At 45.8% G+C, this 1,025,265-nt stretch overlaps 1 protein-coding gene across 5 annotated transcripts; it reads left to right on the forward strand.

Moving 5' to 3' along the window:
- Nucleotides 1-42,652: 42,652 nt before the first annotated feature.
- On the forward strand, nt 42,653-928,800 carry ARHGEF2 (Rho/Rac guanine nucleotide exchange factor 2). 5 transcript variants are annotated; one of them, XM_086945348.1, is made up of 27 exons: nt 42,653-43,304; nt 367,244-367,551; nt 494,722-494,866; nt 513,562-513,673; nt 522,635-522,674; nt 525,551-525,680; nt 750,004-750,166; nt 814,490-814,557; nt 823,870-823,933; nt 868,300-868,429; nt 881,126-881,235; nt 885,503-885,649; nt 887,223-887,473; nt 888,338-888,463; nt 891,083-891,200; nt 892,712-892,960; nt 893,557-893,633; nt 901,233-901,405; nt 903,337-903,404; nt 904,106-904,294; nt 905,668-905,781; nt 908,096-908,163; nt 908,840-908,881; nt 911,457-911,507; nt 915,131-915,568; nt 925,968-926,163; nt 927,389-928,800. In XM_086945348.1, exons 2-27 carry the CDS (start codon nt 367,265-367,267, stop codon nt 927,472-927,474), a joined length of 3,642 nt encoding a protein of 1,213 aa, XP_086801474.1. In that variant the 5' UTR covers nt 42,653-43,304; nt 367,244-367,264; the 3' UTR covers nt 927,475-928,800. The 5 variants fall into 5 exon arrangements, with proteins under 5 accessions (XP_086801474.1, XP_086801475.1, XP_086801473.1 ...); XM_086945349.1 differs by having other exon boundaries at nt 901,236-901,405; XM_086945347.1 differs by lacking the exon at nt 42,653-43,304 and adding an exon at nt 269,994-270,210.
- The last annotated feature ends 96,465 nt before the right edge of the window (nt 928,801-1,025,265 follow it).

Raw genomic sequence — 1,025,265 nt, forward strand, 5'->3', positions numbered from 1 at the left:
TATATATGGAATTTCAATGGTTTTGTGTGAGTAAAATAAGGTTTTGTAAATGCGAATTCCTAACTATATATGGTCTATAACCTATGGTTTTTTCAGTGAATTTTCAAGGTTTTGTAAATGCTAATTCCTAACTATATATGGTCTATAACCTATGGTTTTTTCAGTGAATATATATATATATGTGATCAAGGCCTATCGAGGGCTGAAACGCGTCATGTTCGGTGTGGTGCTTGGGCTCCAATAAATAATACCGCACTATCTGTGGGTTCGCCTCGTCTTTTTCAACAGATGCTAAGACGTTGTATGCCTCATATATATATATATATGTATATATACACACACACACACACACACACACACATATATATATATATATATATATATATATATATATATATATATATATATATATATATATATTTTGTCAGCAAACATAAAATAACACCAGCGATAGTATTTCTTCACTGTTTATTTTTGATCACGTGATTATGGTGGACACCACCAGGGGGCGGTGTCAATATCACTGCAAGTATAAAAAAGCATAATTATTCCGAACATGTTGTAGCGTGAACAAGGGCTTTTCGCTCGAAACGCGTCGCTGGTTCTGTTGAATAAAAACATCATTCTTGCTGACTTTGTTGGTCCGGTCCTCATTTTGCTGGCGTGGAGGCGGTGTCTGCGAGCGCAGAGCGAGCTGAGGAGGAACTCTTTTTCATATGCAGACGGAAGTCGATTTGCTTCCGTAACGGACCCCTTCATCGAAAGTTGGCAGCCGCTCCCAAATCACCTCTTTTGGATCTCGCATGGGAACTACAGCGGCTGTCCCCGGATGTACTGAAAACCTGACCGCACCTGGTTTGGCGGTTTGAGCAGCCCCGAGGAATCGCGTCGGAGGACGCGGGACGCGGAGCAGTTCCCGCCATCTACCTGCGGTGAGTGTTTTTCAACTGCAATGTCATCCGGTGATGAAGTAATTGAGCAGCTATAGAAAGCGAGCACAAGAATCACGATTGCTCGCTACATTCCATTACTAAACAACAGAACCGTTACCAACATGGACAAAGATGAAATTGATAAACAGCGGGAAGAAGCCGCTCTATCATTATTTGATGCCACAGACACATCTTCTAATCCCAACAGAGAACAGACGCAAAGTGAACATGGCAATCCACAAGCAAAAGGTTTAAAACAGCTGTTTAAGGAGCTATTAAAATTGCGCAAAGCTGAATGTACAAAATGGTGGGAGCACAAATCCCTTAGCAAGTACGAAGAAGTTGGTCGGGTCCCACGAGGATTGAGGATTCTATTGGCTCCCAGCTTTGATAACCCGGACCCGGCCATGCTACAAGAGTGGGGGGAGAGTAACCTGGCCACGTCCATGAACTTAGTCTGTATATTGATCAAATATGCTGTCAGTGATCGAGCTAAATTATTGGAACAAATTAAGGCTTTAGAAATGGAAATTAGTACTTGCCAAAACGTTGCAGAAATTAAGAAATTAACTGACAATATGAACGAGCAATTGCACAAACACGAGGAGAAAATTAAAGCTCGTAAGGCGTCCGAATTCACCCGTGACGCAGACGATTATCGATTTGGCAGGATATTTACATTTTCTAGGAAATACAATCTAGCCAAAAGACAGGCATACACGAACAAGAAAAATGCCAATGGATCTAACACCAATAGCGCAACTGCAACCACAAGTACAGGCTTGACAGCATCTGGTGCCGTTAATACAGACGGAACGGCCCAAAACACTGATTCATCAGTTACAAGCGCATCTAGTGTGGAATCTTTATCATCCGGTTCCACCAGCTCTGATTTAAACTTAATGGGACTGGAAACATTAAATCTCCAGCAGGAAATGGATTTTGTAGTAGAGGAGAGGCTCCAAACCTTGAGGTCTTGGCAACCCAATCAACAATCAAACAAAGGAGGAACAAACGTAGGAAAGAACGACGGCGCAGAAGGAAACAACGCCGGGGCGCAGCAACAGCAAAAGAAAAAGAAAAAAACATGGGGGAAACGGCGGTAATTGATAATACCATTATTAATCTCTCCAATGTTGTTCTTAATAAAGCGGAGGAACAATTGCTTTCATTAGGATTAAATTATTCCCCGATACAAAGCTTCAACTACACCATGACCAGAGTTGATCTCTTCTGCTTTATAAGAAAATTAAAACTAAAAAAACATTTTGCTTTGCAATCTGCCAAAGACCTTGATATTCCAAATAATGAAAATGGGGTGATTGAATCTGATGGGCCACTGGCACTACGAGCATCAGACACACATACTTTTTTAGATGCCAATGATTTACTGAGCTCATCTGAAAATGCAGAAACAAATCTTGAAGATTCGACACAAAATCGTTTAAGACAAGTCCCCATAACTCAAAAAGGAGCTGGTTTGAGTCCCTTTCGCGGCAAATCCAAGTTTGTACCAGTAATGCCTAAAGACGCGATTGACATTTTTCACGACTGCGTCACAAATGACATCAAGAGACTGTATACCCAAACTAATAACAAACATCGCAAGAAGGAGATACACATAAGATTGGCTTATGATAAGCTGATGAAGAAACTAGGCAACAACCCTGACATAGTGATCAAAAAATCGGATAAGGGGGGCAATTTGGTGATTTGGCCAAAACAAGACTATATCATTGAAGCCAAACGCCAACTTGAGGACCCAACCTGTTATGCTAAAACTTCACAAAAAGAGTACGAGAAAGCAACATCTAAACTACACAAGTCATTAGGCCAATGGAAAAGAGAAGGCCTAATATCACCTGAAGAGTACAAATTCATGTATGTAAATTTTCCCATCTTACCTTCTCTTTACCTTATCCCAAAGGTACATAAGGCCGTGCAACCAATACCTGGCAGGCCTATTGTGTCAGCGATAGGCAGTGTGGGTGAGAAGGTTGGAGAATATATTGATTTTTTCCTCCAGGACTTTGTAAAGCAACTCCCCAGTTTCACTCGTGACACCAGTGACTTTATAACTAAAATTGCTGCAATTGTATGGGAGAGAGACATGTGGCTTATTTCGTTAGATGTTGAATCGCTGTATACCAGCATAGATCACACAAAAGGATTATTTGCCGTACAACACTACCTATCGAGCAGACCTATCTTGTATTATGAACATAACAAGGTGATTTTAGGTCTTATGGAATGGTGCCTCTATAACAATTTCTTCTCCTTTGGTAAGGAGATTTATAGGCAACTGAGAGGAGTGGCGATGGGGGCCTGCTTCTCCCCCAGCTATACGTGCTTGCACGTAGGATGGTGGGAGGAGCAGGTCCTCAAGGTACGCCACAAGGCATGGATGGAGGGTCACGTTAGTTGCTTTCTGAGGTACATTGATGATATTTTCATCATTTGGGGAGGTAGCAAGGAGGAAGCATTGTCCTTTATTCATGACATCAATGACAATTCCCTCAACCTTAACTTCACAGCTCATATTAACAAGAACCGCATTCAATTTTTGGATGTTGAGGTGTATGTCTCCAATGGTACATTGAACACTACTCTACATAGGAAACAGACAGCAGGCAATGCTACATTGCATGCAACCAGTATGCACCCAAGGCACACAATATCTGGAATCCCGTATGGGGAAATTCTCAGGCTGAAGAGGATTTGTAGTTCCCCTTCTGACTTCAATATCTGTCTAGAGGAACTTTTGAACAGGTTAAGAGCCAGAGGGTATTCTGAGCGCATATTAAATGCAGCAGTTACTAAATCCCTTTCTAGATCTAGGGAGAGCCTTTTTCCTATTTCCCCTCCTGAAACTGAACCCCCTATGGATACAGAATCCCAATTAGATTGCCCGCGTCTGATCACTACTTACAGTAGGGAGGATAGAAAAATCAGGTCCATTATCAACAAAAATTGGCCCATCATTTTGAGTGATCATATACTCAATACTAGATTACCACTTTCCCCCACTGTAACTTTTAGACGAGCTAAAACTATGGGCAACTATCTGGATAAAGCAGCCCCTGAATTAAAAACTAAAGTTCCATGGCTACGCCCTACCAGAGGATTCTATAAGTGCTCTAGCTGTAGGGCTTGCAAATTCGGAGTCACCACCACACATTACCTTACCCCCTTCAGCACAGTTGCCAAGACCATCAATGGCAACTATACCTGCAAGACAGACCATGCTGTATACGTTCTGGCGTGCACCTGTGGGCTTAGATATGTGGGTAGCACTAAGCTCCAGGTGCACGTCCGAATATTACAGCATTTGCGGGCCATTCTACACAGTGACCCAACCTACCCGGTCGCACGACATTTCAAGCGGGTACATAATAAAGATCTGAATTGTCTTAGCTATTTTGTGATTGGGGCGGTACCATGTTTAAGAAGAGGAGGTGACCGCGAAGCAGAGCTCAGAAAACTGGAATCCAGATTTATATTGGAACTCGATAGTCGTTGGCCCAATGGGCTCAACAATATTGAGGAAATGCACCATTTTTTGTAATCTGTCTTGGAGTAGCTTGTTATCTGAATTCTATTTACCATTCTAGTCTAGGGCAATAAACGCACTCCTAGTTAGGTTCCCTATTAGGAGAATTTTTGCGTAAGATATATCCTATGATATTGCTTTTATAACTAGTGATGTTCCGATTGATATACACTTATGGTGATGTACACTTTGCACTTTATTAGGTTAATTTTCATATATGCATTTCAACTACATCTAAACAATAACATTTCAGGACTCAATGAACTAGATTTTATTGGGATTTTTCCTATGGTAATTTTGTATTGTACAGTAAATTAAATTTGAATGTAGAATATGTAGATGTATATGTATATATATTTTTTAATAGAACTTATGATGTGTATATATAGAGATGTACAGACTTGTAAGCGTGTATATAGGTGTATATATTTAGGATCATTATGGTTAGCTTAAGGTTATAGGATGTTTAGTATCAAACTAAGGTGTTTTGTTATTATATATAATTAGAATTGTGGTATGTGGGGGGTGTGTGTACATATATGAAATATGGTACTATTTATACATATTTTCATTTTAGCTTCTTACACAAAACCTTTTTTTACTACCTGGAACCTCTTTAGAGAACTTGAAATAGAAAAATATTGTTTATTGAATACTTTATATAATGTGAATGCATATTGAACTATTGTGTATCTCTGCCCTTATGGTAGTATGGTATGTTCCCGCGATTTTTGCACTTTATTATATCTTTTTTTACTCATGCACTTTTTTATACATTTATTGCACTTTAACTTTCGCTGCTATACAAGACATTTGCATGTTTGCACAGATTAAGACTATACATGTCAGTTGAAACTTAATTTGACAATATAGAAATGTGTTTTACGATATTAGATCGAAGAGTTAACAAATTTAATTTAACTAATTTCTGGATTTAACCAGTAATCGTATGTCATATTTTGTCAGCAAACGTAAAATAACACCAGCGATAGTATTTCTTCACTGTTTATTTTTGATCACGTGATTATGGTGGACACCACCAGGGGGCGGTGTCAATATCACTGCAAGTATAAAAAAGCATAATTATTCCGAACATGTTGTAGCGTGAACAAGGGCTTTTCGCTCGAAACGCGTCGTTGTTTCTGTTGAATAAAAACTTCATTCTTGCTGACTTTGTTGGTCCGGTCCTCATTTTGCTGGCGTGGAGGCGGTGTCTGCGAGCGCAGAGCGAGCTGAGGAGGAACTCTTTTTCATATATATATATATATATATATATATATATATATATATATATATATATATATATATACACACACATCTTCAATGAAAAGAACAAAGGTTAAAATGATGTTATAGTTAGGTGGAAATTTCAGTGGCAGCGTATGGCTTTAAACTAAATAAAACAGAAATGTACCAGTTGTAGTTATCTCTAATCACTATAACCCATTCCTTAAGGTAACTAAACTTGTGACCCCTCCATGTACAGTCTGGTCATTAATTATGACATTTCAGATTTTGAATTCAATTTCCCATAGGGATTTTAGACCCGACTAGAGCCCTAACCGCTGAATAGAATTACACCAAATTTGGCTGAAAGCTAGATCTTCATCCAGAAAGAGTGCTTTTTTTAAGTAATTAAAGTAAAAGATTGATAGATGTCTTGGGACGCGGATCCGACAGATCTCATTGTGAGATTTGATTGGCTGCCAACACTCCAACCAGGAAGGGAAGTGTTGACAGCCATCTTGAGACTCGGGACTCAGCCCGAGTCCCAAAAGAAATGCAAAAGAAACCTCAAAAGGCCCTCACCATGCACTGCTAATTACCCCACATATTACATCACTGATGAAATCTTCTATGAAATAATTAATAATGTTACTGCAACATTTGCAGTAACATTATTGATGAGAAAACCATGCATGGCAGGGTCGAGAGTTATAGTATGCTTAGGGCACAAGTTATAGTTTCTTGAGATAACTCTAACTATAACTGCCGAATTTCTATGGTTTTGTGTGTGCAAATTCTGAACCTAACTATAGTATCCCTGTCACCATTGTTTTTTTGTTGTAATTTCTAAGATTTTCTAAATTCAATTTCCTAACAATAACATCCTTGTAACCTTTGTTATTTTCAGTGAATATATATACATATATCTATCCTCCAAACAATTTGAACTATTAATATTGAAAGACTCAGTGGATGGAATTGTATACATGCTTGCAATGCACAATGGATACTGTGCTTCTCGAACTGGTTGTGAGATGTTGAATCTTTTTTCAGTGGAAATTACTTTTAATGAGTGTTAATGTTGCCAGCAGAGCCCTGCACATTTTTGAAGATCTAAGTAGTGTATGTTCTACTCTTTACCACTTAATTTGTATAATATGCTATTTTAGTGTAATTACTATCATCCTGGGTCCATCCAAAAAGTTGTGAAAACAGTGTGTACTTTCAAAATTCCATGCAGTGGTTAGTCCATTGAAATGCAAAACTTCGCATTCACCACTTTTCGTCACTATTCACTTCACTCATTTACTGATATCATGAGGCCCACAACAACCATAATGCTTTGCAGTTGTCACCTTCCAATGTCCTAGCCGTCCAATGTCTTATTTTTGATTGATTCATCCCTTCTTAGTGACATGTACCAACATGCCTTTAGCGCTTCTTTAAAGGATAAAATACCATATGTGGCAGAGTCTTTTGGAACTAATATAATGTAAAAAAGGCGAAGTTACTCTCATTTAGAACCCAGTTAGTTTAGCGGTTAACGATGTGCCTGTGTCCAGTATATATATATATATATATATATATATATATATATATATATATATATATAATACCAATGACTCGCTGCACACGCCTTGATGTTGGTTGCAGTTTCTTTATTTCAAAACGTGACAAACACCTACGCGTTTCGAACCGTAGTTCGAGTTCACGGTAGCTTGCATGTGTGGTCCCTTCATTATTTCTATACATTTAGGCCTCTTAGCACGCCCCTATTTTTTTGAGGCATGCTGGGACATGTGGTTTTAACTCATATTTGTGCCATCGCATTTGAATAAATGTCGTGGGTATCTGCAGTATTAGGGCGGTGTTTGGCGTTACTACATATGAAAGCGTGTCCCCAGTTAGCTAGGACAGTAGCGCTTTATGACGCACGTGGTCACACGTGCGTGTATAATCAGCTCTCTGTTTATATATATATATAGAGAGACGCGTCAAGCCACTTCGTTCTGGAATAAAACAACTCTTCTCTGATAACTGATTCCCACGGTGTCAGCGCCTTATTTCAACAAAGAGATTAAGGATTGGATTGCATAAATATATATATATATATATATATATATATATATATATGTGTATATATATATATATGTGTATATACATACATACATACATACATATATATATATATATAAATATATATATATATATATATATATATATATATATATATATATATATATATATATATATATATATATATATATATATATATATATATTTATGCAATCCAATCCTTAATCTCTTTGTTGAAATAAGGCGCTGACACCGTGGGAATCAGTTATCAGAGAAGAGTTGTTTTATTCCAGAACGAAGTGGCTTGACGCGTCTCTCTATATATATATATACATAGAGAGAGAAAGAGAGAGAGAGAAGAGAAAACTACAGTCAAGGTGAAATTATGATTACCTAACAAAACCTAAAAACTAATTGCAGACATTCACCAGATTTTATTGGGATCCTGGTCCTTATCTTTGTTAGTTTGTAAGCTTTCTCAGTTATGTGTCGTATTTTTGCTTTTATTTTGGTTCAATAATTTCTGTAGATAATCAGTCAAGGTGAATCTCTCCAGAATCCTTTTTTGCAATTCAATGCATTGGGCCCTGGTGCTAGAATTTAAATTGAACCTCAATTGGTAACCATATGGAATGCTCCATTTTAATCTATCTGGGTGTTGACTTCTCACATGTATTACACTGTTGCCAGATGCAGGCTTCCAAAATAAACTAGCACGTAGAGCACTTCCTTTAAATAGTACTGTAACAGTCAAAAAGACAATTTGATTGGAACTCATTTAGTGGGTGAATTTAAGGTTCATATCATTGGTTCCTTTGTATATAGGAAAATGTTTGGCTTCCCTGGCAGCCTGATCCAGTATAATGAACAGATTGACAATGTAGCAAATTCAAAGCATTGTGTGCAATGTCATGTATTTACTTCCGCTGGTCCTTAGTCCATGTCCCTTACCCAGCACATAAAGATGTTTGCCAAACCGGGGGGAGAAGCAGGTACCCATTGCAATTCCAATAAGTTATACCACTCATTATTAAATAGGTAAATATTCACTGGACTAATTTGCTACAATTATAATACAATGAGGGTGGGTGCATAAATATATGGGTCCATCTCTCAGATAATGTGTGCATGTTTTTATCCCAAGGTCATGTAAAATACAAGTGTAGCGTGAAGCTTTATTGATGATAATCAGGATGATGTGGGGTTCCCAATGCAGCCACTCCATCTTAATGAGAAAATCAGTACTATCCTTGTAGGATGATGGTAAATTCAAAACATTTGGCAGGAGGAAGTGGTCTAACTAGATGGAGGTATTCTCAAGGGGACTACCGGTTGATGAGACAATCGGTTTCCATGATGGATTTTGGACATCTTTGTTCATTTTGGGTAACATAGAAGGAGGGTGCTACCAGCTTGTAAATGTCTAGGGATTTATGCTCTTCTATGTTGAGTGATCCTTGTTCTTTTCAGTTTCACAGTAACCTGTAGTAGTTGATAATCATTTGGTTGGTATTGCCTTTGTGTTACTAATTTGCAGGAGCCTGAGTGCTTAAGCAGGCTGACAAAAGCGACTAGGCTGTTCCTAAAAGAAAGGAGAAGGGAAAGAAGAGGTCAAGGGAAGGGCAGGGGTAGTGCTCAGTGGAGGGCTACCCTTGGTATCCAATTTGTTGGATGTAATGGCCTCACACACCCTTGCGAGTGTCATGCTTCATTATAGGCAATGATTCTCGTTGGGCAGGCGGTGCAATGCCCAACGGGCTCACCTCAAAGAGGGGCTCTTTGGCGGAGATCTTTTATCCAACTGCCTATGGGTGAAGTGAGGGTGAGGGGCCAGAAGGGAAGGGATAGTGTAGGTAAGTGAGTATAAGTGAGTATAAAATGTGGCACAAGGTACCGGAGATCAATTTATTCTGGTGGCCCCCTGCCACAAGTAAAAACAGTGGGTAGCCTGTGATCGAAGGAAATTAGGATTCCACGTCACGATCCAGGACTACATTGCATATCGTGAGGTCAACATGTTTCTCGCCTTCGCACACTGGCTGAGATTCTTCAGGACCTAATTAGTTACTACTATCTCTAACAAACATGACCTAGTAAAGTATCAGTTTAATTTACAGTTGTACTACCTGTATGGTACTGCTCTTGCCTAGGGGAGACAAAAGATATCGTTACCAAAATACAGTGACAACAAGTGCCCTTTTGTGACCGTGAACGCGCAGTGTTGATGTGGATAAGGTGACATACTAGTGGTGATTGGTGACCAGTATGTTTTATCTTATATCACACATTTAAAAACACAACATACATCAACATAAAAATAAAGACAGCAGCAGCAGTTTCTCAGAGCACCCGGTCTACATCCTGTGGCTAGGGTAGCTTGTTACTCACCTAATGGTCAAGGTGTACAGGTGTCACCAGTACCCGGTAGGTTTGACATCAAGGGGGGAACCATAGGGGTTTAAGGCTATGAAGGAAAACAAGCAAAGGTGCAAGTTGATTGGTTTGCTTAGTTGAAAAGGATGTCATGACCGTATAAGGGGAATAATCTATCTCGTGGGCCCAGAGATCAATATGTGTTTGTCGCGTTGAGATTCTGGATCCCAGAAATAGTGACTACAAAAGGTGTACCAGTATTCTCATGGTGCAAAGAACCCAGCGCGTGGTTCGTTTACTGTGAAGTACTGAATATGGGCAGTGCCGGTCGTGTATTAATTATTCCTGGCAGTTGCCGCTTGACCGTATGCACGCCGCCTTAATAAATCTTAAAGAATCTCAATTTAATTCTTGCTTTAAGAACAGGCGGGGAGCGATTACAGTCCCTTCCCCCGCTTGCATAGCTTTAACCTCCCAACGCGATACTGACACTGCGAGGGGGCGCTAATTGTTTTTGACCGTATGCACGCCGCCTTAATAAATCTTAAAGAATCTCCATTTAATTCTTGCTTTAAGAACAGGCAAGGAGCGATCACAGTCCCTTCTCCCGCTTGCATATCCGTCAAGCGGCAACTGCCAGGAATAATTAACACACTACCGGCCCTGCCCATATTCAGTACTTCACAGTAAACTAACCACGCGCTGGGTTCTTTGCACCATGAGAATACTGGTACACCTTTTGTAGTCACTATTTCTGGGATCCAGAATCTCAACGCGACCAACACATATTGATCTCTGGGCCCACAAGATAGATTATTCCCCTTATACGGTCATGACATCCTTTTCAACTAAGCAAACCAATCAACTTGCACCTTTGCTTGTTTTCCTTCATAGCCTTAAATGTTTCCCCTGCCATTCTTTCCTCCTGCAGTTCAGTTAATATGATTAGTGTTTCAGTGTGACCTGTGCATAATTCTGTGGATGGATTCACACTATCGACGTTGTAGCTGCATGTGGGCGGGCATGCATTGTACCAAAACTCTACTTTCTATGTTGCTGGATTAAGATTTTCTGATCAACAAAAACAGATCTACAGGTGGAGTACCGTTCTTGAGATCAGCAGTTTGACAGTAAGAAAGGGCCAATTGTGAAAGAGATAGTTCGGCTTCCGCTTAGGTACAGGAAGAGAGGTTCATAACACTCAGATTTTTCTGAACCAACGTTCAGTTCTTCAACTGTTGCTCTGTTCTTTTCAAGTGTGGAATGGCTCCTTCTTTTCCTTGCTCTTTTGGTCGGTCGACGTTTATGTTGCTTTGTCCTTTTCCTTTTGGGCGCCCCCATTCTCTTTTTCCTGGGGTCTTGCTTTTGTCAGAGCTAGTGGAATTTCTCTAAAAAAGTGTTATTCTGCTTATTGTTGTCTCCTTTGAAGTACCTGGTTGTTTGCATCAGAGTCAGGCTCTTAACTTGATTCTGATGTTATCATTTTGTTATCATATTCATGTTGTCTGCGTGCTGGGACATGTCTCAGCTCTCTCTTTTGATGTTATCGAGCTTCCTCGCAAAAGTTAAAGTCCTCCCTGTTGCATATTCCTGCCTGTCCTGGACAGAGTGACCTCATTTGTTCCTGTTTGATCTCTTCCTCGCACTTAAACAGTCTCCCTCCAATGCTGTGAAAAAGGATTTCGTTGTTTCCTGTTCAGCATGTTGATCTAATTCTCAGTTTTTCCACATTTTTACACTGTATGTCCAATTCTAGTTTGGCATATTTTGAAAATAGTGCCATATTTTTTTAACGTTTGTCAGACATCAAGTCAGCACATTCTTGCAGCAATAGAGGGTTAAAGTTCTCACATGTTGGAATTATTTAAATATGTAGTCCTCGAGGAACCCTTTCGAATTTGATGTGGTTACTTAAAGAGGCAAGCTTTGCTAGTTCCTCATTTCGCAGAATTGTTTTATAATATATATATATGCATGACAAGTAGACGTAGATGTGGATTTAACATTAATAAATCTAGTCTACGCTGGTTATTATGGTAAAACAACCTTTTCTAACCATGTTTACTGTGTCTCCACTTTTGGAAGCACAGGGCGTCTAAATATGATTAATATGATTGGGAGTTTATTTCTACCGCTGGACCCTCCAAAACAGTTACAAAAGAAATAATGCAACAGTGCGGTGCATAGGGGCAAGGGGTAAGGGGTTGGGGATATTAAAGTAACCTGCACAGTTTTTCAGTGTCACCAGTTTTTGACGGCAGCACAGTTCTATCCAGAAGACCTGCGCTTGCTGCTCCCGCCACTGTGGTCCCATTATTTCCTAATGCCGAAGTACCAACGCAGACATCTGGGACCTTGCCTACTATCTGTTCCTGGAAGTTACAGGACTTCCCACCCTAGTGATATCTCTGCCGCCTAATTACTCGCTTTATGTAAAAAGCTTGCCAAAGGTGGAGCAGCGCATGTTGGCTGCTCATGTGGACACATTGTGTATTGGAAACCCCCACCCCCCACAAATAACAGACAAGAAAAGAACAAGCATTGGCAAATCAAATAGGTCTTGCCTATGTAAGGGCTATTGACTTTGCCTATATGTTTTAGCTATGTTGTACGCCAGCTTGGCTAAATGTTAGTGGGATGAAGGAGAGTGGTGTGGAGTGGAGTGTCGTAAAGTGGAGTAGAGTGGTGTCTTATGGAGTGGCAAAGAGGGTCGCTTAGCAAGTGGTGTAGAGTAGAGTTGAGTGGCGTGGAGTGAAGTGGAGTGTCATGGAGTACCATAGAGTGGATTGGAGTAGAGTATTGTTTAGTGCTGTTTAAGGAGTAGAATGTCATAGAGTGGAAGGGATAGAGTGTAGTAGAATTGAGTGGCATAGAGTGTTGTGGAATGTTATAGAGGGTGTTGCATAGAGTGGAGCATAGTGTTGTAGAGTAGAGTGGAGAAGAGCTTTGTAGAGTAGACTGTTGAAGAATGGAGTGGCATAGTGTGGAGTAGTGTACAAGAGTTGGATGGCATAAAGTAGAGTGTTGTAGAGTCGAGTGGTATACAGTGAAGTAGCATAGAGTGGCGTAATGGAGTGCAACAGTGTGGAGTAATTAGTCCTAGAACAGAGTGGAGTAAAGGGGCATTGAGCGGCTAGACGGAGTTGCATAGAGTGTCTTAGAGTAGAGTACTGCAGGGTGGTGTAGAGTGAAGTAGAGTGGAGTGGCGGGGGGTCTCTCAAAGGGGCGTGGCTGGTGTAATTAAGGGCGTGGAAGAGGTGTGGCGCCACTGTCTGGGCGACTGACTCCGGAATCTGGGGATCATGGTTCGATGGCTGGTACCGGCGGCAGATTAGCCCAGCACCATGTTACCCGGCGCAATAGCTTGCTTAATCTAGCGCCTAGAGACCCTTACGGGTGATTGTTCGCGCTTTACAAATGTGGATTATTATTATTATTATTAGTGACATACAAAGAAGTAGAGTGGCATAGAGTTTAATGGAGTATAGCATCAGAGTATAGTGTCGTATAGTGAAGTGCAGTAGAGTAGCCTAGAGTGAAGTGACATTAAGTAAAGTGTTGCAGAGTAGATTGGTGTAGAGTGCAGCAGCATAGTGTATTGGTTTTGGGTAAGGTGGTGTAGACTGCATTGGTGTAGAGTGCAGTGATGTAGAGCAGAGTGACTTTGAGTGTAGTGGCTTACAATAGAGTGGTGCAGAGTAGATTTTGGTGGCGTAGTGTTCAATGGCATAGAGTGCACTGACATTGAATAGAGTGCAGTGGCATAGAGTACAGTGGTGCAGAGTAGATTTCAGGGCGCAGTTCAATGGCGTAGAGACGAGTTGCATAGAGTTGAGTACAGTGGTGTAGATCACATTGATGTAGAGTGCAGTGGCGTAGAGTAGATTGTTTCAGAGTAGAGTGAAGTGGCATAAAGCAGAGTGGTGCAGGGTAGAGTGGTGTGGTGCAAGATAGAGCGGTGTGGTGCAGGGTAGAGTGCAGAGGTGTAGAGCAAAGTACCATAGAGTGCAGTGGCGTAGAGTAGAGTGGTATAGAGTGCAGTGTCAAAGAGTGCAGTGGTACATACTAGAGTGGGGTAGAGTGCTCTGGCATAGAGTAGAGTGATACAGACTAGCGTAGACTGGTGTAGTGCACAGTGTCATGAAGTGCAGTGGTGCACAGTAAATTAGAGTTGTGTAGCGTGTAGGGACGTAGAATGTAGTGGCCCAGAATGTAGTGACATAGGGTGCTTTGTCTGTAGAGTGCATTGGCATAGAGTGCAGGGGAGTGGAGTAGAGTGGTCCAGAGTAGAATGAGGTGGCATTAGAGTGCAGTGGCACAGAGTAGTATGGCACAGATTAGAGTGGTACAGATTAGAGTGGCACAGATTGGAGTGGCGCAGATTAGAGTGGTGCAGATGAGAGTAGTGCAGATTAAAGTGGCAGAGAGTTCAGTGCCAGAGAGCGCCATGTTGCAGAGTAGAGTGTCGTAGAGTACAGTAGTGTGAAGTGCAGTGGTGTAGAGTGTTGCAGAGTAGTGTATAGGGGCATACAGTGCAGTGGTGCATAGTAGATTGCCATAGAGTGCAGAGGAGTCGAGTGCATTGGTTTCGATTAAAGTGGTGGAGAGTACATTGGCACGGAGTGCAGTGGCGCAGAGGGTAGCAGTGTAGAATAGAGTGGTATCAAGTGGAGTTGTGCAGGGTAGATTGCAGTTGTGTAGAGTGGAATGACACAGAGTGGCATAAAGTAGTGTGTCACAGAGTGCAGTGGTGTAGAGTAGATTGGAGTGTTTTAGAGTGGATTGGCATAGAGTGGAGCAAAGTAGAACGTAGTGGCAGAGAGTACATTGGTGTAGAGTGGCGTAGAGTGCAGAGGTGCAAAGTAGAGTGGCGTAGAGTTAAGGGGTGGAAAGTGCAGTGTCGCAGAGTAGAGTGCAGTGGTACAGAGTAGATTGCAGTAGCATAGAGTGGAGTGATGAAGAGTAGAGTAGCCTACCATGTAGTGGCATAGAGTGCATTGGCATAGAGTAGCATAGAGTAGAGAGGGGCAGAGTAGAGTGTTGTGTCATAGAGTGCAGTGTCAGAATGCAGTGGCATAGAGTTCTGTGGTAAAGAGAGCAGTGTTGCAGAGTGGACTGTCGTAGAGTGCAGTGCTGTATATTAGAGTGGCTTAGAGTGCTGTAGCATAGAGTAGGATGGTAGAGAACAGGAAGGCATAGAGAGCAGTGGTATAGAGTGCAGTTATCTTAGAGTGCAGTGGCGTAGAGTACAACGCTGTAGAGTGCAGGTATTTTAGAGTGCAGTGGTGTAGAGTGTTGCAAAGTACAGTATTGTAGCATAGAATGCAGTGTTACAGAGTAGATTGGCGTAGAGTGCAGATTTACCTACATGCAGACATTGTTCAGCATACATTCAAAACACATCAAGCCTTGTTCAAGAGGTGTAGGCCTCAAGCGGGATCCACTTTTTCTCACAGAGCCTTCACTCCCGAGTGCTCTCTCTGAAGGGTTTCTCATTTATGTGAGGGTTTCTCTGTCTCTGAGTGATTATGTCTTGGTAGAGGAGACCCTTTTTTTTTGTCTAGCTGGACCAGGATCAGACCGGTCTAAAGGGCAATCCGACACTGCTCGAAGGGCTAGTCTCACTGGTAAGAGTGTTGGCTGGGTTTTTGCAGTTTATGGCCTGTTTTGTGACCTGCTGGCCCGTTATGTTTTTACTGTTGATTTCCCGGACAATATCACAAACATTGCCTCGAGCAAGCAAAAGTGCATGCAGTCTTCCATGCTGTGCAAAACACCTATGTACAGTTTCAAAACTGCGCTGATTTGCAAATGTGGTCTTTTTTAGGTCGAGCCTGGGCAGCGCATGCGCTGCTCTGCGAGGCATGCTGTATTGAGGTTCAGCATAGAAGCTCCGCCCTATTCCTGCCCATATTGCCAATTGGCTCCTGTTTCTGTCCTCATGAAATTGTTGCTTTTCAAATGTGAATAGGCTTAATAGTCCCTCCTTGGTACCACCTTGTCTGCATTTGCAACCTCCCATGAGGACTGGACTTTTTACTTGTGTTATTACACGGTCTACTTTATAAGTCAGTAAACACTATTTTCCTTAATGATCCAACAACATTATAGCCAAGACTTTGCAGCAGACAACCTGCTTTTATATTATTTGTATTTAAATTATAGCGCGGTCTGCTTTAACTATAGCGGGAGCGCTGATTTAATATTTAATTTACAGCACAGGCTGCTTTCAGTTTAGCGGCCACGCTTATTTAATTATTTAATTAACAGAGAGGGGCACTTTCACTTTAGCGGCTGTGCTTATTTATTTATTTAATTCACAGCGTGGGCCGCTTTCAATTTAGCAGCCACACTACAGAACCTTTTAAATGAATTCATTTTATTTTGATTTGGTTGAAAGTGCACCATATGCATTTTACTTTAATTGTGGCTGCGCCCCTTTCTTTAGCTGCTGTTCACTGTAACCTGAATACGCGAGCAGTGTCTAAAGAAAGGGGAGCGCCACTATTTCAGTGATCTCGCGTTTGCGAGAGTTTGAGCTAATGGCATTAAAAATGACAATGCCTTTGATATATGTGTTGGTTAAAAAACATAACTAAAAAGCATTGTCATTTACAATACCAATAGCTTAAACGCTCCAAATGCGAGCCCTATTGCACTGAAAATGGTTGTTTTTAACAACTTGATTCACTAAGAGGTCACTGTTATTTTGATGCCCGGGACTATTTTCTGTCCCAGTCCCACTGTGGTCTGGACCCCACGATGCGTGACTCCTTCTCTCAGGGTCCGCAACTGTTCAGAATCGAAGTCATATTATGAGATTAATAAAGGATATATTCTAAAATAGCTAAACATAGAACTGGAAATGTTAAAATGCTCTGTAAATATAAAGAATCTGAAATTCAAGTCCAAAAACTTCATGGGAGCAACTCAAGTCCAGCCAACAAAAAAATAGCATGAATATGCCCCAGCAGCAAAAGTGATAAATATCGTAGAGCAGTGATACTCAAAGTACGTCCGGGTCCGCATCCGGCCCTCCTGACCTTTACATGCGGCCCCCTGGGCAGCAGCAGCACTGGGCTGATGTTTACTCGACTCAGCACTAACATGAAAGATAAATTCAATGTACAGCAAGCCCTTATTTAAAGGTTGATTGTAGTTAGGGAAAGAAAGTAACTGGGCCCTTAACTTTAGGAACACCTTCATTTTTAAACACAGCAAACATGTACAAATACGATAGTCTTTTCAAAATTCAAAAAGTGTATTTCAGTGACCTGTAGAACCATTTCACCTTAGCAAATCAAATTACATCAGCGTATTCCGATTTTATTTTTAAAGTGATGGTTTTCAAACATGAATTTAGAAACGTTCATGCTTTTCACCCCCCGGGAAAAGCAATGCCATTAGTGATAACATTCAAGCACAGGAGATGGCTTTGACCAGCATGCCTCCTGAAGTCATGTAATTTGAGTTCCTCTTCTATGTGATAGTGAAGAAAAAGGAGGGAAATTGAAATAAAACAATTGCCCAGGGTCACACAATTAGGTCAAGTAGAGAAGCAGGGATTCATGACAGGTTTTCTAGCTTCACATTGCACAATTAAGTTCAGCCACTAGATATACTTGCTTTGCTTCCCCTCCCCCTACCCCTGTTGACATCAGTACCGCCCTCGGTCACACCAAAGAGCAAACTTTGCGGCCCCCCGGAAAATGTTTGTGAGGACGCATGCCCTAGAGTTAACATATGCCTCCCCGCTTAGATAGTCATCCAAATTTAGAAAAGCCTTCTCATTAAAATTAAAATGTCGATTTTCGTATATTTTTGGTTTGTCAATTTAAAGGATTTTTTATAATGTGTGTATTTGTTTGATGTATACATGTTTCTGTATTTTGTGCATTCGTTTGTGGTCCTAATGGTAGGGTTTGCCATGACCGTGGTCCCTGTTTGACAGTAGCACTTCCGGGGGTCCACGGAGGTCAAAGGTTAAAAGCCTCTGTTCTGGAGAGAACCCTACTCTTTCTAGAGCGGAACGTCTATCTCTGCAGCAGACGGTCTCATACAGTGTGTCTTCTTTTGAGATGCGCTGATCCGAGGAAGGTTCTCTCTCTAGAGGTGCTCTTGTCTGCCTCTGTCTGTCTCTTCTTTTCTCTCGCAGACTCCAGTCCCTGTAGAGAGTATCCCGCCTCTCTCTAAGGGGAGCGAAAGCTATGTCTCTGCTATTCAAACATTGCCTCGGCTGCCTGGTCCCTTGTCTACGCTCTCGTTCACTCTAGCGACGGCGCTACTTCCTGTGATGCAGCCTGTCTCTCTGAAAGGACTCAGCGCTGATCCACCCACCCACCACCCCCTCCCACCTCTGCACAAAGCAAGCCCTGTCCTAGGGAGACAGAGCAGGAGGCTCCGGACACGCAGCCACCTCCCTCCCCGTGCCATCCTTGGAGTTTGGCCAAAGGGTAGAAGGCTGATCAGCATCCTCCTGGTGGGGTTCGCCCTCCTGAGATGATCTGCCTGAACATTAAATGCATGGCTTTGTTGAGACTGCAGCTCTGGGCTTCTCTTTCAAAGGTTTTAAGCCAATCCGGTGCTGTGTGCAAATCTCAAACTCTGGTGTTGCTGTTTGTATAGTGAACGCCTGCTCAGAAGCGAGCCTTGCTCCTGAGTGCAATGAAGCGAGCCCTGGTCTGCTGCCTGGACGTATTCACTCAAGTAATACATTCATTCTCGTTCTGTTGTCTGCTTCACCCCTGCTGCTGTGTGGAGTAGCAGCCTGACCCCTGGCTTGCTGCCTGTATAATTGTACTGACTGCTGTAGGACAAGTGTGACTTCTCGTGCTGTGCTCTCTGTAAACATTAAAACCCTGCCCATGCCTGCTGAGAATCGAACCCTTCTGCTGCCTGTGCACATACACACCCTGACCCTCCTGTTATAAATAAAGAATGAACCCTGGTGCTGCTCTTTGTAAACATCCGAACCCTGCTCTCTGCTGAGATTTGAAACTCTGCCTGTCATTGGCATTGGCCATTGGGCGAATCATTTTGTCCAAAGAGACCTAGTTTGACTGCGGGCGAATTCGTGATTCACTGTTTGTATTACAGAACTGTTTCATCTCTTGCTTTCCCGTTAAATTGAGCAGTCTTGCCATTTCTATAACGTTTTCCAACATAGTATACGTTTTGAAGGTTTCATATGGTGCAGGAACCATCACGAAATGCTGAAATGTTCATTAAATGCCTATTTTAGGGTCATATATGTGTTGCCATTTTCTTAAATCCTGAAATGAGATTAGGGAAACTGCTACGGTTTCACTAGCGCTCTCATGAACAGCCAGGATTGGTAAAACCAATCGGCCTCGTTTATGTGAGAGCTATGGGCTTTGTCAATGTCTTATAGTCATGTTGTACAGCAGCTGGTAGCTGCTCAGCATATGTTATGTTATGATATAGTGTTTTTGTATAGCGCCTATCACCGCCGGTCTCTAGGCGCTCACACAGAAAAGGAACATAACCTGCTGTCTCCTAGATCACTCCGCTGTCCGCCCCAGTTAGGGCGAAGATGTTGACTTTTTAAACAGATGAGTCTTCAAGTTCTTCCTGAAGGACAGTAGCTGCGAGTCTTCCTTCAGGCTGGCCGGTAGCTCGTTCCACAATTGCGGGAGAAGTACAGAAAGAGCCCTGCCCCCTTTAGATTTTAACTTAAATCTGGGTTGAATCAGATTGGAGGCCTTACCCGAACGCAAGGTTCTGCCTGGAATGTACTTCCTCAGGCGCTGTTTAATGTTTTCTGGGGCTTTGCCGAAGATTGCCTTGTGAGCCATGCAAAGACACTTAAACTGCACTCTGAACTTAACAGGCAGCCAGTGCAGCTTCCGGAGAAGTGGGGTTGCATGCGAGTTCCTAGGTAGGGAATAGATCAGCCTGGCCGCATCGTTCTGCACCACCTGTAGTTTCCTCAACAAATTCTGCGGCAGGCCAAGGTATTAAGCATTTCCATAGTCCAACCTCGAGATGACTGTGGCGGACACAATGGACTGCAGAGTGGGGGCTGATAGAATAGGTGCTAACTTTCGCAGTTGCCTCAGCACCCCCGTGCAGGACCCCACTACCGCCGAGACTTGAGGGTCCATGGAAAGGTCTGCATCAATCTTTATCCCCAGGCTTTTTACCACCCTACCAGGGATAGGTGTTGTACCTAGTTCTGGGGGCCAGAACAGATCGCACCAGGGATTGACTCGGTTTGTGATGACCAGCACCTCTGTTTTTTCAGCGTTGACTTTCAGAAGGTTATTGGTCATCCAATTTACAGTGAATTGGAGCAAATTCCTTACCGATTCCTGTGCTTTCCTTGTATCTTCCAGCTGGACCAATAGCTGGGTATCGTCAGCATAGTTAAAAATTTGACAATTCCTATGCATTAACTCCTCCACCAGGGGTTGTAAGTAAATATTAAAGAGCAAGGGAGAAAGTGCGGACCCCTGGGGTACACCCCAGGTCACATCACTTGCCTCAGATAACTGGTCTCTCAGCTGCACCCTCTGGGTTCGACTCGTCAGAAAAGATTCAAGCCACTTGAGCGCTTGTCCTGTTATTCCCAGCTTTGCGATACGGTCCAGCAAGATGGTATGGCTGACCGTATCGAATACCACTGACAAGTCCAATAGAATCAGGGCACAAGGTTGTTTATTGTCCGCCCTGATTCTCAGCTCATCAGTAACAGTGGCCATTACTAGTTCTGTGCTGTGTTGGGGCCGAAAACCCGCCTGCCTGGCATGGAGTAAACCATGTACCTCCAGGTAGCTAGCCAGTGTGTTCAGAGCATGTTTTTCCAGGATTTTGCCCAGAAATGGCAGTTGTGAGATAGGCCTATAGTTCTTTGGAGCCTTGGTGTCTGCTCCTGCTTTCTTTAAGAGTGGAGATACACTAGCTTCCTTCAGCTGGACTGGGAGATAGCCCACCTCTAATGAATCGTTTAGTAGGCTCAACAACTGAGTTTGAATACCAGGCAGGGCCATTTGAAAGATTCTCGGGAGGCATGGATCCGTACTGGAACCTTACTTGACTTGGCTGACAAGCACAGCCAAGCTCTCCTCGTCAATACATGGGAAACTGTTCAACGTCCCTATCGACTCCTGACTAGCAGGGCAAGATGACAGCAGAGGTTCAGCTGGGATCTCCGTGATATCCCTGATAATGTCCTGTACTTTCTGAAGAAAGAACCTCTGAAAGTTGTCACAGTCGGGTTGGTCACTAGCAGGAATCTTCCCATCCAGCTGCGTTAATTCCCTTAGGATCGCAAAGGTCTCCCTTTGTTTGTTCGTGGCCCCTCTAATTCTATTCTCATAGAAGGCTGACTTCCTCACCAGGATATCCGCCTTGTATGTTGAGAGAAGCATTTTATAGGTTTCTGACTCCACTGGGCTGTAGCTGAGTCTCCACCTTCTTTCCGCCTTACGGAGGGCTTGTTTCTTTTCCCTGAGTGTGGCATCAAACCACGGTGCTCCCTTTCCTTTTGCTCTGGTCTTCTCCAGCCGCTCAGGGGCCAATTTGTCCAGAGCAGCACAAATCCAGGCCATAAGGGCAGTAGTATCGGAGTCTAGGTTCGTCTCCCTCATCTTAGGAAGTGGAGTGGAAAGCAGCGTGGAAAGTAAAGAGTCTGCCTCTATCTTCTTCTAAGACCGGACCTTTCTCCACAATTGACTGGACACTGCAGGTGAGGGGTCTCCAGGAACCCAGCACCTCATCAGGAAATGGTCTGACCATATACAGGGACTAACCTCAATTATTTCTGTCTGAGATATGGAGGACCAAATTAAGTCTAGTGTATGGCCCTTCACATGCGTAGGTCCCACTACAGGTTGCTGTAAGTTAAGCGAGGAAAGATTATTTTCGAACTCTAACCCTGTGAGATCTCTAGGTACCTTATCCCAGTGGTAGTTGAAGTCCCCTACCACCATAAGGGATTTATATCTGGAGCCCAAATCCGTCAAGAGCTCCAGGAAGGCGTCATTAAAATCTGACGAGCTCTGTGGTGGGCGGTACACTACCAGCAACATAATACAGGAGGATTTAAGTGAGATTTTTATCCCCAGGAGCTCCGCACAGTCACAGTTTTCAGCCACGACCTGTGTCATCTTGAGACTTTTTTAAATAAAATGGCGACCCCCCCCCCTCGACAGTCATTGGGGCGATTATACCATAGTGCGTCAAATTCGGGAGGCAATGCCGCCAGTATGTCCGGCGTAGATGAAGAACCTAGCCAGGTCTCCGTAAGGGCAAGGATATCAATCTCGCCATCAGCAATGAGTGAAAAGACCTCCAAATGGTGCTTTTGCAAGGCAGGCGTGTTCAGCGTCACTATTTTTAGCCCTCGGGACCTAGGGGGCTGTGGCGAACTCCTAGATCGTCTGGGCTCGCCTTCTCCCTGCAGCAAAGCTTCTTCCTGGAGTTTGGCTAGTATTGTAGTGTCTAGCCCCGTATTGCCTGTCCTAAGAGCCCGAAGGGTATCCATGGAGTATATATGAGGCAGACGAAGGGTACTGGCCCCTGGGCCCGTCCTGGCGCGGACGGGCGCAGACAGGCTTTCCTCTGGCGCTCCTCCGGCGCGCGTGCATTCTAGTCCTTTAAACGGTGTATGGCAAAGAGCACACGGAAAGACTAGAGCGCTACCCCCAGAGGCGTCTTGGGAGCGTCTCTGAGCCCACACCCAAGATGGCGGTCGGGATTGAGGCGGCGCGAAATTCACCCAAGTGGTGAGTCGTGTTAATTTCTTTTAATGTGCAGGCAATGCGAACATGGGGGGAGTAAGGAGGATGAAATTAAAAATGAGGTTACCACCAGTTCCGATTTATGAAAAGAAATTCACAACACAACAAGTCCAATTTTAAAAAGGAGCAAAGTGCTCCGACAATGTTTAAAAGTGCAGCAGTAATTCAGAAGCGGCAGCGGCAGCGTGACAATCCATTTCGCATAGCTAAACGTTAGTGGCTTGGCATAGAGCAGAGTGGCATAGATGAGAGTGGCATAGAGGAGAGTGGAGTGGAGTGACGTATAGCACCATAGTGTGGGGGGGAATGGCGTAGACAAGAGTTGCGTAGTGTACAGTGGGTGGCATAAAGGAGAATAGGATGGAGTAAGGTAGAGTGACGTAGAGTGAAGTGGCATAGAGTGGAGTCGTATGAGTGGAGTGACGTACAGTAGAGCGGCTACAGAAAAATTGCATACAATAAAGTGGCATAGAACAGACTGGCTTAGAGCGTACTGGATTAGAGTAGAGTGGCTATATTGTGGAGTGGAGTAGTGTAGAGTAGAGTGACATAGAGAAGAGAGTGTAGAATATAGTAGAGTGACTTGGAGTGGTGTGGCGTAGAGTGGGGTGGAATGGTCTAGACTCTAGAGTAATTTGGAGTGGAGTGGTGTAGAAGAGAGTGGAGTAGCGTAGAGTGGTGTAGCATAGAATCCCAAAGAGTAGAGTGGTGTAGAGTGGAGTAGAGTGGTATAAAGTGGCATGGAGTGGCATAGAGTGGAATGAAGTGGGGTAGAGTAGTGTGGCATAGAGTAGAGTTGTAGAATGGTGTAGCGGAGAGTGGCATAGAGTAGAGTGACGTAGTGTGGTGTAGCATAGTAGTGGAGAATGGAGTGGTATAGAGTGTCATGGAGTTGCATTGTGTGGAGCGGAGTGGTGTAGAGCAGAGTGGTGTAGAGCAGAGTGGTGTAGAGCGGAGAGGCGTGGAGTGGCATTGAGTCAAGTGACATAGAATGGAGTGGATTGGCATAAAGTAGAGTGGCATACAGTAGAGTTTGTAGAGTGGAGTGGTGTAGACTTGGGTAGATTGGCGTGGCGTAGAAGAGAGTGGCATGGAGTAGAGCGGCATGGAGTAGGGTGGAGTGGCGCAGACTAGAGTAGCGTAGTGCGTGGAGTGATGTAGAGTGGAAAGGAGTGGCATGACATTGAGTGGAGTGATGTGGTGTAGAGTAGAGTGGAGTGGCACTGAGTGAGGAGCATAGAGCAGACTGGCATAGACTAGAGTGTGTGGAGCGGCATAGAGTGGAGTGGTGTAGACTGGAGTGAAGTGGATTGGCATAGGGTAGAGTGATCTAGAATAGAGTGATTTAGAGTAGAATGGCATAGAGTGGGGTGGAGTGGCGCTGTAAAGATTAAAGTGGAGTGGTGTACAGTAGAGCAGGGTGGAGCAGTGTACAGTGGTGTATATGGGTGGCTAGTGGAATGAAGGGGCGTAGAGTGGAGTGCTTAGAGATGTATAGAGTAGAGAGGTGTAGAGTGGCATAGAGTAGAGTGGAGTGGCGAAGAGTAGAGTGGAGTGGCCTAGAGTGGAGTGGTGTGAAGTAGAGTGGCATAGAGTGGACTGGAGTAGAGTGCCCTAGAGTGGCATTGTGTGGAGTATTGTCGAGTGGAGTGCCATTGAGTGAAAGGACATAGAGTAGAGAGACATAGAGTGGAGTGACGTAGAGTGGAGTAGAGTGGCTTAGAGTAGAGTGCGTAGAGTGGAGTAGCAGGAATTCAAATGGCATAGAGTAGAGTAGCACAGAGTAGAGTGTATAGAGTGAAGTGGAGTGGTGTAAACTGGTGCAGAATGGATTGTCATAGGGTAGAGTGGCATAGAGTAGAGTGGCATAGAGTAGGGTGGAGTGCCATGGAGTAGTGTAAAGTATCATGGAGTGGTGTAGAGTGCAGTGGCATGGAATACAGTGGTGTGGAGTGCCTATGGGGCATGGAGTAGTGTAGAGTGGAATGGAGTGGCATAACGTTGTGTGGCATAGAGAGGCGTGGCATAGAGTAGAGTGGTGTGAAGTGGAGCAGTGTACAGTGCAGTAGAGAAGCATTGTCCGGAGTGGAGTGGCGTCAAATGGTGTAGAGTTGAGTGGAGTGGAATGACGGGATCTTTCCATTTGGCGAACTTGCTGTGCCTTATTTGCTATTGCAGCTCTGACTGCCTACCTGCCGCCTCGCTGTTTCTGAAGGGGTTATCCCGCCTCCCGCCGCACGCCTCCCTGCTCATCTGGAGTGCTGCCGCAGAGTGGAGGGCGGGCCAAGGGAACCACAAGCCCCAGCAGGCACAGCGCCTGCCGAGCACCATCTTCAAGCGCCAGGAGGCGCATATAATTGGCGTACTACCTCCCTCGCGGGAGCGCCCGGGGCTAAGCCCGGGCAAAGAGCGGGCCCTCTGTAACCCTCGGTGGCCGAGGTAGGCTGGGCTGGGCCCTGTTATTTTCATATTAAGCAAGGTGTATTAGTGACTGGAGGTGTGTTACTTCGAAGGAGATATTTCTGTAAATTGGCCGAGTATCTATCGTCAACTTCTCTGAGGATTCACTTTTATGGACTAGTTATCGTTATTTATATATCTTCTGTGCAAAAGCCTGCTGCTTGGTTGGTTACTTTTCTGTTCAACATGACAGCAAAGAATTTACGTTCTGGAAGAGTCCTAGGGGGGAGGTCATGTATAAAAACCAGATCTAACCCCCTGAGGAATAGTGTGTTACTGAAGGGACAGATGCAGCTATTGAAATTATGGGAAAAACCTGTTGATAAGACTGTGGCAATCCAGGTAGCTGCTGGCTCTGAGATGATGCTCTTGGCGGATGCACCGTCTGATGTAGAGAAAGATCCCAAACTTGAGCCAGCCTCTGTAAAAAACTTGCCTCCCCTGTCAATAACTATCGATGCTAATCTCCCAGTAGGCTCTCTAAGGGGAGAGCATCTTGATAATATGATAGCAGATATGAAAGTCCCTCTACCTAACTTTCTTAAAGCTGTAGAAAGTCCGGACGTGGCTATAAAAGAAGAGTCTTTTCTGTCCAGTATTGATCTTGAATTGTGTGGTCGCTACATGGACGACAGAATTTTGAAACACCCTGATCCTAGTAAGACATCAAATGGAGCCACGCGGTCAGGATTAATGCTATATAGAGTACTCCCTCTATAACTTCTAATGACATTCCTTCATTGCAGAATGACTCTAGGACTCCACCACTTAACCTATCCGGTATCTGCCCCCTTACTGCCTCTGGGTTCTCAAAAAATGATAAACCTATCTCTGATTCCCTGATAGCACTAGAACATTTACTGGCTTCCATATTGTTTTTACTGGGCAAATTTGTTGGGAGCTCTGATTGCATCTTGGACTCAGTCACACAGATATTGAAAGTATTACTTGCAAAAAATACCGAAAATGGTACTACTTCTCCCCCGGAAATTGTTTTGCAGAATGTCCTGGATAGCAGTAATTTACTGGTAAAAAATGCGCCTGTGGGTATGCCAGTAGTGGTTGACCTACATGAGCCCTCAGGGATGCCTATCCCATTCGTTTCAAACTGTAGGAAGGAATCTGAACCTTCCCTAAAGGAAGAAAGTTTGGTGGATGTGAACTTAAACGCTGGAAATTAATTATTTCCAATATTCAACCAAGATAAAAAAGAGCCTGAAGCAAATCTTGATGTAAATGGAAAAGTAAAAGAAAAAAGCAGAAAGAACAAAGGGAAAAATAGGAAACCTGTTCGTAAGTACAAGAAGAAAAGACAGAGGCTAATCATCTTCCAAAAACATATAAATACAGAAGTGCTTGATGCTGCAGAAATTGAAGATAACTCTTTACTGGACACTTCCTCTAATAAGGCTGCTGTTTGCACTACTGGCTCTGTAGTCGAAGGGCCTCTTGATGTTCATGCTAATGTTGGGGGAGCCCCTACTCAAGAGGATAATGGATTATTGCCCCTAGCTTCAATAGAAGAGGAGACACGAACTATTCCTGTGTATCAGGGACACTTAACCCATCAGCGCCTATCTTTCGGCTGCCGGTTGTTGTTGCCACGAATTCTCCCCCTGTACTTTTTAAAGACCCTAATTCTTATGTGGATACTTTGACACTGGACTTTCTGCCCTTATTTGATTCTGACTTATACTTAAATAGGTCCTGGTTGCTTAATTGTTTTAAGGATATTGAAAGTTTAAAACGTATTCAGTCGAGCGACATTGACTTGGTTTCCTTAGTAAGATTTGAAAATGGGCTTCGAGTACGAGTAAAATTCTGTTCTAAAATAATTGCTAACCTTGTACTACAACAGGCGGAATCATTTCAATGTAGAGGGATTGATGTGTTGCCCTTTTTCCATAATGAAAAGGATATTTACTCTAGAGAAGGGGCCACAAAGTTGGGTTTTAGGCAGGAAGATCCGTCCACATACAATAAAGATCTAAAAATCTGGGTCTCTAGAGGTAAACGTATGGTTTCCCAGGTACTACCTATCCCCATGAACCTGACTGTTCCTACAACTGAGGATAATCATCGGTGGAACTGGCTGCCAGGAGTTTTATCTAATAATATATTGAATAATCCAAGACTGTTTCAACATCTTGAACAGTCACTTTAAAAGTCATATCCTGGAATGCAGCAGGGTTACATAATCGACCAGAGAAACTTGATTTCCTATTTTCTTTGAATGCAGATGTGATATGCATTCAAGAAACTTGGTGTAAAAATATCCTATACGGGGGGAAAGATTATTTTGTGCTTGAGGCTGCAGCTACACCATCAAAAAAAGATCACGCAAAAGGTGGTATTGCCTGCCTCTTGTCTAATACATTACAATGGCAATTTTCCCACTATGTTGACACAAGTAACCTTTTTCAAGCAATAACTATTAATAATCTAGCTAGTGTAGGTAGCCATTACTTCCTGGTAATTATTAATGCATACATACCACCTGAAGATATTTTTAGTACTGTTTTGAAGCGAATGTTTTCTTATGTTAAACAACTATTAGAGCTTGACCAGCCCCCTTATATTTTACTCGTGGGTGATTTGAATAGCAAAGTTTCTAACTCAAGCATAGGCTTGTTTAGAAATAAGTCTAAGGAAGAGGCATACAATATACCCCAATCTATCTTTCCTAATAAAATAAAAACTAGCAAAAGAGGAAAGATACTGTTAGAAGGACTTAGCTATCTAGAGGGGTTAATTGTAAATGGTAGGATGCCATCTGATACACCCGCTAAATTCACTCATAGGTCCCCTAAGGGTGAATCCATCCTTGATTATGTAATTACGGACTATGACACTTTCTCCTTTATTCAGGACATAATGATTTCTCAATCCCCCTTGAGCGACCACAACGTGATCAGTATAACTGTTTCATTACAACCTCCGGTCACTGAATCTTGGTCTTTAAGTAATAGAGGAGTTTCTTATCATTGTAAGTCCGGAAGATGTTTCTGGAACCCTACCATTATGAAGGATGTGCAAAACATTCTTGCACAAACCTTACTTGAACTAAAAGAATGGCAGGGTAGGGAATTCTTACATTTTGAAATCTTTATGAAGAAGCTTACTGCAACTGCAAAAAAGCCAAGATACCCTAGGAAAGTGAATTTTGTTCCTAGTTTACTATTACCCTTAAATAAAGAAAGAAATAAACTTGTGAGGCAACAGTTCCTATTTAGATCCAGGGAAAATGATAATAAGTTAGCCTTACTAAAAAGAAGGAGGACCAGACTGAGAGCAAAATTAAAAAAAGAAAAAGAAGACTCACTCTGGATTAGTTTAAGGGAGGCTTCTGTCTATGGTAAATCTAGAGAATTCTGGTCCATAATTGGTAAGGGGTGTGGTGCAAGAACTTCCCCTATTCCCATCTCTATTCCTGAAGATGTCTGGATTTCATTTATATCGAATCTGTATGCATCTAATGGCGTAGAGGGTGAAGATAGTGACCCTGTTTTGGATAGTGGGTATACTATGGAGCTTCCGTCTGAGAAATCCATTGCTTCCGTGATCAAGAGTATGCGCTCGTCCGGAGCAATGGGCCCGGATGAGTTGCCCATTTCAGTATTGAAGCAAGATGTCACCACATGGAGTAGGATTCTCCTCCCTTTGTTTAAAGCCTGCTTCTTATTGAGATCAGTTCCTACATCTTGGAGGGGAAGTATACTAATACCCATATTTAAGAAGGGAGAGCGGGATAAACCCATGAACTACCGTTTAATAGCTTTACTGGATTCTATAGGGAAAGTTTTTGCTAAATGTCTTTTAATATTAATCACTGATTGGGTGGAGGCAAATGGAATCCTACCTTTGGAACAAACTGGGTTCCGTAAAGAGCATGGTACACTTGATAATTTAACAGCTCTTCAAGTGATTGTGGACAAATATGTACGAGTTCGAGGAGGTGGAGTATATGCGGCATTCATAGACTTCTCCACAGCGTTTGACAAGGTGGACCGTCTGACGCTGTGGAGAAAGCTTGCTGCATTGGGTATGCCAACACAGCTACTCGAACTTGTAAAATCCCTTCACTCGAACACATGGTGTAAGGTGTTACAAGACGGAGAAAGGGGCCTTTCACAGACTATCCCATCCCCGAATGGATTAAAACAGGGGTGTATATTGGCCCCTATATTGTTTTCATTATATACTGCAGACCTACCTGCTTCCATTGCTGCATGTGGTGGGTTAGCCCCGGTAATTGGAGGTACATCCATTTCGGTTTTAATGTATGCGGATGATATCCTCATCTTAGACTTAATTCCGAAGGGCTTGTCTAACCGCCTGCAAGCATTACATTTATTTGCAGAAGCACATTTTATGAAGATCAATGCTTCTAAAAGCACAATCATGTGCATTTCTGGAAGAAAAAAATGTAGGTCTGAAAACTTTGGATGGGCTATAGGAGGACAGACACTTGAGGTGGTTAAAACTTACACTTTCTTAGGTAAAATAATCTCAGCAAACCTAAGTGAGAAACCCCATATTGAACATAATTCGCGTAAAGCATTGGCTCATGGTATGGGGTTATGTTCCTTGTATTCTGCTACAGGAAAAAGACACTTTGCACGATTTTCGGAAGTATATAGAGCAAAAATCCCTGCAACTCTACTGTATGGAATGGAATTGGTGGAGTTAAGGCATTGGGGATTCTTGCAGTTAATGGAAGGAAAGGTACTAAGAAGAATCTCTTCCCTTAATACAGCTTGCTCCGTGTCATCATGCAGGCTGGAATTCGGCCTTCGGAGCTGTTGGGTACAGGGGCTGATTGCCCTAGTAAGGTGGGTGGCCTGTTTGGCCAGAGGTAAATCGGGTTCCTTACGGGGATATATTAAAGACGAACTATTGGGCAATTTAAACGAGTTTTCCCTATTAGTAAAAAACTTCAGAAAAGCGGTAACAATGTTAGAGTTGGATGCAAGTACTTTGTTCTTACTTTCTCCTTCTCAACTAAAGTCTCAGTTGAAATACGCATCTTGGGAACTCTGTTTTAAATTGGATATGACTGCCCTACACAGAAAAAAGGGTAGTGATTTACTTTTAAGCACGTACTCACTAAAGCAGGCCCAGCAGTATGTCTCTTGGAATATCCCTCATAGAGTCCGTAGGCTATGGTACCTTTTAAGACATGATTTGCTTCCTCTAAATTCACTCTTAGCAAAGTGGTATGGATCATCTCCAGTATGTAACCTCTGTAATAAGGCAGTGCAGGACCGAAATCATGTTTTGTTTATTTGTCCTGCATTACGTCCATTGCGCTCTAAATGGTTAAAATCTATTTGTCTACAATTGGGAATCCTTAATGTAAAAACTTTTTTCCATGCACTTTACTGTCCACCTAATGAAATGTTCTGCTTCAAAAATTTTTACTTTTTTAAGGGATTTTTAGATATTTATTAATGATACCTAGAGATGTTGTTGGATAATTGTTCGGCCAATGTTAAAGATGTGATCTTCTATTCGGCTTTTAATTGTGATTTTTATTGTAAATAGTGGTGTATATCTATGTGATTGTTTTATGTGGCCCTCTTTTGAGAGCCAAAAACATAATAAACTTAAACTTGAAACTTGAAAACTTGAAAACTTGAATGACGTAGAGTAGAGTGGCATAGAGCAAAATGGTATAGACTACAGTGAGTAGAGTGACATAGAGTGGTGTGTCAGAGAATGTAATGGAGTAGTATAGAGTGGCGTGGATTGGCATGGAGTTGATAGGTGCAGATCAGAGTGCATGGAATGGCGTGGAGTGGTGTAGAGGAGAGTAGTGTAAAATAGATTGGAGTGGCGTGGTGTGGTATAGAATGGAATAGAGTAGCATGGAGTAGAATTCAATGGTTTAGAGTAGATTGGTGTGTAGAGTAGATGGCATAGAGTAGGGTATAGTGAAGTGGAGTGGTGTAGAGTAGGTGTAGAGGGAATGAAGTGAAGTGCAGTGCATCGGTGTAGTGCATTGGTGTGGGGTAGAATGGAGTGGCGTAGAGTTGAGTGGCATAATCAATCAATCAATCAATCAAGACATTTGTAAAGCGCGCTACTGACCCGTAAGGGTCTCAAGGCGCTGGGGGGTGGGGGGGTACTGCTACTGCTCGAGCACCCAGGTCTTCAGTAGCCTCCTGAAGGTTAGTAGGTCTTCCGTCTGCCGTAGGAGGATGGGGAGGGTGTTCCAGGACTACTTGGCGGCGAGGTAGGAAAACGATCTGCCGCCGGTGGTCTCTCTATTCGGAGGATGCGGGGGACGAGGGTGAGGTCGGCAGAGCGGAGATGGCGCTGCGGGGTGTAGAAGGTGAGTCATTTGTTGAGGTATGCTGGTTCGGTGTTGGGGAGTGCCTTGTGTGCGTCAGTGAGGAGCTTGAAGGTGATCCTCTTGTTGACGGGAAGCCAGTGCAGATCTCTCAGGTGGGGTGTGATGTGACTGTGGCGAAGGATGTCAAGGATCAGGCGTGAAAAGGCATTCTGCATGTGTTGCAGTCGTTTCAGTAGTTTGGCCGGTGCTACTGTATAGAGGGCGGTTCCGTAGTCCAGTCTGCTGCTGACGAGGGCCTGGGTGACGGTTCTTTTGGTGCCGGTGGGGATCCACCTGTAGATCTTTCGGAGCATGCGGAGGGTGTTGAAACAGGAGGATGAGATGGCGTTGACTTGCTTGGTCATGGAGAGTGTTGAGTCGAGGATGAATCCCAGGTTGCGTGCATGGTCAGTGGGTGTCGGTGCTGCTCCCAGGGCCATCGGCCACCAGGAGTTGTCCCAGGCAGATGGGGTGGAGGCGAGGATGAGGACATCCGCTTTGTCCGAGTTCAGCTTCAGACAGCTGTTCTTCATCCATTCGGCGGCGGCTTTCATTCCTTTGTGGAGGCTGTTTGTGGCAGGGAGAGGGTCCTTGGTGAGGGAGAGGAACAGTTGTGTGTCGTTGGTGTAGGAGATGATGTTGAGGTCGTGCCATCTGGCCACGTGTGCGAGCGGGGCCATGTAGATGTTGAACAAAGTCGGGTTGAGGGAACATCCTTGGGGTACGCCGCAGATTATCTTGGAGGCTTCGGATCGGAAGGGGGGAGGCGGACGCTCTGTGTTCTGCCGGAGAGGAAGGAGGTGGTCGAGTCCAGTGCTTTGCCTCGGATTCCTGCGTCGTGGAGGCGAGTGCATAGGGTGTGGTGGCAAACAGTGTCAAACGCGGCTGATAGGTCCAGGAGGATGAGGGTCGCCATTGTCCAGCAGGGCCCTGATGTCATTGGTGCAGGCGATGAGGGCCTTTTCGGTGCTGTGGTTGCTGCGGAACCCGGACAGGGAAGGGTCCAGGATGTTGTTCTCCTCGAGGTAAAGGGTCAGCTGTTTGTTGACAGTTTTATTGAGTTCCATAGAGTGGAGAGGCATAGAGTGGCGTAGAGTACAGTGTCGTAGAGTACAGTGGCGTGGAGGTGAGTGGCATAGAGTGGCACAAAGTAGAGTGGCATAGAGTAGAATTGAGTAGAGTCCATTGAGTGGCATTATGTGGTGTGGAGTGGCATAGAGTAGGGTACAGTGGCGGGGAGTGTCATGTAGAATGGAAAGGGGTAGAGCGGAGTGTCATCGGATGGAGCAGCTTAGAGTGGCGCGGAGTGAAGTAGCAGGGAGCAGATTAGTGTAGAGTATAAAGCAAAATATGATGAATAATATATAAAAGTGCATAAAATAAAGTAAATTTTCTAAAAGCATTCTTCCCAAAAAATGTTGCATATTTTGAAAGTATTTCTCACCCTTGTTTTGTAACTGCAGAGCATAATTTAATCTGCCGTAGTGGTGTCTCAATATAACTAAAGTTCAGTAGAGATGGTAGATAGGGTGAAGGCAGCATAAATAAGAAGCCATATGCCAGTGTTAAAATTGTTAAAAGTAGGAAACACTTTGCACGTCCAGTAATAATATGGAAACCCTTATAAAAAAAGTAGTGCATTGCATAAAGGTGAGGAAAAACAAATTCAAGTTAGAACACATGTACTTAGTCCATGCTCAAAGGAGGAGCTAACACAAGAAAGGAATGGAAGCCAACGGGAGCGGAGCAATAGAAAGATTGCAAATGAGAGTGACAGCGAAAACAACCAGTGCCATGCTATGTGTGTACTGCAAACCGACTAAATATTAAACAATATGTTTCATGCTTTAGCTCATGCACTGTGTAGATGAGACCTTAAAACGAATTTTCAGAGACTTTCCTATGATAAGTATAATTTTTGCAAACATGTGCCACTGTTTTAAAATACTGGGAACACTGTTCTGAGGAGTGCAGACATTTGACCATGTTTTGCCTTTGAATTGATGTATTTAAAAATACGAATCATGAAGGTGTGTACACATTGGAGCGCTTCAGCCTCTGGACAATGCATTTGAGTTCTGCATCTGCTATCTGTTGGTTCCTGGACTTTGAAGATGTTTTGTGTAGTCACATATGCCCTGTGGTTATCGGATGTAAACAGGAACGCCCTGCAGCTTCTGCTTGTAAATATCTGAACCCTTTTCCTGCTGGATATAAACATGGGAGTTCTTTGGCTATTGTGTATAATTATTAAAGCTCCACCACTGATCCAGGTAAATATCTGAACCCTGGCCCTTCTGGCATAAGCATTTGTGCAAGTATTTCAGCTTTTTCACTGCTGTATACATATCTGATCCCTGTACCTGCTGGGTGTGGTCATTTGGGGCCCACTAGCAGCCATATGTAAATAATTCAGCACTGCAACTGCTGTGTGTAAACCTCCAGCCCTGCGACTCCTGCATATAAGCATTGAATCCTGAAACAAAATCTTGAGCGTGCCGTATGTAAATAAACTAACACTGAACCTGCTGGATGTAAACACTAGAGGATTGCATCGATTCTGTGTAAACATTCGAACCCTGCAGCCACTGTCGGAAATTTCAACCACAGCTCAGTTCTGTGCAAATAATTAAACCTTTAACACCGCTTACTTTGTTTAGACAACTGAACTCTGTGGCTGTCATGTGTTTTTGTGTCCTGCTCAGGGCTTTTAGTGGGATGAAAAAACTGGGGGGTCTCTCAAAGGGGTGTGGCCAAAGTAATTAAGGGCGAGGCTTTAAAACCTGTAAGCTAAAAATCTTTGCTTAGCATAGTGTGCCACTCGACTTGTATTTTGCTTTTTCTGTCATTGCATCCAGATATATGATACAACAAGTAACATCATAGCTACAACAAGTCAGGACTATTGGCTTTGTCAATGGTTGTTAGTTGCATACGATAAATAAGGTGCAACTATGACTTGTATATAATATTGAAAAAGCTTCCACTTAAAGCCCTGGTGACATCACGACAATGTTGCTGCTCCTGAGTTTCAAAAAGAGAAGGGAAATCCAGAGAGAAAATGACTCTCTTTAAAGGCTTTCCCTTCCCCCACAACGCTCACCTGGCATGACGTCATGCCGTAACTTCTCCACTAGTGAGAAGTGAGCAGTGTGAGCACGCGCACATCCATGTGCCTGCTACAGTCTGTGAAAAAAAGGACTGCCTGTGCCAGGGCACAAAACAGAGCCCGATAGGGACCCGTTTCATGGCCCCCTTTAAAAGACTGTAGGTGCTCAGCACCGGTGAAACCCGGCCCACTTTAAGCCCTGGTCCTGCTGTTGCTGTGTGTTAAAATCTGACAAGCGATGCTGATGTGTGTAAACATTTGAAAGTGGTCTGGTGTCTATAAACATTAGAGCTTATCAGATGTGTGTAAATATGAGGATACTGCAGCTGCTTAATTAACAAGAGTTGACAAAGCCAAATGGTTTTGGATTTCAATGTGTTAGCTGACCTGTCTGCTTTACCAATGCTAGTTGCTTATGCTGGACAGTATTGACACGAAGCAGAAAAAAACAAGTTTGTTGCCGATGCAGAACAGCATCTGTAAAGGAAATAAAATTGACAGTTCCAGCACATGTATGCATTGCAACACTATGACTGACTTTTTTTTTTTTAGCTCTGTGGCCGCCTCCAGCACTGTTACATATACATGCATTTTTTTTTTTATTTACTGTTCCAAGTTGGTGGATGCTCATCTTCTGGAAGTAAATTAAAAAATATATAAAAAGTGTGTAAACGTGTTTTTGAGGAAAGAGCAGCCCAGGTGCAAATTGCAGTTGCTTTGTCCCCGGAAAAATAAAACACCAAAGATGAAAAATCATGATGGGGAGAAACAGGGATTAATGGGATGCTGGGAGGAAGCTGCCAAGCGCTGGTGAGTAACGAGGGCAGGGAGCAAGAGAGTAACTGTAGGGTTTTGGAACAAAAACTGGGATAAAAAAGGTGAGTAGGATGGGGAGCGGGAAAAAACAGACAAGCTCAGGCAATGGGAGGCTTCATGGAGAGCGGAGGGGTTATAGATGGTGCAGCAGTACGCAGAGAAAGAGCAAGAAAACACAAGAATAAGAAAACCTATGGTGTTGTAAAAAAAAAAAATCCTGAATGTAAGTCGTGGAAGAATACAACTCATCCAATCATAAAGATGGTAAATAAGCTATGCTTCGTGGAATGGACAGATGCAAGAAGAGAAAGGAAAGCCATTGGAAAAGAAGCTAGCAAATGAGATTGAAAAAAAGTCCAACCAGGATAAGCAATGGCAGTGGCGGCTGCTGCCAATCTAAATCAGTGGGGAGATACAGGGTGAAGGGGTTGGGGGATACAAATAAAATAAGACCACTTACCTGCTGCTCCCGCTGACACTGCTGGCTGCCTTATTACTCCTCTGGTCATGGCAGGCGATGGGCCACAAAGCACAGGCTCCCCATCCAATCCAGACGCTGCTCTTATGCTATACCTAGCATGAGAGAAGCACCGGGATTGGCCTGAGCTGGCTGGTCTGACGCTAGCTCGGGCACAGGGGAGCCTGTGCCTTTTCTCCATCCAGCTTTTCAACACATCTGGGTTGGAGAAACATAAGTGCGCATGTTGGTTTGACAAGCCTAAAACCGCTGCCCAAATACCTGCTGTGGCCTGGCTCTGAGCAGTGGGGCGACACTCCTCCACCATTACGGAGGAGCCACCCCTGAGCAATGGGCTGGCCAAAAGGCCATTGTAAGTATTGGTATTGTAGACAAAAGGTCTTTGACAACAGACAGCTGTGGAGAGATTTAATAATGGCAACTCCACTTTAAGAATTAGATAAATATCTGATCCAAGCTGTTTAAATATTTGAACTGAATGAGAGTAGGAAGATCACCAAAAGAAGAAGAAAAAGAAAAAAGTAAATAGGGCAAAAGCGAGAGGGAAATGTGAATATTTGAACCCTGGAGCATCTAAACCAATGTAAAACATTTGAACTCTTCTGCTGCACTTTATAAAGTTTTGAAACGTGGTGTTGAGTTGTGTGAAACATTTCAGCCTGCTCTACATGTACTGTCCACAACAACCGTTGGCAAAGCCTGTAGGCCTGGCTTTTGTGACCAAACTAGGCCATAACGAAACAAGCATTATCAAACCCAATAGGGCTGAAAGCCAAGTTGTTCAGTAGCGTACCTGTTGTTCAGCATGGCTTAATGTCAGTGCATAGAGGAGAGTGGTTTGGAATGGAGTGTCATAGAGGGGAGTGTTGCATAGTAGACTGTTGCAGAGTAGAGGGCATAAAGTGGAGTGTCATAGAGTGGAGTAGAGTGTCATAGAGTGGGGCAGTGTAGAATGGAGTGGAGTAGGATAGAGTGGAGTTCAAGTAGAGTAGAGTGTCATAGAGTGGATCAGAGTATCATAGCATGGTGTGGCATAGAGTAGAGTAGAGCGTCATAGAGTGGAGTGGAGTAGAGTGTCATAGAGTGGAGTGCCACAAAGTTGACTGGCGTAGAGTGGAGGGGTGTTGAGCGGCATAGAGAGGAGTATGGTGTCAGAGACTGGAATGGACTAGAGTGGCATATAGTGGAGTAGAGTAGAGTGGAGTAGAGTGGAGTGTCATAGCCTGGAGTGGCATAGAATGGAGTGGTATAGAGTGAAGTGCCATAGAGCGGAGTGGCACAGAGTGGCATATTGTAGAGTATGCTGGATTGGTGTAGAGTGGAGGGCATAGAGTGGAGTGGCACAGAGTGGCAGAGAGTGTTGTGGAGTTGGGTAGAATGTAGTAGAGCGCAGTGTTATAGACTGGAGTGGCATAATGCGGAGTCATGTAGAGTGGAGTGTCGTAGAGTGATGTAGATGTCATCGAGTGGAGGGACGTAGAGTAGCAATGTGGAGTAGAACGCCTAGAGTGGAGTGGCACATAGTAGCGTAGAGTGGAGCAGAGTGTCATAGAGTGGAGTGTTGTAGAGTGGAGCGGCATGGCATGGCATGGAGTGGCATAGAGTGGAGTGTCATAGAGTGGCATACAGTGAAGTGTCGTGGAGTGGAGTAGAATGGAGGGTCATTTGGTGGAGGGGAATGGCGTAGAGTGGAGTTGAACTGAGTGTAGTACAGTGTTGTAGAGTGGATTGTTAGACTGAAGTGTCATAGAGTGTCATAGAGTGGAGTGGTGTAGAGTGGCATAGGGTGGAGTGTCATAGATAAAGTTTCATAGAGTGTTGAACAGTGGAGCGCAATAGAGTGGAGAAAGTGTCATACAGTGGAGTGGCTTATAGTGGCATAGAATAGAATGAAGTGTGGTAGAGATCAGTGCTTTAGAGTGGAGTGGTGTGATAATTCCCTGCCATTACAGACAACACATTTTCAATTGAAATGACCATTACATTTGAAGACATACAGTTTTATCGATAGAATTATACAGCACAAAAAACGGTAATGTGATACACCCTCTCCACTGCAAGATTTTCACATAAATCCTTTCATGTCATACAGTTCCTACTAATTCAATAAGACTGTGCAGTTGGGCAACATAAGCGTCAAGGCTATCGGGACTGAGTCCACTCATGCCATGAGAAGATGATGTCTTATTCCTGGCTAGCTCACACTGCCCTATCTCAACCCCTAAACCTCACTGGGTACTGGATGGTATCTGCAACCTCAGAACATGACAGCCCTAATTCCCCAAAGGCAATCTTGGAAACAGATCTACCTTTTTGTTGTGATCTCAGGCATGTCCAAAAGTAGACACAAGAAGTACACAAATTTGCATTTCAAACATTTATTGAAGCAGTTGGATTCTTGTGTAAAATACGTGCACTGCAATGATTTGTAAAAGAAAACAGCATTTTAAACAGCATGACCAGACTAGTGAAAAAGATAAATAATTCAACCATTATAATTGTTGCATTGATTATATTAATACATAGAATTTTGCTCCCACCTATTGCTGCCTATCCTAGAGAGCGTAGGGTGAATGCAGTTCTCGCAGATACCTTGAAGTGGTCTAACTCCCCATTTACTTGTCTGCGTGTTTCATCTGGAAGCCAGTTTGGTGTAATACAGGCCGCCGTTCCACTCTCGATAGAGATGAGATTCAGCTGGGCTAGAATTCAGGCACGAGCGACCACGACAATCTATGGAAATGCTCCTCTGCCGCACAAAGGCTCAGGCAGGTTTATATAATAAAAGCTGGACCCACTGTCACTCCGTGCGAGTTCAGATCCTGCTGTCATTGTTGATTCTACCAATTCAGATCTGTCTCCAATCAGACAACACTCTGCAAGGCAGTTTGCGCAGTGTACTTAGTCCTTGGCCAGAATGTATGATGGTATGATAATGTGACTACGAATAAGTGTATCTGTAAGCTAAACATTTTCTAAGTAACCTTTTGCATGCAAGCAAAATGTGCTAAAAGTCATCATCTGAAAGGACGTCAACTTTAAATGTGAACATGTGGAAAATGAGAACCTTTGTGCGCAGGCCCTAGTAACCTCACGATACTCACTTTGCTCTCAGAGAGAGAAAAGTAAACACCAAGCTCTCTGGAATACAGAAACTGACATTTGACCTCTGTCTTTATAAAGCAAATGTGACACGATAAAAACAAAATGTAAAGGCTTGTTTAGTGCTCATTCACTTCTGAATTCCAGTATGATCATTTTGCATTGCTTTAGCACTTCCCACTCATCTACTTCCAGCGCCTATGGTATGCGTGTGAAATTGAGGCAGAGGATTGCTTAGTCATGCTACCAGTTAAGAGCACTGAGTAAAATGAACAAGCTTGTAGACAGTACATAGTTCCTCACAGGCATGCAAGATTGATGTACTGGATAATAAGTAGAATCAGTCAGGCAGAAAGATAGGAGGCAGGAAACCTTTTCAAAGAAATACAGGATGTTTACTGCTGGGAACTAGCATACAGGTGACAACTAAAAACATGTACCTCACGAAAAATAAAAAAGAGCTCTCAGAAAGTGAGCACTTGTGAAAGAATACAAGGAGCCAATCAGAGAGGTGGCAAATGGGCTATGCTCCACTGGAGGGACAAAGACATGCTGGACAGCCTAAAACAACAAGCATTGGCATAGCCAATAGGTCTCGCCTTTAGGATCTTTTGAGTGTTTTGCTAGAGCTATTGACTGCCAATGTGTTAAAGGTATGTTGTAGACCAGTGTGGCTGCTTTCTATAATGCTTGAGGCAGTACAAAAGGGAACGGTCTTTATGCACCTTAGGCAGCTTAAATATTTGAATTTTAACAAGAATGAGCTCCTAATTCACTGGGGATTGCACTTAATAAAGTGCAGCTGTTCTCCCAGTTGATTGGTGGGGTTTAGTGGAAGTCAAACAAAGTCAGTCACTTCAGGCTTGCGCATGCTTCCACTATACCTTTGTTGTAACGCTGTGAAGCGGCTGCCCTAAGCCCACCCAGGGAAGGCTGCTTGGCAGCTTCCTCATACAATGCAAATCCAGTGTTCACTCTTGAGAAATCGCTGTACTGGAAATGCTTATAAATGAAAGCCATTGTAAATATCTATTTAGAAGTAACACTTAAATGTGTTTGTGCCTTACCTTGCAACTCGCACCTTTGTTTAGCTTGTAAATCCAGTAAGTGCACCTGTCATGGAGACCCCATCAAAGACACCCTTACGGTGCATATCCTACTATCCAGAGCTCCATCATTATAACATAACATATGTATTCATAAAGCGCATATTCATCACTACAGGTATCTTGGCACTGCACAACAGATCTTTGTTGTTACCCAACTCATTGGTACTCATTTTATCAACCTCAGATGGATGAAAGGCTGAGTGGACCCGCCGGGATTTGAACCTGTGACCATGAGGTCAAACACAGGCCCCTGCAGTAGATACATTAGTCCACTGAGCCACCAGACCTGGCTTGTCAGGGTATGCGATGTAGCAGTAGGAAGGGACACAAAAGAACCGCCAGGTATCACTAAGGTAAGCTGGTGCACCCTGAAGTTATCGCAGACCCCGTGCCTATGCTCCTCTCATAGGCTACGGAAACTCCTAGCCGGGTTGGCAAGGAGACTCCCCTGCAATACCCCCAGCCCAATCTCATTTACCAAGGATATGGCCAAACAAGTGGTGAAGTCACCTGCACCCGTACCTGCCCGGACCTCGAGGAGCCTCTGAGGCGGCCGCACTGGTGGTCCCAAAAAGAATTCAGAGAGGCGGGCAAGCGTGGCTTCTCTCCCCGGGCCCCGGCTTGGCTTTGTACAGAGGCAATGAACACTACACTCTGCGCTCAGCGGGACTGCGGGGGGGGGGGGGGGGGGGGGGGTCCGCTGCTTTTCTCGCTGCAGTTCCCCGTCTCCCTCGGGCCGCCCTTGCTGTTGATGTCAGCAGCCCCTCACACCTGAAGTGGGACACGGAGCAAAGTCTCCATCAGACCCGCTCCCCGTTGTTCTCATTGTGGCGGCCTAGCCCCGCCCACTGACTTTTGGCGTCCGGTGCTTTCTGGTTACAAACCTTGCGGCTCGCACTCTCCAGGGGATGGGGGTATTGTGCTGAATGGGGGTTTCCATCGGCGGCACTGCCTGAGTGTGAGAGCACATCCTGACTTGCTCTCAGATTGCTGATTGCCACCGGCAGCCCGGAATGGATCTTCTCCCTTCCCCCCTCGGCTTGGGAATCCCGGGCGAGATTTATTGCTGTGTTGCAGTGGGCACATCCAATATACGGAATGAGCGAAGGGGGAGCCCACTTCCAAACTCACGCTCTCCCCTCCAAATGACCCGAGCACCAGGGCCAGTGTATCGCTCACAATGTGTGCCTGGAGAGAGGGTTGGTGAAGCAGCATACTTCAAACCAAGTTCTCTTCACGCGCTTTGCTAATATTAATAAAGAGAAAACAAGCGCTGAAAGACAAGCGCGGTCCTGCGGCCGCGAAAATCCATCTACAGTATTTACCTTACAGGAGCAACCAGCGGCGGGTGCGATAATTGCAAGCAGATGGCGCCACTGCTCGCTCCTGCAAGGTAAACGCTGTACATGCACGAGGGCTCATTGGTAAAAAGTGCAGAACATGCACTAGTTTCCACAAAAGGCCGGAGTGAATGCAAGAGGTCACTCCAATGTAGAGCTTGCGCGCTACCTAGTCGAGACCTAAAAAAAAGCCATCAAATAGAAAGCAAGCATATGTGAGTTACAAAACACCAAGCCAGTGGGTGGAAATACATTTTTCATCTTGTCCCCAATCTGTGGCGTAACATTAGCATCCGCAGCCCCTGTAGTGCGGGGGTAGGAGGGCGTGCTCCAGGGAGGTAGCCCCTTTTAGCACCCAGCACTGCAAGAGCTGTGGTGGCTGGTAGGCTTTGACCTAAATAGACAGCTGCTGTGAAAACCCCAAAACAAAAAAAAACGGATTGCTTTCTGTTCACAATCTATGAGATAAATATTTTATTGTGGAAAGATTCACTTTTGAAATGAAAAATAGTTCTCCTTAGATTACAGTGAAGCACACTGTAGGAGATGGAATGATACACCAAACAACCAATAGAACGAGGTGAGACGGGTATCCTGCTCTGTGAGGAGCCAAAGCCTACTCACTGTATATTTGAAAGAGTTTGTACCAAGGACTCTTGCAGGCAGTTGTGCTGGCAAGCAAGGCCAAGAAAAGCCCTGGAATCCTTCTGTTCCGGACAGTCTGAACATTGCTTCTGCGCGCGCTGTGTATAAATCTTCGGCTGCTGGGTGTGTAATGTTCGAGTCAGCAGCCGTAAAGATGTGTACGCTGCTGCTGCTGCTGTCTGTAAACATTTAGGCGCAGCAGCCATGTGTGAAGTGTTTTAACTTTAATTGCAGAAGATAAGGGGCTTTGACAGAGGGTGGGTCCGCGCCTGACCCTGCTCGGTGCGCTGCAGCATGGCCCGGGAGGCGGCACTGTTGGAAGCGGAGGAGGAGGCGGGGAGGGCCGGGCCGGCCGGGCGATGCGTTGCAGGAGTCTGGGCGAGCGGAGCGAGCAGGAACTGCAGAGTGACAGGGTGAGGGCAGAGCGGAGGGGAGGGATGGAAAGAGTGAGAGAGGAGAGGGAGTGGAGGCAGGAAGCGTGAGACGGGTCACGGGGGAGGAGGGGGCCGAGGACGAGAGACAGGGGTGCAAGTTACCAGGAGGGGAAAGAGAGAGAAAGTGGAAAGAAGGAGGTTAGGAATACGTGGGTCAGCTGCAGTGGTCGGAGAGAAGAAGAGAGTGAGGGGGAAAGAGGAGAAGTGAGAGGGAGATAGAAGGGAGGGGAGAGGTTAGGCAAGGAGGGTGGTGTGAAGAGAGAGAGAGGAGGAGACAGGGACAAGTGACTGAGGGGAGAAGGGATGTGAGAACGGAGACGGAAGAAAAGAAAAAGAAGGGAGCGGGTCAAGTCAACGTGGGAGTTGCACTAGGGGCGAAGAGACAGTGCGAGGGGAAGGACCGAGTCACAGGAGGAAGCGCGAGACGGAGGGAGTGTGGGGGCAGAGAGACCACCGGATCAAATTATCGGATTTACAAACGCACAAGACTTCCTGCGCTTGAAGGAACACCCCCCGGAGGGGTCTGTGGGACGGAGACCGCCGCAGCCGCGCTGTAAGGTAAGGCTGCTGTGCACTCACAGCATCAACTTCCGGCCGATGCCCCCCACCCACCCCTCAAGTGGTGCCCCCGGCCCCTCAGACTCGCTCGCAGGAGTGGAGCCAGCTGTGGGGCGGCCACAGATGTGGGCACGACTGGGTGTCTGTAGAAAGTATCTACAGCTGTGAGGAAAACACCCGCGGGCGCGAGGGCAGGGTTGTACGTGTTTGTGAGTGCACGAGGACAGGTGTGAGTCGGTGGAACAAGATGCAAGGGAAGGGGGCAGCGGGTGTGCTGTGCCCGTGTGGAGCACATTTCACGGCGTGGGGGGCAGTGACTGTGGAAGCACGGGTGTAAGGTGGGGGACACGTTTGCGTGTGGAAGCACAGGTGTGAGGTGGGGGACACGCGTGTCTGTGGAAACAGGTTTAAGGTGGGGGACACGCTTGTCTGTGGAAGCACAGGTGTAAGGTGGGGAACACGTTTGTGTGTGCAAACACAGGTGTAAGGTGGGGGACACGCGTGTCTGTGGAAACCCAGGTGTAAGGTGGGGACACGCGTGTCTGTGGAAACCCAGGTGTAAGGTGGGGACACGCATGTCTGTGGAAGCACAGGTGTAAGGTGGGAGACACGCAACTGTGAAAACACAGGTGTGTGCGGAACTCAGTCACTGGTGGGTCAGTGCAACTCTATTGCAGGTGTTATTACAGGTGTACAAGTGTGGTGCCTTTTCATGTGCGTGGGAATGATGTTTGTATTGGAAGCACACATGCGTCATCCCGGGGAGACTTCTGTGTCCGAGAAACATCTGCACGCGACTGCGCATGCGTGTCCAGGTGTGTCAAGTCAGGGCTGTGGCGGAGAAGCGCTTTCTCAACTCGTGTGTGTATTTTGAAACGCCTTCCGTGTTATGGGAAGATATGAGTGTAGTTAGGAACACAAACATGTATTTATGTATTGGGATTGCCATGTATTGCATTTTAAATGTGACTAATCTTTAACACATGCACGCGCGCAACAAGTGAATACATCTAATTAAACATTGGAATGTTGAGAGCTCGAGTGAAGACAATGGCGGGCCCAGGGCCAATAATTGTTGATCAAGACTGTCTGCACCTGCATTCCGAAGTGTCTCTTTCTATTTATATCTGTTCATTACAGCCTCCCCTCAGGGGGTGGAATGTTTTAACAGGCTTATAGCACTCCAGCCTTGGGCTACAATGGTTGTTAACCTAATGGCCCTTGCCTGTGCCTCAAGCCTATCACTTTGGTTTAGGGCCTTTAACCAGTGGTCGAAGTGGGGGAAAAAAAGTAGGGGAACTGTGGGTGGAGAATCAGGGGGCGGGAATAACCGGAGATTGAATCAGTGGGCGGAGTCGGGGTGTGGCTAGAAATAGCAAAACATACCAATTTTTAGTACGTTTAGCATTTCACTGACCCGTTACAGCTTATAACGTTATTTAATTAAAAGAATGGATATGTTTATTTGAGGTTTAATTCAGGAAAAAGCAAACACTCATAGGGAATACAGGTTTATGTAAAGCGGGTGAAATATAAGCAGGAACAACATGTTACCTTAATGCTTTTACTCTCATTGTTCAGAAATCCATGATTAATTTTTGTCTCAAACATTGAGGTCATGAATGCAGGGCTCCTCCTATACAAATGTGTTAAGCAGGGCTCAGAAGAGAAAGGGACTCTTCAGGAGAATCTAGACTCACGGAAACCCACAAAGGCTCCTTCATATTCATGTCAGCCAGCTAGCTGCTCAATCATAATATAGCCAAAAGAACAACTGGTGGGCAGAATGCAGAGCAATATCATACATTCACCCCAGTGCAGAGAGCTGGGCCTAAATCCATTGTTTATTTGCTCGCCATTCCAGTTTGGACCCAGCCTTATGCAAATCAGTCTTGATCCTGCGCCCAATGAGAACAGTCTAGCCCGAACTGCCAGGCCAGGTCCTCCCTGGACTGGAAACAACATCCTAGGACCGGTTTCGGGCTTTCAGCTCTCATCAGCCAGGATAGCCTGATTCCAGTGGCATGGAGAGCATGGGACTCATGTCTGAGCATACCTGTCCCACTCGGGGTGACAAATGCAAAAAGAAAAATTGATGGAAAGAATGCAGAACAATGTCATACATTCACCCCAGTTCAGAGATCTGGGCTTAAATCCATCGTTTTTTGCTCACCATGCCATTCCAGTTTGGACCCAGCCATATGCAAATCAGTCTTGATCCTGCGCCCAATGTGAACAGTCCAGCCCGAACTGCCAGGCCATATGTATTCAAGTGTCCTTTCATTCGGGAAGTGAACACAAAGCAGTACCCACTGAACTATACACATAACATATTGCTCTTTGATAAACATGGTACATGTTCTTTGCAGCAGGCATATTACCCCTCTTCACTACCTTAGATGAGTAAAACAGCCACTAGACAAAACATGCTCCCATCTCTCTCCAGCAGGTACATTGATTACCAAAGTTATTTTGGCACTTGCATTGTTGACCGAAACCTGCTGAATATACAAATAAGTTTGCAGTGTTTTTAAAACTCCTGCACTTGTACAAAACCCGTCCCCCCCAAACTAAACTGGCCCCCTACCCTTCCAGTCGCCCTGGGAAAAGCCTGCTCCTGCCCTTTCACTGCTCCTGTCCAGTCAGTACTCCTGCTCATGCTCGATCAACACTCCTGCTTCGTCAATTCCCCCGCCCCCTCCCTTCTCCTGGCCCGTCACTTCAAGTTCAAGTTTGGCATTTATATAGCGCACTACTCACCCATAGGGTCTCAAGGCGCTTGAGGGAGGTGGGGGATTACTTATCAAATATCCAGGTTTTGAGTTGTTTTCTGAAGGAGAGGTGGTTTTGGGTAAGGCGAAGATGGGTGGGGAGGGAGTTCCAGGTTTTGGTCGCAAGGTAGGAGAAGGATCTTCCCCCCATGGCGGATCTGCGGATGCGTGGTATTGTGGCGAGGGCTTGGTTGGATGATCGGAGTTTGCGGGAGGGGGTGTAGAAGGAAAGGCGTGTGTTGAGGCATTTGGGTCCAAGGTCGTATAGTGCTTTGTGTGCGTGGGTGAGGAGACGAAACGTTATTCTTTTGCTGACGGGGAGCCAGTGGAGGTCTTTCAGGTGACTGGAGAGGGTCTGGGGGCTCGTCACTTCTCCTGCCCCTCACTTCTCCTGCCTATCACTGCTCCTGCCCTGTTCACCGCTCCTGCTTTGTTCACCGCTCCTGCCCTGTTCACCGCTCCTGCCCCGCTCACCGCTCCTGCCCCACTCACTGCTCCTGCCCTGTTCAATGCTCCTGCCCTGTTCAATGCTCCTGTCCTGTTCAATGCTCCTGCCCCATCACCTCTCCTGCCCATCACCTCTCCTGCCCCGCCACCTCTCCTGCCCCGTCACCTCTCCTGCCCCGTCACCTCTCCTGCCCCGTCACCTCTCCTGCCCCGTCACCTCTCCTGCCCCATCACCTCACCTGCCCCATCACCTCACCTACCCGTCACATCACCTGCCTGTCACGTCACCTGCCTGTCATGTCACCTGCCTGTCATGTCACCTGCCTGTCATGTCACCTGCCTGTCACTTCTTTTACCCGGTCACCTCTCCTGCCCTGTTGCCTCTCCTGCCCTGTCGCCTCTCCTGCCCCATCACTGCTCCTGCCCCATCACTGCTCCTGCCCCGTTCACTGCTCCTGCCCCGTTCACTGCTCCTGCCCCGTTCACTGCTCCTGCCCCCTTCACTGCTCCTGCCCCCTTCACTGCTCCTGCCCCCTTCACTGCTCCTGCCCCCTTCACTGCTCCTGCCCCCTTCACTGCTCCTGTCCTTTCACCGCTCCTGTCCTTTCACCGCTCACACCCGGTTACTGCTCTAGCTCATGGCCAGTCACCTTCTCTGCCCCGTCACCTCTCCTGCGCCGTCACCTCTCCTGCCCCGTCACCTCTCCTGCACCATCACTTCTCCTGCCCCGTCACCTCTCCTGCCCTAGTACCTCTCCTTTCCTGTCCCCTCTTCTGTCCGGTCACTGCTCCTGCCCAGCTTACTTCACTCTGTGTACAACATTGACAAAGGTGTCAAGCTGTGCTGGCTGGTAAAGTTTGAAAGTGGTGGGGGTGTAAAATGAAGACACCAATGATCAATTAGTGAGCAAACATAAGTAGGCATAAGCTAAAGAGGAAGGGAGGCATGGTATATTGTTGACTGGACAGGATAAGCCTGGTACCAATAGTGTAGCGTAAAATGAACAGTGTTATTAAACAAAAGAGAAAAAGTTTTAAAAGCTTGGTGCTGGGTACTTTTATGATACGTCTTATGGGTCTACCAGCACAATACTCTTGACAGGCCAAAACGTGTCATTGCTAGCTCTTTCAAATTATTCACAAAGAAACATTATTTTGCACTTCATGTGTTTAACGCAGTTCTCGCTCTTTTGCTCTGCAAAGCGATGAGAGGAAAGACTTTCAAATCACGTCATTTGAAAACACACACACAGCCATTTAACATTTCAGCCAGGGCAATGCCAAATACTTTAAACTCACCAGGGCCTGCATATGGTGACTTTCAGCCAAGCACAAAAAGACAGTAAAAAGGTTTGCATGGCGTTCTGCAGTCATACAGACAATTCCAACCCTTCTCTTATAATGGTGTACAGATTCCTCGCTGCACTCCTGGCTCTTCTAATGCACCTCCGCAGGTTGCTAAAGGAAACAGCAGGCTGCGCGCACCACGCGGTGGCACTTCACCAGTGCATCTGTTTCTAAGTTTTGAAACCCATTTCACTGGTGAAATTAAATCCTGACTAGAATAAATGTTAGCGTACAGCAGCACCATGAAGTGAGAGAAGGAAAGCAGACATGGTGGCTGATATGTAGCCACTATGGTAACACGTAATTAAATTCGCACATGTGAGCCCCTTACTAAAAGTATGTGCCAGGAGTTGCTGATACAATTGTGCCACAGCATCCTGTCTGCAAGATATCGACGGAGCTCACTTGGGGAGGCTGATCGGTGCTGAGGAAGTTGTTCTGCAATCACCTTCGGATAAAGTCCGCGCTACATAAAAATGCATTACATTAAAAAAAAAGATCGTGAAGATAACAAGCCACGCATTCACACTTATCTGTAGAACATTAACAGCGCCAGGGTTGAGTTTGCCGCCTCCATCCACTAACCACACACACACTCACAACTCACTCGTCACAAGATAGCCACTGGTGTCAAGTTCCCCACAGTACCCTGCTTGGGGAAAGCTCATCTCTAATCATCAACTCTAATCTCAGGGCCATTTGATATGCTAAAGGCAGAGGGCGGCGCATTGTCATTCGAAAGAGGTAATCAGCCTCAATCGGAATGACAATGGGCCTCCTCGGTCTGTGTGAGCTCAGGGAGGGGCTGCTGCAGCCTCTGGAGTTCACAGAGAAGTGCAAGCAGCCCCTGGAAGCGAATGAAAAAAGTTTTAAAGTTGGACTATTCTTGCCGTCCCGGGACTCTTTTTTGAAAGCAAGAAGTAGGGGATCGGACTGAACAATTTTTTAGAAGTAGGGGCACGCCGTGCCCACCGATCCCCCTCCACTTCTACCACTGCCTTTAACAACCATTATTGCCCTCAGTAGTGGGCTAAAACAGCCATAAAACGCATGGGTGTAAATTCTGGATATAATTAATACAAACGATTGAGGATCCTGTAAACCGATGCGCAACTCAAAAGGATTCTTTGTAATTCCATTGAATTGCTGCAGGGGTGGGATTATGAATTAGAAACAGCGAGGGAGGGAAAACAACAGGGGCTGCAATGAAAAGACCAGGAAGTCACGAGTGGTCTCTCCCAGCTCTCAGAATAACTAGGAACACAGTGTCTTTGTTACAGGTGAGAAAAATCCCTCTCACAGTTAATAAAAAAGGAACTACTCGAATTGCTTTGTAAGGTGAGTGCTGCGTTTGGTATGCAGGCCAAGTTAAGTGTCGGTTGCATCCCCACCTTTGTGACGCAGGTGGCTTTGTGACGCAGGGGGTGTACGTGTCCAGAGCACAGATCACAAGTGTGCCTCCGGGAAGATGCTCAGAGGGTTGCTTCTGGGCAGATGCTCAGGGGATAGGGAATGTTCTTTTCTAGAGCAGAGATTCACAAGTGTGTCTCTGGGCAGATGCTCAGAGGATTGGTCTGGTGCATGTGTGTAGCACCGGTGTGTCAGGACAAATTAAGAATTCAGTAGTCCAATCATGGAAAAAATTCCCAGACTCAGTTTATCATATGCAGTGTTTTATATACAGTTGTCAAGACTCATTTTTAGGAGACTAGTCAGAAGTGACAGCCAACACGTGTTTCGCCCCCTTACAAGGCTATCCGGCCTGGGGCTTCCTCAGGGCATTATGTTTTGTTATGGACTGTAATTTGTCCGAGCGGTCAAGTTTCCTTTCGTGTAATATCTTAGTTACGGGCGTAAATGTGTTGGAGCAAACGGTCTCAGCCGCTGATGGCTGACCATAATGCCATGAGGAAGCCCCAGGCCGGATAGCCGTGTAAGGGGGCGAAACACGTGTTGGCTGTCACTTCTGACTAGTCTACTAAAAAGGAGTCCTGACAACTGTATATAAAACACTACATATGATAAACTGAGTCTGGGAATTTTTTCCGTGGTTGGACTACTGAATTCTTAATTTGTCCTGACACACCTTTGGAACCTTCTTTTTCACCAGTGGGATGGGGGTCACCCACTGTCAAGGACAAATACCTCATACCTACTGTACTCAATAATACGGCCAGTAAGGGATTGGGACCATTTTACTCCCCCTTCTCACCTTGGAGCATGTGTGTAGCACAGATTCACCAGTGTGTCTCTGGGCAGATGCTCAGGGGACAGGGCAGGTGCGTGTGTGTAGCACAGATTCACCAGTGTGTCTCTGGGCAGATGCTCAGGGGACAGGGCAGGTGCGTGTGTGTTTAGCACAGATTCACCAGTGTGTCTCTGGGCAGATGCTCAGGGGACAGGGCAGGTGCGTGTGTGTAGCACAGGTTCACTAGTGTGTCTCTGGGCAGATGCTCAGGGAACAGGGCAGGTGCGTGTGTGTAGCACAGATTCACCAGTGTGTCTCTGGGCAGATGCTCAGGGGACAGGACAGGTGCGTGTGTGTAGCCCCGGTGCACAGGTGTGTCTCTGGGCAGATGCGCAGGGGACAGGGCAGGTGCGTGTGTGAAGCACAGGTGCACAGGTGCACAGGTGTGTCTCTCGGCAGATGCGCAGGGGACAGGGCAGGTGCGTGTGTGTAGCACAGGTGCACAGGTGTGTCTCTGGGCAGATGCTAAGGGGACAGGGCAGGTGCGTGTGTGTAGCACAGGTGCACAGGTGTGTCTCTCGGCAGATGCGCAGGGGACAGGGCAGGTGCGTGTGTGTAGCACAGGTGTGTCTCTGGGCAGATGCGCAGGGGACAGGGCAGGTGCGTGTGCAGAGCATAGGCGTTCTACTTGCAGCTCCTCAGAGGTGTTGAAAAGTGTGTGTCCCGCGGACATATCCGCGCGTTTGTTTCCGGACAACTCATACCCACAGACAGGTAAAGGACAGGTGCGTGCCTGGGAGACACAGTCACACGTGTGTCTGCACGTTTCACCCTAGGGCTCCCCCAAGCCTGCTCCTCGGTGACATATTCACACTTTTAAACCCTGAGTGTGGCTGGGGAAAAGAGTCACAGGTGTTTCCAGGGGGGATGCGCGCGTGTATATGGGAACACGTTTGAGTTTTGGGGCTCACTACTAGGTGTAGCGGCCAAGTGTGGGCCTGCGTGTGTGAGGAACACACCCAGGCTGTGTCCACAGGGGCGTGTTTGTGCAGCTCACCCACATTCGTGGGAGCAGATGTGCGGCTACGAAACATATTCACAAGTTGAGAGCAAAAGTGTGTTTGGGGACAGACTCCCTCCCAGGCGGTGCTCGAGTGTCTGTAGAATGCGGACGCAGTTGTGTGTGAACGGAGGGAACTTATTTCATGGCGTAGGGATAGGGAGGTTTGTGGGGAGCTTACCCACAGGTGGGGGCAAGCGATGTGTCTAAGCGCCTGCCCCAATGCGGGGCAGATAGGTGCTTAGAGGCACATGCCCAAGTGTGGGAACAGGTGCTTGTAGCTTGGGAGGAACATATGCACTGGTCTGGGGACCGGTGTTTATCCGAGGAACACACTTGCAGCTGTGAGGAGTGAGTGTGCCCAGAGGGTGTGTGCAGAAGTGTGAGATGGCCAGGTGGTTGTGGGCAAATGCACGGGCTCAGGAGTGCACCCCCAGATATGAGTAAAGCGTGTTATGCACAGGTGTGGATTGGTACGTGTTTGGGGAGCGCACCCCCAGATATGGGGAATGTGTGTGCCCAGAAAGCTCGTGTACAAGTGTGAGGTGGTTAAGTGTTTGGGGACATATGCACAGGTGTGTGGGCAGGCGTGTGTTTGGGGAGCGCCCCCCCCCCAGATATTGGGTATGTGTGTGCCGAGGGAGCGTGTGTACAAGTGTGAGGCGGCTAGGTGCTTGGGGACATATGCACAGGTTTAGAAACAAGTGTTTGCTCAAGGAACACACCCGCAGGTGGTGATTGCGGAGCGTGGAAGACACCCAAGTAACGGTGAAAGGAAGTGCCTAATGCTGCTTTTCTTAGGTTCGTCCACATTTCCTTTCATTATATCATAGCATTTCTTATTGGGATCATCTTTGCACCTTTATAATCAGATGAATATCTGATCACGAATATATATATATATGTATATATATATATATATATATATATATATATATATATATATATATATATATATATATATATATATACGTTTATCTGCTTTCCCTCGAGAAGAAAAGAAAGACCAACTTCAGGGGAGACGTTTGAAGACACCTTTATTCAGAAACAGCTGGCGAACTGGAGTCCAAGCACACCCGCTGTGGCGAATGCATTTCGGCTTTGTCTGCCTTCATCAGCGCCGTGGGTGTAGCGTTCAAACAGCAGGTGAGTATCCACGAGTTCTTATGTCCTGCCCCATCCTGCTTTTGAAAAGGCTGCTCCGCCCCCTAAGGTTGATACCAAAACGCCTTGACCTCCTAGTGGACACCAATAGCCCGGCGCCCACAAGTCCCAGCATGCACCTTTCTATGCTGGTAGGAAATGCGTTGGGGGGAGCAGTGTCGCGTAGAACCCCAATCTCCAGCCGTCCCAAAGTCGGATGCCTTCTCGGGTCCCCAACCGCATCAACCTCCTTGAACCAGGATTATTTAAAGCGGGGACAAGGCTACAATTGTTACCTCGCCCAGCGTAATGTCGAATGACACCAACACCGCTTCCTTTTCGTCCTGGGCTTGGGTGGTGGACTGTGCTTGTTCCTGTACCCAGGAAATGAAAACACCGAAGTGGAACCAGTAGAAAACACAGCCTCTTGCGATGCGGGGGTCTTTAAAACGCGTAACTGGAGACCGCGTTGATAAATGTTTATCCGCTTTCCCTCGAGAAGAAAAGAAAGACCAACTTCAGGGGAGACGTTTGAAGACACCTTTATTCAGAAACAGCTGGCGAACTGGAGTCCAAGCACACCCGCTGTGGCGAATGCATTTCGGCTTTGTCTGCCTTCATCAGCGCCGTGGGTGTAGCGTTCAAACAGCAGGTGAGTATCCACGAGTTCTTATGTCCTGCCCCATCCTGCTTTTGAAAAGGCTGCTCCGCCCCCTAAGGTTGATACCAAAACGCCTTGACCTCCTAGTGGACACCAATAGCCCGGCGCCCACAAGTCCCAGCATGCACCTTTCTATGCTGGTAGGAAATGCGTTGGGGGGAGCAGTGTCGCGTAGAACCCCAATCTCCAGCCGTCCCAAAGTCGGATGCCTTCTCGGGTCCCCAACCGCATCAACCTCCTTGAACCAGGATTATTTAAAGCGGGGACAAGGCTACAATTGTTACCTCGCCCAGCGTAATGTCGAATGACACCAACACCGCTTCCTTTTCGTCCTGGGCTTGGGTGGTGGACTGTGCTTGTTCCTGTACCCAGGAAATGAAAACACCGAAGTGGAACCAGTAGAAAACACAGCCTCTTGCGATGCGGGGGTCTTTAAAACGCGTAACTGGAGACCGCGTTGATAAATGTTTATCCGCTTTCCCTCGAGAAGAAAAGAAAGACCAACTTCAGGGGAGACGTTTGAAGACACCTTTATTCAGAAACAGCTGGCGAACTGGAGTCCAAGCACACCCGCTGTGGCGAATGCATTTCGGCTTTGTCTGCCTTCATCAGCGCCGTGGGTGTAGCGTTCAAACAGCAGGTGAGTATCCACGAGTTCTTATGTCCTGCCCCATCCTGCTTTTGAAAAGGCTGCTCCGCCCCCTAAGGTTGATACCAAAACGCCTTGACCTCCTAGTGGACACCAATAGCCCGGCGCCCACAAGTCCCAGCATGCACCTTTCTATGCTGGTAGGAAATGCGTTGGGGGGAGCAGTGTCGCGTAGAACCCCAATCTCCAGCCGTCCCAAAGTCGGATATAATGTGTGTGTGTGTATATATGTATATATATGTGTGTGTGTATATATGTATATATATATATATGTGTGTGTGTATATATGTATATATATATATATATATATATATGTGTGTGTGTATATATATGTATATATATATAGATAGATAGATAGATAGATAGATAGATAGATATTTGATGCGAATGTTAACTACATTGTTTCTTATGTGGTTTCAATGTTTTAAATGTTTTTTCATTTCAAGCACTGTGTATGTTAGTTACCTCTGTCAAGTGTGCTGTTGGGAGGCAGTCCAAACTGTACTCGTCTGCTTATTGTATTTGAGAAAATTCTGTTTGATATGAAGTGTCAGGATTTTACAACATCTTGAATTAGATAACCATACAAAGTCGTATATTTGTAGGTAACCTGCTGATTTGTGTATGTCTGTGTACCCCTTCACAGTTATGCCCGATGCTGTTCGGTATGTTTGTTTTTTCCCAGATCTCCCTAGCTTAATTTGAGCAGGTAGTTTGTCAGTACTGCTTATTTTGCTTCCACTCCTTTTCTATATAAATGTATTATATAAAGGGTTTTAGTGACACTGTAACCAGCGCTTAATTTGAGCAGGTGCTTTCAGTTGCTTAGCACCAGCACTTCTTTCACAGGGCCAGGGCTACAATTTCTGACCCTGCATGTGGTGGTCTCAATATTAATTGTTAAAATTCAAAATAAAAAGAATAACATACATTGCAGGGTGACTGGCTGGTATATGTTCATAGACAGACCAGCATACGCCTGTCCAGGCAGGCATGATTGTGCATCGCCACGTTAGTGATGACGTCATCACACCGATCACAAATCCACAAAGTCATCGACAAACTATGGCTTGCATTCTATTCCCCTAGTCTGCTGCACTGCCTGAGCCTAAGCCTCCCATTGGATAATTGTAGCTGGGGGCTGGCTTATGACGGAGTTGAGGCAAGGAAGCTGAGGAAGAATAAATGAAAGTAAGTGTGAACTTTCCACTTGCTGCGTAGCTAGAGTAGCATATCCTGCAGCCCTGCATTGCTGCTATCCTCAACGTGCTCGATGCGGCTGTGGCCCAACACAACTTTTGTGCGCCGTGGCATCACCTGTAGAATCTGTGCGCTGCACCCCAGCATGGTAATTGCTGAGCGTGCGTGAGTCCAGTAGGCACCACAGCCATACATACTGGCATTGGCAGCATTACGGCTGGGGACAATGCCTGTGCTATAGCAGGCAGGGTCACAGCAAGCTGAGCAGTGGATGCCAATACCGTCACCATCCCTGGACCTACTACAGTCACAATAAACTCAGTCATACTGCAAAGATTAATATATGCAAAAAAGCATCTTCATTTGGTGTACATTTTGTTTATGCACTCGGTGTAGGTCAGAAAGTAAAACATGCCATCTTCCACTTCTTTAGGAATGACAACAGGAAAACGCAGAGTTCAAAATAGCAGGGACATGTACAGGCTGACGACAGGGGTCACAGGCAGCAGCAGTGTTATAGATGAGAGAGAGCAGGAGTAAAGAGGAGAAAGAAACAACAGGAGGGGAGAGATAAGACAGAGCTAAGTAGAAGAAAAGGAGAGCAAATCATATATAAAGAGAAAGCAGCCATGATGTGAAGAAGAGAGCATGGAGAAGATAGAATGAAAGGATATAGAGGACAGGACAGAGGAAAAAAGCAGACAAATGATAAAACGGAGACACACCTAATCACTGCTAGAAGAGTGATAGTAAAGAGCCAAGCTCGAGGGGAGAGAGAGCAGAGCATGGATGGAAGTGAAGAGGAAACAAGCATTGGAAATGCAATAGGTCTCGCAGCATTAGAGTTAGTGCTTTTAGAATTGTTTATGGTTTTTTTTGTAAATCTTTAGCATTTTTATTTCCTGTAGCCAATGCTAAAGAATTAAAAAAAAAAAAGCCATAAACATTTCTAAAAGCTCTAACTCAAATGCTTCGAGACCTATTGCACTGTGTGAGGGTGAGGGGTTGAGGGTGAGTGAGGGTGAGTGAGGGTGAGGGTGGGTGAGGGTGGGTGAGGGTGGGTGAGGGTGGGTGAGGGTGAGTGAGGGGTTGAGGGTGAGTGAGGGTGAGGGGTTGAGGGTGAGTGAGAGTGAGGGAGGGTGAGAGTGAGGGTGAGGGTGAGTGAGGGTGAGGGTGAGTGAGGGTGAGGGTGAGTGAGGGTGAGGGTGAGTGAGGGTGAGGGTGAGTGAGGGTGAGGGTGAGTGAGGGTGAGGTATTGAGGGTGAGTGAGGGTAGAGGGTGAGAGAGGGTGAGGGTGAGTGAGTGTGAGGTGTTGAGGGTGAGTGAGGGTGAGGCGTTGAGGGTGAGTGAGGGTGAGTGTGGGTGAGGGTGAGTGAGGGTGAGGTGTTGAAGGTGAGGGACGGACCCATATCATATTGTTTAGTACCTTGTGTATTTCCGGAAGCCATTCATATGCCCTATGTGTTTATTGAATGATCTGACGGAGGGAAGAGAGGGGAGGGGGGAGGAGAAATGCGACACGGCGGGAAGGGGAGGGGGCGGAGCGGGTAAACCAAGACGGACGTGCACGCGCTTTTAAGCCCAATGCGCATGCGCATTGAGCTTAAAAGTCACGGGCACTGCAAGGAATCGCTTTGAGGAGTGGTAAGTGTGTTCTCCACATAAAATCACATCAAATGTTCAGGATTAATATCCATTCTTTCCAAGTCGTAGTATGGAGGACAGAGACGTTTTAGTTGCAGTGGAATGTCTTTATTTTTTGTGCATAGGACAAGGACAGCCGACACGTGTTTCGCCCCCTATTGGCGATTTGCGCCGGGGCTTTCTCAAGGCTGTTAAGGAGGATAAAAGAGAATGTTTTAGTTGTGTGATATAGTAGCAGTTGACCCCAAGAGAAGCAGAGAAGTCACCTAGTGTAAAGAATGGTTAGAGTGATTAAGTGATAGCGTGAAAGCCTTGTCAACCGGCTTGAAAGAAAGATGAATCTTAAGTCAAATACAGTGATATAGATTGTGCCATGGCCGCGCAGAGAGAGAATTTTGAAAAAGAGCGATGACCGTGTGTTTTTTATTCTTTTGGAGGAACGACAGGATCTAGTAAGTGTTGAGAAAAGTGTCTCAATATTCAGGTTTTATTTAGCAAGGCAGAGCAGAGTCCCAAGGTACCAGAACAAAGAGTGGTAACTGGATAGAAGGAAAATCACAGTGTGGTAGCACAAATACAATAATACCTAGTTAAGCTTTATGACGTAAATGGTTAAGGTTTCAGATAGTTGTTATAATGTCCCAGATGCAAAAGTATGATTCTTCAGAAGTAAAAACATATTTCTGTCAAATAGAAAATATTTTTTGTAAATGCAAGTGTTTTCATAATTGGATCTTCAGCATAGCATATCAGATAAAACATTGTAGCAAATATAATATAGGCTTGCGATATTGTCAAAACATCTATCTTACGAAAAAAATTGATAGTCGGGTTCACATCTTCTTACAAACTTTGTGTTGGCCTGTTATATTTTGGCTATAAATCATTTTCTCAAAATTAATCTTGCCCATTTGGGGGGAGTATCATGTGTTCAAGAAAGTTAAACCTCGCTATTGTGCATGCATCATGAGCAACAAGATCATATATTAATGAAAAGTCATTGCTGGTGGCAGTCCTAGTAACTAGCATTAAATTCAAACGTGCATGTAACATGATCGAGAATAACCTCCATTAGAAAGGGCTTTGCTTCGTTCCTATATTCAAGGGCCACATAATTAAAAGAGTTTTTTTGTGTGTCCGACCTGCACACATTTATTGCATCTTATAAACATTTTTTTAAAAAGGACGGAAAAAATGGTGAAAGGTAAATCCTGTATTAGGTAAGTTATCAAAAAACGGACAATATTTACATGAAGGTACCAATATTGTTTAATTTATGTTGGCTGACTATTAGTTTCACATAGACAGAAAGGCGTATGGTTGGTACTGCGCCACATTTCTGTCTGAACAGTGAGTTTATTTTTAGAAAGGCAGTGTTATCCAGAAATACATCTAAATTAACAGGTTAGTATACGGTTAGAAGACGAAAATGCAGCTCGTAGGATTTAAGTTATACAAAAGTGAGCAGAGAACGCAAGCAATTAAAAGGGACTGTCATCACGAAGAAAAACGGAACGTGCATATAGCTTTAAGTTATGAGACGATTACACGCGCCAAATGGATCGGCGTCAAAGTTAGGGTAAGGGGTGCTTTGAAGGCTTATGCCCCTGCAAAGGGGGACGGCAAGCATCCGTAGTTGCGGAGATTGCACGCCAGTTTAAAACGGCGTCCGCAAGAAAACTTACTCGTTAGGCTGATGCCCCTGCTTCTAGTCTCCCTTCGACGTCATGGTTCTCGGGTTGAATCCCAGTGGTAACCACAGCCGCGGGAACCCGGTAGTTAAAGAAACCAACCCGGAAGTGGAAACAAAAGAAATCAAGTGTTCATTAGCTATCCCGCGTTTAAGATTTTTATTGTTATGAAGTAAGCAAAAAACAGGTAAAAAAGGGAAAATACTGATTTAAAATGGCTAAAGCAGTTGGGGTCCAGCAACAGAAGAAAAAAGATATTTGTTTACGAGATTTTTATCTCCCTCAGCTCGATAAAACGGGCGCCATTAGTAAGTGGTGTGAGTATCTAATTGGCACGTTGTTAACAAATGACGACTTTCACAGTATAGGCGAGTATAATATATACGCCCGTTTATTTCTTAGTCTTTCATTAAAATTATATAAGGGGTAGTGTTTTGGTGATTATTTATTTATCAGAAACGTAAACTTATAACTGTGAAATGTATTGGCAACACATGTCAAGTAACCTAGGTTCTTAACCTCAGGACCTACAGAGGCAGAGATGGAAGAGAGGGGAGGGGGAGGAGAAATGCGACACGGCGGGAAGGGGAGGGGGCGGAGCGGGTAAAATAACAAACAAGACGGAGGGAAGAGAGGGGAGGGGGGAGGAGAAATGCGACACGGCGGGAAGGGGAGGGGGCGGAGCGGGTAAACCAAGACGGACGTGCACGCGCTTTTAAGCTCAATGCGCATGCGCATTGAGCTTAAAAGTCACGGGCACTGCAAGGAATCGCCACGATTCCTTGCAAGTTCGGAAAAGAGTGGATAAGTCCCAATACTCTCGCTTGCTCGATGCGCATGCGCATCGACAGGCGAGACCTAAAAGGGCAGGGCTAGAATGAATAGAGGGCAAATCAGAAATACAGGGAATAAGGTAACACACCAGGTGTGACAAAGATGATAGAAAGCAATTAGAGAGGATAGACTTTTAGAGCAAAGACTTATGGGACAGACAACAGATCAAGGTTAGAAGATAGAGACTAAGGCAGTGAGAGTGTTGAAAGTGGGGCTTACCGGAGGAAGACGTGAGCTGTGGCCTCCTTGGCAAAATTTACAGCACCTGCACTTCTTTTTTTTACAAATGAAGCCTTGATTGTAACTTAGTAGATGCCTGAAATTTGAGTGCGCAGGTTAGATCGTGATTTGTTTTTTGTCACCTTCACAAATAACTATCATTGGGGTCACTGCCTCCAGTCCTGAACATTTGGCCTAAAAATTACTGATTTTGTTTTTGCCGGCCTACCACAAACGCTGCATTTGGCTATCACAGCACACTCCAGGGCTGAAAACAGTTTCCTGAAAAACTTGGAGCCGTAGTGTACATTGGGCACACTGTCCCTGTTTGCACCGCAGCCACCTTTCAAAAGGTGCGAAGGGCACAGACTGGAATAGTGCATCCTATTATCATGATTGTGTTGCCCCCAAGGGCAGCTGCAGATGTGAGCCTGCTATGGGGAAGTGCATTCAGTGAAATACAGAGTGTCTGCTTACATACAGCCTTGTGTTTGAACATGCAGGCGTGGCCTGCACTTTAAAAAGGGGACAGCGATCCCCCGCAGGATGCTGCAGTGAGCGACTGCACCCACCTACACAGGGATGTCTGGGGGGTCCATAGAACTCCTCCCTCCAGAGGGTTGCCCTCACTTGACGCACCAACAGTGTGCCGCCTTTTTTGTGGCACAGTCAGTGCACGTCCTAATGGTCTGTTTACGTCAGTGCCCATGTGCGTAATAGGGTGCGGCGCAAAGGCATAGGGATTCCCTCATTTGCATAAGCCCACGCCCCCATGCAAGTAGGGGCACGCTTCTCAAGGTAATGCTGGCTCTTTATGTGCATCAGCTCTATGAGTGTTACAGAAGGGGTCGCACAAGCTTCTGCGCCCCCTTTTGTGAGGCGCACAAGTAGCCTCACACTCACGTTGCATCCCAGGGGCACTACATATAACACGGGCCCTGGAGGGAGGTGAATGCCAAAAAGGGATCGGCCGAATCTCGTCTCAACCACGAGGATTGGTCGGAGCTGCGGTCTGCTCCCTTCCAGGTCTGGGCTCAGCAGACACAGCTACAGCTCTGAGTCACTTGTGATGAGGATAAAGTGATGTGTCGGGGAAATAAACAAGTCATGATGTCTCTTCAAAGGCAGGGCAGTAACGAGCATGTCCAGGCCTGGCCAGAGAGGAGTAACAATTTAGCAAGTCCAACCTCCTGACTGCATATCTGTTGGAGATTGGTTTTTCTATCGACAAATAATTGTACACATATGTGTTTGTAATGCGACGTATGTTGCAGTTTGTTGTTGGAATTGTACAGCGCTAAGTCACGTCCTCTGAGTGGTTCACCATCCTGGAGTTAAGGATGCGTCAAATGTTAAAGTATTCTGCAGAAAACAAGACCTTACAAGCCACAGATGCCAAGTTGAAACCAAAATGAAAGTGCAGCAGCTGGACACGCTGAGCTAACTTAGCTGCTTCTTCTCCATGTCACCAGGACACTGGTTTTCCCAGGCCTGGGCTTGCAATGTTTGAAGCAGTGCATACTGGGAGTTGCAGTCCTCTTGAGCCGGCATGAAGACCTCTGTTGAACCTAGCCTGAGAGTGGATTTAGGGTTGCCTGGGTCGGCCTAGCCTGAATGACAGTGGACCTGGGTTTGTCTAACTGAGCCTAGCCTGAATGACATGATTTATGATCATCTAATTTAACCCGTTCGGCTCTTATGACGGAACCGTTCCGTCACGCGCCTCGGTTGAGCTGTGCTAGTGACGGAACGGTTCCGTCACGGCCCACTCGACGCGCCTGCGCGGCGCTGATTTCACGCCTGCACGGCGCGTTCTATTGAGCGGGCGCGTTCGTGACGGAACCGTTCCGTCACTAGCACAGCTCATCCGAGGCGCGTGACGGAACGGTTCCGTCACAAGCGCAGGTGAGCCGTGCGACCCCCCCCACCCACCCCCTAGCACTGCGGCGGAATTGCCGCCGCAGTGAAGGGGTTAAAGGTGTTCCCGGACGATCACAAAATGGATGCTTTTTGTTGCTCCCCAAATTGTTGGGAGCAGAGTTTGGCGCACAGACTATTGGACAACAAAACACATAAGGATGTCTTCAATGAGTGGCGCCAAACCCCAACCAGACCTCATTGAGCACAGGACGCCCTGGGATGCTTATTTTTGGTGACGCCACATTGGGTAACCCCAACTTGATTGCTTTCTTTTTACTGGAGTTCTTCTGACAGTGTGTTGTGGTGGCTAAACTGTTTGCGGAGGCAGCTGGAGACCTTTATATGTAATGTTTGGTTAACCACTTATACAAACTGTGTGATCCTGAGCAAACCACTGTATCTTCCAGTTCTCCTGGTATTTGGCACAGTTTGGAGTGCCAAGAAGCAGGCAAAATACCAATGTTAAAACCAAGGAAAAAATATAGACAGTTTCTTGGGAACCTCCATTAATTTTGGCTAAGAAATTGATCATTAACCCTTGATAAATACCACAAAAACTACCCTTGTGTCTGATGATGTTTTTGAATCAGATCCTATACCGCAGGGGCCGCTGGGAGTGTTGACCGCTGAATGCTGCTGACCCACAGCATCCCAATGACGCAGGCGGGCTTCAGCCACTTTGTAATGAATACAAGATTAATATCAACCTGTCCCCTGCTCCACTGCATGGCTGGTTGTCTCTCACCCCTGGTGGCCCTGGGCGAGTGCGGTTCCTTTGTGGGCTGCAAGTCCAGTCACCGACTCTTCAGCGTCTCACTAGCCTGCTGTGTTGGCGCGAGCTCTCTCAAGGCCTGGAAGCATCAATCACATCTTAAAATAAGCGGCAGTCAATTTCGATTTTTTCCCCCACAAGGGGGAACTCTAAAATGAGCACAAAACAAGAGAGTAAAGGGAAACGACTAACAGGGATATTTATAGGGAACCCTTGAAGGATCCTAGGCGGGAATCTATAAAAGGCTGATGTGATCAGGCTGAGTAACACGCCAGGGCACAATGTAACTATTCATCAGCCTTTCCGGCCTGTCACGTGACTAACTCTGCATCAGCTTTAGAAGCCTATTTGGAGGCACTGACATGCCAGGAGAATTACATATCTCATCTCTCCCCTACTGCAGAAAACACAAACGTGACGGGCAGAATGCCCTCTGCCAATTGCTCTGGCTTCATTCCAGTGCATCGTTTTTTGCCCCTAATTCAACTTCATTCAGACGCAAATCAGTATCTCTCGTACTCCAATAGAAACTGTCTATCCAGAACTGCCAGGCCAGTGTTTAATTTGAGCCGATGGTTTCCAGTGCTTGGCACCTGCACTTAATTGTCAACACCCGCACTTATGACAGTGAGTCACATGGTGGTGCTGTTTATCTGTTAGAGTGACCATGGCAACAGTTGTTTATTAACCCCTTCCATGCGGCCGCGATTCTGCGCCTGTGCGGCAGAATCGCGAGTGGGCGGGTTTATGACGGCCCCCAGCCGTCATCAGCACACGAGCACCGTAGTGCATGACGGCTGGGGGCCGTCATCAGCATGCAAGGGGTTAATTCAATACACATTAAAAATGAGTAATACCTGCAGTCCAAGTTATTCATATCGCTTTGGGGGACTAGAATAGTCTGAATTGTCACACTTGTAGGAGTGTGATGGTTAGTAATTGTGTTTGTACCGTCACTGGCAGCACCAGTATGGGCAATGGGTGGTGCAAGCTGCAGTGACTTCTTGATGAGGACAGTGGAATTGTTTAAAAAAAAAAAAAAGCACTGGGGCCAGCCAAATTGAATCAATACACAAAGAGGCCAAGGGATATTTAATGACCAGTGGGTACAGACTATCAGAGGAATAATAAACACCAGAGTCTTCTATTATAGCCTTATAGCTCGCCGTAGAGGGCTATACCGGCTATTAAAGGCCCTCTTCAGCGTTAAAGGCCCTCGCCTTCGGCTCGGGCCTTTAACAAGGGAGAGGGACTTTAATAGCGGTATAGCCCATCTACGAAGGGCTATAAGGCTATTAGAACATTCTGTCACTAGAGGACAGAATGTTCTAACAAAAAAACAAAGCCTTTTTGAAGCGTGAGGGGATTGGAATCCCCTCAGGCTCCCTGAAGCATTTGTTCACAGCCAGAGCTGTGAACAAAGAAACATTGGAATGTTGGAGTTCCAGGCTTATACCAGCCATTATAAGCACAGAGCACTCCATTGTTTTCAATGGAGCTCCCAACATTCCAATGTTCTAATAGAGATTAGCTGACAGTGAAGGTTTCTAACAAATCCACAATCAAAAAAGTTCCTTTTAAAGGACGAGACCCCTCACCCACCATAAGGTGGCATGCTTCATCATAGGGTTCCTCTTCACACCACAACGATAGTTGTGTGGGCTACAACTCCTAAAATAAGAGATGCTCTTGGATGTTTTATGTCCTACCCTATGTGAGTAGAATGTGTGGGTGAGTTGTGCGGAGTGTGAAAACGTAAAGTGAAGCTCAAACTGATGCCTAACCAGACTATAACCTTTTATTCTTCTCTGCTAGGGACAGGGTGAAAACAAGTAGAATGACGCAGGGAAAATATACATATCCCTGGCTATGTCTTCTTGGTCATCCTGTTTCGGCCCTAAAGTAACCCTGCAACAAGGTGTAGAGGGCATTCATCAGGACCTATATCAATCACTCTGCTACCAAACGCAACTGTGCAATAGTGTTAAAGGAAATGACATTTGATGGTACAACAGTGGCCACCAAAGAATAATTAACTAAATCCAATTCTCAAGGACCTGCAATTTTCGGGCTTTATTACCTCCTCCCAAGATTAACCCTGGCAAGAAATTCAGGGTTCCCTAACATCACTGTGGCTTCCCTACTGGACATGGGAAGGCTTGGCTGAAGGTGAGCAGGCCATGACTACGGCGGTGCACCTTCTGCATACAACTGCAAGTTCTGACCCTTCCACATTGGTGATGGTGAGCTGGTGATGGTGAGTGACGCATGCAATACTTCTGTTCTGACCTGAAAGCTACCTCCCACCTACATTCACCTGAGGCTACTTACCCCAAGGAGCCAGTGCGCTCTAAGTCTTATTAACACAAATTTTCAAAGCGTTGAACGGGAGATCATGTTAGGCCTGCCTTGAAGTGCTTCCATTGCCTCCTACTGGAGTCAAGAATTGAATTTAAGATGCCGTACACCTTAACAAAGTGTACTGCGGTAAACACCCAGGCTGCTGATAGAAACTGACACAACATGATGAATATATACTGAATGAGTTTTACTAGGGCGTAGTAGACCCAGCATGGGCAGGTGAACCCCAATAACTCTGGAAACCTCTTGAACTAATGAGAAATTGATATCATTCTCGGACGTGGCACTTTATATGCTCAATTTTGTTCCTCCCTGATCTCTGACACGTACCGGTACAGATGCAATTTGGCGTCGGCGATGATTTTGATTTTGCTGCTTATGAGACTCACCTTTAAAGATAACTAGATGACTGTGGTGGCCATTATTGTTACTGTTGCTCGCTTTCTATGAAAATTCATAATTCTGGTGAAAAGATTCTATATTATAGGGCTGTGGAGATGAATACCTTTGTTTTGAGCTTCAAAAAACATAAATACAGTGAAAATTTGTGTCTGTTGCATTTGTTGTAATGTCACGATCAAGCACATCTCAGTTGTAAGATCAGCCATTTTTGTATGGCTAGACTTGCCGCCATCTCAAACTATAAAATATTCCACATGTAGAAGAAGCAACTTTATCTCCTGTAAGAAATGACACTGGACTTAGTATATTTGATATTATCAGTTAATAAACCATGAATATTTTGAGGTAAATCCAGTGAATTTGAGATTTTTGATTCTGCCAATGCTATTGTGTGTTAGAAACTGGCATTTATGAATATTCTAAACCAGAGAACTACTCTCAGTAACGACAAATCTAGTAACACAACATGGTGTCATAAGACTCAAATAGGGAGGTGGATACTTGCAGAACAAGACCCTAGAGTATGTAATGACCGGAGTAGGAAGCCGAGGGCAGAACCCAACCCAGTGTCTAAAAAAATAGACATTAATTGCACACCATTGAATTGGGGAGTGTCACTCACGTCCACTTGGATTTTGACGGCCTTTTTAGCGTTCCTGAGAGTACCTAGAAGGCATGACTATAGCACTTTCCAAGAGTTATTAAAGAACAAAAAACAAACTCACTGATTACTGTTGTAGTCTATTTCCAAATATAATCTACGGCTAAAATGTATTAAACTGATTGATACTGTTTTTGGTGTGCAATGCTTTGATGTTGCCTTGGTGGGTGCAATTTGTCGTGAGTGTGCATCTGTCCATAGGTAAATGCGGAATAACACACCCACTGTATGGATGGTGTTACCATTTTAAACTTGGAATAGGTCTATGGCTCTGAAATTATGATTTTGTGTTTTAAGTGCCTACATTGATATTATGTTAAATCAAGTTTTAGATGTGCTGCCCTACTTATTAGACGTTGTGTGTGTAAAAGCTCATTGGAAAATATATATATATATATATATATATATATATATATATATATATATATATATATATATATATATATATATATATATATATATATATATATATATATATATATATATATTAATTTTTTTTAATTATTTTAAAAAAAATTTTTTTAAGTCATCTGATGTCATTAGAGTAAGAATTTACCTTTATAAAAATATAGGCTCTCAATGTTTCAGCAATGTAAGGTATTATATGTTGGTGCTATCTAAGTATGTAAGCTTCCCAGTAGGGGAAGAATATGTCTGACGGTTATAGAATAGCCTCTCAGGACAACTCAGCTTAAGATCTGTAACTCTGCAGCAAGGGATGGGATCAGCTAAAAGACCTCTGTACTCATAATTTGGCACCTCCATGCAGTACAACATTGTTATTTTACTGTGGTGCTTGTGCCCCTGACAGGGTCAGTACTTCCAGAGTGTGATTATAATGGTCCAGGTTGTATCGACACCTGATGAAGGGGCATGGCTGATTCTTTCCCTGGAATGGGCAGGGTTTTATATTGGCGGTGTTGAGTGGTAGCCGATCCAGATTGTGGAGGCCACAGCTAGAGAAACATGTTGTAATTTTTGTATGCTGCCAGGTGCTCTTACTGCCCAATATACAGAGTGCATATAAGAAAATGGTTCTAAAATCTTCCCAGGTCCAACACACAAGTTCAACAAATAAACCTGAGCTCAATCCATAGTAGACATGGCATGTGTTGTAAGGATTTAGTGCTATCAAAACAATTAAAAAGTCAAAACACACTTCACTAAAAATCTCCAAATCAATTTCCAAACCAATAGAACATTTTAATTATAAAAATGACACAAAGGTAATTAAAATAGAAAATGAGGAACATCAATTATGAGCTTTTAAAGTTTAAGGGCAAAAAGCGGCAAGAAAAAGTAATGTGCAGATCAAAAATCACTGTTAAGGGTTGACCGGAGCCATTCTTGATTTCCGGCTGACCGCGATGCCGCCGCTGTCACGTACATCGAGCGGTTCAGCTAGTAAACACCTTTACCTTTCGAATTAGAGCCACATCTAAAGCATGACGGATGGTATTCTGCCCATCAGGGTGGTGTTGGACATTACGCCCACCACACTGATGGACTGTAGTCTACCACCTTAATGGTCCAGCATCCACCAAATTTAGAGCTCATCGTTGACCCAGCAGTGATCTCTGTACCTTGACAGGAACAAATGACATGGTGGTGCCTCTGCAGCCACAATAAGTTTGGTGGATGGCCACCATGCATTTTGATGACCATCCACCAAACATAAACCAATTTTTTTAGAGCAAACTCTCAAAAGTTCCCAAAGTGGGAGTGGGCTAACTCCCAAAGTAGGAGTTTCTTGAAAAACAAAAACAACTAATGACCCCACACCACTGAGTTTTTTTTCTCTGGGCGTAGAGGTAATTATTTGCTTTATTCTGCCCCTCACCACCTGGTTTTATCTGGAGGTGAGGGATAGAAAAAATGGATATCACAAAATACTGCTTAAATAGTGTAGGTGGTGTAATGCTTTTCCTCCGACAGCCGTATTCCATTGGGCCATCAGAGGAAGCTTTCCATCAACAGAGCCAATGTGGTTTATTCAACCAAAAACTGATCTTCTGACCCTGCCTGTTGAAATCCCCCCCATGGACTTGTTTTTATGGAAGTTGAAATGCTTCAGTGAAGCAAAGTGGAAGGCTGTATCTGGCAAAGTCAAAATCAGAAAGCTGTTGAACATGGACCTACTTAAGTTGTGTTGGTTTTGGCTGGAAAAACTTTGAGCAGCAAAATGTAAATTTTGTGTCCACCGCAGTCCTCACATAAGGTGGATACATTTTGCGCCTTTGCCTGGTCAAGATTTCTCCCTTTGAACATAGTCTCTAATTTAGAGCTCAAATCCTTTTGCTGTGCAAGCCTTAAGCTGTATCCAAGGAAGTCCTCTTGAAACTGAACGACTTTGCTGCAAGGTCTGCTGAAGCTCCGGGGGTCTAGTAAGTGCAAACATTTTCTAAGAACCAACTTCTCAGACTTTCTGGAACAGATCCTCTTGGATACTTCTAAGGTACCTGTGAAAGAACTCCACTGGTTGCCGGTTAAGGAAAGATGCATGTGTCTTATCCACAAAGCTCTTAATGGGCATAGACCTAAGCTCCTACAAAATTAGTGTTGTTACTGTAAAACCTAAGATCTTTAAGATCTTCTACATCAAACCTGGTTTGTATGCCCAGATTAAGGAAGTCCAGATTTGGTGGGAGATCCTTTCAGGTGGAGGCTGCACAGATTTGGAATAAAATCCCTAATTCTCTGATATTAAACTCAAATCTGATGAGCTTCAGAAAAAGCCTGAAAACGTGGCTTTTTTCCCAGATAAGTGAGACACAAATAATAGCTTATCGGTCTTTTTCCTACTAGCAAGTTGTCTTTCTTCCTCTGCGTTTTGATTGACAATGTTTACAGTGCTGGGATGCCTGCTGGGTGAACGCTCGTGCTTTATAAATATTTAAATATTAACCCCAGGTACAGCCTTTGGGGGCCAGGACTCACTTCAGCCCAGGCCACCAGCAGGATCCTCTCCACATCCATTTGTAAAAGGCCAACTGGTCACTTCTGGAAAAATGCCCCTTTGAGCTTATCATGTCCCTGTAGACACACAGGTCAGCCTTGTGATTCTTGGAGTCCATTTTTCAGGCCCGGATACATGTGGGAACAGTTCCAGCCTTTCAGGTCTCCACATAAGTCACAGACATCAGGTCCAGTCCTCTTCTGTTATTATGCAGGTCCAGAAGTTTTACGATGAGCTCCGGATGAGGTGCCTCTTTTGTAGAATTAACTAATCAGTTAGGGAGTGGTCACTGCTGAACACTCACTAACCAATGGAAAAAAAATCCCAAGGGCAAACCTTCCTACTTTTGCTGTACATTCTGTTTGACTTATTACAAACTATTCCGCAATCCATTCTAATTGAAGTCCAACTGGGTAGAGCCCTGCTGCCCCGAGAGGACGCTGGTGGGCCATCCAAGGTTGTGGCTAGAGAAATGAGTTGTGCCAAAGGGAGTGAGCATGCTCCTCCTACACAACCACACCAAACTTGTTCTGGCACCAGCTATCTCTCCGAATGGGATAGTGCCAGGATGACTACATGTCTCTTTGATGGAGCATGGACCAAGTACTGCTTAATGTCCTTATTAGTACCCTCCTGTTGCTTGTGCAGGTACTTCTGTTTTTTGTTGTTTCCCTCAGCTTAGGCTCCCAGCTTTGGCCCCACAGAAACAGCACAACACACTCCCAGCATTAATAGAAACGCCTTAAAACTGCCTCTTAATTTAAACAAATCTTTGGCATCAAATAACAACACCTTGATATACCGTATAGGTTAAACCCAGTCTACGCGCTTGCCCTATGACTGTCCTAGAAGTAATGTATGATGCCCTTAGTTCCATGCCTGTATCACAAATTTCAAATTCCTCTTTTAAGAGCGCTTAATAAGGCTATTCAGGCTTCTTAATGATCCAGAACCGAGAGAGCTAAGGACATCTGCCCAGGATCACACAGTCTGATCACACGATTTCCTCTGTTTGTTAAATATTATGTCATGTCGCGTTCAGGTGCAATGAAACCGTTACTAGATTTTTGTTTTATAGATGTGGTGGTTGGTCTTGGTTGTTTTTTTATCTTCTTTGAGATTTCACAGCTTTTTAAATAAATGTGATACACGGCACGGACTCTAGTTGTATTATACATGATATGGTGTAATAGTTTGAAGAGACCATTCTATAAATAAGCTTATGATTTAACTAACCTAGTTTCACATAAGATGTGTGTTTTCAGCAGTGGCTGTGTAACATGGTATGAAACAAGCACTATGTTCACCCTAATTGGTCCCATGAGTCTTAGAAGGATGAAACCCACAGTTAGCCCTGCTGAAATGTTACCCTACATGAGCAGTTATTGTTTGTAAACAGTCGTTGGCTGGTCCTGTGTTGTAGCAGTTACTCTTGGCCTGCCTTGGCTTGCAAACGTATAATACTAATTACAGAGTGAAACTACTATCCAACATGTTTAGTGCTGTTAATTTTTTTAAAAACAAGCATTGGCAAACCAATAGGTCTTGCCTATGCGAGAGCTATTGGCGTTGTCAATGTTTTAAAGTCATGTTGTACAGTAGTGCTGCTGCTATGCAGCATGGATGAAAGTAAAAAAAAAGAAAAGAAAAGTGAATTGACCTGGCCAGAGTTGACTGCGTCTGTGACACTCTGTGTTTCTACTTGCATCCGCGCTGCTGTATTACGTGACTAAAAATGACAAAGCCAATAGATCTTGCGTTCGAGACCTATTGGCTACGTCAATGCTGGTTTTTATACATAGTGCTTAGCCCACTGTAAAACTTCCAAAGGAAGGTAGAGTTTTCTCCTTCTAAATTTGGTAAGTACCTGGGTGATGATGTAAATGTAAATGTATACTTGTATAGCGCACTACTCACCCGCAAGGGTCTCAAGGCGCTTGCACGAATACCGCTGTGGAACCCATCCTGGCTTTCCCTGTAAGGCGTCCACTCCTGGGCACCCCCAAGGTGGAGGCCAGGCATCCTTAGCGTTGTGGAGATTAAGCAAGCTATTGCCCAGAGTTGCAGAGTGGGACTCCATGATTGGAATAGGCACCGAGGCGAGAATTCTCAGGTCCGTGGAATTTCGAGCCCAAGACCCGCCGAGGCGGGGAATTGAACCCTGGTCCCGGGCTAGACCTCTGCACCAGGGTCTGCCGCTCTAACCATTGAGCCACACTTCTCCATGATGGACTATGGGATGGTCCAGTTTATGACTGACGTGCTTTTCGAGTCAGATGGGGCCACGTGGGCTAGGCAGAATGCTTGAGTAACTACCCATTCATCTTGGAATGGAACAATATGATTTACAAGTAAGGTGGGACCTTTGCAGATCCAGTGTTGTGGTGCTCCCATTTCGGTGGTCCTTTCCAGCAAATGTCCTGTATTTTGGGGGAAACGCCCTGTACAACGTGGGTTTTACCTGGTAACTTTACCACTCATTTTTTAGCACACATATTTTTACAACGCAAATGCCTTTACAATGCATGCCTTTACCACCCATTTAAGGTAAGTTGTGGGGTGTGGGGTTTCTCCCCCAACAAACACATTGTTTTTATATATAAAACCAATGCGTGGTAATGACGTTTTATAAAAGCATATGCCTGGTACAAACTTGCATGTCAAAAAATGCAGGTTAAAGGCATTCCGTGTATTTCCCTGCATTATACCATCATGCTACCGTATTTTGGTACCAAGACTGGTTGTTAAATCTGGGAATAAGCATTTACGACCTGGAATCGGTGAGCGCCCATTTGTGATCCTTGATTTAGTATTTGTGAGCCTGCAGTATTTGCAGTAAGAAAAAGATTATCCAATGTAGACATTAGGGTTTCTAACCCTGGCTGGTTGCCATGCAGCAGAGTCGGTCTCCATGTCATGTATGTCTGACATGTGACTGCCAGTCTCATATGTACTGGGGCTCAGGGCGACAATCGTGTCCCCAAATCTTACTGTTTCTCAAAAAATCCTATTTAACTTTAGCACTAAGGATACTCGTCCCCCTCTCTTTTATCCCTAAATATTTGTAACGCGCTCTGATACCCTCTTGGGTCATGTTCGCGGTATATAAAACACTATAAATGAATAACTAAATAAAAGGATATGCATTCGTGTGACAGGCAGAACATAGTGGAGTAAAGATGAGCTGTGTCTGTGTGTCTCACTTCACTACAGTTATTTTTAAATGTAAGAATTCATAAAAGAATGGTAAAGCTAGAAATTGAAATAAGGAAGTGGAAATGAAAATGCCGGATCTGCTGTTAGAAGGCATGGGAAACCCGAATTTCCTCTTTGTAATGTATAGTTGATGGATTTTGTTCCTTAATATGTTATTAGACCTCATCACTGGATTATATCTTAAATCATCTAGTAAGTATGGCTGGCTCACAGTTTGTGATCCTTTTTCCCCACCCAGGCCATAATTATGACTGTAAAAAACCACAGTAGGATCACATAGTCAGCTGGGCTCTGAGATAACCCTTTGCTTTCATTGTCTCAGTCACGTGCACTGTGGGTTTGCAGATATCCACACTTCCTTGCTGTCAGAGTCCAATCTTATGCTGAACTGGCAGGCTGAGATAAGAGACAAACAAGGAAGTGAGGGGTGGAAGGCTTCGATGAATCTTACGCACTGGTTAGGACTCTGGGCCGCGATCCAGCGCTTCACTTTTTTATCTTCTGTGCGGCTCCAATGCTCCAGAAATGCACCAAGATCACCCAATCATCCTCAGTCCTGGTCCAATAGGAACAGTCTAGCTTGAACAGCCTTCTCCACTCTGAAAGGGAAACCTAGGCTAGTGAGCACAAATACAATGGAGTGGAATGCGTCCCAGGGTAATCACCAATGGGTGAGATTCATTGAAGCACGCTTCCCATCACTTGTCAGACCTGGCAGCGGTCTGCATGCCCTATTGGTAGTGGTTGCACCAAAACTTTCAAACACGCTATCCATTCGCACACTGAATCTGGTCCCTTTCCTGAGGCCCAATTACATGTTTTCCTCTCTATTCTGTCTAACGTGTGAGTTGGCATGAATGTCCTGTGCGATCGACCGCAGCCTTTTTTTCCAGCGCTACTTTTCTCACAGTCAGCTCAGAATGTATCACTCCACAGGCGATCAGCTATGTCTGTTTCCTAAACCTGGGATATTTTATCATATGGGGCAATGCCCTCGACAGACCCCCATGCAAGCCCTAGTTGATGCATTCTATGCCATTCATCTCCAACAGAAAGTAAAAGGAAATACCCATGCAGCAGAACACTGTCTCAACCTTCTCTTTTGCCTGTCTGATGATGCATACATGCCAACATTTTAGAGCAGGTAAGTGGGAGATTTTAATAAAAATAGTTGGGCGAATGTATTTTCCCTGTTGAGATACTGAATCAGAGAGAATCTGCCCGAATCGGGTCTATTGGCATGTATGGTGACAGACAATCAGCATTTCATTTTTGGCAGTTTAATAACATAGCGGAAACAAAAACAGAGTTCCAAACTCTCTTTTTGCTTGCACTATGTAAAAGGACCAAAAATAAAATGTCGAGGCCTGTCACATGCTCTAATCTCCCCCTCCGAGAATTGAGGACAAAGCGTTAACCTTAGATATCAGAGGTCATTCGTGGAGGAGGAGATTGAAGCATTCGTGACAGTCATCAACCTTTTATTTTTGGAAGTTTTACAAAACTCTGAATCAGGTTTCTGCATACAGGAGCCAGGAGACGGGAGAATAGCCTTGAAATTGATAGTCTCCCGTAGAATTGGGAGAGTTGGCATGTATGCTGATGTAGTAAGGGTAGATATCCGTGATCTGCTCACATGGAGCGGTCATGCATTTATTCTTTCTCCTTATCTAACAGTCACAACTCTTCTTCCTGATCTCTGCAAACATTTGGGCCAAACTTTCTTAGACTAAATTTGCTGACACACTGGTCAAAGCATCTAAACATCTCCCTAGTGATACCTTCCTGTATGACAAAATCAAACACATGAATCAGTGGGTTGCTTCTGCCCTGGATATCACTCTTCCTCTTGTACACAATCTCCCCCGACATTTGCGCCCCTCTGTTGCACAGTACACTGACTTATTAAGAGCTACCAAGCTAAAATGTACAAATGCTTTAGAGAAGATATGGAGAGCACATTATCGTATGGCAAACAAAGTATTACTTAAGAAAGCCCTGCAAGACTATGAAACCTTGGTCCTGACTACGAAAGCTCAGAACTCTGCCAACAATTGATTTGCAGCTAGAAACTCGCCAAAAGAACTTTTTAAATGTCTAAAACGCTCTCCTCTCCTGATTGCATCTCCGTTACTGTCACGCCGACTCAAGCCCTCGGAGACAAAATATCTTCTCCCATAACAAAAATCATAGATTTCTAATATGGCTCGGTCCCACATGTCTGAGGTCTTTACCAATTCAGTGGTCTCTCCATCCCCCTTGAACAACTTTGCGCCCATCTCCATGTGAGAGTACCACAAATTATGGACTTCTGTTACCTCTGGTTCTCCCCTAGACTCTTATCGCCTTCATTTCCAAAAAATGTTTCTCCCACTCCCTATCTTCTGCCTCTGTTCCAATGTCCTGGAAACAAACTCCTTCGCCAAAACAACCTATGTCTAATCCCACAGTGCCTGGGACCTACAGGCCGATCTCTCTTCTCCTTTTCCTGATCAAGTTAATTTAAAACCATGTCAAAACTTGGTGGGAAAAAGATCTGCTTCACCCTAAACAATTTTACATTTTTCACTGGCTTCAGATTATCCAAAATGTGTCTGTTAGGCAGGTCTTACAACTTCTTCACTAAGTGTCTTCATCCACAGCCTTTAGTAAACTTGACTGGTTGCCAACATCAAAAAAGGGGGATCTTTAAATTACTAGGTATTTCTTTTAGAGCCTTTCATGGTTCTGGATCTGTCTGTGCGCAGAAAAACATCTCACGCTATACCCGTGCTCATTCTCATATCCTCCGAACGCTGTGCGTTTACCATCCCCAATATCCAACCTCTTCAATGTCTTTTATAGCAGCCATGATCTTCTAGAACAATCTCCCCTCACACCTTCTGCAACTTTATCAATTACTTTCCTTCAGTAAAGCATTGAAAACCTGGCTTGCCCTATCTAGAATCTCTCCTACCAGAAGACAATGATGTTCTTTTTTGTGGTCTAGCACCAAAGCACCACTATTGTAGCAGTCCCCCTTTAAAAATGGCCATGGCAAATTCAAATATTATTAGAAATTTCTTAAAATATACCTAGTGTGGGCTTTGGCTCCACCCAGAGGAGTACTTCTCTCATTTGGGAGATATCTCATGGATATCCCATTCCTGACACATTATCCATTTGTATGTTCAGTTTTTTTGTTTTTTTGTTGCAGATTTATATAGCACGAGCTCGACCCGAAGATATTGGTGCACTTTACAGGAGCACCAGTTACGTTACACAAGGACACATTATTTTCTTGGTAGGCACTTGGAGATTGATAGATTTGCCTAGAATCACAGGATGTTGAGCCGACGCCGAGGCTCGACCCTGGTTCCCCAGCTCCAAAGTCGGCAGCTCTGGCCGTAAGGCCACAACCTCTCCCCAAGTTCAGAGGCACTGACGCTTCAACCCAGGAAGGCGTTCAATGTGTTCTCCTTCATACCTACCACAGTTTGCCAATCAGATACTCGGTTTGAATATTAGGGTTCCACTTGCATGCCACCATCCAATCAGGTCTTCTGTCAGATTTACCATAATGACACTAATTAGCTGCCACAGCAAAGTCACCTGCAAAACGGCCATCAGGGTCTGAATTTCATTTACTCTGCTGGTTTCTCATGAACAGCCAACATTAAACCTTATGCTTTTCAACTATTTGAAGACATGTTGCCCCAAGGCAAGGACCTTTTATCCTCTGTGCTTAAGACTGAGGCTGAATGTTTGTCCACTGGGAGCCTGTAGCTGGGTGCCAGCTAAATATTTGTACTGGCATCTAACATAGGTCAGTCATTGCGGGGCAGGGCACACCACCTGAGATAGCATATCTCTGAGAAATAAGGATTAGTCAGGTGAAGGTAGGTATGTTTTGCTACACGTTCCATTAGCTTGTTTGGCGGCGGAAGTTCTTGAGTGTAGTTCTGTATGTACTGCAGGATTGTTGGGTGTTATGCAAGAGTTCCAGTGGTGGTAGGAGCATTTGAATTCCATATGATCCTGAACAAAACTTGCAAATAGCCAATGTAAAGAACAACATGAAATGCTGTTTACTTTTTTCCCTCTGACTTGACAGCACAGATGTCTGCAGGACCTTTTTCTTAACAGGTCTTTAAAATATCGAGATTAGACTTTGGTTCCACCCAAAAGGAACCTCCATATTATTGGATGCTTGGTAATTCATTCCTCCTCCTACTTGCATTGCAACACATGAGGGATTAATTTACGATTGCAAAAGGACTTTGAATCATCAAACATTGTATTATTTGTCATAGATGTATTATGAGGAGAAAGCAATCACTTTGTTTTTTTGCACTGCTGCTCCGGACTCAAAATGCAGCCCAGATCTATTGGCTTTGCTAATGCTTGTTTGGCATTGACGTTTCACCCAAAGAAAATTAAAACTTAGCTAGTGAATGAGAATTCCTGGTATGCCAATAAAAATTTTGGCTGGCCGTGAACTCGAAATCTTTTTTTTAAACATTTTTCAAAACCTTTATTGACAAATTCAGCATTACCAAAATACAATTTTGCATCAAATCAGAGCATTGTACACATTAGGCCATTTGCAGAGTACTTCAAAAATAGGGGAAACCAATCAGACAGAAGCATTATCTTGTACAACACGGCATTAGCACCATTGAACAATACATAGCTGTATAATGTGGTGACAGCACTATAGAGGAAGGAGCAGGTCTGGCCAGGGAGAGATGGAGACGACAGGGAAGGAAGTGGCTACTGACCAGCACCGGCGGCTGCCGCGGGCAGAGTGCCGGCAGGGAGCGCGGGAGAGGCAGTCCGGCTCGGATGTGATCGGGTATGAAGGTACGTCACTAGGGGGCCCCATATGTCGGGTGGGCGAGATCTAGCAGGCATAAGGTCCCAGAATTCAGATAGTAGGTCTGGCATCTCAAAGCATCTTCAATCCATTGGACAACCTTAGGCGCCGTTCTACGCCCCCAACACATGGACACCCTACGCCGCGCAAGGACAAGCAGAATTGCGACCAATCTGCGAGAGGCATCCGGGCAAAACTTAACAAAGCACAGCAGGCATAACTGTGGGTCGGGCTGAACCGGTGTGGAGGTGATCTCAGAGATGGCGGCACAGACCTCCCACCAGAAATCCAACACCCTTGGGCATAACCAAGCAAGATGAGAAAAATCTGCGGCAGGGGCAGAGCAACGCAAGCACCTATTGTTAGGGATGAGTCCCAATTTATGTAGCTGAACGGGGGTACGGTATACCCTGTGCAAGAATTTGAAGTCTATAAGACGGAGGCGATAGTTGGGAGATAGTTTCTTCATCTGATTGCAGCAATAGAGCCAGTTGGCTTGGGAAATGTCCACACCAAGATCCTCGCCCCATGCCACACGGGCACGATCAGTGGACATGGAGGCGGTCGACAGCGTAAGGGCGTATAATTTGGTCACCAGCTTCTGGGGAGTGGGCGAGGAATACATGAAGTCAAGAGTGGGCATCGAAGGTGGAGGTTGGGTTAAAGTGTGATTTAACTCCCTACAGATAGCCCGCAGCTGATAAAAGAGCAATGTGTCCATAGGACCAGAGGTAGCAGGAAGAGAATAGAACGTGCTTCCGGAATAGAGATCCGCCAGTGTCGCCAGCCCCAGGTGGGTGGCATGTTTGGACATGCCAGATGATTGGAGAGGAGGGAAGGCAGGATGACGTACAATCGGCATAGTATTAGCCGATAACGTCGGAGCGTTGGAAAGATGACGCAGTCCCAACCAGACCCAGCACAAGGTCTCAACCGTGTCCACCTCAGCTCGTGCACGACTGGCCGGGGCAAACAGGGCGGTGTTCAGCAGCCAAGGGGTTGCAAGGTCAGCTTCAACCATGACGTGTGGCTTGTAAGGGGTGGGGTGAATCCAGAAATGTAAAAAGCTGGCCTAGGCACTTAAGGCATAAAGTTTAAAATTGGGAGCGCCCATAATGATCTATACAGTAAAAACAAAAACGCTATGGGGTCTAAGTTGGGAAACTACCTAGACAAATGTAAACTCCCCTCTCTGCTGTTAAACGATCAAGTAGAACTAAACCGCCCAATATCAGGAGAAGACATCAAGCTGGCCATTAAATCCCTCAAAACTGGAAAAGCCCAGGGTCCCGATGGCTTCAGTGCGGTGTTCTACAAAAACTTCTCAGATGCCCTGGCGGTACCACTACAGGATTTGTATGAGCAATTTTCCAATAGTGGACAAATCCACGGCACCCCTGCAGAGGCCATTATTGCCGTCCTACCTAAAGACGGGAAAGACCCCACGTCCCCAAAAAACTACAGGCCAATAGGTCTGATTAACCTCTACTGTAAGATATATGCCATGATCCTGGTCAAAAGAATTCAAAAAGTACTGCCCCTACTGATCCATCCATCGCAAGTAGGGTTCCTTAAGAACAGATTGTCCAGCGATAATACACGAACCCTTGCACATATTCTAGAAAAAGCAAAATTGACTAACTCCTTCACGGTGGCCGAGACCCTAGACGCCGAGAAGGCCTTTGATAAGGTCGACTGGACATATCTGGAAGCCACCTTGCATACATTTGAATTGGGAACCGACTTCATCCGCATGGTGATGGCCTTATATGCTAAGCCTTCGGCAAAAGTAAGGGCGGGAGGATGCCTCTCAGACCCCTTTGAGCTGCAACAAGGCACAAGGCAGGGATGTCCCCTCTCTCCCTCGCTATTCCCTCTGGTAATTGAACCCTTTCTATACTCTCTAAGAAACAATGATCTAATTAAAGGTATATATTTTGGAGGTGTCACAGTTAAAATCTCGGCCTACGCCGATGACGTGTTGGTAGTCTCTGAAAATGCAGAGCTAGCGATCCCGGCACTGATGTCCTCTATTGCGGAGTTTGCGGAAGTGTCAGGATGTAAACTTAACAAGGACAAGACGGAGGTAAAACTGCTCAACAACATAGGTGGTAAAGACATCCTGGGTGACTCCGGACTGTACGGGCAATCAAAAAGCTTTAAATACCTGGGCATTGACTTCGAGAAAGACCTGATTAGTACTCTTAAAATTAACGAACTTGCCTTATATAAAAAGATCTCCTCACTGCTAGACGGGTGGTCCCCAAAATTCTTATCCTGGTGGGGCAGAGTGGAAACTTTAAAGATGATGATCACGCCACTCATAAATTATTTAATAAGCATGCTACCCATGTTGTTGTCTGAAGATTTCCTCTCTAAAATACATAAGATTTTTAACGCATTTTTATGGCAAAATAAAAAACCAAGGATATCCTTACGTAAACTCCAACTACCAAAGGACAGAGGAGGCGTAGGCTTACCAAACTTTAGATGCTATCAGACGGCCTATTTATGCAAGCAGGGAGCAAATTGGTTTCAAAATCCTCAGGATTACACCCCTGTATGGATCCAAATTGAAAGATCAATCATTAATAACCTACCGCTTTCGGCTATAATGACTATGGACGTCTCAGCCTTCCCCCATTCCAAGTATGTGTTTCTTAATACGAAAAGGGCGCTGTTTAATCTAGAAAGGAGTTGTAAGGCGAAAGTAAAGTTCTCCAAATCCAATCTAGCATCATTTTGGTTTAACCCGGCTTTAAAAGATGAAGGCCACCTCTTCTTCTGGGAAGATTGGTCCAGGAAAGGAGTGAATTTATTAAAAGATATATACGAAGGACCCACTCCTCTAAGCTTTGCCACCTTACAACCTCGATTTAATCTCCAACCACTTGACTTTTACAAATTCCTACGCCTCAAAGCACTTGTATCTGCCAGAGTCATCCAGCTACAGAATCCTACACTCTGTCATAATCTAACACAACTCATATCAATGGGTCATATGGTTTCAAAAATCTATAAGATCCTGTCTCCTATGCCTCAGAAATCACATAGAAAGTGGGAAAGGGACTGGGAAAATGAGCCCGACTCCACCAATGTGGCCTTTGATTGGGATAAAATCAACCTCACACCTTTCTGCATTAAAATATCCCCAATATTGTCACAGACTAAATTTATGTTGATAAACAGGTCTTACTGGACTCCGGAAAAACTCTTTAAACTCAAACTTTTAGAGAACCCCCTTTGCTGGAACTGCAAATCAGAAGTGGGCAATCAGGCGCACATGCTCTTTTACTGTCCACGGTTGCAAAAGTTCTGGGATAAAATGTATAATTATATCCAGCATACCTTCCACTATAAACCACCCAGAGAATTTGCATATGTCCTACTGGGAGTAATTGATCCAATTATACCAAGAGATCATGACAGATACCTACTAGATCTCATGATGACACTTGCATGCAAGGTTGTACTTAGCAAGTGGAAGAGTTTTTCCGATGTGTCTTTCAAAATCTGGCAGGAATGGTTGGCGTCCCTGAGAGGAGCTGACAATGACGTTCTCCACTCATCCCCCTGGCAAAAACCCCATACCAAACTGTGGAGTTTACTTGACTCGCTGGAACTTTGTTACGACCCACCTTACACATTCTGTCTTGCATTATACTAGTGACAGTATACCGTATATCTGTGTCTGTTCTGTGAGCTCGCAATCTTCTTCTTCCTCACACACCGTTTAATACCTTGCTGCTGCTGCCTGGTCCCCCCTCCCCCCCTCTGCCCTACCCTTCCCCCCCCCTTATTATTACACGGGCCAATACATTTGTATGGATGGTAAGAAGAATGCTTTCACTTATCAAGTGTCTATATAGAGCCAAATGCACGCACTTGTAAAGTATTAAGCTTGACTGTATACTAAATATAATTCCTTCTACCTTCAATTTCGTAAGCGTCCGACCACGCAGTATTCCCTGACCCACACTCTCTGTATGCCATCCGTACGCTTTCATTTGATTATGTACTTCCTGAAATGTCATTTGCTTATGTACTTCCTGAATTTAGACGTTTGTCCTTTCATTTGTATTTGGTGCTGTATCTCCTGTTTTGTACTTTTGTATTTTTGGCATTGTCTGTATTATTTTGTATTCTTTTGTATTTTCAATAAAAAAGATTTGAAATAAAAAAAAAATTGGGAGCGCCCATGCAGCCAACCGACATGGGGAGAGTAAGGATATCGTATGCAATCCTGGGTTGTTTGCCTGGCCAGACAAAAGATATGATCAGCGAGCGGATCTTACAAAAGAAATGGGCAGTTAGTGGTATGGGGATATTCAAAAAGAGGTAAAGGAATTTCGGGAGGACCACCATTCTGGCAATGGCTATACGACCAGCCAGCGACAGGGGTAGCCAGTTCCAATGAGGTATTTTGGACTCGAGCCAGTCCACTGCACGTCCAAAGTTGGTCATCCAAGTCCTGCTCAGCCAAATACTTAAATAGCGAGTGGGGCCAGAGGCCCATACGAAAGGAAAGTCCGGGGTGAATGGCCTGGTGGCATCAGTAAGAGGGAACAGCACTGACTTACTCCAGTTCACCTGTATGCCGGAGAATCCACCAAACCGTATTATTTCGCGCACAAGGGGACTGAGGTTTTCTTGGGGTGGCGGACATACAATGTAATATCATCCGCATACATGGAGACCAAGCGGGCACGGGCCGACAAGCTGATACCCTTCTGAGTATGGTGTTGCCGGAGTCTGGCAGCGAGGGGCTCCATCGCAATGGCGAAGAGCATAGGGGAGAGCGGGCACCCTGTTGGGTGCGTGGACTCGAAATCTAATTTATGCTTTGCATGTCACTCAATGGAAGCGTGGAAACGTCTAGCAAGATGTCAACAGACCTCCGTTTGTAAATGCGATCTACCACAATCCTAAACCTTGTTAGACCATTCAAATGTTCAGTTGACCAATTGGAAGGCTACGATGTATCTATTTTATTTAAACTTAAAAATATTGTATTAAACGCTCGCCTTCTATGCGAATATGCTCATATGCAGGATGGTGACTTTCCATGTGTGGTCGGGTGTACCGAGGGGATAACCTTGACTAGATGTCCAGAGGCATCACCATGAAGTGTCTTATGCACAATGCAGGGAGCATTGAATTACATTTGATGCCAGGCAGGGGGGGAGTCAGAGAAATGATGTCAGTGGTGGGGTGTTGATGCCCGTCCCTTTGAATCCACGGTCTAGGCCTGTCACAAAGTTCTCTACTCTTTATATTTTACCCATATTGGGGCTTGAACTTGAAGGTGGCGCAGGAAAGGTTTCTGAGGATCAGGATGAGGTTACGGGCCCCCTTTAGCAGTGAGAGGACTCTGTGGAGGAGAAGGACGTTAAAGACTGCATTTTTGGTCATAATAGTTGCCTTCGGTGACAGGCGACAACTCTTTCCTCGAACACCCCACCCAAATTTCTGGGGTTGACTTAGGGCTCAGTGGATTAAGGGAACTTGTGTGGAATTGAAGGTTGAAGGAATCTGCAACCATGTGTGGCTGGTCACATATGAGCCGGCTTGCATCACCCAGCCTAGAAGCATGATATCCATGTTAGGATCTGTCAGGCTCAGCCCTAAAGCTAGAAATAGGAAAGAGAAACAGTCGAAATCAAGTTGCAAATTACCTGAAACCTGTGCTATAGTGCAAAAGAAAATAATAAATTCATCATGACAGTCAGCCATACACACCATCACAGGCATCATTTTATTGAGAGATTTCACCTTAAAATACCAGGACCAGAAAAAGCAGTGGCTGCACAATTTCAATATGAGACTAGCCAACCTTTATTTACTTCATTCTAAAGCTTGGAATTGTGTGGTAATCTGAACGCTGTTGCAGACAACCTATATTTGGGACTGTCTGAGCTTGGTGCAAGAATAGAACAGGAAATTGAAGGTTTGTGAGTTGTCCATGTTTAATTTTGTACGAAAAGCATTTCTATCAGGTTGAAAAACACACACTCTCAAAATGAAGGCACAGGTATGGCATAATCTTATTCATGGTAGAAAAAATTCTTAAAACAAGGGCAGGCGTTTTGTCAGACATCTCCTACTGTAACATAATAGAGTCACACCTATTGTTTAAGGTCCTTAAATAGCTTTGCTTTAAAACATTGGCAAAAACAGTGATGCTCAGTCAGAACAAGCTGGTGACCCAGTATGTTGAAATTAAAGCCATTACCTACTAAAAGCTTGAGAAAAGTTACCAGATTATTCTACGGAAACAAGGACCTGGTTGACAGGGCCCAGACAATTAACATGCGATTTGAAGGTATTCTCCTAGGAGTGGAAAAACTAGATTTGGGGCCTGCCCGGCTGTATTGCGTATGCCAGACGTCGCTTTTAAGATGGTTGGTTTAAAAAAGTTCTTTTGCAGTTTTCCTCCGAGCTTAGCCTTCTCAAAGTTGCTCCTGTGTTAGTAATTGCGGGTATAAGGACTGTTCACCTTTCACAACATTTTTTAAATATGGTTGCATATCATTTGTGTGTCTCACACTCACTATGTCTCTGTGCATTTATCACTCCAGTTGTGCCTTTTTCTTGTGAGTTACCTTTAAAAGAGCTTTTCCTGTGATTTTAAAACTGGATAAATGCTGTTCATCTTCTCAAAACAACTTTCAGTTCAAATTTTAAGTTGAAACCCCACAGCCAGCAACGTTTGTGAACTACAGGAAGGAAACTGTAATATTTGTGGAAACTGCGGCATGTTCATTAAAAAAAAAAAGTCTGCAGTAACCTAGTTTCATTTTTAGGTTCCTTCCTGGGCTGCCTTCGGCTTTCATGCTTAGTGTCTGTGGTTCCACCTCTTCCCATGCATCTGTTTGTTAGGCACACCAGGCTTTTGGTATTCCCTGGCAACTCTCTGGCCTACATTGCTTGAGACAAACTAAGCAGCCTAGAGAGACCCAGAGTGCCAGTGTGACAGAGCATCCCTGCCATGGCATTTAATTGTATCTGCCATGCCCCATGGCAAGCGGAGGAACAGTGATCGAGGCTCATAGGATTCGCTCCTTCTGGACAGGCTGCTGTCGAGAGGTCCAAGCAAGGAAGGCCGCAAAGCACTATATTGCGGCAAAGCAAAATCTTGGTAACCAGTCAGTAGAAGAAGCTCATTACCCGGGATCGACAGAGGGCAGAAGGGTATCATCGATAGCTGTGTCTCAACCTAAGGTCTCTCTTGGATCATCATATCAGTTTCTTGTCCAATGCAGCTCATACTTTGATGAACTCCTAGACATTTCTACTTACTTGAAGAGTTGGTCAACTTTGAGTAGGGGCCCGTTACGAGGAGCCGGCAAGATGGCTTCTTGGGTTAAATATTTTCTGTTGAACTCTGCATGAGTCCTGCAGGGGAGGAGTCCTTAAGCAGACATCTAGTACCTTGTGGGACCAGTGTAAAATGAGAGAAGAGTTATGAAACATATACGTGTGCACACACCCTTTAACAGCACTTGCGGTCACTACTCTTGGGAGATTAGTGTGGCCCATAACTGCCTAAAAATGAAGTACTGGAGTAGCGGATATCATACTCCTAAGCATACTTTACACCAGTAAGAGGATCCAAGCCATGGCACTCTCTACCTGACCCCAAATGTTGCAAATTGTCAGCGCAGCTGTCTATGAAATAGGAGTCTGCAGGTGAGTCGACCGATGCAAGGAACGCCATGCCAGGTGAGTAACACGGCGTAGCCTAGCTGCTTTGAAAGAGCAACTGCTGTTTGCTACCAAATTATAATCTCTCAGAACTCTGCTGGTTGTTACCTCCCTTGGTCTGGAGAAATGTTCTTCAGTGTTGTCAACCCACCATAAAGCATGTTCTTAGCTGTATTCGATTCTACTTCGTGCAACAAACAGATGTTAATCAGGAATAGTAGTATGTTTAGTTAGGCCCTTGTACAATACAGGCAGACTCTATGCAGGTCTGTGGAGGAAGTAAACTTTGGAAATGGACGTAAATGCAAAGAGGGGAAAGCAAAGGTCTGCTATGGGAAGTCCAAAGGAGATATCTCGTCCGCAGGTAGATTCTACTCGCAAACTGCAGTCAAATGATTTCACTTTCATTGGGGCTTCCTATTGCCACAAACCAATGAGGAAGCGTTATCTAAGATCCAACACCTCGCAGCTCATGACGCTGAATCTACATCTCTTCCTGTCCTTCAAAGAGCTGAGAACTGAAATCACTTCACTTTGTCTGTCCTTTATGCTGGGGCTGCCTGATCCACCATGGAATTCTAAAAGGCCATTTTGAATAGTCAGTAATGTTGCAGCTGGGGGTATTTTAATTTACAGACAGAGCAGAAGGAACATCTGCATTGAAAGGGTGCTTTCTAATCGGATCGTGAATAAATACCAATCACCAGTTTCATGGCCATGTATTGCCTGGAACCAAACTACCAGCATTAGAAACCTACTTTTCTCAACCTATCAGGACCTTGTTTGGAAGACCTCCCAAAACTGCCCATTCCAAAGTCACTGGGTGTAATATCACACGTTTTTTTGCAAATATAGACTTGGGGACTGATTTAGCGTTTGGCGGATGGGTACTTCGTCACAAACGTGACTGATATCCCGTTCGCTTATCGCAAGTGCATTAGGGTATAATGCACTTGTAATAAGGTTTGTGATACCTAAGCTGCCCGCCTTTTCACAACTTTATTAGGGTAAAATGCACTTGTAATTAGTCGGATGGAATATCTGACACGTTTGTGACGGAATACCCATCACCCAAATGCTACATCAGATCCTTGAACGTCAAACTCCACCCTTGATATTTCCTGCTCCTCAAATGTCTTCTTCTCAAACCTACAATAGTTACCAGCAACTTTAGAACTTCATAGGGGGGGATCTTTGTTGTAAGTCTGTTGATCTGCATTGTGGCCTTCACAGGAAGAGCGATTGTGTTGTGGACTTCTTTGGAATAGACTGAGATCCTGGTGGAATATGGTCCTGGTAGCTATTCTTGAGCGGGAATCAGATATTAGTCAGCCCCACTGAATCCTCCTTTTTCCCCATGTTGGTGACATCGGGCATAGTCAGAGGACACGCGCACATGCAGGGGCAAGTTTATGAGAGGGTTGCGCCATGTTTGCTGGTGCAAACTTCTAAGGCCGATTTTTGAAGCCATGCAAAGATACTTTGTGCGGCTGAGTGGCTTCAAAGATCTGGAGTATTGCAATGTAGCACAAATCGCTGTGTTGTGTTACTCTGCCCTGGGGAAGTGTTCCATGCGCATTACGTGGGTGTTCCACGCAAATCCCATGGGTTTTTCAGCATCCCCAGATTTAGAAGAACTTGTAAACCTGGGGATGCGTCAAAATCTTACGCCTTCCCAGGAAGGCGTAACAAGGAGAAATATATCTCGATTTCTCCTTGTTTGTTCCTCTTTCTATGTGGGCCCCTTCCTGCACAAAAACAATCCTGCCTGCAACGCCGGTCCCCTTGAATCGTGGGGCAAGGGTGCCTGCATTGGCGCTAGGCTCCCACGCAAGGGAAAGGACAGGAATGCACCACATTACCTTAAAAATGAGGCATTCTTGCCATTTCCCGGTCGCTCAGTGCAGCGCAGCAATGTTACTTGCTGCGCTGCGTCACAAAGTCATTTATGAGCTCCTCAGTTCCCTTTGCAGCGTAAGGCTGCAGTCTGCAGGAAGAAGCGAAGGCCCTTATTTCCACTCCCACAGTGTCAGGCAGTAAATGTCTCACCTCATGGAAATCACTCATTTGTCCTGTTGGGAGTGGTTGGAGGTCAAACTGAGCTCAGCCGGAACCCTGCCTCCAGACTCTGCAACAAAGCTACACTTGGATGTCACTTCACAAGTTTCCAGGAGATAAAGAGATTTAAAAGTGTTTTTCACTCCGAGCTCTTTGTACATGTACGAGGGTGTGCTTTGTAGGAATGTCAGGTATGTCTGTGGGTATAAACACACTAATATGTATCTATATAGCACATATTAGAAAATGAATGTTTTCGACAGTCGTAGAGCCTGATAAAGAATTTGGTGAACAGGGTACTCCATCGCAAACGTAACGAAGTACCCTGTCCTTGAAACACTATGTGCACCCACCTGATTGTACGTGGGTTGACCCATCAGCTTTCTGTTAGTGGTACCCCGTTGGCTCTGTCAATGGGTAGTTTGCTCCCACTTCTTGACTGAGTGCTGGTAGTGACTGCCTCCACCTGTAGGGGGCTGTCTAGGGAGCCCACGAGATGGATGACCTCAAGGCGCACACTAGCAGTGCAGCACCTTTTTCTGGCACACTTTCAGTGCGCCTCCTAAGGGCATGTTTGCCTCTGTGCCCGAATGGTAATACAGCGCAGCTTAGAGGCAAAGTGATTCCCTCCTTTGCATGTAGCAACACCCCCATGCAAATGAGTAACACCCTCTCACAATAACACTGGTGTCGGAAACTGCGTTTGCAATGCGGGCTAAGCCATGCATGCCGTTTCCCCGCAAGAGAAACCATGCTTTCCTTAACCAGGCATATGCCTTAACCATCATATGCCCTAGCCATGCATATATATGGTTAAGAGGTCCAGATGGGTGGTTAGAGGAATAGGAAGCGTCAGACAGAAAGCTCGACGTGGACAGGTAAGAGGGGTTGAGGCCGGATTTTGGGGGGGGGGGGTAGTTTTAGGGGGCTGGTTTTAGCGCTCAAAGCGGGGTGGTTTTTAAGGCTTAGAGTTGGAGTTAGGTAGGGTTCCCAGAGTTTAGGGCACAGGGAATGTGCTTGTTTCGGGCATATAAAAGTTGGCAAGGTTTGGCTGCAATTTGGTGTGTTTACGAGTTGTTTTGGGAGATCTTTGTGAGGTAGTCGGGGACAGGTGGGACTTGTGCCCCTTCAAGTTTGAAAAGGATCAGAGAGGCGGAACTGCTGGTAAAGCAATTGTTTCTGAGGTTCGGGTGTCCAGTGTTATACAATGGGCCCGTTTTGGAGTTTCTCGAGAAATGCTTTTTGGGGTGGTCCCAGTTGCTCCTGGTGAACAGGCCGTCTGTCAGCGACAGCAGAAGGTGTCTACTGTGTGTGTGATTTTTTGGGGGAGAAGATTGATCCATGGGAAAGGTGGTTTTAGACCTAGTTTCTAAATGGCATAACACATACATTTGGGCCTATGGGATGGAGTGGTTGTGCACGTTTTTGGGCTGAGATTAAAGGTTGTTCCAGGTGGTTCCTGTGAGGCTGGTTGGATGGGCTAGTAGCTGGGATACTCTAGTTTTGAATTTACCATGCATATCCCTTTAGCAATCATGCCTTTACCATGAAAATCATTGTAAAGGCATGCGTGGTAAAGGAATGCGTGGTTAAGACGCATTCGTTGTTGTGACCGCATTGTTGAGGCACGCATGGTTCAGCCACGTGTGCGTCTGTTATACAACCCACTGGTGCAATACCTGCACCAGGACGATTACTATTGTAGAAGGATCCTCACATGTCTCTGCACCACTTCTATAATACCAAAGTGCCCCAGGAGCGTACAAAGCGGGTGCACACAACTGTTGTGCCCCGGGTTAAATACGACCCCTGATGTTCTAACTTTGCTTCATGACAATACAGTGTTTTTGTTGGTTAGTGTGGTATAACACAAGTCTTCCCTTCTTTGATTTCCTAGTGCAGCGCTCCGTGTCGTTCCATTCAAGTCGTTGTTTTAGTTATGCCTCACTCAAGAATGTTTTGGATAATAAAAAGTTTTGAGCTGTATCCAACTTTACGCCAAACTGTAGTAAACACAAAAGTGCACAGCTGTGTTTTCTCTTGGTCACTCTGGTTGGCTATACGCAATGAAGCAGCAAACCTCTTTAAATTCCGCATTCTATACCCAATGAGTCAGCAGGAAGAATCCAGGGTCGGTTTTTGTTCCTTTTCTTCCATTTTGAAAAGAAAGAAAGAAAAAAACGTCTACCATTGAAACTGGTTTCTGTCTACTAGCCTGTTATTCTGCGGATACTCGATAGCTGTGGTTTATCCTCCAGCGACACCCTCTGTGACGATGACATCACTAGTCGCGTAACCGAAGCCGCGGGCGTGCTGAGTGGCGTGCCAGGTGAGCACGGGGAGGTCCTGGTTGCCTGGAGCTAGTCTGGCTGCGGCTCTTTGTTCATCAAACAACTTCAGCGTGTGTGGGAACATAAAGCCATGGCAGGCATTCCTATTTTGATTTTTGAGAAAAAGTTCCATATAGTGGGAAGTGCAGGTGAATGTGAAAAGGCCCATATTTTTTCCTTTTTTCCCCCACTTTGCACTCTGTATGTTTAACTGCAGAGAAGCCCTTACCCTTGACCAGGCTTCTCCAACGAGTAGCACTTGAGCCACTGGTAGCTCTCCTGTGTGCAGCCCAATCTACTAAAATAGCAATATTTGCTTGGCTGAAACAATAAATGTATAACAAAATTGAAAAGTGTATATTCAAGACAAATGTGACACAACTGTGACATTTAATTTGATTACATTTGTATGCACTGCGTATTTCAAATATTTATAAAAATCGCCATTTGATGTACACAATCTTGCACCATTTCCTAACCCTCTCCCCCCAAATTAATGAGAAATACTCTCTTGCTGTATGCATTTTTTTAAGACTCAAAGGCTGATGTTTGTAAAAAAAACAATTGAATTTCTAATTTAATTTCCAGTTGAATTTCCAATTCAACAATTTCAATCGTTGACTTTGGTATCAATTAATTATTTTATTGATTTCAGCTCCAAGATACCTTCCAGAGGGAATATTTGCTTTACAAATTCATGTTATGTTATAAACTGATAGTTGAGTGATAAATCATGGGGCATTGTGGAGCTTTATTATTACCTTGGTGCGCTACAGCTATGGCTGTTTTATATTTTCCATGTAGAGGCATTCAAAATTGCAAAAGCACTTTTCCCATTACTGCTGGTAACCCTGCCGGATGTGCTTAGGTGATCCTTTCTGATAACCATGCATGAATAGCCACTAAAGTAATCTTGTATGATGCGGTCACTATCACAACACTAGTAAACTTTGACCATCTCGTGTCAGAGGGAGTTTGTACTCAGATGCAGGGATATCTTTAGGATTTTGGGGGCCTTGGGCCAAATGTATTTTGGGGGCATCTGTTCGGAACTGCTTTGAATTTATGATCCAATCTCAGTTCTTTCACGCCCTCTTTGGCCAGGTCACTGACAGTGCACAGGAACACTCCTCCAAATTCTAAATGTGTTTACATCTAATATTCAGGGATTGGCATGTGGATTTTCAAATTTGTAACACCGCAGCAGCTTGCAAATATTACTCCAAATAATCACTGTGACACCCTGGCATTTCTCATATGTGAGGCCCTGTTTTGATCTAAAAGAAACGTTTAATGGATGTTGCATGAAACATAAACACAACATTTCTCTGCAAAATGTCTGTACTGGAATCTCCAACATCAAATAGATTAAAAATAAACTAAAGGAAAACAGTATTTTAAACAATCTGTTTAAGAAATAATTAAGCTAATTAGGGAAAGACTCTGCAGAATAGGCCTGACTCTATCAGGGGGCCCCCTGAAAGGCTGGGGCCCTGGGCCAGAGCCCACTTTGCCCATGCATTAAAACGTCTTTGCCCAGATGCTATGTCTTCTCATCTGTGAATGAGGGCCAGTCTAATATATTTATGATTTCAGTATTACACGTAGGGTCGGATTGAGAAAGCAGGCTTTCGGCTGATGTTCGACACCTACTCGTTTTTACGGTACACCCTAAAAAGCCCATCAGCCTAGGCGGAGGCACCTCGCACAGTCATTGTGTTTGTAATCTTCTCTGCTGAGCTCCTGCTGGAGGAATGAGCAGTAGGCATGCCGCAGACCAGTCTACCCACTTCCTTCATTTCTACGACTGGTGGGGACCACCTCATGTGCCCCCATCAAGGAGCCGTCCTGATCACGTGACCCTGCCCAATGGTCTAGTAAGGGTCCCAGGGCCCTGATGCAAGAAAGGAACACCCCCCACCTCTGATCTTCTGGTTTGGCACTGAACAAAAAGCTGGTTGAGTGCAGTGGGTCCCTGGGACTCTAGTACCATTGCAACTGCAGCACTATTAATAGCCACGCCTCTTTTCTCCCTAACAGTTTATCCATAAAAATAATGCCCCTGCCCTATAGCGGCTATAGCAAAATAGTCCTCTGTTGTGGTCATTTAACTTATTCCAGAGTGTGCGTTCACCTTCCCCATGCTTCCAGCAGTTCGTATTGTGCAGTATAATGACGTGTTTCCTTCCATCATTCACACAACACACCACCCTGCATTCATTATGACATCATTTTAGGCCCTAGATTTAGGACACGGTCTATAGATATGTTTTTCACACTTTCTAGGATTAATGCCCGCTATTTTTCTTCACCGTGATTAAAACATAATTTCTTTGTAGGGTCGCAGAATTCTTTTGCGGAGCTGAAGCCAGCAACTGTTGTCCCAATCAAAAATGGCGCAATATATGGACTTCAGCAAAGCATTTTTCGCGACCTTGCTGAACCACACCAAAACCCTATTTGAAACATTCGGTTTTAGACTCTGGTTGATGCCTAATTGACTAAGTTAGTATTTCAGTTCAGTTCAAAAACTTTATCCGGTATGTAAGTCAGTACATTTCTGCATTCATAAGGAATTTTATATTACACTCTTGGATAAGGGAAATGAATGTGAAACTGTGTTCCTCAATTTAGACTCATGTGCAAGCTGTATATAATGCACTTCCCAGAACCTTCTTACTAGCTTTGTTAGGGTGTAATGCTTTGGATCAGGACTTTATCAAATACAATGTGCCCATGGCGTCGATTCACCAAAACCCCAGGGGTAGTGGAAGGGACATGCATCCAGATTATAAAATGCCTAACGCGTTTCGGAGCTTCCCCGCTCCTTGCTCACAGGCTGTTGGTGCAACTACGTAGATCAAAGGACACTCGTGTGTTGATTGAATTTATTGCCCTCTGATGGGCCTCTAAAGTAAGTTTAGTTGCTGATATATATATATATATATATATACATATATATACATATACATATACATATATATATATATATATTAAACAACGCCGAAATCCCCCAATCCTCGGGTTTTTCAAAAAATGAGAGCACTCCAAGTCAGTATAGCGTGGGTTCGCCAAGCTTTAATTCACAGAAGCCTTCTCAGCAAAATCAGTCTACAAACGCGTTTCGGCGTTGCCGCCTTCGTCAGTGTAAAAAAAAAAATATATATATATATATAATTTGCAGAATTGATAACTGTGTGATATGGGCATCAATGCCTTCGAAGGTTTTTAATGACCACAAAAATCAAGACAACAGAAGTGAGTGGTTTGTAAAGAACAACGGAACCCTGAGACTGCGTTATGCGTCCGTACATTACACCTTACTCGTCATGCATTTCATTTATACTACATGATTTATTACGATATTTGTACTTGGTAGAAAGATTTGGAGCATTTGAGCATCATCCGCAGTTTCCTTTTTAGTATTCATTGTTTGCCTGAGACCTCAGATAGGTCTGTAAATCTGTTGAGAAATGTGTGTGTTTTGTGAAGTAATAGAACGTGTTATCATAGTTAAAATATATTTCCATGCAACAATGTGTAATATTATACAACAAATTTCAAACACGAAAATTGAAATTAAAATATGCATTCTAAGGTATCCTCTCTTTGCAGTACTTTGATTCTATATAGAAGTTTAAACAAGACCGAAAATGGGAAAATAAAGAGCGTGTGGGATAGTGCATTTTACTTTTTGCTGACCGGGTTCTGATTTTTACTGTGCCTATTTTCACACTGGGTAAAATTCATTGGTAGATGCTAGCATCAAGGAATAGCCTTTAATGCCAGATTAATTCGCTGAGAGCAGCACAACTGAAACGTCACAATAACTTTTGCATTTTTTAGAGAATTTCTGGGAGTGTTTTGCTCATATTCATCCACCTACCGTCCACCCAACCTCAAATGGGAGTCCAAACCGCGGCTGTGCATGGCCTTTGACTGTGCGTTGTGAGTGGTTGGATGTACGGCCCAACCTCCGGCCGGACACTGCAGTCAACCATGCATTTGGCGGCCTACCCTTGCTGCGAATGGCCTTTGACCAATTCCCTGCAGGCAGCCAACACCCAGCTGTGCAAAGCTGCAGACCATACGCAGTAGGGGGTTGGCCGCAGGGCCTAGCTGGAGACCAAGTCCTGCGCCCACCACAGCTTTCGGCTGTGCGCTTTGGGTGTTTGGCCACAAGGCCCTGCTCCGGCGATGCCCAGTGCCTAACTCACCACTGTTGACAAAATACGCCACTGTGCACAGGCGTCAGCCATATACAGTGAATGCTTAGATGCAGGATCTAGCCTGCAGCCACAAACTGTGACCAACCCTGCCACAGGGTACCAATCCCCTGCGGCACATGGCCTTTGACCTTGGAGAGCTGGGATTTGTCCACAGGGCCTGGACACCGGCCAGACCAGAGCCTGCACACAACACCCTGCAGGCAACCAACACCCTGCAGACACTCCTCCACCTACGGATACCCAACTCGCATTTTCTTTTTATATTTTTGCAGGTAATGCTCTACTTATGGGAGGTACCCCTCAAGTTTCACATCCATAGTAGTGTGGTAGATTGCAAAGCTTAGCAGGAGTACTGCAGTACCTCATGAGAGGGCTTCACTGAGTCCTGTGGATGTACCGGAGTATTTGCGGTACGGATACAAATGGGTTCCTTTGGGTCCCTCACAAGAGTACCAGGAGTCAGGGTGTTCCTGCCCTGCATCATTATACCCTATTTTTCACATTTTCAGGACATAGGGACTGAGTCCCAGATTACTGTAATGGTGGCTGCAACATTTCTCTCAGGAATTCAACAATCGAATCAGACAAAAAGCTCCCCCTGCCAATCAGCAGGCGTATTTTTTTTAATGTACAGTACTGTAGGACTCCAGAAAGAGCCCGCTGGACCAACCGTCCAGATATCCCTAGCTTTTTAACAGTTTCAATACCAACCTGCGCAGCTCTTTAAATGGGAATCTCTTGAAAATAATGAAACTGATTTACACCAAATCACAAAAAAACCATACACTAAATAAAGTTCCAACTTTTTGACAAATTTGGGGTAATTCCGTTCAGCCGTTTTTTTTGTATCAGAGAGCAAAGCTTCCCATGGTATAGACCTAGGTAATCAACATTTTGCGACACCATGCATCTTTTCTTGGCCCCAGCTTGATGGATCGGCGCAAAACTTTCCAGGAAGGAACTGAAGTTCGTGAACTTAAAAAAAAAAATGTTTTGCACAGATTGGTCAAATGGCGCCAAAGTTATTAGCAAAACAAAAAGTGCTCTTTCTAGGGAAACTCTGACCTAACCGCGACTGTCTAATGTATATAATATATTGCTATATATATATATGATTTAAGAATACATTCAGTAAGTATATATTGTATCTCCTTTCTACTAGTGTCCATTTGTTAACCACCCCTGAAGATGCTTCCTTTTGATTTGATAGAACAACGTGATGGCTTATATTGATACTTATATAACATCAACCTAATTAGGAAGCAAGAGAGTTATGGTAATTGCTTAATTCACTGTTCAAGTCTTTTAACTAGTTTATATGAAAAGTAGAATGCTTAGGCATTCTGGAGTGTTTATCCAAGAGTCTCTGTTGAAGAATTCTTGAGTTGCAGTTGATGCTGGGTGACTTGTGGATAGGACGTTCCTGTTAATTAGAAACTTCAATAAAGAAGATATCATCTAGATTTTCCTTCGCTTAATGTACTTCTTCACAAGAGTATTTCTCATTAATTTGGAGGTTTAGGAAATGATGCAAGATTGTGTACATCAAGTGGCGATTTTTACAAATATTTGAAATACGCAGAGCATGCAAATGTAATCAAATTACATTTCACAGTTTTGTTTTAGACACAGGCCAGTAGGTGATCTGCACAGAATCACACAGTTTAAGTCAAGTGCAGGAGCTAGGCTCAGAAACCAAGGTCTGCTGTATATAAAGTTGGCATCTCAGCACTTAAACCACGTGCTATCCCTTGAGCAAATTATTTGTATGGCAACATAAAATAATGTTGATATTGTACTGTGTAACCTACCCCTAGGAAACTGAACTAAATACATGGAATGGTTTACTGAGAGCACAAGACTGAACCTAATAACCGGTAATTATTTGATTAACCACTAACATTGAATTCTGGAATTGCGTGCTACTCCCTGTAAAGCAATTCAATGCATCATCAGGTTAGTAAGCACTATGTAAGTGCAATTCAATAAGCTCCCTCGGCCTGCCACTGTTGTGATGGCCTGACTGTGACTGATGCAAAAAACACAGTTGATGGACAGAATGCAGAACAATGTCTTACATTCACCCCAGTACAAAGATCTGGGTCTAAATCCATCGTTTTTTGCTCTCCACACCACCCTAGGTCAGACACTGGCTATATGCAAATCAGCCTTGACCCTGTGCCTCATGGGAACAGTCCAGCCCGAACTACCAAGCCATGTCTTTCCTAGACCGGAATCAAGCATCCAAGGACCGGTTTCTGGCTATCAGCCTTCTTCAGCCTGGATAGCTTGACTCCAGTGACGTGGAGAGCCTGGGACTCACGTCTGAGCATACCCAGCCCACTCAGGGTGAAAATTGCAAAAAACACAGTTGATGGACAGAATGCAGAACAATGTCTTACATTCACCCCAGTACAAAGATCTGGGTCTAAATCCATCGTTTTTTGCTCTCCACACCACCCTAGGTCAGACACTGGCTATATGCAAATCAGCCTTGACCCTGTGCCTCATGGGAACAGTCCAGCCCGAACTACCAAGCCATGTCTTTCCTAGACCGGAATCAAGCATCCAAGGACCGGTTTCTGGCTATCAGCCTTCTTCAGCCTGGATAGCTTGACTCCAGTGACGTGGAGAGCCTGGGACTCACGTCTGAGCATACCCAGCCCACTCAGGGTGAAAATTGCAAAAAACACAGTTGATGGACAGAATGCAGAACAATGTCTTACATTCACCCCAGTACAAAGATCTGGGCCTAACTCTGCCCCAGAACAACCGAACTTCGAGGACATTTTCACTGCTGAACAAAAAAAATACACCTTGTAGTTCTAAACTGAATCTCAGAACAAAATCTTATTATGATTGATGCCCCGACATCTTAAACACAACATTTTAACTCAAATCAGACAGTCTCAAACAGTGTTCAACAATAACAGACATTCTTTCTCCACCTGGAAATCTAATGCAGTTGCAATGCTTTGACTTTGAAAATTCTGGAGCTGAATCAAAGTAATACTAAATAATAGGCTTGGAAGTGGAGAGCCGCCATTTATCCTGCGGTAAAGAAAGAGCAATTAATTGGAAAACATTACGCTTTACACAGGACCTTTGCCAACGAGTTTCTGTTTGCCCCTCCCACGCCACCACCGTAACCAGAACCAGCTTTTTCAATGGAGCTGTTACAATGAAGGTTGGAATCTGGCAAGCTGCCTCAGTAAAAGTTTAGGGTTGTTATGTCATTTTAGCAGATATGACATTCATACAATGATACCTTTGTGACCATCAATTTACATGCTTTTTGTTCGGCCTAGGTTTCACTTTATTGCCTAAGCCAGTTTTCAAAAGATAAATACGATACTTTACTTAATTTGCCAACTGTGGTAGATAGAAATCAACTACATTTCTTTCCTTATGTAGCAATGATCAACACAACACATGAAATCTACAATTTATACCTCTTCCAGGGTATACTTTACTTCAGATCTTCCAAAGTTGTAAAAATCAATTGTACACATCATTGCACATTACTTCTTCTTGATTTCGTACAAACTGTCCTGTACATTCATTTCTATGAAGATTGTCAAATATCAAAAAACAAAAAAACAGTGCAAAACATAAATCACAACTTGTTTGTTAAGAACTCATCAATTCAGTAAGTCCCACTTGATTTTACTATCTTATTGGGATAAAATAAAGTCCAATTATCCTCGACAGTCTTTAGTGGTCCTAAAGTATGTGCGCTCAGAGTGATTTAAAAAACACTCTTCTGTTGTTTAGACCATCTTTTGTTTGCTAAACTTCTATGCAATTTCCACTTTGCAATTTTGTATATAATCCTCTGAGTCACGTGTAAAAAAACTATGAATAGTGTTGGTTCCGACGCGTTTCGACCTTCGTGCAGGGGACCGTGAGGGTTTCAAGGAAGGTCTTTGTGGGGATTTACTCAAGATAGAATGTTGAGGTGTTGCTAGGATAATGGAATGTTGCTCTTTGAAGTGGAGCAGAAGGAAACTGGAGCTGATGGAGAAGCTGGAGGTTTTGTTATTCTTATCTACCAAATAAAGATTACCAACGTATCCTTGTGTTGGAGACATCTTTACATTGGCGACGGGGACAATCTGTGCAGGGGACAGACATCTACAACCTCCACCCCTGAATGATACCTGGATTTTGTATACATTTCATTTTCTTCATAAAACGATATTTCAAGATGCCTTGCAACAAGCATGTACTTTGCATTTAATGGATATCCATCATTCCTAAAAAGAAATTCTACTCCTACGTTCTTCAATCAACCGGTAATTATTTATTATTTCACTTCAATTTCTATTGTTTGACTGTCTCACATATGCGTGATGATAGTAAGCTGTAAAGAATTTGCACAACTCAACAAACTCTGTGTGACAAACTTAAGCGTGAGCAAGAGAGTCTTGTCAAATACGTGTGAAATACGTTTCATCGCTATTTAAATGGCTCTTCTAGGCAGCGAGTGCGTTGATGTAATTGCTATACGTTTTGTCACTGCTTGGTGACCTTTTGCCTGCAAAATTACCGAAGTTCATTGAAAATGGTTCAAATTTGAGAGGTTCGTAAACCTTACCAAAATCGTTATTGTTGTGCTGCATTTTCTGAAAATTTCAACTAAGGAATCCGCGACAATTTGCGCGTGATTGGCTTTGTGCATATATCCTAGCAACCGCGACTATCTGCGCGTGATTGGCTGTGTGCGTGTATCCTGGCAACTTTCCAGCTCTGTGCCCAACCGCTTGCTGAAACAATTGCACAACATACGTAACGTCAAAAACGTGACCTGCGCTGAACTCCAAAATTGACTGGCTGAAAAGTGCATGACGATATATATCAGCCATCTTGGATTAGTTCTGAAGGGGTTTTTCTTCGTATATGCACAGCGCAATTGACTATCCTCTAGAAAAAAAAAAGAATAAAGTCTATTGGAATGTGCGTCGTAATAATCTATTATTGTAATAAATAAACAACGCTGAGACTGCAAAAATACATTGTCACAGAATTCAACGAACTTGAAGAACTTTGTTCACGCAGCTGTTTCAAATCGACAGTTATTAAGAGATCTTTGAATGCTGGTATTTTTAGACATTCCAACAAATTCTTTAATGACAATAATTTCTTGTTTTAGTTAATTTTTTTATTAACATATTTTTTCCCTTTCAGGTTTCCTTGACCTGTAGTGGTGTTTGTGTTGTAGTGTGTTCTTTACTTAGATGCAATGAGTGATCAGGGATTAGCATCCCCTCCTACTTTTCTTCCGACCCCAGGTGAACCAGTCTTACCCTGGAAAGAATGGAAAAAGATATTTTTAACTTATATATTAGCTACGGGTGCAGATAAGTATGGACCTATTCGCAGGCAAGCTATTTTGCTTCACCACCTAGGTGTTGAGGGGCGTCTGTTATATGAGAACTTACCTGAAATATCTTTAGGTATGGGTAATGGGGAGCCTAACAATGTTTACGAGATGAGCATGCAAATGTTAGAAAAAAGATTTGTTGCCAACATTAATACAGTTCTGGAGAGGCATAAGTTTTTCTGTCATGTCCAGAAACTAGATGAAGACATCGCAACTTACGTAGCTGCGTTAAGGGGTTTGTCTTTTACTTGCCAGTTTGAGAACTTAGTAGATTCACTTATACATGATCAGATTGTTAGGTGTACTAATAACAAAAAAGTACGAGAAAAGCTGCTTATTAAAGATTCCACCTTAGAAGAGGCTATTCAAATAGCAAAAGGTTTAGAGAATACAGATTTATGGATCAAAGAGATTGATCAGTGCACCAGTTCTGTAGTTTAAAAAAATATTTTATCAAAGGATTCTGAGTCAAAGGATGTGAATTTGAAAGGATAGCAGATCCATGCATGTGTTGATGAAACCAAAATTGTAAAAAATGGGGAAAAGTTTCAACCTAAGTCCTTCAACAAACCCACTGAAATGTCTTGCACCACTAGCATACCTTCACAATCTAATTCACTTGTTTTCAAGTGCTATAGGTGTGGATCTCCTGGACATATTGCTTCTAGTACCAAATGTATGGCTAGAAATTTGATTTGTTGAGCATGTGGCAAAAGAGGACACATTGCCAAGGCTTGCAATGCTAGAACTCAATATGTCCATGAAATTGATGATACTTGTGAAAATGTTCAGGAACACATGCTGCTTATTGAAGGTTCGCGAATTAAAAAAAATGAAAGTTCAGAATCTATTTGTGGTAATGATGTAGTTAATGAAAGCTCTGATAAGCTTGAAAAGCCACATTCAATCATTAATCTTGGTGATAAGGGAGTCAAGATGCTAATCGACTCAGGTAGTTTATATACTTTACTGTCCAAGGACATGTACCTTCATGTATGGGGTCATGAAGAAAACGTAGATTCTTGGGACGTGCCTGACATCAAAGCTGTTGGCTATGGAGGAAATACCATAGACATTTTTGGACTTAAATGGATGATAATAAGCTTTGTGGGCAGAAAGATGTATGGACGAGTGTAGCTGACAAAGCAAGGTTCCAATTTACTTGGTTGGCGTCATCAAAGGGATTTAGGAATTATGCCCAATCCTAATGCACCTGAACCGGTACAATCCTTACCAGTCCTTAATGTAGACAGTTATGAAAACAATATTATGGAAACATTTCCTAATGTTTTTTCTGTTAAATTGGGAAAGCTGGTAAATTTCTCTCATAAAATTATCCTAAACAAAATGCAGTGCCAGTGGTTCACAAGGTGAGGAATGTACCTTATTTAATGAGAGTTCCCTTTCACGAAAAGCTCAACAAGTTACTAAAGCTAAACATCATTGAACCTATAGAGGCCTCTGAGTGGCTCGCACCCATTGTAGTCGCGCCCAAGGATGGTGGAAACAAGATTCGTCTATGTGTTGACCTGCGTGACCTTAACAGAAATATTTGGGTCGACAGACAACCTCTTCCAAACATTTCTGAAATGCTGACTGGTATAGGTGGAGGTGTGATTTTCAGTGTGATAGATATGTCTGCTGCATATCACCAAATTGATCTTGATAAAGAATCTAGACATCTCACCTCATTTGTAACACCGCTGGGAGCATTTTGCTACCGTAGAATGCCTTTTGGTTTGGCATCTGCCTCAGTGGTGTTTCAAAGAGTCATGCAACAGATTTTTGGGGATATAAATAACGTCTTGTGCCTTCAAGATGATGTATTGATTGGTGGAAAGAGCAGTGATCATCATGATGAAGTTTTAACTGAGGTCCTGAAGCGTATGGAAAACAATGGATTGACTATAAAGAAAGAAAAATGTCCATTAATTAGAGATTGTGTGACCTATTTAGGACATGAGATATCGGGGTCAGGGATAAAACCAAAAAAAGTATAGTCAAGGCTTTTAATGATGCTCCTACTCCTCTCAATAAGGAGCAGATGAAGTCCTTCCTAGGATTGGCTGAGTACTATTCTAAATTCATAAAAGGATTCTCAGAAATAGTGGAGCCTTAGAGATTGTTAATGAAAAATGGAGTTGCCTTTGAATGGAATGAAATATGCAAGAATGCATTTATATCTGTGAAAAGGGGGATTTTGCATGCATCTACTCTTGGACACTTCAACGTTAAGGGTAAGACCTATGTTACCACTGATGCTAGTGAGGTGGGAATTGGGACTGTGTTGTCCCAAGTTCATGATGGAGTGGAAAGGATTATTGTTTTTGGTTCTAGGAGACTTCAGGGGGCAGAAGTCTCATATTCTGTGATTGAGAGAGAAGCTCCAGCATGATGCTGGGGTATTAAGCACTTTCGGAATCTTGTTTGGGGGTTACCTTTTAGAGTCCGCACTGATTATAAGCCATTAGTACACTTGTTTAAAGGAGGAAGAGGATTAGAAGGTAATGTGACTCCCAGGATTTCTAGGTGGATATTATCTGTGCTTGATTACAATTTTGAGATGGAGTATATGAAAGGTTTGAAAAATGTGGTAGCTGATTACCTATCTAGAATGCCAGTGGATGCTACTAGGGAAGATTTAGAGGATGGAGTAGATGCTATTAGATGCAATGAGGAGCAAGCATTTGATAAAGAAGAATGAACATAGCACATGAAGGACATCTAGGGAGAAATATGACCAAGAGGCGTGTTAGGCAGTCGTTTTGGTGGCCAGGAATGGACAACGATATTGAGGAATGTTACACGTGTGCCATGAGCGACAAGACCTAATTTGTTAGACAACCTCCCCTAGCTTGTATGGAATTTCCCAAACGTCCATGGGAAAAATTAGCAATTGATTTTCTTGGTCCCATTTCTAAGCTTGGATCTCGAAGTAAGTTTTTAATGGTTCTTGTAGATAACCATTCTAAATGGTTTGTTGTGGAGTCTACTGATTGCATTGAGACGGAAAAATTAATTGGTTTCATGGAGAGAATATTCATGAATGAAGGGATACCAAAGACGCTAGTGACGGACAATGGAGTTCAGTTGGTCTCCAGGAGAATGAAAGAGTTTTTTATGTAAAATGGGAATTACTCATGAGAGAGTTGCTTTGTTCAGGCCTCAGGCAAATGGTTTGGTCGAGAGAATCAATGGACAACATTCAACTCTCATTAGCGAATGGTTTAGCATGGTCTGAGGAACTTAAAAAACTAGTGTGGTCATATAGAGTTACACCACATTCAATAACTGGGGTTTCTCCGTTTGTTTCTCTTAAGGGACGTGAGCCAGGTGTGAAAGAAGTTCCAGATTGGTTAAAAAACAGGGAATGTGTGTGGGTAGATCGTGCGGCAGTAGAGGATGATGTGGAAAGGAAGCAAAGAGTGGCCACAAGTCACTACAATTTAAGGAAATGTGTTAAAGATTCGGATATAAAGAAAGGTGATTGGGTTGTAGTGAAAAGAGGAGGAATTGTAACGAAAGGTGAAAGTAAATTTACTTAACCAATGCTAGTAAGAACTGTAAAGAAGAATGTAATAATCTTAGCAGATGGTTCTGCTTGGAGTTGTCGAAATGTGTCTAAATGCCACACTCCGTAATTTTCTTTCATGTTATGTATATTCCTGTATATATTTTATGTGATTGCCTTATTGTATTTTTTATTATCATTCTATGTAAGGGGGAGATATGTGGGGATTTACTCAAGATAAAATGTTGAGTTGTTGGTAGGATAAAGGAATGTTGCTCTTTGAAGTGGAGCAGAAGGAAACTGGAGCTGATGGAGAAGCTGGAGGTTTTGTTATTCTTATCTACCAAATAAAGATTACCAATGTATCCTCATGTTGGAGACATCTTTACAGTTAGTCTTCCTCAGGGCGGGAGCTGTGAGTGTAGGACTAGGTGATCTAAACAAGAGGGGAGAAAAAGAGGGGGGGGGGAGTTTTTTAATCTGCCAGATATTGGATCTGCAGTTACTACACATAGACTCTGTGTGCATCTAATTTCATACCCAATTGTATTTCTTGTTGTTGGGCCTGGGTTGCCCCTTCCTAAAAAAGGTTGGAGTCCTTGGAAGAAGCGTACTTGTTGATTGCTTCTAGCAATTGTTGATGGCTCTGACTCACTTGAGTTATCTGAATATGATGATTCATCCGAAAAAGTGGTGAAGCGTTTTTGGCTTCTCCCTCCGTATGTCCTCAAGATTTCGGTGTTTTGTTGCTTATAGTAATCTTTTTCCAAATACGGATATGCCCTTGATTCACTGAAGTTGGAAATATCTTTTAATAGTTTAGCCCTTTTGAAATCTTCTGTGGTTTTCTTGAAGATGGCGTTTTCTTTCTCTACTTTGGCAAGGAGATCCTTTGCGTTGTCTATTGCTTCGTTAAGGAGTAGAGATTCTTCAATTTCTTTAATAAGTTCCAATTCCTCTAGGCTTAATCTTTCTGCTGTTTTTATAGCTAGGAACATCCAATCTCTGGAGCACTTTGTGCCAATATGACTGAAATCTCCCAAATATGGTGATTGGTCCGTGAAAATCACTGGCACGTTTTTTACTTGGAGCCCCACAGGAATTGTACCTGCCCGTAGATGTTCAAGGAGCACCTCCCCATGGAGTGCCGTTCGAATTTGCTTCTTTTTTTTCTCGTAATTTTGTCTAGTTCCGATTGGTATTTTGGGTTGGCTGTTGTGTTGCCTATATTTACTTTTGGTGGTCTTTTTAACAGTTCTTCAATCTCTTCTTCCTAAAACTCAGTGTTTTAGGTTCTGACATTTGGCATGCTATATCTCAAAAGGTGCAGAAGAAGAGGGGGAGTGGCGGGGGCGAGGGGGGAGGAAATTTTGGTGAAAAGATTGAATAGTGAACTAGATCTAAAAAGGGGTCTATTCTAATTTGCAACCGGTTCAGATTATTTTACCATTATCATGTGTGTGGATAAAGTAAATTTATTCTAACTGTCTACCAATTTATGAAATATTTTGCAGTATTCTTAACTGCGCTTAAGCACTGAAAAGAGATTTGTGTAAATCCAGCAGGTCCCTCGTAGGTTACTACCTACTCTAATATATGTTTAAAGAAAGGGGATTGATTCTGTTAAGGGCACAAGTAGTTGGAATCTATAAACAACATTCATACAATGATACCTCTGTGACCATTGAGCCGTAAATAGAACCACTCACCCCCTGAAGTAAAAGTGATACGATTGCTCTTTAACTTAAGAATTAATATATTTTACTGGTCGGGTCCATTTACAATTTATTTTGGAGAAAAACAAATGAATCGACGTTTCTCCACAGGATTTTATATATGATCGGCCATCTCATGGTTGATTTATACTCCATTTTGATAACATTCCGGTAATATTAGTCAACTTGCCCTGACGAAGTCATTGGCTGAGGAGCCAGACGAAACACGTGTTGGTAAAATCTGTTGGTTATCTGTAATGTTGAAGAAACCCTTATGGGCTGTACCCATGGATTGGATCTAATTATGAAACTGGATTGAAAAAATAAAAAGAAGATATGGATTCCACAACTTTTGGAAAATATTGTTATTGATTTGGACATTTGATACTTATTAGTGTTGCTCAGGTTGAGAATTTGTATTTATAAATTAAGATAGAAACTTCTATCTATTATTACAACCTATGGTAGGGGTTGTATCTTTTCCTTTGAGCAGTAACTAATTGAAGATATACCAAAAAGCAAATAATTTCCTACTGTTTAGCGCATCTGTTCCCTACTACCAATCTTTTGTGGAGTGTTTTTGCGGCACCTGGATAGTAAAGGTGGCAATCAGCCTAAATGAAGTAGGCATAGGAATCATTCCAAAATGGTGAAAACGCTACACACTTACTGCATGTGTGTGTGCGGCGCGCAGTGTTCCAATCTGTCAAAAGGATTCCTTCACAAATGGACCTTATCCCAAAAGTTAACGGTGAAACCACCAGGGCCTGAATCAATCAAAGGCAGTGATGAGGAATCATTCTAAGGAGGATAAAAGAACAGGAACCAGCTAAGAAACTAAGTCATGGTGGAATTTAGGCAAGTACAAGAGAAATTGACACGAACTGGGTGCAGTTTCAAGCACAAGGGATATGGCTGCATTATGATCTAACCATGCCAAATATAAAAGTCCGTTTAGTACCCAGGTCCCAGTGATTCCGGGTTTACCCTTTTCTGTAACTAAGGAACGTCTGGCGCGCCTTATTGTTGGGACAATAACTTGTAGAGCTTCTTACGACTCAACCAGGAGAGAACGACTGTGAACATGGCCTGCACGAGTGGTTACTTTAGCAGTGTTAAGATCTGGCTGCACGCAACTTGTCCTGCAGTAGATGTAGTCTGCACAGGTAGGTTGTTCATCTGTGGGTCTTATTTGCACAAGTATTGTGTCCAGCAAAAACTATATCCTAAATGTTCAAAAATTATTGGTACCCAACGATGGATGTTGCCTGCACGTGTTCTTTGCCCGGCAGTACTTAGGATATACAAGCACCACAAGTGGATTGTTACTCTGCGTTGTAACTGATATTCATTTGTTCAGCATAATTTTACGCCTCAGTAGGGCTCAAATATTATCATTCATGTCTTTCAGTTATTACATAGACGAAGATATTGATTGCACTTGCATTTTCAGAAGTTCAATCAATATGAATTTCCAATATCACATGAAAAGGTCGCAACGGTTTATAAATTGCGAAAGTCCTACATTTATAGAAATAAGATCATGTGATGTAGAGATTATGTCATGGAAAAGATGATTCTCCTCTACATGCAGTTTTGATTTAGCAAGAACTTACAGCAGGTAAAGATAATCCTTCAATGCCCTCCTTAAATGTTCTTTCTCGCACACTTAACATTGCGCAACTATTTTGGCAAGATTTTATGTACACGGAAAGAGCTGAAAAATGTGTTGGCAACTGAGACACCTAAATGTTCCAGGAGACATGGGCCGCTTGCCACAGTTTGCTATTGGGGATCAGAGGCACACATTATCTGACGCATGTAGTCCATTTCTACAACCAGCCACTTCCCCATCACCAATGTTGCCCCCAAACAATGGCAGGCGCCTGACAGCTCACAGTCTGAACCAGACTAAAATGCCACATTGCGTAAGATCCAGAGGATGCCAGAGACCTCCTCCCTCTGATGCCTTGGATTAGCCAGGATGCTTGCTGCCAGAGTGAGGCAAGATCCCTGGCTCCCAACTCAACCGTGTCAGCGACTGTTTGTGCAGCGGTGGGCCTGACCTGCACAAGTGCTTTGTGCAATATTAGGTTTAGATTAAAAGAGTGGTCTGTTAGGCTTTCTGGTAAGTAGTTTAGACTGCACAAGTGTTTTGTCTAGCTTTTGCTTTCATCTGCCGGCTGAGCAGGTCGGCTGCGGCCTGCACGCATCACAAGTGGATTGCGACAAGTAGGTCATTTGGTCTGCACGAGTGGTTTCTACAGTTCTGGGTTTGACCTGTGCATGTGGTTTGTTGAGCTTTGGGTCTAGAAGGTGCAAGTGGTTTTGCCCTAGTGGCTCTACCCGGCACAGGTGTTGTGTTTAGCAGTGAATTTATCTTGCATGAGTGCTGTGTTTTAGATCCAGGTCTGACCTGTATGTTGTATTTCTAAAAGGGGCTCTTGCTTGCAGCAATCATACATATGTCATTTGTTACGCTTCCAAACTGGCCTGTACATCTACATTTTAGGTCTCGCCTTCCAGACACCTTTCACTTGGTTGGGGAAAGCCTCATGTGGGGCATGCTAGTGCGGTCACCAATTGCTTTCAATTTGTTGTCTTTATTGTCACACAATTGATTGCTTCTTATTCAATGACTTGCCTTCCTCTTATTGTATTTGTCTCTCCCCTACAGCATGGCCCTTTTACCATCCTTTTGATTGGCTGACTTGTATCCTTTAGAAGTTCAGATTAAAAGAACCACCTGTTTCTTTGTCTTTCAGCACTCTCTGAGATTGCACCCTGGTGTGCTGCTCCTCCTCCTCCTCAAATACACTTCCCAGTGCTCTGTTTACTCCCTCTCTCTTCACTTCCTCTCTCCCTTATTTGCAGCTTTTCTGTTCGATGCCTACACCCACCTCACACACTCCATGGCCCTGCTTCTTCTCCCCCTAATGGCATAAAGCTCACCAGATGCTCCCACAACCCATTACTTCCCCCGCTGCCCCCACCGCTTGAGGTCCTTAAAAGGCTTTTTTTTTAAAAACTTTTGGAGGGCCAGCGGCACCCATTTGCTTCTAGGCCGCTCCGCTTTAAAGAACAAGTAAAAGTTATTTTGTTATTTACTCCTCCAAGTAATGACCATTACCTTGGATCGCTAAATAGAATTGCCACCTCGTTATTCTGTAGGCGCACGCATGCATGATGATGTATGTGGGTGCATATGTTATGCTTGCACGCCTTTTGAATTTCGGGCCACATGGCGCAAATGCTGTTATGCACAAGGCACATCACTGCATCTTTTTCTTTTGCCAATGCTGTAAAGCATCAGCAGAGAGACATTTTGCTCTTCGCTGATGCTGCACAGGAATGGTAAAAACCAGTAAGTCACAAAGGCGAGACCAATTGCTTTTGCCAATGCTTGTTACAGCTGTGAACAAGCATGTTCGTCAAGCAGTGGAATTCTCCTTAATCAGTAGTCCATTCAGCTTCAGGTCTCTGCTATGCACACAATTTTCCCAGCAGAGGCTCAGACTTGTACACATGGATTGTGGAGCTGTTTCGTGGCCTGTAGGGTGTGTTAATGTGTTCACCAGAGCTTCCATGTGGCTCTGTATCATTTATTACACCTAAAGCCAGTCCTGCCTTTTAGCCAACAGCATATTACATAACAAGCCACTTGAAGCCTATGCTGTACTAGGAACCTTGATTTATGCTGTCGGTGCGTAAACAGGACAAAAGTCGAGCCGTAAATAGAACCACTCACCCCCTGAAGTAAAAGTGATACGATCGCTCTTTAACTTAAGAATTATTATATTTTACTGGTTGGGTCCATTTACAGTTTATTTTGGAGAAAAACAAATGAATCGACGTTTCTCCACAGGATTTTATATATGATCGGCCATCTCATGGTTGAATTATACTCCATTTTGATAACATTCCGGTAATATTAGTCAACTTGTCCTGACGAAGATATGTTATGTTATGTTATGTTATTTTTATACTTCTATAGCGCACGGCCACTCCACGGAGTATCCCGGCGCTTTATCGAAGGAAACCCAACCGAAGAAGGGAGAACATAACACTGAGAGGACGTGCAGACACAGGAAGCAACATCAAATTAAGGGAAAAGCCATGTCTTAAGGGCCTTTCGGAAGGACAGAAGGCTAGAGGTCTGTCTCAAAGAGATTGGGAGGTCATTCCAAGCATGAGGGGCTAAGTAGCGAAAAGACCGTCCTCCTGCTCTAGCACGCTTGATAATGGGAACACTCATTTTAGATAGGGACGAAGATCTGAGAGATCTGGGGGGGTTATACCAGGACAATCGTTTGGAAATATATTTGGGGCCTATACCATGTAGGGCCTTGAAAGTCGTGGTCAAAGTTTTAAACAGAATCCTTTTAGCAATAGGAAGCCAGTGTAGTGTTGAGAGAAGATCAGTGGCTCTGGCTTTTCTTGGAAGACCAAAGATGGCTCGGGCTGCAGAATTCTGGGCGATTTGCAGACGCCTGACCAGATATTTGGGAAGTCCCAGAAACAAAACATTAGCATAATCCAGCCTAGAGCCAATCAGTGCCTGGACAATGATTTTTCTGTGCTGGATGGAGACTAGAGGGAGGAATTTACGAAGCATCCGAAGGATGCCGAAACATTTCCCAGTAAGAGATGAGATATGTGGCCCGAAAGATAGCTCATTGTCAATCAAAACTCCCAAATTTTGGGCTTTCAAAGACGAACTAGTGGGAGGAAACATATCTTGCGGCCACCAGGGTTTCCAATCAGGCTCAGAGGTACAACCAAAGAAGAGCAACTCCGACTTGTCGGAGTTGCACTTCAGCCCATGACGTCCAAACCACTCAAAAACAGCGCTCAAACAGCCCTTGACCTGGGCATCGTCAAACAGGCCATCCTTGTTGCTTACAAAGAGGAGCTGGGTGTCGTCAGCATAAGTGACAATCCGGGCGCCGAAAGACTCCGCCGTCACCGCCAGGGGGGCCATAAAGATGTTAAAAAGGAGGGGGCTCAGAATGGAACCTTGGGGAACCCCCACTTCTAGCGGTGACATTTCGGCGGAGTAGGGAGGCGCCCAGATTGTCTGCCGGCGGTCGGCTAAGAAGGATTTAAGCCAATTCCACACCGTTCCCCGCAGACCAAAGTCCCAGAGTCTGGAAAGAAGAAGTGCATGGGGAACGGTGTCGAAAGCCGCCGACAGGTCTAGCATAATCAGAACCACTTTTTTTCCAACATCCAACTCCTCCCTGATGGCATCTGTGACTTCAAGGAGCGCAGTCTCCGTGCTGAAATTTGCACGGAAGCCAGATTGAGTGCCATGCAACAGACCCTTTTCCTCGATGAAATTAGAGATAGATCTGTGAACAAAACTCTCAGTCACTTTCGCCAGAGCAGGGAGTAGGGAGATGGGTCTGTAATTGGCATGGACTGAAGGGTCGAGCGCTGGTTTTTTAATGAGTGGCAGGATCATGGCGCTCTTCCAAGCTTTGGGAACTACCCCGGAGGAGAGCGACAGATTCAGGATGGGATTTACCAGGTCATTTAGAACAGGTGCCATATTTGCTAGACACTTGGCCGGGCAAGGATCCTGTGGAGATCCGGATTTAAGACTTGCCAAGATGTCAAGAGAACTCTCCTGATCTAGTGGGGGAAATTCACACAGGAAGGGACCATGGTCTGGTAAGGGGCACCCCAGACTTATCGTATGCTGCTGAAAAGTGGCCTGGAGAGATTCTTGAATAGTGGTAATTTTCTGTACAAAATAGACAGCCAATTCCTTCAGCCAAGCTTCTGAATGAGCATGGGTTGGAGTATAAGCAGAAGGAGAGGTGAAATCTTTTACCACCCTGAAAATTTCCTTGCAAGAATGCTCCGCTTCATTTATTCTAGATTCCAGATAGGATTTTTTACCTTCCCAAATTGATTTATGGTAGGCTCGAGTCAGCGTCTTAAAATTTAGTCTCTCAGTATGATCGTAAGATCGCCTCCATGCTCTTTCTGCTTTCTTAAGATCTTGTCGTGCTTTTTTTAAATGAGGGGTAAACCAAGGGGCAGATGTCCTCTTATCTGCAAAATTTTGTTTCTTGGCCGGAACCGAGCTCTCTAGACGATCTGTGAGCCAGTTGTGAAAGAGAGCAATGTAATCCTCTACATTGTCAGAGGTGGGACAAGGGAAGTTTGTTAAAGCATTTGATAGCATCTCCCTAGTAAGAAGATGGAAAGATTTAGAGAGATGCTTTAACGACCCAACAGGTTTGGACCGTGATGAAGCCATGACAGGGATGGAAAAAGTGATGAGAAAATGATCTGACCACAAAACTGGCATGGGAGGGTCAACACAGATAGGAAGAGTAGAAAAGATCTGGTCCAACGTGTGGCCTTTGTTATGAGACAGTCCTGCCACATAAGGAAATAGGCCTAGCACGGAAGTAATATCCAACAGTTTTTGAGTGTCCGGATCTGAACTATTGTCCATATGAATATTTAAGTCACCCAATAGAAGGCAATGATTAGACCTAAGGCATGGGGTCGATAGGGCTGCCTGCAGTTCTTCTAAAAACGGCCCCACCGAGCCTGGTGGTCTGTAAACAAGAATACCAGTGCAAGCCTGGGAGGATGAGAGCTGGAGAGTGAAGCCAAGGGCTTCACTGCCCTGTATATTATCTACAGGGAACGTGCGACATGCTATGTTCTTATTTACTATGATAGCCACTCCACCACCTCTACCAGATGGCCTGTCTTTCCTATAAATATTGTAGGCGGAGGGTACGGCGTTTGCCAAATCGGGGGAAGAAGAGTCAGACAACCAAGTTTCCGTTAGGAACAAACAGGATACCTTCGAATCCTGTAACATATTCCAAATGTCTAGAGCGTGGCCAGGTAAGGATCTGGTATTCAGTAGTAAACATTGATGGTGGATGGGTGGGCTAACCTGTGTAAGTGATTTCCGATCAGGAAGGCGCCAACCACATGCGCTACACCCTTTCTTCAGAGCCCGCCCTCCTGGGAATACATGATGGCAGCGGCCACACGGAGGACGGAGAGTACGAAGCTCGGGGCTGGAATACGTGAGCACACTAAGGCACATATTGCCACTAGCTCAGGAAAAGGAAAAAGTAAATAGCCGTCCGGCCCCGTCCGCTTCCGTGCCGCTGACTGGCGCAGACTGGCTACTCTTTGGCGCCTCTTCGGTGCGTATACGGCGCTACCGCTGCGCGTCACCGCTGCGCTAGGTAGTGAGAGGTCTTATAGATTAGGTGAGGGTGGAGACTAGCCCATCAACCTCCCCAAGATGGCTGGCCAGGATGGAACAACCAGGAACCAGGAAGTGGTGTCTCTTCAACCTCCCTCCACAACAATCAGCACAGAAGCTGTGGTGGACCAGGGAGTAGCGAGCAAAATGCAAGTAAGAGCTCAGAAATCGTTTTTAAAAACACATATTATCACACTCAATAGGTTTTTAAAATATCAGTAAAACAGAATAGAATGCTTGCAGTAATCCTAGTCACAGTCAAGCGCTAGCGCTACGATCTTCGTTGGTCAATGATCGTGCGCGAATGACTCCCGCCCTAAAATAGTCAGGGCGAGGGGGAGACTAGCCCGTCAACCTCCCCAAGATGGCTGGCCAGGATGGAACAACCAGGAACCAGGAAGTGGTGTCGCTTCAACCTCCCTCCACAACAATCAGCACAGAAGCTGTGGTGGACCAGGGAGTAGCGAGCAAAATGAAGGGCTGAGGAGCCAGACGAAACACGTGTTGGCAAAGTCTGTTGGTTATCTGTAATGTTGAAGAAACCCTTATGATCTGTACCCATGGATTGGATCTAATTATGAAACTGGATTGAAAAAATAAAAAGAAGATATGGATTCCACAACTTTTGGAAAATATTGTTATTGATTTGGACATTTGATACTTATTAGTGTTGCTCAGGCTGAGAATTTGTATTTATCCATCTGACGCCTCACTCCTACCAACTCTGTATACCCTGGAGAGCCACGGAGCCCTCGTTCTCAGCATCTGACCTGTGAGAATAACCCCCCCCCCCCAGTCACAGATCTGGGTTGAATCCATTATCATTCTTTAGCTCACTTTGCCACCCCAGTTTAGACCCAGTCATAGGCAAATCAGTCTTGACCCTTTGCCTCATGGGAACAGTCCAGCCCGAACTGCCAAGCCAGGTCTTCTCTGGGCCAGAAACAAGCCTCCTGGGACCGGTTTCAGGGTAGCACCCCTCATCTGCCAGGCTAGCATGAATCCAGTGGCAAAGTGAGCAAGGTACCCATGTCTGGGCATACCCTGCCAACTTAGGGCGAACAAAGCAAACACAAGGAGATGATGGACAGAGCGCTGAAACTTTTCAGACACACACACCCCGTCGCTGGATTGAAGCTAGCCTGACTGATGAGGGGTGTTACCCCGAGACTGGTCCAGGGAAGACCTAGCTTGGCAGTTCACGCTGGACTGTTCCAATGAGGAACAGGGTCAAGACTGATTTACATAGGGCTGGGTCTGAACTTATGTGGCGAAGTGAGCTAAAGAGTGATGATGGATTCAACCTAGATCTGTGACTTGGGGTGAGTGTCTGAAAAGTTTCAGCGCTCCATCCATCATCTTGTGTTTGCTTTGTCCGCCCAAAGTTGGCAGGGTATGCCCAGACGTGAGTCCCTTGCTCACTTTGCCTTTGCCTTCAAGATAGCCTGGGTGATGAGGGGTGTTTCCCCAAAACCTGTCCCAGGATGCTTGCTTTCGGTCCAGGCAAGACATGGCTTCGCAGTCAGGGCTGGACTGTTCGCATGAGCAACAAGGTCAAAACTGATTTGCCTATGACTGGGTCTAAACTGGGGTGGCGAAGTGAGCTAAAGAATGATGATGGATTCAACCCAGATCTGTGACTTGGGGGGGGGGGTGTCTGAAAAGTTTCAGCGCTCCGTTCATCATCTCCTTGTGTTTGCTATAGTTTTGTAAAGAAACGTTCCTTCGAATCCATTTAAGTATATTTTTTGGGACCTTCAGACTATAGGTGTCTGCGCATAGCATACAATTACCCTATTTGAGAAATCAATTCAACAACTTCAACCAGGTTATAGTAATGCAAAAAGTTCTCGGAACTAGCACTCAGACAAACATTGATACCTTCAATAGGATACAGATATATGCTTCCTATAAAACAGATTGCTATAAGTTTACAATCTTATTATGCAAAGTGTACCAGAGTGCCACAGTGGCAGCGCAGTGCTTAAGCGAGGACAACTTCTGGTGATTGTCAAAAAATAGTGAAAAAAACACACATACAAATTAAACTATATACAAAAGCTTTACCTGAATCTGTAACAACAAAGCTGCAACTACAGAGGTTCAGTCACAGTTGTAATGTTGCTCAGCTACTATCTTCATTATGAAACATGCTCGTCGACATTTCAATGTTATCAAAAGCAATTAATCGGAGTCTTCATCAGGACAAAGAGCACCCTACTGGGAAATCTGAGAGAAAGCACACAAGTTAAATTTAAGCTTACCAAAGTGAGTTATGAAATAGCTGAGGGCTTGTGTCAAAGACTAGGACAGCGGCGTACTTTAGGGGGTGTTCGGGGTGTGATACCCCCCAAATAATGGCATTCTTGGCTGGGTACTTGGGTCTGAGGGCCCGAGTCGGGTCTGCTATCTCTGTGTCAGATTTTCTTCACAGGAGCCAGCCAAAAAGGAAAGACAAAATAGTGAACTTTGATATAAAGGGGAGAGGGAGAAAAATAGAGTTGCCCATCTGGTGGCTGAATTTTAAAATGTGAAACCAGATTCCTTAGAATCAATACCATCTTCCCTGCATCTTCAAATTGTGAGATCCTAGGCACATATTTTACTGCATAGAGCCTCCCTTTTCTTTATTATCCTTTTGAGTGCATTTTTAAATAGCTGAGTTCTGGTTGTGCACTGCACAATCACCTCTTATATTGGATTTAATAGCTTGTAATTTTGCTCTATCATTAATAACAATTTAGGCCACTTTTAGGGTTACATGACCACTGAATTGCCCTTTTAGTTCACTAATGGCAATGTCGGTAGGTGCAAGTCATGAATGTTTCTAAAATCTATCACTTTTAATAAATGTGTATCTATGCAGTAATATCTGATGTACTAAGGTAAAACAGTTCTGTATGTTAAAGAAATACACTTTTGTGAAATTTGAACAAATTGCATTACATGTTTAAAATTTAAATGATGTTTGTTGTACGATATAAATGCCAAATGCTTTCATGGCCCGACTCCTGCCCAGATGCTTAGAGCCAAGCCAGGTCCATGGGTCTCCTTTTGCTCAGCTCACCCTCTTAATTTGACGTTGTGCCCTTCTCTATTTGCGACTCAGGCTTAGAACATGGGGCTGTCAGTCACTTGATAAAACAGTTTGTGAAATGCGAGGACTAGAAACATTAAACCTTGCCCAATAGCACCCGTTTGACAACTCTACCATCAAGGCTTTTTGTAGCAGAGACGAAAAAAGGTGCGTGTAGAGAAAATACATTTTAAATAAGCGATTCCAGGGCAGGGACTCCAGGCCATTGTGTTTTACATCACCGTAATCATGAGTACCCAGAAAGCATAGCTTCAGTGGGGGTCTAAGTGACATTACACCACTCAAATGCATTCTTGGTTTGGTAGTTGGGTCTGGGGACTCTGAGTCGGTTCTGCTATGTTTTTGTCTGGTTTTCTCGTCACTCATTTCACTAAGAGGTTTTAATGTGTTCATTTTTTGGATCTGGATCTTAAATATATATAATAACCGATTTATTTATTTATTTATAAAGTTATATACCAATAAAGTGGTCAATCTGCATCCATAGGATGACTCTTTGAACTGGTGCACATATACTACTTTTTGGAATTAATAAACATTGGCTGTTGTAGACTTGGAATGCTGCACCAGTCTCAAGTTTCCGAGCATACTACTAGCAAATAAAAAAACACCCAAAAGCTGATGGGATAAATGCTTGCAAATAGTTTAACCGCTGGCAGTCACTCGGGTCGCCTTTTAACCCATCCATTTTTGCCCTCTGTGCCGCTCTAGTAGAGACCCACTCAACACAAATCAGTACAGAAGCAGGCCAACCCGAACCTTGGCCATTTTACCCCTCCACCCTCCAGCCCACTGGTTATTTAGTTTGGAAATTTGAGATTCACACCCCCAGATCTCATGGACTAAGCTCCGCCCCGGACCAGGAGAATGAATCAGAGCACAAACAGCAGCGACCTTGTGTATGTGCACAATGAGAGGAGGGCACTGCCCGGTAGCAGATCACTGACGGGCAACAGCGTCATCTCTCTTAATGAGGTCAAACTCACAATGGTAATTGGACAGTATTTCAAGCAGAGACTTGACTGCTGTACCCGACAGATACATTGTCACAGTTTCAGCTGAAACTTTTGTATGTGCACTTATTTACACTTGTGCCCTTTTTTTCTTCTCTCAAGCACTAACTACCCTGTCACCACAAATTCTCACTGTCTACAGCATCTGGCAAAATAGAGTTGTAAACATACACCAACCTAGTTATATGATGCAAATGTCTACATTTATTGAAGTTATCAATGTTTTTTTTACCTGATTGACTACTACAATATTTATGATTAGGACCAGACTGAAATAGTTGAACAGATTTCTCACAAGAAGGTAGTTGTGCATGACTCCCAGAGAAGGTCTCATGAAATACATTTACATGATTCCGAAGCAAAAATAATTTGTGCAGGTTAGATCACTGTTGGACAGCCACCTATGCAAGCCAATTTTACTGCTGGACACCCCACAGTATGTCATAGCCACCAAAGGGCAAACTTCGAACACAGACTGGATCCACCAATGCAGAACCCTCTTATTTTGGCTATTTCTACGGCTACACCTACACTCGTTGACATGGTTGAGTTGGGAAGCTGGAATCTTGTCTAATTCTGGCAGAAAGCACCCTGGCTAAACCCACTCATACAAGGGTGGAGGTCTGTGGCCTATTCTGGACCTTACACAATGTGACATTTTAGTCTGGTTCAGTCTGTGAGCTGTCAGGCGCCTGCCATTGTTTGTGGCCACCATTGGCGATGGAAAAGTTGCTGGATGTAGAAATAGTTTACATGCGTCAACTAATGTATCACTCTGATGCCCATTGGTCAACTACGGCAAGGGGTCCATGCATCCTGTAACATGCTGCTATCTTCTCACTGGGTCCAAAACGTCTGAGCTTTACATTTACCGTTAATTTTGCCAAGGGCTGCGTAATATCCTCGGTGGCTGAAGGCATGTTGGCGGGCTTTTTAACCGATCTCATTTTCTGGCTTCGTGTCTTTGATGGCCACATGTTCCAGGTTCAGGTCACATCTATGACTCCCTTTGAGCATTTTTATTTTGTAGCTTCTCTAATCTTGGAAAACTCTGTAATCGTTGAGTAAAACAATACTGTAATGAACCTTTTATGTGCTCGGTGTGTGATACAAACTTCACAATTGGAAGTCTCAGTTTGAAGAATGGAGTCAGCACCCTCAAAATACACAAGGTGCAGAAGGATCAGGTGACCACCCCGGTATCACACTGCATTTGTGGTGAGAACTGTGAACCCTGACTTTTCCCATAGTGCAAAGTCTTGCAACGTTTTTGTTTACATACATTTTGGCTTGCACTAAATCCCGCTACAAGTCACGAATTTACACTAAGTCATGGGTACTCTCAAACATTTTCCCAGAGGCCAAAAGTTCGGTCTCTGGTGTCACTGACGGCTGCAATGATGCCAGCAGGGTGGTGGTCGGGTGGGTTGTAAATTGGGCATAGAGGAAGTAACACATGTACCTCTAATGGCTGAATTGCACCTGGTATCAATCCTGGCTTTCCCACTTGACTAAGGGGCATATTAGCAAAGGCCATATTGCCGCTTTAGCTGTACTTTTTCCCGCTAAAGCGGCGATATTTTTATCGCCCTATTAGTAAGCTGTCGCTAACAGCAGTTAGTGACAGCTTTTAGGCAATAGCGACCGGTTTAAGGCCCACTTCGTATGTCAGCGATATTTATCGCTAATGACATGCAAAGTGGGCGTACCCAAACTGGTAGCGACTGAAAGCAGTCACTATCGCTATCGCCTATTAGCAAGGCAGGCATAGCGATAAAAAAAATCACTATAATCTAACGCCTGCTAAAAACATGACTTACCTGTTTATCCAATGGGAGGTGGATCTTCAGGTTAAGTCCCCATTGGCGTTAATGCGTGAATATCGCTGGATTTCCAGCGATATTTAGGCATTTTGCCACTATCGCTGGATATTTTAGCACAATGGAGAAAAACATTGCTAATAGCAGGTTTTCTCCGCTAACATATCCAGCGATAGGCAGTGATTTAAAAAAATGTGCTAAGCGAATTTAGCGATAAATATCGCTATTTCTTGCTAATAGGCCCCCAAATTGTTTGATCCTAGGCAATTGTTTTATTTTACTTTGCCTCCTTTTTCTTCATTTTCACATATAAGAAGACCTTGAAATACATGACTTCAGGATGTGTGTTAAACAAAGCCTTCTTGTGTTTGATTTTATAAACTATAATGTTGTCCTTGTATAATAGCAACCCAGGACAGTAAGAGGGTGCACAAAATAACTGGCTTGCCTCTTAGTTCACTATTGGCATTGTTGTTAGAGTGACGGGAGGCATGAATGTTTCGAAATTCATGTTTGAAAACTGTCACTTTAAAAAAAATCACAGTAACTTTTATAATCTATGCACTAAGGCGAAACGCTTCTGCATGTTGATGAAATACACATTTTTGAATTTTGAATTGATTTTTACACTTTGCTACAAGATGTCTTTAAAAATAAATGTGTTCCTAAAGTTAAGTGGTGCAGGACGCCTACTGGGCTTCTTTTTTAACTTCTGTTCCACTGTAAATAAATGCTTGCTCTTTATTTAATGTGTTCATTAATATTAGTGCTTTGTAAATTAAAGAGCATCCTAGTGCTGCTGTTCAACCGCAGGCCGCATGTTAAGGTCAGCAGGGCTGCATGCGGCTCCCGGGCCGCACTATGAGTATCTCTGCACTAAGTGTTTCCAGGCATGCATATAGGTGTAATGAACGAAGGGTCCGGTATAAGTGTTAAATAGATGAGTTTATTGGAGAGCAAGCAGGTCAGTCCTATTGCGTAGGTTCTCAATCTCCCTGCTTGCTGGTTAAATTTGAATCCCGTCTTCTGTCGCCATAATGTAATGAACGAAGGGTCCGGTATAAGTGTTAAATAGATGAGTTTATTGGAGAGCAAGCAGGTCAGTCCTACCAGTCAGGTACCATGCACCAACAGTAGTTTCCCTAACATTCTGGAGTGTGGATGTGGTGCATCATCTGGAACTATGGTAACCAGAGGATGCACCACGAGCACAACGCCACAATAGGAGACTCAAGGGAGCACGCATAGGCATATGGCAAGGCAGCCCGCAGGGTTCATGCACGGCCGCACCTATTGCTAGGAGTAGTGCTTTGAAATATAGAAGTGCAGGTACATGCTATTTAGAGTGCCTGTTTGCTCCTGAGAAGTGCTGGTACTCTCCCATTAAATGTATTGTAGCAGTGCTGGTACCCTCCCTTTTACATTAAAGAAGTGCAGGTACTCAGTACCGTCCAGTACCTGCCCATTTAACCACTGGCGTACTTCGGACAGCCCCCTGGCCATCCGACGTCACAGTGGGCGTGTGCATCGTGGAGGAATGTGCGCAAGGGGTTAAAGCACTGGCTGAGAACTGTAGACTCCGACAAAAGTTGAAACTTCAGCAGCTCCGGCTGGGCAATGGTTAAGGCAGGCCTGCGATTATCAAGACTTAGAGTTTTAATACAGTAGGTGCGAAGATTGGCTTCCGGCTGGGTCACGTGACAACCTGCAACGTTTCGCCACTTCCTGCCTGCGCTTCAGTAAATCAACTCCCATTAAGGAAGGGCTCCTTAGGCTGCCTCAGGATGGAAAGGCAGCATTTGTAAGCCTCGTCTGCCCCATTCCTCTGGGGTGTTAGAAGTAGATTCAATCATTAGTACCCTGTGTTACTCTTGACATTCAAGCTGCTGTGTTGGCAACAAGGCAGCAGTGGTAAAGGTTAATAGACAAGTGGGGGAAGCTTGAATGTTGTTGCAGGTATTTTTATTTATTTGTTGTTAATGCACTTTTTCCCTTCATGTGTGTGTGTGGGGGGGGGGTGATCTACAAAGGCATTTGTGAGTGCGGGGAGTAAGACTACAGGAGTACTCTTTTACCTCCTCTTTTATGCCTTTGGGAATCGTCCACAAGCCCAGCTCGCTATTAGTAAAAGTGAAAAGAAGGCATAGTATATGCCAATCCACGACGCAAACGGATAAAACCAGTGTGCTTAAATCTAGGAACACGCAGGTGCACAGAGGCGCTAAGAATACTGGAATCGGACTGTACACCTTATTTGGCGATTGCTGTCGCAAAATTCCTAGGTTGGTCATAGACTATACGCACCCGCACTTTTCAACAGCTAGACACTGTTTGATGAAATAATTGATATTGTTGATTTGTTTTGATCTTATGTATCTAAATCCGTAAAACGACAGCACTATGTTTAATGAGTTTCTTAAAAGATAATGATTTTAATATTGTTGTAGTATTTATTGTGTAGGGTAGTATGTAAAATTGCTTTTATGACTGCTGTCGAATAAAGTTTTGAAACGAAAAAAAAAAAGTGAAAAGAAGGCAGAGTCCTCTCTGTTTGTGCTAACTGTAAATAGACCTCGAATATTCTCATTGTATTCCGATTATATTTATTTGAGGGCCAGCTCATTAGGGCATGTAAGAGAACCTAAAATAATACTCAGTGAGTACTCTTTTCCATACACTTACAGGTCGTTGGGCAACCAATCACCAGAAGCTACTGTTCGGCCTACACAATGGTGTTAATTTTATCAGCCTCAGATGAGGAAGAAACAGCAGAGGTGGCCTAGCTGGGATTTGAATCTGTATCCAGCAGGTTGCTTGCAGATCTTTGGAAGAGGCACACCAACCCACTGAGCCACCTTTGTGACATAGTGTCTGGGAGGATAAAACAAGCCCGCTGTTTCCTTGTTGCAAGAAGGCATCCCCGGTGCCAGGCTAATCACTCAGGGTGGGGCTTGTTCAAAGGTGCGCTTGTTTGCACTGCCATAGGAGATGATCCAGTGCCCGGTTTACCCTGGTGACTGCAGCCCCAGACGCGGCCTTTCTCCATTGGCGCGTTGGTCTTAGCCTTGGCAGGCGATCCGCTAACCTTTCGCATCACCCCTTTGGTGCCAGGCAGCAGCCGCTGCTTGTGGCAGGACGTGTGTCAGACAATACCATGGTAAGTCGTACCTTTCCAAGTTGTCAGTGTGGCTCTTTTTGACCTGACGCCATCTTGAGGAACGCACTGTTTGTCTGACTATGCTGTGGCGTAACGTATAATGTTGGCACACCTGCAGAATGTGATGAGGGCACCTGAGTCTCCCATATCTCACACACATTCATTCATTTTGGGCGGAATCTGGGCCGGACTGGGAATCCAGAACAGCCCTGGCAATTTTGTCGGATTGGCCCCCCACCACTGCTGCTTAACAAAACCGGCCTTCAGCACTGCTGTTTTGGTTACTGGTGGGCCGATATTGGAGGATCGCTGTAAAACCAGCCCCTGTTAACAAAACTGGCCCCCACTCTTCCAAAACCGGCCCCCACCCTTCCAGCCTCCCGGGCAAATGCCCGATGCCCACAATGGCCAGTCCGGTCCTGGCCAGAATGGGGGACCCATGTATTGTTGGTTGGCCTTCTAGTGTTGTATACGCCCTTGCTTCAGAGTTGCTCTGCAACGTCTGCATTATGCCCACGGACTCATGTAATATAGCCGATGAACAGCTGCAGGCCAATGTGGTCTGTCCGGGTATTGAAGGTGAAAGTAGAAGTTGACATTGCTGCATGGAAGAAGTAGGGCCCTATCCACCTAGTACGACTGGGGCAGAATGAAGTCTGGTGACTCAGTGACATACAATGTTGCATGCAGAGGCGCCTAGCTTCGGGATATTCCCACAGCCACTTAAAAACCCCTGCACAAGGGAGAGACTTTATAGAACAGTCAGGACTTGGGGGAAATGACACCCTAGAAGATGCCTAATCCCCAGTGGCGTAACGAAACTTGAGGGTGGCCTCCCTGCAGGGTACTTGGAGGGGCCCCCTCCGAACGCAATCTGGAGTTCTGTGGCCAAAGTGCGGTGCTGAGGGGGCCCTCTGGAGGTTGGGCCCCCCCCCCGCTCAGCGGGGGCTGCGGGGGCCTGTGTTACGCCCCTGCTAATCCCTACTGCAAGGATGGATTCAAGGACTTCTGACTGAAGTTGGGACACAGAGACGAGGATGTGCTTCTCCAGAGAAAGTGGTGCTGGCCCCCTGCAGCCTCTGGGAGACAACAGAGGGATGGACCTGCTGTGGGGAGGGACGCTGGTGGGTTCCCAATATCTTCTGTGGGCTGGTCCTTCAGATGTGTGGCCTTCAAAAGAAGGAGGCCCTGGACTACCACTTAAACACAATTGCCTTCCAAGTGGCTAGGAAGCAAGAGGACCAGGTGAGTGCAGGCAGGGAGACCACTCTGCCATGTGCATCCTGGAGCACGGCTGAGAATGATCCCTGGCCCAGAAGAAGAACCAGGTGCCCAGGCAGGTGGCAGACCCTGTGGGAAACCAATAGACATTAAAGTCCCCTAGAAGAAGCATCATTTTAGAGGCCGGGAGAAATGGGTGCACTGAGTGGCTAAAGCTGGCCACCAGGAGCACAACAACACAACTATTGTTGAAACTGTCCCACTGAGGCCAGAGAAAACAGAGGAGGCAGTGCGGTTCCTCTGGGGGACTATGTTTGCTGGCAATAGGATTATCGCCACCCCTCCAGCAAATTGAAAGCTCCTATGGGAAGACCAAGGCCCAGGGGAGAGAAGGACATTGCCACAGGGCGGTGTGCATGCTTGGGACACCCACCCTTTTATTAATGTTATTATATCCAGGGACCCCAGGTATTACAAAGACCAACAAAAATGCTAAACTCCAAGAAACGAGGAAAGCGGCACTACGTTCCCTGTGAGATGCCCCCAGTGCATCCCTTCTCCCTAGAGACTGGAGAGGACACAATAGGACAGAAGAACTGCCCCTGGGAGATCCCAGGGGCATGGTGGCATAGTGCCCTACTACATCACACTTTTGTGCTGATGCCGGGTAGGGGCAAGAAACAGCAGCCTGCAGAGACCCACCGCAACCTTGGTTGGGGAAGAAGTGAAGCCGTTACTGCGTTGGCCGCACACCGCTCAGCTGAGTGTGGGGATTGGCTAGGATCGTGAAGGCTCTGTCGCTCCTTTGCAACCACCAACAAAAATTAAACACATGGGTGCTTCCATTTGGACAGGTGTTACAGCAAACAAATGACGGACGGAATGCTGACAATGCAAACCTTCTCCCCCAGTCAAAAGATGTGGGTTAAATCAGTCGGTCTTTTGCCCACCCCGTTTGGACCGAGCCATATGTAAATTAGTCTTGACCCTGTGCCCTATGGGAACAGTCCAGACCAAACTGCCAGGCCAGGTCCTCCCTGGACTGGAAACAAGCATCCTGTGACCGGTTTCAGGGTAGGTCACCCTTCTTCAGCCAGGCTAGCTTGAATCCAGTGGCACAGTGACAAGGAACCCTCTGGGCATACCCTGCCAACTTAGAGCGAAAAGTGTTACAGTAAACAAATGATGGACGGATTGCTGACAATGCAAACATTCTCCCCCAGTCAAAAGATCTGGGTTAAATCAGTTGTTCTTTTGCCCACTACGCCACCCCAGTTTGGACCGAGCCATATGCAAATCAGTCTTGACCCTGTGCCCCATGGGAACAGTCCAGACCGAACTGCTAGGCCAGGTCCTTCATTTGGCCAGGGGCAGCCTTAAACCAACAGCAAAAGGAAAGCAAGCCCGCGGCCGCATTAAGGAGCATGCCAAGGGAGAATCGGTCGGAGCGAAGGCGTGCACCATCTGCAGAGAACACTGAAAATTTGAATATTTGTCCTGTGCCCACCCCAGGAAGGGCAGAGGCACCACTAACAGCACCAGACATGTTTAATGGGCTGCCAGCCGCGCAGTAGCCCCCAAAAGGAGCCCTACGTTTATTTCTAGGTTGGAATTCAAAATAGGGACTCTGGAAAAAGATCCACCACAATAGAATCATCCCTGGGCCTTGGGCTTTTGCCCCAAAGAATGTTGAGTGCAGGCATCTATGTTGGTGGCTCCTAGGAATGCACTGCATCATGTTAAAAGCAGAAGAAAGATTCATGCATACTGTTCTTGAAAATTGACTTGCTTTCTAGACAACAATGTGGTTATAGTGAATCATGATATACCTTAATGAGGGTCATAAATTCTTTATTCACAATGACAAGCTAAGGGTAACAGAGTTCATCCAAATGTTTTATTTACAATTACAAAGTTAACAGTGAGTCATCGCATGCTCTAATGGATGACAATGTAAGATGGTAGCATCCTTTTTAATAGTGTTGCATTGGGTATTGTGACATATTTGTTGTGACATCTTAACAAAACCAGAAGGCCTGCCTTTTGATAACAACACTCAGTTATAGTGTGAATTGGTGACGGTACAACGCGTACCGTCACAACGCGTGCTGTTACAACGCGTCCCTTACAACGCAAGTCGTTACCACGACTTGCGTTGGGGGCGCGGATATCGAATAGTATAATTTACTATTCTAACACCAGTCCCCGTGGACACTAGGGAAGGTGTTGGAATAGTAAATTTACTATTTTTAATCTTCTAGCGCCCTCCAGCGCAAGTCGTGGTAACGACTTGCGTTGTTACGGACGCGTCGTAACAGCACCGCGTTGAAACATCCGCGTTGTAACGGATGTTTCCCTTATAGTGTGCCACCTATAAGTAGGGGGAATTGTGGCTGTATGGTACAGTGCTTGCCAGGGGTGTGAACTGTTAGGAGAGTGTTACCGTAGGAATTCTCACTGGTCCTCGTGTATATATTTGTAGATAAATATGTAGTATTGGGTACACTGTGAGCAATGAAGTACTTTGCATTTTTATAAGTAAACTGACTGGGCAGGAGTTATTGAGTGTAGTTGTGTTGTGTTCCTGTGGGCAAGGGTACTAGCCCACATCACCTCCTGTGAGTAGGCCTTGGATTGCTCTGTCTCGCTACCCTGAGAGAGTCAAGCACTACAACAGTACTTAGTTCGATATAGAAGGAAGTCTGTGTGGACATATTGCTTGTGAAGGACTCACATCCTTTGTAACTAGTAACCCACTGTCTTACAGTTATGAACAGAATCTCTCAGCACTGACCCATTGAGGATTTGGAAAGCAAAGTTAAATTTCTCCTTTCTGTTCTTGAAGTTAAACTAAAATGTAAGTGTGACAGGGATTCCTCCTTTCAGTGACTCACTTTGTGAAATTCACTTCCACCTGAGTGTGTACTGACAACGTCCTTGACTAGCATCAAAAAGTTGCTAGAAGCTCAAATTGTTCCTGGTAACGTTACAGAGCACATGCTGTGAGACACTGGGGATAGTCATTGTGGAATAAATGTGATAATGAAATGAAATATCAGTATTTGTAAAGCGCACAGCTACCTCCGAAGTGGTGTCCCAGCGCTGGGGGCCCTCGGGAAGATTAATCAAGCTATTGCCCAGAGTCACATGGTGCTGGGCTAACCTGCCGTCGGCACCGGGGATCGAACCTTGAACAATACCCAAGACTTTTATAGTTACTCCAGGGCACTCAATGGTACTGGAAGAATATATATAAATAGCAATGGGAGGCAGATGGGCCCAGTCAAATAAGACCATGATTGCCTTAAATATAGGCTTGAGGTACAGCCCTGGGACGGTCAATATTTCAGATAAAAGACTGTGGTGTCCTAACTACGTTTTCCCCATTCTGGCACGCACAAACTTAATTATATTTGATGTCCATGCAGACTTGGGGTTTCCTTTGGCAGGGCACCAATCCCTACAGTACACAATCAACACAGAATAAAAACAGCTAAAAATTGTGGGAATACACATGTATTTGTACAACAATCATTAATAATTAATTTGAGCAATTTGACTTATGCAATGAAATTCCAATTGTGCATTGAGAAGTCTTTTATAATCAACTCAAATGCACGCCCAAATCATTTATTCATGATTTGGCCTAACCCTAACGTATGATTGTAATTACCTTTGACTTATTTTATTTGACAGTATCAGCAACCCAAAAGTATACGATGTCACAGAGTACATTTTGGTGAAAATAGTTCCTGCTCGTGTGCAAAGTTTCAACTCTACTTTTCGGGAATATAGTTACTTACATCCTAACAAGGCCCATAACAAACGCAAACAACTAGTAATGAATCTATTGCAAATGGATGACTGACTTTACAACATATAGAAGGACATAAATGCTTTACTATGCCATGCTAGAAAACATCCATAAATGTAATACTAGTAATAGGGAAAAGTAATGATCAAGTTATAATAATGAAACCAATACTTCGGGCGACGATCATATAAACCATGGTACCATGGTAAATTCATGTTAGTTTACTAGAAATAAGATTGACAAAAAAAGAAGGATAGAATCAAAATGCATGGGCGTCCGCAGAAATTTTTTCAGGGGGAGCATCATTAAAAAAAATATTTCAAGATCACGGTGCCGGCATTATACCGGCAGCACGATCTGGATTTTTTTTTTAATGCACAAGCCAAAAATCCAGGGGGAGGGGGCGGGGCGAACGACATCCTTTGCCCCCCGTCCAATCCCCACAGATTTGCATCTCTACATGTTGAATTTTAAACAGCCATCTCAAATCTTAGCCCCTGATATGACTTTCCATGATATGTGCTGACATCTTACACTAGGGAGGAAGCAGGGTTCTTTATTTAGATGTCAGCAATAACATTCAGCTCTTAGATGAAAAAAAAAATTGAGAAGCTAAATCGACTAAGCGGGCTCATTGAACTTGCCTCAATGTTTCGTGCCCTGATGAACTTTAAACTACATTGTTTCAATCTCTTCAGACAGTGATAAATCTGCCCTTGGGGAATAACACTCACAAATCCAGGGGCATCTGGTCTCCAGAAAGGGGTGCTCCAAGGAAAGAATCAGAAGGGAAACAGGACAGCAGAAACATGGACTGTGAAGAATGCAGCTTCCACCCGGGAATGGTCCTTTCCTCCAAGAAGGGTCTACAGTTGCTTCCTTCAGTCTCTTCTGAGGTCCTGTATGACATGGTTCTGTTGTGTACATTTTGTGGCAGTATCATTTCAGTACTTTAAAGGGCCAGATGTATCAAAGAGTTTCACCCATTCTGTGTCAATGGGAAAATGTGTTCATACATATGGCCCTTTGTCATTTCAACATATATTAAAACTCTGTGGGCAAACGTTTCGCCACATTAGTACCAGTTTAATTTTAGAAACAGGAAGTATTAATTATAAGGTGATCAGTTTACCTATGAAAATGGTCTGTCACTGGGCGACACCTTGTGCCTCACTTAATTTTGATCCCTTTGAGGGACACATTTTAATCAAAATATGCAGATTATGTCGTAGATGGTGGATTATGTGTCTTGTATTAAATCTATAATTATGCAGAACATGCAGCGCCGCAGAATTTCACAATGCCAGTTACTCTGCTTGTATTCTGTCTTTTCAGTGAGGTTTTTTGCTCCTCTATTCATACTCTGTACAGCCCATCTATTCTAAAAATTCCTCAGATTATTTTCTGTGCCTGTTTCAAATCCATAACCAGGAGTACATATATCTCATGTTTCAGCTGCTCCAGTGTAGGAACACTACTCCCATTTTTGGATCTTGAGTTTACATTTTATGTCTATTTCTAATGTATGAAACATTCCGATTCATGGATTTGATGAGTGGGAAGCTGAGATCAATACCTATTAAGGGAAAAACTTTTGAGGGAAAGGTAAGAGTGAAGAGAGACTTCAAGTGTTTCAGACCTTCTATGGGAAGCTGGGTGATGTTTTACTCCTCCCAAGAAGCGGTATGTTAAAAGTTTTAAATCCTGGGTAATGAAATAGACCGAAGGGGAACCCTTCACCCAACAAGTCCTTCCCACAGTGGGCACCCACAGACACTATGGGCATCATTAGGATGGCGGGCGGACTTTGTCCTCACGATAAAAGGGACTGCCCGCCATAAGGGTATAATAATGGGTATTCCTGACAGACAGTGGCCAAGATGAGCATCTTTGATATCTGAGAACTAGCTACTCCTGGCATATAAAAGGCATCGCTTGAAGTATGGGAGTAGTTCCCACAAAATCTTGATAAGAATGGAAAGCTGATGTTTGGGAAGTGCGGGGGAAGTGTACCAAAATGAAAAGGCACTTTTAGGGAATCATAATTAAGGCTCCCTGTTTTTAGTTTTGACTGATTTTTACAGAAAAAAACCCAGACCAGAAAACTATTTATTTTCCTGTCTGTATTTATTTTTAAATGTGGATGAAAACGGAAATTGGGTTGTTTGTTGAGTGATTCTAAATTCTGCCAGTCATGGCTGCCAAGCGAATTGCTCTGCAGATTGGCAGGCAAGGTGGTTTATATAAGGAAATGAACTATAGTAAAGAGCCATAAACAGCAGCAGATATGCACATGATTGATACTAAAATATGTATGTTTTCATTTAGGTGCATTGATTTATCCTCTGTGGGTTAGCATATCATTGATACCTTTCGGCCATTTAAGCATGAGTGTACCTTTATCGGTTAAATAAATGTAGCAAAAATAAATATGGATGAATACAGACAGAAAAGTCAGAAAAATAAATACCATAAAACTGGGAGCCCTAATCATAATGTGGGTATATTCAAGCAAATGTCAAGACAGTCTTTAGGGACATAATACTTTCACTTCCGCAAATAAATTTGATTCTGATGTTTGAGGGATAATCATAGCTGTGTGTGGGAGATTATTGCTGGTAGTATTTGCTTCGGTGCTAGAATGCTCTTTCTGCTATGGTTGTTGTTTGATGAATTGTATGGAATTATTAATCTTCTTTACTGATAAACCTTTTTATGAAAATACTGGTTCTGATGTCTTGGGCTGAGCTTCTAAGACTGATTTAATTTCTGCTGTCTGAACCTGTGAGTTATCTCTAATCAGAGGTTTTACCGATTGACTCTGTGATTTCGAGACTACGTTTGTTATCTATGATGAGATTATATGACTTGTACACCTCTCATACTACACCTTGGTGATTCTCAGTTCTAATAGTAGGAAGAAGAAATGAAGAAAGAGGCTATACACATGTTAAGAAATGATAGGATATGTCAAATTGCACAGTCCTGTTTTTTAAAATGGGTGGAACACCTATGCCTTATTAGTGAGTTTATAGTGAAATCGCACTAGAAATTGCAGGGATTGTACTTTATGCCACTATTCGCACAAACGGTTTTTGGGGAGTATGAACCAAACTCACTGAAGGGAAGGCACATGTTGCTCGAATATTAATTTACCTTGAAAAATGAAAAACAAGAGACTTTGACAAAACAGGAACAGTTGGTTTAATTAAACATAGCGGCCGTGAGAGCAGGCAACAGAGTCAAGTCTGAAGACAGTCTCAAAGTACATTGGTTTTGCCAATCCTTTTATACATTTCACAAAGTGTAATAAAGCGATTTGTGCATTCGTTTTAAAGCAGGAATTTGGGCCTAGCCATGGAGTCCTAAATCAGGTCATATGTTAAGAAAGGCAGGGTGGATCTTAACCCTGTGATAGGCACCTTGCATAGCTAGTGGGTACATGTTTAGATGTCCGACATGGGGAGCGCGTGATCACTGCATGTAGTGTGCATGCTGTGTTCTGATTGGCTGAGTGTTCCTAACTTAGTGTGGCATCTGAACTTTATGGTGTTTTGGGAACGTGTGCCCTTCCAGTCAAACATGTTTTATTAGGGGCCAATCTCCTGAGACCATTGTGGTGTCACTGCCTATCTGTGGGATCATTCAGGGGTTTTCCTGCTCATGTGTTCGTCTAAGGGTTACGTGTTCTCCCCTCATGTGATCTGTCAATCAGTTGCTTCTGGCCTAGGTTGCAGGGCTATGTTTTTCTGACGCGGGGTTGAGGGAGATGGTCATATCAGGTGAATTCAACAACAGAAATGCGAGCTCGTTATTATATATTGCATATATTATGGTGAATATCGACATCATATTTGTCAATATTAACACACTGTGGGAGTGCAGGTTTGATAAACAGGCGAGGAGGCTGTATATATTTTCCAAAAGAGTGTGATTTATTAGCAGTAAACGAGTTATCCACTGGTACAGAGTGTCTCTCCTCTTGGTCTTCTCCAGAAGTACTGGGCGGGGAGCTGAAAGGGGTTGTTGTAGAAGATGTTCCGGGCTCCTCTTCGATCTTGGTGGGGTCTCCCCGGAGGCTCATAGAAGGAGAGATAGAAATGGAGCCGTCAGACACTCTGTTCTAGGTTTGAGATTATTTCTCTACCAGTCACCACACCGGGGAGTGAGGGAAAAGACGGTTTAGAGGAATGTGCACAGGGGAAAGCCCAGTTTACCTAGGTAAACAGGGAAAAATGGTAAAGGAGAACCACCGTCTCAACTTAACACGCAACGGTTGGATGTTGCCGTAAATTTTACTGGAAAGGGGGGGGAGAACAAAGAATGGAAGGAAAAACGATAAGGTTCGTGCTCTCGTAGTCAGTGCCCGTATTTCAATATTAATGTGCAACAGAGTCAATATCAACGTGCAGAAAGTTACATTAATATCCACCAGGGTATTTCAATGTGCAGCAAGGCCAGGTATTTCACTATGCAGCAAGGCAAGGTATCTAAACATGCAGCAAGGCAAAGTATCCCTACCCTCCCCTTAACACACCTCCCACCTCACGTTTTCACCTCCCAAGTCCCCGGAGGCGGCACCACTCACCGGCTCCGCCGCAACTTTCCTGAGTTGCGGCTGCTCTCCAGCCTCCTCCGGTGGACACCACCAATCCTCGGTCCACCGCTCCTCCGGATCCTCGTCTTCTTCCTGACCGACTTCAGGTCCTGCGTTCTCCTGGATTCCCGCGTTGTCCTCCTCCGGTTTCCTTCGGTCTTCGGCATCTCGTCTCTTCACTTGTCCTTCCTCTACTTCGCTGGTCAAAACTGACTCCTTCCTGTGTCCTCCGGTTTTCATTGGACTGAAACCTCCACTTCCTGGTTCATCTCCGCCTACTTCCAGGGTGTTTACTGGGCCTCGCTGTGGAGAAACATTACACAGGGATAATGATTGACAGACACGCGATTCCTCGTCCAAGTACCAGGATATACTAGGCTTTCGCTGAACCACAGAATGTTCGTTCCAGGACGATTTAAAGGTAGGATGGCAACCTCTTTCTCACACCCCCTTTCCCTTGCTGTCTTTCTACTGGGGATCTGACTGTGAGGAACCTAGATAATTAGTCCACATTCCCTTGTTCGATACCTTTCCTATGCCTGGTGTGAAACCTATAGGGTTGTAGTGACAAAAACCACCTTAGCACCCTCTCATTATTGCCTTTGTTTCGAGCTAGCCACTCTAAAGGGGGATGATCAGTGTATAGGGTAAACTCCCGCCCCTCAAGATAATATCTTAATGTGTCTATGGCCCACTTAATAGCTAATGCCTTTTTCTCTATGATGGCATTGTTTCCTTCTCTGGGGAAAAGTTTACATCTTATGTATAGAATAGGTCTTTCTCCCTGTGGTGTTTCTTGTGACAGAACTGCTCCTATCCCTTGATCTGATGCGTCAATCTGAAGGACAAAGGGCAGAGAGTAATCTGGACTTATGAGAACAGTATCTGCAGTGAGGGATGCTTTCAAGGATTCAAAGGCCTGTACTATGTCAACCGTAGGACACTTCAGTATTTCTTCTGTTTTAACAGACTTTTGGAGTAGGTTAGTCAAAGGGGCTACGATCTGGGAAAACCTTGTAATAAACCGTCGATAATACCCGAGTAACCCCAGGAAAGCCCGGAGATCCGTTTTGGTTTGCGGCAAAGGTATTTCTGAAATGGCGTTCAATTTAGATGTTTGTGGTCTTATCACCCCTTCACCTAACAGATATCCAAGATAGCGTATGGTTTGAGCTGCGAGATAACTCTTTGCAGGATTCATTTTCAAACCGCAATGCCCTAAGGCTTTTATAACCTGAAATAGATGTAACATATGTTGTTCCCATGAGTCACTATAGATGATTATGTCATCAATATATGCTCCTGCATATCTCTCATGGGGTTGTAATATTACATTCATGGCCCTCTGAAACGTTTTCGGAGCACCATGTAACCCAAAGGGTAATACTTTAAATTGGTACAATCCATCAGGAGTAGAGAAAGCTGTTTTTTCCCTATCTTGTTTTCGTAGAGGTATCCTTTACATAAGTCTAGTGTACTAATGTATTTAGCCTTCCCTATTCTTTCGACCATTTCATCCACCCTGGCAAGGGAATAAGTATCAAACTCAGAAATCTTATTGACTTCTCTGAAGTCAATGCAAAAACGTACCGAGCCATCCGGCTTCGCCACAAGGACAATGGGTGAGTTCCACTCACTCACAGATGGCTCAATAATGTCCATTTGTAGCATCTTTTGTATCTCTTCTTTAATGGTTTGGCGCCGGGCTTCCGGGATGCGGTAGGGTCTAAGGTGTACTCGCTTTCCGGGAGGGGTTTTTATGGCATGCTCCAAAAGAGTGGTGGAGGAAGAAAAAGTATGCTGGATTGGCTCTAGTGTTTTTACCAATCCATTCAAGAGTTCAGGGGGAAGACCAGCATCTATACATTGATAGAACAAGTGAGTCGAGGTTTCTGTTGTGTGCACGTCTACAGGTACTGGATCCTCCTATTTTTTCTAACAAGTTCACATGGTAAATTTGTGAAACATGTCTAGCTGGGTCTATTTCAACCTGGTAGGTCACAGTAGTGACCTTCTCCAAAACAGTATAGGGTCCCTGCCATTGTTCCAATAGTTTTTGATCGGAGGATGCCATCATCAACAACACTGAATCCCCTGTGTTAAAAGATCTCATCTTATCCCTTTTGTCATATTGTTCTTTCTGTGCTATTTGAGCTTCTTTTAAATTGTTTCTTACGACACGCAGATTAGAAACATAGTCTGTCAGTGGTTTGGTATCATTAGGTTCTGTTTCCCATTTCTCTTGGGCCATTTCTAGAAAAGTGTACGGTTTATGCCCATACAGCAGTTCAAAGGGGGAGTATCCTGTACTCTTTTGTTCCTTATACCTAATGGCGAACAAAGCGAGAGGTAACATGTCCTCCCATTTTATGGATTATAGAGCCAGGAGTTTCTTAAGGGTGTCTTTAATAGTTGCATTGTATCTTTCGACTAACCCATCCGTTTGAGGATGATATGCAGCGTCCTAATTTGTTTTACACCTAACAGATCGCAGACTTGTTTCATTACGCGTGACATAAGAGGTGTCCCCTGATCTGTAAGGATCTCTTTCGGGAATACCACCCTGGAAAACACTGTTATCATAGCTTTAGCTATGTTAGGAGCATCGGACCTCCGTAAAGGTAGGGCTTCAGGAAACCGGGTAAAATAATCAACCAGGACATAACGGCATCCACTATGAGATGGTAATAAAGACCCTATTATGTCTATGCCTACCCTACTAAAAGGCTCACTTATAATGGGAAGGGGTTGAAGGGGTGCTCTGGGAGGATGGTATCTGCTATTTCGTTGGCACAATGGGCATTCTCTACAGTATTTCTTTTCTTGTTGATAAAGTAAGGTGGTTCCTGAATCACTAGAATGTATTTAAACCTGAGCGGTGGGGTAGGGCTTGGTATCACCATGAACACATCTTATGGGTACTGTTCCATCGTTTGGACCTAACCATGACCCTAGATCTTGAGGTCGAATCACACTATGGAGACATCAGGTATCAGCGAGGGCTGTCATGGGACGACCATTCACGGCTACAGTACAAAGGTAAGGCGGAAGCTTTTTTCCTTGTGGGGAGCAGAAGTAGTTGCGGGGTACATCACTTTCCATGGGCTCCTCCTTTTGAGGACAGAACCGAGCAATATGTCCCATTCCTCCACACTGAAAACATTGTGGTCCTACAAGAGGAGGTCTGATTATCGGGGTTTCTGGAATAATAGTAACAGGCTCAGGTTTTTTACTATAGGTGGTCGGGGATGACGATGTACTCCTGGACCTCCTGTTTTACCTACAGTCTCCTCTCGCCCCTTCTGAATCTCCTGGGCTCTGTTGTATGCACTTGCTATCTCTAGTGCAATTTCAAGAGTCAAATTGGCTTGTTGTCGCACCCACCTCTGAATGGGTGGATGAAGTGAGGACAAATACTGTTCCAAATAAATTTTAGCCATAATTCCATCCTTGTCTGTAGTGGCTGGCTTTAGTCACCGGTCGGCCATGTCTTTTACTCTAAAGTATAAGGCTCTTGGGGTTTCTTGTGGTCCTTCCTTCATCTTACGTAATTTCAATCTATAGGACTCGTCATCTACCCCCAGCCTTTCCACGATGCATCTTTTTATATCCACATAGGGCACCACACCTTGTACTGTGGCTGCCTGATACGCTGCCTGCAAATCACCCGACAGGAGTGGCTCCAAATACTGACCCATTTGTCGGGTGGCCATGAGACAGCCGGGGCCATTCTCTCAAAATTATTGAAGAAATAATCAGGGTCTTCTTCACTGATATATCTTTGTAGTACAACCGAGTGGAGTGTGGTTGGCCCTCTCTGGTGTCCTAGAGCTTCAGTTATTTTATCCATAGCAGCCCCATGTGTTTGGCTCAGGCCGGTGAGCACTTGCTGCAGCTTGGTTCTATCTTCTTCAACTACTGTCAGGAAGCGTTCCATAACTTTCCCCAAATGTTCCTGGTTTTCTGCCATTTTAGCCATTGTAGCCTCCATTTTGCCTTTCAATCCCACTTCTGACACCACTTGTGGGAGGGCGGGTTTGATAAACAGGCGAGGAGGCTGTATATATTTTCCAAAAGAGTGTGGTTTATTAGCAGTAAACGAGTTATCCACTGGTACAGAGTGTCTCTCCTCTTGGTCTTCTCTAGAAGTACTGGGCGGGGAGCTGAAAGGGGTTGCTGTAGAAGATGTTCCGGGCTCCTCTTCGATCTTGTTGGGGTCTCCCCGGAGGCTCATAGAAGGAGAGATAGAAATGGAACAGTCAGACACTCTGTTCTAGGTTTGAGATTATTTCTCTACCAGTCATCACACCGGGGAGTGAGGGAAAAGACAGTCGGGGGAATGTGCACAAGGGGAAAGCCCAGTTTTACTAGGGAAACAGGGAAAAATAGTAAAGAAGAACCACCGTCCCAACTTAACACTCAACGGTTGGATGTTGCCGAAAATGTGACCGGAAAGGGGGGGGAACAAAGAATGGAAGGAAGAACAATAAGGTTCGTGCTCTCTTAGTCAGTGCCCGTATTTCAATATTATTGTGCAACAGAGTCAATATCAACCTGCAGCAAGTTACATTGATATGCAGCAGGGTTTTTCAATGTGCAGCAAGGCCAGGTATTTCACTATGCAGCAAGGCAAGGATTCTCAATATGCAGCAAGGCAAGGTATCCCTACTCTCCCCTTAACACACCTCCCGCCTCCCGTTTTCACCTCCCAAGTCCCCGGAGGCGCCACCACTCACCTGCTCCGCCGCAACTCTCCTGAGTTGCGGCCGCTCTACAGCCTCCTCCGGTGGACACCACCAATCCTCAGTCCACCGCTCCTCTGGATCCTCGTCTTCTTCCTGACCGACTACAGGTCCTGCGTTCTCCTGGATTCCTGCGTTGTCCTCCTCCGGTTTCCTTCGGTGTTTGGCGTCTCGTCTCTTCACTTGTCCTTCCTCTTCTTCACTGGTCAAAACCGACTCCTTCCTGTGTCCTCCGGTTTTCATTGGACTGAAAAATCCACTTCATGTTTCATCTCTGCCTACTTCCGGGGTGTTTACTGGGCCTCGCTGTAGAGAAACATTACACGGGGATAATGATTGATAGACACGCAACTCCTCCTCCAAGTCCCAGGATGCACTAGGCTGTCGCTGAACCATGGAATGTTTGTTCCAGGATGATTTAAAGGTAGGGCTGGCGTCCTCTTTCTCACACACACACTATGAAAAAATGTGAATATTGTATTAGTATTCCTTCATAGTCCATGGCCTTTTAGCCAATGTATGTGAAAACTGTAAGATAAACTTAATTTATATGCTTCTTGTGTATTTACTATTTTAGCATTTATATAGAGCTAACTACTCCTAGGTGAGGTGCTGACCTAGCAGCCTACATGCGTAGCATGCTACACTGTGCAGGGTGTGTGGTTGTAAGAGTAATGTCCTAGTTCTGAGCCTATTGGCACGTGTTTCCATGTTGTGCTTGATTACCACCAAGCTGTGTTGCTGTGTTATAGACACAGCATTTAATGGTGCAGTGAATGAGGAAGTATCAAAAATAGACATGTAATTTACAGTTTGACATAAGCTGGCAGCAATGGTTTGCTCTGTAGGTCCCTTTGTGGTGGTTATATTTATTTTGTACGATTGCAGCGGATTTTCTACATTTGTTGTTGTATTGATGGTTGACCACTCTGTGATCCTTTGGGCTGCAAGATGGAGGATGTTATTGGTCTGCTTGGATGGACTGTGACAGTCCTCATTATTAATATGATTAGCAGTATGGTGGCAGGAGAAAGTCAGGCTAGATGTCTTGTTGGGATCTACAGTGTAAGACTATGTTCTAGTCCTTCGGTGGCCAGCATTGCTTACCAAGGGACGTATTATGGAAAATGCCCTCGGGCGCAATGGGTATGTGCGCCCGTTTTGCATACAACTGGGGCACTTTGGTATTACAGAAAGGGCTACAGACGCTTGTGTTGCCCGTTCTGTAATACAGATAGTGCTGTTGCACATATAGTGCCAGTGCGATCACCAAAGCGTATTCCCTCATTGCAAATGAGGGGATCCCTTTGCCTCTGCGCCTGCACGTATTATAGACGTGTGTGCACAGGCAAAGAAGTTGTCAGGAGGTATACTGTACAGAGGTGTATGCAACACATTTTCCTTGTTAGTGCCAGCAGCACCTTTCAAAGGGTGGGCTTGGTGCGAACAAGGAGAGTGCGCCATATTAGATTGAATGTGCGGCCCCAGGGCAGCCGTGAACATGTGCTGCCCTGAGGTCAGTGAATTTAGGGTCACCTGAAAGGTCAGCTGAAATATGGAGTGGCGTTGAAGCAGCTGCTCAATGTTTCACTGTACAGGCGGCAACTCGTCTGCACTTTAAAGTTTAAAAGGGGTGAGAGATCTCCTTGCAGGCGGGTGCAGTGAATGACTGCACCCGCCTGCAAGGGGATGTCTAGGGCGTCCTTAGGACTCCCTTCCTTCACCACCTCCAGAGAGTTGCCATCAGGGGGCGCACTGACAGTGTGCTGCCTTTTAGTTGGGGAACTATCAGTGCGCCTCCAGACATCTACCTTGCGTTTGCACCTGTGTCTATAGTACGACATGGCCGCAGAGGCAGAGAGATTCCCCCATTTGTATGGGTCCTTGCCCCCATGCACATGAGGGAATACCCTGTAATGATAGAGCCAGCACTAGCTTGCTTACAGAATGGACCGCACAAGCGTTTGCGGACCCTTCTGTAATACCAAAGTGCCTCAGGGTTGCGTAAAGTGGGCACAAAGGCCTGTTGTCCCCCCAGGGCACTTTGTATACTACGGCCCCTAAAAGGTGGCGCACTGTCAGAGCGCACCCTGATGGCAGCCCTCTGGAGGGGGGAGAGGGAATCCTATGGACCCCCCCAGAAATCCCCTTGCATCTAGATTCAGTCACTCACCGCACCTGCCTGCAAGGGGATCTCTCTCCTCCCGTAACTCCTTTGCTGCGTCGAATGTTCAGCACCCAGTGCTGAACGTTCGAATAACGAACGCTGGCCCGTCGGCCAACGGTCGTTCGCAGCACTGGGGAGGTACCGGCCGACGGCAGCGCTTAAGGGGTTAAAAGTGCAGGCGGGTTGCCACCTGCACAGTGAAACACCGAGCGGCTGCTTTAGAGCCGCTCCGTTTTTCACTTGAATGTGATGATGCAGCTGTGGGGGGGGGGGGGTGGGGGTGGGGGGGGGGGGGGATGGGTGAGACGAGGGGCGTGTTTAATGTAATACTGCGCACTTTCCCTGTTTACGCCCAACGCTCCTGCTTTAAGGTGCCCTGTGGTGGGAACAGGGATGGTGCACCCTAGATGTAATGTGGCCCCAAAAATCTCTTAATAGTTTGGCTGTACCTTCATAGCCATCCTGCCCAGGTGCAGTACAGGGGCTAATTGCTGTGGACTGGGATAGGCTACTGACGTGTAGATCACTGTGCTACGTCAATGTATCAGGCTGCTCTATGCGATCCAAAGTGAGCAGTTCTGCCTCAACACTGCCAGAGTTCACCAGCCGCCAGTGACTCAGCATCGGGCCAGCTTGCCTCCTTAGCAAATGTCAGCCCAGTCACACTGGAGCTGCAGAAATTCCATGCAGCTTCCCACACACTACCCTGGGCAAAATAGTTGTTACTCACGTAAAATCTCGTTAAATTTGTGTATTTTATGTGAAATTGCAAAAATGTTTCCAGTTCGCATTGTGCAACTTTTACTCACATGAGACTGGTGTGAACACAAAATATCTTGAAGAAAATGCTTAGTTGCCAAAGACACGAACCGACCTCCTGTCAGCATCTCACAGTACATTTCTACTAAGGGGCTCCCCTGATATGAAATGTCCTCGTAAAATGCATGCAAATTATTCTTTGCATGATATGTTTAATTTTGTGTATTTTTCGTACAGGTTACACTTATTGCGTAGGAATCAAATTCACAGTTGTGTATAACCCTACATTACTTCTTGTCCGTTTCGCTTTTCTCATCCCGGACCCCACCTTGGAATGGAGAAGGGTGCTCAACAGACCCGTGCTTTTGTGCACCGGTGATGTTAATTTCGGACATCTAACTAAAGTATGATCATTACTTAAACCTCTATCCGATATTTTCTAGGTTTGTAGGGTAAGAGAATGGTCAGATCATACAATATTTTCCGGGTGGAGAAAGAAAAGAGAAGAAATACGGGCAGCGATGGTTTTTTCCCGCGCCCTACATCGGACGGATGTATCTTGATGGTTTATAGTTAGGAACAAAACCTCACAAAACCTACCATTTTCGTTGTTAAAACTAGGATATCCAATAATGCTGCAAAAATGGAGGTATACATGAATAACATTCTAAATAAAACTAAATAAAATTATAAATGTCTATGTATTTAATATGTATCCATTCATGCGTTCATTAAACATGGTTTAACTATCATTCCTGACTGAGGGTCAGGTAACATAACTTACCCTCAGTCCGCAATGGTAGTTAAAAACTATTCCTTTCCCAAGCTCCAGAAAAGTCCCCCACATGCAACTGACATGATGGGTCATTCTGTGCTGCCCAGCCGGCCCCGCCCCCTCCCTGGTGACCGAGTCTCGCGCGGCAGGAGCCTGGTGTGTGTTGTCCCCTCGGTTGCCCTGGTGACGTTCCCACCCTGACGCTTATCACCCTGACTTCCCTCCAGGTTGCTGCCAATATCACCTCTGTCCGCACTCGTTATTTACACGCTCTGCCCCTAGCAACCCGGCTTCCCAAAGCAGGAACTCCCTGAGTCACCGGCCAGGGAGGGAGGCGTCCATCCCAGCAGGCCCGGGGGCAGGACACGCAACGCCCTGTCTCTGGAGCACGAGGCCTGCCTTCTGTTATGATTCTTATGCATTAGACTCGATTGTGGGTTCTGGCACGCGTTATGGTGTGAGTTATGTTCGTTTTCTTTTTTTCTATTAATTTACATACACACGTTTCTAGCGCGAACCAAGTCTCCAGGGCGCTGTATAACTTTAAAAACATTAAAATAGTAGAACCAATCGAAAGACAGTGCGACTCGTTAGGTCTAGTTAACAGTCACAAACGGTAGTAGGGGAAACACGCAGAAAGCACAGACTTCCAAAACCAGAGTTCACTTCTTTCATGTGTTTCGGTGTCTACTTACTTTGTTGTGTTGCTTGTTAAATTGTGTTGTGCGTTCTGTCTTACAAGTTGTGTGATGTTCGTATGCACTATGTTTTAAAGCAGCTCCAATTTAAGAACGGGTAGAAGAGACATCTTTTTTAAAGAACACTACAACACAACGGAGTAACAAGTCAATAACCAGCTACCACTTGACTGCATGCTTGCCTTTCAGGCCCAGTTCCAGTCATTTTGGTCTGGGTGGACTAAGGGTTCATTCAGGTGGGCTAATGGCAGGCCCAATTTTTGTCAACTCTGGAGGAGGCCTACAAGGCCTAGATTTACATCATATCTTCTTCCTAACAGGCATACAGAGCATGTAGAGAGGCCCCCCACATACGCCGGGGATGCCCGGTTTCACCTTGGAGATACCCAGTAGGGACCATCTCACAGGGAAAGCCAGGACGGGTTCCCCAGCGGTCTATTGCGCAGAGATACTCCTTCGGGAGTCGATTCTAGCACGTTAGAAACCCACAATTAACTTCATTTGAGAGTAAAAGCTGATGTATATACTTGTCAGCTTCAACCCTCGTAATTTCCAGCAGGCCAGGCTTCAACACAAGCACCTGGATTCCAAGCAGATTGTAATTGTAGTTCAAGCCGAAGGAGGTTCCTCTTCCCACACCCAAGCCTTGACACCTTTGCACTAGGAAGACTAGCTATTCATTCCTTGCAATTTGCCCAACGCCTATTTCTTTGAGGTTGAGAGTGATTCTGTCCACCAAGTTCTGGATTTTCTGCGGCCTCCTGATGCAATGCTTGTTGATCCAGTTGCACAACGGTACAACGCTGGTAAAAACATCGCATGCCTTTGCCTTGCATTTTTTTAGCACGCAAGTTTTTACTGCGATTAAGCATTTACATTGCATGCCAATACCACGCATTGTTTTTAGATTTAAAAACAGTGTATTTGTGGGAGGAGACCCCCCACCCCCGCAACTTACCTTAAATGTGTGGTATCGGCATGCAGGGTAAATGCATAATTGCGGTAAAAATATGCATGCCAAAAAATCTGAGGCAAAGGCATGCAGTGCATTTACCATCTTTGTAAAGGCTGTTTCCCTGTTGATCCCGGCAGAGAGGGTGTTCTTGAAGTCTAATTTTCTGATGGCAAGAGTATGGGTGATGGGTTTCCGGGAGTTGATTGGGAACCGTTTGAACACTTTCCTCAGCATCTTCAGGTTGTGGAACCATAAGACAGGGTTGGCACTGACTTGAGTTGTCTTGTGAAGTTTGCAATCAATGATGATCCTGAGGTTCGTGGCATGGGTGGTGGGGGTGGAAGTAAGTTCTAGCTTTGTTGGCCACCTGGTAAAGTTGCATGGAGAGGTCTCCCTAGAGGTCATAACTTCAGTCTTGTCGGTGTTCAATTTCAGTCAGACTCCGTCCATCATTTATCGGTTATTGTGATCAATATATTCTAGGCAGATTCAACTAAAGGGAAAGAAGCACTGATAGCTTGTGGGGCTTGCAGTTATTGAGACCCTGTTTGTCAATGGTGAAAATGTGTGCTTGTGTATCTCTTGTGTGGGATCGACATATGCATATGTGCAGTTTGAGTGAGTGTTGTGTGTATGTATGCACCTGTGGTGTTTTTGCACATGTGTGTGTGTGGCATGGTAATTCTGGTGTGGATTTTTTCATGTGTAGTGTTAGTTTGAGCCTGGTGTTAGGTGCTTGGGCCGGTTGCATAACCCATGGTAGTTCTTTATTTGACTGAATTATGATCCGTCCCATTGTGAGTAGGTGTGAGTAAGATCACTATAACCAGGCACACTGAAATTACTTGGTTGACTAAATTATGCATCACGAAAAGGCCACATTTTGTGATTGTATTACTTCATTATTTTGGTTTTGTTTGTACACTTGATAATATGTGTTTAACACCCAAGTAGAGTAATAATCGACAGAAAGGTGACCAATCAACCTTTGCAAAGGCCCTTCAACTGTACGGCAGCACATGTTGCAGCATTTTGAGTAGCTTTTGATCTGTTTGAGATCCAAGCAATTTTGTATGTAAATCTGCAATTATGCAGCAGATGACTGATTAAGTGGCAAACACGGAAAATCCATAATTATGCGTAAAACACAGCCGTAAAATTGCATAATTTTATTGCCCCTAACTATAATCTGGGAATGTGCAGAGTACTATAACAAGACATTAGAATATGCAGTGGTTTAAAATAGCCCCTGCAGACCTCGCGGTACAGGGGGCCCCAAGCTCCAGGGGACCCCTTCGGCATTGTGCATGGCGGCGGGTTTGAATGGGTCCGGAGCATGGGGGGCACCCTCCATGTAACTTGCAGGGGGGCCTCCTCAAGTTTCATTGCGGCACTGAGAATATGTAATGCTCATATTTGTCACCTTGCCCCTCTGGTGAGAATAAATTCAGCCCAGCACAATATCTTACTTGAGATAACATGGTTGTTTACTTTACGAAAGCACCGGGCAGAGAACAGACCGACACACATACTGTAGTAGGCATTGCAACTACACATTAAGGGCTGAATTTGAGTTTGGTGGATGGGTAACTCCATCACAAACATGACCAATATCCTATCCGCCATAGTACAAGTGCATTATATCCAGTTGCCATTGTAACAGAGCAGCGGCATAGCCGCCACGTTTGCGATGGAGTAACCTGTCCGCTGAACTCTAAATCAGGCCCTAATTCTTCGATAATGGACAGGCACTAAAACTCCCTTGTGACAGCAATGAGGCATGCATGCCACTATCTGAATAATATAATGTATGGCCCATTCCACAGTATATCACTATGCGCATTGTACACAGACTAAAATACATAAACACTCTCAGAATCTCCACACAGAAACAGACCTTACTGAGGTTCAGAAGGCTACTCACGGCCATGGGCCCTGGTGCCACTGCACCTGATGCATCATTGGCAGGTAAACCCCAGTCCCCAGTGCCCCAACACACACAACCTTTAACCTCTTCGCTGCTGATGACGAGCTCAGCTCGTCATCAGCCACGGTGGTCGTGTGCGGATGACGAGCTGAGCTCGTCATGTAACGCGGCTTTTTAAAATTTGCCGCACACAGCGGGAAAAGCCGCTGCAGCGATGCGGTTAAGCAGCTTGTCTCAGACATGAACTAGGGTTGCCACCTGGACTTTTTTTTGTTTTTACCGGCATGGTCATTATTTTAATGTGTCAGTCAGTACAAAAATAGGGATAATCACCTATAGCCAGTATTTTTACCCCTTATCAGTACATACTTAAAACACTAATTATAAAAACAATGCACTTTAAAATGTGTTCTAGGGGTTTTTAATGATCCCTGACTGATTAGTAAAGTAAACAAACTGAAAAAGCATCATAATGTTGAGCCAGCCACATGGAGGAAGCACTTGACAGGTGCGTTCTCCATTGCCTCTACTGTCATGACTTGGAGGGCTAAATGTCGTATTTTGGTGGGCCTGGCCCTCCCGGCCCTAGGGGCGATTCCCTCATTGGAGTGGATGTGTGTTTCCCACTTAATTCCCCGAGATGAAAAATAAAATGGTAATTCGTCATTGCCATTACATTTTTCATCCTGACTGTCTACCTCCTGTCCTGAACGAGAGTCAGGACGGGGGCGGGACCACTGTTGAATGAAAGCAGCAGGGTCTGGGATGAGGGTGGGTTGCCCCGGCACTTTTCAAAGTGGGTATGTCTTTTTGGCCGGCTGTCTTGCGATGGCCAGCCAGACATGTGCACTTTGAAACCTCTAACCCTAGAGTAAGTGCAGAGCTCCTGTGTCCTCTGGAGTGGCGAGAGAGGCCGCTCCCTCCAATCAGGGCGGTGCTCTCATGCTGGTGAGAGCAACTCTCTGATTGGTCTAGGGAGTTTCCTGGTGGCCGGGCTGCAGCGCGAAGAGGTCTAGAGCAGGAGGTCCGGCATTCAGGTAAGTGTTTTAATATAATATATTTTATTTTATATTTGCATGCACCCCTTCCTTTTGATATTTTTTAAATTTTGTTTGAGCACGCGCCCACCTCCCTTTCCCGTTCATGACAGGTGCTACAGCCTGGCTCACCGCTGGAATCAGGCCTGTTGCCTTCGACCCTGTACAGCACTCCGCTACCTTTTTGACGAGGTTCCTACTATACAAATGCCACTTAAACACGTTATGCCATATGTTTTCTATATTGTGAGTTCCCTTAGTGGTTGTAGTTTTTAAGAGTGTTGTTGTATTATGTTTGTATTATACTACTTTCTTCTTATATGTTGTGCCATTAGGGGATCAGTAATAGATGGCCCCATAGCGCCATGGATACAGTGCTTCAGTTCTGATTTTAACAATATAATTCTCTCTGGGAACTGTAGTCCTGTTCATGGACGTTCAGTGAAGTTCACACCCCAGAAAGCAATAGTTTGTGAAAGATCACAACCCAGTGAAGCATATCTCAGAACTGGTGCACTGTGTCCTTGGTAGCATGGATCCATCTGGTTTGCTTAGTTATTTTATGTGTTAGGAGATCTGTTGCATGCCACAGTATACGTTGTGTTATGTTTGGGCGATAGTGTGATTTACTTTTAAGAAAGAATGGGAATCAGGAGTTCATGGAATAAATGTAAACATATAAAACAGGGATGAGAGACACAACTTAACATTTCTGCTGAATGAGGAAGAGAGCAGCGAGCGAGGGGAAAATGGAGGGGGAGCATTTGAGGTAAGGAGGGTGTGGTAACCTATACCAGGGGATTTGTGCATACCATAGAGGGTGATTTGCCCACCTGTTTGGAAATAGACAACAAAATGTTCATGTGAGACCTGAATATAAACGTTTTTTGGTCTGGTTGCAGTCCTGCCAGACTAATGTTATAACAAGCATTGGCAATGCCAATAGGTCTCGCATTTGCGAGAGTTAGAGCTATTGGCATTATAAAAGACAATATCTTTTACCCATGTGTTTTGATTTGGAGTGGAGTGGACGCGTGTGGTGTGGAGTCAAGGGGAATTATGTGGGCTGGATTGGAACTGTTAGTTGTAGAATTGTGTGAGATGGAATTGTGTGGTGTGGAGAGGATTTGTGTAGTGGAATTATGTGACATGTCCTCCCATATGTGCTACCGGTATATCATTTCATATAGATTCTTCCTACATTTACTCTTCACCTCAGGGAATCAGCAGTTTGCAACCACTAAGCTCAGCTCCTTAGGTCCCACACTTGTGAATAACATCTTTTTGCGTTTAGGAAGCACTGAGAACGTTAATATTCTCTTGGGAGTTTTTACTCAAGTACATTATATTTTACTAATCTCTATTTCCTGGTTTAGTTTAACTGTTTAAATCAGCACTAAGTTGCCCTTTGGCATGAATGAATTGCTTTCCAAAAAAATTAAATCAAATGAATCGCATCTAAGCGGTGCGTGCTCTGCTGGTGATGTTTGCCCAGCTATTTGTGCCAGCAATATGTAGCTGGCAACGCGCATCCAGAAAGTTTCATAATCGAAGTGTACCCATAAAAGCGTAGAGAAACAGTGTGTACCTAGCAGTGTGTTATCGGCAGACTATACCAAGCAATGTATGAATGCAGTCTTCTGATCATGGCCATAGTTGCTCTGCTATGTTTACTGGAGAGGAGTACCCTGAGCTTTGTGCCTTGCTGTTAATGCCCACAGCTGCTATAAACAAGAACAAGCCCCCCCCCCCTACACAACATGTGGCTACTTCTAAACGTTGCCCCCAGTCCCAAGGACCGACAGCCAGGGTGAGAATACACAAACAAGCATTTACAATGCAATGGTTTTGCCTTTGTTAAAGTTAGAGCTATTGGCATTGCTCTTGACATTATTTTTATTTGGTTTTTTTTAACATAAATAAATGGCATTGTCATTTACAATAGCAACTTCAACCAATCATCTAACCCATCTGAACACCCAGCCACTGATCCATCCGCTCATCTATCTACGCATGCACTTGCCAATCTCTTCATTCACCCACCCAGCTGCCAACTTGTCCATTCTGGTACCCACTCATCTATCAAAGCAGGCGCCCGCCGACCTCATCATACATCCGCTCCCTCGTCCCTCCCTCCAGCTGCCCACTTACTCATCCATCCACTCATCCATCCACCTATTCGTCCATCCGCTCACACATCCATCCGCCCACTCATTAATCTGCTCATCCTTCCACCCGCTCATCCATCCTCTCACTCATCCATATGCTCATCCTTCCACCCACCCATCCGCCCGCTCATTCTTCCACCTACTCATCCATCCACTCATCCTTCCACCTACTCATCCATCCATCTACCCACTCATCCATCCGCTCATCCTTCCGCCCACTCATCCATCCGCCCACTCATCCATCCGCCCACTCATCCATCCGCCCACTCATCCATCCGCCCACTCATCCATCCGCCCACTCATCCAAGTTTACCAACAATCAGCTCTCAAGCCCCAAAAGTAAAGCACCAGGTAGTGTTGCGCTACAGGCGCACGTGCCTTGAAAGAACACACTGAACTTATGTCACCGTACAATTCTCACTACCACATATTCTTAGGAGATATAGCAAACGACAAAGGAGGAAAACGTGCATCTCTGGAACATTGGAAGCAAAATATGGGTGTTCTCTATTAAAACATGTGCAGATCCTTAGATTCCTGTGTTAAAACTGCAGGAGTCTACAAGAGGTGGAGTCAGCGCTTACTTTGTAAAAAAAAAAGTCCTACCTGTTCCTGAGTAGCCAGCGGGCTGCTGTCTGGCGAGCAGCGCCCTGGGCTCAGCTGCCCGGTTCATTTTCCCATCATGTATTATTTGTGCGTCTGCGAAGAGCTGAGTGAAAAGCTGCTAGTGGGGAAACGTTGGGGGCGTGTTTATGAGGACATCGCCGGCCTCTCTCAGCCACTGACCACCGTGTCGCCAGCCCCCTGGGGATCTGGTAAACTAGTGAGGCACCAGCAGGGGCTCTCCAGCAGAGCCTTGCTGTGTGTTGAAGGGGATAACTTGTGTGTGTGGTCCCGAGGTAGCCATACATTATATGCGCGTGCTGGTGTGAAAACAGTGCCGATCACCATAAACCCACCTTACCCACCCCAAGCACGGATGTACCAGCACGGGCTCTCCGCCCAAGCCTCCCTGTGTACTGAAGGGGTTAACTGCTACTCTAAGGGTCCCGTGATGCCGTCTTTTGCAGCAATGCTCACTATTAAGCACGGACCATCTTATCACCAGAGCTCCTGGGACTCTGATGAACTATTTCTGCACCAGCTGCAGTTTTCCCCGCCCATCCGCGACGTGCACTGTCATAAGGGCTGGGGTATGTCCGTGGACACATTGGAGGCGTGTTTGTGTGGGGCTAGCGTCGACCACCATAAAGCACTAATCAGCCTTGTAGCCGGCTGCCTCCAGAGTGTGGGGTGAGCTATTGATGGTGGAGTGATGCTGTGCTGCTGTCAGATAGGGATAGGGAGACGGCAGTGCACGGCACACGTGTGTAGAAATGGATGGGGTGTTTGTGTGGATACGAGTGCCCTAGAAACAGAGGTGTTGAAAACAAGGGCTCCGCTCTTGCGTTGCACCTGCCTCGCTCTAGTGTGCAGGGGGTAGCTGCTGCGCAGGGTTTAGCTGCTACGCTAACGCCAGATGGGCGCTAGTTGTGCTCTGTGGACTTGTGTGGAAGCACAGGTGGGGGAAACGAGTGCTCGGTCTAGCGTTGCACCTGTCTCGCTCTTCTGTACAGGGGTGAGCTGCTGTGTTAATGGCACCAGGGCGCTAATAGTACTGTGCAGACTAGTGTGTAGTGTGGAAACAGAGGTGGAAACTCGTGCCCCGGCTGTGCGCAGCACCTGCTGCCTCGCTCTGCTGCGCAGTGCATGGGTTAGCTTCTGTGCAGGTTGTAGTTGCTGGCTGAAGGGGCCAGTGCTCCAGTGGCGCCCCGCAGACTTATGTGGGAACAGAGGTAGTGAGATCGAATGCTCGGCCTTGTGCCCCTCCTGCTTAGCTCTGCTGTGCAGGGGTCAGCTGCTGTGCTCAGGGGGTCAGGTCGTGCTCCCGCAGACGTGCTTTGAAATACCGGAGGAGGGTTTGTGTGCCGAAGGACTGACGTCCATTACAAGCCACTGACCACTTACCGCCACCCTTGCAGTATTCTAGTGATCTAGTGTTGCACCTACCTGTTGTGCCACCGAAGGGGTTAACTATTATCAAAGAGGAGGGGACGGGGGAAGGGCGCGAGCTGTTCACTGCAGCACTGAACATAAAATCCTCCCCGCAGGGGACCCCAGCTCTGGGGATCACCCCAGGTGCACCTCAAACGACAGAAGGAGCGAGCTTAGGCAGGGTGACTTATCAGTGTTTGCGAGCGGAGCCCGGCACGCTTCTGGCGTCTGCAGACGGGGGCAGGGTGGATGACAACTGTTCGAAACATTCTACACAGTATATTCATTAGAAACAGAACAGCCGGTTTGCAGCAACAAGCCCTCCACAGATCTCTGGGCATGTTCATACTCCGGCCTCAGATTGTAAATGCATCCCTGGAGATGAGGCACGTGTAGATTTTCAAGGGGTTATTCTAAAGCAAATATTTCTCGCCGTGGTGAAACACGATTTAGAAAGTAGTTCCTAAAAAATGCGTCTTATTACCCATTTCAGCAGCTTGAATTCTTTAGCCAGAAGCCGCCCAAGTTTGGCAATAACACAAGAGGGACCGTTGTTTCTCTCTCTCGTTAGAAAGTTTATTTAGTCCATGTTAATTGTATTATTTTCAATGTGTTTTTCAGGGTCTCTCAATGCGTGGTAAATTAATTTCAAGCAGATCTGGGATCATTATAATATTTTATCGTGGACATTTGGATACAATGAAACTAACGCCATTGAGATTTGTGGTTAAGAATAAAACCAGTGATTGTGGGGTCACATAAAGGGGTTCCCTCGGGTTTAGGGAGACGTGAGCGGCTTGCACGTGCATTCTTCTTAGCAGAAATGAAATATTTAGAAGACAAGCCTCACTCACATGGGGTGAGGGGGGGCGTTCACGCAAGAATCAACGCGCAAGAACATGGACGTTTCCTTAGCATTTAAACTCTCTGTTTTTTACCTGGTTTGCTGCACACAATTAGACGAGGGTGATAATTAATAATTGCACACTCCAGTGGACTACGTTTCTTTCACTTTCTCTTTGCAAAAATGGCACTGTTAGAGTTTTCCCTGGTTCACACTGAGATGACGGTGGGGGGTGAGCGAGTGCCTGGGGCTCTTTTTTATCTGCTACACCAGTTGTGGTCCTAAAATAAACTCCATTCCTCGACCATATATGTCCAGGCGTCCAGCGCTCCTGGCAGGCGCAGAGCTCTCCCCGCCGCACAGGCCGCAGACAGGCTGCTCCGGTGCAGCCCGTCCTTCGAGCTGGCACCGTCTGCACTGCAGGCCTCTCTCTTCCGTACAGACGCCTCTCCTAGCTTGGAGCCCTCGCTGCTGTGCACATACCCCGTCCTACAGGCCGGTCTCTGGTTTCTACAGGACTCTCTGCGCGGTATACTTCTCTCTCAGGCTCACTGCCCTGCACCTCCCTATGTAGATCCCAGACCAGCTCTGCCTCCAAGCTGTGCCCCTTTCAGTGTCGCGTTTGTCTACAAACTTTCTGTGCCTCAAGGTCTCGCCTTTTCTTGTTTAACGCAATCTAAGGTAACACTTTCCACATAGCGCCCAGTGCTGTGTATAGACCTGGTCGGTCAGGGACGCGCCTGCCCCGTTGAATGCTATAGATTGTTCAACACAGTAGTGTTCGGGTCACGGGGTCAGGCCTATCCCATCTCATTATAGGTCTTCCCCATCGTGGGGGTTCTCCACAGGCCGGGTCTCCTCATAATTCCCGCCTCACACCCAGGCCTGGTCCGTCTCGAGAGAGAGACTCGGCCCCATCCTCATCCCGGCATCTTCTCTCGGCCCGGCCCGGCCCCGCTCCGGGCCCTTCTCCCGGGCCATGCTTGTCACTCAGCTGAACCGGGAGTGCCTCCTGCACGTGTTCTCCTTCCTGGACAAGGACAGCCGGCGGAGCCTGGCGCGCACCTGCCGGGACCTCCTGGACGTCTTCTCGAACCCTGCCCTGTGGCCGCTGCTGAATTTCAACTCCCCGGCGGAGCTGCAGAGGAACAATTTCGTGCTGGGGCCGGCTCTGAGGCACCTGAACATCCGCTGGCACTCGAGCCGGGTCAAGGTGTGCAACGTGGAGGACTGCATGAAGAGCGCCTTCCAGCGCAACATCTGCAGCCGGCACGAGCAGCTCGTCAACTGCTTCCTGGAGCGCGTGAGCCGCAGGTGAGCAGGCGTCACTGAGGGAATTCATGATATCTGCTAAATAATGGATAACTTCCTACATTTACCTTAAGCCCCATCTTGATGTATGTACCTCCCCCCTATTTCACGAGAACAGGAAATCCGCAATGCACGCTGGCATGCACGGCATTCATATAGGAACTATTTAATACAGGAGCCCGTTACTTAATCCATAACTTCCTACTTCCGAAATCCTCATTAGTGCGCAAGAGGGCAAAGTGGTAGTTAACTGTTACCCACCCCGAAACTGGAAATGGATAGCTACGCAAAAGTACTGAAATTACCCGAAAACAGGACATATCCATTTAAAGACGATCGGTCTGGGAGGCGAGCAGCGACAGGCTGGGCAGCCCAGACAGAGCGGCAGGTTGGAGAGGCACTTCTCCGGTCTCCCCGCGGGCGCCGCCATAGTGCTTGCCGTCTTCCTCTCCTTCTTCCCCCGGGCTGCCGGGGGCGGGCACTTCCGGCCGGCCGCGCTAGGATTGGCCGGCCGGCCAGTCACGGGGTTAGGAGAGACGCAGAAGTGCCGGCAATGCCGGACCAGACACGGGGGCGTTCCCGGCGTCCCGTGACGTCGGCAAAAGCCAAAGAATGTCGGGAACGCCCCCGTGTCTGGTCCGGCATTGACGGACAGGCCCCTCGTCCAATGGCAAGGCTCCGTTTACGGAGCCAGCCAATCAATGACGAGGGCCGAACCAAGCCACACTACAGTTATCATCAGGTTTTCGCCTGCGCCGAAAAGATGCGCAGAGCGCATCTTTGGCGAGGCAAAACCTAAAAAGGGCACACTCACACAGAGTTAGCAAAGACTTGCAAACAGAAAGGACAAGCAAAGAATCCATACATATGAGGTACATGTAAGTAGTGTGTACACACTACAGTGGGCAAAAACACATAGGGTTACAAACGCGGTATGTTGCGGGACGCATAGATGGGAGTCACGCATTGTTAGTAGAGACACATGCAGGTGACAGAATGGTGATGCCAGGGAAGAACATGAAGGATAAGAGCACAAGCATGTACACATCTCGGAAGGAAATCTGAAGGTTGTAATCCATTTGTATTCACTGTGTCGCGAGACAATGCAGGGGAGGCACGCAAAGACTTGGGGTACACACAGGGAGGCACATATACGGGTACACGGGATATAGACCACATAGGTATATTGGAATTCATACAGAGAGGGGTACGCAGGTATGCTCACAGTTTAGGTTACATGAAGGTCGTGTTCCCTTTGTATTTTCAGTGTGCAGTGTGTGCAGGCACTGAGCACATAGACCTCTGGCTACATAAAAAAACAAAAGCACCATTATGATTTCTATTGGTAGTAGAGATTAAAAAAATCAGTTTCTCTGTGCGTGTAATGAAATGCGCAATATTGCTTAGTATTGGTAATTATTCTCTGGAGTTTAAAATATTGTATTAAAGACAGATATTTTATAAATATTGAAAGAATAAATGTTTGCTTGTACACATTTTAAGTAAAAGTTGCGTTTATTGGGAAGAATGGAAGACATTCAATTTAAAGATGGCTTGTGTGCACTAACCACTGTGAGGTCCCCGTCTCTCGAAAGCAGGGACTGAATGTGGAAAGTTTTCTGGAACCAGAAAGTGCAGCCCAGCGTCTATGTTAAAGGTGCAGGCACTTCTAAGAAGTGCTCATTGTAAATAACAAGTTAGCGATGTGGCGTAACATACAGAGCTGCCGATTTAGGGACTGGTGAATGAGGCTCCGTGTCATCTCTACAAAAAAAACATTGGGTGGAAGGGGTCCAAGTTTATCTGTTTAATGTAAAAATGTTGCACCCCTTCCTAATTTGTTCTCTGGTATGTAAAATTAAATATTATCTGTTATGTAGCTCCAAGAGAAAATGAATACTAACAATTTCAAGTATGATTTAACCTAAAAAATGACACCACTTGTTTTTCAAAAACTCTTATCACCTTCATGCTACAAAAAATTAAAAATCTAAGGAATAAAAAAAAGAGTACACCACTAACAATTCACAATGAAGAGAATCTTCACAGTACACTTATGCAGCCTACAAATCTTTATGGTGCAATTAACACAAAGTCATCACATTCACTTTAGAAACAAATCAGCAGTACACAGTGTAACTAGATTTTAATATGACCCATGGAGTGCGTAACAAATGATACACAATCTGGTGCTACCGAACACTGCACAATTTATCACCGGCAGATTCAAACACTGTTGGCAACACGTAAATGTGCTCTGGCCTTGGTCTGTGAGCCAGGAGCATTGAAGTGCAGGACAATGACATTCCGCAGTCTATCTCTCTTTTCTGTTCATACGTCCCATTACATACAGTAATTGACCGGTGAACTTTAAACATGGAAACACCTTGGGCTCGCGATAGATGGAATATTGTACATTCATATTGTGTAATCTCGCACTCTGTGTCCGGAAGCAGGTACTGAATGTGAAGAGTTTTCTGGAACCAGAGTGTGCGGCCCTCTGTCTATGTTAAAGGAGCAGGCACTTCTAAGAAGTGCTCATTGTAAATAGCAAGTTAGCGATGTGGCATAACATACAGAGCTGCCGACTTTGGGACTGGGGAACCTAGTTCGAGTCTCAGCGTCACCTCTACAAAAAAATATGCAGAATGTAACAAATAAAAATAAACTTTTAACAAATAAAATTAAATAATGTCAATCAGAACCAAATAGGAATGGAAAAAAAATTACAAATGCCAATCCTACTATGGCAATGGTTGAATTTCCTTGGTGAACAGGGTTGAACAAACAGCGCTGGATTAATTCAAAGACAAAAAGAGGGATCCAAACAAACTATTAATAAACAAAAGAGATGGGGAACATGTAACAGGGGCAGTAGCCGTGAAAGTGAAAAACACTCACAAAGGCAGAACAAATAGCAACTTTTCCTCAAAGAAAACAAAAGAATTTAGAAAGGCACACCCAGGGACGAAAGTGAAGCGATGGGCGTGATGAAAGCCCATAGAGTAGATACACCATGTCTTGAAGAGACCGCACATGCGCTGCCTAGGAGAGACCTAACAAATCTATCTATCTATCTATCTATCTATCTATCTATCTATCTATCTATCTATCTATCTATCTATCTATCTATCTATCTATCTATCTATCTATCTATCTATCTATCTATCTATCTGTCTGTCTGTCTGTCTGTCTGTCTGTCTGTCTGTCTGTCTGTCTGTCTGTCTGTCTGTCTGTCTGTCTGTCTGTCTGTCTGTATGTCTCTATCTATCTATCTATCTATCTATCTATCTATCTATCTATCTATCTATCTATCTATCTATCTATCTATCTATCTATCTATCTATCTATCTATCAAAAGGATTTTTGACGATATGAATTTCCCACAAAAAATTCATTGACTTTGGGTCCTTCATAGCACGTTTTGTGCTGAACCATCAAGTGCATTTTCTCTTTTTATTTCCCCTACAAAGTTATGCTCTTCAATACAGAAAAAGCAGGTGAATGGAATTAAACCATATTTCGTATGAAGTTCCAACTTTAATCAAGTCACTGCCTGCTTTACTTTGCTGTAAATCTGTTTAGTGGTTTTCTGGAAATTGGCTTTTTTAAGAGGATCTTGTGCCTGATGAGGTTAAATGTTGGAAATGTTTTTAGATATCTGGACTTTTAAGGATCTGCGCATATGTACAAATCCAAAGTTTAAAAAATACTCACACCCTGTTGGCTGATGGAGATTTTTCTCCAGTCCAAAAGGATCTGATTTCCAATTGGCTCTTAGCAAAAAGAGAGAACGTGTTGAAGCTGCCATAACAAGCGCCAGGGACTCAGTTACCGAGTCCTGTAAAGAATTATGGAGGGGCACACAAGGGGGCAGAAAGAGCACATGCAGACCCCTAGGCCCATGCAAAGAGACTTAGCATGAGTTTAACAGTAAAAGAAAATTCGATTTTCTCTGGGGATTCACAGATACAGCACCTGGGTATGCGGATCCCAGTGTGCCCTCTGCCAAGGATTCAAAGATCCCCAGAAGATCTGCATACCCCCAAATACATTTTACAAACAAGCATTTACAATGGAATGGTTTTGCCTTTGTTAAAGTTAGAGCTATTGGCATTGCTCTTGACATTATTTTTATTTATGTTTTTTTAAACATAAATAAATGGCATTGTCATTTACAATGCCACTAGCTTTATCTCTCGCAAATGACACACACAAACACACACAGAGCCCCCACACACACACACCGAGCCCCCCACACACACAGCCCCCCACACACACAGCCACAAAGAGCCCCCCCCACACACACAGCCACACAAAGCCCCCCACACACCCACACAGCACAAGCAGGCAACAGGGGCACGAAAACGGAGGCACAAGCAGGCAACAGGGGCACACGGAGGCACAAGCAGGCAACAGGGGCACACGGAGGCACAAGCAGGCAACAGGGGCACACAGAGGTACAAGCAGGCAACAGGGGCACACAGAGGTACAAGCAGGCAACAGGGGCACACGGAGGCACAAGCAGGCAACAGGGGCACGAAAACTGAGGCACAAGCAGGCAACAGGGGCACGAAAACTGAGGCACAAGCAGGCGACAGGGGCACGAAAACTGAGGCACAAGCAGGCGACAGGGGCACGAAAACTGAGGCACAAGCAGGCGACAGGGGCACACAGAGGCACAAGCAGGCAACAGGGGCACACGGAGGTACAAGCATGCAACAGGGGCACACGGAGGTACAAGCATGCAACAGGGGCACACAGAGGTACAAGCAGGCAACAGGGGCACACGGAGGTACAAGCAGGCAACAGGGGCACACGGAGGCACAAGCAGGCAACAGGGGCACAAAAACTGAGGCACAAGCAGGCAACAGGGGCACGAAAACTGAGGCACAAGCAGGCGACAGGGGCACGAAAACGGAGGCACAAGCAGGCAACAGGGGCACAAGCAGGCAACAGGGGCACACGGAGGCACAAGCAGGCAACAGGGGCACACGGAGGCACAAGCAGGCGACAGGGGCACACGGAGGCACAAGCAGGCAACAGGGTCACGAAAACAAGCACAAGCAGGCAAAAGGGTCACAAGCAGGAATTGTAATTTAGACGGGGCTGAAGTGGAGAACGGTCAGTAGGGTACCAGGCCGAAAGGTGAGAGGGGCTGTCTGCACCCCAGTTTGGACAGTTTCCACTACCTAACAGGGATTGGTGGGAGGGGGGCGTACTTCTTGCTTGCTTTGGGGCTGTTACTTTGGGGACGCAGTGCACGCTCTTGCCTGCTGCCTGCTGCCACCGGGACACGACAACAGGCAGGGAGAGGACAGAGAAGCCAGAGGAACATGTGTAGCCTCAAAAAACAATGCACCAGGCTTATAAGACGGCAGAGCAGCATGTGTGGCATCAAAAAACAATGCAGCAGTCTTACAAGACAGCAGAGCAGCCAGAGGAACACGAGTAGCCTCTAAAACAATGCACCAGAGCAGCCAGAGGAACACGAGTAGCCTCTAAAACCGGGGTCTCCAACCGGTCGATCGTGAGCTACCGGTAGCTCGCGGAGACCCCGGGAGTAGCTCGTGTAGCCCTTCATGGGCTATTAGCTTTTCCGGCTTCATTTGCCCGCCCTCACCCAAACCAGGCGCTCGGTTTGGAGCTAAGCTGGGGGTGGGGGCGGGCGAAGAAGATGACGCTCCTCTACTGGAGCTGCAGACTCTTCTCGTGAGAGTCTGACTCCTGTGACGTCATCATTACCTGAAAACGCGCTGGCATCGCACGGTCTGCCATTGTGCGACGGGTGCCAGCGCGGAGCAGTACTCAGCAGACGTGTGACTTCGACCGCAGGTAAGCTCAATGGACAAGCAGATAGTTTAGTGACGTTGGATTCTGCTTTTTTTATGAATGGGATGTTGAATAATGTTGAATAATTCCCGGTGCTACACTGACACGCCAGGCACAAAAAAACGCGTGGAACAGAGGACAGAAAGGCACAAAAAACGAAGCAAAAATGAGTGAAAGAGAAGGCAGAAAGGCACAAAAAACGAGGGGGAAACGAGTAAAAAAGAGGGCAAAAAGGCACAAAAAACGAGGGGGAAACGAGTGAAACAGGGCAGAAAGGCACAAAAAACAAAGCAAAACCGAGTGAAAAAGAGGGCAGAAAGGCACAAAAAAGGAGGGAAAAACGAGTGAAACAGAGGGCAGAAAGGCACAGTATGGGCTCTGATGAAATTAGGCTTAAAGTCAATGAAACTGGGCGTTGGGGGTCTCTCGGAAAAATGTGCGAGTTGCTTCGGGTTCAGTTGCTCACGACGATTTACACTGGCCAGAAGTAGCTCCGACTACACAAAAGGTTGGAGACCCCTGCTCTAAAACAATGCACCAGAGCAGCCACAGGAACATGTGTGCCTCAAACACAAAGGGCTTATTGCCACTAATTACAAACATTTTAATGAAAGATTTTGGCAGTATGGATGCAACAAATAAATAAACAAAAACTTCGTTTTAGACAGACATCAGATCAAGCAGTGGGTCAAAGAATTTGCTTTACAAACTACTATTGTACAGTAGGATCCGCAGGTCTGCGCACATTCACTACAATTATCACGTAGTCCAAGTGGCCCTGACCTGGAGTCAACTGAATTTCTTGAAGTTAAAAAAATCTCAATACTTGAATCACCCACTATTGGAATGTACAAATAACTGTTTACTTTTGTGCAACAATATATTCAATGCAACTCAAAGATCACCATATTTGCAGCATCTATTGTATTTTTAACTCTTGCCAATCACTTAAGCTAGTACAGGCCTGACTTTTCACTGACCTTGCCTCCGCCTTACCAGATAATCTGGCCGTCATCCATTCCTATGGACTACTAGGGGTTCAATCCTGACATGTGACTGACCTTGCCCCAGCCCTATGGACAGCCAGAAGCACAGGCCTGACTTTCAATGACCTTGCCTCTGCCTTACCAGATAATCTGGCCTTACCTGATTGACCTTCACCCATTCCTATGGACCACAAGGGGTTCAGTCCTGACATGTGAATGGCTTTTCCTCTGCCCCAGCCATAGGCGTACCCAAGGCACTTCTGACACGTGACTAATCTCAAAACTCTTTACTTGGCCAGTTCCTGGCATAAAAGTTTGCATAAAAACATTGATACATTTCGGTACATATAAACACTAAAATATAAAATTCAATGCGCCAAGCAGCTATTCAAATACAAATATTGTAATAGAGAGGAAGGGGTTTACGCAGGGGAGCAAGGAAGATTGTTATCCAGTGAACTATAGTCTATACAACAAAAAGCCTCCCATCAATGAACTGAAGTGACGTCCATTTGTAACCTCATAATATAAACACACAAGACTTAAGTGAAGGAAAAAAAATTACATAAATAACGAACTAACAGTGGGAAATGAGCAAAACAAAAATTGTGACACAGGCATGTAACGCAAGAAGAGTTTGCATTACTTGCAAGTGGAAATGTATACACATGCCTGTCACGTGACTAGCTTGAACACACAAGATGGTGAAGCTGGAGCATCTAAAGACTAAGTGCACATGGACACCACGCATGCACCTGGTCCGCCGCCCTGTCAAGTTGGGTAGGTCGTTATGAGCCTGTTTCTCTTCATAGCGCCAAGTCGGCAGCCTGGCCCCTGCCTGCCACTGACGCAGTGCAACTTGCAGCCAGTGGCCCTTCCTTGTGACTGACTCTGACCCAGCGCTACTGGCCTTTCCAGAGCAATAGTCTGCCCTTTCCCTGACTACCGCCCAGCTAGTGACTGCCTCCATTCAAGCCCAGCCTGCTCCTCGGAGGCTCCGACCTGCAGAGGAAACACCGCCCGACATACCCGAACCGCCCACTCACCCCTGGGGTGCCCCGGTGCCAGTGGGGCACCCTGTGCCCGCCTCACCTGGGGAGAGGGCTCATTCCGTGGCTCCTGGGGGGCTCCCGACCATCCAGGAGGTGCTTAGGCGACAGGGGCCGCGCCGGGGACTGCAGCAGGGGCCAGGGGCAGCCCAGGACACTTACCGGGGCAGGAAGAGGTGCCAAAGGGGGAGGAGGCAGAGTTCAGGGTTTCAGGTTTCACCGGGGGGAGTTACGTGCAGAAACACCACTCGGAGAATGGAGTCCACAAGGTCATAAAAGCAGTGGTCCTGGGAAGGAATGAGGGATTAAACCAACAAAAAATACTTCTGGTGGGAGCCCATTAGTAACAGTTTCAATGTTCTGAAGCTGTTTACCTAGAATATTATTTATTTTGTTTTAAGGCGATCCTGTTTCTACGAATTGTGAAAATATTAAATCGGTTATTACAATTTCAGTCTGCCTCTTTTTTCGCTCTTACGGGTAATAGAGAGGAGGTGTCGTTAAAGCGACCGAGCCAGGCCCCTCTCACGCGGAGGTGGAAAATGGTCCGCTTTTTTCAAGGTGTGTGCATACAAGATGGGGGAACGGGGGTGGGAAGCAGAGTTCAGGGTTTCAGGTTTCACCGGGGGGAGTTACGTGCAGCAACACCACTCTACAACAAAGACAACTCAAGGGCAAGCAGGGGCTAATCTACGACAGATAACCCCCCTCCCCCTGCAAACACTGCAACAGCAAATGGCAAACTCTGGACAACACACAGTCCTCTTGCACACAGTACCGGTATTAGACGTTCCCTCGGCCCCCGGGTATCCGCGCCTCGCTGCCCCCACCTGCTTGCTCCAGTACCGCCCGCTGGCCTCCTCGCCGATTCCCGATGCTGCTCTTCCGCACGCCGCAGACCGGCTGCAGCGGCTTCCGCTTCCGCGATCTGTTATCGTTGCCAGGCGGGGCCGCCCTCTGTGCCCGCCCAGCCCTGACAATGCAAGGGGAGCGGCCGTGCCCGGTGGGAGATGCCTCCTTCGGCCTCCCACAGAAGGCACCCGGGGCTCGGGTCCGTGCTCTCGCGGGGGGGGTCTGATTTGAGCGCAGTGGGCTCTAGGAGGGACCAGCATCAGGGAGGGGGCGGGAAAGGGGGAGGAGAGACGCAGAAGACGGCCGGAGCAAGAAGGCGGGTGCCGGCAATGCCGGAACAGATTCGGGGGCGTTCCCGGCTTTTGGCTGACGTCGCGTGACGTCGCCAAAAGCCAAAAAATCTCGGGAATGCCCCCGAATCTGGTCCAGCATTGACAGACAGGCCCATCGTCCAATGGCTAGGCTCCATTTATGGAGCTAGCCAATAAATGACGGGGGCCGTTCCAAAGTACACTACAATACTCATTAGGTTTTCGCCTGCGCGAAAAAGATGCGCAGAGCGCATCTTTTCACCAGGCAAAACCTAAAAATATAATTGGGCTGTAGACTAGACCCTGTGGCCAACCTCCCTTTCTCAAGCTTTACACAGCTGGGATAGGTAGCTTGCAGAGGGTTGGTTGATTGCAAGGCCAGGCCAGAGGTCATACCCTGAGGTTAACCGCCACCTCACACAGTCAAAGGCTGTGCTTAGCAGGAGTTAAAAATGCAGTATTTGTAAAGCGCACAGCTACACGAAGGCATCCCGGCGCTTGGGGCCGTTGGGAAGATTAAGCAAGCTATTGCCCAGAGTTGCATGGTGCTGGGCTGATCTGCCGCAGGGGATTCAACCATGAGCCCCCGCATCCGGCGTCAGTCACCCTGGCCGCGGCACCACACCTCTTCCCTGCACACTTACGACAGAATGGGTGCAGAATGACACACCCTGTGCCCATCTTTCCTACACATGTCTGAAGGCCATGTGGTGGGATTGGCTGCTCAAGGAGTGTTGTCCACCTGGCCTTCCTGAAGGTCCGATTCTATGCCCTGCGGCTGATCTCCGCTGCACACATTCGAAGGCTGTGCACAGAAGGGATTGCACCAGTGACAGGATGGGTGCAGAGGAACCCCGGTGCCCAACTTAGCTGTGCACAGCTGAAAACCTGCACCGTAGCCCACGGAGGGCTGGGCACAGGTCTTGTGGCTAACCCCTGCTGAGGGCGGTGGAAGGCCATGCCCAGCACGTGTTGCACGCGTGTGAGATGATGGCGGCACGGGTCCTGGCTACTTGCCGAACAACAGTGCATACCACAAAATACTGTGGGAAGACGAGCACTGGGAACTCTTGGATGTTGGATATGATTTTAAAAAGAACAAAAATTCAGTGGAAGAAGAAATGCTTAAAGAGAAATCTGTTTTTCTTTCTTATAACACATTAAAGTGTTTAAAAAGTAAGAGCTCAGAAATTCACTTAGTACCCCCAATTAAAGTGCATTCATGGATACGAAGTGAAATGGAAAACACTTGATAAGAAGAGCCCTAGGTGGATGTACTTTATCACTTAAAAATTGATTTTTATTGGGGGATTTGTGAATTCTATCACGGTTTTGAGAACCTTGGATCCTCCCTGAGTCTTGTGGATCCTCCTTGGCCTCAGGATTTGCAAATGCAGCACAGGAATTGCAAATCTATTAAAAACAGGAAAAAAGTATGAAGTGCATTACTGGCCAATGTCCACACAAAGGGGTTAGCTGGACTGGCAGGGTGGGAGCAGAACTTGGCCACAATCCAGGCCCTGTAGCCAACTCTCACTATTCACAGCCGAAAGCTGTGTGCCACAGCTGGTGCTGCCTCAGAAGTGATGAGCGAAGGGCTTAGCTGGAAGCCGGGCCCTGAGGCCAATCCCCAGTGCACTTGGCTGAAAGCCGCACCCACATGTTTAGCTGCCAACGGAGAGTTCGGTGCAGGCTTAGCCATAGGCCAGATCTTGTGACCAACTCACGGTTACCTGTGGAAGTTTGTGTGTTATGCCTGACCTCCAAGCCCCGCGGCCAACCTCCATTGCTTACAACAGAATGGCATGCACTGTGAGTGTTGGCTGCAGGGCCTATTCCGATTACAGGCCCTACGACCCACCACCTCAAACACATGACTTGATGCCTTGTGCAGTGGGGGTTGGATACCTGTGATCGGGTGGGTGCAGACCAATGTTGGATGCGGCATATGATCAAAAAAGCACAAATAAAACGAAGGAAAATTGAAGTTATGGTTAGCTTTGGTTATAATATCTCAATGTTTGGTTTTTGAAAAAATCTCAGAAATGTACATAAACACCACAGTTGAAGTGCAGTTATGGTACTTTAATGTAATTAAACAACAAATCGTATGGAAAGCAATTATTGATACACATTTATAAGCTAATGTTATAGTTAGCTGCAGATATCAGTTAAAACATACCCTTTTAAACTAACAAAACAACTGAAATTCACCAATTATAGTTATCTAAAGTAGCTATAACGCATGACCTAAAGTCACTGTACCTCGCTCCCCCGCCATGCACAGTGTTCTCATTAATGTAATTTCAGATGTTGCAGTGATGTTATCAATGATGTCATCTAGCATGTCATGACTTCATGTAATATGGGAGGTAATTTGCAGTGCATGACGATGGAGTGAGTTTTTGATACCTCTTGGCAGGCTGCTGATTGGGGATTTGCAAAGGAATAGAGCGAGGTTACTCCATGGTTTCTTTTACCATATTTGTTGTCTGTTTAGAAATGCTGTTTAAAATCGTTGTTCTGTGTTTTAGGACACATTGCATTTGAATTAATTGTCCCTCTGTATCACTTTAATGGTTTTATATAAAACTTGAATAAAGTTAAATGATGATACAGATATGTATGCATGTGTAAGTGTGTGTGTGTTGTTTTAGGCTCACCACTCTTCTTCCTTTGGTTTGAACAAGCATCATTGACTTGTTGCAAAAGACCATCATAGCATACAGCATGGGGTAATGAGTCAGCCCATTTCATCCATTGGCTGTCTTGTAGTCTAGGCTCAGTGATGGGATTTGCCACATCACCTGTTCGCCACCAACTAAAACGAAGTACAATCCTGTACCAGGGCTGATGGGCCAATACGATTCTTTGCCAATGATTTTTCTCAGGGCTGGTTTTAGCGCTGGTGACACTCTGTGCGACAATGTTTGTTGGCGCCCCCCCACCCAATGACCACCTCTGCCACAGATTCCCTCACTGTCATCATTTAACAGTGCTCCTCAAGACTCCATAACCACTGTCTCTCAGATTCATTTAGTTTTATATCACCCCTCATACCAGTGTAAGGTGTCGGAGCACTTTACTTCGCATACTGTTGCAGCCTTGGATCCTCGGGTCGTATGTTGCTCGTTATGGTCCACCTCTCGATACCACTACGGTCTGAGTTAGTATACAGATTCCATGAAGTGATCAAGCGGGGGAAGGGAAGGATGGGGACAGCAGGGAGAGAGACCTGCAGAGAAATAACAATCAGGTAACTCACTGTAATATAGACAACCTGGATTCTAGTACAAGTTTACAGAACGATAGTACTTATCTATATACCTGTAAAGAAAAATAACATCTCTTCTTTTCTATGTCAGCGTATAGTAGTTATCATGTTGTTGTACACATCTAAAGAAAGAGACAACACTTAAAAAGAATTGTAATTTGTGAGGATTCACTCCAGGCCCGGACTGGCCGTTGAGGGCACCGGGGAATCCCCCGGTGGGCCGCATGGTTGGGGGCCGGTTTTGGGCCCCTGGGGGCCGTTTTTGTTACAGGGCCGTTATGCTGCAAAAACGGCCCTGTAACAAAAACGCCCGAAAACCGGCCCTGTCACAGAGCACGGTTGCACCTCTCCCCCTCCCCTCTCCTCCGGAAGGGGAGGAGGGGGGCCGGTCGAGCACTTTGCCAGGTTCTGGTTCCCAGTCCGGCCCTGATTCACTCGTACCTATCATAAAGCTCTCTCAACCTCTTACCCAAAGACATGCAGCGCTGAGGCTTTACAGGCGGTGCAGGGTTGCCGTTTGAAATCACAGGTTCCCTTGTAGTAAGACAATATAAAGAGGGCCCTCGCCATAGGCAGGTCAACAATACTGAGCATAAAAAAAATATATAATGATCCTTCTAATGCAGGATAGAATAGCTATCCATCTCCCAGGTCAGTCCAGCTTTGATATTGTGAACACTCTGAACTTCACGGTCTGATACCTCTCAGAAGAATGTTGTAGAACAGATTGTATCCATCTGACTCACATGTCATGTGAGTACAAAACAAACAAACAAGCAAACAATGTTATAAAGCACTATTTCCAGGTGCAGAAGACTCCCCAATAACGTAAGCAAATCTCAAGGATACCAAAGAAACACCTCCATTTCCGTATCCGAGGTAGTACAAAGTAATTATGCGAACTCCCAAGACAATACCTCTTTTCTTTGAGAGAACGCCAACAAGGAAGTAGGAAAGGCAGCCGCCTCCCTTCTCAGCTTGGTATAACAAAGGAAAAGTACCCAAAACCCCAAGCTTGCTCTCCGGAGCAAACAGGTTCTTTCCGCGTTTCCGCAAGAACCAGAATGTGGTTCGCCAACGGGACCACTGTATCTTCAACCAGGAAATTAACCAGCTTGCCGCATCCGCTGAGCGGTTAGGACAACGAACAAGGACTAAGTGGTGCAAGTGCACCCTTACCAGAACCTAGAGGACTCGGCGTCTTAACGGGAGGAGTACCCGGCACCCGCAGTTCTCACTGCAGAGTCCAAATCACTCCCTACCGGAAGCGTGATGCCGTCATTGACGTGCTCTTCGCATGGACACCGGAGAAATGTACCCCCACATGCATCAAACTCCCGTTTTGCGTTTCCAAATTTGCAATTTTTACCGAATCGCAAATATGGATTCACAAAACGGGATGCATCACAGAAAGTGCATAATTTTTGCGATTCGGTAAAAATCGCAATTTTTACCGAATCGCAAATATTATGCGAATTCAAAATTGCGAATTCGCTATTCCCATTGATTCCTATGGGCCAAAAGGCCCATAGGAATCCATGGAAATTGCGAATTCGCAATTTTGAATTTGCATAATGTTGATGCATTCCATGGGTGCAGGGGGGGGTCCAAAGGACCCCCCCCCTGCACCCCTGAAATGTTTTTTTAAATGGATGTTTCACACACACATGTCCTAAGGACATGTGTGTCTGTAACATGACATTGTTTAAAATGTAAATTAGACCATTTTAAACATTTTTCGCAATTTACCACGAGGTTCAACCTCGTGGTAATTTGCACTTGTAATCTTAAAAATCGCAATTTTTTAAAGAATGATGCATTGCATTTAAGGAATCGCAAATTTGCGATTCCTTAAATGCAATCGCATTCTGGAAAGTCGCAAAATTAGCGATTTCCCTCAAAAAATAATGATGCATCTGAAAAAGCATTTTTGGAATCGCAAACGGACGATTTTAAGGAATCGCACCGTTTGCGACTCCAAAAATGCTTGATGCATGTGGGTTGTAGTTCCAGTCACGAGCGGAGGCGATGTCAGTGTCTTCCCTGATGGAACCTGACACATACCAATTGAATACAGACAATAATATGTGTGTAAATCACTGTAGAGGAAATGTTACATCAGACAGGAATACAAGGTGTTGGAGTCACATGTCATCCATACTGGTAGGCAATATAGTTTGAGTCTTTATTCTGGAAAAGCACAAATTTAGAATTTAAAACGTAACACCATTGTTAGGAGTTCTCTTTAATAATAAAAATTGTTTTCTACCCCAAATGAACCATTTTAGCAAGATTAGGATAATGAAAGACTGGGTAAAAAACATATAGCTATACCATATACCTAAACAAAGTGAATCCAACAGGGGAGAGGGACAAGAGTGATCAAAGGTGATTGAAGCACTCAGAGTTTTGAAAAATACCCCTCACACACCAAAAGGCCCCTTGGTGTCATGCTTCATCATCGGGGTCTTCGCACCCCTCTATCGGGATGCGGCGTGCTGCGACCTACGACTACGCGGGAGCACTTGCAGTGTTGACTATGTGTGGTGTCCAGTGTGTGGGGTATACAAAGAGTGAGTGGGGGGTGTGTAGTGAGAAAAATAGTTAAAAAGTACCTGGCACTAGAGTGTGAAAGAAAAATTTATTCTGGACTCTGGCTGGTACTGTTAAAAGAAGTGCAGATTGAGGTCTAAGTTGTATAATGAACAAGACCTCTGGTGTGCGTTGTTGTCGACATGTTTCGGAGACAAGCTCCTTCCTCAGGACGGGGGCACAACCTCCCCTCCCTACTCACGTCTTGTTAAAAATTGTGTATTTACAGAAAAGTGAAATATTAAATTTAATATTAGGCTAAGTGTGCCTACAGCGGTCTGCTACAAGCACAATGACCTGTAGAAAGACAAAAAATTACAACTAATGGTTACCCATGTAGCGGGTAGTTCAAACAGGTGCAGTCACCAGGAACCATACCATGTGCTTATTTTATAAGCTTTGTAAAAACGGACTCACAACACATACAACATTAAACACATATAGTACTAGGGTGTACTGTAAGAGGTATTCCTACTTGTGAAGCTTTCTTGTAGGCTTCATGAGCATAGTCAGGACGCCGGGGTGTTGCTTCAATGGCTATCTGTGGTGGATAATAATGTAGCTGTAATCGTTCAGTCTGTCACACTTACGTTTGTGGACGATTATCTTAGGTCGTATGTTCTGTATCATACTCACAAGCACAGGACTCCTTGGTCGCCGTCTTACCCCGCACGCTGCTCCGCTGATGTGGAGTGAGGATCCTCCATGATCAAAATCCATACAGGGCAAACATAAAATGCTGGAGGAGGTACATAGATGACATCCTAGTCATCTGGGAAGGTGATCCACAGTCAGCAGCGAGCTTTCTGGAATGGCTGAATAACCAAAACACTTTTCTAAAATTCACAAGCACAGTTTCAAAAGAGACATTGGTCTTCCTGGATTTGAACATTTATGCGGAGTCAGGAGTGCTGAAGACCACCACTCACTTCAAACCTACCTCCCGGAATTGCCTGTTGAGATTCGACAGCTTTCACCCGAGACATCTCCGAGAAAATCTGCCATATGGACAGTTTTTACGCCTTAGGCGCAACTGCACAGATATTTCCGAATTCAGACAACAAGCAGACGATCTGAAAAAGAAACTCAAACAACGAGAATACCCCGAAAAAATCGTCAACAAAGCGATGAAAAGGGCAAAAAACAATAACAGAGAGGCCTTACTCGAGGAGAGACCAAAAGAACCTACAGAGAATAAACGGCCAATCTGTGTGACAACATTTAACACCTTGTCAAATGATGTATCTAAGATTGTAAACAAACATTGGCGAATACTAACTTGTGGCAAATTGACCTTTGAGAAACCCATGTTCGCACATCGCAGGGGACGTAACCTTAGAGACATATTGGTACACACAAGACCAAAACCAACTACAACAGCCCTTCAACCTACGATTGGCATCCAAGGCCATTTCCCTTGCGGCAATTGCAGCAGCTGCCACCTGACTGAAAAAAGTACGAGACTTATTTTTCGGAATGGCACAACATGGGAACAAAGGAGATTCTCAAATTGCAACTCGAAAAACGTCATTTACATGATCAAATGCCCATGCAACCTGGAGTATGTGGGAATGACCACGAGAGCCATAAAAACACGTATAAATGAACATAAAAGCAATGTCAGGTGCAAAAAGAGCACTACCAAAATGGCAACTCATTTTCTGACCGAACAACACTGTGTCAATGATTTGAAATGGACGGTCATAGAACAACTACCCTCAGAGACCGGCCTCTTCCAGAAGGAACAACGTTGGGTGTTCAGATTGGGGACCCATCTGAACGGACTTAATGATGATGTACCCTGGAGTCAATTATCATCATAAAGGACCAACAGTTCTGACAAGGAGTGAATCATGGACACCACGCATGCGCGTGAAACACTCACTACCTTCAGGCATGTACACATGCAGTAACACAACTGCACATGCGCCGTCTACACTGGATCTCTGATGCAGACACTAACCTCAGGCCGGCGCAGGCCGAAACATACACACGAGCCCTGTATGGTCAGGAAGCGGATGCTCCATACATGGTCATACAATCAGTGGCAGGCTTCCTGGTGACTGCACCTGTTTGAACTACCCGCTACATGGGTAACCATTAGTTGTAATTTTTTGTCTTTCTACAGGTCATTGTGCTTGTAGCAGACCGCTGTAGGCACACTTAGCCTAATATTAAATTTAATATTTCACTTTTCTGTAAATACACAATTTTTAACAAGACGTGAGTAGGGAGGGGAGGTTGTGCCCCCGTCCTGAGGAAGGAGCTTGTCTCCGAAACATGTCGACAACAACGCACACCAGAGGTCTTGTTCATTATACAACTTAGACCTCAATCTGCACTTCTTTTAACAGTACCAGCCAGAGTCCAGAATAAATTTTTCTTTCACACTCTAGTGCCAGGTACTTTTTAACTATTTTTCTCACTACACACCCCCCACTCACTCTTTGTATACCCCACACACTGGACACCACACATAGTCAACACTGCAAGTGCTCCCGCGTAGTCGTAGGTCGCAGCACGCCGCATCCCGATAGAGGGGTGCGAAGACCCCGATGATGAAGCATGACACCAAGGGGCCTTTTGGTGTGTGAGGGGTATTTTTCAAAACTCTGAGTGCTTCAATCACCTTTGATCACTCTTGTCCCTCTCCCCTGTTGGATTCACTTTGTTTATGTAACTATTCCTGTGGAGCATGAATCCAACGACCAGCTCTACCTCCCTCATTTGATTTTCATATACCATATACCTTGCAGTTTGCATGCAGATTTTTGATGACAGTTAATATCACAATGTTCTATACTAGAATTTTGACTTGTAAACTACAAGTAACAAAATAATCTCTTTTACAGAAGCAGTAACCTACTGACCGATTTCCATTATATGCACTTTGTGATCTGCATGGTACATGTTCTTAGCAGCAGGCATTGTAACCCTCTGTGATACCTTACCATGAGTCAAAGCTTCCACTACACAAACCTCTGATCTCTTCCCATGAAGACAATTAATTACAGTTATCTTGACATTTTAATTGATGCTTGAAAATTGCCGGAGGCCAGGAACGCAGCAGCAGGTGCTTTTAAAATGAAAATGTACTCGCAAAAATGATGCCCCCACCTCAAGTCAGCATCTGGTGCGGTGACACCGATCGCACCGCCCTAGAGCTGGCCCTGCTTTTTAGGTTTCAACTGAGCCAGCGCATGCGTTGCTCTGTGAGACATTTAGTTAGAGCTTTTAAAAGTGCTGCCACACGGCCTAGCACTTGCGTTTATGCGCGCAGTCGCCAGCTCATTAAGCCTTGCATGATTTTCTCCGCGCTTCAATTCCCTCCCCCTCCCCGCCACAGATCGCGTCACTCCCGGGCTTGTTGTCCGTTTTGACACACACACAGGAGGTTGGCCCTTCTTTACTTTAAACATGCTCATGATGTTACAGACCCATACCAAACAAGCTGATCATCTGTCCATTACCTACATGGACTGTCCGCATATTCAGCCAAATATCCGTTGTTCATCTGTTAACAGATGTCAGCCATATTGTCAGTACTTTCGGGTCGCCTAACTACCAATCCCACTGCTGAATGTATTCTAGAAGTCATCTAGGTGCGGATCCTAATGTGTAACGTGACATGGGATTGGAGCATAGGCTGCACCTAAGCCAATCCTAGCGCGTACAACAGAATTTGGAAGTGCCGATTGGCTGATTGTCTTCTGTACCATCCTTCCCGATCTGAACCCACATGCCATGCCAGCAGTTGCCCAAACTTCTCAGCCTCTGTGCGCTGCTATGCCAGGTATTTCCTATAATTAAAGTCCTTTAGCCGCTCCACGTGTGCGGCATTATTCTCTCTTTTTAGCTGGTAGTGTGCATTACAGTCTGAATTGGTAACTACTTCTCTCTTCAACTGTCCATGGTAATGCAATGCTCCTTTGTTGTCCATTCCCGCTCCGTCATCAGAACTCCCACCTGTGCCCCAATACAGTGGCCTCTGAAGGTATTGAATTTCTCCCATTCGACCCCGGGGGGGAAGCTGGACCCCAGTTCTCTTCAAAATATTGGATAACTGCCTGCCTCTGCTCCTCTCAGAAAGCCTTGTCCAAGAGCAAAGCAAAACCAAAGGGGATGATGGACGGAGTGTTGAAGAATGCAATCACTCACCCGCAGTCAATGATCTTGGTTTAATCCATCGTCATTCTTTAGCTCACTCCGCCACCCCAGTTCAGACATGGCCATATGCAAATCAGTCTGACCCTGTGCCTCATGGGAACAGTCCAGCCCGAACTGCCAAGCCATGTCTTCCCTGGACCGGAAACAAGCATCCTGGGACCGGTGTCTGGCTAATCAGCCGTCATCAGCCAGGCTAGCTTGAATCCAGTGGCAAAGTGAGCAAGGGACCCACGTCTGGGCATACCCTGCAAACTTAGGGCAAAGAAAGCAAAACCAAAGGGTATGATGGACTGAGTGTTGAACAATGCAAGCACTCACCCCCAGTCAAATGATCTGGGTTTAATCCATCATTCTTTAGCTCACTCCGCCACCCCAGTTCAGACATGGCCATATGCAAATCAGTCTGACCCTGTGCCTCATGGGAACAGCCCAGCCCAACTGCCAAGCCATGTTTTCCCTGGACCGGAAACAAGCATCCTGGGACCGGTTTCTGGCTAATCAGCCGTCATCAGCCAGGCTAGCTTGAATCCACTGGCAAAGTGAGCAAGGGACCCATGTCTGGGATACCCTGCCAACTTATGGCGAACAAAGCAAAACCAAAGGGGATGATAGACGGAGTATTGAACAATGCAAGCACTCATCCCCAGTCAAATGATCTGGTTTTAATCCATCATCATTCTTTAACTCACTCCGCCATCCCAGTTCAGACATGGCAATATGCAAATCAGTCTGACCCTGTGCCTCATGGAAACAGTCCAGCCCGAACTGCCAAGCCATGTCTTCCCTGGACTAGAAACAAGCATCCTGGGACCGGTTTCTGGCTAATCAGCCGCCATCAGCCAGGCGATGGATTTAACCCAGATCTTTTGACTGGGGGAGAATGTTTGCATTGTCAGCATTCCGTCCATCATTTGTTTGCTGTAACACTTTTCACCCTAAGTGGGATGGGTATGCCCAGACGTGGGTCCCTTGCTCACTGTGCCACTAGATTCAAGCTAGCCTGGCTGAAGAAGGGTGACCTACCCTGAAACCGGTCACAGGATGCTTGTTTCCGGTCCAGGAAGGACGTGGCCTGGCAGTTCGGTCTGGACCGTTCCCATGGGGCACAGGGTGAAGACCGATTTGCATATGGCTGGGTCCAAACTGGGGTGGCGTAGTGGGCAAAAGAACGATGGATTTAACTCAGATCTTTTGACTGCGGAGAATGTTTGCATTGTCAGCATTCCGTCCATCATTTGTTTGCTGTAACACTTTTCTCCTTAAGTGGGATGAGTATGCCCAGACATGGGTCCCTTACTCACTGTGCCACTGGGTTCAAGCTAGCCTGGCTGAAGAAGGGTGACATGCCCTGAAACCGGTCCCAGGATGCTTGTTTCCGGTCCAGGGAGGACCTGGCCTGGCAGTTCAGTCTGGACTGTTTCAGTGGGGTACAGGGTCAAGACCGATTTGCATATGGCTGGGTCCAAACTGGGGTGGCGTAGTGGGCAAAAGAACAATGGATTTAACCCAGAACTTTTGACTGGGGGAGAATGTTTGCATTGTCAGCATTCCGTCCATCATTTGTTTGCTGTAACACTTGTCCAAGAGCAAAGCACTCTGGCGCCAGGGGATAGGGCATGCCCCACTGCATATGTGTCAGCAAAGGATTGTGGTGTGACCTTGTTGACCTGGATAGTCTGCGTGTAAGACCTTTTGGGTCGGTAGTCTGGAGGCCAGTAACCTATCCAATCAGACATGTAGGTCATGAGGCACAGAAGAAAAGCAGTACTCCCTCTGGTTGGCATGCCTCGTCCTCCACACGTCTTTATTATTATTATTATTATTATCCAATTTTATAGTGAAGCTATCACCCAACGGGAATCTTGGCGCTAGTAACTTATCAGTACAGAGGACGTTCTGTGAGTAGTTCCAGATGAATAGTTTGCTAAAATGTCATTTCCGAGGAAAAAGCCAGGTTTTCAACTTTCTCCTACGACTCGACAGATTGGAATCAGTTCTTAGAGACAGTGGTAGATTATCTCAGAGTTGAGATGCTTTGACTTGGAAAGCCCTGCCTCCAAGGCGTGTCTTTTTGAAAGAGGATGCATATACCAGGCAAGCATAGGATGATCTTAAAGTTCATGTGAGTATAGGTACCAACTTTCTGTTGTAAAAACCTAGGTCCCTTGCCATTCAATGCTCTATGCATTATGCATAGAGTCTTAAAAATGCACCTTTCCTTCACTGGAAGCCAATGAAGTTCTTTCACCGGCAGCCATCACCTGGATCCTTTGAAGTCGTTTGAGCAGATAGTATGGACTTCCTATAACCAATGAGTTACAGTAGTCCAATGTGCTCTGTACAGTATCCTGTACGATTAACTTCCTAGAATACTGTGGGAGCATAAGGACAATTTTCTTCAGATTTCTAAGAAGTTCGTGGAATACAGTTACTGTTTTATTGACATGATCCTCCATTGAGGGTCTATCATCAATTTAGACTTCAGGATTTTGCACAGAATGTGCTGTTTCCAAATCAAAAAGCTTGGGCCTTGGACTTGGCCAGAAATTAGCTGGGAGCTGCTGTTGTGGATTCCCTGGTGACCACTATAAACAAGCATTGGCATAGCCAATAGGTCTCGCCTTTTGGACCTTATAAGTGTTTAACCATGGAACGGTTGATGTTGTTGCACCAAGGATATTGTGCTGCATAACTAAATACTTATAAGGTCCCAAAAGCTAGACCTATTGGCTATGACAATGCTTGTTCTTTCTGTTCTTATTACTGTTTTTGGCCATTCTTGTTTTAAACTAGGGGGCGAACTTTGAGTAATTCAATGCAAATGTGAGTGAAGGTTAATGTTTTTATAAGTTAAAAAGTTGAATGCAACTATACAACTGCACACATTTAGGCAGTGGCAAGTTTTCTTTTTTTCTTTTATTTATGTTGCATGTGCTTTCAATAAAAAAATAACAATACATCCATTCTCCCACTTTATGAAGCCAGACCTTCTGGCTTTGCTAAAGCTTGCTTCTGAAAGGGGGATTTTTCTGGTGTAGGAAACGGGAAACAACCATTACAACACAGTCATTAAAACGCACTACCTTTACAACGCGGGAGTTACAACGTGACTGCATTAACATTGCATGCCATTACAATGCAGGCATTACAACACATGACACTACAAAACATGCCATCACAATGCATACCAATACAACGCATGCCATTACAACGCATTATAAGTTTAGTATTGGAGATTTTTTCGTTTTAGGGTGGGTATGGGTTAGGGGGTACAAGGGAATAGTAATTTTTACCCTTACACTATCCAACACTTACCCTACTGTTGCACTCCCTGGAGTGGGAATAGTAATTTTTACCCCTACACTAGCCAACACTTACCGTACTGTTGCACTCACTGGAGTGGGCATAGTATTTTTACCCCTACAATATCCCACTGTTATCCTAAAAGTATTATGCATTGTAATGGTATGCGTTGTAATGGTACGCATTGTAATGGAGTGTGTTGTAAAGGTAGTTTCTAAAAATGTGTTGTAATGGCATGTGTTGTAAAATCACAAGTTGTAAAGGAAGCTGCAATGTAAAACCCACTCTGTAAAGGCATGCAGTGTAATTGTGTGCATTGTAACGTCATGTATTTGTAGGAAACTGGATGTTTGTTGCAGTACCCTCCCACTTTTTGTCTGGTATCTGATGCAGCTTTGACTGAAAGTGGCACCCCTTAAGTGTCTCACTCGAAGGAGAGGTTACAGCACCTCTACCCCACAACCGACCCAATGTGCCAAAGGCATGGCTCAGGTCGCTTAAGGTACAATGAAAAACTATTCAAAGAGGAGGCTCGTCTTGAAAGATTGGCCTGCAGAATAGCCCTGGAGGACAGGATACCGGCCACAGAAAGGGAAACAGCAGGCATGAGTTTAGCACCCATGAATGGCAGCAGCAACATAATACCTAGGGACAGAGAGGAAACATTTTACGCTAAAATCCCCAAAGGGATTATCCCAAAACATATAGATGGTGATGACATCACAAAATGGTTTCAGATTTCGAAAGAGCTTGTATTATGAGAAAGGTCAACTAGAAGTATTAGGACTCTCGCCTTTGGGAACTGGTCTCTTGTAAGTGAACAGATAGACTACTGACACTGAACGAGGCAGAGGCTGAGTCCTATGAACACATGAAGGATACCTTGAATGAGGGCTTTGGACTCACCGTGGAAGAATATAGAATCAAGAACAGGGAGACTCGAAACACCTTGAGTCAGCCCTGGGCTGATTTTGTAGACTTTTCAGTAAAGACACTAGGGCGTTGGTAAAAAGGATGAATGAATGAATGAAAGTAGTCTTGTAACGCGCAGACTTAGCCCAAGGGCATCAAGGCGCTGGTACGAGGCAACCGGAAGCTAGGTGCACTGCTTTGATGGGCTGTACAATTTGATTATGAAAGAACATTTGTTGAGTAACTGTGTTTTTCTGAAACATTGCATCAATACTTGGTGGACCTTGGTCCAGTCTTTCCTGATGAGTTGGGGAGGAAGGCTGATCACTGGGTGAGAACTGGAGTGTCCAAGACAAGTCCTGGAGCGGGGTGACCAAAAGAAGGAGGCCACAAAGCACCCCCCACCCAAGAGAAGAAGGTGGACCACTCTAAAGATAAAGAAAAGGAGTCCTCTGTAGGCCCCCAAAACCCTGACCAGGAGGGCGGGCCTAGAGACACCTCTCAAAACAAAAGTGGGTACCTTGGTAAGAACTGGGACCCCAAGAAGACTTGGTGCCTTAACAGTAAACAGACAGGTTACCAGGCCAAGGACTATTCCTGTCCTAAGAAATAACCCACTAGTGTACATCCAGGGGTTGCCAGTGTAGCCTTTGAGGGTGATTCCTCGGAGGAGGCGGTCCTCCTAGCCTTTACCTGAAAAGTGAGCCCAAAAGAGGAGTTGGAGATTCCATGGGGAGTAGATTCTTCCACCACCTACTGGTGAATGGATCCCAGCCACTGCCATGAGAGATGTCTGTGGCAGTCACACTGTTGTGCATGACAGGCTACTTCAGACTAGTATATCACAGTTGAGACTAGAAGAGTAAGGGCTATCCAATGGAAGGTTACTGTTAATCCTGTGGCTGTGGTATGCCTAGAAATAGCTGGGTCCCTTAGATGGAGAAGGGTGGTAGTCAGTACAGTCCTCCCCCTTGACTTCCTCCTTGGAAGTGACCACCCAGTGGTTGGTATGAGCCAAAGGGAGGTACTGTTGGCAATGCCAGTACTTACCCAAAGAGTCTGGAGGTGCTGAGCCAGCAGTCAGTGCAAATAGGCTGCAACAAAAAGTAGAAAGAGAAAGTGTAGGAAAGGTGGGCAACTTTTAGTCAAAGTTAACGTGAGCCAAGAGGGTTCAACACCACTAGAGGAGGGCTCCAAAGTTGACCCTGGTAAAGCCCTACCTGTTCTACAAGATGTCCTGACCTGTCAGGCAGCTGTTAAGCATGAGATGCATCTGGGGGCTCCTCAGCCAACAGAAGATAGAGTGGAAGGAGCTTGTTTGCTACAGGGTGTAGTAACCCCCTACTATAAAGCAGCAGAAAGGCAACCCAAACCTAAAGAAATCTGTAAGTTAGCCCCTTCACCTGCCAGTGAAGAGCTAATAGTGTGATTCTGGGTACTGACAGTTGCCAGTAACCTCTGCTGGATGGTAGTCTTTATGGCTGCACTGCCCTTGGCATGGTAGTCTTATCCCATGTCAAATAGCAAGCTAGGCCCGATCCTGTAGGTCAAGGTGGGGTTACTCAAGTTGTGGGTAACCTCTTTGGATAAGCTGGGGTTTGCCCTGGCTAAGATAGGGTTAGCAGAGTTAGACACCTCTCATCCCACAGAAAAGAAACTGGGCAAAAAAGCATACAAGGTGCATTTCACGTTGGGTTCTAACACTGTTGAAATGGGTCAGCCCCCACAGGGAGTGCCCTGGACAAGAGGATATGAGGCAGAGTAGGTCCTGCAAGAATCCTACCTGTACACTTACTTTTCCTTGCCTAACAAACTAGGAAGACCCTCCCAAGGTATGGCTAAGTCTCATTGCCTGTTGGCTCGGGAGGGGGTGTAATGTGTAGGAAACTGGGTTTTTGTTGCAGTACCCCTGTACCTCCCCACAACTTTTTACCTGGTATCTGATGCAACTTTGAATGAAAGTGTGCTGGGTTCCTGATAACCAGGTCCCCACCACCAGTGTTCTTTCCTTAAAGCTGTACCACTGTTCCACAATTAGCACCCCTTTAGGATCCCTGTAAGTCCCTAGTAAGGCATACCCCTGGTACCTAGGGCCTTGGAACTAAGGAAGGTCTCTAAGGGCCACAGCACACATTGTACCACCCTAAGGGACACCTCAACAAGCTCATGCAGCCTGCGTGTCTTGGTGCAGAAAAACGGAGACTCGCCATGGCACACATCCCTGTGTGCCATACCTAGCCAGCACTGCATGTGGTATAGGCCATTCACCCCTACAGCAGGTCTAACAGCCCTAAGGCAGGGTGCACTATACCCATGTGTGGGCAAATCTGCAAGAGTGGATGTTTCCCAGTGATATCTGAGTTCACCTCAGATACCATGAGTGCACAGGGCCAGATACCTGTGATTATGAATTTCCCAGCTACATGATGGCTTTACTGTACCCCAAGGTGTTTGGTACCAAACACCTCATCTTGATAAACCCACAGTGATGCCAGTGCTGGATTTATTCATAAATGCACCCGGGTCACCTAAGAGGTGCCCCCTAAAAACCTAGCGATCCCTACAGGGGTTCACTGACTGGTCTCAACCAGCCAGCCACCCTGGACACGTCTCTGATCCCCTGAGGTGAGAGCCTTCGCTCTTAGAGGTCAGGAACAAAGCCTGCTTTATTATGTGACCCAGGTCTCTCCAGATAGCGGAGATGCCCACAAACCAGTCCTGACCTTACTTTTTAGCTACAAGATATGCAGGAAAATTAGTAAGATTAGGAGGTACTGCCCCGGATACTCTCATATACCATAGTATATTAAACTTACTATCCAAGTACTATCCAAGTTTGAATCCATCAGGACAGTACTGAGTTTGCCCATGTCCCAAATCTGAATGTTGGTAGACGCTAGTGGATGGGGAGGTTGGTGGGAGTTTGAAGTTGATCATATTTAGGGATAATAATATAATGTATACAAGTTCTGTAATGCACACATTTTTTATTCTGTACTGGTTAAATGTCTGCTATTGACCTGCATTCAACATTACGCAATATATATGCAAACCGCAGAATATTTGGTCATACTTGAAGTGCAGAATCATAATAACAGCATGCATTGTATGTACTAGGAAAACCTAATAAAGGGGCTCATTAGGATTGCGGTTAATCCGCATCCTCAGGGCCGGCGGAAGCTACCGCCGGCCCGGAGGATGCGGATTAACCGCTGTGGACAGAAAAAAGACCCCCCGCCAGATTAGCATGGCTGGGGGATGTTTTTTCCGTCCGCCGCTTTTCCGCCGCAGTCGCCTTCCGACCGCGGCGGAAAATCTCTAACATGGCTGGCGGTGTCTATCAGACACCACCAGCCATATTAGGATGGCGGCGGTCCTATGCCTTTCCACTGCGGCATTTCCGCCGTGGAAAGGCATACGGAATTTTCTTTGGGGGCCCGTTGTGGGCCCCCAGGGGTGAAGGGGGGGGGGTGCAAATGGGGGGTACCTATGGTACCCCTGCCTTTGCGTGCACGAAGCGGCAGGCACCACGCGGTGCCTGCAGCTTCGTGCATGCAAAGGTAAACATGGTTTATTTAACATTGCGGCATGTGCTGCTTCAAGCAGCACCCGCTCCAATGTTAAATGTACAGGATGTGACCGCCAGGGTGGCGGTCACATCCTAATCTGCACGGAGGGACCGCCGCTGCCCCTGCGGACGGTCCCTCCTACTCTGGGGTGGCGGACGGACGCAGGTCCGTCCGCCATCCTAATGAGCCCCCAAGTTTGAGGAAAAAAAAGAAATTATCCAGCACCATCCTTAAGCTGGACCTGCTGATGTGGACCCTATTTTTCAGATGCCTCCTTGTTTTGGACAGAATTAGCATTCCAGGGTCAGAGTTATGCCCATTTCCCACAGGAAGTGGTCATAGAGAGGGTGTAAACACCCTAAAGATAGGCAGCCCATTGGCTATTACCTGCCACTCCCCGTAACGCCCCTAAATTAAGCATATAGGTGACACCCTTAAACCCAAGAACTTAAATTCAATAGATAAACAGAAGAAGGATGAAGAAGAGTCACTGCCTTGTGAGAACTGCAGTGGAACTGTCGACTTTTGGTGCGAAACCCTGTCCATCCTCAGCCCGCGCTTGACAATCTTGACAGAGTGACTCATCCTGCAAGCTGGAGAGTTACCAAAGCCTTGGGTATCCTGCCAGCACTTTAAAGATTGCCTACAGTCTCCCTTGGAGTATAGGAGCTTTTTCCCTGCAGTCCACAGGGACTGATAAGCAGAGTCCGCCGCCTTGCAGCTCCCTAGCCCGACCGATACCGCAGGTGGCCAGAAGAAGGTACTTGTGCTCTGGAAGATCAGATCTGTCTCCCCAAAGAGTGTGAAGACACCAGGAGGAACCGGAGCTGTGCAACACCAACCCCCGGTGTACAGGACGCCCTTCACCAAACAGCAACAGTGAGAGTATTACTGAGACCCACTTCGTGACTGGCTCAGCTGTCTTGATTTTGCCCATGTCAGCTGTTTGTCCCTGACCGCGAGGAGCATCTTTGCACACCCAGCCCAGCTGACCTAACCACTCTGCACCGAGTCACCAGGCCCAGGTCCTGAAGAACCGGCTGTGCCCCCCTGCTTCAAGACCCCTTGAGACCTAAGCCCTTATTTGTTAGCTCTTAGACTTGTCCCCTTCTGCAGCCTATTTCCAGGTGGCCCCTCTTCACCGTAGCACGCCCAGTTATAACCTCAACAGCACCTGCCTCATGGTGAAATCCAGTCCTCTCCTGAAGAACAGCTGGTAGTACTTTGGACCTTGGCCGACTACAACTCTGAACCCTGAAGGTGAATGCCTGAAACTGACTGTCCTACCTTTAGGCGTCTCTGACTTTTCCTTCCATAGGTTTCATTGTGTGTAAAGGCACACAACTTTAAAAGATTTACTTACCTGTACAATTGCTATTGAAAACAGAGCTTACCTATGAACGAAGTTCTTGGCTTTGAAACACATGAAGAAGTGTTATTTTTCAAATTTGGTCTCAGATTTATTCTTTGAATGTGTCTCATTTATTGCCTCTGGGAGTACAACAAATGCTTAGAACTACCCTCTGATAAGCCTACCTGCTCTCCCACGCTACCAAAAAAGAGAGTGTTAGTAATATCTAATGTAGCCTCTGTAAGCCAATTGAAGACCCACTGGACTCTCTACACAGCGTACTTCTTTTAAGTGCATTATATAGATAGCCAGCTTCCTACATCTGGCATCTAAAACACTCAGGGAGAGTGTTTTGTAGTGTTGCAGTACCCCAGAGAAAGATATTGTCTCAGCTATGTGAGATTTGAAAATGTATGATTCTAGTCAAAGAACGTCTTTGTTTACAAAGTTATTAGCACCTCCAGACATACTTTTAGTTCAACTGAGATATCTTGGTTGCTCCTCTAGCAGATAAACAAACTTGGCTCTCTTACTCTCAAAGGTGCAAGTGATGCCCTATTAATAACTGAGTTATGTAGCTATATATTTTTCATTCAAAATCCAATCTGCCTGCTGATTGTAGTAGAGATATCAAGGGTACATAAGATTTCTGGATGTTCCAATGAGAAGTCAGTTTCCATAGTTAATTTTTATTAGGTGTTGCCTAATGGCATCTTTTAGCTGTCTGCAAAAGATCTTTGTGTACAATACCAACATGTCTACTGGGCTTTGCATCCGCCTATTGCTTACTATTGGTTGTTTTTTTTACATTCTCAATTGCTTGCTTCTTAGTCACTTTCTTTCCTTCCTATGTTTCTCTCTGTTCCATCCTTGGATCTACCTTCTTTACTACTCTTTTGATTGGATGGCTTGTATTCTTTTACAAGCAGACATTCAGGGAACTACTATATTCTTTTTAGGTCGAGGCTACCGTCGCACTGCGTAAGCCGAAGATTTTATGTTGTGTAGTATGGGGGCTTGAACCCACCCCTCTTCTCCATTGGCTGGCCTTGTAAATGCTGGCCAGCCATTAGAGGAGAGGGGCGTCACTCAGTTCAGGCCCCGTCTTGAGCAGATTCGGGGGTGTTTTTCTCTCTTTTTTAAGCCCCGCCCCTTTTCTAGTGGTGGGCGTTACACCCTCCCTCCAGTCTGACCTAAACACGCCCCTCAATCAAAAAAATTATGGGCGTTTCTCCCAGCCATTTGTGAATGACCTCGGAGAAACATGGTGGTGTGGAGTGCTCCTCTCTTGCCTTCCGAGATCGTAAGGCAAGAGAGGTGCACTCAGCACCACCATTTTTCTCCGAGATCATTCACAAATGGCTCAGAGAAACTCCCGTCATTTTTTGGGGGAGGGGGGGTTTAGAGCTTAGTTTAGAGCTCTGTGTGCACACAAGATTCGCGTATGATAGCAGAGAGAATTAAATTAAAGCTAAAAAAATAATACGAAATTCATGTTTTCGGATGATGATAGAAACCGACTGCCCCTTGATGGTCGAATCTAAGAATTGTCACTAATCAAACTCGACTCCCGCTACCTAGCAGACACGGCGGGCGTCGGCTAACACCCCCCTTACTTTTCTAACTTGAGTAGTAGTAGGTCAAATATCAAGCGCTCATTACATGCACAGTCTTATTTCCGGTGACCAAATGTAGTACGTCGTCCAGGAGACAAAGACAGCCCAGTAAAGGGGGCCATCTTTTGTTTCCCGACAGACAGCAGTGATCGGTCCTGATACCGCCGCGCCCTATGCCATGAGTATTCATTTACAAATAAATCAAACATTGCCACAAAATAGGTAAATATGTAAGGGGCATTTATTTGTTCATTGGAAAAAGGAAATGTGCTGCGGCGGACAGGGAAGCATCACCCTGGATGAACACTGGCACGTGTGAGTTGTGGCTACTCAGGAGCTGCTCGCCTCCCCCTTCACTCTGCCCTCCTCCATCGCGCTCCACTGGGCCCCCACCAGCGGCCATGCTGCCTCGAGGCATCATTGGGTCTGATTAGGACCGGGTTGGGGGGAAGGGCCATCCAGGAGAAGGAATGTTGAGAGATAAGGATAGGGGAGCTGGCGAGGATTTGTATCTCCTCCTTTTGTGACTTTACATCTTGTACATTTGTAATTTTTTGTGTGTTTATCTTTGATGTAACGCATGTAATCCTTAGTCCTTATGTTTTTCAACTGGTTCTCATGTAAAGCGCTCAGACACCTTCGGGTACAGTTCGCGCTATATAAAATCGCATTAAATACATTTGAAAAAAGTATGCGCCCCGCAGCACCCCTCCAGTTCACAGTCCTCCTAGCCCAGTGCGCAGCAGCACCACCCCGCCGGGCACCATCTGCATTTACAAACAGCCCAGGCGCACCCATTGTGTGCAGCCATCTGGGGCAGGGCAGATTAAAACAACAACTAGCACAGGGGAGGGGTCCTTCACTCACTGTCAAATAAACGCATTGTTGTCTGGGGCGAGTCCACACGACACCCACCTTGAGGGAGGGCCCAATTACAACTTTACATCACAAAATAACTTCTTATTAGCCGGTGCCGAGGCACCGCCGGCAAAGGACTGAATAACAGAGGCTTCGACTGCAGGAAAACACAGGAGGGGATGCACCCGACACCACCCTACAAAGACATGCAAAGAGAAATACAGCAATATACGCCCAAAGGAGCCTACGAAGGGCCTGGCTGGACACAACCCGGAGTGCATCCACCCAAAGACTGATGGCCCATCTCGCATAGCGGACCGAGGACCTGCTGGTGGGCGCTTTAAGGCGTGGATCCAGCGCTTAGGAAAGTTTGATAAATATCACAAGAGCGATAGAATTCAACACCGAAGGAGAACGGTATCCAACATTCTTATCTGTGGTAGGGGTGTATGTTTTTCTAATGGACTGTGCGGGCCGTCAGTTTAGCGTCTGCGTACGTACAACGCACCTTCCTTCCGTGTGAAACAAGAAAATAAATTATGCACCAAAAAGTGGCACATTTCTTCTTGGTACTTCATTATTTTGAAATTTTACACAAAGTAATAGTGGGCAAATAATTCAAATCATTAGTTCCAGTTTAAGTACGAAATACAGAAATAAGCAACTTAAAGCTGACCATTTAACCTTTGTGAAGGTCCTTCCACTGTGAACGAATACGTCATCACGTTTTTAGGAATTTAGTGAGTGTAGAGTGAGTGTGACTGCAGAGTGAGTGCAGAGTGAGAGTGAGTGCAGAGTGAGAGTGAGTGCAGATTGAGAGTGAGTGCGCAGAGTGTGTGCGCAGAGTGTGTGCGCAGAGTGTGTGCGCAGAGTGTCTGCGCACTGTGCAGAGTGTGAGTGAAGAGTGTGAGTGAGTGCAGAGTGTGAGTGACTGTAGAGTGAGTGCGGAGTGAGTGCAGAGTGCTTGCAGAGTGTGAGTGCAGAGTGTGAGTGCAGAGTGTGAGTGCGTGCAGAGTGTGAGTGCGTGCAGAGTGTGAGTGCGTGCAGAGTGTGAGTGCGTGCAGAGTGTGAGTGACTGTAGAGTGTGAGTGACTGTAGAGTGCGTGCAGAGTGTGAGTGCATGCAGAGTGTGAGTGACTGTAGAGTGAGTGCATAGTGAGAGTGACTGTAGAGTGAGAGTTAGTCCAGAGTGCGTGCAGAGTGAGTGCAGAGAGTGACTGCAGAGTGAGAGTGAGTGCAGAGTGAGAGTGAGTGCAGAGTGTGAGTGAGTGCAGAGTGTGAGTGACTGTATAGAGTGCAAAGTGTGAGTGCCTGCAGAGTGTGAGTGCGAGTGCCTGCAGAGTGTGAGTGCAGAGTGTGAGTGCAGAGTGTGAGTACAGAGTGTGAGTGCAGGGTGTGAGTGCAGAGTGTATGAGTATGCAGGGTAATCAGTGTATGAGTATGCAGGGTGAATGCAGGGTAATAAGTGTATGAGTATGCAGGGTGAATGCAGGGTAATCAGTTTATGAGTATGCAGAGTGAATGCAGGGTAATCAGTGTATGAGTATGCAGGGTGAATGCAGGGTAATCAGTGTATGAGTATGCAGGGTAATCAGTATGGGAGTATGCAGGGTGAATGCAGGGTAATCAGTGTATGAGTATGCAGGGTGAATGCAGGGTAATCAGTGTATGAGTATGCAGGGTAATCAGTATGTGAGTATGCAGGGTAATCAGTATGTGAGTATGCAGGTTGAATGCAGGGTAATCAGTGTATGAGTATGCAGGGTAATCAGTATGTGAGTATGCAGGGTGAATGCAGGGTAATCAGTATGCAAGTATGCAGGGTAATCAGTATGTGAGTATGCAGGGTAAATGCAGGGTAATCAGTGTATGAGTATGCAGGGTAATCAGTGTGTGAGTATGCAGGATGAATGCAGAGTAATCAGTATGTGAGTATGAAGGGTGAATGCAGAGTAATTAGTATGTGAGTATGCAGGGTGAATGCAGGGTAATCAGCAGGGTGAATGCAGGGTAATCAGTATGTGAGTATGCAGGGTGAATGCAGGGTAATCAGTATGTGAGTATGCAGGGTAATCAGCTTTTCACCAAGCTCACACACACCACCATCCGTCACTGCATGCTTTCACCAGACACACACACACCACCAACAATCAGTGCACACTTTCACCAGGCATACACACACCACCAGCTGTCAGTGCACGCTTTTACCAGGCACACACCACCACCCGTCAGTGCACACCAACAGCCATCACTACACACATCAATTGTTAACGAATCCACAATTAACTATTGTAGCAAAAGCAGTATTGCAAACTTTACTTTTAAATATAATTATTTAAAGTTAACCATGCTACTATTGCTACAATTCCAAACCAACCAACAAAATTCCATTACACACTACATACATACACTCCATACCAGTAGTGGGTCTTAGCGCTGGCTTCCATTCCTCCTCCTTTGACCCTCCTCCACCTGAATAACCGTGTCCAGCAACTAAAAACATCCATAATGTGTGTGTGTGTAGACCTTGTTTAGCATGCACACAACGTAAATCAGGGCGATCCCATCATGGTGTTCTTTGCTAGCTTGTTATCTTGGTATGTGTGGTAAAGGATTAGCTGGTATCTGAGTATTTGCAAACCAGTTTTACTTGCTGATGTACAAGCATGGCAGATCCATTGTCAGTAGCTGTCCTTTGGAAGGTTGTTAGTGTATCCATAGTCCAACCGCCGATGGAAGGTGAGTGGTCCTGTGCTTTATTTGGGTAGTGACTGGTGGAAATTTCACCTAGGGAGGGGTGGAGGGTGAATATACTAGTGGCACATCGGACTTCTGTGTGAGGGTGGCTCTGTGTAGGTGGCTCTATGTGAATGACTCTGTGTGGGTGGCTCTGTGTGGGTGGCTCTGTATGTGTGTGTGGGTGGCTTTGAGTGTGTGGGGCTCTGTGTGGGTGTAAATGCAATAGGTCATGCATTTGCGAGCGATTAAGCTATTGGCATTGTAAATGACAATGCCATTTATTTAACGATTAAGCTATTGGCAATGTAAATGACAATGCCTTTTATTTATGATTAAAAAAAAAAAAATGTCATGAGCAATGCCACTAGCTCTACCTTTAATAATGCCGAGACCATTGCATTGTAAATGCTTGTTCTTTCTTCTCTCCAGGTGAGAGCAGGTCTTGCACTAGTGTCCTCCTTTCCCCCCTCAATTCCCTGCCCCGTGCTTTCTCCCATCCCTTTCTGCCTTTTTTTTGTCTACACCACAGCTCCTTCATTCCCCCTCTCTGCTCCTCAATCACAATTCTGAGGCTCCCTGCTGCTCAGCGGGCTGACAGCCACCCCACACAATTCAACTATTGTTCCTCTGCTCCTGTTTGAAAATGCTATTTCCAAATTTATTTATTTTTTTGGGGGGGGGGGGGGCTGGAACCCAGGCTGCTCCAATCTCTACTGTACATTTTTGCACACCTTTTATTTTCCGCTCCAAAATGGGAGACTACCTGCCTACAACAATAAATACAAAACTGTCAAACTGGTCCATGCATCATGATCTGGGCTACCCCAAATCCCCATTTCACAGATGACGCTAACATCAAATGCCACGTCATACATCTGAATCCCCCCCTCCCTTTTATTTAGTGCTAGCATTATCCAGGCGGTTGCTTCAAAACAGTTGCTGATTGGGACGCTCACGCATAATGGTGACAGCCTTCATTCTTGTTATTTTATGTGTCTTCAGAAGTTCTTTCATTTTATGAAACTTCAAAGGAAAAATAGCAGAGTAGTCAGTGCCCGGATCCAAATCTGTGACCATCAAATGGTACACTCAGTTCTCTGCAGCACACCTTCAAACCACAGAGGTCTCGTTTGGTAACAATTCTGCTCTTGCGTCAATAAAAAAAAAACAGATTTATAGCAGAGGAAGAGCTGAAGCCAGGAGCCCGGCTAGGGGATTATGTCATCATCCGGTAACTAAAAGCAGCATTGGCCATGCCAATAGGTCTGGCTTTAAAGGAATGTTTATGTAAAGTGAAGCTTTACAAGTAAAATAGCATGGGAATAGATATGTGTTTGTGTGGAACCAAAGAAATGTAGAATAATATCGTTATAGAAGGTCATGTGAGAGTTGAAGTGATAAGCCAAACCTAGAAATCCGTGTAGGTTAATGACTGAGCTCCTCTCATCTGTGCTACTACCAGAGAAAAACACCATACATTATCTATTTGTCTAAGGCACTTTAATAGCATTCTAATATCTCGTGCAGTCTCCTAAAAGTTCATGGTTCGGCTCCCAGATAAACAAAATGATCACAGCTGCTTTGGGGGTTTGGGGGGTGGCACTTTTTTGAGAAGCATACAACTTCTGCCCAATCAAAACATGTACTCTTGGCTCCCAACATGTAGGCGGAGCCAAAGCCCCTTTCTGGTGATGCTCACGTAATTGCCTGGCGACATTCAGAAACTCTGTCCATCACCTTTTCCAAAATTGATTTTATCCACATTAGTGTGGGAGGGTATACTCAGACGTGAGTCCCTAGCTCATTGCACCATCAGGATTCAAGCAAGCCGGGCCGACGACGGCTGAAAATGCCAGAAACCGGTCCCCGGAAGCTTGTCTCCTTCCCAGTATAAGAATTGGCTTGGTAGTTTGATTTGCCCTGTTCCCATCATGCACTGGGACAGGAACAGACTAATTTGCATGTAGCCAGGTTCTGAGCTGGGATGGTGCAGTGAGCTAAAAAACAGTGATGGAACAAGCCCTGATCTCTTGACTGGGTATCTGCATCATTCAGAAACTCTGTCCATCACCTTTTCCAAAATTGACAGCTGGGCTGTCTAGCCATACCATTACAAGGAGGCAGCTGGATTACATCCTCAGACTAGGGGTTCAGTGGGGGAATCTAATCCATAGACTCTGGTTAGTACTGCTCTAGTGTGAGACGGACAGAAGCCTGAAGAGGAATCAGAGCCCAGGGAGGAGGAGATGGGTCTGGTATGCAGTAAAATATGATTGAGACCCTAGAGGAGGAGGAGTGTAACCCTACTTTTTAAATGATCTATTTCATTCATTGTATCACCCTAAGCATCTGACAAAAACCCTCTTTGCCGCTCAATATTTTAGCAATTATTAACCTTACAAAACAGTTCTTATCCCTAACATTTTTTATCTGTGTGAGTGAACTTGAGGGTTAATTAGAGTCAATCCCAAGAGATCTGGATTTACAGTAGTTTAGACCCATTTAGACCCATTTGACTGATGTTTAGGTAAATTTCTTCAGTGTAGAGACGGTTCCTCAAACTCTTACGATGGCTGGTTGGCATTACTGCATAGAGACAGAACGGCACGATGAACTTGTTGGATAATCCAATGTCTTTAATCGTCTCATTTTATGAATATTTTGTAATGCTTATTTTTTGGCTCTATTGAGACCAAGGAGCCTATTCGAAGTGCTGCAAGAGTTGCTTTTTCTATACCTTAAAGAATTTCAGATAGCTCACCAGAGATGGACCAGCAGGTCAGTGAATAAGCCACCAATTGAAGGTGCGGCTCCCAAGAACAATAAGGAATTTCTTTTCGGGGAAGGTAATAAAGGCATGAATCTATAAAATGGAGTTGTAGCACACAGTAGGTAACAGGCTCACTCAGTCGAGCATTGAGTATGTATGAGTAATGATGGAGTTGGAGTCTATATAGACCCTGCTTTATTATTAAATGAGCTGACGTGCTCTGGTGAATTAGTTTTATGTCTATGTGGCATTAGCATCTTTAGATAACCACTGGTACATAAAGTTGATCCATGCGCCAAAATAAAAGCAGCCCCCATAAACAAATCAGTTAACTAAAAACATCGTCCACGTTTAGAAATCAGGACAGTTTTGAAGTTGTAGAAACACGCTATATTGGTGTTTTTTTGCAAGGTATGGGAGACTGCATGCAATTGTGCTTGCTGCAGGCAATGTTTGTGGTAATATCAGAGAAATCTATATATATAAAAACGAAAGTATGTCTGTTTGTCCTTCATGCATTACTACCCCATTCATCCGATCGCCATGAAACTTTGGGAAGTTGTTGAGTACACTCCCGCGAAGGTTTCTAGCAAAAAAAAATAAAAAATTGTTAAAAGTTGTTGAGTACACTGCCGCAAAGGTTTCTGGCAAAAAAAAAAAAGAAAAATGTGTTAAATATCGGCCCCCTGGCCACCCAGGGCCCTCATAATCTTTCCAATACTGAACGTTTACAGTTTACGGTGCAACTCGCTTTTGCAATGACCATCAACAAAGCACAAGGACAATCGCTGCAAGTGGGTGGACTGGATTTGGAGAATCCGTGCTTCTCACATGGACAACTGTATGTGGCCAGCTCACGCGTCGGAAAACCTTCTGATTTATTCGTGTACGCACCAGACGGAAAAACAAAAAATACTGTGTATCCACAAGCACTCGAATAAATAAACAGAATTAAAGCAACACTTTAAAATGTTTTCCATAATAAAATGAATAAGTTTCAATAAAAATGACACAATGTAAATTGAATGTTATCATAACAAGTTTCTTTAAATTTCCTTTCTTCTGAGATCGCGGCAACGCGTGACGGGTAAGCTAGTTAACAGTAAAAATCGCCTAGCAGGCCCACAAAAAGCCAGAAAATCGTCCCACCCACTGGCCTCTCATGCCTGTCTTTCTGGCACTGAAAGATTGCTCTATTGGCCAGTCCAACCAGTCCAACCCAGTGCATCTCGGTGTCCTTGTTGTGCTCCAGGTATCAATACTCTGATCTCTATCTATCTGAGACAATCCCTCCTCTTTTGACACTATTTAGTGTGAGGGGAAAGTTTGTTCTCCATGCACAGTAGAGTGCAAGGTTTATGGGCTCAAAAAAGCTGCAAGCTGTACCAAGAATGTTTGTTCAACAGCAGACATAGATCAAGAGGAAATCAATACTTGCTTATGCAGAGCCCCTTTTTCTTTTTTATCCTGCATTTCTAAGCCTGAGGGCTCTTTAAAATCCTACTGATTTTCCTAATTTTGGTTTCACTTGATTGCTGCGTTTTATAGTTTTGGCATTATTGCCGGACATAACAATTATATATGGAAGTGCATAACTATATAATGTCACAGCGAGCCATAGGTCAGCCCTTTTTTGCTTACCTGCACAATGAAAGCAGTTTGCAGGCTGAGTTGTTTGCAATTTGTAGGTTGTAAGCTGAAGACTGTGTTTGGAGGTTTGTTTCTTTTCCTGGGCACTGTTGTCTCTCTGCTGCTGGTTTATCTATCTAGGAAAAAGCCATGTTTAAAATATCTTTAGAAGTGTATATGCTCCTGGGTGCTTTTAAGGCTAGCTGATAGTGAGTTCCAGAGCTTGGCTGCTTGTACTGAGAAAACAGCGCATCCTACGGATTTCTTGTGATAAGGTGGTACGATGATGAGTGGCGCAAGCCTAGAGCACAGTGTTCTCTTTTTTAATTTTTTTTAAAAAAACATTTCTTTATTGTCCAATATAATCAGTGCAATATACATGTTACATAAGTTATACAGTTTATCTCAACAGGGTGCTAATGATAGAACGTTGAAGGATTTATGTGAACAGTTTTCCCCCCATCAGATAGAACCATTATGAAACAGATTACATTGTTCAATGAACTTATTAACCCTCCTAACCCTCCCCGTGTTCTGTTTGGTTTGTATTGCTTGTTGCTAGAGTTAGCAGCCAAGGTGAATGGCCGGTCACAGAGTATCATTACAGCTTTTGTTTCCACAAGGGAAACAGGAACTGGCTTTTCCTTCTTCTAATATGTTTTTGACAACGTAAAAATGATCAGTAGAAAGGAGATGTTTATGAAAACTAGCTTTTTTTCTGTGCTATAAGCCATTACCCGAAGCATAGAATCTCTGCAGGTTTCTACACAATCTGAGCCACAGCAATTTTAATCTGATCTACATTAACATCTCAAATTGTATTTTTATGGAACACTAAAATGCAACTTTCTTTTTTTTATGTTATAATTTTTATTTTATTAAAGAAAAATGAACTTATACACAAGGCAATAAGACAATACATTCGGACATGTGTTCAAGGAGGAGGGTGACTGCAGTACAGTATAATACAAACATCATTACTGCAAGGGGGGGCAGTGAGGAAACAGAATCAGTAATCATAAAAGCTACACAAGACTTGGAATGCCGGATCAGGGGGAAAGGGGAACCTCTGGGGTCTCCACGAATGGAGGCGTACATACATTTCCACGGTAGGAGTTCCACTGGCTCCAAATTTTATTCCATTTCCTGGGTCTACCCCGTGCCACATACACTGTCTTCTCCCTGAGCATACACCAGTCCATGTTCTCCTTCCATGCCAAAACCGTGGGCGGCCGCTGTGAGCCCCACAACTGCGCAATGTCTCTCTTAGCAATCATATTCCCAAGGGTCGCCCACTGCGTCTGTGCCTCATCATAGTCATTCGGTTCCCAGACATTCAAGAGGCAACGCCTATCTTTGGGCAATAATGCCACCCCGTGACTCTTTCCATTACAGCATGTACACGATTCTAGAACACCACCACCCCCGGACAGTCCAAAATTATATGGAGGAAGGTTCCGACCAGTCCACAACCACGCTTGCATAACCCATCCACTGAATAACCCTTATGAATCAAGCGCGGGCCAGTGACCTATATCCGATGTAGGATTTTAAGTTGAACAAGTCGGAGACGGGCCAGAATCGCAACCTCCTTAGGCAAGGATAGTGCCGACTGCCAGTCCTCGTCATCCAACTTTAAACCATCGCTGGTCCAAACCTCCCTGAGCCGCACCAACAGATCTGTTCGATTATTAATCAATTTCTTATATATCAAAGAAATAGTGCTGTCGGGCACGTAGCCGTCAAGCACCCGATCTTCTAGTGGGGAGGATTCGGGGTTGTCCGTTCCATCAGGAAAGACCGATCTCAATGCGTGGGTAATCTGTGCATAACGGAAGAATTCCCTATCACCCAGCTCATACTCTACCTTCAGTGCCTCGAAGGTCTTGATTTTACCCTTTACCCACAGATCACTCACCCTACTAATACCAATCATATCCCACTTTTCAAATCCTTTCGTCTTCCACAGGCAACCCAGTCTTTCAGACGCGTAAAGCGGAGTCGCACGGGTCAGTCGATCCCTCTATCCCGTTGCCACATTCGCATCATGCCACACTCGTACCGCTATCTTTGTGGGTCCCGAGAGTTCCCTTCCCGCTGCTTTGGAATAAAGGGCCCTGTTATAGTCCCCACCTGGTAACAAGTACTTATCCATCTCGAATGCAGGGTTAGAGGCTGGTCCATACATTCCATGGTTAATCGCTCCCAACTGAGAGGCCCAATAATATCGCCTGATATCCGGGAGTGCTATACCTCCGTCATACCAGGGAGGGGTGAGCTTGGCGAGGGCAAAACGCGAGGGTCCATCCCAGATCAATCGTCTCTGCAGACTCTCCACCTCCCGAAAATAACTCGCCGGGACAACATCAAACGTATTCTGGAGCGCGTATAGAAATCGCGGTAAGGAAATCATTTTAAAAAGAGCTGCGCGCCCAAGTGGTGAAAGCGGTAGCCTGAGCCAGCCCGCAACGTCAGATTTTAATCTCTGAAGAGGAGGGAGCAGATTACGATCATAACGAGCCACAGGATCTAAAGGTATGAAAATCCCCAAGTACTTAAATCCCGTCTGCAACACCTGGATGGGACATCGGCGCGGTAAGGGGGGGGTATCACCCGAAAGCACATACACACAGGACTTGGTCCAATTGATCGCAAGGCCGGAGTTCCTTCCAAACAAGGTGAGCACATCAAACAGTACATTCAACGACTTACGAGGGGACGTGAGGTACAACAAAATGTCGTCTGCAAAGAGCGATATGCGATCCTCAAATTCCGGGGTCCACTGAATACCCTTCATCGAAGGCTCCCTTCGCAGCCAGGCAGCCAGAGGCTCCAGGGCAAGGGAGAAAAGTGGGGACAACGGACAGCCCTGCCGCGTGCCCCTCCCAAGAACAAAAGGCTTAGACACTCGACCATTCACTACCACCTGCGCCAATGGCTCCTCATACAAAAGTTTCACCCAGCCAATGAAACCAGGACCGAAACCAAATTTCTCAAGAGCGGCCCAGAGGTACGGCCACTCCACCGTATCAAAGGCCATCGTAGCGTCCAGGGAAGCCAAAATGGCCGGCTCACGCAGCGACGACGCCCTCGCGAGAACACCGTGCAAGCGCCTCAGGTTAAGTGCTGTATTGCGGTGTGGGATGAAACTGGACTGATCCGGGTGAATCAAGTCACTAATTACTTTCATTAAGCGGTTTGCCAGCAACTTAGCGAGAATCTTTGGTTCGGCGTTTAAGAGCAAAATGGGCCTGTAGGACGCACAGCGATCCCGCGGTTTCCCCTCCTTGTGAATCACCACAATGGTAGCAAGACGCTGATCATGAGGAAGGGAGCCGATGTCTCGCGACTCTAGAAACATATCACGGAGATACGGCGCCATTTTGTCAGGACGCAACTTGTTGAGTTCGATGGGAAGACCATTAGGGCCCATAGCTTTGCCCGAGCGCACAGAGCGAATAGCGAGGGCCACCTCGTCAGCTGAGAGTGCAGCGTCCATTAGGTCCCCATCTGAATCCGACAGGCTAGGCATTGCAATGTCACGCAGCAACAGCTCGGAGTCTTCCTCCGGTCTATCGGAGACTGGGGAAAACACATTTCGGAAATGTTCGGCGAAACACTCGACAATCTCAGTCGGGTCAGTCACACACACTCCATCAAGTTTCTCAATCACAGGAACCACATGACTCACCCTCTCCTTTTTATCCAGCCAAGCAATCAGTTTCCCTGCCTTATCTCCCACATCATACAGTCTGCCCTGCTGCTCTCTACTCATGAAATTAGCGGCATCCGTCACCAGGGCCCTATAATCCAGTTGTTTGAGGCTAAGGGCATGAAGCTTGTTACGAGTCACACCTAGTTCCAAATCCCTTTCAAGCTCAGTTATTTCAGTCTCTAAACGGGCCACCTGCTCATTTTAACTTTTCTTGGCACCAGCGATTAACAATAATGCCTGTCCTCGGATGACCATCTTAAATGCCTCCCACAGTGACACAGAAGAGGACACAGACGCCTCATTCTCAGAAAAGTACTGATCCAGGGACTTAATCAACTCAGCACAGGTTTTGGGGTTGCGAAGATACCAGGAATTGATCGGGGCAACCCGTCCCTCGACACCCATACTAGTGCCGATCTGGAGCCACAGTGGGGAGTGATCTGATATACCCTGGGCCAGATGCCTAATCACCCTGCACCGCCGGCATCAAAACATAGTCAAGTCTAGAGAGACTACCGTGGGCCCCAGAGTGGAAGGTGTATTATACCTGTCCCGGATGCATCAACCTCCAACAATCTACCAAACCCAGTGTCTCCAAAAACCCACTTAACCAAGACTGTGACCTAGTGAGGTCTCTGGGGGGGGGGGGGGGGGGGGGGGGGTAGCGATCTACAGTACCGGAGACAACCGAGTTGAAATCTCCGCCCATCACCAGGATACCATCTGGAAGCCCCAGTACAACACGCCCAAGATCAGCAAAAGTCGAGGTCTGTAGACCAGGCGGGACATATCCAGAAATCAGCTAGATAGTCCTCCCCTCCCACCTCCCTGTGAGAGCAGCATAGCACCCCCTGTCATCAAGGATCACGTTGTCTATTTCCAAGGAGAGAGAGTTCTTGACTAGGATGCCCGCGCCGTTAGAACCAGTAGTGAACCCAGAGTGTACAGCAAGACGATATCCTCGTCGATTCATGGCATGACAAGTGTTTCCAATCAAATGCGTCTCCTGCAACAACACAACGTCAGGGGAGTGGCGTCTCAGCAGTTGCAACACTACTCCCCGCTTTATCCTATCCCCCAACCCATTGACATTCCAACACAGTAGTTTCAACCCACTACCCCCCCATCCCGGAAATGAATGCAGAATCCACCCCATAGCGAACACAGTACCCAGATCCAAGAATAAAACAATATGTTGCCTTGAGAAAAAATAAAACATACCTAAACTCCCCCCTCCACCCCCAACATGGACCCGTTACAATACCCCCCACCCTGCACACCTTTGTTAGACTCAAAAGCCACCCCAACTTGCAGTGTGCCTGTCGCCCTAACATTAAACTAGTCTACAAAAAGAAACCCAGGTGAGGAAAGAGTCCCACTCCCCCCGCCACCCTCGGGTATGCCACCATAAATCACATAAGTATGAAAGACATCAAACCAAGCTGTATGGTATGTTAATTGTTCGGAAATCAGGAACCACATTGTCATTGTCATTATTGCTCCAGCACGCCACCCTCCGCTCCACCCGAGTGTTCCGTTCGATCGCTCTGCATTGGTAATGTATCCAGCCAGTCACTCACTCTCTCGGGACCATCAAAGAAAAACGGTATGGCCCTTATATTCGACACGGAGCCTGGTTGGAAATAGCATCGCGTATTTCAAGTGCATGTCTCTCAACCGTTGCTTCACCCCCTGAAACCCCATCCTCTGCCTCTGAACGAACTGGGTAAAGTCCGGGTAGAAGCTCACCGTTGTGTTTTCAAACTTCACGGGGCTGCCCACCCGCGATGCCTGCAGGATAGCGTCTCTGTCTCTAAAGTTGAAAATTCGGGCGATAATCGGCCTCGGAGGGGCATCCGGCTTTGGCTTCCCACCCGGCACTCGGTGCGCACGCTCCACAGCAAAGAATTTACTTAGGCCTTTGGGGGCGAGGTAATTTAGGATAAGATCCTCCACAAGGAGATCTGCAGCGGGATTTTCCGATTTTTCAGGGACCCCAATAATACGTATATTATTGCGTCTGGCCCTATTTTCAAAATCCTCCAGTCGACGAGCCATGAGATCATTGGAGGATCGCAGATTGCCGACCTCCGTCTGTAAGCCGGACACGTCGGTCGTGAGGCTGGAGGTCTTCAGATCTAAGGATTTGACCTTCTCATTAGTCTTCGATAAGTCCGCTCTAATCAAATTGACGTCAATGGCTACAGTGTCGAGCTTAAGGGCGAGAGCCTCATATTGCTGGCCAGTGGAAGTCCTAATACCAGCAATGGCGCCCATGACATCCTGTAGAGTCAACTCAATCGACGCAGCCGGGTCTTCCTTTGCCTCTTCCAGGGTCCTATTCGTACCACCGGGGGACCCCTTGGGATGGGTATATCGATCCATGACATTCGTCTGAATAGTTCCCCCCCGAAGAGGTGTCTTGGTTTTTCGCTTCTCGTTGTCGGGCCTGCCCGCCATGTTGGGCAATGTGCCCCCGATGGGCCTGTGAGACCTGGTGAAAATGGCCCTTCGTGGTCAACCAACCGGAGTCTTCAAAAGCAGGCGCCAGCAGCTCAGCACACAGACACTCGCGACTGTTGGCACACAGTGGATTCACAGAGGTCGGCTAGACCTTGGGCAACCAGATCGATCTTGAGATAGGATAAGGCCAATGACCCAAAAGCGAAACCAAAAGTTAACTCCAAGGCAATGAGCAGAGCCCCGCGGGCCGTTGTTGTTCAACTACTGCCTGGGCGTCTGAACGACTCGAGCCCCAGGGATCGCCATGGGGTGGACCTCGAAAGTTCAGGTTGTGGTAGTAGCGGTTCCCGAAGTCCGAATCAATTTTTGAAAGCAGCTAATCTATCAGCTGAGTTTCATCTCCAATAACCCGTCTTCGTAATCAGGATACCGTTCAGGATATATGCGGGAGGCGGCAAGGGTCTCGGGAACCCTGTGGTCACGCGGCCATCTCGGATGCGCGCGAAGCTCCTCTCTGCAACTCTTTCTTGAACAAGGCACAAAAGACTGAATCCTAGATGATTCAGTGAAATTTAAGGAGTGGATGAAGCTGATCAATGGATGACATTGAGCCATCTCAAAATGAATGTTTCCAAAACGGAAATAGTCACATGTGGTGATTGGAAAAATTATGACCCACTCGCCGCCTGACCTGACGATCTGGGACTGCCTTCTAAAGTATCTAAGGAAGTAGGAAACCTCAGAGTTATCATGGATTCCAAGCTATAAATTAATGCCAAGGGGACAAACTAGCAAGATCAAGCGTCATTACTCTGCAACACATCTTACTCCCCCGCCTGGGATTTCCACACAAGGTCCAGGCTACTATCTCTCTTGTACTGTCTAAACTCCAATTACGCCAATAGCCTCTACAATGGATTATCTATAACAACTATGAAAAGACTACAACCGATTCAGAACTCTGCTGTCAGACTACTCCTACATGTAAAGCCATAAACCCACATCCCCCCATCCTTGAAAGCCCTACATTGGTTACCGGTTGCCAGAAGTTCCACATTTAAGCTGCTTTGTATCACCCACAAAGCGATACATGGAACGGGACCACTCTTCATCAGGAATAAAATCACCAACTACATTCAACAAAGGAGCCTCATCTCTAAATTGGCACCTCACCTCAAAATCCCAAAGTACAAGAAAATAACTATAGGTGGCACACCCTTCTCTGTTCAAGGAGCCAGACTATGGAACTCATTACGCCCAAACATAAGATCCATGGAATGGATAGCTATCTTCTCTTCAGAAGACCACTCAAGAGTTGGCTCTTTCCCCCAAATAACCACCATACTCAGACATAAATGTACAGCACATCACTGTTTATATAAGCATTTATTTGGGTTATAGGTATGTATCTATATATGTGTATTCCTTTCTATAAATGTGCATAATAATTATTTTTATAAATATATAGATATTCGTTGAGTCTGCTTAAAACTTTTACATATTAGCTATGGTTAACAAATGTACATATTATCTATGGTTATATTATTGTATGTTTAACTTGTATATAAGCCAATACATAAATAAGTACATTTTATCATAACTATGTATCTGCAATTGCTTCACTATTGAATTATTAAAAGGAAAAAAATATATAAAAACAAATTAGCTTAGAGTACAGCAACACTTGAAAGCCTGAGTTTATTAAATACAAATTAAATCCAGATATATTACCTTCCTTATACATATATACCTTCCATGCACCTATGTATTTTTAGATGTATTACTTTACTCCTAATTCAGCACTTCCAATGCACTACCCTTTATCTCACCCGATACCTCTCTCAATATATCCTCCAGCTCCACACTTTGACTCATCCCATACCTAATTCTAGTGCCATGAGCCCCAAGTAACCCTTTGTAGACTCTACTCTCATCTATCCCTACCTGCATCATCTCAAACCTCTTTTACTACTCAGATCTCCCAAACAAGCTTTTCAAAATTCTTCCCTCATGTATCCCTCCTAGACTCTTCCAATACCTCATTTTTCTCCCTACTTCACTTCTAGAAACTCTTACCCCCTCCATCTCTCCTTTACTCATCCCAAACCTCCTCCAACTGCTATGATCGCCAAAGAAATATTTTCTAGACCCTTCCCTTTTCTATCCCTCCACTATCCTTTTCAATCCAGCCAACAGACTCACATGTCCACCTTTCAAATTAATTTCATATTTACCTATACCAATTCACCACTAATCATTCTTGGGTTCTTGAGAAGCGTGCTACTCATCGAAAAGCATTTCAATGCCTCCTCAGGGGTAGTTAGCGTTATATAAATGCAATTACATTTACAATTAAACTGATTTTGGTATATTTACTTTCTCAGTTCAGATTCTGCTTTTATGCTCGATTATTGAACATCAAAACATGAAGGATTTAAATGGTTGTGGGTGGGGTGGGGTGATGGGGTGACCACGTATATGGAATAAAATAGAAATCTGACGTATAGTGAAAGGATATTCCAAGTCACCTCAAAGTCCCATGACCCTATACAGGACCCTTAGTTTTTTCCTCCTTCCCCTGTATGGTCTTGAAATGCCTCCGTGACTTACAGTGTCCTTATAATGTAGAGTAGGTGGTTCTTTATCCTATATATTTAGCGGTGAGCGTGCTGTGCAGGACATTTTAATGACATGAGTAGAGGCGGTATACAGTGAAAATGGGCTCCGAGTACTGTACGCAGGCATTTGCAATTACAGAGGTAAAGAAACATTAGGTGGAACAATTTGAAATGTTGTAGTACAAAGTGTTGCAATAACATGACAGACACCTGGCGTAATCATTGTTTAAGGCATAACATGAGCCTAACTGTAGAGGTAAACAAGATCAGTGCCCAACGGGCTTAATTAGAGTAGAAATGTGTAAGAGGCGTAGTTACGCTGTGTGCATTTTTATATCGTGTTCCCACCTTTTGTATGATCTCAAAGCCCTCTATAGTCTTGGAGAAGTTTGTGGCCCTGAGATTTGTACTCAGAGTTGTTTGTTGACATTGGATTTGGTTTTGTTTTGTATTGTTCACAGGTGAACCATTCTGGATCGCGTCCAGCTTGGTTAGGGTAGAGTAATGTATTGTTTGGGGGTGTAATGTCTTGCAGAATGGGCAGCTATATCCTGTTATGCATCTGAGGAGTGCATTGTGCTTAAACATGTCTTTGCCATTGTTTTGCTGGAGTGTAGGGCTGTCCCTTGCTCGGCTTTCGATGGCTGTTGAGTTTCGAAGTATATTTGTCAATTATGTGATTTAATACAATGTTGAGTGCATGTGATTGTGGCACCTCTAAATTGATGACCCGTGAACGGTTGATATGTAGACTGGTGAGAGGATATACATGAGTAAAATTATCAATTTAAAACTTTATTGGGCAAGAAAATGCCATAAAAGATAAAACATTACCAATATATTCATATACACGTCTTGATAATAAATGACTACAAAATTCAAACGCGCATTAAACAGATAGTTCATAATACACTAAAATAGTATATTTAAAAGACCACCTCAAAAAATTAAAAATAAAGCTCATTCAGGAATATCAGTTCCTCATACTAAGTGCACCTCTAATAGAACTCAGGACTGGACACACATTTCTACTGAACCTAACTGCTGTAGGTACTGAAAACCCAGTTTATAGGATCTAAAATTCATAGGTCGTAAAAGTGGTACTAAAAAACAGGATTGTACCGTTTTATAAAGGGATCAAAAATCATAAAATGGACTGTAGATTAAGCTGAACGAGTGTCACAGGGGCACTTAGAAAGATTATCGAACCAGCTACCTTGCTGTGGGAAAACAAAAGAGAAATGTAAGGAGCACAGTCATAGCCAAGGCAAATATAGCCTGAAATGCGAGTTCTCCACAAACGTTAAGTACAGCTGTAACTCGAAACTAGGGGATAGAATGAAGTATCTTTTTTGAGAAGGCATCCGACGAGCATTGGTTCGGTGTAAGTTGAGGCAATGAGCGAAAAGTAAAGACCATATCTTATCTTTCGTCCCAAGACATAATAGCTCAGGGTTGGTATATAGTTCTGGAACTTCTAAGGTTGTAAAGGTACTCTTCACGTGGGCTAGCCACTGAATGCTAGCCACCTTGTCAAGGGCCATAGAATCTCAAATCATATTTTTAATGAGGCCCAGCTCACTTAGTGAAGTAGTGTGGCTCACTGGTTAGAGGCGGCAGACCCGAGAGCAGAGAACGGCCCGGGACCAGGGTTCGATTCCCAGCGCGGCAGGTTTCTGGACCAGGGTCAGCGGACTCGATAATTCTCTCGCCTCGGTGCCCACTCTGATCAGCGATCACACTCGGCAACTCTGGGCATTAGCTTGCCTCATCTTCACTAACGGCCCCACCAGACCGCCGGGGATGCCTGGTCTCACCCTGGAGATACCCATTAAGGGACCATCTCTCAGGGAAGCCAGGAAGGGTTTTGCAGCGGTCGAAGCGCCTTGGGACCCTCCGGGTAAGTAGTGCGCTATATAAATGCCTATACATACATACATACATACGTGATTGTCACACTTTAGCCCACAACAAAAGAGGAGCAAGTCTTAAAAGATCTAAGTAGGTCAAGCCAACCTCAATGAATGCAATAAATAAGGTTTAGGGAAGAGACTAACTCAAGCCTACACAGCCCAAACAAATAAAGCTAGCAAATAGAAAGCAAGCACATGTGAGTTATACACCACAAATCCAATGACAAGCAAGGAAAGTTTTCCAAATGTTCTCAAAATGTTGTTAGCATATCAGACAGCTCCGCTATCTGGTAGGCTTTGACCTATATAAAACATCTACAGACCATCATGATTCCAGTCCATGATGGCCACAGAGCAGCAATACCTATCTTATCTGCCTTGTAACCTTGTAATTTTGTGATTATTCCTTGTTTTTAATTTTTTTTTATTCTTACTCGATGACGTCATTGCTCTTATGTCCTTCCTTATATCATTTTTGTAAAGCGCTCTGATATCCTTTGGGATCTTGTTCGCGCTATATAAAACTTTATAAATAAATAAATAAATAAATATGACAAAAGAAGGTGGCTGGGCCCGAGGGCACTAAAAGTAATCTACACAGAAAGCTGTTTTGCAATATCTGCAAATTAATGCTATTACAATACACCATAAGAATCAAGTGAGGTGCATTTAGATTGATACAAAACACTCATCTCCTTTACTGGCCTGTGCTCAGTTTTTGATGCAAAACTAAATGTTCCTTCAATTGCTCTTGAAAATTTAAGTGCTCTTAACGATAACAAAGGATCCCATTTAAGCTTAGAGTCAAAAGGAACACCTAAATAATTAAAGCTGTCCACTTTTACGATTTTTGATCCCTCTATCTGATAACTTTTTTGTTTGTTGTTTTTATGACCACAGATTAAAACAAACAACTTGAATCTAAGGAGGTCAAGAGTTCCGTGAAGCCATCCAGCAAACGCTGCAAACCATTTCGGCCCCAGCTATGAAGACTGGGTCACCGGCATAGAGGAGGGTGGGAATAAAACAATTTCCCACCCTTGGTATATCTTCCCTCTTTCGAAGAAGGTGCCCCATAAGTCCATTTTTCTAAATTAAGAACAAAAATGGAGCTGAAATACAGCCTTGCCGGATACCGTGACTACAGTTTAGGGTTGCTGTCCAGCCTCCAGAAGGAGATCAACGAATCCTTACAGAGATATCCCAGTGAAAACGACGTAAGAGCGTCACTAAGGGTTTTTCGACCCCCAAACTCTATAAGATATTCCACAATTTCAGTATCAAAAGCACTTGATAAGTCCATGAAGGCCAAATGCGGGGCACTGTTTTTAGCTTGCACATATTTGCCAATTAAAAGGGAAAGATTTAAGCATTGCTCTGTGGTGCCAGTCCCCTGTCTAAATCCATACTGTAAATCTGAGATGGTATCATTTGTCTCCGCCCAATCTTCCAATCTATCCAGGAGAACCCTGCCTAAAAATCTTCATAATTGAGTTCACCCGGGATATTGGATGATAGCAAACAGGATTATTTCTTTGCCCTAAAAAACGGGGGCAATGACTGCTTCTTTCTATGTGGGAATGAGTGGTCCAGTTATGGCAGCACAAAAATCGTTTGTGAGCAAGGGGGCCGAGAATCTAGTTTTCCTTAAGAATGTCCATTGGGACCTCATACTGGCCTGGTACTTTGCCATTTTTGGTCTTCTTAATGGCTAGAGCTACATCCTCGGGCTTGATGGTAAGACTAAACTCAGATGTGCTGTCCCTATCATGCTGAGCCAAATGCCAGGGACCCTGTTCCATATGGGCTTCACTCCCGGAATTGAAAACTTGGTAAAAGTGAGCAACACAAGTTTCAGCTGAAATTAAGCAGTCAATATTAGACTAGAAGCTACTTCCAAAATACTTCCCAAAATACACGAGTCTTTGAGTGGGGATTTTGAAATAGAAATAAGAATGTAACCCTATGTAGCAATCTACAACCTGCGTAAAAGATGGAATGGCCTTGGAGATAATGTTACTAAATTATTCTATGTCTCATCTCACTAGGACACTATGCTCCACATGCTTGGCTATACTTTTGCAACCATGAATGTTAGCCCAATTAGTTCAACTGATGTAAACATAGACTACAAGTCCCAGAATGCATTATATTGTAAAATGAAACTCCATGACGGCAATCCTTAACTGGATCTACCGCAGTCTGGATCTTGATCATGTCACAATATGCATGCCTATATGATAAAAATTATAGATGACTCCCTTTGATTCTTTGATGAGGGAAAGAGTACGTGCTGTTATTCCTTGACCTCCCTGCTGACTTGGGTACCTTTGAGTACAGCCTCCTGCACTGCACATTATGCAATGCAATGGGATATAAAGTTGCGGCACTGAACTGACTGAAGTCATACCGTACAAAAATAAGTAAATGCATCAAAACATGGCACCTTATTAGCATTCACAGCAGTACCATTTGATATCCCACATACGGCCCGATTCATGAAAGACCCGTTTTGCGAGTCTGAAATAGCGATTCATAAGGAATCGCTATTACAGACTCGCAAAACGGGATTCATGTAGGAATCGCAAAATTAAATGCGATTCCTACAGATTCCTTTTTTGCGATTAGCAAATTGCTAATCGCAAATAAGGAATAACTCCCCATTCATTCCTATGGGCCAAAAGGCCCATAGGAATGAATGAGGAGTATTCCTTATTTGCGATTAGCAATTTACTAATCGCAAATAAGATAGCAATTTAAAGGGTGCCAGGGGTGTCCAAAGGACACCCTGTAGCACCCCTTAAATGCACATTTCAACAGGTGTTGCGCACACACATGTCCTAAGGACATGTGTGTGTGTAACACGCAACTTAGAAAAATGCTTTTAAAAGCATTTTTCTAAGTTTTGGCTATTTACCACGAGGTTTGACCTCGCGGTAAATAGCGGCCGAAATTTGCGATTTCGTAATTTTAAAATGTTTCCAGAATAGCATTTAAGGAATCTCTAATAGAGATTCCTTAAATGCTATTCCTCGCAAATTTGCGAGTTTCTAAATAGCGATTTTTGCATTTGGGATGATGAATCCCAAATGCAAAAATTTCATTCGCAAAGGGCCAGATTCTCAGAATCTGGCCCTTTGCGAGCGCAAATATGATTGATGAATCAGGCTGATAGTTCTAATGTTGCCCCCATACTGTGTATCCTCTGTGTTGCACCATTGAATGAAATCTTCACTACAGCTGACATCGGCTTCCACCAGTGTGTAGACAATATATAGCTATACCACACGACTGACAACACAGATAACACCGAAGCACCTACCCAATTCCTATCCGACATCAGCTTGTGGATGTCCCAGGGGAAACTCAATCCAGATGAATCTCAATCTTAATAAAGAAACATATTTTGGTCCAATGATCAAGCAGCCTGAAGGTTCGCCTGGTGGCCATGACATTTAAACTACATGATCATAATATTGCCAAATCAGTTTGCCTGATTGCCAAATGAATCCTCCGGATAAACATCTTCGTCTTGACATCAATTTAAAGGAAAAGACAAAAAGATTCTAACTGAATCTAATTCCCAACATTAAATGCTCCATTCACAACAAAGATTTCAAAACATCTGTACAGAAATTGGTGATGTCCCACGTTCCATACAAGAGTGCTCTACTAACTCATTTATCTAAATCCTGCCTTACCCGCTCAGCACCATCCTCCAGCCAGTTCGATCACTCAAGCAAGAATATTTAACAGAATTGCACCTATCAGCAATTGTCTAAGGTGGGTTCATCTTGAATCTTGCTCTTCCTAAAAGACTCCATGTCTCACAAATAAGGCCATGCACCTAAATGCCCTGCACTTACACTCGTAAACTGGAGTTGCAAAGAAAAAACAAGATCTTAAGAAGAACAACTAGAATCCGAACCCAAACATCACCCGTCAAAAAGACCTCCACCATCAAATTTGCCTCTACTCGAGGATATCGGATGCCCTTCCTACTGAGATCGGGCTTTCTGCCTGACTTTGAGTCTTCATATCCGGGCTACAAGATCATTTGTGGAGAAGTGTGGGTGTGGAGAAGTGTGGCTCACGGTGTAGAGCAGGCAGACCCGGAAAGCTGAGGTGAGACCCGGGACCAGGGTTCAATTCCCGACGCGGCAGGGTCTTGAGCTCAAATGTCCACGGACTCGATAATTCTCGCTTCGGTGCCTGCTCTAATCATGGGTTCTCACTCTGCAACTCTGGGCATTAAGCTTGCTTAATCTCCACAACGGCCCCCCTGCGGCGGGATGCCTGGCTTTCACCTTGGGGATGCCCTGTAGGGGCTATCTCACAGGGAAAAGCCAGGACGGGTTCCCAAGGCAAGCGCCGGGAAACCTCCGGGTAGCTGTGCGCTCAATAAATGCAATAATAATAATAATAATAATAATAATAATAATAAACCCATCTGCACTACAATGGCTAGAAATCTACCATGCTGAAGTTGTGTATAAATTCTTATGTACTTCTTCAACCCGCTCTCTGTGTCTAGGATATCACAACTAATGGGCTTGCCTTGTTTATTATATGTACACCATCACCCGCGGCTTGACCAGACACGTGCACAATTTATGAGCTATATGTCTCCTCATCCTAAAGTACTATACAATAATCTCAATTATTGTACTTCCCTGGTACTTGCTGACTGTTGCATGACTGTCATCTACCTTATGTACACAGCCCTACTATTCTGCAATTGTAACATGATATAATGTCTAATTGCCTTTTATTGTACCGCTCCCCCTCATCCTTCTGGGGGGTTGCAGCAATGTAGCCACAATACTAAATACAGTAACTAAATAGTGTTGTGTCTTTGATTACATTATATGTTATGCTACTTAGTTCTATATATGCTATGTTATATTAACAGGAATTTTTATGGCGCGGTCACATCTGGCTTTGTAACGACCACGCAGTGCTGTTACATAGAGAGGTCTGGTAACCGTGTTGTATTATTCAAATACCCCATGATCTAGCGAGACCACTGTCTCTGAGAGGCTGATAGGTAGGGTGACCAGAATTTTAAAGCCAAAAATTGGGACATTTCACGAAAATAGAAGAAGGACTACAGTTTTACTTAAGCGAGCGCACAGAATGACGGTGCTCCTCAGCAGAGAATTACAGAACAGGCAGTTAGAACGTACATAAAATTTAATTTTTAAACCAAGTAGCTTGCCTGTTAATTAAATTGCTTTCTTGAAACAACTGCTAACTATCCCTGCTTTGTACAATATAAAAAGCACCTCCCACAGTTTTCAGTCGCCCCTCTCTAAAAACTAAGCATTCGCAATTCGCGAATTTGCGGATTTGCGAATTCGCGATCCGCAAAATTCACAAATTTGTGGATTTTTTTTTTTGGGGGTCCGCGGGGCGATTTGCGTGTTCGCGGGGCGCTTTGCGTGTTCGCGGGTTTTTTTTGTGCTCGTTGTTGTGCCCTTCTGCCCTCTGCCCCACTCGTTTTTGTGCCATTCTGCCCTCTGCCCCACTCGTTTTTGTGCCCTTGTGCCCTCTGCCCCACTCGTTTTTGTGCCCTTCTGCCCTCTGCCACACTCGTCGTTGTGCCCTTCTGCCCTCTGCCCCTCTCCTGTCTTATCAGGAAGCACTAATAGATAAAATAAAGCAGGTGCTCGAATTCAGTTAAACTCGAGCACCTGCTTCTATTAGTGCTTCGTGTTGAAGCTAACTTAGTAGCTATTTTAGAATGGCGCTGGCAGCTTGCCGGCGCCATTCTAAAATAGTTACAAGCTTGAAGCTTGAACTTGTGCCCCCTGGATCCGTTCCGCTCGTGGATTCGCAGATTTTTGGCAAATTTGCGGGAGTTCGCGGATTGCGAATTTGCCGAAAATCCGCAAAATGCACGAGCGGAACGGATTTTGCACCCATGCTTACTAAAAACCGGCACAGCAGCTACATTTCCTGAAATCTGCTGGGACAGCAGGTGAAAAACTGGGACAGTCGGGCAAATCCGGACGTCTGGTCACCCGACTGATAGGGCTGGGACAGGACTGCCTGACAAGAGTCTGAAATTGTATTATATGTTACACATTGCAGTATATCACAGCTTCTGATTTGTGGGGATGGTGGCACTCATTATATAATTTCGGTATTTGTATAACAATAAAGGTGCCCTATAACTTGCTTTCAAGCATCAGGAAAGAAAGAGCATGAAAGGAGGGGATAGGAGTAGAAATAGAGTGTGTGCTATGCTTAGTTTCCCCTATTTCGTAGAATTTATTAGTGCCTTGGAACACCAGAATTAAGCATTACTGATAAACGAGGCACTTGAATATTTCCTAGAGCTAGAAAAAAGTGACGCCAAGCTCCTCCCACCTTCGTCCTGCTCTTATATTGTTCTGTTACTTCGCGGCCTCACCGCGCCGCTCTCTGTCTCACTTCCGCATAATTCCAGTGGCCCTGCACCTGGGAGGATCACCCTTCTAGAGAGGAATCAGTGGCACTGGGTATTTGAATGTGGGTCTTAATGTGGAATAGTGCTTTAAATGAGCCGGTACTGTCCGGTACGAAGTACCAGCACTTTTTTATTTTGAGAGGGAAAGTACCGGCACTTCCCAAGAGAGATGTAATACTTTTAATTGGAGAGTACCTGCACTTCTCCAGAGAAATCCAATACTTTTAATTTTAGAGTACCGGCACCTTTCCAGAGAAATCCAATATTGTTAATTGGAGAGTACCGGCACTTCTCCAGAGAAATCTAATACTTTTAATTGGAGAGTGCCGGCACTCCTCAGAAACAATCAGGTACTCTGGTACAGAGCATACCTGCACTTCTATTTTTAGGTTTTGCCTCGCCAAAAAGATGCGCTCTGCGCATCTTTTTCGGCGCAGGCGAAAACCTGATGAGAACTGTAGTGTGCTTTGGGTCGGCCCTCGTCATTCATTGGCTGGCTCCGTAAATGGAGCCTTGCCATTGGACGAGGGGCCTGTCCGTCAATGCCGGACCAGACACGGGGGCGTTCCCGACATTCTTTGGCTTTTGCCGACGTCACGCGACGCCGGGAACGCCCCCGAGTCTGGTCCGGCATTGCCGGCACTTCTGCGTCTCTCCTGCCCCGTGACTGGCCGGCCGGCCAATCCTAGCGCGGCCGGCCGGAAGTGCCCGCCCCCCGCAGCCCGGGGGAAGAAGGAGAGGAAGACGGCAAGCAGTATGGCGGCGCCCGCGGGGCTCCCGTGGCCTGGAGGGAACCCCGGGAGATGCGGAGGACGTTGCCGGTCTCCCATGCCGAAGAGGGAGACCGGAGAAGTGCCAGAGAGATTGTCGACGTTGCCGGTCTCCCATGCCGAAGAGGGAGACCGGAGAAGTGCCGCCGTCGCAAGGTGCAGGTGAGTCGATTTGTTTGGTTTTTTTTTTCCCTCCTCTCTTCCCCTGCCTTCCTGCCCCAACCTCTCTCCCCCTGTCTCCTACCTTCACTCGTCATGTCCTCACGCAGACCTGACCCCGGCGGCACCGGGATCGGAATCCGCAGGGTTACAGTACAGTGCATAAATAATACATCAACATTTTGGATTAATTTTCGAATCGTTCGTCATCATGGTCCGATCTCTCCACCAATAACCCACATCCAACCCTAGTTCAAGGCATGTAACAGTGCGCCATGCGTGGCCCCCCAATCGTCTAGAACAGTTCCCACCCCTGCTGCCAAAACCATGAGGTAGTTAAAGTGCGTGAGTAGTGTACTGTTCTGGTGTATAGTCCGTGTAGATAAGGAGATTTACCGATGTCTGTACATTAACGTGTTGATGTATGTACGTGCATGTTTTAGATCGATATAGGGGTACGCCAGTGAAAGTGTACGTGGATGGATGCATTTTTGGTTACTTCTAAGAAACAGTAATCTGTTTGTTTTTTGGAGAAAACAAATTCACGGGCATCCTCTTGGAGTGTCTGAACAGGACTCTTCTGCTTAGCAGGGTGGTAGGTAACGGACTCTACAAGCAGTGCATGTTTTTGATTCCTGTCCATTACTGTAATATTTCTTGGGAATTACATTAGCCCTCTTCACTGTCCCTGCTGTGGTATTCTACCAGAATATTGTGTATTAAATACTATCCTGGCCATAATATTGACTAACACCGAATTGTTACAGTAAGGATGTATAGTTAAGTTGTGGTTTACTATTCTTAACTCCACAGCTATGTATGTTGCTGATATTTATACCCACATCTTCCACTGGTGTGGCCGCTTGGAATTTTTGGGCTCTCATGGCTGCACACATTCGGAGGTGAGCCCATATCGGGGCTCTGTGGAGTATGCATAAGCACATATCTGGGCTTTCTGTTTGCATTGCTGCACATATCTGGGCTGTCTTTGCATTACTGCGCATATCTGGTGTCTGAGTGTGCATTGACTCACTCTAGGAGTCTTGCAAACCAGTCACAAGGAGGAGACGTAGTTCGGTTGGTGCATGTGGGGTACAAAATTTAGGATGTGCTGTACTTGCTTTTGCATGTCCAGATGGTCGTATACAACCTGCGCATTTGAATGGGGTGCACACCAGAGTGTATAAATGTGGTGTTAAGTGACACGTTGTAAGATCAACTACTTTCATGTTGTGGTGTCTGTTTATAGGCAGCAGGGTTCAGGAGAGGAAACAGTCCGGATGGTGTGCTTGTACTGTTGCCATTAGAGTGGTTCTGTGATGTGCTAGTTAAAGACAAAATCAGAGTGTAAGCAGAAGAAGTCAGGGTTCAAGTTTTAGTAGGTGTAGAAGGGTAGATCGGCTAGTACATGGAAATGGACAATGAATAAAGTGTGATCCTTCAATAAAGTGGGCCACCAGAAGGGCCATTGTGAATCACTAGGAACCCTAAGAGGACTGTTGTGCTTTGTTAGTAATGCAAATCATGGTTACCACTGAGCTTGCACGGGCAGGTGATGTTGTGACGTATTTATGGGCAAGTGAGAATGGGTGGGCAAGTGAGAATGGGTGGGCAGAGAGCAGGGCAGTGGTGCTGAAGGTTGCATGGGCTCATGCTGCTCTGCCCGCCTGGTGGAAGACACTTGTTGCTGTGTATAACTGACGCCTCCTGCAGCTTGCGCGAGCCCCCGCGCCCCCCCCCCCCCTCCTGCTTTAATGATGCATCTCTGACCGGCGTGCATCAACAGATCCCCCCCACCTGCTGCACTGGAGGCCAGGGAGGTGGGCTGACACTGCATCTTCGGCACGCGCTGCTCTTGTGTGCACCTATCTGTGCCCAAGAACATGAGTGCACTGCAACAGCAGGTGTTAGTTCGCATTGGAAGAGGGTCTCACATGCCATCCATGAGGCGTGTGTCTGTTTTAGGTTTATGCAAATCATGGTTACCACTGAGCTTGCACGGGCAGGTGATGTTGTGACGTATTTATGGGCAAGTGAGAATGGGTGGGCAAGTGAGAATGGGTGGGCAGAGAGCAGGGCAGTGGTGCTGAAGGTTGCATGGGCTCATGCTGCTCTGCCCGCCTGGTGGAAGACACTTGTTGCTGTGTATAACTGACGCCTCCTGCAGCTTGCGCGAGCCCCCGCGCCCCCCCCCCCCTCCTGCTTTAATGATGCATCTCTGACCGGCGTGCATCAACAGATCCCCCCCACCTGCTGCACTGGAGGCCAGGGAGGTGGGCTGACACTGCATCTTCGGCACGCGCTGCTCTTGTGTGCACCTATCTGTGCCCAAGAACATGAGTGCACTGCAACAGCAGGTGTTAGTTCGCATTGGAAGAGGGTCTCACATGCCATCCATGAGGCGTGTGTCTGTTTTAGGTTGTGTGCCTGTGCATCTGTGTGCAGCTGCATCTGTGCTTCTTTGATGGCTGCTGACTGTCCTGCATACTTGGTGGGGATCCGGCCGAGGGTCTTTATTGGCACTGATGCCGGCTGCAGCGTGGTACCGAGACGTGTGCGCATAGGGGTGCAGTGGCGTCACGAGGGTGCTAGGCAGGACACTGACAGCCCGTGTGTTTATTATCCTCTGCATTAGCAGACGCTGTGTGTGATGTGCACTGTGGTTGGAGGCCTGGCACGGGTGCTGTGGTGGGCGGTAGACATGACACCTTTAATGTGCGCCTGTGTTCACCATTCTTGGCACTGAACTGAGGGCATAAGACACCGTGCAGTGTGCTGTAGAGTCAGGTGACACACCACTGTGCTGCTGGCCGGAGTGAGGCCTGCAGGAGGGAGTGGGCGGTCGCCAACCTGACATCTTTCATTTGTGATTGTGGGAGCGCTCATGTGTGGCATCCCATGGGCTCCTGTCCAGACAATGCATGATATGGAGTAGGGTCAGGCATTGCGCGTCGAGGACATTAGTGGGACGCCTGTGTGTGTGTGCTCAGGGGCGGCCTTAGGCATGTGCAAGCGGGGGGTTACACCCTCCCTAATATATGTATCTCCTAATAGAATGGTAGGGGTGCTTTCAGTCGGGTAGGTTGAGAATGAGATGCCAGTTGGATTTCAGCAGGAATTTCTACATACCCACAGACAAAAACGCATAGGCACTCCACTTTTGAAAGTCTTCAAAAATGTTTTTTTTATTTTCAAAATATTGTGTTCTCTTTCCTAGTACTCCTACCAAATCGCATTCCTCTCCCTTACCCCTTGGACGCCTCTCACTTTTTGTCATACAATTTATTTAAAAGTTTTATAACGGCAAGAGTGTCAGAAAATTTGAATCCCCCACTCAATGGAACGGGGAGGGGGACATGCGTGCGGGCTTGGACTCTTCCCACAGGCAGGCAGCGGAAGGATGGAGGGATGGACACGTGAGCTGATGAATGGATGGATGAACGGCGCATGATTTGATAGATGAGTGGCGGGAAGGATGGGTGAGTGGGTGGGAGGATGAGCGGATGAATAAGCGGGTGGGAGGATAAGCGGATGAATAAGTGGGTGGAAGGATGAACGGATGGATGAGTGGGTGGAAGGATGAGTAGGTGGAAGGATGAACGGATGGATGAGTGGGTGAAAGGATGAGTGGGTGGAAGGATGAGTGGGTGGAAGGATGAGTGGGTGGAAGGATGAGTGGGTGGAAGGATGAGTGGGTGGAAGGATGAGTGGGTGGAAGGATGAGTGGGTGGAAGGATGAGTGGGCGGATGGATGAGTGGGCGGATGGATGAGTGGGCGGATGGATGAGTGGGCGGATGGATGAGATGGATGAGTGGGCGGATGGATGAGTGGGCGGATGGATGAGTGGGCGGATGGATGAGTGGGCGGATGGATGAGTGGGCGGATGGATGGATGAGTAGGTGGAAGGATGAGTGGGTGGATGAGTAGGTGGAAGGATGAGTGGGTGGATGAGTAGGTGGAAGGATGAGTGGGTGGATGAGTAGGTAAAAGGATGAGCAGGCGGATGAGTGAGAGGATGGATGAGCGGGTGGAAGGATGAGCAGATTGATGAGTGGGCGGATGGATGTGTGAGCGGATGGATGAATAGGTGGAAGGATGAGTGGATGGATGAGTAGGTGGGCAGCTCGAGGGAGGGACGAGGGAGCGGATGTATGATGAGGTCGGCGGGCGCCTGCTTTGATAGATGAGTGGGTACCAGAATGGACAAGTGGGCAGCTGGGTGGGTGAATGAAGAGATTGGCAAGTGCATGCGTAGATAGATGAGCGGGTGGATCAGTGGCTGGGTGTTTAGATGAGTGGTTGAATTTGCTATTGTAAATGACAATGCCATTTATTTATGTTAAAAAAAAAAAACAAATAAAAATAATGTCAAGAGCAATGCCAATAGCTCTAACTTTAACAAAGGCAAAACCATTGCATTGTAAATGCTTGTTTCCATTTCAAGCACTGGGAATATGGGTGGAGTTGCGGCTCTAAAACACAGCCTTAATCTATTGCTAGGTATTTGATAGTTCTTTATTGCACAGATTACAATTATCATGTTACCCATAGATTGTGTAATTTCTTGTGTCCATTATGCTAACGCCAACCGCATAGGAACATACCTGCCAATTTACAAATTAATTTCACTTTGTGAGTATGGGTTGGGGCCTTGGAGGGGGGGGGGGGGGTGCTCGTGCTGAGAGCTACCTCAGAGGCACTCTGCCTCTCCCCAAGCCCCCCACCCCTCACAAAATACCAAAACAAATGGTCACCGAGGCTGCTGCCAGTGTCCTTGGGTGTTTTCACACCTTTTAATGGCCATCCTGGCCAATGCCTCCGAATACAAGCTGGAAATCCACAGCTTGCAGCGGTTTTCAGCTCGCTTTCCCTGCCGCATGTGATTTCGGCTCTTCACCCGGTAACAGGGTGAAGGGAGGCGAAATTGTGTGGCACAGGAAGGCACCATGCGAGCTGGCTGGTCTGTAGGAGAGCTGGTTTGAGCAAGAATGATGACAATGGATGGTCACAAGGGAACGGCACGCATGATCATTCATTCCTGTGAACAGATTGTGTAAATGGGGATTTCAAAATGAAAAAACATTGTACAGATTTTTAAATATATCACACGTAAAACCGCAGATTTTTGTTCGAATTATGAAATGAAATAAAATGAAATACCAGTATTTGTGAAGCACAGCTACCTCCGAAGTGGTGTCCCGGTGCTGGGGGCTCTCGGGAAGATTAAGCAAGCTATTACCCAGAGTCACATGGTGCTGGGCTAACCTGCCGCTGGTGCTGGGGATCAAACCCTGAGCCCCAGATTCCAGCGTCAGTTGCCCTGGCCGCTGCGCCACACCTCTTGCCACATTAGAAAAAGCTACGCACCTTTGCCCACTTGAGTTGGTGGCTTTGTGCCTGGTGGTTAGCAGTTTGAAGATGATTCATGGCAGCATCAGTTGCAGCTATTGCAGGTGTCCCAGGGTGGGTGGTGGGGATGTGCCCTGTTTATTTACCTTGTGTGTTTAGTGCCAACATGCGTCTGTGTTTGGCGTTTAGCCAGGCTTTGATTATTCATTACAATGCATGCACTCATCACAGCAGAGAGTATGGTATATTTCAGGTGAAATTAGCTTCTATTGGGGGGAGGGTTGTGGATGGTGTGATTGAGACTTGAATCTGCTAGATCTCAAGCAATTTGTGGTTTTAGAAGAGGTCTTCTCTTAGTCTGGAGTAAGTAGTTATCCAGCGGAATGATGGCTCACCGGATTACACTTAGTCACTGGAACACTTGGGTTTCCCTTGTCAACCTGATGAATTCTGGGAATTATAGTTCAAGAAATTGTTTCTGTTAGACTGTGCTACTTGCCTTAGAAGGTGATTCACTAAAACGACAGAGGTAGCAAAAGCGGCCATGCACCATTTGATCTGCTGATGACATCACAGCGTTGACTCTTTGTCACATACCTAGCTCCTCAACAGCCTCTGATTTGCTGCTGAGGGACCAAAGTGCTGCTAGGAGCAAAGGGAGAAGCAAAGAGTGGAAACTGATGAAAGTTATTGAGGCTGTAGGCAGGTTGTCCACTTCAATCAATCAATCAATCACTGCATTTGTAAAGCGCGCTACATACCCGTGAGGGTCTCAAGGCGCTGGGGGGAGGGGGGTCCGCTACTGATCGAAGAGCCAGGTCTTGAGGAGTTTTCTGAAGGCCAGCAGGTCCTGAGTCTGTCGTAGGCGGGTGGGGAGAGCGTTCCAGGTCTTGGCGGCGAGGTAGGAGAAGGATCTGCTGCCGGCGGTGGTTTTCCAGATACGAGGAACTGTGGCGAGGGCGAGGTTGGTTGAGCTGAGTCGGTTGTTGAGGTATGTAGGTCTGGTGTTGTGTAGGGCTTTGTGTGCGTGGATGAGGAGTTTGAAGGTGATCCTCTTGTTGATGGGGAGCCAGTGCAGGCCTCTCAGGTGGGGTGTGATGTGGCTGCGTCGGGGGACGTTGAGGATCAGTCGTGCCGAGGCGTTCTGGATTCGTTGTAGTAGTTTCAGGAGCTTAGTTGTTGTTCCTGAGTAGAGGGCGTTCCCGTAGTCGAGTCTGCTGGTGATGAGGGCCTGGGGGACGGTTTTTCTTGTGTCGGAAGGGATCCATATGAAGATCCTGCGGAGCATGCGGAGGGTGTCGAAGCAGGACGCGGAGACGGCGGTGACTTCCCTGGTCATGGAGAGGGTGGAGTCGAGGATGACCCCCAGATTGCGTGCGTGGTCTGTGGGTTCCGGGGCTGTGTCTAGCGATGTTGCCACCAAGAGTTGTTCCAGGCTGATGGGGTGGGTCCGAGAATGAGGACCTCCATCTTTTCTGAGTTCAGCTTCAGTCTGCTGTCCTTCATCCAGTCGGCTACGGCCTTCATTCCTCTGTGGAGGTTGGCTTTGGCAGTGTGGGGGTCTTCTGTGAGGGATATGATCAGCTGGGTGTCGTTGGCGTAGGAGATTATGTTGTCGTGCGATGTGGGCGAGCGGTGCCATGTAGATATTGAACAGCGTCAGGCTGAGGGAGGAACCCTGTGAGACGCCGCAGATGATCTCGGTGGATTTTGAGCAGAAGGGTGGGAGGCGGACGCTCTGGGTTCGGCCGGAGAGGAAGGATGTGGTCCCGGCCAGGGCCTTCTCTTGAATTCCGGCGTCATGGAGGCGTGCTGATAGGGTGCGGTGGCAGACTGTGTCGAAGGCTGCTGATAGGTCCAGAAGGATGAGGGTGGCCGTTTCTCCTTTGTCCATCAGGATCCTGACGTCGTCGGTGGCGGCGATGAGGGCGGTCTCGGTGCTGTGGTTGCTGCGAAAACCGGATTGGGAAGGGTCCAGGATGTTGTTGTCTTCGAGGTAGCGGGTCAGCTGTTTGTTGACAATCTTCTCTGTTACTTTTTCCGGGAATGGGAGCAGGGAGATGGGCCGGAAGTTCTTGAGGTCCTTGGAGTCCGCCTTGGGCTTCTTCACAAGGGCGTTGATCTCGGAGTGCTTCCAGCTTTCCGGGAAGGTTGCTGTCTCGAAGGAACTGTTGATTGTTTTTCGGAGGTGGGGCGCAATGGTTGTGCTGGCTTTGTTGAAGACGTGGTGAGGGCAGGGGTCGGATGGGGATCCGGAGTGGATGGAGTTCATGGTTTTGATGGTGTCTTCGTCTCTGATGTTGGACCAGGCGGTCAGGCGGCTGGTGCGGGTGGTGGTCGCAGGGGTGGTGGACTCGGTGGTGGGTGCTGGGGTGTCAGAGTTGAAGCTGTCGTGGATATCGGTGATCTTGCGGTGAAAGAAGGTGGCCAGGGAGTTGCACAAGTCTTGTGATGCTGGGATGTCGTTGGTGATGGAGCTGGGGTTCGAGAGTTCTTTCACAATGTTTAAGAGCTCTTTGGTGTTGTGTGCATTGTCTTCTAAGCGGTCCTTGAAGGCGGTACTCTTGGCGGCCCTGATGAGTTGGTGGTGTCTGCGGGTGGCGCTCTTGTGAGCTGTGTGGCTGTCAGGTGTTCGGTCATGGAGCGATTTCTACTACAGCTTCGGACAGGTGTGCTTAGAGATCCGGAGGTCTTCGGTGAACCAGGCAGCTTTCTTGTTGGTGTGGTTGGTTGTGGAGGTCTTAAGAGGGGCGAGGGTGTTGGCGCAGTTGTTGATCCACTGTTTGAGGTTGGTCGCGGCGGTGTCTGGGTCGGTGGGTGGTCTCAGGGCGAGGGTGGTAGTCAGTTGGTCCTAGGTGACCTTGCCCCAGCAGCGGCGTGGCAGCTGTTGGGTGCGGTGATGTGTTTCCTGAAGGTGAAGTGGACGCAACTGTGGTTGGTCCAGTGGGGTTCGGTGGTGTGGTTGAAGGAGACATGTGGCCTTGTGGAGAAGATGGGGTCCAGCGTGTGTTCAGCAGCGTGGGTGGGTGTCGTCACGAGCTGTTTGAGTCCGAGGTTGGCGAGGTAGTCGATCAGGGCAGTGGAGTTGGCATCGTTGTTGTTCTTGAGGTGGAAGTTCAGGTCCCTGAGGAGGATGTAGTCCGTGGAGGCGAGGGCGTGGGTGCTGACGAGGTCGGCGATGGTGTTGCTGAACTGTGGTCGTGGTCCGGGAGGTCTGTAGACGAGTGTTCCTCTGAGGGTGGTGTTGGGGTCGGTGTGGATCTGGAAGTGCATATGCTCGGCGGTGGTGAGGGTGTCGTCGGTGTTGGTCGAGATTCTGATGGAGTCTTTGTGGATGATGGTGATTCCCCCCCCCACTCCGTTGGTGCGGTCTCTGTGGGAGATCTTGTAGCCCTGTGGGATGGCTATGGCGATGTCTGGTGCTGAGGTGGCGTTCAGCCAGGTCTCCATCAGGAAGGCGACGTCGGGGGCAGTGGAGTCTAGGAGGTCCCAGAGTTCGATGGCGTGCTTGCGAGCGGAGCGGGTGTTGAGGAGGATTCAGCAGAGGAGGTTGGGTTCTCTGGTTGGTTGTTTGTTGGGCTGGATGCTGGTGAATCTGCAGTTCTGGCAGGCGAAGGGGCCTTGGGTGTGCTTCGGGTGGCCCGGTAGCAGGGGTAGTCTCGTTCGGTGTTGAGTGCGTGGAGGGTGCTGAAGTCGTAGTGCAGTCTGACGTTGCGGGGGGTGCGGGGTCCAGGGGTCCTGGCGCTGGGCGCGGTCCAGGCACAGATTGGTGCAGACGGGCTTGTCTTTGGTGCGCGCCCGCTGCGCGGCCTCCATAAAAGGTGAAGTGTGAGGGAGGAGCAGCTGGGAGGCGGGAGCGGGGTGACCAATGGGTGAGGGCAAGGGAAACAGAAGGCAAAAGGGGGCGGGCCGCGGGGGAGCAGCGGCAGGAAGCGGGGAGCGGGGGGCACAGAGGGCAGGGGCGCAAGGAGCGCCTGAGAATACAATACAAAAAATACAAATTACAATATACAGTCCACAACAAAGTACAGAGGGGGAAAAACACAGTTACCGGATACCAGGGGCGAACCCTCGGCAGCGGCGGAGCAGAGGGCAGAAACTAGGGCAATCACGAGCAGCCGTGCGGCATGGGGGGTGACCTGGGGTCAGGTCTCACTTTCTAGCCGCTCATTGACCCCAGAGTTGAGGAGTAGATAGGTTAGTGATGCGGGTACCAAAGGGTGAGCCAGGGGTGGCAGTGCTACCCAGGACTACCTCAATTAACGCCCCTGCTACTTGTTTACAGTTGTTAGCTAAAGAAACAACCAGGATGGGAAAATTGAGCCCTGGTGGAGAGGGACTCATCCTGTAACCCCTATGAGAATAAGCATCTGCCTTATTTGTCACAGCCTGGTGATGGGGACAGAGAGGGAGAGGATGGCGCTCACTTTGAATAAGCAGGTCTTTCCAGTATGAGAGGGTTGTTTTGGCTAGAGGGCCTTGTTTGAAAGTCATGGGTAGCCGGTGGCTCTACGGCTGGAGATAGGAGCTTCTGCTTCCTGGGTTAGCTGACAGATTTGCTGCTGAATTCTGCTCCAGGGGCTGGTTCTGTGGGTCTGACTACTGAACTCAGCAATGCTGCAGATCTAGTACTCTGGGAGTGATGAGCTATGTCTTGTGAACCATGCAGGTTGGGGCGGTAAAAGTGAAAAGAAGGGTGGCAGTAAAAGAAGGAAGCAAGTGCTTGCGACTTTTATGATTCGGGCTTGCAAGGACATGACTGATCAAAGGCAGTATAGGGGGATTTCACTCCATGCCAAGTTGTTAAGTTAAGGAACACAGTGCCAACAAAATAGACAGACTGGAACTAACTCTCTCTGCTAAAGAAAATTAAACCATGCCTCAGAGAAAGTGGCATCAAAACCTCCATTCAAGGCCTTGTTCTTTTGCATCTGGATGGTGTCAATTGCCTTCTCCACATCCCCTGGACTCCACAATGCCCCCCTAAGTTCATCCTAAATGATTCAGGATGACTCATCAAAGGTCTGAAGCAATAGAACCACACCATGCCCAATCTGATGGTACTCCACTGCGCCCACTTGCTGGGTCGCACCATATTCAAAACCAGCTGCATCAATTACAGATTGATCACAGCCGGCACCCTGGCCTATCGGACTGACAAGCTCACCATCTCCAGTGGCTCTCAGCACACCCACAGATAGGATACCACCAGGCTGGAGACCACAAAGAGCAAAAAAATACATAAAAACAAGACAACTGGCCTTCTCCATCTATGCACCCAGGACCTGGAACGGCATCTCCATATTCATAGACTGCTCTAACCCTGTTCAAATCTTGGGAGGTACCGAAGACAAACCACTCTGATGAACATGCATCACAATGCAGTAATGTTCATTGTAAGAAACCCGCTACCTTTCCAAGCACTCGCTGACTGTGTCGTTGTCAGTGATCCTCTACAGCTCTATGCTGCTTTGTGGCTAGTTTTGCGTTCTATTAACACCACAAACAAATATACATGTTAAAGACAGCAATAATTTCTGCTTTGTGATGAAGTAGGTCTGAGGCCAAGGCTCAGATGTGCAGTTGCTGTTGAATACCATCATCTTTTTAATGTGTAATTTCATTTAAGTGTGGTGTTGTTAAATACAGAGAGAGCCCCAAGAGCATAGTAACTCTTCCAATGAAGTCACTTACCCATAGAATTGTGGAGGGGAGACAGGTTTCAGTGTACAACATGTTGAAGGAAATGTATGTTGTAAGCATAGCATAGCCTATTCAAGCCTCGCTATGTTGAGGTATTAGAGTTGGGAGCGTGTGGCGTCTAGCTGGCGCCATATTCGTGGTGCACCTGTGAATTTGGGTATAGATTCCAATTCCCTTACTCAACCCTACAGTTCTGCTCTCCTTTCTCTTTGCACCTTGCAGCACTGATAGCGAGAAGTCCCCCCCCCCCCACCCTCATCACAGTGTTTCCCGTAGGGTGGCAATCAAGGCCTCCCCAGTGTCTTTCGCCAGCATGAACTCTATAAAGGTGCGACAAATAGTCTGAACATTGTTAGGTCTACTGAGTAGACCATAGTGGAGGCTCTCCCTGGCCTCATAACTTTTTGGGCTGGTATGACTTGCAGGGTGAGTAGAAGTGTGGCATGGTCCAACAGTGTTATTAGAGCTATAAATATTTCCCGGACCACGGTCTACATTGCTGCCATGCCTAGGAAGTAGTCTATGGGGCGTATGTTTTATGGTCAGCTTAATAGTATGTGTTGTCTCTAGTGTGCATGTGAGGCAATCTCTACAAGTCCCCCAACCTCATCTCACGCAGCCACCCAGCCCAAGGTGCAATAGGGCACCCGTTTGACCAAATCGATGTCTCGACCTGTCGAGGTCCCTATTCATAACTAGATTGAAGTTTCCCCATGACGACTCCTGGATCCAGTGTTTCAAGGGTCCCCGAGATCACTTGATGTAGGAACTGCTCCTGGTTCTCATTCGGGGCATGAATGGATGCAACATTGAGTGGATGCTCATCCATATGGATGCGGTATGCTAGCGCACTACACCTTACACTAGGCCAGTTTGGATGAGGATTCACTGTGAATGTGGCCAAGTGGGGTTTTCACCGATATGTCTCGCTGTGTTTTAGAATCGTATGCTATAACGTATCTAAGCATGGTTTCTTGGTAAGTGATTTTCACTGCTACTCATGGGTTTTGCCCCTAGAGTTACCTGGTGCATTCTTTGGAGCAGTGAGTATATTTTGAGTGTTCGGGGGTCTCAATAATCTGGAATAACCTTGCTCTCCGAAGTCTGGGGCTGTTCCTTAGTGCAGCGCGTCTTAACCTGTGGTCCAGGGACTCGTGGGGATACACAACTCCTGCTTAGGGGGTCCGCGACTGTTTAGAAAAATAATTAATATTAACACATTATTAAAGTGTAAGTAAATAAAGAAGCAAAACTGAAAATTGAAATGTTAAAATGGTAAGTAAATGTAAAGAAATTTGCAAATTGAAGCTGTACATTTAGTTGGTGTACTCTGGCTGGTTTGTGAGAGCAGTGCAAAGAAATCAAAGAGCATATGGTATGGACGATGGGCGGCCTGTGTTGAATTTAGAAGAGCACCATCATTCCCATTAAAATGACATTTTTGATTCTTTAGATTTGTTTGAAAATCAAAAAAAAATGCATTATTTGCGCATGCACATTTGTGTCTTAAGTGCTTCTTTTTGTATTTTTCTGTGTTGTTTTGAGGTTCTAATCATAGAAATTGTTGAAACCAGTGCCCCAGACTTTCAGTAATAACTCAGTGGAGGTCCCCAGATGCCAGTAATGATTCAGTATGGATCCACAGAAGTCAAAAGGTTAAGAACCACTGCCATAGTGGATTTCCTCTTTCCTTTCTATGCATATGATGTTTTGGTCTCTGCCAGTTGATGGAGGAGCAGATATGGCAGCTTTCCCTTTTAGAATATTTATGGACACAGTTGCTTTTTAATAATGCTGCTTATAAATCAGCCACTAGTCACCCTTTATCTGATGCTCTTCGTTGACAAATGCTGCCCCAGGAGAGGGAATCTGTCTCCTGTACAAGATGTGTGAGCTCCTGCTCCCACCCGACCGCCCCTGCTGTTCCCAGTTTCACCTTTTCCCCCACCTAGGGTGCATTGAAGGCAGATCCTTGTATGTCCCTTCTTCATGCAAGACTAGTTTTTGAGTTACCTTGCATCACTGAGCCAAAAGGTTACCCCCAGGATTCAGCTGTGGAGTTCAGCTCAATGCAGAACACTGTCTCATTATACTCTGTTTTTTTGGAGGGGATTCGCAGAGTGAATTTTGAGGTTATGGTCCAGTTGCCAGTGGACATTTGCAGACACAGGAGTGTGCCCGAATACTTTCACCAATGTGTCCTACGTTGGGAGAATAAGATTGCTTTCACTACTCTTGCCTAGGGTGAGAAGGGTGCCTTCCACTACCATTTCCTGGGTAGGGAGTGTTGGAGAGGTTTCTACTACTCTCTCATGGTTGGGGGAAAATGGATGACTTCCACTGCTTTCTTCTGGATGGAAGGAATAGGAGGCTCTTTACTGCTCTCTCCTGTGTGTCGGCGGTAGAATGGGCCCACGTTTGGGTGACCATAGGGCAAGCAGGGGCTACTGGGCCAAAACTGTGAGGGTTGAGGTTGTTTGCCTCTGATGGTCTGGGGTCCATCCAACTACGGCTCCATGAACTGAGCCAAGTACAACCCTTCATCACTTGTCTCTCAGTGTTAGCAATTGCAAGCAGTCACAGGCTTCGGAGGGAGGAAGTTTGGGTGGGCTTAACTTCAACCACAATCACACAGCAGTGTAATAATTGATTAGCCAACCCAGAGCTTTACATTCAAGAAGAACATACTTTAATGCACACCAAAACTTAATGTTACAGACACAATACTGGCAAGATGTAATTTAATGTCCTCAGTGCTGGGGCTGGCTGCACCTCTACCTGTGACCTTCTACTCAAGGGTTAATCTTTCTAGTCCAAGCAATTTTCCTCAGGAAATTAATGTGATGGTGTGATTCATGCTCAGGTGCAGATTACATCTTTTATATATAACAGTGTCCTCAGTCTCTCACAGTTCCACACATGTGACCTCACTGAGTGAAGCTGGTGCCACTGGCTGGCAGGCAGCTGCCAAACTTTGTTAACCTGCAGCTCTTTCCGGCTTATATGGATTCAGCGAGGCTCCTTCTGTGCACCGGCGCTTCAGTCTCACCTCCAGCGAGGTTGTGGCTAGTGGCTGGTGATTTTGCAAGCTGGAGTGGCGATCAGCAAACAGCAAAGCATTCCAAGAGCAAGTGGGTAGATGTTCTGTGGTTCCGGCAGCCTCACCTGGGCCTATCTTGATGTAGCCACGTAAAGACCAACTCTAGGGACAACAGGGCTTCTCACAAGCCCAACTCCTCTTTTCAAGGTAGCTCAGGCCTGGCCACATTCTTCTTGGGCACAGTGCCTCATGGGCAAGCTGCAGTCTTCTGTTTGTGTCACAGTGTCGCAGCTCAAGCTGCTGTCATTTTCTTGGCCACAGCAGAGCAGGTCAAGCCATGTTTCCCATCCTTCCAACTAGAATCGTGAATCAAAAAGTCCTCTGCCTGCCGACAACCAAGGCTCATCTTTCTCCCTCTCTCCTCTGTCCTTATGCTCTGGCAGACCCCAGCAGCACAAGGGTCTTGCTGCACCTGACTCTTCCTGGACAGTCATTCCTCCTGCAGGGTTTTCAGGCTTCTTCCCTCTCTCAGCAGACTGACTAGGAAACCTGCGGTCAAATCACAGCTTTGCCACTTGACCCTATTCTGTGATGGTAGTCATATCACTGTGGATCGTTTTTTTTGTTTTGTTTGAAAAAGCTTTATTGATGAAATTGTTAACATGCAAAGACATCAGCAGAAAGTGCAGAACATAAGTTCAAGCATAATGTAAAAATAAAAACAATGCTGATATCAATATTAAGAAACAAACAGCTTGTTGTGAGGTTTTTAAAGAGAAAGAAGGGGGAGGGATGGAGAAAAAGGAATGAGAGGGGGGAAGGGGAGAAAACATTAAGTTAGAAATCTATAAACAGTAAACATTAAATACTAAGAATATTAAGTACGGCTTATATATAAATAATATAAACATTCAATACATAATGTTCAATATAAAAATAATGTGACAAGATAAAACTGTAAAAAAATTACAAGAAAGAAGGGAGAGAGTCAAATCCTTCAGGGAGGTTTAAAGTTTCTGAGTCAATATGCGCCGTTGTCTTTAAGGCCAGACAATCCAAATATGAGGTGAAAGGTAACCAGAAGAGATCAGTGTTACGGATTGATTTACAGGAGAAGGCAAAGGCAACATCCAGTCTATGAAATTGACATAAAGTATTTCACCAACCTTGTATAGAAATGTTTGTGAGGGATTTCCAATTAGAGGATATGTGTTGAAATGCAAGAGCAAGCATGAGATCAAAAAGACCATGTGAATGAGTAGGGAGGTCTAAAGAGTCAGAAAGGCTACCCAAAAAGAGAAGAGAGTTAGAATAAGGAACAGTAAGTGAAAAGATATGTGTAAGATTGACCAATTTTTTTTCCAGAATTTAGAAACGACAGGACAGAGAAAGAAAAGATGAAGAAGATCAGCAGTAAGAGTACCACATGTCCAACATTTAGAGTCAGAGGAGGGTGAAAAACATGACAAAGTAAGAGGAGAAAAATAAAGACGATGATAAAAATAAAATAAAGATTGGGTAAGAGAAGCAGAATGAGAGATTTTTAGGGTTCTGGGCCATAAATTATCCCAAAGGGTTACAGACCAAGTACAATCAAAGTCCGCTTCCCAGGAAAGTTCCAGTTTAGTTTTAGTACAGTCTGGTATGGGAGAAGTAAAACATTTATAAACGAGAGATGCTTTAGGAAAGGGTAGTGAGAATTTCAAGGAGAGGAGCCTTAGATATAGGTGTAGAAGAGAATGGAAGAGAATAATAAAGGTCAAGAATTACTGTCATGAGAGTTGTAAACTTCTGTAAAAAGGAACGTAGACAATAAAATAAGAGTTGAAATTGGGGAAAGGAACAAGGTAAAACTCCATCGAAGAGTTGGTTAACCCACATGATACCCCTTATTCTCCAAGTGTGCCAAAACATGGGTCTATTATTTAAAAGGATCAGTGAATTATACCAAATGGGGGAATTTAAAAAAAGATTCATGTGTGATAGTGATAGGAGAAACCAGAGGTTTTAAAAGAGAAGAAGTGTGTTTGAATAAGGGAGGTGAAGTGTGAGGAGATTGGGCAGAAAAATGTATAACTTCATCAAAGGAAAAGGGTAGCAGTAGTGTTTGCTCAACAAGGAGCCAAAGGGGGGTAAAAGGGGAAGGTTCTGATGAAAGCCATCTCGAAGCTTGGCGTAATGAAAAAGATTTCTGATAAAGGCGGAAATCTGGAAAATTGACTCGACCATTAGATTTGGATTTTCGAAGAGCTGTAAGAGAGATTCCTGATTTTTTGCTTTTCCAAAGAAACTTAGAGAGAGCCAAGTCAATATGCTTAAAATGAATTGCAGGAACATGGACAGGTAACATAGAAAAAATGTATATCAGAACAGGAGCAATCATCATCTTAATTGAATCCAATCGACCCCACCAGGAAAGAAAAAGAGATCTTTCTGGATCAGAAATAAATAAGAGAATATCATCTGCATATGCAGAGAGTTTCAGTTGATTATCACCATATGGAAAGCCAAAAATGGAGGGATTGTTACGGATGGAGGACAAAAAGTGATCCAGTGCTAGGACAAAAAGGGAGCGGGGACAAAGGACAAACTTGGCGGACACCACGTTGTAGAGTAAAGGATGAAGAGATCTTACCATTCACAAGTACCGAAGCTCTGGGTGCCGAATATAAGAGGGAGATAAGGGATATGAATTTGGGACCAAAGCCATGCCATCTCAATGAAGCAAACAAGAAAGACCAATCAACCCTGTCAAAAGCTTTTTCTGCATCAACAGAGATAGCAGCTAAAGGAATTGAAAGAGATGAGGCTTTATTCAACACATTAAGAAAGAGGCGAGAATTGTCGGAAGTGAGTGAAATTTAACAAAGCCACATTGCTCTTTACCAATGAGATGGGGCATGAAGGGGTCTAAACGTAACACAAGTAATTTAGTAAATAGTTTATAGTCAACATTGACTAAAGAAATCGGACGATAATTTTTACAAAATTGGGGGTCACAACCATCTTTAGGAATAAGACAAATGGTAGCATCTTGAAAGGTACCTTCCGCCATACCAGATGAGTAAAATGATTGAAAAAGTGTTAAAAGCTTAGGAAGTAAGAGATCAGAAAAGTGTAAATAAAATTCCACTGGGAATCCATCAGGACCAGGCGTTTTACCTTTAATGAGGGATGTCAAAGCTATTGAAAGTTCATGTAGTGAAATATCTAGGTCAAGGTCCGGAAAGTTAGGATGGGAAGTAGAGGGTTTAGGAAGTCTATCAAAGTATGCTTGAATGAGAGAAGGGGTAGGAAGAGATTTCAGTGTGTAAAGCTGTTGGTAAAATAATTGGAATTGATTAAGTATGTCCTCATCTTTATGAAGGAGGGTATTATCAGATGAGTAAATAGATTCTATGAGGGTACATTCTTTACGTGACTTGAAATAATTAGCTAGAAGCTTCCCTGACTTATTACGACCACCATAATAACAACCACTACTACGAAGAAGTATGTAATATGCATTATCCGTAGTAGATTTATTGAACTCCAATTTTCCCTGTAAAAGTTCTGGGGATATATGTTTATCCGAAGAAGTATAAAATGTATGCTCCAAAGACTTTATACGAGCCAATAAGACTTTTCGCTTCTGGAGATATTGCTTTTTCTTCTTGGATACAAAATCTATAATAAAACCTCTCAAGGTGGCTTTAAAAGAGTCCCAAAGGATATAAGGAGGAGTATGAGGATCGTAATTGAGTGAGAAGAAATCGTCAGTAAAGGAACGAAAAGAGGAGGTGAAGTTGGGATCAGTGAGAATAGAACAATAAAAACGCCAGTGAGAAGACTTGGGTTGCTGTGAATGTAAATCAAGGTCTGTTACAATGGGAGCATGGTCCGAGATTACTATGGGTTCAATAGAAGAAGACAATAAGTGTTGAGACAAAGAGTGAGAAAGAAAGATGTAAACGAGACGAGAAAAGGACATGTGGGGAGGAGAGAAAAAGGAGTAGTCCAGAGTGTCAGGATGAGAGAGTCGCCAAGAATCAATAAGATGTGATTGAAAGATAGTATCAAGAAATTGTTTGTGTGTTTTGTGAGGTATGAAGCGAACTGTGGATTTACGATCAAGAAATGGATCAACAATTTGATTACAATCCCCACCTAAAATAAACAGATCGTCTTTATGCTGAATATATTTTTTCGTGATTGTAGGCCAGAAAGAGCAATCGGGTTGTGTGGGATCATAGACATTGAAAACCATTAAAGGTATAGAATTAATTAATAATTTAGCTAATATCCATCTACCATCAGAATCATTTTCCTGTGACAAAATTTTACATTTTAATTTCTTTTGACATAAAATAACAACTCCATTCTTTTTATTAGCGGAAGGCGAAAACAAAACGGTACCCACCCAACTCCTCTTTAGCTTTAGGGATTCAGCCTCTGTAAGATGAGTCTCTTGTAAAAGAGCTATATCAGGGTTATAAGAGGCTAAATGGGAAATAACTCTGCTGTTTAATAGGACTAATAAAACATGTTACATTCCAGGAGATAACTCTGAATTTCCAAACAGTATAAATTCAATAGAAGTACAAATCACATTAACATAACAAAGCAAAACATTGCCGAAAGATAATGAAAGAAAAAAGCAAGGAAAATAGAGAACATCACAAAAGGTGTTAGAATAAAGTAAAACAAAGGAAGGGAAGTTTGTACAGAGAGAGACGTGAAAGAAAGATAAAGGTAGTAGAAATATGAACATAATCAGCGAGGAAGAGGGAAAAGAAGGGAAAAGGGAAAGGAAGAGAGAAGGAAAGTATAGGAAGAGACAGTAAATATCCAAAAAGGATGACTGAAGGTAACATACCTGAGGGGAACATACAAGAAGCCAATGGGGCAATGGCAACACTCAACAAGACGGACCACCCGTATATGAGAGTCCAAACTGCACCAGGACAGACAACGAAGGAAGAAAGTTACATGGTATGGGAGCAGGTATATCAAGGATCTATCTAGGAATCTAAAAAGTTAAACAACAATAGGGATAAACATTAGGGTATGTACAAGAAACCGACTAATCATATGCAAACATATTGACATCACAATAGAACTGCAATAACAGATGAAGGGAAACATTAAATGAAGAATCAACAATGAACAAAAGCTATATAAGAAACATATTAGAAGCTATTGAAGGGTAAACCTGAATGTAAAAACCATCATAAGTATTGTAAGAGAGAATCTAATAGTCAATCAGCCACTGGAAGACGCAGAAGTGTCCATGCCACTATTAGATTGAATGTGGATAACATTCTTAAGTTCTCCAGGATCTTGAAAAGTCCATGTACTATTTTGGTAGGTGACTACATGGGTGAAACAAACCATATCGGGCACCAAGAGATCGCAAAGGAGCACGAAGGTTGAGAAATTCTTTTCTTGACGCCGTAGCATTGGAAACATCTTGAGATAGGAACACTCTTTGACCTAGCCAGTAAACTTGACGTTTGGATCTAGCTGCAGAAAGGACTGAGAGAAGATCTGTGAACTTCAAGAAGAAAATTATGACTCCTCGCGGCTTCTTTGAGGCAGAGGAACGTGGACCAAGTCTATGACCCCTTTAGATAATGAGAGAAGTAGTCGCCGGCATATCTAGAAGTTTCGGTAGGAAAGAGGTAAAGAATGAAACAGGATCATCACCTTCCAAGGATTCCGGTAAACTGTAAATATGTAGATTGTTCCTCCTATTCCTATTTTCCTAATCTTCAGTGTGTTGTTAGAGGGCCAGGACCGACTTTTCCAGAGATGAGATGCGTTAGGAATTAGTTTGTATCTCCGATACTTGTTGTTCCATAGATGTCACCCTATTGTCCATAGTCGACCATTTTTCCTCAAGAAATTGCATTCTGTTGTTGGTTTCCTCCACAAACGACAGAAGGCGCGCATTTCTTCTAAAATTAATTCCATAGAAATAGTAGAAGGAGGTTTTTCTGGAGAAGGAGGATCGTGCTTCAAATGCTTAGACTAAGTAATAGGAGGAGAAGTCTTGTTCGAAATGGGCTGCGTTGAGGAAGAGTGATTAGATGTGACTCAAGCCGTTTGGGCGACCACAGTGGAAGGACTTGAGGCTGAAGAACATGAAGAAACTCTCACCTGAACACTCTGCGAAGGCACAAAAACAAACTTTGGTTTGCGATGCTTGTCCATAGAACGAAGCACTTCCACTTAGTGATAATGGTAGGAAACCTTTATGTTGGAAAAACTGGCTTTGCAAACAGTTTAATAAAACAATGTCCTCAAAAAGAAAACACTATGTGGTATTCTGTTTGTAAGTGTGAATAATAAGAAATTATAGCGGTGCTTTATCTCCGGGGACCGCTAAAGTGTGAATTTATTCCATAGAATTCCGGCTAAAGGATATAGCGGGTCACATTACATAAAGATAGCCTTTGCGGATAGATAACCACAACATAGTTAGAAAAAGGAGGTCATTAATCCATGAGGTCAGTAGGCGACAACACCTTGATTAAAAGCATTGTTATGTTAGTGAATGACAGGTGTTTCCAGCAGATTTACAAAGGTGTAATTCTGTCACAGCAGTCAGCAGTCAGTCAGAGAGAAATGCTGCATCATTGCAGCAAACAAAGCATAACTATGCTGCACCACATAACAGAAAGCACTCCTTTAAAATTATATTATAAAAGTCAGAATAAAATTGAAGTAATGTTGAAGCGATATGCAGCGCTCAAAAACAACGTTTCCTGAGGCGAAGTTTCGTGAGAGGAAGATCGCGCGCATTCTGAAAATGGCAGGCGTTGTAGGGGGGGATATGCGCCAGTGTCGAAAACAGAGAAACTGTAATGCTGTATAATGCGGCAACAGTCTCACCAGAAGGAGCACTTGCTCTGATTCATTTTAGTGGCATTTTCCTGTGATAGTGGCGAAGAAACGCAGCGTAGCTCCGAGAAAAGGTCCGGCGCGGCGGAGAACTCTACTAAGCGGCCATCTTGCGTGGCACAGTAGCCACGCCCACTGTGGATCGTTTTACTGAGCAATTCAGTTTGGTGTGCCCTTTACACCCTCTCGTGTATATTATTTAATTGACTATATCATGCTAAATTGAAACACTTCCACAGATTAATGACACCATTTTTTTTTATGTTAAAGGGTCAGATGTATCAAAGGGTTTTACCCATTCTGTGTCTATGGGAAAATGGGTTCATAAATATGTCCCACAGTCTTTGCCATACTTTAACCCATGAATTGCGCATTTTACTCGCTACATATTTGGAAGGCTGGGCTCGTGTTTTGGATGTGAGGGCCAATCCGGACCTTCGGCTCGGCTCTCCCTGCCGATTTGTTCGCTTGCCGGCCTCTATTAAGTCCATGGACGTATGCCTCTAAGCTTTGAACTGCTGTGCGAGGCAAACCTTCACCCAGAATAAAGTTGAAATATTGCAAGTATCACGGAAAGCGCACAAAGGATCATACCGAGGACAGCCGGACAATCACAGCAATGGAAAACTTACTTCATTTCCTCTGAACTGAGGGTGCAACAAGCAACAGGTTTTCTGGGATGGCATTGTGGCAGTATTGAAGGTCAAGAAGACACCTAGCAGACAGTACAGGCTAAGAAGGATGAGGCAACTGAGCCTGGGAATGTCAGTGCTCAGGTCACCACCCTCTCAGCAGCCCTTGTTGCAAACATCCTGCCTTCCGCCAGACCGGAACAGCCTGCTCTGTACTTCTAATATCAATGCTGCCAGTAGCACTGATTACACACTTATCACAAAGTTGAACAGATACACTACGCATGTTTCAGTTTAGCTAAAACATGCGCAGTGAATCTGTTTACAGTGTGTGATTAGCGTCAATGACATGATCCTAATTACGTACACACTTGCCCATCCACTGGCCCCTATGCATTTACAGTACAATCTCGTGGGACTCATTGGGAAAGGGTGTCCCTTCGCTAATTGGCAGAAGTAATGGGTAGCAAAGGGCTTAAACCTTAAGCGTCCAGCTGCATTGTATTTGCAAAGTCTTCCTACGCCATGGGGGGTGTGGCATTATCAGTGACGTAGCTAGGGGGGCGGGCGGGGGGCGATCCGCCCCAAGCGGCACTGTTTTTGGGGGCAGCTCAGGTGAGCAAGTGGTGTCTGTCCCTCTTGCCCACCGAGAACAAGTCATCCGTCCTCCGTCACCCCTCCCGCACCCCCGGAACAAGTCATCCGTCGACCGCTCCTTATCTGCACCGGGCGGCAATGTGTTCTAGAGCTGCGTAAACGATCCATGACTAATAATTAAACCAGGACAGAAAAGTCAAGTTAGAAAAGAATATATACTATTGTGTTTAAAATCCTATTTAGTATCACCTCCAAGCCTTTGCAGACAACAAATGGTTGGTATTTTTGCCTGGAAAGGTAGAAATCCTAGTTATAGGCCAAAGGGCCTATAACGATGGAGAAGGCCTTTAACAACTATTAGAACATTGGAATGTTGGGAGCTCCATTGAAAACAATGGAGTGCTCTGGGCTTATAATGGCTGGTATAAGCCTGGAGCTCCAACATTCCAATGTTTCTTTGTTCACAGCTCTGGCTGTGAACAAAGGCTTCAGGGAACCTGAGGGGATTCCAATCCCCTCGCGGTCCCAAAAGGCTTTGTTTTTTTTGTTAGAACATTCTGTCCTCTAGTGACAGAATGTTCTAATAGCCTTATAGCCTTTTGTAGATGGGCTATACCGCTATTAAAGTCCCTCTCCCTTGTTAAAGGCCCTCGCCTTCGGCTTGGGGCCTTTAACGCTGGAGAGGGCCTTTAATAGCCGGTATAGCCCTCTACGGCGGGCTATAAGGCTATAGTAGAGCTCTAGGTGGAGAGGCTATAAGGCTTTTGGAACTTTGTAGCCATGGAGGGTGGAATTATTTAAACAAAACACTGAGAAAGAGAAAAACAAACATTGGTATGTTGGAGCCACAGACCAACATCAGCCATTATTGGCCATGAGCCCTTGTCTTATATAGAGCTCTCAATGTTCCAATGCTTAATATTATTTTAGATATTTTTTATCAAAGATACCTTGAACGTGGTTCACAGGAATGGTGACCAGGGCCGGACTGGAAGCACAAACCAACCCAGGCAATTCAGCTGGACTAGCCCCAGGAGGGTGGATGACAGGGGGTGCTAGTGAGAAGCACCGGGCCTGGGGGTGGGGGGGACTAGTGAGAAGCACCCGCCCTGAGGGGGGATTGCTAGTGTGAAGCACTGCTGCTGCTTTTGTTACTGGGGGCCGATATTGCAGCACTTCCTCAAAACCGCCCCCCTGTAACAAAAACGACCCCACCACTCCAAAACTGGCCCGCACCCTTCCAGACCACCGGGAAAATGCCTGATGCCCGATAAGGCCAGTCTGGCCCCAGTGGTGAAGTGTTTAAGAAACCATCTTTAGCATTTTAGCAGGCATACGAAGAGTACTTAGGGCCGGGGTGAGGTCGGGAACCTGTGATGGAGAGGTGGATGTGGAAACTAAGGATTTCTTCGAAGAAGAAGTAGGCATCCTGGGTTCAGTCGATGAACTATCCTGGGTTCAGTTACTTGTGTTTTAGGCCCCTTGTTCAAGCACATTCTGTGTCACTTAGTCATCAGCAGAACTGTGAGTAATGGAGGAGGATCCTTTGCCTTGAAAGGGTCAGATTTCCCAAAACCAAACATGACTGCTTTGCATTGTTTCTTCTGAGTCGCCCGAAACTCGTCTGGTGTTGACTAAGACACATTTTCCAGTGGTAGAAGTTGCCTCTCGTTTCCTGGTGAAAATGGCACCTTGCAGTATTTGTAAGCGTAGAAGTCTCACAGCATGTTTCACCTGTGAACAATGCACCATGGTCATGGCCCCACTTTGAGATACATGGAAGCCTATAAGCGAGGCCCTGCTTGAGAATAGATGGTGGTGGTTGTAAATGTGGAAGGGTGTTGGTTAGTGCATCAGGCAATATGGGCTCTCTAAAGGCGCAGTGGCAATAAGGAAGACCCGTAGAACCTGCAGCTGGCGGGTTGGGTGCGAGGATATCCAATACTCTAGTGAGGCGGGCAGTTTACCAAAGCTTGGGTGAAATTTTCGTTATGCAAGTAAATTGTCACGAGATGTCATTTTATGCGTTATGTATAGTTCATCTCCATGCAATATTCCTCCCCAACATCGTTTGGCCATTTCACGCAATTTTGTGCTGCAGGCACTATTTCAAGTACAACATATCTTGTGTGAACACCTTCAACAATTTTTCTGCTGGTAGTGGTCTCCCAGCTTGAGCGACTGTTGTATGTTAGGCAATCCCTGGCAGAGAAGAGTCACCCGAGCTGCCAAGAAAATTCATTTCACATATTTCTGGCAAATTACGCTTACTGTGCGAATACATTTTCGCAATTTCGCACCGAGGGAAGGCTAGTCATGCAAGTGATTGAATGAGGCTGTCTATTCGTGACATGCACACTTTGGACATGTGGCCTCTCGTGAATGGCTGTTCCAGAGAGGCAATTTATGTGGCACTGCCTTCTGAGATTTTCTCACTGCTTGATTTGTGAAAGAATCTGTGCCCATGACCAAGAATGTCCGGGTGCTCAATACCAAGTCTGCGTAGCCTTAATTCTTCCTCATGCCCCTTTCATCCACCCCCACACACGAAACAGCGTTTACAACGCAGTTGGTGCAACGCAGTACCATTACAATGTGGTCAGTACAACGACCACGTTGTTACCACGCATACCATTACAGCGCAAGTCATTACAACGACTTGCTGTATGGGGCTTTGGCTGTTGGATTTGCAATCCAACACCTTTCCTACTGTTGCGCAGACTGAATTTGGAATATTAAATTATACTATTCCAAACTCCAGCGCCCCCTACAGCAAGTCGTTGTAATGACTTGCTTTGTAATGGTATGCGTGGTAACAGCCCGGTCATTGTACTGATAACGTTGTAAACCCATGCTTTGCAACATCATAAATTTCCACCACACACTCCCTGGTCATTTTTCTCACTCTTTCAGGTTCTTTCTCATCCTGGCTTCTTTCTTTTGCCACTGTTTCCCCCCTCTTTCTCTTTCTGCTCAGTTTGTATCTTTCTCTCTTGCTCTAGGTCAAAGTCTGATGAGGAAAAATAAGTGCTGGTCTTCAAAAATGAGTGTTGGTAGGACCCACCTGCTCAAATTAAGCACAGGAGTTTCTATCAAACATTTGCTAAGCACAATACAGGGGCTATGCTATCAGAGATGCAGCTTTTGCAGTGAGACCGGGTTCCAGGGCTGTGAGAGACCTTAATTGAAAATGGTTTTACCACGCAAGAAGGAGATGGGTCGCCCGTCTTCCTTGATAGCATTAGGGCCTGTGAAACTTTGCCCTATCTGCTTTTAGCTCCAGTTATTTCAGGAGATGTGTAATAAAGAGGTGTATCTTTCCTGTGTGACTGAGGCACATTTAACTTGTTTTCCTGCTTCCTCGCTGTTGAATGCGCACTCACTCATTTGGAGTGAGATGACCTCTTTGTTCCCAGGACCCCAACCATCCTAGCTGGACTGATGGAAAGTTGGCTGGACATCAATAGAGTAGGAGGGTGCAAACTTGGAAAGCGATCATGGAAAGGGAGTTTCACCTGCCACTACGGTGTCTGGAAAGGTTTATTACAGGAGTGCTCCGGGAAACTTCCAAACAATAAATGACTGCTGTTTCTCAAAGTCCCCCTACAGTTCAATGCTGGGACATCAAATGTCCTTTCCCAGCACCAGTGTGACATCAACACCGATGGATTTCTCCAGGAAGCGAAAAAGAAGCCGCTGGAACAATGATATTGTTGACCAGAGAACCATCATCCCCGGGATGCCGACGGTTATACCACCCGGTCTTACTAGGGACCAAGAGAGAGCTTATATAGTACAACTGCAGATTGAAGACCTTACTCGTAAACTGCACACAGGAGACCTGGGGATCCCCCTAACCCTGAGGATAGGTCTCCATCTCCAGAGCCAATCTACAATAGCGAGGGGAAACACCTGAATACTCGCGAGTTTCGAACACGAAAGAAACTGGAGGAAGAGAGGCATAACCTGATCACAGAAATGGTTGCCATTAATCCAGATTTAGAAATGGTTGCCCTTAATCCAGATTTTAAACCACCAGCAGATTACAACCACAGACAATGAGAGAGACCAATCTCCGAAAAACAACCCCCCTGCCTGACCTCAAGTTGGCCACCGCAGCTGGTCTCTCCATGATGATCTACCACTCCCTGACAATAGAACTGGTCATCAACCTGATCTTAACCACATCCCTCACCTGACCTGGATCCTGCTCTCCCTCCAGGACATATTCGCTTTGAACTTTCCCTCGACCGTGGAGACCCTGCTTTTTGACCAATGCCGGTGGAGCTACCTGTTTGCTGTGGAGGAGACGGGCTGTGGATCCCCCCTCGGCCGTCACATTGGGCAGATGTTCCTTCGTCTCTGTCGTACCCCACTCCTACCCCTTCACCCTACCCTCTTCCCCCTCTACGCTCCCTTCTTCTTGCCTTTTATCCCTTTAATGTGTTTCTGTTGAGACCTAGTTATTTGACCGATGCCCGGTGGAGCTACCTGATAGCTGTAGAGGAGATGGGCTGCAAATTCCCCCTCGGCCGTAATCTACCCAGCCGGACCTTGGGCAGACTTTCCCTTTGTCTCTCCGTCGTATCTATTCCCTACCCCTTTCCCCTTACCCCCTCTCCCTTCCCCACCCCATATACCGTTTCTTCTATGCTCCTTAAATGTTTTTACTGGGATTGTGGGTAACTTGTAACTGATGTAAGTTTGCAACTATGTGGAACCTTATGTAAAGCACTCTGATATCCCCGGGTCTAGCCAGCGCTATATAAAACTCTTTAAATAAATAAATAAAATAAATAAGGCTGCCCAGCCTGCTACTAAGAGACCCTAACAATTGACAGACGTTCAGGATAGTTGACAGGATACAGTTCTATATGGTGAATCTAAGTGGAAAGCATTGCATAATGAACAGTTATATCCTAAAAATCTGGCATGGATCCAGCCTTCCCAACCTATGCTGGATTCGACTGATTTATATAGTGAAGGGTTAGCCTACCAATATGGCGTGGATCTAGTCTTTCCGGCCTATGTTGGATATTTATGATTTACATCGCAAACGGTTATCCCACAAATCGGGCATGTATCCAGCCCCTGTTCCAAGTGGGATAGGGCCAAACCAGGCAATGTTCATCAATAGTGACAAGGTGAATAAAGGTGAGGTAGTGCTATTGACAAAGAAAAAGGACAGTACTGTAGACTGGTGGGCAGTGCAATTTCGAGAAGAATCACTCAAATTTTAAAATGATAGTACAATTTCCTAACACAACAGTGAATGCCAGTCAACAGGTAAATGTGTTGATGTTTCGACCCCTGACAATATTTTGTATGGTCTTCATCCGGACAAATATGGTGGCAACTATGAATTAAATGTGTCGAAAAAATTATTTGGTCTGGAGGTCCCCCAGATGTTAAAGCACACGTACTGACCAATCACAAGGACTGTGAAAGTTCCACAGAATAAGAATCTTTACTTTACCCTCCTCCCACCGCCTACCAGTCTGCAGTGTTTTCTTTTTTCTTTGTCAATAGAACTTTTTCACCTTGTCACTATTATTGATCACTGTGCCGCTTGTTGAAACACCTTCCAATTGAATGCCTGTGTATCAACAAACAATGTACAATAAATAATCTTTGTGTATATTTATGGAAAGCTGATACAATTTCTGAGGCCAAGGAAGTGCAGGATTATTGCTTCCTCTGTTGGAGCCATTGTTATAGATCACGAAAATATGCACGAAGAGTTGCCTAAACTGTTTATGTGATAGTTTTATAAAGCCCTATTTGTCACTTTGTCAATATCACTCCAGAGAGTTGAGGACCCTCTACACACGCATGCGTCTGTGAGCTGAGTTGGTCATTAGGGACCGATCAGAAAGGTGGAAATGGTCTGATGACATACTCTAGTCGTGCCCCCTTTATATGTGGCGTTCAGATCTAAGAAGTACAGAAGAGGTCCATTTTCAGTCATTTTCTGAGCAAGTGCAGTCTGGTAGGATTTTCAGGTTGGGTATACTGCATTCCATATCTTACGATCCACAACCCCCCAGGATCTGCCACAGTGGTTCAGCCAATCAGAGGTGTCTTGGGTTATTAGCTGTGGCTGAGGGATGGTTTAAGGTTGGTATGTAGTTAGAGCAAAGGATCCTGGGTAGATTGGGCCTTTTACCCTGTAAGCTTTGTGAGCATGGTGGAGGACCTTGAACCTGATCATTGTTTTCACCGGGAACCAATGCGCCAGAGATACCTGTTGTCTGGCAAAGAAAGGGCAAATTAGGTGGCATGTTAAGCAATTCAAATCAAATTTGATGGTGATTTTTGTATGTCATTACTACCTCACTATTTCGCCATTTTAGCATGCTTCCATGTTAAAGCAATGCCAGTGCTTCAGGACATAAGTTTGAAAGGTGTAAACTATATTTCAGCAGATAATATTACAAATATTTTTCACCTATAACGAATTATTTATTTTACGTTGACACAGCAGAACACCGTTTTAATACACTATACTTATTACTTCCCAGAATGAAATAGTCTGTTTAAAATGTTTGCAATGCTGTATAAACAGAAAAAAAGCCAGCGCGTACACACTTCTTTTAACAAAAGATGTATATATTTTATTCTCACAGCCCAGTTCTATGCCTTTCGTTGTAGGCTAATTATTATGTTCAGTGTAGGGCTTATGGCAACTATTATTTTGATTAGAAAACACTGATTCAGAACAATGTAGTACATTGCATATATTCAAGAAAACAAGCAACAGGTTTAGGATTCTATTAAATGCTGAATGAAGTAACTTCTGGTACAATTGCTTTTGCTGTATTAACAGTGAAACTAAACGCTTCCATGAGAAAGGTGCTATTTTTCTTTCCAAGGTGTTTGAATTACATTCAAGTGTAGCCATTTTTTGTTTGCTTTAGCAGACAAAAGCCCTACCCACAGGTCATCTATAGTGGATGTGAACATGAGCAGGGCAAAAGTGTCATCACTTTGGTTGGCTACATGAGTCAACAGCAGGAAGTGACACTGCGTGTACAAAATTGTTACCTTTTTTGCTTGAACGCATCCCTCAACAGCTGAAAGGTAGTGATTTAAATTTGCGAAGTAATTAGTGCAGCGCCCTACCCTCTGTGCATCCCTTTTGAGAACTTTTGATCCTAGAGACAACTATATTTTTTGTTCAAAGCCTAAAATTAAGTGGCCGATTTATGACATGTAAGGCCGCTCCATATTTATGAGGAAAAGTTGTGTAGTTCGAGTTACACTGCAATCACCCCCCAAAAAAACTGATAACCACAGGGACATGAAGAAGAGTACATAGCAAATTTACCACAGCACAGAGGTCAACCCAGTGAGAAATGTGCGCTGAAAAATTACCGCTAATGTTCGAAAACCGACCTCACAGGGCATTCTCAGCAAATTTGGGACTCACTAATAAGGCCCAGAGCCAGGTCCTGGGTATCTTAAATTAGCTCCAGAAGACATATTCTGCTCACCTCAGACAGTCCCCCATGAGCAGAAATTATGTGAATTTTCGTAGCCACAATTTTTGTGAATATCACAGGTGTGATAAAAATTTGGCGTAAACTTACATATGGCACCGATTGAGTTTGTAGCAAGAAATATTCTGGGAGCCCAGATACACACTGTCAGAGCAATGCAGTTGTGAGACTACTAGAACACGAGCAGTAACCCACTGAGCTGCCTTCCCACGTGAGCAAAAGACTGGCTCCAGCTATGGCATCTGCTGGCTAAAAAACGGGGATTAGATTCTGGCTTGTGCCCAGAGGACCTGCTTTCAAATGCCCCTGTGGCATAATGAAACTTGAGGGGGCCGCCCTGCAGGTTACATGGAGGGGCGCCCCTCTGGAGTCAACCAGGAGCTCTCAGGCCATGGTACTTGCTGAGGAGGGCCCCTTGGAGCTTTGTGCCCCCCTGAACCAGGCTCTCAGGACCTATGTTATGCCACTGAGATGCCCATAACGTAGGGCCTGATTGCAAGTTCGGTTGTCCATGAACCGCCGTACCGGCAGGTGCAGTCCGACCACTGCCAGCTTTGTCGTCCGACTGCCTTATTACGAGATTGTTGGATTGCCTTTGTAAAGACCGCGGTTGTACCGCCGACACCGCCATCCATCCGCAGACTGCCGCGACTGTGGTCAGGGCAAAGCAGCTGCCATAGGGCGATATTGAAGAGTCCCACTCATCTATAGTACAAGTTGGCTTTCAGACAAGGTGACCCCAGTGGTGGGACCACTGTCTTCAGTTCAGTGGGGGGAACGAAGGATTTGGAGTGCATACCCACCCCTTTCCTGTTCTTTCAGACAGAGTTTGACGTGGATCCCTTTCTCGAGGTCCACCCTTCACAGCAGCATCTTCACCCCAAAGAATACGAACATGTTTGCGGCGTTCTAAAGGTAAGTCCTTTTTGTACCATATACACATTGCCTGTACTATCCACATATGGGCTCAGCTCCGGCAATAGGTAGGTGGTATTTTTCCACTTTTTAACACATAGGCAGTCGAAAGGCTCACACCAAAATCAATATGTATGGAAAAAAATTCCCCACCTCCACTAGACCACAGCCACATTGCGGACATCACGGTCAACTCGTAATACAGTGGTCAGAAGACTACCGGCACTGCGGTCTTCTAGAGGCTGCGGTCTCGGAACCACCGAACTCGTATTCACGCCCTAAGTGAAGGAATCCAGGAAGGGCCCCAAGGCTGTCATGTTCCTCCATGATTATCATCTCTATTATAGCCTATCATAACATCTGTGGGTGAGGAGGAGAGTGTGGCCATATCCATTCAGGCTGGGCTTTGGCCTTCTGAGGCCTGTAACTTGTTACTTGGAAAAGATTGCTGTCTTGTTTACTACTGACATATGTTTGCTATGTGACAGCAAGAACGAAGAAAAGTAATTTTTTATTTATTCTTGTTTATATGACAAACCTTTTCAAGTTTTTTGGCATATGCTGCCTTTCTGGACAATGTGCCTTTTGTGATGAGCTGCAGACTGCTAGGCGTTCTTTTTGTCGTTGTTAATATAATATAATATAATATAATATAATATAATATAATATAATATAATATAATATCATTTAATATAATATAATCCATATCCATACTAATATAATAAAGAGAGAGCCCAAACCTTTGAGGCGGGTGATCTCAGGAACCACAGCACCAAATACAGCGTTGGAAAGGGCAGTTGCAGCACAAGGACATAGGCTATGCAGATGCCCACCATATACATTAAAAGGTAAAAGAACCGTGCCAGCAAAGTAGTCCCTTGCGGGCGTGTCTTCGTTGTGCTGTGGGCCTGTGCTGGGGGCGTGACTAACGCTGGGGGCGTGTGGTACATTCCGCCCTTCATGCCATGTCTCATATCGTGTGCTAATCCCACCCTGCTCCCTTTGAATACCCCTGCACCCCATAATCATAACCCATCCTTACTCCTTAAAATACCCCAACACCCTTAAACACTAACCCATCTTAACCCTATAAATATACCCTGTACCCCAAAACCCAAACCTATCCCTAAACACTAAAAATACCCCTGTACCCCAAAACCCAAACTTAACCCTGAACCCTATAAATACCCCTGTACCTCAAAACCCAAACCTACCCCTGAACCCTAAAAATACCCCTGTACCCCAAAACCCAAACCTATTCCTGAACCCTAAAAATACCACTGTACCCCACACCCGAAACCAACCCCTGAACCCTAAAATACCCTTATACCCCAAACCTAGCCCTGAACCCTTAAAATACCCATGTACCCCAAAACCCAAACCTGTCCCTGAACCCTAAAAATACCCCTGTACCCCAAAACCCAAACCTAGCCCTGAACCCTAAAATACCCCTGTACCCCAAAACCCAAACCTAGCCCTGAACCCTAAAAATACCCCTGTACCCCAAAACCCAAACCTAGCCCTGAACCCGTAAAATACCCCTGTACCCCAAAACACAAACCTACCCCTGAACCCTAAAAATATCCCTATACCCCAAAACCAAAACCTAGCCCTGAACCCTAAAAATACCCCTGTACCGCAAAACCCATACCTATCCTTAAACCATAAAACTACCCCTTTACCCCATAACCCAAAACTATATCTGAACCCTTAAAATACCCAAACACCCCAAAACATATACCTCAGTACCCCAAAACATATACCCCTATACCCATACTTACCTTATCCAAACATTAAAAAAAAACATGCTTTTACCATTCATGCATTTACAACGAGTTTCGTTGTAAATGTATGCGTGGTAAAAGCATATGAAATGTAATGCCATGCGTTATAATGGCATTGCGGAGTCATGGTACTTTCGTAATGAAAGTATGCTTTGTGATGGTATGCGGAAAGAAAGTTGCGGAATAATGGGTGTTTACCCTCCCCCAGTAAGTACATTGGTGTCACGGCGGCCCACATCTCCAGCAACATACTCATATTTTTTCACCACCCATTTGAAAAATGCACAGGTCTCTCTCATTGATGGCAAGCACCGACATACACTTTTAGACACACCTCCTGCCACAAGTTCTAGAATTGCGAACTTTAGAGCTGGGGAGCTACGTTCGAATCTCGGCATCAGCTCAACATCCTGTGATTCCAGGCAAATTGCTTTGTCTCCCCGTAACTACCACAAATGAATGTGTTCTTCTGTAATGTAAATTGTGCTCATGCCATGTTGTTGAGTTAGCGCTATATAACATTGCAAGGAAAAATAAAGTAGGGAAACTCGAGTTCACACACTACTGAACGCGCACTCTTTAGTGCATCAGCAGTGCACTGTGAATCGGAGCGTTTCACAGACCTGTCACAGGTAAGAAATGCTATCGAAACGGAATCCTTCAAAACAATATTCTACTGGCCGGCAGCAATTCATACCCGGACAACGTCGGGACGGGCTGCTAGTATAATATAATAGTAATAAATAGTGTGCATACATATAAATATATATATGTGTGTGTGTGTATATATATACACACACACACACACACACACACACACAAACATATATAGTTTGCATAAAAAGAGTATGTTTGGTTTTGCTAATAACTTTGACGTTGTTTGACGAATCTTCACAAATCTTTGCTCAAAAAGTTCATTGTCCTCAGCTCCTTCCTGGAACGTTTTAAAAATTTTTTTTTTTTATTTTCAACCATGACAGTAGTAATACATACAATCCAAGCGTGTAATGCCACTCTGAGGCCAGAGCATTGTACACCGGCCATACACAGCCATTAAGCCCACATCCCTGAGGTCGGGCGGCGTAAAATCTGAAGCCATGAAGTGTACCCCAGCCTGTAACACAAGTCATCATACAAGAAAAAAAAAAGAAAGGAGGAGAGATCACTGTCACTTTTCCAACAGTTGAACAAACTAACAACAAACGATGCCCTACTTGTAGCTACATAATCCGTATATCCATGGTATAATACTGTATATCATCTATGTGTGAATTGGCTGTGGACTGTGCAGTAACCATGACCTGACTTCAACACCTAGGCCACCACAGCGTCCGAGACAGCGTCAACCTGAGGTTCAGCTGTTTCACCCTCTACACCACCGTCGTCCCCCGCCACTACCGCGGCAAGACAGTCTTTATATTCTAAGTACAACCCCTAGAAATTTTTGGGTCTGCTGTTCATTGGCAATAGGTCGCTAAAATTCTCTGATTGTGTGCAGCAATAAGACAAATCCCCATCCCATTGTTCCAGCTTGGGTAGTGGGCCCCTCATCCAGCAGGTAGCCAACCTCCGTTTAGCGAGCAGCAGGCCCATATCTACTAAGCGCCGCTGTGCTTTCGGCAGCCTTCTTGAGTATCCCAGCAACGCAAGGGCAGGGCAAAGGGGTAACTCTTCCTTCAACATCTTGCCCATAGTATGAAACACTTTCTCCCAGAACTCACGCACTCCCGGGCACTCCCAGGCCAAGTGATAGAACCCAGCACCACCAGCCTGCACCTGTCACATGTTGTATCACTAGGTAGCCCAAATCTACACAATCTTTCTGGGGTATGGTACGTCCTATTGATAAATTTAAAGTGCATCAGTCTGTGTCTACCATTCAGGGAGATACGCCTCATGTTGGTGCAGCAGTAGTTCCACATGTCTTCATCCACTTCCATGTCCATGTCACGTTGCCAGTCGAGGCGGGCCTTGCTATACCCTATCGATCTGCCATCAGCAGTCATCCTGTAGAGGGCAGACACCAATTTTTTCGGGGAGGACGTTTTAATCATGTGCGTGAGTTCTAACAGTTCGGGAGGTTCAGTGAGATCGTCACCTGGTTGCGCCTGCCAGGCTTTGCGAACGCAGTAATATTGATAGCATTGGAGCGCAGTCGGTGCACTCTCGGGTACAAGTACATCGGTAAGCGGTTTGAGCGTTCCGTCCGCAAACATGTCGCCAGCCGTTGCTATGCCTAAGTCCTTCAGTGCAGAGAGCACCCTCCTATCAATACACGGTGCAAGCCAGGAGCGCCCCAGCATAATATTGCAAGATCACCTGCCATGCATGACGAGGCGAGTTCAATGAGTCTAAAATTCCTGTGCTCCTGTCAACAACGTCAAATATCGTGGCCGGTAGCAGCTTCGGAGCCGCATAGAGCCTCTCAAGCTGTACGAATGGTGCATTCTCTCTATCGTGTATCCAGTTATGGACATGTGCGCCCTGTGCTCTTCAGAAATAGAGCTCGAAGTCCGGCGCGCTCAGCCCACCAAGGTGGTATGGTAGAGTCAAAACGCTCCACTGCACCCTCGCCTGCTTACCAGCCCTCGCCAGCTTTATCATCAATGTTTTAAGACGGCTAAAGAAGCATTTTGGTAAGATCATAGGGATATTAAGGAACAAGTATAGGAGTCGAGGTAGCACTATCATTTTCATTATCGAGATCCTGCCTACCAGCGAAAGAGGAAGGCCGACCCAAACATCAATGTTGTCTTCTAGCCTCGCTATAGCAGTCCCATAGTTCTTGCGTATGACCACCTCAGGGTTCGTGTGTAGCTGTATGCCAAGATATCGCACTGAATCCATGGTCCACTTTAAAGGGAATTCCATTTCAAACTGCGCAGTCACTGCAGTCCGGGGAAACGCGATGGATTTGTGCCAGTTGACTGTGAGCCCCGAAAGGGCCCCGAACCGCACCACCTCCCGAAGGAGCGGTGACAGATTCTGTTCTGGCTCCCAGACATACAGTAAGGTATTATCCGCGTAAGTCGAGATGACCAACCTGTACGTAGGAAAGTGCAGCCCGCGATGACTGTGGTACTCCCGCATTGCACAAGCCAGTGGCTCCGCAACAAGCGCATAGTGCGCAGTCGACAGGGGGCATCCCTGGCGCGTGCCCCTACTTATAGGGATCGGCTCTGTCACGCGATTACCCAGTCGAATACGCGGTGACGTTCTTTATACAGAACCGCTAGCATCTGCAAGAACCCCTGACCCAGACCCAGTCTTGATAACACCGCTCTCATGAAAGGCCACTCCACAGAATCAAAGGCCTTTTCCATGTCTAAAAATACTGCAATTGCCTTCCGATCCTGGGCCGTGTGCTGAAAGGCACCGAACACCGTCCTAAGGTTGTACGGGATATTACGACCTGGCATGAAGCCGTACTGTTCTGGCGCCACCAACTCCGGGGTCAGCAACGCCAGGCGTGTCGCTAGTATTTTCGCATAAATGTTTGCATCAACGTTCAGTAGTGACAGCGGCCTGTAGGAGCTGCACTCTTCAAGTGGTTTCTCCGGCTTTGGAATGGCCACAATCAATGCCTCTCTCAAGGAAGCAGGCATCACACTAGACTCTCTCATATCGGCAAATAGGGCTGACAAGTGGGGGAGCAGGACATCTAGGACCGTCTTATAGAAACCTACCGTAAGTCCGTCCGACCCCGGCGCACTGCTTGCCCTCATTCCCCCTAGAGCTTCACGGATCTCATCATGCTCTATAGGCATCATAAGGAATTCTCTGTGCACGTCGGATAAAAACGGGAGTTGAATGTGCTCCAGATAATCCAGGATATCTGCCTCACTACCCGACTCGCGGGTGTCGTAGAGCTCTGCATTGTATTCCCTAAATCTGGACACAATGTCCTCTTTCGCCACAAGCAGATCTCCTTCTTTTGATCTGATTGCTGTGACCGTTGCCCTCCGTCGCTGCTGTCGGATCAGGTTTGCCAACACAGAGCCAGGCCTATCACGCTCACTGTACATTCTAGCAGACACGTACTTCCCCAAATGCTTCATCTCAGCATCTGCCTCTGACTGAAACTCAGCGACTAATCCCCTGAGTTCTTCTTGAGTGTCATCCGAGTCGGGTCCCAACAGTCGCCCCTCGCAGTCCGCCACCTGCCTCTCCAGTTAGGTCAAACATTGCCGAATAGAGCGAAGCACCCCCGAATGCTTACTCATGGCCACCCCTCTAATGTAAACTTTGAAGGCCTCCCAAACCGTAGAGAAGCTATCTACAGAACCTATGTTGATCTAAAAAAAAAGTCTCTATGGCCTCGTGAACGTCCTCACAGAATTGCGGGTCCTGGAGGGAATAGGGTGGGAACGTCCATGTAAAGGGCGGAATAACTGTCTGCGGTGTGGTAAGCATCATGAGGACTGGGGAATGGTCGGAGAGAGTGCGAGGGAGCACTCGACAGCTCCTCACAAGAGGGAGAAGACCCGCCGACGCGAGCCAATAATCAATACGGGTATGTATGTTATGATAAGCGGAGTAGTGTGTGTACCTCCCCTAGATGGGTATAAAGTGCGCCACACATCCATGAGATTATATTATGATGCCAACAAGGGAATTTATTCAGAGATTAAATCACAGGTAATTGATCACTTGTACATTTATACTTTTGATCAACTAAATTAAATTGAAACCTGCTGTTATTATCAATTGTCACATAAATTTGGACATGGTAAACGAAATACACAGAGAGAAGAAAAGCTACACGGTTATTGAGTTAATAAAAAATCTCTTTATATATATTTGTTTAAGAAGGGTACTTTTTACAATGAAAAGAATTCATCAAAGAACAAATGGACTGAAAAAAATAAATTGTTCGTCACGTCCACTTGCGTTGTGGTCCACTCTTAATAAGTTTTTAACATTGAATCTTGCATAACTTAAAACAATGATTCTATTGTCTGGGTTATTTCAACTTTTAAAGATGTGGACAAAGAAGTCGACGTTTCGGCCTTGTAGTCGTTAAATCCTTAAGGCCATCCTCAGGACAATTCAATCTTTAGAGAGTAGAGACCCCCTGGGTGTTGTCTTGATCCTTATAATGCTGGATAGAGTGTCTTGACTGGAAGAATCTGACAACCTGTTCGTTGTGAATAACGAAAAAATCAAGAAAATAGGACCAGCAATTTCAATCCGCGTCTGAACAGCGTATCTGCTCTAAAAGGAGTTTGTCACTTGAGCAGATAATGGAACCGGCGTATTCAATCGGCGTTCCCACCGCGTATTTGTTCTATTTCCAATTACGAATCAGTCTCCAACCTGGCGTCGTCTCGCGAGAGAGTAACTTTAATGTAGTTGATCAGAAGTATAAATGTACAAGTGATCAATTACCTGTGATTTAATCTCTGAATACATTTCCTTGTTGGCATCATAATATAATCACATTTCAGCCCAAGCTCGCAAGGGTTTATTGGGTCACCTACCTCCTCTAAAACACATCCATGAGTTCATCACTGATCAATATTCTGTCTAGCTCCCTGGCCGCAGTTGCTTGTCTCCTGTCCGGACCGCTCGATCTATCCATATTAAAATCTCCGCCCCAAACCACCTTCAGGCTAGGAAAAGTCTGCACTACCGAAGCCAGTTGTTGATAGAACTCAGGGCAGTCGTAATTAGGGCCATAGACATTAACCACTTCCCTCTCTCCACCAGTCATGAAAGGACATAACGACCCCCCGGGTCAACACTCAGCATATGCAAGGTATATGGCGATCTAGGGTTTACCCAAGTCAGTACTCCCCGTGCATGTGTAGTGAAACCTGCTGCATTATTCTGCCCCTTTAGCCCCCTTGCTTGTAACCTTGGGCTATTTTCAGACAAGTGTGTCTCCTGTAGCAGCGCCAAATCCACATGATGCCTCTGTAAGTAGTGTAAGACCTTACGCAATTTCCTGAAATCGTTCAGCCCCCAGACATTCCACGTGGCAGCACTAAGTGCCTCCCTCCTATTGTTCATATCTAAACCATAATTCGCCATTCAAAAAAAAGAAAATACTGCAGCAGCCAGAGCACATCAAGGTGTTTGCGGCAATACCAGGTGTCTTACAACAACAGTAGTTTGGCATCGAACAACATGAACCATACAAACCCCCCCCCCTCGTCCCAAAAACCCCTCCCCACCCACAGCAGACCGCCCCCAACTAGGTCGCGAAGTGTCAAGATCCCCGGCCCACCCAACCCAACAAACACTCCCCCCCCCACTCAGTGTCGCCACATGCCGGTGGAGGTTGCTCTATGCCAACAGACATAGTAGGGATAAAAGTCAAGCTCAGTAAGTGCCGCTCGTCTCGGCTCCTCCCAGCCGGCAGCAAGGGTTCTAGTCAGCGCCAGGGGTGACCCCCTACAATGACAAGGTCCCGCACATGTGTCCCACGGTGCCATCATCGGTCAAGCCCCAAGAAGAGGATTTTTTTTTTTTTTTAAATGAACCCAGAAGAGGGAAAATACCTGTAGCCCAGATATTCAGTCCTGGTCATCGAAGCCACCACCTGAGGCCTCCACGAGAGGGTCACGGACCGGTGAGCCCCATCGCTCTTTCGCCGAGTCCTTTATAGCTTTCTGCAAAGCTCTCGGGTCCATAACGATATGGGACTGGCCATGCCTGGTTACCTTTAACTTAGCGGGGTATAGCATGGCATAGTACAGCCCTTGATCCCACAGTTGTTTTTTCATTGATAAAAAATGCTTCCTCGCCTCTTGCACTCTGGCGGTGAAGTCTGGGTACAGGGAAATGGTCGAACCTTCATACGACAGTGTCTGCTTCTCCCGGGCCGCTCGCAGGGCCGCGTCTCTGTCCTTATAGTTGAGGAATTTCGCTATAATGGGACGTGGCGGAGCCCCTGGCTTCGGTCTTGGGGCCAGCGAACTGTGAGCTCGCTCGATAATGAACATATTGGAGAAGACCTCCACCCCCAGCAGGTTGATGAGCAACCGTTCAATAAAGAGCTCCATCTTACCAGTCGGTGTGGATTCCGGAAGGCCGATTATTCGCACATTACAGCGCCGAGAACGCGCTTCTAAGTCCTCAGTTTTATCTTGGAGCAGGTGCATCACCTTCCCAAGCTGCTTATGGTTAGAGTCTATGGTGGTCTGCGCTTCTTCCACCTTCGTGGTCCTCCTCTCTGACATATCCAAGCGCTCCTCATGCTTATCGATTCGCTCGCTCATTCTGTCCAGCCTGTACATGAGCGCATCCATCTTAGCCCCCAGCGATGATATGCCGTCCTGTAACCCCTTCTCCATGGACTTCAGGAGGGTCTTGAGGTCTTGCTCCTGTTCTGCCGGAGCGGAGGTCCTAGTGTCGTCCACCGGAGGCTTGTCCAGTGTTTTCGCGCTTTTTTGTGGGAATGGCAATTTGGACTGGTTGCGGTCGGGCTTCCCCATCTCGTCGCGCTGCTGAAACTCAGGCCAAGGGCCTGTCCGCTCTCCGCTGCTCACCCTCGGGGTGTAGAGAGCAAGGTCCGCCTCCGTCGCAGCCCAGGAGCAGCCCCCGTGATCTTCTGTATAGGAGCGCTTACTGCAAGGCTCCTAGGCCCCCTCGACCAGCCCCAGCAGTGTCACCTCCAGGTTCCGTTGCTTAATGGGGGGAGTGCACGGCCCGTCTTGGCGCCCCACGCAGCAAGTGCGGCCTAAGGCCCCCTTAGAACCTTGTCTCCAGCAACGTCCAGCAGCAATGCCTGTCCGGGTCTGTAGCCCTCTGGGGTAAGTCGCTCAGCAGGGGGGGCCTGCTGTCGAAAGACCGCTCCCTCAATGGTCTCTGCAGTGGGGGCCCGGCCTGCCAGCGCGTGGTCTCTCCTAGGGGGGTCCAGCGGGGGGGGGGGTGTCCAGAAAAGGGAAGCGGACACAACACCGTCCGCTGGGCCCGGGGGGGCCGCCTCACCTCTGTCACTGCTGGCGCGCGGAGTCAATATTAGTTAGTAGCCCACCTCCGGCCGCCTTTAACACCAGGTTACGTGGGAGCAGGGAACAGCTAGTCTCCAATGCGGTCAACGCCGCCGATAGGGTGGTCGGGTCTCTTTCCTCGCTCCCCGCCTCCAGAGTGGTCTGGCGCTACTCGCGGCCACCGGGGCCTGAACTCTGGCTCAGGCGGCACGCAAGGGCACGTCGCCGGGCAGGGACGCCTAATTGAGGTCGATGCTTAAGGGCCTGGTCATGCCTCAGGAGAGCTCCGTCCCACGTGAACGCCCCCGCTCCTACGCCAGGCACCGCCGGAGGGGACCACATGGTATATACAGCACCACAGCCAAACAGGGGTGCCCCCAGCGCTTCCAGGGTACAGGATATTGAAAGGATTATGTGCCGGTCGAGCGGAGCTCGAGACTCAAGCGTCCATCTTGGTCTCGAGCAAGCTCCGCCCCCCCCTTCCTGGAACGTTTCTGGGTGATCAGTCAAGAGGGGGTCCCAAAATACCTTTTCCAAATGCAATTTACCTAGAGAATTTTAGATAATAATAAAGAAGAAATGGCTGAAGAGAATTACACCACATTTTAGCAGAAAGCTAGATCATTACCCAGAAAGCATGATATTTATGATTTGGTGAAATCTATTCAGCTATTTTTGAGAAATTAAAGTAAAAAATAGAGATATCTGAATGGTTGGTACCGCGGGACCTAGCAGTCCCACAGGACCGAGGTATCTGATTGGCTAGCCACACATAAAGAACAATATTGCGGTCACCATTACAGGACACAGGGACTCAGCCCTTGTGTCCTAAAGTAATTTTTTCTTAAACATATAAGGTGGCATGGTGGGTGTACTCTGACTCCCTGGCCTTTGTTGGGGGTCCAAGAGGAACCTGCCTTGGGCCGAAAATTATTTTTAAAAAGTTATACTTGGAACGCAGTACTTTTGTGGAAGCTTTTGACAGCACCAGCAGGACCCAGCAAGGCCCCAGTGTGTTCCTGTGGAATCCTGTGCAGTCCCACTGTGCTTCGTCTCAAGTCCTGCTGGAGTGATAAAAATATTGAAAAAAAACAGGAAAATGTGCAGTGTGCTGCTGTGACATGGCCTCCCAGCTACACACGCTCAAAAGCTGTCCAAGATGGAGGGGAGGGGGGTGCACAGAAAGTATAGTTTAAAATTTCACTTTACATTTTTTTTCAAAACAGAAATTTATTGAAAAACTAAATGTAAAAATTGAGTTAAGCTTGAGTCTTTTACTAATAAAACACATAGAGTGCAGTATTCTAATTATTGTCATTGTTGTTGAGGAGGAGAGAGGGCACTATGACCAACTTAAGGTGAAGATGGTTTATTGCCCCACCTCACTGTCAACAATGATAGTAAATAGCTTATTACACTCTGCATCTGTATATATGTATATCTATATATATCCAAAACACACACACACACATATATATATATATTGTGAGCTCCTTGCGCAGCAGCACCAGCCATTAACAACAACGTCCACATTCAGATTTTCTTCTTTGTTTTTATATTCCCATGATCTCCATGTGCAAGGTTTTACACAAAACTCCGCTCCACATTCAAATACATTTGCTTTTGAGTAAAATGTGTAGGATTGCTGAATTGCCGGACTATAGGTGGTCCAACACAGGAGATGCAGGTTGTTTGACAGGCCTCCACCGATGCTCCACTCCAATTGTTTTTTAATCGTGCATTGCAAGCTTGTTGCCTTCTCTGACATCCACTTGCCCTTTTCATAGCACAAGCCAGAGACTTCAATGTACTCTTGGCACTTATATAATAAACACTATCAATACCTATTTAATTGGTGTTCTGTGTTGGAACCTGGAATAGATGAAAGGTTGAGTAGGCCCTGCCAGGAGTGCAATCTATATGCCACATGTTGAACACAGATCTTAGCACTGAGCACTCCGCTCACTGATGCAGTAGACAGAACTTTTGTTACAAGGTTCAAAGAAATAAAGGCAATTTTATGTTTCTTTTCCTAAGCATTTACAGAAAACACTATTTTATTTAATCGGAAATGGTGTGTTGTAAACGCCTTTACATGACTAGTTGGTAGCAAACAGGTTTAGGGCTGACCCTTTCAAAACCAGTTGCTTCTCAGAGCTGTACATTTAGGCCTGCTCTAACCTGCTGCACTGTGCTTTTTATTTTTAGCTTAAAAGCTTTAAAAGCAATTCACCCGGGTATAACATAGAATTAAAAGTATGCCATTAATCATGAGGCTTAATTTAAAATTATATATACTTCCTAAAAATATAGAAAAACTCAGACACTAATCAAATGATGATGAATCATGAAATCAGACTTTAGTTACAAGATATATGACTTTTAACAAATTTAGCAGAAACAGAAAAAGGGTGGGAAAGATGGCGGAAGCAGACATAGAGAAAGAATCAAAGCATCTACCAAGTAGACTACTACTGTATAACATCTTAAGAAGTATATTAAAAATAATAGAAATTACTTCAGACCAAATAATGCAAAAAAATGTATTACAATAACAGTAAACATGGGAGACACAAAAGTAACGGAGAATTTCTGTGTTCAACTGAGTTTTAAGTTTTCTGATAATATTTTATGGTTGCTGACGTTAATATTATTATTATTATTATTAAGAGAAAGTTTAAGTGATAGCCATAACGCATCTTTATCTTTATCTGTGATTTGAGCATAGCATCCCTTGAAAGAGGTACATCAAGAACAGTTGGCATTGGTGGTTATTTGTTTAGAGGTTTTAGTCAACAAAAGGTCTAATAACCCATTATTAAAAATAACTGTAGACAAGTCGTCAGCCAAACTCTCCAATAGTAGACTGGTTAAAAAAAGATAATAGTAATTTGAAAAATTACATTAATTTACTTCAATACTTTATGTCATAAAAGCAAGTGTGGATACCAAAACAACAAGTGCATTAAATCCCTGTTAGTACAATCACATGACCGGCATTTGCTGCCATTGTTATTAGAGATTTTAGAAAGGTAATCACATACATACATTTAATTACATACATACAGTATATCATAAACTTAAAATTGAGTCTGGGTCAGATCAGCATCCCTCCAGGTCTTGTGAATTTTTAGCCAAATCTTATTCCAAAAGAGGATAGGCCAAATAGTTCCACAATCTTTTTTCCTATAAAACTTCTACTTTGGAATTGGGCCCCAGGGGATCTGTATTAGAAAGACATGTATAAATAGCTGATGCATTAGGCCTAATTAATAAGTTGTAAGGAAGGGTTGTCCTTTTAGAAACAGGATCATCCCTCAGCATCACGAAAGTGTCTAAAACACTATCACAGAAATGAATATAAATTTAAATGAATTGGGATCAATACATTTTTTATGAAATTCAGGTAAAGGAATAGGAGCAACGGTATTAAATAAATCATAAACTTATGATATACCTCTCTCTCTGCAAGATTTCCGAAACATTGATCTGTTATTAAGTCTCATGTATTTATTATGCCATAATGGCATTCTAAGGAAAGTTTAATGAGGTGTATTAATCAGAGATAGAAAGGATGTTTCAGGTAGCTCTCTAGTGTATTTAAAAATTAGGAGTGGCAAATTAGGTGGCCTTGAACAAAAAACAACTTCTTCAAAGGAAAAGGGGCAAATTAGTGATTTCTCTTTATCGAGCCATAATGGTGAGAATGGTGATGAATCTTGGAGCAACGAAAACTATGCTTGCCTAAGACAGAAGGCTTTGTGATACCCTAGAAATGTGGAAAATGGTTCCTTTGACATTACTCTTTTAAACTTTCCTAAAGAAATTCTTGATTTCTTTTTGCTCCATAAAAATTGGAGAGGTGTGAACCATTTTTCCTAAAATATAACTATGGAATATTGACAGGAATCATAAACACAGAATAAAGAATAATGTGGGAAATCATTATCTTAACTTAATCTAACCATCACACCATGATAAAACAAGCATTTGCAATGCAATAGGTCTCACATTTACGTGAGTTTAAGCTATTGGCATTGTAAATAACAATGCCTTTTATTTATGTTTTAAAAACAAAAATAAAAGGCATTGTCATTTGCAATGTCAATAGCTCTAACTCGCGTAAGTGCGAGACCTATTGCGTTGCAAATGCTTGTTCTTCTTTGCAACTGCCATGCCCTCATCCAGTGTCTTCCTTCTATGCCCCCTTGCATAACACGAAGGGCAGCAAATTAATTTCAGGTGAGAAACAAATATGCACAAGTTGACATTTGAAACAGGGAATGCACTACATGACATGCAATGTCCCACGTCCGTGTCGAGTGAAGATGAGTGTACTTCCCTGAAAAGTGAGGACTGCATGTATAACTACAGGCATTCAATAGCTAAAGAGCATATGCCTTTCTTGTCAATTAAATGTACATTACAAGGCACCTTTCATATTATATCCCGGTTTTTAGTCTTGGTAAAATTACATTTCACTCCAAAGAGTAGATAGAAAAGAGTAAATTAGAGAAAACAGTTTCTTAAAAAACACACAGGCAACAATACATTTTCTAAGACTAACTCTTCCACATCGACGTAATAAAGCCAGCTTCATGGCCACCATAGTGGTATCTACGTACAATACAAATGCCAAATGCAATACTATTATAGGGCTGTTTTAAGGAATAAAGTGCCACAGTTTCGTAAAGCAGGGTTACAGATTGGACATAAATTAAAAACACTTTAAATATGTTACTAAAGTAACATATTTCGCGATATTCCTGACTCTGCACCGCATAGTGTCATAATCATTTCAATTGCAGAATATATAGTGCAAGAACGTAAACAGCTTATTTATTCAGACACATATTCTCTCTCCCTAGCTGTGTGTTTTGCAGCAAAAACTGAGAGCTGGTCAATAAACCGCACCAGGGATTCCGCTGCACGCCTACCTTACTCCGGAAGTGCATTGGTTGTAATTCCGGTTGCGGCACACAGCGCCCTAACCTCTTCTTCCGTACTTTGTACACTTCCGGATGTTAACATGGGGCTGCCAAGAACCTCACACCACTGGCAAGCCCACTAGTCTCCTTGATTCTTAATCATTTTTGCAGCACATCTGCTGCTCTTTCCATCAGAAAGAACTCATTCAAACTATTCTGTAAGTTTGAATTCGAGCATTTCATGTTATAGAGACCCATTCGAAGACCGATGAAAGATCCCTGTCGCACAAAGTCTTGTTTTCAAATTCTTGAGCGAGGTTAACATTGTAGATACACACACTGAAACATGTAAGTAATAGTGATGGTTGTCAAGATGAACGCTCTTGGGCTCCAAGAAGCAGGTAATTTTCTTGGTCTTAATAGCCACCTTGTGGGCACCAGCGCTAAAAGCTTCGAGTTGGTTTAACTGCTGTTGAGTTGAATTGCTCCCCGAGGTGGAGGGGCGGGGTCACGTGAAGTGCTTGTGATAGATTTTACCCGGGGAGCGAGGGGTGTGGATTAAGAGCAGAAGCGGCTAGGTAGGATTTCATTTTAAAGGATGTGTACAGACATGCTATATTGATGCGAAGCCGCGACTGCCTGGCTGGGCACAGTGAGTATGCAAGGAAAGCAGCATGCGGAGAGTGGTAAGCGCACGGATGAAAGTCCGATCTAATTTAAAGCAAAAGTGGATTTGCAAAATGGGTAAGGAGTCTGGCGTTTAATGGGCCGCAGGCAGGCTTGTGAAAAGTTGAAGCAAGCGCTATCAACGGGAAAGACGTGAGGGGTAACAAGTGCATGTGTGTATAACATTATTCGAAGTGCGATAGTGAGGTTATTGGACTGAGACGGGTACAAAAAGTAGAAACATAGGCTGTGTGAATTGTAATGCATAGTTTGCCACTCCCCACCCATTCAAGAAAGTCTCATAGCATCAATTATCTCTTTGGGAAACAGCTGATGTGCCGCGTTCGCTTTATTGATAAGTCCGAAGACCTGCGTGCAAAACCGTCTTTTGCATATCAGTTGACCAGGTGTTGTGAGTGGGAGGAATAGCTTGCTTCCCGAGCAAAGGGACTTGCTCCTTTGATGCCTGAGCTCGCAACTGTTCTTTTTCGAAGCACATACTAGTGCTTGTGGCGCGTGCTCCTGCTCGCTCCCGCAAGGTGGATGCCTCCACAAGCACGAGTATGTGTTTCGAAAAAGAGCGGAAGGATGGCTAAAGGTCTCCAATGCAGCGCAAGCACGCTGTGTAGGCAAGACCTAAAAAATGATTCCATTTGGAGATTATATTGCAATTGCTCAATGATCTCTAATCCTAGCTTGAAAAGGTTCCAGTCCCAAAATAATCTATAATATGGATAAAGGATACCCTGTTATACTCCTCTTTTATGAGAAAAATATTTAGAACTCTCTCAATTTACCAATACAGGAGCTCTGGGGGAATAGCAAAGTAATACTATTGTTGAAATCATTTTGGGACCGAACCCTTGTCATCGTTGGGACTTGAATATAAACTTGAATCGAGTTGATTGAATGCTTTTCTGCATTTAATAGTTTGTGCAGCTAAAGAGTATATAACAGTGGCAGACTTAAATAATACATTAAGAAATGACTCTGCATAATCATCCATTGATTTCCCTTTAATAAAAAACAAGTTTCCTCGCCCAATCAATTTCGGCAAAAAGGAGTCTAATTTTAAAGCAGATACCATGGCTAAAACTTTATGATATACATTAACCCATAAAATCGGCCTGCAATTTTTACATAAAGCAGAGTCTTTACCATATTTTTGTAGAAGGCAAATTTTACCCTCTTGGAAAGGGTTGCTATTTGAATTAATAGAAAGAAAACATTTGACTAATTGTAACATTTTTGGAATAAGATATTAGAAAAGTAGTAATAAAATTCAAGAGAAAATCCATGAGGGCTAGGATCCCTGCCGTTCTTTAAAAAATGGATTGCTTTGATGATTTCCTGATGGGATGTATACTGTTCTAAAACAAAAATATATATCGTACTATCAATAGGTTTTTTAATTTAGTTTAGAAATAAATTAATGTCATCCTCCTGTGTAGTATTTTTTAAGTGTATAAAGTCTTTAATCTTTAAATAACTGCATACCCAGATTATTCCTCAATGCTTCTATATTGGTAATGTAGGGGCTCATTATGATGGCGGGCAGACATCAGTCCGCCTGCCATCATAACTGTGATGGGACCGCCCACCAGACGTGCGGCGGTCCCACCAGTGCAATTAGGATGCGTCCGTCTTCTAACATTGCGGACGGTGCAGCTGGCTGCAGCACCGTCCACAATGTTAGAAGTGCATGCACAGCATTTCCCTGCACCAAGTGGCAGGCACCACACGTTACCTGCCACTTAGGTCATGGAACCGCAGGGGCGGTACCATGGGTACCCCCCAGTTCACCCCCCCACAGAGGGGACTGCAATGGGCCCCCAAAGCCAGTCTCCGCCTGTCTTTTTGCAGAGGGATATCCGCCGCAAAAAGACAGGTGAAAGGGCATATCATAATCACTATGGCGTTGCCTGCATGGCACTGCCGCAATGCTGCCCTGGTTCCGGATTCTGCAAGGCGGGCGGAAAAGGACCGCCTTGCAGAACCATGGCAGGCGAGCTTTCAGTCTGCCACAGAACCATTGTGATTTCCACCGCCATCCTAATTTAGCGGTGGGTAAATCTAATTCTGATGGCGGGAGGATCGCCACCACTGGCCCGGTAGTGGCGGTCCTCCCGCCATCCTAATGAGCCCCCTAATTTCTGGTTTTATCATAACTTGCCAATAATTTATCAGGTTTATTTGCAACCTCCATTGTATTGTGCACTGCCTTTTAACAAAAATGGAGCGGTATTATCTGTGCAAAGCCTTAGTTAAATTGAATAGTTAGTGTCTATGTGTTCTGTAAGGTCCATAGCACATTGTTGTAGTGGCAAGATTATGTCCTGATGTGTTTAAAGGGTCCACATCTGTTCTGGAAAAGATATAAGTGGGCTCTGTGAACCTATATATGAGAGATGGAAGGGAGTGATGGCAGAAAGAAGGTGGAGAAAGAAAGGGCAAAATCATGATGGGCAGAGTAATAAGTGGTGAAGCTGGTGACGGGCACCCTATCATCAGAATGTGCATATACGGTATTTCTCTCAAACCCTGTCTCCAAATAAATGTATAAAAAGGAGAAATGTGCCAATAGAGATGTTCTGGCTTACTTCATCGGTCAATAAGAACCTATGTTAACATGGCATTTAAAGTGACTGATGCAGAGATTTATGTGAGTCCAGCAAGTCTCAGAGGGTAATAGCTCAGGTGGTTAATGCACATACTTCAGAGCTGTGTGTAAACTGCTGATCACAGGTAAGGGTGGCTGGTGGAGATGAACACTTCTCTTGTTGCAGATAGATAAGACGCTCCTTGGCAATGGCGCCGTCCTGCAGTCTCGCAGCCTCATAGTGCCCTTCTGAATTTTTCAAGCGTACCTGTGAAGAGAACTCGACATTCCTAAATGTGTACAGTATGCGTTGACGAGAAACCTCTCAAGGAGGGAAGGAGGGCGGGACTACTGTTTACTTTTGACAGTCTGGAGCACCCAAGCGTCCTCGAGGAGGAACAAGTGTCTTGGCAATTTAAGCAGTATGGCGCAAAGGTGCAGGGCGGAAAACACGTCCTACAGATACTGTCTCCAGGCCTGAACTTTTCACCGACAAATCATTGATCTTACTTGTATTGATCTAATCATTTCAATAGAAGCAAAACAATACTACAATACCCAGAACAGCCACACCCACACAGAGGCTGCAGATTAACGATATGCATATCTCTAAAATGTAACTTCTGTATACCCACCCTGACCAAATATCTAAAAACTAATTCCTCAACTTACTGAATGATTAATAACAAATCAGGTCAACCCCACAGTCGGAGGCCTTGCAGACACTGGTTCTCCAAAAAACTGTTTTCTTTATTTTCTTCTGGGTTTCAGGATTTTTTTTTGTTTTTTTTGTGTTTTTACTAAGGTTTTAACACTTTATTGGTAAAGGGACACTTGTAACTTTAGAACTATTTATTTTATTTTTTTATGGAATCTCTAGTAGTGTTCTTCTATTGCTTGGTTTCCAGTTCTTGGATTTTTCTCCCCACACCAGATAACAATTTGGCATTTCATGCAATAGAATGCAAAGTTGCTTAGGTGGGTATTGTTCTCATATCATTCCTGCAGCACCTTCTGATGAACATTATGTTAGGTCTGGCATCCCATCTGTTTTTTAGTTTCTCCAGGAAACCTTGACACTCCTTTTTGTGCTTTGACTAGTTGTGTTGGCACATTGTGGATGTCCCGAAAGAGTACAGTTGTCTTCAGTTCCCATTCAGTGTGTGGTCACCAGCTTGCATATGGCACTTAAGACATTTATTTATTTTTCTCCAGGGAAATGCATGAAATAAAACCTTGCATTGTAGACCTTTGGTTTTCTTTTGTCCTTCATCTTTTCTCCGGCACAGGGCACATCCTGTTCATCTACTGGTGTTTCAGAGGCTCCAGTAATCTCCTACGAAGGTGTTTCCACCACTATTTAGCACTCAGAGACTACATTTGTGAATTGCACAGGGCCCTCCTTCTTGCAGAATGGGAGATGTGCTTTCTGTTATGCGACAGGCACTTTTTTCTTGGGGTGGAAGGTTATCTGAACTTTCAACCCCTAGCCCTCGTACCCGGTTACGAAGAGCCATTTATCTTCACCTGTGCAACTCAACTTCACCATTCATTGGAGCATCTAAACACCTGTTAGCATTAAGGAAAATGTTGGAAACCCAACCTATTCCCTTGTAGGGTGACCAGGCGTCCTGGATTTGCCAGGACAATCCCAGTTTTTCTCCAGCTGTCCCAGCAGATTACAGCAAATATGGCTAATGTCCCGGTTTTCAGAGAGGGCCGGCTAAAAACAGTGAAAGTCACTTTTTTATTGGCAATTCAATTCGCAGGTGAGATACTCCGCTTAAAAATTGCATTTTATTTCCTTAGTACCTCCTTGTCTGTGTTTCTTTGTTAATCAGTGCTGTCATTTTGTGCCCTTTGGCTGATGTAAAATTATAGTTCTTTTTCTATTTTTGCAAAATATTCCAGTTTTGGTTTTTAAAATCTGGTCACCCTATCACTAGTCCACATTTGACCCTCAAGGCACACAGTTGACACAGTCAAGGCCAAGAACATGCAATCATCTTGATATACGTGGTACCAGCTCTGATATTCCAACACCAAACCCCCCATTATGTTCAATAGCCTCCATCTGGAGCCCAACAACCCATCCTAAGGTAAATTAGACTCCATCAGGTCCTGTAGGAGTCCATCCTCACAAAGTATATAAAACCCTTTTTCAGGTTACTATCCCAACAACAAGTGACACCCTTTGAGGCTGCTATATTCTATTGTCTTGACATTCATGATGCTCTAACCGATGCTGTGTCACCCACAACACTAATAATATTAGTAGCTCTCAATGCGTTTCATTGCACATAAGTAGCTCTCAGTACGGAAAAGGTTGGAGACCCCTTATAATCTGTTCTCTATTATGTAGATAAGACTGGGTCTAAGGCCGCACCCTCTGACCTCCATTACATAGTGGGAGAATCCCATTCCACACTATCTTGATGTTCATGAAACTCAATCTGGTGCCAATATCCAAGCCACTCAAAATGTAGACACTAATTTATTTGAGACATCAAACGCCATTATGCACAGGTTACTCCATATGAGGTTACAACACCAACTGGCTATGATGTATACGACTCTTGCGGAACACTAAAAAATAATCTAGGACATTAGTATAGCAATACACGCAAGAATCTATCACAATCTTCAACATCGCCAAACCCATCCCACCCCGAAACCAGATGTACATGCGATACTAAGGACGCAGCACAGCGCCCTCCTGGTATATGAATGCACCAACTTAACTTTAGACCTATTCAAAACTGTAAGATTTCATTTTGTGACTTCAAGAAAATTCTGACAAATATCTGCAAAAGTATTTGGTGTATTTCACAGGAAAATTGAATGCTAGTGCATATTTTGTATTCAAAAGTCTCAACAGTTACCAGCAATGGGACTGATTCCAATAGAAATTGTGTCCTTTAAGACTTTTTCTGATCAAACCCGACTCCCGTGAGACATTTTCTTCTAAAGCGAGTTCGCTAAATTTCAAAGAATGTCAAATTTGCTAATTTTGCCAGCTTCGCAAGCATAATAAATATGTGACACAGGTCTACTTAACTTCAGGGAACCAAGAAAAATGGCTGCTGTCCATTAAACATGTAACATTTTGTATTTATATATTCTTTGGTGTTTTCTCTCACAGCGACACCATTAGCAAATATATTATTTAAATGTCTTCTATCCCCATATCTTACCCCGTGGGTGTTTAGGGTTCTAGAATACACTGACCTTCCAAAGATCCCATTTTTTTTAGCTGTAGGAGAGCTAGCTTCCTCTTTAGATATCTCTGTATATGTTTACAATATCCCTGAGGGTCTGCACAGACAGGGTCCCAGAGTCTCGCCTATCTTAGTGCTTGGTGGGGGACTGATCGACCGGGGGGATGGGGTGGGGGGTGGGAACAAGGAGTGACAGGACGTGGAGGGGAAGCTGATATCTCAAACAGCTTCCCCTCGCTGGTTTTCTGCTGGCTAATGGAAAATCGGAGATACTAGTGCATGTCTGCGAGAAGAGGCTGAATGGTTTATATACTGGGAGGTGTACCTGAACTTTGAACGGCCAGTGTAGCCTGGGCACTGTCAGTAACCTAGCCAGAAACCCCCCTAAGTCTCTACGAGTCTGTCCACCTCTTTGCATCAGTGTTGTCGGTTTATGTTAACCCACAGTTCGGTGTCACTCACAAAGTGATGGCACCTGGGGCCATATGTAGAGAATTTAGGGACTGCAAGTTCTTAATTGCGATTCTTTGCGAGTTACGGTTAGGAAATCGCAATTCCGAATGTACAAAAATGGACAAGATAGTAATAGCAATTTGTAAAGGGGTCGCAATAGACCTTCCTCATGAACATCAATGAGGTAGGTCGCAGATTGGGACCCATTCACATTTGCAGACATCACAGGGATGATGGCCTGCTTGGGTCAGCAGATCATCATGTCTGTGATTGCTTCTTATTAAAGCAATCTTTTTTTATGTAGACCGCTTTTCTTAATGGAAAATGGGATGCATTTAAAAATAAAAAAATAAGAACATTTAAGTTTTATTTTTAAGAGTAGAATGGACCACTTCCTGCTCTTAAAGAAATATTTGTATCAACATTCCCAACGGGGAAGGAGTCTCATGTGGGCCCCATGGCATTTGGGAACGGTTACTACCACCCTTGAGGTGCTGGTAAAAAATTAATGTTTTGCATCTGTAATTTGATCGAAAAACATCCCTACATAGCACTGCGAATCAATATGAGGAAGGAATGCCCTAAACACGCCCTTCCAAATACCGATTCGTAAACCAAAATTGCAATTTGGTAACAGGTTACCGAATAGCAATTTGGCTTTTGCACATATTAAAAAAACCTTTCTGCGAATCTTGCCGTTTATGACTTCAAAAATGGATTTGTACACATGGCCCTAGGTTGCAAGAAACAGGTGCATGCCGAACAAGGCAGACACACAATGAGCAAACCACGTAGCTGCGGTTCTGGAGGGACACCGTGCCAGGACCGACATCATGACCTTAGGGCTCCAAAATGTACCTCTTGAATCATCAAGGAGCAGAAGTTGACCTGTAGGCAGGGCCACTGGAATTATGTGATTTTGCCTCTGTTGCATTTTCCGTATAATTGTGGATTTGCCACAGTTGGCCCCATAAGCCATTAATTGCTGTTTAATGTGCAGAATTTAACAAAAATAAGTTTCTAGCTCAAACGGGTCAAAAGCTACTAAAAAACGATATACCTTGTGTTGGCTCGCAGTGGAAGACCTTTAGCAAAAGTTGACTGGTCCCCTTTTTGTTTCTTATTCTGTATTTGAGTGTTAAACTGAAGCCTTTGATCAGACAGTGTTAGCTTGTGTAGAAATGACAAAATAGGTAAGTAATACTATTGCAAAATGTGCTGCATGACGCTGCATAATTTGCCTTTTCATGCCACATAATTTAGTTACTACTGTTGCATAATGTGTTCCTCCCCTGCCACATAATCCTTCTGCCACATAAAGCCTGTGGAGATGCCCATAGGTTGCAGAACTGAGACTTTTGACATGCAGAACTGTGGCCAGTTCTGTGTTACCAATGCATCATGTTTCCAGTCCAGAACTTTTCTGTTGGAAACTGTTATCATGAGATATGCTAGCTCAACTGGCTCAGTAGAAGCAATCTAAGTCTACATTGCATATGTTGTGAAATTTAAGCCAACTGGTGTATAGCAAGGTATTGTGATAACATTGAGCAAGATGGCTGGCCATGGTGCCCTGACATGCAGTACCGTGGCTCTTGAGTCACAGAACTGAAGCTCTCAAGCAGGGCTGGCTTCAGCACTGGTGGTGCTTGGTGCGACAATGTTTGTTGGCGCCCCCCAAGGACTACCTCTGCCACTGATTCTCTCACTACCCCCCTTTAACAGTGCACCTCAAGTCTCAACAGCCATTCTTGCTCAGATGCATTTAATTAATTATAAAGCGCCACTCATACCAGTGTAGAGTGTGAGAGCACTTTACATCACATACACACTACACAGAGACAATCAATCATATGTTTGTAAATCAGTGTACAGGAACTTTTACGTAAGACAGAAGTCTACAAGGTGTAGGAGTCACAAGTTATCTATACTAATAAGCAGGATAGTTTAGGAGTGCTTGGTACGGGGAAGCACAAACTCAGAATTTAAAACCTTAACACCTTGGTTGGTGGTTCTCTTTAATAATAGGAATTGATTTTTTCCCACATGAACCCTTTTTTACAACATTAATATATGCTCGAATCTATACTTTGCAGCGTGCATGCAGTTCTTTGATGAAAGTTAATAATTCAATCAATCAATCAATCAATCATAGGCATTTATACTGCGCACTACTCACCCGGAGGGTCTCAAGGCGCTTGGGGGGGGGGGGGGTCCGCACTGCTCGAATAGCCAGGTCTTGAGCTTCTTCCTGAAGGAGAGGTGGTCTTGGGTCAGGCGTAGGTCGGTCGGGAGGGAGTTCCAAGTCTTGGCGGCCAGGTGGGAGAAGGACCTTCCTCCTGTTGTCGCTCTGCGGATGCGGGGGACGGCGGCGAGGGCGTGACTGGTCGAGCGGAGATGGCGTTTGGGAGCGTAGAAGTTGAGGCGGCTGTTGAGGTAAGTCGGGCCTTGGTTGTGTAGGGCTTTGTGTGCGTGGGTGAGGAGCCGGAAGGTGATTCTTTTGTTGATCGGGAGCCAGTGCAGGTCTCTCAGGTGTCTGGAGATGTGGCTTCATCTGGGGACGTCGAGGATGAGTCTCGCCGAGGCGTTCTGGATATGCTGGAGTCTCCTCTGGAGCTTGGCGGTGGTTCCGGCATAGAGGGCGTTGCCGTAGTCCAGACGGCTGGTGAGGAGGGCCTGGGTGACCGTCTTCCTGGTCTCGGTGGGGATCCACCGGAAGATCTTACGTAGCATGCGCAGGATGTTGAAACAGGACGAGGAGACGGCGTTGACTTGTCTGGTCATGGAGGGGAGGAGTCCAGGATGAAGCCCAGGTTGCGTGCGTGGTCTGTCGGTTTGGGTGCGTTGCCCAGGGCGGGGGGCCACCAGGAGTCGTCCCAGGGGGAGGGTGAGGAGCCCAGGATGAGGACTTCCGTCTTGTCTGTGTTCAGTTTCAGGCGGCTGGTCATCATCCACTCGGCCACGTCTTTCATCCCTTCGTGTAGGTTGGCTCTGGCGGTGGCGGGGTCGTTGGTCAGGAAGAGGATCAGCTGGGTGTCATCGGCGTAGGAGATGATGTTCAGGTTGTGTTGGCGTGCGATGGCCGCAAGGGGGCTCGTGTAGACATTGAAGAGGGTGGGGCTGAGCGAGGAGCCCTGAGGAACGCCGCAGATGACTTCCGTGGCTTCTGATCTGAACGGGGGGAGGCGGACTCTCTGTGTCCTTCCGGCAAGGAAGGAGATGATCCATTCCAGTGCCTTCTCCTTGATTCCGACGTTGCTGAGGCGCTGCACTAGGGTGCGGTGGCAGACAGTGTCGAATGCCGCGGAGAGGTCCAGGAGGATGAGGGCCGCTGTTTCTCCGTTGTCCAGCAGGGTTCGGATGTCGTCAGTGGCAGCGATGAGGGCGGTCTCGGTGCTGTGGTTGGCCCGGAAGCCTGACTGAGATGGGTCGAGGGATCCAGTCGTCTCGAGGAAGGCTGCCAGTTGCTTGTTGATGGTCTTCTCGATGACTTTGGCTGGAAACGGGAGGAGCGAGATGGAGCAGTAGTTCTTGAGTTCGGTGGGGTCCGCCGTTGGTTTCTTTAGTAGAGCGCTGAGTTCGGCGTGCTTCCAGCTCTCAGGGAAGGTGGCGGTGTCGAAGGAGGTGTTGATGATGTCCCGCAGGTGGGGTGCGATGACAGCGTCGGCCTTGTTGAAGACGTGGTGAGGGCAGGGGTCGGTTGGAGATCCGGAGTGGATGGAGTTCATCGTGCTGATGGTGTCTTCGAGGTTGATCGGTGTCCAGGCGTTGAGGGTGGTGGTGGGGGGCGTTGGTGTGGTCGTGGGGAGCGTTGTTTGTGTGCTGAAGCTGTTGTGTATGTCAGCGATCTTGTTGTGGAAGTAGGAGGCGAGGGAGTTGCAGATAATTCACTGTTCTATATTAGGATTTTAACTTATAAACTGCAGGTAACAAAATGATGTATCTTACAAAAGCAGTAACCCACTGACCTATTTACATTATATGCTCTTTGTGATCTGCATGGTACACATTCTTTGCAGCAGGCATATTAATCCTCTGTGCTATTTTATGAACAGTCAAAAGCTCAACTAGACAAAACTCTGATCTCTCTCCAGAAAGAACATTAATCACCTGAGTTATCTGGACATTTTTATTGTTGCCTCGAAATTGCTTGAGGCAAGGTACGCAGCAGCAGGGGCTTTTGAAAACAAAATAAATGTACTAACACTGCGCCGATGAAGTCAGCACCCAGTGCTGTGGCACCAGTCGCCCCACCCTAGAGCCGGCCCGGCTCTCAAGGAAGAATCAGATTCCTCCGACTGCTGGACTTGGGCCTTTCAGACTTGGCAGTGCAGTCCTTGGTCAGCACACCTAAGTCCCAAGGGGCAGAACTCAAACTTTTATGCTTCATAATTTCAGCCCTCAAGGGACTACATTCAATGTCATGTCTCTGCCAAACGATAAGCCCTCCTTGGGCAGAACTAGGAGCTGCCAAGCTGCAAACAGAGAACAGTGGCCCTCAGAATAGAGAACCGGGTCCATCGAAATGCCAAAGGGGGCCTTCAGTAGCATTTTTTGAGTACACTGGAGCAGTACTTTGAGCTCTCCAAATGAAGAACAGTGACTCCTTAGGGACGGTGGCCCTAAGCCACTTGGAACCCATGATTCTAGTCTTCTGCATTCATATAACTAGTCCAACGAATGAATTCTGGAAGTTGCAGTCCTGTTTCGCTCAGTTTTGACTCCAACACCTTCCATCCCATCCGCACCTCTTTACAAGATCCACCTGCTAGGGTCACGGGACCCTTGGATAACCCCAGGATTGTAAGCAATGAACATAAAGATTGAGTATAAGAGCATCCTTCGCATTATGGTAGGTCGCTCTTCCTTTGATGGCAAAGGACAGGCCACATACCTGGATGAGGGCTGGGCTTGGGTAATCGATAACGCTTGGGGGAAAGCTAAACTGTTCGAGTAATTGATTTTTATAGCACTTTCAGGAGGAAGGAGAAGCACAATGCCCCTCTCTGCCATTGTAAGTATCTAATCCAGTATTTAGGTTGAAGCCTACCATACGGTGCAGCTGTCTGGTTTGCTTAAGACATCTTGGGGAAATGTGTAAAGCTTCCCTGGGAGTGCATTCCTCCAGTTGCTTACCATTTGCTTTATGGTTTGTAGCTCATATTTTCTGCTTTTTCTATTTGCTGGCTTTATGTTTTAGGCTGTCAAGGGTGAGTTCATCCCTGCAAAGGAACAAAGCCTTTTCACACCAACTCCCCTTGTATTCTTCCACGAGTGTGCCATTCTGTAATCAGGCCTGTAAATATTGTTCTCATTTTGTCACAATTGCTGTGCATTCAAAGACAGCAGTCAAATGTTGGGATGTCGTTCGAGGGAGCATGGTGTTTACTTTTCTTTCTCAGACTTCGCAGTGAGAGGAATTATTTGACAACCTTGCTGGATACTGGGGATAGGTTGTTTTTTTTCTAGCACACATCTTTTAAATAAACTGCAAGGATTTCCGAATATATCATAATTATGAACACACAAATGAATGAAATTTGTGTTAGTTCTTAAGTGTGTTGGAAAGAAATACTTTAATATGACAAAAACAAATCAATATACTAGGTGATGCCATTTCCGCACATTACCGTTTGTGCCCTGAATAGTTTATTAGTAAAATAGTATGTCTGTGGAGATGTAATGGTCATTTCAATTGAAGATGTATTGTCTGAAATGGAAGTGCACTACCACACCATGCATACTCCAATCTGTTCCACTCAACGCCACTGCACTTTTCTCTGCAGCATTCCACTTTACACCACTCCACGCCACTGCATTCTACCCACTCTGCACCACAGCACTCTACGCCACCTCACTCTATGCCTCGCTACTCTAATATATGCGAATGAGCTGTACTCTACACCACTGCACTCTTCGCCACTGCAATCTACACCACTCCAGTCTAGCTCACTCCAATCTACTCTGCACAACTCCACTCTATGCCACTCTGCAACACTGTATTGTACGACACTCTACTTCGCTACAGTGCACTTTCCACCACTGAACTCTACGCCAATCTACTCTACACCACTGCACTGTATGCCAGTGCACCCTACGCCACTCAACTCTGCATCACTCCACTCTATGCCACTGCACTCTACGCCTTTCCACTCTACACCACTATATGCCACTGCACTCTCCGCCACTCTACTCTACTCCACTGCACTCTACATCCCTGCACCCTATGTTAACCTTCTCTGCAACACTGCACTCTACTATGCACCACTCTAATCTATGCCACAGCATTCTACAATGCTGCATTGTACGCTGCTGAATTCTATCTGCTGCATTCTACACCATGGCACTACATCACTATACTCTGCAACACTCTATGCCAATGCACTCTACAACAGTCCACTCTACACCACCCCATGCCTTTGCACTTTACTCTACGCCACTTCGCTCTACTCTGCCCCACTGTACTCAAGTCACTGCACTCTGCCACTTTACTCAACACCACTCTATGCCACTTCACTCCACACCACTGCACTCTACACCTCTATATTGTACAACACTCTATTCTGCAACACTGCACCCTATGCCAATTCACCTAATGCCAATTAACTTCACTCTGTAACACTCAGCTCTACGTCCCTGTACTCTATGCCAATCCACTGTATAACACTCTAGACTACTCTGCACCACTGCAATCTACACCACTTTACTCTATGCCATTTCACTTTGTGCCACTCTACCCTGCACTACTTCACTCTACGCATCTCCACTCTACTGTGAAACAACCTACTCTACACCACTGCATTCTATGCCACTTTGCGCCACTCTGCTTTAAATCAATGCACACTGTGCTCTATACCACTGTACTGTACTCTGTCACTCTACACCACTGTACTCTGAGACTGTACTCTGCAACACTGCACTCTCCAACACAGAACTCTATGCCACTCTACTCTGCACTACTGCGCTTTATGCCAATTCACTCTATGCCACTCTACACTACTGCACTCTTCGTCATTCCACTTTAAACCTATCTACCACTGCACTCTCTGCCACTCTACACCACTGCATGCCATGCCACACTACACTCTGCACCACTGCACTCTACGTCACTGCGTTTTACAATGCTGCATTGTAAGCTCTCTGAATTCTATGCTGCTACACTCTAAACCAGTACACTCTACACAACTCCTCGCCACCGCATTCTACTCTACACCACAGCACTCTGTTGCATTGCACTCTACACTGTACCACTGTACTAAATGCCACTACACTCTATGTCACTTCACTCAACACCTCTCTACTTAACATAACATGGGTATTTGTAAAGCGCATGTTCACCCTTGGGTATCTTGGGGCTGAATAACAGATGTTTCTTGCTACCCAACTCAACGGTTTTCATTTTATCGACCTTAGATGGATGAAAGGCTGAGTGGACCTGCTGGGATTTGAACCTGTGACCATGAGGTTGAACACAGGCCCCTGCAGTGGACGCATTAGTCCACTGAGCCACCAGACCCAGCACTCTATGCCACTCTACTCTGTATCACTCTATACACTCTTCTCTGCATTGGCGAGACCTATTTGCTTTGCCAATGCTTGTTTACCCGTTTTCTTGCGTTTTAGTCATGGTGTAATAAGTTCCAGAGAGCAAAAAACAAAACAAGAAATGGGTAAGCAGTGGTATTGTCCACAATAGCATGTCGAAAACAGACAACTAACAGCTATTTGTAGTCCAAACCTAAAAATTAGCTCATCATGTAGTATGAACGCATGTGAGGAATTTTCATAAGCAAAGTATGTGAGATCATCCATTCTTCACAAAATATAAAAAGATCATGAAGGGTTCAGGGCTCTTTGCCAACATCTAGGTTTACATACACAGCTGACTCAACCTCAAATGCTTTCGAAGCCCTTGCAACAAAGGACGAGCACCGAAGCCAAGAATCGACCCTAAGCACTCATATTACACTGGATGTTAAAATGAGGGATGTAAATTCAGCTTATGAAGTAAGTGAAAAGTCAAATAGAAAGTCATGCCTTTAAACACGGCCAGCAAAAGGAAGCGTTTGTCAAGGGTTCAAGTCTAATGCAAAAAGTGGGCCGTCCGTAGAAAGGGCCTGGCCTGTGTACTTGGGGGTGTGGCTTAAATACATGAACTAAACTGTTGTGATCACTATAGTGTGCCACCCGATTGGTATTTTGGTGCAAGATTAAGTCAGAAGTGAAATATAAACCGGAACTAAAATGCGGACAAGTACTACCATAATACTATTTACATTCATTGTTCAGAAATCAATCTGTGCTATTAGCCAGTAAAGTTAAGGACATGAATAAAGGGCCCAATAGAGACACGTTTCAACGTCAGTTTTAAATACTAATGGAGTCTGAGGCCCGGCCCACTTAAAGTACTGGCTTTTGTATAGATTTATTTTAAATAATGAATGCTTCGCATTTAGATTCACTGAAAGCAATGCGTTCAACAAAACCTCAATACAAAAATAACAGTAACTACAGTCATAAAAGCTTTTTACACTGGTGTTCAGGGTCGGACTGGCCAATAGGGCTATCAGACAGTACCCAAACGCCTGCTATGACTGGTCAGTGTGTGGGCCAATTTTTGGGCTATTTGTGGGCCTTTTTTATGGTCTGCTGAGACAGCTTTTACTGCTAATTTTACCTGATATTGAAACAATCATTCCCTGTAGCAAGTTCAAATCCTTGCAGTCTTCCATAACTTGCAAACCCCTTATACAGCGTCTTTACAGGTTCAAAACTGCTTCAATCTGCAAACATGGGCAATTTTTTAACTATCAAATGTGGGTCATACTTTTACTTGTGTGCAGTGCTTATTTGGTGTCCGCGTCCGCCCCTGCTGGTGTTCTAATAAACATGCATTTTCCCAGGAATGGTTCTCTCTTTCGGGCTGCTGGTCTGGGAGGAATTAATGACCTAGCTATCACTTGTAAAGTCTATATCTCCCCCCACACAAGTACAAGGGGGAAAAAACGATGACAGTATGAGCACTGCACTCTGCCGTTAATGGAAAGACCACGGGTTGAAGACATTCAGCTGAGGCAGACAAGGGGCTGGCCCCCAAGCGTCACGAAAAGGAAGGAAGCTGATTTCTGTAGCTATTTAGAACATGTGCTGTTGTGTCATCCTCACAGCTGTGCAGCTGCTCTGGCTTTTCCGAAAGGTTTTTCTGCGAAAATATGACATCATTAAAAAATAACTAATTAAATTTCCTTCAAAATGTGTTATGGCACTGAAACGTCTACAAGAAAAGTCCAGATGCACTGACTTGGTAACACATTCTATTAGTAGAAACGCGGCCCCCTGGGTTCAGCCGGACGTGTCTTCCCTAAGGTCCATGCTCGCTGCACTGTGAGGTGCGACCCACGGTCTCGACATGCGAGAATGGGAACTGGAAATGGCGGGAAAGAATGTGACTTCTTGTTGGCAAGAGAGACCGGACGCTGGTTTCGTACACGGGCGGCTCAGCAGAACAAGACGGAGGGAAGGCAGAGAAGGGGAGGGGGGAGGAGAAATGCGACACGGCAGGCAGGGGAGGGGGCTGAGCGGGGAGAGCGGCGATGAGGGAAGGCAGAGATGGGGAATGGGGAGGGGGAGGAGAAATGCAACACGGCGGGCAGGGGAGGGGGCCGAGCGGGGAGAGCGGCGATGAGGGTGTGAAGCAGCAGGGTCCTTTGAAGTGAAGCTAAGCTTCACTTCAAAGGTGTGGGAGGAGTGCTGCTGGGGAACAGATGGCGATTTGATGATGTGCACTCGCATTTTAGGTCAATGCGCTTGCGCATTGACCGAAAAGCGCACGGGCACAGCACCAAATCGCCAGTTGGGATACTAGTTGGGTAAAGTCTGTTTAAGTCGCTATAGTCTCGCTCTGCTCAATGCGCATGCGCATTGAGAGGCGAGACCTAAAAACTAAACAGGACCAGAAACTTACTAGGTCGGATACGGTCCTACACTGTCGTATGGCCAGTTCTCTTTTTTTTTTACTAGACCTGCAGACCTGGGGTTTTTTCATTTTTTTATGGCCATTTAACTTTTTTTCAAAAAACTGTTACCGTGTATTAATTATGAGACCTGGGAATAAAAGGCTTTTGAAAATAACAAGTGGAACCAATTTCAATGGCGTTCATGTTATCGACCTTTAAAGGATTATGGGCTGAGTGCAGGGGCAGATTAGACTCAGATCTCCACAGCAGGATCACAAAGTTTATCTGTGAACCCATCCTTACAGCTGCAGAGAGGCCAGAGGCAGCAGGCATAGATAGGCTGTTTGCAGAGTTGAGCCATAATTGCAGGAAACATGCTCTCGGAATATACTCAGCAGTGGGATTCACGCTTCGGCTGCTCTCAGATGGGTCACGCGGCTAGGGTGACCAACCGTCCGTAAATTTCACGACCGTCCGTAATTGGGAACCTCACGTCCGTTGTCTGTGAGGATCCCTTTTACGGACGCCTTTTGTCCGTAACTTTGCCCATCACAGGGAGCAGCGCTGCTTCCCTTAGAAAATAGGTAAAACGCCAATCCTGCAAAGTGAAAAAACAGTTTATTTAATGAAGCCTGAAAAACAAGTTAAAAAGAACAGGTTATCGTTCTTTCACTGTCTGGTCATTTTAGAACGGAGGTATTTTCAATATAATATTAAACAAAGCCATGGTTGCTGCTATTTTTATTTTAAGGAACTAGCAACCATTGACAAAGCCAATAGTCCTGGCTTGTTGTTGGTGTAATTATACTTGCTGTATTTTATATATATGAATGCAATGACAGAAATAACATAATACCAGTCAGACGCAACACTATGCTAAGCACAGATTTGTAGCCTAGGTGTTTTAAACCACGCTCTTAATTACATTAAACACCCCCTTTGAAGAGACCCACCAAATTTTTTACACCACTTAAACCCCTTCAAACAACATCATGTCACAGTCACCTCGCATCCTGGCACTGTGCATCATGCATGACTCATGACTTCTACGTTTTCAGTCTGCCTATGTGTTGGGGCATAGTGAATTCTCCCCCACTGCAGCCACCCTGTGCTTTAGGAACTACAGCAAGGTGACGTTCTTGATGGGCCTCTTCTGTCTGCAGCTCTGCAGACAAAGGCTCAGCTCATAATGTGAAAAGGAGGGTAAGTAAATAAGTGAAGGAATGTGTGAATGGCTGGATGGATTACTGAATGGATGAATGTAAGGGGGAATGGATAGATAATGAAAGAAAGGATGAATGGATGAGTGAATGAGTGGAAGTATGGATGAGAGAAAAGGTAAATAGGTGGATGTATGGGTGGAAGGGTAGATGGATGGGTAAAAGGGTGGATAGGTGTGTGAAAGGATGGATGGATGAGTGATAGGGTAGATGATGGGTTAGTGAATGGGTGGATGGATGAATTGATAAGTGAAAGGGTGAATGGATGGATGAGTGAAAGGGTGGATGTAAGGACTGATGAGTGAGTGAAAGGGGGTAGATGGACAAAAGGATGGGTAGATGAGTTAAGTGAAAGGGTGGATGGATGAGAGAACGGATGGCTGGATGAGTGAAAGGATGGATGAATAATAGGATCAATGGATGGATTCATGAATGGATGAGTAGATGGGTGGGTGGATAAGTGAAAGGGGGATGGAGAGAGAAAGGAAGGATGAATGACTGAAAGGGTGAATGGGTGGAAGGATAAGTGACTGGGTGGATGGATGAGTAAGTGAATGGGTAGATGGATGAGTAAGTGAATGGATGGCTGGATGGGTAAAAGGGTAAATGGCTGGATGAGTGAGCGAATAGATGGATGGGTGGAAGAGTGGATGGATGACTGTTCGGGTGGATGGGGTGAAAGGGTGGGTAGATGAATAATGGATTGATGAGTGAAAGGGTGGATTGAGGGATGGATGAGTGAAATGATGGATGGAAGGATATATGGTGGATAGGTTTGCAAATGGTTGAATATGTTTGGATATAGATGGGCACACAGATGGAAGGACAGAATGAATTGACTTTCATGTTATTATGAGTCATTGTCTCTATATAATGTGTGTGTGATGTAACACACTCCGACACCCTGCGCTACATACTTGGGATGAGTAACACTATAAAAGAAATTAAATACACATGAAAGACCGTCTAAGTGAAGAAGAAGGGCACTATTGGAGGGTGGTAGCAAGGCCGGACTGGCCGGACCGGGCATTGGATGTTTCCCTGGGAGGCTGGAAAGGGGGTGAAGGGTGGTTTTGTTACTGGGGACTGGCACTGCAAAGTTCCTTGTATATTATTATTATTATTATAACGATTTCTAAAGCGCCTGGTGACCCAAGGGCATCCCCGCGCTATAAGAGTTGTGATCCTGTTGAGGGGGAGGGAGAGAGGAGAGACATCCAGTATTTTTCAATCAACAATAAAAGCGGCCTCACTTATATTCAGGTGTGGTTCACCATTGTCTGGTGACTAATGTACCTGCTGAAGCGAGATGCGAATTTTGAATCGTCTAAGGTAGCAAGCTGCGGCCATACTGAAAAAACGTGAAGTGCATGATTGTCTCAACCTAATATAAACTTATTTAGACTTCTACTTAGGTGGTTGTTTATGTACTTACTTATATACTATTGCACGACCACCTCTGACGTGTCTGTTAAACGTACATTTTGTCCCGAAGTTTTGTCCTGAATTTTGACCTTTTGTCCTGAATGTAGTCCCTTTGTCCTGAATTTTTAAACTTCCCGTCCTGAATTTGCACCTATGTCAGTTGGTCACCCTACACGCGGCAGCAGTGGCATTCCACAAGTTACTCTCAGGGTTTACTGGTGACTGGCTGCTCTCTCATCGAACCTGCAGCAGTCAACCCCGAACTGCTCCAGTATTCTGTCTGTGAAAGTCCTTCGAAATACAGGCTGCGCTCGGGCTCTGTTGGTAATCGCGGTTCTAAAACCGCTCTCGAATTACACATGTAGCAGCAGCAGTCACAGCTGTAATTCTGCTCTCGGACAGGACGTACGGCAGCAGCAGTCACTCTGCCGAAGCTGCAGTCTCACAGACCCCGCGCCCCCCTCAGGCTGCTCTGAGGTCGCACCTGTGGCAGGCAGAGTCCCGGTTCTAAACCTGCTCTCAGGTTGGACCTGTGTCCCTTAATTGTTATTTTCTTCCGGCAGCCACGAGGCAGTCAGTGAGTGACGCCCTTGAAACCATTTACCTTCCGCCTCTGTGTTTGCCTGGGGCGGGGCTCTGGGGCTCTTGTCCAATCAGGGCCCGCCGCCTGATGCCCTGGCGGGCGTGGACGTGTTCATTGTCTCAGGTGTGAGGCGGAGTTCTGAGGAGCCCGGGTTACCTGGCAGCCGGAGTGGGGTCTGTTTACGGCACTTCAGCAGGAAAGGGAAAGAAACTAAAGGAAAGGGGACGAAAATGAAAGCAACCGAACTTGATTGGGGTCCGACCCCCACCTTCCTCAGGGGGGCAGCTACGTGAGCGCCGCGTGCTCCACAGGTATGTAAGCATGCCTACGTCTATACTGGCACTGTTTCCCTACTATGGGGGAGGGGGTGGTATGGGGCGAGCAGGGAACTCTGTAAAGGGAACACTCCCAATAGGAGGGCGTGGCTCTGCACGAGGATAGCATGCCAGTGCACGCACAGGGCATATGCCAGCATGGATGCAATTTAAGGGTCGGCAGGGGTTTCAGCTACGAACCCCGGTTGCCCTATGCACCCCCTGGCACTGTATTTGATACCCCGGGCATCAGAGATAGCAAAATCAGTGTCAGGAACACAGGGGCAACTCGTCCTAATGGACATTGGTTGGGGCTCCAATCTCCTTGTTTTTCGTCATTTTTTAATTACACTAATAGTGAATAATATATACTATTAGTGTAATGTAATGTAATGTAATGTAATGTATGGGCATTTATATAGCGCACTACTTACCCGGAGGGTCCCAAGGCGCTTCGACCGCTGCGAAACCCTTCCTGGCTTCCCTGAGAGATGGTCCCTTAATGGGTATCTCCAGGGTGAGACCAGGCATCCCCGGCGGTCTGGTGGGGCCGTTAGTGAAGATGAGGCAAGCTAATGCCCAGAGTTGCCGAGTGTGATCGCTGATCAGAGTGGGCATAAAAACTAGAGTACAGTTAGCTGGAATATGACACTCCTAGGCTGCAGAGGTAAGTAAAACATGCTTTTAAATGTATGTTATGTGAATGCAAGAGTGTGTTTATGTGTGTGAGAGAGAGTGTGTATGTGTGATTCTGAGTAAACATCAGTGTGTGAGAGACCTGAAAGGTCAAATAGCATGTGATGTCACTTCCGCTTCTCCTGGCCTTTTGGTGATTTGCCGTTCATGTATGCCACTGTAGCGGAAGGGGCCACGGCTCGTCACATGCAAGAAGGAATGGGTTTTACAAACTGAGGGCATGGACCTGCAGGGGGAAAGGTTGGAAGGGTGACTATGCACACGATGGTCATGACACTGCATAAGGTGGACATGGCTCTGCATGGGGTCATGGCTCTACGCCAGACGAACATGGCTCTACGCTAGGCGGGCATGTCTCTGCACACAGCGGACATACCTCTGGACCAGGTGGACATGGCTGTGCACACGGTGGACATGGCTGTGCCTGAGAGCATGGCTCTGCACACAGTGGGCATGGCTCTACATTTGGGCATAGTTCTCCACACAGTGGACGTAGCTGTGCATGAGAGCATAGATCCGCACATGGTGGATGTGGCCCTGCACACGGTGGACATGGCTATGCATTGGGGTATGGCTCTACGCCAGGTGGACATGGCTCTGCACATGGTGGACACCGCTCTGCACACAGTGGACATGGCTCTGCACATGGTGGACGTGGCTCTGCACACTGTGGATATGTCTATACAGCAGGTTAGCATGGCTCTGCACACAGTGGACACGGCTCTGCACACAGTGGACACGGCTCTGCACACAGTGGACACGGCTCTGCACATGGTGGACATGGCTCTGCACACGGTGGACACGGCTCTGCACACGGTGGACACGGCTCTGCACATGGACATAGTTCTGCACATGGTGGACGTGGCTCTGCACACTGTGGACATGCCTCTGCACATGGCGGACATGGCTCTGCACGCGGTGGACCTGGCTCTGCACGCGGTGGACATGGCTCTGCACGCGGTGGACGTGGCTCTGCACGCAGTGGACAGGGTTCTGCACCAGGTGGACATGGCTCTGCACGCAGTGGACATGGCTCTGCACGCAGTGGACATGGTTCTGCACCAGGTGGACATGGCTCTGCACATGGTGGACACCGCTCTGCACCAGGTGGACATGGCTCTGAACCTGGCTCTGCTCCAGGTGGACATGGCTCTGCACACAGTATACACAGCTCTATACCAGGTGGACGTGGCTCTGCACACAGTGGACATGGCTCTGCATATGGTGGACATGGTTCTACACCAGGTGGACATGCTCTACACATGGACACGGCTCTGCACATAGTGTACATGGCTGTACACAAGGTAGACATGGCTGTGCACATGGAGGACATGGCTGTGCACACAGTGGACATGGCTGTGCACACACGGACACGGCTGTGCACATAGACGCAGCTCTGCACACAGTGGACATGGCTCTGCACAAGGAGAAGAGTGTGTCCTGCAAACAGAGGACATGGCTCTGGACACAATGTACATGGCTCTGCATGGAAGAGCATGACCCTCCACCCTGAGGGAATGGGGAGCTGGATCTGTAAACAGGACAGTGGACATTTCTCTTAGGAAATAACATGTGACTGTAAAGGCGGGTCTGGCGCCACAAAGAGGGTGCAGCTCTATACAAGGAATAGCATGGGTCTGCATAAGAAGGATAAGGCTGTGTTAAGAAGAGGACACGTGTCAGAAGGTGAACATGGCTCTGTAGAAGAAGTTAACACAGCATGCATGGCTCCGTACCAGGAGGGCACGGCTCTACACATGGGGGCTTGGTTCGTGAAAAGCAGACAATGGTGGCTCTAGGATAGGAAGGTATGCCTCTTTATACGGGTGAAGAAATGACACCGCAAAAAAGTGAGGTTACGTTCTATTCTAGTCCACTGGAATTATGCGGCTGGGTTGAGCAAATTATGCGGCAAGAAAAGGCACATTATGCAGCAGATTTTCTGATAGTATGACCTCGGTATTTTGTCATTTTTAACTGTCTGGGCATTAGTTTTACCTCAATAGTGCCAGTTTAACACCCACATATGGCAATAGGCTACAGAAAGGTGACCAGTCAACCTTTGCAAAGGGCCATCCACTGCAGGGCAACACATGTCACTAAGACAGAAGACTTCTCATAGAAAATAATGGGCACATGTTATCGTATGAGAGTTCAGCACCATAGATAGCTCTGGAGCCATCCAGATTTCTGAAAGTCTTTGAATTTGAAATCACTGGTGGTGATCTGTTGTCGCTGATGTGCGAGGGCAGATCTATTAGTTAAAGACTTCCCAGGGGGATACATTTCTGAGCTTTTCCACCAAGTCTAGTTATTTTGTTAAACAAATATGCCTAAATTAAGTCATATTGATGTTGTATTTAAGTCGAATTACCCATTTCCTACCAGAGGCAGTGAAGGTTTTACAGTTTTCGCTTCGCACTGTAGTATCCTTGTACGTCCTTGTTGGTGTGAGGCTTCACCATGCGCCTCTGGGATAATGTCTCGGACCGCGTCACGGTCAGAACATCTCTATTGGCTCTGTTTGCACAAAACCATGACCACAGATTCAGGGGCACTCTACAACTTCCAAACAGAAGGTTGTCTTATCTCATGGTAAATAGCCAAAGGCATGTAAAATGGACATTGCAGTCTAAGGTTTAGCATCCACATGTGCAGGGAACGACTAACTGTTGGATGTCTTCAAAGACGGCAGGGTCCGAGAGTACTCGTAGTGTATCTCGCAGAACCTCATCTGGTACTACCCACGACTGTTGGAGGGGCCTGGTGATGAAGTTTGCATGTGTTTATATATGCACATGGTATCTGTATGATTGCACCCACCCAGCATCCGTTAATCATTCGTTCAATTACTGCAACACTGCAACTTAAGAGAAAGCGGTATCCTCCTGTAGCAAAGACTTAGGCTTCATGGGCAATGTAGACTGATCCTCATTGGCTCTTGACTAGCAGTTTGGAAACTGTGCAGTATTTATACCCCCCAGAAAGGAGTGTGGTCCATGTTCCATTAGCACCAACCCGTAATATAAATTTAGTGACAGAATTGTATCTAAGAAGGACCAAATTATGAAGGGGTTTGACTAAAAATATGTGTCAAGAAATTATAAATTGTCCATCACTATGAAAGAGGTTCTGTGGCAATATTATGTCGTTATCTTACTATTTTATTGTAAAACACATTAATCGTGTATCGGTAAAAGATTCACCTTATTTGTACCAGTGTAACAAATCAGCAACTTAAAATTGCCCAGTTCGTTTGGGATGAGTTGGCCACTGCGCTGGAGCGTCTGTTGTTCTTTTTTAAAAGGTAACTTGCTGTCTGTTTGCGGTAGAAACTATTTTTCATGAAACCTGTAAATTGTGCTGCTTATGGTGGATGACCTGGCAAGTGTAGTAAAACCATAATTATCAGGAAACACTGCAGCCATAGGGCCGCATATTTCTAGTGGCTTGAGTACATTTATTTTTTAAGGGTTACCGCCACGGTCATAATTTTTATGATTTCTTGTTAAGTTTGCTTCTGCCTACCTTCTTTACCAAAAATAATAAAGAAGAGAAGTGCTGTGGGCTAATGTACCTCGGCACTTAGATGGTCTCTCGTTGCATTGTGGTCAGTTCCACTCAAGAGGCACAGAGTTGCTATTTGTGCTGGTCACAATAATAGGCAGATCGCAGGCGCGGTCCTCATTTCGACATTTGCAGGTTGCATTGTTTGCGCTGCTCTCCTTTCCAGTGAATGGCCGGGCTGTGTTTTGTTGGCTTGGTCCTGCCATGTGCTTGTCAGGCCTCCTTATCAGCTGTACACAGCTGTGCGCGTTATCTTCCTGTTTTTAGCAGGAAGTGGCTCAGATTAATATGCCACTGATTCTGAGACGAGGTTTGAAAGTGGTTGCTCTCTGGATCCTATGCCACATTTGCAATCTGTGCCTAGCTGCCCTATACTTAAAGATTGTGCCCTGTGTTTTCTTTGTCATGCTCGTGTTTGTCAATAGTACTCCCAGGAACCCTTGCAGGAGAGGGCAGAATCATGCAGTGCATTTGCAGGTGTTACATGTGAACCTTTCATTGATACCTCTGGCTCCCTATTATTCGAGTACACATTTTCTTGCCAGGCACGTTGCTCTCATCCCTTTAGGTCTGGCTTGACAGCGCTGACCTCTGTGTGACCTATTGTTACCAATACTTTAAAATATGCATTGTGTGGTCTTTGGCCCCACCCAAAGGAGTATTCTTTCTTGCACATTATGCTATTGGCTGTTTGGTTCAGTTTTCGACCTCTTTGATAGCTCTTGTGTTGAAATGCACTAGGGACCATATTACACCTCAAGAGTACAATAAAACATCACACAATAAAAATTATCTTCAAGATGAAGTATTAGGAGAAAGTAAACGTTATGGCATTTTACCTGATTTTCTGAGGAAGGCATGGGAAATATGCTGCCCTGCAAGTTATGTCTTATTTTACTGTAGAAATATCTAGATATCAGAACTGAAGGACACTCTCACCCATACAGGAACTTGGTCAAATTATGTTTGGCTACCGAAGTATTATTGCAATATTCCCATGCATGTGAAAGGTTGGTTAGGCGGTGGTGGAATTGGAATACGTCACAGCTTGGTGAATCAATGATCAAATTGGTCTCTGGGCTCCCTTGTGGATGTATGACATTACAACGCATGCTTTTACCACGCATGCTTTTACATCGCAACTTTGACAACGCATGCCTTTACAACGCATAGTGTTGAGGGGTGCTGGATAGTGAATAGTTTATTTACTATTCCAACTCCAGTCCCCGTGGATAGTAGGGAAGGTGTTGGATAGTAAATTAAATCTATTCCCTATCCTAGAGCGCCCCCCAGCGCAATGCGTTGTAATGGTTTGGGTTGTAAAAGTTGCGATGTAAAAGCACTGCATGGTAAAAGTTGCGTTGTAAAGGATGTTTCCCCTCCCTTGTAGAAATTCAAGTACTCATGGGTTCTACAAGATACATTTGATTTCTGGTAGGTTTTACAGACCTCTATAAAACTGTATATGATAAAATCACATTGCAAGTAGGTGGCATCTTGAAACTAAATGGCCTTTAGTGTCTTAAGGTGTATTTTGCTTCTGTCAGTATTTTACTCCACCATGCAGAAATTCCCCTGTTTAAGAAAGTTGTTTTTTCTTGGGAGATTACAGATTTTGCCAGTACACATTTTCTTGTTACTATCTTTGTTGGTCCTGACAAACCCTTATTGCTTGCTCTTTCTTTTTTTCCTATATCCGTTTGCTGTTTTTCTTTCATCAAAACTATCAGATACTTTATTGTTATCCTCCAAGACTATTATCTGTTACACTCTTTTCAAGATACCATTGCAATTTTTATGGATGTATACAATATTCATAGATTTGCACCAAATAAAGAATCACTTTACTTTGTTTTGATTTTACCTCCACACGCCTTGAAGTGAACATTATAGTGTAATCTACAACAATCAATATCTTTCCCATAATTTATCCTATACTTTTTCATGTTTCTCTGCGCATAGTGTGTACACCCCAAAACCTTCATGGCTAATCCCCAGTATACCCATAAAGTTGACTAACCGCATCATGTTTTGTCACCAATCTCGTGCACCTCTTGTTAGTAGGTGAGAATGAAGACATTTGAACCTTTCTTGGGGAATGCCTAGATTGTAATCTGATGTGATTGTGTATAGTTTAGGAATATAATCCAGTTTAGCTGGGATTTGTCTCAAACTTTGTAGTTGTCTCCATCAGCACTGTCCGCTGAAAGGGTTCCTCTTAATTGTCGTATTTTAATTGTGCCAGGACCCATCTTCCTTTTAAATCGCCTTTGACCTCTTGCAGCAGCAGCCCCTTTCCACCAATAGCTGTGCCTTTACTATTAGTCCTGAACATGCCATAGCTCCCACCTAGCAGGCTTTGGACAAGCTTGTTTCTTTGCCTTCAGTTCAAAGAACACAGGTGGTACAGGTGAAGTGCAAAGAACCCGGAAGTGGGCGGGGCTAGTAGACTGCCTCCAGTTGGTGAAAGGCTGCAGAACCACCCGAGGTGTTGGCCCCTCAAAACGGGCATTTGTATCCGCTCACTGGGTAGGAAGATGCAATCTGGTGTTGCAAGCACCGCTCCTGAGTGCTGGAGGCTCGAGGGGAGGGAGGAGGGAGCACATTAAACAAGCCTCTCCCTGGTCTCCTGTTGGAGGCGCTGCTGAAAACAATTAGAGTGAATGCTGCTGGCGAAGGAGTCAAGTGCTCAGATGTGGTTTCAACAGAAAGAGATGGTTTCATGCACGGCAAGCCCCGGAGGGGAAACCAAAGGGGAAGAATTCTGGCAAACCATCTGTCAGAAGTAAAGGCATAGCGTGCATCAAAAAGTAGTTTAAAATAATGTAAAACTTAGAAGAAGGGCTCCACGTAGAAGATGGAAGCAAGTGTCTGTATTTTTCCTGATTTCAAATGATTAGATAGTAACAGTGAGGGCACGGTGTGGGCACCCACATGGTGCAACTATATGAAAAGGTATATCCTTGGGTCGTGGGTAAATTAGATCCGTGGTGATGACCAATACTCTGTACACTGGTACAAATGCAAAAATGGGCGATGGCTGTTCCTGAGGAGGTGTATCCTGGAGCCGAGGAAGTGCAATGCAAGCTAGCATCCAGAAATAAGTGTCCCAGAGCTAGCCACAATAAGAGCCATGTGGCACAGTGAGGCTATACCAGTACCAGAATGCAGGGTGTTTAAATACAATATGTTGTGATATTGCATTGTTTTGCATGTGTATCGGGCCATTATAAAGGCACTACACTGTATTCCAGACCTAGATGCTATTTTGTGTGGATCTGTCTCCTGGAATCATGATTTGCAGGTACATGTTGTTTAGTTGCTGTGTGTGGTTAGTCTGCACAGCAGAATCTGAGCAGATTGTTTCAGATCTGCCCAGTCTGGTATCCACTCATCACAATCTAGGCCAGTGTCTTCTGTTGCACTGTCGTTCGTGGGATGGTGGGTTATGTTCGTAGTCGTTTCTAGGGTCTATGCTAGTGTGGTGCATGACAATGTGTTTGATTACTTGTGCTTTGCCATGTTTATAGCTTTAGATCAATGCTCTGCACATAAAAGGGAGAGGGTTCTGCCTGGTATGTGCTGTATTAAGGTGACTGTATGTGAGACTACAATATAGGGCGCAGTGATTTGATTAAGGGGATTTGTAGAGTGCAGCTGCTAATTCATAGGAAGCTACTAAAAACGGAGAAACAGCCCCAGTCACATCAATTGAAAACAAAAAAGTATTATCCTGTTTCCTAAAATACTCCGAGGTTGGGCACCCAGGGATGGCGGGAGAGAGTGCTAGGATTTTGCAAGCACCACAGCCAGGGACCGGCTGCCTTGTCTTGCTTTCCTGTTTGTTGCAACTTATACCAGAAAGGCGTGCTGAGATCTAAGTGCACGAGAAGGTGAACAACAAGTAATCAAAGCAGCCATGCAGGGTTTCTGACCGGGGTTATTGGTTATTTTATAGAGTGTTGAGGTGGCCTCTTTCGGTAACTGGTACCCAGTGCAATTTAGTGAACTCATTAAAGATGGATGCCATTTCGCTTAAACCAAAGACCAGCCTTTGCTGCAGAAGTCCTTAGCAGCTGTGCTCTTTGTAGGGGGGATTTAGGGAATCCCATGAAAACAAAGAGTTGCAGTAGCCATGCTTGATTAAGAAGATTATTGTATCTAGCTTTTCTTGAAGATGAAGGTAGAAAAGGGAGATTTGTTCTAATAATACTCAGCAGACAAATACATGTGTAGCAGATATTCACATCGGCAGATAGACTTAATATGTTCCACAAGAGATAGGGCTGAGTCAACTCGGAGCCTGCTGCGATCAAGATGGCAGTAAACAAAGAGTGGTTCTGTCGGGTTTTGTCGGTTACATAATATCAGCGCACTTAGAGTCACAAATGTTAATCTGTCCTATTTTAATTTTAACATCCGTATTTCAACCGCCTAAACATAGAAACCATTTGCAAACAATGAAACACGTGACTCAAATTGCTGTCTACTGGTTGTTTTATCTGAATTAAATCATTCATATATATACTCATATGTAGTAGATTAAGGCTGTCAACACATGGTGAAATATTTACAAATACAGGTTGATCAAGTGACGTGTGCTCAGCGCTCATGGTGTGAAATATATACAGAGTTGTCAAAATATGTACATGTGGGGGATAGGCCAGATATTTGTGGAAACACAATGACTCTACTAGCTAATAAATATTCTTTTGATGGGCAGAGCCTTGGTCAATCTGGGCCTTGCGTGGTCGTCGTTTCAACCCATACTGTGCTCCATTGGGTAGTCACGGTGGGTCATCATCAGACAGGGAAAGGACAATGACAGCCCAGAATGAACCAGAAAGAGTCCTGGTTACGTAAACATCAAATGCAGCCTGGAGGTGGAATCAGTGTTGACCCAGGCGGTGAATTTCTTGAAGGGTATGCGCACAGGAAGATTCGGTGCTCAGTGAACGGCAAACAGGCATCCGTTCTGTGTTACCGCTGCAATCCGTCAGCACTTCTAAATCCTCCGACCACCAGCCCTATATCCAAGTGGCTCCCGAATAAAGGACTTTTTCAGTTTTGTCGCTTTTTAACAATGGTGTTGGGTGCACCACACTTCTGGATGTCCAGCGACTCCTTGGTGTGGTACATTGGAGGGTGTTGCCTGTGAGGTGAATGAGCTGCCTATAGTATACTGATAGAAATAGTGCTGAGTTACGCTTTGGGTGTTATGTACAGCCAGAAATAGCTAGTTTCTGAGCCTGATTTGGGTATTTCCCTGCGTTTATATTAAATACAATCCCACTAGTTAACTGCCATCACTAGGAACTTGGCAGTACATTACTTTAATCTATTGACTTACATAATTAATCTCCGGTATGTGGGATCTAGATTTTCCACCTCTCGCTTCAGTGTCAGAGTAGTCCTCAGGGGACTGCATGACTAGAGGATAGTCAGGCATCCTTGTAATAAGTATAATCAGTGCCCTGGGGGCCAGTAATCGTGTACCACTGCAAGCTCATTTAGTCACCAAGTACATCCTGATTTATGGTCTGCTGGGAGGGGTTACGAAATTGTGCAGTCAGTCTTGCTTTTGGGTGGTGGTGTTGGGCAGAATGAATAGTTCAAACAGCAAAGCTTCTATCTCCTTCAGGTTGAAGCCTTTTAGGATTTTACTCAATCATTAGCTCTTTTAAAATTGGTAAATTAGGGGTTGTTGGGTTGCATAGTGATAAGCATCTTGTACCTTTGTTTCCCTTGATGGGCTGCTGAATCGGGTGTTAAAGTGCCCCATTTGTCTTCCAACACCTCCTCACACTCAGGACAAAACTCAGACAAAATACATTTCTGATGGTCCTTTAAGTGTGTCATATGGGGCATGGATGGGAGCTGGGGTAAGTAGGAAAGTGCTCTGGACCGCCCCATGCCACTTGAGGCTGTTGCTCTGCATGGCACATACTGAAAGCTGGCCGGTGCCATTGCTTGCATCGCAGTGTCCTCACACTGTTGGGATGGTTTGCCTGGTCTGGCGCAGAACCCAGTTCTGGCATAAAAATAGCTGTCCAAGTCATGATCTGGCTGCGTCCCGCTCTCTCCCACCAGCACGGTTTGTCACATTGTCATGGTGATTTCTTGATCCTCCCAGCCCCCTTGTTACAAAAGGGCATACTTTGTTACTTTTTACATACACTTTGACGCCCACTGCTGGTGCCACACGATTGGCTGCTCTGTCTTTCCTTGTCCTAGAGGGGGCGCTGAGTGGTACATTTCCTGCTCTAGTGCTAATGCTGCTCCTCAATTGTCTATCTTGGCAAGGAGCCATGGATGAGTGATTTCATCAGGATGGGGCAGAAGAGGTGGCAAAGTCCCCCAGAGAATACATCACAGTGGATAACTCATAATGTTGTGCGATGCCAAGGTCCATTTTTCACGGCCTGCACAGGAAGCCACGCTTGCCTCCACTGACTTTGGTCTTATAGTTTTTTTACAGTACAATGAGTTTAGGGAGCAGCATGAAGAAGATGGAAAGGCCATAAAATTGAAAGAGACCTTTACAAGAAGCACTGCTTATGTAACTAACGGCACAGCCTAATGCACATGAAATAGGATCCTGTGCTTGACTAATCCATACATCGATTCTTACCAGGGGAAGTATAATCGTAATCAGCGGGATATTTCATTTGATTATATTTTTATTGCACCTTTTTCCTGGGCAATAAGCTATAAAACACTTAACAGTGTAAAAGTCAAAGACATTGATTTTGTTATTCAATTGGAATGTATAGTGCTTTAAGCCCAGGGCACCAATGTACAGCAGAAGCCACTGTGTCGCTTTGATTGGTATCACAAAGTGGACTTTTGGTGTCATTGCTTTGCAATGCCTGTGTGTGACAGGCAGACTACTACAGTTTTATTTTCCATGTGAACTACAGAAAAAGGGCCCCGTAGGGCCCTCATTTAATGCCCACTATTTTTCTTTACCAGGTCCCTGCCCTGGCAGGCAACGGCCTTTTAGAGCATTGGGAATACCATGGCCAGAAACACTCAGATGTACTACTTGCAGTTTTTAAAAATCAAAACCCTCAATATTTGTTCGTAATTTGAAGCCAGTCTCACATTGCATTTAAGCAATATCCTTCGGTAAATATGGGTTCTGGCTCAATCAGGGCCGGCGTTAGCGTTGGTGACACCCTGGGCGACAATCATTTATGATGCCCCACGCCCCATGACTGCCTCCTCCGATTCTCCTCCTACCACCGGGTAAAAGTGACCCTCATCTCTCCAATCATAAGTTATTGCTAAACATAGTGAATAGCACTTGTTACAATGCATGTGTTTACAATGCATGCCATTACAACACAAGTCGTTACAACATCTTGCTTTGAGGGGGCGAGGGGCGCTGGAGTTCGGAATAGTATAATTTACTATTCCATCTCCAGTGTGTGCAACAGTTGAAAAGGTGTTGGATTGAAAATGCAACACATCCAACACCTTCTGCCCCCTACAGCAAGTCGTTCTAATGACTGGCGTTGTAATGGCATGTGATGTAACAATGTGTTATTGTAACGACTTGCGTTGTCATGGCATGCGTACCAACACAATGCCCCCTCCACAGGTCAGAGCCCAGTGTGGCCTCACCAGTCGCACTACCCTATTGAGCTCTGGGCTCAATAGGGCAATACTGCTTCGAACTTCAATAACATCTTCCTTTGCAGTCGCATGTTGATCACTGGTGAAAAGAATTCAGATGGGGGCTGCCGCAGATTTCCTTTGATGTTGATGAAATGCAAGGGGGGTTCGCTGTTAGTAGTAAGATTGTGTACATGTTACTGTGGTATTCGGAAATGAATCCAATAAAAACAGTTGTGACTGGCGAATAGGAATTATACCTGGGGCATACAAACCCGGTGATTTTCCCTCATCTGCAAGAGTAAAATTGTTCTTATATCACAAAGAAAGTAACGAGTCAACAATAAATGCCATTTCTGTATGTTTTCCCCTGAATGCCAACACGTGTCTCATTCTGGGCAAGAATTCTCCTATTTATTAACTTGCCTGAAGTAGGAAATCTAATTTGGCCAACACAATATGTGGCACTGTGCATGTTCAGAAAAATGTGTTGGACAGTGAGCTGTCTCATAATCCAAGGCTTATCATACGTCCACTCTTGTATAGTTTTACACAAACTCTAGGCCACAGACGAAATACCGGCCTATAAGAACGTTGTCATCATAATATCAACCCCAATATATCGCCGCAGCAGAGTTAATAGAAATCTGATCATGCCTTGATAATTTTCGGGAATCAATATTATGGTCAAGATATATCCGTAGATCGATATTAAATGGGTCGATAATGTGACATGCAACGGATCTGCATAGTATTATCTGTGCAATAAAGCAAAGAAAAATTGGAAAAATGTGTGGAATTTTCCGCTCTTGTACTCGATACTGAGATGAGGTGAGGTAGTTGACGTTCTACAGAAAGTATGCAGGAAGTAGGCCATGCATTATGAACACCCACGGATAACCGACATACATAAACAGTAAACGTGTTTGGATATTTCAATCCTAGGAGCACAACCATTTCCTTAATCTCTAATAGAAGTTGTGTTCTGCATATCTATTTTAACATTTTCTGATTGTTATTTTCATATCACTAAGTTCTTTCTTAAAACATTTATATGCTTGTGCCAAAAATCTTTTTAAAAGTTAGAAAAAAGTCATAAGACAAGATAACAAGGAATCTGTGGAATGATGGCCTACAATCGACTTGTATTATTTTTCTTATTGTGTTGCTTTCCCTGTGGAACTGGGGAAAGGTTATGCAGTATGACTGTGACGTTCACTTCTATTGCCCTGCAGTAAAGAGGTTGAAGCTAAAAGAAATACAATTCGATTTAGAAGTGCCAAGGAATGAGAAATGATTTGAGAGCAAAGGTGCTGCTCACTGACAATAGATGTCAACAAATTATGTTATATCATTGGCTATAAAATGTCTGTACATGTCATACTTTGTACAGTGCAAGCATATGTTACTGGGTTAAAAAAATAAAATCCCAGATATTTTTAGGATTTTATGTTTTTTGAGACGAATTACTAGGGTCCTACTTTCCTCCACCTCGAGCCCCAATAAGAAAAAATGGCAAAAATCCTTCATACTTAAGCAATGTATTAAAAATGGCAATGGAAAAACTTTGATAAAATGTCAGTAGTGTTTCCTAGATCAATAGCTAACAAAAATGCTATGCCTGTTCTGTGCTTTAAGGAACCACAAAGAAAGTAAAAGAAGCAAAGAGATAATATCACCCTAATGTCCAGAGCAGAGGTTTTGAATCTTTTCTTTAATAAGAGCTTCTTATGTTCAATGAAAAATTATTCCGAGCACAATCAATCAAACATTTATAAAGCAAAGCAAATCCTCCGTGAGGGTCTCGAGTCGTTGGGGATGCTGGCTGCTGCATGGTGGCTTCTTCATTCAAACATCCAGATCTTTCGTTCATTTGAATTGCTGGAGTGACTGGGCGGTCCTGAGGTGCAGGGGATGGTTGCTCAATCCTTGGCCGCCAGGTGCGAGAAAGAGTGTCCTCTGCTGTTGGTTCAGCCGATCTGGGGAGAGTCTGCAAGGAAGAGGGAAGCAGTTTGAAGGTGTCTGGTTGTGTTGGATGGTCAGGCATTTGTTGATGTTTGCTGGTCCTTCATTGTGCAGGGCTTTGTAAGAGGTGGTCAGCATATTCAACTGGCATCTCTTCTGGATTGGAAGCCAGTGTAGTGCCTTCTGGTGGGGTGTGATGTGGCTCCTTCTGGGGAAGACGAGGGGGATTCTTAGCACTGAGTTTTGTATTGTCTGTAGTCTCTTCTGGAGGTGTGCAGTGGTTGCCACTTAGAGTGTGCTCCCGTAGTCGAGTCTGCTGGTTATGAAGGTCTGCGTGACGGTCTTTCTGATGTTGACTGGGAGCCATCTTGTGGAGCATACGAAGGGTGTGGAAACAGGAAGATGAAACTGCGTTAACCTGTTTTTCCATAGATAGCTTGCTGTCCAGGATGATGCCGAGGTTGTGGGCATTGGCTGACTGGCGGGGTTGGGGGAGCACTAATATTAGAGTGATTAACAGTGACTATCATTAGGCAAGGTTGCATTAGTGGGCGCTGTATGCAAGATTACAAGCAGAGCTAACCTCAATTCATCAATCATGGTTGCTAACAGTAATGTAAAATTGACTTTGTCAAAGTGAAATGCTTCCTAGTGGGTAATACAGAACAGCCATACCTGAAAGTGCAATGCACTTGTCACCAAGGTAGTAATAATAGGAATAAGTCTCCCTAACGTTGCATGCTTTATTGCTCAAATATCAGCTTTAAATATATTTAGGCAATTCAACCATTTTTCTCAAAACATCAACTTGTGAGTTGTGAACATTTTCATCCCAAAATAAGTCTTTTCAGTTTTTCAGATTTTTCAGATTTTATACATGTATATTATATCAGCTGAGCAAAGTCTTCTATGGTAGGCATCTCCTACCATATAAACACACATGAGGCTACTTGCAGCTAGCTGGAGAGCACCCTGTAGCTCACTAGCTACTCGTTGGAGAAGTCTGGTCCCAATAGTGCATTGTTTGGAATATCAGACTTTTGGAACCAGGGAATGCTGCTCTGTATCAAAACAACAACAAAATTCTATTGCCCCTCAAGGAATCATTTAGTCTTATTATTCAAAATAATGTCACATTCGTGATCAACACTTGAATCAAAGCAGGAAACAGTCAACCAATACAAATAGCTAACTGTATCAAAAGACAAGTTTTATTCTTGTATTCCCATTTTTCTTATTATATTTTCTTTATACTTAGGCAACATACACAAAACTGAGAATTTACAATTGTTTACAGTCGTGTGAGAACACCATTTGCCAAAGATATGGACTTCTGAAATACCACAATATGTGACAAAATCACAGTTATACGTGTATTTGTGTATACTCCAATTACAACATATAAGCAAAATGGTGATATGATGTCGACGTTTCGGTCCTCCTTTGGTCTAAACGATCCTTAGGACCATCATCAGGACGATGTAGTTGCACATGTATGTATCTTATTCATAGTAGTTCCATCCCAAAAGAGACCGGGATTAATTCCCTCTGCCAAGTTTCTCGGATAACGGTATCGAAGATTAATAATTCAACAATGACTGAATGGAGAATATCACTTACCGATCACTAGGATAAACAGCAGGATGCGTCTGATAGATCGCCCCGTAGACTCAGCTGCCACGAGACCGAGTATCAAAACAGCCTGGGTCATAGAGTCGTGCATTTTTTCCGTGCCAGTTCAAGGCAAGGATTATGGTGAAACTGGAACACCCATGTTCTACTACATTTCAGAGGTGATTGATATGTATTTTGTAGCCTTAATACTTATGTGTCATAGTTCAATCAGAATCATGAAGGCAGGTGGCTTTTCATTGGGATCTACAATAATATCATCAAAACATGACATTACGTATGATGATGTATAAGTGTAGACTATAGTGAGGAAGAAACTAATCACCATCCTGCAAACTCGCCAACCCCCCAAACTGACAGCCAGATGCAAGACCTTAAATCATCGATGGCTGAAGTAATACCAGCATATGCACTTGCAGATTTTCGTTACTTTCCGAGCTTGCTTCCCCACTGGCCTTGAGTTGACCTTGGAAGCCCTTTGCACATGTGCAAGATTCTGTGAATGGTGGTCCAGAGCTCTGTGGTCTGCACCGATATTGACCATCTCCTGTTCTCAAACGAAGGAACTTCTGAGCTGGTAAGGGATGATCTGTGGATGTCTTTGGGAATGCAGGGGCAGTGGAGGAGCATTGCTGGATGCACTACTATAAGAACTTAGGTATTTTCAGATTAAATTACATTTAAACGTGGGTTCAGATTAAAAAAAAGATCCTTTTATCGTTTGGGAGCCACTATATCTGTAGCCCAACTGGCCAGGCATGTTGCCATTTCGTGGTGCCTGATACCTTGGGGGTTATGTTGTCTGAACTTGTGGAAACCCAAGTTCAGCCAATTGCATTGATACAATAGAGAGCAATCCAGGACTAAATGTACTATATCCCTTGCCAAGACCGGCTGGAGAACAATTGTGCCTAAATGTGATGTTAGGCACTCATAGACTTAAAAAAATTAGTCTGTTTATTGGTTGAGAAAATACATCTTTTTGAAGGAATGGCTGGCTGTAGGGTCTGGAATGGGATTAGTAAAATTTATAACATTTTAGAGGAACCATTTGCCTGTTGCTGAATGAAAATGACCACGCTCTGGTCACGAGCCGACTGGACTACGGAAACACCCTCTACGCAGGTACTACCGCAAAACTCCAGAAGAAACTACAACGAATCCAAAACGCCTCAGCCAGGCTCATATTAGACATCCCACGCAACGAACACATCTCTGGTCACCTTAAAGACCTCCACTGGCTACCCGTCAATAAGAGGATTACTTTCCGACTGCTTACCCACGCACACAAATCACTCTACGACATCGGACCAGAGTGCCTCAACTCTCGACTGTCCTTTTATACCCCCTCCCGCCAACTTCGCTCTTCCAGCCAAGCCTTCGCCACTGTACCTCGCATCAACAAGACCACCATGGGAGGCAGATCCTTCTCATACCTGGCTGCCAAAACATGGAACTCTCTCCCCGCTTACCTTCGCCACACCCAGAATCACCTAGCGTTCAGAAAGCAGCTTAAAACGTGGATATTTGACAAATAATCCTCCTCCCCTTCCTAAGCGCCTTGAAACCCTCTGGGTATGTAGTGCGCTATATAAATGTTATGACTTGACTGACTTGACTTGACGACCCTCCGTGATATGCCTTATTTCTGTGGACGCGGGTGAGCCTTAAGAGAATAGAGTTCCATGAGCTTACACTGACATTAAAAGTATTTAAAAGGAGTTGGTTGCAAGTGAATACACAGCGAGGCAGGAGTAAACTCGCCTATGAGTCTATAACAGGCGGAATACAGTTATAGATCTGTCAACATCAGTAAAGGTGACAACTCTTGAGAGAAAACAGCCAAGGAAACAAAATCAAGTGATACTTAATTGATATTGGTATCCTTTTCTCCAATTTTCGAGGTATTACATAGAGAAGTATCCGTTTACCAAACACTTTGCATCTTGGAAACGGCTTCAAGGCACAGGGTACAACTCAAGCGGTTCAGCGAACGTTGCCACAGACCCTTCTGTGTTTTTAAAAGTTTCTTCAAAATTCGTCCTTCAACGCCCATCAAAAGTTAATGCTTAGCTCGGTAGTACCATTGCTGAGGCAACCCATGCTTATCATGTCCTGAGAGATCCACCATTACCTGGGTCATCTCCTTCTTACGTGAGCAGATAGTCCGATTAAACAGTATTTTAATTTATGGGAAACAACTGGAGAGCCAAAATAAGCTGCCCTTTCCTACAACTGGAGAACCCTTCACCCACAAAAAAAAGGAAATCGTTCTTGATTAGCAGCTGCTGATGTAACCCTACCTCATGGAACAACATCTTCAGTGCTCAATTGCAGGTCTTTCTCTAACAGAAAAAAAGCTTCTGTAAAGCCAATAGGTCTTGCATACGAGAGCTACTGGTTTTGGCAGTGTTTTGTAGCCAAGCTGTACAGCTAAACTAATTTCAAAAAGCACTATACTCAGCCAGGACTGGTGCACTTTTTTAAGTGCATTAGTGCCGGATGAATAAAAGTCTTTTTTTATTTACTATTTTTATTTTTAGCCATTCTGCAAAGCAGCCACACTGCTATATGGCATGGCTACAAATCATTGCCAAAGTGTGCAATGCAAAATGACCATGGCAGAGCCCATGGCCTCAAAAGGTTCTCTGACAAAGTATTGCCTATGAAAATATTTCCATACCAAAATATTGTGACCAAAATATCGTTGTCAAAAATATTTCCATTCTATACTTATAATGGTAAGTGCAAAAATATCAGAAAAAAATTATATTGTTGTCATTAATACCATTGTATTAAATATTATTTTTTAGATATATACATTTAAATATAAACATTACTTTAATAAAAATCAAATAGATTGAATATATATTTCAACAAATATAACAAACTTTAAAAAAAAGTTAAACACACATATATATCAATATATATGTTACATATATCTACTTAAAAACTATTAAACAAGTCATTTTGATTTAGATTTTAGTTTCAGAATTTTTGGAATAATGTAATAATATATATATATATAATCAGTCAAAACAAAGGTTGCCCCTTGATTGTCCCCATGGAAAGAGCCACTCAGCAGGTAAGTGTAATCTTGGCATTTATTGTGAAAGCTGCAGCATCGCGTCTGAAAAACAGCATTAAAATATCAAACAAGTCCAATCGCCGACGTGTTTCGTGCTGTCTTCGGGTCAGTTGAGTGCCGTGGCAAGTGAAATTGCTAATGCACTGTCATATTTCAGTAAAATCCACAGTGGGTTGATGCAGGCGTTTCATCTGGGAGGCTGCACCGTAAAACTTCCACTCAGCTCTCACCTGCACTAGCTGCAGGTGGCAGCTTCAGCTAGTTGATAGGATCTGCTTGTTTCTCTGTTCTTGCCTCCTAAGGCTGGTCATTTTCAGTACCTTAGCGGAGAACTTAGTTTTTGATATAAAGTATCAGACAACATTAATTACAATGTATGGCTCACAGTGTTTTTTTCAAAAAGAACACATAACTATTAGACTGTATGATGTGTGAGACTGGGCTCAGTCCACCGCGCAATTATTCTGTTGTTTACCTTTCCCTCGTATGTTTTTAGTGAATTGTTATGTAACATTCATATCACATATTTTGCACTTTTTTGCACTTTAATCACAGAATCCAGACCGATCATGTGATCCAGGATAGTTTGGGAGACTAGACGTACCTCTATCATAAGGGATTCATCCCACTATTGATCTATAATTTTGACAAGTAGCTGCAAGTAATCTGTTCAGCACAATACTAAGTAATCTGAATTTTTGACATAGGGAGACACTTAACTTTATGGTTGGAACATGATACTGAGATTAGTTATACTTGTTAAAATGGATGATATATCGATTCCTCCAGACAGTGTTTGCTTAAAGTAGCCCATACCTGATCTATATGAGGATGGAGCAAATGGCTGGCATATTTTGGCTCTAAGGTATATAAAGTCAAGTACTCATTTTGACAAGTGGATTTAACTACGAATGTTTTCAGCAAATATATGTTTTTGATACCTATTTTAGGGTTATTTAAAGCGATGATTAGCACTTAAGCGTGACATTGCACATATATTAGCGAATTTTGCACTCTATGTACAGCTTATAACATTAGAGGTTGTAACCATAGAGCATAGGCATTATTCTACGCTGCCCAGCCAGCACCAACTATTACACACTAAGGTACATTTTGCCATTAACTTAAACAAGGACAACTGTTTATTTTATGAAAGGTAATACACTCGGGGACACACCCGGAGGATTAATTAATTAAACCGGTATTTTTAATCTGTACTGCATATCAAGTTATACAAATGTTTACATTACGATGATTTGCACTATGAACTTGATTCAAGGAATATAATACAATATGTTCTTAAGTGTTTCACCAAAGATGTATTTACTGGATTTTATGTGCTTAGATTTTTACCAACAGCTCACAAATTTCTTGTTGAAGTATGTCTTCTATGTTAGCTTACTATCCAATCACATGATCGAGTTCGCTTTCCTGCACAGGATCAAGGCTCCCAGGAACCGAAACGTTATGGCGGCTAAATAGCACACAATAAAATAATTTGCACTGATGATTTTGCTGGTCCGTGTCCGTGATTGCTGAGAAGTAGCAAACACAAAGCTGCTGCAGTTGTTCCACGGATTTCCTTACACATTAGACATTAATAATTATAAATATAATTTTAAATAAACAAAAACATAATATGAATTTTAACAATATAAAATAAATTATAACATTTTACATTTAATACATATACTATTACCACTACAATGTATGCAAAAGTAGGCAAATAGTTTTACTAAGGATGTATAAAATGGACTACTCCCACTTCACACAACAGTAGGAAAATTGTTACATCACGCAAGGGTAAAATTTACTATTCCTCCTCCAGTCAGTGGAACAGTAGGAAAAGTGTTGGGTTACAGAGGGGTAACATTTACTATTCCCACTCCAGTCTCTGCAGCAGTAAGGAAAGTGTTGGATTGTTGAGGAGTAAAATGTACTATTCCCACTCCAATGAGTGCAACAGTAGACAAAGTGTTGGATTGTAGAGAGGTATGATGTACTATTCCCATTTCAGTCAGTGCAACATTAAAAACAAACAAATTCTCCTCAACACTATAAAATAATTTCAAAAGCATAGTACAGAAATAAAAATATATGTAAACAAAATGCAAATATATTTTATATTAACAATTAAATTACATAAATACATATTAAAATGGTAAATTCAAATCATAAATAACTAAAAATAATAATATTATTAAAATACAAAAAGATTTTTCTTTCACATATATAATTTTATTTTAAAATGATTTATTAACAAAAAAATGTATTGAATAATTATAATTTAGTTACTTCCTACCCCATACCCGTACAAAACTGTCTACTGCACCTAAAACGTAACTTTAAAAAACGAATTATTTACACTAATAACATAAATATTTATCAATAAACTAATTATCATTAATTCAAAATTAATTATTACTTAATTATAATCAATCTACTTCCAACAGTCTACCCCCACAAAACGCACAAAACGCTCCCATAATGTAACTTAACAAAACATGAATCACCCAATTAACATAATTATCAATGTAATAATTAATATAAATTGAAAATTAATTAAAATGTATTTTTCTGCCCACCTTATTCCCCTAAGAAACCAACACCCGACACCTAAAATGTAAGTTAAAAACTGTAATTGTTTTATATTTTTTTAGATTTTTATATAGCTCGAACTAGACCCGAGGCATCGGGTATAAGAGCGCTTTACATGAGCACCAGTTTTGTTACAGACGAACACATTCATTTATGTTAGGCACAAGAAGATTAAGTGATTTGCCCAGAATCACAGGATGTGTAGTGTTGTTGCCGAGACAGGAACCCGGTTCCCCAGGTCGACCGCTGTAGCCGTAAGGCTACATCCTCTCCCCAATTGTTCAATTAGCATAATTATAAATTAAATAATTAATAATTAAACACTAAGGGGTCAATTACGATGTAGTTCGGGAAGGTACCAAGCGGCATTTGATTCGTCCGAATCCGATTCGGAACCTGCCTTTCCGACCGACTCGGACACTTTTCCGAATGACCGATTACGATGGCTGGAAAAAGTCTGGATGTTCCGGCTCGGCTCCAAAAGGCATTCGGAGTAGCTGAGTCGGTCGGAGCTGAATCATAACGGTCTACGGAGCATGTTTCCAGCTGAGCGATTAGGATGTCCGATTCGGACAGCCTTTCCGTATCTGTTTTTCCTATTCAGATCAGCTGTTGGAATCTGACTTTTGGGGCCCATAGCAGGCCCACGTCTGGGCATATCCTGCCAACTTAGGGCACAGATGGATTCTACCCAGATCTGTGACTGGGGTTGAGTGTCTGAAAAGTTTGATCACTCCGTCCATCATCTCCTTGCGTTTGCTTTGTTCACCCTAAGTTGGCAGGGTATGCCCAGACGTGGGTCCCTTGCTCACTTTGCCACTGGATCAAGCTAGCCTGGCTGATGAGGGTTGTTGGCCCGAAACTGGTCCCAGTATGCTTGTTTACGGTCCAGGGAATAGGGGGTCCCAGCTCGGGACTTGCATTCAGCTCACCGGGGGAGACCGCAGTAAAGTCATTCACATCGGGTAGAGGAATCTGCTCGGACTGGCCGGTAATATGAACGCAGGCCAGCGCGTTTTAGGGACGCGCCGACCTGCGTTCATATTACCGGCCAGTCCGAGCAGATTCCTCTAAATGATGTGACTGACTTTAGTGCGGTCTCTCCCGGTGAGCCGAACGCGAGTCCCGACCCTGACGGGCGGCAGCCCTGTTTTTTCTCCAACAATTGCATCACGTACGGATGCATTCTGTGTTGGTATCAGCCGACCGCTCCTAGGCGGCGTATTTTACTTAATGTCACCATGCTGTTCATCAAACAATATTAAAGATTCATTCCACCTCCTTTTCCTTCTCGCTTGGAGCCTCTTGGCCCACACCTACCATGAAATCTTAGATCCGTGATGATTTACAATCACGGTTTCCTGCCCCTTCCTCGTTTGTCCTGATGAAGACCCCAGCCTAAGGTCACATTTTCACCTAGAACTAGAGGGGTCGAAACGTCGACAACCATTCTTTCTGCCTACAAACCAACCATATTGTTGTATTCACCCAAATGGTTATCTTTTATGGCTTGTGATGTAATGTCTTAACACATTCATGTACTAAGTGTGGTTGAATTTATAAGCCAACACGTTTTGCAATCATTGTAAGAATCGGGTCTTATCGACCAGTACCATTTCACCATCTATTCTAACAAACCCACACACCCTCTTTGCACTTTTACCTCTCCCGCCCTGGGGCACTGTTGCAGCTTGGTCATTTGTAAATTAATTAACCTTTTGTGATTTCATTAAATTGTGAAACATATATTGTTTATTGATTCATTGTGAGTGTATAACATGGAATCTCTAGTGCTTTTACTTTTTCCTTTTTAAGTCTCCACTGTGTCTCTTTTTCTTCCTAAACGGTTCCACGCTGGGACCCCCTATATCTGTACCAATTGTGACCCAGGTCCCAGTGACTATTTTGGGTATGCCCCCTTTTCTTGTACCATACGGTCCAGGGAAGACGTGGCTTGACAGTTCGGGCTGGACTGTTCTCATGAGGCACATGGTCAAGACTAATTTACATGTAGCTGTGTCTTACCTGGGGTGGCGAAGTGAGCTAAAGAATAATGATGGATTCAACCCAGATCTGTGACTGGGAGTGAGTGTCTGAAAATTTTCAGCGCTCCGTCCCTCATCTCTTTGTGTTTGCGCAATTTTAAGGCAGTACCAACTTCTGAAATCGAAACAACTCCAGAGGTACTCACAGCTCTTTTTCATTCTATGCAGGGCTCCACAAAACACAGGCAATAGGTAAAATGGCTGGATTCAGCGGGGGTAATTTCCACGCCCGGTTTCGAAATATGCAAAGCAATTGGTTATTAGAGAATAAGGTGAATTTAACCCAGAAGCTTTGGCTGAAAGCTTCAGCCCTTCATGCTAAGGTTTTACGAGGCTCTAATTTTAGAAATTCCATTGTATGCCCAATGGATGGTACAGTAAACCCAGCATTGTTATATAAATGGAATACCAATATATATGACCACTATCCTAGATGCTCGGAACCAGGTACATGGATTCATGATATCTGGGAATGTAACAGTGTGAACATTTTTGGGGAAGATGTGCTGAGATGGATGTGTATTTCCTTGGGTAAAACGTACTTAGTGGATATGAATGCGTTATTGTGAGGCTGCTCATAGCATCTAGGCATTAGTCCAGCTCCAGCATGTTGCTGGTGGTTTATTGCAATGTTACTCGCAAGGTCTACAATTACTGCACTTTGGAAATCTGTTGAACCACCTGGGTTACAAATGTGGCTAGAGAAAATTAACAAAGGGTGAGTTATGGAGCTGCTCTAAGCAAAGCGAGTGGGGGAAGGTAGGAGTTTTGCTAAGATTTGGAATAATGCTGCTTCATTTATCCAGAGGTGAAGGAGGGGGAATAGCATCATGGGGGGTTGGAAAGACTTGACTTAAGCTGTTCCTCGTTATGTGCTATTGACATTTTGCACTTTGAGTTTGCTTATATTTTTAATTAGGTTTGTTGGGTGGAAGGTGTATGTATTTGCACTTGACATTTTGAATTGTATACTTGACACTTAAGAGTTTGAAAGTTTGCACTACGCACTTTGAATTTATATACCTGGAACTTTATTGCTACGTTTTTGGCACCAAGGGTATTTACATTCTGGGTCTGTTTTTTTCTCCAATACAATCAAAGTCGCTGGAACTGTCTTAAAGGTCATTTTTAGGTCTCTGCTCTAGACGGAGCCTGTGCTGTCTCAACGAGACATGTCATAAACATTTTGTGGACTTCAACCCACCCATAAGCTTCCTATTTGCTGGCTCCATCGTCGCTCTCCTGATCTTTCTCCCCATGTGTCCACGACATGCATGCATCATGCCTCTTGTTCTGTTTAACCCTCCCCGAGAGCATGGACCAATTACTATATCAATCCTCCGGTCATCATTTTACCATGTGTTTTAGAAATTACTTTTTTTTGTATGTTTTGAGCTCTTAGCTCGAGCGCTTGTGTTTTCAGTTACTTGGAGCTCCAACAGCCCTGTAAATCTTGTTTTTTTTTTAATCTTTCAGAACTCACTGTGAGAAGGGGGAAAAATTGATGTTAGAAGGGTTCAGACCAAATACCACGTCTAAGGAGCTTTGAGGAAGGAAGAATGTCAAACACTGGGTGCTTGAGCAGTTGGAGCACCAGAAAAGGCGGGATCTGGGTCAGAAGTTGTATTTTTCCCGCTTTGGTACAATAAGGGGGTGAAGCAGTTTTCTGTGAAGATACAATTATGGAGTTTGGTGGGACTTTTTCGTGAGTGGACTGAGGTATTTCACAGTTGAAGGGTCAAGGTCCCAGTACATGAATCCCATCAGTTGCACAAAACGCACATTGGTGTCACCACTCAGCGGCCCTGCCGCTACATACCTGCTGCCAGTGATACCGGTTCCACTTATCCTAGTACTGCAAGTTGCTGTGACACCCTCTTTTTACAGGTTCAAGCACACAGTGACCCCAGGACTTCGCCAGGTAGGACCGTCACCACAATTAGCTGGTTGCAGAACCCCTTGCTATATTAGGTAATGCCTGCAGGTTCCTGCTATCAAGCAATAAACCTACCTTCTCAGCAGGCACCTCTCACTAGTTTGATAAATCAGCACCAGTAGCATTCCATCCTCCACCCATATTTTTCCACTAAACAGGACTTCTCATCCAATAAGGCAAATGTACGTTGCGTGGTTTCATCAGTAGGAAACACCAACTAAAGCAACTAGCAAGTTTTCCGCCTCTGGGTATTGATCCTTCTGATTGATACAGCTACAGTTTTAACATAGTTATCTGTACCCAACATCATACTCTAGTCATGGAACCCTTTAATGGGGTGGATCCTGCCAGGTTTCATCCCAGCATCGGGGTTGGATTGGGGCCAAAAATAGTCACAGACAGACCAAACAAAATTGGCCCACATTTGTAAAACATTGCTTATTGGGTATCATGTGGGTGATTTTTGAAGAACTGTTTTGTAAGCGTTTTTATTTTTGTTAGCGTTTTTTGTTTTTTTTTGTTTTGTTAAACTGCGAACTAGGGTAACTTGAAAGTTCTACACTGGCGTGATTTGAGGCCGACTATTATGGAGAGGAAGTCGGGTAGGCCAACCTGGTTCATCCAAGTCAAAGAGTTTACCTTCAGACTTTGTCATTTAATTCACAACCAAGCACAGGAGTACACTTCAAAAGCTCCTTAATTAGATGTGGTTTTGGGCCTTTGAGCCCTATATTATTTGGAACAATACAATACACTGAAATACGGAGTACAGATTGTTGGCATGCCATAGTGCTTTTTTGAAGGACTTTCTGCTACGCTGAACAGCAGCTGTGCTGCTAGACAACATGGCTAAAAGACATTGACATTGCCAATGCCAATAACTCTCGCATTGCAGAGACTGATCAGCTTTGCCAGTGCTTGTTACATGTGTCTTGGCACTCTGCCTGCACTTTTCACCCTGCACTTTATATTTTAAAAACAGTATAGTTGGAGCTATGGATAGTTTTTTTTAGCATGTGTATGTATTAAGATGTTTTGCAGCTCTCTTATGTCTTGTGATTGCCTTTGAAGCACCGTGTTTTTTTGTAAAATAAGTAACCCTGCAAGAGACCAAAATAAAATAGATTTTTAAAAAACATCCTGAAAAGGTAGAAATGCACGCAAGTCATAAATGTATCTCTACACCTTCTGCATTTCCCACTTTATCCCAGAGCTTTGTGTTTCAGAACACAACGCATTGCTCTCCCTACGCTTTTATGCGGTTTAGGGAATTTACATCCCTTCCAGGAGAGGATGGAACAGACTGGGGTGGAGAGAGGGGATATGCCGAAGAAATAACCCGCTTCCGCACTTCTACCCTTGTATTGCAGCCTTAGACAGAAAGTATTACACCCAGTCTGAAAGAAATCTGACACCAACTCTAGATTCCTTGATAGGTAAAATACATGTCTGAGATAATCAGCCTGATTCATCAAGCTGAATTGCATCGCAAAGGGCCAGATTCTCAGAATCTGGCCCTTTGCGAGTGCGATTTTTGCATTTGGGATTCATTATCCCAAATGCAAAAATCGGTAATAGCGATTTCGCTATTTTGCGAGGAATTACATTTAAGGAATCTCAATTTGAGATTCCTTAAATGCAATTCATCATCCATTTCAAATTTGCGAATTCGTAATTTCGGCCCGCTATTTACCGCGAGGTCAAACCTCGTGGTAAATAGCGAAAACTCAGAAAAATGCTTTTAAAAGCATTTTTCTGAGTTGCATGTTGCACAAACCTTTGGACATGTGTGTGCGCAACACCTGTTTAAATTAGCATTTAAGGGGTGCTACAGGGTGTCCTCTGGACACCCCTGGCACCCTTTAAATCGCTATCTTATTTGCGATTAGCTAATTGCTAATCGCAAATAAGGAATACTCCCCATTCATTCCTATGGGCCTTTGGCCCATAGGAATGAATGGGGAGTTATTCCTTAATTGCGATTAGCAATTTGCTAATCGCAAATAAGGAATCAGTAGGAATCGCAAAAAATGTTATTCCTACATGAATCCCGTTTTGCGAGTCTGAAATAGCGATTCCTTATGATTCGCTATTTCAGACTCGCAAAACCTCCCAATGATGAATCAGGCTGTAAATCTATGTTATCAGTAGACGACCGCCAAGAATTTCAGCCATGCCAGTCATGAACAATCTTTTAATATGAACTCCTTTGTAATAGAGAACAGAAAGTAATTTTAAGCTTTTTTGTATGAATTGCAATGATTTTAATTAATTGTGCAAATGCACATTTTTTATTTTATCTTCCTTGGTAGGAAGGATGGAGAAAAGTGTTCTATTTGTAAAGCGCTTTCTTGCACTCTCTGTGTGGTCAGATTGTATTATACAGCTTGGCATATACCCGGTGAGGTGGTGAAGCACTCTGATTTCCCACCGGATCCCGGGCTCCCTTGGAGCGCTTGTGAGCCTGCACTGAGTGATGGAGAAAGAGAGGGACTCCCTGTCCTTCACTGATTCCATGCCTGGAGGGCCCAGTCCCTGCCTTCATCCTTCCTGGCATCGGGTGGTGATGCACACACAAGGGAACGGTAGACCCACCAGTACTTCTCACCCCCAGGCTGCTAGCAGCTCCCAGGACCATGGATAACATGGAGATGATTTAAGAGAGGAAGCATGTGATGGCATAAGTAATGTAACTCTCAGCTACCTACAGCCACTCCAGGAAAGGGGCTTCAATGTCTGTCTCAGGTGGAGAGGGTCAAAAGCGCTCTGCTCGTGGCCTGCTGTCTCTTCGCATTTTATTTAAGAGGGAGAATAATGGGGAGCCAATAATCTTATTTTAGAGTTGCCTGTAGAAGATGATTCACTTCATGTAGTAAGGACTGTGAAGAGGGGCGGGGCAGGTGGTAGGTAATACGCTCGTATCCGTATTGTATATTCCGAAGTACACTTAATAACTCTTTCTACAGGCGCCACATTTTCATTACCTCGTGCTTATTAAATCCGTATCTAAAATTAAACTAAAATCACACAAAAACGCACTCGAGTCTATATTACTCTTCCCCCTCTATTTCTGCTCTTCGTGGCTCCTGGTTGTCCAATTCTTTTTCACTGTAGACTTTAGCCATTACTTCTGGCTTTGTCCCTTCCTGTAGGAGCCTGCATTACCGTTCAGTTACGGGAGAGGAGGCATTGCTTTCATGCCGCAGACTATCAGCATAATTCAACCACATTATGATTGTTCCGAGTAAATCAATCACCCCAGGACACAACGTCCTAAATCTACGGTGAACAAATATTAATTTCACTCGACACATTACCATCTCTGGATTGCCTTCTTACTATATACAGTGTTCTTGCAGTCTGGCCACCCAAAAACTGATTTTAAAACCCTGCAGCGCCTTCTGTGGTTTTAATACAATGGTCATTATTGCTTGGCTATCTAAAGAGGGGGCATGCCTTTTATGTAGATGAACTATACCATATACCATTCTCCACTCTCCACTGGAGCACCTCTCTGTAGATACCGCTGCAAAACACGCCAAGAAATGTCAAAACAAGCAAGGAGGGGTGAGGGGGCAGAGTAAGCTGACGACTGGAGGCATAAAAGACGGGCAGTGTCGATAGTGGCAGAAGAACAACACTACCCATCCCTGAACCCAACAAACCCTTTAATACCCCTTAACACTACTCTTCCTTGAACTGTAAAACCCTAGAAATAGCTATCAACGCTACCCTTTCCTGAATTGGAAAAACGTGCCACCACTCAGTGTCACCCATCCCTCAAACTGAAAGACTCCCTTCTACTCCTTAACACTACCTTTCCCTGAACCCTAAAAAATATCACTACCCATTAACGCTCCCCTGCCTTGGACCCTAAAACCTCCTTCCTACCCCTTCATGCAACCGTTCCCCGAATCTTACAAATCCCTTACTGTCCCTTATTGCTTTCCATCCCTTAACGCTACCCTTCCCGGAACTGGAAAACGTACTAGCACTTAACACTACCCTTCGCGGAACTGGAAAACGTACTAGCACTTAACACTACCCTTCCTTTAACCGTAAAAGTCCATAGTAATCACTAATGTTAACCTTCTGTGAAGCCTAAAAACCCGTACTACTGCTTAACGGTAGCCTTCCATGAATCCTAAAAACATCTTACTACAACTTAATGCTACACCTACATGAACCCTAGGAATCTGCACACTGTCCCCTAATTCTACCCATCCATGAAACCTTAAAAACCCTTAATACCGTTCACAGTTACTATTACATGAACTCTAAAAACTCCCTACTACCCCTTTACTCAACTGCAGCTTGAACCCTAAAAAAGTCCAACTACTCTTTAATGCTACTCTTCCCTGAACCATTAAGATTCCTTACTACTCCTTAACACTACCTTTCCTTGAACCTTAGAATTCCCCCCCATTGCCCCATATGCTACCCTTTCCTGAACCCTACACACTCACTCAGAGATTTTGCCTGCTTAAGGCATGGTGGGCCTAAGGGGAAAAACTGGGAAGAATTGTAAATACATTTACTGATTCCCCTGTCAATTCCTCATTTCTAGTGTGACCGTCTGAATCCCACGTGTGATCTGTGTTCTTTCTATCTCCATCACCCTCTTTGCAGTTATCAATGCCCCCCGTATCGGGAACTCTGGGGAGGAGTTACGGGTGTGGGTGCTGTCAGGGCTGTCGTTATAAGGCCATTAGTGGTGTGGAGAAACAGGGAAAAGAGAGAAACTCTTTTCCAGCATCAACAGAAGCACGTTCAGGACTACATGCTGCTGTTTACGTACACTGGAGCTATGCTGCAGGCATATGGGAGAAATGAGCACCGGCCCACTAATGAAGACCCTTACTGGCAGATGCATTATACCACAGTTGGATAATACCATTACCACAATCCGTTATCATGACATTGCTGCAAATTCATGTATAAATAAGCAGGCATGGCTTCTCTCTCTTTCTGCAATTATTGGTACAAAATTAGTACCAGCTTTTTGCTTGCGCTCTGGTATGAGCAGACACTGATATAATGTGAACAACAAGGACCCCCTGATCAGAAATAATAATTCCTATGACAGGGAAATAGACTGTGTATATATGACTAAAGCAATCCTAGAAAACAAAGGGGAAGGGTAGTTGCAAAAAGGAACCTACAAATTTATTTCGATACAAAAACTCTATTCTTTTTATTAAATTTTCATGTTAAAATCATACATCATATACATCCAAATTACATGAACAATGGCAAGAAAACAAATTATACAATACTAATAAAATATAATCACGCAATATTAAAAAAGGAAAGTGGCAATCAATACTTTCGATGCGCGTTTCGGCGTTTAGAAAAAACGCCTTCTTCAGAAGCCACAAATTGTATCTGAAATACACAATTAATAAACATAAAAATACGATCACTTACATTTATTTAAAAAAGATGTGTTGCAATAGCAATAAAACATCGCATAAAACATAATTAATTCGACAAATATAAAACAACTTTCTATGTTACACACCTTCCCTGCTTGCTATAGCAATGTAATATTTGCTAGACAAGTTACAAAACTCATATTTTTATATTTGAGCAGTTGTTAGGTAATCAGACCAAGGTGAATAAGGACCCAATGGAAAATAACCATCGCAAGATTAGATAGTATTGGAACGATTCTATAAAAGTGGTGAAAACCAGGGTCATTCAATCACTAGATATTGAGAACCACTTTATAATTCCTAAACTGTACCATTGGCAGTTATATAGTACGAGGAGGACAATACTTACTAATAAAAGTTCGTCACACTGGCTAGAACCAACTCCTATTTCCTTAACAATTCTTAATTCAGTGATGTGAAGAATATGACAGTTAATAACTGTGGGTGGAAGAGGACATACATTAGATTCCATACTTCATGGCAATGTAAAGCTATAGTACAGCTTAATCATGTGGATGATAGACACAACACAATTTGCTCACCCAAAAGAATACGTTGTTGGTTCTAGTTGGGGCTAGATGGTTCTAATCGTCGCACATAGGGACCAAAAGACCACGTCCGTAGTTCAGGATATGGTATCGTTCTGTAAACTTTCGCTTTGTATCTAAATTATGAACAGAATGTAAACCATAAATACTTGTATACCTATGTCCTCATAGAGAGAGCCAGCTAACTTGAACATCTAAGACGAACCACTGACAATATGATAGGCTTACCATTGCTGCAAATTCATATATAAATGCGCAGGCATGGCTTCTCTCTCTTTCTGCAATTATTGGTACAAAATTAGTACCAGCTTTTTGCTTGTGCTCTGGTATGAGCAGACACTGATACAGTGTTTTTCTATTGAAGCAAAAATAGCATTAAATGAACAGAAAACGCTTTGCACATATTTCATTTTTTTTACAGCTTCCTATATAGCCTAATTGACTCCCTAGGTAATATATCCATAAATGACAGAATACACCAAATATTAGGGCATGCCTATTCTAAATGTTATGCTATTTTTCTATGGGATATGGGCTGTTTTTAATGGAATTATGTGATACTGTGGTGTTTTTAGCCATAATTATAGATTATCATATTTGCCACTTAATCCTACATCTGCTTCATATTTTTGTAAGATTTCAATAAAAAAATGTTTAAAGCTCAAACAGATGAGAAGTTACATATTTTGCTTTTTTTCTTGCCACATAATTTAGTCAACTCTGCAGCATAATTAAGTCTTTTTTTGCTGCGCATGTCCAGTGGCCCTGAGTCTACAGGACTTTATTGCAGAGAGGTATTGTACTGGCAATTGTTTCCGGACTTGTGGTTCAATAATATTTAATAGTGAATTGACTCATACATCCCACTTTACAAATGAATGGCCTATAAGCAGGGCCACTGGAATTATGTGAATGTGCGACCGCAGCGTTTGTTGCATGATTGTGGGTTTGTCACATAACCCATCCATCATCGGCTGCATAATCTGCAGATAAAAAAAAAAATTCTATCTTATGCGGTTCAAAAGTTACAAAAAATGCAAGGACCCGTGTTGCTGTGTAGTGGAAGGCTCTTTTCACCCTTCTGTTATTTATTGCTATATTTGGGTGTTAAATTGGTACAAATGAGCTGCAACCTACAGCTGGATAGTGGTAATAAGTGCACAAATTTGAAAATAAAGAGTCAATACTATCTCAAAATGTGCTGTATTGCGAAGCATAATTTTTCTTTCCTTACCACATAATTTAGTCAACCCTGCCGTATAATTTGGCCTCCCCTGCCACATAATTCCAGTTGCTATGCCCATAAGTGCTTTACCTAGTATTAATATGTTTGTGAATGTTGTGAACTAAAAGCTGCTGTTAATTTAACATTCAGTGTCTGTGAATCTGTGTTTACTGAAGAAGTGGACTCCCACATTGGTCAGACTGGTCCGGTACAATCACTTCTTCACAACGATTTACTCCATAGCTCCCTGAAGTGAGTGGAGCGCTGCATGATGGGTGGGCCTCGGGCATCGGAAAGGCAGGAAGGACTGCTACAGACCTTGTGGTATAACAAGCCACAGACTGGCGTGTTGCAGACCCCACAGTTTTCCTATATACATACCCGGTAATATACACTGTCGCGTTGTCACATTCTTAAAGACCTTACATTTCTGTGTTTAGAGGATCGTAAAGAGACAAAAAAAAGTCCGCTTGCTTTGTTGACGTGCACACTGTCCTTGCCGCCTTATTTTGTGTCCCTGCCATCCCCAACTCCAATCTTGGATGGAGAATGGGAGGATGTTGACCCCTGGGCGCCCTCTTAGTTCCATGGGAAATCTTTCCCATGACTGCTTTTCTGACTGGCATCACCTGCACTCCTCACTAATTGACTGCCCGCTTTTAATTGACTTTCTTCCAATGGATGACTTGGTGCTGGCTGGATTAGTCATTTTCCGGGCAGTTGTTTCTGCACCGATGCAAATTAATCTTTGCAGCAGTGCTGAATGTGTGTGCAACTGGGAGGAACAGGACCAGTGCTTCTTTGTCTTCGAGCAAGAGCGAGGAAATCAGAAAAGGGAAAAAAAGGAAGGAAGAGAAAGATAATAAGAAAGTGAGGAAGGGAGAAAGGCAGGGATGAAAACGAACCTGCAGGACTGATATACAGAGACAGGCGGGTGTTCTACAGCGCAGTTGGGTACAACTTGGGAAGAAGGGCACATCAAATCCTGTAGCCGGATGCTGGAGCCTGGCTGTAGGCTTCACGGGGGCTTTCTGATTCAGGTGGACCCTGAGGTCTGCTTAGCAAGGCACCTTGGAATACACACAGAAAGGGACATTCGGTGTCCACTATCTAAAGGACTGGAATGGGGCCTAAATAGCACCACTAAAATACTTACAATCTAATGAAAATGAAAAGAAAAAGAGACTTAATAAAGCGCACTGTGGCCAAGCGGCTTCCTGGCGCTGAGACCAAACTAGACTCTAAGAAGGAGACCAAGGGAGTTTAACAGGGGAATGCCTGGGAGAACAGAAATGTTTTCAAAGCTTTACGGAAGTGAGCATAGTTGGGAATAGAACGAATAAAGAGAGGAAGGGTATTCCAGAACCGGGGGGCCAGAACCGAGAAGCGAGTGCCCCCCGTTCTAGATTTACGAAAACGGGGGACATGCAGGAGGGAAAGAGAAGAGGAACGAAGAGTACGGGTGGGAGTGTAAGGAGTAATCAAAGAACTAATGAAGAGGGGGGCTGAGTGTGTATAGGCCCGAAAGGCCTATACTATTATCAACAATAAAAAAAAAGATTGTAGTAAGTCTGGAGAGCTCACAAAGGTCTCCTTTTGAACAATGTCAGTGGTTGACGTTCATCTTTGGGGTGGTCAGGAATGACTAATATTGGTCAACGGGACCCTCGAGCAACCGTAGCAACAAATATATTTGATTGTAGTGGGTTAAGCCACGAGGTGCCAGTGGAATGGCATTTGGGGAACTGCTAATGTCCCTAGGGCAGTTTTATTCCTCTAAGGTATTTTTTCTCATATTGGGTGTCTCCTAGATGTATTCCTGATTAAGGAATGACCACCGTGTCCTTCTACATCAAGGCCACTGGGATGAGTGCTGGGTGAATTACAATTATTTTCACGACACTCCCATCTAAGCCCACGAAGAGGAAGGGGGATGTTTTGGTCATGCTTGCTGTTGGTCTACCATGAGCTGCTACTAATGGGGGATGTTTCAGCCACTTTGTTCTTTTTGCATCATCACTCCATCCAGGTCCACTCACAGTGGTTAATGAGGGTTATGAAGGAAACCCAAGATCCCCTCATCTCAGGAGGAAGATGACCCCGTTGATGTACAACAAAGGGCAAATTCCAGGCACCCTGGAGCTCCGGTATACATTTTATGACCAGAATGCTACCTGTACTGGTTACTAGGAACGCAATTTGGTCCTGAATCGTCCTCCAGTGCAGTGGGTAAATGGTGCATTTCTTACTAATGTAGAGAAGGTTACGGATATATATTTTTATCGGACTTTGTAGCGAACTAAGACACTTGTTAGGTGTTCCATGTAAATCATCTGTAGATTTCTGACTAGCGGTTGCCTTTATTAGTTTTTGTGGCTGAAGACCAGGATGACGAGCCTGTTGCGTACCTCACCTGTCGAAAGTCTCAGAAAAGAATGGCTGTGTGAGCACAGTTACTATGTCACCAAATCTGCCACCTGCTTCGGTTTGACAACATAGATGGCGACGGGTCCAGTCAGAAGCACTTACTGACTGTGTTCAAAGAACTGCAAAGGCCTAGAGGACAATTACAGCGACCATCACATAGACAGTTCAGGGATCTTATAGTTTCCTTTTAAGATCAGATGGGAATTAGGAAGATCTCACCTCCAAAGACAAGAGTCCAGACTTTGCTGTACCCAAAGGTGCCACAGCCCAGACCTAAGTAAGAGCATTTCTGTGTTTCATTGGGTGCATCCGGAAATGCATGGTCCAAGTTGCCACAGCTAAAGAGGCAATTTGGGCCAACTAGTGTCAGCAGGCCTTTTAGATGTGCAACAGACCCCCGAGTTAAATGCTTAAATTAATAATTTCCCTTTGATGGTACTAAGGGATATGTTAGCTTTAGCCAAAGTACCTGTAGTGGTGTTGGCTCCACCCAATGAAGAAGGCTGAGAGCATATGTTGCCTTCTCCAGCCATCATAACCTTCCAAGACAGCTGAACTGTGTCACAGAAGACAATGAATATTTGTTCTGATGTCCCTTATGCGGTATTGAGCAGTGCATGAGGGAAGTTCTGGTTGTGTCGCTCGACATAACTGATGCATTTCTGTGGTTTTAAGTAGTAAGCGTAAATACCTTTCACCATATGTGTGTATGTGAATATATAAATATGTACAGCTTTTGACTATGGTTTGTTGAATTGTTTGATATGTTCTAGGAGCCACTTCATGTTTAGAAGGGACAGCTCCTTCAGAGAGAATAAACCTTAAAGGGTAGCAACTGTTTTAGCTATTGACTTTAAATATATTACTTTATTTTAGCTAGTATTGTAATTTTGCAGCTGTTAAGGGGGGTTTTCTAGTGTATTCAACAACATTTAGAATTCAGAATTTAAACAGGCAACGGCAAAGCAAATAGGTTTTGCCTGTGCTAGATCTGTTAGCTTTGTAACTGTGTTTTTTTTAGACATGTTGTACATCAGGGCGGCTGATCCATAACAAGATCCATGTATTATTAACTGCTCGGGTCTAGGATTTTATTTCTATTCAGGTGCTCGAAGCCCTGATTTTCTAATAGAATAATCAAGACTACCAGTCCCAGAATGCAAAGAAAACACCTGGACAGAAGCAACTAGTCACACACTGACCTGGGATACTTGGCTGGATTGTCCACTTACGTCATAACCAGGTCTGAGAGCTAGCTACCACTCTCCTCCATAATGTTGAGTTTCTCACAGTAAGATTCCTATTACCACATAAATTGTGCTCCCTTAGACATTTACCCAAAATCACCCATATTTGTAGTGTCATGAACTTAACAAGTGTTCTATGCTGTCAGAGGTGTCCTCTCATCCGCGAAACCTTTCCCCGCGTGTTCCACTTCTGGGGAACAATGTGGGTGTATGGTTCTGAACACCAAGCAGAAACATAACACAAAGCTTGTTTTGACTAAAAGAGGGTACAACTCACAAGCAAGCTTTGTACATGAAAGGCCCCAGGCTGCTCCGGGGAAAGGAGAGGAACCCGTTTTATTTCCGTAGTAGATGGTGAGTCATGCGTTGTCCTAGAGAACCAATCAGGAGAGGGCTACCTGTGGATGAAAACAAAATGCTTGGCTTTTTTCTTAGTCCTTTTGCCCCCTCATGAAGGGCTGCTCTCTCGGCTGGTTGAGCTGGTGCAACACCAAGGCTGGGATTGTAAGGAGCCAGGCGCGTGCACATTCAGACCTTTAAGAGATTGGCAAATGAGTGCCTGACTTTAGCACAGCTACTTCGAGGGTGGCCGAGCTGCTCAAAATAACACTGACCTGTTATAAATGGGGCTCCCCGTTTTAGGGTATTCATTTTTTAGACTTTTCTAGCTGCATCCATATTTATATTTGCTTATTTAGACATATTTTCAGATAGTAAGTGTGTTTTCTGTGGGGGTAAAAAATGACCTGCAAGTAATATAGTTCCACATTTATTTAAACAATAAAGGCACATTTACACTCCAATGCTTAACAAGTTTAAGTGCTATAAAAAGCCCTATTTAATGCATCACTCACATACAATTCATTCCTACAAAACATTCGAGCTGCAGCATAAACACATTAACATCTGCAATTGTTTAAAACTTCACTAGGAAAACTTGTCCCAATTTAAAGTCCACTGCCCGCCTGTCTGCACAACTACTGGCCTGGCAGTCATGATTGCCGGGTTCAAGAATCATTCAAAAGTTAACATATTTAAAAATAAGAACGGGAAGACTAGGTGGTTTTCTGTCTGTGTTTATTTCTAAAAATACAAACAAACGGGCACCTGGGAGCATTCGTTATAATGCAGCTACTCTTCAATATGTGGAAAATTGACAAAAGATCTCAAAATGCAGTAGTTTTGCGTACTATCCAAAACTTTATTTTGCTATTTTCATAAGTAAATATCCTTGTTTCTTCTCGAAATCAACAGAGCGTTAATTTAAGTGTTCAGTACGCATAGGATTTTCTTTCTTCAAACATCAACAGGGGAGAGTTTCTCTAAGTCAATATTGCCTAATTGTTCAACACAGCTGTTTTCACCAATATAAGTCTGAAAAAGTAACATTCAATATTTGCACTGGTGCTACGGAGCCTTTCTTAAATAGTGCGTGTGTGTCTGTGTAGGCCCTTGGCCAACGGCCGTCGCGAGCCCTACCTTGGTAGTGCTGCGCACATCCGTTGGCTGACGCGGCCCCGCCCGCTCAATAGAACGCCCGCACTGCGGCGTATTTTACGCCGTAGTTAACGGGTTAAACTCAAACCCATTTCTCTACGAATGCGCATTTTTTCTTGGAACAATAACAGGTTGAACAATAAAGTGTGGAAGAGGGCAGAGATGCCTTCCAAGAGCAGATGCAAGCATCTACTGTTAATCAGCCGTGGTCGGTAGGGGAGTACCTGCCGGGCGGTGACGTGGGGAGGGGCAGGGTGGGAGGTAGTAATCTATGGATAATGGAGGTTTACAGGTAAGTACACATATAAATAAATCAAACGAATTTCGTTGCGTGCGCTGCATCCTCAAATGCAATGCAGTCCGCGCATCGAAATTCGTTTGATTTATTTATATGTTTACTTACCTGTAAACCTCCATAATCCATAGATTACTACCACCCACCCTGCCCCTCCCCTTCCCCACGTCACCGCCCGGCAGGTACTCCCATACCGACCACGGCTGCTGTTAATGGATAAATGTTAACACTTGTAAAACAAAGTGGCATGCTTAAAATACCTGAGTGAACAGAGTAATGAAAGCTTATAAGTATTGTGGGTTCTTGCACAAAGCATCCCTTGCAACCCCACTGGTTGTGAGGCATCGTCAGCTCCTCATGCTTGAAGAGAAAAACACAATAAAAAGAAGTCTGCTGGCGTCCCTCACCCCCATTCGTGGTTCACCAGTGAAACCGCTATGATGGGAACCCTCCTTTGAACAAGTGCCGCGTGGACAGCCACCTCACTCCGCGTCATCGTAGACCGTCTCCAGCCCAGGGCGTTTACTGGAGGGCCTTATGCGATCCCGGCGTGGTAGTATTGGTTTACTTCCAATGGACTAATGAGATTACAAAACTCATAGCAATCATTTGTGGGCTGAAAGCCTTGCACTAGAAGCTGTCCATGATTGAGGTGGCCATCCAAAGTGACAAATGTGTTACAGGTGATGCAGCATGAGGGGTGCCAGTGTATGAAAGGTGCCACCATCAGCCATGGGGGTCTTATCCCTAGCATGTGCCTCTGTTCCACCAAAGCTGACTGCAACGCTGAAGTTTACGTATAAAAAGGGAGACTGCTAGATATACCTATATCACTGAAAGTGAGAAGGGTTGGGTAAAAATCGATTATATATAAGGCAAATAACTTACAAAACCATGAAGTACTGATCATCATGAGGGTGGCTACCTGACCTCATATCATTAAAGATATTTACAGTCCTGGGCTTTTCAACTGCAAATAATTGTGTTTGGGTGTTAACTTAAATAGTTTAATGGAGGCATACAAAGACTAAAGCACCCAGAATGCATTAGCTTATCAAACGAAAGCCCTAGATTGGAAAAAGTGTCCATAATGGCGTGGAGCAATGTGGTTGCTACCATAATCAGTAGTACCTCTGCAAAGCTCTATGTAATGATGGCAGCACAATTCATCCAGAGTCTACACATATAGTCAGCTGCCTTGATGCATCTCTTCGTATTTAATTTTTTTCTGTGCTGTCACTTTTACATTTGTCTTTGCCTTCGTAAATCAAGGATTGAAAGTGCAGGAATGCAAAGAGAATAACCAGACTGGGTCAAGTAGTCATACCAGACATTTGACATTGCAAGATATCTGGACTCTGACATCATACCTGTAGGGAATCTGCCTTTTTAGGGCTCGCCTGGCGTTGCAGCGCGAAGCGCTGCAGCTAGCGAACCTTATTGTCGTTATCTTGCCTCCCCAAGTGGTACAAACCAGTGCACGAGCAGACACCGGTCTGTGAACGCGTGAGCCGCAAGGAACGCCAACGTGCACGCTCACGGCGTCACGCTCCTGCCCTCCCGCGTCTCTTCCAAGGCGCGCTCCAGGCCGACTTGTTATGACTTGGGACTGTGCAAGGCTGCAAGTTTATAGGCATGGGGTGTTGCGCGAGCAGTGGGAGGTCCTGTGAGTCCAGATCGAGTCCTTAGTCAAGTATTGTCTGCTGGGCGTACTACAGACCCCAACAACGGTGACACAAGTGCATCATAAATTCGTCTTGCTGGGACTGGTGCTGGCCATGCATCACATTGCAATACGTTGGACGCGTCCCTGCCCCCCCACAGTTGGTCAGATTGAGAGCAGACTTGCGTGAGTGGACTATGGCGGAGGAGCGACAGCTAAAATGTGTCCACACTGATGAGAGCGCGTAGAAGGAGCTGGACATATGGGTGATATGCTGGAAGGACTGGTAGCCGAGGAGACGCAGCAAGCTGCACCCTCTGGGCGTTCACAGGTCACAGAGTAGGCTGTGCACCCGGGGGCCTCAATGGCGGATTCCCTAGATCACTGAACAGTGTGTAGCTGAGTCTGAGTGTTTGGGGTTGTGTGGATGTGTGAATGGACAGATGAGGGGGGAGTGTGTGAGTGTCTATAATTGTATAACCATAGGCAGAGTCTGATTGGGAATAGGTCTATCTCTGTAGTTGCTGCAGGGGCTGTGGGATTACAGTAGTTTTGGGTGGGTGGGCTCTGAATCTCCTTGGCCATCTGGCTCCTGTCTCCCGGAGAGCCCCCCCCCTTAGTGGAGGGTGATAAGCCCTCACCGAGACCCCTGTGTCCCTGATTCTGCCCCCCCCCCTTATGTACGACTGCCCTGGGAGGACAAACACTTGTTGGTGTGCTACTGCCACTACTGTTAGTTATTGCATTATTGTTTGGAGGGGTTTATTCTTTAAATTCATACATTGTTTGCTTCCTATCCCGCTACGGCATGATATTCTCACACTACTATGCACCTGCGCTGCGCCAGTTGTGATTTCATTGCATATGGTTGGGGTTTCCCAAGACTGCCTGATGAAGAGAGCCATGGTCTACAACATTGGATCACCAGAATGTATTCTTCTTGTATAATGCTGGCTGTATCAGGTTATAATTTACTGCCTGTTGTGCTACTGCTTACTGTATGTTCCATTCTGTGGTATTTTACACTGTGCGATTACTGAATTAATACAAGTAAAAAAAACAAAAACAAATGTACTCTGAAGACTAGGGCTGTTGTTAACTGATTGTCTGTGATCCCGATGTGAGCAGAAATGCAAATTTCCACCCAATCTGTTCTATGAGAAATGTCGCAAGACTGTACCCTCACAGACATATATTGGCCAATCTAAACGCAGTGGAATATGTCCGCTCAAAAGTGTTCAGAATATGGTCAAACATCCAGTAAGCGATGCAGTTTCTGAACAAGTTCCTCATGGTCAAATCATCTGTAATGGTATTTCTGGGTGCAGTTTTATTGTTTCAGTATTACAGCGGATCTCGTAATGCTGGCCTTAGTGCAGTACTGGGGTACTGAACTTCCATTGAAATGTCCCCAAAAAGTCCCTGGTGCCATATTGCATAAACTTTGCACTGCCGCAATAAAAAGTTACTTCTGTCACTTGCAGCTGACAGCGGAAAAACATGTAAAATACACCTAATATATTTACTCAGTTTCTCTCAATACAAGTCAATGTAACATGACCATGTGAGAGAAACTTACTATTCTCAGCGAATATTTATTCAATGTGCAAAAGTCGGGGTCTTTCCCTCAAGTATATGCAGGATGGCCTTAGAGTGGAGATATCATTCAGGATCTCATTAAGAAACCCTGCTACAGCTGACTGGGCTCTAGAGAGAACCCCCAAACAAGCATTTGTAGTACAATAGGTCTCGCAGTTACTCGAGTTTAAGCAATTGGCATTGTAAATGACAATGTCTTTTATTTATGTTTTAAAAACAAAAATAAAAGGCATTTTTATTTGCAATGTCAATAGCTCCAACTCACATAAATACGAGACCTATTGCATTGCAAATGCTTGTTTGTGTAGTCACCCTGATTTTTCACCGGTTGTTAGACCACATATTTTTGCTGGCTTTAGAACTCTGTGCACTTTACCGCTATTAACTAGTAGTAAAGTGCATGTGCTCCTCCTTTAAACATGCATGAATTGTCATACTTCTAATTTGTTTATTTAACTTGTCTGTAAGTCCTTAGTATAGGGTACAGGGTGTACTCAGGGCCAGGAAGTTAAATACCACTTGTCAACTGCTGCTTCTATTGTGTCATCCAATGTTGTGTTATGTTATGTTATGTTATGTTATTTATTATTTGTTAAGCGCGCATACGCCCTGGGGCTTCTTGGCGCTGGTGAGAGAATCAAACATAACAGTGCATAAAAGAAATACAATTATTTTTTACAGTAGGCCTGGGAAAAAAGAAGAGTTTTAAATGCCTTCCTAAAAGCAAGGAGATCCTTGCTATGTCGCAGGGTCAAGGGGAGAGAATTCCACAATGAGGAGGCTAAGAATTGAAAGCTGCTGCCCCCTTGACGTTTCTTTTTGAAACGAGGGACCTCGAGTAGATCTTTGTGGGTTGATCTCAAACTGCGCGAAGGTGTGTATTTGCGCAGTAGTGATCTAAGGAACATAGGGCCCTTGCCCTCCAGAGCAGAGCAGAGTTGTGGTAGTGCGAACATGGCCTCAGGCCTACCCCGAGTAGCCTGACAGTAGCAGTGCAAAAACTGCAACTTGACCTGTCAAAACAAACCCTTTGGACAGGTCAAAACCTTCCTTTTAAATATGAATAAGTCACCCCTATATAAGCCTTGTAGTCCACCTGGCAGGGTGCATTGTACTCAAAAGAAGAACATGTAGAAAGGTAATGTTAAAATGCTCCTACATTGACTAGCTCTCAGAAGCAAATTTTCACTGTTGGAGTCCTAGCTGTCCTATGTAGAAAACCAAAGTCCAGATTCAAATCTGAATACTGTTTCTTGGGAAAGAGACCAGCTAGAAAAATAATTATACAACTTTTTTAATAGTTATTATAAATTCAATTCAATGGTAAAGTTAGATTTATTATAACTATTTAGGAAAAAAGTTTTAAGAAAGTTATTGTTTCCTTACATGAAGTTTGTGGAGGCTAATTTGTATTTGCTCTCAAACATCTCCCAGCGGTAACTAGCATATGAATAAATGTGAAAAAGGTGTAAAGTGACTTCCAGGAGCAAACAATAGGATTACCTGAATGAGCAGAGATTACTCCTCTGAACAGAATATGCAGGGTGGAGCTGTGGGTATCCTTTTTGACATTGCTGTGTCAAATCCTGTTGGAGTGTCAAATCTTGCCTAACAGGATGGCTAGATGTATATGTAGAACTCGGAGCTCACTTGAAAACATGGGAACATGATGGTAAGACATCTGTCATGTTTTCAATGTCTAGTTGCTGATGAACTCTGCTTTGTCTTACATGACTTCTCTCTCTGGGTCTATTGGGGGCACAGTGGCTGTTTCAAACTGGATTTTGGTGTTAGATGTGGGAGCGCACTTGAATTACTATAGTTAATTCCCATACACACCCCCAGCCCTCAAAGTCAAAGTCAAAGTCAGAGGGTCTTGTATAGCGCAAACATGTCACCGTATGGTCTCAAGGCGCTTGCAGACAAGATCAGACCCACCAGATTCTTTCAATCGCTTTAATTAGGGAACAGCCAGGTTTTTAATTCCTTACAGAGGCACATATGATCTGAAATGGACGAGATATGTGGGGGAAGCTTATTCCAGAAATGGGGGGCGAGATGGGATCAGAATCCAAGTGGTGTGTGGCCGAGACTTTTGCCGTCTTGAAAATGCTGAAAGTAGATAGGGTTGGCCCCAGGAGCTTCTACTCCATTGGTTATAGTGTTCTCAGAAGTTATTCCCTCCCACTATATTGCATTAGGCACGAATGTAGCATCACCAACCACCCACTTGAGATCACTCCTTGACTTGAGGAGGATCAGAAAAGGACCTGCTGTTGGTGACCTGAGAGGAGCCCAGAAAAACATTACCTGCTCCTTTTTGTACTCAGGACAAAGAAGTGGACTCCAAGGGCCATAAGGCCGACCTCCTGTTCAAGCTACAGGATACAACATGCTACAATAGGCCTTTCCTGCAACTGCCCATTTGACCAGAGGCAAATGGACATGGACCAAATCCTACTGTGACCTGTGCCTGACACCCTGCTAGTCTCTAAGAGTCTCCCCGAGGTCCTCTGGGGGCTTTAGAAGTATATGTTGGTTTGAGACTGAAAGGACTAAGTCATAATATAAAATGTTTGTCCAGGACGGACCTGGTTCATGTGTCCGATCTGTGCTCCATCGTGTCCATCTTCAAATTGTGCGCAAGTCCTGACCTACCGCGACCATTGACTATCATTTGCACTTTGTGATTCTTGGAGCTAGTCCTGATAAAAATTCATATCTCTATTTCCCCCTATTGGAGTTCGGTGTTATTTTGTTTATTAGATATTACTCTATTTTTCTAATTTCGTTTGGTATTTTTATTGTTTTGCATTTTGATTTTATTACTGTTTTGTTACAACATAAATACTTTATAGACTGCCCTGCATTACACCTGTCTGCTCTGCCGCCACTACCAGGGGGGTTGAGGTCAGGTTAATTTAGTGACTTTAGGGGTTAACCCTGATAAGGTCAGTGACTATTTCTTGAGGTGGGTAGCCAACTTCCCCAATTAACAATCCAATATCTTAGAATGCCCTTAATAAAGCACTATTGTGAGAGATTTTAGATTATTGCAGTAATCTCTTCTCTCCAAATACATATGCCTATGGCCACTGGAATGGTGTGATTCTGTGGTGCAGGCAGTTCTGGATAACTACAGATTTCATGCAAAAATGTTACTTACTAGCTCAGACGGAGGAAAAGTAAAAAAAAAAAAAGTGTCAAAACCATGGTTTTGCTCAATGGCTGACCCTTTACAAAGGCTAACTAACGATCTTCCAGTTGCCGATTGTTGTATTCATTGTTAACTGATGCCCAAGAGGTACAGGTTTTTCCTGGATATTAGAAATAAGTGTTCACATGACAAACTAGAAAAAAATACTGTCACTGATTGTGCCCTATTATGTCGCATAATTTGTCCTATCTTGCCTCATAATCTTGTCACTTTGCTACATTATTTGCCCCTGCACTAATGCATAATTCCAGTGCCCTTGCAAATGTCTATGTCAAACTTTAATTAAGCACCATTAATTGGCGTATGGAAAGTATGAGTAATTCATCCAGTTCTGTGTTGTTCTCCTGATATTGTTTTCTGTTTAGTCCTGCATTTATAAGGGTTAAACTACAACTATAAATTTCAGGTGGGAAATTAAATTTACGACTGTAAGAGCTTCTACTCTCACCTGACTGGGACAATTTAACAGATCATCATAAAATCTTAATAACGGTCCATTTGGCTGATATTTATTTTTAGGGTGACTTTGGTTCATTGAATGGAAATTGTTCCAGTCCTGGACTATCATTTATCAACCTAATGTATTCTTCTGAGAGTTGGAGTCTTAATTCTCTTTAGTTGACCAAAATTCTAGATTATATTAAATTTTAAAAGGAAGTTTGTGGGTGTGCTATGCTATCTCCAATGACAGAGGGTAATTCTGTGAATTTTCCTTAATGAAGAATTAAGCTTTTGGGGTTCAATTCTGGTCTGACGTTAGTTATGATCCTACATTGTGAGAGAAATAGTATTTCTAAGGTATGTTTAAGAGTCTGTAAAAAAGCTGTGTTGCCTCGCGCAGCATGAATTTGTAGAATCACCCAACATATTGTACGGCAAGATAGAAATAAAATGTGTTCGAAGCCAGCGGAAAGCCACACCCTGAACACAAGCATGGTGCCTATAACTGGCCTTATAAACATTTTGCAAGGGAATAGGAAGTGAGTAAGGGAGGCACAGGCCCCTTCCTTTACTCGCCCTGTGGGAATGGCCCGCCCTGCTCTCTGAACTCCCTCCCCCCCCCCCCCCCCCCCCCCCCGCAAGTGTGGGGCGCTCACAGAGATCATGAGCTTCCAACCCAAGCATGCATAGTTCATCCAGTCCGGGGTTTTCCTTCCATCCTGGGACATGTAGTACTGCTTTTATGATGGGATCAAAAGAAAGTAATTAAGTACCAATTAAGTACCATGAACGGGCCGAGCTGCTCCTGCGTGGAATTGGGAAACTTTGTAACAACTACTTTGCAGCAAACCAATCTGGCCTGGGAGCGCGCGGACTCAGTGATAGGATCTCGAAACCCCTGGACTGTGTGGGGAGCACGGTGCCCAGAGAAACGCAGTGTGAGAAGCTTGGGGGTCATTGAACTAAAAGGGTGAGGAGCTGGAGGACACAGAGCTTGGGGTCCATGGACACCACATTAGGAGCTAGTGGTGCATGAATGCAGTGTGAGGAGCGTGGGGCCCATAGACACACAGCGTGAGGAACGGGGGGCCCCCAGACACACAGAGTGAGGAGCGTGGTGCCCACAGACTCATTGTGAGGAGTGTGGTGCCCACAGGCACACAGTGTGAGGAATGTGGTGGCCACAGCAGACACACAGCGTGAGGAGCGTGGTGAGGAGCGTGGTGGCCACAGACACACAATGTGAGGAACATGGTGCCCACAGACACACAGTGTGAGGAGTGTGGTGGCCACAGACACACAGTGTGAGGAACATGGTGCCCACAGACACACAGTGTGAGGAGTGTGGTGGCCACAGACACACAGTGTGAGGAACATGGTGCCCACAGACACACAGTGTGAGGAGTGTGGTGCCTACAGACACACAGTGTAAGGAGTGTGGTGCCTACAGACACACAGTGTGAGGAGCGTGGTGTCTACAGACATACAGAGTGAGGAGCGTGGTGCCTACAGACACACAGTGTGAGGAGCATGGTGTCCAAAGAGACACCTCATGAGGAGTGTGGTGCCCACAGACACACAGTGTGAGGAACATGGTGCCCACAGACACACAGTGTGAGGAGTGTGGTGCCTACAGACACACAGTGTGAGGAGCGTGGTGCCTACAGACACACAGTGTGAGGAGCATGGTGTCCAAAGAGACACCTCATGAGGAGTGTGGTGCCCACAGACACACAGTGTGAGGAGTGTGGTGCCTACATACACACAGCGTGAGGAGCGTTGTACCCACACACACAACGTGAGGAGCGTGGTGCCCATAGACTCAGTGTGAGGAGCGTATTATCCAAAGAGACACCGCATGAGGAGTGTGGTGCCCACATACTCACAGCATGAGGAGTGTTGTACCGACGCACACAACGTGAGGAGCATGGTGCCAATAGACTCACAGTGTGAGGAACGTGGTGCCCATAGACACAGTGTGAGGAGTGTGGTGCCTACAGTCACACAGTGTGAGGAGTGTGGTGCCTACAGTCACACAGTGTGAGGAGTGTGGTGGCCCCAGAGACAGTGTGAGGAGCATGGTGCCCACAGACACACAGTGTGAGGAGCGTGGTGCCCAAAGACACACCGCATGAGGAGTGTGGTGCCCACATACACACAGCATGAGGAGTGTGTTGCCCAAAGACACACCACATGAGGAGTGTGGTGCCCACAGACATACAGCATGAGGAGCGTGGTGCCCACAGTCACACACAGTGTGAGGATCGTGGTGCCAATAGACCCACAGTGTGAGGATCGTGGTGCCCATTAACAATGTGAGGAGCTTTGGGATCCATGAACAAAAAGGTTGAAGAGGAGCTAGAGGACATAGGCACACGGCATGAGGAGCCTAGTGTCTATAGACACACAGTTCAAGGAGTTTGATGGCTCATGTTTCCCAGGATCATGTAGTCCAGATTCTTTTGATTTGCATTCTTTTACTTCTGCTGAACACTGTAGAATGGGATAAACAGGACAAGTCCCAGAATGCAAAGCAAACAACTAAACTGGATGAGCTGCTCATGCATGGACCTGAGAAACTCGCAGGCTCTAGGACGTGAAGTTGGGGAGCTTGCTACCTCCAATGGGATTTTATATCATTTGAGGAACATCAGATTTGTTATACATTTGGAGCAGATGGTGTGAAGAGGTTCTTTACTTTAACCAGGAGCACTGTGCACCACCCTTTATAAGAGCACTGAAGCTCAAGTTCCCAGGCACAATTCAGATTGCAGTGACACAATATAAAGCGTTAACAAAGTCAATAGGTCTCGCCTACATAAGAGCTATTGGCTTTGCCAATGTGTTTTAGCCTTGTTATACACCAGCACGGCAGCTGTTCAGCATGGCAATAAGTTAGTGCTGTGGGGGAGAGTGTTGTAGAATGTAGTGGAGTAGAATGTTGTAGAGTAGAGGGGCGTAGAGTGTTGTGGAGTAGCATAGAGTGTAGGTGGTATGGGGAGGAGTAGAGTGGTATAGAGTGGCATTGAATGGAATAGAGTGGAGTGAAGTAGGTTGGCACACAGCATGGAGTAGAGTGGCATAGAGTGGAGTATGGTGGAATGGAGTTGCTGTAGAGTGGAGTAGAGCTTCATAGAGTGGCATGGCATAGAGTAGAGTGGAGTAGTCTGACGTGGGGAGGCATAGAGTGGAGTGTCATAGATTAGAGCAGCATGTAGAGTGGAATTGAGTGGAGTGGCATAGAATGGAGTAATGTGGCATAGACTGATGAGGAGTAGAGTGGCATAGAGTGGGGGGCATAGAGTGGTGTGGAATAGAGTGTCATAGGGTGGAGTGTCATACAGTAGAGGGGAGTGTGTTACAGTAGAGTAGAGCAGTATGTAGAGTGGAATTGAGTGGAGTTGAGTTGCATAGAGTGACAAGGAGTAGAGTGGGATAGAGTGTCATAGAGTGGAAGAGCATAGAGGGACATAGAGTGGAGTAGAGTGCTGTAGAGTAGAGGGGTGTAGAGTGTCATGGAGTAGCATAGAGTGGAGGGTTGTAGGGTGGTGTGGGGAGGAGTAGAGTGGTATAGAGTGGCATTGAATGGAATAGAGTGGAGTGAAGTAGGCTGGCCCACAGCATGGAGTAGAGTGGCATAGAGTGGAGTATGGTGGAATGGAGTTGCTGTAGAGTGGAGTAGAGCTGCATAGAGTGGCATGGCATAGAGTAGAGTGGAGTAGTCTGACGTAGGGTGGCATAGAGTGGAGTGTCATAGATTAGAGCAGCATGTAGAGTGGAATTGAGTGGGGTGGCATAGAGTGGAGTAACGTGGCATAGACTGATGAGGAGTAGAGTGGCATAGAGTGGGGGGGCATAGAGTGGTGTGGAATAGAGTGTCATAGGGTGGAGTGTCATACAGTAGAGGGGAGTGTGTTAGAGTGGAGTAGAGCAGTATGTAGAGTGGAATTGAGTGGAGTAGAGTTGCATAGAGTGACAAGGAGTAGAGTGGGATAGAGTGTCATAGAGTGGAAGAGCATAGAGAGACATAGACTGGAGGGACATAGAGTGAAGTAGAGTGCTGTAGAGTAGAGGGGTGTAGAGTGTCATGGAGTTGCATAGAGTGGAGGGTTGTAGGGTGGTGTGGGGAGCAGTAGAGTGGTATATAGTGGAGTGATATGGAATGGCAAAGATTGGAGTGGAGTATGGTGGAGTGGAGTTGCCGTAAAGGGGAGTAGAGCTGCATAGAGTGGCATGGCATAGAGTAGAGTGAGAGTAAACTGAAGTAAGGTAGCATAGAGTGGAGTGTCATAGAGTAGAGTAGAGCAGCATGTAGAGTGAAATTGAGTGGAGTGGCATAGAGTGGAGTAAATTGGCATAGACTGACGAGGAGTAGAGTGGCATAGAGTGGAGGAGCATAGAGAGACTAGAATGGAGGGGCATAGAGTGGATGGGTGTAGAGTGACATAGAATGGAGGGGCATAGGGTGGAGCAGAGTAGCGTGGAGTGGTGTGGCGTCGGTTGGAGTATGCATGGTGTTGTAGTGCACTGCCATTACAGTCAAAGTATTTTCAATTTAAATAACCATTACGTTTGCACAGACATACATTTTTACAAATAAAACTAAACAGCGCGCAAATGATAATGTGTGGAAATGGCATCACCTAGTGTACTAAATTGTTTTGATCATATTAAAGTATTTGTTTCTTGCACACTTCAGAATTACAAAACAAAGTGTTCCATTTGTGCTTTCTTAATTTTAATATAGTCTGAAATATTTGCACAGGTCATTTACAGACAGTAAAATGTTGTGTTCTAGAGAAAGGCCTTTCCTTTCACACCCACAAATTGTCAGATAAATCCTCTCACTTTGAAGACAGAGAAAGAAAAGTAAACACCAAGCTGGTTCGGAAGACAGAGCCTGATATTTGAACTCTGTCTTTGAAGCACAGCAAACATGACAAGATATGAACAAAATTTAAAGGCTTGTTTACAGAAAGTGAACGCTCGTGGAAGAATACAGTAAACGGGCTATGCTCCACGGATGGGACAAAGACTTGGTGGTCAGCCTAAAACAAATAAAGTCAGAAAATAGAAAGTAAGCACATGTGAGTTACAAACCACAAAGCCAATGGTAAGCAATGGGTGGAATGCCTTCTTGGGTCAGCTTTCAGAATGTACCCCTGTAGTCTTAAGCAACCAGACGGCTGTGCTGTCTGGTAGGATTCAACCTTAAAAGTGGTCTGTTACTTTCCTTCTATAAAAGGGGTTGATAAGAAATAAAAAACTGAGTTTGTTTGCATTCATCAGACAGGTTAAATGCTCATATTTCACCTTAACCTTCCAGTAACATCCAGAAAAGGATGAATGTGAATTTTTATGGATGACATCAACGGAGGTGGCCCCTTCAGAATGTGAGGATATTCATTTTTCAAAGCCCCATTGATCCACTCACTGGGGACTCTCTGTGTTTATTTATTTATTTATTTTATGCATTTTTATAAAGCACAGACTTTACCCGAAGGTGTCAGAGCACTGTACAATAGAACCAGTTACGTTACATGAGAGAACTGTTGCAGGAATAGAACAAACAAAAATAGCATGCCATAGAGTCGAAGCAACGCAGGCAAAAGGCACACAATCTCAAGCACAGCAGGAACAGACTGTACAAGCAAAAGTAAGAATAAATATGACAAATTTTATAATGACTAAAGAACTTCCTGGCGAACAATAGCAGGCCATAGAATCAAAACAACGCAGGCAAAAGGAACACAATTTCAAACGCAGCAAGCACAGGATGTACAAGCAAAAATATAAACATATGTGACAAATTTACAATGACTAAAGAACTTCCTGGCGGGGTCTGAGAAGGAGGGAATTAGTTCTGAAAGTGTCTTTGGAATAAAAGAGATTTGAGGTCCGCTTTGAAATCTGGATGGAGGTGATGGCACGGAGCATAGAGGCGGAAGCGAGTTCCAGGTTCTCACCGCATTACTTGAGAACGATTGTGCCAACAATTTTTCTCTTTTGAAGGAGGGGGGTTCAAGAAGGAACTTTTCCGCATTCCAAGAAGGTCTTGAGCCTCCAGACAGTTTGAGTTTATTCGCCAGATAGCGAGGGGAGGAAGAGCGCAAAGCTTTGTGGGTGATGCACGCTGTTTTGTAGATAGCTCTAGCCTCGATGGGAAGCCATCGGAGAGAAGACAGGATAGGAGTGATGTGGTCACTTCGTTTGGACCCTGAAATGAAGCGAGCTGCTGAATGGAGGACGGATTTTAGGGGGGAGAGGTGAGATTTGGGAAGGCCAGTCAGAAGAGAATTACAATAGTCAAATCTAGAGAGAACTAGCAATTGGACCAAGGATTTTAGGTCATTCTCCGGGAAGAACCGACAAATCCCCCATAAAAGTTGCAGTTGATAATATGCGCTCTTGGCCATGGAGTTGATTTGTGAGATTAGGTTGAGTCTTTTGTCAAGTATGACACCTAAGGATTTAGCGCAGTCCACAATGATGGGTTTACTGTTGAGTAGATTTGATTGATCCATCCAGGCTTGAACAGGAGGCAGAGAGAGAGAGCTAGATAGGAGGAGGAATTCCGTTTTGGAGGGATTGAGAATGAGTTGGTGAACTAGCATCCAGTTGTGACTAGTGTTGAGAGTAGAGCTGAGTAGTGAGAGATCATGAGGGGAAGACACCTTGAGGTGGATTTGGGTGTCATCCGCATAGAGATGGTAGAGGATTACAGATTTGCTTAGAAGGGTCCCTAATGGTTCCAGATAGAGATTGAACAGAGTGGGAGCAAGGATAGAACCTTGAGGGACGCCTTGACCAACCACCAGTGGAGACAAGAGACTATTTGCAATAATGATCATTTGGGATCTGTCTGAGAGGAAAGAGGCAAACCATTTGAGTACTGTGCCTTCCACGCCCATTCTCTATTGAAGAATGTTAAGTGCAGAGGTGTTTTTTAGAAGGGGGTAACCTGTCCTGTTTTGAAGACAATTGGGAGGGATCCTTGACTGAGGAAGAGATTGACTAGCCTGGTCCAGTAGGAGAGAGTGTTAGTAGAGAAATCAATGGCAATCCCACTGGGAATGGGGTCAGAGGAATGGTTGGAGGGTTTGGTTTCGTAGATGCATTTGAGGAGATCAACCTTTGGGTCTTTGATGAGGTAGAAAAGTTTTTTAGGTCTGTTTTTAACTGAATCGAGGAGGGATCTGAAATGTGATGTTTTTTCCTGGAAGATGTGTTTGTGGTATATGGATCTTGCTGAACGTAAAAGAAAGAGGTTGGGGGTGGATGGAGATTGTCTCCAGTGCTTCTCCAAGATTCTAAGGTTTTTCCTTTCGTCATAGAGAGCTTTGTTGAACCAAGGAGCTGATGGGGTGGGTCTTTTCCTTCTGCTTTAGAGTGGAGCAACCTTGTCGATTTCGACTGCGAGGATTGAGAGGCAAAGGGGAGTGATATCGTTGACATCCTTATTGGGGTCTAGACTAGGCAGAGACTGCATAGCAGAATCACATAGAGTCTCAAGATCAATGGTTTTCGTGTTGCGGAACCACGCAGAGGCTCTTTTGGGTTGGCCGAGAGTTAAAATGTGAGAGAGGTGAAAACAGACGGGAATGAGGAAATGGTCAGACCAGTCATCACAGATGGGTGAAGTAGTGGTAATCTGGTCTGATTTGGAAATCACAAGGTCCAGAATTGAGCCCTTGGCATGTGTAATTTCAGAGCAATGTTGTGCAAGATCGTTAGCGGAAAGAAAGGTTGCAAGCTTGTAGGCAGCCAAGTCTTCCAAAGAGCCCCAGTGGAGATTGAAATCACCTAGGAATATCTGCATGTCGCTCTGTGAATATTGGTCACTCATGAAGTCGATGAATTCCTCCATGAAGGAAGAGCAATTACCAGGCGGGTGGTAGATGGTATGGAACCTGAAGGGTGTGCCATGATGAACTTGGAATTCTAGGGAGAGGCATTCAAAGTTGCGAAAGAGGGTAGTGGGAGAGGCTTTGATTTGGAGGGTGTTTCTGAAGATAATCGCAACACCTCCCCCAATCTTGCCTGGTCTGTCGTTTCTGAGAATGGAGTAGTCAGTAGGTAACAAAAGATCAAATGAAGTGTGAGAGGAGTCATTAAACCAGGTCTCAGTGAGAAAGAGCATGTCGAGATTGTGGTAAGTGATGGTGTCGGAGATTTCCAGTTTGTGTTTGGTTGCAGATCTGCAGTTATGGAGCATACAGTGTAGCTCTGACGCAACTGTTTTGGTGATGTGAGTGTCTGGACTGATGAGGGGGATAGGGATTAGATTCTTGAATGAGGGTTCCCCTTGAGGGGGAGGCTGGTAAGTTCTGACAGAAGAGATGATCTGAATGGCAAATTGAGTAGAGTTGTTAGGAGAGGCGAGTGTAGGGGAAATGAAATTGATGGTCTTGTAGGTAGCCAATAGGTTGGTAATGTCTGTGGAGAATAGATTGTGGTTGGCTCTATTGGGGCGCGGGAGCAGGGAACTCCTCGGGAGGTTGTTCGGGGAGGGGGATATCTTAGCACATAGGAGTGAAATGGATGCTTCAAGCAGGGAAATGGACAAGATGAGGGAATCAAATTTAGTTTCCAGAGAGAGGTGTGCTGAGCACGGAGGAAGGGTAGTTCAATGGTTAAGGGAGAGAGTGGACTAGGCGAAGGAGGACAGGAGGAAAAGGGGGACCAGGGTGAGTGTTGGGGTGCGAGGGTCGAAGGTGGGGGAGGAAGTGAAGTATGCAAAGAAGGGCAGTGCGCTGTGGGGGGCTGGGGGGAGATATGTGATGAAAGGGTCTGAGGGGGGGAAAGAAGGTGGTAGAAAGGAGTGAATAGAGTTACTGAGATATTTTTACTGGTGTTGAGCAGAGGTGAAGAATAGAGAGGAGAAAGTTGAGAAGTAGAAATGGATGGCTGGAAGAAGAGGGGGGAGGGAGTGGGGTAATGGGAAGGCCATGGATACGGTGAGGTGAGAGGAGAAGGGGTTGAGCAGGGAGAGGAGGGAGGGAGGTCAAAGGGAGGCCACACAAGTGGGGAGAAGAGAGAGGGTGCAGGCCAGGTACCATGGGTAATGAAAGGTGAATGTAAGGGTAAAGGCACCAGGCAGAGTTGAGCAAAATGAAAGTTGTGGGAGGAGTGAGGGGCTGAGCAGTCAAAGGGAGTGAAAAGGCAGGAATTACCAAGAGGGGAAACAGGGTTGTGAAGCATAGGGGGGCATGTAAGATGAGGAGAGAAGGGGGGTGAGATCAGTGGGAGGAAGGATGATGGGATTACCAATAGGGGAGGCAGGGGTGTGAGGCATGGGAAGGGGGGGAGAAGGTTGTAGAGAGATAAGGGATGTGAGAACAGAATTGAGGGTACGAGGAAATGGGAAGAGCGGAGAGGGGTGAGGAGCAGAGGGGAGGGAAGGGGAGGGTAAGGCGAGTTGATCGGTAGTTCAGATTGTAAGAAAGGTGAATTAAAAAGGGGGGAAATGGGAAGGAATAGGGGAGTTAGGGGGTGAGAGAAGGCAGTGGAATAGTAGGGAGATGCAGGATGTAGGGGTGAAGTGGGGTGTAAAGCAGATGAGGTAAGGGGGAGGTCCAGTTGGGAAGGTGGCAGAATGGGAGGCGAGGGAGGGTCAACCTGTGACACTCGGGAGAGCGGTCTATAGGAATGTGTGGGGGTCAGGGGGGGAGAAAGAAGACAAGTTAGAGGAAGAAGAAGAGGAAGAATCTAGAGAGATAGTAGTCGCAGGGGTGGGACGAAGGGAGTGGAAGATGTGCTCAAAGAGCGAGACACAGGAGTCAGAAGCTTGGATCAAGACAGTGCCGTTGTTATAAAGTGTAATGGTGAGAAAGCCATTAAAGCGAGCGGAGGGAGAAATTTTTAACCGCTTTTCATGTGGGAAAGAAGAAGAGGAGGAGGATAAGTTGAGGGAAGTGAAGAAGCTGGAGGACCAGGAAGGGATGTCATTAGTGAAGAAAAGGAAGTCATTTTTTATCTTCCCTAGGCGCCCATTATGGAATTGGTCAACAAAGAGGGATTCTGGAAATTGTTCAATGATGTTATGTTTGAACCGTTTAGCTACTGCTTTGGACATATGAGGGGGATATATTACTTTGAAGCAGTTGATTCCAGACTTAATTCGACTGGAAGCCATGATTAGGAGATGAGGTGAAGACGCGGTGTGGTGGACAGAAAAAGGGGGGCCACTAGGGTAGTGGAGGCGGCGCAAAGAGGTAGAATAAGAGGGGGTGCGCAAATCTTGGGAGTCAGTGACAATAAAACCAATAGGAGTGAGGTCAAAACAGGACCAAAGGTAGATACCCGACAAGGCTAGAAACAATTAGAAAGATACAGGGGAGAAGCAGCATTGAATGATAAGTGCATACCTCATCAGTTTCTAAAAGAGGAAGAGGAAGCACCAATCCAAGATGGCCATCAAAGATTTGAAGGAGCATTCCTCTTTCAGTTCTAATCATAAGTAGGGCACCAGGGGGCACGCACGAGCTCTTCCCTGACACCAGGTACTCCTGCCCTGGCCCGGTCCTTTCTGGGGTGCATTGTTCCAGAGCTGTGTTCCACTAATCCAATGGCTCCCAGGCTCTTTGATTCCCTGTCTCCGTCTCAATTGGCACATATCTGTCCTCATCGGGCTATGTTTTTGATTTTCTGAAGCGTGTTGATCCTGTGCTGTTATTTCAGAGCAGACTAGAGTGCGGGTGGTGTTGAGCTCAGAACAGGCCTCCGTGTCTGCACAGCCACCATTTTAGGGTCAGGCAGCGTTTTTGGGTGGCATAGGGCGAGTGCAGTCAGGTCATCCGCTGGCCGCCTTTCGCTCCCAGCTGGACAGAGGTGTTGTCGCTGAGAGGGGGTGCGGTCTGCGCCAGTCACATCCCAGTGCTCCGGGGCCCCAGCTGACCATGGCACTGCGTTATGGATGCCTGATGTGGGGACAGTGGCACGTTCCTCCTCCTACCTTCCACCTAGCCGACCGATTAACAGTGGGGACCAGGGGCTTTCATCCGGCCTCTCTCTGTGTTGGTGCTCGTTCTCCATTGAGGAACTGTAGTCAGGGGTGCATCAGCAGATCCATACTTCAGCGATCCATTGTGCTCCTTAATGTGCCTGCCACTTTCGTTCACATGTGTGATTGCCCCTGTACGTTCTCTTGTCCTATTGCCTCATCTGTTTGAACCTCGGACCATGCCCCTCCCTTCCACTCGCTCCCAGCCCCGTTTTGTCTTGCAGGTCTGCTCAAACTTGCTGTGGTGTGGCCTCCATTACTGGTGTGCTGTTTGGGCACCGCTCCACTTTCAGTTTCGTTTTTCGGATTCGAGGAGAGCGCGCGCTCCGAACCTAGACGGGTATTTCTTTCCCTGGTACTTTTTTCTTTCCCTTGTAGCCGGTCTGCCCGCACTTTCACCCGCTCCTCCTGTCTTTGGTGCGCAGACTTGCGTGGGATTATATGTGGTCTGCATTCAGTGAGCTCTGCAGTCTGATTAGTCACCGGTTCGCGCTCACCTTGTGTCTTGTGCCTTTTCGCTTACTAGCCAAGTGTTAGACAGTGTTGGGCAGGCAGCTGTCTGCTGTCAGTGTATGTGGAGGGGGTCAGATCGCGTCTCAACGCATCACCCCTCGAACCCCTCGAATTGGTTTTGATTTCGTTGTCGCCATTTTTTCTTCACTTGTACCAGTCTTGCTTCGCCGTTAAAAGTTCGTTAATCTCCTTCCTGAGGGCGTCTAGCATCTCGGCGAGGGCAGCATCCCTAAATCCGATGGTTCCGACGCCTGGATCTTCTTTTGTAGTTCTTTATCCTCGCTCGTTGTTGGAGGAATCAGTTTCATCTTCTTGTAAGCACGTGCAGCTGACGCGGGCGCCTTGGCAGCGAGATAATGGCAGCTGTTGTCATTCCGTGCGTTATGTAGATACGAATAGATGGCGGCCGAACCAGGACATCGCACGTGGCGACGACGCAGCTGAGACAGTTCGCCAGCAAAGCAGAATTTCTATGTGCTTGTGTTTAAATAGTTAGTATGGACTGCATTACAACCCTGTAACTAAATACTTTAACAGCACGGCTCGTTGTTCTGATCCTTGCACACCCCTGTTTAAACCGGGGCTCGAATGTACTTCTTATCTCGCAATTAGGACCAAGAACTTAGAACGGTGAGCCATATGGTACCCCCATTGGATGGCTTCGAATGCGGACTACAAACCTTTCAGTGGAGTTTTATTGTGTTGCTAATTTACAAACGGCAGGTGTTGTTGCTATCACCACACTCTCCGATAGTCTATATAGTCATTTAACTTTGTGCACATCCACCAGAGCCCAGGTCAGTTACTGCTGTCCAAGGTAGCACAAAAATACGTTTTTGAAAGAATTGGAGATGCACTGATTTATACCAACAATAATTTATGTACAAGATTCCATTTTTTGCTCCTTATTCAATTTTCTTTATTTGAAATTATGGGTTCCACACATGGCTTGTATCAAAAATATCCTTTTATTTGCAAATGTTCATGGAAGGTAAAGCCACAGATTAGCCAAGGCCATTCCTAGCATTAGGAACACGGTATTAGCAATGGGATGAGCCCTCCTAAGCCCAAGGAAACAACATGTATGGGATTCAAGAAAACATGATATTGTTCTTAGCCTGTTCTTTTTTGCCCTTTCTGTCTTTTCATGGCCGAATTTCAGAAAGTGACTAGCTGAGTTCATTGTGGATTGTGTGCTGCATACATGTCACATTCGCCTCCACTTTTGTTTCGATGGCTTTACCTCTGCTTCTTGGCAGTAACAATAGCATGTCCAGCAGAGTGGAATTCCCGCAGTTTACAACTGGCAATTTTTCAACTCATGGCAAAATTTACTATATGTGTAGCAGGCATTTTCAAATGTTCCATTGTTGCGTCCTCTAAAACATACCCTAAATTTTCTGGAAACAAAAATGATTACTAAAGGCTTGCTAAACATAAATGCAATGAAAAATTCTACTGGGCGACAGTGGTGTGATGAACGCAGTAACTCGGCCGGGCTTATAGCTTTTACCAGTGCTTAACTGCTGCAGGTGAAGGATACAGGGGCTCAGTTTGAGAGTAAGCATGGGCGAATTTTGCGAATCTCGCGTTCGCGAATTTTGCGGATTTGCGAACTCGCAATCCGCAAAATCCGCGAATTCTCGCGAATTTTTTTTTTTGTGTTTGCGCGGGTTTCTGCCAGTTCGCGAGGGTTTTGTACACTTTCGCAAATTGCGAACTTACCTGTCGGGTCGCAAGTTTCGCGAACTTGTTGTTTCTACGTGTCCAGCCTGTTTGGGACACTCTTCTTCATCACTGCCACTCTCTGTCACCACTGCCACTCTCTGACTACTCATGCCACCCTCTGGCCCACCCATGCCACCCTCTGTTTCATCACAGCACCCTCTGGTTGTCCAGTCAGTGTACATTATTGTGGCAACGCAAGCACACCTTCCCTGCCTCAAGTGACCTGAATTAATTTGGGGCTGATTAATGTGTCACAGAATATTTTTTTAGCTGGCACCTGCTTCCTTAGTGCTTCCTGATTAGTGATCTTTTGCACTTGCTAAGTGCTTTCATTGTTGCAAAATTAGTTACAACACCTGCCCTGCCCCAACTGACAATAATGAATTTGGGGCTGATTAATGGATTTGAACTTCCAGCCTGGCTCCTGCTTGTCTCCCTTAGCTGTAATTCAGGACCTTTGTGGCATATGTGTAACTATTCTGAGGTTCAGAGCAGGGTCACATAATAGTTGCAACTGGCAACTGAACTCTGGAGGGGCCCCTCAGGAAGCACTACAGGAAATGGCTACTAATGATGAGCCTGAACTTTTGAACCTGGTAAGTAGTTTCAGTTTTGCTAAGATCGTATTTCTGCAATTTTGCACTTATTCGCGGGGCGCGAAGTTGTACTGGGAAGCCGCGAACTCACGCGAACAGTGCGAGCAGTGCGAGCAGAATCCGCTGCTCGCGGATTTGCGGATTTTGCGGGAGATTCGCGTATCTCGCGGATTGCGAATTTACCGAAAATCCGCAAAATCCGCGAGCGAAGCGGATTTTCCGCCCATGCTTATTTGAGAGTTCAAGCCCAAAGTTTTACTCACAACAAGAGAAAGAAGAGTAGCAAACGGAGCAACCCGGAAGAAGAGTGCAATATGAAAACAGTGGCAAATGAAGAGAGAAGGGATGATTAGAAAAAAAACAGCAAAAGCGAGATAGAGAGACCAGATGTAGTGGTGGAAAAAAGACACTGGGTAGAAAGAAGGCCAGGCAGCTTTGCAATCCACTACACAGCATTAGATGTTATCGGAGGAGTCTGCTTCATACGGTACACCGAATTCCTGTCTGGATAGCCATTTATTGGTGCAATGCATTTTGGGAGCTGTGGTCCTCTAGTCCAGAATTTGTAATACAGCGCTACATAACAGTGGATTGCGGAAGCATAAACCGGGCTGTGATATAGTGCCCCGGGTGACATGGGATAGTCTGATAAGTTCAGCGGTCACACGCCAAGCCAGTGTACCATGGCCTGACAGGGGATCGATCCAGCCTATGCAAGGCTTTGTCTCTCTATGTGAGCATTTTGCCACCATCATTACCGTAACGTGTGGGCAACACTTGAGTTTGTAGGGTAAAACTAGGGTCCTTGGATATTGGTCCCCCAGATGACCTCATAAAGCCGAAGTCCCAACTTCAAAGTTTCTGTTACCTGGCAGTATGTACCAATGTGTTTGGGGGGGGGAGTGAAAAACCCCACCAATATGAAATGAACTTTCAGAGTCAACTAAGAAATGGGGAATTACCGGGAACGCTGGGTTAACTGCAAGAGTTCCGCCCAGTAATTCCTCATTCTTGACATCATTGTCACAGGAAGATTTTGGCTGCTTTGGGCAGAACGATTCCAGTGGGATAACCGTCCGGCCCACAATTACAGCATAACCGGTAATCCCCACAGTGACATAGTGCAAAATGAAGAGACCCCTTGAAAAATGTGTCTCCTGAGTGTCCCATATCGCATAGATATTCGTTTGCATTGGCTGAATAGGGGCTCTGTGAGGATTCCACCCCCTGAAGGGTTGCCTCCCACTGCAGCGCAGGGGCTGCAGAGCCTGTGTTATGTCCCTGAATACTCACAGACCTGGTGCATCACGTTATCCTCCCATCCCAGACTATCAGCAGCTCGTAATGTGGCCCTTTATGTCTCTTACCAAGGAGAAGGCGTCCTGTGGCTGGAAAACGCTGATCTCGTCGCCACCATGTCTTCTTTCCTCATTGCTTCTCAGCTCAGGAGAGATTTCGATTCACAGGGAAACTTTCGTGTCTACTCTAAGGTTCTGCTCTTGCCTCTTCTGGAGCAAGAAGCACCTTGAGGTGGATCAGCTTGCAGAGTTGTACTGTGTACGAATCTCATGCATTACCTCATCGTCCCTCCCTCGCTTCCCTTCCTTACAAAATGGAGGCATCCCTGCCTCACCAGACACCCGTACCCACGTGATTTGTCACGTGGGGACTATATATAGCCCCCAGCCCCCTCATACCTCCTGTTTTTTTCTGTCTCACCACTGTGAGACGCGCGTCCCACACGCTGGCCGTTCTGCGGAGCTGCGGTATTTTCTGCTGTTTTGAGGGCTTCTCCCTCACTTGCTGTTGCCATCCTGGGTCTGGCGGCGCCGACCTGGTGTGCGCGAGCCTTCCCCACCGCGTTTATGGTGTTGCGGTGCACTTCTCGGCGGCTGGGCGGTCGGGTTCCGGGTGACGGAGTCACCGGCCCTGAGTGGCTGGGGCTGTGGTTCCGGTTCGGATGGCCGGAATGGAGACGGCGGCTGGCGGATGTGCTGTGGCTTCTCGGCTGGCTGTTTCCGATGCTCCTTTGCGGTAAGGGCCTCGTTTAGGGTCGTTTTTTATACTTTTTTGATGTTTTTGTGATTGGTTTCAGTGTCTGCGAGGCTTCTTCATTGGTTGCCTTGTGTGTCTTTGAATCTATTGGATTTCACCCGACTGGGGCTGTGTTGCGCGTTATTTAAGGGCTTGCCTCGGCTGTTCTGCCCTGTCAGTTTCATTATGTCTAAACGGACTTCGAAGCGCTTGAGGGTTTTGTCTTCCTCTGACGATGATGGTGAGGTGCCTGTCCCGGCTCGTCGGACCAGGCCCCAGGGTCCGGTGGATTCTTCTGCCCTCCTGTCTGCTTCTGAGGTGCAGTCCATGATTGAGGCTGCTGTGTCTCGTGCTCTGGAGGCGAGAGGTGCTAAGCCAAGGCGCAGGTCTTCTCGTGTTGCGGGGGGTCCGGTGGACTCTCCCTCTGAGGACTCATCTTCTTCTTCGGACTCTGCCATGCCTTCTACGTCTTCGGGGAAGTTTGTGTGTAGGGAGGAGGTGCCTGCTATTCTCCAGCACATCAGGGAGAACTTGGGTTTTCTCCTTTTGCTGCTCCCATGAGGTCCGAGGACATTTTTCCCCAATATGTTAAGCCTCCTGCTCTCGCTTTGCCCTTTTATGGGCGCATCAAAGACTTGATTTCGGGGGAATGGCGGGACCTTGAGCGCGCCTCTGTTCCTTGCTTTTTACAGAAGCTTTATTCCCTGGAGGAGGGGAAGGTCTCTCTTCCTCACTCTGTGAAGGTGGATGCCATGTTGGCCACTCTTATTGGTCGCACTTCTATTAATCCTGAGGATTGTTCGCCTTCGGATGCCACGAATAAAAAGGTGGATGGTGCGCTGAAGAAAGCCTTTTCCGCTGGGAATTTGTCTTTACGTGCTGGCATCTACTCGGCGTATGCGGCGCAGTCTTTGGTGTCTGACTTTGACAAGCTGGCCACGGCTATTCAGGAGGTGTCGGACTGCTCTGGCTTGCTTGTCCACATGGAGCACTAGGCTAAGCCCTTGGCTGACGTCTCTTCGGATGTACTTCGCTCTGCGGCCATGACCTCTGGCTCCTTGGTATTGGCTCGTAGGAACTTATGGATGCGTGACTGGAAGGCTGATTCTTCGGAGAAGTCCTCACTCCTTAAGATTCCCTTTGATGGCAAGTTGCTCTTTGGTGACCAGCTGGATAGTATAGTCACTAAGGCCTTCAAGGACCGTAAACATGCTCTGCCTTACAAGGGCAGGCGTCTGCCTCTGGTTCTCGCCGTTTTTGGAATCCGGCTCCTTCCTCCTCTGCGTCTTTTCAGTCTTCCCGCCAGTCCTCCAGGAACTTTTCTGCTCATCAACGCCATTTCAGGCCCAGGAAATCTTCGGCCTTGCCTGGTCCCAAGCTTCCGGCGGATACCTTCAAGAGGAAGTCCTGACGTTGACTGTGTTTCGCCCGCGGGTCCTGTAGGCGGGAGGCTGATGTCTTTCCTGGACGCTTGGCGGCTGGATGTCAGGGATCGCTGGGCGTTGACTATTGTCAGGAGAGGCTATCTTATCGACTTTGTCGCCGTTCCGCCCGGCTGGGGCACCATCCTTACTCCTATCCCCAAGTCTCCATCCAAGAGGGAGGCTCTGCTGGAGGGGGTTCAGGATCTTCTGTCGAAGAAGGCAATCGTTCCGGTTCCGCTGGCACAGCGGGGTCTGGGATGTTATTCCATTTTGTTTCTGGTCCAGAAGGTGTCAGGGGGATTCCGGCCGGTTCTGGACCTGAAGAGGGTGAATGGTTGGGTTCGGACCGTCCACTTCAAGATGGTGACTTTGCAGTCCATCATTCTGTTGGTGGGGGTCCGGGACTTCATGACGTCTATCGATTTGCAGGACGCCTACCTTCACGTTCCTGTGGCTCGGACTCATCAGCAGTTTCTTCGCTTTGCGGTTGGCAGCTTCCACTTCCAGTTTGCGGTTTTGCCATTCGGGCTGAAGTCCGCCCCTCGGGTCTTCACCAAGCTCTTGGCCCCTTTGGTGGCCCAGGTCCACTGTCAGGGGATATTTTTGCATCCATATCTAGACGACTGGTTGGTTCATGCTCCCTCTTTCCAGTTGACTCTCGATCACACAGACTTGGTGCTGGCCGTTTTGAGGGGGCACAGCTTTCTTGTCAATCTGGGTAAGTCGTTCCTTGTTCCTTCCCAGGATCGTCTCTTCATTGGGGCCAGGTTTCGGACAGATTTCGGAGTGGTCACTCTGCCGAAGGCTCGGGTGGCCAAGATTCAGTCTCACATCCTGTCTCTTCTGTCCGATCCGGTGCAGGTGGTGGCACGTTGGCTGCAGGTTCAGGGGGATATGGCTGCCACAGTGTTTCTGGTTCCTTGGGCCAGATTTCATGTGCACGCTCTGATGGCTCATGTTCTGGTGCATTGGTCTCCCCATTGCCTTCCCCTCTCTTCTCCGATCCCGGTTTCCCCTCAGATCAGTTCTTCTCTGGGTTGGTGGCTGGTTCGGGGTCATTTGCTGAAGGGTGTCTCTCTCTTTCCTCCGGCTCCGGTTGTGGTGACGACCGATGCCAGCCTCTCGGGATGGGTGGCCTGGCTGGGGATTCATCAGTCCAGGGGCTTCTGGTCTCCCGCCCAGAGCAGGATGTCGTCGAACTGGAGGGAGTTGGAGGCTGTCCGTTTGGCTCTTTTGGCCTTCTCCCGGTTTCTGGTGGGTTCCGTGGTCCTGGTCAGGATGGACAACGTCACTGCCATGGCTTACGTCAACAGGCAGGGGGGGACGAGGTCCTCTTTTCTGGCCCTAGTAGCGAGGCGGTTGTTTGTTTGGGCGTAATCTCATCTGTTGGCGCTCTTGGCGATCCAAATTCGGGGGGTGTCCAATTCCTGGGCGGATGCCCTCAGCAGGGCCATTCCATCGTCTGTGGATTTCTGCCTTCGCCGGGGGTTGTTTGTGGCTCTGACGTTGCGTTGGGGTGTTCCGGTGGTGGACCTCTTTGCGGATGTGGGAAATGCCTTGGTGTCCCGGTTTGTCTCTCGCTGTCGGGAGGGGTCGGCCTGGGCGGTGGATGCTCTCTCCTGCCCTTGGCCCCGCGGGCTTCTGTATGCGTTTCCTCCTTTCCCCCTTCTTCTCCGCTTCCTGCTGCGGGTCCGGTCCTCGGGGGCTTCTGTGATTCTGGTTGGTCCGGCGTGGCCTCGTGCCTCCTGGTTTCCTCTCCTGGTGGAGTTGAGGTCGGAGGTGGAGTGGTTGCTGCCTCTGTCTCCTCCCCCTTTGGTCTTCCAGGCGTTTCAACAGGATGTTCTGGGCCGGATGCGCTTGGCGGCTTGGAGGTTGAACGCTTAGGTCTTCTGCGACGAGGGGTTCCGGCTGGTTTGACCTCTACTCTGCAGGCGGCTAGGCGCGCTTCGACCAACAAGTCTTACCTACGGCACTGGCGTTCTTTCAGTCGGTGGTGTCTTGTCAAAGGTTTGGACCCCACTTCCTCTTCTTTGTTTGAGGTGATGCTGTTTCTTCAGGAGGATGCTTCCTTGGGCTTGAAGGTATCTTCCCTTCGTTTGCAGTGGGCTGCTACTAGGGCGTTTAGGAGCTCTTGGGGCAATCTCTCGGATTCTGAGGGGTTGGTCAGTCGCCTTTTTAAGGGTTTGGGTAATGTTCTTCCTACCCCTCGGCGGCATTTTCCGACCTGGGATCTTTCTCTGGTCTTGGACGCCTTGATGCCATCTCCCATTGAACCGTTGGTTTCTGTGGATCTGCGCCTGTTGTCCTTCAAGACTTTCTTTTTGGTGGCCATTTCGTCTGCTCGCCGCCTGGGTGAACTGGGTGCTCTTTCTTCCAAACACCCTTTTTGTCTGGTTTTTGATGACAGGATCGTGTTGCGACCGATTCTTTCCTTTCGTCCTAAGGTGGACTCTCAATTCCACAGGGATCAGGAGTTGGTTCTTCCTTCCTTCTTAGTTCCCCGTCCTCGGAGTCTGAGGTGCGGCTTCACTCTTTGGATGTTAGGAGGGCTCTCCTGGTCTATTTGGAGCGGGTCGCTCCTTTCGGTCTCTCAGATTCCCTTTTTGTTAATTTTGGTCCTGTGAATAGGGGTTTGCGTCCTTCTACTCCTTCCTTGAGTCATTGGGTTCGTTCTCTAATTTCTTTGGCGTACAAAGAGGGGGCACCTTTCTCCTTTGGGGGTTCAGGGTTGTTCCACTCGCTCCATGGCTGCTTCCTGTGCGGAGGTCCAAGGGGCTTCCATTTCAGAGATCTGCCGGGCTGGCACCTGGGCTTCCCCGCTGACCTTTGCCTTTCATTACAGGATTGGACAGGAGGTTGACTGTGCTGATGTCTTTGGGCACAGGGTTCTTTCCACTATGATTCCTGAATAGTGGTTTTTCCCTGGTCTTCTGTGTTTTTTAATAAACCTGTTTTTTGCATACCTTCTTTGGTTGTCCTGTTTGGCTTTGTACATCTCAATTTTGTAAGGAAGGGAAGCGAGGGAGGGACGATGAGGTAATGCTTCAATTACTTACCGGTAATTGCATTACTCTGAGTCCTACTCCCTCGCTTCCCTTACTTACATCCCTCCCTCCCTGATGGTCCAGGCCAACCTTTTGGTATGGTTTCGATCTATGTGGTATTACAGGAGGTATGAGGGGGCTGGGGGCTATATATAGTCCCCACGTGACAAATCATGTGGGTACGGGTGTCTGGTGAGGCAGGGATGCCTCAATTTTGTAAGTAAGGGAAGCGAGGGAGTAGGACTCAGAGTAATGCAATTACCGGTAAGTAATTGAAGCATTCAGTACCTCCTCGCCCGTCTTCCCGTCCCAATGAGCAGCTTGTCTGCTCCTGCAGAAACCTATTACTTAGCAAAGGTCAAACACTTCCCCCAATGTGGCTCTGCCTACCTGGCATGCATACAGAGGAAAGTGCATCACCACACCAGCCTGTTCTTTTTTTTTTTCTGCGCTGTAGTCGTATTTCCTAGCAAGGTAAGTGGTTTTATTCTCACGTTTTTGCCCAGACAAGAAGATTTGGCATCCTAGTCAGTTTTTTCTGCCAAAGGTCTCGTCTATCTTCCACTGTCATTAGGATATTGTCCTTCCTGTCTTTTTTTCCTGACGTCTTCACCCGAGCAGGAGGTTGTCCATTCTCTGGCTGTGCTGCGGACCCTTTGCATGTACCTGGATCCTACCCCTGATTTTCGGAAGGTGGATTCCTTATTTGTTACCTACGGTCTCTCTGGGATGAGCCCCAAGCCTTCCTTGTCCACTTTAACTTGATGGGTGCAGTGTGCAGTTCTCTTGTCCTACAAGGCTGCTTATTGTCCTCTCTCTTCTTCTGTCCACAGGCTTTCCACTCGGGGAGGGAGGGTCCTCATCCTGGGCCATGTTTAAGGGTGCCTCATTATGTGTTATCTGTAATGCTATTACATGGGTCTCTCCCCATACTTTTATTTCCCATTACTGTCTTCAGTGGGGACGACGGCTTCTGCTGCTTTTGGCGCTCATGTTTTGTCTGCTGTAAATGATTTCTACTGTTTTTCTTCTGTCATTAAACTGACCTGTTGGTTTTTGCTGCATCTTTCTGGTCTTTGTTTTTCAATCACCATGTGCTTGGGTATGGGGTCATTGATAAGGAATGGGACAGGAAGCGGGACAGGGAGGTAATGCCTGGTTACTCACCGGTAATCTTCATTACTCCAAGTCCTGGTCTCCCTGTTCCATTCCCGAGCCTGTTCCACCCTCCCTGTTTCTGGTGATTGTTTTGTGTTTGTCTTTTTCTTGAGTTTCTTTCATGTTCTCAGCCTGTCGTGGTGATGCATTTCCTCTTTTATGCATGCCGGGTGGGCTGCACCATATTGAGGGAAGTGTTTGACCGTTGCTAGGTAATAGGTTTCTGCAGTAGCAGACAAGATGCCTATTGAGAAGGAGTGAACCGGAAGACCAGGACTCAGAGTAATGAAGATTACCAGGGAGAAACCAGGTGTTCTAGCTGGGTCTGGATGCACGGAGGATTCCACTTGAAGGAAGAGGCCCTTGAGTCCCATTGTGGTGGTTGGTGGCCCAAGCACCAGCTGAATACCTCACCTGGCACCTCATTTGTGGAACTCCTTGCCAGTCCCTCTGAGAAAGAATGTTAATTTGCTGGCCTTCCGGAAGGAACTGAAGTCCTGGCTGTTTGTTCAATAGTTTTTTTCTGTCTGTTCATCTGCTCCTGATTTCTGCATCGGGTTTTGAAGCGCCGGGACACTCCTCGGAGTAGCTGAGCGCTATATAAGTCCGAAACATAACATAACATAAGAGCAACTTGTTTTATTTTTTAAATAGCGCTTCATAACTGTGTCTAAGCACACTGTATAAACGGTGTTATTCTATTGCAGCGTAGCGGTTCCCAGTTACCCACCTTGAAAGGTTGGCAGGTTGATGGAGCACGGCTCTGTTTCTTACTCGTGACCTGCAGATCCCTGCAGGTGTTGTGGTTTAATGTTTAGCTCACTTGACTGTGCCACGATTGTTGTGGCGTCAGCCAAGGAATGATGTACTGTAGCCCCTGTAAACCCTGCCACACTCCACAGATCACCCACTTAAGAATTTAAACCGAGCCAAAGTTGTTCTTCAGATTTATGGGCGCAGTGGAGTGGCAGCACTTCTCATGATGTGTTCCACTCTTTTTGCAAAGATCTGTTTCAGCCTTGTTGTTTCCCATATATAACGTATGTCGTACCTCTGACCCCCACAAAGTCTGGGTATTTCTTTTTCTTTTCTTACTTAAGAAGTAGCAGGCTTATGTAACCACTAGTTAAAAGCAACCAGTTAATTATTTTTGTTTTTGGGAAGACGTTCCCTGACCAAGCTAACGATGGATGTGTGCCGGCTCTTTGTAAGCAAGGATGGAAAGTAATGTACAACATGTGACAATTATATGTTGAACATGTACAGTACTTTATTTGTTAAAATAAACAATACAGTGTTGGAAAAAAAGGATGGGTGTGTGCAACGTTAAGATAATTTGTAAAGCGCTTCTGCTATTAGCACAGCTTCATAGCGCTGAGTTAATGTGACAGCACTTTTCATATGGTGCTGAGAGTCCCATACATCCATAGTGTATGGCTGACTTTTCCGGTTTGCTCGGGTATGGTTGGTGCAGACTTGTACAGTGTCCTGTAATGGTTCTTCTTGGTTAAAGTGGAACCAAAAAGAGTTTGATGCTGCTGAAGAGCTTTGTAGTGTGCCGTGTGTATGTAGTAAGCGCGGAATGCCATTGGTGTTTTTGTTGAGCTGGGTGGTCAATTGTCCATTACCTGCCCCAGGCGGATTGTTTTCTACCAGGGGCGGCTTTAGGCATGTGCAAGCTGTGCACCTGCACAGGGCCACCAAACCCCAGGGGCCACCATACCAATATATATCCTTAATATAATAATCCTCTGAGGATGGATATATATTTGCGTAGTGGCCCCTGGCAGGGATTTGGCAGCCTCTGGCTTTGTTCCACTTCCAAACACCCTGACCCCCCCCCCCCCCCCCCTCCTCTTCACTGGCCTCCGCGCTCCACCCTGACTGGACCCCCTTTCCGGGGCCCCCTACCTACGCTCCCTGCCCAGGGCCACCATGAGCCTAGAGCCGCCCCTGTATGGAGAGAAGTGGGTAGTCGTTCAGGCAGCGTTAATACTCGGAAAGCTCAATGCATTTAGATGCGAGTGGAGCTAAGTGGTGGCAGTGCTTCAAAATGTGTAATCGTCTTATTTGTAAAGTGTCGAGGAGCCATAAGTAACAGTTCATGAGATATGAGAACATTGACGCCTGAGTAGGCGGGTTATGAACAGGAATTGAACTGTAGTGTACTATACAGATATTTATTGTTGAATTCTGTTTTATCAGGCTGATGTGTCGCACATGGACACTTTTTAGTGGGGCAAAGTGTGCCTAGTGGTGTACATGTGAATTGGTGTTGCCAGATGGATTTCGCTATTTATGCAAAATTTGATAGAGAGAGAACTGTTCATAGTGTGTCTATGGATTGATGTTGCTGGATGGGTTTCACTACTCATTCAGATTACATAGGGAGAAAAACATTGATCCAAGAAATTATTCAAAGTCTGTTAACCTAGGAAGTACTGCAGCTCGGGGTCATAGTTAAGCCCGAATTCAATGCTCCGGAGACGCATAATCCAGGTGGCTTCTTTCCGTCTCAGAGTTAGTTCACGGTTGCCACCTCTGATATGGGCGGGCACTGTTTCGATTCCGTAGAAAGACACACAAAAGTCCTCCGTGTTGGCCTGACACTTGGCTACATGAAGGGCTACAGGATATCTTGGATCTTGTTTCTGGATAGCTCTCATGTGTTCCGATATTCTGTCTTTTAGCATCCTGATGGTGCTTCCTACGTATTTTTTACCACATCGACATTCTATTATGTAAATAACATATTTCGTGGTACAGTTGATGTTGACTCTGATGTCATAGTTTTCCAGTTTGGGTCCTTGAAAGTGCTTGGTTTTGTGCTTGGCCCATTTGCACATTGTGCAGAAACCACATTTGAAAAACCCATTGCTGCGTTGGGTGAGCCAGTTAGGGGCCACATCCGCCTGAGGGACAGTAGGGCTTAGTCTATTTCTCAACGTTCTCCCTTTGCGAAAAGTGATTTGTGGAATGACTGGGATCAGTTCTCTCAGTACCGCGTCTTCTTTAAGCAGATCCCAATGTTTGGTGATACTTTTTCTGACTAAATGGTGTAGACCATTGTACTCAGTGATCATTCTAATAGTAGAGTCTTTCGTCTGTTTGGGGTTCGTCATTTTGAGAATATCCGGTCTCTTAATTTTTGCGAGTCTCTTTTTAGCTGTCGATAGTGTGGCTTTTTGATAACCACGTTTCACAAATCTAGACTCCATATCCTTGACAGTTGATTCAAGATCTGTGTCATCACTGCAATTACGTCTGGCTCGCAGAAATTCTCCGAAAGGTATCGCCTTGATCTGATGAGGAGGATGGAAGCTGTCTGCACGGAGTATAGCGTTGCAGGATGTTGGTTTCCTGTAGAGTTTGCTTTCTAGTTTGTTATTCTTTACATAGAGTTCCAGATCTAAGAATTCTATGTTGGTTTTGCTAGATTTCATGGTAAAACTAAGTTCCCAGTTGTTTAGATTGAGGTGATTGGCAAATTGTTGTAGTAGGTCGTCTGTCCCTGTCCATAGTAAAATGCAATCGTCTATATAACGACCCCAAAACAGAATAGAATCTGTATATTTACTTCCATGGGTGCCCCAAATGTGATCAGCTTCAAATGCACCCATGAAGAGGTTGGCGAAAGAGGGAGAGAATTTTGAACCCATGGCTACTCCACGTTTCTGTTGGAACCATTGTTTGTGGAAAATAAAGTAGTTGTTTTCAAGGATCAAGGTCATCATGGAAATAAGCATTTGAGTATGTGCCCATAGGGATGCCGGTCTATTCGATAGCACGCAAGTAATTTCTTTTAGGCCTAAAGTTGGATTAATACTGGTGTAGAGTGCTACAACATCCATGGTCACTAGGGTAGTGTTGGGTTGCCATTCCAGGTCACTCAACAGGCTCAATATATGTTTCGAGTCCTGTATATAGGAAGGAAGATTTCTGACTAATGGACCTAGAAACACGTCCACATACTCCGCCAGTCTTTCAGTAGGCCCCCCTATTCCAGAGACGATAGGTCTGCCTGGTGGGAAAGGGAGATCCTTGTGGATTTTTGGGAGAGTATATAGCCAAGGGTACGTGGGTTTATTAACTTTTAGGTAGAGAAATTCGTCATCATTTAATAGACCATCCTCTTTCCATTTGCGTAAGTGGTCGTTGATGGTCACAGTTAGTGGACCCATAGGGTTACATGCAAGTGGTTCATAGCAAGTGGGATCTGCTAATTGGCTTGATATTTCATTATTGTAGTCTTCAGTGTTCATAACCACGATATTTCCTCCTTTGTCTGCCTCACAAATAACAATGGTGGGAATTTGTATGAGTGTTTTAAGTGCATAACGTTCTCCTTTGGTTAAATTATCCTTGAATGTAAATGTCTCATTCAGTTTGCTAGTGTTAATTTTGTTTAGGTCTTCCAGAACCCGTTTGTGAAAATTATCAATGTTGTTCCCACCCGGTAAGGTGTGTATCCAGGTGGATTTACTTTTGAGACCACTCACAGTCCCAAGTTCTGTGTCTATATTGAGGTCCTGCAACAGTTGCTCCATTTCTATGGGGCTATCTTCTCGTTCAGTGATAGACAACAGTAGATGAGTGGCTTGTACATCCTTTATTGTAAGCTCATCATGCAATACAAAATCAGGAATATTCAAAACATTTTTGTTAGTGCAAGTTTTACCGGCAAAATGTTTTTTTATTTTAAGATTGCGGACAAATTTGAAGAGATCAATCTTAGTCTGGCAGATGTCTCCTGTGGAGTAAGGATTAAAGTTAAAACCTTTTGAGAGAAGTTTATTCATGTCAGGAGATAGAGAGAAAGACGAAAGGTTTATTACTTGGACATCATTGTTCACGCTGTCTATTTCCTCATCGTTCCTGATCTTAATTTTTTGCGATAATCTTCGTTTGCCTCCTCTACTACCTCTATGGGTTTTTGATTTTGTATGACCCTTTGGGGTTGAGTCCTGCTCCCTTTGCGGATACGTTTCATTTCCACTAAAAAAGGGAGATTAATGGCATCTGAAGGTCCACCCAGTTCTTGGTCGGGTGCACTCGTGCCCGCACTGTTCAAAGACGTATTACTAGATGAAACAGAGCTGGGGGCAGATATATTATCTCCGGATTTTTTGGAGTTGTCAGGCCGGATCATCGCATCATATTTGCGGTCATAGGTGAAGATTCTACCGTTGCGGTAGTCTGCGTCGTCTCTCTTAATTTGCCTCGCTTTTCTAGTTTTAATTTCTTCCTGGTGTTTAAGTAGGACATCATCTAAAATAGTATAGTTTTTAAATGTGGGTTCCGGTAGGTTGAGATCCTTGATCTCTTGTTCTAGTGTAGCAATTTCTCCTAGTAGTTGGTTGGATTTGCGATCTGCGCTTTCTATCAGGATATCCATTAGGCAGAAAGAGTTATTGGTTACAGAATCTTCCCATTTTTTTAGAAGGTCTATGTCAAGATCATCATACGTGGGGAAGATGTTGGAGCGCAAACCTCTAGGTATTTGTTTGACTCGCATATATTGTTTTAAGGTCCTAGCATCCCACCATCGGGAGTTTTCTTGTTTTCTTAGCTTTTCTAGTCTTTTGAATTTGTCTTTAAGGCCCTCTGTTCTAGGGGGACCAGAGTTGGCCGTGGCCGTATAAGTAGGTACGCCTTTAGCAAGATTCTCAAAAAGGTCCGTTGCTATCTTGTCTCTATCCATGTTTGTGGTAGAGGACGTGTGGGTGTACAGATAAAGGTGATTGTCAGAGAGTTGTTTTAGAGGGAAATAAGGTTGTATTAGCGGGGGGCAGCCTTCTCTGGAGTACAGTATATGTAAACAACAAGGAGATTTTCAACTTCAACCAGGGAAATTGGGCGCACACCCGTGTGTCCGCACGGTAGAGAGCACCGTAAAGTGGTAGGTACAGGCAAAAGGGCGAGCAGTAATCTCACAAAACCGCCCAAAGTTGGACCAAGAGGATCCACACAAGTAACAATAGAACAACAGTGCCCCTGCACTATACAAGTATGTGAAACATTACAGTAATGACATTTGTAGCAAATGATGATCAGTTAGTATACATCCACACTTTCGGAGTGACTTTATGAGGATCAATTAATCCAGGTTCAGGTACAAGAGTTCCGAAAAAGAAAGAGAAATGTTCTGTTCTTGGTGTTAAATAATTGGTTTATTGTTCCTTTGTTAATGCCAACACGTGTTTCATCGCAGGGAACCTACTGCGAATCTTCAGGGCTGGACGGAAAACATAAAAAGGTGCATTTGCAAGAGGTTCTTATTGTAAATGCCGAAGGTTGGTGACTTGCCAAAGTGAAAAAGTGGTCATGCTTATAGTGACTCTGTGTAATTGTGACATGTTCAATATCAGAGTGAATTTGTGAGTTATGGAGTGTACGTGTGGTTAAGTGAATCTATAGTGACATGTATTGATATCCTTTATTACTTTTTGGTGCAATTGTCTGTCTGAACACTGGATTGTAGAACACTGAGTTGGTGAAGCATAGTAGGTCTAAACATTTGCCGTAGAGAGAGTGTAGTGGGATTGTGAAGAGTGTGGCTGTGTTTGAAAGGGCGGTATTCCCATGTTACATAGGTAAACATGCGAATAAAATCAAGGTTACATTAATACAAAACACACGTTCATCTGTATGGAACCATAGTCGGACGCTTATCATATGTTGCCCTACTTGGGCATTGCATCATAGTTACTTCACTATGTAGAATCTGCAGGTTAGATAAAGAACCTAACCACACATACTTGCAAACACATAACGCTCATTCATCTAGGCTTTCTGAATATATCTCGTAGAAATTTTAACAACAAGTCATAATGGCACTTGAACACGCCAGCCAGGCTATTTCTTTATCTAACCTGCAGATTCTACATAGTGAAGTAACTATGATGCAATGCCCAAGTAGGGCAACATATGATAAGCGTCCGACTATGGTTTCATACAGATGAACGTGTGTTTTGTATTAATGTAACCTTGATTTTATTCGCATGTTTACCTATGTCACATGGGAATACCGCCCTTTCAAACACAGCCACACTCTTTTCACAATACCACTACACTCTCTCTACGGCAAATGTTTAGACCTACTATGCTTCACCAACTCAGTGTTCTACAATCCAGTGTTCAGACAGACAATTGCACCAAAAAGTAATAAAGGATATCAATACATGTCACTATAGATTCACTTAACCACACGTACACTCCATAACTCACAAATTCACTCTGATATTGAACATGTCACAATTACACAGAGTCACTATAAGCATGACCACTTTTTCACTTTGGCAAGTCACCAACCTTCGGCATTTACAATAAGAACCTCTTGCAAATGCACCTTTTTATGTTTTCCGTCCAGCCCTGAAGATTCGCAGTAGGTTCCCTGCGATGAAACACGTGTTGGCATTAACAAAGGAACAATAAACCAATTATTTAACACCAAGAACAGAACATTTCTCTTTCTTTTTCGGAACTCTTGTACCTGAACCTGGATTAATTGATCCTCATAAAGTCACTCCGAAAGTGTGGATGTATACTAACTGATCATCATTTGCTACAAATGTCATTACTGTAATGTTTCACATACTTGTATAGTGCAGGGGCACTGTTGTTCTATTGTTACTTGTGTGGATCCTCTTGGTCCAACTTTGGGCGGTTTTGTGAGATTACCGCTCGCCCTTTTGCCTGTACCTACCACTTTACGGTGCTCTCTACCGTGCGGACACACGGGTGTGCGCCCAATTTCCCTGGTTGAAGTTGAAAATCTCCTTGTTGTTTACCTAGAGCCGCCCCTGTTTCTACCATCATGCAGGTAAGTAGAGGTAACGCGCTATTGTAAGCTTTAGGGTGCTCATGTTTAGTTTGGCCGTGCAAAACTTCCCACTCCAGCTTTTGAGTCTCATAGAGCCATGCAGTCTAGGGTAGCCAGGTTTCCCGGATTTGCCAGGCCAGTCCTGGTTTCCATATACTACCCCAATCATTTTCAATAAACTTTGCACATATTCCGGTTTTCAGAGAGGGTCGACTGAACACAGAGCAAGGCAAGTATTCAGGGCACAAGTCCTAAAAAATTAGTGGGGGGACTAACCTAGTTAGGCAGTATGAATGTGACATCACGGCGCGCAACATCACAGCGCACAACATCACACATGGCATCACAGGAATTGACATCTTAGAAAGTCACGACTTTAAAGGAAGTGACATCACAAGAAGTGACATCAGATCTAAAGCCCTCACATATATGTTAAGCAGTTCTATCATGTGTACCTTTGAGTTCATCGCGAGGATAATAGCACAGTGAGCTATGGAAGATGATATGTGAGGCCTACACCTTGCAATACCCCACTTTTATGTAACACATGCTGTACATTAATTTACAAACTTATATGAATTATTGTACATGTAATATGCATCTGTTGATGTAAAGCGCTCTGATACCCTGCAATGGAATTAGTAGGGCTATACAAGAAAAAATAGTGGTACTTAAATAATTTCAACGCCTCCTCAGGTGTAGTAAGCTCTATATAAATGCAATTTGTTTTGTGTAAATACTGGGAAAGACCAACACATCTGATATTCTTACAGTGCTTGCATATCTCCTAAACAGGGACTGAACAAAGTGAAAAGCTGCCTGTCTTAAGTATGTGTGAAATGCTGACACGGTGTGAGCCTTTGTTTCCCCTCTGCTTCATTTGCTTCAGGTGTGAGGCTCCTGACTGCTCCCAGCCAGGAGACTCGAACAAAAGGAGACCTGATGACCCCTTAAATGCGGCCTTTGTTATGGACCCAGCAGGAGGCTTAAATAAGAAAGCCCCTTCCCTCCTGCACGTTGTTGCTTGTTGTAGATGGAAAGGAGACAACGTGCAGGCGCTGCTGAAAGTGTGCTGGTGTTTGGAAATTACACCGGGACGAGTTCAGCACATTATTCAGTGGGGCCCACATGCTCGGCAGGGTGGACAGCGTTCACCCTGTGAAAAAAGTGGGTGGACACTGTCCCCCCGCGTGGACCTCCTACTCGTTCCCTGCAAGTATTCATCTGTTCTAACGCAGAATTAGGTTCGAGCCCTGAGCAGAAATTAATGTAGTTTACACAGAATAATCTGTGTGGTAAAAGTTGCATTTGATTCCCCTTGTGCTACGTTGTTTGTGTTTTTTGTTGTTGATAGGTGCGCTCAAAGTATCCTTTGAACGTTGGTGATGCACAATTGTGGTCCTACTTCTATTTTTGTGGAACGTCCCGGTTTTTGGTGGAAAAATATAGTCACTGAATGTAGTTCTTTATTTCAGCCTCATTTACATTGAGTTGTATGATTTCCAATCCCCGCTGACAGTGCACAAACCGCAACAAACATCACAATGCACAACAATGAAAATTACAGGGACAGGACCTGGCTGCAAATTCATTCTCGAGATAACTTTGCTTTATGCCACCTGCGTGTGCTATACACTGGTTCCCCGAAGAGGTGCACAAGTAACCTGTCTTGCTCCTGAACCTTGCCTCCAGAAAGACCAGGCCTCATTCATCGCCGGACTGGGATCTCAAACCAGCCCTGGCAATTATGTCCAACCGGCCCCGGAGGAGGGGGGCGGCTGGCAGGAACACTGCTGCTGCGCTGTTACAAGGGGCAGGTTTTGCAGCAGTGCAGCAAAACCAGCCCCCAGGCCCCCAGTAAAAAAGACCCCCCCACTCACTGGCCTAAACCGGCCCTCACCCTTCATGCCCACTGGGTAAACCCCCGGGGCCCGCTATGGCCAGTCCTCCCTGGCCTTGTTGACCAATCCCTGCGCACAGTCAAGACTCAATGGAGCGCGAGTGCGCTCTCTCTGGAATGTCCAGGAAGCCTGAGTAACAAAGGCGGGAAAGATGATTAACCACATGACTGCTAAGGCAATTCCCCTCCTGTGCTGAAAACTGATTTTCCCCATTATTCATGACGAGCTGAGCTCGTCATGAGCAGCGAAGGGGTTATTAAAGGAACGCACCATTGGAACGAAATCGAGAGTTCTTAAGTTGTAGGAAGGGCAATAGTGGACTCATTGGAGTAAAAGAGCTGCGAAACCAAGGTCAGAGATGAAGTCTGAACACATTCCTCTGGCAAGGGCAAACTGGTTGAGCTGGTACTGGTACATCTGATCAATTGTGCATTTACAAGGGAGGTATACACTTTTATTGACCATAAAATTCACTACAAATCCCTTAGAGCCTGGCCACTACAATTATGCAATCCACCATCTCCTACTTAATGTGGAGAATTGAACAAAAAAGGGTTTCTTTTTGCAGGTGGATCAAAAAATACTTTAGACGGCACGCACGTGGTGCAATGTAGTGGTAACACATTTGCAAAGATTAACTTGTCACCTTTCAGTTGCTGAATACTGTTTTTAGGTGTACAACCTGTACTTGTGTGGCAAAACGTTTGGTCAGTCAGTAATCTGTGCTTAACAGACAAAACACTGAAGTAACACTGCCACAGAAGACACCTGCATTGTGCTAAATAATTTGCCTTTTCTTGCCACCTAATTCAGTCGATGTTGTACTAGAATTTGGGCCTTCATTACCACATAATTTCAGTGGCCCGGCTTGAAATGCAGTAACTTTCAAGAGCACATTTGTCAGTTCTGTAGACTCAAAACCTAATGTACTGCACCGTCTTCATATTCATTTTGTCTATGTAACGGTATATTTACCAACAAAATAACTCTTTGCTGGGCAGATATGGTGACAAACAACCTTTTTAGCCCATCCCAAGTGACAATTATGTCCAACCGGCCCCGGAGGAGGGGGGCGGCTGGCAGGAACACTGCTGCTGCGCTGTTACAAGGGGCAGGTTTTGCAGCAGTGCAGCAAAACCAGCCCCCAGGCCCCCAGTAAAAAAGACCCCCCCCACTCACTGGCCTAAACCGGCCCTCACCCTTCATGCCCACTGGGTAAACCCCCGGGGCCCGCTATGGCCAGTCCTCCCTGGCCTTGTTGACCAATCCCTGCGCACAGTCAAGACTCAATGGAGCGCGAGTGCGCTCTCTCTGGAACGTCCAGGAAGCCTGAGTAACAAAGGCGGGAAAGATGATTAACCACATGACTGCTAAGGCAATTCCCCTCCTGTGCTGAAAACTGATTTTCCCCATTATTCATGACGAGCTGAGCTCGTCATGAGCAGCGAAGGGGTTATTAAAGGAACGCACCATTGGAACGAAATCGAGAGTTCTTAAGTTGTAGGAAGGGCAATAGTGGACTCATTGGAGTAAAAGAGCTGCGAAACCAAGGTCAGAGATGAAGTCTGAACACATTCCTCTGGCAAGGGCAAACTGGTTGAGCTGGTACTGGTACATCTGATCAATTGTGCATTTACAAGGGAGGTATACACTTTTATTGACCATAAAATTCACTACAAATCCCTTAGAGCCTGGCCACTACAATTATGCAATCCACCATCTCCTACTTAATGTGGAGAATTGAACAAAAAAGGGTTTCTTTTTGCAGGTGGATCAAAAAATACTTTAGACGGCACGCACGTGGTGCAATGTAGTGGTAACACATTTGCAAAGATTAACTTGTCACCTTTCAGTTGCTGAATACTGTTTTTAGGTGTACAACTTGTACTTGTGTGGCAAAACGTTTGGTCAGTCAGTAATCTGTGCTTAACAGACAAAACACTGAAGTAACACTGCCACAGAAGGCACCTGCATTGTGCTAAATAATTTGCCTTTTCTTGCCACCTAATTCAGTCGATGTTGTACTAGAATTTGGGCCTTCATTACCACATAATTTCAGTGGCCCGGCTTGAAATGCAGTAACTTTCAAGAGCACATTTGTCAGTTCTGTAGACTCAAAACCTAATGTACTGCACCGTCTTCATATTCATTTTGTCTATGTAACGGTATATTTACCAACAAAATAACTCTTTGCTGGGCAGATATGGTGACAAACAACCTTTTTAGCCCATCCCAAGTGACATTCACAAGCTCATCTCTGGTGAAAGCCACAGAGGGAATGCGGGGGGAGGTGCAAGATGAAAAGACCCTCTTACTGATTATGCAGGGGAATTTATCAATCCAATTTCCAGCAGCTGTGTTCACCAGTTATAGAAAAAGAACAGATGATTGGTGGAACGCTGAACAAATCAAACATTCTCCCCCAGTCACAAATCTGTGTTAAATCCATCGGTTTTTTTTGCACACCATGTTATTCCAGGTTTGACCCAGCCATATGCAAATCAGTCTTCACCCTTCTCTCCATAGGAGCAGTCCAGCCCAAGCTGCCAGGCCAGGTGCTCCCTGGAGGAAGCAGGTTCGTGTGTGGAAGAAGGCGGGGACAGCAGTTACAATAAAAACAATGCTTATAAATCACGGGCACGTTTGGGTGATATAAGAATCTCGTTTGCTGGGTTGACATACTAAGTGCTAAAGAAGATGTCGACAAGCTGGATACGAAACAACAATAGGATGCCCATCCTCTCCATTGGGCCGGTTTTGATGTGGATTATGAGAAAGTGAAATCCATGGTGAATATTCTATTCCTTTTGAGAATGCTCACACTATAGCATTTGAGATAATTCATATCGTTTTTGTGAGAAGCTGGCCTGGTATATGATGTCCTCTTATGTAAGTGGGCACCTTGCACCAGTCCAGACAAACCTTATAGTTATTTAAGAGGTCTTACACAAAATTAGAAATCTCTCTAAGTGGTAGCTGTGGCATTCAGGAGGACTTCAGGAAAGTGCCGCTGTTGAAGAAGGTGGAAGTGTCCGGTGGAATCCGAGGATGGATTCTTGATGAGAGGTACCTGCAAGCAGAGGGGACAGAGTCTATGTCACTCTGGAGTGACCAGGAGACTGGAAAGACAAAAGCCCTCCGATATCGGGTGTTGCAGGATGGCGGACGCTAACCATGACTCTGCAGCTGTGAGGACCAGGCGATGCTGAGGAGGACCAGGAGCCATGCTCTAGCTGTCCCACAAAGAATGTAGAGTGCTATGGGGTTGGTGTCCAGCAGGAGTACCAACAAGCCTTGGCAAATGCAACCAATGTAGGAGTCAAAGAAAGACCAATGTCGGGACATGCAAGGTCCAGGAGACTCACCAACAGCAGGAGAGTCAGGGCAGTCCCCAAGCAATCAGGGGAGCCCAAAAGAAACAAGTGTGACACTCAAGTGGACCCACGGGCAGGAGTCGTGGGAGGACCTCAAGTAGCTCACCAAAAGATGCAGGCCATGATGTACACAATGTGGTGTGGCTGAAGATTCTGGTCACTGGAGGTGCTCGAGGTTGGGGCTACTTGGAGCCCAAGGATATTCTTGGAAGGAAGCCAACAAGCCTTGGCAACAGCAAGTTGGATGCGGTGCACAGGGGTTCGGTTATTGCAACCCCCACAAGGGATACTGGCCTCAAACTTAGTGAGAGGACAGGGCAGGCCTCAGGAGCTATGGAAACCACCACCTGTGTTGCAGAACCCATGGAGTCAGGAGGAGCTCAGGATCTGCAGACCGTTTGACTTAGTTGCGGTGCCTGCAAATGCAGGGGAGTGACTCCTTCACTCCAAAGGAGATTTCTTCATGTGTCTTTGATGCATCACAGTCCTTGGAAGGTTCCTGTATGATGCACCAGCACAGACGAGGCAGCAGACTGGAAGGGAGATGAAGTCAGGCCCAAACGAAGTCCAGCGAAGTCCAGAGTGCCCAGATGGTAGAAGTGCAGTGGTGTCTGATCTGAATCTTATCCCACGACGAATCTAGAGACCTACACTCATGTGAGCTCTTACGTACCCTAAGGAAAGGGTTGGGAAGGTTCAGGGGACCCTCCCAGGGGAGGGTCTGGACAGGGGGGAGGTTACTCCCATGTCCATTGTCCATTTTCATGCCAGGCGGAAGCCATCGGCTCCCAGAACTGGGTTGAACTGGACATTGCATGGGTACACCAAGTGTGCCCCTCATGCTGACTTTCTAGCACTGGCAAGTGCACCCACCTGGTCACAATACACTAAATACTGTCTGGGAGGTGGTCACACCTCCCTGTGACAGGATGCCTATTGTTCCACCTTCCTCTGCTCGAGCTTGGCTCAGCAGCAGGAGAGCAGAAATGTGTCTCTGGTCTGCAGCAACCATTTTGTGCTATCCGGGTCTAGAAGGTTGGCACCAGGAACACTGAGAGCCTAACGGAGAGCTCTTCCAGTGCTTGGAACCATACTTCCCACACCGTTTACTGTGGGGGTTTGATTCCAACATGTTTGATACCAAACATAATGAGATTTGTTACAGCAGCTGTTTTCGAGATGGCCAATGCGTAATTACGCGGTGCCCCTCTATATAGTATATGGCTGCTTCACTGACAACCCGGGAGAATGGACTCTGTAGGCTGTAGGGGTATCTTGCTCATGCCCTCTCACTTAGAACCAAGCACCCTGCCTTCAGGATTGCAAAGGCCTGTTACAGGGGTGATATGTAGGTTTTAAGTGCAGTGACCCTAGATATAGGAAACCTATATCTTTAGCAAGTGATGCTAGCACCAGCTTACACAGGCTGCAATGGTATGCCTGTAGTTCCATTTTGAATGGGTGGATTAATACATGCATCAGCCCATGGGAGCCCTCTGTGGTACCTATGCCCTGGGTATCTTAGTACCATATACTAGGGACTGACAAGGGTACCCCGGTATCCAATCTGAGATGTACCTAAGCACTGAAGACAACAGTTTATGGGGAAAGCATATAGACATGTGTCCTGATTAGCAGGATCCCAGTCAGACTAGTCAAAATACAGCTTAGCACCAGGCAAAAAGTAGGAGTAACCATGCAGAATGATCCTACCTTCCTACACTTTTTGATACGAAGAAAAATTATTTCTCAATACAAGAAATATTTCCCTATTTGCCCTGCTAATATGTTGTATAGATATTTAAAGTCTTACATGGTTCCTGAGAAGGTGGTAGAGTAAATATAGAACCACTAAAATGTGCGTTGACTGTTGGTGTGTCCAGTCTAGGGCCACTACAACAGAAGGAGAAAGGAGAATAGATTCCACCGGTAAATGGAGGATGTTGTTTCTTCCGGACTGCTGTATGATGAGTGTGTGGTATGTGGTATGAATGGTATGTCAGAGGAGAGTATGAAATAGAAAGGATAAATGGGGTTGTATGGTTTTATGAAAAAAAATGTTTTTAAATGATGAAAATAAACCTGCTCAGTTCAACAACAGATGAAATTCATGATAAATTGATTACATTAATGTGCAAATGTGAATAAGTGTATGTAAGAAATATGTTAAAGTATAGAGTGTGATCTGGATTTGTTCTAGTAGGATATTTTCCTTTGTGAAAGTAATTGCAGGCTGATAGGTCCCCTTTGTTGTTTATTCGTACCTTATTCCCCCGGCACTGAACCCGTTTGGGAAATCTAAGAGTGTAAAGGGCCCCTTCTGTAAATTATACTGCACTGGACCAGCAACAAGCATCCTGGGACCGGTTTCGGGGTATCACTCCTCATCAGCTAGACTAGATTGAATCTGTTGGCATAACAAGCTCGGGACATACGTCTGGGCATACCCTTCTCATTTAAGGCGACAAGTGCAGAACGAACAGATGATGGAAGGCATGTTGAACAAATCAAACATTCATCCGCAGTAACAGATCTGGTTTATATCCATCGTTTTTTTTGCATGCCGTGCCATTCCAGTTTGGAGCCAGCCTTATGCAAATAAAAGTTGACCCTGCGTCCCATGCCAACAGTCCAGCCCGAACTACCAGGCCAGTTCCTCCCTGGACCAGAAACAAGCATCCTGATGTTTCCAAACATCCTGTAAATTTTTCCTGCAATCACCTACTGCACCAATTTCAGAGATTACAACATTTCAATGGTCACAAATCACTGATACATTACTTTGTGACTTTCAAAAAGGATACAATCCCCTCTTTCATGCCCTCTCCTGTTTGAGATGCAGAAAGGGTCACAAAAGCCTTTCACGATTCACAACAACTTTTCCGACTCATAAAATAAGTTCTGTACATTGTGAAAAGTTGTTTTGCAGTCACTAAGCCCGATTTAAAGGCATTGTGAGTACAACAAGGTGAGTAAGCAAGGCCCTTTTTTACCTGCCTTTTCAGCACACGACATAAGAAAAAGAGAAGCAACAGAAAAACAATTAAGCAGTCAAAAGAATTTTGTGTTGAGTCTTCGGTAAAGAAAATTCTTCTTTTATTTTTTTTGTAAACATCATTTTACGGAGTTTTATATAGCGCAAACTTGACCTGAATCAGGTATCAGGGCGCTTTACATAGCACCAGTTGCATTACATGAGGAAACATTAACTTTTTTTTATGTTAGGCATGGGGAGATTATGTGCTTTTCCCAGAGTCACAGGATGTTTAGCGTCGTTGCCGAGACTCGTACCCAGTTCCCCAGATTCAAGGACGACCGACCGCCCTAGCCATTAGGCCAACTCCTCTCCCCGATTTTAATGTTTTCAATCAAGTGCACATGCAGCCAACGCATTTCTCCCTAAACAGGGCTTCATCATGGCAATATGAGCACCACCAAAAGGTATGGTGGGGTGCCTGATGTCACTTCTAAGGATTTGTTGCGCTCCAGATAAAAACGTCGTAAGATTTAAACTCACAGGTTCAGGTTAGAACCAAACATAGACATCATCCAGTGGCGTAATGAAATATACTGTCGTGTTGAATGAACTCGCATGGATGTCAATTACTCCCTCCACAATAAACCAGCGTGTAGGGTAAAGTGCTTGCAGCCGGGAGCTCAATTATTCGCGTACGGCAGGAGTGTCTAGAACAGGGGTCTCAAAACCGGTCCTGGAGGGCCGGATCCGTGCCAGATTTTTAAAATTACTACATGTATCTCAACGGGGATATCCAAAAAATCTGGCATGGATCCGGCCCTCCAGGACAGGTTTGGAGACCCCTGGTCTAGAACAACGGGGCGAACAGACTGAAGAGTAATCAGTCAGCACACGAGCATGGTGGGAGGAAAGCAGACCCAGATATTTACTTAGTGTAGGAGTATCAAACATGTAGACACAATATAGTATGTTACATTCATTTAGAAAGTGCCTGTCTGTAATGATTCATAAAACTACAGAAACTCTCCTTGTGCATATAAACAGTGCCCTTTCTAATATCCCAGTGGAATCTTGACTCTGCTTTTATTTATGAACATGTCTGTCAGAGCTTTCACAGGTTTCAGCAGAAATGAGCAGGTAGGTTTCCGGGGTCCTTGAAATGCCTCTTGTAGTAAAGCGCCTAGGTGCCACAAAGCATGCTGGTGCACCACATGGCTCTAGCACATGGATACTCACAAACATTTTCCTGGGGGCGCAAAGTTTGGTCCATGGTGTGACCGAGGGCCACACTGATGCCAGTGGGGGTATAAAGTGGGAATAGAGGATGCAAAGCATGTATATTCAGTGGCTGTCTTTAACAAGCATTTGCAATGCAATAGGTCTCGCAGTTATGCAAGTTTGAGCTATTGGCATTGTAAATGGCTATGCCTTTTATTTTGGTATTGGTTTTTAAAACATAAATAAAATACATGGTCATTTACAATGGCAATAGCTTAAACTTGCTTAAATGCGAGACCTACTGCATTGCAAACGCTTGTTAGCAATATTGTAACAAGGTTGCCGCGGGGCCCAATGCCAACAAGGAAAAGGGGCACTGCCCCCAGTTGGCAGCAGAAGACAGCCAATGACTAGGCTGAGCCTCTGCGCAAACCTTTTGTAAATAATGCCCTTTCACTGTACATGTTAACGAAATTAGCAATTTGTTCCCCACTCTATTTCACGTGGGATCGCAATATGCACTGTGCGCATTACCCAGAGACATAGCTATCAGGAGTGAAACCGGTGCAGAGGCCCCGGTACTCAGCAATATAAAGGGCCCATTGCCCCCTTCTTATTGCTGATTTTTGTTACCAAACCAGGACATGGAGGGATGGGGTGGTGCATTCTCCTTTCCGAGAGAAGAGAAAACAATAGGTGGGCAGGTGTGAGACGGGATCTCGAACAGTAGGTGAAGAAAAAACAGTGGAGTGGGAGTAGGAGACAAGCATAATCGTGGTGGGTGAGAGATAGGAACAGGGGGAGGTGGGCAGGGGTGTGTGATGGAAACAAAGTGGAGGGTGTGAGGTGGGAACAGGGTGGAGGGGTGAGAAGAGGTTGGAGGTGATGAGAAACAGGAGAGGGTGAAAGAGAGATGGGTGGAGGGTGAGAGATGAGAAGAGGGTGGAAAGATGAGAGAAAGACAATAGTGAGGTGGATGTGAGATATGGTAGCAACATGGTGGAGGGGAGAGGAATGGGAACCAAGTGGGGAGGGTAAAGTAGGAACATGGTGGAGTGGTGGGAAGAGGCTGGAGGGATTGAGAGATGGGAAGAGAGTGGAAAGATAAGAGGAAGACAATAGTGAGGTGGATTTGACATACAGGAGCGGGGTGCAGATGCTGGGGATGGGGTACAGGGCACAGAGGTAAGAAAGTAACAATAGTGTTGGGTGCTGGGAGAGGGAAAGGAACCGGACAGATGAATGAGAGATGGGAACTGTCTGGAGAAGTGAGAGAAATAAAGAGCAGTGGGCGAGGAGTGCAGATTGGGACAGTGCGGAGGTAGAGGTGGATGGGGTGAGAAAGAAACGAGTGGCTGGAGAAGAGATGGTTGGGGTAGTAATAGGCACCGTATGGGTAGATGAGTGAGGTATCAGTGGATAGGTGAGGGACTGACGGATAGACCGACGAGAGTCCTGGTCGGAGTGACTGATGGGTAAAATGGAGAGAGAGGAGGCGAGCAGATTGGGAGAAGCAGTTAAGAATAGTGAGAGAGGCGGGTAAAGAGGTGAGAGTGATAGGTGGATGGGGACCGCGGGAGGGAGCGGAGGGCTGATGGGTGAGTACACAAATTGAGGGATGAAAAGCGGTGGAGTGACTGCTTGGGGAGGAATGAGCGGTTGGAAAGTGTTAAGGGGTGAGTGGAACGGTCCAATGGTCGAAAGATGTGTGGGTGAGTAGACGGAGCCAGGGTGGAGCAGTAGGGCATGGCTGACAGTGGTGAAAGGGGAGACATGCAAGAATGTTGTGATGGGCGGAGAGAGAGGCAGGGTAAAAGTGTGAGCGGCTTAGGCAGGACAAAGGGCTGAAGTGTGTGGGAAGGAGTTAAAAACAAGCACTGGCGTTGCCAATAGGTCTCGCAGTAGGAAAGTTGGAGCTATTGGTTTTGTAAATGACAAAGCCCTTTATGTATTTAAAATGATAACCAAAGTGAAAGGCATTGTTATTTGCAATTGTAATGGCTCCAACTGTCGTACTGCGAGACCTATTGGCAACGTGAGTGGTTTTTCGTGTGTGAGTGGCGTTGTGTGTGTGAGTGGCGTTGCGTGTGTGAGTGGCGTTGCGTGTGTGAGTGGCGTTGCGTGTGTGAGTGGCGTTGCGTGTGTGAGTGGCGTTGCGTGTGTGAGTGGCGTTGCGTGTGTGAGTGGCGTTGCATGTGTGAGTGGCGTTGCATGTGTGAGTGGCGTTGCATGTGTGCGTAGTTGAGTGGCGTTGCGTAGTTGAGTGGCGTTGCGTAGTTGAGTGGCGTTGCGTAGTTGAGTGGCGTTGCGTAGTTGAGTGGCGTTGCGTAGTTGAGTGGCGTTGCGTTGTTGCGTGGTGTTGCGTAGTTGCATGGCGTTGCGTAGTTGCGCGGCGTTGCGTAGTTGAGCGGCGTTGCGTGTAGTTGCGTGGCGTTGTGTAGTTGCGTGGCGTTGCGTAGTTGCGTGGCGTTGCGTAGTTGCGTGGCATTGCGTAGTTGCGTGGCGTTGCGTAGTTGCGTGGCGTTGCGTAGTTGCGTGGCGTTGCGTAGTTGAGTGGCGTTGCGTAGTTGAGTGGCGTTGCATGTGTGAGTGGCGTTGCATGTGTGAGTGGCGTTGCATGTGTGAGTGGCGTTGCATGTGTGAGTGGCGTTGCATGTGTGAGTGGCGTTGCGTTGTTGCGTGGCATTGCGGCGTTGCGTAGTTGCGCGGCGTTGCGTAGTTGAGCGGCGTTGCGTAGTTGAGCGGCGTTGCGTAGTTGAGCGGCGTTGCGTAGTTGAGCGGCGTTGCGTAGTTGAGCGGCGTTGCGTAGTTGAGTGGCGTTGCGTAGTTGAGTGGCGTTGCATGTGTGAGTGGCGTTGCGTTGTTGCGCGGCGTTGCGTAGTTGCGCGGCGTTGCGTAGTTGCGCGGCGTTGCGTAGTTGCGCGGCGTTGCGTAGTTGCGCGGCGTGGCGTAGTTGATTGGCGTTGCGTAGTTGAGTGGCGTTGCGTAGTTGAGTGGCGTTGCGTAGTTGAGTGGCGTTGCGTAGTTGAGTGGCGTTGCGTAGTTGAGTGGCGTTGCGTAGTTGAGTGGCGTTGCGTTGTTGCGTGGCGTTGCGTTGTTGCGTGGCGTTGCGTAGTTGCGTGGCGTTGCGTAGTTGCGTGGCGTTGCGTAGTTGCGTGGCGTTGCATGTGTGAGTGGCGTTGCGTAGTTGCGTGGCGTTGCGTGGCGTTGCGTAGTTGCGTGGCGTTGCGGCGTTGTGTAGTTGCGCAGCGTTGCGTAGTTGAGTGGCGTTGCGTAGTTGAGTGGCGTTGCGTAGTTGAGTGGCGTTGCGTAGTTGAGTGGCGTTGCGTAGTTGAGTGGCATTGCGTAGTTGAGTGGCGTTGCGTAGTTGAGTGGCGTTGCGTAGTTGAGTGGCGTTGCGTTGTTGCGTGGCGTTGCGTTGTTGCGTGGCGTTGCGTAGTTGCGTGGCGTTGCGTAGTTGCGTGGCGTTGCATGTGTGAGTGGCGTTGCGTAGTTGCGTGGCGTTGCGTGGCGTTGCGTAGTTGCGTGGCGTTGCGGCGTTGCGTAGTTGAGTGGCGTTGCGTAGTTGAGTGGCGTTGCGTAGTTGAGTGGCGTTGCGTAGTTGAGTGGCGTTGCGTAGTTGAGTGGCGCTGTGTAGTTGAGTGGCGTTGCGTAGTTGCGTGGCGTTGCATGTGTGAGTGGTGTTGCGTTGTTGCGTGGCGTTGCGTAGTTGCGTGGCATTGCGGCGTTGCGTAGTTGCGCGGTGTTGCGTAGTTGAGCGGCGTTGCGTAGTTGAGTGGCGTTGCGTAGTTGAGTGGCGTTGCGTAGTTGAGTGGCGTTGCGTAGTTGCGTGGCGTTGCGTAGTTGTGTGGCGTTGCGTAGTTGCGTGGCGTTGCGTGGTTGAGTGGCGTTGCGTGGTTGAGTGGCGTTGCGTGGTTGAGTGGCGTTGCGTGGTTGAGTGGCGTTGCGTGGTTGAGTGGCGTTGCATGTGTCAGAGGCTAAATGTAGCACAGGGAGACCTCCAGTGGTAAGACAATCAAAAACAACTTAGAAAACATTTGACAGTATGAAGAGATCAAACTCATGAACAAGCGTGATACACCTCAGCTAAAAATCATGATAAATAACAACACACATTAGAAGTGAAACTGCAAGTACAGAAGGACCAGCTTTGCTTGTTTAAAACTCCCACTTCAGGCAGATGAGTGTAATGTGTAAAGCGTCTTGTGCACATGAGCAGATCGGAGTCTGGAAGCAAATACAAAGAAGAGGAATGACTGAGGCGCATTGGTGTGAAGCACATCAAAGGGCTTCTCCTCCCCTAATTAGCCGTTCTGGGGAAACTGAAAGTACGGCCGGCCTGCGGCCGGCCATGAATAATTAGGGGAGGAGAAGCCCTTTGATGTGCTGGGCTGGCTGGCCCTGAATGCGCGTGCATGTTATCACGTGGTTCACGGGCACTGCAAGAAAACCGCGGCTGAAAGCCCTTTGGTTTGAAGAGAAAATAGCCGACTTGAATTCTCCCCATTTCCCATTCCTGCGGAATGGTAAAGGCTCGACCTAAAAAGTAGTAAGGGCTATAAGCCTCCGATGTTTGGAATTCTGTAGCCCCAGGGATAGAAATACGCAGGGAAGGACACTCTTGTGAAAGAACATGCTGACCAGTTAGAATAGAAAAAACTGAAGTAGAAATTGTTGCCCGGAGCCTGTCATGAAAATCTTGGATCTTTAAAAGTGATCAGGAGGGGGGTTGTCCAGGATGGTGACGGAATAGGAAGCAGTGTAAGTAAGTAATCTTTCTTTATTCGGTTTTTAAAGTACATAAAAAACCATAAAAGCAATCTCACAGATAAAAAGCATCATTATACATAGATTAAAAAAGGTTTTTACAATTTATAAAAACATAACACCCATACAAAACATTGGGAAACCCTAGCCATGCTGATTGATACATCAGTATTCTTGGTTTCTGATAATTCATATATGTCAAATGGGATAAAAAAACTTATCAAAGATTTGCTCTATGTTTAAAAATACATTTCAGAAATGTCACGATGTATTTACAGATCCGTTCAGACTCTAGAAATTGCAATCGCAGCATGGCTGGGCGACATCTTCTAAAGCCCATTTTTTTTTAACAACGGCAACAACCAGAGTTTATGATGATTAACGTAAAAGTTACAGAGTAGAATAGTATGGATAGTCGATTGTTCCGATGTTCCATTGCATGGACAGGGTGATAGAATTCGATCCCAACTGTTTTGGTCTGGAAATGCCACCAATCGATGAAAGATATTAAATCTGAATCTTACCAGAAGAAATCGCTCAAATTGTGACAAAACATATGTTAAATATGGTTGAATTGTAAGGGTAGTCTGGATCGCCATTGAATGTTGAACAGAAGCTTTTTTTGCTTCGGTGGCGATACGCAGCTCTTCTATGTGGCTCAATGCCCTTACTTTCAATTCCTTTCTGGATATTTCAGAAATCCTTTCAGGAGCAAAGTAATAGTTTCCATGGCCTAAGTTGGTTAAAAACTTTTTCACATACATAAGCCAGCAAATTTTCGCTGAATAGTCTAATGACATACAATCTGCCACTATTTGCTTAGTACGTGAATTTTTCGTTGTTGTCCAGATGCGTCGCCAAAGTAAAAGTGGTTGTATTTTTGCCAAATCCACCAAATACGGGATCCCCAGTTCCGCATGACACGCAAACGTGGAAACACATTTAGGTGCTGCTAGTAAAAATCTTAAAAAGGTGTTGTAAGGAGCTAGTATTGGTATGCCCCCACAGTCCAGCCCCGTACAGGGCTGTCGTTTGGCATTTGGCTCTATAGATATGCCACAGTTCTAGGGGTGGCCTTTTTCCCAACTTCTGTGAAAAATTTATGAGCGCAGCAATTGCTCGCATTAGATGGTGTTTCCTGGCCTCAATTGCAGGTTTCCAATTTATTCTATCATCAATTATGATGCCTAGATAGGGGTATTGGCCAGTAACTTCGAGTCTTTCTCTATCAAGGAATATATCTTTTCCCCCCCTTTTCCCTGGACCAGCTGCCATTACATACGTCTTTTTTATGTTTATTCGCAGATCAAGGTTTCCCATAAAAGTTGCATACCTATCCAATGCCTTCTGCATTTCGCGAGGAGTGCGGGCCAGTATCACGGCGTTGTCCGCATAGAGCAGAACGGGTATCGGGCGGTTACTTACTTGAGGTAGATCCTGGCCCCCCTTCAACATTGCCACCTCCAGTCCATTTGTGTAAAGTGAAAAGAGAAAGGGGGCCGGGACACAACCCTGCCGGACACCACGCTCTACTCTGAACGACTCGGACAGCTCGCCTTATACACCAAAGCGTACCCTCGCGGAGGCATTCGAATACAGTTCCCTCAAGAAGCCAATCAGAGGGGCATTAACGCCCATTTCTGAAAGGACAGACCACAGTTTCGTTTGGGAGACGCAGTCAAAAGCAGCAGACAGGTCAACATAGACCATGTATAACCTGCCCTGCTTTGCACAAACATATTTAGCCATTAGCATTGATAAATTTAGGGCTTGCCCGGTCGTCCGGAAACCCTCCCGGAATCCGAACTGGAGATCAGAGAGAATCCCACCATCGTCAGCCCACTGCTGTAAACGCTCAAGCACTACTCTCCCCACCACCTTGCCCAGCGAGTCCAGCAGTGAGATCGGGCGATAGCAGGACACTTCATGCCTGTCTCCTTTCTTAAATATAGGGACCATGATGGATTTGGTCCAGGAGGCCAGCAGACCGTACTTCATCACTGACCCGAAGACCCTAGTCAATATTGGGACCCACAGGTCTATTTTATGCTTAAAAAAGTCTACGGGAACCCCATCTGGGCCCGGGGCTTTCCCATTTCTGCTTGCGTTTAACGCTTGGAGAACCTCGCTTATGGCAAGTTCTAGAGAGATGAGATAAACTGCCATCAAGGGGCTATCACTAGGTGCTGCGTCAACCCCTGCTGGTTCCGGGCCTTTCTTAAATATTTTCGAAAAGTGATCCACCCAGACTGATCCCTCAATGGCTACTTCTATGGTTGGAAGATTTTTACGATCTGCTAAAAAGGAAACTTTTACCACTCTCCAAAATGCCTCACTATTCTTATCTAGAGAGCTTTCATGCAGTTGGTTCCATAGATCTTGTTTTAATTTGGCTTTCCCTTCTTTACATGCTATATTATAATCCTTTCTTAGAATTCTTATTTCTTCTAGGTCTCTGTTCGTTTTTTTAGGGCTGATTTCAGTCTTTTATGTGCTGCCGTGCATTTTTGGTTAAACCATCCTGTTTTCCTGGGTCGGTCACTTTTTACCTTGGCCGTTAAAAGTTCATTTGTTTTCCCCATAATTACCTCAAAGTTATATAGGACTTCCTCTTCCGGGACTCCCAGATCTAGGCACTTAAGAATGGAAGGATATACTGCGCATATCACTTTTCTGGTTATTTCCCCATCATCTACCTTCTCCCATCTTAGGGAATATCCATTTATCTTGGATAGATGTAAAGTATTCTGGGTTAAAGCACTGGGTATGATCTGTGCGGGCTGCTGAGCATGCTCTAGAAAAAGTTCTAGGCTAAGAGCACTATGGTCACTTAATGTATTCACCAGTAATTCAAAACTCTGCACTCTACTTGCCAGAGTGTTTGATGCTAGGATGAAGTCTATTGTAGTCTCACAGCCCCTCCCCAAGAAGGTTGGGTCTAGCCGTTGGGAAATCATATTTACTTTATTCACCATCATGAACCCCATATCTGAAAGCACTTCATTTAGGTATGTCCCCGTAGGATTATGGCTAAAATGCACAATTGGCTCTTCTTGTTCATCCACCAACCCACAAATGTTGCTATTATTGCGAATACAAGGGTGCTGATTAAAATCACCCCCCCATATGATGCTTACACTAGCTCTACCTCCTACCTCCTGTGTCAGCTTGGAGAGCTTGTGACGTAGGGAACCCAGAACATTCAGGGCCTGTCCTTCCGCTAGATTATTACAAAAATTAAGCAGAAGGATGACCTCTTTATAATTAAACGAAAGACTGAGCAACTGGTAATTTGAATCCAGGTGTAGGGCCGTTGTTTTCAGTACCCCAATTGTATTGGCTATAAAGACCGACAAACCTCCCTTCGCCCTACCCGAGGTGGCTGATATTGCGGATGTAAAGTAGGTCTTATATCCCACCAAGTGCAATTCTGTCGTGGCCCATGTCTCCTGGAGACAGATAACACTATGGTTATGAGCAAAATTTAGGGCACTGCCATCGTCAACCTTTGTACGAAGGCCCGCAATGTTCCAAAACATAAGTTTAAGTGATTGCCCTTTATTTGAAGGTAAACTATCCTTCAAAGGGGTACAATAGGCTCTCAGCTGCACCTCTTTTTCATATGTCTCCACTGGACTTTCTTCTATATATTTGATGGGTCCTCCCGTAGGGGTTCCGACTTTATTTTGGTCTACCATACTATTTGCTCTCTGGATGAGTTGCATTAATGGGGGTTTGTCCCTGGTATCCTCTTTCTTGACATCTAAACCTCCTGCCATTGAGATTTCAAGCACTGCAGGTTTAACAGGAATAGTAGATTTCCCAGTGGCAGTCGGGTGAAATCAGTCCACATCTTCCAATCCATAAAGCATTGAAAAATGATTAAAGGTAGGTAAATTGTACTGTATTGAAATTGTGGAAGCCCTGCTTTAGAGGAAATCTTTGTGGGTGATTGAAAAATGTTTGATTAGGACCATGATGTTCTATGCCGTGCCGATTTGAAATCTGCCTTCCTAATAAGCATTCTTTGGGATATGGGGCTGGCATCTGCGGGTAAAAGTAACTAAGATAATGCGTAGAGATAGAATCACTACCTCTCGCATCATACCAGTCACCAATATGCCTCACTGCTCTATGATCTTTCAAATTAATAATGATAGCATCCCCCTTTCTATCTTTTGGACGTGAACCGACCCAATTTACACGCCTTATATTTAAAATTTCCCCATTTATGTGGGCAGGCAGAGGTCTATTATTACACAGCCAATATATTACTTTATTTCTTAAGGCTCGATGGTCTTCCTTTATTCCCACAGAAAGCTCAGGAACTCCTGCCATAATAACAACAAAGGAGGCGGAATCTGGCGGTAAATCTACTCTTATGTTGGATGGTCTATATATATTTTGCGGGACATTAGTCCCGTTATCCTTATCAGCCTTCCTTTGAGAGAGTTCCATTTTTTCCCTGGTTCCGTTCTATCCCCCTTTTGATGACTCATATATCGTTTCGATGCTATTTTAAGGGCTGAAGTCTTCTGTGATAAAGAAGATGTCTGTCCTTTTTTGGGGGACTTACATTGTGACATTTGGTCTACATGATTGACATTTGTGGGGACTGTAGGACAAGGGGGACAATGTTTAGTGGGCAACGTCGAGTTTACAGAGTTAACCGGGGATTAGTGATGATCAGACCTTTTACCAGTTCGGCTAATAAAAGTGTGTTGCCTCCGACCTCTTTCTCAATCTGGTCTAACTTTGAAATGATCATCCTGGTTCTCTCTAGAAGTGGCAGCATCAGGGATTTCACCAGGATTTTAATTTTTCCCAGGAGGCAACCCTCATCAGTAGGACAATCAGGGGGATAGGTGGGTATTGAAGGAGCCCTATAAGGGATGGAGGCTGAGCAGCAACTGACAATGTCGAGGTCGGATTCTTCTTTTGTACTTTTGCTTGACGGGCCTTTAAAGGGCCACCCCCTCTTTTTTTGCTGGTGGGTTTAATCTTAACTGGAGTCCTCTGACTCAAGTTGGGGGGAGATGGAATAGATAACCTCAGAGAGCTCGATAGACCAGTATTATCACTACTGGAAGACAAACTCAAAGGAGATGAGACAATACTAGGGCCATCCAGCTCTTCCTCAGCATCCTCGACATCCACCAACCTAATTTCCTGCCCTATATGGTGTATGGACACCGGAGAGGCCGCAGTCCCTATTTGCCCTAAGGAGGATCGCTTCCCCGTTATTAAATCTAAAGAAAGACGCTTCTCCACATAGGCAATTTCCATGTTTGAGTATAGTTGAAGCTCTGTTAAAAAAGTGATCCAGGGTTCCAGTAGCCACCCCATGTGAAGTAGCAAGGGTAATATTACAATTTTTTCCGGACCGCAAAGACATAGTTACTTACAACCAATACCAACCAACACTTTACAATAAATATCACACAATTGGACCTGTTCACAACAGAGAATTCACTGGGTGTGTGGATATCTACAAGTTTTTGACAGGGAACAGATATAAAAGGGGGTGCCCCGCCCGGCCTTAGTCGACCTTGGACGACCTTAGACGGCCCGCCCTTTGCCCGGGCTTCGCCCCGTGCTCCGTCCGCGCACGTCCCGCTGTAGCGTAAAGGGCGTTCCAGAAGTAGGAGGAGGAGGGGGCGGGAAGAGGCACCAGGTGCGCGTGGTTGGCAGAGCGCAGAGACCTCTGGGCCTCGCAGTCCCGCACCCCTGTTATTGCCCAGATGATAGTCAAGGAGTAGGCAAAACCAGCAGCAGCTCCAAGAGTCAAAGTAAGGTCTGGCTATTAATTCAGCAGCAGTCCCGGTCACTGCAGGAGCAACAATTGTTAATTAAAGCACCAGTTTAATATCGAAGCAAGGATCCATGACTACGAGCAGTGATCGGAGCTCCACCGGGTGCCTACGCAGCTTACTCATATAACCGCAGAGGAGGTGATTTCTGACAGCATCGACCTGCATTCACGTTCAGGGTACAAGCGGTGACCCAAATGGGGCACCCCAGCGACAGCCCAAACACAGACGTACGATGTCCATAGCAGCGAGGAGCAGGGGCACGAAGAGACTGGTGCGGAGGAACAGAGTAGAGAAACTGGAGATTGAGGGTTGTCCCCGACCTGTGCCAGGGAGTGGATCATTGCTAACCCACCCCCCTTCTTGGACACGCTGCGGGTGAGTCTTGTTGTTCTCGAGCCCAGAAGGAGTGGGGGGTGTCGGTGAGTCACTGCATGCCTGTCATGCTCGTCAAACGCGGCTCAGTAAAGGGGACGCAGGACATCTTAAGAAAACGAGTGATGTGCCATCTGCGCTCGCTGTAAGGGTGCCCACGAGTGATGTTCTTATTGAGCCATGACGAGAGAGGAAAGCCAGATGGCGCCTGGGCGCGTAACTGTGCACGTAACCGCAAGCTTTAAGCCACAAGCAAAAGGGTGTGGTGAGCTTTTTGAAGCCCCCTTACTAAAAGTCTTGCCAGAGCAAAGCATGCGCTGGCTCAGGCGAGACCTAAAAATGAAGGTGTTCCTAAAGTTAAGGGGCAAGATACTTCCTTTACCTAACTGCAACTAACCTATAAATAAGTGCTTGCTGTATATTTAAAAAAAAAAATACATGTTAGTGCCGGGTTGATAAAACAGCAGCCCAGTCCTGCTGCTGTGCACGTGGCCGCATATAGAGGTCAGGAGATCCGCACTTTGAGTATCACTGCTCTAGCAGGATGACCTGGCAAAGGTGGCACTCACTTGCTGGCAGAGTGCTCTGTGTTCCCTGGAGTGTTACTCACCCGCCCCCCTGCCCCCTGCCCCCCTGCCTGGACACGCTGCAGGTGAGTCTTGTTGTTCTCGAGCCCAGCAGGAGTGGGGGGTGGCGGTGAGTCACTGCACGCCTGTCATGCTCATAAAACGCGGCTCAGTAATGTGGACGCAGGACATCGAAAGAAAACGAGTGATGTGCGATCTGCGCACGCTGTAAGGGTGCCCGCGAGCAATGCGCTTAATGAGCCATGACGAGAGAGGAAAGTAAATTGGCGCCCGCGCGCGTAACTGTGCACGTAACCGCAAGCTTTAGGCCACAAGGAAAAGCGTGTGGTGAGCTTTTTGAAGCCCCCTTACTAAAAGTCTTGCCAGAGCAACACATGCGCTGGCTCAGGCGAGACCTACAAATTAAGGTGTTCCTAAAGATAAGGGGCAAGTTACTTCCTTTCCCTAACTGCAAATAACCTTTAAATAAGTGCTTGCTGTATATATGTTTTTTAAAAATCCATGTTAGTGCTGGGTCGAGTAAACAGCAGCCCAGTGCTGCTGCTGCGCACATGGCCGCATGTAAAGGTCAGGAGGGCCGCACTTTGAGTATCACTGCTCTAGCAAGATGACCTGGCAAAGGTGGCACTCACTTGCTGGCAGTGTGCTATGTGTCCCCTGGAGTGTTACTCACCTCTGGGAGGTGTGTGGTTCACGAGCCACCAGGGATGCGTATCATGCGTTGGACTGGCACTTTACCTGATACACTGCAAGCCACATTGCAAACACCTCCAAACCTACCTGCTCCTTTCTACTGAAGACTGCCAGGAATCCAGAAAGAAGTCTTCTGGAAAGCAAGAACTGGGGCACACTCTTCTACGTGGGAGTAACTCTAAAACACTATGAACTGCATCTGCATGTACCAGATTGCAATGGAAGACTGTTGCTGACGTGCTTGCATTGTGCACTCTCGAGCTTTAGGACCAGAAGTGTGCTGGGTTTGTGTAAGCAGCTCTGTCTAATTAGTTGAGGAAGAAAGTTTTACATGATTTGACTGGTATTATTGTTGGGAGTTCTTGATAGCAAAAAAAAATACATCCCAAAGCGATGTACATGAATGCTTCCTTACTGATGCATTCTGGTGAGGATGTCTTGTTTGAAGGGCTACGGATAGTATTGTCAGGAGTTCAGTGAAAGCCATCTACATAGCACATCCTAGCCGTGTAGAATGATCGAAGCTTGTCCTGTAGTGTGCGTTTAGCTGGGTATTTATATGTGAAGTAAAGAAAAAAGTGATGGGTGATACTCTTGCATGAATCTCTGTCACTGGTATGTACTCGTGGTCGCATCCCAGTCCATCTGTTTTCTGCCCACCCACAATGGCACCTCAGATTAGACCCAGCCATATGCAAATAAGCTGTAAACCTGCTCCAATAGGAGCTTCCAGAATGGACTGCCAGGCCAGGTCCTCTCTGAGCCGGAGCACAAACAGCCCACAACCAGCTTCGCCCTAGTTGGGGCGCGTCTCGGTCTGGTGCAGCTTGGCTGCAGTAGCACAGTGAGCACAGGACCGCGTCTGGGCCTACCTGTCGCATTGCATTAAACAAAAAAGTGATGGGTGATTGGCTTGAATTACTCTCAGCCACTGGTAGTCACTCTCGGTATCAATGAGGGTATTAACGCAGTTCAAGAACTGGCACCAGCGTTCTCTGGGAATACGTCCAATAGCTGCAGAAAGACATGTTGCTCTTAACTTCTTTGATTAAAGTCTAATAATATTTAGAGGCATATATTTTCTTCTGAACCACCAGTGATTAATAAAATGACCACTTTTTTGTAATTGTAAGAACGAAGCTTCTATCTTTTCTACCTAATTCATGTTTAAGATACTTAATGAAAGACAGTAAGACTTCTTATACATGTTTTGCTTGTTGAATTCCCCTCAACCTTTTACTGACCCTCCCATTCTTTGCCTCCCCCTAGAGTTGAGTGGGCACTTGGAAGATGAATGGGTCTGGCATGTACCTGGCCGCGGAGGCTGGCACTCCTTATGCTCTGCAGGTCCCCAAGCAGCGCAGCCACTCAGCGTTGGAGTCTCACTCAACCCTCCACCCTCAGGAGGATGCAGACTGGGGGTTGGCAGCAGAGGAAGAGGGGGACAGCTTTCTGGGAGTGCCCTTGAGGAGACACAGCCGTCTGAGATCTTCCATGCGCTCGCGCGACCCCTTCCGGAGGCACAGCTGGGAGCCAGGAAAAGAACTCCAGAGTGAACTGGATGATGATCAGCTCAGGTAGGGGATCATAACTGATTATTTTTATCTGTGGAGTACCCCTTCCATATGTAATCAAAATACTACCATTCTTGCATACTGATACAGTCACTAAACTTCATGTTGAGTATCAATATCACTTTTATGTACACTGGGAGTAGTTTATTTCTTATAATACATGGTCAGTTCTTTCTTCCTTAGTTAGCTTTCATGAGCGAGCTTTTTTTTTCAGGTGAAGATAAGCAAACAAATCATGTTGTGGAAAAACAAACAACAATGTGCACCCCTGAATCCATGTCCAGCCAGCCAACTTACTTCAGCTTATTTGTGCTTATAGGCAAACAGCAAATACCATGACCTTCGAACAATGCGCTGCCTTTGCAGTGTGGGCGGAACAACAAATGTGTCTGAGCCACGCTTTCTATGTACAACACAAGCCGTTACAAAGACATACCTCAGGTAAAGCAGCATGAGACTTTAAATTCCATCACTTTCTCTACTGTTACGGGTACTGGAGTTGGAATAGTAAATTATACTATTCCAAAGTCCAGTGCCCCCCACCTCCCTCCCCCAAAACAAGTCACTGTAACGACTTGCGTTGTAAACGGAATGTGTGGTTCAGGCACATTTGTTGTTCCGCTGCGTTGTTAAGTAACACGTGGGAAAGGAAAGCTTGATTGTGTCATACAACTGTGCTTATATATGGGCATAGCACGTAAAGGCTACCCAAGGGGACTCCGAACCGACACAAAAATATTTACAGTCTTAGCCTAAAAACAGATGTGTACTCCGCATATTAAGTAGGCCAGATGTCAGTTTTAACGTTAAAATGTTGTGGAGAGACTAATGACTGCTCTCCTTAGTCTAGATCAACGCAAACTGAATGCAAGAACGTTCATTCATGAAATGTGTAAGCAGCAATGGGTATTGTTCTCGAGGAGGTGAATAAAAATAGTGCAGCCTCTAGCTAAAGGCAGGGTGACGTTAGAGCTCCGCTGAATAATTTGGTGTATGCTCCTTATGACGCCAGCACTCCCCAGATAGAAGAAACGAAAGTTGCAAGGTTTACACAGATATCAATAAGCTTCTATGACTGTGATTATAGTAAGGGATGGTTTGACTAAATTCACCCTTACTACTAGTGTATAATTGTGTCATAAGCTGTTTTTATTATTATACAAGGACAAGGAAACCGAAAGGTAATATCATAGGGACCTTGGGCAGTATCATATTATAGAGAACAGTGGTCCCTATTCTGAAAAGAAAATACACAAGAGGGGATAATCATACACTAAATAGTAAGTATGTCTTTTGTCCAGCCGGACAAGAATTTATTTTCATATAGGTTTTCAATAGTAGCGTTTATGGAACAATTAATAACAAGTGGGAACAGCACAGCATATGGTGTATTGGTGTCTACACCAATACACCATATGCAATAAGACTGAGCTATATTATAGTATGCAATGGTGTTAAGAAACTGATCTATGTCTGTCTAACTGAGTACAAGTATACAGACCCATTTTGTTTGCCTTTTGGCAAATCTGTTTTGTTGTTTTGTCTTGTGTTTTGTGGGTCACAGCTGTGCCCACTTGTTATTAATTGTTCCATAAACGCTACTATTGAAAACGTATATGAAAATAAATTCTTGTCCGGCTGGACAAAAGACATACTTACTATTTAGTGTATGATTATCCCCTCTTGTGTATTTTCTTTTCAGAATAGGGACCACTGTTCTCTATAATATAAGCTGTTTTTATGGCAACTAAAAGAACTGAGACGTGGGGGGTGAGTTACTTTTCATAGTATCAGTTATTGGAGGTAAGTGTGAAGGCCAGATTTTGAACCTGCGCCTCCTGATTCCTTCACAGGCAGACATCAGCTGATGGTAACTCATCCCATATTAATAGATTAGGACACGTTGGGAATCCGGGCCTTAAGGTCCTGTTGCCTAGTTCCAGAGTCCACATAGTGTGATGCAGCCTTTCATCTTCATAAAATGTACCACATGGACCCAGGGATGCGAATGGCCTGTCGCTGCCCCAGAGTCTCCCGGGGCATTGGAAGGACCCAACAGGTCTTTGCAGTGAGGTTCTATCACCTGAACACTCTCCTGTAGGCTGGGTTTATTTGTGTTTTATTTATATTGTTTGTTGCTTTATTGTGTTGTTTTGTCGTGGAATATTATTATATAGTGATGGGGTTTATGGTGTTATGTTGCCCATTTATTCAGCTGTTTCTTTAGCTCTTATTGCAGCCTGTGATGATTTCCCTGCTACTTGCACAAGTGACAGGGTTTGGGACAGCTTGTAACTGTGGGCCTATCCTGTCCCTATTCGGTCAGCGACAGGCTGAAGTTTTGAGCTATGAAGGCAGTTTCCTCTGAAGTGTGGTTGAGAATGCGCAAATGGATGGAGAGGAAAAGATGGAGAGGAAGGGGGTACATTTTACTAAGGATGCAAAAATTTTATTTTCTATGAGTTGGGATGGACATACGTCACACATGGCTCTGTCAAGTGTACTCCACTGCCTCAAATTCACCATAGGAACCTGTAGGCGTTGCCTCCTACCTCAGCACAAACTACAGTCAATCATGTGCGTGTGCTGGACGTCCATTTATCACATGGATTGAGACCCAGAGTGGGCTTTGCGGCCAAGAGGAGCACACAGTTTGCACCTAGCTACTGAGTGTGGCTACCACCAGCTCGCCATGGCGTAGAGGGCTGATTGTGGTGGCAGCAGTACAGGTTATAGTGATACCCTTTATATTCGTCTACACAAGGACGGATGTCTTTTGGCCTTTCCCACCTTTTTCAAATGAGTCTGCAACAGTGTGCTTTTTCCATCCCCGGGAACATGATGTTGCGTGTGTGCACAGTTTGGTATGGGTAAAGGATGTGCATTGAGCAAGTATGACGAAGGTGGCTAGCGCCACACAGAGATCCATTTTAAATTAGCTGCATTCAACTATTACCTAAAAAGGAGTGAGGGGCGCATCACCAGGCAGCAGGTGTGATTGTGATGATTCCTCCAGGATATTTCAGGAATTCTTTGCAATAAGTCAGGCAGATCATAGTTAAGGAGACGAGATAGAGGGTCCATTAAAAACTATGGAGTGTCCCCCCTGCCCTTTTCTGGACTGTTGTTTACTGGAGGACTACCTCTCTCCAGATGTTGACAGGTAGTTAAGTGGGACTGACTCCCCTGCCTTTGTGCTGTTTAAAAATATATATATATGTTTATTAGTTTGTTCTCATTTCCAGATTTGCATATAATATTTTGACGCAACATTTAAATTGCTCTACCATGCCTATGGGGAGCTCAGGACACCAGCCAAATACAGCATAACTCTTCATCTTTGATATTCTACATACCAATACATATGCAATATTATAGATATAGAGGTCCCCAAGTCCAATGCAAAGGCAAAACATTTGTGTCCAGGACCGATTCCTTTTTATACACAGAAAGAAAACAGAAGGCATAAACTATAACCAAACAATTCAAACCGCTGTATCAAGATGAACTAGTATCTAACTGTCTATCATGCACGCGTTCCAGGAGGTCGGACAGAAAAGGCCTCCCCCTTACAGCTAAGGAGGCAGCACTGGGGTGTCAATACCAGGCATCAGCTAACACACTGCACTACCCAAAAAGGCTCACACCGTTGACTAATTAGCAGAGAAATCTGGAGTGGTAGCAAGAATTCTACTAGACTGTTGACCTCCCTGGACCCTGAGGCACTGGGAGAGGAACCAGCTCTGGATTCTCAAAGGCATCCAGCACCTCCGTCCCAAGAGGCGTTATGGGTCGTCTCCTCGTTCCCCCTCGCTTCCTCCTCCCGAAGCGAAACTTCTTCTGTCCTAGCCTATTCCTGCAGCCTCCCATCATGGCACCACCGGACCCACTGCCGACTTCGACGTCATGGCAATCTGTCTCTTGGCTACTGTCGGCACCAAATCTATAAATCTGTTCTCCACTTTCTTAGGTTTCAGCCTAGGGAAGGACCTCAGCAAACCCATCTCTAAAGTTCAGGTCATACTGCGATGAAGTGTCCTGTGTAATTTATGCACCACTGTGCCCAAATCTCCTGGGTGTGGCCACAGGACCAAGTCATATGGCAGAATTCAGGGCATAACACAGGCCCCCGCAGCCCACGCGGTGCGGGGGGGCCCCTAGCTCCAAGGGGCCCCCTCGGCACTGCACTCTGGCCGAAGACCTCCTGATTGAGCCCGGAGGGGGCCCCCCTTAGTACCGCGCAGAGAGGCTCCCTCACTTTTTGTTAAGCCAGTGCTGCCTCCTCTAGTATGCATCTAGGGCAACTCCTGGTCTCCCCCCATAATTTTCAGTATGTTTCCTAAGAGCAAGGTCGGTCTGATGGAGGAAGTTGAATTGAATATATTTGAGGCATGTTTTACGGGAGACCTTCTGTAGGTATTCTAACTTTCTCTCCCATACTCCCTAATACTCCTCCCGACTTCATTCACAGGGCAAGCAATGGTTTCTTAACCATCCCATTAAGAGCATTAGAAAACCATTTCAGCAAGTTCTTTCCACCTCCCATGGAAAACAACAATTGAAGTCTGCATGCGTCCATGGTTCATCCATCCCGCTATTCCAAAAACCCCTGAAAGTCCTAACAAGCACCTCATAGTGAAGGACCTGTCCCAGGGGCAAGCCATGCGAGTCAATCAGAGTTGCTAGGGACATCATCATGAAAGCCTCATAAGTCACCTACTGTAACTAGCCCCACCTCTGTCTAGACCGCCATTTGTGCCTCTGCAAAAAAGTCTGGGGTTCTCCATTGGGCAATCCCACCAATGGGAGGGCTAGGGCGTATAGCGTGCAATCCAGTGTTTGTTGGACACACCACCACTAGCATCCGAGTGCTGTTAAGAGCAACAAGCCACCTTCACCTACCCCAGGTATCCTCTGTAGCAGACCTCGCCAGTGTTGCCCCCTGGTTGGGCTTAGACCCCAGGCATACAAAGAAATGATATGCTCAACCCTATCTAACACAATACCCTTTTCCCGGCCTCGCTCCCTGCCCAACTCCACCAATGGTTCGATGGTGAGTGAAAACAGAAGCAGAGATAACAGACACCCCTACCTGGTACCCCGATGAATGGCATACGAGCTGGAAACCCTGCGACCCGTCCTTACCCTGGGAGAAGGGCCAGTGTACAATAGGCACACCCATCTCACCCATGCAGCTCCCAGCTCCATTTTGAGCATAACCAATTCCAAGAACCACCTGCTAACTGTGTTGAAAACCTTTTCCAGGTCGACCAACACTATCCCAGCATGATCCCATCGCTGCAAAGATAGGGCATAGATAAGCATATATAAGCAGTGCAGATTAAGGGAACCATTGCGCTGTAGAATAAATCCACATTGGTCGGCTGTACCAATGTGTGCATCTCCAGGAGCAGTGGCATCGCAAGAATCTTGCTCAAGATCTTGTAGTCTATGTTCAACATGGACAGTGATATATAGAGGCTGTGGCAGGAGCTCCCCGCACTTGTGTTTTTGGGTGCAGGATAACCATTTAATCTCTGGTGGTGGCCGGGAGCTCCCTCTTCTCCAGTGCCTTAGTGTTCATGGCGTCCAGTTGCGGTACCAACAGCCCAGCAAAGGTTAGATTAAAACTCTGCTGGTAGACCATCTACTCACAGCGTCTTCCCCTCTGCCATATCTTGTTTGACTCATTTAATTTCCTGTGGCGTGATGGGTCCTCCTAGCCCCTCTGCAGCCTCTGGAGTGAGTTAACGCAATGGCAAGAGGTTCAGGAATGACCCCATAGCTTCCTCTGGTTCCACAGCCAGCTTCCAGTACAATGTGATATAATAACCTCTGAAGGCATTATTAATTTCTACTTGGTAGTTTACCAGTCCCCCATCAAGCATGTGCAACTGAGAAATCTGGGACCTCCTTCACTCCGGTCACACCAGCCACTCCAGCAGTCTTCCTGCCCTACCATCACTTTTATATGCTTAGATGAGTTACTTCTCATAACTATGGCACTGGAGCTTCTCCAAGAGGACACTGTACTGCTCTCTGGCCTCCGTTAACCTCGCCCCCGCTGCAAGAACAGTGCATGTCTGGTTGTCCAGATGACGGATGGCCCCTACCAATCTTATCAGATCACATTCAAGATCTCTCCAGATCCCCACTATTGTGCCTAAGCTGTATCCCTGGGTCATCACCTTAAAGGCCTCCCACTCAGTAAGGCAACCTGAAGCCGTACCCTGGTTACATTCAAAGTAATCCGTTATGGCTTTCTGGAGGTCCTCTCGGTACATAGCATCTTCGAAAGTGCTGGGGTACAGGGACCTCATAGTGATTGCCATACATCCATCCCACTGTTGTATCCTCATCAATAGTGGGATATGTGCGACCAAGGTACTCAGTGTGCCTGACAAACTGACACAGTCACCCCGAGCAAAGACATTTATCCAAGAGGACATGAAGCGCATACAGGCAGGAATAAAATGAGTATCCCTCGCTAGGCTGCGAGGTGCCCTCCAAACATTCTCATATCCCCAGCTCCCTATCATTCTTGAAGCCCTTTCGCTATCCTATGGGCAGGCGCCCCTGGCACAGGCGATGCAGAGTGATCCAAATCCATGTCTGCCATGCAGTTAAAGTCTCCTCCAATAAGCATGTCCCTGTCAGTGATTAAACTCAATTTCGGGGATAGGCTGGAAAAGATGGCCAACTGGTCCTGGTTAGGGCATATACAGAGGCAATTTTTACCGGTTTACCATTCAGCCTCCCTTTCAGCAAGACATTTTGACCTTCCCTTTCAGTTCTGACTTGTATTGCCTTAAAGAGGATACTGCCCTGACCGACACCAGAGCACCCCTAGCAAATGCAAAATATTCTGTAGTGCACACCTGCCCTCTCCAGTGCCGCTAGAGTCATTGTGCTTCAATTTTGGTAAGATGTGTTTCCTTTAATAGGGCAATGCCAACAGCCCTGCCTTTAAAGAACATTTGTAGATTGTGACGCTTGATTGCTGAACCTATAACCCTGATGCTCAATGTCAACAATTTAAACCCTTCATGGGACACCATCATAGCAAGAATAATTATCCTGTGTCATAGTATTCCCCACCAGACTTCCCCTTCCTCATGCAGTCCTACTCCTTGTGCAAGGATGTACTAGTCCTATAACCCAGCAAACAAACAAGCATACCCCAACTGCCCATCCTAAAGGTAGCCAAGCAACGGCTAGCCGCCCAAACATAGACATGACAAACTATGTGCACAATGTATTACCGATATCCATGAGTAGGTAGACAAGGGTATGAGGTGAAAAAAATCACACAGACAGCTCTCGTAGGCACCTCTTCCCAGCCCTGTCTTGCCCAATTCAGCTACCTGTAACTCTGCGTAATAGCAAATGGAACCCAAGCAGTGTGTGTAAGACTCCAGAAACACACACTTCACAGCTACAAAGTTCAGAAATAGCTACTCCCCAGCCAGCGTCGGGTGTGAGTCAGCAACGTGTCCTGAACACCAAGGCAGGCCAGCAAGCAACCCGCAGGCACCTCTCCAAATGCAGTGGTTTGTCATTGCAGCCTGCCCTCCTCATACTGCTAGTTGACACCCACCTGGAAGGCTACATCATTGCGCATCTCTGTTCACTTCACAGCCCCACTGAGGAACCATCTCACCCATAAAATGACTTAGCATCAAATCATGTTTTATACCGTTTGCAGAGTCAGTCGAAGCATTCTCCATTTGCTGGTGGTAGTGGGATTAGAGGCGACCCCTCGGAGCCACCAATCGGAACAGTACTGTTATCTGAGCCTGTATGGTCTCCATTGGTAATCCTGAGCTGCTGCCAGCAAGACATTTGTCTTGTCCTTATCCGCTTGCACCCTTGTCAGCTTTCTGATGTACTCAAGGAACGTGGGATCCTGGCACCATTGTTTTATGCGGTGTCGTGGTTTGTGCCCTGCTGTCACTGCCCCCCTGCCTACGCCTTCAGCCTCGTACTGTCGTGTAGTTCCTACTAATCTATAGGATGTGTGCATTTGTTGTCCAACATAAGTTAGGGGTATGGTGCCTAGACAGATTCCGGGCACCCCAGCACGATATGTTGGCCTATAGACCAGCTAGATCACAGTGCCACCTTAAGTCCCCTAACCTACCAGGGAGCGAATGGTTTCTGACAACCACTGAACAAGACACCTCTGACCCCTCAGGGATCGTGGAAACAGTACAGAACCTTTTGCGCAGTTACTTGTGCTCGCTTATTCTCAGAGAAGTATACAGAGAATGCACAATGGGACGTTTTCAATATATTTATTGAACCAATGTTATTCTTGTATAGAATATATGTGCTGCAATGATTAATAGACAGAAGTGAATAAAAGTGATAACAGGAGCACCAAAGGTGTGAATAGTAGATATAGTTCTACCATGGTACTAAGACAATGTATATATGCAAGCAAATAAAACAAGGCAGTAATCGAAAGTACTCCTATTATGCGAACCCTACTCTTAGTGTACATAGAGCATATTAAGGTGTATAGCCAAGAATCCCGATCCAACCCCATTTCCTGATGGGAGAGAATGCGGGACCCAGTCTTGGTCCCAACCTGGACACCCCTCCTGAGAAGTCAGACCACTGCATTGTGAATTCTCAGCATTCAAGGACCTTCTGTGTTAGTGGAAGTCCCTCCTCTCCTAGTCTATTAGGATGCTCATGATTTATTATAGAAAGCAGCCTTACGATGTGCCTACAGATTGCCCTGTGGATGAAGGTAGAGGTGAAATTTGTACATAGTCAAGTCATAAAATTTGTATAGCGCACTACATACCCAGAGGGTTTCAAGGCGCTTAGGAAGGGGAGGAGGATTATTTGTCAAATATCCACGTTTTAAGCTGTTTTCTGAACGCTAGGTGGTTCTGGGTGAGGCGAAGGTAAGCGGGGAGTGAGTTCCATGTTTTAGCAGCCAGGTATGAAAAGGATCTGCCTCCCATGGTGGTCTTGTTGATGCGAGGTACAGTGGCGAGGGCTTGGCTGGAAGAACGTAGTTGGCGGGAGGGGGTGTAGAAGGACAGTCGAGAGTTGAGGCAATCTGGTCCGATGTCGTAGAGTGATTTGTGTGCGTGGGTAAGCAGTCGGAAGGTGATCCTCTTATTGACGGGTAGCCAGTGGAGGTCTTTAAGGTGACCAGAGATGTGTTCGTTGCGTGGGATGTCTAGTATGATCCTGGCTGAGGCGTTCTGGATTAGTTGGAGTTTCTTCTGGAGTTTGGCGGTGGTACCTGCGTAGAGGGTGTTTCCGTAGTCCAGTCGGCTCGTGACCAGAGCGTGGGTGACTGTTTTCCTTGTTTCGGAGGGGATCCAGCGATATGTTTTTCTGAGCATGCGGAGAATGTTGAAACAGGAAGAGGATACGGCGCTGACTTGTCTGTTCATTGAGAGTGAAGAATCCAGGATAACGCCTAGGTTCCGTGCGTGGTCTGTCGGGATGGGTGCTTTTCCGAGGGCTTCCGGCCACCAGGAGTCGTCCCAAGCAGAGGGGGATGTGCCTAAGATGAGGACTTCTGTTTTGTCTGAGTTCAGTTTCAGACGGCTTTGTTTCATCCATTCGGCAACTTCTTTCATTCCTTCGTGTAGGTTAGTTTTGGCGGTGTTGGGGTCTTTGGTGAGTGATAGGATCAGTTGGGTGTCATCCGCATAGGAGATGATGTTGAGGTTGTGTTGGCGTGCGATGGTCGCGAGGGGGCTCATGTATACGTTGAAGAGGGTGGGACTGAGTGAGGATCCTTGTGGTACGCCACAGATGACTTCAGTGGCCTCCGACTTGAATGGTGGGAGGCGGACTCTTTGTGTTCTTCCGGAGAGGAAGGAGGTGATCCAATCAAGTGCTTTTCCTTGTATTCCGATGTTTCTGAGGCGCTGAAGAAGGGTGCTGTGGCAGACTGTATCGAATGCAGCAGATAGGTCGAGGAGGATGAGGGCGACTGTGTCTCCATTGTCCAGTAGAGTTCGAATGTCGTCAGTTGCTGTGATGAGGGCGGTCTCAGTGCTGTGTTTTGCTCTGAATCCCGATTGTGAGGGGTCGAGGGATTTGTTGGCTTCGAGGAAAGCGGCGAGCTGGTTGTTGACGGCTTTTTCGATGACTTTGGCCGGGAATGGAAGAAGCGAGATGGGGCGGTAATTTTTGAGTTCGGTGGGGTCCGCTGTTGGTTTTTTCAGAAGGGCGGTGAGTTCAGCGTGTTTCCAGTTTTCTGGGAAGGTAGCGGAGTTGAAGGAGCAGTTGATGACGTCTCGGAGGTGCGGTGCTATGACGGAGTCTGCTTTGTTGAAGATGTGGTGAGGGCATGGGTCTGTGGGGGATCCTGAGTGGATGGAGTTCATCAGGCGGATGGTGTCCTCAGTGGAAATTGGATTCCAGGCGTGAAGGGTGTTCACGGGGGGAAGATGGTCAGCGGATGATAGTGCAAAAAGAGACCTTGTACATGATATTCAGGGCATTGTGATAATGTTGTGCGAAGCTAGATGTGTACATAAATCAGAGAAATGAATCCAACATTATCGCACACCAAATATGACAATATAAAGAAATTAGCTGCTTCGCTACATGGGCCTAACTCGCGGATATAACAGTACTTCTCAAACCACTCCCTGATTTCCAATGGGATCAGGAAGATGTGTGGTGTACTGTCAAGCATTACCCGCAATTTAGCCTAGAATAAGACGAAGTACCAAAACTCTGCATCTTGCAATTCTTGTTTAACTTCCATAAAGGACGTTCTCCTAGCTTGTACAGCTGTGGTAAAGTATAGGTACATGGTCACTACCATATTCTCAACATGAAAGGACCCATCCATGCGGTCTCTGTAATGTAGCAATTTAGCCATCCTGGGACCAAAAACTAAGCGGAGAACCTGTGTACCTGTTTAAGGGAAAAAAAGAGAAATGTTTCAGCTGGCACCCCCTTGGTTTTCATCCATTGCTCTAAATATGTAACTATGCCACTGCCTTCTCCCCCCTCGGACAACCCCACAATCTGGACATTATTGTGCTGATTGCACCCTTCCGCATCTTCAGCTCTGTGTTTCAAGATCCATAGACTCTCAGTAAGATCAGTCACTTCCTGCTACAAGGATCGCTCTGCTGGTTGAAGTTGTCCCACAATCGCATCAATGCCCTTAACCTTGTCGACCAGTGTTTGGTGGTCTGCCCTGAGAAGGCCCAGCTCCATTACCACTGTACCAATCTGCTTCAGGAGTTTATCCTTGGAGTCAGCAATAGCAACTAATATTTTATCCAGTGGGGGCTGGAGAGCAGGAGACGGGAGCTTCAGACTGGTCTCTGGAGGTGATCCCGCCTCCCGGGATACCCCCTGTTTCTCAACAGATAAACAGCCATCTTTTTATAGTTAAGCCCATTGTCTTCGTGCCACTGAGCATTACACAGGACCACAGGTAGCCAATTTACCCAACAGACGCTCTTATCCAAACGGCAGTCCAGGTAGAGTCAGCACCCTTGTGAAGTGACCTTCCAAATGCGCCAGCAGTGATCCACTGTACACCGCCAGCAGTAAACCACAGGCCTCCTCTCCTCTGCTGCTAAGCACCAGTCCGCGCTCCGATTTACAACTCCATCGCTCACCCACTCTCTAGTGCTGTCCACCTGCTGTTATACAGATGGTCCACCCCCACAGAGAAACACCCCGACGGTTGTCCCCCTGTCACAACCAGGCTCTAGCTCCCACCAACTCCCAGGTCGGACACAGCAAAAAGGCTCCAAGGGTGTTTGGCCAAAAACACACCTTGCAGTAAATCGGCCCCTCCACTAAGCCCAAGATCTGTCCTAAGGTGCTGCTGAAAGGGGGCACTCCCAGTTCCATGTCGCCCCATCGCTGAGCCCAGTGCCTACCTCGCTGCCATCCTTGTGGCACTCAATGCACCATTCAGAATGACGCCAATCCATGATCTCTGCCTCCTTTGTGCTATCGTCAAGCTTAGCTGCCGCCACCGTACCCCAGATCTTTAAGATGGGGTCTCCACTTCCCCAAGATTTGCCCCAAGGTGCTGCTGTAGGAGAGGCTCCTCCAGTGGGACGTCACCTGCTTCACCGCTGGGCCCAGCATGCACCTCTCTGCTCCTTCTGTGGTGCCCATTGCAGGAGTTAAAATGGCACTGATTTGGGGCTCCAGCACCCGCTGCGCAAACTCCAAGCTTGGTGGCCGCCGCTGCAGACAGATGTTGAAGGTGAGGCCCATGTGCCTGAAATTCACCCCGCAGGCTACATCTCCACTCCACTGTGTCATGCAGTGCGCTGAGGTCCAGGCACTACTTGTCCTGGCCCTGGCCGTCCGTACAGGACCCCCTTGACGTCGGGTCCCACAATATGCCACCTATAAATGAGTTGGGGGAATCAATAGGTTGGCTTATTAGGCATGCGCCATTTTTTTGACAAATTCCCTGTATCTGCAACCTCTAAATAACCTCCATTGTTGTTTTTCTTTTACTTCAGTGGACAAATGTATACAAGCTTTCTACCCACAATTTATGTCCACTTATGGTCAAATGTCTCCATACGAAAATACTTTGATCACAGATATTAATTAATTTGAGAAGTCTTTACTTTGGAAAGAGCGGTGTTTCATAACAAAAAACATACAATGCTTTAGTACATGCAGAATATTTTTCAGATTAATCCGTCCTTGTTTCAAAACACTTGGCCTAAAGCGGTTAGCGGCTAAGTGCATTCTGATACATGGATAACTTGGCCATAAGCCAAATATTAGAAAGTCAACAAGCACTGGCGTTGCCAATAGGTCTCGCAGTAGGAAAGTTGGAGCTATTATAATTGCAAATAGCAATGCCTTTTATTTTTGTTTTCATTTTAAAAACATAAAGGGCTTTGTCATTTACAAAACCAATAGCTCCAACTTTCCTACTGCGAGACCTATTGTGCACTGCACAGTGTGGGTGAAAGTGGCACTGCGTGGGTGTGAGTGCCTTTGAGTGAGTGGCGTTGCGTGGGTGAGTGGCGTTGCGTGTGTGATTGTTGTTGAGTGGGTGAGTGGCGTTGCGTGGGTGAGTGGCGTTGCGTGGGTGAGTGGCGTTGCGTGGGTGCGTTGCGTGTGTGAGTGGCGTTGCGTGTGTGAGTGGCATTGCATGGGTGAGTGGCATTGCATGGGTGAGTGTGGCGTTGCGTGTGTGAGAGTGGGCTTGCGTGGGTGTGAGTGGCGTTGTGTGTCTGAAAGTGGTGCTGTGTGGGTAAAAGTGGCACTGCGTGGGTGTGAGTGTATTTGCGTGAGTGAGTGGCGTTGCGTGGGTGAGTGAGGTTGCATGGGTGAGTGAGGTTGCGTGGGTGAGTGGCGTTGCGTGGGTGAGTGGCATTGCGTGGGTGAGTGGCGTTGCATGGGTGAGTGGTGTTGCGTGTGTGAGTGGCGTTGCGTGTGTGAGTGGCATTGCATGTGTGAGTGCCGTTGCATGTGTGAGTAGCGTTGCATGTGTGAGTGGCGTTGCATGTGTGAGTGGCGTTGCATGTGTGAGTGGCGTTGCATGTGTGAGTGGCGTTGCATGTGTGAGTGGCGTTGCATGTGTGAGTGGCGTTGCATGTGTGAGTGGCGTTGCATGTGTGAGTGGCGTTGCATGTGTGAGTGGCGTTGCGTGGATGAGTGGCGTTGCGTGGATGAGTGGTGTTGCGTGGGTGCGTGGCGTTGCATGTGTGTGTGGCGTTGCATGTGTGTGTGGCGTTGCATGTGTGAGTGGCGTTGCATGTGTGAGTGGCGTTGCATGTGTGAGTGGCGTTGCGTGTGTGAGTGGCGTTGCGTGTGTGAGTGGCGTTGCGTGGATGAGTGGTGTTGCGTGGATGAGTGGTGTTGCATGTGTGAGTGGCGTTGCATGTGTGAGTGGCGTTGCATGTGTGAGTGGCGTTGCGTGGGTGAGTGGCGTTGCGTGGGTGAGTGGCGTTGCATGTGTGAGTGGCGTTGCGTGGGTGAGTGGCGTTGCGTGTGTGAGTGGCGTTGCGTGGGTGAGTGGCATTGCGTGTGTGAGTGGCGTTGCGTGGATGAGTGGCGTTGCATGTGTGAGTGGCGTTGCATGTGTGAGTGGCGTTGCATGTGTGAGTGGCGTTGCATGTGTGAGTGGCGTTGCATGTGTGAGTGGCGTTGCGTGTGTGAGTAGCGTTGCGTGTGTGAGTGGCATTGCGTGTGTGAGTGGCATTGCGTGTGTGAGAGTGGGCTTGCGTGTGTGTGAGTGGCGTTGCGTGTGTGAGTGGCGTTGCGTGTGTGAGTGGCGTTGCGTGTGTGAGTGGCGTTGCGTGTGTGAGTGGCGTTGCGTGTGTGAGTGGCGTTGCGTGTGCTGCCTTCATTGAAAGGGATAATCTAACTCCTGAAATGTTCTTGATTATATAACCCAAGATCAAACAAAAACTAATTAACTATTGGAAGAAAAGCACGAGACCTTTAAAAAACACTTTCCTCCTTCACTAAAACATGAAGGTATACACCAAATTCAATAAACTGGGTTCTAGAATATTAATTTAATGTAAATATAACTGGTGTGGCTCTGATTTTATACTTTGCTTATACTTTTTTGTTAAACAACTGTGTAAACTAAGTGTTCTGGCATCTAGATGCGACGGACCACACTGTAGAAAACCTCAAATCCAAAACCGTGGCATAATGTAAAGAACAGGAATTATTACCACGATAGCCCATTTTATTGGCTTTATAGCTAAAACAAGCAACTGTAAGATCAGTCAAAGCTAAAAACACATTGGGATTTTGACGAGAACAAAACATTAAGTGCCCACATTTTGAAAATCACTGGGATTGTTCTCGCTATACTAATGTTTAAGAGGAAAAAAGGTCAATGAAACTCAACTGCGTGTACCAGAGATGAGGAAGAAGAACTGTTAAACTAAAGTCATGTAAATAATTACAAGGAAGGACGGGTGAGAGACGCACGGAGAGCAGCAGCCTTTGATGTGCTGGCCGGCCGACAAGTGAATAATTAGGGGAGGAGAAATGCTGGCATGAGGCCGAGCGCACGCTGGGGTTTTAGGAAAAAAACAGAGGAGGTGGTCTTAGGATACGTGAAAGGAGAGACTGAGGTGGAGTGGACTGGAGGGGAAGGAGACCTGGCCCGGAAGTTGCTTAAAGAAGAGACACGTGAACACTATAAAAGGCCTAGTTATTTATTATAGATTTTACATTTTAAAATATTAAAATCAAACATAAGAGAGGTTTTTGAACAGCGCACACCCCGAACTCACACATTCAAAGGTTCTGTCATATGTGATGTACACAAAGGCGGCTTGGTGAAAAAGATTTTGCCCAGGATCACACACATTAGTGAAGCAGGGATGCCGGGATTAATCTTAGACGTTTCAAATTCACGCTGCATTTCAGCCATCTTTCATTTATAACGTGGTTTCACTTCAATAAAAGACCATAAACAATGAAGAAAACGTTGTTATAATAATAATCTACAACTTAAATTAAACACATTACTGAAGCTTCCTAACAGTTTGTGCCGATCAAAGATGATTTTCTTTGGAAGAGTGAGGTGTATGGAAGCCGATGGGCAATGAAAGTCGGTGTGCTTACTGCCCTGGTGCGGGTGCAGCATGCAGTATTGTTGTAGGGCTCCACATCATATATAACACCACACACCCTGAAAATGGCGAGGAGGGGGGGCAAGGGAGGTGGTGAACTCCGACAACAGGAGGGGGCGGGAGCAAAGTTAACTTGGACAATGGTGGCGCACAGAGAAGACCTTGAAACGCAAGCAGGAGGACGGGACGGGCTGAACAAGAAGTAAAAGCAAACTTCCAGATTAATACTTTCTTCCCCCAACACGTGTCCCTATCAAAACGAATGTAACCCACTTACTCGGGATACATCCTCATCCATGGACGTCCACAGAAACTGAACAGATCGCACAAGAATGAGATTCCAAAGGCAGGGGAGAGGGGCTGCCCCAGGACCAGGGGAGCCTAAGATAGCAGGGGGAAGGAGAGCGAGCTGTGAGGAGAGGGTAGAACGAAACCAGGGGAGTCTGAGATAGCAGGGGGAAGGAGAGCGACCTGCAAGGGCTTGTTTAATAGAACATAGGTAAGCATTGGAGGTGAACACTTGCTTACATGCTCACTCAGATGCGTGCACTTGTTTAATTTTGTAGTTACAGCTAATGTTCGTAAGAGACTTTGATTGCATAGGGAATGTTTCCTCATGTAAAAAGACTAGGTGGTTTTGACATGATGAAGTTAAAGCGCGGAGTGAAAAATAAACAAATGAAAGACATCTAAAGTCAGCTTTTGGTTTGACAATAATAGGTCCGAGTTTCACTCGACCTAAAAATTAAACAGACAAGCGGAAACGAAAGCCGTGCAAAACTAGATGGGCCGGCCAGCAGTGAAAAAAGTAATGTTTCGGGAGAGCCTGGTGCGGGAATGCGAGCGAGGGGAGGCAGGCAGATTACGAGGGAAGCCGGATGGGGGCGGGAAAGCCTGGTGGGAGGCGTGAACGCCGGATGGGGGCGGGAAAGCCTGGTGGGAGGCGTGAATGCGCGAGGGGAGGCAGGCGGGAGGCAGGCGGATTGGGAGAGAAGCCTGATGGGGGTGGGAGAGCCTGGTGGGTGGGCGTGAATGAGGGGAGGACTGGGCTGGGCTTGCATGCGATGCGCGTGCATGTACACGGGCACAGCATGAAAACCGCGGGGCTGAAAGCCCTTTGGTTTGAAGATGTTTTCGCCACATGAATTCTCGCTACGCTCGATGCGCTTGCGCGCATCGATAGGTCGCGAGACCTAATCATGTCTATGGGCTCGAGAGGTTTCAAGCTTAAGACCAGTAGCATAAGCGTAACATCTGATGTAAGGATATTCGGGGGACACTACACTATGCTAGGAAGGATAGGGGTGGCAGAGTGCAGCCTATTACAGCTAGGGGGGGAACAGATTTATCTGATGAATGCAGTAGTCTCCCACAGTCTACTGCTGCCTTTGCAGCTCATCAGAGGTGGTCTTGAGGCATCTGATGGATGCACCTACATGTTGTGTTATGGTATGCTATATTAAAACCTTCTGGCCATGATTGAGATCCTTGCCTCATGCTCAATTAATAAAACAATATTTATAGGACCCCATCAATTTTTAGGATCCCATATTGACACTGCCAAATATTAAGGCTGCCTAGTCACGTGCCTCTTTCTTCCACTGTTCTAGGCTTCCTTGGTTTTATCTCACTCTTGCACGCTATTTTATTCTCTTTGTCACTATTGTCCTATCTTTCTTCCTTTTCTGCCTCTCTCTTTCTCTCTCTCTATTTTAATTAAAATCTAATGCTGAAAATGTGCCCTGGTCCCCGAAAATGCTTAACAGTGCCCACCACCAGTAACCACCGACCCAAATCAAGCACTGCACCCGAATATCGCAATGTTTTCAAAGTTCGTCCAGTCTTAGGACAAACAGCTCTTCTCTTGGGCCCAGCAGTGTTTGCCAGCACTCGGCAGACGCCATCTTAGATCTGGCTGCTTTAAAGCGAGAACACCCGAGCCCCACTCTGTCTGCACAAACAGGACTGCAGCTAAACTTGGACAGGGCCGTGGGCAGCGCCTGTTCCCTGCTCTTCCCCCCAAGGCACGGCTTTGGCCGAGCGTGATGTGATTTAGGCCATTAGGCTGGCGTTACTGATTGGAACTGCTCTGTAATTGCGGGGTTAGTCATTTGCGCATTGTCCCCCCGGCCCCCGGGCAAGCTGTCATATGCCTTTTAAACCTGGATAATTGCACCTTGTCATTTCATGTGCGTGACCCGAACATTGCTGGCGTCGCCTGGACGGTAGATTCTGAAAGATCTAATGGGAGTGCTGAGAAATTAATGTTTGAGGTTAGTTAGCTGCCAACAATTGCTGTTGGGGAGTCTGTAGTACTGTGCTGTGTTAGGAAGAATTTTCAAACAATATGACGTGTTTAGAGTTCCAGGCAAAATTGTATTAAAGGTATGAGCGCTCTCCATACACTAAAACAAGGCATTTTTGGGGCTTTTTGCTGCAATTTAATTTTACCCCTATATGACATCCTAGGGCTGCTGTCTCACCTCCAGATGTATCTCGCATATAGGAATAACTAACCTATCACCGTATGGCCTATTAATGCTAGCAGATATTAAAAGTTAAATTATTTCCTCATCAGATGGTGATGTTTTGAAAGTAGTGCAGATCAAATCGTCATACTGAAGCACTGAGGGAACAAGCTGGCCCATATCCAGGGTTACTAACTGTGGTGTCCTCCCAGCCCCGGAGGAAATGCTAAAAATAATGGGGCCAAAATGAACATTGTACAAAACTTCTTTTAAAGCAGTTCCCTACAGGCACTCCTGAAATATTCCAGCCCTTTGAATGTGTGTTAAAAAAGCAGTCACTCATCTCATATGTGTTTCCGGGGTTCACAATGTTACAAAACTTTACAAAAATGACCCTAAAATGTGCATTTAGTTCGCTTGAAACAATGATTACAAAGCCACAGATATTACAGGCAGTTCCTTTCCATGTGCATATTCAGTCTCTGATCTCATAATGTCAGGTTCAGACTGAAGACCTGTCCCACAGAGCATACCATGGTTATATCAGACACCCCACACTTTCAGACAGCATATATCTTGATGTGTTTCCCCAACATTTTTGGGGTTACACCCAGTAGATTGCTTAAGCTTTAAAAGGATCTTATGACGTTTTCAGAGAAAAGGAAAACTGGCAGGTGTCTCTCCGTCTCTCCGTACAGAATTGTGCTCCCATGGTTAGGAGTGTTAAGAAGCAGATAGACTCTGCCAGAGAATCTCTTATTTTGCAGCTAATATGGCGGAGCAGAGTGTTGGTATTTTATATATAATACAATGAAGAAATGTATGATGGAAAGTCTTAATTTTATTAAAGACACAGAGGCGAGTATTATGTTGTTCTAATCTTGCCTATATTTATATAGCAGCAGTCATGAACAGTGCAACTATAACCCCAAAAGGTTTAACAACAGACTAGCCAATGGGATTGAAAAGCGTAATCATAATAACCACCAATAGCATACCAGTATCCGGTAAATCATCACATATTTTACAGACTAAATCGTGACACAAACACTAGATTACAGGAACTTGCTAAAAGCAGGATTGCACTGTATCCATATGTTCCTTCTTCACCCTCCTTGACAATAAAAACATAGTTGACGTGTGTTTTTGTATGATATTTGTTAGTCCAGAATCCACCAAGAGGAAGTCAGACTAGTAAGGATTTCTGTGGGGACCTCATCCCTTATTATTTTACTCCTGAAAGACTAAATCAATTCAAAAATACATTTATCTTCTGGAACTCTTCCAAACTTTAAGTCGACACGTTTCGGTCATAGTGGTTTGTGGCCTCCTCAGGACAAAGATTGGCCTCCTGCTGTGTCATCCCCTGTGGTGGCATGTATACAGGAATCCTTCCAAGATGCACAACCTCACACACAATGGTGCAAAGATGAATGTGTGCTGCCTAGAATAGCATTTGTCCTGTAGGCATACTCTTCTAATATAAATTCCTATTTCTAGAAAAACTCTACGCCTTGGATTATAGTATGCACTGCAGCATACATGCAGTGTATTGGTGGCAAATTAACCAATTTCCTTTCTTTGCATTAGCTTCAAATCAGCATTTCTATTTAAATCCTGGTGTGGCTATCTTAGTAAATTGACCATTGCATTAAAAAACTTTGAGGGTCTCCCAAGTAATGCCTACCTCCTGACTTAAATCAATGTAAGATTATTTGTGGAATATGGACTCCTACTGGTGATCTGCATCTCTAAGATACTCGGGCAAATACTATGTAGCATACTTGGCTTAGTACAATTCCGTCCCATTTATCTGGTGGTAGTTTCCTGCTCACTCTTCCCTGGTGCCTTAATGTGCTATATATATCATGATTTGGGGAAAGTCTGTATCCACTATTTTTATATAAATATATAATATATTTTAAGAAGCTTAGGTAATTGATTACTACAAGTAAAATGTGGTTTGACAGCTGGTGGGTCACATGATAAGGGTCATCCTATACCATACCATTGGTTAGGGGTGACCTGGGCATGGGAAGATGGTTATTAAGAGCTGGTGTTGGTCTTTCTGAGTTTGCCATTAGGTTTCCAGATTACACAAAAAATCTATTAGCACGGGAGCCTCAGGCAACACCTCGAGAAACCATAGATCATGACCCATCATCCAATATTGTTTTGATTTTCACTGCAACTCTCAGCTACAAGTGAGCCTCAGTGTTTGTCACAACTACTCCCCAGGACTACTCATCTGCCGTTGGTTTTACAAAGTACTCGAGTTTCATAACATCCAATGCACAAGCTTTGAGGTGCACTAGACTCACTTTTAATTTTGTTCGGATTTAGAATTTACATATTTTCCAACTCTATTTTATTATTTTTATTTCATTAATCATACAATAATGATATACACAAATCAAAATACAACCTTACGTTCTGTAAAAATATTAATGAATACTTGCATTTAGATTTTATGGATTAATTTAACCAAAACGCATAAAAAAACTTAATAATCCTACATCACTGTTTTAAACGTTCCAGATCATTCCAGAGAAATAGTTGCACCTTCGAGACCCCAGCTTGTTTACAGCAGTTGTGATTCCTTCCAGTCTACTGTGCTAAGCTTTGATGATGACCTATAGTTTCTCATTACTAATATTTTAATTGTCTGCATTACAAGTTTATCTTTTGAATTTCTCTAGGTCATTAGAAAAAGACTAAGCAAAATGTTTAAAACCAGTTTGACTATCAACGTTATTTCCTGCCACAATTTCAGTATTTTTTCACAACAGAACAACTCATGAGAATATGTTCCCAAATCTTTATTACATCTCCCACAATGCCAAGATTCGGAAATCCTGGCTTACACAATGTTGTCGCATTCCAAGACGGCTTATCACATATCTCTTGCTCACAATCCTATGAACCATTTTGATATTTATTGCTGGGATGTATAACAGTAGAACAAATCTGCACAATTCCTTGGCTGGGGCGGTCTCCCCCCTCCCAACCACTACAAACTTTCAATCTTTTCATATGGTACTTCTCCTTCTGTAAACCCGGTCTTTGAATTATAAAACTATTTCTTGAAACTTTTTTAGCATTCACACTCATGAGCGATTAAATGTACTCCAAATAAATTCTTCATATGATCTCTTTTTTGTTATTCAGTCATTTCAACTCATCGTATATAAAGAACATATACATTAGGTCACATCTTTTCCCTTAGGCCTCAATGCATTACGGACCGTGTTGGATCTTTCATCAGGAGAATTATTTCTGAAAAGAAATTCAAAGAATATATTTAACTACCCATAATATGTACAAAGAGACTGGTGGAAAGCGTGCATTAGAGAAAATTACACAATGATTTCCAAAACAAATATCTTCCTGTTATAATTTCCTGAATGAGAAAATCTTGCTCAGAGAAAAACACAAGGTTAATGAAGTGACTTAATATCTCATGTGGTTCACCTAAGTCAAACGGGATTGATATCTATAAATAAAGTCTTTAGAGTATTAAGATAATCAGGTTATCATGAGCATATTAAACTGTATAGTAAGTGTCACATAAACTGATTTTGGCATTAAAATGTCTGCTGTTAAGGTGATGCCGCTACATCTGAAATGCCAGCATAAAAAAATGTCAGTGAAAACCATAAGTGACAGATCGGTAAAACTACAATCAAAGTTTGGAAAACGTATCTCAGATGCAAAACCCTATGGGTGACCATGCCCAGCTCCGCAAAATTAGTGTGTGAACTTTACTCAAACTCTCAGCGCAACGCGAATATGGATTTCAGCCATGGTCGACAAGCCTTATTGAAACTGTTTGCCCACGTTCCCATTATTTCCCCAACATGACTGTTTGCCTTAGTCTAACATTTGAAACAACCTAATCAAAGCGCCGATGTGAAGCTTGCCCTCAAGTTCGACAGCCTTTTCATACAAGTGGATGAGTCGGATGGGAAACAGCCTTTACAACGCGGCCATTACCACCAGGGGCGGCTCTAGGCTCATGGTGGCCCTCTGCAGGGAGCGTAGGTAGGGGGCCCCGGAAGATGGGGTCCGGGCCGGTGGAGCGCGGAGGCCAGTGAAGAGGGGGGGTCAGGGTGTTTGGAAGTGGAACAGAGCCGGAGGCCACCAAATCCTTGCCAGGGGCCACCACGAAAATATGTATCCACCCTCAGAAGATTATTATATTAAGGATATATATTGGTGTGGTTGCCCCTGGGGTTTGGTGGCCCTGTGCAGGTGCACAGCTTACACATGCCTAAGGCCGCCCCTGTTACCACGTATCCTTAACAGCGCATAAGTCTTTACTATGCTTGTCTTTACCATGCAAAATTTTACCACACATATACTTTTGCCACGCATGCCTTTACAACGCAAATGTAAGTATTTCGTGAATAAGTGTAAAGCATATATATACATATATATATATCTCTGCTCCTGTCGAACACCAGGACGTCGCACTCGCAGGCGGGTGCTCCAAAGAGTGAGGGTGCACCCACTCGTAAAATTCGCCGCTCCAATTCCGTACCAATTGACAATGTCCTAACGGATAAAGAGCACTCGCGGGAAACAGTTTGGGTTTATTTATTCAAGAACCAAACAGACTGCTTAACAGATGCGTTTCGGTAGTAAACCTTCATCCATGTTTACCGAAGCGCCAAACTTGGACACATTTAAACACAAGATTAATGAAAAGCGAAAAGGGCTTTTCGCTTTTCATTAATCTTGTGTTTAAATGTGTCCAAGTTTGGCGCTTCGGTAAACATGGATGAAGGTTTACTACCGAAACGCGTCTGTTAAGCAGTGTCTGTTTAGTTCTTGAATAAATAAACCCAAACTGTTTCCCGCGAGTGCTCTTTATCCGTTAGGACATTGTCCCTTGGTACGGAATTGGAGCGGAGGACATATATATATATATATTAGTAATTAATTTTGGTTCCGCAAGCGCTGAAACGCCGCCTTGACCCAACCTCTTTGCGATGGGGGCTCGTGCTGGGTGGCGAGCCCTTCAATCCAGTTGTGATTCCACACAATTCCTTCTTCCAGTTTGCATGAAAAACACGAGCCCAAATTAGCATCCAAGAATTTATTTTTACAAAGTTGGCAACAGAGTTAACTCGACGCGTTTCGGGAAGGTTTCCCTTGCTCACGAGTCAAGTTGTGTGAATTTCATTGGGTTAATAACTAATCATGTGACAAAATGACATAAACAAAAGACTACCGCGATTTAAGTAAACAAAGCGGTAGTGGGGAATGTTTTTAACCTTATACAATGCAAATCACCTTTATTACACATGACTAAGAATCACAAATTTAAGTGGCAATGTGATTATGTAAACGCTATAAAAACGCTCAAGCATTTAAAGGCACAACTTATTTTTCGAGCAATCAGCTGATGTTTACCATGCGAGTAACAACCTCATCAGTAACTCGCTCAGTGCAGTTCAAAAATGACAAAATGAAGGAGCCAAGAACTTAATAAAATTAATATTCATGGCGTTCACTAAATGAAAAGGCAAAAAAACGTAATTACATTAATATTCATGGTTCACGAATAAAGCCCCTGTGGGCAAGCTTGTTTCCCATTTTCACTTAGTCCTTCAAAATAACAGTGTATTTCAGCTCATGTGAGCATAATTTCCTTACTCAAAGTAAATCATCATGGGGTAAGAATAAAGCCCGTGTGGGCAACCTTAATTTTCATTGCGCCATACATTTCAAATTCTCAGCGAATTCCATGCAAATACAATTTAGCCCATGTGGGCATAAGTCATTGCTTTGACCATTAGCGTGTGGTGAGCTGCATTAAATTTTCACTCTCAAGGATTCCACATTCCCTGAAAAATAATAAACATAAACACAAACTAAATTATACTTTAAAGCACACAAACATGATATTTATACAGAGTTTAAAAAGAGTTTCATATACGGGCACATATATCTTTATCAACATGTGAGATTATCTCGGGACAACCCCTGGGCACTCAGGTAGAACAAACCCAATCAGATTAAATTCATATTAAGTGTAAACATAATCAACCTAAGTGTACTTCCATTTCTTCATCGTTGTTGTGTCCAAAAGGCGTCATGGTCTTATATCTGATTATAAATTTCGACTCCAGTCTGCGTAAGCACTGTTGTCTATTTCCACCTCTTTCATTGTGTTTTATTGTGTCTAAGACACAAAAACTCAACAAATCTGAATTCTGGTTGTGATGACTCTGAAAATGTCTTGCTATGGGATAGGTCTTATCCATGTTTTTAATCGCACGCAAATGTTCTAAAATACGTAGCTTAGCCTTTTTAATTGTGCTGCCTATATAAGCTTTCTTACACGGACAGAACAATGCATAAACAGCATAATCAGTATTGCATGATGTATGTTCCTGAATTACAAACGGTTCTGCTGCTGAAGACAAAATTGCAACTTTTACATTGCGGCTATTCTTGCAGGCTTTGCAATTTCTGCAAGTAAAAAATCCCTGTACACTTGGTAATGCGATTTTATTTGGTTCAATAGCCTTGCATAATTGGTCTTTTAATGATCTAGCTCTCCTGAATGTTACCTGCGGAGACATTTCAACACAGGTCGCTATATCGGGATCAGAATGTAACATGGGCCAGAATTTATTCAGGCTTTTCCTCAGTAAGAAAGCTTAGCTGCTGTACGTTGTGATGAACCTTGTTTTGGCTTCTAGCTCTATTTTCTCGGGTTGCTTTGCAAGTAATGATTCTCTGCTTCTTCCCGCCACAACCTTTTGGGCATTTACAATCGTTTTGTGCGGGTACCCTCTTGCTGCAAATCTGTTACACATTATCTTCTCTTCTGCAGAATATGCGCTGCTAGTACTACAGTTGCGCTTAGCTCGTAATAGTTCCCCTACTGGGATGCTCTGAATAAGGGAATTCGGATGGCAACTGCGTGCATGCAACAGACTGTTGCCTGATGTTGCTTTCCTAAACAGTTCACTCTCTAACTTGTTTTCATTAACCAGCAGTTTCAAATCTAAAAATTCCAACGAATCCTTAGACCAAAGGCTCGTAAATTTCAAATTGAACGTGTTTTCATTCAGTATGTGCTCAAAATCAATAGCTTGTTCTTCAGTACCCTCCCAAATCACAAAAATATAATCTATGTACCGCATCCACCTGATTGCATGCTTTTTGTACATAGATGATCGGTACGTGATTTCTTCCTCCCAGTACCCCATGAAGAGACCCGCAAAGCAAGGAGCAAAACAAGTCCCCATGGAAGTACTGAGAGTTTGCTTAAAGACTTTATTGTTAAACAGAAAATATGTTTGGGTAAGGCATGTGTGCATCATTTGTATGAGCATTTGTGTGTGATGCAGGTATGATACTGATCTCCTAGCCATGAAATGTCTACAAGCATCTAAGCCTTGCTGGTGGGGGATGCTCGTGTAAAGGCATACTACGTCTAATGACAGGAGTGAGTAGCTCTCTTTCCACTCAATTAATTTAATTTGCCCTAGAAAATCACCAGAATCTTTTACATAAGATGGCACATTTTGTACTGCATTTTGCAAAAAATGGTCTACGTATTTAGACGTGTTCTCTAGACAACTTCCATTAGAGGAAATTATCGGTCTACCCGGAGGATTTGTACTACTCTTATGTATCTTGGGTAGAAGATACATCGCAGGTAATTTGGGAAACTTACATTCTAAAAATCTGAAATCTTCCTCTTCAATTACTTCAGCCAGTTTCCATTGTGAAAGTTGAATATTATATGCTTTCACAGAATTCTCGTATTCCATTCTATTGCTTCTGCAGTAAGTGGTGGTATCTGACAACTGTCTCAGTCCTTCTGCTATATAATCTGACCTTGATTGTACCACTACGTTCCCCCCTTTGTCAGATTTTTTGATGACTATTTGAGGGTCATTCTTAAGGCTTTCTAGTGCTTTCTTTTCTGTGTGCGTAATGTTTTTCCAACCTTTATGTTTTTTATCATTGGCTATATGTTGCAACTCTAAACACATGCTCTTTTCAAACACGTCCACAACATCATTTTTGATCGGTGGCAAAAACACTGATTTTGGCTTGAACCCACGTTTTACACTTAAGCCCAGTGGTATTCCTTCGGCTTTGAGACTTTCAAAAGGATCACTATTTGACTCAACTTCATCAGATAAAACATTTAAACAATGTGCGAGTTCCACCTCTGCTATACTCAGGTGGCTCGGTTTCATATTTACTGTTACTGGTTTATCCGACACTTTCGTAGCATACCATTTTTTTAGTCTTAATTTTCTGGTAAATAAAAACAGATCAATCTTACTTTGCGTATAATTAAAAGAATTGGAGGGGCAAAAAGTCAAACCCATAGAAAGTAAATCTACCTCTTGTGTGGTCAGTTCTCTCGATGACAGGTTAATTACAGTTTTTCTATCCATTATTTCGGCTTCAGCTGGCCCCACAGGGCTTCCTAGTCCTCCTAGCGTTGAGGTATTTTTGTTTTTGCCTCCTCTGTTTCCTCTTCCGCGTCGTTGATAGTTTTGTCTGTTGTTTCCCTGTTTGTCTTTCATTACCATGTTGAACTCTGTTAAAACATTGGTTTTTACACCTGAAAAATGGGTATCTACGGAAATATCGCTACCACTTGTTGCACTAACATTGAATTGTCCATCCTCCTCGGTTTGATTTTGTGCAGTGCTCAAATTGTCAGGTGGTAATGTACTTCCAGTTGTTTGCTGCATAGCAGCTCTCAGATGGTCATATTTCTTTGCAAATATTAATATCTGTCCTCTCTGATAGTCAATTAGATCTCTTTGAAATTTTCTTTGTTTTCTTTTCTTTATGTCATCCTCTATCTTACTTAGATTGACCTCCATTTTGTCCATCTCGTTCTTGAATTCTTCTTCACTACAAATCTTTTTTAATTCCTCAGTGCATTCATCGATTTCAGCGCAAAACTTTTCTACATCTTTTGCAGGGTACTTGACCAGCATACGTAGCATGTTTAGTGAGCACTGATGGTTGTTTTCTGCCCATTCAGTTATTAGTTCTGGGTCTGGATTTTGGAAGGTTGGCGTGACAAATATTCTCAATCCTCTCGGAATCCTGGACACATCTATGTACTTTTGTAATGTGGTGTTTTCCCACCATTTGTTTTGCTCGCCTTTAAGCGCTCTCCAAAGCCTGTCCCAAAGTACTCTCTTTGTTGATTTTGCACTCGTAACTTCCCCTGTTGCGGTTACGGTGCTTTTTACTGTGTGGCACTGCTCGAACATCTCATCCGCCACCTGTGCTCGTTTATCTCTTCTAGCTGTTGCCATAATGATTGCCAGGTTTCATGCGTTTTCGCACAAACCGCGTTTCAAGGTGCCATGTACGCGGCTTTTTAACTCAGCCGCGAACTCTTTTTAAACTCTGTATAAATATCATGTTTGTGTGCTTTAAAGTATAATTTAGTTTGTGTTAATGTTTATTATTTTTCAGGGAATGTGGAATCCTTGAGAGTGAAAATTTAATTCAGCTCACCACACGCTAATGGTCAAAGCAATGACTTATGCCCACATGGGCTGAATTGTATTTGCATGGAATTCGATGAGAATTTGAAATGTATGGCGCAATGAAAATTAAGTTTGCCCACACGGGCTTTATTCTTACCCCATGATGATTTACTTTGAGTAAGGAAATTATGCTCACATGAGCTGAAATACACTGTTATTTTGAAGGACTAAGTGAAAATGGGAAACAAGCTTGCCCACAGGGGCTTTATTCGTGAACCATGAATATTAATGTAATTAAGTTTTTTTGCCTTTTCATTTAGTGAACGCCATGAATATTATTTTATTAAGTTCTTGGCTCCTTCATTTTGTCATTTTTGAACTGCACTGAGCGAGTTACTGATGAGGTTGTTACTCGCATGGTAAACATCAGCTGATTGCTCGAAAAATAAGTTGTGCCTTTAAATGCTTGAGCGTTTTTATAGCGTTTACATAATCACATTGCCACTTAAATTTGTGATTCTTAGCCATGTGTAATAAAGGTGATTTGCATTGTATAAGGTTAAAAACATTCCCCACTACCGCTTTGTTTACTTAAATCGTGGTAGTCTTTTGTTTATGTCATTTTGTCACATGATTAGTTATTAACCCAATGAAATTCACGCAACTTGACTCGTGAGCAAGGGAAACCTTCCCGAAACGTGTCGAGTTAACTCTGTTGCCAACTTTGTAAAAATAAATTCTTGGATGCTAATTTGGGCTCGTGTTTTTCATGCAAACTGGAAGAAGGAATTGTGTGGAATCACGACTGGATATATATATATATATATATTCAGCAAAGTGCCCTGAAGCATTGAAAGAGCACATGACAATGCTCTGCCATTCAGCTTATGTATGCAGCCTGCCTTCATGCTGCACGTTGCTTTCTTCCTGCGACGCGTGAATAAGTTTAAAGCATATATGTATATAAATACAACGAAAACGGTTGTCTTTCTCCGGCGCTACTTCAGAAGGTGCGTCGCTTACGCGGTTGAACCAAACCGCCAATTCTGTCCCAAACCGCTTCCAAAGAAACGAATTAAGCCGCACACCAGCAGTCTTCTTTCAAGGTTTTAATTTATTCTTAAATCAATAGTTTATCACCAGAACAGGACCAACCCACGCGTTCAGGTATCTCATATACCTTGTTCACGGTTCATATGTTACATGTTTTTTTATTTTTTTATTTTAAACTTAACAGGAAACTCAACATTTCATCATTTCCTGTCTACAGCTAAAACACAACCTATTGATTTCTGGTCTTGGTAGTTTTAACTTCAAAACCAATCACTATTGTATATTTACACCAGTAATCACGGTCTTTTTAAAGAAAAAATGTGTCTAATCAGAACATATATAGGTATTTATCTGGCCGTTTCTCTTTATAGTCCGTACTTTTTAAATTTTTATAATTTTCGTCGGCCACTCATTCTGGGGCTAATAAAGTTATAAACTGTTGAAACAAAAGACCTCCATTTTTACCCTGCCTGGGCACCAACCCCATCTTTCCTTCAACATTCTCACACAACTTCTTCATAGATTTCCTTTCTTGGAAGTTTATGATAAGTCCTATTGTTCAAACCAATGATTTTCATTATATCCGGCCAGTTATTCATTTATTTCTTTTACTTTCATTACCCTCCAGTGGGCCTATTTTCCCCATTTCCTCCTTATTTTGTTCATCATCAATTACTATTATATGTATTCTGCTGTATTTATATACAAAATTAAAATAGAAGCACATTTTTTAGTCACAGATGTATGTACAGTTCTTCCGATTGATTTAATCCGAAAGGAGTCATCGTTCGGAAATTCAGATTGTGCCGGGACTCCTTTTGTTCCCAAGTTTTTTCACGATGGCCCCCTCTTTCACTTGTAGGCACCAGATCAATTCCATAAAATTTAAGGGCTTTCCAGTTTCCATTATGGTGGGTTTCCATATGTTTTGCCACCGCATTATTCCTGTCCGTATTTTTGGTGGCTCTAACATGTTCCAAAATGCGTTTAAGTTCACAAATGGTGCTGCCCACATATTTTAAGGCACATGGGCACTCGATATCATAAACTGCATATTGGCTCTTACACGTAATCAGATTTCTTATTTGCCAAATTTTCTTATTTGCCATTACGACATCCTTTGTAGGTTTTGCTATTTCGCATATCTTACAATTATGGCATTTATTGAATCCCCTTGTGTTTAACCATGTTGTTTTTGGTGTTTTTGCCCTGAAATGGCTGTGGACTAGCTGATCTTTTAAGTTTTTCGCTTTTCGGTACGTTATAACCGGATGGGGCCCCATTTTTTCTCCTATGGTTGTGTCTAATTGAAGAATCTTCCAGTTCTTTTTGATTACCTTGGCTACTTCCTTGGACTCTTGGCTGTAATCCAGAATAAGTCTTATAAGTTCCTCCTCAGGGACCTCTCCCCTGTCTTTTGGTACTAGACATTCATCTCTTGTTCTTCCGTTTGCTTTATTCCAGCATCTATTTATTATGCCTTTACTATATTTCCTTGCCTGAAATCGTTTGATTGTCCCAGCGCTATGTTTTCGCCATTCATGTTCTTCACTACAAATCCTCCGTAAACGCAGGAATTCCCCATAGGGGATGCTTGATAATAAAACTGGCTGGTGAAAGCTAGTTGCCTCGAGGGTGCATTAGTGGATGCGGTTTTCCGGTGTAATGTTGTTTCCAGACCATTGTTTTTTACATAAATTTTGACGTCCAGGAAAATCACTTTCTCTTGACTCATTTCATAAGTGAATTTCAGTCCTTGTGTGCTGTTCAGGATCTCAAAATATTCCTGGAACTCTTGATCGTTTCCATTCCAAACGATGAAAAGATCATTCATAAACCTTTTCCTGGTCACTATTCGTTTGGTAAATTGATCATTTTTACTGTTCCATGCCACTTCATTCTCCCACCAGCCTATAGCTATGCACGCATAACTAGGGCTGAAGGCAAACCCCATCGCTGCTCCATTTTTTGGCAGTACAATTCCTCTCCAAAAAGGAAGATGTTTTTTGTTAGACAAAAAGCAATCATGCTCATCAACATATCAGTATATTTTTTGTAGTGAATGTTTCTCTCTTTAAGAAAATATTGACAGGCATTCAGACCAAGAGTATTATCAATGTTAGTATACAGGGCGACGACGTCCATAGTTATTAGATGGCAATTGTCCTGTCATTTTAGTTTTTGTAGGGTTCCCAAGAAATCTGTTGTGTCTTTAATATAAGATTTTAAGTCCACCACATATGAAATTAGGAATTGATCGATAAAGTTGGCCATTGGTTCTAAAAGTGAACCTTTTGCTGACACAATTGGTCTCCCTGGTGGATTTGTGGCGTTTTGATGGACTTTTGGGAGGAAGTACATGGTGGCTGTTACAGGGAAGTCCACAGTCAGATATTTATTTTCATCATTGTCAATGAATTTGTCTTTTTCCCATACACTCCATTTTTCATCAATATCTTTTTTGATCTTTCCAGTTGGATTACTTTGCAATTTTTTATAAAATTGACAATCTGTTAATTGACGTTGCGCTTCCATACAATACAGTTTTTTGATCCCATAACACCACGTTACCGCCCTTATCTGCCATTTAGATCTCAATTTCCTGGTCATTGATAAGATTTTCCAGGGCTTTTCGTTCCATCATGGTTAAGTTGTCAGTATGTTTGGTTTTGTTCATTTTATATAGGTCCTGTATCACTGCCTCTTGAAAAATATCAATTTTGTTCCCAGATGTTAACTGTGGGTAAAATTTTGATTTAGGTTTTTTATCAACCCGCTCCTAGCTGCGTACATGCTCGCTCCAAAGTGATTTCTTCACCTTGTTCTGCATTTAAGTTAAGAAATGTCCGATAATCCTCTGCCTCTTTTGCTAGGAGTGTTGATGTTGGTTTAATAGTCTGATTTTTTGGTCTTTGTCTGTTCGGATTTTCCATGAAGTATTTTGCCAGTTTTATTTTGTGGATATACAAATACAAATCAATCCTTGTTTGTGCAAGGTCCATTCTTTATATTGGGCAGAAATTGATGCCTCTCTTTAACAGTGAAATTTCAGATGTAGAAATTTCTCGTTGTGACAAATGTATTACTTGGAGCTCCTCATTTATTGATCCATCCTCTGTCTCATACTCCGAGTTTTCGTGCCAACTGTTTCTGTTGACATGCTTGCTTCACCGGCCTCCGTGTTCTTGATTTCGTGTTCTTTGTTGCCAGGGTTTTTCTCTCCCCCTTCCTCGTGGTTGTCTTTGCGCCATTCTTCACTTTGTTCTGTTGAGGTTAGGGAGGACATGCTGCTTGATACTGCCTCCGATCTTGAACCCTGTCCGGGAAACCGCTGAGAGACGTCTCACACCATATGAACGCTGGCTAATATCGCGCACCTCCGACGGCAAACTTATCTCGGACATCTATAAGATGATCCAGACACCACCTACACACATCCACAATCCAGGCCGAGAACGTTGGGAGAGGGAGCTGGGCAGGGCCCTCAGCCACAAAGAATAGGGATGGATTTCTTACAGAGCACGTCATTCTGCGTATCATACGGAGCTCACTGAGACATTCGCGAAAATCACCACATACTGTTATTACACCCGGAGCGGTTGAACGAGATGGATCACACTAAGGATAGACTCTGTTGGAGAGGTTGTGGCCAAGTAGGCAACCTGGTTCACTTATTATGGGAATGCCCTCACCTCCAATCATATTGGACGGACATACTCGACGAAGAAGATAACCATTTCAAAACTGGCATACCACGCTTCCCCGCATACGGTCTGCTGGGTCTCCCCAACGCATTGACATATCCGTTGCGTTCTCGTAGGGGACGCCAAATAGCCATTGCATTAGGGTTGGCGCTGCAAAACATCCTCACACATTGGCGCACCACCACAATTCCCTCCACCACAGGTTGGCTTCACAGGATGTGGCACATGCTGGGTATGGAAAAATTGTTCCTCACCTTGGCAGGGGATAGAGACCAATTTGAAGAACTTTGCCAGCCATTCTGATCCCTGCTGCTTACGGAATTCACAGAAATCACATGTCCCCGTTACCTTCGTTTATTGCGTCTTACTGAGCCAACGACCACAGACCCTTAAGACACTCGCCACTGGCAGGACTTCACCGGCCTGGGAATTCAGTCAGCCGGGAGATGATATGAGCACTGGACGGGGCCGGGTGGGGGTGGGGGAGGGGCTCAGGGAAGGAGGGGGGTGGGGTTTGAGAGGGGGGAGTTTCCTTTGGGTAGTTACTAAATATGATGTTGCATATTGCTGCTTTCTCCCAGACAGGTCGGACTTATAATAACGCCAGGGCCTTTTTGAGCCTTTTGATCTTCTTATTGGGCCCTATGGGCATCGACCTGTATGGTAATTGTGAACAATGTACCTTGTTGCACTGTCTTTCAATAAAAAGATTTAAACCTAAAAACAATATTGTGACACTCATTACACTAGTATGGAGTGCGCACCGGTGCACCTCAGTGGTGTTGCAATCTTTTTCATTTAAGAGTGAAAGTCCTTTCTCGATGTTTACCAACCAAGAGGTGTTTATAGGGAAATAAAAATGGCAGCAATTATGCATGCCACACAATCCATTCACAACAGTAGATTTTGATTGTGAGAATTACTTTCATATTGGCACTTTGGTTGCGTTGTTTCAAATATTAGACTAAGGCAAGTTGGGTTCATGCTGTCTTAAATAAAAATGTAAAGGCTTTAACCTTATCTGTGAAATACTTACATTTGCATTGTAAAGGCATGCATTGTAAAGGTATATGCGTAGTAAAGACAAGCGTAGAAAAGACGCATGTGTTGTTAGGGATATGTGGTAATGGTATTGTGTGGTAATGTCCGTGTTGTAAAGGCTGTTTCCCATCTGACAGACCCATTTGTATGAAAAGGATGTCGAACCTGAGGGTAAGCTTCACATCAGTGCTTTGGTTAGGTTGTTTCAAATGTTAGTGTAAGGCAAGCCATCTTAGATGACATTTTAAGACATTTCACCATTGTGAAAATAATGGGAAAGTAGGCACGCAATTTCAATAATGTTTGTCAACCGTGGCTGAAATCCATATTCGCGTTACGCTGAGAGTTTGAGTAAAGTTCAGGCACTAATTTTGAGGGACCAGGCATGGTCACCCATAGGGTTTTACATCTGAAATATGTTCTTCAAACTTAGATTATAGTTTTACCGATCTGTCAGTTATGGTTTTCACTGACATTCTTTTTATGATGGCTTTTGCAGATGTAGCAGCATCACCTTAACAGCAGACATTGTTAGCTACAATCAGTTTATGAGGCACGTATATACAGTTTCAATATGCTCACGATGACTTGATTATCTTCATACTCTAAGGAGTGTATTTATTGATATCTATCCCGTTTGACTTAGGTGGACCACATGAGATATTAAGTCACTTCATTAACCTTGTGTTTTTATCTGAGCAAGATTTTCTAATTCATGACATTATAACAGGAGTATATTTGTTTCGGAAATGATTGTGTAATTTTCTACAATGCACCCTTTCTACCAGTCTTTGTAGGTACTATGGATGGTTGAATATATTCTTTGAATTTCTTTTCAGAAATAATTCCCTTGATGAAAGACCTAAGAGGGTCTGAAATATATTGGGGCCTAAGCGAACAGATGTGACCTGATGTATTTATTTTCTTTATATATGATGAGTTGAAATGACCGAATAATAATAAAGAGATCATTGGAAGAATTCATTTGGAGTACACATAATTGCTCATGAGTGTGAATGCTAAAACAATTTCACGAAATAGATTTATAATTCACAGACAAGATTTACAAAAGGAGGAGTCACATCAGAAACAAATGTAGTGCAGGAGGAGACACTTCCCACTGCCAAGGAACAGTGCGGATTTGATTTTATGTTGCACCTCTGGTTAGTAGTTGATACTCCGCCCCACGATCAATTTGGAGTTAATTGGATTACCTACAGTAAGAAAGGAGTGACTGGCATTTAGAATTTTTTTTAAGTAGACAGGCCCATCCTCTTTCCCTCGCATAATTAATCTTTTATTGTGATACATTTCTAAAGCATTTAGCCCTGATGCCTTTAGCAAAGTGACCATTAGATACTTTTAGACTGTGTTTCCAGATCTCTAATTGTAGGTAGTAAAATTCATGAAGTGAAACTATATTTCTTTTGGATACCCTGTCTATTCACTGTTTCATTGTGGGAATGTAGGTTCCATATATTAAATCACCCCAATACTCGGGTATATTTTATCCATTCTGTTAATTTTTACTAGAGCCGGTAAACTATAGGTTTTGGGAAAATATGCCTCAAAAGAGAGGGTGCTGGTAAAGATTGGTCATTGCATTTTAAACAAGTCAGGCCTGTCTTGCTGTATCTCCAGTTGCTCCCCACGGTTCATGTGACCTTTACTGTTTTATCCTTTAAACGAGCTGCCTGGGTGTCTAGGAAAACGAGACTGATTAATTGTCTTATGTGCTCCTTATTTTTATGAGTAATTGTATTGCCTGTTTTTATTATTGTTCATGAAATTGATCTTATTGGTTTGGATTTGTATTCTGTATGGTGATTTTACTTACAGAAAAAAGATTTATTGGATTGAATCGGGCATGTTCATGCATAGTTTTAATCATTGGTTTACTAAGATACCATTTATTAATGGTATGGAAATGTCAAATTCCTATCTCATTATTTGAATATAATTACGTTTTGGGAAAGCTGGGTTCATGACAGTGTTTTGGCAGGATTCCCCTTCTAACGCTTCATGAAAAAAAAATGTTATACTTGCACATCTGCTGTTAAATTACTAACAATTTTCTAATCGCTGATTTGTCGCCATAACTAAACAGGATATCTGACAACTAAATCTTACAATGCTGCCAAGACATTTTAAAGAAATGAAAAACCTGCAATATTAAAATACTTCAATGAGACAAGACACAGACACAGATAATGTTCCATTCATTTGTCTCAGAATAGCTTGATTAAAGCTCCAGGAAAATGAAGTGGTTCAAACTCGCTCTATGAAATTCACTGCAGTGGATACATTCTATAAAAACTGTCAATCCACGTGGTTTTAAAAGGATTAAGTGTGCACCATTTTCTTTTAGGAACATTGTAATCCTAATCTTCTAATGACGCATAAATGTCTTGAGGTGTCTGTCATGGTGCTAGTGTGAATAACAGGAATTTCAATGGATACATTGTGTTCCACATTGAGATGGACGCTAACATTCAGAGCACAGTCATGTGTCTGTATGTGAGTTTAGTCTTTCTTCTGGGAAGGGGATTTGGAGTTTAGGGAATCTTCCAGAATCCACATAAATGTGCCATGAGTTCATCAAAAATTCCCATTAATATTCAGTGCTTGGGCTATGTGTTGAGGGCGCAATCAACAGGGTCAAATGCTGATCAATGTGATTCTTTTGTGCTGTTTTGTCTAGCACATTTCTCCCATTGATTAGCAAGTGTACTGAGTTTGGCATCTCCTTTCACTTTGGCTACCAATTATTTTAGTAAACATTGTGACATGTTGAGCATGGCTAAGGAGGCCAATATGGCTATCACAGTGTAGGGCTGCTCCTGTCCTTTCTGCAATCTGCAGTCATCCAGAGCCTGATAATGGACTCCTCCCCTCCCCCTTCTTATCGGCACCAAGGTCCAGGAATGTGGCCATCTCTATTAGACCAGGATTGAGCCGTACTGGGGCCCTGGCCTCAGAGAGAAACACAGGCTGCAGATTAGCTACTTCCAAAATGGCGGCCTGCTCCCACAATAGCCCAGGTGAAAACCTGTGAGGTCCCGGACCAGCTGCGGAAGGAGAGCCGAGGAGCAAGGCGACTGGGGGACTGTGGGAGCCATGAAAGAGGGACCCAGCGAAGGCAGACAGTTGAGCGTGAGCGGCTGCACCCGGATTTTCCTGTGACGTCGCCCCTTCTGGCTTCTGGGCATGGCGATGTGCAGTGCTGGCTGTGTGGGGGCCCTGGTGCCTGGTGGGGTCCGTCGCGGGTCACAGACTGGACGGAGAGCAGTGATGAAGGTGGGAGGTGCATGGCATTTTGGACCACAAACGGTCCCACTCAAGAACACAGGGGAGAGGGGTTGGCCTAACGACTAGGGTGGTCGACCTCGAGCCTGGGGAACTTGGTTCGAGTCTTGGCAATGTCGCTGAACATCCTGTGATTCTGGGCAAATCACCTAATCTCCCCATGCCTAACAAAAATGAATGTGTCCTCATGTAATGCAACTGGTGCTATGTAAAGCGCTCTGATACCCGATTTGGGTCAAGTTTTCGCTATATAAAACTCTGTAAAAAAAAAGAATGGGATGGACAGGTCTTGGCACCCGGGAACGTCACGCAATGTGATATCAGTCAAAGAGCCTTGCACAAACTGATGATGAGTGGGAGCTGTGAAGTGCCCCCTTTGGGTAGGAATACATCTTAGAGCTTGGCTTCACATGAGCATTGGAGTGACTGTGAACCTCTGCCATTCTACTTGGACATCCATTGCCCCCATCAGCTTTATTGTCTGGGCATGCTGATCTAAACACTGCATCAAGTGTAGTGTCTCATAGCCCTTTGGGATAGTCACCCGTACATGTGGGTGCAAGTTGCTCACTATGTGGTTGGACAGGAGAACCACCTTCGTCCAGGCCAGTAATTAACTAGAGTGTACTCCTGCAGCGTTGAGCCCTTGTTCCATATTTTCCTGGATGTCACCTGTGACTGCTGTCTTGGGACCTGCTTAGCAGTGATTCCTTGGTAGTGAGAGATGCCTGAGGTACGGGTCTGCAGACTGGGCGCTCATTACTTACGACCTGCAACCGCCATCTGAGTTGTTGTGTCTATTTGAGCCCAAAACTTATACAAAGACAGTCTTAGCCCTGGCTGCTTGTGCTGCCCGATGGGGTAAGCGGGTCACGGGTTGCAGAGATTGACCACTTTGCACTGGACCCTTAGGTGTGTCAGGCAATGTGGAAAGAGACATGTCCCACAGGGTGAGGATGTGGCGCAGCAGCCAGAGCTGCCAACTCTGGAGTTGGGAATCTGGGTTCGGGTCTCGGCATCAGATCAACATCCTGAGATTATGGACAAATCACTTAATCTGCTGTTGTTCATGGAAAGTGCCTTGATACCCTAATGGGTGATAAGCTGCACTATATAAATCTACAAATTAACAATTTTTTTTACCCCCCTGCCCCAGTCTAAAATAGGATGGACCAGTATACGACACTTGTCTCTAGTGCCATAGGGGCCACTGGCAAACCCCCATATTTCTGCTGAGACACTCCACGCAACCCAACCTTACAACCGTCCTGAAGGGAATTCAGGACTTGCGAAAAGGCAATGGAGACTAAGGTGGGCAAAGTCAAAGTGGGTGTCTCAATGCTGTGCCAAGACCACAGGAAAGTCGCCAATTGGGTGATGGAGGCAGAAAGCCCGGTGTCCTCTGTGGAAGACAAAGTATCCACTTTTCAAGCTCAAGTCTCCAAGTTGCTCTCAACAGCAGCAGTGCTCGAGGAACGCGTTGAAGATGCTGTCAATAGCTCACGCAGGATCAACCTCCAGTTTGTTGGGTTTCCCGAGGACGCCAAGGCCCCTGATGCGGCACACTTCCTGGAGGATTGGCTGTGGTTATGGGTCTGGGACGAAAAGCTGTCACCATGGTTTGTGGTGGAATGCGCTCATAAGTCCCTGGCCTGGCGACCCCTGTCCAAAGCTTCATCCTGCCTGGTGATCGCTCAGATTCTTAATCATTGTGACAGTTGTGCTATCCTTCAAAAGGCCAGAAAACAATGAGACCTCCACTTTCAAAACTCACTTATCATGATTTTTCCTGACTGCACACGTACAGTTGCGAGGCGATTAAACAAAAGCTTTGTGCCCTCAACCTGCAGTACATGTTCATCTTTCCTGTGAAATTGAAGATGATCTTTAACTCTTAAACTTATTTTTTTGACACACCTAAGCAGGCTTGGGAGTGGGCAGTGGAGAGCAGAGAGCTTCATTCTTAACCCAGAGTTGGATGTCACCAGCTCCCTATGGCCGGTTTGTCAGGCACGCTTCCGCTAGCTATTGGCTTTGTCCAATTCTATGGGGCTTTGTGATGCTTGGAGAACGGGGCATCCCGAGACTTTGCAAATAGTCACACCTCGGTGGCTCACAAAATCATGCCACATATCGATCTTCTTTATCTCTTTCCTGCAGACATCCTTCAGTTGTCACAGGTTGAAGTCCTACCCCAGGGGATATTGGATCACACTCCACTTCTCTTACAGGTGGAATACCCAGATGCTGCCCTAGGGCCTATGTGGCACCTCAGTGCTTGGTACCTAACTGACAAAGATTGATCTGACTACATAGAGTCAAAGATTCAATCCAACCGGAGCCGCTATCTACATTACTCTGTATACACTCAAAGGGAAAAAACTAAATTATCCACTGAGATTATTTTTTAACTAGTTCCACCAGTGTTTTTACCACCCAGTTAAAATAAAAGATTGTTATTAAGTATCATCAGAATACATAGCCGGCAAAAAGGTAAACACAACACTCGCTGCACCTATACAATAATTGTGCCTCTACTGATAGTCTGTATTGAGTCAAAGTGATCCACTAAGGTTACTTGTACACTGAAACCGCCAAGGTTTAGCCCACTCCGGTAAAATAAAAAATTGTTATTAATTGCAATGGAAAGAATTTGCCGGCAGACGAAAAGCACCACACCCACAGCACCTGTATTGTAAAGTGTGCTTCAAGTGATATTCTAAATGAAAGGAAGTCCCAACTTACACGGATGCGGGCCACACAATTTTGTGTTGCTTAATATCATTAAGAAGCTTCACCCAAAAGAATGAACATACTACTCGCGGCACTTAGACCATAAAATGCGCCACTGTTGATATTCTTAGGAAACAGAAAGATAAATTTAAGAATGCGTTTGTGTACGTGCGCCCACAGATGCCAGTGACAAATTATAATAAATACCCCACCATAATGCTTATGGGTCTATATCATAGTTCAAAAGAACGTGTTGACCAATGGGCCATACTCCTCTATTGATGCAATAAATTACACACAATTATGTAGATGTTTTACAGCTCAATAATGAATATACCACTCTACATCATATTGCACATTTGGATGCCATACCATTCATTTAGGTTGAAGGGATCATGAACTTACAGAATTTGTGAAACATTTTCAATGTGTCGTTATTACATAAATTCACAAAGAATAGTGTAACTCCTCTTCAGTGTTAGGGCCCATTTCAACACTGCATAGATGGCAAATCCAACGTGCCTAATTTTGTCTTAATAAAGCCAGATATCTACATCATTTCCATGGAGTTCCATCATGTGAAAAGTCAAGGGATATCTCATATCTTTATTTCTAACTGCCTGAATGTATTTTTGGATTCAAGATTTCAACGATCTCACTTTACGTATAAATACGGTATGTCATTGAATTTGTATGGCATATGCTCATCTTGGTGGATAAAATGATTTGATATTCTCATTGATCTATGGATACGGTGACCTAATGATTTGAATAGATTGAAATAGCTGCTGTGGCTTCCTTATTTTCTCTTCTGGAGAGCACCCTGATGATATTACTCAGCTGGAGAGTGCCACCACACTGCAGCGGCATCATCCTCAAGGACCTATCGATCTACCTCATACGTGGCCTCACAGGCAACATCAGCTGGGCTTGCGGGGGGTATGACTGTGCCTCTAAAGGTTCTGGCGCCCCTTCCTATTTCCGAGTTGTGAGCTAGGGGCAGCCACCTTCGACACGTGTGGCCGGGGCTGAGCCACTGAGCTCTGGGAGGGGAGTGGGAGCTCCTGTGATGCGGACTGGGTCTGCCATTCTGGAGAAGACTTACACAGGGGATGATTCCAGACACAAGGAATCTGGTAAGGAGCACTCACGCGGCGCAAGGCCGTTTTCTTGTTGACGCTCTTTATAGGAGATTTGTGGCCTGCCCCAGCACATATTTTACCTCCAGCTACATTCTTGCCCTTGGGAGACTGTCAGGGACTCCTGCTTCCTTAGGAAGCCAGGTCTATCTGTCACCTCTGTGCCCACCTTCAAGAGAAGAGACTTGTGCATTGAGGTTGGCCCCACAACATCCCAGCACCTCTTCCTTTACACAGAAGGCCTGAACTGACCAGGTCATCATGCCATGGGTGGGTCCCGGTCACCATTTGCACACTCCAGTCTCCCAGTGCTGCCTGAGGGGTCCTTTGCCAGCTGGACCACATTTGCGATGTACCCTTAGTGAAATAGCCCCAGGCTGCGTAGGATAGCGGCCTCGCGGATCTTTCCCCACTGGCCATACAGAGCACCCCAACATAAGTCTCAGGAGCCGTGGTCCCGATATCTCAGACATCCATTACTGACCCTGTGCGGGCAGCCCGGGGGCACCACGACGGGAGGAGTATCCCAAGTCCCCAAAAATGGGGGGACCACAGACCAAGGGGTCCTCACAGCCTACATACTCTCACCTGTCTTTAGATCTGCCTACTTCAGGTTAACGTCCTGTTTCTGTGTGCATGGACCCATGCACCCCTCTTTGCATCAACTCAAGGGACTCCTATCGCACACTATCACCCAGGTTGGGCTCTGTTGATCCGCTTGTCTCTTTGACTTCTGGGGAGAGCACCTCTCTATTCTCATTAACACTCTTCATCCTACAAGGGGGTTCTGCATGGGGTCACCCCGGACACACTAAAGCACACAGCGTAGGCACATGATCCCCTCTTCAATCCTCGATGGCGTCTTCCAAAACCAAGCAGGATCAATCTGTCTGAGAGATGCTCACCTGAGCTACGCCGGCACCTGTTAAAGACTCCGCAATAAGCTCACAATCCCACACTCACTCCGAATCACAAGGGATTCCTGACTCAGACCAAGCACCAGTGACCAAAGGGTTCCTAGCCTCTCTATTTGACTAACTGGAGTTGGAGATTCAGGCCCTCAAGCAAGGCATTCTCACTGGACATGTAGGACTTGAAACAAGACCTGCCTACAGTGGTGGATCGCCTGGATGTAGTCTTGACAGATTATGAAACCTCAAGAGGAGAAGAGGTGGAAATGATGCACTAAGAAAGAAGTACAAACTGAGAGGAAATACCGCTTACATATATCAGCACCTTAGCGCATGCTTCACATACAGGGCACTGATAATCACATAGCTCCCTGTAACACCCCCACACATAGGCCCTGAAGCAAGCCAGTTTAATAAAAAGGTGTGGCTGAAACTAGTCGACCACACTGGACGTGGGAGACCATAAGTCAACTCCTACACGTCCCAAGGCTTTGTTTTTAACCTCTGCCTGGGGCCCACCAATAAAGTAACCGTTAGGGACCCCAAGGACAGAATCTTAAAATCTCACGCAACACACCTGCACAGCACACTCACCTTCCAAAAAACCCGCTCCGCAGTAATCTGGCGACGCAGCACACCTGAGGCGCACTCGGTGCCTCGGGTGCGGCCCGATTATTAAGCATGCCACCAACTAGGTTGGTGGATGAGGGCCTTCATACTAAACCAAATGGCTTCCCATGCAGACACATAGCATACAGACATAGCTAGTTCTCTTTGATTAACCACTAAGAAATTATCTGCCATAATGAACAGCAAGACGAAATCGGGGCCCATAAAGAGGAGCTCAAAAACAGATCCTGCTGCAAAAATATCTGACTAAGAGGGTCCCCATAGGCGCTGAGGGTTCCGCAATCTGAGGATACACCCAAGTTCTTTTTCGCTCCATTCTTGGCGGGTATGACGATGATGAGCTACGGATCGAAAGGGTCCACTGGGTTGGCCGTCGTGCAGGCCCCACAGCCAGGCCGTCAGACATCTTAGCCTGTGTGCATGTCTTCCACGTAAAAGAAGGCATCCTGAGAGCAGCCAAAACTAAACAACCTATTCACTTTCGGGGACCCACAGTAAGGTTTCTATCAAACTATCTCCCTCCTTACCCTCCAGCACCGCAGGGAGTTCAAACAGATAACAGACTTCCTGCACTCCAAAGTGGTGTCTTTTGGCTTGGGACACCCCTTCAGACTGGCCTTCCATTGGGACAGGCACCTCCACCAACTCTATTCTGTAGGAGACGCCCATCGTGTCCTGGGCCTGCCTGCTGAGATGACTTACTAATTCAGCACAGGCTCCGCTTGTGGGTCTCGATCCCCGATCATCATCATGGCAGAAAGCGGGGAAGCACAAGCATGCTCTTGACTAGAGGAGCACACACAAGAGCACCCAGAAGTTCTGGACAGATTATCCTTAGTCTCGGGCGGGGCAATCACCTGAGGAAACCCTACAATGTATGCTCACAGGCTACTTCTTGCTGTCCTGGCTCATCTTCTATCTATAGGCGTCCTGTGGTTGCGGGAGCTGGCTTTCACCACAAGACACAGGACTTACATCCTTTCTCCCCTGGTGTAGTCCGATATGCATCCTGCTATCGACAGTAGACTTTTTCAATGAGTTGTTATGCTATTTCTTTTGAACTATGTTAACTGAATCTTTATTCCTTCACTCTATGCAGTCTGTCTGAAAGATCTTTGCCTACAAGTTCGGTCAGACTCCCTTCAATGGGTTCGAGTGTTGCCAGTTTTATTCTCAGAAGTCCCGCTTGCTTATCCATTTCACTCCCATGACTGACTTTATTGGAGGTTAAAATAACAAGCCTCAATGTCAGGGGTCTCAATAACCCCACAAAACGAAAGGCGGTCCTGTCCCTTTTAGAACAATCAGGCAGTGACATTTGTCTTTTATAAGAGACACATTTACCACCCAAAGATATCCATTGCATGCAATCATGCTGGTTCCCTCACCAACTATGGTCCTTCAATTCCTGTAAACGTGGGTGGGGGTGGGGCTGGGTGGCCATCCTTCTCTCAATGAGCTTTAGTCTAGAGGTAAATACTGACTAAAGCGGCTGAACTCAAGGGGCAACTCCTTGCTTGCAGTTTCTGACTTTCCACTTTTCATTTCACCCTCGCTAGCATATATGCAACCAATGAACACCAAGAAACGTTCCTCACATGTTCCCTTACTCCTGTCCTTCAAACTCCAGATGCTGCCATATTGATCAGCGGGGACTTGAACCTTGTGATGGACAACATACAGGATCGTTCTGGCCAACGCTTAGACCAAGTGGAGCATTTTCCGCACAGGGGTTCCATTGACTGGCTGACTGTGGTCTAGGCAATGTCTGGTGGACCTGTCACCCTAGCACAACAGACTATACATTTTATTCTGCAGTGCACAAAACATACACACGCATTGATAATTTCCTAGCGACCTCAGCCTTTCAGGCCCTTGTCTAAGACTCTTTCATTGCACCCAGATCACTTTTTGATCAAGACCCCAATTGCACTTTTTGACTTTGCTAGTCTTACTAGTAGTGGTTTCATTGCTAGCCTTTTATTAATAGAGCTGCACGCGTTGCTAACGCACTGTAGTTCAGCGGCCAGTAACCCACAGCGCCAGCACACTGCTTCGCACATGAAAATTTGGTTCACTCTATCTATTGTGTAATATCGATTCTGACGGTAAATAATGCTGTCTGCGGTATATGGTGGTGTGTAATATGCCACCCAAGTGTTTTGTAACAATCACTAGGATGTTGTTAGTTTTTTTATCATGTCTGAAGCAGCCGATCCTTCCCAGGGCAGATCCCAAGCTCAGTACACAAATTACAGATTTGAGGCATTTTACGTTTTTGTGCATGTAAATGTTTTTCATATAATTCTAGTGAGCGATGTTTTCCTTTTCTTCTACTTCAAATATGGGGAATGAAAAGAGTTGCTAGTAAACATTCAAAAATCTCTTGCCCTTAACCCTTTCCATGCGGCCGCGATTCCCCTGGTGTGCTGTAAACAGCACGAACAGGGGCGGGCCCTGACGAACCCCAGCCGTCATCAGCACACGAGCACCGTAGTGTTGGACGGCTGGGGTTCATCATCAGCATGGAAGGGGTTAAGACCTCTAATTTGGTGCATTCACCTATACAATTGATTAGATCTTTTACTTTTGTTAAACTGAAAACTCAATTAAGATGGCTTCAGTCAGCTTCGTGGGACAATACATTTCACCATGAAACTGATTACTGTACAATGTCAGGAAGTACAAAGTATTTCTCATGACCCAAAAGAGTTTTATAAGATCCGAGTATTTTTTTAGTTAAATACATTTTATTATATTATAGAATTATACAGGAAGAAACAAATAACATCGGGATACCAACAGAAAATGCATAAAATTGATTAATTATTCATAAGTGAAAGAAAGGTAAGAAGACTCCATGTATAATACATCAAGAATACAAGGCCAATACAATAGTGAGACAACTAATAGTAAATACAAACTTTATACAGAAAAACAAACAGAAATGCCACTTAAAATATAATGTTTGTACAGAGGATCAATACTAAATTGATGGTAAAATGCTCCAGACATATTTGGCAAATGGATACATTATGACATTGAAATAAAAGGAAAGGAGGATACAGAGGGGATGAGAAATTAAAATAAAATATCATCATGAAACTTAATTACTATATCGTCATACAACATGCAGACCTCTAGTATATTAGAACTGTGGAAGTAAGGTGGGTCAAAGTTAGTATTCTGAGATTTAAGCTAATTTTCTTAAAAGACTGCTGAGAGTGGAATTAGCATAGGTAGTTCTGTGTTTTGGATGATAAAAACAATATTCAAACTGCCAAAAATAGATCTTTTGCACATCTCTCAGTAGCAAGGATAAACTATTTGCACACAGACGCATCCAGAGCAGTATTTCCTCATGTTATGTCTACACCTTTCAGTACCTTATCAGTATATGCCTGAAGATCCAAGCATTTTTCTTATTTACTATAAATCATCAAATTGATATTTGGAATATGTGAAAATATATCTTCTTTGTGTGCAATAGAGTATGTTGGAAAAGAAGCAAGAATATATGGAGGATTGCTATCCTAACAAGAATATTAATTAAACCACTATCGTACTATGGTACTGTTGTCTGCGATGCTACAATTACTCGATCTCTGCTGCTAGTGCACCCTGGGCCTGATTTAGAGTTAGGACATAATTCTCCATCACAAATATAGCGGATATCCCGTGCATCTTATTACATGTGCCACGGGATATGATGAACCTGTAATAAGGCAGATGGGATATCCATCATGCTTATGTTGGAGTAACCCATCCCCCAAAATCGAATCAGGTCCTTTGCCGTGGAGAAGCTGCCAAAGAATGTGTTTTGTTAAAGTAAGAGTGAAAAAAAGCTGCTCCATGGTTCGTTAGCAGAGCAGTACACAGGTCCTTTAACCTCAAGTGGATATATATCACAAGCGAGAAACAATTCAAGATAGTCTGCTTCAGATATTGGTCCGTGTGTGGAATGACACCATTGTTTTTTCAAGGATCTTTGAGGTTTTATCTCCCACAGCTTCTCCTCCTGTCTGAATTGCCTTGTCTCCTTTTGGTGCTCCAGATCTCATGTGAGTGGCGTGACGGGCACGCCTATTCTACTCCGTGCCCCCTTTCTTGAGCAAGCTTACCATTTCTGTACATTTAGAATGAAATCTGCTCAAGTTTAGAAAAAAAAGAAGTCACTACAAATTCTGCTCATCACACATTGTTAACATGCGTGAGAGGTAATTATCGAATGGGTGATCACATTTAAAAAAAAAGTTTATTACCAGGAATGTGATCGGAAACAGTGTGCTTTACAAATATATAAATACATGAATCAATATACAATAAAACCACTTAGAGGGCAGTATTACTTATTTTTTTCTAGCGATGGTGTTGTTTAAATGTTTCCCAGTGAAACTGTGTGAATTCAGGAAACGTTTCCCTTCTAGATGATGCACAAAGTTTACCATTAACCGTCCCCAGTACCTGCAGTCAGAGGTTCTTCCCAAGATGGAGGGGCTTTGTGATGCAGAAATTGTGTTCCTGTACTTTCACTAGCTGTGAGTGGCACAAAAGATTCTGCTTGGTGGGCACCTGCGTGGGACTTCTGGCTGAGCGTGATGGGCAGGAAGAGACTGGTAAGTGACATACTAGGGACTGAGTGGCAGCTGGGATGCTTCCAATCACTAAGGTGGCAACTTTGAAAAAAACACGTGAAAGAGTTATGAATAGTAAACCTCACTCACCTGTTCTTTTTAAAAGCTTGTCTACCTTGTGAATAACCAGTTCATGGTTAGCTTTAAATATCTTCTGGTTTTTAAAGATAAATATGGTACCCAGACATAAAATGTGGTCTATTACGGAGCTGGTGTGTTTGGCGAAGGCTTTCTGTTTCAAAATCTAAGATCTGCATTGTGGTGGTTGTATCAGGCATCTCTCTTAGGCCAGCTGGGCCAGAGAGATTGTCCACTTACAGATTTAGTTTGAAAGAAAGGATCGGAACTCGTCTGTTGATTGCAGAAGCTTTCTTTCCATTAGTTTCAATCGGTGGGTTTCATCTCATCTTTGCATAATCTGGAAGCAAAGAGTTCAGCAGAAGAGTAGGTGGCGGCGACTACCACGTCGAGTGCCTTTCTCAATGTTCTCAGTGTCTTCTTGTTGACTCAGTTCTGCAAACCACTTAAAAAGATGGAGCATACTGAATAACGCTGGCACAAAACCAACCGTGCCCATCAGTTTCCATAAGTGTCATAAATGTGCTCGATCTAACACCTTATCTGCTGCAGCCAAGATAACAAGTCATTGATCTGAAATCGTGCACTGGGCTGTGGCTCCAGGTCGATAGAAAGATTGATTGCTCATAAATTAATCCTCCCATTATAAATCACTGTTGAGATTTCTGAATTAAGTAGCTATTAACCTTCCCCACCCAATAACTATTTAGGATAGGATAGTATATATGTTTATAGAGCGCTCAATTGCCATGGCGTCTTGGTGCTTGTGTATACAAGAGGAGGTATGGCCTGTGTTACCAGGGGGACTAGGTGGAGGTGAACAGCCATGTTTTCAAGTTCTTCCTAAAGAGCTGCCGATTAGATTAAAATCTCATGGCCATTGGCATTTTGTTTCATAACTTTGCCGAACAGTCCGATAAAGTTCTGCCACCCCATCTTGCCCGCCTAACCCTAGCAGTCTGGATAAGGCCCAAATTAGCAGATCTAAGAGCACGTGAGTGGGTGTAAGGTAGGAACATTTTTTGAATATCCTCAGCACCCCCACCGTAGAGTGCTTTGTGCACCAGGCATAAGGCCTTAAATTCCACCCGCTGCTGGATGGGAAGCCAGTGCAGTGAGTTAATTCCTGCCGAGCTTGATTCTCCTTTAGGTATGTTTAAAAGTAATCTTGCTGCAGCATTCTGTAAAGACTGAAGTTTTCTCATCTGGGTCTTGTCAATGCCCAAAAAAAGGGCATTGCAGTAGTCCGTGAAGCGGCTCTCGGGCACGCGATTCAACTTTTTCTGGTAAGCGGCGCATACTATTCTTTTTTCACGCTTCACTTTTTCTTTGCTTCGTAATCTAAGAGCACCTTCAATACTCTAACGGGACGGTTTTTACACAGCGGTCTTTTGTGATAATGTCGAGCATGTTTGGTGGAGGCAAACCGATTACTCTTTACTATGCTCCACAACCTTTCTGGATGGAAACTTTTTGGAATGTTCATTTTATAAGTGCATGATACTCTCGGGTTTTCGTTTTCACATAATTATTATTTTTTGGTGGAAGCTTTTTATCATTTCTTTTCCAACATAACGTCACCTGTTTGACTTTGGCTACACCTGGCTTATACGATGTGAAGTTAGGAAGTACTGTTCAGTATGATCTAGGTCCCTGATATGTCCCCATATCTGCTTGTTTATAGATCCCAGTCCCTGATGAAGGCTAGTCCCTAGCCGAAATGCATTGGATATGGACATTATAATTTAAGAATTCACAAGGCTGGATTGATGAATATGATGATATAATTTTGATGAAAGAGGAAATAAATACCTAAGACTTCTGCAAAGAATATGAACGTTTATTTCTATTAATGACCTAACCTGTATAGCCCTGAATGGGTTTCATGCTGTGACCAGGGGACGTTGCTCATGCTAAGGGCCACGCTATCAGTTTGTTTCAAAAAAGGTATCCTGAGGGAGGATACACCCTGGGGCACGCTACAACATTTAAAACCAGAATAAGATATGGTGTGCGAACGAGAATAAATTTTTTTTTTTTTTTTTTTTTTTTTTTTTTTTTTTTAGTAGTCCAGTTTAGACAGGGAGAGCGCCCCCAACCCTGTCTTTTGCAGTTCTTGTGAGATAAAAGGGAACATTTTGCACAAGGTTTTCAGTAAAAAGAAGCAAGAGGAAGTGAGACTGTTTACCTTGGCAGAAAAATTCAGTTGGTCATCGAGCTGACCCAGAAGTTCCTGACCTTAGGGACAGGGCACAGGCATTCCCCGGCCTGAACCGGCCACCAGGAGTCATTCCACAGGGACCACAGGGACCGACCATGGCCAAACTCTATCACCTCCGTTTTATCAGTGTTAATTTTCAGGAATTACTCTTGAAAGCATTGTCAGTTTTAGGGTGCAAAAATCCAAAGAAACAACAAAGCCAGATATAATCTAACAACTATACACAAATAATACGTGGAAATTGTAGACCCCAAGTTAAGAAAGTGCTTTGGTTCCATGATAACAATAGACAGAGCCATAAAAATGCTCTGACCGTAAACCTATCTGCCCTTTGTTGCACAAGTGACATATCGCGTGTGTGATCCCTGTGCTGTGTTGGAGGGAAGGGGTAAAGTGGTTGGTTCTAGGATGATGCACTCATGATATTGGACAGGAAAATTCCAGTTTTATATTTGTCAATAAATACATTGAATATCTATAAAGGGCTTGAGTAGACCTCTTTCAGCTAGTAAGGCCTGTAAATGCCAGGGGGTTCTTCCCCCTCTGTCTTGAAGACACCACTCCTATCTGTCTTAGAAGGATGCGACACTGTGCGCAGCTGCTGGGACTGACTGCATGCTTCACCCAAGGTCTGATTTTGATGTTTAAAGGATTTATGTTAGGGGTGTGCGAAATTCAAATTATTACGTGAAATTACGCGATATATCATATTCGCATAATGCCGGGAAATTCTCAAAGGAAGCGTGATTGGAAATTTTGGAAATTACGTGAATTCTGCCAGAATATTTGAAATGTAACCCGGGTTTGATTTATGTGGCGGTGGAGGAAGTGGGTTTATCGAAACTGAGACTTTCTCGCCCTGGTATGAAATCTGACCCAACAAGCTTGACCCCATCCTGTGGACTGAAACCCTATCCACGACCTGACATTCGAACAAGACCAGGCCGAGAATGGGCCCATTCAGACCGAGCAAGTGACCCTGAATGCAGGGCCTGTTCTGAGCTCTCTCTCATTTGTTTCTTTGTGTTGCCCTGGAGAAGTCATGCCTGGGGGCTCCTTAAAAGCACTTTGGCTGTGCTTAAGTCCTCCACGCCCAACCTATTTTGTTTTACGTTTCCCCTTAGAGGTGAGGATTTGTCAATAGCTTCGGCTTTCCCAGGAAATTATGACACGCTGTTCATCCTCGTTAAATATCGTACAGGGATCAAGGTTTTTTCTTTTAAACGAAAGTTGAATATATGTTTATTAATGCTGTAAAGTAAACGTCCCATCTATTCTGCAGTTCCTCTTATTGCTTGTGACTTCATAGTGGAACAATGCTACATCGGTACCGTGTAGTGCTCTTTTTGCATGACATCACAAACAAGTAGTGGGCATTTAAAGGGGCTTTCGGATTTTTTCATTTTTATTTGAAACATATACTTAAAAAACACTGGTGATGGGGTGCTCGGCTCCTGGTGTGTCACTGTCAATAGGCATATCATTACCTGAGTTGTGGACCTGTCTATCTCTTCTCTTCAGACTTAAAATGAGGCAGCTGGCAAGACCTCTGCTTAGAGATGTATCGGTTTGAAAACCGTGCTTTGCGGGCTAAGATGGCGCCACCAAGAGGCCTGAATAATAAAATTAGGGGCACTGCTCACTATTTGCCTGGGGTTGCAGTTGGGAGGGATAGCGGAACTCCTTTTCGCTGCCTTGAATTTGTTTTTTATTCATCAAAGTTTGACTCTGAGTAGGAGAGAAAGGTTTGAAAGGAAGAAAGGACTAATAGGGAAACAGTGGTAAAGAGAAGACACAGGAATGAAAAAGAACTTGCAAGAGTTAGACAAAGAGATAGGAAATGTAGGGTGGTGGGAGAAATAGGTATGAGATAGAACCAAGACTAGTTAGCCTTACTATGGGGTATCCCCTGTGTTCAGCAACACCTGAGGCAGGCTCCTAAGAAAACATTTGGGCTCCTGCACTTACTGTTTATTTAACAAATGATCCACTTGGAAGTGTGTTTGTTAACTGTAGAACTTGGAGCGTCACTCTTTATTTATTTATAAAGTTTTATATAGCGCGCACTTGATCCCGAAGTCTTTAATTTCTGATTCCCAGCATAACTGCGTTTTGAGATCCTAGGACATCTGCTTCATCCCTAAAGATTGAGAGCATTCATTAAACGCTGACTGGCCAATATTCAGCACACTGAGGCACATTTACTATTTACGTATATTGTTCGGGGGCATTGTCTGGCCCTGCTAGTGCACTTGGCAACTTAGTTTCCTTTCTGGTCAGTTCCCTGGTTCACTTTTGCCCTTTGGGCAAAACATAGCCCGCCATCCTCCTTGAATCCATCCCTGTTACTGCACCCTGGTTTGGATGGCACCATCCAGCAGAACATGGCAAATGCATAATATCAATAATAATACTTGTTTTTTAAATAGAGCTTCATACCGCCTATCCACCTTATTTAAAAATAGTAGCGGTTACTATTACCCATTTTGATGGCCCTCATTTTATCAACCTTGAACAGATAGCAGGCTGAGTCAGTCATGGTGGATTCAACCTTGCGACCATCAGATCACCTAATGTGGCAGAATAGAGGGTCTAGCTCGCTGAGCCACCCTGGTGCCTGTTAGCAGCATTGGCTCCTTCACACATTGTGCTAGAGTCAAACACATCAATGATGCCTGCTGTTGCTACTATAATCCTATTGGCCTCCACCTCAGTTGAAGTTTAGTGTCAATTTATGTAATGTGTTGTACCTGTGTTGAAACACAATAAAAGCTTGTTTATAACAAAAAAGCATGGGACCCTCTCAACGCACCTTATTGTAAAGTAAAACTAAAGTGCATGGTGAATCCCCAGATCCATGGGGACGTTTTGGTGACAGGATTTGTGACGCTTGAGATCCACAGATGTTAAAGCAGCAGATTGTGAGGATGAGGACTTTAGAAGGCAAGAAGAAGCTTTCAGTAGTTCCAGCTGGATGTATTGGTCCTGTGCTCAGGAAGTAGGAGCAAGATGCGCGCTGCATGCGTGTGTCCGTAGTGGGCTACTTTGAAAGACCAACCTCTGTTACAAGAGAAAGTGAGATGATATGCTTACATAAGACATGCTAACTGCATACATGCCAACATTGTACAACTGGCAAGTGGGAGATTTTGAAAAAAAAATTGGATGAGTGTATTATCCCCATTGACTTCTATTGCTACAAAGGCAATTTTAGGCGGGAGACTGATAATAAACCAATTTTGGCATAAAAATTGTCAGTCTCCAGCATGTCTGGTCCGTTGACGTGCATGCATGTGATACGCTCCGATGGACTGTTTTACCTTCCACTATGAGCCCTCTTATTGTAGTTCTACATTTGTGATGCAAGAGCCACACAAAAAGGTGGGGCACCTCTTACACTGAACAAGCGCTATGTGCAGAGAATGGAAACTACTACCAACAAGCATTGACAAAGACAATAGATTTACTCTATGAGATATCTATTGGCTTGTTTCTTGTTGGTTTTTTAGTTGAGTTGTAAAGCAGTGCAGCATGTCTGAAAGTATAAAAAAAGGGCTATGACGTGGTCATTGCTGGCTATGTCATATTTTTACGGCTCTGTAGTTTAATATAGTCGCTTTGGTGTGAGGGCTTCACTAATAAATACGAAATGAATACTTGCTTATTTTCCCCTTTCAAAGGTCAACATAATGTTACTTCTGGCTCAAGAAGCTGGATTTCCTTGTATGCTTGAGTTAGTGCAGGGTTGCTCCGGATCAATATATTTACTACTTTACATATGAAAGTGAAGAAGGACTTCGCTTAACATAAAAATGAGGATCTTGTTTGTCACTTAGTTGAACGTTTTTATGACGTGCATGTCTCCATAATTAAATACCAACTACGACACTGACAAAAAAGACCTGAAAAACCTGTCCTGAGGCAGCCGCATGTTTGCTCACCTGCAGGTCACCTTTAACAAGTCAAATATTCTTGACTGCATTTTAAAATCTCTGCCCCACAGGGTGTTATCCGAGTTTCCTAATTTATGCCCATGTAGGACTAAGTGATGAGGTTTCAGTGGCCTGGTGTTTTTATGTATGTAATTTACTGTCAGCAATGCTACCTCGCCCGCATCATTAGCTCCCCCCCAAAAAAATTTCAAAGATGTTGTGGGAGTATCTTTTGGGATGCAGGTTGCTCGGCCTCTCCATAGAGATGTGCTCTGGGTGACGCGAAACCACATAAGAGGTGTCTGGTATTACTGCAGATCTTGTCGTTTTTCACTTAGCGGATGATTACAACTCAAGCGGTAATGGTGGACTCGTAACTTTACACCTGGATTCACCTGTATGATGCAGGGGTTTTACCCCATCCGGTAAATCCAAGAAACTTGTAAACCTGTTTCATCCGGAAAGAAGAGTTTATGAGCGGAATGGAATTAGTGTTTCACTAGGAGTCAAGCCCTAAGAAGAGGTGACACAGAATGACACCTGTGTAAATATCAGTATTTTAGCAGTGCCTGTTTTCTGACTATCTAGTTAGCCAGTTCCTTTTGCATGCCTTCTGGCAAGTGAAGTTAATGAACTACAGGTGCAAAAATACAGTTTTACCCGCAACTTTACATGCAGTTCCTTTATATACGACATGTAAAGATGCGCACTTGTGCAAAACATACATGCATACTGTTAGAATTGGGAGTCTCTAGTTGGCACAGGTAGGTACTTGTGACAAATAGGGACAGCAGTCAAGACTTATTTCAGAGGTGGTGTAAGTTAAGCATTTGTGACCACATACAGTAACCCAGTGACAACACTACAAATGGACACCACACAAGGTTTTATTTCAAAAATAAGTCTATTTTTATAGAGAGTTACCACAAGACCAATAAACAACAAAAATAATCCACAGTACTATTAGCTTTCAAGAGTTCTTGTTAAAAAGGCTTAAATCAAGGTTCTGTGCGAGTCGGTAGCCCGGACGGGCTACAGCGTTGTTGAAAATAACAGTGTCTAGCAAATCCAGCGGAACGCGTCGGTACGGGCCCACTCAAATGTCGACAGACTCGGTCACAGTACCTTTTACTTGGGGCGGCCGGCACGGATGTGCGAGCTGGTTCCGGTGATCGTCGCGGTGCAGAAAGGAAGCGTTGCAGGACGCGGTGTCTCTCGATGCGGTGCAGGCAACGGCCTGTTGACAGAGTTGCTGGAGCCAAGGCTTGCGTAGCAGGGCGAGACGGTGCTTCGATGCGGTGCTTGCAGTGCCGGGAACGAACTGGAGTTCGGGAGCTGGCGTCGATCAGTCCGGACAGCTGTGCGAGTCGGGCGGTGCGTCGCAAAGCGTGCAAGGCGGTGCCCAACTCCGGTGCTGTCACATGACTCGAAGTCAGCAGCAGGGACCTCTTCGGTCAGACCATTACGAGTTGGTGTAGCGAGGCGTTGCACGTCGCGGTGTCCTTCCAGTCACGGTGCAGGCTACGGCTCAGTGACGGCGTCAGGACGGAGTCGGTGAGCTCAGAGCCTTGCGTTTTCGAGGCGGATGTTGTTTGATGCTGTGCCTACAGGACACCGGGCCGGTCGTGAGAGTCGGTCACAGCCCCCTGCCTCTGTAGCCACTTGTTTCCAGCAGCAATTCACAAAGGCTGGTGAAGTCCACTGGTCCTGGAACTTCGGTCAGGGGGCAAGCTCTCTTCCAAGCCCTTGGAGATCTTTGCACAAGTTGAAAGTAAAGTTCACAAAGTCCTTTCTCCTCTCTTTGGCAGTCAGGCAACCACTTCAGGCCAATCCCCCAAGCAGCACTTCAGCTTGGGAATAGTCTCTCCTCAGTTTCTTCAGGTTCCTTCTCCTAAGCAGAAGTTTCGTCTTGTAAGTCCAAAAGTAATCTAATTTCATGGGATCAGGGTCCCAATATTTATACCCCCAAATCCTTTGTTCTTTGAGGAGAGAGGGGCCTGTGCCCAGTCCAACCAGTTCTGAAGCACTCTGTTTACCAGACTTCTCCTTTCCTTTCACAGTGCAGGGCAGAAACATCAGACACCCCACAGGAGGTGGAGCCAGCATTCTGGAAGGCAAGTACAGTCCTGGAGCACTTTGTTGACAGTCTTCCTTCTCTTCTTTCAGTGTGCAGGGCAGAGACATCAGACGCACCACAGGGGGTGGAGCCAGCACTGTGGGGGCGGGCACAGTCCTATTCAGGTCCCAGGTGCAACTCCTTCCTCCCATCTAGATGCAGATCTCTCTATTCACCACTGGGCTGTCCCAGCCTGTCTCCTGGAATCCCCCAGCCCTGTCACTCACAAACCCAGACAAAGGAATACACAACCTAGCAGAGGCAGGCTTGAAAGGTTAGGCAAGCAAATACCTACTTTCTAAAAGTGGTATTTGCAAACACAGAATATTAAAATAAACTTCACTAAAAGATGTATTTTATTATTCTGAGTCCAGGCATACTAAACTCGAATTTCTACCATGTTCTCTGAGTCTGTTAGGATTATAAAATGTAATAATTCTAATAGCCCATTCTGGCCTATGGAGAACAGGTAGCCTTGCAATAGTGAAAAACGAAAATGGCTGTAATTCACTATTAGGACATGCCACACACATCAGGGCTGGTCCTACCTTGTACTTACAATGCACCCTGCCCTTGGGCCTACCAAAGGGGTGACTAATATGAAGAAAAGGGAAGGTTTAGGGACTGGCAAGTGTGTGCACTTGCCTAGTCAGCATGACAGTACCAGACTGCACACAGGCTCTTCAATGGCAGACCTTAGACAGATTTTACCAGGCCGCTTCTGTGGGTGGCACAACCAGTGCTGCAAGCCCACTAGCAACATTTGGATTTACACGCCCTGGGCACTCTCTGTGCGCTGTACTAGGGACCGACAAGTAAACCAAATATTCAATCATGGAACCACTAATCAATACATCAATTTACAGTAGGGAGCACTCGCACTGTGGCACTGGACAGCAGTGGCACAGTGCCCAAAGCATCTAACACCAGCAAAAACATCTGAGGCACAGCAAAAATGGAAGGGAGACCCACGCCAATGGTGCCAGGTCTAACACATACACTTAGACACAGTAATGTAGATATACGTGTTTATGTCAGTGGATATGGTAGAAACCTTAAACGCCTAATGCACACATGTACAAACGAGAACATACCAAGGCACACTCAGTACAGATCCGCAATAAAAAACAGTGAATGATGGTTTACTTGCAAGCACAATAGTGAACTAACTGTACATTCTTGTACATGAGCAAAAAGATTATCAGGCACACATATACAAACACGTAATTGGAAATTTGCAAAAAGGTTGAACAATAAACTACAAATTCACAAACACATATGCGAAGTTTTGGGGCTTTATTTGCGGATTTATGTATAAATTTGTGCAGACCAAGGCACAGAGCGCCTTGTTTCAGAGACGAGACCTGTGAGGGTCAGTGACATGAAAAGATCCACAGACCTTCGGTACATGGCAGTGTAGTGCCAGGTGTTAGCAGCAGTCCAGAAGCCTTACGCACAGATCCAAAAACTGTTGCAGCACAGAACAAATTCCTTGGTGGGTCCCCCTTGATTCCGCTGCAGGAAACTGTTGATGTTGCACTATCAGTGGTAGCCAGCAGTTACTTATGAAAAAAATAGCTGAAACCTCTCCCTGAAAACACGCTTGAATTAAGAATAACATATAGAAATAGACATATGTACTTAAGTGTTTTAGATTCAATCAGCATACAGATACATATCTACTCTACAGCAGCACAGGGATCAAATCTCACTCTCACCATGCTCGACTTGTGGTAATGGGCATAATGTTCAGTCAGCTAGGCGTTGCTTTCCACCAATAAGCTGATGACACCTACTATAATCGCAAGTGTAATGGAAAGTGACATCCTTGGACACAGATCATGCCTGGGCATCATTCAAACCTGGATGTTTGCAGTGCTTCTCAAACTCAACACAACTAGACTGAGTTTGTCTTCCTAAACGGATGCTCTTCAAGCCACTCATCATGGAGTAGCTCAACAATGTGACCTTGGATGGCTCTTCTCCCATTTTTCAACCCCGACCTTTCTGATTGACCCACATTATCCTTTAAGGGCCAAATGACAAACAGCCTAGTTCCAGTCTACATTAAAGTGCAAACCCAAGCTACTCCTCCCTTCTGTGATTTTCCGTTGTTGAGTCTCGACCCTCATCATACTTCGTGGAAGCAGCGCACTACACATCGGTCTTCCAAAAACCTCAGAGTTGCAACTAAAAGCAAGTCTTCACACAACTTCTCAACCAATCACAAGCCTACGGAGGTTTGAGCACATCACCCTTAGCTTGAAAGATATCAATTGGTTCTTTCTTCACTTCAAAGCCTGTTGTGTGATCTTTAAGGCACTCCACTTGAGAAACTCTGATTGCCGTGCCTTTAAGCCAAGTGTGTCTGGTGGCACATGCACTGTTAGGAGCTTAGCCCTTGATCAGTTGGAAATCCAGAAGACTTATAAAGAAGTAGAGAAAAAAGGGAGGTCCCCTACTAATCCAATCTGGGACAGGGGAAATACATGAAACAAAAGGTGTCCCTAAAGCAATCCCATTCTATAGGGGTGTAAGAAAAGTCTATACTTGGTGCTGGTGGTCAAAGATATTACATAACACAAAAGGAACCAATAATGCTATAATGTCAAAAGAATTACAAATAAAATTAACAATAACAAATCATATGTTACAAAAAACAATTTATTCCATACAATACAATCATGTGCATGTTACATAAAAACATTACATAAAAAATATTTTTGGAAAAACAATTGTCGACACAGCGTTTTGGTATTGTGATTAACACCTTCTTCGGGACAGTTTTTCTAAATACAGCGGATGTGATGATATCCTTAAATTTATCAACCACTTCTAGTAAAATAACATTGTTGGACTTGAAAACATGAGAGGTAAATGATGACCTTCTCAAGGTAGGTTTGCCCCACAGAAATACCATATACATACATACAACACAGTTCAAATGTTGTTAAAGATGTGAGACCTAACTAGGATAAACAGAAAAAAGTTCACCAATGTCTTTTGGCAAATCTCAAATAAGGCTAGTTAGGTAGTGTGGGTGCCATAATCTCCGCTGTGCAATACGGGGGAATCTGCCCCTCCTACCGTCATGTCTTCGGGGCAGGCTGGAGTGTTGAAGGCCAGCTCTTCAGGAAATGTTGGGCTGTCAAGGGCAGTGGTAAGAGCAAAAGGTGGAATAATGTTCTCTCATCTCAACTGTGTGGCACAGGCTTGGATCCAATGCTGGAGGTAGCATGCAGACCATAAAACCACACACTTACCGCTACTGGCTTCTGCGATCGGGCCGAATTCACAGCCCCCCGCCCCCCCCCCCCCCCCCCCCCCCCCCCCCCCCCCACTAACAGAATATTGCTGTGGTCCTTTGGGGATGCGCAGGTAAAAGCCGAGGCTTTTCTAGCTGGCATGGCAGAATTCGAAAGAAAATTTACAGAATCTTCTGATTGCATGGTAAAGAAGAATGTTTATTCGTTGGAAAGTTGGAGTTTAAGTCATCTGAAAATGTCCACATTTCTGACCGAATTTTGTATAGATCTTACAAGCAGAGTGCTTTTCCAAAAAGTTTCAACAATTGTTTTCAAAGGAATTATTACTTGTGTTATTTGTTTGTAATGGCTGTTAGTTTCCGTGACTACAAGAGGGGTCGTGCTTTGTGGTTAGAGGCGGTAGATGGGGAGAGGGCTGAGCTCAGAGCTCTTTTCTAAAGCTATTCCCAACTGGTCTTAAGACGGCCAAATCTCTCAGCGATGCATTCCCAGCGTGAGGCTGTAGCTCCCTCTAGTGGCATGAATCAATGTTGGTTCTTCTTGGAAAGTTTATTTGCTTGTGATTAGGTTTCACATGCACAGCGCTTGTGAAATCTTTTGTAAATAAAAAAAAACAAGCATTGGAAATGCAACAGGTCTCGCACCATTAGAGTTAGTGCTTTTAGAATTGTTTATGGGTTTTTTTTGTAAATGTTTAGCATTTTTGTTTCCTGTAGCCAATGCTAAAGTATTACAAATAAAAAAAGCCATAAACATTTCTAAAAGCTCTAACTGAAATGGTCTGAGAACTATTGCACTGTGTGAGGGTGAGGGTGAGGGTGAGGTGTTGAGGGTGAGTGAGGGTGAGGGGTTGAGGTTGAGGGTGAGGTGTTGAGGGTGAGTGAAGGTGAGTGAGGGTGAGGGTGAGGGTGAGTGAGGTGTTGAGGGTGAGTGAGGGTGAGGGTGAGTGAGGGTGAGGGTGAGTGAGGGTGAGGGGTTTTGGGTGAGTGAGGGTGAGGGGGAGTAGTTGAGGCTGAGTGAGGGTGAGTGAGAGTGAGGGTGAGTGATGGGTTGATGGTGAGGGGTTGAGGGTGAGTGAGTGAGGGCGAGGGGTTGAGGGTGAGTGAGGGTGAGGGTGAGTGAGGGTGAGGGGTTGAGGGTGAGTGAGGGGTTGAGGGTGAGGGGTTGAGGGTGAGGGGTTGAGGGTGAGTGAGGGTGAGGGGTTGAGGGTGAGTGAGGGTGAGTGAGGGTGAGGGGTTGAGGGTGAGTGAGGGGTTGAGGGTGAGTGATGGTCAGGGTGAGTGAGGGTGAGGGTGGGTGAGGGGTTGAGGGTGAGTGAGGGTGAGTTTGAGGGGTTGAGGTTGAGTGAGGGTGAGGGTGTGTGAGGGTGAGGGGGTGTGAGAGGGTTCAGAGCCTGCAGGCTTGACAATTTGAGCCTTTCCCATTCCCAAGTAGACAGCTCTTGCGCCTAAGCTACAAGTAATTTCAAAAGGAGGATGTGGCATAACAGTCAGAGCTACCCACTTTGGCCATAGGGAACCAAGTTCCAGTCTTGGTGTTAAGTGTTGGCTTAACAGCCTGTGATTCTGGGCAAATCATTTAATCTCCCCCTACCAAAAAATGTATGTACCCTTGTAACATGATGCCTCATTTCCAGTAGTTTAAGTAAGTGAATATATGACATTTGAAGGGTATGTGTGTATTTCAACCCCACGCAGGTACTACAAAGTTATCAGTCGGTTTTTCTTGCCGATTCTAGAGCATGGGCTCTAGGCAAATTTCTCTATCAAGTGCACACATACGTACGATGAAAGCATTCAAATGCCGCAAATGAGCAGTCTGAAAACTTAGAAGGTATAGAAGGAACGTAGTATATATGGTGCCTTATCAGTAATGATGGCGGGACCAGAATGGTTATGACAGTCCCTAACGAAAAGAGATAAGGAGACCAGTTGGGGGAGGGCGGTAATGTGGTAAGTGCTCTCCAATCGAAAGAGATGGTATGGTAAACACCTGCCCGCTACTTACGTGGACTGCCGGTGACTCTAGTCTTGTGTCCATCGTCTGCAGTTGATCTTTTAACTGGTTTCATTTGTGCGTACTTGTAGTACTTCCGGGTCGCAAAACGTCTAATCGGACGGTTTAACATAGCCCGGTAGTGCGCGGTATAACATTTGAGTTGAAATGGGATTGGTTTATTGGAGATACTTTAACCAATCCTAGTGCGGCTTTCAAATTCGGAAGTGCTGATTGGCTTTGGAGAATTGCGTTTGTTCGTTTCAGCCTCTTACTGTCTCACAGAGTAACGCCCATCTGATAGGGAACGATGTTTAGTTAGTCGGTCGGAGTCTCGTCTCTAGCCTGAGGTGAGTTATCATCATGGGCCCGGGCGGCGACTACCTGTTTAGTGTCTGGCTGGTTAGAAAGATGCTGCTCGTCGTCCAGGATAAGAAATGGAGAGCGGGGAAGGGGAACTCAAGTTCGAGTCTCGGCTGAACACCCTGGTGCTGCGCAAATATCTTAAATTCCCCGGACCTATACATGAACGTGCCATTGTGTAATGTGGTCATTTACAGCCCTCCAATACTTTCGGGTTGAGTTTGCTTTATATAAAACTGTGGTGGTGGGGTGGGGGTGTTTGGAGATACCTAGTAACAAAGTCATGGACTCTGACTGGGATATAGTCCTAGTTCCACTATGCAACTATGTAGTGACAGTCGAAAGTGAACTCCTTGAAGTGATGACCTGTTACTTGCGCTCCTCCTCATATGCTGAATAAACGTGTAGACGCCGACGGAGGGAAGAGAGGGGAGGGGGGAGGAGAAATGCGACACGGCGGGAAGGGGAGGGGGCGGAGCGGGTAAAATAAACAAGACGGAGGGAAGAGAGGGGAGGGGGGAGGAGAAATGCGACACAGCGGGAAGGGGAGGGGGCGGAGCGGGTAAAATAAACAAGACGGAGGGAAGAGAGGGGAGGGGGGAGGAGAAATGCGACACGGCGGGAAGGGGAGGGGGCGGAGCGGGTAAAACAAGACGGACGTGCACGCGCTTTTAAGCTCAATGCGCATGCGCATTGAGCTTAAAAGTCACGGGCACTGCAAGGAATCACCACGATTCCTTGCAGTGGATAAAGAGTGGATAAGCCCCCATAGTCTCGCTTGCTCGATGCGCATGCGCATCGACAGGCGAGACCTAAAAAGGCTTAGAGACCACCCTTTACTTCCCATTGGTTGACTCCCACGTCACTCTTGTTTCCTTGCTTCTTATTGGTCAGTGCTTTCTCTTCACCTTCGGCTTCCTCCTAAGTTGCTAGTCTTCCTCCCAGCTGTGGAGCATGGACCAGTACAGCTTCCTGTAGCCAGTATCCCTCTACTGGCCGCCAGGTGCTCTTTTATTTTTTTACTTACTGATAAATGCAGGGGATTACTCCAACAATATGGGGCCCATTGCTGCCCTGCAGATCTTTCTGTTGTGTGGAAATTTAGCACTCTAGTCCATCAGACCTTTGTGGGATTACATGTACACCTATGTAAGCGACATTTTAACCCATCAAGCTAATCTGGTTCAAATTTTAGATCACCATTTTATGCTGCATACTGAAACATGCTAATTCACCACATCCTCTTCCCCCACAGGGCTGCGCTCCCTTTGATGTAATATATACAGCATGAAACAGGGAATTTCCTAAGGGGTGGCATAGAGAATCACACAGCATCCTCTCTCTCAGTTCCTCTCCCAGAATTCTGTAGGAGCCCTGCTTCTTTTCACTCCTTTCGGTTGTCTCTATTTGTAGTGTTTTGTTGTCATAGCAACCCCTCAGCAGGATGTGCAAGCTCTTTTCAAGAACTACCTTCAATGTTCCGACAAAGCCATCTAAATCCCTTGGGAGATCCTGCACGCAGTTCCTACAAATTTAGCGCAAATGTGTATTAGGTCAACAAAACTTCATAATATAGAGACTGAGTCTACTTATATTATCCGTAAATGTTGCTTCCCCTAGCTCACAGTAGCACATTTAAACTCCTAACCTTTCAGAGTTATAAATGTCAGTAACCTCCAACATGACCACTCTAATTCCCAAGTTATTCATGAAAGCAGAGCTAACCATTTTGTTTGTCACTTTTGCATGACCAAGGTGTTACAAAGAAAAGATACGAGAATTTTGTAAATAAAACATGAGTTGCTATTAATAGACAGGTGAGACACATCATTGTTATGAGCACTATTAAAATGGTGAAAAATACAAACAATTCAACCATGTTAATTTTTCCTAATGTTATCCTATCTATCACTAATACCTCTACACCAGCAAGAGTATTTCTGGAGCACCATACTGCCAAACCTGTTGGAATGACTATACTCCATATTTTGGTATAATGTGTCAGGAAACAGGCCTTAGTGTATTAACAAATGCATCCCGTCTCAGTGTGCAGGCCTGCACTCTTCTCTTATATAACTATCTTCCTTCTGAGGATGAAGGCCGGGGTCTGACGAGCTGCATCTCAGTCATATCTCATATCAGCTTCCATGATAACTTCAGCGGGCAGTGTCTCTTCTAATTCAGCATGGACGCTGTTTATATAATAAAACATCAGCCTTATTGTACTGTGACAGAGGTGCAGTACAATCAATTAAGTTAGTAGAGAAAGAACGAGTTGTCTCCTATGAGCAAAATAATAAAAACAAGGGCATCGCGCTTTAATATGTGTGATCCTGGAAGTAACTGTGCAGACTACACAGCAACAATAACTACCAGGAATAAATGTGGCACTTCCTCGTATTAGGGGAAAACACTTGCAAAACAGCATCAAAAAAGAATTCTAAGCTAAAAAGGAAAGCTAAAATGGAGACTAAATAGAATCTCCACAACATCACTACAGCCCTTAGAGCATGTCCGGTACCCCAACACTCACTGACCGGACTCTAGGGCGCACTGCAGCAGGAGAGCATCATGCAGGGCCGGACTGGCAGTAGCGGGCACCGAGCCTTTCGCTAGTGGGCTGCCATTGTGGGGGCCGGTTTTGTTACTGGGGGCCAGTTTTTCTGCATAACTGCAATATCGCCCCCTGCAACAAAAGCAGCTGCAGGGTTTTCCACGCGCCCCCTCTGTCTCCCCACCTATGGCCAGCCTGACTCAATTGCCAGGGCCAGTTTTCTTTCCCAGTCCAGCCCTGGCAGCAGGTAGGGTCAGCAATACAGACTCAGTGTTGCAAGATGGCTGCTTCATGAGCAGCTCTTTGCACTAATCCTAAGCAAGATCCAGAGCAAGCTTTACCTTAGTGGTTTTTAAATACTAATCTTTACAGTGTCACCGCCAGGCAACGGTAGTTACAATAAGTATATTCCACTCTGCTTTAAAAATGTCTACCTAACCTCCCTATAGTGTAATTCAAAATACAGTTAAAGCAACATGGTATCACTGGAGCCACTGGAAATGTTCCGTAGTGCGGGACCAAATTATGTGGCAACGATACCGTTAATGTGCTGTCAGCCTCCCCCACCAGTACTCCATGGTGTAACCTTCCCTGTGTCACCTCCCGGCGGCCTCTGTTTCAAACCATCCCCACCCCAATCCACCCCCTCACTCTCCCCCTCCCCCACTTGCATCCCTCACCCGCTTGCATCCCTCTGTCACTCCCCTCCTTTCCCCCTGCTTTCCTTTCCCCCGCTCACTGTGGTGTCACCCTCCTCGTGTTACCTCCCATTTTCTGTTGTTTCAAACTAACCCCCTCCTCTTATTTGCCCTCCTCCCACTTTCCCACCTTCCTCCCTCGTGTTTTTTGATCCCCCCAACCCTCTTTCACAGGATCTTTTTACATGTTGCACATCAGCGCTGGCTACTGTGCTACATAGCTTAAAGGAGAAAAAAGCGCTATGGCGCCGTCAATGCTAGCGGTGTCATAGTGCCTTTTTTCCCCAAAAAATTTTTTTAAAAATTTGATAAAGCAGCGTTTTTATAACTGTCATGAAATAAAACCAGAACATAACTTGTAGGCCAGTAAGAAAACGAATGCAGCTTTGGCATGTTAGTAAATGATTTTGCTGTATTTAGGGTTGTTTCATTAGGAACACGAGGGCCGGACTGGGAACCCAAATCAGCCCTGGCATTACAGCTGGACGCGCCTCGAGTGGGGTGGGAGTGTGTGCTAGTGAGAAGCACTGCTTCCCGCTTTAGCACTGTTGCCGCTTTTGTTACAGGGGGCCAATGTTGCGGCACTCCAGCGCCCGAAAACCGCCCTCCCCCTCCCTTCCGACCCACCGGGAAAACACCCGGTGCCCGCTATGGCCAGTCCGGCCCTGACGCCCACCAGCCCTTTATTAAACTTCTTCTGTAATTATTTTGCACAGCAACTGAGACTGCCACCTGTGTGCGTGTCACGATTGCACGAAAGGCTCTGAAAAGTATGCTTTTTGTTTGCAGGAATTGACAAATTGCTGCTTGGCTCTTTATCTCAAGCAGTTCCTCTGTCTGAACTTTTTTCTTCATAGTTGACAACCACTTTGCATTTCTTGAAGCTGTTTTGTAGATCCTCCTCACCTTGTTTACAGCTGCTAGAACATATTTTACTTCATAGCATTTAAAACTATATTGTAAATCTGTCCTGCACCGAGGGAAGCAATGGATTCGGCGAACTCCCACAATGCATTCCTCTTCCACCATTAATGCACGGACCTGATGCTTATCAGTGCATGTAAAGATCCGACATCTTTGTTTGCATGCTTTCTGGGCTGGCTAAGAAGAATCTGAGGCAACATGATACACTTGGATGCTTCTATGTTTTGGCGGAAATCAAGAGCTCTGTATCACAGGATGAAAAATGGGGCCTTCCTGGTACTCAACACGTGTCACTATAAAACCTTTTCCACTGGCTGACCGGTGTGGAAAGTCTGGGTCTGCTTAATTCAGACACTCTGTTCATCACCACCCCCTTTTCTGAATCATTTTGTCCACCATAAGCGTGGAAGGGTATACTCAGATGTGAATCCCTTGCTCATTGCACCATCAGGATTCAAGCAAGCCGGGCCGACGACGGCTGAAATGCCAGAAACCGGTCCCCGGAAGCTTGTTTCCTTCCCAGTATAAAAATTGGCTTGGTAGTTTGGTTTGCCCTGTTCCCATCATGCACTGGGACAGGAACAGACTAATTTGCATGTAGCCAGGTTCTGAGCTGGGATGGTGCAGTGAGCTAAAAAACGGTGATGGATCAAGCCCTGATCTTTGGACTGGGTAAGAGTGGTCTGCTTAATTCAGACACTCTGTTCATCACCACCCCCTTTTCTGAATCATTTTGTCCACCATAAGCGTGGAAGGGTATACTCAGATGTGAGTCCCTTGCTCATTGCACCATCAGGATTCAAGCAAGCCGGGCCGACGACGGCTGAAATGCCAGAAACCGGTCCCCGGAAGCTTGTTTCCTTCCCAGTATAAGAATTGGCTTGGTAGTTTGGTTTGCCTTGTTCCCATCATGCACTGGGACAGGAACATACTAATTTGCATGTAGCCAGGTTCTGAGCTGGGATGGTGCAGTGAGCTAAAAAACGGTGATGGATCAAGCCCTGATCTTTGGACTGGGTAAGAGTGGTCTGCTCAATTCAGACACTCTGTTCATCACTACCCCCTTTTCTGAATCATTTTGTCCACCATAAGCGTGGAAGGGTATACTCAGATGTGAGTCCCTTGCTCATTGCACCATCAGGATTCAAGCAAGCCGGGCCGACGACGCTGAAATGCCAGAAACCGGTCCCCGGAAGCTTGTTTCCTTCCCAGTATAAGAATTGGCTTGGTAGTTTGGTTTGCCCTGTTCCCATCATGCACTGGGACAGGAACAGACTAATTTGCATGTAGCCAGGTTCTGAGCTGGGATGGTGCAGTGAGCTAAAAAACGGTGATGGATCAAGCCCTGATCTTTGGACTGGGTAAGAGTTGTCTGCTTAATTCAGACACTCTGTTCATCACCACCCCCTTTTCTGAATCATTAAGAAGAATCTGAGGCAACATGATACACTTGGATGCCTCTATGTTTTGGCGGAAATCAAGAGCTCTGTATCACAGGATGAAAAATGGGGCCTCCCTGGTACTCAACACGTGTCACTATAAAACATTTTCCACTGGCTGACCGGTGTGGAAAGTCTGGGGCAGCCTCTTTAAATGTCTTGCTGGCAGTCACCCATTGTGAAAAAGCATAATTTCGGAAAACGGCTCTACTACCCCATACACCCCATGATAATGGGGTCAGGCACTCTTGCAAGAAAGCTAAGTGAATGAATGTTTCCCTAGTCCTGCTGCTCACTTCAATAAGAACACCTTTCAGTGTGAAAAATGGTATTGTAGCAAGGAGGAAAGGAAAAGATAATGCAACCTGTTTTATGTAAGTATTAAATATGGCACACAAATCAACTAGCTCCATGCTTTTGCCCTGATGCAAATGTTTTGTAATTTGGCTCATTTTACATTCATAAAGCTGTGAGTATAATCAAAAAATGGTGTTGCCCCCCCCCCCCCCCAACACGGTTCCCTCTACCCCTCCTCTAACCCTCCTATCTGCCGCAAAAAAAAATAACAAAGTCAAATAGGTCTGGATGCGAGTGCTATTTCGTTTTGATGAATGTTTTAGACAATGTTGCACAGCAGCGCGGACAGATGTGCAACATGGCTTAAAGAAAAACAAAAGCGCTATGACGCTGTCAATGTTAGCTATGTCATATATACTTTTTTAATAATTTACTTTAACCCATGTTGCAAGCAGCCCACGCTGGCGGGCTGCATCCCTAAATAAACATTGGCAAAGCCAATAGATCTCACAAAGGCGAAACCCATTAACTGAACCACTGCTTGTTAGCAGTTGATGCTCCTTTCGGCACACACGATTTTGAGACCCCTCCCACACCAGCAACACCACCCACACCCTCAGAAATAAAAGAAGCCCTCCAGGGTGCACGTACTACGTCCTTGTAAATCATTGTCTCGGTTGGAGATCTACTCCAAAACAAGAAATTATGCCCAACAACTATGTTTTTTCGCATCAGTTGAAGTGCTATAAAAAGTATGGTAAATATCATCCTAAGTGTAAGGGGGCGGGGTCAGTGATAATGGGGACAGCGAAAAACATGTTTAAAAATAACAAACTTTTCTGTCACTATTTTGTTTGTCTTTCACCTTCAGATAACATATAGAATAATGCACACACGCTAAATAAAAACACAAATGCGATTTCAACAGATTGGTGGGAAATGTACTTGTTCATGTTATGAGACGTCTACTGGGTAAAGCAATCACTGCAGGGGTACGTGTGTATTCAGAGAGTCACAGCACTGAATCCTGGCTGTGCAGTGGGTGAAAGGGACGTGTACTTTTAGTGCAATGAAGTACAAGCCTGTGACAGAAAACAAAGTGATTATTTTAAACTGCACCGCACACAGTATTAGATAAGCTGCAGCAAAATATTTAACTTTACGACAAAACAAGTCCGTTCAAAATAAAGACTTTAATAATATACAATCTCACTGTATAGTGGAAATATTTTTTGTGCCATTTAAAGGCAGGACCCCCCCCCCAATGGTGTAATTGGAACTGACTACTGATACACCTCCCTTCCTCTTATGTTTTCCCCTAGACTGGCCACGTTCTTTCACCTGCCTTTCAGGTAGGCTCGCACACTCGTGCGATGTTTTACTTTAAGTGCAGCACTCTCTTTTGACAGGGCACCAGCTACACCCTGGTTCCTTCCCGGAGCTACCTCTGTTTGCACACTCTCTCTTTCCATTCCCTCTTTCCCCTCCTCTACACCCGGACACAAAGGGGTCTGTCCCTTTTCCTCTCAGTCTACTGCAGATTCTTTCCCTCCCTCTCGCACTGTCCCTCTTCATCTTCCCTCTCGTTCTCTCTTCTCCTTCCTTTTTACCACAGTGTGTTAACCACGGCCCCACACATGGTTGAACATTATAGGCACCAACTTTGCGTGGGCAGCTGCATTATGGCACAGTAAAATGACTCTCTGGCACCACTCACCATTTCCACCAAGGTTCTAGCACTACAAAATGAGGATCCAATGGATCTTGTAAACACTGGTTGTGTCACATAAGGTGCTTATTCACCTTGTCACCGGTCACCATGTACAGTACACCTATCACCCTGTGGGTTTTAAGTGTCTGATTGTTTTGTTGTACATCATTTCAGCCCTGAAGAAGTCTTGGGGTATTCCCCAGACGAAACACGTGGTGGCTGAGCAATCATACGAAATAAATGAAGAGCAAAAAATACTTCATCGTGTTCTTCTACATGTGTAATTGACTGTTTAATACTGTATCACCAAACTGTGGGAAGCTTTGATAGAGAGTAATTGCTCTACACACACCATTGACGTGAGCACAGGCACAATTTTGTTTTGTTGACCGTGTGTCGGTGTTTAGGGGTTCAGGGTTAGCTCCCACCTGTGGCACCGTCGCATAGTCATTGTAGTTACATACGAACGCACACCCGTCGGAGGCGCCACTCCCTTCTGCACACATCAAACCCCTACTCCTTGTGCAGCTCACTTTAATAGCAGCCGCGCACCTTTCTTTAGTCGTGGTTCTTCTAAAGAAAGGGGCGTGGCCCACATTAAAATGAAATCGCTTTATGGGGTCCTTTTCCCCAAAAATATTTGCAATGCAACAGGTCTAGCATTTGTGAGAGTTTTAAGCTATTGTCATTTATAATTCCAACAGCTCAAACTTTCGTAAATGCGAGACCTATTTCATTGCAAACAAGCGGCCACAATTGTCACGGGCTGGTTTGAAAGTGAATACGCGCATGGGGCTCAATGTTGCAGGAAAGCATGCCTGTCGCGCTGAATGTTGCAGGAACGCACGCTGTGCCTGCAGTACTAAAACTCATTAAAGAAAATAATGCTTACAGACTAAACACATATACCGTGTAACAACAAAAGTAAAAGGGCCAGTCCTCATGGGAGGTTACAAATGAAGTATCAAGAAGAACAAGTACACAGTTCCCCTAGATAAAAACCTAATTAGACAGTTGAAAACGCAAGTGAGTGAAGGCACACAGGATGGGGATCCTCCTTTTCGGAACTAGAGACCTCACACACCCAGCAGGCTAGGTGTCATGCTTCATCATATGGGCTCGCCCCTCGCCGGGTCGGTGGTGCAATACCCGATGGGCACCCATAAAGGGGCTCTTTTTTGCGGAGATCTTTTGTTCCAGCCGTATGGTGCTGTGGGTGTGAGGGCCCTAGGGACGATAGTGAAGGAAGTAGATGTGTGTAAGTGATTATTAAAAGAGGTCGAGTAGTCCACAGGAATTTTTAATAATGTGGTAACCCACCTCACTAAAAGCAAGGAGAGTGGTTGCTTCTCAGGCTTAAGGGTCCGTGGAAGCAGAAACCTACTCTATATGGTGGTGGTCAACATGTTTCATGCTACTGCGTTCAAAGTGACACTAAGCATTTCATCAGGACCAAGTGGAACTATCTACACTAATGGGTGTAAGTACCCTATTACTAAGTAGTGTGTGCTGGGTTCCGCCTTGTTGAAACCTGGAGAGGATGACATAAACAAAGGAAGGGGTTGTCATCCAATATGAGCTCACTCAAAGCGCAACAACTGTCAACTAATTTTTTTTTTTTAATTTGTTTTTATTGCAGAATTAGAAACCAGTTCACAAAATATGACAACCAGTACACTTATGATATCACAAAGCATAGATAAAATAATAGTGAAGTCGTACACAGCCAATTAGCCCACAACCCGGAGGCCGGGCGGCGCATCGAGTCGTATGCACAGCAAAGGTGTCACAGTGGTCACCCCATAGGGGTGTCTGGTTAATAACATCATTTAGTATCTGCATTTTACCCCCCTAAACTCCCACCCCCCCCTCTACACCAGCCAGCATGCTCCGGCATCCTATGTGGGTGACGTCGGAGTTATAACACCTGGTCCTGCTCATTCCTGTCAGTGGACGTCTATGGTGTCGGTCCAGGGTATTTCTATTGTTGCCCCCGGCAACCTGCTTAACCCCTCTCGGGGACCCACTGCCGTGTACCCAGCCCTAGGTTCAACTACGGGTATCTTCCATAACATTGCCTCGGTGCCTAACAACCCTTCCCAAACCATCCCTTCCTCCCTCCTCCCCCCCAACTGCTGCTGATGTGGGCATAGTTATTCTATATTGATAATGGAGCACGCTACAAATCGGGTATTGCCTTTGTTCTTTCAAGCCTCATGGAGCCCTAAGTGTTCAATGTATCTACTCTTCATCTTCTACCATGTAGTCATGCAACGCTTGAACTATCATCTCCCATGCTCTCACCATCTCCAAGCTTTTATCATTGTCAGTCCTGGCAGCCTGTCTCATTCTGAGCACACTTTCACACACGGAACATTTCAGCAGCTCATTCATCCATCTCCTCACGGACAGACCCTCCTTGGACTTCCAATGCCAGGTAATCTCTCTTTGAGCCAGCATGAGCCCTAGATCAATGAATTTGCTTGTGATTTTTGTGTTCTTTGTGTGAGGGAACCAAAGCAATAAGCACGCCGCCATGTCAAAGTCCACCTCCCTGTCAGTAACCACGTTCAGGATTTCCCCCACTTCCGGCCAATACGTCCCCAAGTTCGGACAGCCCCATAGCAGGTGATCCAGGTCAACCTCAGGCACCAAGCACCTCGGGCACATTGCATCGTGTACCCAAAAGTACCGTTTAATCCTTTCCGGGGTCAGGTAGGCCCTGTGTAGGACAAAAAAAGTGTACCTGTTGGAAACGTGCATTCCTGGTCCCCTTCCATGTCCGTTTCAAAATATGGCCCAACACTGTGTCCGGGATGGGCTTACCTATACTGTCCTTCCACTTCGCCTTTAGCGCCAGTAGTGGTTCCAGTCCCTCATTTAACATCCTATTATGGAGGCAGGTCACCGCTTTAAAAGTACCCACGGCCATCACCACATACTGGCAGGCCATGGTCGTTTCCGGTTCAATTAGCCCTCCCTTCCAGTGCTTTTGCATCGCCGCAACCACTGCCGCATGCAGAAGAAAATTCCCGTCTGGCAGGCCAAACTGTTCCTGCAACGTCTGAAAGGGGGCCAACGTTCCATCTATGTATAAGTCCCCCACCATCTGTAAGCCTAACTCCTCCCATTCTGATAGCGGGGACCAGTCACCCCCATGCGGCAGAGCAGTCAGCATTCCCAATGGTATCTCTGGTGCATACGGCCGGGTTCTCTTCGCTCTCTTCAGACTTCTTTGCCAACACAGCCTGATAGTTTTTTCCTCCATTGTAAGGTCCCTCATATCTAGTTTCTGTTGCATAACTATGTAGGACAAGACATGGCGTTGAATACCAGTCCCTCGTTCGTGATCTGGTCCTCTGAACTCTCTGGCGATGTGTTGCATGAGTATTTGAAGTTGTGCTGCTAAATAATATAATTCAAAGTCAGGGACTGCCATCCCCCCCTCAAGCTTGGGAGACTAATGAAAGTGTTCAATGCTACCCTGCGTCGTCCGTGACCCCAAAGGAAGTCAGTTACCATCATCCTCAGTTCTTTAAAGACCCGCTGAGGGATCCATATCGGAAGGGTGCGGAAGTAATAGAGCAACCTTGGGAGCGCCACCATTTTCAATAGTGCCACTCGACCCAGCACAGAGAGAGGGAGGGAGGCCCAAAAAGATATGCAACCTCTCAATGCGTGCACGCAACGCCCTATATTACCCTCCAACAGACTCGCGGCCTCATAGTAGATGCGGACACCTAGATAAGTGAAGCAAGATGGTTCCCAGACCACCCCCAGCGCGCGAGGGGGACACGGCGCGCCTGCCCGCAGCGGAAAAATACAAGTCTTAGTCCAGTTCACCTTAAGGCCTGATAACTGGCCAAATCTGGATAACATGCCCACTGCTCCCTCCAGGGCCCGCTCTGCATCCGCTAGGTACAATAACAGATCGTCTGCATACAGTGATATGTAATGCGACTCCCCACCCTGCTTGATCCCCTAGTACATGGCCCGACCTTGCCTGCGCCGCCAGTGGTTCCATTGCCAGTGCGAACAGCAGAGGGGACAACGAGCACCCCTGCCTCGTCCCTCTACGCACTGGATAATCTGAGGATATAATCGATCTTAGGCATAAACTCGCTGTGGCCGATGAATACAGCACTCTTGTCCATCTCCCAAACCCCTCTCCTATACCAAACTTCACCAACACCTCGTCCAGGTATGTCCACTCAAGGCTATCAAAAGCTTTCTCAATATCAACCGATAAAACTGCAGGTTCCTGATCTGTGTCCCCAGCACTGTCTAATATCCGGATCAGTCGGCGTATGTTCATTGACGTGTTCCTAGTAGGAATAAACCCTGCTCGGTCCCCATGCACTAGTCTGGTCATGTGTGGTAGCAGTCTGGTGGCTAGAATACGGCTCAAGATCTTATAGTCCACGGTTAGCATAGACAAAGGCCGATAAGACGTCACATCGGATGCCTCTCTGCTGGGTTTCAGTAGTGGCACCACTAGCGCCTCCCTCATCGATTTGGGCAAGTACCCCAACATTCTGGCTTCAGTGTACACCACCAATAGTCTGGGCGCTAAAATATCAATATATTTCAGGTAGAATTCAATCGGCAGGCCATCTACCCCAGGCATTTTATTTCTTGCCATCTGTTTAATGGCCACTCTAATCTCCGATAGCGTTATAGGCCCTCCCAGTTCCTTCGCTTCCTCGTCATCCAGCACTGGCAGTGGGACAGAGTCCAAGTATTCACTTATTTCAGAGACCTCCACCCCCAGTTGGCATGCATACAACTTCGTGTAGTAAGACTGGAAGCGTGCCAGCACCGCCGCCTGCGAGTAGACTGTTTCCCCTGACTCTGTTCTTATGCTCATGATTGGGCAACCTCTAGTGTCTGGGTTGGCAAGCCTAGCAAGGAGCGTACCCACTTTATCTCTCTCTGCATGTGCTTTAATGGTGTATTGCTTATAATCATAGCACCGCAGCCGTTCTGTTTCAGTCGCCACTACTTCCTTAGCCTCAAGTAACCGCTCTTGTAATTCCGGTCGCTCAGGCCTACGCTGTTCCAATTCCCTCAACGCATCCTCTGCTTTCGCTAGAGCAGTCAAAACTGATGTCCTTGCATTTGAGAACCTGCCCATGCATACACCTCTCACCACCACCTTCATCGCATCCCATTCTACCGATCTCGCAGTAGCTGAACCCTCATTCTCCTCAAAATAGCATTCAATGCCCTGTTGGACCGTGTCACTAAACACCAGATCCTCCAATGTGTCAGGCCGCAGCCGCCATGTTGGAACCGCTGACCTCGCCCGCTGCCACTGCACTAATACTAACAAGGGATTGTGATCCGAGATAGTCCTAGTCAAGTATTTCGTGTGAGTGACCACGGTAGCCAGGGGGCCACTACATAGGACAGAGTCTATTCTGACGTGTAACGCATGTAGGGCCGAAAAAAAGGAATAGTCCCTAGTGTCAGGGTGCTGCTCCCTCCACACATCTATCAATCCCCACCTCTCTTGCCATTCCTTCCTATGTGTGGCCAACCTACGCACTGGGGAGTCGGCCAACGGTGGGTGCGACCTATCAAGTGTCACATTAGTTATTGAATTGAAGTCACCTCCTAGGATGATGGGGCCCGCCAGGAAATAGGCCAGTGAACTCGTCAGACCATCGAAAAAATGGGCCTGATCGACATTAGGGGTGTGTACACTACATAAAACCACATCCCTACCATATAACCTCCCCTCCACCACCACATATCTGCCCTCAGGGTCCACCAGCTGGTTCGTAGCCTGGAACGGTATCCCCGCCCTTATCCATATCAGCACCCCTGTAGCAAACGCCGAATACGTGGTGCCAAACACCTGACCACGCCATCTCTTCTGCAGTGCAGTGCATTCTTGCTTAGTTAGATGAGTTACTTGTAACATTGCAATCTGGACGCCACGCCTCACCAGATAAGCATGTACCTTGTGGCGTCTCACCATTGTTCGAAGTCCCCGGACATTCCATGTTAGGCATTTCAAATTAGGTAACGTCCCCATAGTAGTCATCTCCGTACCGTTTCAATGGCAACCAGTTATTGCCCACATCATTGCAGTTGCATCCCCCCCTCAAAACTACTGAAAAAACACCCCAAACCCCACTCCGCAGGACAGGACCTAATAACCCAGCTTCAGCCCTGTTCCAAACCTGTAACACAGCACACATTGGACTAATCTGTGGTCGCCACCACAGAAGGCCTTAAGGGCCGCAAGAGGGTGAGTTAGCGCCGACCCAGGGCAGGCAGAGCCCCCACCCCGCGCCCTCGATCCCACACTGCATTTGCAGCACCATACCTGCCAGCCCGCCAAACACCAGGAGAGCATGCCCCAGTAGAAGCAACGGAATTGTTCAGCCCTCTCAATTGTCACTCATTAAAGAGTCCATCTGATGTCTGCGGGGTGACCGCTGGACCCTTCGAGCTCTCAGCCTCCGATACTTCTTCTCCAGATTTTCCTCCATCTTCGTCAGAGTCCGACCCCACCGCTGCCTTCTCTTGTTGTGACCTCATAATACTCGCTGTTGCAGCTAACGCCCCTTTACTGTTCGCCGCCATCTGAACATCCCGCATCGCTCTCTTGAGTTTGTTTCGTTTGCGGATACGCTTTGATTTTCAGATCTGGATCGGTTTATGTCTCTCCCGCTGACTTTTGCCATTGCGGTCCGTTCCGGGGCGATATAACTCAAGCCACGACCATGCTTCATCCGGGGTCTGAAAGAATTGAGTGTTCCCATCTAGGATCACTCGTAATTTGGCCAGAAAAAGCAAGGAGTATTGAATCCCTTCCTCCCTCAGCAACTTTTTTCACAGTCAGGAAGGACGCTCTGTTCTTTTGGACCTCCTGTGTGTAATCCGGGAAGACCGTGACCCGGCTATTGTCCACCTGAAAGGGGCCCACTGAGCGCGCCCTCTGTATCAACAGGTCCCGATCCTTGTAATGTAGGAGTTTCACCACCATCGGCCTGGGCAGCCGGCCTTGCATAGGTGGGCGAGCTGGTACCCTGTGTGCCCGCTCCAGGGAAAAGAAAGGAGAGAGGCCCTCCGGCGCCACTACCGTTTTGAACCAGTTCTCCATATAGGCCACCGCATCATCCCCTTCAATTTTCTCCGGAAGGCCTACTACCCTCACGTTGTTCCTCTGATTACGACTTTCGGCATCCTCTGCTCGTCTCTCCAGTGTGGCTAGGCGGCTGAGGATATCAGTCAACTTGTGTTCCGCGGTCACTACCGCCGGTTTCAGCTCCTGAAGTAGTTGTTCATTTTCTTTTACTCTGTCCGAGAGCTTAGCATGGTGCGCCCTCAAGAGACCCAGCCCCGTGGCGACCTGTGCTATGTCCTGGTGCAAAGACTCCTTAGTTGCCGTTATTGCTTCCAATATGTTGTCCAGTCGCTGGTTCAGCCTCCGCTCCTGCTCCGTTACTTCCGCGGGAGCATGAGCCCCGCCATCCCGGGCTAGCGCGGTCGTGTCTTCTCGACCGTGTTCCACGGTGGGAGCTCCACCAGCAGCGGCCATCTTGGCTGCCTCGTGCGTCGTCATATGGTCGCCTTAGGTACTTCACCAGGCCTCGCGCCCTCCGTCACGGGAGCTTCGCCCTCTGCTCACCGACCTTGCTCGAACGTCTCAATGGTTCCACTCAGCAGCAAGCTCCCACGATGGTCCCGGCAGCCACCGGAGACCGGGGTCGTAGGCCGAGGGCGGGCCGCCCCTCACACGGTCGCCATGTCAGGGATCGGGGGGTCTGGGGGGGTGCTGCGTCGGCCGTGTACCAGGCCGATGGGAGCCCCACACACCTCTAGTTCCTCTCTGAGGTCCCGTTCAGTTGGGCCCCGAAACTTCGCACCCCGTTGGCAGATGTTTGCTATCCGGTTCAGTTCTGATCCGCCTCGCCCCGCGAGCAGTCTCTGCCGCTCCCTTGCGCCGCCATTTTCTCCACTCTCCGCTCGGCACCTCCGGCCTCCGGAATCGGGTCTCAGCTCTATGTTCGGTCTCCTGCTGGCCCCCAGCTGCTCTCCAATGCTTCAATACTTCGTACGGGGAAACCGCCCCTCAGGGAGCGCCAATGGTATGGTTTTCAGGAGAAATAGCGGGATCAGGCGCGGAGCTGCAAGCTCACGCCGCCATCCCGATCGGCGTCCAAGCCACGCCCCGCAACAACTGTCAACTAAGAGAGGTTACAATGTACCTTTCCAACATAGGCTAATAAAAGTGAAGACATTTTTTTAAAACATCTTTAAAATTCTGATGACTGGTGTCAGGCTCACAGGTGGTAAAACACACAGGAATGAAGTACCCATGACGGGTGTTGTATGTAAGACTCATCCGCAGTACTAGAAGTGTGTGCTTCAACAGATTCCCCAAGCGCCTAGACACCTCTCTGTAGATGTCCTGTATGAGGGTGGAAAGTACACAACAAGCCACCCGAGAGTTAAGGTACAGCAGTATAATTTATACAAAGGCTGGGTCCTAAAACTAGCATTGATGCTTAGGCTAACACCCCTGAGCAGTTGGGTGTAATAAGGAGACAAATTGCTTTAGGGGCGGGTGGTCACACTGAAATTCACGGTGGAGACCAACACTATTGGGTGGGGGATGTGCTATCCTGGTAAAAGTGCACCAGTCCTCTGTGAGGATCCGGGTGTATCCATTCAAGTGGCAGTACGCGTTTGTGTTCCCCAAAACAGTGGGCGGGTAACCGGGTAGCATTCTTACCGGTTAGCCATGTCTCCAGCGAAGCAGTCCGCAGTGACGTGTAGTCTGTGATAGCCACCCTCCCGCATCGCGCTCCCGGGTGTGGCTATCAAAGGTAATACCTAGGCTGAGTGAACCACGGGGGCTGTGCCGTATCAACCCACCCCACAACGCTTACCTGTCCACGGTGGGACCACGCCGGCTGCCTAACCCGCGCTTCAGCCGGGGATCTTGTTCAGTGCACACGTTGTGTCTGCAGCCATTATAACCTGGGCGGCGCGCGGCCGGGAAACACCGCGCCGCGTCATCACTGTGCGTGCAAGCCGTCGTGGTGGGGGAAGGTGTGGCTATGCGCCAGCTGGGTTAAGATGGTCAGAGTGTCGGCCATCTTTGAACAGTGAAAATACTCTGACTAATAGTGTATCAAGGCGTACTCAAGAAAGACAAATGGTGCTAGCTGGGTGAACTAGTCCAAATGTCCAGTTAAACAGTGTCATGGTCACTGTTGATGGTAATGGCCGCGGAAACTACGCGGGTGAAACACCAATAACTTCATATCAGTATTAATGGCTAATATGGGTCTAAATTCAAGGCAGGGCTAGCGCTTATAGTGAAGGCACCACAAAAATTTCAGGCAGCCAGTTAATAGGCGGTAAAGTGGGGTATAGAGGGTCACTCTACGTGGGTGCCTTTGGCGCTATATCCTGATGAGTGTTGCAGGTCGGTCCAGAATGAGGGAGATCTGGAATTCTGTAATAGTGGTCAGGTGAAGGTAGGCGCATCTCAGCTTTGATGAAAAAATGCGGGTAGGTACCTGTCACCTATATGAAATCTATAGTGCGTCTATCATGTGGTCCAAAAGCAGCCTAGATCTTCTGCTCTGTAAAGTAGCTGTAGGCCTGTATCATGTCTGGGTTGTGGTTGGTAAGGCCACAATGATGTCATGTTAGATCTACGGGCTGGTGAACCATTCTTAATGCGGATAAAAGGTGTGTCGCCGGTATGGGGGAAACATCAAATGCATAGGCATTATTAGTTGATGAGTGCAGCCCAAGGTATGTGGTCATTCAGACCAGCGTTTTCTGTATTGAGGCTCATGCACCCATCTCTGCTCAATCCTAAAAAGTGCTTTTTGGGTACTGTTCTGATGTGCCTCTAAAACCAGCCACTTAAGGCTGTCTGCTGTGTGTCTGAGCTCTCTGCAGTGTGTATACAGTTTAGTGGTCGTCTTCAAGCATCTGACATTGCTCTTATGTTCAATTATTCTTAGTTTCACCTGTCTCATAGTCAAACCCACATACTTCATGTCGGCTCACCCGTTCGGTCCACAGGCACGCCATCGACCTCTGGAATCTACTAGATACCATCTCTCCGGACGTCGCCTTCCTAACAGAAACATGGATGAACGCCTCTTCTGCACCAGACATCACCATTGCCATCCCGGAAGGCTACAAGATCATCCGTAAGGACCGCACCGACCAAACAGGAGGAGGCATCGCTATCGTCCATAAGAACTCCATCCGCATCAGTACCAGCTCAGACGTCAACCTTACCAGCGCTGAACACCTTCACTTCCAGATCCACACCGATCCCAAGACCACACTCAGAGGCTCCCTCATCTACCGACCTCCAGGATCCCGTGCACAATTCAGCGACGACATCACTGACTTTATCACCCCACACGCCCTCCCTTCCGAGGAATACATTCTACTGGGAGACCTCAACTTTCACCTGGAAAAGAGCAATGACAGCAACGCCACCACCCTTCTGGACAACCTCGCCAACCTCGGACTCAAGCAACTGGTCACTACTCCCACCCTCATCGCAGGTCACATACTCGACCCTATCTTCACCTCCAGCAAACATGTCTCCTTCAGTCACACCACAACTCTACATTGGACGGACCACAGCTGCGTTCACTTTAGCTACAATAAGACCACAACTCACAACCATCCTCAACCTACTCTGCGAAGAAACTGGAACAAAATCACCATCAACCAGATCTCCTCATCGCTTCTTCAAAACCCCCCTGTCTACTCCTCAAACCCTGACCAAGCAGCCATTAACCTCACCCAATGGCTATCCAACAGCGCCTACACCCTAGCTCCGTTGAAAAAACGCCAAATCAAGCTAGGCAGCAAAAACGCCTCCTGGTTCAACGACGATCTTAAGAAATCTAAGAAACTCTGTCGCTCCCTCGAAAAGGCCTGGAAAAAAGACCCAAACACCAGCACCAGGGACGCCTTCAAAAACGCCACCCGCATACACCACCAACTAATCCGGTCTGCCAAGAAAGCCGCATTCAAAGACCGACTAGATAACAACGCCCACAACAGCAAGGAATTATTCAACATCGTCAAAGAGTTTACCAACCCCTCAGCCAACTCCAACGACATCACCCCCTCTCAAGCCCTCTGCAACTCCTTAGCTTCATTTTTCCACAACAAAATTGCAGACATCCACAACAGCTTCGACAACCGATCCGAAGACCAACCCACCCAACCCTCTGCAGGACCTTCACCCCTTCACATCCTTAATGACTGGAGCCCAATCTCCACTGAGGACACCATCCGTCTGATGAACTCCATCCACTCAGGATCCCCCACAGACCCATGCCCTCACCACATCTTCAACAAAGCGGACTCCATCATAGCACCACACCTCCGAGACGTCATCAACTGCTCCTTCAACTCCGCCACCTTCCCGGAAAGCTGGAAACACGCCGAACTCAGCGCCCTTCTGAAAAAACCCACAGCTGACCCCACCGAACTCAAAAACTACCGCCCCATCTCGCTCCTTCCATTCCCGGCCAAAGTAATCGAGAAAGCTGTCAACAACCAGCTCGCCGCATTCCTCGAAACCAACAAATCCCTCGACTCCTCACAGTCCGGCTTCCGAGCCAAACACAGCACTGAGACCGCCCTCATCGCAGCCACAGATGACATTCGAACTCTACTGGACAATGGAGACACAGTCGCCCTCATCCTCCTCGACCTCTCCGCAGCCTTCGACACAGTCTGTCATAGCACCCTTTTACAGCGCCTCAGAAACGTCGGAATCCAAGGAAAAGCACTGGAATGGATCACCTCGTTCCTCACCGGAAGAACGCAGAGAGTCCGCCTCCCACCATTCAAGTCAGAGGCCACTGAAGTCATCTGCGGCGTGCCACAAGGATCGTCACTCAGCCCCACCCTCTTCAATGTATACATGAGCCCCCTCGCGGTCATCGCACGCCAACACAACCTCAACATCATCTCATACGCTGATGACACTCAACTGATCCTATCACTCACCAAAGACCCGAACACTGCCAAAACCAACCTACATGAAGGAATGAAAGAAGTAGCCGAGTGGATGAAGCACAGCCGACTAAAACTGAACTCAGACAAAACAGAAGTCCTTATCCTAGGTACCTCCCCCTCCGCCTGGGATGACTCCTGGTGGCCAGAGGCCCTTGGAAAAGCACCCATCCCAACGGATCACGCACGGAACCTAGGCGTCATCCTGGATTCTTCACTCTCCATGTACAGACAAGTCAACGCCGTTTCATCATCCTGCTTCAATATTCTTCGCATGCTCAAAAAAACATTTCGCTGGATCCCCACCGAAACTAGGAAAACTGTCACCCACGCTCTGGTCACGAGCCGCCTGGACTACGGAAACACCCTCTACGCCGGTACCACCGCAAAACTCCAGAAAAAACTCCAACGCATTCAGAACGCCTCAGCCAGACTCATACTAGACATCCTGCGTAAAGACCACATCTCTGGTCACCTGAAAAACCTCCACTGGCTCCCCGTCAATAAAAGGATTACTTTCCGCCTCCTAACCCATGCACACAAAGCACTCTACGAACTTGGACCCGAATGCCTTAACACACGACTCTCCTTCTACTCCCCCTCCCGCCAGCTACGATCCTCCAACCAAGCCCTTGCTGCTGTACCTCACATCCACAAAACCACCATGGGAGGTAGATCCTTCTCCTACCTGGCAGCTAAAACCTGGAACTCACTTCCCACGCACCTTCGCCTCACTCAGAACCACCTAGCATTCAGAAAGCAACTTAAAACTTGGATATTCGACAAATAATCCCCCCACCCTTCTTCAAGCGCCTTGAGACCCTGTGGGTATGTAGTGCGCTATATAAATCATTTGACTTGACTTGACTTGACACGGACACAAAAGTAGGTAGATACACTTGGTTGAGTTGCAGTTTGTGTGTCTTTTCAGGTGACACTTAAAAGTATCAGACAATTGAGCCTCTTTGCATGGATACATCTGGGTGCACACCGTGCAGCCACTGCAGGGGTAGTGGCCCACCACTGGTGGCAGATCCCAGAGGGTCCTCTGGATGCTCACTTCCCTAGTCCTAGGCCTAGTGTGGACTAATGTGTCTTTCAGGTTTGAAGTGCGTTTGGATGCGAATCTGGGTATAGGGATAACTAGTTCGCCGGTGTTCACAATGCCCCAATGTCTATTTATCGTTTTTCTGATCAAATTGGAGTTGCACGCAAAAGAGGTTACACAGGTGAGTGTGTCAGTATTCCCCCTGTCCTTTGTCTGTAATAGAGCCTCCCTTGGGTTGTTCATGGCTCGTTTATAGGATTGTTTGATTTTACGTGCTGGATAACCTCTGTCCATTAGGTTGCGTTGTAGGAGTTGACCCTCTATTTTGTAGTCAGCCAAAGATGTGCAGTTCCTTCTGATACGAAGGAACTGGCCGAATGGGAGGTTATCCCTCAGGGATTTGGGATGGGGACTCTGGTATAGAAGGAGGCTGTTCCTATCAGTTGCTTTTTTGTGTAGGCTAGTGTGTAGGCCAGTGTCATTGAGCCAGATTCTGAGGTCCAGGAATGGGATATCACTGTTAGATATAGTGTTCGTGAATGAGAGAAAGGGATTCTGTGTATTAATCCACTCACAGTAAGCTTTACATGTGTCTTAGTCAACCTTCCATGGTAAGAGAATATCGTCGATAAAACGCCTCCACAAGGTGAGGTTACCCCTGTATGGATTATTGGGGTTCATAATGACGTCCCTTTCAAAAGTAGCCCTATATAGGCAGGCCACACTAGGGGCGAAGGTGCTCCCCATGGGTGTGCCCTGTGTCTGGTGGAAGAGAAGGGTGTTGTACTCAAAAAAGTTTTCAGTCAGGGCTAGAGTTGCACAGTTCATAATGACGGTGATGGGTGTGGGGGACGACCATTCCTCAGTAAGGAGACTAGACTCAATGGCCTCCAGGGTGGCGCGCTGGGGGATGTTTGTATATAGTGCTTCGCGTAAAAGAAAGGGAGGCCTCCTACAAGGTCCGATGGGGGACAAGGAGAGAAGAAGTAAAGAACTTAACAAGTCCCAGTAGTCAACTCTTGAAGAGCCTTTTTGTATATCACCCTCATAACTCAAAATGGCAACAGAATAGAAAAGTGTACCATTTAAGACATACAATGAAAACAAAGCAATTTCTCACTAAAGGAATAAAACATATTTGTTTGTTACAAATGTTTTCACAATTTATTAGAAATCAATAAAATCAGTAATTGATAACATCAATACAGTGCTTTGTAACTAACAGAAGCCAGCATTTAGGAAGGCCAATGACGCAAGCCAATGAAAAATATGGGGTAGGACTTTAAGTACATACTCGAATACAGCATGCCTTGCAGAGCAGTGCATACGCTGCCCAGGCTCGACTTAAAAAAGAATGCCAATTCTTTTTGTTGAATTTGTAAAACATACCAGATAAAACCTGCCCACTTCAACCTCTGGTTGTCTGTCCAAAAATTAGTAGGGGTGTGACTCATGTAGCTGCCCTTCTACACTTGGCCTTCAGTTCAGACATCTTCCAGTTCAGTTCCATTAAATTTCAGTGACCAGGTTGATTTATCCACCCTCCTGTTATATTTAGGACCCAAGTCTTTCTTTAAATTTGTATGATTTCCAGGTCCCTAACACCTTTCATATCAATTTCCACATTCCCCTGGTCTGATGTGCCCCAGTATTAAGCTGGTGACATAATGGTATGTTTTTGGTAAGTACTGGCAGTGCTCAGTTTAAAGACCCAAAAGGAAAAGGTAGAGAGTGCAGGACAAGATATAAACCAAAACAAAGCTCATTCGATTATCTGGTGGTTTTACCACTTTACATAGCCCCTGTGGGTTATCTTGGCGCTATAGCAGATACCAACTTAGGGCTACTCCTTTTATCATCCTTGCAAGGATAGAACCTCACAGGATTCCAGTCTGTAGCCATGGGGTCTAACACAGGTCCCTGCAGAGAATTCATTACCCACTGGACCACCAGATTATAAGAAAACCAGGTCACAGGTGGACCTTTAATTATTTTGGTCTTGACAGGTTGTGGTCACTCTTTAGGCTTTTCTATATATTTGGCATGCTCCCATTAGGGATTCACTAATCTCTACTGCAACATATTGCAATTGATATAAAATACTTTGTGTGTGGAAGGACTCGTCTGAGACTTAAATCTTTCATACTCCAGAGGGGCACCACATTTTAAGTCCTTTTATTCTCTTATATGAATTCAGGCTAGTCCTTTTATTCTCTTATATGAATTCAGGCTATCAGGCAGAACAGTTATCCCAGTTGTCAAATTTCCTTGTGGTGACAGCCAGAGTCGGACTGTTAAAAAATAGGCCCGGTCACCAAAATAAGAGTGACCCACATTAGCGAAGCATATAGTTAAAAAATGATAATATATGGGAAATAAACAATAAAAACCCTCCCAGAACTGCTAAAATCTGGTCCAGACACTAATGTATCGGACCAGCTCATTGGGCACTGCCTGATCGCCCTTTAGGCCAGTCTGACCCCGGCGATGGACCACAGGCCTGCAGGAACACACCTCGAGAGGCCACTAACCTCCTCGGTTGCAAACAGGGCTCGATCCCTATGTATGAATACACACCACTACTGCACACCATGGATGACCCTGTGCCCGGGCTGATCATTTGCCACCTCTGTCTCCACACATGTGAAACAACGTAGGAATCTTCCCTGTAGAAGCTCGGACACGGAGGGAGGACTGTCAGGGACAGAGACCCCGCATCATCTGCATGGCGGCGGGCCCTCGAGGTTCTTTCACTCCATAAACGCAGAGTTCACTTAGCAGCAGTACTGTCTGGCAGCTACGCCATTTGTCAGCTTGAGGCTGAAGCATGTTGGGTTGTGCTGGCGCAGCCTGTTATTATAAGCATGCATGGTGTAAATTTAAATGATTTTGCCCAGTAGGTCTCCGAGTGAGGACTTGCTTTCAGACTGCACAGCCAGGGAACAGTGAGTGAGTTCGGCTCTTTTTGTTCCCAAGCTGTGCTGCTGAACTCCGAGAAATATTGTGTTAAAGGAATTCATTCGCTCACTGCAGTGCACAGCAAGAAGGGCAGGGCTCTGCACCAGCGCAGCCCATCACCACACACCCCCAAGGCCAACAAACAGAGGAGGGCTCTGCACTATGAAGGATTCCCATCATGCAGTGCTTTGCCCCAAAATACACATACTTTCCAGGTTGCTCTGGTTGGAGAAGCTACCACGTGATTGTACTGAGAATGACCAGTCCTTCCTAATTTTCTCACACATAAACAAATTGAAAATTTCTTATTTTACAATTCTTCCTAACTGTTTCTGGTCTCCACTCGAACTACATAGCACCAAGTGCTGGAGGTGTGATTGACTAAGCTGTGTGGAAACGCCCCGGCTTGGGACCAAACTGGGCAGCCATATGGCAGGCGATACCCACAGCAGAGGATCTTAGCGCACCAGGTTCTGACCATTTCGCTCTTTTGCATTTCACGTCCGGTGTAAAGGTGAATGTGTTCCTAGACTCAGGAGGGTGGTCACATCCCTGAGTGTTGCAAAGGTTTGGATATTGAGACATTGAAAGAAGTCGACTGTGCTCATCTATGACCAACGCCTTTCACAGCTAATGGGAATTGCACCCCATAAATGTATTGCCTACGTGCTGGGCCACTGGAATTATGTGGCAGCAAAGGATCACATTATGCTGCGGGGTTAGCTAAACTGCAGTGGAAAAAGGCAAACTGAACGACACATTTTGTGGCAGGATTATTTCTCTGTTTTGTCATTTTTACAGTGTTAAAACTATCTGGGCAGAGATTGCATTACACTAGCATCAGTGTAACACCTAAATGTGGCAATTTAATAAAGAAAGATGGCCTGTCACTTCGCGGTAAAGGGATAGTATCTGCACTACAACACGGTTGGCAGCGTTGTTAGTAACTTTTGATTTTATTTACTTAAAAAGAATAATTTTGTTAAAATCGGCAAATTATGCAGATGATGGATTATGTGTAAATCGGCTGCCACAGAATTGCATAATTCAAGTGGCCCTACGAATAAGGTCAGTAACCAATTGATGGTCTTCTAACAAATATGGTAGCACATTTGGAGCATTTTTGGCATGGACTGGGGGACATAACTGACAGTAAGGGCTTGTACGTTCCCTCTATTCCCCACTTCATATATATAGGTTGACTAATGTATTCTATCCTGGGTCAATGCACACATTCAGTTGACATTCACTTCCTACTTTCTCCACCACATGGCACATACACTCGTCTGCTGTCATTCCAGGATATGGGAAATGGTGGTACCAACATTACATAAAATTAGTAAAATTATATGACATGCAAAACCGGCATTAGCACTATAATTTAGACTAAATGCACCCTTGCGGCCATTTGAACACAACGATGCATTTTGCGATTAAAAAAAAGTGCAAAAAAACACACAAGTACTGTGAACCACTCACATTCTGGCATTTTATGTTGGTCCAGTGTTCCAGCACTAAACGTTTTCCACGAGTACGGTGCAATTATGCCATGTGGCTTAATTGCATAATTTCAGGAATTTCGCATAATTTCAAGAATTTTATTTAAAAAGATTAATGCAAAATTCACAACATTCTGTTACATTATGCAAGCATAAAGGGATTTTCTTTTGGGCCTAGCTGTGGTGACTGTGTTTGATCATTGTACCTCTTGAATGGAATAAAGAGGCTGGAGTATTGTGCTTATCTTTTTCTCATTTTTATGTTCATTATCTCCACAACCTCTCTCTCCCTACAATTGAAGTCGGTTTCACTTTATCTCTAGACCAGTTTATATACTTTAGGTGCCCTATGACAACGCAGCGCTGGAAGCACTCATATATATTATTGTTCTGTATCATTGGCATCTACTCCTCTAGGATGTGTTTACTGTTGACTTGATAGTCTGCATTGTTGGCTTGGTATCTACAGAACTCAAATAAAGAATAGTTATAAAAGGCAGCACCAAAAGTTCTGGATTTGGCTTCCATCCCTTTGGCTTTGTCAATGCTGGTTATGTTTTTGTGTATATTTGGGGAGCTGCTGGGTCCTCACCAAAAGGAAACAATTTGGCTTAAAGGAAAAATAATTTTGGGTATAAAAAAGAAAACATAGTGGTCCCTAGCATGGAACAAGCATAATACTGTCCCTCACAGTGAAACTAGTCAGTCGCTGATGTTGGCTGACCCATTGCCCATGCTCCATGTTGTGGTGGGTGGAATAAAAATGGGAATAACCAAACCGCACACCAATGGACAAAGACGTCTGGCTGAAAGCCTCCCTACGTATATTGTATGTGTAATTCTATTATATTCAAAAAGTCTTGCCTAATTGCAAACCTAAAAATATGGGGCTGATGGCACTCAGTCTTACATTGAAAAGGACAGGCGTGTGGAATAGGTTAGATGTCCATTTCTTTCTCTTATAATGTTGTCTTTAGCTAGTATGCAGAGCATCAGGTGTAAGTGTGTCTAGTGTGGTCCATATTGTGTTTTCTCCTCACTTGAGCACTTATTCGGAGATGAAATAGGATGGAAGACACACATCTGCAGTGCCTACATTTTGCTGATTGTTGCAAGTGAAGAGCATTAGTACACCTTTTTGGGAACTGGGGCTTATTTTTCATCATCCGACTTTGACCCAGAGCAAGAGCAATAGTGGCAGAAAGCAAGAACGCAAAGAGACATGAAGTGTAGGGTTGTGGAAGATTGCACTTCAACCCACCGTAAAATTCCCCATTTCCCAAACCATGTACCTAAAACGCATTAACATCACAACATTTCTTCTCAGAAGATCAGTATAGAATGGAAACCCTCCACACACAGACACACATGTGCAAACAGACACTCTTCTATCTCCTATATCTTTTCTCTTTCTTTCACTCTTGTTTTTATTTCTCCCTTTCAAACTCACTTCTCTATCTCTATCTTACGCTCTCTCTCTCTTGTTCATCTCTCTCTCTACACGTCTACCTCATTAAGAAGACATTAGACCCATCCTCATAACTTACCATAGCCCATAGTGCTGTCAGGTGTTTGCGGGCGAGGTTACCATGGGTGTAGATTTTATTGTCGCAGCAGGTGCAGTGGCTTTGGGACCCAGAGGCCTGAGGAGCCCACTGAACCCTGATTATTGCTGAATTTCATAGTGCAAACAGCGGCCAGGGCGCCCATGACTTTCCGAGCATTGGGGTCCTTTGACACACTGGCTCTGTCACTGCAGGATTCCCTAGTTGGGAAGAGTTTTTAAGAGGGCTGTCTGTCCACAAGTCTCTTCCCAGCGAGGCCCTTTGATGCACAGTGCTTGGGAAACATCCTTTACAATGCAACTTTTACCACGCAATGCTTTTACATCGCAACTTTTACAATGCAAACCATTAGAACGCATTGCGCTGGGGGGCGCTCTAGGATAGGGAATAGATTTCATTTACTATCCAACACCTTCCCTACTATCCACGGGGACTGGAGTTGGAATAGTAAATTAAACTATTCACTACCCAGCACCCCTCAACACTATGCGTTGTAAAGGCATGCGATGTAAAAGCATGCGATGTAATGTCATACATCCACAGTGCTTGCTCTGTGTGCATGGAGGGGCTCGAGCATGCATGTGTCTATTAGTGGACTTCTCTCCAAAATAGTTTCTTCCCCTCATTTTCAAAACTAGGACTGGCTGTAGCCCTTCATAGCACTATGCTGGCTAGTATCCTTGTGTTCTCTTGTCCAGTTATTTAGTGTCTCCATGCATTGTGGTTTTTATGTGTGACCTGTGCCATGGGCTTTGCAACGTTTGCGGGAAGCCTCAGTGGCAGCTTGGGTTGCACCTCGATGCTTGTGGTCAGGATATCATTTTTCAAGCTCGCGACAGCCTTGTGTGTTCAGCGAGATGTAGTCATGGGTTACTTCCATTGAACAAAGTGGACTGACACACCTGATAACAATGATTAGGATCAGACAAACAAAGGTCTAGGAACATGGCGCCATGTCGGCATGGACTGGAGACAACCTTAATAATATCCTGCACTGCTCTTGTCATAATTTAATAACGTAATGAGGGTAAAGAAGCCAAAGTTATTATGGCCCAGTACACTGCCTCTTCGCTGTTCCCTCTTAGGTTCCAGACTGTGAGCATCATTCATCCATCTCCTGTTTTTTAGGTCTGGCATTATTTGAGATATGTTGTTTTAACTAAAATTGTATGTAAAATAAACCTCTAGGGTCTTTCAGACAGCCTTTTCCATCCATTGGTCTGTTATTGCATCATTCAGATTTTTTTTCTGCCCTTTATAGCATGGGCAGTGGTTCGGCCCACCTCAGCCATTGGCTAACTTAATTATGAGTGACGGCATTCTTCCATTTCACAAAGAAAAGAACTACGCACAGAGTAGTTCCCTAGAGTGCCAGGAAATACTATGATAATGTGTACGTTTGGAGACAAAAAAATCTTCTTACTTTCAGCCATTTTGTTTTTGATAGACGAGGGTCCCACACAGCGGAGTTCCTGTGCTAAAGCGGAGGAGCTTTGCCCCACTGCGCTCAGAGTAGGAAAAAGGAAAAATAAAATGATAATAATGTAGTTAATATTTTATTTTTCGTAGGTTGGGGGCTGGGTTAGGGCAGGGTGGGGCTGGTGGTACAGGGGGAGGAGTGGTTTGTGCACACTAACTGCACATGACTTCTTGTCCAGCCGTCTGGGACCGGCCAAACAGTCATGTGCACTTAGCATGTTCCCCACCAGACTACCTTACACAGCCTGGTGGGGAACATGCACAGGCTTCCTGTCCCCATCTGAGCACCGAACCACGGCTGTCAAATCAATCACAATGCTGAATTGCAGCGTTGTGATTGGCTTAGGGGAGCCTGAGAGCCCGGGTGCTTCCTGCTGCTTCCTGGTTCCAGATCGAAGCAACGGAGGAGAGATGGCGGCCGGCGGCTGTGAAGACGGAGGTAAACATTGTCTATTTTGTTCTAGTTTCTCCCCCCTCCGCCACACCTGTTCCCTTCCAAACCATAACAAAATAAAAATACATGGACAGCGTCAAAAGGCTTTGGATCAACACTTTAACTATTGTCTTTGCCAATGATTGTTTTGATTTATTTTTAAAACGGTAGAGTATCAATTTCTTTAATTAAGAAAATCTTTGCTGGGAAAATGTACCTTCCATGTAAAAATAAATGGTCTGAAGAAAGGCAAAATGTAAAAACATAAAACTAGATTTTTGGAGTTTGGAGTTTACTATTTGGTTATGAAAATAATCTGCAAAACGTTGGCATTTCTTAAATTACTTCAGTGCTAATGTATACAATTCCAGACATTACCATTACTAAACAGCTATAGACTTTGTTTAAGAGATTTAAAAAATCAGGTAATTGCTTTAAATAAGTTCAAACTATAAACTAAAACTTTAAAAAATGATTTTAAATTTAGTACAAACTGTTAAAGTGTTTAAATGGGATTTCCAAGTTTGAAACAGTTTGAATAGAGCATAGACGAGGTACAACTCTATTTGGAAATGTTTACAAAAATAAAATTGTAAACAATAAACTTCTAAGGGCTTTAAGGTAATAAAAAGAAGGGAGGCATGAGAGTTCCTTACAGTTTAGTGCGGGGAGCTGACTGACTCAGACCGAGTCTGTTTGAATTTCTCCTTCATCCCTACGGATGAGTCCGCCTCCTATTGGTTTATTTACAAGAGTCATAAGACATTTGTACAGAAGAACAAGCATAGGATGGAAAGGAAGGTTAACGCAATCAAAGTGGATGATACAGGCATTGTACAAATATGTTGATTTCTGATGATTGTTCTTCATAAGCAAAACAAAGCATAGGTAATGCCACATGGGCTCAAATTTTGGACCTATCAGCCTTGCCAGTGATGTTTGCTGTGCCATTTCAGCATCAGCAAAAAGCAAAATAATTTTTGCTGATGCTGCATAGCTTTGGAAAAAAGAAGAACAAGCATTTGCAATGCAATAGGTCTCGCATTAGGAAAGTTTGAGCTATTGGTATTGTAAATGACAATTTTTTTATTTATGTGTTGGTTTGGAAAATAGTGAATTGAATAGCTTTGTCATTTACAATGCCAATAGTTTTAACTTTCGCAAATGTGACACCTATAGCACTTGTAATGCAATATGTGTTGTATTTACGTGACTTAGATGTATTGATATTACAAATAAAAATGGCTTTTATTTTTAATAATACTTAAGTTATTGTAATTTATAATGGCAATAGCTTTTGTAAATAACTTTTGTGAAGATTATGTTCATTGTATTTTATTGTGATGAAAATCCAAGAACAGAAGTGAACTATTAACATATTTTTGTGACATTTGTAATGAAGCTTGAAACATTGAGAGAACATATTTGAACCAGTTGTTAAATGGTTGCAAAGATTGATGCTGTGGTGGCGCGGAATGATGTTGTGGTGGCGACAAGGGATGCTGTGGCGTTCAGTGATGCTGTGGTAGCGCATAGTGATGTTGTGGTACCCCTGAGTGATGCTCTGGTGGTGCTGAGTGATGTTGTGGTGATGCGATAGATGGATAGATAGATAGATAGATAGATAGATAGATAGATAGATAGATAGATAGATACAGTGATGGCGATAGATAGAGGGAGGGCGATAGGTAGAGTGAGGGCGATAGATAGAGTGAGGGCGATAGATAGATAGAGTGAGGGTGATAGAGAGATAGACAGATAGAAGGGTGATAGATAGATAGACAGATAGATAAAGTGTATTTATGTTGCATTGAGTAGAGTGTAAGTATGAGGCATGTAATTATATGGCACTGAGTGGTAATATGGGCAGTGTATATTGTATTCAGTAGAGTGTAATTGTGTGCCGTGTTATTATGTGGCACTGAGTGGTATTTAGAGTGTATGTTGCATTGAGTGCAGTGTACTTATGTAGCGTGTAATTATGTGGCACTGAGTGGTAATATGGGGAGTGTGTGTTGCATTCAGTAGAGTGTAATTATGTGGTGTGTAATTATGTGGCACTGAGTGGTATTGTGTGGAGTGTGTGTTGCATTCAGTAGAGTGTAATTATGTGGTGTGTAATTATGTGGCACTGAGTGGTATTGTGTGGAGTGTGTGTTGCATTCAGTAGAGTGTAATTATGTGGTGTGTAATTATGTGGCACTGAGTGGTATTTGGAGTGTATGTTGCATTGAATGCAGTATAATTATGTGGCGTGTAATTATGTGGCACTGAGCGGTATTTGGAATGTATTTTGAATTGATTGCAGTGTAATTATGTGGCACTGAGTGGTATTTGGAATGTATGTTGCATTGAGTGCTGTGTAATTATGTGGCACTGAGTGTTATTTGGTGTGTATGTTGCATTGAGTGCAGTGTAATTATGAAGCATATAATTATGTGGCACTGAGTGGTATTGTGTGGAGTGTATGTTGTATTCAGTAGAGTGTAATTATGTGGTGTGTAATTATGTGGCACTGAGTGGTATTTGGAATGTACGCTGCATTGAGTGCAGAGTAATTATGTGGAGTTTAATTATGTATAAAAAATTACAAAAAACAATTTGATGGACAGAATGTAGATCAATGTCTTACATTCACCCCAGTACAAGGATCTGGGCCTAAATCCATCGTTTTTTGCACTCCACACCACCCTGGGTTAGATAATGGCTTTATACAAATCAGCTCTGACCCTGTGCCCCATGTGAACAGTCCAGTCTGAACTACACAGCCATATCTTTCCCAGACCGGAATCAAGCATCCGAGGACCGGACCGGTTTCGAGGTAACACCTCTCATCAGCCCGGCTAGCTTGACTCCAGTGGTGTGGAGGCTCTGGGACCCACGTCTGAGCTACCCCAGTACACTCAGGGAGAAAATTACAAAAAACAATTTGATGGACAGAATGTAGATCAATGTCTTACATTCACCCCAGTACAAGGATCTGGGCCTAAATCCATCGTTTTTTGCACTCCACACCACCCTGGGTTAGATAATGGCCTTATGCAAATCAGCTCTGACCCTGTGCCCCATGGGAACAGTCCAGTCCGAACTACACAGCCATATCTTTCCCAGACCGGAATCAAGCATCCGAGGACCGGACCGGTTTAGAGGTAACACCTCTCATTAGCCCGGCTAGCTTGACTCCAGTGGTGTGGAGGCTCTGGGACCCACGTCTGAGCTACCCCAGTACACTCAGGGAGAAAATTACAAAAAACAATTTGATGGACAGAATGTAGATCAATGTCTTACATTCACCCCAGTACAAGGATCTGGGCCTAAATCCATCGTTTTTTGCACTCCACACCACCCTGGGTTAGATAATGGCTTTATGCAAATCAGCTCTGACCCTGTGCCCCATGGGAACAGTCCAGTCCGAACTACACAGCCATATCTAAAACGATGGATTTGGGCCCAGATCTTTGGACTGGGGTGAATGTGTGACATTGATCCACATTCTGTCCATCACCTGTTTTGAGTTTAATTATGTGGCACTGTGTGGTATTTGGAGTGTATGTTGCATTCAGTGCAGTGTAATTATGTGACGTGTAATTATGTGGCACTGAGTGGTATTTGGAGTGTATGTTGCGTTGAGAGCAGTGTAATTATGTAGCATATAATTATGTGGCACTGAGTGGTATTGTGTGGAGTGTATGTTGTATTCAGTAGAGTGTAATTATGTGGTGTGTAATTATGTGGCACTGAGTGGTATTTGGAGTGTATGTTGCATTGTGTAGAGTGTAATTATGTTGCATATAACTATGTGGCACTGAGAGGTATTTGGAGTGTGTGTTGCATTGAGTGCTGTGTAATTATGTAGCATATAATTATGTGGCACTGAGCGGTATTATGTGGAGTGTGTGTTGCATTCAGTAGAGTATAATTATGTGGTATTTAATTATGTGGCTCTGAGTGGAATTTGGAGTGTATGTTGCATCGAGTGCAGTGTAATTATGTAGCATATAAATATGTGGCCCAGTGGTACTGTGTGGACTGTCTGTTGCATTGAGTGCAGTGTAAATATGTGGCGTGTAATTATGTGGCACTGAGTGGTATTTGGAATGTACGTTGCATTGAGTGCAGAGTAATTATGTGGAGTTTAATTATGTGGCACTGAGTGGTATTTGGAGTGTATGTTGCATTGAGTGCAGTGTAATTATGTGGCGTGTAAGTATGTGGCACTGAGTGGTATTTGGAGTGTATATTGCGTTGAGTGCAGTGTAATTATGTAGCATATAATTATGTGGCACTGAGTGGTATTGTGTGGAGTGTATGTTGTATTCAGTAGAGTGTAATTATGAGGCGTGTAATTATGTGGTACTGAGTGGTATTTGGAGTGTATGTTGCATGGAGTGCAATGTAATTATGTGGCGCGTAACTATGTGGCACTGAGTGTTATTTGGAGTGTATAGTGTATTGAGTGCAGTGTAATTATGTGCCACTGAATGGTATTTGGAGTGTATGTTGCGTTGAGCGCAGTGTAATTATGAAGCATATAATTATGTGGCACTAAGTGGTATTGTGTGGAGTGTCTGTTGCATTGAGTGCAGTGTAATTAAGTGGCGTGTAATTATGTGGCACTGAGTGGTATTTGGAGTGTACGTTGCATTAAGTGCAGTGTAAATATGTGGCGTGTAATTATGTGGCACTGAGTGGTATTTGGAATGTACGTTGCATTGAGTGCAGAGTAATTATGTGGAGTTTAATTATGTGGCACTGAGTGGTATTTGGAGTGTATGTTGCATTGAGTGCAGTGTAATTATGTGGCGTGTAATAATGTGGCACTGAGTGGTATTTGGAGTGTATGTTGCGTTGAGTGCAGTGTAATTATGTAGCATATAATTATGTGGCACTGAGTGGTATTGTGTGGAGTGTATGTTGTATTCAGTAGAGTGTAATTATGTGGTGTGTAATTATGTGGCACTGAGTGGTATTTGGAGTGTATGTTGCATTGTGTGCAGTGTAATTATGTTGCATATAACTATGTGGCACAGAGGTATTTGGAGTGTATGGTACATTGAGTGCTGTGTAATTATGTAGCATATAATTATGTGGCACTTAGTGGTATTGTGTGGAGTGTGTGTTGCATTCAGTAGAGTGTAATTATGTGGTGTTTAATTATGTGGCACTGAGTGGTATTTGGAGTGTATGTTGCATTGAGTGCAGTGTAATTATGTGGAGTGTAACTATGTGGCACTGAGTGTTATTTGGAGTGTATGTTGCATTGAGTGCAGTGTAATTATGTGGCGTGTAATTATGTGGCACTGAGTGGTATTTGGAGTGTATGTTGCAGTGAGCGCAGTGTACTTATGAAGCATATAATTATGTGGCACTGAGTGATATTGTGTGGGGAGTGTATGTTGTATTCGATAGAGTGTAATTGTGTGGCGTGTAATTATGTGGCACTGAGTGGTATTGTTTGGAGTGTATGTTGCATGAGTGCAGTGTAATTATGCAACATATAATTATGTAGCACTGAGTGGTATTGTGTGGAGTGTCTTGCATTCAGTAGAGTGTAATTATGTGGTGTGTAATTATGGGGCACTGAGTGGTATTTGGAGTGTATGTTGCATTGTGTGCAGTGCTATTATGTTGCATATAACCATGTGGCACTGAGAGGTATTTGGAGTGTATGTTGCATTGAGTGCTGTGTAAATATGTGGCGTGTAATTAGGTGGTACTGAGTGGTATTTGGAAAGTATGTTGCATTGAGTGCAGTGTAATTATGTGGCGTGTAATTATGTGGCACTGAGTGGTATTTTAAATGTATGTTGCATTGAGTGCAGTGTAATTATGTGGAGTGAAATTATGTGGCACTGAGTGGTATTTGAAGTGTATGTTGCATTGAGTGCAGTGGAATTATGTGACGTGCAATTATGTGGCACTGAGTGGTATTTGGAGTGTATGTTCCATTGCAGAGTGTGTGAGGGTGCTGAGTGTGAGGGAATGGTGGCATGCTGCGCTTTAGATGAATATATTTAAAAGTAAAGTGTGCCATACTGCGATTGCTACAATAGTTAATTGTGGATGCGTTAACAATTGATGTGTGCACTGGTGGCTGGTGGTGTGTGTGCCTGTAGAAATGGTGCACTGATGGCTGGTGGTGTGTGTTGGCCTGGCCGGCTGGTGGTGTGTGTGCCTGGTGGAAGCGTGCACTGATGGCTGGTTGTGTGTGTGCGCCTGGTGAAAGCGTGCACTGACTGCTGGTGGTGTGTGTGCCTGGTGAAAGCGTGCACTGATGGCTGGCGGTGTGTGTGTGCCTTTTGAAAGCATGCACTGATGACTGGTGCTGTGTGTGTGCCTGGTCGGCTGGTGCTGTGTGTGCCTGGTGGAAGCATGCACTGATGGCTGGTGGTGTGTGCCTGGTGAAAGCGCGCACTGACGGCTGGTGGTGTGTGTGCCTGCTTAAAGCGTGCACTGAAATCTGGTGGTGTGTGCCTGGAGGAATCGTGCACTGACGGCTGGTGGTGTTTGTGCCTGGTGAAAGTATGCACTGACAGCTGGTGGTGTTTGTGCCCGGTGAAAGCATGCACTGATGACTGGTGGTGGTGTGTGTGTGCCTGGTGAAAGCATACACTGATGTCCGGTGGTGTGTATGCCTGGTGAAAGCGTGCACTGATGGCTGGCGGTGTGTGTGTGTGTGTGCCTGGTGACAGCGTACACTGACGGCTGGTGGTGTGTGCCTGGTGAAAGCGTGCACTGATGACTGATGGTGTCTGTGCCTGGTGAGAGTGTGCACTAACGGCCGGTTGTATGTATGCCTGGTGAAAGCGTGCACTGATGGCTGGTGGTGTGTGCGTGTGCCTGGTGAAAGCGTGAACTGATGGCCGGTGGTGTGTATGCCTGGTGAAAGCGTGCACTGATGGCGGGTGGTGTGTGTGTGAGTGCCTGGTGAAAGCGTGCACTGACGGCAGGTGGTGTGTATGTCTGGTGAAAGCGTGCACTGATCGCTGGTGGTGTGTGTGTGTGCCTGGTGAAAGCGTGCACTGACGCCTGGTGGTGTGTATGCCTGGTGAAAGCGTGCACTGATGGCTGGTGGTGTGTGTGTGCCTGGTGAAAGTGTGCACTGATGGCCGGTGGTGTGTATGCCTGGTGAAAGTGTGCACTGATGGCCGGTGGTGTGTATGCCTGGTGAAAGCGTGTACTGATGGCTGGCGGTGTGTGTGTGTGCCTGGTGAAAGTGTGCACTGACGGCCGGTGGTGTGTATGCCTGGTGAAAGCGTGCACTGATGGCTGGTGGTGTGTGTGTGCGCCGGTTGAAAGCATGCAATGATGGCTGGTGGTGTGTGTGTGCGTGTCCGGCTTGTGGTGTGTGTGCCTGGTGGAAGTGTGCACTGATGGCTGGTAGTGTGTGTCTCTGGTGAAAGCGTGTACTGACAGCTGGTAGTGTGAGCCTGGTGAAAGCGTGCACTGACCGCTGGTGGTGTGTGTGCCTGGTGAAAGCGTGCACTGACAGTGGTGGTGTGTATGCCTGGTGAATGCGGGCACTGATGGCTGATGGTGTCTGTGCCTGTTGAGAGTGTGCACTGAGGGCCGGTGGTGTGTATGCCTGGTGAAAGCGTGCACTGATGGCTTGTGGTGTATGTGTGTTGCTGGTGAAAGCGTGCACTGACGGCCAGTGGTGTGTATGCCTGGTGAATGCGTGCACTGATGGCTGGTGTTGTGTGTGTGTGTGTGTGTGTGTGTGTGCCTGGTGAGAGAGTGCACTGACGGCCGGTGGTGTGTATGCCTGGTGAATGCGTGCACTGATGGCTGGTGATGTGTGTGTGTGTGTGTGTGTGCGCCTGGTGAAAGCATGCACTGATGGCTGGTGGTGTGTGTGTGTGTGCCTGGTGAAAGGTAAAAGGAAGCGCTAAGGACTGTGTGTGAAATCCAAGAAAGAGTTCAGAATGCAAAGGCAGAGGGCAGCTCGGGTTACAAGCTGCCTTTGAAGAAGATCAGGCAGCACTGGGCAACCATGCCAGCATTCCAAGGAGCAGACGGCCGTTCACGTTAGAAGTGTGATGCCCTGAGGACGTATGGCACTGTGAGGAGCCTGGGAGACACACGTAGACGCTAAGTGCCTGAGGAGATAAGGAGCGGAAGGAATTCCTTTGAAGTGTGATGCCGAGGCTCGGGAGAAAAGCGCGTGCAGGGGCACATGCACCGTGCTTTATCCGTCTCCCAAAGCCCTCGGTTTTAAGAGTTGGTTTCAACACAATAGTTTCGAGTAATAAATTACTCGACCTAAAAAAGGCACTATGACGTGGCTGCTGTTGCTGGTCATTTCAGGCCATATGTATCAAGCCTTTTCCCGTTTACAAATGGGCAGATTCTCAGAATTGGCCCGTTTGCAAATTAGAAAAAGCCTTTTGGGATGTATCATCCCAAAAGGCCATTGCAAAATAGATAATTGCAAAATATGTGATTCTCTATTTTACGAATGCAGTTAAGGAATTGCAAATTGCGAGTCCTTAAATACAATTCTGGAAGCACCAGAAATGTGCTTTTGGCCTTAATGAATTGCAAATTACCACCAACTTAAAGTTGGTGGTAATTTGCGATTTTCTTTAAAAAAACACTTTTTTGATTTTTTTTTAAAAGCCATATGTTGCACATACATGCCCTTAGGGCATGTTTGTGCACACATGAATATTTCAGGGGTGCAACAGGGTGTTCTTTTGGCACCCTTGCGACCTTGAAATTGCATTCTCAATTTGCGATTCTCTAATTGGTAATCGCAAATTGAGAATGTCTTCCCATTCATTTCTATGAGCCTCCTAGTCCTTGGGAATTAATAGGCAGGTATTCCTTATTTGCGAATCTCAATTTGAGATTCACAAATAAGGAATATGTAGGATTCGTAAATTTTTTAGCAAATCCTACATACATTGCATTTTGCGATTCTCTAATTGCGATTCGTTAAAAATTACAATTTAAGAATTGAAAAACTATTTTTTGATACATATGGCCCTTCATTCTGTGGTGCACATGCTTCACCGCGCAGGAGCGTGCCTACAGAAAGACCAAGCTCACATTACCATCATTTGTTTCAAAATATTGCAAAATCTCTCTCAATTTCCTGAACCCATGCAACCTCTTCCAATGTAAGTGTATTAAATGCCATCTAATTCCTTTTTTTTCTGGACTTTTATATAGCGTGAACTTGACCCGAAGGTATCGGGCATCAGAGCGCTTTACATGAGCACCAGTTGCCTTACATAAGGACACATAAAAAAAAATTGTTACGCACGGGGAGATTAACCCACAGATGCATCAAGCATCCATGTTGCGATTCCTTATTAGCGAAAAATAAGGAATCGCTAATAAGGAATAGCAAAATGATATGCAAGAAGAACTCGCTCAAAAAATAGCAAATTCTTAAAATTCCTTAACTGCCACTCGCAAATTGCGAGTCGCAATTAAGGAATACCTCCCCATTCATTCCTATGGGCCTAGAGGCCTATAGGAATGAATGGGAAGACATTCTCAATTTGCTTATCGCAATTAGCGAATCGCAAATTGAGAATGCGATTTCAAGGGTGCAGGGGTGTCCAAAGGACACCCTGTTGCACCTCTGAAATTGATCTGTCCACATGTGTTGCGCACACACATGCCCTTAGGGCATGTGTGTGCGCAACATGAAACTTTGAAAAATGCACAAAAATGCATTTTTCAAAGTTTTTGCAAATTGCCTTGAAGTTGAACTTCATGGTAATTTGCCACTCCTATTAGCGAAATCTCTAATTTTTTAACTTTGATGCATTGCATGTAAGGAATCTCAATTTGAGATTCCTTAAATGCAAGTATTCGCAATTTAGCGAATTCTTAATTTGCGATTTTTGCATTTGGGATGATGAATCCCAAATGCAAAAATACCGGTCGCAAAGGGGCAGATTCTGAGAATCTGCCCCTTTGCGAGCGGAATTTACCTCGATGCATCTGGCCTAGGTGATTTGCCCAGAATCACAGGATGTTAAGCATCGTTGCTTAGACTTTAACTGGGTTCCCCAGATTTGAGGTCGACCGCACTAGCCGTTAGGCCACATCCTCTCTACAGCTAATTGGAAAATGAATCTTCCTAATACCTGACAGATGCATCTCAAATAACGAGAGATCTAAAAAAACTATTTTCTAAATGATCAAAATGGTATAAACTGCAATCAGTAGATTAAAAAAATTAATACAGCCGGGCAACTGGTTTGTATCTATTTGAAACACACAAGTACATTCTCGCTCTGTTGGAAATGTGTACCTATAAGCATCAATTAAATTAAAATTATGGATATAATCCTGAAATACTCTGCCAGTTTTAGGTTTATTTTGTTTACATGTGGCTGTTGATGAATCTAGACCAAACAATTTGCCTGGAAAGAGCAATTACATTGGAATATTTCCTCCAACGGGCCAGGATTCTCTTCAATGGGGGCATATACTGTTGCAACTCTCACTGCCTTCCTGTGTAGCTGGTTGTAAGCCCATCCTCACATCCCCTTATTATCAGTCTGAAAGGAGCAAACTTTCCACCACAATCATTTATTGACAAAAATCGCCGCGCCTCTGTGCTGCTTTGGCGCATGACCTGCATATGAAATCTGTCTGTTTCTGAAACATAGTGAAGTCTCAGGTTTCATCTTGCTTTACATGAGTTTCTTGAAGCAAGACTAATTTGGGGGAATGACCACGCCTCAATGGCCTAGCTTTACACTTATTATTTAACCCACTGACATTAAACAATATACTTTTCAAAAGACTAATTTCAACTGTATCACTCATTTCGAAATATTGCAGTTTGACTACCCATGTCTCTTGCATGACATATTTTCTATAACTACACACAATATTCTCAAATACATGACGCCAAAACACAAACATTCAGTATCTAGAGTGCCATTTTTTAAGTACGACCTACAAAGAAAGTGCTTATGTGCTAAAGTTCTGTAAAATTGCCATACCAAAGAGAACAAGCCAAATTATCACCAGTTATATTTAAAAAGCATGCAAATAGCGTAAGCCCATTAATATAAGAAAGCAAAAGTGCAAGAGTGCTAAAGTGCATGTCAAAGTGCATCAGTGCCAGACAAAACTAGCAAGTTCACTTGGTTTAGAACAACCTTTACATTAGTTGTGCACTCCACCAAGATATATTTCTCCAAACATCCACATTTATTTATAAATTATGGTACATGTATTGTACCAGGGGACTGTCCAGAGCATAACTAAAGAGATGGCCGAAAGTATGCTATGACTTGAACACCTTCTAACAATAATGCAAAATCTTCCATTCCTCGATGCACAGAAGGCTTTCGACCTTGTTATTGGGAGAGCCTTTTCTGCATTCTGGAGAAAGTCGGCCTGCCGCCTTCGCTGATTAAGCTAATATCTAATTGATATAAAGAGGCTGAAGCACGTCTGGTAGTAAACTTTCTCGATATTGGAGTCTGATCAGTTAAGCATGGTACAAGGCAGGGATGTCTACTGTCACCTATTTCATTTGCATCTTTTATGGAACCGCTTGTTATTGCTATATGGGAAGACAAGGCGATAGAAGCGCCAATTAATGGAATGTTCCAAAGTAAATAATACGCAGATGATATTGCACTTTTAAAATAAAAAATAAAAACTAGCTATGCAATACAACAAAAGGTTGTTAGTGTTTTCTATGAATTTCAATAATGAGGGGGTGGTTAAAATTAATAAATTAAAAACTGAGATTTAAATAAGTAACTGCGCGGTCACATTTTACTCTCTGGACTTCGGTCATTAGCAAACCATATGCCCAAGAGCTATCTAGGCATTTGCAGCACAGGAAAGTTAGACAGTGTGCATTATTTGAATTATTTTCCACTTATAGATAAAATCAAGTCTTTATGTTTAAGATGGAATCACCGACCTCTGTACATAACGTAAGAGCAGCATTAATATGTATGTCTGTTTTACCACTGTTTAACTTTCCACAAACTGGTCTTCCTTGCTTTTGCATGTAAAGTTTTTCAAAGAAATTGAAGGAATCTTTTCAGAATTGCTTTGGGCAAATACAACTCCAAGAGTGGGCCTCAATATTTTGTATAAATCAGTAAAAGATGGGGTCTTGCTCTTTCGTACATCATGGATTACTATTTCACGAGTTTTGCACATTCGGATTTTAACTTTTCTAATACCCTAATTAGATTTAATATTGTTGATACGTTTTTGTGGATAGGTTTTTCTGAGATCAAATGTTACTAGAATATAATATCCACGACCTCACTGAGAAGCTCATAGAGGCAAATATGTATAGATTGATTATATCCTGGAAACCGTGGATTGCAGAGATTGAGGTAGAGGTAACTAATACAGTGTGTTAGAAGTGGCTATAGTAGAAGGGTTTAGCGATTAGGGCAGATACATGGAAAAGTGTTCGTAAATAAAATTTCTCCGATCTGAAAGGAGCAAACTATCGCAGAATGCAATTCTACACCAAATGGTTATTACATAGGACTCCTGCTTTTTTAAATTGAATTGGTTTAAATGCATCTGCATGGTGTTTTGGATGTAACAAGGATGTAGAAGGTAACTAGATACATATGATTTGGGGCTGTTCCATGATATCAGAGTACTGGGAATCACTTTGTTGTTACTGTTATACTATCACCATTTTGCTTTTCCAGAGGATCTGCAACTAATACTGTTGGGGTATTCATCAAGTTTAGAATTGTGTGCCTGTCGTAAGAAAAAAAACTATTTATAGTTACTTTAGTTGCAAGATCATTAAGTCTTCAAAATTGGAAAATTAAATTAACACCATCATTTGATCAATGGAGGATAAAATTGGCTAAAGTTAAAGAATGCGAGAAACGTTCTACATTGACAAATGACTTTTATACAAAATTTCAGACACTTTGGTGGAATGTCATATAAGTGGTATGTATCCTATTCTAGTAATTTTTCAAATTAACTTGTTTTAGAGAATGTATGATGATGTGTATCACGAGAAAGAGCAAAAGGACTAGCTTACTGCTATTGCTGACGATTAGCTTTGATGAGAATGGGGGACATGAGCTGTAATACTTTTTTTAACTAACTGTAAAATGATGATATTTTGATATATTTGTGAATTCTTCCCCCAAAAAAACTGCACACACAAAAAAAGTAAATGCTTGTGAAGGGTGGAGGAACAACAAGGATTATCACCTGTATGTTACTTACACAGAGCGTATATAATTTTTGGCCATTGTCCATTACTAGTGCGTTAACAGACAGCATTGTTCCATGATTTCAATTCATTTAAGTGGTGCCTTCTCACTGTCAAAACTTTGGCTGCATATAACCACCCTTGCTGGCTTCGGCTAGTGGCAATGGTGGCCTGCGATGTCTGCTGCCTAGCCGGCACCCCACACGGCATCTGTAGACTATCTTCCGAGTCTGATGGCCACCGGACCCCCAGCGGACCTGCATGTAAGGAATCAAGTCCAGTTAAGCCAAGGGCAGTGCCACATCTGTTTACCCGTCTCTGGCGACAATTATTTAATTCGATCTGCAGTTAAAGGGTGTGGAAGATGGCAAAGGAGGATCATAATAGACCATCATGAAAAACTACACATGCCACAGTATCAGATGTAATGAACTTGTCTGTCTCTGGTTGAGCATATTCTATTAAATCTGCAACCACAAGCGTGAAGGTGAACACAGCAGTGGATCTCTTATTTCACCCAGTCTTTTATATGGTTTTTGTAATCCCGTTCTCCTGAAAAACGAAATCATACTGAACCATACCCACTGAAAATGCAAACTGTATCGGCAGACCACTTTTCATTTAATAAAGACAAAGTTAATGATGTTATGCAGAAAATTTTAATTGAAATTTTTAATCAGTTATCCTTAAAAGAACAACATTTCCAGAGAGCATGGCTAGTATCATTAAAAGATCAACATTGTTATATACGTGACATGTTAGTATAAACTATTTTTTAGGTCTCGCACCTGCGAACTGATCGCGAAGCGATCGTCGCTGCAAGACTCTATTGCAATCGTTTTAGTTTACAAAGAGGTACAGGGAGCGACAAGAGATTTGCACGCGCCGCCTGCCGTAATCCGATCAGGTCCCGTGCGCGTTCAACATCTCCTGTCTCTCTCTGCACGGGCGTGAACGTGTCGTCCCACCTAAAGAGCCTCACCGCCTCCGTCGCACCTCTCCGATTAGTTAGTGGTCCCCCGGGAGACGATGCGAGCGCCTGTTTCTCCCCCCGCCTTTAAACACTCACCGGCTGCAAGGGGGGGCTCCTCTGACAGCGGCAGGACGTCTGTGGCTCTCGCGGTGGGGGCAGGCACCGACAATGTGCCTCATTCCCCCTCCGCTGTCCAACAATGCTTGCTGGTTCCTTTGCCGGGGCTCCCTCTAGTACATGGGAGCCCCGCAAAGCTGTGTCTCCTTTCGGCTGGCGGCCCCGGGCTCTCCACACTCCACGGGAGCCCCGGGCAGCAGGAGGACGTCCCTTCTTCTTCCGGGTGGGCGGTGGCCAATCACAGCGCGGCGGCAGCCTTCACTCCACGTTAGCCTCGCTGCCGTGCTCCCTCCCCCCTCTCCTCTGTAGTTTGCGCTGAGTTGTTAATTACAAGGGGCTTTGCACGAAGGTTCAAAGTATCTGTTCCTTCTAATTAATGATGGGGGACATGGGATTGCAGTCATTCGAACGAAAAGTCAATGGTGAGATGTGCGCTGAAAATAAATGTTTTGGAGGAGAGTGCGCTGCTGGTTCCACTCTCGGCGCCTCCGAGAGCTCCCTGTGTGCTTGTGATCCTCAGCAGCTCAGCTCTCTGAAGGCGCAGGAGATAGCCCGGGCCAGCCCCTGTCCTGCTCTGCCTCAGCCCGCCGCTCTCCTCAACGTTCCCCCGTCCCGCGCTCCGGCTCAGCACACTTTAGACATTTTCCATCACGAGCTCAGAGAAATAGGAGCCGCCGAAGCATGTGCCGGGCCGGCGATTGTTGTAATTTCATTAAATAGCAGCATTAAAAAAACTTTATCCCCCTGCTAGGGGTACAGACGTGCCAGTTAACCAAGTAGGTACCGCTTCCCTGCATGAGCCTATTTCCAGTTTTCTGAGGATTCGTTTTAGGAGAATTTTCCTTTTTGTGCCAAGGGTACTGGAGAAGCAGAAGATGTGGGCTAGTGACTCTTGATTATATCCACAAAGTCGGCAAGTTGGATTTTGCGACTGCTGTTTCCAGAAGGGAATAAGATGTCTTGTCTCCATGTTGCCGAAATGAAAGAACTAAAAACATGAGCTGGTGCTTTAATACCATCGAAAAATGCGCTGCCATGTACTCCTGGGGGTGTAAGTTGTTATAAGAGTTTATCACTGGCCAGGCGTGTCACCTTCACACAAATATGTTCTTATCTATTTGGCGAGATGAGATCCGATTTGACCTATTTAGTGCTTAATTAAATGCAGATTTTCAAATGCTTGTTTTAACAACTGTACAAGTCAGAGGCCACAGAAGTCATCTGCGGCGTACCCCAAGGATCCTCGCTGAGCCCAACCCTCTTCAACGTCTACATGAGCCCCCTCGCGGCCATCGCACGCCAACACAACCTGAACATCATCTCCTGCACCGACGACACCCAGCTGATCCTCTCCCTGACCAACGACCCCGCCAACCTTCACGAAGGGATGAAAGAGGTAGCCGAGTGGATGTCGACCAGCCGCCTGAAGCTGAACTCGGACAAGACGGAAGTCGTCATCCTGGGAACCTCGCCCTCCGCCTGGGACGACTCCTGGTGGCCCCCCGCCCTGGGCACCGCACCCAAACCGGCAGAACACGCACGCAACCTGGGCTTCATCCTGGACTCCTCCCTCTCCATGACCAAACAAGTCAACGCCGTCTCCTCGTCATGCTTCAACATCCTGCGCATGCTACGTAAGATCTTCCGGTGGATCCCCACCGAGACCAGGAAGACGGTCACCCAGGCCCTCGTCACCAGCCGACTGGACTACGGCAACGCCCTCTACGCCGGAACCACCGCCAAGCTCCAGAAGAGACTCCAACGGATCCAGAACGCCTCAGCCAGACTCATCCTCGACGTCCCACGACACAGCCACATCTCCGGACACCTGAGAGACCTGCACTGGCTCCCGGTCAACAAGAGAATCACCTTCCGTCTCCTCACCCACGCACACAAAGCCCTGCACGATCAAAGCCCGAGCTACCTCAACAACCGCATCAACTTCTACGCTCCCAAACGTCACCTCCGATCAGCCAGTCACGCCCTCGCCGCCGTCCCCCGCATCCGAAGAGCGACGACAGGAGGAAGGTCCTTCTCCTACCTGGCCGCAAAAACCTGGAACTCCCTCCCGACCGACCTGCGCCTGACCCAAGACCACCTCGCCTTCAGGAAGAAGCTCAAGACCTGGCTGTTCGAGCAGTAGCAGCCCCCCCCCCCCCCCCCCTAGCGCCTTGAGACCCTCCGGGTAAGTATAGCGCTCTATGATTGATTGATTGATTGATTGAACTGCATTTTGAAATTCCATGTCTTCATAGCTTTTACGGTGGGGACGATTTCTCGATTGAGACCTCAGAATTCTACACTGTAGTTCATTTACCTTCAAATTTGACAACTGTGAGCCCGTGCCTGAGGTGCATCATCAGAGCTGTGTGAATAATAACTGCGTCAGCCCCGTGCGTGAGGTACATCATCAGAGCTGTGTGAATAATAACAGCTGTGAGCCCGTGCCTGAGGTGCATCATCAGAGCTGTGTGAATAATAACTGCATCAGCCCCGTGCGTGAGGTGCATATTCAGAGCTGTGTGAATAATAACAGCTGTGAGCCTGTGCCTGAGGTGCATCATCAGAGCTGTGTGAATAATAACAGCTGTGAGCCCGTGTCTGAGGTGCATCATCAGAGCTGTGTGAATAACAACTGTGTCAGCCCCGTGTCGTGAGGTGTATCATCAGAGCTGTGTGAATAATAACAGCTGTGAGCCCGTGCCTGAGGTGCATCATCAGAGCTGTGTGAATAATAACTGTGTCAGCCCCGTGCCTGAGGTGCATCATCAGAGCTGTGTGAATAATAACAGCTGTGAGCCCCGTGCTGAGGTGCATCATCAGAGCTGTGTGAATAATAAATGCGTCAGCCCCGTGCCTGAGGTGCATCATAAGAGCTGTGTGAATAATAACAGCTGTGAGCCCCGTTCCTGAGATGCATCATCAGAGCTGTGTGAATAATAACTGCCGGCAGCCCCGTGCTGAGGTGCCTCAGCAGAGCTGTGTGAATAATAACTGCGTCAGCCCAGTGCTGAGGTGCATCCTCAGAGCTGTGTGAATAATGCCTGCGTCAGCCCCGTGCTCAGGTGCATCATCAGAGCTGTGTGAATAATAACAGCTGTGAGCCTGTGCCTGAGGTGCATCATCAGAACTGTGTGAATACTAACTGCTTCAGCCCCATGCGTGAGGTGCATAATCAGAGCTGTGTGAATAATAACATCTGTGAGCCCGCGCCTGAGGTGCATCATCAGAGTTGTGTGAATAATATCTGCGTCAGCCCCGTGCATGAGGTGCATCTTCAGAGCTATGTAAATAATAACAGCTGTGAGGAAAAGCATACTCTTGCACACACTCTCACTGCTCACCAATTCAAAGTTTGCTAAAAATGTTATGCAACGCATTGTTGCTGCGAGACCTATTGCATTGTAAATGCTTGTTCATTTGTGCAGGTGTTTGCTGGTGTTGGGTACAAGCAGTTATTTCTCGACATTTGCACATATTTATAACAGCCTACCCCATGGTGGCGCTGTCTATTTTTAAACATCAGTAGATGATTTAACAATACAAAATACATCAAAAAAATAATAATTCCAGGCCATAATTAAAAGCTGTGGGTGGCCAGGAATAGTCCATATTGTCATTGGTGCTGGCGTTTGGCAGCCGAAGATGGGAGAGTGGGTGTTAAAAGCTGCAGTGTGCTCCTGAGAAACATATTGGGCTTTGGCACTTATTTTTCCATAAAATAAGCATTGGTATAACCCATCTGAATTGTCACAAATCTGAATCTGACTGAAGCCTCAGGCTCCGAGGTGCACAGGGCTGCAACTAAAATCAGAGACTTACATTCAGGGCCGGCTGGTAGCTAATGGCTAAAGTAGAAATGCAGGGCCGTTGTTTTTTTGGGAACTTTCAGTGGTATTAAGAAGTCTCACATTATTACGCCTGGACTGTATTTCAAGCCTCTCCAGGTCCACCTGCAACAGCTTATTTTGAGTTTTAAGACCCGCAATATCCCAGCCAGGGCAGTTGACAGAGACTTTACCTCGCCTTCCAGGACTGAGGTACGTTGGGCGATTCCATCTAGTTTTTCTTCGAGTATCCCACATTTTTCTTGAATGCCCCTTTGATTTCGTTCAGAGATCTCAAACTTTACCAGAATGTCTTGCCTCAAGGTGAAAAGTAGTTTCTCTACCTGGTTTCCTGGGGGAGACTCCTCTTGGGGGCAGTAATCCGCCCCAGACCCGCCTCCATTGTCCTGAGTCCGCCTAAAACTCTCATCCGCAGCCCCCCCCCCCCTGTTAGGTAATCTTGAGTTATTTGGGTGTTGCCTGCAGTTTCCGCCAGCAGGGAGAAACGATTTTCCAGCAACAGCGGTTCAGCCTGGGAGAGAGACTCAATTGTATTGCTCCCTGCGTGGAGGCAGCAACTTGCTCCTTGATTTTAAAGTAAGACCTAAGGGAGACTTACATTCAGGGCCAGCTGGTAGCTAATGGCTGAAGTAGAAGTGCAGGGCCAGGTCTGGTGAAATCACCTACTTGCTGTTCAAGAGTAGATCGCTCATTATCCATAAGGTCGAAATTCGAAGCAGAAACCATTTAATATGCAGACTGGTGAAACAAAGAAAAGCCTCGGTGAAATCTAGTTCAGTGGACTTCAATGCTGACACAAATTGAATTGATTCTTGGCTCAGCCATGGATCTCGTGGGCGGGTTATGGATTCACATCAAATTTATATGCTTTTTCTGAAATTTTCACTAATAGCACAATCATTCCTGGCTTCTCAACTTGACAAAACTGTGTGACCCTGGGCAATTACTTTTCTTCACTCTAGGTTGTGATCATCACATTTGAGAACACTTTATAATAATTTCGTTTAGGATGCACGCTGTATACAAAACTGTCTTGTATGGTCTAACATATCGCAAGTTATAATTACAAACATTGTTTAAGTAAACAGTCACAATCCTGAGAAAAACAAAAAAGTAAAAATACAGTTACATTTTTATCATGGCAGCATTGTCATGGTTCTATACTTAGTGACTCAGAACATTACAAACCATCAGAACGGTAATTAAGTTACCACACCAGTGGTAAACTGAACCAAAACATCTTTCAATTTTTTGATAGAGACTACAAAGTATTTTCCCTTATGGTGAATCATTTAAAAAGTGTTTAAGATTTGTTTTTTCTCCACAGACCCTAAACTCTTTCAGTCTTTCCCTGTTGGGCAGCATGGCCGCATAAGTATCTGCAGACTCATTACAGAGGGCAGTGCCCTTGAGCCACAGTTCAGTCTTGGGTAGCGGTCTCCTCCTTGCCAGGCCATGACTATTCGACAATTAGCTAGCAGTAATAACAGTAATCCCAGCTTTGTGCCCCACTTTGGATCTGTTCAACAAAAGCCCAATAGAGTCATTACAGGCCTGATATCTAGAAGTTCATGGAAAATCACCTGAATCTCCCTAACCAGTAACCAAGGCACCCGGACACTGCCCGTGTAGATGCATGAATATGCAGGCATTTTCAACATCTAATGTTTTCTTGTGGATTCATTTTATTTCCTATCACACTCGTGTGTAACACAAGTGGTGCAGGAACTTGAAGAGCATTAGCCTGTGTCTGGAGTTCGGAGAAACTTGACTATGTCTGTGCACAGCATTTTGAACCATATTTTATCCTGCAAATCGACGGCCAATTTCTTTTCCCTTGCAGTTCTTAAATTGAGCATCGAAACAGTAGTATTTCCTACCAACATCTTAGATAGTCTAGAAACCCATTTACTTATTCTATCTATAATAATAAAAAATTAAATAGGAGGCACAAGACAACTGGCTTGCCTTTTGAGTCAATAATACAATCATCAAGGCAGTGGCAGTGTGATTCACTAATTCTAACAAAGATCACTCAGTGGAGTGATATAATATAATATGCTTAAGTGAAAAAGTTCAAAAGTTACCTTTTATTATTTAAAAATTCATATCTCAGCTATAAATAAACTAAAATATAGTGGTTGTCGGGGACAGCTGTATCAGGTTGGGAAGTCCAGGCTGAGTTGAGAACTGAAAAAAATCTAAGAGTGTCCCTATGGCATATATCTAATGGACAGTTGATATAGTCCAGAAGAATATATGCATCCAAAATTGGACTTGTGAACACACCTATTATTTAGGTCTATCTAGCAACCACAAAAACCATTGAACTTACTCATATAGAGGGGAGCTAAACACTCAAGTACATAAATCAATGGTGTTGGTAATTGATACACACAATATAACAGAACACAAGGAGTGCAAGTCATCAAAAAAATATACTACTGTCTTGACGAGAATATGGTTAAAAACTTAAAACATATACATGTTTATTCTGCATGGTATGGTTTTATATATTCACAATAACAATTACATACATCCATCCTTCAATGTCTGTCCAGTGTCTCAGGCAGTGCACCAGTTTTTTTCACTTCAATCTAACAGGCACCAGAGACACAGCATCTGTACCCTAAACTCAAGTCCTTCCCTAACTCCTGTATTGCTCTGCTGGCGCACTGCTCCTTTGCTGGGGCCACTAATTGTATTCAGTGTGCCCAGGCACTCTTGATCAACAAACAAAGGTGCAAACTTGCATTTGCTTTGGGACCAGGATTCAGAGGCAGTGGCAGGGGTACACACTTCACATCCCACTGCTTCCGCCTTCACTGAGGTCCTAGTTGCCAGCAACGCCTGTGCTGGTTACCTTCACCTAGGCTTCAAGCTGGACTGGTGCTGACTCCCCAGGCTGGATCTGATGTCCTGGCCCCTCTGGCAATGGTTGTAAGGCAGCAAATATCTATTGGTGGACAGAACAAAAGGTCTTTACACAAGGCATACAAATAATCTATCAACCGAGAGGATAGTCTCAAAATACTTCCTAGTCTTGCGACGCCCCAAATATTAGCAAGGCACCCAAGAACCCCTTCATTTATCTGAGAGTAAAGACCCTGGACCTATTACTCTATTTGAAGCAGCTAAGGAAGTCTGTGTTCATGTACTAAATTCTGAGGAAAAGAGAAAAACAAAACGGACATACTCCAAATCCTTACATTTGTGTATTCCTATATTATTCTTTTGAAGACCCTCAAGAAAAAAGGAAATGTTCTACACTTTTACTCATAGACTTTACATTACTTGCACAGGACTGCAGACAATTCTAAAAGGATTTCTCTTAATAAAAACACCTACATTGTACGCTTAGGACCATTCTCTCATGTTATAGGTGCAGCAGGAAAATCTAAAACTGCTAATTTTAACAGGGATTCTTATTACATAAAGAACTAAAAACTTCAACATAGTGGGTACTTATATTTCTCCAGCAGAACATGTTGTGACAAACAAACTCCTGTAAAACAATATTTTCTTCAAAAATGTTTGCTAAGGATCATATGGGTGTCTTTCCTGCATTCTACTTTTCACGATCCAAACTATGCAACATCAGCTCTAATAAGGACTGTCAGCTTATTTACACAGACTAGCTAACAATAATGGTGTTATCACATGAGAATTTTAGAACAAAAACTACCCACATCTAGTTCCCCTAAAGGTCAAATAAGGGAACAGCAATCTAGACTACTCATCCTTTCATAATTTCATCAGACAGGATGGGCAGTAACGTAGCATATATATTTATTCATTTTATTAATGCTAACAATGTTTAAAACAGTATTACTGAATAGCCTCTTAAATGTCTCTTGGTTGTTTCACAGACAGCTTAGACAGACTCAAAAGAGATTGAGAAAAAGAAAGTGAAAACATAAATTTGCCTACCCTTAATTTGTAGAGGAGCTAGCCTCCTTCCCCTATTTCGACAGTCGGAATCCTGAAACAGGTTTCACTTCTGTCGACACTATCTACTTCTATTTGTGGTTGTTGGGCACAAATACACTTGTGGGAGGTAAATAGGACATGTAGCTAGCTAGAAAACATTAATAATAAATCATCAATTCCTTTAGCATGTATACTAGTTGTAACATGAGGGCACATGAATTCAAACTAAATCCCATTGCCTCCTTATCTCAGCCCTTGCACAGTAATCTTCAAACTAAAAGCATTAGTGCTATATTCATGGCAAAGCTATTCTCTGAATCAGAGCTCACATATACCATTATATTTTCTTCTGTTCATATGAGTGCACAAAAACTTGCTTTTGCCAAAAATAGTAAGCAAAACTTCTCTTTCTCTCCCTGCGCTGCCATCTCGTCTTTCAAAACGTTTCAGAGGTTGAAGTGTCAAAGCAAACCTTGCTCTGAGCCCTGTTAGGCTGCTAAATGCAGAACTCGACCTTTCACACTTACCATCTGTCCTATTTGTGGGCAAGGCTTTCCATGCAGCTTTTCCAATTCAGAGTGACCTTGGAGACCGATAGCTGAAAAGCAGTCCTATTCCATTCCTGTTTGCCAGTAATTTAGAGGTATGCTTAATAACTTCTGCTGGTTTTTTATATTTAGTTTCATTTGTGTGAAGTGTGCAGTGTGATTTTCTAGCAGTATAGAGGTCAGCTTTTTGTGTTATACTTAAATGTGTGCATTTACTAAAGCCTAAGAGCAGTTTGAAAGCTGCTCTGAGAGGCAGAACTGCTTTTAAACAGTGAAGTTTGCCCACTTTCAACTTTGGTGTTAGGGGCAGTTAAAATGAATGACCTACAATGTTTTGGCATATTAATCATCCCCAGAATGTCCTCTACATATCCCAGAGATGGGGGATCAGAAATGTATAAGGTACACCCTTATAAAAATGAGTTTTGTACGCCTGAGTAAAGCGACATATCACATGTAAGTTTCCCCCCATTGTGATAAAGCGTCGCTTAAATTCCACTTTGATACTAGGAGTTCACAGTATGATTATTAGGCATTATAAAGATTAAAAAACGCATTTAGTGCACTTATTTTTAATAACATTTTTTTTTCATATAATAAAAAAAAATGTATAACACCAATCATTTTGATGGTTCCACATATGGAAAGCAAGCTTCATTCCATTCCTATCATATTTAAACACATTCATTTATAACCCTAAGCACAGAAGCCTTACTTGAAACATGAAAATTCTGTGCCACTTTTTAAGGGACAGTTATTATTTAACATCAAAACTACAGATGTGCTTATGTAAAAAGCCATAAAGAAAGGAATATCCCTACTTTCAATTTTGTTCTCTGTTATCCTAAATAAAGAAACTGTTTTTTGTAATTTTTAAGATTAGCCTGTAATGCAGGCTTTTATACCAGGTTTACACTGACTTAAAATCTAGTTGACTCAGCAGTTTCCTTGTGACTTGCGGTCAGGAATAGCCATGTGCTATTGACGCAGCTGTTGCTGTGACCAGCAGGCGTCAAATTCTCACGCCTTTCAAGCTAGCACAAATCTATTGTTCTGTAATGTGTGTTTAGTTCAGCAACAACCAAATTCACTGAGGTGATGTGAATGCCTTTTAATATCTAATACAATGTAATCTAATTTTATCTTTAGCACGGTGGCAATTTGCACATATTTATAATGTCTTTCTTTGTCAATTTTAATGGTAGCGGTCAGCTATTTAGCATATGTTACATAATTCATTTCTGGATTTTTATTTAATATGTAATTAAATTACATTTTGCATAACAGAATGAAGACAAAAAAACACATTGAGCTCATTCCAGACATTTACAGAAGGGGGTCATACACTCAGAACACTCAAAACAGCACGCTTACGGCTAGCCATTCTTACACAAAAAGTGCAATCGCTACTTACTCACAGAAGTACCACCGATGTCAAATCACAAACCACATAGACATTTAAACACATAATTAATCAACCCACAAATCAACACTTAGGACAGAACCAAGAGACAGCCCACAGACTGTACTGAAACCAAACCATTTGTGAATACGAATTGTAAGTCATATTTACAAGAAAAGCTCTCAAAAATAGCCCAAAAAGACTGCACAAAAACAGCCCAAATACTGTTTCATGTTCAAGAAGCCAAAATACACCAACTTTGCCAGTTTTGGCTGGCAGAACACTCAAAAGGTGCTCTGCATATCATTACTAAGTGCACAGAGCAGGATCCTTTTTTATGTACATATTTTAATTTCATGGGGTGCTGAGTCACCAAGGAAGAAATACGTTTTTTATACCTAAACCTATTTAGGTATCCCCTCTAGGGGAGCCGGCAGATTCCGTTCTAATTCCATTATGGTACCTCCAAGAAAGCAACACATTCTACGAAGTGTGCTAAGAACAGGCATGCCAAGAATATTACAGTATATGTAATATTATACGCAAAGTAGCACTTATCTAAATGTGTGCTGTTCAAGTTTTATAAAATGTAGAGAAAAGTCTCCTCATTTCCTGCCTACACAAATTGTAATTCATATATATCCAAATTCCAAATATTGGCCAATTTCTATACAATTCTAAAACCAAAAAGCGTTGCAACAAACAACCTTACCAAGCACAAATCTCCAACCTCCTACTGCCAAGTTCTGAGTGACCTAACGGTCGTTTTAGAATACTCGCGCCAAAAAGCTTCTCAGTCAGGTGCGGTAAACATTTGGAGGATCAAATCAGGAAGACCAGAAATATACTGGGCTGCAGTGACAGAGAATCTCCGTGCACGGTACTTACTTAGTAGAGTCCTGTCCTGTCCTCAGTAGATTCCTGTCTCCTGTCAAGACCACTCCCTTGGATAGCCGCTTCTCTGATGAGGTCTACATTTCGGGCGCCATTTGAAGAAATATAAACCTCCTAAGGGGTTCACTTATACACTTGGTTCTTTTAACCAACAAAGAAGAGATTGGCACAGAAGCTGTAATATAAAAATAACAGTTTATTAATCTCAGATGAATGAGGGAGACTGCGTCATACAGTACCCTCAGACCACTGTAGGAGCCAGTCTAAGGAGTACAGAGAACAGGGGCCTTAATTATGCAAAGGTTACATTAGTCCGCATAAAACCAAGGGGAGGTCCTGGCACATACCAGCATGCAAAAATACTAATATGGGTATACAAAATTTGCTTGCTCAACAAAGTGGGAGGAGAGACTAAACTGAGCACATCAGTAAGAATAGCCTAACAGTTCTATACTAGGAGCAGGTGTATTCTATCAGCTAGGCCTTTCTGGGCATGTGCAAGGTTCTGGAAGAGGGTGAAAGCCCATGGCAAGCACATGGCTAACTAAGATGGCTGCCTAATACAAAATGGCTTTCAGCTCATGCTAACAGATTCCTGTAATCTTTAACAGGGAGATCATGTCAGGCCAAGTTCCCACCCATCCTAGGAGGGGATTCCGCCCAAACAACAGAAGTTCTGTTTTATCTGGATTACATTGTAATTTGTTGGTCTCAGCCAGTAAAGCAAGGCTACCATACAATAAGCGAATGTATCCTTTGCCTTTATAGAATACCCATCATAGGTGAGCAGGAGTTTGGTATCAGCTGCATATGAGAAGACCTTGATGTTAAATGATTCAACCAAATACACCAGGGAGGACAGATAAATGTCGAAACTCGTAGGACTACGTAAGGAGCCTTGCAGCATCCCCCATTTCAGCTTTTTTGCTCCAGAGGCATATGGTTTTTATCAAACCACCTGCTCACATCCCTACCGCAATACAGAAGCTAAAAAATAATTAGTAATTTCTTAAACTTTTTGGAACACTGTATATTCTACCTAGAAATATGGTAAGATTTTCTCTAGAGAGCCTTTATTTTACAGCACTAGAGCCATGCTGTGCGAGAGAAGTACTAACCTTTCAGCACCTCTTCAAAGATGCTGATGCTGGTAACGTTACCTGTCATCTGCAACTCCAGGACCTATTCAACAAATACAGTTTAAATGCACCTCCTTTGCGAGTTGTCATAGGCTACAACCTATCAGTTGTGCAGAAATTGCAACCTGTTTTTTATAGATTGCCTGGCGAAGTTCCCCATGTAAAAAAATACTAATATCATTTATAGATGGAGAGCAGCACACAAGGGAGAAATAAACACAGAGTGCACACAAAGTGGCAGTTGTCTGATGGTGTGGGGGGGCAGTACACGAGGCCGGTACATGGAATCCATTTTTAGAAGCTTTTTCATTTGTACTTAAAAAGCAAAACCGCAATCCTATCTCTGTTAGTTTATTGTAAAAATACTACGGTTTCGTGAACGCATTGTGTTCTGAGAGTGTGTTGAATGTTGTTTTAACAAGATTATTTAAGAAGTGCCCGCCCTCCATAGTCCACAGAGACAGCACGTTTTGGACACAATGTCTGTTTAATGCATTGTTAAGCTGTCTCTGTGGGCTACTAACAAACTAAACCAATGAAATAAAAAGAATTCCAAAAGACACTGCCAAGAGCCAATAAAATATATAGACGGAATGTGGGCGGGGCTTAATGCCATGTCTCGAAGAGACAGCGCAAGGGCTGCCTAGGCGAACCTAAAAACAATTGTAAGCAACCACACGCTTTAAGACCTCTCAATAAGTAGTTGGTAAGCCCACAGTCGGTCATTTGCAATCAGACAGCTTGAGCTGTCTGATACTAAGAGCACAATAGTCAACTACCAAGGGTTACTCTGTTGTTAATGTCCTTCTCCCCAAGTTTTGACCCTAAGAAATAGGCAAGGGCTTACCTAGAAGGAGACAGCCTCTAACAACTGTTATAGTCAGGGGCAGAAAGTCTATAATGCCTCCAATGAGGGTAGAACAGTCTAAATTAAACAAGGGGGAACAGAAAGGAAATCTTTGGAGTATTGCAGCAGAAGTCAATGCCGCTATTATTAGCCCTGTGTCACGTCATCGGCTGTATTGGAAGGTTAGTGTATCATTCAGTCTTGGTGGGTGTGTAGCGTGTCGGTAGGATGGCAGTGTAGCCTGGAGAAATACAGTGAGTCAATTTGAAAACAATTAATAACAACGTGTAGATGGCAAAAATGGGACTGAAGCATCGGTTACACTCTCTGTTAGAGAGGTGTTGAAAATACTAAATAAACTAATGTAACGACAATATGTTAAAATAGGATGCGCTACTGCATATTTATTATGACACAAGTACAAAAACGCAATAAGTAAAAAAGTAAAACGTGTACTACTTAAACTTGACTTCCCAGCACAGCAGAGATGATGGTACTGTACCCCCTTGACGTCATGTCTGACTTCACCCCAAACAGTCCCAGAGGGGATTTTTCTGATGCATCCTTCTACCAAAAGCAGAATCTGTTACTTTCTAAAGAAACGTCAGAAGCCACTTCTGCAAAAAAAAAGTGCCGGAAGTGGATAAGAATGTGTGCGTGTGTGTGTTTGAGAATCCTTCTGCAATATCGTGAACCCCGACTTTCGCCCTCTGAAATCTTCTGCACGTTAGGGTAACTTGTTGTGCACGGAGGTCTCCGTGCCCCGAGAGCAGCATGTTTAGGCTGAATAAGTTTACTCGGAGGATGTGGTGAGTAGACTTCAGTCTCTTTGGCTGTTTGCAGCATCCAGTCAGTGGTAAATCTTGCCCAACGCCAACGGCGTGAGCCCACGTCATGTTATATCCGCTTCCACTGGCCGTCTCATCCTCTGTCTGGGGTGTGTCTACCTGTCCCTTGGTGTGTCTTGGCCCCGGTCTCTAGCTAACCGCCGTGTTAAAAACGACAATGTCGCGTTCTCTGTCTCTGTCATTTCATATACTCTCCTAGCATGTCTCTTGTGCTTTGTAACCTACCCCTCCTCCAGCCTGTCTTATCCTGTGTTTCTGACATGTCGCAGTCTCATTCTGTGGCAGGCCTTGCTCTTGATTTGTTACACTAGTTGTCATTGGTCATAATTCATCTAATCTGGCTGTCTCATCCACGCTGTGTTTTATGTCATTAATATCTTCATTCATTCTTGAATCAACATGCCCACTTCATTTTCGAAGAAGACAAGGGAAGAATTTACAGGCAATTACAACGTAATACTACTGCCCTGAATGTATGAATATTTACATTGTAACTACTTAAATCTTGCCATTACAACTCCACATTGTAATCTGATATTTGTTCTTTAATAGTGACATCTGACCTCTTTCTCTGCCACAGGCCAGCTTAAATGGTGTAACATGCCTGTCATAAGTTAACATGTATGCAAACAAATATTTCATACCTTTTTAAGGATTGCATCTTGATAATGGGTTTTACCTCTTGATGTCCTGATGAAGGTGCTGATGAAATTATCACTATCTGAGCCAAAACATAATTGACAGCACACCTGCTGTTGCATTGACAGTTTGTAAATAAAATTTGTTAATGTAATGTTACCCTTTTGTGTAATGTCATATGTAATAGTGTAATATTTGCAATAAACAAGATTTAAAGAAAATCTTAGACATGCCACGTACTTCGGAGATGGTATATGTGTCTGTGCCAGTCCATTAAGGCCACTGTGGTATGTGTATGGTAGAATGTTGCAGAATAAATGTTATGTATCTGAGATTTTTTACTGCTAAGCATTTGGAAGGAGTCAGGTTCTATGGGGCTGAGCCATGGAGGAGTGGTCATTTCGAGTTTGGAGTGTATTATGGATGTGCAACTTCTGTCTGACATTAAATGAACATTCCTTTATATCGATCAATTTTAAATGCATTTAGGGGGTTCTTTCTCCTATTTTCTCTACTCTTCTTACATTTTTGTGATAAATATTAATATCAGATAGTATAAGTGTTTGTACAGCCTACGAAGTACAAAGGTGGTGGCTTTGCATTATTGAAGGTGTAGCATGAGTAATCAATGTCTCCATGAAGTAATGTTATGGGTGAAAGTATCAAAATAATTATTCCAACCAACTAAGGACTTCCCTATTTGGGCACAAGCCTAATAAAATATTTATTGGCCAGTCCAAAAAGGTTTCCACAGAGTGTCTAGAAGGGTGATAACATGCCCTTTGCCTGTGGCAAGCCTTGCCTTCTGTCTTTGCAATATTTCCTCCTCAATCTTGGTCATGATGTATCACTTGACTTTGCCGGTCTCACCTGTGGGATTTTTTGTCACTTGATTAATGCAGTTATTGTCCTTGGTGGCAAGGTTTGCCATCTATGTGCCAGAGCTTCTCTGTCTGTGACAGGTATGGTTGTATGTCTGCCTCGGGTCTCATCTGTCAATCAATCAATCAATCAGGAGTTTGTTAAAGCGCGACTACACACCCGTAAGGGTCTCAAGGCGCTAGGGGTGGGGGGTGCAGGTTCCATTCCATCAAGGAGGGGGTCTGTCGAAGAGCCAGGTTTTGAGGTTTCTTGCGAAGATGGGGAGCGATGTTGTCTGTCTGAGGTGGAGCGGAAGGGCGTTCCATGCTTTGGCCGCGAGGAAGGAGAAGGAGCGGCCTCCCGATCTGGTCTTTCTGGTTCGGGGGACCACGGCGTAGGAAAGCTGGGCTGATCGTAGGGTCCTTTGGGGTGCGTGGAATTTGAGTCGGCTGTTCAGGTATGCTGGTCCGGTGCCGTGGAGGGCCTTGTGTGCGTGGGTGAGCATCTTAAAGGTGATTCTCGCTTCGATGGGGAGCCAGTGGAGTGTGCGCAGGTGCTGGGAGATGTGGCAGTGTTTTGGCAGGTTGAGGACCAGTCTTGCGGAGGCGTTCTGGATGTTCTGTAGCTTGCGGATGAGGTTTTTGTTTATTCCGGCGTAGAGTGCGTTGCCGTAGTCGAGTCTGCTGGTGACCAGGGCGTGAGTGACTGTCTTTCGGTGTTCGAGGGGGATCCATTTGAAGGTCTTACGAAGGAGGCGGAGGGTGTGGAAGCAGGAAGATGAGACAGAGTTGATCTGGCGGTCCATTTTGAGCTCGGAGTCCAGGATGATTCCCAGGTTGCGTGCGTGGTCTGTGGGGGTTGGTGGGTTTCCGAGGGCGGTGGGCCACCAGGTGTCGCTCCAGGCGTCGGGGTTTGGGCCCATGATGAGTACTTCTGTTTTGTTGGTGTTTAGTTGAAGGCAGCTGTTTTTCATCCATTTGGCGACGGCTTCCATGGCTTCTCGAAAGTTGCGTCTGGCGGTGTTGGGCTCGTTGGATAGGGAGAGGATGAGCTGGGTGTCGTCTGCATATGACACGATGTTGAGTCCGTAGGTTCTGACGATGGGGGCAAGTGGAGCCATGTAGACGTTGAAGAGCGTCGGGCTGAGGGAGGAGCCCTGGGGGACTCCGCAGGTGATCGGTGTGGGGTCCGAGAGGAAAGGGGGGAGTCTGACTCGCTGCGTCCTGCCGGAGAGGAAGGAGCAGATCCAGTCGAGGGCCTTGTCCTGGATTCCTGCATCGTAGAGTCTGCATATTAGGGTGCGGTGGGAGACTGTGTCGAACGCCGCTGATAGGTCGAGGAGGATGAGGGCTACTGTTTCTCCTTTGTCCAGTAAGGTGCGGATGTCGTCTGTTGCGGCGAGGAGGGCGGTTTCCGTACTGTGGTTTTTTCTGAAGCCGGATTGGGAGGAGTCGAGGATGTTGTGTTCTTCAATGAATGTGGCGAGTTGGCTGTTGATGGCTTTCTCGATGACTTTCGCTGGGAACGGGGGCAGGGAGATGGGTCTGTAGTTTTTGAGGTCGGTGGGGTCCGCTGAGGGTTTCTTTAGGAGGGGGTTGACCTCGGCGTGTTTCCAGTCGTCGGGGAACGAGGCGGTTGCCAGGGAGCGGTTGATGGTTTGGCGGAGCATGGGTGCGATGGTGTTGGCGGCTCTGTTGAAGATGTGGTGGGGGCAGGGGTCCGTGGGGGCCCCTGAGTGGATTGACTTTATTGTCTTCAGTGTGTCTGCGGTGGTGATGGCTGTCCAGTCATCAATCGCTGGTTTCCGGGTGTCGGGGGTGGTTGGTGAGGGTTCAGTGTGTTGGTTGTCTTCGTCTAAGTTGTCGTAGATGCTCTTGATTTTGTGGTGGAAAAAGATGCTGAGTTTGTCACAGAGGTCTTGTGAGGGAGGGATGTCGGTAGACTCGCTGGTGGGTTGGGCGAACTCCTTGATGATGCTGAAGAGTTCCTTGCTGTTGTGTGCGTGGGTGGAGATTCTGTCTTCAATCGCTTTTTTCCTCGTTTCTCTGATGAGTTGATGGTGGGCGTTGGTGGCGGCTCTGAAGTTGTTGTGGGCTTCTGTGGATTTGGTGTTTCTCCAGGCCTTTTCAAGGCGGCGGCATGTGCGCCTGGACTCTCGAAGTTCGGTGGTAAACCATCTGGCTTTCTTGGCACGGGTATTGTTTTTCTTGAGGGGGGCAATGGTGTTGGTGCTGTCCGAGATCCATCTATGCAGGGTTCGAGCTGCGGTGTTGGGGTCGTCGTTTTCCGCGATGGTTGGGGTGGAGTTGTTGAGTGAGGAGGTGAGCTGGTCATCGGTGATTTTGGTCCAGTTTCTTTGTGGAAGCAGGTGCTGGTGTCTGTGGATGGTGGGTGTTCTGAAGGTGAAGTGGACGCAACGATGGTCGGTCCATGGTAGTTTGGTGGTGTGGCTGAAGGTGATGGAGTTTCCTGTAGTGAAGAGGGGGTCGAGGGTGTGTCCTGCTGAGTGCGTGGGCTCGGTCACGATCTGGCGGAGTCCAATGTTGTGGAGGTTGTCCAGGAGGGATGTGGTGTTGGGGTCCAGTTGATTGTCGAGGTGGAAGTTGAGGTCTCCCAGCAGGGTGTAGTTGGTGGATGCGATGGCCTGCGGGGAGATAATGTCCGTGATGGAGTTGGCGAAGGGTCCGCGGGGTCCAGGGGGTCGGTAGATGAGGGTTCCTCGGAGGGCGGCGGTGGGGCTGGCCAGTATCTTTAAGTGAAGGTGTTCCATCAGTTCTGTGGACTCGTCAGGGAGTGTGCTCAGGCGGAGGCTGGATTTGTGGACGATGGCGATTCCTCCTCCTGGGTGGATGGGGCGGTCCTTCCTGGAGATCTTGTATCCTTGGGGGATGGCGATGGCGATGTCCGGTCCCGAGGTGGTGTTGGTCCAGGTTTCGGTGAAGAATGCTACGTCTGGGGTGGTGCTGTCGATGAGGTCCCAGATTTCTGTTGCGTGTTTGTGGAGGGATCGGACGTTGAGGAGGATGCATTGCAGGGTCTTCGGTTCGGTTGTGTTCTTGTGGGCGGGTTGTGCTGTATCCGTGTTCTTGGCGGTGCTGCAGGTGTGCCGGCAGCGGTGACAGCTGAAGGGTCCATGGGTGTCGGCTGGTGATGCTAGCTTGCAGTTGTTGTTGCAGCCTGGGTTGAGTGCGTGGAGTGCTGCTGGGTCGTAGCGTTGGCGGGGCGGAGGTCCAGGGTTCCTGGTGCTGGTTGCGGACGGGTCGCAGACGGGTGCAGACGTGCTTGCCTTTGACGCGCCTTCGGTGCACCAGCGGCGCGCTCGCGGCCGCTGCGCGGCCGCGCAGTGGCCGCCATTAAGTAGGGCTCGGGGAGGGCTGGACAGCTGGGAGGCGGGGAGGGGAGCTGGATTGGGCTGGTCGTGCTGGGAGGGGCAATGCGACTCCTCGTCCATCTGTAAATGTCCAGTATTTGTAAAGCGCGAACAATTACCCGAAGGTGTCAAGGCGCTGGGGGCCGTCGGGAAGATTAAGCGAGCCATTGCCCAGAGTCACATGGTGCTGGGCTGATCTGCCACCAGTGCCAGGGATCGAACCGTGAGCCCCCGGGTTCCGAGTCAGTCGTCCTGGCCACTGCGCCACACCTCGTCCATCTGTAACATGTCTTACTCTGTCTTCTATGGGTCTCTTATTCTAATTTTTTGTCTGGTCACCTCTTCTGCCCGAGGCCTGTCTCTCCATCTGCTCCGTGACAGAAATAAATATAAAGAGGTTAGGTTTTGAACACTAAGCATGAGTTTCTTCTGTATAAGCGTCTTACTCACCGACAGAGTAACAGGAAGAGGCACAAGTTATCGATTAGCTATAGCAGTAAATACCAAATATTTCCTGTTTGAGGGGTTACATGTGCAGTGCTACTATATGCATATGTGTATATTGGGATTAGGGCAGGGTGGAATATTCCATTTCACTGGCCAAATTGGCGGAAGTGTGGATGTCTGCTCACAGAGCAGGGGAAGGAGTAGTTGGGGCACTTTCTAAATGGTGCCAAAGGAGAGACCCTGTGGTTTGTTATTACTAAAAGGTGTCAGAAATACTGACTGAAAAAAAGACGTGTGAGGGGGTGTTGGTCTTAGGGGAGTCCTAATTATCAATTGAATTATAATGGCAAAGAAATATAGAACACTTTTCATACTGTATACCCAAATATTGTAAAATAAACAAATCCACCAAAGATGTAAAAAATATAATTAACACAATTTATTATAGTACCTCCCTTAAGGGTTACATTCTAAATTATTAAAAAACATAAAAATAATTTTCCACATAATAAAAGATTTGTGATAAAAGACCGTCAAAAGAAAGAGTCGACGCAGCGTTTCGGTGTTTGTTTACAATAGTCACACCTTCATCAGGACATTTTGACAATTGACTTGTAATCTGATTTGAAGCTTTTATTTAAATTTAAAAGACTTCTAAATCGACTGGAAACTTGTATCAATCTGTTTCTTCTGATAATGTGGTACCTGCGATAAGGCAACTGTGCATTTTAGTTCAACACGGAGGAGCCACCGTAATTTACTAAGTGGCCGTTTTCAATGGGAGTCTCGGATCCCTTCGTCAATTCGGAATCATGAGATGTATGCTCGTTTTTGCGCGGCAAGTGGGATTAATTAATCACTCGTCCGGTGCGGGAATTATTAAAATCGTTTCCTGTTTTTCATCAGCCTTAATAAGTGGATTCGGCCTCCCTGCTCCTCCGTGTTCGAGTCCTCCAGGAAGGAGGCTGATGAAAAACAGGAAGCGATTTTAATAATTCCCGCACCGGACGAGTGATTAATTAATCCCACTTGCCGCGCAAAAACGAGCATACATCTCGTGATTCCGAATTGACGAAGGGATCCGAGACTCCCATTGAAAACGGCCACTTAGTAAATTACGGTGGCTCCTCCGTGTTGAACTAAAATGCACAGTTGCCTTATCGCAGGTACCACATTATCAGAAGAAACATATTGATACAAGTTTCCAGTCGATTTAGAAGTCTTTTAAATTTAAATAAAAGCTTCAAATCAGATTACAAGTCAGCTGTCAAACTGTCCTGATGAAGGTGTGACTATTGTAAACAAACACCGAAACGCCGCGTCGACTTTTTCTTTTGACTGTCTTTTATCACAAATCTTTTATTACGTGGAAAATTATTTTAATGTTTTTTAATAATTTAGAATGTAAGCCTTAAGGGAGGTACTATAATAAATTGTGTTAATTATATTTTTTACATCTTTGGTGGATTTGTTTATTTTACAATATTTGGGTATACAGTATGAAAAGTGTTCTATATTTCTTTGCCATTATAATTCAATTGATAATTAGGACTCCCCTAAGACCAACACCCCCTCACACGTCTTTTTTCAGTCAGTATTTCTGACCCCTTTTAGTAATAACAAACCACAGGGTCTCTCCTTTGGCACTGTTTACTCCCCTCCCTGTGTAAACTACCAGGGGAACCTTCCAATAAATTTGTTGCACTTTCTAAATGTGCATGACGGTTTGGCCAGCCGTCTTGGGCTGGCCAAACAGACATGTGCACTTAACAAGTTCTCCACTGGGCTGTAATGCACAGTCTGGGTGAAGAAAATGTCCAGGTTCCCAGTCCCTGTCTGTGCGTCGAACCACGGCGCTCAGACCAATTATGATGCTGCTGTCATGGTGACAGCAGCATAATTATTGGCTTAGGGAAGCCTGGGTGCTTCCTGCTTCCATTTCACACAGAAGCAGAGGATGGAGGGGAGGCGGCAGCTGGCCAGCCGGCCAGCCGACCAGTCGGTGGGTAAGTGATCTCTCCTCTTTTGCTTTTTTTAAGCCCCTCTCCTCACCTCTCTACTCTATGCACGATAGCAGCCACCACTGTAAGGGGGCGGTACAAAAGGGGGTAGTGATGGACGGAGCATCTGAACCAATCAAACACTCACACCTAGTCAACAGATCGGGGTTTAATCCATCACCGTTCTTTAGCCCACTCTGCCACCCCAGTTCAGACATGGCCATATGCAAATCAGTCTGACCCTGTGCCTCATGGGAACAGTCCAGCCCGAACTGCCAAGCCATGCCTTCCCTGGACCGGAAACAAGCTTCCTAGGACCGGTTTCTGGCACTCCAGCCGTCTTCAGCCAGGCTTGCTTGAATCCAGTGGCAAAGTGAGCAAGAGACTCACGTCTGAGCATACCCTGCCAACTTATGGCGAACAAAGCGGTACAAAAGGGGGTAGTGATGGACGGAGCATCTGAACCAATCAAACACTCACACCCAGTCAACAGATCAGGGTTTAATCCATCACCGTTCTTTAGCCCACTCTGCCACCCCAGTTCAGACATGGCCATTAGCAAATCAGTCTGACCCTGTGCCTCATGGGAACAGTCCAACCCGAACTGCCAAGCCATGCCTTCTCTGGACCCGAAACAAGCTTCCTAGGACCGGTTTCTGGCATTCCAGCCGTCTTCAGCCAGGCTTGCCTGAATCCAGTGGCAAAGTGAGCAAGGGACTCACGTCTGAGCATACCCTGCTAACTAATGGCGAACAAAGCGGTACAAAAGGGGGTAGTGATGGACGGAGCATCTGAACCAATCAAACACTCACACCCAGTCAACAGATCTGGGTTTAATCCATCACCGTTCTTTAGCCCACTCTGCCACCCCAGTTCAGACATGGCCATATGCAAATCAGTCTGACCCTGTGCCTCATGGGAACAGTCCAGCCCGAACTGCCAAGCCATGCCTTCCCTGGACCGGAAACAAGCTTCCTAGGACCGGTTTCTGGCATTCCAGCCGTCTTCAGCCAGGCTTGCTTGAATCCAGTGGCAAAGTGAGCAAGGGACTCACGTCTGAGCATACCCTGCCAACTGTAAGGAGGAGCTCATTGGTAAAAGGAGGGGAGCTATATGGTACCTTATTCTTATTTATCATTGATAGGTCAATTGTATACGGTAAGTGAGGAGCCAGTGGGAATGTTTGTGAATTAGCAAAAAAGCTGCAACTTACCTGCAAGAGTAGGCAAAATCGCAACATGAGCCTATTACAATGTTTTGGCAGCAGCTTTGTGAACCAGGACTCCAATCTTTTCTGTTCCCAACTGAAAATGAATCCCCCATACAATCCCAGTGCCGTGCTGTTGATATTATGTTCACAAATGCCACTGTGGTCTTGCGGATGAAATTGCTCCACTTCCCTTCTGGGATCACTCCAGAATACTTATTTTCCAAATGGTACCTTTTTCCTAAACTGAAACTCTTAAGAATCATCCTATTTGTTTTCAAAGAACTGAAATAAGATTCACCCTTTAAAGGCTTTTTCCCTTAATGAGAGCCTCTACTATTCTGAAATGCTCTACGTGCATATGGTTGAATCTAAAGCCCTAAAATAAAGAATCAAAAGCGGTCACAGGTTCAAGGCCCTAGCAAGAAGTTTCTAATCTCTGTCACTAAGCAATACACATTCTTCAAGCCAAGCATTGCTCATACCAACTGTCTTGGATGGAAATGGCATACACCCAAAGTGGTAAAGACCCTCGGCTTCACACACACCAAAAACAGCAGATAAATCACACCCTTGCTGCAACCAGATAGCAAACTCCATCTTGTTAAAGATACTTGAGACCAGGGTGTCAAAGCACCATTGTGAGGCCATACTAATAGCAGAACATCCATTATTCAAGCCTCTATAAAATTAAACACTAACTACCAAAATTGGTGTGGAACAATAAAATCACCTCCGCCCAAAACAACCCTAAATTGCTTACAACACAGTCCAGATGCGGCTGTACCAACACCCAGTCTTCCTTCATCATCACTTATTCTTTGTGATCGATTGATTGATTTGAGAAACTACCTAACATAGGTTGATCCTATAGAGGGCCACCCTACAGCGAGGTATAATAGTTGTGCAGAATAACTCAAAAGTTAATTTGCGTTTCCTAATGGTGCTTGTAGCACTAGGTCCCCTCTCTCTCTACATTTTGGGGGCAACCCTATCTTGCTAGAAGATGCTGTGAGTCTTCACGTAACTGTCGAACTCACTGCCTCTGAACTAGGTGCTGCCCCAAACTGAGATATTCCATGGCATGTATAAAAGTGTGTTGAACACTTTCTGCGATTCCTAAGGGGTCGCAAATTACCTACCTCATGAATATTAATGAGGTTGATCGCACTTGCGGGAACCTAGAACTGACATTGGATTGTAAGATGCCCAAGGCGTTAGTATTAGAGGTGCAAAATAATTGATAGGGGTGCCATAAACCAAACAGAATGTGTTACAATGTTTCGAAGAGTGAGTTTTGCAAATGCTGCAAGAGGTAGTTTTGAGGAACCCAAAAAGAGGGTATCTAGTGGATGCTCAATGAGTGTACTCTGAATCTAAATATATTTAATATTAGCAATGACCAAAGAGAGCATGCCCCTGGGCTGTGTATAGGGGCTAGAAAAGTGGGCATCAGACATAACAATGGAGCGGTAGGTTTTAGGATGTGCTGTTATGATACAAATTGTACTGTTCAGGTATTCTCCACCCAAGGTTTTCGCTTAGTGCTTAAGTCAGTGTTCTGGCTGGACTCTGCCTACTCTTACCTGGTCTGATGTATCCACTATTTTCTTTTTATTACAGTTCAAGCTTGAAAGGCCTGGACGAGGAGGAGCTGGATCATGTGATGAGGCGGGATAGAGACCCGCGCCGATTCCCCATTATCCGCAGCAATGATGAGCTGGAGTCTTTGTTCTCGCTTCAGGAGGAGGACATGGAAGGGAATCAGGTAAGAATGTAGCCACAACATGTCTGCCTAGTCGCGAAGCCATCATGCAAAGAGGTGTGTTTGTAAACAACAAGGGACCCTAAGTAGATCAGCAAAGGACCTTAGGGAACAATCTTTTGAAAACAACAGTGGTCCTATGCAAAAAGAAATCGTAAACATGAATACAGACACAGTGGATTCTGTATTAAAGTGACTTGTCCAGCCGGACAGTGGTCAGCAAGTATATTTATAGTATAAAGCAAAAATACACAGAGAATATCCTTCGACACTCTCACAATGTGGGGCACAAGCCTGTACCTCAATTATACAAGAACACTTTAGTACATTCAATGTGACACAGAAAGGGCTTTTTAGGCAAAAAAAGCTTCAGTTGTTCATTAGATCTCAATGTGAACAGATATTCAAATATGCACCATTACATCAACGCAGTACTTGGTTTACACATTGTATATGGCACATGAATTGGTCGACGGCGTTTCGATCCCACATTTAGATAGCTGGGATCATCATCAGGACATTACATAAATGCCTAATAGTTATAAGCCTCATGAACCATAAAAATCATGGTCAATGAGCCCGGGTGGTATTACGGGTTTCGAGCGGTCACCAGGAATCATGGCCGGTCATGACGATCGTGAATGCGATCGAGAGTTGGGTGGGACGGGTACCGGATCAGTCGGTATCGAGTCCAGGCCGTCAATGCGTCTCGGGAACAGATGTTCGTCATGCAAAGAGGTGCCATCGGAAAGACCCAAGAATCTAGGAATCTTACCAGGCCACTGTAAATAACGTATAAGGTTGAACATTTAAATCCATTCCAAACTAGTATGCTGTGATTTATTCTTTCTTTATTCTATTTAGCTGAGAAAAGTACAGTTGATACACATTTCACTCCGGTGCATTAGCCGAAGAGCTTTTTCAAAGCTTCAACGATTTCTTTCAGCATGGCTTTGGGAAATCACAGTTTGTAAGTGTGATCTGAAAGTCATGTCATACTTTTACCAGTAAATTGCATCATCGTATTCTTGGTCACCTCTGTATTTAGTTTATTTCTTGGTGCGTCTAGTGTTTCTAGTTCACCTATGAGCTGCATGTTTCTCTCCCAAAAATTAAATGAATAAAAAAATACGGCACTCGTTTGGATTGGATTTTAATTACTTCACCTCTTATTTTATTTTTAGTGGTATCATAAGATTTTGAAATTCGCCAATCCTGACCGCAGAACCACATCCAGAGGAATCAAAAATAACACCTAGAGTCTAGACAAAAAAGTTCAACTTCAGACTCGGTATGGAGCCTTCCTTTCCAATCAGCCCCTTTCTTTACATTGAGAAGATATCAGAAACATGGTTTTTGATTGTTACGCTGGTGTATTCTGCGCATAATTACTCTCTATGGGGATGTCCTCTATGTCACACATGACGATGTATGCCCAGCAATGACGCTTGTGAGCGGAGCATATGGGCAAACATTCAGGCTGCTGTGATATCCTTACTGCCTACCTGGCATGTAAGGTAACTTGTGGTTCTTTATTGTTCTTCATTGTTTTGTGGCCAGATGGGCCAACAAGTAATGTGATATTTGTGCCATATTGAATAAAAAACAAGTAAAAAGAAAAAAAAATACTTATTCCCACTAGTCACTCGGGTTCATAGCTATGAAAAATATACTTTCTCCCTTGTGCCTCTGATTAACGACTACGTATCAGGTCCTATACAACTGCCCCTTGCAATAAAGTTGAGCCCTGGACGTATTTTCTGACTCCAATAGTATTAGTGGCTATGGCTGGTGCATTGTTTGAATATGAGACCTATTTCACTGTTACTTTTTTCTAGATGTCTTAACCGCATCATTGCTACTGTATATTCCCATGCTGTGCTGCAATTTTCAAAATCCCATTGTTTGTGACAAGGTCAACTCGTCAAACGCACAGCGCAGGTAACACCCATGACGAGTTGACCTTGTCACAAGCATCGAAGGTGTTAACCCACCTTCCCTGTTCACCCCTTCAGATGACTCCTGTAAGTCATGCAGTGGCTCTTGGAACCAGAAAGTGTTCAGGCGTGTGTTGTGGTGGTGGACTTAGTTTGATGTTGTGGTGGAGGAGTCATGCGAGGAGTGGTGGGTGAGGACCACTACACAATGGCCCCTATCTCCTACAATCCCATAGTAGGGATACACTGCTTTCCCTTGGACGACATGACACAACGTTATCATCAGCCTTGTACATGAACTCTTAAGTTCCTGATGACAAAGGATGTGTCATTGCCATTAGTCCAGAACAGAGAATGCCGTTAAATGGAATTACCCACAATGAAAATTCATTACAAAGTACAGTTCCAGTAAACCATTACAACAAAAAATGTTTAACCATTGGGATGAATTGTTTATTTTCATTGTAAGAAATGAAAGATTTGCAGTAGAAATCGCTGCATGTTTTCTAATAGCGTTAAGTTTAGTTGCATTATAAAAGTGAGGGTTAGGCTCCGGACAGAGTGAAGGGTATGGTTAGGTTTAGAGGCTTGGAAAAGTGAATCAAAAGGGATTCGTTTTGGAAAAGGGGTTGAGTATTAGGATTTGGGTGATGTACATAGTTAGGGCAAAGAGTTAGGATTATTGGCTAAAAAAGGAATTGCAATTCATGGTGGGTTACAGGGATGTTGTCACAAATTGGGTTATTAGTTGTGCAGCATGTGAGTTCTGCACAAGTAATGGGTCCACAATTGTTTCCTTTCTGATAACAAAGCATTCATTTGTAGCACTTGGCTCTCTAAGGGTAGTGAAGCAGAGCAGTCCAAGGCCTACTCAGGGGTGTTGGTGTGAGCTAGTAATCACCATTCACTGGCACTCAGTAATCATTAGCAATAAACGATTGTCCAGTCAGTGCTTTTTTTTCTTATGGAAAGGCACATTTATAACACACACAAACACACAACTAAATGCTACACATTCATAGACAAATATGTATCTCAGGGTGATGGAATTGCCTTTAGTAACATTCTGAAATCACATTTGACCTCTAGTGGGTCATGACCCCCAAATGTACAGTAACTCTCCACCTATCCCAGGTAGAACATCACAATAAGACTCCCTCACTTCTCTGTCCCACCACCCCTCCAAAGCACTGGCAAAAAAGTAATCTCTTACGACTGGAAATCAAGAGAAGCCCAAAACTTCTCTTTTTTTAAACTAGTGCTGTCAGCGCTCCGTGCAGGGTAAAGATGTGGCAGATAGATATGTATCAGTTTCTGTATTGCGTTAAGACAGGTGCAATCTTGCAGAGATTGCCGTACCACTGATGTGCCACCACTCATCCTTGCCCAACACATCCCTGTTTGTGAACAGTTGAAACACTGAGTACCACCCTAGAAAGGCATGATGCATTGTTTAATTTTGAATGGTTAATCTCTTTGGTAAACAAATTAATCCTTTTTGCTAACCATTTTGCTGTGTGTGAAATAATCCAGTCGAAAATCATCCTGCTCTCTGGTGCATTACAGTATTTTTTTCGGTTTTGACTTCCTCAATGTCAGCCTAGAGTTTCATCTATGTGTCATTGAGGTATGGAGACCTTGGCCACAGGTGGTTCTTCTGAATATCTTTTTCCATCCGTGGGCCATGTTTGCTGTTTTCCTGTCACGACGTGTTTGTGTTACCGATAGTGCCCCTGCCCGATAAGCTGCACCTGATAGGATATCCCTTCGCCCATTCATTGGCCGTTCTGCCTTTGCCAGCTTCAGACATTCAGGGTACCTGAATGTTTATGTATTTGAATCTGTTTGGGATTCCAGCTTTGCTTTTATTCCATCTCATCACCTCATCAGTGCATGCATCCGTTGTACGGTCAGGAGGTTAGAACACCGTAAAGACACATGGCACATAATAAAGCGGCATCCTGGGGCTAGGACGTTCAAGGCTGTAAGCGAGATTTTACAGTAGAACTCCTACACCTTAGTAGTAATTGAGGACAACTGCTTCCTGGCATGTCTGCAAAGAAGGTTGTCTAGAAAATGTTAAGTCTTGTGCGTGATGTACCTTATCTGAAAGGGTTGGTATTTTACCAGGAAATATGAGGAGACAGTGAAAGGAGGAAGTGCTGAGACCCTGCATTAAAATTAGATTAGAGGTACATATTTTAGAAGGAGCTTGTGGTTGGTTCAAGGATGGCCTTGTTCATTTTTGAAGTAAGTTCTTTAAATTTGTGTGGAGCCCCTCTAAGCTTTCCAGGCTGGGGCAAATGGCTGTTGTGCCTCATATGACAGGCCATGTTCGTGGGAAGGCTCTTCACTTGTTGAAGCTCTGTAGATATTGAAGTTATTGTAGTAGGCCACAAATAAAGGTATTGGTATGTATTACAAGCGATATGGTAGTCGAACGATCGCCTGGGACAGTGCAAATGAAAAACATATTTTTTACAGGGACTTTGAGTTGGTGTTTGAAGGAGATGGTGCCATTCAGCATGAATTCCATGTTGCAAACCTTTGTCTCTTCTCCAGATGTTTTGTCTGCTGGTCAGTATGGCTCAGCCACAATCTGGAAGAACTCCTTTTTGGCAGATGGGAAGCACTGTCAGGAGAACCAACTCCCGACAGAACCTTGAGGAGGGGGATCCACAGCCCACACTAGTGTTCTGGGACTCCGATGTCGCGGTAAAGCACTTGAATATGAGACTCTTCCCGGCAAAGCATAATGTTTCACAGCATATTTGCACTTTAGTTTAGATGAGGACGTTACAGCAGATTGTGGACCGGTCAGGCAGCTGAATATAAGCAAGCATCTTTATGGACAAAGTTCATATATTCATATACGTTTTCCAATGCACTGCTCGCCATTGACAAAGAGAAGGAACAGGGTACAACAAGAGGTCTGTTAACCAAACTGGAATGCCAGGTCTAACAGGGAATGAATGCATCCCTAAACACAATGAGAAAGGTTTACTCTCTGTAACTCTCTGTACCATGATTACTGGAGTGTGCTTGTGACAGATAAAACAACAGCACAGACTTGGTGTCCTTCATTGGTGAAAAATGTTTCAAAGACAACTTTTTTTCTGAGTCGGACATTAAGCCTTTGCACAATGAGGACACCTTGATCAAAACAGTCAGAACATTTTAAACACCTTACCTGCATCACGCCACAGCTCGCCAGGATACTCAGCCCACGCCGCCACCGCCGAGAGTCACTTTCCCTGCAGTCTGGTCGCGCCGCCGCTCCGGGACTACGATTCCCGGCAGCCTACGCGGCGGCTCGCGTTGTGACACCGCGAGGGCGCCAGGGGAGGCGCACAAAAGCGCCGAAGGGCCGGCGGAGCCTTGGAAAACTGAACACCTTACCTGCATCACGCCACAGCTCGCCAGGATACTCAGCCCACGCCGCCACCGCCGAGAGTCACTTTCCCTGCAGTCTGGTCGCGCCGCCGCTCCGGGACTACGATTCCAGGCAGCCTACGCGGCGGCGCGCGTTGTGACACCGCGAGGGCGCCAGGGGAGGCGCACAAAAGCGCCGAAGGGCCGGCGGAGCCTTGGAAAACTGAACACCTTACCTGCATCACGCCACAGCTCGCCAGGATACTCAGCCCACGCCGCCACCGCCGAGAGTCACTTTCCCTGCAGTCTGGTCGCGCCGCCGCTCCGGGACTACGATTCCCGGCAGCCTACGCGGCGGCGCGTGTTGTGACACCGCGAGAGCGCCAGGGGAGGCGCACAAAAGCGCCGAAGGACCAGCTTCGCGGGACGCCCGGGGCGAAGCCCGGGCAAAGGGCGGGCCGTCTGAGGCCGTCCGAGGTCGGACAAGGTTGGGTTGGGCCGGGATCCCTGCCCAAACACCTACAGGCCAACAGACGATCATTGACCTGCTAATCCATCGACTGCCAGGTAAAACGTTATTCATTCATTTAAGCTTTACGTCTTGTAATTGAATAAAAGCCATCTGCACACATGCCTGGTATGCCTGGTAAAAAGTTAACACCTGCCACCAACACCATGGAGAACTACTTAGTCCAGGTAGTGGCGAAAATAAATAGCGATAGAAGGTCCTCATTGGGTTTGGACTCATCTACTCAATCCCCATTAGTAGACAAAGAGACAGAGGACTCTTTTGACCTGATGAACACTAGCCTCTCTGGAGTGGCACATGCTTCCGCACAGGACACTGTTACCATTCAACCCAGTGGCATAGTGGCCAGCACTGAAGACAACAGCGATAATGATGTAGTGACTCTGAGCCCTATGATCTGTGAGCCCATTACCCCTTCCACTGTTCCAATTCCAGCACCGAGGGTTACAGGGGCTAAAAGAAAAGCTATACAAAAACGGCCGGGGTTAAGGTCAGCTAAAAATAAAACTGCAACACCACCAAGGAAAATCTCTGTTGAGGAGGAGGATGATTCTTTGGGGGAAACATATGTGACCTTCTCTAATATTCAATTTCAGAAATTTTGCAGTCTGATGGACATAAAAATCAAAGGGATAGTTAAACCTTTGATAAGCAAAATTGATAAGTTATCCGCTGAGGTGACTAAATTGGAAGGTCTCCTTGGTAAAACTCTGGGTGAAGTGGGGAAACTCCCTGAAGTCATCACGTCCAATGTACAACCTTTGGTTAATGACATTCTAGCTACTAAATTGCCACCCACTGTTGCCCCAAACCCCCCAGTGGCTCCTCTGATAAACCTACCGGAAAATAGCTCTGGTGTTGCACCCTCCGCCCATTTTATTGGTGAACCTAATACCTCGAAAGGGTCGTTTGAGCTGGTGGTGGAAGCCTCGCCATTAGTTCTTGTACTAGCAAACGTGCCCCCTCTGGCTTCCGCTGAAGTTGAAACAACAACATCGCTTCTAAACAAATCTTTATCTTGGCTAACCAACAACATGGCCATATCTCCGTGGGGGAAACAGCAACTGGCCGAGGAACTGGTAAATGCAAGAAGAGTGGAGTGGATTGGGAACAGGGAAAAAAAGTTCAAGGGTGATTGCGTTGTGCTTAATCTCTCTGACCCTGATGTATTACCAAACATACTGCCTAACATTTTTCCACCACAGAGACGATCTACTTCTATTGTACCATTGACTCTTGACTTCTTTTACCCCCGGAAAGGCAGAGGCCCCAATCCAAGTACCTTAAGAACAAAATGGAACGCTGTAACCAAAAGGGGTAGTAAGAATTTTGGTTCCGTTGAGTGGGGTCTAGGTTTGGAAAACAGATTTTCTGCTCTTTCCAATCTTGATGCTTGTGATTGACAAATAACTAATTGTAAGCCTCAGCTGCAAATACCCTCAGCCATGTGTACAACAGGGGGGCACAATCGAGTTATGGGCTCACCAAATGAGTTATGTAATCCAGATGTTTCAGTAGGATTAACATATTTAATAGTAGAAGACAATGTTAATGTGGATGTAAATCCGAATGGGCCTGAACACAGTTCTGAAATATGTGTGGAGCATGCCTTTGGGAACTTTCTATCTTGGAATGTAGCAGGGCTTTGTTCCAAAATGGACTGTGGAGAATGGTTTGAATTCGTTAGCAAGTATGACGTCTGCATTTTTCAAGAAACATGGGCCTGTGATCCTGTTTTTGCTTTGGGGTATTTGAATTATTATGTACCGGCTATCAAAGGTCCCAAAGGGAGACCAATGGGAGGTCTCACTATATGGGTCCGTCAGTCCCTGAAGATCTTAGTAAAAAATCTAGAGCTAAATCACAAGGATATCCAGCTCATTAGACTTGAGAGAGACTCTTCCACCTCCATTGACATCTATAATTTATACGCTAGAGGGGGAAATGCTGGTAAATCAGCGGTTTTATTGTCTCTGTACAGTTACCTAGATATTCACTCTTCTGGGAATAACATCATATTGGCAGGAGACCTAAACCGTACTTTTGAACCCCTTGATACTGGTGAGGCTTTTTTAGGTGCGGAGGAAGACAAGATTTGGGAAATCCCTGCACTTGACTTAACCCCAATAACTCGCTGGACCGAGTATATTCTAAGCCTGAATGCTATGTGCCTTGAATATGGGTTAAGGGCCCTGAATGGTCGTACTAAGTCAGACAGAGTATCAGCCATGACTTTTGATAATGGAAGATCTAAGAGTCGTATCGACTATGTTATATGCAGTATGACCCTATGGTCATCCATTATTGATATGGAGGTTAAGGAAAGGCTCGAGAGGGACCACAATCCTCTTTGCGTTCTCCATAAATGGTGGCTGCCTGATGTAATTGCCCCATGTGCTTCTATTGACCCCTTACCCCCGTTGATTGTACCTACAAATGATTTACGTAGGCTGAGGTGGACTAGTGTTAAAACAGATCAGCTGGTTCTGGAAAAAATAAGCATGGCAACTGATAAGGCTATCATGGCCCTTGAGGGTGAAACTGGGCTTCTTCCTAGTAAAAATACTGTCACCAAGGTCCATGAAGTTCTCTTTAATGAAATTAAAGGCCATTTTCTGAAACCGGCAAATAAAAAGATCCATGCCCACAGACCAGCACGATGGTACAATCATGAATGTAGGCTGGCAAGAACCTCCTTGGGTGATGCTATCAAAAACAAGAATTTAGAGGCAATTAGATCTGCCAGGAAGCATTACAAACAGTGTATAGCAACAGCGAAAAAAGATTGGGATGAGGCACACTGGAACAATCTAAAAAATGCAAGTGATCGTAAGGACTCCAGGTTATTTTGGCATATAGTCAAATGGGGACACGACAGGATAGAAGAAGCTAGCACTAATAATGTCCCCCAGGATGCTTGGGTTAAGTTTTTTAGCGAACAGTATGCTTCTAGAGATCAGGCAGTGGATAGAAGGTGCATGCACTGTTTACCAACTGAGGATGACATCTTCACTAAGAATGAAATAGTCACTGCCTTAAAAACTGTTCGAAGTGGGCGGGCTCCTGGTATTGACGGGGTGCCGGCAGATGTTTTCCTGAATGACACTGATAAATGGTGCAAATATATTCATCTGTTGATAAATTTGATTACCAGGGGGGCTGATATTCCAGTGACCTGGAGGGGTGCTGTAATCATCCAGATATACAAGAAAGGAGATCGGGCACAGCCCGGTAACTATCGCCCCATTAGTTTAATAGACACCATCCAGAAAATAGTGGGGCGAGTAATTGTTAATAGGTTGCTCGATTGGGTTGATGAACACAACATTTTATCCCCCTTTCAGGCCGGATTTCGCAGGGCAACCAGCACTGTGGATCAAGTCTTCCGTTTCCAACTGATACAGTGGAAGACTGTGGTGCTAGGCGGAGGCAGCCTGTATGCAGCATTTGTTGACTTGCGGGCTGCCTTCGACCTGGTACCGAGGGCGAAACTGTGGGAAGTGCTTGAGACACTAGGGGTCCCTGGGGACCTGTTGATTTTAATTATGCGACTGCATGAGGGCAACTATGCCAAAATACGATGGGGAGGTTATGGGAACGACACTGCCGTATTTCCTGTTGAGCGCGGGGTTCGGCAGGGATGTTCAATGACCCCTACCTTGTTTACCCTCTTTATTAATGGTGTTGTTTCCCGCATGCAATCTCGGGCTGTGGATGCCCCTTCTCTCGCTGGGGAGAAAGTCCCCATTTTAATGTTCGCCGATGACACTTTAATTTTATCAAAAACCCCCAGGGGTTTACAAAAAGCATTGGCAATATTTGATGAGTTCTGTACCGACCACGGACTTGAGGTGAATGCGTCCAAGACAAAACTCATGGCTTTTAAACCACATAGAAATTTTAAATCAAATATTACCATGAGTGGCCGCATTCTTGAAGTTGTAAAATCCTTCACCTATTTGGGGATCCTGATCTCCAATGACAATAAGTGGCAGCAACACCTTAATATTGCTACATTAAGGCACAAGCAGCTATCTGGCACTATAATTAAGGAGCATAGGAAGTCAATGACAAAACCTATTAAACCGCCCCTGATAATATATGAGGCAAAAGCAATTGGGTCTGCTTTGTACGGTGCGGAGTTATGGGGGTACGAAAACCTCCATGAACTCCAACTATCTGAAAATAAATTTCTGAGGTCGTTGACGGGTACCCCACAGAGCAGTCCTTTATTGCCCCTGCGATATGAGTTAGGTAGAAGAGAACTCACGGAAAAGGCCAAACTGCGCCCGATATTATTCTGGCGTAGACTTTGGACTACACCAGAGCTCTCTCATTACGCGGAAGGGTTCTCTGATGTCATCAAAGCTGACCATTACAATAAAATCAGATGGTTTAAAACACTAAAGATTGCACTGTTTAATTTAGGACTACATGCCTTATGGACAGATCCTGCTGGGGTTTTATTTCCCTCTAAGACTGTTTTAAAAGACATATTCTGGGAACACGTTGCTAATAGGAGCTTGCTTAATACCAACAGTGGGACTATGACCACTGGCTACCTAGAAGCTAAAATGTTCCCCATTTATGAAAAGTATTGGGACTACATAAAGAACCCCCTGGACAGGAAATTGTTATTTCAAATGAGGGTAGGTTCGCTCCCCCTCCGTAACTTAACAGCTAAATGGAAATCAGGGGGGGTTGTACTATGTCCAGCCTGTGGGGTAGGAAAAGAAACCCTAGGTCATTTCCTGTTTTGTTGCCCAGTATATTCTGCCCCAAGGCAAGCCTGGTTGGCTCCTATGTGTAGGAATTTAGGTACAAAAAGTAGTATGGTGGCACTGCGCATAGTAAAATCTACTACTGAAGAATGGATCAATATTGCAATTGCAAAGTACCTGGGATGGGCGTGGGTTTTAAGGCAGAGACTGTTGGTAAGTTAAATACTGCCATCAAGTCGATCAGAGACTGCTAGACATTTGTCTATTCTCTGTAACTGCTTAGTAAATAGCCAGAGACTGCTAAACTAATGTTTATTCTCTGTAAATCTTTTAGCTGACCAGAGACTGCTAGACTTTTGTCTATTCTCTGTTTTTGCAATGTGTCATTGGCTTGAACGTTGAATTTTTAATGTAATGAATTCTCTTTTAATGTAATGATTTTCTGGGGATATTTACATTGTTATTATGAATATCACCCCTCTGGTGTCTTTTTTCCGACGGTAATGATTTTTGCACCTGTACATATGATGTGTCATTGTTTTTAATTTTTTTTAAAAAATGTGTGCATTGTTTTTAAATTGTTAAAATGTGCATGTGCTTGTTTGATTGAGTATGTAAATTTAATCGGTTTTTTAATTATATGTTTGTTTGTCTTGCTTTTATGAGTAATACTCGAATAAAGCACTTTTTGAATTGAATTGAATTTGTTTTCCTTTTCTTCCCCTTTCTTCTGAATTGCTTGTTTTCTCGTGAACTGACATCTCTGAGACCTGGACCCCCAATCTGCAAATCTGCAGTTGTCTTTTATCTCATCTTAACTTAGTATCACCTCCTCTTTTCTGTTTATTTTCTGTTTCTTGTGCTGTACTGCGGTACTCGTATTTACTAACTAGCCTGGCACAGTGCTACTGCTTGGCCTGTAATACCTCTGTCTAGTAGCGGTAGCTAACTTTGGAATGGCAACTGCTCCCAATGCTTACGGGGTCATGCCTCCTTTAGAGTGCTAGCCCTAGCCTGTTACTGACTACTGTGTTGTAGTTTTAATTGTGTACAGCATCCCCACAGCTAATTAAAAAGGAAGTAAGGATGCTTGCAAACCTCAGTTGGCATTAAGCAGCCTCCTTCTCCTTAGGTAGTTTACTTACATTGCCAGAATGGTGCAAACATGTAGGTGCAAAAATATTCCTCAATTAAAATCAGCAACGTATTCCCAATTTAACTTCGGCAAAATCTGGTAGCATTCCAGAGGAATAAATGATGCCGTACCCCATATCCTGCACCCCTCAATCTCTGGTGCAGGCCAGGCTGGGGGTCTGGTCTGTTCTACTCTTGTCAGTTTCTTATTTCATCCTCTGACCTGTTCCTTGGAGAATGCACTCTTCTTCCCTTCACTTGTTAAAGACCCACACTAGACACAAGCGTAGCCTGCTGTGAGATCATGCATTTTGTGCACAAAGAGGAAGTGAGATATGGCGAGTAGCGGGGTGACTCCCAGACTGTCCGCTATCTTCTACAAATAACCTCGGAGTTTCAAGGCAGGAGGGGCGAGGAAACCTTTAGCGGAACCCCTCATGGGTCCACAATGATGTCATGGTCCGCTGTTTCTAGGGCGCCATTGCTCTTCTTACTTAGTTTGCCACACATCACTCTTTCACGGCTTCCTGTCAATGAAGTCAAAACTTTGTATTGATGGGATCTTTCTACTCAGTTGTATCAATTTCCGCTTTTTGGTCTCATGAGAAATATCTTGGAAACAAAGACATACATCATTTTGTCCACACTACATTTAATTGGGGCGTTGAATGAGTGTATGTGAGTGGTTACATACAGTAGAACCCTGCAGAACGTCCAATTGCAGTCATTTTGTGCACCACCTTAGTACAATGTCATGCCTTGCAGTGCACTGGGAGGCAGGATATGTGACACCAAGTGAAAGAGTGCATGATGTCTCTTCCTGTAAAGGACTGCCCGGCCACTCCCCTGAAACATTGGAGAATTTAATCTACAAACCAGAAACCGCAAACTTTCTTCATCAGTCTTGGCAGTTGCAGCCAAGAAACTTATTCCTGAATCTCAAAATATTATTCTCACTCTTTTTAAGTACTTTACACCGCCCCAGTGCAGTATGGTGACCACATACTAAAAATATTTCAAAATGAAAGGTTCACAACTGGTAAAGAGGAAAGTAACACCTTCGCATTCGTTTTATGTGCTCGTCATTATAACAACACCTTGGATAAAATGATGATCTTTTATTGAGTTAAAGGTTTGTTGTTTAGTAATTTAGGCGCACACTAAAGAACAACAGTAAAGCATGCATTTTTATAAAAATTAAGGATACGAATATTTTTTACAAAAAAAGCAGAAACCACTAATTATGTTTAATTTGTGAACAGGCTGTTAAATGTCATGTTTACCATATTTTGAAAGCATTTTGTATTGTGAATAATACCTGTTACACAACTATTTTCATTTTGAATTGAGGTTTCGTTAGCAGTATGATTTCCTTTTGCTTTCCACCCACCTAGGTAATTACATCTCTGCATCAAATTAACTTAAAGAAAACCGGATTAAGTAAACAACATCTGCAAATAAAATTCTAAAAACATTTCCATAACGTGATTGTCTAACATTAGATCTGTAGTCTTTAAAAAATACATGTTAGACGAGGCTGCTAATATCCTTCTAAGATACAGTGGAAAATATTTGTCCACAAGAAGTGGACACTTCCAAACACAAATTACGTTATTTCGTTTTAGAAATTATTAGAAGTCCATTGTTCAAGCATTTTTAAAGGTCCTCCATATAGAAAAGTGTTAATCGGTATGTATCTGGGATTCCGAGGTATGAGATTATGTGAAACTAAGATCTTAGTAGAAGGCTCTGCACAAGTGGCAATAACATAACATGGAGACATTTATAACTGCGGAAATTAATGCCCCAAGGAAATTGGAGTGTATTACAAACTTGGCTTCATGAAATTGATATGGGGAGTCTGTTCTGCTACCAGGAGGAATTCCACAGCTTTGGTGCACTCCTTTATAAAGATTGTTTGGGGTCCCTTTTCTTTCTGCAAATTGAGTAGTCAAGCATAAGGGGGTCTGAGATGCATGGTTTCTACTGGCCACCTGAGACCACCAGTTTATTAGCTTGGCAATTTGGATTCTCAGAGAAGAACATTTTATGAATAACACAGGAAAGTTTAAGAGTAGATGTCAATTTGATTGAGAATCAGGTCCCGAAGACCAGCATTATTATTATGTTATCCTCCTTCAGACACCAATTTCGCAACATGACGTGGAGTAGCTTTCAGGGAAGTGAGACATTATTTAAATCTGTCATTGGCTAGGATGCATTGAGATTTTTTGTAAATTTGAGGTTCAAGTTTTTTGTGCAGTCAGTTGTGATAGGCAGCATTCCAGGATGTTACGAGGGCTGAGCACAGATTTTAGTGGGGTTGAGCAGTTGTTGGGAATCTTGGAGAGATAACAGGTCAATCACATTTTCGTTTTTGGGGAGTTTAATTTAGGGGTGCAATGGATCATGCAGTATCCTGTGATGACTACTTTCATGTGACGTTGTGCAACATCAATGTAGAAGTGTTGTTTAGTAGAGAACCAAAGGGTTCCATGTACAAGTTGAAGAGGGCGGGCAGAATATGAAACCCTGAGGTACATCTTTTTGTAGAATTAAAGTGTTGAAGTAGAATTTCAGATTTGTATGCATAGACAAGAGTTCTGAATCTATGAAGTTAAACAGCCCCATTCTGTTATTGAAAATCTTCAAAGGATCCATTCTGTTAAAATTAAAAAGCCTGTCCTTGGCTCATTCTTTCATTATCAACAGTCACCAGCATTAAGAGGTCCAGAATGTCTCTTTAATGAGGTCTGGTCAGGTCGTAAGGCCTATTGTCACATTGTGCACCAGATAGCTCCTTTAAAAGCATGGAAATAATTGACAGTGCCCCGTGGCGTGGAAAGATGGAGCGGGATGACAAGGCCGAAATCCCATTTTCCAAGAATGAAGAGAGCACGATCTACAATGTATAGACAGTCTTGGAGCTGCAGCCGAGCCTGAAGCCCGATTGGAGGTCAGGGCAGGGTGTTTTCAGCTATGAATTGTGTAAGCACAGCTCTCTGGGACTTTATCTTGGAAGGTCAGGTTTGATATCAGTTGCAAGCTATTCATGTCATCAAGATTGACTCCTACGTTTTTGTAAGGCAAGTCACTTGGCCCAATTTACACAATCGAGGGCACCACTGAGATAGTAATGCAAATGCATTTATCCAGGTGATCAAACAGTATTAAGAAAATGCTCATTTCTTTGGTGATAGAGCCTGGTATTGGGTAATCGAAGAGGGTAGTCAGTCTCAATTTTGCAATGGTCTTGAAGAATTCAGGGTGCACATATTCTCTCAAGTCAGACCAGGTGGCTCGAGATTTCTGGATTAGCTCCACCCTCCATGGGTACGTAGAGTTCGGTGGAGGGATAGTTCTTTCTTGTCTATTTTCTTTTTGAAGAGATAGCTGAAGCTTTTGCATTTTTCATCTGGATTATTAATAGGCTTGTGGTTACTATTGGGCTAGTTGAGGGCTTTATCAAATCAAATAGTTTTTAGGGTGATTTCGGGCATGGCTGAGCTCTGCATGGATTAAAGAAACTTTGGCCTAAAAAAAATACATTTTCGGTCTTTTTACTTTCATTTTGGCATTTTCTAAATTTCTTCTCAAAATGATAAAGCGCAACATTGGTTCCTGTACTTTAAGGGGTTCTTGTATCCTGGTTAGGTTGTGTGTGAAGCATCTAGCAGAGGGCTTGGTTTGTTTTGGCATAACTCACTTATCTATGATATAAGTCAGGTTATCTGTGTATTGATCGGTCATGTCAGAGAACACCTGTGTAGTATGTATGTCTCTTAAAGAGCCAAGAATGCTCTTTCTCAGAGTGAAGCTAGGTTGATGTCTTTGCATACTCTCCCCAGTGATTGGGTTTCTTCTATTGGACATTATTCTGTAGGAGATGAGGGAATGTGGTATCAAGAAGTGATCCAATCAGTCTGCAGTGGTGGTAATATTTGCCTCAACGGTATCTTCACTAGCAATTAAGGGGTGTGGCCTATTAGAGCATTACACATAGACTGTGCTGTCTAGAAATGCATGTAGCAATCACAAGGAGATGATGGACGAAGTGCTGAAATGTTTCAAACACTCACCCCCAGTCACAGATCTGGGTTAAATCTATCATCATTCTTTACCTCACTTTGACACCCCAGTTCAGACACAGCAATATGCAAATCAGTCTTGACCCTGTTCCTCATGGGAACAGTCCAGCCCGAACTACCAAGCCATGTCTTCCCTTGACCGGAAACAAGCATCTTGGGACCGGTTTCGGGCTAACAGTCCAAATCAGCCAGGCTAGCTTGAATCCAGTGGCAAAGTGAGCAAGGGACCCACGTCTGGGCCTACCCTGCCAACTTAGTATGAACAAAGCAACACAAGGAGATGATGCATGTAGTCAAGAGATGCAAATGTCTCATTAGTCTCTCAAATGAGGACCAAAATCCGAAAGAAAGATGTGATTGGGAGATGTCTATATCTCCATAATAGGTTCGGTGATCTGTACAAAAAAGTTTGATTGTAACCAGTAAGCAGGTGAATAAAGTAACATTCAGTACCGATTTTGTCTTCTGTTTTAATTTGAATTCAGAGGCATACACAGGTAGGAAATGGGGAACATCCTTTACGACGCGGATGTTACCCCGCAGTACCGTTACAACGCGTATTTTAGAACGCAAGTCGTAACTACGACTTGCGCTGGAGGGCGCTAAAGGACAAGGAATAGTAGATTTACTATTCCAACACCTTCCCTACTGTACGTAGGCTGGTGTTGGAATAGTAAATTAAACTATTCCTAAATCCGCACCCCTACAGCGCAAGTCGTGGTAACGACTTGCGTTGTAAAATACGCGTTGTAACGGTACGCGTAGTAATACCACGCGCCGTAACAATGTACATCCGTAGGAAATGTACATTTTTAAAGATTTGCATTAACTGGAATCTCTGGATTATCACCACGCCACAGTCTCTTCTCTAGATCCATTCTAAATGAATGATTGAGTAGGCTGGGGGTACAAGGACCTCCAACACTGGTGAGAAAGTGTCACTGAGTCTGGTCTGCCTTTGGAATAGGATTTGTACATTGTATTTAGTGATCGGGTCTACAATCTCTAATCTTTGTTTGCGTTGATCTGCATTTGCAGGGTAAAAGAGTAAAACATTGAAAGACTGTTGGTGTTGAGACTTGAATTTCTATAAAACGGCTGAAGTTGCAGCTGCTATTGTGGAGGGCTTGAGATCTGCTGTAAATCACAGGAGATGATGGGATGTTGGAGAATTCTTGAGGAAGGCCGCTGGAGGCAACGGAGCCGAACTTCTGTAGAGGATACTTAATATCTAACACAGATTAACCCAGACAAGACCATTTGCGTCGAGGTCCTGTAGTATAAGGTTTTAAGGTGTGTTTTTGAGCCTTCGAGTGGTAAATGCGTGGAGCAAGGAAGCCTGGTTCTACAGTGCTTTCTAAAGAGGATAAGGCTGTCTTGTGCCGCTCAGAGGTTCATCTCTTGAAAGCACATGACTAATTGCAATAACCAACATTAAACCACTGGATTACCCACTATCCTTTGATTCCTGAGTAGTGTGCAACTCACTGTAAAAGCACTTCATCGCCCGTCAGGGGTAGTAAGTGCTAACTAAAATAAAATTACAATACAATTTCAATTATTAGCCTATATAGTTTTGAAAAAGGTGCCTTCGGAACCGATGCAGAACCAGTTTGCTGGAGTTCCCTACTTTCATAACCAAGAAAGGTTTATTCTGCATTTTATATGAAGAAAATTTAAAAAATGCCAGAGAGACTATTGTGTTTTGATACAAAGCCATGATTCTGCTGCAGTTCGTTTGTTGGTTTTATTTTGGGGACACATTGAAAAATATATTATTGATTGGGAATAGTCCAAAGGTGAGAGCCTTAGAATGAAGTCTTAATATATTCGTTTTGGGAGACGTTTAACGCCTTCTAGTTGTTTTCTTTGGAGAAGAGACCGAGCAGGGATTTACCTGTCCCCCATGTCAATGGGGCACACCATTAGCTGGCAGTTTGAGAGCGGACGCAGAGCAATAGATACAATTTGTAGATATCTATTAAGGCTGGAAAAAATGTGGTTGTATCTATTTCTGTTTTTTTTTTTACCAATATGGCCAGGACATTTGTGTTTAATCATTTTTTGATATAATGGTAGGATGGGCTAATAAGTGATTCCTTCAATCAAAGTATTTGGAGACAGGGAATTAAGATTATCTTTCTTTTTGGAACAAGATTGGCAAAGGCTGAATTGAGATGGAGTATTCTTGCTGTTTTATGATCTGAGAGACCTTTTACTATATCAACCACTGACTGCAGTCAGAAGAAAGACAGACCTCTTGCACACCCCTTTTCCCATCTAGCTTATCAGGGCAGCTGACTGCCAGAGCTGTGTCACTATTCTTCTTAAAAATATGAACCAGGGGGTTCAGCCAAGTACATTTCTCTCACCTAGTGCTACTGGCGCCAGTGTATTGTTCCACCTCAAAGGGAGTGCTTCAATTTCAATTCAAGCAGGACTGTTTTGCCACTCACAACTACAAAGAATCATTACATTTTTTGTCACTTCTATTTCTTCATGTCATGTATTGATTAAAATATGAAGCAATCCTTTTTGCCCAGAAGCATGTGAAACAAAGGCATTTTTTATGTATTTGTCAAGTTCGAGTTCAAGCATGAGCCAGGTCAATAGGTCTGGCTTTAATGTGCTAACGCATCCAAATAGCATTTGTAAATGCCTATGTTTGCATCGGTTTGTACATAAATGCCAAATCTATTGGCTTTGCAAATGCTTGTTATCCAGTGGTGTGTATGGAATCTACTTTGCTGCATGTACCACAGCTCCCCTGTTCCCAAGACTGACCTCTCTGTTGAGGCAGTGCAAAGGTGCATCAACTCACAGAGAAAGATGGAGGAACTTACTTTCTGTGAATGAAAGCCCTGTGCATGAGTCTTCTATGCATCGCTGACCGCTTTGTCTTATCTCTCTGTTTCAGGACCACGCCAAGAGATTCCAGACCTATGGCTCCTCCAATGCCTTCATCTGCAACTCGCTCTCCAAGTCTGTGTCCATGAGTGGCATCGATCACACCTATGCCTATGCCGATGGTGAGTCCTGCCAAGAGAAGGGTGACCCTCTGCTCCTCCGCTTCACCACCCTGCCACAGATATATCCATCCTTTCACTCATTAGGACTGGCGTGAGTCAACTGCTGGGAGTGAAGATGACTTCACGCTCCCAGGTGATCAGCCCTCTAAAACACCAACCATCCCTGAGCACACCAACCACGGACAGCTGTTCGCACAGGGTAACAGCACCCAGGGTCATCACGCACGACAGGAAAACACTCACGCATAGAACAAAAAAAGCAAAGACAACACCCTTCCAACCACACACCCTACATGGCATAGCTTGCTGCATGCACATCCAGGCAAGCGCTTCAGCCCCCTACATAGGAGTAGTGAGCACTGCATAAATGCTGTCCTTCAGGCTCATATGCAGCTGCCCTGGGCAGAGCCACAAGGTCTCAAACCATGCCAGGTTTTCAAAATGAGTCTTCCATTTACCTTAGGTTGGAATACCTTGAGAATCTTGCCTACTTGTTCCATATTGGTATTCGTGCTCCAAGAGTAACACACCCATTACCAGACTCTACATGCGTGTTTGTGAAAGGTGAGATTAGGGTTTTCGCCGATGTTGCAGAATGTGGAAACGTTTATCACTAGACTGCTGTGTAATTGATTGGCCATACATTTAGTTACATTTTCACAAACACTTTTTTTTATTTCAAAAGGATTTTTTATTTCGATGATTTACAATATAGTACAATAGTAATGAAAGAGGGGGGGGGGGTACAGCAGTTCGTTATATCGTTACATACATAGGTACTCTGAAATATACATTTACGTTGGTTATACTGTTTGGTCTGTAGGCCCCCCTGTGACGGTGAAGGAAGAAGAGAAAGGGGGGAAGTAGTGGGGGGGGGGGTTAGTACGCACGGCGTTGTAGTTGCCCGCTACTACTGTAGTTGGGCTGCTAGTGGTAGTGTAGTTCACGGGGGTTTGTCTGGCCCCAGGTGTGCGTCTAGGGCTCACAAACACTTGACTTGTAAGCTACGACGCATAAATAAATGGTAGAAAGGCTGCTCTTCCCCAGACTATCTAAGAAGCTTTCTGGACACTTTCCACTAGAGGGCGGGCTCGGATAAAAAAACTATCGGGCTTGATGCAGTCGGGGAGTCCTCTCTGCTTCTGAAAGTAGCATTTTCAATCAGGGAGGGGTTATGTGAGGTAACATAGTAACAGGCTGATTCTTATCTTGGTTGTCTGGTAAAGGAAAAAGAACTCTGCCACCGAGGGAGGGAGTTAGCTTAGTTGGTTGTTGCAGCAGCTGGAGAATCCTACAAATTGCATAAAAAAGCACAGAATTGAGTTTTAAATGAAAGCTTTCCAAAATGTATCAGTAGAGTTCTGAATAGGCGGAAACCCCGGCAAATCGTATTTTTGGGCGAAGATCCACGCTTTCCGTGTCGCGGCGCTGCACAATATTTTCTTGTCTTCAGGGGCCGCTTGGGTCTCATTTCAAATAATAAATGCACCATAATTCTCACTAATTTTCCGTCGGTGTCTAAAAATAGACATCTACCAATATCTCTGGTTTTGTTTCTGTAAATCTTCTCGGTTGTTTATCCATGCATTTCCGTGAGCTTCTGGCAAGGGGACACCTCCAGAATCCTACTGAGCACTAACAAATGCAGGTGGCTAGTGGAGCCCACCCACCCTTAAAAACTGTGTGTAGATGTAGATCTGTGGATATATATATATATATATATATATATATATATATATATATATATATACACACACACACACATATACGTATATTATTATTATTATTACTATTATTATTATTATTTTTAAAGTACGGATAAAGCTAACAGGTAAGGCTTTTTATTTGGGGAAAGTGTTTAGTAATACATAGTTGGGTGACTTTTAGGGCGACTAGATTAAAACCGAAACAGTCTGCAGAGAAGTAGGACAATTAAAATTGACTTTATTTCAGTTCATGGAACCTTAAAAGCACATTGTATATAACACGTGTAAAATGTCCGTAGACAAAACAGATTTGAGATACAGTTCAGTGTAGAGAGGAAGACGAATAAAATATGAATTAATTACAGTCATTAAAATAATATATTGATACAAAATAAAAAATAGTAAATACAATGGCCATATTAAAAGAAATGTTGAAACATGTATATAGCAACAGATACATTTCCCTAAAAGAAACTTGCGCAATTTTCAAGCCACTTTAGCCATCGCGTCCTGAGGGTCACATGATATACGCAAATCTAGGCCAGGCGCAAGAGAAGTGCTTATGCATTTAAAACGGCACGCCTGCTTTTTTCCTGTTCAACCAGACTGCGTAAAGGTATTGGCTAATTCAAAAAACCACAACCTGCCGTGTATTAGATCTCTTGATACAATAGGCCTCCCAATAGTGTCTTATTCCCATAAGTTTCATAACAGTTTTAGCCATTTCCGCATAGGCCTGCCATATTTTGGGCCAAAAGAAGAATAGCTCAAGTTCAATGTTCCCACTAGCATATTTACAGAATTTGCAAGCCAATGGAGTGGGCTGACAGGGCTTCCATCTATTTACGAATGTATTAACTAGAAGGGTTCCACAGCCGAAATGTTAAGCATAGTGTGCGGGCAATAGCTGGTTGGATGTGATCATGGTACACTTCTTTAGCTGGGGAGGTTTTGCATTTTAGCAGTTCTTCAATCAAATCCCCATATTTGGCTTTATGATGTTGTTAGTTGACTTTTTTTATCCCAAAACACAGCTTGCATTGACCCTACCCTTGGTGCCAGCCCCAATAGTGGAAAGGTTACTCCAATATCCACCCAGGCCTAGGCCATTGAGATGGCATTTGGCAAACTTAAACCAAGGGAGCAGATTTACTTTGCTGTGACTCAGGATTTCCTCCATCGCCAACCTATAATGGTGGAGCTCTGAGGAGACCACAGCCTCACACAGTACAGAAGAGGTTTTAACATTGCTAGGTCTGCCAACCTTTTTAATCCTATGTCAAAATAGCGCGGGTGTGCTCAGTTGAAGGCTGAATAGACAGCTCAAAAAGTAATTTTCTTCAGAAACCAAGCCTTTAACATCCAAGATTCCCTAGACGCCATAAAGAGCAGCAGCCTGCGCTTTTGAATTTTAAACCTCTAAAGCTGGGTATGCAAATTTGGGTGTTGTTGCCTTACACCTTTTTACAATTGCTGAAGCAGAGTGCAACAACACCATTTTGCTTTTCTCTGTGTGCGATATCCATATCCCACTCTTATCTTTTCTAATCCCCAGGTAGTCAAATTTGCCCACCATTTGGAGGGGTGTCCCTTTCTCAAAAAAAAAGTCCCTTTGCACGATTTGTGCGGGATAAATATAAAAATCTCGGTTTTGGTAGTGTTCATCTGCACCCCACCTGTGTCACAAAACTCAGAATATGTTAAGGAGGTTTTCAAGTCCAGGAGAGCAGGAGAGTGTTGTCAGAGAAAAGAAGTTCTGAGATAAAACAACCAGCAAATATAGGGGAATCGTGGACGCATTCACCCAGAAAAGCAACCACATCATTGATGTAAATTAAAAAGAGTTTGTGCAAGTACACACACCCTTGTCTCACACCTCATTGGACCGGTATGTGTTTTTTGTTAAGTCACCATCCAGCCCCCAGTTTTGTCAAGAAGACCGATGTGAGTGTCTGAGTGTGATCTATACCCTTAGTAGCCTGGGTGTACTAAAGATGCAACTGCAGAACCAGACCATAGGCTGCCCTGAGGTCCAGAAATACCAAGTATGAGTGATCCCTGGAGAGTCTAAGATATTTTACCACAATGAGGTCGAAGCAAACAATTTGATCAACTGTGCACACCTTGGAGCGAAACCCCGCCTGCAAAAGTTTCAAAATAGCAGCCTCTTCCACCCAGTCTTGTAGTCTAGCCAAAATCTGTCGGCAGAAGATCTTTGACAAGTTATCAATAAGGCTTATGGTTCAATAGTTATTTGGGGTGCCTCTATCTCCCTTTTTTATAGATCGGGACAATCGCCGCATTTTCCCTGATTACAGAACGTGTCCTCCTGACAGTATTTAATTTGAAAGGGTGTTAAAGTAGGGGCCCCAGAGCGATAAAGGTCTCCAGGGATTTTGTCAGAGCCCGGTGCCTTCGGAGGGGGCATAGCCTGGATAGCTCAAAGTGTTTCTTGGTGGGTAAAATGAAGTGGAGCGATCACAAGCGGTTTCCAGATCGAGTTTTTCCAGATGGATGCTGGAGAGGTCATAGATTTCCGTGAAGTGTTCCACCCACTGCTGGGGTTGAATAGTTGATTCTATGGGATTACTGGAGCGGAGGCATCCATGTGAAAAGATGCACCAGATCGTTGTTACAGAATGCCTGTACTAGTGATCACCAATTTAAATCTACTGATCTCTGTTTGGTCGGTATTATCAGCCTTTTATATTTTATTTGGACAGTCTGAATTACCATGTGGACTCCCCTTTTAACAGCTCCGATGAGTAGGCCCTTTGCCTTGCAGCGCTCCTTCCTTTACCATGAGGGAGACTGTGCGAGTGAAGGTTTTTTACAACGTTACGTGGCACGAGCTTCCGCGCCACTCAGTGCACAGCCTTGAGATGAGATACTTATTCTCATGGTAAACCACAATTTTACCAGATGTTCCTTCGTTTAAACCATATTTTTATTTGTCATGTTCCAAAAGTTCATCCATTTTTTATTCGTTCACTCCTAAGGCAGACTTAATTCATAATGACTCCTTTTTTATCTGACGTTAACATGCCCATCCAGGCCTTATCAACGCTGCGGCTGAATTAAAAATTCGTTCTAGTTGATGTCATAATTTAGACCCAATGCTTTTCGGGCTTTTAAAGCGCTTCGTCAGGGGTATCTGCAAAATTAAATAGAACCTGTAATTGTGGTTATTGCATACCAAAGCAACCTTCTTGACTAATTAGTACTGCTATAATATTCAAAACATACTAATTTGACTTAAGAATTATCAAAGTGTGTGCACATAATAAAATTCCCCTCATTTACATTGCCTGCTGTTGCAGAATCATAAGATGACCTGCCCATCTCCAACAAAAAGTATGTGCCAATAAACTAACCCTGTAATTGCCCATCTACCTGTTTCTTGTTGTGACAAAATGTTTACCCTGTGCCCCATAGCCTGAGCCCATGCGTCAGTACCTATTTTACATAAAGTGCTCCATGAACCAAAAGCACCGTCCACAGAAATGTTTCCAGGGGGGGGCAAACTTTTAACTTCATCACTCGCTATCCAGCGGGGGGGGGGGGGGGGGGGGGGGGCGGGGGCAACATTTTAACTTCCTCACTCGCCTTCAAGGCACTTTTAATGCAGACGGACCATTGTCATTCTTTAAGTGATGATCAGCAGCAGACAGAATGACAATGGGCCCGTCCACAGTCTGCTCGAGGTCGGGGAGGGGCTGCTGCAGCCTCCAGAGTTCAAAGAGAACTGCGAGAGGCCCCAAGTGAGGGAACGTTTAATCTCCTGGGGCTTCCCGCAGGGGAACAGCCTGCTGTAATATTGACCATTACGGACCAAAAGGAATGGGACCGGTGACCCAGGGGAGGGCAAGCGCACCCCCTTGCCCTCCCCTGCGGACGCCCATGACCAAACATTCACCTCTTCGCGTTGTTTCCAACTGCCATTGCTGCTCTCTTCCTCTCCTCCAAGTCCCTTCCATGTGTACACTATCTATGTTAAACTGTAGTACACACCCCGTGACCAAATCACACGTACAATTGAACCCCTTGCATGCTCGGGACGGCCCCCGGCGTCAGGGCGGGCGTGGGACGGCCGGGGGCTGTCTGAATCCCGCCCACTATTTAAATCGCCCGCACAGTGCGAAAACTTGTACCGCATGCAAGGGGTTAAAGCAGTATTTACACCAGCCTTCAACCAACGGCCATACTCATGAACCGAAAATCGTTAACATTGATGATAATTACACCCTGCCCCTGTAAGGCCGCGTGCAGGTCAGGCAGCCTGGGGGCTACTCCACTAATGTCACTCAGCGAGGTGGGGGCCCACCAGGACCCGTCTGTTCCATATCCCTAAAGACTAGACCGGCATCGAGCCATCTCTGAGCTCCAGCAGGTCTCGCATACATCCGTAGCGAGTGGACATGGCTTCTCCTGGACCACATCCAATAGATCATCACTACTACAGCTTAGATTGTTTTAATGGATGACTGGAGACTGTAGAGTTTGCAGCCCAACTCCATCTATATACATGCAATTACAATACGATGTGAAGTGGCTGTGGACGTTCACAGCGAGTCCTTCCATTGCAGGTTGTCCTTCTACAAAACAGAAGAGTGTGGTGAATCCTTACAGGGCCCCTTCTGTATTACTGATAGCCTTGGGCATATGTAGCGCCAGTGTTATCTTCAGAAGGTGTTCCTCGTTTGTACGAGTGCGTGACCCCATGCAAATGAGGGAACACTTTGCCTCTAAACCCATACCATTTTATGTATGTGGGTGCAGAGGTAAAGAGGCCGTTCTGGAGGCATCCTACTGCGTTATAAACAGGCATTGCAGAGTCCAGGGTCGGATTGGGATCACAATTCTGCCCGGCACCCCTTAAAAAAGTGGCCCACATTTGCGGATTTCACCCATTTATAAATCAGCATTTGGCTAATCTCATTAGGCTAATTTTTAGAGAAATGTTTGATAGGTTACATATTTTAAAGCTCATAGAGCCTGAAACATTTGTGAAATTTAGAAGCACTACATTTTGGCTTGGAGGGTAAAGTGAAATAAAATGTCTCAAAGGCCACAACTCCTGATGTGGCTATGTTTGCCACCTGCCCATTATATAACCAGCATTACTGGTATTTTAATGTCCTGGTTGTAGGAAAATGAAGAAAATCACCTAATGCTGGTATTTTCTCCTCCGATCAATATGTACTTTAAACAATAAACATAAGGTAAACTGAGTTTAAAATTAGGTCTAAATCTGCTTTAATGATCCATGACAGATAGTTAAAAACTAAACAAAGGCAGAAAAGCCAAGTCAAGAAGAATAGGGAGATTTTTATTATTGTATAATAAATCCTCTTTTAATATTATTCCAGCCTTTGCAGACTCTTAAAACATGGCAAACAGAACATTATTTTTTATTGTAGTTTAAGCGTGAACTCGGCCCAAGGGCGGGGATTATATGAGCACCAATCACATTAAAAAATATCAAATACATTTTTGTTCTAGACCTTGGGCAATTAGTCATTTGCCCAGAATCACAGGATGTTGAGCTGAGGCTGGGACTCGAACCTAGAAAGATGCCTCACAGCAAGGCCTATGCAAACATGCAGCACACTCTACCAAGGCCTGAAAGACTCTGGCGCTGAAGTGCCAACAATAGGCCCCCAGCGGCCCCCTTCACTTACTCATCCTCCTCCCCAGAAAAGTATAGCCTTAGGCCGATGGCCTGGCAGGGGAGGAGTGAAGTAAAGCACAGAGCTGCTGCTGCTCCAGGGGAGCTAATTTGTTAATGGCCCAACGGCCGTATAACCTGCTTCCAGCCAGGTGCCTCAGTTTAGCAGCACAGCAGGGAAGTGAGACACTGCTTCTGAACGCCTGCTCCAGCCCACTGGGGCTAAGCTAAAGTCTGCAGTGGCCAGAATACTGACTGAGGAGCGATGTTCCTGCAAGCTACCCCTTCCGAGCCTGCCTGCCCATGATGCTGGCTCCACAGTACAGTGGCCGGGCGGAGAAGAGCCTAAGGTTCTGTGGGCCGGTTGATAGAGCTAACAAACACCGGCCCACAGGTGACCCTGAGCACCGGCCCATCGGCCAATGCCCGACTGCCCGCCTTCCCAATCCGATGCTGGCAGAGTCATTACACACCCTTAGGGCACCTTCTGGAGCGGTAGAGGTGGTCTCTTGGACCCCCACCGGACATGTTCCTCTTGGCGGGGGCAGTCACTCACTGCTGCGGCCTGCAGAGTGGTCTCTGTGTCCTGTGGACATACAGACTGGGTGCCGGCTGCACTGTAAACTGCGGACCATCTGCTTCAGTCAGGCCACCTTTAACTAAAACCCCGCACCTTGGGCACCATGAGTTCACGGTTACCCTGGGGGGCAGCACGTTATCAATAAAAAGTTGTGCTCTCTTTTGCCTGTGTCTTTTGCATCTACTTAAAGGTGCACTGCGGTGCAAACAGCGACGGCGCGCCCTTACTGCAGCACAGCTCCCAGATGTGAATCCGCGCAGGATCAGACGGTTAGTGGTCCTTTGGAAAAGGGAAGATTGTCCAACTCGCCAGAGCTTCTGAAATGCCAGCTAGACTGGACAAGGGGGAATAACAAGTGAGGACCACCACCTGAGGCGTAAATCAAGAAATATCCCTGATAAACCCAGGACTTATAAAAAAAAACTACAAAGACCAGGAAGAGTACATCATACCAGGCTTTGTTTGACATGGTGCTGATTTGCTCAGCTCGTGTCAGTCTTACAGTGGCATCATACCTTTTAGAGAAGTCTACAAGCCCATGTTTTAACCCTTTCATCACTTGTATGACTTTAAGCAGCAAAACTGCTACAGCTGGCAGGCACTTTGATCAACCTTTGAGAATCTGCTGAATGAATGCAAACACACAGAGAATAAAACAGCCACAGCTTCCCTCTCATGCTAACCACTGACAGAATCCTCTCTCCAGCATCTCAGAATGTTTGGGTTAGGTTTGTAGCAACTGTTTCCAAGGCATGTCCACACAGGACGTATCGTCCTCTGTCACAAAGGTTCAAAGCAGATACTTGCGGTGCATAAAGAATGGCTTGCAAGAGACCCCCCCCCCCTCCTTCCCCCTGAAGCAGGTGACAAGCACACATAAGGGACAAGATGCTTCTGTTTAATATGTGCCCATGCAATGTTATCAAACTTTGGGTCACTAACATTTCTTAAGTCTTTGAGACTCCTAGTTCACACCTTCTTTTTTCTTTCTTTCTTTTTATTTGCAGATGTGTCACTGTTTGGTGCAGAAGGAAGCCTTGAGAATGGGTGAGTATCGGGGGGCATGCTACTGGGGTGAGAGATGAAACTTGATGGGGGAAATGAGAATGAATGGACGTGCTGGAATAGTTCCTAGCCCACCGTAGGCTTCAATTGGAGTGTTGCGCTTTAATTTAAAAAGTGGTGAAAAATGTGACATACTTAGTTTATTACTGGTAAGGGGCAATAGTTTTAGACTCTAAAAATCCCTCCTCAGGACCAGCAAGCTGCCAGTATGAGAGCTCAGTGAGTTTGTGAGGCTTTTGCCAAAATGATATCCCAGTTGTAGGTCACTGATTAACCCTCTGGCACCTAGGTCATTAGTGATGGCCTGCAGGGTAGGAAGATCAGTTCAAGCGGAGATAACCTGCTGTTAAAAATAAAACCATTTTCATTAAGCAGGCATCGATTTAGGGGGTTCTGCCATAGCCAATGTGGTGGAGTGAATGACGAAACATGTATTCGTGGCTTTGATTAGATATGGTTGGGGCTTCTGGCGAACAAAAGGCATTCAAATGAGGATGACTTTTGACAGACTTTCCGTTCTTTCTGTCCTTATCGTCCTTCTTTAAGTTGGGTGTAATTGTCGTTACCCTTCCTGCCTTGATTAGAATGTACTTGTCTAGCTTCCTTCCTGTGTTGGAAGAGTTGTCTTTACCTTCCTTTCTTAGATTGGGCCTATTGGTTAACACCCTTCCTTCACTTAATTATACATGCATGTCCATATATCCCTTCACTAAGTTGGAAATTCTTGCTCTAAATTGCTCATGCTTCTCCTTACCTTCCTTCCTTGCTTTGTTCATACTTGTCCTTACCTTTTCTCCTTGATTTGGACATACCTGTCTTTACCCTTCCTTCCACAAAGTGGATATCATTGTTCTCGTCTTCATTGCTTGAGTTTGGCATATATGTATTTACCCTTCCCCCCTTCCTTCCTTGAGTTGGACATGCTTGCTCTAAGTTTGACATGCTTCGCTCACCGACATTTCCTCTGTTGGATGTACTTGCACCTACCTTCCTTCTTTGAGCTGGACACATTACACCTTATCCTTCCTTCTTCTTGGTGAACATGTTTGCCCCTGCCTTCCTTCCTTGGCTGGAACATAGTTGTCTTTATCCTTTATTCCTTCCTTGAGCCAGATAGGTTAGCCCTCACCTTCCTACCTTGAGTTTTACATTTGTGACCTTATCCTCACTCCCTTCCTTAAGTGGGACTTCATTACTCTCACATTCTTTCCTTGGTTTGAACATACTTGTCCGAACCTTCATTCCTTTCATGAGCTGAACAGGTCTGTCCTTATCTTCCTTCCTTGAATTCAATCTACTTTTTCATAACTTCCTACTCTGATATGTTCTCCAGCTCAATTATGAGTCAGAAGAAGATTGAACATATGGAAACGGGGAGGTTTTTGCTCCACTTTAGGCTCTGTACTTTCCTCCGCTATTTAAGTGGTCCAAAGTGCTAGAGTCTACTGAACTGGGAGCTTGTGTTAGTGCAGCTTCTTTTAAATTTGACTAGGTAGGACTGCAACTGAATACAGATTTTTACAGAAGGAAAGTGGCTCTTAAGGTGCCTAAAACATTCTTGTAGGTGGGTTTGTGCAATGGGCGGATATTCTGGTAGGCCAAGGTATGTGCACGATGGATTTAGTCCCAGATCTCTGCACTGGAGTGAATGTATGACATTGTTCTACATTCTGTCCATCAATTGATCTTTTTGCATAAGGTATGTGCACATCGTGTCATTTTCAGAGCCCCCAGCTGAGGTTCCAAACCAGTCAGTAGTTTGGCCACCGCAGTAAAAGGGGTTCCCCCTTGGTTCAGCCTCCAGGCAGGCTACAGCAGTGTGGAATTTGAAAATGGGACTCCTAGAACTGTAAATATACAAAATCTCCTGGTGTTTCATCTGAATCTTGGTCCTACATTGTAACAAGACGTTGTATTTAACAGGTAAATCTGTTGGGCATAACTTCCTGATGCCATTCTTCCTAGATATAAAGGAGCGGTCAGCAGACGGCCTTGCTCCCTCTGAAGAGATCAGGTCCAGCCTCACTGGTCCTGCGTAGGATTGGAAGCAGCTTCAAAGTTGAGCCTACAGACCAGAGTATAGTTGTGCTTTCAGACAACTAGGTCTGTGTTAAAGGTGGCAACTTTCGATTTACTGTGAACACATATCTGCCTTGCTCCTGTGACCATACTTGTATCATACCCGCCTCCCATTTCTGGCTCATGGTTTTCTTGAATTCCAAAGGCGGGTGTTCCGTTTCCTGGCACTTTGATAATCATAGGTCTCTGCAGTAGGAGGCTGCTGCTTGCTGGGCTGCCACCACCTCCAAAGCTGCCCTATCGATGGGGACAGGGTAGAGGTGTGAAGGTTCTCTAAGCCACTCTTCCACTCAGAGCTAAGGGCTTTTGGCCCGGCATTCGTCATATTACTGGGAAATGTCAAAGGGCCTGGGCTGGTGCTGACCACGAGTCAAGTGTACACCCACATTATGGTGCTTGCGGAGCAGCAACAAAAGCTTGGCATTGTTCTTCCATTGTTGCATGTCCCTGTGACCCTCTCTTCCCTGTTTGTTTTGAATTGTTGGCATTCATGCATCCATGAAGTGTCAAACGCCAGCCATTAACAAATATCCTCCTGGTGTGGTAACATTCGCCCTGGCGCCAGTCTGCCTTGTACATTACACCACTGTCTGCTCCCAGCCTCAGCACCTGCGGATAGTATCCGGCAAGGAGGCCGTTCTGTCAAGATCTGAGGACCAGGGCAATTATAAATATATCTCTGAGTTACTCATAGGGCTGAGAATTGCTATTGGAGCTGTACAGAACTGCCCTCAATGACCAGTTCAATCTTTTTTGTTTGCTTTTTTGATCCGGCGCAGCTCTATATCTGGGAGCTGTGGACACCTCGACGTTCCAGAGGCTGGGGAGCAAGAGAGCGGTCGGAGGGAGGAGACCACTTTGGAAAGGACGCTGAGCTTCATTAAGAAGGTGGCCAGTGGCAAGTCAAAGGTAGGAACATGTCTGCCGCGCGCCCATAGGCACCACGCCCGCTAGCCTTGAAGAGCCTGGTCCTCCCAGTGGAACGGGAGGCGCGAATAGAGGAGGGCCTTGACTTAGTGAGGGACTTCGATGCAGTTCCATCAAGTTGGTGCACTCTTACTCTGACCACATGCTTTAGTGACTGAGGGGCGCATCTTTGATGGTGTCATAGACGTGTGAGCACAATGTTCATTTGTGACGTCAGGAAGTTCTGCTTCCGTGGAATTGTGTTTGCGGAATGTTGCTGCGCTGAAGCTGCGTTGTGATGCCATCATCTTCTAATGCAAGGGTGTTTGTTACGGTTGTATGACACGCTATCGCGGACATAGATATCGCGCGCATTTACATCGCGGCTTTTAAATCGCAACGGCGATGACATCGGCAATGTAAACATCGCGCGTTGTTTGGCCGCAAATGCGGCCTTTTAATTGGATTGCGGTGTTACATCGCCGACATTACATCGTGCGACATAACAACGGATGTTTGTGCCGTGGCACTCATGGATATCGAAGCTCACAGGAATGAAATTCCTCGCTTGTGTATGGTTGACAGCCTGAATGAGGTTATATGATGGAGACTTTACACAACTATAGATTCTCAATATGGATTAATATTTTGTATGAACCTACTATTAACTTCTCATGCAGTTACCCATCAGAAGTTCATTTAAAGGTTTCATACGCAGCGTCCAAGCCATCGATCATTGCCTCAAGACGCTGCTGTGGTTCTGCAGTTGCCTTGTCCAGCATTGGGGATAAAGTCCCCGGGGGGAGGGGGGGGGGGGGGGTTCAACTGATGAAGTGCAGGCTTATATAGCGGTGGAAATCTGACGGCCGAGGAAGGCTGCAGGTAAACGTTTCCCAGGGTGTCCTGTGTCTTCGCCCTTAGCTCCCTCGTCACCGCACTCGCTCCCAGGTCGCTGCCCGCTGGAAGTGCGGCTCGTGAGTGTTTGCTCAAGGACCTCATTGCTGTCTTCATGAAAGGTGAGTGAAACGGTCTCACAGTCCAAACCTGACTTACCTTCAATCAGTGACTTTCCGGTGAACTGTGAATGTAAAGATGCATTTTGACACCGCCTAATCCTCTCTATGCACCCGCATGCAGCGCCGGCAGAGGTAGGCATCTGCAGCAGCTGCAGGGGGCACGTGAAACAGCTGGATGGTGTCTACCCATACGCGTCATAAGTATTCATTCCAATAGGCGTCGGATGACATACAGCTGAGATAGGAAACAACTTCACATCATCATTAGTTAACATTTGTTTAGGGAAACAGCTGTCTTACAATGCAAATGCATGTTGCACTCTAAAAACATGTCATTCGATGTGCGTGCATTATTAGCAGCAGTATGTGCTCACAGTACCCGGTTTGAGGGGTTCCCTGTTCTATGTTAATGCTTCTGCACCCCCTTCAGTCGCACTGTGCTTCACACAAAGTGCTTTAATTTTACTTTCTGCAGCAATATCTTTTTTTATCTGTTTTACCTTCGTGGCCGTGGGTCACAGCAGAAATTCACCAGCGACTGCCAAGTCTGGTTCTTGGATCACGGGCAACATTTGGGAGTCGCCAAGTGTCTCAGCTGAGACCCATGGCTTCCCTCTTGCGACCTCTGGCTATTCTCCTGCGAGAAAAGTAAAAGTAGTTTACAAAAGGTAAACAGGATGTTGCCAAGTCATGTTTGCTATCTTTACCAATGAAGGGAAGGGCATTGCCACCTTGCTTCATAAAAGCATGTGGACGCCCCTTCTCTCCAACAATGACCTTTCAGATGGGGAGGGCACAGCAGCCGCCCCCATGGAGACTGCAGTTCAGGATGTGCCCCACCAGCCGATAGCTGCTGTCTCAATACAGTGCCAGTGCGGGGGTTCTAATGCCATGCCAAGAGAAGGGCAGACAGTCCATATATGACGGGACTCTGTGTGTGTTGTCCACTGCCTGTCCCGGCCTGACCTTGAGCTGGCAAACAGCGCCGCAGAACTAACCCTTCCCAGGACATCCGGTGTTGCATGTAAAGTTTTCATTTACTTCACCCAAATAAACTCTCCAATAAAAAGGCATGCAAATAATCTGCGAGGCTGAGCATTCATTCATCCATCCATTCACCCCCCCACCCATCCATGCATCCATCCACCATACGGTCCGCCATCATCCATACATCCATTCATCCTTGAGCATTCATTCATTCATCCATCCATCCATTCATCCATCCATCCTTGAGCATTCATTCATCCATCCATCCATCCACCCCCCCACCCACCCATCCATGCATTCACCCACCATACAGTCTGCCATCATCCATCCATCCATCATCCATCCATCCATTCATCCGTCCATTCAATCATCCGCCCATTCATCCACCCCCCCCATGTGTCAGGCGGTCCGCCATCATCCATTCATCAATCCATCCACCCCCCCACCCAGCACCCACCCATGCATCCAACCACCCATACACCCATCTACACCCCACCCAGGCCCCATCCATGCATCCATCCAGACACCCATCAATTCATTCACCCACCATCTATTCATCCATCCTTCCCCAACCACCCATACACCCATCCACCCCCCACCCAGGCCCCATCCATGCATCCATCCAGACACCCATCCATTCATTCACCCGCCATCTATTCATCCATCCATCCTCCCAGCCACTCACCACACTAGTGATAGGCACTGTCTTTTTAAAATTGTATATAAAAAGTTAAGACGGCAGAGCTATCCGTCATACCACATAATGACAGTCTGCAATAAAAAGGTGTGCATTGCTGGCACATCCTCCCAACATCGGGTCACATCGCATCATTCAAGGAAAAGGCCGTAATTGTTTAAAGTAAAGTATGTGACAGGCTGCATTTTTGATATGTGCACCTGTCACCTGTAGTAAAGTACGTCAATACAGCATTTAAGTGCACGCGGTCAAATACAGCATTTAAGTGCACGCTGTCTCCCCCCAAAGTACGTGACAGGCTGCATTTTCGCTATGTGCACCTGTTACCGGTTTTGTCAAACACGTTGGCAAGTAAAGTACGTGACAGTCTGCATTGGTTTTGTAATTGTTTAAAGTAAAGTATGTGAGAGTCTGCATTTTCGAAAGGCCTGTGGGGCAGGTCTCCAGCACGAGGCTGCAATTACCGATGTAATTGAATGCGATGTTAATGGCATCGCGCCGTTTTAGCATGCGCAGTAGAAGGCTGCGATGTCAACGTTCCTGCGATGTAAAAATCGCGGTGCGATGGCACCGCGATGTGTTGACACCGATGTAATTGGTGTTTCCCGTTTGTTACATCAACAGCCTCTCTTCATAATGATCCTTGTGATGGAAAGACATCTGTTAGTAGTGATACTTGTCATGTCATGCTCCTGTGTCTAGTGATGATGTCTGTAATGTGTAAGTGTTTGTTATTGGTGATATTTGTGATACCTTAAGGTTTTGTCACTAGTGATGCCTTAGACTTCTATCACTAGTGATGAAGGTGTTGTTGACCTCATATGTTACTGTCACTTATAATAACACACATCTGTGGCATCTCCAGCGTCGCCACTAGTGACAGAGTTAGATTGCATCACCTGCTCCACCACTGTTAACAGCATCTATTGCATCGCGCGCTTCGTCACTCTATGACATCACAAAGGTTGTTATTCAGATTGGAACACCTGGAGCTGATGATGCAGTGTGTGATCTCATATTCCAGTCAGAATAATAATGTTTGTGATGTCATAGGCCTGGTGATGCTGTACACCTCTATGGTAATGATCTCTGTGGTTCCATAAGCCTCTTTCACTGCTGGGGATGTTGATGATGTCTCAGACCTCAGCTGCTAGGGATGATACTGTTGACCCCCCTTACTAGTGATTATGTTGATGATGTCCCAGAGCTCAGCCGCTAGTGGCAGTGCTGATGATACTGTAGACCCCCCTTACTAGTGATGATGTTGCGGATGTCTCAGACCTCAGCTGCTAGTGATGCTGATGATACTGTAGACCCCCCCTTACTAGTGATGATGTTGATGATGCCCCAGACCTCAGCCGCTAGTGGCAGTGCTAATGATACTGTTGACCCCCCTTACTAGTGATGATGTTGATCCAGACCTCAGTTGCTAGGGGTGCTGATGATACTGTAGACCCCTCCCCTTACTAGTGATGATGTTGATGATGCCACAGTACTCAGCCGGTAGTGGTGCTGATGATACTGTAGACCCCGCTTACTAGTGATTATGTTGATGATGCCCCAGTCCTCAGCTGCTAGGGATGCTGCTGACCCCTTACTAGTGATTATGTTGATGATGTCCCAGACCTCAGCCGCTACTGGCGGTGCTGATGAAACTGTAGACCCCCCTTACTAGTGATAATGTTGATGTTGCCCCAGACCTCAGCTGCTAGGGATGCTGATGATACTGTAGACCACCCCTTACTAGTGATGATGTTGATGATGCCACAGACCTAAGCCGCTAGTGGTGCTGATGATACTGTAGACCCGCCCTTACTAGTGATTATTTTGATGATGCCCCAGACCTCAGCCGCTAGTGGTGCTGACGATTCTGTAGACTCCCCTTACTAGTGATCATGTTGATGATGTCACAGACCTCAGCTGGTAGTGATGGTGCTGATGATACTGTAGACCTCCCTTACTAGCGATTATGTTGCTGATGTCACAGACTTCAGCTGCTAGTGATGCTGAGGATACTGTAGACCCCCCTTACTAGTGATCATGTTGATGATGCCACAGACCTCAGCTGCTAGGGATGCTGATGTACAAGTGATTATGTTGATGATGTCCCAGACCTCAGCCACTAGTGGTGGTGCTGAAGATACTGTAGACCCCCCCCCCCCTTACAAGTGATTATGTTGCTGATGCCACAGACCTCAGCCGCTATTGGTGGTGCTGATGATACTGTAGACCCCCCCTTACAAGTGATTATGTTCATGATGCCACATACCTCAGCCGCTACTGGCGGTGCTATGATACTGTAGACCCCCCCTTACAAGTGATTATGTTGAGGATGCCACAGACCTCAGCCACAGGGGCGGCTCTAGGGTCATGGTGGCCCTGGGCAGAGAGCGTAGGTAGGGGGCCCCAGAAGATGGGGTCCGGGTGGGGCAGAGCGCGGAGGCCAGTAAAGGGGGGGGGGGGGGGTGTCAGGGTGTTTAGAAGTGGAACTGAGCCGGAGGCCGCCAAATCCCTGCCAAGGCCGCCACACAAATATGTATCCATCCACAGAGGATAAATATATTAAGGATATATATTGGTGTGGTGGCCCCTGGGGTTTGGTGGCCCTGTGCAGGTGCACAGCTTGCACATGCCTAAGGCCGTCCCTGTCAGCCACTAGTGGTGGTGCTAATGATACTGTAGACCCCCCCTTACTAGTGATGATGATGCCCCAGACCTCAGCTGCTAGTGGTGCTGATGATACTGTAGACCCCCCCTTACTAGTGATGATGATGATGCCCCAGACCTCAGCCGCTAGTGTTGCTGATGATACTGTAGAACCCCCTTACTAGTGATGATTTTGCTGATGTCACAGACTTCTGTTACTTGTCATGATGTCAGTGATGCTGTATACTTTCTTTTGGTAGTGTTCGTTAAGCCATACAGGCCGTCGTATTATTGATGCCTAACCTAGGCGCTGAAAGTAGGGGTGCTGGGGGGGCTGCATCACCCCTATAATAACCTCGGTGGAATTGGCAGTAAAGATGACTCTAAGTTTAGTCTTTATCTTGTCGCCTTGGCTGTGCGTTCAAAGACAGGGGTCAAATGTCAGGCTATGTCTCCTGACTTATTGCTGCTTATCGTTTTAACATGAGCGCTGAGGTTTACTTTTCTTTCTCCGACTGCAAAGTGAGAGACGTTTTGTAAACTGAACTTTTAAACAGTCTTGGAGGGGGACAGGGAATGCGAAAGGAAAGGATGTGTCAGTTTTTTTAAAAACACACAACACAATGTAAATACCTGAGGCTGCAGCTGAGCTTTACAGATATTACAAAATATATCAGTAATTAAGAAAGCCCAAATTAAGCACCTTTTTAGCAATTCTGAAGAGAAGAGGGAAACAAGGACTTTAAAAGGATCAAAACAAATCTAGACATTACTTAATGATGAGGAAATAATAAATAGTTGCAGAAAATCGATTTTCACACACTACTGTTGTGCACTATATAGTAGTGTCGGTAAAACCGCATGGCATTGCGAGTTTTGTGGCCATTCCAATAGAAAGCGTGCCTTCTGGAAGTACCAGTGTGCTTCCACACCATGTTTTAGTAATCTATTTGCAACAGTGTGCTCCAAAATGTGCCACAGGCTACATACCACACACTGACCACTCGCCTCCTGCATGGGCGTGACTCACTTGTTACACTTGTTCTTCGTGAAACACTTGGATTTTTTACACTGCCTGTGATTTCAGTAATGTAACACTGATGGCAGCGCCCCATTCTGAAAATTGTTCCAGCACCACTGGCTCCTAATGCTCATGTTGCGATGCAATAGATCTATTACTAGCGATTATATTTCATATGCTGTTGCTCTGTTACTAGTGATGATGTTTCTGACGCTAATTACCTCTCTTACTGTTGATGATTCTGACGCTAATTGCCTCTCTTGCTGTTGATGATTCTGACGCTAATTGCCTCTCTTGCTGTTGATGATTCTGACGCTAATTACCTCTCTTGCTGTTGATGATGTTTATCTGATGCTAAGAACCTCTCTTACTGTTGATGATGTTTTTTTCTGACGCTAATAACCCCTCTTACTGTTGACGTTTTTTCTGACGCTAATTACCTCTCTTACTATTGATGATGGTTTTTCTGACACTAATAACCTCTCTTACTGTTGATGATGATTTTTCTGACGCTAATTACCTCTCTTACTGTTGATGATGTTTTTTCTGATGCTAATTACCTCTCTTACTGTTGATGTTTTATCTGATGCTAATAACCTCTCTTACTGGTGATGATTCTTAGGACAGGACGCTAATTACCTCTGTTGCTGTTGATGTTTTTTCTGACGCTAATAACCTCTCTTACTGGCGATGATGTTTCTGACACTAATAACCTCTCTTACTGGTGATGGTTTTTCTGACCCTAATTACCTCTTTTAATGTTGACACTACAGACCTCTCTTACTGGAAATGATGTTTCTGACGCTATAGACCTCTCTTACAGGAGGTGATGTTTCTGACGCTACAGACCTCTCTTACTAGTGATGATGTTTGACACTACAGACCTCTCTTACTGTGATGATTTTTCTGACGCAACAGATCTCTCATACTAGTGATGATGTTTAACACTATAGATCTCTTTTACTAGTGATGATGTTTGACACTATAGACCTCTCTTACTCGTGATGATTTTTCGGATGGTACAGACCTCTCTTACTAGTGATGATATTTGACACTATAGACCTCTCTTACTAGTGGTGATGTTTGACACTACAGACCTCTCTTACTGGTGATGATTTTTCTGATGCTACAGACCTCTCTTACTAGTGATGATGTCTGACACTTGTTGGAGGCTTCGATCCGGGTATCATCAGTGGTTGGGAGGAATTACCCCAGATGACGACTGAGGAACCTTGGGCAGAAACATCTTTGGAACACTTTCCACCCCTTACCAAGGAGCTGTTGTACAGTTGTGTTCAAAGTGTCTCATCCGGGACCCCTTTAGACTCCCTCCCCCATAAGATTTGGAAGGAACACGGGCAAGAACTACTTCCCTGGATGCAACAGATCTGTTGTCAATCCTTAGAAGATGGTGTGGTACCAGAGGCCTGGAAGCAGGCAGTGGTAACCCCCCTGCTTAAGAAACCTTCTTTGGACCCCACAAATCAAGCAAATTTTAGGCCCATATCCCTTCTGCCATACCCTGGAAAAGGTGATTAGCAAGTCATTATCCAGTTACCTTGAATAGAATAACTTGCTGGACAGGAATCAGTTCGGTTTTCGCCCAGGACATGGGACGGAAACAGCCTTGACCACTATACTGGATAATCTGTGAATGCGTTCCGACAATGGTAATTCATCTGTTCTAGTGTTACTAGACATGTGAGCCGCATTCGACACAGTGAGCCATGAGGTGTCGCTGGGTAGGCTGGAGCGAATGCGGGTGAAAGGCCGAGACCTGAAGTGGCTACAATCGTACCTGTCGGAGAGACATTAGGTGGTAACTATGACCCCGTTTGCCTCCGCTAAGTCCTTGGTACGACATGGGGTGCCACAGGGCTCGGCGATAAGCCCCATTCTCTTTAATATATATCTATGCCCGCTGATCCCCATTATGAAATCATTCAGGATTGACCTGGTAAACTATGCTGACAACACCCAACTGGTGTTTTGCTTAGAGGAGAAGCAAGCAGTGACCATGGATACCTTTCAGGGATGCATGCACCAGACTGCCGGCTGGCTCAAAGAAAATTCTTTGCAGTTTAACGGAGGGAAGACAGAGGTGGTATACTGCTCCCCTGCCAAAAGATTACAGCATTTGCCGCTAGAGTTTAAACTCACTCCTGGGGACGATCCTCTGGCTCCAGTTAAGACTGTGCACAATCTGGGTATCCTGATCGACGACAACCTTCAAATGGCATCACAGGCCAATAAAACGGTCAGTGTTTGCTTTGCTCTATTGAAGGCATTGTGACTGATACTTCCACTGTTGCCTGAGGAGACAAGACCCTTGGTAGTGAGGAGCATAATTTTATGCAGACTGGACTACTGTAACTCCCTGTATTTGGGAGCCACCCAATACATTCTGCAGGGGTTGCAGAGGATCCAGTCCATAGCGGCAAAGCTGGCATAAAATAGGCAACGCAGATCTTCCACTACTCTGGCTTTGAGAGACCTCCATTGGCTTCCCATCAGGGAGAGAGTCTGTTTCAAATCTCTGTGCATGGTGTTCAGAGCGGTACACAGAACGGGCCCAATGTCTATGCAAGAGAGATTTACATGGTACAAGCCGGTAAGACATCTCCGCTCGTCAAACGCCTTTCTATAACTACGACCAAATTTAAGAAATCCCGGACCGGAGGTAGGGCCTTTGACGTGGCGGCTTCACACCTCTGGAATGATCTTCCCTTGAGTATTAGACAGGTGACCTCCCTGTTATGTTTTCGAAAGAGCCTGAAAACCTGGCTTTTCCCCAAGAACTGAGAGCAGTGCCTTCACCAATAATCTGGCTCATTACCTGCTGTTGTCATATGCTAAGTTGCAGCGCCAGGATACCCTTGGGGTGACAGTTTGCGCTATACAAGTATTGCATACATACATACATACATACATATAGACCTCTCTTACTAGTGATGATGGTTGATACTACAGACCTCTCTTACTGGTGATGATGTTTGACACTATAGACCTCTTTTACTAGTGATGATGTTTGACACTACAGACCTGTCTTACTGGTGATGATGTTTCTGATGCTATTGACCTCTCTTACTAGTGATGATGTTTGACACTATAGACCTCTCTTACTAGTGATGATGTTTGACACTATAGACCTCTCTTACTAGTGATGATGTTTGACACTACAGACCTGTCTTACTGGTGATGATGTTTCTGACGCTATTGACCTCTCTTACTGGTGATGATGTTTTACACTACAGACCTCTCTTTCTGGCAATGATGTTTCTGCCGCTACAGACCGTTCTTAATAATGATGATGTTACTGACTCTACAGACCTTCTACTGGAGATTGTTTCTGACGCTACAGATGTCTCTTACTGGTGACGAAGTTTGACCCTACAGACCTCTCTTACTAGTGATGATTTTTCTAAAGCTATAGACCTCTCTAACTAGTGATGATGTATGTGATGTCATTGACGTCTGCTTCGTTATGATCTTGCGATTGTGTAGGCAGACCTTCCTTAATAATGAGTATATTTGTGATCCCAGGCGCCTCTACTGATGGAGAGGATGTAAGTAGTGCTTTAGGTATCTTTTTCTGCTGATGTTGGTGAAGCCAAGTACTAGTCTTACAGGTGATGGATATTCCAAAGCTCATAACCTCTGGTACTAGTGCTGATTTTAGATTTAATGGATCATGTTGTTGCCATAAATTGTATTTCTTCATCATGATGGGTAGGATGCTGTACATACTGTCAGTGCTTCCAGTACAATCCACCTGTGTTCCAGAGTTTTGCTTTCTATGAGACATAACTCTCTTACTGAAGATGCTTGTAAACAAAAGTAACTTCAAAATAATCTGAAATGTAATAATTGTGATAAATTGTGAACAGTAACCCATAAATCTGTGTCCTCATAAAGGCACTTTAATTGCTGTCTCTTACCTGTCACTACATTTCATTTGTGAACTTTGTCGCTTAATCCAATTATCCTGTATTCATAAATGTTCCTTATTTTCATCTTCATGTTAGCCTGGATTGAGGCGGTAGCCAGGTCTGATATTGTTGGGATGAATAGGACACGTTACAACGCAAACATTTGCAATGCAGGCCTTTACAATGCAGTCTTTACATCGCAACACCAATTACAATGCATAACATTATAACGCATAATACTTGTAGGGCACTAGTAGGGTAAGTGTTGAATAGTGTAGGGGTAAAAATTACTATTCCCACTCCAGTGAGTTCAACAGTAAAGTAAGTGTTGGATAGTGTAGGGGTAAATTTTACTATTCCCACTCCAGTGAGTGCAACAGTAGGTTAAGTGTTGGAGAGTGTAGGGATAAAAATTACTATTCCCCATTACTTACCTTATAATGCATTGTAATGGCATATAATGTAGTGGCATGCGTTGTAATGGCATGTGTTGTAGTGACATCTGTTGTAATGGCTGCGTTGTAATGGCATGGGGTGTAAAGGCAGTTGCGTTATAATTACTGCGTTGTAAATCTAGTGCATTGAAATGGTTGTTTCCCAGTTGGAACCGTTCAGTGGTGCACTAAATTAAAATCCTCCGTTGACCAGTGGCGTTTGGCAGGTCTCTTCAGTTAATCAGTTCCTGTTCAGTTGGTGATGGGTGGTTTACTTCCTGGGGACTGGTACGGTACTGGCTGATGGGCGTGCCCCTTTTGTCCTGTGTGAATGTAAGAGAGTCAAGCAGTAAAAGGGAATTAATACAAAGGCCCTGATGAACTACAATCGACTGCCCAACTTTGGAGTGTTTTTCAGGATCATTAGAAAACAACAGGTGTTGGCCGTTTCCTGGTCCAAAATTTACAACAGTGCTCAGAGTTTCCCATCAAACAAAGAGTAAAACCCAGCCTTTGAAATATGTGGGTGTATTGTAGGTCCCGCTTTAGAGGTTGTTTGTGTAGACGTCCAGGGTTTGATGGAACAGCACATGTTTGCAGGCAACTTCGTGTGTACTAGTTGTGTGGTGTGAGCATGTCAAATATCATAGAGGGAAAGGCAAGCATATACATTGGCCCTATTCATAAAGATTTTGCTAAGAATGAGTGTGACTAACCCTTGTAGTAGACTTAGCTGAATCCTGGAATTCATCAGGAACCCATGAGTACAAATGTATATTACAGGAACATTCATGCGAACTGGTTCCATTGTGATTACTTTAGAGAAAGTGCCAGCCACCACGATAAGTAATTTGCCGGAGACCTCCCCCATAATCAGTGCTTAATTTGAACCGGTATATGCAGGTGGGGCCCACCACATTTTTGGGGACTGCCACTTATTTTTCAGCAACAAAATTTGTGTCAGGGCAAGATAGAGAAAAACACAAATGTGGGAAAGGCAGGGAAGATAAAGGCAGAAAAGTAGGGACAAAGAGAGAAAGCATGAATGAAAGCCTGCAAGACTGATAGTAAGGCAGGGCGTGGCTGGCGGAGGATTAAAGAGGTGTGCGTTTCAACGAAGAGTACGCAGCTTGAATACTCGGGTATCATAACCTTTGAAACCACCTGTTGCGGCCTTCTGAGCTGAACTTTGGGCCCTGGCACTTATTCTGTTACAGATTGGGCACTGTCCACGGTGTTTAGCCCTGCACCCCACTATACCCCAAACTATCTCACAACTGTTGCCCCTAACACTTTGTAGCTTAGTATGGGGTACACTGCTATATATTCATTAGTAGTCGCTGCCACAATTCAGTGCTGAGGGTGCCACTCTCTGGGTATTTAGATGGAAGAGCGGGTCAATTTGCCCTGTATTTTGGGTTGCGGGTGAGTACTTTGCTCAATGTTTAGACTATGTGCAAGACATGTTGCTGATTTTTGTGCGCTCCAGAGCTGTATATGTACTTTGCTGTAAATACTGGGCACGTTTTTGAGTATTTTCAAAGAATGTGCTAGACCTACTTATAGGCCCCATGGAGTAAGAAATAGAGTATTGAATCTTCTACAAAGAGAGGGTCTTCACAACTTTCCTGAACCTTGGTAAGGTAGGGCTATGTGTCTTTTATCTCAGCTGGTAAGACATTCTGCATCCTTGGATCAGTTGCAGATAAACTTTGTTCTCCTTTCTTCAGACTCCTGCTTTTAGATACTCACAATACTCTGGTTAGCTGATCTGAGGGCTCTGGCAGGGCAGGCGGTGACTGGAAGATGCAAGGATGATGCGTTTTCTACACTAGGCCCATGGCTTTAGGCAAGACGCTGGTCGACTGATAGCCAATGGAGGATCCCGAGTCCTGCTGAGATGCTGACTGGTTCTGGTCTCTTTCGGAATGACCCCAGATGCAGCACGTAGCCAAGCTCTCTGGTATAGTGGTAGTCCGCCATACAAAACACTGGCGAAACCTGTCTTTAGAAGGCCAAGTGACCCTCTCAGGCAGAAGTGGAGAAGTGTGGCTCAATGGTTAGAGGAGGCAGACCATGAAGCAGAGGTCAGACCCGGGACCAGGGTTCAATTCCCGACGCGGCAGGGTCTTGAGCCCAAAAATGTCCACTGACTCGATAATTCTCGCTTCGGTGCCTGCTCGAATCATGGGTTCACACTCTGCAACTCCAGGCAATAGCTTGCTTAATTTCCACTATGGCCCCCGCGGCGGGATGCCTGGCTTTCACCTTGGGGGTGCCCAGTATGGGTTATCTCACAGGGAAAAACCAGGACGGGTTCCCAATGCAAGCGCTTAGAGACTGTTGGTGATAATGCGCTATATAAATATAAATTACATTTACATTTACATTCCGTGACGAGCCTTGTTTATACATGGAATTATTCTTTTTTTTTTTTAGCATCCTGAGGGAAGAAGATCCTGATTTGATCTCTGTTCTAATATGTGCATTGAAACTAAGGTCTGGGATTGCAGGTTTGCTTGTGTGAGACAACGTCCGGCAGTGTTGCGCGAGTTCTCGGTGTGGAGTGGCATGGTCTGGTGCTACTTGTGATGTACTTGTTATGTGTGTGAAGAAACCTTGCTCTGCCGCTGCCATCTTGTACTGGTTTTTGTTTTGAGGAATCTCGTACTGCTCTTTCCGATACCTCTGTGGTGTGTTAGTGAAGCTTTATAAAACCATTCACTACACAAGTAAAACCAATTGTGATTCCTAATGCATGCTTTTTTTTGTTCTTTTCTTTAAGTGGTTTGGAGCGCAGCCTTAGTTCCAGCAGGGCCCTTGGGGCCTGATATCTGACGCTGTTTCTCGTCTCGGAGCCTGAGAGCCACAAAATCACAGGCTCTGCTGCCACAAAACAGTGTGTCACAATATAGGAAAGGTGCTTTGGTTGTGGGAAAAAAAATCTGAGTTACCTTTAGCAGTTCATTGTGAATCGCAAAGAGGACGGACTTGAAATGAGCGTTCCCTTTGATATTGGCAATTAAACGTGAGTGCAATTGTGGTCAGAATCCCTTGAAAAGTTATCATCTTGGATATGGGGTGGTACCTGATACACAAAGGGAAAGCTGTTCCATTGGACAGTTACCTGTTAGGGAAATTTGTTGTGTGGCTCGGGGGAGCACACAGCCCCTCTCCTACTACCAGATGTCTTCCCAAATTGAAACTTTTTTTTAAGCATCATCAGTCCATTTAATAAAGAACAATGTTCCCATTTGGGAATGCAAATGTGTGGATGAAGATCTATTGACCCTTGCAGACCACCATCCTTGATTTCACAGCCCGTCACAGGTACTCGCAAGTTGTGGCTGATTCAACTAATATTCATTACGCGGGTCATTTTGCAACCCTCTCTAAGCGAAGAACTTACATAAGGCGCATCGCAAATTCAATCCAAGGTGGTAAACCAGTGCAATTTCCATATCAATGGTTTGTGAAAAGGGTTTCCTACATCAGGTCCATATAACCCTGAGTTCATATATAAATGCAGCAGATGCAGGAAATAAAATTGGCCATAGAATTTAAGCTTCATTACGCTAACCCAACGAAGAGGCTAGAGGCTGAAAAGAAACTGTAAGCTTACCTGTCCACTCTGTGCCTCTGAAAGGGTGCTTGGGGTGGGACAAGATCCCTCACATGTCTCTTCCCTCGGTCACTAATTACACGGGTTCCCTCAGAGACACTTGACAGTGAAGGCAGGATCATGGAGGCCCTCATAGGCCAGCAGCAGTACCCTCACAGCTCCTTACAGAGGGCAGCAGAGTTCCTCAGAAATGACGGGCACCAATATCTTGTGAAACAGCTGCTGCAGTCGGCGATGGGGTGCTTGTTCTACGGAAGCCTCTGGCTTCCTGCTCATTGCAAGTGCGTGGGTTAGCTATGTGGTCAAACCCAGAGGCACAACTAGAGCCACATTTCGAGGGGGGGGGGGGGGCCGGCTACAAAATCATTTCTGGGGGGCTAATTCTTCCAGTGATGGTTAGAGTGGAGAAGCAGGGGGCTGTAAGAAGGGGTGAAAAAACAACAAAGCCTAGTTAGCAAGTAAATGGTCTTTCAAAGACCAGTGAAGTACTCGGGTGCAGCTGTGTGTGTGCCTGGGAAGCTGTCTCAGCCCGGACTGCCACACGACGGTGGGGGGCGGGGGCAAATGGGCATTGCGTGCCTGGTCAAACCTCAACGAAGGGCTTTGGCCTGAGAGCATTACATCACGCTGCCTTGTCACTTCACAAAGACCAGCAGACCGATCAGTCTGCTTGTATTCGAGAAGTGCCGGTGCTCTCCAATTAAAAGCTTAGCATTTCTCTTGAGAAGTGCTTGTACTCTCCCCATCAAAATAAAAAAAATGCCGGTACTCCGTACCGGACAATACCAGCCTATTTAAAGCACAGGTGGGGGGGCAAATCAAAAACAAATTGAAAACAAAAAACCTTACCTGAATCCCGCCACATCGCCGCTCTTCTGGCTGCACTTCAAGCACAGGTTTTCAGACTACCCCGCAGCCAATCCGGACGCTGCTCACATAGCATGAGAGCAGCATCAAAATTGGCCTGAGCGCCCTCCATTTGGGCTTCCAGGGAGACTGTGAACCTGTTCCTGCTCTCTCCAACCCAGCAACACAGCTCAGGTTGGAGAGAGCTTCAGTGCACCTACCACTTCCCCTGTGCATGTCATTCCCCTGGCCCAGCCCCCAAGACTCCATGGCATGGAGAAAAATAAAACGCTAATGAACTTGCTTTATTATCATTTTATTTTTGAAGTTTTGCAGCTGCTTTGGGGGACGACGCTCCTTCGCCATAGCGAGAAACTGCCGCAGAGATCTATGTGCTGACCTGGCAATTTTGCGCCAGAAGGGCAAGTTTTATAATGTGCGGCGCGACTGGTGTGACGATCTTTGTTGGTGCCTTCCCATGACCTCCTTCTCCACGGGTCCCTCACTACCACCATCCAATGGTGCTCCTCATCTCTCTATAGCTCAGCTAATATTTATTTAATTTCTTTTATAGAGCTACTCATGCCAATGTAGTTGTCAGAGTGCTTTACGTCACGTACATATTATGCAGAGACAATGTATCATACAAGTTTGTTAATTAACGTATAGGACATAAACAATGAGCTATATGAGGTCCGGGAGTTGCATGCCATCCTTACTCCTAGGCATTATATGTTTAAGGTCTATACTAACAAAAGGATCTCTGTGACAAAACTATTACCCACTGAGCTATCTATATAACCTACAAATATGTGGTCTGCATGTTTTACGTTGTGCATAGCAGCAGGCACATTAACCTGCTCTGCTAGTTAAAACTCTGACTAGATAAACCGCACATCTCTCCAGCAAGTGCATTAACCACCAGCGTTATTTTTCTATTACCCCTGGACACTGCTGGGCACACAAAGGTCTATACAGGCTGCTCTGTTCTCACCTGATTGGTGTGCTCTGTCCTCCCCTCCCGTCAGAAAGCAAATGCCGCCCCAGCGCTTGGCACCCAGTGCGGTGACACTGGTCGCACTGCCCCAAAGCCGGCACTGTTGCCAAGGCTATTTGGGCCACATTGTGTCGGGCACACAGCAAAACAAGCATTTACAATGCAATGGTTTCGCCTTTGGAAACGTTTGAGCTATTGGCATTGTAAATAACACAATTTGTATTTATGTGTTGGTTTTGAAAACAGATAAATAAATGGCATTGTCCTTTACATTGCCATTAGCTTAATCTCTCGCAAATGTGAGACCTATTGTACCCTACGGACGAGCTCAGCAGACAGCAATTACTACCACACACACACACCCAGAGCCACACAAACACACCCAGAGCCAGCCACACACACACACCCAGAGCCAGCCACACACACACACCCAGAGCCAGCCACACACACACACCCAGAGCCAGCCACACACACCCAGAGCCACACACACACACACACCCAGAGCCACACACACACACAGAGCCACACACACACACCCAGAGCCACACACACCCAGAGCCACACACACACCCAGAGCCACACACACACACACACACCCAGAGCCACACACACACACACAGACCAAACAAACACACACCCAGAGCCACACACACACACACACACTCAGAGTCACACAGAGCCACACACACACACACACAGAGCCACACACACACATCACATTTTCATAATTGTTCGCTATCACAAGAATTCTTTCTGAATCCAAACGTGTTTGCATGAAATAAGTTTGTGTATTAATGTGCATTATTTGTGAATCAGTATAGTTTAAAAGAAAAAACAAACATAACATTAAAAATCCTGTGTGCTCTTTAAAGTTAGACACCAAAAACCGTATGGGAGTGTTAAGTTAGGCTTTCCAAGTTCAATTGCATATTAGCTTTTTGCAGGGAGAAAAATACTTTATGTTCACTGTCATTCATCGGTCACAGCATTGCACAAGACACAACAGGGAAACCTGGCGCAAAGTGCTGATAAAGTTCCTATTGTGTACCTTTCCATAATCCCTCCTCTCTTCGCCCTTCAGACAAAATACACCATTTAAAAGATTACTGAAAGGAGGTCTTGGTGGGAAACATAAGCCAATTACGTAAGAAGTGGGTTGTTCTGGATGCAATCCTAACTGAAACAAAAATCTTAATCCGTCTGCCAACCAGGAAAAGCAGTTCCGTGTGTGCGAGTATTGCTTTCAATCCTGAACACAATAGGTGCGAGAGGGCCCGTACTTTCTTTTCAGAGCACTGCGCTTTGGACAGAGGGCAGGCCTGGAAACCAACACCTTATGACTCAATCCAGAGGAGGAGGAGAGGATACCTCAGACCAGGGGTCAGGAAACAGAATCAAATACTACAAAGGTCAGCCCTTCCCAGGTAGGAAACCGCAGTCAGCATGCGATCCTACACGCAGAACCCACAACAGCACAATTTACAAACTACAAGCATTGGCATTGAATTTAAAGCATATCTAATGATATATGATGACAAAGAAATAATTTTAAAAAAGCGTTGGCCAATCCTACGAGTCGAAATGCACATGACATCTCTTATGACCAAATAAATTCCAGCAGCAAAAGTCCCATAAACGGGGGGCGTGGCTAGCAGCCGATGATGGCGGCAGCAACCTAGAGAGGCTCCCGTAGCGAGGCGGCTTCCCGCATCAATCCGCATGCCTATCCGCTCACTGCTCAGTCCGAAGAGGGTGTCCTGGGTGCGGTGACCGAACGGCGCCGGCACAGAAAATTTGGGAGCGCTTGGACCCCGGTATCGGGGCGAAACTTCATCTACATCCCTCGTGGAAGACAGGCCTGGTGACACGAGGCGAGCATCGGTGTCGAGTGAATCCTGAGGCCGGGCGGAAGTTCACCCTCCCCGGCGCAGCTATCCGGAAGTAGCCGACGACGCCACTGCCCGACATTCCTGGCTGGTGATCCTCCCCGCCGCACGCTCCATCCTTCACGCTGTGTACCCAGTGACGCTAGGCAGCTGTGCCCCTTGGCTGCGCTCGACACAAGCCGGAGGACCTGTGCAGCACCAGTCGCCATTTTGCTTGACCTAGCCGAAGCCGCCACAGCCCCGCGGCAATCGGCGGCACTCTACCAGCGTCAGCGATCTCTGGCCCGCACCCATTCTGGGCCTCCCTGCATACCCTTCCCCCCCGCGGAAAGCTACGGACCTCCGGCCCGCTCCATTATAAACCTTGTCTCACTGGTCAGAAATGGCGGGGAAGGGACAGCGGCAGACCGCTGCTCAGGCGAAGCTAGGGAAATATGCCTACGACAACCAGTCGTCCACCCAGCCTGAGCAGCGCAGATCACTGGGGAAGGGCGCTGACAACGACGGTGCTAAAAAAGCCACGCTGGACGATGTACTACGAGCGCTGGAGCAGGTACAGGCCACAGTGGGCTCGACCGCGGCGGAGGTTACCCTTATCAGAGCTGACCTCCAGAAAATGGGCGAAAGAGTGAAGCAGGTGGAGGTGGTGACTAAATCTTTAATAGAAGACGTCTCCGACCTACAAGTGGCAATGGAGAGGCTGCAGGCGGACAATAAACTTCTGAAAAGTAAGCTGGATGACCAGGAGGGGCGTTCCAGACGCAACAACGTCCGTATTTTGGGGGTTCCGGAGTCTGAAAAAAAGGGGGCCATGGACCTATACGTTGAAGACCTTATAAAGTCTAAGCTGGCCCCGAAGGGACTGTCCAACTTTTTTACAGTGGAGCGGGCCCACCGGGTCCCGGGAGGAACGCCTACTCCGGGGGCCGCCCCACGCCCCATCCTGGCGAGACTCTTCAACTTCAGAGACCGTGATGCGGTCCTCCAAGCAGCCAGGGTGGCACCACCCATCCAAATCCAGAATTCACGGATTTCGTTCTTTCCTGACTACACGGCGGAAGTCACCCGTAAGAGGAGAACATTCCTCGAAGTTAAGAAGTCACTTCGCGACCAAGACCTGCCGTACTCCATGCTATTTCCGGCCCGGCTGAGAGTGGTGGCGGACAAGAAGGTCTGGTTTTTTGACTCGGCGGAGAATGCCAGGGAATGGCTGGATGGCTGGCGCACTGTGGACCGCACCTCCAACCGTCGACGCAACAGGTCGGGAGGGGAGAGCCGGCGGGGCTCACGTTCTCCAACCAGGAACAGCGAGAATGGATCACCGTCACAGGACCACTTGGGAGCTGCTGGAGGCAAATGATATGACCACGGGGGACTAACGAGTTACGCCTGAACTTTACTCCCCTTCTGATTCTTCACCGAGTCGTTCATGGACGCTGGCCCGGACGACCCGAGGACTGCAAAGGGACCGCCTGCTTTGGGGGACACTCTCCCCTGACGCGCAAGTACTCTGTTTCTGACATGGGATAAGCGCTCTGCTAAGTTGGGGTGGCGGGCAGTTTTGAGTCCGTTTGGCAGGGAGGCAGGGTGGGGGGAGTTGGGGGGGGGAATTGTTTGGTTTTACGGGAGATTCATGTTATCGATCACACAACGTAGAATGTACTGTGCTCTTCACTGGAACAATGCTGGGGGGGTGGGGCCTGTACTGATGGTTTCTGTCTCTAAGTTTCGATGGTGGTGGATGCACAACCTAACGTGATGCAGGCGGGAGAGACGCGATTGGGCGGCTCCTCCCTCAGGCTTCTGGCATGGAATGTGCGCGGTCTGGGTGATAGAGTGAAGCGCGGCCTTGTTCTGTCAGAGGTTAAGCGTCATAAACCTGACCTCATACTCCTTCAAGAGACCCATCTAATGGGTAATGCCACTAAGGCCCTGGACAGACGAGGGTATACAATGTTGACCCACTCAGAATTCTCTGCTGGGTCCTGGGGCACGGGTATTCTGCTCAGAAAATCCTCCACTTTTATCACCCTTGGCACAAAAACTGATACGCAGGGCTGTTTTGCGGCAGTGATTGGTCAATGGGAAGGGCGCCCCCTGACTATAGTATCAGTATACATCCCGCCGTCCCTACACTCAGTGATGCTGCCTGCCCTGGGCGAATTCTTGCTATCCCTCCCTGAGGGAGACACCCTGCTTGGCGGGGACTTCAATGCCCCTGCTGACCCACAACTCGACAGGTTCCCAGCGACCACTCTCCCCAGGGGTCCCTCCAGATTTCAGCGCTTCCTTGAGGCACTGGGGCTGATTGACATATGGCGACACGTCCACCCAACATTGCGACAGTACACCTTCCACTCCACCATCCATAATAGCCTGTCCCGCATCGACCACTTCCTAGCGTTGGGGGATGGGTTACAACGCGTCGAAGAGGTGCTCATTCACCCTAGGGGCATCTCGGATCACTCCCCACTAACTCTCACCATTACCTCACAAACACGCACACGCCACCGCGTCTTTCCGATGCACGCCTCATATCTTAAGGTCCCTAAGGTCAGGAAGGCACTACAGACTGCCACGACACATTACTTCATGGAGAATGAGCCTACCGCAGCCTCGGCTGAGGTGCTATGGGAGGCCTATAAGACCGTCCTGAGGGGGCAAGCCATAATCTCCATAACATCACATAGGCGAGAACAGGCGGCTGAACACTCGGCGCTCGAGCTCCGACTGCGCGAAGCAACTGCCGCACACGAAGCAGACCCCACTGATGGCACATTGCATGCGCTCATGCTGGCCCAGCGCCTATATACAGACCACGCTCGGCACATTACACAAGGTCACATCACTGACACACAAAATCGAATATATGATATGGGGGACAAGGCAGGGAAAATGTTGGCTTGGCTCGACAAGAGAGGGGGTAGCGTCAAGGGGATCCAACAGGTTAAGGACGAAAAGGGAATTATCCAAACTGACCCAGCTCGGATAGTGGAGGCATTGGCTGCCCACTTTGAGAAAGTCTACACCCCGGAACGGGACGTCACTGCGATTGCGGCCCAAAGCGCACTATATGATTTGACCATCCCGGCGCTGTTGCCGGAGGCGGCAGCTGAGCTTGAGGCGCCCTTTACTGCTGACGAACTACGGATCGCCATTGGGGCCCTCCATACGGGCAAAGCGCTTGGACCGAACGGTATCCCAATTGAATGGTTTCAAGACCGCACTGCTGTTCTTAGCCCATACTTGCTCCGAATGTACGAGGAATGTCGTGCTACGGGGGTGCTCCCGCTGGACCAACGAACGGCCACGATCGTGGCTATTCCTAAGCCTGGTAAGCCCCCGGAGGAATGCTCCTCATACCGCCCTATATCCTTACTCAACGCGGAAAGCAAAATACTAGCGAAACTTCTGGCAAATCGTCTCATGCCCCACCTATCTGACCTTATACACCCGGACCAGTCGGGGTTCATGCCCCACAGGAACACCTCACTCAATCTACGACGGGTGCATGGGGTGTTGGCTAAAACGGATGAAATCGGCGAACCCGCGGCCATCTTGGCCCTTGATGCAAAGATGGCCTTTGACATGGTGGAGTGGGCGTATCTCTTTGAGGTTCTCCAATACATGGGTTTTGGTCCTGTCTTCATCTCATGGATCAAACTGCTATACACCATGCCGGTAGCACATGTGGTGGCGAATGGCCACATTTCGCACTCCTTTCCGCTCAGGCGCGGCACCCGACAAGGTTGCCCTCTTTCCCCCCTGCTGTTTGCGCTGTCGCTAGAGCCCTTGGCGATCCGCATTAGGACCACCCCCTTGCTTCAAGGGATTCAATGGAGAGAGGGCTGGGAGGACCGCATATCGCTCTATGCGGATGATATGCTGGTCTACCTGACGGATCCTGAACACGGCATTCCGGCTCTCTTGCACATTTGCAATGCCCACGGAGAGGTGTCTGGCTACACCATCAATTGGAATAAATCCGAATTATATGCCCTGACGGGCAGCCCACCAACGGTTGATTCCAACTGCCCTCTGCGACTGGCTGGTTCATCATTTAAATATCTCGGTATTCACGTCACGGGTGACCCGGCGGAATACGAAAGACTGAACCTAGCGCCACCACTGGACCGCCTCAGGCGAGATGCGAGCTTCTGGGCAGGATTACCGCTGACGATGCTGGGGAAGGCAGCCCTCTTCAAGATGAAATCCCTGCCCCGCTTTCTATATATTCTGGACAATGCCCCCTTTGCTGTGCCCACAAGGTACTTCAAGAGGGTAGCGGCGGTGGTCTCCGGTCTGCTATGGAGTAACCGCCCGGCGCGGATTGCGCACGCCAAGCTTTGTAAGGGCTGGTACGAGGGTGGCATCGCACTTCCTAACCTCCACCTTTACTATTGGGCGGCCCAGCTTAGGCCGATCAATCAATGGTTGCACGCATCGCAATCGGACCCAGCATTCCAGGCGGACCGGGCCCAGTTGGGGGCTGGTACCCTGCTGGCCCCGCTTTACGATAAACGAAAACTCAGGTCACTGAAGGGGCCCACTAAGATCACGGTGGCCACCTGGCATGCAGCCACCGCTGCGCTGGGATGGAAAGATACTATCACCAAGCTCACCCCACTCTGGGACTCGCGTGCCCTGGGCAACCTTCGGACCAGCAAGGGGTTCTCCCGCTGGGACGACATTGGCATTTCAACGGTGGGGGACATGTGGGAACGTGGGGCTGTCATTACGTTTGACCGCCTGAAGGAACTCTACGACATGGGGCCACATGAAACCTACCGATATGTCCAAGTTCGCCATGCTCTGCTGGCGGCTATTCCGGTGGGGTCAACTCTCCCCGAGTCGTCCCCGCTAGAGGATCGCCTTTTGACCGACTACATGGTGGAAAAGGCCACCTCCCTCACCTACCGAAAACTCCTTAACAATTCCCCAGACCCGGCAGTGCCTCTTAAGGGTAAATGGGAGCAAGATGTGGGGGAATTGGATGAACATGAATGGAATGAGGCACTAGCATCCCCTAAGGAAGCGGGCATATCCTCTAGAATGAGACTCATCCAACTCAAGGTTTTGCACAGAACATATTACACCAGGACATTGCTTCACCGCATACAGCGAGCCCCTGACCCCTTCTGCTTACGGGGCTGCGGGGAGGAGGGCACACTCTTCCACACACTCTGGGACTGCTCCCTTATACAAACCTATTGGCGTCAGGTCATGCGCACCATATCACAAGTGCTGGAGGTCTCAGTGCTCCCAGACCCTCATCGCTGCCTTCTTAATGTGTGGGAGCCAACTGACTTGTCCCGGCATGGCCGCCTCTGGGTAACGCTAGGAATGATGATGGCTAAGAGGGATATCGCGCAGCGCTGGGGGGTGGCGGACCTACCGAAGGCCTCACAATGGTGTGTCAATATGGACAGGGCCATGGTCACAGAACGGGCAGTGTATTTGAACAGGGGGTGTCCGGCCAAGTGGAACAAAGTTTGGTCCCCATGGAACATTTACCGAGGTGAAATTTGCTAGCCACTTCCTGAAGGTGACACACTAGAGTCAGACGAAGAAGAATGAATGTGCGGGACGGGCTTAGTGATGGAGGGGGGCGACACCGGGAGGGGGCGGGATACCGGAGGGGAAGGCTCACACTGTACCTAACAAGATGTGCAAAGTGCTGATGGCTCGGACTCAGAAGTACGCTTCCACCTAACTGGCATTAAGTTTCCTGTATCGATGGCTATGTGATTTCCCGAAGTTTTGACTGTTCTTTTTCAGGTGCAAAACAGAAAACGAAAACCTCTTAATTCAGCATGGACCATGCGCAATTTTTCTTCACAATTTCTTTCTGGATCATTACCTTCACGTCCTCACGACCGCAGGTGCAATTGTATTGTGATAGTGAATATTTAATTTGCCTAACGCCTCCATAGCGGCCGGCCCGGTTGGGTTGTAGGCGACAAGCTGTGTAATAACTGTGAAGGCTCAATGAAGGTTTTCAAAAAAAAAAAAAAAAGTCCCATAAACCAACACATACCATAAACACAGCGCCTCAACACACAAGTAGCGTTTCAAGGCACTGCTGTCCCTCTCTAATCACATGCTGATGGATGTACCTCGTCCTAAGATTAATTCACACTTCTTTCGCAAAGTTTCAACCTCAGACCCTGCTCTCAGTCACCCTAGTGGCCCTCTCCAACTCATGCGCTGAACTGCTCCTTCCTGGAATGTTCTGCCCTCGTTCTTCCCTCCACCCTACCTGTTCAGCGGCCCTCTCGGTGCCCTTACCCTTTCATTCGTATCTGGTGCGCGTTCTCCCGGGGGTGCGCCATGGTACCGTCTAGCTGTGTGGGCATCTCCGGGGCTGCGGCTTACCTTCCTCGGCAGCCCGGGGAGTCAACGCTCCCACATCCTCCTGCCGCAGTAACGCCGCCGCCAGCCCTGCTGCTGAACCGGCGGGCTGTACCAAGCTGCGAGGGGAGAACCTGGATCACACCAACCTCTCAACTGGAGGGAAGGGAGGACTGACTGCCTTGGGAAAGAACAGGAGCCAACCAACTGCTGTTTAGGACAGGGAAGCAGGAAGTGAACGATAAACACAAGCTAATGCGATCGTGGGGCATACATAGTGCGTTATAACACCCCACACAGCGAGTTATTGTGGTATCAGCCCACGTTCGTCCCACAACATTCCTCGTTGGCGCAGTGCGTTGAGAGGTGAGCTGCGCATGCGCACCGCCCACTGCATATTTTGTAGTTTCTTAACAAAACAAGCACCTACGGGCACACGGACAGCGGGAGGGGGGGCGGGAACATGAACAGCGGGAGGGGGGCAGGAATGGGCACACGGACAGCGGGAGGGGGGGCGGGAACGGACAGCGGGACATCGCGCAACACACCCCTACAAAGGACACTTCCGAAATGGTGGAAAACAAAGCTGTTAAAAAAAAAAAAAAAAACACCGCCGCATGACGATCGCAAGGGGGCGGGATGAGTAAAAATGGTCGGAACGCCCACGAATCTGCTCCGGCCATGACGGACAGATCTCTGTTCCAATGGCTAGCCTCCATTTATGGAGCTAGCCAATGGAACAGAGGGGCGGGGCATGAGTACACATCTCTATACATAAGATTTCGCCTTGCGCGAAAGTCTGCTGCGCAGCTTTCGGTGAGACAAAACCTAAAAATGGGTCACGACACCGGTTATCAGGCCCTTCGAGCCTGCCCATTCCTTACACATTTATACATCCCCTGTGAATGAGGAGCTATAATACTCCATTTCATTGATACCCATGACATTCATGCAGTACACATTTGAGGCCTGTATATGAATGCTCTACTTTTACAGAACACAATTGTTTTGCCGATTTCTGGGTGCTCTTAATTTGACTGTTTAAAGTGCTGAGACTGGCACATGCCCAGTCACACGCACAGGATCACGCAGTTTGGCTAAGTGCTGAGGCCATGACTGGAACTCCTGTCTGCGTGGTCCACAACTACCAACCTAGCAGGTTTCTCTCTCTTTTATACTTTGTAGCTCAGCTAAGTAAGAGCAGGGTACGCACCCCGTGCATGGGCTGGACTGGCCATTCTGCCACTCTTGACATTTCACCAGTGGGTTGGAGGCTACAGGGCTGCTTTTAGAGCTATATGGGCTGTCATGACACCCCATGAACGCTAATATGACGCATGTTTGCCTGGGCTGATTTTGCTTTTCTATTCAATCTTTCAATCTGACCTGGCTGGGCTGGCATCCTGCCAATGCAAACGCGAGCCTAGAGTGCTGTGAGGTGCCAGCCGAAGGCTAATCTGGCCGGACCTAGGAATCGACTCATCTCTCCATTCCACCATACTTGTCCAAATCGTCTGTGTTCCCAGAAATCCTCAGCGATTCCTCATGGAAATGGCTAGCAACTACCTTGTCCCTGTGAGGTCTAGATGGAGAAAGGTGAGTTTGGCTGTGGCCTGACATGTGTTGCTGAGATAGCTCAGTGGTTGAGCTCCTGCTGCTCGTCCCTGTGTTGGAAACCTGCAGACTTGGGTCTTGCTCAGCCTTTTTGTTAAGGTTGATAAATACGAATATTTATTTATTTAAAAGTTTTTATGTATCATTCAATATTGTGATAATTGTACAATATGGCTCAGTGAGAGGGTTTCCCACTGTAAATTGAATGCTCGACCATTAGGGACCGAAGGCAACATAAACGGGTGTAATAAGGGTAAGGGACACTAACCGCTGCTAACTTCGGACATCATGTGGGTAATAAGGCACTGGTTTCCGTAATCTATTCCACCAGAGGCAGACAAATAGGCCCACCATCCCTGTGCAGCTCTGTGTCCCTGCTTCTCGCTGTCCCTTAATATAGATCAGAGTCGCCAATAGTCGCTGGTGATTGCATTCTGATTGGATGAGCCAGTCTCAGCCTTCATAGACAGAGCTAATAGGTCTTATTGCCCACATGATGTTGATGCTAGCCACTTTTAATTGCCTTGCCCTTGTTATGCCCCTCGCTTTTGAATCAGGGGTGTAACAAGTGCTTAATTTGAGCCGGTGGGGCCCACTAGCACTTATTTTGCAGACTGACACTACATTTTCCTCATCAAGCATTTAGAGTGAACAAGAGGGAGCAATGCACACAAAGCGGAAAAGAGGAGAAAAAGAGAGATGGAAAAACTATCACCAAAAAGGGAGAAATCAGGAACCTGCCAGAGTGAGATAAAGGGGCAGTGAGTGTCTGGTGGTGCAGGAAAGAGGCGTGAGGTGGATCTGAGACGGTGCAGCCTTGGTATTCAGCGTGCTGGCCTTTAATAGACATGCTTCTGAGCAGGGCTTTGGGGACCATGCTCATTCTTTTACAGACCAATCACCTGGTGCAGTCGCAGCTCCTCCGCTGAGGCAGAGGAGCGTCGCCCCACTGACCAGGTCAAAACAGAAAAAATAAAATGATAACTAATTGCTATTATTATTTTAATTTCCCCTTTGCTAGGCTGGGTAGGGGCGGGACGGCTCTGCTTACAGATCAGGGCGGGGGAGGAGTGGTTTGCCCACTCCAAGTGCACAGGACGCTTTGGCAGGCCGTCTCGGGTTGGTCAAATAGTCACGCGCACTTTGCATGTTCTCCATACAGGCTGCATTACAGCCTGCATGGAGACCATGCCCAGCCTCCCGTCCTCTGGTTGAGCGTCGATCCACAGTGCTCAGACTAATCCCAACGGCGTTGGGATTGGCTATCGAGAGGCTGGGAGTCGACTATTTCCAGCCTGGAAGCAGGCGAAGAGGACAGAGAGGCGGCAGCAGAAGACAGGTAAGTGTTTCTTTTCATTGTAAATGTAAATTGTAAATTGATACTTGTATAGCGCACTACTCACCCGCAAGGGTCTCAAGGCGTTTGTACGAATACCGCTGTGGAACCCATCCTGGCTTTCCCTGTGAGGTGTCCACTCCGGGGCACCCCCAAGGTGGAGGCCAGGCATCCTTAGCGTTGTGGGGGCCGTTGTGGAGATTAAGCAAGCTATTGCCCAGAGTTGCAGAGTGGGACTCCATGATTGGAATAGGTCCGTGGAATTTTTGAGCCCAAGACCCGCCGAGGCAGGGAATTGAACCCTGGTCCCGGGCTAGACCTCTGCATCAGGGTCTGCCGCTCTAACCATTGAGCCACACTTCTCTCATTCCCTCAAACGCCCTCCAACGCCGTTGAATACCAGCCGCCACTTACTAGGAGTGACTGCGGACAGGCAATTAACAGCAGTTAAAGCCCTCTGAAGCAATGCTTTAACCGCTGTTAACGCCGTCAGTGGAGGAACGTAATGCTTAACTGTCCCAGCCCCATAGACATTTCGATTTGCAGTGTCGAATCTATAAATAGTGCTGTCCTGACTAGCCGCCTTCCATAGAGAGGCGCGTCAGTGGGAGAGGGGGTCTCCCAAACACTGCTGCTGATGCAACGACTCTGCAAGAGCCCTGCTGAGGGGGGCTGTGCAGGCCCAGACTGCTGCGAGGCGCACTTGGCTGGCCTCCGCCCTCCCACAGCCTCCAGATGTGAGACCCGCACTGGGGGGGTGGGGGGGGGGGGGAGCTGGAAATCTTCTCTCATGTACTCGTTGTATTGAGCGCTCCTGTTCCTCTCGCCAGGGGGGTGGGGGGGCGCTGGGTGCCTCTCCTCCGGTTACACACCCGCGGATTATTGCAGAGGATTACAACATCCTCGGACAGGCTGCATCTGTAAAACGGATTACAGGAAGGCCGCGTAATCGATGGCTCGCTCCCAAAGTCTGCGTTAATTTCTTCGCGGGTTTGGCAGAGAAGAGCACGTGCCGTGATTTCTAAAGACCGCGCAGGCCCCCGGGGGCACCCCTTGACTGAAGGACCCCCACTTCACAGTAAACACAACCGGAAGCCGTTTAGGGCTTGCAACCTCTCACCGAGGAACACTACATTGTTAGCCTTTGTGAAGCCAAACAAAATCTCTCAATAATGTCGGTCTTTAGGCAGAGTCAGTGTATCCACGGCTGTGTCAGCTCTCAAATGCGTTCAACACTCACAGACACAGTGTGGTAATGCAGCCAGCATGTAAAGAGTACATGATAATTTGTTAAAATGGAACTAATTAGCATATTTGATGTCATCACAGCAAGGGATATTACACAAGCAGGAGCATCAGTGATACTATAGGAAATGACATCAGGTCAGTGCTAGAAAAAAATCTAAATGAAGGTAACACTAATAAAATAACATGAAAGTACAAGGAAAGATGAGTGGCTGAGAGGCCTGTGGAGCAGTGCTCCAGTGTGCCCAAAATAGCTGCTCTCATTGAATAAGGGTGTACATAGCGGGACCACTCCAATGTGGCGCAGGTTTCACCTGCCAACGTGTACCCGGGGAATGTGTCTTTTATCGCCCAGTGTGCACTGGTTGTGATAAGAACTACAAAGCTCATGATTCCAATATATGCGGTAACAGGAGTTCCCAAACATGTCATAAGTTATTGATCCGGTCCTAACGAGAGCCGAGGCCTGCGTGAGTGTCCGCCTGGCCTCCGAGTATGAGAGCCCCGGTTGCAATGAGCCCGGTCCCTGCTATTCAGATTTAATGCAAGTCCATACATTTCAATCCTAGCCTAGTTGTGCCCATACTCACAAGCAGAATCAAAATCACATCCAGAGTCGAAAAAGAATACTGAACGAGAGTCACCTATGGACCAAAGTCATATCTCCACAACTCTTTACGTCTATTTGAAGTGTGAGAAATTGCAGTCCTCCTCCCATACAGTGATACGTTAGACAAGAAGTCCTGCCTTCGAACACGGCAGCACCCGGGCAACAGCTGGACACAAACATTGTTATAAAGGAAGAATGTCCGCCAAGGGAGTATCGAAAAAGAAAACACCTCCACCTTTGAAGTAATCCTCAGATAGCACCAAGCAAGCAAAGCAAGTGAGCCCAACTCTCCCTAGAAGACAGAACCCCCAGGATATTGCGGCAAAGATTTGCAAATTTAGCGGCACAAAAATGGAAATTTAGCGGCACAAAAATGGGAATTTAGCGGCATTATTACGGCACTTTATTTTACTCTGAATAATTCCTTTTAGCCTTAAATCAATGTAAACTGATTTAGCAGAGCATTCCACTGTGAAATAGACATGTTTAAAGTGTCCAATCTGCATCTCGTGAGAGGGGGCCTTTTTTCTATGTATGCACCTCTGCCTCCTAAACACGCCCAGAAATTCCACCTTCTTCCGGGAGTAAGTGGGGGGGTTTGATGTGGTATGTTGCATCCTGGTGCGCGGCAGAAAGAGAAAGAGGCTAATTGCGGGTCTCATGATTCATGATACCTTATATGCTGCCGTTCTGGGCGCCACCTGATGACATTACACGCGACCCTCCTTTGAGTAGACACGAACGAGGGACTCCTCCACCTTGACGCTTGCACAGGAAGCAAATAATGACGCCCCACTGCTATTGCAGTGGGCACCTGCCCAGGAGGAAGCTAGGTAGTACTATAATACCATTTATTCATATCTCTCAAATGACCACCGTTTAATCTGTAACGTCCTTTTGCCTATGAATTCAAAGTGAGCACTTGCTTTCTATTTGTTCACCCAGGCAACTGCTAACCTATTTGCACCTCTCCTAGGAATGATTTGTGGCTGACAACTTTAGCATGATATTAAAATTCTTTACATCAGTCTTGTACCACATATTTACCTGACATTCTTACCTTGTACTTGCAGAAAAAAATATATTTACAACACTGTGTTATTTTTCTTAGAATTTTTTAGGAGTTAACGTTCACACTTTGGTGGATTGCAACAACATTTTAGCAGTCTTTTTGGGTTTTACATTGAATATCACAAAAGTCTGATCTTAATTTTCTCTTCTGTCCTCAATTCAGGAGATAATATATTTGACTCCTTTTCGTGTTTTTCTTTACTTTTTACGCCATTTGCTCACATAGGTGGGATTAGTTACCATATATCTTAACTTCTTTGACATATTCACATTATGGAAACAGTTACTTTTGGAGTTAGACTCCATCATATGTCAACATGGACTATGTTCATAGGTAATTGGTATAATTTATGCTGTCATGTGTATAATTTTCAACAAATGGACTTTACTCATAATGTCATCCTTTCTTGGCCCCGTAAAGTCACATGTTTGACTTTCTTGAATTGGCACGAGTTGCTTTCTATCAGGGTGAAGCAAATATTTTTAAATTAATCTGCAGGAGTTTTATTTAGATATGTTTGTGTTCTTTACCAACCTGGAGAATTTGCTGTGTTATATATCCAAAAGAAGAAACATTTTGGCTGGAAGGGTTTTTTATTTTTATGAAGATGATTAAAGTTTGACAAACTGCAGAATTTATTTTGTGTTTGGAATCAACACTGAAGTACATTTATTCCCTACATATATGGTGTGAAAACCTCCAAGTAAAACAAAGTCAAAACGATGGACCTTGCCAGCCATACATAATTGTTTACACCCTCCATTCCTCTATCCCCTCCCCTGCACCCCTCCTGCCACGGGCAAATAGGAACTGGAAAGGGAAGGAGGGGGCTAAGGCGAAGGGACAACAAGAGACGTCGGAAGGAGCCTCATAAAGGGGAGAGATGCTGTCATGGCCAGGGGTGAAAGAGAGGCATGCGCAGCTCAGAAAGCAGCCTCTTAAGGTGCAGAATCATGTCAATGGGCAGGGCCCACTGACAAGATTGTGCTTTTCACTTCTGTAATCCATAATGCCGGCCGCAGTAAGAAGCAGGCAGGCATTTACAGCTGTACGGCGCCACGTGTGCGCATACCGCCAATGCCAAGCGCGAGCAGAGCATCGGCAAGCGCGCACTTAGGACCCTGCCCCCCGGCCCCCGCCCCCCTACCTGATCTAGATAGGGGTGGCCGGTCTGCCCCAATGGGCGACCGGCCGCTTATCACTTCCTTCCAGGGTGGGAGGACGCACTTCCGGTGCGAGAGAGGGCGGAGCCTGGTGACCTATTTAGGCGCTAGGGGCAGGGACCCCGGCCTCTCCTTCCTCTGTTGCACCGGATCGTGGCGGCCTCCCAGAAGCGTTCCTCTCCTTCAACTCTTTGTTTAGTTTTAAACTCCCACCCACCCGTCCCTTTAGCTCAGTGGATTTGAGGGGCGTGTTGCGGTAGAAAGACCTTGGGACAGTACAATTGACCGACGGAATGGACGGGAGTCCGCCTTGCGTACTCCCTAGGCTAGCACTGAGGGGGGAGACGGTAAGCTCTCCGCTGTGAAATAGGGCCCCGGCTGGGGAGGCTAGGGCGACAGGTTACGAGCCTCCTGGGTTCCTGGTCAGCCTGGTGGTCGGAGGGTGGGCCCCTGGAGAAGGCGGACAAGGATCAGAGGTTGGGGGCTCACCCCTCTTGGTTCGCAGGTGGGTTTCACCTCGCGTGGATGCACGGCAGGGAAGAGGGGAGCCGGAAGCACCCCCTTAGTGCTGGAAGATTAGAATCTTAATCTGGCGAAAGAAGATCAGGAGGTCAAGAATAAAATTGTGTTGATAACTGTATGTAATAAATTTGAAATGCCTTGTCATGTTTATGAATTGTCTAAATATTAAACATGGCCGTTTTTACACCCACACAAATCTCTGTTGTTGATTTTCATGTGGGTCGTCATGTTATAAGGAGGGAGCGGGGAGCATGCTGGGGGATCCGGGTCCTATAAGCTGTAGTAATTTTTTTTATGCCTACTGGAGACCTTTTTCGTGGCAAAAAGGTAAAAATCGTGCTAATCGCGCTCCTCTGCCGATTTCGCGATTATTTTGCAAATCGCGAAAAGCTGGAGGATCTGAGAAGAGCTCTCATGTCTCGTCCATCCACGCATCTATCCATTCCTCCTTTCACCCTTCCAACCAACCGCTCATTTCCACTATTTTACCTTTACATTCTGCCATCCAATAATTCTTTCATTCATCATTCAATCTGTCTCTATTCCTCCTATCAACTCTGCCATCAATCCCTCCACCCACCCACTCTGCCATCCATCTGTCTGTGCACCGATCCGTTCACTCTTCCATCCATCCATTTACCCACTATCCACCCTGTCACCCATGCATTCATCCATCAGTGCATCCCCTCTGCCATTCATCCACGTTGACATCCACCCATCCGCTCTGACCTCCACTCTGTCTTCCATCCATTCATACATCCCCTCTGCCATCCATCTTTCCACTTTGCCATTCATTTATCCACTCTGCACTCCATCCATCCATCCATCCAGTCTGCCATCCATCCTGCATCCCCCCATCATACATTAACCCACTCTGCCATCCACTCATCCTTTTGTCCATCCTTCCTGCCACCCAATTCACTCTTCTTTTTACCCGCTCATTCATCTATCCCTTTATTCTGCCATCCTTTCACCTGCCCGTCCACCTAATCATCCATTGACTCATCCATCTAATTCTTTACTCTGGCATCCTTTCACATGTCCTTCCAGTCATCCCTTCACCCTCTTTTTGCAATCCATCTTTTTTTCCTGAAAGGAGACTCTCGCTCGTCAGATTGGCGAAGATCACACCGTATGCCAAACTGATCAGCTGCGATCTGTACGCCTGGCTTTAAACCCCGAGTTGCGGTTTCTGGATAATGGTTGAAGGGGCGGGGGCTCGAGGCTCGAGCCAGTCCAGTTTATAGCCAGGGGCTCTGCAGCAACAGGGCGTTTCTACCTTAGGCGCACGGTGCCAACTCCAAACCTCTGTAAATTCGGGAACCACCGAGGACGCAACCAGTGCCAGACTTCACACCCTCGCCAGCCCCAGACCCGCCGTCGCTGCTGCTAGGCAACCGGGGCCCGCAGCTCTTAGGAAGGTGTACCTTGGCAGAGCTTCAGGTGGCGAGGCAGGGGTCCAACGCGCCCCTCCCCCGCCGCCGCTCGCTCTCCTGCCACAAAACTCCTTATACCGCCTCACTCGCTCCCCTGGTAATGACAGATTTTATTTTCCCAGGCTATTTTGGGTGTCCCAGTCTATAATTGGCCAGCCGTCCTGACAGGATTGCACCGCGCCGCGCGCGCAGCCAAGTGCGCGCCTTTTCTCTTGGCGCGCGGGAGCGCGAAACCGTTAGGACTGGAAGGAGGGGGACTGGACTCACCCATGGTTCACGGGGGCGCAGATAAAAATCCGATGCTAGTATGAGAAACGAGCGTCGTGAGTGACACACTGGGCGACGAAGTGGCACCATAGAACAAGGGAACTCAGTTCATTACTCGCGAGACCAAATGCCTTTTTCTGGAACCCTCCAGTCCTCGCTGGCACCAGGGCTCGAGTCGGGGTACCACGCGGGTGGACGCCGTCCCCCCACTCATTTTACCGGGAGCTCGATAACTGGAGCAAATGGAGCCACACATTCACTCTTTGGCCTCTCTGGGGCAAGACCGGAGCTCATTCAGAACGCTGCTCACGCGCTGGCTTCTCTGATGAAATCACATCGAAGGGGTGAGCGATGGGAGGCAATGAGTCTGATGGTGCAAGCCACCTTTCGTGACATCACTTCCTGTCGTGACGTCAGCGTCCCCCCACTTCTTTTTTTAGGACTTGTGCCCTGGCTGGCACACACCACACCCTCTGCCGGATGAATCCCAACGCAGGCCATAGGCTGTATAAGACCCCAGAGAGCAAGTGTGTGGCGCATGCAGCGCTACATAAATACCAGATTATATAAAAAGTTTTACCACTTGAGCTTTCACGTTGGCCATGCTGTTATTTGCAGCCATTGAGCACCAGAGTGAGAACCCTTGGGATCTCTGTTGACACTCCTGGTGTCAGTCAGGTGCTTTGTCATTCATGGAAAGTGTCCAGAAGCAGCGAGAACGGATCCTTTTAAAAGACAGGGGGTGCAAGCTGGCAGCTTTTAGCTTGTGCGTTTTTGTAAATCAGCTAAAGGGATTTTCACAATTATGGGATGAGTTTTCATGGATACCTGTGCAGATTTCCCATGTTTGTGGTGTGGGTATTGCTTTTTTTGGTAGGTGAGGTCAATCAGTCATGCAACTTGTCAAGGCCTCGTGCACTCACTACCACAGAGCCTCGTAAAGGTGTGAGCCTAAGAGCTTCATTAGGAGTGGGCTCCCATATAAGGACCAGCAATACCGTACCCTGAGTTATGGATACCAGGGCTAACCGTAACACTGGCTCACAACATTACCAGTGGATCACAATTTGATCCCCTATAATCCATTACGCAATGTGGAGTACTATGCAGGAATTGGTACTTGGAAAAGCCATGGCTGCATGTAATGGGGGGATAGGTGTGTTGTTATGGCCAACAAACAAACAAACTGCATCTCTTGCAGTCTCTCACTAGCAAAGCAATCATGAACAACCCAGATGAAAGCTGAATTTGTCATCACTCAGAAGTCTCTCTTGTGGGGTACTGACCCTTGTGACCTTGCAGGGAGCTCCACCAAGGCTTTGTGCTTGTATCCTCCAGGGGTCACTTGTTTAGTAGTAGAAACTTTTGTTACAGCCCTTCAGAAAATGCCTTAATTATAACCTGTCCCTTGTCCCGATGTATCCTGACAGCAAGGCTATCAAATATGCGGCGTATTTGATTCTTTATTTACAGAAGGCTTTTAAATGATCTCTTTCTAACCAGAGGGAATGAAAGCTCTTTGCAAAAGGAGGTCATCAATAATGCCAGCTACAATGACGTGACACTCATCCGGCTCAGCACCCAAATTTTGGATTTGTAAAGGGCAGTATTCAAAATGGGAACTGCGTCATAATCCATGATTAGCGCCGTTAATTGAATCTGCTTTACGGCTTGTATTTGCCTTTTTAGGTGGTAAATATTATGGTTTCTGTTCTAAAGGTACCTGCTCCCGGACCAGATACTCTATTCTTGAATAAACTATTAACACTACATGGATGCCAGAAAAGCCATTCAGGAGTGACTACCAAATTAAATGTCTCAACTTATTAAATATGGGAATAAAGTACCACAGCCGGACAATATAAGGATATTGCAAGTCACCAAGAAGTTTTGTGACTATGTAGAGGAACAAGGCCAAAGGTGAAATTCCTTTAAAAGGTCACCTAATCCCAGGTGACTTGCCATATTCTTTTATTTTACAGCAGAAGGCATTCTGCTCCTTATAAAACATGGTCACGCCATTACCCATCGCACAAACCGCATACATCCTTGATGTCTTTCTCCTTCATGTGAAAAACATTGTTGCACGCATGAAGAATAACATTAAAATCTGTAGTATGCAATTAAACATATAAAAACAGTGATCTGTTGAAATCATATTTGAATCAGTTTCATGTAAATAAGATTTAACAAGCATTGGCAAAACCAGTAAGTCTTGCCTATGCGAGAGCTATGGGCTTTTGGCAATGTGTTTTAGCCATGTTGTACACCAGCGTGGCTGCTGTTCAGCATGGCTAAAAGTTACTGAAGTGGGGTTGAGTGTGGTGGAATGGGATGGGGTAGACTGGAATTGAGTAGATTGGAGTAAATTGAGGGGGTAGATTGGAGAGGGGTAGATTAGGGTGGAGTCGGGTAGAGTGGAGTGTGTCAGGTTGGGCTACAGTGAGGTTGATTGGAGTGGGATAGATTGAGAGTGGAGTAGATTGGATTGGAGTGTGGTGTATTGGAGTGTGATGTATCGGAGTGTGGTAGATTGGGTTGGAGTGGGATAGACTGGGGTAGATTGGAGTGGAGTGGGGTAGATTGGAGTGGGATAGTTTGGAGTGGGGTAGATGGGAGCTAGGTAGATTACTGCATATTAGAGTGAAGTGGGCTAGTATGAAATGGAGTGGGGTAGGCTGAGGTGGAGTGGGGTGGGGGTAGATTGGAATAGAGTGAGGTAGATGGGTAAATTGGACTGGAGTGCAGTGGATTGGAGTGGGGCAGATTGAGATGGAGTGGATACCCCTTGCAGCCACAGTGCATGTGAGCTGTTCAGCGAGACCTTAAAAGGGCTGTGCCTCATAACGAGTAGCAACATGCAGAGAGCTTGGAGTGGAGTGGGGTAGATTGGGTAGAGTGGTGTGGGGTAAAATGGAGTGGGTAGATTGGGGTAGAATGGGGTATAATGGAGTGGGATATATTGGAGTGTAGTGGGGATGGATTGGGATAGATTGGAATGGGATGGGATATATTGTAGTGGAGTGGGGTAGGTTGAAGTGAAGAGGATTGGGGCAGATTGGAGTGAAGTGGAGTTGGGGTGCAGTGGCATAAATTGGGATGGAGTGGGGTAGATTGGGGTGGAGTGGAGTAGATTAGGGTAGCTTGGAGTGGGTTAGTTTAGGGTAGATTTGAGTGGAGTGGGGTAGATTGGAGTGGAGTGGGGTCCTTTAGGGTAGATTGGATTTGAGTGGAGTAGATGAGAGTGGGTTAGATTGAGGTGTATATTGGAGTAGATTGGAGTTCGGTGGAGTGGGTAGATTGGAGTGGAGTGGGGTAGATTGGGGTGGAGTGGGGTCAATTGAATTTGGATAGATCAGAATGAAGTGGGGTAGACTGGAGTGTAGTAAATTGGGGTACAATGGAGTGGGATAGAATTGAGTGGGGTAAATTGGAATGGGGTAGAGTTCATTGGAGCGGGTTGAGTGTGGTGGAATGGGGTGTCGGGTAGATTGGGATGAAGTGTGGTAAACTGGAGTGAGGTAGACAGGTATAGTGGGGTAGATTGGAGTGGATTGGGGTGGAGTGGTGTAGACTGGGTAGTATGGAATGGGGTAGAGTGAGGTGGGATAGAATGGAGTGGGATAGGTTGGGTAGATTGGACTGGGATAGATTGGAGTGGGGTTAAGCGGAGTGTAGGTGGTTGATTGGGGTAGATTAGAGTGAAGCTGGGTAGATTGGAGTAGATTGGATTGGAGTAGGGTATATGTGAGCTCCGCTTGGTAGATCAGGGCACATTGGAGTGAAGTGGGGTAGATATGAGTAGAGTGGGGTAGATGGAGTGGAGTAGTTTGGAGTAGAGTGGGGTAGTTTGGAGTAGAGTGAGGTAGATTGAAGTGGAGTGGGATGGATTGGAATGGGGTAGATTGAGGTGGAGTGGATACGCCTCGCAGCAACAGCGCATGTGAGCTGTTCAGAGAGATCTAAAATGAGCTGTTGCCCATAATGAGTAGTAACATGCAACCATTTTTTCTTTCCTGCAATGAAACGTGCTAAAAATAAACATGTTGCCATTAATCACTTCTTTCTGCTGATCACTGTTCATTCTAGAAAACAGATTATAAGAACGGAAACCAGTTTGTTGTTTAACTAAAGCTGCAATGATGCTTTGTGACCTGCCTTTCATCTTGGTACCATGCTCTGGTATTATGTCACATTACAAATGTAATCAGCTATTACAGAAGAGCTGCAAGGCCATTTTGTTCAGGTGACTCAAGGTGTCACAATTTGACACTCATAAGAAAGTAAAGACTGTTTTTTATGCTACAGTTGCAGGCTTTCATGTATTAAACAAACCAAACTTTTTTAGGTCTCACCTAGGCAGCGCTTGCGCTGTCTCTTCGAGACATGCTGTATTCAGGATATGTGAATAAAGCTCCGCCTATTTCCCGCCCAACTATTTAATTGGCTACTGTTCCTGTCTTTTTTAAATGGTGGCTTTTCTTTGGTTATTAGCATTTGTAGTCCCTCCTTAGTAACTCCCAGTCTCTTTTTGTAACCTCCCATGAGGACACCCCCTATTACATGTGTTGTTATGCCCTAGGTTTTAATTACAACTTCAAGGCACTATTGTCTTAAAGGCCTTCAGACAGGACACTCACTTGATCCTAAACAAGGTTAGCAGTTATTACTTCACTCACAAGCACATCTCACATTTATATTAGACCTTCTATAAATGTCCCCTCATCAGCTCCACATAGAGTACAACCTAATCTGGAATTAATATAATTGTTTTGTCACATTTCAAAGCTATTAATTGTATATATGGACATAGCTATTTGAATAGTGCTCCTGATTACTAGGGTTCCTTTAATATTTGGATGTTTAAGCCCATTCTGACCTCCACCTTAGTCAAGGTCATGTCTACCTGAGATTGCCACTACAGTTATCTCTTTATAGTACCTGAAGGTGCTTGAGATCACGTAATTCTTTGCCACCGGCCAGGCCCTGTGTAGTCCTGGCTGCCGTAGCGGAGCATGTACAACCAACATACTGATACTTGTCTTCCAAAGTCTCGGGTGGACTTCTGAGTGCACATGCAAAGTATAGATGGTATGAAGACGAACTCTTTATAGTCTGTTAACCATCACCCTACCTGCAGAGTGTCTGGCGCTGATTCAAAGGCACGTCCCAGCTAAAGTCACAAGGACATAGACCACGGACCGGGCGAGCAGCAATAGGCAGCAGCATAAGGAAAGAGCAGGAAACCGCTGGGTCATATTTAAATCACCAACAGGCAACAGTCTTCAAACTAACTTATAGCATGCACTGCAGGCCTTAGCAGGTTCCGAATTTTCCTCCCCAAACTCCTCCTCAGTTTACCAGAAAATGGACAGCTGCTATTTTAAGTGATCACCTAAAGTGTATACCTAAGTACCCCAAAACATCCATTTTGGAGATGACATTATCCAACTGAAAAAGTGTGAGAGCTCTGACCCGCCCCGTGGAATACATGTTGTGTACCTTTCAGAGCATGCAATCCTGTCATGGAAGCAACTGATACAAAATATGTCTCCCGCCTTGCTGACGTGCACTGATTATGTAAGAAATGGTGTCTGGCGCCATTGCAATTAGAAATACCGCTGGTAAGGAAGATGCGGCAAAGCAGTCTACTCATGGGAACAGTTCAGCCCGAACTGGCAAGCCATGTCTTCCCTGATCTTTTGACTGGGTGTGAGTGTTTGATTGATTCAGATGCTCCGTCCATCACCACCCACTTTTGTACCGCATAGAATAATTTATTGGCACAGGTAAACAGCCATGACGCGTATATATATATATACACACATATGTATATATATATATATATATATATATATATACATATGTATATATATATATATATATATGTATATATATACACATTTACTTTAAAATCCCACAACCCCTCAACCCATACCCACCCTCAACCTTAAAATTACCCTTGACACCCCAAAATCCATACTCACCCTGAACCCTAAAATTACTCAATAACACCCCAAAACCCTTGCTCACCCTAAAACCTAAAATGACCCTTGCCACCCCAAAACCCCTGCTCACTCTAAATCCTAAAATGACCCTTGCCGACCCAAAATCCCTACCCTCCCTGAACCCTAAAATTACCCTTGTCACCCCAAAACCCCTACCCACCCTAAAACTGCCACTGCCATCCCAAAAACCCCACCCACCCTAAACCCTAAAATTACCCTTGCCACCACAAAACCCCTACCCACCCTAAACCCTAAAACTACCCTTGCCATCCCCAAACCCTTGCCCACCCTGAACCCAAAAATTACCATTGCCACCCCAAAACCCATACCTACCCTAAACCCTTAAATTACCCTTGCCACTGCAAAACCCATATTCACCCTAAACCCTAAAATTACCCTTGCCACCCCAAAATCCATACCCACCCTAAACCCTGAAACTACTCTTGACACCCAAAATCCCTACCCACCCTAAACAATAAAAAAAAACATACTTACCTAATACTTACATTTGAAATGCATATCCCTTTACTATTCATGCCTTTACAATGAAATTTGTTGTAAAGGCATGCGTTGTAAAGGCATATGCGTGGTAAAAATGTGAGTTGCGATGGTCATGCGTTGTAACAGCATTTGCATTTTTACAACTGCGTTGTAATGGTAATACGTTGTAATGACCACGTTGTAATGGTTGTTTCCCAAAACAAACATTGCACCACAGAACATGCTATGGCTGGAAGTCTCCAGACTGAAGGGTACGCATTAACATAGCATGGGTGCATCGGGCCGATGCATGCAAATAAAATGGGCCGCTCTTCCTTCAGTTATATAGTACAGGCCGCCATCATTGAGGCCCCTCAGATGCTGCGCATCAGTGCCACTGCACCTGCTGCCCGAATTGTAGCTATTCCTTTCACGACAATCGCCCAACAGCAGCACCATCACCACCAGGCAACACCCTGGAGCAGTCATGTATTTATGGATGTACATTAGTAGAGATATCATTAATTTATATTCTATCTAGCACTCTGAATGGGCTATGCGGGTGGGAGAGTTGTAGACCTCACTGTGAGATTGTTTTTTTAAATAAATGTAAACTCTATTTTTTTCTTTCACTTCCATAAATGACCAGTCCAAACTCTAGAGCCAATATTGATTAAGAACATCGACGAAAAAAGCACAGCCCTGACGAAGTGAAATACCCACAAAAACGTCTGAGTTTATTTTGTATATTTTCCGGCTGCAGGTGCAGAAATGCTTCCAGCGCCTCGGGCTTTCAAGAGCAGAGGGAATAATTATCCTTTTAATACTAAACGGGGGCTTCATTAACCGCGCCATTTCCTAATCTCTCCATGCCTGGCTTCCGCCTCGCCAATTACTGGCTTGTCTGAGGCCGCCTTCCCTGCGGCGCTGCTATTTTCGGTGCCAGCAGAAAGTACCGCTGGCAGTCAACAGAACGGAAAAGCGGGGGGGGGGGGGAAACCAGAGAAACCCGCCTCCTCTTCAGGTAGAGTTCCATTTCCTGTCACATGATCCTCACTTCCTGCCACGCAATTGTCAGTAACACCAAACTAAATGACGCCTTGAGAACAGTTTATCAGCCCAGAAAGCCTGTGAAGTTTCTTCCTGAACACAAAGTAGCTTCTTTATTTTGATAGTGTGGATGGCAGGCGTCACAGTGACATGCATCCTGTCCATATCCTGTCAGTGTCTTGAAGGCGAAGGTATTAAGACAGGAGGCTTAAGGAGTAACCAACTAGCATTTATAGAAAGATGGTAGACCCCACTGAGCACTTTGGGCCAGTGGTTGCTGGTGTTGACAACTTTTTTGTGGTCAGGGACTTATTTTCATCATAAAGAAGGGAGAAAGCAGGGATGAGAAAGAGCCTGTAAGAGTTGGATAAATACGTGGGAAGTGTTTGTGCAGGTAGGAGAGACACACGAGCTATACAGATAACTGGTCAACCTTGATATATGGCAACTCCAGCATTTGGCATCACCAGAGGTGGGCTTCCAACAAAAATTGGGTTGCTGCACTTATCTTTTTACAAAGTAAACATGAGTAGGACATGCCTATGCACATATTTTAAATGTTAGAGTCTCTCTTTGGCTGGGTTTGTTACTGTAGAGTTGAAATGTGCTCGGTAAAATTGAAGAACATTCAGGACAGGGAAATTGTAAGGCATGGGCAAATTGGGCAATTGTCCAGGGCCCCCACATTCCAAGGGTCCTTCTAAAAAAGTGATTTTTCTATCTAGCGCACATTTCTATCTTAACCTCTCTCCCTTTGCCTGCGTCCCGCTATCTCTTACTGCGTCTCTCTCTGGGCAAGGCGTATTCTTTGTATGACCAATATTAGTGCAATTTTAAAGTGTAATTCAGTACTAGTGGACACCTGGCAAGCTTGGCTTAGTAGAAAATTTTTAATTATTTTGAAATATGCTCTAAACAGCGGATCCAAAAATATGGTTTGCCCTGGACTCAAAAATCCTTAAGACGACACTGCGCAGAGTTCTGCAAAGTACAATCAGCAATTCACTAGCATAGGGCATCTGTGATAGTCCTTTTCTAAATAGTTTGTTTTTATCAACTAGTGTACTTTTTCCAGCTTGCAACATTTTCCTGACTCAGCAGCAAGATTAGAGGGCTAGAGGCCTGTTCAAACAAAATGTGTAACAAAGTTGTAAATGCCTTCTTTACTGTTGGCTTATTTTGTGTAGTCGTAAAGTATATATGTGTAACTCCAAGACCTATTCAAAATAAATCTCCAGCTGATCAGATTATAATGTCTTCAACCCAGTGGCGGCTGGTGACATTTGAAAGTTGCGGGGCATAGCGCACGTGCCCGACCCCCCCCCCCCTGAAAAAATTGAAAATCGAGTGGACATATGGTCAGTGCTGCTGTTAAACCACCATCATAAAGGAAAGCGCAGACAAGTTCATAATATTAAACAAACGGAGCTCTCTCCATGCGTTTATTTAAAGCACAGCCTCAGAATTCTAAACCATGCGAAAAGTAGTAATATTCAGACAAAGGCAATGAGGCTGATAGAATATATTTACAATCAGAAATACAGCGTATACATTTGGTGCTGCCAGACTGTTTTATCCAACAGCCTCAAGCATGATTGAGTGTAGTCTATCAGGGCAATGACGACAGTGGATGGAATCAACAACAATTTCACAGAAAGGGAAATAAACTAATCAAAGAGAACCTAGAGCCTCGAAATGATCGTACCTACGCTAGGTGGGTGCCTTAGCCTACATATATGACTATGTGCACCAGCAGAGTAAGGAACCAGGCAGAAACTGGAAGAGCGTGACAAATGTCTCTCAAGTACTACCATCATCATATTTATTGGCACGATTTTCAGCTCTAGTGGAGTATGTGTATTAAGAAACAGTATAAGCATGTCATTTAAATACCTAGCGAATATATCAATCTATTTACTTCCTCGAGGAGACTGCCCTGCAGCCCCCAAACGTCACCAAAATATTACACAAGACATGAGGGCGCGGCCAGCATTACGGGTGGTGGGGAAGCGGGATAAATAAAATAAATACAATTTAAAAGTCAAACTTACCTTCTTCCCGCCTTCACCGACTCAGAGACTCCACCAGATTCCCGCCGACGCCGTCCAGTTCTTACTTTCGAATTCCTCGTCATCACGCAGGAAGGCTGCAGGCAGCCTGCCTCCACCACAGCACAGCGCTGTGATTGGTTCGGCCGGCTGCCCCAACGCCACGTCATTTCTCTGTATGCTGCAGCATACAGAGAGCAGGGAGAGTGGGAGGGGTTAGTCGAAGGCAGGGGGAGCGGCTTGCCCAATGTTCTCTAATACAGGTAATACTGTCTGTTTGGACAGCCCCTTAGGTAGCCCAAACAGACGGTATTAACAACAGTAGGAAAGCCACTCCCCCTGCCCTCGAGTAACCCCCCTCCCACTCTCACAAGCAGGAACTTCTGCTTTCTCGCCGTGCGAGAAGGCAGAAACAAATGGTAGTTCTCTACTATTTGTTTCTGCCTTCTCGCACGGCGAGAAAGCAGTGGGGCGGCGCCCAAACGCCCCCATGAAGGTGCTGCCAGTGCTTCAACCTGTGATAACAAACGTATAATGTTCACCCCAAAAAAGTCTTTTAATCCTTTTGAGTATAGAAAGCAGTGCATTACTTTTCTGTTAAATGTCAAAATGGCATTCAGTCTGAGAATCTTCGAGCTTTGGGGCTGACACAGGGGGGGTTGGTCAGGACAAGGATGTCTACTCGAAGTGTCACACGGATGATGCCTGGGGAAATGCACAGCAGCTATCAAAAACAACGACAAAGCCATTAGATTTTCAACAATGTATTTTTGTTACCAAAACTATAAAGTAAAACTAGGAAAATGTAGTAAATAATGAAAGAGCTGTCATAGAACAGAGATGTATATGGTCACAAAAAACGTACCTGAAACCAGTTGCGGCTGGTACAAAACGAGGGTGGCCATGGGGGGGGGGGGGGTCATCTTCACTTACCTTGTAAGGCCACCTCCATCGTTGTCTCTCGTCCAGTTCGACCGGAAAAGGAACAGAAAGCACACAGGCTCCCCTAAGCCAATCACAATGCTGCTGTTAGCAGCGTTGTGATTGGATGGATGGGACTGAGTGCTGTGGTTCAGCGCTCAAACGGGCAGTGGGAGCCTGTGCACGTTTCCCACCAGGCTGCACATTAGAGCCTGTTGGGGAACATGCTAAGTGCGCATTACTGTTTGGCCGGGCCAAGAGGTCCAGCAAAACAGTTATGTTCAATCATGTTTTCTGTCCTAGTTATAGCTACAGTTAAGTGTTTTTGTTAGCATTTGAGGACAACCCATAACAAAACATATTAATCAGGACTCCTGCCACTGATTCAACACAGGCCGGAGACACCAGAAAAAGGATATCATGGTTCCCCAACAGCACCCGCTACTGTCAGTAACCTCATTTATGCACTATTTGCTGGGTGGTGTGCAAGCCAAATAATTCATACAGCAAACAATTGACTTGGCTACCATCATCAAACACTGTAACTCACCGACATATCTACACAAACTCCGAAAACACTAAAGGAACCACCTTTACTCAATATGATAAACGTAAAAATGCCAAATCGGTATCTGATTGGCAATGGAGTCCTCAAAGCTAAAGTTGACAGCCACCAGGACTTCGTCGCCCTTTGTACCTTACACTTTATGAACATTCCCTTTATAGCTAAAATAACTTAAAATTGGGTTGTTAGATTTGTCTTCTGTGTTTCTAGTAATAGCTTAGGCTCTGCGGACAGGTGGGCCTTTAATCTAGTACTGGGTACATATTTCTAATTGGGACTGAAGCGAGATTACAAATCGGGAGTTTATCAACATGATTTTGGCATGTAAACCTGCAGCAAATCGTGTGTGTGAATTGTACACATTTTTGGCTTACTTAATCTCTGGGCAGGCTGAAATAATGTTTAAATAGTGCTTGAATCCCCATTTTTAGGTCTCGCCTGGCGACGCAGCGTTAAAGCGCTGTCGCCAGCGAGATCTTTTGTCACTGACTTGCCTCCCAAGAGAGACAGGAGATGGGCACACGCAGGACGGACTGGAAATGTGAACGCGCCACGCACATCTCCTGTCCCCCTTCTGTCCTCCCAAGCCTGATGCAATTTCACTTTTGTTTTCTTAATGCGCATGCGCGCTCAACTCGGGATGTCCTTAAGCCCAGTGATCAACGCGCTTTTTCTTCTAACAGCCTGCAAGCTCTCACTCACCGGTTCCTTGCCCATCTCTTGGCATGCTGCAGGGCTCTCCTCACCACTTGAGAGCCCCGTGTTGCCTCTGGTGCCATGTAGTCTGCCCTCGCTCTTCGCCCGGTCCCTCTGATGGGGCCGGCACTTCAGCAGGGAGCCTGCAGGGTTCCGGACGTCCTCCCTGGTGTTTTTTTCCTGTTTCTTTGGCAGGCCCCGCCCATGTCCAAACGAAGGCTGCCTGGCTTCCGGAGTGCACCCCGCGATGTCTCCTCCGTTGTTCAGCTTGTTGTATTTGTTGTACAATCACAATCTGTGCGCTGTTTGCCTGTCTGGCGTCCTGTATGCTCATAATCAATGTCTACATAATGACGGTTTTCATTCCTCGCTGGAACTGTGTGAATTAAAATGGCTACATCTTGGTAGAACCACCTTTATCAATGTTATGTTGTCTCATTCCTTAGGGGTCGTGAAGGGCGGTTTCGGTGGGGGTGAGCAGCAACTTGCTCGTTGTGAGCGCACTAATACTGAATTGCTCCTTTAGATGCCTCAGTGTTCCCAAATTCTTCGTCGAGGCTAGGGAGTAGGCTGTGAAATCTCTCTGGGTTAGTTTGAAACTCAGCTCACAACACAAATAATCACACCCCAACTAGAACCAGCAAAATGAACAGAAAAGACAGAGAATAGGCCATTAATTGTATGCCTAGACTACGTGACAATGATGCACCGGTCACAAAAATTTAGAAGGTAAAAAACTATTTCCACATCAGGATTATGCACACAAAAAAAGTCACCTGTTCTCCAAGGAGGCTTGTTCTATTTACAAGGGCGTTCACAGTAAGCCGGCACCTAGATACAGAAAAAAAGCAGATTGGCTGGAAGACTCCCCTAGTACACTCCCAGTCCATGCCAACACTCCCCCGCGTGCTCCCCTCGTCCCAGTCAGAGAGAAGTGCGAGCCTCGTCGGACACGCAGAGCAGGCACCTGCAGCCACGGCTATAGGGAACACAGTTGCGAGGAAGGATTATGATTCGTCATGGGGGCTCTAAATATTTTTTGGGGTAGTTATCTTCTGTTGAAATGGGGCTACCAGGTTACCCTAATTGTACCAGTCCACAATTGGTCCCCCTTGGTTTAGGTAAGTTGTGAGTGAGGATTTATGATCTAAAAATCTGGCCTCGTTGACGTTACATAAATTAGTCAAATTAATACAACTATCTTATTGGAGGGCGTTATTTGAAGGACTAGAATTGAATAAAGCTAATCGATGTCAACTGCTAAATTGAATTTGAATAATTGTTTTCATTCAATAATTGCTAGTTTATGAATTGAAACAAAAATATGACCCGAAGGCGTCGCAGCGCTTTACATAAGTGCACAAGCAGCAGTCACATTACTTCTTTTTTTATAGCAACACAAGTTGGCAGTCTGGTTGGCGCTAGTTGAAAACATTGCATTCCGGCTCAGAGTTTGCTGTTGCGGCTGCTACTTTTGTTCATCTTTCAGCACTTGTTATTTTTACTGTTTTATATAGCGAGAAACCGACCCGAAGGCGTCGCAGCGCTTTACATAAGTGCACAAGCAGCAGTCACGTTACAGAAGGTTACAACTTCGTTTTTTGTGGCAACACGAGTTGGCCGTCTGGTTGGCGCTAGTTAAATATATCGCACTCCAGCTCAAAGTTTGCTGTTGCTTCTTTTGTTGTTCTTTCAGCGCTTGTTTAATTACGTTTCCTCTCCCAGATGGAAGAGAATTCAGCACTCTGCAGTGGTCACTGTCTGTGTGCAGGTTATAGTGTAAGCAGTGCTGAAGTGCGAACTCATGGGAGGGGGAAGGTGTTACTGGGGCCGGAGCTGCTCCGGCCGGTTTGAGTCGGTTCTCTCGCAGCTTGTATCTCGAGTAGAGGGGTGTTTGAGCTACCACCTTTCCCGCCCCCTCCGAGGTTGGCCTCATGCCGTGAGAGGAGAATGGGAGAGATGGATTGCGAACAGCAGGAGTGCAGTAAGGGTTAAGCTGCTCCTTTCCACAGTCTTTTAAAAGTTGTCTCGTAGACTCAAAAGCGAGGAGGAAGACTAACCCCCTCAACCATACCCTACATCCTCGAGCATTTGCAATGCAATAGGTCTCGCATTTACGCGAGTTGAGCTATTGAAATTGCACGACAATGCCTTTTATTTTTGTTTTTGTTTTTAAAACAGAACTAAAAGGCATTGTCATTTACAATGCCAATAGCCTAAACTCACGTAAATGCGAGACCTATTGCATTGCAAATGCTTGTTTGGGGGTGGAAGCAATTCCGAATCTGGCACAAATTGTACACCCTCAATCTACTGCATTTGTGCCAGTGGAAAATAGCAAGTGCACAAGTTGCATTCATAATTCCAGTGGGCAGTCAACTACCAACTTCGAATGTGCACCTTATGTGTGTAATTTCATATCATAGTCGATATACATATCCATTTCAGGAAAATATGGGGTCAGGGTTAGTGAACATGGTAAATCAGGAAACGACATAGATTTTAGAAAGACCTGACTGGTAGCCATCTGGATTTAATGAGACTCCATGCGCACCTTGACTTTCATGCAGTGTCTTGTTTGGCACGGTTCTCTGTGGGTGTGGGGAGGAGGAGGAGAAGATTGCCAGGGTAGCAGGTGGCATTAATGCTTGTTCTCTGGTGAAATCCCTTGTGCTCTGGTGTTTGCAGCTGACGTGGCACTCTGAGCTTGTTGTGCTGCATTTGTTTACCCTTTAAAGGATGGCAAAGAAGAGAAAAAGGCTGTGGCATCTTCTTGTGATATACTGTGACCAGATGCTGGTTCCTTGTACCTCCCTCACACGATTATGGACGCTCAGTCCTATTTGTTTTAACAAGAACTTTTGCCACCAGATGTTCAACAAGCTCCACCTTAGACATTAGCTGATAATCTTTTGAAACTATGCTCCCATGGTCTGGCACAACATCTGCATATCCATCAGGACAGCCCTAGCCCTGCTTCAATTTAAGAAAGAGCTGAAGACTAACCTAGTTAAAGAACGCTCCATTACAATTCAGTGCACTAACTGTGCTATTCAATTAGTCTTTATTCGATCATAAACAATCATAAAAGACGCATATAAGCAACAATATTAAAAAAACAAGGAATACTTTTTAAGAGACATTAAAAATCACATTATAAAAATTCATACTAGAATGCCATAAAAATTGTCAGACTAAAAAGAATATATAAATCATTTTTGTTAGAACTGACATCATTGGCGTGAGTCTCCCTTCCATTTTTTAGGGATTGCCTCCTCTGTTTTGATATGTTTTTGCTGGTTTTATGCTTTGGGCACTGTGCCACTGCTAATCAGTGCCACAGTGCAAGTGCTCCCTATGTTAAATTGATATATTAATTTAATTTCATGATTGGGTTATTTGATTTATCTGTCAGCCCCTAGTACAGTGCACCATGTATGCCCAGGGCTTGTAAATCAAATGCTGCCTGTGGGCTTGCAGCACTGGTTGCGCCACCCACAGAAGCAGCTTGTAAAGTGTGTCTCAGGCCGTCCATGTCAAGGCCTGTGTGCAGTCCAGCACTGCCATGTCGACTTGGCCAAGTGTACCCACATGCCAGTCCCTAAATCTTCCATTTGCTTCATAATAACCACCCCTATGGTCGGCCCAAGGGCAGGGTGCATTGTAAGCATAGGGTAGGACATGCTCTGATGTGTGTAGCATGTTCTAATAGTGAATTACAGCCATTTTCGTTTTTCACTATTGAAGGCTACCTGTTCTCCAAAGGCCAGAATGGGCAGTTAGATCATTACATTCTTATAATCCTAACTGAGTCAGGGAACATGGTAGAAATTCGGATTTAGTATGCCTGAACTCAGAATAATAAAATACATATTTTAGTAAAGTTGGTTTTAATATTCTGTGCTTAAAAATACCAATATCAGAAAGTAGGTATTTTCTTGCCTAACTGTCCAGGCCTGCCTCTGCTGGGTTGTGTATTCCTTGTCTGGGTTTGTGAGTGACAGGGCTGGGGGATTCCAGGAGACAGGCTGGGGCAGCCCGGTGGTGAATAGAGAGATCTGCATCTAGATGGGAGGAAGGAGTTCCACTTGGGACCTGAATAGGGCTGGGCCTTCCCTCTACAGTGCTGGCTCCACCCCCTGTGGCTTGTCTGATGTCTCTGCCCTGCACTGTGAAAAGAGAGGAGGAATCATGTCAACAGAGTGCTCCAGAGCTGTATCTTCCCTCCCCTGTGCTGGCTCCCCCTCCTGGGGGGCGGCTGATGTCTCTGCCCTGCACAGTGAAAGGAAGAAGAGAGTCATGTAAACAAAGTGCTCAGGAACTGGTTTGGACTAGGCAGAGGCCTGTCAGCCTTCAGAGAACAAAGGATTTTGGGGTATAAATATTGGGACCCGGATCCCAAGAAATTAGATCACTTCTGGAACAAGAAACCTTTCTGCCAAGGAGAAGAACCAAGTAAGCTGCAGGAGTTTGGACTGCCCCTCTGCCAGTGTGCTGTTTGCTGGGTTGGCCTGCAGTGGTTGCTTCATTAATAAGGGAAAGGAGAAGGAACTTTTTTAAGGACTTTCATCATCTACAGAATATTCTCCAAGGGTTTGAACTGTGCTTGCCTCCTGCTGAAGTCTCAGGGACAAAAGACTTCACCTCCAGCTCCCCCTGAATTTCCTTGCTGGGAATTTTGACTCCAGACACTTGCGTGCCGATGGGAGCTGGAGGCGCGACGCATCGAGAAGAAGCGTGTCTCTGCCGCAGCTGAAATCGTCGCATCGCCGGAGAAGCGAGCCTTCGCCGCATCTTCCTGGAAACGTGTGTTCATCGAAGCTGCCTGCTGTCGCAGCACCGGAAAAGCATGACGCCATTGTGAGAGTCGCCATCGCATCACCGGAGAAGCGTGTCGCAGGGCCTGTTGCGGCTCCAAAGTACAGAGTTGTTGCAAGGCTGCCAGAGTGTCATCTCATGGTCATCGCATCGCCGCATCAAGGGCACCATCTTCTCGCATCACAACCGGATCATCGCATCGCATCAAGGCGCCATCTTGCTCACCGCAACGGGCCTGCAGGCCTAGAATCTACGCATCACCTCCACTGGTAAGGCTCACGACGAGTCTCCTACTCTGAGCAAGCATTGAGGCAGTACGCAACCGTTCCCCTGGATCACGGAACCGACGCATCTCCCCTTTTGCAAGCCTTTTGTTTACTTTGCATTACGCATCCAGGTACTTTGTTGAGAACTTTGTCGCATTTACCATCTACTTGAACTAAGCAACTATAATCATCTTTAAGCAATCTTAAGTGTAGTATTGTGGATTGTTGTCATTTGTGGTCTTGTGTTAAGTCTATATAAAGAATACTTATTTTTATAAAAACCTGTGTTGTGTCCATCTGTAGTGCTATCACTATATTACTGTGTATATTCACAAATGCATAACACACTGTCTCTGAGATAAGCTTGTCTGCTCGTGCCAAGCTACCAAGGGGGTGAGCAGGGGTTATTAAAGAGTGTAATCACCTTATCCTGGCTTAGAAGTAAGGGTCCCTATTTGGCCAAAGGTGAATACCATTGCCAACTAGAGACCCCCAAATCTAACAATTTTCATCTAAAAGACAGATAAAAATTCCTAAAAGAGAAAGATTTATATCCATAATTACACAAGTTTGGTTAGACTTCAATCTTATAAACAGCTTAAGTTAGAAGAAGCTAGAATAAACACCATAACAATCAATACAATCAGTTACATAGTACCCTGCAACCGATTCCTTCTAAGGGCCCACGTCCAACTCCAAAATGTAGCCATAGCAAATAACTATGACTTCGCTAGTATCAGATTTTAAGATACGCAAAGCTGTTTGGTAAGACCTTGTTCCTATTTACTAACTGTGCATAACCAGCTTCCTTTTCCAACCGCGGCCCTTGCCGGTAAGAGTGGTGAGGCCGGGTAGGGGGGATTTCAACAGACGACAATGAGGGAAAATGAATTATTCATTTCATTACCCTCATGGTCGTCTGTCAAATATCCCCACTGAACCCGGCCCCACTGCCCTTACCTGCATGGGCCGCTCTTGTCCTTTTCACTCACACTTTGACCATAGGCGTATCTTTGACCACGTAAAGCACTCTGCTGCCCTTTGGCTAGGTTTGCACTTTAGAAAGCTATGTACATACTTTAATACATACTAAATACATTAGTGTTGAATTTTGGGGTTCAAAAGAGTACCCAGGAGAACAGTAGACTGTTAAGCAGAGTGGACTCTCCTGTGTGTAATGGGGAAAAAGCTGCTTAGCAGTCGCTCATTTTTCCCTTTACTTTTTTGAGCCCCACCACTCAATTCTAGCGTCTGCTCAGGTACTCCTACACTTTGCCATGCCACAGTTACTGGTACATCAGGCACTTTTGTTTTGTGCCTTCATGAATATTTATGTTCTGATGTTGACCTTCTAAACAGCGTAAAATTTTGAAACGTTGACACCCAACACAGGGCCGGCTTTAGCGCTGGTGGCGCCTGGTGCGACAATCACTTTTGGCGCCCCCACATCCCATGACCGCCTGCCCGGATTCTCTTATTACCACCTGCAAAAGTGCCCCACATCTCTCCTATCTATTGCTGAACTTAGCACCCCCTGAGGTAACAGCACCCCCTCCACAGGTCAGCACCCAGTGCGGCCGCACTGCCCTAAAGCCGGGCCTGAACCAACATGTGGACTGCATCTCCTTGCATTGTTTAATTTTCGGTTCTGTGTATCTGTACTATAGAACCCTGACTGTCTTCTTTGACCTTGGGCTTTTGTTTGGTCTGTATACACACTCACACTTTGCAGTTATCCTACACTTTGTGAACATTTTGGGCACCGAGCACTGTTCTTTTTGTGATTTGAATCACAGATACCTGCAATAACTATTTTTTCACATTGACTTTCTTTGTTGCCTGCAGCATTGATTTTGTTCGCAGTTGCATCACTGAGAACCTTTTATTTTAAAGGTTTTATATAGCGTTGGCTAGACCCGGAGGTATCACAGCGCTTTATATGAGCATCAGATCATAGTTACAAGTTACATTGTTACAAAGGTTACACAGTTATTGGAGCATGGCAACATAGTTACTTGTAAGGTCTAGATAAAACAATAAGCATCTACAATGACACTAGCCCTGAGTGACCCACTGTTCCTCGTGCATGTCTGATCCGGGGCTCAGTGAGCTGGCCGTGTTCATTAATGCTACAGCCTGCGAATGCGTCCCATGAACTGCAGCCAAGCTCGACAGTGTTAACTGTTATTGCTAATTAGCAGTTGTGTAGTGCACACTCTGCCATGAATGCGGCATAGAGCACATGACACCCATACGCCGACATCAGCATGCCATCCACGAATGCAGGCCGTTTTGTCACTTCTCAACTCGGCTGAGAAAGAAGGGGGCGGACTTGTCGCTGAGAGAGAAGGTGTGATGCTGGGTTTGTTACAGGCTTGGAAAGAAGCATATCTGAGCCATAATGTGGAATGTTTGACCTACATAGGTGTAATTGTGCAAGCAGAAGTGTGGTTATCATAAATTAATAGTGCTTTACATAACACACGCTAATTGAAATTGTTGGACATTTACTATTACTGTCCAACCCACTGATATTCAGTTCATCGCCATCTGAAGAATAAGATTTGCATCTTGCCCTGAAAGGATTCATATATTTACCAAGCAGATGAGATTTTCTACTGTAAACTCAAAACCTATTGATATGGACAGGATAAGTTACCTGCAGGGTCATCTGCAACAACGCAACCACCAACTCCGCTGTCATACTAGGCTTTAAACCTGTGATTTGCTGGTTACCCACAGTGTGGTACTGAAGCTTCTTTAGCACACAGAGCTGGAGTGCACTCGATTATTGCCTCAGGTCCCCACTCAACCTCAAAATATTTGGTCCGGTAAAAAGTGTCAGAAAATCTGGGCAAATGTCGAAAAACTGGCACAGCCCAAGAAATCCAGCATGTTTGGTCAGATTGTGGCATAGCTGCTGAGCGATCCACCCAACGGCATCCAACAGAGACTAAGACAACCTTCAATGGATCCCCCATGGTCTGTAATAGAACCCGCAACAGCTTCCATGAGAGCCTCAAAAGACTCTCACACAGCCTCCCTCTACGAGACCTCTGCGTAGCTCCCACAGGTCTCTGATTGGCGCCCTACAGGCTTCAGTATTACCCCGGCATACCATCACACGACTCCACATTGGCTCAAATAGCCACTTATGCGATACGTAGTCACTGCCAGTGGACTACAAGACCAGGATATAATTCTACAAAAATAAAAGCACTGATACTGTATAAATGTGAGATCTGAGGCACCGATCCTACTGACAGTTCACAGCAGACTACTGCTGTCTACTTATTTAAGTCAATAACTTTTATAAATGTAAAGTAAAGGCCAAAATAAATGACTCACTGTGCCAAAGGCCACAGGAGTGCATTGGAATTGCATTTACATAGCACCTACCACCCCAACGAGGCATTGAAGCACCTTGTAGCAAGTAGCAGCTACTCTGGAACCCAAAGTTAGTAGTCAATCCAGCAGTTATTGTTGGTTATTGGGGTTAGCCGTGTGCTCTCATGGATAGCATTCCATGCGGGTATTCCAGTTGCTTTGTGGTAGATTGAATCAATAGAAGTTAGGTGTGATCATTGTACGAAGCTGGTGCTGTATATACTATACCAAAATGAGGTATAGTGGGCAATGGATCCCCAAAGGTAGGCAGAGGTAAAAGTAGATAGCACCTTACTCTCCATTTGTGGTAGTGTGCGCGAGCAGTAAGGCTGTATCAGAGGGTAGAGTTAAGCATTTGTTGTACTCACTGAGGCAGCAAATTATGTCACACACTCAAAGACGGAACTCAGACTCTTTTGATTTGTATACAAATATTATTGAATTATTTTATTTCTAGAACCAAGGCAAGCCTGGTGCAGGTAAGTGAAATAAATACTTTGAAAAATCTTATGCACTGTTTTACAATTGAATAGAGGTTTAAATGCAGTTGAATGAATTACAGGTAAGTTACTGTTTTGAAATTACTTTTCAGTTACTTTGTAAATTACTTTACATGTTACTTATTGGATTACTTTTCAGATTACTTTTGCTAAACAGTGTGATATGCCTAGATATCACACTGAAAAATCTCTTAGACAAAAGGTAAGTAAATCACTTTTAGTAAATTTTCAGGTTTGTCAATGTTCCTTACAAACCAACTCCACACACAACAATTTTTAGGAAAAAGCAGTCAATGCAATCCTATGAAGAAAAATAGATTTGTTGGTTTACAGGTAAGTAGTTATTTGTGGGAGTTAGTATTCTGGGGTTAGAACCAGGGTTCCCCAGGGTCGAGGATGCACTCTAAGAACACCTTCAGCATCACTAGGGCAGCCGGGTTCAGAGAGCCGAGGCCCAATGTTTTCCAATGGGGGATAGGGGGCCTCCCGTTGGTGGCTGCTCATGGGCAGGCCACAAGTTTGTAGGAGAAAAGCTCCTGGGGTTTAGTTCAGGGCAAAGGGGGATCTGAGATAGCACCCAAAGTAGGTTTTGGTTTTTGGCTGCAGGTTCGGTCCAGGAAGACTTCCGGGAGAAACCAACATCTGAGCAGGTAAGTTGGAGGGCTTGGGAATATAGGTGCACCACGGGTTCTTTTCTCCAGGATGCAGGGCGGCTGGATGCAGGGGTGTCTTTTGAGGTCAGATTTCACCTTATCGGGAAAACTTGCAGTTGTGGGGGCAGGGTGGTCCCCATGCAGAGGCTGCAGGCGACGTTTGGGAGTCCTGGAGGGGTCAAGCCACAGTGGACTCGGACTCTAGAGTGCTGTGGACCTCGCGGGGACCGGTGGGCCACTCCGGCCATAAGTGATGGGTGCAGTGGTGGTTCCAGGTGTCGGGTTTCTTTGTCCTCAGCAGGCCAGTGTCTGTCTTGGGAGTTTCTTTTGAACAGAGCTGCTGTTCACAGGAGATCCGGCCTTTGTTGAAGGCAGTCAGTCATCCCAGGGTTCTGAAGGTTGCTGGCTGCAGGACAAGGTGACTTTTGGCGCAGGATCTCTGGATACTGCAGACAGGCCGGTAGGGCTTGGGCCAAGTCCGTTCTTCTCTGTAGTCTCCTCTGCTGGGCATCTTCTTTCGTCCTTCTTCTTCGTATGTTGCAGGAATCTGTCTTCTTGGTTCAGGTCTGCCCCTAAATACTGTATTAAGGGAGCGTTTCAGGGGTTTCAAGGTCGGTAGCCAATGGGCTACAGACCTTAGGGTGACTAAACCCTTGGTGTGCTTACCCCACGTGGAGGAGTGGGCACAATCCCTAATCCTGATTGGGGAGTGCCTGCCATCTGCAAGATGGCTGGCACTGAAGAGTGGGCTTCACCTCACCTCCCCCACCTGAGGGGTGGAGTTGGCAGAGGTGGGCAAAACCTTCTGGGCTGGCTAATTTTTTGTGCTTGTCTTACCGCCAAAACGAAGGGGAGACAGGAAGGGAGCCTGCTCCTGATAGCAGGAGAGGCTGAGGCTCGCATTACAAAGGAGGCAAGGCCTTAGAAGCTCCCCTGCCACAGATGGCTCTTCCTGGCCTGGGGGAGGTGTGACCACCTCCGCCCAGGAAAGGCGTTGTTTCTGGACTCAGGGATCAAAGGCTCCCACCCCAGGGGTCCAGAAGCATGTCTCATGGTGGCAGGCTGGTGTGTACCAGTCTGGGGACCCACCAGAGGCTGGTTGTTTTTCTGGGGGCCTCGCTAAGATGCCCTCTGAGTGCATTTTTCATTAAATCCCACACCGGCATCAGTGCGGGTTTAATGTGCTGAGAAGTTTGATACCAAACTTCCCAGTTTTCAGTAAAGCCATTATGGTGCTGTGAAGATCATAATGACAAACTCCCAGCCCCATATACTCTTATTGGTGTTACTGCACTTGCAATGTCTAGGAATTGGTCTAGCTACTGTAGGGGTACAGGACTCATCCACCTGTACCCTCACCACTGATATAGTGCACCCAGCTAGAGGGGTGGCTGGCCAATGCCAGGGCAGTATGTTGTAGGCATGGCACACAAGGATGTGTGCCATGTCGACTCTTCACTATGTTCCGCTCCAAAACACGCAGCCTGCAATGGATGTGTGTGTGTGTGTGTGTAAAGTAATGGGGCCTCTAAGGGTGGCACACTAAGTGGTGCAGCCCTAATGAGGCCTTCCCTAGCCACAGCGCCCTTGGTACAATGGTACCTTGTACAAGGGACTGACATGTGGCCAGAGGGGTTCCAATTGGGGGGGGTACAAGGTACAGGTTTCGGAAAAAACACAGGCCCTAGGAACCTGATTTTCAGGACCCAGGGCACATCAAGTCAAAGTGCATCAGTAGTCTGGCAAAAAGTTAGAGAACTCTGGGGAGAGTGACCATTTTAAAGATTGCTGAATCCCCATTTAGCGGGAGAGGTAGGGATGACCATATGGAAGTCTCATCACGGAGATCGGCAAGGAGTGGGTTGATATTGCGCGTCCCTGAAGTCTTGGGGCAGGGAAACATATATACACCTAAGTATTGGAAACCATCTGTCATGTTTGAGCTGGGATGCCCATGTACCTCTACCCTGTTGTCGGCATACTGGGAACAGCACCGATTTGGAGGGGTTACTATGGAGTCCAGTGGTCTGACAGTATACTCAGAGAATCTGTGAGATACGTGGGCCCAAGATCCATGGATCAGTCATGAAGAATAAGACGATGTCTGCATACAGTGCAATATGATCTGGTTGTGATCTCGGCCAGTCGAAGAGCACTGGATATCGCCAAGGGTTCCGCCGCCAGGGTGAATAGGAGCGGGAACAGGGGGTAGCCCTGACGTGTGCCGCGTCTAAAGGAATAGAAGGGGGAACGATGACCAGCAACGCACTGAGGCCATAGGTTCTGTGTAGAGTAGGCACAAGTATTCCAGAAAGCGTGGACCAAAATGAATCGCCTCCAGAAGCTGGAATAAATTCTCCCAACTCAGGGAGTCAAAGGCCTTGTCTATATCGGAGAGAAGTATGGCCGCAAGGCGTCCCACTTCTGGGGCCAATGCCATAGCATTATGGGCCCGGCGAATATTACGGCAGGTGGCTCTTTGTTGCATAAAGCCAGATTTATCTAGGTGGATCAGATCTTGGATGCAGGTCCGCGGCCTATCTGCAAGAACTTTTCCCAGTAGTTTGGATTCGAAAATAATTAGGGAGATAGGACAGTATCAGGATGGATCTTCCGGTGGGCGACCGGGCTTTAAAAAGAGGAATATATCGGCCTGGCGCCAGTCCCGGGGTAACAGTTGCCTGTCGAGGGCCTCATGGATTGTGTTCAATAAGTGTGGGCCCAACGTGGACATATGGGAGCGAAGGAATTCTGTGGGGAACCCATTGGGGCCAGGGGCCCGGCCAGGTCGCATCGCGGTAAGTGCCGCCGTTAATTTGTCTACCTTAATGGGGGTATCTAAGTGGTCTCTCATGCAATCTGTTAATCTCTGGGGGGGAATGTCGTGAAGGAACTCTGCTATAAGGCCTTCTGAGAGCTGTTCCCTCCGGGTGTATAGTGTGGGGAAATGATGTGCAAATTCTAAGACTACTTCTGCGGGGATGTAAGTAAGATGTCATCACTAACTCTGATGATTGGGACTGTGGCTAGGGCGCGCCCTGTTTGACAGAGTCTGCAACATTTTACTCGCTTTATCCTCCCACTGGTATATTTGGTAAGTCATTATTTTTAATTTGAATTGCCACAGTATAAAAAAAAGCTACCACAAAATGTGGATATAAATTTAGGCTAAAGACAAAAAAGTGCTTTTGAAGTGTAGATTTTAGTAATCTGGATATTGTACCTAATACAACTGTCCATTAAAAGCGCGCAGCCCAGCTTGGAACACCCCTACAATACCTCTGAAAAATATTAAATCTTTGTCTTCAGGAAGCTTACAGTGTTTCCCTCAATCAACGCCAACTCTACTTGCTCCCAAGCAGCCTTTACATTAACAGATAAGCCAACTGCAAAGATCTACGTGTTTTTTTCTGGCCAACAGTACCCTGGCGTGAAGGCTTGTTTCTTGTTTGTGTGTCTGCCCGTCCCTCAGGATCACAGCACAGGAGACCTTTCCCTCCAGCCGAGTCATTTAAACTGTAAAATTGCTTACACACAAATGCTAAAATTACAGACAACTGTCGTCCGTTGAAATTTCCATCACGGACAACGGACATTAGGATTAATTCACGGACAGTCCTTGAAACTTACAAAGGGGTGGTCACCCTACTCATCGTGCAGAGTTAGTGGGCATTGCAAGCGGGACCCTTAGGTTTCCCATAGAAATGAGAAATTACTAGGGGAATCAATTATTCCAATCGCTAGTCGCCTGGTTACTCCCCATTTCATACCTGGTATTTCCCTCTGAGAGTTTGACTGCTTTCCGCAGCTGAAGTCTCCAAATAGGTTTGCAGTGTTCCAGTGGAGTTTGTAATCCTTGTAATCCCGATCGGGCTGGTAACTGCTGTTACCCACAGCACTGGAAGTAAAGTGACCCTCACAATGAACGCCCTAGCCGGGCTTTTCAGTGAGTAGTGTAGCAAGGATTTATAGGCTCCGGTGAGAGGAAAATGGTTCCTTTGACTACTGTTGAGGTAGTAAAATTTCCATGGCAATCCCTTAGTTCCTACTGGCATCTGCTGCCTCCACCTTCACACACCCTGCACTGTAGCAACTGGGGTTTGCCCACTGCCTCCTACAAGCCAGTTCCACGTAGCAATTTCTGTTGGATGTGAGCCCAGGGGTTTGTTCAAAAACACACACAGAGGTGTAAGCCCTAATAATGCTGATGCCATTCTGGGTGGGAGAACAGTTTCTGGTGCTCGGGGAGGGTAGTTTCTGCCCGCCTCCCTCCGGCTGACTCTGTACTGAGTCAGGGGAGCTGATGCTCGAGTGACTCGTTTTCAACTTAATCCGAGGGTCGTAGGGTCATCGTTCTGTTTGTAGAGACGGCCCGGGCTGTTCTCTTTCGGCTGCCCAAGTCAAGTTAAATAAAACTCATTGCACAAGGTCATGCCAGACTCTATCTCGTGCTACTTTTCACCCCCACCCCCATTTTCTCTCTTTGTTCTACCTGTTTATTTATTTTACTTGCACATTTTCTCATCAAGTATAGCAGGATCATAGCTCGGGTTCAAGTCACATTTAAGGTCTTCTTGAAGTCTATACTAATATAATAAAGAGAGATCCCAAACCTTTGAGGCGGGTAATCTCAGGAACCACAGCACCAATCACAACACCCAATACAGCGTTGGAAAGGGCAGTTGCAGCAGAAGGACATAGGCTATGCAGACGCCCACCATGTACATTTAAAAGGTAAAAGAACCGTGCCAACAAAGTAGTCCCTTGTGGGCGTGTCTGCGTTGTGCTGTGGGCATGTGCTGGGGGCGTGACAAACGCTGGGGGGTGTGGTACGTTCCGCCCTTCATGCCATGTCTCATATCGTGTGCTGTGGGTGTGTGCTGTGGGCGTGTGCATGTGCGGGGCGTGGGATTACGGAAAAAAAAGCACACGTTGTGCCCAATGTTTCATTGTTTTTTCTTCCCAGGTTCTGTACATTCCAGCTCTGGGTGTCCGCCCTGCTCCCTTTAAATACCCCTGCACCCCATAATCATAACCCACCCTTACTCCTTAAAATACCCCAACACCCTTAAACACTAACCCATCTTAACCCTATAAATATACCCTGTTCCTCAAAACCCAAACCTATCCCTAAACCCTAAAAATACCCCTGTACCCCAAAACCCAAACCTAGCCCTGAACCCTATAAATACCCCTGTACCTCAAAACCCAAACCTACCCCTGAACCCTAAAAATACCCCTGTACCCCAAAACCCAAACCTAGCCCTGAACCCTTAAAATAACCCTGTACCCCAAAACCTAAACCTAGCTTTGAACCCTAAAAATACCCCTGTACCCCAAAACCCAAACCTAGCCCTGAACCCTAAATATAACCCTGTACCCCCAAACCCAAATCTACCCCTGAACCCTAAAAATACCCCTATACCCCAAAACCCAAACCTAGCCCTGAACCCTTAAAATAACCCTGTAACCCAAAACCCAAACCTACCCCTGAACCCTAAAAATACCCCTGTACCCCAAAACCCAAACCTAGCCCTGAACCCTTAAAATAACCCTGTAACCCAAAACCCAAACCTACCCCTGAACCCTAAAAATACCCCTGTACCCCAAAACCCAAACCTAGCCCTGAACCCTAGATATAACCCTGTACCCCCAAACCCAAATCTACCCCTGAACCCTAAAAATACCCCTATACCCCAAAACCCAAACCTAGCCCTGAACCCTAAAAATAACCCTGTACCCCAAAACCCATACCTATCCCTAAACCCTAAAACTACCCCTGTACCCCATAACCCAAAACTATATTTGAACCCTTAAAATACCCAAACACCCCAAAACATATACCTCAGTACCCCAAAACATATACCCTTATACCCATACTTACCTTATCCAAACATTTTTAAAAAAACATGCTTTTACCATTCATGCATTTACAACGAATGTTGTTGTAAATGTATGCCTGGTAAAAGTATATAAAATGTAATGCCATGCGTTATAATGGCATTGCGGAGTCATGGTACTTTCGTAATGAAAGTATGCGGAGTGATGGTATGCGGAAAGAAAGTTGCGGAATAATGGGTGTTTACCCTCCTCCGGTAAGTACATTGGTGGCACGGCGGCCCACATCTCCAGCAACATACTCATATTTTTTCACAATCGATTTGAAAAATGCACAGGTCTCTCTCATTGATGACCAGCACCGACATACACTTTTAGACACATCTCCCGCCACAAGTTCTAGAATTGCGAACTTTAGAGCTGGGGAGCTACGTTTGAATCTCGGCATCAGCTCAACATTCTGTGATTCCAGGCAAATCGCTTTGTCTCCCCGTGCCTACCACAAATTAATGTGTTCTTCTGTAATGTAAATTGTGCTCATGCCATGTTGTCGAGTTTGCGCTATATAATATTGCAAGGAAATCTAAAGTAGGGAAACTCGAGTTCACACACTACTGAACGCGCACTCTTAAGTGCATCAGCAGTGCACTGTGATACAGAGCGTTTCACAGGCCTGTCACAGATAAGAAATGCTATCAAAACGAAATCCTACAAAACAATATACTACTGGCCGGCAGCAATTCATACCCGGACAACGTCGGGACAGGCTGCTAGTTTAAATATAAAGAAATTGTGTTTCGAGCTGGACGCCAAGAATTTCAGAAAATAGATTCCATGACTGAAAAAAAGACAGATGCCGAGGCTTCTGAAGGTGGAGCAGAGCCATATTAAGTCTTCAAGTAATCTGGCAATGGCAGGACCACGGGTGCTCCAAGATTACAGATCTGAGGCTACACATCGAGAGAGAGAACCAACTGAGTTCTACGGGCTAAAAGATAAGGCTGCACAAACTTGTTATTTTCTTCACATTTTGTGAAAACAGGCGAACAATATGAAATATGTTTTACTGATATTTCATTTAAAATGTTGATATAATAGCATACCTCATGTAAAAAAAAGGCATGTTAGATACTAGCAGGAGACTGGTTAGAGTCGAAAGTGTCTCTCTCTGACGTTTGTCTGCTTAGAAAACAAGCATTAGAAATGCAATAGGTCTCGCAGCATTAGAGTTAGTGCTTTTAGAATTGTTAATGTTTTTTTTTGTAAATCTTTAGCATGAGGTTGAGGGTGAGTGAGGGTGAGGGGTTGAGGGTGAGTGAGGGTGAGGCTGAGGGGTTGAGGGTGAGTGAGGGTGAGGCTGAGGGGTTGAGGGTGAGGGGTTGAGGGTGGGTGAGGGGTTGAGGGTGAGTGAGGGGTTGAGGGTGAGTGAGGGGGTGAGGGTGAGTGAGGGTGAGTGAGGGTGAGTGAGGGTGAGTGAGGGTGAGTGAGTGAGGGTGAGTGAGTGAGGGTGAGTGTGGGTGAGTGTGGGTGAGGGGTTGAGGGTGAGTGAGGGTGAGGGGTTGAGGGTGCCTGACCACCTGTCATCGAGAGGAATACTTAAATGTTGCATTTTGTGTCGGTATACAGTGATTAAATGCAGTATCACATTTCTTATGTGCCAATAATTTTTATGCGGTGTGCATTCAAAATAAAATTGGTTCCTAAAAGTCTTCAAAGTCTTCAAAGTCCTTCCCGCCTCGGTGGTCTGCGTCACGCCCTTGAGGCCAGTCATGACGGGTTCTATAGGGCTAGGCCTATGTATATTAATAGTTTAGACCCGGACTGGCAAGGCCTGTACTGATACACTTGTAATTTGTGGCCGAGCCTGTTTGCACGGCCCGGAGGAGGAGGGGGGCACTCGTGTGCTGGTGGTTTTACTGGCCCTGAGCCAGGCTTCTATACGCAGTAGAGCGATGGGCTCTGCGGCGCCACGATAACGCATAGGTGGGAGCTGAGCTGCAGAGCAAGAATAGCTAGGAATGTTACTGAGCTGCAGGTTCTCGGGTGCGTGCAGGGGCGCAGCTTCCGTTGGTGCAGCAGGTGCAGTGGCACCGGGGCCCGGAAGGCTCCACTGAACCCTGGTTATTGCTGTTAATTCACAGTTAAAACAGCAGCTAGGGGCCAGTGTCCGTCCCTGAACTAGACACCAGGGCACACGGGCTAAGCCACTGGGTGCGCGCAATTTTCGTGCACATATAAATGAGTGTGTAGGCGTCAGCTAAGCCGGTTTGTGAATGAAAGATGGGAACATCAAGAGGGTATGAGCTGTGGAGGGCACAGAGACGAAAAGAAAGAGATAGTAGTTGAGATAGGAGAGTGGACAAGCGAAAGAGAGCGAGAGAAGGGTGAGCATGAACAGAGAGGAAGGACGAGGGAGGTAAAGAGGTGGATGGAGAGAACACGGGGTGACGTTGAAAACGGGGGGCAAAGCAGGAGATGTAAACATTGGATACACGGGATGACGAGGAGAGCGATATAGGGTGGAGTGGATGAAATGAGAACACTGGAAAGACTAGAGATATATAGATAGGGATGGAAGCGACTATATGGGGACAGGATGAAACTGGAGAGAGACACGGGAGGGAATAGAAGAAGGAAACGGGGCTGAGAAGGCAGTGCTGCAGATGGGGGAGGGGGAAAGCAAGGAGCCGAAATGGCCAGGGAAAAAGAACTACAACATGTACGATGAAATAAATTACAAAAAGAAAATAAACTGACGTCACATGTCATGGAACCCACTTGCAAGAACACGTGTTCGGGTTTAAAGCCCCCTCCTTTCCTCCATTCCCAACACTGAGCTCTGTCTGGCGGGCATGAACAGCTGTGAGGAGGCCGACCCCTCCAGGAGACCCCGTCCCCCGCTAAAGTGTCACCGAGCTGGGTGATGCATGACGCCTGAGAAAGCAAATTAACCTCAGCCCCCTCTGGGAGTGGTGGGGGGGAGGGGGAGGGTATAGAGAGGGAGAGGAGGAGAGACAGGACAGGGGGAAGCAGCAGAGACACGGCGGGTAAAATAAAAAACAAGCCTTTCACCGTAACACGGCGGGCAGGGGAGGGGCCGGAGAGGGGAGAGGAGAAGTGCGACAGGGGAAATGCGAGACGGCGGGAAGGGGAGGGGGCGGAGCGGGTCTGTGCAGGGGAAGCTGCCTCGGGCTGGGGGTGCTAGGAGAGGAGGAGGGGGGAGGAGAGTAGGGGAGGCACGGCGTTCTATCAGTGCAGGAAGAGCGGAGCTGCTGAGAGATGCTGGGACTGGTGCTGGGAAACATTTGTGCAGAGCAAGGCTGGCCCATGATGTCCGGGGGCGAGGCGATCCAGGCAGGCAGGGGAGGAGAGGAGGAGGGGGGAGGAGAAGTGCGACAGGGGAAATGCGAGACGGCGGGAAGGGGAGGGGGCGGAGCGGGTCTGTGCAGGGGAAGCTGCCTCGGGCTGGGGGTGCTAGGAGAGGAGGAGGGGAGAGGAGAGTAGGGGAGGCACGGCGTTCTAGCAGTGCAGGAAGAGCGGAGCTGCTGAGAGATGCTGGGACTGGTGCTGGGAAACATTTGTGCAGAGCAAGGCTGGCCCATGATGTCCGGGGGCGAGGCGATCCAGGCAGGCAGGGGAGGAGAGGAGGAGGGGGGAGGAGAAGTGCGACAGGGGAAATGCGAGACGGCGGGAAGGGGAGGGGGCGGAGCGGGTCTGTGCAGGGGAAGCTGCCTCGGGCTGGGGGTGCTAGGAGAGGAGGAGGGGAGACTGCAAGTGAATGAGAGAAGGATTGGAAGAAAAGGGAAAGTAAGCACCAAGGTGGAGATGAGGGTGAGCGAGGAGGGGACGGGGGGCGGGGACTTTCACATCGAAGGGCGGTGGGGCCAGGGAGACGAGAAAGGAGCAGCGAGGGACGGAGGGCGGGGACTTTCACATCGAAGGGCGGTGGGGCCAGGGAGACGAGAAAGGAGCAGCGAATGGAAACTAGCGGCAGGCAGGCAGGGGAGGAGAGGAGGAGGGGGGAGGAGAGATGGGGAGGCACGGCCTAGCGGCCGTGCAATCAAGTAGTGAGGGGGCGGAGCTGGGGAGCGGGTAAACAAAGACACATGCACGCGCCCGTGACTTTTAAGGTCAATGCGCATGCGCATAAGCTTAATGCGCATGCGCATTGACCTTAAAAGTCACGGGCACTGCAAGGAATCGCCACGATTCCTTGCAAGTTAGATAAAGAGTCGATGAGCCCCTATAGTCTCGCTTGCTCGATGCGCATGCGCATCGACAGGCGAGACCTAAAAAATTACGCAAAATTGTGTAATGTGAAATTTTGTGAAATTTGTGCAATGCAAGTATTGCTTATGTCACATATTTTGCCGGTGTTACTAAAATTGTATTGAAGTCTACTTAAACCAGTCCTAAACTGCTAAGCCTCCAAAGAATTTCACAGAATGGAGCATTGGACAGGTGTCATCTGGTCTGGGTTCATTGACTATCTATACCACCTGGCTGTGGGATCACTGTGGTACGTAACCTTACAAGGGAGGAAAAAACTTGGAAACATTCTTCAAAAGAGTTCCTTCCATCTGGCTTAGATAATGTCAAGGTCTGTATGAAAGTTCATAGATCATCCCCGGGTATATAGCATGTACGTCTCCGCGTCAGATACAATGAAAGTGTGCAGCTGGGCACATGCTTTTAATTTGCACTCACATATTAGGTTTAAGACCCAGAGAACACCAAGAGCTTATGCATAGTGAGCGGTCTCTAGAGTATTACCAGCCGTGACAAACTAGAGAGGATCATACTGCAAAAAAAGGGTACAAACCTGAGAGGAAACAAAGCAAATGTATTTTTGGTGTCAGGTTGTTAAATGTCAAGGGTTCTTCCCACATTGTAACTTGACAGATACTCAACCTTCGTACATCATCCAAGGATGACCATTGTAAGCAGAATTTAGGGCCACCAGCAGACTTATGAGGTGTAACAATCATGGTGATTTGGAGCACTGCCAGAGGTTCCTTATAAAGATTGATCATGGGGATGTCGGAAGGACCAATGCAGAACACGAGAGAGAACAGGAGTATGCACTGAGGTGTGCTATCAGCAAGACCCCAGGCAAAGCCTCAGCACCAACCCCATAAAACCCACCCAAGTCTCCAGGATGTTAATGAGAACATCATGGTCTACTGTTATCAGAAGGCATCAAAAAGTCCAAAAGCAAGAGGAAACGTGGATACACCTAACCATGCATAGACATATGAGTTAGCCATCTCCATTCTTTGGTCTGCTCATCTGTCACTCTCACTTTGCTTCTGCCCACCTCAGCATACAGCACGGGGCCAAAGGTTAGCCATGTCAGCCATTGTCTGTCTTGCTGTGTCGGCGGTAGCATTTCCCGGATCACTTGTGCACATAGGCCTATAAGGAAATGCACTTCAGTGCTGGTGGCCCAGAACTTTACTTAGACTATACTTATTTTCATTCCATTCTTTATTTGTTTTTGTCATCCTTCAGTGTTTGAACTACCTTTCAGTTTACAGAAATTCAAAGCTTTCCTTGTGACAGTAAGAATCAAATCTTACTGTGATGTAGATCAATATTTTTTACATTTCTAAACCTTTTCTATATAAGCAAAAGCCTGTTAAAAGCACCAACACTGTTCTCTGCAAATTATAGGCAATCATTTGTTTTCCACTTTGCATTTTTATTGCAAGCACACTGCTGCGACGATTATCCGGCTGCATTTCTTTCTTAATTTTGTGGGAAATGCTTGCAGTAAAAAAAAAATTACAACTAAACAAGCTTGCCAGATCCATTGACTTTGCCAATCATCGTTTTAACTTTGTTATAGGACCTGTTTTTAAAGAATTTGAACATGAAAAGATTAATTAGTATGAACGCAGATAACTGCAAATATTATTTCACTACCGAAGCAGCAACCACCTTCCAAGAGTAAAAACCGAGTTTCAACATGGTAGTAGAATACACAAGACTTCTTTTAAGCTGGCAACTGAACTGAACTGGTAATGCCTGCAGGTCTGGTGACTGTTACCAGCCATATGGCTTTGCCAGTGCTTGTTTGGTTTTTCCATGAGTTTTGTAACACTGTATGTTTGGAGGAGCAACAGGGCCCTCCCAAATATAGTTTAAAAAGTTTCCTAAAACAAGTCTCTTTGTGGTCTCAAATTGCACACATTCCCACTGATGGGAACTACTTTTAATGCGGATGTGCTCTTTTAAAAGGATCTGAATGAAGTCACTCACGTTGAAGTTAGCCACTGACTGGAGTAGGCTGACTCTGTGCCCCATGCTATATGCTGGTTTAGGCGGAAGTAAAATGTGAATGACACAGCAACAGACCAATGGCAAAAAAGGACTTCCTGAAACCAACATAACATAGCATGACATATCTTGGTTAACACCAGACGTAAAAATAAATGGGCCTCCATCTCTCTGTAAATGAATCTCTGTAATTTTCTTCTAAACAGAATAATTAATATCCTGGCACTTTAATACCTGAATTTATAGAGGTTTTCTGTGTTGTAACACTATTCTGTACTGTGTCTTTTAGCGTTCTCTGTGTCTCCTACCTTTCCCTTGCACGCTGTCTCACTCATTCCCTCGCCCCTATTGGTCGACCTTCGATCCCTGCTCTCCGCTGGTGGGATGAGGCAGACATGCATGGTGGTGGGAGAGCTCAGAGGATGTTGGTGGCATCTTATTCAGTGCATTTAAGATAGCTCAGTTGGTGCCAATAGTCAGCTGATACTAATACGAAAGGCTAGGTGCTACCCATGGGCTATCTCAGGTGTTAGGTGTTCAGCAGTGGAGTTGGAGCCAGCGCGATACCTCAGTCCAGGCGCTCCGGTGTGAGATTGCACAGTGATACTATTAGGGTGCCAGTGGGATATCCCAGTTGTGCCTGCAGGGTATTTTAGTAGTGTCATAGCTGGGTTGGTATTTATGGCACTGCTCAGTTGGTGCTGGTGTTATGCCTCAGTATGAGTCATTAGAATAGATTAGCTACCTGTACTAGGGTTCACTTGGTGCAGGAGGCAGTTTAGTTGGTGTCACTGTTGGGATCGGGCAATGAACTAGTTAATTTGCTTTTTCTAGTCCTGTACGATTGCTCATTTGAAGCCAGTCACATATCTCAGTTGGCTAGTGGGATAGTGAATTCAGTACCATCAGAACAGCTCTGTTGGCGCAGTTGAGCTACTCCAGTTGCTGTTGGAGAGGCAGCTTAGTAGGTAGCAATGTCCTAGCTCAGATGATACCCTTGAGATGGGTCACCGGGTGCATGTTGAATAGCTCAGTTGGTGCTCAGTGTTCCCCGTAAATAGCAAAGTGGGTACCGGGCTACTACAATCGTTGGTATCAAAGCGACAGCTCGGTTGCTGCCTCAAGCATAATTAATTTGATGTCCGGGCAGTATCTCAGTTGGTGCCTCTGGTACAGTTTCTTTGGTGCTTATTTTGTTTAAAGTGGAATATATTTTGGAACTGCAAAGGTAGTTAAGATAGAGAAGTGGGTAACTTAGTTTGTTCTGAAGAGAGAGCTCAGGTGGTTGCAGTGGAAAAGATATGTTGGGCAGGGGCGGACTGGGACAGAAAATAGGCTCAGGCAGTAAAATAAAGCGGCCCCATTCATGAATTAGATAGTTTAAAAAAGTGACCCACGTTTACAATAGACATGCTGCATAAGGGGTTTACAAGGCATGGAATACTGCATAGATTTGACCATGCTGCAACAGTGTATATTTTAAAATCAGGGGAAGCAGTAGTAAAACACTAGCCCACCAAACCATAAAACAGACCCACAAACATCCAAAGAAAGGCCCACACACTGACCTGTTTGACCAGCCCGTAAAATACTACTCAATTGCCCTACAGGTCAGTCCGGCCCAGCTGTTGGGCATGTGGGGTGAATTAATTAAGCTATTTTGGGCAGTTTGATTGGCATTAGTGAAAGATATATGTTGCAGTTGTTCAAATAGCTCAGTTGGTACCAGTGCAGCTGCTCTTGTAGTGCTAGTCTTAAAGCAAGGTGTGTGTATTGGGTGGTCTGTTTGGCTAATAGGATGGATCTGTTGAGGAAGTAGCGATCCTTTGATGTGGAAGTGGGATTGCTGAGTCGGGCTCTTCAGTAAGCTCAGTTGGATCAACGGTAGGTCAGGTGATTTCATTGAAAATTGGTACAGAGAACAAGCAGACGTATTCAGTCGACCATTGCGTACCACAGCTGATGGTAGGTTATTTGTGCAAGTCGGATAGCTTTGATGATTTCCCTCCCCCTTTTTATTGTGATCACTTTCTAGGCTAGACTAAGGGCCTGGTTTAGTTTGATGGGCCGGGTTACTCCATCACAAACGTGACAGATACCCCATCCATTGTATTACAAGTCTATTATATCCTACGGCGGACAGGATATCCATCACGTTTGTGGCGGGGTAACCCGTCTGCCAAACTCTAAATCAGGCCCAAAGTCTAATAATCATTTCAGCATTCCAGGGTTGATCAAATGGGAGTATGAATGAATGTCTTTATTGTATAAAAATATCAAAATATTTATCACAATATAAAATACATTGAATACATTAAAATCACAAATATAGCTACAGATATAAGAGCAGCATTTCAATCACACTTCTTTAAAATGACAGTAAGCATAATCTAATAAAAATGTAGTCAATTTCCCAATAAATTGGCAATCTGTTGTAGAAAACAATAGGCAACCGCCTCTTCGACGGATCAACAATTAATTAAATTAAATTCATTTTTCAGGTATTCCTTTTGTGTATGTGGTAAACTAGGACATACACAAATTAAGTGCTCAATCCACTCCTCTTTATAGTTACACATGCAGCAAACCCTTTGAGGGTAAACAGTTAGTGCTCCAAGACCCCTCAATTTGAGCTGTTGGTACCAAATCGAAATGGGAGTAATAGTACGCAAAATGCATCCGTGCATAAAAGCCCCCCCATAATTACTAGGTTGACATTGTTCACGGCTTAATTCGAATATCCCTGTAAACCTTCTTTTGTTATGCTTGTCAGCAGCTCTCCCTGGGAACAGGTTCAGAACCATTTCATAGCTGATAAAAGCGCTGTCGTGAGGAAGGCAATAAAAAAATATGACTTCATATGGCACAATGACAATTCTAATGTTGGTTGAACAAAGTTGTTCTGAGCATCTTTAAATAGCATGCATTGTAGCATTGTGAAGCATGAAATACCATGAAAAGAACATCATCTTTAGAAATGATTATTAATGTAATTATTAATATCTCCAGCTTTTCAGAGCAGGGGAATAAAAACATATTCTGCTGCATACAAGCAAAATCTCCGAGGGAGCCATCTTGGAGAAGGTGGAGTGGGTTCCTGATGTATGGACTCTTCACACTATTTTGCGCCATTTTTTCTGTCATTTTGTTTTTTGAGCAAATTTTGATGCCACTCAGGCCAAATGCTTCTATTGTGCTTCATGCAAGAAAAGGCAGGTCCTACTTCTTAAGCAGGAAACATTTGAAAAGAGCTGCGACCTAGGCCCAAAATCTAAGCTGGAATTCCCACCAGAGCGGGTGGTGCTTAAACGTCTTAGTTCTCTGACCGCCCTCTAAAGCCCACTTGACACTCTCTTAATTTTGTATCAATCTATCCACTTCTGGGGTTGCTATCATGAACCATTGGGAATCTAGACATTTTCCTACCTATGCTAACCATGAACAACAAAACACAGCCAATTAACATTTCACTGGAAATCACAGAAAAGTACGAAAAGGGCACCCAGATTAAGAAAGCACTTTGGTGCCATGCTAATGGTTAAATGCACTTTAAAAGTGTTGACAACAAAAATACCGAAACCAAGAGTAGTACAAAGACATGAAGGGTGATGGTATGAAAATCTCTATTGTTTTTTCTCTCTTTGTTATATATTCTAAATGGCCTCCCTAGTTGCTGATGAATGTGCCCTTAAGTGCCAGAGTGTCACCTGGCGAGAAGAGCCCCAGATGGCCTTAATGACAATACTCAATTTCGTCTGATCAGTTTCACATAAATACCATCATTAAACCACAAGCTTTATCATCCATGCAACCAGGGCTTTAAGTGGGATGTAAAAACTGGGGGGTCTCTCAAAGGGGCGTAGCCAATGTAATTAAGGGCGTGGTTTAAAACACATAAGCAACACATCTGTGCTTAGCATAGCGTGCCGCCTGACTTGTATTTTGCTGTTTATCATTGCATCCAGATATATGATACAAGTCACATCATACCTACAACAAGGCAAACTATTGGTTTTGTCAATGGTCGTTAGTTGCATAAGATAAATAAGCAGCCCTGGTGACCACAGGACAATGTTGCTGCTCCTGAGTTTTAAAAAGAAAAGGGAAATAAATCCAGAGAGAAAAGGACTCTCTTTAAGGGATTTCCCTTCCCCTACAAGGCTCACCTGGCATGACGTCATGCCGTGACTTCTCCACTGGTGAGAAGTGCACAGTGTGAGCAGCGCACACTAGTGAGAAGTGAGCATTGTGAGCAGCGCACACTAGTGAGAAATGAGCAGTGTGAACAGCGCCCATGATGTGCCGCTGTCACAGCAGGACCGCCTGTGCCAGGGCACAAAACAGAGCCTGATAGAGACCCGTTTCAAGGCCCCCCTTAAAAAACTGCTGGTGCTCAGACCCGGTGAGACCCAGCCCACTTAAAGCCCTGTCTCCTTCAAACCCTCACAAGCGGGGGGGGGGTTACTTATTTTCAAGGCCACTGGAAGTATGCAATTCTCTGGTCATGGTATTTTCTGTCTAATTATGAACTTAACGCACCTGCCACTTAATCACAATGTGCCACATAATTTGCATTTTTCAACAAAAAACCTGGCACTCCCTCAAATGGATAAAAAGTTACTAAAAAAGAAAAGCAGGCACGTGGTGATGTGGGGTGGCAGACGTTTTGCAAAGGTTAAATGGCAACCTTATATGTGCTGTTTGCCTAGATATTAAAATGGTACTAATGAAGAGAAACCTTTTCCCAGACAGTATTAATGTGCTAAAATGTCAAAATGGTGAAATAACACTGCCTGAGAGCGCTCCACATAATACCTCTCAATTTACCTTTTCTTGACACATAGTTTAGTCAACCCTGCAGAATAATTTGATGTTCCAGTGCCACGTCATTCCAGTTGCCTTGCTTATACCACACTAGCTACCATGCCTAGTACCCTCTCCACCAGACCACCACACGAACCACGATTCTCTTTTAGGAGGACACACGGCCTTCATGCAACTTGGGTCTGATTTAGAGTTTTACTTAATTCCTTCGACTTCTATTGGAGATGCTAACTCTGAGAAAGACGCACTTACGGATTTTACTTCCTAGTTGGGATTGCAGGGTGGAAGTAATTCCCCTAAGATTATTCCTCGGATTTGCAATTGTTTCCAGACAGATACATTTCAGTCTCAGAGCTTTCAATCCCTGTCCTCGCACTCTTATAGTAGATAACATTCTCGACCCAAGGCCACGGAAGCAAACTGCCACTCCATCTTCACCTTTTGTGTACACCACTGGTTGTCTGTAACGGTGCTATGTAAATAGAAAATATCAGGCGTACTATGCATGACGGCCGTCAGGTCATACATGTGTTCTGGAGTCACGTAAAAGCATGGTGCCAAAGACCAAGTGATTCATGAATGTCACCAGGAAACAGCCTTTACAACACAGCATTTACCATGCAAGGCCTTTATCACGAATTGCCTTTATCACGCTTTGCCTTTACCACGCAGTTCTTTACCACGTAAATGCCTTTAAAATGCATACATTTACAATGAGATGGTAGGCATATATCAGGTAAGTGTACAAGTGTGTTTATATGCATATGTAATAAATTTATAAGGGATTAGAGTAAGGGTGTTTTTAGGGTTTAGGTTGTGGATATGGGTATTGGGTAGTAGGAGAGTTCTTGGGGCTTAGGGGTAGATAAGGGTATAGGGTAGTAAGGGTGTTTTTATGATTTAGGGTGGGTAAGGGTATTGGGTGGTATGGGTGTTTTTAGGGCTTAGGTTGGGTAAGGGTGTTTTTAGGATTTATGGGTGGGTAAGGGTACATATATTGTGGTAAAGGAGTGTTTAGGGGTAGGTAAGGGTATTGGGTGATAAGGGTGTTTTTAGGTTTTAGAGGTGGGTGAGGGAATAGTTTGGTATGGGTGTTTTTATTGTTTAGGAGTGGGTGAGTTAAGAGGTTGATATTTGTGTATATATATATATATATATATATATATATATATATATATATATATTACCCACTGGCGGTCGCCAGTAGGTAGTTATAGTTAGGATTTTTTTCAATGTTAATTCTCAAAATTCTATTTGGAATAACTTTGGCGCCGGTTGACGAATCTGCCTGAAAATTTCCTCAAAATGGCCTTGCGGCGCCCCGGTCATTTCTTGAAAGTTTGGGGGGGATATGTCAAGCGGGGGCCGAGAAAAAAGGGGGGTCCCAAAACGCGTTTTCCCCATGTTAATTTCCATAGGGCGGTCGATTTCACTTTTAGCCCGAACGGTTGAATGGATTTACACCAAACTTGGCAAAATTGTAGGGACTGGTAGCCCGATGTGCCTTTGCTATGTCTCAAGATATGTGCTCCAGTGGATTTTGAGTAATTTAGGTTCAAAAAAATATATATATCTATAGCCGCGCCCCGGGGAGCGCCCTGGGCGCGACATGCGAGGTGCGCACGGAAAGCTGATTGGCTCTCGGGTGTCTGTAAACATTCGAAACAGTCCGGAGCGGCTGCCATCTTGTGTCTCGGTAAAATCGAGACACAAGAGGTGGCTAAAACAAAGGGGGAAATGACCATAAGGCGTCAGGGATAGACCCCCTTTGACCCCCTAGGTTTGATGTGGGGGCAATAAAAGGGTCCAGCGGGGTATTTAAAATATATTTTTGTTTTCGTTTTGCGCGGGGGGAGCGCCCGGTACGCGCACCGGGGAGCGGACTGGGGAGCATACTATGAGGAAAAAAGATGACAGAGTTTTTAAAAAAGGAAGCCTTTTTTTAGAAATTGGAGGTAGTTCTAAAAAGAACTTCTTTTTTCTTCTTTTTGTTGTTTTATTTTTTTTGTGTTTTTGAACATTTTGTACTTTTTTTGGCTTTTCAAAACAGTTTTATATTTTTTTTGTATTTTTTTAGGGGGAGAAAGAAAAAAAAGGGAATTGAAATTGGCTCAACTGGAGCAAAAAAACAAAAAACCCAAAAAATTACTTCTTTTTGGGGCACTTGTGATTGTCACCTGCAAGGACGATGAGCTTTACGCTCTTTTCACCATAGGCAATAAGCTTGCCACATGCAGAACAAGTGATTCTAAAATCAGCAAAACGTGGCTGAATACAAGGCATCATCTCTGATGTTTCTGGTCCCGAAGAAGTGGGATCATTTCTTTGGGAGGTGGTCCTTGAAGAATGGGGAAGGTTACTGGCCAGTTCCCTGAGCTCTGCACGAGAATAGTTGTTAGGGTGCTTTCTGGTCATATGACGAATCATGGTATAGTTACCAAATGAATATTTTTTGTTTGGGTTGCCCCTTGAGAGTTCTTCATTGCAGATTAGGCAAGTTACCTTGGCCGCATTCACTTTTTTCTTGCCCTCTGGGAGTGAAAAAAACTCCCATACAATGTGTCGTTTGGGCTTGTATGGGGTATTTTCTTCAGGCAGCCATCTTCTCCTCCCCTCCTCCTCTTCCTCTTCCTCCTCCTCCTCTTCTTGACCACCAATATAATCTGGAGCTGGTCCTGTTGGTGGTGGTGGTGGTGGTGGTGGTGGGGCAGATGCACCAGCTGCTGCTGCTACTGAAGCCATTATTAAGATCAAAAAGGTACAGAGATGTACAAACAGGTCTTCCTCAGTCAAAGGACAAAGTCAGAATAAGGAAAAAAGGTGGGGTCTTTCATCATTTGGAAAAAAAACTGTCCTGAACCAATGAGAAGTGTTATTTTCAGGCCACAAGACCAGGGGCTTCATCATTATGAAACCAAAACTGTTATAAACCAATGAAAAGTGTTATTTTCAGGTCACATGACCCGACGCGCTTATGCTACGCGCCCCGCGCATAAGCGCGTCGGATGTTTACGTTGCGCGATCGTATTCGCTCGAGTACTTCCGGGTGCGCTTACGCCGTGCGTATCACGCGGACGCTGCTACGCGATACGTCACGATCATGTTTTCGTTCGAGACATTGGCGCTAACGGGACGCTCCCCGGTTCGCGCACCGGGGCGCTTAAAAAAATTACGCTTTCCGGGGCGTTCACCGGGGCGCGCACCGGGAACGCTCCCCCCCGAAAAAATAAATAAATTAATTAAAAAAAGGGGAAAAATTGTATGGACTGGTAGCCCTATTCTTAAGTGGGTTTAACGAAAATTAACTTTGAAAAAATATATATTGGGCTACATTGGGCTATATATATGTTAGAGCCCAAATGTAGCCCAATGTAGCCCAATATAGCCCAATGTAGCCCAAAGATGGCCACCAGAGATAAAAAAAAAAAATAGAGCGCTAACAGTCTTACTTATAAAGTGAGACTTATAGTTAGGAATTAGCATTAAAAAAAACTATGAAATTCACAGAAAAAACCATAGGTTTCACACCAGTTATAGTTAGGAATTAGCATTAAAAAAAACCTATTAAATTCACTAAAAAAAACATAGGTTTCACACCAGTTATAGTTAGCTGGAAATTTTACTGACATAAAACCATTGAAATTTTCACGTTATAGTTAGTTGGACTCACTATAACTTGCGCGTGTAATGCACTGCTGATGACGTCACATATTACATCACTCATGACATGGTCAGTGACATCACTCATGACATCACTGATGACATCATCCTATCACTGTAATGTAACCCATGAAACACATATTAAAAAATATAAATTAAAATTTTAAATAAAATGGAGATACCCATACCAGTTACAACAACCAATTCAATAATACCACCAACTATATACACATCCACTCATTCACCAACAGTTCTATATAGTCACTCATACATATATACACTCATCATATGTAGTGATACACCTATAAATTCTGTTACACAGTGACAGTCATCCAAAAGTTACTCACACACATACTCATACATGCAAATAAACAATTGAACATCCATATATTTGCATACACAGCTATACACACACTACCACCTTACTTCTAAGGAAACTTACACATACTTACTCTCTTAAACAATCACTTATAGAAACACATACTTAATTAAACAGGAACTCTTACAAACTCACATATACTCACTTATAAACATCAATACTCACATATACTAGATTAAAACATATGTCGTTACTGATAAAGACACTAGTGAGACAGTCATTCACTCACTAACACACACATATACACACTCATCCACCCCTGCACATATGCTGTCTTCAAACCACATACAAACAGTGAGTCAGTCATTGATGCATCTATGTGCTAAGTAATACCCCTACCAAACCATAGACACTCAGAATGATACTAAAAAAAACATCTAATAACCCATATACACACACATGTAGCTACTCACCAACCCATGCAGCCAATTATACACAAAGTGAAACACTGATACATACAATAAAATATTGAAACAAAACTCGCTAATATATGTATTCACTAAGATACACTTAATAAGCCAGTTAACCAATCAATTAAAAAAAAATAATCCTTTTACATATACATATATAAAACATTTATTTTTCAAAAAGACACAAATTCACTGGATGGTGTCATCAGTGATGTCATGAGTGATGTCACTGACCATGTCATGAGTGATGTGATATGTGACGTCATCAGCAGTGCTTTACACGCGCAATTTATAGTGAGTCCAACTAACTAACTATAACGTGGAAATTTCAATCGTTTTATGTCAGTAAAATTTCCAGCTAACTATAACTGGTGTGAAACCTATGTTTTTTTTAGTGAATATATATATATATAAAACGCTCCGCTGTCATACAACAGAAGGACCAGCACTCACGTTAGTTTCAATCCCTCTTAGGATTTATTGCGCAAAACAATCAAAACAGATGCGTTTCAGCCGTAGCTTTTGTCAGTGTATATGTATTTTGAGACTCTTTCAGCGCACCTACTGGGGAATACTGGTAGCACACTACAACTCCCAGAAGGCCACCTGTGGCCCCGCCCACTGGGGCAGGTGTTGAAAATGAAGGTGTGCAACAAACAGCGCTGTTTGGAGTCCACACCACTGAAGAAAGGATGTCTATCCTGAAACGCGTCTGGCGATCGATTTTGAATGCCATGCTCTGTGAGAAGGTTCCTGCTGGCCAGGTGTCGAATAAAGAATTGTGAGAAACATTTTCTCCTAGGTGGCCTCACTTCAAATGGGTTTCCTGTTATGGTGGATATATATATATATTATGGTGGATATATATCCACCATAACAGGAAACCCATTTGAAGTGAGGCCACCCAGGAGAAAATGTTTCTCACAATTCTTTATTCAACACCTGGCCAGCAGGAACCTTCTCACAGAGCATGGCATTCAAAATCGATCGCCAGACGCGTTTCAGGATAGACATCCTTTCTTCAGTGGTGGCAAAGAAAACAATTGGTTCGTGGGCTCTCTTTACACAGGCAAATTCTTTGGGATTTGTACGGCTAGCCTGAGCCGTGGAGTAAGCCCCGGTGTTGCAAGACACCCATGCGACGACGTCAATCGGCGCCGCCGCTTATGGAACAGAAGCTGATTCCTGAAGGAAGACAGTGAACAGCGGGGACTCAAGCTATGCCTCGCCACCCACTTGGGGATAGATGAGCTCAATGGGGGAACAAACACAGCGGCTCACTGCAGAAAGATGGTTGGCACTACATTAACCATCAGGCCACAGCCGTGGCCACGCCCTCAGAGGCGGAGTATGAAATACAAAGGTGCCATCACGAAAATGCGGCGCTGTTACCTCTGTGCAGTCCTTTGGGCTTTGAAGAAGTGTGCAAGACGCGAAACGCGTCGGCTGGATTTGGACAATTGATTTGCGAGGCATGGCGGCTGATCCCCGCAGTTCCCTTCTGTGAATAAAGGTGGCAAAGAAAACAATCGGTTCGTGGGCTCTCTTTACACAGGCAATATATGTATATATATATGTATATATATATATATATATATATATATATATATATATATATATATATATATATATATATATATATATATATACCCATACTAATATATAATAAAGAGAGAGCCGAAATCTTTCAGGCGGGTAATCCCAGGAACCACAGCACCAATCACAACACCCAATACAGCGTTGGAAAGGGCAGTTGCAGCAGAAGGACATAGGCTATGCAGACGCCCACCATATACATTTAAAAGGTAAAAGAACTGTGCCAGCAAAGTAGTCCCTTGTGGGCGTGTCTACGTTGTGCTGTGGGCGTGTGCTGGGGGGCGTGACAAACGCTGGGGGCGTGTGGTACGTTCCGCCCTTCATGCCATGTCTCATATTGTGTGCTAATCCCACCCTGCTCCCTTTAAATACCCCTGCAACCCATAATCATAACCCACCCTTACTCCTTAAAGTACCCAAACACCCTTTCACACTAACCCATCTTAACCCTATAAATATACCCTGTACCCCAAAACCCAAACCTATCCCTAAACCCTAAAAATACCCCTGTACCCCCAAACCTAGCCCTGAACCCTAACAATACCACTGTACCCCAAACCCCAAACCTACCCATGAACCCTAAAATACCCCTGTACCCCAAAACCCAAACCTAGCCCTGAACCCTTAAAATACCCCTGTACCCCAAAACCAAACCTACCCCTGAACTCTAAAAATACCCCTGTACCCCAAATCCCAAACCTAGCCCTGAACCCTAAAAATAACCCTGTACCCCAAAACCCAAACCTACCCCTGAACCCTAAAATATCCCTGTACCCCAAAACCCAAACCTAGCTCTGAACCCTAAATATACCCCTGTACCCCAAACCCAAACCTACCCCATAACCCTTAAAATACCCCTCTAACCCAAAACCCAAACCTACCCCTGAACCCTAAAAATACCCCTATATCCCAAAACCCAAACCTAACCCTGAACCCTAAAAATACCCCTGTACCCTAAAACCCATACCTATCCCTTAACCCTAAAACTACCCCTGTACCCCATAACCCAAAACTATATCTGAACCCTTAAAATACCCAAACACCCCAAAACATGTACCTTAGTACCCCAAAACATATACCCCTATACCCATACTTACCTTATCCAAACATTTTTTAAAAACATGCTTTTACCATACATGCATTTACAACGAATTTCGTTGTAAATGTATGTGTGGTAAAAGCATATAAAATGTAATGCCATGCGTTATAATGGCATTGCGGAGTCATGGTACTTTCGTATTGAAAGTATGCGGAGTGATGGTTTGTGGAAAGAAATTTGCGGAATATTGGGTGTTTACCCTCCCCCGGTAAGTACATTGGTGGCACGGTGGTCCACATCTCCAGCAACATACTCATATTTTTTCACCACCCATTTGAAAAATGCACAGGTCTCTCTCATTGATGGCCAGCACCGACATACACTTTTAGACACACCTCCCGCCACAAGTTCTAGGATTGCGAACTTTAGAGCTGGGGAGCTACTTTCGAATCTCGGCATCAGCTCAACATCCTGTGATTCCAGGCAAATCGCTTTGTCTCCCCATGCCTACCACAAATGAATGTGTTCTTCTCTAATGTAAATTGTGCTCATGCCATGTTGTCGAGTTTGCGCTATATAATATTGCAAGGAAAAATAAAGTAGGGAAACTCGAGTTCACATACTACTGAATGTGCACTCTTAAGTGCATCAGCAGTGCACTGTGAATCGGAGCGTTTCACAGGCCTGGCACAGATAAGAAATGCTATCAAAACGAAATCCTACAAAACCATATACTACTGGCCGGCAGCAATTCATACCCGGACAACGTCGGGACGGGCTGCTAGTATATATATATATATATATATATATATATATATATATATATATATATATATATATATATATATATATATATATATACATATATATGTATGCCCCAAGCAGCTCAGCAAGCAAGCGGCGTTCGTGATGGAATCTGTGGAAAAATGCCTGTTTGAACCGCCATTGAAAGCGAACCCCGTTACTTGGATTGTGACTTACGCAAGGTAGTACGGATGACTGACATCGTCTACACAGAAACGGGTTTCCAAATCAGTGGCCGGCGTAAGGGGACACAGCGGACCAACAAGCTCCATAACATACCTCTGGCAAAATTATACCATCAAACTGGATAGTGTGTTTACTCCCAGGACAATGGAAGACTTAATCAGTGGAACGTAGCCACGAATATGGAAGTTGCATTATTGAAAAACGCCAACAAACACACTTAAAGATGGCAGCTAAAAACAGGCTGAATAAGAAGGGGGAGGACCATGAAAATAGTCCCTCTTCGCTGGTGCCAGAACAGGAGGAGCCAGGCTGACTTTTTAAAGAACTTTTGACAACAAGAAGCTTTTTAAACACTGCATACAGCGTCTGAGGAAGTCGCAAGACGAAACGCGTCATGCTGCATGCAATAAAAGTTGTTCAAACAATCCCCAGTGTGCTCCGAGTGTCTTGTTAAGAGGGACACCTTTTGGGAGTTATATTTACACGTGCATTGCCGTTTGCACGAAGGATGCACCCGCCCCAAGCAGCTCAGCAGGCAAGCGGCGTTCGTGATGGAATCTGTGGAAAAATGCCTGTTTGAACGGCCATTGAAAGCGAACCCTGTTACTTGGATTGTGACTTACGCAAGGTAGTACCGATGACTGACATCGTCTACACAGAAACGGGTTTCCAAATCAGTGGCCGGCGTAAGGGGACACAGCGGACCAACAAGCTCCATAACATACCTCTGGCAAAATTATACCATCAAACTGGATAGTGTGTTTACTCCCAGGACAATGGAAGACTTAATCAGTGGAACGTAGCCACGAATATGGAAGTTGCATTATTGAAAAACGCCAACAAACACACTTAAAGATGGCAGCTAAAAACAGGCTGAATAAGAAGGGGGAGGACCATGAAAATATTCCCTCTTCGCTGGTGCCAGAACAGGAGGAGCCAGGCTGACTTTTTAAAGAACTTTTGACAACAAGAAGCTTTTTAAACACTGCATACAGCGTCTGAGGAAGTCGCAAGACGAAACGCTTCATGCTGCATGCAATAAAAGTTGTTCAAACAATCCCCAGTGTGCTCCGAGTGTCTTGTTAAGAGGGACACCTTTTGGGAGTTATATGTATATATATATATATATATATATATATATATATATATATATATATATATGTATACATATTGATAAAGAGTACTTGTTATTCGAAACGAGTCTGACCTGACATTAGCTGTGAGCAAATAAAGACCTGCTGAACCACGTTATCTTGGTGTCCGTTTCTCGTCCTTTGGAGCGCTACCAGCTGGAGTGCATCTATGAGGTGTGGGAAAACCCAGTGGATATATATACATACATACATATATATGGTTTGTCATGTGATCAAGCCTTGTTCGAAGGCGAAACGCGTCATGGCGGCAGCGCTGGCTTTATTGAAATAAACCACCTTGCACCAGCACCTTTTGGGTCGACTCTTTGTCACTAGGGAATTGGCAGTTGTTTGCTGTCTGCGGAGTGACAAGCCTCGTGAATATATATATATATATATATATATATATATATATATATATATATATATATATATATATATATCCTTATAATCTTAACCCTGTTGGAGTGCGTGTTTTCCTTGTCACAAAGGAGCCTTGGTGAATATATATATATATATATATATATATATATATATATATATATATATATATATATATATATTCACCAAGGCTCCTTTGTGACAAGGAAAACACTGCACTCCAACAGGGTTAAGATTATAAGGATTTATTCCGTGCACAATCTGAAGAAGCATCACAAGGACATGGACCAACCAAAAGGATGCACTGAGCAATAATATGTTGAAAGAATCAATTTATCAAGGGATTGACATTCCAGAATGCTGAAGAATTTCAACGTTCCATGGTTGTCAATAAAGTTTGAATTATGTTGAACAATTAAAAAAAAGCCCAAAAATCTAATTATAACTAACACAAAATGGAATAATTTGGGACACAAATAATGAACCATCGAATGGTAAAATCATTTAAACCTGATGAAGTAATCAGCCTTTTTCCTTAAAAACTTGGTAACATGCATATAGACTACAAATCCCATAATGCCTCTTAAATGGCATTAATGAGAGCCATTATGTTATGTTATGTTATGTTACAGAAGTCTTGTATAGCGCACGGCTACTCCAAGGAGTGTCCCGGCGCTTTTAGTGTAAACCTGTAGTATTAACACAACACAGCAAATAAACGGGGACATAGATCAGAAAAAAAGAGCGTATCTAAAGAGCAAATAGCCAGGTTTTAAGGCCCTTCCTAAAGGTCAACAGATTGGAAGTACTTCGCAATGCCACAGGCAGAGTGTTCCACAGCTGTGGCGCCAACAGCCTGAAAGACCGGCCCCCAATGCGTGCCTTTTTTATTCGGGGGACCACGGCCAGGGAAAGAGACTCGGATCTAAGGGAACTGGTCGGGCGATAGAAGGCTAGCCTCTTCTGGAGATATTTCGCTCCCGTAGCATGAAGAGCCTTGTGGGCCAGGGTCAAGGCCTTAAAAACTATCCGCTTCTGGACAGGCAGCCAATGAAGTGACTGCAGGAGGCCAGAAGTTCTAACTCGCCTGTGGAGGCCAAAAATGGCCCTTACTGCCGAGTTCTGGACCACCTGCAGCCGTTGCAGGAGATACTCCGGCAGGCCGAGATATAGGACGTTGGAGTAGTCCAGTCTCGAGCCAATTAAGGCCTGGACCGTAATCTTCCTGTGATCTTCCGGAAGCATCGGCAGAAACTTGCGGAGCATCTTCAGGAGGCCAAAACATGTACCTGTAAGGCCCAAGATCTGCGATCTCAGCGTCAGGCCATTGTCGATCTTGACCCCAGATTCTTGGCTAGCTGGGAAGAGCCTGCTGGGGGAAACATGTTGGCAGGCCACCATTCCTGCCAGTCTGGATCCGACCGGCAACCGAAAAAGAGTACCTCAGATTTATCCGAGTTGCACTTGAGGCTGTTAAACTGGAAACAGTTAAAAACAGCCTCAAGGCACCCACGGATACTCTCTCCATCAAAATCTGCTCCTTTCCCACACGTAAAGAGGAGCTGGGTAGCATCGGCTTAGGGAACGATCTGGGCCCCAAAAGTCTCCACCAGTGCCGCCAGGGGGGGTCATGAAGATGTTAAAAAGAGTTGGGCTCAATACTGAGCCCTGCGGGCCTCCGACTCCCAATGGTGGCATCACGGCAGAGCAAGGGGGGGCCCAGACCGTTTGTCAGCGGCTAGCCAAAAAAGATCTAAACCAGCTGAGCACCGTCCCCCTCAGACCGATCTCATGAAGTCTGACGAGGAGACCCTCATGGGGGACGGTGTTGAAGGCCGCCGACAGATCGAGCATCACAAGCATAGCTTTGCCTCCTGAATCCAGAACCTCATTGATTGCCTCCGACACTTCCAAAAGCGCCGTTTTGGTGCTTAAGTTGGTACGGAAGCCGGATTGGGTGGAATGCAGCAAATTGTAGGATTCTAAAAAGCTGGAGAGCACGGTGTGTACATGCTTCTCCAAGATCTTAGCAAAAGCGGGCAGGAGAGAGATGGGCCTGTAGTTGGAAAAAGCCTCTGGGTCAAGACCGGGCTTCTTAAGAAGAGGAATGATCATCGCCTGCTTCCAAGCCTGCGGAACCACCCCCCCCCCCCCCCCACCCCCCCTCAAGGAGAGATTAAGAATGGCGTTCACCAAAGGCTTAATGACTTCTGCCACTTTTGCTAGAAATTTGGCGGGGCACGGGTCAAGGGGCGATCCAGATTTAAGTTTGGCCATAAGATCCAGAGACGAGGAGATAGAGAGTGGCGGAAATTCCGTCAGAATCGGCTCCGAACCGGCTGTTAAATTTGATCCACCCATGGTGCTGGGAGATAATCCAGCCACCCTCAGGGGGAAAGAATCCTGGATCAATTTAATCTTCGTAGTAAAAGAATTGGCAAGGGCGCTTACCCATGGCTCCGAGTGAGCTGCCTGGGGCGCAGTAGTACGTGGGGACGTAAATTCCCTCACAACAGTGAAGATCTCTTTGCTCGAGTTAGAGGCAGTCTCAATCCTTTTTGCAAAGTAACCTTTTTTTTCAAGGAGGATGTCACGATGGTAGGTTTTAACGGACGTCCTATAGGCAAGCTTAGCCGTGGCATCATACTGTGAGCGCCAGGCCCTCTCTGCCACCTTGCACTGCCGTCGCAAAGTCGCCAGTGCTTCAGTATACCAGGGGGCAGACACCCGCTTAGCTTTTAGACGGGGGGCAGTCAGAGGGGCAAGATCGTCCTGCCTTTTTGTTAGCCAAGCTTGTAAAGACTCTAAATCCCTTTCTAGTTCTCCTGTCATGGGGCAGGGATGATCCAAACATGCCTGTGCCAGCATGTCCGGGGTCACCCGGTGGTATGCCCTGGGTGCTTGACATGGCTGCCGTGAGGCGGTGCTGGATGGTTTTGTGGTTCCAAACACATGAAATTTTACCAGCCTGTGATCCGACCAGAGCACCGGCAGAGGAGTCAGCATCTCTATAGAAGTAGTGGAAAAGACCTGATCCAGGGTATGGCCTTTTTCGTGCGTTGACCCAAAAAGATAGGGAGAGAGACCTAGAGGGCCGTGACATCAAGCATTTTAATTGTGTCTGGGTCTAAACCATCCTCCATATGGAAATTGAAATCCCCGGCAAACACACAGTGCTCAGATCTCAAAACCAGTGCGGAAACTACCGACTGGAGATCTTCAAAGAAGAGGCCTACCGATCCCGGGGGCCTATAAACAAGAAGCCCTTTAAAAGACTGGTGGGGTGATATTGCTAAAGAAAAGGCAAGGGATTCACAGCCTATGATGGTATCTATGGGAATAATGGAACAGGTGGCGCAATTATTCACCACCAGTGCCACCCCTCCGCCCCTCCCCTTCAGTCTGTCTTGCCTGAAGATAATATAATCAGGAGGAATTGCTGTGGCAATATCGGGATTAGAAGACTACCCTAACCACGTTTCTGTCAAGATCAAGCAAAGAGGATTTTCCGTCACCAGGAGATCGTAAATATCCAAAGCATGTTTGCTCAATGATCGAGTGTTTAGGAGCAAACAGAGATGCTTCACACGGTCTGCCTCCCTGTCAGGGATAGTAACCGGGGCATTGCCTGGCGACCATCCGCAGCCTGGACAACGCCTCTTACCCCATAATCAGCCCGGGAAGACTATATGACAGGAACATACAACCTTTTGCAAGGACCGAAGCTCCGCTGACGTATATCGAATCATGAGGGCAGCTTAAGAGGATATCACAGATAGAACAGCCCAACCCGTCGCACCGAGAGCCTCCGGGACGCTGACGGGCGCAGACGGGCTGGACTCAGGCGTGACTCCGGCGTTAGTCCGGCGCGTCCGCAAAACGCGCCCGCTACGCGGAGAACGACTATCCCCTTTTATAGAAGCTAGAGTGCGGCAGAGCGCTTACTCCCACCCAAGATGGCCGCTGTCTGTGCTTCAACTCCCCGGGACTACGCTCTCAGCGTCAGTACTCAGCTGAGAGCGGGCCCAGGCAGCGGGAAGAAGCGTCAGAGGTAAATGCCAGGAAACCGCTTTTTAATCAAGCGGAAAGGTCTCACAGATCAGGAGGCCCTGAAACGCTCTGTTAATCGAGCGAAATGCGGCGGTGATAATAAGTTTAAAAACAAGTTTTAAAACACACAGGAAAAGTGATAGGAGAGAACCTCCCGGCTTCCGCCTCAGGAGGGCGAAATAGATGCACAGCTTATAAGAAAGAATGTGACGATGGACTCCTATTGCAGGTTGAAACGCGTTGGTGGTGGTCAGTGGTCAGTGGTGTTCAATTGCACGGAATAAATCCTTATAATCTTAACCCTGTTGGAGTGCGGTGTTTTCCTTGTTACAAAGGAGCCTTAGTGAGAGAATAAATGCGAGGACAAGCCCGTCCTCTGCACCAGCACCCGCTATGTGAAGTGCGCTCTCCTTGGGGCTGTTTGTTGTTGGATATATATATATATATATATATGTATATATATATATATATATATATATATATATATATATATATATATATATATATAGTTTTCACTTACCTGATATGTACTTACCATTTCGTTGTAAAGGCATGCTGTCATACAGCCATGACACCACATCTCCTCGATGCCATTATAAGAACTTAACTTATGCTACTTTAAGGAATGTTTTTTTTAGGATTGAGAAACCTCCACCTCGAGGTACCCTATGGACCTATTACATGAACAATGTTAATTTGTTTGATGTAGGGTACAACACTGCCTTCACTTCTGTGGCTACCGGACTTCTGCCTGACCACAGCCTCTCTGACCACAGCCTCTCGCCTCCGTCCTGGCTCGAATTAGAAGTATTGACAACACCCATCAACTCCAGAAGTGGTAAAGACTATGTACGCTTGCGCCAACTGTGCGTCACTATTAATATGTGAAAAAATGACGTACCGGCAGTGCAAGGGGGTTGTAAATAAACCCCTATGTTCTTTCCTGCTCTACAAACACAAGACACTGACTATGGCCATACCAACTTACAGGTAAGTAGGGGTGCCGTGCACTGGCGCATCTCCCATCCTCACCCGGACCACCACACACCTTTGAAGAGGTACTTACTCACCTAGAGTCAGTGCGCTTCCTGTCCCGTCAGGTGTAAGAGCGCAATACAAATACTCCAGCACACTGCAATACCCGATGTGTATTTCCAACAGAACGTTCCTTTTCATGCTCCGCGTCGGTTGAAAATCCACACGTACGTAGGCCTTCGGCATCCCGGATTGCAGCGACCTTGCTTCAAGGTTCGCCAGCCGGCAAGAGCCTCTCATAATACTGCTGTAGATAGTGTAGCCTGGCAACCGTGGATTGGCACAGTGGTGCTGCGAAGGCACTCCGAGCGGCGCTAGCCTCGCCGCCCGATGAGTTCTATTTGTGTCGCTCGCAGGTACTGCGCATCTCCGACTTTTACTGCTTCTGGGTTGAAGCCCGTCACTTTGAAAACTTGTTTTTGACGTTTTTATTTTTGCTCATTTTGATGAATCTTTTCTATGCTGAATATCTTTATTCAGTCGGCATCACTCTTTATAAAAAAAACTCAACAATTTGATATTTGCACTTAGGCCCGGACTGGCCGTTGCGGGCACCGGGCAATCCCCCGGTGCGCAGCAAGGGTGGGGGCCGGACGTGTCACTGTCAAAAGATATGCATGTTTATAATCTCAAATTACAGAAATAAACTTCACCTTTTTTGGTGTTTTCTCTGGTATGTATATTTAATTTTGAATTAGCCCAGGGCTCTCACACTTGTAGCAATTCGGCATAACTACGATTTCCTTGGCATTTGTGACTAGTTTGTCCTTTTCAGATGTTGTTCATTTGTGTGATGACACACTCGCACTGGATACACAGTGCCCGAGTTACATCTGTAATAGTACAAGCGGATAACGCTATACAAAAATTGTTTCCCCAAAATGCTCATTTTACTTCAAATACAATGGACTCGAAACATCCAGGGTGAAAGTCAATGGTTTTTGTTTAAATTTTAGGTCGGGCCCATGGTTGTGAATGAAGGCCCTTTCTACCCCTGGTGTCGGGGATCATCCTTTTACCTCTTGTATTTATTTATTTATTTTATGCGTTTTTATATAGCGCAGACTTTACGCGAATGTGTCGGAGCGCTTCACATTAGGAACAGTAGTGATACATGAGGAGAAAATTACAAGTGAGCATGTTACAAAAGCAAACGTTACATTACATGAGGCAAAAGTGACAATTGTGCATGTATCAAGAGCAAACAAAATACAAGAGGTAGCAAACGATACGTTACAAGAGGAAAAAGTGACGTGTGTAAGTTACAAAAGCGTACAAAGTACAAGTAGAAGTATAATACTACAATAAATGGCAGATACTCAAAACACAAGAACAAACTTTACGTTACATGAGGCAATTGTGGCAATTGTGCATGTATCAAAAACAAACAAACTACAAGAGGTAGCAAACGATACATTACAAGAGGAAAAGTTACGTGTGCATGGTACACAATATAAGTAGAAGTATAATACTGCAGTAAATGGCAGACACTCAAACCACAAGAACACACTGGGATGGCACTTCAATAGTCATGTAGAACAGAATTTCCTATAGTGGAAGGACTTCCTTCAGATAATAGAGATGTTAAAAGGGGTTCCAAAGACAACCGGTAACCAAAGACCCCTTTATGTTGCCCGGCGGTATCGCCTCTATGACCCACCAATATTAATCAATGAAGAAGCAGGCGCTGGAGACTGGAAGGCGGGAAACGAGGATTTTATTCTCTCCGGAGGAGAACACATCAATTCAGACAGCAAGTATCGTCACGAGGTGCTCTAACCACATCTCTGAGGCCTGGCCTCTTATACTAGGGTTTACAACCTTTATTGCACATAACACATTCTCGCAATACTTTAGTACATGAAAGAACATCCTCGGAATCCCCCCCCCCTTCAGACCCGTTCCCACATACATTTACAGTTGGATTCCCCACCCCGGTCACAACAGGTGATGGTCGTCGCACAGCAGGGCATTCCGCCGATTCACGGAATGCATGGGGTTTGGTCGGATCTCATGGGGTGGGGGCTTTGATCGGTTCGGGGGTCTTTTGATGGGGAGGGGAAACTTCCTACTGTACGAGGTAATAAACAGTATCCGCAGAGCCAGGTGGCGGCCTGGGAACAGGGAAGACAAACGGGGACACAGGAAAAGGGTTTTGCATCAAAAGGGCTTGAGGCCATGAAAGGAATGAGGGGAGGTGTCGCGCTGGGAACAGGATGGGATTCAGTGGTGGAGCTGCGCTGAAGAGGGGTTTATGACCCAAGGCATGAGAGAGCGGGGGGTTTGTCAGTGTGCGGGGGGATGCTTGCGAGGTTAAAGGGAGAGAGAGACGCGCTGGCTATCAGCAAGGGGCAGGGAGGCCATGGCATTCAAAATGGCTGCCGCTTACGCGCATGAATGGGTTTGAAAAGGGGCAAGATGGCGCAGATAATGTTCACCAAGATCGTATTTATTTTTCACAGTCCTCCCTTTAACATTTCCTAGACATCTTGCTGGCCTATTTCCTATCTATACCTATATGCAGTGATCATAAGTAAGGGAGAAGGGGACTTAGGCAAAGGAACTGTACATAAACATCACACTATAAACATCATATTGAAAAATCTCATCATTTAGTAGGCGGGTCCATCGTTAAGTTGGTTGCAGAAAAAGTCATTGTAATGCAATATCAGACTAGAATTACGTTGCGAGGGCGTTGGGTACAGATCATAGATGCTTATAGTCATTTGGAATAAGAACTGGTAAGTTATCATACAGGTAAGTCCTCTTTGCATTCGGCGGGTGCATAGTTAGTCCGATGGTGCTTGGGAGAGAAAGGAGAGATAGCAAAAATATCAGAGTTCTCGTTGTCTTTTGTCGTCTTCTGTTGGCACTGTTAAGCACCTGGATTACAATTCGGTCTGTCAACAGGAATGTTCATGTGGATTGAGTCGTTGGAGGTCTGCGGGCAGGGGTACATTTTGTTTGGTTTCGCCAGACCTCATAGGAGAAATGCGTTACGGTTTTGGAACAGGTGCACTTTCTTTTGTAACGCAGAGCATAGATTTGCAATAAAAAAATGCGATTGTTCCTGAATTGTGAGATCTGTTTGTTTCTTGAGTCTCTGTGGTGGGCATTTCCTGTTGCTTCCATCATCTTCGAGGCGTTCAGCAGCGGGTAGAACCACATACTTCGTTCATCTTTTCTTTGGAGGCGACCCTTGGTGGAGTTCTAGGTCACCGTTCTAAGATTAACATAGTTCGTGGTCTACTTAGTCTGAGCTCCCTCCCTTCTGACGCAGGGAGTACTCTTCTCTGGGTAGCTCAGTAGGATTTGGAGGAACTTGGGAGTTCGGATGGAAAGGTGCGGGTGTGAACAGTCCTTATGGTAGGTCGGAGGAGGAGGGGATGGAGCAAGGCCAAGTCGGGAACAGATCAGAGGGAGGCGGAGAGTTTGCGACAGGCGAGTCCGCAACCATGTTCAGAGAGCGGGGGCTTTTGGCACACGTTGATCACATAGCAGGGGCTTCAGGTCAGCCCTTTCCTTAGCTTTGTCTGAAACAATGCCCCGTCCGGCGTCTCCTTACTGCTGTGGTCTCGCCTCGGCCTCCGTCGCTGATGTTCCACAATCCGCAGTCGGGCCGCGTGCTCCCACATCCGGTCTCTTTCTCCTCCGACAGTGGTACCCTTAAACGAGTTTGAAAAGACAGTCTTTAGAGATTTTGCAGAAGAAGGTAATTACATAAATCTATTTCTCTCCCAACACCAAGCAGCTGGGGTAAGCACTCGCTACATTGGAGGTTCTTGCGACTAACGTATAAGCAATTGATGATGGGTTTGCTGGAGTCCTTACAACTTCCTTCCGCTGGCTAATTCTTTGGCGCTTTGATGGTTATTATGTTCATTTGTAATAGGTACGAGGTCTAGTACCCATTTATTGCATACGTCTATTATAGTAGATGTCAGTTCTTCTGGTAGAGACCTATTTCCCTAGTACGAGTCTTGCAAGGCTAGGCTGGTCTTCAGGGCCTTGTATTTTACGAAAAAGTGTAACGTGCTATTCACCATAGTCTGATAGGCGTCCTTCTGAGGGATGAACATAGGCTAAACAAGTCTTCATTACATCAAAACATCTTATTTTCAGCAAGGCTTACAGAAACAAGGTCTTTCGATTTTCGATCTAATTTTTAACTTTGCATACATCTTTCTAATTTTCTATATAAATCCTCGCAACCTGGTTACTACAAAAACTCGGGGGATGATTTGCGATAATCATTAAACTTATCCTCGGGGAAGGTGGGATCTTATGAAAAACGATTAGGAACGTAGTGAATCGGAGCAATGTGCGTTTTTCAAGTTCTCGTTCAGGGCGGCTGATACCACACTGGGGGCATTTTGGGTAAATGGGGGTGTCTCGATCATTTCTTACAGCTTGGGGTACGGAGACAATTTGCAATGGGGATGGTCGCATTACTACAGACATATTTTATCATAGAAGCCACTGACAAATAGTTCCCTCAGAGTGGGTCAAATTTAGGGAACTTTAGTCGTCTTACCTGTCCCTTTCCTATTGGCCAATTTAAATTTCATCCATATTTTAGTAGAAAAGGAGAGGTAGTAACGTGGTATCGATACAATTTTATTTAGGACAAATTTGTGCAAATACTTGTGGTATTTGGGGCCAATCAGGAGGTGCACCAGGTTCGCCAATTAGGTGCCAGTTGCTAGGAAGAGGGAAAGTGAGGAGGGGTGGAAGAGTAAGTGAGAGAGAGAGAGAGAGAGAGAGAGAGAGAGAGAGAGAGAGAGAGAGAGAGTAAGAGAGAGAGACAGACAATAGGCCAAACAGTACACGTGTGACATGGGGAACGACCGTGTATTGTTTGGGCTATTCAGTGCGTTACCTGACGTTTAGACGTTTCAGGTCTGGGTTAGGATGTAGAAAGCACGCAGTTTTGGGACAGAAGAGTATTAGATCAAGTAAAAAGGTCGTGCATTGGGTAGAGCGTTCTTGTTGGGCCGTTTTGCAGCGCTCGTCCGTCTTCATGCATCGGGCGTGACGTGGTTTCAGATCCCTTATGATACTCTAATCGGGATTCTAATGTAACCTGCAGAGGGAAAAAGGGGGGGGAAGGGGAGGTAGGGGGACAACATTCGAACACATCAAATGTATGGGCACGAAAGTCCTTTACTTACCACATACTCGTACTTATCTTCTTCGGGATATAATCCCTTAGGGTTTTGGTTTCCTAAGGTCATGTGGGCAGGCAATGTGAAAGGTGGTTCATGGGGAGGTTCGAGGGCGGCATTAAGGATCGTGTGTAGTGAAAACGCTAAAAAGAGGAGTCAGAGGTGCCTAGCATGAGGTACCCGGTTTTGTAGATGTATCCGGCCATCGGGATCCCTAAATCGTTCCCAAAGCTGTGATGTTCTAAGGCATATCAGTTCTTTGTTCAACCCTGTACCTTAGTACCTTCGACCACCATATCTTTATAACATTTTTGTCAATCACACCGTTTTACTTTACCCATTCTTAGAAGTCGAGGTCCTTCTTTATACGTCAGTTCCTGAGCTTAGTCGCGTATCTTGGAGGCAGCATATCATACCTGTGATTCGACCATCAACCCAGGGCCGAACAACCATTTCTTGGATAACCTTAAAAAAAGAGCAGAACAGTTGCGCACAGAAAAACCCTCCCACCGATACCCGTATTTACAAAAGTACGCGATGCCTATCCATAGCTTTTTAAGACCTTTTATTTGTAGAATTATTCAGTACGTAAAATGTGAGAGCGCAATTCATATTTTGGCCTGACACGTCGTCGATGGAAGCACATACAGTAGGGGGTTATTTTGTAGCACAAGAACATGTAAAAAAGGTCTAATTAATTATTTGCAAGTAACCAAAAACATTTCATTGCGTGACAAAAGGAATCAGGGGCATTTCAGTTCATAAATGGAAACACAGTCAAGCTCATCGTAATTACATTTCCTAGATGTAAACCGCGGGTGTGCATCATAAGCGACGTTATGTATCAGTTACAACAAATATCGAAAATAAATTGTTCATTGAAATCAACATTTTATGGAACCCTTCTTAAATGTTCGCCAAGTGAACCCTCCTCCCTTTAACATCGAGTGCGCAATGGTTCGTATATATATATATATGTATATCTTAGTACATCAAGTTTCATTAGTTAAGGAACACCACGAGGCATTCGTTAGTTTCCATTGATACCAGCGCCATTTTGGGCGAGGTCGGTTTAGTCCGGAAGTAGCATCAGGGGCAAAAATATCCCCGGCAATTGGCGGTTGGACCAGAGTCCCTTTCGGCAGTTCAAAAGAAAACTGTGCTAACAGAGGGGCTGGTGGTGCGGACCGTCAATCAAGAGAGGGAGGGGGTAGAGTCTCTCTTACCGGGTCGTGTTGATGTTCAGCCGGAACTTGTTCAAGTTCGTTAGCCCATAATGTTCCTGGGTGGTTCAGACGGAAGCTGATGCAGACACGAGGGCACCGCCATCTTGTTGCTGTGCCGTGGTTATTTCATTTGAGATCAATGCAACTGTTCCTCACCGGAAGCCTGAAGGGGCCGAGGGCTCTTGGGACTTTGGTAGAATCTTCAAAGTCGAGGGGATGTTTGTCGATGGTGGGGGCTTGCGCCCAGGTGGACAAGTGCCCGAGTTGCAATTTCGGACAAAGTTACTCCAGCGGCCTAGACCCGCCTTTCGAGGGCCCAGACGCCATTTTGAGACCCTGTGGCAGTCACCTTTGCCGTATCCATCAGGAGTGGACGAAACTTCTTGTGATGGCGAAAGACAGAGCATCATGCTGCTGGAGCAGGACATTTTGGTTCGGGGCGCCAGGGTGCAGCAGTGGAGCCTTCATCTGGGGAGGTGAGGGAGGCTCACCCGTGCCGTCTTCATCTCCCGGCGCATCCTACACCGTCCCTTGGAATCAGGGGCGCACATGATGACCACCCTACACCCCTGATTCCGACTCTTGGGGGGACCATTGTACGTCCGGTGCTCCGTAAGTATGCCCGTCGGACATTGTATGTCCTGTGCTACGCAAGTATACCAGCCGGGTCTTGTATGTCCTGTACTGAGAAAATATACGAGTCGGGCATTGTGTGTCCTGTGTTGCGGAAATATGGCCGTCGCCCGGCTGGAGGACATCGGCGTCGGCCCAGGGCAGGGAAGCCTCCTACCTGTGGAGGTGGAAGAGGCTCGTCCGCGTCGCCTCTTCCTCCCTGCCCACCCTGCATCCGTTCGATGGAGGAATTCGTGATGGCCGGACCAGGAGATACGAGGGAGGGGGTCATTTGCAGCCGCCCCCTCCCTACTCGCGGCCCGGGGGACGCCATCCCTGGAAGGGTAGTATGGAAAGACCATTTCATTGCCTGCTTGGTGGAGCCTCCAGGACCTTCTCGCCGGCGATCCCTTTTGGCTCATGGCTGCTGGCAGGCCCCGCCCCACACGTGCTATGTGTTTCGGATGGGCGGGACCATCGAACTGTTACATTGGAGGACTTCCGGAGTGAGCATAATATGTTTTGTATTTTTCCTATTAGTCAAGTTTGCTTTTTAGAGAGTACTACTAGTTATTCTATTTACTGTTGGTTGTGTGTTTTACCGTAATTAAATCCTAAGTTATATAATAGACGCTTGGCTTTCTTGAGTCCTTTCTCTAACGGGGGGTTGTTTACACTGACCTGCAGTTGTGTTTGTTTTTCAGAGTGGGGGAGCAACAGAGAGCAATCAGTCCCAGAACTCTAACATGTCGTTAAAATTGGCCTGACGAAATCTGTGCCACCGAGCATAATCAAACGGGGTGGTCCTGTCTGTTCTGTCTGCACTAGTCTGATCGGTTTTTATCTCACGTCTTTTTCCTTTCTGTCGGTCCGTCCTTTCTGTCAACCCTCCATTCTTACCTATGCTTTGCAGAGTCGGGCATTGGGCTTTCCAGTGTCCAAGACTTTTACAGAAGGCACATTGGTTTTGTTTTAAATCTGTCCGTCCTGTGCGTAATGTCGGGGGATTACCTTCGGGTCGTTGTGTTCCGGGGTTGGCTTGTCGGCACATCCCTTTACACCATTCGCTTTTCATGTCTACTCCTCGGGACTGTGCCATCGCTGGCCCTTCCCTTCGCCTACTAGACGTTTGGAGGGTTATCCGTCGCGTCCCCTCACCTTTTCTGAATTCGTCGCCTTCCCTTCGTTGCGTGGCTTCTTTGCGCCACATACCGAGGCTATCGAGCATAATAGGTGTTGTTTCATTCCTACGAAGGGCTATTTCTACTGTTTCTATTTTGTCGAGATCAAAGGATCCTCTCAGTGGCCACTGTCTTTCTCGATCCTTTTTCGTATATTTATGCCACAGCTCACTATAGGCTATAGCGATTAATCCATGCTTCATGAACATGTCCTTATTAGGGGTGTCTTCCAGCGGAGCCGGATGGTTCATCTCTAATAAGCGGTCCGGGTTAAACAGGCTATTGACCAGTGGGGAGAAGACAGGCATGACGGATCACAATGGGATAATAGTCAGCACTACCTATCTTATCACTGCGCGCAAAGACTAGACAGAATATTTCTATTCTACGTTGTTTGCACGTAGTGAATACCTCATGAACCAATTCTGAGCAATCGATCAACGTTAGGTCAAAAATAAAAAATCAATATGGTCAATGGGGAGAATAAGTAGGCTCGCAAAGGTTCGCGTCACCTACCCTTTCACTATCTGCAAAGAGGGGACCTAATCTTCCCTGTTTTCAGACAGAGAATCTCCAGAAAACAATCTATAACAGTTAATCAATGTTAGGTAAAAAAAAAAAAAAAAAAAAAAATCAATATGGTCAATGGGGAGAATAAGTAGGCTCGCAAAGGTTCGCGTCACCTACCCTTTCACTATCTGCAAAGAGGGGACCTAATCTTCCCTGTTTGTAGACAGAGAATCTCCAGAAAACGATCTATAACAATTAATCAATGGGGGGGGGGGGCAATTGTTCAATGGGGAGGGGGAAAATAGGTCCGACGGGTGCGTACCTATCCTTCGCTGTTTATAAAGGGAGAGCCTGTTGTTTCTCCGTTTGCAGACAGCGAATCTCCAATAAATTAACAAAGAGTAATACTAGTATTTTCACAACAATTATCAATTACTTTCAATTATCTATCACTTTCGCAATTCGTCGTGTTTACACGACCTTACCCGGACCGCATGGACAGTTTCTCGTCTTCCGAATCCAGCGCCCGATCGTCCTCTTCTCTTCGTACTTCTCGTGGCACTCCTGATGGTTCCCAGTCAGGACCGCAGATCACTCGAGAGAGGTCTGTTCGGAACCAGTGAAGTTCGGATGATCGGCTGTCAGACAAGGGTCTATCGGACAGGGTACCTTCCGATCGTTGCAGTCATTCACTCTGTCGTCGGGACCTCTCCCACTGGATCCACGAGTCGCTGATGGGCCCCACGTTTGGGACGCCAATTGTTAAAAGGGGTTCCAAAGACAACCGGTAACCAAAGACCCCTTTATGTTGCCCGGCGGTATCGCCTCTATGACCCACCAATATTAATCAATGAAGAAGCAGGCGCTGGAGACTGGAAGGCGGGAAACGAGGATTTTATTCTCTCCGGAGGAGAACACATCAATTCAGACAGCAAGTATCGTCACGAGGTGCTCTAACCACATCTCTGAGGCCTGGCCTCTTATACTAGGGTTTACAACCTTTATTGCACATAACACATTCTCGCAATACTTTAGTACATGAAAGAACATCCTCGGAATCCCCCCCCCTTCAGACCCGTTCCCACATACATTTACAGTTGGATTCCCCACCCCGGTCACAACAGGTGATGGTCGTCGCACAGCAGGGCATTCCGCCGATTCACGGAATGCATGGGGTTTGGTCGGATCTCATGGGGTGGGGGCTTTGATCGGTTCGGGGGTCTTTTGATGGGGAGGGGAAACTTCCTACTGTACGAGGTAATAAACAGTATCCGCAGAGCCAGGTGGCGGCCTGGGAACAGGGAAGACAAACGGGGACACAGGAAAAGGGTTTTGCATCAAAAGGGCTTGAGGCCATGAAAGGAATGAGGGGAGGTGTCGCGCTGGGAACAGGATGGGATTCAGTGGTGGAGCTGCGCTGAAGAGGGGTTTATGACCCAAGGCATGAGAGAGCGGGGGGTTTGTCAGTGTGCGGGGGATGCTTGCGAGGTTAAAGGGAGAGAGAGACGCGCTGGCTATCAGCAAGGGGCAGGGAGGCCATGGCATTCAAAATGGCTGCCGCTTACGCGCATGAATGGGTTTGAAAAGGGGCAAGATGGCGCAGATAATGTTCACCAAGATCGTATTTATTTTTCACAGAGAGGGCGTGAATTAAATTTGCAAGTGTCTTTGAAGGAGGAGAGCTTTGAGGTCCGTTTTGAAGGCCTAGGAAGAGGTGGTGGTCCGGAGCTGAGGCGGAAGTGAGTTCCAGATTGTCACTGAGTTGCCTGAAAAGAATTGGGCCATCGATCTTTCCTTCTTGAAAGTGGGAGGTTCAAGCAATACATTTTCCGCATTACGTGATGGTCTAGAGCCTCCATCGAGTTTCAGTTTATTCGCCAGGTAGCGAGGAGAGGAGGAGTGCTAGGCTTTGTGGGTGATACAGGCAGTCTTGTAGATAGATCTTGCCTCGATGGGAAGCCAACGGAGAATGGATAAAATGGGTGTGATGTGGTCGCTTCTTTTGGCCCCATATATGAAGCGAGCTGCTGAATGGAGAATAGATTTAAGGGTGACAGGTGGGATTTGGAGAGGCCAGTAAGAAGAGAGTTGCAGTAGTCCAGTCTGGAGAGAGCCAGCGATTGGACTAGGGTTTTAAGGTCTTGCTCTGGGAAGAAGCGCTGTTTTCACTCCTTCGCCGCCGTCTCGCCTCTTTGAGATCTATGATGTCATCAATGGTTTAAACGTGCATAACGTCACTCCCGCATTTTTTGTGAATAAACATTTGTGGTCTTACTGTTACAGTAATGACAGACAAGTAACGCTGGCTTACGTTTATTGCCTCGCACAGTCCTCCCTCACTCCCCCACACTGAACCCTCCTCATCTTTTGCTTACGTGGTGGGTTGCTGGGCCCTCGCCTCCCACATCATCACGGTGACTCAGCGGCCTTGGAAAGGCATTGGCTTGTGGGGGACTCTCCATTGTGACGTGTGGCTGTCGTTCAATCAGCCGCACCAGCTTTTTGTGATGCAGCTGCCTTTGAAAAGCACTGTCTTGTGGGGGTGGAGGAGCTCTATAGTGATGTGCGCCTGACTCTTCATTCCCAGCCTTTCAGATGCACAGGTCTGTTGTGGGAATCTCATACCACCCCCAGCTGTAAATGTGGAATCCGGTTATTGACAGTGATGTACCAAGGGTGCACTGATGCAAGCCCGGAAATGTCTCTCTACCCCCCCTCCTTCCCGTCCCCCCACCAACCCCGAGTTCTGGTTGGATAGTAAAACACAGTCATAATCTGGCTGCAGTGGGCACCTCACGCTCCTGGACAACAGTGTCACTGCACTGGCTACATCAATGACCAGGACTCAAATCCTAAAAAATTAAATGGGGGGACCCACCAAGTTATGCAGAATGGGCGTGATATCCCATGGAGTTACATCACGGCGCGTGACATTCCATGTGCATCACAACCCATGACTTCATAGGAAGTGACATCAGATCTATCATGAGTACATTTGTTGTTTTTGTTTTAACAATCTTTATTGATATTTTACATTAAACAGACAAACCATCCCCCCCACCCCACCCTAACACAGGCATGGTAATTAAATGAATATATAAGCATAAACATAAATATGAATATAGGTCAGAATAAGCAAATAATTTATACAAACATTATAGTTTGCACAGATCTAAATATAAAAAAAAGCAATTACATCCTGTACATCCTTGTTTAACCCGTATGTTCAATCCATTGTGCTAAGGGTTTCCAAATTCCAAGCCCTAACTTCTTCCTATTTCGGCCCTTTCGCTTATATATTGCAGTTTCCAAACTATAAGTTGCCAATAAACGTGTTTGCCACTGTTGGAATGTAGGTAGATATAAATCAAGCCAAGCTGATGCAAGGCAAATTCTAAATACTGCCATTGCCACATATATCAAGCCCCTTGTGTGCAACTGTTGTGTATCAACACTTACCCGTAGTACAATTTCGGCAATGGTTATCTCTATCTTGTTTTGAAAATTTTTAGAGAGAAAAGTGGATATCTCCTGTTTTATAATAAAGAGTTCCCTACAAGTGGCTAACATGTGTATTAAATCAGCTTCCGGTAATGAGCATCTAGGACATTGAGTCCCCTTTCCTGTACTCCACTTAGCTATTTTTTTAGGCGTATAGTAGAGTTGGAAAAAAGTCTTGTAGTATTGTGCCTGTAGTTTGGTTGAGATTAAGATTGATTGACAATGATCCAAACCCATCTGAATAGAGGTTTCTGGATATCTAATAGATACTGCCAAATGTGGATATGTTTATCTAAATCGTCAGGCAACATGGTAATCAGATTAGTATACATTTCCCCAATTTTAATTGTATTATTTTGTATAATCATTTCGACTAATTGTATTTTCCGGAATGCGGAGTTACCACCGCCCTTTTTCAAAGTAAAATCTCTAATTTGTAGATATTTTAAAAAATTGCGATGATCCAAACCAAATTTCTTTTTTAACAGATCAAATGTACTAAACCCAATTGAATTGTAAAATGAACCAAGTGTTGTGATACCGAGCCTAACCCGCCCTTCCATGCATGCATCGGAAAAGATCTCTGGGAGATTGCGATTTCAATATATAGTTGTATAGTGCGAAAATCTACCAATCCCAAGGATTTTACGTATCTTACCCCATGCACTATAGATACCCTTTAAAGTTTTAAACCAAACCTTTTTAAAGTGGCAATCATATGTCAAATGCCAAAGATGATTTTGCATCTCTTCGCCTAGAATAAGTTCCTGTGGAGTCGGAACCCCACTCATTTCCTCTGATAACGAGCTTGGGGTTAAGAGTGCTCTACTATAGTTAAGAATAGTCGCCCACCAATAAAATTTAAGATTTGGAAGGGCAAGTCCTCCCCTATCTTTAGGGAGATTGATTAATTTTATGGCTCTACGTGATCTACTGTATCCCCAAATAAAACAAGAGCATATTCCATCAATTTCTTTAAAAATTTGTTGGTCGAACATTAGGCATATAGTTCTAAAAAAAGTATAGAAATTTTGGAAAAAATACAATTTTTATAAGATTACATCTACCAATAATGGTTAGCTGTAAATTATGCAGTTTCTTCAGAGCTTGATCCGTTTGTTTCAGTAGTGGATTAAGATTAATTTTAACCATGTTGTCGAGATTTGAAGTGATATTAACTCCTAAATAAACTGCATTAGTTACTACCCTATTATCACAATAATTAAGTTGGTTATTAATTATAATTTGAGTTTTATTTGAATTTAGTTTATAACCCGAAACTGCTCCAAAATTCCCAGCCTCTTGTTTAATTAATTTTATGGCCTCCTCTGGATTAGTTGTTGTTACAGCAATATCATCAGCATTCGCCAATGTTTTGGTTGCTCTATTGAGGGTCATTATTGGTCTTATAGCTTTATTATGTTCCACTTTTCGAATAAACAGATCTATGGAAAGGGCAAATAGTAGGTGGGAGCAGGGGCAGCCCTGCCTTGTCCCTCTTGTCACTTTAAAATTGTCCGATGCCTCGCCATTTATCATAACTGTTGCTTCCGGTTTAACATATAACATACATATTGCCCTAATGAATGTTTCCCCTATCCCACTCCTTGACACAGCTATCCATAAATATTGCCAGGAGACCCTATCGAACGCTTTTTCAGCGTCTAGCAGTATAAGTGCCATAGGGTCCCCTGCAACTTCAGCTATTTCAAAGAGTGTGATAACCCTTTGAATATGATCGGTGGTTGATTGGCCTGGAACGAAACCATGTTGCCTAGCTGAAATGATTTTATGAATTAGTGGAGCAAGCCTACTGGCGAGTAATTTAACTATAAAAAACTATAGCACGGAAGAGCAGGGTAAATATAAAAGGGCTATAAGCACCTATCATGCGCGAATTAAATTTACAAAAAGGAAATTTTACGAATCTGCCATAGTCGCTGCAAAAAACAAACAAAAATGTATTTTTAACATTGTAAATGATTTTAATAAACCCACATTTTTAACACAGGAAATTCCACCCTCAAAAGACCTCTGCGAAAATATAGCTGATTATTTTGAGGACAAAGTACAGGGTCTAACCAAAGATTTTGAAATTCCCTCGCTGGAACCCAGTAGAGAAGGTGGAAGTGCTGATGAAATTATGAACCAGTTAGCAACCTTCCACCCAATTAGCCTGGAAGAAACAAGGCAGTCAATTTTAACCACAAAATCTGGGTCCCCATTTGACCCCTGTCCCATAAGACTCCTGCATCTCATGGTAGATGAAGTAAACCCTATGATTAACGAAATTGTAAATCATTCACTTTCCACGGCCAATGTGCCACTGGAATGGAAACTTGCGGCAGTGAAACCCTTACAGAAAAAACCCCTTCCTGACCCTGCAACTCTTTCCAATCTGCGACCTATCTCACTTCTCCCAGCACTATGTAAGATCGCTGAATCACTGGTTAACAAACAGCTGACCATGTTCTTAGAAGTCAACGAGATATGGCATCCCAATCAGGCGGGGTTTAGAGCCCAGCATTCAACAGAATCGGCTCTACTGTACACGACCGATACCATTCGTACTGCCCTAGACCAAGGAAAGAAGGCCGTCCTGATTTTATTAGACCTGTCGGCGGCCTTCGACACGGTCTCCCATGCCATCCTATTAGATCGGCTAAAAACATCGGGCGTGAAGGGGACGGTTCTAGAGTGGTTGGAAAACTACCTAAGGAACAGGAGACAGGTGGTAACCCTGGGGGAATTTACCTCCACGGAAAAACATCAGAAGATGGGAGTACCCCAGGGGTCCAGCCTTAGCCCGACATTATTCAATGTCTATACTGCGCCTCTGATTAAACTAATATCATCCTTTGGCATAGAGGTAGTAGCATATGCCGATGATACGCAGTTAATACTGGTTACGGATAGGGACAACCAGTCATGGGAAGAAACATTCAAGGAATGTTTAAATGCCACCTTCGATTGGATGCAGAAGAATCACCTAAAATGTAATACAGGAAAAACAGAGATCATTCCGCTAGGCCCAAATAATGACTTTATTCCCAGGCAATGGTGGCCAGAAAGGGCAGAAATACCGCCTCATACAACCATAGTTGCTAGGAACCTGGGGGTCACGTTTGAATACAATCTTGCCTTCAAGCAGCAGGCAATAAAAGTGGCAGGAATGTGCTTTGGCTTAATCAAAAGCCTGAGGAAATTCTTTGATATACTCCCTTTGGAGGCGAGGAAAACTGTTGCAGTAGCGTTGGTAACGTCGCGCTTAGATTATTGCAACAGTTTGTATGCTGGCACAAATAAAGAAGTAACTTACAGGCTTCAGCTAGTGCAAAGCGCTGCTGCCAGATTGGTGCTAAAATGGCCAAAAAGATCGTCAGCCTCAGGGGCATTAAAAGCTCTTCATTGGCTTCCTATAGTAAAAAGGATCCTGTTCAAGGTTTTGATTATAACATTTCGAGCAATGCACAAAACAGGACCACTATATCTACAGAAAAAATTCAAGAGATACTGCCCAACCATAAGCCTACGATCATCAAATTCCAATACTCTGGTGGTTCCTAGGCTTCGTTTAAAAACCCGTGGAGGAAAGTCCCTGGCAGTACTGGGTGCAAAGGCTTGGAATACTCTGCCTCCTGCCCTGAGAACTCTAGATAAAGAAACAGAGTTCCGTAAAGAATTAAAAACTTGGATATTTAAACTGCAAGATAGCATGGCCAAAACTCTAGTTTGATGCTTGCCTTTGTATTTGGTCCAACTCTGAGTCACTTTGTCATCTGGTAATTTGCCGGAGGTAGCGCCTAGATGCTCCATTGGAGCGATTGCTGCGCGATATAAATACAATTTTACATTACATTACATAATTTAGAGTAAATTGTAGAGTCATTATTAATTAGGGTGATCGGACGGTAAGCCCCCAACTCGGTCGGGTCTTTGTTCTTGTTATGGAATACAGTAATCTTTGCCTGTGCCCAAGACCCTGGTGGTTGACCACCCTGAAACACTTTGGTCAGTAGCTTAGTGAAAATCCCTTTCAGTTGTTTACTAAACCTGGCGTAAAATTCTTATGGAATACCATCAAGCCCGGCTGCTTTACCAGGTGACAGGCTATGCATTGATAGAAGTATCTCAACCCACTGTGGTTTCTCCGCCAAAATATCTTGATCCGTTGGGGAAAGTGCTGTCCATGTTACCAAATCCAGATATTCCTCTATTTGTGATTGGGTTTTACATGTCTCTGTGTATAATTCCTCATAATATCTTTTAAATGATTCTCTAATTAAGTCAGTATCTTGTATAAGGCCTTTCACAGGGTCTCTGATCTCTTTAATTGTGCTGTCGGTATAATCCTGCCTTGTACGAACAGCTTATTGGTGCCCCACTTTTTCACCAAGCTTGTACACCTTTTCCTGATTTTGAGCGGCCTTACAAATTGCTTTAGATGTAAATATTTCTACAATTTGGTTTTTGGCAATGGTAACTTCTCTTATCGCTTCATCCACGTTGATATTTCCCTGAATTGCCCTTACCAAATCTTATTCTCTATTAGCTAATTTATTTTGTAGAGTTTTTTTTTTATTTTTTTATTTTGGTTGCTTTTAATGGTTTCTCCCCTAATTCCCGCTTTAAGAGTATCCCAGACAATTTCCAGCGGGGCGCTGCCGATATTAAATTCTAAAAATTCCGGAATCCAGTTTTCTATATGCTGACAATATTCTTCGTTAAGCAGTAAAGCCCTTTCAAAAGTCCACCTCTTATGGTTCGATTGTATCTTGCCTACATCAATACCTATGATTAAAGGGTTATGATCAGACAAAACTTTCGGTAATTTATCTATAGTGCAATTTGTGGCTATGTAGTATGAGGCAAATATATAATCTAGTCTCGCAAATTTATGTGGATTGGAGAAAAAGGTAAAACCCGGGTTATTTGAAAAGTGCATTAGCCATCAGTCAAGAATACCATATGTGTTACAGATCTCTTCTTCAAGGGCCTTATACACTCTCGGTTTCCTTCCTTGATAGATAAAATTGGTTGGCCCTTGCCCCCAATCTGCTGGAAGATTCAGGTTAAAGTCATCGCAAATAATTAATGGTAATGGCAAATGTGCTAATTCATTGTTCAAAAATATAAAAGGGTCAGGATCATCATCTATGCACCCATATACCAAACAGATAGTTAATTTTTTCCCTATACTATATTGACATTCGGTAATGGCCCATCTTCCAAATTTGTCCACCATTGATTGATTTACCAAATTGAAGACCCTACCGGTGCCAAAATTGTTACTCCCTGTGTTTTATTTGCCTGACTCATTGCCGTGATCACTCTATAACCTAACGTTTTTAGAATTGATTTTTGAGATGCTTCAACATGAGTTTCCTGAACGCAAACTATTTCCGCTCCGAATGCATTAAGATATATTGCAGTTGTTTGCAGTTTTTTCGGGTCGTTTAATCTACAAATATTAATTGTTAATATTTTTATTTGACTCATTGGTACACAAAAAAAATGATCTGACAATAGTGCTTTCCCCAAGCAAATGATTTCTTATAAATTCCATGTTTTCTGACTTGATTTCATGCCTGTGCCCCCACTCCCATACTATTCCCCCTAGTGCCCCTTTAAAAAACATAATACCCCCTCCCCTTGGGCCATCCCACCCCCACTACCCCTTACTGAGGCTACCTGGTTCAGATTGAACCAGGTTCTGGGCACCAGTGTGATTAGTAGCTCTAAGCGGCCACTCGCCTAAACCCCTGTGTCTACCTGAAAGAATAAGGTTATTCTTAATCATAGTGTGTTTGGTTTTCATCAATTATTACTCAAATATACAAGTTAGTGACAGTAAGAATCAGTGCAACGATTTTATTTGTGACTGTTACTAAGTAATCTAATTATTATTCTTGCTTTTGTCTGACTTGGTGATTTCTTTTAAGTACGCTTCTGCCTGTACTTCACTGGAGAAAATTCTCGTAGTGCCATTAATTATGATTTTTAATCGTGCCTGGTTCTGAAGATAAATGGTGGCACCCTTTAATTCAAATGGAGAAATTAGCTGTCTCAGCCTCCACCTTCTTTCCACAGTCGCATGAGCGAAATCCGGTCTACAAAAAAATGAGTACATTTGAGCGCATTACAATATTTAACAAATTAGATTTTGCATTGGGGTTGTGTCAAAATATTGACACAATCCAGGTGCAAAATCTGGGCTTCAACTAATACTTTTATTCTTTTTAAACCCTACCACAAAAAAATTGACAACAAGGAGAAATGTGGTAGTTAATCTGTTCTGCTGAAGTGGTTGCAATGTCTGTATTATAAAATATCTTATGGGGTCTAGGCACCTGCTGCAGAGATCTTTGTGTGCAAGCTAAATCTCAGGGAATAATAATAATGGTCAAATACACCTGGAGGATAATATATTTGCTGGAGAGATCTGCATTTTGCCTAGTCCTAGTTTTGAATCAAAGTAGCATAGAGGGTTAATATGTCTCCTGTGTAATAAGCAGATGACAGATTTTTATTTTTTGTAAACTGGTAAGTGGGTTACTGCTTTCAAAACAGAGATCGTTTTGTTACTTGCAGTTCATAAATTGCAATCCTTCTTATATAGCACAGTGAGGTATGAAGGACATGTGACTCCTAAACCTTGTAACCCTCACTGTCTTATGTAACCCATCCTTTATAGTGATGTACACACATGATTTCTTGTCAATGTATAATCTGTATGTGTTATGTAAAGCGCTCAGACGCCTTGCATTGGGATGAGTAGTGGCACTACTCATCGCAATGCAGGGTGTCAGAGCGTTTTACATCATACGTACACAAATAATTTAATTTCCACTATTTTGTTTTATTTATTTTATAGGGCGTTAGCACAACTGTAGTGCTAAAGCGCTATAAAAGAAATAAAACAAAATAGTGGTATTTAAATTATTGTGTACATACTGGGGCGACAAATGCATCTTACATTCTTACAGTGCATGCATCTCTTATATACCGGGACTGAACAGGGTCAAAATGATTTCTCTCTCAAATACCTGTGAAGTGATAAGAGCCTTTGTTTCCCCTCCATTCCATCTAGGTGTGAGATAGCTCCCAGCCAGGATACTCCAACAAAAAGAGGCCTAATGGCCCCTTAACTTCAGACATTTTTATGAGCCCAGCTTGCATCTGATAAGCCCCTTCCCCACCTGCACGGTGCTGCTCAGAACAAAAGCAGACACTGTGCAGGCACAGCTGTATGTGTCCCGGTGTCTGAAAATCACACTGGGAGGAGCTCAGCATATTTCTGTGAATTACGACTGAAAGCAGCTAGCGTTGCAGCAAGGTAGACGGCGTCTACTCTCTGAAAATAGTTGGTAGACGGCATCTACCCACGTACCTGGCCAGTGCTTAGTTTGTAAAAAAAAAAAGGGCCAGGGCTCTTGTGTAAGGAGGCTACAGCAGCTTGCACCACACATTGCACCCTCAATACTGCCAATGAAAGTGCCAACACAACTTCTAACCATCACATTCTTACAAGTGTGACAGTTCAGACTATTTCATGCCCCTAGAGATATAAGAGTGGCTTGGACGGCAAGTAATAGTTACTTTTAATAATTAACTGTTGTGGTAATCTCCAAAATAGCTAGACAGTGCCACCCTGTGGTAGACTGTCAATCTCCGATGTTGACAATTAAGTGCTGGTGCCGAGCACCGGAAAACACAGGCTCAAATTAAGCAATGGTCTACCCTAACCTCCAGCCCTGCCAAGGACTGACTACACACAGTGGGTTCTTGAATAAGAGTCTTAATCACAGGGTCAGCGAGAATGTTTGTGGTTTTATGGAAGTTTGACATGAGATGCAGAGCGCTTTGGAGCCCATACAAGAGGTATGAAAGCACTATAGAAATACCAAAATAGAAAACAGCAGAGATGTGGCAAAAGCAGATGAACAGCCCTGCACTGAGCATCCAGCTGCCTTAGCTGGCCCTCAGTCAGAATGAGAATGCCTTCCTGACAAATGAGCGCTCCAGTTTCTGACTTTTCCCAAATAACCAATATTTTTTCTCTTAGCATGTGTTGTAAAGACGCTTTTGTTTATTAAATGAAAGTTACTACCACGCCAAGCGGTGCTGTTCTGAAGTTGTAAAACACAAAATAGTTCGTGAGCATGATGTATAGCACAGTTGAGCCATTGGAACATCTTTGGACCATATGGGGAGGTGGTGGAGTTACTTTTTGCAAGGTTTTGGTTGTTCTTGTTGGAGTCTTGATAGTTGTGTTTGGTGTAATGCAAACTTTGCCTGTTGTTTGGTTGTGAAAGGCAGGTGGCCCAGTTTTATCCGTGTGTCTTACTGACTCGGTTGTGGCCATTCAGCTTGGCTTGCGGGAGGAAGGCTGAATGACCCTCTGTCTGGGATGCATCTGGTCTTGGCGCATTCCTTACCTCTGCACAGGTGTGTTTTTAGATTTTACTACTTGTTTTGTCATTATTGCTAATGATAGCTTATTTTATAAGGCAAACGATTTCCTATAGAGAGAGTGTTCTGATGCTTACATAAGAGCGGGTAGCCATGCCTGTATCTTTTGCCTAAATAAGGCTAAGAGATGGCAATTGCCAGAACGATTGGGCAAATCAGGGGAGGAAAATATTCATTTTGATGGGCTTAAGAAAGTAAACTGAGCTTACGACACGTATATGCCATTTTCCATAATAAACAAGCATTGGCAAAGCCAATAGGTTGGCATTGGCTGCCGGCCTCTTGGCTTTGTCAAAGCCCATTTTGGTTTGTCATGATTTTTGGAAAAATTAATTGTTGGGAAAGCTGGCGAGCATTTGTCAACTTAAATGAGAAAAAATGGCTAAAAGCATAAATAATGTTTATTTCCAAAAGCATAAATTGCAATAGTAGTCTCTGGCACTAAAGGGAACCACTTTGTATGTAGATATGCCCTTCGTGAAATGGAAAAAAGCCATAACTCACTGTGAAGGCAACCAATGGCTGAAGTGGGCTGACCCCATTACCCCATGCTGTATGTTGCATTGGGTTGAAAAAATGAATGTGAATTACTCAACGACAGACCAATGAATGAAGAGGGCTCAGTGAAAGCGCTTCAAGCGAAGTATATGATATAATATTTGTAAAATCAGAAAATCTTGACTAAGACAGGCATATAAAAGGATCCAAGAGCGCCTTCCTTCTGTGGGATGCAAAACCTATACTGGCTGAAGTGTCCCTCTTTCATATAAGACAATTCAGATGTAAATCTTTCCACTAAACAATCTTTATTCTAGTGGTGGTGAAGTCTTTTGTCCCTGGCGTGAAGCTGGCTCATCCTACCAAATTATTGAAGGGAGCAATTGAGAAAAGTGTGCAGATGTCAGGCATCTTCATTGGTAGGGGACATGGTCACACTCTTTTGCAAAATGAGAGCACTCTCCTTAACAACAGATGCTCATGTGGGCAAAACAAAACAGAAGTATGGAGGAGCAAATACAAAACCTGCTCAAATTACTTGTGAAAAGAGAGCACTATAGAAATGTTGATTTTTTTTCCAAACTGAAAACTTTGTTTTATTTGTTTCTGTATCTGGTTTTAGCAAAGAACTTACATATACTTACCAGTTGTGGCTCCTATGTTATGGCATAGGAGCGGCGCCCCACTTGTGAGAAAGTTCCATCTTTCTTGCATGGTATGCCCCCACTTTTTGCTGAATGGCTGATGTACTTTGACTGAGTGTGCCCTGGGTTCCTGCCAACCAGGTGCCCAGGGCCTGTGTTCCTTCCCTAAAACTGTGTTGAAACCTAAACTCCATTGGCATCTCTGGCCACAGGTCAGCCCCTGGTAAATGGTACCCTAGGTACCCTGGGAACTGTGACTAGAGAAGACCCCTAAGGGCTGCAACACTTATTGTGCCACCCTTAGGGGCCCTGTACCCTGACACACACACACACTGCCTTTGCAGGCTGAGTGGCTTGGTGGAACTAAACAGAGAGTCGACATGACACACATCCCTATGTGCCATGCCCACAAACCTACTGCCCTGGCATACCTAAGGCACACCTCTAGCTGGGTGCACTATGCCAGTGGTGTGGACACAGGTGCACAAGCCCCGTGCCCCTACAGTACCCAGGGCCATTCCTGGGCACTGTAAGTGCAGTAATGCCATTAAGAGTATATGGTGCTGAGAGATTGTCATTACAAACTTCACAGCACCATAATGGCTACACTGAAGACTGACAAGTTTGATATCAAACTTCTCAGCACATTAAACCCGCACTGATGCCAGTGTGGGATTCAATGTAAAATGCACTACAGAGGGCATCTTAGACATGCCCCCTGAAACCTAACCTGCAATCCATGTCTTGTCTGGAAGGCTGCCTAGGCTGCCACATAGCAGACATGTTGCTGGACCCCTGGAGAGAGATCCCTCAGTTTTCCTGGGCCTGCAACAATGCACATCCTGGGCGAGGTGCTAGGTCTCCTCCCCCAGGATGGGCAGGGGAAGCCTCAAAGGTATGCCGCCTTTGTTAGCTTCTCCAGGCCACTTGCTGTACTTAGCAACTGGCCCCCACCGGTTCTGACCCTCACTCTGGTGGGGAGACTGGCGGGAAACCCTAAGTGAGGAAAGGGGGTGTGCCAGCCTGTGCCAACTCCACCCCTTAGGTGGGAGAGGCGAGGTGAAGCACAACTCTAGGCTCCGACCATCTTGAAGATGGGGAGCCCTGCCCAATTAGAGATAGGCTCCTGCCCCCCTCCCACAGGAGAGGAGCAGGATAGGGGGTGTACTCACCCCAGGACAGGGACATATTGGTCCCTGCCCTTACCCTACCTATAACTCCCCTAAATTTAGTATTTAGGGGCACCCTGAACCTTCCTTCATCAGATCCTGATTTGAAAACAAGCAAGAAGATCAAGAAACCAGAAGACCTGCCGTGCAGCTGCTCACTAGAGGACGACACCAACTGACTTCGCCCCAGCCCTACCAGCCTGTTGATCCTTAAACCTGCTCCTGCAAAACACCAGCGCCTTCCATGGTCAGCAACCTCACAAACCCCAGAAGACCTGACTGCCTTGAGACTCTACCAAGACTGAGACTCCCACGAGCAGTGGTTCTGCTCAAGAAGCAACAGCCCTGGTGCCAGCCAGGAACCGCGAATCCAGCACACTCTGCACCCACCAAGCCCGGCCCGTGCCTTAGTGGACAAAGACCCAGCTGACGTCCCCCAGGCGATTGTGACCTGATATCCAGTGCCCAAGGACCCTCCTCGACGACTCAGACGATGCCTGCAGCCTCACAGCCAGGGACCCCTCCAACCGCGACTAGCAGAGGGTAACATTTCCCAACGTCAAAAGACACACCTGCACCCGACGTTCCACGGCCCCCTGTGCCCAACTCCGGGGTGCCTACCTATCCTCCAAGACCCCAACTTACCCCTCGAAGTGTTGGTCGCTCCTGGAGTATCCCCGTCCCCAGCCTGCAGCCTTTGTTCATCTTCCAAGTTCTCCATTGAATAACATTGAGCACCCGACGGCTCAAAAGCACCCTGCACCCAGCCGCACGAGTGCCCCTGGGAGTGCAACCTTTGTCCTAATCTACTTCCCCATTTGCCCTGAGCAAGTGACCAGGAGCCCAGCTCCCACAGCCACGTGGCCTGATTGCCAGCAGCCACCAACCGAAGGCCCCCTGCCTCTCATAGGCTAACATTGGGCCTAACTACCTCTGCACCCGGCTGCCCCAGTGCCGCTGAAGGTGTACCAACTGTACCTACCTGACCCTGGGAGACCCCTGAGTCTATGCCCAGAACCTTAACTCTGCCAGTCGAGTACTTACCCTAAAGCCGATAACTCACTTTTCTTCCATAGGGTAACATTGACTGGTTTCACTTGGAAATTCTTCCAAGTGTGGAGTTTTGCAACTTTAAAATATTCATCTAAAATCAGCCGAACAACGAATTCTAATTTACTCACCTATTATCAGGAGATAACCCGGTGCTGCAACTTTTAGCCCAGCACTGACCCTGAAAAGTAATTTTAACCGTACTTACCAGTAACTTGAATTTCCGTACATAGGAATCCATTGTCTGGTTTTGACCAGAAAAGTTTCTAAGTGTTGATTTTCCAAAACTACAAATATTCCTTAAAAATCGCCTCTATGACTTAAACTCATTCTTCCAACTATTTACAGGAGATGCACCAGTGCTGGATCCAGGATCCAACACTTGAGTAAGAAACAGTAACGATAACATTGCTTAGCTGCTAAGTGAATTTCATCCCGTAGGATAACATTGGTGACTCTATGTGAAAAAGTTTCTAAGTGTCAACTTTTAAAATAAAATAATATTCCTTAAAAATCACTACTGTAACCAAAACGCTTTTACTTAACTGTTCACAGATGTCCCAGGACTGAATCTAGGATCCAGTCCTGTGGTTAGAAAAGTAATTGTTGGTTCTAAAATAAAACAACTATATCTTTTGATACAAAACAATTGGCCTAGAGTTCAGTTCTTGAGTGTGTGAGACCATTTGCTGACTGAGTGTGTACAAGAAATGCTTTACACTGTCCTCTGATACTGCCTTACTGCTCGACCAAGCTACCACTTTAGAGAGTAAGGTTATATCTAATTTAAACCTCTGCCAAACCTATAGGGACTGTGGACTCTGTGCACACTGTAGCTTACTTTGGCCCAGTACATACAGAGCCACTTTCTTACACCACTGCCTCAGTCAGCAGATGAAAATGTTAAATAAAATGATAAAGCAGTTTTATTATCATTTTATCTTTCATGACAGAGCCGCAGCTGAGTCTTGAGGGCGGGCCATCCTCTGACAGCAGCATGGAGGTGTGGTGGGCACTGCAATCGCGCATTTTGGTACGGCTGGCCAACTTAGGATGGCCAAACCATCATGCACACTTTGATATCTCCAGGTTATTGCATAGAGAACAGCAGGCAGATGGTCCCAGTCCCTCTGGGAGCATAAAACGAGTCCAATCCCATCCCTTCTCTCATGCTGGGTACTAGTAATACCAGCATGAGAGAAGCATCTGGATTGGTGCAGGGGAGTCTGGAAGCCAGTGATCAGAAGCAGAAGAGCGGCAAGGCGGCAGGTATGTTTTTATTTTAATATTTTCATTATTGTCCCCCATGCTACCCCACCACCTTTCCATGCTGGAGCCACCACTGATACTTCCTTATGGGGTCTTTAAGCCAGCCCTCTTCATCCATCGAACTATTTTTGTATCATTCACATTTATCCTATGCCAGGGAACACATTTGCCTATGATGGATCCCTTCAGTGCCATAGACTTCTATGGCAAAGTGTGCTCTTTGAGACACGAAAAAAATATATATTTATTTCCAGTTTTTTTTTTTAAATATTGGCGAGGGACCAGCAGCTCCTACAGTAATATCGTTTTATAAAAAACATCACAAAGAAATAATTGACAAAGCTAAAAGGCTGGCAGCCAGCACCAGGCTGTTTGGCTTTCCCACTATTTGTTTCTTTTCTTGTCAGTTGCTTGTTAATTTATTGTAACTATGTCAAATGCTCATTTCCTGTACTTGCAGAGGCCGCCGCATCCACCCGCAGGGTGGGGGAGGCTCAAAGGCCGGCGCCATAACCCACGCTGTGCCAACAGGGGGATGGAACTGGTCCTGGGCGCCCCGAAGCGGCCAGGACCAGCGGAAGCGGGGTGCGCACCAGCCACCCCGGCAGGAAGTGACCTTGTGACCTTGGCGCCCATGGGGGGCGACCAATGGCCAACCTTGCTACCTTTGAACCCCCCAATCAAAGGGGGTTCACCTGAAGCCCAAAGGGGGCTCAAGGGGGCGGAAACGGGGGTGCGCACCAGCCACCCCGACAGGAAGTGACCTTGTGACCTCGGCGCCCACAGGGGGCGACCAATGGCTAAACCTGCTACCTTTGAACCCCCCAATCAACGGGGGTTTCACCTGGAGCCCATAGGGGGCTCAAGGGGATTTAAGCACCGCCGCTCCCCAGCTAGAATCACAACGTCTTCGAAGGAGCTGGGAGAGCGGCGCGACAACGACATCGTTTGAAGAGGACCGACTGCAACAGGAGGCGGCGAAGGACGGACGAAGCAGAAGGACGACCTCACGGAGCGGCGCGCCGGTCAAGTTCTCCACCCAGCTCCCCGGGAACCCGAAGCGTCGGAGAGAGAAGACGAGCTCGGCGGCCTTGCCAAGCTCCAGCGCGGTAAGCATTGTCTAGCTTGAAGCGCGCATTGAGCCGTTTCTTCAGACACACAGCACACACGTGCAAAGAAGTTCAAAGGCAGGTCCGGAATTCCTTCCGACCCAGCGGCGCAGACCAGCCCGCTGAAACTAGACCTAGGCCCTGGGGACAACATGGCGGAAGACCAGCCAGGAGACATGGCGGAGGTGCTGAAGAAGATCCGCGAGATATCGGCGGTACACGGCGATGATTGGCTCCAGCCCCATTTGGCCAAAGGAAAGGAGAATAGGCCGGACGGCCAGGCGGAGGAGGAAGCAGGCCCGTCAGCACCCAAGAAGCCCAAGACCTCGCCGAGGAAGAGGACGTCCAAGAGGAATCCCCCAAAGAAAGTGCGCCAGAAGCTCCCGCCGCTGAGGTCAGACGACAGCAAGAAAAAGGAGACGAACGACAGAGCGGTTAATGGTGAGCATATTAGTACCATTGTGAAAGAATGCTTGAAATCGCTCGCCCCGTCTTTACTGAACAGCTCAGGGCAGGGGGCGGCGGGGCCCAGGGAACAACGCACCGACGAGTCAGGGGGCTTAACTTGGCATATGATGGATCCGGGGTGGGCCCGACAGTCAAGGGTGCAGGATCAGGTGGGCCTGTCCCCACAGGGGGATCAGGTTTCCCCATTACCCGGTTGGGGTTATAATACTGGGTCCGGGAGCCCGGGATCGGGGGGGCTAGGCAGTGACCTGTACGCCAGACCATCTCCCGGCCCTGCCTCGATGACGACGAAAGCCACGGGGCTCGCGTGCCTTATTCCTCTTGCAGTGAAAGAGAGGATATGGCGCAAGGAGTTCATCGATATATTCTCGCTCCTAGAAATACAGCTAGAGGGCCTCGACCTGACCACATGTGACAGGAGAGAGGACGAGAAAAGGGAGAGGCGAGGGGCTAGAAAGGAGCGGAACTTCGAGAATTGGCTAGACGCTTTTAGGATCATGGCGTGTATCATAGTAGAGAGGTTCCCCCACTGCGCGGCTGACCTATGGCTGTATGAGGCTAACATACATTCCGCGCAGAGGCAATTCCCCGGGGGACGCATGGTTGGAATACGATAAGGGTTTTAGGTTAAAGATGCAGAGGCACCCAGAGATGGAGTGGAACGAGGAGGACGTTTCGGGCTTTATTCATAAAATGCTCGCGGCCAAAGAAGTTAGAGCTTGGACGGGGAAATACGACCAGTCCTTTCGGAGTTCGTCCCACAGGGGGAAGAACAAAAGTCACCAGAAACAGTTCCCTAGGCGGTCCAACTCCCCCCCCGCGACCAAGGCCATATGCTGGCGGTATGATGCGGGAGACTGTTCATGGGGCTCCTCATGCAAATTCCAACATGCGTGCTCAAGCTGCGGAGGGAAACACGCTGCAGCAGCATGCAAAGGCTCCAAGCGGGAAGCAAAGAGCGAAAAGAAGGAGAAACACAAGAAGCACTAGCCCGAAGGCCAGTGGGGGCATGACACTAGTAGACATTAAGCAGTGCCAGCTGGCTAGGTCCCCCATCAATACACAACAGCTGCGCAGTTTAGCAAACAGGTATCCAAACAAAACAGACGCAAAGACGCTGGTTGAGGGTTTTGAAGAAGGCTTCATTATCCCGTTTCAAGGCTTACTACCATTAACGGGAGCGAATAACTTACAGTCAGCCAGGCAGCATCCCCGGGTGGTGAGCGCGAAGATAGAAAAAGAGAGGAGCTTGGGCAGAATCGAGGGCCCCCTTCCTCAAGAAGTGTGCCAAGGAATAGTCATCTCCCCACTAGGAGTGGTTCCGAAGAAAGAAAAGGGCCAATTCAGGCTGATACACCACTTGTCATACCCCGAGGGGGGGTCCGTAAACGATGGCATCGACCAGGAAGCATGCTCGGTGGGTTACGCGTCAGTGGATGATATGTTATTTGAACTCCCCTACTCTTCCTTCTATTTCCTTTGCTTTATCGCGCCTGCACCAATTAGAACAGCTCTACTAATCCCCCAGCCCTGCAGAGATGAGAAAGGGAGCGGCCAAACAAGCTGTCAATCTGTTCAGGCTGCAGCTTCTGCCCTCCCCCCACCCACCCCAACTCGCCTTAGAGCTTTTATCTCTCTTTGCCTAGGAAGTAGACATTTACCCTCAAAAGGCACGGTGTGTCAGCAGCTGAAGGGCACTATGAATCTGAAACGTGAACTTCCTGTATGAGGAATGGGATGCTTTAAGAGGGTGTTTATCAGCCCATCAGAAAGTCAACCTGATCTATTACCATCACTGACGTATCGTGTATATGGCTTTGTCCACCAATCCCCTGTGTCTTTCACTTCATATTAAGGTGTCCTGAAATCCCCTTTTGCTTTCAGGACTTACTCGATAGCCATAGTCTTTGTTGTAATTGTAAAGTCCTCATTTTGAGTGCAGCAGAGGCGATTTCTTATCAATATCCAGCAAAAATAAATGGTAAATGTTTGGAGCCCAGAGGGACCCACCAGGAGTCATGAATCATGTAATATGTCATGAGTGATGTAATATGTGAACACAAAAGGAAACACTCCTAACTTAGGGATTCCTATTGTCACAATTCAAATCATTGGAATCCCAAATGTGCGTGATGCTACAGTGATATCATCCTGTATATTTTGACCATCAAGTTGTCTCAAACACTAGTTGATTGTAAAAAAAGGTCAATCAAATATTAATTCTTCAATCTCCTTTATGTCTCATGACAATCATTATATCAGCCCAGCCAAGCAAATTATCATTAGCACAGTAAATGACCGTTTATGAATTTCGTCCACCTCCGCTCGTTCCTGGAAAGTTTTGAGATGATCTGTCAAGCGGGGGCCGAGAAAAAGGGAATCACAAAACACAGTTTTCCGCATATAATTTCCATAGGTTAAATTTGATAATGATGCAGAAAACCCAGCTGAACAGAATTGCACTAACTTTGTCAGAAAGGTAGATCGTTACCCCAAAACTAGGCTTTTTATGATTTGGTGTACATTTGTTGAGCAGGTTTAGAGAAATTCCCATTAATAAATAGCAATATCTAGTGTTGTAGGAAACCTGAGGTACCTAAATGGCAAAATAAAGTAGTCTAATTGGCTGGACCTGCGGGACCTCGAACCGTCTTGCAGGACTAAGAGTGGTGATTGGCTGGCAGCACCATGAAAAGAAATGTTGCACCTGCCATTACAGGACGCTGCCCGCTAGTCCTAAATAAAATGTAAAAAAGCATATAAGGAGGCAGGGTTGGTATACCCTGACCCCGTAGCTCTTGTGGGGATGGCGGGTCCCAGAGGGAGCCTCCCTGGGAACAAATGTAAAAAATATATATATATATGTTTGGGTTGTCAAGGTCTTGCGGGAGCCGGCATTGCCCCCTTGTAGTCCTTTTGGAAAACTTGTGGGACCGGCAACAAAAAAAGACAAAGAAAAGAAAGAAAGATGACCATGGGGTAGGGGTCTGTAGGGTGTTGTCTGTCTGCGGGGGAAGGGAGGGGGTAGGCCACAGGCCCTTCAGTCAACCTCACGCCGCACACAGCCATAGGCCATGCGTGCTGAGTGTTTATCCGTTGGGGCAGGGCCTGGCCATAAGTTGCACCCTGCGGCTAAACACCCACCTCACAAGGGGTATGTATGTGTGTGTATAAATATATATTATTGGTCGAGTCATGAGGCACACATACAATGCATCTACGCCATATTCTGGAGAAGTCGGGTTCACCTCTGATGTCAAGTCCTACACGCACACTGCAAACATCTCTGTGCTTTTAGTTCTATTCATCGCATTTACTTCCAATTGTGATACTTTCCACTGCCTCGGGCAAGGTGTGAACTGTCTGCATGTTTCATTATCGTTGAGAAGCAGTACAAGGCTGGTCATTTCACAGCCTGGTATGGCTGCCAAATGGAAGGTTCCCTTTCCTAAACCTCTTTGCTTAGCTTCTTTTCATTGCAAGGAGTTTGCCAAACCCAACACCACAGGCTTCAATTTCATCATCAGGATCCTCGAGAAAGGTCCAATGAGAGTAAAACCTCTAAGGCCCATTCCGTCAAATACGATGCGGCATCTGGACCGCAGCTACTTGAATGGCCTCCTTCAGAGTTTGGAGAGAAACGAAAATAGTCACGTGTGTGTGAGAAACTTTGAATACAAAGTAGAATCCACCAGCTGAATTTCCTTCACAATAATATTTCGATGAGGAGGTTCAGCCGCTGAATCCTACCCCGTACTTAATTTTTCCTCCAAGAATTGGTAGATTTTCAATTCCTTCTGAAATGTACATCAGAAAGGGGAGCAGGGCACACTGCCTGGCATACGAGGGCGCGTTTTCTCCTAGCTGTACATCTCTGGACACACGTGTTTCCTGATTGTTGTCCTTCACCAACAGAGATAAACATGTTAGTGTGGGGATACCTGGAATTCAGGATGGCCAGGACGCAGCACACTGTGATACGATCAGGTCCGTCTGGTTAGGGTAGTGAGTACATGTGTCGTGCGTCGGTACCACGCATGAATATGCTCTGCAAGCTTCTCAAGCAATAAGGCCTACATTGGTATTTTCTTGTGCACAATTTCTGAATTGCCTATGTATATTCCCTATTTGACTCTCATACTGATGTTACCTCATTCCCTCAATTTGTAAAGCGCTCTGATATCCTTCGGGATCAAGTTTGCGCTATATAAAACTTTATAAATAAATAAATAAGTGCTACTCAATGTCCTCTCTGGTTAAGTGCCCCCCTAGAGCGCAGGTGCATCAATATAGGAAAATTCCATCTGCCTTGATAAATTTGGTATAGGGGACATAATGGGTACCATGTACATCCTGAAAACACCATCAGGGGGCTTATTATATAAAGGGCACACTTACCCTGTTTCCAACATGGTGCTCCTTCAAACCATTGCGTAGTGTGCAAACAGAGACAGTGGACCCTATTCTTTTGAATGAGCTACCCTCTAGGCAGCTGCAGACTCCCGCAGACCTGGGGCAGCGCATTCAGGTGACATGAGGAGCTGCTTTAAAGCAGTCACTCTTGTTTCACTGTGCACGCAGCACTTGTGTGCACTTTTGAGAGGGGAAAGAGATCTCCTTGCTGGCGAGTGCAGTGAGTGAGTGCACCTGCCTGCAGGGGGATGTCTGCGGGGTGCATGGGGCTGCCTTATCCTCCTCCAGAGGGCTGCCATCAGGGGGCACATTGACAGTGGCCACCTTTTTGTGGCGCACTCCCGACAGCGCCTTTTCATCTGTGCCTGCATCTATAATAAGGCGTGGGTGCAGAGGTAAAGAGATTCCCTCATTTGCATCGGGCCACGTTGTGAGATATCGCTGGTGCTACATGTGTGCCGTTGCTATCTGTATTACAGGGCAGCACTAGCTTCTGCTGCCCCTTCTGTAAAAATAAATTGCTTCGGGGTGCACAAAGTGGGTGCAAATGCCCACTGCACCCCCAGGGCACTTCTGTAATACGTCCCCGGATAGGCAACCATAACTCTCCCAAGCCAAGAACCACTTATGACTTCATACATGATGTCTCACATGACATTACAAATGTCATTGTTGATGACATCACATTTCATTACCACTGGCATCACTGAAGCAGGTAAATGTCCCTGCACCCCATAATACTCTTGATTTTTCCCAAAGAGCCTGTTCTTCTGCCAGTCCCTGTAGTCACTACTACATTCACTAGGGATCCCTGGATTCACTCTTTGGTTACAGCTAGTAGGCTCCAGGCACAGGGCCTGGTCACCAGGCACCATGCTCAGCACCAGTTTCCCGCAGCTGAAACGTTGGACTCATGTCTGGATATAACCAGTACACTTAGGGAATTTTACTCAAAACAACCAGTGGAAACAAGCGATGAGGAAACGGCTTGTAAAAGTCTCAGCCACTAGCCGTTGATTGTTGGTGCATTCAAGTCTCCCGTTTCTCGCCCATTACGCCACTTCAGACAGGGATAACCCTTATGCAAATAAGGTGTTGTCCTGCTCCACATTGACCATGGAGACACTGACTGTGGGAGTTATCACTTGACAAAATTCTTAGTGTGTCAACTGTCAAACCAATCAGCTACTTTAATTTTCAAAGCTGGAGCAACCAGTGTGAAACTGGCAAGGCACCTTTGACCTTTCTTTTCATCATTTCTTGAACGGCATTCTAGTTCACATTCTTACCTAATAATAACTCTTTTAATTACATTTCCTGACATGTTTTGGTTTCTCATATTTCATCAGAGGAACTCAACCATAGTCATTTCTGTGTCTTTTTGTCATTTCAATGGAAAGTGGCGGAGATTTGATCATTTTAAAAGCTACTGTCAGCACAACACTGCAGGGGAGAAGCTCCCCCAGTGTAGGTCCACAGGCAGGCCCTGGGGAAGTGGAATGTATATATCTTGCAGAGGGGAGTGGACTTTGGTACAAAGATTAGCGTCACCATGTGATAAAAGGCGCTATGAAATGGAAGCAGGAGCTCCTAGCCTAGAAAACTTGAGTCCTGATATTGGGAAAGACCAGCCCAGATACTACGACAGGGTGACACTAGAACAACCAACCCATAGCCGTCCAGGGTTGACCACGTGTAACTTGGATCTCGGACTTTTTGTTTTTGAGGAAAACTTGTGAGTCCGTACTAAACCTATCTCTCCAGCACTTGGCTGTACTTTTGATTTAAGAAAAGAGAGAAGACCCCAGGTGTTCCAGGGATCAGGGTACTATAGACACGAAAAGTCAAAGGAGAGCCCCTGGAGAAACTATAGTCCTAATGGTCTAACAACTTCCCATACGTCCAACATACATTATTAAAAAAAAACATTCAGTTAAAGTTTCCACACTGGAATGTAACGTTTAGAGTCTTTTTTATTTATTAAAAATAGGCAAGAAGAGTGGGATAAATGGATTATCCTGTACACATGATTTTAAAATTTCAACAAGAAAAACTTTTTCTGACAATGTATCTAAATAAAAGCAGTACTTTTAAAAAAAACTAGTGCATTTTAATTCATAACATGAATTGAAAAAACGAGGCAGAAGCGACACCGCACGGTACCGGAGAACATATCCAGTTCAAACAAAGGTGGGACCGTCCAGAGGGAAGCAATCTCCAGTCCACCACTATTCCTCGTTGAAACAGTGATCCTAATATATAAAGACTGCAGCCCCAGTAATCGATAAAGAATTAATTTCGAGTAGAAACAGCCTAAAAGACATACGTTACCTGCCCTACATAAACAACTGAAAGGTCCACTCTTGATGAAAAAACAAGTAGACTCTAAAAGAAGGATAATTCTTCTATGCGAATAGAACGTGCCTGTCTTTCCCATCTAGAGACGGATTCCTATTTTGGAAGACAGTGAACCCCTTTATACAACTGTTCAGTCCTGAAGAAGGTGTACCCGTATCCAGGGGGCCAACACCGAAACGTGTTGACGCCTTTTTTTGATCTAATATAGAATCCAAGTGGAGCCTAGGGAAAAAACAGATACTCATGAACTTCTGATACTGTGACTCCCAGTGCAATTGATAAAGCCAATTGGATCATGCAATCTTGTAGCAGAAATATTGAAAAGTCACAACTTTTTTGTGGGGATTGTTTGTAGAGCAACATTAGGTGTTGTTTGTTTTAAAGATTAGGATTCGCTAATGTTTTTAATCTATTGATGACTAGAGTGTATGAAGTGATGTCGATAATTGTGTAAAAATGTTATGAATTAAAATGCACTAGTTTTTTTTTAAAAAGTAGTTTTTATTTAGATACATTGTCAGAAAAAGTTTTTCTTGTTGAAATTTTAAAATCATGTGTACAGGATAATCCATTTATCCCACTCTTCTTGCCTATTTTTAATAAATAAAAAAGACTGTAAACGTTACATTCTAGTGTGGAAACTTTATAACTGAATGGTTTTTTTTTAATAATGTATGTTGGACGTATGGGAAGTTGTTAGACCATTAGGACTATAGTTTCTCCAGGGACTCTCCTTTGACTTTTCGTTGACCACGTGTAAGCAAACTTTGGTTATGAACTAAAAACAAGGTATTTTATTAAAGGGGGACCACGTGACCAAGCAGAGCTCCTGGAGTGCTGTAGATTGTGGCACTCAACAGGGATTGGCATTGACTGTGGGTGCTGCTGGACATCATCATCCATAAAATAGCTGCCATCCTCGGCAAACAGGGGTGCCATTCCAGCAGTACATCTATGGCACCCACAGCTAACTCGATGCCCCCAGGGACAAAACCGACTAAATCCACTCATTAAATGCATCGCTATAGAATTAAAATGGTCTCTAAAGCAAGTGCAGTCTCAAAATAATGTGCACTGTCATGCCACGCCTTGGTGATTGTCAAGGTAACAAATGTTACAAAGACATGGGTCATTGCTACAAGCTGCAGTCAGCCTGGACTACTTCCAGGTCACAAGCATTTGTGACTGGAAGTTGGATCGCCTTACAGGGCGTCACTAGGACCAGCATCAGGCCCAGACTTTTTAACCCCGCTACATACTCTTGTTTTACACCTATCCCTGACGAGGGTCTTCACTGGAGGGCGGCTCACCATCTATTTTGTTTCTCTTTCATGCCACCTGGTGCCAATGACAGTGCTCCTCTGCATGTGCTACCTGGGAGCAGCCATGAACTTCAAATCATTAAATTGCCAGGGCTGGTGGAAGTGACATCATGAACCTTTGATCCCTCCCAAGCTGATGACTTCACTGGGTTGCCCCTTATGCCATCTTTGGTCCCTCAATAGTCTCCTATTTGCGGCTTCTGGGATAGTCTAGAGCAGGGAATATAAATTGATGAAAGTAGACAGTGCTCTTGAAGCCCTGGTTACTTTCTGATCCTGTTCTGTAACCCTTGAAACCAAAGGTCACCAGGGCAGTGTCAGGAGTACCAAAAGTCGAGTCGGTGTGCCCCTGCTGCTCCTGGCTACCTCAGATGAACAGTGATGGAGGGCCCTTTGATGCCTGGGGCCCTCCTTTGCTCCTGTGTCTGCGGGTGGCATGGATGTCACCCTTGCACAGTCAGGCGCTCCGCAGGTGTTCTGGAGTCACTGCTGCCAGAGTGGGGTTTGTACAGGTGCTCAGCTGTACACCCAGTGTTTTCCACCAGTGTGTCTGGTTTCATTCTGGCTGTTTCAGGTTTTGGTCAGGTTTCATAAGGTCGGCCTAGGAGTGGCATCAGATGGCAGGGCTTGCCGCACGCCCATGTATCCCTTTCAGCTAACCTTGGCACAAACCTACATGGAGCAAGACTAACAGTGGCAAGGGACCCTGTGGACAGGTGTGACACACCTGGAGACAGCAGCACTAACAAGCATTGACAAAGCCAATAGGGCTCACCTCTGGGAACTTGTGGTTTTGCCAATGGTCTTTAGTCATACTGTGCAGTATCACTGATGGCTAAAGTATTAAAAAAAACATTATGTCTTGGATTGATCAGTAAAAAGGAAAAAAAATGCAAAAGCATTTATTTTAATCGGGTGTGGGGGCAACATAGGGTGGAAAAAAGAGGTTGGGAGGGGGGTGTGGTTGAAAGTGGTGGGCGGAAGGCCGAAGCCACAAGGGGGTGGAGCTTGAAGAATCCTGGGTGCACAAGTGCTGGGAGGAAGCAAAATGGTGGATATGGGTGCATAAACAACATGGAAGCCAGCGTTTGCCCAGGTGTAGTTTTCCTTTTACAAATCATTGTTATCAGATGTTTGTCCAATGTATGTGAAGCAAAAGTACCACGAACCCCAGAATGCACCGATTTCTAAAGTGAGACCCCTGAGCTGGATGTGGGGAGTCCCTCCGCCCTGGCTCAAAAGTGGACACAGTGGTCTGGTCAATACGGAGGTCTTCCATAGTAGACATTACTGAGGTGAAACTCCTAAACTCGACTCAGTAGCTCTGATGTGGCCTCCAAGTACTGCAGATGAGGTCTCCAAAGCAGGGCACACTTTTATACACATTTGCTGTCCACTGCAGGGCACCCACCCAGCTGATCGCTCCAAAGCTGGATTCAGAGCTCCAGGGTGCCCCTGCCAGAACAAGACCCGGTACCTCAGCCGTGGCCTTCGGGGCGCCGCTGGCCTCCAGCTGGAACTGTTTGACCTGAACTCAGACCTCTGGCTGTGACCTCCACTTCTGGATGCTGTGTGAGGTGCCATGTACCTAACACACACCATCATCTTCATCACCCCTACTCGCCCTATCAGGACACCCTCTTGATGTCTGGCAGGGCCTTGGGGTTCACTTGGAGCTCCCTAATGGGTCTGGAAGAAGAGGTTTTACATTGGGATGCTAAAATAATAAACTAATAAATCGCCCAACATGACAGTCTGATATAGTTCTGATTTTACAGTCAGTGACACTTTGCATTCTGGGTCTCGCAGTTTTGTTTTTAACACTACAACAATGTGTCTAGAGGTTCCAGTTTTAACACTACAACGATGGGGCTAGACGTCCCAGTTTTAACACTACAACGGTTTTACCACTACAACAATGTGGCTAGAGGTCCCAGTTTTAACACTACAACAAGGGGGCCAGATGTCCGAGTTTCAACACTACAACAATGGGGCTACAGGTCCCAGTTTCAACGCTACAACAATGTGGCTAGAGGTCCCAGTTTTAACACTACAACAATGAGGCTAGAGGTCCCGGTTTAAACACTACAACAATGAGGCTAGAGGTCCCAGTTTCAACACTACAACAATGGGGCTAGAGGTCCCAGTTTTAACACTACAACAAGGGGGCCAGATGTCCGAGTTTCAACACTACAACAATTTGGCTAGAGGTCCCAGTTTCAACACTACAACAATGGGGCTAGAGGTCCCAGTTTCAACACTACAACAATGGGGCTAGAGGTCCCAGTTTCAACACTACTACAAAGATGCCAGAGGTCCCAGTTTCAATACTACAGCAATGGGGCTAGAGGTCCTAGTTTTAACACAACATCAAGGCGCTAGAGGGTCCCAGTTTTAACACTACAACAATGGGGCTAGAGGTCCCAGTTTTAACAAAATGGGACAACTAGTCCCAGTTTTACCACTACAACAATGGGGCTAGAGGTCCCAGTTTTAACACTACAACAGGGAGCTAGAGGTCCCAGTTTTAACACTACAACAATGGGGCTAGAGGTCGCAGTTCAAACACTACAACAAGGGTCCACTAGACCCAGTTTTAACACTACAACAAAGGTTCCAGAGGTCCCAGTTTCAATACTACAGCAATGGGGCTAGAGGTCCTAGTTTTAACACAACATCAAGGCGCTAGAGGGTCCCAGTTTTAACACTACAACAATGGGGCTAGAGGTCCCAGTTTTAACAAAACGGGACAACTAGTCCCAGTTTTACCACTACAACAATGAGGCTAGAGGTCCCAGTTTTAACACTACAACAGGGAGCTAGAGGTCCCAGTTTTAACACTACAACGATGGGGCTAGACGTCCCAGTTTTAACACTACAACGGTTTTACCACTACAACAATGTAGCTAGAGGTCCCAGTTTTAACACTACAACAAGGGGGCCAGATGTCCGAGTTTCAACACTACAACAATGGGGCTAGAGGTCCCAGTTTCAACGCTACAACAATGTGGCTAGAGGTCCCAGTTTTAACACTACAACAATGAGGCTAGAGGTCCCGGTTTAAACACTACAACAATGAGGCTAGAGGTCCCAGTTTCAACACTACAACAATGGGGCTAGAGGTCCCAGTTTTAACACTACAACAAGGGGGCCAGATGTCCGAGTTTCAACACTACAACAATTGGGCTAGAGGTCCCAGTTTCAACACTACAACAAGGGGGCCAGATGTCCGAGTTTCAACACTACAACAATTGGGCTAGAGGTCCCAGTTTCAACACTACAACAATGGGGCTAGAGGTCTCAGTTTCAACACTACAACAAAGGTGCCAGAGGTCCCAGTTTCAATACTACAGCAATGGGGCTAGAGGTCCTAGTTTTAACACAACATCAAGGCGCTAGAGGGTCCCAGTTTTAACACTACAACAATGGGGCTAGAGGTCCCAGTTTTAACAAAATGGGACAACTAGTCCCAGTTTTACCACTACAACAATGGGGCTAGAGGTCCCAATTTTAACACTACAACAGGGAGCTAGAGGTCCCAGTTTTAACACTACAACAATGGGGCTAGAGGTCGCTGTTTAAACACTACAACAAGGGTCCACTAGATCCAGTTTTAACACTACAACAATGGGGCTAGAGATCCCAGCTTTAACACTACAAGAAGGGGCAAGAGGTCCCAGTTCCAACACTACAACAAGGTGCTAGAGGTCCCAGTTCTAACACTACAACAAGTGTGCCAGAGGTCCTAGTTTCAACACTACAGCAATGGGGCTAGAGGTCCCGGAGTTAACACTACAACCAGGGGCTAGAGTTCCCAGTTTTAACACTACAACATGTTAGCTAGAGGTCCCAGTTTTAACACTACAACAATGGGGCTAGAGGTCCCATTTTTAACACTACAACAATGGGCTAGAGGTCCCAATTTTAACACTACAATAATGGGGCTAGAGGTCCCAGTTTTAAAACTACAACAAGTTAGCTAGAGGTCCCAGTTTTAACACTACAACAATGGGCTAGAGGTCCCAATTTTAACACTACAATAATGGGGCTAGAGGTCCCAGTTTTAACACTACAACGAGTTAGCTAGAGGTCCCAATTTTAACACTACAATAATGGGCTAGAGGTCCCAATTTTAACACTACAATAATGGGGCTAGAGGTCCCAGTTTTAACACTGCAACAAGTTAGCTAGAGGTCCCAGTTTTAACACTACAACAATGGGGCTAGAGGTCCCATTTTTAACACTACAACAATGGGCTAGAGGTCCCAATTTGAACACTACAATAATGGGGCTAGAGGTCCCAGTTTTAACACTACAACAAGTTAGCTAGAGGTCCCAATTTTAACACTACAATAATGGGCTAGAGGTCCCAATTTTAACACTACAATAATGGGGCTAGAGGTCCCAGTTTTAACACTACAACAAGTTAGCTAGAGGTCCCAGTTTTAACACTACAACAATGGGGCTAGAGGTCCCATTTTTAACACTACAACAATGGGCCTATAGGTCCCATTTTTAACACTACAACAATGGGCCTAGAGGTCCCAGTTTTAACACTACAACAAGTTAGCTAGAGGTCGCAGTTTTAACACTACAACAATGGGGCTAGAGGTCCCAGTTTTAACACTACAACAGGGAGCTAGAGGTCCCAGTTTTAACACTACAACAATGGGGCTAGAGGTCGCAGTTTAAACACTACAACAAGGGTCCACTAGACCCAGTTTTAACACTACAACAATGGGGCTAGAGGTCCCAGTTTTAACACTACAACAATGGGCCTAGAGGTCCCAGTTTTAACACTACAACAATGGGGCTAGAGATCCCAGCTTTAACACTACAACAAGTGTGCCAGAGGTCCTAGTTTCAACACTACAGCAATGGGGCTAGAGGTCCCGGAGTTAACACTACAACCAGGGGCTAGAGGTCCCAGTTTTAACACTACAACAATGGGGCTAGAGGTCCCATTTTTAACACTACAACAATGGGCTAGAGGTCCCAATTTTAACACTACAATAATGGGGCTAGAGGTCCCAGTTTTAACACTACAGCAAGTTAGCTAGAGGTCCCAGTTTTAACACTACAACAATGGGGCTAGAGGTCCCATTTTTAACACTACAACAATGGGCTAGAGGTCCCAATTTTAACACTACAATAATGGGGCTAGATGTCCCAGTTTTAACACTACAACAAGTTAGCTAGAGGTCCCAATTTTAGCACTACAATAATGGGCTAGAGGTCCCAAATTAAACACTACAGTAATGGGGCTAGAGGTCCCAGTTTTAACACTACAACAAGTTAGCTAGAGGTCCCAGTTTTAACACTACAACAATGGGGCTAGAGGTCCCATTTTTCACACTACAACAATGGGCTAGAGGTCCCAATTTTAACACTACAATAATGGGGCTAGAGGTCTCAGTTAGTTTTAACACTACAACAAAGGGACTAGAGGTCCCAGTTTTAACACTAAAACAAGTTAGCTAGAGGTCCCAGTTTTAAGACTACAACAACGGGGCTAGACGTCCGAGTTTTAAGACTACAACAAGGGGCCACTAATCCCAGGTTTAACACTACAGCACGTGGCTAGAGGTCCCAGTTTTAACACTACAACAAGTTAGCTAGAGGTCCCAGTTTTAACACTACAACAAGTTAGCTAGAGGTCCCCTTTTTAACACTACAACAATAGGGCTAGAGGTCCCAGTTTTACCACTACAACAAGGGACTAGAGATCTGAGTTTTAACACCACAACAATGGGCTAGAGTTCCCAGTTTTAACACTAGGTCCCAGTGTTAACACTACAACAAGTTGGCTAGAGGTGCCGGTTTTAACACTACAACAAGTTAGCTAGAGGTCCCAGTTTTAACACTACAACAATGGGCTAGAGGTCCAATTTCTAACACTACAACAAGTTAGCTAGAGGTCCGAGTGTTAACACTACAACAAGTTAGCTAGAGGTCCGAGTGTTAACACTACAACAAGTTAGCTAGAGGTCCCAGTGTTAACACTACAACAAGTTAGCTAGAGGTCCCAGTTTTAACACTACAACCAGGGGCTAAAGGTCCCAGTGTTAACACTACAACATGTTAGCTAGAGGTCCCAGTTTTAACACTACCACCAGGGGCTAAAGGTCCCAGTTTTAACACTACAACAAGTTAGCTAGAGGTCCCAGTTTTAACACTACAACCAGGGGCTAAAGGTCCCAGTTTTAACACTACAACAAATTAGCTAGAGGTCCCAGATTTAACACTACAACAATGGGCTAGAGGTCCCAGTTTTAACACTACAACAAGTTATCTAGAGGTCACAGTTTCAACACTACAGCAATGGGGCTAGAGGTCCCAGTTTTAACACTACAGCCAGGGGATAAAGGTCCCAGTTTTAACACTACATCTAGTTAGCTAGAGGTCCCAGTTTTAACACTACAACAAGTTAGCCAGAGGTCCCAGTTTTAACACTTCCTAAATTAGCTAGAGGTCCCAGTTTTAACACTAAGACAAGTTAGCTAGAGGTCACAGTTTCAACACTACAACAATGGGGCTAGAGGTCCCAGTTTTAACACTACAACAAGTTAGCTAGAGGTCCCAGTGTTAACACTACAACAAGTTAGCTAGAGGTCCCAGTGTTAACACTACAACAAGTTAGCTAGAGGTCCCAGTTTTAACACTACAACCAGGGGCTAAAGGTCCCAGTTTTAACACTACAACAAGTTAGCCAGAGGTCGCAGTTTTAACACTTCCTAAATTAGCTAGAGGTCCCAGTGTTAACACTACAACAAGTTAGCTAGAGGTCACAGTTTCAACACTACAACAATGGGGCTAGAGGTCCCAGTTTTAACACTAGAACCAGTGGCTAGAGATCCCAGTTTTAACATTACAACCAGGGGCTAGTGGTCCAAGTTTTAACACTACATACAACAAGTTAGCTAGAGGTCCCAGTTTTAACACTACAACAAGGGACTAGAGGTCCCAGTTTTAACACTACAACAAGTTAGCTAGAGATCCCAGTTGTAAAACTACAACAATGGGGCTAGAGGTCACAGTTTTAACACTACAACAAGTTAGCTAGAGCTCCCAGTTTTACCACTACGGCATTGGGGCTAGATGTCCCAGATTTAACACTACAACAAGGGGCCACTAGTCCCAGTTTTAACACTACAGCACGTGGCTAGAGGTCCCAGTTTTAACACTACAACAAGGGACTAGGGGTCCCAGTTTTAACACTACAACAATGGGGCTAGAAATCCCAGCTTTAACACTACAAGAAGGGGCAAGAGGTCCCAGTTCTAACACTACAACAAATTAGCTAGAGGTCCCAGTTTTAACACTACAACAATGGGGCTAGAGGTCACAGTTTTAACACTACAACAAGGGGCTAGAGGTCCCAATTTTAACATCACAATAATGGGGCTAGAGGTAGCAGTTTTAACACTACAAAAAGTTAGCTAGAGGTCCCAGTTTTAACACTACAATAATGGGGCTAGACGTCCCAGTTTTAACACTACAACAAGGGGGCCAGATGTCCCAGTTTCAACACTACAACAATGGGGCTAGAGGTCCCAGTTTTAACACTACAACAAGTTAGCTAGAGCTCCCAGTTTTACCACTACAGCATTGGGGCTAGATGTCCCAGATTTAACACTACAACAAGGGGCCACTAGTCCCAGTTTTAACACTACAGCACGTGGCTAGAGGTCCCAGTTTTAACACTACAACAAGGGACTAGGGGTCCCAGTTTTAACACTACAACAATGGGGCTAGAAATCCCAGCTTTAACACTACAACAAGGTGCTAGAGGTCCCAGTTCTAACACTACAACAAATTAGCTAGAGGTCCCAGTTTTAACACTACAACAATGGGGCTAGAGGTCACAGTTTTAACACTACAACAAGGGGCTAGAGGTCCCAATTTTAACATCACAATAATGGGGCTAGAGGTACCAGTTTTAACACTACAAAAAGTTAGCTAGAGGTCCCAGTTTTAACACTACAATAATGGGGCTAGACGTCCCAGTTTTAACACTACAACAAGGGGGCCAGATGTCCCAGTTTCAACACTACAACAATGGGGCTAGAGGTCCCAGTTTTAACACTACAACGAGTTAGCTAGAGCTCCCAGTTTTACCACTACAGCATTGGGGCTAGATGTCCCAGATTTAACACTACAACAAGGGGCCACTAGTCCCAGTTTTAACACTACAGCACGTGGCTAGAGGTCCCAGTTTTAACACTACAACAAGGGACTAGGGGTCCCAGTTTTAACACTACAACAATGGGGCTAGAAATCCCAGCTTTAACACTACAACAAGGTGCTAGAGGTCCCAGTTCTAACACTACAACAAATTAGCTAGAGGTCCCAGTTTTAACACTACAACAATGGGGCTAGAGGTCCCAATTTTAACATCACAATAAAGGGGCTAGAGGTACCAGTTTTAACACTACAAAAAGTTAGCTAGAGGTCCCAGTTTTAACACTACAATAATGGGGCTAGACGTCCCAGTTTTAACACTACAACAAGGGGGCCAGATGTCCCAGTTTCAACACTACAACAATGGGGCTAGAGGTCCCAGTTTTAACACTACAACAAGTTAGTTAGAGGTCCCAGTTTTAACACTACAAAAATGGGGCTAGAGGTAACAGTTTTAACACTACAAAAAGGGGCTAGAGGTCCCAATTTTAACACTACAATAATGGGGCTAGAGGTCCCAGTTTTAACACTACAACAAGTTAGCTAGAGGTCCCAGTTTTAACACTACAATAATGGGGCTAGAGGTCCCAGTTTTGACACTACAACAAGGGGGCCAGATGTCCCAGTTTCAACACTACAACAAGGGGGCCAGATGTCCCAGTTTCGACACTACAACAATGGGGCTAGAGTTCCCAGTTTTGACACTACAACAAGGGGGCCAGATGTCCCAGTTTCAACACTACAACAAGGGGGCCAGAGGTCCCAGTTTCAATACTACAGCAATGGGGCTAGAGGTCCCAGTTTCAATACTACAACAAGGGGGCCAGAGGTCCCAGTTTCAACACTACAACAATGGGGCTAGAGGTGCCAGTTTCAATACTACAACAAGGGGGCCAGAGGTCCCAGTTTCAACACTACAACAAGGGGGTCAGAGGTCCCAGTTTCAATACTACAGCAATGGGGCTAGAGGTCCCAGTTTTAACACTACAACAAGGGGCTAGATGTCCCAATTTTAACACTACAACAAGGGGCTAGAGGTCCCAATTTTAACACTACAATAATGGGGCTAGAGGTCCCAGTTTTAACACTACAAGTTAGCTAGAGGTCCCAGTTTTAACACTACAATAATGGGCCTAGAGGTCCCATTTTTAACACTACAACAAATTAGCTAGAGGTCCCAGTTTTAACACTACAACAAGGGGCTTGAGGTCCCAATTTTAACACTACAATAATGGGGCTAGATGTCCCAGTTTTAACACTACAACAAGTTAGCTAGAGGTCCCAGTTTTAACACTACAATAATGGGGCTAGAGGTCCCAATTTTAACACTACAGCAATGGGGCTAGAGGTCCCAGTTTTAACACTACAACAAGGGGCTAGAAGTCCCAGTTTTAACACTACAACAAGGGGGCCAGATGTCCCAGTTTCAATACTACAACAAGGGGGGCAGATGTCCCAGTTTCAACACTACAACAAGGGGGGCAGATGTACCAGTTTCAACACTACAACAAGGTGGCCAGATGTCCCAGTTTCAACACTACAACAAGGGGGCCAGATGTCCCAGTTTCAACACTACAACAAGGGGGCCAGATGTCCCAGTTTCAACACTACAACAAGGGGGCCAGATGTCCCAGTTTCAATACTACAGCAATGGGGCTAGAGGTCCCAGTTCTAACACTACAACAAATTAGCTAGAGGTCCCAATTTTAACACTACAGCAATGGGGCTAGAGGTCCCAGTTTTAACACTATAACAAGGGGCCAGATGTCCCAGTTTCAACACTACAACAAGTTAGCTAGAGGTCCCAATTTTAACACTACAGCAATGGGGCTAGAGGTCCCAGTTTTAACACTACAACAAGGGGCTAGAGGTCCCAATTTTAACACTACAATAATGGGGCTAGAGGTCCCAGTTTTAACACTACAACAAGTTAGCTAGAGGTCCCAGTTTTAACACTACAATAATGGGGCTAGAGGTCCCAGTTTTAACACTACAACAAGGGGGCTAGAGGTCCCAGTTTTAACACTACAACAAGGGGGCCAGATGTCCGAGTTTTAACACTACAACAAGGGGGCTAGAGGTCCCAGTTTTAACACTACAATAATGGGGCTAGAGGTCCCAGTTTTAACACTACAACAAGGGGGCCAGAGGTCCCAGTTTTAACACTACAACAAGGGGCCACTAGTCCCAGTTTTAACACTACAACAAGGGGCTAGAGGTCCCAGTTTAAACACTACAACAAGGGGCCACTAGTCCCAGTTTTAACACTACAACAAGGGGCTACTAGTCCCAGTTTTAACACTACAACAAGGGGCTAGAGGTCCCAGTTTTAACACTACAACAAGGGGCTAGAGGTCCCAGTTTAAACACTACAAGGGGCCACTAGTCCCAGTTTTAACACTACAACAAGTTAGCTAGAGCCTGGGGGTCCCAGGATGCGAAGTTCGTGTTCGCCTCCGTTGGCTGAAGCCTCCGCACTGCCTGAGTTTGCCCTCGTGGTGTGGACGAGGGGCCTTTTAGAAGGGCCAGTTTGAGCCCGGGACACATAAAGGCCTTTCACCCGCCCACGGGCACACTTGTGCCCAGATGTGACTCCGCTGCATAGACGTCCCTCCTGCGCTCCGGGTCTGGCAGTCGGTGCACCCAGGCGCTCTCTATGTGCTGCACCTGAGGTGGGACCGGCGCATTCCGCTGCTTTAGTTTTGCATGTTCCTTATAAACGTGAGACTACAGATCCAAGTGTAAGAATAAAGACTCCAGGCCGGGCAAGTCCTCGCACCCGGCGCGGGACGGTCGCTGCGCCTCTCCATCACCCGGCGAGCTTTCTTCTCACCCTTCCTCCCTTGGCAGGAAAGCATGGGTGGTTCCACCGCCGCCTCCAGACGCCCCCTCCCCCCAACTTGGAAAATCTCCGGCGCTGCGCAGAGCACAGAGCCAGCTCCCGCCCCCAGCACAATGGGCCGAGCAGGAGCCGGAGGAGGAGGAAGACGGCGCGGGGGAGGAAGGGGCTGGGTTTGAATAATGCAAAGTAACTCCATCGCAGCCACATCCTGTGCATGAGGCTTGCACCCAGTGACGGCCTTTCCTCTGCTTCCCCTTTCTAACCACCGAGACATCCCCTCGTTTCTTGCCACGTTTTTTGTTGTCGCCGAAGCGCCCCGAGACCCGGACCCTGGTGCTTTGGAACACTATGTCGAGGATCGAGTCTCTGACCAAGCCGCGAATCGACCGAGCCAAGGAGATCTCGCTGAAGGTGGGTGGCTTTGAAGGGGGGTTTATTGAGGGGGCGCTGGTGTCGCTCGGTGTGTGTGTGGGGGGGGGGGGGGGGGCTTGAACGTCTTGGACTGGGTCCGGACCGCGAGATGCGCCCGGCGCAGAGTTGGCGGTGCCACCCCGGTGGGTCATACGTACCCCTGTGTGGTTCTGAGGAGTTCGCCTGTGGTCCGTGGCAGTCGCCCCCGGCTCGCTTTCATCGTGTGTTTCTAGCGCCAATCGCCGCATTATGGTAACTTCATAGCGCCTCATCACTGTTGAACTGATGCATTGCAGAGGTGCGTGTAAGCTGATCAGAGACCCGGGTCCTGACAGGATAGCTCCTCGAGTGAGTCACGTGGCTGTGTTGTGTTGGGGGGGCCTCCCAAATAGTAGGTGGTTCTCGCCAAGTCACATGTGGTCCTCGTGGCCGCGATTGTGTTCAACTTTTGAGACTCCGCAGCATATTGCGGGCGGCGCGATGGGTTCATGCGCCTGCCGCACGGGGCTGTATGCGCCCTGCTGCATCGTGACAGGACCGAACCAGACTTTTTCCTCACCAGCGTTGATCAAAAGAGTAATGTTGAGCGGGGCAGCGCGCCGGTCGCTGGACAGCTGCAGCACAGTTGGGGTTGTGGTGCGCGCGCCGTGTACATGGTGCATGTTCTTGATGAATAATGTTCATGTGTTGAGTCCGCACGGGGAGCTAGCCTGCCTGTGGTTTCAACTTTCGGCAGCGGGGCTTGGGTTTCCCCGGGTGTAGTGGTTGCGCCAGAGCCGCAGTGCGAGTCGTGCTCTTGAACACACAGGCTTCTGTGTTCAGGCACTCGAGGGAGCAGGGGGGCTGAAATGATGACATTGCCCGTGTTTGGCAGCAGTAGAGAGGGAACTTGCTTCTTCGGAATATGGTGGAGCGTAGACACCGTCCTTTGGCTTCCGCCTTTCAAGGGCAGACGTGGTGCCTTGAGGCACCGGATAGTTCAAGATTTCAGTTCTTCATTATTTCCTGCGAGCTATGTTTCTTCCTCTCACTTTGACACTCACTGTTTTCTTTGCTTTTGACATCCCTACAGCCTTTATTTTAATTGTATTTCTGTTACTTTGTTCTTATATATTTCTTTCTTGGTTTCTGTCTTCGTTCCCTTTCTGTGCCTCTTTTTCCCTGGCCCCTTTCTCGTATAAACCAGACGTGCTTGTGTCAGCATTTTAAAAGTTATGATAACGAGGGCTCCCAGTCAAGTTTCCCTCCCCGCTCAATTTGCAAGGTGGCAGAAAACACATGATCTCCAGATGCAGAAGGGAGTTTTTTTGTTCGCGCTTCGCCCGCTGAAGCCTGCACTCTGGTGCAAGAGCAGCCGTGTAAGGAAATACATACATGCTCAGGAGACACGTGCTGGCCTCGCCGAACATGTATGCCCCACGCATGCATGACTGATCTCTGGTATACACAATCCAAAGGATCTCACCCTTGTGCCCGCGTGTATTGTATTTACCGTTCTGATTACAGTCCTGTGCATATGCTTGTGAGAAACACGACCTGCCATTTGTGGAAATGTGTTTTGAACCCCTCCTGCACGTGACCCGGCGTGTCACGAGGAAGATCGCCTGTGCCTTCCCTTATCAGCGTTGTAAATAGTATTTGAATGCTGTGCACGTGGTTACTGATAAACCAAGTTGCCCGGTACTATAGTTCAACGGGCTTATGCACCTGCGGCACAGTGCTGTATCTGCTGTTGACAGGTTTGAAACAACACAAGCCGAGCCAGCATTTCATCTGCCAGATGCCGAGTATGGATGGCTAAGAGCTGACCTCAGCCTTTCATCTGTTAGACTTTGCGTACTTTGAGGTTGCTGGTAGTGCCACGTTTCCCAGAAGCAGCTAGTCCTTTGTGTTAAGTGCTGGTTGGTTAAAATTCCGATATGCCCAAAAAGTGGTCCTGTGATGTGGTTTTCCTGTTCCGCCCGACCTTTAATTTAAAGGTTTTCCTTTGAGCTGTGCGGATTTTTCTATTTTAGCAGAAGTCCGCTCAGATGATGAAATGCGGTGCCCTAACACTCTGAGTGCAGTAAAGTTGTGCGTCCTCCATGTTTTGAGGGGGTCCCTGGATGTCTTTAGTCTTTGGGCATCGCTTTGCTGGGATCCTGCTGCCTTTGTGTCCGCCACAGGAAACCCCCGAGGGTGGGCGGTTGTCATGGAGACTAATCTGATGAGTGAGACAGAAGTCGAAAGCACATGCTGGGAACTCACTTGAACCCAAGAAGAAGTCACCTTGTCAATGTCTATACTTCATCATGATTGAAATACAAGAAGCGCCCACGCCCGAGATAACCCCGGCTTGCTTGCGTTCACTGTAGACACGAGAAGAAAGCTATTGCAAGTGTAGCTAAATAGCGGGAGATTTAGAGGTGAGAAATAGGGCAGGCGATACAAAAACATGTCAAGGTATCAAAGAATGAATAATTCGCAAACAATGTGCCGGGGAATCAAAAGTACAGAGAACAGGCGCTTGGCACAAAAAAGGCATCAAATCAAAGTGATGAATAATCCCTTCGGAAGTGGCTGAAAGGGACACATACACATAGATGTGAAGTCCGTCTGAAAATCCACATACACATAGATGTTAAGTCTGAAAATCCGGTCTGCTGTCTTGTGCGAAGATAGGAGTCCAGGCCGATGGTGGGACGGCCAAACGAGGCACAGAGGCTGTGAACCGTGGCCCAGATTCTAGCCAAAGCGTTTCACAGTTCAGTGTTTAGGGACCTCTGACGTAACCAGCTTCATCGAAGAGGAAAGACTGAAAACCAAGCTAAGGTTTCCTGAAAAACACCCACCCTCTGGAGGAGGCCATGCCATGGGCCACAGAAGTAAGCCCTGGACTCCCTCACACTGTGAGCGGCCGCAGTTTTTCTCAACACGCGTGCACAGTTGCCTTAAACGGAGTGCAACTCAGTCCTAGGACCAGTGCGCAGCCGAGCCACGCCTTGAGTTGCACATGTTGCCATTGTTGTGCATATTACGCCGGTTTCCAAAAAAATGCATAATAAAAACACCTTTGAACGCTCAAGGCCAGTCCACTTGGTTTTGTCAATGCTTGTTGTACACTACTTCCTAGTCACAAGACCCTGGAACTGACTGCTCCCAGTCCTGTGCTAATCATCCTCTGTGCATCATGGCTGATCCCGCATTTAAGAGTTTCACACTGCAGGGTTTTGTGAACTTTCAGTCCGGAAAAGGAAACACTTAAAGCATCCAAAGGTTTATCGCAAAGCATCCACCTGCTGAAAGACGTAGTCAATCGGTCCGCGTCAGACCTGTTGGGTTTTCCACTTTGCGTGCTGGGACCGCTAGTCCTGTATTTAAAATGGACGGCAGAACTGAGTGCCTTAAAGAAACAGGACTGATGTGTTTATAGGTAGAAGTAGGGCCCTTCATGGCGAGGGTCGCGCCAGACAGGAAGCCGAGGAAGCCTCCTGCAGCCAGAGAAGCAAGGAACCGTCTCCTCCTCCTCCTTGTTTCCATCTCACCTCTATTCCACACAGACCGAGCCCTCCTCCCCCTCGCCCGGGCTCTCTGCCTTTGTCAAGGGTTCCCAGGGCTCACATTACTTCGGGGACCGCTCTCCCTCCCTGTCAGCATGGCATTGCCAAGCTGCTGGTGAACCCGCGGCCTCCTCCCTGGGCCCCCCCGCCCCTGAGCGGCGGGACGCCTGCCAGGCCTCTTGTGTCATCCGCATTGGCATGAATGGCGCCTTTCTTCTGCGCCCGGCTCCCGCGGGCGCTGCCAGTGATAACGCGTCTCCAGCTGGAAGCGGGGCCATTGTCCTGGGACCGTCCGGCCCCAAGTGTGTGAGGGATACTGGCGCGCTGAGCAGGACAACCGCCTCGGCAAAGTGAGCCTGGCTTCAGTGTTGTGCGGGCTCCTTGAATCACGTGGCGCACAAACTAACACACATGCAGACCAGCAGGGCACAATACAGGCACACGTGTAGACAAGCAGGGCACCATACAGACACACAATCAGGGCACCCTACAGGCAGACAAGCATGGCACCCTACAGACACACACGCAGGGCACCCTACAGACAGACAAGCATGGCACCCTACAGACACACACGCAGGGCACCCTACAGACAGACAAGCATGGCACCCTACAGACACACAAGCAGGGCACCATACAGACACACAATCAGGGCACCCTACAGACCCACAAGCAGGGCACCATACAGGCAGACAAACAGGGCACCATACAGACAGACAAGCAGGGCACCATACAGGCAGACAAGCAGGACACCATACAGGCAGACAAGCAGGACACCATGCAGGCAGACAAGCAGGGCACCATGCAGGCAGACAAGCAGGGCACCATACAGGCAGAAAAGCAGGGCACCATACAGACAGACAAGCAGGGCACCATACAGACAGACAAGCAGGACACCATACAGGCAGACAAGCAGGACACCATACAGACAGACAAGCAGGGCACCATACAGACAGACAAGCAGGGCACCATACAGGCAGACAAGCAGGGCACCATACAGGCAGACAAGCAGGACACCATACAGGCAGACAAGCAGGACACCATACAGGCAGACAAGCAGGGCACCATACAGACAGACAAGCAGGACACCATACAGGCAGACAAGCAGGACACCATACAGGCAGACAAGCAGGGCACCATACAGACAGACAAGCAGGGCACCCTACAGGCAGACAAGCAGGGAACCCTACAGGCAGACAAGCAGGGCAGCATATAGGCAGACAAGCAGGGCAGCATACAGGCAGACAAGCAGGACACCATACAGGCAGACAAGCAGGGCACCATACAGACAGACAAGCAGGGCACCATACAGACAGACAAGCAGGGCACCATACAGGCAGACAAGCAGGACACCATACAGGCAGACAAGCAGGACACCATACAGGCAGACAAGCAGGACACCATACAGGCAGACAAGCAGGGCACCATACAGACAGACAAGCAGGACACCATACAGGCAGACAAGCAGGGCACCATACAGACAGACAAGCAGGACACCATACAGGCAGACAAGCAGGATACCATACAGACAGACAAGCAGGGCACCATACAGACAGACAAGCAGGGCACCATACAGACAGACAAGCAGGGCACCCTACAGGCAGACAAGCAGGGAACCATACAGGCAGACAAGCAGGGCAGCATATAGGCAGACAAGCAGGACACCATACAGGCAGACAAGCAGGACACCATACAGACAGACAAGCAGGACACCATACAGGCAGACAAGCAGGACACCATACAGACAGACAAGCAGGACACCATACAGGCAGACAAGCAGGACACCATACAGGCAGACAAGCAGGGCACCATACAGACAGACAAGCAGGGCACCCTACAGGCAGACAAGCAGGGAACCATACAGGCAGACAAGCAGGGAACCATACAGGCAGACAAGCAGGGAACCATACAGGCAGACAAGCAGGACACCATACAGGCAGACAAGCAGGACACCATACAGACAGACAAGCAGGACACCATACAGGCAGACAAGCAGGACACCATACAGACAGACAAGCAGGACACCATACAGGCAGACAAGCAGGACACCATACAGGCAGACAAGCAGGGCACCATACAGACAGACAAGCAGGGCACCCTACAGGCAGACAAGCAGGGAACCATACAGGCAGACAAGCAGGGCAGCATATAGGCAGACAAGCAGGACACCATACAGGCAGACAAGCAGGACACCATACAGGCAGACAAGCAGGGCACCATACAGACAGACAAGCAGGACACCATACAGGCAGACAAGCAGGGCACCATACAGACAGACAAGCAGGACACCATACAGGCAGACAAGCAGGACACCATACAGGCAGACAAGCAGGGCACCATACAGGCAGACAAGCAGGACACCATACAGACAGACAAGCAGGACACCATACAGACAGACAAGCAGGGCACCATACAGGCAGACAAGCAGGACACCATACAGACAGACAAGCAGGACACCATACAGGCAGACAAGCAGGACACCATACAGACAGACAAGCAGGACACCATACAGGCAGACAAACAGGGCACCATACAGGCAGACAAGCAGGGCACCATACAGGCTGGGTAGCCTCTGGTGCCACCTCTGCTATACCTTGCTGTGGCTCTGCACAGAAATAATGTCCCTCCTCTGGAGCTTCCGAACCAGCTGCCTCTTTGTCATCTGAAGTCTCTTTGGGGGCTTGGCAAAAAGGGTCAGACTGACGAGCGCATACTGCCTCATCCTGCTCTTCAAAAAAGCCAGACAAAGAAACCTCCTTCTAAAATAGGTTGGTGTTATCTGTGGCTGGAATATGTTAACACACCTCCCTAGATCATTCACGAAAGGATTGCAGAAGAGGAGCCTTTCTGCATGGGGACTAGCTTCCTCCAGAGTCAGCTTTGTCAGTCTAGGGTCAATTGGCATGAGAATGGAACTATGCCTCTTTGTGGAGATGGCGAAATGTGCATTCTCTAACCGACCGCCCATCCGGCCCACTTGCCAAGAATGTCCAGGTCAATATTAGAACCTCGTTCCTTTGCTTGAAAAGCCATTTCGAAAATTTCTTGAGTTAGCCAAAAAATCTGTTTGTCCTACTAGAACATCCAGCCCCAGCAATTCCCTTCATAGGATTGCGAGTGAACTTCTTCAAAACAGTTAATATATAAGGATCAACTTCTGGAGTCTCGGCGACCATGCTGGGGAGAGAAGGCATTGGACTTTCTGCCTGCAGGCAACTATGCGCCTTCAAATTTCAAAAAAATTCTGCAGTCAACCAACAAACATAGTGAGCCCTTTGTTGGTTTTTACTTTGTGCCTTAACATATTTGCTCTAAGAGTAGCCCTGAAAGGTAGCGGTGGGTACTCTTCTCCAAAAGGAGTCCCCACAAACCTTTTAGTTGTCTTGTGAAAGGCTTGAGGCTACCAACAGCACCATATTAACCGAATACTGTCGAAAGTTATCAATTGCCTCCAAAAGGAAGATGAACAGGAGCCCCCAGATGAGACAACAAAATGCAAGTCCACAGCACCACCTAAAACTAAGCTGCGCGCAAGGAACACACATCCTAGCAGCATGTAGGTAACCTGTATATAAGTCAAAGACAATCCAACTACAAATCTAACTAAATTTGGAAAGTACACAAATACAATAAAAGTAGAGCAAACTGAAGACTCTTATCTTGACTTTTTGAGCAGCAAAGAAAGAGGCAGGCAAGATGGTGGCTTTCCTATTTGGTCACTGGTGGATGGTTATTAGTGGACTAGACTGCTTCTATCCTTTATATTCATGGGGTGTGTAGCTGTGTTTAATCTTCTTTTCATTGGCTGCTGTTTTTGCTACAGTAAAGAAAGAAAAAGAGAATCCGAACCCCTGGTCCTGACAGAATTAGGATTTCAATATTATCCTTTGAGTCAAGACATCTCCTGGTAAAGGGGACATTTGGTGTTTTTATTTTTCTTATCAGTGCTTCCACTCACTTTCCGTCCATGTCTTTGTGACGTGTTATTTAGCATACAAATAATTTATCTCTCACCGCTGTCTAACCAGAAATTGAGCAGGCCTCTGTCGCCCCCAGATAGCGTTCATTTTCCCATGCTGGGTTAGATGCATTTATCGCTGGCGCCACAATGTGTCCATCTTCCGGACGTGGCGACAAGTTGCTTTTGGCAGATACCTTTATTGTAAGATCAGTATGTGGTTGTGCCTGTGGTAAACATGGGCTGTGATGCAAAACAAATAATTCTGTCTATGCCTAATTGCACAAGTGGCCTTATTTGATGCATACAGTTGAAGGACCGAAGTGCCCTTCAAATGAATCTAGGTAGTGTTGATGTGGGGTCCACAATTTCAGGCATTCTTTTGGGTGACTGATGGAGACCACTGAGGATGACCACAGGTTTTGAGAGCATTTCCCGATTCATATGTCATTTTGAGAGTTAGGGTCCTGAATAGAAATACAGATGATATCTGAGTGAATTATGCAAGCTATGGGCAGGGCCACTAGAGGCCGTCAAATTACGTGCTATTGTTGATTACATTATGCGACAAGGAAAGACAATTTATCAGACCCCCCCTCAAGAGGTTGCAGCATAAATTAGAAAATGTAACAGCACAAGAGCAGGAATTTAGTGACAAAAAACAGAACTTTTGCGTTATTTTAGCTAAAAATTTGTTCTTTTTTGTTTTAAATATTCACCCTGGTGGTGGTGGGTCCTGCCGCGAGCCCACGCGGGTGCAGTCCCAAATTATTTTTTGTTTTTTTTAAAAAACAAAAATTGCCACCAGCATGTCTCACTACATGTCTGGGGGCGGCGGGCCTGAATTATTTCTTTCTTTTAAAAAAATATTATTGTCCACAGCGGGACATGCTGCACGATGGATTTGGGCCCAGATCTTTTGACTGGGGGAGTGTGTGACATTGATCCACATTCAGTCCATCACTTGTTGTTTTTGCATGTCCTCCGGCGGCGCACCCAAATTATTATTTAAAAAAAAAAGAACATTGCTTCCAGTAGGACTTGCCACCTGCCTAAATTCTTGCTTAAAAAAATCCCCCAGCTAGACTCACACATGCCAGTGAGAGGAGGGCCCGAGTTCTTGTTTCTTTGGGGGAAAAAACGTGTTGCCCCAGGACCACTGGGGCAACACGTGTTGCACTGTGCTCTACACTTTTCCCATAAACCCTCAGCAGTCACACAATCCACTTTCAGTTTGTAGACGGTGGAAGTGCGGAGGGAAGGGGAGCAGGAGTAGAGAAACTACATCTACACTACAACTACATCTGGGATTAAACTTACCTGCTCTTTGGTGGCCTGGACCGAGCAGTAGCAGTGTTCTCTTTTTATTCCTGTCTTATTCCTTCCCTTCCACCGTCTCTCTTCCTTCTTCCCTTCTGTCTTCTTCTGTGTTCAGCAGCAGGCTTGCTCCAGCTGCCTCAGGCAGGGGGATGCCATGCAGTAGCAGGCAGGTGAGCAAACAAACACCTCGCCTGCTCCCTGAACCCCTCCTTTTATTTGGCCCAGTGGTCAGTGTTGGGCTAATAAAAGGAGGGGTCTCATTCTTTGAATTTAATTGGCACTTTTGTAAAAAAGCTCGGGCATTTAAAAAACAAAACAATTTAGTGATTTTTTTTTTTTGCACATCCATAAATCGCGACATCCTGGAGGGTCTGAATTATGTGGCATAGTGTGGCACATTTTGTGATTGTATTAATTATTTTGTCATTTTTACATATGGGAACACCGTCAGGGAAAATATTTCACCTCGTTATTACAGTTTAACAACCAAATACCAAAATAAGCAGCTAAAATATGACCAGTTAACCTTTGCAAAGGGTGTTCTACTGCGCAAGGACACGTCATGACATTTTTTGTAACTTTTGGTCCATTTGCACAAGAAATATTTTTGTTTTGAAATGTGCAGATTATGCAGCAGACAATAGATTATATGGCAAGTGCGAGAAATCCATAATTATGCCACAGAATCACATCATTTCAGTAGCCCTGTCTGTAGGTACCAGCGAGTGATGGATATCAATGGCATAGGCCACAAAAATCTTAGAAGCAAAGAAAGTGACATTACACGCCCTCTGACTTTCTTTGCTGCACAAACAAATGATGGACAGAATGCTGAACAAATCAAACATTCACTCCCAGTCAAGAGATATGGGTTAAATCCATTGTTTTTTTGCTCACCTTGCTCACCAGTTTAGACCTGGCCCTATGCAAATTAGTCTTGACCCGGCTCCTCATGGGAAGTAAGTATGTTAGTAAGTATTTTTATTTGCACAATTAATTAAAATCGTTGCAATTCATGCAAAACACAGTTGAAAACACTGTCCATATTATGCTTTTAAAAAAAAAGTATTAATAGGAGCAAAGTGGTTCATAGCTGGTAGGGCAAAGGTTCTTAGTGATCGTCTTCTGTTAACAGGAAATTAATCTCAGTCATGAATTTCAAAAAGCGGGCGGCCATCTGAGCTGAGTCGCCCCTCATACACTCCTCTAGAGCTTCTTGGCATGTCCGGATGTTCAGGGTCAGCCAAATTGGACGCAACAGAAAGGTTCGTAACAGAAGTAAGGTTCTGCAGATGCACAGGACGTGGATTAAGTTCTCTTCCCCGCTCTTACAGCAGGGGTGGCTCTAGGCTCATGGCGGCCCTGGGCAGGGAGCGTAGGTAGGGGGCCCCGGAAAAGGGGGCCCGGGTCGGGCGGAGCGCGGAGGCGAGTGAAGAGGGGGGTCAGGGTGTTTAAAAGTGGAACAGAGCCGGAGGCCACCAAATCCCTGCCAGGGGCCGCCACGCAAATATGTATCCATCCTCAGGGGATTATTATATTAAGGATATATATTGGCGTGGTGGCCCCTGGGGTTTGGTGGCCCTGTGCAGGTGCACAGCTTGCACATGCCTAAGGCCGGCCCTGCTTACAGAAACAGCACTGTGTGGACACATCTTCCTTGAATTTCCTGCCATACTTATACGCCCTCAGCAGGATTAGGCCAAAGCGTAATCTCATTAGATGGTGTTTCACTTGTGGCTTCATGGATGACGACAAATAGTGTGGTGGAGTTTTATGGCCATACAGTTTTGAGGCCCAAGTGCCATGGGAGAGATTCTTAACGGTTAGAGCATCATGTTTGAGTGACAAGATCTTTGCTTGTTTGGCCAAGATTTTTGTGATTGGCCCTATAGGCAGCAAACTTGTCCATATGTCTTGAGCCTCTAGTGCATCCAGGCAAAATGTTAAAAATTGGTTCCAGGGAGAGCCAGGGTTGTTTAACAGAGACCATATGCAGCTCTTTAGTGTAAGATCACGGGCCTTTTTGTTTTTTAAACAGTAGGCAATGAATCTTGCTTTCATTACCCAATGTTGGGATGACAAAGAGAACTCCATGCGGATTTGGGCATGAGAGGTCGAGTTGGGTAGATGAAACACTCTGCAAAAGCACATTGACTGGGCTCTCTCATGCCAGGTGAGCATTTTGTCTTTAAAGGATATGGCACCAAAGGCTATTGTCGGCAAAAATGTGGCGCCTATCACCCTAATTAACGGTGAAAAATCTGGAGAGGGAAGGGCTTTCTTGCTTCTTACAAAAGCCCCCTCCAAGCTGTGGGCCACTCCCTGCATTGCAGTGATATGCTGCGCTGGTCTCCCTTTGTGATCTATCCAAATTCCCAGATACTTGTATGCAGTCACTATCTCTATTGGCTTCCCTTCAATGTATCAGGAGAGCTTTCCAGCTCGTGAGCGCGAAACTATCATTGCCTTAGTTTTGGTGATGTTGATCTCCAAAGCGTTTGTTTTGCAATACTGGGCCAAAGAATCGAAAAGTCTTTGAAGTCCCACTTGGGTGTGATCGAGGAGGATCGTGTCGTCAGCATATTGCATTGATTGAATTTTGGTAGATTCAATTCGTGGTGGAAATGCTCAGGATAGGGCCAGGCACTCGGGCAGTTTTGCTAAATATAGATTGAAAAGTAAAGGTGCCAATATGCATCCCTGCTTTAAGCCTCTGTTAGTCATGATTTTATTGGTGGTTGACCATCTTGAGGAAACTCTTATTTTTACCCAGGGAACATTCCAGCCTGAACTGCCAGGCCAGGACTCCCTGGATCAGAAACAAGCATCTTGGGACCTGTTTCGCGGTATCAATGTTCATGCTACTACACTAGCAAGTAGGGGTGTGCAAAATGTTCATAATTTGCTTAATAATGTGATTTTATGGGGGGGGGGGGAGATGCGAAAATTATGCATAATTACACAAATTCATTTGCCACTATATTGTAGCGTGACGTGCATTCTTACGTCCATTTTAGATGGAAGTGGCATAATAGTGCAACGTCATGTGTTTCACATAACAAGTGTGATATGAAATTGTGCAGGTGTAATGAAAGTTTCGCACAGGTCTGCTAGTAAGCTACTACACTAGCACAGTGGTCGCACTTTTAATCCCCGGAGCGACCTTTACATCATAGCCCTGTGCATGATCTCTGTGTGGCAATCTAGCCACTAATCTCACTGCCAAGGTTGCAACCAGAAACATGGATGGGCGACTTTTTATTTCCCGGCACCATTTCTTTTTTTTATTTTATGTAGTGCAGATTTGAAAATAAATCTGTGCTGTGCTCTTTGAGAGAGGGAGGCTCTGATTAAAATTAATTACTTAATCGACTCAATCTGGGATTCATTGCTGAGAGGAGAAGCGTAGATCACAACTACCAGAGCTGACATGTTGTAGTATATCCTGAGATGGGCTGCCTAGGTGGGCGTGCAGTGTTTTTTTATACTGCCAATATCTATGTCATTTTTCATAGTCTCGGAAAATATAAGGATATATACAAGGGTCTAAGGGATAGTGTTTATCGACCAACTAAACTCCATACCCCAAATTCAATACATATACAACATAAGGGAGATAGTCAGCCTGTCTAGTCAGACAAAAACCTCTTATTGCTCTGAACGAGTGCTCACCAAACTCAGATAGCTTGCCCAGCTGTCGGCATGAGTGTGATTTCCATCAGCCCACCACTTCGGCGGAGCATCGTCATCTGGAAAAAAGAGGAGTAGAGTCTATGCAGCCAATGTTGCTCATAGGCTAACAATGTCGGCTACTTGACCTTTTACTCCAGATCAACTCGGCCAAAGTGCTTGTCAAAATATGTGAGTGCTAATGGTGTGCAGTGCTGTTGTGGACGTGAAAATAAAAATGACTATAAGGGCGAAAAATATGTTTATTGGAGATCGTCCAAATGTCATGAATAAAAACAACCTGATAGTATGGAACAAATTTACTATCTCATGGCAATAGGTAAGGTCGACATGTTTCAGCCGCTATGGAAATATTACCCGGATTTCTTCAGGACCTAATGGGTAAAATATGCTACTGCAAGACTAAAACACTAGGTGTGAAAAATAAATATGTAATCAGTGTATGTTTCAAAAGGAATGAGTACATCAGTGGTCAAAGATCACCCTACCAGAAGTGGATGGCGTGTACGTGTAGGTAAATACGTACTCTTCTTTCCTAACTCGCTGTGGGAGTATGCCTCACCTCACCCGGCAACTGCTCGGTGGTTGAGGCCCCGCTCTGTCCGTCGGTACCCCCTGTCAAGCTCCGAGCCGACTCTACTTCTCTATTTTCCAGATGACGATGCACCACCGAAGTGGTGGGCTGATGGAAATCACACTCATGCCGAGAGCTGGGCAAGCTATCTGAGTTTGGTGAGCACTCCTACAGAGCAATAAGAGGTTTTTGTCTGACTAGACAGACTGACTATCTCCCTTATGTTGTATATGTTTTTCATAGTCTCCCTTAATTCAAAGAGATTTGGTTCAGTATCAGTTGTATTAAGATTTTAGGTAATAGTTATAAATTGTGCATAGCTCTTTGGTGTGTGAATGTGCATTTGCAAGTTTTCGGTAGCTTCCCGCATCCAGGGACTGTAGGTGAACTTGAGAGACTTTGACATGTCATTGGGCTCTTTTATTTTTTTTTTTTAATATTTTTATTTATTTTTTATTTTTCTTTGTTACAACAATTAATTATGAGCATTCCAAATACAACAAGCATTGAATATTGAAAATTAAATTATACAATAGACTTTTGGCCAACCACACAGTACACAGTAATATAAGTCTTCTAAGGTTAAAAAACATAGTCTAAGATCAACGAAGAAGGAGCCAAAAAGAAACATTTAACATCAAGAATAAAGGCTACTGCTTCCCTCTACCCCTAGCTATTCCTTCTTTGGCCCTCTTTCCATTTGCATAGTGGCTCCCAGATTCTTCTCCCCAACCGTCTTTCACTCCTTCCCTTCCGGGCAAAAATTTTTTCCTCTATATTATATGCATATAGAGTGTTTGCCAGCCAGCATTGCATATTCGGAGGGTTTTTATCAAGCCATGCCCTGGCTATTGTTAGTCTATAGACAGCCATTACTACAAAAAGGAATTCAGCACATTCGGCATATTGTGTCTGCACATCGTCGCTCACCCCTAACATAATCAAGGCTGGCGTAAGTGTTATCGCAATATCCAATGAATTCGCCAAGAACCCCTCAATTTCCCTAATCAAAGTTCTTAGCTGTGGGCATGAAGCGAAGATGTGTACACTATCTGCTTCCAATTCATTACATCTGGGACAATTGATTCCTTGATTCCCGCCCCATTTAGCAATCTTTGCCGGTGTAAAGTACAAAGAGTACAATGTTTTGTAATGCTGCGATTGCAGCGGGGCAGCACATAATATCGTTGATCCGAATTTCAATGAGTCATAAAAATATCTTGGATCAATACCCAATTTAACTTCCCATTTTTTACTAAATTTATCTAAATCATCCTGCTTGTCTTTCACCAATGCTGCATAAAGAGATTTAATGGTACAATCTCCTGACAGTTTTATTTTCTCCAATATATCAACTTTATTAAAGCCTGCCGGACCCCCGACTTTGTTGTTGAGGAAACTTCTAACCTGTAGGTATTTGAAAAATCCCCTATTATCTAGCCCATATTTTCCTCGCAACTCTGAAAATTGCATAAAGCCATCTTGTGCATACAAGTCTCCAATTTGTGTAACCCCCTTTAGTGCCCACTCTGCCATAATATAGTCTCCGAAAATTTCCTTTGGTAGTGACCTATTGTTATTTAATAAAACATATCTGTTGTATCTCCCAAGTTTTACCCTCTTCAAAAATGCATTCCATGTCGTAACGGCTGCCTTGACAGTTTTAAACTTAGTCCTCTTGAAGTAACTGTAATCAATACACTTTAAAAAACAGTTCTCTGCATTTACCCCAAGGGTTACAGCGTACACATCTGTAGACATTTTCTGGATTCTATCGTCGTCAGGGTTTCCACCAATAAGACCTTGAATATATTGCAGCACACAGGCCATATAATATAAACGAAAATCTGGTGCCCCCCACCCCCCATTTTCTCTAGGGAGTGTCATGTACCTGTAAGCTCTCCGGGTTTTACCTTGGGCCCAGATAAACCTATTACATATAGCCTCTATGCAATTAAACCAACTGGCTTCAATCAACAATGGTACAGCCCTAAATACATACAAAAATTTTGGTAAAATCAGCATTTTGATGATATTTGTACAGCCAACTAGCGACAGGTGCAGATTGTTCATTCTATCTAGATCTTTTTTCATTTGAGTTATCAAGGGATCCATATTATTCTCCACAATTTTACTTATCTCTGCCGTCATTTGTACCCCTAAATAAGTTGCCGTATTTGTCACTCTTCCATCATTACACCTTACCCACTGGTTTTTAACTATCTGCGTCTTAGTTGTATTCAGCTTATACCCAGAAAACTTGCCAAACCTCTCAGCCTCCGATTCAATTACCCTAATGGCGGCTACTGGTTCTGGAGTCAAAATAGCAACGTCATCCGCATAAGCTAGTGATTTAAGTCTACACCCGTTTATTACTAATGGCAATATTTGCTGATTCATTTCCAATTTGCGAATATAAGGGTCAAGGTACAAAGCGAACAGTAAGGGAGAAGAGGGACAACCCTGTCTTGTGCCTCTCTGGATGTTAACTGCGTCTGTGTAGCCTCTACTGACTCTTATCTTGGCCGTCGGGGCTATATATAACGTTTGCATAGCCTTTATAAAACCTGGTCCTATGCCGTGCCACCTTAAAGCTTCCCACAAATATCCCCATGAGACCCTGTCAAAGGCCTTTTCAGCGTCAAGAAACACCGCTGCCATTGGATCTTCCAGGATATCTGCAGCATCGAATGCCGTAATTACCTGCCTGGTGTGGTGGGTTGTCCCTCTCCCTGGGATAAATCCATGCTGAGAGGGTATAACTAAGGATTCGATTTTCTTAGATAGTCTTTTTGCCATTATTTTTGAGAACACCTTTGCATCGACATTCATCAAAGTGATGGGCCGGTAGGAGCCTGGGACGTCTGGTGGTTTACCTTTTTTGGGAATAACTATGATGTCCGCACCACCCCAGGAACTTGGAACAGTTTCACCCAGTTGTGCTAACTCCATTATTTTAAACATATCCACTAATAGAGGGGTCTGAAATACCTTATAAAATTCAACTGGGATTTGGTCTGGGCCAGCGGCCTTCCCAGATGGGAGTTCCTTCAGTGCTTCTACAAATTCCTCCACCTTAAACTTTTCTTCCAGCTCGATTCTGTCTGACTCATCCAGATGTGATGGCTCAATATCCCTCAGGTATGCCCTCATATCCTCCTCACACCCGTGCCCATCTGCCTGATACAATTCCATATAAAACTGCCTAAAGACTTCCTTAATCTGTTCTGTACCTTTAACTTTAATTCCGTGACTATTTTTCATCTCCTTAATATCAGCCATCCCATCTCTCTGTCTAGCTCGCACCGCTAAAATGTGCCCCACCCTTTCGCTGAGTTCATATGCCTTTTCTTTATTGGCTAGATATTTCTCCACCGTCTTTTTTGCCATCCCTTCCATGACTACTGCTTTAAGGGCAACTAATTTTAGCAAAATCTGCTCCACTGGCGTATGTGCTTGTATGGCCAACATAAGCTCCTCCTCTGCCTCCCTGACTACTTCATTATTTCTTTCTAATTCCTCCCTTTCTCTTCTTTGTGATCTGATAACGTAGCTTAAAGTTTCTCCTCTTATACCAGCTTTAAAAGCATCCCACACAATTCCCGGTGATGAAGTACCTCTATTGATTGTCCAGAATTCATTAATCCATACCACCATCCTTTCCCTATATTCACTATCCTGAAGGAGTGCTCTATCAAATGTCCACTGTGTTGGCTCCTTATTTCTCCTTTGCCCAATATTTACATCTAATACGAGTGGGCTGTGATCTGATATGATCCTAGGCTCTCTTACTATCCTTGCACCAGCTATCAGCCCTCTTGTTATTAAAAAATAATCCAACCTGACTAAAATCTGATGTGGTGCTGAGAAGAAAGTACTCCCGTCGAGATTCGGATGGCAGTGTACCCAAGGATCCTCTAAAGAGTTGTTCTTTACTAAGTCTGCTAGGGCCCTATAAGTTCTTTTTTTCCTCCCCGAGTACTTCCTATTAGGGTCTAAAAAGCTACTATCTAAGTCATGAATATTCAGATCACCACATAGTATAATAGGCTCAGGCCAACGAGCGAGTTCTGTGTCTAGAAATTGTAAAATATCTGGATCGTCTCCAGTAGAGCCATACACTGAAACAAGTGTGAAAGTTTCCCCCCTAAACAGTAGTTCAACTATAACCCATCTCCCCCAGTTATCCTCCAACTTTCTCTTAACTATTATATCCTGTTTCCTCCCCAATATCGCCACTCCTCTTGTTTTAGTGTTCTGATTGGTTTTTGCCAACACCTTAAAGCCTAGTTGGTCAAGTAAACAGGCCTTGGTCCCCTCTATATGTGTTTCCTGGATACACACTAAGTCTGGTTTAAAAGATTTTAACAGTGCCGCTGTTTTTAGCCTCTTATTAATCTCATTAAGTCCACAAATATTAATTGATACAATTCTACAGGACATTTATACTTCTTGACATTACCATTTCCCAATTTAACCAGCCGGAATTAATAAATACCCGTAAGTTGTGTACCTCAATCCCTACAACCTTTTTTTTTTAAATAAAGCCTTTTTTACCTCCCTTTACCGCACCATAACTGTGCCCATAACCCTCCTGTATGTCTCTCCCCTCCCCTCCCCCCTCCCCCCCTTGCCCCCCGCCCTTTGGGAACCCCCCCCCCCCTCTCTACAGGCAAATAGGCCAATCCTGGCCTATGTGTAGCCGACCGTACTCTGCAGTGTCGCTACTCTCTCCCATCCTTTCTACTCCTCTTTTCGATAGTGCCAAATGAGCCATTTGGCGCTACCTTCTAACCGACTTATGGAGTTTTTGGTGGAGTTCTCCGGGGAGACTGTAATGGGGGGTTCTGGTTTTTGCTCCCCTCTCCTTCCCTTTGTTGGTTTCTTCGATTTCTGCCAGATATTCTGCCGCTTTTATCTCAGATGTAAACATTTTAACATAGCCTTTCCTGATAACTTTCAATCTAGATGGAAACAAGAGATATGCTTCTGCCCCTTGCTTCTGGAAAGGTCCAATCATCTGTCTTAATTTCCACCTTCTTTCCACGGTGACGTGGCAGAAATCTGGCCTCGAAAAGAAAGTATTTCCATCCACTGTAATTCTTGAGTCAGGTCTAGCTTTATCGATTATCTCCTGTCTTGCTAGGAAGTTACCCAAAAAAACCAACATTGCTCTTGGAAGTTCCTTCTCTTGTCCTCCCCGGGTTTTCTTTTTGTACAATGGGTACCTATGTGCTCTTTGCACCTCCACATCCCATTGCCATTTTGAGTCAGGAAAGGCCTCTTCCAAGATCCTAACCACGTACCCTCTAGGATCCTGTCCCTCTTTTCCCTCCTCCAGACCCAAAAGTCTCACATTGTTCCTTCTTTGACGATTTTCAAAGCTTTCTAGCTTCCACTGAAGGTCTTCAACCACTTTTTCTTGATCCGTCTTAAAAGTCTGCCAATCTGTCACTTCGTCTTCCACCCTACTTGTCCTCTCTTCCACTTGTAAAACTCTTTCCTCAACCTCTTCCTGTTTTCTACTTACTTTCCTTAATGACAGTTGCAGTTTTTTTGTGTCTCTTTTCGCCCTTCTGCTCTCAGTTCTTGCCTCCTTTTGCATCTGCTTCAGGGTTCCAAACAGCATTTCTAGGGTTACCCTTTGGTTATCCTGCCTTCCCTCCTTTTCCCCTCCTTCCTGCTCACTTTCTTTGTAGGTCTCTGAAGTAGCGGCATAGTCCCATGATAGCTTCTTAGACATACTACTTCTTGAGTCTCTTCCACTTCTTGTCTTCGCTCCTAGAGTACCCTTTTTCTTTTTTGTGTCTAATTCACTGGGACTGTTACTAATGTCTGAGTCAGGAGTACATTCAGTCCCACTTTCCTCTTCCTCTGTTTCCATCTCACTTGGTTCTGATGAGTCTGTGCCCTCATTAACCGAGAAAAATTCTGGCGAGCCTCCCCTCGCACTTCTGTCTGGGCTTTTATTATTTCTCCCCAAGTCCGGATTCAGACATAGCCCGTTCTGTAGCCCCTGCTGTTCCGTTAGACTCTGCGTACTGCCCCAGCTTGCCTCAGTAGCCTTCGGATGTTTATTAAGCAGTTCTGCCTCTACTGACAGGAGAGCGTCTAGCATCTGCTCGTTATTTGTATTTACGAATTGTTTAGGGACATTAACATTGTCATTGACCGGGTCACAACCCGAAGCCTTACCGGCCGCCAGCTCCGTCTCCTCTCCTCTCACGGCGTCTGCTTGCCGCTCTGTGCTCTCCATGCCGCCTCCTACGCTGCTTCTCTGTTGCCTAGCAACCGGGGCTTCGCTTGCGTCCTCGCGGTCTACAGCGTCTGCTTCCGCGTTTGTCTCTCTGCTGATCCTCTGCTCGCCGGTAACCGTCGATTGCTGCTCCCTTTGTTGCTGAGTATCTGCGGAAATCTCTATAGTAGGAACCGACAGAGGGGTCCTTACGGTGAACGACTCTGGTAAGGTCGCTTGCCTTTTTTGATCCCTACCGATTCCTTGAGCTGCATGCACTCGTTGGGGCTTCCCGTCAGGTGCAATATCCTTCGCAGATTTATGTAGTGCTGATCGGGTCTCAGGTCCCGCTTCCGATTTCTTCTCCTGCTTCTTTGCTGGTGTGTTCTTCAGATTTCGGCCCAAGATATCCGGCGCTTTTCTCGCAGGGGCTGTTTTTGGGATAGCCCCCTCTCTCACGGCGGCTCCTGAGGGCTTAATCGGTCCTGCTGCTGTAGCTTTGTCCTTATCCGCCTTCAGTCTCTGAGACATCTTCGGAGGCACTTTCACACCGCTGAGCAGACTTTTCCAATAGCTCATCCAGTCTATCAGTCTCTTCTTCACTCCTCTTACAGGGAAGACCCTCAACCAGTCTGGGCTGAGTATATCAACTGTGGCAAGGAAAATCCGGTCAGTCAGAACCCACATCCCTGGGGTCACCAATGCTCCATCATCCTAGGATAGGAGAGAGTATAGAATGCGACTTCTCTCTACAGAGCCACGGCGGCCATCTTGCCTCCCATGTCATTGGGCTCTTACTAGGGATTTTGAATCTCTGCATCTATGCTCAGCACCATTTAGCCAGCCTTCGGGGTTGATTTGCAGAGCAGTGCATTCTGGTAGTTGTAGTCCTCCTTTGTTTCAATAGAATCAATAGGATGAAAATACCTGAAACACACTGCGATGTAAAGGAAAAGCCTGGCTTAGAACGCACATCTCTTGTCCACCTGTAGGTAGAATCTGGCACCTGCACATGGGGTCTGCGTTGCTGATGTGATTTTGGCTGGTGATGATCTCAAAATGGCAAGAGGTGGGCAGGCGAGATGTCAAACCTTCCTCCTCTCCAGGCTCTTCCTGGGCCACAGGTTGGCACTAAAGAGCGCGTGGCTTAGCTTCTCCCATTAGAAAGATGGCCTTGAAGCTGTCAGTATGCAGTGTGCTGCTGCTACAAATCCAGTGCTGGGAGAACAGGCATCCGTACAAGTGACTGCGCGCTACGCATCACCCATGATTCACGGCGCGGTGGGCGTTTTTACCACATCGTGAGTGGCTGCAGCGCGGCATTGGTTGTTTGTAGGTGGGAGGTGACTCACTAGTGGGGGATCACTGTTACAATATGCAAAGTTTGTTGCAGTTGTGGTGTGTGGCCTATTTTCTTTCCGATTATAATTTCTTTGACTAAATGGTCTCCAGCTTCACCCTTGTTTTCTACTGTTGTTTTCTTGTCTTCATCCCTGCCCTTGATGAACTGTACGCAGAATATGCCCCCCGTCCCCCCCGCAGGGATCGTTTTATGGATCTCTTCTGCAGTTGTATATTGACTCCTGCTTGATGTCTCTTCTGCTGAACAATGTCGGTGCCTAGTATTGACTCTTCTTTCTCCAAGAATGTCAAAGTCTCCATCCTATCCCATTTGTAAATGGTTCCTGCCCTCTTACTCAAGTGCTTCAAGCAGGTGTACTTTGGGTCATCGTGTCAGGACACATCCAGGGATGTAGAAGCTTGTAGGATTTCTACTCGCTCTGTAGGACTCCTTGCCTGCTCTGCCTTGAGTGTCTTCGCTATGTGGAAACTGACAATTTGTCACTGTACAGGTGACTTGGCAAGAAGGTCAAGTGCAAGGGCCCAGTGTTCCTTAGGAGCCGAGTGCCAGTTCTGTCCAGCCTTGCTCCCCCATGCCTCTTTCTTTCACCGCCCTACTCTTCCTGTCACTTTATCTCACTCTTGCAGGTTCTTTTTCGCCCCAACTATCGCTTTCTCACGGTTTTCTTATCTTTCGCTTCCTCCCTTTCGGTTTCTTGCTCTCCGTTGAAAGGTTATGTTGCAAAGTAAGCCCTGGTCCCCGACAATGAGTCCCGATGCTCAGTGCCTGCAACTACTTGCACAAACAAGCACTGTCTCTGATGCCTGGCTAGTGCCTTACATCCCAGGCCCCCACAACATATTTTGTTTTGCCTAGAGTATGTTACCTGTGTTAACAAGGAGAGGAGTGTGTGGGGGGGGGGGGGGGGGGTGCCTGGATTATATTGCGCCAGTCAAACTTTGTGGCATGGGAAGAGGGGCAATGAATCAGCCTACCTGCCGTAACTGTGCCCGCTACTCTGGGTACTGGTGGGATGTATGGTTCTGAGTGAGGGTTCTGTCTTCAAGTGGCTGCTTTCATTCAGGGGGACAACATTGCTGGTCTGCACTGGGTGCTTGAAGTGGGCAAGGGAGTTATGTGGGATCGATTGGCTTGGCTCTTTGGCATCTATGTAGCACACAATACGGACATTTTTGCTTTTTATAGATCACGTATTAGCCAATACCTTTTGATTTTACTAAAAAAAAGAAAAATGTGTATTTTTTATATATATATATATATATATATATATATATATATATATATATATATATATATATATATATATATATATATATATATATATATATATATATATATATATATATATATATATATTTTTTTTTCAAATTCAAACACCCCTTCCCAAAAAAAGGTGAGTCTCACTCCTGAATTGGTCGTTCAACTTTGTTTTAAAATTGGCAATCCTCTGCACCCAACTGTTTCGGTCCTGGATGACCTTTTTCACAGGCGAAATGGCAGTCCATCAACATTGTTGGCAGTCACTAGTTAGTTTGCTCATTACATACTTTTTGGACTCCAGTGGGCTACCCGAATGGGTTTTCAATAGGGGTGGGCAAAGAATTTGGCTCCGGCGATGGAGTTTGCTGACTTTTGCCCAGAGTTCTACAAAATTCTTTGAACTGATGCGGAGTGGATTTTTTTTCGTGTGCAGCTCGCCAAGATTAAGTTGCCGAATGCTCGTGAGAAAAAATCGAGCGCTACACGTTCCCGCAAGATTTCTCAATGTGGGCGGTTGCTGCAGGCCACGACCGCTTGCACTGAGAAATCTGATGCTCACTTTGCGGAAGCTGCATCTCGAGTAGAATGTCTTCTCAAGTGTCAGAAAGCAGCAGTGCCATTCGCTCTGATTTTTACAGCGTGGGACTACCTCCCGGCGTTTAAAATCACCTGAGCAGTGCGACTTAATAGACTCCGCTGCTGGCGGAACTCCGCAAAGCACAGCAAAGTTTTTGCTGCACTTCGTGGAGTTTCGGGGAGTAGAACTCTGCGAACTCCTCCCAGGCCTAGTTTTCAGTTGTCAATATGAAACGTAGCGACGCAACACAACAATAACCAAAAAGCCTGATACCCTCATCATGGTATAGCTTTAATATGAACACTGCAGTAGTGTGTATCATCAGTATTCAGGATTGCAAATTACAGTAAAAGTAATCAACTATCGTCCTCAGCGTTGACGGGTATATGATCCACTAATAGTAACCCTGGGGCAGTCATGGCGACAAGGGAATAGGGAATAAGGCCAATAAGACTTTTACAGCACTTTGATTGGTGCTTGTGTCGCGGAGGTCTGTCCGCTGCACCTCAGTGTCCTGCAGAACGTCAATAGCAGGTGCTTGTATGTGTGCACACATTGGTATATGTTCATGCTTGATAATAATAAATGGAACAACGGGTCAGGTGCAGTCTCTCTGGTCCGCTGCCTTTGCTTCATTGGTACTAGTTTTCAGTTGTGTTGCATTCTGGAAGTAGTGGTTCCAAACAGTTGAATTAAGCCCTCCAGTGGGTGGTGGCATTAACCCCTTCCGCACTGCATGAATTTTCGCGTTGTGCGGGGGTTTTTATTAAGTGGGCAGAATTCTGACGGCCCCCGGCCGTCCTTAGCACACCGCCACCGTGACGTCGGACGGCCGGGGACCGTCCGAAGCACACAAATGGCTAAATGCATTTTTGTTTACGTTTTGTTGGTTTCCAGGTGCCTTTTTCGTTCTGTTGCAGCCCTCCTTTTCATGGCTGTACAGACACACTTTACCACACATTGCAATAGAATATACTTATAGGGGCTTTCAGACAGCTCTCTTCATCCACTGTTGTGTCAGTGTGCCATTTACAATTTAGTTCCGCCACCCACAGCACTCAGCATGGGGCAAAGAGCCAGCCCACTTTAGCCAGTGGCTTACCTCTCTTTAAGTGGCAGCATTCTGTTTGTGCAGAATGTGCACTTACACACAAAAGTAGCCCCCTTGTACAGAAACCAATAACTAGCATTGTCAATATCAAAAGACTGACAGCCATCACAAGACCTATTCGCTTTGGCAAAGATTATTTGGTTTTGCTATGAGAAACTTCTTATTTAAGACTCATGTTCATTTTTGTGAAACGGCACGTTTTCTTTCTTTCTGTCTTTCTTTCTTTTAAAGCGCATTTCCCATGGATCGTCGATGCTATGACGAGGGCCTCTGTGTTTTTATGGGGTTTTCTGTAGTTCTCTTAAGATGTCATCTATCGTAGCAGCTTGATCTGAGGCACTGTGCGGCCTTGGGATATTACATAGCTGTTGCCTCACCAGAGTCTTTTTGATACATGAAGGAAACGGAGGTCGGAGGTGTGTTAGTGTTTTTTTTTAACCAGAGCCTTGCTCAATCTAAACCTTTATCTGGTGCCAGCATTGTTGCCGCTGATGTGTGTATGTTGGTGTGGGTGGCAGGGGTGGGGCAGTCGGGCTTTATGCCAGGTGTCCTTGATTCATTGTTTGGAATGTTTTTGTGTCCGTTCTGGTGAAAGATGTGGAACGTGCAGGGTGAAAGGGTTGGTGTTCTGTTGTGATCCTACGAACTGGTTTTGCACTTTGTTTCTGTTTCTTCAGTTACGGCATGAGGGAGGGGGGGGGGTCGCGTTGCCCGTATACCCCAAATTGGCACTGTATCCTCGGTAGGTAGAAGTGGGGTGCATCCAGACCGCCAAGTGTGGGTCCGGCTGTTGTGTGTCCACGAGGGTAGACGTGTCTTTGTGGAAATGATGCGTGGTTACCAGAGGGACCTTTGTGCCCTGAGGGGCATGGTGGTCTTTGTCCATGATGTGCCCGGGAGTGTAGGGTTGTAGATACCCATTGATCATTAAGGCAGGGCGGTGGCACAGCCGTGCCCAGGAAGGGGTGTGCAGGGTTCTGTGACATCAGGAGAAAAGTTCTTTCGTGAACTCCGTACTTTGGTTTATATATTTATTATTTATTTTAGGGGGTTTATATAGTGCTGACCTGGGGGTATCGGAGCGCTTAACAGCAGTGTTCCATAAGAGTTCCTTAGTAGAGCAGTATGAAACATAGAGTTCGGAAGTCCAGGAGTGCTGAGGATTCTTGAGGTAGTGGTGGAGTCCTGGGGTAGCCTTGTTGAATGCTTTGTTGAGGTAGTCCGAGAGTCCTGAGGCAACCTCCATTTTATGCACACTTGACTAGAAGCGGGCTGAGGCGGATCAGTGGTGCAAAGTCAAAGAGCAACGGAGATAGGGTTTGGCGTGAGGGCGGCGGTTATCGTAAAGGTGGTGTTCAGCCATTTTAGGCCTATTCTCTTCGGCACCTTGAGTCGCTTTTCGGATTGAAGGTGTGTGTGTGTGTTTGTTATCTTGTTCCATGTTTCCCTGTTTGTTTTGCTCCTGCCGAGTGTGGGCTGCCTTGAAATGTTTGTTTTGTCACTGAAGGGTGAGGGGTCAAGAGGGGTCGAACTGGCCACCGGTAGCAGAATGTTGATTTAGGGCTTCTCCTGGAGCCATCTTTGTCCCAGTAACTTCAGTGACCCACACCTCTCTTTCATAATTGGCAGGAGGTACCGGGAGTGGCATCACGCTCCCTTTGATACTTGGTGGACTCACAGGATTGGCCCTTGTAATTCTCAGCCTCTCCCTCTCAGTGTGGGGCGCTAGGGGAAGGCTAAAGAGCGGAAACTGAAGGCAAACATGGCTGCTGGAGTCCTGCTCACGCTGCTGCCTCCTCGACCCCTGAGGCGGGGGCAGCCGGGCATTGCCATGGGCTGAAGCTGCTGCCCTCTGCTCCACATAGGTGACTCCACGTTGTTGTTGTCACAGATCCGGGCAAGCACTGGTGCGTTTGCTGTGCATGGTGATTGGGACTTGTGCTGGCCGAAGACACACAGACACGGCACTGCTGGTCCCCCCCCCCCCCCCGTTCAATTGTTTATTGCTCTATCAGTGCTACGGTGGTATTAATAAAGGGAACCTTTTTGCCCAGACAGTCTTAACATGTGTACAAATTAGGCAATGATGGAGGAACGCTATCAAAGTGATGCATTACTGCATAATATTCCTTTCTTGCCGTTAAATTTAGTTACACCTCCTGCAAAATTTGGTCCTACCTTGTCGCATAATTCCAGTGGCCCCGTCTGTGGCCTGTTTATAGTGACAAATGCAAAAACAACAGTTGATGGACAGAATGCAGAACAATGTCATACATTCACCCCAGTACAGAGATCTGGGCCTAAATCCATCGATGTTTTGCTCACCATGCCATTCCAGTTTGGACCCAGCCATACACAAACCAAACTGCCAGGCCAGGTCCTCCCTGGACTGGAAACAAGCATCCTAGGACCGGTTTGTGCTGTTTATTGTGAACCATACAATACAGAGAGCGGGCTTTGAGCGGTTCCTTACTCTTGATTGGATGGCCGCCCTGCCTATTTCGCCTACCTCTTCCAGGTTCGATGGCTTTCTTTTCCTCCTTACTCCGGTGTTTGTGCCACCCAAGGAGCCTTTCCGTCTCACCTGTTTTTAATTGCATCTCATGTTTCCACCTCCCTCTGACATTAGCCCTTGCATATAAAGGGCTGTTTTGTCGTCCTGCTCTCCCCACTCTTGTATGTGTGTGTGTGTGTGTGTGTGTGTGTGTGTGTGTGTGTGTATGTATATGTATATACTATTGATTTATTGTTCCGTGATATGACCTCTCCTCCTCTTGTAAAGCGCTCTGATACCTCTGAGTCCAGCCAGCGCTATATAAAACTTCTATATAAATAAATATAAATATATATGTTAAAAGCACACACTCCTTTGCTCTCCTGTTCTCTAAGTGCTACCTGCTGCTGTATCCGTGTTTTTAGCCATTCCAAGATGGTACACATGTACCGCGGGCATCTTTGGATTAATTTTCTTATTAAAAAATAATCCATTCATTAGTGCAGCTTTTTTTGTTAAAGCATTGTGGAATTCATTGAATGGTTGTATTACCCCTTCAGCAACATCCCAGGCACTTGTTTTATCACTTAGTCCTGATGAGATCCTAATACATAGCTGGGATTGAAACGTCGTCGACATACACATCTTCAACTCTATACTGTAATTTGTATCTAATTGTGGAGTATGAGATGTAACTCTGATTGTGACTTGTTGCTTACCTATATTTTCACAAATTAAAAAGTCACTTTTTAAGTCACTTGCCTGTGGTTAGGAAATTGGCTGATTTCCCACTACCCTGTCACTTCCTGCTCACTCACCTTTTCGTATATTAATTTTTGCGTTACGTTGAACTTAATTGTTAATAAAACTCTTATACTTTCCAATGATACACTCTTAATCCCAATTTTGATTGTAAAATTGCTGTACTGTACTAATTTACTTTGTATGGGACCATTGATTTCCTTAACATATGTCCACCCATGGTCCCGTCAGCCTTTCAGGGATTCCTTGTTCCTTTTTTAGGTCTCGCCTGTCGATGCGCATGCGCATCGAGCTTGCGAGACTATGGGGGCTTAACCAGTCTTTAACTAACTTGCAAGGAATCGTGGCAATTCCTTGCAGTGCCCGTGAGATTCAAGCTCAATGCGCATGCACATTGAGCTTAAAAGCGCGTGCACATCTCACAGCCTCCCCCAGCTCCGCCCCCTCCTCCCCTGCCCGCCGTGTCGCATTTCTCCTCCCCCCTCCCCTTCTCTCTCTTCCCTCCGTCTTGTTTATTTATTTCTTTACCCGCTCCGCCCCCCTGCCCGCCGTGTCGCATTTGTCCTCCCCCCTCCCCTTCTCTCTCTTCCCTCCGTCTTGTTTATTTATTTTTTTACCCGCTCCGCCCCCTCCCCTGCCCGCCGTGTCGCATTTGTCCTCCCCCCTCCCCTTCTCTCTCTTCCCTCCGTCTTGTTTATTTATTTTTTTACCCGCTCCGCTCCGCCCCCTCCCCTGCCCGCCGTGTCGCATTTCTCCTCAACCCTCCCCTTCTCTCTCTTCCCTCCGTCTTGTTTTTTTTTTTTTTCCGCTCCGCCCCCTCCCCTGCCCGCCGTGTCGCATCGTCATGGCAGTTTTGAAAGTAGGGGCAGAAGAGCGCCACATATCAAAAGTCTGCGGCTTCTCGAATTACTATAAAGTTCCAAGACCTTAAGGTTAGATCGCATCATAACTACTGTACTGCGGCTCCTAGAAGGGCAACACGTTTTTAAAACCGAAGATACTTACAATCACGAAACTGTACTGCCTCCCCTACTCTCCTCCCCCCTCCTCCTCCTACTCTCCTCCCCCCTCCTCCTCCTACTCTCCTCCCCTGCCTGCCATGTCGCACCTCTCCCCGCTCCGCCCCCTCCCCTGCCCGCCGTGTCGCAGAGATGGAAAGGTTGATTTTGAAAGGAGGGTCTGCAATACTCTGCTTTGGTTTGCCTTTTGCAAGACTACACTGGAAGTTACATCGGCCTTGGTACTTCTGAAGAAAAACGCAAACTATTCCAGCACTTCACTGTCTGTCACAACAAACAGGAGCATTATTTCATTTCAGCAGCAAACCATGTGACTGAGAAAATGGTGTGCTTCTCCCTCGTGGTTCCATGGGTTGAGCATTCCTCAGCACTGCAGTGTTTTTACCTTGACCAGTCGGACCGCTCCTGCCCTACTGGACAAAGTACACACACTAAGATTTGCCAAGGCTGTGTCATGAATGATTGTAAGGTGTGCCATTGTTTTTATTTTAATTTTATTGGATGCAGCTTTATGAAGTTCACAGTGTACGTCCTTAACGAATATTTCCATGTTACCATGCCTTTTCTCCTATGGTTTATATTTTCGCACGTCAAATACCACAGCTAGGGGAAACCAATCGAGCCTTACATAACTCACGGAGGAGCAAACTTTAAATGAGGTTATCTTGAACACAAATACTCACTAAAGTCACAATTTTTTACGCATGTCCTGAAGCAAATAACTTCGTTGACTATTATAGTTTTCAAAGTGTGCCTGTTTCTGCTGCGGAGGGCGTCTCGAAGTTCGGTTTAGTTTACATACTGTTGCTTTGCGCTGCAGCCATGAGAGCCTGTAACCCCCAGTGAGGCGCTGCCCTCTGTTTCTGCAAGGCTCTGGTCTGGCTACTCTCCTCCCCCCTCCTCCTCCTACTCTCCTCCCCCCTCCTCCTCCTACTCTCCTCCCCTGCCTGCCGTGTCGCACCTCTCCCCGCTCCGCCCCCTCCCCTGCCCGCCGTGTCGCAGAGATGGAAAGGTTGATTTTGAAAGGAGGATCTGCAATACTCTGCTTTGGTTTGCCTTTTGCAAGACTACACTGGAAGTTACATAGGCCTAGGTACTTCTGAGGAAAAACGCAAACTATTCCAGTACTTCACTGTCTGTCACAACAAACAGGAGCATTATTTCATTTCAGCAGCAAACCATGTGACTGAGAAAATGGTGTGCTTCTCCCTCGTGGTTCCATGGGTTGAGCATTCCTCAGCACTGCAGTGTTTTTACTTTGAACAGTCAGACCGCTCCTGCCCTACCACATCCACCACATCCACATCCACCGCATCCACCACCACCGCTCCACCACCACATCCACCAGCCATCCACCACACCCACCACCACTAAATCCACCACCCCATCCACCAACACCACGACCCCATCCACCACCACTGCATCCACCACCGCATCCACCACCACCACATCCACCGCATCCACCACCTCATCCACCATCACCACCACATCCACCACCACATCCACCATCACCTCCACATCCATCATGACATCCACCGCATCCACCACCACCACATCCACCGCATCCACCACCTCATCCACCATCACCACCACATCCACCACCACATACACCATCACCTCCACATCCATCATGACATCCACCGCATCCACCACCACCACATCCACCGCATCCACCACCTCATCCACCATCACCACCACATCCACCACCACATCCACCATCACATCCACCATCACATCCACCATCACATCCACAAAGCTATTAATTTTGCTATTTTCAAAACCAACACATAAATAAAAAAAAAGTGTCATTTACTATACCAATCGCTCAAACTTTCCTAATGCGGGACCTATTGCATTTCCAATGCTTGTTTGAACAAATGCATCTGCAGCAGCCACCTCCAAAAAAGCATGCATTGGCAAAAGCCATTCGGTTTCCCAGACGAGAGTTATTTATTTTGAAACTGCTTGTTGTTTTAGCAAAATATGCAGGCTACTGTTTATTTATTTATTTTTTCTTTGGGCTTCGAAAATATGTTTTCACAAAAAGAGAAGTAATGCACAGTACCTTAACCCACTCCTGTCAAATACACGGCCTTCAGAACAGTCTGTCAGTTTCTGCTGCCCCAGTGTTTTGTACTGTGCCTCTAGTCAAACTTTATTAACTTTCCATTAGACAATAACAAATCCCTCCAAGCCCTTCAACAACCACAGTTCTCCCCACTACCCCCTGTCCCAACTGACTATATTAATTCACCACTAATCCTCTATGAGTTTCAGAGTATCTTGCTACTCGCCGAAAATGCAATGGAACACCTCATCAGGGGTAGCAAGCGCTATATAAATGCAAACCTTTTTCCCTCCGCTATCCTTCTCAATCCAAATAACTAAAATATCCATCACTCAAATTAATTTCATGTTTCAAGATTTCACTATACTAATTCACCACTAATCCTTTATGGGTTCCAGAGTAGTGTGTTACTCGCTAAAAAAGGGATTTGATACCTCGTAAGTGGTAGTAAGCACTATATAAATGCAAACCTAGTACCCCCTTCTATCCCTCCCCTATCATTCTCAATCCAAATAACAGACTAACATGTGCACCCCTCAAATTACTTTCATATTTCACTATACTAATTCACCACTAATCCATTATGGGTTCCGAAGTACCGTGCTACTCACCGAAAAAGCTATTCAAACCCTTGTCAGGGGTAGTAAGCACTATATAAATGCAATTACAATACAATACAATACATCCCCACATTCAAGTATTGCTACAGCTGTTAAGGTGTTTCAAGACAAAGCTTCGGACAGTTTTATAACCAAAAGGCAGCGTTGTGACTTTGTTATGCAGACATCCCTCAAAAACGTATAACGATCATAGACACGTTTTGCCCTATGGGACATTTCGAGGTGAGATTACTCTCATTTTAAAAGTAAATGTAATTCTAGAGGCGCCCTGTGTCCAAAAATGAGTGCTTTGATAAGTAAAAATGTCTACAATATTGGCTGGTCGATAACGTGCTTGATGTAAAGGACGCATTCTCATGATTGTTCGCGTGCTTAAAATGAAGATGACCTCTGACCTCGTCCACTACCCTCCCCTTTGTGATCCTTACCCCTCCCTCTCTTTAGAGCGTTTCCCTGGAGGCCCCCCTCTGGATCACAGGGGCTTTACTGTCCTGTATAAAGGGGGCGGGCGCAGCAGTAACCTCGGGTCTTTGTTCACAACCTTGAGGCCCACAGAGACGTTATCTCAGGTTCCCTGTGTCCCCGGGGAGGGGGCAGTGGGGAGCCAGGGGACAATGCTGCCGGTGCGCGCTGCTTTTCAACCCTCAGAACAGTTTCTCAGCGAAACCCAGCAGCGCCAGGCCAGATATGGGCCCATTAATCATGCAAACGTCCTGCACCTTGAAAAACGCATTCTACACGTTTTCTTGCAAAGTGCTCCGCGCACAGCATGTTTATTTATCACAGTCGTCGTGGTTCTGTACTACGAATGTTCCTCGGGATAATATATGACGTAAAGTCCTCCACCGCGTGCGTTGCAGTTCCCACCGACGCGTCCGTGACAGGAGGATGGAGGTGGGAGGGGGCGGCAGCTTTTTGCGCCATCGACTCATTCCACCGGTGATTTCACCCGGCAGTGGGTTGTCAGAACGGCACTGTTTCTAGGTCTGGCTTGACAGCTTTGTTGCATACCTTATGTTACTAATAATGTAAAATATCCCCACGGTGGGGTTTGGCTCCACCCAGAGCAGTATTCCCCTCTCATGCTATTGGCTGCTCGGTGATGCATCGCGCCTGCTTTGGAGTCCTTGCATTGCAATGGACCAAGCAGTAATTTACATCTCAAAAATCCACTGAATGGTGACATATTAAATATGTGTCTCGTTGATGTATTGGATGCAGAAAACAACTGTGTTTTGTTTTCCACTGTAGCAGTCATTTTACTGTTTCAGACAGGAGTCTAGGCAACAGGCTATTGGCTTTGCCATTGTTTGCTATTCTAGAGGAGAAGTGATGTCATTTCCGTGGTGGTGGCGTGTCAATCTTTAAGAAGGAAATAATACATTAATATGTTCCAGGCAGATGTTACTATTGTCCAACCCATTGATTCTTGTCCTGCTTCACCCTCTAAACTACACCTGGGTACCACACCTGCAGACCCCGCCTCTGCAGCAACAAGCGCCCCTACATAAACATGTAAATCTTTACCCTTGTATTCCTCTCAGACCTGGTCGTTTAACTAGAAGCCAGTTGCATTCTGGGACTTGTAGTTTAACTTTTACACATATGAATTTGAGCTTTGAAGCTCCTCTCGAACACAGTTGCCTTAAAAAGCCAGAAAATGTCATTTATTACTTGTGGACACTTGCTAAACACAGTTGTCTTTAGAAGCCAGAAAGTATCATACAGGACGTGCGGTCACTTGCTAAACACTGCCAGTGCAAGCGATCGTTGGAGGAGGGTTCAAGTCGAATCGCCCCGCTCTTCCATGCCCTGGAGCTCCCTTTTCCGAGCTTTAGCCCTAAAGAAGACTGGCTCAGATTTGGGAAAGAGGAGACATTCTTATTTCCTCAGGCCTCCTGCACCAGCCCACCCTGGGATGCTCGCCTACACTTCTCCCCACACACACCTAGTTGTGCCCGCTTCTAGAATTCGGCCTACCTCACCCCATAGCGCCTTGGAACGTCTGCAAAGCTGCATTGAGCGCTGTACAGAAAAATCAAAATGTATGATAGATTTTTCGAGTTATTTGAACATACCTTTGAAGCCAGAGGTCTCACGTTGCCCAGTATCAGGTGTGGGTTGCTTATCCAGTCTTATTTATTTTCCCTTTACGGAACCAAGTAGTGTTAATGTACAGAATGAGAGCGCAGTTTATGATGACACATGCGGAAACCTGGAGACCATGCTGGACCAGGAGTCAGAGACAAGGATCTAAGAATTTTTACGGAGAAGGAACTCAGGAACTGTGTGAATAAGGTGCAGGTGATCCACAGGGGCGAGCTCCTTAGGAGAGATTCAAGCATTTGAAAAGAGGGATCATTCTTGCCATTGACTAGAGATATGGTGGCAGAGATAAACACCGCACTATCTACCAGTATTACAAGTTAATTATTTCCAACTGCTATGCAAACTATTGCCCACCTCCTGAAACCAGCCACCTATCCTGGTTTTCTATGATACAAACGTTTTGACACATGTTTGGAGAGGCAACGTTCAAATCACAATTTCTGGCTCAAAATGCCATACAATTTAAAAGTAGAGATGACAGGAGTGATGGACGTTCACGCAGATTTTGAAGATCATAAATGCTTTATTACATTTCAGTGCATCCACAGCCAACGCGTTTCGCCCAACACGGGCTTCTTCAGGGCTTTTTTTTTCTCCTAAATTAGGAAGTGGGACCTCCGTTTGTGAAATCCTACAAGATATTCCCTTCTGCTTTCAATGTAATTCACACGGAATCGGGTCGAGATACGCGTTGGGTCGTCATAATGTCGAGAGAGTCACCAGTGCTCTAATCAGCACATGACAGAATAATTCCTGCTTCTTGTAAAATTGAGCAAAGTGGTTTGTCTGGGATATATATGGAAAATCATACACTAGAAAATTGAATTCCATGTGCAGAAGGCGCCGGTGACCCATACATGACCAGACATTACATTGAATATAGCATTTATGATCTTCAAAATCTGCGTGAACGTCCATCACTCCTGTCTTCTTTACTTTTAAATTGTATGGCATTTTGAGCCAGAAATTGTGATTTGAACGTTGCCTCCCCAAACGTGTGTCAAATCATTCTTGCTATGAAGGGAAGGGCCTTCCTGACTCTAGGGGCATTGTGGGGGAAGGATCTTTGAAGCACGGTCTCCTTCCTTGGAAGCAGAATCTGTTACAGCTTTGATGTGCCCTTTGAGATCCAGGTTTTCGTCAAGCATGAAGCCCAGTAGTGACCATTCTGAAGTCAACATCTCTTAGTTTCAAGCTAGAGACTATGACTGTTGGGTCAGATTTGGAGGGGAAGAGAAGAAAATCAGTCTTGAAGGCATTATATTTAAGTTGTTTTTGATCCATCCATTTGTGGCTGCTGTGCAGGACAGATTTAGTCTTGGAGATACGTTTGAGGAAATCCATCCATTTTGAGATCGAGTTGCGTGTCTTCAGTGTATTGGTGAGATAAGACGCCAAGATCTTTAAGTAGTCCCCCCTCTGTGATTCTTTGACTTGCACATTGTAAAGGATTTGTGCTAGGATCCAACTGTGTGGGGCGCCAACGGAAATTAAAGTGGGGTCAGAAAAGGAATTGTCAGTTTTCACTATTTGGGAGTGTTCTGAGAGATAGGATTGGAACCATTTCACAATGCTTTCCTACTTGCGCATCCTGTTTTTAAGAGTGTCCAGAAGAATTTGGTGGCCGGTGATGATGTTTAACATGGCAGTTAGGTCCAATAAAACAAGACGTCAGTGGCTTTTTTTAAAAGGTGCGGAGTGTGTCATTAGTCACCATTAGTGCTGCCAGTTTTGTACATGGTTTGGACCAAGCTTCGATTTTTAAGGGTGGGTTTTGACATGTGCGGTTTTAAGCTAGTAGGTGGGACATCATTTTTAAAGGAAAATTTGCTGAGAGCCAACCAAGTGGACGAAGAATTCGAGCAAGATCGTTGGCACTAGCTGTAGGGATTTGATAATTTAGTTACTACCTTGTTTCATGTCCAGTTCTGTGGTTTATCTGTAAACCTACTGCACCCTGGGAGTTGTAGTCTGGGTTTACTTAGATATTCAACCAATTGCACTGCACGCCTTGAAATGATACCTGTAGTTTTTAAGAGCCAAGCCCAGGGATGGAACATGGATTCTTGCTGAAATGGAGTGAGGTTGGAACCCTAGCGGTATAAGAGGAAGTCCTCACCGGGGTATGTTGAGGCTGCTGGATCTGAGCACGAGCATTTATGAAAACAGTGCTGCATCGGGGTGGAGACATGGAGGACCACAGCATGGGGACTGAGCATGTTTGAGAATCTATGAAGTGGTCAGCAGCGGCATTTGGAGGTGGTGACTGTAGGAGAGGACTCTCACTGAAGGCCATGGAGCAGTTAAGGTGGACAAGGAGGTTATCATGGTTGGCGTGCCTGGGGTGGAGAGACGAGGCATGTGAGAGGGCTCTTCGTCCATGGACTGGCCGGGGGAGAGCAGCGTTGATGGTTGTGCCAAGCACCATGCCGGGGGATCCAAGAGGCAGACCCCGCAGCAATCCCAGAGGTAGATCAAGAACCCTACCTGCACCCGTTGGGACTCTTCAATGAATGGCGTTCTTATATAGCGCTTTCTGCCCGAGTGGTGTGGGCACAGGTGTGCATAACAGAAGAGGCATGGGCTCATGTTTGCTGAGGGTGGGGCTAAGCGGGTATTTCCAGCCTGAGGTATGGGTTTGCTTTGATCATTGTGTGCTCCAGGGTTTGTCAATCCACGTGCAGACTTTGATTCCGTTTCCGTGCTTTTTTATTTATGTATTTGTTTCCTTCTAATTCCTCTGTAAATGCATCTCCCATTAACACCCCTTTGGGTATGCAGCTTGCATTAGGACTGTGGACTCAATCTTTTTTAAATCCTTGTAAGTGAAGCAGTGGCGGTGCCGTTGTGTTTAAGCGGATTTGTATGTTGGTTTATTTAGTTGTTATGGCTGCGGGCGCGCTGCCCTTTGACCTCTCCAGAGGGTTTCAGACTCCAAGCGGACAGAGCTGCAGAAAATAAATTTCTTACATTATATAATGCAAACAGGGCAGGAAATCGCCCCCAAAGTAACCCTTTTCTTGACTCTCTCCTACTCCACTCCTCCTTATATCATCTGACACCTCTTTCTAATACACCTATCCCCCAAATCAAACCTTTCTAAACTCTTCCCTCTGATTCCCCCCTCCAAAACTCCTTTTTACCCATCCAAAAGCCTCCTCCTACTGCTAAGACCTAAAAACAAAACAAACAAAAAAATTCTTCACCCTTTTATCCCTCCACTATCCTTTTCAATCAAAATTAACAGAATAACATGTTCACATCTCAAATTCCATATTCAACTATACTAATTCACCACTAATCCTTTATGGGTTCTGGAGTGGCATGCTTCAACACCCATCAGGGGTAAAAAGTGCTATATGAATGCAAACCTTTCTTCGCCTTTTATCCCTCCGCTATCCTTCTCACTCCAAATAACTGACTAATATCCATCACTGAAATTACTTTCATATTTCTCCATACTAATTCACCACTACCTTTATGGGCTTCCGGAGTAGCGTGCTTCAACACCCATCAGGGGTAACACGCGCTATATAAATACAAACCTTTTTTCCTCCTCTATCCGAAAAAGCGCTTTGATGCCTCGTCAGGGGTAGTAAGCGCTATATAAATGCAATTAAAATACAATACAATACATCAGGACACCCTGCCAACATTCAGGCCATCAACCTACTTTCTTTTAAAACCAATATTAGCGGTGTGAAGTAAGCTAAAAGGTACATGTGGAGCTTTACAACGCTCCTAAATAAATATATACAATATTTATTATTCAGTTCCATTTGCCTCCCAGAGATTCTCAGGTCCTCTCCTTCCTTAGGTTAATATTTGGGCTCCGCCTCCCGCCGGCTCCTTTGCAGACACGGCCCCGCTCGAGGCAACTTCCCGTGGCGCGGAACGGCCACAAAAAGAGGCTTTAAATCTGGTTGACTTGTAATCCTATTTTAAGACGTTTTGGCTTGGCGCCTAATGAACGCATTGAGATGCAGGGGTGGTGGATCCGCGGGCGGGAACGCACCAGCCGCAATAACTTAAATGGCCGTTGGGAGAGCAGATGATAGACTTCGCTTGGACGAGGGGGCCGAGGATAGTAATTAGACGCCCCGCGCCAGTGCTTGCAATTGACTAACTATCGGTTCTCGCGAGAGGTTGTTCTGGCTTTATTACATCGGGCTGTGTCCACCTCACTTGCTCTGCCCAGGGACATCTTAAGGATTTTGGGGGCCCTAGGCCATTCGTTTTTGGGGGTCCCTGTTTAGAACAGCTTTGAATTTATGATCCAGTTTCAGATCTTTCAAGCCCTCATTTGCCAGGTCACTGACGGTGCACATGCACAATGGTGCACATTCTAAATGCGTTTACATCTAATATTATGGAGTAGTGGCATATGTTTTCAATATTGTACCATGGCAGCAGTTCACTAATGTTATTGCAAATAATCTCTGTGACACCCTACCATTTCTCATATGTGAGGTACTGTTTTGATCTAAACGAACCTTTTTTTGATGGCTCTGGCATGAAACATAAACACATTTTTCTGCAAAATGGCAGTAATATAGTCTCACACATAAAAAATATATTTAGGGGAAACGGTATTTAAAACCATCTCTTTAAAAATTATTCACGGTAATCAGGGCAAGACTCTGCACAACAGAGCTCGGTCTATCAGGGGGCCGCGTGAAAGGCCAGGGCCCTGGGCCATAGCCCATTTTGCCCTTGCCTTAACACGTGTCTGGCTCTGTTGCCAACATCAGATTGACTTGCCGGGTGATAACAATGTGCTCGAACCCTTGCCTATGAACCCTTCGATGAAAGTTAATATGCCGCCATCTATGGTCGGCTGCATATTTAAAACAAAAAAAGAACCTTAGCAAAACTATATTAAACAAGCAATGGCAAAGCTAATAGTAATTGAGTGGCACCCAACCACCTACCAGAAGCCTGGAAAGAGAGTCTTGCATTCTCTATTCCTCTTGGGAGTTCCCATATCTTCCCTTTTTAGCAGCACCCACTGTTAAATCCCCAGTTTCCTCAGAGTCCCTTGCAGCAGGCACTTTAGGCTGCTGAGCTTTCTTGCCAACTTGAGTATTCGAAATTTGCAAGCAAGTGCATTTGTTGTATGGAACTGGAAACAAGCATCCTGGAACCCGTTTTGGGGTCACATCCCTCATCAGACAGGCTAGCTTGAATCCAGTGGAAAGTGAGCAAGGGACCAACGTCTGTGCATACCCTGCCAACCTAGGGCGACCAAAGCAAACACAAAGAGATGATGAGCGGTCAGTCCTGGTTTGGCAGTTCGGTCTGGACTGCTCCCATGAGGCACAGGGTCAAGACTTATTTGCATATGGCTGGGTCTGAACTGAGGTGGCGAAGTCAAGTAAAGGACGATGATGGATTCAACCCAGATCTTTGACTGGGTGTGGGTGCCTGAAGAGTTTCAGTGCTCTACCCATCATCTCCTTGTGTTTGCTTTGTTTGCCCTAAGTTGGCAGGGTATGCCCAGATGTGGCCCCCTTGCTCACTTTGCCACTGGATTCAAGCTAGCCTGGCTGATGAGAGGTGTTACCCTGCAACCGGTCCCAAGATACTTGTTTCTGGTCCAGGTAACACCTGGCTTTGCAGTTCAGTCTGGACTGTTCCTATGAGGCACAGGGTCAAGACTGATTTGCATATGGTTGAGTCTGAACTGGGGTAGCGAAGTGAGCTAAAGAACGATGATCGATGATTCAACCCAGATCTGTGACTGAGGGTGAGTGTCTGAAAAGTTTCAGCGCTCCGCCCACCATCTCCTTGTGTTTGTTTTAAATGAGCAGGACATATGTCTACACTTGTGAGAACCCCCGTGGGGAGATGGTTGTTTACCTGCCTTTGGCTTGAGCGAGAGTATACGATGGCTGTTTACAAGATGCAACAAACTTCAAAGTTGGTGAGGAAATACTTGAATTAATCCTGGCCACTGGCAGGCACCTGGATCCGCATTCCTGCCAACCGTTTTTCCCCAGTATGCTACTTCAGAGACCAGCCATATGCAAATCAGTCTTGGTTCTGCTCCAATAAGAACAGTGCAGTGCGAGCTGCCAGGCCTGAACAAGGTGAGGATGTAAACAGCGTGAGACTAGCTTCGACCTCGTTAATCTAGCACGAGTGCTGTGGCAGAGTGAGCACCAGACCCATGCGTGGACATCTAGTGCAACAAACAACAAAGTGGTGGAAGGAATGCTTAACTGGATCTCCACTTCCAGAGATCTGTCACGGATGCATCCCAGCCCATCATTTTTCACCCACTGTGTCACTCCAAACCGAGCCCGGCCATATGCAAATCAGACTTGCTCCTTGTCCTATAAGAATAGTCCAGTCCTCACTGCTATGCCCGGTCCTCTGCAGACCATACATTGAGCACTGAATGCACACAATCTATACCAAGAACACAATATTAGTATTTGCCAAGCCAGATAAAATGGTTCAGATTTTGGATTAGTAAAATAGCATCAGAGCTCCCTAAAATTGGGATTGGACGCATCAAATCATGGCATGTTGTTGCTGGTTTCAGCTCCCATGAGTCAGACAGCCATGGCCACTGTAACTAATCCAATAACGGATGGCCATATTATGTGGCTTCGGTGACTACATTTTGTGGCAGGAAATGGCAGAGCATTTCAAAATAGCTAGATATTGATGCAAGACTACATGGAATGCAATTTGACTTTAAACTTGAGATAAAGGGGCTCCCAAAGCTATGGGAAATGTATAGGTTTTCTTTATTTTTTTTAATACCTCAGCAGATCCTACATAACATTTTTTATCCTGATGTTGTCGTGCATGCACTCAGACAAACAGTATTTTTATTAATTCCGCCCTTGCCACTATTCAGAGTAAAATACCTATATAAAGTATAGCAATATTGCTGTTGGCAGGCTGGTAGGGAAATGCATGTATTTTAGTCTTCTCATTTTTTTTTGTCTTCAGTTTTGGATTTACGTGTGTTTGCATGTTAGGGTTTCTCCAATAATCTCATTCCAGCACTAACCAGAGTTGTGCAAACAGAATTTTACAGCACATGTTCATTACCTGGGAGTTGCACTGGGACTTAGATTGGCATATATGACATCAGACCCTAAAGCTGATGCCATACGTTTGGAATTCTTCTAAACTCTCAGACCCCTCTTATGGTAACTGATGCTTCCAGAAAGGGGACTGACTATAGGATGTAAATACATTTTTGTGTAAATCGTGAAGCAAGCTATTTTCATGTCGAGGAAAGAATGATATTTTACACCCTAACATTACAAATGTGCTGAGATGTCATTTCCTGCAGCAGAAAGTCTGTTAAAGTGGGATATTTAACCCCACTGGGCACAGTGCTCACCTCTTTAATGCTGAATACAGTAATCTGCAGGTGAAGCTGACAAACATTTTCAAAGTGTTTTATATTGTGTTGAGCTCTGTGTGCACTGACCCTTCAAAGGCCTGAGACGGAAAGGGGGGTTTGGGAGTCTGACATACGCAGCAGAGAGTGGGTTAAGGGGCAAGTGTGAAACATCCAGAAATATGTGGGGAATAGAGTGCAGCTGGCTCAGTCAAGCCCTAAGGAAACATCCAGCACTTGTGACTCCAAATTCACATGAGGTACACATATGAATTACACAGTTTATATCAACATAGAACTTATATAATGTGTACTTGAGACAGTTTGCATAAAAGTTTCAAGAGTGGTCTCCAGCAGCATAGCAAATCCCAAATGTACACAGATGCTACAGGCCTGCACCTTAGAGGTGTCTCAGGGTGTTAAAGGCATGCGCCTAAGACAGCAGGGCTGTCCCTTATGTTACTGTGGGTGCCAATGAGAGGACAGCTTTGATTCGGGATGCACAGGAGTTAAAGGCTTACACCTTAGACAGCAGGGCTGTCCCTCACGCTGCATTGATGACACAGAGAGTAAAGGAGACGTGAGATGCCTCTCGTGATGCATGGGAGGGGATGGCTTGCACTATGGGTTGCAGGGTTGTCTCTCGGGTTACATAAAGGATACAGAGGCTGTAAATGATAGATTAGCCACCCACAGGATACACTGGAGTTAAAGTCTCGCGGGACGTCTCTGGGGTTACATAAGTAACACAGCAGGTGCAGCTGGGACAGCAGGGCTCTCCCTCGGGATGCACAGGTGATGCAGATGGATGCCCCCCTCGGCTGGGACGTAGCTGCAGACCCCTGTTCTGATTGCTGTGTGCGTGTCGGTGCAGTGCTGCTCCATGAAGTAAGCGGCAGCGCTGTCTTTACTTGTAACAAACGGGACCGGCGGATGCTAACCTTCTCAGCAGCACCCAGCAGAGCTATCTCCGCGTGGTGTGTCTGGCACCAAGAGACTGGTTGTTCTGTAGCATGCACTATGTAAATTAGGTCACGCATACTTAAGATATTTGCACGTTGGCTCCTTAAAGGAGCTTTGTCGTGCTCTGGACAGCAGAGCTATCTTAGGCTGTAACATGCATGGCGAATTGAAGGAGGGCCACTGTCTCTCATTCTGTAACACTTGTGCCTTGCTGAAGGTAAACGTTACAATTACAAAATAGTCCCCGACAGGTGAGTTTCGCACAGAAAACAATGAATATAGGCCTGAAATCAGTGCTATATTAAAGCTGTCCACATAAAACACAACAATAAAGAGGGACTTGATGAAAGTAAACAGCAGAGCTGTCTCTCAGTATCAGGGCACAAGTCCTAAAAAAAGAAGTGGGGGACTGACCTAGTTAGGCAGTATACAAGTGGCATCCCGGCGCGCGACATCACGACGCGCAACATCACAGCGTGTGACATCACACATGTCATCACAGGAATTGACATCATAGAAAGTGGCATTACAAGCCATGACTTTACAGGAAGTGGCACCACAAGAAGTGAGATCAGATCTAAAGCCCTCACATATATGTTTAGCAGGTCTATCATGTGTACGTTTGAGCGCATTGCGAGGATAATACGACAGTGAACTATGGAAGATGATATGTGACTTCTACACCTTGCAATCCCCCAGTTTTATGTAACATGTCCTCTACAGTAGGGCTATACAAGAAAAAATAGTGGTACTTAAACTTTTTCAACGCCTCCTCAGGTGTAGTAAGCTCTATATAAATGCAATTTGATTTGTGCAAATACTGGGAAAGACCAACAGAGCTAGCATTCTTATAGTGCATGCATATCGCCTAAACAGGGACTGAACAAAGTGAAAAGCTGCCTCCCCTAAGTATGTGTGAAGTGCTGACACGGTGTGAGCCTTTGTTTCCCCTCCGCTTCATTTACATCAGGTGTGAGGCTCCTGACTGCTCCTAGCCAAGAGACTCGAACAAAAGGAGACCTGATGACCCCTCAAATGCGGCCTTTGTTATGGACCCAGCAGGAGGCTTAAATAAGAAAGCCCCATTCCCTCCTGCACGTTGTTGCTTGTTGCAGATGGAAAGGAGACAACGTGCAGGCGCTGCTGAAAGTGTCCCGGTGTTTGGAAATTACACCGGGACGAGTTCCATACATTATTCAGTGGGGCCCAAATGCTTGGCAGGGTGGACAGTGTTCACCCTGTGAAAATAGTAGGTGGACGCCGTCCACCCGCGTGTACCCCAGACTCGTGCCCTGCTTAATGTGCAACACCTATGACTTGTTATTAGAGAGTAGAACTATCTTGGAGAGGGCTGTCTGAGAAACTTCACTCAGCCGCATGGCAGCACTTGAAGGAGTTTCTCTTCTCAGTGAACAGCAGAGCTATCTTGGCGTACAGCACGTATAACCTGTTAGGAGCGTCCATAAAAAGTCCAAGGTAGAATTGTGTGTGCATTTAACACATGTGGCTTGTAAAAGACCTTGACTTAGTGGTAGACGGCTGAACTATCTCTCCATGTGTTCGCCTTGTGATTGCTGCATAGCTCGGTCCAGTTCCTCCTTCATAAACCGCGGGGAGGCGAAGAGACAAACAGGGATTGTGGCAGCCATCATGTGCCCCTGTGAGCCGGGGCCTGTGGCAGTGGTGGTGGGGTTACAGGGAAATGTACAACATCCAGGGTATTATTGTGTTCTGCCCCTCCATTATCACCTCCTCTCCAGTACTTGACACCCATAACAAAGGAGAGCCGGGAGACACCTCCCATTGGCTGGCACTGGTGGAATGTGCTACTGATTGGAAGGAAAGGACAGTGCTAACATTTAAGAAGGACTAGGAAGATCCACCCAGAAGGCTAAATTCCTGGTTCTTTACAGAGATTTGAATTTAGAGTCCCGCTTCTAGATAACTCATTGTGTGATCTCTAGCATATCGGTACCTCTTCTAGTGCGGTCTCCCGGGACAGCACCTCTGAGCACCACATGTCACTTTAGGGAGACTAAGTGACCTACAGGCAGTCGTTAGCAATGTGTCTGGGTCCTATGTCCTACCACTATCGGGATCATGCCTCTTAGCTATGTCACACTTCCTGTGCTCAGCCTTTTAACAGTGAATCAGTGTTCAAATACTTCTATTTTTAGCATGTATGAGACTGTGCTGGCCACTCTGGGGGCACAAGACCAAAGTTCTGATACCAGCTTCTCATCTTCACCACATTGTGTGATCCTGGGAAGACCTCTTTTGACTCCTAGCTCAGATGTCCCATCGGGGCTTCGAACCAGAAATTCTTAGCTTTGTTTAAAAAGCACAAAAGACATTTAAACAATTTACATTTCGCGGAGGAGGGCTGAGAAGGGGGGCAGAGCAAAAATTTTCACCTCAGCTAGAGCCAGCTCAGTGGGGTTATTCTGCCTTCTGCCGATGACAGAATAAGACAAGCATCTGCAATGCAATCGGTCTCGCATTAGTAAAGGTTAGAGCTATTGGTGTTGCGAATGACAATGTGTTTTGTAATTTTTTTTTGTTTGCAGTGGAGTGATCATTTGACCTATCTAAGGAAATAGGAAGGAAAGAGGATGGTGCGGAAAGAGTGGAAAGCAGGGGTGGTACGAGTGGTGCTTTGAAAGAAAGAGGAAAAACTGAATTTGTGCACATGTAAAGTGGCCCTGCAGCACTGCAATTACACCAGTGCACAAGATAATAGGGGAAGCACACACGGGCGAGCACTTACCTGAATATTGTATGCATACTGCATTGTTAGCAACTTAGTAAATATTAAACTATAAATATTATATGCCTTTTATGTCTATGTAAGCGCTCCACCCTCCTTTTGGAGTCGAGGGGATGTGATAACGGCGAAAGGGGCAGAGAGGGAGTGGGGGGGGGGGGAGAGAGAGCTAGAAGGTGTCAGGGTGTAGTGAAAGCAAACAGAGGCAGCTGTTCCTATGCACTGGGCGTCTGGACGCTCTTCATCAGGCAGCGATGGAGTGAGTCAGCCGGTCCCACTGCCCCAGATGACTTTATGATATAATAATGAGAAACAATTTTGGAAAAGGTGATGGACAGAGTTTCTGAATGATGCAGAATACTCCTACCCAGTCAAGAGATCAGGGCTTGATCCATCACCGTTTTTTAGCTCACTGCACCATCCCAGCTCAGAACCTGGCTACGTGCAAATTAGTCTGTTCCTGTCCCAGTGCATGATGGGAACAGGGCAGAACAAACTACCAAGCCAATTCTTCACCAGAAAGGAGACAAGCTACCGGGGACCGGTTTCTGGCATTTCAGCCGTCATCGGCCCGGCTTGCTTGAATCCTGATGGTGCAATGAGCTAGGGACTCACGTCTGAGTATACCCTCCCACACTTAGTGTGGATAAAATCAATTTTGGAAAAGGTGATGGACAGAGTTTCTGAATGATGCAGAACACTCCTACCCAGTCAAGAGATCAGGGCTTGATCCATCACCGTTTTTTAGCTCACTGCACCATCCCAGCTCAGAACCTGGCTACATGCAAATTAGTCTGTTCCTGTCCCAGTGCATGATGGGAACAGGGCAGACCAAACTACCAAGCCAATTCTTCACCAGAAAGGAGACAAGCTACCGGGGTAGGAGTATTCTGCATCATTCAGAAACTCTGTTCATCACCTTTTTCAAAATTAATAATAATGAGAAACTCCATGTCACAAAATCACCCACCCAGGGCTCTCTCTTTATAATGGGCTGTAATCACATTGTAGCCAGATGTTCGTTATAATTTGTTGTAATGGGGGTAAAAACACAAATCTGTTAGGATTTAATTAAGTAATCAGGGGACATAAAAGTAAATATGGGGTTGGCGGCCACAGGGTGTCTGAACATGTAGGCTGCAGGGAGAGATGGAGGTGGTGTTGTGCAGGTAACACAGCACCAAAGTTCACTTTTACCCAGTGTGTTACGTGCAAAGCCAATAGCAGTGAGACCCTGGGACGACCCAGCTATTGAGACAGCAGGGGTGGGGTCGGGGGTAGGGGCACACAGGTAGAGGTGGAGATGATGTTGTTCAGCTAACACTGCACCAAAGTTCACTTTTACCCAGCGCGTGGTGTGCATGCCACAATAGTAGTGAGATCCTAGATGGACCCAGCTCATGTACAGGGACAGGTTGGGCAAAAAAGAAGAAACACAAACAGAGAGGGAAGTGGGACCCGTTGTGGAAATGGGGCTCAAGAAAGATTGAGAGGGTGAGACAGTTGCAGAGCTCAGTTCTGTCCCACCTCCTACAGGCCGCAAGTGGTCAAGGGAACTGCAGTGTGCCGTGAGGCTGCTGGGATCCAGGAAGAGACGCTGCTAGAAGGGTGAAGAGCACAAACCCGCTCCTGCGCTGGCAAGAGATGGGCTAATGCAAAAAAACATGTGCCCACCTTGGTATAAGATTAAGTGTGGCGGGCGCCCTGTTGATCAAAGTTATCATGTCTTTTGAGGAGGCCAGCATGCTACCGCCATGCCAGTAACCACATCGATAAAAACATGTGTTGAGCTTTACAAAAAAAAGTTCCTGAACACAAAAAAGAACACGTAACAACAACGGCCGGATGAGAACTGCAAAAGTGATATCAGATTCACTCATTGGATTACGCGGTGTTTGCCGGCAAAGCTGCCTGCTCTCTCTCGCAGCCTCCTATGCATGCTCTCTGCTGCCCAGGCAGGAGTGAGATCTAGAATTAAACAAAAAAGAATATAGTGCCACAAACGAACATAAATTCAAAAAAAGGAAGAACCCATCTAACTGGGGCAGTCTGTTGGGAGGGTCTGAAACAATAAAAGGCAGTACAAATTAACCATATTCACCAATCAGAAGCAGCTATTTACAAAGGGCATTAACAGGAGCCAGTAGAAAAGATGGGAGGTGCTTCAAGCCCATGTTCTAGACACAACATGTCTCGAAGATAGCGCATGCGCTGCCTAGGACTTCAGTATACCCACGCCTTGTAAGGGTTTTTAGGAAAGGATCACAGTTACTCTAATGTCTCAGCATATCCATAGCTCCTTCTCCCTTTGCTATGCATTTTGCGTTTTTTTGCGCCCTATCATAGGGGCCCGTGATTTCCATGATTCTGGTGTATGTTGTTTGGTTATGCGTGACGTCTCCTGGGAGCTGGCGAGGGGGGGGGGGGGGGGGCTGTGAGGGACACCTGAAGCGGGTAATATTTCGATAGCAACAAACAAGGAAGGTTCAGGCCAGCCAGATACATGTTCGGTGGAGCGTGACTGGTGCTGCCTTCTCTTCAGCACTGAGGGCCCTTGAGCGGCCCAAAAGAATCTTAAATCCCCAGGGACCTGCTCACCCGAGGTAATTAAAATGTACTTAATGTGTGCTAGGTTTGGACACCAACATTATGTTTTTGGGGACTGGGACTTATTTCTCTGCATCCAACTTTGCAAGCCAGAGAGGCAGAAAAGGGAGGAGCATGAAGATACACAAACACAGACAGAGAGGAGGCAGGGATGAAAAAGAAGAACATGCGAGGGTGAGATAAAGAGGCAGGTGGTGTCGGGTGGGGCATGAAAGAGGTTTTAAGCACAAGACAGGAGTGCCTTTCATTCTGACCTTGACTCGCCCATCCCCCACTAGTAATTGCAAAATGGTTTCCTTCTTGATCCTTCACGGAGTCCCTAAGCTGAAACAGTAAAGCAGCTGCACCAGAGACGCCCACGAGGGACAAGGCCCGCAGCCACATGTTTTGTGTCAGCGCCTTTTAGGAGCCTCTGTTTGGTATGACATTACCCATATTTCCTAGGGGTTCCCAGGGAAACGTGCGAGGGGCATGTGTGATTCGTGGGGTAATCAAACTGTTACTTGTTTTGAGACGGCGCTGATGTTTGGAACAAACAAGAACACGTCATATCTCGCTTCGGAAACCGGAAGTACAGCTGTGTGTGAGGGAGAAGTACACAGGGAGTGTGTTCTGTTAGGCGGGTCTTCAGAGAGCCTTTTTTTTCTGTTGTGCAGTTTTTTTGGTACACAAACAGTGAAGAGACACAGTGCACACACGCAGGTGTATTTCTAATGTCTGTAATTGTGAAATAATGGTGCATCATACACTCCGGATTTTACGGAGCTTCTGGTGTGCCTCTCACAATACACGCACTCTACACAGGCGACGAGGAGTTTACCTCATATACATCGCTTCACGCCACACATCTAAGATTGGGTAGCACTTGCTAATATACAAGTTAAGAGTAATCAATTTACTTACCTCGGAAGGATGACCGTCTGAGCCAGCCTTGCTGGGGTTCGAACTTGTGGTTTGCAGCTCACCCGATGTTTCAGCAGCAAGCCTTCAACTCACTGGAGGGCCTTGGCCTACAATTCAGCATGGTGGCCATTTGCACTAGATGAACCAATTGTGTTTGCTGGACTTGGTGTGCCTAGTGGCTCTTTGGACCGCTTTGACCTGCTGTAAGTTGCCTATAATGATGCAGTGTTTTTTTTTTATCAGCCCTTACATTGATGGGCCTGATGGTCTTCAATTAGTCCTGGTGTTGGCAAAGACCTTTTGATTTTACTAAAATTACATGTGAAATTCAATTATTGGGACTTTTGGCCAGCCCTGTTCATTGGTACTCAACCACATCAAACCGTGAGTGGGTAGTGGGTCAGTCCCGTTCAACCATTGGCTAACGCACTGTTGGTGACCTTGTTCGGATTGTTCATATGAGCATTTCCACAAGCAAAGTAGTTCCTTGCAGTGCCAGAGAACATTATGGCAATGTGTGTTTTGTGAGTCCTAATAACCTTTTTTGCTTATAGTCAATGTTTTTCATTCATATTGGCGAGGGCTGCCCAGTTCCACAATAGTTAAGTTAAACAAACCTCTGTCAAAGCAGAACTATTGCCAGTGATAAAAGGCAGATTAAAAAAAGGGGGTGGTGATGGACAGAGTATCTGAATTAAACAGAACACTCGTACCCAGTCTACAGATCAGGGCTTGATCCATCACCGTTTTTTAGCTCACTGCACCATCCCAGCTCAGAACCTGGATACATGCAAATTAGTCTGTCCCTGGCTCAGTGCATCATGGGAACAGGGCAGACCAAACTACCAAGCCAATTCTAATACTGGAAAGGAAACAAGCTTCCGGGGACCGGTTTCTGGCAGTGATAAAAGGCAGACAGCGTCAGAACTACTGACTTTGCCAGTGCTTGTTGCTGTGTGGGCCAGTATCTTTTTACGGTTGCGTAGTGTTGAGACGTTTTGTTAGTTTACACCATTTTTAAAATCTGCACATTACTGACCATTGGTTGCCTTTATTGTCACTCTCATTTGCCCGCTTACCTTCGACTTACCCAAAACCACCTAGCATTCAGAAAGCAACTTAAAACGTGGATATTTGACAAGTAAGCCTCCTCCCCTTCCCAAGCGCCTTGAAACCCTCCGGGTATGTAGTGCGCTATATAAATTCTATGACTTGACTTGACTTGACGTGAGATAGTGTGAACTTTCCTTGCTCTTTGTTCGTTTGCCCCTCCCCCGTTACATGAATGCATTAATTGTGTTCTTCCACTGCTTACTTTTTAAGTACTACTTTTTTTCTTTTTGTTTTGTTTCAAGTGTTGCATGCACCCACAAAATAGACGTGACTGGCTGCGTCACTCTTTTTGTATCCTTTAGGCATGCTGCATAGCATCAGATATGTAAAATGGGTACAGACCATTGAAAAAGCCAATACATCCCAAAGGCGAGACCTATAGGTATTGCCAATGCTTGTTAATGAGATGAGCATGATGAAGGCTTGCTTCTTGGTGGGTCCAGCGGTCTGTTTGCCTAGACTGGTCTACTGGTTGCTTTGACTTGTTGGGTTTCCGTGCAGTGTATCCCCATTTCATACACTCAAGCGGTCTAGGAAGGGCTGAGGCACCTTTTGCGCCCGAGGTCTTTGTTGTATTTTTACCAGCCCAGTGTGTGAATCCGTGAGTGAGTCTCAGTGTACAATGGAGGCTCCGAGCCCACAAGTGTTCACATGTCCTCTGAGGCCCATTAGGCTCGCCCCTGCTGTCTCTATTTTATGGATTCCTCATGTCGTTTTTTGCATTTTTGTATTCTGATAGATAACACTGCTGAAAAGGACAACATGTGATCTGTGGAGGGGTATGAAATACCTGAACAGGTGTAACTCTTTCTCAGCAACAGAAAGTGAGGCCAAGGTATTATTTCCTTTTCTGTCTGTCGAGAAAATCCGGACCAATTTGCCAGCTTTTCATCCTCCAAGTTAGGCCTCCATAGGCAGTGAGTCTTTTGTTCCCAGTAAGACTCCGCAAGGAGTTGCCTGCACTTCTTCATTCTGACTAAGTGACTCAAGAAAGTAAAAGTTTTAAATGGACTACATGTCCGTTCAGATATTGGCTAGTACGGGAGGAAGACCATTCTCCTACATCGCAGCCAAGACCTGGAACAAACTCCCCCTCAGCATCAGAAAACCCCCCACATTACAGGCATTCAGGAAGAGCCTCAAGACCTGGCTCTTCAGATGAATCGAAGCTACCCGAACGCCCTCCTTCCCCCAGCGCCTTGAGACCCTCACAGGTGAGTAGTGCGCTCTACAAATCCCTGATTGATTGATTGACCGATTGACTATGCTGAGACAGCCACAAATGTGGACATTTGTGTGTTCAGGGTGCTTCTCGGCCGGCGTGGTACCTTTAGCCACATTTCGTTTACTGGAACAGCACCATCTTGCTGCCCTTTAGAATTTCATCTACTTGAGCCCTGAAATACCTGGTATAATCAGACGTCTCTATTCATCAAAGTAGAATATATATTTCAACCTAAGAAGCCCCATCTTAATATACAAGCCATGAAATATTGGCCACAACCAGACGTCCCTATCTACTGACGCAGCTTAGACCACATGAATTCAGAACGTCCATCTGAGTATATAAGTTCACATTCTGAACGTTGATATCTGTGGCGCCATATAATAATAAGTTTTTGAAGACTTACCTCGCGGCTTTACACGATAATCGTGTACGATCTAAACGTGTCGTTACCTTTGACAAGAATACTACAGATTATATCAGAGTATCATCAGTGACTCCTGAGGAAGGCGTTTTCTCTGCCGAAACGCGCGTTGAGTTTTAATAAATATCTCTTCAGCACATTTCATGTTTATGATAACTTTGAATGAACTGTTTTAATTGTAACTTGTATGATTTATATGTTATGTACTTATTGTTGATATAACCTGTTGATGTTTCTTTATGAATCATATTTTTATCTTATCATATAGTTTGACTTTTAGTGAGTCTCTATATGATTTTTATTTATGCTGATTAAATATATAATTTTAATATAACATTCTTATTCAATTGTTCTTTTCACCACTGGTTCTAGACAAATTGTTCACTTACTTAACTGATGGCCTAGGATTTTTTACTTGCATAGGTTATTACCCTGCCCTAGGAGTCTGTATATTACTGCTACCCAGGGGGTCCTTGTTTTTCTCACCTCTTCAGGGTGCACAATGCCAGCTTTGTAGCGCGTCCCTGGTGCTTTGTGATAGTCCCTATACCCTGCACTGTGGTGGCACGGGATTTGTGTATTGTCCGCACGCTGGTGGTCGCTGTTAAGGACGCCAGAGCCATATCTCAATGTTAAGTAGGGCCTCTGATTCATATCCTTTTGGTGAGAAGCGATACAGAGTAATTAAAGCCATTGTTCTTTTCTTTTGAGGAGGGCGAGAGGTAAAGGAGTGAACCGACAGTAGCCCGCTAGGCGTTCAGGCAGCAATGACAACAATCTTAGTGGTAAACGATGCTCCGGACGCCATTGACAATGGGCACAAATCAGCCGCCATGTTTGTGTTTGTCTGAAGTGTCCCCCCACCCCCTCCTCCACGGAGTCCTCGTGGCCTCTGTCCGCCACATTGATGCAGGGCAGGCTGTCTTGTGAACACCAACGAGGGGAATCCATTTACCCTAAAAAAAAATTAAAATAACAAGAAGGAACTAGAAAAAGAAAGCACATAAACACATAGCAGCGCTCGTCCTTAGCAGTGAATATTACAAATAAATCTGTTGCTTCTTGTTGGAAGCCTCGTCTTGGGTCTCGCTTTATAGTTTTACATATAGTACCAACGTTCCCGCCCTGTCTTTGGCTTCTCCGCTGAGACCAAGAGGAGTGTCAGTTTGAATATTTCTGACAAGTATGCACTAGAAATTAATTAGTTGTTTCCCATGCATCCTAGGGATTTTGGGTATATATTGTTTAGGTGTGTCTAGCACCAGCATGTTGCTTTACACAGCCTGGAGTACTGTGTAAGCATGGTAATTATGAGCGAATCTTCTTGGATGGGGCAGGATGGGATCATGAAAAACGACTACAGGCGTGTTTTGTATTCTCCACACTTCCATAGCAGTCATTCCTCAAGAGACACTCATTTCCCTGACACCCGAACAACCACTCTGGACCTGACGGGTCAGGCACAGGTACCTTCTCGCCCATTAGGGCTCCTAATGGGCATGCGCAACGTCGCAAAAACACAAGTGCGCATGAGTGGGCACGGGTAAAAATTCACCCTCCGTCCCCACTCATGCGCACTTGTGTTGCCGCCTGTACAATCATGTCAATCAATCAACATGACGCCAGACTGCCAGGCAGGGCGGTCTGACGTCATGTTGATTCATTGACATGATTGTCACAGTCTTAACTCAAAAACGCCGAGGGAGCTGCTGGCGGCTTCGGGCAGGGGGGGCTACGCCCCCACGCCCCAATGGACGAACCGCGCCTGCCTGTGCGAAGCATAAGTGACGACCATTGCTAAAAAGAAATCTATTGATATAAATGATAACGTTCCTCCGCATGATTCTCAGAATAACCGCCAATGCAGCAGTTTCCCACTGGCAGAGCAGAAATAACATTAGTGTGACCTGTTCCCATTTGAGCATGATGAGTGTATTTTGAAGTGAAAGCATTCCCTAGACATCAGCTTACCATTTTCTTAAAATACACACCTGTTTTATCATCAAATATGCGTTTTTAATTTTGGCAAGTTCATTTATGTTTGTGGAATTGCATCAGTTTAGTCCTCAAATGCCAGTTAATTCAGAATAAACGATTTTTTTTTAACTAAAACGACGCAGTGTAATTTCCCGAAGAACACCTAAAGACCGACCGGTTTTTAGGGACATTGTGCTACGAATCTCAGATCTTAGTTTTGCCAGTGTAAATATCTCCACTCTGAGTCCAACATTAAATGTTCCGGGGGTGTTTTCAACACCAGTAAAGCCCCATCCCCTCAATAAAAGAACTTCTGATACTCAGTTTTATTTTTAAGGATTATGTTCCGATTTCTCGCATGTTCTTTAAAAACGTACAACAACAAAATGCTCAAGGGAAGGAGAGTGTAAGCAAACACTTGCTGTTTGAGAAAGGTGAGGTGGGAGTGAGTTGCAGTGAGACACAAGCTCACCCATTGGGAGTGGTCTCTTCCCTTGGAGTACCACTCTTTATTATTCCATGGGCTTTAATGGAGGTCTCACGACTGGACATGAACTTTAACCTTTAAATTGCCAACTTCCGGTATCAAAAGGGATCTTTTGTATTAGAGACATCCGTACGGTGTCTTTTGCTGTGGGAGGTCTGCTCGGTGCTGTGTGAAATAACCACCTTGATTCTCCAAGCCTCGGCCCATTGACTTAGTATTGCATGGTAGCATTTGTGTAGTGTTTACTGCTCATATATAGCTCTCCAGGCTTCACAGTGTAAGAAACACTGCACTTTGCTGGTAAGGCGTGCATTGAAGTGTGCAGCTTAGCAACTGTTGAGCAAACATGTATGCACAAGGCCCTTGTTCCCCACCAACAGGAAATAATGACATGTGTTTTCCTTTCAAAGCTGAAGATCTCGGTTTTCGGGTTCAAAATGTTGCCTTAAACCTTCGTCCTAACCTGTACAAATGTGTTGATTATTTACTTTTCCATTGGCAGGTTTGTCTATTCTAGACATTATATATATTTGGTATTTTTATCAACAGCAATTTATTGGTAAATTCTTCGTGCCCGGAGATCTGCCTGTAAATTCACTTTTCCCTGCGATCTGCCTATAAATGTAATTTTTAACTGCCTGCAGATTGTCGCAATTGCCTTACTCTTCATCTCATAAATACATTTCAGGGCGCCTACTTGCCCAGAACTGCACATTTGTCGGTTTCTGCTCTGTCAGTGCGTCTTTGAAGCGCCGAAACCATACAAACCGGATGTCTCCATCGTAGGGAAGACCTTCAGCTGCAAACAGCACTTACATTGTTGATGTTCAAAGTGTGTGTTGAATAAACATAAGTTGATGTGGTTGTGTGTGTGTTTATTATGTGTTTTGTCCTTGTTGGGTTGGCGCAGACCAGTCTTCCTGCATGATTCACTGGTAATGGATGTTTTTACAGATAGTCTGCCTGGCCTAACTTTGGCAGTGACAGTTTTCCGCAAATGCAAAGATTACTCCAAGAAAAATTGTGCTTGAGGTATAAATTTAAAATCAGGGCATGCGCAGGAAGAGTTGACAGCGCAGTAGATGGCATGAAGCCGTTATCTACCAGAACCAGGAATAAAGCAGGGGCCCTAGGGATATGGATGGGAAGAAAGGAAGCAAGGGACCTGCGGAAGACCTCTTGGCATGGGCAGAGTTGGAAATACAGCAGAAAACTCTACATAGTTCCCAAATGTTGCATAATGCGAAATGGCCTCAAATGTACACTACATGATTTGATGTCATTTTTTCGCATGGGAGACCAGATTGGACAGAAAGTGTCTTGCAAATAGATGTTTTCTGAATAACTGCTCCCCTATCATTGTTTTGTGTGACTTTATGTATGTAATGTATGGCTTCTTGTGAAAAGTCAGACAATATATTGGCATCCATGTGTCATGCTAAAAGTGTAGTTTTCACAAAATTCCATGAGGAAAAAGTATGCATCTGTCTGTGCACGGTCCTTACTGACACGCGCACCCTGCTCGTTAAAATGCGCATTCACCGCTGTCTATTAGGCACTGGTTAGATAATCTAGACGCATGACTAGGAATCCTTTTAAAATATAGACCGATGTGATCAAGTCACCACCTCACCACCCGTAGTTACAACGCGTTTTCTACCTGACATACAAGGTCATGCACGGCGCACAAGGAGTCACTTATTTTCCTTTTGTGTGTTCTTTCTTTATTTTTAAAGTATGTACTTTTCCTTCTTTTAGGCAATTTGAGGTTTAATGAAAAAGGCAATATTACTGTCTGTCCTGATGATGGTTCCCATGACCCTTTAGGGGAACCGAAACGCCGTTGACTTGCTCATGCACCCTATACTGATGTGATTGTATAGATTGATGTAACGGTGCTAATTGGTATTTTCTGTACAATGTATATGTAAGCAGAAAAACGCTTGTTTTGCCTTGAAACCTTTCCTATTTTCACCAACGGTAATCACCCCGCTAGTGTTGGGCACAGGCTTGTGTACCACACAGGGGCTTTGTGGAAGGTATCCTTGTTCTACTTTTGAAATTTCTGTTTATTCAGTAAACTTGAAGGACCCCTGTCCGGCTGGACAAGTCTTTCCAAAATATAGATTTGATTTCGTCTATATTCATTGGCTGTTAATTGCTTTATGCACGGGACCACTGTTGTTTCAGAAAAAAAAAAAATCCGTAAAATAAGAGCTTTTGTACAAGGGGCGCACCGCACACTGCATCACCTCTGAATGCTTACGTTGGTCGCGGGTTGATTTTGGGGAGCTAGATGGAGAGTAATGGAGCCCTAGAGTCTTAAATATTTAAAGTGATGAGAACTACTGTGTCAGCTTTATGGGCACACCAAGCAGTGAGGTCCCGCTTTGGCTCACCTGGGTGGCATTGAGCGTTTGATCGCCCGGCATCTCTCATGAGCACGTTCGCTCTTCCGTCTCCAGCCCTACATTGAGCATAGGTTCCACAGGGGCGATGTTGATCTCCTGAGCGATGCCTTCTTTCTTGTGATCCTGTTGTCAGAGTTGGATGGGGAAGTAGGACAGAGCACTTTAGTAAGTGCTCTGTCCTACTTCATCCTGTTTGCGTTGAATTTGGTCCTGAGCTCGGTCAGTCGGCTCCATTCTCGTTGCAGTGCTCCTCTCGCAAGGGGCTTTTCTTGAATGTTTGCAGAACTTTTATTTGTTTGTGTCTATTCCGGATCTTTCAGGTCTCCGGGACCCTTCGGGCCTTCCCTGTCTTCGTTCTCAGCTTCCAAAGTGGGCAGTATATGGTATACCAGAATGTTACATTGAGCCATCGAGTAGCACTTCTCCCAGGCTGACCTTCGGTCTGTTTTCCTCTGTGACTGCCAGTTTCTTATGCTTCACAGAGTCCGCTGCACCACTTTCCTTGCTACTCACAATGAAACATTCCTTGTTCCTTCTATAAAATTAGTCCATGAGGTTGCTTTCTCCGTCTTTTGAATCCTCTGACCTGTCTTGATATATCTTTGTGGAATTCTCTGACTGGGGTCAGCGCTGTCATTTTGGGGTCTGGGCCAGTCTTGGCTCTGTCTTGGTCTACCTGGACTGGTGTCCCAGACCCTCCTAGGGTTCACGGGACGTGAGCCGTGGTCCTTCTCAGTTGCCCTTCTTGGCAGTGTTAGTGGGCATCAGTGTCCGGCTGCACCAGTCCGTTTTCAATGGAGTCCACAGCCTTTGGAGGTTGTAGCTAATGAAGTGTGCGCTAGCAGGGGCTCCCGCGTTGCTGCAAGCGGTGATCCTGCACCCTCCGCACCTAGATAAATGCAAGAACCTCTGGTTTCTCCCATTAGCTCCCTACCTCATGAATCCGCACCTGTACCTTTACTTCTACAAGGCTCTGTACCCCTATAACTGTTAGTGTGCCCCGCTTGCATTGTTCATCAGTAATGTGTGCACTTGACATATTACACACCAGTAGGGTTGTTACAAGCTCTGCCCTGTTCCTTCATACCTCTCTGGCGCTCCTTCGACCTTCCTTCTGTTCCTGGGGGCAGGGAGTGGGCAGCAGGAACTGCAGGTGACCCTGGTTCTAGATCCCGGATCACTTGATCTCGATTCATCTCCGCGCCTTCTTACCAGCTTCTCGGCAGCAAACTGTAGGCTGGGGAGGGGTTAAGTGTGTCAACTAGCTGATGTCATCGGCGACTGTAGGATGTCACTTCCTCCCTGCTTCTGTGGCCCTCAACCCCCAGTCAGGACAAGAGCACGTGCTCCTTTAATCTGTCTTTGTGTCTGTTCAGCTCCCAGTTGTAGAGTGTTTGTGATTTTTCACTTTTTGGGCCATGGACAAATATGACAGAAAGGACATTCTCGAAGACTGAAGACCTGACATCATTCCGTCGTCGGAGTTGAGCATGAGGCGGGCACACTGAGATGGACTGACTGCGTATAGTCAGAGCCACTGGAAATACAAAGCAACAGGGACTAAATTATGCGGAATGAAAACCATATTCTGAGCCCGTATTTTCCTATTTTGATTTTTTAACACGCCTTCATTTGATCTGAGCAAAGTTTACGCTTCTTATGTTCCAGTTTAACAGCTGAATGCTATTGAATCAGTTAACCTTTTCCAAGAGACTGGGTTGCAACATGTGTGCTATATGCATTTTAATAACGTTTGACCCATTTGAGTTAGAAACATTATTTGTTGACCTCTGCAAATTATGTAGCGAATGACTGATTGTGTGGCAAACCGATAATTGTGCGTCAAATGCTGTGGCTGCAGAACGCGCTATATAAAACTTTATAAATAAATAAATAAATAAATAAATTCAAGTGGCCCTGGATATAGCACACCGGAATCTCTGCCTAGCTGTGATTGATCAGTACTTATTACAAAACAAGATCTGCTATTGTTTCCTCAAATCCTACTTGTATAAATGATACTTCTGCATAAAAACAGATATTTGAAGCTCGCCATTTTTAAACCACCCTGTGCCTGTTTGTGCTGAGCTATTTTAGTTGAATGTCTGACCAGTGCTTATAAAAAGAAGGATGTCACGAGTACAGCAGAAAGATGGCGCGTGCCCGGCCAGCCGCAGACAGCAATGCTCAAGGCATAAAGCGCCTATTATTCTAAGCTGGAACCTCTCTGCCTGCCTTGAGCTATTGTAAGGCGGAGAGAGACTGTATCTCTGGGTGCACAGCGCACTGCTTACTTGTACAGTGCATACTTGCATAGTGCCCTCATTCAGGAATCCTGTTAATTCGCTGGCATCAGTCATGTTTCTCATATAAACTGTAAATATATTAAAATATGCTACTACCTTGCACATAAAAACAGTGCTTAATTTGTGCCGGTGTTTGCAGGCGGTGGGCACCAGCACGCATTTTTTGAGACCAGGACTTCTTTTTCGTCATTACATTTTAACTGAGCACAAGAGAGAGACGCTGGTAAGGAAGTAAGGAGGAAGGGAAAGATGGGAAAACAGGGACAAAGGCAAATGGCGAAGATGGACAAGACCCTTCAGGAGTTGGGCGAAGGGGCAGGATCTGTAGGGCAGTGGATGAAAGAGTCATGAAGTGAAAACGAACCTAGACCAGTGGCATAAAATTGCCCCCCGTGGTTGGTAGATGGTGAGGTGGCGAGCTCCAGGGGGCCCCCTCCCGCATGGTGCACGTGAGACCGGTCCCTGGGTCTAGAGCGTGTCTGGGGTGGGGCATCCTTGTACTTTGCAGGGGGCCCCCTTAAGTTTCGTTCCCCACTGACCTAGACAGGCTTGGTCTTTTGGGACTCCAGTGATCCATGCTTCCTGGAACGTCTTTCCATCCATGCCCTGCAGCAAAGGCCACAGAGCGCTTAGCAGACTCTTCGTGGAGCTGCAAACCAAAGGGACAGCTAAAGGATGGTTTGGTCGTTTTGTTGTCAGTACTAGTTCTGAAACTTATACATTTTGGTTTACTATTGAAGAGATTAATTAAAGAGGCGTGCTCCTGAGGAAATGCACAAAGAACCCTAGACAATGATTAACTTCTGTTACATTTCCTCTATAAATAACCTCTAAAGGGTGCAAAATGCAAAAAAAGGCATAGTTGATGGAAGTTATAAACTAAAGAGGGCTCTAATGGGATGTAACTAAATATTGAAGGCTCTGCTGCTGCGTCTGCTGGTGTTGGTAGATTGCATTTTTTTGTTTTGCTTTGTGTTGTGGTTTTGGTGATAGTGTATTACTTCCAGATATCCTTGCCTTCAGAGAAGTCCTGGTCTCGTTAGAAGCACTAGTTGCAACGCTAGTAGTAGGCATGGTCAAGCAACTAGTCAATATTGACGTGTCCATGACATCGCCACGCCATGAGTTACATTTTGTTGGTACTGGCTGATACCGTCGAGTATTTAACAATCTTTGAAACGTTATTCAAAAGTTATTGAACATTATTGGCAACAATTTGTTATATTGTTTGCAATATTGTTAAATATTTAGAAAATATCAAAATGTTACTTTGTTGTCAGGTTATTGCCGGTGTTCCGATATTCACTGTATCCCCGTGTGTGGCTGCACCCCCTACGTCACGGGGTGGAGAAGGGCAGAGAGCGCCCGCGGGGTCCTTGTGTCAACATTGTTCACAGCCTCGAGCCGCCAGCAGCCCGAGGCGTACGAGGCTGGAACAGTTCTAAATTCATGTTAATGAATGTCATGTTAATCACCATCTATGATGGAGATTTGATTACAGCAGGAAAGGGAGAGGGGTCTGGGAAGAGGCACGCTGATGTTGTTGTAATGCAGGCAGCTTAGCATCGCAACATGCACTGTGATCATTCGTATAATAATTTGTTTAACACGCTTCCCGGGTACACAGTTTACATTTTAAATAAATATGTAGCAGCTTTAATGCGGGGCAATACCGGCCTGCAGGTGGGGGGTCCTGCTTGTACGGAGACGGGCTGTGTACAGCGGTCGGCACAAGGACCCCGCGGGCGCTGTCTGCCCGAGACGCGAGCCATGTTCGAATAGAGCATGCGCAATGATGATGACACGGAATGATAGTGGGCGTGGTACCACGTCATCGGTCGTAATGTGCGCATGCGTACGCATGCGCAAAACAGGGGGGGCACTGCCACACGAGGGGTAGCGGATTATGGAACAGCGGCATTGTCACGGGTCTAGCAGAATTGTCAGATATGTGGCAAGTATTGACACGGTATTGGCATTGCTGGGTTCACTGGCAGCCTCGTGATGTTGTTGGCAATATTGTCACTTTACTAACAGACATTGGCAAGTAAGTGAGAAGCTTCAGCTAACTGGTCTCGTCTTTGCCAACATTGTCTCACTGTTGTCAGACACTCGTGTACATTGTTGCATTATTGAGAATATCAGGGCAGCCCAGGTGTTGCCCCCCAGGAGCAATCAGACTTTCTAAACATTTGACCTGAATGAAATGAATCATTTTCCATTAATTTACCCTATTCTCCGCTTAGCTTGCTTCCAGAAATCCCACATTATCTGTATTTGATGGTCGTAAGCCATAGGAGCTTAAAACTGGATTACATATGGACCAGTGAAAGAAGAAGGCAATTCATCCCCCGACAATAAAGATTTAAAGAAGTGGGAAACTATCTAATAGAATAGCAAACGCGAAGTTGGGCTCTTTATAAAGAGAGCTCCGTACCTTCCTGCGAGAGGTCACTGTGGGTAATCTGAACGGAGTAAATAAAGAATCCGACCAAACTGAAACAGAAATAAAGTCTCCTAAGAGTATGTCCAGGAAACCATCAAGTAGCCCCATCATGGAGAATCTATGATTGCAGCTCGAAGAATAATAAGAAGAATTTTTGTATGGTTTGTAAACTTTGTCCTGAAGAAGGTGGCGTGAACCATCTTGAGTACCACCGAAACGCCCCGTCAAAATTTTTTGAGTTGTTTTTATGATTTCTGTATTGGAATGCCACTATTCTTTGCGTGACAATAAATTTTAGTAATCAGAGATGTATTGGAAAATGATGGATTGTTGGGAAATCTGACGCTTACACCCCCCACCCCTAGACTTACTGACCAAACTACACCCCTGCTTATTTATATATTTATCTCATTACAAATTAACCACTTGTCGTTGCTGTCCGTCCTGAAGGTATGTACGTACACAGCCCTGCTGTTGGCAGATTTCCTCATGCTCTTGTGAGGCCTCTTGCTGTTGGTCACATTGTGTGGTTGATAGACATTGTCAAGTTACTGTCAAGCGTCATCAGTTTATTGGCAGTTAAGCTGGGCACATTATTGACTTGATCACATTATCGCTGTACGCTTTGATGTCACTGAGGGAAGCTCTCTACTAACTCCCCGCGCTGTCTCTTTAATGACTGATGCTCTGCTGTGATGGGCACCTATTGCCATGCTTTGAAGGGACATTACCATGTTAAGCCACACCCACTCTCAACTGTATCACCAGGCCTGTCACATTATTGATAGACATAAAAATGTTTTTAAGTTTTTCATTTAATTGATGCACTTAAATAGTTCTGCGTTAAAAATAATAGTCTCAGGCACTTGCCGTCTAGCATCATTTTTTATTGACCTGGTCCTTCACGCTGGTGACGGGTATCTTTTCAAATTATGTTATTTGATGGTATTATTATTATTGATTGACACCCTCATGTTATAGCTTGTCAACCTTCGTTATTAACTGGCACCTCACATTAGTGGCTGCTGTCATACTGGGTTTGACAGGCGCCCCTTAGTTTTGGTCAAACGCCCCATAGATATTGACAGACATCCTCATTAATACATGCTTGTGTCTGTCTTAGACGGTAACACTGCCATTCTCTTCTCATTTACCAGCTTCCTCTTGTTACTAACTAGTGTCCTCACTCTACTGGCCAGCCCCCTCCCTTTAATGGCTGCCATCATGTTATTGATCAGCACCCTCCTATTGGTTCATCTCATTCAGGTATTGGCAGGCACCCCCTTGTTTTTTTCACGCACCTTCGTGGTGTAGTTGTATTTACACAGCGCTCCCTACCACTGATGATGCGCAAAGCGCTATATGGTGAATAGCACGCTACTCCAGAACCCAAGGTTGCTGGTTAATCCAGTGGTTAAATGTTGGTTATTGTAATTAGTCGTGTGCTCTCATTAATACATGTCTGTGCCTGTCCAGCTGTCCTACCTTTGTGCCTTCACATTGGCATTGTTGACTCTCATTATTGACCGGCACCTGCTTATGATTGGTTGGCATCCTGTTAATATTGACCAGCGTTCTTCCATTATTGCCTTACGTTCTTGGCTGCTGCCATCGGCGTGGTGGCAGAACGTCTCATAGATACATGGTTTTGACTTTCCAGCTGTCCAATCTTTGTGTCCATAGTTTCGGATTCTTGGCTCTCATCCTCTTGTTATTGACCGGCATCTTATTATTGACCAGCATCCTCTAATTATTGACCAGCACCCTCATGTTATTGACAAGCACCAGTTATTAATGCCCAGCACCCTCACATTTCTGATGCTGACCCTTTACTTTCAGACATTCTCATTAATACAAGGTTGTATCTGTCCAGCTACCCCAACCTTCTGGCCGCACCTCCATCCCACAGTCCTGCGCGGGGCTCAGCAATCCCTTGAATGTCCCTCTTCTACTACCGCAGCCTGCAGAAACCTTCTCCTGCCCGCTTCTGATGCTGAGCAGAGACGGTGGACACATGTTTTCCCTCCAAATGTTGAGTGCTGTTTGCTTTCTCCTTGGTGGTAGCTTCCCCTGAGTAAATGATTAGTGTCGACTTGGCGGACATGGTATTCTTCCAGGGTCTACGGAGTAAATGAAATCACTTGTTTATCCTTGGGCTGTCACCGGGAGGCTTCCGAGACCCCTGCGCAGCCAGCAGCAGCAGGCTAAACTGTTCTCTGTGGAGTAGGGGAGTCTTCAGTGCTGGCGGTGTATGGCCATCGCTGTTAGATTCCTGCATGGTATCCATCGCCTTTTTTGTGGGGACTAAGCCCATCTGGTATGATCAGATGGAACTGTCCATGGAGTGACTTGTGGTAATACTGCATGTGGTATCTTTGTAACCCTCGTCACACCGGGTTGGACAGAAACAACATTTTTCCTTGGGAGGTTTGACCATTTGATATTTATGGCCACGTTAAGCTAGTTGGTTTTAGAATTTTCTTTTTTATATGAATTCTCTTGCTTTGGGTGACCAGGTGGCTTCATGTCCTCTGCATACCACCGTTTAAGTCTTTCTTTCTTTCATATATTAATCATTTGATTTTGTATAGTGTTCGATACCTCAGTTCTGTTACTAATACTCAGTTTGATGGAAGTAAATTCAGTGATTTAGGATGGATGTGGGGCTGAGTCAGCTTTGCTCCATCTGGTGCAGAACACTGAAACATGGATTCTGCATCCTTCATTTGGTGTTCCCACTTTGCGTTTTCATCACTAGGACCCTCCTGTGTCCAGATTCAAGTTGGTCTTTGTAGAGCGAAGGACTAAGGTTTACAGTGGGCCAGCACAGGGCGTTCTACGGGAATAGAGCGTGTTCCTAGCGCCGTCCTGCAGATGCTGTGCTTTTCCTATGATCCCAGAGTACGAGTCTAGTGCACTGTTGATATATTCCACTAAAACTTGCTTTGCAATTTGCCCTTGCGGGCCCTAGTTTTCGTATTTTTTATTGAGTTGTCAGTGATTTTATTTCTGTAAATTCTTATGATCACAACTTAAATGGAAATTTGATGCCGGCATAAAAAGCCCTCTTGTTAGATAGCCAGAACCTTTCAAATTCTGGGGTACTCTTCCGAGTCCCCTCCACGCTTCTTTACTTTAGAAAGGTATTATTTTCCATGGCCAGGCTGAAAAGCCTTGATATATACTCAACTCTGTGATGCTCTCTGTCCTACTAGTGCAGTCTCAAGCGTGACTTTAGGCTTTGCAATGAATTGGTATCTAGAAAATCGAAACACCCTCTATTCTTGACACCAACAAATAAATGTGTAAGTGTTCCTGATTTGCCTAATGGAACAGTGATAATCTTAAATAGTGGGTCTGATGATAATCTACAACAAATGTAGACTTCTGGTTTACACCAGCTTCACCAAATGTACTCTTACGGATTTCTTGCACACTTCACACTAGATTATAAATCTGCATGAGTAAGGCATGTAGTCTTATCCATTAACACAATGAATCTTTTTTTCCTGAGGAAAATATTTTTGTCGACAAGGATTTTTGTTTTTTCTCTTTTGGATACAATTGTTCTCCCACAACCACATTAAATATTCACACCCTGGAAAAGAACCGAAATATGTGTGCTTATAGGATAGGAAGCATAAATACCTGCAAACAAACAAGTTGGTGGGTGCTCTCCTGCTTCTGCAGAGTGCCACGTCCCACCCTAAACTTACATTTAAGAATATAAAATACCATATCCCTAGTTAAAATCCCCTTTGACAAATGTATTTTTTTTTCTTGCACCAGTGTACCACCTAGGTGCGCAAAAGTTGGGATTTGCACCCTATAAATAATCTGTTAAATCATTCATTCTAAGCTCTAGATTGGCAACTGCGGATTTCAGCAAGTAATTCACCAAATTAACGTAAATCCAAAAGCACTGTAATGTAACATGCGTAGATTTTCTTCCGGTTTGGAGGATTGAGCACTTAAGGTGGTACCAGGCACGCCTACCCTCAGAAGCTAGCACCGGCTAGGTGTAAGATGTGGGATTTTTCAGTTTCCTAGATTGATAGGTACTCCATTATTAATCATTGGCGGTAGTTCTGCACACGGGGGGCCCGATGTAGGTAAATCTACATTTACCACTTCATAAATACCGAATCATACCGAATCGGTATTTATGAAGTGGTAAATTAGAGGGGGGGAGATGTAGGTATTTCAGATTCGGTAAATACCGAATCTGTAAGATTCGGTATTTACCGATTCAGTAAATACCGATTCGGTATCCCCCATTGCTTCCTATGGGCCTTGAAGCCCATAAGAATCAATGGGCATTACCGAATCGGTAATTACCGATTCGGTAATTACCGATTTGTGCAAGGGTGCAGGGGGTGTCACTTTGACACCCTCCAGCACCCCAAAAAAAGGCATGTGAGCCATGTGGCACACAGACATGCCCTAAGGGCATGTCTGTCTGTCACATGGCATAGGTGTGCATGCACACATGTGCATGCACACCTGGATTCGGTATTTTAACACCCAATTGGATTGGGTGTTAAAATACCGAATCTGAAGGGCCTGTGGGACTGAAAGTAGTCCCACCTACATCCCAAATTTAAAAAATCGGTAAAATTACCGATTCGGTATTTTTGCGATTCGGTAATTTTACCGAATCGGTAAAATACTGAATCGGACAAAAAAAGGTCCCCTACATCTCAGTAGGCCAAATACCGGTCGGAAACGGCCGAAATCGGCCGTTTCCGACCGGTATTTGGTACCTACATCGGGCCCGGGGTGCGGTATCAGCGCATCATTAGAAGGCCGCTCTTCTGGACCTGTCCCAGAGCTGGGCTGTTCGCTGCCTGGCTCTGAGTGCTCGTGCCTGGCTCCGAGTGTCTCGGCTCCTCTCACAGAGCTCCCTGGCAGGCTTGAGGTAAACCAGCTGTGGTTTCAGAAAACTGTGCCTGTGAGCATCTCGCTGTCCGCCCCGGTGCCCGGGCTCACCGTGAGAACCCATCAACCCAAGCAATACTGTGTAAAAAAAAAAAAGCGGTACCCCCAGCATCTCACATGTATGCCCCCATCTGAGTGAATGCACAACCCACATGACCAAGAGTGACACCTCCTATAATTCTGGAGATACACTCATTATTTTTTGATTAAATAATTTGTGTGCTCCTTGCTTCACACATCTCTTTTTAGAGTGCATTAGCACCTCCATTGAGGTGTCCGTAAAATATCAACATTTTGAAAACATTAATATATGAGATAACGATTCTGTATTTGGAAGGGATGCCCACAACACGCTCCTTGACGATGCTAAATCAATATCCCTTCGGAATCCCATTTTAGGAGTCGGAAAAACTTTTCCAACTCCTAAAATGGGATTATTACATAACAAAACGGATTTCAGCATTGGCAAACGCCGAATTGGAGCACTTGAAACCTTTGAAGTGCTTTGTACACCTGCTCCTGCTGTCTTTCACACTTGGTAGCACTGTGTGATCTTGGTGATATCAGTTCATCTTCCAGTACTGCAGAACATTTTTCTCCAAACATCAGAGCTTAGAAACGGGTTACGTCCAGTGTTTGACACTACATAAAATGCAGTAGATCCAAATTCAAGTGCCGGGCCTTCCAAAGCCACTTTTTTTGTCTTGCTTGATGTTTATGATGAGCAACAGAGCATCAAAAGGGTACTTTCATCAAGAAAATAATGGTACAAATCTTTTTCCCTGAAGACGTAGTCTTCTGCATTTCAGAACATCGTGAGTATTCTAGGTCCTAAAGAAATCGTTACCCTAGCTGTACAGTACAATGACTTACAAAAATTGGCCTTGCATCTGGAACTCTATGGCGAAATGCCTAGGGCCATTTCAGCACGCTTTCCCATGCTTGAGACGTGCTGTCAACTAACTATGTTTGAGAGGTTCTGCGCTCGTTAAGTGCTATCTTTAACAATATTTTCTTAAAAATGACTATTCCCATAAAAAACATCAGTAAAGCTGCATGTCGCTGGCTGTAGATCGAAATAATGATCCCAATCTGTGCCATTCTGTGTTCTTCATTTACCGTATCTCTTCAATAAAAAGTCACACCCGACACGTGTTTCGTCCTGGTTAGTTTTTTTAACACTGAACCCTATCCTGTGTCAAGTCAAATTTCAGTTCTATCCTGAACCTAGCCCTTTCAGAAACCTTATTGAAAAGTCCAGTTGGAAGCGCTAGCCTGCATTAACGGTAAGCAATATGCCTGCGGGGCTCAGGAAACATATAATGAAGTAATGCATGGGTGGAGAGTGGTCAAAATGGCTGAGAGTAGCTTCCCCGCTGGTGTGGAGAGGGCAAATTGATTGAGATCTTCAACAAACTGGGCAAGTCCTTGCGTAAGAACAGAGACGGAGGCGGGATCTTTGCTGAGTCTGTTACGTTGTGACAACTGGAGATGGGTAGGACTGGACCAGTTTAGGTCATTAACTGGTTCCAGTCTGTCGCTCTCTTTCTACATATGTAGGTAAAATCATGTATCTAATTCAATGCATTTGGGGCAATGATTCTGACTCAACCCCCATCTTCTATTCCTGAAGCCCCTGGGTAGCTTTGAAGCGCTTTCAGAACTTCCATGAACCCATTGCTTGCTAATAATTCGCAATATGTAGAATTTATAGGATTAATTTTCTTGGCACTTAGGGGTTAAGAAGTGCAGTGTGTGTGTGTATATATATATATTTGTTGCAAACTTTTTGCAAAGTTCTATGCAAACCTCAGAATTTATTTTTGCAAATCTATTCACATGGAGACATCACCTCAAATTTGTGACTCTTGAAACAATTTGCGCTGCATACGTTCTTGTTATAAACGCAAGAGCGGTTCTGCAGAAGCAGTTTGTTGCTGAAACAGTGTTCTCTGCGATGACATTGTGCATTGAAGAGTTCCGAAAAAGGTACATTTCCGGTGAATAGTCCTGCATGGAATGATGGCGCTGTGATGCAGTTGCAGGTGACATGAATCCCAACTAGGGACGCGTCACTTGGTTACGTCCTGTCAGAGATATAATTGACTTACTAGATACAGAAAAATCTGTACCAAGGATATCTGGGGAATTCTTCCAAACTGCTCACAATACGCGAAATTCGCAAAAGCTCACATGCAGTTGTGCTGTCCATAGCGCCTGTGCTAGGCACAGTAGGAGTATCCATAGCGCCGACTCCGCTAGCGGCCGTACTGTGTGTGTGTATAGTGGTGGGGTGGGGGTTCACTTAATTATCCTGCAATTGCTTTGGGGGGCGAGGTCTCTTTGGAGGAAGTATTTTACCATTAGTCGTGGGGGGTCGACTTTTTATAGGGTACGCACAGCGAGAGAGTTGAATAGCCACTAGGCGCTTGAGGTTTAAAGCCCGAAGTATGTAGGATTTACGGTCAAAAATCCTTTGGCTGCGGCCTTGCCCTGGGCATGGTTAATGCAGCCCACAGGAGCGCGCCTTGCTGCGCAGGAAGCAGCTAATAAAATTAGTCAATCATTACCCGCGCGCGTGATCCCTGCACTGAGCCCTTGATAAGAGGACTAACTCAATCAGGGGCAGTTAAGATATACCTTTGATTAGCAGATGTTTGTGCACCTGCCAGCGATGATGTCATTCACCTTTCCCCTTATTGCCGTTTAATTCCAAATATCGTAAAAGAGACACAAGAAACACGGCTGGCTCAAAATGGCCGCCACGCATTGTCATTGGCCCTTTGTCATTTGCAAAGCACACAGTTACTTACTAAAGTTTGTCTTATTTTAGAGCGGGCCACCAACAAAGTAGGGTTCCTCCTCCCCCCACCAGGGTGCAGTGGTATGGAACATACCACGTACCTTGGAGGTGGGGGAGTCACTGATGGCTCTGACCCAACTCGAGGTCTTCTTGGACTCTCTGGCCTAAAATAAGCCTTGACTTCGGCCTGCCTGCCACTCAGGGTCTGACCTCATGCACCGAAAATTAAAGTAAAAGCATTAACCTTTGATGTTAAAAAAGTAGAGACAAGGAGACACCTGTGTAGTGGCTGAATTGCCAAACCAGAAAACCTCGAATAAATCCAGACTTCCCTACTTTACCAGATTGTGTGATTTTAGGCACATACACTCTTTAATTCATTATCAGACAAGAGCACCTTCAATTATTTATGTCAAGGGTGTATGCAATATGAAAACGTCGTGTTTCATTGAAAATATTACAGTGTTGGCCCATCTACAATTATGATTGAGCCCGCATATAGGAAACCGATCACCACTGAATTGCCTTTTTAGTTCATTAATAGTGTAGCCTGGGCAGGAAGTGGGGAATCTCTCTAACCTCCCGTTTAAAAAAATCTCTTTTAAAAATGCCTTTCCTTGCAGTGATATAAACCAATGTATTGAGGTGAAACGCATCTGCATGTTAAAGAGCTGTAACTGTTTTCAATTTTGAAAAGACTATCAGATTTTTGCATGATTTACTTGGCAAATATTTTCTCGGCTCTGCTCCTGCATGGCTCTTAGAGCCAATTCCAGACCCCTGGCTCAGCTCTGGCTCGACTACCATGGAAATTTGTGGTCTCGCTCACCTCTACGGCTAACATAGATCATGCCACTACAAACTTTCAGAAGGATACCATATCCAAAATGGACGCACGCTGATGTTGAAGAGGTGCTCTCATGAAGAGCAGCGGAGTATTACTAAAGGGATACATGCCATCCCCACACTTATTATTTTTTTGACCTATCCGTCTAGCCCTCAGTCAGCTGGTCCAGCCAGTCTGCCACACCTGCCAGCCACTCCTCTTGTCCCGGCCGACTCCCCCGGCCTACTAGCGCGGTGGTACTCAGCATGGCTTATCTTTTCAGCTGCCCTGGTCTGTCTCCTCTGCCCTCCCTCCAGCAGCTGACCAGCCCAGCTGAAAGCGGGGACCCAATCCGCAGTCAACCATTAGCCGGTCAGCCTTGCGCTGGTCGGACCTAGGAGGGTTTCGCCAGATAGGGGGACGACCCCACACTTATGCTCTAACTGAGCTGGAAGATGAGAGTGGGGCTGCCAGGGAATCTCTCCTGCAGGCTGGACACTCCCATAGAATGCATACACCCAGATAAATATTAAAGCTTAAGACACAGATAATGGACGGAATGCAGAGCAAATCACACATTTAGCCCCAGTCAAAAGATCGGAGTTAAATCCATCGTCCTTTTGCCCACCGTGCCACCCCAGATTAGACCCAGCCATATGCTAATCAGTCTTACCCTGTTCCCCATGGGAACAGTCCAGCCGGAACTGCCAAGCCAGGTCCTCCTGTTGTGTGATTAGGAAATCAATTCTTCAGTTTGACCGTTTTTTTCACCTGTGTAATGTGTACCTAACGTAGCTGGTGCCTTCATAGGAAGCGGGCAAAATACAAAATCAGATAGCTGTAAAAGCTGTTTTATCCATTTATGAGAGTAGCCTGAAAATAAACATAATGTAGGGAAAAAAGGTTGTTGGTGCAATTTGAATTTGAATTTCTAGATCAAATACCAGTGCGGAGCAGTGCGCATCATCTCTTAGACGAGTGTTGTCACTGGGAGGCACTAAAACCAGGAACTGGACAGGGACAAATCTGAATCACGCTTTCTGCTTTATCTGGAGCCGGGTGACATTGAGTGAGTTTCTGTGGTTCCACTGGGCTATGGTACAGTGATGCTGGGAAGAACTTATTGGACCATATTTTACAAAGGGCCCCAGGCACACAATTGGCGTTTGTGCCCCCACTTTTCGTCCTCAGGGCTTTTTGATATTACAGAAGAGACCTCAGATGCTTGTGCGACCCGGTCTGTAATATGGATGGCACTAGTGCAAAATGTATATTTTATTACAGCATTACATTATTACAAGTTTAGTGGCTTGGCTTGCACGCAGCGCTTGGCAGTAAATCCAAGCTATTAGCTCGGCCTCAGATCTGTGTGGATTGCCCACCACGAGTCCCCCGTGATATGAGCTGAGCGCTTTGCTGTTGCCCCAACCGCGCTGCAATGCGATTTCCACTCTGCCTCCCCACATCCAGTGTTTATGTACCAGCTCTTTTTATGTCATTCTACAAATTGTGTGATCTCTACAGGGTCTGAAAACTTTCGATGGACTAACTGGAAATATATTTCAGGAGCGCTTTCATAGGGTTGTGTGTTATAAACTGCAATAATGACGCAGAGAGCAGTGTCATTTTGGAAGGTAGAGCAAATGCCATAGATTTCATTAGGAAGTTTCCTAAAATATCTGTATTGCATTGTTGAACCGGTCAGTATATCTTTGTTAGGGGTTTTGGTTTTGGGTTAACAAAGTTCAAGGGTGCAAGGCTGACTTTGTACTTTGGCCCTGCATGTCCCTGACTCCCATGAGCCTTTGCAGAATCAATTCACTGGTGGTTCCTGTCCTGTGACTACACTGATTTTGAATTGGTTGTTATGGAAAGGCCCCCCTCAGACTGATAGTGCTGTGGCTAGAGCAAAGAGTAGCGTTTTTCACCTTGTGAACTTTGTCTTATGTCTACAGAGTGGATTAGAACAATGCAGACTCCATTCACAAAGCTGTTTTTGGCCCACAACACATTTTAATGTCAGATGAGGCTACAATAATGCCAGACAGGATCCACATCATGTACCCACAAGCGGTGTTCACCCACTGTGAAGCTGAATACCAACTCTGTGTACAGTCATGCTGCATTAAACTGTACACAAGAGGCACGAGAGCGCGTGAACACCGACAGACTCAAGAGTGTGTGAGCATTCCCGACCCTGGAAATGACTGAGGTTTGCTTCAGCAAAAAGCAGGAGTAAATGCCCTTGGAAGGTGGGAAGGAGAACCCAACACCCACCAAACTTTATGAGAATGTGGAGTATAAATAATAACCAAGCATTGGCATCGCCAATAAGTGCCTCCTATTAAAACACTAGAGTTCAATATTTTTGTTTACATGTTTTGCACCAAACCTATCCAATATTGGAGAAAAAAAGTAGCTCTTTGTACAGAATGCACACAGGGGGTAAAGAAGTAAATGTGGCAAACAGTGGTATGATTGAGTGTTCTTTGTAGGTGCAAAGTAGACTTTCATTCATTGCCACTGAAGCACTTCGTGGAAGGCAGAAAGCTCGGCACAACAGATGGTAGAGCGAGGCCGGAGTATCACTCCTCCGCCTAGAGTCAAGGCCCACTATGTACGCTTAAAGAATTGGTAACAATACGTTTCTGAAAACGACACTATCCAGCCAGACCTAAAAGTGTAGAACTGCAGAGCAGGGCTGCGTTTCCCGATAGGTAATTGTACCTTGCATACAGTCACACACTGGGGAAATAGCCCCTTGTGCGAATAACTGCCTCACGCGTGGGATTGTAGGTGTACTGCTGGTGAGGCTGGATTTCAGGAAAGCAGTACGTCTGCGCAAAGTTCACTGTTTAAGGAGGGGGTTAGGAGCCATTAACAAGTGCCACGAGGCGATCCGACGCACAATCTCCGCTATATGAAGCATATTTTACCTGTTGAACTTGTACACTTCCAAGAGGTGCAGAGTAGCGACACCACTGGCTCTAAAAAGTGCTATAGATATATATATGAAATAAAGCAGAATGTACACTATAATGTATTCTCTGTATTCGGCCTCAGTAACTAGAAATATCTCCCAACTTGCTCACAGTGTGACAAAGGTTTGTATAGGGTACTCAGTCAACTAGGGAAACGTACTGAACACCGGTGAGTCACACAGGCCTGAGTGCCCCTAAGTGCAGGAGTATGCAGAGGGCCTCGACAGATGAGGCATCACGGCCGTTGCTCAATATCTTCTTTGGAAACGAGTTGCAGCTGGGCGGGTGTGGCACAGCCGCCCAAGACTTGAGTTTCTGAAAAGAACAGGCATTTTTTTGGTTTGTTCTTTTGCCCAAACCCACTCACAGCAGAGTCAGAAATTGTTCTTGCCGAGTTATTCAGTAACAGGAAGTGTCCAGGCTACTTCCCTTTTCGGAAAAGAAACAACCCTGACTCTACCCCAGCTTCGGTCACCTCGCCTTGACCCACTTAAAGAAACCTAGAACATGTTTAACCCTTTCTTGGCCTAGCGGCAACCAGTTCATTTGGGGCGAAAACTGAGCAGTCACACATGGGTGGATCTCTGTGGGTGGTGGCTCGTTTCCTACTTCTTTACTTTCCACTTTGATTTTCGTGCTGGCTTTAACGCACAATATGATCACTGGATGCATGTTTATTTCCATTTTTCAGAACATTTTGATTTTTCTCATTTGGAGCTGTTTATATGTGGTCAGTGGCGTAGTTGCACTGTGCATTGGCGGTACAGAAATGGGTGGCAAAGGACTCTGCAAAGAACTGTTATGCGCCACTGACTGTTGTTGGTGGCCTCAACTGAGCGAGAAGTGTCGTAATGAGTGTGTTTGGGCACATCATGGCTTGAGTTTTATTTCAAGTGTCAGTCTTGCAGCCCCAATAAATGCACTGGGACCACCGCAGCCAGTTTCCTTGTGCATTTGTTGTTCACAGATGTTGGCCCAGTGCTTACTTTGTGCCGGTGCTTGGCACCAGCACTCATTTAGGGCACCTGGTCTTATTTTTCATCTTCAGGCTTTGACTCCGAGCAGGAGGGCAAATTGATAAAGGGAGAGGAATAAAGAGAACATGCAGCAGTAGATAAATAAACAGGAAATTTAGGGTGATGCAATAAAGGAGTGAGATGGAATCGGAAATAGTAAACCCTTGTATTTAGCAACCCCAGGTTAGAAAGCTCTAGCAGCAGACTCCGGGAAAACTCTAGCCCTTGAACATTTGCCCTCATTACGATGACGTTCGGTCGGACCGCCGGCCGCCATCGTATCGGGCAGGTGACCGTCCGACAATGAAGTCGGCGGTCCCACCCGGCCTATTATGATCAGCCGTCATACAGGTGGTTGGAAAGTGCTTTTTTACTGCGGCCCAGGAAAAGTGCTGCAGCACAAGCCGCATTAGAAAAAGGCGCTCTGTGCACATTCATGCACTGTGTGATGTCTAGCATATGGTGCATAGAGGTGCAAGGGAACCTGCATGTGACCCCAGGGCCACTTAGCATGTGGCCCAAGGAGGCCCTGCTTGGGGCCCCCAAATCCCTTTTCCGCCTGCCTTTTCATGCCATGAAAAGGCAGTCGAAAAGGGACATCCTTATCCCTACAGCAGGCCCTGCCTACATTGTAGGGATAGGAGTCCGACCGCTCTCCTGACAAGATCTTGGATCCTGCCGGAGGTGGCGGTCCTACCCCTCGACCGCTGTGGTCCAACCAGCTGCATCGAAATGCGTCAGTCGACCGTTGGCTTATATGTCGGGTGGATCACTACCGATGGCCTGTCGCTGGTTGTTCACCCACCATCATAATTAGAGCCTTCATTTATAAGCACTAGAATTCACGCTGCCGCCATCCAAGGCCTAGACTTCATACTCCTTGGGCACTCTAGTGTCACATGCAAGTACGCCTTTAATCAGCTACTTCCTGTTACTGAGTTCACCGAGGCACAGCCCTTCCGGGCACATCATTTACCCAAAACAGACTTGGCTCTATTTAACTGCTTAGAAATCAAATGGGTCTTTTGGAATATCTGAGGTACAGATTGGGTGATTTCTGGATAAACGAAAAAATGAGATGATGTAACGCGGATGAAGGAGGGCCTACGGCCAGTATAAATCAGAGCGGTCTTTGTACTCGCTTATATCACTGTTTGAAGATGTGCTCGTCAGGCTGGTTAGAGGCTCTGGCAGGAAGAGCAGTCGTGTTTTTCCGCTGTGATTATTGTATGCTTAAGGGTATTCATCAGTCTATAGATTTCTAGCGTATTAGGGGCAATGAGTGTCAAGATCACGTACAAATAGATGACATACCCTCCAATATTAGAGGCATATTTTGGGAAACAAAGTAGAAATGTTAAAACATCTTTTCCTTAAAGGTTTGGTTTGGAAGAATTTCCAAGATGAGATGGGGTTGTAAACATGTAACCCAGGTCATAACATTGGGTGTCTCGGATCTTATAGGCAGAGTGAGGGACTTGTGAAATTTTAAACCCTGTCATACTTTATTTTAACTCTGCAGATTCTCATTGTGACTTCTTTTGAATATTGTCGCCTGTACCGATTAGCTACGTTCAATTTAAAAGCCTAAAACTTGATTGACCTCTACACATGGGTCTTTGGAAATTGAAGCCTTGAAAAAGGTCAAGTATTGGAAAGGCTGAAACATGTTGCGCCTGAATTTTGGAAACAAATTGCAATGAATCATTTCCAAACGGAAACATTGAAATAAAACTTTGTTTGTAGTTTTTTTATCTTGTTTGTAGTGAAGCTGTGGCTTTTAGTAAATACGACACAGAAAGTGTGGCTAATTTTTGGCACGAATTGCGACCGCCCCTGCTAAAGCTGGATAACCATGACTCATTAGAGGAGGTGCATGCACTCTAGAGCACCCTTGCGGGCAAGTGCCAGGGGCTTGGGTACCTGTAGTGCAGCGAGTTCTATAGCAATGTGGCCTGGGAATTGAGTGAGTGACTTCACCCCAGTTATAACTGTCTTTTATTACGCAGTCAAGCGCAGTTGGCCTATTTTTCACAGTCGCATTAGGGAACATGGCACCCTTGCTACAGCACTGGACACAGTTGAGTTCTAAACCCAAGTGATGTAGATAAAGTGGTACCCGGGGGTATCTTTGAAGGGGACGGTTCAAATCTTTATTTGTGCAGTTAATTAAAACCATTGCAAAAATTAAAAAAACAGGATGTCCCCGACAGATTAGCGGCAATTCATCCAAGCATATGTTACAACCATAAACCAAATGGGAGCTAAAATGTTAAAATGCATGACATCAGTGGGAAAAATTTTACACAGCTGAAGGCTAAAATACATACAACAACAAGAGCGCCAAGCCGAAAGCAGATTGCTTTCGTCTGTGTAATCCTTCCTGTTAAAAATAATCTGAAACGGAACCTATCAAGGCTAATGCAGGGGATGGGTGCATACCAATGGGCAAGTGACTCCAGCGGTGGGTAGAGCTGGGCATTCGGGATTCAACATGTATGTCTCATGAGGTTCAAGCCGGTTGTTGCGACTCTACGTGAGGGGTGTCCCGGCGGTGTCTGGAGCAAGAACTTTCGAACATCCGCCACTCTTGATAAAAATGTTTGTAGTGATATTTTGTCCAACATATAGATTCTGAAGGACACGTGGAAGAGAGGTGTTTCAGATGCACACCCAAACCTCATACTTAAGGCTCCCTGTTTACCCTTTTTACTGATTTTTACAGATGAATCCAAACAGAAAGACATGTATTTTATTGACCCTCTTTATTTTTAATTGTGGATTAAAAACAAAAATTGGTTTGCTTTTAGAGTGACTCTAAAATCTTTCTGCCATGACTGCCAGGCCAATAGCTGGGTGGATTGATAGGTAAGGGGGTTAAAAAAAGGGATTTTAGGAAAGAGGCGTAATTAGCAGTAGCTATGCACAAGGCTGATAGTGAAACGTGCACAGTCTCATACAAGTGCATTGATTTATCTTGTGCGGGTGCTCATATCACTTAAACCTGGCAGGTATTCAAGCATGACTGCATATTTATTGTTAAATAAATGTGGAAATATACTCATTTCAGATTAATTTCTTTCAAAAACCCCAAAATAAATATGAATAAAATTAGCAAAACATGAATATGGATAAATAGGGGAGAGGTTGTGACCTTAAGGCCAGAGCTGCTGACTTTGGAGCTGGGGAACCAGGTTCGAGCCTCGGCTCACCTTCCTGTGATTCTGGGCAAATCACCTAATCTCCCCGTGCCTACCAAGAAATGAATGTGTCCTTGTGTAATGTAACTGGTGCTCATGTAAAGCGCTCTAATACCTTTGTGTCAAGTTCGCTCTATATAAATCTGAAGAAAAAAAATACAGCTGAAAATGTCAAAAAAATACATACCATAAAACCAGGAGCCCTCCTCGTAATATACATTCTTTCCACATATGCCGCTCTATAAATTGCTTTCTACCAACCAAGCACAACCAGTGGAGTAGCTTGCTTGTTCTTTGAAAGCGCTTACGCTGTGTAAATGCTACAGGACTTTACAGCTCGCAGGCTCTTGGCTGGGTAATCTAGGTGAAGGACTGATCCAGGGTGAACATCTTGCCCTCGCCTTGCTGGGTGTTGTAATGGGCCTTGAATTCGCACCTGTCTGTGTGTTTTGGGTTTCCGTCTAATGCCTCACACCTGCGCAGACCAGCTGATCTCTAACAGGCAGCCATCTCCCGGTCCAGCGTACCAGTCTGTGGCCTCTGGCCTCGGCATGGAACCGTGCACATCCCATAATACTGCCTACAGTATCCCTGTATGTCCGATGCTCCTCCTTCTCCCGGAAGAGAGCCGCTCAGCAGCTTGCCTTCATTTGCGTGTGAAAACACCCTCTCACGAACTCACGGGATGAAAATAAATAGAGATTGTGTTTCAGAAGCGCGAAGAGTTATTCACCGTCTCGAAGGTGGGAAACACGCAGCACGAGACTGCTCGCCCACCCTGAACTCAGCTTCGGTAGGATCGGAACAGCTGCTCCCTTTTCGATTTGTTACTCACTGGTGTAATGCTCTCCTGCCAGAGTGTGACGGGGCTGGCATGTGCCCTGGTGCAGAGATGTGCCGGCTGGCTTCCTCACATCATGCAGTGGAATTCTTCTCACACTAGCTCATGGCAACAGTTTTGCAACCTTCCCAGGCTTGGTGAATCCACCCCGGAAAATCCATCTTTGAACTTAAACCTCTGCTGTCTGTGGTAAGCTAGCGTGCTGTATGCATGGGCGCCATGGGTCGTACAAGGCAACCTCTGCTGTCTGTGGTAAGCTAGTGTGCTGTATGCATGGACGCCAATGGTCGTACAAGTGAACCTCTGCTGTCTGTGGTAAGCTAGTGTGGTGTATGTGTGGACACCATGGGTCGTACAAGGCAACCTCTGCTGTCTGTGGTAAGCTAGTGTTGTGTCTGCATGGACGCCATGAATTTGACAAGTGAAACTCTGCTGTCTGTGGTAAGCTAAGGTGGTGAATGCATGGACTCCATAGGTCGCACAAATGAACCTCTACTGTCTATGGTAAGCTAGTGTGGTGTATGCATGGACGCCATGGGTTGCACAAGGGAAGCTCTGCTGCTTGTGGTAAGCTAGGGTGGTATAAACATGGACAGCATGGGTTTCACAAGAGAACCTCTGCTGTCTGTGGTAAGCTAGGTTGGTATATGCATGGACGCCATGGGTCGCACAAGTAAACGTCTGCTTTCAGTGGTAACCTAGTGTGGTGTATGCATGGACGCCATTGGTTTCACAAGTGAACCTCTGCTGTCTGTGGTAAGCTAAGGTGGTGTATGCATGGACTCCATAGGTCGCACAAGTGAACCTCTGCTGTCTGTGGTAAGCTAGCGTGGTATATGCATGGACGCCATGGGTGGCACAAGGGTAGGTCTGCTGGCTGTGGTAAGCTAGCTTGGTATATGCATGGACGCCATGGGTGGCACAAGGGTAGGTCTGCTGTCTGTGGTAAGCTAGGGTGGTATATGCATGGACGCCATGGGTCGCACAAGTAAACGCCTGCTTTCAGTGGTAACCTAGTGTGGTGTATGCATGGACGCCATTGGTTTCACAAGTGAACCTCTGCTGTCTGTGGTAAGCTAAGGTGGTGTATGCATGGACTCCATAGGTCGCACAAGTGAACCTCTGCTGTCTGTGGTAAGCTAGCGTGGTATATGCATGGACGCCATGGGTGGCACAAGGGTAGGTCTGCTGTCTGTGGTAAGCTAGGGTGGTATATGCATGGACTCCATGGGTCGTACAAGTGAACCTCTGCTTTCAGCCGCAAGCTAGGGTGGTGTATGCATGGAAGCAATGGGTTATGCAAGGGATTTCACACAATCTTTAACACCAGTTGACATCACAGGCCAAACAAACCCATCAACAGCCTTCAGTTTAGGCTGAGGGCTAGGAAAGGGCCAGTGGCAGAAACCAGGGAGCAGATATACTTGGGAGAAACTGCTTATTAGCTAGCAGGCCACGGCCATGGCTAGAGGCGGAAGATCACAGGAGCCTGGGGAGGGGCCTGGCTAAATCCCAACTCCGTCAGAAGGCAAGGGTTCAGAGTCCAGGCATAAAACTCCGAATGCCAACCTTATGTGACACCAGGTGTGCTCCAGGTGGCATCAGGTATACTAAACACGCTGGCGTTTACCTCTGATGACATGTAAATACTCACATGTAGGTTGTGGTCAATTCAAGCCTGACCAAGGGTGAAGCACCTTTTGCATATTCTGAGCCCAGTAAGGTCTAGGTAGGAAGTCACTTTGATTGTATTATCGGGAGCAGATTAGAATTTTCTGGCCATTTCAACAGATATACCTTACAAAAGCAAACTTATTTTATTTTTACACAAAGCACGTTCTCAGATTATACCGTCTGACACATTCTCATTTCTTCCGTTGACTGTGGAACTCAGAAGGGTGCCCTATAAACATCTCCGCTGTACTTGGGACACACATACTTGTTGCTCATATTATTCAGTGTTAACCCTGATTGTTGCACCGTTGTCTCAGCTGGCATTGTCTCTGCCCATACATCTCAGGCGGTAGTTGTTTGGGGTCGTTTCTCTTTTCAGTGTTCCTTCCCGCCGCATGGCTTCCTTCCATATCTTCTGCCAGGTGCGAAAACGTCCATGTGTGGTACTTGTGGGAGGTGTGTGTTACTATAATGTTGCCTCATGGCTGGTGATTCCTTGTTAAGTTTTTGCTGCATCGTCTGTGACTCTGCTCTGTAAGTTATATTAAGTCTTAGAAGTGAGGCAGAGGTGATTGGAGCGTTGATCCACCTGTGCAGGTGACCAGTGTGATGGCTTGTCACCAGAGATGGATCCCGAATGCTCCTAGTCCTGGTGCGTTTCATTAAAGTTCTCGGTGCTGCCTTCTTCTCTGTCCGCGAATCACAAATGTCCTCTCATCATCGCCCACAGCGTCCTCGGTTGGAACTCAGCCTTGACATGGTTCTCCGGAAGCAGGGTTTTGATGTCACTAGTATGTTCCCTCTTCAACTGGTGTTGATACTGAAGGCTTCCTCTTTAGTTCACCTGTTCCCCCTGGCCGGTGCTCCCAGCACCTCCTCGTGGGAGGCTCCATTGAGCCCAACTCATCGGGGTGGATAGGACCCGTCCCTGCTCGGCACTGAAGTCTCTCCTCTCAGTAAATTGCAGGGAAGGATGACTTTGATATCAGTCACAGCCCCTTTCACAGAGTACTGCTGTGTGCATCGACATATATAGCAGGGTTAATGGTTTCTGCAAAGGTTACTGCACCAGGGGGCAGGTTCACACGCAGACACAGTAATTTGGTTGTAATTGCTTTCCAGGCTTTAAGTAAGACATACCTTTGTCGTCAGTACTCTCACACCTTGTTAAGCAGATCATAAAATGGCTCGTTCATTTACTGTCAAAGAAAAGTTGTGGTGAATTCATTCAGGAGGAGACATAGGAAGCAAGATTTCCTAATTCATGTAAAAACCTGTGAGGACATTTTGTGGAGATGAGATGTGGGTCCAGGGAAGAAATGTATCCCCCTGGAATACTCAGCTTGGTTGCTCAGAGAAGTGTTATCTGCCCACTGCCCCCCTTCGTTTCTGGTGAAAGTGGCCTCTGTCGAGAATACTTGAGGATGTGTCTTCTGATCGCTACTGAAGGTCCCTGGTGCAAAAGGCTCAAGAACCTGGGCAGAGTTAAAGCAAACTTGTATCACGCATCCTTAATATATCGTTGGAGCTTTCTTTGCTTTTGATTTTACTGGGTCCTTGGGCTTCTCCTTCTCCTTTACCCCTTGACAATACGGATATGCAGCTATTGAACTTCCTTAGTTCCATTGCTGTTAAAGTTATCTTACCAGAATGGAAATCTTTTCATCTCCTATCACATCATACTTGGTGGGCATGGGTATCTTATCTTCGTGGAGCTCAGACGTTTGTTGAAGAGAAGCATTTTTCCCCTGCTATTTCTAGTAATGTATGGCATTCACTGGATACGTATATGAATCTGTCCTCCCAGGGATTAATAGATCAATACCATTTTGATTATACCCTTTAGTTTGTTTTTTACAACCACAGCAGGTGTTCCCACCTCTTTCCTCTCTTCCACCCTTTTCTTGATCTTCCCTCCTTTACTTCTGCCGTCTTTCTTATTTCTTTTGTATCTTTCTTCCATTTTCTGCTCTTTTTTATCAGCAATTCGACGAGTGTATCATTTTCAAATGTTTTTTTATGATGGTATTCCTATTTATTCAGTATACCTGGGTTTTATTATACCAGCTGTTCATTATCATAACATATCACTTTTGTCTCTCTATTCATATTGTGGGTTTCCCTCGCTCCAATGAGATATGTTTGACTTTTTTAGGGCTCGCTGGTACTGCATCCGAAGGATGCGTCCAGCTGGAGCTCTTTAGTTGCCTGACTCGGGGGAATGAAGGACAAGAAACTGTCACGAGCTTTTTCTCGGCTGGATTCAGCTGCGTGCACGCTTTTTCCTTCAGTTTCTTTCACAATGTTTCTTTCTTTGTGTGAGCTTGCCTTCACTTTCGTTTCCTGTCTTAGACCAGAGCGTGTTTGTTTCCACTGTTCGCTTTTACTATGGGCATTCTTTGAACACGAAATAAATAGAAATGCGGCATTTAAAAGTGTGCGATGCACGGGTGATTGCAGAGGCATCGAAGGTGACACTACTGTGCTTGATGTTTTAATGAAATAAATAGAATATCATGTTTCTTTCTGCCTTGACTTTCGTTTCCTGTCTTAGAGCAGAGCGTGTTTGTTTTCACTGACCGTTTAACAATGGGCATTCTCACGAACACGAAATAAATAGATCACAGCCACACCTCCTCCCTCCCTCCTCCCCCCCCCCGCCCGCCGCCGCCGCCGCACCTACACACACACACACAGAGCAGGCTGTTCACAACACATGCACACGCAGGCAACACGAGCGCACACATACAGACACACACTACACCTCCCCAGCCCCCCCCGTCGCCGCCGCCGCTGCACCTACACACACACACAGAGAGCAGGCTGTTCACAACACATGCACACGCAGGCAGACACGAGCGCACACATACAGACACACACTACACCTCCCCAGCCCCCCCCCCCCCTGTCGCCGCCGCCGCTGCACCTACACACACACACAGAGAGCAGGCTGTTCACAACACATGCACACGCAGGCAGACACGAGCGCACACATACAGACACACACTACACACTACACCTACCCAGCCCCCCCCCGCCCCCCGCCGCCGCCCCCCACACACGAGAGTACACGCACAGACAAACCCCCCCCACGCATACACACACGCACGCACGCACACACTGCATACATACACCCTTCCCCCCCCACCTCACCAGAGACACACGCGCACGCACACATCCCCCTCACACCTCACTCACCAGGTTCTTCTTGCGTGTCCCTCGGCAGCCAGCGGGTCATTCCGGTTAACAGGCGGGGGCCGCGGGGCTCTCCACGAGCACGGGAGCCCCACTAGCTAACACGGAAATCCTCCGGCGGGCACAGGAGCGCCTGCTTCCTGTTTTTGTCTGGCCCCGCCCCGTCCCAACAAAGGTTGCCTGGCTTCCTGTTAAAGCCGGGCTGTGGCGGTGAGTTTGCTTGTTTTCTCATTGCGGACCTTTAATTTGAGGATGCAACGCGGGCCTGACACTGGCACTCATGAGATCCCTTCAGACTTTGCGGCAGCCTGCTCTCATGCCAGGCGTTTCCCTGTGTTTCTCTGCAGATGCGCATGCATATGAACCTGCCTGTAACAAAGTTAGCGCGGAAAGGTCTTGTGCTCACATGACCGGGGTCCCGCGCCAGGCACCCGGACTGGTGTGCAGCAGCAGGCAGCGCCCGCAGGCAGCAGAGGCTAACTGGGAGGCTGTGATGAAAGGCGCGAGCCTCATGAGATCCCTTCTGACTTTGCGGCAGCCTGCTCTCATGCCAGGCGTTTCCCTGTGTTTCTCTGCAGACACGCATGCATATGAACCTGCCTGTAACAAAGTTAGCGCGGAAAGGTCTAGTGCTCACATGACCGGGGTCCCGCGCCAGGCACCCGGACTGGTGTGCAGCAGCAGGCAGCGCCCGCAGGCAGCAGAGGCTAACTGGGAGGCAGTGATGAAAGGCACGAGCCTGCCTCTGACACAGGTGTGGTGTCTGTGCACATTAAGGCTGCCTGCACGTAGAGGCCTCTGATTGAATTATGGGATCGGTGCTTGATACCCAAAAGCCGCGGATTCAGCAGCCAGCGAGGGGAGCTGCTGGGGGGCTTCCCTCCCCTCTGCTTATGGCTGCATTATTTTACCTCGTTAATTGTCAACGTTGCCTTTCGCAGGTCTTGGACAGACTCTTTGTTTTGCAGATGTGTGTATACCTCTCACTGTTTCACTCTTGCTGGTAGCGAGTGTGCCTAGCGCAGCACGTCATATATTCAGAGCAGGTCCGATTCTTTATCATTATTTGATAGTGCCCGTGGTCCGGCGCGCAGAAAGAGCAGCTGCAGTGGGCATGATATTGAGAAACCCTTTCTTAAGTAGCACTCACCAGTTTCCGTGTGATTATTCAGAAGTGGGTTTCGCATTTTCCTCGAATTACGTTAAAATGAAACTTGTGCTCCCAAAATTGTTTCTAGGGATGGCATGTCTGTAGCCACACTGCACCCTCACACACACCGCACCCTCACACACCGTAACCTTACACACACTGCACCCTCACACACACTGCACCCTCAGACACTGCACCCTCACAGACACTGCACCCTCACACACCGCACCCTCGCACACACTCTTCCCTCACGCACACACTGCACCCTCACACACACACTGCACCTTCACACACCGCAGCCTCACATACCGCACCCTCACACACCGCACCCTCACACACACTGAACCCTCACACACTCTGCACTCACACACAACACACCGCACCCACACACACACACCACACACACACGCACACACACACACACCGCACACACACACACCGCACACACACACCGCACCCACACACACCGCACACACACACACACACTCTGCACCCTCACACACTCTGCACCTTCACACACACTGCACCCTCACACACACTGCACCATCACACACACTGCACCCTCACACACACTGCACCCTCACACACTGTGCACCCTCACACACAGCTTATTTGTTATTTTCTTCATTCATTGGAAAGTTTGCTCCCTTTAAGATCTGAGCACAGCTGTCTGGTCCTGTTTATGGCTGATAGATCATGTCTGTAGCCACACTGCACCCTCACACACACACTGCACCCTCACACACACTGCACCCTCACACACACTGCACCCTCACACCACACCCTCACACACCGCACCCTCATACACACTGCACCCTCACACACCGCACCCTCACACACCGCACCCTCACACACCACACCCTCACACATCGCACCCTCACACACCGCACCCTCACACACCGCACCCTCACACACCACACCCACACACACCACACCCACACACACACACACCGCACCCTCACACACCGCACCCATACACACACACTGCACCCTCACACACACTGCACCCTCACACACACTACCCCCTCACAACCCACACCCTCACACCCCACACCCTCACACCCTGCACCCTCACACACCGCACCCTCACACACCGCACCCGCACACACACACTGCACCCGCACACACACTGCACCCGCACACACACACTGCTCCTGCACACACACTGCACCCGCACATACACTGCACCCGCACATACACTGCACCCGCACACACACTGCACCCTCACACACACACACTGCACCCTCACACACACACACTGCACCCTCACACACTGTACCCTCACACGCTGCACCCTCACACGCCGCACCCTCACACGCCGCACCCTCATACGCCGCACCCTCACACACCGCACCCTCACACTCACTGCACCTGCACATACACTGCACCTGCACACACACTGCACCTGCACACACACTGCACGCGCACACACACTGCACCCTCTGCACCCTCACACACTCTGCACCCTCACACACTCTGCACCCTCACACACTCTGCAATGGAACATACACTCCAAATACCACTCAGTGCCACATAATTATATGCAACATAATTGCACACCTCATACTTACACTCTACTCAATGCAACATAAATACACTTTATCTATCTGTCTATCTATCGCCCTCACTCTATCTATCTGTCTATCTATCGCACTCACTCTATCGCCCTCACTCTATCTATCTATTGCCCTCCCTCTATCTATCGCCCTCCCTCTATCTATCGCCCTCCCTCTATCTATCTATCGCACTCACTCTATCTAGCTATCGCATCACTGCAGCATCACTCAGCACCACCACAGCATCACTCAGGGACACCACAACATCACTATGCGCTACCACAGCATCACTGAACGCCACAGCATCACTCGTCACCACCACAACATCACTCAGCGCCACCACAGCATCAATATGTGCAACCATTCAACAACAACTGGTTCAAAAATGTTCTCTCAATGTTTCAAGCTTTATTACAAATGTCACAAAAAGATGTTAATATTTCACTTCTGTTCTTGGATTTCCGTCACAATAAAATACAATGAACATAATCTTTAAATATTTACAAAAGCTATTGCCATTATAAATTACAATAACTTTTATTTCAGTATTAATTCTTAAAAAAATTAAAAGCCATTTTTATTTGTAATATCAATACATCTAGGTCACGTAAATACAACACATATTGCATTACAAATGCTATAGGTGTCACATATGCGAAAGTTAAAACTATTGGCATTGTAAATGACAAAGCTATTAATTTCGCTATTTTCAAAACCAACACATAAAAAAAATTGTCATTTACAATACCAATAGCTCAAACTTTCCTAATGCGAGACCTATTGCATTGCAAATGCTTGTTCTATCCCAGCGTATTAATTGCTGCTATGAAATTTGTTTCCGATCTGTACTCCCTTTGTTTGCTAATATACTATTTATTATCTAATGCTATGTTGAATTGCAATATATTATCAATGTGTTATGTTTTTTAAATGACAATAACAATATTCGAACAAAAGTGTTATCCCCCCCCTCCTTTCTGGTGAAAGTGGCCTCTATCGAGAATACTTGAGGATGTATCTTCTGATCGCTACTGAAGGTCCCTGGTGCAAAAGGCTCAAGAACCTGGGCAGAGTTAAAGCAAACTTTGTATCTGAAATAGGAATGTAGCTTCTAGATGGATCAAATTGTCCCTTGACATCCCCATGTTGCAGTGATAAACACACCTTCACTGATCCTTGAGGGGTCCATTGCTGCAAGATGTCATCAGCGTGGTAACCCTGGCCTGTGCCTTCAGCAGTGATCCTTGGGGCAGCACTTGCCAGCAACGCTAAATTACATTGTTTCAGCCCTATTTAGAAAATGATTGTGTTTTTTTAACTTTCCCAAATATTCTTGGACTGGAGATATGATAGTAAATCCGGCTTCCTAGCGTTCCACAAAACCCTGTGCTCCTCTGCAGACGCGTCTGATACAATGACGGCCTGCTCACAAATCAAGGAAGGGCTTGCGGCAGAGAACAAGTGATCGGATTAATATGTCTGTAAATTGTATTTGAAACGCAAAGGCCATTAGACGAAGAACATTTTAGGTCCGTCCAAAAGGTTCCTTCGACAGACCTACTACATGACTAGAGGCGGGAAGCCCAAGACCCAGGTGGTCAAGCTAAGTCATTTAGGCCAGCGTTCTCAACCGCACTGTCCCAACACACTGAGCTAGCCTGTTTTGTCTGTCGCTCTGGCAAAGGTGAGCGTGATTCTCCCTACGGAGTACGTATAGGAACGGAAACCTGTTTGGCAGAGCATGTCTTGAAGAGAGCTATTTTCCACTAGATCCGGTCTCCACTGACACAAGATGCCAGCAAGTCACACTTTGCTACCAAGGCATCATTTAGAACAATTTTTGTCAAATTTAACAAACGTTTAGGGAAAAAATATTCTATTTTATCGAGGCTTAAAAAAATGATCAATTGCTTACTTTAAGTCCAGTGCTCACCACATCACCCACAGCTTGCAGTGGGCATCTTTTTATACCTCAGCCCTTCCTCACCCTCACCAAGTACCTGGTGCACAGGCGTCTTGAATAGGGGTTGAGAGGGAGAGCCCGGCGCACAGTGACAGGTGGGGAGCAGGGAACACAAAAGGAAGGACTGAAGGGGGGAGGGGGGACTGCGAGGAAAGCGGGCATGGCCGCCCAGGGGATCGGAAGCAGCATTAGGACGGCCCACTGCGAGGGCAGGGAAGAGAGGTTCAGGGCACCGAGGATGGGAGCGGGAGAGAGACTGCGCCAGCAGGTGAGGGACAGGGCACAGCACCAAGGGACAGGTAAAGGACTGGACCCAGAGACTGGGAGGAAGAGGAGGCAAGGGCACGGAGACTGGGAGGAAGAGGAGGCAAGGGCACAGTGCGAAGGCGCAGAGACGGAGAGGGACAGGACACGACACAGTAGTGAAGAGGAACAAGGTATAGTGACCGTGAAGTTGGCGAGGGGCAGAGCACAGAGACTGGAGTCAGTAGATGGAGAGAGACTGAGCCTGAGAGGAGCAGAGGCACAGGGCACTCGGTGCCAGGAGAGCAGGCAAGACGCATGGCACAGTGGCTGGGAATGGATCAGGGGATGAGAGAGAAAACCTGTGAGGTGAGGGAGCGGGCACCTATACGGTGAACCTGCATGGGGCATGATACAGAAAGGGGAGGAGGTTACGGGCAGGGCATGTCCCAGCAGAGTAGGCGACAGAGAGAGAGTGGCACAGACCTCGGTGCAGACAACGAAGGTCAGGGATCAGTGGTTTGAGAGTGGGAAGCTGAGGTGTAGTTTGTGGGCGCGGTAAAGAGGAGCAGTGCTGGCAATGCCAAGGTACGGGGAGCTGTAACTGGGAGAAGGGAACATTGGTGTGAAGGAGAGCAGGAGAGGGGCAAAGGACAGAGTGGCACTCGTAGTAAGAAGAGGAGGAGAGCGAGGGTGAACAGACGTCTACCACCGCCTCTGTGGTGTCCTGTCATTGGTGTTCTGGTTCTGTTAGCAGAGCTGGCATTGTGAACGGGGGTCTCCAGGTGTACTCTGGAGGAAGTACATGGTGGGCACCTATGTACGCAGCAGCCATTTTGTTGGGGCCTGCCATTCAAATGCAATGAGCAATGCATTTATGTATTTGCCAGCTCTGGTTCAAACATACTTTCATAATAAGCCCAGCCTCATTTGCATTTATGCATATATCAGCAGCAAATTCTGACTTTCTGGGTATATGTTAGATGCGCTGCACCTGTATCAAGACCTCATACAAACACTCTTGCTGTACACAGAGGGACATGGAACCGTGCCATGCATTAGGACATTAAATGATTAGGTGTGGGGACGAGACCCACTAATGTGCTATAACATACAATAAAACATTCCAGCTGTAGGTAAGAGGACATGAGTCACTCGTGCATTATAGAATCACACACTAAACATGCTTCATAGAATTATAATAGACATTCTAGATGTGCTTCTAAAGGGACAGGAGCCGCTCGTGCATTATAGGATCACACAATGAACATTCTAACTGTGCTTGTAAGGGCGCAGGGACTTAACATGCTTTGTATCACACAATAAACATTCTAACTGTTTGTAAAAGGAAACGACAGGGACAATTCATACTTTTATATCACACCATCAGATATTGTAACTGTGTTGTTAAAGGGACAGGGGGTACCCGTGTATTGGGACCTCACACCATAGTATTCTGTGTTATGGAGAGAGGAGTCATTTCTGAATTATGACGTCACTCAATAGTCATTGTAACTGTCTATTGAGTCAGAAGCCATGGCTTATGACATCACACAATCAGACATTCTACCTGCGGGGGTTAAAGGGACAGGGGGGACTCGTGTATTCAGAAATCACACAAACATATTCTGTGTTGTTATGGAGAGAGGAGTCACTTCTGAATTATGACACCACTCAATAGACATTGTAACTGATGAGGTAACGAGACAGAAGCCATGACTTGTGACATCACACAATCATGCATTCTAACTGCAGGGGTTAAAGGGACAGGGGGTACTCGTGTATTCAGAACTCACACCAACATATTCTGTGTTGTTATGGAGGAGTCACTTCTGAATTATGACACCACTCAATAGACATTGTAACTGATGAGGTAACGAGACAGAAGCCATGACTTGTGACATCACACAATCATGCATTCTAACTGCAGGGGTTAAAGGGACAGGGGGTACTCGTGTATTCAGAACTCACACCAACATATTCTGTGTTGTTATGGAGAGAGGAGTCACTTGTGAATTATGACACCACTCAATAGACATTGTAACTGATGAGGTAACGAGACAGAAGCCATGACTTGTGACATCACACAATCATGCATTCTAACTGCGGGGGTTAAAGGGACAGGGGGTACTCGTGTATTCAGAACTCACACCAACATATTCTGTGTTGTTATGGAGAGAGGAGTCACTTGTGAATTATGACACCACTCAATAGACATTGTAACTGATGAGGTAACGAGACAGAAGCCATGACTTGTGACATCACACAATCATGCATTCTAACTGCGGGGGTTAAAGGGACAGGTGGTACTCGTGTATTGAGAACTCTCACCAACATATTCTGTGTTGTTATGGAGGAGTCACTTCTGAATTATGACACCACTCAATAGACATTGTAACTGATGAGGTAACGAGACAGAAGCCATGACTTGTGACATCACACAATCATGCATTCTAACTGCAGGGGTTAAAGGGACAGGGGGTACTCGTGTATTCAGAACTCACACCAACATATTCTGTGTTGTTGTGGAGGAGTCGCTTCTGAATTATGACACCACTCAATAGACATTGTAACTGATGAGGTAACGAGACAGAAGCCATGACTTGTGACATCACACAATCATGCATTCTAACTGCAGGGGTTAAAGGGACAGGGGGCACTCGTGTATTCAGAACTCACACCAACATATTCTGTGTTGTTATGGAGAGAGGAGTCACTTGTGAATTATGACACCACTCAATAGACATTGTAACTGATGAGGTAACGAGACAGAAGCCATGACTTGTGACATCACACAATCATGCATTCTAACTGCGGGGGTTAAAGGGACAGGTGGTACTCGTGTATTCAGAACTCACACCAACATATTCTGTGTTGTTATGGAGAGAGGAGTCACTTCTGAATTATGACACCACTCAATAGACATTGTAACTGATGAGGTAACGAGACAGAAGCCATGACTTGTGACATCACACAATCATGCATTCTAACTGCAGGGGTTAAAGGGACAGGGGGTACTCGTGTATTCAGAACTCACACCAACATATTCTGTGTTGTTATGGAGAGAGGAGTCACTTGTGAATTATAACACCACTCAATAGACATTGTAACTGATGAGGTAACGAGACAGAAGCCATGACTTGTGACATCACACAATCATGCATTCTAACTGCGGGGGTTAAAGGGACAGGGGGTACTCGTGTATTCAGAACTCACACCAACATATTCTGTGTTGTTATGGAGAGAGGAGTCACTTGTGAATTATGACACCACTCAACAGACATTGTAACTGATGAGGTAACGAGACAGAAGCCATGACTTGTGACATCACACAATCATGCATTCTAACTGCGGGGGTTAAAGGGACAGGTGGTACTCGTGAATTGAGAACTCTCACCAACATATTCTGTGTTGTTATGGAGGAGTCACTTCTGAATTATGACACCACTCAATAGACATTGTAACTGATGAGGTAACGAGACAGAAGCCATGACTTGTGACATCACACAATCATGCATTCTAACTGCAGGGGTTAAAGGGACAGGGGGTACTCGTGTATTCAGAACTCACACCAACATATTCTGTGTTGTTGTGGAGGAGTCGCTTCTGAATTATGACACCACTCAATAGACATTGTAACTGATGAGGTAACGAGACAGAAGCCATGACTTGTGACATCACACAATCATGCATTCTAACTGCAGGGGTTAAAGGGACAGGGGGCACTCGTGTATTCAGAACTCACACCAACATATTCTGTGTTGTTATGGAGAGAGGAGTCACTTCTGAATTATGACACCACTCAATAGACATTGTAACTGATGAGGTAACGAGACAGAAGCCATGACTTGTGACATCACACAATCATGCATTCTAACTGCGGGGGTTAAAGGGACAGGTGGTACTCGTGTATTCAGAACTCACACCAACATATTCTGTGTTGTTATGGAGAGAGGAGTCACTTGTGAATTATGACACCACTCAATAGACATTGTAACTGATGAGGTAACGAGACAGAAGCCATGACTTGTGACATCACACAATCATGCATTCTAACTGCAGGGGTTAAAGGGACAGGGGGTACTCGTGTATTGAGAACTCTCACCAACATATTCTGTGTTGTTATGGAGAGAGGAGTCACTTCTGAATTATGACACCACTCAATAGACATTGTAACTGATGAGGTAACGAGACAGAAGCCATGACTTGTGACATCACACAATCATGCATTCTAACTGCAGTGGTTAAAGGGACAGGGGGTACTCGTGTATTCAGAACTCACACCAACATATTCTGTGTTGTTATGGAGGAGTCACTTCTGAATTATGACACCACTCAATAGACATTGTAACTGATGAGGTAACGAGACAGAAGCCATGACTTGTGACATCACACAATCATGCATTCTAACTGCGGGGGTTAAAGGGACAGGTGGTACTCGTGTATTGAGAACTCTCACCAACATATTCTGTGTTGTTATGGAGGAGTCACTTCTGAATTATGACACCACTCAATAGACATTGTAACTGATGAGGTAACGAGACAGAAGCCATGACTTGTGACATCACACAATCATGCATTCTAACTGCAGTGGTTAAAGGGACAGGGGTACTCAAACATGAGGACTTCTTGGATACAAACACATACATCTGCTAAGGAGAAAGGGGCCAGTGTGCGGTGTGACATCACACGTTAAACACTGTAACTGATGAGGTAACGAGGCAGGGGCCTCACACGACCAGCGGGAGCTGCAGAGCCTCTCCCTGCACCATTAATGCAGCACACTTATCTGCAGAGATGTCTTCGCGGCGCCAATATTGGAGGCTGACAGATGGTTGTCATGGTTTTAACTAGGGGAGTTATCAGTGCTGAATATTATTTTTAACCTGTTACTAGTCGTGCCCGCCTGCTCCGGGGTGTGTGGCTGCAGCAGTGCGCACTGGGTTGGGAAGGCACCGAGGCCCCCTCAGGATAGATGCACCTGTGAGCGGTCACTGCCTCGAAGGATGAGCGTGAAGATGAGGCGCCGCAGCGAGCGGGTGCTGGTGCCCCAGGTGGGTGCCGGCTGCACCGGGCACGGGGCGGGGGGTCCGTTCTGTTCTGTGCTGTGAGTGTGCCCAGCCTCACCGCTGCTCTCTTTTGTGCCCACAGAATAAAGAGAAGGAGAGGATGAAGGAACGCGAGAAGGAGGGCCGTGAGAAGGACACGCGCTACAGCAACGGGCACCTCTTCACCACCATCACCGTGTCCGGCATGACCATGTGCTTCGTCTGCAACAAGAGCATCACTGCCAAGGAGGCGCTCATCTGCCCCAGTAAGTGCCCGCGCGCGCCTGCGTCCAGGGGTGTGTGTAGTGCTTCGTGCTAGGCAGTCGGGTCCTGCATTTCGGCGCTTTTACCGCAGCCCAGACTTACATGGCACGTGCATTCTTGCCGGGGGTGGGAGGGGGTCTGTGTTGTGCCAAGGGCTCTGGGTCACTTCACAGAGCCACGCGCTGCGTTTCAAGACCAAACACGATTCCACTCCTAGTCAGAGAGAATGGGGAGGAGGGGGGGGGGGGGGGGGGGCTGGGATGAGTGTCATTTTAAGGATTTTGGGGCACATATCACCCCCCACTGTTATCCTTTATTTCCAATTCCCTATTAAAATAACCTCTCATGGTGCCAAACAGTACTACTGGTTGGTTATATAAAAACTGTTGAAATATTCCTTTCCGAAGATGCCAAAACCTGTAGCATGGGAAACATGGACCAGGATAATGAGACGGAATCATTGGTAGTGGTAGGCAGAGCAGGAAATAACTTTAGATCGAGAAATAGAATAGACAGATGACAAATAGAGAGAACGTTCACTTTTACAGGGGGCCCCTTGAAAAGTGGGGGCCCTGAGCTAATGCCCAATATATCAAAGCCTTGTACGGTCTCTGCTTGGGATGAGCGAGTGTATGAACAATAGCCACGCTGTTCAAAGATTGGGGAAAGTGAAGGGTATTGCTGGCTCTTCTGAGTGCAGCTAAAAGTATATATATTCTCTCTAACTTAAAAAAAAAACCTTTTGGAACTAATATGGTGTATTCTAGCCTAAGTGATTTCCGTCATGCAGTATAACGAAGGCACTGCTGTTGGCGACTAGAACTGTCATCCCTTGTTGGAAGGATGAAAGGCGGAGTCACTATTTGTTATGGGAGCTGAATCTGCAATTCAAAGTTGACCCCGTGTGTTTATATGAACCGTTAGCCAGTTAATCTGTTCAAGGGTAACACATGCCACATCTGTCAGAGCATGTGCCACACATCTGCAGCAGGGCAGCATGCCTAGGTATGACATGTCTGCAGAAATGTGGCACACCAGCCAGAGGGGAACATGTCCGCAAGAGTGAACAGCTGCCTGGGGAGGACTGCACGGGTGCACACTGTCTCTAACAGTGTAACCTTTCCAATGGTCATCTGTTTGCAGGAGTGTGATAAGTCTACTAAAACTCCTCATATCTGTAGAAGTTTGCAATAGGTGCAACATATCTGCAGGCATATAGTGCATCTGCAAAACCTGTAAAATGGCTGCACGTCTGCATTATATTTGCAGGTGCGTTATTTCTTCAACTGCAATATATCCTCTACCATGTCCTATGTCCTCACAACTGTGGTATGTCTGTAATAGCGTGGTAGGTCTGCTAGAGTGCAATATATTTCTCGAAGGTGCGTAATGTGTACAAACATGCAACAGTATCAAGAGTGTAGTGTGTTCGCAGGATTGGGGTGTGTCTGTGTGCAGAAATGCTGTATGTCTGTGCACAAGTGAGGTATGTCTGCATGTGTAATGCGCCTTCATAAGTGTAGTATGTTTTAAAATAAAACACGCTGGGACGCCCAAGAGCCTAGCTTGCTTTTATTGCAGAGTAGAAGGCGCCATGGCGAAATACCAAACCCAACCGGTGATGGGCGGGGTCTTGAAAGGGGCAGCATTCAAACCCATTGTTTCTGTGGCCATGATGCCACGTCAGATCAGACCCAGCCATGCGCAAACCAGCCTTAGTCCTGCTCCAGTGGGAACGGTCCAGCCTGACGTGTCAAGCCAGGTCCTCTCTGAACCTAAGACTAGTTCCAGGGGTTAGTTAGACTTTACGCAAGCAGTCCTCCATCACTTTTTGTCTGATTAGTACGCTCATTCCAATCGGGGTCAGTCGGAGCCTAGCGCTGAACATAGTAAAATACCTACAATGTACATACACGCTTGCTCAATGTTAGTCTATGGGACAAAACTTTTGATAGAAACTTGTTACTTTACCACATCGTATCTAGCGAAGCAGGTGGATTGGCGTTCACGTGAATAAGATGCAGGAGGTCCGTGAAAAGTGAGATCAGTTCAGAAATACTCCTCCAACTTCATTATTTTTCCTAAATCACTCTTCTAGTTGCCAGTATTCAAAATTTGGCTCTGCTTCTGCTAAATGTGCAGATGTACCACAGTGCACAACATGTCCACTGAGCTAAGGAGTCATGTGCTTATGCATGTTTGTTATGGCTAACAGGTACTTTAAAGCATCATTTTTTTTTTTTTTTATAACACTTGTAGAGCGCGAACGAAGGCCCTTGGGCATCTCGGCGCTAGAATATCTGCTATGTACAGCCTAAGAGGGGAAGGGGGATCACTGATTAAAAAGCCAGGTTTTAAGCTGCTTTCGAAAAGACCACAGAGATGAGCTGGTTTTAATGGCCAAAGGTAGGGTATTCCAGAGTTTGGGTGCTGACACAAGGAATCTTCTGTCACCCCATGACACTAGTTTGGTACGGGGTACCACTAACTCGTGTAAATTAGAAGATCGCAGGGGTCTGAGGGGACGGTAAGGAATAAGATTTTTAGTGAGAAAGGCAGGTCCCTGGTTATGCAAAGCTTTGTACACAATGCAGAGAGTTTTAAATGTTATTCTATTCTTGATAGAAAGCCAGTGGAGTTCTCTGATGGTTCCTGACACTGAATTAAATTTGGGAACACCTCCCAGAAGCCTGGCAGCTGCATTTTGGATGGCTTGCATTTTGTTGAGAACTTTTTCTTGTGTGTTCAGGAATAGGGCATTGCAATAGTCCAAGGTGGACAGAACCAGGGACGTAATCAAAGTTTTGCCTGCTGACGTCGGAAGGAAGGGGAGAATTTTTTTTATAAGTCGTAGCTTATAAAAAGCAGAGGAGGCAATCTGGTTAGCATGTGGGAGGAAGGTGAGGCGGTCGTCAAAAATGACTCCCAGATTCCTCACCCTGCTTACAGGTATGGGGGGAGGACCTAAAGACAGTGGCCACCAGCGGGATGACCATTCAGGGGTCAGGTTTCCGAAGATAACTACCTCGGACTTATCAGAATTCAATTTCAAGCAATTGGAAGCCATCCAATTCCCTATGGCTTGCATACCCAAATTGAATTCGTCAGCAGTTTTTTGGCCATCATTCCTGATGGCAAGGACCAGCTGGGTGTCGTCAGCGTAGGATGTAAGGCTCATCCCATGAGTACGAATGATGTTAGCAAGGTTCGACACGTATATATTAAAAAGTGTCGGACTCAGGGATGAGCCTTGGGGTACTCCACATGGCAGTGATAAGGTGGCAGATTGGAAGGGTCCTATGGTGACCACCTGAGTTCTTTCTGCCAAGAAGGAGGCCAGGACAGTCTTGGCCTTTTGCTGAATGCCAATGCCTTCGACACGGTCGATCAAGATGGTATGATCGACCGTGTCGAATGCTGCTGACAGGTCCAGCAGTATAAGTACTGCTGTTCCCCCAGCATCCCGGATAGCCCTAATATCATCCGCAGCCTTAATCAGGGCAGTCTCCGTCCCATGATATTGACGAAAGCCAAACTGGGACTCATCCAATAGGTGATGTTCCTCTATAAAGGCTGAAAGTTGAGAATTCAATGCCTTTTCAGCAATCTTTGCCAAGACTGGGAGGTTAGCAATGGGCCGATAGCTCTTAAGTTCATCCATGTCGAGATTTGATTTTTAAGCAACATAGAAATGGCATCCAAATAAGGTTATGTAACATAAGCTCCTGATGACCGTACACATGAAGTATTAATACAGGAACAATACATGATCACAAGTGTCCGCAAGAGAGTGGAATTTCTGTAGAGCGCAGATGTTTTAAGGAGCGTGATGTATGTGTAGGGCTTGGTGTGTGGTCAGGACCTCCTGTTGTTTCTGTGCAGAAGAGTAGTCCTCTATGGCAGAACCAAGGAGAAACGGAAGTGATGCTAACTTTGTGGCTCTGGTATAGGTTAGATCCCACCTATTTCTTCTCCTTGTCGCATCTCCTTCCCAATATTCATTCATCTCTCATCTTCCCCTTCTCACAGCCTCTGGTAGGTGGCAGACGCTGCCTATTTTGGAGTTTGCTGGGAAGTCGTTGCTTGGTTCACTTCTGGCTCCTGAGGGTATTCTTCATCATTTTGAGGAATCAACGATTCCTGGGTTAACCACAAAACGAGGCCACAAGCTGTGATTGTGAAATCACAATTCTAGTTATTGGACAAAAAACATAGTCAGGTGGACTATCCACTTTGGAGGATACCGCCATTATTGTAGCACGTGTTTACATTTGGGGACCTGACTTGAGATGTGTCCTTCATGGTATATACAGCGGGATCGGATACTCTGCTACGGCTGTACCATTTAGAGCTGCAGTGCACAGGTGGATGAAACCGGCTGTTATCATTGGATGGTTGCAGATGACGGATCTCGCCCCATCCACCGCCCGACTGTCCTACCAGTCTGCAGAGGGAGATATATCGACATAGGATTGCAAACCTTCGTATGTACAGCCGGAGCTGGCACCTGGGTATGCCTGTGTCGTTTAGAGCTGCAATGCACAGGACCTTTGAGCAGGATGTCGTCATTGGAGGGTTTGAGATGACAACTCCCGTCCCTTACACCGTCTGGCTTGTCCTGGAAGTCTGACAAGCAATTGTGTCATTGGTAGTTTTGCATATTTTAGCAGATTCAGCTGGAGCTCGAGGGCAGGCCATGCTACCCCATTTAGAACAACGTGACAAATGATGGAACCGGTTTTCGCTGTTAGGTGGGCCTGTTATTGCGGCTTTCTTGCCGTCCACTCATTGACCCCAGCTGACCTAGCAGACAGGGGTTGTAATCTTCACGGCCTGCTGATTCTCTTTGGCCATTGTCACTGTTTCCCGTTATCCGTCATGTGTCCTCGACACATGTTTCGCTTGCTCTGCGTCTGATGTAGAGCGTGTCTAACTGCACCGCAGACCTAGTGGCCTGCACCAAAAACATCCCTCCATTTCACGGCTGTTTGAGGTGCTCCCATTGGTTTTTGACTGTGTGTGACAGGTGCAGGGCAGACATTTTGTCCCATAAGGCCTAGGCGGTCGGAACTTTGTGACATTTGGTGATTCCAGTCCTGTGCTCCTGAAAATCAGGAATAAACACGGTCGAGTGGTCAGATATAGGGAAGAGATGCACTGTGATAACCTTTGTTCAGTTTTAGGTTTCCGGGCTATAGGGTGAAATGTTGCTGGCCTTCAAGAGGTTTAAAAATGAATTTGAAAATGGATGAACAGTAGGTGCGTGCCTGTGTGTGTTACAAGGATTCCTAGTTTATCTCCATCGCCTTGATACCATTGCTGACGTCCATGCCGCCCAGAACCTCCAATTAAATACATTGATTTCTACACATCAATGTTCCTTGCGTCATGAAATCAGTTAAAAGGCCCCCGAAGACTCTAAAGAGTTCAGAAAAAGCATCTTGTCTGCTATCCACCGAAATAGAGAAGTGTCTTGTGTCTTGCACAGAACAGTGATCTGTGCATCCGTCCCCACCCTCCACGTGATCCTACAGAAAATCCTTGCGACCCTTATTCATAAGGTCACGCAAGACACATGCTGCACTGTTTACAGTGTGCCCTAATATGATTCGGGCTCCCGCTTTATTGTATTTATTACATAGACATTTATGTCTGTAATTATCTACATTTATTCACCGTTTAACTCTAGCCATATTTATTTTGAATCTAGTGGAAAAAATAAACCCAAAACGAGTCCATTTCCACGTTTGTGTAATGGATACAGGTACACTGCTTGTAACTGACTGCCTCTATCCTGCTATAAGAAGCCATATGTAATGCTACACACATACATACACTCTTATGACATTAGCGTTTTAGAACATATGCATATCTACAATTGATTATAGCTTCATTAGGAAAATGTGTACCTTCATTCATTCATGACAGGTGCCTTTTTTTTTTTTTTATTCTCCTGTGTGTGTCTGCGCGGCTATTGGGATAGCAGCACTGACTGATGCACCAAGAATCACTGAATGAAGACTTTTTTTTCCATATCTTGTCAAATTTAAAAATAAATACTGGCAGGGAAATCAATACTTGTTTGGTGCACTTATCTGCAAAAAGCAGTCAAAACCGAAAACTGGGAGTCTTGATTCCATCTCATGAGTCGTGCACCCCCATACAAATCCAAAATAAGTCCCAGTCCTAAAAATGAGTGCTGATGTCCCCAACCAGCAACCACCGGTACAAATTAAGCCATGAGGATAAGGTGAGTGTGATGACAACGAAAGAAGTTTGAAGGAGGAGCTGGGTAGAATTCCTTTCACAATCTATTGATACAGATCAGGTGAAACAATGTTAACTTGTTTGCATTTTTGTTGCTTTTAAAGTCAATATTACACCAGGCAATTGTGGGGAAAAAACGTTATATATATTAAAAAAAGGAGCAGAGAACTCTGGGTAGTTCTTGAGTTTAGGTGGAAAGCAGCCCCTGTATAAAGCATCCTCCACTGACAAGTAAAAGCGAAATATCCCTTGGTTGTTCGACAGACAGTAAAGGAAAGCTCTGCTCACATTAGAGTCATGAGTTTAAATGAGTACAATTTTATAGCCCATGTAATAGACACAAAAGATGTATTATAAAGCCCAAAAGTTATCACAAATTATTCTTTTTATTAAAAAACATTTATACATATCACAAATATTTCGTAAACAATACTATATACCTCCAATTCATGTAAAATTGTTAAAAACACTCAGAGAAAACGAACAAATTTGATACAATTAAGACAACAAAACATTACATGACATAAACAGAGAAGAAATATTTAGACAATATACTTTGTCATTCACAAAACATAGCCGTTGGAACAATTTTATAACTAGGCCTGGATCCAGTATATTTTTTTAGTATCTACAAATCATTAGTTTCACGGATTATGTGAGCGATGTGTCATGACTCTAATGTGAGCAGAGCTTTCCTTTACTGTCTGTCGATCAACCAAGGGATATTTTGCTTTTACTTGTCAGTAGTACCCTATTCCCTTGGTTTTTTCTATCAAAGTCTTTAAGCATAGGATTAGCGCAGTGCCATCCACCCTGAGATAGAAAGGGACACAGTCTTTTACCATTTCTACAGCAAAGTCGTTAAGGATAGGATTAGGACAGTGCTATCCATGCCGAGCTGTAAAATGGCCAAAGCTTTTTACCAATCCAGGCACAGAATTCTAGCTTTGGATTGGTGATATACAATCCAATAAAGTAGATCAGAAACAACTAAGGAGTGATTATGTGAAACGTAACATACGTGCAAAACAAAAACAAAATAAAAGTGACAGGTTGTTCCAGGACCCCTACCTGATTCAGGCAAAACTAGGATTTGGCATGTCCAATCCTAATAATCAGGAGGTCATTGTTCTTCCTCGAATCTGTATCTTTGGCTACTGTACTCCACAGTGTGCCGGCACGGGTAATATCCGTGAGTAACTACTTTTTCACTCTTTAATTTTTTAAAATTTTTTTCACATTAAGGGCCTCAGGGGAGGGTGTACCTTAGCGCCTACATACCACCGGAGTGCCATTTAGGTGTGGTCCTGACGAATGCTGTGCGATCCCGCTTTTTGACAGGAGAAACATGTTGACCAGATATTGTAATTAAGGACACAGGTCTCCTAATAAAGAACCTTTGGTTGTCCGGCTTTCACACTTTTAACCTTAATACGGGTTGGCCCGCATTAAATATTTTGTTTGGGTTCCAACCTTGTATTTTTTAACCTTGCGCTCACATATTTTGCACATCCTTTTGAGTTTAATCACTATTACACTCACCATCAACCCGCTCCGCTGTAACTCAGGCGTTGTAGCACGCTGGGGGGGCATTCGGCCACCCCAGCGGGGACCCGATGATGAAGCATGTCACCAACTAGTGGTGAGTGAGGGTCCTTCTAAACAAGAGGTTACTTGCCTTTCCCTGTTGGATGCAGTCATTCTTGTCCACAGGGTTGTTGCCTCCTGATTATTAGGATTGGACATGCCAAATCCTAGTTTTGCCTGAATCAGGTAGGGGTCCTGGAACAACCTGTCACTTTTATTTTGTTTTTGTTTTTCACGTATGTTACGTTTCACATAATCACTCCTTAGTTGTTTCTGATATGCTTTATGGGGTACAGGAGTGTTTACACGAGCCCTATCTCTCTTGTTGATATAAAGAAATACAATCCAAGCCAACCTGAAATGAATAAAAACAACCCCTGACACGTGTTTCACACTCATTATAGCTCTTCAGAGAGGTATTACTTTGTCAAGACACAAGGGAGCACCCAGTATAAGCCAAAACAAAACCCTTACAGGCATAGAGTGATGGATAAATTATGAAACAAAAAGGCAGAGAACTCTGGGTAGTTCTCAAGTTTAGGTGAAAAGCAGCTCCTTCTTAGAGCACCCTCAATACCAGCGAAACTCTAAATTTGCTCACCTCAAATGTCTGCTTTTCTATCAAAGTCTTTAAGCATAAGCTTAGCGCAGTACCATCCACTGTGAGATGGAAAGGGACAAAGTATTTTACCATTTCTACAGCAAAGTCTGTAAGCATAGGATTATCACAGTGCTATCCAGGCTGAGCTGTAAAATGGCCAAAGCCTTTTACCACTCCAGGCACAGTACTACAGCTTTGGATTGGTAAAATACCATCCAAGCCAACCTGATAGATATATATATATATATCCATGTTAGTCATGTAGGTAGCCCACAGAGTATCATTCTACCTGCCTGAAAGCTTCATCCTGGGTAGAAAGCCCTAAAATAATGCCATTGTCATACAGTACAATTCCTCCTGCCCTCCATTTTGACTGATTTGTGTGAGTCATTTGTAAGCTTATTGATTTTCTTGTTTTTTTCTTTTTGTATGCGCCACCCACCTCTTTTATATTCAGCACAATGTGGTGCTTTTTATTTAGAGTTTGTTTACTGGATTAAGTCAAACAAAGGAAAGCCTCTTGCTTGCAGGGACTACCAACTTGAGACCCTTTTGTGCATCATGGCACTCACATAAACTTGTCCTACACAAGTGACGACTTAGTCCGAGCCCCAGCCGTGGTGCCACCCTCCTGGTGAGAGGGTAGAAGTCCAGCTCTCAGTATTACATTTAGGAAAGTGGGATTTTCGGCATCTCACATACTCTTTTACACAGCTGTAAAAGGGGAGTGCTTTGAAGCTGCCTTGAGATGGCATTTGGCGTTAGGTATACATAACTCTGGTGTGATGTGATGTGATTTTGCATCTTTTGAGTGATTTTGTCCCTGTCAAGCAGCAGTGTGGTCATAGCTTTTGTGTTTTGTCCCCTTTAAAATGGACTCCAGCACCACTGGCCGTCCAACCTATAATAAACCCCCATTAATGTTTCCGATCTCAGCATTTGCCACCACGACTATTCGTAGATATTGTTACCGACATACTACACTTGTGAATCCAAGCACTTTGAGTCCTATTGTCCCAAAGCGCACTATCTTTACATGCAGGACAGCCGCAAAGGTGTCAATTTTAGGACTAAATTATATATGTGTGTTTAGTCATATAATCGGACCACTGGAATTATGCGATTTTGTGGCTGCAGTGCTGTATGCATAATTATGGATTTTCCGCTTTTGCTACATAAATCATTTCACGCTGCATAATCTTGATCAAAAGTTACTAAAAACGCAAGACACGTGTTGCTGCGCTGTGGAAGGCCCTTCGCAAAACTTGACTGGTCACCGTTCTGTATTTGGGTGTCAAACTGGTACTAATGAAGTCAAACCTTTGCTCACATAGTGTTAATATGTGAAAAAAGTGACAAAGTAATGAGGTAATACTGTCACAAAATGTGCTGTTATGCCACATAATTTGCCTTTTCACGCTGCATAATTTAGTTAGCCCTGCCACATAATTTAATCCTCCCCCACCGCATAATTACGGGGACCCTGCATATAACACGCAATTATTCTGAAAACTACTTGCCCTCAAAATTGCTTCATGCCAGTGGTCCTGTTTGTTGGCCACATGCAGACACTTCACCCGGCGCGCCTAAAGCTACACATCCAGTCTGGCGCTTGATTCATGAGTTTTACATCTCTGACCCATGTTATTGGCCGCATCCTAACAACTACAGTGCTCTGTCTTCTCCCATGTGCCTCGCATTAATGTGCTACGGTTGTGTGCTTTGGCACATTAAACCCAGCTTTGTTGACTTTGCTGATGATTTGCAAAACTTGCACCCGCAGCTAAATGAGCACTTAATCTTTAGTCCTTCAAGGGCTGGGATTCAATGAGGGTACTTTATCTTTACGCGCCGTCAGGAACTCTCGCGAGATCACGCCTAATGTTTGAAATGCATTTGTATAAGACATGCTTCGATGTGTTGGGACTTTACCTGCTTTCAGAATCTGGGCACCCTTTGAAGTTCTGGTATTCTTCAATCAAAATGGCGTCTTGAAATTGAATTTAGTTGTGATTCACATTGACCTGTGTCCCTTAAGGTGCAGCGGCTAATGTATCAGGAGTGCAGAATTATTTAGCATACCGCTGCCAGTTACGATGTAAAGGGAGCCCAACGGCTTCAACTTCTCTTCTTCATCACGTTCTGTTTTATGTCCATTCAAAAGGTGGCCACAGAGAAGGGCTGCTTTATAATTCATTCTTTCCTCATGACCAAAGAGGAAGTTGTGAGCAGCGCTCTTGCCTCAGCTGAGCTACCGCTGTGGTGAGCGACCAGGAAGAGGGTTGACCCCATAGAGATGGCGTGACAATGGGCTGTACCACCCCACAGCTCGTCCCTTAGCGGTATGATGCGTGTGAAGACAGAAAGAGACAGTATAGCAAAAGACTTTTACACGACCTGCCAATAGGAACCTTCGTGGATTTTAATCCACGAAAAATGCGGGTGCAGCGGAAGTGACATTATGCATCCCCCAGGACATCACGGGGTTGACGCTCCCTCCCCGGCAGCCAGCTGTTCAGTGCTGAGGGGTTACACGATGGGCAAGACCAGAAACTTGAGGAAGTAAACGTGGTTCTTAGTCGTGTTGACTCTCTGTCCCTCCAGTCGCGGCCGGCATGGCTCGCGATTAATTTAATATTAATAATTTTTAAAAATCAAACTTACCCTTCTGCCAGCCGGGTCCAGTGTCTTCTCTGCTCCTGCTCTCCTTCCTCCGGCAAGAACAGGGAGCAGGCAGCCAGGCTCCCTCTCCTATGCCAATCACAACGCTAGAAGCAGCGTTGTGATTGGTCGGGACGCTGCCCAGCCAGGGGCTTAAGGGCAGGCGATGTTCTCCATGCAGACTACATTGCAGCCTGCATGGAGGGCAGAGTGTGTATGACTGGTTTGGGCAGCCCCTGAGGGCTAACCAAACAATCTGCGCACTCAGGAGTAGGCTCACCACTCCTCCCCTGCCGTGCTCACAGAGCAGCTCTGCCCACCCGCAACCAAACATAAAAGTTATTACCATTTTATGTTTCTGCTTCTCGCACTGCAAGAAAGCAGTGGGGCGATGCTCCTCCGCCCTAGTGGAGGAGCCGCCCCTGTGTCCCTCCCCTCCCTTCATGAGCTGTGGGTCTGTGGGAGCAAGGACAGGGTCTCTGCTACCCAGAGCAGCTGCTGCCCCTCACTGACGGCCACGGGAACCACCTTGAATGTGAAAGGACCGTCGCACCTTTCTTTGCATAGCATGAAAGCATCGCAAGTACATTGCCTCTGATGCTGGGAATGGAGAGAATGATGTGGGGCTTTAACGGCGTCTGGGTGGGGTGGAGCTGAGGATACGCAAGTACATTACGGAGTGGCGGTGTACCGGGAGACCCTGCGGAGAGTCGGTGAGAATGTGTGGCACCTGGGCAATGCCACCCCTTTACACATGATGCTTCTTTAAGTGGTGGAGGTGCACCAGGAGACACCGCGGATGGGTATCTGAGAACGTGTGGCAGACCGCGCGCAGGGTCTGTGAGACGTGTGGCACCTGGGCAATGCCACCCCTTTACACATGATGCTTCTTCAAGTGGTGGAGGTGCACCAGGAGACACCGCGGATGGGTATATGAGAACGTGTGGTAGACCGTGCGCAGGGTCTGTGAGACGTGTGGCACCTGGGCAATGCCACCCCTTTACACATGATGCTTCTTCAAGTGGTGGAGGTGCACCAGGAGACACCGCGGATGGGTATATGAGAACGTGTGGCAGACCGCGCGCAGGGTCTGTGAGACGTGTGGCACCTAGGCAATGCCACCCCTTTACACATGATGCTTCTTCTAGTGATGGTGGTGCACCAAGAGACACCGCAGAGGGTCTGTGAGAACGTGTCGCACGTGGATACATGCCACCCCTTTACACGTGATACTTGCTCGCACTCTAAGGTTGGCCATGGTCCTAGGCGGAGACATGATTGTTTCTGTGTAGGGGATGGTGTCTGGTAAATGCGCACACTACAACTGAAATCCCCTCTAGGCGCCTTCTTCCAAGGAGGGGTCGTGAGTGGAGAGGGTACTGCGGATGAGACGTATCCTGTATGAAAGTGCTGAAGAGACACCTCTTAAAGAACCCTAGTCCTGGTGCAGAGGGGGTCCACTCTCCGCTGCCCCTCCAGACACTCGCTGGCTGAGACCCTGTACAGTGTAGGGTCGCTGTATGCACACACCACCTGACAGTGTGACGGGGATCTAGTGAGGTCGGATCCTTTGTTCGGGACACGCATGTGACACAACCCCCGTGGCCATGTTGCTGGGAGACGGGCAAGGCTGGCATCTGCGCGCCCTCCCTCCCTCCCCGGGGACTCTTTGATTGCCTGTCTGGGGCATGTGTTTTAATGTAATCTCTGCAGTTAGTGACAGGATTAGCGCAGAACAGGTCCGCGGGCTCAGTTGTTGCTGACATCTGGGGACAGAGAGCGCTGTGTACCGAACACAATTCAATGTTCAGGAGCAGAGGCCGATCTGCGCAGTCACTCCGCCCTCTGCAGGCTTGGGAGACAGATCACTTCCGGCACAGCACGGAGGGTCGTTATTTATGTTGTAAACATGGGGGCTCACTTTATAGCCACACACAGTTGCAAACAGAAGCACAAAATGGTGGGACGCTTATCACGTTTAGACTCTGGAAGTGGAAAGTCTTCGCAAGAGACGCGTGGCCGAAAGTGAGCGCAGCCATTCCCATGTGACGTCAGCTATTGATTATTCCACATGAGGGCTTTGGTGATGCTACAAGATATCTAGTTACCACAAGCCATGGTGAAGTGTTCATCTAGGCTTGTTTGCTCCGTCGTGTAGCGCACAGACCGAGCCTTTGGGCGGTAACTTCCGGTAAACCTGTAGATGGCAGCATCGAGGGGTTTGGGTGATTGGGGGGGGGGGGGGGGGGGGGGGGACCCTACAGAGATTCGTGCGGGTGATGTGTTCTGGTGACGGGGGGGGGGGGGGGGGGGTTTAATTGGCCAACAGGTAGGTGTGGTTGGAGCCAGGGCATAAAAGGAGTGGGCAGTTTTAACTGACTCCTCCTTTTCTCTCGGCGGGTTGGCACACTGGTCTTGTGTCAGCGAGTTTCTTCTTCCTTCAGGAGGGCTTCTCTGTGTTTTTTTTCCCTTTGGACTTTTTGGTGAAATAGTTGGGATCAGTTGGAGTTTTCTATGCATGTGTTGTCGCTGGTCGGCAGGTGCACCCGTTACGAGTTGGTGATTTCGGAAAGGAATTTGCAGGACTTTAACAAAGTTTGCTTCAGTGGAGCGTCACGATGGGCCCTGTAGTGGTGTGCGGGCTTCGAAAAGTCAAGAGCAGCATAAATGTGTTCGACTATACTCTGGGATCATACAGATGGATGGGAACATGGCGTGATGAGCACGTGACACTGTACATGTACATGGGAATCTTTAAGGGATTTTTAGGGGAATTGTACATGTACATGGGAATCTTTAAGGGATTTTTAGGGGCTGGGTTTAGGTTATTGAAATGTTTAGTCTGTATTGAAAAGTGCACAGGGAAATGTAAGCCAAATAATGCACCTGTCCCATTGAAGTGGCCTTTTTCACATCATTTGGCCTACATTGGTTTTGGGATGTGTCGTCTTACGCGATTGGTATCCTTATTATATGGACACTTTAAATAAATGAGATAACTGCATAATTTATAATATTGTCACAGAAGCAGAAAGATCCCTCATTGCAAACGTTGCTCTCAGGGAAAAGACAGGATGCAGACTATGTGGTAATAACGTGTGAGGGCAAGGGTGCTGGGAGGGGGAGTCTCGTGAGGAGAGACAGTTCGCTGAAGCCAGTGTGAGGGGATATGTGTGAGAGGCCCTGCTGTGAAGCCAGAAGGAAGTAGGTGCAGGGCAAAGGTTAAGGTCTGAAGCTAGTGTGAGGAGTACAGACCTCCTAACTTAGACTCTAGAGGCAGAATGACAGCCCCTAGAAGATGGAAGGGAAGCTGTGCTTTGAAGGCAGTGTGAGGGAGAGGAAGAGGGAGGCCATGCTCTGCAGCCATTGTGATGGAGCAGAAGGGAGGCCATGCTCCCCAGAGACTGTGATGGAGAGGAGGAGGGAGGTCATACTCTGCAGAGAGTGTGATGGAGAGGTGGAGGGGGCCATGCTCTGCAGAGAGTGTGATTGTGAGGTGGAGGGGGGCCATGCTCTACAGAGAGTGTGATGGAGAGGAGGAGGGAGGTTATACTCTGCAGAGAGTGTGATGGAGAGGTGGAGTGGGGCCATGCTCCCCGGACACTGTGATGGAGAGGAGGAGGGAGGTTATACTCTGCAGAGAGTGTGATGGAGAGGTGGAGTGGGGCCATGCTCCCCGGACACTGTGATGGAGAGGAGGAGGGAGGTTATACTCTGCAGAGAGTGTGATGGAGAGGTGGAGGGGGCCATGCTCTGCAGAGAGTGTGATGGAGAGGTGGAGTGGGGCCATGCTCCCCGGACACTGTGATGGAGAGGTGGAGGGGGCCATGCTCTACAGAGAGTGTGATGGAGAGGTGGAGGGGGCCATGCTCTACAGAGAGTGTGATAGAGAGGTGGAGTGGGGCCATGCTCTACAGAGAGTGTGATAGAGAGGTGGAGTGGGGCCATGCTCCCCGGACACTATGATGAAGAGGAGGAGGGAGTTTATACTCTGCAGAGAGTGTGATGGAGAGGTGGAGGGGGCCATGCTCTACAGAGAGTGTGAAAGAGAGGTGGAGTGGGGCCATGCTCCCCGTAAACTCTGATGGAGAGGAGGAGGGAGGTTATACTCTGCAGAGAGTGTGATGGAGAGGTGGAGTGGGGCCATGCTCCCCGGACACTGTGATGGAGAGGAGGAGGGAAGTTATACTCTGCAGAGAGTGTGATGGAGAGGTGGAGGGGGCCATGCTCTGCAGAGAGTGTGATTGTGAGGTGGAGGGGGGCCATGCTCCCCGGACACTGTGATGGAGAGGAGGAGGGAGGTCATGCTCTGCATACACTGTGATGGAGAGGTGGAGGGGGGCCATGCTCCCCGGACACTGTGATGGAGAGGAGGAGGGAGGTTATACTCTGCAGAGAGTGTGATGGAGAGGTGGAGTGGGGCCATGCTCCCCAGACACTGTGATGGAGAGGAGGAGGGAGGTTATACTCTGCAGAGAGTGTGATGGAGAGGTGGAGTGGGGCCATGCTCCCCTGACACTGTGATGGAGAGGAGGAGGGAGGTTATACTCTGCAGAGAGTGTGATGGAGAGGTGAAGGGGGCCATGCTCTGCAGAGAGTGTGATGGAGAGGTGGAGTGGGGCCATGCTCCCCGGACACTGTGATGGAGAGGTGGAGGGGGCCATGCTCTACAGAGAGTGTGATGGAGAGGTGGAGGGGGCCATGCTCTACAGAGAGTGTGATAGAGAGGTGGAGTGGGGCCATGCTCTACAGAGAGTGTGATAGAGAGGTGGAGTGGGGCCATGCTCCCCGGACACTGTGATGGAGAGGAGGAGGGAGGTTATACTCTGCAGAGAGTGTGATGGAGAGGTGGAGGGGGCCATGCTCTACAGAGAGTGTGATAGAGAGGTGGAGTGGGGCCATGCTCCCCGGACACTGTGATGGAGAGGAGAAGGGAAGTTATACTCTGCAGAGAGTGTGATGGAGAGGTGGAGGGGGCCATGCTCTACAGAGAGTGTGATAGAGAGGAGGAGGGAGGTCATGCTCTGCATACACTGTGATGGAGAGGTGGAGGGGGGCCATGCTCCCCAGACACTGTGATGGAGAGGAGGAGGGAGGTTATACTCTGCAGAGAGTGTGATGGAGAGGTGGAGGGGGCCATGCTCTGCAGAGAGTGTGATGGAGAGGTGGAGTGGGGCCATGCTCCCCGGACACTGTGATGGAGAGGAGGAGGGAGGTTATACTCTGCAGAGAGTGTGATGGAGAGGTGGAGGGGGCCATGCTCTGCAGAGAGTGTGATAGAGAGGTGGAGTGGGGCCATGGTCCCCGGACACTGTGATGGAGAGGAGGAGGGAGGTTATACTCTGCAGAGAGTGTGATGGAGAGGTGGAGGGGGCCATGCTCTGCAGAGAGTGTGATTGTGAGGTGGAGGGGGGCCATGCTCCCCGGACACTGTGATGGAGAGGAGGAGGGAGGTCATGCTCTGCATACACTGTGATGGAGAGGTGGAGGGGGGCCATGCTCCCCGGACACTGTGATGGAGAGGAGGAGGGAGGTTATACTCTGCAGAGAGTGTGATGGAGAGGTGGAGTGGGGCCATGCTCCCCGGACACTGTGATGGAGAGGAGGAGGGAGGTTATACTCTGCAGAGAGTGTGATGGAGAGGTGGAGGGGGCCAGGCTCTACAGAGAGTGTGATAGAGAGGTGGAGTGGGGCCATGCTCCCCGGACACCGTGATGGAGAGGAGGAGGAAGGTTATACTCTGCAGAGAGTGTGATGGAGAGGTGGAGGGGGCCATGCTCTACAGAGAGTGTGATAGAGAGGTGGAGTGGGGCCATGCTCCCCGGACACTGTGATGGAGAGGAGGAGGGAGGTTATACTCTGCAGAGAGTGTGATGGAGAGGTGGAGGGGGCCATGCTCTACAGAGAGTGTGATAGAGAGGAGGAGGGAGGTCATGCTCTGCATACACTGTGATGGAGAGGTGGAGGGGGCCATGCTCCCCAGACACTGTGATGGAGAGGAGGAGGGAGGTTATACTCTGCAGAGAGTGTGATGGAGAGGTGGAGGGGGCCATGCTCTGCAGAGAGTGTGATGGAGAGGTGGAGTGGGGCCATGCTCCCCGGACACTGTGATGGAGAGGAGGAGGGAGGTTATACTCTGCAGAGAGTGTGATGGAGAGGTGGAGGGGGCCATGCTCTGCAGAGAGTGTGATAGAGAGGTGGAGTGGGGCCATGCTCCCCGGACACTGTGATGGAGAAGAGGAGGGAGGTTATACTCTGCAGAGAGTGTGATGGAGAGGTGGAGTGGGGCCATGCTCCCCGGACACTGTGATGGAGAGGAGGAGGGAGGTAGGTTATACTCTGCAGAGAGTGTGATGGAGAGGTGGAGGGGGCCATGCTCTGCAGAGAGTGTGATTGTGAGGTGGAGGGGGGCCATGCTCCCCGGACACTGTGATGGAAAGGAGGAGGGAGGTCATTCTCTGCATACACTGTGATGGAGAGGTGGAGGGGGGCCATGCTCCCCGGACACTGTGATGGAGAGGAGGAGGGAGGTTATACTCTGCAGAGAGTGTGATGGAGAGGTGGAGTGGGGCCATGCTCCCTGGACACTGTGATGGAGAGGAGGAGGGAGGTTATACTCTGCAGAGAGTGTGATGAAGAGGTGGAGTGGGGCCATGCTCCCCGGACACTGTGATGGAGAGGAGGAGGGAGGTTATACTCTGCAGAGAGTGTGATGGAGAGGTGGAGGGGGCCATGCTCTGCAGAGAGTGTGATGGAGAGGTGGAGTGGGGCCATGCTCCCCGGACACTGTGATGGAGAGGTGGAGGGGGCCATGCTCTACAGAGAGTGTGATGGAGAGGTGGAGGGGCCATGCTCTACAGAGAGTGTGATAGAGAGGTGGAGTGGGGCCATGCTCTACAGAGAGTGTGATAGAGAGGTGGAGTGGGGCCATGCTCCCCGGACACTGTGATGAAGAGGAGGAGGGAGGTTATACTCTGCAGAGAGTGTGATGGAGAGGTGGAGGGGGCCATGCTCTACAGAGAGTGTGATAGAGAGGTGGAGTGGGGCCATGCTCCCCGGACACTGTGATGGAGAGGAGGAGGGAGGTTATACTCTGCAGAGAGTGTGATGGAGAGGTGGAGGGGGCCATGCTCTACAGAGAGTGTGATAGAGAGGTGGAGTGGGGCCATGCTCCCCGGACACTGTGATGGAAAGGAGGAGGGAGGTTATACTCTGCAGAGAGTGTGATGGAGAGGTGGAGGGGGCCATGCTCTACAGAGAGTGTGATAGAGAGGAGGAGGGAGGTCATGCTCTGCATACACTGTGATGGAGAGGTGGAGGGGGGCCATGCTCCCCAGACACTGTGATGGAGAGGAGGAGGGAGGTTATACTCTGCAGAGAGTGTGATGGAGAGGTGGAGTGGGGCCATGCTCCCCGGACACTGTGATGGAGAGGAGGAGGGAGGTTATACTCTGCAGAGAGTGTGATGGAGAGGTGGAGTGGGGTCATGCTCCCTGGACACTGTGATGGAGAGGAGGAGGGAGGTTATACTCTGCAGAGAGTGTGATGGAGAGGAGGAGGGAGGTCATGCTCTGCATACACTGTGATGGAGAGGTGGAGGGGGGCCATGCTCCCCGGACACTGTGATGGAGAGGAGGAGGGAGGTTATACTCTGCAGAGAGTGTGATGGAGAGGTGGAGGGGGCCATGCTCTGCAGAGAGTGTGATGGAGAGGTGGAGTGGGGCCATGCTCCCCGGACACTGTGATGGAGAGGTGGAGGGGGCCATGCTCTTCAGAGAGTGTGATGGAGAGGTGTAGGGGGCCATGCTCTACAGAGAGTGTGATAGAGAGGTGGAGTGGGGCCATGCTCCCCGGACACTGTGATGAAAAGGAGGAGGGAGGTTATACTCTGCAGAGAGTGTGATGGAGAGGTGAAGTGGGGCCATGCTCTACAGAGTGTGATAGAGAGGTGGAGTGGGGCCATGCTCCCCGGACACTGTGATGAAGAGGAGGAGGGAGGTTATACTCTGCAGAGAGTGTGATGGAGAGGTGGAGTGGGGCCATGCTCTGCAGAGAGTGTGATGGAGAGGTGGAGTGGGGCCATGCTCCCCGGACACTGTGATCGAGAGGAGGAGGGAGGTTATACTCTGCAGAGAGTGTGATGGAGAGGTGGAGTGGGGCCATGCTCCCCGGACACTGTGATGGAGAGGTGGAGTGGGGCCATGCTCCCCGGACACTGTGATGAAGAGGAGGATGGAGGTTATACTCTGCAGAGAGTGTGATGGAGAGGTGGAGTGGGGCCATGCTCTGCAGAGAGTGTGATGGAGAGGTGGAGTGGGGCCATGCTCCCCGGACACTGTGATCGAGAGGAGGAGGGAGGTTATACTCTGCAGAGAGTGTGATGGAGAGGTGGAGTGGGGCCATGCTTCCCGGACACTGTGATGGAGAGGAGGAGGGAGGTTATACTCTGCAGAGAGTGTGATGGAGAGGTGGAGGGGGCCATGCTCTGCAGAGAGTGTGATTGTGAGGTGGAGGGGGGCCACGCTCCCCAGACACTGTGATGGAGAGGAGGAGGGAGGTTATACTCTGCAGAGAGTGTGATGGAGAGGTGGAGTGGGGCCATGCTCCCCGGACACTGTGATGGAGAGGAGGAGGGAGGTTATACGCTGCAGAGAGTGTGATGGAGAGGTGGAGTGGGGCCATGCTCCCCGGACACTGTGATGGAGAGGAGGAGGGAGGTTATACTCTGCAGAGAGTGTGATGGAGAGGTGGAGGGGGCCATGCTCTGCAGAGAGTGTGATTGTGAGGTGGAGGGGGGCCATGCTCCCCAGACACTGTGATGGAGAGGTGGAGGGGGCCATGCTCTACAGAGAGTGTGATGGAGAGGTGGAGGGGGCCATGCTCCCCGGACACTGTGATGGAGAGGAGGAGGGAGGTTATACTCTGCAGAGAGTGCGATGGAGAGGTGGAGTGGGGCCATGCTCCCCGGACACTGTGATGGAGAGGAGGAGGGAGGTTATACTCTGCAGAGAGTGTGATGGAGAGGTGGAGGGGGCCATGCTCTACAGAGAGTGTGAAAGAGAGGTGGAGGGGGGCCATGGTCCCCCGACACTGTGTTGGAGAGGAGGAGGGAGGTCATGCTCTGCATACACTGTGATGGAGAGGTGGAGGGGGCCATGCTCCCCATACACTGTGATGGAGAGGTGGAGGGGGGGCATGCTCTGCAGCCAGTTGATACGGAGTAAGAAGAGATAGACCACACCCTGTGGCCAGAGCAAGAGAGGGACTCCGAAAGAGGATTTTGTATGCAGCCAAAATAGACCAATTTTGCCTTTTGAAAAATGAAAAACTGCTAATTTTCTTTGATATGTATGATCTTTTATCTGTAGGGTTGTCTCCTAGATCTACCGCCTACTCAGAGATTGCTGCATATTGTGGCATGAGTTAGCGTAAATGTAACTGCGGCAGTCATGTTTTCTTGGTCTTGGTAAGCCTGCCTAACCACAGTGCCAATCTGTGCTGTTTGGAGCCTCTGTTCAACAGTTCAGCCCAAAAAATTCACTCTCTTGTACCTATCTGAAAGTTTCCTTCTTCCTTTCTCGTGATCTCAATTGTAGACACCCGTGTACGCCCTTTGTTTACAAAGTCCTGTGAACTTCAATGGACGTCTGTGTGAAGAACTCTATTAGCGGGTGCCTTGTCTTTGCTTGGGGAGGGTTCCTTCATGGTTTTCTTGTGGAACCCCATGGTGACCACATCTGTGATTTTATAGACAATTCATTTTTCATTTGTTAATATACCTTTTCAGACATGCGTCTGCACAGATTTTCTTTAACAACATGTGTCACATTGGATTAAGAAAATCAGGCTCTGCAGCCTCTGTGCCTTTTGAGACCCAGAGAGGTCCCGCTCTGTGACCAGTGTCATTGGAGGTGGGAAATGGAGGTCAGGCCATGCAGCTAGTGTCGTTTGGGAGCGAACCAGGGACTCCAGACTCTGCACCCGTAAGAACAGCGTTCAACCAGTAGAGGGCTGGCTTTGAGGTCACTCTTATCCCAAGACTCCTGTGCAGCAGAGGGAGACCCTTGGAGAGGCCTGGAGCGTTGACCTGACCCAAGGAATCCAGACCCTGCATTGTTCATAAGGAGCCGCCCTTAAGTGACCAGGCATTGGGGCCCGCTTAAAAAGTTAGCGACCAGGCTCTGCAGCCCATGTACCCCCCTGAGACCAGGCTCTGTGGATATTCCAGTTGGCTGGAGACCCAATAAGGCCAGGTTCTGCAGCCATTGTTAGAATGACTGTGCATAGAGATTCCAGACTGTCCAACCATTGCACAGGAAGAAAACCACTGAGGGAAACGTTGAATCGGAGGAGACCGCCTCTGCAGGAAGCGGAGGAGAGACCCATAGCGTTCGGTCCCTGGTCTCCGGCTCCTCCGCGGTATCAGGAGAGAAGCCAGCATTTGCGGGGACGGAATAAGGCGAAAGAGGCCGCCTCTACAGCGAATCGAAGATAGACCCACGGTATTCAGTGTTTCATCTCAGCTCTGTAGCTGGTGCAACAGGAGCAGGGGCAGTCTAATTGGAGAGTGCAACAAACAGAGACAAAGACGCTGTTTCTGCAGCGAATCAAGGAGAGACCCACGGCACTCTGTTCCTGGTCTCAGCTCTGCAGCCAGTGCAACAGGAGCCGGGACCGGGTTTGTGGACAGTGAATCAAAGAAAAGGGAATGAGAGAGGCCACCTCTGCCGTAAGCAGTGGCCAAAGTGCATTACAACAAGTATGGGAAATATGCTGCACGCAAAGGGGGCTGGGTGGGTGATCGTGGGGGTGTGGTCAAAGGTGCTGCTAAAAAAACAATATATTCTGTAACTTTTTTCGGTCTTTTACCTTCAGGTAACTACATATAAAGTAAGGCCCAATACCCCTCAAGAAGAATAAATGTGTGTCATTAGGAAGCAATTTTTTCATAACTAAAGGTTCCATCTGCTCTCATCCTCTTAGACCTCTCAGACGTTCGACACGGTGGACCATGGGAAATTGGTTTCCCGTGTCGGCCGGCTGCGAGTTTCGGGGAATGCCCTTCGATGGATTTCCTCTTTCTTGGATGACCGCTTTCAGAGATTTCATATGGGAGAGTACACTTATAAAGCTGGCAGGTTAGGGTGGGGTGTACCTCAAGGCTCAGCTTTGTCCTCCCTCCTATTTAACATTTATCTGCAGCCATTGATTTATTCACTATCCAAACTGGACTGTCATGTTTAGGTCTCGCCTGTCGATGCGCATGCGCATCGAGCAAGCGAGACTATTGGGACTTATCCACTCTTTCCCCAACTTGCAAGGAATCGTGGCGATTCCTTGCAGTGCCCGTGACTTTTAAGCTCAATGCGCATGCGCATTGAGCTTAAAAGCGCGTGCACGTCCGTCTTGTTTTACCCGCTCCGCCCCCTCCCCTTCCCGCCGTGTCGCATTTCTCCTCCCCCCTCCCCTCTCTTCCCTCCGTCTTGTTTATTTTACCCGCTCCGCCCCCTCCCCTTCCCGCCGTGTCGCATTTCTCCTCCCCCCTCCCCTCTCTTCGCTCCGTCTTGTTTATTTTACCCGCTCCGCCCCCTCCCCTTCCCGCCGTGTCGCATTTCTCCTCCCCCCTCCCCTCTCTTCCCTCCGTCTTGTTGCCTATGGGCGGCTGTGCTGGCAAGCAGCGCTGCTTCCTCTCCTCTTTCTGTTGAAACAAACAGCAGGGAGGGGAGGCGTTTCCAGGGCCAGCTCACTCTCGCTCTCCGTCTTCTTTTGCTTTCGATCTAGACCCGTCTCCAGCAACAGCCTCTGCTGCCTTAACTTTTAGTTTTGATACTGCGGATAATTACCCAGGGTCCTTCTAACTTCCATTTTCAAACGCCTTGACAACAGTGAAACAATTTGGGATTTCGTTGTTTTCATTTTCTTAAAAGCAGTACGGTTTTGCTTCGTCCCTCAATACTCTGTTCGTTCAAAGTATGTATTTGCAATTTGGGATTTCGTTGTTTTCATTTTCTTAAAAGCAGTACGGTTTTGCTTCGTCCCTCAATACTCTGTTCGTTCAAAGTATGTATTTGTTCTTTTTCTAATCTTGTATGTACAGAATCATCTTTTTTTTTTTAAATACCAAAAATAAATCTACATTTAATGTATTAGACAAAAATTACCTTGCTTTGTTTAACTTATTTCTGAGTGTATCGCTTTTTTAAAATAGCGAAACACGTAAACATTTCAATATGGCCATTATGTTCAGCTTCTTCCGCCATACTACAGTAGCGTATCCGTTTTTTTCGAGTGACGGACATTCAGTTAGTTTACTTCCCATTGCCGTCTCTTATTGACTACGCAGTTACAGTCTGGATGACGTAACCACGTCACAGATACGAACGGCTTGCCGGGCGCTGTAGTCCTTAACTATGCTGCCTGTAGCCCCACCCCGCTTCTTTGCTCTAGTCTCCCTCAACCCCTCACCCTCACTCACCCTCACTCACCCTCAACCCCTCACCCTCAACCCCTCACTCACCCTGACTCACCCTTAACCCCTCAGCCTCACCCTCACTCTCACTCACCCTCACTCACCCTCAACCCCTCATCCTCACCCTCACTCACCCTCACTCACCCTCACTCACCCTCACTCACCCTCACCCTCAACCCTCACCCTCACTCACCCTCACTCACCCTCAACCCCTCACCCTCACTCACCCTCAACCCCTCACCCTCACTCACCCTCAACCCCTCACTCACCCTCAACCCCTCACCCTCACTCACCCTCAACCCCTCACCCTCACTCACCCTCAACCTCAACCCCTCACTCACCCTCACTCACCCTCACTCACCCTCAACCCCTCAGCCTCACCCTCACTCTCTCACCCTCACTCACCCTCACTCTCTCACCCTCACTCACCCTCAACCCCTCACCCTCACTCACCCTCACTCAACCTCACCCCTCACCCTCACCCTCACTCACCCTCACCCTCACTCACCCTCACCCTCACTCACCCTCAACCCCTCACTCTCAACCCCTCACCCTCACTCACCCTCAACCCCTCACCCTCACTCACCCTCAACCCCTCACCCTCACTCACCCTCACTCACCCTCAACCCCTCACCCTCACTCACTCACCCTCAACCCTCACCCTCACTCACCCTCAACCCCTCACCCTCACTCACCCTCAACCCCTCACCCTCACTCACCCTCAACCCCTCACCCTCAACCCCCTCACCCTCAACCCCTCACCCTCAACCCCTCACCCCCTCACTCACCCTCACTCACCCTCAACCCCTCAGCCTCACCCTCACTCACCCTCACTCACCCTCAACCCCTCAGCCTCACCCTCACCCTCACTCACCCTCACCCTCACTCACCCTCAACCCCTCACCCTCACTCACCCTCAACCCCTCACCCACCCTCACCCTCAACCCCTCACCCTCAACCTCAACCCCTCACCCTCACTCACCTTCACCCTCACTCACCCTCAACCCCTCACCCTCACTCACCCTCAACCCCTCAACCTCAACCACTCACCCTCACTCACCCTCACCCTCACTCACCCTCACCCTCACTCATCCTCACCCTCACTCATCCTCACCCTCACTCATCCTCACTCACCCTCACCCACCCCTCAACCCCTCACCCTCACTCACCCTCACCCACCCTCAACCCCTCACCCTCACTCACCCCCTCACCCTCACTCACCCTCAACCCCTCACCCTCACTCACCCTCAACCCCTCACCCTCAACCCATCACCCTCACTCACCCTCAACCCCTCACCCTCACTCACCCTCAACCCCTCACCCTCAACCCATCACCCTCACTCACCCTCACCCTCACTCACCCTCAACCCCTCACCCTCACTCACCCTCAACCCCTCACCCTCACCCACCCTCACCCTCACTCATCCTCACCCACCCTCAACCCCTCACCCTCACTCACCCTCAACCCCTCACCCTCACTCACCCTCACTCTCACTCACCCTCACTCACTCTCACTCACCCTCACTCACCCTCAACGCCTCACCCTCACCCTCACTCACCCTCAACACCTCACCCTCACTAACCCTCACTCACCCTCAACCCCTCACCCTCACTCACCCTCACTCACCCTCAACCCCTCACCCTCACTCACCCTCAACCCCTCACCCTCACTCACCCTCAACCCCTCACCCTCACCCTCACTCACCCTCAACCCCTCACCCCCTCACCCTCACACCCTCACCCTCAACCCCTCACCCTCACTCACCCTCACTCACCCTCACTCACCCTCAACCCCTCACTCACCCTCACCCACCCTCACCCTCAACCCCTCACCCTCACTCAGCGCAACCACAGCATCTTCACTAAATATATTTAATACACTTTAAGCTATTGGCAATATAAAATAAAATCCATTTTATTTACGTATTAATTATTGTTTTTTAAAGCCATTGATTTTTTTTATATCAATACATATAAGTCACATATAAGTCCCGTTAATACAAAACATGTTGCTTTACAAATGCTAGAGGTGTCACATTTAGAAAAATTATAACTATTGGCTTTGTAAAGAAGAAAGCTATTAATTTAGCTATTTAGAAAAAACAACACATAAATAAAAAACAAAAAAATAATTAACACCTATAGCTCAAACTTTCCTACTGCGAGACCTATTGCATTTCCAATGCTTGTTTTAACTATGCAGACGATACGCAATTGATCGTCCGCATTGACAACACTGCTCCCTCCCAGTCTAATGTCCAGAACATCCTCCAGTTTATTACCAACTGGATGACCTTCAATTCTTTGAAGTTAAACCCAGTTAAGATGGAGGTCCTGGTTCTGATAGCAGCGGTTTCACCTTGGTCTAGTTGCTGCTGGCCTTTAGAGCTAGGCACAGTGCCCGCACCAGCATCTGCCGTTAAGAGTTTGGGCATCACACTGGACACTGACCTCTCATTAAAGCAGCAAGTTTCAGCAGTAGTTGGGAGCTGTGTTGGGTTAATGCGGCAACTTTGGAAGATGGTACATATTTTGTCTGTTTCAACTAGACAGACTGTGGTGACTGCACTTATTCTTTCCCGCTTAGATTATGGGAATGCAGTCTATCTTGGACTCCTGACGTACTCATCAAAAAACTGCAGGTTGTTATGAACGATGCCGCAAGGCTAATCTATATGCTGCCTAGAAGTGCCCATGCTACCCCAGTATTAAAGCAGCTGCATTGGCCCCCAATGAAACAGCGTATTGAATTTAAGGTTTTATGTATTACACATAAATCACAGTATGGCATGGCCCCAGAATATAAAAAAGAATATTATCCCGGTGCACTCGTTTTTAGATATGTTTCGACACAGTTAATTGACTCTTAAGGCGGTGCTCAAGTCGTCACACGTAGTCTGAACGTGCCTTTCAAATGTCAACGAATGTTGAGGGTAGAAACCACTATCCTCGAGGCTGAGCACTCTTTTTACAAAGAACACAAGTTTCTACTCCAAGTTTTTCTTTTCAAGTTCATCTATTTTATTTGCATGATTCAAATTATGGTCGTTGATACGTTGTATATTTATAAGCAAAAATTCATAGCGAACATAATTCCATTCTTATGTCGTCATAAACTGATTCTCAAAGATGTTTCCATTCACCCAATGCATTTCGGGTCCACAACAACATGACCCTTCGTCAGGGGTCTGAAAATTAAGCGCAAACAGGACCAAATTAGTCACTCTTATGGTATAATACAACATTAAACATTACACTTTGTCACAACGTGATATCGAGAACTCATCAAGTGATAAATCCATGAAGTTTAAACCATGGATCACAAACTTTTGAAGTTAACTGGCGGCTACATTAAACTCTGAAAACTGAAACTAAAAGTTACATCTTCAAAACTCTAAATCAAACTCTTTATCACTTAGGAGTAACGGGACGCAGCAGCGTCTTCACGGTTGGGATTCAAATTCCGCGTGTGTGAACGGAAGTTCTGGTCACGAGATTTAAATCACCTGATCGGGCCCGCGGCCAATGGCAGCCCAGTGACACCGATCATGTGAGAAACCTTTTCCGTTTTCCGAGTCATAAGTTGAAAGAAAGTTCAGAATTTGAATCTCAAAACTTTATCTATATCACATTGTGTTATGCTGGACAAATAACTGCAATACTTGCTGTAATTAACAGACAATTCAATCAGCGAGATACTGAAAAAATGTACGGGGATCAGAAAATGTCAAAAGTCAACGCTAAAGTTTCAAATCATAAAAAACATGCATGTTCAATCCGGTCATTTAGCCCAAATGGCTGGGTCGAATTCAGTTTTTTTATCCAATAAAATTCTGCCCTTAGTCTCTGTTTCACAGGATCCATGTCTGGGCGTTGCTGGATGCTCTCGATAACCATGAATTTTAATTGAGAAATTTGGTGACCCATTTCTTTCCAATGGCTTGCCAATGCTGATTTCACGTTGCTCAATCTGATATTGCTTTTATGCTCCGTGATGCGGACCTTGATCTTACGTTCTGTTTGGCCAATATAAATTTTTCCGCATGGGCATTTAATTAGGTAAATACAGTTAGCGGTATCACATGTACTGGAATGATGCAAATTGATTGGAAAACCCTTTGTCGGATGACTGATTGTCCTTCCAGTAATAACATTATTGCAATGAATGCAGTTGAAACATTTAGACATGCCTTTCCAAGCTGTTTTGGGTTTGGTCGGAGTGTTCAACAGTTCTTTCAGGTTTTTAGATCTTTGAATATATCAGAGAGCGCCTGCAGGCTTATGCACCCAGCCGTTTGCTCCGTTCATCAGACTCTAGTCTTTTAGTCTGTCCTCGTTTTACGGGAGCTAGACTGGGTGGCCGAACCTTCTCCGTAGTGGCTCCTAAACTCTGGAATAAATTACCAGTGACTCACTGCAAAGAAACTAGGCTTCTACCTTTTAGGAAGTGCCTGAAAACTGTACTATTTAGAGAGGCCTATGGCTAGCCTCTGTCTATGGTCTCCGTTCGCCTCTCTTGGTTCTTGAGTTTATCTTTCTTTGCTAGACACTGCAGTGCACATGTATTTTGAACTATGTCAACATATTAGCGCTTAGAGACCTTGGGTGATAGGCGCTATACCAGTATAAATACAAATAAACAAATAACTGTCCTTCAAAAGCACGCACTTCACAGCTTAGCTGGAAGCTCTCTTACAATACCTCTCAAAAAGAATGAATGTGTGTCATCAGGAAGCTTCCAGTGATTCCATTAATCAAAGAAATACCGGCTTCGGAGCTCCCTTTACATTTGCAGATTGACCAGTTGCACACATTTACATTTCTTTCAGGCAGCAGGCACCCTGGCAAGAAGGCCTGCTTAGCTGCCTGCCTCTCCTTAGCTTTCACAGCACAGGAGATGCCCTGCCTTACACTTCAACTGAAGCATTTCAGCTCTCTGAATTTACCCTCCTGGAACGGTTGCCTTTTTACAAAAAGTAGGGGAACTGTTTTTCTAAAATTATAAAAGTATGTGCATGCCGTGCCCCTCCCACCCACCCCACACTTTGACCACTGCCAGTAAGTCAAAATGAAACAAACAGCAGCCAGTTTCTGTAGCCCACTCATACATAGGGAATATCAGGCTCTGTAGCCCGTGTTGCAGAAAAGAGTCCAGACTTTGTGGACCGCAAGTAAGAGGAGAGAGGCCGCCTCTGCACCTAGTCGAGGAGAGACCCACGGCAGGTAGTTTCTGTAGCCCCCTCGTACATGGGAGAGATCACAGACTCTGCGCCCTGTGCTACAGGGGAGATGTCAGGCTGCCATCTCTGTAACTTTGGCCAGCGTTTCAATTCCCTCCGCTGAACTTGGAGCCAGGAGTGTGACGTGGCAACATTGGGCAGTCTGTAGCTTTACAGCGGGCGCGGTACAGCAGTCACCGGGAGACACAATACACAGACCCACCAGTCTAGCGATTTGAACATGAAACCAGAGCTATGCATGAATGGGCTCTAGTGTATGTACCTGACTGTGGCAGGAAATGAAGGCCTGGCCCACCAGTGCTGTGGTTTACCAGGAATTCCTCACACATGCCTGTGAAGGCCTTGTGCTGTTTTTTCCATAGGTCAGTGTACGCAGGGGCTCTTCATCGGTGTGCTGTTCTTTGTTTCTGTGACTCAGACCTGCTCCACTTCCTGTTTCCTGAACTATGATGGGAATCCCTGCTCCCCACCCCTGCTCCTGGAGGGATGGAGGTTGCTCTTCATTTCTTCATTTTCTAGTTCTGGCTTAACCAGGATATTTAGATCTTACTAAATATATATATATGCAGTCTATTCCTCCATAAATCCGTAAACGAGGAAAGATGATGGCGGACCCAAAGTTCCTTGTGCCACGTAATTATTTTTTTTTTTAGTCACACTGCATCGCCGCCACGACGTGTTTCAGCCCCACCTGGGCCTTGATCACATGACGCGTTGCGTATGTGTAAAGACGTTTTTAAAGTGCAAGCGCAAGATACAAATTAACATCAGCTGATTTGTGGCTTTAGTGACAGAGAAGAAAGATTCTTTCTCAAATGTCGACATAATACACACAAATGAGGTGGAAAATTGTTAATAAATAACAGCGTAAATTCATTAAATAAATTGAAGCACGGACATACGTATATACAATAATAAATATATGTATATAAAAAATATAGTATGTAAATAACAGGGTAAAACGTTTAAGCATTTAAAATCTATAAAACATTAAAAAATGTAAAAAAGCGAAAAATGCCAGTATTAACACTCCAATAGTATGAATAAATTTGATATACCCTGAGTGTCCTCCAAAAAACAATATTAAGTGCAAGATAATGCTAGAATGTATATCCATGTGGAAAAGATAACATGTTGATTTTCCTCCCATAATATATATATTTCCCAACATCTAACGAATGAATAAAGGTGCACACTGACGGTGGCAAGGTCACCAGGTATTTAATCCATGTGAACAGAAGATATATATATATATATATATCACATGCACACCCAGTGCCTAATTCGTACTGGTGAATGCAAGTGACTGCCACCAGCACTCATATTTGGAGACTTTGACTCCAATCAAGAGAGACAAATGCATACCAAGAAGAAGCAGGAAGAGAACTATAGAAAAACAATGCAAAGGAAGAAAGCTGTGATGCAAAAGAACCTGCAACAGTGAGATAGGGAATAGAAGAGTTGACTGGAAGTAGAAAGTTGCACAAGTGCAATCAAACCAGGCAGCCTTGTTATTCTGAAACCTTAGCACTCGGCAGTACCGGTGATTGGTCTCTACGAATAAAATGTTGAATCTGCACTATTTTGATATTTTAGACAAATTAAAGCCTGAACTACACTCTACTGGCTCTTCCATGATGAAGCTGGTCTAGTCTTAGAAAAGCTGTCTGCAAAATGTTTTGTTTTTACAGGATACTCGAGCGCCCTCTTCACTCCCACCGATGATGAGGAAGGGGGCAGCAGGATCAAAATCCATTCTGGATCTTACTTGATTCCAGGGAAATCTTTGGATAGGGATACGTGAAGTTGAGAGACTTCAATCCCGTAAACCTTGCGCAGTTGTTATAAAGTTGACTAAATATCAATAAATTTAAAATAAAGCTCCTTAAAATATTGTTTAAAAATTGTTCGCTTAAAAGGGAGATGTCTCCTTCGACAAAGTTGTTTGTGGTAAAATTCCCCAACAATGAACAACCTTTTTCTGCAGTAATCTTCTTTGCATGTGGATTTGTTCCAATTTGTAATAGTTCCAACTTCATGAAGGGATTTAGCACATCCATGCATTTGTACACACCACCGATGTAAGAGAAAAGATAATGGATAAACTTGCCTTTTTTCCGGTGTTGTTACCTTGCGTGTGAATCACAACAATGATGGTGCAAGAATGTTTACTACTACAGCTGCCAAAATGCAATTTTGCAATTGTAGAGCAATGAAAGAATGGAAAACCATTCTACTTTTAGGCCTCTTACCTTTTAGGCCCTAAGGCTGTCGATGTATGTTACCTTACGGAAGCGCAGGCTCTTTGTGTTTCATGTTTAAGTGGCGAACAATGCACTCCTTTATGCACTGGGTGAAAACTCTTCTATAGTCTGAAACTGAAAATTTATAGCCATTCATTTCATCCATGGAGGCACTTTATCGACATTGCCTTTGCTATTTGTCGTTTCTATACAATGCTGAATTCAATTCAATTCTGTCTTTATTTGATCTCAACACAGAGTTCATAAAAGATAATCACATGGTTTAAAATAAAAAATATATACAGAGACTACAAACACATGCAACACTAAAAACGTACCACAGGACCTTACTTACAATTTGCTCCATTGGGCAATATATGATTTTTTGATTTTTGGAGCAGGAACCGGGAATAATAAAACACAGGACATATAGCACAAATAACATTTCATCAGTTAGAATAACATACTCGTTCTCACTACTAAAGTGCATGGCAAGGAAAACAAGCAGATACATTATTTATATCCTAATCGTTCAGCGACCAGCATGATAGCTTGTTTATTTATTTATTTATTTATTTTTAAAGTTTTATATAGCGCGAACAAGATCCTTGCAGATATCAGAGCGCTTTACAGAAACAGTAGGTAAGGTAGACAAATTCTTGGAGACATTATAATATTCGGTAATGGGAGGGTTACAAGGTAGGGTAGCAATCGCATAAGAGTATACACACTAATATCAATCAGGAAAGTATAAACCCTAGTGAACAAACTGGAAACCAATAATATAGAGTCCGTGCAATGGCTTTGATCCAGTAACGGTCAAAAAATAGTATAATGTCAATGTTCCAGTAACAATAGTGTTCAGGTAAACTTAGCCATAAGGATGGCTTTTACCTCTTTCTTGAAGAGAGCAGTGGAGGGGATAAGCCTAGTTTCTGGCGGGAGTGCATTCCAGATCCTAGGTGCCATTCCTGAGAAGGAGCGTTTGTATGTTTTTTCCTTCCGGAATCTACGAGGTTTCAGGAGGAGGTTTTTTGTGCTTCTGTTGGATCTTGAGCCTCCTGATACAGTCAGCTTGTTAGTGAGGTAGTTAGGTGACTTGTGGTGCACGGCAGAGTGTGTCATACAGGCAATTTTCAGCTGAACTCTGGCTTCAAAAGGCAGCCAGTTCAGGGCTTTTAAGTCGGGGGATATATGCGAGTGTTTTCTTGAGCCAGTGATGAGTCTCGCGGCTGCGTTCAGCGAGGCTCTTAGTGGTGCCGTTGTTGTTAGGGGCAGCCCACTGAGAGCCACAATTCCATAGTCTATGCGAGGAATGACTAGGGCTTGTACAACAGTTTGGAGGTCCTTGAGTGGTAGGAAGGGTTTGAGTTTTCTCAGAGTGTTGATTTGGAAGTTGGCTCCTTTAGTTGCTTTGCTAATATGCTGCTGCATGTTGAGATTGGAGTCAAGTGTGATGCCAAGGGATTTCGCAGAGTCCACGATGGTGGGTTGGACATTGAGTGCGGTTAGATGAGTGAGCCAGGTTTGGGTGATGGCCTTTTTCGCCGGAGGTGAGATCAGAAGGAACTCAGTTTTCAGCACGTTTAGTTTGAGGTGATTATCGGCCAGCCATGCTTGGGTGTTTCTTAGTGTGGCGTTCAAAAGCTTGATGTCTTCCGGTGATTGTAGCTTGAGGTAGAGTTGAGTGTCATCGGCGTACATATGGAAGTGTACATTTGATGCATGAAGCAGGGTAGTGAGTGGCTCCATGACGAGGTTGAACAATGTGGGGGATAGGGAGGAACCTTGAGGGACGCCAAGTGTTAAACTCACACTCTTTCTGTGTGCTAGAATGCGTTTCAAAAAGCACCCAATCCGATGGCGTGTGTCATACTGGTTTAGTTGCTGGAGAAGAGCAGGGCAGCTTTGCATTTTGAGAACTTATACCTACGGAACAGGCGCAATAAAAGGTTTGTAGTACGGGGTACAAAAAAATACGAAATGCAGTAAAGACTGAGGTGATTACTCGTCGCATGGGCTAATACATAGATCAGAAGAGGAGTGTTGCCCAGCAGAAAACAATGCTGCTCATTTTGTTGAGTCACTGTCACCACTCGGTTAGTCGAAAGAAGAGGGCTGAGAGGAAATGGTGACATTTCCTTTAATTCAGACTCCCTTCTGTGCCTAGTTTGGGTAGATCAGATCACCTTGAATCCAGAAATATCCTGTATGAGAGGTCACCAAGCGATCCGCTCTCAGGGATCTCCGATTGGATTCTTCTACAATGGAACTAAGCTGAGCTCTGAATTTTATCCTCTGATTCTTCAACTCCTAAATTCTTTTTTCATCTTTGTACATTTAAACTTATTTCTAAGGTGCACTGTGTTCATAAGTAGTTGAAGTCGTTTCTATTTCTCCTTTTTCTACTGGCTCCTCTGAAATCCCCCTACTCTTATCTTCATGGACAAACCATGGCCATCCGCAATTTGCTCAATGTCACCCCAAGAATGGCTGCCGATTAGCTGCGATCTTCTCCACATTTTCCCCTAATGACTTATTACAGTATGACTGACCCTGACCCAAAAATAAAAAACATTTTTCTGGGCATCGCGGAAACCTCTGATCCCTCCCCCCCCCCCATAAAAAAATTCCAGTCCACTTTGGCTTGTGGTTTCCAAAAAACTCTGCAGGCCCCATCTTGGTTCTGCTGAGCTCATGTGAGACCAGGACATTAAAATATGTCATGAACCCCTCATTGCCATAATGAGCGCAAGGAGACTTATCGTTAGCTTTGGCCAAAGCCCGTGCCGTCTCCCCTGATTGTGGTGCACAAGGCAGTGCGGGTGGGTGCAGAGTGGCCAGAATTCACACCCTCTGAACCCATCACACTGTGTTTAGCCCACCACCATGCACTGAAGGCACTTATATTAGCAGGAGTCCACAGTATATCATTAAGATCATTTCTAATGTCATCATGTGTAAAGTCATAAGTGCCTTGGGGAGTATGGTTGTTTTTCTCATCACAAGTGTCGAATTTCTCTTTTTAAGCTTTACGTGGTATCTGTAACTTCCCGCAGATTTTTCCTCTGTAGATTACCTATAGTGTTTTTTAATTAAAAATGTTTTCTGAAAAAAAGAAACCTTAACTTCCTGTTAGTGAAGTTTTCTCTGTGAATATGCAATGCATGAGCGGATTTTCAGTAGTAAAGTAGTATTTTCACCCTTGCTGAGTGAGGGGAGGAGGAAAGACCGAAGCAAGGCTGTGCTACGGGTGGGTCTTGATGCACCCCCCCCCCCCCCCCCCCACACACACACACACACCGAAAAGGGAGGTAAGTATCACATTACTGTCCATGGCTCTCATATTTAGGGTGGTTTATCGTGTGTAGAAGTTACAAACGGGGGTATTCACCAGGGCATCTGGGCTTACAGAGAGGGAGTACAAGGCAGCCGTCTAGTTTCTTGTTTGTTGTCATTGGCTTTTTGAAGAGACCGTAGAAATGACTCGGGTCATGCCCATGTTCAAGTGAGGGCTTATTCCCTGCACATATTCTAAATAATACATTGGAGGGTGCAGCTATGCGAGTCTCCAGGCCTTATGTTTCTCTTCCTCTATCTGAGGAGTGCTCAGCTGTGTGAAACCCAATGCTCGAGGCTCTCAAACAGCTGATGGAGTAGGGAGGGCTCCCTGGCTTTAAGGGAGCAGGTGATGAGGAGAAACACCCCTCTCTTGCAGATCACTGGCCCAGTGCTTGGAGGGGACTTCAGCGTCAGTTTGTCTGTCACGCAGGCCTTGTGTTGTTCTCCTGCCCCAGTTCCATTACACCCTTGCTGCTTAACTAAAAAAAAAAAAATATATATATATATATATATATATATATATATATATATATATATATATATATATATATATATATATTTTAAAAAGAATGACTAATTTTGTAAAGCACAGCCGAGAAGAATAGAATGAACATGTAACTTAGATGATCCACCGGTAATATAGCAGCCAAGTGGCCCATTGTCATAGGCCCTCTGCCAGGCAGTGCTGTTTATTTTACCCAATAGTACTTTTCAATTCTGGGACTTGCAGTGTTGTTTCTATGGTGGTTAATATGGGGAAAAAATCCAGGAATCTCAGTCTCTATTCTGGAAAGCTAAGACCAGCCGAAGGTGTTCCCATCATATGTGGGCTTCTGGTGGCAGTGCTCAAGGTACGGTTGTGGCAGCCTTGAGCCGCCGGTGTCGTCAATCCAGGGTCATTCTCAAGCACTGAACCTTCTCTTTAAATTCAAAGTAGCACCTGGATGACAATCAGTTTGTAGCTCACCAAAAAGGGCCAAAAGTCTAGTCAACCCACCTTTCACGTCCACTGCCCCATTTAGAAATCGGGGGATGACAGGTTTTCCCAATGACCGCGCCGGCGTGTACTCCAGATGCCATGCCCTTTGCCTGGCTTTCATACTTTAGTTCATGCTAAATGGTGGGAAGATATAAGCCTGAAAAAGGCTCCAAACTTGTACAAAGGCATCTACTGCGCAGGCCTCCGGGTCCGGTCACCAGGTCACAAAGCGGAGAATTAGGTGGTTTAGGAGAAAAGAAAAAACATCCTTCAAGAGACCCCGTGTTAGAGGAGGGACTAATAGACGTGGAGGTCCAGCATTCAATCACGGGAAGCTCAAAGGTAAGAGTGCCGGTCGCAATGGAGCTAGAGAGACCCGGAAAGAAGTCCACATAATGAGTCCGCTGTCCTTCGAGGCAGTAGGACCAGAGGTCCTTGATTAGAGCACTCTGCTTCTTCAGCTTGCTGTCACTGACCTTTTAATGTCGGACATATTATCCATTTGGGTCAATAAGGAGCAGTGATATTCCAGCCCAGACTCTTTACAGTGATTGTCCCCAAGAGCAGCTCGCGGCACTTGATATAGAGCGAGACTTCCTCGCAGGACCAAAGACCCCTGTCATCGAGCCCTGTAGACTGTTCACCAACCATCCTGCTGGCACACAGTTCCAAGAGGGCACCTGGACGGACGACAATGACGGATTTCCCATTTCTGATTCCATGCTCCCACATTGTTGAGCCACCAATGGCGTGATATCAGGGAGTGGTGGTCTAGGGATTCATGCCTGAGAAAGGGAAGTCTCAAATGGAAGGCTTTTCAGTGTTGCAGTCTGACAGTGAAGGGGGTGTGAAATGATCGCTTGAATCCACGATGAAAGAAAACCTGTTACCTGGGCTAGATTCCTGCATGAGAGGGACTTCTGGTACATTTTCTGTTCAACCCTTTCTTCAGGTGACACTTTTTGCGTGTGAGCTTGGATTGAGGGATGGTGTTCACAATAAAGGCGAGGGGTTGATTTTTATTTATTTATTTATTGAATTTATAGGGCGCAACAGCTACTCAAAAAGGGTTTCACAGGGCCTGAACGGACTGGGCTAGAAAGGAAGTGGCAGTTTGTAGAGATTATTGGTTAAATAACCAAGTCTTCAAGGCTCTGCGGAAACAGGTGTAGGTTGTTTCTTTACGAATAGCTAAGGGAAGGGAATTCCAGAGTGAGGGACCCAGGTAGGTAAAAGATCTGCCTTCCATCCTGGAGAGTTTGAATCTGGGTACATTAAAGTTTTCTTGAGTAACAGAGCGAAGGTGACGAGTAGGGACATAGGGGCTGTCAAGAGATTGCAGATACTGTGGTGCCGTGCCTTGTATGACCTAGGAAGCAATGCAGGTCAGCTCCTACAAGGTCACTGTGAAGTCCAGGTGGTGAAAGAGAGATGATGTGTCCGGTAGACCCTCCTCGAGATGGAGAGGACACTGAGCCACGAGGTGGCTATTGTCATGGTAAATTCACGAAGGAAGACGTGATCCCAGAGGTGGCCTCCAACTCCACGGATCAGCTTGGTTCACGGCCAAGGTGTGGAAGTGGCACAAAAGGGACTGTAGCAGTACTGGCTTTGCCTGTCATTCCTGTGAAACTTGAGAAATGGAGGGTGAGCCTCAAGTGGGAATTGAAATGTAGGCATCCGTGAGATCTGGGCACACCAGACAGTCCTTGGCGATGAATCCACCGTGGGAGGTGGAGGCCCTTATATGAACGTATGTGTGTAAGAGCGATAACGTTTCTGATCCATGCTGCTGAAACTTAGTCATACAATATTCTGTGCAATTTCAGCAAGGATGCTGAAACAGTGAGTATCCTTCGTGCAGCCTTATAAGCGTGGATGGATCACTACTATCTGACTCTGAATACCAAAAGGCGAGCCTTTGATATTTTGGTGACGGTTTTTGTAAGGCTAGCTGTCATTTGAGATTTTTTTCTAATCGATGGAGTTACAATCCCAACTTTTACATAAACAAAAACACCAAGGCGGCCAGTGCAGACGCGTGGTGTAAAAATACCCCAGCTCGAACATGGTGTGTATCAATCAGATGTTTTCTGAGTGTTGGCACATTTTTTAAAACTAGTGCAAAAAACAGAGGGTAACGCGTGCAAATTGTTACTGGGGCAGTTCTACCGAGATTTTTTTGCCACATTTCCCCTCATCGGCGCTCTGGTGTCTACATCTAAATGTTGGTGTTAAGAGACAGAGTGCATTCCGAATGGCATAAACTAGGAAAAATATTTTGTAAAATGTTACCCTTATCTCCTTTGTTGTCGATGTTCTAATAGCGCTTTTCATTTTGTTAAACTTTTTATGCCATGTTGTATTTTGGCAACATTGGTGCAGCACCACGTTACATATGCTTAAAAGGCACTCTATCTTGAATCATTTTTCCATTCATTGTATTTTTTTTAAGTGTACTCTAACTTTTAAACTTGTTCTACTGCTTTATTTCGTTTTTAAGTTGCCTTACTCTTTAAGAATGTAACACTTGAGAACTGTGTAGTTTCTCTTGCCTTCCAAAAAATATCCCTACCTACACTGTACTGGTTTGCAAATTCATAGGTGCACATTTTTTGCCTAAGTGCACATCTGTTATGCGAACATAGAATTGTATAGCGCTGCGCTCCCATTTAGTGAAGCTTTGCAGTGCCATTTTGGTTTGGGTACCTATGGGCACTTATTCAAGGCTTCCGTCAAAGCCCACAGTCTGTTTTCTGTTTCAGTAGGAGCATGTGTAGAGTCAGGGTGGTTAAAATTTCATGTATGCGTTTGCTTGTTTAGTGTTGTGAGGTGTACCTGGGGATATTTACAAATCCGGGAAAGAGCCATATGAGGGACTGTCGTGGGTTGACTAGTCAGAAGTATGTGCAGAAGGTTACACAGGTGTCTTTTTAGGGTCCAAGTATCCCATTTAATTGGTTTATCTTTGAAATAGTGGGTGGATGTTGCTGTAGTGCAGGGGTACTCATAGTACGGCCCGCGGGCCAGTGGCGGCCCGGCAAGCCTTCCCTGGCGGCCCGCGGACCTTGGAGACATCCTACCAGTGTTATTAAGAAAAATGTAAGAGTGTCCTGTGTCTGCAAACACTGCCGGTTGCAGCAGCGCTCTATGGGGCCGGGCGATTCCAGCGAAGGTCAGAGTGGAGGTGCAGGGGCTCTAAGAAGGGGCTAAAGAACAACAAAGCCTCATTAACAAGTAAGTGGTCTTTTAAAGACCTGTTAAGTACTCGGGTGCGGTGGGAAGCTGTCTCAGCCCCACTGACGCACACGCACGCCAGGCGAGGAGGCAGAGGGAGGGAGAGGGGGGGAGAGGGAAGGGGGTGAGAGAGGCAGACAGGTGGGAGGGAGACAGAGAGTGACAGAGTGCTTTCCTCCAGTATTTAACTATCGGTTTTTTTTCTAACTCGGGGCTCCACTTCTATGCATTTTAATTACTGATTGTGTCCAGAAGGCAGGGTTAGAATGGAGGAAGCAGCCTATTAAGTAATAGTGATGTCTGTGTTTGTGCAACGTCCTGGAAGCGTGGCCACAAAACTGTCACACAGAAGCAGGAATTATAAATAGCTCGTGAAGTGAAGTGAGGTGTTTGAAAGGTGTCGGGAGCAGCTAAGGAAGACATATATCTAGATTTAAATAAACATGAAAAAGCAGCAGCAGTCTCCTCGGAGGCCCAAAATCATGTGAGGCACTTGAATGATAGAGAGCTCTTTCACTGAAGGAGCCCGAGACCCTCACATGATGGAACTGCGCAGAGAACATATCAAGAGGGGGAGGGGTCTGAGGTGAAGACAGCCACCCGAGGTGAGCCGGAGAGACCACCCCCGTGGAGGGAGCGGGGTTCTCGTCACAACATTAATGGTGAATACAAGTGGGGGGAGAGGGGGCTGCTGAACCCCTCCCTAGAAAAGCTCAGGGGAGAAACTTTTCCTTGGAGGGGCGGTTTCATCTTCCGAAGACCCTCACAGGAAGGGCAACAGCGAGAAAGAACTATGTCCTGGATGGGGAGGGATTCTCGACAGCAAGAGACATTTCGTGGGAGAGTGAAGGCATAGGGAAAGGGAGTGAGGGAAAGGGAGTGAGGGAAAGGGAGTGAGGGAAGGTGAGTGAGGGAAGGTGAGTGAGGGAAAGGGAGTGAGGGAAGGTGAGTGAGGGAAAGGGAGTGAGGGAAAGGGAGTGAGGGAAACGGAGTGAGGGAAGGGGAGTGAGAGAAGAGAGGCAGGGAGTGAGGGAAGGGGAGGCAGGGAGTGAGGGAAGGGGAGTGAGGGAAGGGGAGGCAGGAAGTGAGTGAGGGTGGGAGTGAGGGACGGGGAGGCCGGGAGTGAGGGAAGGGGAGTGAGGGAAGGGGAGTGAGGGAAGGGGAGTGAGGGAAGGGGAGTGAGGGAAGGGGAGGCAGGGAATGAGGGAAGGGGGTGAGGGAAGGGGAGTGAAGAAGGGAGGGAATGAGGGAAGGGGAGGGAGGGAGTGAGGGAAGGGGAGTGAGGAAGGGAGAGGGGGATGAGGGGGAAGGGGAGTGAGGGGGAAGGGGAGTGAGGGTGACGGAGGAAAGGAGATGAAAGGAGAGGGAAGGGAGAGGGAGGTAGGAGAGGGAGGGAGAGGGAAGGAGAGCGAAGGAGATAGGGAGAGGGAGTGAGACAGTCAGAGTGAGGGAGAGAGAGGGAGGGAGTAAGAGGGAGTGAGACAGTCAGAGTGAGGGAGACAGAGGGAGACAGGGAGGGAGAGAGAGAGAGAGATAGAGGGAGGGAGACAGAGAGAGGGAGAGAGAGAGAGGGAGGGAGATGTGTGTGTGCCGGGTCTGGTGGCTCAGTGGACGAAGGCGTCCGCTGCAGGGACCTGTGTTCAACCTCACGGTCACAGTTTTTTTGTTGCTCTAGCCCCGCCCACTGCCCCCTCCCCCACCGGTGCGGCCCTCAGACACAAACCACAATGTAAATTTGGCCCCCGAGAGAAAGTTTGTGAGTACCCATGCTGTAGTGTGTTATGCGTTGTCTCTTTATTTTGGGTGTGCTGTATTTTTTTTTTTTGGGTTATTCTGAAACCTCCATTATATTTGTGTTGGCTCCTTTGTTCACAATTGACGTTAGTACTTCTACAGTTTGTAAAGATCCCGAAATTGCAGCGGTTGAGAAAGGTATTTGATGTTCCTTACCTGATCATTAAGTCGAACATGAAATATGCTGAGCCCTGCGGGGCAAACCAAAATATTACAGGGTTTATTTGTGTATGGTGTATGCTTCTTTTATCCTCCGAGCATATCCTTTGTTGATGGAGGCTAAATATTTCACAACTTTGTGGTTTGCAGCTTACAATATTGTAAATCTTTAATGAAGTAGGTATACTTTATTGTACAGAGTAAACAAAAATACAATTTAAGGTATGAATGAATAAACCTGAATCAGCTGGCCTCATAATACATAGTCTAAAAAAGCAAGTTTAATAATGTACTACCAAACAGCAACAAATATTATATGATATGGAACAGTTTGGTGCTAAAATCAAGCATCATATACTCTATTGCTATCAAATTACCAACCAGAAAAACTGTTTACCTGATCCTAACCAGCCATTGGTATAATTGGCTGCCCCCAGGGATTTAAGTGGGATAAAAAAAAACTGGGGGTCTCTCGAAGGGGCGTGGCCTGTGTAATCAAGGGCGTGGCTTAAAACCACGCAAGCCAAAAATCTGTAATTAGCATAGTGTGCCGCTCGACTTGTATTTTGCAGTCTCTGTCATTGCATCCAGATATATGACACAGCAAGTAACATCCTACCTACTAGTCAGGACTATTGGCTTTGTCAATGGTTGTTACTAATTGCAAAAACAGAAGGGAAATCATGAGAGAAAATGGCTCTCTTTAAATGATTTCCCTTCCTCCTACAACACAGCTCACCTGCAATGACGTCATGCCTTGACCTCCACTACTCAGTAGTGAGCAAAATGAGCATGCGCACAACGATGTGCATGCTTCACTGCAGTCCAAGAAAAAAAAGAAAACCGACAACCTTTACGAGGCCCGGAAATAGAGACCCGTTTCGAGGCCCCCTGAAAATAACTGCTGGTGCTCAGACCCAGACAGATCCGGCCCACTTAAAGCCCTGGCTGCCCCTAAACCCGTTATTGGGCCAGCCTTGAAAAGCTGTTGGTGGTCATCATGCCAGAGCACAGATGAATTCACATACTTTATGCAAATACATGCCAACATTTGGGAACTGGGAAGAGAGAGATGTAAAAAGAAAAAATATCAGAGTAAGTACATTTCCCCATTGATTGGCATTAGAGTGGAGACTTTCTTTTTCCAAGAGTGAGTCACTAGCTCCCCCATCCAGCCATTGTTTATCTCTTTACCTCCAGACCCTTCCTTCCTTGTGGTCAGCTTGACCCAGCCCCTACCTCTCACTGTCCCTTGTTGTCAGCTTGTCCTCAGACCCTTCCTCCAGCCCATCTTCGCTACGATCCTCCTTTGTCGTCAGCTTGCCGCTTTCCCCCACTCCCTCCTTCCCAGCCTCCCTTGTCATGTTCAGACAGTTGATGGATAGAATGCAGAACAATGTCATACATTCACCCCAGTACAGAGATCTGGGCCTAAATCCATCGTTTTTTTGCTCACCATGCCATTCCAGTTTGAAGGAAAACCTGGCTGAAAAAAAAGGACAAATCCAGTAGGTCTCTCGTACCTATTGACTTTGCTAATGCTTGTTAGGTCTGGCATGACCGCGCAGCTGTCTGAATGAGATAATGTTACCAACACCTTAAAGAAGATGCCGAGCAGGTTTTGGCCCCACCCATAGGAGTACCATTCACTAGCTTGCCAAGTGCTATTGGTCCTTTGGGAGATCATTTGCCTTCCTAGAAGCGCTTCCATTGGACTGCGGGAGGGACTCTTAAAGCCAGGAAAGTACACTCAGTCATCACAACATCCCAGTGACTTTTTATTCTCCTGTTTGCATTCTGTACAGAAAACAATACTTTTTGCCACTTTTTTTCTGTGCAGTTTCCACGCATTAAAAGCCACCACTAGGCCAGGCATGAATGTGCTGGCAGAATGTATTATCTATACAGTGGCCAGTTGTACCCTACCGGGCCTAAATAATGCAAACACTACCAAACCTGATGCTTGTTCCCTCCCTCACTAACTCTCCTCATCTCTCTTCCTCCCTTCACTCTCACACCCCCTCCACTCTCTCTCTCTTTCTTTCTCCCTCCTTCCCCATCTCTGTCTCCTCCTCCTCTATCACCTTGCTCCTCTCTCTCTCTCTGTCTCCTCCCCCCTCGCTCTGTCTCCCCCTCCTCTCCCTCTCCCTCTCCCCCTCTTCTCTCTCTCTTCCTCCTGTCTCTCTCTTCCTCCTCTCTCTCTCTCTCTCTCCCCCCCCCCCTCGCTCTATCTCCTCCTCCTCCTCCCCCCCCCCCCCTCTCTCTCTCCCCCATGCAGTTGTTGGGATCCCAGATAGTGTTTTGTAATCAGCAGCTGCGGCTTTGGCTGGCAGATCCCTGAGCCCAGTGCACATCTGTCTCCCGACAGCTGTTCACACATCTCATGTCACTTCTTCACAAAGTAAAACAAGGGCTCCGATTTCTGAGAAAGTGCTGCGGAAAAAAACGCACACGTAGTCGTCTCGTGTTGTGAAGTCTCCGAACATCTCAAACTCGGCCTCGACTCTTCCCTTAACCCTTCGGCCTCCAGAGTCCAACCAATGCTGCTGTCACCTGCTCACACGTGTCGGAGCAGCGGACTGACGGGCGGGGTAGCACGAGGCTCGTCGAAAGGCCCGACTGACTCCGTCCCAACCCTAAAGGCATTTTAGAGAGGAGCTTCCCTGCTGATATATGACTAGTTCCCATATATGGTGCCGCGGCTAGGCCTTATTAACTCAGTGCTTCACACACCTTTGCAATGAAGCTTTGCGAACGCCAATTTAGAGTCCCCGATTCCTCTCTTTTCAAGGGCGCTCACCTCAAATCTGTATCAAACCGCCACTGCAGCCAGGTCAGGCTATTTGGGTGGCCAGCTGTCCCCGTGTCACCTAGAGCGCACGTAGGCCTGATAGGAGGGCCCGTGGAAATGGCAAGGGAATCTCGCACTTGATTGGTCAGATACCCGCAATTTCCAGGATATTATCTCCTTGGCGAGGACTGTTACCCGGGCAACCGCGCAGGATGCTATTGTGAAACAGACACAACTTTGAATTGGATCAGGTTTACAACAGCAGTAACGTGCCCCCGCTCTGCGTTGTTCTACTGTATGCAGAGCCCCTAACACATATGACGAATTTCACTTAAAATATAACATAACATAACTTAAAATACGTGGCTTTTTGCAGCCATCGATAGAAACCGATGTTGCTTATTAACCCCCGTAACTTGGTACGGGTGGTTCGTTTTTTGGTAGCCACGGCCTTCTGAACTTGGGAGGGTTTCACATTTCATTGGGCGTTGGCTCAAGGCTAAGACTGTGTTTGTTATAGCGCTTTCGAACGCAGTTTTCAGCCTCTTTGCAACCACATCTTAACGACTTTAGATGAATGAAACATTGTATCCACCATTGCCGGACTCAGTAAAGGTACAGGTGTATCTCTGCAGTTGGTACATGAATCCACTGAGCTATATAGCAGTTTGACCCCGCGCGAGAATGCCTTAGTGGTCCCGAGGTTGTAAAACCTTTAGGGGGTCCCCCTTGGGCAGGTGTTCCCGCATCTCACAGCTCGCTTGCAGTTTCCCGAGCAGTAAAATGCCTTCCGGACAGACTCCTGCGACGCACGTGCTCTCCAGATGTACAGTAAACCTCTGGAGGGCACCGAAAGGAGGGATGCCCTTTGCAGCCGTCAGGAGCGGCCTCATCGAGCGGGCAGGGTGTTTGCTGTGGAAGCAGAGACACATCCCTCTTGCTTATCACAAATGTGTGATCCTCGGAAATCATTTAACAGCTGCGCGTTATATCGTCCAATAAAGGATACACTTAAAACACGTTCTCACCATCTGAAGAGCGGTCTACAAATGTGGGGTGGGCAGAAACGGCGTCGTGGCCCAGGAGCGTTGGCGCCCCAGCGCGGGCCCCCCTCCGTGTTTGTTTTGGGGTCCCTCCCTCAGCTCGGTAGCTTCTGGGGCGTGGGCCTCATCACGAAGAGAGGCGTGCAGTCTTTAACCGTGCAGCCCTTTTGGGGGCTCTGTGCTCCCAAGAACATCCCAGGACCGGCAGTTGGCGCAGCCGAAGCGGGCCCATGTGTCTGTGCACCTGCATCAGTAATGTGCCCCACAGGTAAAGGCTCTTGTGTGCATCAGCCGTCAGGCCACCCCATACAGCCTGGACGCGCGTGTAACGTGTGCCCCACAAGTATCGTCTCCCCTTTCTGTAACATGGAAGGGTTCCGGGGGCTACTAAAGCGAGCACAAATCCCTGCTGCGTTTCTGTGGAACTTGCGCACCAGAGTCCCGGAGCCCCACGGCCAGGAGGGCGGTTCAAGCTCGGTTTATAGACCCCCCCTCCCTCCCCCCACTCCAGGAAGTGACGCTTGGTGGTGGATGTACACATCAGACTTTCGGTTCCTCCTTCCTGCAGATGTTGTAGGACTTGGTCGCTGCACCACATGGGTCATGACTCATGTGGGTTTTGAAACCTGCAGGGCAGGTGCAGGAAGTGTCCTAACTCTCGACTGACCCCACCCCCTCCCGATGGAAGTTCCATAATAGGATGGGACATCGAGTCCGAGGTGGTCACGTCTCGGTGACCCTACGGCAGGGCCAGCTTGAGCACTGGTGGCGCCCGCTGCGACAATTATTTTTGGCGCTCCCACACCATGACCGCCTCCTCGGATTCTCTCACTACCACCGGGCAAAAGTGCTCCTCATCTCTTCAATCATAAGTTATTGCTAAACACAGTGCCCCCCCCCTCCACAGATCAGGGCCTTGTGCGGCCACACCTGTCGCACTGCCCTAAAGCCGGCCCTGCGCCTATGGCGACAATTCAGGGTCTTCTCGACTTCTTTTGTGGCAGTAACGCATGCAAGATAACTTGCGTGATTAGAAGATAACAAACCTTGCCCCCTACATGTAGTATACGGAGTAGTGTGTGCTTTATGCCTGGAGTGCTGCTTTCCTCATAAAGGATCTTCGAGCTTTATCCGTGCCATCCAAGGAAGTATGACGTGAAGGGTGCGGGGGACAGCAGTGTGCTGTAACCCTCTTTACAATAGTTTCCCTCTGCTCTCCTGAGTACACTCAATACACGTGATCGCCCAGCTCAAGGCCGCTCGAACAAGCACCGTGGAGTCTGAGTGCAGCATTGGTAGGGTGGGAGATATTCTATTATTCTAGTATTTCGGTCCACGGCGCAGTGTAGGCCAGCACCGCATCATTGAGCTGAATAGATGTGGAGTTAAGAACAGTAAATCTATACTTCCCTACATATACTCATCTTGAACATACACTCACGGCCTCTATTGTGGAATCGACATTGCTATGGTGACATACATCCCTTCAGTAACATTCTGAAAAGCAGCCTTGAAAGCCCTCAAACCAGAAAAAAGCAGGAAGAAAAGACCTGTCTGGGGCATCTCTATATGATAATGTGAGATCCTGAAGATTGCGGACTCCATCACCTATAGACAAATCCACATCCTTGCTAATCTTTGGAAAAACGTGCACATGGCTACTCCATAATAGGACCAGCATTCTCACAAGGCTCCAAAAATGTTGTTTTAGCACCAAAAACCGTGTTCGTGATCTGGGTGAAGAGGGTTATTCACAGTTGGAATGCCACGAAGTATTCTAGTGGCAATAATTTCCATGCTCATCCGGAGAACCATTGTAAACCTCAATGATGTTCCTTCGTTTTACAGATTTTCAGCAGGCATGAAAAATAAACTAACTAGCTAATTTTACGTCAGCATCTCAGTTTCTGTATCTGCGGGTAGTATGCTCATTGCCTTATCCGATTGGTGTAAAATCAAATTTCCTCACTTAGATTCTTGGAGGAGGTGTTGAGAGACTAGCATTTACATCATTGTGGTTTGCGCCTACTTGGCGGGTGAATGCCTATTTATGGTATTTTAGGCTTTCCTTTGTGACCCCAGAGGCAGAAAAGTTGATTAAAGAGGAACTCCATCTTTGATAGAAAATAAACGTCATGGCACATAGAGACGAGACACAGGCCAATGGTCACAGGCGCAACCAGGAGGCTGCAGGGGGCAACCCGAAGAGTTGCTAAAACCTTCTCTGAGATATCAGAGAGGATGACCACACGGGAAGACAGGGTGACGACAGACGGATGTGGCAGCTGTCAAGGGACAAGCAGAGGCCCCCCGAGGCTCAGCTTAGGGACACACAATGGAAGATGGAAGAATTTGAGAACTGTCAACGTTGTATGTACATGTTTAGCTCTGAAATTAAGGCCAAGGAATTTTTGGGGAATATGATTTAATCGGCTATTGCAATATAAATGTCTGATATGATCCGATGTGATACATCCCCTTGGGGATCAGGATATAGCAACTTTAAAGGATGATTTATGATTATTTTCTAACTTTTGGTCTGTATAGGCCCCAAAGATTGACCAGGGTCAGTCTAGGATGTTATATTCCCCCTTATCTATAAAGACAATGTATGGAGGAGTAAAGGAAAGAGAGGGAAAAGGGTTCCTGTGTTCTACATTTTTAGGTCGAGCATAGCGGCCTCGCTCTGCGAGGCATGCTGACTCATAAATAGGCTTGTTAGTCCCTCCTTGGTACCACCTTGTCTACATTTGTGACCTCCCATAACAACTGAACCTTTTACTTGGCTTGTTACACGGTCTGCATTATAAGTGGGTGAGCACTGTTTTGTTGATTGACACTGATGGGGACAATGGCGGCTGCTTTTGATCATGAAGAAGCGGGACGATCACGAGCTGCTGCTAAATATCACTGTGGCTAAAGCTAGGATTAATAGCTACCATAGCAGGTAGCATGCGGAAAAACAGCAGACTCATAGGGCTAAAAGCTACGAGTATGGTTGAGCGTTGGGAGATTATTGGCCCTTCGAACATGACAGACCAAAACAAACTGGTGTATAGAATCCATACTAGACATGGAAGGGGGCTGGCTAGCACACCCAAGGCTATCACCAGAGGATTCAAGGAGTATTATCAAGAACTTTACCAAGAAGACACATTTCCCTCATGAGATCAGTAGGAAGTCTTTCTTGATAAAGTAATAATAAAGGGGCTTGAGAAGGAAGAGCGTAAAACCCTGGAGAATGCTATAACCCCAATGAAATCAGATTAGTTTTATATTGTCTAGCATATGGTAAAGTGGCCGGGCGAGATACCATACCAGTAGAATTTTATAGAACATCCTTCCCAGAACTAGCTAGAGACATGACAGATATTTTTCTAGGCATACAGCGGAACGGAGTTGCCTCCGCTTCATGGGGCTGTATTAATATTTTGGTCTTTATAAAGAAGGGGAAGCCTCCTACAAACCCCGGTTCTTATATACCGATTTTGCTAATCAATAGCAATGCAAAACTCTATTTAAAAATCCTGGCTTCACAAAGGGGCAGGATCGTAGCCAAATAGTTTCTCCCCTGGCAACATGGATTTATACCTGGTCGGGGAACTACAGACCATATAAGGCAAGCAATTAGCCTGTTTGATGTTGCAACAGTGGCCGGGGAGCCAATGGCTCTGATTGTGCTCAATATGGGAAAAGCCTTCTACAGAATGTTGTGGTTATACTTAAGGGTAATACTTAGGCGTAAGGGGCTTGGCCATGTCTTCATGGAAGCTATAAAGGCATTATACCACAAGCCATCTTCTAGACTACAAATAATGGGGGTTGGAAAAAAATATAGAAGGATCACAAGAGGGACCCAAAAGATAATCTCCCTCATGACCAAAGTTATTTATACATCAGAATTAATCCCAATGGCCACTGTGAGCGCCCAAGCCAATGTTTGGACCCACTCAGAGAAAATTATTACAACATACCTGAAAAATATACACTTTTTATTTTCATTTCATTTTATCAAAATACTTTTTCATAACTATACAAATCCATAAATATTTTTACAAATAAAATTTTTCAGCATATTAAGGTTGCAAATCAACATAAATGAGAAAAACAATACATATAATCAAATCACGAGGACCCGGGAAGAGACAAGCAGAAGCATCACAACAACTCATTGAAACCCAACTCACACATATCCAGACACACCTTCACATAACATGTCTGGGGAACACAATTACAGAGTGACAAAGTAACTGGAATGACCAAAGACAAAAACTGCACACGGGCAGGATGTTATATGGGGCCACAAGAGGGACCCAACAGGGATGCCCATATTCACCCTTTCTATTTGCATTATAAATCGACCCCTTCATCAGTAGACTGAAGGGAAAAAAAAGTGATAAGGCCAATGAGTATAAGGAGGATGTACACGAAAATCTTGGCATATGCTGTCGACATCACAGTGCTTACCCCAGAGCCGCCAAACACCCTGACCAAATTAGAAAAGGAAGCCAAACTATTTTAGGCTTTTTCTAGTTACCTTCTGAATAAAGGGAAACCCCAGATAGTCTGTACCAATGACTTTGTATTGAGTGATAGTAGGCGAGTAGAAAGCACATATATTTTGGGGTTAGGATCAGGGCTGAAGTGGACAATGACAGGTTTAAATTATACACCAATAGTGACGAAAGCCAAGCAAGACTAAAGAAGAATAAACAGCCTACATTTAACATTAGCAAGCAGGTGCAATTTAGTAAAAAAAATTATCATTCTTCCCAAGATCTTGTACCTATTCAGGGCAATATCACTTTAGGTAGAAACGCACTGGTTGAAAATAATTTAGGCAATGTGTTTTAACTTTATCTGGCGGTACAAGAGTGTGGCGATCCCAGAGATATCTGTGCTCCCCAGAAACAGGGATGGCTAGGCAATATTTAGTTTTACATATTACTACTGGGCATCACTTTTACAGCATAAGGGGCTCCTTATTACAGAGAGAGAGGAAATCGCTGCAGCTCGGCCAGAGCTACCATCAATATATGAATTGACCCTAGGGAGAGAGGCCAAGGTATGCATTCCCAGAAATATTGAGTACAGCTACTATCATAAAGTTAAATTCAAAACTATCATTGTGGCCTTTAAAATATGGAAATAACTCGGGCCTTTAAAATATGGAAATAACTCGGGCCTTTAAAATATGGAAATAACTCGGGCCTTTAAAATATGGAAATAACTCAGGCTAAAACTGGAATTACCAAGTATAATAAATATACTCTGCTATGGAGATCATCTATTTTCCCATCTATATTTCATAATAAAGTTTTTAGGGCATGGGAGGTTGAGGGATTGTAAGGCTGGTGATCTTTTTAATCACATTGAGCTCTACTCATTTGCTGACCTACAGCTGAAATTCACAGCAATGTTTTTAGGTCGAGCCTAGCGGTAGCGTGCATGCGCTGCTCGCTCTGCAAGGCATGCTGCAGTAGGGTATGCTGTGGAAGCCTTGTCCACTCTCCACCCATATTTGTCATTGGCTTTGTGCCATTGTCCTTCGAAAATGCTGGCTTTTGATTGATTATGAGGCTTGTTAGTCCCGCCTTGGTACCGCCTTGTCTCCATTTGTTAATGCTCATAAGGACTGGACTTTTTACTTAATTCAGAAACTCTGTCCATCACCACCCCTTTTGTTAAATATTTTGTCCACCCTAAGCGTGAAGGGTATACTCAGATGTGAGTCCCTTGCTCATTGCACCATCAGGATTCAAGCAAGCCGGGCCGACGACGGCTGAAATGTCAGAAACCGGTCCCCGGAAGCTTGTTTCCTTCCCAGTGTAAGAATTGGCTTGGTAGTTTGGTTTGCCCTGTTCCCATCATGCACTGGGACAGGAACAGACTCATTTGCATATAGCCAGGTTCTGAGCTGGGATGGTGCAGTGAGCTAAAAAACGGTGTTGGATCTAGCCCTGATCTCTTGACTGGGTGAGAGTATTCTGCTTAATTCAGAAACTCTGTCCATCACCACCCCTTTTTGTTAAATACTTAGTTTTAAGCGTAACCATCTGCAATGCAATAGGTCTCACATTTACGCGAGTTTAAGCTATTGGCATTGTAAATGACAATGTCTTTTATTTATGTCTTTTATTTATGTTTTAAAAAACAAAAATAATAGGCATTGTCATTTACAATGCCACTAGCTTAAACTTGCGTAAATGTGAGACCTATTGCATTGCAAACGCTTGTTTTATTTATCTACAGGTCAAGGATTTTATACTAAAGCTCGGCAACGATCAACTTTTGGCGTCTAAAATTTAGTTCCTGGAGCTTATAAAGGACACTAGGGTAGCTCGGAACCGGGAAATATACAAAGTTTTGATACAGTGGCAGATAATTTATACTACCAAACCGAAAGATGGGAGATTAGCCTGGGGGTTACAGATAAAGAGCTGCAGAAGTTGTTGAGTTGAACTTGGAAGTTCTGCCAATGGCAGGTCTGAAGAGCCAACATTATATGGTGGTGGTTAATCTCTACTATACCCCGGCCAAGATGTTTAGCTGGAGAAAGAGACCTGATAATAAGTGTCTTTGTTGTGGTGATGGACCAGCTAATTTGGCTGCCCCCCTCCCCCCCCTCGATACTATTCGAAATCGATCAGCACTTCTAGGGCAATAGGGTGATGCTTTACTTCATATTTATAGGCACGGCTGTAGCACACATGACAGTTTGTCTGGGTCCTGAGGCCCCAATAGTCCAGCAGTGGCTCTCTCGACTCTTCAACATGTATAAACGGGTCAAAAACATTATATAATTGTTAGCGTAGTTAGACGAGGAAATGCAGAGCCCTAATTTGGGCGCCTTTAGCAGACTGCGTGGAGCACAGATTTGGAATGGGGGACTGGATTATGTATTTAAATATCACTAGGAGAGCGAGGAAATCAATATGGGCTAGTTCATTTCCCCAATGTAAATCATGTTTAATCAAGAAGAACTGGCTCGTAACAAAAATCCTTTTGTTAGTTTGTGTTTGGGAAACTGATTAGTTTTTTAAAAAGGACTCTCACTCACCAACCTAGTTAGTGGCATGCTGGGTGTGCAGCGATGCCTGAACTACAGCGGAGCTGTTTATTTTGGTGTTTTGTGTGGTGCAGTGAATTGAGTTTAAAACGGTCTATAGGGTCCCCCTCAGTTAAGAGAGTACATTTATTAATGGGGCCCCATGGTAGGGTTAAAATAAATAGGGCGGATACATCTACAGTTTTAGTTTTCACTGATGTATCCTGTATGACGGTCTACATGTTTCAGCCAGTCATTACTATATGCTGGCTTTCGTCAGGACAAGGAATAATGAAACCAGACTGGGGGAGTGCCCACAGACTGGCGTGAATAGAGAGCGCACATGCTAAGGTGCGTAGAACAATAGAAAACCTATGTGTTTTCTCCTACAAAATTATAGACTTGTTTGCAGTCCTGTTGTTTATGATTTGTCGCTTTTCAATTGAGCGACATGGATCCCAAAAGGGGCCAGTGTCTATAATCACACGGTCTTCAAGGTCCACTGCCCACCATCTATACCTGTTGCGGCCTTTGTGATCAGGATCCACTGTTTCAGTTGTCTTGAACCAAGGCAACCACCCCTCAACAGGTTATTCCAAACATTGTTTTTACGAGGCAAAACCCACCTGCTTCTTCAAGACAGAGGAAGTATGGGCCAGCATAAAACGTGTCCCCCAAAACTACCTGCCAGAGTCATCCAGTGATGTATCCACTGGCAGTCATTTGGGGATGGGCTGGGCCATACCTGGACCCATCCCCCATTTCTGCAGCATCAACCATGGCAACATAATGTAAGGCTATGGACACTCTCTATAGCGAACGTCATAAGCCTTTCTCTAGAGAGTGTGTATCCCTGTGCCGGGATGGGCCAACAGCATAAGACCGATTCCCTCTTTGATTCACCTGCGCTTATTTACCTGATGCCAAGGCTGTCCACCTGTTTTATGGCCAAACACAACCACTCTTCCGCCACAGACCTGGGGGGTTCACTGATCGACAGGGCTCCCCTCCCCCTCCGCTCTGTTACCCAGAGGTGCAAGAAATGCTGCACAACAAAAGCCACCAAATTTTTCTCAAATATCTCATTGGCCCGAGCTGACAGGTGAACCCCATCCTTGTGAAACAGAGACACTCCTCGGATGCAGCTATGGGAAATTGTTTTTAGGAGGGCCATGTTCAGTAACCGGTTCATTGTGCTATTCAAGTGCCTCACAGACTCATTGAGGCCTTTGCAGGACCGACCCAACCGACACACACTTCTTGGGATAATGTGAGGCCATGTGATGACCGCGTCTGGGCATTTCTTGGCAAGAGATTTCTATTAACAAGTTCTCAAATAGGGTTCTCCTGCCCAGGGTTGCTAAATTGTTGCCACCCGGAGGAGGAGGAGTGCCAGCAGCTGATGCCCTCTTTGTGCCGACACCTTTGCCAGTTGATGTAGGCCCTATAGACAGAGACTGACCCTACCAGCCGAATGGAAATGAAGAACAGCCTCTGCTGCGCAACTGCGGAAATTGCTGCGAAAATGTAGCTTGTACCTGGCACACAAAGGAATGACCAACGGTCCACACTTTGGTGGGCGCCATGTACCCTTTTGCAGAACTGACAGGAGATAACAAATGTCAGTACTTGAGCCGTCAGGAGGGTCGTCTATACCTGCAGTCTATACCTACATCATGTTGAGCTGCGCATTGGGCTTACAGTCATCTGTTTCCACCTACCGATTCTCTTGACCACCTCTGGGTTGAGCCCTGCTCCCGCCACGGATGTAGCTGCCACAATTCTAAAGGAATGTGAGCTGAAATGGCTCTGGATCGCAGCCACCTCCAGGGCTTGTCGCATGACCTCGGAGAACTGGAATCGAGTCAGTGGGAGCCATTGCCGTGGACGAGCAAAGAGAATGCCGACCCTTTGGGATGTATCTGTAAACCCGTTAGCCCTTCTACTTTTCTCAAGATCACTTGCTCCCGGTTTCCTAGTTGCTCTGTCTTAGAGCCGGAGAATGATAACAAGATCTTCCCCCACCAGGGATATGTGATAGAGCCGAATCCCCCATGGGCATTACATTTGGCCCTCGCCCCACTCTCAGATACCCTGAAGGGCTCGTAAAAGGTGAGGGAGAAGGCTGCACTGTGCCACCCCGAAGGAAGAAATGCAAACCCTACGTGAATCTTCCGTTATCCTCCTAAATGTATCCATATCTATGGGACACCTTTGGTCAGCACTTGAACAGACCAACCTCTCTCATCGCTTAAGGGCTTGCCTAATTAAAAGGGAATGCGAGAAAGCAGCTCGTGTGTTCCTGGTAGGTGGGGTGCATCTGTGGCCGTCTCCGGGTCCAGGTGGCCAATAGGTATGGTTGCCCTCTGTTTAGTTCACCTGTTCGCCCAGCCGGTCGCCCAGGTGACATCGCCAGCTAATGTTCAGCCAGTGCCGTTCGAGTCTGGACAGGCAACAATTTGGAAGGTGCCGCTACCATTGGCCACTGGTCCGGACCGGTCAAATCCAGCCCACACCTGTCCCAGGGGCCTGGCCGAGAGTGGCATGGATCCCCGCTTACCATTTTGTCTTTATTTTTGCCAGACTCTCCCCTGTGCTCCTTTCTGTCTCTTTTCTCCTTGCCTGCATGCTTCACTGCTTTACCTTAGGTTGTTTTTTTAATCTTGTTTCTATTTGAACTTTTGTTGTTCAGAAAGTCTAATTTTATGCAACAGAATAAAACATACAGAAATTGAATGAAAGTCTACAGTTACCTATGAGTATGATATGCTAACTGCAGTGCAATACAGGAGAATAACAAATAGGTGCATGTTTTCCTTTTACCTATTTGCATCTTTCATATAATTGTATCTTTTTTTTTGTTTCTTATTTTCTGGCGGGTTTTGTGTGTTTTTCTCGTTCACTTTTTTATTCGTCAGTCCCTGCCTGTTTCTCTTCCCTCCATTTTTCTCTGTTCCACAAACTCGTTTGTCTCTTGCCTGGATGTCTTTTACAGATCTGTATGCACACACATCCTCCTTTTCCCTGCACCATATCTGCTTGCTTTGCGGTTGTTAATCTGCTGTTACCCATAGCAACAACCAACTATTGCCGTCTTATTTTGGGAAACTTCCTTCCCTTGGAGCATTTCAAATTCGTCGACAGTGCAGCCTTCTGCTGCGGGACTAAAAATTGTGCAAGAAACCCATTATGCCACATTTCTTTCTGCTGTTCAGAGTCCATCTGGAAGCTCTCTCTAGATCCATAGGAAGCTCGTTGTTGACCAGTGGTTCCTGCAGCCTGAGGTCTAGCTGGAGCAAAATTTATCTAGATTCATAGAAACCCCATTGCAATATACCAGTTGTTCCTGCATTCCAGGCTGTAACAAGGCAACCTTCCTATAGAACAACAGGAACCTCATTGTTCACTACTATCCCAACAGTTTCAAGGTCATTCGAGAGCAAGCTTCCCCTAGAGCTGCAGGAACCTCATTGTACACCGTTATCCCAACAGTGTCAAGGTCATTCCAGAGCAAGCTTCCACTAGAGCTGCAGGAACCTCATTGTACACCATGATCCCGGCAGCGTAAACGCCATTCGAGAGCAAGCTTCCTCTAGAGCTGCAGGAACCTCATTGTACACCGTTATCCCAACAGTGTCAAGGTCATTCCAGAGCAAGCTTCCACTAGAGCTGCAGGAACCTCATTGTACACCATGATCCCGGCAGCGTAAACGCCATTCGAGAGCAAGCTTCCTCTAGAGCTGCAGGAACCTCATTGTACACCGTTATCCCAACAGTGTCAAGGTCATTCCAGAGCAAGCTTCCTCTAGAGCTGCAGGAACCTCATTGTACACCATGATCCCGGCAGCGTAAACGCCATTCGAGAGCAAGCTTCCTCTAGAGCTGCAGGAACCTCATTGTACACCGTTATCCCAACAGTGTCAAGGTCATTCCAGAGCAAGCTTCCACTAGAGCTGCAGGAACCTCATTGTACACCATGATCCCGGCAGCGTAAACGCCATTCGAGCGCAAGCTTCCTCTAGAGCTGCAGGAACCTCTTATAAGCTAGTTATTCCTAGGGGTTAAAGTTCATCTAAAGGTAAGCTTCCTGTAGATTTACGAGCACACACAAGCACATACAAGCTGCTTCTGAACCGTTGGGGTCCACAGTATTTGAGAGCAAATTGACCATTCAAACACTCTTTAAGCCTCCTTTTCTTCTTTGCTCTTTGAAGACACTAGAAGAATCTCGTAAAATACAAACTGTTTGCAGCCTCTAGCCCATGGGAAAGCACACTGCCCTCTAGTAGAGCCTTGCGCTAATCCCATTTGTTCAATTCTCTAGACGATGCTCCTTAGAAATCAGTTGCTCCTATTGCGCTGGGTCCTATTGAGAGCAAGCAGTCATCTAGGGCATCCTTCCTGTAGCTCCTGTGTGCTTGTTCTGCCCAGGGATAGGCTTTAGTCATTCCTGTAGGAGGAACAGCATACATTGGATGTTCCCATAACTCTTCCGCCATCCTACAGTGCTGGAGTGAGGTGAATGTCTCTATCACTGTTTGTGGTAAAATGACCTAATTGCCCCCCACACTCTAAAGATGGCCCCAGCACCGCAATCCCATTACAGACAAACTGCTTCTGACACTAAGGGCTTCACACGGTAGCGGTTACTGGTCAGTGACCCGCCGTTTGTGCTTTGGATGCGACAACCCTTCCTGGATGCCGGGCTCCCCCCTTTGTGTTTACCCAGCCTTCAGCCTGAGAGTCGGAGTGCTAGACACCAACATCTGGTTGTGACCTTCAGAGAAGCAAGCCGCCCCTCATAGAAATCCCTGAAATAGGACTTATTGTCCAGTTGCACAGGCCTTTCAGAGCAACAGACCTACCGGAAGTCCATCAGAGGCCCTTTGCCATAGTGTGGCCCTGCCTTTTCTCACTGTGCCAGTTCCATAACTAGCCTTCACCTGGCATCTCAGTGAAGGATTCTGAGATACTGAAGTCTGGAGGGACTGCAGCTGGGCCACCCTGTACTCAAATATAATTCACACATAGGCCCAAGGCGGATATCGGTCCTTTCAGTGTGAAAGAAGGCGGCTGGGAAACACCTCACGGGGTGACCTGCGGGGTCACAGGTATGAGCCTGGCTTCCACTATAGACTGAGGGCTAAGGCCGAGTTTGTATCTTGGGAATAGGAAATGAGTTTAGTTAGAGAGTTATCCCCCAGGAGTCAGTGACATTCCTTCACACTGCTTCATCCCTTATGGAACGAGGACTTGTATCCGACTGAGGCTTGTATGTGAAACATCTCAGTGAATGATGCCAAATGTTATCATGAGGTTTCTGAGAACCAAATGCACTCTCCCATCATGACCACACCAGCAGGGCGCAGCATTGCTCTGTGACTGAAGAAGCGGGTGGCGCTCTGTCACTTAGAGGCGGCGGTGGCTCCACCCAGATGAGTGTTATTCCCAGACTTCATGCTATTTGCTGTTTGGTGTGTCATTCCGCTTTACACTGAGTGCTTCCATTGGAATTCACCAGGGACTAGTTTGAAGCTAAGAAGTTTATTCAATCATCAAGCTGCTTGTCACAATCATTACTTTATATCCAATAAGCATCTCTATCAAATGCAATCCTAATTGTGCTTTATTCCCAGCATTCAGAAAGCGCATTGGGCAGACTTTAATCCAATACGCACCATTTGTGAATGCCTGTCTTTACATACGTTGGCATATTAAAGATGGGTTTATTGGTTTTGCCAATGCTTGTTTTTCAAGCAGCCACACGAGAAAGTTATGAAAAGTAAATATTACCTACCCCCACCAGACCTCCCACCAAACCAATATGTTTTATTTCGGTTGACCTGGTAAGAAGGACTTACTTCTTAGATTTAAGATGGCGGCCAGTGTCCGCCAGCCAAGTCTGCTGAACCGCTCATGTCGGACATCTTTGTTCGCGTGCACTGACAGGGAATGGAATCTGAGTGCCCTGTCCTAGAAGGCCCTCAAGCTGCATCTACAGAACAAGAGACCGCAGTCGGCGCCATTGAGATAGGGCACTTTCCATCTGACAAAATCACAAGTCTTGTCCAGGGATTCAGATGTCTACTGGAGGGAGCCTGGGGTTTACATTTAGCAGGAGTCCTAATGTGCCTTCAGGTGGGGGATGGAAAGGGAGGAGAGATTTTTATCAGGTACTACTTTCGGTTGACTTATGAGGTGATTTATGAGGTTGACGTTTGTGGTGAATTAGCCACGCATATTGCATATAACCGAAATAGCGCGTTTAAAAAAAAAAAGCTGTACCTCAAGCTCTTTTTCCAACACCCCCACACCCTTAAACGTATTGCTTTAGCTGCAACGCAGTGTAAGCCCCATCTCTGTTGAAGAATGGGAGGCATCGGCTAAAACAAAACAAGCATTGACAAAGCCAGGTGTTCTGGTATAACATTTTGGCTTTGTCGTTTTCTATGGTTTGTGGAGTTTTTGTATGAAGTCATACCATGTATAAAAACAAGCATTGTCCAAAAGGCCGTAATTAAATACGTACACGTTTTTATGTAAGATCCCACATTGTACCAGTAGTGAAGATTCCTGAGTGTGCGGATGCGGGCACTCGCAGTCAGACACTCCATTGGCTAAAGTGGACAGTTCCTCTGTCCCTTGCTGCAACGCTGGTGCGTAGAAGCAAAGTGCGAATGACACTGCGCCTCACCAGCGGCTGAAGAAGGCCTTTTGGAAAACCCTGGATGTATGAAGAGTATATGTACTTGTATTGAACCCCTAAACAAAATGTCTGTTATTTCTTTTGTGTTTCTACACGTTTTGTGGAGCACTGTTCTTGTGGACGCTTTGTGTTGATCACACAGACTTATCGTTGTGAAGAGGCTGTTTGGACAGCTCAGCGGGTTAATCAGTGCGCTGCAGAAATATGTTCGAATATCACAGTTACACTAACTCGTCTTCTGTGAGCAATAAAGGTAATATAGCCGCAGGACTGTGGAGGTAAACAAAAGCAAGTTATCAAAGACACTCACTGCTCTGGTGTTAGTCTATTGCACAAGAGGCTGGCGCATTTAAAGGGATGGTGGTCCTGGCCCGGGGAAGACACACTTGGCGGGCTTCGGGCTCGGCTAGTAACCTTTGCCTAGCCTTACTTTCCATTCCCAGACTCGCCGGCCTGCACACCTCGGCGTCCCTGCACGCTAGCCACCTCTGGCTACTGGGTTAATGTTTCGGCTGCAGCCAGGCTGAGCGGTGCTGATGCTCAATGGTCCTTTCAGACACGGGTGTACAACTCTCCCCCTTACAAAGGAATTATCTTCTCTCCAGTGAGGCTGCCCCTGGCTGCGCCTTTCAAGGCCCAGACTGTAAGACATTGTGTCTCTTCCAAGGTCTTTTTGTAACTGTTGGGCCGTTTCAATAGTTTCTTTATCACTGTTCGAAGTATTCCATGTTGTGAATTGCACCTGTGTAAGAGGTTGGCCGGGAGGGCGAGTTCCATTGCCGTATTCGGTGTACACACAAAAACACCCACCCCGGCCCCGCCCACCCGCCCGCCCCCTCCCTCACATGTTGATGCCCAGTTTGTATCTAGCGCTTACAGGTGGTAGTCCGTTTCTCAGCACTCTCGGCTGTGACCGTAAAATGATTTTCAGCACAGGAAGTTATGCAGGTCCGTGGGACTCTTGTTGATGACCCCGTTGTTGGCATGCCAGCAGCAATCTGCAGGGCAGACTCGGATCTCTGCAGCAGGTGCATTGCCCCCCTCAGTAATGCCACCGCCTTATGATGGCTGCCAGTCACTGCAGACTCCGTGCCACTACGCCACCACAATCAGAAAAGCCATGTGTGGTCATCTGGGGGCTACCACTGCCCCTCACGAACTTCGGTGAAATAGCATACTTCCCAAGCGCCTTATCTCCTGCCTCGGTGAGCTCATCCCCACTGCCCGATCCCCGCCGGTGAGGTCATTTCCGCTGGCGCGCCCTCTGTCGCTTTGTAGGAACCTCTCCATGAAGCCTGTTCAGGCGCTGCCTGCCGCTGATTATCACCAGCTCGGGGCTAAATTTGTATTTTCTGGAGCTGCAGCAGCAGGGCGATAACGAAGGCCCTGCTGAGCGGGGATCGGCCAGGGAGGAGTTTCCGCTCTATATTTATGCAGCGGGAGGAAAGGGTATTCTGTATTTTTTCCGAGGCCGGCTGAGATGCTGAGAAGCCGGCTTCAAAGCACACTGTGCGGCGCCCTGATCGACAGCAGACCCCGGCGCGGGCCATTTACACCGATTAGGGATTTATTTGTTAAGGATCGGCCTCTGGCCGCCGCCCTGGCTTCACTCCCACGTTGCACATTAAATCTGGGCCAGTGTTTCCTTCACGTGCCAGCCTGGCGTGCGGGTGCAATCGGGTGGTTTCTCTGTAGGCCCTGGGCGCTGGTGTGCCAGGATGTGGTGCGTGGTTGGCACAGACGTGCGGCCCGCGGTGCCGTGCAGCTCACGGCGGACTCTTCCGTCAGCTCTATTGTTTTCTAGTAAATATAAAATGCGTAAACCACGGCTGTCGCTGCATTTGGCAGGCTGCTTGTCGGTGGGTTTCTTATTTTCTTGCACTTGGGGAGAACAGGGTCGCAGCTGCTGCCCCTGGCTTGCTGTTTAATAACTTTGCCCCTGCCTTAACTTGGGAGCAGGAAGGCAGGGGTTACAAAGAAACCAACCAGGATTTTAACACCTCTGTTTCCCATGCCCTGTGGTTCTGCAAGCTATGAATTTTAGATCTAAGGCAGGCGAGGGGATAAGGCTGGGAGGGGTTGGGGGGGGGGGGGGTCAAATTAACATGGAGAAAAAGCGTTTTTTCCCCCCTTTATCTCGACCCCTGCTTGACGGATCACCCCTAAACTTTCAACACAGCACATTAGTTTTCAAAATTTCGTGAAGATTCGTCAAACGGCGCCAAAGTTATTGGCATATCAAAAACGCTTTTCCTCTGGAAATTAGGTGCTACCTATAACTAGGTTAATATATTTATATATGCAATTACAATTACAAACGAAAACACATTGTAAATGTAGTCTAAGTTCTCTTTTGAAGCTCTCTAATACTAGGTTTGTGTTTTTTGTTTTTTTAAAGTGGGAAAAAAGGGCTGGATTAAGCGCTAACTGTCCAGCCTGGGGTCTCAGTCGAGTTGTATCGATCCTTTCCCAGTTTCTGATGCTGACTGAGCTTTTACCCCCCTCGATATCATATGCACCCTCTGTCCATGCCAAGCGCTGTAGACTCACGCTTTACTCTCTGCCGCGCCGAGAGTTATAAACTGTGTTGATTCTGTCGGATACATTTACGATAGAGATGATTGTAGTTTCTATGAAGATTCATGGAAAGGGTTCTCCTCTTCGTCAATTAATGGAAGTCCAAGACACGTATTTTGAGACAGCTCACCGAGTGAAGCTGTGTTTGACAACAGTTGAAGAAGCAACAATAAGACGTTTTCCGCAAAACAGAATAAGTGCAGTAGCACCGTGCTGATGGGAGGTTAACGGGATAAATAAATAACTAATGGTGGAAGCAAATCCCCTCGTACATACAGGAAATCAATTCAATTTCACATGGTACAGACCCTCCAGCATTTCGCGATTTCGCGATTCACGAAAAAATCGCAAAATCGGACGATTACCGCGATGGCCGCGAAATTTGCTATTTTGGCCGCTAAAAAAGGTCTCCCAGGAGAGAGGAAAAACTTCTGGCTTCTTATTGGTTGCACGCGCTCACGTCACTACGTGCCGCCGTGCAGCCGTAACATAGCTTGGTGTAGGCTTCTCTGTATTCTCTGCCTCAAGGCACTAGGTAGAACTGCTGACTCGTTGTCTCCAGCCGGCTCTACATGCTTTGTTAGCTTGCTGGTGATGATTATCCCTATGCTTCTTACGAGTAGATATTTATACCATCAGGCGTGTTTGCTTAGAGCTTTTGCTCTCGTTCCCTGTTAGATTTCAATAGGCTTTCTTTTTTTCTTTTCACGATGCGCATGCACGTATCACTTCTGCGTAACGGTCCTGTTCCATTTCCTTCCTTTCTTGGGACAGGTTCTTGTTTTAGTCCTGCGATTCTTGCATATGGCAACGCTACTTTCCTTTTGAAGACTGTGTCTCAAAACCTGCATAAATTTATCCTGAGTCATGATAGAAGAACGGACCCCGTCTAGCATCTGAATTTTATGCAAGTTATATTACGAATTTGGGCCCAGCAACCCCTGCTTCTAGAGTCAGTTCCATGCATTAACACTTTTTTAAAGAATAATTCCCATACATCACTCACCTTGCACCAGAGTGATACCGCCGCTGGAATTCGTTAACCTCGTCCCCCCAGGCTGGTTGAATGAAAATGCTTCTCAGTGGTATCTGCTGTGATCTGAAAGTAACGAGTTTCCATCCACCTGGGTTTGGTAAAGCGGAGTACCATGAGTTTGGGTAAGAGTAAATCCTGTTATTTACAGCGCTTAGAAACAGCAGGGATGCCATAAATAGCGCGATATGGAAATAATAGATGGGAATATGTATACCGTTCTTTCTGTGGTTGGGGTCATGATAACTCTGCTCTTACTGTTTGATCCCCGGCTGCTGTTCTGGCTGCACGCTCCTTTGCCAAACTTATTTTTAGATCTCGTGCTTTGATTCCCATTTGAGAGATGCCAACGCATCTCTACTAATTTTCACATAAAAGCGTCTTTTTAAAGCACTAAACAAAAGTGACATTGTGAGGTGTGGGCAGAGAGGGCACTGGTGGCAGGTTGCTGGCAGATGAGGACCAGGCGGGTGGGACGCTGGCTATCACACCTCCTCTACATACATTAGAGACACTTAATGTGAGCATCTGAATAGACAGAACATTTCAAAAGAGCAGAGGGCTTTTGGTGTATTGATTTGCTTCGTTCCAGAAACTGAACTGAGTATATCTTGCAATAAGAGAAACTGGAATGTGATTGCCACGTCCTCTTTAGTTATTGAGGAACTGTAGTTTTGCGGCCCAATCATTTTGGATTTGGTACACTATAGAGACTGCCCATGTATGTTTTAAACTTAGTTATTTTTTAAATCATTTTATATTAGCTGAGTGAATTTTAATTCATTGTGATGGTATTTCAGCTTCTGTCTAGCTATCTGTTTCTATATGCCAAAAATAAAAATAAAAATTTCTTCACAGGGCCTGCACATTCTGTACAGGGCCTGCTGTGTCTCAATCAGCCTGGACAAACTAGTATCAGATTCCTCCAAACCAGATATTGCTCACATGCCTCAGGCGTGTGTGTGAACATGCAAGGAGCCGCCCAAAAAAGTCTAATTGTGCAGAAGAATTTAAAGGTCTGGCTGCTTCACTGGTCTGCTACCAAATTTAATGTGAATTTGGCTGATTTTCAGCTCCCCAAACCACCAAGGTGAATATTGTATGCTAGCATAATGTGCCACCCTTAGCTTGTCTCCCGCCTATGATATTCATTTCCATTATGCACATGGGAGAATGATGCTAAAACGTTCCATGGAGAAATAGGGCCCCCGCTCACGAGGTAAGATTTAGAGTTCTGCTTCTGTAGAGTTGCAGGCACTTTAAACATGCCTATTTCAAAGTGGAATACTCTGTTACATTAGTTTCCATTGATTTAAGGCTGAAAAAGAAAGATTACAAGGAAAATAAAGTGCCGCAATAATGCCGCTAAATTTCCATTTTTGTGCCGCTAAATTTCCATTTTTATGCCGCTAAATTTCCAAATCTATACCGCTATAATCTGGGGGGTCTGATGGTAGTGCCAGTGTCATCAGTATAAAATCAAAGCATTAAACAGAAATATCATCAGTGTTTCGATTCATTTAGTATTGGTTTTGAGGGGAGCAGGTCTTCATCAGGGCAAGGTTAGTGGGAACACCCTCTTGAAGGAATCCAGTAAGGCCAACAAATTGTGTCTGTACACATTGTGCCACAAAGGGAACACCCCCATATGGAAAAGCCAGAGTTTAAAACTTCTAGTTATGCAGTAGTGGGAATTGTCTAATTATTAAAACTCCAAATTAGTCTATAATGGGAAATATATGTGTGTTGAACTCCAGGATAGTTCTGCGCTTGCCTTGAAACAGCATGAAGAGCCGCATAAGACCACTTTCTAGAAATTTCAATTAATATATCTGACACAATAAACATTGTTCATAACTATACTAAATGCCCTAATTCTGAGGAAGAAAGGGATACCCATTATTGTAACAATAGGTTTCCTTCCACCCTTGGGAGCAGCAAAGCACTATTTTGTATAAGCAGCTTTACATCGGTGTTTAAATATCTGGATTTGTAACATATCAAAATACATAAGTCTAAGATTCAAAATCCACTGCTATTCTGTATATCTGACTGCTTTAACCTTTGATGCTCTTCCAATATTCTAGTTCTAGCGCAAATCGCTCTAACACCTTTAGGTAAAGTCTGCTCTATATTAAACCCCATAAATAAACATATAGTGTCCAATCAAGGACTGCGTGAGCAGCTGGTGGTAGATCGCAAAGGGAGCGTACAGTCGAGCGGCTTACATTGGACAGTATTTTATGGCTCTAAATGTGATTTGCTGTGATCTACACTGCTCTGCCAGATACACTATTCACATCAAAGGGCACCCGTTTTCTGTACTAAAGGCCATGGCTCTAGGAGAAACTCCCCTTGCGAGCAGTAAGCCTAAACGGCTACTACACCTCCTGCAGCAGCTGACGTGTTACTGACTTAGCCCCAGCCAAGCAGCCCTTGATAGACCTCTCTAATCAAAAAATAATCGGATTTCAATCTAGGCCTGTCTGCGTTCATGAGATGATGAATATCTGTTGCTAATGGTCTGTTCTTTTCCCTTTGTTTCTAGCTTGCAATGTCACCATCCACAATCGCTGCAAGGACACGCTGGCCAACTGCACCAAGGTCAAACAGAAGGTGAGAGGCTGTGGCATGCAGAGACGTGATGACGACGTGAACAATGCCTGGTCCTGTGACATTCAATATTCACTTAGAAGAGGTTTGATTAAAGTGTACATGGAAAGGTGTCTTTTCCTAGAAATTCAAGTTGCAGGGCCTGAGCTCAGAGTACCTAAAATGTTCACTTGTTTTCTGGAGCATCCTCCTGTCCTGTGGTCCAGAGCACAGGCTGCGATATTATTTACATCATATAAAAAATCAAGTCAATGTCGAGCCCTCCCTAGGAGCTCCATTCTTTCTGTGTTGACCCTTCACACCATTGTTGTGCTAATCTTGTTAAAAACACAAGAATAGTCCAAGTACTTCGGTAGTAAAAAAATGAAAAGGTTTTGCTGCAGGACAAGACATATATCTACAGTTGTGCATTATTTATGTTTATTCATCAATTGGTGTACTTAATTTCATAGGATGCTTCTAACTGTGGTACCCGTGAGATCTGAAAGAACCAGGTTAGTATTAGATGCCCTGCCTTAGAATATCCCCAAGTGTCAGACTGGATCCGTAAACTTTTGCGTAGCAGTACCCTTGCGCGTCGGTAGGCGTCGTCTGCGACTCCGCGTCCGTCGTCGGCACCGGGACGACGTCGCCGGAGTACTTAGACGCCGCCCTCACACGCTGACGTCAGTTCTTCTCTTTTCCGCGCCAGCAAGCGCCGATCCGGAAAAAGTGGTACCCTTAGTCAATTTTTGACAAAACGTTTTCAATCATTTTTTATCACTTTTCGAAGTCGAACAACTCCGACGGTGCCGGTAGGGATGCCCGGGTTCAAACCCTGCGTCGACTGCAGCCGACTGATGTCGGTTACCGACCCCCATCGCCGGTGTCTTCATTGCCTGGGGCCCGACCACGATGACAAGTCGTGCCCCGACTGCCGGGCCTTGTCGTCGAAGGCTAGGCGGGAGCGGTCCCGCAAGCGCCTCGAGCTCCGGCAGTCGGCCTGCGCCGCTCGAGGTCTCGGCCGGCAGGAGGTCGAGGGACCGTTCGCTAGGCTGGAGTCATCACGGCTCGGAGGATCGAAACCACTCCTCGAGCTCCAAGTCCTCAGGTAAGAGGCACAAGAAGTCAAAGAAGCGACATCACGCTCCCGACTCCCCCCCCCCCCCCCCCCCCCCCCGGGACGCTCGCGCGGCGCGGCCCGCTCCATACCCGCCGGTCCCTGGGCAGAACGCGACGCCGGAGGAGATCGACGCCTTCCTCACGGCCATGAGGTCACTCACTCCTCCGTCAGGTTCCGTGGAGCCTTCGGGCCAAGCGGCCCGACTGGGAGCACAAGCAGGCCACGGCGCTGTCGAGTGCTTCGGCCCTGGCGCTGTCGGCGACTTCGGTCCCGATGCCGCAGGGCCCCGCCGGATCCGGGTCATCGCCGGTCGACCTTACGACCTCGCCGGCGCCGTCCCAGGACAACGCCGTCCCCGGTCCATCCCTCGATCTGGGTCCGGCGCCGGAGCGGCGCCGCTCGACGCCACTCTCGATGCCGATGGGAGACTTCTATGACCTGGCACCATCATTTGACTCCGAGTACCAGGAGATGAGTGGCGAGGCGGATTGGGAGGGGTCTGAGGACCCTCTGGCACCTGAGTGCCAGCCTTATCAGGACTGGGCAGGTGAGCTAGGGGATGCCTGTGGTTTGGACACTTCGCCAGACACTGGTTTTGTCTCCCCTCCTACCGTGGCTTCGGAGGAGGGGGCTGCCTATAGTGTGGTGTTGACGCTGGTGGGCAAGGCCTTAGCCCTTGAACTCCCCGTCGCGGCCGTGAGGACTAACCTCCTCACTGAGGTCCTTAAACCGTAAGCAAGCTCTTCGGAGACTCTGTTGCCGTTTAATGAGACCTTGTCTGACGTTCTTTTGGGCACCTGGTCCAGGCCCGCTACAGGTCGCCCTGTAGAAAGGAACATGGCCAGATGCCACGGCTCCGGGCGACCCTTGCTTCCTGTCCACCCACCCCACCCGAGAGCCTGGACATTCAGGCCTCCAACTCCCAGACCGCATTCCCGACGGCTCCCCCTGATCGGGAATCCAAGAGGTACGAACAGTATGGAAAGAAGATGTTCTCCTACTGAGTTTGGGGTTGCGGTCAGTTAACACCGCGTGCCTCTTGGGCCGTTATACCCACTCTCTGTGGGACACGGTCCCGGACGTGCTGCCACAATGTCCGGAGAAGGCCCGGACTAAACTCGCCCAAGCCCTTGCGGAGGGTCGAGATGCGGCACGGTACTCCATCCGATGTGGGCTGGATCCAACGGACTCGCTAGGTAGAGCGATAGCAACAACAGTGGCGATTCATCGCCACGCCTGGCTGAGGTCCGCCAACTTGTCGGCTGATGTCCAAAACACCCTTATGGGCATGCCGCTTGATGGCAGTCGCCTCTTTGGCGACAAGGCAGACAGTGCGCTTGAGCGCTTTAAGGACTCAGGGCTACGGCCAAGTCCTTGGGCCTGTCAGCCCGTGCCAGCAGCCTGCTGCCTTTTGCTCCTTTCGTGGCCAAGGAAGGGGCGCCCCCACACGTCCTGCCAGCCACGGGCCGCAGACTAACATCCAACGCGGTGGCGGACGCAGTAACCGCCGTGGCGGTGCCCGGGGACAAAGGCGAGGCCAGTCCACATCCACCCCCGCAGCATCCGCCTCAAAGCCCTCCTAGTTAGATCTTTCAGGCCCACACAACGCAAGTGGGGGGTAGGGTTCGCCATCACCTCCTTCACTGGCGCACCATCACTTCGGACAGGTGGGTGCTGCAAATTGTCCGAAGGGGCTACTCCCTCCCCTTCGAGGCGACCCCTCCAGCCATGCCACCGCAGTACCACCGCGTGTCGGGGGATCACTTGGATCTTCTGCGAGAGGAAGTTACGGCCCTCTTTGCCAAGGGGGCCATCGAGCGCGTTCCTGGGCCAGAAGTAGGGTGTGGTTGTTATTCCCACTACTTTCTGGTTCCCAAGAAGGGCAAAGGGGGCCTACGCCCTATCTTGGACCTGCGGAACGTCAACGGCTTCCCCCGGAAAGAGACATTCAAGATGCTGACTTTGGCTCAGGCCTTAGCTGCCCTAGACCCAGGAGACTGGATGGTAGCGTTGGACTTGCAGGCCGCCTATTTCCACATTCCCGTCCTGCCGGCCCACCGGCGCTACCTGCGGTTCACGGTAGGCCACAAGCACTTTCAGTTTACCGTGCTCCCCTTCGGCCTTACCAGCGTCCCATGGGTGTTCTCGAAGTGATGGCGGTGGTCGCAGCTCATCTGCGCAGGTTGGGGGTTTCAGTCTTCCCCTACCTAGACGACTGGTTGTTAAAGGCGGGCTCGCCCCAGACAGTCGTCAGCCACCTCCAGACTACGGTCGACCTCCTGCACCTGCTGGGGTTCTCCATCAATGTGCCGAAGTCACACCTGTGTCCCTCTCAGAAGCTCCTCTTCATCGGAGCGGTTCTAGACTCGGCACAGGTTTGGGTTTATCCTCCTGAACAGCGGGTTCGGGATATTCAGGTTCTGATTCATCACGCCATGCGGGCTCTGCAGTGGGACCTGAAGTTTCAGTGGGCCCAGCATCAGGGCAACTTGTCCGACCATGTCTTGATCTCGGAGGGCACTGCAAGACAGTTGCAGTGGTGGCTCACGGACCGCGATTGGGTCAGCGGCAGATCCCACTCCCTACCCCAACCGGAGCACGTAGTTGTGACGGACGAGTCCCTCCAGGGCTGGGGGGCCACATGGGAGAGGCGGAGATCAGAGGCCTCTGGTCTCCGGCGGAGTCCTGGCTCCACATCAACCTTCTGGAGGTGCGGGCGATCCGGCTTACACTGAAAGGTATTCCTCCCCTCTCTCCGGGGGAGTGTAGTGCAGGTGTTCACGGACAACACCACCGCCATGAGGTCCTGCAACAAACAGGGCGGGTAGGGTCGTGGACCCTATGCCAGGAGGCTCTGCGCCTCTGGCAGTGGCTGGAACATCAAGGCGTGACCCTGGTGGTTCAACACCTGGCAGGTTCCCTGAACGCCAGGGCGGACAAACTCAGCCGTTGGTGCATGATGGATCACGAATGGCGTCTGAACTTGGACGTGGCGCAAGGCCTCTTTCAGCAATGGGGAGAGCCTTGCTTAGATCTATTCGCCACAGAAGAGAAAGCGCAATGTCATCAGTTCTGCGCGTTGGAATTTCCAAGGCGGCACTTACTCGGAGACGCTTTTCGTCGTGAGTTGAGCTGCGGTCTGTTGTACGCCTTTCCGCCTATACCACTCTGCCCAGAGTGCTGAAGAAGATCAGGCGCGACTGGGCCCAAGTCATCCTTGTGGCTCCAGACTGGGCACGAAAATACTGGTATCCTGAGCTACTCAGCATGTCTGTCGATCCCCCGATTCGTCTGCCTCTTCAGGAGGACCTTCTGTCGCAGCAGCAGGGGACGGTCCTCCACCCGAACCTGTCCAGTCTCCGCTTACATGTGTGGAGATTGAGCGGCGGCAGTTGAGGCCATTTGACTTCCCTCCTGAAGTCTGTGATGTGATTCTGGCAGCCAGGCGTCCCTCCACAAAATCGGTATACGCCTGCAGATGGAACACATTTTTGGCATGGTGCACAGCAAAGGCTGTGGATCCCCTTTCTGCCCCTCTTTCGGAGGTTCTCCTCTTTCTTCTCTCTCTTGCCCAGCAGGGCTCTGCTCTGGGCACTCTAAAGGGCTACCTCTCTGCCATTTCCGCCTTCTTAAGGCGCCCAGATCAGCCCTATTTGTTCAAGTCCCCAGTTGTAAATAGGTTTTTGAAGGGCATATATGTTTTCTCCTGTTCCTTTCGTGATGCCTCAGTGGGACTTGAACCTTGTTCTGACCTATCTGATGTGCGCTTCTTTTGAGCCACTTCATAACTGTCCTCTTCGTCTCCTTACTCTCAAGACTGCATTCCTGGTTGCCATCACCTCTGCTAGGAGAGTGAGTGAGCTCCAGGCTCTTTCCTCTAAACCTCCTTTCCTTTCTGTCCATCCGGACAAAGTTGTGTTGCGGGCGCGACCCTCTTTCCTGCCCAAGGTAGTCACAGCCTTCCACATCGGGCAGTCCATCACCTTGCCCACCTTCTTTCTGTTTCCGCATCCCTCGAAAGAGGAAGAGAGGCTCCACCGCCTGGACCCTAAACGTGCGCTCTCATTCTATCTGGATCGCACACGCCATTTCCGGGTGGATGACCAACTTTTTGTTAGGTACGTGGGCGCTAAGAAAGGTCGGGCGGTGCGCAAATGAACCATCTCTCGTTGGGTCGTCTTGTGCATCAAGGCGTGCTATTCTTTGGCTAAAAAGGAGCCTCCTGTTGGGCTGAGGGCCCATTCCACTCGGGCCACGGCGGCTACTACTGCCCTGGGTCTGGGAGTCCCCTTGCAGGACATCTGTCAAGCAGCTATGTGGGCCTCGCTGCACACTTTCGCTAGACACTACTGCCTGGACAGCCAAGTCCGGAGAGATGGCTTCTTTGGCCGTTCCGTTCGCCAGGACTTTCTGGTGTGATCATTGGTTCGCAGACCCACCTCCGGGGTTGGTAATGCTGGGGTATCTATTCTAAGGTAGGAAATCTAAAACTAACCTGTTTCTTTCAGATGCACAAGTTACTTAACCTTCGGTAACGATATATTTGTAAGAAACAGTAGTTAGTATTAGATTCCTTACCACCCCACCCATCCTCCCCGTTCTGCGAACCGATATCTAGGGTTAAGGTCATCCCCTTACAGGGCCTTAGTTTCATGGCACCAGTGTTGGTTTTTATCATGGCTCTGCGTTTCTGGCGCGGAAAAGCTGTGTATAAGAACTGACGTCTGCACGCGAGGCGGCGTCTAAGTACTCCGGCAACGTCACCCCGACGCCGACGACGGACGCCGAGCCGCAGACGATGCCTACAGACGCGCAAGGGTACTGCTACGCAAAAGTTTCCGGATCCAGTTTGATGCCTGGGGATATTCTAAGGTAGGGAATCTAATACTAACTACTGTTTCTTACAGATATATTGTTACCGAAGGTAAGTAACTTGTGCTACAGCACAATATGCCACTGCATGCATCTTTCACATATGCAAGACCATTGACATTACTTTAGTCTCCGGATGACGACGTACCAGTGTAACTAGTGATTTGCTGCACGTGTACACAATTCACTATTTGCCCAAAATGTGCTCATTTCAGTCACATTTGTTTCTAGTTAATGCTTATGAAAAGTACCAAACGGTAATGATACTCTAAAAATCTTAGCATTTTATAGATGAACATTTTGCCCAGGTAGGGCAACATCTCAAGTGCACTGTGGAGGGGAGACGGGGGCAGAAAAAGAGAACTGAACCTAGTTAAATTAAAGTAATTCCGACAGGGTGGAAAGAATGACTTGTTCTTTGTCATGATTTTTTTGAGTGTTTATGGAAATCTGTGTTTACATCCGTGTTCTATTATTATTTCAAAAGATTACAGTGTTGAGATTAATTCTGCACATTTGGTATCTTTTAAAGGTCTGGTGTTCAAATCTTACATGATAAAAATGTCATACATAATACTATTCTGCATGAATCTCACATAATAAGCCTGTCATGTATAATACTGTTCTGCGGTATCCTGTAAAATAGATGCTTGCTTAGGGCCTATAATATGAAAACAGTTACAACATAAATCCGAAAAAAGCTTTAAAGCTTTTGAAATTCTCAGATTTATTAGGCATAGTTTTTTTAGGTCTAGCCTGGGCAGCGCAGGCGCTACTCTGAGAGGAATGTTGTGTTCAGGTATGGTTCAGGTATGGACTTGAAGCTCTGCCCATTTTCCGTCCATCTTTTCAATTGGCTCCTGTTACTGTTGTTTCTAAATTTTTGTTTTTGATTCATGAATAGGCGTAGTAGTCCCTCCTCAGTACCGCCTTGTCTGCATTTGTTTCCTCTCATGAGAACTGGAATTTTTATTTGCGTTGTTACACTGTCTGTTTTATCTACAATCTGTGAGCACTATTTTATTTAATGATTTTCTTCTATTGCAGGCACGATGTGCTTTCCTGCAAGGGTTCCCGCTTTGCGTCTGGGCGCCAGGTTATAGTTTAAGCACGGCGCCCGCTTTTACATTTTTATTAACAATAATGCCAACTCGATAAAGAAATGCTTTTTTTTGTAAAAGCGCCCCATACCGTATTTTCACTTAAATGGCGACCGCCCTTTCCTTTGACAAGCTGCATCTAAAGAAAGTGGTGTGGCCGCCATTAAAGTGAAAGCACGGCATTGGGCGCTTTTACAAATAAAATACATTTGTTTGTCAACTTGACAAGCAAATGTCAAGTAGCCCCTCATGCTGTTCAACCTAAGCACAGGAGTGGAGGCGGTAGAATGCACCTAAACAGCCAGTTGCATTAAGTCGGAGACCCCCCCCCCCTCCCCCCGGGCTTATCAAGGACGTGATTGACAAAGACCTCAGCAGTGAAACCAAAGTCCACTCCTTGCATCTAATCAGCAATAGATCTCTGACAGCTGTGTTGTCAAAATCCAGATCTAACCACATCACAAAAATATAATGAGCTTAAATAATGAAGTAAAGTTTATATTGTGTACAGATTCTTAATTTTTCCCTTAGGGTTAGAAGTGTGCTTTCCATAAGGGTGCCATTACAGTGGTGCCAAGTGTCTTCATTCTGTGTCCATGTGCCACAAGAGGGTCCATAGCAGGACTGGTTGAAGTCAGGCTCTGACCCTTTTTACTGTGGGACGCTCACTACAGGTCAGTCTATCTGCTGAAATGACCATGTAACCACTTTGCAGGTGTGGGGATGAGGTCAGGGCATGTGGTAGGCAAATGGTGACATGAGAGATCTAGTACATTGTGCCTTACATGCATATTGTTTTTAGCTCATCGCATGCGATGTGTGCAAAACCATCATTCAACGTTTTGTTAAGTTCATTGATGAAGAAATCGCAGACAAAGGAAGGGTTGCCACCCAAGGAATATGATTGGTGACAGGAGTTGCCACCTTGTAAGGATTCTTTGTGCATTCTGGAGAATTCATGCATCATGTTCCGCTGTTGCAGCTTGTAGTGTTTAATGCACACATGTGCAACCAAAATGGACGCTGGACTGTAGAACTTTGAAAAGTGCTGGGTCATAGCTCTCATGCACTCCTGCAGATGCCCAGAGATGACCAGTGGCACTGTTGGGAGACTAGACTGTGCAGTGGCTGTTTACCCTGGAATGCGAGGCAGAAGGGTGGCAGTGCTGGGTGCAGATTTTAAGTGGTATGATGAAGTTTAATGCAAGGACTCAGTGGAGAGGATAGAGAGTTGAGGAAATGGAAGGTGCTGTGTAATCTGTACAGACTTGTAGTTGTTTGGTCTTTGCCAATAGCACCCAAGAGATGGGAATCCTTCTGTCTCCCTCCTGAGCAAATGGGTCAGATTTTAGAAGTCCTGCTAGGTGTCCTACTGAGAAACAGGCTTGGGTTCCAGGAATCCTTTTAAATGTTCTACTCAGGAAATGGGCTATGTCCTAAGAATGCTTCTACCTGTCCTAATAAGGAAGTCGGCGTAGGTTTTAGGAATAATTGTACCTTTCCTACTAAAGAAATGGGCTCGGGTTCTATGAATCCGTCTGTCTGCCTTCTAGGTAAATTGGTTTGGGTTCTAGGAATCTTTCTATCCATAAGACTTAGGAAATGGGTTCAGATTTTAGGAATCCTTCTATCCATCCTCCTAAAGACCTGAGTTCTGGGTCAAGGAATCAGTCTGTCCCTTCTCCTAAGAAAACGGGGCTCGGGTTCTAGAAATACTTCCCTTCTTGCTACTAAGGAAATTAGTTCACTTTCTAGGAATGCATCTGCCCATCATTTTAAGCAAACGTGTGTGTGTCCTAGGAAACCTTATATCCATCCTACACAGAGGAGCTCTGCTTTTAGGAATCCATCAGTCAATTCTGTTAAGAAATGTGGCTCGGGTTCTAGGTAACAGTAAGGCAACAACAACTGAGATCCTATGATAGCAATGAAAAACTTACAGGCAGGAAAATAAAGGTAGAAAAATGAGGCACCTACAAGGGAATGGTTTTACATAGCCCAGGTCTCCCAACATACTCTACTGTGGCGGGACAAAAGCTGGCGGATTCCAGCCTGTGAATCTTGCACTGGAGTTCATGGTGATGACCAAAGATCTCATCTCCAGCTCATGGCCTATCAGCAGCAGGGAAGACCTGACTGGGAGGCGGTCAAAGATGGTGCTGATGTAGGGATGTGGTGGTTCTATATTAATTTATTTAGTTGTGCCTGGAGGCTTGATTTATATAATTTCTCCTTTTTCAGGTGCAGAAGGCAGCGCTTCAAAAGAACAACTCTGCACTTCAAAACGTGTCTCTGCGGAACAAAAGTGAGTAAGCATCGCAGCGAGTGGGATTTTGTTGGATTCGTGGAAAGACCTACTATATTTCACAGCAGGGCACGGCAAGGGTGTCACAGCATGCCAACTTTGTGTTTCCCTTTTGTTTTATATTACTTGCGTAGATCCAAGCCCTCTGGGACCGTGTTTTTGGTAGGGCAAGCATCTGGTGGCAAAAATGCGGACGAGATAGAAAAAGCACAGTTGCCAGTTGCCACAAAGGCCCACTTTTAGAGTATTTTTGGATTACAAATGAGGCTGAAGTGAGAGTTTCCACCTGAATCCGTATCCTACAATTAGTGGTATTACTGCAACCAAGGTCTCATTTTGTCAGGTGATGGAATATGTTCAAAGAAAACGTCCTGATTGTGGGAATTGCATTCAAACATCATGTGTAAACCTCAAGTTCCTCAGTTATTCCACGTTCTATATGGTCATCTGCTAATAGTTCACCCAGAAAAACTGATATTGGAGAGTACAATAAATTTCCGGGTATGGTATTCGCCAATCGGTAGTCTCACAGAGCAGTGCTGGGAGCCTTTTCATGCCGTTGAGGCTACTGTAGCCTCTCTGGTCTTCAGTGGCACTCTTCAGACTGGTTTCCTCCTTATTTGTAATTGCGAGAGTCCGTTCTGTTTAGTGGCACTGGGATTTAGTTTTTGGTTTATGGCATGTTCATAAAGAAGAGCACATTTGCACATGGGCATACGCAGAAATTTTTCCAGGCGGGGGGCTAACCTGGCAAATGAAGGGGCGTGGCTAATGTTAATCAATAGGGGCATGGCTAAAATGGCAGACAATGTGGATCGGGTAATGCTCAGGCCAAGCTGAGAAAAAAAAAGTGGTGAATTCTGCATTTGAAACTGGACAACAATTAGAGCACACATATGATCCCTAATATTACCCCCTGGCCCCTTAACACTCTTAACTTACATTCCCTGATCCCTAAAATTAGCCCCCTGGCACCCCAAAACCCATAACCCATACCCCCCTGACCCCTAAAATTGTCCCCGTGGCCCCAAAACCCATACCCATGCTGAACCCTAAAATGTCCCACGCCCTTGCAACCCAAAACCCATACCCGCCCTGAACCCTATAATTACCCCCCTGGTACCTCAAAACTCATACCCACCCTGAACCCTAACATTACCCCTGGCACCCCAAAACCTATATTCACCCTGAACCCTAACATTTCTCCTGGCACCCCAAAACCCATACCCGCCCTGAACCCTAAAATTACCCCTGGCACCACAAAACTCATACCCACCTTGAACTCTAAAATTATCCCTGCTACCCCAAAACCCATATCCACCCTGAACCCTAAAATTACCCCACTGGCATCCCAAAAGCTGAATGCTACGGGGCAGATGTACAAGCCACATGGCACCACGTTTGTGTCACTTTTAACATGGGATAAGTGAAGCAAAAGTGGCCCAAGGGGCTTGTAAATCTGCCCCTACAAGCTTACACTACATTTGCATATTCGGAGGGGACTATCCTCCTTGACGTTTCCATGCATGTAAGTCTAAAACACCGTAACCTAGATATGCAGCCAGTAGGTAATGCTGGTGATGCTGTAGAATGCATTAAAGTTACTGGAACTTGCTTAAAAACTGCTGCCTGCTCTTCTGATACTATTCAGTGGAGTCGGGCTGATCAGCAGCACTGTCGTCATGGCATCCAGCCCCTCCCGAAGGTCTCACTTTCTAGATAGGTGTGGGTCAAATGTCTCCTGGATTTTCCTTGCCTGGGCCTCCTCTGCTTCTTCGTCGGTGCCCTTGGATGCAAAAAGAGACAGATCCATGGCCCTGTTCACCATTTATCTGGTGAGCAGCGCCGTGGATGTGTATTACATACAAGTGCACAGACAGCAGGGTGAAAGGGATGGCAGTGCAGGTGACACTTTTTGTTTGTAAAGTAATTCCTGCTGGCCTCATAGCCCAGGGTGTGCTGTCTGTGCACATGTATGGAATACACATCTATACAAGTGCACAGACAGCAAACCCTGGGCTATGATGCCAGCAGAAATTCCTATACAAAAGAAAAGCGTCACCTGCACTGCCATCCCTTTCCCCCTGCTGTGCACATCTTCCCACTCCCAGCCCATGACGAGGCAGCTAGAAGCGGTGATTTGTCATTCTGAGGGGTGTGAATGTTATAAGAATGTGTGTGCCTATCTGAGACAACTTCCCAGCACAGCACACACACACAGCTGCACCCAAGTACTACACACAGGTCTTTAAAAGACCATTTACTTGGTAATGAGGCTTTGTTGTGTTTTCACCCCTACTTAGAGCCCCTGCATCTCCACTCTGCACATGGCTTTGGCTGGATGAATTAGCCCCCTCCCGAAATTTGAGGGAAACGAGTTGACGTGAGGTTTAAAAGAGGGGTGAACGAGGGATTGAAGACGCAGAGTGATGACCGTGACAGGGCAGACATTTAATGCAGTTTCCTTTTCAAATGAGTTTATTGTACAAATCTAATTTGACAGACTCGCAGACAGCAAATGCTGCTGCCTTTCCATGGCGTCTGAAAGTTTTTTTCTGGAAGTTGGGTCGACAAGCTGATCGGGTCCTTTTCTTCCTTCATGTGGTGGTGATGAGTAGGTTTCAGGGCACCTGCACTTGTCCCTCTGTCATTGGTAGCCCCCTGCTTCCATCTGAACACCGAGGATCACCGGCACCTGGAGGGGTCACCGTGACGACTAGGGTGACCAACTGGCATGGGTGCAAATTCAGGACAGTGAGTGTAAAAATTCAGGACAAAGGGTCAAAATTCGGGACAAAAATTCAGGACAGGAGGTCAAAATTCAAGACAAAAGGAAAGGTTTACAGACACATCAGAGAAGGTTGCGCAATAGTATATAAGTAAGTAAATTGACGACCACTAAAGTACAAGTGAAAATAAGTTTATATTAAATTGAGACAAGTGTGCACTTAATGGTTTGTCAGTATATGCGCAGCTTTAAGCAAATGTACAGGTCTTTTTGTGGTAACAAAACCGTCCCCACCTTTCCAGCTCCCAGAGAAAACACCTGATGTCCGGTCCGGCCAGTCTAGCCTCGATACCACACTCCAATGGCGCCCCTCATATTCACATAGACCCTCTCTCATGTGATTTAATTTCTTCTATAGTGCTACTCATCCAAAGTATGTGGGGCAGAGTTTTGGAGTGCGTTACAACACACACATATTATATAGAGACAATCAATCATATAAATGGGAAAGTCAATGTATAGGAAATGTTGCTTAAGATAATGGGGTTTACAATGTGTAATCATACTTTCATCCATCATTCAGTCTTTCACCATATCTGTCCTTCCATCTGTGTGCCTATCCATGCAGCCACGGTCGGTAGTGGGAGTAGCTGCCGGGCGTTGACGTCGGGAGGGGGAGGGGCAGGGTGGGGGGTAGTAATCTATGGATTACGGAGCTTTACAGGTAAGTAAACATATAAATAAATAAAACTTATTTAGTTGTGTGCACTGCATCCCCAAATGCGATGCAGTGCACGCAACACAATTTGTTTTATTTATTTATATGTTTACTTACCTGTAAAACTCCGTAATCCATAGATTACTGCCCCTCCCCCTTCCTCTCCCGACGTCACCGCCGGTCAGCTACTCCCACTACAGACCGCGGCTGCATCCATGTCCATATTCATCCATTTACAAACATATCCATCACGTTTCCTTCCATCCATCATTTTACTCATCCATCATCCATCCATCCTTTCATCCTATCCATCCATACACTCATCCATCCACTTTTCCACCCATCCATCCATTAACTCATCCATCCAGCCATTCACCCTTTCAGTTATCCATTTACCCATCCCCCTTCCTCTTTCAATTCCCCTTTCACTTAGCCATCCATTCTTACATCCACCCACCCATCCAGTTACTCATCCACTCATGAATCCATCCATCGAACCTATCATTCATCCATCCACCCTTTCACTCCTTCACTCATCTATCCATCCTTTTGTCCATCTACCCGCCCTTTCACTCACTCATCCAGCCTTAAATCCCTCCTTTCACTCATCCGTCCATCCATTCGCCCTTTCACTTAACAATTCATCAATCCACCCTTTCACTTATCAATTCATCAATCCATCCACCCATTCACTCGCCCGTCATCCACCCTTTCACTCATCCATCCATCCATCCATCCATCCATCATTTCACTCATCTATCCAGCCATCTATCCACCCATCCCTTCACTTACTTACTCACTCACCTTTTCACATTAATTATGAGACCCATCAAAAACTCCACCTTCGCTGTAGTTCCTAAAGCAAGGGGTGGGCTGGAGCAGGGTTCACTATGCCCCTGCACATAGGCAATTTGAAAAAGTGGAAGGCATGAGTCATGCAGGATGCACAGTGCCTTGACGTGGGGCGACTGTGACATGGTGTTGTTTCCAGAGCTTTAAGTGGGATGAAAAAACTAGGGGGGGTCTCTCCAAAAGGGTGTTTGATGTAATAAAATGTGTGGCTTAAAACACATAAGCTAAAAATCTGTGCTTAATATAATGTGCCGCCCAACTGGTATTTTTGTTCCTTCTGTCATTGCATCCAGATATATAATACAACAAGTAACGTTACACTTAGAACAAGTAACTTTGTCTATGGTTGTTAGTTGCATAAAATAAAAAAAGCAGCAACCAAGGCTGCCATACTATAACTATAATCCTTTCCTTTCAACTTCTTTCACCACCTTATTTTTGCTAACTGGATTCTCACCCAGCAGCAGCATGGGCGTTTTTGCACTTCCATGTGACAGAATGCCCTGCCCTGGACTGAGGCTGGAGGAGGCCACCACATGCTGTGCCAGCCCAGACTGACCCATTGTCATTCTGTATGTGGCAATCATCAGTCCCACACAGAATGACAATGGGCGGGGTGGGGCTGCTCTTGTGCTCAGATGAGTGCGAGGGCGCCCCATCAGGGAGCTGAGGCCTTTTGCAGGGGAACAGCTCTGTTCCCTGCATTGCCTAAAATTAAGGACAAAAGGTGATGTCCTGCCTTAGGACGAGCCCCTGTCAGACCTCCCTCCGGGATGCATTTGTGCACATGGGCGTGCAAGGAGAGGCACTTCTAAGGGGGGGGGGGGGGGGGTGGGGGGGGGGAGCGCCCCTCCCTTCCCCCGAGGACGCCCATGCCTTTGCATACATTTTCCTATGAGTGCTTCAAGGTCTTCTCTCCGGTGCCGCCATGAAGTATGTTTTTTGGAGCACCCAATGGCTGCTTCAAGCAGTTGATCCCTGTCAGCATGGAAGGCCTAAACTCTCCCTTGGCTGTAAATACTTTGAAGGTCTCAGGAGGGTGCAGGCAGGCAAGGAAGGATTGATACATGTCGGTCACGAGAAGGCATCTTGACTAATTCCAATCTGAGCTCACACTTCAATTTATTGATTCTGGAGATTTCTCACCAGAGCTTTGGTCACCAGTAACCTTTTACAGCAAAACCAGGGGCTCCCCTTCCCAGTGCTTTTCACTACTAAACTAAATAATGCAGTTAACTGGTTAGAGAGGAGTCGGTTCCCACAAAGCTCGGGCACACCATCATCACCTCAAGCCTCATGAGCATAACCGGGCCTCCTCTTCTGTGCTGGGTTGAATCCTTCTTGATCAACCTTCCTGGCTTAACCAGTGAAGATATTTATGCACCTTCCCCAGGTTCTGTGATCACACGTGCCTCGACCCAGGATTGGGCCGTCTGCAATCCTGTTTTACACCAACCTGTCTACACTTCGCTAGATTGCTGCTCGTTGTCAACAATGATCTAATCTGTGCCCTGATGCTACAGGATACAGGATGACTAGGGCCAAAAAGTAGACAGTCAAAATCAGTTTCAGAACTGGATCCAAGCCAACCTCAGTCCTTAAAAAAATCCATCAGTGTTCCTACTGGCCCAGAGCATCAATCCTCTATCATTTCAAGTGGGTAGCGACTATGGGCAACACTACCATCACACCCTCTGCATGGAATGTGAGCGTTCCTTCCAACAATGATCTTTCATTTGTCCATCTTGTCAGCGCGGCCCTGTGCTCTGCTTTCCATCCCTCACAGCTTCTCCAGAGGATCCTACAGACACAGACCATCGTGCACGTCCCGACAATGTGGATGGACAGTCTCACCTATTGTAGTGCATTCTAGGACCTTCATACCAAAATGACCTCAGACTGCAGCACATCCACCGATATGTAGCCCACATGATATCTTGATAAAAACCTTCACGTCAGCGGTCATGATGTCTGCCTCAGTTGGCAATTACAGAGTGAGCGAAGGTCAATGGACTCAGCCTACCCAACAAGGCTTTACATGAGCACACCCCAGATGACTCAAAACTGTTCCATCTCTGTCAGCCTATCGAATGCCAGTGGCCAGCTGGACAGAAAATCCAGAAAAGTATACCTTATTGACCCTACAGTAGTAGAGAGTGAGACACCAATAGTCCATCTCGCTAGTGCTTCCCCGAAAGCATATCTGTTCTGAAACAGACTACAGTAGGTGCAGTTGAAGCCGTCATTATTCCTCAGTGTGCAGATTTTATTGGCTGTTTGACCAGGAGACATTTTCTTCTATTCCCCGCTCCCTTTAAAAAAAAAAAGGTCTCTAGCCTATCAAAATGCTCCAAAGAGACACCCAAGAGCACTATTATACACAAATCTAAAATAAAGCTACGCTTTTAAACAGATGTGTGTAAAGTCCCCGGGGAAGCGGATCGGCTCGTTCTCTTCCTTCAGCTGTCTTTCTTTTCAGACACCCTTCTCATTGTAAGGAGAGGAGCCGCTGTTGGCTTGAGAACCAGAGAGTGCCGGCAGCAGTGTAGTTGTTGACTCGAGTTTTTGAATTTCTTGTTTTTGTATGGTTATTTTACAAAATATGTCCTCCTTTATAAAGCAATGCTTACGTTTCTGTTTTAGTGGGAGTTCCTTTATGCACACATTTCTAAAGCCATTCTATTGTCTGGCCTAAGAACCAGAACATTTGTACTGTGAATTTATTGTAGATTCTCAGGCAGGGCAGTATTCCGCCATCTATTGGTTTTGTACAAAGAAATATGGCTTAAAAAGAAACTTTTTTTTGCTTATGTGTTGACCGTAGGTGGAGTCAGAGGCTGATTGTGACGTCATTGGCAGTAGGCTCATTATGCCTCACTATGAGACCACCATTTTCTGCAATGTTATGCCTAGTGGGTTTCATCAGGTACCAAAGCAAAGGTAGAGATTGGTGTTTGCAACATAAACCGGCGCTGCAGAAAAGTGGACCAAAGGTTTTCACAGTTTGCTGGGCATGTTGGCTCTTATTATAAATCTGGACCCCGCCATTGTTACGCTGCCAGTGCATCCAGGTCTGCAGCACCCCACTGAAGGATGACTTGTCAGTGCAGGTTTCTCCTATTTTTACTATTACCTACTGTCAAGGAATGGATAACCGGTCCCACGTGAGGTCCTTGTTGTTGAGGGGTGTCTAAAAATAGCTGTTTCCCCCTCTATAAATATTAGTCTTGCTGTCAATCTAAAAGAATGGCGTCTCTAGTGTTGGTGGAATATTTAACGTCAACACTCGGGGTAGTACTCGCTGTAATGTCATCCGTCTTCACCCAAGTTATGCTCTTCTCTAGTGTAACTCGTTGTTTCTCGTTACTGGTACTCCTGTTATCGGTAACTCTTGGGGTGCACAAAGCCAGACACATTTTCCAGGCCACTCATAATGAGGCTTTTATGGAGATATGTTTTTACTGAACTACAGACGCACCTTTTCAATACAGGTGAGCAACAAAAACGCTCACTTCTCTTTAGAATTCAATATTGGAGAACAGCTGAGTGTTGTTGCCATGTTCTACAAAAATAAGCGGTTGTCCTCCATCTTGAACAGCTGAAGAGTTAAACACCCTCAGACCCGCAACAGGCAGCCATTTTGTTTGCTGGTGTTGTTTGGATGGAAACTGAGCCTCTTAGAGATTGTAAGAGGAGCGGCAATTCTGTGTGTGGCTCGCGAATTTTGTCATAATCAAGCTGTCGAGGAGGCCCCTCCCTGCCTGGAGGCAGGACAGCTCTCTCGCGCTGATGACAATGCGCGGCCGCAATTTCTTTCCATTACCAGTAGGTATTGTCATTTTTTCATAGCGCCTGAGAAGTGGGCTTGATCTGGGCTAAAGGGTTTTGCTTTAGGACAGACTCAGATTGCAATTATTTAATTGACTCATTATGCCGGATTATATTTACAATAAATCTTGAAATAATATTAAAATGTGCAGCAGGCATGTGTTTGAAGAGAACAATTGGCAGATTATTGATAGTCATTTTTGATGCTACACAATGATCATTTCGAGCCCTGTACTTTAATGCACAAGGTGTACACTTTCTACTCTGACCCTCTTCAGCTCTGCCCTTATTCATTACATATGCCTTCTGTAATTGTTTTATGTACATTTTAGTATTTGTAGTTCTTCATTTTTTGCAAAACAGGTTTTATGATGAGATGTGAGTTACTGGGTACTATGGCATTTATCACGTAGTGCTAAACGTATAGGTGTTTTTAGGGATAAGGTGGACTGGTAGGAAAGTTGGAGTGCCCATGGCGGGATTTAAAGAATAGCAGAGTTCAGAGATGGAGCAGGTGTCTGTGGTGGGCAAGGAACAGGTCAGACATTTAAGGAGTCTGTCAAACTGGTGAAGTAGCCTAAGGCTGTTCTCTAGGTGGCCACCGGCCCCGTGATAGGATAGTATGGGTTGGAGCTCGGGAGCGGGGATTGGTGGTTGATGATAACAAGGACCTCTGTTTGGGAAAGGATTTTTGAGCTATTGATACAAGATCCGTGGATGGGGGTTCTGTCGCGGGTGATCCTGTCAAGGGGTTCAGTGAAACATTCCATAGCACAATGTGAGGTAATGAGGTGGAAGGCTGTGGCTTCGGCCTCAAAGAGAGCGTCTAGTTACAGATCTGTGAGCTCATGAATGAGCTGGGTGCATAGGCTGGGCACTGCACACTTTCCAGGGTGCGCTGACATTTACGTGGATGAAAACGATGCCTTGAACTGGGATATCCTTGCGGTTGGAAAATACCAGACCAGTGTCCACTGAGAAGGCCTTGGGCCAGAGGGCTGTGGGTGGGGATCAGGGTTGTTCCCGAGATCGTCTAAATCCTCTGCTAGGAAGAAGCCATGTTCTTTTTGCACAGGGCAGAGAAGGTATCGGGCGTAGTTCATGAAAAGTGGCCGGCCCATTCTCGGTAGGGGCGAAAGAGAGAATAGTGGGATGTGTGTATTATTCTTGGTGTACGTGATGCGATAAGGAGTTTAAACTGTTCTGCGAAGACCAGACGACCAATCACATGAAAGGCAAGTGAGGCCTCTGGTACTCTGGGAAGGTGGGTCGGTTCATTCCACTTGAAGAGTCCCTGAGGTGATGTGGTTTAGGAGACCCAATGCAGAGCGATTGAAGAGGGGTCCCTATAGCACATGTGCACAGGGTGATGTTATAAACAGATGTATGATATGCATACCTAAATCAGCTATGGCGTGGAGGTGAGTCCCCCATGCAGAGGCAGAGATGTCTTCATGCAAAGGTGTAGAGTTTGCTTTAATGCAGAGGTGCAGAAGAGAGGTTTCCTCATGCAAGGGTGTAGAGTTCGCTTTAATGCAGAGGTGCAGAAGAGAGGTTTCCTCATGCAGGGGTGTAGAGTTCGCTTTAATGCAGAGGTGCAGATGAGAGGTGTCCTCATGCAAGGGTGTAGAGTTCGCTTTAATGCAGAGGTGCAGAAGAGAGGGGTCCTCAATGCAGGGCTTTAGAATTCGCTTTAATAAAGAGGTGCAGAAGAGAGGTGTCCTCATGCAAGGGTGTGGAGTTCGCTTTAATGCAGAGGTGCAGATGAGAGGTGTCCTCAATGCAGGGGTGTAGAGCTCGCTTTAATGCAGAGGTGCAGAAGAGAGGTGTCCTCATGCAAGGGTGTGGAGTTCGCTTTAATGCAGAGGTGCAGAAGAGAGGTGTCCTCAATGCAGGGGTGTAGAGTTCACTTTAATGCATAGGTGCAGAAGAGAGGTGTCCTCAATGCAGGGGTGTAGAGTTCGCTGTAATGCAGAGGTGCAGAAGAGATGTTTCCTCATGCAAGGGTGTAGAGTTCGCTTTAATGCAGAGGTGCAGAAGAGAGGTGTCCTCATGCAAGGGTGTAGAGTTTGCTTTAATGCATAGGTGCAGAAGAGGTTTCCTCATGCAAGGGTGTAGAGTTCGCTTTAATGCAGAGGTGCAGATGAGAGATGTCCTCAATGCAGGGCTTTAGAGTTCGCTTTAATAAAGAGGTGCAGAAGAGAGGTGTCCTCAATGCAGGGGTGTAGAGTTCGCTTTAATGCAGAGGTGCAGAAGAGAGGTGTCCTCATACAAGGGTGTAGAGTTCGCTTTAATGCAGAGGTGCAGAAGAGAGGTGTCCTCATGCAGGGGTGTAGAGTTCGCTTTAATGCAGAGGTGCAGAAGAGAGGTATCCTAAATGCAGGGGTGTAGAGTTCGCTTTAATGCAGAGGTGCAGAAGAGAGGTGTCCTCAATGCAGGGGTGTAGAGTTCGCTTTAATGCAGATGTGCAGATGAGATATCCTCAATGCAGGGGTGTAGAGTTCGCTTTAATGCAGAGGTGCAGATGAGAGGTGTCCTCATGCAAGGGTGTAGAGTTCGCTGTAATGCAGAGGTGCAGATGAGAGGTGTCCTCATGCAAGGGTGTAGAGTTTGCTTTAATGCAGAGGTGCAGAAGAGAGGTGTCCTCATGCAAGGGTGTAGAGTTCGCTTTAATGCAGAGGTACAGAAGAGAGGTGTCCTCATGCAGGGGTGTAGAGTTCGCTTTAATGCAGAGGTGCAGAAGAGAGGTGTCCTCATGCAAGGGTGTAGAGTTTGCTTTAATGCAGAGGTGCAGAAGAGAGGTGTCCTCATGCAAGGGTGTAGAGTTCGCTTTAATGCAGAGGTGCAGAAGAGAGGTGTCCTCATGCAAGGGTGTAGAGTTCGCTTTAATGCAGCGGTGCAGATGAGAGGTGTCCTCATGCAAGGGTGTAGAGTTCGCTTTAATGCAGAGGTGCAGAAGAGAGGTGTCCTCATGCAAGGGTGTAGAGGTCGCTTTAATGCAGAGGTGCAGAAGAGAGGTGTCCTCAATGCAGGGGTGTAGAGTTCGCTTTAATGCAGAGGTGCAGATGAGAGGTTCCTCAATGCAGGGGTGTAGAGTTTGCTTTAATGCAGAGGTGCAGATGAGAGGTGTCCTCGTGCAAGGGTGTAGAGTTCGCTTTAATGCAGAGGTGCAGAAGAGAGGTGTCCTCAATGCAGGGGTGTAGAGTTCGCTTTAATGCAGAGGTGCAGATGAGAGGTTCCTCAATGCAGGGGTGTAGAGTTCGCTTTAATGCAGAGGTGCAGAAGAGAGGTGTCCTCATGCAAGGGTGTAGAGGTCGCTTTAATGCAGAGGTGCAGATGAGAGGTTCCTCAATGCAGGGGTGTAGAGTTCGCTTTAATGCAGAGGTGCAGATGAGAGGTGTCCTCATGCAAGGGTGTAGAGTTTGCTTTAATGCAGAGGTGCAGAAGAGAGGTGTCCTCATGCAAGGGTGTAGAGTTCGCTTTAATGCAGAGGTGCAGAAGAGAGGTGTCCTCATGCAAGGGTGTAGAGTTCGCTTTAATGCAGCGGTGCAGATGAGAGGTGTCCTCATGCAAGGGTGTAGAGTTCGCTTTAATGCAGAGGTGCAGAAGAGAGGTGTCCTCATGCAAGGGTGTAGAGGTCGCTTTAATGCAGAGGTGCAGATGAGAGGTGTCCTCATGCAAGGGTGTAGAGTTCGCTTTAATGCAGAGGTGCAGAAGAGAGGTGTCCTCATGCAAGGGTGTAGAGTTCGCTTTAATGCAGCGGTGCAGATGAGAGGTGTCCTCATGCAAGGGTGTAGAGTTCGCTTTAATGCAGAGGTGCAGAAGAGAGGTGTCCTCATGCAAGGGTGTAGAGGTCGCTTTAATGCAGAGGTGCAGAAGAGAGGTGTCCTCAATGCAGGGGTGTAGAGTTCGCTTTAATGCAGAGGTGCAGATGAGAGGTTCCTCAATGCAGGGGTGTAGAGTTTGCTTTAATGCAGAGGTGCAGATGAGAGGTGTCCTCGTGCAAGGGTGTAGAGTTCGCTTTAATGCAGAGGTGCAGAAGAGAGGTGTCCTCAATGCAGGGGTGTAGAGTTCGCTTTAATGCAGAGGTGCAGATGAGAGGTTCCTTAATGCAGGGGTGTAGAGTTCGCTTTAATGCAGAGGTGCAGAAGAGAGGTGTCCTCATGCAAGGGTGTAGAGGTCGCTTTAATGCAGAGGTGCAGATGAGAGGTTCCTCAATGCAGGGGTGTAGAGTTCGCTTTAATGCAGAGGTGCAGATGAGAGGTGTCCTCATGCAAGGGTGTAGAGTTTGCTTTAATGCAGAGGTGCAGAAGAGAGGTGTCCTCATGCAAGGGTGTAGAGTTCGCTTTAATGCAGAGGTGCAGAAGAGAGGTGTCCTCATGCAAGGGTGTAGAGTTCCCTTTAATGCAGAGGTGCAGAAGAGAGGGGTCCTCAATGCAGGGCTTTAGAATTCGCTTTAATAAAGAGGTGCAGAAGAGAGGTGTCCTCATGCAAGGGTGTGGAGTTCGCTTTAATGCAGAGGTGCAGATGAGAGGTGTCCTCAATGCAGGGGTGTAGAGCTCGCTTTAATGCAGAGGTGCAGAAGAGAGGTGTCCTCATGCAAGGGTGTGGAGTTCGCTTTAATGCAGAGGTGCAGAAGAGAGGTGTCCTCAATGCAGGGGTGTAGAGTTCGCTTTAATGCAGAGGTGCAGATGAGAGGTTCCTCAATGCAGGGGTGTAGAGTTCGCTGTAATGCAGAGGTGCAGAAGAGAGGTTTCCTCATGCAAGGGTGTAGAGTTCGCTTTAATGCAGAGGTGCAGAAGAGAGGTGTCCTCATGCAAGGGTGTAGAGTTTGCTTTAATGCAGAGGTGCAGATGAGAGGTTCCTCAATGCAGGGGTGTAGAGTTCGCTTTAATGCAGAGGTGCAGAAGAGAGGTGTCCTCATGCAAGGGTGTAGAGTTTGCTTTAATGCAGAGGTGCAGATGAGAGGTGTCCTCATGCAAGGGTGTAGAGTTCGCTTTAATGCAGAGGTGCAGAAGAGAGGTGTCCTCATGCAAGGGTGTAGAGGTCGCTTTAATGCAGAGGTGCAGATGAGAGGTGTCCTCATGCAAGGGTGTAGAGTTCGCTTTAATGCAGAGGTGCAGAAGAGAGGTGTCCTCATGCAAGGGTGTAGAGTTCGCTTTAATGCAGCGGTGCAGATGAGAGGTGTCCTCATGCAAGGGTGTAGAGTTCGCTTTAATGCAGAGGTGCAGAAGAGAGGTGTCCTCATGCAAGGGTGTAGAGGTCGCTTTAATGCAGAGGTGCAGAAGAGAGGTGTCCTCAATGCAGGGGTGTAGAGTTCGCTTTAATGCAGAGGTGCAGATGAGAGGTTCCTCAATGCAGGGGTGTAGAGTTTGCTTTAATGCAGAGGTGCAGATGAGAGGTGTCCTCGTGCAAGGGTGTAGAGTTCGCTTTAATGCAGAGGTGCAGAAGAGAGGTGTCCTCAATGCAGGGGTGTAGAGTTCGCTTTAATGCAGAGGTGCAGATGAGAGGTTCCTCAATGCAGGGGTGTAGAGTTCGCTTTAATGCAGAGGTGCAGAAGAGAGGTGTCCTCATGCAAGGGTGTAGAGGTCGCTTTAATGCAGAGGTGCAGATGGGAGGTTCCTCAATGCAGGGGTGTAGAGTTCGCTTTAATGCAGAGGTGCAGATGAGAGGTGTCCTCATGCAAGGGTGTAGAGTTTGCTTTAATGCAGAGGTGCAGAAGAGAGGTATCCTCATGCAAGGGTGTAGAGTTCGCTTTAATGCAGAGGTGCAGAAGAGAGGTGTCCTCATGCAAGGGTGTAGAGTTCGCTTTAATGCAGCGGTGCAGATGAGAGGTGTCCTCATGCAAGGGTGTATAGTTCGCTTTAATGCAGAGGTGCAGAAGAGAGGTGTCCTCATGCAAGGGTGTAGAGGTCGCTTTAATGCAGAGGTGCAGAAGAGAGGTGTCCTCAAAGCAGGGGTGTAGAGTTCGCTTTCATGCAGAGGTGCAGATGAGAGGTTCCTCAATGCAGGGGTGTAGAGTTTGCTTTAATGCAGAGGTGCAGAAGAGAGGTGTCCTCATGCAAGGGTGTAGAGTTCGCTTTAATGCAGAGGTGCAGATGAGAGGTGTCCTCATGCAAGGGTGTAGAGTTCGCTTTAATGCAGAGGTGCAGATGAGAGGTGTCCTCATGCAAGGGTGTAGAGTTTGCTTTAATGCAGAGGTGCAGATGAGAGGTGTCCTCATGCAGGGGTGTAGAGTTCGCTTTAATGCAGAGGTGCAGATGAGAGGTGTCCTCAATGCAGGGGTGTAGAGTTTGCTTTAATGCAGAGGTGCAGATGAGAGGTGTCCTCATGCAAGGGTGTAGAGTTCCCTTTAATGCCGAGGTGCAGATGAGAGGTGTCCTCAATGCAGGGGTGTAGAGTTCGCTTTAATGCAGAGGTGCAGATGAGAGGTGTCCTCAATGCAAGGGTGTGGAGTTCGCTTTAATGCAGAGGTGCAGAAGAGAGGTGTACTCAATGCAGGGGTGTAGAGTTCGCTTTAATGCAGAGGTGCAGATGAGAGGTGTCCTCGATGCAAGGGTGTAGAGTTCGCTTTAATGCAGAGGTGCAGAAGAGAGGTGTCCTCAATGCAGGGGTGTAGAGTTCGCTTTATCCTCATGCAAGGGTGTAGAGTTCGCTTTAATGCAGAGGTGCAGAAGAGAGGTGTCCTCATGCAAGGGTGTAGAGTTCGCTTTAATGCAGAGGTGCAGAAGAGAGGTAGCCTCAATGCAGGGGTGTAGAGTTCGCTTTAATGCAGAGGTGCAGAAGAGAGGTGTCCTCATGCAAGGGTGTAGAGTTTGCTTTAATGCAGAGGTGCAGATGAGAGGTGTCCTCATTCAAGGATGTAGAGTTCCCTTTAATGCCGAGGGGCAGATGAGAGGTGTCCTCAATGCAGGGGTGTAGAGTTCGCTTTAATGCAGAGGTGCAGATGAGAGGTGTCCTCAATGCAGGGGTGTAGAGTTCGCTTTAATGCAGAGGTGCAGATGAGAGGTGTCCTCAATGCAAGGGTGTAGAGTTCGCTTTAATGCAGAGGTGCAGATGAGAGGTGTCCTCAATGCAGGGGTGTAGAGTTCGCTTTAATGCAGAGGTGCAGAAGAGAGGTGTCCTCAATGCAGGGGTGTAGAGTTCGCTTTAATGCAGAGGTGCAGATGAGAAGTGTCCTGGATGCAAGGGTGTAGAGTTCGCTTTAATGCAGAGGTGCAGAAGAGAGGTGTCCTCAATGCAGGGGTGTAGAGTTCGCTTTAATGCAGAGGTGCAGAAGAGAGGTGTCCTCAATGCAGGGGTGTAGAGTTCGCTTTAATGCAGAGGTGCAGATGAGAGGTGTCCTCAATGCAGGGGTGTAGAGTTCGCTTTAATGCAGAGGTGCAGATGAGAGGTGTCCTCATGCAGGGGTGTAGAGTTCGCCTTAATGCAGAGGTGCAGATGAGAGGTGTCCTCAATGCAGGGGTGTAGAGTTCGCTTTAATGCAGAGGTGCAGAAGAGAGGTGTCCTCATGCAAGGGTGTAGAGTTCGCTGTAATGCAGAGGTGCAGATGAGAGGTGTCCTCATGCAAGGGTGTAGAGTTCGCCTTAATGCAGAGGTGCAGAAGAGAGGTGTCCTCAATGCAGGGGTGTAGAGTTCGCTTTAATGCAGAGGTGCAGAAGAGAGGTGTCCTCATGCAAGGGTGTATAGTTCGCCTTAATGCAGAGGTGCAGATGAGAGGTGTCCTCAATGCAGGGGTGTAGAGTTCGCCTTAATGCAGAGGTGCAGAAGAGAGGTGTCCTCAATGCAGGGGTGTAGAGTTCGCTTTAATGCAGAGGTGCAGAAGAGAGGTGTCCTCATGCAAGGGTGTAGAGTTCGCCTTAATGCAGAGGTGCAAATGAGAGGTGTCCTCAATGCAGGGGTGTAGAGTTCGCTTTAATGCAGAGGTGCAGAAGAGAGGTGTCCTCAATGCAGGGGTGTAGAGTTCGCTGTAATGCAGAGGTGCAGATGAGAGGTGTCCTCATGCAAGGGTGTAGAGTTCGCTTTAATGCAGAGGTGCAGAAGAGAGGTGTCCTCATGCAAGGGTGTAGAGTTCGCTTTAATGCAGAGGTGCAGAAGAGAGGTGTCCTCATGCAGGGGTGTAGAGTTCGCTTTAATGCAGAGGTGCAGAAGAGAGGTGTCCTAAATGCAGGGGTGTAGAGTTCGCTTTAATGCAGAGGTGCAGAAGAGAGGTGTCCTCAATGCAGGGGTGTAGAGTTCGCTTTAATGCAGAGGTGCAGATGAGAGGTGTCCTCAATGCAGGTGTGTAGAGTTCGCTTTAATGCAGAGGTGCAGATGAGAGGTGTCCTCAATGCAGGGGTGTAGAGTTTGCTTTAATGCAGAGGTGCAGATGAGAGGTGTCCTCAATGCAGGGGTGTAGAGTTCGCTTTAATGCAGAGGTGCAGAGGAGAGGTGTCCTCATGCAGGGGTGTAGAGTTCGCTTTAATGCAGAGGTGCAGATGAGAGGTATCCTCAATGCAGGGGTGTAGAGTTCGCTTTAATGCAGAGGTGCAGATGAGAGGTGTCCTCAATGCAGGGGTGTAGAGTTCGCTTTAATGCAGAGGTGCAGATGAGAGGTGTCCTCAATGCAGGGGTGTAGAGTTCGCTTTAATGCAGAGGTGCAGATGAGAGGTGTCCTCATGCAGGAGTGTAGAGTTTGCTTTAATGCAGAGGTGCAGAAGAGAGTTGTCCTCAATGCAGGGGTGTAGAGTTCGCTTTAATGCAGAGGTGCAGAAGAGAGGTGTCCTCAATGCAGGGGTGTAGAGTTTGCTTTAATGCAGAGGTGCAGATGAGAGGTGTCCTCAATGCAGGGGTGCATGAGTTGTGTCTTTTGTTCCAAGGTGTAGAGGGAGCAAAGTACTTACCGTCGGGTAGAGGAGACATGTCATCAGTGCAGGGGTGTACATGGAGAGATGCTTCAGTCTGGGGGGGGGGGGTTTATTAGGTTTGTCCATAAGTCACTGATGTAGAGAGAGCGAAGTACTCAGTGCTGTAGTGTGGAGGGAGATATGTCCCATAGGCAGGGGTGCAGAGGAGAGATGTCTCAGTGTAGGGGTATAGAGGGAGGGGTATCTTAAGGTTAAGATGCAGAGGGAGATGTATCAGTGTAGGGGTGCAGAAGGAGGGGTGGGTTATGGTGTAAAGGGGGAGATGCCTCAGTGTAAGGGTGTAGGGGGAGATGTCTGAGTGTAGAGGGAGATGCCTTAGTGTAGGGGTATAGAGGGAGATATATCTCAGGGTTAACATTAGGAGGGAGATGTCTCATTGTAGGGGTATAGAGGGAGATATATCACAGGGTTAACATTAGGAGGGAGGTGTCTCATTGTAGGGGTAGAGAGGGAGAGGTATCTTAAGGTTAAGGTGTAGAGGGAGATGTCTCAGTGTAGGGGTGCAGAAGGAGGGATGGGTTATGGTGTAAAGGGAGAGATGTCTCAGTGTAGGGGTGTAGAGGGAGATTTCTCAGTGTAGGGGTATAGAGGGGGAGGTATCTTGAGGTTAAGGTGCAGAGGGAGATGTATCAGTGTAGGGGTGCAGAAGGAGGGATGGGTTATGGTGTAAAGGGAGAGATGTCTCAGTGTAGGGGTATAGAGGGAGTAGGGTGACCAACCGTCCGTAAATTTCACGGACAGTCCATAATTTCGGCCGTCTGTCCGTTGTCCGTGAAGGAATCTTTAACGGACGCCATTTGTCCGTCATTTTAACAGGGCACCGGTTGCTCCACCCTAAAGCCGGCACAGCTTGCACCCACCTCCCTTCTTCACTCCGATGCTGCACCAAAGCTCCTCAGATGACCCGCAGCATTGGAGAGGCACAGCGGGATGGCTACCCTCACTCCTCCAGCCCTTGATGACCTGTTAAGAGGTGCTTCGAAGGTGACTGAGAGGGAGGGGCTGCAGCTTCAGGAGCAGGGGGCATCCATTCACATGCAAACAGCCCTGAATGCGTCTTGTATCTGCTATTTAGAGGGCGGCTCACACGTTCCATTTCTACCCAGGGCCCCAAACATCCTAGACTCGGCCAGATTACACCCCTGATTACACCGAGGCAGCACGTGGTTCTCTTCACAGAGCTTAATTACTGTCACTAAATTGTAAGCAAACCTCGGTTCTTCAAACATGCAGTCTATAATGTAAGAAAGTAAAGAAATGGCACAATCGCACCCACACTGATTAACAACGTATGGAGGACAATCAGTTCAGTTCTCTTAGAGTAAGTACTGTACATCACAGTGGGGGATGGCATTTTGGACAGAGAGCCTGTCGTCTCGTTGTCTTGTGCAGGAGAGAAGCCCACGATGATACTAGAATACTGCATGCCCACCCCTGTGTTCCCTCTCCTGTGATGGCTCCTGCCCTTCCCTCAGTGATGGCATCTGTCCCCCATGTGGTGGCTCCAGTCCACCCCACGCCTGGGATGGCTTCTGTCCCCCCATATTGTGGCTCCAGTCCACCCCCACCTGTGGTGACTCTTGTCCCCCCCTGTGGTGGATCCTGTCTCCGCCCTGGGTGGCTTCTATCTAAGTCCTGGAACGGCCCCTGCAGCGAGGGTGAAGTTCTTGATGGGCCTCTTCTCAAAAAGGCTCATCTCAAAATTAATATGAAAAGGTGGGCGAGTGAGTAAGTGAAGGGATAGGTGAATGGCTGGATGAGTTGGTGAAAGGGTGAATGGATGAATGAAAGATTGAATAAATGGCTAATGAGAGAGGATGGATGGATTGATGAGTGAGGGGAAGGATGGAGAGAAAATGTAAATAGCTGGATGTATGGGTGGAAGGGTAGCTGGATGATGGATGAGGGGAATGATGGATGAGGGAAAGGATGATGGATGAGGAGAAGGATGGATAGATGGATGGAGGGGAAGGATGGATGGATGAGGGGAAGGATGGATGAGGGGAAGGATGGATGGATGAGGGGAAGGATGGATGGAGTGGATGGATGGAGGGATCAGGATGGATGGATCAGGAGATGGATGGATGGATGGATGAGGGGAAGGATAAATGGATGGGATGGATAGATGGGGGAGGGGAAGGATGGATGATGGATGAAAGGAAGGATGGATGAGGGGAAGGATGGATGGATGAGGGGAAGGATGGATGGGTGAGGGGATGGATGGATGAGGGGATGGGTGAGGGAATGGATGGATGGATGGATGAGGGGATGGATGGATGAGGGGATGGATGGATGAGGGGATGGATGGATGGATGAGGGGATGGATAGAGGGGAAGGATGGATGGATGGGTGGGTGAAAGGATGGATGGTTGGATGATGAGGGGAAGGATGGATGATGAGGGGAAGGATGGATGATGAGGGGAAGGATGGATGGATGGATGATGAGGGGAAGGATGGATGGATGGATGATGAGGGGATGGATGGATGGATGATGAGGGGGTGGGTAAAAGGATGGATGGATGATGAGGGGAAGGATGGATGGATGATGAGGGGAAGGATGGATGATGAGTGGGTGGGTAGAAGGATGGATGGATTGATGATGAGGGAAAAGGATGGATGGATGATGAGGGAAAAGGATGGATGGATGATGAGGGGAAGGATGGATGATGAAGGGAAGGACGGATGGATGATGGGTGGGTGAAAGGATGGATGGATGGAGAGTCGGTGGGTGAAAGGATGGATGGATGATGAGTGGGTGGGTGAAAGGATGGATGGATGATGAGTGGGTGGGTGAAAGATGGAGGGATGGATGGATGAGTGGGTGGGTGAAAGGATGGATGGATGGATGAGTGGGTGGTGGATAGTGGGTGGGTGAAAGGATGGATCAGTGGATTGGATGGTGGGTGGGTGAAAGGATGGATGTGTGGGTGGGTGGATGGTGGGTGGGTTGGTGGGTGGGTGGGTGGGTGGATGGTTGGGTGGATGATGGGTGGGTAGGTGGATGATTGAAATGATGGATGGATTGATGGATTGATAAGTGCAAGGGTGAATGAATGGACGTATGAGTGAAAGGGTGGATGTAAGGATGGATAAGTGAGTGAAAGGGAGGGTAGATGGACAAAAGGATGAATAGATGTGTGAAGGAGTGAAATGATAGATGGATGAGTGATAGGATCAATGGATGGATTCATGAGTGGATGAGTAGATGGATGGATGGATGGATGGGTGGGTGGATGGATAGATGGAAGGAAGGATGCCTAAGTGAAAGGGTCGATGGAAAGAGAAGGGGAGGATGGATGGATGACTAAAATAGTGGATGGGTGGAAGGATTAGTAAGTGAAAGGATGGCTGGATTGGTGAAAGGGTAAATGGCTGAATGGATGAGTGAATGTATGGATGGGATAAAGAGTGGATGGATAAGTGTGCAGATGGATAGGGTGAAATGGTGGATGGATGGATGGATAATGGAGATGAGTGAAAGGATGGATGAGGGGATGGATGAAGGGATGGATGAGTGAAATGATAGATGGAAGGATACATGATGGATAGGTTTGCAAACGGTTGAATATGTTTGGAAATGGCTGGGCTTACTTTTATACTATTGCGCGACCTCTGATGTGTCTGTAAAACGTACCTATTGTCCTGAAGTTTTGTCCTGAATTTTGACCTCTTGTCCTGAATTTGTGTCCTGAATTTTGACCCTTTGTCCTGAATTTTTACACTCACCGTCCTGAATTTGCACCAAGGCCAGTTGGTCACCCTAAGAGGGAGAGGTATCTTAAGGTTAAGGTGCAGAGGGAGATGTCTCAGTGTAGGGGCGCAGAAGGAGGGATGGGTTATGGTGACAAGGGAGAGATGTCTCAGTGTAGGGGCACTGGGCGAGGTGTGTCCTCGATTCAGCGGTGTAGATGGAAAGAAATAGTCAGTGGGTAGAATTGTCGGTGACTCTTTTTTAAGGCAGAGGTGTAGGCAGAGCACCAAAGACCCCCTGAGTACGGAGGCGGAGTTGGAAACGCGTCACTGGTGCCGAGGTGTAGGGTGTGAAATGCTTTTGATGGAGTATTCCGTCCTTTGTGGGCAGTGTCTATTTCTTCGTGTCTGTCCAGATTGAATCTTTCTAAATGACTCTGCTTGTCTCCGACGGGTCATACGAGGGGATTTCCTCTCTGCTTCGAGTCGGCTCTTGTAAGCAGGAAGCGCTAAGGCCGTCATCAGCTTTCTTTGTCTGCCCACCCGTCTGGTGCGACTGAACGGCAGCCTCCGGAAACCCTGCACACTCCTGCAAAACAGGGTCATTCCCGGCACTTCACACCCTGAGCATGAACGCCAGCATGCAGTGGGATGAGGGTACTGTCCTGTATCCGAGCCCACGGCCTGCCCTTTTCTTTCTCTTGTGCTTTTTAACTCACTTTACACTGGGTGTGTATCAAGCTAAATCTGCCTATGTTCCACACCTAAATATAAGACTGTTTGTAAGATGCAATTCCAGACTGTACCACTAGATGGTGGAATAATGCACAGCAAGTGAATCTAGAATCTCTCAAGCTTCACAACTACTACTACAGTTGACTCGTTTCTCTCCTGTGGCATTGGGTTGTTTGATTTAAGGCTTCGTCAGTAAAGGCACGTCACCAAGCTAGCAAGCATTCACTAATGTTGGGGGTTATGATTCCCCCAATGCTGTTTGCAATCACAAGTATCCATCCATCCATCCTCTTAGCCAGATGCTAAGACTCCAATATTTACCAAAGTTATCAGCTCTACGGTGCCACATGATAATTCTGTCGAATAATGGCACACAACACTAGTATGTGTCCAAAGGGGCAAGGTGTAAATTATGAGGAAAAAAGAGACACTGAGGAATATGTTCTCCAGAGTTGTCAAGTGACCAGTATTTGGAGTCTTGCCTCTCACGTTGTCCCTTCCTGTCAAAAAATATCAGTGTTATGTTGTGGCCCCGAAATATTCATCCAGGGCAGTGCATTTAAGTGTACAGACTCGTCTGATGCCATTGTCGTTGCAATGTGGGCAGTGTGAGTGCTATCCTGTAGCAGCTACGAAAGTATAGCTATATGCTTCAGCAGGAGTAACCACAACAACACACAGTTGTAACGCACCATCCTTCCAGTGAAATAGCTGGAAAAGGGATTGTACAGCTGGGTCTCTTAGTGCCTGGAAACAATAAAGTGAGGAAGTGGTTGTTTTTCTTTGTGAATATCCGTACAAACATTTTTTTTGTCTTGTGGTCATGTGCTGAATTCTGTACTAAGGCAGCTCTAAGAGGGTGTTTGGTGTGTAGTCAATGGTTCACATTGTAAATCGTAATTAAATAATTACAAGATGCATTGGGTGGATGTGATTTCTACGGAACCCGGTTATGCACACAAAATTAATACCCGGGCTTTGTCCCGATTTTCTTGCTAACGATCATACATACACTTTAAACCTGAGATGTGAGCTGTGGCATTCATTAAAAAAAAAAAATTAAAAACACCAGCCGGGCTCCTGCATGAGATCAGAAGTTGACTTATTTTAATATCTGAAAGCTTACATGAACCTTAAATATGCCTTTAAACTACAGCCCTGGAGAACAATTTTGTGTCAACAAAACATGAGCAGTGCACATTGTTATATTTGTAGTGAACAAACAGTGAGTCTATAATACACGAATCCAAATATTGACACAAGCGACGTCAATGGGCAAATACATAAATGTATAAAAGGATTTTTTCTATCAATCTGACAAATGAAAGGAAATGAAATGAAATAATTTATTTGATTCAGTTCTCTTACGAGAACAACAAATTTTGACAGTAAAAATTACAATTATACAAATAAAATTAGCGGTCTAATATAGATTTAAAAATGTTTTTAAAAAGTTGTACATATTAATGCACACAAATTCGTTAGGTGGAGCTTTGCAGAGGGAGATCAGATTCTGGACAGAGTTTATATTACATTTTGTTTTGATCGGTGTGATGTATCTTGTCCTGGCTGCTACAACAGACCTGTTTGGACAGACAAAAAGGACGTGTTCCAGATCTTGCACCCCGCCTTTACATAAGCCACAGAGATTGGACCCCCTTTCTTTTAGCGACCATTTAAAAATGTGTGATTTCAGGGGTAGTATCCCAAGCCGTAGTAAAATGATGCTTCGCCTAACTCCGTGGTTTTGATTGAAGAGGATATATTGTTGCATTTTTTTTAAGACTATTGTGTCTGCTTAATGTTTATACGTTGAGAGATCGGAACAATATTGGATATCAAGGTTCATGCTTAGCCTTGGGGTTAAGTGCTTTAGACAGAGTCAATCTGACTAAGTAAATCATCAGTTATCCATCTATTACTTGATGAGAAATCGTGTGTTTTCTGTGGGAGCTGAAAAGCCCTGCAAGTACCCCCCATCCCTAGAGGTACACTTCTAATGAGAGTGAATACTTTCATTTGATTTCTTTAAAATCATAAAAGGGTAGAGCAAACCACCATGGTACATGAGACATCAAAACCATTGATCGGGTTAAAATTGCAAAAAAAACACATACATACACTTTTAATGGGGGTGGCGGCCTACCAAAAAAAGTAGTAGGCCCAGCAGGCCAGAAATGCAAACAACGAAGCATAAAGCACTAGCTATTCTGAGTCGGCCATCTTGAATAGTCTGTAAAAACTGAGTATGGCTGTTTTTGATTCGGAAGAACATCCCTTAGATTAGAACAAACTTTGCTTGCCTGTTACGTGAGCCAATTTGGTTACTGCTTAAGAGTAACGCCTCTGATACTCTGGCAAGCACAGAGGTATCCATGCATCACCAGGAGCCATTTTGCAAAATACCTAAGAATGTATCGGGAGGGCATCCCCACTTCACTAAGCCCATACACCCCTCCAGAGAATGGGGGCAGGATCCCTCGCTGCGCATGCTTTGTGTAATATGGGGCTGGCATCACAAGGGCTTCCCAGCTCAACCCTGACCTTTAGGAAACCTGTCTTTATGGTGTGCCCAGGACAAACCAATCCGTGCTTAATGACGTCACGTTGCTGTGACAAGGACAGCCGCTCGAGGCGCTCGTTTCTTGCTTAGATCTGGGGCGGTGACCACAACTGGACACTGGGGAGGCCCGCACAAGGGACAAACCTATCTGTGATTGGAGACCGTTCTTGAGGTCTATTCAAGATGCCGAGCCTAGCTCAAAGCAGAGACAGCCCAAGATGGAACGGTCCTTAGGAGAAGAGACAGTGCTCTCGGACTTTGAACAAGAGGCAGTTCCAGGTGGTGTGTGCCTCGGAACACGAAGCAGAACTAGACCCAGAGAGTTCAATGAACAAGATAGTGCTGGAAAGACCGTGTCCACGAAACAAGAGACAGATCTGGAAGTAGACTAAACGCCGAACAACAGACAGTTCTAGAAAATGAGTGCGCTCTTAACAAGAGACGGTCCTGGAAGGAGGATATACTCAGAACAGTTCTTGAGAAAGAGTGTGGAATTTGGAATTATACACCAAGACTTAGTATATGCTTGAGAAACTTCTTTAATGCCGGAGCGCCGGGAATTACAACCTGTCTTCTAGCGGTCGGCGCCTCTAATTAAGATGGCCGCCTTCCGCTTCCTCCCGCTCCCCTTCCTGTTCCGGCTGCGGAACAACTAGAGCGCTACCACATATCTCCCCCCTTTTAACCAATACAAACAATGTAACATTAAGTCCTTACTTCCAGTTCATATCAAAGTCCTTGAACTTCTCCGGTACCTTTACAGTCCTTCCCGCTCTGGTTCTCACCCCTTCAATACCACCTTCTCCCGGTTCCTTCCTGTTCAGACTTCCTCCATCACTTTCTCCCTCTCTTTCAATCACTTCCTCGCTGCTTTCTACTTTGCACCAGCTCCTCGTTCCCTCGTTCGTTCCTCCTTCACCTTCACTATCTTTCACTTGCAGCATTCCTTCTTCGACTTCCTCATTTCGCCTTCTGTCACATCCTTCTTCGTCCTCTTCTCCTACATACTCTGCGCCTTCTTCTTCTTCGTTACTCCATTTGATGATCTTGCTACACCTTGCCATTCTGTCCTGTGACCACACTTTCCCGTCACTGAGCAAGGCCGAACGTGCGTAGGGTTCCAGTACCTGCAAGGGCGGTGAGAATTTGCTCTCTCCCTTCTTCTTGAGAACGGCTAGTTTTACCCTTACCCAATCGCCCTTCTCCAGCACTGCACTCTGTACGTTGCGTCTCTTGTTGAAGTGTGTAGTGTACGTTTCTTGAGCCTTTTCCAGATTTCTTCTGACCACTGCAGGTGACCATTTGCTCTGCACCACTAGTTTTCTCCATGCTACGTTGTCTCTAGTGAATGCTTCTCTTCCTCTTAGAACTTAAACGGGCTGTAGCCCGTGCTCCCTGGGGTGATACGATAGGCCCAGATCATTTTCTCCAGTTCCTTTTCCCAGTCCAACCCATCATTGATCGCCGCTTGAATGGTGCCCATGATCACTCGATTGAACCGCTCTACTTGGCCGTTACCGGCTGGGTGGTAGATGGGTGTGTGCTTGACCTCTATCCCATTCCTGGTGGTGAAGGCCTCCCATTTGGCTGAGGTGAATTGCGGTCCATTGTCGCTCGTGATTACCTTCGGAATTCCTTCCCTGACAAACGTGGAGCGCAAGAAATTCACTACTGCTTCCGTGTCCACATTCTCCGTCACCTCCACCTCTGGCCACTTGGAAAATCTATCAATGAGAACTATGACGTACTTCTGTGTACCTGCACTATTGAGGATGGGGCCCATAATGTCCACCGACAACATTTCCCAAGGACCATCCGGGACTGGGAACCTTCCCAAGGGTGGCCGCAGCATGCTCTGTGATTTGTCCGCCTTGGCACAAGATTCGCACTGTCGCACATATCGTTCTAATTGAGCATCGATGGCCGGCCACCAGTACGCTTGTCTAGCAAGGGCCTTAGTCTTTGTGATGCCCTGGTGTCCTTCATGCATTAAAGCCATCAGATGATTAAGAATGCCTCGGGGTGGAACCACTTTGTCGCCTCGCAATAGGAATATTGGGTTCTCTGCCAACGACAGTTCTTCCCTTACTACCCAGAATTTCCTGAGATCCTCCCTGAGGTGCCTCTTTTCCGGCCACCCATGGATTACATATCCTTTGATGGCTTCCAAGTCGTCGTCCTCTTTGTAGGCTTCTTCCCATTCCGGAGCGCTGATTACGTTCTCTGTCTCCTGTATGGTGGCCACCACAAATCCTTCCCACTTATGTTGCTCCAGGTTATTCGCCTCTTCCATGGCAGCTGCTCTACTAAGGAAATCCGCCACTTTGTTTTGTGGCCCTGGGATGTGCTCTACTTCATACACATAGTCCAAAAGTCTGAGTGTCATTTTCGCAATTCTAGGTGTCGCATGGGCATGGCCACTGGAGGTCAGCACCTTGACCAAGGGTTTGTGATCCGTCTTCACCAGGAATTTTGCGCCCCACAAGTACTGCCTGAATCTTTCCATGGCCCAAACAACGGCCAGCATTTCTTTTTCCACCACGCTAAACTTTTCTTCGTTGGGCGCAAGCGATCTTGAAGCAAAGCTGACTGTGGACACGTCTCCGTTATCGGATTTCTGCATCAGCACCGCTCCCAAACCTCGGTCACTGGCGTCTGTCGTAAGGATAGACGCTGCAGTTGGGTCAAAACCTATAAGTGGAATGGCGGCTCCCATTTCTCTTTTGAGGGTGTCAACTTCTGTCTGTTCTTCCTGACTCCACACAAACTTGTTCTTTTCCTTCAGTAGTTGGCGCAGGAGATGAGTTTTCGTTGCAAAGTGAGGAATGAACTTGCTGTAGTATTAGGCCATTCCCAGGAATGACCGAACGTCCTCTTTCTTGCTCGGGGTGGGAGCGTGTAGGATGGCGTCCATGTTGGCTTTCTTCGGTTCAATCCCCCTTTCGCTCACCTCGTGGCCCAGGTAGGTGACAGATTTCACTCCGAACTTGCATTTGGTCCATTCCGCTGTCAGTCCATTGTCTTGTAATGTGCGCAGCACTTTGTGAAGCTTCTCATTGTGGTCCTGCTTAGTTCTACCCATGACTAAGATGTCGTCTTGAAAAAACTGTACATCTTCAACGTTCCTTAGGATTCTGTGCATCATCTTCTGAAATACAGCCGCTGCTGAGGCCAGGCCAAAGGGCATTCTCACAAACTCGTAGCAGCCGAAGGGCGTGATGAAGGACGTGAGATGACAACATGATGGGTTTAGTTTCACTTGGTGGTAGGCCGACGATAAGTCTACTGTGGAAAACCACTTTATGTTCTTTGTCTTCGCCAGCATCTCATTTATGCGGGGCAGAGGGAATTTGTCGATTACAATGTTCTTGTTCAATTCCCTGAGGTCGACACACAGCCGCACTTTACCGTTGGGTTTCTGGGCTACCACCAGTGGTGAAAGCCATTCTGCGCTCTCTATGGCTCTGATCACTCCTTCTTTTTCTAGCCTGTCCAGTTCCAACTGTACTGCTTCCCTACAACGGAACGGGATGTTTCTCACCTTGTGAACTACGGGTTTGGCCCCTTCCTTGAGTTTTATTAGGTGTTTGTACTTCGATAGTTCTCCGATTTGTCCATTGAAGACTTTGGGGTATGCTCTGTACCATGATTCAGCATCATCTTTCTCTTCCCAATCCATTAGCAGGATTTTCTCGATGCCTCCTGGGTTGAGCTGTATCCCCAACGCTCCCTGGTCCTTCCAGCTCAATACTGAGGGTCCCTTCTCTGCGATGTATAGCTTGCACTGTGCGTGACGACCCCTGAACTCGAACAGGAGGGGGCAGTATCCCAACATGGGGATCTTCTGTCCCGTGTATGTGACCGGCCTCAGGTCCATCGGGCGTAGATCGTCCTCAATGTTGGAGACAAATTTTTCTTCCCACACTTGCCTCTGTATGATGGAGATGGGGGCACCGCTGTCTGCAATCATTTCTATGGGAATCCCTCCTATGTGCATGTCCAGCCGGGGTTTGTCCGACTCTGAGTCATCCATCTCTAACACTTGCACGTCAATGTAGAGAACCTCTTCTAGGTCATCCTCTTCGTCTTGGTTGTCCACATTCTCTTGTTGCTCTTTGTCGACGTACCTGACCATAGCTCCCTTTGGCTTCCGGCGGCACATTTTCTCGTAGTGTCCGAACACGTTGCAGAAGGAGCATCTTGCTCTGAATGCCGGACACGCTTTGTCGTTCCCTAAATGTGCTGTGCTCCCACACCTGTAGCAGCTTAGTCGCCCTCCTTTATTCGTTCTCTGGTCCGCTTGATTGGTTGGGGCTGGGCGTCGTCCCTCCTGATTCTTCTGTAGGTCTCTTGGCTTTGGCCGCTCGCTCTTCCCCAGTGTCATTATCTTGCACACGGTTGGCGATCCTCCAGTTTCTTTCTTGGCTGCTTGTGCACATCGTTTGGATAATTCAGCCTTCTTCACCATCGCCCAGATTTCTTTGAGGGGTGCATCCCCATTCACCCACAGTTTCTCTTGGACGTGAGTGCTTGATGTGTGCATGATGATTTGGTCTCTGATTAGTTCGTCATGTAGGGTGCCAAATTTACACGATAGGTCCAACTTTTGGAGGGCCACCACATACTCGTCCACTGACTCACCGCTCTTTTGCTTCCTTTGAAAGAAGTTGTGTCTGTCAATGGCGACACACACTACCGGCCAGTAATGTGCGTCGAGGTCAGCAATGGCGTGGCTGAATACGTCTGTGTCGTTGGCGTCCCTCGCTTCTTTTACTATGGTGTCGTATACTCTAATCCCTTCCGGGCCCAAGTTGTGTAGCAGAATTTTCTTCCTTCTCTTGCTAGAAAACTGGGCACCACCTTCCTCCTCGAGGGCGTCAAGGTAGTTCAAAAAGTACCTCTTCCAGTCTTCCCATTGTCTTTCTGGCTCCCCGCTGTTCGTTAGGAATAGCACCAGCTGGGTGAGGGAGGAGGACTGGACCTCCATTTTGGGAACACCTCTCAGGACTGCGGTAGCAGGGATCGCCCGACTGGGTGGACTCCCAGGCGTAGTTTGCTCGGCTACGTCCCTCTCGCTGCGATCGCCGTCGCTATCTTCCCCACTCTCCCTTTCAGTGGGGCTAGGTGATGCCTGCACTCTACCCCTCCTGTCTGGGTCTGAAAAGCCAGGTGCTTCCGTGCCTGATTGCTGCTCCGCCAGCTTGCCGGGTGTAACTCTGCGTGGCCTGGGATGGGACTCTCCTATGGATAGGGTCAGGCGTCCCCTCTATGCTCCTCTATGCTGCCCCCGTCTAGGCTTGCAGCCTCACTGCTTTTGCTGTATGCCAGGGTGGGGAGCACCAATTCTCAGGGCTCAGTGGTGTGTCCTGTGTTTTTGTGCACCGAAAACATTTATTTCTCCCCCCAGACCTTTCCTTCTTAGGCAGAGCCCGGTTCCGCTTACTTGTAGGCCTCGTGGTGCCTTCTGGAGGGCTGGCGCCAATTCGCGCCCTTTTGCTGGGTCAGGTCGGGACCTCTGCCACGCTCCGGCGTTTTCCCCTGATGGTGGCGCTGCACTAGGAAGCAGGTGGAGCGCGGGGTTCATCAACTACTCCTCGTCGCCATTGTGGAATTTGAAATTATACACCAAGACTTAGTATATGCTTGAGAAACTTCTTCAATGCCGGAGCGCCGGGAATTACAACCTGTCTTCTAGCGGTCGGCGCCTCTAATTAAGATGGCCGCCTTCCGCTTCCGCCCGCTCCCCTTCCTGTTCCGGCTGCGGAACAATTAGAGCGCTACCACAAAGAGTGCTATCGGAAGAAGAAACATTCCTAGAAATAAAACATACTCCGAACACGAGACACGTGTCTAGCGAAAGAGTGCTCTCGAAACAAGAGACAGTCCTGGAAGTAGAATATACTCCGAACACAAGACACAGTTCTTGAGAAAGAGTGTTCTCGGACCAAGAGACAGTCCAGGAAGTAGAATATACTCCGAACACAAGACACAGTTCTAGAGAAAGAGTGTTCTCGGACCAAGAGACAGTCCAGGAAGTAGAATATACTCCTAACACGAGACACAGTTCTAGAGAAAGGTTGTTCTCGGAACAAGAGACAGTCCAGGAAGTAGAATATACTCCGAACAAAAGACACAGTTCTAGACAAAGGGTGTTCTCAGAACAAGAGACAGTCCTGCAAGTAGAATATACACTGAACACGAGACTCAGTTCTAGAGAAAGAGTGCTCTCGGAAGAAGAAACATTCCTAGAAATAGGACATACTCAGAACACGAGACAAGTGTCTAGCGAAAGAGTGCTCCCGGAACAAGAGACAGTCCTGGAAGTAGAATATACTCCGAACACGAGACACAGTTCTAGAGAAAAAGTGCTCTCCGAACAAGAGACAGTCCTGGAAGTAGAATATACTCTGAACACGAAATACAGTTCTAGAGAAAGAGTGCTCTCGGAACAAGAGACAGTCCAGGAAGTAGAATATACTCCTAACATGAGACACAGTTCTAAGGATGTTCTCGGAACAAGAGACAGTCCAGGAAGTAGAATATACTCCGAACAAGAGACACAATTCTAGACAAAGGGTGTTCTCAGAACAAGAGACAGTCCTGCAAGTAGAATATACTCTGAACACGAGACTCAGTTCTAGAGAAAGAGTGCTCTCGGAAGAAGAAACATTCCTGGAAATAGAATATACTCCGAACACGAGACACAGTTCTAGAGAAAGAGTGCTCTCGGAACAAGAGACAGTCCTGGAAGTAGAATATACTCCGAACACGAGACACAGTTCTAGAGAAAGAGTGCTCTCGGAACAAGAGACAGTCCAGGAAGTAGAATATACTCTGAACACGAGACACAGTTCTTGAGAAAGAGTGCTCTCGGAACAAGAGACAGTCCTGGAAGTAGAATATACTCCGAACACGAGACACAGTTCTAGAGAAAGGATGTTCTCGGAACAAGAGACAGTCCAGGAAGTAGAATATATTCCGAACAAGAGACACAGTTCTAGACAAAGGGTGTTCTCAGAACAAGTGACAGTCGTGGAGTAGAATATACTCAGAACAAGACACAGTTCTAGAAAAAGAGTGCTCTCGGAACAAGAGACCATCCTGGAAGTAGAATATACTCGGAACACAAGAGCCGGTACTAGACAAAGGGTGCTCTCGGAACAAGAGACCGTCCTGGAAGTAGAATATACTCGGAACACAAGAGACGGTACTAGACAAAGGGTGCTCTCGAAACAAGAGACCGTCCTGGAAGTAGAATATACTCCGAACATGAGACACAGTTCTAGGGAAAGGGTGTTTCGAAACAAGAGACAGTCCCGGAAATAGAATATACTCTGGAAACAAGAGACACAGTTCTAGAGAAATGGTTTCTCGGAACAAGAGACCGTCCTGGAAGTAGATTACCCTGACAAAAAGAGAGTCATTAGTGGATAGTGTGCTGGAAAAAGACCGTCTTAGTCCGAGTGTGTGATACAGTCCTGGGAAGAGATTGTGATTTAAATAAGATACTGTCCTGTGAGGTGAGGAGAGTGTGCTCAGAATAACAGAGACACTCCAGAAGTAGAATACACACAATGACCCGTCCAAGCCGAGAGGGGAGTGTGTTTGGCACACGAGACAGTCCTGGATGGGCAGTGCACACAGAGCAAGAGACCGCTCTAGACCAAGTGTGTCCAGGCGAAAAGAAACCGTCCTCTCGGCGACTTTCCCTGGAACAAGACACAGTCCTCGCTGGAGAGTGCCCCTGGGACGAGAACAAAGTAGCGACTGAGAGACCGCCTTGTCGGGCACTTTCCTCAAATTAAGAGGTGGTTGTAGACGGCGAGTGCACGCTACCACAAGAGACAGTCATAAGAGAAGAGCCTACTCCAGAGCAAGAGACAGCCCTAGCCTACCAGACGGCCGCTCAGGAGAATGGGGTCACGCTGGCTTCCTGTGTCTGCTGTTGCTTTAACGTCCCCTGGGGCCACGGATAGCCTGGACAGCGCAGTGGACGGAAGGGCAGTCCAGTGTGCATGCCCTTATGCAGCAGACACTTGAACCTTAGGGCAGAGTCAGCATTTAGCACTCACGTGGGAAGTTCTGCTGCCAGTTTTAAGATTGTACGAAGGCGAGAAGGCTACACGAGTGAACACCCGCTGATCAGCTGCCTGCGAAGAACACGGAAACAAGCCGCGTCTTCAAGGGTGCGGCTAGAGTCAGCAAAAGCACTCTAGCATGCGACCACTCGAGGTCTTTGTTGCATATGCTGCCACCTGCTGGCACTATCGTGGAACAGTTCACTTTTAACTTCGTTAATTTAGTTGCAGTTTTGTATGGCATGGCCAAGACCCAAACTATGATAGAACCCTTCATTTAAACAACAATTTCGAAAAGATATGATTAGACGGGTGATACGAGTCTAATATGTGATAAAATGTAGAATGTATCATATATAACCCAGCGTTTTCCCGAACTGTAGGCCGCGAGCTGATCTCTAGTGGGTCGGGAAAGTTCGGGCAATAAAGATGTCTTTAAATTCAGTGTTTAACTTCTCAGGCTGTGTCTTTTGCTCAGTTGCTGCTGGATTGATGTTTACTTTTCTTTCTCTGACTGCAACAGGAGAGGAGTTTTAAAGTAATTATGTGACAATGTTGATGGAGTAAAAGGAATATGAAAGGACAGGCTGTAGGGTGTTGTTTATCTTCTAACACACAACAAAATGTAAATACTTGTAAATTAACTCTATGTATCAGTCAGTTACAAAAGGAAAAATGAAATACGTTTTCTGTAATTCTGAAGTGTGCTGGAAAGAGATTTTAATAGAATACAAGCAAATCAAGACACTTCTTGGTGATTAACAGATGATCAATATTCCCAGAAACCCGGTTTCCATACATTAATGTATAGCTCTATCATTAAAACTGTCTGTGCAAAGCTAGTGGCAATTTCAATGGAAAATGTCCTATAAAGGACAATGCGCTACCACACACAGCTTTAGTTAGATTGCAAATCACCCGCCTCATGTCTATCAAATGTAGGTGGGTCCTGATAGTGGGTTGTAGTACTCGCATGTTGTGAACCACAGCTATAACCAACTAACACACTAGATAACACGATTGATAGTGAACATAATATGGACAACCATGGTGTACAGTGGGGTTGGATACAAATACACAGAGTACGGTGCACAAAATATGGGAGCAGCATAGTTAGCAACATTACCAATTTATACAGATCAGAGTAAAGAGATAGTTGTTATTCATGCTGGGAAGTGAGGTTGAAACACATCTTTCTTACAAATTCAATTTTGTGGTATTGTTCTGAATTATCCACATCCTAGGTGCACTTTTTGATGTATTAGGGATTTTTCTTGTTGGATGTTGGTATTTCGAGGAGCAGGACGGGGTCCTTGCTCTGAAAGGTGTCTGGTCCCCAGAAAGTGTGTTTTCACACAAGTTAGTTAGGACATCCTGGAAACACAGCTCTATGCATGATGCAAGCCGGTCTATGGATGCTTCTCTGTTGCAGAGTGAGCCCCTTGCAAGTTATCAGAATGGATTAGGTGGGTTCATATTTTCCTGCTCTCATGGCCAACCGGGCATTGGCATGGAGGGAAGCTTTAAAGGGGGGGGGGGGGGACGCGGGGCCAGTTTCGATGCACCCATAAGTAGGGAGTTGCCATGCTCTAGTCTCAACAGAATGGGAATTGTCTGACTAACATCTGCTTCCAGGATAACGTTTTTCATAACAAACTGGAGTCTGAGTTGAAATTGAGCCCTAATTGCATTGATTTGTGTGTGTGCAGGCTAAGATTTGTGTTCAGAATGAAACCAAGGGTATTTAATGGATTCAACAATTCATGGTTTACAATTGAATTCTGAAACTGAGTTTTGGGCTAAGGAGCGGGTGGGAATAACGGGAGGAACTCTGTGTAGGCAGGTTAAGCTGTGATGTTGGGACAGACAGTTGTTTTAAGCAGGTTAAGCTGTGGTGTTGGGACAACCAGTCTTGCGTTCCTTTCAAAATTGTGGTCACAAACTCTACATCCTCAGTGATGCGACTTAGTTAATGTAAGGGCTAGCAAAGGCTTCCATCCTAGTCTTTCCACAGATTCCGTAAGGTAAGGCTGGAAGAGGGGCGGGGTGTTGGAAACCAACCCAAACCTTTATTCTTCTGATGTAGGGTTGGTTTTCCTCGTCTCTCGTTTGTTTCCATATACGGTCGGACTTCACGTTTTTGGTTCCCTTTTCCAGAACCAACATGGCCACCTCCTTGAGAAGATTCATTGTCTATTCTTTTTATTTTCCATTGGGCCCATATATGAGAGGGTTTGTTGCGAGGTCAGCTTGTGTTTGGGGTGAAAGTGGTGTAGACAGGGAGGTGAAGCATTGCAATCTGCAATTGTCAGAAGAAGGCCACTCATTGAGGTTGCTTCACGTTAAAAATCTGAGCAGCTTTTTGTTACTGTTATTGCTCAATGCATTTCTTTCTAGTTTTATAGGTGGAGTAACTTTTCCATCTTGTGATGTTGAGTCCACACTCGGGCCAACAGAACAACAGATGCAGACTTGGAAAGTTTATCCAACTGGGTTGTTTATACATGTCTCTGGGAGAGTCTATGCAACGTACGGGCGTAATAATTTATGAATTTGTTACTGAATTGGTTTGCCCCCTATCAGCATTTGGCATGGGCATATATGGTCATTAATGCACTTATAGTGTCCATCATTCCTCTGGGAGGCTGGGGTGGCTGCTCTTTGAATGGGTGTTGTGAGGCAGATCTTCCCATTGGACTGGCCGAAACTAACTTCCCCAGGTTCGATCCCATTGGACTGACCTAAGCAAACTCCCCAAGGTATCCTCCCATTGGACTGATGTAAGCGAACTCCCCAGGGTACACTCCCATTGGACTGGCCGAATTTAACGCGCTAGGTACACTCCCATTGGACTGACATAAGCGAACTCCCCAAGGTACACTCCCATTGGACTGACATAAGCGAACTCCCCAAGGTATCCTCCCATTGGACTGATGTAAGCGAACTCCCCAGGGTACTCTCTCATTGGACTTGCCGAATTTAACACACTAGGTACACTCCCATTGGACTGACATAAGCGAACTCCCCAAGGTACACTCCCATTGGACTGACATAAGCGAACTCCCCAAGGTATACTCCCATTGGACTGACATAAGCGAACTCCCCAAGGTACACTCCCATTGGACTGACATAAGCGAACTCCCCAAGGTATACTCCCATTGGACTGATGTAAGCAAACTCCCCAAGGTACACTCCCATTGGACTGACATGAGCGAACTCCCCAAAGTACACTCCCATTGGACTGACATAAGCGAACTCCCCAAGGTATACTCCCATTGGACTGATGTAAGCAAACTCCCCAAGGTACACTACCCTTGGACTGACATAAGCGAACTCCCCAAGGTACACTCCCATTGGACTGACATAAGCGAACTCCCCAAGGTACACTCCCATTGGACTGACATAAGCGAACTCCTCAAGGTACACTCCCATTGGACTGACATAAGCGAACTCCCCAAGGTATACTCCCATTGGACTGATGTAAGCAAACTCCCCAAGGTACACTCCCATTGGACTGACATGAGCGAACTCCCCAAGGTACACTCCCATTGGACTGATGTAAGCAAACTTCCCAAGGTACACTCCCATTGGACTGATGTAAGCAAACTCCCCAAGGTACACTCCCATTGGACAGACATGAGCGAACTCCCCAATGTATACTCCCATTGGACTGATGTAAGCAAACTCCCCAAGGTACGCTCCCATTGGACTGATGTGAGCAAACTCCCCAAGGTACACTCCCATTGGACTGACATGAGCGAACTCCCCAAAGTACACTCCCATTGGACTGATGTAAGCAAACTCCCCAAGGTACACTCCCATTGGACTTATGTAAGCAAACTCCCCAACGTACACTACCCTTGAACTGACATAAGCAAACTCCCCAAGGTACACTCCCATTGGACTGGCCGAAAGGAACACTCTAGGTACACTCCCATTGGACTGATGTGAGCAAACTCTCTAAGGTACGTCCCCATTGGACTGTCTTAAGTGCACTCCCCAAGGTACATTCCCATTGGACTGATGTAAGCAAACTCGCCAAGGTACACTCCCATTGGACTGATGTAAGCGAACTCGCCAAGGTACACTCCCATTGGACTGATGTAAGCGAACTCGCCAAGGTACACTCCCATTGGACTGTCCTAAATGCACTCCCCAAGGTACACTCCCATTGAACTGATGTAAGCCAACTCGCCATGGTACACTCCCATTGGACTGTTCTAAGTGCACTCCCCAAGGTACACTCCCATTGGACTGATGCAAGTGAACTCGCCGAGGTACACTCCCATTGGACTGTCCTAAGTGCACTCCCCCAGGTACACTCCCATTGGACAATGGAAGATGGGCGGGGTGTTGCAAAACTTCCCAAGCCTTCATTATTATAAGCAAACGAAGCAAATTCCCCAAGGTACGCATATATTTATTAGGCAGGAGACAATGTCTACTTTTTGGTTGTGCCAGTGAGCTAGGAGCTGGTTACAATATGTGTAATTTTGGTAGCCAGGATGGAGAGACAGCACTGCTTCACCTAAATCTTCCACTTTTTGAGCCTGAAAATCAGACGTTCTCCTACGAATGTATGTCATTACAACGCATACTAATACCACGCATGCCATTACAACGCGGGTATTAGTACGCAATGTCAATGACATCGCATGCCATCACATCGCATCCTTTTACCACGAGTATGCTTTTACCACGCATGCCATTACAACGCAAAGGCATGCGTGGTAAAGCTATACTAGTGGTAAAAGTATGCAAGGTAAGTAACATCCCTATCCCTACACCTACACAACAGACTACTCCCACCCCTACACTGCCCCAACCCTAAAACACAGCCACACTACTACACTACCCACACTACTCCCGCCCCTACACTGCCCCAACCCAAAAACACTGCCACACTACTACACTACCCACACTACTCCCACCCTTACACTACCCTAAACCACTACTACACTACCCACACTACTCCCACCCTTACACTACCCTAAACCACTACTACACTACCCACACTACTCCCACCCTTACAATACCCTAAACCGTAAAACACTACTACGCTACCCACACTACTCCCACGCTTACACTACCCTAAACCCTAAAACACTACTACGCTACCCACACTACTCCCACCCCTACACTACCCTAAAACACTACTACGCTACCCACACTACTCCCACCCTTACACTACCCTAAACCCTAAAACACTACTACGCTACCCACACTACTCCCACCCCTACACTACCCTAAACCCTAAAACACTACTACGCTACCCACACTACTCCCACCCCTGCACTATCCTAGACCCTGAAACACTACTACACTACCCACACTACTCCCACCCCTACACTACCCTAAACCCTAAAACACTACTACGCTACCCACACTACTCCCACCCCTACACTACCCTAAACCCTAAAACACTACTACGCTACCCACACTACTCCTACCCTTACACTACCCTAAACCCTAAAGCACTACTACACTACACTACCCACACTACTCCCACCCCTACACAACTCCCACCCTACACTACCCTAAACCCTAAAACATTACTACGCTACCCACACTACTCCCACCCCTACACTACCCTAAACCCTAAAACACTACTATGCTACCCACACTACTCTCACCCCTACACTACCCTAAACCCTAAAACACTACTACGCTACCCACACTACTCCCACCCCTACACTACCCTAAACCCAAAACACTACTATGCTACCCACACTTCTCCCACCCCTACACTAAACCCTAAAACACTACTACACTACCCACACTACTCCCACCACTACACTACCCTAAACCCTAAAACACTACTACACTAACCACACTACTCTCACCCTTACACTACCCTAAACCCAAATAGGCTACAATAAACAAACACTACAACACTACACTACCCTAAAACCTAAATCACTACACTACATAAACACTACACTACCCTCCCCATTACACTACACTACACTAAACAAATACGACAACACCACAACACACACTAAAACGTTTTTAAAGAACACACACAACACAACATTACCACACTACTTTTAAACTACCCTAAACCCTACAAAAGTAACCCCCACCCCATGCACAAACCCCCTTACCTCTCCCCTATCCAGCATCGCCGTCGGATCCTGCTTCCTCCTTCCTGCTTGCTTCACGTCGTAGTGAGGAAACAACCTATGTTTCCTCACAACTACGTGAATAGCCGCCACCGCCATTACACATTACATCGCATGCGTTGTAAAAGTACATGCGATGTAATGGTATGCATGGTTTTACCACGCGTCAACGCATGCGATGTAAAAGCAAAGCGTGGTAAAACCCGCGTTGTAATGGCTGTTCCCCTCTCCTACAGATGGCTCACTCCTGTTCCCAGCTTAATCGCTTAATTTGTGAAAGGCTGCCCGGTGTTGATTCCACTCATATTTCATTCTCCCACCACCCTACCAGGTCTCATTGCCTCGCTCCTGCAGGTTCTTTTTTAGCACTGCGTTCTCCCGGTTACTGTTTTCCTATCTTCCTCTCACACTTTCTTTCTTCCTTTATCTCTCTTGCTCTGGGTCAAACTCTGATTATGAAACATTAGTTCCAGTGCCCTCTATCAGCAACCCCTGTCACAAGTTAAGCACCATCATGCTCCCGACAAATTTCTCGGGCACTGAGAATTAGAGCGAGCCTAGGAATAGGGGAGTCGCCATGAATGTCTCCGCTGCTGATGTTGACTCATTCTCCCACCCTTCTGCAGCAGGTAGAAGACGAGCAGCCACCCTGGATATTAATAATTGGGTAAATAAAGTCTCTGCCCAACTGTGTTTCACTTGGGCGAGATGGGTCGACACGTAGGCGAGGAATCTAGCAGTCTCCCTGCGTCACTGAGCTTGTGTTAGACAGTAGCATATTGAGTCCACAGAAACGAGTCGTGAACTCGCCAGCACATACTTATTGGCGCTATATTTTCCCAGCATCTCTTCACTTTGACACTGCCGGGGTATCACCCACCATCTGGACTACCATCATTTCCTCCTTCCTTTAGTTACAAAGTATCATCTTAGAAAAGGGCTGGGTAGGTTATTTGGATATACCCAAAAAAACAAAGTGTCTCAAACATGCCCATGGCTGTCAGACGGCGATCTATTGTGCACTGACTTTCAAAAATCAAGAGTGACAAAGTGATGGTTGGGGGTTTATGCAAGGTGTTGAAGGGTTGCACCACCATGTTGTTTGACCGGTTCGAGAAGGCTAAAGTGAAATTGATATTGGAAGCTGGGAAGGGCACTGTGTGAAAAACCTACCAAAGATTAAGTCCAAGCTAACAATACTTTAGTTGCGTGATACAGACACAAAGATAGAAGAACTGTTTGGAAAAGCATGGGGAATTTGGGGTACAGGGCAAATAAACTAACATAGTTTTTGGTGAGCAGGGTTTTCAAAACATCTGTGTAAGATACATTTTCATTAATCCATTTCCATGGGAATTACACACAATGTCTCCCGCGAACTCCCCAAGGTACACTCCCATTGGACTGACATAAGCGAACTCCCCAAGGTACACTCCCATTGGACTGACATAAGCGAACTCCCCAAGGTATACTCCCATTGGACTGATGTAAGCAAACTCCCCAAGGTACACTCCCATTGGACTGACATGAGCGAACTCCCCAAGGTACACTCCCATTGGACTGATGTAAGCAAACTTCCCAAGGTACACTCCCATTGGACTGATGTAAGCAAACTCCCCAAGGTACACTCCCATTGGACAGACATGAGCGAACTCCCCAATGTATACTCCCATTGGACTGATGTAAGCAAACTCCCCAAGGTACGCTCCCATTGGACTGATGTAAGCAAACTCCCCAAGGTACACTCCCATTGGACAGACATGAGCGAACTCCCCAATGTATACTCCCATTGGACTGATGTAAGCAAACTCCCCAAGGTACGCTCCCATTGGACTGATGTAAGCAAACTCCCCAAGGTACACTCCCATTGGACTGACATGAGCGAACTCCCCAAAGTACACTCCCATTGGACTGATGTAAGCAAACTCCCCAAGGTACACTCCCATTGGACTTATGTAAGCAAACTCTCCAACGTACACTACCCTTGAACTGACATAAGCAAACTCCCCAAGGTACACTCCCATTGGACTGGCCGAAAGGAACACTCTAGGTACACTCCCATTGGACTGATGTGAGCAAACTCTCTAAGGTACGTCCCCATTGGACTGTCTTAAGTGCACTCCCCAAGGTACATTCCCATTGGACTGATGTAAGCAAACTCGCCAAGGTACACTCCCATTGGACTGATGTAAGCGAACTCGCCAAGGTACACTCCCATTGGACTGATGTAAGCGAACTCGCCAAGGTACACTCCCATTGGACTGTCCTAAATGCACTCCCCAAGGTACACTCCCATTGAACTGATGTAAGCAAACTCGCCATGGTACCCTCCCATTGGACTGTTCTAAGTGCACTCCCCAAGGTACACTCCCATTGGACTGATGCAAGTGAACTCGCCGAGGTACACTCCCATTGGACTGTCCTAAGTGCACTCCCCAAGGTACACTCCCACTGGACTGGCTGAAACAAACTACCCCCAGGTACACTCCCATTGGACAATGGAAGATGGGCGGGGTGTTGCAAAACTTCCCAAGCCTTCATTATTATAAGCAAACGAAGCAAATTCCCCAAGGTACGCATATATTTATTAGGCAGGAGACAATGTCTACTTTTTGGTTGTGCCAGTGAGCTAGGAGCTGGTTACAATATGTGTAATTTTGGTAGCCAGGATGGAGAGACAGCACTGCTTCACCTAAATCTTCCACTTTTTGAGCCTGAAAATCAGACGTTCTCCTACGAATGTATGTCATTACAACGCATACTAATACCACGCATGCCATTACAACGCGGGTATTAGTACGCAATGTCAATGACATCGCATGCCATCACATCGCATCCTTTTACCACGAGTATGCTTTTACCACGCATGCCATTACAACGCAAAGGCATGCGTGGTAAAGCTATACTAGTGGTAAAAGTATGCAAGGTAAGTAACATCCCTATCCCTACACCTACACAACAGACTACTCCCACCCCTATACTGCCCCAACCCTAAAACACTGCCACACTACTACACTACCCACACTACTCCCGCCCCTACACTGCCCCAACCCAAAAACACTGCCACACTACTACACTACCCACACTACTCCCACCCTTACACTAACCTAAACCACTACTACACTACCCACACTACTCCCACCCTTACACTACCCTAAACCACTACTACACTACCCACACTACTCCCACCCTTACATTACCCTAAACCCTAAAACACTACTACGCTACCCACACTACTCCCACGCTTACACTACCCTAAACCCTAAAACACTACTACGCTACCCACACTACTCCCACCCCTACACTACCCTAAAACACTACTACGCTACCCACACTACTCCCACCCTTACACTACCCTAAACCCTAAAACACTACTACGCTACCCACACTACTCCCACCCCTACACTACCCTAAACCCTAAAACACTACTACGCTACCCACACTACTCCCACCCCTGCACTATCCTAGACCCTGAAACACTACTACGCTACCCACACTACTCCCACCCCTACACTACCCTAAACCCTAAAACACTACTATGCTACCCACACTACTCCCACCCCTACACTACCCTAAACCCTAAAACACTACTACGCTACCCACACTACTCCTACCCTTACACTACCCTAAACCCTAAAGCACTACTACACTACACTACCCACACTACTCCCACCCCTACACAACTCCCACCCTACACTACCCTAAACCCTAAAACATTACTACGGTACCCACACTACTCCCACCCCTACACTACCCTAAACCCTAAAACACTACTATGCTACCCACACTACTCTCACCCCTATGCTACCCTAAACCCTAAAACACTACTACGCTACCCACACTACTCCCACCCCTACACTACCCTAAACCCAAAACACTACTATGCTACCCACACTTCTCCCACCCCTACACTAAACCCTAAAACACTACTACACTACCCACACTACTCCCACCACTACACTACCCTAAACCCTAAAACACTACTACACTAACCACACTACTCTCACCCTTACACTACCCTAAACCCAAATAGGCTACAATAAACAAACACTACAACACTACACTACCCTAAATCCTAAATCACAACACTACATAAACACTACACTACCCTCCCCATTACACTACACTACACTAAACAAATACGACAACACCACAACACACACTAAAACGTTTTTAAAGAACACACACAACACAACATTACCACACTACTTTTAAACTACCCTAAACCCTACAAAAGTAACCCCCACCCCATGCACAAACCCCCTTACCTCTCTCCTATCCAGCATCGCCGTCGGATCCTGCTTCCTCCTTCCTGCTTGCTTCACGTCGTAGTGAGGAAACAACCTATGTTTCCTCACAACTACGTGAATAGCCGCCACCGCCATTACACATTACATCGCATGCGTTGTAAAAGTACATGCGATGTAATGGTATGCGTGGTTTTACCACGCGTCAACGCATGCGATGTAAAAGCAAAGCGTGGTAAAACCCGCGTTGTAATGGCTGTTCCCCTCTCCTACAGATGGCTCACTCCTGTTCCCAGCTTAATCGCTTAATTTGTGAAAGGCTGCCGGTGTTGATTCCACTCATATTTAATTCTCCCACCACCCTACCCGGTCTCATTACCTCGCTCCTGCAGGTTCTTTGTCAGCTCTGCGTTCTCCCGGTTACTGTTTTCCTATCTTCCTCTCACACTTTCTTTCTTCCTTTATCTCTCTTGCTCTGGGTCAAACTCTGATTATGAAACATTAGTTCCAGTGCCCTCTATCAGCAACCCCTGTCACAAGTTAAGCACCATCATGCTCCCGACAAATTTCTCGGGCACTGAGAATTAGAGCGAGCCTAGGAATAGGGGAGTCGCCATGAATGTCTCCGCTGCTGATGTTGACTCATTCTCCCACCCTTCTGCAGCAGGTAGAAGACGAGCAGCCACCCTGGATATTAATAATTGGGTAAATAAAGTCTCTGCCCAACTGTGTTTCACTTGGGCGAGATGGGTCGACACGTAGGCGAGGAATCTAGCAGTCTCCCTGCGTCACTGAGCTTGTGTTAGACAGTAGCATATTGAGTCCACAGAAACGAGTCGTGAACTCGCCAGCACATACTTATTGGCGCTATATTTTCCCAGCATCTCTTCACTTTGACACTGCCGGGGTATCACCCACCATCTGGACTACCATCATTTCCTCCTTCCTTTAGTTACAAAGTATCATCTTAGAAAAGGGCTGGGTAGGTTATTTGGATATACCCAAAAAAACAAAGTGTCTCAAACATGCCCATGGCTGTCAGACGGCGATCTATTGTGCACTGACTTTCAAAAATCAAGAGTGACAAAGTGATGGTTGGGGGTTTATGCAAGGTGTTGAAGGGTTGCACCACCATGTTGTTTGACCGGTTCGAGAAGGCTAAAGTGAAATTGATATTGGAAGCTGGGTAGGGCACTGTGTGAAAAACCTACCAAAGATTAAGTCCAAGCTAACAATACTTTAGTTGCGTGATACAGACACAAAGATAGAAGAACTGTTTGGAAAAGCATGGGGAATTTGGGGTACAGGGCAAATAAACTAACATAGTTTTTGGTGAGCAGGGTTTTCAAAACATCTGTATAAGATACATTTTCATAAATCCATTTCCATGGGAATTACACACAATGTCTTTGGATGTGCTGAAAATGTGACACAACCCTCGCCCCCTGCTGCTATGCTGGACACCCCGGGAATAGGTCATATCCAGTGTCTGTATTAGAAATCATGAGAGCTCTATTTGCCTACAGGTCCTGGATCTGATGTTAATGTCCACGACTGTCTTCATAGACCTAAACATCATTCTCGTTGAAAATATAAGTTGTTGAAGGCGGACCCAACTGTCTGGGTGAATTGGGTGGTCGCGTATTAATTGGTTAGAGATGGTTGTATTCCCTGCGCCAGGAGTTTTGCCTTTGATGTTTATTGATGTTGAAAGAGTTCAGATCCACTGCTCAGAGTCTTAAGCCTCAGCCAGATGCTCACTTTCTGACTTCAAAAGAGGAAATGAACACATTCCTGGCATACATGTCACTCCTTGGAGTTCAGAGAGCCCTGCATGCCAGGTCCCATCTTGTTCCGCAAATTCATCTTGGCATCATCTCCTCTTTATTCCATTTTCAGCAACCATACGTGAGCGGCCCAGCTCAGCCATCTACCCATCGGAGAGCTTCCGCCAGACCCTGCTGGGATCGCGAAGGGGTCGGCCCTCCTTGTCCCTGTCCAAAAGCGTCTCAACGACCAACATCGCAGGGTAAGTCCGAGTTTCCTTCAAGGGGGACTTGCAGCCTCTCCTGCTCCGCATTGGCGTCCCCAGCTCACTGTGCTGAGCAAGGACAGCAGCAAGGTCTCTTTTCCAGGTATCTCTGGTTTCCAAAGGTTCTCCTCACGCTGCAGGAGGAAGATGGTTTAGCTGACTTGGTGGGAGTCGTGGAATCCGCAGTCTGTGTGCAATATGTGTAATGACCAGGGCTGGAAATGGAGCGCGGGGGTAATGGGAGGAGATTAAGTTGGGACCAGAAGAAGAGTTTCAAAAATCACTGCAGAAACAGATGTAACTAAACATACGTCTGTTGTGATGTCACTGCTGCAAACCAATCCCATTCTACCAACTTCTGGAGCTCTGTCCGCTATGCCAATTTCTGAAAAGTGACCCCCCTGCACACGCTTTTTACATTACCATGCCACTGTGTCCAACTTTTGGAAAGCATCCCCATGCACTCGCTGTCGGGTATGTTCCCTTCTATGCCCGCCTTCTGGAATGGTGGCTCCAGCGGCGAAATTATGGAAAAAGATCCCCTGCCTTGTCTTTCTGCAATGTGATCCCCTTCGCCCACCCTCTGGAACATGATTTCCTGTATCCACCTTTCAGAGTGTGACCCCTGCACAAAATCTCCTGCCACCAACACCTGGAATGAACTCCCCAGCGCCCACCTTCTGGAAAGAGATTCCCTACCTTGTCCTTGCGGGATGATATCCCCTGCACCCACCTTATTACCCTGCCCTTCTGGAAGGCGATCCCCTGGACTTACCTGCTGGAACAGGATTCCCTGCACCCACCTTATAGTACGCTACCCCTTTGTCCACTATATCGAACGCAATTGATGGCGTCGACCTCAGGAAATGTGATCTCCTGTGTCCACCTTCTTTAACACAATCCCTTGCTCCCACCTTTCATTTCCAACCCTGATAATTACAAAGATGAAAGATTGAAGCTGATCGTCAGTCCTCAAAAGAGCCCTCTTATCTGACACGCTAAAGTGCTCAATTTAAGGAATTGGGAAAGAAAAGATGATTCACTCCAAGGCATGACACCTTCAAGTTTTTAGACCTTACTGCGCATGGCAGGTGGTTGCAAGCAGTTTTAGTGGATTGCATGGGAAATATGCCATTCTCGGTTTCACTCCCTCAGAAGCCATTATTCACTTTATTCAATGTATCATTTTTTAGCTTAAAGCAGTGCTGTGTAATGTTTTTCAGATGTGGTGCATGAGGGGAGAGGAGCATCCTTGTAGTTGTATTGACCAAAGGGGAACGAGGTTCATTGACCATACACATAGAAGAGTGAATAGAGTCTCCAGGTCTGCTCTCCGGTATTCATTGTAGTCTGGGTCCAGCAGACAACTGACCAGCTGTGCTGTAAAATGGCCTCGTGCCACACGAGATGTGCTCGCGTGTACACTGTGGACTCACCCAATGTGAGGGAAGGATGGTCAAACCACTTATCCTTTAGTTTTAGCACATTCCTAATAGAAGATGGTCCACACCATGAATTGAACATAGTAAATGTAATTGTTCATGCCAAGAGTAATGAAAACTTACAGGGCAATGGGACTAGTTATAGAGACGCATTAAAAGGGGAGTAGGTTCCATGTCAGTAGCTCTAGCATTCAATAACCAAACAAAATAAATGCAAACTTTAAAGTGTAACAGCCGGAGTGTTTACAACCAGTGAGAGGTCTTGTTGTGAAGCAACCAGGCTTGCTGAAGTAACCTGGTGAACAGTCTTCAAACTACCAGATAAAGCAGGCTTTTCAGAGCTGTTTGCACCACAGACTGATAAATAACAGTGGCTTCCGTTGAGATTGTGAGCATTTCCAAGTATAACAGAGCCGGCACAATAAGATGTATCCCCCAGATCCCCATACTTTTTCTTGTAAAGGTGACAAAACGAGTCCTCTGCCAGTTAAAAATAATAATCACCAAACACAGTATTGGGGTAGGATTTTTTGTCACCTTTGGCAAAATGATTTTCTGGCACCACTTTTGCTAGCCTTCCTCGAATAATCCGGTGAAAATTGGCTGGCTGCACATGCACTCTGGCGCTCCCGTGCTATGGCAACAGAGGTGGCAGACTAGCATTGGTTGCCTTTAGGACACTGTAGGCAGCTGCCTCAGGGCACCACCACAAATATCCACAAGAGGGCACTAAAATGCAGCAAATAGTCACACAAACGGCCTTTTTGCTAGGACAAAAGGGCTCTTAAAATCCTTGCACCGGTTCTCTCAGTTGGTTCTATAGCAGCAGAAGCAGGATAAACATGATCTCCTGCAAGCAGGAGCGTTGCTTCAGGGGGGCGTACCCCCTAATAAATGTACTTTCTGAGAAACTAGTTGGATACAGGTGTTTTCAGTCGGTATGCTGAATTTGATACAGACAAAAACACACACACTTTCTTCCTCTCTGTTTTGAAATTCTTAATAAATGTTGGTTATTACAAAATATTGTTTTTTCTCCGAGTGCTCCTACCATTCCGCATTCCTCTCCCTTTCCAGTGCCCCTTAGTCCCCTCCCATGAACCCTCCTTGGCGTATGATGTATTTTAACGTTATACGCCAGCCTGATTGTTGGAATATCTGAAGGCCCCCTCCCCATCTTTCTTACTGACCAATCTATGCGCCCCCTGTCCGTCTGCACCCTGAGGGACAGTTCTCACATGTATTTTCTTTTTGTTGTCGGGGGCTTATTTTCGCTCTTATCATCTCAGCCCGCACTTACACAACCAGCACTATGGCGAGTCCGTCAGCCCTACATGCTGAAAACACATTGCTCTGTTTGAAAAAAAGAACATTGTAGTAAAACACGGGTTATGGACAAGACTGTAGAAACCCGAAAATATGCACAAGACTGTAGAATCCCGAAAAAATGGCACACAGAAAAAAACTATATGAAGTGAAACGTCGAACAGATTAGCTGAAAGATCTAATAAAGATATTATCAATAGTTTGGTGCTTGGTCACTTTGTTTCCTCCTCCCCCAAAGAAATGTGAGCAACAATATTTCCTTGAAGACCTGAAAACGTGTAAATGTCGTAGTTATTCGAAATGCATTGCAATTTAAAATAACGAAGCAAAGGGCGCCACCACGTGGCCAATCGTTGCCTAGCCTTCTGCTCCACAAACGGATGGTTGATTTCTCCTTTAGTGTTTGTTCAGAGCGAGTACATTCCTGTTTTGTTCTCATTCACTGCAAATTGGACGATTGGCGGTTCTCCGATGCAAAACAGACCACCGTCGAAATACCCCTCTGTATGATGAACCTGGAGATGTCGTACAGGGCGATTCACCATCGAGAACACGTGGGTCATATCTCCCTCTGTGAGAACACTTGTGCACTATAGAAACAGACAGTCACGCACACAGAGACTGACACATGTATAGAGACGCACACACAGACAGAGAGAGACACACATAGAAACAAAGATGCACACACAGAGAAGAGACGTACTTATAGAGACAAATGTACTTATAGACACGCACACCGAGAAAAATACACGCAGATAGAGACACGCACACCGAGACAGAGATGTGCATCGACAGAGATGTGCATCGAGAAACAGAAACACGCATATAGAGATGCACACACAGATATAGAAACACGCAGACAGCAAAAAACACACGCAGACAGAGACATGCACACAGACACAGAAACGCACACACAGAGACAGAGGCGTATACATAAAGAGAGACACACACACAGAGACAGACACGCACACACAGACTGAGACACACAGAGATACACAGACACACAGATACAGACACACATACAGCTAGTTTGGTAGCTAAATGGGCTAAGGCATCCGCTACAGGGGCTTGTGCTTAACCTTACGTTTACAGTCTTTTTTAACTGTATCCCCACCCCTTACTGACCTTGCTCCCACAGGTGCGGATATGTTGCCCCTCTGTGTTTAAATACAGTACAAGGCAATAAAATATAGTTAATTGCTGTGGTGTTTTTGTTTGGGCAATGTGTTTTGATGTTAATGCACATTTTGCGAAGTGCTTCAAAAGGTGTCTTTCACTTGGGCAGTATCAGCGATACTCCAGATGAAACAGGTACTGACGCTTTAAAGCCACCGCCGCTTTTATAGCTTCAATGGGACAGGTAGTGCCATATATTCTGGGGAGCAAGTATCAGGAGATGCAGAGCGCCTACCTGACTTCAATGCAGTGAAAGCGGGCTCACATTTTATGGAGCACAGCAATGTTATTGATAAGGCAAGCGCTGCCAGTGGTTGAGCTCACAGCAGATACATACACTGCAAATTCTCCATTGAAAGCACTGGAGAAAGGGACCGGGAGACTGCAGAAGCCTGCAGAGGCAGAGAGCCCCCTCCCCTGCAGCTGGAACGTCCAGGGAGGTCGGGCGGGCGGGCAGAGGGGAGTGAAGCAACAGGGTGTCACGTGGCCCATAAGGAATGCAAACAATGGCGTGACTCTTCCAGCTTCTTTCTGTAGAGTAGTGTGGAGCTAAAGTTATAAACAAGGAAACCCAGGGCAAATTGGGTCCAATTGTGGGATCACTCCTCGTGGTGGTATTGTCGGTGGTGGTGGTATTGGTTGTGGTGTTGGTGGTGGTCTTGGTGGTAGTGGTGGTGGTAGAGGGGGTGGTTTTGTTGGTGGTGGTGGTATTGGTGGTGATGGTATTGGTGGTATTGGTAGTGGTTTTAGTGGTGGTGGTGGTAGTTGTATTGGTTGTGGTACTGTGGTGTTGGCGTGGTATTGGCGATGGTGGTGGTAGTGGTATTAGTTGTGGTTGTATTGGTGGCAGTGGTATTGGTGGAGTTGGTGGTATTGATGGTGGTTGTATTGGTGGTGGTGGTATTGGTGGTGATGTTATTGTTGTTAATAAAACAGGCTTTTGAAAACAACCCGTCAGGTGGCTTTAGTACAGATGACCGGTAACACAGATGTGCTGTTGTCAGCTGCAGCTCATTAGCACAGGATTATGTGCAACCTGGAAATCACATGACTTAATCCGCTAATCATTTCTAAATCAATTTTACTTGGGGGGCGGGGGGGGGGGGGTGGGTTGAAACAGGTCGACGTTTGAAGAGTTGGTGCAATCTATCCGATGGATGGAAACATGAATTCTATGCACACTGTAAATGGAAGAATGCACTTCAATATACTCCAAGCTTTTGAGACACTCCGCAGCGTTTGAGGCATGCCAGCCTGATGCGCGCTCCACCCACTTATTTTAAGAGTTTTGTATAGCGCTAGCTTGACCCGTAGGTATCAGAGCCTTTACATACACACAGTAAACAGCAGAAGGACATTACAATTACATATTAGGCCGGCAGTAAGGAAGCAAACCAAAGAAAAGAATACAGCATGGGAAAATAACTATGCAGTGCAGCAGAGGGGGAGAGAGCAATAAAAAGAACAAGCATTTACAATGCAACGGTCTCGGCATTGCAAAAGTTAGAGCTATTAGCATTGTAAATGAACGCGAGTTTAAGGTCTTGACATTGTAAATGACAAGGTCTTTTATTTATGTTTTAAAAACCAAAACATAAATAAAAGTCATTGTCATTTACAATGCCAATAGCTCAAAGTCGCGTAAATGCAAGACCTATTACATTGCAAATGCTTGTTTTCAAATGTTGGCAACTACGAATGTAATTAAGTGTCGTGGACCATTGCACTCTTGCAGTGTCAGCCATTATGTCAGTTGTGGTTAATCGGTGCTAAAGTGTACATGCGGCGGATTCGGCTCCACTGCCTGAGAGTGGGCAAGTTAGATGTAATATGCAACTAGTCCAGCACAGAAAGTTTTGGAAAAGAAGCACATAGTGCCGAAAACGGAAAGAGACAGGTAGTGTAACCGAGGAAAGAAAAAATTAGACTATACAGGTTATGAAAGGATAGAGAATGGGAGACAGACAATGCGTGAGTAAAGTGAAAGGTAAGTACAAGAGAAATGGGCGAACGAGCAAGAACCAGAAGAGGGATGTGGTCGATCTTGTTCACGCATCGAAATCTTACATCCACTTGTGCCTGTGTTATTTCTAGAGACCCCTCTGACTTAGTCTTGCCAACCCTGCTTAATTTGAGCCAGTGGTTTCTGGTGCTCCACGCAGCACTTAATTGTCAGCACTGGTGCTTGTGACAGTCCGCCACATGGTGGCGCTGTCTGGCGGCGCTGTCTGGCCAATTTAGAGATGACCACAACAACAGTACATTATTAATTCAATATATATCAAAATTACTTGCCGACCAAGCCATTCTTATAGGTTTGGCAGCCTGAAATAGTCCAGATTGACAAACTTGTAAGGGGTTTGATGTTAGTAGTTGTGTTGTTAAAAGCATTGGCAATGCTGTCAGGGGCAATCTGTATGGCAAACTACAGTAGCCTCCTGACGAGTGCCCTTTCACTTAATTTTTTACAAATGAAAGCCCTGGCACTTTTTTTTTTCAAATTAAGCACTGCCATAAACCCGGCCCTCCTCCCCCACCCTCTTTTGCTCGTGCTCCAGTCTGTGTTTGTTCGCCCTCTAGTCAATAAAGAAATAAACATGCTTCACCACAGAGAGGCAGTTAAATAATTTAGGCAGAGTATAAAGTGTTGATCAATAAAAGTGCAGCACCTTGTGCCCCGGGATGAGCTCTGGATTGGAAGAAGTGGAGCAGGCGCAAGCTCAGCTCTGACAGAAAGCAGGTAAATGAAGGCAAACATATGCGGCACCTGCCTCTGTACCTCACGTACCACAGCGCCTCGGCACCTCTCCCTAGCACGGCGAAACACACAGCTGCTTTATTAGAACTCATGAGGGCTCCGTTCACACAATGGTCCTTTCAGGTGGGCGGCCCATTATGTGTGCGTGCCCGGATTTACCATTATTCATAGTACCCATGATTCCATTCTGTGCAAGGCTCGGACGCTTTAGCCTCATAATACACCACAGGCTGTATTATCAGCAGCTCTTCTAAACAAGCGAACACCTCTGAATACCTACCACTCCTGTCAGCCGCTTTACAAACTCTGCGGAATCCAGACCGGGTTTTCCTAGTGGGCTTCTTCGTTGGGAAGCAGCGCTGCATTTCTTACATTACACGCATTCGCATGGACTACAATAAACAAGCACCTGCCCGCCATGCTGCCCGCCCGAGGACCCTGCCTGCCCGCCCGCCCGAGAAGAGCTACCGGAAGGCGTCCAAGGCGGGTGAGTAACGGCACTGCCGTGCGATAAACAGAGAAGGGGCACGGCAGTGCAGTGTCATTGCCGTGTGCTTAAACGCCGTTTCTGTTCCCTGTGTGCCACTGTCTCACCCCGCATTTAAAACAAGTGTAGAAGAGATGCACGTAGTTGTACTTTAATAAGGGACATGTTAGAAATAGACGACAGGGGCACAAACAGCGCACATAAAAAAACGAACCATCACAAACCAAATTAAATACATAAATACACTGTGCGCACAAAAAAAGAAACATGAGTAAGTAAAATAAAGACATGAATGGATACAGCAAACATATACACAATCCACAAAGCTGTTTTTGGTACGGAGACATGGACATGAGAGCAAGGCGTGCGCAGTAACATCGCAGCGTCGGATTCCGACGCGCGCCTCGCGCGTTTCTCATCTCCTGTCAGCCGCGCGCCTCTCTGCGTCGCGATCCAGTATGCAATGCCATGCTGTGGAGACAAGACCTGGCCGCGCGCACAACGTTATCCTATGGGAAAATGCTGCGCGCGGCCAGGTCTTGTCTCACTTCGTCGTCTTCAAACTGCTGAGACGCCGACTATAGTTCTCTGGCGAGAACGCGCTTTCAGCGCGTTTCTAGCCGAGACCTAAAAAGGTGAGAATGACATAGTCCGGTCACCCACTATCCTTGAATGTCCAGAGGGAGAGGAGGCAACTCGGATATAGAAGTCTAGGTAAGTTGATGACACTTGGGGCGAGTACATCTGCCATTTGTTTTGTGCACATTTACTTTATTGCATAACATAGGAATAAAAAGTTTCACTTCCCAACACTGTATATTCCTATCACACCAGGAGGAGCAAATGCAAACATCTGGTGTAAAGATATACATCAAATTAGTACCTGCAGATAGAAATGGTTATTTATGATACACTTTGCCACAAATGCTGCAAACATTTAGCAGTTCAGATCATGACCATAAGTGAGGAACTGTTTCTCATGCGCCACATGACTTTCACCCACCAACTCGCGGCATTTATTTAAGGCCATGGTGTTTAAGTGGAAGTCACAATGCCGAATGTGCCACGTACAGTACATCAAAGGAGGAGGCCGAACCCATGCAGAGAACATGTAATGTATTCCAGGCGCCCCAGGCAGGAGCAGAACGCGCCCTGTGAGAAGATGTTTGTGAGTTAGGGTTACACCTACGGCCTGCAAACCGAGCACGCACGGCGGACCCATCCACTGTGAACTGCTCGACACAAAAATCTTGGCCTAGTAAACTACTACTGTGATTTCAAGATTCGAAGTACCGCCAGAAGCGAGTTATCAAGGCCTGAACACACATGGTTAACTGACTGGATAAAAAAAAAAACAAGCGACCTGTGTGTTATATGCACATCTCTGCAGCCAGTGCTGAATTCACTCAACTACCTTTGAGTCCTGTGGGGAACCCTGTCACTGATTTATGCAGTGATCTACTGGCCGTGAGTGTGAATCCAGCATTGCAAACTCAGTCTTCCATCCTTCAGAGGTGGTTAATTTGAGTACCATTAAATTAGGTAATAGTGACACTGCTTAATTATAGTCATGGACACTGGAATTATGCGATTCCGCGGCTGCAACCTTTTTTAGGAAATAATTATTTATTTACCGTGGTAGCCTCATAATCCATCTTCGGCTGCATAATGTGCAGATTTTACCCAAAAAATTTGTTTCTAGCTTAAACGGATGAAAAGTTACAAAAACTTGGTGATGTTTGTTTACGTGCAGTGGAAGGCCTTTTGCCAAGGTTAACTGGTCATCTTTCGGTTGCTTTTTTCTGCACTTGCTTGTTAAACTTGTACTAATGAGGTTAAATCTTTACCCAGGCAGTATTACCATTTAAATAAAATAAATAAATAATGAAGTAATAGTATAAAAAAATGTGCCACATTATAGCGCATAATGTGCCTTTTCTTGCTGCATAATTTAGTCAACTCTGCCGCATAACTGAGTGCACTCCTGCTGCATAGTTCCAGTAGCGCTGATTACAGTGCCAGGAAGCGGCACAAGTACAGTAGCAGGCGCTACACACTAAGCACGTTATTATTATCATCATTACAGTGCGGTGTGCACCACAGGAGATAAGTTAGCAACAAAACAAGAGATAGTGCTTGGCCATTGCATCAAGGCCTGAACACACATGGTTAACTGACTGCATAACAAAATTGGCATCTTGTGATGAAGTGGTGACACATGAGGAAGATGTAAAAGTTCCTTTTTGCTCAGGAATATCTACTTGTGTGGGCAGACACGTGACATTACCTAAGAAATATGATGAAATTGTCATGTGAACTGTTAATAGAAATGTTATGTTCTAGCAGGATGTATGATATGTTGGTGCAGAGCCACAGAAATGTTATTGTTAGTTTTGGTTGCAAATGTGTGGTCATTTCTAATCGCATTCTGTTTTGCCTTACTGGCATCTTAATGTTAATGTCTAGCTGCGATTTTATAATTCTTATTTTTTGGGGAGATGATCGATTGTAAAGAGGGAGATGTGTGGTGTTGAGAAGTACTGTATTGATGTCGTAAGTGTAACATCTCTCAGTTCTATGGTGGAATGTGGAGGAGAAAATGTTGGGGAAGGACCGTTGGGAGACACAGTTAGGGGGGATCTTGTTAGAATTATGCATGTTTACCTGCTCTACCCATTTATGGAATACACTTACATATAATTCCTCAGGCTGGATTCATTTTTGTTAGGCGTAGGGAGATTAAGGAATTTGCCCAGAATCACAGGATGTTGAGCCTCATTGCCCAGACTCTAACATGGTTTCCCAGGTTTGAGATCCACCGCCCTAGCCATTAGGCGACATCCTGAATTGTTGGAGTTTGTGCACCTTAAATCGGAAAGATCACATGCTGCTTGGGTTAAAACTACTTTGTAATAGGTAAGGGGCGGGTGAAGCGCCATGCATGTGTGTATGTGTGAGAGATGTTCGACGTTCACCTGGCTACATAATGGAAAACTCCACATCACACAGGGCGGAGGGGTGAGAGGTCGGAAGGTAATGTATAATAGTTTAGGATAAGGGTACAGATAATTGCCAAACGTCGTTATCCGAAGCAAACCTGAACACCATATTTACTGTATATACTAAATTTGGTTTTAAATAATGGATGTTTCGAGCGATTGCGATTTTCAATGCCGCAGTTGCCCTGTAGCTGATACAATGATATCTGAAGTGTAAACAAACTTCTGTGCCGGTAGAGACTTATCACCAAGCACAATGCGGGTCATTCTTCAGCCGAGGGGCTCCGGGGCCCAATTATCACATCTGCCTTATCCTGCGGGAGGGGCTCTCGGCAGACTCGTGTCTGACACTGTGTGCTCTGCAGACTGGGAGGGGGCAGCGCAAGACATTAGTGTCCGTGTTCTGTGGGGGAGACCGGAGGGTGGTGGGGGGAACTGAAAAGAACCTTTTACGATGTGTTATTTTCTTTTTTCTAAAGAACTCGGGATTTCCCGTGCTCCGTGGGAGGAGACAGTTCAGTTAAGATTGTTCCAAGCGCTGTAAAGCAGTATTTGAGTCCATTCACGAGCCTCCAAATTTGCTTAAAATCTGACCTTCTACTTATTTGCATACAGTTGAATATTGCTAAGTTTTAAAATTAAAATGAGTAAAAACAGCGACAGCATTTGCAGTTTTTTTCACGTGGAAATTCCGACCTAAGCAGCCGGGATTACGATTCTGTGATACGAAGCCTGGGGGCACCTGCACAGAGGTCTTTTGTGGAAAATCCTCTTGGCCGACTGCAATGATGTATTCCATCCACATGTAGGGAAGCTATGGTCCTTAGACAATAAATTATATGTCCGGCAGAAAATAAAACGTAGGGTAGTTCCAGTCCTTGATAAACAAGAGAGAAAGAAATGCCTCACAGACTAGGGGCCAAAACTCCTTCGTATAATGACTGAATAGAGTTTAACATTACGAAAATAGCAGCGTCTTTATTTTTGCATCAAGTGAAACTGCGATGCAAAAAAATGAACACGGTGCTGCCTCTGTCGGAATCCCCCTGTCCTCCTTGTGAACCCTGGCGCCTCTCCGCTCCGTGCCTGCTTGCCCAGAGTACACAAAGCAATAACGAGGGCAGAGGGAGGGAGAGGCGGCACAGTCATTCCCAGAGCAGAGAGAGATAGAGCGAGGGGAAACAAGTGGTGCGCAAATATGCTTCCACATATGCATATGTCAGAAAATGTGCGTAATAGACACCAATGGGCCGGGGGCGGAGCTATGGGCCCACCTCTGGCCTATTGGTGTCTATTTTACAGAACATCAAGCAGTGAAAGGCCAATAGCAGGCCGTAAATGAAACTCACGCGCACGAGTGTGAGGAATTTCCAGGTCCAAAAGGGCTTTTCGCTCGCCCTAAAAACAACAGTGTGGGATCCAATGAAGAGATTCACATACATTTTATAAATATTTGAGACAGCATAGAAAATATTATGTCTTATGCATGCTCTGACTTCAGAAATGTTTGAATTATATAAGTGGTAAGATATTATGGGTGTGTTACCTGTTGAACATCGAGAAATGTTATGCAGATGAAGCGGGCACCTACACAGTAATCACCGTGTGAGCATTTTGTGTGTCATGTCACACTCTTATGTGCACACCCAACCTTGCACTTGAGTGACTCTGAGCGGAGTGCTGTAAAAAATTTTGAAAGCTTGTGTAGTCCTCATTTCCAGAAGAAGTGAGAAGGAGGGAAAAGTATTTCACAATAAACATTTTCTCAGGTTTCTAAAAATGAAATAAATAAGATAATTTTAACATATTATTTTCTCTAAAGTAAGAATGCAGAGTGGAGATTCTGCACGTGCGCGATCAGGGGAAATGGTAATGAGTCTGAAATCTAGGCTTTTCCCTGTATACATTTCACTATTCTCATGTTTCCCATGGCCATGCAGCCAAGTTGAGGGAATCACCTATTCAATCATGAATGCCAATCATGTGTATGTGAAGACTAGCGCAGCGTGAACATTTGACTTTCTTTGTAAATTGAACCATGAACATTTTATTCTGTCCGGTGGCCAAAACTCTCCTCCTCTTGAACTCCAATTGCATAATTTGGGGCTGTTTGCATACACTTGATGCACCAGAAATTGATTCGCAAAACCACAAATCATAGTTATGGATATCATAGTAGGTGGTAAACATTCCCCTGAAGTCTTTCGAAGTGCCTCAGTGAATTTATTGAATAAAAGTGGCATCTATATTCAGATGATGTGTTTAACTGAGATCGTTTCCTTTTACAAGCTTTGTCCTTCCCAGAGCAATTCTAGAGCAAGCCTGGCTCCAAAGGATAGGCCTGAAATAGCGACCAAGGTCATCACATTGGCTCACAATAGGTTTCACTTTGCACTCTGTAATTCGGTAGCACATTATCCACCAGGAGCAGAGAATGTTTGATTGATCTGAGATGAGGTGAACAATGTTATCCAGTTGTTAATTTGCCTGTTTGCTTCTTTGAAGGAACTTGAACGATGATTCGCCACTGGGAATTCGCAGGATCCTCTCCCAGTCCACGGACTCCTTAAATATGAGGAACAGGACACTCTCCATGGAATCACTCGTGGATGAAGGTAAGTGAAAAAAGCTCTGGGTGAGCAGGAAGGATTGGTCAACAACTCTCTTAAAACTATAAGTAAATATAAAAAAGAAACATCATTTGAATGGCGGTACAGAATTTTTTTAAGAAGCCAGCAAAACAAATGGGACTTGGATAAGTACAAGTAAAACAGAAGAGTTGCTAGGTTACAGCCTTTGTGTTTTAAAACCATTATTTGTACTGGTGGCTGGCATGAGCTCTTTGCCCCTTAAACCCGGTGTTGCTATGGAGTTCTGCAAGACTCTTCAGTTCGTCAGAGAGATACTCTGTGTTGGAACTGGGGTCACCAGTCCCCTAGGGTAGCATGGCACGAGCGGGTAGGCATCAGAAAGCATATGTGTTAAGCAACCATGCAGCACACGCAACCACTGAGTCAGAAACCTGGGCACGCAATTAGGGACACCACTCCAGTGAGTTTGTGTAAAAACTCAAGTTAACTTTATTAAGATAGAGCTGGGTCAGGGTACTAGGAATTCATCATAAAATTAGCTTATTAACTTTCCACTAAAATACATGTGTGAGAACACTTGGCAATAAATACTGGATGAATAAATAATAAATATTAAATATTAAATAACCACAGGCCTGACCTTGGCCTGGTTTCTCATCATCACCTGTAAGAAATACATTATAAGGTCATGAACACAACACTTCGTTAAGTAATGAGGAAACATTTCACTAAAGGTGTGACATCCTATTAGCCTCAGCCTTAGGCTCCTCCTCCCCTATTAGGGGTAAAACTTAGGAAGGCATAAATGACGTATCATAAATAACTGTAGATCAGAGTTATCATTCTTCTTACGCCTATGAAGAACTTCCTGTGAAGTCAACGTAAAACATTTCATTAGGTCAGTATTACCTATCTTATCAAGTAAGAATTTCCTTCAATCAGGGTAGCCTTTCTCTTAGCAGAAGTAAACATTTAATAATAGATCAAGCATTTCATGCCTCAGACCTGCACATTCCATTGGGCCTATGCAGAGCATTCCCCTAAATAAGGCAGTAACAACTAGGCCTATTGTAATATGTGCATTTCATTAGTAGCACAAACACTGCATTTCTCAGCAATAACATTTCCTAAAGGGCAGAATAAACAGTGCCTCAAATGAGGGTAAAGCATTCAATTGGCAGGAGCGACCCCTTCCTTAACCAGGAATGACATTTCAGCGGATAAGGGTAACATTTCCTTATTCAGTGCCCAACAGTTCAATAATCCCAAAATAAGCCAGGCTTCAAGCATTAGTGAACATTTACTAATAGGTAAACCTTTCATAAGGCCTAGGCTGAACAGGTCTCTAGGCGGAATATGGAAAATCCCTGGGTTTGGGTCTATCACTCGCTATTTCTCTTCATCAGGGAATGGTAGGCTTTCCATTACAGCCCCTAAACAGGGGGGGGGTTACCCTATTAGGAATTGAGGCCTATAAACTATGGGCCTTGGGACCTCTCAACCAGTCCAATACCAGGGTAAACATTTCCTGCAGTAAAGATAAGCAGTTCAACAACACAGTTCCTTGGGTTAGAGTAAAGGAAGCAATTCACCAATGCATCAACATTCAATAAAGGCATCACCTTTCATTATTTTCCAATAAACATTTCAGTATAACAACCCCAGCATTTCATTAACCCAGCATGGAACATCTCCTCATTTACTGGTGGGTAATTAATCACCATCTTCCTATGGAAGAATAACCATTTCCTTAGACATAGAGAACAAGGCCCCAGTTAGGGAAGAACTTTCCATTAGACAAGTTAAGCATTTCGTTTAGCAAGAATGAGCTTAAAGAACTTGGCTTGCACATATAAAACCTTCCCTTATGCATATAGAAACATCTCCTTAAGCCCGGATAATCTATGCATCAGGCTAAGATGAACAATACATTAGCCTAGGCTTAGCCATACCTAAGGCCTAAATAAGCATTCCATAATGGCTAAGCTGTCCCAGGCCTCAGACAACAAGAAGTCAGGTTCCCCTAGCCAGGGGTTAACTTTTAAGGGCCCACCAGACAATCCGGGCCTCCGCCCAGTTCAGGGAGTGCTGGAGGCACAACGGTGGCCAATGGGGCCCAGTAACAGCTTTTCCCAGGACGTGGCAGGTGAGCGCTTGAGGGGGGTTTCACGGCGCTTCTCTCCCTCATCACATTTCACAGGGGGGCAGCCTCGTGGGGACAAGCGGTGCTTCAGCCCCAGCCATCTCCTGGCATACAGCGCTTCCACAGGCACCCCAGTTCTGGGAGCTTGAGCTCAAACAGCAGTTCCCGGGCAGTATAGCGCTTCAGCAGGCAGTCCTAGCACTTGGGACACTTCACAGCGCTTTACAGGGGGGGGACTTCCACAGCCCTGCAGGCAATTCACAGCGCTCCCACAGGACACAGCAATTCTTCACCAGTCAAGCGCTTGGAGGGCAATGTAGCGCTTAGGCAGTTTCTAGGTTGGTGCTTCATCAGCAGTTGCTTTAAAATAGAGGCAGCTCACAGGACATGCCAAACAGCAGCGGTAGGTTAGCGCAGGGACCCCAGGTGGCGTCAGGGGGCACAGGGAGCAACACAGCGCCAATACCTGGGTGGCTCTTCAAATGTCCTGTGGAGATTCAGTCTCTTCTTGGCGCTTTATGTTCCTTGACCTTTGTAAGTTTCTTGGTTACTGGTTCCTTGATTTCTTCTTGGCGCAGCTGTTTCTTGCGCCCTTGTAAGTAGCAGTTGGGTTCTTGTTTCCTTTGGTTTCTTATTCCTTGAAGGGGGTTAAGTTGGTGGCTGGTGTTGGATCTCCTCAGCCAATCCCCTCAAGTGGTCCCTGGGGGTTCCCTGCCGCGGGGCTAGGTCAGTGGGGGGGGAACAGGATACCTCAACACTTGTAAAGCAGCACACTAGGCCCTGTCATTCCAGCATCATAAGACCCTGCCCTGACCCCCACTGCCTATCCTCCTGCGTAGGTACTTCCCCAGGTCTTCCCCTCAGCTTCTCTCCTCAGGAAAGTTCCCTCCCTTTCCTTTTATAGTGCCAGTTGACAGTTGGTAGTGTCAGTTGGTGTCACCTCACCTCTCCCAGAAGGTTCCAGAGGCTTCCAGGAGGTTCCACCATTCTACCTGTGGACAGGCTGGCAGGCTAAGATGGATACATTGCCTGAGGGTTCCAGCCAGCCCCTGGCTACTAGAATGCGCCCTCTAAACCACGCTGCTGCAGCAGTGGTCTGTGGCGGCCATGTTAGGGGTAGGAAGTACCTGTACTTTAACACTAGTTTTACACTACACAGGCCCTTCTCCACCACACAAGGCCTACACACTGTTGTTTCAATAGGGGCATTCTAAATTAACAGGGGATAAAAAGCGAAAAATTTCTGGGGAAAGGGCCAAGTCTCACACTCTGGTTCTCCAACTATCGTCAAGGTCTACCTTTACTACCTTATCGTTGGTTGTACACTGGTCTGTGAAACACTATGGAAACAGGCTACCAGGAATACATGATTGCTCCATGGATCTTTGTAGGACTGTCATGCTAACTTATCCATCCTAGAGGGCTTCCAGCTAAATCCAGACTGGCTTGTGGGTATTTTGTTTTTCATCAACCTTTCTTTGCTGGGCAACCATGAGATTGGGGTCAGAGAGGAGAAATGTCTCCACAGCACTCAAAATGGTAAACAATTCGAGAGGATCTGCTCCCTCTCCTAAAGTTGGGGCCTCGCTTCCCCTCACCAAGTGTCCAGAACTTTTGTAGTCTCTTTGCAGCTCTGAGACAAAGGGAGCAAGCATGAGACCGGGCAAGACATAACTAATCAGCCTACAAGAGACTTGAGCTCCAGAAGAGTTAACCAATAAGTTGGGTTTACTCCTGTTTCTAGTTGCTCCCAAATTTGTTAAGTAAGAGAGCTGAGGTAGAAGAAGAGGGATGGTGGGGTTCTTTTACATCTGTTTGTTACCACCAAAGAGGCGTAAAAAGTGTATGTTGTGCTCATTTAATGTTCAAATAATAATCATTTTCAAGAATGACGCAGTTTGGTTAAGTATGGAAGTCCAGAATAGAACTCTGGTTTTCTTGTTGCACAGTCGATGGTGGGTCCACAGTACCACACCGCACCCTAATAGTATAGAGTAGGAATGTGATGTAAACACCAGGCACTGCCACGGCAGATCTTGGGGAAGGAAGAGAGCTGTGAACTGAGCTAAAAACTAGGATGCCCATGGGCAGTGTTTGGGATTTTGTCAACGAAATTCACCTAATTTTTCTCTGCCCAATCTTCTATAGGGACAGAGGTCATGTACAATCAGCTAATGAGCGACTTTGAAACTGATGAGAAACATTTTGAGGCAGACTCCTGGAGCCTGGCCGTGGACAACAACTTCCTGCAGCAACACAAGAAGGAAGTGATGAAACGACAGGATGTCATCTATGGTAAGTCAGGTTGACGCCAAGCTGGACTTAGCTAATTCCGAGACGTTTGCTAGGGTTTTGTTTTCATTATGGTTTAGGTTAATATCTTATAGCCTTTTAATTCTGAATTGCAAAATGTATATGGCTTTGCGATGGAGCGGATTCATGGGCTTTGCAGACTGTGTTTGCAAGTTTCATATAGTGAGAGCTCTGGAGTGTGGGTGGGTCTCGCACTCCTCTTCAACGCTGTGTAAGTGTGCACAGGTGGTCATGCATTTAGGTATGTGTTTTCCAAATGGTAGAGGCGATCCGGGAGCTGGGGTTCCATGTCTGGGTCTCCCAGTGTCACCGCCTCCCAGTCCAGGGTGGCTCAATGTCATTATGCACCTATGTGCATGTAATTGATTCAGCTAGAGTAAATGATGCTTCCACCTATAGTAGGATGCAGGAAAGGGTTTCAACTATGCTTGTTAAAGGAGAGTGTATCTGAATGAGAATTTAAAACAAATTAGTTGCTGTCACTAAATCGGCAGAAATGTTACAGCATCTGCCATTTTCATGCCAGAGTAAATACAGGTTATGGGAAAAAAATCACTAATGCCTGTATAAGCGGATTCCAGGTTCGCCTTGTAAAAGTTTCCATGTGTTTTTCCTACGGCTTTTCCAGACGCACTCCTCTTGTCTGAGCTTCCTTCTGACCTAAGAACAGCATGCAGAGAACTCAAGATCAGGGGTCCAGAGGAAGAATATGTGAAGCAAAAGTTAATGTTTTAATAGAAAAATCCTAACATAATTAAAAAACAAAATGTAATAAAATCAAAGGTGCGAATCTCCATTAAGTTGAAACGTGGCCAAGAGCATGATGACTCACAACAAGCGTATAAGGCGTGGAGGTTGATGTGTCATAGGTACACACTTCCACCTAGTGCATCCAGTGAAGCCAAGGAGGCTTTGGTTTATCTCCCGAACAAATCATTGACAATATCCCAAGGTGGTGGGAGATTGATATGCTGAAGCTTTCTCATTCTTAGTATTCTTATTTTCATTCATTATCAATGAAGTCCGTCTATGCAATCAAGTACCTGGTTAGGTTGGTGACCAAAACTTTATGGACATTACCAAGTGACCTTCAGGGGCGGCCGGCACGGCTCAGGGATGGGAGGGGTCGCGGGGGCTGCATGGAGAACAAGGGAGTGGGCATGACTGGTTTGGCCGACCAAACAGTCATTGCGCATTCAGGAGTGGGCAAACCACTCTGCCCTACTCCGTAAGCAGAGCAGCCCCGCCTACCCGCCCGCTGGCAAAAAAACAACATAAAATGGTAATAACTAAAAGTTATTACCATTTTATGTTTTTGCTTCTCGCGCTGCGAGAAAGCTGAGGGGCAACGCTCCTCTGCCATAGCGGAGGACCCACCACTGGGGACCTTCCCAGCTCAGGCGCCAAAAGAAAGGAAGACTGTGGAGGTTTGGCTAGCACCAACCAAACTGTTTCAAAATGCCTTGCGTGCTGTTGAGTCTTGCTCTGTGCTTTAGTATTAAAGAGGTTTAAGAAGGAGCGCATGGCCTCATATCTGTCCCCTCTCTTCCCGCAGAGTTGATTCAGACGGAGGTGCATCACGTCCGGACCCTGAAGATCATGACCAACATGTTCCGCAAGGGGATGCTGGAGGATCTGCAGATGGAGCCACTGCTGGTCAACAACATGTTCCCCTGTGTGGACGAGCTGAGCGACATCCACGTGCGCTTCCTCATTCGACTCCTGGAGCGGCGCAAGGACTCCCTGGCAAGCGACAGCAACAAGAACTTTGTCATTGACCGGTTAGGGGACATCCTGATCAACCAGGTAAGGGGCACTACAAGGCTGAAGAGGTGCTCATAACATAAAGTGGAGTGCCTCCATGCGCTTCAATGGGCTCTTTTCATCATTTTCATATGGTAGAACAAGAACATTCATTAACTCTTGATGTGCACAAAGTGAAAAAATGGAAAATGCCATTTTTCAGTAATTAGTTTTGAAATGTATTCTTGGCTCTAAATGTAAACAAGCATTTAAAACTCTGGGAGCACCTTTTCTGTCTCTGCAGTCATGAAGGGGTTTTCTATCTGCCCCACACTTTGTGTTTCCTTTGCCAGGGAATTGTGCGGCTGATGGGGTCTTAGCCGCTATGTTAGGTTTTGAGACAGTTAACGATTTTGAGGGTTCTACCATTTTTAATGATCCCATATGCGGGCCCCTTCCTCACTACACAATAGAACACAAAGTTCGCCTCAACAGTGAGATGCATAAAGGGTGAAAGTGGTCAGATTGTGTTGCCTTCAGAGGGGGACAGGGCAGGGCCAAGGGTAACTTGAATATGTTTGCCCCCTGCATGGACCGGAATGTGGCTCAGTGTAACTAGCATTCCACCCACCACTTTTATGTTTCTCAGTCTTTTAAATTAGTCATCAGTCCTTAAGCGCTGCAAATTACGCCTTGCTTTTTGTGCTGGGCATCCTGCTCGGTTTTGCTCCTTGAATTAGCGACACACTGACATGTCCCAGAGTCGGAGGGGTGCATTCAGTGAGTCCATAGTTGAACGTACTCTGTCCTATCCTGTGCTTTAAATGGGCCAGTAGTGAGTACTAGCACTTTTTTATTTTTCCATTTCAAGCACGGATACTGTCTGTTGCCTCCCATGCTCTCAGTACCAATACCCCATGTCTGCAGTTTTCAGGCGCCAATGCTGAGCAGATGAAGAAGGCGTACTTTGAGTTCTGCAGCCGCCATCACAAGTCCATGAAGCTTTACAAGGAGCTCTTCACCAGGGACAAGAAGTTTCAGCAGTTCGTACGGGTGAGCATCGCCATCTTTGTCTTTGTTAAAAGATGCCTTTAAGACAAGTCTTACTCCAGTGATGGAAGGCGCGAGAAACAAAGGGCAGGTAAAGAATAGAGAAGGCATGAGCTTGGATTTGAAAATATATACATTTACTATTTCTGCTCTTTTCCATTGCCTTCGTTGTGCCATCTCTGTTCTGTTCATGAAATAGGAACTTGGAACACTCATTAGGGTCACAGAAAATCATAACACTAATAATCTTAATTACAGTTATAGTTTAAAGGATGTTAGCATTTATTGTATTAACAAAAACGACTATTTCATAAATACGATAGTAATAATAATAAGGATAATATTAATGATAATCTCTTCAACAGAATGCGATGAGGTTAGATGCGGGTGAAAGGGCGCCCTTCATCCAGAAAAACACACGGCATTAATCCCACCACCACAAGTGGCATTCGGATTTGGGGCTGGGCAAATCTGTTTTGTGGAACATGCAAAGTCCCACCTTTTCTTTCCATTTGCCTGCAGAGTGTAAATGGGCTACAAAACCCACCCTACATTTCTCTGCGCGTGAACATGAGAAATGGGTGCATTTCCATGGAGACCCTCACAAACTGCATATAGCCAGGTAGTTCAGGCAGGGTTGGTCTTGCCTGTAGGCCAATCAGGCTGTGCTGAGGGGCTGGTCTTATAAGTCAGTGTGTGGGCCGTATTTTATGGATATGTTTCATGGTCTGGTGGGGCGGTTTTCGTTGATATTACCGAAAACGCTGCCGGTAGTAACAACAAATGAATGCATACCATGCAAAACACCTCTACAGCGTGTCTTTACAAGTTCAAAACTGCTCTATTTGCAAATGTGGGCCACTGCTTAGCTGTCTGCTTCACTGATAGGGGCCACTAATATTTTGGTGCCCGGGCCTATTTACTGTCCCAGTCCAACACCTGGGCGAGTCATGTGGTCTCCCTGGACTGATTTTTCCTAGGCAGAACTACAAGAACTGCACAACAGTTTGTGGTATGTGGGCCTTTTTTCCTATGTGCCAGGGGATGCAGAGTGCATGAAGCTTCTTCTCTGTTGCCTTCAGCAGAGCAGAATAAAAAAAGTTCACCCAGCTCCATTCAAGATTATGACCCTGGATGCTGTAATCATAATTTATTACCCCTCCCCAATTATTCTCAATTCCACACAGCAAACTTGTTCTAACGGACTATGAGGGCCATGTGTATAACATTTCCATTTCCTAAATAGCGAATCCCAAGAAATCGCTTTTCAGGAAATGCAAAATGGAATGTACAAAAATAGAGATTTCCTAATAGTGATTCCTACAGAGTAGGAATCGCTATTAGGAAATAGCTATTTAGGAAATGCTAATCCATTCGTTCCTAAAAGCCCATAGGTACGAATGGTTTTGCATTTCCAAATATTCGGAAATGCAAAACCAAGGTTGCCTATGGGCCTAAGGCTGCTCTTGATGCACCTCCAAAAAAGTGGTGCACATGTAAAACGTACAAATGCCCTAGGGGCATGTGCGTGCTCCATGGCACTTTAATAAAATACACTTTGGTGCATTTTGAAAAATTGCACATGGTTACCATCGACTAGGGGTCAATGTTAATAGCATTTCCTAAATACCTATTTTATATTTAGCAAATGCTTTTTACATATTTTTAGTAAATCCCTATTTGCGATTTTAGGGAATCACAATATGCGATCCCAACTGGGTAGAAATCGCATTTTGTAATTCCCTATCTGCCTTTGTACACATTGAAAGGCAATTTAGCATTTTTTTACGGGCCGAAATTGCGATTCGGTCCATTAAGTAATGCTAAATCCTTTCATACATATGGCCTATGTACTCTAATTGTAGTAATCCACATAAGATGCCATTTTTTGCATACATTGCACTATGGATGCATAACAAAGAAGTCTAAAGTGGCACCACAGTAACAGGCTGACACTATAGAAAAAATGTAAAATGTAACTAAATCATAAAGTCACAGTAGTAATTATAGAAGGGTTGTATTTGCATAGTGCACCACGATAAAGGACTTAGTCAGCAAGGCAAGATACAATCCTTTGAAGTTCTGGCTATACACAGCCTATGCTGAAGGCTCATTAACTCACTGAGCTATCCTGCATCAACTTGTAATTATGAGCACACACTTTATTTTGTGTACAGAGCAAGAACCCGTGCTTTAAAATGTTGTCATGTGATGGGAACCAGTTTTCCCTGGTAGGCCTCTGCTTGCCCCCGTTAATTTACTACTTTACAACTTAAAGGAAACATATACCAGTCTAATATGGGAAGCTCAGTAGCTGAGACCCCTCTTGCCCTGCTCTCATCAATGGTGACATTTCCCAGAATATCCGAGGCCACAATTGGTTCTTGTGCTCGGAGTTGAAAGAGGCAATGTGAATTGTGATATTTCTTTGTGATATGGTTTTCTAAGGACTTTGGGAACATCAGTGCCATATTTATGGGACATGCGTGTTCACAGTGGGTGAGGGCTTCTTTGCCCATCTGGTTCTGTGCAGCCAGGTTCATAGTTAGCGTGTGTATAGTTCGCGCTGGATCGCCAAGAAGTCTTTCTTCAGTTCTAATCCTCGCTTTCTCCCGCCTCCAGAGGATGACGCGCTCAGCCGTGCTGCGCCGCCATGGTGTGCAGGAGTGCATCCTGCTGGTCACCCAGAGAATTACCAAGTATCCGGTTCTCATAGATCGTATCCTGCAGAATTCCAAAGGTAAGGAAGATCAGCCTCACGTGGTCTTTTACCACTGGGAATTCGGTTGAAATCCAGCCATGCCTCCATATTGGGTACCCCTTGCTTCCCTGGGTAGTTGTTTCAGTGCGGCTGCGTTCTGGAGAAGCAGTTAAGCCTCTTTAGTCCATGATGTTGACATTGCAGAGGGGGCGTTGCCATATTTCTGGTGCTCTGTTCTATGGCTTAAACAATTGGCATACTTGTCCAGAACTCTTCTGTAAAGTACAGGTGTTTTTTTTATTTTTTAAAGGAAGCATCGCCCAATAAAAAGGAACGAAGATTCAGTCATTTTTTCAAAAGTGCACTGGTCAAACCCCATGTTTTGCCATCTTCTGGGTCTTCTAGGTGTACGTCTGCCCAAACATCCGCCTTTACACGCATTGCACATGAAACAGCAGCATGGCACGTGCCACACACGCAGAGGGGAATATACCGTTCCCTTGTGAATCAAGACAACGCACCACCTACTGAAAGTGATAATAAATAATAAATATATTGGTGTCCTGCAATGACTTTAACTTCAGGCTGCCAGATATGAGTACCTCTTACATTTCTGTTTTGTTGTTTGTTTACTGGTACATGTAGCTTTGCCCTCCAAACAAATAAAAGGGAATACACCAGCACCAGACAAAAAAAAAACAGGACTGGGTGAGCTGCCCACGTCAAAATATGGGACAACTTGATATTTCTATAGTGTGCACCATCACCGTGATGAATCTGTAAGCAAACCCATAGGCTGATCTTCTCTTTCCTGAAACTAAAAGAGCAAAGACACAAGATTGTGCCAGCACCACTGCCTGTTAGTCCTTAGGACACGGTCAGGCGGAGGAAGCGGCCTGGAATGAGAGCTAGCTCTTTGCTTCGCGCATTTGTGTGAAGTAGAATGAGTGGTCATGAAAAGATAATTAAAAACACTGTCTAGTAATGATTGGGAGTTTGCATTATTGGTGGGAATAATGCATGAGAGCAGGGTGCACAGCAAACTGGGTGAGGCACAGTTCACAAGAAAAGCAGAGAGGCAACAGTTTTTAGTCAAGGTTTTTGGAGCAGAAAGTATATTTTGAGGAACAATATGGTGCTTTCAATATATGTGCTGAGTCAATTCTTTGGTAAGAGTCATTGCCCTGTAGTTTGATAGTACCTGACATAACATTTTATGTGTGTAGTTTGAATGGTGATCATTCTATCATCAGTCATCAATTTGTGTGCAAGACAAATCACCATTAAATGAGAATTTAATCATCATGCTTATTGGGTTTCCTCTGAGGACTAAGAAATAAACGTGTTTAACATTTTTGCAGTCCCAGGCTGGTGTCTGGATGAGCATCTGGCTCTGAAAGGGCAGATACTTCTGGGACAGAGTCAGTTACATTTTGGCCAGCGCCTATAGTAAAGCCCTGTCCGCCTTTTTAAAGAACTCAGAATGGCAAAAAAAATGGGGGAAAGAAGAGGCAGGAACTAAATGTAATTGTCCTTTCCATGACACTTAGGGAACGAAGAGGAATACCCTGATTTGCTGACAGCCCTGAATCTGGTAAAGGATATGATCTCGGCCATCGACCAGGAAGTGCATGACTCTGAGAAGAACATGCGGCTGCAGGACATCTACAATCGAGTGGACAACCGTGCGGCGGCCCAGATCCATGAAAACCGCTACTTCCGCAAGGAGGAACTGCTACGGCGCAAGCTGATCTATGACGGGTCACTGCTCTGGAAGGCGGCCACAGGCCGCTTCAAAGGTGAGAATGAAATATTCTGGGCAGGAAAATGGGGTACGATGCAGTGGAAAAATCCTAAACACCTTAATAATCAGAACTATTAATATCCATGTATAAAAATTGCAACCCACAAAACCTTAATAATCAGAACTATTAATATCCATGTATAACAACGCAACCCACAAATTAAAGTGCCTCTAGGCACTTAATAATAAATGTTCTAATTGCTCACTTTAATGGAGGCAGTTAACCTCTGATGGATGAATGGTAGAGTGGACCCATATGCATTCTAACCTTTAACCTGCAGGTTGCGCACAACACTATAGCTGCAGTGAGGATCGGCTCATGAGTACTCGCTCGGATAGATGTGAGAAGCCAGGATTAGTACCCAAGTCTCTCAGTTCCAGAATGTGCAAACTACGGATCTAGATCAGATTTTTGCCATTTCCAAGTGATTCTCCCATTCAATTGTTTGAAAGGTTCTAACGACTGAACAATCATCTGCTTGCGGTGGTGACTTTTACGCTCACTTAAATGATGTTTTAAACTGCTTTTCCTTCGGAGCCATTCCCTCAGACTCTTAGTGACCGGGCTGATTTTGTTCCATTCTTCTCTAGACGTCCTAATGCTGCTGATGACGGACGTCCTGGTCTTATTGCAGGAGAAGGATCAGAAGTACACCTTCCCACTTCAGGTCAGCCATCTTGCTTTCGGGTATGGGGGGTGGGTGTCTGTGGGTCAAGTTGGACTTACATTTCTAAATGTCATTCGCCCATATCAAGGCTCTTTTTGCAGACGATTTAAGGTACAAAAGTTGCTGCACATGGTCTGTGTGTTAATGTATAGCCACCTAAATCATTGAGGACTTTGATAGAGTTGGGGCAAACATTATTTTTCTAATCCACCTAATGCAGGAATGAATCACCAGGAAAAATTGCCTTTTCTCCACATTCATTTTCTCGTCACCTGACAGAAAAAAAAGTTGTATGTCATTGACTATTGCTAGATAGTCCGCCTGCAGGGAGTCTTTGGTTCATAAACAGTGCTGTTCTGGTTTGACTTTCAAACAGCCATTCAAAGCGTAGCTGTAGAGTGTCAAATTTAAGACAAGGAGGGCCTGAAATATGTCAAGATTTTCAAATCAACAAATATGTAAATGAGTTTAAATTAATTTCATGTTACGGGAAAAAGCAATCTAACAGTGGTGCCATTGGCCATGCGCATTGCCAACTAAGGGAGAAGTCACTATACCTTGTGACTCGAAAGATTTCCTCAAAGAAAAAAAAGTTGCAAACGTCCAAGTTCAACACTAGATGGTAAGAGTATGCAGAGCCAGTGGCGTCACTAGGGTTGGTGTCACCCGGTGCGAAACTCATGGTGTCACCCCCTCAGAATCACTGTTGATCTGGGGTTCCTCGGGCGCATTCGAGCTGTCCAGTAAGGACCGCCTCTGAGTCCTGGGAATGGCCGCAGAATCCAGTTGCAGTGGGCATACCGACAACAGTCTGGCAGCAGCGACCTCCATTTCCCCGCGGGATGATCACCTGTTTTGTGGGGTCATGGCGGGTCGGAGGTCACCGAGGTGCGACCTTACTACAGTAAAATAGTTCAGCCCCCCCCCCCTTTGGCATCTATTGAAGACATGAAACCCTCGGCTGTACAGTCTGTGTTCAACAATAAATATTGCAGCCATGAGAAGTTAGATCTTTTCGGAGACTAAATCCATAGGAATCGTAAAACATGCGATTACACATAGGGAAGTTACTAGGCAGCACATAATTAGGGGACACTAGGGTTCAGCCAGCCAAAAATTAGGCAAAGGAATTTGGCTGGGGAGTGGTAAGCACTCAAGAGCATGTCACTTGACACTCTTTCTTTTGGGACTATTACAGAGGAGAGAGGCGCTGCTGCAGCACACTGTGTGAGGTGAACGGGAGGGGGACTAGGGGTGCCATAAAGCTTTAGGAGGGATAGTCTGCTAGGCGGGAGGGTGCCTTGTGGCAGTGCATGGCTTTTGGGGATCAGGTCTGTGCCGGGTTGCACAGGACACTGGCATCCCACTTGGTGCGAGAGTCCATCTTGGGAGTCTTTCAAGGGTTCAGTGCAGTGTCTATGTGAGTGAGGGGCACGGGCTGTGTGTGTGGTGCCTCCTTGTGAGTGAAGAGAGTGTGGTGCAAGGCCCTAGGCGCTTTCATGGCAGGGGCGCTCCCCCGTTTCAGAGGTACCTGGATTCCTTTCCCTGCCTTCTGTCAAGGGTTAAGGAACATGGGTTCCTGACTGTGCAAGGGGGGCCTTGGCGATATCCCCTGCGCATCGGACTCTCTGAAGAGTACTTACTGTTGGACATTTTGTTGGCTGGCAGCCACGGGAGAGAGCTCTTCGCCAGCTCGGGGGAAGGAGTGCGGCACCTTCTTCCAGTGCTTGGCTTGTGAACTGAATGATGCTTGAACACTCAGCCAGCGTCCGCTCCTTGCACGGGCCATATGCAAACAATAACGTTGAACTACATTATTAAGCATCATGGTTCTTTCCACTATATTAGAAACCTGATGGGGAGTGTGGCTTCGCTTCAGGACAACACATGGAAATATATATATATCTATATATTTTTTGCCGTTTTTCTGACGTGGATAGTCAGATTGTGTTCGAATATATATATATATATATATATATATATGAAGCTGGAGGAGGCATATATTAGAAGGAAGGTTGTAGGTTTGACTCCCGACCTGCCAACACATGGAACATTCATTTAGGGTGTTAGACATTGGTAGTTTTGCAAGTTGATAAGTAACAATTTGATAGGAGCCACAACCTGAGACAATGAGTGTCAAGACTTAAGTTTATATATTTTTAAGCGTATAAATAAATACTACGAAGTGTGACAAGTGTTTTTCTTTATAAGTTAGCGGTGAAGAAATTAGTACATAAATATACAGGTATAGAGAATGAGAGATCTAGCGAGTACTGCTGGGAGTGCGAAAATAACATAACAGCGACAGTAGGTCATGTTTAGAAAAACAAATAATTGTAAAGGATAATCGTAAGTCAAAACATGCACATAATGAGGAATCTCAAGAACTTAATAGCAAGAATAAGGCCGTCCAGTTTGAAATCTGCATATCAATTAGTATAAATGTAATTTTGGGCTACCCCTGATATAGTAAATAGCCACCAGAGGAACGGACTGAAGATTTAATAAATGAGGGCGATCTTATCAACGGCGGTAGCACTAGGAGCTAAATGAATTATATAACAAAGAAAAAGTCATGGGTTCGAATCCCGACCTCACAACATACGAAAATATAATTTATATTTTTTAAAGTTATAACACAACTTGATAAAATAAGGAGCCGGAATTCTATCAAGACTAATTTTACACGCATTTAAAATGCATTCACGAGAAGTATCTACACATTGTTTTTCTATAATTGAAGCTTCACCGGTAAAAAACGAGCGCGAAAATACACCCCAGGTGTAGTGCATTTGATGAGCAGAGAGTATGAATAAAGAGCAGCAGAATCTGGCACAATCCACACCCGCTCAAATGACGTGATTGGTCAGGGGCTGACAGTCACAGGCGGTTTCAAGTTGAGAAATGTATGGGATTTGAGTTCCAGGGTGAACGTTATATTAAGCCTTACTTGCAGCCTCCGATTAGCACCGGCACCTATCCCCCAACACTCATGGACTCAAAGGGACCGATGACCAAAAATCTTAGCTCTGGCTGCTGGCATATGCATGTCCCTTTTATCACTACCTCAAAAACATCTGCAAAACCCTGTGCTTAATATTGTGTTCAACCTTGTTTCTCATCATGCACAGATGCAATATGACGCACACAAGCCTCCTTTTTCCCGTACGAGCATACCTGTCAACTGCCCATATTTTGAGGGGTTCAACCCATTCAATTATATTTACCCTCCTAAAAAAAGGCATCCTGCCAAAGACTTCCATGGGGTCATCACCCCTTTGCAAACCCGCACCACTTTCAAAACCTTTCCCTCCCTTCACTTCAATGGTACAAACCTCGTAAACATCTGATCCCGCTCATCAAAGGGGGCCACTGGTTGTCAGATATGCAGCTGAGCAGCGGAAAAAAACGGAGAACTGCGCTGGACAAGTGGGAATCACGCTGTCGGACCGGGTTGCTAGTATGGATCACATTTCTAGAAGGTGCGTAATAGTTACCATCATCTAGCAGGTGCAGTCGTATCGGGGCCCGTTGAACCCTGTTCCTGATCATTTCCGTCTATACTACCCCACCAGCAGTAAAAGACTGCGTGTTCCTTGCTTGCACCTGGCCGGGCCCCTGGCATAATTGCTACGCTATAAGTTCTATCAGACCCCAACCTACACGTTCAAACCCTTCCCGCTTGGAGTTAAAAAAGGCCGTAAACGCTGCACTCCTGTGCTCTCGGTAACGATATTAGCAGATTTAAGTGGGAACCCTAAAGCGCCTTATGCACCGTCCGCTGCCGGCTCTGTGCCTCGGCTGTGCTTGTTTCATAAAGGGAGTGGATTTGAAAGAAACGAAACAAAACTGTGAAATATGAGGCATTTATGGCGGCACTTAAACGTGAAGAGCAGCAGTGGGGTAACTCTGCTTTAACTGTGTTTTAAATGGTGAGGAGGACAAGTGTCCTTACCTTTTCTGGACTTTAGACTCCATTGTGGTTGTGGCTGGGCCCCTAGGCGTTCTGCAAATCGCCCAGCAGCACTTCCCTGCCAAGACTGTTTTCACTGAGTCTCAGTGCGTGGTGGTGGCGTGCGTCAGACGAGCTCAGCGCGGGGGCTGGTCCCAGGGCCGTCATTGGTAGCGCTGTAAGATTGACGGCCCTGGGACCCACAAACTGGGTACGCAGCCGCCGCGCATGCATCATCACTACCACTAGGGTAGTAGGTGGTGCGTGCGTGGGGTGCATTGCAGTATTTTGTAAGCAGGTGCTCTTGCAGACCAAAGGCGAGGTTGCAGTGCTGTGTGACATAGCGTAACCAGACAGATTGGTGTCACCCCATGTTTGGTGTCACCCGGTGCGGTCCGCACCCCCCGCACCCCCCTAGTGACGCCACTGTGCAGAGCATGTGAATCTACAGCACTACACCCTACAAACAGCTACTTACAGGGTAAGCAACATATTCCTTTTGTAGAAATGCAGAAAAATCTAGCATGTACACGTCCCCCTGGACGTATGCTGGGCCCCCATTTCTAAACACAACTTTGATTGGTTGACATCTGATCAATCAGGTTTGCTCAATCAACCTGGTTTTGGAAATATGATTGTCAAAATTTCGCCTTTCCTTTATATTCTGCTCACTTAGCAGATTTTAATAGTTTCCCATTTTTAAATCTTCTACAAACAGACTCGAACAATAGAAGTGAATTCTGTTCTGTCTGCAAAATTGCAACTACTCCTAGTCATAACATAGATTAGTGGCAGATTGATTTTCAATGCGCAAAATACTATTGCAGATCAAAGCAATAAATGGTAGGGGCGAGAAAGCTACGTGATGGCATAAGTCATCCAGAAACAACCTGGGGTTGCAATTAAATTACTTTTACCATTGCTGCTTAAATTGCAGTAGGATTGCATGACATTTATGATGTGAGTCATTGTATCAGCTGTGCAAGTGTTCATTTAGGAGACTTTTTAACTTATTCAGGATACCGCTGTCTGAGCTCTTCGCAGAGAACAATTTTATTGCTGCATGTTGGTTTTAATATCTGTAAATGCTGTATTTGAGGCACAAACGGAGAAACCAGTGGTGAAGGGCGGCAGAAGTAGGCCTGGGTGAGACTTCCATTATGCTAGTGTAATCTAGCATAATTTTGTTAATTACGCCTTACAATTGTTATATGAAATTCCTGAAATCACGCCATTACCCTACCTTGTGTTATTGCCTGTCCTTCATGGCAGAAATTTCGCATGAGCTCATGGGAACAATGCGAACGAGCAGAACACCAGCTAGTTGCCGAACTTCTAATTTTCGGGTTAGTTAGCGTAAAATCCATCATCACATCCTAAATTGAAATATGTTGTCAATGCCTGTTTTGCATTATTCATTTATTATGATAATTTTATGTATTTTTGATAATATTTCATATTTCTCTGCAAAAGCAAATTATGTGAGCTTTGCACACCCCTAGGCATTAAGACCTTGAAAGAGAGAGCACTGCTAGGTTATGTTTTTAAATATTTGTATTGCACATTTACATTTTAAGGCACACATTTAGGAAGTGCGGTTTCCAGGATAGCATGATTTTGTATGTTCAAGTGCAGAAGCAGAGATTAGAGCGTACCTTTACAGGTTCCAAAGTACGGCTGTCTGCCAAAGACTACATAGCCAAGAGTGCAAGGATTTTCAGTGCTCTTCATGCATTAAAACAGGCCTTTACCACACCTTTGGCAATTATTATCACTACGACTGGTGATGTTAGAGCAGGAATCTTACATTGCCCCTTTGAAGTGTTGGCGCCATTCTCCACCAATACCTTTAAAATGTATCTTGAAAAGTGTCTACACAGCTGAAGCCTTACAAAATAGGTGGGCATTGTGGTATCTTGAACTGTGGCACAGGGTCTTAGATTTATATTTGGTCTATGAGTATTGTCTAACTCACAACTAAAATGGACCGGTCTGAATGGCGTACGTTCAAAGGCCCATCACAAGATTCATTATAGGGATGAAAGACTTGGTGTATGAGGAGAGGCTCATCCTCGGGGTGAATTTCCTTATTTATTAATGAGCCAAATCATTATGGCCACTGAACAATGCTAGGATCATTGAGACACCTGATATGTCATGTCTCTTATAGTCCTCTGTCTGACTATGTAATGTCAGTGCGCTTAGCGTGTTTGATGTTATGGATCGTTGGTTGTATGTGTTCACTTGACACTGCTCTTTTATCTCATTGAGGTTTGGTCAGGCTACTACTATCATGCTCTGGTGGGGTGTTTCATGGCTGTATATCAGTCAATCATTCAAGTTTATTTTGCATATGTGCATCTATAAAATGACAGAAATACATTGGAAATATTCAACATAAAAATAAAGAAGATACTATCTGGTTAATGTGTCTTTAAAAAGAATAGAAAAGCACAGTTTACAGTGGATTAAATAAATCCGCCTAGATAGAAATGTACAGTGCACATGCTCATAAGAATGTTGTTTATACAGAGACTGCTAAGCACATGAATTCATTTTGGTAGGAAGGATGTGTTTTGTGATTACACGTTCCGTAAATTGACTTTGTTTTCCAACATCTCCTTGGACTTTCCAGCTTAATAACAACAGTTGGAGATAGACTATAACACTCTCATACAGTATTATATTGATATGGTATTGTTATTTACATAGCGCTTTTCATAACCATTGTGAACCTAAAAGCCCTTAATTGCACAAACTGTCTCTCTTCACAAGCATAACATTGGTTTTAGGGATGACCAGGAGGATTTCTTTGACAGCAAATCTTGAATCTAGCCTTTCTAATAGCTCCCAACACAAATATCCCAAAAATAAAAACATATCAAAATGTATGTAGCAAACTGAGTCCATTTTTTGGGCGTCTAAAATGAATGAATGGAGACGCCTCTGGTAAAGATCTCTAACAATACTTAAAACAAACCGTTTTGCAAAAGTTTAATGTTTCCTTTTCTAATTTTAACATGTCTCCTGTTGGCTGCAGAATTTCATGTAGTAATCAAGGCACAACACATTATGTGCAGTTCTGGATGTTTTGCATTGAAATCAGCGGTGTGACAAGCTTTTCCTCCAAGTTCTTCATCAAGCTTTTCTCTGCAACTTTGTATATTTTCAAAGTTTACACACGTTGGTAATTTATTTTTTTAAAATGCTGTTAGAGCCCACAAGCTTAGGACATGATTAGAAATCTCGGCAAAACTGATTTATATTGTTATTGTTTTTTCGTACCAACATTTGCTTCATTTGAGCAAATATTCTGCAAAAATATTTGTGTGCGAATGTTGCCTGTTAGCAAAGTTTTTCAAACTTTTCAAACTCTCACAAGTTTGCAAAGTTTGTATACCTCAGTCTTACAAACCCTATAGTAATTCCCTAACCTTTAAGCAACAACACTTGAAACCTAGCTTTGTGAACTCTAGATGTAACATTAGATTACTGTTCAACATGTGTATTCGAAAACAAATTCAATGTCCGGCGTCTATGTTGATATAATAAATAAGAATAAAGTATTAACTATCAAATGTTCCATTTAAATGGTGTCTTTCAGTGCTTCATGGATGCTTCACTCACAGATTTCCTCCCTTTGTTAGCAGGACAAGCCTGCGGTCATATCCCTGCAGAACTTGATTGTCCGCGACATTGCCAACCAGGAGAAGGGAATGTTCCTAATCAGTGCTGCACCCCCGGAGATGTATGAGGTGCACGCAGCCTCCAAAGATGAGAGGAACACCTGGATGAAGATCATCCAGCAGTCCGTCCGCCTGTGAGTACCTGGGGTGAAGCCGTGGTTTATGTTGCATGCCCCAGCCCTACGATGGAAGACTTCATAAGCGGCCATGTTTATAGAAGTGATGTGAGGATTTTTGGTTATCCAGCGGAAGAGTGGATTGCCTGCTGAGACGTATTGTTCCTACTCTTTTCTGCAATTCTCGTTTTTCATTATGTATATTAAGATAAGTGGGAGGCCCCTGCAATAATACGAGATGGAGGAACTTGAGCTAAGAAAAATGAAAATAACTAGGCTAAGACAGGTGGGGGTACCTGTGGCATGACCCGATGGTGGTATTTATTAGTCAGACAAAATGGCGGTACTTATGCTAGGACAAGTTGGTGGTTAATATGCTAATATATAGCTGTCCTTCTTGTGCAAAGAGGCAATGGAACATAAATCTGTAATTCCACAGTGCATTATACATGTTAAGCAGGAGGGAGGCTCTTATATTACTATGAGATAGAGCTAAACGCAAGCCAATAATGGTATCAATATTCTGGAAAAGGAATTGGTGATGCTTATAGTAAGAAAACAATAGATTTTGTGGTACATATGCTAATCTGTGATTTATGAACTTCTGGAAAGATAAAATAGAAACTTCCTATGTGAAGCCAAGATGGAGGAACCTATACAAAGATAGAAGAGACACTTAGAGGTTAAGATGGAAATGAGTCCCTAGTTCCGACTAGAAAGAAGACAGTAGTCCTTGAAATCAAGCATGAACCTTGGAGCACAGATGGACATCTCTGACACTGCAGAGTTCCAATATGTATAGGCCCTGGTATAAAAGATTTCCCTCACCCTTATTTCTAAGGCAGACTGTGCATATTTATCAGAAAACCTTGTCATATCATAGTTTGTAAAAGTATGTATTTTGTTCTTGGGGAAGAAAAAACACCAGCGAGATCGGAGGTTATTAAACGCATGAATGGAATTCCACATCTTCAAGCTTAAATCCTTTTGTATAATGGCTTTCTGCACATTCTACAATATGAACGTTTGATCCCTTTGTGAGTTTTATGGGTTAGAAGATTATTGATTTTTTTCATTAGCCTTTTCTAATAGAATGTTTGGATTGTTACACAATTATGATTTTGTTCTGTGCTAGAGAAGAGAAATATTGACTTTTTAATTTGGTTTCTCCTAGTAAAGATAATAAGATACATAACGTTTTATCTGTGCCCAGTCAGTGACATTTACCATTAACTGGCACCATGTCTTTTCTAGCTATCACTGTCTTCAAGTGTATCAATCGGGTTCGAGTCTCGGTAGTGACACTCAACATCCTGTGATTCTGGGAAAATGCTTAATCTACTCGTGCCTAACAAAAATGAATGTATCCTTCTGTAACGAAACTGGTGCTCGTGTAAAGTGCTCTGATACCCGATGTCTCGGGTCTAGTTTGCGCTATATAAAACAAAAAAAACAAAAAAATCCTAAATAAAAGATTACCCACATAATTGTATATTTTTACTGCACCTACTATGGAATGGAGAACTCCAAATGGCATCAAAGGGAATTCACACATTTTGGGTCAGCCAGCATAGATTAACAATATCAAATATTTTCATTAATTGATTTCCTTGCATGAAATATATATGTTTAAATTTGCTTAACTATATATTTAAGTTTCCACTTCAGGATTTCGAAGTTGATGATTCAGAATTCTGATTTGTGAATCCGTTTTTTGTCTGTGTTCAATATGTAAGCATTCAAAACAGTGACTATGGCTAAATTTAGTATGAATTATCTCAAATGTAGAATTTGCTTCGTCAGCCTTTGGAAATAACCCACAGGTGATGCTACACTCCTCTATGGCCATATGTTTACTCTGTGCCACTGATGTCCATCTTGTCTTTTGGAGAGCTCTGTTGCCAACTTATTTGCCTGATTTACCTTTGATCGAACTGCTTTCTTTTTAGGTGCCCAAAAAGGGAGGAGTTCCCGCTGATTGAAACTGAGAATGAGGCGTACTTAAGGAAACTGAAAGGTAAGGAAATATATTTATAAATCTAAGTATGTGGTTTACATTCCTGCAACCACAAAAGCGTATCAACAGAGCTACTGGCGGAGAGGAAAATAATGTTCACTTTCTTGTTCGTCATGCATGGTACTTGAACCAAAACATTGGAAATGTCCTGCCAGGCATTATCTAGGAACCACATTTTCTTATTTGTGATTCCTTATAATTTGTCCCTGTAGTGAATAACACAACAGGATTACGGAATGGCTGCGTTCTTCCAGACACATCTTGTCATTTCCTTCTTTTATGGGGAGACCTAATTTAAGCTACATCAGCACTTAATATAGCAGCTTCGCTCGTGGCAGTTTATTTCTAAAGCGAGACCAGGCAAAAACCTTTCTCCCAATGGACAGTTTGATGAACTGGTTGATCTACATGATGCTACCACTCTCTCTTTTCAGTGTTATAGTGTATATTATTTGTGTAGTGCTTATGCTACTTTTGAGCCACGTCAAAGCCCTGATAGCCTTACTAATGAGGATAAAGGAGTGAAGGAGCATATGCTGTCCTATTTGTAATGTGTCATCATATCAGTGAGGTACTTCCAAAATATTGGGGAGCTGCAGTGGTAAGGAATTAGTTAATGGAACACTGGTACTAATAGTAATCGAATGAACACTGCCAGGATCTCATACTATATGTACAGCAATGTGTTGTTCTTCCCGCAGACGAGATCCTGCAGAAGGACCGTGATATTATGGAGCTCCTGGAGGAGAAGGTGAACCTGTTTACGCAGGTGATGAAGGTGCAGGCTGATGAAGACACACCCCCCTGTGTGAACACTTGCAACCTCTTCCGGTCTGACTCCATGGAAGGGCCACGGGGTGAGAAACTGGTGAAGAAGGCCATCAAGGAAGGTGAGATTCAAAAACTGGATGGTTCCTTTCTCTACAAAGATCGAGTCAGTGGCATCAACAAGACTAAACAATTCTTATTAAGCCAGTAAAATAGTTCGGCCATTTAAGGTTATCAAACTCAACTTCCAGTCGGGCTATCTGTTATTCATGCGTGTTAGTATATATTTCGGGTTTTGAAACCATCCTTTTATGCATTTGAAGCAGTAGCGGTTCCTCCGCTAATGCAAAGGAGCGTGGCATGCTGCTTTGCAGCAGTGAAATAAAGTAAAAGTAAAAAGATAATAACTCTAGGTTATCATTTTATTTTTTCCTGCTGCAGCAGCTTTGCAGGTGAGGTGGGGCTGCTCTGATGACAGAGGGGGAGGATTGGTGGCACACTGTAAGTGCGTTTGACTGTTTGGACGCCGGCTGGGGCTGGCCAAATGCAATGCGCACTTCGCATGTTCTCCACCCAGGCTGTATCACAGCTTGGGTGGAGAACATGCCCAGGCTCCCACTGCCTTTCTGAGCGCCGAACTACAGCGCTCAGACCAATGCATTGCAGCATTGTGATTGGCTTAGGGGCTTCCTGTTTCGTTCTAGCCAGGAGAGACATTGGAGGGACAACGAAAGAGAGAAGCGGCGAGAAGGTAAGTTTTTGTTCTTTTTTTAATACCCTCTTACCCACCCCATCTCCCCTGATTCATGCCGACCGACACTGATTTAAAGCACCCTATATGCACGGGTAAGACATGCAAATCTCTTTATGAAGGCCCTCTGTTATATGGTAATTTGCATGGGTCTTCACAAAGAGAGCAGGTAGAGGGTATGTCCACTTCAAGTCCATCATGGTGCTTGAGAGTACTTACCACATCCTGTTGCTGTGATCTGACATGCTACTCTCTCAGACACCCACACTTCCGGTGCCCACTAGTGAGGAAGAGCAGCTTACCAAATTCGCCATTTCCCCTGACCCTTTTGGATCTCACAATACAGGCATAAAGGGCACAGCAAATACAAACCTGTCCTAATTTGAAGACATAACAAAGTCTAATTAAGCGACCAGTTTATTGTTAACAAATCACAACAGATTCCATGCCCCAGTGCCATTTTGCTGTACTGTTTACTGTTTTTCGGGTACGGTTACGCAGTGAGGTAGGTGCTAGATGCTGAGATGAGTGTCATCCCCATTTTCCAAGTTGGCCTCTGGCAGGGTCAGTACACCTTTTATTCTTCTACAGTGGATACAATTTACACCCATTTGCATATGATAGAAATTGTACATGTAGATGTTCCTTATAAATGTTTTTGATAAAAAATCATGGATTATTGCAAATTATTCAAATTAATGTTATTTCATTTTTTGTTATTTTTTTGTGCCTTTTTTGTCACAGTGGAAAACTTGAAGGATATCTTGGTGGCCTCTGGGATTGAGCTGCGTCTTCCTACAGAAGATCAAAACCATGACCTCGAGAGCAACTCCGACACCCACTCAGTCAATTCTACAAGTGCGTGCACATCCTTGTCATCAGATTCACCCTGTTAATTTTTTGAAGTTAACATTCCAAATCAGAGTTGTTGGCCATCCTTAAATTTACAAGCATTCCATCCTGCAGGTGGTCTGCTTTCTAATTCTAGAGAATGTCATGTCAGCGGGACACCTTGTGTTGGAATATTCTAGTTGGTCCCATCAGCTTACAGAAAATACTAATTAACCCCTTGCATGCTCATGACGAGCTGAGCTCGTCATGGCCTTTAGAACGCTCGCACGCTGGGCAAATTCCCCTGCTGTGCTGAGCGTTCTAAAGAAACGGGTGCGGCCGTGACGAGCTCAGCTCGTCATGAGCACAGGAGCACTGTAGCTCATGACGAGCTGAGCTCGTCATGATCATGGGAGCGCTGCGCGCGCCCCCCTTCCCCCAGCACAGCAGGGGAATGTGCCGAGCAAGGAAGGGGTTAACAAGACTACAAATCCTTCAAAACATTGCGGCTAGTGCAGTAATAGGATGCCCCAAGTGTGATCACTGTTCTCTAATCATATACAAAATGAAATGGCTGAAGGTAGAGTCCAGAATGTAATTCAGAATCCCTACAGTCACCCACAAAGGCATTAGACCATTTCACCAATTTGTTAAAATCACTCACCACCTCTTTCCCACCTGCACCAAGGGAGGGAAGACATTTTCAGTAGAAGGCCCAAGAATCTGGATACTCATAGTACTATGGAAAGAAACCCTTCCTCCTGTTCTGCCTTCAACTCACAATGATTCTCCTCTTTCCTGAAAAGTAACTCAAAACTGGAACACACCACAACATTTGCAGATCAAGTTCTAACAGAACTAACACATGCAAGCACATTCACACAGATGTGCGCACAATGGATCCATACATGATCAGAATCAAAAACACACACTAAAACATAAGTGAAATCTTTTATGAACGCATACACATGTCAGCAACATACATATAATGCACATATACACAGTGATTTATTCTTTCACAAGTGTTTCCTAAATACACTGTAAAAGTAACAGGCATTACAATTCGGGCTCCCGGTTTTATGATTCTTTTTTTTACCATTTCCATCTGTATTTATCCATAGTAATATTTTGTCAACTTTATCTGTATTCATCATATTTATTATGGGTGTTAGGAAAAATAAAGCTGAAACTGGTATATTTCCACGTTTATTTAACAAATAAATATGCACCCATGCTTGAATGTCTGCCAGGTGTCAGTGATATGAGCACCCGCAGAGATAAATCAATGCACTTATATGAACATATGCACATTTCAGTATCAGCCTTGTGAATATATACTGCTGTTTAAGCCTCTTTACTAAAACTTTCTTTTTTAACCCCCTTACCTATCAATCCTCACAGTTATTAGCCTGGCAGTCATGACAAACTGTATTCCGAATTACTCAAAAAGCACCCAATTTTCGTTTTTATCCACATTTAAAAATAAATACTGACAATAAAATAAATGGTTTTCTGTCTGTATTATTCTGTAAAAATCAGCAAAAACGAAAAACAGGGGGCCGTAATTACAATCAAAGCGCTCCCTTGGGATCTCATAAGGGAACAAGACTACATCATTCAAAATGAAAGGAATGAGTTTTCCTTGTGTGTTCCCTAAACTCTGATAGTTGGTGAAGCTCCTTCAACGTATGACTAATGCACTTTGAAAATTACAGATCCCACATTGGGATGTGGCCAGCTAGATGCACAAGCCTGCAATCCAAGGAGGAGTCCAGATACATTGGTCAACCTCTGAAGGACTGTCGGGGAAGAGAATCCAGAAATCCCAGTTACACATAAGAGAACAGACACAAGCAGGTTTGGTTACATGACCATCAAGCACCTCACTATGACCTCAGATCTACCACCCACTGCATCAGTTCACTACTGTTCCAAACCCAGCCGTTAGGAAATATGAAACAAGAGGCACCCCTTCGCATCAGTAGATGCTCTGCGGTTGGCGCGTGCCTCCCTCCCAAGCAGAAAGGACACGTGATATTTAAAGAGACTGGTCCCAAAGGCATAATGGAGTCCATAAGGTATTACCCCTGTAGTACTCTTTTATCTAAAATGGGACTATTCAGGGAATATTCAGCTATAATCTATAGAAACAGAAAGGTCTTTACCCTCTTTGTACTTCTCCTAATAGGGAGTTGGATGTTTCGGACTGATTGTACGTAAAATAATCCTTTGATAGTACTACTTCTCATAAATGATAAATGCCTTTGTGAATCAGTGCCTGGGAGTTCACTAATCACCAAGAGTGGGGAAACCTGTTCAATTTCTTTTCTCCCTCATGCAGATGCAGAGTCTGTGAGCATGAACGGGTCCATTGAGTTCTGCAGGACGGACTCGGACTTGAGCCAGAAGGTAAAATAATGCTCTAAATATTTTCCTGCTAACATAACTGTAGCCCCAACAGTCCTGATATTTACCCTTGTACTTGCCTTATTTGCTGTAGTGGTATTCCCAGTACTGGTATTCATCGATGTGGTGTTCCAGTGTAATTGCGGAGGGTGTTATTACTAGTAAAGATGCGCCCAAAATACATCAGCTTCAAGGTGCTAGATTTTCTATTGTTATGGAACAATTTGATACTCACAACTTTTGTGCCTTACCGCCACCCTTGACTTTCTTTAAATTTTACGACCGGCACCTAAGATGTTAGTCTGGTTACGTCTATTATGTGCACTGGTCATGTGAGATTATTTACGGCCAGATGGGGTGATTACAGTCAGAGTACGTGCGCTGATTGGAAAGTGAGCAGTGTTATTCAAATGTACAAACTTTTCAATTGTTGTATTTAATTGAACCAAGTAAAATGGGGAGAGTCTTTGTAAAATGATGGTGCATGGCTGTAGCATTCCTACACATCTTCCTACAGGATATAGAAATTATTGGCCAAGATCAAGAGTAAGTTACATTTGCACCAGCACTGGTGTTTAACTGTAGTAACTTCCAAGAGAGGGACATTCAGTTAAATAAAATCAGAATAGTGTGGCACAGCTTCGCCCTCTAATGTTAATTTCTTGTTCTCTGTGTGCAGGATCGGAATGGAAACCAAGTGCAACACAAAACTCCACAAGAGGTATGGTGGGAGGCCAGAAACAAGAGAACCCCCAACTCTTTTGGATCTGTGAAGAAATATTAAAATGTTGATGCCCTGGTCATCCTTTTCTGTAGTGGCTTTTGCTGATCCTGTTCTGATTCATGTGTTCTTGCCAGTCTTCCAGCTCCCCTTTGTACCCCCCCTTCCAACCACTGTAGTCCTTTCATATGTACCTTTCTACTCATGCAGTGCCACCCTAGCCCTCTTCTCGTCTCAGTTTTCGCCCCTAACCTGTGTTTCATTGAATCATAACACTCCACCCCTACCCCTCCATTTTTGAGGTAAATTTCCAAAGTTTCTGCTTTGCCTTAGACAATATTGTGCATTTTGTGCACATTCCCCTGCATGACAAACGTGCATTGCCACCTGCTGGAGAAATCTGGCTATCACACAATTCTAAGTAAAAATATCCATTCTCAGCTACTAAGCCAGTCTCCATCTTTCTGGAGTGGAACATCCTATCTCTCCTCCGTCATAGAGCGGGCAGCACCATGCTGCTCTGTCTTGCTTGTACTGAAGCAAGGGCCTTTGAGGTATACTCGTCTGCTTACTTGCTAGTTTGTTCTGTAGTGTAGTGCTACACTGTGGGTAACCAATAGAGCTAGGGGGGCCTCTTTGGCTATTTCAAAAGGCCTTCAAAGTCTGGAGAGTGGCCAGATGTGCTGCAAGGTCCTCAGCCCATTGATTGCTGGATGCCGCTGTGAGGGTGCGTGTCACAGTTTTTTAAAGGCACATGCTTAATTTGCTGCTGCAGAGAAATACTACAGTTCAGTATTGTGCTTGCCTTGACCCTGAAGTTTTGAAATACTCTACAAGTGCCTCTTTGTAACTAACAGTTGAAATATTTGACTTTCATACAATATATTCATAAAACGAGGCAGTAATATGAATTCTTTAGACCTATTTATAAGAAAAACTAGGAAGAATCATCCACTGTGGCCCCAAAACTTCATTGAAAGGGCGAAGTTTGCTCTGTCTGCATAATATGGAGTCTGGTATTAACATGTTTTCCAGAGGCCGCTGTTAGCTTCCAGTAAAAGTCAGGTATCCAACCACTGGAATGAGAGGGGTTTTGACTAGATCATAGTGTTAATTGAAATAGATGTGTCTTTAGCTCTAGGGTTGTCTCTATGTGATTGCAGACATTTTTCACAATCTTGATCCCAGATTTGAGAATCCACAGTCTCATGTCTTGATTCTTTGATGTGAGGAACTAAAGACTTGAATGCAGGGACGCTATTTGACCCCAATTCTTTAGCTCCCTTTACTAGAGCCGGAGAGTCACCCCAACCAGTCCACATACTTCAGTCATGAAGCAAGCAAACATTTGTTGCAGGAAATTAATTGAGACTGAAATCATTTTATTTTCACTAAAACACATCATCTGCAGCATTCTTAGCTTGTAAATTTCTCTCAAAGCAATATGCTCGATTCCTTTTTAGTTCTGTGCTTAGGGACAGCTTTAGCGGTCACATGTATTAAAAATAAATATACATTTATATATACAGGGGAGCTTTGTCTTATCCCTTTTTATCCATTGGTCTGTTCAAGTGTCGTTATTGTTTTGATTCCTCCCTCCAAGCATACAACATGCGGAATTGGGTTAGCCCACTTTAGCCATTGGCTGTTTTGCTCTGAGTGAGTGCCATTTTTTCTGATCGGATGTGCACATATGCCTACAAAGAAGTGCACTTCAGTCCCAGGGCTGGTGAGCCAATACTTTTCTTTGCCAATGCTTTTATTTTCTTGATATTCTTAAACCTTTTTTATTCTTTTTAATTTAGCTTTTTGTGTTCAAACGATGTCTTCGCTATATAATAATTTAATGCCAATATAACATTTTATTTGTGCCAGTAAGAATCAAATTTTCCCACGATATGAGTTAAAAACGAAAGGGATTCTCTGCCTGTTCTCAGTGTGCCTTTCTAGAAGACACCCGTGCTGTTCAATTAAAATTATATGCAATGGTTATTTAATTTGCTTTTAATTTAAAATTGTCTTGCAAGCATATCTGCCATGATTAGGAGCTAGCAGGCGTTCTTATTTATGTCATCCTTTTATTTATGTGGCATGGTATTGTAATAACTGTTTATTTTGTTTTTTTATATGTTAACCATAGCAACATTTTGTTAAGGCCAGACACATTTTTTTATTGGCTTACTTGGATCAGGGTCCTATCAGTTCCCGACCAATAGCAGCTCTGTGTGATATCCGCAGCAGATTAAACATATGTTCCTTTGTGCAATGAAACTTGGGAATTGCTCAGCACTGGTTAATATCTGACCCAGCAAATCTTTCCAGGTTCTTTTAAATTCATGTATATAATTTGGTTTCTGGAGTGAATCCTATGTCTCCTGCCCGGTCATCTTTAAACTCCAGTACCAAGTTGGATGGTCCCACATTTCTCCCTACCTGCCTGGGGGTCATCCATTGAATTGTAGCCCCCTTGTCATGCCAGGGTATTTCTGGTGCTGTCCCAGGTCATGTGCAGTTTTCTTGTGCGCTTGTGTCTGTTCTCTTAAGTGTAACTGGAATTTCTCAATTCTCTTGACAGGCAGTCGTTCAGAGGTTGACCAATGTTTATGGACTGCTTCTTGGATTGCAGGTTTGTGCACCGAGCTGTCCGTATCCTAATGTGGGATCTGTAATTTTTAAAGCGTTTTTTTGTCATACATTTAAGGTGTTTCTCCAACTATCAGGGTTGTGGGAACACACAAGGAACATTCATGCCCTTAAAATGGGACTAGCCTTACCAGCAAATGCTGATATAGATAGGTTTTACCGGCTGGTCTCTGTAAAAATAAAACTTGCATGAGTGAAATAAAGGCATGTAGTTGAGTGGTACTCTCAGCTGTAGTCGCTACATTGATGTCGCTAAAGCTATAAAGTAATTTTTCCATTTATATCGTCTCCAAGTTTAATATAATTGAGGTGTTTTTGGCAAAGTTGTATGGATGATGTCATGTATGATATCCAAAACAATGCAATTTGTGGAATATTTATTGTTCAGGAATGCACAGTTATGATTCCTTGCTTCCATAGTATTTGCATCATCTCTGTTTTATTTTCATCTAAGCATTAGTTCAAATTAGGATTTGTCTAGTGATTTTCCATTGGTCCCTTTTCAAAGGGAAAGCACAATTAGGAACCCAAATGAAAAATTAAAACTCCTCAACTTTAACTGCAAGTTGATTTTGAAATAATGTTTTACTTTGTACATTTCTGAAATCAGTAGTTGTTTAAAGAAAGTGAACATGTATAGCTTGTTTCATAAGTAGTTTTCAGTTTTTTTCCTCATAATTTTAAGATTTGGATCCTAAACCACATGATACTTAAGAAACCAAAACCCACTAAATCCAAATCAGCCATAAAAAAAATTATAGTACCGTAACCTTCTATATTGGTTCCTTATTTAACACTTGTATTACTATTTTTCAAATGATGCCTCCACTCTTTGGACATGCTTGTTATTGCATTGAAAACGTCCTGAAGATTCCACACAAATGTGGAATAGATGTACATTTTCTGCAATCTTTTTCAGCTACAATGTAACCGATGCGTGACAGTTATTAAAAAAGGCAGTAAGGGATGTGTCTGGAACAACTTTTCTCCTTATATAAATATTTTTTGATAAACTGATTTTATTTTAAAAATTATTGAATAGCAGTAGTAGGCACTTTTTTCTTGTGGATTCCTCGAAAGAAGCTGAATACATTTTTGCCATTCTTTTTGCACCATTTTAGTGTAAGCAGAGAGCCTCCTATGTTTTGTATAAATTGACTATCCCAGTTTTAAGAAGTATCTTATGAACAATGTTCTATTGTGTTAAACTGAAAAAACGATATAGTCAACTCCGTCGGTAATCACAGATATCCTTTCCCTCTGTTTATATAAGTTTGGCCTCGTTTACAGTTGCCCATGTTTTCTATTTTTCTTCTTTATTTTTATTATAAAAGGCTCATAAAGAAATCTATGCAGATGTGAACAAGTAGATACTCATTAGCTGGTTCAATAAAACCATAACTATATAATTGTTAGCAGGGAAGGTTGTGATCTTTTCTGCTATATCATGCAGAATTTTGTATATTGCTATCTAGCCATGTATTTGTACACCCAACTGTCAACATTCAGGGGTGTAAGATCGACTACTGCATAAATGCTTCTTATTCTGTTGAGTCAATAATACCATCAGGTTTCTTAGAAGTAGATTTCAACCAAATCATAGAGGGTAAAACTAGCTGTACGGGTCACTATCGGAGAGCGATGAAGAGCAAAAATGACTGCTGCAAAGAATGGGGCAATCGCTGCCCTTAGCTAGCAAAAACAGTTACGGGTGTTAACGTTCACATGTACCCATGTGAAATTGTTAAGTGAACAATGCTGCTTAACTGAATGAAAACATGGTAATTGCGGTAGAATATCTGTTTTGTATTGTTGACTGTATCTTCATGGCTTATGCCAGTCTAATCTTCTGGGTGATTAAGCTGCCCCACAATATTGAAAGACAGGTGTGTGTGTGTGTGTGTGTCTCTCTCTCTCTCTCTCTCTCTCTCTCTCTCTCTCTCTCTCTCTCTCTCTCTCTCTCTTGTTGATAACAAGCACATTGTTTGGATTCAAATTATAGGCATTGAGGCAGTTATTTTATGAATTTCCAAATTCCAATGTAGCATTGTTATTGCACTTTGCTGTTATATATTAACCATTCATTCCATGGTTATTCAGGCATTTATGCAGAAAATTGCACATTCATTGCGTATTTTGCACACAATTGTTTGGTCTTTTTTTGATATTTATTTCTAGTAAAATGTAATATGTATATAGTTTAAACTATTTATATATGTTTATTGTGTTTTTATTACCTACAATAATTTACGTATTTAATTTAGGAACACACAGCAGTTTTAACATTTAAAATGTGAATTTAAATATTTAATTAGGAATACTTGAAAGTACATGCTGATACAAAAATGTTTACAATTGTGTGCTGTGCTTATAAGACAAATGCATATGTGAACTGAAAAAGAAAGAACACAATTGAGTGTTTCCTCACTGTTTAGTAGCACGTGGTGTAGCATAAAAAAAAAAAAGAGTATAAAATAACATGGCGTACTGCTGTTCCATTGTGTGATCAAGGGCACTGGATGCCCGAAACGCGTCATGAGACGAGGAGTGAGATGTAAGGAATAAAATAACATCTGCCATTTGGATTGTCTTTTTGGTTCGTTTTTCTTCATGCTCGCCAAAAGGAAGTGCTGGGAGGTGTAGTTTATGCGTATATATATATATATATATATATATATATATATATATCCAACAGAGCTTGCCTGGTATGAGGGAGTGAGGGAGCCACAAGCAGGGAAATACGATTTGGCCGCTTTATTAAGTGTTGCAAACAGCGAAAGAACAGCTTTCTTCCTCGCATTAATAATGTCCAGCCCTGACGCGTTTCGTGCTAGGCAACACTTTTTCAAAGGGATGAGAACTTGCTGTAAACGAAACGGGATCTTCTTCCCAGCACTCTTTTGTAATCAGGAACCCCCACCTCAGTGGGCGTGGCCATGACTATGGCCCGATGGTCCTCGTAGTCCTGGTGTCTTACTCCAGTGAGTTTACCCGTTTAGTTGTCAATGCAATAAATAAAAACCACAGTGGGTTGCAGGGTCACTGCCACTGTGCAAACGCCTTGATTACTTGCTTCACAGGCTCTTCCCTGCTCCTCTCGCTGACTCGACATGTGGAGCTTCAGCTCGGACTGCAGACTGCAGCTGGGCTCTTTCCTCGCGGCTCAGACAAAAGCCGCTAAACACACAACCGACAGAGCTTGCCTGGTATGAGGGAGCCACAAGCAGGGAAATACAATTTGGCTGCTTTATTGAGTGTTGCAAACAGCGAAAGAACAGCTTCTTTCCTCGTATTAATAATATCCAGCCCTGGCGCGTTTCGTGCTAGGCAGCACTTTTTCAAAGGGATGAGTACTTGCTGTAAACAAAACGGGACCTTCTTTCCAGCACTCTTTTGTAATCAGGAACCCCCGCCTCAGTGGGCGTGGCCATGACTATGGCCCGATGGTCATCGTAGTATATATATATATATGTATGTATATATGATTAACACATTTGGAGGTGGTAGTAGTCACTTGCCACAGTGTGTTTCTCATACCACTCAAACAGTGAAGTGTTGCTGACTTGATGTAGGAATAATGCTCTCATATTATCTTTGTCTCTGCAGGCTGTGGCAGCTCAGCAAGACACCATGATCGAGCTACATCAACAAGATGCCAGTGAAAAAAAGGAGAAAGAGAAGTTGGCCCGGACCAATTCAAGGGACCTGAGTTTGGGAGATGTGCTCGGCAAGACTGCCGACAAGCAAGCCACTGAGCTGACTCTCCTGCAGCGTCAACACACGTTCTTGCAAGAGGAGCTTCAGCGCTGCCGTAAGCAGTGTGAGGATAAGGCGATAGAAGTGGGACTGCTGGAGGCACGCCTCCGGGAAAGCGAGCAGGCAAGGACACGGTTGGAAAGAGAATCAGAGGAGCTAAAGAGGCAGGTGGCCTGCCGGCAGCAGGAGGCTGCCATGGACCACTTGAGATGTAACAAGACCGTTGACCCACGAAGACGTAGCCTTCCTGCGGGAGATGCACTATATCTAAGCTTCACACCCCCCCAGGTATTACGATCAGAGAGAGCTAAGTCTTACTGCCAGATTTACAATATGGTCAACACTGTGACAGAAGCAATCCCTGCTATGGGAATGACCTGTACATCTCAAAGCAATTTTGTTCAGTTAGAAAGACAGCTTAGCGTCTTGCACTCCGATATGTGAACCAGGCCCGATTAGTAGCAGTGTACTTAATAAGTTGGTTTTGGGTTGAGGCGGGGAAGCGGTGGAGATTGATGATTTGTTCAGCAGTTGTCATCGTATGTAAATGCATTAACAAAGCCAGTGGCTTTCCTTGGTCCATTTGTATGTGAATGGGTATATTTTATACGTTTGAATACAAAACTTCAGACACAGACCACACCCCTGTACAAAGATAGACACAACACAAAGACAGATACTTTTAGACTACACGTCCATGTGCACATGCAGGCACAGGGGGAAGTTGATTACAGACATGCATGGATGGATCCTTTGATGGATTTGCAGTTGTAGATCAGTATGAACAGATGGTTGGGTGGCTATAGGTGCATACATACAATGGTCCTTGTGCAGAATTGGATGCTGGGTGAATCAATGGATGAATGTGGGTTGATAAATTAATATATGGTTGTGAGGGGATGGGTTGGTGAATGCAGAGTTGTAGGGTTTCTGAATGTCTTTGGAGGGAAACATACATTTAGGTGCAAAATCACCATTGGTGTAACATCAACAGTGTGAAATGTGTGTTGTGATCATGAGGTTTAATGTGTTCGAGGCATGTGGGCTGCTGAATTCATATCTGTGCATAGATCGCTGCCTAGTGTTGGGTCCGGATGATCGCACATTGTTGTCCTGGAAGAGTCTTCGAAGTATCACGAGATAGGTGGCTCCTACCCTGGACTACAGTGCGCATGGGCATCGACTCCATCCTCAGATTGTTTTTTTCCGCCATTGGGTTCGGATGTATATTGGTTCCCTCTAGTCGGAATCGATAAAAAACTTTCTTAAGGTCTTTAGTTTTCTTCGTCGGTATAGTCTTGCGTTCGGTGCCTGATTCTTCCAGCTTGGTTCCGAGCCGGATTCCAGAGAACCGCGTGCTTTCGACGCGGAAGGCCCAGTCGACGCCACAGACCCTATCGACTGTTCATCATGGACCGGAGTCCGTTCAAGAGATGTCCCGTGTGCAACTCCAGGTATCCCCACATCGACGTCCACCTGGTGTGCAACAAGTGTCTGTCGCCGGATCACGATGAAGCCAGTTGCATGGCTTGTTCCCGTTTCAGATCCAAGAAGACGCTTAAGCATCGACGCGCTGCGCGCCAGGAGGCCCAGCAGACTGCACCGGCGCCTGTGGACATCTTCAATTCCGGGGATGATGAGGGAGCTGACCGGGAAGTTGGTGAATACCTGTCGAATCCCGCGTCGGGGGTCGATTATAACTACGACGCGGACGCTGAAATGTTCAAAGCCGAAGAAGTCGTCGACGAGGTAGGGGACGACGACGGGGCCTTTGGGGCCATGGAAGATAGCTCGAGCGAAGAGCTAACTCAAACTGACATTGGTGCCGTAACGCTTCAAAAGGCTCAGGTCGAGGGCTCGCCACTTGGCCTTACCCAAGATCTTACAATGGGTTCTACAGCCCCGCCTTCGGGCTCGGCTACGGACATTGCTATCGAGCCGCACCCTACAAAATCGAAACCGAAAGTGAAACCAACGGTCTCGACACAAGCGAAAGCACTGGTGCCCCCCTCGAAACCGAAGGTGCGCATTACTTTGGTCGTATCGAAGGCCTCGGAGCCGTCGGCGCCGACGAAGCAGAAGGGTGTTGTCGATCCGAAGACACAGGTCAAGGGGGTCGAGCCGAAGTCTGCCACGCCAAAGACAAAGGCCAAGGTGGTCGAGCCGAGTAAATCGGCGCCGAAGACGGTCGACACCAACAAAGGACTCAGTGATCAGAGGGTTCTCGAGACTCCGCGTCAACAAGACAAGGCCAAGAGCGGCGAAACCCACTAGTCCACATCTAGTGGTGCCTCGAAGGATCCCGTCGACTCGGCGCGGCCGTCCGCCGCTTTCTCCAAGCAGGTGGCGGACTCCCTGAAGCGCATCAAGGAGAAGGCCTCGACTGTCGGCCCGAAAGAAACTCCACCTTCGAAGCCGGTCGAGAAACCTCACAAGTGGTTGACGCCCATTCACTTCGCGTTGCCGCCGAAGGTGGCGCCGAAGGCTTTTACCCCTAGGATGGGCGCCGGCGTGCCCGAGAAGGTGCCCTCGGTGCCGAAGTCGACGACAGTGGTCCCAACCTTAAAGCATCGACAATCTTCGTTGGAAGAACAACAAGAACACTTTATCGATGCCGAAACGGGCAGACTTTCCCTCCATAAACGGAAAATTGCCCCAGAACAGCCAATGGAGTCCTACAAGATTCCTTTGAAGAAAAAGAAGGATTCCACTTCCACTCCTGTTCTTGTGGAACCACTTTCTCCACATGGCCATGATATCTCGCCCACTTACTCTGACGTGGACGCTGGGGAAGGTGATGATGAGAATGAGTACAGCTATCCTGTCTACACAGACCCTGAAGATACCAATGAACCCTGGGCAGCTGGTGCTGACCCAGGTGATCCTCACTCTGCCCCAGACACTCTACTCTATTCTGTTAAAACGTCACCTACGGAGGATTCAGCGGCGTTTAATGCCCTCATTGCACGGGCGGCTAAAAATCATGACGTCCAGCTCCATGCTGACCCCATTGAAGTGGACTTTCTTTTTGACACCTTTTCTGTCTCAGAGAGAACTGTCAAGACTCTGCCTATGTTGAAGGGTGTCTTAAAACATGCTGGGGAGATCTTTAAAGAGCCTACCAGAGCCAGGGTGATAAACCCTAGGATTGAGAAGAAGTATAAACCAGCGCCTACTGACCCTACTTACATCAAGGGACAGTTACCGTTGGACTCTCTTGTTGTTTCAAATGCCCGGAAGAGGGCTAATTCTCAAACAACGGGTGATGCTCCTCCCCCAGATAAAGAATCAAAGGTGTTTGAGGCATCAGGGAAAAGGGTGGCAGCTCAAGCGGCCAATATCTGGCGCATTTCAAATACACAAGCACTTCTAGCGAGGTATGACAGGGCACACTATGACACACTGGAGACCCTGTAGCAGAACCTGCCAGACGAATACAAGGAGGCAGCTGAGATGCTCATCCAAGAGGGGAAGCTAATATCCAAGGCTTCTATTAAATGTGCACTGGACGCGGCTGACACCGCGGCCAGAGCTGTCAACACTAGCGTCATGCTGAGACGACATGCCTGGCTTAGAATCTCAGGATTTAAGCCAGAAATACAGACCACCATTCTTAATCAGACAGTAAACCCTGATCATCTGTTTGGCCCAGAGGTGGACACCACCTTGGAAAAGATAAAGAAGGACACTGAAACTGCTAAGTCCATGGGGGCCTTGCAGTCCCAGCAATTCAGGGGTGGTTCTTTTCGTCGCTCAAGCACTAGAGGTGTTTCCAGAGGCCAGCTCTCGCAAACCACGCAGTACTATAAAGGCAACACGCAGTCCACATACACCACACAGAGTCGAGGTGGATATCATGGAAACAGCGCCAAGGGCAGAGGTCGTGGAAACAACAACTCCAGATCCTCTGCCACCAACAAACAGTGACGCCTTGTCACTGCCCCACGACCACGCAACACCGGTCGGGGGGGAGACTTCAGCAGTTCCTGCCAGTCTGGAAATCCATCACCACAGACAGGTGGGTCACACAGCCCATACAGTACGGTTATTGTCTGGAGTTAACATCCACTCCACAAACTTGCCCACAAGACACCGTCCTATGTCCAGCGAGCACTTGCACTTATTGCAGCAGGAGGTCATCGTCATGCCCCAAAAAGGGGCAATCGAGCTCGTGCCTGTGGAAGAAAGAGGCACAGGAGTTTACTCACTGTACTTCTTGATACCAAAAAAGGACGGGTCCCTCAGACCCATACTGGACCTCAGACCCCTCAATCGGTACATTCTATCGGAGCACTTTCACATGCTGACCTTGCAGCAAATACTCCTGTTGCTCAATCAGGGGGATTTCCTCGCAACTTTAGATCTAAAGGATGCGTATTTTCACATTCCGCTGCACCCGTCACACAAAAAATACCTCCGGTTCACCATCCAAAACCAACATTACCAGTTCAAGGTTTTGCCTTTCGGGGTCACCACGGCACCCAGGGTGTTTACAAAGCACCTGGCGACTGTGGGGGCGCACCTAATAAGACAAAAGATTCACGTCTACCCTTATCTGGACGACTGGCTTATCCAGGCAAAGTCGGCCCAGCAGTGTGCCGCCCACATGTCCCACACTATTCACCTTCTTCACGATCTGGGATTCTCCCTGAATTACCCAAAGTCCCACCTGCAACCCGCCCACATACGGCAGTATCTGGGTGCGACGATAAACACTATGGCAGCCACAGCACAGCCAAATTCAGTGAGGGTCAACAGCATTCAATCGCTGATACAAAGATTCAGACCTCAACACTCGCTTCCAGCACGAGTGTTCATGCAGTTGATAGGCATGATGGCCTCCTGCATCTCCATAGTCCCGCACGCGAGACTACATATGCGTCCGCTTCAGGAGTGCTTAGCACGTCAGTGGACTCAGGCTCACGGACAGTTGAAAGACCTAGTGTTGGTGAGCGGTCGGGCATACAACTCTCTGCATTGGTGGAATCCACAAAACCTTTGCAAGGGACGACCGTTCCAAGAGCCAGTGCCACAGATCATCCTGACGACGGACGCTTCTCTCCAGGGATGGGGAGCTCACGTACTCCATTACACTGTGCAGGGAATATGGACACCACAGCAAAGGAAGATGCACATCAATGTTCTGGAACTGATGGCGATCTTCATGGCACTAAAAGCCTTCAAAGTACATCTGTGCAACAAGGTCGCGTTGATCCGGATGGACAACATGACGGCCATGTACTACATTCAGAAGCAGGGAGGAACACACTCTCCACAGCTGTCTCATCTGGCTCAGAGCATGTGGAAGTGGGCCATTCAGAGAAACATCTTCCTCATGGCAGAACACCTCCCAGGCAAGGACAATCAGATGGCGGACCTGCTCAGCAGGTACAGCCACCACATGCACGAGTGGGAGATACATCCATCGGTACTCCACCCGTACTTACAAATGTGGGGTCATCCAGAGATAGTGATCAACAACAAGAGAGATAGGGAGAGTCACGAACACTCTTAGTCCCCAAACTATATTAGACAACAACAACAAAAGAGTGTTCCTGTTCTGATTTGACTAGAAAGGATGCACAGAGCACAAGGAACCAACAAAGCCCATTTGGTTTGTTAAAAAAGCCCTCACTCACCGACCTGGTCGGTGACTTGCTTCATCATCGGGTCCCACCGGGTGTGACCGAATGCCACCCCGGTGTGCTGCGACGCCAGAGTTACTGCGGAGCTGGTCTTGTGAGGGTGGGAGGGCTATGTGAAAGATTATGTGGATAGTGTGAAGTGGTGAATTAAAATTGCCTTGTATGTATCAAAAAATTCTTTTAATCAGAGATCATCAAGGACAAGGTTAAAAAATGTGATGGTAAGTAAGGCCAACTAATTGGATGGTCTACTACCACTAGCATTAAGTGACAACGTGAATGGTTCACGTTGTCACTTAATGCTAGTGGTAGTAGACCATCCAATTAGTTGGCCTTACTTACCATCACATTTTTTAACCTTGTCCTTGATGATCTCTGATTAAAAGAATTTTTTGATACATACAAGGCAATTTTAATTCACCACTTCACACTATCCACATAATCTTTCACATAGCCCTCCCACCCTCACAAGACCAGCTCCGCAGTAACTCTGGCGTCGCAGCACACCGGGGTGGCATTCGGTCACACCCGGTGGGGCCCGATGATGAAGCAAGTCACCGACCAGGTCGGTGAGTGAGGGCTTTTTTAACAAACCAAATGGGCTTTGTTGGTTCCTTGTGCTCTGTGCATCCTTTCTAGTCAAATCAGAACAGGAACACTCTTTTGTTGTTGTTGTCTCATCCAGAGATAGACCTGTTCGCCACAAAGGAGAACGCAAAATGCCGAAGCTTTGCCGCCAGGTTTCCACACCCACAGTCGCAAGGCAATGCGATATGGATGAACTGGTCAGGCAAATTTGCGTACGCTTTTCCCCCAGCACCTCTAATACCGCTGGTGGCACGCAAGCTGAAGCAGCACTCGATGACTCTCATCCTGGTTGCTCCAACGTGGGCTCGCCAACCATGGTACACCACGTTTCTGGAACTGTCCGTGGTACCGCATCAAGGGCTGCGCCTCAGACCCAGGCTTTTGACGCAGAGCCATGGCGACATTCAGCATCCAGATCCGCAACAGCTCAACCTGGCGATCTGGCTCCTGAGGTCTTAGAGTTTGGCTACCTCAACTTACCTCCTGACTGTATGGACATCATCCGGGAGGCAAGGAAGCCCACCACCAGAGCATGCTATGCGGCGAAGTGGAAGCGGTTTGTCGTTTATTGTGCAGGCCACGACATTAACCCGCTGGATGCATCTATTCAGAACATCATTTGTTATCTCTTACATTTGTACAAATGTAATCTGGCCTATGCTTCCATTCGCATACATTTATCCGCAATGGCTGCTTACCTCCAAAACAGACAGCACCTTTCACTTTTCAGGGTGCCTGCCATCAAAGCCTTTCTGGAGGGACTCAAACGAGTCATTCCTCCGCGGACGCCACCAGCTCCGGAGTGGAACCTCAATGTGGTCCTCACCAGGCTGATGGGCCCCCCTTTTGAACCACTGCATTCCTGCAAGCTTCAATTCTTGACATGGAAAGTGGCTTTCCTTATAGCGATTACATCGCTACGACGAGTTAGTGAACTCCAGGCACTAACTATCCAAGAGCCATTTATTCAAATTCATTCTAACAGGGTGGTGCTTCGCACTAACCCTAAATTCCTTCCTAAGGTAGTGTCTCAGTTCCATATCAACCAGACTATAGAACTACCTGTGTTCTTCCAAAATCCAGAGTCACTGGCGGAGAGAATGCTCCACACACTTGAACTCAAGAGGGCCCTAATGTATTACATTGATAGTACCAAAGATTTTAGGAAGACTAAACAACTCTTTGTTGCCTTTGCGCCACAACACAAAGGTAACCCCATCTCCAAGGCTGGTATAGCCAGGTGGATTGATAAATGTATTCAGATCTGCTATCTCAAAGCCAAGCGCACTCTCACTATTCCACCACGGGCCCACTCCACTCGAAAGTTGGGGGCCTCAATGGCTTTCCTTGGAAATATCCCTTTGGATGACATATGTAGAGCAGCCACATGGTCTACCACACACACATTTACAAAACATTACTGTGTTGATGTGCACTCCAAACAGCAGGCAGCTGTAGGGCAGGCTGTTCTAAAAACACTTTTCCAAACTGCTGCAGCTGGCACGGGCGACCGCCGCTAATGGAGGGACTGCTATGTATTCTATGCACAGATATGAATTCAGCAGCCCACATGCCTCGAACCGAATATGCTACTTACCAGTATGCATCTGTTCTTGGCATGTCGGGCTGCTGACATTCATATCGCCCGCCCTCCTCCCCGGTGCCTGTAGCAGCTGCGGCATTCACACATACTTCTAGCATGGTCATCATTCACTTAGTTTCACTCCATCTTGGCCACAATGGCTAAAAACAATCTGAGGATGGAGTCGATGCCCATGCGCACTGTAGTCCAGGGGAGGAGCCACCTATCTCGTGTTTCAGGACAACAATGTGCGATCATCCGGACCCAACACTAGGCGGCGATCTATGCACAGATATGAATGTCAGCAGCCCTACATGCCAAGAACAGATGCATACTGGTAAGTAGCATATTCGATCTAAGGTTAGGACTTGTTGAGGGCTAGATGAACATCAAATATATATTAATGAGTAAAGCCCTACATTCTCAAGAAGGTGTGTTTTTTTACGCATCACAGTACTTGCAAAAACAGATTTAAGTGCAAAATCCCTCTTGGGGAATTTCAGCCAGTATGTGGTACTACATTTCGGTAGATGTAAAATCATTCCATACAGAGAGAAAATACTTTAGTAAGTTATTGAATTAGATGAACAAGATGTACAGCAATATGGGATCACATTTGGCTGGCCACACATTAAGATGCAAATTATCCTTGGTGCAACATCTGCATGAGTGTGGAAAATGTTTTGAAATATAAATCACTTTACATGCAAAATAGCATGTAGGTGCAAATCATCCTTGGTGCAACATTAGTTGAGTCTTGGAGCAACATCAACAGACACGTGGACCCACTTGCAGAAGCTTAATTCATTTTAGGAGCAAAACGCCTTTAGTGTCAACTAACCATTGGTGTAATATTAGCAGCAGTGTGGAAAAACCTGCTGGAGGAAAAATCTAATTTAGAACTTAAAACATAGTTAAGTGACAAGTCATTTTCAGGACCAACATTACCCATGGACCGAATCCATGCCAGTGTGGAAAAACTCATATGCACCATAGATGCAAAAACACGTTTAGGGGCAAAATTACCTTTGGTGCAACATCTACAAAGGCTTGAAGTCTCTTTTGAGTGACTAATGCATGTAAGTGCGAAAACACATTTGTTGCCCAGCTAGCAGGTATCATATTTAGATGCAAATTCACTCAGTACAGAGAGGAATATAGTAAGATGTTACATTTCTTTGCAGAGGTAAGAGTGAATTTGTAAGTGGTCCCTATGACTTTGTAAAATGCATGGAGGAAATGTTTGCTAATCATATACATGTAGAGCAGTTTTACTTGATCTTGCAAGTTTGAGGAATGTCCCATTACAAAACGGACACATTTGTGGTAGTTCCTAAAACGCAGAATTTAGGAGAAGCATAGAGACCATGCGCTTTCTCTTCCTTTACAGCTAGAGCGACCGCAAATATGCTGTGGCATGTAAGACTATTAGAATAATTAAAGCAATTATATCTCAGTATTATTGCTCACAAATTGAAAATGTGTTTACCTTTTTCTTCATTTTCCCTAATAGTGAAAAGCAAGTTTTAAAATCCTAAACAAAATGAAGAGTTATAGAACCAGGATTAGTCGAATTTTAGATTTGACGAGTGCATTTCTGAACTTGGAAAATCTGTCAGTATTACTTATGCATTTTGTAATGAAGAGAAGGGGGCTGGGATTTCAGCTTTACAGGATGTCACGGCCTACAGGTATCAGTGAACACAAACAAACTATTAGGTTTGTGGACATTCCCACCGCATGTTATTTCTCATACTAGAAGTAAAAGAAAATCGTTTTGTCAAAGGCAAAAATAGATTTTAGGATAGAAATTGGGAGGGCACTCTCACACACACCCGAAAAACGTGAATGTGCAAATTTACATTTACAACAAAATATATGCCTCCAGAATTTCCACCAGCTGGACATTCGGCTTGTGTAGGTTTAACACATGCGATTGCTCATGAAAACCTGTGCTTGGCATACATTTCCGGGAAGACTTAATGGATTCTTTATTAATATCATTTAAATCTGTTTTGTGTTCCAAACATTGGACTTATCCTAGAGGAGATATTGTCTGACTTAGGTCAAATGCCCCGCGTGAACTGGGTCCTGCATATTGTTTCCAATAACAGAGATTTTCATATTCTTCCTAAATCCCTTTATCAGGAGAGATAGGGGATGCAATTGTTAACTGCTAATTATATGCAGCAATGGTACAGATGGGCAGATTTCTTTTCTATTGGGAAATGTATGTCTAATTTAAAAACTCTGTAATTCTGTGGAGTGGCAGAATTTTTAAAGGTTTTTTCCTTACTAATCTGGTAAACTCTGTCCAGTTCAACTGACATGTTCAAGAAATCTCCACAGAGCATAGAATTGTCATCCTGAATTCTAATTTAAAAAAACCTTCAGAAAAAATGTGGTATTTTTGTCAATTTATATAGCATATGTATGCCACTTGAATGTGCTTTCGGGATATGGATAAACAATTCCAATATTTTTAAGCTGTTTAAAAGTTATTTTTCTGAGATTTTAATATAAGAATCACTACTTTTAATATAATGTAGGAAATCTATATTAGTTAATAACTTAAACATGTCTAGAGGTTATTTAAACTCCAATGTCACTTTCTAGTCCAAAAATTCATATTCAGTTGAAAACATTTGTAATTTTTGATCTTTGACTGGTTTGGTATTTTTATGCAAATTTGCACCTGTAAAAAATCACTACTTTATGCCATTTTCTTGTCAATTAGAAGAATGTGTAAGATGCACGTTTTGATAATTTCACACATCTCTAAAGAGTGCAGCATTCAGGAAATTCAGTATTGGTAACATACTTAAATATCTTTATCTTTTCATACACTAACCTCCTTTTCTCATGCCATTAGGTCACCAATGACAGGAGAATGAATAATGGCCAAGATATCACAGATATTGCCTTCAACTTTCAAGAGGATCACGACTGTTCGGCAGATGAACTCAGTGACCTTTCTGCACTAGACAGGCTACAAGAAGTGGCCGAGACAGATGTGCCTTCTGAAGATGAAAACGGAGGCCCACAGCCATCTCCCACTAGTCCAAGAGGTGAACATGGGAAAATGTAAAAGGATGAATTCAAAATTCTCTCTAAAATTCCACTAGAAGCTATCCAGTAACGTGTCTCCACAGACCGCAATTGAGTCGTATTGGGTTGTTGGACACACTCGCAAGTTGTTTAAACATAGGAGGCCAGTTTCCAGCTCGATCATTTTTCTGCTCTGCAAGGCTAGAAACACAGTTGAATGTTTAAAGCCATGAATTTAGGTCATCGTGATTGAGGAGCAGCTTAAGTTGTAAAATGCATGGTGGCCAGGCGAGTAAGCAGCTTTTTCAGACACTCAAAGAAGGAATGGTAGTGAAGGCTGTGTGTAAAGGGAGTGAGGGATTGGGATGAGGACTGTGCACTGTGTGTGTAAAGATTTGTAGGATCTACACAAAGACTTATTTCACTCATTACTGCACCATTGTATAGCTCTGCATCCATGGTCATAAAGGAACTGTAAGGCTTAGTTTGTGGACCACTTACTAATTCACTTTCTGTTGTGCTGTTGTCTCTATTTTAAGTTCTGCGGATTATTACCCAGAAGTTATATCGTATATATTATGCAATATTTCTTTAATAGTGCCCTTACTTATAATCATTCGAGCAATTATGCAGGAACTCGCAAGGATGATTTGGCCATTTTGCCCCTGAACTCTCAGCTTGCGGTTTGGAAATGGCAGAATTGTGGGCTTCCCCGTCCCCCTGTTATTTGGTACTACCTATTAGTAACGCTGTATGGGTGTGCTTTCCCGCGCTTTACCGAAGGGCAATCCTTTCTGTTATTTGTTCTACAATCTCTTCTTGTGCTTTTCTCCCTTTGTAAGTGGAGCTCGGCCTCCATGGAAGAGAGACCAGTGGTCCTGGATGTAAATGGCCATAGACTAAAGCCTAATTCCAGAAAGCAGACAGGGTGTCTGGGATGCGAAGAATGGTTTTTGCCAGATTTGGCCTATAACAAGAAGCTAAAAGGAAAAACTTATAGTAGTTTATGCAAGTTAAAAAAATCAAAATTGCAATGATGTTTAAAATGCAATGTCCATTATGAAAAATTACTGTGTTGGTTGCCCTGTCAGTATTTATCAATGTGTATGCACACTGAAGCCAGAAGCTTTTTTGTAATATCACAAAAAACAGGCCTGAGAGTCAGTTGCACAATCCATATACAGTGGTTGTGTTTAGAACATATGCACATCTTGTTTCTCATTTTACCTGTGTTCTCTGCTGCAGATTTTCCGAGAATGCAGGACATTCCAGAAGAGGGCGAAAATAACCAAGACGCGAAGGACGGGGGCCTGGAGTCCTCGGTGTGCTGAAAATAAGCTGACTGATAAGATGAGACTTCTTTTAAATCTAGAAAATAATTTATCAAACTGCTGCTCCTTTAAAAGAAAACCTTGAAAAATGCACCAAAAAAAGATGCTACAGCTGGAATGAGGGACGAACTGGGACGAGAGATTCCCACGAGCTGGCGGTGGACTTCAACACATGAACAAGCTCTTTATTTTAATCGTCTGCTGTGTCTTCTGCTGTCCTGCTCATCTTTGCATTTATGTTATCGAACATAAACTTTCAGGAGAGGGAAGGTGTTAAACAATTCCTCTGTTCTACAAGCTGATTTTTAATTTATTTATTGTTTTTTGTTTTTTTTGGGGGGTGGGAAGGAGACTTAAATTATTGTTTTTCCAGGATAAGAGGAAATCAGAACTGGATAGGGGAGGGAAGCCTAGCCTCTATACGTCTTGTTGCTGGTTGAGTTCCTTGACGTTGCATGGTCCATACAGTTTCAAACTTTGGTGGCTGTTGGAGGCCTCCCCTGCCGAACCCTTGCTTTGCGGCGCATGTACTGTAACAATGCCTGGTGGTTGCTGCAAGGTTGGTGTTCGGCTTGCATGCTGCAAAAGAAAATCGCTGAACACTATTAAGGGTTCTACTTGCCATATTTTTAAAGCAAAATAAGATCATCTTCATCATTTACACCAGAGGGGCACCCTTCTAACTGTTGCTAAAAGGGCTATGTTATTTTTTATTTTTTTACTTGGTAGGTGCAAGTACCCAAAATGAAGACTGTTGAGCTCAGGTTCATGTTCTAGAAGACAACGCTTACTTTGCAACGTTCAATTTCAAAAGTCCTAACAAGATCAAGATCCTTATTTGTAATTGCAAAATTATCATTTATAAAGGATGAACTTTCCGAGGACACTGCAATATAAAAAACTGGAATGCTACTGGGGGCTGTGCTGATAAGAAAAATGGTGCTTGAGTGGCTACGTAAAGCAATGGTCGTAGGGTTGGAAGAGCAACCACAGTAACGAAAAATCCCTCACGCACATACACCGTGATCTGGGCTGTGCCTTAAAACGATGTCCTTTTCAGCAATGTTTGTACATTTCATATCCGAAGGAAGGATCTTTTATTTGAAATTTATTGAACAATGTGCAGCCTCGTTAATTATCTTGAAAACTTCTTGTATACAGCCGCGTAACTGAATACACACTTTGAATGTTTGCAAATAGGAGCTTACGGTTCTAATATATTTCAGGTATTGAAGTATGTTTTCTGTATCAAGATAGCACATATGAACGTGGAAGGGCTCCCCATTCTTCCCAACATTCCCTTCAATAAACAGTCTATGGCCCCTCCCCGGTGTGCAGTCTGTTTATGTGGGGCTTCGGAACCTTGTTTGGACGATTGCCCATGGCTCCAAATGCACCGATACCGATATTTTGGTGGGTGCAGCTTTTTCAGTCCATAACGGGGCACTTCTGACAGTAAACAGCACTCTCTAAAATTATGAGAGCGCCATATAAAAAAAAAATGTTTTCAGTCACCATTACAAGTAGGTGAATGTTCTGTTCCTGCTTCGCAAGCTTTGCTCCTCCTAGGGTTCCACCATTGTTAGGCGAATCCACCACCAAGCATGATGAACTCCCAATATTTGCAATTAAATGTATGCAAAATATTTTGTTTTAAAAAGCTGTTCTGCTCAGTGAGCGCAAACCAGAAAAGGCTATATAGCTTTCAAAAAAGTTATACTCACTTTGCCTGCCGATATGTAGTATGTTTACTATGCCCATGGTGAATGTAGTACTGTCTACAGCAATATGGTTAAAGTATGAAATTACATTCTGTTCACTATGCCTTTAGTACTTTGTACTTGATAAATAGATTACTGTATGCTAATACATCTAGACAGCAGTAGACAGTCTATTTATTATACCATAGTAAAAAGACTTCCAGATGCATTAGAACGGGATGCAAAAGAATGAAAAAACTGTACTGTTCTGCGTAGGAAAGAAACAAATGGTGCGCATCAGGTGGGGCCTGGGCATTCAATGTGACAAATAAAACATTGCACTATCTTGGTGGCCCTTCCCTTCAGGGCGTAAAATCTCTTGAATTCCGTGGGAAAGTCCAAAGCCTGCAGCAAGGTAATAGTGGGACTCTGTGATCTAAGTTAAACCACACAAAACTTTTGCCATTTCTCAGTGGTCACTTTAACCCAGTTCTAGCTTCTCGCCTCCTTTTTGCTGCCCCAAGATACTCCAGGACAGTCCTCAAAATTGTATGACTTGAAAAAGATGCTACAGTAGCACTTATTTCTATGCATCTGTAATTACAATGAGCTGGTAGCCCTTCTCTGTGAGGCTTCCTGCTTAAAAAGCATTGCATGCAACTAAATAAAGCACCGCAACATCAACTAATCGGAGGTCAAACAACTGGACATTGTCATTGGCTAGCCAGTCAGACTGATTAAAGCCTTGTCGGGTTGCCCAGAACGCTGTCCCTCTCCGAGTTTTTTCACTAGTCGGGCAGTACATTTTCCATTTGTAAAATAAAAAATAATCATAAAAATAATTGCACTAAAGTGGATGACGTCTTGAAGCAGAAGCATAGAGAAACCTTCAGTATTACCCTTTGACTTAAAGACACCTCAGTTCCTCTTTGTATCATGTCTGAGAAAATGATGTGCACAGTAGACTACAACGGATGGGGTGGAGGACTGCATGGGAAGTCAGCAAAAAGAAGTCTGTGGTTGGAAATATAATACTGATTTTTGGGGCATTAGCCAAATTCAAAATGAGATGCATCCAATAAATTACCACTAGAGCTCAGCCAGTCGCAATTAAGGCACAGTTAACAATATTCTCTCATGAAAACAATTTCATAAAAAAATTCAACTGTGCCGTAATAATTGACTTTCACAGTTTTCATCTCTGTTCCATCCATTTTGGTCAAGAGACTTTAACTTGCCAACAATGGAAAGCACGGCTACACTATTAGAAAAGTATTGATTTTCAGTGATTTCATTTGATATTAGATCATCAGCCAATCTGTCTTAGTTATTGACCTATGAACAGCACTTCCAGCTGAAAAGACTTGCACAACACTCTGCTCTGTACTTGTTCACTGTTTTTGAGGGAAGTTTGCAGTGCTGTTCATAATCCAATGTACCAACAGTCTGCACCTTCCAAATAACAACAAGGACATTAAGGGCCTGATTATGATGTAAGGTGGACTGCCACTGACAGGCCATCGGTGGCATACCCACTGACATCCAGCAGAGCAGTGTGATCGGCGCATCATGATGCAGTCGGTTGGACTGCAGTGATCAGAGGGATCGACCAACGCTTTCAACAAGCTTGTGAAGCCAAGATGGAGGAACCTATACAAAGATAGAAGAGACACTTAGAGGTTAAGATGGAAATGAGTCCCTAGTTCCGACTAGAAGGAAGACAGTAGTCCTTGAAAGCAAGCATGAACCTTGGAGCACAGATGGACATCTCTGACCCTGCAGAGTTCCAATATGTATAGGCCCTGGTATAAAAGATTTCCCTCACCTTTAAGTAGCTGCAGCGATGTCATCTGGAGGACCACGACACCAACGAAGGACGCGGAACCGCTCAACGCCACCTTCCGACGTGCATGGGTACTGCTGATGAAATCTTTCTGGACCCTCTCACTGCTCAGTGTGAGTATGACCCCGACTGGGCACAGGAACTGGGGGATGCCAGTGGTCTGGACACCTCTCCTGGCCGTGGCATGCTCACTCCTCCTACCGTGGCTACGGCAGAGGGTGCAAGTTACGCAGTGGGGCGGTGGAGGCCCTCCAACTCCCTACAGTGGCCGTCAGGACTAACCTCCTGACAGAAGTGCCCCAGCCGGCGGCTACATCTGTGGAGCCACTGTTGCCCTTTATTGAGGCACTTTCTGACGTTCTTTTGGGCACCTGGTCCAGGCCCAACACAGGGTCCCCTGTGGATAGGAACATGGCCCAACGCCATCGCTCGGCCCTGGGTGACTCCATTTTCCTCTCCCAACACCCCACCCCTGAGAGCTTGGTTGTCCAAGCCTCAACATCCCAGAGCCCATTCCCTACCGCACCCCCGGACAGGGAATCCAAGAGACTAGAACAATTTGGAAAGACGATTTCTTCTTCCGCCAGCTCAGGGCTGCAGTCTGTGAACACTACATGCCTCTTGGGCCGTTATTCCCACTCTGTGTGGGCTACTGTGGCACAAGTGCTGCCTCAGTGTCCGGAGGAGGCATGGACAGTGCTCTCTCAGGCTATTGCCGGGACGCCCCTTAGCTGGGGCAGCTGTGCGCTCAAAAAATTCTAATAACATAACATAACATATTGCTGAAGGGAGAGCTGCAGCCAAGAACACAATACGATTTGGCCTTGACACTGCCGACTCGCTGGGCAGAGCAATTTTCACAACAGTGGCGCTCCGCCGCCATGCCTGGCTGAGGACTACTGGCTTCTCGGAGGATGTCCAGAACACCCTGATGGACATGCCCTTTGATGGCATTCGCCTTTTTGGCAACAAGGCAGATAGTGCGTTGAAGCGTTTTAAGGACTCGCGGGCTACGGCCAAGTCCTTGGGCCTTTCGGTCACTCGCCCTCCTCCACCCTCTGCTTTTCAGCACGTTCACTTCGGAGCCACAGGCCGCAGCAGCAGCAGTCTCGCCGCGGACGTGGGACCCGCAGAGGTGGGTCAGGGGGCCAGCGGGCGGGTCAGTCCACTTCCACCCCGGCCACCACTGCCCCAAAACCTTCCTAGTCCGGTCTTTCAGGCCCATCAAATGCCAGTGGGCGGTAGGATTCGCCATCACCTCTGCCACTGGTGCACCATCATTATGGACAGGTGGGTTTTACAAATAGTCCGAAGGGGTTTCTAGGGTTCAGGGTCATCCCTTTCAGGGCCCTAGTTTCAAGGCACCAGTGGTCAGTATCTTGCATGGCTCTGCGTTTCTGGTGCACAAAGTCCTGTACAGAACTGACGTCAGCTCGCGAGGGCAGCAGCTAAGTTGCTGCTGCGACGTCATCTCGACGAACACGACGCCAACGACGGACACAGAGCCCCACGAGGATACCTTCCGATGAGCAGGAGTACTGCTGACGAAAACATTCCAGATCCAGTCTGACGCCTGGGGGTAATTCTAAGGTAATGAATCTATCACTACTAATGTTTCCTACAGATATATCGTTACTGAAGGTAAGTAACCTGTTCTTCAGGGCCAGATCAAATGCTGTTGGAGCCTGATCCGAAGACATTCACTCGGCTACACTCGGTGAGTTGAAAGCTTCTGAGCCGAAATCCATTAACGGGCTCTCCGGACACAGACTCTTTTCGGCTCTATCCAAGACCTCTTCGTTAAAGTTCGACCAACCTATCCTGCAGAGGCCCAGAAACATTTGCATGCAGGTGAAACAAGGATCCACATCCACCTGGGCATAGACAGGACCATGGCTAAGCTTGCCCCACCATCTGAAGATGCACACAAAAGGAGGCCCTCAACCCTCCTTCACAGTCAATACCAAAAAATGCTTGGCGGCAGGACTCCACTGATACCTGGCCTTCTCCTTCTCCTCCTCCACCTCTTCCTACTTCACCTATTCCTATCCCCCCTTGCTTCCTGGAGGCCCTCACACACATTCCACACGCTTTTTCGTGTTAGGGGATGGTGACAGTCCAGAGCCTCCCTATTATCCTCCTTATGACCCCAGGACTCCTGACCCTTTGCATGACTATCAGGCTGATGCCCAAGCAGACACAGACCCAGACTTATACCTTTCCTCGCCCTCTCCCCCTACTGATACTACCTTTTACCATGAGGTTCTACAGAGGGCAGCTGTTTTCTATAAAGTTTAGATGTAGGTTCAGCCTGAGGAAGATGATTACCTGTTAGGAACCCGCTCCACCACACAGAGGTCCCGCAATGGTAAAAGGCATGCTCAATCCTGTAGGAGACATCTTCAAAGAGCCTGTTGGAAGCCAGAGTCATCATGCCGAGTTGACAAAAAGTTTAAGGCTTCTCCATCAGACCCTCCACTAACATTAAAGAGCAGTTACCCCCCAATTATCTAGTTGTCCATAAAGCTAGGAAGAGAGTGAATTCCAAGTGTGCAGGGGATGCACCTGCTCCAGACTGGGAGAGCAAGAAAATAGATTCTGCTGGCAAGCATGTTGCAGCGCAATGGGCCACACAGTGGCGCAATTCCAACTCTGTGGGCTAACTCTCCTGGTATGATTGTGCGCAGTGGGACGAGAAGGAGGACCTTACCCAACAATACTAGAGCAATACAACAAGCGGGCAGGAGTTGGTTAAGGAGTAGAAGATTGTCATAACACCAACATCCGGTGTGCTATGGATGTCACAGACATGTCTACTCGCTGCATTATATCCAGTCTGCTTCTCCGCCATGCGTTGATACGTGTCTCCAGTTTTAAACTGTAGGTACAACAACATCTTTATGTACTTTTGTTGTGAACCATCTTTTAGGCCCTCATGTTAAGATGCTAGAGAAAATCAAGAACACCAATACAGATAAGGACATGGGCACCCTACAGACTCCCACTGCCCATGGCTCCTTTAGATGCCCACATTACTGCGGTGCAGCTGAGACAGTGGTCACGCCTGAGACTTCCATCACCCACACCAGGCAACAGCAACCGACCCTCCACAGGGTTTCTCTGGGGAAGGGTATAGTTGGGGCAATGGTAAGGGGAGAGAAAAAGAGGCAACTCCTAAAGGAGCTACCACCATAAAACAGGGACTCAGTCTGCCCTCCCCCTTGGCCATCTAAATCCTGTCGGGGCAGGTTGCAGAGGTTTTTGCCTCATTTAAAGGCAATTGGCTCCAACCAGTGGATTCTAGACATTATACGGGATAGATATTGGAAGAGGTGTGGCGCAGGGGCCAGTGTGCTTGACTCTGGACAACAGGGTTGACGGTTCGATCCCCTGTGCCGGCGGCAGGTCAGCCCAGCACCATGTGACTGGGCAAACGCTCGCCTAATCTTCCCGAGGGCCCCCAGCACCAGGAAACCACTTCGGGTAGCTGTGCGCTTTACAAATGCAAAGTTATTATTATTATATTGTTTAGAACTCACTCAAAGATCACCCAACATCCCTCCATGCTCACACAAGTTATCCATAAAACACCAGTGTCTGCTACAAGAAATGTACACACTACTTGCCAAAGAAGCCATAGAGCCAGTGAGGCCACTACATTGTTACAAAGGGGTGTACTCCTGTACTTTCTCATTCCCAAGAAAGGTGGCTCCCTCAGGCCTATACTCGACTTCCCACCCATCAATACATACATCTTGTCAGAACACTTCCACTTGGTCACTCTTCAGGATTCCATCACTCTGTTGCAGGAAGGCGACTTTATCACAGCCCTGGACTTGAAGGATGCCTACTTCCATATTCCCATACATCCTGCCCAGCGAAGATTGCTGAGGTGTTTGTTGAGTGGACAACATTATCACAAAGGTAATGTCTGGGACACAGAGACAACCGTACACCTTCTTCACAGGTTTTGCAACACCATAAAGATAGCCAAATCCCACTTTCAGGCCCAACCCTTGCTAGGAGCTATTCTAGATTCAAGAGTGGGGAAAGCAGTTCCAATTCTTGCCCGGGTCAATGTGTTCCAAAATCTGATACCTCTTTTTCAGACAGATCGTCAGAACGGTCAGGATAGTAGTGTGTTTATTGAACATGATGGCATCCTGCATCGCAATATTTCCTCATGCAAGGATACACATGAGTCCCTTACAACAGTGCTTAGCAGCACGATGGTCTCAAGCAGAGGGTCTATGGAAGGATCTAGTGTTAGTTTGAGGCTATACACATCGCTCTCTGCAGTGGTGGAGTGCCAAAAACCTGTTGCAAGGACAGCCTTTTCTAGACCCAGTTCCATAGGAGACATCACCACGTATGTATTGCTCACTTGATGGGGAAACATCTCCAGGGCTTGTGGACACCCATACTTCAGGCCCTCCACATCAACCACCTGAAGCTGCTAGCTATTCCTTCCACTCATTCACAACAAGGTCGTCCTAGTCTACACGGACAGCACCACAGCCATGTTTTACCTACAAGAACAAGGAGAGGATGCACTCACCCCAGCAGTCTGTTCTAACCCAAAACAACTGGAAGTGGGCGATACATCACAAGGTTTCAGTTGGTCATACAGTACATCCCCGGTCTGGACAATGACTTGGTAGACCTGCTCAGCAGGACGCATCCACAAGTCCACGGATGGGAACTCCGCCTCTAAAGCCTACTCAGCTACTTCCCGCAGTGGGGTTTCCTCCCACAGACCTGTTGGCTATTGCAGGAAATGCAGAATGTCCAAAAATTACCACACCCACGACTCATCATGGGCAATGCCTATCAATGAGCTGGTCAGAGTATTTGTCTATGCTTTTCCACCTCTCCCACTCCTACCATTTGTAGTTTGGAAGCTGAGGCAGACATCACTTACTGTCATCCTAGTAGCACCAACCTGGGTGCGACAGCATTCATTCTCCCCTCTACTCGTACTCTCTCTAGTTTCTCACAAGAAGCTTCCCTACAGGCCGGGCCTTCTCATGCAAAACCACGAAGCCCTCCGACACCTCATTCCTTAGCAACTCTGGGGCATATTCTCAAGGAGTCATCGCCACTTTATCGCAGCCGAAGTCACGATAAATGTATCACCCCATTCAAAAGCTGGTGCCAACAGCACATAGCACCAGTTTACCTGCAATAGCAGCGGCAAAAAACATCACCACAGATGACCCCCGCAATTATCGCTAATGAGATGCAGAGTAGGTGTTCCCGTGCAAAAAGCTGCGACAACACCACTCCGCAACATTCTCAACGACCAGCCCGACAGGCAATATGACCACAAAACATGCGATAAGGCGCGTTAGCAGCAGGAAACTAAGCTCTGACCTGGTGTAAAGTCGGACCACAGCCTGCACCACAAAAGGGAGCCCAGCCCACAGCCACACCTGAAGGGCAGCAGATGCCATGGAGCCACAGATCACTCAGCTGGTATCCCCAACAGGGCCACAACACCCACCTCCACCACCCCCGGGACCCCCTCCTCCCGGGGCCCCCCCAGCCAAAGACATGCCACATCAACTACACGGAATCATGTACCAAATAATCCGCCTGATGTCGCACAATCACATCTGGTGACAGCATGTGTTGTCAGAAAAATGAGCATCACACATTCACCTTTGAATCAACAAATGAAAATGTATTCAAATAAACACAGAACAGAAATGAAGACACATGACGGCTCCCCTTGGGACAATCCATTGGTCACAGCCTACAAGACAAAAATCATGATGAGAAGGCATGTCCTGCAGACATCAAGGGACAGAGAGAGCGCGAAGGAGAGAGGGAGAGAGAGATAGACGGACAGAGAGGGGGAGAGAGAGCTAGACGGACAGAGAGGGGTAGAGAGAGAGAGACGGACAGAGAGGGGGAGAGAGATAGACGGACAGAGAGGGGGAGAGAGAGATAGACGGACAGAGAGGGGTAGAGAGAGATAAACGGACAGAGAGGAGAGAGAGATAGATGGATAGAGAGAGGGAGAGAGGCACAGAGAAAAGAAGAGAGGGACAGGGAGAGAGAGTGCCGACACTGTGCATTCAGGTCAAACTGCTCACCTGCTGCCACTGGTGTGTCCCCAACCACGTGGCGGTATGTAGTGCAGTTCACCAGGACCCACATCTGAGACAGACCCGCCCAGATACATGAATGGCACAGTACGTACAATTGCACACAACATCATCGCCCGGGCAGCTGGGCGGTGGGAGGGGCTGCACCCCAGCCCCTCCCACCGCCCAGCGGTGCATGCCCGCCCCTGCGCACCCAGGCCTCACTGCTCACCTTCCGCCACGGCGTGTATAAAAGAGGGCCCACCACGTGCTGCTGCAGGCCACAAGCCCAGGGCCCGCGGACATGGCATCCTCCACATCATGCAGGCCCACTCCGCAGGCCACCAGGTCTCACTTTCGATTCTGGGTCTTGATTTCGCCATGGCAGAGGACATACCAGTGCACCTGGCATAATCGCAGGCTGCACACCCGGTCAGCCTCCTAGGGGCCACTAACTCTGTGATCCACGAGGTGACACCACATTGAGGTAGGCCCCCGCTGTCCGCTGGTTCAGGACTACACTGCGGTCCAGCAGGGTACACAAAACCTGAGCAGTCTTGACCACCGGGATGCAGGCTGCACAACCGCTCAGCACGTACCATGCCCCAACTTCAGTGCACCAAAAGTCACCGCTCGTGGCGATGTGCCTGTGCTGGCCGCAGTTTATCCGGTGCCACCAAGTCTGTGCCCCAAAAGTCAGGGACCCTCTATAATTAGGTTTTGTGGTGCTGACACCATCATGTCACCTCCGGGCTGGTGGAATGTGATGTTGCAGGCCCCTGGGCCCACTTGCCCACATGCCTACATGCACACCACACAGCTACACCCAGAGAGAGGTCAGAAATGGCATAGAGCACGTGCACCCAGCCCTTTTTATTGCCCGGGTCACATGTCCTGTGACGCGTGTGCTGGATGGGTGTGGTGTGGGTGTCCGCCAGCCATGAGGGAGTGGCTGTGGCATGCTGACAACTAGATATGTGGTCAGCAGATCACAACAGGGAAGTCCTGGCACATGTAACGCTGTCCCCCCCGTGAGCGTAAACGTAGTCGGCTGTCCTGGCGTATGCTAGTCCAGCGTGAGGGTTTGAACAGTGACCCCGGGGCTCTGGTCGTGGTTCCGTACTGGGCTGGACAAGGAAGTAACAAATGCGCTTGTCGCTGTTGTTGCAGCATCGCCACCTGGAAAACATTTGACAATGTGTCACCCTGTGACTCAAGTCCAATGACAGGAACAACATGGACGTGAGGGGGAATCACTGAGCCTACATACATCCATACTTCCTCACTTGAAAGACCATAGACACGACACACTGTGTTATTCAGAATGTTTATTGCACATTCAGTGGAGTGTTGCATCTGGAGCAGTACAGGCCCATGCAAACCCCACTTTACAATGTTGGCCCGTGGAGGGCCTGCCAGAGTCCTTCAGGGAATGACAAGTCCAAAGGAGGAGGAAGTGTTCAGTCTGATTGCTGTGTCATTGGCAATCACACAGTATATGGCAATCCATGTCGAGGTCCAAGGTGTGTCGCAGGGTGCATCCGGGGACAGTGGAAGGTGATGTTGCAGAGGGCAGTACCAAGCTGGAACCGTCCATATGGCGGAGATGAATGCTACTGCGTCCTTCTTACCACAAAGGCGGTTTCATCTGCATCTTCGTCCTCTGTTGTTCCATGTGCCTCACGTGTGGGTGGTGCTGGCTTTTCTTCAGCACTGTGTGGTAATGACACCTCAGGGGGCAGATATGTGGATGTAGTTGTGTCAACAGCATGCATCAGCACCAGGCCTTGTGGTAGCAATGCCATGAGGATGGTTTTGAGGTTGTTAAGGAACCTAGCTACCACTCGCTGGTGTGCAGCCGTAGCAGCCGCTCTTTCCGCATTTGCCAACTCCATGGTCTCCATTAACCTCCGCATGTGCCCCAACTCCCTGGTGACATAGTTAGAGCCACTCTGACTGGACAGTTGTTCTATGCTCTGAGTCAGGGCTCCAACAATGTCAGCCATGGTCCGTTGGAGAGCACGGAGTGGACTGTGGGTGTTAATTAAAGACTGTGAGTGGTCCCTGATGGGCCTTAGACACCCACGTATGGCATCTAGTTTGTCTGTCATGCAGTCGAAGCCCACCCGCACCTGTTCAGCCAGCTGTTGCTGGCATCCCAACACATAGAGTTGGAAGACCATGTGTTCTTCGTGGTAAACATCCTTTACCACGAAGTTTTTACCACGCGGTACCTTTACCACGCGGCCGTTACAACGCAGGTCGTTACCACGACTTGCGCTGGAGGGCGCTAAAGGATTAAAAATAGTAAATTTACTATCCCAACACCTTCCCTAGGGTCCACGGGGACTGGTGTTAGAATAGTAAATTATACTATTCGAAATCCGCGCCCCCAACGCAAGTCGTGGTAACGACTTGCGTTGTAAGGGATGCGGTGTAAAGGGATGCGTTGTGACGGTACCCGTTGTACCGTCATACATCCGTTCTTCGCGGGGGTCCTGGGAGGCAGTTGTGGTGGTGGGTGCTGCATGCTGTGTGGTCTGTGCAGGGAGTGGGGTGTCCTCGTTGCAGCAGGGCTGCCCTGCTCCTGGAGGTGGGCTGTGGAGGCTGTCAATGAACTCTTGGAGGGCGTCGGAGTCGAAGCTGTGGTGGTCCTCTTTGAGAAGAGAGGGTCAGCTGCTCTGCAGGAGGTGTTGATTGTCCCTCTGCAATGTGAAGGGGAGATGCAGTTTAACAATGTGTACAATTGTATGTTGTCGCATTGTCCATGTTCACATACAGACTGCATGACCGTGTACATTGTGGCTGTTTGGGAGGAGCTGCCTAATTGATGGGGGACAGTGGACATTTCGACAACAGATGTTTGTGTGTTTGTACTTGTACATTATCAACTCACATTTCCCTACCATGCCCATTGTGATTGGCCAGTGTCTACACCCCGTCAGCACCAGTTGTGTCCTGTCTTCTGTTATGGACTTGATACGGTTTGTGCCACATTGTTGTCAGTGTTGATGCGCTCTGCATGTTATGTGTATGTGCTGCATTTTGGGTGAGTCACCCCTGCAGCTCTGATTTTGCTGCCCCTTCTCCCTTTCATGCGGTGTGCCTTTGACTTCTGTGCCTATACAGTGTTGAGATGTATACTTGTGTACATTAGTCTCTTGGTGGGAGTTGGGGGCTGGGCATGGTTTGTCCACAGATGTGCATGTGTGCCATTGTGCCCATCTCCCCCGTCCCCCGAGTCCCTGGTCGTTACTCACCCTGGTGCTGATGTGTCTGGTCATGTTGAGCCATGTCCGGTCCCCCGACTCCAGCCACCGTCTCCCCACTGATGACTGTGGACACCATTTCCTCCATATCGTCCAGCTCCTCCTGTGGCGCAAGACTCCCACCTCCAGTCTGCATTGCTGCTTTCCAGTTGTTAGCAAGTTACAGTTTGGTTTTGCGCTTGACGTCATTCCAGCGCCTCTTGACCTCTTCCACTACCACTGCATTCACCTTGTCCACGATGGACTGCCATAGTCCATTTTTCGTTGCCAATGACACAGTGGAGGTGACGAACAGTTGTTGATGGTGTTCTACCACCTCCGTTATCAGGATCCTGTTTTCCTGCGGACTGAACTGCTTCTTCCTACTCTTCTTCTCCTTGGCCTTCCCTGACCCCGAGGTCCCAGGCAGGTCCTCCGGGGGGCTTGTGGGGTTCTGGTTCTCCTCCGTACTTGCTCCGGCAACATCCATTGTGCTTCGCTGTTGTTTAGCATTTGTCAGTTTTTTTCTACTTTTATGGTGATTTTTCCCACATGACTCATGTGCATTGCAGGCCTATAGCTGGTTTTCGCTGATTTTTTGTATCGCGGTTGGCCTCATCTCAGCTTTATTTGCATTCGCGTTTCACATATTTGCTGCGTGGCATTGGTTTTAACACGTTCAGTTGACGCGTTATCTGGAGACTATCACATGGGGCCGCCGTGTTGAGAATGCTTCGTTGTCACGGTGTAATTTTCCTGCGATAGACTGCGAAGTTGGAAGTTGTGTTAAGTTACTTTTGCGATGGTTATCACACGTTCTTTAGAATATGCCCCTCAATCTTGCAATGTAACTTCTGAGGTCTTAAAGTTGTGTTTTCTTAGCTTATCACAGGAATGTATGTCTATTCTTAAAGCGAGCCAGCCCATTACCAGGGCCTACTATGCAGCAAAATGGAAGCGCTTTGCACACTACTGCCTTCCAAACAGATCAATCCCCTTACACCGTCAGTACAAGACTTTGTCCATTACCTCCACCTATAACAGTCAGGCCTTGCTTACACTTCCATTCAGTTACACCTGGCTGCTGTGGCTGCTTACCTACAGAATAAGCAACCCACTTAGCTCTTTAGGATACCAGTTACTAAGGCATTCATGGAAGGTCTTAAGCTGATTATCCAGTCCTGGATGCCTCCTTCTCCAGTATGGAATCTTAACATCGTCCTAACCAGGCTCATGGGCCATCCTTTTGGGCCCCTTGGCTCTTGCCGCTTCAGTTTCTGTCATGGAAGGAAGCCTTCCTAGTAGCTGTCACTCGCCTCAGACGACTCAGTGCATGCTCTCACATAAGATGAGCCTTTCTTTCAAGTTCATCCAGATAGGATGATCCTTAGAACCACCCCCAAATTTCCTCCTAAGGTGGTTTTGGGTTCCCAACTCAGTCAAACAATTGAGTTACTAGTTTTCTTTCCACGTCCAGAAACTGTAGCGGAATGCGCTTTGCATACCCTAGATTTCAAAAGCACGCTGATGTATTATGTGGCTAGAACAAATCCTTTTGGTAAAACACAACTATTCGTATCTTACTCCAAACAATATAAAGGGCAGGCTATTTCAAAAGCAGGTATTGCTCGGTGGCTTGTCAAGTGTATTCAAACTTGCTATGATAAAGCTAAAAGAGACTGCCTGTCCCTCCCAGACCCAATGCCACACACAAAAAAGTGACTTCTATGGCCTTTTTAGAGAACATATGTATGTATGTATGTGGTCTTGTAAAGCGCACTGCTGCCCTGAGGCGTCGCGGCGCTGTAGACCGCTGGGGAACCCGTCCTGGCTATCCCTGTGAGATGGTCCCTACTGGGTATCTCCAAGGTGAAACCAGGCATCCCGGCGAATGTGGGGGGCCGTTGTAGAGATGAGGCAAGCTAATGCCCAGAGTTGCCGAGTGTGATCCCTGGTTCGAGTAGACACCGAGGCGAGAATTATCGAGTCCGCTGACCCTGGTCCACGACCCTGCCGCGTTGGGAATTGAACCCTGGTCCCGGGCCGTTCTCTGCTTCCGGGTCTGCCGCCTCTAACCAGTGAGCCACACCACTCCACTTACCACTTGCTGACATCTGTCAAGCAGCTTCTTGGTCCACTCCTCACAATTTTACTAAACATTTCTGTGTGGATGTTCTAGTTAGGCAACAAGCTAGAGTTGGTCACGCTGTCTTACGCACACTATTCCAATCTTCTGCAACATCCTCAGTCTGAGCCACCCCTTTTGGGGTACATTCATTTACAGTCTATGCACAGTGTGTGTATCTACAGCTACACATGCCACAAGCGAACATGTTACTTACCTTGTAAGCATATGTTCGTGTCCTCCTGTTTTCTTTACTTCACATGGTCATCTAGTTCTGTATCTCTTGCTCCAATTACATCTTAACCCTCAGGGTGGGAAAAACAATCTATTTATAGAGCTGATGCCCTTGCGCATTGCCTTCAGTAGGTGGAGTTTTACTGCAAAGCTTTCTTCGAACAAAAACAAGTTGCATACGCCTGAGCCCAAACCAGATGGCAGGAGTATGCAAAGCATGTGAATCTACAGCACTACATGCCATGAACAGATGCTTGCAGGGTAACATTTCCATCTGGTGGATACTCTACAGAACTGCAGATCCTTCACCATGTGTCCTCTTCCCAATCCTGGGAAGCTGACTCTTAAACAGTTAATAATGCTTGAATTTAGATTCTGCACCAGAGCCTCTATTATTGAGCCAGAACCGAGTGGGCCTAGTAAAATTAAGTGAATTTGTACCCATGCAATTTGCTGAAACTGGGACTCATTCAACAGCGCCGGCACCTTGTCAGCTGTCTGTTTGTAGCTGAAACAGACAGGGAGTGATGGGGGGGGGGGGGGGGGGGGGGGGGGTCACTTTGAGTTGGGCCCAAAATAAAGGCCACACTTGGAGGCATCAGTCCTCTTTTTGTTGGAGCCTCACCCTGGCTGGGAGCTATGTAAAGGTTACCATCTGAATGCCAATACACTCGAGGTAAAAAATGCATTCAGCTCTGATCACTTCACAAGTGGCTAAGAGAAGCTATGCTTTGGAGGCAGGTGCTTGACTTTGTTTAACCTCTGTACTGTATCAATGTCAGATGTATCAGTCTGTATGTGTAATTACATAAATAACTATTTCAACTGTACTTTTAAAACTAATTTTATTTATTTTCTTCTATAGTACTACTCATCTTAATTTAGGGTGTCCAAGCGCATCACATCAGGCACACAATATATAGAGACAGTATATAATTCCAGTTTGTAAGTCAATGTACAGGAACTGTAAAATAAGATAACAAGGCGGGGGAGTCACATATCATCCCTACGGGTAGGCATTATAGTTAAGAGTTCTTGGTCTGGGGAAACATAGTCAAGATTTAAATTGTAGCAGTGGCATGGTCGTCTGCACTAAGACTTTATTACTACCCCAAAAAACTTTTTTATCACCTTAGAATAATGAAAGATTGAGGAAAACAATAAGGGTATAAACCTATGTCTTGCAAAATCCATGAAGCTCCTTAATGCTGGTCCATAGCTTGCTGTGCAATAATAGGATTATAACTTATGAACTCCAAATAACGAAAGGATCTCTTTGACAAAAGCAGTAACTCACTGAGCTATCTACATAAAATACAAATCTGTAAAATGCATGTTGCACATTGTGCTTTGCAGCAAGCACATAAACGCCCATGCAACTTTATGGTGAGACAAAACTGGGACTAGACAACACAGATCTCTGTAGCAAGTGCATTAAACACCAGAGATATCTTCCCGTTATTATAATCCCCTGAGAATTGCTGGGCTCACACATATCAGGTGCCTTGACCTCACAAGATATTTTAAACTGGGGCCTATTTGTGTCCAATTAAGTAATCCAGGACATAATTATGGTCACATTTGTCATTTTTGTCAAAAATGTATAGGGTGACTGTCACACCCCAGCTTTCAAGACCCTTCGACTTATGATTCCAGAAACTTTCTGGTGCCACACCTCGGCACCCTGTTTTTGAGATCCTGGGGTAAATCTTTTTTTTATTTCCAGCACCGTTTTGCACATTGTCATTGCTCTTGATGGAGCGAGGGGGAAAAACTAAAATTTTTGTATATCCCTCGTGAAGTCCCTTTCCCATAACAGTAACATGAATTCATTGTGTGGTTTTCAAAATTAATCAACATAGAATAGATTGCACGGGGGGCGTGGCCGAGACAGCAATGTGAGAAGACGTGTCTCGCCTGAGCTCCGTCGCCCCGCTGCTTGCTTCGGCCTGTTTCAGCGTAATTTCGGGGGACAGTCCGCCTCTGGGGGTCCCCCCCTGAACCACCGATCCCGCTGGTGCCTTCTCTGGGTGGCGAACGGCGGCTGTGGGGCTCCCAGCGGCAACAGCTCCGGCACCCGGGACCCTGGTAGTCGGCTGGCCGCCATCTTCCCTTGGACTCCCGGAGGCATATCCCGGCTGACTCCCGGGGTGAGGCCCGACACAGCGCCCCGGGCGAGGCACCGGATCTCCCCTGAGCCCAGCTGCTGACTCCCAGCCCCAGCAGAATCGCCCTATCGCCGGCGGAGCCGCGCCGGAGCTGACGGAGCTGGGCTGCCCCGAGCGGAGCGCGCTGGCCCTGGCCTGGGGCACTGAACCTACGCGAGCTCCCGGCTCCCACGAGGGACGCAGGCCCGGCCGCGAGGGCCCGCCGATACCCCTTGCAAGCGAGCCTCTGCAAAGCCACTCGTCGCTGGACACACACGGTGAGCCACAGAGCGCGCTGACCTCTCTCCCCCCCCCCTGGCTGCGCCGCTCCACCGACTGCCCTGAGCTTTCTGGCGGCGACTTGGGGTCCAGCCTGATCGCTGCGTGCGGGCGCAGCCCTGGTGGACCACGCTGACTCACCTTCTGCCTGCCTGGGCGCCGGGCCTTGTGGAGCTGCGACGCCTGGGGGGTCATCCTGGACACACTCTGGGCACCGCACAGGGGCAGCATATCGCCGGCGGATTCGCGCCGGAGCTGCTGAAACTGCGGCGGCCTTGGCGCTGAATCTACGCAAGCTCCCGGCCCTGCAAAACCAGTAGGCCCTGCCACGAGGACAACCCGGTGGCCTTTGCCCACGAGCTCCTGCACCGTCATCCAGCGCTGGAACCACCCGGTGAGCTACAGCGCGCTGCCATCCTCCCTTCCCCGGCTGCCTACCCGGGGGTCCAGCGGTTGCGGGGCCTGCCAGTTGATCTTCCCGCCTACTTCTCCTCCCGGCGGAGGGCCGCCCCACACATAGAGGAACCCTGCTGGGAGGCCCTCGACTGCCCTGCGCTTGCCGCCGGCGACCTGGGGAGAAGTCCGGTCGCTGCTTGCAGGCGGGCCCTGCTTCCTGGTGGGCTCCGCATTGTGTAGCTGTGCCCTCTGGCCGCCCCCTTGCTGAGGCACGGTCCCGCCAAGCCTGGTGGGCCGCGGACCGGGCGCACCTGCCGCACCTGCACGGGGACCCCGAGGACCTCGGCCTCCTGCTTCCCCCGCCGCATTTGGGGAGCTGTGACACCCGGGGGGCCCCCTGGACACCTCCTGGCTGCAACTCAGGGGCTGACCGGACGCTGCGCTGAGACCTGACCCTGACCCGGGTGGGGCATAGGGGCTGCGCCTTGCCAGGGGTATCCGGCAGCCTCCACCTGTGGGCCTCAGACCTGATCCACCGTGGGCCAACTGCGCCCTCCCACGCCACACGCCACCCCTGCCTTGTCTCTGCCTGAACCCACCGGTTGCGCTGCCTGCTCCCCCTCCGGCGGCCCTGAAACGTTCAGGTCCCCCCATCTCGAGTGAGCCCCGAGCCCTGCCAGCAGACGGACCACGCCACGGACTTGCCCTGCGACGCCTCGAGTGGACCATGACTCGCGGCAAGGGGAACAAACCGGACCCTCCGTCCGCGACGACCAGGGGGGCGTCAGTAGCTTCTATGTGGGGCAAAGCGGGCTCCTCCTCGCCTTCCGGGGGCCCCCCAGCAGCCTCGGGGGGTAAGCCCCTGCCACCAGCCGACTCACCACCGGTAACGCAGGCCTTCATGACCTCCTTCATGGCAGATCTGAAGACGGAAATCGGATCCCTCAGAACGGAGGTCCACACCTGCGTTAAGGAACTGCGCAGGGAAGTCACTGACCTCGGCGATCGAGTCGACGGCCTAGAGAGAACGGTTGACTCCCGCACCGAAGACCTGGAGCAGATATGGCAGAGAGTGGCGACTCTGGAGGAACAACACATCCAGCTCCAGATCAAGCAGGAGGATTTGGAAAACAGGGGGCGACGCAACAACCTCCGCATACGGGGTGTGCCACTTGGTGAAGAAGGGACTAACACCATGGCCTACGTGGCCCTACTCTTGCAGGCGGTTTGGGGCGAGGAAGACGCCCCCCCACCACGCCTCGACCGTGCTCACCGGGTCTTTGGAGCGGGAGGGAAAGCGGGCCTTCTGCCCGACATCGTCACTAGACTCCACTATTTTACCGAGAAGGAGGCCATCCTGAAGGCAGCCAGGGACAATCCGGACTTACAGTATGAGGGCCACAGGATCCAGATCTTCCAAGACTTGGCCCCCACGACGCTCCATAGAAGGAAGGTCTTCCGCCCAATCACCGAGAAACTACGGACCCTCAATGTCTCCTACCAGTGGGGCCATCCTTTTGCTCTCATCTTCAAGTGGGAGGGCAAGCGTAGGGCTCTCCGATCCTATCGTGAGGCCGCCCACCTGCTAGGCATGCCGGAGTCCCCGGACCACAGCCCGGCTCGCCCCTCCCGCCCGGAGAGGGCCCCCCCACGCCCGGATTGGTCCACGGTGCGCCCCCGCAGGAGGTCCCCCCCGGTGGACGCACTCTCTACTTCCCAGACCAAACAGGACATCATAGCACACATTCGCTCCCTCGAGGGCGATCGCGAGGAGCGGGCCTCCCAGCCCTTGGCTTCCGGCTCGGAGGGTGGGGATCGCCCCTCAACGCCGGACGAACTCTGATCGCTGCTGGTATACCTTGAGCTACCCCGAACACGCGCTCAATTCCTGGGCGCCTGGACTCGTCCTCACCTGCCACGGCGACCTGACCCCATTGTTCCGCGCATGGCTGGCACCCTTGGCCTCTCCCCGATCAAGCGCCATGTTGCTGCATCCTAGCACCCGGAGGGCGCCTGCTCGGGTTGACTGTCCCCCATGGACTCAGTGCACCCCCCGAACTACTTTGAGGCAGCGGGGTGGACGGGCTCTGAGACGACCTGTCTACATACTACACTTCCAGATCTCCGCTTCCCCCCCCCCTTTGTCCCGTAGGAAGTGACATTCCTGAGTTCGTCCAAACCCTTGGGTAGAGGATGTCTGGTACCTGGGACACTGTACTTTGGGCCCGTTGGCCTGTTATGGTTCTGTTTTTACTCTGTGTCCTTTTCTCTTTCTTCCTCCTTTCTCTTCCTACTTCTCCCTTGCGCGTCCCTCTCTTCCTGTTCCTTCCCCGTGCCTGCGAAGGGGTGGTATGGTGGGTCCTGCGGGGGATGCTGTGCGGGCGCTGTGCTGACGCTTCTGCTGCCCCGCCTGCGAGAGTGCTCACTGGGCCAGACCTTGCGCGACCTCCACCTGACTTAGCGCTATGACAGCGAACCTCCCCACTCCCCTGAAGGTCCTCTCCCTCAACGTCAAGGGGCTCAACTCTCCCAATAAGCGTAGGCAGTTATGGCGATACCTCCTGCACCACTCCCCTGACATAGTACTCCTCCAGGAGACGCACCTCCTCAGAGGGGACTCCGCGCGCATGGCACACCCTAGGTACCCCACACAGTTCTGGGCATCCTCTGGCGCCAAGACAGCGGGGGTGGCAATCCTCTGTAGGGCTGGCATTAGGCGGGGACCCGGGAAGCCCTTCAAAAGCGCTGACGGTCGCTTCCTCCGAACCACAGTACTGGTAGGCTGTGCACGGCTCACTCTGGGATGTGTGTATGCTCCCAACCAGTCGCAGGACAAATATCTCCAGGCATTACTGCGGGAACATTTCCCAACGGGCGACGCCGCTACAATCCTGGGCGGCGACTTCAACCTTGTCTGGGACCCCGAGCTGGACCGCGCGGGCGGCCCCCTTAACGGCGCAGGGGCGATGTCCGCTACCCTTAAGACGCGGCTCACGGACCTGGGTCTTGTGGACGTGTGGCGCTATCACAATCCAGGGACCCGAGATTACTCCTTCTACTCACATTCCCATCGGACATACTCCCGTATCGACTATCTGTTCACCTCCCTTGAATTAGCCCGAGACTCCCTGGCAGCCGCTATTTCTGACATCTCTCTGTCAGACCACGCCCACGTGGAGCTGTTGCTGCAGGACCCCCGGACCCGTGCCCCTCGCGAACGCCGGTGGATGCTTCCGCCATCTGTTCTTCGCGACCCGGACGACGTAGATAGCATCCGTGACGCCATAGACTCGTACTTTACCATTAATGACACCCCTGACGTGCCCTTCCGCACGGTGTGGGATGCCTTCAAAGCCACCATTCGGGGACATATCACCTCCTTGGCGGCGGCGCGGAAGAAGGAGGCGTACAAGTTGGAAACCGACCTGGCCAGTGAGATCAAGCTGGCTGAGGCCCGAGACCGGGACGCTCCCAATCGGGCGACGAAAAGAACCCTTGCTAATCTTAGGGGGCAACTCCGCGCACTACGCACTAACAAGGCGGAACTCTCCCTGCTGGCGCTCAAGCAACGGTACTATGAGGGGGGGGACAAGGTAGGTCGCCTGCTGGCAGGCAGGCTGCGGGCGCGCGCCGCTAGGGCCCACATTGCTAATGTCAAACGATCGGATGGCACCCGAGTCACCTCTGAAAGGGCCAAACAGGCTGCGTTTGTCGATTACTACTCCTCTCTCTATGCTGCGGAACCCACCTCTGCGGAGGCACGGGAGGCCGTGCTTGCGAACCTTGGGGACTCCCCGCTGTCCCCGGCATGCGCAGCCTCGTTGGAGGAGCCCTTGCGGGAGGAGGAAGTAACAGAGGCGGTGGGGGACCTCCCCGTGGGGAAAACCCCGGGACCGGACGGCCTGCCACTGGCCTTCTATCGCCTGTTCCTGACACAGCTCCGTCCGCATCTGTTGCGCCTCTATGGCTCCTTTTCTGACGCCACTGGCCCATCCCCTGACATGGGCATGGCAGAAATAGCCTTGATCCCCAAACCTGGGAAGGACCCTGATCTGTGTGCCTCCTACCGCCCCATCGCCCTCCTTAACACCGACCTCAAAATTTATACCAAGATCCTGGCCAAACGGCTGGATCCGCATATGCCGGGTTTGGTGAACCCGGACCAAGTGGGCTTCATTCGGGACCGCCAGGGAGCTGACAATGTTCGCAGGTTGGCGCACCTAGTGGGAAAGGTACACCATTGGAAGATCCCGGCCTGCCTCCTCTCGCTAGACGCGGAAAAGGCCTTTGACCGGGTCGACTGGACCTTTCTGAAGGCGGTCCTTGAGAAGCTGGGTCTAGGCCCCACCATGATCTCCAGGTGCATGGCTCCCTATATCGGGCCACAGGCTAGGATCCGGGTCAACGGCCACCTGACACCGCCGCTCTCGATCCACAGGGGCACGAGGCAGGGTTGCCCGCTCTCGCCGCTCCTGTTCGCCCTAGCGGTCGAGCCGCTGGCGGAGTTAATTAGGCGTGCTCCTGACATTCATGGCATCCCCCACGGGGGACGTGCTAACAAGGTGGCGCTCTTTGCGGACGACCTGATCCTTACTCTCACGAACCCTCGAGTCTCCCTCCCTGCGGTGCATGACGCCCTCACGCTGTTCGAGCGGGCATCCGGCCTTAAAATTAACCACACCAAATCTTGGGCGCTTAATCTCACTATCCCTGAGGAGGAAGTCTCCTCCCTGAAGGGGACTACGCCTTACCGCTGGGCGGACGACCACATTAAATACTTGGGTCTAGTCCTCACCCCCCAACTCGACTCGTGGTCAGCGAGGAATTGGGCTCTCTGCCGTAAGGAAGTACTGGCGGATCTGCGGAGATGGAAGCCCTTGATGGTCTCCTGGCTGGGGCGGCTCAACGCAGTCAAGATGTCAATCCTCCCCCGCATCCTGTATGTCTTCCAGTGTCTCCCCACCCCGATACCGGTCCATTGCATCAAACACCTCCAACGCGACCTCACATCTTTCATATGGGGGGGCAAACGGCCCAGATTCTCACAAAAAGTCCTCATGGAGCCACGTGACCGGGGCGGACTCGCCTGCCCGAATCTTCTTCACTACTACTGGGCGGCGCACCTCCGGTTCGTGATCGAGTGGGGTGCACGCGAAAGCGACAAACACTGGTTCCACATGGACCGTGTGGTTACGGGACGCACCATCTGGGACCTGCCCTGGCTGCCGCGGGCGGCGCGTTCCAGAAGTGCGTACATGGCGGTCCCCACGAGGACGGTTCTTGAGGTATGGGACAAAGTGGCAGTGTCCAAAGGTCTGACCACGTTCCCCTCCCCACATACCCCCATTGCAGGTAACCCGCACTTTCCGCCTGCTGCTCAGACCCGGGCGTACGAGAACTGGACCCAGGGTGACTGTAGAGTTGCAGGGGACTTTTTTCTTGGTGGGTCGCCTAAATCGTGGCTGGACTGCAAGGAAGAATTCAACCTCCCTCGCACCGCCAGCTTGCAGTACGCGCAGCTGCGCCACTGGACCACGGGAGACGATATGTACCAGGCTGCTTCCAGGGAGCACACTCCATTTGAGAAGCTGGCTCGCACTCTTGGGGGACTGAAGCGGCTCATCTCCCAAATCTACAATATCTTGCAGCACCCCACCGCTCCACCTACACATCCTTACCAGAGACAGTGGCAGGCCGCCACTGGTTCTGACATCACTCCGTCCCAATGGTCTAGACTCTGGAACGACATACCCAAATCCTACCGCAGCATCCCGCAGAGGGAGAACGCATACAAGATGTTAACACAATGGTACTACACCCCCCTGCGACTCAGCAAAATGTTCCCTGCCTCCTCGCCGTTATGCTGGAGGTGTGGCGCTGCGACTGGCGACTTCATACACATCTGGTGGTCGTGCACTGCCCTGGCTGTCTTTTGGAAAGAGGTCCTCAGTCACATTAAGGAGGTGTTGGGCTTCCCTCTCCCGGAGGAGGTTTGCACACTACTGCTAGGCGTACGACCCCCTGTACTTAAAGCACTCACGCGCAGCGACTGGATCCTCACCCTCCACATGCTAGGCGCTGCCAAACAACTTATTGCCCTGTACTGGAAGAGGGTCGAGCCACCACCAATAGCCTCCTGGTTTGTGCGTCTCTGGCAGGTCCTGACCATGGAACTCCTTACGGCTCGGATACAGTCAAGGGGGGTGCGCTTTAAGGCGGTGTGGGAACCTCTTGTGCGTCACCTGTGCTCCATTAGCTATGCCCGCCACATGCCTCCCAGACTCCGCGCCCTGCAACTGTTTGAGGACGCCCTTGCCCCCGCCGACCCAAGCAGGCTTGGCCCATAGTCGTCTCCCCCCCCAGTGCTGGTTAGCGTCTTAGGCCCATGGTAGACGAACGCAGGCACGCCTCTCTGGCCCCTCTTCGCCCCACTCCTGCTCTCCCGTTTCCGACTTTCACTTTCCTCCTGCCTTGCCACTTTGGCTTCCGCCCCCCTTCGGGGCAGTTTGGTCCCTGTTGGGCCGTTGAAAATGTGACACCATTGCTCTCCTCTCCACAAGCGCCTCCACCGCCCTGTGGCACACTGCTGGCACACGGCTACTCCTTGCTTTCTGCTCCCTTAAGCCACGCGGCCGGCCCTCCCAGGGGTTGTAGGCAGGGCGCTGTGTTAAAAACTTCATCTCCCCTGGTTACCTGCTCCTAATGCCGATTTTCCCTCTAAACGCGGCCGGCCCTGATGAGGGGTTGTAGGCTTATCGCAGTGTTCACAATAAAAACAGATTTGAACAAAGAATAGATTGCACACACAAGTACACGTGGGAAACTAATTTGCTTGAGTTGCAACTATAATCGACTAACTGAGTGATGTTGTTACATTCAAAAGTTAATGCAGCAGCTATAAACTAACCAAAAGCGGCATGAATAAGCTTTCTGTTTGTTTATTTTTTGGCAAAAACATGAGTAAATCATGCATATATGTTGCTTTATCTGCTAGGTAATAACTAACAGGGAGACCTTAGTAAGGGGGGAGGTAAACAGAAGGGTTATAATTCAACAATTAAGTTTGATTGTGTTTGTTTCTATAATAGTTCCCGTTCTGGCCTATGAGGCCTAGAACAAAATGGACGTTTCCTTGACTCTGAGATTGAAACACAGTACGCATGCATGTGGTGAAAGGAGCTGCAGACGAGTAGGAGTTGCCTGTGCCTGGGCAGAATGGGTCAAGGGCAGTGTGCCCTGAAAGTCCAGCTGAGTACCAACAAAATGGACATCCGTGCTGAGAAACGTGGGAAAAGAGTCACAACTAGCCAGTTAAAGGACATGAGCGAAGCGGATATAATCAGGACAAAGACCATTCTAATTGAGCTGATCTTGCGGAAATTAAACAATAAGATGATGAGGTTATGCTCATCCACCCCTTGAATTGACCTATAATAACTGTTAAAAGACACTGATTGTTACTTTTGTAGATAGATTAAGTAGGGAAAAAGGGTATAAAAGAGTGTGTCCAGACTTGAGAATAAACTCTCTCTTCTTCGATTTCTATCTGTGTATCCTGACATACTGCGGGAATGCTGAATTTTCCTGAGGCGTAAGGACTATGAAATTTTCTGAACTTCAACTTTACTTGAATGAGTAAGGAGTCTTTAGATGAGGTTAATAGCTAGAGAGAATAGGGAGATGAACTTTGGGAACTATTATGTCTATTGCTAATATTCATGTCCTATAATTTCAAAATTAATTTACTTATTTTCTGAGCTTTGAATTAAAATGAAAATATAAATGTATGAGTTAAAAATTCTTTCTTTTCCTTAAATCTATTTAGCATTAAACGAATTTATAAGTCAATAAATACAGGTCATGCTAGAAGATTTTCTTTAAATAAAAATTAGATAAATGGCAAATTAAGCTGGTCTTGTTCATCCTTAGTCTAATTTTTTACTAGCAGATCCATTGACAAATAATGGTGGTGTGTCTGAATAAATTGTCTCTTTGATAAAACCATGGTAAAACAATTTAAACTGCAAGTGTGCATATTATAAATATTTAGCTTAATTTAGACACTCCGCTATGTTCCAGCAGCTCTCCTTTGAGCCTCACCAATCCATGAAGTAGAGAGAGAAAGTGTGTACGAGTGACTTGCAGTGTTATGGGCCCCACTGATGAGAAAATGTGTGATTTGAAACTTCAGGGAAAGGTGATTTTAGAAGATATTTCCGGACTAGCGCTGCATCAGTAATTAACTTGGTAGCAGAGCATTGGATGCTATAGAATTAGCTAGGATAATGTATAAAGCGATATATACAGGATTTGATGTACAGAATTATGACTAACATCTGTTGAGTTTGTATTATGTTATATGTAGTCTAGAAAAGGTTTCCGGAAAGTGTGGGAAGCTGGTAACTCTGTCTGCAGGCAGAGTAAGTGTGGCAAGTAAAGTCGCACATCGCATAGTCTGTTTCAAAGTAGTGGTATCGTCGTATATCACAAGTTTAGGGAACTTTACGTGTGAAAGGATAAATGTATAGCGAGGACAGTCTACAAAATCTTAGCCTTCAAGTAAAGGGATCATTGTGAATCCTGATTTAAAACTTACTGCTGAGAGAGTAATAGAGCTTAACCCGAGCTTGAGAGAAGGGTAAGGTAGAGGGATGTGCTACTTTATCGGCGAGTTTAAAATTCTGTGGTAGCGAAGAGGTAAGCGCTGTCTACTGGAAATACAGAAAACTTGTGCAATTGAGAAAACTATCACTTTGGTTTAGGGAAACAGACGAAGGTAGTTGTTTTATGTAGTTAGTAACCGATTCAGTTGTATAAAAGTGTAAATACGGCTTCTCGATAAACCTTGTAAAGGAGGGGCAGAGCTGACGTCAAAAGTGTTGTGCAGGGATTGGTCCTTGTGACCAAGACTGAGTAAGGGCTGATTGGTGCATCAGTAAAGCAGCAAGACTATTGGTTAAGCACTAAGACAACGTATCTTGTTCTAATTGGTTCGATAGTGTGAACCGCGCTGTGATAGGCTGGTGTTACAAAGCAGTTTGCGGAAGAGTGCGCAATCTTTTGAAAGACAGGAAATTATCAGAAAAATTGAGTTTTATTACGGAGAAGAAAAGGAGAAACCTTCATGGTTTAAGAGATTGAAAAATGTATTCAAGAAAGACAAGGCGATAGTAACAAGAGAGGGAAAATTACTTCCTCCGCCAAAAACGCCTGCTTCTTACATGATGATGAAATATGGCTATCATACATGCATTTGGCTAGAGAATTGGGCTAGATATAGCAAGAATGATGGTGCGTTAGCATTTCCAGAAGTAGGATCTTTTAATCTGGCAGTTTTACGAAATTTAAGAGAAAAGATGATGAAGCTTGAACCGAGACCTAGACCAACTTAATTTGAGGCACTAGTTGAGTGGGAAGATGAGATGCATGAGTTAGTTCGAGAAAGGTTGGAAAATCATCGAGGACCAAGAGATAGATTACGTGGGTTATGGGGAGAAACACATGAGAGTAGAATGCGAAGATGGAGAAATGCTGATATGTGTGATGGAATGTATCCGGTTAGATTGGCAGATGAAATAGAAGGGCGAAAATGTACAGAGAAAAGGAATAATGTGGAATCAGGAAGGAAAAATTATGGAGATAGTGAATCATAGGATATGGTGCTGGAGGAGATATTAAATAGGAGACCACCACCATATCAACCGGGTTCTATGTGGACCACTCCAAATGCTCCACCAGTAGAGGATAGGTTTGCTGAAACCCCAAAACAATTTTCTAATTTTTGAGACCTTCCAGAAAGGATAGAAATGAGGGATGATTCAAACACCCTAGTAGTAAAAACTAGACGTACCGGTACTCCTAAGCAAAATTATGAAATCAGAAGAAGTGTAGCAAGAGTAGAGAGACAAATTGAAGAACACCCAAATACTTCTGAATATATACGTTCTACAAATGAATTAACGGAAAAGATATAGGAACTTACTAAAAATATAGAAGCTCTAACAGTTCCAGTAACAATAAGTCCTGTAATTCCAGTGTTTGAAAATCAGAAAATAAAAGAACCAACTTTGACGATTCCTTTGAACCAGAGATTGCAAAAAATAAGAGAAAAGATTAATCCAGATTTGTCTGAAATTAGGCGAACAAGTAACATAATACCGCCTGACTTGACTTTTAATCAGAGCCTACCATATAAGTTTCCAACTGGAGCAGAATCTGATTCCGCGACACCCGAAAGAAATGTAGAGAAAATAGATTTAACACAAACCCCAGTAGGACCAACAGAACAAGAATTAAGTGATTGGCTTAAAACTCTGAAAGTAAAAGAACATGAACCTAAAGTATTAGATGTAGCTAGACTAAAAGTTGACATGGAAGAATTAGTTATTGGAACAATTGGAACGGATAGACTAAAAACATATCAGGACGATGAACTGATGTTCATGTGTAAAAGTATTACTTGGAAAGCAAAATCTATACATGACCAATTGGAAGGATTAGCTAGTAAATTAGATGTAGATTTTGCAAAGAATAAAATATTATAGAAACCCTACAGAGTAGATTTTACAGAAAAGGATATTGAAAATATGAATACTGCAGGAAGACTAACCCAAATAAAATAGTTAATTAGTTTACTAAGAAGATGGGGAGATGTGAATAAATGGAAAGAAAAATGGGCAAAGAAAAGAGAAGCCAGTGATAAATCTACATTAGCGTTCCCTGTGAGAGAAAAAGAGACAGTAGTAAATGAATTTCCTATGAGAGAAATACCGGGAGGAGGATATGTACATGTTCCTTGGACTAGACAAGACATATTATCATGTACTAATGATTTCCCCAGATTGAGAGAAAACCCAGTAGAATGGTATCGACAGGTGGATCGATTTGTAAAGGTTTCAAAGGTACTATGGGAAGATTTAGATGGATTATTTGACATAGTAGTACCAGCAGACCTATGGTCTGAGTGCACAATAACAGTGGACTGGCCGAAAACTGAATATCCTCGAGACAAAGTGACAGGTGCTCCTTCGCCTGAAGTGATGAGGAAATATGAACAAGTAATAGTGTTTTTGAAAAATAAAATTCCACCGAAAGAGACAGATTGGGTAAAAATTGACAGAACTTTGCAAGAACCGAAAGAATCTGTACATGCATTTTATGAGAGACTGCTGTTAGTGTTTAAACAATATAGTGGATATGAGGTACTAAATGAAAAACATATGAATCATTTTTTGTATTGATTTGTGTTTGGATTAAGACCAGAAATAGAAGACATGATTAAGCATAATTTGATGGGATGGCAGTCATGTTCTGTAGACGAGGTATTGAGACATGCAAAATACTGTAGTGATGAAATTGAAGTTGAGCAGAGAAAGCTCAAAGAGAAAGCCACGTGGGCACAATTGAAGGTAGCAGAACATCAAGTGGCACAAATGGAAAACAAAAGTACAGACGGGAGTCAAGGAAAAGTGAAGGGAAATTTCAATAAACCTAAATTAGTAGGGAACATAGAGGAACTTAAGAAAAAATATCCTTGTCATAATTGCGGCAGGATAGGGCATTGGAAGAAAGAGTTTAAGTGTCCGCCAAGAGTTAATCCCAAAAATACATCATTGAATCCGCAGGTGCAGAATGAGGTAATTCAACAACCATTGCAACAGCAGCAGGTAGTTACTAAACAAAGTCAGGTGCCAACCCCGCCACTACCACACAGTGGAAATCTGCAGAGATACAGTGCAGAGACAGGATTCAGCGGAGGCGAGCAGGTAAACCGATCGCCCAGAGTGAATGTGAGTCCTCAGTATTGGTTACAAGAGGATGGCAGGAGTGAGTCGGATGATAGCTTCTGACGGTGCCTGAGAGAGGAAGAAGAGTGTGTGCTTGAAGCCACTCTTGAGGTAGATCAGTCTGGTCCGTTTGTCAATGGAAAGGTGAATGATGTAAAAGTAACTTTCCTAGTGGACACTGGTGCTACCCGTTCTACTGTTAGATCAGTAGAAGTTCAAAACCTTCCTCTCTCGGGAGAACAAATAGAAGTTGTAGGTGTAGCTAATAGGCAGATTAAAACCTCCTTAACAAAACCAGTTGAAGTAGAAATTGGAAATTTCAAAGATATGCACTGATTTGTGGTGTGTGATAGTAGCCCAGTTAACCTGTTAGGCAGAGACATTCTGTGCAAAATGAACTGTGCTATATATTTGTCACCAGATGGCATAGAGCTCCAAACCCCAGATGAAGATAGTTTGTATAAAATGACCCTGTCAATGATAGAATCAGAAAAGAAAGAATTGTGTCCTGTGTTTGATCGAGAAAAGATACCTGCTGAATTGAAAGAAACAGTAAAAGAACAAGTATGGGATTTTACAGGAGAAGATATTGGATTAATGAAAGATGTAGATCCTGTGAACATTTCTGTAAAAGAAGGAGTGAGTTAACCAAACATTCCCCAATATAAAATGACAGCAGACGTAATTGACGGAATAACACCAGTAATAAACAAGATTATTGAACAAAGCATTTTAGGAGAGATAGAAAGTAGTCCTTGTAACTCACCGATAATGGGATTGAAAAAGCCTAACGGAACATTTAGGATTGTACAACACCTTAGAAAGATTAATAAGATTGTTGTCCCATGATGTCCGATTGTACCAAATCCAGCAGTAATTCTACATCAAATTCCACATGATGCAGAATGGTATACCGTGATTGATTAGTGTAATGCATTCTTTACGGTTCCATTAAACCCAGAAAGCCAGCCAATATTTGCGTTCCGGTTCGGAGGTCGCATTCTGGCATGGTGCTGAATTCCTCAGGGGTATACTGAGAGTCCATCCATTTTCAATCAACTGTTAAAGAAGTCATTAGAAAGTTTGAGCATGCCTGGAGAATCTGTATTAGTCCAATATATTGATGATCTGTTAGTGGCATCAAAGACAAAAGATGATTGAACCATTTGGCAGGAGAAGGACATACAATGTTTCCATCAAAATGACAATTTTGTCAGAAGGAAGTGCAATACTTCGGTCATAAGATTGCTAAAGGAACTAGGCAAGTCACTGCAGAGAGAATCAAAATGATACAAGGAATGCAACCACCAAAAACACAAAGACTAGTTAGAATGTTCTTAGGAATGGTGGGTTACTGTAGACAGTGGATTAGTGGATTCTCACTAATAGCAAAACCCTTACAGAGACTAACTAAGGTAGACATCAGAGACCCTATCGAACTGGATAAGACTGAAATGGAAGCATTTGAACAGCTAAAAACAAGTTTATGTGAAGCTCCAGCTTTAGGAATGCCTGACTATGAAAAAGAGTTTGAGCTGTATTGCAGTGAGCGAGAAGGATGTGCATTGTCAGTATTAATTCAAAGACAAGGAAAACTGAGGAAACCAATTGCGTATTTCTCAGCTGTTTTGGATCTAGTTGCAAAAGCCTTGCCAGGTTGTCTGAAAGCAGTAGCAGCTACAAGTGTGAGTTTGGAAAATAGTGAAGGAATAGTGATGGGATTTCCTGTGAGGGTATATGTACCTCATTCTGCGGAGATTCTCCTCACTAGAACAAAAACACAATACCTTAAAATAACAGAATGACAAAATACGAGAAAACAATTCTAGGTGCAGATAATGTGACAATTTCACGATGTATGAATATAAATCCATCTACATTGTTACCTGATGCTATGGAAGCTGAAGTAAGCAATTAGGTTGATCACATATGTATAGATGTTCTTGAGTATTGTACCAAACCAAGACCTGACATCAGGGATGAACTATTTCCTGAATCTGATTATGTGATGTTTGTTGATGGTTCGTGCCTGAGAACAGGGGAGGGTGCTTTGAGTGCTGCATATGCCGTGTGTACAGTGGTAGATGTCCTGGAAGCATCTTATCTGAAAGAAATTTGTTCTGCTCAAATAGCGGAATTAATTGCTTTGATTCAAGCATGTGAACTAGGAAAGGAGATAAGAGTCACCATAGTGACTGATAGCCAGTACGGATTTGGGGTTGTCCATGATTACGGACAACTGTGGTCCCAAAGAGGTTATTTAACTTCTGCAGGATCCCCCACCAGGAATGCTGAATTTGTAAAAATGTTGATTGATGCTATTCAGTTGCCTGATAAAATTGCAGTGGTAAAATTGGCTGCTCACAAGAAAGGAGATGACTATATCACTAGAGGCAATAGGTATGTGGATTCCATTGCAAAATACTGTGCTAGAAATCTTGCATCCATAAATCGGGACAGAAAAGAAGAACACGTTTAAAGTCATTTAATGCTAACCACAATAGTTGAGACTTGGCAGGAAGTGAGACAGATTCAGGAAGAAGCTAGTCAAGAGGAGAAAAACATTTGGCTAAAAGCAGGGTGTAGACAAAAGGAAGAAGATGAAATCTGGGTTTACAAAGATGAAAGACCAGTAATGCCTCATAACATGATTTCAAATATGGCCCGAATGTACCATGGACAAGCTCATGTTGGGAGGGACGCCATGATTCGACTGTTCAGACATACATGGATTAATCCTAAGTTTAGGATGATCGCCGAAAGCTTGTGTCAGAGGTGTCTAGTGTGTCAACAGTTTAATCCAAGAAGAAAAACAGTTGTGAGCTTGGGAACCATAGGAAGGGAGGGAGGTCCGTTCACACGAATGAGTTGGATTTCATCGAACTACCATCATGTTAACAGACTCAGATATGTGTTGGTAATCATTTGTCTGTTCTATCGGTGGGTAGAAGCTTTCCCCTCCTGGAGAAATGATGGAGTAACTGTTGCAAAATTGCTTTTGCGTGAAATCATACGGCGATACGGTTTTCCAGTAACAATTGAAACAGATCGTGGAACTCATTTAAAGGATTAATTATTACAGATGATTTGTGAAGCACTGGACATTCGTCAGAAACTGCATTGTGCTTACAGACCAGAGGCTTCAGGGGTAGTTGAACAAGTGAATGGAACAATAAAAAACAGAATTGCAAAAATGTGTTTGGCAACAGGACTGAAATGGCCGGACGCATTGCCACTTGTTCTGATGACCTTAAGGAGTATACCTGACAGGAAGACTGGACTGAGTCCACGTGAGATTTTGATAGGCAGAGTGATGAGATAAGCGTTTGTACCAGTTGATAAACTGTTAACTATTTATGATGACATCATACTGGATTACTGCAAAAACCTGTCTGACGTGGTAACTTCCGTGTTCCATCAGGTGGGAACTGAGTCAAACACGAAAAAGAAACATCCAGCTCATGATCTAGTCCCTGGAGATTGGGTTCGAATAAAGGTACACCAAAGAAGAAATTGCTTAGTACCTCGCTGGCAAAGACCGAGACAGGTTATTTTGGTTAGCACAACTGTAATTAAATGTGCTGGAGTAAAAAGATGGGTGCATGCCAGTCACATCATCCGTGTGCCTGAACCTGAAAATTCACACGAGGAAGGTGAAAGCACAACTGATTCTGATTCTGAAGGAGAACCAGAGATAAATCCAGATATTGAAGCTCGACAAGAACGTCGACATCTGGAGGTATCGGATGCTAGCTCTGCATCTGAAGGAGAAGGTGAAACTGTTGAAATACCAAATTTTGAAGATCGACCTGAAAGTCCATATTTGGTAAGAACTGGTACAAGTAAAGACATTGAATAAAGTGGAGATAAAACTGGTAATCAAGAAAATACTGAAGAACAGTCAGAAAGCTCTGAAAGCAGGAACCAAAATCCTGACACTGGAAAAGAGGAAATAACTCACGACAAGGATGAGATTCCAAGTACCAGTTATGGAGATGTTCCTAACAGAGTGAAACTGCTGGATAAAGATAAAACAGAGTCTGAAAAAGAAACAGACATTATAAAGTTAATCATAAATGAAACTGTTCAAAATACCGAAAGTGAAACTGATGACTGTGGAGATGAAACTCAATTGAGAAAAAGTTCAAGGAAAACAGCTTGGAGAGTGGAACATAGCCCTACAGAACCAAAGACTAAAAGAGCTCGTAAAGGAGATAATTGGCCTAGAGAAAATGATGGCTTGAAATTCAAACTGGTTAACAAAGCAAGAAAACCAGAAGATCAAGTAAATGAAATAACAAGTCAGAAAGAGTTGTTGGGAAAGAAAATAGAAGTTGTTCAAAGGCCAAAAAGAGTAAGGAGACCAAACCAGAAATATAAATCACCTGAATGGACTTACATGTTTTTGCCTCCTATTGATGAAGTAAACAGCAGCCAAGAGAACCTAAATTGCTCAGGTCAAGAGAAAGAAAGTGAGTAAAAAGACTCAAAGAAAGAAAAAGAAATATTTGATCTGAAATTGCAAAGTAAAAGCAAGACTTGAAACAGTGGTATGAGAAAAAACACTCTGAGTGTTAAGTGAAAGTCTATTAAAGAAAACAAAATCTGAGTAGAAAGAACTGTGAAAATCAGTGTAATCGCTGTGAAAAAAAGGCTACTTATGATGTAACTACAAAATGTTCTATTTTTACAAAATGTTGTAGAATGTGGTTAATATGTACTGGACTAATAATGTTAGTATAGTTGATTTTAGCTATTATTATTCCTTTTAGAGCAAATTTTGAGAAGATTAAAACAATTGGGACTACGAATGAACGAAATAATGAATTAAAAACTGATAAAGGACATGTGTATAAGCCAGAAATTCATCAAGATAGATCAATCAGTGACTTCTCAAGGAACACTTTTTCAAGGGTATTATCTGAGTATGTTAGAACCATGGATGCTGGTGACTGTTACGTTTGTGTGAAATTGCCAGCATCAGTCTCAGAAGGGGTGACCTACCACCATCTTCCACTTACATATGGAATTACATGTAGTGTAATATCAAGTTTATTTTACAAAACAGGCAAATAAGAGTATTATTTTTCAAATTCTGATTATGTTTTTGCATCATTGAGAGTTATAAATGAAATGAACAAAGTTAAGCCTGCAAAGGTTATGGGAGAATTTTTCTTAGAAACTCAAGAATTGACTCATGATTATGCTTTTATATATAATTTGGCTTGTAAAATGAGGAATGAAGAAAAAGCATTTTTAGATAGGGTCGAAGAAAGGAGAACTGTATTTAAAAGAAATGAAAAAGGAAAACATGCTAAATCTAAATATTGGGAATCTGAGGATAAAACATTAGATGGACCAAATGTAAATGTGGCCATAAGCATAGATACCCCATCATTAGGGAAACTTTGTATTCGTAGAGACAATACTGTGTATGACAATAATTTTGTGGGAGCGAGTCAATGTGAAGACACTTACCGTATAATAGGGGGTTGGGGATTTAAAGGTGGTAATGACCCAATTTTTTCTGGGATCTATTTCATTTGTGGGAACAAAGCTTATTATAAGTTGCCTGATCATTGGTATGGGTCCTGTTATGTAGGCCTGGTCTTTCCTAAAATGTTTCATGTAGGTAGAGGTACTAATGGGATACATGAGATAGGTAAACCTTTAAGTTGTAGAAAAAGAGAGAGTGTAATAGAAATAATAGGTGATGTTTTTGGAGCACCGATACCAGCAGTGGGGATATCTTTTAATGCAAACAGAATTCAGAAATTGTCAACGATAGTAGATCGTTTGTCAACAGACTCTGCAGGTGGATTTTTTATGTTAAACACTGAAATGATTGCTGTGAGGGCTATGGTGATGCAAAATCGTCTAGCTCTTGATATAATTTTTGCAAAAGAAGGTGGAGTTTGTGGAATTTTGAAAGTACAACACTGTTGCACTTACATTCCAGATAAAAGTCAAAATATTGAAAGATATATTACAAATCTTACAGAATTGCACAAAGAAGTTGAACCACTGGAGGTTGATGGTGTTCTTGAACTACTTGGTAGAAGTTTTTCAGCAGTTAAACATTGGTTGCATGAAATAGGTAGTTCTATTATAGGTAAAGTATTAATTCCAGTAACAATAATATTAGTAGTGATTTTGATATTAAGATTATGTTGCATGATTAAAAAGAGAGGAAATGTTAAAACGTCCATAAAGAAAGTGATTCAAGAAAAACGAGAAAGAGAACGTAAAAAGGGTGACATAGAGATGGAAGAGTTTCAAGAGAAACTCCATCAAGGCAGCAGAAAAATGGAAGATACTACAGTACAATCTATACTAATCGAAAGAACTTGAAACATGTTAAGATAAAAATGTGCTACATTTTTGGAGATATTTGTTGATAAATCACCAAAGGAGGGAGTTGATGGAGCAAGGGGGGAAAAACAAAATGTTTGTATATCCCTCGTGAAGTCCCTTTCTCATAACAGTAACATGAATTAATTGTGTGGTTTTGAAAATTAATCAACATAGAATAGAATGCACACACAAGTACACGTGGGAAACTAATTTGCTTGAGTTGTAACTATAATCGACTAACTGAATGATGTTGTTACGTTCAAAAGTTAATGCAGCAGCTATAAACTAACCAAAAGCGGCATGAATATGCTTTCTGTTTGTTTATTTGTGGCAAAAACATGAAGACTGGTGAGTAAATCACGCATATATGTTGCTTTATCTGCTAGGTAATTACTAACAGGGATACCTTAGTAAGGGCGGGAGGTAAACATAAGGGTTATGATTCAACAATTAACGTTTGATTGTGTTTGTTTCTATAATAGTTCCCGTTCTGGCCGATGAGGCCTAGAACAAAATGGATGTTTCTCTGACTCCAAGATTGAAGCGCAGTACCCATGCGCGTAGTGAAAGTAGCTGCAGACGAGTATGAGTTGCCTGTGCATGGGTCAAGGACAGTGTGCCCTGAAAGTCCAGCTGAGTGCCAACAAAATGGACATCCGTGCTGAGAAACGTGGAAAAAAAGTAAAAACTAACCAGTTAAAGGACACGAGCGAAGCGGATATAATAAGGACAAAGACCATTTTCATTGAGCTGATCTTGCGGAAATTAAACAATAAGATGATGAGGTTATGCTCATCCACCCCTTGAATTGACCAATCATAACTGTTAAAAGACACTGATAGTTACTTTTGTAGATATTTAAGTAGGGAAAAAGGGTATAAAAGAGTGTATCCGGACTTAAGAAAAAACTCTCTCTTCTTCGATTTCTGTGTATCCTGACTAAGTATGGGCGAATTTTGTGAATTCGCGATATGCGAATTTGCGAATTCGCGATCCGCAAAATTCGTGAATTTGCGGATATTTTTTTTTGCGTGTTCGCGGGGCGATTTGCGTGTTCGCGGGGTGATTTGCGTGTTCGCGGGGCGCTTTGCTTGTTCGCGGGTTTTTTTTTGTGCAAGACCGCTCGTTGTTGTGCCCTTCTGCCCTCTGCCTCACTCGTTTTTGTGCCATTCTGCCCTCTGCCCCACTCATTTTTGTGCCCTTCTGCCCTCTGCCCCACTCGTTTTTGTGCCATTCTGCCCTTTGCCCCACTTGTTTTTGTGCCCTTCTGCCTTCTGCCCCACTCGTTTTTGTGCCATTCTGCCCTCTGCCCCACTCGTTGTTGTGCCATTCTGCCCTCTGCCCCACTCGTTGTTGTGCCCTTCTGCCCTCTGCCCCACTCGTTGTTGTGCCATTCTGCCCTCTGCCCCACTCGTTGTTGTGCCCTTCTGCCCTCTGCCCCACTTGTTGTTGTGCCCTTCTTCCCTCTGCCCCACTCGTTGTTGTGCCCTTCTGCCCTCTGCCACACTCGTTGTTGTGCCCTTCTGCCCTCTGCCCCTCTCCTGTTTTATTTTAGAATGGCGCCGGCAAGCTGCCAGCGCCATTCTAAAATAGTTACTAAGTTAGCTTCATCAGGAAGCACTAATAGATAAAATAAAGCAGGTGCTCCAATTCAGTTAAACTCGAGCACCTGCTTCTATTAGTGCTTCCTGTTGAAGGAAACTTAGTAACTATTTTAGAATGGCGCTGGCAGCTTGCGGCGCCATTCTAAAATAGTTACAAGCTTGAAGCTTGAACTTTTGCCCCCCGGATCCGTTCCGCTCGCGGATTCGCGGATTTTCGGCAAATTCGCGGGAATTCGCGGATTGCGGATTTGCCAAAAATCCGCAAAATCCGCGAGCGGAACAGATTTTGCGCCCATGCTTAATCCTGACATGCTGCCGGCATGCTGAATTTTCCTGAGGCGTAGGGACTTTGACATTTTTCTGAACTTTAACTTTACTTGAATGAGTAAGGAGTCTTTAGATGAGGTTAATAGCTAGAGAGAATAGGGAGATGAACTTTGGGAACTATTATGTCTATTGCTAATATTCAAGTCCTATAATTTCAATAATAATTTACTTATTTTCTGAGCTTTGAATTAAAATGAAAATATAAATGTATGAGCTAAAAATTCTTTATTTTCCTTAGATCTATTTTGCATTAAACAAATTTAAAGTGAATAAATACAGGTCATGCTAGAAGATTTTCTTTAAATAAAAATTAGATAAATGGAGAATTAAGCTGGTCTTGTTCATCCTTAGCCTAATTTTTTACTAGCAGATCCATTGACAAATAATGGTGGTGTGTCTGAATAAATTGTCTCTTTGATAAAACCAAGGTAAAACAATTTAAACTGCAGGTGTACATATTATAAATATTTAGCTTAATTTAGACACTGCGCTATGTTCCAGCAGCTCTCCTTTGAGCCTCACCAATCCATGAAGTAGAGAGATAAAGTGTGTACGAGTGACTCGCAGTGTTATGGGCCCCACTGATGAGAAAATGTGTGATTTGAAACTTCAGGGAAAGGTGATGAGGTTTTAGAAGATATTTCCGGAGTAGCGCTGCATCACTCTCAATCAGTCAGTCATGTCCCTGGTCTGAGGGAGCAGATAAAGTCAACAACTAAACTGATATCAGCCTGTAGGTGTGGCGCCAGTATGTGGGTTCATGTCTGGAGACAGGAGAGAGAGGTGTGACGCAGGCCGATGGCCCCACCTGTTGGCATTCAGGAGGAGTTGCAAAGGTTCTTGCATAAAGTCTGACTGAGGAGATTCACAAGAGGAGGAATCTGGGGTCAGACAGAGTATCCACCAGAAAGAGCTTTACCAAAGGTAAGAAACGTGTTCATCTTGACTCCTCCTGAACACAATTCCATTATTCATGTGTATTCTACCATACTGTCATGCTGAGATGTGTATTAATGAAATAAACTACTTACAGAGGGACATGGTGTGGACGAAGGAAAAACATGAAACTGAAGTCCAGGTGGGAAACATATGTTGGAGGCTCTGAATAAAAGAGTCGCACCTTTTGTTACAATAACTGTGAACACGTTTAAATCTTCATATTTTTTTGTAGTAGAAAAATCTATTGTATACCATAGTGTTTTGTAAGCGCGAGATGAAATGCTATGGCTTGTGTAACACAAAGTACATTGTCTTCTTTGCTGCATAACTTTGGTAACGATCACATAATTGTGTCCTTTATTGACGAATAATAATTCCGTGGGCTTGTTTTTAATGGAACCTTCTAGTTTTTTTCTCACGCATAGTGCACTACAGAGTGTGTAGTGCTGAGTAAATTGCCTTTATTTGCCGGTTCATTTGGTAACTGTCGCATAGTTTGGTCCTTGTTAGTCTCATAATTGGGCTTGTTTATTAAGTAGCCTTCTAGTTGGCTCGTTTTGTTTCTCACAGTGTTGGAGGTCGTTCTGTTTTTGAATGCTTCCAGTTTTGGCCGAAAAGAACCAAGGCTAAAGTAAATAAAATTGTTTTCCTATTTAAACCACGGGGACACACGCCGATTAGAATTAAGCATTCTGGTACACCATTGGACAACGTCACAACTTGACTGCATCTCTAGCAGTGCCATTACGTCATAGTGCTGCTTGTTGCTGTGGGAGACGCGAGTTGCGCTTTCGTTTTCCCCATTCTGGGCGCCTAATGATGGATTCCCCGAGTACTGGACGCACGGCGGCAGTTTAATGCGCCATGATCTCCCCTTCTAGCCGCAACGCTTCTCCAAACCGCAAGCCCTATGTGATCTGCCCAGTCAGGCCAATCAAGGTACTTGCGCCATTAGGAGGAAGGTGGTGGTGGTTGGGAGTAATTAATGTTTTTTAGTGTAGGGGGCAAACTGCGTGATAACCCAGAATGGGTTAACTTTTCTTTCAAACACTTAGAGTAAAGATGTAAAATAATCCAGAAATTTCGGGATGACAAAATCCGGTGAAATATTTTGCAGGAGACTGATTTAGAGGGATAATCTCCCCCACCCTATGTGATCATCATTTTATAAACAATATTTAGGAAACTTTGTGCCAAACTATGTTTCTATAAACACTATTCTGATATTCTGCAACCAACTGTATCTAAGGCACTGGCACAGCGGCGGAAATGACTGGCAGTCCGGCACTTCCACCAGCCATTGTGTTTGGAAATGTAAAATGGGTCACAAATTGTTTTATCTCAGCTATCAGTGTCTTCGAAAGTACATCGTGTTCGTTCGGGTTTGTGGTTGGTTGGCGTTGGGGCAAGGAGGGTGAAAAAGCCATGAGCAATGTCCAAATCATCCAAATTCATGAAAAATTGGCAAATTTGCTCCACAAACCTTTTTTTCGTTTTCCATAAGCATATTTGGACTTGGGATTTTCTACTATAAACACCAATGGGGCAACATCTGTGAAAATGATATTTAGGACTTACTCTTTATGTCAGAACAATATTCTGGTCTCAGACCACAGTTACCCAACCCTGGTACTCCATGTGCCCCAGGGCCGCTTCTAAGGCTTATGGGGCCCTGGGCAGGATGGCAATCTGTAGGCTCATCTAATTTGCATGCAGTGTCACAAGAAATGAAGAGAAGGTTACTTACCTTTGGTAACGCCTTATCTTTTAGAGAGACTTTCTAGTCACAGATTCCTTGCCTTAGAATTCGCCCCAGGCCTCAGGCCCCGCGTGCCATCGTTAGCATCGTCCGCGGGGAAATGATGTTCGCAATGCCAAAATAGGCGATGTCAGTTACTTTTCGTGTCTTTCCACGCCAGAAGAGCAGAGCCACAAAGTACACTGACCAACGGTGTGGAAAACTAGGATGCTCAGAGGGGAAAACCCTGTCACTATAAATCCATTCGCAGAGCGGGGAGGATGGGTGGGTTGGCAAGGAATCTGCGGCTAGATAGAGTCTCTACCACATATAAGGCATTACCGAATGTCAATAACTTGTTCATCTGATAGAGACTTCTAGCCGCAGATTCCTTACCTTTGAATAGATACCCAAGCAATACTTCCTTGGAGGTGGGTCTGCAAACCAATTTCAAATGAATCCGTCCTGCAGGTCCGAACAGGCAAAATGCCCTTCCCGATGGACCTGACTGTCCAGGCATTAGTGTTTTGTAAATGTGTGCAAGGAAGCCCACGCTACCACCTGGCAGATATCCAGGACCGGAACTCCATGTGCTAACGCAATAGTGGCTGCTTTAGCTCTGGTGGAAAGATCACGCAAACCCTCAGGGGGTTGCTTTTTAGCCAATGCATAAGCAGATCTTTATACAGAGCACGGTCCACCAAGAGATGGAACTCTTCTGTACGCCCCATCCTTTCTTCGCTGCAACATGAGACATGAAGAGTTGGTTTTCCACCCAGAAATCTTTTGTGCAGTCAAGGTAGAACAACAACACTCTTTTTGGGTCCAGATGGTGAAGTCCCTCCTCTTCCTTGGAGTGATGAGGCTGAGTGTAAAAAGTAGACAGAGTCATGGTTTGGCGTATGTGAAATGGAGTGGCCACTTCTGCAAGTAAAGAAGCCCTTGTATGGCGCATCAGTTTGTCTGGGTAGATGTTCAGGTAAGAAGACTTGGATGCTAAGGCCTGGATCTCATGACCCTCTGGACAGATGTTATCAACACGAGAAAGGCAACTTGATGTAAGGAGCCTAAGTGGACAATTGTGCAGAGGCTAAAAGGGAGCACACATAAGGAAAGTGAGGACGAGATTGAGGTCCCACTGGGGCCTAACCAAAGAAGTGGGAGAATTCATATGTTGTGAAGCTTTCAAAAACCTATGTACAATAGGGGATTGGAAAAGGGAAGATTGGTCAGGCAACCAGAGAAAATTCGAGATTGCAGAAAGGTATCCCTTCACAGTACCCAGAGTAGAGCCCTCCTTGGCAAGGGTAAGCACAAACAGGAGAACCTAAGAATGGGTGGCAGAAAGGGGATCAAAGAGTCTTTCTGTACACCATGCCACACATTTTGCCCAATGGCAGGCTTAAATCATCTTGGTAGAGGGATGCCTGGCTGACAAGATAATGTTACTGACTTTGGGCGAAAGTCGAAAGCTGTCAACTGTCGCTGGTCAATCTCCAAGCAAGAAGGCAGAATGTTGATAGATTCGGGTGGAGAACTCTCCACTGCTGCTGCGACAGAAGATACTTCAGAAGGGGCGGCCTGATTGGAGGACAGATTGGCCATGCTCAACAGCTCAGGATACCAGACTCCCTGTGCCCAATCCGGCATCACAAGGATGACTTGGGCCCTGTTGTTCCTGAACTTCATGGGAATTCTGGGCAGGAGTGGTTTGGACGGAAAGGGATACAGGAGGCCTGAGCTCAACTCAGCTGCCTTGGAAACTCTAGCGAACAGAACTGCTGACATTGTGTTTTATTGATGATGGCAACAGATCTAACCAAGGCTCTCCCCGCTGCTGAAAGAGACCTTGCACCTCATTTGAATGGAGATGCCATTCGTGATCCACTAGGCATCTTTGGCTGACTTTGTCTGCTCTGGCGTTCAGAGAACCCACCAGATGCCGGACCATCAGTGATGTCCTGCTGTTTCAGGCATGCCCAGAGATACAGGGTCTCTTGACAAAGGGCCCAAGATCCGGACCCACTTGTTGCAGTGCCACATGGCGGTGGTGTTGTCTGTGAACGCTTTCACTAGCATTCCAAGGATGAGGGGTAGAAAGGCTTTCAATGTCAATCGGATCGCTCTGAGCACCAACAGGTTGATGTAGAGTCCTCTGATCTTCACCCCTCCCAGATAGCGGCCCCACCCCATGAGTCATGTATCTGTCACTACTGTCAAATCTGGTTGGGTGAAGGGATAGGGGTCTGCCGTTGATCTAACCCCAGTTCGTAAGCCATCAATGCAGTGCCCTCCGAGATCTGGACAATGTCAGAGGGATTCTCCTGATGCTGCACCCACTCAGACTTCAGGTCCCACTGCATAGCCTGCATATGCCAATGGGCATTTGTCACAAATAGGATGCAGGAGGCCAAGATGCCCAGCAGTCTCTGAGCCAATCTCACTGAAATCCAGGCTAGCGGCAGAAACTTTGGTATCCTAGCCTGAATATTCTTGGCTCACCGTTCAGGAGGATAGGTTTAAAACTCCACCATGGCCAGATCAGCTCCCATGAAAGGTGAGACTTTGGCAATTGATACTGATCCCCAGCAAATGCAGGAGTTCTGCCAGAGTCTGGAGGTGAGAGACAACAGCCTAGGGTGAGCCTGCCTTTAACAGCCAGACGTCAAAATCTGGCACCCTGGATCTCTGCAGATAAGCTGCGACCACCGTCATTACCTTGGTGAACCCCCAAGGTGCGCTGATGAGGCCAAAAGGGAGCACCGTGAACTAAAAATGCTTGTGGCCCACTGTGAACCACAAGTAACACCTGTGGGCAGGCAGGACGGAAATGTGGAAGTATGGGTCCTGTAAGTCCAATACCACTATCCAGACTCCAGGGCAGACCGGACCTGAGCAAGAGTGAGCATCTTGCATTTCTCCTTCTTGAGGAAGAAATTGAGTGAGCACAGGTCAAAGATAGGAAAAAAGCATCTGTCTTTCTTGAGCACTAGAAAGTAGCAGAAATAGCGACCACAACCTACTTCTGAAATCAGCCCTCTCTCTATGGCTCCTTTGGCCAAAAGAGCTGTCACTTCCTGACGGAGAAGAGATAGGTGGTCCTCCATCAGCCTGTCATAAGTAGTCTGCACTGGGACAGGAACAGACTAATTTGCATACAGCCAGGTTCTGAAACTGGGATGGTGCAGTGAGCTAAAAAACGGTGTTGGATCTAGCCCTGATCTCTTGACTGGGTGAGAGTATTCTGTTTAATTCAGAGACTCTGTCCCTCACCACCCCTTTTTGTAAATATTTTTGTCCACCCTAAGCGTGGAAGGGTATACTCAGATGTGAGTCCCTTGCTCATTGCACCATCAGGATTCAAGCAAGCCGGGCCGAAGACGGCTGAAATGCCAGAAACCGGTCCCCGGTAGCTTGTTTCCTTCCCAGTGTAAGAATTGGCTTTTGTAGTTTGGTTTGCCCTGTTCCCATCATGCACTGGGACAGGAACAGACTAATTTGCATACAGCCAGGTTCTGAAACTGGGATGGTGCAGTGAGCTAAAAAACGGTGTTGGATCTAGCCCTGATCTCTTGACTGGGTGAGAGTATTCTGTTTAATTCAGAGACTCTGTCCCTCACCACCCCTTTTTGTAAATATTTTTGTCCACCCTAAGCGTGGAAGGGTATACTCAGATGTGAGTCCCTTGCTCATTGCACCATCAGGATTCAAGCAAGCCGGGCCGAAGACGGCTGAAATGCCAGAAACCGGTCCCTGGTAGCTTGTTTCCTTCCCAGTGTAAGAATTGGCTTTTGTAGTTTGGTTTGCCCTGTTCCCATCATGCACTGGGACAGGAACAGACTAATTTGCATACAGCCAGGTTCTGAAACTGGGATGGTGCAGTGAGCTAAAAAACGGTGTTGGATCTAGCCCTGATCTCTTGACTGGGTGAGAGTATTCTGTTTAATTCAGAGACTCTGTCCCTCACCACCCCTTTTTGTAAATATTTTTGTCCACCCTAAGCGTGGAAGGGTATACTCAGATGTGAGTCCCTTGCTCATTGCACCATCAGGATTCAAGCAAGCCGGGCCGAAGACGGCTGAAATGCCAGAAACCGGTCCCCGGTAGCTTGTTTCCTTCCCAGTGTAAGAATTGGCTTTTGTAGTTTGGTTTGCCCTGTTCCCATCATGCACTGGGACAGGAACAGACTAATTTGCATACAGCCAGGTTCTGAAACTGGGATGGTGCAGTGAGCTAAAAAACGGTGTTGGATCTAGCCCTGATCTCTTGACTGGGTGAGAGTATTCTGTTTAATTCAGAGACTCTGTCCCTCACCACCCCTTTTTGTAAATATTTTTGTCCACCCTAAGCGTGGAAGGGTATACTCAGATGTGAGTCCCTTGCTCATTGCACCATCAGGATTCAAGCAAGCCGGGCCGAAGACGGCTGAAATGCCAGAAACCGGTCCCCGGTAGCTTGTTTCCTTCCCAGTGTAAGAATTGGCTTTTGTAGTTTGGTTTGCCCTGTTCCCATCATGCACTGGGACAGGAACAGACTAATTTGCATACAGCCAGGTTCTGAAACTGGGATGGTGCAGTGAGCTAAAAAACGGTGTTGGATCTAGCCCTGATCTCTTGACTGGGTGAGAGTATTCTGTTTAATTCAGAGACTCTGTCCCTCACCACCCCTTTTTGTAAATATTTTTGTCCACCCTAAGCGTGGAAGGGTATACTCAGATGTGAGTCCCTTGCTCATTGCACCATCAGGATTCAAGCAAGCCAGGCCGAAGACGGCTGAAATGCCAGAAACCGGTCCCCGGTAGCTTGTTTCCTTCCCAGTGTAAGAATTGGCTTTTGTAGTTTGGTTTGCCCTGTTCCCATCATGCACTGGGACAGGAACAGACTAATTTGCATACAGCCAGGTTCTGAAACTGGGATGGTGCAGTGAGCTAAAAAACGGTGTTGGATCTAGCCCTGATCTCTTGACTGGGTGAGAGTATTCTGTTTAATTCAGAGACTCTGTCCCTCACCACCCCTTTTTGTAAATATTTTTGTCCACCCTAAGCGTGGAAGGGTATACTCAGATGTGAGTCCCTTGCTCATTGCACCATCAGGATTCAAGCAAGCCGGGCCGAAGACGGCTGAAATGCCAGAAACCGGTCCCCGGTAGCTTGTTTCCTTCCCAGTGTAAGAATTGGCTTTTGTAGTTTGGTTTGCCCTGTTCCCATCATGCACTGGGACAGGAACAGACTAATTTGCATACAGCCAGGTTCTGAAACTGGGATGGTGCAGTGAGCTAAAAAACGGTGTTGGATCTAGCCCTGATCTCTTGACTGGGTGAGAGTATTCTGTTTAATTCAGAGACTCTGTCCCTCACCACCCCTTTTTGTAAATATTTTTGTCCACCCTAAGCGTGGAAGGGTATACTCAGATGTGAGTCCCTTGCTCATTGCACCATCAGGATTCAAGCAAGCCGGGCCGAAGACGGCTGAAATGCCAGAAACCGGTCCCCGGTAGCTTGTTTCCTTCCCAGTGTAAGAATTGGCTTTTGTAGTTTGGTTTGCACTGTTCCCATCATGCACTGGGACAGGAACAGACAAATTTGCATACAGCCAGGTTCTGAAAATGGGATGGTGCAGTGAGCTAAAAAACGGTGTTGGATCTAGCCCTGATCTCTTGACTGGGTGAGAGTATTCTGTTTAATTCAGAGACTCTGTCCCTCACCACCCCTTTTTGTAAATATTTTTGTCCACCCTAAGCGTGGAAGGGTATACTCAGATGTGAGTCCCTTGCTCATTGCACCATCAGGATTCAAGCAAGCCGGGCCGAAGACGGCTGAAATGCCAGAAACCGGTCCCCGGTAGCTTGTTTCCTTCCCAGTGTAAGAATTGGCTTTTGTAGTTTGGTTTGCCCTGTTCCCATCATGCACTGGGACAGGAACAGACTAATTTGCATACAGCCAGGTTCTGAAACTGGGATGGTGCAGTGAGCTAAAAAACGGTGTTGGATCTAGCCCTGATCTCTTGACTGGGTGAGAGTATTCTGTTTAATTCAGAGACTCTGTCCCTCACCACCCCTTTTTGTAAATATTTTTGTCCACCCCAAGCGTGGAAGGGTATACTCAGATGTGAGTCCCTTGCTCATTGCACCATCAGGATTCAAGCAAGCCGGGCCGAAGACGGCTGAAATGCCAGAAACCGGTCCCCGGTAGCTTGTTTCCTTCCCAGTGTAAGAATTGGCTTTTGTAGTTTGGTTTGCCCTGTTCCCATCATGCACTGGGACAGGAACAGACTAATTTGCATACAACCAGGTTCTGAAACTGGGATGGTGCAGTGAGCTAAAAAACGGTGTTGGATCTAGCCCTGATCTCTTGACTGGGTGAGAGTATTCTGTTTAATTCAGAGACTCTGTCCCTCACCACCCCTTTTTGTAAATATTTTTGTCCACCCTAAGCGTGGAAGGGTATACTCAGATGTGAGTCCCTTGCTCATTGCACCATCAGGATTCAAGCAAGCCGGGCCGAAGACGGCTGAAATGCCAGAAACCGGTCCCCGGTAGCTTGTTTCCTTCCCAGTGTAAGAATTGGCTTTTGTAGTTTGGTTTGCCCTGTTCCCATCATGCACTGGGACAGGAACAGACTAATTTGCATACAGCCAGGTTCTGAAATTGGGATGGTGCAGTGAGCTAAAAAACGGTGTTGGATCTAGCCCTGATCTCTTGACTGGGTGAGAGTATTCTGTTTAATTCAGAGACTCTGTCCCTCACCACCCCTTTTTGTAAATATTTTTGTCCACCCCAAGCGTGGAAGGGTATACTCAGATGTGAGTCCCTTGCTCATTGCACCATCAGGATTCAAGCAAGCCGGGCCGAAGACGGCTGAAATGCCAGAAACCGGTCCCCGGTAGCTTGTTTCCTTCCCAGTGTAAGAATTGGCTTTTGTAGTTTGGTTTGCCCTGTTCCCATCATGCACTGGGACAGGAACAGACTAATTTGCATACAGCCAAGTTCTGAAACTGGGATGGTGCAGTGAGCTAAAAAACGGTGTTGGATCTAGCCCTGATCTCTTGACTGGGTGAGAGTATTCTGTTTAATTCAGAGACTCTGTCCCTCACCACCCCTTTTTGTAAATATTTTTGTCCACCCTAAGCGTGGAAGGGTATACTCAGATGTGAGTCCCTTGCTCATTGCACCATCAGGATTCAAGCAAGCCGGGCCGAAGACGGCTGAAATGCCAGAAACCGGTCCCCGGTAGCTTGTTTCCTTCCCAGTGTAAGAATTGGCTTTTGTAGTTTGGTTTGCCCTGTTCCCATCATGCACTGGGACAGGAACAGACTAATTTGCATACAGCCAGGTTCTGAAACTGGGATGGTGCAGTGAGCTAAAAAACGGTGTTGGATCTAGCCCTGATCTCTTGACTGGGTGAGAGTATTCTGTTTAATTCAGAGACTCTGTCCCTCACCACCCCTTTTTGTAAATATTTTTGTCCACCCTAAGCGTGGAAGGGTATACTCAGATGTGAGTCCCTTGCTCATTGCACCATCAGGATTCAAGCAAGCCGGGCCGAAGACGGCTGAAATGCCAGAAACCGGTCCCCGGTAGCTTGTTTCCTTCCCAGTGTAAGAATTGGCTTTTGTAGTTTGGTTTGCCCTGTTCCCATCATGCACTGGGACAGGAACAGACTAATTTGCATACAGCCAGGTTCTGAAACTGGGATGGTGCAGTGAGCTAAAAAACGGTGTTGGATCTAGCCCTGATCTCTTGACTGGGTGAGAGTATTCTGTTTAATTCAGAGACTCTGTCCCTCACCACCCCTTTTTGTAAATATTTTTGTCCACCCTAAGCGTGGAAGGGTATACTCAGATGTGAGTCCCTTGCTCATTGCACCATCAGGATTCAAGCAAGCCGGGCCGAAGACGGCTGAAATGCCAGAAACCGGTCCCCGGTAGCTTGTTTCCTTCCCAGTGTAAGAATTGGCTTTTGTACTTTGGTTTGCCCTGTTCCCATCATGCACTGGGACAGGAACAGACTAATTTGCATACAGCCAGGTTCTGAAACTGGGATGGATCAGTGAGCTAAAAAACGGTGTTGGATCTAGCCCTGATCTCTTGACTGGGTGAGAGTATTCTGTTTAATTCAGAGACTCTGTCCCTCACCACCCCTTTTTGTAAATATTTTTGTCCACCCTAAGCGTGGAAGGGTATACTCAGATGTGAGTCCCTTGCTCATTGCACCATCAGGATTCAAGCAAGCCGGGCCGAAGACGGCTGAAATGCCAGAAACCGGTCCCCGGTAGCTTGTTTCCTTCCCAGTGTAAGAATTGGCTTTTGTAGTTTGGTTTGCCCTGTTCCCATCATGCACTGGGACAGGAACAGACTAATTTGCATACAGCCAGGTTCTGAAACTGGGATGGTGCAGTGAGCTAAAAAACGGTGTTGGATCTAGCCCTGATCTCTTGACTGGGTGAGAGTATTCTGTTTAATTCAGAGACTCTGTCCCTCACCACCCCTTTTTGTAAATATTTTTGTCCACCCTAAGCGTGGAAGGGTATACTCAGATGTGAGTCCCTTGCTCATTGCACCATCAGGATTCAAGCAAGCCGGGCCGAAGACGGCTGAAATGCCAGAAACCGGTCCCCGGTAGCTTGTTTCCTTCCCAGTGTAAGAATTGGCTTTTGTAGTTTGGTTTGCCCTGTTCCCATCATGCACTGGGACAGGAACAGACTAATTTGCATACAGCCAGGTTCTGAAACTGGGATGGTGCAGTGAGCTAAAAAACGGTGTTGGATCTAGCCCTGATCTCTTGACTGGGTGAGAGTATTCTGTTTAATTCAGAGACTCTGTCCCTCACCACCCCTTTTTGTAAATATTTTTGTCCACCCTAAGCGTGGAAGGGTATACTCAGACGTGAGTCCCTTGCTCATTGCACCATCAGGATTCAAGCAAGCCGGGCCGAAGACGGCTGAAATGCCAGAAACCGGTCCCCGGTAGCTTGTTTCCTTCCCAGTGTAAGAATTGGCTTTTGTAGTTTGGTTTGCCCTGTTCCCATCATGCACTGGGACAGGAACAGACTAATTTGCATACAGCCAGGTTCTGAAACTGGGATGGTGCAGTGAGCTAAAAAACGGTGTTGGATCTAGCCCTGATCTCTTGACTGGGTGAGAGTATTCTGTTTAATTCAGAGACTCTGTCCCTCACCACCCCTTTTTGTAAATATTTTTGTCCACCCTAAGCGTGGAAGGGTATACTCAGATGTGAGTCCCTTGCTCATTGCACCATCAGGATTCAAGCAAGCCGGGCCGAAGACGGCTGAAATGCCAGAAACCGGTCCCCGGTAGCTTGTTTCCTTCCCAGTGTAAGAATTGGCTTTTGTAGTTTGGTTTGCCCTGTTCCCATCATGCACTGGGACAGGAACAGACTAATTTGCATACAGCCAGGTTCTGAAACTGGGATGGTGCAGTGAGCTAAAAAACGGTGTTGGATCTAGCCCTGATCTCTTGACTGGGTGAGAGTATTCTGTTTAATTCAGAGACTCTGTCCCTCACCACCCCTTTTTGTAAATATTTTTGTCCACCCTAAGCGTGGAAGGGTATACACAGATGTGAGTCCCTTGCTCATTGCACCATCAGGATTCAAGCAAGCCGGGCCGAAGACGGCTGAAATGCCAGAAACCGGTCCCCGGTAGCTTGTTTCCTTCCCAGTGTAAGAATTGGCTTTTGTAGTTTGGTTTGCCCTGTTCCCATCATGCACTGGGACAGGAACAGACTAATTTGCATACAGCCAGGTTCTGAAACTGGGATGGTGCAGTGAGCTAAAAAACGGTGTTGGATCTAGCCCTGATCTCTTGACTGGGTGAGAGTATTCTGTTTAATTCAGAGACTCTGTCCCTCACCACCCCTTTTTGTAAATATTTTTGTCCACCCTAAGCGTGGAAGGGTATACTCAGATGTGAGTCCCTTGCTCATTGCACCATCAGGATACAAGCAAGCCGGGCCGAAGACGGCTGAAATGCCAGAAACCGGTCCCCGGTAGCTTGTTTCCTTCCCAGTGTAAGAATTGGCTTTTGTAGTTTGGTTTGCCCTGTTCCCATCATGCACTGGGACAGGAACAGACTAATTTGCATACAGCCAGGTTCTGAAACTGGGATGGTGCAGTGAGCTAAAAAACGGTGTTGGATCTAGCCCTGATCTCTTGACTGGGTGAGAGTATTCTGTTTAATTCAGAGACTCTGTCCCTCACCACCCCTTTTTGTAAATATGTCATAAGTAGGTGGCATTGAGGGAGTGGTAGTCTAAAAGGGGAGGGAGTAGCCTCTCCAGACAGTCTGCAAAATCCAGCAGTGTCAAAGAGACTAACCCTCCACTGGAGAAAACAGAGTTTTTCTGTAAAACCCTCACCCACCAAGGGTACCCCTTGGTGGCATGCTTCAGCAACGTGCCCATCCTGTTCTGCTATAGAGCAGGGCATGCTGCGATCCCTGGACTACACTGGAGCACTTAAGTGAAAATGCAATGATAACGGAGATGGTGTTACAAATTGAGAGTGTGAGGGTTTTGTACTGGAGTGTATCTTAAAAACACCTGGCTAGTACGTGTATTTTATTTATTCTGGCCTCTAGTCAGTATGATTAGAAAGGGAGGATTGGGAAAGGAGGATGTTGTGTACCTGCTTTACTAAAAGGTTGACATGTTTCAAGCCGTCCCCCTATTGGCTTTTCATCAGGACCTAGGGAAACTAAACCCCTGGTACCACTCCTGCTCTTTCACATTGGAACACACTCATTGCATGCTAAAGAAAATGGTGTATATACATTTACCACCTATTTGGTGATCACGGTCTGTATTTTTGTGGAGATATAAATGGAGAGTTAGACTTTACAGCCCTGTGACCCTATGCATGTTCCTTCCTTTAGGACCAGTAACATCAATGTTGTCGTGGTGAGAACCTCCAAGTGAGGAAAACGTGAGATAAAATCATATTGTGGGTGGGCAGATCTAGTGTAGTTCAAATAGAACTATTTGAATCAATCAGTGGTCAGGATATATTGTTCAAAGCGTTTTCATACACACACATATAATACGATAAAAATGCACATCACGTACACATAAGATACTTGAATATCGCATCATGGTTCAACTGGGGGAGAGTGTACCCTGTAGTTACACTCTGGGGAGAGAAATGCAATGGGGGAAAGAAGTTTCTGTAATCAATGCTCTAAGGCTCCATCTCTGCTTTGCTACCTACTTGGTACACTACCAGAGACCGCATATTGCAGAAGTTGTGTTTCCCAGCTTGTTAAGTTCTGTTTCGAGTGCTCGGACGTTGCGTCCTTGCGCTAAAGAGAAAACTAGACCGCAGTTGAGAAACCAAGATGGCGCTCAAGAATGGAACATCCACTTGGTTCCATTGGAGTACTGGATTATAGCTGGAAAGGCCTGTTCTGGATGCCCGATACCAGTCAACCAAATAAAAACATAAATAATAGCACACATAAATAAATGTATGAGTTCTTTTAAGTGGATATAATTTATATTAGTCACACTGGGTGGAAAGGCTTGGCCTAAGTCAATCCAAACCCTATATCTTTAATCTAATTTTAAATTGGTTCCAGATTAATGCATTATGTATGTTTGTATGGAGTATTTATATAGCACGAACCTGGCCAAAAGGTCGCAGAGCTCTGTACAGGGTCAAAGCCAAAGAGAAAGTCAACATGTGATAGGAGGAGCAGATAGCGAACTAATACTGCAACATGTTTTTTTTAAAGAGTTGAGTATTCAGCTGTTTCTTAAACTGGTGCTGGTTCAAGCTGTCTAGATAGATATGGGGATATTGTTCTAAATCCTTGGTACATAGATGAGAAAGGCCATTTAACTTTTTTTCCTCCTTTTTAATACTTCTTCCATCTGGAAGGTGTCCTTGCTGCAAGTGTGCAGAGTGTAGTGAGGGTGTGTGGGTAGGCCTACGCGACCAGCATGGCCACGTGCGCAGGGGTGGAAGCGCGGAGCATCAGCCAGTAAACCACACACTCGTCTCATTCGGAAGTGACGTGCCCGAGCGCGCGTCCTTCTTTTATTGGACCCCACAGGCCACGCCTGGCCTGCGGATGCGTGGATGCGTACGTGCGTCTGCTAGAGTGCTAACCGCACTACATCTCTATCCAACTTTCAACAATTTTAAAATGTTCAATAAACTGTTCATGAAATGAAACATACAATGATGACAGGTACTTGCGTGCCCCTCGGCTGCAGAGTTCAGGAGCTCAGGTGGCAGACATAGTCATTGAGTTTCTGGTTGGGGCGGGGGTTGGGCCTCAGACTGTAGCGAGGCGTGCGGCCTGAGCCTCGATCCCTGTGGTGGGCCTGGCTCCGGACGGGGGTGGAGGGTATTGGCGCTTCAGGTTCTGGTGTGAGGCCCCCGCCGTCTGCTGCAGAGCCACTCACCACTTCTGGTGCTGTCGCTCCGGGCGTTTCGGGGGTGTCCTCCTGTGTTTCAGCACTTGCACTGCCGGCTGGAGTGATTACCTTGAACCATGATGAGTTCCTTGATACTTCTTCTCCCTCCTTGTTGGCGGTCACCATGGTGCCCTTCGTGTTGGTGACCGTCCACGGTCCTGGTTCATAGAAAGTCCGAAACTTCCCCCCGGGTCGTCGATTCTTGATGATGACCCTGTCCCCTCGATGTAGCTGCCTTGGGGTAGCCCTGCGGCGGCGGCTCGCCCGCATGTTGTTCCTGCGTCGGCGTCTTTGTGCAAGTTCCTGCATCTCATCCGGTTCCTTATCTTCCCGCCTTTGCCCCGGCGGTACAGGGAGGAGGTCCCTACGTTGGCCTTGAAACATCAGCGACCACGGGCTTCTCAGCGTGGTGCAGTGGGGCGTTCCACGGTACTCCCTCAGGAATTCGTGCAGTCTCTGCTCGGGGTCGGCCTCTTCGACCACTGCGATTCTGAACATTTTGTTAAGTGTACGCATAAACCGCTCCACCTCCCCGTTGGCTTGTGGCCACTGGGGAGTGATGCGCCGGTGGGTGATGCCTCGCGTCGCCATGAAGGTGGCAAACTCCGCCCCCTGGAAGGGAGGGCCATTGTCGCTTTTAAGTTCACCGGGCAGGCCGAATAGGGAGAACATCTTCTCAAGTGCTGGCCCCACATGGGCAAAAGCCGTGGATGGCACTTTCTCTACAAGGGGATATTTGGAATAAGAGTCTATGACCACTAGAGTGTGTCCCTCACCGGGGAAACTTCCAAAATCCACACTGACCTTTTCCCATGGAGTGGTGCAGGCATCCTCCGTGATGACGGGGACTGGTCGTTCCGGATCGCTGGTTAACTGGCAGGGCATGCAGTTCTTGACATATTCGTCCACGGTGCTTTCTAGTTCGGGGAACCACACCTTCTCGCGCATGCGCGCCTTCATCTTGGTGACCCCTTGGTGGCCTCCATGTGCCAGTTGGGTGGCCCGATGTCTGAGTTGCCTTGGTAGCACGAGGCGCGTCCCCCTAAGTAGTGTGCCCTCCTCTGTGGCACTGAGTTCATGGCGGATCTGCCAATACTTGGTGAGGGTTTCCTTGTCTGCCGCCGACCAGCTCGGGGGAGGCCTGAGATAATCCGTCCAGGACCCCTCTTGCACCGTCTGGAGTGACCGCATGTAGGGGAGGTCTTCTGTGGCTGCCTCCTTGATTTCATCTAGAGTCATACACTGGGGGCATGATGTGAGAGCCACCCACTGAACATAGCCATCACACTCCTCGTCAGTGGTTGCCAGTTCTCGCGGCAGCGGGTGCCGTGACAAGTAGTCGGCTGGATTTTTGGCTCCGGGCCTGTAGATGACCTCCATGTCGTAGGTCTGGAGCTGTATCACCCATCTCTCGATTCGTGGCGGTGGATGGGGGGCAGTGCCTTTGAAGAGTGGCACCAACGGTTGATGATCTGTGACCATGACGAATGCTTGTCCGTGTAGGTAAAGGTGGAAGTGTCCACAGGCCCACTTGATAGCTAGCGCTTCGCGCTCAATCTGGGCATATCGGGCCTCGGTGGGTGTTAGGGCTTTGCTTGCGAATGCTAGGGCGGTCCATTTTCCTGGTTCATGTTCTTGTGTCAAAACTGCCCCAAGCCCCACGGGGCTGGCATCCACGATTACCTCAGTCCGCTTGGTCGGGTCGAAGTATGAGAGGGTGGCGTTCTCTAGAAGCGCTTCTTTTATGCTCCGGAATGCTTCTTGTTCTCTGGGGCCCCAGGTCCATGCGGCATCTGCCTTCGTCAACGCTCGGAGAGGCTCACTGCGTGTGGCCAGTCCTGGGATGAAACGGCCGCAGTAGGTGGCCATTCCGAGGAAGCTCCTCACTTCTGTGGGCGACTGGGGTGCTGGGGCATCCTTGATGGACTTTGACTTTCGTGGGTCAATCTGGACTCCCTCCTGGTTGAACACGTAGCCAAAGAACTCGATCGAGGGCTGGAAGAATTGGCATTTCTCCTTGTGGAGTGTCGCTCCATGTGTGCTGAGTCTCTTCAACACATCCCGCAAGTGTTTGTAATGTTCGGAGGCCGTGGCTGAGTGTATGAGGATGTCGTCGCTCACATTGATGACTCCTGGCAGTCCTGAGAGCAGCTCCCTGATGGTGTTTTGAAACACCTCGGCGGCCGAGGATATTCCGAAGTTGAGTCGCTTGTACCTCCGGAGGCCCAGGTGGGTGCTGAATGTGGTTATGAAACGGCACTCTTCAGCGAGTGGCAGTTGATGGTATCCTGCATTAAGGTCGATTTTGGAAAACCACTTCGAGCCATTCACGTCGGCTATGATGTCATCCATCGTCGGGGTCAGGTGTCTTTCCCGCTTGATTGCCGCGTTCGGTAGTCTCATATCTATGCATAGCCGGACCTCGCCCGGCTGCTTGGGTTTTTCGACGATGACCATGGGCGACACCCACGGGGTGGGCCCGGTTACCTTTTCGATGACCCCCAATTTCTCGAGTTTCACCAGTTCTTTCTCCACCAATGGCCGCAGGTGGAATGGGATTCTCCGATGACGGAGAGCGGTGGGGGTGACGGTCTTGTCGATGTGCAACTTGATCGGTGCACATTTGATGCACCCAAGGCCTTTGAACAGCTCGGGGAAGCGTTCCAGAAGTTCTTCTACCTGGTGGTTCCGTATGTGGTTGGCGAAAGCAATGAGCTTTAGGTCCTCCGCCGTGTGGCTGCTTATTAGGGTGTCGGCCTCTCGATCAATGATGTGGATCGTTGCGGTTACTTCCACGTCGTCAGCCCGTATTGGTGTGATTATTTTCCCTTTTAGGGGAAGTGGGGTGTCGGCGCCCTACGCAAAAATCTTGGTCTTGGAGTTTAAGACTTCCGGGCGAGGGCGCAGCTTGTTGAATTCTTATAGGCCCATGACATTGACGGTGGCCCCTGTATCAATGACGGCCTTCACTTCACTCTCACCCACGTGGATCACACATGTTGGCTGTGGCCTTCGTCTGATTTTCAGTTCCCTGGCGAAAGAGACCACATACGCCTCCTCCTCGTCCTCGGAGTCTGATTCAACCTGCGACGTTGGTAGGAATTTGTCTGTCCTCCCCGGGGGTGATTCTGCTATAGATAGTTGGCGGACCGCTTTGGCGGTTGTCCATGATTTCTGTGAGTTTGGAGGTTTGTTCCTCCGGCGGCAAACCGCTGCGAAATGATTTGGGATTCCGCAGTTCCCGCAGACTTGGCCTTGGGCAGGACAGTCTCTGGCCGCATGGGGTTCGTGTCCACAATATCCGCACCGGCCCTGTGGTGCATCTCGCCGGGCTCCTTTTCTTCCTGGGCCACGTGGTCGTGCCCGTACTGCGTCAGCCCGCTCACTCTTGGTCGTTTCCGGTTTGGCGGGAACTTTATGCAGCGCTTGTTCCATGGCCGTGGCCCTGGCATCTGACAGTTCATGGGCTCTAGCCAAGACAAGGATGTCTTCGAGCGAGATCCCGGGCTTTCTTAGGATGTGGCCCCTTAGCGTTTTGTCCCGACACCCTTGTATTAGTTGGCGCCTGATGGCCTTGGGTTGGTCTTCGTCCGTGGAACTGGCCAGTTCCCGGACCCGAGTGTGGAATTGATCCATCGATTCACCTTCTCGTTGGCGGGCTTGTCCCAGTTTAAAGACTTCGAAGTCTACTTTCAGTTGTGGGTCAAAGTGGTTGTTCAGTGCGGTGACCGCAGCAGCATACGTGGTTACTCCTGCCGAATTGGGTAGGTGTTTGAAGAGTCGGAACACCTCGTCCCCCGCGTAGTGAAGGAGCAGCGATCGTTTCACCGCGTCATCCGTTTCTCTGGTGACCACGAAGTAATTTTCGAGTCTCTCTAGCCACACCTTCCACCGGGGTGATGCTGTGGATGGGTCACTCGCTTCGCTGAACGGCGGCAGCACTCCAGCAGCAGCATGCTGGAACGGGATGTTGATGACTGGTGCCGCTACCTCGTCCGCCATGGCGGTTGTGCTCGACTGTTAGTGGGTCAACAAAACCTGTGGTGTTGCCTCGGTGTGAGTCAGGCAGTCTCGGGTCACTGGGGCGGACCCGCCAGAATGAGGGTACGTTGGTCTCCTCGCGGTAGGCACCGCGGGTTGGTGTCGATGGTACCACCCGATGAAGGGAGCGAGGGTTGGTATCCCGCTCTCGTCGCCAATGTAGTGAGGGTGTGTGGGTAGGCCTACGCGACCAGCATGGCCACGTGCGCAGGGGTGGAAGCGCGGAGCATCAGCCAGTAAACCACACACTCGTCTCATTCGGAAGTGACGTGCCCGAGCGCGCGTCCTTCTTTTATTGGACCCCGCAGGCCACGCCTGGCCTGCGGATGCGTGGATGCGTACGTGCGTCTGCTAGAGTGCTAACCGCACTACACAGAGAGCCACTGGAGATGGCAAGCTGGTCCAAGTAGGCAGGGATGCCAATCGTATGTACGTGGTATTTCTGTAGTGTGACTCTAGCCAAAAGGCAGCAGAGTGCTGCACAGTGTAAAAGAAAATCATAAAGTTAAAGATTAATAGGAAGGGTGCCTAACAAAAATGAATATGTCCGTCTGTAACGCACCTGGTGCTCATGTAAAGAGCTCAGATACCTGACACCTTCGGGTCAAGTTTGCGCTATATAAAACTCCACAAAAAAGGGGGTAAATGGTTTGTCGACTGTTAATGCATCGTGATGGTTTCGTAGATGAAGTATCTGGTTTGAAGATGGTACAGGCTGGCAAGGGGGGCCTGTGGAGTTCCATTAGGATGAGCCAATGTTGTCTTATTTCTTCTTCCCCTACATGGTGTGCTGCAGCATGTAGAATGCCCTTAAGGGGTACCAGTATGAATTAAAATTCCAAGATGGTTTTCTAGAAATTAGTGCAACAGAAATATGTGGCACAAACGAATTTTGATCAAGAAAGATATGAAAGCAAATAAAACAGTCTAACTAGCTTGACTTCTATTAAATGCATCATATGGAGGCTAGAAGGGTTTGATACCATGTGCCCTTAGGTATGGCTACAAGGCACCCATCAATGTCCTCAAAAGCCTTTAGAAGTTTTGATACTAATTATTAGCATATACATACATGGTTCCAGAATACATTTTCTTTTGTAAATTAGCATGATGTAGATCCAATTAACAGTTTGGAGATACATCTCCTTTCACCTGCTTGTGATTTCTCCCAATTTTAAATAACTTCTGCAAAGTTCGCATCCCAAATGCAATGAAATTATGTGAAAGCTTCCCTCACCAACCGATCCATTTCTTTCGGCCTCACAGTGCTGGACTGTGGCTGAAAGGCCCAGGAAAGAGATGTGGGCCTCTAGGGTTGTTTATGACAAATGTTTTACCATCATTCCCAGTATTTTACCATCAGAGCCACTATTGTAATTTCTAATACAATGCAAAAGAGCAAATATTTAAATGGAACTTCTAGGGCTATAACTACATAGAACAACAAATCCTTGCTTCATCTACAAAGTAACATCTCTCAAAATGGAAGGGTATCGAATATAAAGACAAATGGTCTGAAACAGAGGTCTTCAAATTGTGGGTAGATCTCCAGTGGTATCTTCAATTGTTTTAGGGGACACCAGGCTCTGGCCAGGAGACGCATTTATTATGCTCAAAGGACCAGCAACAAACATCATGCTTAAAACAGTGATGTGTTTTTAGTGAATAAAATCAGTGGCAGTGAGCCGCTCAATAATGGGGCATCAGTAATGCACACATGCGGACCTGGGATCTTGGGACATTGACACCAGTTTGCAGATAGGAAACTAACTGGAAAACTTTATTTCTTGAATGTCAGAAGTCATCAAAAAGCCCACTCCTCTGAGCCTCGCAGGGCTTGGTCAAGATTGTGATGTCCAAGGGGGGGAACATCGTTTACAACGCAACTTTTACAACGAAGTACCTTTACGACACAACCATTACAACGCAAGTCATTACAACGACTTGCGCTGGGGGGCGCTCTAGGATAGGGAATAGTTTTAATTTACTACTCAACACCTTCCCTACTATCCACGGGGACTGGAGTTGGAATAGTAAATTAAACTAATCACTATCCAGCGCCCCCCAACGCCAGTCGTTGTAAGGACTTGCGTTGTAAAAGTTGCGTCGTAAAGGCATTCGTTGTAAAATCCGTCCAAGGGAGAAGGGCCCCTGGGGATTTCACCCAGGGTCCAGCACTGCAAGGACAGGCTATGGCCCCCTCAAGTCATGCAGTGCTTAACCATGTCTGTGATGCCCACATAAAGGAGGGTCTTTCCCTCTAAGGTCCAGCATGGCAAAGCATAGGGGAGAGCCCGTCCTCCCCTGGACCTTGCAGCATTGGGACATGGCTGCGATCCCTTGATGACAAAAATCAATCCCTACCTTCTAAAAGTGAAGAACAGTTCCCACCCACCGTATCCTGAGGGCACCCTCCCCGGACAGAAGTCAACTTTCCATTATTGCTTTGCTGGACACTTAGTGTGATTGTGATTTCACCAAGAAGATGTATATATGGAGGTTACTAAAAATCAATAGAGTTCATTTTGGGGTTTTCATCACATCACACCCTGTCCTAAATCAGGCCCCTATACTCTTTAACATATAATGCATGTGGTAAACTAGAAACACTGTGTGTCTTGAAAAAAGCAAAATTGCTTCTTTTACTGGACCAAATTGTTTGGTCTTGAGAAAATCATGTTCTTCCGGAACCTTTAACTCCTTATCTGCTATTATCTCATTGGCTGACTGTTCATTATCATAAAGTGAAGATTTTAGGGTGTGTGCACTCATTTTGGGGTGTTTCATTCTCAGTTTTACATTCCTCCATTTTAGCATCTCTAAAGGTAAACATTATCATAAAGTGGCCTGTGTCAGTCACTTCCTTTGGTACAAGTCCTCCATCCCAGTTACCATGTTAGCAAATGCTGGCTGGCCCTTTGCACCTCTGTACAGGAGAATCAGTGTTAAGCCATATCACTGGGTTGGGCTTCTTCAGGCATCCCAGCTAAACTGTTTGTTTTATATCTCATATTGATTAGACTGCTTGTCTGGATCAGTTCCTTGACAAAAAAGGTTTTTGGCATCCTGCAGACCTTACTACAGTATGCTGGGCAAACATCTAAAAGGAAGCACAATCCAGCACGCTGCCTTTCTACTTTGGTGGGCTTCACTAGATTGGACAATGGCTGTGAGGTCCAGTGGAGTGAAGTTCTCTCCTGACTCGCAGTGCTGGATCATGGGTGTGACAACATAAACAAGTGCCGCATTTATGATGGCCAACAATGGGGGTCAGTCCCATCATTTGTCTTAAGGTGGGTTGACCCTCTTTTTTAATTGCAGCTCTTACCACATAGTTGGCTATGCTATTCTCCTTTTTGAATTGTTTGCCTTCAAAAAGGAGAATAGCATAGCCAACTATGTGGTAAGAGCTGCAATTAAAAAAGAGGGTCAACCCACTTGTTTATGTTGTGATTTGACTATAGAGGGAGCCTTATTCCAACATCATGGCATCTCGTGGAAACATGAGACCTTCAGTAACTGTAAGTCTAAGTTTGTAGTCTACGGAGTTTTATGCCCATGTGGACTCCTAAATATCGGAAAGACCAACCAGGAAATCCGCCAGAGAATTTCACAACACAAATCAAGGATAAAGAACAAAGTTGAAACTGCACCTCCGGTAAACCACTGGAATCGATGCAAACATCATATAAATGATCTAAAATGGACCGTGATATCGAAAGTCGAGAAGGACCCACGCGGCGGCGACTGGGACTTAAAACTTTCCAAACGAGAAGCACACCTTATTGTGAATTTCAATACGGCAGTGACAGGACTCAATGAGTTGTCAGAAATTTACAAATTGTAGTATTACACATATGTGAAAAACCCCATTACAGTGAACCTGTAATCTCTGTACTCTTAGTTTCCATCAAGGTGATGGTATTTTCTACATTTTAAATTATCTCCCCTTGGCTCTATTACATCTCCAGTTGTACCACGTAATAGCGTGTATTGTATTGTCTCCATATGCGAGAAATGCTATTCCCCGCATTGCGCATGCGCAAGAAATCAGCCTCCTCTGAACAATAGGACTAGCTGCCCGGTGCTACACTCGTTCTGGGCATGCACAAGTGATTAGCACAGATCAACTCTTTGGCAGTAAACCTGAAAACCTTATTTCCTCCAGTTCCGACTAAGGCGATGGTATATATTTATATACTCCAAGCACCCCCCTTGGCTGTAACACATCTTTAGTTGTATTGAAAAGTATCGCTTACGTATGCAAAAAAACGCTACCCTTTTGTATCGCGCTTGCACGATAAACCAGCCTCTGTGTATAAGATGACTATCTGCCTGGGGCCTCACTCGTTGCGCGCATGCGCTAGTGATTAGCGCGGAATTAAACGCCGAAGGACTAGGACGCGGCCGGATGGACCCTTCTACACTTGGTAAGTTCAATTTTTTGAACGTTCCCACCAAGCTCCAACACGCCTGTTTTATCTATAGCTCACAAAGTCGTTTGATTTCTTATAGTAAGGCGTCTTTGATGAAGAAAATTTCCATACAATCGTGATTTATACCGTGACGATCCCTCCAGGAGTGCACAGCCTTGGGACCCTTGGTAAGACGCTTCTATAATATGGCAACTTATCTCCCTCTCACCTAAAGAGGATTTGGGACTCATTACGTGTCTTGTCCCACAGGTCCCACTGCAGTTGACTTTTATACTCTCCTGCCATTCAGGACACTTTGACACCTAGGACTAAGGTATTGCCACTGGACACTGTTGTTCAATCGACCCTGTGTCCTTTTCTAGTTTACATGACTCTTACACATATTCTCTTGTATTCTTTTCTTTTTATGTTTTGATTCAGGTCATTTCCATTCACGAATTCGATTTTCTGGATATAATCCAACTGGTAAGCTGAGTGGTTTTTTAGATGTTCTAGTGCTCTCCACTGTTCTGTGTTTTGAAACCTACTTACATAGGCTTTTCTTTCTTTATTCTTTCAGAATAGCCTGGCCCTGAGGAGAATCCCGCCGACCACTAGGGATTCGAAACGCGTAGGCCCCCCTCTGTTTTGGTCTGCCCTTGGTTGTTCTAGTGTTAAAACTGTGTTTCACTAGTCCTGACAATTGCACACTCACTTTTGTAAATATCTAGAAAAAAATGATTTAATTTGACCTGAAGGAGTATATTGCTTTGAGTTGAATTTTCTACAAGTATACAGCAGACTTGTTACTTCCCCCACTGGTGTATGAATTCTCCAGTCTGTGTGAAGTACTCCAGTATGAATGTATGAATGTTTGTGGTATGACTGTTATATGTTTGATTTATGACTGTATGGTTGATATTTTACCTTGTGCTGTGTCCTTTATTTTCATTTTTGTCACAAAAAAAATTCTTTGTTGTTGACTATACCCACTAAGGTCAAAATTATTGTACCTTTTAATATGTTTTGCAGAATAAAGTAGCTATTTAATAGCATCTCCCAGTCTTGAATAATAATCTTTTCTGGTTGATAAGTGGTTTATTAATTATATCATCCGTACTGGCATTTCTCCTCTGTTGTGTTGTTTATCAGGCTCAGCCTTACTGATTAGAGCCAGCCCTAGTTGTTTCTAACAATTGGCTAAGGACTTTAGCACCCCTGTATGTCCCTAGTAAATGGTACTCCAGGTACCTAGGGCACGGGGACAAAAGTGTGTCCCTAAGGGCTGAAGCATATCTTATACCATCCTAAGGGACCCATATACAAATTCCACACAAACTGCCCTTGCAGACTGCATGACATGGTGCAAACCATTAGTGAAAACTTGACATGGCACACTCCATGCCAAAGTCACTGCATCTCTAATGTATGTAAGTCAACCCATACAGCTGGCCTTTGAGCCCAAAGGCAGAGTGCATTATATTTTATGAGGCCAGATCTGCATGAGCAGATATGCCCCTGTGATGTCTAGTTCTATTACCAGATATTGCAAGTGATCAGGAAAGCCACTTTAAAAGCATGTGCTGAACACTAGTGAAAGGGAGATCCCCAGTGGCATGATGACTTCACTGAAAGTAGGAATGTTTGGTATCAAACATCTCGTATTAATGAACCCAAACTGATGCCAGTGTTGGATTTATGAATAGATGCACACAGAGGGCACCTTAGAGGGCCCCCCTGAAAACATACCAGCCCCTGGTGTGTTGGCTGATTGGTTTCTGCAAGCTTTCCACCAGAGACAAGTGTCTGACCCCCAAGGGTGAGAGCCTTTGCTCTCTGGAAGTCAGAAACAAAGCCTGCTGGAGAAGAGGGTGCTAACACCCCCTCCCACAGGATGACCTGCTGGTTAGCATTCCAAGGCAGGGGATCTTCAAAGAAGCTACAACCTTTGAAATGTGAGTCTGGCTTCCCTCACAGGAGAGGAAGCCAACCCCCATTTGTTCAGTACCCTTTGGCACCTGGCCTGGTAGGAAAATTAGCTAGTCAGGTAGACATGCCCACCCCCAGGCTAGTACCACCCCTAAGGTGACCTAATCTGAGGTGGACACAACTTTTCCGAATTAGCCATCTTTGTGTTGGCAAACTTAGGGATTCTGAGACAATGTAATGCCCGCTTCCCACAGGAAGTGTTCATGTATGTTATGTTAATTAATTTTATAAAGCACGAACAGTTGCCTGGAGTCGTCGAGGCGCTACTGAATATCGGAGTGTGTCAGTAGAGTTATTAGCTGAAAAGCCATGTGTTCAGTGATTTAACGAAGGAAAGTACGTTTGTTTGAAATTTAATATGCAGTGGCAGGGAGTTCCAAAGTTTAGAAGCCCCTGTCACAAAACTTCTGCCACCCCAGGAGGCACGTCTAAACTCAGGGATCCTAATATTTCTTGCTGCAGTTGAACGAAGGGACCTCTCAGGTAGATACCATTTAAGCTTGTCCTTAATGTGGTTTGGACTAAGAGCATGAAAAGCTCTAGAGGTAATGCATAGGACTTTGAAATTAACTCTTTATTTGACCGGGAGCAAATAAAGCACCCATAAAGTTGGTTTAGCAGATTGGAATTTGGGGATTCCGAACAAGAGCCTAGCAGCGCATTCTAGAGAGATTGCAATTTATTTCGGTACTGCACCTGTAAGTTTAAATACAGCCCATTGCAGTAATCTAATTTAGACAATTTTAATGCTGTTACTACTGTTCTTTGTAGAGAAGGTGGAATATATGGAAGAAACTTTTGGATTAATTTAAGAGTATAGAAAGTGGTCGAGATAGTGGCATTGACCTTATCAACAAAGCTAAGTTTATTGTCCATAAGGACACCCAGATTTCTAACCTTTTTGATAGGAACTGGTAACGACCCTAGATTCTGCAGCCAGCAGGAGGGTGTCCATCGGGTGGTTTCTTTACCAAAAAGGAGAACCCTGTCTTGCTGGAATTGAGTTTAAGACAGTTTCTGCCCATCCCTTCTTCTACGGCCAACATACAGTCATGGAGTCTAAGTGCTGCTGTGTCTGAGGGATTGGATTAGGGGGCATAGTGACCCCAGGTATAAGTATCCCATTGGCTACTACCCCTCACTCCCCTAAATTGAGTATTTAGGGGACCCCAATATCATTTGTTTGTTGGACACAAAGGAAAGAGTGGAAAAAGAAGACTACTGACCTGAGAACCGAGGATTACGACTGACTTGGCACCAACTCTGCCAGCCTGTCTGCAACACCGACCCTTGAAGAGCAACTGCTTCGTCCTGCCACTGTGCGAACCTCAAGAAACCTGGAGGCATGCCAGTGGTTCGCAAATTGACAAAGAATCTCCCTTGGAGTAGAGGACCTACTCCCCCGCAGCCACAGGCACCAAAGAAGCAAGACCTGTCCTCCCACCCAGGACAGGCACACAAAAGTGTTTCACTTACAGAAGGCCTTGTAAGGCTGCAGGAATCCTGCTACCTGTGGAAGACCCAAGTGAGTCAGCTGCGAGGAGGTGACATAGCCAGAGGGAATGTCTTCTGTTCTCTGCTGCACAGTGATATACTTTCAATATTAATTATAATAAATGTTGGAGCATAGTGCATCTGTGCCTGTGAAAAAGGCGTTAACATTGGATTACCGTGCTTTACATTCTAGCTGACGTAGAAGTACCCCTCAGGGTGATTAACGCACTCTACAAGTTCTGATTGATTGATTGAATAGTGGTGCTGGAACAATATTTGTAATGGGGTGCTGAAACACAATGCCAGTCCCTGGGTAATGACCCCTTGCAGCAGCCAAGGATTATTGTGTCCAGACCGGACACCAATGCCAAGGATGACCGACCTGCATATAGAGTGACTTTAGGGACAGTGAGACCCACTTTGTGAGTGGCCAAGCTGTCCTGTTTGCTCCTTTGCAGCAGAAACCAAGACAAAGAATGGCCTGAGACCACCGCCACCCGAAACCTCAAAGCACCTATGTACCTGTGCTCCTGAATCAGATTTCAAGGGCGGTGACGGTGCCAACAAAGTCCCCAGACCCACAAGAGCCAAGCCCATGCTTTAGTTTGCCAAGACGGGACTTCCAGTCGCTGCCTGCAGCCTCTTTCTGCCGGCCCCTCCAATAACAAAAAACTTCTGCACTGGAATCCGACCCCAAAAGACACCACTGCAACCAAGCCCCACAGCCTGAGGAGAAGTGAACAAAAGGGATCCCTAGGTGCCCGAGGAGCTCAAGGGTTGAGCCTCCCTGCGGGTTCCCCCAGACACGTGCCCCAGTCCCAAGGCATGTTTTACCTCTATAGGATAACATTGCTGGTCCAGAAAATGCACTCTGAACATTTCTGAAAACTGTAAAAAAGCATAACTCGGAAAGTAATTACCCTAATCCGATGATCTTGGTATTTAAATTTATATAAAAGCACCTGTTATTTTTATTAATTGGTGTCAGACTTCTTTATTGAGTTTGCGTCTCATTTACTGCATTGTGTGCACGTCAGCAAAGTGGAAGCCATGCAAGACAGCAAGACATGTCATTGTCAGCGAACCTACGGTATGCAGCGGACGTCTCCAAGCCAGCGGCCGTGTACTGAACAACTCAGGTTAAACTACGGGTGCCCGCCGAGAAAGTTTTGCTGCCAGCAAAGTCACCAGCCCACATCTGATGTCGCCCGGCCACCTGACTCGAGAGACAGATGGACCCTGTGGTATCTAGTTAACTGTTTGTTTTATCCCCACAGGTTGGACTAACACTTTGTTTGTTCCTCAAAAAAGTTGGGGAGGAATGTAATGTCCTGCGAAACACATTCTAGTGTCCCGCAGGAAGCTGTCATCCCAGCCACTCCCTCGAGGGCTGGACACTCTGCACACTGCACCCCCACGCCCATCTATCACGGGTGCCACGAGTGATGTGGCCTCTTCAATAAAAGGGGCCGGGTGCACGTGCTCGAGGCCAATTATCTAACTATCTCGCCTGGTGTCTGTGTTTACCAGTCATGTAATGTGGGCCTGAGGCCCAACACCCCCTTCAACATCACATCCTGATCCAGCATCCAGTCACCAAAGATCCACAAGTAGTAGCTAATGGCTAGAAAAGTGCAAAAGGCCCTCAACATAAATGCTACAGTTCCAGGCCACATAACCTCTGTAGACCCATTCAAAAGAGCTCTGTTTCTCTTCTGAGCAGGCCGCTTGCCAAACAGACCACTCACCCGGACGCGCAGGCCCAGCCACTCAGGACCACCTGAACTCCATACAGGAATCCCCGCTCCCGTCCTCGTTCCTGGCTGTGCCTAGGAACATACTGAAGTTGCTCGACTGTTATTGCAGTAAAGGAGCTCAACACCTCCATGCACTCAAAACTGCTTCTGCTTAGCAGCCATTGAAGGTCTCCTTGGCCCCGCCAAGAAGACTGGTGAATCCGAGGGCCTTTTAAGGTTGAAGGTAGCTGGGGATTGGCTCTGTGGAGGCAGTTTAGTCTCATTGGTACTGAATTAAAGAAAGGAAGGGATGTGGAGGTAATTTGGGGTATGTTTGGATGTTTAACTGAAGTGAGGGGCAACTTGTGCACCAACAGTTTTAAGAAGTGTTAAAATGAGAAAATAGTGAGGTAATACTAGCACAAAATGTGGTGCATTACTCCACATATTTTGCCATTTTTTACCACATAATTTAGTGAATCCTGCCACATAATGTGGCCACCCCCTGCTGTATAATTACAGTGGCCCTGTGTGTAGCTTTTCCAACAAGTAGAAGTGTGCAGCAGTGTCGACTCTAATAGTTTAATCAACTGTATGATCCTGGGCACATAATAATCTTCTGATGGTCAACCACTGATGTTATGTTATGTTAGCTATATTTATAGAGCTCATTATTGCCCAAGGGCGTCTAAACGCTGTATCATATTGGCTGCATGTGTCAAACAGGGACGGTCATAAGAGTTACCAGGACTTGAATAACCAGGTCTTTAAAGCCTTCCTAAAAGAAAGGAGACTGGGTGCTTTCTTTATTCGGAGAGAACTGTACTCCATACTTTGAAAACTTCCATCACAATGCTCTTTCCACCCTATCGTGCTTGTTTAATTCTAGGCTGTACCAATAGATTTGCAGTGGCTGAGCAAATCTTTTTTAGCAGGGACATATTGTTTAAAACTTTGATTCAAAAAGTCAGGACCGAAATTATGAACTACCTGCCTTATAAGTTAAACATAACACCTTAAATGTTATTCTTTGTTTTACAGGAAGGCAGTGCAAATGATTTAGATATCGGGAGGTGACAATGTGATAGCACTTTGAAACAGCCTTAATGGAAGAAATAGCGCTGGTCTAACCTGAGTGAAACCCCTTCCTCTCAAAATAGGTAACAAAAATCTCATGCGAATATGGGAAAAAAGTCACGAAACATCATAAAATGTAGCGTGCCCTGGGGTGAGGAATTATCACATTGGCAGGGTTCGGCATCTTCAGGGTTACACCAACCTTGATAATCGCCCAATGTTAAATAAATCAAATTGAAACGGAGCCTAGTTAGGAGCCATCGATGGTACGACTTATTGACAATTACCAAGTAGGGTTCAATGTTAATGGATGTTTTTAATAAGTACGGTTTACATAGCTCCTGTTCTTCTCGCCCCACCGACAGCAGGTTCTTTAAATTTCAGTTTTACCCACAGCATGTCCTCCTTCCAGATCCTATCAGGTTCCTCAAAAAGCTCTGGTCGACCTAATTTAAATAACATACTTATAATGTACACCAACCTTTTGATTTTTACAGATATCCAGAGCAATACAGTCTCGTGAAATCATGTGATTCAGGGTTAATTCAGGATTCAACCAAGTCTTGAGCCAGCAAAGCAACTGAGCTGTTCTCAAAATATCGGTGACATAACCTATCCATAACTCCTGATGTACAGCATACGATGGGGTTGATTGTGGGACAGACAAAAGACACCGTAAAATGTGTTTTTGGCTATCTATATGCCAGCCTGATCTTTATAACCACATATAGAGGATCCATAGGCTGCAATAGCCAAGCACTTGGCCTTATAGACCTTTAGGGTAGCCTCTATTGGTCTTGCCCCCAGACGCCGTGCAAATCCTAAAAGGCATGAGGAAGCTTGTGTGACGGCGTTCTTTTTGACTTTTTGTTGTTTGACCCAAGATGACCTGCCGTTAAAAAGGACTCCAAAATAAGTGAAGCAAAACACAATAGAAACCTCCAGGCCGTTACAATAAAATGTCTTTCTGGGTCTATGTCCTACTGCCATGGTGTGTGACTTTCCATTATTCACAACCAGACCTAGTGAATTCATAAATGCCCCAAAAGCATCTAAAAGATGTGGTAACCTTACTGCCGTATGGACTAAAAGAACTGCATCATCCGCGTAGAGAAGAACAAGGATTGAGCGCTCTGCCACTCGCAGAATATCCAGTGCAGCCTCAACAAGCGATTTGTCCAGATCATTCACATGAAGGGTAAAAAGCAGGGGCGCCAAAATGCACCCCTGCCGAACGCCCCTGCCAGAGTTAAAAGATCTGGTACAGTCGCCAGCCTGAGATAACCTAACAGAGGTTGTGAGGTCTTGATGAAGGAAAGCTAAAAAATAAACTAAACAGGGATCAAGGCCCTTTTCCAATAAAATATGCCAGAGCTTTGATCTATTAACCAGATCAAACGCACTGGATAAATCCATAAAACCCATTGTTAGACAACCCTCCATGGCCATAGTATATTTACCTAATAAAAGATGCAAATTTAAGCACTGATCCATAGTACTCCTCCCGCATCTAAAACCATATTGCATGTTAGACAGAATACCCCTTTCTTTTGCCTAGTCTGTGATTTTAGATAGGATAACCTTTCCCAGGATTTTCAATGAGGAATCAATGAGGAATATTGGCCTGTAACACAGAGGATCCCCTTGCTGCCCCTTTTTAGGTCGAGCAGACCTACCCTCAATGCGTGAGCATTGAAGGTGTCTGCTTCAGACCTATTGTGGCCCGTATTTAGGAATGTGGACAGCTACCAGACGCGCGCTTTGACGAGGTCAGATTTCACCTCGGGAGCGAGCGTCTGGTAGCTGCGCATGCGCGGTGCAAAGCCCTCACACACAGACACAGGCAGCCCCCACCCCTCTGCATGCACGCACGCACACACACACACACACACACAGGCGCGCGCATGCACACGCAGGCACACGGCCCACATACAGGCACACATACAGGCACACTATCCCCCGCCTCGCATTCTCTCTCAATCACACACAGTCATGCATGCGCACACACATTCCCTCGCGCGCACACGCGCGCACACACTCCCCCCCCCTTTCCTCCCCTTACACACAGGCACGCACGCACTTCACATCAGCCCTGGGCCCCACTCACCGACTGCGCTCTTCCGGCGGGGCTCCTCTCGCGCTCCGCTCCTCGCGTCTCGTCTCCTCTTCTAAATCGGGGCTCCCTCAGGTCAGAGGAGCCCCGCAACAGGCGCCACACTCCTCCTTCTCCCCGGCCCCCTCCTGGGGACCCGGGCTACCTCGGACCGGCAGGGCGCTCCATGCGCCGGCAGCTTGCGGACCTCGGGAGGCGGGACTTCCGGTCGGCCGCGAGCGGATTGGCCGGCCGGCCAAGAGCTTCCGGGTCGCCGCGGGCAGCGCGGCGGCACCCGATAATACGAACTTGTTGTTTTTGTCCCATTTAAAGTCATGGGCAGGCGTAATGCATTGAAATGTTCCCTAATGCGCACTAAAAACCTGGAAAGAAATTACTAGGTTGAACGCTATGGGGCACTTTTCTACTCATTTTACAGGACATTGTCGCATTATTATTTTTATTTTCCATACATGACGGAGGTTTAAAAATGCATTTTAATATGTTAGGTAACAATGGGATGCGACTATTTCTAAATTCTACCGGTTTTGGAAGATAGAAGAACGAAGATGCATTTTTTTTATTTTGTGTCTGAGTACCTGTGTGTTTTTGGCCGGTTGGACTCTGTCATTCGAGTATCTCAGGAACCACAGTGAGTTTTGTGCTTGATAATACATTTCTTTTTCTGCGGAAGTTATTGGGTTTTCGGTGGAATGTTGTGACTGGCTTCAGGGCCCATGCAGTAATGGAATACGAGGAAGGGATCGTGACTGTGCACTCTTCAAGGATCCTTATACCAAATTGCCCAGCCTTTGTATCAGCCGTAAATCTAAAGCCTCTCTCTATTCCCATGTCGCTGGGTGTCATCATTCCGTTTTTCTTTGCGGAAACACAAAATTCAACCCATTTAGACGATTAGAGTTTTCTGTGGTGCCAGCCATGCGGCGCTAGTGACAGACTTTATGTATATAGTATTGAACTCCAGTAAGGTCACGCGCACTCTGCTCCCTTTTATTTAGCTGGGCGCCGTGGAGGAGGGATGGGTGTAAGCAAGTGTAGGGGATAACTCTTTTTGTAGAGTGAGTTGCCCAGTGATGTGTCCTGATCTTCATTGCGTTCTTCCCAATGAAAAGTCCACTGTGATAGATGTGGACACCTGGACAGCTGGCTGCAGATGGACGTCATTGCTAGTGTTCATTGTTTAAGTTGCTGGTAAGTCAGTGAGCGGAAACGTATACAGACGCGATCAGGAGCATACATGACAAGCCTTTAAGAGTTCGCAGATGGTCCATCTTGCTGAAGCTTTTAATGATTAATGGTCGTTGTCCAAGGGATTAGACTACGATTTAGGGAAGGAGGGTTGCCAAAGTCATGTTGTTTGTAATGTTTAACCTTCAAAGGCAGTCTTCAGTAGAGCCCCTCAGAGTCCATCACCTCTCTTGGATTAATTTGTTGATTTCAAATGGAAACTCTGCCATCATGAGTGATGCATGAGTTTCTATTAAAGACTCTGGCTGAACGACAATTATATTCTTGCCAGTTTCAGACCATTGCAAGCACTGGGCCGGCAGAAGCTATAGCACTTCAGTAATTCATTCTAATATTGTGTCGAATTTTAACTACAAACACCAATAAAATACTCCATACTGACTGTGATTTGTAATGCAGCACCACTAATAAACTACTATGCTACTGTAATCATGCATCGTGTTTATTTAAATATTGTACATGTAAGTAGATAGGTGACATGGATCAAATTAACTGGGACATTTTAACCTGTGAGTGATTGTGCTATAAAAGTACTGAATATTTCTTTTACCTGGTGTCGTAATTGGCCCGTCCGTGTTAGCGATTAGCTGAACCTACACGTTGTCCTCCTTAACTTGACTATATATGATGAACGCCATTTTGAATGTTGCGGCGGCCATCTTAGCTCATGAGCGGCCTCGTGGTCGACGTGCCCTTTAGTCCTTTGTCCGTTCCGCTGACCACTCACATCTGCCCAGCAACAGGCTATTTTTAGTACTGGTCAAGCCACACATGCGCAGTTCTTATTAACCCGTAAACCTTCAGGAATGTGCCGCAAACTGACCAGTGGGTTTGAAACCCTCCAATAAGCTGGCAGTATTCCAAAACATGACCATATATGTCTCTAAAACTGTGTCTTAACTTGTGCCGCCTGTCTTTTATTGCCCCAAAAGTGTATATAAAACGGGGTCACACCGGTGTTCGGTGTGATACCTCTTGCAATACCGAAGGGTGCTGTTTGAGTGTACCACCACCCCATGGGGTTTTAATAAACCTGTTCTTTGCCTTTTACAGCTTCCGTGCCAACAGTTCTTTTGTGTATGTGGGTAATCTCTGGAGCGTGTAGGCCTTGGGAACCCCGAAATACTTCAATTGGCGACCACGAAGGGACTCATCGGCGACTCGGATGCCCGAAGGAGAGGTCGTGACGAAGGCTTGGAAACTCGCCATGGACGCGCACTGCCACGAGTGACCCGAGTCTTGGCTGCCTAGGTGTTTTTTCCTTTCCTTCCGATCTGACCTTCCAGGTGGCGCCGGTCCCCGACTGAGTTTCCGAGTGTCCGCTTCACTGAGAAAGCGCCGTTTGGCTGATTTGGCTTACAAAACCTTGGCAGTTGGAATCTGGACTTTTGAGAATTGGTAAGCTTTGTGTTCGGTAAGGTAGTCTTCGGACGCTTACTGAAGTCTTGAGATTTGTGATTGGTGAGGTAGTCTTCTGACGCTCGCCGAAATTTGTGAACTTTGATTTGAGTTAGCTAACAGTTTGAATTTGTGATCTTTGAACTTATATGTGTAGTGCACTTCACATAGGCAGGCATGTAGAGATGTTTCTCTAACTCTGTTGTTTTTTTCCTTTGAGCGGCACAATCGTGTGAAGAACTGTAAGTGCCATTTGGGTTGGTGTCACGCTTTTGTGATACTCTTTGAACATGCCTGTTTTCAGCAAACTCCGGGGAATGTGTTGCTTAGGAGATGATGCATCAATTAGGTTAGCGGAATCACAGCCGGCTCCCCCAGAGGGAACACCAAATAGGGAAATGTATATCAAGCTCGGCCTTCCACCTATTATGTACAGTAAATTATGGCATAAGTATACTAAGGCCGATCCCGAATTGCAATGGCCCCTACACGGGTCATACGATTTGAGTAAAATCCAATTTGTCGAGCAATGTATGTTTCAACGTAGGTCCAGACAAAATATGTTTGATTGCGTGCGAATGTGGGAGAAAGCGGCGCGTGAACGAATGAAGCGTGAGGTTGCCTTGGCGGACAAAGAGCAGCGCAAGGCTGCTCGGGATAAGGCTTTACAGCTTGAGGAGAAGGAGGCTCAGGAGAAGAAAGAGAGGGAGGAACGGGAACGCAAATTGCAAACGACTGGTCAGTTTCCTATTCGCCGACCGCTTTACCCTGTCCTTAATAATGAAATTGATGATTTTTCTTTGTTAGATCGGTCACCGCCTCCGTACGTTTCACCGACGGCTCCAACTGCGGGTTCCGAGGATGATGGGCAGGTTCAAGTGAGCCAGAAAGGGGTATCGGCTCTCAGGTTTACTGCGGAGAGGTCCGCTCATTTGCGCAGTTGGGCTCGTAAAGTGAATAAGCATTGTGTTACTCAGGAACAGTTGGTAACAGAGAAAAAGGGGTGGTCGGATCTTGAATTAATGTATTTCTTGTCCACTTTAGCGGATGAAGTTGTAAATGCATATCGTGAAGTTTCTGAAACGTTAGAGCCTAAAGTTTTGTCGGTATATCGTGAGAATTTAGCTAAAGGTGATTTTGATCTTACAGATGTGGATGACCTGTTCAAACAGTTGATCGCGCTGCGGGATGAGACAACTTATTTGCGACAGGAACTGAAACGGAGGAAAAAGGAGTCCGAGCCGGGAAACGACGGGGCGGTTAAGGAGTGTTCTCTTCGTGGTTCAGATAAGAGTTCTGCGTTGCATGTTATGCCTATGCGTGAAGCCGCGCCTTTGTATGTTCCACCAAAAGGGGACGGGACGGATGATGATAAATTGTCAAAGGATGCGAAGGGATATTTTGTGTATAATTGGGTGTATACGCCATGGAATAGGGCAGATGTCATGGCACTTAAAAATTCTTTACCTGATCTCCGAAAGAATCCAGCGGCATTTTATGAGGGGGTGGAGGGGGCTATATCGTCTTGTGTGATGACTCTTGTAGATATAGATTTGTTTTTTGGGTTGATATTACCACCTGACATGTGGCGGCAGATTCGTAAAAATAATGATGAGACAATATTGGGAGGGACATGGAAAGAAATAAATGCTGCAGATTTAGATAGGGAACCAGCATGTAAGCCTTGTCAGCTAATCCTAGAACTCCCGGCAGCTATTTTGCGTAAATTGAAAACGCTTGTTCCCGCCAAAAAGATTGATTGGACCATGTTAACGTCGTGCAAGCAGAAACATGATGAAACGGTTTCAGATTTCTTTACGCGCTTCGAGGAGGCCTTTCATGATTACAGTGGTCAATCTTTAACAGACGATACGGGTCGGCATCTGTTTGTAGATAAGTACGTAGCTAATCTCCTACCGGAGATTGCTAAGCGATTGAAATCGAGCGAAAGTTCCTGGGCCACGGCGACCCCTGCGTCTTTGTTAACTATGGCTCAGTACTATGAGCGGCAGGAGGTGGAAGCTAAAGAAAGTGTGGAGAAAAAGGCGAAGGAATTGAAAACGAAGGTGATGTTGGCGCAGGTTCGGGGAACACAGAGCAGAGGGAATGATAGAGGTAGACGAGGTGGAGGAAATGCGTCGTATGGTCGTACGGACATTGCGGAGGATCAGTGCGCTTATTGTAAGGAGTTTGGGCATTGGGCCGACGATTGTCCGGTACTTCGTGAGCAGCGTAGTCAACGTGGTCGAGGCAGTGGAAGGTCAAGAGGAGGTTATACTGGAGTGAGAGGTGGCGGAGGAGATCGTAGACAGGTTGAGGAGGGGGGCCGTGGCCAGGGCGAACGAAACACGTTTGATAGACGGAATCAATATCAGATTTCGGAAGGAGAGAATGTGGAACACCAGGATTATGTGCATGCATAGGATTGCGTAGGATGGGGTAAGGAATCAGTTGAAGTGCGGGTAGATCAGCAAGGTCCATATGTAACAGCGGGTATTTTGGGCTCTACTGATAAATTTTTAGTCGACACAGGAGCTACTCGTAGCGCTCTGTCGAAAAACTTGGTTCCGAGGGCTCCCCTGTCTGGCGAAATGATTACGTGTGTAGGGTTCGATGGCACACCCTCCCCCAGCCCATTGTCCAAGCCCCTTGCACTATGCATCGACAAATATTTTAGCTTTGGCCAATTTTTGTTATCACCTCATACCCCAGACAATATCCTGGGCATTGATTTGCTTAAATATTTTCGAGCAACAATACGTTGCGCTCCAGAGGGAGTGCGGGTTATCTTGAATGACAACTACCCTGACCCTGATGATTGTATTGAGCCCGACAGATTTTATGCCATATTGGATATCCCTGCTTTGGCCTCCCTGCCGCACACATTGTGGGCGACATCGGATACGGATGTGGGAGAGATGCGCATTCCACCAATACGCATTACTGTTAAAGAAGGGGCCCCTCTACCACGAGTGCCACAGTACAAGATCTCAAAGGAAGGTGAAATTGCACTGACACACATTGTTCAGGACTTGATTTCTGCAGGGGTGGTGGAGGAGGTCCCTTATAATGTTTGTAATAGCCCTATTCTACCGATTCTAAAAAGAGATTCAGATGGCAAGATCTATCGATTTATTATTGATTTGCGTGAAGTCAACAAAATTGTCATTCCCCAATATCCAGTGGTGTCCGATATCACGACCTTGCTCACTTTGGTTCCCCCGACGGCCACCACTTTTACTGTTATTGATCTAAAGAATGCGTTCTTTTCTATCCCTGTTCATCCAGATAGTAGATATCTGTTTGGTTTTACGCTCAATAATAAATCATATAGATTTTGTCGTGTTCCTCAAGGATATACTGAGAGCCCTAGCATCTACAGCCAGGCTTTGAAACGACAATTAGATTCCTTTGAATTGCAGTCTGGCGTTGCGCTCATCCAGTACGTGGATGACCTTTTGCTTGCCGCCGACACCTATGCACAATGCGAACAGAGTACACTTGCATTACTTTCCTTTTTGGCACAGAACAATCACAAGGTTTCCAAGAAAAAGCTTCAATATTGTAGACCCCAGGTGACCTACCTTGGTTATCTGTTGTCTAAGGAGGGGCGGGCATTAACATCTGATCGAATTCAGGCGATTTTAGATACACCAGTCCCCCGCACGCAGAGAGATGTGCGTGCCTTTATAGGGTTGACATCCTTTTGTAGGCAATGGATCATGGGTTTCTCACGCATCATAAAACCTTTGCTAGCATTATTGTCAAAGACCACACCAATGCCTCTTGAGTGGACAGATGAATGTCAGAAAGCTTTCGAACAGTTAAGACAGGCCCTTTGTTCCGCACCCGTGTTGGGAACACCAGACTACACAAAACTTTTCACATTATATGTACATGAGAATGATGGGTGTGCATTGTCAGTGTTAGTGCAGTTACACGGGGATAGGCAGAGACCATGTGCATACTTCTCTGCCATCTTGGACCCTGTAGCACGAGGGCTGCCTGGGTGTTTTCGAGCAGTAGCGGCAACAGCAGTAGCCATACGACAGAGTGAGGGCATAGTGCTGTCACACAAATTGCTGGTGTTAGTCCCCCACGCAGTAGATGCCCTGCTAAACCAAACTAAGACCCAATATCTTACGAGTGCACGACTCACAGGATATGAGTTGACACTCTTAGCGCCACATATAACGTTAAAAAGATGCGCTACTTTGAACCCTGCCACCTTGTTGCCTGATCCGGCCGAGGAGGGTCAGGAAGAAAAACATCATGACTGTGTTTTCCTGACTGAGGAACAGACAAAGGGTCGTGTTGACTTACAGGATGTGCCACTTCCCGATGTGGATGGGGAGCTGTGGGTTGACGGATCGTGTATACGGCTGCCAGATGGTACGACTTCCGCAGCATATGCGATCACGACTCTTAAAACGGTGGTAGAAACAGCTAGGATACCACAGAAATCGGCTCAGGCAGCAGAGCTGATAGCTTTAACAAGAGCCTGCGAATTGAGTGCTGGCCTATGTGTGAACATATACACGGACAGCCGCTACGCCTTTGGAGTGGCCCATGACTTCGGCCTTCTTTGGAGGGAACGTGGGTTTCTGACATCACACGGGGAGCATATTATGCACGGAGAGTTAGTGCGTGATCTCCTAAATGCGTTGCTTGGCCCTAAAAAAGTAGCGATAGTGAAGTGCAGTGCCCATAAGAAAGTTACGGATAAGGTGGGCCAAGGAAATGCCTTTGCAGACAGCATAGCAAGGCAAACGGCTATGTCTCGAACTAGCTCCCCCATGTACGTGGTACAATCACAGGCTGAACGATGGAGTGATGCTAGAGCAGAGATACGGGATATACAAAATTCAGCTACAGAATCTGAGCTTGCGGCTTGGGCAGCAGATGGGGTACTAGATGACGAGGGGTGTTGGAGAAGCAAAGACATGGAGAAGTGGAAATTGCCTGCGGCTTACTTACAGGCGATGGTCCAGATGACACATGGACTGGCTCATGTTGGAGCTCTTGCAATCACTCGGCTTTTAACACGAGTTTGGGAACATTCCGAGATTGCGAACACTGCAAAGAGAGTAGTGCAGACCTGCCTGGTATGTTTGCAACACAATCCTGGAAAGGGGGCCTATACTCCGAAAGGAGGGTTCGTTCCACCTTCTGCACCGTTTGAAGTCCTTCAAATGGATTACATCCAACTCGAGCGCTGCAATAACCTGAAGTACGTCTTAGTGGTGGTGTGTGCTTTTAGCAAATGGGTTGAGGCCTACCCCACGAAAGACAATACGGCTTTGACAACAGCTAAGGTGTTGCTTAAGGAATTCTTTCCTCGCTTTGGAGTTTGCAAATTTTTGTGGAGCGATAATGGGCCCCATTTTGTCGGAAAGATTGTGGAGTATGTACTGAAGGGGTTAGGGATTCAGCAAAAGTTCCACGCTGTATTCCACCCTCAGTCAGCAGGTTTGGTCGAGCGGTACAATGCAACGTTGAAGCTTAAGCTGGCCAAAATTGTGGCGTCTACATCATTGAAGTGGCCAGATGCGTTGCCGCTAGCACTACTGTCTCTTAGATCAGTACCCCATTCACGAACTGGCCTTACACCTTATGAGGTGGTGTTTGGCCGCCCCATGAATATCTGGGGAGTGCCCAAGCCGCGATTGATACATGATGTGCCTTGTGTTATGATGAATGATTATTTGGCACGATTAACAAATGATTTGCTCTCCATTCATCAACAGGTTCGAGAAGCGCTCCCTGACAACTCTACTGGAGAAGGCCACGATCTTCATCCTGGGGATCATGTGATGATCCGTTCGTTTGAAAGAGCAAGCAGTTTGGAGCCCAGGTGGAAGGGCCCCGAGCAGGTCCTTCTGGCAACCCGCACCGCCGTACGAGTGACCAACAGGAAGCGGTGGGTGCATTCGACTCACTGTCGTCGAGTCTCTCCGGATCTGGTGACTCCTGCTGTGCTTACTGATTATAAAGAGATCTTGGAGAAAGAAAAGAGCCCAGCTGTGACGTCGGCCGAAGTAGAGGGAGCCTTCCCGGACCAATCTGCTACTGGAAGAGAGCGCTACAATCTACGACCGCGATAAAAGAAGATTTTTGTTCCTTTTTGAACTGGTTGGTAACCGCTCCAGGTTTGTGAAACGGAAACCGGGAATTCCAAGGGGGGGGGATCAGTTCTGCCAGAGTAGCGACACCCGTCTTGGCCCGGAGAAGAAAACAACGGCTACCTCGGAGTTCAGCACCGCATTTTTCTTTTTTTTAGGTATACACGTACGTGTATCAGAGACCACTTGTGAGAAACTGTGAACAATTTGTGTTATTTGAGACTTTGCACAGAACTTTCTTGAACTATGGCATCAACGGCATCGCGTGATAAGAAAATACTGGGTGCCTTTCTTTTTGTTTTCACGATTGTGGTGATAGCTGTTATAGCCTGGGTAGTCGAACTCGTAGTGCCTGTACGTGAACATTTGCTGCCGATTACCCCGGCACCGTCTGAACATTTCCATTTTACATTGCCTTTTCATGAAGAGCGCCACCGTCAAACGTACTTAAATAACAGCTTCATTCAGATTCTTCACCACACACATAATATGACCAATACCTCTAATTGCTGGGTGTGTGGAATGTTGCCTGGGCACCAGAAGAGAGGGGGCACCCCACTTATTCCACTCCCGTTTTCGCATAATGGGTCTTGCAACGCCTGGTACACCCTCCTCTTTACCCTGAGATGGCCAACCAAAGGGGGGGTGCTTTTCCGCCTCAATAAAGAATGTCCCCATGACAAGGATGGGTTTCCACGGGCTGAGGGTACACGTTTTGAATGGGAAGAGTATAAGCCCGACAATGTGTCTGCTCCACGAATATACAGCAATCAGAGAAATGTGAATGTATCAAGTGCTCATGTTATAAATGTCATTGCTACAAAAGCTGATTTATGTATCCGAAATAAGGGCGCGATTGCAGTGGGGAAAAGTGAATGTAACGTTACTCTCACGTTCGATAGCCCGAATGGCATTTCATTTGTTGCATCCAGAAACACCTACTTCATCTGTGGAACGAAGGGGTACCATCAGCTTCCAGTGGGGTGGTTGGGCACATGTTATGTATCGTTTGTGCTACCTCCTGTATTCATTGCCCCACCGATGTATCACAACGACTATACTCTGTACCACGATTTTGTTTTGAACAGAGTTAAGCGAACTGTTGCTTTAGAGGACATTGATCAAACGGACACTGCATTGCAACAATATGTGGACTTTAATCTGGGACTGTTCTCCTTTGTGGGGGCTGCATTGAACAGTCGGAAAATCAGACGGCTGACTCGCGTTGTCGAGGCTGTTGCGAATGACACTGCTATTGCCTTGGGAAATATCACCGAAGAACTGCAGATTTCTAGAATTGTCACCCTCCAAAACCGGATGGTGTTGGATGTTGTTTTGGCTGATCGTGGGGGGGCATGTAGAATTATCGGAAGCAGCTGTTGTGTTTACGTGCCTGATAACTCTCCATCTGTGTATGATGCGATTTCCAAGCTGCACAAAATAGCCGCCGAAATACATCCGGACAATGGAACTTCACTTTCTGGATGGTTCTGGTCCATGATTGCAACTTGGGGCTGGAAACTGCTGACAATTCTCTGTATACTTGTGGGAGCAATGTTTTTTATCTGCTTGTGTATCCAATGTGGTCCTGCATTGTGTTCAATGTGCCTATCGGCCTGTTTGCCATCGAGACGAGCTCTTGCCTATGATAAAATGATGCTACATAAGGAGGTGACACAAATTATGTTAATTGACATCGAGGACGAACATCCGGACTATGTTCACTATGAGGTAGATTCAGCTAAACGCTAAAAGGGTCGTCTGTCGTAATTGGCCCGTCCGTGTTAGCGATTAGCTGAACCTACACGTTGTCCTCCTTAACTTGACTATATATGATGAACGCCATTTTGAATGTTGCGGCGGCCATCTTAGCTCATGAGCGGCCTCGTGGTCGACGTGCCCTTTAGTCCTTTGTCCGTTCCGCTGACCACTCACATCTGCCCAGCAACAGGCTATTTTTAGTACTGGTCAAGCCACACATGCGCAGTTCTTATTAACCCGTAAACCTTCAGGAATGTGCCGCAAACTGACCAGTGGGTTTGAAACCCTCCAATAAGCTGGCAGTATTCCAAAACATGACCATATATGTCTCTAAAACTGTGTCTTAACTTGTGCCGCCTGTCTTTTATTGCCCCAAAAGTGTATATAAAACGGGGTCACACCGGTGTTCGGTGTGATACCTCTTGCAATACCGAAGGGTGCTGTTTGAGTGTACCACCACCCCATGGGGTTTTAATAAACCTGTTCTTTGCCTTTTACAGCTTCCGTGCCAACAGTTCTTTTGTGTATGTGGGTAATCTCTGGAGCGTGTAGGCCTTGGGAACCCCGAAATACTTCACTGGGATCCATCCTTCTGGCTAATCTACATTTGTGTTAAAGTACAATATTTATATGCAAATAAAGGTTTGCTCGCTAAGACAGAGCCTTTCATAAGCCTCAGCGGTGTAGGCAGTTAATCAATTGTTTATCAACTACATTATGCTTCAGAACATTGTAAGCATCAGGAAGTCTAGCCAAAGCAATCTGTTTTTTTAATGCTGCTGCACCTACTTCATCACACTGAGGGTGGAATTTTTTTCTGCTAATGCTGTTCAGTAAAAGTGAGCTCATTGTAACACAGGAAAAGGCAGCTGTGTGGGCCCAAAACCATCTCCAAAACGCGTGGGTGCCAAAAGCTCAATTTCACAGCCTCTATCCGACAGGTGCTCTTCTATTGCGACTTTCCAGATTAAAATATAAAAAACATTTAGGCATTGAGGCAGAGTGAAGAAATCTATTTCAGCAGCTGTGGAGAATGAGTTCACCTGACAGCAGCTGACCTCAGACGTGAGGGTTATAGGTGTGGATTAAGAGAAGGATCAGAAATCGTTCACATCTGTGCCATTCTCACCTCCTTGCCCCAGAGAGCCGATGAGCACTAGAATGAGCAGGCCATCAAATATCAGTCCTCTGAACTGTGCAATCCAGCGGCTGGGATCTATTCCTAGGAAATTTTAAAGGTGGCTTTGCATCATTCAAACAATACCACTCAGTGCCACATAATTACATTCCACACAATTACACTCTACTGAATACAACATACACTCCACACGATACCACTCAGTGCCACATAATTATATGCTACATAATTACACTGCGCTCAACGCAACATACACTCCAAATACCACTCAGTGCCACATAATTACACCCTACATAATTACACTTTACTGAATGCAACATACACTCCAAACAATACCACTCAGTGCCACATAATTACATGCCACACAATTACTCTACTGAATACAACATACACTCCTCATAATATCATTCAGTGCCACATTATTATATGCTACATAATTACACTGCGCTCAACGCAACATACGCTCCAAATACCACTCAGTGCCACATAATTACCCGCCACATAATTTCACTACACTCAATGCAACATACACTCCAAATACCACTCAGTGCCACATAGTTACACGCCACATAATTACACTGCACTCAATGCAACATGCACTCCAAACAATACCACTCAGTGCCACATAATTACATGCCACATAATTACACTATCACCCTCATTTTATCTATCTATCGTCCTCACTCTATCGCCCTCCCTCTAGTTATCGCCCTCCCTCTAACTATCGCCCTCACTTTATCGCATCACCACAGCATCACTCAGCACCACCACAGCATCACTCAGGGGCACCACTACATCACTATGCGCTACCACAGCATCACTGAACGCAACAGCATCACTTGTCGCCACCACAACATCACTCAGTGCCACCACAGCATCAATCTGTGCAACCATTCAGCAACAACTGGTTCAAATATGTTCTCTCAATGTTTCAAGCTTTATTGCAAGTGTCCCAAAAAAAGTTAATATTTCACTTCTGTTCTTTGATTTTCATCACAATAAAATACACTGAACATAATCTTCACAAGTTATTTACAAAGGTTTAAGCTATTGCCATTATAAATTACAATAACTTTTATTTAGGTATTAATTATTTGTAAAAAATTAAAAGCCATTGTTATTTGTAATATCAATACATCTAAGTCACGTAAATGCAACACATATTGCATTACAAATGCTATAGGTGTCACATTTGCGAAAGTTATAACTATTGGCATTGTAAATAACAAAGCTATTAATTTAACTATTTTCAAAACCAACACATAAATACAAAAATTGTCATTTACAATACCAATAGCTCAAACTTTCCTAATGCGAGACCTATTGCATTGCAAATGCTTGTTTAAAATAGGAATAATAATAGATTTAGACCAGGAGGCCGGGAAGCCTACTGTGCCCACAGCACTAAAAACATTAACAAGGATTTTAGCCCAGAATTGAGGGTTACTTTTAAAGAGATCTGCAGGGACACCATCTGGGCCCGGAGCTTTATTACTAGCAGTCTCACTTATGGCTTTCACAATTTCCCCCTCGTTAAACTCAATCGGGGTACTGGCCTGATATAGGGAGGAACATGGGTTACCATCCACAGCCCCCCTAAACTCATAAATCGCCTCAAAATGGGAAAGCCGCTGGGCTTTTGTAATATTACAGTCCTGGGCTTCATTATCCTCCCCCGAAAAAAATGGGGTGCTGACAATGGTCCAGAACCTAGAGCTTTCCCTTAACACCTCCACAGACAATAAGGAATCCCATGCTTCTTCCTTTATCTTGTTTTTCCTCCTGTGAAGGACTAACTTATACTCCTTCCTCCACCCGCTATCAAATCCCTATCCTGGGGTTGTTTTTTCAGGGCAATGGATAATGAGCGATGAGCATGAGAACATTTCTCATCAAACCACTTTGGCCCATATTTGGTTCTCATTTTGGTTTTAGTAGTTAAGTCAAGGCCTATCTGACTACAGATTCCCTCAAAACCTCTAAGTACCGCATCCTAGGTGCTTCGGGGTCAATGCAGACTGTGAAACCATCTGAGCAATTCTCCCACAGGCCCTTAAGGAATGTGTCTGGGATTAAATTAGCCCACCTAAGCCTCCTCCCCTGATCACAGGGTAGCACCTTAATCGGTGCCCCGGTCCTACCTCCCTTGCCCAGAACACCACTACTAGTATTCAAGATTAGAACCACCGGGTTATGGTCGCTCAGAGGAGATTCCTAAGCATTATAGAAATTGACCTTATTCAGTAGCATAGAGGATATACAAATAAAATCTATAATAGAGTTGCTAGCCTTGGATTTAAATGCAGGACACCGATCCTCAGGATTAAAAAAACTAGGTTCGAAAAGATCAGCATCAGTTAAGAGGGACTCAAGGCACTCGCCCCATTAGTGTGCTTAAAATGCGGGGCGGTAGCATAATTAAAGCCATGAGGATCGTCAATTAAACAATGTGAATCACATAAGTGGATATTAAAATCGCCGATTAATAAAACATAGTAAGGAGTAGTGGATTGCTTAGACTTATAATCCATAAAAAATGATTCAGGGTACTTAAATGTTGGTTTACATAATCACACACCTCTGAATTGTAGAAATTCACTAGTAAAAACGTTGAATGATTGAGCATGCTAAGCTCCAATATCAAGCAATGTGGGGAGTCAATCTCCAACCTTTTTACAGAGCCCCTTAAATCCAAAGAGAGGAGAAACAACAGGCCTCCTTTTGCTCTGCCCGCCGAAGCTGGACGCGCAGGTACAAAATAGGAGCTGAAACCATCCAACTTAAAATTTTCCTCCCTGTCTCAGGTCTCCTGGAGGGCAATTATACCATAACTTTTTATATAAGATAGCCAATTGGGATCATCTCGCTTCGATCTTAAAACCGCAACATTCCTGCTCAGAATACTGCATTTATGAGTATGGTCACCAGGTCGTTCAGCGATCCTCAACCCAGTGGGACAAGGAACAGGAGTACAATCCACAATGCCAGTATTAAAGGCTTCAGATGTGGAGGTACTAACAACCCCCTTATGCATCACTAACTGTGCATTGCTCTCAGGGGAAGTAGAAGCAGGATGACTAATAACTTCCATAGATGTTAAAGCAGTTACTGAAGGCAGTCAATCACAGGCATCTAGTCCTGACAAAGGGGCAAATCTGTTGGGTCTATAAAAAAATGTAAGAGGTAGAAGGGAGATTTCCCCGCGAAGACAGTAGCTAAAGGTGCTCCTGAAGCTGCCTTGTGCAAGAGCTCTCCTGTGCTGCAACTCCTCCCTGGCTGCCGCCCACAAGCATCTCTTTCACAGCTCAAGGGCTGAAAGAGAGTTGCTTGTCATTTTAAAGGGTTAAAAGTGGGGAACAGTTATATGTAAATTGTAAATTGATACTTGTATAGCGCACTACTCACCCACAAGGGTCTCAAGGCGCTTGTACGAATACCGCTGTGGAACCCATCCTGGCTTTCCCTGTGAGACGTCCACTCTTGGGCACCCCCAAGGTGGAGGCCAGGCATCCTTAGCGTTGTGGGGGCCGTCGTGGAGATAAAGCAAGCTATTGCCCAGAGTTGCAGAGTGGGACTCCATGATTGGAATAGGCACCGAGTCGAGAATTATCAGGTCCGTGGAATTTTGAGCCCAAGACCCGCCGAGGCGGGGAATTGAACCCTGGTCCCGGGCTAGACCTCTGCATCAGGGTCTGCCGCTCTAAATATTGAGCCACACTTCTCGTCCTGTAGATCCTTTGTGTGGACAGTGCCAGACATGATCCCCAATTACAAGCAGTGATTAACCAGGGTGAGGACCTTCCTTCCCTGAGCATCACGCTTATAGTGTAGAGCTGCAAAGTCCGGGGGATGGGGGCATCCCTTCCCTGTGCTTCGCAGCCATGGCACAGTGCGGTGAGGCCCAGGGAAGTGGGTCACTGCATTTATTCTATCCAGAGCTGCACATGATTGCAAGGACTTGGGCTTTACAGTGCTACACCATAGCTGCGAGGCCCAGAGCAGGGGATCTCACCGGTGTGGGGCCTCATGTTGGTCAGCTGGGCGCCAGGCAGCTGGGCAGCCATCCACGCTGTCCATGCCTAGCACTGGGCCTGATGTGACCTCTCTTGTGCATGTGCTATTTGGAGCTGCACTGTTGCTGCAGCAGGACCAGGTTAATTAACCTGGTCCTGTATGTTTCCTTTACAGACCCCTGAAGAAGGGTCCTTTATTTGTGACCCGAAATGCATTGGGTTTATGAAAGATTGGGAAAAAGAATAAATGATGAAAAAATCATAAAATCATAAGATGAACATTACGAACATGTGACTTATGAAAATAAATACTTGAATCATCGAAAAAGTGTAGTATCATTGTGTCGATTACGATTAATATCGAAACCTAAGGAACGAGAGTTCCGCATGTTACAGAGCGCACATCTTTGTGAGGAGTGGTCCTTCTCACTCTACCTTAATGTTGTTTCAAGGCACGGATTGACGACGTGCAACAGACGTAGCGCCAACCATAGAGTTTAAAAAACTTTTTTTTTGAAAGTATTACATTTACGAGTGTACCTGGATAACATAGATTGGGCCACTGTATTTTTCACATAATTATAGATTTGCCACATAATCTACCATATGCTGCAGATTTTAACCAAAGCAAAATATCTTTCTAGCTCCAATGGTTTAAAAGTTACTAAAACCACTGCAACACGTGCTATCGCACAGTGGAAGGCTTCTTGCAAAGGTTGACTGGTCATCTTTCTGTTGCTTTTTGGGTGTTAAACTTGTACTAATAAGGTGCAACCAATGCCCAGAGAACTGTAAAAATGTCAAAATAGTGGAGTGATACTATCACAAAATGAGCTGCAAAATGCCACATAATTTGGCTTTTCTGTCCACATAATATAGTCAAGCCTGCTGCATAATTTAGACCTCCCCTAATACCAGTGGCCCTGCTTATAAGGGGCTCCGTGGCATCATGTCCGGTGGCGCGATAGAGTTGTGATGGAGACCAGTGGGTCCACCTGCTGGCAAACAGCAGCTGTTGCAAGGGTTTCCGAATAAAGTCTCACACCTGGGGAGATTCACAAGATTAGGAATCTGTGGTTAGATCGGGTATCCGCAAGAAAGAGCTTTAACAAGGTAAGAAACTTGTTCATCTTGACTTCTCGTCAGACAGTTCCATTATTCATTTGTATTCTATACTCTTATGCTGGGTGGTTTATTAACGAAATAAGGTACCTTCAGAGACCCATTGTGCGAATGCAGAAAAAGACGAAACTGAAGTCCGGATAGAAAACATACTTTTGATCCTCAGAATAAAAGTGTCACACCTTTTATTACAAAAACTGTGAACATATTTGTTTGATAGCTTTTGAATTATGCATTGTATGTTTTATACAAACGTTTACTTTGGGATTTGGAGCTTGCAGTGACAATAAAAGGATACTGCTGGGCTTGTGAGGCAAAAATGTATTTGTTGGTGAATAACATTTTGGATGACGATATGCTCAGCTATGGGGTGTGTAACACGGAGTAAATGGTATTTCCTTGCTGCATAATTTGGTAGCTGTTCCATAGTTTGTGGTTGAACGATCATAATTCGAGTTGGCCTGTTTCTATTGTAACGTTCTAGTTTTAAATAGTTTTTGTCGCATGGTATTGGGGGCTGCTCTGCTTCCAAATGCTTCCAGTTTCGACAGATGCAAACCGAGTCTCTTTAAACCAATGGGAAGCCGATTAGAATCGAGTACCTCAGGTTCGCCATTGGCCGACGTCACAAGTAGTGCCATGACGTCATAGAGCGGCATGTTGCTATGGGAGACGCGAGTTATGCTTTTCTCCATTCTGGGAGCCTATCGAGGGACGCAGGGCGGCAGTTTAATGCGCCATGAACTCCCCTTACAGCATCAGGGGGTCTCCGAGCTCCAGGCCCGAGGAGATCCTGCCGGTCAAGCCCATCAAGGTACTTGCATCCTTTGGCTTGGGTGGTGGGTGATTCCATATTAGGAGTGGCTGGCAAGCTGCGTGGTAAGCCAGGAAGTGTTGCACTCTCTTTTAAGCACTTGGAGTCAAGGTGGGAAATAACAATCCGTAGATTTCGTAACAAAACGAGCAAGACATTTGATTAAGGGGCAAATTCGGCAGGTGACTGGTTCAAAGGAAAAGTCGAAAACTTGCCAAGTCTAAATATGCTTTTGAGGAAATTTCGCTTGTTGAGCGAATTGGCCAGTTTTTCATGAATTTGTTGGAATTAGACACTGTTCATGGATTTTCACTCTCCTTGTCCTAACGCTTACCTAGATAGACCACCCGAGCAAGCAACATTTGGGTGAGTTTCGAAGATACAGATTGTTATTGTATTTATATAACGCTTCCTACCCTGACGAGGCATTAAATCACTATATGGCAAGTAGCACACTACTCAGGAACCCACTTAGTGGCTAAATGTTGGTTAGTGCGATTAGTCATATGCTCTCAAGAAAAGACATTGCATGCATGCACTCTAGCTACTTTGTGATAGATTATAGTAATACCAGTTTGGGTTGTGAGCAATAGTGGGGCTATTTGGTTTCTGGTGAATGGCTGGTGAGAGAGATAGGCTGGCGGTTGCAGGGGTAGGTTGTGATCTACGAAATGAGATGTCAGTCGTTTGCAGAATTACAATAAGGCAGACATGCACGAGGCAGAGGAGGCTAATCTCAGAAATAGAAGGTATGCGGAGGATGGGAGGTAAGAAGAGGGTCACCCTGAAGAAAGAAAGAAAGAAGTGCAATGAAGCCTACAGGAATCAAGTGGGAGGCAGTCAAGTTCAGTTTTTCATGCACAACTTTAGGAATAAAGTGGGAGACGGCTTTCTGAGATAGCAGCCAATCTAAGGATGCAAGCTGTAGAAAGGTATCGGAGGAAGTAAGCTGCAAAAGAAAAGAAAAAAATATACCGTTTTAAATATGTGAATTCAAGTGTACACTTCACTTAAAGATTAGGAGTCTAGCCTGCTGTGTGCCAACCCTCGGGCAGCCCTTGTAAGCATAGTCTGGAGTATGCCAACCTTGGTACGGGGTCTGTACGCTGCACAAGAGGAGTTGGTGCCGAAAAAAAGGTCTCATTTCACGATCTCCCCTCACTATTCTGTATTAAAATGTTTCTTTTTTTACTCAGTAAAATGAGTCATTTGGCAATGGCGGAGAGTGCATGTTCAATAAGCAAATGGATAGTACACTTGTTTTCTTACCTAATCCCATTTTACGTTAGTTCCGTGGCACAGCAGGGTAGCTGCTGATTTGAAAAGGTTGAAAGCCTCTGGCCTGTTCCTGTGCACAAGATGGAGGCCATTTTCGTTTTCCAGATAGTAGATGTGTATTGCTGCCAATCCTGAAGCAGGAAGGCGGAGACCTAGTCACTGAACCTGAGACAGAGGAGACAGGGCTCCTATAGAAAATTAATTAGGTACTTTTGATGGGAGGAGATCCTGAATAATCCTCCTATAGCTCTGCAAATTGGTAGATGGGTGAACGGGGAGGGCAGGGCGGCTGCAGTCTCTGTTGTTGAGAGTGTGAAGGATTCTTTAGGTGGGAACAGTCCTTTGCCTCTTTCCTGATCACAGTCTTAGCTGTGAAGCTAGGGGCAGATAGTTCACACCTCTTGGTACCTCTGTTGTGGGTGCTCCGGGGTAGAGACTACCCATCCGTGAGGTGCATCACTCTGCACAAAGGCTGTGTCTGCAGAACAGCCTAGAGAGGCCCCTGAAAAGTGAAGCCACCCTCTAGCCAGTTATGTATACTCAGAGAGCGCCCTGCAGCGGTTGAAATCTTGCTATTTAAAGCCAATTAACAATATGAGCATGGTGCGCTGTACTGATAAGTGAATCAACTCAGAAAAGTGTAGCCTTATTCGCTGCAGACATTCATCTGTTGGTGTGCTCAGGAATATTTATCAGATAGACGAGCACCGTCTAGACTTTGTCTTGGAAAACGCAGGACCACTCCTGCATCCTGTGGTGTAGCTCGCCCTATGGGTGCGGTTATATGATTATACCACGCTAACCAGTACCACGCATGGCATTACCACGCGAATTTTACTTCGCAAGTGGCTTTTGCACGCAGCATTTTTGAACGCAGGATTTTTCTACGGTAAAAAAACATCTTCGAAACATCTTACGTCCCTTAGGCACATATGTCATTCCATTGTACATAATGATAGTGATAGGCTAAAAAATGTGTGCATATTATTATTAGCGTTAGTAGGCTATATCCAGGGAAATGAGGCAGGGAGAGGGGTCACTCTACAGAAGTAAAGGAGATAAACACTTCATACTTTTAATTCATGCTAATTTTTAAGAACAAAGATTTGTTTTCTTACCTGACACCTGCACGCCTTTCATCAGCAGCCCTTACTTCCACCAACCACAGAAACAAGCGTCAAAACACGTCTAAGAAAATTAAAAAAGGACTTCTATAATGACAGACACGATACGCTACGACGTTGTGGAGGCTCTTTCATTGATGACAGGGGCACTGAAGACCATTTTTATGTAAGTTTTCTTCTTGTTTTATTTCCGCTCGTTTTTTTTGGGGGGGGGGGGAGACCCCCCCCCCCCCCAGCCCCCCAAACCCCCTCTTTTTTATTGGACCTTTAACTCACATTCCTTTACTACGTATTTCGTAGTAAAGGAATGCGTGGTAAAGGTTATAGTGGTAACCACGCATGCGTTGTAAAGCATGCGTGGTTACTGCATTCGTGGAAATGGCTTCGTTGTAGTTGCTGTTTCCCTATGGGTGCCCGTAACAGTCTCTGCGTTTCTCGCTCCACGGGGCCGCTGTGAAGAGCAGGGGGTGGGGTTGCTGGCGAGTATTTTCTGTTTGCAGCCCCCTCCCGGCAAATGCATTGAGGAGGGGGGGGGGGGGGTCTGTTGCCGCCTGAGAAGGCAGGTGATGGGGGGAGGCTGCCGCCCGCAAAACTTGTGCCGCCGGGTGGTCAGTCCCCCCCTCCCCCAGCTACACCACTGTAGTCTTGAGAACAGAGACTTGTGATCCAACTCTTGGACTAACAAGAGACTTTCAAAATTCATCATGGACCTGGCATATTCAATTCCACTCAACCCTCTCGATATAGGTTCATCACCAAGACCTTAGAAGCAATGAACATTTGCCTTGTTAAAAATATGCCATCTAATCCATAAACAACGATTCCATTGTAATCTGATTAGGCATTTATTTTTATTTCCAAACATCCACCCAGAGGATCCAGCAGAAACCATTTACAACTAGAATTATTACCAGGGCCTACTCTATGCACCGAGGATTGCCACTCACCTTAGTTTGACTTGAACAGTTTGTGTTTCTGCTGCTCTGCTAAGGTCAGCGGGGGCATGTGAGTACCAAGGGAACCTCTGCTGTGCTCGAGGAGCAGGACTAAACTAGTCAGTCCAGCTTTATGCCCTTCCAGCTTTCGAAGAAGGAGGAGCTGCCCCTGCTAACCTGCCCATGCAAGCCTCAGCTATTGTCATGCTGATTAACATTACAAGCTACTATATTAAAGGAGCTCCCATAGATGTGGGCTCCACCCAGGACCTCACAACTTTGTCTGGTTTAGGGAGTTAAGCTGTTGCCATGGTGATTAGGCCTGGAAATATCTATTCTGGTAAGGGGTGCCCCAGTTCCAGCCTCCAATAAGACTAGCTGGTTATACACTGTTGCCTGTCTGCTTGCTTGCTCGCCTTCCTGCTCACATCTACTTGCATACATATGTCTTCCTCTGGCGAGTAGGTTGTGGCTTGAACCGGCGGTACTTGGTTGTTAATCCCAGTTTTTTCACTTCTATGTGTGCTCCTGGAAAAATCTCGAGATGGTTGTGGCTGATACAACTCTCATGTTGACAGGCATTGGGAGCAGCTAGGACTCCAGCTTTAGGAGCTCCGTTAAGAGCTTGATTGAAAAATAATAATGAAGTTTACAAAATGTGACCACGAATTGCAATCAGTGTAGGAACTGCCCACAAAGTATTTCATACACTCCCTCACTTCCTTCCCATGACCACTTATCTTGTACTGCTGCCCTGTAAAATATGTTAGTGCTGAAGAAAGTACAGAGCAGAAAGATGGGGTGATGAACAGTAGTCAGAGGTTCGGAACAGAGCAGGTTAAGGCCAGGACCAACAGACACGTTGCATACAGACACACACCTGTAAAGAGAGACTTGTAAGCGCACTGCAGGAGGTGTGTCCTGACACAAATCTACATACAGCAGCATATGCTGAATGGTACAGGTCTACACACTGTATTTCGCAGACAGGTGTAGGAAAATAAGTGTGGGTCAGTGCTGGTAGGCCGGTACAGACTGTTCATCCCTGTGAGTTCGACAGGTTGGTACAGACAAGTACAAACTGGAAGAAGTTAGCAGGTCCTGAAATACAGGAACGGATAACAAGGTATATTAACATACAGCTATGTGAAGACACATGGTGGGAGGTGTGTACAGTTGGACATCTGCTGAATGGCCGAGCGCAGTCTAGACACACTGCACAGGGATTGAGTAGAAATGGGCAAGTACCGTGCAGCGGGTGCTGGCAAAGTAACCCAGACAGATGATACAGGTTCAGAGTAGGTGGTGATCTGCACTTACAGGCTAGCACATTTATACATTCAGGTGCAATGACGTACTGGCAGATAGATGCGTGTCCTGACATGCAGATACAGAAAGATGCTGATGGCAGTATATAGACTTGTCTGGGCAGTCACAGCTAGTTGCTGATAGTGCAATATAGATGGGTAAACGCAGTCAGGAGTATGTAGGTGAGGACAGGCACAGCTAAGCAGTATGGGAGGGTGCAGTCAGGGGCTGATGGTCATGTGTAGTTGGCTCCTGACAGTCACTGAAGGTTGTTGATAGGCTGGTATAGTAGGGCACAGGCAAATCTAGGTAGGTGAGAACATGTACTGCTAAGCAGGTACAGAACGAGGCAGTGCTGTGCTTGGCTTGGGGGTCATTTTGCAAGCAGACCAGTTTGAGGATTGGGCACATTTTTTATTTGATTCTAATGTTTTCTTCACACTTGTGCTTCAAAATGCTATATTTGGATCCCCCTTTTTTCAACAATTTGCAGTAAATATGTGGTGTAAAACCCACCATTTGAATACATTTTTTTCAAAGTTTTCTTGCGGCGTGAAAACCCCCCGCACCCTCCTTTTGCAGTTCGGGCTCGCTCGCTTATTACATTGAGGTTCAACATTTTTTACCTCACCACTTCCAAAATCCATCAGCCGCCACTGCTTCATCCCCATATGAGCAAGCTCGATTGAATCGGGCAACAAGTGTTTTTAGGGGAATTGTGTCCCTCAAGTGTGGCTGGATCCTTGTTACACGAATTGTCAAAAGGTAGGGTCTTCTTTCTCCATAATCCAAGCTTTACATTTGCTTTTTTTCTACAAACTTACTGTTGCAACCTCTGTGCCTTTTTCATCAGCAGTTAATCTGAAACAAACATTTGCACAGTCAGTGTTTTCTACCTGGCTGATGAAGGGTGTTATCCTGAAACCGGTCCCAGAATGCTTGTTTCCAGTCTAGGGAGGACCTGGCATGGCAGTTCGGGCTGGACTGTTCCCATGGGGAGCAGGGTCAAGACTGATGTGAATATGGCTGGGTCCAAACTGAGGTTGCATGGTAAGCATAAAAATGATGGATTAAACCCAGATCTGTGACTGGGGATGAATGTTTGATTTGTTCAGCTTTCCGTCCATCATATGTTCTTTTTTGCTTTTATCGCCCTAAGTGAGAAGGGTATGCCCAGACTTGGGTCCTGTGCTTACTGTTCCACTGGATTCTCGCTAGCCTGGCTAATGTGGGGTGAATCCCTGACACCGGTCCCAGGATGCTTGTTTTAGGTCCAGGGAGGACCTGCCTTGGAATTTCGGGCTGGACTGTTCCCATGGTGAACAGGGTCAAGACTGATTTGCATATGGCTAAGTCCAAACTGAAGTGGTTTGGTGAACAAAAAAACAATAGATGAAACCCAGATCTGTGACTGGGGGCCAATGTTTGATTTGTTCAGCATTCTGTCCATCATATGTTCTTACAGCCTGATTCATCAATCTCCCGTTTTGCGAGGCCCTAATAGCGAATCATAGCGAATCGCTATTAAGGACTCGCAAAACGGGATTCATGTAGGATTAGCAACATTTTTTGCGATTCCTACTGATTCCTTATTTGCGATTAGCAAATTGCTAATCGCAAATAAGGAAAAACTCCCCATTCATTCCTATGGGCCAAAAGGCCCATAGGAATGAATGGGGAGTATTCCTTATTTGCTATTAGCAATTTGCTAATCGCAAATAAGATTGCGATTTGAAGGGTGCCAGGGGTGTCCAAAGGACACCCTGTAGCACCCCTCAAATGACATTTGACACAGGTGTTGCACACACACATGTCCAAAGGACATGTGTGTGTGTAACATGCAACTCAGAAAAATGCATTTAAATGCATTTTTCTGAGTTTTCGCAATTTACCGCGAGGTTTGACCTTGCGGTAAATTGCGGCCAGAAAGTGCGAATTCGCAAAAGAAATGTGGATGATGAATTACATTTAAGGAATCTCAAATAGAGATTCCTTAAATGTAATTCCTCGCAAAATTGCGAGATCGCAATCAGCGATTTTTGCATTTGGGATGATGAATCCCAAATGCAAAAATCTCACTCGCAAAGGGCCAGATTCTCAGAATCTGGCCCTTTGCGAGCCGATTTGGCCTTGATGAATAAGGCTGTATGTGTTTTCTAATGTGACAACGTATAATAGGTTTGAGCCCTTAAGTACTTGGGACAGAAATAATTGACAATTTTCCTCAAGGGATGTGGTGCATTGTCCCTACCCCAGTCCTGCTGGTTACACACAGAATGGGTTTATGGCCCAACATTGTGTTCACCTCCTGAGTTGGAATGTAGCCGGTTTGTGAAAAAAGATATCAGAAAGATTTGGCTACAGTTTCTCATCCTTTGGGCTTATTTGTCTCCAAGAGACTTGGACTGTATCCAATTCTTTTACGTTGGATGGATGTAGTTCATTTTATGCTCCAGCTGTTCCCTTTAATTCTGGCCAAGCTAAAGGAGTCCTACCGCTCAAAAGGTCCTGCACTCCGCCACTCTGCAACAGCAAGCAAAATTATTAAAATGGTGGATCAATTAAATCTCCTCGACGTCAGAAGGCATCCCCACCCTGGCCCTTTTGGCTTTACGCCTTATCCTGCTGCCCACTATCTACACACATGAATAGACTATTGGCTAATGTCCACAAACTTAGCGCCACAGGTGTTGAGTTGTGACCCACTGCCTAGGACATATTCAGATCACTCTCCAGTTCTATTAGAATTACAATTACTCTCCCAGAGACCCGAGCCATTTCTATGGAGGTTCCCACCATACTCCCTCTTGGACCCGGTCTTTAAGGCTGAGTTGGCAGTTTCTATTGAAGATTTTTTCGCGAATAATCTAGGCTCCATTAGCAGATTTTTTGACAGTATGGGAAACATTTAAAGTTTACATCTGAGGGGTGGTCATCTCCAAACACGCAGGGGTACTTAGATTATTGAGGGATAGACTGAACATTTTGAATGTAGAGGTGACAGTGAATATGGCAGAATTAGAGGAAAATATAAGTTTGGAAGATGAGGTTCAGGCATATGTGGATAAGGCTTTCAAAGCTTTAACTTCTCAGCTAGGCAAAAGATTGGATGAATGTGTGAAGAAAGGTATGGCCAGTGTACAGAATACTTATGATACGGTTAAGGAGGAGCTTTTGTGGTCGGTTGAGGAGACACAAGTAAAGGCAGGTGTATCCAGTGAGGGTCGCAAGGTGACCAAAAAGGAAACCTTTGACAGGAAATAAGGAGAAAAATCTCTATTTTGAGGGGGCATGATAAGGGGAAAAGTGAAGAGTGGCACAATGGGAGTCAGAAGAATAGGCTTTAAAGACCTCTAAATGGGTTCACAAAGCGGTTGCTTGTGATGAATTGTCCAGCAGCGAAGACCTGGAAATAAGTTGTTTTCAGATCTTGAGAATTCAGATCGAGAAGAACATAAGGTGAAATAAACAGAAAATAGATCATATCAAAACTGATCAGAGTTAGGGTTTATTAAATTGCTTTGGAGAGGATATGTTCAATTCATCAATTCAAGCAATCTTTTCAGCTCCCTGGCTTTTCCGGACTTTGCAGGGATTGAAGGCTCATCATCTTCGAATTGGCATGAGATATTCACAAGAAATAAAATTGGACCAGGATTCAAGGAAGAAGTTGGATTGGTGGAAGGCCAATTTCAAGGCTTGGAATGAAAGGGCCATTTTTGGGGAGGTACCGGAGTTGGTGATAGTCGGGTGCGAGTCTTCACAGTTGGGGAGCAAGATCATTAGCTCTGACAACAGGAGGGATATGGTCTTTGGAGAAGAAGGAGATCTTTATCAATTACCTGGAATTGCCGACAGGTTCTTTTGCTGAGAAGAATTTTGTAAGGGATTAGTTTGTGTTTTATTGAAGATGGACAATGTATCAATGGCCAGGTATGTGAAAAGATTAGGGGGTCCTTGGTCAGAGGCATTAGAGGATGTGGCAAGAGATTTTGGGCATTTTTGTCTGAGTCAGAATATTGTGGTTCAGGCTCTGCATATTCCAGAATTAAGCACTTTAGAGGCGAATTATAATTTAAGGAAGCAATTGGAGATTGGACAGAGAAATCTTCAGCGTGGTGGAGAGGAGAAGGTAGTCAATTTGCGGTGGATTTGTTGCAAACTGTTTGAATGTGCAGGTTCCAGTTTTCTTCAGTTGGAAACAAAACCCGGAAGCCAATGCAGTGGATGTTTTTTTTGCATTTTGCAGAGTTGGAGCTTGGGTTGAAATGATGCATTACTGCCATTTTCTATGATTCAGAGATTGTTGGTGAAAGTGAAGAGAGACCAGGTGGAGGTGCTTTTAGTGGCTCCTTTTTAGCTGTCTCAGGTGTGGTTTCCAGGTTTAAGATTTTTTTTTTAAATTTTTGAAAACCTTTATTTGAGAAAATGGATGCATACAAATATGGGCCTACAACCCGGGGGCCGGCCACGAAGCAAAACTGGAAAGCACCATCGTCAATTAAAGGCACAGAGTGGTTAGACGATATTACCCAGCGCTGCAAATCAGTATTATCAGCTAACTGGAACCACTCGACACAGGATTAGAGGAGGTTAATTTTATATATTTACAGAATAAAGGATCGGTCGTATAGATAGCAACCTGGAGTACATGGCGGGGAATAATCCAACTGTTTCATTGCAGTACAACAGAAGAGCAGTAGTCAGAAAGGTCCGTAGCATGCAAAACATAGGTCCGTTTATAATTCCTCAATGATAGTGTCCACGCCCAACCACATGTACCCAGAGACTAACTGAACAGCAATTCCGCAGTAATAAAACCCATCAGGGAAACAGATAGGCTGCAATCACTATACATCCCAACCCCAGAAATAAGAAAACTAGAAAACCAAAGAAGAAAAGAAGTAGGGGGACTCCACGTTATTGTACCCGCCCCTCAATGATAATGGCGAGCAATAATACAAATGGCGAACGTGCTTGGGGGCGGAGCGACAAATCAGGAGAAACAGTGCCATGAGTATCATATGTAAAATACATATTCCTCCCCTCAGTATAACTCACCCCACGGGGTTACAAACAGTCGTGGAGACCCAAGGAAAGGATACAAAAGAGCCATAGAAACAAAGAACTACCTAATAGACCCTACTCCACCCACCCCACCCTGCACCCCTGCAGAAGGCTACGGCCTACCCCCCCCCCAGCAGCGTGCCTGTCGCCCTAATGATGAACCCGAAATGTAGAAAAAGAGAATATAGGAAAACGGAAAAGGAAAGGGAGAAAGAAGAAAGAGCCTGGGGAGAGGAACCAGTAGCAAATGGTACGGCCCCCGCCCCCCGCCCACTTACACTGTGAGTAATACCCAAAACAAAACTGGCAAGTGTTCAGCCTCACGCAAATACGAAAGAATCAACAAAGTATCATAATGTA

Source organism: Lissotriton vulgaris, chromosome 12, assembly GCF_964263255.1.
Source record: "Lissotriton vulgaris chromosome 12, aLisVul1.2, whole genome shotgun sequence".
NCBI classification, from domain to species: domain Eukaryota; kingdom Metazoa; phylum Chordata; class Amphibia; order Caudata; family Salamandridae; genus Lissotriton; species Lissotriton vulgaris.

What these genes read in the sequence shown, in the direction of transcription:
- ARHGEF2 (XM_086945348.1), top strand. Translation starts at nt 367,265, where the DNA reads ATGAATGGGTCTGGCATGTACCTGGCCGCGGAGGCTGGCACTCCTTAT. An exon ending in CACCTATGCCTATGCCGATG is followed by an intron (nt 513,674 to 522,634) that starts GTGAGTCCTGCC and finishes TTTTATTTGCAG; the next exon opens with ATGTGTCACTGTTTGGTGCA. An exon ending in GACTGCTTCTTGGATTGCAG is followed by an intron (nt 911,508 to 915,130) that starts GTTTGTGCACCG and finishes TTGTCTCTGCAG; the next exon opens with GCTGTGGCAGCTCAGCAAGA.